Source organism: Lissotriton vulgaris, chromosome 6 (assembly GCF_964263255.1).
Source record: "Lissotriton vulgaris chromosome 6, aLisVul1.2, whole genome shotgun sequence".
NCBI lineage: Eukaryota > Metazoa > Chordata > Amphibia > Caudata > Salamandridae > Lissotriton > Lissotriton vulgaris.
Window position 1 is genome coordinate 1073223140 of NC_141694.1, and position 1029056 is coordinate 1074252195.

Sequence of the window (1029056 nt, forward strand, 5' to 3'; positions counted from 1 at the left end):
TGGTTCAGGAGGATTGTGAGGGGTTCCATGTAAAGGTTGAATAGGGCTGGAGAGAGGATGGATCCTTGAGGTACACCTTGCGGTACTGGTGTGTGCTTTTGAGAGTCAGTTGTTGATTTTATCTGTTGTGAGCGATGTTGAAGATGGGTCATGAACCATCTCAAAACTGTGCCATTGCTACCAATGCAGTTCTTGAGTGTCTCAAGTAGCACTGGGTGGTGAACTGCATCAATTGCCAATAGGTCGAGTAGGATTAGGAGGCAGAAGTCACCCTCCTCTAGAGAACGGTGAATGTCATCTGTTACATTGAGCATAGCAATTTCCATGCTACAGCCCTTCCTGAATCCTGATTAGAATGTGTTGTGAAAGTTGAAATCTATGTGTTTGTTGAGCTGTAGTAGGACACACTTTTCCAAAGTTTTAGCTAAGAAAGGAAGATTGGTGATGGGGCTGACATTGCGGTCCACCACTAGATTTTTTTCAATGGGGCTGACTTGGCCCAGTTGGAGGGAGTCTGGTACGCGGCCTGAGAAAAGAGAGCCATTGATGATTTTGGTCCAGAATGGGGAGATGGTATGGTTGAGGTTTTGTAGTAGGGTGGAGGGGATATGTGTCAGTAATGTGGGATGTGGGTTTCAAGTTAGCAAATATTTTTAAAACTTCTCCGTCTGTTATAGGTTTGAAGTCTGTCCAATTAGCATTGTTTATTTAACAGAAGTAGTTCATTACTTGCTATAGATTGCTTTTTTTGGGTCTTTTAGTCTTTAGTTAAGTCTTGGGAGGGAATTTCCTTATTGACTCTTACTGCTTGCCGTTTGCCGCTGATTGAGAGTGGAACCGCTGTTGCTTGGACCTTTGTTTGCCCCTCGCCCTGTCCTTCCTGTTTGGGCTCAACTTCTTGCTGCACCCGCTTCGCGCGTGCTGCGTCGCGGGACCGGACAAACGCTGATTGTGAGCATTGACCTACTGGTGGGGAGAACCAGTACTGCTGCAGGGGTGGAGCGCCGTGTAGCAGGAACTCACTCTCCCAGGAGTCCCTGCACGACCACAACCACCTGGTCCGCGCCCCCTGTTAGCCATGCCCCCAGCCTGTCATACCATATATATATATATATATATATATATATATATATATATATATATATATATATATATATATATATATATATCCGGGCCTACCCTCTTCCATTTTGGCCAGGACTTATTGGACCCTGCTATAGTAAGCGGCCTTTTGTTCATTATAACTTCATTTTTGTCTCTATTGATTGCAAATGTTAAATAATCATTCCTCTTGTTTGTCATTAATCTAGTGGCTTAGTTATATTTGTAGTGTCACATGCTCTCAGCATGACCCCGCGCATACCAAAAGTAAAAGCCTCTACTACAGGGGGGGGCAACAATAGGACCCCTAGATAATTATATCACCAGGGCCACTTTAGAAATAGATAGAGAAATCGCGCTGGCTGAGCGACGCGCCGAGCGTCGGTTATCTGTCGAACTCTTAAAATATAAGTCCTCATCTCTGGGTCCAATGCAATTAGTTACCTCACCACATAACAGCAAACAAACAGAAAATGTGGCGCTTGAGCTATCTAGCATCAAGAGTGTTCCTCTAATCCTGCAAGATAGATCTCTCACAACTCCTACCAGCGATATAAACAGCGACATAAATATAAATGTCCCACCTTTGTTATCTAACTCATTAGTAGAGATGGAAGTAACTTCAGAGACGCATTCCCCGATAGTACCCATTGTCCAAAAAGAGAATAAACACAGTAAAAGGCAACAAGGAGCCCAAGGTTCACCACCAAAAAATGAAGGAAGAAGGGTGGGGACAGACAAGTGGGTAAATGTCTAAAAATTCCTTTACCAGCAACAGATCTAACAAGGGATGTATTAACAGATCTAACGAGGGATGTATCATCTGGTCCTATAAAAAGCTTACTCGTAAAAGGTGCGCCCTTAGAAGGCTTAATGGAGGCCATGGAACATCTCTTAAAATCCCTCTTACTACCGCTCATAGAGTTAAGAGGCTGGGTGATCAAATGGAGCCGTTTAGTGGAAGTCTCCAAATTAAACGAAGTGGCCTCAAAGCAACCTATTTCCCAGGTGAACCTTCCCCCACCTAAGTGTCCTATACAGGGACCAACCAGGCCCCAAGGGGAGTGCCCCACACCCAAACCAGGGATCGCCCAGAATGCTCCTTCCAGATAGGAGCTGCCCCAACAGCAACCCAGAGAGAAAACCCAAATATGTTCTTCAAAGATCCCTATTACCAAAAGTATAGTTCCAACTAAGACATCCTCAACATACACGGCACAACACAATAGCAAACATTATATAGACTTACCCCCTGAGGCATCAAATTATGTCATCATTCTTGGCAGAGAGAAGTATAGAACCCCATGCTAATCTTAAAAATAAAGTCATTTATTGGCTACGTACTAACAGACCTCTCCCACCACATATAAATGGAGACATAGTGTCTGTTAGACGATGTTAACTGGGTGGGTCCCCGACCAAAAGATATCGAGGGGGATGTTGTGATAATTAACTTTAGGGACCATAGAGTTATTACTCATATTAGCGACTGGTTCCCAGGGAGAGGCGAAGGCAGTATTTCATCCCGCAATCTGAGCTATTTTTATCCTAAAGCTCTGATGACCCATCTAAATTTTTCATCAACCCTGAACAGATTCAATCCCTCGCAAACCCCCTGTCGCAATTCCCAAAATATAACATCAAGACCCGGCGTTACTAATCTTCCCTCTTTCTTCCCACCTCAATGTTCCAACAGGCCCTTTTTCCCTCTTGCTAGCAGGTACCATCAGGAAAATTCCAACGGGCGATGGAATATTCCCTTATACAATCCATTTGATCCCCTCTCTGGCCTTGACGAAAATGAATGACTGGTGTTATCCGATTCCCTAATAGGATGTACGCACGACCAACCAACTAATCGTATAACAATCCATGAGGTTACTACTACCACACCTATTCCTATTATTAGGGCATTTGAGCCCCCCCAACTAACTTCGGGGGATAACTCTTTACCACAACCAGATGCGTCTTCTAGCACAGGGGACCATCTCGTGCCTTCGCAGCCTGCTACAATGGAAAAGACTGTAGGTGTTCCTATGGTTAACCGGGTTATAGGATGTACTATTGATAATAGGGACATGGGAGGCCTAAAACAAACTGATACCCACTTAAGAATGATATTCTGGAACGTGGCAGGACTACGCTCAAAAATTGATTTACCCTCTTGGCTCTCTGAAATACGGCAACATAATATTCTTTGCTTCAAAGAAACTTGGTTGACCTCCTCTCTTCACCTTCAAGGTTATAAAACATATAATTCCTTTGCCCAACACTCTACCTCTGGCAGAGCAAATGGTGGTCTAGCAATTTTTATTTCAAATGATTTTCCAAGTGTGGGTATAAAGGATTTAATCCATGCCCCTAACTTCCAAGTTCTTAAAATAACACCTAATAAAAAAACTACGTATTCCATAGTTAACTTCTATAATAATCTAACGCCCCAAGCTGTACTCCCAGTTTTGGAAGAAATTCTCCTGCTCCTATTGGTAGAACGGGAAAATCACAAGAATAAACCCTTTAATTTGATCTGGGGAGGGGACTTCAATGTTAGCCTATGTAAGGACAATGGCTCTAAAAAATGTGGAATTGTGGATGAGGGTGGGTTTAACTTAACCCACTTCCCACATTCTAGTACAGGGAACCGTCTAATGGAGAACCTACTTAATCTAGAACTTGGATTTGCTAATGAGCTTGTAGCTCCTCCAGTAGCTTTTCCCCAACATTCAATGGTAGAGGTCTCTCTAGCCTAATTGATTTTATCCTAGTTTCTCAAATTTTGAAAGACCAATTGCATTGTTTTTGTACTGGAGCTAACCCCAATAGTGACCATTTTCCTAACACTATGACTATCATAGTACCCGATTCGCGTAAGCGGGACAATCCACCCACCTTATTAACCCAAGAAGCACTGAGGGTGGACAAATTGAATGGCTATACTATAAAATGGGAAAATAGCCAATCCCGTTGAAACCACAGCTAGAGTCCTTAGACGTACACTCCCACAGGTGGAAATATGTCTTAATCCTGATTCTGCACCAAAGCAAATACTAGCCAGTTTACTTGTTATTACCAACACAATTAAAGACGAACTCCTACGTAAGTCTAAGGGTAACAAGAAACCTAAAAAGGGCTGGTTTAATCCCGCAACTAGGAGTGCCTATTCTCATCAGAAGAAAGCACTTCGCAGGGATGTCAGAGTTATACCAGAAATCACTAAACTGAGAAGGGAATATAACCAGGCATTAAAAAAGTGTAAACTAGCGATCAAAAAAGGCTTGTGGGATAAATTGCACTAGAGCTGTGTCTTGAAGGATCCTACTACATTTTGGCATACTGCTAAAACTCCCTTTTTAACTGATCCGAACTCAATCCCCCGAATCGAGGTGGCAGTGGATGAAAGCGCTTGGATCTCACATTTTTCAAAGATCTTTGGCCTACAGATGGTTCCATCCTGGAACATTTTGATCAACCAATTAGAAGTAACCTTAGTTTTGCCCATGAGGAAGTAGTTGCTGCCCTGATGGCATCCAAATGCGGGAAAGCTCCAGGCCCCGATGGGGTACCAGTAGACATTTATAAACACAATGTAGATCTGTGGTCCCCAATCCTAACTAGGGTCTTTGAAGCAGCAATTAAAATAGGCCCAATTAATTCATGGAAAACCTCAATTCTTCTCCCCATATTTAAAAAAGGGGATCGTAATAATCCTGTCTGCTACAGACCCATTTCCTTACTGGACGCAACCAGAAAGGTTGCAGGGCGCCTAGTCCTTCAAAGACTTCAAAGCTCGGCTGCCAACAACCATATATTGCCAGACCTACAGTACGGATTTCGTGAGGGCTAGGGGACTGTAGAACAGGCGTTAAACCTTTCCGTATTAATGGGCAAATATGTGGGGGCATAGAAGGGAAAGCTGCATCTTGCCTATGTCGACCTGTCGGCAGCGTTCGACTGTGTCTCTCATGCCAAGCTGTGGCAAACTCTGCTGAATATAGGTGTAGATCCCCCTTTAGTCCAATTCATGCAAGACCTTTACTCAGACGCATCAGCTAAAATACGATATGGTCCTGGTGGGGAGCTTACCAAACCATTTGCTGTGGTGAAGGGAGTCAGACAGGGCTGTGTCTTGGCTCCCTTCCTTTTTAATCTCTACACAAATAGTCTGGAGGTGTCAATGTTAGAAGGAAGCCAGGACCTCCCCATGATTGACAGTCGCCCAATTCCCGCGCTGCTTTACGCGGATGACGCGGTCATCATGGCGCGGACTCCCCGTCAGCTGCAATCCCTCCTTAATAAATATTGCCACTTTATGGCAAGCTTAGATCTTAAGGTTAACATAAAGAAAACATTTGTTATGCATGTGGGAAAAAGTACAAGGCAACCAAAGGGTATTTTTATTAATAACACTAAGCTAGATTGTACAACCTCGTACCCTTATCTGGTAATCTTGATTGACAATAAGTCAACTTGGTGACCGGCTATTCAAACAAGAAAATTGTCCTTCCTTAGAACCACTACAGCATTGGTAACATTTGCTCGGAATCTGGGACAGCGCCCCTCACGGGAGATGCTCCAGATATAACAAGCAAAATGCTGTTCAGTGGCATTATATGGAGCAGGGATATGGGGTTATGTCCCCACCGATAGCATTCAAAAGGTGGAAAATTGCTTTATAAGATACCTTCTGGCCGTCCCCAAAAGTTCCCCGACTTACGGTTGCCATTTGGAATTAGGTTTGGATTATTTATCTGATATCATAGCTATCCAACCAATCCTACTATGGCAGCGTATATGGCAAACAAACTAATGCAAATTGACCTGCTTTCTGATCACTGACTGCTTAGCTTTAGAAAATTGGAAGAGTATAACATGGCTGGCCTATGTCTGTAAGTTTTTGACAGATATAAATTTAGAATCCTACTTTCTACATCCAGAAACTATTGTAGAAATACCACGACTAAATTTGAAAACTTTATGTTTATCACATCTTTGTGAGCTTTGACTGACTAAAGAGATCTCTAAGGCCTCAAATGTTCATCTTTTAGCAGTTCAGAGTTCTCATGGGATTCAGCCTTATTTCCTACTTTCCATTACAGACTACGAGAAATTTTTACTGACACGGTTTCGTTTCAGTATTTTCCATCGATTAGTAACATTCCCTAAGAAAAATGACTGGTCTGCCAACCTTTCTCCCTGTCCTTGCGACGAGCAGTCTGAGCAATCACTTCTGCATGTAACCTTTTTTTGTAGTCTTTACGAATATCCTCGGAGACAATGGATTACACCTTTAATAAAATATATGGGATTGCGCTGTTGTCATCCGGCAATCCTAGCTTTACAATGCCTAGACACAGAATTCTCCATTAAACCTATAGCTTGTTTTTTAAAATCTTGCATTAAATATCGCAAAGACTATTATTATCTACCTACAAAAGGATTTGCTGTTTTGTTACCTAACAATACCAGAGACTATAGTGTGTATGACTTCTTAGTACTAGTAATTATACAGTCTGCTTCCAGTAACCTGCTCTTAAGATACCTATTTTAAATGTATACAACTGGTCTAGCTATATAGCATCTTTTTTTGTACTTACTATGTACTATTTTAAATGGTTTTTTACTATGTACAATATGCTTGCTATTTTTGTACTTTTATGGATATGTTTTCTCTATCGGAATAAAGTTTTAATTGAATTGAATTGACTTGTGTGTCAGCGGATCCGGCAAATTGGGATGTCAGACTATTGTCAAGGTTCAGAGATCCTTGGATTTTTACAACTTTGTCAACATGAAGTTAGCTATTTCTTTGCAGTAATCATTTGTGATTTTTGTTTCCTGCTGGGAGGTACTGGTAGACTGTTGTTGATTATGTTGAAGAGTTCCCTTGGTCGGTTCCTTGCATGGCCAAGTTCAGTCAGTCAGTTCTGGAATTTAAAACCATACAAAGTCAGCATTGCCTTGAAAGATGCATACCTTATTAAATAAAAAATACATGCATATGGAAAAGTTTAAAAACACAAAACATTTACATAAAAACACCACTAAAACCAGGTTTGACATCAATAAGGTCAGGAAAAAAGAATTAGCAGTTCTACATATGAAAGTTCCTTCGTAACTAAATAGCTTTTTCTTGACTCTGAGAGCACCAGACAAAAAAATATGCAAGCCTAAAACAAACCAAAGGGGACGAAAGCATTTGCAAATACATCAATGCGGGTTTAAATTTCACAAATTTGTTTTTCCTTTGCAAAGGAACAATGAAACGTTGCTTCAGTGTCTAATAAAAATCACAAAAAAAATTCAAGTGTATATTGTCTTTCTGGACAAAATTATCACGGGGCAAAGTTTCAACTACCCTGGTTTTATGAAAACTCTTTTGAACAGCTAAGAGCTGAGGTATAAAATTAAGCCTGAACCTAGTCAATAGGAATCGGTGATTAGTATTATTAACTATCGCCAAGTATTACTCACCTTGTGAGAACATATACCACCGAAGTTGTGGTAAACTCACTCTCTTCTGTTTCTGCCTTCCTAAATGAGAGTAACAAACTCTTAACTCTTGTAGATCCCTTTTCCTCAGAGTTTTAGGATTATCGATTAGCTCTGAACGCCCATATTCTCCAACATATTTTTGATGTATCTCAATCAAGGGCTACAAAGTGCTCCCTCAGGTTATCTATAGTCATTAATCACTAGTTGATTGAGTACAAGTGCAAGATTAACCCAGATTCTGAGCCAGCGCAATACAGGAGCCAGAGCTATAATATTTGAAAGGTACCCTATTCTTAATTCTTCATGTACCACATAAGATGAATTGCATGCGGGAACTGCCAGGAGCCTCTGCAAAAAGTCATTTTCTATTACTTGGAGCTCCCTGACCTCTTTATACCCCCAGACGTTGCACCCATAACTTTCCATCGGGATCAATTGTTCCTGGTAGACCTTAGCCAGCGCCTGCACCGGTTTGGTACCTAATCTCTCGGCAAAATCCATTGCCGCAACCACTGCTCTCAATAGAATGTTTGTTTTAAAGATTTTTTGCGGCATCCAAGTCCCCCATTAATCAAAATAAACTGCAAAGAGTGGGCCCGTCTGCGCCCGTCCACAGCAGGAAGTCACTTCGATGGACCACCCCTTTGAAATGGGTGATCAAACATGGAGATACAGTTGAGGCATCTTTCATAACCCCCATGCCAGAAGGGGCAAGCGCAAGTTAGTCGGATGCTCCATTTCCTCATATGAGTCTATGCATAAATCCACAAGTATTGATAGCATGTTGAAGTGGGCAATAAGGGGTGTATCAAATGAAACTGCCCTGACAGGATCTAGACTATCCACAGGGCATGGAAGCAACCTTGGTGGCTCAGCAAATGCCAATGACATTAATGCAGTTCAAACCGGTAGCTCAACGGAGGACGCAGTTGTCAGGGATACCGGAGCAGTTAATGCCCTACGGTGCTACTACTATCACACATGGAGCCGCAATTGACACAATCAATCTTGGTACTTGCCCAGCCCCTCCAATGCCCAACAGACCTAACTTCCCCACAGAACCAGCAATCTAATGTAAAAGGACAAGCACCCGAGTCCCACGGGTGAAACCTCATCCAGATCAAATGGTAACTGGAAAGGGTTTAAGTCCAGTGATTATGGTCAGTGTTAACATTGAGGAGATCTAGAATAGATTTTCAACGATTTTGAAACCCAATAAAAGAGCGCCTTGATGTTATAGACACCTACATAGTGACTGTGCTCAAACCTCACGTGGCAGCCAATATTGGGACTAATTGTACTGTAGTTACAGTTCAACTGTCTCCCTGCATGCATGGCTGAAAAACCTGTTCAGGGCAGGGGAATCTCTCAAACTGCAGGAAGTGCTTTGTTAGCCACACAGAGCGTTAAGTCCAACGGCACTCAGGTCATTCCATCACTAGACATGGCTCATGGCTATAGTCCTGTGCAAACCACATCTGGTAATCAGAATCTTGCGGGTGCAATAAGCGGGGAGGGCAGGTATATGGATAACAACTTCAGCTCTATGATTTTCAGTTTACCACCAGAGGCCTGTCCCTATGTCTTGGTAATGGCAGGTGTGCCACCCTTGAAACACAACCAGGTGGAGACATGGGATGAGTTGCTTAATAAGGTTACCCACTGGATTGGTGTGCATAGGAATTTCAACGGCACAGAAAGGTACGAAATTCTAATGACATGGAGGGTAGGTTAGATTGGTCCCTCTGGTAAGAATGTAGCTGGGGACTGTATTGCAATTAGTTTCAGGAAATTTTTGGGCACTTCCACATCGGGGACAACAGTTGGAACCAACATTGTTACATTACCTTTGGGTTATTTCTACAAGCCACCAACGAAAACACCACATCAAGCTTCACACAATTGTTGGCCTCAGCCATACCGGGGTTTTACATGTATCAATAGGTATGCAGAATTAGAATACTGCAGCGAGGTTGATTGCCTCGCCATCGGAACCTACATTATTGCTGGAGCGTCCTGCGACAGGCTCGGTTTCAACAATAACGATTGCTTAAAGCTCCTTGATAAAAATACTAAGCTGGAACATTGCAGGTCTTTGCTCCAAGATATTACTCCCTGACTGGCAATTTTATTATTAAGTCATATAACATCTTGCTAATGCAGGAAACTTGGGAGATCAATCCTATAGCTTTTAAAGGCTTCGTGTGTTTTAGACTACTGGCTGTCCTGTCCACCTCGCATCGCGCATCAGGAGGTTTGACTATCTGGATTAATTTAGTACTCGGTAGCCATGTAGAGGCATTTAAAACTCTGGGGAGTGACTATCAAGCTGACCTTTTTAAGGGAACCATGACTTTATAGCTTATTAATTTTTTATAATAATGATTTTTTAATTGATTCTTATTGTGGAGAGTAAATCTTATCTGTGTCAACAAATGTATCTTTGGTGAGAACTTTCAATGCTAGATTACCTAGTTATAGAACTTGGAAAAAACCAGCCAATGAGTTGGAGGTCTTGCTTGTCTCCTCCAACTTGCATAATGTGGTAGAGGTGGCCGGGTCGGATGAACAGGAGTTACCCACTTTTAGGGTAAGGAACAGTTCCTCAGTAATCAACTACATTTTTATTTCCTGAAATGTAACTAACTTCCTCCTATATGACACCATAATTAACACCAATTTCGGTGATCACAATCTAATTGAGATAGCCTTGACGGTACCTCCTAAAGAGAACTCCCCCAAGATGTACCTGGTCTTAGCAACCTATTAACAACCATGGACAACCTCAGCCTGTACTGGAAATTGTCTGATTCATCAAAATCCTCGGGTAAAGTGGTAGGTGAGAATATGGAGTTATCCATGAAGTGTTTAATAGATTATACTGAAAAAGGGGCAGCAGTTACCAGTTTTATGGCTTTCTGTTCTAGGATCACAGTCCCCATGGTGGTTTGGTCACGATTGTTCTTTGGCTTATCGCCTTCTGCACAGCTCTCTTAATATGAACCCCCTTAATCGTATACTCGTGGCTACCCTGCGGAAGCATTATAAACTAGTTACAAGTAAGAGAAGGAAGATAGTCATCACCCATCAGTGGGCTACACTAACAGACACTGCCCAAACTAAAAATAATAAGACTGTTTGGCACGCCTTATCAAACATGAGATCTTTAGATCAGGTTGGCATATCTGTTGGTTGCCATATAAAAGGTGAGGAATGGGTGGGACACTTTGAGAAGATCTACACAGATAGTGACGCTAATTGCAGACAGTTAACCCACAGGGACCAAGCCCCCTTTTTATGTCTCCCTGCAGGAAGTAATGGTTGCTATTCAGGAGAGAATGGGGGGTAAAGCACCGGGGCCGATGGTGTCCCAATTGACATAATTAAGTACAATGTGAACTTCTGGGCCCCACTGCTGACAAACGTTTACAATAGCTTGAGTAATTCCACTATTCCAACCTCCTGGGTCCCCTCAGCTATCGCCCCAATTTTCAAGAAAGGGAGCCATTCTGACGGTAAATGCTACCACCCTATCTCATTGATTGACTTCCAAGCCAAAATTCTTGGTAGAGTCTTTTATAATAGAATATTTTGGAGTGGGTTAATGACAACAATATTTTGAATCCCTGCCAGTTTGGTTTCCTTAGTGGCATAGATATGTAGAACAATGTCTCAACCTACATTTAGGGCCATATTTAGGTAGCTTAATACCAGTCGGTGAGGGTCCAAAATCGGTGAATTTCCCATTACCGACCGGTATTTAGCTTTTTCTAATGCAGGTTGCTGGATTTAAGGATTCGGTAATTTACCTATTCGGTAATTTAAGGAATCGGTAAATTACCGAATGCTTAAAATACCGAATCGGTAAATTACTGAATCCTTAAATCCTATGTAGGTAGCACTCAAGTGAGTACATTTTTGATTTAAGGATTCGTTATTTACCACTAACTACAAGTTGGTGGTAAATATCAAATACCTTTAAAAAAGGAATTTTGTGTCTTTTTAAGAGTGCCATGTGGCAGACATACATTCCCTTAGGGCATGTATGTGTGCCACATGTGCACACATGCACAATTCAGGGGAGCAACAGGGTGTCAATGTGACACCCTGCCACCCTTGAATATGCTCCCCCTATTACCAATTCGGTATTTACCGAATCGGTAATAGTAAATGGCTTCCCATTCATTCCTATGGGTCTCCAGGCCCATAGGAATTAATGGGAAGGTATTCCTTATTACCGATTCGGTAAATACCAAATCAGTAATAACGAATATTACCGAGTCAGGAAAAAGTACCTATTTTTTTACCTACATACTATTTACCGATTCTTAAATACCGAATCGGTAAAATTCGGTATTTAGGAATCGGTAAATCGAAATTACCTACATCTGGCCCTTAATCATTGTTAAATATATCATGGCAAAACAGTCTGCATTATACCTTGCCTTTATAGATTTGTCTATGACCTTCGACTGAGTTAACCGGTCAAACCTCTGGCAACTCCTCATTGAGCTGGGAATGGACACAATAGTCATGCACTCATTAATATCCTTGCACAGAGGTACAAAGGCCCGGGTTAGGTTTGGGAACAATGGGGAAGTGTCAGGTGAATAATTTAGCATAGGATGGGGTATTCAGGAAGGGTGCATGCTTGCTCCACTGTTATTCGTTTTGTATGTAAATATTCTTAGCTCTGAGCTCACTAACAACATTATTGATGTACCATTGATAAATTGCACCCCCCTTCCCACATTACTCTACACAATTGACTCTGTGTTAATCGCTCACACTCACAAAGCCCTGCGTCTTCTAGTCCACCCAATTGCGCATTTTAGTGAACCTTGACTTGTCTACTCATTTTGCGAAATCTTTTATAATGTCATGTGGCCTGAATAAGCTCTCAAGCTCCATTACTTTTTCTTAGCTGGGGGTCACTTTTAGCTCTACTGGCTCATGGGCTCCCCATATTTCATAGAGGAGGGCTGAGCTATCAAGAGCAGTAGGCTCACTTCTTAGCTTACCGTCCCTGCTGGGAGGAAGGGCGCTCAAACTCCTGTTACAAATATATTCCACCAAGTGTGTACCTATCACAACTTACAAGGTGAAAATTTAGGGAATTGGTGACCCAAGGACACTTCAAAGGGAAGAAAACCACTTTTGTAGGAGAATCCTGACAGTCCCTGTATCGACTCCCCTTTTTATTCGCTGCAAAGAGTTGGGCTTAACTTATTTAAGTGACCACATTCATACTCGCCCACCCATTTTGTGGTTATCCATATTGAGCACGGAAGAAGCTCAATATGCTCAAAATCCCTAATCCACCCTCCTCTGAGCAACCCACAATTTCCAGATGCAATCAAATTGCATCCTTTTTTCAGAACAAAATCATCAATATTTTACAAACCCTCCCACCCATAACGAACAATGAACCCCCTGAGGAACAGGTGCCCTTTACAACTGGCCCGACCTTAGATAGCTTTCACCAACTGTCTAACGAAGACTTCCTAAAAACTCTTTCAGGCATGAAAAGTGGCTCACCCATCGATCCTGCCCCTATCCGTATCCTCAAACAAATTGGCCCTGTCATTTCACACCTAGCAACAAATCTTATCAATGCTTCCCTTACTCAAGGAGTAGTCCCCCCAAACTGGAAACATGTGATCGTCAAAGCCCTTCAAAAAAAGCCAGGCCAGGACCCCTCAGACTTTTCGAACCTGCGCCCAATCTCTCTCTTACCAGGTATGAGTAAGATTGCAGAGAAACTAGTCAACCAGCAACTATCTAACTTTCTTGAAAGTAACAATCGCCTACGCCCATCACAAACAGGTTTTCGCCCCGGGCAGGGGACAGAGACCGCCCTGGTAAAGGTAGTCGAGGAAGCCAGATGCATCTTGGATTCAGGGGGATCAGTGTTACTGATCCTCCTGGATCTAAGCGCTGCATTTGACACGGTGGACCATAAGATCTTGATCCAGCGACTACTCAAACTGGGAGTGAGAGACAAGGCACTCAGCTGGCTTTCATCGTTCCTGAAGGACAGAACCTTCCAGGTCTGTGAAGGGAATATAAAATCAGACCCATTCCACCTCCAGTGTGGGGTTCCACAGGGCTCTTCATTGAGCCCCACACTATTTAACACCTACATGGCCCCCCTGGAGGATGTGGTAATTCCCTTTGGGATAACAGCTGTAACATACGCCGACGACACCCAAATGGTTGTGTCTTTTTCCCTTGAAGGTGAAAAAATAAAAAACCTCCATGATTGCCTTGAGGGAATCTACAAGTGGATGTCTAAATCAAGGCTGAAACTCAATGGCTCCAAGACCGAGCTCATGTTGCTGGGTCACCAATTATCACCCCTCCCGTCCGCCATGTGGCCCTCTTGCCTAGGTCCCCTTCCTCAGCCCAAGACGGAACTCAAGAGTTTAGGCTTCTGGATAGAACAGGATTTATCCATGAAGACACAGGCCAAAAAAACTGCCGGCACTTGTGTCGGCCTACTCCGCTCAGCCAGGAAGATTCTCCCTCTGCTCCCCGCACAATCTCAAAAACTGCTGATACAGGGACTAATACTATCGAGGTTAGATTATAGTAACGCCCTCTTCCTGGCAGCCCCAGAAGCTACCTTTAATGTTCTCCAAAGGACACAGAATGCCGCTGCTCGGATACTGACAGGAACACCTCGGAGACTCTCTGCCAAACCAGCACTAAAGGCACTCCATTGGCTGCCGATTCGAGAAAGAGTCATATTCAAGGCCCTATGCACCACCCATAGGGCCCTGCAAAACCTAGGGCCACCAATGCTTAAGACCATGATCTACCCCTACAAACCCAATAGGCCCCTCCGCTCCTCTCAAAGGAACCTGGCTACGGTCCACAGAGCAAAGAAAGCCCGCACTGGAGGACGCCGCTTCTCGGTCACAGCCGCTACTCTTTGGAACGCGCTTCCAACTCAGCTTCGGGCCGAACCCAACTACATGAAGTTCCGAAAACTACTCAAAACGCACCTTTTCCCACAATAAACTCCTCTCCCTTCTTTTACCCTTTGTCCCCCCCCTCTTCCTCCCCTCAGCTGTATATGCAATCTCAGCGCTGGGACGCTCTCGGGCAGCCATGCGCTATACAAATCCTGCTTTCATTTCATTCATTTCATTTCATTCATTTCATTCATTTCAAGAAGCCTTACTTACAAGGAACATAATCTCTGATTGTTTGGCTTTTGACAAAGGCATTTCCATCTATGGATGGCGAACATGAAAAAATCTCTGGAAGGGATTGGTCTAATCAAAATCTTCTCTGAAATAGCCCCACGTGCTGCTTTAGATAAGAAGCAAGCAGAATCTTTATTGATAGAACAATTATAAGTCAGACTTTAAGTGTGGAAGCACAGAAACCAAATGTTATGGGTTATCTGCACCTCAACCCTGGTGTCGTTCCCACCAGCTACCTGTGGAATACTGGTGGGAGCTGGGAGCGCTCTCGATTATTTCATTTTAGATACGGTACAATTAAGTATTCTCTATGTTTTCTGTTTGGGTACCAGCATAAGCTTGACTCCAGAGTATGTCCCTGTAATAATGTATCCAATCAATGCTCCATTTTCTTTTTTTCTGCGACTATTAGAAACTTTATACAAAAAGGTTTTAGTTCATTCTGATCCCTAAAATCCAGGATGGTCTGAACCATAGTCCAGGGAGCTCTTTGGATAGTTTCCTGCTGGGGACTTAACAATAACAATACCTCGGAACACCAAGGTATACCTTTAATTTTGTCTATGAAAGTAATGGTTCTACACCTTACTCAAGAGCCAACATGTTTCAACATTAAGGGACCAGGATTTTTGGTCCTGATAATACATGTCGTGTTGGGCCTCAGGCCCACATGGCGCTGAAATGAGGGACGCAGACACTGGATTTGTAGTCTAGTAAACTGGCCTCGAGCACGTGCGCTCGGCCCCCTTTATTGGCCGGGTCACCTGACTTGTGACGCCGGTGGTGGTTGGGTGTGTAGTGTGGGCTGTACTTCAAGAAAGACTAGTATGTGCCCAGCAGGACACTACATTCCTCCCAAACTTTAATAATGATTGAAAAGAACAAAGTCCGAACCTGCGGGAGGAAATAAACACATAACATGCTATTGTCACAATTTTACAAAAGTCACTTTAGCTGCTTGACGGATGCCGACGGTGGAAACTTGAAGCTGGAACTACTAGTTCACATGGGCATGACGTCCTAGTGTTCCGTAGATGTACCCTTCTGGACTTTCAGCCTCGCTCTTGTGGTGATGACAAACAGATGACAAGATGGTAGATTTGATGGATGTTGTTTCCTACCGCTCAGTCCTGGTTTCTTTAGTGTAGGCAGCGTGGCTTCTCTTTGTAAAAGAGGGAGTAGTTGAAAGACATCCTTCTCACTAGGACGCCCCTCTCGCGGGTGTTCCCCTGCCACGAGATATCCCGGAGGCCCTCTTCATCAGGTTTCCACTGGGCCGGTTGTTCTCCACAGCGTTGCTCCAACTCCACAGTCTGCGTGTGAATGGAGGTAGACGATGAGAGTACTACCTCAAAGTCCGTAGCTCCACCTGTAGGGTGGTTGTTGACTCCTGCCTTTGCGCACAAGTTCCTCTTCTTCCTGGGACGTACAGGGTAGACAGCGATGGGTCCATCTCTCTTGTCGGGACCCTCAGGCACTGGTGTCCCTGAGGCCTTTGCCCCTTGGATATCCACGGGCTGGTGTGGAGTGGCCAGTTCTCCTTCTGCCGGACGTCTGAGCGCTCTCCCCATCCAGACTTCCGCTCAATCCCAAAGGTGGGTGTTGCCAATGGTCCAGCCTGTTCATTCCTCCAGTCAACAGGTTGTCAGAGGACTTGTAAGTAGATGCCCGTTCTTCTCCCCGTGCCACCGATATTCTCCTGGACATGTATGTCAATGTGCTCGATGTTGTGGTGTGTGTCACCTCCTCTTCTGGTGTATGTTGGCTTGCCACACCTCTTCACATTTTCCTCTTATTTTCTTCGTGGCGTCGTGCCACTCGTTCTCCATCTTCTTTTCTTCCTCGCGACGCGGTCCGGTCATCTTGCTGCTCTTGTCCTCCTGACCAGGCTTCTCCGAGTGGCATGCACTCCACCCGTTTCCCACTGGTCTTGTCCTGGCTCTAGGACACTGTCTTCTTTTCACTCTGTGACTGGATCGGTCGCCGCGACCTTCTTCTGTTGATAGTTTGACTTCTGGTTATTGATGATGTTAAAGTTTGTTGGTCCATGCTCGCGGACCTCGTCTTATTTGAACTTCTTGGACCTCTTGCCAGTCCACTCTGCCGATCTCTGTCAGTGGTGTTGTTTTACGCAGGTGCTGATGGCTGGGGTGATGGTGGCTGCCAGCCATGTGGTGACTCAGGATGACAGGTGTTGGTGACTTGCTGGGAGTGTCGGATGTCCGGAGAGACTTGGCAGCCATGTGCCTCCGCCTTGCTGAGGTGGAGTGTCGGTGGCGGCTTGATACGTAGAGTGTGGGGATCCTCTCTTGCCTGTTGTGGGGCCACTGCAGACTCCATCTTGAGGCGGTGTGTGGGTGGGCACTCAGTGCTGATCTTCACCTGTAGTAACCAAAGAGTGAGCAACCCAATATACCCTTGAGGGTTTGAGCAAAAGATATGATAGGGTATAAGTACCTTCAAGGGATTTTGTTATTATATATTTCTAACAGAATTACAAACAATACTTGGCGGCCCTATACACATGAGACCGATAGTGCAAAGCAACAGTCAGCAAATGTTCAATCAATATACATAAGTCACTTCAAGTGATCCAATATAGAAGAGAGGAGAAGGTGTGTATGAAAAAAATAGTATTTAATACTCAAAGATCGATTTGAGACAAGGGTACAGAATAAATAACAATGTTATAGGAAGAATATTTCAGATGTAGCAATCAAACAAAGCCTCTCTATAACAAGTGTATGCGCTTATCTGCCTGTTCACAGTTGATTTGTTGATTAAGCAGACAAAGCGTATATGTCGACGTTTCGGTCTCTAATCTTGAGTTGATGAAACCATCCTCAGGACATGTAAGTCATATCTTGAAAACCCTGTTAGACTGGAGTCTTGCAGCCTTCACAGGTATTATATTGATGTTTAAAAAGGCGATCGAAGATGCCTGTGCAACAAATATCAAAGGGAATCTTCAGCTTGAATTATTTCAGTCGGTTGGAGTCTTGGTTCACTTTGGTTGCATGCGGTTATACTGACGGGTGGAAGAGTTTCCATTCAGATTCTTCGTCTCCCACAAGCATTCAAATTAAAGTGGAAGACGCTCTGCAACATCTTATTGCGCAGTCAATATTTATAAATTATCCATTCTAAACCTTGTGGGTACCAAGACTCCAACCGACTGAAATAATTCAAGCTGAAGATTCCCTATGGCCATTAATATTGAGGGCTGAAACATGTCGACTCTTGAGTAGGGAAATCTCATATATGCACAAATTATAAACTCCGAAACATTTCAATTACTTTGTAGGAAGTAAATGCTACCAATATAAAAGTTGATCGTGCATCGTTTAAATATACATTCAATTACTACACAAGATAAAGTATTTTTAGTATATAATTCATAGCCTGTTTAGATTCTTTGTAACCCACTAAAGTCAATGATCACAATCTATCAGTATACACTATGTGCCCCTTAAATTAAAAACTGCTTGACTCATGGGTGTAACTTTGAGTGTCTATTAGGAAGTAAATGTTTGGTTTATGCCACCCTAGCCACAGGCCATGCTCCTTGGATGGGGATCTACACAAAGAATAGGGCTTGTAAAGGCTCTAACTCATGGATTTGTTGTTCAAGGGTTTGAAGTTCCTGCACTCGTTTTCATGCACCAGCAATGAAGGTGGTCAGATCAGAATAGAAGATTAATCTTCAGGCTTTTTGTGAAAGCCTCACGCTTCAAGGCAGTGTGAAATGTACTTAGACTCTGAAAAGCATAGGAAGGAAATATCATTGTTAATATTGAGAAAGTTGATGTCAATAGAAATAACAAATCATTCATATATAAAAATGAAATCATATCTTAATTGACTAATTCACCCATTGTGAACTCCACTTCATCCCGACTCAGAAATAGGTGGTTAGGCAGGCCCTGAGAAATAGGCCCAAGGTTACTGACTGACAGATCAAAGGTGGGGTAGCACGTAGCCAGCATACAAACATGCAAACAGGAAATCCCAGATTGATCCCACAGATAGCTGCAGCGGCATAACAATGGTCCAGGGAGATTGGTCCCAGTAAAGCACAAATGGCAAGAGGGGTGCACGTGTCCCAAAACACCGCAAAGTCAGATGCCACATGAAGTTAGAAAAACTTAGACTCAGCTCACACAGTACACACTGTGATCACACACTCTGTGCCACATTGTGTCCATGCAAGGACTAACCCCACCTGGATTCCTCATCCAATACCCTAATTTATGGCTCCAAAGATAGAGGTACACATTCCTTACCAAAAAAAGAATCACCGGAAACATTTTACTACATTCAATGAACTGTAGAAAAGTTTGTGTTAGACCGATTCAAACCTGAAATATTGCTCAGACCCTATGCCTCTGACTGTGCTCCCGGCCGCATTGTTTAAATAAACTAACTGTTCCTGTTTTACCAAAAGCCTCTTGTCTCTTGTTTTTCGAGGTATTTCATGTTCAAGCAACATTTTGGTGAGCCAGCCAGGAGCTGATTGATGCCTCGAACCAGACTGCAGCCAAAGGAAGGGCGCCCCACCCAGACGATTCCCCTTTGTGCAACAAGGAAGGGAAGCAGACACCGCAATTGGTGGCGTTTCTGCTGAATTTGTGGGGCGGAGGTTTGTCCTTAAAAGAGCGGGTAAGAGACTACATCAGAATCTTAGTAATGCATGTGCCCTATGTCAAACTAGGGAGAATCGTAAAAAGATAACCTGAGTGCCCTGCTGCTGACAGAATCTGACATCATACTTTTTTTCTATGTCATTGCTGAGTATTCGCAAGGCGGCCTCAGAGGCGATCCTGCGACAGTCACCTTTTTCGATACCATGCTAGGAGAGGTGAATAGTTATTGTATTTATTGTCAGAGTCGATACCTGAACCTTATCTTTTTGTCTAAAAGAGTTTATCAGTGTCACCCATTTTCCAGCACCTATGGTATCTGAAAGAAGTTAGAGGTGTTGGTCGCTTGGAACACTGAGCGTAACACAGATGGTACGTTTTTCCGCTGGGCGTGACACAGATGGGACGCTTAGTCCCTGGGTGTAAGACAGGGTGCGATTTGAACATTTAGGGAAAAAGATTTGGACCTGGGAGATTAGGTGTAACTTGTATTTTGCCAAGATAGACCTGTGGAGTCGATATTGACTAACCATCAAGCTCATTTAGTCCCGTGTACCGGGCAGAGCTTCCCCTGGTCACAAGATAGCATGCACCAGGAGCGGGCTAAGGAATTTTTTATACAAAGTACTTTTTTTTCTCTGTCAGTTTTTTAAAGTTTTAGGGGCCAGATGTAGGTAGCCAAATACCGGTCGGTAATGGCCGAAAATACAGAATTTTGGCCGTTAACGACCGGTATTTGGATATTGAGATGTAGGGGCCCAAAAAAGACCGATTCGGTAAATACGAGTCGGTAATTTACCAAATCGGAATTTACAGATTCGGTATTTACCGAATTCTTATTTACCGATTCGGTATTTCCCATTCATTCCTATGGGCCAAAGGCCCATAGGAATAAATGGGAAATACCGAATCGGTAAATACCATATCGGTAAATACCGATTCGGTAAATTCCGAATGACAGATACCGAATTTTACCGAATCAGTAAAAATTACCGAATTTTTACCTACATCCCAAATACTGATTCTAAAATACCGAATCGGTAAAATTCGGTATTTTAGAATCTGTATTTTTGGATTAGCTACATCTAGCCCTTAGTCGCTTGGACCACTGGGTGTGATACAGATGGTATGCTTAGCCCCTAGGTGTGATAGAGGGTGCAATTGTTGATGGGAGGTATATGTGTGATGTTGTGGTGCTATTAAATTAGTACAAATTATGTTTTGTCCTAAGTGTTGTGTTTTTGACAATGACTTAATGTTTCATATGAAGATGCTGCTATTTTTCACCAACCGTAATTGATGTCAGGAGTCAATATCGTTCAGATACTGTTTTTATTGATACTGTTCTTATTGAAAAACTGCACTTTTTATGTTGCAACCCTTCTTATGCATTTTTATTGGTTCATGAAATGGTCAGTTGTTAATGCATCTGTACATAGCGCTGAGCTTTACTTACGTAATTAGAAACCATAAAACCTGTGTATATTTTTCCCACAATTCAGATCAAAAGCCAGAGGGCTCCTAAAACAAAGAAGATATGGTATCTTGTCCTCTAAAACTACCAAACCTATTATGGAGAAACCATTAAAACAGGAGCAAACCCAGTTCTCCACACAGGCAAAAAAAATAATAATGTTTGCCAAGAATGGCACGAAGGCACATATATTTCCATGGCCATAGGAGGGAAGTTTCTACACTAATATACATGAACACATAAAAGCAGACATACAAAACAAATATATAGGTCAAAAGAAAGATAAGAGAGAGGCATTCTTACAACTATGGGCATCTCGGTCCTGCACTACAGATAGCAAACAAGGCCCCAGCACCTTCCCACCATTTGGAGGTGCTCTTGTCCGTTCTTCCCGCAGTAGGATACTCTAATCTGCTAGTTGACGAAGTCATTCGACCCCCCCACCGAACAATGATCAGTTAGACCCAGGCATGAGAGACTAGCAGGTAATCAGGCTCAGGTAGTTACAGAGCAACCCCAGTACACTGCAAGGACTCCCAGAAGTCCCACCCCCATCCTTTGCACCTGACACGTAGAACCCCAGCGGCATGGAGAACATGCACCCTCACTGATTTCAGCAACCACACACGAGTAAAAGGGAGGGTTGTAGCGGTTCTAGACAGTGATACCGCTAGTAGGAGTTAGGAAGGAGTCCTTAGTCCTCCAGGATCCGATGACAAAGTTGGAGCTACAGAAGTTGCCCAGGTAGCTGAGTAAACTACAGAGAGCAAATTTGAGGGAAAAGCCTGACCAAAAAGAACAGCGCTTAGCTCAGAGCGAAGGAAGCAACCTAGATGGAATGTAAAAGAAAGGCACGACCTAAGGAGGGAAAGAGAAAGAGCTTGCACCCGATAAGCCTAGCAAGAACAGAGTAGGCACAGGACATCGATCATGGAAGAGCCAGAGGCAGAATTAGATGAGAGTATTTTTGGCTGAGATCCAAGCCTTACCAAATTTTCAATGAAGGAGAGGGGTTGACCGGGAAATAAAGGACCAAGGGAGCCTGGTGCTGACCCAACCAAGACATAGGAAAAACAGGATGGCATATTTACGCTTTCTCATTGAGAGCAGCGATAAAGACGTACGCTGCTTCACCCGACCGCACGATATAGATACACTGACCCCAAGGGATATAGTGTCCAGAGAGGAAGGAGAGACCTTTGAATGGCCATTCTGCCACCAGCTAGCCCACTGGATTGAGGGAAAAGACCAGTACTATTGCCCCAGGCTGAAGGAGTGCTCCTTTGAACTGGAGGACGTGGCCATAGCAGTAGATTTAATCCGGCATGGAGAAGGAGATCCTGAGGGCAACTTCCCCTACATGCAAGAATGCCTAAAAAGAAGAGAACATCGTGTTAGGGACAAACCCGTAAAGCTACCCAAGGCAAAGATATACCCACTACTACAGAAGGGCACGTCAGGGACCACCTATGTACTGTGAGCACAAATCGATAAAAGGGGCTAAGGACATAGTTACCACCATTGCTGGACGGAGCGAGAAGTAGGAGCTCATGGTCTGCGAAGAACACCGAAGGAATAAACCTAGCGCTAGGCAAAATCAAAAGTCTGCTGTGTAGTCAAACTGGAGAGCAGACCAACATGGTGTTTGCCTGAGCTCAGATCCCAGCAATTATGCTGACAAACACTGAGCCTGCAGCAGCATTCCATTTATACAGGCACAGAATATGGATGTCCCTGAGGAAGATGTTCCCTGACTGCCCTGACATAGGAGGGCTAATGGCAGAGACTATGAAGCCAGGGGAGACAATAACTGATTTTCTGGATAGGATGAAGGAACGATGGGGACAAGAGACAGGACATCCATGGACTGGCATGGGCCCACAAGTAGCATTCTTTTACAAAATTCTCAAAAAGGGGCTGCTCACCAGGGGACAAAGCGGATAAGACAGCGTGGTTGGGTTAGACACCAATCCCTGACAGACAATACAAGCTCATATACTGAATTACCACAAAAAGATACAAGAGAACTATAAAGAAAAATGGGACCAAGCCCAGAGAGACACTGCTAAATTGGTCCAACAAAAATTGAAAAAGACTGCCCATGAGAGGGCCTCAGGGGCAGCGGATATACAAATGGCACCAGTCTTAAAGGGGCTCCACCGCAAATCCCAAAGCTTTAGCTGCAGAGGCCAGTGAGGTTGGCAACAAGTAGTCCTTAGGGAATGTTATTATTTCCACAGGATGGGCCACCTGTCAGACCGATGCTGGTGTAAAACACATAGCGAACAGAGATCGATAGGACAGGTTCAGCCACTACAAAATCCTAATCCCCAAAACCAAGCTCAGGGAAACCCAAATACACCCTACATTCAGCTGCCTACAGTAGCCCAATCAGCCGCCGTACCCTCACAACAGTGATCAGTTTGTTGAACAAACATGTAGCAAGAGCAACCGCAGACAGGGAACTCAGCCCAACAGGGACCGGGGCCACAACCTCAACAGGGTGGGGTCTCTGTCTGGGGAGGTAATGCCTTTACACAAACATAGAGTCCAAATGTGCATAAAGATTTTAAAAAAAGAGTAAAATACCACCATTTCCCACATCCCAAGAACTACCTGTACCAAAAGCCATAAGAAGGACCAATGAGACAATGTTGCCAATACAAAGGTTTACTTGCATCTGGGAGTCAGGGATGCTATATGTGCTCTCAGATCAGGTATTCTTACCAAAGTTCGCCATTAAGGGCGCCTGTAGGAGCCAATGCTCCATTCTGCTGCTGATCCCCAGGGGGAGAGCAGTCTGACGAGAGGTGGGGTGTCTCTCAGTCCAAGTACTTAAAAACAGGCCCCAGGTTCCCACATCTAAAGTTAAATGGGACTTGTTCCAGTAATCAGGTAAAAAAAAGTCCCCATTCTCGGGCACTTGGCCTGGGACCGGTGTTTCCTGTATGACGTGTAGTTCCAATAGCTCCCCCAAAAACTAGAAGCCTCTGGCAAGATAGAGGCCCCCTTTCAGTTCTAAAACGAAGCTGTCCTCAAGTAGCAGGATCCAGTATTCCCGTACGCCTGGGATAGTGAAGACCCCACAACCTCCAGAGCACATGCACAAGAGTCAATAAATTGCAAAGACACCTTACGGAGTCGGTCCATCGAGAGGTTTGTCAGGTTAGCCAGACGTCCCAGAGATGCGAAGCCGTCCCGGTCCAGTCACCATCCATAGCAAAGGTTGGTGAGGATTTTTGTCCTAAGCCATGGACCCCCCAAGTTCTCATGATCTCAGCTATGGTTTCTGTTATTTCCTTCTGGTTTTTTGAATATCCGAATATCAGTCACCATGCCCTGGCTCTAGCACGTTCGCTAGTTCGAAGTTCCTAGCCATGAAGCCAGGAACCACAGATCCAAACACAACTGAGAAGTTATGGTGCGAGGAAGAGGGGCATGCTTGGGAAAGGGGAGGCTGCAAAGTCCATCACAGTGCCAGGCGAGAGTAGAACACAGACTGCTCTCACCCCGTATCAAACCTAGCAATTGTTAAGTGCACCAGGCTCACATACACCATCTGGAGAAAGCAGTAAGCTCCGACCTCCGACCAGTGATCAGGGGTACATGGGAGCCATGGAACAACTTTTTGACCCCCTTCACCTCATGATAAGTGAAGTAGTAGATCGCGTGAGAGCTAGGGAAGCGCCCAAAACACACCAAAAATGTCCCAAAGTTAGACCACAAAGTGAAGCCTGTAGAGAAAGGTGGAACCAAGATATCTGTCATCACAAGGGAGGGGCTTGTTGCACAACGCATGCTGAGACATGTGATGTAGCGGTATGTTGCAGCCACCCTACAGCACTCAACAAGAACATGTCCCCTCCTCATTCAGTCCTTTGCACGTGTAGGTTTAAAACAACCTGCACCAATGGTGCCCCAAGGCACACATCAAGAGAGACAGGGTTTCAGGACACTGGCGAAGCCCATAAAACCTAGTTAAAACTGGTAGATCCATCCCCAACTGTCCATAAAAAAAGACTCATAAAGTAGATTAATTAGCCTGATTATGACTGGGGCCAACTTATGGTGCCACACTAAAAATTTGTTTAAATGGAGTGTGGAGAACACAACCCTGAGGGAAATACAGGAACCGCGAAGAACACGGTTATTAACCACGACACACATGCAATGTTTCTTTAGAATTAACAAACAAACCAATGTCTTACCCAACAGGTCTGATATCGAACCGCCAAGTGCACCACTGCTCAGCTGCCATATCACCACCCCAATGCAGATCTAAAGAATATGAATCAAACTTACGAGCTGTACTGTGAACTTTTTTGATCGAACTGGTGAATGAAAACACCCAATAACCAGAGGACCACAGACCAATCTCCTGGATCCATATCTGAGTCCCACTGTGTTAAACCTCAAGTTCCGTATTTTTGCATTTTTGTGTACCCTCTGCCTAGTTTGCATGCTACCGCACCTATTCATTGCCAAAGAGCCGCCTGGCCAAATGGAGTCTATTCAGAAACTATCATAGCGTTTGCGTAGGGATCTCTCCCATGTCACATATAATTACACTAATCCAAACACTAACATTCCACATTCACTACACAGTGCCCTTCCACACAGCATGTGACAACCGTGGGATCTAAGACATCAGTCAGGTTGTGTTACACCTGTTTGCTGATACTGCATGCAGTAGGCACAGATGGACTTTACCTGTCCCAAGAGGTAGCCCTTGAAAAAGCAAATCCAGGGCAGTCTTCTTTAGTAACAAGTGGACCCCCAACATGAGGTTTCTGTCTGGGGCCATCCAGCTCAATGATACAAAGGGCAACGGGTCTCATAGGGACAGGTTGAACGAAAGTATAGGCACCCTATGTCAGGAAATCTGGGATACCCAGGTGGGTGGCTACACTTGGCAGGAAGGGAAGGGGCAACCCCTAATTGTACAGAAACTTACACTGTATTCCTTATTTTTCAGAAGTAAAGGAACACTTCCACTGGGCACGAATGAAAACGGTGGCACAATCCTGCACGTTCTGGATGTGCAATGGAGCACCTCCACGCTGAGGGATAAGTACTGGCAGTTCGACGACCTTGCCCAAACTCAGCTCATCCCTGGATGGTGCTGACTTTGCACTCTTGTTACTATACACACCCCTAGCCTGGTCATTCCGGGAGAAGAACTATGTGACTATTACCAGCACCCTCTAAGGAAAAAGGCAACCTTGCTGTATTAGGCTCATGAAAAAAGAACTACAGATTATTTTGACTGGGTTCAGTACAAGTACATTCCAGAAGAATTGAGACTGTTAGCCAACTCACAACTATCAGGGGGGCGTTGCCAAGCCGCGAACCAAAATGGCCTTGAGGCGTTGAAGCTCCGCCGGCCAATCCCTGCCTAGTGTCGCCACGAAATCTCTGCCGCATATGTGTGGGATATCCCACACATATGCGGCAGAGATTTCGTCCAGCTCAACACCAGCAGATCGCTCCTCATGTGGCGAACGCAGTGATTCCCTCTGATCGTGGCTTGATATCCCCTACACCGGTTTCCTGGCGCTCGGAGGATCAAGGGGAGGAGCGAGTGTCTGCTGAAGCTGGAGGCCTTCTCCACATGGCGCTGCTGAGAGGTGAACCCGACCGGAGACTGGTGCTCGACTGGAGCAGACTGTTGCCGCTGTGGTGAGTGCGCAGGGCGCTGTTCCTCTTTTGCACTCCCCCCGCTTAACCTCCGACTTTGCCGGGACACGGCCATGTTTGGCCTCACCTGGACTGCACTACTTGTTCCTGCCTCTTCCCTGAGGTCCCGCAGGGACAGGGCCCGCGGGCGGGCCTTGGAGTCGGCCACCCGGCCATTTGTAGGTGTGGAACGGGAGGGAGGCGAGAATGAACTCATCGCTCCTGGCACCCGGTTGCCCCCCGCATGGCCAAGTATCCACCCTAAAAAACTAAAAATGTTCAAAGCAGGAAGGTCCTAGGGAAATTTTTGAGACCAAACAGGATTTATTCCCCAACAGTTAGGAATTTTTACCCGGAACTGCTGGGTAAACAATCCCACCTCACGCTTGCGACCGCTCAGGAAGGGGGCACCGCTCTATCCATCGGTACTCCATGGCCAATTGAGCAGGTCTGAACAAATGATAATACTTTACGTCCCCTAGCTGGCCTTAATCTCACCATTCTCACATTATTTTTTCTTTGCGCTGCGCCTTCACTCACATAGTTTTCTCTTCATATGTGGATTTAGAACATCCTACTAACAATGAAAAACATCCCTGAGCTCCTCCCTCTCAGAGAGGGTGTTATAGCCCTCAAAGGAACTAGGGCTTTCCTTTGAGAGGAGAATTCTATATGATGAAGCATGTCAGCTCTGGTGAGTGAGGGATTTTGTCCTAAAAAGGGAAGTGCCCACAGCTAATGCTGTGGTGTATAGCCATTGATTCTGTGTTGATATTATTACAACTTTTTCAGTAGTGGTTCGCCACACACTTAGATGATTTTCTTGAATGGACCCTAGGATTTTGTACTGTTTTGCATGTATCCACCCTGCCTGCCCATTGCCTGGCTGCGACAATCAGGCCCAGCGCTCTGGATGCTTGCTACGTCGCGGAGCCCATGACAACCGCCATCACAGCGCACCACTTCAAGGTGGAGGCGGGCGTCTGCACCCTGCGCCTTGGCCTGCACGCCACCACCTGCAAAACACAAGTTGCCTGCTCTCGGCCATCTGCATGCCGATTTAGGGTCTCAGACTCTCCTCAGCGCTGAAATTACACATTGGACGTGTTTACGCTTCAGAGAGTGCCAGTCAGCGTACTTGCTCTTCAAGGCACCCATCATTACCCATTATAAGACTGCTCAGAATAACGGTTCACCGCTCTATCTGTGCCCAGGGCCCTGCCTCCATTCCCCTCTCTTCACCAGCTGGTTGCAGATCCTGGCTTAGTTCTACCTGTCTACAGCTCAGGATAGCTTTGCTACCGCCCCTCTCATTGTGGTTGCACAGTGGCATGGGCCGCAAAGATCCTAAAAGACACTCCCTTTTGAAAAACTTGCTGAGAAGGCTCCAGAGGGCAGCTCCAACATGGTGGATGGTGGCCAGGGCGCGGACCACGTTGACGATCCCTCTGCTCAATCCTCTTCGCTACTGCAGGAGATGAGGGCAGGTTTTAGGGCACTAGATGGACGATTTGATACCTTGGACAAGCGTCTTGAGAGCCTGTGGGCTAAAATTCTAGTTCACAACAGATGCCTCGATGTGGCAGAAGCGCGCATATCGGACATTGAGGATGACACTGCGCAGTCCCTCAAACGATTGGAGCATGTGGAGTGCATCCTCAAAGATGTGGCGATTAGGAACGAAGACCTCGAAGCGCGCAGCAGGCACAACAAGATCCGCATTGTAGTGGTGCCGGAGACCACTGCCACTGGCCGCCTTGACCTCTTTGTGGAAACCTTGCTCGCTGACATGTTCAGGAGGGAGTCCTTTACCCCTGGGTTTGTGGTGGAGCTTGCTCATCGCACTCTGGGCCCCCGGCCCAATCCGGGCTGCTCTCGAGATCTATCATCGCATGTATCATGAACTTCAGGGACCACAATACTGCGCTGCGCCTCACCAGAGAACATGGTGACACCACATGGCAGGGCCCTAAATTAGCGCTCTATCCGGGGTCTAAGACTTTACACTCATGGTGCAAGAGGCCCGTCGGAAATACAATGGGGTTAAGGCTACCCTCAGGAACTTGGGTCTGAAGTATGGCGTGCTTTACCCTGCTAGATTGCGGGTCGATGTCAATGGCGGGCCCATATTTTCGACAACCCTACTGAGGTACAGGAATTCTGCCAAGCACACAAACAAAACAGCAATCGGGCGACAGCAGATGTGGACAGGTTCTCTCCTCCATGCAGTGGCTCCAACGGAAGCATGGAACTTTTTCCGAGTGCAGGCACTGACTGATTTCACCATACTGTACATTGTTCCTTTATTAACGGAACTAACTTGGGATAATAAAACTTATCAATACGAAATGTTTCAGGTCACTGGTCGACTGGCGTGGCGTTGCCACCCCTCAAGGTGTACACCGTTGGTCTGTTTCTAGAAATATGGAGATACCGATACAGGGATTTCTCATTCCACTTTTTTCTGTGGCAAGTTTGGGTGGGGGTTAGGGGGAGCAACTTTCCTCATACAGACATTTTGAATTATTCACTGTTATGCTTGCTGCCCAATTTAACACTTGTCAACGATTGCTTATATTGGTCATATATGTCAAGACTATTAGATGGCTCAGATAGGTAATGTTAATGATCCCTCTGGTTTGTCCCTGCTGTCTTGGAATGTCAGGGGCCTGAACTGAATCTGAATGACAACGAGAAGAAAAGACATATTGTTCACTATTTGCTACGTCATAACATCGACATTGCTATGTTGCAGGAAACGCATCTGCTCAAATCAGACTCCGCACGTTTTGCTTCCAGCTGGGGCACTCACAGGTATTTTTCCAACTTCAGCAATTATTCCTGTGGCACGGCAATTCTTATTCATAAAAAGGAGCCCTTCAGTCTTCGCTCCACCAATGGGGACGGCGAGGGAAGGTACACAATTGTCACAGGGTCATTAATGGATCACAGTGTCACCCTTGTGTGTGTTTATTCCCTGAACATTGATTCTCTGGATTTTTTTCGTTCCTTACATGCCCAGCTTGTAAAGTTAGACTCTGTCCTGGTGCTGGTGGGAGGTGACTTCAACTTGCTCCTTAACCCCGCCTTAGACAGTACCGCTAAATCCCTTGGCACTAAACCGCATGCTCGCTGAGCACTCCTCGATCTTTGTGAACAATTTTCAATCTTTGACATATGGCGCAGGCGCAACCCTTCCACTAAGCATGGGCGAATTTTGCGGATCTCGCGTTCGCGAATTTTGCGGATTTGCGAACTCGCAATCCGCAAAATCCGCGAATTCCCGCGAATTTGCGGATTTTTTTTTTTTTGTGTTCGCCCGTGTTTCTGCCAGTTCGCGAGGGTTTTTACAATTTCGCAATTTGCAAACTTACCTGTTGGGTCGCAAGTTTTGCGAACTTGTTGTTTCTACGTGTCCAGCCTGTTTGGGACACTCTTCTTCATCACTGCCACTCTCTGTCACCACTGCCACTCTCTGACTACTCATGCCACCCTCTGGCCCACCCATGCCACCCTCTGTTTCATCACCACACCCTCTGGTTGTCCAGTGTACATTATTTTTGGCAAAGCAAAGCACACCTTCCCTGCCTCAAGTGACCTGAATTAATTTGGGGCTGATTAATGTGTCACAGAATATTTTTTTAGCTGGCACCTGCTTCCTTAGTGCGCCCTGATTAGTGATCTTTTGCACTTGCTAAGTGCTTTCATTGTTGCAAAATTAGTTACAACACCTGCCCTGCCCCAACTGACAATAATGAATTAGGGGCTGATTAATGGATTTTAACTTCCAGCCTGGCTCCTGCTTGTCTCCCTTAGCTGTAATTCAGGACCTTTGTGGCATATGTGTAACTATTCTGAGGTTCAGAGCAGGGTCACATAATAGTTGCAACTGGCAACTGAACTCTGGAGGGGCCCCTCAGGAAGCACTACAGGAAATGGCTACTAATGATGAGCCTGAACTTTTGAACCTGGCAAGTAGTTTCAGTTTTGCTAAGATCGTATTTCTGCAATTTAGCACTTATTTGCGGGGCGCGAAGTTGTACTGGGAAGCCGCGAACTCACGCGAACAGTGCGAGCAGTGCGAGCAAAATCCGCTGCTCGCGGATTTGCGGATTTTGCGGGAGATTCGCGAATCTCGCGGATTGCGAATTTCCCGAAAATCCGCAAAATCCGTGAGCGAAACGGATTTTCCGCCCATACCTACCTTCCACCACTGACTACACACATTATGCCGGCCAACAAAACACTTGGACTAGGATAGATTATTGGCTCGTTTCCCCTGGTATATCCTGCTGGTACCGATCAATCGATACCCTTCCGAGAACATTTTCTGACCACTCGCCAGTTAAGCTCCTCTTTAGTGTGCCCAGACCAGATGGATACGAGCGACAATGGCGGTTCCCTAGTCGATCTCTCAATGACAACCTCTTAACTCTGAGGTGCACGAAGACATCAAAGAATACTTTGCCCTCAATACCGGCTTGATGACTCTTGGGCAGTTCTGTGGGAAGGGTTTAAAGCGTATTTTAGGGGCGTCTGTATTGCCAAACATGCCGGGGTGCTAAAAGATCTACGAGTGACACTGTCTCGTCTGGAACGAGACCTTAGAGACAATGATAGCGCTGCAATAAACAGCTCCAACCCTGAGGCAGTTGTGCCCCGATTAGCCCTCCTCACTGAATACAGAGACTCTGCAGGTCACGAGATACATTTTCTAGGTAAATATCACACTGCACGCCGTTATGGCGAAGGTGAGCGGCCGGGCCGGGTACTATCGCAGATGCTTCATCCCCCATACAGCAAAGCCTACATCACTCTGACCAGACACTCACAGATACCTCGGAGATCCATGACTAATTCCTCGACTATTACGCCTCTCTGTACACTTCTAGAGTAGGGCACAATCCCACTGCACAGAAAACATACCTATCTGAGATCGCATTGGTCTAGCTAGAGAAAAATTTGCAGGAATTCTTGGCCGAACCGATCTCAGAGGACGAGGTCATTAGTGCCATTGTGGCCCTACGAGGCTCCTAGGCCCTTGATCTGGATGGATTTACAGGGGACTTTCATAAGGGGTATAAGGCCCTATTAGCACCTCAACTGATTGAGGTATATACAGAGGCCCTTGAGAGGAAAATCCTGCCCCCTAGCCTTCGTGAGGCTGTCATTATACTCCTTCCCAAACCTGGTAGGGACCCGTCGCTATGTGGGTAATACCGACCCCTATCCTTATTAAATTTAGCCTATAAAATTCTGACCAAGATTCTCCTCATGAGCTTGTCCCTCCTGATGGAATTTATTTTTTCCTTGGCCCAATCTGGCTTTGTACCTCATCGATCAACTTCCTTGAATCTGAAGACCCTCCTTTGGATACTACACAGGATTAACCCTGAGGTTCCAGCAGCCGCCATTTTGTTGGACACTGAAATGGCGTTTGGCTCCCTAGAGTGACCCTTCTTAGTGTCGGTCATGCGCGGCATGGGAATACCTAAGGGATTTATTGCCACCACTGAATTATTGTATACCCCCCCACAGGGAGGCTTCACCTGAACGGCACTCATTCCCGCCCCTTCTCTCTAGCCCGTAGCACTCGATAAGGCTGCCCCCCTGTCTCCGTTAGATTGTTCTTGCTATGGACCCCGTAATCCAGGAGAAACACTTACAGAGGGGCCTCCAATTCAACAATGGCCCTCTGTTGGTTTCACTCTATGCGGACAACACCATTCTTTATGTCAGGGAGCCTCACGTTAACTTGGAACCCCTTATACGGCAAATAATCAGATTTGGAAACATTCTGGCATAGGCATCAACTGGCGCAAGTCAGTTATATTCCCTTTAACCTCAAGCACAATGCAGTGGGAGTGTGAATTCCCCCTCGAATGGTGCACTGACTCTGTTAAGTATTTAGGCATTTATATCCATTTAGACACAGCTCATATCCTCCGCCTGAGCTATGGACAAGCAATCAACGCCCTTGAGGCTCAGGTGGAGAGATGGCTGCGATTACCGCTGTCCATAGCTAGTAGAGTAGCACTAATCAAGATGATTGTGCTCCAAATCTTTTTATATCTCTTCAATAATATCCCCATACCCCTTCCGAACAGTTTCTTTTTAACACTACGCTCGCATCTTATCAGATTAGTCTGGGGAGGCAGACAGCCCAGTGTGCGTTGGCAAGTGCTGATCCTTCCATATGAAAGAAGTACCCAACGTCCAACTATACTACTTAGTGGCACAATGCAGATATGCCTTTGCTTGGTTCCACCCTGACGCTAGGATCTCATATCTCCGCCCGAGGCAGATTTCGTACTGCTTGGAAAGCTGTCTGCAGTATTACCCAGGGTCGTACCCAGAGACCCCAACGACATACAGACGGCCTCTACCACCAGTTGGGCATTGGAGAAACTGAGGTGGGTCACAGGCACTTCTACACTACACTCATCAGCCTTACCCATCCCCAATGCACTATGACTGCCAATCACAGGGGAGAGACTGGAGCAGCGCCCCTTGGCCAAATTTGCTGCTCTTCTCCAATGTTACTGGTTACATGAGCTTTGAGCAGGGCTGTTTGAGGTGGTGAGGCTGCAGTTGCAAGAAACACTCAGGCAGCACAGTGCTGGGACAAATGACAGGTAATTAAATGAGAGAGCAAGATGTCTTGAGATTGTGCGCAATAGATTAGCATGTGTGCACCAGGCAGGAATCGTATTTGCTGCATAATTGAACCTAATATAAATAATCAGAATAACCAAAGTTCACTTTGAACACTGAACATCCCTGTGCAGTGTTCATCAGAGAACTTGAAGGACTAGCTGTGGTGGAAGGCGAACGGACACCCTGGGTGCTGGTCTTCTTGTGGTGAGTGCCCACCTCTCTGCTGAATGTGTGACACTGCCAGCTCACATGGCTATGTTACCTGCTAAGTATAGGGAGACCCACTAGGGACACAGTGGGGTCTGTATGAGCCAGCACCTGGCCGGCCTCATGGAGGCCCTTGGACAGTCAGTCCTCAGGAAGGGAGTAGCTGCCTACCCTACATTGGGTTTTGGGTGAGACAGTAATGACCAAACTTTTTTGGGGGGCGGGAGGGTTTTAGAGCGGGAGCTCGACCCAAAGGTATCAGAGGCTTCACATGAGCATCAGTTGCGTTACAGAGGGACACATTTATTTTGCGAGGCACCAGGAGACTAAGTGATTTGCCAAGAATCACAGGATGCTTGAGCATCCCTGCAGAGACTCAAATTCGGTTTCCCAACTTCGAGTGCCAACCGCTCTAGCCGTTAGGCCACATCCACGTGGAAGATGGGACGTCTCCATACCTTGAGGAGAGAGTCCAGGTGCTCTGCATGATTCCCCAGGACATTATGTGCAAATACCTCCGTGTGGAATGTCCAAAGCCAATGAATGTTAAGCTTTGTGTCACTTACAGGCACATGCATCAACCGTTTAAAAATTCGCAAAATTTGCGAATCGCAAAAACAGACCATTTGCGAATGCAAAGTACCCGCCAGCAATGCATGAACAAAAATACTGCGAAAACACAAGTTTTCGCTAAAATAAGGAATCGCAACAAATTCGCAAAATAGGATTGCGATTCTGTAATTGCGTGTCTCAAAAATCAAATCTTAATTTAAGAATCGCAAATCTATGCATGAAAAAACGCAAATTGCGATTTTCCTGAATTTAGCAATTTAGCAAGTGCAATATAAGAAGGATCACAACCAGGTGGTAATCATGAGTACAAATTACATACAGCTGAAATCCAACAGAAACTTACTTAAACACACCCAGAATGCCCCTGAACATTTCACAATGGCAGCGCTTTACCTGATGGCGAGGAGGATGAGGCTCCAGGCTGCAGCACACAGAAGGAGGAGAGTACAGGAGTGCATCTTCAGAGTCCGCATTGTACTAGGACAGACTGAGGACGAGATATACAACAAGTATAGGCTCAATGCTGCCATGATCATTGATTTAATAACTGAATTGGATCTCATTTTGCAGCGTCAGACACGTAGGACCAATGCAATACCCACACATGTGCAGGTCCTATGTTGCCTGCACCTACTGGCATCAGGCAGTTTTCAGGGGGTCATAGCAGTAGCTGGAGGTGTGTCTAAAAGCGCACTTTCACGTATATTTAAAGCATTCCTTGATGCCATGATGACCCAGATCAACTCCCATATCAGCTTCCTCACAACCGCACATGACCTGACCAAGACCAAACAGGAATTTTATCAGATAGCCCGCTTCCCACAAGTCTTAGGTTGCATTGATTGCACCCATGTAGCAATATGTCCCCCTGCAGGTAATGAATACATACATAGGAATAGGAAATGTTATAATTCCCTAAATGCAATGCAAAAAACATAATAACTGACATAGTGGCTCAATACCCAGGAAGTGCCCATGATTCCTACATAGTCCGCCAGAGCGGCATACACACTCGTCTGTCCAGAGGTGAATTTGACGAGGGACATCTGCTTGGTAAACATGTGTTATTAATTCTAACCAACATTGCACGTAAGCCAATGCACTACCACCACTGACCCTTTGCTTACTTCCATGTAGGTGATAGCGCATACGCCTTGAGGAATTACATCATGACGCCGTACTTAAATCCTACAACCCCCAATGAGCAGAGGTACAATACTGCGCATATTTCCAACAGGAACAAAATTGAGCGCACGTTTGGGCTTTTGAAGATCCGCTTCGGATGCCTACACAAAACAGGTGGAGCATTAAAATACAAACCAGCACAATGCTGCAGGATTGTGGCTGCATGTGCCATATTGCATAACATTGCCACAAGGAAAGGCATTCCTATAGAGGTGTCTGATAGCGAGTCAGAGGACGACAACCAGCAAGGACCACCCCTACGTGCAGTAGATGGGGCAAGCGCAGCTGAAGGGCGCAGGAGGCGCATGGAAATCACACAAAACATTTTCTGAGGTGAGTAATGATGAGACAACACACAGCTATTTCTATCCAACTTTGTTTAAATCAAATTATAGGTACTTTTGTGTTGATGCATACATACCATGGGCCCAGTGGCACAGGAATAGCATTAATGAACAGACATAAAAGTTAATGATACCATGAATTAAAAGTCAGTCACAACAGTTATCACCGTCAATGATTACCTCACCAAGATGCAATGTCTGTGGCCATGCCATTCTATTTCTTCCTCCCACGCAGACCCAGACGCCTTTCATATGGTGCATCCTCATCCCTCATGTTGGTAGCGGAGGGTGTACTGCTGCGTGTGTTGCGCCTACTTGCAGTGGTGACGGGCATAGATAGGCTGCTGAGTCTTGAGGCTCCGTACTTCCCTCTTCCAGTGTGGCTAGATTAGACCCAACTGTGGCAGCTTGCATTAGTTCCACTGCAGTCATCACCTGGCCTAGTGCCTTTGCCACATCCCAACTGCAATGGGACAGCTCAGTCTGCATTTGTCACAGACCTACGTGCCAGCAGTGCAGTCGTGGTGGCCAGCCTATTATTCGATTTGGCATGCGCTGCATCAGCTGGCGATGGTGTCTTTTCTGTGACACATATCCCGCCCTCATCACCCTGGTCAGTTCCCGCACCCAATCTGTCAGGGCTGCAATGTTGCCAGACATTTTTTCTATTTGAGCCTGAACTAAGCGCATGCAGGCGCTGCACTCGGAGCATCTGGCCCTCCAGACCACCCCAGACATCAGTTGGTTGTTCCTCCTTCCACGTATTTTATGACCTGGTTCCTCGCCGCCGGGATAGGACTGTGCTGCTCCGAGGTTGTGCTTGGGGAGTCAGCGTAGGTGTTACTTGAGCCTGGCTGGACACTGATGTTGCATGTGCCTCATCCTCTGTTTCCATTGCCACAAATGGTTACTGTTGCCCTGCGTGCTGTAGGGGCATGTGATGATTGTTGTGGTGCCACAGGTGTGTCCGTCTCATCTACAGCGGTTTCTTCCAGTGTCTCCATGCAGTCACTGTCATCTGCCTCTTCACGTACTGCATCTGTGATGTTAAACAGTGCAAATCTGCATTTGTTTCTGTCTGTTATGTGATGTCACATGAATCACTATTTTTCTGCAGTTAAATAGGTTTCTGTTACACTATATCTGACTTCTTTCATTTGTATTTGTGTGTTTTCTAAAGTACTTGCCTGACCTGCCTGCATCTCCCATAATGCACTTTGATGTGATTGTAAGATGTGAACTGGATTTGCATTATGGAAACTTGTGCTGCACTGAGCAGATGCGATACCTAACATATGTATACCGAAGGGCACTTGCATGCATCTTACCTTCAGATGTGTTGGTTGCTCCGGAGGTGTCCAGCTGCGTCACCCCAACAACTCCTCTAGGCTGGAGGGTTGACTCCACCATGTCCTCCATGGGTGTGTTCCCGGTCTGTGTCGATGTTCCCCCTACTGTCTTCCTGTCTTCCTTTAACCTCTCCACGATGCGTTCTTTAGCATGGATGCGCAGATCGTACCAACTTTTTTCAAAATCGTCAATGGTGGGGTGTGTAACCCCAACAGCATTAACTTTGAGTTGAATACGGATCCATATTTTCCGTTTTTCCTGCTCAGGAACTTTCAAAGACAATTTCCCAAACAGCTTATTATGGCTGGTTGCCACATCCTCTATCATTGTCTCTATTTCCTTTTCTGTGAACTTAATTTTCCTTATCCTGCCTGCTTGGCTGTCTCCTTCAGGTGTTTCATCCATTTTGGGCAAGGGACAGGTGTTAATCCAAGTTTTGGTTTCAATCCTGAGCAGCTCCTGCAGTCAGCTCCCTCCTCTCCCTATTGTTTCCGCGACTCTGGAGATTGATTTCTTATTTGTGGTAAACAAAGTTGTCATGTTTATGCGGTTGTAAGAAACTAATCCCTTCTTATGAATTTGAGAAAGTTTCTAGTGACCTCAAAGCTAGCTGGCACTCACAATTAAGTCTAATATATTTGATAGAGACCTAGTCGACCTCAGTCCTACGTCTAAGCTATAGTATATATTATTCCAATGCGCAGAGCCTATTGGGAATATAGGAACTACACTACATGGCGCCCAACGTTTGGTAAGGCGATAATTTAACGCTAGTACTAGAGGAACTCATACGTGCTTTTCACACAGACCCCTTTTTTACCCGTAAATACTCCAATAGACGTCTGGAGTGGGTAAAAGGATAACATCTGCCAAAACTAAGTAGGACAAAAATCCTATGTATTCGTTTTTGGTTTGTTCAAAGTTGAAGGATACAGTTTTCCAAAATATTGTGCACCTAATCTTTGTTTCCTTGAAACTTGTTCTGCAAACTCGTCAGTCAGTAAAATAATGATTTCTGACGAAGAATTAGCTACAGCTACAGCTCAAGCAGTTTTAGATGACAGAAACCTCCTACAGAATGACCCGGAAGCTATAATAATCCCGGTAAATGTAAGAAAAACTATAACTTACAAACTAATAAATAATGGAGTATCATCGAGAGGTGGTAAAGTAATAATTGTTATGGAGGCACATGAATATCGGTAGACAGAAGTGTTCTTTTTATGGATTCACTTTCCTCCAGCAGATGGAGGGGCACACGAGTTCCACTACTACAAAGTAGAGGAACCTCCAACGGAATACGTTCCTTACGAGGACGTTGAAATTCCATTAACTTACCAAGAGCATCAGCTCTGGTTTAAAGGCGCCCTACAACATGAAAATCACATAACCAGGCTCAGTCCACTAGGTAGACCAGGAGCGACATGGCCGGTACTAGGCAGCTATACACCACATCCTGACATTGAAAACATGACAGGTCCAGAACTGTTAGTACAGCCAAAACAGTGAATTAAAATACATAGACAATTGGTTCAATATGTCATGCAGACCTTAACAGTCCAACCCACTGTAAGGATTCCACAGCACACCCCAAACCAGGGGAATACTACCAAAATCACACCAGACTATACAATCAGTAATTGATAAATTGCCCGCAAAAAGGGAACAAATTCCGTTCTGGTGAGCTCAAAAAATTACTCAAATAGAGGCAGTATTACTTGATAGTACACCTCAATAGAAACACAGAATTCTGACAATCTGTTTACCAATGAGGATAGCACCACATGTGGAGGACTGTGACACTTGAGGTACAGTCTTTGCTTCAATCTACACAAAAACACATGGTGTACCGTCCATGGCGGTAATACCAGACGTTGTGAGACAGATTCAAAATGAATACGGACCACAACCTGCCTTAAATCTTGGTATGAAATTACTAAAAGATTTCAAACAGGTTTTGGCTATACTATTAGCCAACATCAAAGGTGAAGCAGCATCAGTGCCAATCCGCCAAAAGTAAAAAAAAACAGATATGACAGACCAACCATATGAGCTTGCTAGAATTATTGAAAAATCTTATGAAGAACTAGGCCGAGATAGTTTGGGTGGGAAACCATTAAAACCCCAACTAACAGAAAATGCTGAAAAAGGTTTTATTAAAAATAATCTCACCACTCCTAAAAAGACGTGGGAAAATACTAAACAGACATTTCCTAAAGAGAAACGTTCTCAGTCCAGAGGAAGATCTCCCCAACGGGGAGGTAGGTCTCCACAACGGGAGCCCTCTGAAAAAAGATACATATAACCTTAGAAATAGGGATAATCTGAGAAAACCTGACAGATATCAAGATACTGATACACGTTCCTCTCGTACCTTTCAGACTTCCTCGCAGAATTCCGAGAGGAGAGGACGATCAGAACAAAAAGAATAATGCGTGAAGTCCAAAGACGAACAGCACGTTCCAAAAAATAAGAAAACTCAATTCACCAAGAAGAAGGTAGCAAGCGTAAAAATCAGAACTGCCGAGGATCTTGAGGACACAACTCAAGAACGGGGAGTGGGCCCAGACAAATCTAGACAGCGCAGCAGAAGTGACCATAGCTCGCAAGATCCTGAAGGATCATCTGGAGACAGTGGACTTGAATGAATCCATTCAAGTTGAAACTGCCGACACCAGGGTTAGTGTACCCCACAAGGTATATGAGATAACACTCCGGATGGAGGGGGATAAACCTAGAAAAATAAAAGCACTCTTTTGGGAGAAGCTATCAAAGGGTTATGACATTCTTCTAGCGGAACAAGACTGGCCACCTGAATTTGTCAGGGAGTGCCCACATGGCGAAGAGATAATTATGCCATCCTTCTCAAATCACATTCCAATTAATAAAAAATACACATATGCCAGGAAATGGGCAGTAGCTCAGGCTCCTGCATTATATAAAAATCACGTAGGATGGGATGAGGATTCTCCTCACCATAAAATCCAGTTGAAAAATCAGCCTACTGCACAAAGGCAGTATCCAGTTAATTAAGAAGCTAAAAAACAAGTCAGGGAGATTTTAAATCAACTTGAATACCAAGGGGTGATTGAAACACGCACCTCGTCAATGAACAATCCTTTGTTTCCTGTCTCCGAACAAGACAATTTATATCGTCTAGTTTTGGATTACAGACATTTAAATTCCTGTTGCAAAACCTTTGCAGTACAAAATGCACACAGTGCAGCACTGATGAATAACATTGTGCGCAAAAAGTATAAAACCACATTAGATATTTCAAATGGGTTTTTCTGTCAAAACATTGCACCTGAAAGCAGGCATTTGACCGCTTTCTCAATATTAGGACACAGCGATAATTTTGCCGTCTCCAAATTCAATTTTAAGAAATCACTAATTGCCCACCTCAACGTCCTATTCTTAGGATACGAACTTTCAAGTGAAGACAAAAGCCTGGCAGCTAACTTTCTAGAGAAATGTGCGCTGCTCCAACCTCCAAAAACGCTGAAAAACGTACAATCAATTCTAGGTTTCCTGAATTTCGGAAGAACTTATGTTCTGAATTACGCAGAAAGGGTTAAACCTCTCTATGAACTAATCAAACCTGATTTCAAAACAACAAATTGGACTCAAAACCGTACAGAAATTTTGCGTTCAGTACAAACAGACATGTTAGCAAAAGGACAGTTAGAAACATGCGACAATATGCGCAATCTTGTGATCCAAATCATCCCAGGGAGATGCGGGTTCACGTACCTGACCTTTAATGAAGGTGAAAAGGTACCAATAGCATACAAATCACACTTGTACACACAAGCTGAAATAAAATTCACTTCAACAGAAAAAATTCTGACAGCGGTTCAAACTGCAGTAGCAAAAGAGAGAGCTCTCGCACAAGGAAAACGCATAATGATCGTTACACCTGCACCTGCCTTAGAGGCAGAGACAAAAGCAAGCATTCCCAATGCTAAAGCTTTACATCCGAGATGGATTCAATGGGTTAACTCTCTTGCTGCAACAGACGTTGAATACGTCTTTGACCCCTACTTGAAGACACAAGAATTCCTACAATATGAACACGAATGTCCCCTGCCGACCGAAATTCTGCCTCTAGAATATTACGGATGTATAATCTATACAGACGGATCAGCACAGCCCGCAAATGGGGGTAAACAAGCCTATAGTGCTGTTACGTTTCCAATGAGCGCCTCAGGATTGTCGTTCCACAATGATTCCTCGTACCTGTGATGAGAACTACAGGACCCAGAATGCCTAGCGCCAGCATGGGCGGTTCTATATAGGTGGATACATCCTGTTCCTCTTGTCGGATATTGTGTTTGGTTCTTCGACCTGTCTTCCTGGCTTCTAGAGTTCTTTGTGATCTTCGTGTATGCGCCTACATTCGGGAAAAGCCTTGTTACTGGATCAGAGCAGACGCGGAGAATTACTAACCGGCCGACCGGCCGTTTGTTGGGATCCGTGTGTGTACCGCTGTTAATGAGCCTAGTGCTTCGGCTCTGTGCGGGTGTATCGGAATCACTCGTAGCAAGTGGTCCTTCGCTCGAGCACTGTTTTGCCCTCCGTTGGTGAGCCTTCTTTCAGTGGCTTGTGCAGAGGACGAATTGCGGTCCTATTGGAGTCCTTCTCCACACTAGATTCTATTGCCACATTGCCCTTCGTTGGGGAGCCTATTGCCACGACTCGTGCGGAGGACGAAATCTCATATTCCAGACGTCATTCTTACCAGGCTTGGTAAGCCGGTCCTCTGTTGGCTGAGCCTGCGCCTTGCGGCTCATGCAGAGGACCCTTTTCTTCTTGTAAATATCTTTGCATTTCATTATCCAGCCCTGGGGAAACATCAGTGAATGGTGATTGTGGTACGAGTACTTTGTTTTTTGCCACGAGACGCTTACCATTGGATTACTCAGGTACTGTACTGCTATTTACTTCTACTGGGTGACGTAACCCGTTTATTACTTTTATTGAGGGTGTTTTATGTTCTGATCACAGGGTTCCTGGATGTCGCACAAGACTCTTCCATATTACCCTGCATAAACGATATTATGAGGGGGAATTAGCTACACTCGCATCCTTCCAGGGCTCTGAATTGGATGAAGAGTTGTGTCTGCTACGTTACAGTTGTTTAGTTACTTTTACAGGTAGAGAATACAGCTGTTGTTTATGGTGTCATTGTTTGCTAAAGGGATTATAGAGACTGGTACCAACGTTATTGTTATTTGTATTTCAGATCTCCCTCCCTGCTGTCCCCTTCCTTCCCCGCCTTTTTCTCTGCCCTCGCTTGATCCTTCCTTAACCCAAGGCTTTGACAGCATTCTGGGTTTGGTTAGATCAGGAGGTGGCTCTCTTTGAACATCACGCTGATCCCGAGGACGGAGAGGATAACAAGTGCTGCATGTGCGATTTTTAAAGGTCGCTGGCACGAAGGTAAATTTAGACCGATGGTCACTAAAACTCAATCACTCGGAGACTGTACAGCTCAGCGAGCTGAACTACAGGCTTTCAAGATGGCGCTTGAAAATACCGATCTCGAATTCCCCACACTAATAGTGTACGATTCATATTACTGCGTCCAGTCTTACAACGAATACCTGCAAAACTGGGTTCATAATGGTTTCAAAGACGCGAAAGGTGGCACAATTAAGCAGAAAATGCTTTGGGAACAAATAGTTATTTTACAGAAAGAACTACAAAAGACTCACGTGATTCATACACTGAGTCAGCGTGATGGCGTTCACGTTGCAGGGAATTCATTGGCTGACGAGGCCGCGAAGGCTGCTTTGCAAACGGCTTTCGTAGCTGCAATCACTCGTTCAAAAATAGACAGCGAAATAATGCAAGCTGTCACTGCTTTAGTAAAGTAAGACACTCCCGAAAGGCTTTCCAGTGAAGTACTCATATATAACTGATGCAAATAATGTTCCTTTAACTCAAATCCCTGGAGTGCGGGATAGGGAAATTCCAAACATGGAACATAGGTTAGGACTGATCTTAGCAGCACACAAAGGACTCGCTTCTGCACACGCACGAATTTCCGTCACAGTATCATTATTAAAACAAAGATACTGGTGGACGCATATGAGGAAACAAACTAGAAACTATGTTCTAGAATGTGAAATCTGCCAAAAAATAAAAGTTTCAACAGTGAAGCGACCTGCCCAGACGCCCCTTCTGATTTCAGATAAACCACTAGCGTGTGTTTATCTGGACCACTGCGGTCCCTTACAAAGGGATGGCAACTATAAATATATCATGGTCGCAGTAGATTCCTGCACAAGATTTATTTGGATGTGGCCCCAGCGCTCGGCTGACGCCAGAACTGTTTTAAAGGATTTGGCACATACGCAATCGGCACGCTACATTCTGGCCAGGGTCCTGCGTTGGCTAGCTTGGGCGTTGCATTGTGGTATTCTAGTCCCTTCCATCCTGAGGGTAATGTGGTAGTGGAAAGAAAAAAACGTGACATAAAGCAATCCATAACAGCTAAGTTTATTAGGTTTGGGTGATGGGTGGGTCAAACATCTAATAAGTGTCCAACGTAGTCTTAACAATCTGCCAAGAAATTCTCTGGGTGGAATCACTCCATATGAATTACTGTTTGGTACTAGAATGATAATCGAAGACCTCGATTGTCAAACTTCAGTGGTGGAACAAAAACCCTTTGATGTCAAAGATCGTTTGACTGTTTTACAGGACTTAAATGAAACAAGAAGTCTGAGTAACACAATACAGAAGCCAGCAACCACTGAAGAGAAACCACCTGTCCCGGCAAGACCCGTCTGGATTCCAAAGATTGGGGATCTAGTCAGGGAAAAGATCGCGCTAAAGAAGGAATTTGGGCCTTCTTACAGAAAAGCAGTACCTCTCTTAGCTATCCACGGAACAAGATCAGTATTACTACCGCCCCTTGCTGGTAAAAGGGAGAAGAAGAGTTGTGTCCATCGACCTGGTCAAACCACATCATGTGGCCGATAATAAGTAGTAGGCCCAGTGGACTCCCAAGATGTAGCAGACGACCAAATCTTGCTACAATCCAAGAGGTTCAAACTGAAAGACCTTTGATAAACCTGCAGTAGGAAAAGAAGGACTATGCAACAAAGCCATGGAACTTGTGCCTCTGAATACCCAAATAACAGTTCGTCAAGAAACACCTGTCTACAACGATGTAACATCTGACTACACAAATATGACAATGGAAGAAGCAGCTCCAAAGATTAATAACAATCCTGATGCAATTCCAACAATTGACAGAACTGCCTCTGGCTATTTCATCAACCTTGATACATTTTCTGAGGATCCCAGTGAACCTGAAAATACGCCAGCAAATAAAACTTTCAAAGAAAAAATAACAGAACTCTTTCATCAACTTGAAAAAACATATCTGGTTTCACCATGAATTGAATTTCAGATTGTGTTAGGCGTACTTTTCCTCCTGCTCTGGCTCATTCTTGTTTTAAGCTTGGGAAAAATTATAGATGGAAAATACAGTACAATGGACACAGCAAGTAAGAAAATCAACTTGCTCCTGAAGCCTCACAAATCATCTCATCGTGAAAGAAGAGACCTGTCATCGGTAAACATCACAGCTGTTCCTATACCTGGTGGTATAGCATGGGATAGAACTGATTATGACATATATGGCCCGGTGGAATTGCTGAAGATTCTGCACCAGTTCAAGGTTTCTATGAGCGACTTTGTATCACCCAGCAAATTTAGTGATGATTGGGACTTTGAAACTGTTAACAACATGATGACAGACTTAGAAATGTCAGCTAAATTCACAGAACATGAATACTTAGAAGGTTCATCAGATTATGAACAAATGTATTGTTTTAATCATTATGGTCACCATTATTTGCATAAATCTGCAAGCCCTAGGAATGTTTTTACTTATAATCAATGGGAACATTGTCCAACGCCACCACAGTGTTTCCGCACTTCTCAGGGTTTAATGTTACAAATCCAGAAACGTTTTATTATAAAAATATGAATAATACAGGAATGAAAACAATGTTGACCAATACAAAACAAATTTATTCTGCAAACTTTTATGCTCAGCTGTCTACATTAGGTTTTGACTTTTGGAAAGACAACATTGAGACAAAAACTGTCTGGGGCACAAACGACTGGCAGGTGCAAGGTTTAGAAGCCCTGTTCAGAGCCTGCATTATACCAGAACAAATAATGTTTTTAAATGACACTGTTCAACAAACTTCTTGTCTTGGCCTGGCTAAGATAAAAGATTTAAATAAACCGTCTATACCTAAACCCACATCTGACAGTAATGATACTACAGAAGAGGAGATAGACGTACCCTATATTTTGAAACAAAATAGAACTAATCCTGATTGAAAAAAATGGTTAATCTGGCCAACAGACACAAATAACTGTCAAGATAGATTCCTGAACAAAACACAAGGATTCACAGTGAATAGGCCAAATCCAAGATACTCCCAGAGACAACATCCAGGGATAGTAACTACATAGAGTGTACTTATCTTTACTTAAAGAAGGAAATGATTTGCGAGATTTCCTAATGGGGCCTCGCAAACCACGTAAAAAACGTTTCATATACGCCGGTATATATGCTGTGTACAACGAAGCTTGGAAAATAACGCAAATGGAAACTGCAGAAATAATACGAGAAATTGATTGTATTAATTTAGAGAAGGCTCTCTCTCTCGTGGACAATGGGTTAACGACTCTGTCCTCCAGAATATATTCTTTGGACAGCATTGTATCCTCTGCAATTGACATAATAGAGCAGGACTTGCTAATGTTACAACATGGCCAGTCTCAATTACGTTCTATAATGCAGCTAGGCTGGACGTTACAAAATCTTCGTTCAGGTTACGTGCCATGGCATCTAATCAACACAACCTCATTGTTTGCTGTATTTAACCTTACAGATAAACAAATCTCTTTGGCACAAAGAGGAGCAGACTATACGATTCTGAGCATTGAAAAACTGGAAAGATTACCATTGACAGTTTTTGAGAAGCCTGTCGTTGAATGGATAATACATGGCACCATTACGATACCAGTGACGATTTTCCAATTTCAGTATTGTCTACAGCATATACCAGCGGGCCTGTATGAAAGGTTGGGTAAAGAATACAGTAAGTCAACCTGGACTTTACCTTACACACACAAATGTTGGAATGGGGGAAAAGAGGTATTCCTTAGTGGAAAAAATTGTAAGAACTCACTAAGTGGTACACTTTTGTGCCAGGGTATTAATTTGCACGGAGCCTGCGAAGGTTCTGCAAATAACCTCTCTTGCCATCTGCACGGTACACCCTCTACAGTGATAGAACCAATTTTCAGGCAGCGATCCAATGGCAGCTACGTTATGCTCAATGACCACAGCTGTTGTGGCATGTTGTCAGGAAAAGCATATCTAGTTAGTGTATCATCCATGGTAACTTGTTGTATGCAAGTATTGTATCCAAAGAGAAAGACAGACAGGGAGACGGCGTTATGGCCTTCACTGAATATCTCTTCTATACGAATTGATACTTTAAGCAGAATGAAAGCCATTCTTTTGCAAAAAACTGTGCCACTGACCTCGTCCAGAGAAACGTATGATCTGCAGGTTGCAAAGACTTCTGCAGAGATACATGCATTATTATCAACAAATTGCCCAGTACATTTCGTGGAAATGTTAGGTCAAATCTTAAACATGTCTGATACCAGCGGCATCGCACATGTATTTAAGACGATTTTTTCGGGACTGTTAACACCATTTGAAGCATTCCTCAGCATTTTTCCAAATTTCGTGCACTCTGTGTTCGGCGGCTTGCCTCTCATTTTGGGACTTGTAGCAGGAATTCTATTTTTATTCCTTCTGCTCCGATATGGCAAGTCCAGTCACCAGCGATACCGAGACTACCATGGAACAAGCTCTCCTTGCCATGAGGTATAGTGAACTGATTACACAGATTCTTGGCTTGGCTCGTTTAAGAGATCTGAACACCACTTGGTTCCTTTCGTTCAGACCAATCTGGCAAGATTGCATCTTACCTGTTCTACGATGCCTGCTTTGCGGAGAGGAATGCATGTTGGACATTTGTCTTACACTTCCATCAGTCCTGCCATTGGATGTTGACGCCTTGCTAGGTCCGGTAACGACTCCTGCATCGTGTTGCCCCCAACGGCTGCCAATTCTGATGACGGCATTCATTGAGGTCTCACCGGCAAGTCTAACTGAGGGTGAGATACGTGACACTACAGGCACACAGGTACCACCTACTGCGGACATGCATCAAACGCTGACGGCGATGATCCTCATCTATGCACATTTGACCTGCTCACTGAAGTGGTTCCCCTTTCACCTACTATGGTAGACAGTTTCTTTGCCAGCCTAGACGATCTTATGTTTTCTCCTGACACCGAGAATAACTTTTGATTCATGCACACAGCGTTCCCAGAACTCTGAAATTTGTCCTTCGTTTTTTCAAAACAAACCGTCTAACAATTTGAACTTTTTCCAAAATAGAACTTTTGGCACAGAGTAATCTGCTTAAAGTAGAACTATTCTTAGAGAACAAGATTTCTTTTGAAAAAACTTCCTAAATGTCAATGTTTGGCCTTGTCCTTAAAACAAAACAAGTTTATATATTATGCTATGGGATGGTCTTGACTTTTTTTCTGTACCTTAAGAGACATTTCATGAATGTAATTTCGTATTTCATAAAGGTTAGAATATATGCTCTCATAATTTCATTCAGTTTATACTCATTTCATGTGAACACCCCTTTTCAAATGCAATTTGTATTTTGGGTGGGATTGTAAACACTAGCTTTAGATATGTTCTGGGCTTATACATTTAGTTGTATTGAACTTAATATCGTGGAGTGGGTGTTATGTACGAATCTAGGACCCAAGTGTAATTTTCCAGATTCATGCCCATATATAGGTATAAATCACCCGATCCTTATATAGGCATAGAAATCATACCCTTATTTAGACTGAGCCTATGCAGCCCAAATACGGCATGGCTACTTCAACTAAGTTCCGAGAATCCACAATGATTTCTTGGAAAAACGCGCCTTCAGCAGCTAGGGACTTCCTCTTGCCTGAATACTAATTTATCTAGGAAATCATGGAGTTTTCAAAGAACTGAGTCTTTGATGACGTTATTATGTCCAATCATACGTCAAACTTGGCACCTCAAGGTATAAATATGCCTACATTTGCCCAGACAAACACACAGTGGTTTGGAGCAGTTCGACTATCTACTTGCCCGACGCGCCCTGCAGCAGCAAGTGCCAAAGGAAGCCGACCATCCAGCTGACGCACTGAGAGACGCTGTCTTTTCTCTTGCCGAGAAATCCAGCTCCAGTGTTTCCAAGCTACCGTTGCGGGTTGCTGGGAAATTGAGTCCTGAGAGAGAGAGATACAAGACCTCCTTCATTCTAAACCAAGGTACGGAGCTGATTAGGACCTTAGAGAATTCTTGGAATAGATTCTTGACAAAGAATACAAAACTTAAGCTACACCTCACTTACTGCTTCCCTTGTACTAGACTTAGGTCAGGTAAACCGGGGTAGGCGTATTTTAGAAGCACCAGTTGAGAACTTTTAGTCATTCTTTTATCACTGTATGTATTTTATATGTTTTAGGCATTTTATGGCTTAGAAACCATATCATGCTCTTACTGTACTATTTTATAATACTCTTCGTATTATATGCCTTGTACTTTATAACCAATATGAACGAATGAATGAATACTCATTTCTATAGTGCATGGTTACCCGGGGGCATCCCAGCGCTGCAGTGAACCAATTCATCACCCGAGAGATTAAAGAAATAGGAAGGTTTTTAACATTTTTCTAAACCTAAAGTGGTTCTCTTCCAACCGAATAGGGTCCGGCAGGTTGTTCCAAAGTTTAGCTGCTTGGACAGAAAAACGTCTGCCGCCCATACGGATTCTCCTTATTCGTGGGACTGCCAGAAAGTTCTTACTACTAGATCTCAGAGTCCTATTGGTTTGGTAAGGGCAGAACAGTGGTTGAATTAGGCCAGGCCCTGTGTTGGTCAAGGCTTTATGAACAGTGGTCATGGCCTTAAATTCGATCCTTTGTTGTATTGGCAACCAGTGGAGTTGTCGAAGTGCTGGTTTGGCGGACGTTCTATGTGGTATCTTTAGAAGCATCCGGGAAGCACAATTCTGTACCGTCTGAAGGACCCTGAGTGTCCCTAGCGGTGCTCCCAAGTATACCGCATTAGCATAGTCCAGGCGTGTTAAAATCAGGCCCTGGACTAATATCCGCCTTGCTTCGAACGGAAGCAATTCAATGATTTTTCTAAAGGATCTCATCAGGGCAAAGCAGGTCGCTGCAACCTTCTGTGCTTGTGCCAAGAAGTTGAGAGCTGGATCTAACCAAACCCCTAAACTTTTAATTTTCTTTTTGGGAGAAGGGGGGTGACCCAAGGTGGTAGGCCACCATCCGTCCACCGTGGATGGAGCATCATGCCCCAGCATCATGATCTCCGTCTTTGTTCCGTTGAGTTTCAGGAAAGAGGCATCCATCCACTCACGAACCTTGCTAAGGCAGGAGGAAAGTTTATCATAGGATGACATCTGATCAGAAAGGGTGATGATGAGCTGTGTATCATCAGCATACGTCACTAGTTGCACTCCCCAGGGTAACACCACCTCAGCAAAAGGTCTCATATAGATATTAAATAATGTTGGGCTGAGGGATGAACCCTGGGGAACGCCACAGTGAAGATGCGCAGGAGGAGAGGAGATGTCATCCTCAAACACAGAGAAAGTCCGGTCGGAGAGGAAGGATTGCAGCCATTTCAGCGCGGTCCCAGTGACACCCACATCACCCATCCTTTGAATCAGAATAGAGTGATTAACGGTGTCAAAGGCCGCGCTGAGGTCTAATATTAATATGTCTGCACAACTACCCTCATCTACAATCCTTCTTGCTTCCTCAATAACTCCCACCAGAGCCGTTTCGGTTCCTTGTTTGCATCTGAAACCGGTCTGGGTTGGATGCAAAAGATTCTGGGTTTCCAGATGGGTGGAAAGCTGAGAATTGACGTACTTTTCAGTCAGTTTACTAATTGTGGGCAGCAAAGAGATAGGGCGATAGTTAGCCCAATCGTCAGGATTGAGGTTGGGCTTTTTCAATAATGCTTTCACTCTTGCGTGCTTCCAGTGGAGGGGGACTACCCCAGCTGCGAGTGAAGCATTGATCACTTCCTTAACCACATCCGCGCTAGTGGAATTCTCCTTCTATGCTGGGATTTACTAAATCTCATGCTTCATGACGAGCTGGGCTCGTCATCAGTGTGCGAGGAGGCTACACCATGACGAGCCCAGCTCGTCATGAGCCTGGAAGGGGTTAATCACCGGGGCCACAGCATCGGAGACCAGGTTGAGCATGGCGGGGGGTGCTACATCAATTGGTGAACCTGATTTACGGTTGCTCAAAAGCGATTGTACCTCAGGGCAGTCAAGAGGAGGAAATGTCTCAAGGAGGTTCATCTCCAAACTAGGGGGTGATACTGATATCCGTGGTGTATCATGGAAGGTGGAATAGATGTCTGTTATTTTTGATATAAAGAAATTTACGATTGTAGCAGTACATTTCTTATGCTTGAGAAAGAAGACTGTTCAATAAATACTTTTCATTGAAAACGCCCGTCTCTCTATTTTCTCAGCACCTCTGGTGAAACGAAGCATGCACGATTGACTGAGTAAAATAGCTATCTATTGTTTCCGCGACTCTGGAGATTGATTTCTTATTCTTGGGAAACAAAGTTGTCATGTTTATGCGGTTGTCAGAAACTAATCCCTTCTTGTGAATTCGAGAAAGTTTCTAGTGACCTCTGAGCTAGATGGCACTCACAATTAAGTCTAATATATTCGATAGAGACCTAGTTGACCTCAGTCCTACGTCTAAACTATAGTATATATTATTCCAATGCGCAGAGCCTATTTGGAATATAGGAACTACACTACAATACACCCCATCAAGTTCCACTCCACAAAACAAAAAAAATTTAAAAAATGAGGATTATTTTGTCCCCCAAAAAAACATACCACCTAGCAGTCATTAATAAGAAAGTACTGGGGGGCGTGGCTAGCAGCCGAGCATGGCGGCAGCCTAGAAGACTAGCTCCGAGAGAGAAGCGGCCTCTCCTGCAATCCGCACATTAATTCGTGGCTAATTTCAAACTCTGAAGGAGGGACCAGAGGCCTGGGACCGGGCGGTACTGGCGGCAGGAACTCCGGTACAAATCCGAGACCGGACGGCAGAGTTACAGCCGAGTGTTCCAGCGGCCCGGAAGCTGTCCGGAGGCCGGGGACTCCAGTAGCCGAAGACGCCGGGCGGAAGTGCCATCAGGCCGGGAAGGAAGAGCCGGAAGTACCCGGTGACCGGAAAGTGGAGATCGCGACGATCCGCAAGATTGTGGTATTTGGTATTTGTGCACCAGCGCGCATAGCTGTGGCGACCCTGGGTGGGACGGAGAAAAGAAACGGCAGGCGGCGAGTCATTAGCGGTGGGACTACTGAGATAGCCGCCGCCAACGCTACCCGGCCGGGCGGCTCCAGAAGGAAGTGTAACGCTGCCAGACCATCAAGCGCCGGCATAGGAGGGCGGCTGAGTGAGACCGGAGACCGCGGAGGCGGCGAACGATCCCAAACGAGATCCCCCCCTCCCTCCCCCCTGGACCTGTTTGAGTGGTGGGCAGAGCCTCGTGGCATCCGCGGCTCGGAAAACGGGCGCAAACTTGGGGACAGTGGTGACCAGCGTGCAGTGCTGGGGGGTCCTTCCGACTAGCCTGCTCAGCAGTAGCATGGACATTGTAAACTAGTGAAGTCGGAGTGCACAGCGCCGGCAGCTGGAGGGGACCGCAGAAACACCGAGATACGCCGCAGCCCCGAAAAGACAGCGGAGCGCCATTCACTATTGTTACAGGGCAAAATCCTGGTAGAGGCAGTGACGAGTGGGGCCATCAGCAAGAGCGCCTCTGCCCTAAGTCACACCAATCGGAGTAAGGGCGTTACTACATAGCCGTGGGTGCCAAACAAGAAGGACCAGCCACCTGAGCGTGAGCGTCTATCCTGAGGTGCCATAAGGGATTGGAGTGGGACACGTGTAACGCCAGCATCGACCAAGACACGGCCTGTGTAAACGCAGGAGGGTGACGAGTGAGCCGGAGTGACGGCTAATCGAACAGCACAACTGTCCCCCCTCTCTGCATCATCCCTCGAGAAAACCAACCGGTACTGGTGAGCGGTACCTAAAAAGCAGGCACCATGGCGGGTAAAGGCTCCAAAAGTGGCACGACACAAACTCGTATCGAACGATACGCCTGCGACAAGAGTGCCTCTCCCCCAACGGACGGCAGATTAAATGCAACGAGAACGGCAGACGGAGCAGGAGTGAAAACGGCGACACTGGACGATGTGATGCGGGCGCTAACGCAGGTACAAACCACGGTGGGCTCCATCTCTACCGAGATAACTCTCATCAGAGCAGATCGCCACAAAATGTCTGAAAAGGTGGGTTCGCTGGAGCTGGTCACGAAATCGTTGGTGGAGGATGTGTCAGAACTACAAACAGCGATGGAGAAAATAACGGCAGAAAATAAAGTACTGAAAGAGAAGCTGGACGACCAAGAAGGGCGCTCTAGGAGGAACAACATAAGAATCCTTGGGGTTCCAGAATCTGAAGGTACCAGAGCAACTGATCTCTTTGTGGAAGACTTGATTAAGACGAAACTCCAGCCTAAAAGTCTGTCGACCTTCTTCTCGGTTGAGAGGGCGCATAGGGTGCCGGGAGGACGGCCAAAGCCAGGAACAGCTCCGAGGCCCATTTTGGCAAGACTATTTAACTTCCGAGACAGGGATGCCATCCTACAGGCGGCAAGGATATCCCCACCAGTGAAGATCCAAAACTCCACTCTGGCCTTCTTCCCGGACTATACAGCGGAAGTGGCCCGCCGACGGAGGACGTTTTTGGAAGTTAAAAAAGAACTAAGGGCAAGAGAGATCCCGTACTCTATGTTGTTCCCAGCTAAACTGCCGGTGGTAGCGGAAAACAGGACATGGTTTTTCGACAACCCAGATGTAGCCCGAGACTGGCTTGAGGGCTGGAGACCAGCTTCTCAGCCCCGCCGCTCAGGCAGGAACACAAAAGATCAACGCACAGGAGAATGCGCGAACACACAAGAGTCGGGACCAGAAGAGGCGAGACGCTCCCCAGCGAGAGACGGTATTAACGGGGACTTAGAGACAGTGGAATAGCAGTCCGGTGGGTACGGAACAATTATCAGTTATGGAACTGCCGCGTAGGCTGCCATGGACACTGGGCTGAGGACCTCCGAGGAGGGTGCGGGGGGTCGCTGACTCCGGAGTGTTCTTCACCCCCAACGAGCAAGTAACTTTGTGTTTCTATGTGGGGTGGGTCAAGCACTCTGCTAAGTTGGGGTGGCGGGCAGTTCGAAGTCCGTGTAGCAGGGGGGCAGGGAGGGGGGAACTCAGGGGAGAGGGGGGGTGGGAGTGTTTAATTGTTTGAATTGTTTGACTCTTAAAGATTATGTAAGATACAAGAATACTGACATACTGGTGGGTACGTGCCGAACACAACGGGGCCAGTCCAAAGTGCAAGCATGCCTGTCACTACAGGCAAGAAATAGCAACCACGCGGATGGGTATAAACTGGGAGCCACGGCGCCGATACATACGGCGAGCACGTCCGTCTTTATAGGCAAGCAATGGCACAAGATACACAGACTGATACCCTAGATGGAAGTCCTCACTCGGGGCCAGTAACTCCACTGCAATTGATGTCCTAGAATGTGCGGGGACTGGGAGACAAGATAAAGAGGGGGGTTGGTTTTGCAGGGTATCAGGAGATTAAATCATGATCTGATCCTTTTTCAGGAAACGCACCTAGTGGGCACAGCCAGCAAGGCACTAGACAGACGAGGTTACCGCATGATAGTACATTCAGACTTCACTTCGGGATCCTGGGGGACAGGCATTTTAATGAGGAAGGCATCCCGGTTCATACTGCAGACCACTAAAACTGATGCACACGGCCGCTTTGCAGCAGCTTGTGGACAATGGGAGGGAAAATCGCTTAACGTAGTGTCTGTATACATTCCACCGGCACTACATGCGGCTGCCCTTCCTGACTTGGGGAAATTCCTGTTGGAACTCCCGGAGGGAGACCTTGTGGTGGGGGAGACTTTAATGCAGTGGCGCACAATATACAGGATAGATTTCCGGTCCGGACGCAGAATCCTGGACCGTCCCGCTTCGGTGAATTCATGGAGACGCAGGGGCTACTTGACATATGGCGACATCTTAACCCTGAAGGCCAACAGTACACCTACTATTCTGCAACCCATAACAGCCTATCCCGTATTGACTACTTCCTTACACTGGGAGAGGGCCACCTTACAATTAATGACATGAAGATTAGGCCTAGGGGTATCTCATACCATTCTCCTATAACACTGAGCTTATCGTGCTCTGAAAGAGCCCGCAAAAGAGTCTATCTGATTTACCCAGGGTATCTTAAGGTACCGCACATCCGTAAGGAATTGAAAAAGGCGACCCGATATTACTTCACGGAAAATACAGATTCTGTATCATCCCCCACGACCTTATGGGAGGCCTATAAAACAGTGTTAAGAGGATAGGCGATTACGACAATAGCGGGACACAGGCGCATGCAAAAAAGGGAACTGCTGGACTTAGAGTTAAAACTAGAAACAGCAAACGCGGCCCATATGGCGAGCCCAACGGAGGATACACAGCACACGCTTCACCTCTGCCAACAACTACACGACGACCAACTTAGACGACGGACAGTTGAGAACATAGAGGCGACAGCGCACAGATTGTACGTTATAGGGAACAAAGCCAGTAAACTCCTGGCCTGGCAAGATAAAAAAAAGGAAGGTTGCAGAAACATATTGCAGTTGAGAGACTCGGAGGGGGTGCTACACTCGCGCCCCTCAGAAATAATAGAAATTCTAGCTGACCACTTCCAAGGGGTATATACCCCAGAAGTAGAAGTCACGGCGGAAGCAGCAATGTTAGCGCTCCAAACTGTGTAAACCACGACTTTGCCACAGGATGCGGTGGACGAATTAGAGGCGGATCTCTCGGTAGAAGAGATACAGATGGCAATCAACGCGCTTCACACAGGTAAGGCGCTGGGCCCCAACGGGATCCCGATTGAATGGTTTCAGGCAATGGCAGACGAACTAAGCAAACCCTTGTTGACCATGTTTGTGAAGAGTCAAATTAAGGGAACCTTGCCCCTGGATCAACAGATGGCGACCGCTGTGGCTATACCGAAACCGGGCAAATTACCCACTGAGTGTGCATCATACCGTCCGATTTCACTTCTTAATACCGAAGCAAAAATTCTGGCAAAAATACTAGCCATCAGACTGATGGCCCATCTCTCACTCCTGATTCATTCAGATCAATCGGGCTTCATGCCACATAGAAGCACGGCGTTGAACCTTCGTCGTGTACATGGAGCACTGGCGCGAGCCCCCTTGCTGACAGGACCGGCAGCCATACTATCATTAGATGCCAGAATGGCGTTTGATATGGTGGAATGGCAGTATCTCTTCGCAGTATTAGCCCATATGGGCTTCGGCTCTAAGTTTATTTCCTGGATAAGACTTCTATACACGAACCCTGTTGCACACGTGGCAGCAAACGGCCACATCTCCCGTTAAATTCCACTAGCTAGGGGGACACGGCAAGGTTGCCCGCTCTCCCCTCTACTGTTCGCTTTGGTCCTAGAACCACTAGCCACTGTCATTAGGACTACCCCGCTACTAAGAGGAGTGCGCTGGGGAGACAATTGGGAAGATAGAGTTTCCCTGTATGCTGATGACATGCTAATTTATCTGTCTGACCCGGAGACTGGCATCCCGGTGTTGCTGGCACTATGTGATACACACGGAATAAACTCGGGCTATACGATCAACTGGACAAAATTGATCATCTATGTATTGAAGGGACCTACTCCGAACCTTCCTAGCGACTGTCCCTTGACGATAGCAGATACCTCGTTTAAATATCTGGGACTCTATGTCACTCGAGACGCTGCAGTATTTTACGAGCAGAACTTACTACCGCCACTCACTCGCTTGAAAGCAGACGTGAGACATTGGAAAGCCCTCCCTCTGACGCTGCTGGGGCGAGCGGCACTGTTTAAAATGATGGCGTTACCACGTCTCCTATATATATTAGAAAACACTCCAATTTTGGTACCACCCTCTTATTTCCAGAAAGTAACGACGGTGGTGACCGGTCTGTTATGGGGAGAACGCCCAGCCCGGGTAGCGCATATAAAACTCAATCGAGGTTGGTACGACGGTGGGATAGCCCTGCCGAATATACAATTGTTTTATTGGGCGTCGCAACTCAAGGTGATAAATCAGTAGATCCACGCCCCACAAGACGACCCGGCTTATCTAGCAGACAGAGCGCAACTAGGTACGCACAGCCTGTTGGCCCCGTTGTACAACCAGGGTCTCACGGCGAAGCTAATAGGCCCAACCAAACACACTGTGATGCTATGGCACAGGGCACAGACAAGACTCAAATGGGGAGGTGTTATAACGAAACTTACACCTTTGTGGGACACTCAACTGCTAGGATGCTTGAGATTTAGCAAGGGATTTACTCAATGGGATAACATAGGAATCACCACGGTGGGAGACTTATGGACCAGCAATGGAATGGTCTCTTTCTCGCACCTACAACAGCAGTACGAGCTGGGCCCCAATGAAACTTACCGATACATGCAAATACGGCATGCATTGATGACGGCCATTGAGCCAGGGTCGAAGGTCCCGGAATCTTCACCGGTGGAAGACCGTCTGCTCACTGATTTTATGCTAACGGGCGCCACGTCCCTCACTTACCGAAAATTACTGAACAACCTGCCGGATCCTCTGGTTAGACTAAAAGAGAAATGGGAGGATGAGCTGGGTGCTATGGATGAGACAGATTGGAACGCCGCGCTGGCATCCCGTGGGAAGCAGGCATTTCGACCCGATTTCGATTGGTGCAGTTTAAGATACTGCACAGGGTTTACTACACCAGAACTACCCTGCACAAAATACACAGGGCGGATCACCCGAACTGCCTCAGGGGCTGTGGAGGAGAGGGGACACTACTACACACACTTTGGGACTGCCCGATTATCACTGACTACTGGCGGCAAGTCATGCGCACCATTTCCCAAACTCTAGAGATATCGCTAACACCAGACCCGCGAGTATGCCTGCTGAATGTGTGGGGGAAGAATGATCTGACGCGTCAGGGGCAGCAATGGGTAACAGTGGGGATCATGGTTGCCAAACTGGATATAGCGCAGAAATGGGGAGTGGCAGAAACACCGACTTTGACACAATGGTGCAGGACTATGGACAGACTTATGGCGGTTGAGCGAGCAGTATACAAGATGAGAGCCAACCCTGGCAAATGGAATAAGATCTGGCAGCCCTTGAACAGTTATAGGGGGGACCTGTGCGAACCTCTTCCTGAAGAAGATATTGACAGTTCAGGGGACGAGGAGGAGATGGATGAGTGATACACTTGGAGGTCATCGAGGAGGGTCGGGAGGGAGTCTGGGTTACGAACGTGTCTGATTGCCTGTAGGACTTAGAGACAGGAGGGGTTAGGATAGACGCCCGGGGATACCCACTAGCGTGAGATACTGAATATACATTGATACTGATACAAGCAGAAAACTAATCTTGCTGAGTCTAAAGTTGTGTTAAGATATAAATAAAAGTAAGACGATTCAGATTATTCACAAATCATCAAACTGCCTTACGTAAATTGTCAATAACTTGCTGCCAGACCGGAAGGTTGTCGGCTGAAAAGCTGTGTAACAACGAAGGTGAACTATTATGTACACAACAACTGACCTCCGGGTTGTAAAAAGAATGCAATGTACATTTGGCAAATGCTAATAAAGTCTTACAACCCAAAAAAATAAAAAAATAAAAAATAAGAAAGTACTAACAGACATAAGCATACCTTCAACATATCCTTTGCTATTTCAAGATGCAATCATGGTAAAGCAGCTGGAGGATAAGATAACAGTGTAGTAGAATTAGTGATTTTAAGGGCCATAATAACATGACTAAACCTGAATTTAAGTGAAGTTCCTCTAAGGGAGAGAATGGGCAACTTAATGCAAAAATAAATGATGCAAGGCATGTCCTCAAATGGTGGTTCATTAATAGAATTAAACGTATTTTTATTCCCAATTAAAAATTAAGACCTTTTTGGTCGTAGTGAAGTCTCTCTTTTGAGTAAGCACAACCCCAATGAGCCTCAATATAAAGTACCATAAATGGCTTGCTATATGTCTTCTTTACATTATGTACGATTCCAAACTAATTATAAATGGATAACCATTTAGGATCATAGTCTCAAACTTTCGATGAGAATTTTGAATTAAATAACCAATTCAAAAGAGGACCGTGGGTCTGTTAAGACAACAGGAAAGGCTACAAAATCTATAGATGTTTGTAAGAAATTAGATTGTTGGTTGACTGGGGTGTAAGCCCTAGTCAAGCAGCCACCATAATCCTTGTCAGGACGAGGCAGAAAGCCAATCTCAAATAAACCTCTTTTCAACCCTCTGGTAGCTTGGCACAGAGCAGTCAGGCTTAACTTAGAGGAAATGTGTAAAGTATGTGTGCAAGACTTCAACAGTATTGAAGTGAAGAACAGCACACAAAAAGAATCCCTTACCAAGTTACAATAATAAAGTTACTTTAAATAAATAAAACAAGATCAAATCGGTAAAAATCCAATTAATAGACCCGTAGCTATCCAATATTAAAGAGGTGGGTGAAAATTGTGCCAAAAACGCTAACTGCAGATATTTGGTTGCACTGGACTGGAACAAAGTTACAAGTTCAGGCTGACTATGATGGAGTGCTGGCCGGTTACAGGGACACAGTTAGGCCCACTAAACAAAGTACCTTTAATACTGGTTTGAGGAGCCCTGCGAGGATCTGTGTTGAATATGCATCACAAAGCCGAGGCGATGCGTCTGTTCCGAGAAGCGGTGAGGCTGTGATGTGAAGGCCCGCATCATCATCGAAGATCCTGTCAATGGGGCTTGTGATGTGAAGTCCGGCATCGTCATCGAGGCTGCCGTCGGCGAGGGATGCAAGGGCCTGCGCCGAGGATGTATTACGCAGTGGTGGTTCCGATAGGCTGTGGCAGCGATATGAGTCTTTCCGACATGTCCAATCCACATAGCAGTGGAGATGTGTTGTTTCAACTTAAGGCTGCACTTGGCAGCAGAGGAGATATGTCCATTCCGCTGGGTGCACAGAGGCTGGCAGAGCATCTTAAGCCCACTTCCAAGGGTCCAGAACTGGGGTGGCACCACTTGGCAGTGTAAACTCACAGATGGCAGAGTCCAGGTGCAGGTGCAAAGTTGTTGGGAGCCTGTTATATCTAAGGCTTTGTATCATGAGGCCAGCCAACTAGCTTTTGGAGTCACTCTGGGTTCAAGAGATGCAGGTCCAGTATTTCTCATCCAGGCGAGAGAGCAGCAGACAACAGGACAGCACAGCAGGGCAGCAGTCCTAGAGAGCAGCGGTCCAGGACAGTGGCAGTCCTTTCAGTAGAAGAGCAGTCCTTTTTGCTGGCTGAGTAGCCACTGGTCCAGTATACGAAAGTGGTGGTGTATGAGGTCCAGTATTTATACCGATTTGTGTCTTTGAAGTGGGGAGAAGCTTCTAGAGACATGCCTTTGAAGTGCACACGTGTTCTGCCTTCCTCGTCCTGCCCCTGGCTTGTTACTAACTACAGGGAGTATGCAGCCCTTTGTGTGGAAACTGGACACAGCCTATTCAAGTGTAAGAAGGGTTGGGTTCAGCTCCTCCCTCCCTCCTGCCAGTGATGGCAAATCCAGCTACATCTAAGCTCCCCATTGTGTTCACCTTTCTAGGAAGAATACACAAAGCCCAACCATCACTCACACCTAGTCATGTGACCCAGAGACAGGCTGCAGGCACCAAATGGATTATGCAGGAAAATGCCAGTTTTCTAAAAGTAGCATTTTCAAAATTGTAATTTATAATCTGACTTCCCCATAAGTTAAGATTTTTTATTAAAATTGCAGAGACACCAAACATAAACTGGTTATCTGGTCCCATTTGGACATTACACTTATAAAATGTAATATTGTAACTCCAACGTTATCCTATTGGAGAGGTAGGCATTACAGTAGTAAAAAATTAATTCTCGTGTTTTTCACTACCAAGACCTGTAAACCTCAAATGTACATGTCCAACTTTTTAAATACACTGTACTCTGGCCTTGGGGCTATCCAGGGCTTACCTTAAGGGTGACATATTCATTTAAAAGGAAGGTTTGGGCCTGGCAAAAGGTTTACTTTGCCAGTTCAAAATGAGAGTTTAAACTGCACACACGCAGGCTACAGTGGCAGAACTGAGACATGTTTAAAGTGCTACTTAAGTGGGTTGCACAATCAGTGCTGCAGGCCCACTAGTAGCATTTAATTTACAGGCCCCGGGCACAGGTAGTACCAATTTACTAGGGACGTACAAGTAAATTATATATTCCATTTGGGTATAAGCCAATCTAACATGGTTCTCGAGTACGGCCTTAGGGCTGCTAATGGCTGCATTATATCTGATAAGAAGGGGGCCAACACATTCACCAGAACTGATAATGTGAGCTGGATTGATTATGTGCTACTAGATCCGAGATTATGGCCAGATGTGTTGGATATGATAGTGGGAGAAACCACAGACGGTGATCACAACCCCCTTGATCTTACTATGAACAATATTTGGACAAAGAACTCCAACAGTACTGATGCAAAGCTAGCGACCAAGGAGATATGCCCCATGAACAACAATAGGCGTCTTAAGTGGGGGCGTGTAGCCATTGATGACGGCAAGCTGGGAGCCATAAAACAAACACTCTTGAATAGCACCAGCAAACTTAGTGATTCAATACTCTAGTGGGATGAGCTTGCAGTGGTAACGACCACCCAAGCGTCCTTGTTTACTGAGTTAGCTTCTTATTTCACCCTCCCAAAGTCTCATTGTGAGAAGTCATCAGACAACTCTCACCTCTCCTGGTTTAAATGTAAGAAGATGTGTCTTGAGCTGGCAGCCGCGATAAGAGCAAACCAAGTAGAAGAGATACGATTGGCCAGGAAATTTTACAAACTAGGGCATGCCAAAGCAAAAAAGGAGTGGACTGAGGACCGCTGGCTTCAAATTTGCGATGCCTGCCAAAGGAAAGACTCCCAGCTATTTTGACTGCTAGTTACAATGCTGAAAAATCTAAACCACCGACAAGTAACATCTCCGAGGCTGCCTGGTTCGAACACTTCTCTGCAGTCTGTATAAGATCGGAAGTGTTAGACTCAGAAGGCCCCCTCATGGAATATAAAAGCAACCAACCTAGTAATAACCTTATTTCCTCAGCAGAGATAACGCAAAGTATCTGCACAATAGTAAAAAACAAAGCCTCTGATACTGACGGTATACCTCGAGATGTTTTTCTGAGCGACATCCCTAGCTGGACAAAATATATCCAGATATTAGGAAATTGAATTGCTGACGGGGCTCCAATACCTCCGTCATGGAAGGGAGCCGAAGTCATCCCAGTATTTAAGAAGGGGGACCGTTACCTACCATCCAACTACAGGCCAATCAGCTTAATTAATGCCATACAGAAGGTTTTCTCCCGTGCCCTACTGAATAAAATCACATAACGGATGGAGGAAAACAACATACTATCCCCCTTCCAAGCGGGGTTCAGGAAGAAAGTGAGCACTGTCGATCAAGTTTTCCGTTTCACCTTGCTGGCTTGGAAGACAGTGCTAATAGAACAGGGTAGTCTTTACACTGCCTTTATCGATCTAAAGTCAGCTTTTGATCTCATACCTAGATCTATATTATGGGCGGTCTTACGTGACCTGGGGCTCCCACATGACATTTTGGTTCTTCTCATCTGGTTACACGAGGGACACTATGCAATAGTGCGATGGGGCAGCCAAGGGCAGCTGTCAGATCCAATTAAAGTTGCTAGGGGGGTACGGCAGGGCTGTGTCCTGGCGTCCACCCTATTTTCGCTGTTCATAAATGGAGTGGTAAAGCATCTAGCAGAGGTTCATGCTGATACCCCCAAAACGGAGGGAGTGAAAATAACAACCTTACTGTTTGCAGATGACACCCTGCTGGACTCAAAAACCCCAAGTGGCTTCCAGCTGCTACTTGACCTTTTTATTGCCTTATGTGGATTGAGAGGTTTAGAGATCAACACCTCCAAAACCAAGCTTATGTTGCTAAATCCGAACAAATCATTCAAGGGCAAATTATTGTTGGGGGGTCCCTTCTGGAGAGAGTGGATACTTTTGATTATTTGGACATAACCCTTGCGGAGAAAATGTCCTGGAAACACGACGTCTCCCACCAAATCCTACAGCAGATGAAAACCACAGGGGCATTAATAAAGGAACATAGGGCTTCACAAACCAGGCCGGTAGCAGTATTGCTCCAAATGGACAACCAGAAAGTGGTAATTTCCACTCTTTATGGAGCCGAACTTTGGGGGTTTGACAATTTAGAGGGCCTTATCCGCACTGAAAATAAATTCTTGAGGTCCCTAAGCTCTCTCCCACAGAATACCCCACTCCTTCCCCTAAGGCTGGATATGGGCAGATCCACAATAGTGGACAAAGCGAGATTACGCCCCGTTCTTTTTTTGGCTACGTCTGAAAAAACACCTGAAGTTGCCCACTATATGGCTGCCCTTGAAGAAATCTGTAGCTCAGTTCGTTTCCCCAAAATTGGGTGGTTTATCAACATCCAGACACTTCTCTCTGCGGTTGGCCTGTGGAATCTGTGGGCTGAGTCCGACATTAGTTTGTTACCTAGTAGATATTGCGTCAAGACCTGTTATTGGAATTGGGTAGAGCAGAAAAATGTGACACTTATAGGTGGCCGCCTTTCAACAGAATTTCTAGAATTCAAGCTAATAAGTATGTATGAGCAGCATATGGAGTTTATCACCATTCCAAATGATAGGAAGCTATATATACAATTTAGATTTGGTACTCTCCCTCTGAATTAATTCACCGATGCCTGGCAGTGAGAAGCCGATGACGCATCATGTTGCTGTCACCATTGTCCAGGGGCCCATGAGACAATTACCCACGTTTTCTTTGTATGCCCACTGTATAAACCCCAGAGGCTTAAGTCGTTAGCCCTGGCTCGCAGGCAGATGGGTACTCGATGTCACCAAGAGGCACTACGCATACTAAAAACAGACTCCAGGCCATTGTTAGCTTGTGCAGTAGCCACATTTCTGGGGAAAATTGTGGCTAATTAGGAGGCTTGGATTGATGTGTGGCTAATCCATCTACTGTAGCGTTTTAACTTTACCTGGCCCCTCTAGTCTATAGCTACAGTTAGAGCATGATTTATAAATAGCATCTGTACTAGTAAATATGTTATTATGATTGTGTATAGGAACTGTATGCAGAAAATGTTTTACTGGCTCTATGTACCATGGAAATTATGTGGATTTCCCTATCTATGTTCGCCTGTCCTTCCTATTTGAGCATTCGTTTAGTTTTTAGTGAGGGCAAACATTGTAAGCTGCCTCTGTATCGGTTATATAATATGTATGTAATACGGTACCCTAGCACAATATACACTAGCACTTTATTCTTTTCTAAATCTCTGTGAAGTTTCATCCCTGAGAGTGACTTTTGGAGTACACTTCTGTTTAGACTGAAGTTCATTTTTATGAAGGCTCTTTCTAATACAATATTTGTAAACCTAGCTGTTTTAATCAACACAGCCATGCAGCTGGAACATGGATCCTGTTTCAATACATATTAGTTGCTTGTGATTTGCCCAGAATCCCAGAATGCTGAACCGAGGCGGAAGCTCGAACCCAGTTGACTCCTCCAAAGTCAAACAACTTCACCTGACCTGGCTGTGAAGTGTGTTCATGCTCTGGGAGGCCTGGAGTGTATGCGGATCTGCCCGCCCCGGCTGAACCAGCAGTTACCTGTGGAGTCCGCGTGGTTGGAACCGTGATCCTGCAGAGCCGCTGGGTGGTGGCTGCATTGCCACGGGACTGCTGACCTCCCGGTAAGCACTGGCGGTCATCGGGGGCTCTGGAGCGGTGCAACGCAACACACAGCCCGAGGTGTAGAGGCCAAGCCGCCATTTTAACATCAGGCATTCCGGGTTCCGTTACGAAGGTGTGCCTGCCCAGTAATTTTGAATCTGATCTCTGCGCCCAGATGTATCGTGCAGGTGAGCAAAGCGCTGTATGATTTAGAGCCATCTCGAAGTGGATGTCGGAGTATTTGGCTCACAACCCTGTATTCAGATTCACAGCCTTGCACATCGAGCAGACTCTAGTAAGAATGGCTGTGTCCCGGGCTGCTGTGTTTTGATCAAGGGACGTGCAACACTTGCCTTCTTTATTTACCTCTGATGCCGTGAGGGGAAAGGCCAGCATTTCCTGGTGTCGCGCCGTGAGGGGAACGGTTTGGCTTCTTCCCACATGCCGTGAGGTAAACGGCCCATGTGGGACAAAGACTTCAACTCCCAGCAGCCCCTCGAGACCTGCGGCGCACTCCTGATGTGTTCAGCTTGCGCCTGGAGGCCCTACAAAAACCGCAAGCGCACCAAAAGACAAGACTCTCTGAGGAAACATGCTGACAATTCTGCAAACACTACTGACCGCTACCCGCGGCCCATCACTGAGCTGACCATGTGATACAACCTCAACTGTGACAAAGCGTCACACACCAATAAGACAACCTAAACAGCGACTACAAAATTCCAAACGAATATGGAGTAATGAGGCTACTGCCTCGGTATCCAAAACCTCACCACTGTCAGAAGGTATCTGACAGGAGAAGACAAGAATCAGGGCCCAGTGCGGGAGGTGGGCCAAGGGTGGGCCAGTCTGTGCCCGTCCGGGGCCGGAAGAGGCTTGGCTGGGCCACCGCTCTGACATCTGCCATCGAGGAAAGGGTCTTTGTAGTAAGTTCCAAGCACCGCTATATTACTGCACAACTGCCCATTTTTATCATGAGTTTGTTACCCTGTGACCCAAATTGAACTGTTAGAGGTGTTAGAAAATAAGTAAACGCAGGGGAGCAGCTGGGACACTGGATGCATTTCTCGTGAGGGCTGAGTCATTGTTAACCCACAAAATTGAACTCAGAGCGTTGCCTGCCACTAGACCCTGTGTCCTTGCAATCTCGCTTATCACTAGGCGGCTCGGGTATTGACAGCGTAACCTGTGAAATCCCGTGAAATCCCAATAAACACGCCACCAACGGAAGTCTGCTCTGCCCCCTCAAGTCCATCTCCACTGAACTTGGGAGCATCTAGTAAGGCATCCCAGGATGCACCTTGTCTTAATACTAGAGCTCGGGCAGCATGCCTACAAAGGAACACTAAATTGAAATCACAAACCGCTAAAACCGCGACAAGAAGGAGGAATATTGGGGCAACTAAGACCAAGACTAAACATACTATGAACTGCCACTTGGATAAAAACGCATCAGATCAGATGGCCATTTCTACTATATCAGTGGGTACACAGACTGATGCTTTCCCAAATACTGTTTGCAATGACCCCAATATATATGCTACAGGAGCAACCGCTGATACCAACTCTGCAGTGGCATCCATTGGGGACGTATTGGCAAACCTTAAGGATTTAATTAAATTGAATTTTGATGTACTTTGGGGTAAACTAAACGTTTGGACTCTGAACTGGCTAAACTAAGGGGAAAGGTGGGTCTTGTTCTTAATGAAGGGAGGGGGGGTTCCTCAATCATCCCAGGTGGTACACATGGGGGCGAGTTCCAATCTGTTCCCGCTCGGAACAAAGACGTCACAAATTGAGGTAATTTAAATGTATTCTCAGTACCACAATTTACTAGCGAGCAGCGGCGAGGACAGGTAAACCCCCAACCCAATGTAGCCCATCTAAATTCTGTCACAGGTAGCAGTTTTTGCATTCAGCCACCGATTACCGATTTGAGAACCAGGATGGATACTCCCAGCACCCCTAGGAAGGCTCATGTAAGGCCAAATACTGACGTATTAAATTTACCTCCCGCCTCCTGTCCCTACGTTATGGTGCTGGCTGGGGTCCCTAATTTAGTGGAAAATCAAAGGGAGACTTGAGCAGACCTGCGCAACAAGTCTGTAGATGGGCTTTGTAAATATAAGGGCTTTCACCCTTCAAACATGGATGATATTCTTATGGCCAGAAGAGTAGCGTGGGTCGGCCATTCTGAAAAGCATATTAACAGTGACTGTATTGTATTGCATTTTCGTAGCCCCCATATGGTTCGCCGTTTATTGAATACATTTTTGCGATTCGCTGCGAAGGTAGGAGCAAGAAGAGTTAAAGATATGGTGACCATATACAACGCTAGGTGCGTATCATCGGCACTGTATGGAGCGGGAGTTTGGAGTCACCATATTGAGCCATCATTACAGAATGATGGAAATGCCTTTATTGAACGATTACTGTGTGCACCACCATCATCTTCAACAGAAATAACACACCAAGAAGTTGGTTTAAAATATATTTCAGACCTAGCAGGACTCCGCCCGCTTTTATTGTGGCGCTCAATTTGGGCAAAATCGGAGACTGCATTTACACAAAGAATAATAAAGGATTCTATTAAGCTCGACCGCAGTTCTAGTATCCCGTGGCTGAGCTACATTCAAGACTGGTACAGCCTTTTGTTTAATTGTGATACTTTAAATGACCCTGAGGCGGTAGCCGCAATTTCCAAAAAAGACATTAAAGAAGCTTTTCTTGCCTACAAAAATGATACAAGAGGAAAGTTAATTAAAACACAGTCGACTGTTGCATTTTATAAAGAATTAAACCTTTCGACAGGCTTTCAGCTATATCTAGACGAGGTTACAATATCATCCCACCGTTTTGTACTAATGCGACTAAGGTTTGGAATTGTACACCACCTAGTAGCCTTTCCTGTTTTGAAACGAAGCTCAAATACATTATGCCCTTGTGATAATATGTCCGCGCAAAGTTCCTGCCATTTTTTACTCTTTTGTAAATTTTACCATTTTTTACGGAAATTGTATCTGAAACCTCTGTTTTTAAAATATAATGTTCATACCACCAAAAATGCCCTGAAATTGCTATTCTCATTGGAAAGTCCTGATATTTGTTTCTTCACGGCATCTTCCATTATAAAAAGTATTGCAGCCAGGAAATCGATTATATTATAAAAATCGTATTGCGGAGTCTAAATTCTGCACTGACTCTCAAAAAGATAGTTATAGTAAATGGAACTGAGAATCAACTATATTTTGCCACTTTATATTCGTCACTTTAGGCATACCGTTTTGCTCAAGTCTTGTAAAGAACCTTCTGGATCTTATTGCACATTAGCATATGTCAGTTTATTGTGCTCCTTTTACACACTGCTGAAATGTATTCTGTAAATTTGTTTTTAATCACTATGTCTAGCATTTGTATAATAATGTATTAAGAATTTGTATTTTACGTCTATGTATGCTTTTATAGTTATTTATAAAACCGAATAAAGCTTTTGAAAATAACAGAATACATTCGAGCATCATTCCACACGCGCTTCCTTTGGGCTATTTTTATAAGCCACCTGTTAAACCTTTAGGGGACACTCATGCTCTTCCTTTGCTATCTAATAGGTTTAAAGCACTTTCCAGCCTAGACGCACAGGATTGACCATCACCACTTATGGCAGACCCACAGTATTACCAGTCCCACCTGGCGATCCCTTCCTCTACTTTAGTATCACGTTATAACACTAATGATAAGCTACCCGGATCTATGCCGGTCCCTCCTGACACTATGGCATTACCTCCGAATGCTAATGAAATGCCAACCCTAACTGAAAGCCGCATTGAAGTAGACTTGAATATCTTAAGTTGGAATGTGGCAGGGCTGCAGTTTAAGCTTGGGGACCAGGATAGGGTGCGCCTAGCCAAGGACCAGGATGTACTTATGTTCCAGGAGACTTGGGCCACCAATGACTTGCATATTGAAGGGTTTCATTGCATTAGTGTAGCAGCATCCCATCATAAACCAGGACGCCCATCGGGGGGACTCTTTATTGGGCTTAATGTAGCAGCTGGAGGGAGCTTTAAAGTACTCCCAACTAATAGCTCCAATTATCAAGTTGTATTTCACATGAGAAGAGTTTCTTTTTATTTGGTAAATTTTTATAATAACGACTTCCAATCCATTCCTAATAGGAATTTTATTGCACTCTTTGATTTTATCTCTAATTTAGATTGTCAGCAACATTAGGGTGACATTAGCTGGATAATCTTAGGGGGAGATTTTAATGCAAAGCTTAATGATACATATCATGGTATCAAGATATTCAATTCATGTTCCTCCTCCCCTAGGGGCACTGAGCTGGCTGCGTTTCTAAACTCACATGATTTGGTTAATGTGATGGACCAGATGCGTCCACCAAACGCCACCAGTTTTCAGCCTCCAACATATAGAGGTAGGGGCCACTCTTCCACATTAGACTTTGTTTTTTTTTTGTTTTTTTGGAAAACCTTTATTTACAGATCAAAGTACACGGCTATTCATTCTTACATCCCAGAGGCTAGGCAGCGATATAAAATGAGGATGATCAGTGCACACAGTGCATATTATAAACTCGTACAAGGTTTAATTTTATGTTATGAGTAATAAAACAAAAATAAAGAATACCACAAAAGAGCACCAGAAACAGTGCGGAAAAGGCAAGGCAAAAGTACTTAAGCGCGACAGTACCCAACGCAGGAAAAGGCTGGACCCTAAGCCCAAAGAGTACACGTATGAACAGTGCAAAAAGGACGATATCGGGAGGGGAAGAGTGCAGGATTTGCAAGGCAATGACAATTTGGTTGGAAGTAAGGGCTAAGGGGAAAGCCGTATCTCCAATGGGGCGGTGTCGGGAGGTAGACAGATATCACCCCTGTATTCGTTCCAGGCCCCCCAGAACCGAAGCCATTTCTTGGGTTTACCCCGGGCCACATATACTGTTTTCTCACGGAGCATGCACCAGTCCATATTGGTCTTCCACAGATCTACAGATGGAGGCGATGTAGCCCCCCATTTCTGAGCGATGTCGCGCTTTGCCACCATGTTTCCCAAGGTGACCCATTGGGTTTGCGCATTATTGTAATCCGTGGGGCCCCACACATTCAGTAAGCAGCGCCGGGCTTCAGCCGGCAATTCGACACCAGTCACCTCACACATCACCTCGTGGACACGCCTCCAGTAGGAAGCGACCGCATGGCACTCCCAGATAATGTGCATGAAGGTGGCCAGTTCACCACATCCATGCCTGCAAAGACCGTCCACCGAATGGCCCATGTGGATCAACCGGGGGCCGGTCACATATACCCTATGCAAAATTTTCAGTTGGACCAAACGTAATCTGGCTGGGATTGCCACTTCCTTGGGGGATGACACCGCACACTGCCAATCCTCATCATCCAGTTCAACTCCATCACGCACCCATTGGTCTCTCACACTCAAAAGGAGGTCTGTCCGGACATTAATCAGCTTTTTATATATCAACGAGATGGCACTGTCCGGCATATGACCATCTAGCACCCTATCTTCCAGCGGGGACGACTCAGGGACCTTTTCACCTATCGGCAGCACCGCCAGAAGGGCGTGTCGCAATTGGGCGTATCTAAAGAATTCCGTCGCCCCCAGTTGGAATTCTGTCTGTAGAGCGGCAAAAGACCTTATCTCACCCCTGGCCATCATGTCGTCGACCTTGGAGATACCAATGAGGTCCCATCGGTCAAACCCCTTAGTATGCCACAATTTACCCAGTAGGTCTGAGTCGTAAAGTGGGGTGGCCAACGTGAGTCTCCCCTTCCATCCCTGTGCCTTTGTGACAGTCCTCCATATGTGCACCGCTGTCCTGGTAGGGCCCGTCATTCTTCCATCCAGAGATCTCGAGTATAACGCCCTGTAATACTTCCCACCATCAAGGAGCCACCGGTCCATGGCGTACCCTGGGCTGTCGGCTGGACCGTAAAAACCATGATTGAGGGCGGCTAGTTGGGAGGCCCAATAATACCTCCGGATATCAGGCAAAGCGATACCTCCGTCATACCACGGGAGCGTGAGTTTGGTTATAGCAATACGCGGTCTGCCGTCCCAGAGAAGGGCCCGCTGCAAACCCTCGACCTCCCTAAAGTACCTGGAGGGGACTGGGTCCTGGGTGTTCTGGAGCGCATACAGAAATCTGGGCAGGGACATCATTTTGAACAACGCCGCACGTCCAAGCAGGGAAAGCGGTAGCTTCCGCCACCCCTCTACGTCACGTCGAAGGCGTGCAAGAGGGGGAAGCATGTTGTTCGCGTAACGTGTCTGGGCATCGGTTGAGATATAGATGCCCAGGTATTTAAACCCCTGCCTCGCGATCTGTATGGTGCAGCCCCTGGGGAGCCGCGGAGTCTCACCACTCAAAACATATAAGTGGGATTTCGACCAGTTAATAACCAGGCCCGAATACCTACCAAAGGTATACAGCACATCGCATACCACGATAAGGAATCTACAGGGAGAGGTAAGGTAGAGCAGGATGTCGTCGGCATACAGAGACACGCGGTCCTCGAAGTCTGAAGACCACCGTATCCCGTTGATATCTGGGTGAATCCGCAACCAGGCAGCCAGAGGTTCCAGCGCCAACGCAAACAAAAGAGGCGACAAGGGGCAGCCCTGCCTGGTGCCCCTGCGAAGAGCAAAAGATGCGGACACTCGGCCATTGACCGTAACATTGGCAAGTGGACTAGCATACAGAAGTTTGACCCATCCTATAAAATCAGGGCCAAACCCGAATTTCGTCAGTACCGCCCACAGGTAGTTCCACTCAAGGGAGTCAAAGGCCATCGTGGCATCCAAGGACGCCAAAACGGCCGGCTCCCGGAGCATACGGATCCTCGCCATGACCGCATGAAGTCTCCTAAGGTTAAGGGCGGTGTTACGGTGAGGAATAAAGCCCGACTGATCCGGGTGAACCAAGTTGCTAATCACGCCCACCAGTCGATTAGCCAGCAATTTAGCCAGGATCTTAGGCTCGGCATTCAACAAAGAAATAGGGCGATACGAGCGGCATAGGTTTCTGGGCTTCCCTTCCTTATGAATGACCACAATGGTGGCCAACCTCTGGTCCGGGGGGAGCACGCCCACCTCGCGCGCCTCCAAGAACATGTCCCGCAAAGGCGGGGCGATGGTGTCGGCCTTTATTTTATAAAGCTCCACCGGGAGACCATTAGGGCCGGGTGCTTAGCCGGACCTCAGGGAGCGTATCGCCAGTGCGACCTCATCTGCTGTTATACCTCTATCCATGTCATCGCGTTCAGTGTCCGACAGACACGGGAGGTCCACCTCTCTCAAAAGGGTGTCAGAGTCCGCCTCAGACATATCAGAAACCGAGGTGTAGACGGACTCGAAATAATCGTCAAAAACCGTGACTATGGCGCTGGGATCGGTAACAGACACACCGTCGTCCCCCAGCACCTCAGGGACAACCCGGGAAGCCATCTCCTTTTTGTCAAGCCACGCAATAAGCTTGCCTGCCTTGTCCCCAACATCGTATATCCTCCCCTGCTGTTCTCTGCCCATAACCTTGGCAGCGTCAGTAACAATGGCCCGGTACTCAGACTGCTTAAGGGAGAGAGCGTGGAGCAAGTCAGGCGTCGGGGCAGTCTCCAATTGGGAGTCAAGTTCCACGATTTCTGATTCCACCCGCACCGCTCCCTCGTCTCTACGCCTGCGCGCCTCCGCTATTAAGGAGAAGGCTTCGCCTCTCAAGACAGTCTTGAAGGCCTCCCATAGGGACACAGCGGACGCAACCGAGCCCGCGTTTTCAGAGAAGTAAAGCTCAATGGCTTAGCCAGGAGTTCGCGGGTCTAAGGGTTACGGAAGTACCACGGGTTAACCGGCGCCACCCTCTTAGCCACCACGATGTCAAAATCAAAGGACACCCAGACCGGAGAATGGTCCGAGATACCCCTGGCCATCAGACGGGCCTCAGAAACAGCCGACGCATGGGCCGCCAAAGCCAGAACGTAATCAATCCTGGAGAGGCTACCATGCGCTCCGGAGTGAAAGGAGTACTGATGCTGGGTAGGATGAAGAAGCCTCCAGCAATCTATAAGGCCCATAGTGTCCAAGAAGTCTGGAAGCCAGGACTGCGCACTCCGAAGATCTCTGGATGGATGTCTGTCTAAGGTCCCAGAGCCCACCGCGTTAAAGTCACCACCAACTATAAGCAGACGCTCAGGCAGACCCAAAATGGCGCCCCCAAGATCCTGAAATGTAGTTGTTTGCAAACCAGGGGGGACGTAGACAGAAACCAAAACTAGGGTACGCCCCTCCCACCTACCCGTGACGGCAACGTAGCGTCCTCTCTCATCAATTACGCTGGATTCCATCTCAAACGGGAGTGACATGCGCACCATAATCCCCGCCCCACGGGACCCCGAAGAGAACCCCTAGTGTGCCACCATCTTGAAACCTTTCCTATTAAGCGCATGGCACGTATTTCCTATCAAATGAGTTTCTTGCAGCAGAATGACATCAGGCATGCATCTCTTAAACATTTGTAGCACCACACCTCTCTTATTACGATCCCCCAGCCCATTAACATTCCAACTCAGAACATTTAACTTCTTACCCCCCATCGTCAATGGAAAGGCCCATGCCCGCCCTGCAGGTCGGCGTCGCTACATCACACTTAGCAGCATAACAGTTACCTTGCCATGAAGTGCAAATAAGGAAAGAAAGAAACACATAGAAAACAAACGACCCATCCACCCCCCACCCTGCACCCCTGCATTAGACTAAAGAGCCCCCCCAACTAGCAGTGTGCCTGTCGCCCCCAAAAACTACTCTACGAAAAGCCCCTAGAGGAGAAAGGAAGCTACCCTATCCCCCCCCCGGTTCCCCCGTTCGTGCGCGAGGATAGTAACAAAAAATACAGTACTGTGTAAACTACTGCCTGGGCAGTCTCATTGTCCGAACAAAGTCCAAAGGATCGTTCTATTCCTGAGGATCAGGTCCGCCAGCCGCCCCTTCCGACTGTTGCTCGGGAGCCTCACGGCGCTGAGGCAAAGTATCCAGCCAGTCCCCAACGACTTCAGGCATGTCGAAGAACAATGCACGGCCATCATGTTCGATACGTAGTTTCGCGGGGAACAACATGGAGTACTTCATCCCCAACTCACGTAGTCTGCGTTTCACACCCGTGAAACTTTGCCTCCGCTTCTGCACAGCTTGGGTGAAGTCTGGGAAAAAGTTAATGTCAGCATTTTGAAATTTCAGCGGTCCACCTCTCCTCGATGCCTGCAGGATAGCGTCCCAGTCCCTAAAGTTGAACACGCGGGCAATGATAGGACGTGGAAGGGCCCCTAGCTTTGGGCGGCCTCCGGGCAGTCTATGAGCTCTCTCAACCGAGAAAAACTTGCTGAGGCCCCCCGGGGCCAGGTGGTTCTGGACCAGATTCTCGACAAAGAGGTCAGTGGCATCCTCCTCGGCCCCCTCCGGAACACCTACAATTCGAACATTCTGGCGCCTGGCACGTCCTTCAAAATCATCAAGCCTACGGGCAAACAGCAAGTTCGCAGCTTTCAGGTCACGGACCTCCGATTGCAGGTCCGATACATCCGAGGTCAGGCTCGATGTTTTTATGTCAAGGGACTTGACCCGATCATTGGTCTTGCCCAGATCGGCCCTGATCAGGTTGACCTCAATGGCCAGCGTGTCGACCTTATGCGTCAATACCTCGTGTTGCTTGTGCATCTCGGCTTTGACGCCCGCAATGTCACCCATGACATCCCGGAGGGTTGGGGCCGAGTCATCCGGCGACGCATCTCGATGCATGTCCTTTGGCCTCGCAGCGGCCCCGGGTGAACTCTTTGGATGTGCGTAGCGTTCTATGTTGGTGGTTGAGAGAAAGTTGACTTTCTACTGACCCGGGGCTTCCCTCTGTCGGGTTCACCCCTGCCAGCCATGACAGGCGAGGGCTACCACGGTCGGGAAAACCCCCAGGCCTTTGCCGGAGTACCAACACGATGAGCAGTATCAGCCGTGTGACCGCTTGTGCGGCACCAACAAACTTTGGAGCTCCGCAAGCTTAACGTCGAGCCGGGACAGTCACTCTCTATCCACTCCACCACCGCACGGCTGTGTCGCAGTCACCGATTCAGGCAGGGGCGCTGATGACGTCGTCGTCCCCAAACTTCCACACGGTGTAACTCCACCTAGGGACCTCAGATTTTCAATCGGACAACGCGTCCCGTGTCAGCAGCAGTTCACCAACATTTTCCCACTTCCGTGGGGCAGGATAGATGACAGGATTAATTCGGAAGATCGGAGGGTCTTCGGAGCTCCGAGCTCACGCGGCCATCTTGGTTGCCCGCGAAGCTCCTCCTGTTAGACTTTGTTTTTATCTCTTCCTTACTTATGGTCTATTTTGTGGCTGCAGAGGTTATCGCTACGGTACATGGGGCTCATAACCCTATCAAAGTAGCACTAAAACTGGCATCCCGACCCATGTTTTCAGTGGAATGTGGGGCTAAAGATTTAACGCCATCCTCCAATAATTTAAGATTAGTATGGAGGGGTGTTGACAGTGATGAACTGTTTAAGTTACTAGTGAAGGATAATCTATCCCTTATTAATTCATGTGTGTCATTTCAAATACCACACCTAGAGGTAGTTAATGATTTCTCAGGACTTTGTGGGGTCATCAAAACCTTACTGTCGAAGCCCGCCTCTTTGAGGAAGCAGAGCCCTAGATGGTTTGATGACAAATGTTCATTGGCAAACAGAAACTTGCGCAGGGCCCTCTTAGCTACTCCTAGGTGTGCTTCAGATATGAAATTGGCAAGGCAGGACTATAAAGCATCGGTTAATAACAGGAAGGGAGTTCTCCTAAATGATCGATGGGAATTATTATCCCAGGCAGCTATAAATAAAAAAGGCAAAATGTTTTGGTCCGCTGTAAGGAACCTTCGATCCCCTGAACAACTACTAACCCCCATTAGCTGTACTATATCCAGGGAATCCTGGGAAAAACATGTTTCCAATATCTATGCCACTCCTTCATCGGCGATGGACCAGTATGAATTTGGCTTATTTATTGGTATCCAGATAACACTCCCTGAAGTAGAAGAGGCCATTCATCAGAGTGCTGAGAACAAGGCCCCGGGCCCAGATGGGCTACCTATAGATTTGATCAAATGGAACCCTGACTTCTGGGCCCGCTCCTCTTGAATGTTTTTAATAACCTACATAATGCTCCGCTACCTAGTACTTGGGCTAAGAGTATTATTGTCCCCATATATAAAAAGGGGGATCGGTCTCAGCCTAGTAACTATAGGCCGATCTCACTGATTGACAACACCCTCAACATTTTGGGCAGGGTCTTATACAATAAGATCCTGGAGTGGTGTGACGAAGGCAACATTTGAGAGCCCTGCCAGTTAGGATTCTGTAGCAATGTTGGTGCTACTGAACAATGTCTTAATCTTGTAATCGGGAAGTACACTATTGCTCGCCATTCCCCGGTTTTCTTGGCCTTTATGGATTTATCATCTGCATTCGACCTTGTGAACAGGTCAAGGCTGTGGGCTATCCTACTGGATTATGGGCTGGATGAGCCATTGGTTCATTTTCTTGCTCACCTCCACAAAGACCTCCAGGCACAGGTGAGGATAGGTAGCGGTGGAGAGGTATCGGGAGCCATTAGGGTCGGAAGGGGGGTCAGGCATGGCTGTGTCCTGGCCCCCCTCCTTTTTATTATTTATATTAACGGCCTGAATAAGTCACTGGTACCGATGACTCATGATGTTCCCATGATTCATGGGAAACTTTTCCCCGTTCTACTTTACTCTGATGACGCGGTCCTCATAGTCCGCACACCTAATTCCCTGCGCATTCTAGTACAGTCCTTTGTTAAATATATGGACAGTTTGGATTTAAACGTTAATTTAAAAAAATAATTTCTTATGTCTTGTGACCCCAGGAAGCGCCAGCTCAGTTCTGTTATTGCTGGCAATCAAAAATTGACAAGTATCTGTAAATTCCCTTATTTAGAAGTTGTCTTTGCTGCGAACGGCTCCTGGACTGAGCATCTTACTCACTACAGGAGCAAGTTCTCAAAGACCATCAACTCTATTTTTAGCTTCCCCGACCAAAGAACACAGGTGCTATTTTAGCTATCTTAAAAATATTTAAACTTCAGTGTGTCCCCGTGGCTACGTATGGTGCTGAGATTTGGGGCATCGCAGATAGCTCCCGCATAGAGCAGGAAGAAAATAGGTTTTATAGAAAGCTGCTGAACATCCCAATCTCGACCCCACAATATATTTGCCACAGGGAACTGAATTTAAATTACATATCTGATTTTATATGTGCACGCCCTGCCCTTTTTTGGATATCAGTTTGGAAGAACCAGGCAGCCACATTAACACAAAACATCAAAACAGACTGAAGTGTGAAAGGGGATGGCCATTCCCTGGCTATCTGGAGTGTACCAGAGCTTATGCAGTGTTAATAAGGGCTCTATTTTCTTAAACCCTACTGAAGTGGAAAATGTCAATAAAAAATATCTTAGAATCGCGCTTTATTCGTCATATAGCACTGGGAGAACTGTGCTGGTATCCATGAAATCCCTCGTTTCCAGTTATATGGCTAACGAACGGCACTTCTACCCTCTACCGAGTTATTTCACTCTGCCTATGAGTCGTTGGGCAAGGAGCCTCCTTTTCCGCTTGAAGGCTGAGACAGTGAAATTTGCAATGTGTTTCCCTATGGGTTATCACTCGAAGCTTGATTCATTACCCTGCCCATGTGACAGGGTGAGTGGTCAATTAACCCAGCATTTCTTGTTTTTCTGCAAATTTTACATGGAATATATTAAGTGGTTTCTTCTCCCATTTTTTACTAAGAGTAGGCCTAATAGCTTGGCCTCTGCCTATTCACATATGCTTGTCTTAGAAAATGAAGAGTTGGTCTTTCGCCTAAGCACATTCCTGAGAATTGCTACCAGGGCAACCAAGTCAATGCTTATGGATTGAGTTTTAACAATGTACAGACAGTTCCTAATTAACTAATGGATTGTTTTATATACTAGCGACCTATTTATGATGAATCTTTGTTTTAATTTTCTACCTTATAGTCTCATGGTATTGTGTTTATACAACTGTATTTCTTGCTATTATATATTGCTAATTTTTCTCTTTTAATCATTGTTGCACTTTTATGGATACATTGTTTATCCGAATCAAGTTTGTGAACTGAACTGAACACTAGTTGCTTGTTTTATCAATGTATCCACACAGTACATGTTTTTTAATGTAAAATTGGGTAGGGCTCCATTGAGTGCGAATCTTTTACTTGATATACCCCAACCTTATATTTATTCCCTTTAACCTATTCTTTTACTCATTTTAACCTTTTATGAAGATGTTATCTTACTTTGTCAGGAGTCACTCGAGTCCCGGGAGGGAACTAACGATACCCAAGAGTGGTGGAATGTACCTCAAGGGATCGGACCTCTGCTCTCTCCACAGCAAGAGGAACATCCGGACTGGACTTGGGTTAGAGAGCCCGCAACTTCGGAGGAATAAGCCGGCGCTCACCAGGGCTCCTTTAATTAGGAATCTTGCACCGAAGCCCCGCCTCCGGGACATAGCGTCACTGCCCTAGAAGCAATGAATAAAAAGGTCGATCCAGAGTCAGAGGAGGTGTGGTCAAACCCCAGAAGACGAGACGTGGAAGAAGACTCTGTCCGAAAAACATGGTGAGGATAATCACAGATGCGAGACGCCAAGGCTCCAGTACTACCTGCGTGGACCGAGAAAGGTGGCAGACAGGAAGAGCCAGGAGGCCAACAACCCCATGCTCCACCCAGCCACACCCGCGGAGGAGTGTTGCTCAGTCAGGTACCTGAACGCTTCTCAGGTTGGGCTGGGAGGAGGGGGAACACCGGCGATTAGCGGGTATCAAACACACTGCTCCTGCCTGTTGGACCCTTCCCGGTGCACTCCTTCACGTCCTCTGTACCGAAGGGTACCACTGGTGATCCCCTCACTCCCTTTCCCGTGGTATTTCGTTAGAACACCCTATTCACGGTTCCTGGACTTCTTTTTTTTTTTATCCCATCCCATCAGTTCCGGCTGAGAAAACTGAGAGAAGAGCCACAGAAGAAAGCTGTCCCGAACTCGTGAAAGAAACAGTACCTAACCGGAATAGGAAGAATTATTCTTGGTTTGAAATCTGGCTTAATACCTTGAGAGCTGAAGTCATTTTGTTTGATCCTTCGCATTTGGTGGAGAATGCGGGCTTAAAATCAGTTAGTACAGACATAATGGACACCCTGATACAGCACTTGATTAAAGGACAGGATAAACTAGAATGGACCGCAGAGCGCCAAATGACCTCGGCCCAGGCAGACCGGGAGATATTCAAGAATACAATGGTGGCCCAGATGGAAGGTCTGCAGAAGGTAGCCGAAGAGCAGATTCAGGTAGCCTCCCGGATACAGGATATTAAGAGCAGCCCTCAAGGCTCTCCGGGTATATCCTTACAAAAGTACCTCATCGGGGAAGATCCAGATGCCTTCCTCCTCAATTTTGAACCGGCCACACGAGCCTGTGGATGGCCCCTGTAGAAATAGCCCTTTTATTTGGCACCCCTGCTTACTGGCGAGGCTCAGGTTGGCTACCAGGTAGCCAATGCTACCGGTAATAACCCTTATGCGGAAATCAAAACCATAATCCTGGATCATTTGGGGTCAGATGCGGAAGCATACAGGTTGCGTTTTCAGAGGGAAAGGGAACCCCCGGTGAAAACCCCAAGACCTTATTTTTCCGCATTAAGGCCGCTGCAGACAAGTAGCTAAAACCAGGCGAAAGCAGTAAGGAGGAGATAATGGACCATATCTATCTAGAATAGTATTGGGAAGCTTTACCATACAACACACATAGATGGTTACGGCAATATAACCATCTCACCAAGGCACAAGCGGTTGAGATGGCTACCACGTTCTCTTGCGCCCATCCCCGTACTCCTTCAGTGGAACCAGAAAAACACAGTCACCATGGGCAGGGGAGAGAAGAAAAACAAACTACAGCTGGCCCACACCAAATCTCTGAAAACATGTCCCCACAAGCCTGAGGTGCCTTTCCCGTGGGGTCCCCAATGCTTTGAATGTGGTGATTGGGGCCCCATTGCCAGGCTCTGCCCCTCTAAAAAAAAAAACCTCAGATGAACCTATGGAAGTAGGATACATCCCGAAGTCAATTCTATATACTGCAGAGCTGGGACATGCATTCCATGTAAGTGTACTGGTGAATGGGCGATGGGTTAGGGCTTTATTGGACTCATGGTGTCAACAGTAAGTAATCCAGGGGGAGGTAGTGTAGACATCTCAGTTCATACCCGACGCCCTAGTACATATAAGGCGCGTCCATGGAAACATTAAAACCTTACCCATAGCAAAAGTAGTTCCTAACCCAGAGAGTGGGTCCTCATCGATCATAAAGGTGGGAGTCGTGGGAAACCTCCCCGAAGACCTGATAATAGGAACGGACAATCCAGAGTGTCTTAGCCTGTTCCTTACCACCATCCACACCCAAAGGAATAGGGCCCAGCAGGCTAGTCCCGAGAACAAACCTGAGACAGCCCTCCTCACCCCGAACCGTGGCTCCTAGACAAGAACTTCAGGTTCTCCCAAACCAATGATCTTATCTTGCAGAATGCCTTGAAAGCTGCCCAAGACAAGACTAATAACCTTCCCCTGACCTACTCCCAGATTTTTTCTAAAGATGGATTGTTGTATAGAAAGGGAACAAGGGAGGAGAATGCTCAGTTGGTAGTGCCCCAGGCTTTTTGAGGGCAGATACTTTCTTTTGCCCATTCACATCTTACAGCAGGTCATACCAGTACAGAGAAAAAACCACCCAGAGTGTGTTGAGACATTTCTACTGGCAGGGGTTTACGGGGACATAAATAAACACTGTCAAGAATTTAAGACATGTCAGAAAAAGAACCCCTATGGACCTCCCCCTGTACCCCTACAACCTCTACCGGTCATAGGCACCCCCTTTGAGAGGGTAGGAATAGACCTGATAGGTACTCTACCAAACACCCGAAAGGGGCATCAGTATGCATTGATAATCGTGGATTATTCCACTAGGTACCCCAAGGCTTTTCCCTTAAGGGCCCCCACCACCAAAAATATTTCTGAAAGACTCATTCAGCCCTTCTCTAGTGTGGGATTTCCCCGGGAGATTTTAATCGATCAAGGTACACCTTTTGTTCCTCGCCTCATGAAAGAGGTGTGCAGGACCTTAAACATTAGACACCTCAAGATGCCAGTATACCATCCCCAGACTGACGTACTTGTCGAAAGGTATAACGGGAACTTAAAGTTGACACTCAAGAAAATGCTGAACAATGAAGGAAAGGAATGGGACCAGCTCCTTCCTCTCGCACTATTTGTCATAACAAGCCAGGTCCAGAGCAGCCTCGGGTGTTACTCCTTTGAGGTGTTGTACGGGAGGCAACCAAGGACGCTCCTGGAGAAGACAAGGGAAGCTTGGGAAAAGGAGGAAGCCGATGAGGCCAGGGGTTTTCTGGAGTACACCCAGAGCCTGAAATCCCGCATAGGAAAGCTTAGGGACCTTGAGTACCCCAACTTTGTACAAAAAACAGAACAGCTGAATTTTTTTTTTGATAGAGGAAAGAAATGGAGACAGCTAGCCATAGATGACTGGGTATTAGTGTTGTTGCCCTTTTCTGCCAGTAAACTAAAAGCTGAGTGGTTAGGCCCCTGCAGAATAGTCGGTAAGGTTGGGAAAACTTCCTATTGAGTCCAAGTGAAACCATCTAAGGTGCAAACTTACCATATCAATCTGCAAAACAAATGGCTAGGTCAACCGCCTAAATCTGCTAACCTCACCATACCATCGCCAACCGGTCACTCTGGTACCCTCATCCAGTTAGTAATAAACTAGTCCCTCTCACACCCACAAAGACAAACCCTGTCCATTGTTTTAGAAGAGTTTTCCCCTATGTTTTCAGACATTCCTTGGAAAACATCACTGGTGGAACATGCCATTGAGACCGTTCCAGGAAAGCCACTGTACCAAATACCGGCCGCCAGGAGTTCAAGTTCAAGTTCAAGTTCGGGCATTTGTATAGCGCACTACTCACCCAGAGGGTCTCAAGGCGCTAGGGGAAGGGGTTCATTATTTGTCGAATAACCAGGTTTTAAGTTCTTTTCTGAAGGAGATGTGGTTCTGAGTAAGGCGGAGGTTGGTGGGGAGTGAGTTCCAGGTCTTGGCAGCCAGGAAGGAGAAGGATCTGCCACCCATGGTGGATTTCCGGATGCGCGGGACTGCGGCGAGGGCTTGATTGGACGATCTTAGTTGGCGGGTGGGTTTGTAGAAGGACAGTCGAGTATTGAGGCATTCGGGTCCTAGATTGTAGAGGGCCTTGTGTGCGTGGGTGAGAAGGCGGAAGGTAATTCTTTTGTTGACGGGAAGCCAGTGGAGGTCTTTTAGATGTCCGGTGATGTGATCTTGGCGCGGGATGTCTAATATGAGTCTCGCTGACGCGTTTTGGATGCACTGGAGTTTTTTCTGTAGTTTTGTTGTGATTCCGGCGTAAAGTGTGTTACCATAATCCAGTCGACTCGTAACCAGTGCGTGGGTGATAGTTTTTCTTGTCTCGGGGGGGATCCAGCGGAAGATCTTTTTGAGAATGCGAAGTACGTTGAAGCAGGAGGACGAGACGGCGTTGACTTGTCTGGACATCGAGAGAGAGGAGTCTAGGATGAAGCCAAGGTTACGTGCATGGTCTGTGGGTGTGGGTGCTGTGCCCAGAGCGGAAGGCCACCAAGAATCGTCCCAAGCTGAGGGGGAAGATCCTAGGATGAGCACCTCCGTTTTGTCTGAGTTGAGTTTTAGGCGGCTCTGATTCATCCATTCGGCTACTTCTTTCATGCCTTCGTGAAGATTGGTTTTGGCGGTGTTGGGGTCTTTGGTGAGGGAAAGGATTAGCTGGGTGTCGTCGGCGTAAGAGATGATGTTGAGGTTGTGTTGACGCGCGATGGAGGCGAGAGGACTCATGTAGACGTTGAAGAGGGTGGGACTGAGTGAGGATCCTTGCGGTACGCCGCAGATGACTTCGATGGCCTCTGAGTAGAGGTTAAAAGTATGTTGGAGATGGGAGTCATCCGCCCATCCCGGAGTGAATGGTCATCCCCTATTGTCCTGATCCCTAAGCCAGACGGCTCCATCAGGTTTTGTATGGCCTTCAGGCCCTAAACGCAGTCTCCAAGTTTGATTCGTATCCTATGCCCCGGATAGACGAATTAATCGAAAAATTGAGAGAGGCACAATATATCACCACGTTAGATCTTACCAAAGGATACTGGCAGGTCACATTGAAAGATACCGAAAGAGAGAAGACCACCTTTGTTACACCTGACGGTCTCTACGAATTTAATGTTCTCCCGTTTGGACTTCACGGAGTACCGGCCACTTTCCAAAGACTAATGAACACAGTACTCAGTGAATACCAAACCTTTTCATTCACGTATCTAGACGATATAGTGGTATTTAGTCCATCTTGGGAAGAGCATTTGCGACATTGTACAGAAATTCTACGTGCCCTACAACAAGCGGGTCTCCACATAAACGCCAAGAAGTCCCGGGTGGGGTTCCAAAAGGTCCAATATCTGGGCTATGTGTTGGGGATGGAGTGATAGCTCCACAGGAAGAGAAGGTGAAGGCCATCCTCGAGACTCCCTTTCCTTCCACAAAACGAAAAGTGAGAGCGTTCTTGAGCCTGTTGGGGGTATTATAGGAGATTCATACTCCAATACTCCAAGATCGCTGGACCCCTCACGGACATCCTCTGGAAGGAGACAAAACCAAAAGACCTGTTGAATCCTTCTGACACCGTGACCACCGCCTTCCTGCAGTTGAAAAGGGCCATCACTACGAGTCCTGTCCTGTCCTCCCCTGACTTTTTCAAACCGTTTATTCTCCATACGGATGCCTCAGACTGGGGGTTGGGGGCTGTCTTGTCTCAACTATCCTCAGAAGGCAGGGAACACCCCATCCTTTTTTATTAGTAGGAAATAGTTTCCCCATGAGCAGCGGTATCCTACCATCAAGAAAGAATGTCTTGCAGTAAAATGGGCTGTGGACAAACTGCGGTATTACCTGGAGGGAAATTACTTTACCCAGTTTACCGATCACACCCCCCTCCAGTGGATGAGCAGGAACATGAGATATAACCCCTGAGTGCTCAGATGGTTCCTTTCGCTACAGCCTTTTTCTTTTGATGTGAGATACCGATAGGTTACTGAGAATGGGAGTGCTGATTTCCTGTACCGGATATTCCCTCTCCCCGACCGGGGGAATCTTAGGAGGGGGGTGTGTCACAAGTCACTCGAGTCCTGGGTGGGAACTAACGATACCCAGGAGTGGTGGAGTGTACCTCACGTGATCGGACCTCTGCTATTTCCACAGCAAGAGGAACAGCTGGACTGGAATTGGGTTAGACAGCCCGCAACTTTGGAGGAATCAGCCGGCGCTCACCAGGGCTCCTTTAATTGGGAATCTTACCTCGAAAGCCCCACCCACAGACAAAGCATCACTGCCCCAGAAGCAATGAATGAAAAGGTCGCTCCCAAGTCAGAGGAGGTGTGGTCAAACCCCGGAAGGCGAGACGTGGAAGAAGACGCAGTCTGAAGAACATGGAGAGGAGAATCGCAGGCGGGAGACGCTGAGGCTCCAGTATTACCTGTGAGGACCAAAAAAGGCGGCAGACAGGAAGAGCCAGGAGGCCAACGACCCCGTACTGCATTCAACCACACCTCCAAAGGAGTGTGGCTCAGTCAGGTACGTGAACGCTTCCCAGGGTGGGCTGGGAGGAGGGAGAAGAACAGCAATTAGCGGGTATCAAACACACTGCTCCGGACTGTTGGACCCTTCCCTGTGCACTCCTTCACGTCCTCCGTACCGAAGGGAACCACTGGTGATCCCCTCACTTTCTTTTCCATGGTATTTCATTCAAACCCCCAATTCATGGTACATGCACTTTTTTTTTTTACCTGAGGGAACCCGAGAAGTCCGGCTGAGAAAACTGAGAGAAGAGCCACAGAAGGAAGCTGTCCCAAACTCGTGAAAGAAACAGTACCTAACCGGGATAAGAAGCATTATTCTTGGTTTGAAATCTGGCTTTATAAAAACGCTGCATATATAATGAAAATAAAAACACTGAAGGAACCTTGAGAGCAGAAATCATTTTGCTCGATCCCTCACATACTTACTGTCAGCTACTCTGTTTAAGTAATATCTTAAAGCGAGTTTGCAAAAACAACAGGTGATGGACCGAATGAGGATCAATGTCACACATTCAACTCAGTCAAAAGATCTGGGTCCTAATCCATCATTTTTTTGCACTCCACACCACCCTGGGTTAGACAATGGCGATATGCAAATCAGCTCTGACCCTGTGCCCCATGGGAACAGTCCAGTCCGAACTACAAAAGCCATTTCCTTCCCAGAACGGAATCAAGCATCCGAGGACCGGACCGGTTTCGAGGTAACACCTCTCATCAGCCCGGCTAGCTTGACTCCAGTGGTGTGGAGTGCCTGGGACCCACGTCTGGGCATCCCCAGTACACTTATAGCGAGTTTGCAAAAACAACAGGTGATGGACCGAATGAGGATCAATGTCACACATTCAACCCAGTCAAAAGATCGGGGTCCTAATCCATCATTTTTTGCAGTCAAGCTAGCCGGGCTGATGAGAGGTGTTACCTCGAAACCGGTCCGGTCCTCGGATGCTTGATTCCGGTCTGGGAAAGATATGGCTGTTGTAGTTCGGACTGGACTGTTCCCATGGGGCACAGGGTCAGAGCTGATTTGCATAAAGCCATTATCTGACCCAGGGTGGTGTGGAGTGCAAAAAACGATGGATTTAGGCCCAGATCCTTGTACTGGGGTGAATGTAAGACATTGATCTACATTCTGTCCATCAAATTGTTTTTTGTAATTTTCTCCCTGAGTGTACTGGGGTAGCTCAGACGTGGGTCCCAGAGCCTCCACACCACTGGAGTCAAGCTAGCCGGGCTGATGAGAGGTGTTACCTCGAAACCGGTCCGGTCCTCGGATGCTTGATTCCGGTCTGGGAAAGATATGGCTGTTGTAGTTCGGACTGGACTGTTCCCATGGGGAACAGGGTCAGAGCTGATTTGCATAAAGCCATTATCTGACCCAGGGTGGTGTGGAGTGCAAAAAACGATGGATTTAGGCCCAGATCCTTGTACTGGGGTGAATGTAAGACATTGATCTACATTCTGTCCATCAAATTGTTTTTTGTAATTTTCTCCCTGAGTGTACTGGGGTAGCTCAGACGTGGGTCCCAGAGCCTCCACACCACTGGAGTCAAGCTAGCCGGGCTGATGAGAGGTGTTACCTCGAAACCGGTCCAGTCCTCGGATGCTTGATTCCGGTCTGGGAAAGATATGGCTGTTGTAGTTCGGACTGGACTGTTTCCATGGGGCACAGGGTCAGAGCTGATTTGCATAAAGCCATTATCTGACCCAGGGTGGTGTGGAGTGCAAAAAACGATGGATTTAGGCCCAGATCCTTGTACTGGGGTGAATGTAAGACATTGATCTACATTCTGTCCATCAAATTGTTTTTTGTAATTTTCTCCCTGAGTGTACTGGGGTAGCTCAGACGTGGGTCCCAGAGCCTCCACACCACTGGAGTCAAGCTAGCCGGGCTGATGAGAGGTGTTACCTCGAAACCGGTCCGGTCCTCGGATGCTTGATTCCGGTCTGGGAAAGATATGGCTGTTGTAGTTCGGACTGGACTGTTCCCATGGGGAACAGGGTCAGAGCTGATTTGCATAAAGCCATTATCTGACCCAGGGTGGTGTGGAGTGCAAAAAACGATGGATTTAGGCCCAGATCCTTGTACTGGGGTGAATGTAAGACATTGATCTACATTCTGTCCATCAAATTGTTTCTTGTAATTTTCTCCCTGAGTGTACTGGGGTAGCTCAGACGTGGGTCCCAGAGCCTCCACACCACTGGAGTCAAGCTAGCCGGGCTGATGAGAGGTGTTACCTCGAAACCGGTCCGGTCCTCGGATGCTTGATTCCGGTCTGGGAAAGATATGGCTGTTGTAGTTCGGACTGGACTGTTCCCATGGGGCACAGGGTCAGAGCTGATTTGCATAAAGCCATTATCTGACCCAGGGTGGTGTGGAGTGCAAAAAACGATGGATTTAGGCCCAGATCCTTGTACTGGGGTGAATGTAAGACATTGATCTACATTCTGTCCATCAAATTGTTTTTTGTAATTTTCTCCCTGAGTGTACTGGGGTAGCTCAGACGTGGGTCCCAGATCCTCCACACCACTGGAGTTAAGCTAGCCGGGCTGATGAGAGGTGTTACCTCGAAACCGGTCCGGTCCTCGGATGCTTGATTCCGGTCTGGGAAAGATATGGCTGTTGTAGTTCGGACTGGACTGTTCCCATGGGGCACAGGGTCAGAGCTGATTTGCATAAAGCCATTATCTGACCCAGGGTGGTGTGGAGTGCAAAAAACGATGGATTTAGGCCCAGATCCTTGTACTGGGGTGAATGTAAGACATTGATCTACATTCTGTCCATCAAATTGTTTTTTGTAATTTTCTCCCTGAGTGTACTGGGGTAGCTCAGACGTGGGTCCCAGAGCCTCCACACCACTGGAGTCAAGCTAGCCGGGCTGATGAGAGGTGTTACCTCGAAACCGGTCCGGTCCTCGGATGCTTGATTCCGGTCTGGGAAAGATATGGCTGTTGTAGTTCGGACTGGACTGTTCCCATGGGGCACAGGGTCAGAGCTGATTTGCATAAAGCCATTATCTGACCCAGGGTGGTGTGGAGTGCAAAAAACGATGGATTTAGGCCCAGATCCTTGTACTGGGGTGAATGTAAGACATTGATCTACATTCTGTCCATCAAATTGTTTTTTGTAATTTTCTCCCTGAGTGTACTGGGGTAGCTCAGACGTGGGTCCCAGAGCCTCCACACCACTGGAGTCAAGCTAGCCGGGCTGATGAGAGGTGTTACCTCGAAACCGGTCCGGTCCTTGGATGCTTGATTCCGGTCTGGGAAAGATATGGCTGTTGTAGTTCGGACTGGACTGTTCCCATGGGGCACAGGGTCAGAGCTGATTTGCATAAAGCCATTATCTGACCCAGGGTGGTGTGGAGTGCAAAAAACGATGGATTTAGGCCCAGATCCTTGTACTGGGGTGAATGTAAGACATTGATCTACATTCTGTCCATCAAATTGTTTTTTGTAATTTTCTCCCTGAGTGTACTGGGGTAGCTCAGACGTGGGTCCCAGAGCCTCCACACCACTGGAGTCAAGCTAGCCGGGCTGATGAGAGGTGTTACCTCGAAACCGGTCCGGTCCTCGGATGCTTGATTCCGGTCTGGGAAAGATATGGCTGTTGTAGTTCGGACTGGACTGTTCCCATGGGGCACAGGGTCAGAGCTGATTTGCATAAAGCCATTATCTGACCCAGGGTGGTGTGGAGTGCAAAAAACGATGGATTTAGGCCCAGATCCTTGTACTGGGGTGAATGTAAGACATTGATCTACATTCTGTCCATCAAATTGTTTTTTGTAATTTTCTCCCTGAGTGTACTGGGGTAGCTCAGACGTGGGTCCCAGAGCCTCCACACCACTGGAGTCAAGCTAGCCGGGCTGATGAGAGGTGTTACCTCGAAACCGGTCCGGTCCTCGGATGCTTGATTCCGGTCTGGGAAAGATATGGCTGTTGTAGTTCGGACTGGACTGTTCCCATGGGGCACAGGGTCAGAGCTGATTTGCATAAAGCCATTATCTGACCCAGGGTGGTGTGGAGTGCAAAAAACGATGGATTTAGGCCCAGATCCTTGTACTGGGGTGAATGTAAGACATTGATCTACATTCTGTCCATCAAATTGTTTTTTGTAATTTTCTCCCTAAGTAATATCTTAAGGCATTGTATGTGTTGGCGAATTCACTACTTTGTATTCTTTGCACTTTGATGGTCATAAGAGACCATATAAAGTTTCTTGACTGATTGGAGTATCCAGGTATACTACTCTGAGTAAGAAAAATAATCTAAAAAGTAACTTAACTGGTATTTTACTGAAAAGCCCATTCAAGTCTATATACAGCATTTACAAAGTATTGAATTTCTCTGCAACCATACTGCAAGTCAAAACAAAGTGCATACACAATTACAATTCAAACTGTTTACAAACTTAATTACTACTGTGAAGTATTTATTGCTTACCTGTGCCAGGCTTGCTTGGTTCTAGAAAATAAAATGACTAAAAGAATATTTTCATACAAAAAGAATTGATCTGAAGTTCAGTCTTTGAGCGTGTGAATTCAATTGCTGACTGCGTGTGTACAACATATGCTTAACACTGTCGTCTGATACTGCCTTACTACTCAACCACACTACCACAAATAGAGAGTGAGGTGCTATCTAAATGTACTGCTGCCTACCTTTGGGGTTCCACTGGACTCTGTGCACACTATACCTCACTTTGGTATAGTATATACAGAGACAGCTTCCTACATTGTTGGATCAGCGGTGGGTTATACAACTTTGCATTTGTTGGACTACTTGGTTACCAACTGATCACACAACAGAGATCTTAAATTGTCTTTAGAATTCTGATTTTCCAAATTGGCATTTTTTTCAAAAATACTAAAAGCCCTGTTAGGACCTTGGCTAGGTCCCTTTAGAATTTTAGAAAAATAAAAAGTCCCTTTAGCTAGGGTTAGAGGGGTTAGAAGTTTTTTAGCACTGTCTCAAAACAAGAACCCAGCTGTTAGTGAAAATAACCACAATGTCATAGAGGATATGGGTGAGGAGCTTGACCTTGCCCCCTACCTGCACTTGTCTTTCAAGGAGGTAAGGTCCCTATGCAAAATTAAAAACATAACCATGTGGTCCCATCCTACCAAACAAAAGCTCCAGGAGCTGTTGGCTGGGTATGCTAAGGACTACCCATCTGAAACTGGTGAAGACCAGTCAGATGAGGGAGAAGAGGAGGATGATGACCAGGTAGTTCATCCCCCACTTCTTAGAGAGAAAAGGGCCCCAGTGGCCCCGACTCCAAGAATCAACCTCTCAGTACCTAGATCCCACACAAGGGGTCAGGCACTACTGAGGATATTGAGGACAGCCTCTAGTCCTACTACAGCTACTCCTGGTGTAGCAAGTCTCCAGATGGGATTAACAGAGTGCCCAGAGCAAATCATGGTTCACACTTAAGCAGTTCTAGTCACAGAGTGTGAAGTTGAGTTTGCCACTTTAGCTGTGTGACCACCCAAATTAAAGAAGTATTTGCAATACCCCTGGATCAATGGGACTAGAATAGAGGCCCTGAGGGACACAGGTGCAGTGTCACTATCGTGATAGACACACTGATTGCCCCACAGCAGTACTGATTGGGAAAACGTACCCAGTCACCAACGCTGACAGTGTTACTACTAACTATGCCATGGCTATGGTGGCATTACACTGTGGGGGAGTTACTGGCCTGAAACAGGTAGTGGTCTCTTCGAAGCTTCCAGCCGCCTGTCTGCTTGGTAATAACCTAGAAACCTCAGCATGAGCTGAGGTAGAATTAAAAACCCATGCAGCAATGCTGGTCATCCCTGTGATTGTGTGTCAAGATTGGAGCACAGAGCCGAAAGCTGGGTTAAAAAGAAGTATTGGAGCCTGAAAGAATGGCTCAACCTTCCAAGAAGAAAGGTAAGAAGACTGGGAAACCAGCTTCTGAACAGCAAAAGATTCAGTACCCCTCTCATTGGAAGCCCCAGAGGGAACTGAGCCTATGGAACTTGACCCTTACCAGGCTGAGCTCTTAGGCCCAGGAGGACCGACTAGGGAAGAGCTGTACATTGGACAGCAGGCCTGTCCAACTCTTCAGAGCCTGAGGCAGCAATCTGTTGCACAGGAAAAGGGAGATGTCAGTGGTACCCACAGAGTTTATTGGGAAGAGGGACTACTGTATACTGAGGCCAGGGACCCCAAACCTGGAGCCACTAGGAGAGTGGTAGTGCCTCAGAAGTACAGGGGGTTCCTCCTAACTTTAGCTTATGACATCCCTCTAGCTGGGCATCTGGGCCAAAACAAAACCTGGGAAAGGCTAGTTTGACAATTTTACTGGCCCCAGATGAATCAGAAGGTGAAGGAGTTTGTCAGCTCCTGTGTAACCTGTCAAGCCAGTGGCAAGACAGGTAACCACCAAGGGCCTCCTTAATTCATTCCACTACCAGTGGTTGGGGTTCCCTTTGAAAGGGTAGGTGTGGACATAGTGGGTACACTTGAACCTCCCACAGCATCAGGAAACACATTCATTTTAGTGATAGTGGAACATGCCACTAGGTATCCTGAGGCAATTCCCCTTAGGATTATTATAACTCCTGCAGTAGCCAAGGCACTCATCGGTGTCTTCACCAGCTTAGGGTTTCCTAAGGAGGTGGTTTCAGACAGAGGTTCCAACTTCAAGTCTGCTTACTTCAAACACATCTGGAAACAGTGTGGAGTGCAGTACAAGTTTATTACAACCTATCACCAAAAAACCAATGGCCTTGTTGAGAGATTCAACAAGGCATTAAAGGGCATGATTATGGAACTCCCTGAAAATCTCACAAGGAGATGGGATGTCCTCTTACCATGCTTGCTTTTTGCTTACAGAGAAGTGCCACAGAAGGGAGTAGGATGTTTCCCATTTGAACTTCTGTTTGGCCATCCTGTGAGGGGACCACTCTGTCTTGTAAAAGAGGGTTGGGAAAAGCCTCTCCAAGAACCCAAACAAGATATTGTAGAGTATGTGCTCGGCCTAAGGTCCAAAATGGCTGAGTAAGTGGAAAATGCATCCAAAAATCTTGAGGCCACCCAGAAGCCTCAGAAGCACTGGTATGACTAAAAAGCTGCACAGGTTGAATTTCAAACTGGGCAAAAGGTGTGGGTTTTGAAGCCAGTGGCACCAAGGGCACTCCAGGACAGATGGAGTGGCCCTTACCCTATCCTAGAAAAGAAGAATGAGGTCACCTACTTGGTTGACCTGGGCACAAGCAGGACACCCAAAAGGGTTATACATATGAACCACCTAAAGCTCTTTCATGACAGGGCAGACATCACCATGCTGATGGTGACTGATGAGGATCAGGAGACAGAGAGTGAACCTCTCCCTGACCTCCTCTCATACAGCCCAAAAGATGGGTCAGTAGATGGAGTTGTCTTTCCAGACACCCTCTCTGCCCAACAGTAGACTGATTGCAAGCAAGTCTTGCAGCAGTATGCAAAGCTCTTTTCCTTGACCCCTGGTCAGACAATCTGGTGTACCCATGATGTGGACACTGGTGACAGTTCACCTGTCGAAAACAAAATCTATTGACTGTCTGATCAAGTCAAGGAAAGCATCAGTGCTGAAGGTCAGTAAGATGCTGGAGTTAGGGGTTATTGAACCGTCTGGAAGGCCCTGGGCCAGCCCAGTGGTTCTGGTCCCTAAACCTCATCCACAGGGTGGAAAGAGAGAAATGAGGTTCTGTGTGGACTATAGAGGGCTCAACTTTGTCACCAAGACAGATGCTCACCCTATCCCAAGAGCAGATGAGGTGATCAACAAATTGGGTGCAGCCACATTTCTAAGTACCAATGACTTAACTGCAGGGTACTGGCAACTTGGCATGGCCCCAGGAGCAAAAGAAAAGACCGATTCTCCACACCTGATGGGCATTATCAGTTTACTGTTATGCCCTTTGGTTTAAAGAATGCCCCTGCCACCTTCCAGGGGTTGGTGAACTAAGTCCTTTTCTGGATTGGAGTCCTTTAGTGCAGCTTATCTAGATGATATTGCTGTCCTGGCTCCACCTGGCAGAATCATCTGATCCATCTTGGGAAGGTTTTAAATGCCCTGCAAACTGCAGGCCTAACTATCAAAGCATCCAAATGCCAGATAGGGCAGGGAACTGTGGTGTACTTGGGCCACCTTGTTGGTGGAGGCCAGGTACAACCCTTACAGCCCACGATCCATGCCATCCTGGACTGGGCAGCTGCAACAACCCAGACCCAAGTCAGGGCAATCCTTGGCTTGACTGGGTACTACAGGACGTTTGTGAAGGGATATGGGTCCATTGTGGCTCCCCTCACAGAACTTATCTCCAAGAAAATACCCAAAAAGGGAAACTGGGCAGTTAGTTGTCAAAAGGATTTTGACACCCTGAAAGAGGCTATGTGCTCAGCATCAATTCTCAAAGCTCCAGACCATGCCAAGCAGTTCATTGTGTAGACTGATGCCTCTGAGCTAGGGATAGGAGCAGTCCTACCCCAGACCAATGATGAAGGCCAAGACCAACCTGCTGCTTTTATAAGCAGAAAGCTTCTCCCCAGGGTGCAGCGTTGGAGTGCATTGAGAGGGAGGCCTTTGCTGTGGTTTGGTCCCTGAAGAAGTGGAGACCATACTTGTTTGGTACTCACTTCCTAGTTCAAACTGATCACAGACCTCTCAGGTGACTAATGCAAATGAAAGGTGAAAATCCTAAACTGTTGAGGTGGTCCATTTCCCTACAGGGAATGGACTTTGTAGTGGAATACACACCTGGGACCGCCCATGCCAATGCAGATGGACTTTCCTGGTTCTTCCAATTAGAAAATGAAGAAAGGTTAGTCTCATCCTCTTTCATTTGGGGGGAGGGGGGTGCGGGGGGGGGGTGGGTGAGAAAGTGCCCTATTTCTGCATGGTTGGACCCACTTTTTGCTGAATTTCTGATGTCTTTTGACTGAGTTTGCCCTGGGCTCCTGCTAATCAGGTACCCAGGGCCTATGCTCTTTCCTTAAAATTGCATTGAATCCTAAACCCAATTGGCATCTCTGGACACAGGTCAACTCCTGGTAAATGGTACCAAAGTTACCCAGGACACTGTGACCAGAGACGGCCTCTAAGGCCTGCAGCACTTATTGTGCCTCCCTTAGAGGTCTTGTACCATTATACTCACACACTGCCTTTGCTGGCTGTGTGTTTTGGTGCAGAACAAAGTGAAGAGTCGACATGGCACTCTGTGGGCCAGGCCTACATCCCACTGCCCTGGCATAGGTCAGTCACCCATCTAGGTGAGTGCCCTATGCCAGTGGTGAGGGTACAGGTGCATGTTCCCTGTACCCGTACAGTGTTTAAGTCCATCCTTAAACATTGTAAGTGCAGTGTGCTGCCATTAACAGTATATGGTGCTGGGAGTTTGTAATTACGAACTCCACAGCACCATAATGGTTACACTGAAAACTGAGAAGTTTGGTATCAAACTTCTCAGCACATTAAACCCACACTGATGCCAGTGTGGGATTTAATGAAAAATGCACACAGAGGGCATCTTAAAGATGCCCCCTAAAAACTAACCTACCACTAGTGTCCAGGCTGAGTGGCTGCTTTCAGCTGCCCCCACCAGACATCTTTCTGGACCCCTGGATCGAGAGCCTGCTGCTCTCTGGGGCCTGAAACAATTCACTTCCTGGGACCAGGTGCCAAGCCTCCTCCCCCAAGCTGGGCAGGGTTCACAAAGGGGAAGCTTCAAAGGCTTGCCACCTTTGTGAGTTTCCCCAGGCCACTTGCTGCTTTCAGCAACTGGTCCCCACTGGTTTTGACCCCCACTTTGGGTGGGAGAACCGGCGAGAAAAACAATGTGCCCACCTATGCAACTCCACCCCTCAGGTGGGGGAGGCGAGGTGAAGCACAACTCTCAGTCCCTGCCATCTTGCATATGGGGGGACTCAGCCAACCAGGGAAAGGCGTATGCCCCCCTCCCACTGTAGGGTGGCATAACAGGGGATGTACCCACCCCAGGGAAGGGACCCATTGGTCCCAACCTTTTTACCTACATGTAACAACCCTAAACCCAGTATTTAGCGGCAACCCTGAACCTTGCTTCCTCAAACAAGAAGAAACTTCAAGAGAAGAAGAAGAAGGACCGAACATGTGTGCAGAAGCTAACAAGAGGAAGATACCCACTGACTTGGCCCCAGCCTCACCGGCCTGTCTCCACCTCGAACTTGCTCCTACGAAATCCCGGTGTGTCCTGCACCCAGCAAACTCGAAAACCCCGAGGACCTGCCTGCTTTCAACCTCAAAGACTGTGTCTCCAGAGAACACTGGATTTGTTAATCTGCAAACTCTGGTTCCAGCTGTACACCGCGGATCAGCCCCACTTGGCACCCGCCGTCCACGGCCTGAGTTCGAGTGGGCAACACCTCTAGGAGATCTCGCTGACGATCCTAACCAAAGATACGGTGACCCCTGACCGGACTCAAACCTCCAATCAACGCCTGCAGCCTAAATCCGGAAGGTCTTCTCAACCATGACCAGGAGCTGGTAAGAAGATCCGACCCCAAAAGGCACCCCTTCACCCGACGGACCACGGCCTTGGGTGGCCAAACAGAACATCCCTAACCAACCCCCAACTTCTCAACTTACCTCTCGGAGTGGTGGTCGCACCGAGAAGACCTTCGTCCCCAAGCCTGCAGTGCCTTTGCAAACTGGAGGTTCCCTATTGCAAACAACAGGACGCCTGATGTCGAAACAGCACCCTGAACCTGGCCGCCCTAGTGCCGCTGAGGGTGCACCTTTGGTGCTACTTTGTTTCCTCATTTTCCCTGAGCTAAAGTCCAGGAGCTTTGCTTACACAATGAAGTGGCCTGCTTGTCAGAAGCCATCAACCGGAGGTCCCCTATTCCCCCATTATATAACTTTGGACCTCAGCACCCTGCACCCGGCCGGCCTAGTGCCGCTGAGGGTGTAACTAGAGTGCATCCTTGACCCTTGGGGACCACTGAGTCTGCCCCCAGAACCTCAACTCCCACTACCAAATACTTACCTCAAAACCGATAACACTATTTTCCTCCATAGGATAACATTAACTGTTTTTCTTGGAAAAGTTTCTAAGTGTGGAGTTTGAAAACCTAAAGAAATTCTTAAAAATTGTACTCTTTAACCAAAACGATTTTACTTAGCTATTTACAGGAAATGTCCCAGAATAGTATCCACGTATAAGAAAAGTAATCTAAAAAGTAACTTACCTGGTATTTTACTTAAAAGCCCATTCAAGTCTATGTACTACATTTACAAAGTATTGCATTTCTCTGCAACCATACTGTAAGTCAAAACAAAGTGCATATACAATTACAATTCAAACTGTTTACAAACTGCATTACTACTGTAAAGTATTTATTGCTTACCTGTGCCAAGCATGCTTGGTTGTAGAAAATAAAATAACTAATAGAAGATTTTCATACAAAAACAATTGGTCTGAAGTTTAGTCTTTGAGTGTGTGAATTAATTTGCTGATTGAGTGTGTACAACAAATGTTTAACACTGTCGTCTGATACTGCCTTACTGCTCGACCATACTACCACAAATAGAGAGTGAGGGGCTATCTAACTTTACCTCTGCCTACCTTTGGGGTTCCACATAGTATATACCAAACCAGCTTCCTAAATTCAGCGATATCAGTTATTGTGATGTAATCAGAATTTAGGTCATGTGACTTCACTTACTGGGAAGATTTAGATCAAAGTTATATGGTGTCTCTTAAAGTGATGTCAAGGCCAAAGTGTGTTTGATGTAACTTCAGCTACCTTTGACATTTTGGTGAACTTGCATCCTTGCTCTTCATAGGTAACGTTTAGTTCTAGTCATTTGCGTTATTTTGTTTTGCAGTATACAGACTTAATGAGAGTGTTAGACTTTGCAATGGAGGCGTTGCTTTTGAAATTGTTATGTACAGCTCTGGTAGAGAGCCAATACCATGAATTATTTGATTTTAAATCTTGATTCTTATCATGAGATCTGGGTGCCTTTTCTCTGCCTTCTAAAATCTTAACTTTGTTTTCAATCCCTTTGCTTGACACAGGATGTCCTAGATAATGTACACCATATTGAAGAAACTTGCATGTGGTGTTCCTCAACATTTGTTATCATAATTTCTATACTGTTCATATCTCTATTCTGTTTGCATTCATCCTTGCCATGTATTAAAATATTGTCCAGAAAGTATGCGGGACCAGCCATGTCCTTGAACAGATTTTTGATCAACAGAAGAAGCAGTTGCTAAACCAAACCGCATGCAGATGCAGCAAAATACTCGTTCTGGTGTTACAAAGGATGTGAGATGCCTGGATTCCGAACACAATTCTATCTGGTGGTAAGCTGCAGACATGCCTAGAGATGTGAATAATACTGCACCTTCAACAGTGCGAACATGTCATTTACATTGGGTAACTGTTATAAATGGGATTTCTGGTAGGCTAAGGCAAGGGCCGAAGCCAGGCAAAAATCTTCACTCTAGTTAGGATAAGGGAGTTATATTCCTAAAATAACCCCTGCTCACCCCCTTGGTAGCTTGGCACGAGCAGTCAGGCTCATTTCAGAGGCAGTGTGTAAAGCATTTGTACATAACCCACAGTAATACAGTGTACACACTACAAAAGGACACCACACCAGTTTAGAAAAATATCCAATATTTTTATATAATTAAAACAAGACCAAAAACGACAAAAATCCACGATACTATATGTAAAGAAAAGTCTGTAGTTATCAAAATAAGTTTCAAACTAAGTTCCTCGATGTCGATAGCTCCGTCCGGGGCTACCACGGCGTCGTGAGCAACAAATCCAACAGGCCAGCTACGGTGTCGGAAAGACCCGCAAACAGTACCTGTGAAAAGTGCAGGGCGATGAGGCCCTTGAAGTCATTCGCGTTGCAGGTAGAGCTCCTCTCTTTTGGAATCCAGAGTGTTGGCGTCAGCAGGCGTCGGGTGCTGTGGTGCAAAGTGCAGCGGTGCGGTGTGTGGTGCCCCCCGGTCACGTTGCGAGCAGCGGCTCGGCGCCGCCGGATGGCACCGTCGGTGAGACCAGGGTCGTGATGCGAGATGAAGGCGGTGCTCGTCTTAGTGCTAGCAGATCACGGTGTAAGCAGCGGCAGTGTTGTTGCTGAAGCGCTGTTGTTGGCTGATGAGCGGGAGTCGATGGTGCCAGCGTCGGTGGGCCAAGGCTGCAGTTCAGGATGAGGGTGGTGCTTCGTGTGACTTACGAGCGGTGCCCTCTAACCATGGTGCAAGCAGCGGCATCAATTTCGGCATGGAGCTGCGATGTCGGGGAGGCCAAGGCGTCCTCGTGAAGCAAGGCGGTGCGAAGTGCGGTGCCCACAGGTCACGTTGCGAGCAACAGCTTGGTGACGGCATCAACAGGCATCGTCGGTGAGACCAAGGTCGTGGTGCGGCATTGCGGTGGTGCCAACGCTTCGCCGTGAAGCGAGGCGGTGCTGAGTGCGGTGCCCACAGGTCGTGGTGCAAGCATCAGCTTGGTGGCAGCATTGACAGGCGTCGTCGGTGAGACCAAGGTTGTAGTGTGGCGTTGCCGCAGTGCCCTCTGCGATGCCATCAGGACACGGAGTTGGCAGCGGCATCATAGACATCGTCGATTTGCTTTCCCTCTGATACAAATAGAGTTCCACTTGCACAACCTTTGGGTAATTTGATGAATATTCGAAGTTGTGTCGTGCTCCAGAGTGTGTATTCCGTCATACATTTGACAATATCATAGGTATCTGCATACCCCTGAACTGGGGTGAAGTCCTCTGGTCACTGCTTTAATCCCTAAAAGTAGGGTTGGTATTCATCCAATATAGTTCCTTTGTGCTGTTTAAATCATTAACTAACGCTTTCTATCTTCAAAATGCTTTTATTTCATTTTTCCATCTTTTTTAATAATCATTTCCCATATTTCCCATTATTCTATTATTCCAATGCATTTCGGCTTACATAAGAAGCCTTCATCAGGGAATTGATCTGAAACAAAATATGGCCGTTTATACACTAGGTAATGTAAAATATAAGGAAAAATGTAAACTAAGATAAACTGGTTTATCCTATTTGTGTGCTCCATGCGTTAATCTCATCGTGGTATCATGTGATCGAAACGTGGTTCTAATGTGCATTTGCCATTAATAAGAAACAGTGGCATATTCGTGACAACTAAACAAAAACGCGGACGTAGTATCATGCTCAATCATAGTGAGTCAGTAGTGTCGCATTCGCCCGTACAATAACCAAAGTTTTTTTTTTTTTTTTTTAAACGTGATTTTACAAGATGGGGTGAAAAAAATAACAATAGCGAGACAAAATTTGTGGTGAGTTAGTGCGATAACACTTACTTTCAAAGACGGTAGATCGGCTAAAACACGGGTCCTCTCAGACGCCTTCGTATGTCTAAGAGTGTCTGCCCGGTACTCGTTTGTATACAAGGGAACCGGACGTGTGTAATTAAACCGGACGTGATGTTAGTGGTTAGGGGACCACGGAAATTAAAGACGGACTATCGAATCAGCGCCATCTTGGAGTTATAAATCTTCGTGAACCGAGCGTTTTCTGCTTAAGAAGCATGTAAAAATAAGTTTTTAAAGAACATAATAAAGAAGTAAAAGTTAATATGTGAAAAATAAAAGTGAAATTGGCAATGTGAAGGGTCTTTAAAATTGTTCACACAGGGTAAAACCAAATGCCTATTTGTACACACAGGATAAAGCCAAATGCCTATGTTTACAGTTGCTTATTCAATGAAATACCTATTTCATTGGGGAGACAAATCCTAATACCATACAGGTCTATAAATTGCAACTAAATTCGACCCTGTCATTCATTCCGAAGTTTAAAGTCTCTAAGGTGTAAATCCAAAAGTTCTCTCTTCTTAATAAATGTTGGTTATTGTCCATACCTTCTATGTATGGGATAACTTCCAAAATTGTGAACCGAAGTTGGCTGACGTTATGCCCCATTTCCATAAAGTGACATGCCACATTGGATTTTTCTGACTTGTTCCTAATGTTAGATTTATGTTCATTTCTTCTTGTTTTAATTTTTCTAGCTGTTTTCCCCACATATCCGTAGCCGCAGGGGAATTTAAGTAGATAGATAACTTTCTTTGTGTCGCATTTTGCTGTTACTTTCAAATTGATGTTATACCCCTTTCTTGGATGTGTTATAGTTGTTTCTCTTAGTATGTTGTTGCAATTATTGCAATTGTGCCATGGGACTGTTCCGTTATTTGTCATTGTGGCTTGTGTTGTACTTGTTTGCAGAATCTCCCCCAGATTTTTTGCCCTTTGGTAGGCAAAAATAGGTGTCTCTGAAAAAATGTTGTTGAAATCTGTTTCTTGCATTAGTATTGGCCAATGTCTTTTGATAATGTTTTGGAAATTTTGGCTCTTGGTAGACTATTTGGATACTGCTACAATTCTGTTTTTTGTTTTTTTAATGCTTTTTTGTAGAAGTTGTTCTCTTGTTTTTAAATCGCATCTTTGATTAGCAGCTGTCCGTATCTTTTTGGGGTACCCCCTTCCTTTAAACCTTATCTCCATTTCCTCTATGCGTTGTTCTGCTGTCATTGATGTTGAAACTATGCGTTTAACTCTTATCTGTGAGAATGGTAGGTGATTTTTCAGGCTTTCCTGATGAAAGCTTTGGTAATGTAGTAAATTATTTCGATCCGTTGGTTTACGGAATAGATCTGTCTTAAATCCTCTGTCAGTTATACTGATTTCCACATCCAAAAAGTTTATATTAGCTTCTTGTATTTTGCATGTAAATTGAATGTGATCATCTGTTTTGTTAAGGTCCTCAATTACTTGAGTTAGTATTGGTTTAGAGCCGTTCCATACTAAGAATACATCATCTATGTAACGCAGGATCATTCTTAAATGAGTCTTCCATGGCGCTTTTGTCAATATATGTTCCTCTTCGTATGGGGACATGAATAAATTCGCATAGGCAGGGGCTGCCGAATTTCCCATTGATGTTCCAGTTAATTGTTGAAAGAACTGGTCTTTCCACTTGAAATAACTGATGTAGTGTAAATTCAAGTAGTTCCATTATGAACACCTTCATGTCCATTTTTAAATCCGTTTGTATAAGAGCCTGTTTAACTGCTTCAATACCCTTATTATGAGGTATAGAGGTATATAGTGCCCTCACGTCCATAGTACAGAGAATCAAGTGTTCTTCCGATGTAATGTCCATAAGTTGTAATTTGTTCAATAGGTCCTTCGTATCCTTAACAAATGTTGTCATTCGAACTACGCTAGGTTGTAAATATTTGTCAATAAACTGTCCTACTTGTTGGTGCATACTTCCAATATTAGAGACTATGGGTCTGAATGGTGGGTTTTAGAGGTCCTTGTGAATTTTTGGGACCATATAAATGGTCAGACTTTTGGGATGATGTGGTGTTAAGAATTTTCTAGCTCTTTCATTAATTGTTCCTCTCATATGCCATATTAATGATCCCCTTTAGTTGTTTCGCAAAGTCTTCAGTTGGGTTATTGTCTAGTCTCATGTAGGTAATTGCGTCGGCCAAATGGATGTTAACGGCTGTTTCATACTGTGTTGTATTCATTATAACAATTGCTCCACCTTTATCTGCTTTTTGGCAGGTGATTTTTGGTTATTGGCTATTGACTTCAAGATGCCCCCTTCTTTTTGTGTTAAATTAGTTCTCCTTGTGCTTTTGGTGTAATTGAGCTTTGACAAATCCGATTTCACTAGATTTTCAAATGTATCAATGGTTTCATGGCTGATGGGTGCCATACAGGTGCTTTGTGGTGTCCTCTAAGTTGGTCATCTTCGTCAGGTGCTTTGTCAGGTAGTACGTTGTCAAAAGAGTGTCTGAGCTTGATTTTTCTCAGTAGTTTAAAAAGGCTTATTTCTAATTCAAGTTTTGACGTTTTCGTAGTTGGTACAAACGATAAGCCCTTTTGTAAGGTAGTGCATTCTATTTGTGTTAAAGGCTCGTCCGAAATGTTGATTACCAAATTTTTAGGATCTACTACTTCTTGGTTTTGTCCTTTTTTGCTCCTATCGTCGTGCTCCGTGTGTTTGGCGTACTCTTTTCTTTTACTCCTCCTGGGTCTTCCCTTTCTAAAGGGCCTACCTCTAAGAAAGGATCCTCATTCTCCTGTGTTCTCTCGGTAGCCTCTTGTTGAGCTGAGGTCTGTGGCTGTTCTGTCTGTGTTTTATTCACTCTTGGTCTAAGTGGGCCAGCTCTAGGTTTATACATTGTCTCACTCCCTGACAATGAGGTCTGTTTGTTGTTTATCTGGTCTTGTTTGTCGTCGGCAGGCGTATACCTCCGCTCATGTATACACTTCCCCAGTTTATAATCTACCGTATCTCTACGGAATTTTCGTATCTTACATTCATTTACTTCCTGTGAGTGTCTTGTCAATTGTGCATTGATGTCCTCCAATACTTTGAACCAGTCTTCAGTTGACATAGAATTAGTAAGCTCTGTAGTCACTGTAACAATTTCTTTTGACAACTCATCCAATATGCTCGATAGTTCTTTAATTATTAAGAGGATTAAGTCTAGCGAACATTTATTAAGGATGGCGTACCATCTTTCTTTGAAACGCTGGGCATTTTTACATAAGGATGGTTTCAAAGCGATCCTCAGTCCCCTCGGAATCCGCTGGGCCCTATGGTTTTTAATTAGTGTAGTCGCGTGGAGTCTTTGGGTTATCTCCCTTTTGGTTAGGTATATCAATTGCCTTATATTTTGTTCCTTGTTGCTGTGTGAGGTGGGTTCTGTCGTGTCCTCGTGTATAAGGGCATAGATTTTTGCAGCTTTCTCAATGGAGGAAGCTAAGGTTTCTGCCCTCTGATCTGTGATGCTTGTTATTTCCTCATATGACATGCTAATTGCAGTATTAGATGGTGTGCTAAGTGGTAATGTCGGAAAATTGTGTGAATGAATCAAATAGAGTTCCACTTGCACAACCTTTGGAAAATTTGATGAATATTCAAAGTTGTGGCGTGCTCCAGAGTTTGTATTCCGTCATACACTGAGACCAGGGTCGCGGTGCGAGATGAAGGCGGTGCTCGTCTTGGTGCTAGCAGATCACGGTGCAAGCAGCGGCAGTGTCGTTGCTGAAGCGCTGTCGTCGGCTGATGAGCGGGAGTCGATGGTGCCAGCGTCGGTGGGGAAGGCTGCGGTTTGGGATGAGGGTGGTGCTTCGTGTGACTTACGAGCGATGCCCTCTAACCACAGTGCAAGCAGCGGCGTCAATTTCGGAGTGGAGCTGTGATGTCCAAGGCGTCCTCGTGAAGCAAGGCGGTGCGGAGTGCGGTGCCCATAGGTCGTGTTGCGAGCAGCGGCTTGGTGACAGGATCAACAGGCATCATCGGTGAGACCAAGGTCGTGTTGCGGCATTGCGGCGGTGCCAAGGCTTTGCCGTGAAGCGAGGCAGTGCGGAGTGCGGTGCCCACAGGTCGTGGTGCAAGCATCAGCTCGGTGGCAGCATTGGTAGGCGTCGTCGGTGAGACCAAGGTTGTAGTGCCGCGGTGCCCTCTGCGGTTCCTTCAGGACACGGAGTTGGCAGCGGCATCATAGACGTCGTCGAGTTGCTTTCCCTCTGATAAAGCACAAAACACACAGTCCCCGGTGCTGAGGGCAGAAGAGCTTGAAGTCTTTGCTGTTCCTGAGACTTTGTGATGATGGGGCAAACTCTACTTCAAGCGCTTGGAGAGACCCACAAATTAGGTTGCAGAGAGTCCAGTCCAGGCCTTTCACTGCCCAAGACTGAAGCAACCACTTCAGGTCAGCCCAGCAAAGCACACAGCAAAGTGGTAGTTCCTTCTCACAACTTCTCCAGCTGTTCTTCTTGGCAGTCTTCGTGATCCTGGTGAGTTCTAAAGTTCAGGGGTCTGGGCCCCAGTATTTGTACACAAAAGTCCTTTGATCTGGCAGGCAGAGGGTGTCTGTGACCAGCCAGAACCAATCGCCTTCTCTCAATCAATCAATCAATCAATAAATCAATCAATCAATCAATCATTTGTAAAGCGTACTCCATACCCGCGAGGGTCTCCAGGCGCTAGGGGGCGCTACTGATCGAACAGCCAGGTCTTGAGTATCCTCCTGAAGGTCAGCAGGTCTTGGGTCTCTTGTAGGCTCAGTGGGAGGGTGTTCCATGTCTTGGCGGCGAGGTGGGAGAAGAATCTCCCACTGGTGGTTGTTCTTCGGATGCGCAGGACGGTGGCGAGTGAGAGGTCGGCAGAGCGTAGCTGGAGGTTGGGGATGTAGAAGGAGAGCCATCTGTTGAGGTATGCTGGAACAGTCTTGTGGAGTGCCTTGTGTGCGTGAGTGAGGAGCTTGAAGGATATCCTCTTGTTGATGGGGAGCCAGTGCAGGTTTCTCAGGTCGGGGTGATGTGGCCATGTCGTGGTACATTGAGGATCAGTCATGCCGAGGCATTTTGGATGCGTTGTAGTCGTTTGATGAGCTTGGTCGGGTCTCCTTCGTAGAGGGCGTTTCCGTAGTCGAGGCTGCTGCTGACGAGGGCCTGGATGACTGTCTTTCTTGTATCTGTCGGGATCCATCTGTAGATCTTGCGGAGCATGCGGAGGATGTTGAAGCAGTAGGAGGATACGGAGTTGACTTGCTTGGTCATTGAGAGCTTTGAGTCGAGGATGATACCCTGGTTGCGTGCATGGTCGGTGGGTGTCGGTGCTGCCCCCAGTGCCGTTGGCCACCAGGAGGCGTCCCAGGATGTACCCACCCCAGGTAAGGGACCCATTGGTCCCAACCTTTTTACCTACATGTAACACCCCTAAACCCAGTATTTAGCGGCAACCCTGAACCTTGCTTCCTCAAACAAGAAGAAACTTCAAGAGAAGAAGAAGAAGGACCGAACATGTGTGCAGAAGCTAACAAGAGGAAGATACCCACTGACTTGGCCCCAGCCTCACCGGCCTGTCTCCACCTCGAACTTGCTCCTACGAAATCCCGGTGTGTCCTGCACCCAGCAAACTCGAAAACCCCGAGGACCTGCCTGCTTTCAACCTCAAAGACTGTGTCTCCAGAGAACACTGGATTTGTTAATCTGCAAACTCTGGTTCCAGCTGTACACCGCGGATCAGCCCCACTTGGCACCCGCGGTCCACGGCCTGAGTTCGAGTGGGCAACACCTCTAGGAGATCTCGCTGACGATCCTAACCAAAGATACGGTGACCCCTGACCGGACTCAAACCTCCAATCAACGCCTGCAGCCTAAATCCGGAAGGTCTTCTCAACCATGAGCAGGAGCTGGTAAGAAGATCCGACCCCAAAAGGCACCCCTTCACCCGACGGACCACGGCCTTGGGTGGCCAAACAGAACATCCCTAACCAACCCCCAACTTCTCAACTTACCTCTCGGAGTGGTGGTCGCACCGAGAAGACCTTCGTCCCCAAGCCTGCAGTGCCTTTGCAAACTGGAGGTTCCCTATTGCAAACAACAGGACGCCTGATGTCGAAACAGCACCCTGAACCTGGCCGCCCTAGTGCTGCTAAGGGTGCACCTTTGGTGCTACTTTGTTTCCTCATTTTCCCTGAGCTAAAGTCCAGGAGCTTTGCTTACACAATGAAGTGGCCTGCTTGTCAGAAGCCATCAACCGGAGGTCCCCTATCCCCCATTGTATAACTTTGGACCTCAGCACCCTGCACCCGGCCGGCCTAGTGCAGCTGAGGGTGTAACTAGAGTGCATCCTTGACCCTTGGGGACCACTGAGTCTGCCCCCAGAACCTCAACTCCCACTACCAAATACTTACCTCAAAACCGATAACACTATTTTCCTCCATAGGATAACATTAACTGTTTTTCTTGGAAAAGTTTCTAAGTGTGGAGTTTGAAAACCTAAAGAAATTCTGAAAAATTGTCCTCTTTAACTAAAACGATTTTACTTAGCTATTTACAGGAAATGTCCCAGAATAGTATCCACGTATAAGATAAGTAATCTAAAAAGTAACTTACCTGGTATTTTACTTAAAAGCCCATTCAAGTCTATGTACTACATTTACAAAGTATTGCATTTCTCTGCAACCATACTGTAAGTCAAAACAAAGTGCATATACAATTACAATTCAAACTGTTTACAAACTGCATTACTACTGTAAAGTATTTATTGCTTACCTGTGCCAAGCATGCTTGGTTGTAGAAAATAAAATAACTAATAGAAGATTTTCATACAAAAACAATTGGTCTGAAGTTTAGTCTTTGAGTGTGTGAATTAATTTGCTGATTGAGTGTGTACAACAAATGTTTAACACTGTCGTCTGATACTGCCTTACTGCTCGACCATACTACCACAAATAGAGAGTGAGGGGCTATCTAACTTTACCTCTGCCTACCTTTGGGGTTCCACATAGTATATACCAAACCAGCTTCCTAAATTCAGCGATATCAGTTATTGTGATGTAATCAGAATTAAGGTCATGTGACTTCACTTACTGGGAAGATTTAGATCAAAGTCATATGGTGTCTCTTAAAGTGATGTCAAGGCCGAAGTGTGTTTGATGTAACTTCAGCTACCTTTGACATTTTGGTGAACTTGCGTCCTTGCTCTTCATATGTAACTTTTAGTTCTAGTCATTTGCGTTATTTTGTTTTGCAGTATACAGACTTAATGAGAGTGTTAGACTTTGAAATGGAGGCGTTGCTTTTGAAATTGTTATGTACAGCTCTGGTAGAGAGCCAATACCATGAATTATTTGATTTTAAATCTTGATTCTTATCATGATATCTGGGTGCCTTTTCTCTGCCTTCTAAAATCTTAACTTTGTTTTCAATCCCTTTGCTTGACACAGGATGTCCTAGATAATGTACACCATATTGAAGAAACTTGCATGTGATGTTCCTCAACATTTGTTATCATAATTTCTATACTGTTCATATCTCTATTCTGTTTGCATTCATCCTTGCCATGTATTAAAATATTGTCCAGAAAGTATGCGGGACCAGCCATGTCCTTGAACAGATTTTTGATCAACAGAAGAAGCAGTTGCTAAACCAAACCGCATGCAGATGCAGCAAAATGCTCATTCTGGTGTTACAAAGGATGTGAGATGCCTGGATTCCGAACACAATTCTATCTGGTGGTAAGCTGCATACATGCCTAGAGATGTGAATAATACTGCACCTTCAACAGTGCGAACATGTCATTTACATTGGGTAACTGTTATAAATGGGATTTCTGATAGGCTAGGGCAAGGGCCGAAGCCAGGCAAAAATCTTCACTCTAGTTAGGATAAGGGAGTTAGATTCCTAAAATAACCCCTGCTCACCCCCTTGGTAGCTTGGCACGAGCAGTCAGGCTCATTTCAGAGGCATTCAGTAAAGCATTTGTACATAACCCGCAGTAATACAGTGTACACACTACAAAAGGACACCACACCAGTTTAGAAAAATATCCAATATTTTTATATAATTAAAACAAGACCAAAAACGACAAAAATCCACGATACTATATGTAAAGAAAAGTCTGTAGTTATCAAAATAAGTTTCAAACTAAGTTCCTCGATGTCGATAGCTCCGTCCGGGGCTACCACGGCGTCGTGAGCAACAAATCCAACAGGCCAGCTACGGTGTCGGAAAGACCCGCAAACAGTACCTGTGAAAAGTGCAGGGCGATGAGGCCCTTGAAGTCATTCGCGTTGCAAGTAGAGCTCCTCTCTTTTGGAATCCAGAGTGTTGGCGTCAGCAGGCGTCGGGTGCTGTGGTGCAAAGTGCAGCGGTGCGGTGTGTGGTGCCCCGAGGTCACGTTGCGAGCAGCGGCTCGGCGCCGCCAGATGGCACCGTCGGTGAGACCAGGGTCGTGATGCGAGATGAAGGCGGTGCTCGTCTTAGTGCTAGCAGATCACGGTGTAAGCAGCGGCAGTGTTGTTGCTGAAGCGCTGTTGTTGGCTGATGAGCGGGAGTCGATGGTGCCAGCGTCGGTGGGCCAAGGCTGCAGTTCAGGATGAGGGTGGTGCTTCGTGTGACTTACGAGCGGTGCCCTCTAACCATGGTTCAAGCAACGGCATCAATTTCGGCGTGGAGCTGCGATGTCGGGGAGGCCAAGGCGTCCTCGTGAAGCAAGGCGGTGCGAAGTGCGGTGCCCACAGGTCGCGTTGCGAGCAACAGCTTGGTGACGGCATCAACAGGCATCGTCGGTGAGACCAAGTTCGTGGTGCGGCATTGCGGCGGTGCCAATGCTTCGCCGTGAAGCGAGGCGGTGCGGAGTGCGGTGCCCACAGGTCGTGGTGCAAGCATCAGCTTGGTGGCAGCATTGACAGGCGTCGTCGGTGAGACCAAGGTTGTAGTGTGGCGTTGCCGCAGTGCCCTCTGCGATGCCATCAGGACACGGAGTTGGCAGCGGCATCATAGACGTCGTCGAGTTGCTTTCCCTCTGATGCAAATAGAGTTCCACTTGCACAACCTTTGGGTAATTTGATGAATATTCGAAGTTGTGGCGTGCTCCAGAGTGTGTATTCCGTCATACACTTGACAATATCATAGGTATCTGCATACCCCTGAACTGGGGTGAAGTCCTCTGGTCACTGCTTTAATCCCTAAAAGTAGGGTTGATATTTATCCAATATAGTTCCTTTGTGCTGTTTAAATCGTTAACTAACGCTTTCTATCTTCAAAATGCTTTTATTTCATTTTTCCATATTTTTTAATAATCATTTCCCATATTTTCCATTATTCTATTATTCCAATGCATTTCGGCTTACATAAGAAGCCTTCATCAGGGAATTGATCTGAAACAAAATATGGCTGTTTATACACTAGGTAATGTAAAATATAAGGAATAATGTAAACTAAGATAAGCTGGTTTATCCTATTTGTGTGCTCCATGCGTTAATCTCATCGTGGTATAATGTGATCGAAACGTGGTTCTGATGTGCATTTGCCATTAATAAGAAACAGTGGCATATTCGTGACAACTAAACAAAAACGCGGACGTAGTATCATGCTCAATCATAGTGAGTCAGTAGTGTCGCATTCGCCCGTACAATAAACAAAGTTTTTTTTTTTTTTAACGTGATTTTACAAGATGGGGTGAAAAAAATAACAATAGCGAGACAAAATTCGTGGTGAGTTAGTGTGATAACACTTACTTTCAAAGACGGTAGATCGGCTAAAACACGGGTCCTCTCAGACGCCTTCGTATGTCTAAGAGTGTCTGCCCGGTACTCGTTTGTATACAAGGGAACCGGACGTGTGTAATTAAACCGGACGTGATGTTAGTGGTTAGGGGACCACGGAAATTAAAGACGGACTATCGAATCAGCGCCATCTTGGAGTTATAAATCTTCGTGAAGCGAGCGTTGTCTGCTTAAGAAGCATGCAAAAATAAGTTTTTAAAGAACATAATAAAGAAGTAAAAGTTAATATGTGAAAAATAAAAGTGAAATTGGCAATGTGAAGGGTCTTTAAAATTGTTCACACAGGGTAAAACCAAATGCCTATTTGTACACACAGGATAAAGCCAAATGCCTATGTTTACAGTTGCTTATTCAATGAAATACCTATTTCATTGGGGAGACAAATCCTAATACCATACAGGTCTATAAATTGCAACTAAATTCGACCCTGTCATTCATTCCGAACGGTTTTAAAGTCTCTAAGGTGTAAATCCAAAAGTTCTCTCTTCTTAATAAATGTTGGTTATTGTCCATACCTTCTATGTATGGGATAACTTCCAAAATTGTGAACCGAAGTTGGCTGACGTTATGCCCCATTTCCATAAAGTGACATGCCACATTGGATTTTTCTGACTTGTTCCTAATGTTAGATTTATGTTCATTTATTCTTGTTTTAATTTTTCTAGCTGTTTTCCCCACATATCCGTAGCAGCAGGGGAATTTAAGTAGATAGATAACTTTCTTTGTGTCGCATTTTGCTGTTACTTTCAAATTGATGTTATACCCTTTTCTTGGATGTGTTATAGTTGTTTCTCTTAGTATGTTGTTGCAATTATTGCAATTGTGCCATGGGACTGTTCCGTTATTTGTCATTGTGGCTTGTGTTGTACTTGTTTGCAGAATCTCTCCCAGTTTTTTTGCCCTTTGGTAGGCAAAAATAGGTGTCTCTGAAAAAATGTTGTTGAAATCTGTTTCTTGCATTAGTATTGGCCAATGTCTTTTGATAATGTTTTGGAAATTTTGGCTCTTGGTTGAATATTTGGATACTGCTACAATTCTGTTTTTTGTTTTTTTAATGATTTTTTGTAGAAGTTGTTCTCTTGTTTTTAAATTGCATCTTTGATTAGCAGCTGTCCGTATCTTTTTGGGGTACCCCCTTCCTTTAAACCTTATCTCCATTTCCTCTATGCGTTGTTCTGCTGTCATTGATGTTGAAACTATGCGTTTAACTCTTATCTGTGAGAATGGTAGGTGATTTTTCAGGCTTTCCTGATGAAAGCTTTGGTAATGTAGTAAATTATTTCGATCCGTTGGTTTACGGAATAGATCTGTCTTAAATCCTCTGTCAGTTATACTGATTTCCACATCCAAAAAGTTTATATTAGTTTCTTGTATTTCGCATGTAAATTGAATGTGATCATCTGTTTTGTTAAGGTCCTCAATTCTTGAGTTAGTATTGGTTTAGAGCCGTTCCATACTAAGAATACATCATCTATGTAACGCAGGATCATTCTTAAATGAGTCTTCCATGGCTCTTTTGTCAATATATGTTCCTCTTCGTATGGGGACATGAATAAATTCGCATAGGCAGGGGCTGCCGAATTTCCCATTGATGTTCCAGTTAATTGTTGAAAGAACTGGTCTTTCCACTTGAAATAACTGATGTAGTGTAAATTCAAGTAGTTCCATTATGAACACCTTCATGTCCATTTTTAAATCCGTTTGTATAAGAGCCTGTTTAACTGCTTCGATACCCTTATTATGAGGTATAGAGGTATATAGTGCCCTCACGTCCATAGTACATAGAATCAAGTGTTCTTCCGATGTGATGTCCATAAGTTGTAATTTGTTCAATAGGTCCTTTGTATCCTTAACAAATGTTGTCATTCGAACTACGCTAGGTTGTAAATATTTGTCAATAAACTGTCCTACTGGTTGGTGCATACTTCCAATATTAGAGACTATGGGTCTGAATGGTGGGTTTTTGAGGTCCTTGTGAATTTTTGGGACCATATAAATGGTCAGACTTTTGGGATGATGTGGTGTTAAGAATGTTCTAGTTCTTTCATTAATTGTTCCTCTCATATGCCATATTAATGATCCCCTTTAGTTGTTTCGCAAAGTCTTCAGTTGGGTTATTGTCTAGTCTCATGCAGGTAATTGTGTCGGCCAAATGGATGTTAACGGCTGTTTCATACTGTGTTGTATTCATTATAACAATTGCTCCACCTTTATCTGCTTTTTGGCAGGTGATTTTTTGGTTATTGGCTATTGACTTCAAGATGCCCCCTTCTTTTTGTGTTAAATTAGTTCTCCTTGTGTTTTTGGTGTAATTGAGCTTTGACAAATCCGATTTCACTAGATTTTCAAATGTATCAATGGTTTCATGGCTGATGGGTGCCATTTAGGTGCTTTGTGGTGTCAGTCCTCTAAGTTGGTCATCTTCGTCAGGTGCTTTCTCAGGTAGTACGTTGTCAAAAACGTGTCTGAGCTTGATTTTTCTCAGTAGTTTAAAAAGGCTTATTTCTAATTCAAGTTTTGACGTTTTCGTAGTTGGTACAAACGATAAGCCCTTTTGTAAGGTAGTGCATTCTATTTTTGTTAAAGGCTCGTCCGAAATGTTGATTACCAAATTTTTAGGATCTACTACTTCTTGGTTTTGTCCTTTTTTGCTCCTATCGTCGTGCTCCGTGTGTTTGGCGTACTCTTTTCTTTTACTCCTCCTGGGTCTTCCCTTTCTAAAGGGCCCACCTCTAAGAAAGGATCCTCATTCTCCTGTGTTCTCTCGGTAGCCTCTTGTTGAGCTGAGGTCTGTGGCTGTTCTGTCTGTGTTTTATTCACTCTTGGTCTAAGTGGCCCAGCTCTAGGTTTATACATTGTCTCACTCCCTGACAATGAGGTCTGTTTGTTGTTTATCTGGTCTTGTTTGTCGTCGGCAGGCGTATACCTCCTCTCATGTATACACTTCCCCCAGTTTATAATCTACCGTATCTCTACGGAATTTTCGTATCTTACATTCATTTACTTCCTGTGAGTGTCTTGTCAATTGTGCATTGATGTCCTCCAATACTTTGAACCAGTCTTCAGTTGACATAGAATTAGTAAGCTCTGTAGTCACTGTAACAATTTCTTTTGACAACTCATCCAATATGCTCGATAGTTCTTCAATTATTAAGAGGATTAAGTCTAGCGAACATTTATTAAGGATGGCGTACCATCTTTCTTTGAAACGCTGGGCATTTTTACATAAGGATGGTTTCAAAGCGATCCTCAGTCCCCTCGGAATCCGCTGGGCCCTATGGTTTTTAATTAGTGTAGTCGTGTGAAGTCTTTGGGTTATCTCCCTTTTGGATAGGTATATCAATTGCCTTATATTTTGTTCCTTGTTGCTGTGTGAGGTGGGTTCTGTCGTGTCCTCGTGTATAAGGGCATAGATTTTTGCAGCTTTCTCAATGGAGAAAGCTAAGGTTTCTGCCCTCTGATCTGTGATGCTTGTTATTTCCTCATATGACATGCTGATGGCAGTATTAGATGGTGTGCTAAGTGGTAATGTCGGAAAATTGTGTGAATGAATCAAATAGAGTTCCACTTGCACAACCTTTGGAAAATTTGATGAATATTCAAAGTTGTGGCGTGCTCCAGAGTTTGTATTCCGTCATACACTGAGACCAGGGTCGCGGTGCGAGATGAAGGCGGTGCTCGTCTTGGTGCTAGCAGATCACTGTGCAAGCAGCTGCAGTGTCGTTGCTGAAGCGCTGTCGTCGGCTGATGAGCGGGAGTCGATGGTGCCAGCGTCGGTGGGCAAGGCTGCGGTTCGGGATGAGGGTGGTGCTTCGTGTGACTAACGAGCGATGCCCTCTAACCACAGTGCAAGCAGCGGCGTCAATTTCGGCGTGGAGCTGTGATGTCAGGGCGGCCAAGGCGTCCTCGTGAAGCAAGGCGGTGCGGAGTGCGGTGGCCATAGGTCGTGTTGCGAGCAGCGGCTTGGTGGCAGCATCAACAGGCATCATCGGTGAGACCAAGGTCGTGTTGCGGCATTGCAGCGGTGCCAAGGCTTTGCCGTGAAGCGAGGCGGTGCGGAGTACGGTGCCCACAGGTCGTGGTGCAAGCATCAGCTCGGTGGCAGCATTGACAGGCGTCGTCGGTGAGACCAAGGTTGTAGTGCCGTGGTGCCCTCTGCGGTGCCTTCAGGACACGGAGTTGGCAGCGGCATCATAGACGTTGTCGAGTTGCTTTCCCTCTGATAAAGCACAAAACACACAGTCCCCGGTGCTGAGGGCAGAAGAGCTTGAAGTCTTTGCTGTTCCTGAGACTTTGTGAAGATGGGGCAAACTCTACTTCAAGCGCTTGGAGAGACCCACAAATTAGGTTGCAGAGAGTCCAGTCCAGGCCTTTCACTGCCCAAGACTGAAGCAACCACTTCAGGTCAGCCCAGCAAAGCACACAGCAAAGTGGTAGTTCCTTCTCACAACTTCTCCAGCTGTTCTTCTTGGCAGTCTTCGTGATCCTGGTGAGTTCTAAAGTTCAGGGGTCTGGGCCCCAGTATTTGTACACAAAAGTCCTTTGATCTGGCAGGCAGAGGGTGTCTGTGACCAGCCAGAACCAATCGCCTTCTCTCAATCAATCAATCAATCAATCAATCAATCATTTGTAAAGCGTACTCCATACCCGCGAGGGTCTCCAGGCGCTAGGGGGGGGGGGGGGGGCGCTACTGATCGAACAGCCAGGTCTTGAGTATCCTCCTGAAGGTCAGCAGGTCTTGGGTCTGTTGTAGGCTCAGTGGGAGGGTGTTCCATGTCTTGGCGGCGAGGTGGGAGAAGAATCTCCCACTGGTGGTTGTTCTTCGGATGCGCAGGACGGTGGCAAGTGAGAGGTCGGCAGAGCGTAGCTGGAGGTTGGGGATGTAGAAGGAGAGCCATCTGTTGAGGTATGCTGGAACAGTCTTGTGGAGTGCCTTGTGTGAGTGAGTGAGGAGCTTGAAGGATATCCTCTTGTTGACGGGGAGCCAGTGCAGGTTTCTCAGGTCGGAGTGATGTGGCCATGTTGTGGTACATTGAGGATCAGTCATGCCGAGGCATTTTGGATGCGTTGTAGTCGTTTGATGAGCTTGGTCGGGTCTCCTTCGTAGAGGGCGTTTCCGTAGTCGAGGCTGCTGCTGACGAGGGCATGGATGACTGTCTTTCTTGTATCTGTCGGGATCCATCTGTAGATCTTGCGGAGCATGCGGAGGATGTTGAAGCAGGAGGAGGATACGGCGTTGACTTGCTTGGTCATTGAGAGCTTTGAGTCGAGGATGATACCCTGGTTGCGTGCATGGTCGGTGGGTGTCGGTGCTGCCCCCAGTGCCGTTGGCCACCAGGAGGCATCCCAGGATGTACCCACCCCAGGGAAGGGACCCATTGGTCCCAACCTTTTTACCTACATGTAACACCCCTAAACCCAGTATTTAGCGGCAACCCTGAACCTTGCTTCCTCAAACAAGAAGAAACTTCAAGAGAAGAAGAAGAAGGACCGAACATGTGTGCAGAAGCTAACAAGAGGAAGATACCCACTGACTTGGCCCCAGCCTCACCGGCCTGTCTCCACCTCGAACTTGCTCCTACGAAATCCCGGTGTGTCCTGCACCCAGCAAACTCGAAAACCCCGAGGACCTGCCTGCTTTCAACCTCAAAGACTGTGTCTCCAGAGAACACTAGATTTGTTAATCTGCAAACTCTGGTTCCAGCTGTACACCGCGGATCAGCCCCACTTGGCACCCGCCGTCCACGGCCTGAGTTCGAGTGGGCAACACCTCTAGGAGATCTCGCTGACGATCCTAACCAAAGATACGGTGACCCCTGACCGGACTCAAACCTCCAATCAACGCCTGCAGCCTAAATCCGGGGTCTTCTCAACCATGACCAGGAGCTGGTAAGAAGATACGACCCCAAAAGGCACCCCTTCACCCGACGGACCACGGCCTTGGGTGGCCAAACAGAACATCCCTAACCAACCCCCAACTTCTCAACTTACCTCTCGGAGTGGTGGTCGCACCGAGAAGACCTTCGTCCCCAAGCCTGCAGTGCCTTTGCAAACAGGACGCCTGATGTCGAAACAGCACCCTGAACCTGGCCGCCCTAGTGCCGCTGAGGGTGCACCTTGGGTGCTACTTTGTTTCCTCATTTTCCCTGAGCTAAAGTCCAGGAGCTTTGCTTACACAATGAAGTGGCCTGCTTGTCAGAAGCCATCAACCGGAGGTCCCCTATCCCCCATTGTATAACTTTGGACCTCAGCACCCTGCACCCGGCCGGCCTAGCGCAGCTGAGGGTGTAACTAGAGTGCATCCTTGACCCTTGGGGACCACTGAGTCTGCCCCCAGAACCTCAACTCCCTCTCCCAAATACTTACCTCAAAACCGATAACACTATTTTCCTCCATAGGATAACATTAACTGTTTTTCTTGGAAAAGTTTCTAAGTGTGGAGTTTGAAAACCTAAAGAAATTCTTAAAAATTGTACTCTTTAACCAAAACTATTTTACTTAGCTATTTACAGGAAATGTCCCAGAATAGTATCCACGTATAAGATAAGTAATCTAAAAAGTAACTTACCTGGTATTTTACTTAAAAGCCCATTCAAGTCTATGTACTACATTTACAAAGTATTGCATTTCTCTGCTACCATACTGTAAGTCAAAACAAAGTGCATATACAATTACAATTCAAACTGTTTACAAACTGCATTACTACTGTAAAGTATTTATTGCTTACCTGTGCCAAGCATGCTTGGTTGTAGAAAATAAAATAACTAATAGAAGATTTTCATACAAAAACAATTGGTCTGAAGTTTAGTCTTTGAGTGTGTGAATTAATTTGCTGATTGAGTGTGTACAACAAATGTTAAACACTGTCGTCTGATACTGCCTTACTGCTCGACCATACTACCACAAATAGAGAGTGAGGGGCTATCTAACTTTACCTCTGCCTACCTTTGGGGTTCCACATAGTATATACCAAACCAGCTTCCTAAATTCAGCGATATCAGTTATTGTGATGTAATCAGAATTAAGGTCATGTGACTTCACTTACTGGGAAGATTTAGATCAAAGTCATATGGTGTCTCTTAAAGTGATGTCAAGGCCAAAGTGTGTTTGATGTAACTTCAGCTACCTTTGACATTTTGGTGAACTTGCGTCCTTGCTCTTCATATGTAACTTTTAGTTCTAGTCATTTGCGTTATTTTGTTTTGCAGTATACAGACTTAATGAGAGTGTTAGACTTTGAAATGGAGGCGTTGCTTTTGAAATTGTTATGTACAGCTCTGGTAGAGAGCCAATACCATGAATTATTTGATTTTAAATCTTGATTCTTATCATGAGATCTGGGTGCCTTTTCTCTGCCTTCTAAAATCTTAACTTTGCTTTCAATCCCTTTGCTTGACACAGGATGTCCTAGATAATGTACACCATATTGAAGAAACTTGCATGTGATGTTCCTCAACATTTGTTATCATAATTTCTATACTGTTCATATCTCTATTCTGTTTGCATTCATCCTTGCCATGTATTAAAATGTTGTCCAGAAAGTATGCGGGACCAGCCATGTCCTTGAACAGATTTTTGATCAACAGAAGAAGCAGTTGCTAAACCAAACCGCATGCAGATGCAGCAAAAAGCTCGTTCTGGTGTTACAAAGGATGTGAGATGCCTGGATTCCGAACACAATTCTATCTGGTGGTAAGCTGCAGACATGCCTAGAGATGTGAATAATACTGCACCTTCAACAGTGCGAACATGTCATTTACATTGGGTAACTGTTATAAATGGGATTTCTGGTAGGCTAGGGCAAGGGCCGAAGCCAGGCAAAAATCTTCACTCTAGTTGGGATAAGGGAGTTAGATTCCTAAAATAACCCCTGCTCACCCCCTTGGTAGCTTGGCACGAGCAGTCAGGCTAATTTCAGAGGCAGTGTGTAAAGCATTTGTACATAACCCACAGTAATACAGTGTACACACTACAAAAGGACACCACACCAGTTTAGAAAAATATCCAATATTTTTATATAATTAAAACAAGACCAAAAACGACAAAAATCCACGATACTATATGTAAAGAAAAGTCTGTAGTTATCAAAATAAGTTTCAAACTAAGTTCCTCGATGTCGATAGCTCCATCCGGGGCTACCACAGCGTCGTGAGCAACAAATCCAACAGGCCAGCTACGGTGTCGGAAAGACCCGCAAACAGTACCTGTGAAAAGTGCAGGGCGATGAGGCCTTTGAAGTCATTCGCGTTGCAGGTAGAGCTCCTCTCTTTTGGAATCCAGAGTGTTGGCGTCGGCAGGCGTCGGGTGCTGTGGTGCAAAGTGCAGCGGTGCGGTGTGTGGTGCCCCCAGGTCACGTTGCGAGCAGCGGCTCGGCACCGCCGGATGGCACCGTCGGTGAGACCAGGGTCGTGATGCGAGATGAAGGCGGTGTTCGTCTTAGTGCTAGCAGATCACGGTGTAAGCAGCGGCAGTGTTGTTGCTGAAGCGCTGTTGTTGGCTGATGAGCGGGAGTCGATGGTGCCAGCGTCGGTGGGCCAAGGCTGCAGTTCAGGATGAGGGTGGTGCTTCGTGTGACTTACGAGCGGTGCCCTCTAACCATGGTGCAAGCAGCAGCATCAATTTCGGCGTGGAGCTGCGATGTCGGGGAGGCCAAGGCGTCCTCGTGAAGCAAGGCGGTGCGAAGTGCGGTGCCCACAGGTCGCGTTGCGAGCAACAGCTTGGTGACGGCATCAACAGGCATCGTCGGTGAGACCAAGGTCGTGGTGCGGCATTGCGGCGGTGCCAACGCTTCGCCGTGAAGCGAGGCGGTGCGGAGTGCGGTGCCCACAGGTCGTGGTGCAAGCATCAGCTTGGTGGCAGCATTGACAGGCGTCGTCGGTGAGACCAAGGTTGTAGTGTGGCGTTGCCGCAGTGCCCTCTGCGATGCCATCAGGACACGGAGTTGGCAGCGGCATCATAGACGTCGTCGAGTTGCTTTCCCTCTGATACAAATAGAGTTCCACTTGCACAACCTTTGGGTAATTTGATGAATATTCGAAGTTGTGGCGTGCTCCAGAGTGTGTATTCCGTCATACACTTGACAATATCGATATAGGTATCTGCATACCCCTGAACTGGGGTGAAGTCCTCTGGTCACTGCTTTAATCCCTAAAAGTAGGGTTGATATTTATCCAATATAGTTCCTTTGTGCTGTTTAAATCATTAACTAACGCTTTCTATCTTCAAAATGCTTTTATTTAATTTTTCCATCTTTTTTAATAATCATTTCCCATATTTTCCATTATTCTATTATTCCAATGCATTTCGGCTTACATAAGAAGCCTTCATCAGGGAATTGATCTGAAACAAAATATGGCCGTTTATACACTAGGTAATGTAAAATATAAGGAATAATGTAAACTAAGATAAGCTGGTTTATCCTATTTGTGTGCTCCATGCGTTAATCTCATCGTGGTATCATGTGATCGAAACGTGGTTCTAATGTGCATTTGCCATTAATAAGAAACAGTGGCATATTCGTGACAACTAAACAAAAACGCGGACGTAGTATCATGCTCAATCATAGTGAGTCAGTAGTGTCGCATTCGCCCGTACAATAAACAAAGGTTTTTTGGTTTTTTTTTTAAACGTGATTTTACAAGATGGGGTGAAAAAAATAACAATAGCGATACAAAATTCGTGGTGAGTTAGTGTGATAACACTTGCTTTCAAAGACGGTAGATCGGCTAAAACACAGGTCCTCTCAGACGCCTTCGTATGTCTAAGAGTGTCTGCCCGGTACTCGTTTGTATACAAGGGAACCGGACGTGTGTAATTAAACCGGACGTGATGTTAGTGGTTAGGGGACCACGGAAATTAAAGACGGACTATCGAATCAGCGCCATCTTGGAGTTATAAATCTTCGTGAAGCGAGCGTTGTCTGCTTAAGAAGCATGCAAAAATAAGTTTTTAAAGAACATAATAAAGATGTAAAAGTTAATATGTGAAAAATAAAAGTGAAATTGGCAATGTGAAGGGTCTTTAAAATTGTTCACACAGGGTAAAACCAAATGCCTATTTGTACACACAGGATAAAGCCAAATGCCTATGTTTACAGTTGCTTATTCAATGAAATACCTATTTCATTGGGGAGACAAATCCTAATACCATACAGGTCTATAAATTGCAACTAAATTTGACCCTGTCATTCATTCCGAACGGTTTTAAAGTCTCTAAGGTGTAAATCCAAAAGTTCTCTCTTCTTAATAAATGTTGGTTATTGTCCATACCTTCTATGTATGGGATAACTTCCAAAATTGTGAACCGAAGTTGGCTGACGTTATGCCCCATTTCCATAAAGTGACATGCCACATTGGATTTTTCTGACTTGTTCCTAATGTTAGATTTATGTTCATTTATTCTTGTTTTAATTTTTCTAGCTGTTTTCTCCACATATCCGTAGCCGCAGGGGAATTTAAGTAGATAGATTACTTTCTTTGTGTCGCATTTTTCTGTTACTTTCAAATTGATGTTATACCCTTTTCTTGGATGTGTTATAGTTGTTTCTCTTAGTATGTTGTTGCAATTATTGCAATTGTGCCATGGGACTGTTCCGTTATTTGTCATTGTGGCTTGTGTTGTACTTGTTTGCAGAATCTCGGCCAGATTTTTTGCCCTTTGGTAGGCAAAAATAGGTGTCTCTGAAAATTTTTTGTTGAAATCTGTTTCTTGCATTAGTATTGGCCACTGTCTTTTGATAATGTTTTGGAAATTTTGGCTCTTGGTTGAATATTTGGATACTGCTACAATTCTGTTTTTTGTTTTTTTAATGCTTTTTTGTAGAAGTTGTTCTCTTGTTTTTAAATCGCATCTTTGATTAGCAGCTGTCCGTATCTTTTTGGGGTACCCCCTTCCTTTAAACCTTATCTCCATTTCCTCTATGCGTTGTTCTGCTGTCATTGATGTTGAAACTATGCGTTTAACTCTTATCTGTGAGAATGGTAGGTGATTTTTCAGGCTTTCCTGATGAAAGCTTTGGTAATGTAGTAAATTATTTCGATCCGTTGGCTTACGGAATAGATCTGTCTTAAATCCTCTGTCAGTTATACTGATTTCCACATCCAAAAAGTTTATATTAGTTTCTTGTATTTCGCATGTAAATTGAATGTGATCATCTGTTTTGTTAAGGTCCTCAATTACTTGAGTTAGTATTGGTTTAGAGCCGTTCCATACTAAGAATACATCATCTATGTAACGCAGGATCATTCTTAAATGAGTCTTCCATGGCTCTTTTGTCAATATATGTTCCTCTTCGTATGGGGACATGAATAAATTTGCATAGGCAGGGGCTGCCGAATTTCCCATTGATGTTCCAGTTAATTGTTGAAACAACTGGTCTTTCCACTTGAAATAACTGATGTAGTGTAAATTCAAGTAGTTCCATTATGAACACCTTCATGTCCATTTTTAAATCCGTTTGTATAAGAGCCTGTTTAACTGCTTCGATACCCTTATTATGAGGTATAGAGGTATATAGTGCCCTCACGTCCATAGTACATAGAATCAAGTGTTCTTCCGATGTGATGTCCATAAGTTGTAATTTGTTCAATAGGTCCTTCGTATCCTTAACAAATGTTGTCATTCGAACTACGCTAGGTTGTAAATATTTGTCAATAAACTGTCCTACTGGTTGGTGCATACTTCCAATATTAGAGACTATGGGTCTGAATGGTGGGTTTTTGAGGTCCTTGTGAATTTTTGGGACCATATAAATGGTCAGACTTTTGGGATGATGTGGTGTTAAGAATTTTCTAGTTCTTTCATTAATTGTTCCTCTCATATGCCATATTAAGGATCCCCTTTAGTTGTTTCGCAAAGTCTTCAGTTGGGTTATTGTCTAGTCTCATGTAGGTAATTGATGTTAACGGCTGTTTCATACTGTGTTGTATTCATTATAACAATTGCTCCACCTTTATCTGCTTTTTGGCAGGTGATTTTTTGGTTATTGGCTATTGACTTCAAGATGCCCCCTTTTTTTTTGTGGTAAATTAGTTCTCCTTGTGTTTTTGGTGTAATTGAGCTTTGACAAATCCGATTTCACTAGATTTTCAAATGTATCAATGGTTTCATGGCTGATGGGTGCCATATAGGTGCTTTGTGGTGTCAGTCCTCTAAGTTGGTCATCTTCGTCAGGTGCTTTGTCAGGTAGTACGTTGTCAAAAAAGTGTCTGAGCTTGATTTTTCTCAGTAGTTTAAAAAGGCTTATTTCTAATTCAAGTTTTGACGTTTTCGTAGTTGGTACAAACGATAAGCCCTTTTGTAAGGTAGTGCATTCTATTTGTGTTAAAGGCTCGTCCGAAATGTTGATTACCAAATTTTTAGGATCTACTACTTCTTGGTTTTGTCCTTTTTTGCTCCTATCGTCGTGCTCCGTGTGTTTGGCGTACTCTTTTCTTTTACTCCTCCTGGGTCTTCCCTTTCTAAAGGGCCTACCTCTAAGAAAGGATCCTCATTCTCCTGTGTTCTCTCGGTAGCCTCTTGTTGAGCTGAGGTCTGTGGCTGTTCTGTCTGTGTTTTATTCACTCTTGGTCTAAGTGGACCAGCTCTAGGTTTACACATTGTCTCACTCCCTGACAATGAGGTCTGTTTGTTGTTTATCTGGTCCTGTCTGTCGTCGGCAGGCGTATACCTCCGCTCATGTATACACTTCCCCCAGTTTATAATCCACTGTATCTCTACGGAATTTTCGTATCTTACATTCATTTACTTCCTGTGAGTGTCTTGTCAATTGTGCATTGATGTCCTCCAATACTTTGAACCAGTCTTCAGTTGACATAGAATTAGTAAGCTCTGTAGTCACTGTAACAATTTCTTTTGACAACTTATCCAATATGCTCGATAGTTCTTCAATTATTAAGAGGATTAAGTCTAGCGAACATTTATTAAGGATGGCGTACCATCTTTCTTTGAAACGCTGGGCATTTTTACATAAGGATGGTTTCAAAGCGATCCTCAGTCCCCTCGGAATCCGCTGGGCCTATGGTTTTTAATTAGTGTAGTCGCGTGGAGTCTTTGGGTTATCTCCCTTTTGGATAGGTATATCAATTGCCTTATATTTTGTTCCTTGTTGCGGTGTGAGGTGGGTTCTGTCGTGTCCTCGTGTATAAGGGCATAGATTTTTGCAGCTTTCTCAATGGAGAAAGCTAAGGTTTCTGCCCTCTGATCTGTGATGCTTGTTATTTCCTCATATGACATGCTGATTGCAGTATTAGATGGTGTGCTAAGTGGTAATGTCGGAAAATTGTGTGAATGAATCAAATAGAGTTCCACTTGCACAACCTTCGGAAAATTTGATGAATATTCAAAGTTGTGGCGTGCTCCAGAGTTTGTATTCCGTCATACACTGAGACCAGGGTCGCGGTGCGAGATGAAGGCGGTGCTCGTCTTGGTGCTAGCAGATCACGGTGCAAGCAGCGGCAGTGTCGTTGCTGAAGCGCTGTCGTCGGCTGATGAGCGGGAGTGGATGGTGCCAGCGTCGGTGGGCAAGGCTGCGGTTCGGGATGAGGGTGGTGCTTCGTGTGACTTACGACCAATGCCCTCTAACCACAGTGCAAGCAGCGGCGTCAATTTCGGCGTGGAGCTGTGATGTTGGGGCGGCCAAGGCGTCCTCGTGAAGCAAGGCGGTGCTGAGTGCGGTGCCCATAGGTCGCGTTGCGAGCAGCGGCTTGGTGGCAGCATCAACAGGCATCATTGGTGAGACCAAGGTCGTGTTGCGGCATTGCGGCGGTGCCAAGGCTTTGCCGTGAAGCGAGGCGGTGCAGAGTGCGGCGCCCACAGGTCGTGGTGCAAGCATCAGCTCGGTGGCAGCATTGACAGGCGTCGTCGGTGAGACTAAGGTTGTAGTGCCGCGTTGCCCTCTGCGGTGCCTTCAGGACACGGAGTTGGCAGCGGCATCACAGACGTCGTCGAGTTGCTTTCCCTCTGATAAAGCACAAAACACACAGTCCCCGGTGCTGAGGGCAGAAGAGCTTGAAGTCTTTGCTGTTCCTGAGACTTTGTGAAGATGGGGCAAACAATACTTCAAGCGCTTGGAGAGACCCACAAATTAGGTTGCAGAGAGTCCAGTCCAGGCCTTTCACTGCCCAAGACTGAAGCAACCACTTCAGGTCAGCCCAGCAAAGCACACAGCAAAGTGGTAGTTCCTTCTCACAACTTCTCCAGCTGTTCTTCTTGGCAGTCTTCGTGATCCTGGTGAGTTCTAAGGTTCAGGGGTCTGGGCCCCAGTATTTGTACACAAAAGTCCTTTGATCTGGCAGGCAGAGGGTGTCTGTGACCAGCCAGAACCAATCGCCTTCTCACTATCAATCAATCAATCATTTGTAAAGCGTACTCCATACCCGCGAGGGTCTTCAGGCGCTAGGGAGGGGGGGGCGCTACTGATCGAACAGCCAGGTCTTGAGTATCCTCCTGAAGGTCAGCAGGTCTTGGGTCTGTTGTAGGCTCAGTGGGAGGGTGTTCCATGTCTTGGCGGCGAGGTGGGAGAAGAATCTCCCACTGGTGGTTGTTCTTCGGATGCGCAGGACGGTGGCGAGTGAGAGGTCGGCAGAGCGTAGCTGGAGGTTGGGGATGTAGAAGGAGAGCCATCTGTTGAGGTATGCTGGAACAGTTTTGTGGAGTGCCTTGTGTGCGTGAGTGAGGAGCTTGAAGGATATCCTCTTGTTGACGGGGAGCCAGTGCAGGTTTCTCAGGTCGGGGTGATGTGGCCATGTCGTGGTACATTGAGGATCAGTCATGCCGAGGCATTTTGGATGCGTTGTAGTCGTTTGATGAGCTTGGTCGGGTCTCCTTCGTAGAGGGCGTTTCCGTAGTCGAGGCTGCTGCTGACGAGGGCCTGGATGACTGTCTTTCTTGTATCTGTCGGGATCCATCTGTAGATCTTGCGGAGCATGCGGAGGGTGTTGAAGCAGGAGGAGGATACGGCGTTGACTTGCTTGGTCATTGAGAGCTTTGAGTCGAGGATGATACCCTGGTTGCGTGCATGGTCGGTGGGTGTCGGTGCTGCCCCCAGTGCCGTTGTCCACCAGGAGGCGTCCCAGGCTGAAGGGTTGGAGCCAAGGATGAGGACCTCCGTCTTGTCCAAGTTCAGCTTCAGATGGCTGGTCTTCATTCCTTCGTGGAGGTTGGCTTTGGCTGTGATGGGGTCCTTGGTGAGGGAGAGGATCAGCTAAGTGTTGTCGGTGTAGGAGATTATGTTGAGGTCGTGCTGTCGGACTACGTGTGTGAGCTGGGCCATGTAAATGTTGAACAGCGTCGGGCTGAGGGAGGCTTTGGAACGGAATGGGGGAGGCGGATGCTCTGGGTTCTGCCGCAGAGGAAGGAGGTGGTCCAATCCAGAGCCTTGTCTCGGATCCCTGCGACGTGTAGACGTGCATGTAGTGTGCGGTGGCAGATGGTGTCGAAGGCGGCAGAGAGGTCTAGGAGGATGAGTGCTGCGGTCTCGCCGTTGTCCAGCAGAGTCCTGATGTCATCGGTGGCAGCGATGAGGGCAGTCTCGGTGCTGTGGTTGCTGCGGAACCCTGACCGGGAAGGGTCCAGGATTTTGTTTTCTTCGAGGTATCTGGTTAGCTGTCTGTTGAAGGTTTTCTTTATTACCTTGGCCGGGAAGGGGAGCAGAGAGATGGGCCGGAAGTTCTTGAGGTCTCTTGGGTCTGCCTTAGGTTTTTTGAGTAGGGTGTTGATCTCTGCATGTTTCCAGATCTCTAGGAAGGTCGCTGTCTCAAGGGAGAGATTGATGACATTGCGCATGTGGGGTGCGATGGAGCTGCTTGCTCTGTTGAAGACGTGGTGCGGGAATGGGTCCGACGGAGATCCGAAGTGGATTGAGCGCATGGTCTTGATGATGTCGTCGATGATTACGCTGGCCCAGGCTAGCAGGGGGTTGTGGTCGATGGTGTACGGAGGGTCTGTTGTGTTGCTGTCTGTTGGGGCTGACTAGGTGTTGAAGCTGTTGTGGATGTCTGCTATCATGCGGTGGAAGAAGGTGGCGAGGGAGTCGCACAGGGCTTGCGACGGCGGGATGGTGTTGGTGCTGGGGTTGGAGAGTTCATTCACGATGTTGAAGAGCTCCTTGCTATTGTGTGCATTGTTGTCGAGGCGGTCTTTGAAGGAGGTCCTCTTGGCCACCCTGATGAGGTGTTGGTGGTTGCAGATGGCGTCCTTGTATGCCTTGTGGCTGTCCAGAGTTTATTCACTGCCATTTCTTCTCTTGTTTCCGGCAGGCTCGCTTGGAGGCTAGGAGTTCTGGGGTGAACCAGCTGGCCCTCTTGCTGGTGTCTCTGTGGGTTTTTTTTTCAGCGGGCGAGGGTGTTGGCGCTGCCCTCAATCCAGCGTCTGAGGCTGTGGGCAGCGTCGTCGGTGTTGGAGGGTTCGGTGGGTGGGCTGAGAGCAAGGTTTGCGTGTAGTTTGTCTCAGGTGATTTTGATCCAGCAGCTGCAGGGGATCTGTTGGGTGCGGTGTTGTGTGGTGGGTTTCTGGAAGGCGGAGTGGATGCAGCGGTGGTCGGTCCAGAGGATTTCGGTGGTGTAGTTGAGGGAGACGTACGGGCTTGAGGCGAAGACTGGGTCGAGCGTGTGGCCGGCGGAGTGAGTGGGCGTTGTGATGAGTTGCTTCAGTCCAAGGTTGGCGAGGTTATTGATCAGGGTTGTGGAGTTGTTGTCCTTGTTGTTCTCAAGGTGAAGGTTTAGCTCTCCGAGGAGGATGTAGTCGGTGGAGGTCAGGGCGAACTGGGGGCGGGGTCCGGGGGTGTCAGTAGACGAGGGTGCCTCTGAGGGTGGAATTAGGGTCTGTGTGGATCTGGAAATGCATGTGTTTGTCGGTGCTGAGCGCGTCGTCGGTGCTAGTCAAGACCCTGATGCTGTTCCTGTGGACGATGCCAATTTCTCCTCCGACTCCCTTGGTGCGGTCTCTGCGGGTGATCTTGTAGCCGTCTGGGATGGCTATGGCGATGTCGGGTGCTGAGGAGTTGTTAAACCAGGTCTCTGTCAGGAAGGCGACATCCAGGGATGTTGTGTCGAGCAGGTCCCAGAGCTCGACGGCATGCTTGTGTGTGGAGCGGGTGTTCAGTAGTTTGCATCGGAGGTGGTTGGGGTCTTTCTTGGTGGGTGGTTTGTCGGCTTTGAGGCTAGTGTAGCTGCAGTTCCGGCACATGAAGGGGCCATGTGTGAGTTTCGGGGTGGCCTTGAAGCAGGTGTGGCTCCGTCGGGAGTTGAGAGCGTGCAGAGTGCTGGCTTCATAGTGGCGGCGGTCATCGTGGCAGGTGCGGACCAGGTCCGGACGGGCGCAGACGGGCTCGCCTTAGGGCAGTGAGCAGTCAGGAGGGGCTGCAGGGGGCACAGCGGTGGGGGAAACAAGTGGAACAGAAGGTAAAAGGGGCACAAAAACAAGGAAAAAACGAGTGGCATAGAAGGCAGAAGAGCACAAAAAAACGAGTGGAACAGAGGGCAGAAGGGCACAAAAAAACGAGGGAAAAATGAGTGGAATAGAGGGCAGAAAGGCACACAAAACAAGGGAAAAACGAGTGGAACAGAGGGCAGAAAGGCACAAAAAACGAGGGAAAAACGAGTGGAACAGAGGGCAGAAAGGCACAAAAACCAAGGAAAATACGAGTGTAACAGAGGGCAGAAAGGCACAAAAAACGAGGGAAAAACGAGTGGAACAGAAGGCAGAAAGGCACAAAAAACGAGGGGAAAAAGAGTGCCACAGAGGGCAGAAGGGCCCAAAAAAACGAGTGGAACAGAGGACAGAAAGGCACAAAAAACAAAGGAAAAACTAGTGGAACAGAGGGCAGAAAGGCACAAAAAACAAGGGAAAAACGAGTGGCACAGAGGGCAGAAGGGTACAAAAAAGCGAGTGGAACAGAGGGCAGAAAGGCACAAAAAACAAGGGGAAAAACGAGTGGCACAGAGGGCAGAAGGGCACAAAAAACGAGTGGAACAGAGGGCAGAAAAAACAAAAAACGAGGGAAAAACGAGTGGCACAGAGGGCAGAAGGGCACAAAAAACTGAGTGGAACAGAGGGCTGGTGTGATTTCCTGGCAGAAGAAGGAGTCGGCATTGTCAGAGGCAGACCAGGCCTTTTGAGGTGAAGGAATTCTTCTCCCCCTTCCCCCATCGTAGCCCAGGTCTATTCAGCCCTTTTCGGACCTACCTAGACTATCTGGAGCCCCTCTGGCTCCCCAGTCTTGTGTCATCCAAAACCCAGACAGGCAATCCACATTCCAGCAGAGGCACACAGGATGACTGAGCAAGAAAATACCTACATTCTAAAAGTGGTATTTTCAAACACAGAATGTAAAAATCACCTTCCTTCACTAAAAGATGCATCTTTAGATTCTGAGTTCAGGCATACCATACTTAATTTTTCTACCTAATTTCCTGGGACAGTTATGTTTATAAGATGTTATAAACAAACCTCCCATTCTCTCCTATGGGGAACCGGTAACCTTGCAATAATGAAAAATGAAATTGGCTGTAATTCACTATCGGGACATGCCACACACACCCAGGCATGTCCCACCTTTTACACTGCACCCTGCCCACAGGGGTACCTTGGGCCTACCTTAGGGGTGCCAGACATGTAAGAAAAGGGAAGGTTAGGGACTGGCAAGTGGGTGCACTGGCCAAGTCAACATAGCAGTTACAAACTGCATGCAGACTCTGCAATGGCAGGTCTGAGGTACCCTTCAGGGCTACTCACGTGGGTGGCACAATCAGTGCTGCAGGCCCACAAGTAGCATTTGATCCACAGGCCCTGGCACACTCAGTGCATTTTACTAGGGACTAACAAGTAAATCAAACTATCCAATCGTGGAAACACCAATCCATAACACAATTGACACGGAGAGCGCCTGCGCTATACCACTGATCAGCAGTGCGAAAAGTACGCAGACACATTATGCCAGCAAAAACAGAGTCAAAACCGGAGGTCAGAAAGTAAAAACTCAGGGGACACACGCCAAAAGATGACAAGTCTAACAGTAACTTTGGCAGAGCTTCCCAGATGTTGGAATTTAGATCCCTTAGATCACTGATACTCAAAGTGTGGCCCGGGGGCCGCTTGTGGCCTTCCTAACTTTTGAATAAGGCCCCTTGATCACAGGAGCACTGGGCTGCTGTTTACGGACTCTGCACTAACAATAAAACCAATGTTAAATAAACATGCAAGAATTTATTTAAAGGTTAATTAGTGATAAAAAAGGATGTAACTTTTGAGTCCTGCACTGCTTTACTTTAGAAACACTATCTTTTTTTGAAACATCTCGCAGCAAAAGTGTAAGAATTTGACAGTCTCTTTTAAAAATTCTAAAAGTGTATTTAATTATTATGCAGAACCGTTTCACCTTAGTACAGCTGATTATATCATTTAGGAGTATTCATTTAAAAGTGATAGGTTTCAAACATGAATTTAGAAACATTATTTCTTTCCCCGACCCTGACAACAATGCAAATGGTGAATTAAAGAGGCAAGTCAGTTGTTATGAGCACTCTTTTGGTAGCCTGGGTTCCTGTAATACATGAACAACATTATAGTTTATTAAATCAAACAAAGGAGAAGGTTTTCTGCAGCGCACATCCTGAAGCCAGGTATTTCCAGGTCCTCATATGGGATAATGAAGAAAAAGGAGGAAAAGTGAAATAAAATAATTGTTTAGGATCACACAATTTGGTAAAGTGGGGAAGCCGAGAATAATCTGAAGTTTTCTGATTTCACATTGTTCAGTTAAGCCACTAGATGTATATGCTTTGCTTCCCCTACACTAATTTTACTGTCAATCCTTCAACCCCCTTGCCCGACCGCCTCCCAGCTGGCATCAATGTGATCCTCAGGCACATCACACACCAAATGTTTTGGCCCCTGGGAAAAAGTTTGTGAGTACCCATGCCTTAGATCTACACATAGGCTCAATTATTTGTCAGATGTTCATATTAATACTGCTGGGGCAAACCCTTCAGAGCCTTCAGTCGATCATACAACCAATCGAGTTCCAATTTCAACTCTTTCCTTAAACTTATGGGGCACCTTATGTGCCTTGTGCACACTGATTGAGTATTGTACTTTAAAACAATGTGATGTTTGAAAACCTTGAGTTTGTCTAATCTGTCTCTGAAAAAATTAGGATACTCATTCATCCATACACAATCACTCACATGGCAGATACATGATCAATTGGAACTCACATTATTTTGACTAGACATAACATGGGCGGATGATTGGGGTCTAATACCATGTTGAGTTTACCTTATTCATTCCAACCTAATACCTTTGATCCATTTCTAACCACATATACAGATCCAGTAGTCACATTACTCTCAAAGTCTATTGTGGCTTCGAATTTGCCTTCAACCTCCACCCATTTTCTATCATAAGCAAAGATTTTATGCAAGATTCTTGAAGTTGAATATCACCAAAATCGGGCAAATCACTTCAATAGATCAGTGTGACTGGGGCCCTGAATCCACCATAACTTTAATCTTCATGTCTTTTATGGTGATACCACAATATGGAAGTTTCCTCTTGTGAACACTGCTCATTGAAGCTGTCTCAAACACTGTATCGACCCATACTCAGAGGAGGATAACATTAGCACAAAATTATCATCACCGCAGAGTGTAGTGTCCTCTAGTGTTTTTATGGTTTGAGTGCTTAGAAGTTTCTGTTCCAATGAGGATTTGCACACATGTTCAATATACCATTTTCTTTCACATTTAAAACATGTTTGATTCAAACCTGCACAAAACTTGGCATTGCCAAGGTGTGACTTACTACCGCACTGAAAGCACACAATTTCATTTTTCCCACAAATACTTTTAGTGCGTTGACTGTCATTGTTTTGTTGTGACATGTCAGTTTCAACTTTTACTGTGTGTTTTCCAGTTATTTCAAGATCAGTTTAACCTCACTTGACCTAGCACTTACGGAGATCACTTTCATGCAAAGCCCAGAGTGCTCGGTTATCTTCAAGAACATTTGTGCTTTTTCTAGGTCTGTGCCTTCTGTAGAAAGTAGTCTCTGTTGAACCTTTTTCTTGTTTATTTTTTCAATAAATTGGTCACAAATGACTTAATCCTTGGTCACGAGTCTCCTTAATACAGCAACACAATTGTCTATATGTCCTTCTGGCAACTGTGCCCATTGCAAGAACTTGTGTCATCCTAAAACAAAATTATTTCTTGAATTCAATCTTCTTTTGTCGAGTTTTAATAATAGAAGCATACTCATTTAGTATTTCAGCAACATCACTATCTGTTGGTGTGGGCATTAACAACTTCCAATGGAAGTGTTTAAAAGGCTTCTACCCTCAGGAACCAAACTGGACACTAATAGTTTTTTGCTTTTTAGAGGTGAAGGTTTTGCGATCAATGACCTTCTGATGTATAAATAATGCACTATACATGAACCACTGAGACCAGAAGATTGCCAAATTAAATTCAACATTTAAAATATATACTAAGGTTTTGTTAGATCACCTTCATTCTTGGACTGATGCCCTCAAACGTATAACAGTGGACCACTCTGGCTTTAGGAGATCGGCAGTATGATTGATAACTGTTAATCACTGAACCTTATCTTAGATAAGCATGTAAATAACAAACATCAGAACATACACTGCTTTTATAGGTCTGAGTAGCACTTTTGTCAAAGTTCAGATGTTTTCTCAATGATGGTAGATAAATAGTTGGGGGTCTTGAAACCATTTTATTATATCTAATAATGAATTCCACAAAGATATGTGGGTGCTGGTATTATTGGATAAAACTAACTGATATATTGAAAATGTATATGTGCATAACAGGTTAAAGCAAAGGTGAATTAATTCAATCATTTCTATTTTCCCCGTACTTTTTCAATTTGCCAAAAAGGTTAGAGACAGTTGAATCCTTTTCCGCAAAATTAGGGCATATGTTGAAACCCTTGATCTTCTCTAAAATGTTTTTAAGCTTAAAATGCAATATCTTGATCAGAAATCACTGAAGCATGTAAAATTGTATTGCTACTTGGTGTGCTTTTACAGATAATTTATCCAGGAACTCGCATGAAAACAATCAGCCAGAACTTTATCAATAGCAAAAGGCATTGTGACTATCTTTAATACCGTGGGGCAACAGAGAATTCATTGCGCCAAGGTAATTTATGATGCTAAATTCCTTCACCTATTTTATAGGGCTGGATTTAGAGACTCATGGATGTTTAAACCCATTAATATCACTGGGGGCTCAAATTAATTCAATATCAAATACACAGACTTGTAAAACATATTAAGTACTATATGCTTTAGCACACAGAAAGGATCTTTAGAACAGTGCCTTCAATCTGGATTAAGTATAAATGCAAAATATTAATTAAATGATGTTTTAGCAATGAGATTTTTATTGTATTGGAAATCTTGGATGATAATATATTTGTCTGGCCATATTTATGTATTGTGAAATTCTGATTGCTCACATTAGTATGAGATTATTTTTTTGCTATTAATAGTCTGAAAAGATTGGCCAAGAATATATCTTCAAAATGTAAGATGTACTTTAGGTTCTAACATCTGTTGATTTCCTCCTAATATTAAAACTTGCAATTTGCTCCCAGCGAATGATACAGCATTTCAGTGCCTGGATACCCTCACTGGTGATGAGCAGTGCTCTATAAATCTACCTTACATTCTAGAAACTTGGTTGATGTCAATATAACATGTCCGTGATGCCAAAGTGAAAATCAGGATACAGTGCACATCCTTTGTCATATATTGATGTTATGGAGGTATCGACAGTTAAAGCAAATGTTTGGTAAGATTCCTATGAAAATAATATTCAGTACATATTGCATAATTTTCACATCTGTCAGTATTTGCAATTGGCTTGTTACATTATTAAAGGTGTTCTTAGAATTATTTATTGTTTATCTGGAATTGTTTGACTTTTCATTTTTATATTTCTTTGTAAAAGTTTAAATAAAATGTACACAGTTTTCTTTGGAAATCTGCTGAATGTGTTTGATAAATAATATGTAGTCATTACAATGGCATGATGGTTTTAGCCTACTTATAAAACAATCTATTTTAAACGCAGCATGAAAGAAAGCATATGATGAACAAGGCAATAAATATCAAGATGTTACTGGAAGCACAGACCAAGGCAACAATATTTAATGTTGGCAGTGTGGTCAGAACTTTTATTTAAAAACTGTAAAACTGCATCAACTCGAAGGTCAGACGACCAGAAAAAAGAAATACAGAGTAAATGGACTAGACGAGTAAAGACAAAACATTGGTTTCAAATTCAAAAAATACAAACATTTGCTACAAGTAGAAAATTAGAAAAAGAACTTTTTTTGTTTTGCTTTTTATCCACAAAAGTACAAATACAGATATGATGAATTTGCAGATGATGGTGATTGTTAGCTCCTTAAAACGAAAGAATTAACAGAAACATAATTTATTGGAGTGGAAAGAAAGTACAGGCATTAAAAAAGTTCAGTTTAAATTCTTTTGATAAGGGCTACAACACAAAATTGGATTCCTTTGTAGTTTTCTTGCCAACATTTAAAACCAACATCTCTCATGCTTCAGAGGACAACTGGAGATGGGGCAGAACAGTGCTACAGCATGCATTTTATCTAACAAGTGATCAAGCTTCAAGCCTCCAGTACTGTAATTCTCAGTATTTGGAAAAGTTCAGCTTATGTTTCTTTCATTTTACCCTGTGGAAAGCAGATTGATACGTGACATTTGAACGTCAATCCACTAGTTAAAGACAAAGTAGTCTGACCAACGACGAGGATAGGATACAAACATTACCACTAAAATACATACTTGCATACAAAACAGATTTACGAAGAAGGCTCGGACAATGTTATAAGATAACATGTCATCATATGTCCCTCACAGCAGTATAAAGAACACTGGTACTAATGAAATCTGTGCATGGGTGCGGAGCATGTGCACACCCTGTGGTTTAGCGCCACAAGCTTGTTGCTGTGTGAGCGTAGAAGCAGCGTAATTGATTTTTTTACTAGTCATCCGTGTACGGATAGCATCTTTACTCCTTGTTACGTGTCTCTCCAGGGATTATACGTATGCCCAAAGATAGTCTGAAATTTGCTTTTGTTTTCGTGACATATATGTACATCTTTTTTGGTGTTGGTTGTTGGTGGCAGGGCTGGATCGAATTAGAGGGACAAAGTCCCTGTTGTAGGCCTATATTTGAGACAAGGAATTAAATATGTAATAAACTAAAATGTTGGCCGATTAATAGACTGTACAGTAGGGAAATGGTTTTGGTGAGCTACATGATCACAGAACAAGCATAATGTAAATTTTCCACAGCCTTGATGGGCAGAAAATCTGGATTTTTTTTTCAAAGACACTGAGGCTAATATTACGCAATATTCCTTTATTGCCACCACCACAGCAGCATATTCAAGACTTCTAAACCTGAAGAACTTAGAACACACAAAACATTTAAAAAAGCATAGAATCCCCCCAGCAACCAGTCTACTTCTTTCTTTAGTGACCTGCGAACATAATAGATAAGTAAAAATCAATTTTGAGTTCTCTTAAGAGATGCAAAACATCTTGAAAACCACATGGAAAAACCACAAAAACCCAATGACGGATGAAGATCTCAGAAATTCCTTAGACTTGTCCAGCTGTGAAAAGAAAAACAACATCAGTGCAGGGAAACAATACTGGGCAGGGTAATATTAGCCTCCGTGCCTTTCATAAAATCCAAATTTTTTGCCCATCAAATATGTGGAAAATCTACATTTCATGGCAAGGCAGGAGGCTACTATTATGCAAGTTTATTCATACAAGAAGCAGCATTATCAATTGGCTTGGAATAAAAACGTCTGAGCACAGAATCAGAAGACCAATCTGCACATCTTAAAATGTCCTGAAGACTACCCCCAACCGGACATGCCTTAGAAGCAGCATCACCTCTCACAGAATGTGCACCAAACATACACACATCCACCCCACATTTAACCAACATTTCATTCACCCATCTAGCCAGAATGGGTGAAGAGACAGCTTTGTGGGGATGCCTAAAAGAGATCAACAATTGATCAACTCCAGAGGACCTAACAAGATAAGTTATTTTCTCATACTACTTAACATAATAAACCACACACAACTTCTTCCTCTCATCAAAATAAGGATAGAAAAATGTAGCCAAATTAGTCGTAGTCCTCTGTCTAATACTAAAACAAATCCCTTCAGGTGTATAAGATCTAAAAGACACCTCCAAAGCCTTCACATCAGAGACCCTGCAGTAAGAATTCAGACATAAAGTAGTCGATTTAATCAATAAATCCCTTAGACTCAAATCACAATTATCACACCAAGAATAAAGAACAGCAAAACACTTGAAACATCCCATGGAAAGGAATACCTTGTCCCTCGGGGATTAGAAATTCTAATGCTTCTCAACAACCTCCTTACCAAAATATCTTGCCCTAATGAAAAACCATTTACTAAAACATGACCTGCAGAAATTGCAGACCTGTACAACTCCACAGTCCTATAAGCTAGACCTTTTGAAACTAACTCGGACTGAAAATTCAATACCTGAACTAAATCTGCTGAAACAGGATCAAAACCCATCTCAACACACCAGCGATCCCACTTTCCCCAGGCCTTCCTAGTTCCTGGGGCATATGGCTCCTCAAAGAGTCTTGAAGCTTGTTTTGAAAGGCCTGGCTTTTCCCAAACTCTCCTGAAAGTTTCCAAGCTACTAGCTGAAGCTGGCCTCTTCCACAAGACTGTGAACCTCCCCTAGAGGACCGCGAAGAATCCCTTGAAATACAGGTAACAAAATTGGAAGATCTGCCCTCATCTCGAACATGATCTGGCACCAAGCTTGTGAGGCCCACAACAGAGTCACAACAACCACTGTTTCCTTCCATTTGCGAATCATCCCTGAAACCCTGCTTATCATTGCAAAAGGAGGAAACTCGTAAGCTTGAAGATTCCTCCAATCCTGCAGGAAAGCATCCACCCCTGCTGCATCCGGATGGCAACTGAAAAACCTTTCCACCTGACGGTTTACCCTGTTCGCAAAAAGAGCCACCTGAAGCGGTCCCCACAAACAATTCAACCTCCTGAACACACCTTTGTCCAACATCCAGTCGCTCGAATCCCTGAAATTCCTTGAGAACAAGTCCGCCACTGAGTTCAGCCTGAACAGAGAGACCTCTTTCCAAACAATACTCCCAAAATATTTTTGCAACATCTGCCAGTCCCTCTGAACGTTGACCATCCAACCTGTTCACTTAACGAACTGCCGACACATTGTCCATCTTTAAAATCACTGAACATTTCACACTCCTCTCAGCAAACCATCTTATTGCAAAAGAGTCTGCCAAAAACTCCAAACAATTTATTGGCAAGCTCATCTCCTGATCTGTCCAGCGACCACCAGTTCTCAACCAACCAACTTGCACCCCAGCCTTCCAAACTTTCAGCCGATTCTATAACAAGATCTGCATTCTCTCCAAAAATTGCACGCCAATTCCATGCCTCCATATTTCTCAATCATCAAATCAATTCCTGTCTAGCTTCTAAAGAAAGACATACTTTCTTTGAGTACCTCAAACCATTCCTTAAGTGACACGCTTTCAACCTTTGTAAGGCCCGATAATGCAAAGGGCCCGGGAAATTAGCCTGAATTGTAGAAGAAAGAAGACTAACAATACGGGCTAGCATTCTCAATCTACACAATCTAACTTCAGAGTATTTTTTAACTCCTTCCTTATCCTTTTTAACTTTTCCTTTAAAACCTCCCACAGTGTCTATCATAAAACCCAGGAACTGCATCTGCTGATTTGACACAAACCGAGATTTTGTTCTGTTCACAACAAAACCTAAAAATTCCAACAGTTTCACAGCCAGAACCGTGTAACGAATCAAAACCGATTTGTCTTGATCATAATCAATATGTGTCCAGTTAAATAATCAGACGTACAGCCCAATGTCTCAGATAAACTGCCACTGGGCGAAGAACCTTTATAAAGCACCATGGTGCCGAAGATAAACCGGAAGGAAGGCACACAAACTTCCACAGGCTCTCTTTCCACTGGAATCTTAAAAACCTCTGATTTTCCTCCCAAATTGGAACTGTCAAATACCATCTTTCAAGTCCAGACGAGTCGTCCAATCTCTCTTCTGCAGTACATCCTTTAATAAATGCATTCCTTCCATCTTGAGGTGATGGTACACCACCCAATCGTTAAGCTCTCTCAAATTTATTACTGGACGCATACCCTTTTCTTTTTTCTCGACCAGAAATATATTGCTCACAAACCCATTTGTCAAATCTAACTCTCTCACAACAGCACCCTTGGCGATTAACTCTTGAATTTCTACATCTATCATCCTTTTTTGGACCTTTTGAAATACCCATTTTTTTTGGCCACCTTGTCTGCACCGGTAAACCCATAAACTCTATTTGAAAACCCTGAACAGTTTCCAGCACCCAAGAATCCCTTGTAATCACCAACCAATTTTCTTGAAATTGGGCAAGTCTGCCGCCCAAATTTAAGGGGATAACAGAAAGGTCTTGATTTACCGACTGAGCCTCTGCCTTTTCTTTCCCCACGAAAGTTTCTTCCTCGAAACTTACTCCTTTGTGGAAAGAATCCTCCCCCACGGTAGGATTGTTGTCCTTGAAAAGCCTTGAGTCCACAAGTAAAGGAGCCTTTTGTAATGCCCTGACCACGGCAGGGGAACCAACTCCTCGTTCGCCCTACCTGACCAAAACACGCTCCTGAAAAACTTGCTTAATATCTTTCTGGGACTTTTGCAGTGAACTAAAATTACCAACATATCTGGAGAGTTCCTTAATAAAAGCATTGCTAAATAAACGGCCCTTAGCCAAAGGCCTTTCCTCCTTTTCTGCCAATTCCGCCAACTTAGGGTCGAATTTTAATAAAATACTTTTCTTTCTTTCAATGGATAGGGCTGTATTAGCAGTACCCAGAAGACAAATAGCCCTCTGAATCCATTGGCGTAATTCCTCAACATCTACATTTTTCTTATTTACATAGGCTTCCTCAGCCAATCCAAAGACCTTAGGTAAAGGACCCACTACATCCAAAAGTCTATCCTGACAAAACCTTAGACCTTTATCTAGCCCCTTCCTAGGGTTGTGCCCCTCTTTGGCAATAAAAGCAATCCTTTTTGCATCCAAATCCGGTGTAGCAACCACCTTATCATCAAGAGAGGGTCTTGGACATTCAGATCTTAATCTGACTCTCACCTCTTTGGGAATTTCACTCCTGATCCAATACTCAATATACGGAGCCACATGCTGAGAGGGGGACCATTCGGGAGACAAAGGATTTTTAATCATGAGATGGTCAAACTTAGAATGTCCAAAAGGATCCAAAATTGATCCATAATCCTTTTCTAAATGACTCCCTTTAGCCAAAGAGACATATTCAAAAACCTCCTCCCCAGAATCAAATTCCGAGGAGCAACTGAGTTCCACCTCAGCACTACCTAAGGACTCGTCACAAAGCACCACTTTGTGTTTACAACCTTGCAAGCTCTTAGTAGTACCACTTTGCGGGCCCTCATTTCACCTCTCATGTATGCCCTCAGCATCTTCCATATGGCTGTCTCTACAGCAAACATGTTCTACCTTTGTACACTTCAATCTTTTAGACAAGCCTACATCGCTTGTAACATGTTTCTTTTTTCTCAATGCTTTCTTGGCTTATCTTTTTGCCACCTCTGCCTCTGTAGCAGCCCAAAACTGATCCTCTTCAGGAACATTAGACTTTTAGCACGAAGTTCAACTTTTTCTCCATTCTCCAAGATACCTCACAAGTTATTTTTTCAATAGCCTTATTCAGTTTCTCTTCCAGAGAAATCTCCTCTGAGCCCACACCTTGATCCATTACCACAAAAATATTAAACACCAACAAAAGAATAGAGCTCTTCACAGACTCTAATTACCACACAACAGTCTATTCAAAATACTAATCAGCACCAAACAAAGTAATGAATGGAGGTAAAACACCTATTTATAGTGAAGATAATAACCACTAAATAACAAAACTACAATCCTGATAAGAAAGTAATAAGCTAAAGATCGACTTACCAAAATATGACTATGTTCTGGCGAAGAAAACGATCAGCCGCTAAATGCACAGAACACACTCTTTCTGAAACCAACGTTCTAAATGAAGCGCCCGCTATGGAAATCCTAGACGCTCAAAAGACATCAATCACATCAGCATACTTGTTCGCCAAGAGAGAAGTGCCATAATCAATAACGTCACCATGGCAAAAATTCGAAGCACCGGCTACGGCAATCCCCGTAGCTAAAACTCAAAGCGTGCGTCAACGCAATCACACGCGCCGGGGAGTCACGCGCAGGAAACAAACCAAAACGGTGAACGTCTGCAGAGAACCGTCTCCGCGAGTCATACCGTTAAAAAAATGAATGGTTATGGCTCGCGTAGACGAAACAACAAGGCCACAAACAATTCAATTTTTACAATAATCTAACCCAACACGGACACCTCAAAACGCGCATAAATTTAAATACACAAGCGCTCCACTTCACAAACTAGCCCAATGAAATCAGAGAACACGATGCTCCAAAATCGAAAATTGATTTTAAGTTAAATTAAACCACTCATACTCAAATTAAACAGAGCACAATGAACAGACACGCGCAAGGATACAAAACAAAGTTCATTCACTGTAAAAATTTTAATACAAATTATCAGTACTTATCTCTGTGAGCAGCAACAATAAAAGAAGGAAGTGGAATGGTTGCTGGGGTTTTTTATGCTTTTTGGAATGTTTTGTGTGTTCTTCAGTTCTAGAAGCTTTGAATATTCTTCTGTGGTTGTGGAAATAAAGGAATTTTGCATAATATTAGCCTCTGATCTTCCCATAAAATCAAAGCTGCCAAATTAGGTTTGTATGTATGCTTGCAATATACAAAAGTAGCCACAAAGTGGCGCCATTTCTTCATGCATGTGAGGAACTACATCTCCATTCTAGACACCAACAACATGAAGAGAAGACAACTGTAAAAATATAGCACTGGGTGATATGCTGTGGCTCTGCAGGCTGAGGCTCAGGAGCCAATAGCATTGCCAGGGACAGGTAAAGCTCTCTGATGCCATCCGCAAAAATCACACGGATAACAGACACTGTTGAATGACTTACAAAGCAAGCGGAACCTCACGTTGGGGGTTTACTGATTTACTATGCGAGAAGGATCTAAAAATACAAAATTGATTCGCCCTGATTGCTGGCTGTGGTATCTTAGACCCTATTAAAAGACACCATTGCTTGTTACTTGTTCTGTACAAGCATTCTTAAATACTAGTGCTCGTCAAATGAGCTTGGGACGAAATTCCATGCTTTATGCAGCCCCCCCCCCCCCACCCCCCCTCTCAATAGATGTCTTGCCAATGACACAGAATTCCTGACTGGATTAGTAATTTAGCAGCAACATTCAAAGAATCAGGCGCAGGAGCGTAGAACTACTCGGCTATTCTTCGCTTTAAAAGCGCCTTACCCTGATAAATATGTTCCCAGTCATTGTCTCTAAGCCATGAAGAGTAGTTCAAAGCCCGCATACTAAGCCTTTAAATTATTTCGGAGAGTCCATCAAACACTGTATATTTATTCAGTCGGTATTCATCAAGAGAGGCCGATTTCTATAATATTGTGTTCCAACAACGCCAACAGCACAATCTAAGAACACCTGACTCTAAAATCAGCAGCATAATGGGGATCAGTGTCTACGTGTGCTTTTAAATTAAGTGTATTTTTGATAACTGCTGAGAATAAATGCCAGCACAAAGAGTGCATTTGTATGTTTCGTGTACATTTAAAGGTCGCACATCATTGGAGTTGTAAGTGAGAACTGATCTCAAGGATATGCCTACCACAGCGGGTGCTTTATGATGCTGGGCTTAAAAGAAAACCCTTGGGAATGGGCTGGACTGTGTGGTGGAGTGAAACTTTTGGCAGCTTTGTAACAGGCCTGGATTATGCGTAACTGACTTCTGCAACAGTAGAAAGAGTGAAATCCTGCTCATGGCTCTCATTCACATCATCTCTCAGACCCAAGGGCTGACTCAACAAGTACTCCTCCCACCTGGGAATAGAAGGCTCCTGATCTTGGAGTGCTGGCTGCACAGGCCGCTTTATAGTCCAGTCGAAGGGAGCTGGTAACATCTCTCTATAAACTCATTAGTGTGGTTTCCTCAGAGAGGCCACTCTTCCTGCTATTCTGAAAAGAACTCTATGCTAGATCCTGACCCTGAAAGACATACTGCATCGTGCATTTTCTTTGGTATGAAAGTGATTTTATAGCTAAGAAATTAGGAACAGAAGCATTTTTGACGCCCAGGTAAATAAGGTGACTTTTTAAATGTTAGCTGTGGACGTCATCAGTGCCTTACCACCAAAAATAATCTGTAGAAAATGGATAGGGGAGTGGCAAGTGGTCAACGAGCAGCAGACATTAACCTTCAGTTAAATGACACATGCATGAATTCTTTCACCAGCTCTGAAAATTCACCCTTCAGTGATCTTCATCATAAAATAGCCTTCCTGATGGTTATAGTCACCTCATGCCTGAAGTACTGCAACACCCTCTCTTTGTGACTGCCGAAAAAGAGGGACTGTGGATTTTGGATGAGTCCAGAATCCAAGTCTCTACTGATGCCTGATCCAAGACTCCAGGAACACATCAGCCCTGCTGAGATGGACCTACAGAGACTCCTGGTAAAGAACAAATGGCCACTCTCCAGGTTCTCCCACCAGTGGCTTCTGGCTAAACCACCCACCTAGGCATTTAGGATGGGGTATTTAGACTGAATACAGGAAAAAGAAATATTGCGGACCAAGATATCATGTCACGAATACCGTGGACACAAATATTGTGAAGGTACGTTTCTATAGGTAAGCAAAGTTTTACTATATATATCTCCACATATACACACCTTGCCAATATATATATATATATATATATATATATATAATTATATATATATATATTTATATATCTTCAAGGTACATAGATGTGGAGTTAAGAATAGTACATTTATACTTACCTAGCTGCACTATCCTTCTATATGTATTGGTCCTTGTTATTTTTGACACAATATTATGTCCACACAATATTTCTGTTTCCGATACTCTGTCAGTGACTCTAGGATGAACTAGGCAGAACTTATTCACTCTTTCCACACCCATGCATGTACAGTTTGTCGACTGTCCATGTCCATAAAAATTCAAGGTTTGACATCTTGGAATGCCCCAACGCTACACCTTAAATTTGAAAGGAGACCTCCCAAAGTATTGGCATGGAATGAATGCCCATTTGTTCCTCTCAACAGATGAATAAAATGTCATTAGTATCATGTTTTTATTACCTAACTATGTAAGATGCTAAAAGGCAGCCAACCGCTGCTTATGAGACACCAGTGGTCCACCACTTCCAGGGCTCCATAATTATCCTATAGTGACCAGTCCAATGTACTGACAATGCCCTCCACTGATCTCAATGAAACATCAGATGCCCCTACCCATCACCCAAGCTGACCGCATTCCTGTACTCTCACCTGCCTCCACTTCCCTTTTCACAGCACTCTGAGATGTCCAGAAGCAACATACGGTGCTCATAAAAAACCTCTAAGTAAGACCTGCAATAAGGAGATAGGAAGGCCCAAGTAGGCTGCATTGCACTATTATATTCTTGACGTTAAAATAGCTTGGGTTAAAAGTTTCCAATAGTAAGTACAAAATATATATTTTATTTTTCAAGGTTTTGAATACCGAAACAAACAAGAGAAACTAATCTTATTCCATCTGTCTTAAAATAAGAACTGATTTGTCAATCATTACACCAACATTTCGGGAGATAACCCAAAGAAGAAGCCCACAAGCTGTGGGAAAAGAGTGACCCTGTTCCTCCTACTCGGAATGACTCAATTGTATTCCTATTGAGTTTAGAGCCATCCACGCACATCTAGAGAATGATGGAGATTATGTAATTCTGGATATCATCTTGTCTAGAGGGAGACAGCTTATAATTATCGGTGATGAGTAGAGTATCATTTGTATACGCATAAAACAAGAGCTCACAAGAGTCAATAAGAGCTGGTAAAGGGTGGAGACATTAAAAAAAGTTGGGCTCAAGGTCTAGCCCTGGAGAACACAAGGGAAGAGATAAAATTATGACCTAAAAAGATTAATAGTAATAGATTTTGATGACTGCTGAGAAAATGAGCTATCCCGACCAAGGTACAACACTTCACCCAAACTCTGGAGGTCCAGCAAGGAGCATGAGGTGTGAGATGGTGCTGAATGGAATGGAGTGATCCAACAAGATTAAGTGGCCAAAAGCTTGTATTTTCATCTCTTCTAAAAGGCATCTCATTGGCTAGATTGTTGCTTTAGCCACTTGCAGTCTGCTTCCTTTAAACAAAACGATTATGAGGAAAAAGACCCCTGACAATGACCCTGGCTATTATCTATTTGAGCACACTCTTGGTAGGCCAATCCGATGGCCAAGGATATTGGCATTAAGTGCTGTTGTTTCATCAAATCCAACCCTTTCTTAGTCCACTTAAAATGTAAAGCATGTGCCTGAAATAGAATAGGATAGCAAGTATCCACATGTGGGGTGCAGACTGGGGGGGCGGGTGCTATTGGCCCATTTTCCATGCTATTCATTCCCATGGCCCTATGCCCTTCTTCTGCTGCTTGAATGTTCCTAAATTTGCTGCCTTTTCACTTTTTTCATTTTTGTATAGAATGTTCCTGCTAGTAATTTGGAGCCAGCTCTTTAGCCAGTAAACCAGCTGTTCTTCAAGCCAGAGTTTACTGTTGGGTCTGCCATCTTGCTTGCTCCTTCCCTGGCCCATCGGCATCCAACCTTTCCAGTAATGACCGTTCTTCTCCCTCGAATTAGTCCTATTGTGCCCATTGAGGAAGCATGGAAATAGAAGTTTAGTCTTTCTTCCATAAGTAGGGTCCTGTCTCGGCGTTGGTGTGGTTTTTCCACTTGTTTTCTTGATAACTCGTCAATCCAAAAGACAGTCACTAGCACACACAATCGGGAATGATTTCTTCAAATGAGAACAATATATACGTCATGTGTCTGTGAAACATTAGTGAGTTAGCATGTTATTCAGCATCTCCTAGATCAACAAACTTGAAGTGCAGAGCACAGACTAATGTGCATGGGGATACTTGGTAGCCAATTACAGGTGGGCCAGATGGAGTAGTTCGTCAGGACACAAATTGGGGAACTCGGATTATGTATTTAGGGTCTGGTACCTTGTGATATAAATGAGAATGGGGCCCACAGCTGGGGGATCATGGTCTACTGCCTAGAGCCAACTCACAATCACCACACAGAAACCCAAAGACACTAAGGGGCTTATTTACAAGACCCTTGTGCCGCAGGTGCGTCACTTTTAATATTAAAAAAAATAGCGAAGCGACGGTGCACCATGCATCACTTTTAATATGGGGAAAAGTGGCACAACGGCGGCAAAAGGAGCTTGTAAATAAGTCCCTAAGCTGTGATTATCCAACCAATGAAGGCAGTATTGTGAATGGATGTTGTGAGACCAGAATCCAAACATCTTAACATTGTTTTGTACAGAGACAGGTTATCAATGCTCACTCCTTAGAGATACCCTTCACCTAGTAATGATGACAACTCTTGATTTACAGGCAGAGAATCCCTCTCCATCTACAGCCCGTGACCTGTAGGTTAGCCCAGAGCAGAATTTATTTGGTAACACATTGTGTCCAGCTTCATTAGGGAACACTCAGACGTAGACACATTCCTTTTTTATAAAAGTATGCCCCCTATGAATTTGACTGAACCCACATAAGCAGCGTGCCTTTTGAATGTGCATGTGTGTGTTGTTTATACAAATAGGATAAGATACAATTAAGTCTGCACCCATCTTATAGGTGAAGATAGATAAAGACACACAAATATGCATTTCAATAGAAAATCCAATCTATAAGTACATTCGTTACTATTAAAAAGCAAAAAATAATGTTTTGAAAACTTTGTTTTATCATAATTTAAATAATATAGCACATGTTATAACTATAAATGTTGATCTTAGATATGTTAAATCAAGAATGAGGCCATGTTACTGTTGATTATAATTACTGTGAAATTATAAAAGTAGAGTATAAAAGCCAGCCGGGAATGGGATCAGTTGGATGATTTTGTCTGTCGTATGCTCATGGGCACTTCTAGTCCTGTATGAAGAGTTACCTGTTGGAAAGACATAAATATAGAGACATTAAAGATTTAATCAGAATAAACATTACTCAGAATAAAAGTGATTCATTTATGTTATCGCTAAACTGTCAACAGCGAATATATGTCTTTACTACGCATGCTTTACATCGCATGCCATTACAATTCGGTTGTTACAACGACCACGTTGTTATATCGCGAACCATTACATCACAAGTCATTACAGCGACTTGCTGTAGGGAGCGTGCTGGACTAAGGAATAGTATGATTTACTATTCCTACTCCAGTTTGTGCAACAGCAGGGAAGGCGTTGGATTGTAAATCCAACACCTTCTACCCCCTACAGCAAGTTGTTGTAACCACTTGCGATGTAATGGTTCGCGAAGTTACACCGCATTGTAATGCCATGCCATGTAAAGCATGCAATGTAAACACTGTTTCCCATCAACAACACCAGCAGTGGCTCTTGGGAAACCTCTCTCACCCTGAGGGACGAGCCAGAATGTCCCACTCATAATGCAAGCTCACAATCCATAGTGGCTGCCCACATCCCAAATGGGCCATGCATAAGGCAGGAGCAGTACCTCCCAGGGCACGACAATGATCTACATCTAATACCCTTAAACCCTAACTGTACACACTCTAACTGGTACATGTGCCTCAAAGAGAGAGGAGAGGACATCCCCTTCTTGCTAGCAAGAAAGCTGCTACAATTGGATTCAATTGTTTGTCAAGCAAATCAGGAGGTGTCCACACATAAAATATGTTTTACAATAGATTATGTTTGTCTTTTTAACTTATCAAAGCATAGACATAGTGATACAGTTTTATAATAAATGAAATCGGAAGCGCTCCTTTGTTTTCTTGATTTTCTTTTTTTGTTTAGGTGGGTGTAATACAGATAATAAAGGAGAGCTCCTGATTTAATTTATTGTAAAACTGTAGCAATATATATATATATATATATATATATATATATATATATATATATATATATATATATATATATATATATATATATATATATATATATATATATATATATATATATATATATATATATATATATATTCTTCCAATGTTGCCCTTGCAATTGAGAGGTCACACAGCAACACTCTGCCATCCGGCTTTCATCAGCAGGCAGCCTTTTCAAACCATCAATTGCATTCTTTCACCAACGCGTTTCGAGGCAGAAAGCCTCTTCTTCTCGGGCTGCAATTCAACAAATGAAATGTTCGCAGTTGTCCATTTACTGACAATTTTTATTTCCATGAACCCAATGGGCGTAATTCATTGCTCAGTCCATAATGCATTGTGGGGCATGGAGTCATCGGTGCGAGGCATTTCTCCTTTAGTAAGTTTCATGTGTTGAAATATTAAAGCTTTTTAATTCCTTAGTAAGCGACGTTTTTGAAGGCTGTCTGTTTGCGCATTAAGAATGTTGCACCTTCAAGTCCCGAACATTTCATTTGTTGAATTGCAGCCCGAGAAGAAGAGGCTTTCTGCCTCGAAACGCGTTGGTGAAAGAATGCAATTGATGGTTTGAAAAGGCTGCCTGCTGATGAAAGCCGGATGGCAGAGTGTTGCTGTGTGACCTCTCAATTGCAAGGGCAACATTGGAAGAATATATATATATATATATATGCTTTTGATCAATCAAACAAACAGCCTATGTAATAACATATAATATGTACTGTCTCATGAGTCGCGTAAACAATTATATTTCTTGTGGGCACAAGGGACTTACCCACGTCAGGAAAATCTCAAAACGCAGCTAACTTAATTAGAGTTTTGTCTAAGATGTATAGACTTCTGGAGATCCCCATACTCTATGTAAAAGCAGTCAGATGCATACCCTCACACCACATCACAACACAGGGCCAACATAGTATGATGGTCATTTTTCTCCACATAGGGGACAGCTCCAGACAACAAACAATGTCATTCTTGGGGACCTATACGTGCTGCAACACAACCCAACAGGCAAAATGATCACTGATTGTGCTCCCAGGTACCCTGAAAAGCATGCAAGAGGGGTACAGAATTTCTCCCAAAAAAATGTGGCATGAATGCTGTTGGTCAATAAGAGTATGATATCATAATCCTTATTTTCTCTAGATCACCTTAACCACTCTTTGTTCCCATATACGTGCCCCCAACCCCCTCTCATGTCATTCATCTCCTGTTCTACTGATACTTTGCCTTTCTGCCGTCATCTCGTTCTCTTTCTGCTGTCACTCTATTCTGTATTCTCTCTACCTTGTTCTTGGTCTCTTTCACCCACACACATGTACACACATACATATTTTTAGTTTAGAACGTTCCTCGTCTCTTCGACAAATGTTAATCCACTACTATAATGAGACTATAGATGTGGTCAATAGGTAATAATGAGCCGCAGAAAAATATGGATATATATTATGATGTAACATGAGCCAAAAGAGGTTTAAAGAGGAAATATAGAACAACTTTTGAAATCTCTAGAAATCTCAGTGAATAAAAGGGTGCATTCCTTAAAGAAATCCTTAACTAAAACTTTTGATTGATAATTATTTGTATATGTACAAGAAAGTGTAGTAACATACTTTACTGAAAAGTCGCACTGCAGCCATCGTGTCACTATAAGTCTTCAGAATCCTACTGTTAGCTAGTGTTTCAAGGACTAATATCTGAAAGTCTTTTATGCTCTGATGAGAAAATTGTTAGTTTACTTATTCTCAGACTTGCTGATATTCTACTTGGGGATGAGGAGGACAAAAGAAAAGTGCATGTTCTTAGAGTAAAGTAAGATTCCTTCCTTGATAGTCTGACTGGAGACTCGCCTTGAGGTCCTGATGCCTTTTTTCATGCGAAGCTGTTTTATTTAGATTTTACCGAATTGTCTGCTGAGATCTATTGAGCTGAGAATGTTTTCTAGCTTTTAATGCAAAAGCGCCATGCTTCCGCATGGGTTTCTCTCTCTGATCACAACTCTTCATTGTGTTTCTGAACTGACACCTTTTTCTCCATGTATCCCAAATTAATTTAGTTTAGGGATTTTCCGTTATGGAAGATGCTTGTTTAATTACTATATTGATTGTGATTCTAACAAACATTTTGTTCTATTTTATAATCAAATATCGATTGATGGATTATATTAACGTTTAATGCAGAAATCTGAAGATTAATGTCTAATGAATTAAAGACTAAAATATTTGAAATTAAAACCCTTTAACTCACACTAACTCTCTGCATTGACAGACTTTTAAATCTTTAATGATTCATTGATTAGGTAGATGATTGCTTCTTATTTCTCTTTATCGACGAACAAAAGACCATACGACCAGCTGTGGGGGTTATGCAATGATTATTAGTGTAAAATAGAGATATAGAAAGCCTCACTCCCTCAAGAAAAAGAACTATGAATTGGTGCAAAATTATAACACTAGACAACAACCCACGGTCTTATATGGCACCAGGTAGTGAAAATGGATAGGGCTTTGTGGGTATTGAAAACAGCAGGCCTTAATTTGAGCCGGTGGTTGCAGGTGGGACTTACGGGCCTTCATTTTAGAGGACTAACTTATTTTTCCTCATCAAACTGTCACCCTGACAGGCGAGAGAAAAACACAAACGAAGCAAAGAAAGAGGAAGAGAAAGACTGAAAAACAGTCACAAAGGGCGCAAGCTGCGATGAAAAAGAACCTGTAAGAGTGAGAGAAAAGGGTTAGGAGTGTCGGTGGTGGAAGAAAGAGTCACAAAATGCATACAAGGCTATGCAGCATTAGCATTTAGCCCCCTCGATATTTGCAGTATCGGTTGCAGGCTTCTTAGCAAAACTTTGGTCCCTGGCACTTATTCTGGGTCAAAATAAGCACTGGAAATTGGCCAAAATATATGCAACAAATTATCTATAAAACGCAAGATTTGGTCCCTTTGAAAGTACTTCCAAAACAAATATGATAATCTAGGACTTTTGGATGCTGCCTCCTGTGACATGGCATCCTGTACAGCAGCAGCTAGTAAAATATGACAGTGGTGGGGCGATAAGCCTACAAAATTAACTTACTTTTCTTGCCGCTTGACCACTGTAATTCAAGGGATTTTGAAAACGGCGATCTCCCTTTTCCCTACGTACTCAGGTACAGTTTGTTACTCCTTCAGTGTGGTGCCGACTGCTGACAAAGAGCTGTGATGGGCAAAACCATAGCCAATCCAAATGCTGCTTTCATGCTCTGTATATCAACACAAAGCTTGAAAGCAGCATCGATATTGGCTGGGCGGGCCAACTCTCCCTACGAGTACAAGGAGACTGAGTCACTGCCCCCCATAGGGCTCTCATGCAGTGCAGATTCAGAGGGTAAATGTGCACATACCAGATTGGCAGCATTGAAGCTAGCGGCCAATTGGACATGCGCACTTCATGCCAACCATCAGGAGGATGGATGATGTCACATGGTGCACTGTGACAGGGCCACGCCTCCTCCCCTGACAATTCTTTGCATACAGTACTGCTGCCTGGTACGGATCATTATAATTAATGCTGTAGTGTGTGATGGCTCACATTGTGGGAGGGTCAACGGCCCTAACACTCCTCAAGTGAAACCGCCCCTGTTCCTGTACCGTTTCTTTGGTCAGAAATGTAACCTTAATACTGGGCTACCTCGACCCACGAAAATGGTTAGATCCTCATGAGGCCCTTGAAGTACTCTGATTCCACTAAAAGGTGCATTTGATAGCGGAGTATTCAGCAGGCTTGTTAAAGGATTTCGCAAGGCCTGGTGCCGAAATTCAACGCAGGGCCTTCTGAATGCTTCTTCCATGTTTGTCATGTGTTATAAACACCTGTTTCTAAGTATTAAAAAAAACAAGGTACGCCAAGGAAAGAGTAAACATGGCACCCAGCAGCATCTAGTGGTCTGACAACATAATCTGCCTCACTATTATAGACGGCAAGCCTACTTACATTAAAAGTCTATATATAATGTTGCTAAAGGAGGCCGTCCCGACCCATGAATGCTTTGGTTGTCAGTCTCTTGCTTAAATACATGCACAGGTCACAACCAGGGCTCGAGTCGAGGTACCACGCGGATGGACGGAGTCCCCCCACTTATTTTACCAGGGTGACGCCGTCCCCCCTGCCAAACAGCTGGACTTCACTCTTTGGCCTCTCTGGGACGAAGAGCTCTGCACCTTTTGTGACGTCACTTCCTGTCGTGGCGTCACGTCCGGTGACAGCGTCCCCCCACTTCTTTTTTTAGGACTTGTGCCCTGGTCACAACTCAGGACAAATGAAGATCAACAAGCACGAGGTGGCATGAGATGGCTGCGTAATAGAACACATAGGGGCTTATTTGCTGGTATGTTACTTTTTCCCATATTAAAACGAACGCAACGGCGGTGCAAGGTGCTTGTAAATAAGCCCCATAGATTCTCGCATGGGACTTAGTTCCCCGTGGCCATGTCAACGGATTTGTGTGATGAACAAACTTTACCTGTACATTTCGGTTCAGGCTTATCGCAGGCATGAACACACCCTCAAGGTTTTCAAAAGCTGCAGGGCCCTGTTTCTGTCCATTGATAAAGAACTGCAGTATGTGTTTGTTCAGGTCCAAGAGTACACCGACAGTAGAACTTTTAAAGACACCGCCTTCCGTTCTGAAAAGGATAAATGCAGATTACTGTGCAAAAAGGTATGATTACTAGCAAGAACGTTCATTCCATTAAGGCACAACATTTTTAACTTTGTTTCCAAATAAAAACACTATTATTTAAACTTAACCACAACGCAGTTTCTCTCAAATAAAAATGTGGTATGAATGATATTTCTCAATAAAAGGGTGATATCATAATCGTATTTTTTTTAAGTTCACCTGACCCACGTCTTGCTCCCATGTACCTGTCCTGCAGCCCTCTCTTGTTTCCTTCATCTCCCATCCTTCTGATCCATTGCCTTTCTAACCTTATATATTTCTCTTTCTCCTTTCGCCCTTTTGTCTGGTCTCTCTACCTTGTTCTCAGTCTCTTTCGCTCTCCCACACACAAGTACACACATACATATTTTTAGTTTAGAGTTTTCCTCGTCTCTTCGAAAGATGCTAATTTACTACTACAATTATCTGAGTGAACACACATCATTCGTTGTTCCTGAAGTTGCTCGCATCTCTGAAGGCTCTATAGGAGGGATGGAACATCATAGTACTTCCTCAGTGGTAGTTTATAATAACTGCTGAGCATGGTCGCTAGGTCACACCCATCAGCCCGTGGTCGGACTGTGGCAAAAAATTGGCCCAGGCACTAACATTAAAGGGGGCCCCATTAGCAAACCAGATAGCTAAAAGAATGGTCCCACTTTTGTGAATCAGGCATGTTTTGAACTTGTGAACACACGCTGTGTGGGTGTTTTGCAAGGTATGGGAGTTGCATGCATTTGTGTTTACTGTAACCAATATTTGCGGTTAAATCAGGGAACCAATAGTGATATCCGGCCATTTCAGGTTGGCTTGGATGGTATTTTACTACTTCAAAGCTGTAATATTGTGCCTGGAGTGATAAATGGCTTTTGTCATTTTACAGCTCGGCGTGGTTAGCACTTTGCTAATACTATGCTTAAAGACTTTGCTGTACACATGGCAAAATACTTTGTCCATTTCTATCTCTGCCTGGATAGCACTGTGCTAATCCTATGCTTAAAAACTTTGATAGGAAAGCAGACATTTGAGGTGAGCAAATTTAGAGTGTCGCTGGTGTTGAGGGTGCTCTATACAGGAGCTGCCTTCCACCTAAACTTGGGAACTACCCAGAGTTCTCTCCTTTTTTGTATAATTTATGCGTCACTCTATGCCTGCAAGGGTACCAACCTGGCTATAAAACAGGCCCATAAGCTGCTTAAAAACCGGCCCACACACTGACCCATAACACCAGCCCACTGGGCACTGCATGATTGCCCTATAGGCCAGTCTGACCCTGCATCAGCCCATGTCGCTTTCAGTACTCTCTTGAACTAGGAGTTTGATGAGCAAAGTTGAAATCTCACAGGCTCCGAGGCAGAAGGGCATAGGTATTTCAAAGCTTTGCAGAAAAAAACGAAGTGACCAGTGGGCGACTGCTGGGAGTAGCTGTGCTTTTTCCTGCTGCAAGGAGCAAGTAAGTTCAAAAACTCGTAGCCTTACACGGCGCTCTGGATAAGAGCATTATCTGGGAAGAAAGTGTGGTACCAGAATAGTGTTGTCAAAACATTGTATGTATAAGCATTGTGCCCTAACTATTGTTAAAATAAATATCACCCCATAATATTTGATATTTTTGTGTACCATTTTGGGATGATTTTGTGGAAAAGGTAAAGGAAGCTCTGTTATACCATGGGAGGTGAAGGGAGGATGGCATCCACTGCAGATAAGAGCAGTGGGGCCGGCTGGGAGGGTATTTTGAGGAATATAGCATGTTACAACGCATGTGAATACATCGCATGCTATTACAACGCGGTTGTTACAATGGCCGCGTTTTTAGTACGCAATACCTTTATATCGCAAGTCATTACAGCAACTTGCTGTAGGGGGCGCGCTGGTCTTAGGAACAGTATTATTTACTAGTCCTACTCCATTTTGCACAACAGCAGGGAAGGTGTTGGATTTTATATCCAATGCCTTTGCACCCCCTACAGCAAATCGCTGTAATGACTTGCAATGTAAAGGTATTGCGGACTAACAACGAGGTTGTTGTAACAACCGCGTTGTAATTGCACTGCGTTGTGGAAACAGTCTTGTAAACGTTGTTTCCCAATTCGAGAGATGACCGCAAGGGAAAATTAAATATATAATTAAGTTTCTTCCCCGGTCGTCTCTCGAAATCCCCCCCAGGCCGGCTCCACCGCTCGTATCTGCAGCGGCCACGGCTGGAGGATGGGGCTCATCTACGGGGGTGGCAAAAGGATTCTGCAAAAATGGAAATATAATGAATCCCTGGCTGCCACAAACAGATGGGGATCAATATTCTACCATATGAACGGGATATAGAAGGAAAGAAGACCTCGCTACAGACCTGAAAATGTAGGGATGGCTTTGTGAAACAAATGAAAGAGGGGGTAGAGGGTAGGGAATCGGTCCAAAATACTGCCAGAAGCCTGTCAAGGGAGAGTAGCCAAAGGCTGTGTTCTAAGAATAAGCTCTACCAACAAAGGTGCAAAGGCAGATTTCACAGAGCCAAACCACAGACTGCTTATATCATTGCCTCCCTGTGTTTTCGCAGGGACCCATCGTTAGACTTCTTCCAAAGACAGGACTGTGGTTTGCAAGATTCACCTACTTAAACAAGCATTACAGTTAAATGAATACAAAATGTAGGGTCATGTAGACAAATTTTTTTTTTCTAGCTACCGAAAATCCTTGAAAACAAAATAAAGAAAAAATTGTTAAAAAAACAGCTTTCACCATTAGTTAACTGGAGCAACAAGCAACCACAATATTATGAGTATCTCTATTATTATTACTAGTATTGGTGTCATAGTAATATATGTGTAATAATAATAATAATAGTAGACGTTTACTCCCAGTAGAGAAACAAGTATTTCACAAGATTACGTCCTTGTATTCTTTTTTTTTTTAATTCTTTTTATTAAACAGCCGTCAGGAACAAAATACAGCATTATTACAAGCCACATATTTTATCTATCTTCAGTGCAACACTTCACCATCTACAATCAATAATTGAATGTGACAAGCAACACGATACAAGCAGGGTCCCAGTCCAACTCCGTTCCCACCCGGCACTCCCTTCCTCTTCTAACTCTCAGGCATCTACCAGTTGCCCCTGTAACATTCCTCCTGTTGCCACACTTTTTCCCATTTCTTAGGACATCCCCTGTTTTCATATACTGTCTTTTCTGCAGCAGGGCACCAAGCCATGTCCCGTTCCCATTGTGTTGCCATTAAAGCTTGCGCGCCCCCCCAGGCTCTGGCAATGTTTCTTTTGGCAACCATTGCAGCCACTAGTAGCCATATTGTTTTGTATTTAGTCCACTTTTGTACCCCGATACATATAATACTTGCCATGGGATTTCAAGTGGAACCTCCTGTCCCACCAAATCCGCCATTATCTGCGTCAGCTTCCGCCAATAACGTTGGATGACCGAGCATTCCCACACAATATGAAAGAAGGTACCTCTTTGATTACATCCACCCTGACAGTTCTCCTTGGGAATGCGCCCCAGCTTAAACATGAGTACACTGGTGGAGTAAGGTCTGTGTTTTATTCTCAGTTGAAAAGCCTGAACCGTGCTCTAATAGCCACTTCTCAAGAGCTTTGTATCACTTCCGCCCAGTCATCGTCTTCTAGTAGGCCCACATTAGATTCCCAGGACTCCCTTAACTTTATCAGGAGATCCGGGGCATTGTTGATTATCCTTCTATAGGTACATGACAGCGCTTTTTCCGGTATTGGGTCTAATAGTAGTCTGTCTTCAAGTGGGCTATATTCGGCTATCTGTTCCCCCTCCTTTAGGTGTCTGCTCAAAGCATGTCTGAGCTGGAGGTACCTGTAGCGTTCTGTGTCTGCTAACTGGTAGTCAGTCTGTAGTTCAGGGAAAGTGAGCATGTGTTGCCTCTACCACACATCTCCCAGGCGTAGTATAGTTATCAATTTCCATTTCCCAAAGCCCTGTAAGATACCTACTTCCTGGAGGATGTCGCTGTCCCACAGGGGTCTGTTCTGTTAATTTGTTAGCCCAGCCCAGATAATGATTGGCTTTTTTCCACACGTCAGCTACTACCTGAGTATGCCAACTTTTTCCAACTATATCGTGCTCCCAAATGACCCCCTGTCCCCATTGCCCAATGGTCCACACTGTAAGCTGGGTCACTCCTATCTGTAAACACTCATTCGTTGATTACAATTAGGTGTGAGGCCCAGTATGTGCTTGACTCAAACTCAGATTGAATAGAACACTTGAATTATCACTCCGTTAGTCACTATTCGCACTAGAATGTACTTGATTTTGTTTGTATGAATGAATAACAATTAATGGTGGGAGCTGTGATTTCAAGACATTTCAACAGAATCTATTCAGAGGAAAGTTCTTACCGGTTGGTGTGAGAATTACAATGCATGAACCAACTGCGATTGTTGTCCACGTACATGGCCCAGGCCTTGTCGTCCTTCCCAAGCATCATATCCTTCACAACATTGATCCTGGCAATGCCAAAAGCTGGATCGGGGTGATTATCATAGCGGTCCACGTGGAGTTCCCAGTAGTGTACCCCTTTGGAGAAGGCTGCAGTCCCCAACACCACGCGGTCGTCGTAACTGTTACATGTTGCAGTCAAGTTGTCGTTAGACAAGACGATGTCCCGGTGGGCTGAAGCTGTATCGAACGTGAACCAAGCCACTACGAAGAAACGAAGGGGGCAAAAAATGAACAAGAAGCAAGTGGTAAAATCACTATGGTAAGTTGGAGCCCCTTCGGAAATAACACAGAGTTCTAGAAACATCACAGACAATGCATTGTCTCATTTCCCAATGGTAGTGATTGAATAGTGGTCCGACATTCTGTACAAACATTTTCTTCAATATTAGGAAGGGCACGTTAGGGCATCCACTGGCACGAGTAAGACAGTTTTATTTGTAGCATACATATACCTCATTTTTCATTGCAACTCAACACTGCCATTTTGCATACATTTGTACACAATACATCCGAATATCGTTTTTTCCAACATACAACATGGCATCTTCAAGGGTACTTCAGACATTACAGTCCTCTAGCATCATAAAATTAAAATCGATTTCCTCAGCCTTTTCACAGTTATTGCATCAAATGTGACCACAACAATATCCAAGCATTGATAATAGAAAAAGGAAGCTTATGCAAGGTCAATGCACGGGCCGGGTCTGTGTGGGTCAATAAGGGGCAGGAAGGGCTGACTCAGAATAGGTAGATAATATTTGCTGAAAGTCAAGTGCATTTCCTAAAGTTTGTGGAGACCGTCATTGGAGGAGAAGACTTCCCCTGGCTGCACAGAACTAGAATTCGAATAAAAGAGAGTGTTGTAATATGACAGCACCTAGGAGTGAAGGTTTAAAGCCTTGTTCAGTAAATGAGGTTCGACGAGGGGCAATGCTGTTGATATTGCTTAATTTGAGCGGGTGTTTGCAAGTGGGGCTCAACGGCATTCATTTTGGGGGACCAGCGCTTATTTTTTCTTTACAGACTTTGACCTACAGGAAGAGAGAGAAAAACACAGAAGGTGGACAGAGGAAGGAAGAAAAAGATGGCAAAACAGTGACAAAGAGAACAAAACTGGGGTAAAAAAAGAACCTGCAAAAGTGAGTAAAAGAGGCAGTGAGTGTTGTGATGAAGTGTTGTGGATGAAGGAGGCATGCGGTGGGATCAAGACCACAAAGCCTTGGTATATGGCACTCAGACCTTCGGTTGTGCCGTTTGCGGGCCTCGTGGAAACCTTTGGGATCCAGCACTTATTCTGCAAATTATGTGTCAGTTATTTATCTGTTCAATATATGAAGCCTTTGATATGCTGCAGATACGGATTTGAAAATAATATAAAGAGGGCAAATCCGGTGGAAAGCATCTTCTGGGGTTTGAATTGAGTCAATCAGGTACAAAGGCAAAGCTTTTTTCTAGAGCAGGAAGGACACTGAATTTAACTATAAATACCTGTTCATGAGTTTATTATTGGAAGCACATTTCAGTGACTGAAACTTATTCGAATAAGAAACAAGCATTAGTGAAGGTCATAGGTCTGGCATCCTCTTAATTAAACTTGAGCTCCCAGCCTAGAGGCTACTAAAACACCCCTTATCAAGGGGGATCATATATACTGTCGAATATTTAAGTCCCTAATTGTGGTACTTCTTCACTTTGAACTAATGGAATATTACATCACATCAACGAGAAATTATCTTTGTTGACTTACTCCTACATTATCTACGTGCTTCTTACCAGTTGTTATACCATCTATGTGGTAACCATCAACGGTGCCACACCATGACTGCCCTGAGCAGACCAGTGCTGAAAGCCCCCCTGTAAGTAATCACATTATACATGTAAGTTCATGAACTTAGAAAGGGCTTGGCTAACAACAAACCTAAAACATACTCTTTATAACAAACAACTAGTGATGCCCATAATCGACTCCTGTTGCTTGGCCAGTACTGACAGAATTTGTAAGCTGCTCAGGAGCTTAAATTGCCATTTGTTTCATGCCCCCTGACATGGGTCAGACACTTCACATCTGCTGTGTTAGAAGTACATCCTATTGGCATTTTGGCCATTCAGTGACCAGTAGTTTTTGGTTGTGCATTCCCAAATCCCAGACTACAACGGGCTGTTCTCTGAGCCGTATCGATTATTTAAATTTACCACACAAAATCTAGACATGAGCCCCATTAGGAGTGCTCTGGTATTTACCACTCAGGGAAATGTTGTTCCTGCAGGGTGTGTTTTTTTACCAGGGATGTTATTGTCAGTGATGTATAGCTTGGCACGTCGGAATGGTAGGATCACATCCGTTTAGGATCACGCCTTTACTACAGCAACAACGTTTACTTTGCCATCAAAGCCTCATCTCTCAATTGCTTCAATCTGTTCAGAACAATATACCTCATTTAAACCTAATCTTTTCCAAAGTTACTCCAATTCAGAAGTGGAGGCCATGCTTATTCAATTCTAGTGACATCCCTCTGGCACTCCCTAACTTGTAAGCTTTGCGAAATCTCCTCTCATTCCAGCTTTAGACCAAAAAGCCAAGGCTTCATTTTTTTTGGGACCCTTTTAACTTTCTCTCCATCTTATTTGTCCTACCTGTCTAATCCCTAGCACCAAGAGACCTCCTTGGTGATAGTGTGCCTTATAAGATCCTAATGCAATAACATAACAAATTAAACAAACATTGGTTTCTTCAGCTTTCTTAACTAATACAAGCATACTTTTGAGTGGGATTGCTAGCCAGAACTGTTAATTTGCCGTACAGTGAGATTCAGTGAAAGTGCAACTGGTGTGGTTGGCATTGAGACATTCTAGTCGTATGTCATACTTACTTACTCAATGAGTTGGCAGCTTGCCCATAATGATGTAGCTGATCATGATTGTTGATCTCTGCTCACTTACTATTATTTTTTCAACCATGGCGATAATGCATCAAGGGGTGGTTCCCACCTAAGCACGAAGGGACGTTGCCCCACCTATATTTTTGCCACCATAGTCCCCTATTAAATGTAAACAACAGATAAATAAAAACAAGTAATCGAAAGTTTAAAAATGTATATTTTATTATGCCTGCGACAGTCCGCTTTCAGCACCTGGCGGTTGTTGGCAGCTCTGAAGGGAGTGGGGCTTCGATGTAACGTAATAGACACTGACAGTGACACATGCCTATAGGGTGGCAGCAGTGAGCGCACATGACAACACCAAGGCCCCCAAAGTGGCAGTGTGCATGTCAGGTTGGACGGCTGCCTCTGGCCAGCCTGACATGCTCATTGAAAGTTTCTCCATCTGCTGATTAGTGACCGGGAGTTGATCAAAGCTGCAACCACTAGTCTCCAAATGAGCGGTGATTTTGCCTGCTCAAGCCAAGCCTGGCACTGCTCTCATGCAAGGGAGCAGCGTCTGGATTGGCTGGGAGACGCAGTTGCTGGGCCTAGCCTAGGCCTCTTGTGCAGTTTGTGCTCATGAGCCACTACGGAGGTGGGGGGCTCTATCCTCGGAGCAATAACTAGTCAATGTAATGGCTTATTGTGAGCCTTCCGTGATTGGCTATTTCTGCTGTTGCTGGGCTGCTTAACCAATAACCAGCCGATGAGCAAGAAGAGACCACCTGACCTCATGCTGTGGCCAGGCTGGATTCGGGTCCTCTTATGGAGTGAAGTCGAGTGAACAGCGTGGACACATCTGTCTGCTATTTGTCACACTAACAGTCACTTTTAACTGAAGCACAAGTAAGTGGCACGCAATTTATGGAACGTGGAAAGCCAGGGCAGTGAAGGTGAGTGTTTGGTGGGTTGGGGGGGGGAGGGGGAGAAGCGGGATCCGGGATGGAAATACATTTTATAATGACGGAACAATAGTTTGGTTCCATTGTCGGTAAAATGCTGGTATGAGATGCAATAGAAAATGAAGCATGACGTGACCATAATTGGATAATATGATCGCTCTTATCATCAAAGCGCTAGATCCCAGGCGGCTGCATTGGAGAAATATTTATATCCCTTTGCTGCTTCTCCACCTGCGCAGCAATCAAGTATTATCCCCTAAAACATTTTGGGCCACATGCATCAATCTAGGATTTTGCATTTCCTAAATAGCGAAAATTAAGGAATCGCTATTTAGGAATTGCAAAATTCTATGCATCAAGAAATCCTATTTTTTTTTAGGATTTCTTAAATTTCGGAATTTGCGATTCCTTATTTGCGAATCGCGATTAAGGAATGGCATTACATTGATTCCTATGGGCCTAGAGGCCCATAGGAATCAATGCCGTTTTGCATTTCTTTTTTTAGGAAATCGCAATTTGTTGATGCATTGCAAGGGTGCAGAGGGGGGTTTGGACCCCCCCCCCTGCACCCCTGAAATGTATTTTAAAGTGCATGTTTCACACACACATGTCCTAAGGACATGTGTGTCTGTAACATGACACTTTTCAAAATGCATTTTTGTGCTTTTTGAAACAATTTCGCAAATTAACATGAGGGTCAACCTCGTGTTAATTTGCACTTCCTATTTCAAAATTCGCATTTTTTAATAAAATGATGCATTGCATTTAAGGAATCGCCCAATTGCGATTCCTTAAATGCATTCGCATTTTTAGGAAATGCAAAAAAAAACGAATTTTGAAATAATGTTTCATGCATCCCAAAAACGTATTTAGGAAGCGCAAACGGCCGAATTTACCGATTCGCACCGTTTGCACTTCCTAAATAGGTTGATGCATGTGCCCCTTTGTCCTGCCCTTTGCAGTTTCGACACTCTTAAAAGTACAACAAATGGCTGTGGTCTGCAGTAGGTTTTTCTTTTGGAAAGGTGGCAACTCTACGCTTGGTGTAGTTTTTTCATGATCGATCCTATTTCCGCCTACCAGTATTTCGGCCAAGACCCCGCTAAACGTGGGGTCTGCAAATATCACCTACCATTCATTGACCAATTTTCAGGTCTCTCAATTATCGACCTCATTTCGAGATGGATACGAGACCCCTAACTCCTGTTCCCTGATCCTAGCACCTCACTGTCCTCATAGTATCGGGTCTCAGGGGTGTAATATCGGACTCAGTGCAATCTCTGTATTGGAGAACTGTGAGCGGGGGTGAAAAGGTAAGGAAATAGAGAGGGTGGACAGGGTTATAGTGGAGGTGAGTCCTGATGTGTAAAAGTCCACCATAAGAGTCGAGAGACTGGTAAAAGGGGTACAGTATTTGGCACCATGGATAGCAATAAACTAGAAAAGTAGCCATGTTTTTGCATCTTTTTTTCTGAATACATCTTCGCTACTTGCTCTGTCCAGATGCAGCAATATGTAGAATTCAGAAAGGAGTCTACAGAGTCTCTTCCATCAATTTGTTTCTGTAAAAAGATAATATCAGTGACTGCTCATTTTAGAATGACCCGATCCACTGACTGCACAGTGTCTATAGGAGGGACCATCCAATCTCTGGCTCACTACTGTTTGATACTTTTGTTTTTAGGTCTCGCTGATCCAGTGTGCATGCGCTGTCAGCAAGACATTTAGTACCTGGCCTTTTGGAAGGGCTTCCAAAGCGGCGACCAGTTTACTCGCACGCACACAAGCACGCGCGATCTCTTTCACTTTCGCGCGCGACGTGCACAGCACTTTTTTTTCGTTGCACGCGTGCGTATGGCCGCACGGCCAATGCTTGTTTTAAATCCCACTTAAAGCCCTGCGGTACACATACATACTTCTCTCACCTCCCACAACACTCCCTCCACTCCCATCGGGTCTGTGTCCTCTCCGTTCGGACATCGATGAGCCGAGCTCTTGGAGCCACTCACAACTGCCATGAGATCCTCTACATTTCGTTACACAACCTAGCTCTGCAATCTTATGTGCACGTCTCCTAGCCCTCTCTATATATGACAAATGCTGAAGCTCCTACTCCGTCCCACCCCCTCCTCAAATGACATGGGCACTTCCCTTAGTGAAGCAGGCGCACAGCACTTTTTCTACATGGTAGTCTGCAGTCACTAGTGTCAGTATCGCGTTGACTGGGTGTCACCCGCCGGTGAGACTCAGTCTCACAATCGTCATGCAGATGGCTGACAGCACCGGTGCGGCATCATCATGAGAGGCATGGCTGCATCGGGCGCTGCGCTGCGTACAGTGCGGAGACAGCTCAAAGAGCCTGCAGCTACAGTCACTGACGCTTCGCAGTGAAATAAGGTACTGTGACTTATTCTTTTAGTTGTACATTAACTTTATGCATTTAAAAATGTCCAGCGGTCATCCGGATCTGCCTGCGGCGTGAAACCGAGAACTAGTGTGCAGTGACACAATCTGTCTCAATAGATTTGTGCGAAAGCGCGCAAACTTGTTTTGGGTCGGAGTGACTTAGCTCCACTGATTGTGGTGCCACTGAGTGAGAATCGCCGTTGAGGGTCTGCTACCTAGTACCTTGTAGCAGAGGGAGCTGCTAGTTTTAGCTGCTGCAGCTTAATCATCCAGCGGACCGCTCAATAAATAAATTATTGCTGATATAGATTTGAGCCGACCCCAGCTCAGAGAGGTGGGTTCTGGCATGTTCACTTTGTTAAACAACCCAGATCAGTGAATCAAGCTCCCTGCCGGGACCGCCTCGCAGGCTTTCCTCATGAATGTATGAAGAGAACAGTGCCCAAATCATAGTCTGAACGGGGCACTGGCTGCAGCCGCCACGCAGATCTGGTGGGCCTCGTTTTCTTTTTTGATTGCTAGATGATTCCAGTGGAAACGGGCAGTTTGGTTATTTTTACCAAATTACCCTGGCCTAGGCATATCAGTCGCACATTGGAAATCCTACGGGCAGAAAAATAACAAGAATAAGAGAAAAGTGGAAATCCTCATTCGTGCAGAGCCTGGGTAGTCTTCATAATCAGTGCAATGCAGCCATATTTTTTAGTGTAGGGTGACAGTAATAATAATAAAAACAAAATAGGAACAGACTGGGCTATATGGTCATTGCCTTGTGGCTATTGAAATCAGTGGAGAGTGGGCAGCATCTGCAGTCTTGTTAGGAGTACGGCCACAGTTCTCAGCTTCTCCCAGACGCAAAACTAAAAGATATTGTCCTTGTTGAAAGTCAATGCTGTGGGTTTCAACCCTGATTGTTCAAAATATTGGTTCTCCATCAGGCCAGGCCTCCAAACGAGCCTATGGGAAAAATCAAGTACTTATACTTCACAAAGGGCCTTGTAAAAAACAAATGGTGGAAAGGCATACATATCTGTGCAACTCATTAAGGTTCAAGAATCAAACAAAAATCTGAAGTGTTTTTTATTGTTTTATTTGGTAAGATTGTGGGACCAAATGTTAGTCTCAATGAAACTTGTACCAAATGCTTTACCTAGTCAGGAAGTGTTTGGTCCCGTTTCACACTTTATTTCAGTGAATTCTTAGAGTTTCTAGTTGCTCAAATGGGTGCAGTTTCTGATATTGATACATTTCCCTTGTCTTAATTGCTTGATTTTACTTGCGAGAAAGTGTCACTCATAGTAGTTGTCACTAGTTGAAATATCACTCATAATTACACTGACATTCTGAAAATGTCACACATAGCAATCTGAAACCTTGGCAGCCTTGTACACCCACCACTGCAGTATCATTACCCCAACATCTCGACTTTCGTGGAGGAGCGTGCTTTCCAGTGTGCTCCTTATTCTTATGAATACATCTTTATTCAAACCGTTCCCTGGTTTTGAGGATTTGTCTATCATAGTGCTCCCACTCGATACACAGAGAGCATTCCCCACAACACATTCCCTAGAGCTGGGCGTGTTCAGTCTGTCACCCATGCATTTCGAATTCCTGACCAGGGAGTATCCCCTTTCCTTCAGGAAGAGGAACACGGATGGATCACCCGGGGACGGCCAATGCACTTTCTCACCACACACACGGATAACAATTCCTCTAGCCGGCGCCTCCTATGCACATCTGCTTCTTGGTTAATTAGCATTAAACACATCCAAGCTGTAGCTTTAGCATTAACTCTCTCTTCACACATCATTAAGCTTTCTCCCCGGCTGCTCTTATCCTGCCCCACCCCTTCTCAAGCCAGCTTCAAGGGTGAAAAGCTATAGTGCATTACTTCCCACCGTCTCAATACGGCTGTATGCCTCTCACTAGACCCTCATCCCATCACATTCTCCAACGCCGCAGCTATTAAATGGTCTCCCTAACCCGTCCTGGGTGCCATACCTAGTGAGTACAGCTCTGCCAGCTCCTTGGCCCCTACCGCGGTCACTGTCCCTGTGTTGGACCACAAGAGGACAATTCTCGACCGTGGCCATCCTGCAGTCCTGCTGCTCCGCCCGGCCGCCCCTTCCCTCACGCACGCCATCTTCCCGGCGCGGCCCCTTCTTTTCTCTAAATGTAGTGCCACAAAATAATTTCTTCCCTTGCAAAAGGTATTTCCCTCAACTTCTTAAAGACTAGACAAATCACTCTAATATTAAAACAAAAAAAGTGAACTGATACCAACTTATAAACTACAGATCAGTCACACACCTTCCATGAATATCTACTGGTTGCTAATAAGCTGCAGCATTGAAACTACTATCACTAAAATTCTTAATGACGTTCGCCACATGTTGGGTCATGGGCCACTTGTCTTTCTTGATCTCAAAGCATCCTTTGACACAATTGCTCATCGAAGGCCCTTTGAGAACATTAAGAAACACAAATGAGCAAAGGGTATGGTTCATCTCAGGCCACTTGTCTTTCTGGATCTCGAAGCATCCTTTGACACAATTGCTCATCGAAGGCCCTTTGAGAACATTAAGAAACACAAATGAGCCAAGGGTATGGTTCATCTCATTCCACATCAACCACAAACGCCTGCGGAAAATGGAAGATACCGGTTCTGACTGTGGCACAGCCGCATGTAGAGTACCACTAGGCCCAATGCTGATACCTGCATACTTCAGTCTGTACATAGAGGTGCTAATAGCCTTACGAACGAGGCAGGCTGTCGGTACACCCATATACATATGACACTCAACTATACGTGAAAATTGTCTCTTTTGATGACATCATTGCTCTTAAAAGTTGTCTAATAAGAAGGGATGTTCTGAGATTTAATCAGAGTAATCAAGAGAACACTGTACTCATCCCCATTGGCAGATAGCACATACAACAAGCATTGGCATAGCCAATAGGTCTCGCCTTTGGGACCTTATAAGTATTTAGTTATGCAGTACAATATCCTTGGTGCAACAACATCAACTGTTGCATGGCTAAACACTTAAAAGGTCCCAAAGGCGAGACCTATTGGCTATGCCAATGCTTGTTATTCTGTCTTTTCGTAATCTTGTATTTTGAACACCACTTGTACCCCGGCATCGTTTTTTGTCACTCAATTTGTATTTGATTTTGTCTTCCACTCTTGTTCTCATATCACTGGCTAGTTTTCAAGCCACAGCTTACAGCCCATCCTCCTAAACTCTGTGTGCTTGCTGTCAGTGTCTTTATGGCCTGACAAATGGCTTGGTGCCTACAAGCAGGAGCACTTCAGAATGAAAGCAATAACATTCAAGCCATTTGCCATGTCATAAACCAATTCACGGGCCCTGGTAACAGATTCCATGGGATGGCACCACCAGTTTACTTTTTTCGTGGTACTACGGTCAGTGGGGGCTGTTTTATTTTGACCAAAAGATGGCTTGTATATTCATTTTGTTGTTTGCACCTTTGTACTTTTGAGAGTTGAATTGTTTTGCACTGACATGATGGTTATTTAGTGTAGTCATTACTCACTGTCAGAGTGACATTCTAGAATAGTCCAGGCAAGGTAACTGCATTTGCAGTACTCCATTTATATTTCTACTGGTCTTTAATTGACCCTAATTAGTAAATGTTGCCTTTGCTTAAGCAAGTGGTTATCTCAAAGTGTGTTATGAAGTTCTCTGGATACACTGAATAAGCAGCTACCTACATCGTTATCATATGAAAGCTCTTTATTAATGTCATAACTACACTTTCACTTTTGCTGTCTGAGCAATCTGAGCGCCCTGGTACGGCACTCAGACAGGAAGTGGGAGCTTGTGCATGTTCTCCACCCAAGGTGTGCAATGCAGCCAGGTGGAGAACATTCTAAGTGCGCATGACTGTTTGGTCGGCCCAAGATAGCCGGCTAAACCTTCATGCGCACTTAAGTGCCCCAACCATTGTTACCCCTGCTGGCTGTGACGTCAGCCCAGCCCGTCTGTCCCTGCCCAGCAAAACTGCCTCGGTAAAGAAAAAGAAAATGATAATAACATTGTGTTATTATCATTGTATTTGTCCTTTTTAGCAGTGGGGGGGGGGGGGGGGGGGGGTCGCTCCTCTGCCTTAGCGGAGCAGCCGCTGCAACTGTCTCTAATAAATAAAATTCAGTCAGTTTTTCCAAAAATCCCTCTTCCAGATAATTTTTACATTAAATCTTAAACTGTGTATCTGGGGTTAAATTACACGTTACTTTCCTTTGCTAATTGAATAAATCAAAGAGTGAATCGGAACATTTACTTTTGGGCACATCTCCTCCATCCCTGCCAAAGCCACACATCAGGGGTTAATCTAACGCTCTTCAGTGCACCTGACTGCATTCCTGCATTTTTCACACATTTAGCTATTATTTGAAACGCTTGAGGTGCTTTCCTTTCTTTTCAGCTGGATTTAGTGCAGCCATCACTAATTTGTTTGGTCTTAAGGAAGTGAGAGCTAGGCCCAGAGAACAGGTGACAGCGGTTGCTCAGCTTGTTACAGTTTATAGACATTGTTTCTGGCAACGATTAAAGTGTCTCTAGAAAGACACACAGACAGACTCTGAGCAGCATGTAGCTCTTGTGATCAAGTGCTCTCAACCTCTAATCCAGGGACTGGTTGGTCTATAGGTCATCATGTCAGTGCCAGGTCTGGTCTGATAGGCTAGTCTGTTAGACGTGTTTTTTTTGGTTGTGCGTGTCGGGCCTGTTTTGTGGACTACTGTACCGTTTTCTACTGTTAATTTTCCCTTTATCAGCACAAACATTGTTTGTAAGAACCACAAATGTGTGCAGTCTACCATACCTCCCATACCTTATCTGTTTAGGTTCAAAACTGTCCTCATTGACAAATGGGGAGGGGTTGAGGGGTGTCACTTTTTTGTGCCTGGGGTATTTTCTTTTTCATTCCGACCCTGCTACAGTCTGATATTCACACAGCAGCAGGCAAGCCGGTACACACTGGAGTGCAGCTTGGATTTTTAGCCAGCAGTGCAGCAGCCACAGATTGGTCCATGCTTAAACCAGGTTATCCATGTGAATGATTCACTCCTGTTTATATTTCAAGTTTTTATTGATCTTACATTCAGTAAGAGTATATAATTTTACCAGATCTGTGACTCTTGTATAGTGCAATTTGCAAATAAGGTAAAGTGAGTTTCCTCTAAATGTGTCTTTAAGTGCAGGTTATGGTTTGTAAGCGTAATGGAGGACAAGTGAATGCTCTGACGTGAGGATTTAGGCTGTGAGAGATCCTCACAGTGCTTGTTAATAGCTGTTGGACCTAGCCATCTATGCAGGGTCACCCGAAAACTGTTACCTTTTACCCTCCACTTTTTGCGGAATTCATTATTTTAGTTGGCCTTAGGACTCTGCACTTTACCACTGCTAATCAGTGCGAACGTGCTGTGCTCTCTTCCTTAAACATGGTTACATTGGAAACAACTTTATTGTGTAGTTAATTAAACCCATTCCAATTTAGCATAGAATTACCAAGTACAACAACGTTCTTATTTACACTTTGAAATTACGCTTACTTAGAATCGCATGAGACTCTATTTCCTTCTGTTGTGGTATTCCACACTGTTGTTAAATTTAAAATGACAGATTGTGTAGTCTGGGCCAATACTAAAATATTTTAAAGCCAATATCTTAAATAAGGCTTTATACATGTTTCGACTAAAGCAATGAAGTGGGGTCTGTATACGGACGTATGTGAAATGGCCATAGTCATAGCTTTTGGTAGATGTGTACATACACTGTGCCATTCGTCGCTGTGTCAAGACAACCTTTCGATGTACAAATGTACAATTTAATGTGACCTTCTTAAAATGGGACATTGAGCATGCTACGTCTAAGAACCAAGACAACGCATTTGTGTGCAAAATGTGCAAAGTGTCCATTGACCTAATTTTCAGAGATTGTAAGGATGCTCTATGCAATATGGATCTGCCACAGGGCTAAAGTTTAATGTGTAAAAATTACCATTTCGGAATTAAGAGTGTCCCTGCAAATAAATAATTTCTGTTTCAAACACAGATCTTAAAACGAGTCATTATACATATGACATCTAAAATCCGTGGCGAAACAAACTATATACAAGTGTATACCAATTGTCCACTGTCCTCCATTTCAATTATTTATGTATATGCACTATGCAGTTTATGGCTGCAGTAAGACTGAAATTAATTTGCAAAAGTGTGAATTCATGTACCGACTTTAAAATAAGGAATTGCGCAAGTTTACATCTAAAACAATAAAGTTATATCTATGTGCAAAAGTGTGCTAGATGTCCGCTGTCCTCTTTTTCATTGATTATAGCATTTCTCTTCGCAGTTTAGAGCGGCCGCAAGACTATAGACTATAGTTAGCAAAGTGGATTCATTGTAGTTTGTAGCTGTTTGCCGACTTTTTGCAAGAACACTATTGTCCTGCTTGAAAGCTATAGCGACTGGCTTTTTAGTAATGACATCACAACGGGTCGGCATGATCTTATCTGAAAAGATCGAAGGGCTGGAAGTAGAAAGTGTTGTCTCCATTGACTGACGGCTGGGCAAATGCACAAGAAATGTAAAACTGACTATTCCGCATTTTCAAAGAGTCGGCATAGACTAGTCGGCCATGTTTGTTTCCATGTTGGGACTCAATCTTTTTGTGCAAAAAGCTCCCAGTCAAGTCAAAAGCAGTAAGTGCTGTATTGTTGGAGATATTTGATGTACGAGATATGGCTGCAGCGACCGGACCCTATATGAGGATAAAACCATCCGTCCGTGTTTCTTCTTTGCGAGCGCTGCTTTATCCAGTAGCCAGGCTTTGTGTTTGGCAGAATTATTTACTATGGGCAAGGTGATATTTGTGCCCCATACTTCATACATGTTGAGGGTGGTTAATGATTGTTCAAACGCGGTAGGCCAGTCTTTCTTACTTTTAGGCTGGTTCTTTAATTCTGTCCAGCAGAGACCTAACAAGGATACTTCATGATCTTCCAGCACAATTTAAGTATTCCTGCTGACCTTACCGGGAGTTGATTGTATAGCCCAAATTCCAAATGAACCTGCGCCTGACAGGTAAATTGCGGAATCTGATAAATTTGTTTAAACAGACAGGATTGTTATAGATTCCAAAAATGTGCATTTTTGCCTTTGAATAGTTAAGTAAGTGTTAGAAGAAACTTAGCAGCAATTACTTGTAAAGGATGGGAATTAGATGGGCACATTTATTCAGATCTTAGTATGTTTAGTGCAAACGCAGTTCGTTCGCCTGGGCTCATCTTTTAATTAGATGGTCTTTGAGTGTAAATTTGGAGTCTACCACCACTCCTAGATATTTGTCTGAGCCGACCTGTTCTATGCTGTTCTGTGCTGCGAACCATTTATATATTATTTTTGTGGCTGCTGGTGTTTGCAGAGAAACAGATTACCTTTGTTTTGTTGTCATTTATTGATAATCCAAGCACCTTTGTATATTCCAACAATTTTGTTATCAAACACTGCAGGCTAATAGGGGTCTGACTGCATAGAACAATATCATCAGCATATTGTAGACTTCTAATTGGTGGTTAGCTTGCTTGGGAGGGTCACTTTGGACTTCTGTCAACCTGGTGTCTAAATCTGCTGTAAAGATGTTAAATGAGTTGGGAGCTAACACGCACCATTGTTTTAAGCCTCTATGCGTTGGGATCTTTGCTGGGTTCTCTCTCCCATTCCTAGCTTTACCTGTACCCAAGTTGCTGAGTGCAAATTTATTATGGCTCTTAGAAACTTTGGCAGGATACCCCATTTGTTCATCTTTTACCATAGGAACTCTCTAGGTACCATATCAAACGCCGTTTTTAAGTCCACAAAACATGTATACAATTTGGTAAACTTTTGTTGCGCCTTTTCAGCAAGGAGATTCAAGGCCAAGATGTTATTCATAGTGCTTTTGGCTGGTCTGAAGCCTGTTTGTGAGATTGGAAGTATCTTGGTTGCTGGAATTCACCCAATCTTCAAGGTCTACAAGAAGATTTGAGGCATACAATTTGGCTTCTACATCTATGAGCGCAAACAATCTGTAGTTTGCCAGATCTGATCTGCTGCCAGCTTTAAATATTGGGTGAAGGATACTACCTCTCCATGATACTGGTATACTATTTGATTGAAACACGTGGTTAAACAGTGGGGTGAGATGATCTGCCCAGAAACATTGGTCAAACCTAAATAGTGCGTTCCGCAACCCGTTTGGGCCGGGTGCCCGCTTGACCGGAGTTTTTTTAGGACTTTCTCAACTTGAGTTGTTTGAAGCCAATTTGCTTCAGACTGATTTTCTAAAAGCTCACTTTCCAGTTGGTTCAGAGCTCGATGGCATTTGTCCTCTGCTGCATGTTTGTCAAGCATGTTAAAATGTGCTTTCCAATCGACCTCAGGAATGTTTCCATTGTGATGTCGAAAAGAGGTGGTTGCTATGCTGTTTACATTGGCTAATACGTTTTAATTTACTTGTAAGTCCCTTGTAGAGAGGTATACCATATACCCAGAGCCTGTAAATTAAATGCTACTAGTAGGCCTGCAGCACTTATTGTTCCACCCACTTAAGTAGCACTTTAAAACATGTCCTAGACCTTCCATTGCAGCTTGAATGCAGTTTCAACTGCAATGTCGACTTGGCATTTAAAACCCCTGCCAAGTCTTAATCTCCCCTTTAATTATATATGTCACCCCAAGGTAGGGAGCTCATAGGGTTGGACATGTACTTTTAAGTTTTACATGTCCTGGTAGTGGAACACTCCTAAATGTGTTTTTCACTACTGTGAGGCCTATCCCTCCCATAGGATAATATTGGGGATTCCTTATTACATTTAATTCGCTGTCATTTCCAATTGGTAGCTGGTGGCTATATTATATTTGGTGTCTATGAAATTGTTATGAAAAACCCTCTTTAATAGTAAAGTCGAATTTTTCTTTACAATTTTAAAAATGTCACCTTTAGAAAGTTAAGTACAAAAAAGGGGGAACCTGGTGTTCTGAATAATATATCCAATTTCCTTACTGCAACAATCATAATAAGTTGCTTCGTATGATTAGGCCATTTATTAAACCTTTTTTCTTGAATAGCTCATTTTATCTTTTCCGATTAATATACATTAAGCAGAACGTAGGTACGAAAGATTTCTAATCCTTCCAAACAAACACATATCAAATGATTCCTATATTTACACACATTTACATATCTTTACAACATTTACCACAATATACATTACATACATTTATCACGATACATCAAAACATCATTGCATTTCATCAACCAATAATTCATTTGCAACTGGTAAATACAAATGAATTCACCAAACTGGGAACAAAAACTTCATTCAATGTTAATCAGTATATAACACCCTTTCAATGCCTATTACTGCAAATGCCGGAGCGTTTCAAGCCCCAGGAGACCTTCAGAGGCTCTCATCAGGGCTTCTGAATTATATACACATTGATATGATTTACAAAACAAAAAACGAATCGGCATTTGCAGTAATAGGCATTGAAAGGGTGTTATATACTGAGGAACATTTAATTAAGTTTTTGTTCCCAGTTGGGTGATTAATTTGTAGTCAGCCGGACTAACCTGGGACTGTATCTGACATGCACTCCATTGCGTTGTCCTGAGCTTTTGAATTTGACCTGGCCCATCATGACCAGATAGCCGCGATTGGCGCTTTCTGCTTTTAGGGGCTATTTTACGCTTTATTCTTGAAAAATGAATAACTACGGGTCTCCTGATTGTATTTTTGTCGTTTTGGTCTTGTTTTATTTATTACATTGGCTCTATTTTCTAATCTGGTGCGGAATCTTCTTGTTTGGTGTCTTCATTGTTTTACTGTATTAAATGTTACACAAATACTTTACACTTTGCCTCCTTGTTAAGTCTGACTGCTCTGTGCCAAGCTACCAGGGACTTGAGCATAAGTTAATTTGGGATTTGCTTGTGCCTTACCTTGACAAGGATTGTTGTTGCTGCTTGACCATGGCCCAGACCTCAGCAAACCAGTAACCCAAATCCTTACAGTAGCTCCTACAGCTGTTCAGACCACATGCTCCTCCAAATATTTGCCTCTTTAAAGAGCCCACAGAAAGACAGTAACCTTTGCCTTGCTGTAATATATGTCAGTGATGCAGTCCCTGTTTAAATTTCAGATTTTACTTGATCTTGTATTTCCTTAAGAGTGCATCTTTTTTCCAGAAGTTTTGTTTCTTTAGTTTATTTCATGTAACACCTGACTCTTGTATAGTGCATACTGTTAATAGAGTTGCTCCGCCTCCTAGGTATTTGGGTACGTTCATGCCATGGATAGGTGTGCATGCTGATGCATCATTGAGTGCTCTGCCGTTGAGGTTGAAGTCAGTGAAGGCTTTGCACAGTGCCTTTCGATTTGTCATTAAGTTGTTTTGACTACAAGTTCATCCAATCTGTACATTTTCTAGAGACTGAACTGAAAATTGCAATTACATTTTTGTGTGAAGGACGTATACAGTCGTTGAAATACTTGTGAGGAGAAAGAAAGAGAGAGAGATACAGAGTGTGTGTGTGTCTGCGTGATCATGGTGAAGACTGGGTGCCACACGGAAGTTATACAGAAAGATGGAGTGAAAAGACACTGGTGAAGGAAGAGAATGCAGATGACGCCTGAGATATGCAGGAGTAAGACTTCCGAAAGATGTGAGGAAAAAAGGTGCAGGTGACTAACAGAGTGAGAAACTGCAGATTGCAGTGTGAAGGAAAGAACGGGGGTGACTGAGACACTCAAAAGACCAATACCCCTTCCGCAGTCCTCGAGGATTTTAATTCACATTCTAATATTCTCAGAATTGAACATTTTTAAGTTCTGTTCCTTCTCAACAAAATCATTGTCATGCTTATTGATTCTATACTGCTAATAAGCATTAACAAAGCCAATAGATTTGGCTAGTTTTCGGCATATGTTCATATTTGTGTGATGTTTCATTACAGGGTTATTGATTTCAAATACTCAAGAGAAAGTACCATTTGAACTGTCACACTTTTGACATTAGAATGTCACTCATATGCACACTAAAACTATGGCTATTCCACACATAGGCAATCTGAAAACTTGACAGCTATGCACCTTCATAGGTCTCACTTTAACGCTGTCCCATCTATTTGGTGCAATATGTATTTTTCTTCCATTAATTTAATCAAATCGGTGTGCACAAAAATGTTTCTTTTTCGAACTGCGTTTCTTATTCTTATTCTAGCCTGCCTACCTGGTATATTACAAATTCAATTTCATGTTGAGTGTTCTCAAACATGTCTCTTGAGTTGTGTGCTCTAATGCAGCTGGGTATGTGGCCACAAAATCCCTTTGTATCACAAAGTATTTTCAGCCAGTGTCTTCTTCTCCTGAGGTGAGATGCCCAATGAAACTATGTCTTGCTTATCTGGTGGAAATGCTTTTTTTCTCTCGGATTTAAGTCAGACTTACCAAAAAGGTATCTCCTCAGTTTTGATTCTCAATGCAACCATGCTCTACCTATGTGGTGGAAATGATACTTTCTCTTGCGAATTAAAGCCAGAATTCCCAAAAATGTCTCGGTCATAAGCTTCGTTCCCTCACATCACTGGGGCCTCAAGCTCTGGTGAAAATTTTAAATTTCATTAAGAAAATCAATTCAATTTGCGTTGCCAAAATTTCTCTTTCTTCGAGTACTGTTTCATCATATAGCATTGGCGCCACTGTCTGAAAATGTCTTTGTATTTCCTAAGTTCAATTCCGCCCTTGTTCTAAATTAATGTTGGTGTGCCACCTTGGTAGCTCTATTTTAACCATGCAGCAGCCGCTGGCACAGGTAAATGGGGTGGGGTGGTGGGACAGGGGCAGGGCAGGGTGGGAGGGACTAAGGTCAACAAACGATGGAATAGGTTCAATTAAGTAAAATAAATAATACCTGTTCCGTCATCTGTCGACTTCCCCGCGCTGCGCCCTGCCCAGCTCCACCGCGCTTACCTTTGCCAGCCACCACTGAACCCATGTTGTGCAATGGTAGAAATCCCATAGTATGCAGCATGTACAGAGTCTATGTGACTTAGTTCCCTCCCCACAAGCAGCACCGTCTGTTTTAAATGCTATGCTTCATCGCATTTTAAAAACTTAGCAGCATATTTATCAAATATTCATGCAACGCATCAAGCCACCTTGCTGCGCTGCATGAAAGAGAGAGGACAGGAATGCGCCCTATTGAACATTGTACAACGCATTCCTGCTTTCTTCCTGTTATGGCGCACAAACTGCTACCTAGCACCAAGGCATGCACCCTTGCACCTGTGCAAGGGTGCCTGCGTTGTAGGAAGGATAGTTTTTGTGCAAGAAGAGACACCTTCCTGCACAAAAGCAATCCTCTGAGACTTTTTTCTTTTTCTATGTGTGCTGCAGAATGTAAGAGGAACAAACAGGGATAAATAAGCATATTTCTCCTCGCTACACCTCCCCAGAGAAGGTGTAGCATTTTATGGGTGGATGTGTGGGAATACTGACGCTCCACGCATGGAACGCCTCCCTGGGGAAGAGTAACGTAACGCAAAGCAGGTGGCCTTGCATGGCTTGATAAATGTCATTCTAGGTTTTGAATCACCTTTGTGCCCCATTGCGTGCCACAAGGGTGACACAAAACCATGATAAATATGCCCCGGGGAATATCCTCACTGGATTGCACCACTGTACAAAAACCATGGACTGATAGCCATATTTCTGAACAGTGTGTGGAAACATATCAGCTCATACTAATGAAATTATTATCTGATGAGTAAATGCATGCAAAGTGTTCACTAGTTTATGGACTTCCACCTATCTGTGACAAAGAAAAATCATCAACATAGTGTCAGAGTGCCAGCAGATACATTCATTGTGCCTAGAATGGCAACGTCTGGATTTTATTGGGCGGACGACCAGCCGCATCGTAATATAGGCTTCAGTACCTGGCTGCCGTCGCTGCCATCCCAAACAGTATAGGCCGAGGTGTCGGAGGGGAGTTTACTGATTCCTGGCTTGCCACTCCACTCCTGGTGCCCATATAGAGACCAGCTTGTTTCCAGGTCGTATGCCAATAGTGAAGAGCAGCTCTCCTATGCCTAATGGTACATCTAAATATATAATTTGTCATTGAACAATATTCTGCACTGATAGTATGAAGTATAAAGGCAACCTGTCTCTGGGGTATATTCGATGAGTGAGACTGGGGTAAAAAACAAACAAAAAACGAATTGGTCCACTTTTATACGCCTGAATATGCAATCTTTTACATCACTTTTAATTGGTAGTTCCTGGGGCACAGGCTTATAAAATAATCATGCAACTAGTGCATATTAATGCTTAATGGATCACAAACATTGGGGCATATTATTAAGAACTGCGATAAAATTATTGCCGCTTTAGCGGCAGGAAACTGCAGCTAAAACGGCAATAATGGGCTTGATAATATGCCTGTGTGAATTCCCATAGCAGCCTAGGTTAACACCAGAACCTGGGCTGCTATGGGAATTCCCAAGGACATATTATCAAGCCCATTGTCGCCGTTTTAGCTGCAGTTTCCTGCTGCTAAAGCGGCGATCATTTTATTGCCGTTCTTGATAATATGCCCCTTTGATTGATAATCATAGGATGCGGAGCGAAGCCAAGACTCGAGCCTGGTTCCGCAGTCAGCAGCTTAAGTCGAGGAGGCAGTGTTAGGGTAGATGTTCTCCAACAAAGCAAGCTTTTGTGGAAAATGGGGTGGTACATTGTTCTTGTTTAAGTAGACCAGACCAGTAGCATTAGTCCAACTGGAGAGGATTTACACAATTTTAAAGAAGCGGAGAAGTGAATGGTTTTTGCCAGAGGAATCTCTAGGAAACGGTGTGTCAAAAGCAGAAGGATTTACCAAAAATATAAATAATTTATGAACATTTTTATGCACGGTTTGGGGTGTCTTGTCAAAGGAATTTGGAAACGGCGTTTAAACGCACTGACAAAATAAGATTGGGTACAATGGCATAGGGCAGATTTACTGGAAAGTTGCTGTGTTCGAATGCAAAGCATATTTGCAGGGTCTGGTGGGTTCGTGGACTAATGCGTCCACTGTAGGGGCCTGTGTTTGAACTCATGGTCACAGGTTCAAATCCTGGTGGGTTCACTCAGCCTTTCATCCAACTGAGGTCAATAAAAGGAGTACCATTGAGGTGGGTAACAATAAACATCTGTTGTTCATCTCCAAAATGCCCATGGGTGAACATGCACTTTACAAATACTAATGTTATGGAAATGGTCTTCCAAAACTGAGTACACTGGAGCTGCAGCATTGCTTGAAACTATATATGATTTGAATACGGCTAAGTAGGGGAGACCATATGTCAAAAACTTACATTCGCAGTATTTCAGATCCAGAATTTTCTCATGGTTTGCTCAACTCAACCCAGCCCCTCAATTTTGCCAAGTCCGCCCTCTCTGAAGCAAACACCTGTCACCAGTATGCCAGCACTAGCTTTTTGCCACAGGTCTCCCCTTATGTCAAGAGATACTGCCAGTGTTTCAGGGTCTGCATTTTGCCTTGGGTGCCCTCCCTCATGCCAAGAATTACGGCAAAGTCCTAGTGTGAACATTTTTCCATGGGAGCCCCTAAGCCAAGAATTTCCTACAGTATGCAAGTGCCAGCATTTTGCCACCGGGGCCCCTTATATCAGGGCCTGCATTTTGCCATGGGTGCCTTCCTTATCTGAAGAATTATTTCCATTATGCCTCCAGCAGTTAGTTTGCTCGGGCTCCGCTATAAGCGAAGAATAATATTGAGTATGCTGTGGCCAGCGGCAGACTCACATTTATAAAACAATCAAACAAACACACGCTTAATCACTCACCCTATCTCACTCTTTCTCACTCCTCTCACATTCACTCTCTCCACCCACCCTCTCACTTACCCATTCTCACTTGCCCAATCTCACTCATACATCCACTTATTGTTACTCATAAATGTGTGCGGTTGACAGCAGAGGTTATAAGAGCATTTGGGTTAGTTTGGTACCCGAAACTCATGCCGAAAAAGTTTAGATATGATGCCCCATTCATCCTACAGTGTATTTTGCACATTCGGCGGTGGATGTCTCAATCCTTTTCTTCTGTGTATGTGGGCGCACATGCAGACGCAGAAATAATTGTATTGATGTATAATTCTTTTCTGTTTCCAGAACTACATTTCAATGTATGTGGTTTTCTTCATAATGTGTCCCATCATAATCTTTCTTCAGACAAAAATAAGACTTAAAAATTGCTGGTTTAAAGGTAGTGTAATGAAAATGAAAAGCAGTGTTCTTTGCAAAATAATGGAGAGTATAATTTGACACTACCTGGCATCACGAATATAGTTTAGCACAGCAGTATTTATCAGATTTTTTAAAAACCATATGAATATGCTGAATATTAGGTATTGCCAATGAGATCAAAAAATCTATTAAAGAAATATTTCTGAGTTTTTACGATGCATCTCGGTGATTTTATTGAAATCTGCTGTCTTTGTTACTTCTGAGCATTTACAAAGGAAAATGGCTCAGTTTCCTCTAGGTATTTAACAGTGGCATCTGTGGGTCAGTCAACAGGAGCTGCGAGGGGTGAAGATAACTTAGCTTCAAAGCAGTCACCCACAGAATACATTTCTGACCATGAGCCAAACTGTTTTTGCAGAAACACATTGCACCATTTAAATAACATTAGACAGCAACAGTGCTTGATTTGTTAAATAATAAGTGACAGGGCCCTGACCAGGAGGCCACTGCAACTTGCACCACGCATTGCCCCTCCCAGTGCTGCCAGTGACCCTGCCAAAATAATAACTAACCATCTCCTTCCCCTGCAAGTGCCACAGTTCAGATTTTTCCAGGTCCTCAAAGTTAAAGGAATGGCTAGGGAGGCAAGTATGAGGTATTTTTTATGTATTGTGATCATCCATTGTTTTACTTATCTCTAAATATGACGAGCAGCTCCACCATGTGGCAGACTGTCATAAGTGTGGTGTTGACAATTAAGTGCACCCTTCCCTTTCATCACAATGGCAGAAGAACCAAGATAGATCATCAGCATTGACGTGGTCTACCCCAGGTCTGTGTTGCACCTTGTAGGGATATGGACCACCTCAACAGTTTTGGATTCACACCCATAATTTGCATGAGACAACTGAGGGACCTGTGGTCAGTCTAAATCAGGAAGTGTGTGCCAAACAGGTATGGTCTCAACTTCTTCAGTGCCCAGACCACAGCAAAATCCTCTCTCGCTATAACACTCCACCTCTGTTCCCTGCGGAGAAACCTCCTAGAGATTAAGTCTACAGGTTGGTCCAGGCTCTCTTCATTTAGCTGTGATAACACAGCCCCTATGCCATGTTCTAAGGCATCTGTTTGAACAACAAACTCCTTGGAGAAGTCAGGGGCCCTGAACACAGGGATGGTGCACATGGCTTGCTTCAGGGAGTCAAATGCTTTTTGGCATGACTCTGTTCAAATCACATTTCTGGGCTGCTTCTTAAAAGTCAGCTCTATCAAGGGGGCACCAATGGTGTCATATCCCTTGACAACCCTTCTGTAGTACCCTGTGAGGCCCAATAATGTGCTGAACTCAGTCTGTGTTTTGGGGGCTCTCAAGCAAGGATAGTCACTATCTTGTCCTGGAGGGGCTGCACCTTACCCTTGCCCAACAGGTGCTCTAAGTACACACCAGTCCGCTGCCCTATCTGGCACTCACTGGCCTTGTTAGTCAAGTCTTCCTTTTGTAGAGCCTGGAGGTTAAAACAGTGGTCCTCCCAATTTCTATTGAAGACAGCTATGTCATCCAGATAGGCAGCTGAGAAGACCTCCATAACAGGAAGCACCTGGTTCACCAATCTCTGGAAGGTGGCAGGGGCATGTTTGAGTCTAAAGGGCATCACACAAAATTGATAGTAGCTCTCTGGGGTGGAGAAGGCTGAGCTCTCCATGACACCTAATGTTAGGGGGATCTGCCAGTACCCTGATGTAAGATCAAAGGTACTGAAGTACTGGGAAGCCCCTAACCTTTCAATAAGCTCATCAGCCCGGGGAATGGGATGAGCATTTGTCTTTGTCACTGAGTTTAGCTCATTATAATCTCAGCTCATGTGGCGTGCCCAGTGAGGCAGCTTTTGGTACGAGAACCACAGGACTAAACCAGTGGTTGCTGGAGGGTTCCATCACCCCCAATTCCAGCATTTTAGAGACTTATCTCTTAAATGCTGGCCCTCCACATCATGGATACAGAAGTGGATAGTCCCAGGAATAAGGGAGAAAAGAGAAAAGCCCTGTCTAAACACTTCAGTGGCAATCTCTCTGCTATTCAGGATTTAGGCTGGAGGACAGGATTACTCCTTCTACAGACCCATCTTTCTCCCTCGAGTCTAGGAGGTCAGGGAAAGGTTCACACTCATCCTCCTTGTCTCTGTTTGTCACCAACAGCATAATGATCTCAGACCTCTCAAAGTGGGGTTTGAGGTGATTGATATAAAGCACTCTGTGGGGTCTCCTGGGATCTTAAGGTCCACTAGGTAGGTGGCATTACCTTTCTCCTCAATCACCTCATAGGCCCCAGACCAACCGTCCTGGATGGCCTGGGTTCCACAGGTTCCATAACCCACATTTTCTGTCCAGGCTGTAATTCTACAGTGGTAGAATTTTAGTCATACCACTCTATCACTGCATCCTGACTGGCTTCTAAGTTGTCAGAAGTTTGCTGTCACAACTTAGGCATTTGACTTCTGAAGGCCAGCATGTAGCCAACTACATCCTAGGGAATCTTCCTATAAGCTTGCTCCCAACCCTCTTTCACCAATCTCGGAGGACCTCTAACTGGGTGCCCATACAGAGGCGGACATGGGAACTGCCTTCAGTGGTATCCCCCTGTAGGCAAACAGCAGGTATGGCATGAGGATGTCCCACTTATTCCTCAGGGCCTCAGGTAGGCCTCTAATCATGCCCTTCGGGGTCTTGTTGAATCTCTCAAGAAGCCCATTTGTATGTAGATGGTAAGGAGTGGAGAACTTGTAGGTCACCCCACACTCCTTCCATTTGACTGCATGCATGCAGCCATGAAGTCTGTACCCCTGTCAAACACAACTTCCTTGGGGAAACCCAATTGGTTAAAAATCCCCATCAGGGCCTTTGCCACTGCAGGTGCAATCATGGTCCCCAGAGGGATTGCCTTTGGGTACCTAGTGGCATGATCCACCAGAATCAGGATAACCTTTTCCCCAGCACTACACTAGCCACCCTGGATTCTTTCTTCCAATGGGAGGTTGTGCTCTTTTTGTACACTTGGTATCCCCCTTGTAGTGTCCATACTCGTAGCACTCATAGCACTCGAGGGACTTGGGCTGCTGAGTCTTGTCCGGGTAGGTTTTCTTCTGGTGGCCAGATTGGGAATGAGAACCAAAACATTTCCCCTGTGAGTTGTTTCGGGGGCTTTTAGAGAAATCTCTCTTTTAAGTCCACCCCTCCATCTTCTGGTGAGAACCCCAACACCCCCCCCACCCCCCCCCCCCCAGATGCCTTTTTGGATGGACATTCTGGTGATGATCCAGATGTCTGCCTCCTCAGCAAGCTTTCTGGGGTCAGAAAGCTTGCTATCAACTAGGTGTTGGTGCAGTTCTGGAAAACAAATATAAAGAATGTGTTCCTTTAAAATTAAGTTATACAGTCCTGAATAATCATCAACTTTGCTGCCTCTCACCCAGTCCTTCTGTGCCTTGGTGCCTTCACCCATGTCTGTAATGAGATCTTGTGGCTTCCCCTGAATCTGACCCTATTCCTTTCAAGAGTCAGTACAAACTTACTGACTAGGATGACCTTCATAGCAATGTAGTATGTGTGGTCCTCTTCCTCCAGTGCAAAGAGTGTGTTGCTCCCCACAATGGGCATGTGCATCCATAAACTACCACCCAGAACTCCTCTGGGACCTTTTGCACTCTTAGAGCCACTTCATAGGCTGCAATCCATTTGTCTATGTCATCCTCCACCACATTACTGGGTGCCAGATCTTTGGGTATCTAGACTCTGGACTCACCAGTGGAAACTGCAGGTATGCTGCCAGCATTGCTGTTGCAGGACCTCACTTTTAGGGCTCTAATATCCAGCTCTTTGAGGTTAAGTTCATGGGTTAATTTCCTCTACTCCATGGCTAGCCTCCTTTCTTCACGAGCCCGCTCCAAATTAGCAAGCTCCAGCTTTAATTTTCTTTCCTCCCTCCTGTCTGCCAGCTCCTCTGGGGACAGGTTCCTGGATGAGACATTGCTCCCTGGTCTGGGAACCAGTACTGTTCCTGCCAAGTCGTTGGCCCTTTCTACAGGCAGTTCCAAATCTACACTGGAATCCAGAATCAGGTCATCCTACTCCTCATGAAGTTTCTGCTTCTCATCCCCTGGATTGTCATCCTCTGCTTCCTGGGTTTCCACCCTGGCTCTCAAAGCCTTCTGTAGCTCCATCTTCCTCGTGAAATTCTTGTAGATCCTTGAAAGTCCTTACAGAAATCCTTCAGCTGGAACACAGTTTAAGAGTCTAACCTGGCCAGCTCAAAATCAATTACTGCAGGTGCTGCTTCTCCAGAGTGAGACATGGTTTTAGCAGACAAATCAAAAAGCCAATTAGGGAGATTGAAAAAGGCTCAAATTGGTCTTTGTATAGATTTGTTGTGAACAATGAGTTACTATATGGTATTGCACAAACACGGGTCCTTTCTTCACTGCTGATAAGCAATGTTAGAAATTGGCTCTCTAGTTGGCAGAGGTATGCACCCTCTCCAAGTAGGGACTACAATCAAAGTCAGGGTAAGATAGATGCACACTAAAAGATATCTGGTGCTCACCTTCTGGTAGCTTGGCAAAGAGCAGTCAGGCTCATCTAAAAAGGCAATGTCTAAAGTATGTGTGCAACACACACACAGTAACACAATGAATACACCACAAAAATACTCCACACCGGTTTAGAAAAATTGAGACTAATTACATGAATAAAACCAGACCAAAACAACAAAAATCCAATAAGTAGAACTGGAGTTATGAATTTGTAAAGAATACATCAAAACATAGTGTTTAGAGTCAAATAGTGCTTAGGCTTGGAGTTACTGGAGGTAGTTCTGGACTGGGGTGAATGCAAAGTTCATTCCAAACTACATAGAGGACAGGCCGGCTACAGGACCCATGCAGGGCTTGCTGAAAAGGTACCTTGGATGGAGCAAGCGTTGGGGTTGAAGACTTAATTTGTCGATTCCAAATCACTCAGTCGGGTCAATGCGTTTTTGTTTAGCTTCATAGTTGGGTCCCACGTCATCGTCAAACCCCTTATGATACAGGCGCTGCATTGCCCTTGCACCTCACAGTTGGGCCTGCGTTGCCTTTGAGCTGTGAAGGGATGTCCTCGGATCAGCACTGTGTCACAGTCAAAGTGCACTGAATCGGCTCCGATCGGCACAAAGTCATCACTGCATCGATTTTGATGGTTCTGGACAGTTAAAATCACCTTTTAAGGGACCAGGACTGGATCGACACCACGTGGCAGGGCAATAATCACAGATGGCAGAGCCCAGGTACTGTTGCAGAACTTCAGGAAGTCTTTGAAGGCGCTGAGAAATCAGAACAAGGGGCAAGCCAGCAAGCCTTTGGAGTCACCCTGGGTTCAAGTGAGATGGGTCCAGTCCTTGTTGTCAGCAGGGCAGACAGCATCAGGCAACAGGGTAGCTCAGAAAAGGTGAAAGCGGTTCTTTCCGAGCAGCAGTCAGGCAGAGTGGCAATCCTTGTAGCACTGCAGTCCTTACTCCTGGAAGAGTTCTCCACAGGTCCAGTAGCTTACTGTCTTGGTAGGGTCAGAGCCCCAGTACTTATACCCAAATGTGCCTTTGAAATGGGGGTGCCTTCAAAGCAGGCCTGTGAAGTGCACTTGTCCCCTTTCATCCCAGCCCTGTCTGCCAGGCTATTTGGACGGGGTAATAAGCCCATTGTGTTGGACACAGGGCACTGCCTATTCAGGTGTGTCAGCTCACCCTCCCTCTTCCTGCCCAGGAAGAGCTATCAGAATGCAGGTGAATGTAGATGAGTTCTCTGGCACACCCACATTTCCTGTTTTTGTGGCTGTCTAGAGGGAGAATGCACAAAGTGCAGTTGCTATCCATCCCAGACGTGTATTGGAGACAGACTGCAGGGCACACAGAACAGTAAGAGCAGAGACATGTCCACTTTCTAAAAGTGCAATTTCTAAAACAGTAATGCTGAACTAACTTTACCAGTAAAGATGATTTATCGTTTCCATTCCAAAGATATGAAACATGATGCATCTACTCCTTTCTAATCAAGAATTACAGCTCAAAAGTGTTTTAAGGAATTCCCAAGTAGGCCTCACAGTAGTGAAAAATGAATTTTGCTATTTGTCACTACCAGGACAAGTAGAATTTACTAGTACATGACCCACCTTTTACTTACAAAGCACCCTGCCATTAGGGCTACCTAAGGGGTGACTTATGTGTAATAAAATTGGAGTTTAGGACTTGGCAAATGGGTTTAAATGCCAAGTTGAAGTAGCAGTAAACTGCACACACATGTCTTCCAATGGTAGGCTGAAGGGATTTTAAAGGCTACTTGTGTGGTTGGCACACACAATGCTGCAGGCCCACTAGTAGCATTTAGATTAGAGGTCCTGGGTATACAGTATACCACTTTACAAGGGACTTATAAGCAAACAAATTATGGCAATCATGTATACACCAATGTCACCATGTTTAGGGGAGAAGCACATGCATTTTAACACTGGTTCGTAGTAGTAAACTGATCTGAAACCTATGGCCAACTGAAAGATACAGCAAAAAAGGAGGTAAGCAGGTAAAAGGTTTGAGGGAAAACCACCCTAAGGATGACATGTCTAACAGGTGGTAAAAATAATGTGCCAACATCAATTCAAATACTGATAAAAATTGTTTGATAATATACTTGCAAGAAAACACATGTTTCAGTGCGAACTAGCAAAGTGGAAAGCTCCAAAACCTACATAGGCAAATTATCACGTCCGGACTGGGAACAGCAACCAGCCCTGGCAGATTGCTGCCCAACCGGCCCCTGGACAGGAGGTGGGGGGGAGGGGGAGGGGGGGGGAGAGCTAGTAAAAAGCATAGCTCCCGCTTTTGTTACAGGGGCTGATATTGCAGCACTGCTGCACTGCTGCAAAACTGGCCACCAGGAACAAAACCTGCCCACAGGGCTACAAAACGAGCCCTCACCCCTCTGGCCCACCGTGGAAAAGCCAGGTACCTGAAACAACCAGTCCAGCCCTGATAAAGGTGGTGAAACACACCTCTCATGCCTGCTTGGTTAACATCATAGAAAATGATTACTCGTACTCTAAAAAAAGACAAGTCAGAGTCTACATGGTGACATGAGAAATACCAGGAACAGCAAATCCAAATGAGTGGTATAAATGACCAAACTGCACAGTCGGGACAAATTCAGAGTCATGAGACTATGTGAAGCAGAAAATGTTTCCTAAGCTGAAGTGCCAGCCCTCAGCTTCCCCAGCAATGTGACAGAGCAACTCAGTTTCAAGTTAGATTCCTTTATCTTCCAAAAAATAACCACATAGGAAAATACAACAATAGAAACATGGAGGCTTAATTAGAGTTTGGCCCACTCTCCGGTCCACCAATCTCTCAATCTGAGCACCTCATTTAGGGATGGGTGGACTATAAGAATTCCGTTCACCAAGCCCAGATGGGCTCAGTCTAACGGGATGGCGACAAGCAGTCATCTCTAAATCTGATTGGCTGTGCTCTAAAATGCTCAAAAAAGTTTCATGCAAGGGTTTCTATAGGTGTTCTTCTTTTAAAATCTGACCACAGGAACAGTACCACATGCGAACAAGCAATGGCACAGCTATTGATTTTTGCCATAGAAAACAAGCATTTGCAATGCAATAGGTCTTGCATCAGTTAAATGCAGAGCTATTGGCTTTGCAAATGGAAAAGAAATGCAGTGTCCGCCTGCCCTTGTTTTTTTATTTATTGACTATTTTAGCAATGGTGGCACGATGTGCTTTAGCTTTAGATGTTTAAAGCTAAAGCGCGGTGTGCCGCCATTGCCACAAAAGTCTATAAATAGAAAAATACAGTTGTGCCGCCGCCGTATATTTTTTCTGTTTATTTACTATTGTAGCAATAGCGGCAGGCTGTGCTTTAGCTTTAGATGTTTAAAGCTAAAGCGTGGCATGCCGCCATTGCTATAAAACTAAGAAAATGGAAAAGAAATGTGGCGTCTGCCCGCCTTTGTTTTTAGGGCTCGCCTGCTGTGCGCATGCGCATAGCTGGCGAAGCTCTATAGGGGCTTAAATAAGCTTTACCTAGACTGGCGATTTGATGCTGTGCCCGTGCGCTTTTAGGTCAATGCACAAGCGCATTGACCTAAAATGCGCGTGCACATCATCAAATCGCCAGTCAATCGCCAGCAGCACTCCTCCCCTGCTGCTTCACACCCTCATGCCGCTCTCGCCACTCCACCCCCTCCCCTGCCCGCCGTGTCGCATTTCTCATCCCCCCTCCCCACAGCAATGCCCTCAGCCGGCCGTACTTTCACTTTGACAGCCGTGTTTCTCCTGGTCTCTCGTGTCACCAGGCTGTGTGTGCTGCCTCCGCGGGCACCATGATGTAACCCCACTCTCTTAAATGCCTACATTATACCAGTCTTAAACATGATCAATAGCTTCAATCTGGGCTAACATATTTACGTTGATGATAATCATATTCACTTTAGGATATTCAGTTAACTATGTGCCCTTACTGTTGTGTCGGGCAGTTGGTCAGCCACGACACTCTCGGTGTATTTTATTGACGGGTTGGAACGCCGCATCGCTCTCCCTCCTCCCACACCCCCGCTCCGCACCCTCCCCTGCCCGCCATGTCGCATTTCTCCTCCCCACAGCAATGCCCTCCGTCACTTATGGAAAATGTTCACAGTCCAACACTTAGCTTATCACTTGCACTGAAATCTGTCTCCAGCACTTATTTTACTATTTTCAAAGCAACCAGTCAGACTCCAGTGCTTAGTTTACTAGTTACACTGGATTCTGCAAACCTCCAACCCTTTACAGCACTCCTCCCCTGCTGCTTCACACCCTCATGCCGCTCTCCCCGCTCCGCCCCCTCCCCTGCCCGCCGTGTCGCATTTCTCATCCCCCTCCCAACAGCAATGCCCTCAGCCGGCCGTACTTTCACTTTGCGGGCCGCAGGCCGTCTCTCGTGTTTCTCCTGGTTTCTCGTGTCACAAGGCTGTGTGTGCTGCCTCCGCGGGCACCATGATGTAACCCCACTCTCTTAAATGCCTACATTATACCAGTCTTAAACATGATCAATAGCTTCAATCTGGGCTAACATATTTACGCTGATGATAATCATATTCACTTTAGGATATTCAGTTAACTATGTGCCCTTACTGTTGTGTCGGGCAGTTGGTCAGCCACGACACTCTCAGTGTATTTTATTGATAAGGTGTGCCAAACGTACTCAACAATAATCACAGGAGCCTGCGCGCTGCTTAACTATCGGCGTTACACTTACCACAGTGAGAAGAGTCGGTGTCAGACAAGGTAATATTTCCATGTTGGAAATTGGCTTTTGAAATAATCGAAGTTCATATGTCTGTTGTTCTAAACCACAAGTCTAGCTGTGTGACGGGTTGGAACGCCGCATCCACCACCACCACCACCACCGCATCCACCATCACCACATCCACCGCATCCACCACCACCGCATCCACCATCACCACCACATCCACCACCACATCCACCACCACATCCACCATCACCTCCACATCCACCATGACATCCACAGCCACATTCACCACCACATCCACCACCACCACATCCACCACCACCGCATCCACCACCACCACCACCACCGCATCCACCACCACCACCACCACCGCATCCACCACCACCACCGCATCCACCACCACCACCACCACCGCATCCACCACCACCACCGCATCCACCACCACCACCACATCCACCACCACCACATCCACCATCACCACATCCACCACCACCACCACATCCACCACATCCACCACCACCATATCCACCACCACCACATCCACCACCACCACATCCACCACCACCACATCCACCACCACATCCACCATCACCTCCACATCCACCATGACATCCACCACCACAACCACCACCACCACCACCACATCCACCACCACCACATCCACCACCACTGCATCCACCACCACTGCATCCACCACCACCACCACACCCACCACCACTACATCCACCACCACATCCACTACAACCACCACCCCATCCACCACTACCACCACCACCGCATCCACCATCACCACATCCACCGCATCCACCACCACCGCATCCACCATCACCACCACATCCACCACCACATCAACATCCACATCCACCATCACATCCACCATCACCTCCACATCCACCATGATATCCACAGCCACATCCACCACCACATCCACCACCACCACATCCACCACCACCGCATCCACCACCACCCCATCCACCACCACCACCACCACCGCATCCACCACCAACACTGCATCCACCACCACCACCGCATCCACCATCACCACATCCACCGCATCCACCACCACCGCATCCACCACCACATCCACCACCACCACCACCACATCCACCACCACCACATCCACCATCACCTCCATATCCACCATGACATCCACCATGACATCCACCACCACATCCACCACCACCACATCCACCACCACCGCATCCACCACCACCACCACACCCACCACCACTACATCCACCACCACATCCACTACAACCACCACCCCATCCACCACTACCACCACCACCGCATCCACCACCACCGCCGCATGCATCCACCACCACATCCACCACCACATCCACCATCACCACCACATCCACCATCACATCCACCATCAAATCCACCACCACATCCACCACCACATCCACCGCCACATCCACCGCCACATCCACCACCACATCCACCACCACTTCACCACCGCATCCACCACCACTTCCACCACCACCACCACATCCACCACATCCACCACCACATCCACCGCATCCACCACCACATCCACCACTTCCACCACCACTTCCACCACCACCACATCCACCACCACCACATCCACCACCACCACATCCACCACTGCATCCACCACCACATCCACCACCTCATCCACCACCTCATCCACCACCTCATCCACCACCTCATCCACCAACGCATCCACCAACGCATCCACCACCACCACATCCACACCCACCGCATCCACCACCACCGCATCCACCACCACCGCATCCACCACCACCACACCCACCACCACCACATCCACCACCACCACATCCACCACCACCACATCCACCACCACATCCACCATCACCTCCACATCCACCATGACATCCACCACCACATCCACCACCACTACCACCACCACATCCACCACCACCACATCCACCAACACCGCATCCACCACCACCACCACACCCACCACCACTACATCCACCACCACATCCACTACAACCACCACCCCATCCACCACTACCACCACCACCGCATCCACCATCACCACATCCATCACATCCACCACCACCGCATCCACCATCACCACCACATCCACCACCACATCCACCACCACATCCACCACCACATCCACATCCACCATCACATCCACCATCACCTCCACATCCACCATGACATACACAGCCACATCCACCACCACATCCACCACCACCACATCCACCACCACTGCATCCACCACCACCCCATCCACCACCACCACCACCGCATCCACCACCAACACCGCATCCACCACCACCACCGCATCCACCATCACCACATCCACCGCATCCACCACCACCACATCCACCACCACATCCACCACCACCACCACATCCACCACCACCACATCCACCACCACCACATCCACCATCACCTCCACATCCACCATGACATCCACCATGACATCCACCACCACATCCACCACCACCACATCCACCACCACCACATCCACCACCACCGCATCCACCACCACCACCACACCCACCACCACTACATCCACCACCACATCCACTACAACCACCACCCCATCCACCACTACCACCACCACCGCATCCACCACCACCGCCGCATGCATCCACCACCACATCCACCACCACATCCACCATCACCACCACATCCACCATCACATCCACCATCAAATCCACCACCACATCCACCACCACATCCACCGCCACATCCACCGCCACATCCACCACCACATCCACCACCACTTCACCACCGCATCCACCACCACATCCACCACCACCACCACATCCACCGCATCCACCACCACATCCACCGCATCCACCACCACATCCACCACTTCCACCACCACCACCACTTCCACCACCACCACATCCACCACCACCACATCCACCACTGCATCCACCACCACCACATCCACCACCACATCCACCACCTCATCCACCACCTCATCCACCACCTCATCCACCACCTCATCCACCACCTCATCCACCAACGCATCCACCAATGCATCCACCACCACCACATCCACCACCACCGCATCCACTACCACCGCATCCACCACCACCGCATCCACCACCACCACACCCACAACCACTACATCCACCACCACATCCACTACAACCACCACCCCATCCACCACTACCACCACCACCGCATCCACCACCACATCCACCACCACATCCACCATCAACACCACATCCACCATCACATCCACCACCACCACCACATCCACCACCACATCCACCACCACATCCACCAACACATCCACCATCACCTCCACATCCACCATGACATCCACCGCCACAGCCACCACCACATCCACCACCACCACATCCACCACCACCACATCCACCACCACCACATCCACCACCACATCCACTACAACCACCACCCCATCCACCACATCCACCACCACCGCATCCACCACCACATCCACCATCAACACCACATCCACCACCACCACCACCACATCCACCAACACATCCACCATCACCTCCACATCCACCATGACATCCACCGCCACAGTCACCACCACATCCACCACCACCGCATCCACCACCACCGCATCCACCACCACCGCATTCACCACCACCACCACCACACCCACCACCACATCCACTACAACCACCACCCCATCCACCACTACCACCACCACCGCATCCACCGCCGCATCCACCACATCCACCACCACCACATCCACCACCACATCCACCATCACCACCACATCCACCATCAAATCCACCACCACCACCACATCCACCATCACATCCACCATGACATCCACCGCCACATCCACCACCACATCCACCACCACCACATCCACCACCACTTCACCACCGCATCCACCACCACCACCACATCCACCGCATCCACCATGACATCCACCGCCACATCCACCGCCACATCCACCACCACATCCACCACCACCACATCCACCACCACCACATCCACCACCACCACCACATCCACCACCACATCCACCACCTCATCCACCACCTCATCCGCCACCTCATCCACCACCTCATCCACCACCTCATCCACCACCTCATCCACCAACGCATCCACCACCGCATCCACCACCACCGCATCCACCACCACCGTATCCACCACCACCGCATCCACCACCACCACACCCACCACCACCACACCCACCACCACTACATCCACCACCACATCCACTACCACCACCACCACCCCATCCACCACTACCACCACCACCACCGCATCCACCACCACCGCATCCACCACCACATCCACCATCAACACCACATCCACCATCACATCCACCACCACCACATCCACCAACACATCCACCATCACCTCCACATCCACCATGACATCCACCGCCACAGCCACCACCACATCCACCACCAACACATCCACCACCACCGCATCCACCACCACCACCACACCCACCACCACATCCACTACAACCACCACCCCATCCACCACCACCACACCCACCACCACATCCACCACCACCACCACATCCACCAACACATCCACCATCACCTCCACATCCACCATGACATCCACCGCCACAGCCACCACCACATCCACCACCACCGCATCCACCACCACCACTACATCCACCACCACCACCACTACCTCCACCACCACATCCACTACAACCACCTCCCCATCCACTACAACCACCACCCCATCCACTACAACCACCACCCCATCCACCACAACCACCACCCCATCCACCACATCCACCACTACCGCATCCACCACCACATCCACCATCAACACCACATCCACCATCACATCCACCACCACCACCACCACATCCACCAACACATCCACCATCACCTCCACATCCACCATGACATCCACCGCCACAGCCACCACCGCATCCACCACCACCACACACACCCCCACCACACCCACCACCACATCCACTACAACCACCACCCCATCCACCACTACCACCACCACCGCTGCATCCACCACATCCACCACCACCAACACATCCACCACCACATTCACCATCACCACCACATCCACCATCACATCCACCATCAAATCCACCACCACCACCACATCCACCACCACATCCACCATCACATCCACCATCACATCCACCATGACATCCACCGCCACATTCACCGCCACATCCACCACCACATCCACCACCACCACATCCACCACCACATCCACCACCACCACATCCACCACCACATCCACCACCACCACATCCACCACCACTTCACCACCGCATCCACCACCACCACATCCACCGCATCCACCACCACATCCACCACTTCCACCACCACATCTTCTGCATCCACCACTTCCACCACCACATCCACTGCATCCAGCACCCCCACATCCACCACCACCACATCCACCACCACCGCATCCACCACCACCGCATCCACCACCACTGCATCCACCACCACCGCATCCACCACTACATCCACCACCACCGCATCCACCAGCTCATCCACCACCTCATCCACCACCTCATCCACCACCTCATCCACCAATGCATCCACCACAACCACCACAACCACCACATCCACCACCACCACATCCACCACCACCACCACCACATCCACCATCACCACCACATCCACCACCACATCCACCATCACATCCACCACCACATCCACCACATCCACCATCACATCCATCACCTTCACATCCACCATGACATCCACCACCACATCCACCACCACATACACCACTTCTACCGCATCCACCACCACCGCATCCACCACCACATCCACCACCACATACACCACTTCTACCGCATCCACCACCACCGCATCCACCACCACCACCACATCCACCACCACCACCACCACCACCACATCCACCACCACCACCACATCCACCACCACCACATCCACCACCACCACCACATCCACCACCACCACCACATCCACCACCACCACCACATCCACCACCGCATACACCACATCCACCACTGCATACACCACATCCACCACCGCATACACCACCACCTCATCCACCACCTCATCCAGCACCACCACATCCACCACTGCATCCACCACCGCATCCACCACACCCACCACCACCACATCCACCACCACTTTCACCACATCCACAACCACCACATCCACCACCACCACATCCACCACATCAACACCACATCGACCACCTCCACCACCACCACCACATCCACCACCACCACCTCCACCACCACTACCTCCACCACCACATCCACCACCACCCCCACATCCACCACCACATCCACCCCCACATCCACCACCATCACCACCACATCCACCACCACCACCACATCCACCACCACCACCACATCCACCACCACCATATCCCCCAGATCCACCACCACCACATCTACATGTGTGTGGCTCTGAGTGTGTAGGTGCAAATGCAATGTTCTTGGATTGTCGTCACAATAAAATACACTGAACATAATCTTCACAAAAGTTATTTACAAACGTTTAAGCTATTGCCATTATAAATTACAATAACTTTTATTTAAGTATTAATTATTTACAAAATTAAAAGCCATTGTTATTTGTAATATCAATACATCCAAGTCACGTAAATACAACACACATTGCATTACAAATGCTATAGGTGTCACATTTGCAAAAGTTAAAACTATTGACAGTGTAACTGACAAAGCTATTAATTTTGCTACTTTCAAAACCAACACATAAATAGAAAAAGTGTCATTTACAATACCAATAGCTCAAACTTTCCTAATGCGAGACCTAATGCATTTCCAATGCTTGTTTTATTTACTGACTTTTGTAGCAGTGGCAGCAATCCACGCTTTAGATGTTTGGCATGCGGCAATTTCTACGAAAGTCTTTTACGTATGTGTTTTAGTTTCGAGTGCGGAGGCTTACCCAAAACAAATGCAGACATTCAGTGATGTCGACTTGCCTCAAGCACGGATGAGCTTCACGGCAAAGCAGCAGGGAGTGCGCGTCATGATGTCGCCTCCATTGTTCAGCTTGCTTGAGGCACGGACGCGCTGAATGGTAAAGCACCAGAGAGTGTGCGCCGTGATGTCACCTTCATTCTCAAGCTGCCCAGGAGTTAGAAGGTGGTCAGAGGGAGGGGAGCTAAAGACAACACAATGTGGACACCCGGTGAATGGAAAGCGGATGCAGTGACTTAAAAGCGGGACACAGGCGGGCTAGGAGCAGGGAAACATGGATAAAACGAGGGGAGCGGGGAATTTACAACTTATACGGCAGGAGGAGGGGAGAGAGAAGCTAAAGTCAACATGACCGGGTGAATGAAAAGTGGGATGCGGGGCATGGTGGCTAAAAAGCAAGATTCTTAAATGTGTCACTTGGGACAAAAGTCCACACAGCAGCTCTGTCTCATATCATTCTTAGGTCTCTCCCACAACAGCGCTCCCACTTGTGAGAGATATTGTATACAATAAGGGGCTTGTAGCCACCTATTGTTTTCCATTTGTTGGCTTCCTTGTCACTCTTATTTGCTGCCTTCTGGATATATCTTTTACCACAGCATGTAAAGTAACAATCATTGGCAAAGCTATTAGGTCTTACCTATGGGATCTCAATTCAGTGGTGTAGCAGGGTCAGGTGGTACCTGGTGCGGAAAATTTCTTGTCACCTCACGGCTTGACAAAATGGCAAAAATATGTGTTTAAAACACATATGTTGCCATTTTGTCACCCCCTCAGTGATTTCTTGTCACCCCCGGCTTGACAAAATGGCAAAAATATGTGTTTAAAACACATACTTTTTGCCATCTAGTCACCCCCCTCAGTGATGACACCAGGGGCGGCCAGCACCCACTTCACCCCCTTCCTACGCCACTGTCTCAATTGGCTTTGTCAATGTGCTTTTTTGGCAATGTTGTATAATTGCGGTGCAGAATGGCTGAAAGTAAAAATAAAAACCCACAATGATGCAGTCAACGCTGGCTGCCTCATAGCATTTTTTAACTTTTGATTTTGTTTTACATTTTAGTTCAACTGCAGTGCTCTGCCCCTCAACCTTTGCCAACGCTTGTTTGTATGTACAAGTGCTGTTCTGGTTGAAATGTTCTGTGTGGGCATGTTTTTAAAATGTGCTTTGTGCTTGAGATCCGCTCACTGTTTTTTAACTAATGTAATTCTGATCTTTTATTGCCTGTTTTTATTGGATGTTTTATTTATCTGTTTTTTTATTGGATGTTTTTTTCAGTTTTTTATATTCTGTATTTATTGTCCTATTGTATGTTTTTATGGTATTTCTGTGCCAAATAAAACATTTATTATCATCAAATGCTAATGTTCATCTTTCCAAAACTCTCTCTGAGCCGAAATTCCCTTCATACCAAAATAAAGACAATTAAATGACTGAATAACACAAAGAAAACGCTGGTATGGTTTCTGTTATGAGCACGGGATCCACGAAACTTGGAGATGCCTCGGCACCTATCCTAGGCTTGCTCGCATGACACCCTCCAAGCTAGGTTGCAGTGTTATTTGATGGCAGCACTCACCATCTGAAGTCTGTAGAACGACGGTCTTGCTGTAAGGCCCCACTCCAGACGAATTGTAAGCTTTGACTCGTGCATTGTATGTGCTGTTAAAATGGAGTCCGTCAATGGTGCACAGCGTCTCCTTCCCAACGTACACTTCCTACAAAATAAAGCAATCTCAGTAAAGCTGGCTGACAGGTTGTAGGAAGATGAAGCATTAACAAGCTAGACATGTTGTGTTGGTATCAGAGAGGAGCCAAGAGGTGGCACACCATATATAAATAACATTACTTACTACCTTATTCTTTCACACAGATGCAGGGCCGGACTGGCCGTAGTGGGCACCGGGCAATCCCCCGGTGTGCCGCACGGGTGGGGGCCGGGGACGTTTTTGCAGCATAGCTCGGTGGCACCGCCACCTCCCTCCCCCCCACCCCCTCTCTGGGAGGGGGGGGGGCGAGCACTTTGCCAGGGCAGGTTTTGGTTTCCAGTCTGGCTCTGCACAGATGTCCAGTTATTTAATACAAGGACCTGCGTCTGACATTTTGTCAAAACACTTATTATCCTACTAAAGTAGTATCAGATAACTGAGTTGAATACAAGTTAAAAGAATTCAGCCCATTCTACCAAAGCATTTTTCACTTTCACATCTGAAGTGTAGCATTGGACAACCAGCCACGTTGCACAAGAGCTTAAGTATGTGTTCCTGAAATCTGTGCGTAACTTGAAAGTCACAGATGCAACTATCACACAGTGGCTCAGTTTTTCACCATTTGACATCGATATTATTAATTACGATGGTAATGGTACTTATTGCTTCATCTACAGAATGTTACAGTTCCAGTCCTTGATAATAAATACTATATAATGAAGATATAGGGGATAAAGTACCCCCTGCTGTACATTCTAAGGATATTGCAAGTCACAGATAAGCTCCATAACCTTCGTCTGAGTTGCTTTATAAGGCTATGGAACTCCGAGGTGACTTGCAATATCCTTATAAATTCCAGGAGGGGCTTTATCCCATATAATACATGGTCACACCATCCCCTTTCCCGCAAATCACTTAAAACCTTTGTGTGTAACTCTTTCTTATGAAAGAGTGAGCATATCTGCAAACATGAAGAATAAAAATAAAACCTCTAGTGCAAAATCAAACATCAAAAACCTGTTAGATATTTGTTTTAAACCGATGTTTGAACCAGTTCAATATTTCAGTGTATTTTGAAAAAAAGAAGCATTAGAAGCTCGGAATGTGTAGAAACATTCAGAAAGATTCTTTTCTCTATATAATGAGTGTAAAAAATAAACATTTGATCTCTGCTTGTCACTGTAAGCTATTAAAATAGAGCAGGAGAAAGAAAAGCGAGGTTCTGCTTTAGATGCTTTAAACAGCTGCTTCAATTATGCTGTTTGACCTAACTTGCCTTTCACGTGGGTTGCTGGCAGCAGGCATTGTGACGTCAGAACTCGACTGTAATAACATATAATAGTCGAGTTCTGATGTCTTTTCTTTATAATCGGCGACTAGATGCCTCACCAGTCGCGATTATAAAGAAATTCAAGACGTGCATTTATACAGGGATTACAGAATCTCATGTATTATATATTATTATTACTTTTAAGTGTTGGGCAGTAGGTGAGAGACTAAAAGAGTAGGAATAGCAACACAATGCTTAAGAAAGCTAAGACACCACCATATTCCATGATGCACACAGCACTTGGCTCTATTTACTTCTAAAAGGGTTGCAGAACATTACTTTATTACTTTCAAATGTGGTCATAAATGTATATCAAGAAAAAACCGAGCTGTGATTCGTAGTACGAAGAAGGTACAGAATTCTCAGCGTGGTAGTACAATATTCACATACAAAAGTGTGTTACATCAAATGCACGTGGCAAGTCAGCCTCCAGTTAAAGCAGAAAGACTTTTAAAGGGCAAACGGGAGGAGTGCTTCACACCTGTACAAATTGAGAAGTAGCTCAAATGATCTTATCTCCCACTAGGTTTACTGTTCTGCATCGTGATGGCAGTGATAGTAGAGGAACTTAAGATACAGTCAGGCAGGTCCTACTGATAATTAATAAGCTCTTCCATTCAAACTTTCAAAGGGTCACATCAGATCGCCTTCTGGACTTCTGCACAGGTGAAGAAATGGGGCATGTATCAGTTTTTTGAGTGCCCCTGAAAATTCTGTGACATGCGTGGCACCTACAACACTCTTATTTGCTGTCCTAAGCTATAAGGGGGGGGGGGAGGCACGAGTGAAGTGCCACGGAGGAGCATGACCCAGGGAAAATTTACACCACTACCATCTAAAACGAAGACATCCCTTACCAGCTGTTAGAAGTTCCCTAGAAATGCATCCCAAACCTTGTTGGTTGATAGAGGAATAACTGCAGAGACAACATTATGCTATCCGCTACCTGTTCTTCATTCCACGTTCAGCATCCTTAGAATTGCTCAATCAGTTTTGCAGACAACCCACTCTAGCAGGAAGACACTCATTAAAACTACCACTTACTTATTCTACAATGTTAGTCTACACTCCCAAACCAAGTTCAAGAGATCATTTATCTTGTCAAGCAATGTCATCTGCTTCCCTAAACCAGAACCCAGTGCCACTGCAGCAAAACAAGGATGTTTTAGTTCCATCCTGTACCTCTAAAATTACAAATTCATCAAAAACCAAATGCTACTCCTGTCCGAGGGAGCACAGACTCACCGAACTGATCACCCTCTTCATTACAAAGGGAACTCGCCTAACCTAAGATGGTCAAGACCCTTTACAGAAGAAGACCTAGCTCGATCCTTCCCTCTACAGAAAAATGACAAATATAAAGCGTATTTTAATCAATGAGTAGAATGCAGACCTGGTGAGGCTATCCCTTTGTTAGTTTCAAATAGATCCATCAGTAATACAAAACAATCACATGACTTCATGGTATTTTAACAAGAACACTTAAAAGAATGAAATAGCATCAGGCATGTGTCGGATGATACAGAGTGCAGAGAAAATAAATCTATGATAAAACGTACAGTTAGAGAAAGAGCAAAGGCAAGCATAGTTAGAAAACGTTCTAACTATTTAAAAGAAAGTATTTTCAATTTTAAAAGAGGAAATGGGGGGGGGGGGGAGTAGTTCTTGCTAAAGAAATCATTCCTAGTGCTAATGGCGAATAGTGCCAAAGAAGCACAGCAAACATCAACACAAATGTTGGCAAGACTTACAGAGAGGAGTGGCATTGAGCTTTATAGTAAAATCTTCTTTCAGGAGAATGGTTTAGCCACATAGTCAAGTAAGGACACCCCAGACAAAAACTGGAGCAGAGAGAAAAAACAAATGCACAGAATCGGTAACCAAAAGTAAGTTGCAGAAACACAACCATGGATAGTGCTTGCTTTTGCATGTTTGAACGCCAATGCTGTGAGTCTCAGATTTCTGAGCTCCCGCCCGGTGATCTGCCATCCAACAAAATCCTGCCACTATCCTAAAACAAAGGGGGCCCCAAACCTACCACAGAGTCCCCCAGACGCTGCTGCACACTCCAACTTGTTTGGAGCAGACTACGACGGTGGGGGGAGAAATTTCCCAACCTGTCACAGATTCAGCGAGGTGGCGCTGACAAAATGGCAGCCATGAATCACTGAAGGCCGCTTAGAGCTCCGGACCCGAGCTGCAGCGTACCGTCTGAAGGTTCTTAGTGGGCGGAGTGGCCCTCAGGGTGCAAGGGACTCTGGCACTTTGCCTGCCAGGACCAGGGATAGCCATACACGGGCTGCAGGGACCCTCCGCTGCTCGGGACTCCGGCGGTGAGGAGAGGAGCCAGGTGAGTGACTGCGGAGGTGGGGTCACGACGAAGAAGTTGGGAAAATTAGGACACCAGACTGCAGTGCCTACCTGGGGAGCCATACTGGAGCCTTGTCTGGGAGCTTGCATGTCTGCCTCCTTGCCTGGTGAGAACTCCCCTGGATGCGGGGGAGCGAATCTGCGTCCTACTACATGCCATTGCAGGCCTGCGCCCAGGCACAGCTGGGGGCCCTAGACTACCGGTGGGGGGTGAGGGGTGGCAGTATGCAACAGGCAGTGGGGGTTAGTGGCTCCCCACAAGCACTGGGATCCACAGCAGCAAGGATGAAGGTTGCCCTGAGGAGCAGCTTTGGCATCCTGCGTTGAGGGGTGTTCTTGCTAGCATGGCCCCTATGAATATATGATTATACCACGATTTCAATTACCACGCATGGCTTTACCACACAAATTTTACATCGCAAGTGGCTTTACCACGCTGGTATTTACAACGTAGGATTTTACTACGCGTAGAAACGTCTTACCTGCACGTCTTTCTCTACGAGCCCTTACTTCCATCCTCCATGGAAACAAGCGTCAAAACACGTATACCAAAATAAAACAAGCATTTGCAATGCAATAGGTCTCGCCTTAGGAAAGTTTGAGCTATTGGTATTGTAAATGACACATTTTTTATTTATGTGTTGGTTTTGAAAATACCGAAATTAATAGCGTTGTCATTTACAATGCCAATAGTTTTAATTTTCGCAAATATGACACCTATAGCATTTGTAATGCAATATGTGTTGTATTTACGTGACTTAGATGTGATATTACACATAACAATGGCTTCTAATTTTTGTGACATTTGTAATAAAGCTTGAAACATTGAGAGAACATATTTGAACCAGTTGTTGTTGAATGGTTGCACAGATTGATGCTGTGGTGGCGCTGAATGATGTGGTGGCGACAAGTGATGCTGTGGCTTTCAGTGATGCTTTGGTAGCGTATAGTGATGTTGTGGTGCCCCTGAGTGATGCTGTGGTGGTGCTGAGTGATGCTGTGGTGATGCGATAGATAGATAGATAGAGTGAGTGCGATAGATAGATAGAGTGAGTGCGATAGATAGATAGAGTGAGTGCGATAGATAGATAGATAGATAGATAGATAGATAGATAGATAGATAGATAGATAGATAGATAGATAGATAGAGTGAGGGCGATAGACAGATAGACAGACAGATAGATAGATAGATAGATAGATAGATAGATAGATAGATAGATAGATAGATAGATAGATAGATAGAGTGAGGGCGATAGACAGACAGATAGACAGACAGACAGACAGACAGACAGACAGATAGAGATAGATAGAGATAGATCTGGATGCGGCTTGCCGGACTTCGCATGCACGCAGCATGACAACGCGACTGACATTATGAATACATTTTTAAGTCTAAATAACCACAAACAAGCCCACTGCCCACCCCCCACCCGAATAAAAAAAGAACAGCACAAGCTGGGTGTGATAGTATAAAGAAACAGTCCTACCTGGTCCCAGTCCTGGCTCCTTGCCAAGTGTGCACGGTTTCCTGATGGCAGCACAGCATGGCGGGAACTTTGGTTTTACTTTCCGAGTGAAAGCCGCGTTAGATGCCGCCGAAGGACAGGGTCGTAATCAGTGGCTAAGGCGCGTAGTCCTTTGCTCTTACTTTAGTAGCCGTTAGTATTACCCGCTCGGCCAGAAGTGTTACCAGATACGATTGACTGCCATGTTTATTTGTATAATTAATAAATGCCTAATGTACGTTCGTCCTGCCTGCAGATAGTTATGTAAATCACAAAGATTACAAGTTCTCAGAGAATGGCAAAGTGGCAAAGAGGTGACAACAGCAAAGTAGATTATATCCTGCTCCGCCAAAAGTTTAACCAGAGATGAATGCTGCCATGTTCTTAAGTAATTAATTGATTCATGCACATCCCGTCCTGCCTGCAGCCTATTAAATAAATTAAGATTCCTGGGAAATGATATGGCGAGTAGCTTATCAGGCAGTCCAATACACTAGTTACGGTGATAGATAGAGTGAGGACGACTGATAGATATATGGATAGATAGATAGATAGATAGATAGATAGATAGATAGATAGATAGATAGATAGATAGATAGATAGATAGAGTGAGGGCGATAGATAAAGTGTATTTATGTTGCATGAGAAGAGTGTAATTATGTGGCGTGTAATTATGTGGCACTGAGTGGTAATATGGGGAGTGTATGTTGTATTCAGTAGAGTGTAATTTTGTGGCGTCTAATTATCTAGCACTGAGTGGTATTTGGAGTGTTTGTTAGCATTGAGTGCAGTGTAATTATGTTGCATATAATTATGTGGCACTGAGTGGTATTATGGGGAGGTTATGTTGTATTCAGTAGAGTGTAATTGTGTGCCGTGTAATTATGTGGCACTGAGTGGTATTATTTGGAGTGTATGTTCCATTGCAGACTGTGTGAGGGTGCAGAGTGTGAGGGTGCAGAGTGTGAGGGTGCAGAGTGTGTGTGAGTGTGCAGAGTGTGTGTGAGGGTGCAGTGTGTGTGTGAGGGTGCAGTGTGTGTGAGGGTGCAGTGTGTGTGAGGGTGCAGAGTGTGTGAGGGTGCAGAGTGTGTGAGGGTGCAGAGTGTGTCAGGGCAAGGGGAGACAGAGAAGATAGAGAAAGTGAGGCTGGGAGTCGATTTGTTAGGAGGGAGAGTCCAGGGCACAACGCATGCCTTAAAACAAGGCTCTCTCGTTATGCCGCTGGCTTCTAAAGTGTTAATTGCAGTCTTAATTTCTCCCCTATTGAGTAACCTTTCTTCTGTCCTCCTTACCTCTTTATCCTTAGAAGGAGTAAGGTGAAGAGCATTGATCACTGAAGCGTGCGGGCGCCTCAGTTCTACCTAATAGTGTATTTTTTTAGTATCTCCCCAAGTTTACCCTATGTATTTAAACGATGTGTTTGTCGAATATTTGCGTGGAGTGGGGCAGATTTGTAACGTGTTTATTCATCAACATCCCCTTCTCATTTAACGGCATATGGGAAACATCACTGTGTAACTTCTGCCTCTGTTTGTGTTCCACCTTACAACCAATCACAGCCGGGAAGACCCGGAACCCAGCTCAGACATTCGCGGAACGTGCGCTCTTATCTTCTCACTACAGAAAACAACCGTGTTAGATCAAGTATGCAACTACAAGAGAAGAATCACCCTAGTTTCATGTGACAGAGGTCACAAAAGTATATTTTGCAAATGTACCTGAAAAGCACTGAATATACGAGAGACAGAGCGAAGGTAAGGGAGAAGGGTGAGGGAGGGAGAGAGAAAGAGAAGGAAGGGGGAGGGAGAGTGAGGTAGGGATGGGATGCAAGAGGGTGAGAGCGAGAAGGAAGGGGAGAGAGAGAGAGGAGAGGGAGGGAAGAGGGAGAGAGAGAGAAAGAAGGGCCGAGAGATGGAGGGAGGGAAGAGGGAAGGGGAGAGGGAGCAAGAGAGAGAGAAGGAAGGGGCAAGAGAGGGTGGAGAGAGGGGAGGTAAGAAGGAGGGAGAGAAAGAGAGAGAGAGGGGAGGGAGGGAGGAGAGAGGGGGAGAAAGAAAGAAAGAGAGAAAGAGAGAAGGAAGAGAGCGTGAGAGTGAGGGAAGGAGGGGCGGGAAGAGGGAATGGGAGTGGGAGAAGGAGCAAGAGAGAGAGAGGGTGAGAAAGAATAGAGGGGGGGTCTAAAAAATGACTCTCCATCAGAAAATACTTAGAAGGTCCCAAAAGCGAGACCTGGTGGGCTATTCCAATGCTTGTTTTGTTTGCAGTGGGAAGAGGCTCAGAGGAAGCAGCGATGGAGGAGCTGGGTGTTGGGGATGTAAGCAAATGGTGGAAAAAAGCATTTGGTTGGAAGAGTAAGATAGAGAAGGGGGGGGCAGGGATGTGAATGGGCAAGCAGCAGATGGCGAGGAAAGACCAAAACCAGAACTGCAGAGGAGCACACAAACTGTCCCTGAGGTGAAGCCTGGCATAGAACTCTACCATGTTTTGTCACAATCATCATCTAAAGTGAGTCTGTCGTGAGTTGAGCTGTTCAAAGGTGGTGAATGCGTGAGCACTTCCTGAAATAAACTGTTATTGTCTGTTGTGACAGTGTACACGGCGACAGTGCAGGAGCAGCAACAGTCACCAACTTCCAGGGCATTCGGAAGCTTTCACACTAGCAGGGTGCAACACTCATTCATCTCGCAGATGGTTGACGCAGTTTGCTCAGGGTGGAGGAGCAGCTCTGACACCCTACATTTTGCATACGAGTCCCCGAGGGGTCTAAAAATGGCCTAACTCTTGGAAAGCGCCTGCAGTAAACACGACACGCACAAAAACACTCACAAAATTAAATCTGCCATTCTACGGTGAAAAGCAATGAGCACTGAAGTTTACGTGGGACGGCATGGACCGTTTTATAAGAGTGTGAGCTCCTGCAGGAAGGTGCAGCGACCCCATGGGCGCTGTGCACGTGTGACAAACCATTCGTCACAGCCGGTCAAAGAACAAGGCTGCTAATGAGGGGAAAGACGAAGCGGTTCGAGTCAATGAGGGAGATGCTGCAGGAGGGGTGAGAGAAACTGCGTGGGAGTCCAGCGCGGCCACGCTAATTCAACAAGCCATACACATATGAGAAATATGCATTTAATTGATATAAATGCTATTGATTTACATAGTGGTTATCCTTAAAAGGTGTCATGGATCCCAACCCTCGTTGGACACCCTTCTTGCATGAAAGTAAAAAACAAGTTATGTTGGGGAGAGCAATATTTATAGCTATGCTAACTTTACTGAGCCAACACTCCGATTATCCAGGAGTTCCAGCTCCCATGCAACAAAGCTCGCTCTGCCCTCAGACAAAAGAAGAAAAAAAAAGCGCTACATTGGTTGCCACATGGACCTTTCTGGCCCACACCCAAAATATAGCACTTCTGAAAAATTAATAAACAGATTTAGACATTAATGCATCAAAAAAGTATTCCGCAAAGCTTTACGATAGAGTAAAATCTCCATACCTTAAAACAATACTTTTTACTTTTGCAAAGAATAATAATAAAGGAACCGGGCAAACCGGATAAATGGAAAAAAAAGCACTAGTGTGGGAAGGGGAAAACGAAGGAACACAGACTACAGAGAAAACGGGAGACACCTTGGTGACTGGAGACAGAGAGGGCCGCGAAGGAGGGGGAAAGGGAAGGCAGCTGGAGACGTTGAGTGAGGAGACCAGAAACGAAAGAATAAATAAAGGTGCTTCTCCATGCTGTTTGAAAAAAAATCATAACCGTTGGCATCTGGTTGAACAGATTATAAAAAGTGGTATGTAAATATACATTTTTTATTTAAACTACTGATTTCCAGACATAGGCTGCCGACACCGCCTTGGCTGAAAGGACAAAGTTGCTTCCCAGCCGAATGCGTTTGAAATGCATCAACACCTTGCTTCTGAAAGACAACCACTGAAGCCGCTAGCAAGTCTGTAGTGGTGTGAAACGCCAAGTCTGGAGTGGTGTGAAACGTCTCAATAGTTAGTAGATGTGTTTGAATGGGAGTTTGAAGTGGCACAATAAAGTGAAATGTTGCCCCCTTGTAAAGATCGTTATCATAGAGAGAAAGTTTAAATCTTGCTTTGATGAACTTTCACATATGGGTGCTGTTTAAACAAGTTTCTTACGGAGATAAGAATGATGTACAAAGATTCCATTCTGTTTGCGCTGTAAAACGCAGCAGCCACAGGTACAAACTAGAAAGCACAGGAAAGGCAGGAAAAGCAAAGCAGATGGCCGCGTGTTCACGCGCACATGCACGCAAGCTTGTAGCCAACAAGCAAAGCTGGGTAGCACTTTTGAGAACCCCTTTTACAACATTAAACAAGCCTGAATCGACTCTCCCACAACTTGAAGTATTACCTTCCACAGCTCGCTACTCAGAACGGCCAACGTGAAGCGAACCATCCTCCCAATTCGGACCTGCGCCAGCGGATCCCGTTACTAAACCAAGCGAAGGATAACGACGTGAGCATGCACCTCAGCTGTACGTGAGCATGCACCTCAGCTGTACGGGAGCAAGTCACGCTGTGCGCGTTTCCATGTGCCGTGAGCATGCACATCGGACGTCTAGGGAGCTCGTCATCACCTTCTGCGTCGCCTGCTGTTGCCGAGCCTGAGCCGCTAACCCTGCACACCTGAGGAGGAAAGACCGGCCTCGAGAGCAGCGGGGGACTCCTGAGTCAGCCCGGTGAGTAGGGGGGGACGTGTAAATACTGTGTTTTTGGTGCATCAGGCTAGCGAGACAGGAGATGGGCACTTCGAGTGTGTGGATGCGCGTGTGTGACTGTGTGTGTGTGCGCGTGAGCCCGTGGGTGGGTGGGGGGGGGTGAGGGTGTGTGTATGCAGTGTGTGTGCCTGCGTGTGTGTATGCAGTGTGTGTGTATGCAGAGTGTGTGTGTATGCAGAGTGTGTGTGTGTGCACGGAACTGAGAGAGGCATGGCTGACTGAGATCGGAGATGTGCACGGCTCTGGGGGCTGGGCGTGCGCGTTCACGAGGTGTAATCGGCGCTCGTGGCCAGATCTAGGTCGCTTGAAAAGGAACTTGGTAGCAATAGGTCTAGCGAGACCTAAAAATGGCATCCATTGAAGAGGCAAAGTGAAAGAAACAATTCTGTACAATGGCTATTGTGAGGAAATACAGTTTATTTGTGAAGAGGAAATGTAGGTCTATTGCAGAAGAGCTAAGGACATCGTGCTCTCATATTCTCTGTCTGCAATAGACACATATTGCTTACCTGGACCATGTCACCCTTAGACAGTTAAGTATTAATTAACTGCTGCCTGTTTTTTGACTCCAAGCCCCAAGATACAGCACTCTCCCAGGATGGAGGAGTGCGACACCACCACCAAGGCGCTGAAAAAGCCAGGGCCAAGGGCGGGTTCAACTGAGCCCGTCATAGCCCGGAAGAGGCTGGGCCCCCCTTCTGACATTTGGGTATCGCTAATGATATAAGCTGCAGTGTGCAGGTACTGTTGCATATTCTTAATATAAAGAAATAGCATTTGTGTTGCATGGTGAGTTTTTTGCAAAAATTAGTTGTTATCAAAGTCACACCATGAACACCATGACCGCGCGCGAAGGAGTAACTGGTAGCCTCGATGCATTCATTGTCAGGGTGGAGTCATTATTGACTCATGAGATTGAAATAGCGGAATGTCGCCTTTCCTTATACCCATCCAAATTACAGAGACGTTCATCATTGGGCATTCCTAACTCCAATTTTGGAGATTCTGCACAAACGTGTTTGCCCGCAACACCTTCAAATGTGCCATTGATTTCCCCTGAGCCGGTTCTGGATTCACCTTTAGTTGCGGCCCCAGAAGCATCATGTATAGCTAAGAGAACACAGGTTTCCAAATCTTCTGATGCAAAGAAGGCGATAGAGCCATTAGTAAAACGAAAACGGGGTGCTGGCGCTCAAAAAACAAGGAAAATATGCGGATCCCAATCTGCTAATTGTGCAAATGACCATGCAGTATCAAAGACAAATTCTGTTGCTACACAGACTGATGTGGTTTCTTCTCTTCTTTTACCAAGACTTGATATTGTTGAGGGCAATACAATTGCTACTATTGCTACTGTTGAGAATCTGCTTTGGGAACTGCGCTAGCTTGTATTCAAGAACTGATCGGAATTTCTTTTTCCCTCTAATGGGAAACATTGGATCGCCTGGATACTGTTATTAATAGTTTAAGTGGTAGTAATATGATCCAACAATCTGATGTTATTGAGGGGGAGGGCTTGAAAACAGCAGAAGATGTTAATCCAGCTACAAACTCACAAAGTTTAGATGGTAAAGTTAAGAAACTTCCTATGTTGAGCCATAGCACCATGAAAGGAAAAACACATGAAGTATCCATGGGTTCTAAAACGAAATGTTTGGGCTCGCACAATACTCATTCTGAATGCTTAGTTCCAGGCACCATACCAAGTACTTTGATAATACTGTAGACAGTTTAAGGAATAATTGTTTCAAGCCCAATACCGATGTGTTGAGTCAATCTCCAGCTACATGTCCCTATGTTTTCGTTTTGGCTGGTGTCCGGGCCTTCAGGGAGGATCAGAGGGAGTAGTGGGTTGATTTACGTAACAAAACCGAGGACTGGTTAACTAAATATAAAAGATTCCACCCCTCTGCTATAAAAGAGATCTTAATGGTCAGCAGAGATCGGTGGGTTGGCCAATCCCTTAAGAGTATTGATGGTGACTGCATTGTGATCGATTTTCGCAGGCCACAGATGGTCCGTTGTTTACTCAGTTTTTGCGAGTTAACCTTTACCCAAAGTACTAGTATCTGTGCACTCCCTTTGGTTTTTTTACAAGCCTTCATTTGGGTCCTGGCCCTACTCCTTTGTTTCATAGGTTTCAGGTTTTATCAGATTTAAACGCTCAAGACTGACAACTATCTCTATTAGAACATTAATTATACTTTTCCGATGATTATCATGCTCCTGCATTTAATCTTCCAATTGATGTTCAAGATGGCCAGTTAACTGCAGTCAAGATTAAGGAAGATACTGACTTGAGTACTTTGAATAGGACTGTAGGAGGACCTCAGCTGAGGATTGGTGACCAGGATTGGCTATGTTTGATAACGGAACAGGACACAGCCATGTCCCACGGAATCTTAGATGTACCATTAGTGCCCTTGTCTGACAAGTGTGTGGGCATAGCTGGGGCGAATCAGCCATCACATAATAATGGAATGGGTTCTTTTGATCCTGTTAATAATAGTCTTGACGTTTCGGAAACAAGGAATCAGATGGGAATTGCACTCAATCAGCAAATCAGGGAGGGAAGGCAATTAGAAATACGATTAACATCTTGGAATATAACGGGCTGAAAAGGAATTTAAGGGATGCAGAATGGCAGGAAGATATTGGACAAAGTGAAATATGTCTTTTACAAGAAACCTGGGCTTTGGAAATTCCCCATACAGTTGGGTTTAAAACACATAGTGTCAATGCCATACCCTCGGTTAGAGGTAGGTCCTTAGGAGGTCTTGTTATTTGAGTAAGAATTACCCTATGTATCCATGTAATTCAGTTGGATTTTCCATCACAGGACCTAGTTGGAGTGAAGATTCTAACACAGGATCAATCTTAATTATACATAATAAATATTTATAACGGACCGAGTCCAGTTAGTAAGGAATCTTTGGCGATAGAACAGCTTGACAATTTCTGAGTTCAATTGAACCAAGGGCAATGGTAATCGTGGGGGTCAACTTTAATCATAAATTTGAACCAGTCTTGGGATTTGAAAGTATCTTCGAAGAGGAATATATGGCAAAAATTATCCCCCCCCTGGAAAGTAGCCCGGTAGTACCCTGTACAGCTGCCATTGCGCGACTGATAAGATTGGTGACAGGACATGGACTCGGAGCTTGTAATGGTCGACTACCTTCTGATAGTCCGAATGCTGCCGCATTTAATAGGGGCTATTATAAGAGCACGATTGACTATATATTGGTATCTATCGGCTTCTGGCCAATTTTACTTGACTTGGTTGTTGAGGTCAGAACTGAGTGATCATTATCCCTGATATGTGGCACTAGCGGCTCATTTATTTCAATAACCTTCTTTGAACAAGTGAGATACTAACTGTAGTGTCATTGAACCATTATTAAGTAATAATTGTAGAGCCCTAAAATGTCCATCTATAGTGGGAAATGACAAAACTAGAAAGCAGATGTATTCTATTTTTACAGATATTATTTATCCATATGTTGATCTGCCTGCTACAGAGTTCCCAATTATAAATATACACTGTGCATCGGTAGATGCACTGAAACCTATTTTGAGTAGGATTCCAAAAGAAAGTAAAAGGGGGAAAATCGAAGCAAGTAATTTAGATAATCCATGGTATAATAAAGAGTGCCGTGAGGCAAAAAAATAACTTATTTCTGCTACAAAAACTAAAAATGTTGTGGCCTTAAGGGAGAAAAGAGATTATTAGTACAAAGTAAGAAAAATTGGGATGACAATATCTGGACTGAATTGATCAGTGCAGCCAAAGACCATGCTGGTTTCTGACGATTGATATCTAAAGGTAATAAAGCGGCAAGATGTAGCAAGGACCTCTTTTTAGATGCAAAACCTTGGGTCAACCATTTTTCCCGTATTTATTCAAAATCTACGAGCGATACAACATTTAATTTGCAAGATTATGTAATAATCCCAATGATAGCCCCTCTACACTTCCCTTTGGAAGATAATATTTCTGCAATAGTTTGTATGCAGACAAACAGGAACAGCTGAAAAAGTAGAATGGCTGGGCTGCGAAATTATGCAGGGAGTAAATCGGGTTTTATAAACAGCCACTGGCTGGTGTATTGGATAAAATGGAAACCAGCCACGAGTTCAGCAGAACACAACTGGACCAGCTAAGACTCAGGAATAGGGAGATTATGTCTGACCAGCTGTGAATATCACCAATATACCCTTTCCACTGTACTCAGGGACTTGAAGTGCACTGCACAATCGACATCTCTTTATGGGGCAAAATTATAGGGGCCCTCATGTAAGAACACTTTTGTGGTAGGAGATAGCTTAACTATTTTAACCCTATTTATTTTGGGTTTTGTTTGAGAGAGAGAAAGGTCCTGTATTTAAAATATGAATTGTAATACTTATGCAAATGGTCTAGTGGCACCTCGGGAAAGGAGCTGTCTTTTTATTATGATGTGTGACTTGTTATTGTATATCTTTTATGGTTTTCTAGACCGAAATAAAGATGAATTGAATTGAATGATGAACTGGTTGATACAACTCAGGATGAGTCTGCCTACAGTGTAATGACTGCCCTTAGGATCGATCAGTAGCTAATACTTCAGTTTGCCGTTATCCCCCCCTCCACCCTACCCCCCCCCAATGGCTGATGATTTATCAATACACTGGAAGCTTAAGGTCCAAAGGGTGATCTCTTCTGCTTAGTTTGGTACCTGTATATTGTCCTAACAGAGATGAGCCTGCTATTGTATACCCATATTTTGGAAGAGCTGAACTCAGTGGCCTGGTTACCAGTGCATAATCGTATCATCTTTAAATCAACATGTCTAGTTTTTGAATGCATGATCAAGAAGTCCATCCATCCTACTTGTTCCTAGATCAAAACTCCAATGCAAGGGATACCAAAGATGTGCAGTTCAAGGCCAAACGACTTGAAACTCTTTGCTTAAGCACTTCTAAGGAAAAAATGCTCTGCTATAATTTAGGGGGGAAAAACAAAACAGTTTTGTTTGAAAATGTACTAGCTACATTTCTCAGTAGCAGTAGCATACTGCTTCCCGAATTTCTTTTTAGTGGTACCTGTTATAGGCTAACACATTTTTTATTGATCCTGGTGCCTAGCAACAAATTAGTTTGTTGTTCTTGCTCTACGAATAAATAAATATAAAGTAAATAAATAAATACATTTTCCAAGCTCTTATATGGAGAGATGTGGTGGACATCCTGTGTTAAGCAGGGGCATTTTAAGTCTGTTTACACCCTCTACTTGGCTAAACGTACACTTTTGTGCAAGTTTACGCTTTATTGCAATTCACAAAATAATTTTACCAGTGGTATATTTACGATTGCTGAGTCTCTGCTCCCGTGGCGAGACTCGGGACAGACAAAGATAGGCAGTCCTAAAGATACTACTTGTAAAATTTCTTTGTGAATTGAAAAAAATCTTAAACTAACACAAAAGTGTAAGTTTATTTTTGTGAATCAGGCTCTAAATACTGACCAGTTCTTAGCTTACTACTTACTACATTCTCGCAACAGTATTGTTGGTGCTGCTACTTTATAGAGTATTTCCTCCTGCCTCGGTCCCTATTGTGGCTGAAGGGTTCTGACATATTGAGGCAAATGTCGAGGTTACTCCATCATGCAAAAGGGCAGCCTGATCTTCGTGCATCATACTTGTATCGCACTCAGGACACAGCACATCAGCATCACTGGTACCAGGCAGTTTGCCACAAGGTGACAAGATGAAAAAACAGATATGTCGGGAAGTGTACGATGCATTTATTGATAGAAGACATGATGATAAACAGTCACACAAGGCGCCCAGTTCACCTGAAAGGCAGAACGGAAAGCTCCATCTCTATGTATTCCGAGAGCAACCCAAGTTTAATGATGGTAAAAACCGAGACCACACAGGCCTTCAGAATAAACAACCATTGGACGCTGGGCAACTCCAGAAATAATTTTCTCAAGCAACCGGACAACCACGCAGACTATACCGCACAGAAGATAAACTGTGAAATATGGTTCAAAACTGTATTAAATGTCTAGGAATAAATACGATTGCTCAGTCCTCACTCAGGCTTCTTCTGTTGGTTTGCGGCGGCCAGCTGACAGCATCTGCATCACTTGGTGTGGAGTTCACTCACACAAGCAGGACTGACAAACAGCCACAGTGAAACAGCGTTTTGTGACTCCTTTCAGAAATAATTGCTTCTCGTGGGTGGGAATCCCTGCACGTATGGTGCTATGCCTAGCGCGATCACAAAAAAAAACAAGCCGTAAGCGTGCACACTCCCGAACTTCCGGTTTCGGGATGTGCAAGCTCACGGCTGTCGTGGGGCGGGACTTCCGTCTTTGCGAGAAGCCCGCGCCCATGGAGTGGATGGCCCAGAGACTGGTGGCAGCAGAAGTCAGGAGTGGCGGCTGATGCGGTAAGTGGGGCTTGGGGGGCTTGGCACATGTGTGTGTGTGTCTGCGCGCGTGTGTCTGCACGTGTGTGAGTGTGTCTGCGTGTGTGTGTGTGTGTGTGTGTGAGAGACTGCGCGTGCGTGTGTGTGTGCCTGCCTTCCGCCGGCCTGCATAAGCGCGTTCACAGACCCTGGTCGGCGCGTTCACAGCTCTAGCTCCCTTCAGAGCGAACTCCATGACAATAGGTCTCGATGCCGAGACCTAAAAAGGACTGCTTTTTTGACGTACACGGCACGTCTTTGGGGGAGGCTCTTTCCTTTTTCTTCTAAAATTATGTTCGTTTTTTTTTAAAGTAACCTGCTTGTTATTTTTGGGGGGGAGACCCCCCCAGCCCCCCAAACCCCTTCCCCCCAACCCCCCAACCCCATGCAGAACGACTGGAAGGAATACCACGTCTTCCCCCAACCCACGCAGAACGTGGTAAAGACGGTCGTGGAAGGCACCCGAGTTGAAAAAACGTTTGCGTGGTAAGTGTACCGTGGTAAACGTTATGCGTGGTGATGCCTTCGTAGTAAATGATGTTTCCCGGCCCCTATATCCAAACGGTCACAGAGAGTACTCGTTTCAACAGGGCAAGCCTCTGTTGTCCCCCAGAGGAGCGCTGATCAGCCGCTGAGCCTGGTGTGATGTGCATGTTCCTCTGAAGGAAAGCCGCTCTGCTCCTGGATCCTGGTTGCTGCACTGATTCTTTGCAGTGGAGGAAGTCAAGTGCCAGAGTTATGCAGGGAAATGGGAGCTGTTATTTTACACGTTTTCGGGCCCAAGGTTAGCAGATTACTGGGAGAATAATACTGAAGTCCTAGCCGAAGTCACAGAGAGGGAGGTCCTGTGAACCCCCTGATACTGTCTTTAGTGCTGGGTATAGCACACTGCAAAAACCAAGGCCACAAGCAAGTTTCACAATTTGGCTTTAATCATTGCAAACAGAGAAATAGCCAGAAACTGAAAGGACCTGAGGGGGCCCGGGGTGATGGTTTGGAAAAGGGAATTGGTAAGATGGCTGCATATGAGAGTGTAGTGAGGCTCCGTGACACTATGGCTCACTCGAAGTACCCAGGGCTTGGGAAACATTAGTAGATGGGTTGCAGAACCACGACCCATATCACCAGCTGAGATGCCAAGTACACTCTAGCAATAGCACCCACATTACGGGTTGGATTTCCTCATGGGGATCGTATACAGGAGGCATAGAGAGATGAGACTCCACAGGAGCTTCAGATGGCACATGGGATAGCATGGACCAACTCCTGTCGAGATGCTGGCACACACACGACACACGGAAATTGGAGCAGACCATGGCATGACCAAAGGGGCGGGGGGAGTGTTACTATGTTGGAATGGAATGCTGATGAGAGACGGTGGGGGGGGGACAGGGAGGGGCATATTTTGTGAGAAGATGGGCTGTCGTAACTCAACATCGAAGTATCATATCTGAATATTTCTATATGCTTTCAATACAAATGCATGAGTACTGAGGCACTGTTCATTCACTATGTATGATGGCACAGCATCGTGCCCCGTCTACAGATGTATACTTTCTATGAAAATACAATAACATTTGTTTACAAAAAAAAGTACACTGAACTAATCAATAAACTACAAAAGTGAAAGGACCAAAATCATAACTCGCTTTGATGAAACACATTCTCCTTTGCATTTGTTGACTTTACTTTTATTAAATACATAAACAATATGTATAACACAGTACTGGAGACTTCAGATATTGTAACTGAAACAATGAACACACACATATATAAAAGAATACTCTTAAGCAAGTTATGTGGGGATATAGCTGATATGGCTGTGATGTCAAGGAGTAAGCTGATTAGGATTACACCGGTGGATTGGGGTATGAAACCAGTTGGTCCTTGACATCTAATCAAGCAGTAATGTGGATAGATCAGAGGAACAGGATGTGTGTGTACAAGGAAGAGGGCTGACCATTGGGCAAAACTGAAGAGGCAGGCAGTCAGTCCCATGCAAGACTTGATGAAGTGTCTTTCAAATCTCAGATGGGTGGAAAGGTATACCTTAGTGATGAGCCTTGTACATGAAGGGATATGCCAGCAAATCTTTTAAATTTGCCTGGATATTTTAAACAGTTGGAAATATGAGCCAGAGTGGCTCCTGACACTTTAAAAAAGAATTCTAGACTGTGGCGATAAATCACTGGAAAGCAGAGAGTCTTAAACCGTGTTCTTTCTTTCTATGATGCGTTTTCAGACAATTATTTTCTGTCTGTGGGATGTGAGCTAAGTAGCACAGACTAAAGATTAGCTGAATGTATAATTTTGTGTTCTTTGGACATCTATACTATTGGGAGACTCTAGGAGATCCCATTATATTACAGTAATCAAAACAGGAAATCATATCAGAGTGAATATTAAGGTACATTTTGTGCAGGAGGTATAACAGGGGCAGTGCACTGCAAAGATGGCAAAGGTATAAGACTCTTTATGGTGTCATTTCTTACAGCGAGGAGAGATTTTTATCAAATATTCCGCCCACAGTGTGCACCGTGCTGACAGATGCTGACAGTGGCATAATTACAGAGGCCAGCAAATATGGGAGATAAAGTGAGTTTGAAAATGGCCCTCAGAGTGACACAATAAAGCTGGTAAGTGGAAAGGGGCGACCATTCGGTCCCCCCAAACGTATGGCGGAGTACCACGATCCCCCCGGGAAGCCATCTTGGGCGGGAGGCGAGCCTCGGCTGGTATGCCCGAAGCGGCGTAGCCGGGGCGCGCTTTTTCCCGCCCTGGAGTGGGCTGGCCTAGACACTGACGCGGCCGGCCACGCCCTTTGAGGCAGGCAGGGGCGGGTTGACGCCCGCCCTGAAGACGGATAAAAGGAGCAACAAGCCAAGAAAGCATCCTCTTGTTCCTGTGCTCTGAAGCTGCACCTCCTCGCTACACGTGAGCTCGAGACGGAATGAAGAGCCAATTTTGAGCGTGGTAATTTTTCTTTTTGTCTTGCAAATACTCTGTCCGAGAATGCCTAAGAAAGTTGGAAAGCGAGTTACTACCGACCAGATGCTCCGTATGCTCATGAAGGAGGTAACTGATCTAAAGAGGCAGATGGCGGCTAGAGACGGGGAAGGGGGACCGAAACGACCGTTGGCAGGAGCCGCTCCAGGAGGGAAGGGCAAGAGGCCCAGACAGGGGGCAGCGGGGGGAGACACCCCGGTTCCCGATACCCCACTCGAAAGGCCAACTCCGGTGCCGACAGAGGGGAATCCGATTCCCGTGGTGGTCACCCCCGTGTCCGGGGAAGATATGCCGCCTGAGTTGGCAGCACAATTGGCAGCGTGGTTGGGGAAAGACGGCGAGGGCGCCACGGCTGACGACGCACGGGTGTTGATGAAGCAACTGCGTGAAAATAGGGAGGCGGTGAAGGCACCATCGCCAGTTATCACGCCGTCTCCGGCGGGTGGAAAATCGACAGGAGCAGGTCCAGCGGCAGACGCAGCTTCCGGTTCAGGTAAGCGGCCATTGCCGATTGCGAGGGATGAGTCTGCACCCTCACGAAGGGAAAAATTGGGTCAGCATGTTCCTTTGGCTATTAAGGAAAAGATGTGGGCAGATGAGTATGTAAACATGTTCTCGTTGCTTACTGATCATTATGAAATGGAGCATGTTAAGAGCCAAAAGGAGCTCATGCATCCGAGTGTTTGGCGCGCAAAGATGGCCGCCTTTAAGGTTGACGAAAACATTGGCAATTGGGGCAGGGCATGGGGAATTTTTACCGCTATCATGGGTGAACGTAGGCCCGAGTTGCTGTCAGAATTGCCTATTTATCAGTCACGGATTATGGAATATTCTGTATCGTATGGGGGCAATCAGTGGTTTTGTTACGATAATATTTTTAGAAAAGCGAAAGAACACGACAAGAACCTGACTTGGGATTGTTACGATTCTGTTTCATGGTCAAAAATGGAGAGTACTGGTATGTTGAAGTTACCATTGGTAGGGAGTAGCGGGGGCGAATCCTCTCGCCAATATGCTGGGACACCCTTTCGATCGAGTACAGGTAATGACTACCACTCGAAGCCGAACGGCAACGCAGGTAAAAGGGGGATTTGTTGGAACTTTAACAGGGGTAAATGTACGAGGCCCCAGGGGTCATGCAAGTTTAGACATGAATGCGGAGGGTGTGGGCAGCCATCCCATCCTGAGTCCATGTGCAGAGCCAAAACGGGTGATAACGGTGGTAGGGGAGGCGCCAAGCAGGTCTGAAATAGTCCGAGGGGCGCCTTTACCTACTCCGATTGATACCATGGCAATGATTCCTTGGCTCAGCGAGTACCCGGATCATGTTTCCGCTGGGGTGTTGCGGAACGGGTTTTCATATGGTTTCCGCATCCCAGTGGGGGATTTTCAGGGTGTAGCAAAATGTAAAAACCAACTGTCGGTTTTGCAACATACAACCGTGGTACAGGAGAAGATTGGGAAGGAGGTTACTCGAGGTCGAGTCGCCGGTCCATTTGATGAGCCACCATGTTCTAACTTTGTTTGTTCCCCTTTGGGGGTGGTCCCTAAGAAGGACCCGGGTGAGTTTAGGTTAATACATAATTTATCAGCCCCACGTGGTCTTTCCGTGAATGATGCGATAGACCCGGAAGTGTGTTCGGTGCGGTACGCATCCTTCGATGAGGCCGTCGCCATGTTGAATCGCCTAGGGCCCGGGGCGCTGATGGCAAAATCAGATATTGAGTCAGCGTTCCGGTTGCTCCCGGTACACCCAGACGATCAGCGTCTCCTTGGTTTCATGTTTCAGGGTCACTATTACATGGATAGATGTATGCCAATGGGATGCTCTATATCTTGTGCCTATTTTGAAAAGTTCAGTTGTTTTCTGCAATGGGTCTTCACAAAGAGGACGGGTTTTCAGCATGTCATGCATTATCTCGATGACTTTTTGTTTCTGGGGGCGGCCGGGGATCCAGAATGTGGACAGGCTTTGAATGAATTCTGTGTCTTAATGAAGCATTTTGGTGTGCCACTGGCACCAGGTAAGACTGTGGGTCCCTCGACTTGCCTCGAGTTCCTGGGGATCGAGCTCGATTCAGAGGAAGGTTGTTTTCGATTACCAAGTGAAAAGGTGTTAAGATTCAGGGCTTCCCTGGAAAAGTGTATTAATGAGTCTAAAGTCAGACTGCATCAATTACAACAATTGGTGGGCCAGCTGAATTTTGCCCTGAGAGTAATGCCGATGGCCCGCCCTTTTTCCCGCTCGATCGCTCAGGCCATGGTCGGCATGAAGGAGGGTCATCATCGCACGAGACTATCGGCAGAGGTTCGCCAGGACATGCGCATTTGGTTGGCATTTCTGGCGGAGTTCAATGGTCGAATTGTCTGGAATAAACCGGCGGTGTCCTCCGAAGAGCTGGGGCTGTGGACAGATTCGGCTGGGAGCATTGGTTTTGGTGCCATATTCGGCACACAATGGTCGGCTCAAAAATGGCCGTTATGGTGGCAAGAGTGTGGGCTGACAAGTAACATTGCCTTTCTTGAACTTTTTCCCATTCTGGTGGCCCTGAAAACTTGGCCTGAGGGATTCAGAGATCACTCTGTGGTGTTTTGGTCTGATAACATGACCGTGGTTGAGTGTATCAATAGCCAGGCAGCACGATGCAAATGGATTCTGAGATTGCTCAAAGAAATTGTGTTATTGTGTATGCAATTGAACGTGCTATTTAGGGCAAGACATGTGCCGGGGGTGATGAATCAAGCGGCTGATGCGCTTTCTCGTTTTCGTATGCAGGCCTTCTGGGGTTTTCTGCCCACAGCGGACCCGGTGGCGGCACCCTTTCCCGAAGCTCTCTGGTCTCTCGGTGCCCCGAACTACAGAACCTCGTGGGAGAGAGTTTAGCACCCAGGACGAGGAAGGCATATGAAGGGGCGTTCCGATCCTATTGGGCCTTTTTGGGGACTGCTAGGGGAGAGCTTTGGGGTCAGGAAGAGCTAGTGGTAAAATTTCTGCTGTCCTTACATCAGGCAGGCAAATCAGTGGCTACGGCCCAGAGGCATCGGGCCGCCATCTCCTTTATGGCAAGGGCTCATGGGATCCAAGACCCGACTGTGTCTTTCGTGGTGCAAAAAGCGCTACGTGGGTGGCAACGCCTTGAGGGTCGCAGAGTAGATGAAAGGCGCCCGATAGGTTTGGATAGGTTGGCTCTGTTGTTATCGGTACTTCCTGCAACGTGTTCATCCCAGTATGAATCAGTGTTATTCCGAGCCGCTTTTGTGCTAGCATTCCATGGGGCGATGCGGGTAAGCGAACTAGTAGAAAGGAACAAGCAGGACGCCATGGGGGGACTGTGCCGAGAGCACGTTCAGATCAGGGGGGAGACCATGACTGTCTCGTTGGTCAGGTCCAAGACCGATCAAGGTGCGATCGGGGACAGCATAATCATACAAAGAATCCCCGGGTCTTCCATGTGCCCTGTGGTGTGCGTGGAGGAATATTTAACGCATAGGGTGGCATCATGGGGGGGGACCTTGTTGAGACACGCTGACGCCACCCCACTGACGAGGTTTCAGTTTCAGCGGGTGCTTGCGATGTCAATTTCGGCCGCGGGCCTGAACCCCGGCGAGTTTGGGACCCATTCCTTCCGGATAGGGGCTGCTACAGAGGCTACAGCCAGGGGTCTGAATGTCGAACAAATAAAACGTGTGGGGCGTTGGTCCTCAAACTGTTATAAGAGATACGTGCGGTTGCACATGTTGTGAAGCTGTAATGTTGTACTCACGCTTCTTGTTTTTGTTTGGTTTTCAGTTGCGCAAGCCTACGAGGCGGGGCGGACTGTGCAGTCGACCCGACACCGGGGGGCCAGCGGTCAGACATCACCGGCTGTGAAAAAGGAGGTGTGGGTCGTGGGCCACTCATACGTGAGGCGTGCCGCGGACGTATTCAAAGCAGGTGACATGATTCACGTGGCTGGGGAATACGGGTACAGTGTGTCCTTCTACGGAAAGGGCGGGCTCTGTATTGACCAGTTTCAATCATTTTTCGAGGGTTTGTTAGGGCGGACGAGGTCACCGCCGTCTGTAGTCATAGTACATCTTGGGGGCAACGATTTGGTGACCACTGGTAGACGACTTCTTCTCGAGGGGATGCTTTCCACAGTAAGTTGGTTGGCGAGAAGAGTTCCAGGGTGCACAATTGCATGGTCCCATATGATTCCACGGAAAGTGTGGTGGGGGGCTATTTCGGTTTCTGCTCTGAATCATTCAGTAAGAAAAATTAATAATAAAATGAGTAGATTGTTCCGTTCAAGTACACTGCATTCTATTTCGCATGGTTGTGTTAAAGGGGATAGTATGTATTTGGGGGATGGTGTTCATTTGTCCCGGATGGGGAATGAGTTACTCATAGGAGACCTGATAGCTTGGCTAAAGACTTTGTGACATGACCTTTAGGCAGGAGTGTTGTGGGGGGTCCGGATAGCCGGTCAACTATCCGGCCTGTGGCGGTAAGGTCATGATCGGTGAGCAGTAATTGGAAGATCCCTAGGGGTGGGCGTCACCCATTACGGATGGGAGCGCTCGAGGGAGGTGGCCATTGGCCCCTCAACGGGGAGGCGAAAGGAAAGGAAAGGCGGTCAAGGCCCCTTCCTGGGTAGGAGGGGCTACAGCCCCCTCCTGGGGAATTTCCCGGGGCCTGGACATCTGCGACGGCAGATGTGGTAAGTTGTGTGGGGTTTGGGAGGGGGTCTACGCTACCTTCTAGATACCTCACACGAGTCCTCGGACGACCTTTAAATGGCGTCGAGTTTATTGGGGCCCCCGTCAAGTCAAGGGAAATTGGTAAATGCACTTGAGGTACACCTCTGTGCGGTCGCCCCTCACAAGTGAGGGGGATATGTCTGGTTTAGGGATCTTGACACCGGTTACGACCTTGCCGTTGGCCCTTAAACGTTAGGATGTACAATTTCAAGTTAAACGTTTTGTAGGATGTTAGTTCGGCTAGGAGAACCTTTGTATTAGAGAATATGTTAAGGTTAGCCAAACAACGCAATGTGGAAATGAAATTGTACATCAATATGAAACTGTTATTTTAATGTTTTAATTTTGTTTCATATTTTAATAAATACGGCCGGGAGGGTCACTCCCTCCCGCCTTCCAAAAGTTCAGAACCGTTTCCGGTTTCCCATTCTTGGGGATTGTGTTGAGAGGGGGTGGCGGGTATCTCAGCCATATGGAAAGGGGCGACCATTCGGTCCCCCCGAACGTATGGCGGAGTACCACGATCCCCCCGGGAAGCCATCTTGGGCGGGAGGCGAGCCTCGGCTGGTATGCCCGAAGCGGCGTAGCCGGGGCGCGCTTTTTCCCGCCCTGGAGTGGGCTGGCCTAGACACTGACGCGGCCGGCCACGCCCTTTGAGGCAGGCAGGGGCGGGTTGACGCCCGCCCTGAAGACGGATAAAAGGAGCAACAAGCCAAGAAAGCATCCTCTTGTTCCTGTGCTCTGAAGCTGCACCTCCTCGCTACACGTGAGCTCGAGACGGAACGAAGAGCCAATTTTGACCCACCCACCAGCCCCTGAGGACAGCAAGTGGTTTTGAATAAAGTTTGATGTGGTAACACTAATTTTTTGCAGGTTGTGATGACTATTGTGATAACTTGAATATGCAATAAAGAATGGTCGAATTATAATATGTTTTGCAAATAAAGTAATTATGCACTAGTGTTGATCAGTAATCATGCCTTTTTAATAAAGTTTTAAATTGTTACTGTCTTTTAGTAATTTAGTCATTAGTAATTTAGTTAGAATTGTCGTATTTATTTTGGTCGGGCGGTAAGGTCATGATCGGTGAGCAGTAATTGGAAGATCCCTAGGGGTGGGCGTCACCCATTACGGATGGGAGCGCTCGAGGGAGGTGGCCATTGGCCCCTCAACGGGGAGGCGGTCCCTTCTAAGGATGGGCCGCCGAAAGGAAAGGAAAGGCGGTCAAGGCCCCTTCCTGGGTAGGAGGGGCTACAGCCCCCTCCTGGGGAATTTCCCGGGGCCTGGACATCTGCGACGGCAGATGTGGTAAGTTGTGTGGGGTTTGGGAGGGGGTCTACGCTACCTTCTAGATACCTCACACGAGTCCTCGGACGACCTTTAAATGGCGTCGAGTTTATTGGGGCCCCCGTCAAGTCAAGGGAAATTGGTAAATGCACTTGAGGTACACCTCTGTGCGGTCGCCCCTCACAAGTGAGGGGGATATGTCTGGTTTAGGGATCTTGACACCGGTTACGACCTTGCCGTTGGCCCTTAAACGTTAGGATGTACAATTTCAAGTTAAACGTTTTGTAGGATGTTAGTTCGGCTAGGAGAACCTTTGTATTAGAGAATATGTTAAGGTTAGCCAAACAACGCAATGTGGAAATGAAATTGTACATTAATATGAAACTGTTATTTTAATGTTTTAATTTTGTTTCATATTTTAATAAATACGGCCGGGAGGGTCACTCCCTCCCGCCTTCCAAAAGTTCAGAACCGTTTCCGGTTTCCCATTCTTGGGGATTGTGTTGAGAGGGGGTGGCGGGTATCTCAGCCATATGATTGTCAGCATTTAACTCCTAGCCCAACAACGAAATACATGAGACAACATTAACTTCCCACACAAGAATGCAATACCAATTAGCACGGAACATCTAAATATCTAAAACAACACATATATGAAGACAAAGGTAAACATAAATTGGAAGAAGTGACACATCAACTGTGAAAAGAGGCCTTTGATACTCTTTCCAACAGCCCAAGCAAGACGCTGTTAATCGCAGTGGACCACAAGTCACTGCCTGTCTTTTTTACTGAAAAATCCACAGAGGAAAAAAAAGTGCATCCTTTTAAAAGAATCTTTGAAGAAAGATGAGAGCTAAAAAGGTCAACCTTCATGTAAAGTAAGAACATGATGACTGAAAAATAGCCAGACACTGGCAAAGATTTTTGGAAGAGAAAGAGCGAAAACCTTCTTCATAAAGTTAACCAGTTCTGCAGCCTACAAGGAAAAGGACAGAAGCGAGGTGTAATGATCTCTTCCTTTTTCTGCGACTCTATTCTCGTATTTAAAAAAAAAAAGTTCTGGCCTTAGTATGTCTCCTTCCAAATTCTTTCTTAGTGCGCCCTCGTCAGATGCTGTGATCAGGATCACATGATTCTCTTTTATTTACCACTCCATCAGCGCACACTAAATATATGTATGAAATTCAGTTGGGCGTGTCACACAAACAGTACCCAAGGCCAATCAAGGCCATATGCTTAAAATAATAACACAAATGAGAACTAGATTTTTCCAAATGGCTCTATAATTCTGGAACTTTCATTTTATTCTGACGATATATCATGAATCTTTTGTTTGTAGCTCAGCTGATAATTCACGCTGACCACTGCCCACCAAAAGATAATGAGCATAGTTTAAAAAATATATATTTAGTTACTTTTCCAGCGTAGCAATCTCATAGAGGATTTCTTGAAAGATTATTGGTTCAGGGTTAACATTAATCTTGCACTTTATGAAATGTAGGCCATTTAATTAGAAAACCTTGCACCTGCAGTTCTTCCCTCTAATAAGAGACTCATATTCTTGGGTTGGTATGCCAGAATTATTAGTAAAAATATCGTCTGACCGAAACATTTTGTCCTTCACATGGTTTACAAAAATATTGCCCCTTTGGGTGTAGATTTTCGATTATTTACTTTATTGGGGTGCTGTTTTCGTTGACCGATTTGGTGTAGATTTTCCATTATTTACTCTATTGAGATGTTATTTTTGTGTCCGATATTTAGGACACACTATTTCTGTTGCATGATATTTTGGTTACAGTATTCTGGTACCACATCATCTTCATTTCAACATGTAGGTAAAGGATATTTTATGCAACCAATAATGAGAAACTTTCCAAGTGCTCCCATATTTCCGATACAGGGAAGGTGACCCGAAGAACATTGCATGAACGTACATTGACACAATCGATGGGTTAAAGAAGCAACTGACCCAATGGGATACTTGTAATATTGTAACTAAGGATGTGTTTAGTTTGAGGATTAATTTCAAATCATGGATTGTGCACGCTCTCAAATAATGCAACGTGTCAGCTTTTTCGAATACCCGCATGTATTTAAAACATACTCTTTGCTGGACCTTTTTGGCCAAGTCCTGTTACAGTCCTGTTACAGTGTTTTAGTTTGGTTAATGATTAAATCATTCATTTAACATTTTACCAGGCCATGAAATAGTTTATGCATGCATTCTAGAAGTACAGATTACTATACTTAGCTCTACATCTAGGTAGACGTTCAAGAATATATTTTCCAGTCCTCCCTGAGTTAGTATTAACTTCCAGCTATGACATATATATCCATCCTGGAAATGTCATCTCTACTTCGGTTTCCAAAATTCCAAAATGTTTTGCTTTCGGTTTTATTTAATACTTTGACCAGATTATTCGAAACCTACTGGCTTGTTGTTTTTAATTTAATCAGCTGCTTATAAGCAAATTAGGTCTCCTGGGGATCTTAGTACACTAAAAACTCTTTTCAAACTTTTCTTCTAGCCCTGCCAGGCACGATTCTGCTAGTTTGTAATCTGAATCAAACTATATACTAAATTGCTGTTTAGAGTTTGCAGGAAGGCATCCAGTAAGTAACAAGGAAGCAGGGGGCATGTTATCAAGAACGGCGATAAAATTATTGGGCTTGATAATATGCCCTTGTGAATTCCCATAGCAGCCCAGATTACCACCGGAACCTGGGCTGCTATGGGAATTCACAAGCATATTATCAAGCCCATTATTGCCGCTTTAGCTGCAGTTTCCTGCCGCTAAAGCAGCGATAATTTTATCGGCGTTCTTGATAATATGCCCCCAAGGGTGTAATCACGTCTCCATATATTTCTCAAATGTGGAATAAATTCCCATTATTATTATTTCAGGACAGGAGAACATGATCCATGAACTTAGGGTGGGATCTACAAGATTTAAAAAAAAAAAACGACTACAATAGTCTTTGAAAATTAGCTACAACACTGGCTTTCTCCAGGGATACTGAATGTGTGTAGGATTTTATATATATATATATATATATATATATATATATATATATATATATATATATATATATATATATATATATATATATATATATATATATATATATATATATATATATATATTCTTTACCATACCAAACTTCTGATGAAAGAAGGCGCTGACTCCGTGAGTTTCAATTCAAACGTTTTTATTCCTTAGCTCAGTTACTGCTCAGACGTGTTTCGACGGACTCCTGCCGCCTTGTTCACTATATATATATATATTCACTAAAAAAAACATAGGTTTCACATCAGTTATAGTTAGATGGAAATTTTACTGACATAAAACCAATGAAATTCCACGTTATAGTTAGTTGGACTCACTATAACTTGCGCGCCTGCAATGCACTGCTGATGACGTCACATATTACATCACTCATGACATGGTCAGTGACATCACTCATGACATCACTGATGACACCATCCAGTGAATGTGTGTCTTTTTGAAAAATAAATATGTTTTATATTTGTATTTGGACGATGGAAGAATAAATGGTTAAATAAGTGTGTAAATGGATGTTTTTTTTTTAAAGAATTGATTGGTTAACTGCCTTATTAAGTGTATCTTAATGAATACATATATTAACGAGTAATTTTTAAATATTTAAATATATGTATCAGTGTTTCACTTTGTGTATAAGTGGCTGCATGGGTTGGTGACTGACTCACTGTTTGTATGTGTTTTGAAGACAGCATATGTGCAGGACTGTATGGGTGGATGAGTGTGTATATGTGTGTGTTAGTGAGTGAATGCCTGTCTCACTAGTGTCTTTATGAGTAACTACATATGTTTTAATCTTGTATATATGAGCATTGATGTATATAAGTCAGTATATGTGAGAGTGAGAGATTGAAAGAGTTCCTTTTTAAATAAGTATGTGTTTCTATAAGTGATTGTTTAAGAGAGTAAGTATGTGTAAGTTTCCTTAGAAGTAATGTGCTAATGTATGTATAGCTGTATATGCAAATAAATGGATGTTCAATAGTTTATTTGCATGTGTGAGTATGTGTGTGAGTAACTTTTGTAAGACTGTCGGTGTGTAACAGGATGTATATGTGTATCACTATATATGATGAGTGAGAATATGTATGAATGACTATATAAAACTGTTGGTGTATGAGTGGATGTGTATATAGATGGTGGAATTACTGAATTGTTTTTTGTAACTGGTATGGGTATCTCCATTTTTTTTGAAAATGTTAGTTTCTATTGTTTGAATATGTGTTTCAATGGTTACATTACACTGAAAGGAGGTCTATCAGTCTGTCACAAGGATGGTGTCATCAGTGATGTCATGAGTGATGTCACTGACCATGTCATGAGTGATGTAATATGTGACGTCATCAGCAGTGCATTGCAGGCGCGCAAGTTATAGTGAGTCCAACTAACTATAACGTGCAATTTCATTGGTTTTATGTCAGTAAAATTTCCAGCTAACTATAACTGATGTGAAACCTATGGTTTTTTTAGTGAATTTAATAGGTTTTTTAAATGCTAATTCCTAACTATAACTGGTGTGAAACCTATGGTTTTTTCAGTGAATTTCATTGGTTTTTTAAATGCTAATTCCTAACTATAACTGGTGTGAAACCTATGTTTTTTTCAGTGAATTTCAAACGTTTTTTAAATTCTAATTCCTAACTATAAGTCTCACTTTATAAATAAGACTGTTAGCACTCTAGTTGTTCTTTAGAACACTCTGGTACATTCTGTCATTGGGCTACAGTTGGGCTACATCTAGCTGATATTTGGGCTACATTTGGATTTTTTGGTCTCTGGTGGCCATCTTTGGGCTACATTGGGCTACATTGGGCTACATTGGGCTACATTTGGGCTACATTTTGGCATATATATAGCCCAATGTAGCACAATATATATTTTTTCAAAGTTAATTTTCGTAAAAACCACTAAGAATAGGGCTACCAGTCCCTACAATTTTTTCCAATTTTATTTTTATTTATGCTTTGGAGTGCTCCCGGTGCGCTTCCTGGGGAGCGCCCCGAAAAGCGTACTTTTATAAAGCGCCCCGGGCGCGCTCCGGGGAGCGTCCCGTAAGCGCCAATATCGCGAACGAAAACATGATCGTGACGTATCGCGTAGCCGCGTCTGCGTGATACGCACGGCGTATGCGCACCGGAAGTACTCGAGCGAATACGATCGCGCAACGTAAACATCCAACGCGCTTACGCTTCGCGACCCGGAGCGCCCCCGGGCGCGCCCGGGGGCGCGTAGCGTAAGCGCGTCGGGTCATGTGACCTGAAAATAACACTTTTCATTGGTTCATAACAGTTTTAGTTTCATAATGATGAAGCCCCTGGTCTTGTGACCTGAAAATAACACTTCTCATTGGTTCAGGACAGTTTTTTTTCCAAATGATGAAAGACCCCACCTTTTTTCCTTATTCTGACTTTGTCCTTTGACTGAGGAAGACCTGTTTGTACATCTCTGTACCTTTTTGATCTTAATAATAGCTACAGTAGCAGCAGCAGCTGGTGCATCTGCCCCACCACCACCACCACCACCACCAACAGGACCAGCTCCATATTATATTGGTGGTCAAGAAGAGGAGGAGGAGGAAGAGGAAGAGGAGGAGGGGAGGAGAAGATGGCTGCCTGAAGAAAATACCCCATACAAACCCAAGCCACACATTGTATGGGAATTTTTTTCAATCCCAGAGGGCAAGAAAAAAGTGAATGCGGCCAAGGTAACTTGCCTAATCTGCAATGAAGAACTCTCACGGGGCAACCCAAACAAAAAATATTCATTTGGTAACTATACCATGATTCGTCATATGACCCGAAAGCACCCAAACAACTACTCTCGTGCAGAGCTCAGGGAACTTGCCAGTAACCTCCCCCAGTCGTCAAGGACCACCTCCCAAAGAAACCAACCCACTTCATCGGGACCAGAAACATCAGAGATAATGCCTTGTATTCAGCCAAGATTTGCTGATTTTAAAATCACTTGTTCTGCATGTGGCAAGCTTATCGCCTATGGTGAAAAAAGCGTAAAGCTCATCGTCCTTGCAGGTGATAATCACAAGTGCCCCAAAAATAAGTAATTTTTTGGGTTTTTTGTTTTTTTGCTCCAGTTGAGCCAGTTTCAATTCCCTTTTTTTGTTTCTCCCCCTAAAAAAATACAAAAAAAATATAAAACTGTTTTGAAAAGCCAAAAAAAGTACAAAATGTTCAAAAAACACAAAAAAATATAAAACAACAAAAAGAAGAAAAAAAAAGTTCTTTTTAGAACTACCTCCAATTTCTAAATAAAGGTTTCTTTTTTTTAAAAACTCTGTCATCTTTTTCCCTTATAGTACGCTCCCCGGGCCGCTCCCCGGTGCGCGTACCGGGCGCTTCCCCCGCGCAAAAACGAAAAAAAAAAATATTTTAAATGCCCCGCGGGGCCCTTTTATAGCCCCCACATCAAACCTAGGGGGTCAAGGGGGGGTCTACTCTGCCCCCTTATGGTCATTTCCCTCTTTGTTTTGGCCACCTCTCGTGTCTCGATCCTACCGAGACACAAGATGGCGGCCGCTCCAGACTGTTTCGAATGTTTACAGACACCCGAGAGCCAATCAGCTTTCCGTGCGCACCTCGCGTGGCGTGCCCGGTGCGCGTACCGGTGCACGTACCAGAGCGCGGCTATAGATATATATATTTTTTTGAACCTTAATTACTCAAAATCCACTGGAGCACATATCTTGAGACATAGCAAAGGCACATCGAGCTACCAGTCCCTACAATTTTGCCAAGTTTGGTGGAAATCCATTCAGCCGTTCGGGCTAAAAGTGAAATCGACCGCCCTATGGAAATTAACATGGGGAAAACGCGTTTTGGGACCCCCCTTTTATCTCGGCCCCCGCTTGAGGAATCCCCCCCAAACTTTCAGGGAAGGACCGGAACGCCGCGAGGCCATTTTGAGGACATTTTGAGGCAGATTCGTCAACCGGCGCCAAAGTTATTCCAAATAGAATTTTGAGATTTAACATTGAAAAAAATCCTAACTATAACTACCTACTGGCGACCGCCAGTAGGTAATATATATATATATATATATATATATATATATATATATATATATATATATATATATATATATATATATATATATATATATATATATATTAACATATATCTTAATATGTATATATATATATATATATTACCTACATGGGGGTGCTTGATTGTCGATGTCACAGCCCCTACTCTACTGCGGTCATATCCAACCCAGGTGCATAATCATGATGCACTCTGGGAATTGTAGTTGATGTATTTGGCGCAACGAACAACAGGTGTGCGAAAATAAACTCTTAATTGGGGGAGGAGTAATCAGGACGTGTCAACATATTCTGAGCAAGATTGGGCACATTTGAAGCAGAACTCCATGTAGTTAAGGTGCTGAGGAAGGTTTATTGCTGAAATGCATTCCCCGATGCTGCAATGTTCCAAATAAAGCTGCTTTCCTTACTGAAATCCCCTTTGGCCTCTGATCTTTTCGTTGGGAGAGATGTGGTGATATATATATATATATATATATATGGCAGCTCCGTATTCCTAGAATTACTCAGCCGGGTTCAGGAAACAGCACTCACGAGCACAGCAGTGTGTTTAGCAGGGGGGTTTATTCAGAACAGACGCGTTTCGGGAGAACACTCCCTTCGTCGGTATTCACATCAGAGTGGCAGTATGCAGCACCATTATCTATGTTTGTCAAAACTGTTAAAACAAACAAGGGACTATACCACAAGCGCGACATTATGCGCCATCTTTGAATGTGCAATCTAGACATATGCTATATAGAATTGCTAGCAAATCAGTTACACCAGATATAAAGCCGTGTATCGGCACAGTTTGTTGTCCACGTTATATATATTTACAAACATTATGTGGCTAAGACAACAGTCACATTGTTCGACTCTGGCTGGGTGACCAGAATCTTATCCTTTGAGCTAATCGGATATTGCATTAGATTACTAGAATTTCTTCCCAGCGCAATTTACCCTCACTCACCTGTCCCTTTTTGTTGTATTAAATCTCCATATGTCTACCAACCCTTCAGCCCTCATTATTTCCCTCACAGTCCTTGTTGCTTGTTTCCCATGCCAATCAGTAGTGGCTGATCGGTCCAATAAAGGTTCCAAATATACATTTAGGTCCCCCCATATCACCATGGAAGAAGGCAGGGATCCCAGACGTCTCCAAATCTCATTATAAAATGCAGGATCATCTACATTAGGGCCATATATGTTAACAAACAACACCCTCGAACCAACTAAGCATCTCTGTATCAGCAGGAATCTGCTGTGTTCATTGGTCTCTGTGTTAGTGAGAGTAAATGGAGTTCCATTTTTCACTAGTAACAACACACCCTTGGAGTATGACGAGGCCACCGTGACTGCCGCCCATTTCTTCCCCAGATTATGCTCTGTCTGTTTCGTGAGGTGCGTTTCTTGCAACAATGCCACTTGAATATCATGCCTGTCAAGATATGCCAGTACCAGCCATATTGTTTTGGGGTTATTGAGATCCGTACTTTTCATGTTAACAATTTGATTAAGCCCCCTGTCCCGACATTTCCGGTGTATTACTTTTTTGAGCCAGTGAGGTGTCCACCTCCCCCAAATGAGCAGCTATAGAATCACCCTTATACATGTCATGCACTGCATCTGCTTCTAGAAACAAACATTAACCCCCCCCCCCCACTTCAGCAGACCCAACTTGCTAAAGCTATCCCGCATTAACAGAAACTTGGACAGAAAGAAAGTAACTACCTACATCTTTCGTAGGGGTATACTCGTCAGAGGTCGCTAGTGCCTGAAAACCATCCCGTTGATAGGATAGGGTATACCCATTGATACAGTATGTTCAATATACATTGTGCGTGGTTGACCCTAGACCACAGCATCAGGAGCCTCGCACCAAAGACACAATATAGTTTACTTGGGGTGCCTCTACATCAATTCTCCCTTTGTCGGACCGCTACCTTCAGTGCATCACCCCCAGTGTGACCAACCTATTAAGCAGTCAGATAGTTATTGTCTTGAATGACAAAGACTTCTCTCAGTTCCCGGTCGTACCCCCTACTGGCTGCTGCTTAGAACTTCCCACCACTTCATGCCACCAACCTTGTCCCTGTCCTATGCATCACTATCTAGCCTTCCCGCTTGGTCTCTCTGGCTCTTCTTTAGTGATTTGATGTAATCCATGGCAGTTTTTGGTGAATTAAAAATCGTATTCTTTCCCTCAACCTCTATACACAGGTGGGCCGGGTATAGCATTGCGAGGGGAGAGTGGGGCGGATTGAGGTAGAGTGGGGTAAACAGGAGAGGCGTAGATAGGGTAGATTAGAGAGGGGTAGATTGGGGTTGGGTATATTGAGAAGGTAGATTGGAGTAGGGTAGATTGGGGTGGGGTAGATTGAAGAGGGGTGGATTGGGGTGGAGTGAGTCAGATTGGAGTAGAGTGGGGTAGATTTGAATGGAGTGTGGTAGATTGGAGTAGGGTAGATTGGATGAAGTGGAGTGGGGTAGATTTGGGTAGAGTGGAGCCGGGTAGTGTAGAGTGGAGTAGAGTGGGCTAAATTGGATGGATTGGAGTGTGGTGTAGGTTGTCACAGATCGGAGTGGGGTAGATTGTGGTAGATTGGAGTCGGGTAGAGTGTGGTGGAGTGAGGCAAATTGGAAATGAGTGGGGTAAATTGGAGTGGGTTGGATTGGGGTACATTGGAATGGGGTGGATTGTAGTAGTTTAGAGGGGGGAGATGGGAGTGGATTGGAGTGGAGTGGGGTAGACTGTAGTAGATTGTAGCAGAGTGGTGTAGATCTGAGTGGAGTGTGATAAACGTGGGTGGAGTCAGGCAGATTAGAGTGGGGTGTGGTAAATTGGGTTAGGTTGAGCGGAGTGAGGTAGATTGGAGTGGAGTAGAGTGGAGTGGGGAAGATTGGGGCAGATTGGAGTGGGGAAATTTTAGTGGAGTGGGGTAGATTTGATCATAGTGGAAAGGATTGGGGTAGATTGGAGTGTAGAGCGGTACATTGTGTTAGAGTGCGGTAGACTGGAGTGAGGTAGATTGTGGTGGAGTGGGGTTGATTGGATTATAGTGGAGTGGATTGGGTAAAATTGAAGTGAAGTGGGATTGATTGGGTTTGAGTGGAGCAGATTGAACTGTGGTAGATTGAAGTAGGATGGAGTAGATTGGGGTGGGGTTGATTGGAGTGGGATGGGGTAGTTTAGGTGTGGTGGGTTAGATTTGAGTGGTGAGGGGTATATTGAGGGTAGTGGTGTAGATTGGATGGAGTGAGGTAGACTGGAATGGAGTAAATTGGGGTTAATTGTAGCAGAGTGGGGTGGGTTAGATTGGGATACATTGGAGTGGAGCGAGATAGATCGGAGTGTAATGGAGTACATTGTAGTGGTGTGGAGTAGAGGGGCGTAGAGTGGAGTGGTATGTTGCGTAGTGGAGTGAGTAGCGTAGATTGGAGTGGCATGTCGTAGAGTATAATGGAGTGTCATAGAATGGAGTGGAATGGCGTGGCATAGAGTGGAAGGGCACAGAGTGGAGTGGTGTTTTGTGGAGTATGCATGGCGTGATAATGCACTGCCATTACAGAAAACTGATTGCAATGACCACTACCTTTGCACCAATATACGATTTTACTGCACATAAATGATAATGTGTGCAAATGTTATCACTTAGTGTATTGATGTGTTGTATACAAATATTTGTTTCCACCACACTTCAGAATTACAAAAGAAAATGGGGCATATTAGCAAGAACCTCGTTAAAATGATCGCCATTTTAGTGGCAGAAAAACTGCCGCTAAAACAGCGATAATGGGCTTGCTAATATGTATTATAGAATTCCAATAGAAGCCCAGGTTAAATGTGCAGGGCATCTAACCTGGGCTTCTGTTGGAATTAAAAACCCATATGTTGGGCCCTCTTCTTTAAGTACATTGTAGTTAGCAATGTTTTGACTGTATTTTGAAGCCACTTTGTGTTATTAAGGATTGTCATTTACATGTTTTTTATGTGGAATGACTTAAGTGGAATAGAATTATGATCATATTTATTATAATATTTACAGCCCTGACGAAGTCTTTTGGTCATCACGACCTAGACGAAACACGTGTTGGCAGCGGTTATTAAATTCTTTATTGGTGAAGATTGGATTCAATTGAAAATGAAAGTAAATGAAGATCAAGAAGACACTTTGAACCCTTGGACTCGATATTTGTCTCTTGATATTGAAGAACTCTTAGCTCAGGATATATTGTTTGTTTCATATGGAGATTTAGGAACCCCAACTCCATGGAGGGGACTTATGTATCATCTGTGCACGGTTCATGGTCCTAGCTGGATTACTGGTTAGTCTCCAGGGAGGTGTGCACCTGGACAGTGGGAGTGTCTCATCTTGCCAGTGCGCTGTATGACCATGCCCCTGTGCTACGAGACTGCTGATACCTACATGTGTCAGACTCCCATTTCACTGGAGATTGCAGCTGTCGTCATTACTAGATCCAGTGTTCCAAGCAACTATAGGTACAGCCATTACGCAGTTCTTTCATGAGAATGAGGGATCGGTGAAAGCGGGTGGGATGCTGTGGGAGGCCTTTAAGGCCACTATTCGTGGGGAGAGCATGGGGGTTCAGGCGGGGATATTTAAATCGCTTCGCAATAAAGGACAAGACATTGAGAGCAAGCTACACACCCTTGAGCGAAGATATGAACAGAGACACACACATGACATATGGTGAGGGACATGGTTTCACAGTACACAGACATCGCAGAATGAAAAGTTCGCCACAGGTCTAGAAGATGGAGGTTGCGGGCATATGGGGAGGGGGTCAGACAGGGGTACTTGCCTCCAACTAGGAGAGCAGAGGGTACAGGACCACATTGTAGAGATAGTAGACCAAAATTCCATCCCACGATATACAACACAAGAGATCATAACAGCCTTCTCAGAGTTCTATGCTATGCTATTTGGGCTTGGGCCTGCAGGTTCTGATAGTGAGGTGGCTAGCTATCTGGATGATGTCACTCTAGGCTGGCTATCCTTGGACCAGAGAGAGTACCTAATGCAGCCGTTGACAGTGGAGGATGTGAAGGAAGCCCTTATGGCACTACCGATTTGGAAAGCGGCTGGGGTGGAAGGGGTACCTAATGAGTTCTATAAAGCTTATGCAGACAGTTTAGCCCTGCATCTGCTAGATGTGTATGCAGAAGCATATGAAAGGGGCGCTTTGCCCCCTACCCTCCGCGTGGCCCTCATAGTCATGCTATTGAAGCCTGATAAGGGTGCATGTAGGTGTGATTCATACAGGCCGTTATCATGGATAAATATCGACACCAAAAAAAAATCGAAACAAGACTGCAAACTCTTGTGCCAAATCTTGTCCTTCCAGTCGGGAGTTGTGCCTGAGAGATCTATGACACATAACTTGAGAACCCTGTTTTCAGTTTTACATCAATTAAACCTTGAGCTGACAGCTGTGGCAATGTTTTTAGATGCCGCTAAGTCATTTGACTCCATACAGTGTGGGTATATGTTCACAGTTCTGCATCACATGGAGTTGCTGCTTGCATTTTTGAAGAGGGTGCGCCTGCTTTACTCCAACCCACTCGCCATGATACGTATCAATAAAGACATCTCTGATCCAATCGAGATCTGCAGGGGTACTAGACAGGGGTGCCCACATCCCGGGTGTTGTTTTCCCTATTTTTGGAGCCCCTAGCGTGTAAAATCAGGCAGGGACATGCGCAGGCCATACTGAGGGTCCGTCAGCCCCTCTAGCTATATCCCTGTATGCTGATGAGATGCTTTTGTATATGAGAGAGACAGAGTTACATCTGGAGCCCCTGAAACGGGAATATGTGAGGTTCGAGTGGTACTCTGGCCTCAGTATTAATTGGGAAAAATCTACAATGTTCCCCCTCACCCAATGCACCACCTCCTATGATTTGGAGTTTCCATTGACCTGGGCAACATAACCAGTTAGGTACTTAAGCATCTGGGTACACAGAGAACTGGAGGTAGTAGTCCACATGAATTATGTGTGGGCAGTTGCGAAGCTAACTGACCAGGTCGCCTAATGGACATGCCTTCCACTGTCTTTGGAAGACCGAATTACGGTAATGAAAATGTCGGTATTACCCAAATTCTTATATCTGTTTGTGAATATGTTAATGTTAATGTTATGGGTGTCTTATATAGCGCTCGGCTACTCCGAGGAGTGTCCCGGCGCTTTCTGACCCACAGCAAAAACTACAAAAGGAGGCAAGAGAAAAGGCAAAGGAAAAAAAAGACCGATCACTGTCCATAGAGCCACGTTTTCAGACCTTTCCTAAAGGCCAGCAGGTTCGAGGTACAGCGGAGCGACAGAGGGAGGGTGTTCCGTAACTGAGGAGCCAGATGTCTGAAAGAGCGTCCCCCTACCCTTGCTTTCCTAACAGCAGGGACAATAGCCAGACCAAGAGATTCCGATCTAAGGGATCTTGTAGGTTTGTAGAAAGCAAGGCGTTTCTGGATATATTCAGCTCCCACCGCGTGGAGTGCCTTATGCGCCAGCGTAACGCTTTAAAAACAATCTGCTTCCTAACAAGGAGCCAGTGTAGGGAGAGTAGCAGGTCAGAGGCTCTCGCACGACGAGGCAGGCCGAAAATCGCCCGTGCAGCCGAGTTTTGGACCACCTGGAGCTTTTGTAGTAGATAGTCCGGAAGACCCAAGTATAAAACATTTGAGTAATCCAGCCTGGAGCAGATAAGAGCCTGGACCGTCGTCTTCCTATGCACCAGAGGGAGCAGGGAAAGAAACTTGAGCAACATTTTAAGGAGACCATAGCACGTGCCAGTCAGGCCAAGAATCTGGGACTTAAGGGATAGACTGTTGTCAATTTTGACCCCAAGATTCTTAGCCACCAGAGAAGAGGACGAGGGAGGGAACATGTTCACAGGCCACCAATCCTGCCAACAGGGGTCAGCCTGACACCCGAAGAAAAGCACCTCTGATTTATCAGGGTTGCACTTGAGGCTGTTCTGCTGAAACCAGTCGAAAACAGCCCCAAGGCACCCGCGGATGCTCTCTCCGTTGAACTCCGCCCCCTTTCCACAAGTGAAAAGGAGCTGGGTGTCATCGGCGTATGACATGATCTGAGCCCCAAAAGACTCTGCCAGCACCGCCAAAGGGGTCATGAAGATATTAAACAGAGTCGGGCTAAGCACCGACCCCTGTGGGACTCCGACCTCCAAAGGCGGCACTTCGGCAGAGTAAGGGGGGGCCCAGACCATCTGCCGGCGACCAGCTAAATAAGATCTAAACCAGCTCAACACCGTCCCTCTCAGACCGATCTCATGAAGTCTGCTGAGGAGACCCTCATGAGGGACGGTGTCGAAAGCCGCCGACAGATCTAACATTACCAGCATGGCTCTTCCACCTGAATCTAGCACTTCCTTAATGGCTTCATTAACCTCCAGAAGTGCCGTCTCGGTGCTTAGATTGGATAGAAAGCCCGACTGGGTGGAGTGCAGCAAGCTATGCGTTTCGAGAAAAGTTGAGAGTACAGAGTGGACATGCTTTTCAACTATCTTTGCAAGAGCAGGCAGAAGGGAAATTGGCCTATAATTGGCATGACTCTCAGGGTCAAGACCGGGCTTTTTAAGGAGTGGAACAACCATGGCTTGTTTCCAGGCCACAGGGACAACACCACTCGTCAATGACAAATTAAGAATGGGGTTAATCAGTGGGTTCAAAACCTCTGCAGCCCTAGCCAAAAAAGTAGCAGGGCATGGGTCCGAATGGGTCCGAAGGAGAACCTGACTTAAGTTTAGAAAGGAGGTCCTGAGAGATAGAGTCAGAGATAGCTGGAAACTCAGATAGAGAAGGACCAGATTCAGCTGTCAAAATCAGCTGGTCCCTCGGGATGGTAACAGCACAAGGGCTCAAGGAGGAGAAGGAATCTTGAATCCGCTTAATTTTAGTTGTGAAAAAGTTCGCTAATGAAATCACCCATGGCTCAGAAAACTCATGATGCAATGCACTAGCCTTAGGGGTTACAAACTCCTTAACAATAGTAAAGATTTCCCTGCCAGAATTCGCGGCCGTCTCAATTCTTGCTGAAAAATAGTTCTTTTTTTCAGCCAAGATGTCCGCATGATAGACCTTTATAATAGCCCTATAGGCAGCCTTGGCCTCCGGATCATACTGCTGGCGCCAAAACCTCTCTGCTGCCTTGCAATCACGCCGGGACAAAGCAAGAGACTCTGTAAACCAAGGCTCTGATGTCCGCCTTGTAGATGTCCGGGTCGCAATAGGCGGAGCAAGCTCATCTAACCGCTCTACTAACCACTTCTGTAACAAGTCAAGATTGTGATGACCTGTCTCTGTGTGTGGTCTGGTTCCATGCTAGAACTTAGAGCTTGGAGCCATCTGTCTCCAATGTTCATCTAATATGTAAGTTCCATATTTGTCAGTTGTTAGCTGACTGTTGGTTGGGGCTGAATAAATACTACATGTTAACCTTATCTTGGATGAACTCTACTTTATTACACTGGCGACGTTTGAGGAGGAATCTACATGTGCAAGTCGGCCTCAACAACAGGTGTATAGCTAAAGGAAAAGAGGAAAACTCACTTGGCTGCTGTGTGGAAGAAGGAAGGTCAAACGATATCTTCCAGGAATAGGTGTGGCACAGCGAAGGAAACGCGATGAGAAACGAAAAGAAAGAAGAAAACGCGGCGAAAATCGGCAAAGGTAGACAATTTCAATGGTTTAAATATGTAAAAAACGGAGTTTGAATGTGATGTCGATTTTCGAGGGTAAATTCCCAAAGAAAAAAGACTATTTGTTGGAAGAAAGTTGGCTGACATCTTTGAATGGGAAAGTTTTGAAAAAACAAGCGAGATTGACCAAAGAAAGAGATACAATTGTTGCGTGGCGGCCATTTTGAGTCGGTTTAAAAAAAAAAAAAACAAGCTCGAACAACCAAAGAAAGAAGTACTAATGTTTTGTGGCGGCCATTTTGAGTTGGTTTAAAAAAAAAAAGAAGCTCAATCTACTTAAGAAAGAAGACCGAATGTATGTGATGAATTAGTGGCGGCCATCTTGAGAGAAATTTTTTTTTTTCTGTTAATTCGAGAAAGAGGACAACAGGAAAAGCGGTAGTTCGGCGTGTGGCATTGTCGAAATTCAAAATTGAATGGTAAAAGGAGGACAGAAAGGCCTGTTGGGCACAAGAAAGAAGGAAAAAGTGGTCTTAGAAGGAGTGAAAAAACGGAAGGAGGAGCTTGTTGAACAGAGAAAAGCACAGACAAAAGCACACAAACTGGAAGAGGTGGCAAGGAGTGCTTGAAAGGAGAATCAGGCTCAACTTGTGAAAACTGCACAGAAAACTTGGAGCCTGTCAACGGTGATCGGCACACCTTTTGAGGGGAAGAGAGGAAGTACATTGATGGTTAAGGGTATAAAGGGGAATAAGGTTAAAGTGTGTTAAGAGGAATAGGGGTAGCAAAATGCAGAATGTAACTGCGCCTCCTTTCTTTCTGATGGAACCAGGTGAGCCACTGATTAAGTGGAAAAAATGGAAGAAAATATTTGAGAACTACGCGAGGGTGTGTGGTGCGAATTTGAGTGGAGAAAGAAAGCATGCCTTATTAATGCATTGTTTGGGTGGAGAAGGCCAGGAGGTTTTGGAGACTCTTCCACTTATTCCACAAGCAGATCAAAGGGGGTTGAATGAGTTTGAAATATGTGTTAGGCAGTTGGATTTGCATTACCTTCCTAAAGTAAGTACCATCATGGAAAGGTACTATTTCGGGTTACAAGAGCAAGGTAAGGAAGAGAGTGTTGAGGAGTACATTACTGCACTAAGAAAGCTGGCATCAAGTTGTAAGTTTGGGGGTTTGGTGGAAGAAAGAATAAGGGATCAGTTTGTTTTGAGATGCGTGAGCGATAAAATAAGGGAGGAGTTGTGGTTAAAGGATGAACCTGCACTTGAAGAAGTGATAGGTATTGCAAAAAGGGTTGAACACATGTTAAAATGCGTTGGAGAACTGAGCAAGGAGACGAAGGATGAAAACCCAAGTAGTTGTTCAACACAAGAAGTGGTGTATCAGGCTGTGAAGAGAGATGATGAGAAGAAAAAAAAAGAAGGGTGCGAGGGAGAAAAATTGAAAGGGGAGGTTGATGGAGGTAATCCGAAAATACAGACAAGTAAGAAATTCACAATGCCTTTTCAAGGAAATTGCTATAGATGTGGGAAATATGGGCATATGGCGAATGCGAGAGAGTGTCCTGCCCTTAAGTTCAATTGTAATGTGTGTGGAAGAAAGGGGCATATTGGTAGAAATTGCAGATCAAGGGTTGGGAGAGATACGAGGACAGAGACTAAGTTGGTTAGTTTTCAGATTAATGATGATGTTGTAGAACATCCTTCTGATTATGTGTTGGTTGGGGAAGCAAGTGTGTTGATGAAATTTGATTCATGCTCACATGTCACTTTCATTTCAAAAGAGGTGTTTGAAAATGTGTTTGAAAAGAAAAAGACTTTGTGTAAACCGGATATAAGACCAACAGGTTATCAAGAACAACCCATAAAAATAATGGGTTACTTTTTTGACTGCATTGAATATAAGGGGAGGTTTGTGGAAGCAGAAATTTATGTGGCAAACAGGGGAGACAACTTGTTGAGTTGGTCTCATCAAGCAAGGTTGGGTGTGAGTCTCAATCCAAATGCTCACCCAGTTATTCAAGTACAGTCTGTAGATGATGAAGAGAATATGTTTATAAAGGATTTTAAGGAATTGTTCAGTGAAAAACTTGGATGTATAAAGGGTTACAATCACAACATCAAACTGAAGTTGGGTGCGGTGCCTGTTGCTGCTAAAGTAAGGCGCATTCCAATTTGTGTAAAGGATGCTGTGGGAAAAGAGATTGAGAGGTTGTTGTCAACTGGGGTTATACAACCAGTAGAGGCAACTGAATGGCTCGCACCAATTGTGGTCGCGAGGAAGCCAAATAATGAGATTCGGCTGTGTGTTGACCTTCGTGCATTAAATAAGGAGGTAATAGTTGACAAGTACCCTTTGCCAAACATAGAGGAGTTGGTTTCTACATTAGATGGAGCATGTTACTTCACCACCTTGGACATGGCTTCGGCGTATCACCAGGTCCCGTTAAAGGAAGAGTGTCAGGAGCTTACTAGTTTTATAACACCAATGGGGGCATTCAAGTTTTTAAGGATGCCTTTTGGGCTTGTTTCGGCAGCCTCGGTATTCCAGAGAATTATGGAAGATCTGTTCAAAGGAATACCGGGGGTAAGATGTTATCAGGACGATAGCGCATATTACCAAGAAATAGTGATAATTATCGCTATTGCTTGGTTAGAGACAAAAATTTACAGCTGAGCTGCAGCGATTTTTACCGCAAATAAACCTTGGTATTACCAAGGTTTATCGCAAATGCGATAAAAATCCCCGCAATGCATGAATATCGCTGAAAAGTCTGCGATATTCATGCATTGCCGAGCTAATGCTCTTAGCCATGTTATCCACCTTCCATTGGATAACATTGCTAAGAAATGCTCAGGGCAGGTGTTAGCTTTTGGAGATATTTGCGCTTAGAGCGAATATCTCCAAAAGTTGGTAATAGGAGATAGCGATGTTAGCGACTGTTTTCAGTCGCTAACATCTTGGCACGCCCACTTTGCATGTCATTAGTGATAAATATCACTGACATGCAAAGTGGGGCCCAAGATGGTCGCTATCTCCTACTAGCTGTCGCTAACTGGTGTTAGCGACAGCTAGGTAATAGGGAGATCATTTTATCTCTGCTTTCTTGGCTTTTAAAGCCAAAAAAGCGGAGATAAACCCCCTTGATAATATGCCCCGATGTTCTCATTTCTGGTAAGAATGAACATGAACATGATGAAAGGGTTCGTCTTGTGTTGAAGAAGATGATGGATGTTGGATTAACTTTACGACGGAGCAAGTGTAAGTTTGGTGTCAATGAGCTAGATTATTTGGGCCACCATATTTCGAGGAAGGGCATATGTCAAAAAAAGGAACTTGTGGATACAATTGAAAAGTTGAAGGAGCCATGTTCAAAAGAAGAGGTGTCATCATTTTTGGGCATGGCGGAGTTTTACAATAAGTTTGTGAGAAATTTCGCAGATAAGACTGTTAATCTTAGGAAAATCATGTGTAAAAACTCTGTGTTTAATTGGACAGAGGAGTGTAGTAGAGAGTTTGCTCAGGTAAAGATGGATCTGAGGAATGCACCAAATTTGCAGGCGTTTGTTCCAGGGGATCCAACGTTTATTGTAACAGATGCTAGCAGTAAGGGTCTGGGTGCTCTGTTGTAACAGGTGAGGAAAGACAAAGAGGTTCTCATAGCTTGTGCTTCGAGATTGTTGAAGGGGCGGAGTTGAATTACTCTGTCATAGAGAAAGAGGCGTTGGGAATATATTGGGCTGTGAATAAATTCAGGAAGTTTGTTTGGGGTTCCTCCTTTACCATCAGATCTGATCACAAGCCACTAAAGGAGGTGCTTGAAAAGAAGGGGTTGGACTCAATCTCGGCGAGAATTAGGAGGTGGGTAATTTCTTTGCAGGAGTTTGTGTTCAGGTTTGAGTATATTCCAGGAAAAACTAATGTCTCGGCTGATTGTCTGTCAAGGCTGGTGGATGTCGTAGAAAATGTTGATGAAGCTTTGGTTGACGATTTTGAGTGTGAATTAAAGGTGTGTGACGTTACTTTGGGTGCGGTGAAGGAAGATGCTTGGAAAGAAGAGTTGAGTAAGGATGAGGAATTAAAGGAGGTCATTAAATTGTTGGAAGGAGGTATGTCTCGTTCTCTAAAGAAACCTTGGTCATTGGTTGCTGATGAGTTAGCAGTGGTGGATGGTTTGCTTATGAGAGGTACTAGATTAGTCCCACCTGTTAATCTCAGAAGTGTTCTGGTGGACATGGCTCATGAAGGACACTTAGGCATTTCTAAGATGAAAGAACGCATACGAATGGACTTCTGGTGGCCAGGTATTGATTTGTTGGCGGAACGTACAGTTAGGGATTGCTCTTCTTGTCAGGCAAGTGATAAAGTCTTGAAAACTAGGTTTTCCCCAATGGTTTGCAGGAGGTTGCCTAGGTCCCCCTGGGATGAGATTGCAGTTGATATTGTGGGGCCGTTACATGGTGAGCATCAAACTCCGTTTATGTTGGTTTTATTGGACTTGTATTCAAGATGGGTGGAGGTTAGTTTGGTAAGGGAGATTACAAGTGAGTCTGTTATTTCTTTCTTGGAGTCTGTCTTTAAGCGCAAGAGTTTCCCGAACTCTATTCTTTCTGACAATGGGCCACAATTTTGTTCTGGGAAAGTTGAGGATTATCTCAGTAGGTGTGGCATAGTTCACAAGAGGATTTCTTTGTATCATCCTGAGGCAAATGGTGCTTTGGAGAGACTTAACAAGACTTTGAAGGAAAGCATTCAGTTGGCAAGTGTTAACAATATGGACTGGAGAAGGGAGTTACAGAACAGAATTTCTGCTTATCGATTCTCTCCACACTCAACTACAGGAAAGACTCCGTTTGAACTCTTCAAGGGTAGGGCGCCTAATACTTGTTTATGTCCTGCCTGGATGGCTGCAGACAAGGGTGTAAAAAATAATGATGTGGGTGCATGGAGAGAAAGGGAATTGAAACTACAGAGGCAAAGGAAGATGTATGTAGATAGGAGAAATTCTGCAAAAGAATCCAAATTCAAGGGGGGGAAGTGGTAAAGATCAGGGCTCCTGTGGGTTGTCAAAACTGGTCAAAGTTTTCTGTTCCTAGAACCATTGTAAAATTTTTCAAAAATGCTGTAAAGACGGAGGATGGTCGTATCTGGAACAAAAGTCGTGTTTCTCATTTTGGGGGAAAAGGGAAATGTGAAGACAATGTTGTGGTTCCTGATTTGCATACTGATTCTTCTCGTAAGAGTGTGAGAGTACGCAGGCCTCCTGTTCACTTGCGTGATTATGTATAGGAACCTTCTCTTTTGTTTCTTCATATGTTTCTGTTGCCTTTTTTATTGCTGGGCATGTAAACCTGTTTAGTGTTTAAGAGGGAGAAGTGTGATGACCTGTCTCTGTGTGTGGTCTGGTTCCATGCTAGAACTTAGAGCTTGGAACCATCTGTCTCCAATGTTCATCTAATATGTAAGTTCCATATTTGTCAGTTGTTAGCTGACTGTTGGTTGGGGCTGAATAAATACTACATGTTAACCTTATCCTGGATGAACTCTACTTTATTACAAAGATCACTCTCTAAGTCACCTGATAGGGGACAGGGATGCTCCAAACAGGCCTGAGCCAAACTCTCAGGGGTCACCCGATGATATGCCCGCCTAGGGTGCCTAGAATGATTAGAATTTGCGCCAGATGATTTGCTAGTTCCCTGAATCTGAAAACAGATCAAAAAATGGTCCGACCAGAGGACAGGGGCGGGACTAGCCATAACAAGAGGAATGGTAGAAAATACCTGATCAAGAGTATGGCCCTTGTTATGGGTCGGAACAGACAGATAGGGAATAAGGCCCAGGGGGGCGGTAATATCATTGATTTTAACCGCATCGCCGTCCGTCCCAGCATCCATGTGTATGTTGAAATCCCCAAGCACAATACAGTGTTCTGTTTTTAGGCACAGTGCCGTGATTAGCTCCTGCAACTCCTCGTAAAAAGACCCGCGCAGACCAGGTGGTCTGTAGACCAGGAGCCCAGAGAAGGATTGATGAACAGATAGGGAAATAGAAAAAGCCAGGGCCTCACAACCAGAGATGGGCGCCATAGGGACAACCACACATGTGGCAGATCTTTGGACCACAATCGCGACCCCTCCACCCCTCCCGGTAGGTCTATCATGTCTATGAATAACATAATCAGGAGGGATAGCAGTCGCAATATCAGGGTATATCTGGCATATACAACAGCATTCAACAAAGCAATATTTTGGTCCATCAAAACATGCTTGTTAAGACTAATATGGGTGGGCACAGCAGCCTAGATGCAGCTGGGATACCCTAATACAGCGTATGAGAGCGAAGGCTTTGGCGCTCCGGACCTGCGATTATGATATCTATTTGCCGAGCACAATTCGTACACTAGTGGCACTTTCCACAACGTTATTTACCACAGCTGGCGGTGGATGCAGAAGATGCCTACCCAATCCCGTTTCTTGCCATGGTACTACATAACAGACCAGAGATTCCTAGACTGTAGATAAATACTGTAACTAGCACTTCAAAAGCTTGGAGTGAGCTGGGCGCCAGGGCTGGAAGGGAATATATATAAGTACCAGCTATGCCACTGGCGCCGCACCCTCTTATATCTGTTACTCATGAGCGCAGGGCATTGGGAATTCTGAGAACGGCCAGGGTGACTATATTGGGAGATCTACACACTGATGGGCAGTTTCAGACACTAGATGCACTTACGGCTGAACAGCCTTATATGCCAATGCTAGGATTGGTGTATGCTAGGCTCCAAGCGGCTGTCAAGTTGCTGGACCATGAGTTCCCGAGAGTGCCGCTGATGTTGAAAGCGCTACAGTTGTTACTAACTACTGTAGAGCGGAAGGGGCAGATAACTAGAATATATAACACATCCCTCAGGGAAAACTCAGTGACCAGATTTACAGCCCTAGATAGGTGGAATCGTGTGGTTGGGGCACCTCTGGCTTGAGAGGACTGGGAGACATGCTGGGCATTTACTGGGTGCCTCACTGCCAATTACAACCGTAGAATAATCCTGTTAGACCTGTCTGGCTTTTTGGCGAAGTCCCTCCTAATTTTTATTTATTTTGTCCCCTTTTTGCCCCTCAAACCCTTGTTAATTTTTGTGTCTACTGACTTTTTGTAGGTGTTGGGCAGGGGGATAGGTGTTTTCTTCCCCCCTCATAATCTTTTACCTCAGGCCCAGAGGCCTGTTCTGACAGGAAAGTTGGCACCACCTAAAATGGTGGCCACCAACTGCCCCAACTGTCACCAACAGAACCTGGCCATAGCCTAACATAGGGCATTCCAGAACCTTCTGGTCCATTCTGGACCACTGAAGGGCAGCCTATATAAGGCGGAATGCTGGACAGCCATTTTGTCTGTCAGTGAGGAGCAGCTAGAGTGAAGGCTGAGGTCTAGTGGGGGTAGGATTCTGAAGGGTGGTTCCCTCTACAAGAGTAGCCCTCTGTCAAGGTTTTCCCCCTCCTTGGTCCTGTTGTCCTAGCCAAGTTAGCTCATCCTGCTGATCCTGGGCAGATAGGTGAAGGGGTTAATTCTGGTAGTTTTGGAAGCTAAGAAGAGCCCTGTCCTGGGAGCTGAACTAAGAATTCCCTTGAGCCCTAGTCTGTCCAGTAAGGAGGAATAGGGGGTTAGTGTTAAGGAAGTACATATTGGCTTTTCCTGAAGAAGCTTTTCCCCCCCCTCTTCGTTTTAGTGAAGAAAGGAAGTAACATCACTGAATAACTGTAGTATTTCCTTACCCTGGACTGGTCCTGTGGCGTAGGGCAAGCTCTTCTGCCTGTTGGGTGAAAGGTGTGAGGTGAACTGGGAGCAGGACCTTGGAAACACCGACTACGCTTTGTGCCATCACCTCCCCGGGATCCACTGAGCCTGAGAAGCCTGTCGAGGCTTCCCTTCGTGAGCGGGACCCCGGGGGCGCCTATCGCGCTTGAGTCGCGTTGCTGGAAGTGACCCATACTTGAAGAAAGTAAGAGCGCCATCGCGCATGCCCCCTCTGAGGTAGATATCCCCGGAAGGAGGGGCAAAGAAGTGAGCAGGCCCGAGCGTGTAGCGTCTCTCCCTGGAGCGGGATCTGTGGGACGCGACTTCGGCAAGAACGCTTCTGCGCATGCCCGCTGGAGAAGTGTCTGCGGAGATCAGCGCTGAGGAGAAGCGCCGGAGGGTTTTTCAGCTGGCCGAGTGATCGGCTTGGTCCCTCCTGTTCGAGCGCCGCGCTGAGGAGCCGGCCCGGGCAGGGAGGGAGAGTTGCAAGGCAGGTAGAGGTCTGGGGGCATTGAGGCTTCTGCCTTCGTGGTTTCCTGAGCGGGAGCAGCGCGGAGGAGCAGGCTTGAGCTGAGAAGTCTTGTGAGGCGAGAGAGCCTCGTCAGCCTTCCTTCCCCCAGCCCCTCGCGCTTGATAAGCCTTACCCCTGATGCTGGTATATCCCAACAACGACAGACACAAGTAAGGAGGTGGTTACCTGGGGGATTGTCTGCACAGGAGCAACTGTATAAATTGAGACTCTGACTCTGGGAGTACAGCGTCTATGGGGAATCCCTGACCGGGTACTGTTGTAAGCTGACATACATGGGTCTTAACCCATTTTTCTTTTACCAGATAAGAAAGTGAACTGAAATGCTATTTATGTAAAGGGAAGTGTTACCCTGATCTAATTAAAGGGGCTGATCTTACCAAACTGGAGAGTAATACTGAACTGAGAAATTATACAAAGTAAGCTGAGTATAGTAAATGCCTAACTGAGCTATAAAAAGTGTAAGAGATATCTTCCAGTTGTGTCTAAGTGAATTGTCTTTACTACAAATGCTGGTTGTTAATATGGTCTAGAATTGAAACGTATTCTTGCTTTATTCCACACAAACTGAAATGTAATTTAATTGTAATCCTAAAAGTAAAAATACAAAGAAATTATTTTTATAAACCAGAACGTATTTTTACAACAAATTGGTGTAGCGTCCTTTTTAAGTGCTATTGCGTGAATTTACTTTTGGGTGGTCTGCAACCTTCACACTGTGCCTCTAGAAATTGCATGTCTTACCCTAGGCCAGGCTACCCTAGGTGACCTGTCATCCCAGGTTCCAACATTTGGTGCCTAGCGGTGGGATTACGGACTTGGTTGCAGCTACTTACTAGTAATTTGGCGTAATACACCCAACCTACACCAGGAGTTTTCTCCTTGCGGCCCTCCCAATTAGTCTTTTTGTTTTTTTCTAAATTTATTCCTGGTGGTGGGTGGAGTTGGCTTAAGGTTGCCTTTGCCCCTCTGAAATTTCTGGTGTGTATCCAGGTTTGCCAGACTCACAATGGAGTTTGCAGTGGAAAACCTGGAAGTCTATTCCGTGCCCCAATTGAGAATGTTCTGCCAACAAATGGGGGTCTTTTTCAAACATGGTGCTAGGAAGGGGGAGCTCCAGACTAGCCTTAGGGCCTGGGTGGAGGCACACCAAGAGACAAAGGAGGAGGATGAAGAGGTTGACCAGGGCACGGAAGGGGGGGTGGAAGAGTTATTCCGCCATGAGGGGGAAAACTTGCTCACCGGACCAGTGTCCTACTCCAGAAAGGGCAGTAGCATTTCTGGGAAAAGCCTAACGGAAGCTGAGCTCACCGATAGGAGGGAGAAAAGACAGCTAAAGTGGGAGTTGGCTAAGTTGGAGCAGGAGAAAGAGGAGAGGAGGATGGTCCACGAGTTTAGACTGAAGGAACTGGAGCTCCAAAGTCTGCGACGGGGGTCCTCTCCTGTTAGGAATGGTGGCAGCGAACCAAAAGAGTCAGCCAGGGAGACCAAACCCTATATCCCAAAGGACCTGATAGCGAGCTTCAGTCAGGGGGACGATGTAGCTAAGTGGCTGGCCGCTTATGAGGTTTCTCTGAAGGTTCATGGAGTGCAGGAGAAGCACTGGGGGGGTAGTTTGTACAAGTACATGCCTCCTGCTGGTCGGGACACCTTGCTGGCCCTGGATCCAGAGGAACAGACAAACTACCCCACCATGAAGCTGGCGTTATTGAGGAAGTTCGGGCTCACCCCAGAAAGGTACCGACAGAAGTTTAGGGGGAGCCACAAGATGGGCACTCAGAACTGGGTGGACTTCCTTGATTACGCCAGAAAGGCCTTAGAGGGTTGGGTCAAGGGCAGTGAGGTAAAGTATTATGAGGGGCTGTACGATCTGTTTTTGAGAGAACACCTCCTCGAGAAATGTTTTCCCGAGCTGCGCCAACACCTGGTAGACAGCAAGCTGACCAATCCCCGGAAGCTTGCAGAGGAGGCGGACATCTGGACAAGTACCCGGGTGTCCACCAAGGGGACTGGAGGGGAATCTCAAAAAGCCGGACAGGGCGCCCCCCAGAAGAAGGAGGGGGGGGAGAAAAAGAAAGAGTTCTCTAAAGGTCCCCAAAATAACTTCCAAGGGAAGGGAGCAGGTTTCACCCCTAGGGCAAACCCGCCCCGGAACCCTCATCCTGGCCAGAGCCAGCAGCCCAGGGTTCTCCACTGTTTTGAATGCGGTGGCGTTGGACATTATAAGGGAGATGTCAGATGCCCAAAGAGACCACCCCCTCCCACCGGAGGAAAGTCACCGGGAGTAGCTAGTGTAGCGCTCGGGGAGGAGATGCCCTTAGATAAGGGGGGTGAGTGGGCGGGTGTCACCTTAGTGTCCCTGGGAGAGCGGGAGATGGTGCCAAAGATCCAGGTGCCCCCAAATACTACAAAGTATGGGCAATGGGTTACCATCAATGGCCAGAGAGGGGAGGCTCTGAGGGATACAGGAGCCAGCATGACTATGGTGAGAAGTCAGCTGGTGTCCCCAGAGCAGGTTGTTCCTAATGTACTCCACCCCGCCGCGATGGCTGACGGCAGAATGGGCCACTATCCAGTGGCTGAGGTTCCCTTTGAGTGGGAGGGGGTTGCAGGTTCACTTCGAGTTGCCGTAAGCCCTGCCGTGCCAGTCGATTGTCTGTTGGGGAATGACATGGAACACAACACTTGGAGAGAGGTGGAATACCGGACGCATTCTGCAATGCTGGGTACACCTGACTGGGCCTGTGTCAGCACACGGTCTGCGACTGCCCGGAGAGGGAGTTCGCCTGGGTTGGAGCCTGGAACAATGGCCCAACCCGCTGCTAAGAAGGGACAGACCCGGAGACAGAGAAAGCCTGCTCCGGCTTCCACACCCCATGAGACAGATCGGCCACCTGCGGTGGTGGACCAGGAGTCCGTGGAGGGGGAAGTAGACTCTCTGGAGGATTTGCCCATCCCTGCGGAGTGGCATGTGGAGGGAGGTCCTACCAGAGAGGAATTCTGTAAGGGGCAGAGGGAGTGCCCCACCCTTGAGGGACTGAGGCGACAGGCTGAAGCCCAAGCAGCAGGTGATGTTACGGGACATTACCATATTTACTGGGAGGATGGACTCCTCTACAGTGAACCCAAGGTACCCTCGCCTGGTTCATCGAGGGCCTTGGTAGTCCCGCAACAGTACCGAGCCTTTCTTTTGGAATTGGCTCATGCCATACCCCTGGCAGGACACTTAGGCCAGGACAAGACCTTTGCACGGCTTGTTCTCCACTTTTACTGGCCTCAGATGCAAGCGGCGTCCAACACATACTGTAGGACATGTGTAACCTGCCAGGCCAGTGGGAAAACAGGGGTGAAGCTAAAAGCTCCCCTGGAACCACTTCCAGTCGTTAGCACCCCCTTTGAGAGGGTGGGCATCGACATTGTAGGGCCTTTGGATCCACCAACAGCAGCTGGTCACAGGTTTATCCTGGTACTGGTGGATCATGCCACACGGTACCCAGAGGCAATACCTCTGAGGACAGTCACTGCACCTGTAGTGGCAAGAGCCCTAATGGGAATCTTTACCCGAGTGGGATTTCCCAAGGAAGTTGTGTCCGACAGGGGGACCAACTTCCTGTCAGCTTACATGCGGGCCATGTGGAAGGAGTGTGGAGTGACCTACCGGTTCACCACTCCTTATCACCCCCAGTCGAATGGACTGGTTGAGAGGTTCAATAAGACCTTGAAGGGCATGATCAGAAGTCTGCCCGAGAGCCTGCGGAGGAAATGAGATGTCCTCCTACCCTGTTTACTCTTTTCCTACAGGGAAGTGCCCCAGAAGGGAGTGGGCTTCAGCCCCTTTGAGCTTCTGTATGGGCACCCTGTACGCGGTCCTCTCAGCCTGGTGAAGGATGGTTGGGAGAAATCTCCCAGGAAACCCCCCCAGGATGTGGTGAGCTACATGCTGGCCTTCAGGAGCCAAATGGCGAAGTTGTGGAAGCAAGCTTCTGACAACTTGGAGGCCAGCCAGGCAGTCATGAAGGAGTGGTACGACCACAACGCTCACCAGGTGGAACTGGAGCCTGGACAGAAAGTGTGGGTGATGGAGCCTGGAGAGCTTAGCGCCCTCCAGGATCGCTGGACAGGCCCCTTTGAGGTGTTGGAAAAGAAGGGTAAGGCCACATACCTGGTGGACCTTAAGACCCCTCGACAGCCCCTACGGGTGCTACATGCCAACCGACTCAAGCCCCACCATGAGAGGCCCGAAGTCATGCTGATGATGGTGACTGACGGGGGAGAGGAAGCGGAAAGCAAACCTCTCCCAGATCTCTTTTCGTCCCAAGAGAAGGATGGGTCAGTGGAGGGAGTGAATCTCTCTTCTACTCTCACTCCTGAGCAACGGGAGGACTGCCGCCAGATACTGGAGCAGTACTCTTCGTTGTTCTCCCTTGTCCCGGGAAGGACCCACCTGTGTACCCATGATGTGGACACAGGAGACAGCCCACCAGTGAAGTCCAAGACCTACCGGCTGTCTGACAAGGTGAAGGCTAGCATACATGGAGAAGTTGCCAAGATGCTAGAGCTGGGAGTAATTGAACCTTCCAACAGCCCTTGGTCCAGTCCGGTGGTGCTCGTGCCAAAAGCCGCACCACCAGGCACCACACCTGAACTGAGGTTCTGTGTGGATTACCGAGGACTGAATTCAGTGACAAGGACTGATGCTCATCCGATCCCTAGGGCGGATGAATTGATTGACCGGCTGGGAGCTGCCCAATATCTAAGTACCTTTGACCTCACTTCAGGGTACTGGCAGATCTCCTTGACAGATGGAGCAAGGGAAAGGTCAGCCTTCTCCACGCCTGAGGGACACTACCAGTTCTGTGTGATGCCCTTTGGGCTCAAGAACGCCCCTGCCACATTTCAGCGGCTGGTGAACCAGGTCCTCTCTGGAATGGAGAGTTTCTCTGCTGCTTACTTGGATGACATTGCTGTCTTCAGTAGCAGTTGGGAGGACCATCTGCAGCATTTGCAGGCCGTTCTCCAGGCCCTGAGACAAGCTGGATTGACCATCAAAGCCAGCAAATGCCAGATTGGGCAGGGGTCGGTTGTGTACCTTGGACACTTGGTGGGTAGGGGGACTGTGCAGCCCCTGCAGGCGAAGATTGAGGCAATCATGGCCTGGGAACCCCCCAAGACACAGACTGAGGTCCGAGCTTTCCTGGGCCTCACAGGATACTACTGTCGCTTTGTGAAGGGGTATGGCACTATTGTAGCGCCCCTCACAGAGCTCACCTCCAAGAAACAACCTCGACGGGTAGTTTGGACAAAGGCTTGTCAGCAAGCCTTTGAAAAGTTGAAACAGGCAATGTGTGTGGCACCGGTCCTGAGGGCCCCAGACTTCTCCAAGGAGTTCATTGTCCAAACGGATGCATCAGAACATGGCATTGGGGCAGTGTTATCGCAACTCAATGAAGAGGGCCTGTATCAACCTGTAGTCTTCTTATCCAGGAGGCTGCTTCCCCGGGAACAGAAGTGGAGTGCCATTGAGAGGGAAGCTTTTGCGGTGGTGTGGGCTCTGCAGAAGCTGCGGCCATACCTCTTTGGCTCGCACTTCCTGGTTCAGACTGACCACCGACCCCTTCGTTGGCTGATGCAGATGAAGGGGGAAAATCCCAAGTTGTTGAGGTGGTCCATCTCCCTACAGGGAATGGACTTCCGGGTGGAACATCGGCCTGGAGTGGACCATGCCAATGCAGACGGTCTCTCCAGGTATTTCCGCCTTAGTGATGAGGACTCCCAAGGGGTTGGGTAGTTCTCCCCACTTTCAGCTGGGGGGGACGCGTGTTAGACCTGTCTGGCTTTTTGGCGAAGTCCCTCCTAATTTTTATTTATTTTGTCCCCTTTTTGCCCCTCAAACCCTTGTTAATTTTTGTGTCTACTGACTTTTTGTAGGTGTTGGGCAGGGGGATAGGTGTTTTCTTCCCCCCTCATAATCTTTTACCTCAGGCCCAGAGGCCTGTTCTGACAGGAAAGTTGGCACCACCTAAAATGGTGGCCACCAACTGCCCCAACTGTCACCAACAGAACCTGGCCATAGCCTAACATAGGGCATTCCAGAACCTTCTGGTCCATTCTGGACCACTGAAGGGCAGCCTATATAAGGCGGAATGCTGGACAGCCATTTTGTCTGTCAGTGAGGAGCAGCTAGAGTGAAGGCTGAGGTCTAGTGGGGGTAGGATTCTGAAGGGTGGTTCCCTCTACAAGAGTAGCCCTCTGTCAAGGTTTTCCCCCTCCTTGGTCCTGTTGTCCTAGCCAAGTTAGCTCATCCTGCTGATCCTGGGCAGATAGGTGAAGGGGTTAATTCTGGTAGTTTTGGAAGCTAAGAAGAGCCCTGTCCTGGGAGCTGAACTAAGAATTCCCTTGAGCCCTAGTCTGTCCAGTAAGGAGGAATAGGGGGTTAGTGTTAAGGAAGTACATATTGGCTTTTCCTGAAGAAGCTTTTCCCCCCCCTCTTCGTTTTAGTGAAGAAAGGAAGTAACATCACTGAATAACTGTAGTATTTCCTTACCCTGGACTGGTCCTGTGGCGTAGGGCAAGCTCTTCTGCCTGTTGGGTGAAAGGTGTGAGGTGAACTGGGAGCAGGACCTTGGAAACACCGACTACGCTTTGTGCCATCACCTCCCCGGGATCCACTGAGCCTGAGAAGCCTGTCGAGGCTTCCCTTCGTGAGCGGGACCCCGGGGGCGCCTATCGCGCTTGAGTCGCGTTGCTGGAAGTGACCCATACTTGAAGAAAGTAAGAGCGCCATCGCGCATGCCCCCTCTGAGGTAGATATCCCCGGAAGGAGGGGCAAAGAAGTGAGCAGGCCCGAGCGTGTAGCGTCTCTCCCTGGAGCGGGATCTGTGGGACGCGACTTCGGCAAGAACGCTTCTGCGCATGCCCGCTGGAGAAGTGTCTGCGGAGATCAGCGCTGAGGAGAAGCGCCGGAGGGTTTTTCAGCTGGCCGAGTGATCGGCTTGGTCCCTCCTGTTCGAGCGCCGCGCTGAGGAGCCGGCCCGGGCAGGGAGGGAGAGTTGCAAGGCAGGTAGAGGTCTGGGGGCATTGAGGCTTCTGCCTTCGTGGTTTCCTGAGCGGGAGCAGCGCGGAGGAGCAGGCTTGAGCTGAGAAGTCTTGTGAGGCGAGAGAGCCTCGTCAGCCTTCCTTCCCCCAGCCCCTCGCGCTTGATAAGCCTTACCCCTGATGCTGGTATATCCCAACAACGACAGACACAAGTAAGGAGGTGGTTACCTGGGGGATTGTCTGCACAGGAGCAACTGTATAAATTGAGACTCTGACTCTGGGAGTACAGCGTCTATGGGGAATCCCTGACCGGGTACTGTTGTAAGCTGACATACATGGGTCTTAACCCATTTTTCTTTTACCAGATAAGAAAGTGAACTGAAATGCTATTTATGTAAAGGGAAGTGTTACCCTGATCTAATTAAAGGGGCTGATCTTACCAAACTGGAGAGTAATACGGAACTGAGAAATTCTACAAAGTAAGCTGAGTATAGTAAATGCCTAACTGAGCTATAAAAAGTGTAAGAGATATCTGCCAGTTGTGTCTAAGTGAATTGTCTTTACTACAAATGCTGGTTGTTAATATGGTCTAGAATTGAAACGTATTCTTGCTTTATTCCACACAAACTGAAATGTAATTTAATTGTAATCCTAAAAGTAAAAATACAAAGAAATTATTTTTATAAACCAGAACGTATTTTTACAACAAATTGGTGTAGCGTCCTTTTTAAGTGCTATTGCGTGAATTTACTTTTGGGTGGTCTGCAACCTTCACACTGTGCCTCTAGAAATTGCATGTCTTACCCTAGGCCAGGCTACCCTAGGTGACCTGTCATCCCAGGTTCCAACAAATCCATTTTAAGCTCATTCAACAAATGTACTATACACCTGAAAGGCTACATAGACATCGGCTGCAGGAAGATTCCTGGTGTGTGAGGTGTGGTGATACCACAGCCGAATTTCTGCCCCTTGCCTGGAGCTGTAAGATTATCTTGGCGTTTTGGGTTCAGGTGACAAAGATTCTATCGTACATGATAATGGAAGGGGTGGGCAGCAGCAGCCGGTAGTGGGAGTACCGGCCGGGCGGTGATGTGGGGAGGAGGAGGGGCAGGGTGGGGGTAGTAATGTATGGAGGTCAGAGTTTAACAGGTAAGTAAACATATAAATAAATAAAATGAATTTCGTTGCGCGCACTGCATCGCATTTGGTGATGCAGTGCACGCAACGAAATTCGTTGCGTACTCCCACTACCGACCGCGGCTAGGGGTGGGGTGCCCTCCGAAGGTAAATCGATTAAACCATGTAAACGCAAACTAGTGACTATTACTAACCTGCTAGCTAAGAGACTGGTGGCTAAAAATTGGGGTGGAAAAGCTGCACCTACAGTGGCACGATGGCTGATGGATGTTATATTTTGTAGAAAACTATTGGACATTTATGCGAAGAATTGCCAGTTTCCTCTAGACCCAAGGATATATGGGCCCCTGTTACAGTATTTTTATTGGAACACCCAGAAATGATATAAATGATCGAACATGCACAGTGGCCCATAATAGTTTTTCGGCGTGGTTGATAACTTGCTGGGCAGAGGTTGAGATGGGCAGCTCATTCGACTTAGTGGATGTAAAATACTAATGTGATACATGATGTACTGTACTGCACGGGATGTAGTTTATTATATGTTGATGTTTTTTATTTATATTTCTAGCTGTCAAATGCATGAGAATGATGTAATAAATCTCAATAAAAAAAATACATAAATAAATAAAACTGAGCTAAAATCGAATGAATAATATCTAACACAGAAAATGTTGTAAGAGGGACCTTTGTTCAAGACTCTCAGTAACTTCACACCCTTTCAAAAAGCTAAAAACAAAAATAAAGTCAGTTTTGCAAAGGGCTGCATACACAGACTTATTATTTCAGTTTCTTCTCTAATATTTTTTGTAGAGCTTGTGTATTTAAGAATGTGCCCTTGAGATTGGATTCTTAAAAGGGATGAAATGCCATGTGGATTTTCTTCACATGCTCATAAGGTATCCAAAGATTTTGGATTGGTGGAGAGAAATCAATACAAGAATTGATTTTTTCCCCAACTGTGACAATGCTTCCTTAACCAAAGAGATGCTCTTGCACCATAATGAGAATGGCAATCAGCAGACAAATCCAAGCAAATGTGGTTTCAGAGATATTTAGGGGGGAGAAAAAAATTGGAAATCAGCCGAAATCCTGCAAATGGAGACCTGGCTAATTTATCTGGCAAAACTTGCGCAACTGGAAAATGTTCAAACTAATATCAGATGCCTTTGGAACTGACTATACATATTAATTGTCATAATTGTCTCCCTTTCTGTATGGAAGTAATTAATCATCTAAACTGGTAGATTCACGCTTGCCTGTTATAATAAGCTTTCAACTTCTGTTTATTCATTTTTTCATAACAACGCCTATGTAAAATGATGTAAATATTAAACCACAGTATATTATGTGCTTGTATTTTAATAAACATTTCAAACTCAAAAAAGATATGGGATGCAAAAGTGAGAAATGCCAGGCATAGCATATGTAAGACAATGGGGCATATTCTCAAGGAGCTATCGCTGAGTTAACCGGACTTTATCGCAGCCAAAATCGTGATAAATGTATCGCCGCATTCATAAGCTGATGCTAACAGCCCATAGCACCATTGTACATGCGATAGCAACCGCAAAAACCATCACCACAGATAAGCCCCGCAACTATCGCTAATGAGATGCAGAGTAGGCATTCCTGAGCAAAAGCCCCAACAACACCACTCCGCAACATTCTCAACTCCCAGCCAGATCGGCGATAAGATCACAAAACATGCAATAAGGTGCGCTAGCATCAGGAAACTAACACCTGCTTTGACCTGGTGTAAAGTCGGACCACAGCCTGCACCAGAAAAAGGAGCCCAGCCCAGAGCCACACCTGAAGAACAAAAGATGCCATGGAGCCACTGAACATGCAGCAAAGCCCCAAGAGGGCCACAACACCCACCGCCCAGGCCCAGACTGGCCGTAGCGGGCACCGGGCAATCCCCCAGTGTGCCGCAAGGGTGGGGGATGGTTTTTGTAACAGGGCCGTTTTTGCAAAATCGTTCCTGTAACAAAATCGGCAGAAAATCGGCAGGAAATCGGCCCTGGCAAAGATCTTGGCAGGACCCCTAACCGCCCGCACGGGGGAGAGCACTTTGCCAGGGCCGGTTTTGGTTCCCAGTTCGGCCCTGCCAATGCCACCACCCCCAGGACCACCCCCACCTCCCAGACCCCCACCGACCAACACTGAGGCAGCGCAAAGTCAGCGATCCTCCCAAAATATACCAACCTCACAGACCCAACACCAGGGAATGTCATAGCCCACCACAGGCACAAAAGATCAACCCACCTCCGCATCCTGACCACCATTGCACATAGGCTGATGGTACCAACACAGCGGACAACCAACATCTCTAGGCAGACCAAGCTGTTGGCCGTGATGCACCTGTTGGCCACTGGTACCCTCCAACCAACATCCCCATGCGTCGGAGGAGTCACACTGCCAGGCCAATCCAAGTCCCTCACAACAGTCATGGATGACATCATCCGCTTGGTACCCCACCATCTAAACCTCCCCCACACTGCACAGGGACAGCTGGAGACCAAGCAAGGCATCAACGTCACAGCTGTCTTCCCACACGTGTCAGGGGGCAATTGACTGCACACATGTCCTACTTGTGCCCCCTGGCAACACTGCACACAATAAGCGCAACAGAAAGCGCACTTATCCCCACCAATGTCCAGGTGATATTGGACCACCGGGGAATCCCCGCCAACGTCGCCGCCAACCCTCCAGGCAGTGTGCATGAGCCTCTCACCCCGCCACCAGGCAGACGACGTTTGCGCCTGCTGCACCCCAGGACGCTGGTCCCCGAACCAGGCCTGCCCACCCCTGCGCATTCAGGCCTCAATGCCCACCTGCTGACACCAATGTGTGTCAAAGAGGGCCCACCATGTGCTGGTACAAGCTCCAGGTCGAGCAAGACCTGCAGTACTCCTTTCTCATTGAAGTGCTCTACTGGCATACCCAGCGTACTACACATTTGGAACTGAGTCTTGATTACACTATGGTTGAAGACAATGTGTATGGCTGAGCTGAAGTCACTATACTCCCTTCGATGTGGTGCCTCCAAGTCTGTGCAGAGCAGTACAACCACACATGTCTGTGAGCCCACACGGACTACTGCTCTAGGGCCACACTAAGCCTGAGGAGGTCACACATTTGGAATTGAGTCTTGATCATGCAATGGCCGGGTACAAATGGCAATGCAGGCTTTACATCACTATACCCCCTTCGATGTGGTGACACCATGTCTATGTATAGCATCACAACCACACGTTTCTGTGGCCCCTTGCTGGAAACGCCTACCCATGGACCTTTACTGATTGAGCTTTGTGTGTGGAGAGGTTGCGCTGCAATGTCACCTCAAGCAGTGTGGGATACCTGGGATGTTGATGAAGGAGATGATGCAGGTCTAACACACCCCACTGCATCTGCATCAGGAATATCTCAAAGGGACACAATCCTAGACTTTTTCTTCACACGAGCGCGCTCAGCTCTAGTGCCCCAACCTCACTGCACTGCAACTCACAGACACTTCTGTTTGCATATTGGGTGACCTCTGTATTTGCTCTGGCTACCTCCATGTTGCTCAGCAGTTGACCCTGTTATGCTGTGTTTTCTGTTTAAGTCTTAATGGTGTTCACTGTTCAAGTTGTTGCCAGCACCAAGCACTCCATGCGGGCTGGCTTACACTCACCCCACACACATCCAGCACAGGCGTCACTGTACATGTGGCCCTGCCAATAAAGGGGCCGGGCGCACTTGCCTGTGGCCAGATCAACATAATATCTGTGTTTGTCCCTGTGGTCTTGTTGTATGCATGAGGACCCTGGGCCATACAACATTACATTGTGCTGTGTACAGCGGCGCAGACATGTCACCGCAGGCAGGGGGCTGGAGGTTCGGCATGTACCTTTGTCATCACCCACTCAATTCGTAAGGGGAGTGGCCTGGGCCGTCGTACGCAGAGCCAGCGTGGGTGTGTGACTGCTATTTGCGTGCCCCTGGGCGTGGTTCTGGACTGTCAATGTGCATCTGCATGTGTCTCTATGGCACTGTGGGTCTCCTTTGTGGGGTGTAGGTGGTCCCTGAAGGATAATAGACACCAACGTATGTGATCTAGTTCACCTTCCATGGGTTCGGACCCCACCCACATCTGTTTGGCCACCTCATTTTGGCATGCTGACACCTGGCATTGTGTGCCATGTGTGGGTGGGTGAAGTGTCTTGCGCCAGCTGTGCTTGCGGGTGCTTCCTGCTGTGTGGTCTGTTGCAGGGTCTGTGTTCTCCTCTAAGTAGTTTGGCAGCCCGGGTCCTGGTGGTGGGTTGCGTGCAATGTCCATGGGCTGGTGTAGGCCGTCGGTGTCGTAGGTGTGGTAGTCCTCTCCGGCATCACAGATGTGTTGTCTTCTGTGCTCTGCTGGAGGTGTTGTGTGCCCCTCTGCAATGTGAAGGGGAGATGCAGGTTGACATTGTGTTGACATGTATGTTGGCGCATTGTTATTGTTTGCATGCAGACTGTATGACAATGTACATTGTGACTGTTTGGGGGTGCTGAATATTGCTACGGGACAGTGTATATTTGGACTACATGACGGATGTGAGGTTGTATGCGTGCATTTCCATTTCACAGTTTCCAGCTTTGTCAGATGTAGTAGGCATGTTACTGTGAGTGTGCACAGCCACTTGTGTCCTCTGTTCTGCAGTGTTGAGTTTTGCGCATTGTACCACATTGTCGTCAATGTGGGTGTGTTGTTCTTGCTATGTGTGTGTGCTGCAGTGTGCCACGGGGATCAGGGACATGATGACACGATCCAGGGTAATTGTGGGTGTGGAGTGTGCTACACCTCGGTATTCATATGTGCCATTGTGCCCATCTCCCCTTGTCCCCCCAGTCCCTGGTCCTTACTCACTCTGTTGATATTGTGTCAGGTCCTCTTGAGCTGTGTCCATACTCCCTACTCCTTAACCCCATCGCTGCGGCAGCTATTCCGCCGCAGCGCTAAGAGGGCGGGGCGGCCGCGCGGCGGCCGCATGCTGGTGACAGAACCGCTCCGTCACCAGCCGCGGTTGGGCTGTGCTCGTGACGGAGCGGTTCCGTCATGGCCCCGCCCGCCTAATAGAACGCGCCGCGCAGGCGCGAAATCAGCGCCGCGCAGGCGCGGCGGCCGGGCCATGACGGAACCGCTCCATCATCAGCACAGCCCAACCGCAGCTGATGACGGAGCGGTTCCGTCATCAGCATCGAAGTAGTTAAACCGTCTCCACACTGATGACTATGGCCTCCATTTCCTCCAGCTTCTCCTGTGGCGCTGGACTCCCACCTCTTGTCGCCGTTGCTGCCTTCCTGTTGGCAGCGGATTTGTCCCTGGTTTAGGTTGTCACATCATGCCAGCGCCTCTTGGCCTACTCGGCACTCCGACTGCATTCCAGGTGGTCTACTTGCGGGTCATTTGATGGAAGTGTTCTGTCACCTCCGTGACGCTGATCTGGTTTTGCTGTGGACTGCACCCCGTCTTCCTCTCCCTCTTCTCCTTGGCCGTCCTCGTTGTTCCTTGCTGGTGGTCTGTGGGGGTTGTGACATTCGCGTTGGCCTCTGCGTTCGGTCAGGGTGCATCCATGTTGCTACGCACTTTGGATTGTTTCTGGTGTGTTGTTTCTGGGGCTTTTATGATGCATTTTCCCACCAGACGTGTAGGATTTGCAGGCCTGCCTTTGGTTTTCGCTGCTTTTTGTACCCCGATTGGTCTCATGGGAAGATTTTTTGTGCTCGCGATTTGCATTTTTGCGATGTGGCATTGATTTTAACGCGGACATTTAACGCATTATCTGAAGACTATTGCATGGTACCACTGTGTTGAGAATGCTTAGATAATACGGCGTCATTTTCTCGCGATAGACTGCGATGTTGGAAGTTGCGCTAAGTAACTTTTGCGATGGTTATCACACGTTCTTGAGAATTTGCCCCAATGTATTTTCACCTTTATCATCAGTGATATTAGCACCTTAGAACCAGACTACCAGTACCACAGTAATTGTGTTATTGGGCACATAAATGTTATCTACAACCAATTTTAAATCACTGTGACACTCGTATTACTGGGAGGACAGTACGCTGCAAAAACAGCGCATACAATGGAGTACTGTATAGTTTTGCTAATAGAAGAGTTCCTGTATGTTAACTTTATTTCACTTTTGTGGTAGGAACGTGCTGTTCTATTCCAGAACTTGTTATGAGTCCTATAGTGTTTGTAATAGTGCCTAGTGATGGAGGTGAAGGTAATTTTTTTATTTACCTGCTTGATCTGATCTTATTTTTTTTTCATTTTACAGAGTTTTATATAGCGTGAACTTGACCCGAATCGGGTATCAGAGCGCTTTACATGAGTACCAGTTGCATTACATGATCGACTACAATGTCTTACCTATTACCTGATCTCAGTGGCACTGCTATAAAAGTTCCCCTTCATTGTTTTGTTTCTGTGTTTCAAACGGTGTAGTGAATAGCCATTCAACTTTCTACATCCAATGGTAAACTAATGCTTTGCACGCTCTTTCTGAGGTAAGCAATAAAATGCGAAAGAATGCTTCACACTATACACCTGTTTAAATTCGCAGTCAGTCACATACTAATTGTTGGCTGAGCAAGAAAGTATTACATTACTGTGAAACCCGGGTTCTCTATTTTTTTTATGAAGGCTGTATTCTTCCATAAGATTGTGCATGTTTTAAGTAAATGGGCTTTGCTGTTTGAGGACCTACTTATTTAGGGTTCTCACTAACTTGCAATATCATTATACCTGCAGTTGGGGATATATTATTCCATGTATCAGGGATTCCATGTTCTCCCTAAAGTGTCTGCCCTCCATCAAGTTTCATTGCCTAAAAAGGTGGTTACAAGAGTGTCTTAAGTTAAATGTTTTAAAGTGTACAAACTAAGTTAAATGTTTTATAGTGTACGCTTTGTATTTTGGGTCTTTTTGTGCATGTGACTCCTTTATTCCCTAAGACATTGTCTACCTAGTTACCAATCTAAAATACATAGTATAAGGTGTGCGCTATGCCGATATTTGATTCTCCTGTTCCTTCTTCAGAAAGGCATCCCGGTTGCCTAAGAAAAGCCAGCTCGTAATTTGCATCAAATCAAGTAGAATATATTCAGCTTTGGGACGGCAACTAAGGAATATACTTATTTCTCAAAATCATATTTTGTCGCATTGTAGAGGTTTCACATTACGTGTGCGTTATTTTAAAGTAAATTCAATATATTAAGGAGAATTTGAGGCTCGTATAACAATAGGTGGGTGATCTCTACCCTTCCTCCCACCCTGATGGGAGACTGCCAACTATATAACAAAAGAGATCCCCTCCTTTCACTTTTTCTAGGAGGACCTGTGTTGTATGGGTTTCCAGGACAAAGACGTTCATTGGCAGAGACAGTTGATGTTCTGCTGGAGCAAACCATGTGGGTTTGGTGGTGCTCCTGGCTCAGCCAAACTCTAAATGAAACACTTTTTCTCTTTATGGCACCATTTGTAAGCGAACACCTATTCAGCCACTGTGAAAAGAAAGACAGGTGACAGATGTTGCTTTCTGGTGGTCTTCCTGCCCGCTCCCTGGCAGTACTACCATCGGATTGCAGAGCAGACAGGAGGGCCGCCATGCGATCGCCACCTCCACCAACATTGGTGCCACTGCGGTGGGAGCGGTGAATGCTGGTGGTACAGGCATTTCTACCACCGCCCAGATCACGACTTGCCTTACCGCCGCCATTTTGCTGGCGGGGACCGCACCATGCGTGAGTTGGCAGGAAGGCGATTAAAATGGTCCAATGATGACCTGAGGTCATATGTGCTCTCGGGTCTTAACACTGATGCATATATGAAATGCACCAATGACGGCCAGTTGGACGGTGCTGTGCCTGCAGCAAGCATTTTTGTCTTGACCCCCCGCCCCCGACTGGCAGGGAGCAAAGTACGGGTATGTCCAGTAGTGCACTGTGTGGGCTGCTTTGCAATCCGGCTTGGTGCTTTGTCGTGCAACTGCCAGACCCGCAATAAGGTCATAATACAGCAGGTGGGGAAGCCGGCTGCTCGGCAGAGTACCTGGTCCTGCCACTGCAATAGGCTGGCGGTTGCACCGCCGAAGTTGGAATCAAGCCCTCTTTCTGTGATAAGCACATTTCAGGTCTTCTGTTAAATAACAGTTTACATGAGTTAATACAAAACCCTGGAATATGCTACGGCTCTGAAAGATATTTAATTTCGAAAAGGGATCCTTCTGTTAATTAGACTGTTGTGTCTATGTTGGGCTCATCACCTGCATTCCTAAACTCTGTGACCTAAGCTGTGAGAGTTCTATGGAAAGACTCTTGTAGCAGTCGCAGTTTGTGGCTGAGGTGATTAAATCTCTACTCACTCTTTCCTGTGTGTGCTGCCTTATGTTACCTACTTTGCATGGGGTACTGGCCCAGGAGTCACCTCAACACAATTCATTTCATCATTAGATGATTTTACGATGATCCATTGTTAGTAGTTAGACGGAAAAGTCCTCTGCATGGTAAGAGACGTGTAGCCTTGCCATGAGTGCCCAACCGTACTGTTGTCTGGATCCCCAATGATGATTTTTTGTCATAGTTGAACACGGATCATGCGGTGCACCATGACATTGGCCTGTCTCACAGATTGCTGTGCTGTTGGACTGTAAGGGGTGCCTAAGTGCTACCCTCATAGTGGTGGAAGGCTACCACCTTCACCAGAAGTTAAGCAGCACAAATTCTGTGGTGGCAGCATACCACGTAGTGATCAGTAGGATTTAACAGGACCTTTTTACCCTGTGTCACTGGAGTGAAGCCTACAGACTCACTCACCTTCCACTGATGTGTGTTTAACTCACCTTTGCCTTCATCAGTGTGGGTGTGAAGACGCACACACAGGTAAGTTTATTCCGATAAAGTGGGAGCCCACATCCTGAGCTGCCAACTCCAAGAGAGTGCTGCCGTAACTGCCTGACAAATGATAAGGACCTCTGGGAAGTGCCAGCCTAGAACATAGACACATGTTCTACAGATCATACATACATACGACGAAAAACATTCTTAGAATGAGCAAAGATGCATGAGGAAATCAGACGTGCTCTATAATGCTCTATTGTTACATCACCTTTTCCCTTATAAATAATTACATTAATAACTGAATAGATACATTAATAAATAAGTAAAGAATGCATACATTTAACCTACATGCATGTTAAAAACATTTGTAATTAATGCCAATGCATGCAAAAGTCTTTAAATCTCTCAGAAAGATTCACTTTGTTCACAGGTTAAATCTGTGGGTGTAGACATTACTGTCATAATTGACATGGATGAAATCATTACTGTCACAGGCCGTGTTGGGAGAAAGCGTACATGAATCCTGAGTAGCATCCAAAACTGAAGTCACCTTTCAACCAGCAGAAGCACTTTCCAATTGAACATCACCCTTACTAGAAGCATAGATCAACCAAGAGCCATTAGTTGTTTAGAACAGTCCTGAGCGCCATTCAAACAAAATGTATACTTCAGTAAGATGTTGGCTTATTGGAATGACAACTTTACCATTATTCGCCTGCTACCCCACCCTTTTCAATCAATAAGGAGCATTCCTTTGGACACCCTTACAATTTTTGCTGGAGATATAAACTGAGACTCCCCTTTCTTGACTTAGATTTTTCTTTTTTTACCAGAATCAAATCTCCAGCCTTTCAAAGCAACCTCTTTAATTATATGTGTTCTGTCAAACTTCTTTCTGGAACAAAGCTGCTTGGATTGAACAGTGTCCAGAACTGTGTTATACAGTTCAGCTTCACTGGTACTAGTCAGCACATTACACTGTAACTAATCTGGACAAATAGATGATCTAGGACTTATTTTCCTTAATAACGCAAAGGGAGAAATTCCTGTTGTTTTATGAGGAGTTATCAAATAGACCCAAACGTTTTTTCCACATCAACAACAGCTGTCATTGCAATTTTATTTTTATTTTTTATGGCATTCATCCTTTCCACAAGACCATTGCAGGAAAGACAATACAAAGCTACTCTAATATGTGTGACCTGATGTAAGTCAATTCATTGTTTCATTAGTACCAAGGTGAAATGTGTTCCATTGTCTGTGACAAGAACTGATGCCCCCCCCATGTTTTAAAAATTCTTTTAAAAAATGTGATCACATTGATCTGCTGCAAACCCAAAGTAGACCCATTTTGAAAAGTAATATACTGAAAACCAACAAGATTGTTTTTTCTGCATGTAACAGGTCAAAGGGTCCTGCAAAGTCCAGGGAAAACTTACCCCAAGGTTTGTCAGGCAAAAGAACAACATGCAATGGTGATTCAAATGTTCTCCAATGTTAATCTGAAGGAAGACACACAGTACAAGAATGAACCCATTTGGCCACCTTTGCATCCATTGCAGGCCAGGGTATTGATTAAAAGGATGTGTAATGCAACTACTAAAGGAGTAATTTTCCTATGAGTTGGCTTATGTGTGGCAGGCCACCAGTAGTACTGTTTGAGATTTATGCATGTCCCACCTATACATAAATGCCCTTCATGTGCTAGGTTAAACTTGCACGAATTATTGTTGGGGTAAAACACAAGTCCTGTCATATGAGACTATCATTCACAATAGATAGTTCTTCTGACACCTTAGCAAAGGGTCTAGCATCGAAATTCCTCTCATGAGATAAACTGTTCCTGACAAAACGTAGCACTTTCTTCAAGCCCTGTTTTTTTAAACCGCTTGTAGCCACTCTTCTTTTTGAACCACTCATTTGTCTTTCATTATGTCATCCACATGAGCCACAACACAATCAACAGCCTTGTGCGAAATGCCTGCAATCGCAACTTTGCACTCACATAGAGAATTTCCAACTCCTGGATCAACATCAATCTGGTTTTTGGAGTGGTCACAGCATGGACTCGGCGCTCACTCACGTTATGGATGATATTTTAAAAATGCTAGACCAAAACGAATCCTGCCTCCTAATCCTCCTTGACCTTTCTTCTGTGTTCTACACTGTTAATCACCACATTCTCTTATCCATTCTTGAACACAGGATGGGCCTTTCCGGTCTGGTATTACAATGGGGAATCAATCCCTATCCCAGCCCTCTACATTCTCCATGGGGGTCCCACAAGGGTCTGCCCTATCTCCCATGCTCTTTAATATGTTCTTGGAATCTTTAGCAAATGTACTAAACTCCATGAACATTATTTTTCATATGTATGCGGATGACACGCAACTTTACCTGAAAATCACCTCCTCTGAAGACTTCACCTCATTCAACTCTACCCTGACGAATACCCTAAACTGGCTAACTGAGAACCACCTTCTGCTGAACAGTGCCAAAACAGAATTCCTACTCATATCTCTTCCTAATCACACCCCAAGATAGACCCCACTGCCTTCAACTGCTCTCCTCACATCTTTGATTCAGCTAAATCTCTCGGAATCACCCTGGACATGCACTTGAACATGAAGAATCTTATTAGTAAGGTGTGCAAGGGTGCTAACCACCAGATGAGGATTCCTAGAAATCTCATACCATTCCTTCCACAAGATGACTTCAATCAGGTGGTTCAAGCGTTTGCCTTGTCGAGGATAGACTATGGCAGTGCTACGCTCTGTGGTCTCCCCAAATATACCTTGGCCCGACTTAGGGCTTCCTTGAATGCCACTACCAGATTGATTACGGGTACAAAAAAAATGCTCACATATCCCCAGCCCTAAGAGCGCTAAATTGATTGCCCCACGAAGCAAGAATACAGCTAAAGATTGCCTGCTTGACTCACAAAGCCCTCCATTTCAAAATCCATGGTTACCTGGCTCAAAAGCTAGAATTATCTAGAGGGGTTAGACCATCAAGAAGTGCAAACTCTCTCCTCCTGAAACCGTAGACTTTTTGCAAAAAAACAACGAGGCACAGAGCTTTCTCATGCTGGGCCCAAAGATCTGGAACTCTCTCCCACCAGAAGTCTGCAGAATCTCATCCACGGCTACCTTCAAACAGGAAGTAAACATAATCCTAATGAACAAGCTCTTGCCTTAAATGGTCATGGCTCGCCTGTTTTTCTCAATGCCCCTTTAACTACATTCTTTACTGTTCTAACAACTGTGAAGCTCAGGGTCATCTGATACACCCTATTAAGTAATGTTTTTTCTCCTCCTAGTACAGTATGGTTTTACCTTAATATGATATTCTTTGTTACCCCCTTTGCCATTTTCCCTTTACAATTTCCTACACTTCTAAAAAGTGAAGCGGTGGGTACCCTTCGGGGTAATGTTTGCGCTATACAAAACGTTATAAATAAAAAATAAATTGTGCTCTTCTTGATCACAGTCAGAATCTAAGGGTATCCTGGATAGACATTCAACCCTACTGTTTATACCCCCTGGAATATGCTTAATGCTAAAGGAAAACTCCTGAAGGCGTGCCAGTATTCTGACCAACCTCAATGAGGCTTTGCCAGTGCCATTGCCATTGCCATTAAGCAAGTAAATCAAAGACTTGTGGTCCATAAAAAGTTCAAATTCTGTACCCCACAAGAAAAGTTGAAACTTCTCTACAGCTGAACAGCACGCAAGAGCTTCACACTCTACTATGCCATAATTGGCGTCAGGATGATTAAGGTAGCGTGAAGCAACAGCAACACTGCTTCCTTTAGCAACTACCCATTGTGAGAGAACTGCACCCAGCTGTATCTGACTTGCATCCACTGTCAGAATTTTTTTTGTTTTCCAAGTCAAATGAAGCCAACCCTGGGGCAGAAGTAATTAACTATTTGGTTTTGGAAAAGGTATTACTAGCTGAATTAATCCAGGCAAAGTTTACACCTTTTTTAGCGAATTGCATTGCTGTTGAACAACAAATGTGTAACCTTCACTGAATCTGGGATAGTATTCGCTAAGTCCTAGAAAGAACTCAAGGGTACTCACGGGGAACACTTTGGTGGACTGGCATTCTGAATAGCCTCTACAAGAGAACGTTTTGGCTTGATCCCTTCAATCGTGATGTGATGCCCCTAATAGTTCAGCTCCTGAACAAAATATTTACAGTTATCACTTCTAAGATGATTCCAGCATCTTTGAAAATACATAACACCCTTTCCAAAATTTCTTTGTGTTCTTGAACAATTTCAGAGAAAAACAAAACATCATCCTGGAAGGCCTGCATACTAGACACACCCTCCAGAATTACATCCATGCATCTCTGAAACAGACTCTGGCAGCAAAGCTAACCCACAAGGAAGACATTGGATTTTGAACACACCAAAAGGTGTTACAAAGGGGGTCAATTCCTTAGACTCCTCTGTCAGGGGAGCACGGTGATAGGCCAACCATAGGTCTATGATGGAGAAAAACCTGACTTGACCCAAATTGGCCTACAATTCATGAACTTTGGAAAGTGGGCAACAGTCCACAACCATATTTTTGTTCAGTGTGCGAAGATCCACACATAAACAAATCTCTCCTGATTTCGTTCGCACTACAACAACTGGACTCACCCACTCAGCTGATTCAGTTGCTTTGATCATGCCTCCAGAAACTAGTTTTGTAATAAGTGTTTGAGATCATCCCTAACACTTAGCAGAACTGGTCTGACCTTGTGAGCAACTGGAACTACCCCAGGTTTCAATTTAGTTTTGTTCTCAAACTTTTGGATGGAAACAATGTTGTCCCTGAAAACTTCAGGGCATTTTTGGATAATATAATTGATCAAACTGGAAGACACAGCTCCATTATCCATGCCAAGAGAAGTGCCAATCATTGACAGAAAGAAATCTTCTGGAATGTGCTTCAAGCCAAATTTGGCTACAAACGCAACCACAGATGTTTCAGAACCTGGATTAACATCAGGAACATTTTAGACAAAGCTTGCCAACCAACCATATTTCTCCTCCTCACAGCAACATACCCCTTTGTAATAGTAGATATTCCCAAGCATGTTACCAATTTTAGAAAGTACCCTAAAGAATCATTGTATTGCTCCCCAAAAGCTTTGGGGTGTACAGGTTTCTAAAGAAGAAATCCTTTAACCAATGTTGATAAAAGCAGCAATCGGAAATAATGGTGATGGGAGCACCCGTATGAGTCATCATGCTGAGGGAAATCTCACAAACTTTTACCTCACACCACGGTCCTTTAATATTACCACTTACACTGTTAACACTTCACTCAGTGGCTGCACCCATGTGAACAGACAAAAGCATTTTGGACAGATCTACTCTCATCCATCTAAACCTCCACACTGTTGATTTTAAAAGATCGCCTACTTCCTTTGCAGACAACCTGAAAGTGACCAACTTTTTGTACTTGTTAGAACCTTTGCTCTTAGCTGGGCAACCCACTTCGTTACCCACATTAAATTTAGAGCCACATCTGTAACAAATAGGTTGAGATTTCTTGCGCATATTCTTAGTCGGTCTATCTTTCACCAAAAGTGCATTAATGGGGTGTTCTTCCGAACACAAGTATACATTAGCATGTAGAGTATTAGAGTATTCCAAAGCCATGAGTTTGCTTGAGGCCATGGAACGTTCAATGGCTTTTGCTACATCTGTCACTTCCAGAAGAGTTGGATCTCGATAACTGAACAGCCGTTCCTGTATCTTCTTGGGAAAACACCCAAATACAAATTGATCTCTTATGTAAGTGTCAAGAGATTCACCAAAGTTTCATGTAGAAGCCAAAAACCTGAGACTAAATATAAATTCCTCAACACTTTCATCAGCCATTTGTTTCCTTTTTAAAAAGTTGAACCTTTTCAGAAGCACACTGGGTTGCTGAGAGATTGTGTTTCGAAGACGTGAAATTGCTTCAAAATAAACATTCTAGGTATCACCTTCACCTCCTGGTGCAGCCTCAGTAGGTACCAGAAGACCACAACTTGACGCTCCTGTATGTTCCAGCCCCTTGACCTTTCTGTGGGCCAACTTTTGCTTCCTTGTTGACAGCGACTGTGACTAGGATCTGTGACCTTGCTTACAACTCTCTAAGCAATAAAAGAAACTCCATGAAAGCCTTACTAAGACCGACGTGATACTTGATATCAGAGAATTTGTTTCAAGCCCTGAAGAAGTCCGGCAACGGACGAAACGCGTCGGCTATCCGCAACTATCAAAAAAAGAAAAATAAAGAATAAAAATTGAATAAAAGAAAGAACATCCAAGTCACTACTTTTGTGTGTCTCATCTGAATAGTTGGGAAAACTAATAACTTTGTTCATTTGTATGTTTTTAATAACTGTTTTTGCAACAAATGTGTAACTTTTGAAGGGTGCTGTCCAACTATTATAATTAGCTTTCCTGGGTGGTAGGTTGCCTATTTCCCTTAAGGCCCGTGTGGGAATCACGTGTCTGGGCATAGCACCTTCTATTTCGACACAGTAGATGGTATTCCAACAGTGGTGCAGTTTTTTCCTTAATTCCCAGTTCTCTTGCCTCATCTGAATTATAGAATACCTGTTGGCCTTTGCCCACATGACTAACTAATAAGGCTGTCACCTTATTAGTTAGTCATGTGGTAGCGGAGACAGCGGGCATTGCATATAGGTAAAACGGCCGCATTAAGTCCAGCAAAACTAATACATTTTAGCTGAGACAAACCTACCCCCTGCCCTACGATGTCCTTAGACAATAAATAGTAGTCTTTTTCTTTTGGTCTCGCCTAGTTTGGCTAGAGCTCGCACCAGTTGCGGATTTTTGCTTATCTGGCACCAAGAATTTAGGATTGGATACACCTTTTAGGGGGTGTAGACCGTCCGTTTTCTTGCACTTTGGTCCTGAAGAAAACCTGGTAAATCCCACACATAGGTTGAAACATGTAGACCATCCGCACAATACTCTTGGTCATAATTATCCACTAAGTATCTTCACACCCTTTTAATATTGTCCAGTTGCTTACAAATAAAAAAAATGTCTATTAAGTTAAACCAGGACAATTTAAAAAAAAAAATCTGCACTTATCACTCACAACAACCAGCTCCACTGTAGTTCAGGTGTCGCAGCATACCCTGATGGCACTCGGTCATCAGGGTGGACCCCAATGATGAAGCAAGTCACCACCAGGCTGGTGAGTGAGGTTTTTTTTACAAAAGGAGAAATGTTCCTTTTTTCAAACATATATCCCATTCAGAATCTATGATTCTCAACGGTGACACTCCTTCTTTTGTTACTCATATAACTAATAAGGCTGCCTTCCTTGTTAGATTAAATCTCGAAGCATCAATTGCCACAAAATAATTTAGAAATTTGCAAAACCATTCCTTTCAGGCATTTGGTGGTTTGCCTGGATTCTGCAAAAGTGAGGTTATTTGGACCGGGTATCGATGAGCAGCCATGAGCAAAGCAAGCAATGACTTCCAGCAGTATATCAAACCAGTATTAGTATATAACAAACAAATCATCAAAAATCACCTGACTCTTCCAACTATACATACAAAGAAATGTTGGTGCAAGACAGATGAGGATCAATCCTTATAGGTGTTACAGAAATATTTTGGAAAGAGATCCCACTTTGGATGGTTGCCGTAAAAAAAAAATTACGCATGCAGAACAAGGAGACTGACTGAAGACAAATCAGATGTGAGCCCAAACAAAGATGGCTGATAAACATGATGAGTAGTCACTTGATGGAGGCATGCAACGTTCGTCCTAATGCCTCTAAAATCACTGAGCCATCCAAGTCTGTCATGTGAGGTGTGATGTTACATACACTAAGCAGCCAATTATGGGACTTGCACTCAGTAAACACATCCCTGCCACTGTATCGCCACAAAAGTGTGCAAAACAAGTACCGGTCACTCCAACGCCATCAAGGCAGATAGCAACCCCAGCACCGCTCAAATGTGTGCCAGGGTAGGCCACGACCACACCGCCACTCCTCTGGAAGGACAGCATGAAGAAATGGCAAAGAAATCAAATGTCAGAAGCAAGAGGACTCCTGCAGTGAAGGCTCCTCATCAACGAATGTGTGAGTGAAAACACACACAGTTAAGTGTGAAAATCCACGTTTTTTCCAATAAAATGGGAGCCCACATCCCGAGCTGCCAACTCCAAGAGAGCCCTGCTGCACCTGCCTTACAAGTATCCAGAGCCTCTGTGAAGCACCAGCCTATAACATGGAGCGCAATCACAAATACAAAGAAAAACATTCTTAGCATGAGCGGAGATGCACGAGGAAGTCAGACGTGCTCTGTCATGGTACTGTAATTCGTACAATCAGGTAGATGTGGAGTGCTGCGCAGTGAGTGCAGGAGTCGTAAATCTGAGTTGGTTTTAAGTGTGTCTGGAAAGGATACAGTACAAGGGACCTCTTGTGCTCTGTGTAAGTGTGCTTTATTGAAGTACAATACATGAAGGGTGAAAAGTTGAGCAGCGCACACATAACGAGTGTTATGCTGGCAGTAAGTGTGTTTTAAAATATGCGTGCCCTAGTTGAATATACAAAAGCTTCAGTACTGAACAGTGCACGCAGACTGAATGTGTGTATGCATTATATCCTCACATGTACTCAGTACAGAGGTATTAGTGCAGAACATAAATGTACTAAGGACATATAGAGGACCCTGGGTTTCCTTTTGGGAAGCCCCTGTCTACCTGTTTAAGAAATGAAGAGGAGAGGAATCCCCCAAGACAGATTTGTGTATTGGTGCATTCCTGTGAGCTGGGTGGGGGACACACTGGAGAGAAAAGGAAAAGACTCAATTAACATTTCACAAGATTGCTCTTTGATTTAGTGACTGATGACAAGAAAGGGGCCTGGACACATATCAGGAAGTGGGATGGGGCTGGTAAGAGTAATGAAGAGTACCTCTGGGGGTCAGTGATTAACTTTTTGATGCACATATCACTGTGACTGACATCCAGGTGCGAACTGTAGTTACTCCCTTGAACTGTGCTGTGTACAAATAGCTTCAGAGTCGGTCCTGTTGTGGCAGACCTCGTTCATAAAAGAAGATGAAAGGAGAAGTTACCACTTCAAAAGAAACAGAACCCCAATTTAAAACTTCAAAGACCCAACCCCTAAATCACATTTGGTGTCTGGAAAAGGACATTTGCCAAACAGCCAGGTGGGATGTGGGAGAAGGTCGAGATCCTCAAGCTTTCTACCTGTGACCAGGACTGGAGGCCAATGTGTGCAAGTCTTCCTGCTGTATGAGGAGAATTCATCCAGGGAAACCAAGACCACCTGCCTTGGAGCCTGGAGCATCAGTCCATGACTACTTGCCAAGACGAGTATGCCCTGTGAGCAACAGGAGGGCATTGGAGGGAACAAGATCCAGCGGGTATACCATGAAGGCTTCCTGTGTGAGGTGTGAGAATTTGTCTGTGCACCAATCTGGCAATAGCCCATGTGCAAGACTGTTTTCGGTGACCCCTGTGTGCTAGGAGAGGGCCGTCAAAGACTGTGCCAAGTATTGAGCATTGTGTGGATGGTGCCAAGCCAACACAGTCTTGTTGTGGTGACCCTGTGTGCCAGAGGGGGCCATCTGTGAAGTAGTTGTGTGACCAGCACGACAGAACTCTTGAATGCCTGAGCAGTGACCCCCATACGCCAGAGCTGCCATGGTGCGGGCAAATTGAACCTTAGAAGTCTATGTTGCATGCAGAAGGTACTGCAGCAACCATATATGCAGAGGGGGAGCCACCAGAACCAATTCATCAAAGACTTTGGGCCGCTGCCCAGGGCTGTAGTGAGGCTGTGACCGGCGAGTCTGAAGGATCTGCCCTGACTGACCCCGTGAACAGGAAGGACACTGAAGAGGATGGCGTGCTCTCATCGGTCTCGAGTTGGGAACCGAAGGTCTGAATTCCCCTCCTCCAGGGGAGAACTTGATTTACTACATTGCTGGGTGCTTGGAAGCAGCTACGATGGCTGGCCGTGCAACTTTGGAGAGTGAGCATGTGGCTGCCGAAGCTGCCGCATGTGCCACGATCAGCCTGACGTCTCTGAGCAGGATTGGATCTTGTGAGCGCCCCCCACTGAGGGCACCCACTGTAACACCAAGTGCTTCCATGCTTCAGGAGAGGGTAAAACTTGAACTAGGGCTTTGGGGCCTGGGGCCTCACTGCCGAACCGAAGATGCTGTGGCCCCATATACACTTTTGACCGAAATCTTGTAGAATAAAAAGAAAACCCTTAAGTACAGCCTAATAGTTTGCATTCCCCGGATGAAGCCAAGAGTGAATTGGGAATAACCTCGAACACATTACACGAAGGAAGGAATTGTGTTGTTGCTTCTGAATGTTGTATTCCTTTGCATGTGCAGAGTCAAAAATAAATTTTTTTTAAATAAAAGTAAATATTTCGCTAGACATGGATTTATTGTTCAAACTGTCTGCACTTCGAGTTATAAGTCGTGTCCACTGACCTGTATCTACATCCCCGAGAGAGTCTTGACTGCTCGACCACAGCTACCATTAAGAGTCAAGGGCAGAAGGAGTACTTGGCCCAGTTGAGCGGAATCCATAGTAGGTCAGGCACTGGAACATCAGGAGTAAAAGTCCTCAACCCCCATGGTTGGGCTCAGTAGCCCCTGCATGCCTTGTGGCCCTCCAAAAGGGGTTCTGTCAGGTCTCAGGTCTGTTGTTATCATTGGCACAGAACAAGCAAAGAAATTCAGTAGAAGTTTACGGTTGTCTCTTCAAAATATAATCCGGGTGGTTTGGTGACTTATAAAGTGATAATATACTGTTCGCTGAGCCCTGGTGCATGGTGCCATTTTTCTGGGTAAGTGCAGTCATTGAATTTGTGGAACTCATGATATGCCTGCCTTGGAATGCAACACATGCATCTCACAGAAGAGGGCAGCAAGGGCTGATGTAGTATTTAATATGTCATTGGTGAGTAAGGAATGCAGCATATGGGACAAGATTCTGAAGTGTTGATGGGCAGCATGTAAGGATACGACGTGCTGTACTGAGGACGTTTTTTGTTCTTTAGGAGCATAAGGAGTCTGGTAGGGTGCGCAAAGGCAGCAGCATATTCCTGAAGTACTTCAAGTTTTTCCTTGATTGAACATTTATGGTGTTGTGCATTGGATCTATGTTAGTGCACTGTGCTTAGACTTGCAGCAACAGTAAACTGGTGGTGAATTAAAACTGCTGATTAGGGAGTTTTATTCTTATGTGCTCAGAGAGAAAAAAGGAATCTCTACCTGAATTTCAGAATTAGAGCGTGGTTGCTCACACAGCATTTTTAGGATACTATGTTTATGATTTGTTCTACACCTTATAATACATTATTTTGCAAGATCATTGTGGTACTAGTTCTACATAGTTCACCATGCCACTGTGCCAGTAAGGCCGTTGCATGCTTGTTTTAAATTGACATATAACATGCAAAATGTTACTCCACCACCATTTTGCCCTCATTCTGGTGAACCTGGATTAAGTTGGAAAAAATGGAAAAGGTTATTTATGACCTAGGCTCATGTTTGTAGCACTAATCTAGGTGCTGATAGGAAGTTGGCCCTTTGACTCATTGTTTAGGGGCAGAAGGCCAGGATGTATAGGAAAACCTACCAGAGCTGGGTGATGCAGATGCTTAGGGACTAAATGAGTACGAAATAATGTAGAAGAAATTGAGCAATCACTGTCTACCTGGACTGAGCAGAATTCTGAAAATATTACACTTTGGTTAGCAAGTACAGAAGGAAGATAAAACAGCTGAGGAGTATGTAACAGCATTATGTGAACTGACAGCAACTTGTAAATTTGGAATTGTATGTGAGGAAAGGATTGTGATCAATTTTTCTTCATACCAAGTCACACACATTAAGAGCTCTGGTTCAAGGATGAACCCCCCAATACGATGTTATTGTGACTCCCAAACATGGTGAACACATGCTTACCTGTGTGGATGAGCTGAAAATGGATTCCAAGAGTGGTGATGGTTGGAATTCTTTGGAGGTAAATGAGAGACTGAGATGAGAGATGGTTGCAAAGCACAGAAGGCTCTTTATAATTTCAAAGTTAACTATTTTTTGTTGTGGTGTGACGAGGCAAATGAACCAATAACAAAAAGTTCCCTGCTCTATAAGAAGTTTGCGAGTGGTGGGGTCGAAAAGGAATTTACAGCAAACGCTGTAAACATTGTTGAAAATCTGGGAGTGACTAGATAGTGTTACAAGTTGTTGGTTATTCTACTGACAAAGTGTTGATGGAAGATGTAGAGATAGTAGCAATGTTTGATTTGTGTTCTTGCCTGAATATTATTTCACAACCACTCTGCAAGATGTTCTTTTAAGGTTGTGCCAAATTGAGAAAATGGTACAAAAGGGGGTCGTGCTAGACGGAGCATCTGAACCAATCAAACACTCACACCCAGTCAACAGATCTGGGTTTAATCCATCACCGTTCTTTAGCCCACTCTGCCACCCCAGTTCAGACATGGCCATATGCAAATCAGTCTTACCCTGTGCCTCATGGGAACAGTCCAGCCTGAACTGCCAAGCCAGGCCTTCCCTGGACCGGATTCAAGCTTCCTAGGACCGGTTTCTGGCATTACAGCTGTCTTCAGCCAGGCTTGCCTGAATGCAGTGGCAAAGTGAGCAAGGGACTCACGTATGAGCATACCCTGCCAACTTATGGCGGCCAAAGCAGTACAAAAGGGGGTGGTGATGGACGGAGCATCTGAACCAATCAAACACTCACACCCAGTCAACAGATCTGGGTTTAATCCATCACTGTTCTTTAGCCCACTCTGCCACCCCAGTTCAGACATGGCCATATGCAAATCAGTCTGACCCTGTGCCTCATGGGAACAGTCCAGCCCGAACTGCCAAGCCATGCCTTCCCTGGACCGGATTCAAACTTCCTAGGACCGGTTTCTGGCATTACAGCCGTCTTAAGCTAGGCTTGCTTGAATCCAGTGGCAAAGTGAGCAAGGGACTCACGTCTGAGCATACCCTGCCAATTTATGGCAGCCAAAGCGGTACAAAAGGGGGTAGTGATGGATGGAGCATCTGAACCAATCAAACACTTACACCCAGTCAACAGATCTGGGTTTAATCCATCACCGTTCTTTAGCTCACTCTGCCACCCCAGTTCAGAGGTGGCCATATACAAATCAGTCTGACACGGTGCCTCATGGGAACAGTCCAGCCCGAACTGCCAAGCCATGCCTTCCCCGGACCGGATTTAAGCTTCCTAGGACTGGTTTGTGGCATTACAGCCGTCTTCAGCCAGGCTTGCTTGAATCCAGTGGCAAAGTGAGCAAGGGACTCACGTCTGAGCATACCCTGCCAACTTATGGCGGCCAAAGCGGTACAAAAGGGGGTGGTGATGGACGGAGCATCTGAAACAATCAAACACTCACACTCAGTCAACAGATCTGGGTTTAATCTATCACCGTTCTTTAGCCCACTCTGACACCCCAGTTCAGACATGGCCATATGCAAATCAGTCTGACCCTGTGCCTCATTGGAACAGTCCAGCCCAGATCTGTTGACTGGGTGTGAGTGTTTGATTGGTTCAGATGCTCCGTCCATCACCACCCCCTTTTGTACCGAATTGAGGAAAATGGACATTAACCCTGCTGGGTCTGGTGATTAAGATGATTGGGTTTTTGATACTCATAAAGAGTCCAAACAAATATTTTCCATTGGAAAGGTGTATGTGGCTGTCAAAGGAGACAACATTCTTGGGTGGTTTCAACAGAAAGAATTGGGAGTATACATGTACCCAATGCGGAGAATCAAGTGTGTGTGCATCAGGTAGTTGTTGGTCATAACTGTGTTGATTTCCCAAGGTTGAACTCAAAAGTGTTTAGCTCTAAGCTGGGGTACCTCGAAGGTTATTCTCATAAAATCAAATTGAAGAATGGACCTATACCTGCTGTTGCGAAGGTGAGGAAAATACTATGGAATTAACAACATAATGTGAGAGAAGAGTTGAGTAAACTTTGTATACAGGGCACCGTTGTTTTGTTGAGTGGTTGGCTTCAGTGGTAGCAGCGTGCAAGCACACTGGCCAGATTAGAATACACATCAACCTTGCAGGTTTTAATAGGGAAGTTGTGTCTGACAAATTCCCTATTCCCAATTTAGTGGAAATGTTGTCTACAGTGATTGGCAAAAAGTATTTTACCATACTTAACCTGGTCTCAGTATATCACCAAGTTAAATTGCAGTACAGCTCTGAAAATCTTACTACTTTCATAATGCCAATGGGATCATCTAAATTCATTAGGATGCCTTGTGCACTCGTGTCTGCAGTGTCTTCATTTCAAAGAGTGATGGAAAATAGGCTTGGTGAGTTGGAGGGTACTGGGTGTTTTCAATACATTATGAGTTATGGGAGTACCGGGGAGCAACACAATATGTGAATCTGAAAGTTTAGGAATTTCTTATGTGGGTCATGCTATCTCTGATATGAGGGTTAAACCAAAGATAGAACTGGTTGACGACATTTGTGATCTAGAAGCAAATACCTGTAAAGAGGAATAGTTTCCTTATTGGGAATGCTCGAATTTTATAGTAGGTTTATGCCCAACATTTCTAGAAAAGTCGTTTGCTCTGAGAAGTTTGACTAAGAAAGATATAGGGTTCATGTGGAATGAGAAACGTAAATTAGGATTTGAGAAACTAAAAGAGGAATTAGCTGGTTCTCCAAGCCTTCAAGCGTTCGTTCATGGAAGGGAAACTATTGTGATTATTGATGTAAGTTGCAAGGGTTTTGGGTGCCACCGTTCTGCAAGTGAATACAGGAAAAGAATGTATCATCATGTGTGCCTGAATGGAGGAGCGGAGTTTAACTACTTTACTATCGGAAAAGAGACCCTGGCAGTGAGTTGGGCTATCAACAAATGTAAGTGTTTTTGAGTAGTAATATATTTACCAGGGGGTCAGATCATAAAACTCTTAAAGAAATACTCACCAAAAAGGTCTGGATTCTGTCTCTGTTTACATATGCTAGTAGATTGTAGTGCTTCAAGAGTATACCTTCAGTGTTGAATACATTCCAGGTGCTATTAATTGTGTTTCCAACTTTTTATCAAGACCAGTCAATATGAAAGTGAGGTTTGGAGTAGTGAGACTGTGTGTGTTGTTATTCATAGAGCAGCCATTGAAAAGGAGTGGACAGAGTTTCAACCATGAACTACTTCTAGTGGAGTGTTGTGTTTTTTTGCCCAGTGACTTGCCAGAAAAGAGGATGTTGCACCGCGAGTTGCATACTTATTTTGAGGTGAAAGATAAGTTATCTATTTGCAATGATTTGTTGTTCAGAAGAATGGCATTTATGTGCCAGAAGAATCATGGAAGTGCATTGTTGACATCACTCATGTGGGACACCTGGGGATTGTTAAGACTAAAGAATGTTTGCGTGATGACTACTGGAGGCCTGTAAGGATGTGGACGGCAAGAGGAGGATTACCAGCTCGAATGGTGCCAACTGGGAGAACATAATTCAAGAGTACCGCATTGCAAATTAGTTAGCTCCCCACTCCACCACTGGTAAAACACTTTTGGAGTTGTTTCGTGGAAGAAAGCTAGTGCCATGATGGAAGGTCTGGAATAAAGGGTGGGTGGATGTTTCTGTGGAAGATGTATGGAGGTTGAAGGAAAATCGTAAGATGGAAAGTTGAAAGCATTATTTTGATGTCAGAAAACATCTGGCAAGGTCAGATGTTAAGGTTGGTGGTTTTCTAAGGATGCAGGCTCCTGTTAGGGCAGCAGATATGGTATAAATTCAGCAACAATAAAAAAAGAGGTATAGATTTTCAACAATGCTCTAAAGACCAGTGATGGTCACATATGGAATCTTAGTCATGCTTTCAATGAGCTGGGTTAGCACTGAGAAGCTTGGGATGTGTTCTGATGTAGGTGTTGATTCTGAGTCTGACACTTCGGTACATGGTCAGACAGCTGATGTAGGCAAAGGCTTCCTCGATCATGTGACCACTTCACAGGGTGGCAATAAGGATCAAACAACCACTCTTGTATTTCAAGGATTACTGTGTTTGACTTTGAGGAAGAAGTGTGTCTATGCTGGGCTTGTTACTTGTATTCTAGAACTTTGCGACTTAGCACCTCTGCTGTGGGGTTAATTTTTCCACAGGGCGAGGGGGTGGGGTGTGTGGGAGCGGTGCTGCGGTGCTCAGGATGGCTCCCGGCCGTCATGGGTCACAGTAGACGTGTGCTCATGACGACCGGGAGTCGTCCGAACTCCGCCCACTGATTAATTCGCCCCCACAGGCGGGGAATTAATAGCGTGTGGGCAGAGTTGCAACGTTTGGACGGCTCCTGGCCGCCATGAGCATATGACTACTGTGACTCATGACGGCCAGGAGCCATCCTGAGCACGGACCGAGTTAGGTTTTGAGAGTTCTATAGAAAGACTGTTGTGGCAGTTGCAGTTTGTGGCTGAGATGATTCAACCTTTACTCACTGTTTGCTGTGTGTGCCTCCTTAATTTACCCGATTTTCAAAGACATCATATGTGACAAAAACATAACAAAAATGGCATGCGGTTCTTACTCTAAATTGGCCTCCATTTCCATCATCAAGTTCTAGGATAAAGCCTTCTACAGGATTCTGGGTAAACGGCGGCATCCTCCACGCCAGCGTCACACTGTTGTTTCTGGTGCAGCATTTTTCAAGTTGCAGTAGCGGTACAGGGGGCACTGTAACAGGAACTGTGTACAGATTAGTGTAATGCTGTTCTCACCCATCACGCTGTCATCAGCCAATGTATTACCATACTAACCTTGGCCTTTCTCAAGAGAGCAGGCCTCTTCACTACAAAGAGAAGGAAGGAAGTTTGTTCATGGTACATGAACGTATGGCAGCCTAAGGAGCAGACTTATTTTCATGGAGAACTTCAACAATGCTGATACCAAACTTGGTGGAAGCATTGTTCCAGTAATGTATAACTACGTAACTTTAACCTTTTGAAGCTTTTATCCTTCATCAAAAAGCATTGTGAAAATTATGATAAATTAGAAACTGTACAGTAAAGGTCTTTTTTATTACACTGGTTCTTTAACAAAAACCTATCAATAACTATTGACAACACATCAATAACACATCAGTAACAATGTGGTCTATAACTGGTTCTTAGACCTCAGCAAGAGGATCTTCGATCCATTATATTGCTGTTTAAAAGACTGTCATACTTGAATAGGAACTCATAAAGGACAGGGCACATTTAGCTTATTAACATAGAAGAAAAACATTCTCATAGAACTGTACCAGTTAGTATATGTAGTGACTTGCTTAGCCTTTCCATTTTAGGTAGTGGCTACCATGCTCTCTGGATGAAAAAGACATATTTTGGGCTTACCAAGTACATAAATGGGCTTGCAGCCTATCCATTGCTTACCATTGGTTCACTTTACTGTCACTCTCAAATACCTGCTTCTCATTTGTGTCCTAGCTTGTCAATCTTGTGTTTCTCCCTCCATTGGAGTATAGCTGCTTTATTATATCTTTGAAAGACTGGTTTCCATGCATCCACTGCTTGCTTTTAAAAAACTGTCTTTTTCTTATTGAAGCATTCCACCGAAGTGCATGTGTATAGTGCATACCAAGGTCAACAATCACGACCTCCAAAATATGGCATCCACTACTCCTCCTACTTCTTTGGTGCAGGTTTAGTATAAATGTACTATTACATCATATCTACTTACCTAGACTTACCATGCGATGTAGTGGCTATGCTGATGTAGCAGTTGTGATACTTTTGTCATGTCGTATATTACAAGTGATTGAGAGACTGTACTATAACCATGTCACTCAATGTAACTGATGAATAAAGAACTTAGGCATAGATGCATCAAGGTAAAATCCGCTCACAAAGGGGCAGATTCTCAGAATCTGCCCCTTTGCGACCGGTATTTTTGCATTTGGGATGCATCATCCCAAATGCAAAATCGCAAATTAAAAAATCACAGAATTGCGATTACTTGCATTTAAGGAATCTCAAATTGAGATTCCTTAAATGCAATGCATTAAAGTTAAAAAAATAGCGATTTCGCTAATAGGGCTCGCAAATTACCATGAAGTTGAACTTCATGGTAATTTGCAAAAACTTGGAAAAATGCACTAAAGTGCATTTTTCAAAGTTTCATTTTGCGCACACACATGCCCTAAGGGCATGTATGTGCGTAACATATGTGCACAGATCAATTTCAGGGGGTGCAACAGGGTGTCCTTTGGACATCCCTGCACCCTTGAAATCGCATTCTCAATTTGCGATTTGCTTTTTGCGATTTGCAAATTGAGAATGTCTTCCCATTCATTCCTATGGGCCTCTAGGCCCATAGGAATGAATGGGGAGGTATTCCTTAACTGCGACTCGCAATTTGCGAGTCGCAATTAAGGAATTTTAAGAAATCTCTATTTTTTGTGTGATTTCTTCATGTATAGCATTTTGCTATTCCTTATTAGCGAATCGTTATTTTTCGCTATTAAGGAATAGCAAAATGGGTTTGTGATGCATCTGGGGGATACTTTCCTGGTAGAAGCTGTTTAGAGGCTTTTTCGCTTCTTTTTGATGACAAGAGGTCCTTTATCAGCTGTATTGCTTTGAAACACCCCTTATATGACAACCATGAAAACTGGAATGATAACCTCATCAGATGTATTGCGTTGTTTGCTGGACTAAGGTAATTGTCAGTTGCTGAGTATAGCAGAACCTGGATGTCGTCCATTATGCGGTGAGTCACAAGCCTTTTCCTTGCTTGTATGCACCTCCATTGGCAGCGGCGGCATATCCCTGAGATAGGGCCCGTGTATGCAGTGCAGCTGGTATTGATGAAGCTGCGAGCATAGACTGTAGTGGTCTATTCAAGACATGCAGGTTTTTGTTCTCTGTGTGTCTGTCACATACAAGGAACAGTGGCATGTATACATCAGCACTGTTACTTGCTGGGAGCGAGTGACTGTGTCTATTCTCTCATAAGCCACAGTGAATGTGTTCCTGAACATGGCAGGAGGGCAATGCAGAAGTTGAGTGTGTTCCATTTGTACAGTGGATTGCCACTTCTCGCTCTTAAAGGAGTGGGCAGGGGCAGTCACTCCCTCATTTCTGGCATTCAAAAGAATATTGATGTTTTGTCTTGGTCTGATTGTTCACTATTTGACCATTTCATCCTTCACTTTGGGCAGGAGTGGACCCACATTTTAAACATTTTATTGACACCCACTGGATCTTCATTCAGGGTATAAAAAGCTTTACGACTGGATGCCTTCATCAAAGAAGGTAAATATATTGTCACATTTTAATCACCAACAGATGAAGTGCAAAGGGCAAATAAAATTGGTCCAGTTTATGAAGCGGTTAAAAGGTTAAAGAAACATTTTATGAGGACAATCATTATAGTAAAAAAGAGGCATTCATTCTATGAGCAACCACCGAAGATTCATAAGGCAATATATCAGTCTTTTAAAAAACCAAGCCAGCTGGCATCAAAATGCCTTTTTTGGCGAGTACCTTCCTGCTTACACCCATGGTGTTACTTCCGTGAGGCACCACCAGCCCTTTCACACATTTTTTCTTTCTGCATCTCCTTTCACTCACTAGAAGTATTTTCTTCACACTGGGGAGGGGGGGGGAGAGTGTGGGGGTGACATTAGTTGGAATCAACGCAACAGTTTGAATTTTAGATTGTGTTTTAAAGTGGGGACCCAGATCCGGAAAGCATAGACCGTATAATCATAACTGCTGCCCCTGTAGCTAATATAGAATCTAGGTGAGGATCTGAGGAGGAGACTCACCGTGTGAACAGGTCCATTGTTGTGTATGAGATTGTGAGTGGGGGATGACCTGTTTTCTACCCCTATAGCTCCTTTCTGTATAAGGCACTAACTCTACACTCCTGTTGAAAAACGACAGCACTGTTGCTGCTAATCGAAAATAGAATGCTGGGGCCTGGTTCCGGTGGAGACGCAGCCAAGAGGAAAGTGGCGGCCTCAGGACTCGGGGCTTGTCCCAGCCCCTGCTGGTGGATGCTTTGAGTGCTTGTCCCCGTGGGCTAACTCTGGAGCAGAAGGCGGCTGTGCCCCCGCGGACCGAGTTGGGAGCCGATGTGCAGCCTACAGGGGGTTGCGCTGCCCTCCCTGGCTTCTATCCTGCTGACCGGATCCCCAGAACTGCGTCCTCGCTCCGCATGGTGTGGTTGACATCACCACTTATCTGCTCCTCATACGTCTTTACTTTACGTGCACACAATCTAATGCCCGAGCTTTCCAAGTCCCAGAGAGCCCTTCTTCAGATGGAATGCAATGTTCGGTACATAATGCTACTTTAAAACTTATGTACTTACATACACACAAACAATTTATACACTTTGACTTGTTGCACTCGAAGGCAAGAGGCAAGTCACAGAAGCTGGCTTGTGGGTGGCTTGGGAGTTTGGGCTTTAGGTTTTGATTTATTTCTTTGCTGAACAAATGACAAAATAATTAATGTAACTATTCTAGAATAACTAAACAATATATCCTCCCTTGTGAACTAAGGGAGCATAGCTTTTGGAAACGCAATGAAGTTTTACTAGGATCATGCGGGGTAATGTGCCTCTAAATCCAACCTTCCTGAGAGCAGGAGTTTCCGTCAAGCATCAGTACAGCTTTTCAAATAATTCACAGGAATCCTGACAACTCTCTTCCTATGTATTTCTCAGACTGTAGTATAAGGGGTCTTGGGCACTCGTGTTCTCATTCCAGCGGCAATAATGCAAGACATACACACAGCAGCTTTTGTGACAAGAAGGCATGTGAACAGGATCCACTCCCTTATGCAGACTCTCTTGCTTACCCTTACATCCACACACACTCACATCCACATCCACTATCCCACACACAGACGTACACTCCCACAGGCACACTCACATACCAGCTTATTCACAGCCACACACATGTGCCTCCTCACACTCCCTGCAAGCATGTGCACTCACAGACATTTACCCAAATACACACAGACTCACTCATTCAGACAGGCACACTCACTCACCCTCACTCACACACTCCCAGACACTAGCACACAGGTATAGGCAGACTCCCTTACAGACATGCAGGTACTCATCCACACACAGGTACACTCACTCACGCACCATACCTATACCTAGCCACTAAGACACACCCAGCGTATACACTAGACAGAGCGCCCTCTCTTTCTGAGCATTTATAAAAAAAAACATCAGCTGTATCTCACCTTTTACTCAGACAAGGCGCCTCCACGTTGATATATACTCACTTGTGTATTAAGTACATCAGAAGCAAACTGCTGCTGCAATTTACCCATGGATAGAGCCAAGGCAGCTGCAGATCTATTTGAGAACCTAGCGAAAGGTATGCCTACACACCAGGCATCAGCTACTACAGGTCCACCACGTAAAGAAGGTCTCAGAGATAAATTCATAAAACTTGAGAAACTTAAGAAACAAGAAAACTCCCGCTGGTGGGATGGAACCACCTTAAAACAATACATACGGCTAAAACAAGTACCTAGGGGACTACGTTCCCAAGTCTTCCCCACATACGACAACCTAGATCTGGATCTTATGACCAAATGGGAAAATTCTCTGAATCACAATTCCATGGTACTAATGGATATCCTTATAGAAAGCGCAGAGCGAAAAACAGCCAAATTACAAACTGAGATTTCCATCTTAGAACAAGAGATCAAAGACCTCGACTTACCTGAGGCCACAGTCAAGAACTACACCTTACTTGACGAGATCTTACTTAAACATCAAGCAGAGATCAAGAATAGAAAGGCACGCCAAATTAAAAGAGATGAGGCAGATTACAGAGATGGTAGGGTCTTCACCTAAGCAACCAAATATGACTACATGATCCCTGGTAATAAACAAGGATCACATACAGGTAGATCCACCACTAATAGTTCCACTACATCTAGCACTACATCATTAAGTACAACAGGACTTAGTGAGCCAGAGACTGAGACAACAGAGAATACTGACACCACACGTTCGGCTTTTTTATTAGAAATGCAGCGCATCAGAAAAGGCAACAGAATACAACCCCAAAGGGGCGCACAAGACCCAAAACCCACAGGGGCAGGCGCAGGAGCCAACGAAGACTACCACAAGAAGCTGAGATCAAGGACAATGAGGAATTAACCACAGCAAACCAAGATGTACAGGTTATCAATCTTTCCTCTTACCCTTTAACTACCGACATGATCTCTTTACTTAGTAAGGGTCTTAGTTTCAACCCCCACGCAACTGGTGATATTTGCCAAACAAAAATAGATGTTTTCAAATTTGTGTGTAACCTAAAATTAAAAAAACATTTCGCAGGACAAAAAGACACCATGAGACAATCAAAGAATATTCCTAATGTTTTTGACGATGAACTGCTAACAATAAAAGATGTGCAAATAACACATTTGCTTCTTTCTTTAACTGACAGAGAGGAGAGTCCCTATGACATGGAAAGACTTTTGGAAGAGCTTGATGTTGAAACTGATTATGGGCTGGCCAGTGGTTTAAGGTGTAAATCCAAATGGACCCCCACATTACCAGGGGGAAACGCAATAGACAACTTCCACAGACATGTTCTGGAGGATCTGAATAGAACAAACACTAAGACTCTTGATGTAAGGTTCAACTACAAAGACAACTTGACCAAAGGTGAACGCTTAGCACTTTCTACTTTGAGCAATAACTCTGACATCGTTATTAGAGAAGCAGACAAAGGGGGCAATATAGTGGTGATGAACCTCGTCGACTACAATAACGAGATTCAGAGCCAATTGAGTGATGACTCATGCTATGAACAGCTAGCTCAGAACCCTATGGGTCCTTTAACACTGCTAATTAACGAGAGGTTACTAAATTGGAAACAATCTGGTCTTTTGAATAATGACGAGTATCTTTACCTGAAAGTATCCAGACCAACGTTCCCCTGGTTATACACATTACCTAAGATACATAAGGATCTTCTCTTTCCCCCGGGCAGACCAATAGTCTCAGGAATAGGGGGTCCAACGGAAAGGCTAACTGAATATGTGGACCTTTTCCTGGGACCCCTTGTCAAGAATTTACCCTCACACATACAAGACTCGAAACATATTCTGAGCATCATGACAGACATGGAGTGGTCAACAGGGCACCACATTAGTGACAATGGATGTGGTGTCACTGTGCACTAGTATCAATCCCAAATTAGGTATGGAAGCCATGAATAAGATACTATCCAATAGACCTGCCTCATTGTGGGCTCATACCAATATGCTGTTAAGCATGATGGACCTAATCCTGGGCAATAACTTTTTTATGTTTGATCGCAGATGGTATCGACAGAAAAAGGGAGTAGCCATGGGGTCAAAATTTTCCCCCTCCTTTGCTAATCTCTTTATGGGAGCACTGGAGTCGGATCTGATCTGGGGTACTAAGGGAGCACAGTATATCGACTCCATTATTTTCTGGGGTTGTTACATTGATGACTGTTTTTTATTGTGGTCTGGTACAGATGAATCACTTCATTCCTTTTTTGAATATCTTAACAATAACACATGGGAAATCAATTTCACGATGCAACACAGTGAAAGTAATATGGAATTCCTGGATTTGGAATTTTATGTTAAAGATAACACACTGCACAGCAAACTCTAAAGAAAACCCACTTCCTGCAATTCCATTCTCCACGCATCAAGTTCACATCCACAACATCAAATACGTTCAATCCCTTATGGTGAATATCTCAGAGCTAGGCGTAATTGCAGTGAACAAACTGAATTCAACAACTGTATCACCAACATGAAGGACAGGTTTTTGAGAAGAGGATACCCCAAAGAATCCATAAAGAAGGCAGAAAAGAGAATTAGACTAACCACAAGACCAGATTGTTTGAAGACACGCATGGAGCCTAAATCCTCCAACAATCAAGTGAGACTAATCACGGAATATAATGCACTACATCAAACTGTGAGGAAAAGTTTCAACAAACATTGGAGCCTCCTCACAGCAGATTCCGTTCTTAAAGAATGGATACCTCACAAACCTTCAATAACCTATAAAAAAGGACAAACACTAAGGAATAAACTCAGTCCCACTGTTCCCCTTAATACTACAGCCCAAAATTGGCTGACCAAACGGAGCACAGGCTTCTATAAATGTGGTTTCTGTTCTATGTGCAGATGGGGGAAACACGGAACTAGAACCTTTAAAGGATTTGACCAAACTGTGTATAACATCAAACAGAACATTACATGTCTGACTAAGTTTGTTGTCTACATTATAGAATGCCCATGTGGCAAGTATTATGTAGGCAGCACCATCAGGGCTCTGAAGGACAGACTAGCAGAACATATGAGAGCCATACAAAAAAGAGACCCTAAATTTCCAGTGGCTTTACATGTTGCGGAATGCCAACCTATGGAGGATGAAATCAAAGTGCGTTTCTACGGCATAGATGTGATTCCACTGAATATCAGAGGTGGAAATCGAGAACTCACACTAAGACGTAAGGAAGCTATGTGGATCATGCTCTTACAGTGCATGGAACACTGGCTTAACTTTGATCCAGAATTACAATTCTTCTTAGGCGACTGAAATCTGATATTCCATAATAGAAGGGGTCCATAGAATACAATATAGACTTTGAATTACCAATACAGCCAATATACTAAACCTAATATGTATAAATGTGCTGATCCAATAATAATACATGTAAATATACTGTTGTGATATATGTGAAGATATCTATGTAAATCTATATTGCATTTAATCAAGGACTCATAAGGTCCTTTGTGGATATTATTATTGTAATTTTGTAATGTATCAAGTCACAAACCCACTAGGGGGTGGGTCAACTTCACTTCACGATAGTTTAATTAGAAGATGCTCACGACACATCGACTCACTGGCTCACATTAAACACCATCGAGGACATATCCATGTCCCATGGTTTTTAACCTCGACTGTCGGAATTATTATCTCAATTTACGAGATTTTAACACAATAGTGATTCGGTTTTTGATATTTAAGCACAATCGCTTAAACTGTGTAGTTACATTTACAGTAAACACACGGTTTTCTTCACTGAAATTGTCATCTTATTTTGACGCTAAACATACGTCTTCCTGATGTGCACAAAATCGCATATCATTTTCTCCACTACAAACCAATATACGGTTTCTCAAATAGAAACTCCTCCTTTCCCTTTAAGTTATATTCGGATCATCTTGCCGCCAGATATAATGTGGGATAACTAGGATCCTCAACATGGCGGCTGTTATATTAATATATGCAGTCTAGTGTTTCCAAGACGTATCACTTAAAATCATTTCCTCATTCCGGTCACGTGTCCGTTGTTGGAAAACAGCGACCGGGAAACATAGGAGGAGGGATGCCACAAAGCTGGTGAGTACGGTGCTTAACAACGCAAAACATTTATTCTAGAAGAAACAGGATCATTCATCTTATGATCTACCTAAGTCGAAGGCAGCAGTTACCGTAGCTGTTTTGACTTTTCCCTTTTGTTTCTTTCCCCCCACCCCGTCCTGTTCTCTATCAGATAACTCAAAGATTCGAGCCATACACGCAGGATCTGAAACGGAATGTGGATCCCCTCCCGGTTACAGTCTTAATATGTACACGTATTAAGGTACTTTTTCAACTAAAATTCTATGAGAGAGAGATTTGCAAACTGCACCGTTTCGTCAACTTACATAGTAATTCTTAAACACCGTAACACTCGGTTTTCTTTTATTCAGCGTGAATGAACACAGCACTCATTGACCCAGTGTGCTCGTGAGTGCCAGACAGATATATATTTTTCCTCGAATCCTTGACCCAAAAGACGAATAACTGAACTGGTATCATTATATCAAGGGTAAGTGGTGATCCGGTACATAAATAAGTTAATAGATAGACTGGTCCTAGAGTCATCAGTTGTACACGCAATTAAACTTGTTGATACCAGAATAGATATCATGAAACGTACGATAGTAATTGGCACTTATCCCCATAATTCTTTTAAATCTGTAGATACTTTATCTCCTCTCTCCGCCGCAACGGCTTGTCGGTCCATTATTGCCCTTTTATATGCTTCTCTTCCACCCTTCACAGATTCTGATTTCTTGTGAATCTTTTCGTCCTGACCTACATGTGTGTAGGTCGCGCCACAAGGTAGGCACTTTCCTTTCGGCACCTAGTTTTTTCTTTCTTTAACAGTCACGCACCTGGGAGCTGAATGCAGTCACTCAATAAAAAAGTTCTGATGACTAGACACTTCACCAATGACGTTCTTGGTTGAGACCTTTGAGTGATGGACTTGTTTTATTTTATTATGGCACAAGAAATATTATCGTGGTGAAAATTGAAACTCCGTCTTTCCCACAATAACATGATTGACTAAGCATGTCGCATAGGAGAAATAATATAGTCTAAAAACAATGTCATAATCGGTTTGCTTTTTCTCTAAGAACCACCACTCTGATCACACAAACCACATCAAGTCCATTTATGGTTCGTGGGTACAGGCGGCACATTAGAGGTGTATAAATAATTCACCTTGAGTCACCAATGCACGATATCGACTAGACAACTTGTCTTTCTTAAATGCGCTGTATGTAAAGAAACAGTCTATACACACTCCTTTATGTTTTTTGTTGCCAGCCCTGAAGAGTCGTTGTGAATTGTTCCCAAACGACGAAACACGTGTCGGCTGATTGTGGACTCATTAAACTACCCACCTTAAAGAATATACTCAAGAAACTGCATCTGTCAACTTATTGGCTACATGTTTATTAACTGTTACATAACTACCAGTGTAATACATTGTTTATTGTGTGCGAGAGCATTGCTGTTTACACTCACTCACTTAATGCTCTTTCTGAGTAGAGCGTTTTAGGCGCCAATACCTTCGCGATTGGGTCTGCAGCGTTTGTTAGCTGAGGTGTGGCCTTAGTTAAGAATAGAGTCTCACTGCACAGTGACGCCTTCATCGTACTATCTTCTCTGTGCCTTATTTTCCCATCTCACATGTCTCGTCATTTCTTCTTCTCTCTCTGCCTCAACACACACTTTTTTTTTACTTTAATACACCACGCTATGCAATGCAATAGGTGTTGCTTTTGGTATTGTAAATAACAATGCCTTTTAATTTTGTGAAAGGCATTGCCATTTACAATGTCAATAGCTCATAATAATGTCATTGCGAGACCTATTGCATTGTAAATGCTTGTTAATCATGCTGATCACATTGCAGCACATTTGCTTCGAGATAGAGCACGTTAGTTCCAATATATATTGTAGGCTTTCTTCGTGCCTCTTTTCTGTTTATTATGGACACGTATGAGTATGAGAACCTGTTACTGCAACCCGTGAGAGGGTTCAGAGTGTTGTGTTCTGGGGTGCTGACTTACCTGTCACTCTGGAAGGTTAGGAGAGGCAGATAAAGCACTATGAGTTAGTCTGGATTTGGAACCATAAGTACTGAGGTGATTTGGTAACTATGGGGCCAGATGTAGGAAGCCTAATACCAGTCGGTAACTGCCGAAATTACAGAATTTTGGCCGTTACCGACCGGTATTAGGCTTTTCAGATGTAGGAGGCCACATTTCAGGATTCGGTAATTTACCGAATCGGTAATTTAAGAAATCGGTAAATTACCGAATCCGTAATGTAGGAAGCACTCAAGTGAGTGCTTCTTACAATTAAAGATTCATTATTTACCACCAACTATTAGTTGGTGGTAAATAACGAATTCCTTTTAAAAAGCAATTTTTTGCTTTTTATTCAGTGCCATGTGGCAGACATACATGCCCTTAGGGCATGCATGTGTGCCACATGTGCACCCATGCACTATTTAGGGATGCAACAGGGTGTCAATGTGACACCCTGCCACCCTTGAAAGCGTTCCCCCTAATACTGATTCGGTATTTACCCTGTCCATCTGTGTAGGCATTTAATCAGCAATATTTAAAATTCGTCCCAAAAGAAATATGAATAGTCCTTAAAAACTTTCAGAATTTTTGAATTCAACTATGGTTCTTATATAAGAAATTTGCTTTCAGAAAAAATAATTGTTCGCAAGTGTCCATGACTATATCGGTATATGTGCACGTTAGAACCTGTATAGCCCGCAGAGCCCGTATTTCCGGGTCTAATGGAGCAATCAATGTCTTTTTGCGCGTTTTGGGACATTGATTACAGACGTCGGTGTGTCTAAATAGCTCACACCTGAAGAGCTCTCGTCGGCTCTCTACAATCATCGCTACGAGTCAGCTCGCGGTTGCAGCACTCCTGGTCTGCTCGGCTATATTTTAAAATCGGTAAGGATACGTATGGCTGAGTGACTGATTATTTTGGTTGCCATAAGTCGCATTTGTCAGGAACTAATCTGACACGTATATACATCCTTTTTTTAGTGTGAAGCCAAAACTTGTACCTCACATTCGGAGGCCCGCCTTCACCACGACGTCTTTATCTACCTTTTAAAAACAGGTACTTTCTGAATTAGTATCAGCTAGACATCTACACCTATATCTTGTAGAAAAAGTCGAATAGTTTCATATATGCCATAATGTTTATTATTATTTTCTCTAGAACATTGAATTCCATTATACCTTCTGCGACCAGGAGTTCTTTGACTATCCATATTATTAGAAGGTAATCCCCCATCACCTTATATATATTTTTTTGTCAACTTAAAAAATTCGCTTAAATATGCCTAACAAGAGTAGGGTATAGAATCATAGAAACTTAAATTTTCCCTATAAGACGGTTCATTAATATCAGTACCACCTTTTCTTCTTAAATCAGGCGGTTGGATAATGAATAAATAAAATAGGAGTATAGGCTAACCAGATGATTTTTTACTGCACTTTGACCATATTACCCATACTGCACGAACCTTAAATGTTTGACCTGTATAATAAGGAGGTTATGCCTGAATAATTATGCCTGAATAAATAAACCCCAAATTTAGTGGTGAAATTAAATAACAAAAATGTATTTGGATCTATAGATTCTAACTTGAAGAAAGGATCCTTAAGAGGGAAAAAGAGTTCCCGGATACGAAGCATTATTTTCGCCAGACTAAAGTTTACCTACCATAATCTGGTCAAAAATATCCAAACTTGTAAGTTGTTTAATAGTCTTCCCATCTGTTCAGTTTTGTTATAAATTAATGTGGCATACACTTTTATTGAATGGAAGTTATTATATCGTATATTATGTCATCCTTCTTTTCTAGTTAACACACCTTATTTTCATACTCATCAATTATAACCGCTACCTTTGAAAAATCGCAAAGGCAGTAAGTATACCAGATGCATTCTTTTTAATAGAAGTGACCATAGATCTCTATATGATATTTAGTTCAAAGTGAGCTCACTAAGAATTTATCTTTACAAGTGAGCCCCTTCAGTCCAAATTTCTACCCAATAGGTCCTTTGGGTCTCTCTTTTTACAATAAATCATAATGAGCAATGAAATTGGTACTTCATATGTTAAAATGAAGTGTACTTGCAGGAATTGTATGTTACATGGTATCAAGTGACATATGGAGATGTTTACTGAGATTCAGTTTATTTTATTCAGCTGAACCCAGTCAGTAATTTTGCACAATGAATTTTAAGAGTGTTAAAAAATGTTATGATTATGTAAAATATTGTAAACACCAAGTCACTTATGTCGTTTTTAATAATTCTTTGTTATTAGATCACCTGTGGCTACTCCAGAAGAAGGCGCTGGTCGCCGAAACGCGCGTCGAGAAAATCTTTTTTTGCCACTTCTATCCTTTTCCTTTCACTCTTTCCTCTTCTTTTTATTTTTTCAAATTTTAATTGTGATTTTTTAACTATATTGTGATTTCATGGATTGATTGTTTGATTAACTTGTGTAGTTGGTTAATAACAGTTGAGAACCAACTTTGTAATGGTTTTTATTTACTGTGTTAATAAAATTCAAGTCACTGATTCATTTATCTAGTAATTTTTTCTCCTTTGTCACTGTTCCATGAGCCTTAAGCATTGAATTGCCTAGGTTGTTATTTTTCAGGCCCATAGGAATGAATGGGAATTACTGAATCGGTATACCGAATCGGTAAATACCGATTCTTAATTACTGAATCTTAACTATTCTGTAATTTTTACAGAAAAATTATCTACATCCCATTTACCTATTCTTAAATACCGAATCGGTAAAATTCGGTATTTAAGAATAGGTAAATTGAGATTACCTACATCTGGCTCTAAGTCCCTACATACTGATGTCTATGATCCCAGGCATAGTTCTGTTTCCAAACAGAATCCCTGCAACACTAATACTCAATAAACCTAGCACCATGCAAACATTAATCATGGAATTCAAATCAGACCTAGGTAAACCTTGTCAGGTGTGTGGTAAAAGCGATCTGACTGCAGGAATCCAGATACACGCAGTGACTCAAAATCAATGCTGGTCAACATTGATGATGGGGGCATCATGCACCCAGTTGAAAGAAGAATCTTCTAAGGATATGAATGAAGTAGTAAGCATTTAGCAACCAACATATGACCGGCACCCGGTCCATGGAAAAATATACACAACATGCACGCAGACATTTATGACTCCACATATAACAACATTTGTTACAACCAGAAAATCTCACACAGCAAACAGGATAAAATTGAATCAATTTCAGTACAGAACATTTCTTTGAGGGCATTACAAAAAGACAGAGAAATAAGCAAAGATAGGGAATAAATAAGAAACTAATTCAAACAGCAAAAAAAATAGCATACACGAAAAGTGTTTCCAATATAAAAACGCAGTAAGGACCACGAATAAAATTAAAAGCCAAAAGCAAACCAATGAGGTGCCCCAGCAGGAACTGGTAAATGTGGAGGTACAAAACACCTGAGCAGACCCCTCAGGTACGACCCCCTCAACGAAAGGATGGAACAAGGGTAGAGCTTCATCAAGATCAAACACAAAAACAATGTCTAATGACTAGTTTACGAAGGAAATGCACATCAATGATTAAAGACAACTTGAATGAACATCAAGTAGATGCTAGAAAGTACGAGAAAGAAGGAAAAGCAAATTTGTCGGGCCAGAGACTGGAATGGCAACTGGCAACCCATCAGCTCAAATTTCTGTTAAAATATATTAGGAGCATTGATTAAAGTACATAGCCACTTAAATAAAGAACATCACAGTACCACAGAACAGACAAGTAACTAGTGAGAAAGAGGAAGCAGATCTGGGGAGGAAAACATGGCTAATCCCAGGATACTGTGATAGAGGATGCCAGGGAATCTTAAACCGAGGAAATATATTAAAGTTGCTGAAAACATTTGAATTATTAAACATCACTTCGAGTGACATTGAATCAACTGAGTTACAGTCTCCACAAGGTGATAAACAACATAGACAAACCTTAGTAATATGAGCCATAGAAAGGATGGGTTGTAGGATAATGGAAGAAGAAACCACATTCAAGTCATGGGGTATCAAACTCTCCCCAAATGCAAAACCAGGGTACCCAAATCTCCTGGAAGAAGGGGCACTAACTTGGTGGAAAAGAAGACCTGATGAAAGCACTCCGGTTTATTCCGTGCTTAGAAAAACAATTACACCAATGAAAGACAAGCAGAATAGGAATTAAGTGCAGGCAAAAATTGTAATTTAGAAAAGAAAGTAGATTAGGGTTGGCTGCCAACTGCATTGCAAGTAAAGTCTGGCGACTAAAACAAGTATATTGTGCCACATCCTACTAGAACGGCCAATCTCATTCTCAATATGCTCTGGGAAATTTTGGTGGGGTATCAAGTAAATTACTGAATACTGATTTAATAAACTATTGAAAGGTTTACCATATTGTTATGCTCCAAGAAAAATGCAGCCGGAGTGGAGCTGTGGAGGCTTAGCAAGATACATTAGTGCTTCAAATTAGACCAAGTGTGTTATTGACTAATAAGGTTCATGAAAACTGGAACCAGGAAAATGAAGCAATTTTAAAAATTATTGGGCGTAATTGACCTTCTAATATCTGGTGATGTTAACATGAATTTAATTCACACTCTGCAGGATGAGGAACAGCTATTGATTTAAGACCAACAAGGAAATGTTCAACCGCAGAGAAAGTACCACCTGAAACGTAGTGACAAAAAATCGACACTCTTAGCAATGGAGATTGCCCTGTTGGGTTTAAGGATGCTGAATGGCATATTTCAAGCTAACAGGTCCCTGACACACAGTACAAAAACAACTAACTCTATATTGACTACATAATAACTCTATAATAGACTACATAATAACATCCTTATACTCTTAAGGTTTATATCATCATTTGTGATGGAACAAAGATTCAAAAGTTATCACGTTCACCAGATAATTGAATTGCAGACTCTTCCAAAAATATTCTGCTCAGCAGTTCCTGTGTTAGGATCTCTTTACACATCATACTATGAAAGATTAAAATGGACAGAAAATTCAACCTTGTCATAGGAGGAAGTAGCAGCAAAATTGATAGGAGACAGAGTTCATTGCTCTAGAAAATTGGTAGCAATTTAGACAAATTGCAACCTATGTTGATGCACCACAACCGACCAAATAAACTGGACATAAAAAATGTTGGTCAGTAAAAATAGCGAAGGACAATCTAAAGAAGGTTGGCAAGCCAAAAGAGAAGTAAATAGGACCCTAATAAAGGATTCGCAAAATAAATCCCTAGTAAAACACTTCTGTGAACAAATTCTGAAATACTGGAAACTGATTTAGAAAGAGAGGAAACACAGGAACTATTCCTTTCTGGGTAAAGCTGCTACAGTCGAGTAAAGATCCGAACCCCAAGATGTTTTCGCTGACAGTCCACAGTATAGGCCAATGCCCCTACAACACAAACCACGCAAATATCTCAGTCTGGGTAACGTTTCTGAGAAACTGTTTTAGTTTACAAAAAAGCATCCAATAAGAAAGAAAATGAGTGTATGAGGAAACCACTGGGACACTTAATGTCATAGTAGCTACAAATCAAAGCAGTCCAGAGAATGTGTATTGCGAACAAGAGGAAATTCACCTCAGCCTAGTAAGCAGAGTCACAGAAATAATCAAGGGTGGATGTTACGCTGAAGAATGGGACCAAATGGGGTACCTCAGGTAATTTATAAAATTAATCCAGATTTCTGGGCAACTCAGTTAACAAGTGATTTTAACTTCGTACTCAAGAAAGAATTGGTACCAGATTCTTGGAGGGTCTTGATCAGAAACCCTATATATAAAAGCGGACATAGGGTAGTACCGGAAAGGTACAGACTCAAAACCCTATTGGATGATGAGGCTAAGTACTTTGCCTTCTTACTGTTGGAATATCTAATAACATGGAGTAATGACCAGGAGATTATACCATTAAATCAAACAGCCTTCTGTCAAGGTGTAGGTACCTCTACAAACATTCTAGCGCTTCCACTCGCCATTGATCAACAACTGAGGAATCAGACATCTTTATACTTTCGCATTAGCAGCATTTGATTGTATACAGTGGAGTAAACTGTGGGGGGAACTAGGAAATTGGAAACTTCCCCCACTGACACCTGGGTAAGGATCAGAATAGGAGGCTGGACACGCCTATCCAGGAAAGTAAGTGAAGACAAACACCTGGGGGTATTAATTGCTCTAGAGGCTCATTCATACTTCAAATGTGTCAGCAAATATCAAAAGCATAGCACTGTTGTTAGCCTTTCAAACACTCTATAAAACCTTGAGGCACCATACTGCTTCCAATCTTGCTAGTAATGACTTCTAATTTGCTTCCAACTTTGACGTATGGCAGTGAAGCCAAAGCCATTGGGCCTGGTAGTAACTAAAATCTACAGATAATTCTTCTCTTTCCTGAAGAATGGGTCTCCCGCGCAGATACAAATAGAATTTGACCTCCTGAAACAAACAATAGACAGGCCAGGTGCATTTTTGAAGGTCTGCCACAGACGTAAAACATCCACTGATAAATCCTTAAATGAATATTGTTGGACCTGGTTTTGGGCCAACGTGGGACACACCGTCCCACAAATATCCATGGCAAGAAAAAGGTAATTGAGCCGACAACGCACAAGCTAGTAGCTATCTGGAATATTCCTTGGACAAAACTCTTAAGCATTGCACAAATTCAATGCTTAAGAGAACTTTGCTGGGCCTGTGGTAGATCAGTAGACCGCCAGGGCCGCAACTACAGGAGTGGGAACCCCTCTTCTTACCACCCTCACCCTTGGGCTTGATCAGGGACTCTATGTCTTGCTGTTGGCCTCGGGTTCGAGTTTACCCATGTTCATCTTGAGGCATGGCCTGGCTACTTGTGCTGCCCAAAGATTACTAGTCCAAGAAAAGACGTTCCACAGCGGATCAACCAGCAAGCACCTCAAATTTCCAAAGTCCCTTAGAATATTCAGTCTTATTGTGCTGTCAACCTCCAGGACCTGCTGTGGTTCGGTCCCACTGGAATTCCAGACAGAAGATTTAAAGAAGAGTGGAGGCAGCACCATCACAGAACACACAAATTTTAAAAACCAGTTTATACAACCATAGATTACATTACTACCTGCCCACTAGAAACCACCCCTTTTCATTTTTACTCATTCCCATTTTTACCCATCTTTTACCCATCTTTTTCCAACCTTGCCCTTCCCCTTGCTTTCCACTGAACCCAATTTTTCGATTTTAATGTAATCTATGGTTGTATAAAACTCTGTTTGACAATGTAGTAGCTGTATTTACCGTGGAGCCTCAATAATTTTACTGTGTATCTGGAACTGGGGCAATATGCCCTTAAGTGAGTAGGATTGTCATTGTGTCCCCTTAGGTGTAGTGTCATCTTCTTTGCTTCTCAATCTTGTATTCACTGGTTTTTAAAATTTGTGTGTTCTGTGATGTAATTTTCTATGTTAGTATGTGTCATTAATATATGTGTATATCTCACGTTGGTTTCAGCCCTGACGAAGCTCCCATGGTTGGGGAGCGAAACGAGTTGGCTGTCCTGGGCACTTTGAAAATACGAAAATAAAAAGAAAAATATATTTTTTGACAAAAAACTTTGGTCCTGTTGATTTACTTCAAGCTTGGTGCTGCCTCCACTCTTCTTTAAATGCCCAAAGATTACTGTGTAAGATCTGTGGAGGATGTGAGTCGAGTAGGATTCTCCCCTTCACTGTGGACTCCCAGGGATACCAACGGCCCAGGCCCCTGATTTGGTGAGAGTGGACACCTGGCCCATTGGACCTAACGGGCCCATAACCTGGTGAGGCCTAGTCACAAGGCCAATCTACTCTGAATTGTCCAATTCCCGAGACTTGGGCCCAACGCCATGAAGTGTTCCTTGACCCCTGTGGCCTGTCAGTAGAAATCTCAAATGGATCTCGGAAGAGGGGTACGGTCTGATTCTCCTACGCTGCCACACCAGGGTGCAGTGTTGTACTGTGCCAGGCTCTGGTTGTAGCCTTTACAGAGAAGGACCCCACACACTTTCTCAGGCAAAGCCTTCAATCATGCTGTGAGGAATTGGGTTGTTGGTTGAGAGGATGAAATCCTACTTAAGCAACATCCACAATCCATGTTAGGGTGAACCACAAAGAATCACTATATTAACCTATGTTTAACCCTTTCATAGCTTGGCCCAAAAACAGTCAGGCTTAATTTAGAGGCAATGTGTAAACTATTTATGATGCACTTAAACAGTAATAAAGTGAAAGCACAACACAAGAAAAATCCTACACCAAATTAGAAAAATAGGTACACTTTAATTGATTACATGACACCAAAACAGCAAAAATATAAGTAGAACCAAAGTTATTAATTTTTATGTTTAAAGTGAAAAATAGCACCTAAAAGATCAAAGTGCCAACCGTAGACATCTATTCAAGCGAGACCGGGGTAAAGTTGAAAGTTATGGCTGACCGAATTGAAGCGCAGTTTGGATACACAATGCGGATTGGTCCAAGTCACCACTTACCTTCTGAGTTAGAAGAATTTTTGAGGAAAATTGTCTGAGAAGGTAAAGATTAGTGTCGCAGAGCAGCGGGTGGTGTCTGAGAAGGAGGCGTCATAATTGGGGAGCCACAGGATGAGATCATGGTGAATATTTCTACATTCTGACTTCTCTTTTATGGATGTCGAAAATCCCCTGCGGGATGAAGATGAAGGCTGTAGCTGACAAGGGCTCCACAAGGCAGGATACTCCTTCTGCGAGGAGCCGCTGAACAGGATTTGCTGCTGCAGAGGAAAACATAGTTGGGGCTGCCATGAATTCAGGTCAATCAGTGGTGCACCTTGGACAGATCGGTGAGCAGTTAGATCCCGGCTTCCTTTTAATTCTTAGAGCACTTATTTCTAGAAAAGTTTTGAAGTTCCATGTTTTGGATTTAGGCTATCTGGGAATCTTTGGCACCACTTCCAAGGGTCCAGGAACTAGAGGGGCACCACTTGGAGGGTCAGGACTTACTCAGGCTGGGTTCAGGAGTGGGTTGAAGATAGTTGGCGTTTTTTCTAATCAGGATGCCGGCCAACTAGCCCTTGGAGTCACTCTATAAGTCTTAGGTGCACGCAGCAAAGTAGGTCTAATGTATCAGGGATGTCCTCTGAGAACACAAGGAAGGCTTCAGGCAGCATGGCAGTCCTCTTGGTGCAGCAGGACGTTCTTCTAAAGTACACAACAGGCCACAGGCAGCAGGACAGTCCTTTGAGAGTCTTTCTGCAGGTGCAGAAGTGAACTGAAGAGTGGGTCTGAGGGTCCTAGAGATTTGAAGTGGAAGAGGTTTTCCCCACCGAAGTGTCTGGAATTTCTTGCCTCCTTGCCCTGGTCCCAGTCTGCCTGCAGTCTCAATAGACTAGTGTGTAGTTCTAGTGTGTGAGCAAAGGCAGTGTCTTTGAAGTTTCCTTCCAGCAAAAGTAAATGCTGTTCCTCTAATTGTGGTGCCTAGTTAACTTAGGTACATGAGCCAACCACCAGAAAGTGGTTGGTGTTGGTAGGAAAGTATTAGGAGGAGGAGGGATATGGGGATCCTCGTCAGGGGAGCTGCCACTCTACACGTTTGTAATGAGGTGGATTACCGACGGGAATAAAAATATTATTTGGAATATCCACCCTTTTTTAATGCACTCACTGCACTTCACTGTATCTACACCTTCACGGACCGCACCCCCACTTCATTATACGGCTTAGGAACTAAAGATCTCCGCTAAAGAGCCCCTTTGCGGGTGCCTGTTGGGTATTGCAGCGCCGACCCAACGAGGAGCAGGTCCAGATGATGAAGCATGGCACTTAGCTTGCTGGGTGTGTGAGGACCCTAGTTCCGCAAGAGCGGGATCCCCATATCCCTCCTCCTCCTAGTACTTTCCTACCACCACCACCCACTTGCTGGTGGTTGGCTCACGTACCTAAGTTAACTAGGCACCACAATTAGAGGAACAGCATTCACTTTTGCTTGAAGGATCTGACAGGGCACTTTTGCTGGACCTCTTTAAAAAGCCCTACTGTCCCCCTTTTTTGAGAAATAGTGTCTTTGAAGTACAAGTGGGGCTGCACACAGCTCTGCCCCCACATCCTACTTGCATGGCCCACCTTCCCAACACCCAGTCCCTCTGTTGTGTGGCTGTCTGGGAAGAATGCACAAAGGCCAACTGCCAATTACACCTAGTCAGGTGACTCAGGAATCAGGCTGCAGGCACCAAATGGTTGAGGCAAGAAAATGCCAGCTTTCTAAAGTGGTATTTTCAGAATTGTAACTTGCAATCTGACTTTACCATTAAATGTAATAAGGTAAGCCAATGTTATCCTATGGGAAAGGCAGGCCTGACAGTAGTGAAAAATAATTGTCTAGGTTTTTCACTACCTGGACATGTAAAACTTAACATTGTGATGTGATGTGAAAGGCATTTATAAAGCGCAGCATACACTATACAGTTTCTTGGCGCTGAGACAAGGGACAGAAAGCAACTACCTGAGGGGTGAGAGGGAGAAGAGGGTAGAGGCAATGGAGAAGACGAAAAGGAGTGGGGGGGACCGGGGAAGAGGAGGATGTTTGATTTTAATTGTACACCAAGCAGAATAGGTGAGTCTTGAGGAGGGATCTGAAGTGGGTGTAGAGCGAGGCCGACCTTATGTCCAAGGGGAGAGCATTCCAGAGAGATGGAGCAAGAAACGAAAATCTTGGGCCGCCCCATTTCTTGCGCTTGACTTTGGGGACTTTGAGAAGAGCCAAGTGAGCCGAGCGCAGATTGCGGGAGGGGACATAAAGATGAATGAGAGAGGAGATGAACGTAGGGCCTAGGCCGGCTAGAGATTTAAAGACGAGGCAGCCTAACTTGAATTTGCAGCGTTCAGAAACAGGGAGCCAGTGCAGGGATTTTAGCAGAGGGCGGATGTGGTGGTGCCTTGGTTGATGGAAGATGAGGCGAGCCGCCTGGTTCTGAACAAGCTGCAAAAGTTGAAGCTGGTAGTCAGGGATGCCTACCTACAAGGAGTTGGTGTAGTCAATTCTGGAGATGACTAACGCCAAAAGGGCCAAGGTAAGAGCTCGGTAGTGAGAAAACGCGCGATTTTCCGGATTTTGCGCAGTTGGAAGAAGCAAGAAGAGACAGTGGCATTTATCTGGGGTTTCATCGACAGATCTTTACTGATGATAACCCCCAGACTTTTGGCCGAGTCGGTAGGGCGGGGGGGAAGGCCCAAGCTGGTGGGCCAGAAGTTGGAGTTCCAGGGATTGGAAGGCCCTCTGACACGTACCAATTCGGTCTTGTCGGGGTTGAGTTTCAAGTGGTTTGCCCTCATCCAGTTGCTGATGTGGCAGAGGGTAGCTTGGAAGTCGGAGACTGACTGGTCCGAGGAGTCGATGTTAAAGACTAGCTGGATGTCGTCCGCGTAATTAAACGCGGAGACATTTTTATCTCGGAGAGAACTGATCAGAGGGGTGAGGTATAGGTTAAGTGGGGACAGAGAGGATCCCTGTGGCACGCCGCAAGTCAACCCAACCCTGTCCGCGGAGAACTGGGATAGCCGGACCGCCTGTTGGCGGCTGGTAAGGAACGAGCGGACCCAGTCAAGGGCAGTACCGCCTAACCCAGCCTGCCTGACACGGTCGACCAAGATGACGTGGTCGACCGTGTCAAAGGCGGCCTACAGATCTAGGAGCACCAGAGCCTGACTGGTGTTAGAGTCAGCTCCCCTGCGCAGTTCTTCCATGACAGAGAGTATGACCATCTTTGTAGAGTGGGCGGGTCTGAACCCGGCCTGTTGGGAGTCAAGAAAATGGGACTGCTCAACAAACGAGCTCAGGATGTTAGTGACATGGGTCTCGAGCACCTTACCGAGGTAAGGGAGAAGGGAGATGGGGCGGAAGTTGCTCATGATCGTGGGATCAGCTGTCGTTTTTTTTAGGATAGGTACTACCTCGGCTGTCTTGAAAGTACTAGGGACTAGGCTGAAGGTGAGGGAGTTATTCAGTAGTGCCAAGGGGGGAGCAGGGCAGGCAGTAAAGGCCTTGCGTAGGATCTTGGGGGGACAGCAATCAGTGGGAGATCCTGAGGTGACTTTGCTGAGGAGGGCGGGGAAGTCCGCCTCCGAAATGAGGGGAATATGAGTGAGAGAGTGGGGGTTAAGAGGGTCAGCGTGGGGGTTAGTTAGGGGCCCAGAGGGGGCAGATAGGGGCGGCACCGATATGCTGTTTTTGATTTTTGCGATCTTCTCAATGAAGAAGTGGTTGAGAGAGTCGCAGAGCTCCTGGGAAGGGAGGGATTTGATGGAGACCCTGTCGGGTGGGATAACTCCTCCACAATCGAAAAGATGTTTTTAGCTTTGTTAGCTGACTCCACAATTTTATTGGAGAAGTACGTGGTTTTGGCTAGCGCGATGGAGGATTATACCCTTTGAGTAGGGATAAGAACTCTAGCCTAGCTTCGGTGGCATAGTTTTTGCACCAGCGGCGCTCGGCTTGTCTGAGTCCGAGTTTTAAAACTTTAAGGTCCTCGGAGAACCATTTCTGAGCGTCATGAGGGCGTTTGATTTTGATCCGTTTGAGGGGGGCAACCGCGTCGCTGGCGGACTCAAGCCAGTGGCTTAAGTTTGAGGCATGAGTGTCTATTGAGTCGGATTCCGGGGGGAGGGAGGTACTGAGTAGGTCGATGAATTGGCTAATGTCAGCTTTATTCCAGTTTTGGGCTGAGAAATTGGTTTCCAGGGGCCTGCTGGGACAGGTAGGAGTTGTGAGGGAGAAGGAAATAAGGAAGTGGTCAGACCAGACCCACAGCAGTATGAGGGGGGCCGAGATCTCTAAGTTGGAGGTCCAGACCTGGTCCAATGTGTGGCCTTTCGTATGCGTGGCAGTGTTAACGTGTTCACAGCAGTTCAAGCTGTGCAGCAGGTCGGAGAAGGCCACAGAACTGGCGCTTTCCTTCATGCCTGGGGCCAGTAGTTAAAGTCTCAGAGGACTAGAATTTTAGAGTTGTTGATGACTACCTGGGATAAAAGATCTCCGAACATAGACGGAAAGTCAGGCATGGACTGCGGGGGCGGTAGACTAAGACACAAGTAAGGGGTGACCCTGAAGATTCCAGTCTGAGTGCCCAGTCAGTCGACCTGAGGAATACACGATACGGTGAGGATGGAAAATCTGATAGAAAGCTTGATGATGGCTGCCACACCCCCTCCGGGTTTGCCGGAAGTCCTGTTGGCTTGAAGGATGTAGTAGCCAGGTGGAATGGCAGCCAAGATGTCGGGGAAGGATCCATCGTGCAGCCAGGTTTCAGTTAAAAACAGTATGTCGGGATTGTCGGTGTCTAGAAGGTGGTAGATTTCCGTCTGATGTTTTGCTAGTGAACGGGTGTTAAGGTAGTACACTTTAAGCTCGAGACTGGGGGGTGAAGTCCGGGGAGGGGAGTGAGAGATGGATTGAGGAGGGGTAGAGTCCATGCAGGCGTTAAGCTCAGGAAAGTTATTTCGAGTATGACCCAGGCCCAGATGGTCAAGCTGCGAGCGGGCAGTCGGGGCTAGAGGCCCATTACATGTGCAACATTTTAAATACAATGCACCCTGCCCTATGGACTGTTTAGGGCCTACTATAGGGATGACTTATATGTAATAAAAATTGAATTTTAGGCCTGGCAAGGACTTTATTTTGCCAAGTTGAATTGGCAGTTTAAAACTGTTCATAGGTTGCAATGGGAGGCCAGGGACATGTTTTAAAGGGATCCTTAAGTGGTTGGTGCAATAAGTGCTAGGGGAGGCCTAGTAGCATTTAATTTACCAGCCCTGGATATATAGTATACCCCTTTACCAGGGACTTAAAGTACATTAAATATGACAATCAGGTGTACGCCAATTTTACCATGTTTTATGGAGTAAGCACAATAACTTTAGCAATAGTTAGCAGTGGTAAAGTGCACAGAGTTCTAATACCGACTAAAACAAATTCGGCCAAACAGGAGGGGAGAAGGCAGGAAGCCTGGGGGAAGACCACCCTAAGGCTGACAGGTCTAACACTTGCCAAGATAGTGAGTTGAGTACCTTACATTGACTCAGTCTCCTCCTCCCCTCCAAGCCTCTTTTCACTGTGAAACTAGTTTTGCCAGTGCAACCTATAGCTCTGCCACAGCCTAAATTTGCCACATCAATAACATGTTCCATGGAGACCCTGGTTACCCCAACCATTCTAAGAAGCCAATGGACTGACTGAACATATGCCTGGCCTATAGGATATTGGGAGATCTGGACTAATGCCTAGTAGCATCACTAGCATAGGAAAATAAAGTGCTGGTCTTTGGAGAGCACAAAGCAAAATGAACAACTGCATTAACCTCGCCTCCATCTGTCCACATCTAGTGCTGTCAACTCCAGACTCATACTTCCTCTACATGATACCACAAACAATCCAGGTGTCTTGCATTGTGCTCAAAATTAAAATTCCAAGATGGGTATGGACATTGTGCTACTGCGACAGGGTCTCCAAAGCAGTGGGACACATTGCTAAAATAGAGGAAGCAGCCTCTAAACTCGAAGCAGCAGTGCCCCATCTTGCCATGGCATCCAAGACTCCTGCAGAACATTCTGAATATGCTGAAGGCAGGGCAAGCAGAAACAAACTCAGAATCACGGATCTCCCTGAAGAGGCCGAAGGAGTCTCCTCTGAAGAAATTCTTGAAGTCTGAATTGCCTTGTAGATGCTACCTGACAAGTTCATACGCAGCTTTATCCTGGAAAAGGTGCACAGTGCCTTGGTTCAGTGGCCTCTACCAAGCGCCCCCACTGCTTCACCACCAAAGTCGTGAAGTAATGGGACAGATTTGCAACCCTTAGAGGGGTCAGGGCCATCAAAGGTTGTAATTCCAGTCCTCCCAGATCCTAGCATTCTACAACTACATCAGTGCTGTTTAAAAGCAAAAGAATCCTTCAAAACTCTCGATCTAAAAACGAGAGCAATGAATATCAAATATATGCTCATCATCCGACTAGATTCATAGTCATCCATAACAAATGCTCTGTCTTCTCTTATTCACTGGACACACAGAGATGATTTTTCTTCTCTGCCAGTGGACTGGGTGGCAGAGGAAAAGGGTTCTGAGGCAGTGCCACGATTGCCCTGGCAATGCTAATGCCTTAGTGTGCACAGAGGATAGGCAGCTGGTTGTGGAAGGTTCAAATACTTGAATCTTCACACTCTAAGAGTACATGACCAACGGGGGAGTCACCACGGGGACCAAAGTGACACAATTGACCTAACGGCTGATGTACTATTTTTCCTGGAGGCAAATGAGGTGGAGCCACTACCCTATCATTTTCGGTCTTTCAAATGCGCAGCAACGTGTATTTCTCCTTTACCCACACATGGAAGTTGACACTCCATAATACATAAGCTACACTTTTGTTCTAAATGAGGTTCAACAGGCTGACAGATATTTCCGGGCTTGAAGTAGGGGCTTAGCTGTTTTTGGGAGATAAGAGGGTTTGCGTGTTATTTTGGTTTTGTTACGATTGTTTTATCCCAGCCGACAACGCTTTCTTTCTCAGTGGCACTTGAAACATGGGTCTCACATGCAGGTCCTCCTGCAATCTACCTTGTTCAGCTTGTCCTTATGCACCCTATGGAAGCAGCTCCACCTCTTTTACCTCCCTGGCCCCTGTGGCCTTCTTTAGTGTGATGTCATGGAACATTAATGGCCTTAAGATAGTATTAAGATTGGAGCAGTCCTGTATTTTGCCAAAAGCCACTCCTTGGTAGTGCTGTTTTTTCAGGGGACCCACCTTCTTCTTTAAGACCTGGAGGTTAGATTAGAATTGGAGCATCTTGACATTCGAAAGGAAGAGCTTCAGTGCCAGCTGGACTTTTTGTAACAATTTTTCGTGGATGATGCCAATCAGATCTGGATCCATTTGGCTAGCTTTGTTTATGTGATGAGAGACAAGTCCAGGAAAATGTTTTATTGGTTGGCTACCAGAAACACTGTTTCCAGGGAGATCCAATGACTAATAGATCCAGATGTGTGTACTGTAAACACTACCTTGGGGGTAGCCTCCATCTTTCTCTCTTACTATCATGCAGTATATGCAAAACAGCAGCTCTCTGACTGAGTGGTCCACCTAACTCATTGGTCACCTCTCTCTTGGGTTTTGAGTAAGTTTAAAAGGGAAATGTTGGATCAGCCTATGACTGAGGGCGAATGAATACGCTATTGGGGACATACTCCCAGGTAAAACACCTGGTCATGATAATCCCCGCTCAAATACTACACTAAATTCAAATCACTTTTTTTCAACCATCTACTAGGTATTTACCACCCTCCAGACTTGCCATTATTATAACTGTGGTGATGTCTAATTTAGTGCATCTTATGGACCATTGCTACTCCTACCGCCCTAACTCCCAGTCTAAATTTTAAGCCATTACAAGTGGTCCCTTCCCTAATAAACCCAAACGAATGCAGTTTCATCTCCAGTCACAGGACTCAACACTGAATCCACAGGGTGCACATCACCCTTATATAGAAACACACCCTTCAAGACTACCAGTGCCTTAATACTAATAGACGTTGAGAAAGCATTTTGCACACTTAATTGGGCCCTTCTCTTTAGGGTGCAGTTGGGCCATGGGATTTGACCTCTACTTCTTGTCCTACATAAAAGTAGTCTATACCTGGATCCAAGGTCAGGAGAAAGTAAATGGCCCTTCATTGTCACCATTTCCGATGTAACGATGGACCAGACAGGACTGCCCAATGTAGCTGCTTCTTTTCTCCTTGGTGGTTGGGTCCTTGGTGACTTGAATTAGTGGCAATGAGAATTGTATAGTTCTCTATGCAGAGGAAGTGCTGCTCTTCATAGACCTTCCCCAGGACACTGGTTCCTGGCTGCTTAATATGCTTGACTTGTACAGCCAGGCCTCTGGCCTAAGGGTTAACTAGACCAAGTTGACCGTTGTCCAGGTCAGGAGTGGCCTGGAAGAGATTAACTGGCAGTGACGTTTTTGTATTTATACACCTTGTTTTTAAGTACATTAGCTGCACTAGACGCCAGGCTTACTTGGAGTCTAAACGTATTCCCGTTAGCCAAAGCACAAAAGGATATAAAGGGATGGTAAAACCTCTAGCTTAATACCCTGGGGAGAATAGCCCTCTTCATAATGATGATAATAACCCTGTTTATATACTTACTTCAAAGTTTTCCCCTCATGATTTCTTAGGAATGGTTTGTTGATTTGCAGACCAGGGCACGCTGTTTTTAATGGCAAGCTAAGCCTTGCACATTGCATTTATTAAATGTACCCAATCACCCAATCTATATATGTTGGTGACTTGGTTATGGCAGGCATCTGGCTCTGTTATTGGACCTTACACACCCTGGTCTTGAATGTTTGGCTTCAAGGAGAGTATGATGATTCAGCATTCCAAACTAAAATCTCCCTAATAGGACGAGGCAAAATACTGGGCTTAATGTACAATGATTGCACCCTCACTCACTCCCAGAAGTAACTAAAGTAACCGTTCACTGATGGTGCACTGTTCTCTGCTATATTGGTTGGTATAACCAACAGACTTAATAATGCTGTTATGGCGTTGAAAATGGGTCCAACATGGTGACTGACTGTTCTGCTTTGAGCACTTGGATCTCTTTGGAATCTCCAAGTTAGGTGATGTCTGGCGGGGCAAACAAATGAAGTTATTCCAGGCTCACCAGATTAAGTATTTCCTGCATAAGGTCCAATTCTATAAACATCTCCAACTCTGCTGCACATTAGCCACTCATTAGGCAACATTGGTTAATCCCACGACAGAGTATAGCATTTTGAAGGCCAAATTTGTTTTTAGTCCGTCGAGACCAGGGGGGATTTCTCGCATGTACAAGTTTTTCATCAACAATGCCCCTAACCTTTCTGCAGACTTCAAAGGAAGATTTGGGAGGACTGGGTGACTCTCCTGAACGAATGTGAGTGGATGGGGTGAAAAAGTGGCACCATGCAGGATGTTCATTCTTTTCTGGTTACAAATCATACAATTAAATTATCTGCATCTTACCTATTTTACTCCCATGAAATTGAGACATGTTCTCCTCACCCTCATGCTTTCAAGTTGAAGCTACTGGACAGTGTTTTTTTCCCCAAGTTGTCTGAGACTGTCCCGTTATTGTGGCATATTGGTCTGTAATACTTACCACTCTGAATAGAATAATAGGCAGACCAGTGGATCAATCGAGTCTGGGCATTTTAGAGGACCTGGGAGGAAGGTAGGGAGAATGTGCCCTAGTGAGTATTGATACTGTGATTGGACAGCGAGACCATATCTCGTTTTGTAAGTCGGCAATGGCTCCTCATATCAGTGCAGTGGAAAGCCATGGACAACTGTGCAAAGATGGAGGAACACATCTATAAAAATAGTGGTTGATCACGCAATTACTGATGATTTGGAGGCGGTGGTCGACCGACTATGACATCATTACTGTGTATGCACAATGTCTATGTTGCCTGCAAAATCCAGAACATTTTGCAATCAGTGCTGCATTGTTCGCTGTATTACTGTATTGTGTTACAAAGAATAATATTTGGTTCATGAAAAAATGGGATATAGCAAAAGAAAGTCATCCTTACTTTTCATCTGAACAAAATCCAGCTGATGGATTGACTGAAGCAGGGGATCACTGTCCAAAGTGAGGTCAAATTCAGAAGACACTTTGGGTTCCAAAGCTCCTTTTACCCACTGCTCCTGCGAAACCTGGACTCGTTTAATTAAAGCATCAGAAATCTGAAAGAAAACAATTGCATTTTAATATTTTAACAATTTCATAGGTGTATGCCATCAAATCTTGCTGGTGTCACATGACAATTGAAATCAAGGGTCTAACATTTTTTATGAAGTCTGTAATTATATGGCAAAAGGAGTCAATCCATAATGTTGTGGTAAACACCTCTGCCACAGAATTGGCCTCCATTGTCCATTAGTTTATCATTAATTTGTTCATGAAGGATAAACCCAAATATTCAAATTCTAATCAGCTTCTTTTGTTAACTGCACATTGAGGAAAACAATTTTTTCAAGGTAACTAACATAAAATAAACATGTAATATAAACAAATACCTAACGGTTAATGTATAATTTTGGCCTATATTGCCCTCTTGGGTGTCTCGTGATATTAAGATATTTAAAAATCACTTAGCCTTCCGCCTTGTGGTTTATAATGTCACTAGAAGTGTTTGATGGCAAAATGTGACCATATTACACAGTTACCAGTTAAGTATGATATATATATATATACACACACACACACACACACACACACACACACACTCTCTCTCACAGATAAAACAAAGGTTACAGGGAAGTTATAGTTAGGGTAAGGTTTCACTAGTACAAAACCAGAGAAATTCAATAGTTATAGTTAGCTGAGTTAACTAACTCCCGCCCTCACAATGCACTGCTTATGATCTCACATGTTACATCACTCATGACATGGTCAGAGACATCAATGATGACATCACTCATGACATCTCAAATTACATCACTGACCAGCTTGAAGACCCCTGCGGTCCTGGCAGGCTCTCGCCTTCTGTGGGAGCCGGTTTTGTGTTTGAGCCGCAGATATCCTCGAGTGAAATATGGCCAGCTCACAAGCGGATCTTGCAACACATAAGAGCCATCGTAACTAAAGATCAGACGTATCCGGTGGCCAGGCATTTCGAAAGTACCCATGACAGTGACCCCAAGCATCTGCAATATTATGTCATCGATTGTGTGATGCCATTGAAACGGGGTGGCAATAGGGAGGCGCTACTGCTAACTGCGGGTCCTTGAAACTAGATACATACTAGAGCTCGATAGCAGAACCCCTGGGGGCCTCAATGCGAGTGAGGATCTCTACACTTGCTTGTAGTCTCCCAGGAGAGTCAACCTATTAGGGTGGGATGTATCAAGATAAATCAAAGGGCCATGTTGACTTTATTTTTGACACTTAACATCTGGAGTCGTAGTGAAATGAAACAGCATAGATTGCCAATAGTAACATCAGTATGAACAAATACAAGCATAGGCAGCTCCTCTTTATTCAAAATCAATTTTTTTTTATATGCACTATACACTTTCAGGCTGATTCATCATACTCCCGTTTTGCGAGCCCCTAATAGCGATTCATAGCGAATCGCTATTAAGGACTCGCAAAACGGGATTCATGTAGGAATATGCAAAAAAAATGTGATTCCTACTAATTCCTTATTTGCGATTAGCAAATTGCTAATCGCAAATAAGGAATAACTCCCCATTCATTCCTATGGGCCAAAAGACCCATAGGAATGAATGGGGAGTATTCCTTATTTGCGATTAGCAATTAGCTAATCGCAAATGAGATAGCGATTGAAAGGGTGCCAGGGGTGTCCAAAGGACACCCTGTAGCACCCCTTAAATGCCAATATGAACAGGGGTTGCGCACACACATGTCCAAAGGACATGTGTGTGTGCAACATGCAACTCAGAAAAATGCTTTTAAAAGCATTTTTCTGAGTTATCGCTATTTACCACGAGATTTGACCTCGCGGTAAATAGCGGCCCGAAATTGCGATTTCGCAATTTTTAAATGGATGATGAAGTGCATTTAAGGAATCTCAAATAGAGATTCCTTAAATGTAATCCATCGCAAATTTGCGAAAACGCAAGTACTGATTTTTGCATTTGGGATGATGAATTCCAAATGCAAAAATCTCACTCGCAAAGGGCCAGATTCTCAGAATCTGGCCCTTTGCGAGCCGAATTCAGCTTCATGAATTAGGCTGTTTATGGCATAAAAGTTGCACTATTTCTGCACTACTGTTCTGCACTGAAGGATGAGGTACAAATGGTTTACATACTATAAGAACTTTGCACAGGCACTTTATATTAACCCACTTGGGTTATATGGACATTTCTTGGACCTGGAAATTAAAAAGATAGCAATACAAACTAAAAAGACGGCAATGTGTACATAGATATTGTTATAGTATATTATTATGCATTTATGTATTAACATTGCGTGATTTGCACATATTTATTACATTGTATACAGTGTGTAAGAGGTTGGAAGAAATTTTTAATGAACTTTTGGCTATTATAGTTGGTAAATGGATTACCAGCCGTAGTATTTTTATAGTTTCCATGTTGCCACTTTAAACAAAAAAATGGTGGCAAGATTAGCCCGCCTTTTATGTTCACTATAAGTACCTCCCTCTGATGTAACAAAACACATCATGTGATCAAGCCTGTGGACACAGGCGAAACGCGTCATGGCGGACATGCTGGTCGTTGAAAAGTACGTATAAAGCACCTTTGTTTGACACCAGATTGTGTTTCTACTCTTCGTCATTCCTTACCGGCAGGAAAGTTGGTGGTGCTGTTAAAGGCATCTGGAGAGAATTTGTTCATATATATATACACACACACACACACACTCTCTCACAGATAAAACAAAGGTTACAGGGACGTTATAGTTAGGGTAAGGTTTCATTAGTACAAAACCAGAGAAATTCAATAGTTATAGTTAGCTGAGTTAACTAACTCCCGCCCTCACAATGCACTACTTATGACCTCACATGTTACATCACTCATGACATGGTCAGAGACATCAATGATGACATCACTCATGACATCTCAAATTACATCACTAACCAGCTTGAAGACCCCCGTGGTCCCGGCAGGCTCTCGCCTTCTGTGGGAGCCGGTTTTGTGCTTGAGCCGCAGATATCCTCGAGTGAAATATGGCCGTTGGCTGGAGCATTTATCTTCACTTCACTGGTTTAATATTAAGAGATTTGATATTGCGACCTGGGCTTAACAGACTCGGGGCAAGCTCCCTCAGCCCCTCGCACTCTGCTATCAAGTTTTAATCGTTGGATATTATATTGCTGGATACATCTATCTCAAGTGTGATCTTACACTTTCTGTGGCTGTTACACATCGAACTGTATTGAAGCAGCAATTGAGGTGGCCCCTGTTAGGTGACCCTTTTGGGGGCTTATCCCCTTCTGATAAGTGACTTATCACTTTCTTGAATCGATTCTGTGTCCCATTTGATTTGTACATCTCCGCCCTGATGAAGCTGTAGACCCGCTGGGGCCACACACCGAAACGCGCGTTGGCGTTTTCCCACTGGGGATATTGCGACTGATCTCCCTTCCACCTCCCCAATGATTTGTCTTCATCTGTTATTCTGTGATCAGCCTGAGGCTGTTATGTACTTTTGATATGTAGTGTGCATGTGGTATGGTTTGTATGCAATTTTGTGTACGTATGATGGTTTGACAGTTGATGTTTTATGTGTGGGACTGTATTGAACCTTTTTTTTGGGCATCTGATTTTAATAATCCAGTATGTGGTTGATATTCATGTACTTAAAATGATCTATATGACTTAATAAAACATTTACATATTGGTAACGAAATGTCTTTGGTCTGTCTTGGGGGGCTTTGCTTTGTTTATTGAATGACCTCATAGTTAGGCACATAATCGAATGTTCATAGGCAGGTTTCCTTTCTGACTTATTATCACTCATGACATGGTCAGAGGCGTCAATGATGACATCACTCATGACATCTCAAATTACATCACTGACCAGCTTGAAGACCCCCGCGGTCCCGTCAGGCTCTCGCCTTCTGTGGGAGCCGGAATTGCTTTTTACACCCAGGGAGCTGCTGACATGCAGCTCCCTGGGTGTAAAAAGCAAAGTGTGCTCTGCTTTGAACAAGTGAGAGCAAAATGGTCCCACCTGTTCAAAGCAGTGCACACTTGTTTGCTATGACATTGTATAAGGTGTGTAAGAGGTTGGAAGACATTTTTAATGAAATTTTGGCTATTATAGTTGTTAAATGGATTACCAGCAATAGTCTTTTTATAGTTTCCATGTTGCCACGTTAAACAAAAAATGGTGGTCACTATAAGTACCTCCCTCTGATGTAACAAAACACATCATGTGATCAAGCCTGTGGACACAGGCGAAACGCGTCATGGCGGACATGCTGGGCGTTGAAAGGCACGAATAAAGCACCTTTGTTTGGCACCAGATTGGGTTTCTACTCTTCGTCATTCCTTACCGGCAGGAAAGTTGGTGGCGCCGTTAAAGGCGTCTGGTGAGAATTTGTTCATATATATATATATATATATGAGGAATGTAGACGCCCTGGATCCAGCAAGATAGCCGAAAAAGATGAGGCGAGAGCCAAAATTAGTGCAGATTATTTATTTGAGTGCCCAACACCAAACTGCCATGACGCTTTTCGGCTTTAACGAAACCTTGATCACATGATCACACACACACACACGCACACACACACCTAGACACATACACACACAAACACACAATCAATCAATCAATCAATCATACCATTTGTATAGCGCGCTACTCACCCGGAAGGGTCTCAAGGCGCTTAGGGGAGGGGTCCGCTACTGCTCGAACAGCCAGGTCTTGAGTTGTTTCCTGAAGGCGAGATGGTCCTGTGTCAGCCGGAGGTGGATGGGGAGGGAGTTCCATGTCTTGGCTGCCAGGTAGGAAAGGATCTTCCTCCGGCGGTGGCTCTTCGGATGCGTGGTACGTCGGCGAGGGCGAGGCTTGTAGAACGTAGCTGACGGGTGGGCGTGTAGAAGGTCAGGCGGTCGTTGAGGTACTTGGGGCCCAGGTCGTGGAGAGACTTGTGTGCATGGGTAAGGAGCCTGAACGTGATTCTTTTGCTGACGGGGAGCCAGTGCAGGTCCCTCAGGTGGCCGGAGATGTGGCTGCGTCGGGGGATGTCCAGGATGAGTCGGGCGGAGGCGTTCTGTATGCGCTGGAGTCTTTTCTGTAGTTTGGCTGTGGTTCCCACGTAGAGGGTGTTCCCATAGTCCAGTCGGCTGGTGACGAGGGCCTGGGTGACCGTCTTCCTGGTTTCGGTCGGGATCCATCGGAAGATCTTTCGGAGCATACGCAGGGTGTTGAAGCACGATGAGGAGACGGCGTTGACTTGTCTGGTCATCGAGAGGGAGGAGTCCAGGATGAAGCCCAGGTTGCGTGCGTGGTCGGTTGGCTTGGGAGCGGTGCCCAGGGCGGGAGGCCACAGGAGTCGTCCCAGGCGGAGGGCGATGGTCCCAGGATGAGGACTTCCGTCTTGTCTGAGTTCAGTTTCAGGCGGCTGTTCTTCATCCATTCGGCGACGTTTTTCATCCCTTTGTGCAGGCTCGTTCTGGCGGTGGCGGGGTCTCTGGTGAGGGAGAGGAGAAGTTGGGTGTCGTCAGCGTAGGAGATGATGTTGAGGTTGTGCTGGCGTGCGATGGTTGCAAGAGGTCTCATGTAGACGTTGAAGAGGGTGGACCTGAGTGATGATCCTTGTGGTATGCCGCAGATGACTTCGGTGGCCTCGGATCGGAACGGGGGGAGGCGGACTCTCTGTGTTCTTCTGGTGAGGAACGAGATGATCCACTCCAGAGCCATCTCTTGGATCCCGATGTTGCTGAGGCGTTGGACTAGAGTGCGGTGGCAGACGGTGTCGAGCGCTGCAGAGAGGTCCAGGAGGATGAGGGCCGCTGTTTCCCCGTTGTCGAGCAGGGTTCTGATGTCATCGGTGGATGCGATGAGGGCGGTCTCGGTGCTGTGGTTGGCTCGGAAACTGGACTGCGAGGGGTCGAGGGATCCGTTCGTCTCGAGGAAGGCTGCAAGCTGTCTGTTGACGGTCTTCTCGATGACTTTGGCAGGAAAAGGGAGGATCGAGATGGGGCGGAAGTTCTTGAGGTCGGTGGGGTCCGCTGTTGGTTTCTTCAGTAGGGCGTTGAGCTCGGCATGCTTCCAGCTCTCCGGGAAGGTGGCGGTGTTGAAGGAGGTGTTGATGACGTCCCGGAGTTGGGGTGCGATGATGGAGTCGACCTTGTTGAAGATGTGGTGGGGGCAGGGGTCGGTTGGAGATCCGGAGTGGATGGTGTTCATCGTGCAGGCTGTGTCTTCGGTGGTCACCATGGTCCAGGTGCGGAGGGTAGCGGTGGGGGGCGTTGGTTCGGCGGTTGGGTGCGTGGGTGGTGCGTCAAAGCTGTTGTGGATGTCGGCGATCTTGCGGTGGAAGAACAAAGCGAGAGAGTCGCAGAGATCCTGTGAAGGAGTGATGTCATTGTTGCCGGTGCTGGGGTTGGAGAACTCCTTGACGATGCTGAAGAGCTCCTTGCTGTCGTGGGCGTTGTTGTCCAGTCGTTCTTTCAGTGATTTCTTCTTGGTGGTGCGGATGAGCTGGTGGTGCTTGCGGGTAGCGTCTTTGAGGGCGGTCATGTTGTCTGTGGTCTGGTCGAGGAGCCAGGTTTTCTCGAGGGTGTGGCAGTTCTTCTTGGAGTCCTTGAGTTCTTCGGTAAACGAGGAGGCCTTCTTGCTTCTGGGTCTGCTAGGAGGGTTCTTCAGTGGTGCGAGGTCGTCGGCGCAGGCGGGCAGCCACTGCGTGAAGTTGCGGGCTGCTACGTTGGGGTCCGTTGCGCTGGCAGGTGGGTTCTGGCTGAGGCAGGTGGTGAGCTGGTCGGCGGTGATCTTGCGCCAGCTCCTGTGTGGAACCTGTTGCGGGTGGCGGTGGGTCGTCATTCTTCTGAAGCTGAAGTGGCCGCAGCTGTGGTCGGTCCAGTGAAGTCCGGTGGAGTGGCTGAAGGTGATGTGCTTGCTGGACGAGAAGACGGGGTCAAGCGTGTGGCCGGCGTAGTGGGTGGGGGGTGCTGACCAGTTGCTTGAGTCCGTGGTTGGCGAGGTTCTTCAGCAGGGCAGCTGTGTTGCGGTCCTTGTTGTTCTCCAGGTGGAAGTTAAGGTCACCTAGGAGGATGTAGTCAGCGGAGCGGAGGGCGTGCGGGCTGACAAAGTCCGTGATGTCGTCGGTGAATTGTGTACGTGGTCCAGGGGGCCTGTAGACGAGGGTGCCTCTGAGGGTCGTCTTTGGGTTGGTGTGTATCTGGAAGTGGAGATACTCAGTGGCGGTGAAGGTGTCGTTGGAGTCGGTTGTGATGCGGATGGTGTTCTTGTGTACGATGGCGATACCTCCTCCAGTTTGGTTGATGCGGTCTCTCCGGATGATCTTGTATCTGTCTGGGATGGCGATGGCGATGTCGGGCGCTGAGGAGGCGTTCACCCAGGTTTCCGTGAGGAAGGCGACGTCTGGTGAGGTTGTGTCGAGCAGGTTCCACAGTTCGATGGCGTGTCTGTGGATGGAGCGGGTGTTGAGCAGGATGCACTTGAGGTGGCTGTTGTTGGTGCTCGGCTTGGTGGCTGCGGTGCAGGTCCGGAGGCAGGTGAACTTGCAGGATTGACAGGTGAAGGGTCCGTGGGTGCGTCTCGGGGTCGCTCGGTGGCAGGCTCTTGGTCGGTCGGGTTTGAGTGCGATGAGGGTGGCGGCGTCGTAGGTCCGTCGGGGGCCAGGGGTCCTGGGGCTGGGCGCGGGCCAGGCGCGGACGGGCGCAGACGGGCTTGCCTTTGGCGCGCTCGCTGCGCGTGCGTGGAGGCGGCATAAGAAGGGAGCTGGGAGGGAGGGTCCGCTGGGTGGCGGGAGCGGGGGGCCAATCGGCTGGCGGGGGGGGGCCGCAGGGAGGCAGCGGCAGGAAAAGGCGAGTGGTGGCAAAAACAGCAGGAAACCAGCAAAACAGGAGCAGGAGGAGCGTGGGGGCGACCAGGCCTGGCAGGGCACACACACTCTCTCACAGATAAAACAAAGGTTACAGGGACGTTATAGTTAGGGTAAGGTTTCATTAGTACAAAACCAGAGCAATTCAATAGTTATAGTTAGCTGAGTTAACTAACTCCCGCCCTCACAATGCACTGCTTATGATCTCACATGTTACATCACTCATGACATGGTCAGAGACATCAATGATGACATCACTCATGAAATCTCAAATTACATCACTGACCAGCTTGAAGACCCCCGCGGTCCCGGCAGGCTCTCGCCTTCTGTGGGAGCCGGTTTTGTGTTTGAGCCGCGGATATCCTCGAGTGAAATATGGCCGTTGACTGGAGCATTTATCTTTACTTCACTGGTTTAATATTAAGAGATTCGATATTGCGACCTGGGCTTAACAGACTCCGGGCAAGCTCCCTCAGCCCCTCGCACTCTGCTATCAAGTTTTAATCGTTGGATATTATATTGCTGGATACATCTGTCTCAAGTGTGATCTTACACTTTCTGTGGCTGTTACACATCGAACTGCATTGAAACAGCAATTGAGGTGGCCCCTGTTAGGTGATTCTTTTGGGGGCTTATCCCCTCCTGATAAGTGACTTATCACTTTCTTGAATCGATTTGTGTCCCACTTGATTTGTACATCTCCGCCCTGATGAAGGTGTAGACCCGGCTGGGGCCACACACCGAAACGCGCGTTGGCGTTTTCTCACTGGGGATATTGCGACTGATCTCCCTTCCACCTCCCCAATGATTTGTCTTCATCTGTTATTCTGTGATCAGCCTGAGGCTGTTATGTACTTTTGATATGTAGTGTAGTGTGCATGTGGTATGGTTTGTATGCAATTTTGGTATGTTGATGTTTTATGTGTGGGACTGTATTGAACCTTTATTTTTGGCATCTGATTTTAATATTCCAGTATGATGTTGATATTCATGTACTAAAAATTATCTATATGACTTAATAAAACATTTATATATTGGTAATGAAATGTCTTTGGTCTGTCTTGGGGGGCTTTGCTTTGTTTATTGAATGACCTCATAGTTAGGCACATAAGCGAATGTTCATAGGCAGGTTTCCTTTCTGACTTGTTATCACTCATGACATGGTCAGAGACGTCAAGGATGACATCACTCATGACATCTCAAATTACATCACTGACCAGCTTGAAGACCCCCGCGGTCCCGGCAGGCTCTCGCCTTCTGTGGGAGCCGGAATTGCTTTTTACACCCAGGGAGCTGCTGACATGCAGCTCCCTGGGTGTAAAAAGCAAAGTGTGCTCTGCTTTGAACAAGTGAGAGCAAAATGGTCCCACGTGTTCAAAGCAGAGCACACTTGTTTGCTATGAGATGGCAGATGCAGTGCTCCCGCCACCACATAGCAAACTGCAATGTCCCGGGCTGGGCACTCTGGGACATTGCTTGAGCCAGCCCTGGGAGGTGGCGGTCTCCAGAGTCAATAACACCTCCATGAGGGGGCTGTGTGGCCCCCCTCCCATTTTGAAAATAGCCCCAGGGAGGTGGTGGTTGCCGGGGAAGAAAGGGAGCGGGCCCCCCCAGATTTAAGTATAGTACCACGGGGAGGTGGCTTTCCCCGGTGCTGCGTGGGGGGCAGAGCCCTCCACACATCTTATTTGAATATAGCCCCAGGAAGTGGGGCAGTCCCCAAGGGTGCCGCATGGCCCCCCGCATTTCACACAACTAGCCCCAAAGAGGTGGCTATCCCCTCGGCTGAGGGGGCTCACGCGTTCCCCTGCATTTTTATTTTTTATTGGCCCCAGGACCTTTTTGCTATGAGATGGCGGGAGCAGTATCCCACTATCCCATAGCAAACTGCAATGTCCCTGGTGGGCACACTGGGACATTGCTTGAACCCCCCTACCCATTCTAATTAAAAATAGCCCCTGTGAAGTGGCGGTCCCTCGGGCTCTGGGGGCCCGTGTGGCCTTCCGCACTTCAAACAATTAGCCCTGTGGAGGTGGTGGTCCCCATTCGGGCCCCTGCATTGTTTATTTTTTATTGCACAGGGACTTGTTTGCTATGAGACCGTGTCATATGTGATGTAACATGTGAGGTCATAAGCAGTGCATTGCAAGGGCATGAGTTAAAGTTAGCTCAGCTAATTATAACTTCTGAATTTCTCTGTTTTTTTAAGAGTAAAACATGAGACTAACTATAACGTTTCTGTAACCTTCGGTTTTTCAGTGAATATATATATATTTGTGTGTGTGTGTATTACCTAGTGGTGGTCGCCCCTAGGTTGCTATCGTTCGGACCTAGTTTCTGTAGGGAAAGCTTTTTTGTTTTGTTAATAACTTTGGCACAGTTTGACAAATCTTCACAAAATTTTCAAAACTAGTTTTCTACTTACCTCCAGGACCAGACTGGGAACCAAAACTTGCCCTGGCAAAGTACTAGACTGGCTCTCTGGGGGGTTGGGGGTGCGGTTTCGGCCGATTTTGTTACCAGGGATGAAATTTCAGCTTAGCTGCAAAAACAGCCCTAAAACAAAAACGGCCACCCAGGGGCCCAACACCGGCCCCCACCCTTGCGGCACAGGAGGGAAATGCGTGGTGCCCGCTAGGGACAGTCCGGGCCTGCTTACTTCAGCTGCTGTCTGGAAAGCTTCAGGGTGATCCGTCAAAAGGTGGGGTTCAAAATGCTTTTTCCCCATGCATTTTACCGTAGAGATTTTAGACACAGCTACAACCTGAACGGCTAAACAGAATTACACCAGATTTGGCAGAAAGCTAGATCTTGGTCCATAAATTGTGTTTTTTTGTAATCTGGTGTAAATCTGTTCAGTAATTTTGGAGCTATTAAAGGAAAAATATGTATGTATATATAGAGACACAGATCCACTGTGCCAACACCAATGCTGTGATTGGCTGGCCGCAACCTGAGAGACAAGTTGCAGCCACAATTTTGTGAATCGGGATACTGTTCTGGGGGAAAGTAACATTGGATATAAGGAGTCAGGTTAGAGGTATCCTGACCTCATTGGACTTATGGAGGGGCCTGTGAGGGACCACTCATGGGGACCACATGTTTTTTTTTTTGAAGTTGCAAGGATCTGTAGAACTACTGCGGTGCTCAGTGAGGCCCCCATCAGAAAATGCAACTGGTCTGCAGATCCATATCCCATTTAAACACATATACCCACTCACACACTCTCAAACCCACACAACCACTCATATATCCATACACCCACTCACTCACCTATAGAGTCACATACACCTATACAGTCAGAGATACATCCACTCACAGACCCAGAGAATCACTAACACACCCACTCACAGACCTACACAGGAACTCCCACTCCCTCTCATACAGCCATGTACACACCCATAGAGCCATCTATACATCCACAGAGCCACTTACACAGCCACACACATCCACACAGCAAAATCACTGACACACCTACTCACACATCCATTCAGCCACTCACACACCCACTCAGAGACCCAGAAAACTACTCACACGCCCATGCAGACACTCCCACACCAAGTCACACATCTATACAGCCACTTACACACCCTCTTACAGATCCATACTACTGATACATCTACTCAGAGACTTAAAGAACCACTAATACACCCACTACAGACCCACAGAGGCACTTACATACCTACTCACACACCCACTTACACACCCACCCACACATCCATACAACAACTCGCACACCCACTGAATTAAATGTGTTATTGTTTTGTATAGAATATGAGCTTTTGGTTAGGAATGGATCCTCGGATCCAACAAAGATCTGCCTGCAACATAGCCAGCAGACCCCTTATTTGGCCTAGGATCAGCAGCAGATCCACAGATCTGAGTGAGAAATTAGAAAAAAGGATTTGAAAACAAAAAGAACTAGTGTTTGGGAAAATGGTTGGCTCTGAAAAGAGCCTTTGTTTTTATTGTGTGTAGATTATAATTCTAACCAGTATCCTGTTAGTGCCCAGCCATCTTTCAAGGAGTATGGTCTCATTTTTGATATATCTGACTTAGTCTTGACAGCATCTCACACATGTGTGGATGTGAAAGTTAATGTAAGAGGGGGATGTAACCGTGAATGAACTGAGGGGCTGGTCGGAAACTGGTATTACTCTGAGGGCATGGGAGCCCAGTGGAGTGTGTATGGATGAGCGATGCTGATTTTCAATGTTTGTGTTTGCACGTGTCGGACACAGGGAATTTTGGTTTTCATAGGGTATAGAGTGTGTTATCCGTGTTTATTGTTTGTTAATGCCAAGTGTGTTAGTCTAGTAAGGAGGGTCTCTGTGTCTGTTTTCGGTAGTTGACACATTCAGTGGTGTGTGCGAGGAGCTCAGAGATGGCGAGGAGGACTTGGTTTGTTCTGAGGTATGCTTGAAACAGCTCTGACATGTTTCCTTGTTTTCTCTATCTGCGGACAAAATTGAGTTGACCACTGCCACTACTGTCTTTGGTAAATGTATGAGAACACCAAGGCTGTATGTGGGGAAAGTATCATTAATGTGCCAAAGGTATCATTCATTAGGATTTTCAGTCCTACCCCAGTAATTGTTTCTACGTCATTGCCACAACAGTGCACAATCATAAGGTCTGGAAGTTGGCATTCTGCAACACTTTCAACTAAAGGCAGCCATTGATGCCATTTTAACCCTCTCTGACTAATTCAAGTAATATCTACAGTAGGTCAACCTAGGACCCTGTCAATGCCACTCTTCCTAGCACTCTCCCTTGCCCAAAACACAAAACTATGGCCTACAATTCAGACTTTGACCATTTTGGAGACAAACAGAAGTAGTGCACAGGAAAAGGGTATAGCAAAATGAGGCAGTTTTTAAGAATAAAGGCAGATAAAATGGAGGTCACCAAGTAATATATATAAGAATATATTTAATTATTTGATTGGATAGTGTCTATGTGCAGGGGATTAAATTTAGATAGTGACTTTAAGAAAAAATGTAACTACCTCTGTGATTGGCTTTGGAAAAAAAAGTTATGTTGTTTGAATATGCTTGGAATTGGTAACAGTCAACCACATCTGCTACAGTTAATGTGAAGCTAGTATGCTGTTAAGAGAAAGTATTGTGAACTTTTTACCTACTGGTAGGCAGAGACTACTGACAACATGGTTATTATGGAAATGGAGCTAAAAGAGTGCGGGGGAAGGGAACAAAAGAGACTGCAGTGTGAAAATGAAAAAGTCATGTAGAAAAATTGCTCAGTAGGGAATGTGTCTTGTAATTGACAATATTTTACTAAATGAAATATAAATGAAAATCATTAACATCAGATTGTTGGATGCTTTCAAGGGCTTCTGTGTAGGTCTGCTGACCCACTGTGGATAAACAGGGGGCAGCGCTGAGAGCTGCGGTTGGTCTGCACAAAAACCTACTAAATTAAACTTCTTTGCAGGAAACATGGAAAGAGTTAAAAATAGTGACCATTTAGGAGTGGTAAAACAAAAATAAATGATGAAAAGAAGTATGTGATTTGCTAAGTGCAGGAGTTTGAGTAAGAGCACATTGGGTAGGGTAGCCATTTTAGTTACTTTTCTACCAAGTGGAGGAGGTTTGCCATAAGTATGACTTGATATCTGCAGTGGAAAACAAATGTTAACAGGTATTACAATAATTGTTGGACAACAGTAGAGAGATTGTACAGGTATGTTAGGTTGCACTTTAAAAAAGTTAAATTAAATAAACTGAGTGTATATAATCTGAAAGAAAATGTGTAGGTTCTAGACACAGTAAAAGGCAAATAGAAGGGAGCTTAGATGAGAACATTAACTAACAGATTGTGTGCAGCAAAGGAGGAAGAGAAATTGCTATACTGAGAATATAGTTATTTTTTAAGAGAGTATGAATAAATGTGTTAGAAATTAGATGAGGGTGCTTGCTTGTAGTATGTAATTTAATAGCATGTAATTTGCACCCACTCACACAGTGAGGCACTTACACACCGAGTTACCCTCCACAAAAACACTTATGTACCCACCACATATAGCAAAACAGTGACTGACACCCCAGTCACATACCTATAAAACCATTCACACACTGTTGGAAAGTGGGTTATTAGTAGTGATAAGTAGTAGGGGTGGGCAGAAGTCGCTTAAGGGACTTTCGTGGAGAGGCACGGAGATTGAACCAATCTCCGTGCCTCTCCGCATATTTCCTTTAGCGCCGCCCGCCCGCCGCCTGCCTCCCGCCCGCCATATTAAATGATATTTAAAAGCCTAAAATTAAATTGAAATAAAACTTACCTTACTGCGGGTGCATCCTTGCCCATCGCGCCTTCTTCTTAGAACTGCACATGCACGGAAGCCTGCACATTCGCATTCCTGGTGAGGAATGTGCATGCGCAGGCTCCCGCGCATGCGCAGTTCCCAGATGAAGCCGCGATGGGCAAGGATGCACCTGCAATAAGGTAAGTTTTATTTAACTTTAATTTTAGGCTTTAAAATATCATGTAATACGGCGGCCGGGAGGCGGGCGGCCAACTTTCGTTATGCCCGGGAATGTGCAGAGATTTGCCTTTTTTCTCCGCCTTCTTTGTGCAAGGCGGAAGGGGCAAATCTCTTACCACTAGTAATAAGGCCACAAACAAAATAAAGGGGTCAGTCAAAGTCTCAATAGATTATTCCTTTGCTAAACCCTTGGTAGCTGGCTATCGGCAGCCAGGCATAATTTAGGAGACAGGTGTGTAAAATAGTTTCAAACACCAATACATTAAATAAGCAAGACACAACACATAACGAAAATCCAACACCAATTTATAAATATAGATTATGTTTTATGAACAAATAGAGAACAAAACAACAAAAATCGAATGTAGGGAACCGGGGATATAATGTTTTAAAGAATAAAAGTAAAATTATCGCGTAGAAGCAAATAGCACTCACAGGGTTCAAAAGGGTTGTGCTGCATGAGGACAAAGTCAAGAGTTCTTTACACTTTTTTACAGAAGTGTTTCTTTTTCAGGAAAGTGGAGCACAGCACCAGCCAAGGGATCAGAGGTTCTGGTTTGCGTCTTGGGGTCTCGGACTCCCACAACGCACCTTGTCAGTTTCTGGAGCTTTTTACAAAATGTGCTCCAAACTTATAGATCTTCTTCTTGAAGTTCCTCCTTGAGGGTTCAAAGTGTCACAACACCAATCCAGGAGTTTAGAATCTCTGAGATGGTCCTTGGGATGATGGGACCACAATCATCACAATGCACCTGGCCAAATCCTTGAACATCCAATGGACGCAGCCCAGGATGGGGACTTCTTGGTGGAGATGACGGAGGTGAGCTCAGTTAACCTGTAGCTTTCAGGGAATCCATTCCTTAATCCTTCTTGAAGCAAGGTAAAGTTCTTAGGACTGTAGCTCCAAGTGTGAAGCAAGTGCAATCAATCAGAGTGCAATCCTTTGAAGTGCAGACCAGGGTTCCAACAGTGCAGTCCCTTCTTCTTGTAGTTTCAGGCAACAGTTCGGAGTTGTTTGGCAACTCTTCCATATTTATGCTGTATATCTGGACGTCAAGCAGGGAGGCACCCCTGACCAATAGGATGCAGGGTACCACCCAGGTGTATGATCACTTCCTCCAAAGTGGGGCAATTCTTTTTCCAGAAAGCACTATTCTCTAAAAATCCAACATGGAGGAATTCTCTCCATGGAGGTCAGACCAGGCTAAGCCAACCCACTGTTATGGCTAAGATTACCTAACACTCCCCTTCCATTCAACTCCTTAATCTAATTACAGGGGTGCCTGTGTGGCTGGGTGGCAGGATGTGGGGGTGAGCCAGGGCTGTCCTTAAGTGTCATTCTCTCCTTGTAGACCAGTTAAACCACTTCTCCCTAGAGCCTTCTGCTTCTGCAGTTTCAATTCTCCCCCCACAGGAAATCCATTCTCTCTGTAGTAGGCTAACTCACCTTTCATTCAGACAGCTTGGGTCAGCCTGGCAGAGGCTAAACAATCAGGAGAGAGCAGCTGGATTTCGGCTTATGAAAGGAAAGTTTAATAATTTCTTTTGTGTGATAGTTATTATACATCTAACAGTGGCAGTTGATGGATTTGTCATAACTATACTTTTAAGCCCTTGAATGACATTTTTAGCTTCTTTATAGTAAAATGTATACTTAAATAAAGTATTCCAATGTTAGCCTATGGAGCTCATTGTCCACAATAGCCAGTTTTGACCATAACAGGGTTTTAAAATTTATTTTATAATACCCCTGCTTATGGTTACATGACACCCTATCCCTGGGGAACCTAGGGCAGAACCAGTGGTGGTTCCTCAGCTGAGGCAGAGGAGTGTCGCCCCACTGCTCTTAGAGCAGTTCAAAAAAGAAAAAGAAAATGATAATAATAAGACATCATTATCCTTTCATTTTTCTATGCAGGATGCGGAGCCAGTATGGGGTGGGCGGGCTGAGATCATAAGAGCATAGTGAGGAGTGGTTTGCACTCCGTAAGTGCACATGACTGTTTGGCCAGCCCTGTTGGGCCGGCCAAATAGTTATGCACACTTAGCATGTTCTCCACCTGGTTGCGTTGCACAGCCCAATGGAGAATTTCCCCAGGCTCAAAGGCTCTGCTCAGACCAATCACAATGCTGCTGATTCAGTGTCATGATTGGCTGGGAGAGTACGGGAGTCTGGGTGCTTCCGGGTCTGAGAAAAGAGGATGAAGGCGTTGTGTGCAGCAGCAGCAGCAGGGAAGGTAGGTTTATTTTACTTCCCCCCCACACCCCACCACCCTTGTTCTGAGGCAGCCACCACTGGGGAGAACTAAGAGGGACCTACATCTGGGCATACCCTGGCCACTTAGGACAAACATAGCATACACAATAAGATGATGGATAGAGTGATGACACTTCTCAGACACTCACCCTCAGTCACAGATCTAGGTTGAATCCATCATCGTTCTTCTGGCCACTAAGCCTCCATCCATCATCTTATTGTGTTTGCTATGTTCGTCCTAAGTGGCCAGGGTATGCGCAGACATTGGTCTCTTGCTTACTTTGCCACTGGATTCAAACTAGCCTGGCTGAGGGGCGATCCCCCCAAACTGGTCCCAGAATGTTTGTTTCTGGTCCAGGGAGGACCCGGCCTGGCAGTTTGGGCTGGACTGTTCCCATGAGGCGCATGGTCAAGACTGATTTGCACATGGCTGGGTCCAAACTGGGTGGCTTAGTGATCAGAAGAACAATTATGGATTCAACCCAGATATGTAAATGGGGGTGAGTATCTGAAAAGTTTCAGCACTCCCTCCATTATCATATTATGTTTGCTATATTAGTTTTAAGTGGCCAGAGTATGTCCAGACATGGGTCATTTGCTCACTTTGCCACTGGATTCAAGGTAGCCTAATTAAAGAGGGGTGATATCCCGAAACCGGTTCTAGGATGCGTGTTTCTGGTCCAGGGAGGACCTGGCCTGGCAGTTCAGGCTAGACTTTTCCATTGAGAAGCAGGGTCAAGACTGATTTGCATATGGCTGAGTCCAAACTGGGGTGGCTTAGTGAGCAGAAGAACAATGATGGATTCAACCCAGATCTTTGACTGGGGGTGAGTGTCTGAAAAGTGTCAGCACTCCAATCATCATCCTATTGTTTTTGCTCTGTATTAAAGCCTACAGAAAGGTATTTTGTTACATGGAACTTCATAGATTACCATAGGAAAGCATTTTGTGTTTCAGGCAAACCGTAGGTATAGAAGATTTGTAATATTAGAATCACTGTTAGGCTCTATTAGGAGAGAAAGTATTTAGCTTTAACAACTGTAATTCTGTAGACTATCTTATTTTATGACTGTTGTCCTGATGGTTGCCGTGTGGGAAAGCTTTTGCTCAGCACATGAGTCCTAAATTGGTTATTGTGATTAGCCATTGATAACAGCTGCATGCCTGGTTGGTTGACTAGGAAAAGTATTTCTATAGTCATAGGTCTGATCTGTTTATTATGATAAGTCATAATAAACACATTAGGCTTGACATATTGGCTGTGACAAGCTTATACCAAAATCAACAGACATCTAAGGATGGATTGTTATCGCTCTGTATTAAAGCCTACAAAACTCGAAATGTCGAATTACCTTTGTAGGGCATGTTTTTTTGAGTTGATTACGGTCTCTGACACACCCTAGGGTGAGAAGTTTTGTACTGTAATAATTCTTGCTAGAATCTCTGCGTCAAAGTCAGGATCTTATAATAAAAAAGAATCATCAAATAATACATCCATCTATAAATATGAGTACATATCATGAAGATATATAGAGGACCTTGGGAACAACTTGGTCTGTCACTGGTCTGTCTGAGTGTCATTTAAACTCTGCTTCCATCCATGACAACGAACTGCATAGGGTAATGTTCATTCTGCATCAGTCATTGACTCTTTTGCTCTGTGAATGATGGCATTTTCTGATCACGTGTGTACACCCATCTGAAAATGAGTGACCTTCAGTATGAGGGCTGTTTGGCCAGTCCTTTAGTTTTCCATTTTCTCCTTTTGCAATTCCACTTACATTTCTTTGTTTCTCCTCTTTCTTAATGTTTCTTAAGTGGATACTCCTGCTCTCCAGGCAGTGCTTACGGATTGCTTCCTTGTTGCTCATTTCCTCTGCTGTGTACTGCATTCTACATGGCCACTTACTTAAAGCTAGGAGATCATTATGGAATGCTGTTGTCTATAGTACATCATTGTTCGGCATTTCAAGATGGCCAAAACTTTGATTGTAAATGTTGTGGTCATGCTTGAATTTTATAACAATGAGACTATTTACAACACCTTTGCAAAATGACACCGGCTACTGTCTTTAGTTTTGTTATTGCAAACATATGCATACATTATTTAGAGGGCAGCATGTTTTTTTTCTCCTTCTATTCTTTTACTTTATCTTGCATGTGTTGAGATTGTGTGTACTTTTTGTGGCTGTGTCAGAGGGTGAATGGAAGGATGAGTCAGGGGATAGATGAATGGATGCATGATTGCAAAAATGAGTGGCAGAGTGCACGTATGATGACTTAATGAGTGTTTACACTCAATAATGAGACAAAAATCACTTTCCTTCATAAACCAGACCTATGGTCATTTCCAATGCTTGCTCACTTACTGTGCCACTCAAAGTCCCGTCTTATGCAAATCATTACTGACCCTGCTCCTCATTAGAACAGTACATCCCAAACTAGTAGGCAAGACCCACTCCAGATAGGATGTAAAGAAACCAGAGGCCGGTTTCAGACCTCTTAGCCCTTGTGACGAATAGATAGCTGGGATCCTGTGGCGCAGGGAGCAAGGACCTACGTCTGGACATACCCATGGCCAGGGTATTTCATCGAACACACAAACACTTACAAGGCCTAATGAAGCTCATACCAGTCTGGGATTCCCTTCTGAAAAATACAAAAATCATAATAGTAACAATGACTTTACTTCTTTATTGTAGAGATTCACTACCTCTGCCCCAAACTATAGAACTCAATTCATAGTCACCAGAATAAGTTAAAAATGGAGTAAACTTGTTTGCCAATTTTCGCTGTGGGCCTGCTGCACATCTAAAATAAAAGATTCCTTAGAGTTAAGCAGAACATCATTTAAAGAAGACAAAAAATACACACTGTATTTGGCAGGACACTAACACTGAGAGCAGTGAATGCCCATAGTGGGTGTCTGTGAGCTTGTGTACACATTCTTCTGTTCACCCATTACAGCTCAGTTAAAATCACACAGAATAGTCAGCAGCAGCAGGACTCCTATTGATAAGAAAATGTCTTACTGATTGAGAGTGTGGTGAATAAGATGTATTCAACACACACACTATTAAACCCCCAATTTACAATTAGCTACAAAATGACATATCTGTGTCCTCTGAGGAAAAGGGCATTTTTTATTCAACATTCCAAGCTATTTTTTTAGTTCAGGGTTTTTTGTTTGTCACAATAATAAATCAAAGTTTGTTTGTCATTGTTGATAAAATTAACACAAACGTGTTTGACAAGTATAGTACTCTGAGCACAAAACACAAGCAGCTATTGATAGCAGAGAAAAAAACCTCAATTTATTTATGCGCTGGTTCTTTGTAGTACATAATGCCATGTTCAACCCTGTCTCTTACCTCCTTATTACAGCTTAGCAGTGACATCTCTATTCAACATAAATACAATTAATTACATTAGAACTCTAATGTGATAGGTTTTTGTAATTGAGTTTTGATATCTCAATGTCTGTGATAGAAACAACAGACAATGTTGACAATGTGAAAAGCACGCCATTAAGCAGAATTCCAACCGCTGTTCAATATTGAAAGGCTAACTAGCTTTCCATCTCTTTTTCTGAATATTTTTCCCCTGAACATTAGCAGGTGAGGAGACAATTGTGGCAGTATTTTCCTATATACCCTGCGGTGTTCATTACATGAATGTGATACATTATCTCCACAGTACAGTTCTGCAATATATATATATATATATATATATATATATATATATATATATATATATATATATATATATATATATATATATATATATATATATATCGAAAACAAAGGCAAAGACGCGGCACTCTTCTTTTCACAGCAGATTTATTTTTTAGGTCTCAAGCAAAAACTCCTACGCGTTTCGAACAAACGTTCTTGGTCACGGTAGAACACTGCCGTGACCAAGAACGTTTGTTCGAAACGCGTAGGAGCTTTTGCTTGAGACCTAAAAAATAAATCTGCCGTGAAAAGAAGAGTGCAGCGTCTTTGCCTTTGTTTTCGAATTACTTGGAGACACGCTCCCGGTCTCTACACGCGGGCACCAACGTAAGCAGTTCCCTCTGCTACGGGAACATTTGGGAAGAATATATATATATATATATATATATATATATATATATATATATATATATATATATATATATATATATATATATATATATATATATGTATATATATATATATATATATATATATATATATATATATATATATTCACTGAAAAAACCATAGTGATGTCACTGACCATGTCATGAATGATGTAATATGTGACGTCATCAGCAGTGGATTGCGGGTGCGCGATATATAGTTCGTGCAACTAACTATATATGCGAATTTCAATGGTTTTGTGTGAGTAAAATAAGGTTTTGTAAATGCTAATCCCTAACTATATATGGTCTATAACCTATGTTTTTTTCAGTGGATTTTCAAGGTTTTGTAAATTCTAATTCCTAACTATATATGGTCTATGACCTATGGTTTTTTCAGTGAATTTCAATGTTTTTTTTATAGCAAATATCAAAAACTGTTAAATGTATTATTCTTTTAAATGAAAAATATATTTTATATGTTTTTAATATAATTTTTTTATGCATCTGCCAAACCCTAACCTCTTAATAGTGCACTGTGGTGGAATTGATTTTGGGACTATGACTGGGGTTGGTCTGGAAATGCTTTTAAAGGACACCTTTCATCAATTGATGACACTTTTTCCCCAAACTGCCTTGGTATATTCCAATATATGCCAATGACAGAAATGGAAGTGGTCCAACCAATTTTTTCCACAATTTGAGAAAGCACGGAAACATGTGAATAAATCTGTTTCTGCTTACATGAGAGAATTTACAATGGGTTTAATATACAACAATAACCTGCGTTACAACATGCAAGACATCTACAGAGGAGATGGTGTGCACTTCTCCGATGAGGGGAATAGAATATTCCTCCTGAATTTAAAACTGTGCATTGGAACCTACTTGTAAGTACCTTAATTAGCCACAGAACCCAATAGCTCTTTTCATTGCTACCCTACCTCTGATCATTCAAAACGTTTATCTTTTTAAAAAAAAATTTCACCAAAGTACGCTCCCCGGTTCGCTTACCGGTGCGCATACCGGGCGTTTCCCACGCGATATATATATATTTTTTTTGCCTATATGAGCATCCTAAGCCCCCCTCAAAAAGCCTAGAGGGTCACAAAGTGTCTACTGTGCCCCCTTCTACCCATTCTGAACATTGTTTGTCCTCCATCTTGTGTCTCAATTCTACCGATACACAAAATGGAGGACTCCCGTAACGCTGCCGGTTTGCTTACCGGGGCGCGCACCGGTGAGCGCTCGCTAAAAAAAGGTGGGAAAGTAATTTACAGAAAAACCACTAGAGACACTTTCATCAAATATAGAATAGGCCCTACTACATAGCAGTCCCTACCATTTACCCAAATTTGATGGAATTCCATTAAGAAAATTATGCTGTAGGCCTGACTAAATATCCTGAGGTAAATTAGCTAACAAAAACACTTATGAAGTGTTAGACTTTTGTCAAGGGGGGCCGAGAAAAAAGGGGGGTCCCAAAACGCGTTTTTCCCATTCATTTTTCCATAGGGCGGTTGGAATCACTTTTAGCTCGAACGGCTGAATGGATTTACACGAAACTTGACAAAATTGTAGATATGGTTTGCCCGACGTGCCTTTGCTATCTCAAGATATGTGCTCCAGTGGATTTTGAGTAATTTAGGTTCAAAAAAATATATATATCTATAAGCGCTACGCGAGTTCGCGCGCGGAAAGCTGATTGGCTCTCGGGTGTCTGTAAACATTCCAAACAGTCCGGAGCGGCCGCCATCTTGTGTCTCGGTAGGAGACACAAGAGGTGGCAAAAACAAAGGGGGAAATGACCAAAAGGGGGCAGAGTAGACCCCCCTGACCCCCTAGGTTTGATGTGGGGGCCATAAAAGGGCCCCGCGGGGCAAAAAAAATGTTTTATTTTTATTTTGATTTGCGCGGGGGAGCGCCCGGTACGTGCACCGGGGAGCGTACCGGGGAGCGTACCATGGGGGAAAAAGAATGACAGAGTTTTTAAAAAATGTAGCCTTTTTTTATAAATTGGAGGTAGTTCTGAAAAGAACTGTTTTTTTCTTCTTTTTGTTGTTTTATATTTTTTTTAATGTTTTTTTGAACATTTTGTACTTTTTTTGGCTTTTATGAACTATTTTATATTTTTTTTGTTATTTTTATGAGGAGAAACAAAAAACAAGGAATTGAAAACGGCTCAACTGGAGCAAAAAAAAAAACCACGAACAAATTATGGATTTTTGGGGTGTCATCAGTGATGTCATGAGTGATGTCACTGACCATGTCATGAGTGATGTAATATGTGACGTCATCAGCAGTGCATTGCAGGCGCGCAAGTTATAGTGAGTCCAACTAACTATAACGTGGGAATTTCAATGGTTTTATGTCAGTAAAATTTCCAGCTAACTATAACTGGTGTGAAACCTATGTTTTTTTCTGTGAAGTTAATAGGTTTTTTAAATGCTAATTCCTAACTATAACTGGTGTGAAACCTATGGTTTTTTCAGTGAATTATATATATATATATATATATATGCAAAAAAGAAGCAGAGAACTCTGGGTAGTTCTCAAGTTTATGTGGAAAGCTGCATAGTAGGCTTGATGAGATGAAGCTAGGCCATTGTTTGCTCTCGCAGCTTATGGGAACTCGACTTTTCTGTGATTACACTGGCTAAATAACTGTATGAATTTTAGGTTTTATTGATGAATTTTAACAATATGGATGTCACGATGCTTTATCATTTTAAAAAATGTTTTCTTGAGGATGTAAATATGTTTTAAAAATGTGTTAACTGTGGATGCAGCGGTTTTAAATGTTCTATGCTTTTATGAGTTTTTTACCTCGAATAAAGCAAATTTGACTGACTGACTGGAAAGCTGCTCCAGTATAGAGCACTCTCAACACCAGCAACACTCTAAATTTGCTCACCTCAAATGTCTGCTTTTCTATCAAAGTCTTTAAGCTAGTCTCATATCTATATACTAATTAATATGTGCATTTATAGGTCTATACTGAGAGATATATACAACCTTTTAGACACTGAAATGAGCATTTATGTACTTAGTCACTTGCTTATAGAACCTAATTTAATACTATGGTCTCTAGAGGTTACATTTATTCTTTAGTTGCTTTCCACTTGTATTTAAAAAAGAAGAATTACAATGCCTGACAAGAGACAAAGTAGAAAGAAACAGAGTAAACAGTACTACCTGTTTAAAACTGAGAGCGTAAAAGAAAATAAGATGGAGAATGTGCAGAGGAAAAAAAGAGTAGCTGGTAAGCGCACTGAGGAGTTCTTGATAAAAATATGTCATAAAATTCAGAATGAGGGAAAAGTGTTATGCAAAAAACGTAATTTTAAATCAACTGATAAAAAGTAAGGAGTACATGTTTCTGAAAGTAGGAAATGTTATAAGAAAACCGGTAGTTTGACATGTAGACAAAAGCAGTGTAAGGAGTCATGAGCTAGAATGTTTCAAACTAGAGTCCAACAGCTTAGGAAAGTGACTCTTATTGCCTCGTTAGCCCCCACTTTTTGCCCGATGCCTGAAGTGATTTCGAAATGTATGTCCCTTTTAACCCGGTTCCCAGTGCCAGATCTCTTTCCCAAACAATGTACCATGATTGGCATCACTTAAGCTACCCCTGAAAGTCCTTAGTAAATGGTGCCCCTGGTACCTAGGGCATGAGTACTGAAGAGAGCCCTCTGGGGCTGCAGAACTGGTTGTGCAACTCCAAAGACCCCTCACCAAGGCTATGCACTCCACCATTGCAGGATGCATGTCTTGGTGCAGAAAAATCCGAAGTGTCAACATGGCACACAGTCCTGTGTGATTAAAATAAGTTAGTACTAATGCACTCAGTGTAAACTAAATATGGTACTAACATTCTGTAAGATACTTAAAAGTCTTAAACGTGCTTCGTGTACATTTGGTGAGCAGGGCTCCATCCTAGGCCCAGCATGAAAGGACTGAAAAAAACTAGAAAAAATGTGCTAGATACCAAGGGCTTCATTGTTGTCAACATGAACTACTATAATACAAATATTAACATAACATCAAGAAATTCTTCATGAATGTAAATTGCTCAAATGGATAAAAGACAAAACAGTACTTCTTTGATTCACAGAGTCTTTCACAAATGTTATAATATCACATTCATGACGTCCAGAAAAGAGAATTCAATGCTTCCTGTATCATGGCTTAGAAAACAAAACCCAATGCGTTTTGAGCCATGAAGACCATTCTTTAGGGGTTAATAAAATCAAAAAAAGATATAAAATGGTTCAATTAACTATTATATATTTTCTGTCAAGTTCATTATGTGACTCATCAACTGGAGGTAATAAGGTAGAGAAATCATAAGGATTAGTATCCGAGTATAGAGAAAATAGAAATACTAGAAAAAGGGGAATGCAACTGTGCAAAACCATAGGAATCGGAGTAAGGTGAACATGCGTTTTCCAAGGACTACAATTCCCAGCAAGCAACCAAAGACCTACTCTGGAGGCCTTGTTGGCATGCACTAATGACCGCTAACAGAGCAGAACTTTGTGTTTAAGCTTTTGCGTATCAACAAAGACGCATGTGCGCTATATTGATAAATAACGTGCTAACCTCTGGATCCACAACACAAGTCGTTGCTCAAAGTGGTACACATGTGTCTTTCAAAAAGACCAAGTTCTGCAATTTTGAAAAGAGATACTCACTGTATATTGGTGAACATAATCAGTGAAATACTGTTAGTAAAAGAATCCCGGTTCTACTGTGCATCTGGGTACACACCTAATTGAGAAGTTGACCAACACGCTATGTGTTAAATATTGAATAATCCATGTTGTTCCTGACGGAAAAAAAGTGTATGCATGATGAATATGCGTGCGGTTTGCCGCTACAGAGAGCAGGAGAAAAATTGAAGAAAGATTCTTTGATGTAGCTTACCCATCTAAAAAATGTGTGGACAGGATCCTCCCGCCACGACTGGTTCATGCAGGTGAATTTGAACTAGTGCCCATAATTATTAGTGAGAGAAGGCTAAATTTGTGCACAGACATGCATGCCTATGCACTAGACAGTGAGGAAAGGCTATTGAGGCGGAACAATGAGGAGCTGTTCTCCAAACGTTCTATCTGAATCATACCCTATAATTGTGTGTGGGCAATTTATACAATCTAGAACATGGGTGTAAACCCATTTAACAGAAACGTATGACATGAAGAATAAAACATTTAAAATTAAACGTTGACATATAGCCATTGTCTGCAGTTGCTGATGAACTGTTACAACTCAATCTATGCATGGTGTCAATTGGCCTTGTCAATCTGTTGGTTCTCCAACTACACTCAAAAAAGGCACAGTAGCAAAATGCCTATACATTTATGCATTCATTTGATATAAGAAACAATTTGCCACTTTGTTGGAACATGATTGGAACATTGCACATTCTGGTGAATTCAAACAGAAGGTAATAACATAAATAACAAAGATACATCATAAATCCATTGTTAATGTCACTCAGTTAAAGCATGATACTATCTTGGTGAGTTCAAAAAATGAAATACCATATATAACTAGATTAAAGTCATAATAAACCCATTGCTAATGAAAATACAAAGCAACGACCAGCCAATAATATGCATATAAATACATATGCAGTTGCTTATTCACTTGCTGATAGCTTTATGTCATGGGATTTGGACATGGTTTGTAATGGGTCCCTGTTGGGTATAACAATAAAAGCTGATTCCTATGTGCTGCTTTGGGTGTGTATGTGTGTATCTTTGTGTGTGTGGAAAAATGAGTATGACTATCCCTCTACGTGAAACTCCTGTAAGTTAAACTCCTGCTCTCTATAGAAAACATGAAAGGTCCAGTTTGTCATTCAGACCTTTCGATGAGAGGGCGTCCATGTATTTAATCCAATGTGCCTCTCTTTGGGACAGAAATTTGGAAGTGTCTCTAACCAGTTTCGCAGAGACTTTCTCTAAAATTGTGAACCACAATTGGGTAATATTGTGTCCTCTATTGTTCCAGTGGATCGCCAGTGGTGAATTGGGATTCTTGACACGTATTGTATTCTTGTGTTGCGTCATCCGGATCTTGACTTTTCGCTCTGTCTTTCTCACGTAACGTAGACTGCAGGGGCATATGATGACATAAATCACACATTGTGCCTTGCGAGCAGATGTATGCTTCAGCAGAATAGGTTTGCCTGTACTTGGGTGCAATATGCTTACTCCCTCAGTAACATTATTACAAAGTGTGCAATTGTAACACTTTGTCATCCATTTGTGAGATGCTAAAGATTGTTCTTTGAGTGGAGACAAGATTTCTTTTAGGCCACTCGTTCTGGTATATGCAAAATGAGGCAGTAAAGTAAACAAAAACTTAAAATCTTGTTCCTTTTCTCTTCAAAAGTTCCCATCTCTTCAAAATAATCCTTTTAATAGTGGTGGATTTTGTTGAAAAGGTGGCCACAAATACCTCTCTTTACGTGGGTTGTTTGAGGTGTTTCTCTAATATTTTTGTCCTGTCTATGCATCTACTACTAAACCCACAATCTCTTGTGGGTATCCACTTTGACGAAATTGATTTCTTTATTTTTGTATGGTACCAGTGACTTCCTCTTGTTCAGATGCAGAGCACCTTCAGGCCTACTTCCAAGGGTTCTGGACCGTGATGGCACAGAGTGCAGGTTTTGGCTTCACAGTGACTGGAGTCTTTTCTGTCCCTGAGCCTCTGATCAAGAGTCACTCTGGTGGTCCTGGGTTCAAGATGCAAATCCAATTCTTTTCAATCAGGCAGCAGGGCACCAGGGCACCAGGGCAGGAGATTAGCAGTCCTTCCTGCAGAGCAGCTCAGCAGTCCATGTGAGTCATCCAAGGGTCCAGAAAAGTACTAAAGGTTTGGTCCTAAGGATTCTGTATATATACCTTGTGCCCACTTTGAAGTAGGAGAAGGTTCTGGAAGTTTTCTCCCTCAGAGGAATTTGAAGTTTCCTGCCTCTCTGCCCTCACCTCAGCTTATCTGGGGTCACAAAAGACTAGTGGCAGAATCCTTTTTGAGTGTGCTGGGAAAAGCCTTAGTGATACGCAAGTGTGGTAGGTGGCAGTTCCTCATCCTCTTCAGGTCAGAGATGGCCCATCCTGCCAACACCTATCCCCCTTTGTCTCACAGATTAGGAGCAGTACACAATGACCGACTGCCAGCTACACCTAATCATGTGACCCAAGATACAGGCACCAAATGGTCGGTACAAGAAAATGCAAGCTTCTAAAAGTTGTCTAACATACAGAGGAGTGATCCAATTAAGGTAATTGGGGAAGGGTTCACTGTAATCTAATTTTCAAAAAGGTACCCCCTACACCATAGAGCTATATTTTTGTTATTTAGAGCGTGAGAAATCTACAGACCCAATGTGAAGGTTGAAATGCATTGGTGTATTATAAACGTGGCCAGGGGTGCATATTCCCATGAAAAAGAAAGTAGAATATGGGATTATCAGGGAGAATATTCATTTCTCCTACACACATTATGATATAAGGATTTAATATATTCTCAACTATATAGGGCCGCTTGGTATCTATAAGACCAATCATCTGAGGGAGAATCCCCAGTGATACTCCCTAGATAATCTTCAACGTTTTAATTTGGACACGTGTATTTTATTGTTATGTCATGTATTATATATTGCATAGATATGGACAAAAAAATGATTGTATATGTTAAATCATTTGTATGTCTAATCCACAGTAAGTTTGTGTTCTATAAACGTCTTCACAATAAGGACCTAATTATGAGGTCCGAAGGCTGCCAAACTCATGGTGGCACAGTGCTGGCGGTCTGGCCACCGCTGCACCAGCGGTTCGGCTGCGGATTACATCTTGGGCTGTTGGTCCGCCATGGCACTGCCACACCCACCAGGGATCAGAAATCCCTGTCGGTGGCGCAGTGGCCTGAGAGCCGCAATATGCTTGGTAGTGCCCTGCGGCACTTCCAAACATATGATGACTTTCCTCACCGCCAGCGGTATCATGGAGGTTCTTACTTAATGAAACTGTTAGCAGTGAGGAAATAACTCTTTGGCCCTGTGCACAGGGGTGCATGAACATGCTCCCCCTGTATGCATTCACCCCAGGTCTAGCACGTCATGGACTGCAGAGTCCATGCCGTGCAGGAACTGCCTTTGGTTCTCCCATTGCACTGGCAATTTTCAGAGGCAGCACCGTGGGACTGCCAAAGAAACCCCTGCCAGACACAAGGACACTCGTAATCTGGTGGGCGGTGTGGAAGTGGGGCAGTGGCATGGCAGCATGGCGGCCCCGCTCCCACACCTCCAAAGTCGTACTCGGGCCCTAATAGTTTGTTTCACACTATACTATAAAATTATACAAAGGATGGTCAGATAAAATGATCCACTGAAGGAAATCTTTGTTTCATGCTATAGTATGCTTACTGTTTACGATTGAGGATCTAATGTATAGGTGGCAGTTTTTTTAAGGGATATATATACATATATACACATATATATCACAAAAATACAAAAATATCACAAACATTGCAAAGTGAAGAAAAGTAGAGAGGACACCACAAAGAAACCAGGGGCCCAAGAGGACGCAGATGTTTTTACGTGTCTCTATAAGCGAAATAGCGTGCAGGGGGTACTTTTTTGAATATTAAGTTTCTAAAAGTGGCATTTTCAGAATTGTGATTTAAAATCTGACTTTGCCATTAAAGAGGGTTTTAAATTACAAATCATTAGACACCAAATGGAACATTCCTGCTTGCAACCGATTGAAAGTTTTCACTTATTAATTGTAATAAGTTAACCCAATGTAATTCTATGGAAGAGGTAGGCCTTGCAGTACTGAAAAAAGAATTTAAAAGTTTTTCACTACCAGTACATGTAAAAGTTAAAAGTATATGACCAACATTTTAATTACACTGAACCCTGCCCTATGGGCTATTTAAGGCCTAGACTAGGGGTGCCATATATGTGTTAAAAAGGAAGTTTTAGGCCTGGCAAAAGGTTTATTTTACCAGGTCAAAAAAGCTGCTTAAAACTGCAAACACAGGCTACAATGGCAGGCCTGAGATATGTTTAAAAAGTTACTGAAGTAGGTGGCAAAATCAGTGCTGCTGGTCCATTAGTAGCCTTTAACTCACAGATCCTGGGCACATACATGTAGTACCAATTTACTAGGGTCTTCCAAGTAAATTAAATCTGCCAATTGGATGAGAGCCATTTTCAACATGTTTAAAGAAGAGTGCACAAGTACTTTAGCAATGGGTAGCAGCGGTAAAGTGTGCAGAGTCCTAATCCAACAAAAACGAGATCAGCAACAATGGAGGAGTAATGCAAAACGTTTGGGGGAAAAACAGAAACCACCCTAGGGCAAACAGGTCCAACACATGACCTCCCCAGCAGAATGAGGGGAGAACTATCCAACCTCCTGGGAATTCTCATCACTAAGGTGGAAGAACTTGAAGAGACCACCAACATTAACTTGGTCTGACCCAGGATGGTGTTCCTCTGCATCATCCACTCCCTGTAGGGAGATGGACCTCCTCAACAGCTTGGTATTTTCTCCCTTCATTTGCATGAGCCACCTGCGGGACCTGTGGTCTGTCTTAACCCAGAATTGAGTCCCAAACAGTTATGGTCTCAGCTTCTTCAGTGCCCAGACCACAGCAAAGGCCTCCCTCCCAATAGCACTCCACCTCTGTTCCCGGGGAACTAACTTCCTGCTAATGACGGCTACAGTTTGGTCTAGGCCATCCTCCTTTAACTGTGCTAAGACTGCCCCTATGGATTCTATGAAGCGTCGATCTACACAAAGAACTCTTTGGAGTGGGGCAGTCAGGAGCCTTAAGTACAGGTGTTGTACACATGGTCTCCTAGAGGGAGTCGTCTTTCTGACAAGCCTCTGTCCAGATCCATTTTTATGGCTGCGTCTTTGACCTCATTTCAGTTGAGGGGACACCAATGATGCCATAACCCTTAACAAACTTCCTGTAATATCCTGTGAGGCACTTCATTCTGAGTTTTGGAGGGTTGCCTGGCCAGGATAGTCTTGATGTTGGCCTGGAAAGGCTGCACCTTGCCCCACCCAACATTTGACCCAGATACACCATGGTTCCCTGCCCTATCTGGTTCTTACTGGCCTTGATAGGCACACTCACCTGTTGCAGGTCCTGAAGCAACTCATGGAGGTGTTAGAGGTATTCCTCCCAGCTGAAGTTGAAGAGAGCTATGTCATCTAGTTAGATTGCACAGAATGCCTTCTTCCCAGCCAGGGCCCTATTTACCAACCTCTGAAAAGTGACAGGAGCATTCTTTGCAAGGGCATCACCTTGGATTGGAAGTGATTCTCTTTTACGCCCTCAGTCAGAACAATCTGCCAGAACCCCAATGTGAGATCTAAGGTACTGAGGAACTTGGCAGTGCCCAGCCTGTCAAGTAACTCCTCAGCTCAGGGAATGGGGTTAGCATCAGTGTTGGTGACTGAACTGAATCACACAAAACCAGAGATTGGTTGTGGCTCCAGGTGGGGCAGCCATGAGTACCCGCACCACTGGGTTTACACAGGGATTGCTAGAGGACTCAATCACCACTAACACCACCATCTTGGAGACCTCCTTCTTGATACTGACTCTCACCTTGTCGGAAAACCTGTAAATGTTGTTTTTAACAGGCATACTGTCTCCACAGTCTACGCCATGGGTACACAAATGTGTAAGCCCAGAGGTAAGAAAGAACAGAGAAGAAAACTGCCCCAGTAACTGGCAACCGTCACTCCGCTGCTCTAGAATCAGAGTAGGGTAGAGGTTTACACACTTTACTGACCCATTGTGTTCATGGGTAGACCGGAGGTGAGGGAGAGGTATACTCTCACCTCCCACTCTGTCATCTGTCTCCAAGCGCATGGTAACCTCAGACCTCTCAAAGTGTGGTTTGAGGTGGTTTATGTGGAGCACCCTTAAGGGGTTTCTAGGGGTCATGAGACCCACCAGATAGGTAACATCCCGCATCTGCTCCTTAACCTCATATGGACCTGTCAAACAATCTAGGCGAGCTTGGGTCTCTACAGGTTCCATGACCCACCCCTTCTGGCCATGCTGAAACTCCACCAGAGTGGGCTTCTTGTCATACCTGAGTTTCCTTATTTCTTGACTGGCCTCAAGATTGTCTTTTGCCTTCTTCCAGAAGTGCTGCATCTGGCTATAGGGAGAGCATGTAGGTGACCCCATCCTGGGGAGGTTTCCTGGGAGCATGCTCCCACCCCACTGTCACAAGGCTGAGAGGTCCACTAACAGAGTGTCCATTGAGGAGCTCAAATGGGCTAAGCCAAACCCCCTCTGCAGCATCTCCTGACAGGCGAACAGCAGGCATGGCAACATGATGTCCCAATTCTGCCTCATGGGCTCAGGCAGGCCGATTATCAATAGATATGGTGATCTCCAGAGGTACTGCCTGATGCCTGGGCCTCAGCTTGCCACGTCTAGACCTCTAGAGTAGGGCACCCTTTCTGCAATTTGTAGAATTCCTCCTGGTAGGTCCACCCTCAACTTGCCGTACAGCAAGCTCAGGCAGGTCACACAGAGCGGCAATGTCATTCCCGTTAGACTCTGGGGTGGCCTTCTCAGGTGTCATGTCAACTTGAATCATGGGGAACTTCATGGGCTAGTTTCCCACATCCCTTGCCCTTCTTCATCTCGGAAGCTGCCTGGGCCATTTTTCCAGCCAGACTCTAGGCTTCCTTGACTCCCCTCCTGGGCAGCCATGGACTTTGTGGTCATACAGATTCATTCAGGCAAGCCTAATATCTCCAGGTGTCACCTGAGCTCCACTTCATTCCAGACAGTATGCTGTAGATTATTGCCCAACAAACAATCTACAGGCCTGGAAGGGCTCACAGCTACTTTTAGAGAACCTTTGCCTCCCCCCACTCAAAGTGAACCAGAGACACTAAGTAGTGACTCTCACAGTTGTCTGGGACTATCACCTGGTGGAATGAATTAGGGAGGACTTGTTCTGAAGACACCAGGTGGCACTTGACCGTAGTCATGCTGGCTCCTGTGTCTCTCAGAACCTCAATCCTATGCCCATTGATGATGACCCACTATCTATACTTAGAAATATTTCAAGGCATATGGGGTTCTGACACCATCTTTTCATACTCTAGTGACTCTATGGTAACCTCTGGCCTATCACCCAAACTAACTGGGACCACCTTCTTTTCAAGCACTACAGTCACCCAAGCAGGTGTCTGCCCACCAGTGGAGGGCTGTGCTCTCATGGGACATTTGGTGTCTGCCATGGAGTGCTCACACTTGTAGCACTCAGTTTACTGGGGGACAAACCTCCCTGTCTGTTTAACAAAGAACCCCTTCTTCTTTGGTTCATATTAGGACTGTTCCCTTGGGAAGTATTTGGAGGCCTCCTTATGTTTACATTTTTCTCCTCTCTCTTTCATCTGGTGGGATCCCTGACCACCATTCTGGTGATCCTCTCAACCCCCAGATACCTTGTTTGGAGACTGGTGCTGACCAAGAGGTCTGCTTTCCTAGCAAGCTCCCTTGGGTCAGCAAGCTAACTATAAACAATGTGTAAAACAGATATTGAACATGTGCTCTCTCATTATCAAATTAAACAACCGAATAAAATCATCAACTTTGCTGCCCCACACTCAACCATTTAATGTCTTTTGGACGTAATCAAGAAAATGCACCCCTGACTGGATCTTCATTTTTGCCTATCCCTGAACCAGTGGCAGTACTTTTCTGGTGTGATTCTAACTTGGTGATGATAGTTTTCATTGGAATGTTCTTCATCTGCTCCCCCACCTCGAGTGTAAGCAAGTTATCCCTCCCCACTTATAGGCATGTGTTCTCAGAGTGAGGGCCACCCAAACCAGTTCCGGGACTCTGTACATCTTTAAGGCCACCTCATAGACAGAAAATCACATGTCTATGTTAACCCCTACCACATAGATGGTCATCAGATCTTTTGGTATGTGACTTATCTAGTCCTTCCCAGACACTGCAGGTATGCTGCCACCATTGTTGTTGGACTTCAATTGTTTGGCTATGGTGTCCAGCTCTTTGAGATTTAGTTCAAGGCCATTCTCCTTTATTTCATAGCCAGTTTATTTTCCTCCATGGCTCTATGGGCTGCTGCCTCCTCCATCTTGAGTTTGCCTATTTGCAGCGTAAACTCTCTCGCAGCCTTTCAGTCTGCTTCCTCTTCTAGGGGCAGGTCTTGAGATACACTGCTCTACACTCTGGCAGGGAGTTCCAACTCAGGAGACAAGTCATTTCCCTCCTCTGAGTGCTGCATCACAAGGCTTCCATCCAAGCCATGCTCCTCCATATCATCCTCCTAATTCCCAACTTCTATTGCTGTCATCAACTGGTAAACCTTCTTTCAGGCCCTCAGAAGTTTCTGAAGCTACAACGTCTTGGTACCACTCTGTGGTTAAACCTCTGGTAGCTTGGCACAAAAGCTGTCAGGATTAACTTAGAGGCAATGTGTAAAGTATTTCATCAGCACTTCAAATTGAAAGAAAGTGAAAACAAAACACAAGAAAAATTCCACATGAATTTAGAAAAATTGAGAAAAATGTAATACATTATTTGAGATCAAAACAACAAGAATCCAATAGGTAGAACTGAAGATATGTAATTGTAAATGAAAATAATGCCTAGCAGCACAAAGTGTCAATCATGGTTATCTGATGGCGCTGGACCAGGACAAATACACAAATTCAGGCTGAATACAATAGAGCGCAGGCCCAATATAGGGACCAAGTAAGGTCCGCTGAACAAAGTACCTTAAATCCTGGTTGTGGAGTGTTGCGAGATTCCACATTGAGGATACATTGCACAGCAGCAGTTCCATGGAAGCTGCGGACCGTGATGCAGGGTCATATTTCATCGTCGAGAAGCGTCTTATGATGCAAAGTCCTGTGTCGAAGTCGGGTTGTGCACTGGCGGTTCTGAACAAGTTGCGGGGGTGCGATGCGGAGTCCTGTATCGCCATCAAGGATGCCGTCGATGAGGGGCTTCGGATGCGAAGGCGTGCATTGAGGATGAGTCACGCATCGCCGGTTCTGAGGAGAATGCAGCTGTGATGCGAGGTCGTGCATTGGGGATGCGTCATGCTGTGGCAGTTCTGAAGTTGAGCTGCGAGGAGATGCGTCACGTTGTGTCAGATGCTGCTCCACGCCGGATGATCGAATACTTTTAGGCTACCATGCCTCATTGTCTCTTCAGGAGAAAAATCTGAATTGACAGATTCTCTATAATTGCATTTGAACTGAGGGACTTTTCGATTTATACCACATTTCTTTAAAACAGTTTCATGAGCCCTGAAGAAGTCTCTTTCATGAGACAAAACGCTTTGGCTAAAAAAGAGGCAAATTGGCTGTAATATTGGAACATTTTTATCTATTGTTGAACATTAAAATAAAGAACTGAAAATAAACAACATTCAACTACGGACCTGTTCATTTGGAAACAACTTTACTCTTGATTGAGGAACAACAGACATTATGGAAGATACTTTTTGATGGGTGCTGATTCCACATTATTTCTTTATATATTCACAAACGTTAATTTAGGTTTTCTGATCCCTCTTTGGTCAATGTTTGAAATTTACTGCTAACAGCTAACTTAGATTGCAAATTTCCAGAATTCTACCCTACGTGTGAGATACCTACAAGTTACAGTCATTTGTATAGTTACAATTCAAGCTAGAAAATGGAGAACGAGGTGAATGAGTGATAGTTGCGCTGGAAAGAAACAAAGGTAAAGATCAATATCTCGTTAAGCTCCAAGGATAAGGTCCTGGTCACCCACCACGAACCAAACAATGTGATCAGGAGGCCAACCACAATTGTAAAACAGAAGAACAAGGGGTATATCCTGAGCTAAAGATCAATATCATAGTCCATCAGCTAAATCCAATTAATCCATTAGTGTTCATTTCATCTTCATGTATTATCCAGTCTTCACCAAGTGAACATACATTAGCCGCTGCCAACACGTGTTTCGTCTTGGTCTGGTGACCAAAAGACTTCTTCAGGACTATGGCTCGAAAACGAAAGTCTAGAGAAACGCAAGGTGTGCCTTCATAAGTCTTCGGCATACATCAATGTTATTATTCACATATAAATCCGGAGTTCAGCTGAACGCCTACCTTGCCAGATCGGAAGCGGCTTTTCTCCGTACTCGGAGGACGCTATCTAATATGAACGCCCTGAAGAAGTCTTTTGGTCACCAGACCAAGACGAAACACGTGTTGGCAGCGGCTAATGTATGTTCTCTTGGTAAAGACTGGATAATAAATGAAGATGAAATGAAGACTAATGGATTTATTGGATTTAGCTGATGGACTATGATATTGATCTTTAGCTCAGGATATACCCCTTGTTCTACAATTCAAGCTCTATTGACTAAATTCAACATATTGAAATCATCAGTATTATTAAGATAATATTAATGTTATTTAACTACACTTGATCTATGGTCAGAGCAAGTAAACACTCACAAAACAAAGCACTATATTTTACACATAAAGACATTCTAATTGTGTTTAATACAGCTAATCATTTCAGTCTTCAATCAAAGTAGAGTTGCATAGTGATGCCAGGCTAAATATTTGAAATCTTTTTTATCTGTTTCTTAAAGTAAAAATAACAATTGTTACTGTAGGTTTGTATATGTCATATTAACATTTTACTTGCAACCATTTAAGTAATATTTTAAATGTTTTGCAAATGAGTGAAATACTTTTTCCAGTTTAATGATGTGACTTACTGCACTGTTGTGCATTGTTAAAATAAATAAAAACATACATTACTGCAACTATGTTTTATGGTCTCTATAGAGAACAAATTTAAGGTGTAATTGTGTTCGAGTTAATAAGATGTATGCTAATAATAATAATTTGAATCACAGACACCTAGACTAATTGCATTTGAACAACTTTCCACTGTCGCCTTTTGTCCATGTAAGTTGTGGTACTTTCTAAAAGCTGTGAAAATCATTGTTATCCCAAACTGAAAACCCAGTGTGTTACATGTCCCAGGTCTAACTAAGTTTTCTATATGCAAGACGTAGCATGTTTGTGTTTAATCTTGGTATTGTTGATTGGTTGATGCTCTCCTAGCCTGGTGCCAAGAGCACAAGTGGATAATCATCCTGTGTAATATTTCAAAATCTTTTAAGGGGCTACTTAAGTGGGCAGCACAGCGAGTGCTGCTGGCCCATTTGTATCATTTAATTTAAAGGCCAAGGGTACATGTACTACCCATTACAAGGGACTTCTAAGTAAATTAAATATACCGATCAGGTGTAAGTCAAGTGAACCACACTTTAGGGAGAGAGCATGTGCACTTTAGCACTGGTTAGCAGGGGTAAAGTGCACAGAGTCCTGATACTAACAACAACAAATTCAGCAAGCGAGAGGGGTGAAGGCAAAAAAGTTTGAGGGTTACCCTGAAGAGAGCGCCAAGTCCAACACACATGATTTAGCGTGTATTCCCAGGTATATGCTTGACCTATTCAACATACAAACTCTATATACCTATTACATCCTTCCTTATGAGTGGTCAGGGAAATGAGGAAAATTGTCCCCACTCTTGGTGGTAATGATATTTGGGAATCTGGTAATTCCAGGAATAGGGGAAACTCTGACCCATTACTAGTTGAACTTGGGTTTATAATGAAATGAGGAATTACCAGGGGGCTAGGGGAATTTCCTCAGTTAAGGCTGGATTTTCACCCACAGTTTTTTTGAACTGCTAACAGCAGCTGAAAACTATGGATGAGAAGCAAAATCTCATTATTCCGATGTGGTCGCTAACTGCTATTACCAGTTCATTTGGGATTAGGAAGTCACTCGTAAGGAGGGCATCAGAGGGTATATAACCCAGTATACAATGTAAGGCTAATGAGGCAGCCGCAAAATTTCAATGGATGTTCCACAGACTAAAACTTGAAATAACCCACAATGTTATTTAGTAGGATATAGGAATATTAATATGCTTCTTGCCGGGCCCAGTAGAGTTGGATTTGCAAGTACATATCCCAAATGGCCTTCACTGTCTGCAGCGGGTCATGACAAACTGTCATTATATATTAATAGTGGCAGATGGCCATAGTTCATATTAAAAGCTTGAAAGGGCCAGGTCACTCAATGAGGGAGGAACATGGCAGGGTTTGAAGTCTGATTCGACAGTGGGAAGGAATATTGCATCACACACAGCCCTGAGATACGCCATCCTCCTAGGACACTCACGACACTCACAGAGTGATGTGATGCTAGAGTGTCATGCAATTAGTATTAGTTCAGTGAACTGTTCTGATAGAAGATTCCAGTGTCTCCATATCTGGGCACTCCTCTTTTGCTCCTTCTTTGTCTTGGGTAAACAACAAAAACACCAAGTCCAATGCATAGGAAGGCCAAGATAAAAGCATCCGTTAACTGTTTATAAGCCTCCTTATGAGGAGGCACACAAAGAGTCTTTAAAATGTCAGAGGATCATCTGAACCAATGAATGATGATTTATCGGCCCTTTGTCTATGTCCTTGCTTGAATATTATCCGAATTCTGGCACCTAATGTTTCCTCAAAAATTGTTACCATGTGCTCTAAAAGGTCAGAGTTGACCTGAACACACAGACTCAGGAGAGACACATATCTGTTGACCCCCTTGGATCTGACCATCCTCAGTCCATGGGGTCTAGTCCTTTCACAGGCCACTCAGGTTGTGTCTTGGGTGAGGCAAGGACAACAGTGCTGTGTCTAAAGCAGTCAGGGAGGCTTGCTTCAGACTAACCTATGGTATGTTCAAATGGACTATTACCATCTCTATTCTTATTGAAATTATAGAAATAAATGGGAGAAAATTGTTTGACCAAAGGCAGTTTAACTGCATTGGAAATGAGCCTTGTGAAGCCCCTTTATCAACCACCACCTACCTAGGTCATTATCTTTTCCAGTCTGACAACTGAGCTCTGAGTGCCCTTATTTACCTTCTTCCTCAAATGTTCTGTACTTCCTGCTGAATCTCTGTGACTTTCACATGACTGCTTTTGGTCCAAGTTACCAGAGGGTTAAGCACCGGTTGATTCAGTGACTTTTGTGGTTCACCTTGACAAGGATTGGAGTTGGTGCCTGAGTGGAGCTTCCACCCCCTACAACCAATTACACAAGTTCTTACAGTGAGGATGCAACATCTGTCAATTTTTAGCAGATGTCCCCCATCCATCAGTGTTGTATTCCATCATTCAGGGTTTATTGAACATATACATATATAATTTCCACCTATTCCGCATTTTACCTTTGCCTTGCGCTTTTGTTCCCCCTGCTCTTCCTCTGATGTGGTACAACCCATTATTAAATTGTCAGTTGATGTCACAGTTGGGTCCTTCCCTCAGGCTACAGTCCAGTAAACTATGAAAAATATCATCCAACATGGAGAGTGCCTACTGGAGGCAATTCCCCCCTGAATCTGACCTCCCTTCGAGGGATTCTCAGTCAACTAAAATCTGGACCCCCCACAGACCCTGCCCCTTCTACTATACTAAATCTAGTCACTGAGACTGTATCTCCAGTGACCTTGGACGTGATCAATGCCTCGCTCTGCAAACGCTGCAAGTGATCATAACCCCTTAATGTTATCCTTGTGCTATCCTGCTGGAATAAAACACCCAGTTTGGGAGCAGCCCATAAAATATAATAGGAACCAAGGCGTCACTTTGAAGTGGGGGAAAATAGATGCTGTAGGCTTAGAGGCAGAGATCTTTAATGCCCACAGTTCTGAAATCGAATCATGTTTATTGCCAACATCTGATCCTGAAAAGGTCATTGGGAACTTTGAAAAATTATGCGGGCATGTGGCTGAGCATCTTAAAAAAACGGTTGGAAAAAATAACTCAAAGGGTTTTAGATGGTTCGACTCCGTGTGTTCCGCATCATATAAATCCCTAAAAGTGGCCCTACAACAAAAACCTAGGAAAAGAGAAATGGTAAGAACGACTAGAAGGGCCTATAAAGAGGCTAATAAAAAAAGGAAACATGACTTAAAAAATTGTGCCTGGGAAGACCTAGAGAAGCCCTCTGAGTTAAAAGACAGTAGGCTCTTCTGGGAAGTAGTAAATCGTCCCCTTTTTTCGTGTGATGCTAAGGATAACATAGTGATGCAGGTCACTAGTGAATCATGGGAAGCCCATTTTGGTAAAATTTTTAACCCAAAGGCGTTACTACCTCTTGATTTGTTGGACAACTCAGGGGACCTGGTGGTCCCGTCCACAGCTTTGTCCCTTAGCTCTTCATTTACATTGGAAGAGGTGGAGGAGGCTTTGAGGAAAGGCATATTATTAAAAGCCCCGGGCCCGGATGCCGTCCCCCTGGACTTCTATAGGCACAACATTGAAGTATGGGCCACCTTTGTTGCTGAATGTGTTTAGGGCAGTTGTTATTGGACGTATCCCTGTGTCATGGAAGGAGGCAGTGGTGGTGCCGATTTTTAAGAAGGGCGATAGGTGTGACCCCCAATGCTATCGTCCTATTTCATTAATTGACGCGTCATGTAAGTTATTGGGCAGGGTCATTTTGGCCAGATTGGAAACATGGGCAGACTCTGTGGGTCTAATTGTGAATTCCCAGTATGGATTCAGAAGAGGAAAGGGGACAGTCGAACAGTGTTTGAATTTGGCGCTAATTATAGGCAAGTACATGAAGGCAAGGAATTCTGCAATCTACCTTGCCTTCATGGATTTGTCAAGCGCATATGACACTGTTTGTAGAAGTAAGCTGTGGCAGATGATGGACGATATGGGTTTTGAGGAACCCTTGGTTACATTACTCCGCAGATTACATGAAGCTACAACCGTGGCCATAAGGTTCGGACCTGGGGGCGAAATGACAAAATCTATTCCCTCAACCGAGGGTGTGCGACAAGGTTGCATTTTAGCACCTTTTTTGTTCCTAGTATATACAAATGGCCTGGAGAAGTATTTGTTGGATCACTGTTGTGATTTTCCAAAGGTAAACGGTATGAGTATTCCAATACTTTCTTATGCCGACGACACGGTACTAATGACCCTTACAGGAAATAGCATGCAGATTTGTCTAAACGCTTTTAATACCTTCATGCAGGACCTAGACCTGAAAGTAAACTTTGCAAAATCTTTTGCAATGGTCTGTGGTCCAAAAGGGTCAAAATCTAGGAAGTTTATGGTGAATGACTTTACCATTGAAAAGGTAGACAACTTTAATTACCTGGGAAATCTCTTTAACAGCAAACTGAGCTGGGCCCCATTAATGAAAGCTCGAGCCCAGAGTGCCAGTTGATCCATAGAGGGCCTTTTCCGCTTTTGTGGTAAACTAGGTCAAAAACTGGTCGCACACCTAAAAACTCTTTACAGATCTAAATGCCTATCTGTGGCCACTTATGGGTTGGGGGTATGGGGGATTGAAAGCCCTGCTACAATACAGGTGATGGAAAATAAATTCCTAAAGCGGGTATTATCGATCCCACCGGGTTCATCAAATAGTTTCTGCCACAGTGAAATGGGAATGAGCAGTGTCACGGATATTGTTCGTCTGTCGCCTCTATTACTATGGGGTAAAATATGGTTATCTGATGACCTGCAGCTCTCTAAAGAAATCCTTCAAGATTGTAAGAGCCTTGATAATGCAAAGCGGATCCCTTGGCTGTCATATGTCAGTGATATGCTGCATAGGATAGGATTGGGTAATGTTTATGATAATCCCGAAAATATCCAGGGAAACATTAAAGCCCACATTAAAGCAAGCTATTGGAAATCCCTAAACACACCAAGTCTGGGTGGGCCAGCTGATTATGCACGTACACTACAGCATCAGTTTTATTTAACTTTTACAAATCATGTGCAATGGCGGTTTTACCTCACAAGTTTCAGATTAAATATCCTTCACTTTCTTTTTGCCTTTCCTAAACAAGGGGGCTGGTGTGAGAGGCTGCCCCCTTGTCCTTGCAATAACAGAGTAAGCCAGAGTACCATACATGTTGTCCTCTTCTGCTCTTTATATCAGGAGCCAAGGATTAGATTCATTAAGCCTATCCTGAAGGGGCGGCAACCATGTAACTATAAAGAAGGTTATGACTACCTGTTATCGCTATCTTCCACTGGAGTATGTTGCGCTATGTTAAATTTCATACAAGTGTCACTCCAGATTAGGAAACGCTATGGATAATCTGGCCGCAGACCTGTACTTGGCAGTGGGAATTTGTATTTTTGTATTTTTGCTGTATGATGGCCTCTCAATCTTTAACTATTGTGTGTAATAATATATGCTGACTTAGGGTGATTAATGTGGGTCCTATTATCTGTATGCTTATATCCTGACAATTGATTTGTAGAATGTATCAAATATGTTTTTATCCTTTTAAAATGTGTAATAATAGATGGTTCTTTTTATATGGACAATAGCGCTTTGTAAATTTTAAATGTACTTTTATGATTCGTTGTATGATTCGAATAAAGTTTTGAACCTGCCTCACTCATGACGGACTTGTGCCCCTTCTCTGGAAAAAGGCGATGGTTAGAGCACTCTTGAAAGAACCTAACCTGGACCCTGATGTGTTGGCAAATTACCGTTCCATTTCATTATTGCCAGGAATTAGTAAAATAGCCAAGAAGCACGTACATTCTGTCCTCTCAACTGTTCTGGAAAGGAGTAACCGTCTTCATCCCTCACAGACAGGATTTAGACCACAGCAGGGCACAGAGACGGCGCTTCTAACAGTTGTAAAGGAATCAAGAAAAATTTTAGACAGCAGGGGCTGTGCTGCTCTTATTCTTTTAGATCTCAGCACAGCCTTCGATACAGTGAATCATCAATTGATGATTCAAAGACTCAAGGATGCAGGAGTGGTCGGAACTGCGCTAGAATGGCTGCAGTCCTTTCAGGAAGACAGATCTTTTGTAGTCTTTAAAGATGAAAATACCTCCAAGCAAATGCCCCTCAGATGTGGGGTTCCTCAGGGATCTTCACTGAGCTCCACTCTATTTAATATCTATATGAGGTCCTTAGCAGGAGTAGTACTGCCTTTTGGAATACAGATCATTAACCCTATGCCCATGATACCCAGTTGGTGGTTTCTCTCAACTGGATAACCCAGGACCTGGCAAGGCCTTATTCATTGAAAAGGTTTCCATATGGATTGACAGGTCATACTTAAAACTCAATGGGGCTAAGACTGAGCTGATGCTCCTTGGTAACCCTGCCACCCTGAACATAGGTTCTTTTTGGCCCAGAAAGAAGAGATCAAGAGCTTGGATGTATGGCTGGACCGTGATCTTGATTTTAAGGAGCAAGCAAGAGAGGTAGCAGCATGCTGCTATAGGATTTTGACAATGATAAGAAAGATCCTCCCTCTTCTACATTTTTCTACCAGAAGACTGCTGGTTCAAGAATTAATTTTGTCACACCTGGATTATGCCAATGCCCTATATCTGGGAGCCCCACACCTCACTCCCCAAAAACTACAGATCATGCAAAATTGTGCAGCACGTCTGCTCCTGAATATCTCCAAGCGCATATCGGCTAAGCCTGCGCTTTCTTCGCTTCACTGGCTTCCAATCCAGGAGAGGATCCAGTTTAAGGCGCTGTGCATTACTCATAAAGCTCTCTCAGACAAGGGTCCACCAATTACCAGCTCCATCATTCAGCCCTACCTTTCGAAAAGGCCTTGAGGTCAGACAATAAACAATTGGCGGCAGTTCCAAAAATAAGAAGAAGCCGAAGTGGAGGTCGTCTCTTCTCGTATAATGCCGCCAAGCTATGGAACAACCTCCCCCTTTGCATTCGCATTGAGCCAAACTAACTGACCTTTCGAAAATTAATAAAAACATATCTGTTCTTTTAACTATGCCCCGAGTTTGGAGTTGCACCGCTGTTAGCGCTGGGATGCCCGCTGGTAACCACAAAGTTTAGAAATGTATCTTCATTCATTCATTTATTGGGGGATTGGTGAAGAGACGCTGACTTAGCAGCTGATGTGGCTTAGAGGCTGTCACAGAATCTAGAATAAAACAATCTTCAATTTCATAAGAAGTGTTGTTTATACTTTATAATACTGGTGACAATCTGTTGAGCAGGGGACAGCAGTGGCAGCCTCTTCCTAAGTCCATTTACAAGTGAAGCCATAGAAGAAGAAGCAAGTAAGCTATGTCAATGTATATGTTATGTTTCCACTTTCCTTGAAACCTGCTGGAACCTCATCGTTACTAATTATCAACGTATAATTGTTTAATGGCCCATGAAACAAAGGTGTAGAGTGGAAGGGGGTCAGCAGTGCCTTAGTCAGTCAGTCAGACATAATACTTTTATTTGATTTCATTAAACATCTTAAAAGGGTATGCAAACCACCATAGTAGATTGTAAATTAAATTAGGAATTTTGACAATACAAGAAGAACGTGCATTCCGCAATCAGGTAATTGAACATTCATCGATAATTAGATTTAAAAAGTATGGGATTGTACAATAAAATATTATTCTAAAAATTTGCGAGCTATAAAATGAAAATAGCGGTGCTATTTGAAAATTGAGCAGGCCGGTCAGTTCTGGACTGCTCCTGTTAATTTGTTTGTGTTTGTTTTGTCTAGTTTGTTTCCCGCCATTTTCCCAAAGGTTATAGCTCTGCAAGATAGTTGAATTGATGAGCCTCTGAGACATTGTATGACTGCCCCTCTACATGTCCTTGTTTGTACCTTCCTCAGTAACATACAGAGCAGTGCCTTAGTCTTAAATCATAAATGCCAGCTGTGTATTAGTGATTAGAACAAAGTTTTCAGGACTTTTCACTATGCCTCTCAGCGCTTATGCTTAAAGCTGAAGGAGAATTTCAGGGGTTCATTTTATATCAGCATAAATAAATGAAGGTTAATGCGCTGACAGGCACAGCTTATGTGGAAGAGAAAACCTCTGTCTATATTGGTGTCTTCACAGCTGATATTAGGAATAGTCAGCATTGGGAGGCTCACTTTCATCTATGCCAAGGGGTACTAATTGAGGGGCATTTTGATTCAGCGTGTGGCACCAGTCGAGGAGCGTTACAGCATTTTTTCATTACAGTGCATGCTGACAGGCACAGCCGAAGTTCTTCCAGCCAGTCATGCTGACAGGCACAGCTTTCATAAGGGGTGGTGCAGCTTTTCAATAATCATCATTCGGGAGAGAGCCTGTCACGTGCTTGGAGCAATATTTGGCATCTGTTTACAGCCGAACATGCTGACAGGCACAGACAAAGTTCTTCAAGCCTGTCACACTGACTGGCACAGCTTTCATAAAAGGCAGCACAGCTTTTCAATAAGCTTAACGTTACAGAGAGAATTTTAAGGAATGCAGGAAACCACGGGGCACGCTGACAGGCACAGCTGAAGTTTATCAAGCCTGTCATGTGGTGAAACAGCTAAGGTATCTACCTCGTCACCTTGATGGATACAGCAACGAAGATCACTCATCTTTGAGGTAAGCCTGTCAGGAGGGGGTGCACAAGGAGTCATTGGAAGTGCTGACAATCACAGCATACAACAGCATTGACTTACCAGTACTATAGATATTTTAGGAAGCCAGTCACTGGTGCGGTGCTCTGGGAATTCCTTAATGGTTTCTAGAGCATTGCCTGGCTCAGCATAAAGCACCCATTGTATTTCCCTGCATTTTTTAGTACAGTCACAAAGGAAGGGAAGTAATAAACGTTTCCTGTGCTTAAACTCCACCTATGGGCATAGGAAAGCAGAAATAGAAACAGGACTTCATCTTTGAATACTGTTCAGTGATTTTACAAGTGAATGTGAGCAATTTCCAGTTATGTACAACAGAGATGTTGTTCCTGAAGCATCGTTTGGGAAAAAACTTCGGCTATTTTGCATTTAGTGAGGAAGCTAGGCTCATGAAGGTACTAGACCTGGTCACAGTTCAATCATATGTGCCACTTTCTACATCTGAAGACATGGAACCCTATTTGACCTGGGTAAATTAACCTGAGCTAAGGTTCTACCTGACTAGGTTACACGGGGAGAAGATACACTGTTTGGTGGCTTTTCCATTGCCAGGTACTTGGTTTCCATTATTACCTTACTGTCCATGTGATTGGAAATCACATCAATCTACGAAGCACTTCATGCTCTTTTGCACACTTTATACTTCTTACAGGTTACGGTTTCTGTGCCCAATTTTAAGAGGGAGATTTTTTAATAATCACTAAGAGGGTTTGTGTTTTCTCCAGCACTTGGAGTCCAAAATTATATGTTGCTCAGTCTTAAATTGTATTACCCAAGCACTGAAACTGAGAAGGAGATATGCACTTTAGCTCAAGGTTATGAGTTTGTACAGACTTTTATATGTGAGCCCAAAAAGCTATCATTACATTTTGTAATTCCCAGGGATTTTTAAATATTTCTTGAAGTACTCTTACCTTTCTTTTAAATGTGGGGGAGAGTTGCTATCTGCATGAATTTATTGCGATTTGATGGTTTTAAACTGTGTTTTTATTGTGCTTTTATGGTCTTTGTGGCCAAATAAAGCTTAATGATGACGAAGTTTAGGTTAATCTCAGAGTTTTGGACTATCAAGGTGTAAACTATTGTTATTGCTATTCCTACAGTTAACATGTAAGATGGCTACAGCATTATGACCCACCCCCCCCCGTTTTTAGATGAGGTTGGGAAGCCAATTATACCCTGAAAAGAGTGGGAATTGTTTTTCTATCAAATCTTATTGCAATAGGAGGAGAAAAATTCTCTCAGTAAACAAAGCAACATATAATATTGAACAATATTGGAATTCAGGGAAGAGAGGTGTATAAAAACATAGCAGATCCAGAGAGTGAATCTGAAGGGGAGGAAGGTCAGGAATATGTATACCAGTCTGCTGTCCACAAATTGGAAAAACATTTTAGTCAAAAGGTGAACTGGTATTAGGGAGACATAAATGTTTCTGTAGAGTGCAAGGCAAAAATGAAAAGGTAGCAAGTTACTTTGCAGTATTGAGAGGGTTAGCCAATAGGAGCAAGTTTGCTCCCGTAGGTGATGCCCTGATCAGAGACCAATTAGTTTGAACTACAAATAACCCTATAATCCAAGAAACGTTACTAACTGGAAACCTTGATTCGAAGGTTGCAGTAGAAGATGCAAAAAGTGTAGAGCATACAGCAGAATGCATAACAGAAATGAAGCAAAATAACATATCAGACCTTAAAAAGTAACAAAATGTTCTGGTACAGAAGCACAAATAGGAGAGGTAGAAGAGAAGAAGAAAATCAAGGAATATGCTATTAAAAAGAAAATAGAGGATGATAAAAAGGAGAAATTAGAGGTGTTGTCACTGGGGAAACTACAGTCATCTAACCAATAACCCTAGTTGTCCTGCACGTTCTATAGTATGCAGAAAATGCAATGAGGGAGCATTACACTAGACTGTGTAAGAATCTAATTACAGAGAGGAAAAATGTACATACTATTGAAGAAGTGGGAGACGGAGGGAGCAAATGGGTATTCAAGGATGTAGGTAATACTGCGGAAAAGGAGAACAATTATTCCACTTGTGACATACCTTAGATGGTGTAAAATTAAAGGTTTATGCTGAATTGTGTTCTCCGTATACATTCATTGACTATAATATCTTGCGGGAAAAGAGTAATGGCATACAACAGATAGACATTGAACCAGGGGAATATAATAAAGACCCGATACCTTTAGTCCTAATGATAACTATGCAGATTACATTTAAAGATTGTAAACTGTCTGAAAGATTTAGTTAACAAAAAAAGGATACAGCTTATTAGGGCACATCAACAAGATTTGGGGATCCAGCTTGATCCTAACAATGTTGAATCTGTCTTTGCAGTGGAAGAGGGGAGTGGGAGTAAACATTTGTGTGATGAGTTCCCTGAGGTATTCACTTTAGAATTAGGGCATTTAAAAAATGTCCAACACAAAATTAAAGTAAAAGACAATGCAGAACTGGTAATACACAAAGTTAGACCCATACCTCACTTGATGCAGGAACCGCGTAAAGCAGAGTTAATCAAATGGGTTTCTCAAGGCATTATTGAACCCATTTAGCATTGCATATGGCTTGCACCAATTGTGGTGGTACAAAAATCTGGAGGAAGGGGTTTGCGACTCAGTGTTGACTTGAGAGACCTAAACGCAAACATATGGGTGGACAGATTACCACTTTCTCACATAAATGAAATGATCTTTGTGATTGGGGAAGCTGAACACTTTAGTGTCATCGAACTCTCTTCAGCGTACCACCAAACAGAGCTGCGTCCAGACTCAAAATCCCCAACATCATTTTGAGCACCTTTCGGAGCCTTCAGGTTTTACAGAATGCCTTTGGTGCCTTCCGTCAGCAGCTACAGTGTTTCAAAGAGTGATGCAAAAAATATTGGAAGGAAACTTACTGTGTTTCCAGGATGACATTTCGATTTATTGGGTCTCAGAAGTTCACCATAATAATACATTAAAAACAGTTTTATGGGTGCTCAAGGAAGCAGGTTTAACCATTAGGAGACATACGTGTCAAATTGGCAAAGAATTAGCTGATTATTTGGGTCATACTATTTCAAAACATGGTGTTAAACCGCAGATACATTTAGTTAAAATGGTAAAGGAGGCACCCAGGAAGAAAGAGAAATTGAAATCCTTTTTAGCACTAGTTGAATACATAACAAAGTTTGTGAAAAATGTGCAGATTTAACTGCACCTTTGAGAAGTCTATTAAAAAAGAGTATTCAATGTAATTGAGATTCAGAGTACCAAAAATCCTTTGATTAAAAAAGGGATTGGAATGTCCTTGATACAAATGGTTGAAGGTGAAAAAGAAGTTGTGGCTATTGCTTTAAGTGCTTTAAAGGATGCAAAACACAATTACTACATGTTAAACAGGAAGCCTTTGCGTGTGCTTGGGCCGTAGGCCATCTCAAATGTTTCTTATGTAGATTGCCATTTATAGTTCGCACCAACCACAAGCCTCTTGTGTATTTTTTTTTCATCTAAAGGGAGAAATACTACTACCTCCCACATTGATAATCAGCTTATTGAGGTAGAAGGATATCATTTCAAAGTGGAATATGGCCAGGCACAAGAAACGTAGTAGCTGACTGCCTTTCTGGATTACAGTGCAAAAGGGTGGATGTGGAAAGTAACAATGTAGTGGAATCAATTTTGTTAGTGGACATTCCAGGTATTTCAATGGAAGAGCGGGAAACAAGCATGGGCAAGGATCTGTCTCTCACACTAGTAAAAGAAAAGATTGTCCAGAGATGGCCTACTAAACCTGGTAACCTAGACGATAATCTCAAGAATTTTTGTTCCAAGCATTTTCAATGATAGAGTCATGAGAGGGGATAGATTGGTACCCCCAGAGATTTATCGGATAGGATAGCTGAGATAGCCCATGAAGGCCAATTAGGGAGGAGTCTTCCCAAGTCTAAGGTTAGAGCCATGTATTGGTTTTTCCAGGATAGAAACCGTGGTCGAAGGTAAAGTTAAAGATTGATTAATCTGTGCCATGAGCAATAAAACAAAAAAACACAAAAGATGCACTGGTGTCCACAGTTAGTATTCCATCTAAACAACTGGATAAACTTGGTCAGGATATTTTTGGTCCTCTAAAACTCCCCATGTGGGCTGGAAAATGTATGATAGTACTTGTAGATTATCATTCCCATTGGATTATGACCAATGTAGTTGGAAATATCAACACTCAATCCCTGATAAATTTCCTTACAGACATGTTCATGACAGAAGGAGTGCCGGCACCATCATAACTGGTGTGCAGTTTACTTCTGATGAAATGTGTGGGTTTCTAGAGATGACATCCATACAACACCTTAAAACAGCACTATACTGCCCAAGGGCAAATAGTTTAGTGGAATGTGTTAATCGGATGATTAGAATGCATTCAGTTTGCTCATATGTCTGGTAGTCCAGCAGACAAAGCCCTTCAAAAATGCTTTGGTTGTACCATACTACTCCAGATTTGACCAACAATGTTTCACCTTTTCTGACTCTTAAGGGCAGACTCCCGGGCCAAAACTGTCTCCTAATTGGCTTGGGGAGGTGAACGCAGATGGGTGTGTAGAGATTAAATGGGTAGACAAGTGAAGCTGTATAAAGATGTATAGGAAAAGGTATGATCTAAAATATGGAACCAAAGAAGGTAATTCGAAGGTAGTAGATTTGGTATTGAGCAAACTTCCTGGTCCTCACCAAACGGGAACAGCACATTTTCTAAACCAATGAAAGTGGTTGAGGTTGGGAAAAATGTGGTTACCCTTTAGGATGGTAGAACATGGAGCATAGACAGATTGACATCTTGTCACTTTTCTATGAAGAATGACGATTCTAATGAGTACTCCCATGACAGTTTGAATTCTATCTTGAATCACAGGAATATTAGTTCTCGTAATGTATCAGTGTGGCACAAGGGGTATATCCTTCACTAATACAAATATAAACTGCAGCTATGTTTTGTTATCACATGTTCTGCAGTTTTTAATTAACTCTAGTGCAATTGACAGAACTAAGGTATGCACCAAGTGAAGGGAACCTGCAACAACATGATGGCATTACTTTTTCTGATGTCATGCTGGGATAAGACCACAATGTACTTGCTTCCACAACTCAGTTAAGATTTGTATCTGTTCCATCAGGACATAATGATTTGGTCTTCCTTTCTTATAGGAGGGAGATGTGTTTTATTTCATAATTAAGAGTTTATTCAATATATATATATAATTTCCAGCAATTATGCATATTACCTTTTACGTTTCCTTTTGTTCCCCAGCTCTTCTACTGACTTGTAACATACCAATATTCTATTGTCAGGGGGTGTGACAGTTGGGGGCTTGGTGAAGAGAAGCTGACTTAACAACTCCCGTGGCTTACAGGCTGTCGCAGCATCTAGAATAAAACTCTCTTCAATTTCAATAAGAAGTGTTGTTTGTACTTTAAACATTATAATAATCAGTCTCTAAATAACTTACATAGTCACTTGTTTGCATGGTAATAAGACTCGTAAGCCATAGGTGACCAAAATTAATGCTGCATGCAATTAACACCATCTGTTATGATCCTAACACCTTAGCAGCTATGGAACGTCCAGCTCCAGTGCTGAACGTTCCATTGCGCAGGTGAGGTTCGAACGTCCAACGGCTGAAGGCAGCACTCCCGAGGTAGTGGTGCTGTCGGCCGTTGGACTAGGCGCAGCACTTATGAGGCTAAACACCAAGCTAAGAAAACTCACTGATCATTCAAGAACTCTAACAAGTGTCCTTGTTACTGATCCACACAATAAAAGTGCAGGGAACCTCTGAGTGGGATTCTGATTGCATGAGAAGCTGTGCAATGTATAGCATGCAGTTTACTGCAGAGTGGGGTTCTTGTTGACCTAACAATGTTTTTCTTCACTGCAAGGCAATTAACAAATGCTGTTGTTGTTAACGAACAAGTTACTTACCTTTGGTAACGATATATCTGTAAGAAACATTAGTTAGTGTTAGATTCCTTACCTTAGAATATCCCCAGGCGTCAGTCTGGATCCGGAAACTTTTGCGTAGCAGTACCCCTGCGCGTCGGTAGGCGTCGTCTGCAGGCGTCCCCTGCGGCTCCGCGTCCGTCGTCGGCGTCGTGCGCCATGATGATGTCGCTGGAGTATATAGACGCCGCCTCCGCGCGCTGCCGTCAGTTCTTTGCACACAGCTTTTCCGCGCCAGAAAACGCAGAGCCATGTGAGAACCAACACTGGTGCCATTTGAAACTAGGGCCCTGAAAGGGATGTCCTTAACCCTAGGTATCAGTTCGCAGAACGGGGAGGATGGGTAGGTTCGGTAAGGAATCTAACACTAACTAATGTTTCTTACAGATATATCGTTACCGAAGGTAAGTAACTTGTTCATCTGAAAGAAACACGTTAGTGTTAGATTCCTTACCTTAGAATAGATACCCCAGCAATACCAACCCCGGTGGTGGGTCTGCGAACCAATACATTCCTACACCAGAAAGTCCTGGAGGACAGAACGGCCAAAGAAGCCATCCCTCCGGACTTGACCGTCCAGGCAGTAGTGCCTCGCAAAGGTGTGCAGCGAGGCCCACGTAGCCGCCTGGCAAATGTCCTGCAAAGGGACTCCCCGGCCCAGGGCAGTGGTAGCCGCCGTGGCCCTAGTGGAATGGGCCCTCAGCCCAACAGGAGGCTCCTTCCGAGCCAAAGAGTAGCACGCTTTGATGCACAGAACGACCCACCGAGAGATGGTCCGTTTATGCACCGCCCGTCCCTTCTTCGCACCCACGTAGCCAACAAACAGTTGGTCATCCACCCGGAACTGGCGTGTGCGATCCACATAAAATGAAAGCGCACGTTTTGGGTCCAGACGATGGAGCCGCTCTTCATGCTTTGAGGGATGCGGAGGCGGGAAGAAGGAGGGGAGGGTGATGGACTGCCCGATGTGAAAAGCAGAAACTACTTTGGGCAGGAAAGAAGGCCTAGTCCTGAGAACCACCTTGTCAGGATGAATGGACAGGAAAGGAGGTTGGACAGAAAGAGCCTGGAGCTCACTCACTCTCCTGGCAGAGGTGATGGCAACCAGGAAAGCCGTCTTCAAAGTCAGGAGACGGAGAGGACAAGAATGAAGGGGCTCAAAGGGAGCACACATCAGAAAGGTTAGAACCAGGTTCAAGTCCCACTGAGGCATCACAAACGGAACAGGTGGATACATGTGTGTGATGCCCTTCAAGAATCTCGTTACAATTGGGGACTTGAACAAAGAAGGCTGATCAGGAAGCCTTAGAAAGGCTGAAAGGGCCGAAAGGTAGCCCTTGATAGTGCCCAGAGCAGAGCCCTGCTGGGCGAGAGAGAGAAGAAAAAGAAGAACCTCAGAAAGAGGGGCAGAGAGAGGATCCACAGCCTTTGCTGTGCACCATGCCACAAATCTGTTCCACCGACAGGCGTATACCGACTTTGTGGAGGGACGCCTGGCTGCCAGAATTACATCACAGACTTCAGGAGGCAAGTCAAATGGCCTCAACTGCCGCCGCTCAATCTCCAAGCATGGAGGTGGAGACTGGACAGGTTCGGGTGGAGGATCGTCCCCTGCTGCTGCGACAGAAGGTCCTCCTGAAGGGGCAGGCGGATCGGGGGACCGACTGACATGCTGAGTAGCTCGGGATACCAGTACCTTCGGGCCCAGTCCGGAGCCACAAGGATAACTTGGGCCCGGTCGCGCCTGATCTTCTTCAGCACTCTGGGCAGAAGTGGTATAGGCGGAAAGGCGTATAACAGACCGCAACTCCACTTGCGCCGAAAGGCGTCGCCGTGCGAGTGCCGTCTTGGAAACTCCAACGCGCAGAACTGATGACATTGCGCGTTCTCTTCTGTGGCGAATAGATCTAACCAAGGCTCTCCCCATTGCAGAAAGAGGCCTTGCGCCACGTCCGAGTTCAGACGCCATTCGTGATCCATCGAGCACCGACGGCTGAGTTCGTCCGCCCTGGCGTTCAGAGAACCCGCCAGGTGTTGAAACGTCAAAGTCACGCCCTGACGTTCCAGCCACTGCCAGAGGCGCAGCGCCTCCTGGCAAAGGGTCCACGACCCCACCCCGCCCTGTTTGTTGCAGTACCACATGGCGGTGGTGTTGTCTGTGAACACCTGCACTACACTCCCGTTGACAAAGGGGAGGAATGCCTTCAGTGCTAGACGAATCGCCCGCAGCTCCAACAGGTTGATATGGAGCCGGGACTCCGCCGGAGACCAGATGCCTCTGATCTCTGCCTCTCCCAAGTGGCCACCCCAGCCCTGGAGGGACGCGTCCGTCACGACAACGTGCTCCGGTTGGGGAAGGGAGAGGGATCTGCCTCTGACCCAATCGCGGTCCGTAAGCCACCACTGCAGTTGTCTCGCAGTGCCCTCCGAGATCAAGACGTGGTCGGACAAGTTGCCCTGATGCTGGGCCCACTGAAACTTCAGGTCCCACTGCAGAGCCCGCATCCGCCACCGGGCGTGATGCACCAAAAGGATGCAGGAAGCCATCAGCCCCAGCAGCCGCAGCGTCAACCTGACCGAAACCTGGGATAGCGGCTGAAAGATGGGAATCAAAGCCTGTATATCCCGGACCCGCTGTTCCGGTGGATAAACCCGAAACTGCGCCGAGTCCAGAACCGCTCCGATGAAAAGGAGCTTTTGAGAGGGACACAGGTGTGATTTCGGCACATTGATGGAGAACCCCAAGTCGTGCAAGAGGTCTGCCGTCATCTGAAGGTGGTGGACGACTGTCTGGGGCGAGTCCGCCTTCAACAACGAGTCGTCTAGGTAGGGGAAGACTGAAACCCCTAACCTGCGCAGATGGGCTGCGACCACCGCCATCACCTTTGTGAACACCCGTGGGGCGCTGGTAAGGCCGAAGGGGAGCACGATAAACTGAAAGTGCTCCTGGCCTACCGTGAACCGCAGGTAACGCCGGTGGGCCGGCAGGACGGGGATGTGAAAATACGCATCCTGCAAGTCCAACGCTACCATCCAGTCTTGCGGGTCTAGGGCAGCCAAGACCTGAGCTAATGTCAATATCTTGAACTTCTCCTTCCGGAGGAAGCCGTTGACGTTCCGTAGATCCAAGATAGGACGTAGGCCCCCTTTGTCCTTCTTGGGCACCAGAAAGTAGTGGGAATAGCAACCACGCCCTACTTCTGGCCCAGGAACGCGCTCGATGGCCCCCTTGGCTAAGAGGGCCGTAACTTCCTCCTGCAGAAGTGTCAAGTGGTCCCCCGACACACGGTGGTTCTGCAGTGGCATGGCTCTGGAGGAGTGGTCTCGAAGGGGAGGGAGTAGCCCCTTCGGACGAGTTGCAGCACCCACCTGTCCGATGTGATTGTGCGCCAGCGGGCAGGGTGATGGCGAACCCTGCCACCCACTGGCGTCACATGGGCCTGAAAGCACGGACTAGGAGGATTTGGAGGCAGATGCTGCGGGGGGAGGTGTGGCCTGACCCCGCCGTTGACCCCGACCGCCACCACGGCGGTTTCCACGGCCGCCACCGCGTTGAAAGGATTGTTGCGGCGCGTGGCTGGCAGCATGTGTGGGGACGCCCCTTCCTTGGCCACGAAAGGAGCGAAACGAACCCGTTTGCTGGCGCTGGGTCGAAAGACCCAAGGACTTGGCCGTGACCCTGGAGTCCTTGAAGCGGTCCAGCGCGTGGTCCGCCTTGTCACCAAACAGGCGACAGCCATCGAACGGCATGTCCATCAAGGCATTCTGGACATCTGCCGAAAAGTTGGCGGATCTCAGCCAGGCGTGGCGACGAATCGCCACCGTCGTGGACATCGCTCTGCCTAGCGAGTCGGTCGTATCAAGACCACACCGTATAGAATATTTAGCTGCGTCTCGGCCCTCAGCCACAGCCTTGCCGAGTTTTGCCCGCACCTCCATGGGGCATTCTGGCAGCAGTTCCGCGACCGTATCCCACACAGAGTGGGTGTAGCGGCCCAAGAGGCAAGCGGTGTTGCAAGACCGCAGTCCCAAACTCAGGGACGAGAAGACCTTCTTGCCATACTGGTCATACCTCTTAGATTCCCGGTCGGGCGGGGCCAACGGGAATGCGGTCTGGGAGGTCGAGGCCTGGATCACCAGACTCTCAGGGGTGGGATGGGTGGACAGGAACTTGGGGTCGTCCGGACAAGGTTGTGGCGCCTGGCCACGTTCCGATCAACAGGCGAACCTGAAGCAGGCCTGGACCACGTGCCCAACAGAACGTCTGACAAGGCTTCGTTAAACGGCAGCAGTGGCTCCTGTCGGCATGACTGCGGTTTGAAGACCTCAGTGAGGATGTTAGGCCTCACGGCCGCGACGGGGAGCTCAAGGTGTAAGGCCTTGGCAGCCCTCATCAGCACCACTGAATATGCAGCTCCCTCCTCCGACGCCACGGAAGGAGGAGAGACAAAGCCAGGGTTAGGAGAGTCGTCCAGACCACTGGCATCCCCCAAATCACCTGTCCAGTCCGGGTCATACTGGCACTCACGTGACAGAGGGTCCTCAGACCCCTCCCAACCTTTCCCGTAGTCTTCATCATCTCCATATTTGGGGTCAACGATGTAGACCGGCTCCTCGGGGTTCACAGGCCCCATCGGCGTCGAGCCCGGCTTCGAGCGACGTCGGTCCGACTCCGCGTCTGGATTCGGGGAGGGTATGGGGACGGCGCCGCCCGGATCTGGCGCCGGAGCCCCGGCGCCGGCCGAAGCCGGCACAGGAGAACCGGCGCCGCGCGGGGACGGCGTCGGGGGTAACCCCGATGGAATCGGTGCCGGAGCGGCCGGCAGACCACCCGGCACCGACCCCGAAGGCCCTTGCGGCGCCGGGGTCGGAGCCGTCGGCGGCACCGGGGCCGAAGCACCCGATGGCGTCGAGCCAGGGACACCCGACCCGCCAGGGCCCTCAGACGGTAGCACTGGGCCCGAAGGCGCCGTAGGCCCCGTCGGAGAACTGAGCGCCCTCATGGCCATGAGGAACGCCTCAATCTCCTCAGGCGTCGCACCTTGCCCAGGGACCAGAGGGTATGGGGCAGGCCGCGCCGGCGACTCTCGCGGAGCCGCGGGGTTGGGGTCACCCAAACCCCCAGCCACGTCGCGCGAGCGTCGGGGGGAGTCGGGGGTACGATGACGACGCCCCGACTTCTTGTGTTTCTTACCTGAAGAGCCCGACGAATGGTGACGACTTCCGGAGCGCTCGGCGCGGCTCCGCGACCGCTCCCTCGAACGCTCCCTGGACCTCCGGCCGGACCGGGACCGCTCCCGACACGGGTCCGACACCCGGAGCTCAAGCAGCTTGCGGGACCGCTCCCGTCTAGCCTTGTTAGTGAGAGCCTGGCAGTCGACGCAGGCGTCCACGTCGTGGTCGGGCCCAGGCACCGGAGACGGAGTCGGTGATGGTCCGTGACCGACATCGTGCGGTCACAACCGTCACAATTCTTGAAACCGGGCATCCTACCAGGCACCAAAAAGAGATTAGAAATTTAACAAACTTGGTCAAAAGACCGGAGTACTGCTCTTCGGATCTGCGCTTACTGGCGCGGAAAAAAGAAGAACTGACGTCAGCGCGCGGAGGCGGCGTCTATATACTCCAGCGACGTCATCACGGCGCACGACGCCGACGACGGACGCGGAGCCGCAGGGGACGCCTGCAGACGACGCCTACCGACGCGCAGGGGTACTGCTACGCAAAAGTTTCCGGATCCAGACTGACGCCTGGGGATATTCTAAGGTAAGGAATCTAACACTAACGTGTTTCTTTCAGATTGATCATATTTAGTTGTGACGTGATAAATAACCATTGTGTTCTAATGTAAAGAGTCATGAATGCCTAATCTTTGTTGTTTCTCCAAAGTACACTCTGCAGTACGTTAGGTACCACAAGAGGGTAGGGCAACCTCTGATAGTCCCATAAGTAGTCATTTTTAGACCGCCACTCGCATAACTCACCCATCCATCAGCTGTGTGAGTAACATCAGTGGGAGGGTAACAGACCTCTGTTTACGTTTGACATAGAGGAGAAATAATTTCTCCATAATTTTCCACTGCCAGAATAGCTCAGTAAAAGCCATAAATCAGCCATGTTGATTTAACTTGCTTTGGTACTACTGGAGTCATACGACTAAGGTATTGGACAGGATTGTCTAAGCAAGTATGACGCACCATTACTGTACAGACATCATGTATTTCCCCTTAATGGTACCTCCCAACAGTACATTTTTTTTCCACAGGCAAAAAACACAACAAACTATCCCTTTTTGTCACTTGAATAAATTGCAAATTTATTCGGAGGCACACAATGTTTATTCTGATTTGTGCAACAAGTCACTGTAAAGCAGAATAAATGCACAAAGTTTTTGATCCCCATCGCTCTGGTGTGTGCATGTGTTTTTATGTTCCCTATACACCAGTATAGTGGAACTTAAGCGTTACTGAATGGCTACGGTTAGACCCGAAAGCCTTAGAGTGGTCTCCCCCCCCCAAACTTTTTGCCTGCCTCCATCTATTTTTGTGTGCTCCATGTCGCTGATTTTTGGTCTCTGAGCACTTTAACGCAGCTAATCAGTGATAAAGTGCATGCACTCTCTCCCTTAAACATCTTATGATTGACTTACATCTGTTTTGGATATTTGATTTACCTGTAAGGCCCTTGTACAGTGGTATACCATATACCCAGGGCCTGTAAGTTAAATGCTACTAGGGGGCCTGCAGCCATAAATTTTCTGCCCACACAAGTAGCCATTTTAAACCTGTCTCAGGTCTGGTATTGCAGGGACTGCATGTGTGGTTTACAGCCACTTCGACTTGGCACTTTAAAACTTTTGCCAAGCCTTAAACTCCCCTTTCATTGCGTATGTCACACCTAAGGAAGGCATTTGCTAACTCAAAGGGCAGGGCGCTAAGTAGATAAAGGGTAGAATATGTACTTTTATGTTTTATATGTCATGGTCATGACAAATAGCATATTTCATTCTTCACTACTGCTACTGTGAGGTCTACTCTTCTCATCGGCTGGCATTGAGAATTCTTTAATATGCTTTTAAGCTGTAATTCCTGGTCAGAAAGGAGTAGCTTTTTCATGTTTCATATGTTTGGAATGATCTTGATAAATCCTCTTTACTGGTGAAGTTGGATTTAACATTACTGACTTAGAAATGCTACTTCTAGAAAGAGGACATTTTTCTGCTCTTAGCTCTTTTGTGCTTAACAGCCTATGTCCAATACACATCTGGTTAAGGTGTTTACATTTTGTGCATTCCCTTTAGAGAGCCAAAAACACAGGAAACGGGAAGCTCATCAGCATTCTGGGCACTCATCTGCATTCATCTTTATTTTGGTGGGCCTTCCTGGGCAGGGAGGAATGGGAGGGGCTGACACTTACACTTCAATAGGTAGTGTCCTGTCCACACACAAAGCATTGATTTACCCCCAGGTAGCAAGCAAGGCAGGACTGGGCTGAAAGAAATTGTGCGCACTTCAGAGGCCAGTTTTTGATGTCCCCTCCACTTCAAATGCACTTTTGGGTATAAGTACTGGGTCCCTGACCCATACAAATCAGGCACTTATGTATCTTATACTGAACCTCTGTCAGAAAGAATGTTGTGCTGCTCAAACGACTCAACTGGACCGTTTTTCTCGAAGGACTGCTTTTCTGCTTGTTGCTCTGTGCCTGCTACTCCCTGACTCTGCTGATCGAGAGCTGGACTCTGCCTTCCCTTCAAATGATCTCCAAGGGCTTGCTGGCTTGCCTCCTGTTTTCTGATGTCTCAGGGACAAAATACTTCTTGTAATCCTGCTGGTGCTTCTGGACTCAGCCTTTTGGGAGTCTAACCCTTGTCTGATGTGCCCTGTCCAAGTTCTGGTTCTCAAAAGTGGGTTCTGCAGCTGTTTTGCTGCAAAATTGACACACCGTTACCACTGCGCAGATCGGAACTGATGCAGTGTCCTTCAACACTGATGCAGTACGTTTCGACACCAATGCAGTTCCGAACCAGAGCAAGCCCTGCGTGGCTTGATGACGCGGGATCTGACTGCAAGGTTTGACGATGACGCATCACTGATCTGAGGTCTCGACTGTGAGACTCCACTTCGGCGCATCATCCCAACTGCAAGGATAGAATCAGCGCCGATCCGAGGTCCTGACCGTGAGGCTCGACTTCGATGCATCTACCCGCCTGCATGAATTGGAATTGGTGCATTGCCTTCACTGCATGAATAAGATTGACACATTGTATTGCTTGCAACCAGAAAAGGTTCTTTGTTCCCCGGGGTGTGCTTGGGTCCTGTATCCCGCCTGCGCTTCCACGAGGTCGGACTAAACTTTGACTTTGCCCCAGTCCAGATCAACCTAAAGTAACCTTTTTCACGCTACTCGCTGCTAAGCACATTACTCAACTTTTACCCATTGGATATTTGTCATTTTGGTTTTATTTTACTCAGATAAATATTATCTATTTTTCTAAACTTGTGTTGAGATTTTTTGTGGTGTATTTACTGTGATGTTGCATGAGTTATTTCACAAACATATTACACATTACCTTATAAGTTAACCCTGCCTGCCACGCCACTGTAGAGATATTTCGTCTTGTTATGTCTCATTGGAGAAGGCATAGTATTTTGACGCATTCCCAAGGTTACAAGTCTTTGTAAATCTAACAATGTGCTGTAATCCATTGGTGGATCCACAGGAACACCTATGCTCCACCCATGGAATGCCTTCCCAATGCAAAGTACGGCAATGCAACACAACACGCTGCCTTGTGTTACTCTGTATTTACTAAACTATGCAAAGTGGCTTTGCATGGCTTGGTAAAAAACAAAAATTATTTTGTGGTGGGGATTCGACACAAAAGTGAACTACCTCCAGTGAGAAGCTTAGTAAATATGACCCCTAATGCGGGCTGGGCAGCCATATTATATTGGCCTCGTCTGCATTTGTTTCTTACTTTACAGGAACATACTTCTAATGCAAAGGATTGGTTCTCTAAAACAAATATCAATAGCTATGATGTGCTGGGAGTTTTCTCTCAACTTGAAGGGGTCATTGATAATTTTCCTTTTTTGCAAATGCAGTGCTCATCACAATGTTTGCAAGCACAGCCAGCACTCACAAGACCAACAGGTCCCGCCTATGTGAGAGCTATTGACGTTGCCAATGTCTTTTAGCCATGTTGTTGAGCAACGTGGCAGTTGTGCAGCGTTGCTAAAAGTCATTTTTTTTAACGTTATTAGCTCTTTTTTTTACCTTCCGTGTCATAGCATTTTTCTTTTTATAACTTTTATAGTGCATTTAAAAAAATGTTTTAGCAATGCTGCACATGCAGCCACACTGCTCTACAACAAGGCTAAAAGACATCGGCTATGCCAAAAACTATCACACAGGCGAAACATTAGCATGTTGTCTTTCTCATCAGGTCAGTTGAGTGTGGAGCACAGGCTGCAATGTTTAGTCTTTGTTGGTCCCACAACCTGTGTCGGTCCTGGGTCATGGTGGACACAGGATCATGCAGGGAGTCTCCAGGTACCAGGCCTGTACTGGTGACAGGAGACCCCTGCAGGAGATGAGATAATTGTTTTCATTTAAATTGACAGGGTGTTCGGTGCTTATGATATAAATATTGTGTCTGCCTCCAGGGCGCAAGGACGTGCTGAAGTCAGAGTAGCGCGTTTTACCTTTTGTGTTTAGGGTAACTGTGGTCAGAACTTACATGGAAAGTAGAGTGTCTCTGCCTCTATGACAATGGATCACACTGGATATTTATAGCATGTTCCACTTTTTCAGTAAGAGATAGAACTGGTGTTCTTAGAGAAGAAGCTTGTCTGTTTCTAATGCATAAGTCCGCGCTGGAGGGGAGGTTAATGTGTCTGATTGAGGCAAGGAAGGTATGTATTATAGTCATCCCTAGAGACGAAAGGAGTGCTGTAAACACAAGACCTGCTGTCCCGGCTGGAGCACTGATGCATACAGAGCTGCAGCATATGTGTCCATTTGCTAAGGTATGAGAGCAGTAAAAAGGCACTAACATGAGGATAAAAGCTGGCTACGTGATAGTGCTTTTTTTTCGGGAGTGAGGAGTGAGAGAAAATAAGCAACACATACAAGGGAGTGGAGGGTGAGAGGGGGAAGACGCTACAGGTGAGGGTGGGAGGTGGAGGTGAAAGGGTGGTGGGAGGGAAAGAAGCAATGGGGTAAGAATTTATAAAATAGTTCCTGGAGCACAGTGAGCAGCGGATGGACAGCAGAAGACACTAATTTAAGTAAATCAATCGGTACTTAGTCGCTGCTCCAAGTCATTGAACAGGAACTGTGACAATGGGTTGAATAGGACATCCAATGATTTTCAGCGGATTTCCATGTACCATCCACTCACTTATAAGTAGGGCTTCCAGTTTTCCGTTTTTACTGAGTTTTACAGATAAATACAGACAGAAAACTATTTTTTTCTTGTCTGTATTTATTTCTAAATACAGAAAAATACGGAAAATATGTCTTCTTTGTATGTTTTTTTCTACTGTCAATCATGAGTGCCAGGTCAGTAGAAGTACAGATTGAGGTAGGTGAGATAAAAAAAGACAATAGATTTCCTAATTAAGCTTATTTAAGTGCAGATCTACAGTTATTTATTTTTTTAGAAAACCTTTATTGAATTATTCAAAGTATTATAAGCGCAGGACTACAACCACAGGGGCCGGCCGCAAACTCAGGAAATAGATTCAGGTGGCATGCACATATATATACGACCAAGTAATATCAACGAGACAAGCACAGCATGTGATTGTATGTGCCACTAAGCGAAGGATATCAAAGGTTTCATTTTTTTGTTATGAAGAAGCAGTAGTGGCTGCACTATCAATGGCGTCACACCATACAATAAAATTAAGAAGAGATGGGGGGGACGTACCCCGCAGTGCAATCAGGACCAGGTGATGAACAATACAGCCTTAGACACCCTACGCCCGCCGAGGCAGACAAGGAGTAAAAGTCAGTATAATAGCGAGCGATTTAGCTAGAGCATCATCCCGAAAACCCACCCTCCGGAGACAGTGAGGTATAGGCAAGTATAGACGCCAGATAGAGAAAGAAGTGAGATAAGGAGAGACAGCCAACCCTACTGAAGAGGAAGGAAAGCCCCACCGAAAGAGGAAAGGAGGAAAGGAGAGGGACCATAGAACAAAACAAACTAAAATAACAAACCCCCCCAACACCCGCCACCCTGCACCCCTGTAATGGCTACGGCCTACCCCACTAACAGTGTGCCTGTCGCCCCGGAACTGCCCTAAAGAAAGGAAGGAAATCGGAGGAGGAGAGCAATAGACACACTCCTGGTCCCCTTTACCCCCCGCCAGTAGCAACCTCCCCAAAATTCAATGTCGACTATTAAAAGCAAGTACTGAACACATACATGGGGAGAACTCCAACAAAAACCACCCGACTCCCAGTAATATACACGGTACATATCCGGCATAGATCACTTAAAATAGCTAACCCCGAAAGTCAAAGTCAACCCTGACCAGTTCGGTTCTTCACAAAAGCCCATGTTGCCCAAGCCACAGCAATCACAAAGAAAGCGAAGCGTCCAAGACAGTTCAAAACAATGGTGACGGATCGAGGAGAGGAGACAAGATGGCGACATCCGAAAATTCGACAATAGAGGATGAAGAAGGAAGGCGAACCTCTCCAAAAGTCACTGAAGAACTGTCTGTGGCGGTAAAAACCTTTAGCAACAATGTTACGTTGAACAGGAATGGAGCAGGGAAAGCCGACGACGATCATAGGTGCACCATCTACGAGGCCAGAGTCATCAGAATAGGCTAAATCAGGCTTCCGCCCGGGGATCTCTAAATGGTACGGAGAATAATCCACGGGGACCAAGGCGTGCTGACAACTTGTCGGAATATCCTCGTCCGGGTAAACAGTCATAATATCGATTCCAAAATATAGAATGGACATAATATCGAAGTAAAAATATAGAATGGACAAAATATCGAATGGACACAATATAGTGGTTAAAAATATCGAATTTAAGGTAAGTAATATCGATTTTCAAAATATAGAAGTCAAAATATCGAAGTATACAATATAGGCATTAAATATATCGATTTTTTAATAATATCAATTTTTTAAAAGTGTTTTGTATGTTAGTATATGTGTGAAAAGTCTATATTAATTTTTGTAATGTATGTTTAATGTATTTTAAGTAATGAATTTTATGTTATTTAATTTTTGTGTAATTTAATTCTGTAGCGGGTTGTGGGTTTATAGGGGAATAGGGTGGGAAGTAATGTAATTGTAATTAATTAAATATTTTTATTTATTTATTGGTATTCATTTTGAATTTATTGTTATTTTTTAATTGGTAATTATTTTTTATTAATTGGCAATTAATTTTTTATAATTGGTAAATATTTTGTAATAATTAAATATTTGATAATTATGATAATTGTATTAATGTATTTTCTGTAGTGGGATGTGGGTTTATAGGGGAATAGGGTGGGAAGTCATTTAATTGTAATTAAGTAAATAATTGTTTTCATTTATTGGTATTGATTTTAAATTTATTGGTAATTAATTTTTAATTGGTAATTAATTTCTATTAATTGGCAATAATTTTTATTAATTGGTAATTATTTTGTATTAATTAAATATTTGATAATTATGATAATTGTATTAATGTATTTTCTGCAGTGGGATGTGGGTTTATAGGGGAATAGGGTGGGAAGTAATGTAATTGTAATTAATTACATATTAAAAATACTTTTTGTGTATTGATAATTAATTTACTGTTAATTTTTAATTGGTATTAATTTTTATTATTAATTAGTTTTTGTTATTGAAAATTAATTTGTTGTTAAATAATTATGAATAGGTTATTAATTTTTAATAACTAATATGTAGTTGTATTTCTAATTAATTATTACATATTATTAAATTGGTTATTAATTTCAATAAATGTTTTATTGGTATTGATATTTAATTTATGTTTAATAATATATTAAATCATTACTTTCCCTACTGTTAAACTCACTGGAGTGGGAATAGTAATTTTCACACTCCCGCTATCCAACGCTTTCCCTACTGTTGCACTCTCTGGGAGTGGGAATAGTATTTTTTACCCCTACGCTATCCAACGCTTTCCCTACTGTTGCACTCTCTGGAGTGGGAATAGTAATTTTTACCCCTACGCTATCCAATGCTTTCCCTACTGTTGTACTCTCTGGAGTGGAAATAGTAATTTTTACCCTTCCAATATCCAACGCTTTCCCTACTGTTGCACTCTCTGGAGTGGGAATAGTAATTCTTACCCCTACGCTATCCAACGCTTTCCCTACTGTTGCACGCTCTGGAGTTGGAATAGTAATTTTTACCCTCCTGCTATCCAACGCTTTCCCTACTGTTGCACTCTCTGGAGTGGGAATAGTAATTTTTACCCCTACGCTATCCAACGCTTTCCCTACTGTTGCACTCTCTGGAGTGGGAATAGTATTTTTTACCCCTACGCTATCCAACGCTTTCCCTACTGTTGCACTCACTGGAGTGGGAATAGTATTTTTTACCCTCCTGCTATCCAACGCTTTCCCTACTGTTGCACTCTCTGGAGTGGGAATAGTAATTTTTACCCTTACGCTATCCAACGCTTTCCCTACTGTTGCACTCACTGGAGTCGGAATAGTATTTTTTACTCCTACGCTATCCAACGCTTTCCCTACTGTTGCACTCACTGGAGTGGGAATAGTAATTTTTACCCCTACGCTATCCAACGCTTTCCCTACTGTTGCACTCAGGAGTGGGAATAGTATTTTTTACCCCTACGCTATCCAACGCTTTCCCTACTGTTGCACTCACTGGAGTGGGAATAGTATTTTTTACCCCTACGCTATCCAATGCTTTCCCTACTGTTGCACTCACTGGAGTGGTAATATTAAATGTTACCCTCCTGCTATCCTACGGTAAAATATTGTACATTTTTTATTAATAACTTAAATTAATTATATCTTAATTTTAAGGTTATTTGAGTATTTTTAAGTATGTTTTAGTTAATTATATTTATTATTTCAATAATTTTAAATTTCTTTTAAGACATTTTTAAAAATTCGATATTTTGACTGACTATATTTTTTACAGACTATATTTTGGATTCGATATTTTTGTACTTACCTGTTTGTAGATAGGAATTCGATATTTTGGCATTCTATATTTTGGTGACTATATTTTGGTAAGTCTATATTTTGTCATTCTATATTATGTCAGTGATCCCCTCGTCCGGTCTCAAGTGTACGTTATCCAGCGTTACAGACATCTGTTGGCACAGGACGGCGAAGTGAGAGTGGAGCGCCCCAATGGCGGCCATTACGGACCTCAGCGATGGTGTGCCGTCCGTCCCCCCCATCTCCTCCGGAAAGAGACGAGGCAGGATTTGGGCCCCTGAAACACCGTCTAGGAACCAGGCACACACGGAGCTGATGACAACAGCGAGCGCTTACACAACAGGCAGAGTCGGTATTTTCACCACTCGCGGGGGCCAGCCCGTCAACCCCGGCCCCCCAGGGGGGTCACCGGGCGTAGGACCCCCGACCGTGGTCACCGATATTACATGCGTCACTGTGCCATGTCCTTGGATTAAGCCGGTTACTCGGTTGCCAACTGGAATTAAAAGGAGTGGACCGAGGTCGGAAGACCGGATGCAACCCTGGTCCCACAACCGATGTTGATCACTTCCAACCCGGATGGGCCAGAAATCGAGGTCCCGGCGGAAGCCCTGGAAGAGGCCGAGAAGTAAATTTGACGTAACTTCGTCACCCGGTAAGTTGGAGGGTCCGGGTTTGCACCGCAGGAGTTAGGAGCACTTCATACGTGTGGGAGTCCGGCGTGTGTGAAGGATAAAAGGCAGGATATACGAGCTGCCTGCGGAGGTCGGCGGAGCCGGGAGCTTATGCGGCCATCTTGGATCGTAGCGTAGCTCCTCCCCCAGATCTACAGTTATTGATGCTATTCTACAATGAAAGTGTTTTCAGATAACGCTATGGCACTGTATACTGCTGAAACCTTTTGGAGATTCAAATGTGAGTATACATTTATCAGTCAAATAAATGTGGAAAAATACCCATGGCAGGTTCATTTATACAGAAAACACAAAATAGAAATAGATAAATACAGACAAAATCTGCAAAAAATAAATATGGATAAATACAGACGGAAATGTGGAAAAAATAAATACCATAAAACCGGGAGCCCTACTTATAAGTAACCCCCAAAGTTCTCATTGCTTGCTCACTAGAATTTGGAATTCGTTTTAAGGACTAAAAACCATTCACAGCATAAACAGGAAATATTTCACTGTTGTTTTAATTTACCCACTGAATGCAAATATTTTCTAGTCATACTGCATTTCAGAATAGCACTTTTCTGAAATCGTAAATATTTCATTCCCTAGCTTGGTGTCACGGTTTGAAAGGTGGCAGTATTTGCTTTCTCCTTGTGCAGACACTGGGCAAGACTGTAAACTGCATAACCACTGGACCTATTTGCACTGGTTCTGAGAAAGTTTTAATAAACCTTAACACAATATTTGCCTCATTGACTGGTATTAACATTTATTTTTTGGCTGGTCCTCTTGACCAGGTTTAATTTTTCAATAATCGTCAAGGGAAATGTCACTGCAAAATTACCTAGAACTAGTGAAAAAACAGTGCGAATTACATGAAGTAGACCCATAGCTTTCCCTGATCTCAAGATGTAAAAACTTACTTGTAAGAAGCCAGAGGGATCATTTTCTTTTATCACTTCCAAGCAATACTCCATCAGCCCCGTTGACTGGCGCAACTTCATTGTACAGTGATTTATCTGGTCCCAAACAACCTAGAAAACAAATTCACTACACCTTTAATAATCAACTAGTCAGTGGATCACGGAATCAATTCAGCAGCATAATCAGTGACAGAATCACTATGTGGTATTTCAGGGTTAGCTGTAGCTTGGACAATGCCACACTAATACTAGCTTTCTAGCTGCTTAGCCACATTTACTTGGGAAATCCTTAGTTTATCTGGTGAATCCATGTGCATATTTAGTTAGCTTTCAATAGAAAGTACTTTGCTTAACACACAAGAACAGATAAAGCACATTATTAGTGTATTTACCAAATAATGATTAGAATAAAACACTTAAAAGTTTTAATGGTATTCTCAAATGTACCCTAGAAAACGTTTTTAAAATGTATTCACATCTTAAAATCATGGTTTTCAAATTCCAACTTTTTTAGGTGTATAATTACTTTTGGTAATATTTACTGCTGGTCAATTTGCCAATTCAACCATATCTTCTAAACTACAGCTAAGAATAAACCCACCATCTCGTGACAGCAGGATCCTGGCAACCAAGCAGGTAAAGCACTGTTTATGCTGTATTTCTGAATCCATTTCTACTGAGACAAGGTTAAATTTTCGGATCTGGTATCTCTTTATACTGGAGAAAGATTAGAAGAAAGAGTTTCCAATTTTCTTGGTCATTTTGATAAAATTTAGGTACCAGCCTTCAACATTTTCTATCTCAGGAAGTACTTTGCAAATACAGTGCAACACATCTCTCAATAGCAAACAGCCACCTTCACTAAACATTTTCAAACCTCTAAAAATAAAACTATTTAAAGCTATCTACCATACAAATATCTGACCAGCCTAGGTGTTTTCTTAGTCTGAGCTCTGATTTAGAATTTTGTGCCATAGAGTTTTTGTGTCTTGAAAGTATTTAAGATTACATTTTTTTTCTCATTGGTAAACAATACATTATCTGTGTTCAAGCTACAAAGTTCTTGTTTCAATGCAGGTGAATGAAGGGTTTTCCAGGTTTAAATGCTCAGCCCCCGTTCTGTTTTGTGAGTTTCAAGAGGAAGTTGTCACACGTTTTTCTGGCTATCATGCAGGACTATTCTCAACTCTCTCTAGGGTCGACTTAAAAACTCTTCCTAAGGTTCACTTATAAGCCAAATCTGCTTTAAGGGCAAACGATGAAAAATGTTTTCGGGTGTATAACCAGTTTCTATCAAATTGGTCTTTTGCTGGCTTCTATCTTACAAGTGTTAGTGTCTGTTACATTTGATAATAGGAAAGGGGCTTACTGGTGCCGGTGTGATAGACAAACAGACAGCGACATGGTGTCTGTGGTGTTATGAACCACGAGGCCTGTTCCCCGGGTTCCTTATTGTCTTTTTTGCCCTTCCCCCATCAGCACCAACCATTGCGTGCGTGGGAGGAGGGTAATCCCTCTGAGACACCTCCAGTACGGGGTTCCGATGGAATGGCCCACCAACATAACAATGCCCCTTTATTTTAACCAAAAATGCAACAGCACCAAAACCTGGTAACAATCAATGTAACACCACCATAAAAAGATCTCAGAAACAATTGCTAAAAATTAGATATGAGAAAAACAAAGAAAAAAGGAAGAAAGACAGCGGGAGAGAGAGAGAGAATACATCACCTTCTACCACACTTCAGATCAACAGAAAGTCCTTCAGGCGAGAAGATCTCACAGGACATGGTCTGACATGGTACCACTCACTTCCTTGATGATGGCCATCATCACCCGCTTCATCATGCCTAGCCAGGTGTGGATGCAATAGGAAACAGTCTATGAGGGCTTGATGGGCCTGACAGACAGATACCAGTCTCTGGAGATTCAGCATCTCCTGGATCGGAGGTTCCAGATTTGGAGACCTTTGTCGGAAGAGGGTCCACAGAGGCACAGTCATCATTATCTCCAATTTAATTTCTCGCTGCTACAGATGGTTCCTCCATAGGCTGGCCCACAGGAGATCGGTAACCTGCTTTGTAGATTCCTGTTCTTCATCATCACTAAATCTCTTATCACGATGGGCCTGTGCTTGGCTCCATGAACTCGGGAGATGTGATCATTCCTTGCCCAAGGCTTTTTCAACTTCTCAGCTACCTGCGTTTGGAGTTCTGAAGGCTTGTCCACTTGGGGAATTACATCACCCGCTGGCTGATTGACACACAAAGAGCCAGGGCTGACTTGGGTCGTTCAGTGGGGTGTGAGGCGGTATTCTCTAAGGAAGGTATACAAAGCACATTCCATTTGTGTCCATGAGCCAAAGCAATCTGTAGCACCCGATTCAAGGTATGCATGAAGCGTTGAAGCATTCTGCTTCTCCATTAGCTTGCGGCCAGCGAGGTGTGACCTTTCGGCGATGAATGCCTCTAGCCTGCAAGTCTTCTGTAAATTCATGACTGGTGAATGCAGAGCCATTGTCAGTGTGCAGTTCTTTCAGAAGCCTGTGGCTAGCCATTATTTTTTCCAACCGGGAAATGCGCTGTTGTTGAGTCCATGACTTCAACCTCTGGATACTTTGAGAAATCATCTATGATGACCAGCATGTGTCTCCCATCGGGTAGACTTCCAAACTCGTCACTTATTCTCTGCCATGGAAATGGTGGAATATCTTCACTGATGATTGGGGCCGGTGGCTGTGCTGACCCGGCCGATTGGTACAAAGGGTACTGGTGAACTGTCTATTCAATGAGCATGTCAAGATTCAGAAACCAGACCTTACATCCTAGTCGAGACTTTGTCTGACAATCCCTTAATGGGCCAAATGAGCAAGATCCGCCACTTGTTGTAGTGCCCCAGAGATTACCAGAAGGGAACCTCGCATGAGACAGCCTTCGGGAGACACGGCCAGTTCTAAACGCACATGGTATAAAGAGTCCAGTACTGCCTGTGCTTCCTCTGTCCTGCAGGGTGTTTTGTCAATCAAGTCTTGCCATCTTCCAGAGGTTACAGTGGAGATGGCTAATTGAAGACACTCAACTTCCGCCCTTGCCTTCACAATCTCTTCAAGGAAAATGGGCAACGGTCTGGACCGCTCCACTACCAGCCTGAAATACTCCTCCACTTCATCTGCATCTGAGTCCTCTTCCTCCATAGCTGGCCTTGCATGTCTTGAGAGGCAATGGGCAGGATTTTGGGTCACTGGGCGATAGACAACAGTGAACTGGTGTTCTTATAATTGCAAAACCCACTTCCTGATCCTCGGTGGGGTTTCAATGACAGCCCCATGAATAACGGAATCAAAGGCTTGTGATCCATGTGGACCACAAAAGTTTGACCAGAGAGATAGAGATGAAAGTGACAACAACCCCAATAGAGCGTGATGGCTTCCTTTTCGATGGTGAAATACTGTGGGCATCAGATGACATTATCGCTTGATGATTTGGTTAGGTAGTCTCATGTCAACACACATTCTCACTTATCCCGGCCATCTGGGCTTTCACGCTACCATGATGGGGGCTACCCATGGAGTCGGACAATCCATCCGCTTGATGATGTTGGCTCATTTCAATTTCATTAACTCTTCCTCCACCTTTTGCCTCAAATGAAAAGCTACCCTTCGGTGTTTCAGGGGCAACAGGTTGAACAGAACTGTTGACATGAAGATGTATCATGCAATCTTTGAGGCATCCTATTCCTTCAAGAAGAGATCTAAATTCTGCCAACAGACCTTCCACACTCTCATGATGTACACTGAAGGCAAAAGTGACCAGCTGCTGGGGACCGGCAGTTTGTTAGCTCAGTACCATGTCTGACCACCCTCTAGTAACATACACCTTGGCTTCAGTGGAACGAGATTCGTGAGTGATTTCTGTGGTGAAGACTTCGGCCAGCATAAGTGGAATGGTGGACCCACACGCGTACACCTGTGTTGAGGTGGGGTGTAGGGTTGGAAGCATTGGAAGTGTCTGCATTGCTGATTGTGCCATAATGTTTATGGCCACCCCTGTGTCAATCAATGCTTGTACCTGGTGTCCTGCATTGAGCACACTGCATCTCGGGATGCGCCTTCTAGGTTTGTTCTGTTTATTGCATGCTGAGCACCTCTTCCCTTGAGCTGGTAATGGTCCTTGAAGCGGGAAGGGCCCACCACACCCATAGCATGTCTTGGGCACGGGGTGAGGCTTGGGGCACATTTTCTTCTTGTTAGAATTTCCGGGAAGGATGGCGTTGACAGGTTCTGTCTTTATCTGGGGTTGTAACTCCGCTTCCATGTGCGCAGCTTGCACTTTGAACAGTTCTTTCAACCTTCCCATCATCAGCATGTCCATCATGGATGTTCCTGTGACCTGGAGAATATTTTCTCTCAACCTTACGGAGACGCACCCCTAAATGAATTGTGCCTGTATTTCTTCATGGAAGAGTGCAAGTGCTAGCCAGATCATTGAGGCGTGCGTAGAAAGCATCCAATTCATTGGGCAGTTGTCTCGCTTGACACAGTAGGAAATGTTCATAATCTGGGTTTGACATGGGCTTAAAATGGGCAGTTAATGCTTCTTTCAACATGATATAGGTGTACGGAGGTCCTGCTTTCGCAACGGATTTGACTAGTTTGTGTAGGCCTGCACCTCCCAAGTGTAGAAGCATAGGGCGCAATATGTCATTGTGCAAGGCTACCAGTGCAAAGCATGTTTCTAGGCACTCTAGCCAGTCCTTCCATTTAGCTGCTTGAACAGAAGGTGGCCCATTAATTATGAATGACTCAATAGGAGGTACGGTAGACATAATGAATGTGATTCACTGTGAATGCCTTAAGGGGAGTGTCTTTCACAAATTATCACTTGATTGACTGCTGATGGGTGTAATCTGGTGATCAGAACTGGGAACCCCAGCTGACTGTGGGAAGGGGTAGGAGGGAGGTTAAGGGCAGCCACACTGCCTTGATTATGGAAATGCAAGTGGAAAGTGAGGAAAAGAAAACACAGCATCCCCTTAGGACCTCCCACGTGGGACAGGGGGAGGTGTGCACACGAAGAGGCCTCTGTGCACGCGAACTGAACGCGAGGCTTAAGCAGCAAGGGCTCACCTCGTAGGCAGCAGACGTAGTCTTGGGCCAGAAAGCGCCTCCCCGGGCTTTCGAATGGGAGTGGGAGGAGCTCCGTAATCTGTGCAGCAGACCACAGCTGCGCCCTCACCATCAGGAGAAAGAAGGCCACGTCAGCAGCATCCACACCGCCAGAGGAGTAGAAAGTGTTGTGTTTTCCAGGAAGCCGCCCAGCCCCAGATGCAATAGGCCAGCAGGGGATGGGACGGCCAGAGGGGCAAGATGATGGGAAAGGCATCCAGCGGGAACCGCTGCACTGCAGTGAAAACAAACACCGGACAGCAGACCAGGTAAGAGGATGTGGTGTGGCATTAGGGCTCAACCATCCTCGTCTGCAGTTGATCCATTTGATAATAGGAATGGGTCTTACTGGTTCCTGTGTGATAGATAAAAAGACAATGACACAGTGTCTGTGGTGTTCTGAACCATGAAGCCTGTTCCCTGGGTTCCTTTATCTCTGTTATTCCCTTCCATGAAGCTTAGGTATTCTGCTCCTCAGCCAACTTAAACATCTTGTGGATATAATATTTTACTCTAATTGTGACCAAAGGTTTTTCCAGAAGCAGCATGCAAAAATTAACGAGCATAGTGGAAAGAACTGCCCCCTTGAAAATCCTTATTTCAGCTTATTATACAATGTAAAATGGCTCACAGACACCATTCACTTGCTATTCATTAGAAAAAAGGTGAGCCAATCCAAAACCCTGGCTTGACATCCGGGGCCATATTATACTAAGTGCCCTCGGGGTGTAATGGGCGTTTGCACCCTTTTTTGCATGCCCCCGGGGCACTTTACTATTACAGATAGCACTCGCGCACATATAGCGTAACGCTTTTATCATAGGGCGTTCCCTCATCCTGCATGGATTGTGGTCCCATACAATTGAGAGAATCTCATTGCCACTGCGCCCGCGCCATATTACAGATTCAGACACAAAGGCAAAGAAGCTATCACGAGGCGCACTGACAGTGTGCCACCTAGTAGGTGTCGCACTGTCAGAGTGACCCCTGATGGCAGCCCTCTGAAGGGGGTGGACATCCTCTTGCAGGCGGGTGCAGTCACTCACTACGCCCACCTGCAAGGGGACCTCTCACTCCTCTTAATAGTATAGGCAGGTTGCCACCTGCACAGTGAATGAAACACAGAGCGGCTGCTTCAAAGCCGTTCCATATTTTACTTGAATGTACTGCTTCCCAGGGTAGTACGACTTCACAACTGCCCTGGGAGCAGCCCATTCAATATAATACAGCGCACTTTCCTTTTTTGCACAGGGCACTCCTTTTTAAAGGTGTGACCAGTGCAAACAAGGAAAATGTGCTGCATAGGGTAATACAGCCCCCAAAGTCCTTGTGTATGTAGGAGTTTAAAACTGCTGAAAGATCAAACCACATCACAGCTGTAACATCTCCACCATCCACATCCTACCTGAGTTCACTGAAAACAGAGGGGCTTATTTATGAGATCCCTGCACCACTTTTTGCACACCGTAAGGTAGTACATGCCTGAAGCAGGGCTCTCAAAGATTTATTAAGCACCTGAAAGCCACGCGGCGTGGCTTTGAGTGGCCTCATAAATCATGAGTAAGTCAACGCAGCGCAAATCGCTGTGTCGCCTTATTCTGAGTCCAGGAGACATTCAATGGGTGCTGCAGTGGGTTTACCCACGCAACATCTATTGAATTAGACGCAGCCCTAGATTTACAAAGTGATGTAAACTTGGGGAAGTGTCAAATCCTCGCTCCTCCCAAGATAAGGCGTAACAAGGAGGGATATGTTTATTTCTCCTAATTTTTAATCTCTTTCCATGAGTACTGCATTTTGCAGCACACATAGAAAGAGAAAAACAACTCTTAGGATTGTCTTTGTGAGGGAGGGTGCCCCTTCCTGTGCTAAAACAATTCTGCCTGCAACGTGGTGAAATGGTGCCTATGTTGGGCCAGGCTGCCAAAACGGTGCCAGAACAGGCAGAAAGGACTGGAATGCACTATGTTGCTTAAATAAGGTGCATTTGTGCCCTTTCACTTTGGCGTAGGGCCTTGCTGCACTGCCCTTTGCCAAAATGCCATAAATGAGGCCCAGAAAGCACAGATAATTCTGTGGTTACGCAAGGGCAAATTCTGCTGGGCCTCACTCTAAGAAGTTATGCTCTTCTAAGTCACATTGTAGTCCAGCCATCACAGTCTTTACCAGATTTTCCCAACAAAAGACAGTAATCAAAAAGACCAAAGTAATACATAAGTATATGTGAGGTAATGCAGGGGTTTATTTATGAGCGCTTGCGACACTTTTATGACACCAGTTCCTCACTTTTTTTGACACACTGGCGGCGTAAAAATGCACCACGTTGCGCTATATTTACAAAGTGATGCGTCACTTTGTAAAGCCCTGTGCTACATTATACCTGCCTCAGGTATAATGCATGCAGGTTGGGCATTCCCCCGCAAAAGCCTCGTGGAAGTGGCGCAGTGAAATTGATAGGATTTCACTGTGCCACTTCTAGGACGCTACTGCGTCAACATCTTATGCCTGCCTCACAGCAGATGTAAGAATAACGCATGCCCTTTCACATGGGGCTAGCCCCATGTGGAAGCGCACATTGCCGGAGGTGCGTCACTTTTGTGACACATTCCAGAAATGCATCATTAGTGCGCCGACAGATACGCCGGTAATACTGACGTATTTGTCATTCCTTACAACATGATGCATCATACAATAAATATGATGTATCCATATTGTGCCGCAAGGAGGGCACACTGAGAAGTGTTGCAACGCTGCTTTGTCGCAGCGATGCAACACTTCTCATAAATGAGGCCCTCAATCCTTGAGGGTTTGATTCATGTGAGTCATCGATTCTCTCAAAGATCTCATAGGGATTCATCAGGTGCCTGGATCCCACAAAATAAATCTGAGCTCTGACAACTCAGGACTTGAAGAAAGTGTGGCAGGTGTCGTGAGCTGCAGTAGCACAGATCAGTGCCCCAATGATGCCTCGAGGAGGGATTATATACAGCAACCTGTGAACAGTGCCCCTTTTTCAAAGCAAAGACATTTTGCTCCAGGCCCACTCACCTTGAATTTATGTTCTCGTTCTTTCGTTACTTTTGTGAGCAGCTTTGCTTTTTGGCGATTCATTGCATCTACTAAGGCGTCACACTGTGCAACAAGACAAGCTTCATACTCTAGCCCATTTTCCTAGAGGAGAAAGAAGGCAAGGAACAAATGTTATGAGAGTGATTATATTCCTTGCACAGTTCACCACAAGTAGTGGTTCAGCTCTGAAAGATTACTATTGCAAGTTCCGAAAACCATGTCTGAATCACATTCTGGGACACTAAAAGATATTTGGATATTCAAGAATGTAAATCAAAAGGAAAACACATTTTCTGTAAAATGACCAATTATTTAGTTGGGGAATTGTTGCTCCCAACGCAGTACCAAAACTATAAAGAGCAAGTCCTAATTCGATCTTAAACTTGTATATACAATCCTCTGCACATGTGGGTATCATTTTATTTTCAATAAGAATACAGTATGTTCAATAAAGTTTTAAAAGACAAGGTAAATAAAAATTTGACTGATCCCTGTGGTTGATGTTTTCTTATTCTTTTATTCCGAAAAACCCAGCCAACACGTGTTTCGCCGTGGGGGAGTACCCTTCGACTTCCTCAGGGCTAAAGAAACATACAATAACATGTCATGGATCAGAAAGTTCAAACATCTTCTGTAAAACATACTGAGATGAATACAAGCATTCACCATACAGTGGAGAAACTCGGATCCGAATATAAGTTCATAAATTCATGCCTTTCAACCAGGAAATTCTGTTTAGAGCGTGTCCAATCATAACCAAAAACCCTCATGAACATGGGTTCCTGAGCATTACTATCTGTCAATTACAGTGTGAGAAGAAAATCCTCGGGTGATAGTCATTTATGTGAAGTGAAGCATTATCGTACTCATCAGGATAGTGACAAGCCCCCGGTGCAAGTCTCCATGGCATCAGAAAGAGGAGTTTCCAATTTGTAGCAATTTAGGTACAGGATATAGGGCCATATGTATCATTCCAATTTGCGATCACAAACGCCGAAACTGGCTGAATTTCGGCGTTTGAAATCGCAATTGGGCTCAGTGGTATGTATGAAAGAAAAACTGCCTTGCAAAATAAGGAATTGCAAAATTTGTGATTCCCTATTTTGCGATTGCATTTAAGAAATCCCAAATTGCTATTCCTTAAATGCAATGTAAGAAGCACAGAAAAAGTGCAATTTGACCTTAAGGAAATGCAAATACCACCAACCTCAAGTTGGTGGTAATTTGCGATTTCTCTGAAAAATGCACTTTTTAGCATTTTTCAAAGGGCCATATGGTTCATGTATGTGTGCCACATGTGCACACATGCACATTTCAGGGGTGCAACAGGGTGTCCTTTTGACACCCTGGCACCCTTGAAATTGCATTCTCAATTTGCGATTCTCTAATTGAGAATCTCAAATTGAAAATGTCTTCCCATTCATTCCTATGGGGCTCTAGGCCTATAGGAATTAATGGGGAGGTATTCCTTAATTGCGATTCGCAATTTGCAATTAAGGAATATGTAGGATTCGCAAAATTATTTGCAAATCCTACATACATAGGGCCATTTGTAGGTAGCCCAATTGCGATCGCAAATGCTGAAATTCGCAGAATTTCAGCGTTTGCAATCGCAATTTGGGCAGTGTGCTATGTAGCACACTAAAAGCCATACGCAAAATAAGGAATCGCAAACTTTGCAATTCCTTATTTTGCGATTGCATTTAAGAAATTGCAAATTGCAATTTCTTAATTGCAATGTAGGAAGCACCCAAGTTGTGCGAATTGTGGCTTAAGGAATCGCAAAATACCAACAACTTCAGGTTGGTGGTAAATTATGATTTCTTTGAAAAATGCACTTTTTGGAATTTTTCAAAGTGCCATGTGGGTCACATACAAATGTGCACACATGTTAATTTCAGGGGTGCAACAGGGTGTCCTATTGACACCCTTGCAACCCTGAAATTGCATTCTCAATTTGCGATTCTCTAATTGAGAATCGCAAATTGAGAATGTCTTCTCATTTATTCCTATGGGCCTTCTAGCCCATAGGAATGAATTAGAAGGTATTCCTTATTTGTGAATCTCAATTTGCGATTCGCAAATAAGGGATATTTGGAATTCACAAAAAAAGTGCAAATCCTACCTACATTTCATTTTGCGATTCTCTAATTGTAATTCCCTAAAAATCACAATTTGAGAATCGCAAAACAAAAACTACCTACATATGGCCCATAGTGTTTTTGCGATTCTCAAATAGTGATTCGCAAAAAATCGCAATTTGAGAATCAAAAAAAATCAGAGTTTCATACATATGGCCCTTAGAGAGGTTCACACAGAGGAAGGATGGTGGCCCTGGAGTTCATAGATTTAGGATGGATATCATGTTTTTCGGCCACAGTGTGTGACTCATGCATACATCTGCGTGCAAGAAATGTGGAACAAATGGCGGTATATACTCTACCTATAACGCAAGCAATTCCATGTTCAAGTTTTTAGAGATGTAGTGAAAGATATAATCTATGTCAGAATATGACCCAGTAAAAGGCTCATTTAGAAAATTGGTTTAAATCCAATTTGTAGATGAGTGGGCTCTCATCTCTCAGCCGGTTATACTTCTGTCCCGGCTGTTCAAAATGTGGGTTTTACCAGTTTACCTCAAGGAATTCATTTAAAATCTATGCGTGATGCCTGAGAGGGAAAATATGTGGTTGGCTCTGTATCTCTAAACATTTATTGTTTGTGAACTATTGTTATCAACACATGTTAAATTATCCTGTTGGGGATATGGAGCCCTGTTCTCACCTTCGGGTGAGTCAAACCATCGTAGGTTATCAGTCAATTTCTCCCATCTATGGAGGGTTTAAATTTTCAGCTCGAATATCCAAAACCGCACCCCTTATATGGGTACCTATGGGTTTAATGAAGCTATATTAGGCCCTAGAATTAGTTAAGATGAAGCTTCCCATGGTCGTAACAACTCCCTTCCTTACCTTAGCGTGTGCGCTGATGGCGTGTTCGCTATTCAGTGAATTCCTATGTGACCCGGAACCAGTGGTGCGGTGTGGATACGTTCCTAATATGTCAACCGCGAATAGAGAACTAAACTGCTAACCGCGGTCATTAAATGCAACCAGAAGTGGATCTCGGTTAAGGCTGAGTACATGAAAACATATCGGCCTGATCGATAAAATAATTGTTTTCAATGCCATGATTCTCGAAACCTAAAATGTACCCATGTATCAGTATATGAAATAATTTTGGGGCATATGAGTTTGTTCAAGTAACGGTGTGACTCGAGCTCAAAGGACGACAGTGTAAAGTCCATCTGATTTGTCCATCTCATGCATGTGCTATGTGTGTACGTGGGTACCTGTAAACATGTTAGCCAAAACCAGGCAATGAGATCCCAACATTTTCGATGATCAGGGAACAAATTCTTAAAGTTTAAACATGCAGTATCATATGAGACTTGCCAGTAAAACATTCCAGAGTAGTCTAAGACAATATCGGTAACATATGCATTATTAAAAGACCAATTAAACTTTGTATTATCACAGTAAAATCTGTATTTACCTTGTCTTATAAAACTTTCATTGAACATATTGTATATTTATTGAAAATGAAACGCTATCCACATGTGCAGAAGATTGTATATACATTTGTTTTTGACCCTAAGGTCTATTCAGAGGTTTCAGGGTGTTTTCCCTCACCTTATGCACCGTTTGTTGAAGTGTTAGAATCAAAACTTATGTATACTTAGGAGGCGCCATTTCCTCACAGATAAGAACACCCCGCTCTAGTTTGAATCAATCTTGAACTTGTTTCCTTTTTTGTGGTCCATTAGTACATTGGCTAATTTTGTTTTGTCTTTTGTCATAGGAAGAAAAAACAGGGAATTTAATAGCAAGTGAGACCTGCATTTTAACGATAAGGGCAACACCTACTTCTAAGAGAAAGGGGTTTAAACAAATATTTCAACAAAGTATGAATACAAGGCACACACCTCAATGACTTTTAGCTCTTTATTAGGACAGAGAGCTCTCCTCCTCCTACGCGTTTCGAACTTCTCGTTCTTGCTCACGGTAGTTTACAGAGTCCCTTGTTTGTTTCACTTTATATACTCAGTATCCACTGTTACCCATTATGAGGAATTGTGGTACTGGCAGTTCTAATTGACAATATAGCTTTATCACTCACATTCTTTAGGCACTCACAGATGTTGATAACATTATTTCAAGGCAGCATTGAACAATTTCATGCATTGTATTTACCACTCAGTCTTGTATTAATGTTATTTAATACAGACTCTTTTCGTTTTTTAAAACAGAAAGGGTTCGATTGTATGATCCATAATGATACTGGTATTGGTTATTATTCATCTGAAATTGAAAGTCTGGAGAGCAAATAATTGTAAGCTTCAAATTTCAATAGTACATGACATGGAAGTCAAACGTTAGATAAGAAGACATGCATATTCCCCTTGCCCTCTTTTTGAAAACTGCAAACAGAACTAAAGGTAGAACTGTCAACTGGTTGGTAAGAGAGAGGATGTCAGGGAGATGGGGAAGGCCCAAAATGTCAATCAGCCACTTTACAAAAGGCTTTGATACTTCACAGATTGAACCAATATTTTGAACACAGTATATTTCATGGACATATTTGATTTCCTGAGTACTGTTTTTGCATGTGTTTTAGCTTTTATTTTTCTGAACCCAAAAACAAATGGACGTTAAATGAAAAATTGATTCCAAGACTTGAACTGTAGCAGGAATGTGTAATCCCAGAAAAAAAGTGATTGACTTTTTAAACTATTCATTGAGATTACATTGCATTCAAAGAATTATTCATGAAAAAATGAATTGACAGTTGAAGACCCCTCGATTGATAATGCTGCCAATCATCCCGAATTAACTGCAACCACAGACTATAGAATTATTTTCTTTAAGTGGTGTGCACTCTTCTTCATTGTGAAAAAGCTCGAAATCTATTAATTGCACTGCATTTGTTTCCTTTAAAGCTGTTTAGGATATTAATTCTTATGACACTTTCATTTTGTTCAAAAAATGTAAAATGTGGCTTTAACTAGATCTCTCAACCTTAACAAAATTTGTACCCAATCTGTAGTCCTTCATCCAAAGATATTACAGAACATTTTTTCCACATGTCAAGAATATTGATCGACAACAAATATAAAAACATATTGTACATCAGCAAAAGAAGTATCTTTCATATCTATTTTCTGCTCTATTTTCAGAGATGGCAATCCGCTAGCAGTTCTTTCTCTGTCTTCTGATCTATTGAAGTCCCATCCTAAAGTTACCATATGAAATTGTGTCTCCCATTACATCTTCACGGTTGAAATTTTCCGAATCAATTCATCCATTTTGTGGGAAACTATTATTTGTGCTGTCAGTCATGTACAAAAATATATGCTCTTTGAAATCAACCTTTCTATGCCAGTTAATTTTGCCAACTATTAAGCTTATTTTCAATTTCAATTTGGCACTTTTCTGGTCTAATATTCTGGGTTCAATAGGCAAAACACTTTCTTAATATCTGGCAATAGACCTTTTGGGTAAATAAAGCATGGAGTCATTGAAAGAGTAAGAGAGATAGAAAATGTGTAATCTTGTGATCTATGTAATGTGGTAGAATCTGCATTGGATATACATAGGATTGGGAGACCAGTAGCTCATAAGAAACTGTAGGACCTTTAAATCAGATTGCGCAATGTTATTTATTATGGCTATAAAATTCACTTCAGACATTGTTTTTCTAAAACCTACTTGAACATGTGAGAGGGAACTATGCAATGTCCATTAATCATTTGTGAAGGAATATGTCTGTGGTGTTGATGGAGAGTGCCATACAAATAGAACAATGTTAATTTATATTCAGACTTACATGATGATCTATTCTCAGACCAATATTACAATATTCAGATTAGGGCATCATAATGTTTAATGTATATGTGTGCACTTTAGGTTTTACATGGTGTAACAGTGTACATTTTTTACTTGATTTTTTTAAGCACAGTTGCACTCTTTCTCTATTTTTTAAATGAGAGTTTCATAAACTAGGATCTGTTTCTGGTAAACATTTCTTAAGATTGTATAGAATCTTAAACTAAAAATAAGGATGTGTGAGAACTAATGCCAATTTATGCTAACAATATAAAAGAAGATGCTGTTTGTGGCACATCACTTATCCCTTATGCAGTTCTGTTAACCTGACCATGCTCTCACTATAATTGGTAAATCGTTCACATTGTTACCCTCATCTTTTAAAGGAACATTGATTACATGGTTTCTGCTCTACAGAATGTAATCCACCAATGGAGAACTGATGTATCATACACACTTCTGTGCCTGGACTTGAACAGTTGGGCAATAAAGTGTAAAGGTTTGCTGCACTTCATTGCGTGTTACACCATTGTCATATGCATGGATCAAGTTGGTCTGAGGAAATCATCAAAACTCAGTAACTATTATCATCTGTATGTTTAGGACCCCCGCCCCCGGTAACCCTGCTAGGTTCCACTACATAACTGTCCATCATCACCCCTATTCTAAAAAAGTATTTTAATACCTTAAGACAAATAATCTATTTAACTTCTTGCAGTTGACTTTTCTCTCCAAGGTAAGCCACAAACATTTACCATTCATCCTTAGCCTCCTGAACAACCACATTGATTTTTGCAAAGTTACTTAAACCATCTTACTCTCAATAAGGAACATTATAGGCATCCCTATCACATTACACTCAAGGACCACTTCCTACCTCTTGACTTGTTAGATCTCGATATTCTAGTACTTCTCTAACTCAGAACCCAATGGCTAATTTGGGATGTGCCACAATTCCTGACCCACAAATCTCCATCTTTCACTCTACCCAACATTCCTTTGATCTTTTTGATCAAAGTATGACTGTCGCCACACCAATGTACTGATGACTCCCAAATCCTCTTTTCTCTACCTGCCTTTGTGCCTTTCCTTCAAGCCAAAATCATTGACTACCTCTAAGACAATCACCAAAGGATGCTCAATTTATCTAAACCAAAAACCTTATTTTCACTTTTGTATATTTCTGACATAACCGTTCCTGCTCGAATTTCAATCGCCCAACCACTTACTTCCCTTACCTTTTGCCAGGCACCTCAAAGTAATTTTTAATGGCTATGTGTCACACCATATTTCATCATCCACCTCCATGCCTGCTGCCTCTTACTTAATATCTGAATGAACTTGATCGCCTCACATCCACATGCTCAGAATCCTCGTTTATGCCTTGTTGGTATGTAAACTATAGGATTGTGGCAATCTCTTAATTTCCCTCCTATGCTATCGATCCCACCCTTGAGAATGTCCATAATGTTCATCAACACAAATGAGGGGAGAAGGCCATTATTGTTTAAACTCCACTACCCCAGGCCCCCAAATGCAATCAAACGTTCACACAAAAGGGGTATGTAGAGTACACAAAAAAAGACATAACCAAGGAAAATTTCTCTATTTGGAAAAACTGCCCTCACTCACATACCAAAGTATGTGACATGCTTCATCATAGGGCCTGCTACAAACGCCCTGGTGTAGCCACTTCCAGGGCGGAGCATTAGGGAGGGGGAAAAAATAATAAATTCCACACTACAAGACGTACAACCAAATATGTCAATACATACAAAGAGTAACACACATAAGATGCAGAACGTGCAGTGAACACCCTGTGGCTGAACTGATAGTGTGACAAAAAAGTGCAGTATGAGGATGTGATTAAAACTGATTAAGGGTGCCAATAGAAAGAATTACTTTATTAGATACAGTTAGGTACCCCTACCAGGATTAAAAATAAGAAAAAGGATAGGAAATGTCTTGTTGAGAAAATGAGGTTCCTCAAGACTTCCCTCCTATCACTGCTGAAGTCAACATGTTTCGACCGCTTCAATTGCGCCTAAAAAGGTCACCCCGGTCTTCGTCAGGACTGTCGCAATCAGTGCCACTGTCCGCCCTTCCGTAATTCGGTCACAGGGCCTTCAGAGTAGAGTAGGTCATCCAGATCCGTACTCCTCCAAATCTTCTAATTGATCAGTGGAGACTAGTCCCCATAATGCGGGAAAACATTCACTGAAATGGAGCAGAGAGTATTGATAGAAAACAGAATGTCCAGAATGTTACCAACTGAACTGTGTTCAGCATTCTGCGCATCACCACCCCCGCCTCCTCTTATGGGATGCAGACAAATGTATGTGAAAACCACAGTGAAACAATGACAATCATTGAAAATAGCATTACTCATTTTCTGCAGAGCACCTCAAGCCATTGCCTCTAATTTCGTTTGGGTACAGGAAGTACTCAAGTGATTTTCAGGAAAGATGATAGACACTATAAATCTTTTAAAGGATGCAGTGCGGCACTGTACTTATAGCTCATGCAGAACAATGTTATTTTATTTTTAGAAACATTTGAAATTCTTGGGAGTTGCACCTATAATGTGTCTCCGGGAGTGCTCCCAACTGGCACTTAACAACATCTTCCTTGAACAGGCATATAAATCATTGTAAGTTTAGGTTGCAAAATAATTTCATATTATTTTCCTTTAAAATTGTATTGTGACCCTGGAGATATTCCTGATTATGTTCGATATACTCTGAAATGCAGACCTATATGAAATAAAAGATAATTGGCAGAATGCAGAACTAAAATATTTCTTTGTCGGGGAGAATGTGTTGCTTTAGTTGCATTCTCCATCTCCCTGTGCGCCTCTTCGAAAAGGACTGATGCATAAGTACATTTCAGTGTAAAGCTTTTATAAATATTCATTATTAGAAGAAATGTTATTACAATATATTCAGTCATATTTTCAAATATGCTTTATCATCCTTCTACTGTAATACAGAGAACACGAACAAAATGCATACTTATTTGTTACAGACTCCTTGTGCAGTTGTCACTGATAAACAACCATATATAGTAAAGAGGAAACTAACAATTTCCCCCATTTCTAAACTTATACTTAATATAACAAAGCATAACTCTCTATAACATACAATATTGGTAGACTACTATAAAATAGGCATATTAGGACATTAAAACCAGTTGAATAGGGTTTTCACCAAATTATGAAAGAAAGCATGGCAGTGGATAGGCACAACATTATGCGGAAGAGACAGGCAATATTACTGTTGTAATCAGTCCCATTTAGCAGGCAAGTAGTGTCTCAACCAATAACCTCCCACTGTTCTCCTCATCATGTTATTCCTGCAGGTGTGTCGGTATGACATATGCGAGCCAAGTGAAGTATGTCCCATGACAAAAATAAATAAAAAATACATGAAATGAAAGCAGAAATGAAAGCAGAGATTAGCTATCAAGCCTAACATTAAGGTCGACTACTTTCTAGTGGGCTACAATAGGTGGAAGCAAAATATGAACAAGAGACTACTGCAATAGGAGGGCCAACAGAACACCCACCCATGTGTGCATATCTGTATATCAAATCAATCAAATCAGCTTTATTCAGTGTAAATATTCTCACCATAAAAGCATACTATGAAAGAGGAACAATTCTAATTACAGTTTTTGAAACAACAAAATATAAACATCAACATTTCATTGACTTACAATATGTCAGACCACAGTACAATATTATGTGCAAAAGTGCAATCTAACCAAAAATTAAATGGTGTGCAATCAAGAGGGTACAATTGGCAGTTCATTCAAATACATAGTGTGTAAATATTCAAATCAGTAAGATAGTTCAGACTCCATATCTATTGTATGATAGGAAGCATGCATGTAAATGTTTACCATACAAATTTTAAAGTGCATAGTGTTATCAGAAGTACTGTATATATATTCAAACACAGAGGGCTACTAACATATTGGCCTACGTCATACAGATATATAAGGTGTGTAGTGCTTGTGTATATGACTCGAGCTACAAGCCATTGTCTGATTGTTCGTACGACAAAGCGTCCAAGAAAGCATATGCCTTCCTTCTCCTTATTGCAAGTTGTATATATAGAATGACTGCATTTGTAATTTTCAGATTTTACAAGATACATAGTAAGTTAAAAGCCTTTTTTAATAAAAAAAGTCTCTTAGATAAAAACAAAGGTTTTAAAATTGATCTCCGAGTATCCATATAAAAACTACAAAAAAGTCAAAAGTGCAGTGCAGATTGGGTAGACTTTCTATCACACGTGCGTAGCGGGAGTTTATGGCACCACTTTTTTTGCTGTTAGGTATTGAAATGTTCCAAACCTAAGCCTGGTCAGGTAAAATCTGTATTGTGTATTCCACACCTGTATATGATATGGTTGGGTACACCTTACGGATGGAATTTCACAGTAGAGGTTAACACTGTGCTTTTGTCTAGCTTCAACCTCTCTAGCTCATTCCGTGGCTTCTAAATAAATAGTCTTCAGATCTCTTTTACTGTATTCTGCAATAGCTGCAGGGTTCGCTCTATCAATATACACCCTGCAGCTGGCCAGGAGAGTATGTATGTTCTGAAAGAAAAATAATTAGGAACTGGTTTTAAATAAAGGACAGAACCGGACAAGTGACAGCAAAAACTATAGGAAAACAAAGTGCATGGTACAAAATTATAGACTTTATTTTATTATATTAGATTATGGTTATGATAAAAAACATCGTTACTTTATTACAAATTTTTGTCGTGTGCATGCCTCCACTGTACATGTGACAATTGATCTACATATATATACACATTATTGTATCCTTAGTGCAGTTCAGTACATTTCAAAAGATGATTTTGACATGAGAACTGTATGGAAGCTTGTTTTAACACACTGTACATAAAAACATGGCTAAGTATGACATCTACGCGCGTTTCGGCTGAGGGCCTTCATCAGGGAGCCATGTGAGTGTCCAAGTGAACCTGGATGAAAGGATGGTGCAGATTCTCACAGGGAGGGAAGTTAGATTGGTCAGAGATTATCAGATCCTTTCCGTACCGCTACTATCATGACGGTATCCGTCCGCTAGATCTCGCGGTCCGTGCAGAAGCCCACAGACCCCCATTGGAAACACAGTGGACGCAACCAAAAGACTGTCAGCGCTAGAAGAATCGTCCACAGTTCCCATTTAGAGAACTATTGAGCATAACTCGCAGGGTATCTGCATATTGCTTCACTGGCGTCAGGAGCTCGTAGCCCTGCAACTATATAGGACCATTTCTACAGCCCACTACTCTCACCAGACATTCAATTAGCAGGATAATCAACCAAAGAAAAAACTAGTAAAATATTCAATAAAGTACCTACGTTTCCAAGACAGACAGTCCTACACTTCAGACCAATCTAACTTCCCTATAAAGTCTATAATTTTGTACCATGCACTTTGTTTTCCTATAGTTTTTGCTGTCACTTGTCCGGTTCTGTCCTTTATTTAAAACCAGTTCCTAATTATTTTTCTTTCAAATATTATACCCATCCCGAATTAGGAACTCTAGTCGGGGATACCCCTTCCTTTTTACATATATGTATGTTCTGAAGCCATGGAATTTTGCTGCTGTGGCCGAGAGATAGACAATCTAAAATTAGGTCCTGTGTACATTTTGTCTCTTCTTTGGCCCACATCCTTTGCCAAAGAGCGAGACCAGCCAGATTGTTTAAGTCTGTTAAGAAAGATAAGGATCGATCTTTGTGCGTTATATAGTACAATGTCGAACCAGGGACTGTATCTGTATACATTTTACAATTATTTGGAAAGCATGAGACCTGTGTGATAGCTAAATCTGTCTCTAGGCTGCAATATAAACTGTCTTGAGTACGTTACGTTAAACATTACGTTAAAATTATTTGTAACGCGCACTATCACCATCGGTTTCTTGGCGCTCATTGACAGGTAACGTGAACCAGAGTGGGAGGGTTATTCATATGCGGATTGAAAGAGCAGGGTTTTTAACAGTCTGCGGAAACAGTCGTACTTTGGGCAGAGACGGAGTGAAGGTGGCAGAGAGTTCCAGGTGGAAGGGGCCAGGACAGAAAAGCTCAGGCCACCGTGCTTTTTTCTTTTAAATTTGGGGACATCGAGGAGATTTAGTGATGCTGAGCGAAGAGCTCTAGAAGGGATGTGACGTGATAAGGCCGAAAAGATGAACGCGGGGGCTGCATCCGAAAGGGCCTTGAAGGTAGTACATGCCAGTTTGAAAGTGCAGCGTTTGGAGACAGGGAGCCAATGCAGACTGCGGAGGAGGGGAGTGACGTGCTGATGTTTGGGCTGGCGGAAAATCAGGCGAGCGGCCTGATTCTGCACCAGCTGAAGTCGGAGAAGGTGGCATGCAGGAATTCCTGCGTACAAAATGTTGGCATAGTCGAGCCTGGAGGTGATGAGCGCGATGACAACTTGGGTCAGGGCTTCTTTGGTAAGAAACCTGCTGATCTTGCGGATCCGCCTGAGGTGGAAGAAGCAGGCAGAGGTGATTTGCGGTCTCATTGATAGATCTTCAGAAATGATCACCCCCAGGCTTTTGACTGAGCTCACGGGAGTGGGTGCTGTCCCCAGAGATGTTGGCCAGAAGGTGGAATTCCATGGGTGATTGGGGCCTCCTACCAGGACGAGCTCAGTTTTGGTAGGGTTCAGCTTTAAGTGGCTGTGGTACATCCACTCCGCAATGGTCAGCATGGTGGACTGGAAGTTCATACGGGAGGAAGGAAGGGAGTCTATGGGAAAAATTAGCTGGAGGTCGTCCGCGTAGTTGAAAATTGTGACCGGGGAGTTGCGGAGGGAGGCTAAAAGAGGTTGGAGATACAAATTAAAAAGGAGAGGGGATAGTGCAGAGCCCTGTGGGACACCGCAGGGAAGGGAAGTGTAGGGTGCGGAAAAGGTGGAGAGGTGAACGGACTGTGAAAGCTGGTGAAGGAAAGATCTGAGCCAGTCAAGGACCACTCCCTGAATGCCGGCGTTATGGACACGGTCGATCAGGATGGTGTGATCGACCGTGTCGAATGCCGCCAAGAGATCTAATAGGACAAGGGCTTGAGAGGTGTTTTTGTCAGCGCCCTTCCTGAGGGTGTCCATGACTGCTACGATGACCGCCTCGGTGGAGTGGAGGGGTCTGAATCCCGCTTGTTGAGGGTCTAAGAAGGAGGATTTCTCTATGAAAGAGCTCAGGCAGCGGGTAACGTAGGTCTCCAGAATCTTTCCTAGGTAGGGGAGGAGGGAGATGGGTCTGTAGTTACTGAGTATTGTGGGATCTGCATTGGGTTTCTTTAAGATAGGTAAGACTGCAGCTTGCTTGAAGGAGGATGGGACCTCCCCGGTAGCGAGGGAGTTGTTGAGTAATGCTAGAGGGGGGCCTGGGCATGCAAGAAAGGCTTCTTTCAGAATCTGCGGAGGACAGCAGTCATTGGGGGATCCCGATCTGACTTTATGAAGGAGAGAGGCGAACTCTTGTAGAGATATCGGCGTGAACTCTGTCAAGGTACTGGTATTAGTAGGGGGAAGAGAAGGAGGAGTAGGAGATGCCGGGGTCGGAATGTTGTTTTTTATTATTGTAATTTTCTCTATGAAGTAATAATTAAGCGAGTCACAGAGGGTTTGGGTCGGCTGAGGTTGGGGGGTGACTCTATCTGGCAGGGAGAGCTCATTTACGATTGAAAAAATATCTTTCGTTTTGTTGTTTGAGTCCAAGATTTTTTGTGAGAAATATGCCGTCTTGGCTGCCAGGATTGATTGTTTGTAAGATTTCAAGGTTTCAGTGTAAACGAGTTTAAGCTGTGGGTCATAGTGGAGACGCCAGCGGCGTTCAGTTTGAGTAACGAGTCTCCTTTTATGTCACTAGTCATCTTCTCCATTCCCACGATATACAAATATTTAGTAACTTCCACACAGTTTCAGGTTTCTAATAACTAGAATGGAGACTTAAAAAAAACCTTTCTTTTAGAACCTATAAAGGAAATCCACACATTCTCTTGATTGTTTGGAGAACTGAAACAATGTATAATGATGACTGTTTGTTGGACGGCCACAAGGAGACCAGTGACTTTTCACTCCTGCTTTGACTATGGAACCTTTTCTCCACTCGAACTATTAAGTTCTTTTTATTAGTTCAAGCCAATGGCAGTCCAAATTACCAATTGGTAACGAAAATGATTTTATAATGACTGCTGCAAAGTAATACACAATTAGTTGTGGGAAGGAAATTGTGTTGCTGAGAAATACAAAGGTATTTTATTTGAGCCAAAGAGGTCTTTGTGAATTTATCTTGGCCGATATTGAAGCACAAAAAGTAGCTGCTATCAGATGGACAAAAACTCAGACCTAATCCATAGAGCTACATTTTTGGATACACAACTCAGCAACAGATTTATATATCTGTTATTTAGGCTGGGTGAATTTGTACCTCTGAGTTCTGAATCACCCATATTTTCCGAATGCATATCAGACTTTAGTCTGCAAACTTTTAGTCAGCATGCCTTTACTCTGCAATTAATTTTAAAATGACAATAACTGTCTGTACACAAAATAATATATATATATTTTTTTTTTAATAAACACCCAATATGTGGATATTACCTAGCGGCAGTCACCGCTAGTAAGTTAGTTAGGTCTGCTTTTCCATAGAAACAGTATTTTATGGCTTGCTAATAACTTTGGCCCTGTTTGATTAATCTTCACAAACCTTTCCAAAGGAAAAGTTCATCCACTTTTGAGCCATTTGAAGTGGAAGTTGATGTAATACAGTATCCTGAGTGTCCAAAGGCATAACGCCAAAATGTACATGTGCAGTTGTATGTACTCTGCTATTACTAACTCTATACTATCTTTCAGATCACTAAACTTGAGGGTGCACTATGAACCGGCACATGCTTGGACACACATCTGATTTACAAAAAGGGGGTGGTGATGAACAGAGTGTCCGAGTTAAACAGACCACTCTTACCCAGTCCAAAGATCAGGGCTTGATCCATCACCGTTATTTATCTCACTGCCCCATCCCAGCTCAGAACCTGGCTATATGCAAATCAGTCTGTCCCTGGCCCAGTGCATCATGGGAACAGGGCAGACTAAACTACCAAGCCAATTCTTCACCAGAAAGGAAACAAGCTACCGGGGACCGGTTTCTGGCATTTCAGCCTTCTTCGGCCCGGCTTGCTTGAATCCTGATGGAGCAGTGAGAAAGGGACTCATGTCTGAGTATACCCTGCCACACCTATAGTGGCCAAAAACGATTTAAAAAAGGGGGTGGTGATGAACAGAGTGTCCGAGTTAAACAGACCACTCTTACCCAGTCCAAAGATCAGGGCTTGATCCATCACCGTTATTTATCTCACTGCCCCATCCCAGCTCAGAACCTGGCTATATGCAAATCAGTCTGTCCCTGGCCCAGTGCATCATGGGAACAGGGCAGACTAAACTACCAAGCCAATTCTTCACCAGAAAGGAAACAAGCTACCGGGGACCGGTTTCTGGCATTTCAGCCTTCTTCGGCCCGGCTTGCTTGAATCCTGATGGAGCAGTGAGAAAGGTACTCATGTCTGAGTATACCCTGCCACACCTATAGTGGCCAAAAACGATTTACAAAAAGGGGGTGGTGATGAACAGAGTGTCCGAGTTAAACAGACCACTCTTACCCAGTCCAAAGATCAGGGCTTGATCCATCACCGTTATTTATCTCACTGCCCCATCCCAGCTCAGAACCTGGCTATATGCAAATCAGTCTGTCCCTGGCCCAGTGCATCATGGGAACAGGGCAGACTAAACTACCAAGCCAATTCTTCACCAGAAAGGAAACAAGCTACCGGGGACCGGTTTCTGACATTTCAGCCTTCTTCGGCCCGGCTTGCTTGAATCCTGATGGAGCAGTGAGAAAGGGACTCATGTCTGAGTATACCCTGCCACACCTATAGTGGCCAAAAACGATTTACAAAAAGGGGGTGGTGATGAACAGAGTGTCCGAGTTAAACAGACCACTCTTACCCAGTCCAAAGATCAGGGCTTGATCCATCACCGTTATTTATCTCACTGCCCCATCCCAGCTCAGAACCTGGCTATATGCAAATCAGTCTGTCCCTGGCCCAGTGCATCATGGGAACAGGGCAGACTAAACTACCAAGCCAATTCTTCACCAGAAAGGAAACAAGCTACCGGGGACCGGTTTCTGGCATTTCAGCCTTCTTCGGCCCGGCTTGCTTGAATCCTGATGGAGCAGTGAGAAAGGGACTCATGTCTGAGTATACCCTGCCACACCTATAGTGGCCAAAAACGATTTACAAAAAGGGGGTGGTGATGAACAGAGTGTCCGAGTTAAACAGACCACTCTTACCCAGTCCAAAGATCAGGGCTTGATCCATCACCGTTATTTATCTCACTGCCCCATCCCAGCTCAGAACCTGGCTATATGCAAATCAGTCTGTCCCTGGCCCAGTGCATCATGGGAACAGGGCAGACTAAACTACCAAGCCAATTCTTCACCAGAAAGGAAACAAGCTACCGGGGACCGGTTTCTGGCATTTCAGCCTTCTTCGGCCCGGCTTGCTTGAATCCTGATGGAGCAGTGAGAAAGGGACTCATGTCTGAGTATACCCTGCCACACCTATAGTGGCCAAAAACGATTTACAAAAAGGGGGTGGTGATGAACAGAGTGTCCGAGTTAAACAGACCACTCTTACCCAGTCCAAAGATCAGGGCTTGATCCATCACCGTTATTTATCTCACTGCCCCATCCCAGCTCAGAACCTGGCTATATGCAAATCAGTCTGTCCCTGGCCCAGTGCATCATGGGAACAGGGCAGACTAAACTACCAAGCCAATTCTTCACCAGAAAGGAAACAAGCTACCGGGGACCGGTTTCTGGCATTTCAGCCTTCTTCGGCCCGGCTTGCTTGAATCCTGATGGAGCAGTGAGAAAGGGACTCATGTCTGAGTATACCCTGCCACACCTATAGTGGCCAAAAACGATTTACAAAAAGGGGGTGGTGATGAACAGAGTGTCCGAGTTAAACAGACCACTCTTACCCAGTCCAAAGATCAGGGCTTGATCCATCAACGTTATGTATCTCACTGCCCCATCCCAGCTCAGAACCTGGCTATATGCAAATCAGTCTGTCCCTGGCCCAGTGCATCATGGGAACAGGGCAGACTAAACTACCAAGCCAATTCTTCACCAGAAAGGAAACAAGCTACCGGGGACCGGTTTCTGGCATTTCAGCCTTCTTCGGCCCGGCTTGCTTGAATCCTGATGGAGCAGTGAGAAAGGGACTCATGTCTGAGTATACCCTGCCACACCTATAGTGGCCAAAAACGATTTACAAAAAGGGGGTGGTGATGAACAGAGTGTCCGAGTTAAACAGACCACTCTTACCCAGTCCAAAGATCAGGGCTTGATCCATCACCGTTATTTATCTCACTGCCCCATCCCAGCTCAGAACCTGGCTATATGCAAATCAGTCTGTCCCTGGCCCAGTGCATCATGGGAACAGGGCAGACTAAACTACCAAGCCAATTCTTCACCAGAAAGGAAACAAGCTACCGGGGACCGGTTTCTGGCATTTCAGCCTTCTTCGGCCCGGCTTGCTTGAATCCTGATGGAGCAGTGAGAAAGGGACTCATGTCTGAGTATACCCTGCCACACCTATAGTGGCCAAAAACGATTTACAAAAAGGGGGTGGTGATGAACAGAGTGTCCGAGTTAAACAGACCACTCTTACCCAGTCCAAAGATCAGGGCTTGATCCATCACCGTTATTTATCTCACTGCCCCATCCCAGCTCAGAACCTGGCTATATGCAAATCAGTCTGTCCCTGGCCCAGTGCATCATGGGAACAGGGCAGACTAAACTACCAAGCCAATTCTTCACCAGAAAGGAAACAAGCTACCGGGGACCGGTTTCTGGCATTTCAGCCTTCTTCGGCCCGGCTTGCTTGAATCCTGATGGAGCAGTGAGAAAGGGACTCATGTCTGAGTATACCCTGCCACACCTATAGTGGCCAAAAACGATTTACAAAAAGGGGGTGGTGATGAACAGAGTGTCCGAGTTAAACAGACCACTCTTACCCAGTCCAAAGATCAGGGCTTGATCCATCACCGTTATTTATCTCACTGCCCCATCCCAGCTCAGAACCTGGCTATATGCAAATCAGTCTGTCCCTGGCCCAGTGCATCATGGGAACAGGGCAGACTAAACTACCAAGCCAATTCTTCACCAGAAAGGAAACAAGCTACCGGGGACCGGTTTCTGGCATTTCAGCCTTCTTCGGCCCGGCTTGCTTGAATCCTGATGGAGCAGTGAGAAAGGGACTCATGTCTGAGTATACCCTGCCACACCTATAGTGGCCAAAAACGATTTACAAAAAGGGGGTGGTGATGAACAGAGTGTCCGAGTTAAACAGACCACTCTTACCCAGTCCAAAGATCAGGGCTTGATCCATCACCGTTATTTATCTCACTGCCCCATCCCAGCTCAGAACCTGGCTATATGCAAATCAGTCTGTCCCTGGCCCAGTGCATCATGGGAACAGGGCAGACTAAACTACCAAGCCAATTCTTCACCAGAAAGGAAACAAGCTACCGGGGACCGGTTTCTGGCATTTCAGCCTTCTTCGGCCCGGCTTGCTTGAATCCTGATGGAGCAGTGAGAAAGGGACTCATGTCTGAGTATACCCTGCCACACCTATAGTGGCCAAAAACGATTTACAAAAAGGGGGTGGTGATGAACAGAGTGTCCGAGTTAAACAGACCACTCTTACCCAGTCCAAAGATCAGGGCTTGATCCATCACCGTTATTTATCTCACTGCCCCATCCCAGCTCAGAACCTGGCTATATGCAAATCAGTCTGTCCCTGGCCCAGTGCATCATGGGAACAGGGCAGACTAAACTACCAAGCCAATTCTTCACCAGAAAGGAAACAAGCTACCGGGGACCGGTTTCTGGCATTTCAGCCTTCTTCGGCCCGGCTTGCTTGAATCCTGATGGAGCAGTGAGAAAGGGACTCATGTCTGAGTATACCCTGCCACACCTATAGTGGCCAAAAACGATTTACAAAAAGGGGGTGGTGATGAACAGAGTGTCCGAGTTAAACAGACCACTCTTACCCAGTCCAAAGATCAGGGCTTGATCCATCACCGTTATTTATCTCACTGCCCCATCCCAGCTCAGAACCTGGCTATATGCAAATCAGTCTGTCCCTGGCCCAGTGCATCATGGGAACAGGGCAGACTAAACTACCAAGCCAATTCTTCACCAGAAAGGAAACAAGCTACCGGGGACCGGTTTCTGGCATTTCAGCCTTCTTCGGCCCGGCTTGCTTGAATCCTGATGGAGCAGTGAGAAAGGGACTCATGTCTGAGTATACCCTGCCACACCTATAGTGGCCAAAAACGATTTACAAAAAGGGGGTGGTGATGAACAGAGTGTCCGGACACACATCTGAGGCAAAAAAGTGAGCTACGAAGATTTTCTCCAGTATCAACACTACCTCTCCTGCTCCATCTATTACTTTCTCTCTCTCACACTTTCAATGTCGTTTTTTCTCTCTCTCCCTCTCTCTCCCCTTTCTCTTTCTCTTTTCAATTTATGAACGCTGCTGTCCACTCTGAAGATAAATAAATCAAGGCTGAATTTAATACAGTCCACAGTATAGAACCAAAGCAGAATTCAAGTTGTGAGCTCTGCTGAAAACAGTGTTTGCAAAAGGTAAGCAGAGCGGCCTAGATACACAATGCCTCCAATTAAACGTGCAGCAAATAAACAATATTGTCCTGCATAATGACCTGATCTCTCACCTAATTCTGTCTCATCTCTGAATCATTTTAAAGACCTGCTGGACCATATTGTAGATCTGAGCCAGCAGGCACTTCCCTACAGACACCACTTCAGCGCGGGCCTATGAGAGGGGTGGGATGTATCAGGCACACGGCACACAGGCGAATAAGCAATATTGCCAAGTGTTATGTTAATTTGTGATATTTGACCTCATTCAGTCATATCGATCTAATTTTAAAGACTTATTTTCATTTTTGTTTTGCAGGTTACCTACGCTCCTACCATTGGAGTCCATCTCACACTTTGTTAATTATACTGTTATGTTAAAGATACGTTTCTATTTATTTATTTTGGTTTTAATAAAAGTTCATTAAAAAAACTGAGTGTATACTTCTTCGTTTTTAAATAACATTTCACTTTTATTTTGTGTGATAATCATATGCTTAGAGAAGATTTAAAAATCAAAAGTAGAAATGATGTTTATAACTAGAAGTATCATACTGAGGCTAACTCTTTACCAGAGTCTGTAGCTGCAATTGTCGCTTCCTATGGAAAAATGTTAAAAGTCCAGCACACTTGCTGTTTGGATTAGCAACTTTGTGTTGTGAACTTGTAACCTGTGTGCTCAGTTAAGTGGTCCATGAACTGTTACTCTGGTAACAGGCATTAAGCAGTTTTGGGGTAGAGTTGAAAGGTACTGGCTATACAGAAGCCGTTATATTTACCCAGGATCCTCTACATCACAAAGGGGAAGGCAAACTGAGACGACAGAACACTATGTACATTACGAGCAAAAGAAGTCCACAACTCTTCGAATAGCCACTGACGTTACAAAACCTTATGTACAATTTGCTTACTCTGTACTCAATAATGGGCAATTCTTTATCGATCACAATCAGACACTGTTGCTTCACGATTCACAGTGTGCACTTCACTAATTACTTTGTGCCTATTTAAAAGGGAGACGGTATTGTTGGCATTTCAAAACTTAGGGGCATATTTACAAGGACGGCGTTAAAATTATCGCCGCTTTAGTGGCAGCAAACTACAGCTAAAAAGGCAATAATGGACTTAAAAATCCTTTGTTGTTTTAACGGAAGATTTTTTCAACACTGCTGTTTGCTATGGCAGGGTGAGAGCCGAGGCTCCCGCCCTGCCATAGCAAACTTGGTTTGCATTTTGAAAGAGAGAACACGAAAACCTACTCTCTCTTTTAAAATGCAAAGCAGAATGCTTTTCCCCACGGGAAGCTGCATATATGCAGGTCCCCATGTGGAAAAGTAATGGTGGCTTCCGAAGGACGCAGGACAGGGAGCTGACTGGCACCGTAGGGACATTGTGCCTCCACCCACAGTCCCCAATGTTGAATATACGCCCATGGGATGGGATCCCGATGAAGAATAAAAATTAGTAGTAGGTGATATTATTTTTACAGTAAAATTAGGAGTCTGTAATGGGCATATTTACAAGGACAGCGTTAAAATGTTCTGGTGTAAACCTGGGCTTCTATTGGAATTCTCACAAATTCTCAAAAGCCTATTATTAACCCCGTTATGGCCGCATTAACGGCACTTTCCTAAGGCTAAAGCGACAATAATTTTAACACTGTCCTTTTAAATATGCCCCCAATATCGCGAGAAATACAGCGATAATTCATGTTCACAAGTGAAAAGCTTGTTAATATAAGACTGTGGACTTAACATATCAATCCACCTCACATATTAAACATGCTTAAGTCTACTTCAGAACAGATGTTAGGATCCAACATAAACTGCAATTACCAAGAGTTTTGCTATCAGTCCTCAAATCCAGGGCCGCCTTGTAAATACAACGCTGTTGTCATACCTCCCTCTTCCATGTTATATTGTCATAGGAACGCCTACCTTGTCACTGGGAATGCCTACATTGCAACTCGTTGGAGATACAAGGTGAGCCGTTTTGAAACCGGCTGCTAACATGTGTTAATGCATCTTAGCGTTGCCTAGTAAATAGGGCAATATCATTTTTAACTAATTTTTGGCTTTTTTGAAAAAATTGCAACAAAATGGCACTTGTTAATATGTCCTCAAGTTTGCTACGACAGAGTGGAAACCTCGACTCCCGCCCTGCCATAGCAAAAAGCAGTGTCCCGGGGTAGGCACCCTAAGACACAGCAGGAGTCGCTCCTGGGGGGTAGTGTTCCCCAAGGCTTTCGACTGGGGACACGGAGGGTGGTAATCCCTGGGGCTTGGATGGACCTTTGAGCTCCCTCACCCATTTATTTTGTAGCAACGTGGAATGGCGGTACCTGGGCTACAGGGCCCCTCTGAACCAGCATCAAAGGTAATATTTTAGACCCCGGGATTTGACCCTCCCAGGTAGCTAATTTTTAAACAAGCACAGGAACCCGCGCTTTGTTTTTAATTTTTTTTACGGCGGATCCATGCACCCAGCGCACATTTCTCTGTTTTTTCAACAACAACAAAACAATTGGGGGGCCCTAGGGATCCTTATGGGACCCCCGAAGCAGGGCTAGAGGGTCAATATATTTCCAACCTGCCCCCTTTATACATTTTGAACACTTGTTCCACTAATTTCTAGATCCTCGCTTCTACCGAGGCACATAATGGCTGCCAACACTTCCTGGTTTTGAATGTTGAAAACCACTTGACAGCTAATTAGCATTCAGGGCGCGATCGGCACGGTGCGCTTAGGGTGCGCTCAGGATGCGCGGATCCACGCGGTCAAAGATATATATGTACTTTTAAATGTGATTTTCTCAGAAACTACTGAACAGATTTCCACCATTTCAGCAAAAGGCATGAGTCTGAACCAAGCACTACCTCTTTGCCAAATTTGGTGTAATTCCGTTCAGCAGTTCGGGCTGTAGCCGCGAAGAAAGGTTCCTATGGAAAATTGCAGGGGGAAAACATGTTTTGGGACCCCCTTTTTTCTCGGCCCTCGCTTCACAAATAACCACGAGACTTTCAGGATAGAAGCGGACCGGAGCGCCCCACTAGTTTTGAAATTGTCGCGAAGATTTGTCAACCGGCGCCAAAGTTATTCCAAATGGAATGTTGCGGATTTCCTATTGAAAATAGGTCCTAAGTGTACCTACCTACTGGCGACCGTGTGATCAAGCCTCTGGCTAGAGGCGAAACGCGTCATGCGGGCTTGCTGGGTTTTATCTGCTAAACTGAATTAAAACCACTGCACCCTAAAACCTCTGCCTTATTCGTTTTTTGGACAGTCTGGATCTGACTGTGGATGCTGCGAGTGTGGTACCGAGCGAAGTGAAAGCAAATATATATGTATATATATATATATATATATATATATATATATCTATATATATATATATATATATATATATATATATATATATATATTACCTACTGGCGGTCGCCAGTAGGTATATATAGTTAGGATTTTTTCCCTATGGCATTTCTGAAAATTCTATGTCTAATAACTTTAGCGTTTGTGGACGGAATCGGCTGAAATTTTCAGGAAAATGGCACATTTTGTTTCTGAGCAGCCCCTGAAAATTTGGGGGGGGGTCGTCAAGGGGGGGCCGAGAAAAAAGGGGGGTCCCAAAACGCGTTTTTCCCATGTTAATTTCCATAGGGCGGTTGGACTCACTTTTAGGCCGAACGGCTGAATGGATTTTCACGAAACTTGGCAAAATTGTAGGGACTGTTAGCCCGATGTGCCTTTGCTAGGTCTCAATATATGTGCTTCAGTGGATTTTGAGAAATTACCGTTTAAATCAAGATATATATCTGTAACAGCGCTCTGGGCAGCGATCCGGTTAGCGAACTTTTCGCGTATCGGAACTTTGCGAAGCGAAGCTGATTGGCCCTTCGGTGTCTGTCAACATTCTAAACAGTCCGGAGCGGCCGCCATCTTGTCTCTCGGTAGGATCGAGAGACAAGAGGAGGCAAAAACAAAGGGGGTAGTTACCATAAGGGGGCATAGTAGATCCTCGTTGACCCCCTAGGTTTTATGTGGAGGTTTTAAAAGGGCCTAGGAGGGTTCAAAAAAAAAAATATATATATATTTTTTTTTTGCGTGGTAAGCGCCAAGTTCGCGAACCGGAAAGCGTTCTGGGCAGCGTACTTTAAGGATAAAAGAATGATAGACTTTTCTAATACTGTATGTTAATTATTTGTTGTTTTTGTTCGTTTTTTTAATTTATTTATTTATTTTGATTTTTAAAAAAATTATTTATTATTTTCATAGTTTATTAAAACTTCCAGCATTATATCATCTGGTATCTCGTCGAACATGGATGTTTCTGTCTCTTGTAAGGTTTGAATAAATTGTTCGTCAAAAGATTGATCCATAAAATCTTCATCCACATTTTCTTCAGTTACAATGTCTTCGGATGTAATCTCGAAGGAAACATTAGTTTCTTCTTGCTCCCCTTCCATTTTTTTGCTGTAAATTGCCTAAAAAAAAAAATTATATTAGAAGACTTAGGGCACTGTTGGGTTTAAGTTCAGACATGTTATTCTGTTTTTTTAACAGTGAAGTTAAAGTAAGTAAATTCATAATTATAGCAGAGAAGTGTAAGTCAATCAATAAATGTAACAGAGGAGGTTATCTGTATCTATAACTATAGCAGGGGGTCAGAAAATAATTATCAATAAACATTTTTACAAATTAATTTAAAGTGCCACTTACAAATTATCAAATAACTTTACAGGGAGGTGAAAAGGCTCTTTAAATGTAGTTCAGGAAGTAGCAGTGAAAATGGCTGTGTTTCCTTCTCTTCCTTTATATATATTCAGGTATATAACCAATCAAATGTCAGGTAATAAAAATTGTAAATGAAAGTAAAGTTTTCATTGGTTGTCAATTCCAATATTTTATATGTATTTTGTGAAGTAATTTACCTCAGGGTATTTAGATAGGTCTACAGGCTAAATGGCTAAATGAAATTTCAATCAAATTTGTGAGAATGAAAGGGATTGTTATGTAGTATGAGGTAATCTATATTTGGTGAGAGTGTCTCTAGTCGTTTTTCTGCTAATTACTTTCCCACCTTTTTTTAGGACCGCTTTCTGGAAAGCGGCCCGGTTAGCGAACCTTAAGCGTCACGGGAGTCCACCATTTTGTGTTTCGGTCGCATTAAGATACAAGATGGAGGGCAAATAATGTTCAGAATGTGTAGAAGGGGGCACGGTAGACTTATCTTGACCCCCTAGGTTTTCTGAGGGTGGCTGACGAGGTTTAAATGTGCGGAAAAAAACATTTTTTTAAAAAATTCCGCGAGGTTAGCTTTCGGTTAGCGAACCGGGGAGCGTATTTTGTGGAAAATTAGCGAAAAAAGTTAGAAAAAAATAATAATTGTGAGTGATTAGATGAAGGGTAGCTCTGAGAAGAGCTTTTGGGTTTATGGTACATTTAGGTACTTATAAGTAGGTACCAATGCACATTCTTAAATTCAGAATGAAAATTCTGTTGCCCTCATCTGAGAAGTGAACTCCATCTCCTCTGTAGATATCTTGCATGTAGTAACGCAAGTTATTGTTGTACAGGGAGCCCATTCCATGGTCTCTCATGAAAGCTGAAACAGATTTGTTTACATGCTTCCTCGACTTCTCAATTTGTGGACAAAATTGGTTGGACCACCTCCATTTCTGTCTTTGGCATATATTGGAATATACCAAGGCAGTTTGAGGAAAAAGTGCCATTAATTGCTCAAAGGTGTCCTTTAATAGCATTTCCAGACCTACTCCTGTCAAAGTGCCCAAATCATTACCTCCACAGTGCACAATTAACAGGTCAGGTTTTGGCAAATGCATAAAGGTTTTCACCAATGGTATCAATTGGTGACATTTTAATCCTCTTTGGCCCAACCACTTAATTTCCACATCTTGTAAATTGAGGTTGTGTAAATTTCTGTTCTCGGCATACCTTTGAGCCCAGTGGATGTAACTATGTCCAACAATCCAGACGTTAAACATGGTGGGAGAAGGTTGTGCTGCAGTCAGATGAAGTATGGTAATGAAAGGGCAGTTGAAACAGTAGGAGTTTGTAAAGAAAAAAAACTGTGGATTTCCAATGCTAATGATTCATTAGCAGTGATTGGTGTATTTCCATTTCTGAAAACAGAAAGTTAGGGTGCATGGATGTGTTCTTTGAAAGATGTAATTTGAATGGTCAAGGAAGAAACTTTTAATGAAAGATTGCACTGGATACGCAGGTGCACTGAGAGTTCAGAGTTCAATTGAAACATTGTTGTGTGAATTTGCAAACGTGAGAGGTCTTCCAGGAGGTCGTTGCTATGGAAAAAAGGTAGAAAGGGCAGAGGGGGGAAGGGTTTTGATTTGAAAAAAGTGAGGGAAGAGTTATGATTGGCTAATATGAGAGATATGTGAAATGAATATCTGTATTTCTGTGCTTTCAATAGCTGCAGCCTCTGGAGTGCATCCTCTTTCTTCTGCTGAAGACAATTTGGTGTATTTCTGAGACTGTTTTCAAAACTCAAAAAGTATTTGCTAAGGTGAGAAAAGATTTATTTATTTTAGATAGAGAATAGTATGAATTAAGGAGAAAATGATGAAGAAAGCAGTGTTTTTAAACTGTGGCTTTGTCTGTAGTGATATAGAAATAGATTTTGTTACTTAGAGAAATTGTAATTGCATATTCGGTGTAGCATTCTGGAATGCAGTTATACAAGTTATTGTTGTATATGAAGCCCAGTCCATGGTCTCTTATGTAAGCTGAAACAGATATGTTGTTTATAAAAATAGTTTTTGAAATCAATTACATTTCTGCATATGTACTGCTAGAGCTTCATAGGTTGTTTTGGGTCATATTTAAAAGGCATTTGAGTGTCTTTGATGTTATTTTTCCTTTTTAAATGGAAAGCGTTCCTCATGGGGCCCTGAGCAGTTCTTAGCCATGTTATTTAATGGGAAGTGGATAACATGGCTCAGAGCATTTGCTGGACAATGCATGAATATCGCTGACTTTTCAACGATATTCATGCATTGCGGCCGTTTTTTTTCGCATTTGCGAGCAGTTCTTCGCCATGTTATCCAATGGGAGGTGGATAACATGGCTAAGAGCATCTGTTGGATAATGCATGAATATCGTTCACTTTTCAGCGATATTTATGCATTGCGGCCGTTTTTTTCGCATTTGCGATAAACCTTGCTAAGGAGAAAATGATGAAGAAAGATGTGTTTTTAAACTGTGGCTTTGTCTGTAGTGGTATAGAAATAGATTTTGTTACTTTGAGAAATTGTAATTGCATATTCGGTGTAGCATTCTGGCATGCAGTAACACAAGTTATTGTTGTATAGGAAGCCCATTCCATGGTCTCTTATGAAAGCTGAAACAGATATGTTGTTTTTAAAAACCATTTTTGACATTAATTACATTTCTGGATATGTACTGCTAGAGCTTTGGGTCATATTTATAAGGCATTTGAGTGTAATTGATGTTATTTTTTTCCTTTTTAAGTGGAAAGCATTCCTCATGGGGCAAGTGTCTTGTAAATACGTTGCCACCTGCGCTTGGCAAATTTAGATTTTGATTATGGGAGTTACATAGCCATGTTAATAATGTCCAAAAAATGGTGCTAGGGCATTCCAGAAAACGCTTTCATGTGTCTCAAGGATATTTTCAGTCATTTCTTCTTGAATGCAGGTATACAATTGATTTATATGTTGTGTTTAAAAACAATTCTTTTCTATAATGTTATTTTTTCGTTTTTAAATGGAAAGCGTTCCTCATGGGACCATGAGCAGTTCTTAGCCATGTTATCCAATGGGAGGTGGATAACATGGCTAAAAGCATATGCTGGATAATGCATGAATATCGCTGACTTTTCAGCAATATTGATGCATTGCGGCCGCTTCTTATCGCATTTGCGAGCAGTTCTTAGCCATGTTATCTAATGAGAGGTGGATAACATGGCTAAGAGCATTTGCTGGATAATGCATGAATATTGCTGACTTTTCAGCGATATTCATGCATTGCGGCCGTTTTTTATCGCATTTGCGATAAACCTTGCTAATAGCAAGGTTTATCTGCGATAAAAATCGCCGATGTGCGGCGATAATTTTTGTCTCTAAAGAAGTTATCGCTAGTGGTTGGTAATATACCCCCGCGTTTTTGGTTGCAGGAATCGGGAGGCGGGAGAGTAGCACTGAAATCAGTAGTCTGACGCTTGAATCGGGAGGGTTGGTATGTGTGGATTCTCTACAGCTGGGGCCATAAACTACATCCGCAGGGCTAGGTGATAGCCTGGGACCGGCCTGGCATCTAAAATGGCTACCGTGTATGACAAAATTGTGGCATTGTAAAAAAGACAAGATGGCGCAGACAATGTTTATCAATAAGGATTCATTTATAACGAAATATTTTATCGCACTGACAAAATGGTTGTCAACACTTCCCGATTTCCTTCGAATCGAACGTTAACAAACGTGACGCAGCAAAGAAAAAAAAAAGCTCACACAGAGCCGCTGGAACACATGTATCAACATATATGAGCCTTCTCAGCCACCCTCAGAAAATATAAGGGATTAGGATACGTCTCCCGCACCCCCTTATACTTAGTAATTTAATTAAAACGAAGCACAAAATGGTCTCCCGCACCCCCTTATACCTATTCCCGTTTTGCCAGCAGTTTGCGGCCCAGTTCGGTGTTCGGAAAGCGCTTCTACCGTGAAAAATATATTTTTTTTATTTTCCCCACGGGACCCTTTAAAAACCCCTAAAACATTCCTAGGGGGTCAAGAGGGGTATACCTTGCCCCCTTTCATTAAATTCCCCCTTCGTTTTTCACCTCTTCTTCTCTCTCGATCCTACCGAGAGATAAGATGGCGGCCGCTCCGGTCTGTTTAGAATGTTGACAGACACCGGAGAGCCAATCAGCTTTCTGCGCGCAAAGTTCCGTTTCGCAGGTGGAAGCGTATTTATAAGAAACTTGCACCATGAACAACGCTTTCCATTTAAAAAGGAAAAATAACATTATAGACACTCATATGCCTTATAAATATGACCCAAAGTAACCTATAAAGCTCTAGCAGTACATATCCAGAAATGTAATTGATTTCAAAAAATCGTTTATAAACACGGCACATAAATCAATTGTATATCTGCATTCAAGAGGAAATGACTGAAAATGTCCTTGTGATGCAGTGCTGGTGCAAAAGATTTTCTATGTTAAATAATAAGTAGGACGTTAAGTTTTTGATGACTGTTATTCATTTACTGTTTGGTAATAGTGCTTAATAACATTTTTCATTATATTTTTCCACAGATTCAACTGCAGATCTTTTTTAAATTTGAAAAATGCCTACGAAAAATAGAATTCGAAAGGCTAGAAAACGTCAAAGACAGCAGGATGATGTTTTATTGCAGCAGTCCTCTTCCCCAAATACTTATCAAAACACCAAGAAAGCTCCGGGTAAGAGCACAAAATCATTCTTAAAAAGTATTTTTAGAAAAAAAAGTATTTTTCGCCAAAATGTTTCAGTTCAGAAAAAGAAGAGTAATTTAAATGGAAAGGAAAGAGCCATCAAAAATGTTATTGGTAGAGGAAGAGATAACTCTGTGCATGATAGTAGAAGGAAACAACAGTTTAGGGACATTCGACATCGAATGTTCCGTAACAGGATAATAGTTAATTTATTAAGAAATATTAAAAAAGGCCAACAGAAAGCGGCATTTTATAAGAAGAAGAAAAATTTAGAGAAAATTATTGATCATGCTTTTGAAATTAAGCGGAAGTTGTTTATTTTGGTAATCAATAGAATTAGGAAACTAAGCAAGGTAATTTCTGATTTCAAAACAAACAGTAGATGGAAGAGAGTAGTAAATCGTAGTAACTTTTGTGAAGTTTTTTCCGGAGAATGGATGCATAGTTCAAGTTCTGAGGCATTTTTTAATGAGGAGAGTTATTTTCAGGATAATGATTTGGTGTTTGCAGTTGACACCAGTGGTCGAGCTTATGAAGTGAAGGATGGTTGTCCTGTTGAAAAAGAAAAACTTGTGACAACAGAGACAGATGAGGTGTTAGGTCATGAGGTTTTAGGAAGACGTCCTAAGGGTCCTGTGTACATTTGGAAGTGTAGTTCTATTTGCAGTGTGCGACAGGTTTCCATCAATTTGCTTTGTGATTTTATACGGACATTTAATAAGAAAAGTTTGAAGCAGAAAATGAAGTTGTTGCAAAATTTAGATCCTTGCAGAGTGAGACAAATGACAGGTTTGCGTGGTCATTCACTGGCTTGTCTTTCCAGGAGAGTATGCCAGAGTGTTTTTCATCATTTCAGGATGGTAGCAGTGCATCATAATAAAGTGAGAAAATTAGTGAGAATGTTGTATTATGCTAAGAGTCCAGCAATTATGCTTAAACAATTATGTGCTGCTCTTTTGCATGGTTCAGAAATAGATGTGAAGAATATTTGTGAAGAAATTGAGTTTTGTTACTTTAGTAGTAAAGATGAGAATGTTCAAATTGACCCTGAAGTAGAGGGTAATGTTGAAGATAATGTACAGGTTTCCAGTACAGATAATTTTCAGAAGGAAATTGCCACTTTTCAGATGAAATCAAGTGAGAGGCCTAATTTCACTTGTGTATGTTGTCGACGCACTTATTATAAGAATCAGACTAAAGTAGTGGATTTATATGGAAAAAGTGAAAGGGAAAATAATAGTGAATGGAAGGATTTTGCCACATACTTGATGGTAGAAAATTATTTTGATTTAGGATCGGATCAACGTGTGTGTACTTATTGTTGTAATAAATTAAACCAAAACCAGATGCCTGCTAGGGCAGTACATAATAATCTGGAATTGGTTGAGATTCCTTCTGAATTGAAGGATTTAAATACTTATGAATGTATTTTGATTCAAAGTATCCATCCCTTTCAGGCTATTGTAAGAATGGAGCCAAAGACAGGGAAGTTGCCTCCAGCAGATTTACAGCGAGGATTAAAGGGAAGAGTTGTTTATTTGCCTCTAGATTTGAACAAAAACATTAACACAATTGGAATAGAAAAAGTGGAAGAGGAACCTCTGGTTATCTTAGTTAATGGGGTTCCGACAAAGAATAAGAAAATATGGCAAGATTTAGTGGATGTTAGGAAAGTCAAAAAAGCAACAGTGTATTTGAAGACAAATAATAAGTACTATAAGAATGTATATGTTGCAGAAGAGGAAGTAAGTGATGAAGAGGATAGCGATTTGTGTGTTGGCCAAATTGAGAAAGTAGAGGATTCTAAAAGTGAAGAAATATATGAACATTATAGTGTTCATCCTTTGCATTCCAAGGAAGTCATGGGGAATGCTATTGAGTTGTTTCAAATGAAACAAGCTAAAGGGAGTCCCATTAGTGTTTGGGAGGAAAGTTTTGAAGCTCGGTGTTTCCCACAGCTATTTCCAACAGGTCGAGGAGGAAGATATGATGAGCGACCTCATCAAATTCCTGCGTCTGAATACCGGACTTTACGATTGTATGCAGGCGATCCTAGGTTTCGTCAATGCATTCCATATTTGTTTCATCTCCTGTTTGAAAGCGATCTGTCTGGACTGTCATATGCAGTTAACCACATCTTAAAAAGTGGTATACAGATGCGAAATATCTCGGCAAGGGACTTTATGCATAAAGTCAATGTCCAAGACAGTATTTTGGATTCTCACTCAATTAATCTCATGGCGTGTCAGCGTGGTACTAATGAGTACTGGTACCGTCGTCATGGTGATTTAAAATGTATGCTGAGGAACTTAGGAACTCCGACATGGTTCCTCACTCTGAGCTGTGCCGAGTATGGCTGGGAAGACTTACTTGAATTTCTACGGGAGGCAAATGGAAATATTGAAAACATTGAATTCAAGACACCTGGAGAACTGTGTTCTTTGGATCCTGTGAATGTATGCAGGTACTTCAATCATAGATTTGAAGCTATGATGTCTTTCATCACAAATAAGAAGAATCCACCTCTTGGAGAGGTGTTGGATTTCTTCTGGAGAAAGGAGTACCAAGCAAGAGGTGCTCCTCATATACATATGTTGTTGTGGATCAAGGATGCACCTAAATTTGGAACAGATCCGGATGACTTAGTGATGAATTTCATAGAACAGTATTCTACGTGTGCTGTTCCAAACGCAACGGAGAAGAAAAGCCTAAGAGAACAAGTTTTACGTTTCCAAAGCCATCGTTGTGGAAAGTACTGTCGTCGTAAATTCAGAAACATGGACAAGTTCTACACCAAATGTCGTTTCAACTTTCCACGACCGGTGATTTCTAAAGGAAAAGTGAACAGTTTGATGTCTTCACTGCGACATAATGTGACGAGGAAATCACCCAAAAATACATACAATTTGAAAAGGAACGAAGAGTCCAAGTACATCAACGACTACAACCCAGTGATTTTGTCCATGTGGAATGCTAACATGGATATACAGTTTGTGGGTGACAACTGTATGGCTGTGGCTCGGTATGTGACATCTTACATCACCAAAAAAGAAAAGACAGAACTGAAGGATATGTGGGAGGACATTTCCCATGAAAAGAGCCTCAGCAAGAAGTTGTACAGTTTCAGTCTGAAGATGTTGTCGCATCGAGAAATCGGAGCTTACGAATGTTCAGATCGATTGTCTTCAGCAAGTCTCTATGCCAAATCCAGGAGTATTGTTTGGGCGAGTCTAGGTCTTGCTGCAACGCGAAATCGGGTTCTAAAACCTGTCCGGGAAATTGAATATTTGGCAGAAAAGGAACCAAACAGTACTGACATTTTGAAGACCAACATGTTGGATACATATTATCCAAATCGAAGCAGTCACCTTGAGAATGTTTGTCTATATGAGGTTCTACAAAATTATATATTCAAGAGGAACATCAAAGAAGATATTGAGAAAGGAGTGTATGCTGTAATTGGAAGTGAGGGATGCCTGGTCAAGCAAAGAAAATGCCAATTAGTAAACCATCGAAAATTGAGTGGCGAATCTTCAGAAACAAAGGAGTTTTTCTATTTAGCACTTTTGCAACTTTTCAAGCCTTGGCGTGCAGAAGAGGAACTGCTTGGAGATTTCCTCTGTTACGAAGACTCTTTCACTGCTGCTAAGGATAGCATAGAATGTCCTGCTTTTCTCAAATATCAAGAAATGCTAACTTTGGAAATTGAGCAGGAAGCAACGATTGCAGCCGAGATTGCCAGAGACAGTTCTCAGGACAGTCAGAGTTCTGTTTCATTGAGTCAAGATCCACTTGGAGGACCTATTATCGAAAATGAAGCTGCCACTGCTATGAATGAAGTGGAAAGAGCCATGGCACATGCTCAGGAGGATTCAGTTAACTTAGAAGACTTGGAAAAACAACTCAATGTTGAGCAGAGGAAAATATATGAAGAAGTTACCAAGCAAATTGAGCATGGATTAAGTCATGAGAAGAAAGAGTGCTCATGTACATCGTTGAAGCCTGTCCGACTGTATGTGAGTGGAGAAGCGGGAACTGGAAAAAGTTTCCTTATTAAAGCAATTTCATGCTATTTGCAGGAAAGGACTGAGTCATCGCTGTCTTGTGTTGTCACCGCTCCTACTGGACTTGCAGCACATAACATTAAAGGTATTACTTTGCATCGTCTACTGATGCTGCCGGTGGAGCATGACAACAAATTACAATATCACAAGTTAACTGGGGATGCTTGCTTTGAAGTTTCAAGAGTCTTGAGGAAAATGAAACTACTTATCATTGACGAAGTAAGCATGGTTTCCAATATCATGCTTGCCTTTGTGCATTTGAGAATGCAAGAAGTACTTAAAACTGAATATGATGTGTTATTTGGTGGCAAACACATCATTGTTTTCGGAGATCTTCTGCAGCTGAAACCAGTAAAAGGAGAACCTGTGTTCAAAATACTCACGCATGAAGATACCAGGAAGTGCCTAGGGAGCATTGGCAACGTCAATATATGGTTAAACTTCAATTATGCTGAACTGCATGAAAATATGCGTCAGGCAAAAGATGAAGATTACAAGAATATTCTACAAGATATTAGAATTGGAAAAGTGACCGAGCATGGAAAAGAAGCTTTGAATGCACGATTACTTTCAAATTTATATCCCGAACAAGAGATTGTGGCTGAGAATATTTTTCAGAAAATTACTGAGAAGAAATCCGGAATATGTTTGATGCCAACTCTTGCAGAATGTGCCATCTTCAACAACAAAATGTTGAATTTAGAAAAGCAAGAGATTGTGAAACTTGAAGCTATTGACAAAATAGAGCACATGGGATCAACAATTATTTTGTCAGAAAATTTGAAATCAAAATTGGATTCATTAGAGAAGACTATATCTAAAACAGCGGGTTTTGAAAAGACTTTGAATGTGTGTTTAAATTGCCGAATCATTTTGAGAAGAAATTTACATGTTGAAAGAGGTCTGGTAAATGGATCAATGGGTAATGTTGTTGATTTTCAGAAGTACAGAAGTAGAGATGGAATAGAATTTTTAAAAATTAAATTTGATGGCATTGAGGAAGTACAGCTAATTAGTCGTTGTTCTGCTAGGTTTTTCCTTGTTAAAGACTTATATGTTCGCCGTAAACAGTTTCCTGTTTGCTTGGCATATGCGATAACAATTCATAAATCGCAAGGTTTAAGTGTAGACAGTGCATTGGTGAATATTGGCAGTTCTGTGTTCAAGGAGGGTATGGCATATGTGGCATTGTCACGAGTAAGAACTTTATCAGGATTGTACTTGATTGACTGTGATGTCACAAACATTTGTGCGGATCTAGATTGTGTTAAGGAATACAATAGGTTAAGAAGAGAGTATGCGCCACATTTGCCTCAATATCCTTTGTTTGAGAAACGTGTGGTAGGCCGGAAACGTAGAAATATCAGTAATAGTAGGGAGGTTGTTGCAAAAAGACTAAAAGTTAATGAACCGAAAATTGTTAGCAGAAAGAAAGTGGATTCTGTTGAAGATGTTGTCGGTTTTCAATTTGAAAACAGTTCTGGTGTCAACTGCTATGCAAATGTAGTGGTTAATGTTCTCTTTTCACTAGAGAGTTTAAAAGAACAGATTCTGTTGAATTCAGAACAAATTTTATGCTGTTTATTGAATTCTGTTTTCGAGAAATGTAGCAGTGATCGAACAAAAGTAGAAAGTGTGTCTGAAGTTCGTTATCTGTTAGATGAATGTTCAGGGCAAACAGACTTCTCTGAAAATAATCAGCAAGATTGTCAGGAGTTTTTAATGTATATGCTTGATGTATTGCAAGATGAGGGTGTAGATGTAGATCACCTGTTTGGGCTTTCTTATCAATGGCAGCATGACTGCGAGAATTGTAGGGTATCAAGTACTACTAGTGTAGACTCAGAAAGATTTATATATTTAACTTTGCCAGACAGTAAATCAGTCTCCTTTAATAAGCTAGTAAATGCAGCGGATCACAACATGGAGTGTAGCCAATGTAAATCTGAAATGATGTCAACATTATTTATACGTAGATATGGACAGTATGTCATTTTAATGATTCAACGATGTAGGCCTGATGGATCAAAATTGTCAACTTTAATAAAAAAATTTGTGGCTTCTCAGCTTTCAATATCAGGAAGGACTTTTGTAACTGTAGCAATTATCTATCACGATGGTCCTTCAACAACATCAGGACATTATACAGCTTATTTAAAGTCTGGAAACGGCTGGTCATTCTGCAATGATTCCGTTGTAACTTTCAAAAAAAAATTGCCGTTTGACCTTAAAAATTCTTACCTGGTGTTTTTAAAACCAAAATTTTAATGAAAGAATCTCGGGATTTTTTGTGAAGAATTGCAAAAGGTTCATGAAGTAGAGGGAATGTAAGTCTGCAATGCTGTCTAGATTATTGGTTCAAAACTTTTAATTATAATGTCAATTTAAAAATCCAACTATATAAACCTGATGCAAGTAAGTCTGCTTCATAGTAAGCAGTATCAGTGTCATAGGAAAAGGAGAACATGAGTGACAAAGAAGAGTAAGATATTAGTAGTCCAGGATTGTGAAAATAATCTCAAATGTTTTCTTTTTGAAAGTTGCGAAAATAGAAAATGTCGGGATTTGATTGGAAGAATTACAAGAGTAGCGAATCGCGGCAACATGATTTGGCCTAGTGGAAACATGTGATAGAATGAGAGAACTGTTTTCTTCTATGTAACATATTTTTCGTATCGATGGAGGTTTTATTTCAGAAAGTGGCGGGCTGAAAATATTTATAGCACAACAGAGTGAATGCTGTTCATAGGAGATCCTTCGACGTCATTGAAAGTAAGTTAATTTTAAGGAGTTTTGAAATCAGATTTCTTAGGTTGTATGGGTTTTTTAAACACAGTCATTTTGATTGTGTTTTTTTTCCCCGCTGTTACATGATGAATACCTTCAAGTCACTGATTTAAGTGAAATTTGATACATTCTGAGAACAGCAAAAATAAACCATTTAACATGTATAATTAATGTTCTTCTGTTTGTACTTATGATATACATTTAGAAATGTGAGGTAGATATGGAGAAACTGAGTCTTCTGTAAGTGTCAATTTTAATGCTTACAGTGCTGTACTTCTGGGTACTGTTTTTTTTAAAAAAAGGAATAGGCCTCACCTCAAAGAAAGCTCTTGAAAGCACACATCTTATTTGCATCCTGAAACAATCATTTAAAATATTAGACACAATTTTATGATGGCTTTACATCTGTTTTGCGCTGCTATTGCATCACTATTGTGAGACATCAGCAGTGCAAAAGAAGTACCATGTTCCAAAAAAGGTCTCAGTTCATCAGCATGAAGATACTGTTTGTTTAAAATATATATCTTTAGGATTGTGTAGGGGACGTAGAGAAGCAGAGGCTTCTGTAAATGTCAAAGTTGTTGAAAAAGTGTTTCTTCTTGAACCTTTTCCCTTTTCTTTTCTAATTTTTAAATACATGTTGTAATATTTTTGGAAATGTTTGTTCTCTCTTTTACAGATTGAAAGTATGAAAAAATATTAAAAAAAGGTAACAAGAATTATAAGGTAAATGTTTTCTACTCTTTTTACCCGCAATGCACTGCTGATGATGTCACTGACACTATCTCTGATTTACTCTCTATAGCTGTCTTTCTTTTTACATTATTCTCTGTTTACTTCCCTTATACTAACTCTTCTTTTTTTTTAAAAAATATTTTTTTGGTTCGCTTCAAGTTCGCGAACCGGTCAGCGAACTTGAAGCGAACCAAAAGAAATAGAGCTTGCTAGAGTGTTAAACATTCTAGCAATTTTATTTGAAAGGGGAGGTAGTTCTGAAAAGAACTTTTTTTTAATGTTTTTGATGTTTTTTAATTTTTTTTTATTTTCTGAACATTTTTTGTTTTTTTTGTATTTTTAGAACAGTTTTATGTTTTTTTTGTGTTTTTCATGGAGGGGAAACAACAAAAAAACAGGCATCGGAAAGGGCTCAACAGGAGCAAAGAAAAAATTACTGCTTGGGTGGGTTAGGGCAGTTATGGTTATCATACACCAAGTTTATTAAGTTTACGCTCATGTTGCCACATGAGAGCATAGCACCACAATGTATGCACGTAAACTTCATGTGCTTGAAGTTTGGCTGTATGTTTGGCACAGTTTCCTGTGCCTCTCTTACAGTCAAATTTATATTAGAAGTTGATTTGGCCACAGGAGTTGTCGGGGGATTATCTTGCAGATCCCTTAACTCTGCCCGGCTGTAATTTAATGGATGCCACCTGACCATATGGCGATGCATAGTATAGTTGCCCATACTATACTTTTTCTCTGTGCCTCGAGATAATCTTTTTTTGCAAATTAGGCAGGTGGCATATTTTGCATTAACTTTCTTCTCCCCTCGAGGAATTGAGAAAAATTGCCAAATGAAACTTGTTTTCCTTCTGGAAACACGGGGCAACTCCGGAATAAATTCAGGTTCATCAGTGTCCTCTTCTTCTAAGTCGTCTTCTTCTTCCTCTCTGTTTGAGATGAATTGAGATGGTGGTCCTCTCTTGTCATGAGGAGGTTGAGGTGGTGGTGGGGGTCCACCAACTGAAGCAAAGATAGAAGCCATTGTAATCAAAATGGAAAATGGTCTTTCTCTCACCAAGATGAAAGTCAGAGTGAGGAAAGAAGAAGGGGTTTACGTGATTTTGGAAAAGCAAAAGTTCGGAACCAATGAAAAGTGTTATTTTTAGATCACATGACCTAGTCATACATCATTTGGAAACCAAAAGTGAAATGAACCAATGAAAACTTCGATAAACAATTCACATGACTTGTTCCGCTCACGTTACGCGGTGCGCGCCGCGTCCCGCATCGTTTCCGGTTCGCGGTCCCGAGCACTTTCGGGAGCGCTAAAGCGGCGCGTCATAAGATGCATTCGCGACAATTATACGTCGCGCTTCCGCGACGCGTCACAGTTCCGCTAACGTAAGGTTTACCGGTTCGCGTACTAGATCGCGGCATCAAGATGAGCTAACGGAAAGCTTCCCGGTTCGCTTACCGGAAGCGAAGAAAAAAAATATTTCAATTAAAATTATCAATAAACATCTGAAATATATTTTGGGTTTTAAAGTAGAATACATTTTACAGCTACAGATGTTAGCTTTTAAAAAACCAATGAAATTCACAGAAAAAACCATAGGTTATAGTCCATATATAGTTAGGAATTTGCATTTACAAAACCTTGAAAATTCAATGAAAAAACCATTGGTTATAGAAGATATATAGTTAGGAATTTGCATTTACAAAACCTTGAAAATTCAATGAAAAAACCATTGGTTATAGAACATATATAGTTAGGAATTTGCATTTACAAAACCTTATTTTACTCGCATAAAACCATTGAAATTCCATATATAGTTAGATGCGCTAACTATATATCGCGCACCCGCAATCCACTGCTGATGATGTCACATATTACATCATTCATGACATGGTCAGTGACATCACTGATGACATCACTGATGACATCTCAAATGACATCACTGACAACATCTCAAATGACATCACTGATGACATCACTGATGACATCTCATTTGACATTACTGATCACATCACTGATGACATCATTCATGTGATAATACGATGAACCTCTTCAGACTCTAATATAACCTTAGATACAATCAGTGTAAACAGACACTCACAGACTGTCACTCATCCATGGAGTTACTCACACACCTAGTCAGTCATGCAAAGAATCAATCACACCTCCATTTCCTCAACTATACAGTTATACAAACTTTACTTATTCAAACATATACTAACACATATTTACTCGCTTATACAATCCCTGATACAAGTTCACAATGATCCATACAGCCACTCACACATTCACTGGCTCTTATGCACAGTTATTTATATATGTCAACTCTCACATGTACTGTGTTTTACATATGTACTTACTTTGACATGTAGCACTGAGATATCCATTCACTCACCAATACACTCATGCACACAGTCAACCGCCCATACAGCTGTTTCCACATGCACTTTTGAACCCATACATCTAGTGAATCCACTGCTCACACATCTATGCACAGAGTCACACACCCCCCAGACACCCACACACACACACTCGCTCTCCCATACAAATACTTGGGCAACCAATCAATAACCCATATAGTTACTCATATAGGTACAGAATAACACATGCAGCATCTTATACAACAACAGACATACTGATGCACACATTCAGACAGTTTAGTCACTAACCAATGCACTCAGTGAGACACATTTAATCACTCTCTCATACAGTCAGTCATGCACCTACTAAATCCTTTATCCAGACACTTATACATCCACTCATTCTTCAATATGTAAGACATATTTTAACTTTACAGAAACATACAGTCACTGGATAATGTCATCAGTGATGTCATCAGTGATGTCATTTGAGATGTCATCAGTGATGTCATCAGTGATGTCACTGACCATGTCATGAATTTTTTTTTTTTTAAATATATTTTTATTGCAGGAATCAGTAAAACAATACAGTAGCGACCAGCATTGTATTATGAACAACATATACAGAATAAAGCCCACCGACCCCCTTCCATAACGTTTGTATACAGCTAATCAGCCCATATCCCTGGGGTTGGGCGGCAAATACAGTTGGGGTCAGTAGGATGCTGGAGCTGGTCCGGATAACACACTGTCCGTCCTCTGCTTTTCTAAACAAACCCAAAACCCCTAAAATAAACCCCCCCCTCGAAAGTCCCAGTAACTGTGAAACCCCCCCTCCCCCCCCCCCCCACCATCAGCGCCAGGGAGCTCATCAACCTAGAATCCACTGCTTGACCCACGGGGAAGGTAATAGTGCTGTCAATGCTAATGTTTAACGGGACTCGGGGCGAGTTACTGCTTCACTTTCGGAGTCGCTAGGGGTACAATGATCCCTGAGGGCCTGCACCAGCGTTTCCCACTCCAACGCGGCCTCCTGCGCCTTCTCACTACCCTGCCTCCAAGCCAGCTGATATCTTAGCGCGCTCTCACCCGCCGCCCATTTCAAAAGCTCACTGTGCCATCTGCTGCCTGCAGGACCAGCTCGTGCCTTCCAGTTCCTGGTCACCTCTCGCTTAGCAAGTAGGAGCCCCAGGTCAATAAATTTACTGGAGATTTTATTCCGGGGGGTATGGGGGAACCAGTGCAAGAGCCCTACCGCCACATCGAATGATAAGTGCCTCCCTGTCACCTCCTCCAAAGTCGTCGCCACCTCCTGCCAGTAGGACGTCAGTCCTGGACAGGCCCATAGCATGTGTAGGAGGTCCGCTTCCTGAGCCGGGCACCTAGGGCATTCCGCCGAAGCCGTGGCAAAATAACGCCTGATCTTTACCGGGGTCAGGTACGCTCTATGGAGGACATAGTAGTGGACCAGTTGGAAACGGGCGTTACGTGTACCCTTCCAGGCGCGCCTCACCAACTGGGACCAGGTCGTCTCCGGGATCTCCCTACCAATGTCTTCTTCCCAGCGGGACTTCAGTGTGGTGAGAGGAACCAACCCCTCGGTAATCAGCCTGCCATAGAGGCAAGTGACCGCCTTCACCGTGCCCGCCGACATCATTACATACTGGCACACCAGAGACAATTGAGGTTCCTCTAGCCCGTTCTGCCAGTGCGCCTGGATCGCTCGCACAATGGCCGAGTGCAGCAGAAAGTCGCCCCGGGGAATCCCAAAGCGGTCAATGAGATCCTGAAAGGACAGGAGCGCTCCGTCCTCGTACAGGTCCCCGACGAGCTGTAAACCGGAATCCTCCCAGTCCGCCAATCGTGACCAATCCCCTCCGTGGGGGAGGGCCGTCAGCATCCCCAACGGTATTTCAGGCGCATATGGCGTCCGTAGGTGGCCTCTGTTGTGAGCCCGATTCCAACATAGTCGGATAGTCCGCTCCTCCATCGACAAGTCCCGTAGGACCAAGCGTTGTCGCAGCGCGATAAAGGAGAGGACGTGCCTGGCCATACCCGTCCCTCTACTATCTTCCGGGCCTCTGAATTCCCTGGCTATCTCCTGGGTGTAGGTCTGGAGCTGCGCCGCCAGATAGTACTTCTCGAAGTCCGGCACAGCGAGCCCCCCCTCGTCCTTCGGCCTCATCAGGGTATTAAGGGCCACCCGCCGCCGGCCCGTTCCCCAGAGGAACCCGACCACCATAGAACGCAGGCGACGAAACGTGGCCGGTGGGACCCAGATCGGCAAAGTTCGGAAGTAATACAATAGTCGGGGGAGCGCCACCATTTTGAGTAGGGCGACGCGTCCCGCCACTGAGAGCGGCAGCGTGGCCCAAAAGTCCATGCAGCCTCGGAGTGCTCGAACGCAACGGGCAATGTTCCCATCCAGGAGGTCGGGTTGGTCGTGGTACACAAATACCCCAAGGTATTTAAAGCAGTCGGGCTCCCATCTGATCTCCTTACGTAGCGCAGGAGTGGAGGTACCCCTACGCATCGGGAAGAGGCAGGTCTTAGACCAATTCACTCGGAGGCCTGAGACCGCTCCGAACTCCGTTAACGCTAATTCCGCTCCCCGCAAAGCGTCGACCGGATCCTCCAGGAAGAGCAACAGGTCGTCCGCATAGAGCGAGACATAATGTGGGCCCGCCGCCGTCCATAAGCCCGTATAGTGGGCTCCCGAGCGAAGATGCATCGCCAGCGGCTCCACCGCTAGTGCAAAAAGAAGCGGGGATAAGGAGCACCCCTGCCGCGTGCCACGCTCCACCGGATATCGCGATGAAATCAAAGGGCCCGATCTAACCCTGGCCGAAGCGGAAGCGTAGAGGACTGCAGTCCATTTAACAAATCCCTCCCCGAGGCCGAATTTCCGTAATACCGTGCATAGGTAGTCCCACTCTAGGCTATCAAAAGCCTTCTCCAGGTCCACCGACAAGACTACCGGGGCCGGGGCATCCACGAATGGTTCCCCAAGCAAGCGGAACAACCTTCGGATGTTCATAGTCGTATTCCGCCGTGGGATGAAACCGGCTTGGTCCTCATGCACTAGGGAACTCATATGTCCCAGCAGCCTCGAGGCCAAGATGCTGCTCAATATTTTGTAGTCCACCGTCAACATTGAAAGGGGACGGTAGGACCCCGGGTCAGATGAGTCTCGGCCAGGTTTGAGGAGAGGAACCACCAACGCCTCACACATCGAGCCGGGGAGACGACCCAACCTCTTCGCCTCCCTGTAGACCACCAGTAATCGAGGGGCCAAGAGGTCAGCGTAAGCTGCATAGAACTCCACCGGAAGGCCATCTAGGCCCGGGGTCTTGTTCCTCGCCATCTGTTTGATGGCCCCGCGGATCTCCCCCAAGTCGATATCAGCACCCAGGGTTTCCGCCACTTCCTGTCCTACTGTGCGGAGTTCCAGTGGGCTAAGATAGTCATCAAGCCGGTCTGGGTCACGTGCGGAGCGACTGCGGTATAAACTTTCGTAGTAATGCCGGAAGCAACTAAGAATCTCCGGTTGGGTGCACACCTCGGTCCCATCTGCCCTACGCATATTTGTCGTCGTTTGGGACTGGCGCGTAGGGTTGGCCAACCACGCCAGCAACGCACTCGACCTGTCTCCCTCCGCAATAGACCGGACCGTATAGGCCTTATAATCGAAACAGCGGAGCCGTTCGACCTCCACCGCCACCTTCTCCCTCGCCTCTACCGTTTGTGTTTGCAATTCCGGGTGTCCGGGGCGGCTAACTTCGAGCTCGCGGAGTGCCCGGTCCGCTGCGTCCAAATCAGCCAGGATAACACGCCGCATGCCCACCTTCTTAGAGATACAGTAGCCCCTCACCACCACCTTAAAAGCGTCCCATTCGAACGCCCTAGTACTCGCGGAGCCGCCGTTGGACGCAAAATACTCCGTGATTCTCTCCCCTAGGTCCGCCTTGAAGACACTGTCCTCGAGGATCTCAGGGCGCATCTTCCAGGTGGGTACTGCCGGCGTCCCGGGGAACCAGCGAATGTCCAGCAGGAGGGGGTTGTGGTCCGAGATGGTCCGCGATAAATACTCTGATCGGACCGCTGCCGAAACTAGTTCGGACGAACCAAGAAAGCCATCTAGCCTGACATGCAGCTCATGAAGGCTCGAGAAGTATGAATAATCTCTGGACGCGGGGTGATGCGCCCTCCAAATGTCCGTCAAACCCCAGCGGGTCTGCCAATCTTGACGACCCTTAGCCGTCCGCCGGACCGGGGAATCGGGGAGCGGGGGATGTGAGCGGTCTATGTCCACATCCACTACGGAGTTAAAGTCTCCCCCCAGCAGGAGGGGCCCGGCGAAAAAGTGGGCCAGCGAGCCCGATAACCTGGAAAGGAAGGCAGTCTGGTCTACATTAGGAGCATACACACAGCAAACGTTCAGGTCCCTCCCTCCTAGAGTGCCTGAGATGGCCACGAAACGCCCCTCTGGGTCCAACACTGTCCTCGTGACCTTGAAGGGGACTCCCGCCCTAATCCATATTAGCGCCCCCCTGGCATAAGCAGAGTACGCCGTGGAAAAGACCTGCCCTCGCCACCTACGCTGAAGCGCTGCCCCTTCCGCCTTGTTCAGATGCGTTTCCTGCAGCAGCGCCATTTGCACTCCCCTACGCACTAAATAAGCATGGACCTTGTGACGCCTGGACATAGTGTGAAGCCCCCTCACGTTCCAAGTAACACATTTCAAGTTAGCAACATCAGCCATTGTCCCAGAGTGTTCTTGCACAGTCTCCCCGTTCGGGTCCCCACAAAGAAAAAGCATCAATCCTCCCAGCGCTGATGGCGGCCATTTTCCCCAACCAGAACCAAACCACCCAAAAACCAACAAGACCCCCCCCCAACCACCCCAGAACAGGACCCAAACTGCACCATCTAGATCCCATCCAAACCTCGATGTATATCAACCCCAAAACCCCCACTAGTCCTACGGTCGCCACCGTAGGAAGGCCTTATGGGCCAGGTGCGGGCTGGGCGGAGGCAGTGGGCCCTCGTCGCCCAGGCTACCAGGACTATAGCAAGCCCCCCCCGGTGTCAGAACCTTCCGGGGCAAGAGCAGGAGCCCCCCTACCCTCTCTCCTTCGTTGTCAGCAAGAAAGAACGGCAACCGCCTCCCCCCTGCCGGGCCCCCACCCAAAACCAAGGCAGCATACCCCGTTACCCTTGTCCGTCCAGAAGGTCCTCCACCGATTTCGGTGTGATCACCGGTGTATGGGTACTGTCTGCCACTGAATCCTCCGAGTCCGATGGTGCCCCCTGAGCACCCGGGTTTTCTTCCTCCTCCTCGATGACTTCGCCTCTTGCTCCCGACAGTTCCGACAGAGCCTCCAACACTCCCCTCCGCTCCGATGATGTCTCCGCAGTCGAGGGCCCTCCCGTGCGGCCGCGTCGATTCCTGACCCTCTTGGATCGCCTCCTTTGTTCCGGCTCATCCACCTGATGGGTCGAGGCGCCAAAACCATCTTTCCCTGTCCGATACAGTTCGAGCCAGTCACAGACCTCCTCTGGGGTGTCGAAGAACTGGGTTTTGTCGTCGACAATGACGCGGAGCCTTGCGGGAAATAGGAGTGAATATTGGATGCCCTCACTCCTGAGTTCACGCTTAACCGCCAGGAAGGAGAACCGCTTGCGCTGCGTCTCGTAGGTGTAGTCAGGGAAGATGTTCACCTGACTGTTCGCAACCTGAAACGGGCCATTGTGCCCGGCGGCATTTAGGATCAGGTCTCTGTCCCGAAAATGTAGCAACCGCGCCACCACCGGCCTTGGGGTGCGTCCCTGCTGTGGGGGCCGTGCTGGGACTCTGTGGGCCCGTTCTAGAGTGTAAAAGGAGGACAGACCCTCCGGGACCACCGTGTCTCGGAGCCAGGTCTCCAGGTATCGCACCATATCGCCATCCTCGATTTTTTCCGGCAGGCCCACCACTCGAATGTTATTCCTCCTGTTGCGGCCTTCCGCATCCTCCGCCCTCCGTTCGAGGGTCTCAATTCGGGATAAGGCATCCTTTATCGTCGCAGCCAGGGTTCTCTGCGCCGGTTCTAAAGTTTTCACTGTGCCCTCCACCTCCTTGACCCGGTCTGAGAGTTTACCATGGTCTGCCCTAAGGAGGCCCAGGCCCGTCGCCACCTGAGCAATGTCCTGTTGGAGGGCCGACCGAGTTGCCTCTATCGCCTCCAGTACACGGTCAAATTGTTGCTGCAGTGGTGCGCCACCAGATCTTTTTGGGTCTCCATGCTCTTCCTTGTCCTGGGCTTCAGAGTCCGAGGTGGTCTGGTTGGAACCCTTGGCTCCTTTAGGTTTCCCCATGCTGCCAGGGACTCTCCGTAATGGTCCCGGAGTAGGCGTCTTCGTGTACAGGTGTCCAGCACGACCTTCTCGGGAGTTCGTTCTCACGTCGGGTATGGGCGATCTCCTTCTCCAGAGCCTGTGGAGACTCCGCCGCTTCGGCTCACGCCACCGCCACGGCGTCTGGGGGCACCGATGAGGGGGCGGAGACAACCGTCGCCGGGTCGGGCAGGCCCGTTCACCCACTATAGCTCCGGGGCGAGGGCCACCAACTCCCTCGGTTGATCTGTGGCGCCAGAGTGTCGCGCCTCCCATGTAGTTGGACTGGCCAGGAAATCGTGGCTAGTTGCGGAGTCGCGATGCAGACCACCGCCTGGATCAGAGGGCACCCGCACCCGGTGCCCTCTAGTGCGTGGGCACCCGCCCGGTCGTCCAATCGAGTATGAACCCGTTGCAGAAGGTCCGAGCCTGCCAATGTCCAATGTCTAAAACAAGCGAGGATGGTGTAGCCGGGTGCCAGTCGACACCCGCGAGACCTCTTCAACTTCGTAGTTTCGATCCAGGGGACAAAGGAGTCCAGGCGCCATGTTGGGTCGCACTCCGCAACTCCGCAAACTTCGGCGGTTCTTCGTAGCCACCCCCGTCCAAACTCCACCAAGGCCCCCGGCAGGGTGTCGTCGCCTCGCTCAACCGAATGAGGGGTCTGGGGCGCCCCTCAGCCTCCGATGTTCAGGATAATCTCGGGCTTAGTCCCGGAGCCGAGCTCTCAGGCGACCATCGCCATCGGCGCCCAAGCCACGCCCCCACTGACCATGTCATGAATGATGTAATATGTGACATCATCAGCAGTGGATTGCGGGTGCGCGATATATAGTTAGCGCATCTAACTATATATGGAATTTCAATGGTTTTATGCGAGTAAAATAAGGTTTTGTAAATGCAAATTCCTAACTATATATGTTCTATAACCAATGGTTTTTTCATTGAATATATATATACACATATATATATATATATACATATATATATTTACACACATATATATATACATATATATATATCAAAACAATTCCCTTGCAGGCATAGAGTGACGCATAAATTATGCAAAAAAGAAGGAGAGAACTCTGGGTAGTTCCCAAGTTTAGGTGGAAGGCAGCTCCTGTATAGAGCACCCTCAACACCAGCGACAGTCTAAATTTGCTCACCTCAAATGTCTGATTTTCTATCAAAGTTTTTAAGCATAGGACTAGCACAGTGCTATCCACGCCGAGATAGAAATGGACAAAGTCTTTTGCCATTTGTACAGCAAAGTCTTTAAGCATAGGATTAGCACAGTGCTATCCACGCCGAGCTGTAAAATGACAAAAGCCATTTACCACTCCAGGCACAATATTACAGCTTTGGATTGGTAAAATACCATATTTGCATAATTTATGCGTCACTCTATGCCTGCAAGGGAATTGTTTTGACTTAAACACGTTTGATAGAAATGAAGACATTTGAGGTGAGCAAATTTAGAGTGTCGCTGGTATATATATATATATATATATATATATATATATATATATATATATATATATAAAATTGTAGGGTTGACACCACCAGCGTCGAAATGCATCATGCCTGCTGACTGTCTGGCTGACTGTCTGCAATAAACCCGATCTTCCACACCGTTCCCTCTGTGTCCTTTGGTTGCTTTGTAAGTAAAGTTGCCGTTCGAGTTAATATTTCAGCACGCATACCAGGAGCGTGTGAAAGGACCCGTTCACAAGAGTCCGAGGGTGTTCTGGTGAAAGAAACGAAGTTAGCCAAGGTATTGGAGGTACCTCGGACCGCCTCACGAAACCTACCCAGCATTTGGTCGTTTGCACTGAAGGCAACCCGGAAAGCACGGAGGAAAACAGGCACTGTTCTATGTTTTCCATGATCAGCGCAGGAAGAAGTTTCAAAGAGGCGAAGCATGTGGGGGACGGGAGGAAGATCGGATTCTGCATTTTCGGAGCAATTGGGAACACAGCACCTACCTCCACAAGGCATTTGACAGCTGCAACTAAGGAGCCCCATCGACAGCCTGAACTTATCCAGAGACTTCTGGGCAATGTAGTCAGAGTTATGGGACTACAAAAAAGACTGGGTTTGTAATTTGGGGCCAGCTGTACTCCACGTTAAAAGGAGGAGCCAGGGAGTTTTGAATCAGGGTGGAACCCATTTCCGTTACGAAAGGCATCTGACGAAGACCTGAGCGTCGAAATGCATCATGCCTGCTGACTGTCTGCAATAAACCCGATCTTCCACACCGTTCCCTCTGTGTCCTTTGGTTGCTTTGTAAGTAAAGTTGCCGTTCGAGTTAATATTTCAGCACGCATACCAGGAGCGTGTGAAAGGACCCGTTCACAAGAGTCCGAGGGTGTTCTGGTGAAAGAAACGAAGTTAGCCAAGGTATTGGAGGTACCTCGGACCGCCTCACGAAACCTACCCAGCATTTGGTCGTTTGCACTGAAGGCAACCCGGAAAGCACGGAGGAAAACAGGCACTGTTCTATGTTTTCCATGATCAGCGCAGGAAGAAGTTTCAAAGAGGCGAAGCGTGTGGGGGACGTGAGGAAGATCGGATTCTGCATTTTCGGAGCAATTGGGAACACAGCACCTACCTCCACAAGGCATTTGACAGCTGCAACTAAGGAGCCCCATCGACAGCCTGAACTTATCCAGAGACTTCTGGGCAATGTAGTCAGAGTTATGGGACTACAAAAAAAGACTGGGTTTGTAATTTGGGGCCAGCTGTACTCCACGTTAAAAGGAGGAGCCAGGGAGTTTTGAATGAGGGTGGAACCCATTTCCGTTACGAAAGGCATCTGACGAAGACCTGAGCATCGAAATGCATCATGCCTGCTGACTGTCTGCAATAAACCCGATCTTCCACACCGTTCCCTCTGTGTCCTTTGGTTGCTTTGTAAGTAAAGTTGCCGTTCTAGTTAATATATATATATATATATATATATATATATATATATATATATATATATATATATATATATAATTGTAGGGTTGACCCCACCAAACCCCCCTTTTTTTGTAACAAAACCCTTAATCACTTTACTCCTGCCCACCGCTAAACCCTAACAAATCCTTTACCTCTACCCACCGCATAACCCTAAAATCACCCTTACCCTCCTTTACCTCTACCCACCCTAAACTCTAAAAGATCACTATGCTACACAAAGCATTTTGAGACAATTACTCATTAATGGAGGAAAGGGTATAGCATAAAATAGCTCTTTGCCTATTTGGGCAGAATGTCATTTAAAAGTGCCGTAGGCATTTTCCAACCCATATATTTGTGTTAAAGTGCTCAACAATACATTTGTTTCGAACATGCGCTGGTTGTTAATCAAGTACAATTTTCCTATTTAAAATTCATTTGTGATTTGATTTTAATTTCATAATGGATTAAGGTATACACAACCGCACACTTCTAAAAATACGAACGTCATCCATGGTTATTTGATGTAGTTTGTTTACTATTTTCATTGCACATACTGTAACTTTACAATGACGCTGATGATAAAATGTTTTAAATATGGCGGCTACCCATACGTGATCAAGCTCTCAAGGAAGCTGAAACTTGTTATGGCGACATAAAACAGTATTTCAGAAGCAAGACTTGGAGCATGGATGTCAGGTGTTGTGGAGGACGTTTGGGCAACAACTTTCAAGTTAAAACAGATGGCCGACCCGCAGATCCAAGCCACCCTCGTTCTGGTGCACCACAAGCAAATGGCACAACAGAGAGTTTTTGGAGCAGGAAACCAGTGGAGCTCCTCGCAGGCTGGAATTGCTCGGTTGTTGCAGTGCCGGTGTTCGGAGGACACTCGACCACCAGAATACTGATTCATGTAGAAGAGGGACATTCATGTTGAATGACAAACATGAGTGATTGTCTAGCACAAACCTCATCAACATTACAACGGAACTGTATAAATGTTGGCCGAAGCAATGAAGGAAAGGGATGAGAGAGAGAGAAAAGTGTTCGAGAAGGATGCATAATATACTTAGACAGCATCAGGCTTTACCACCTGAACTGGCGCACAAAATGTGGACCTATCGATAAAGTTAAGAAAACTGAAGTAGTTAACACAAATTGAATTAACTAAGTGGTGGTAGAGCCGATCTCTCCAAGATACTTAGAAGTGAGCAGGATACCCAGAGGACTGAGATTTTTACTGGCACCAAGCCAGAACCGGCAACCTGAGATGCTCAGACAGTGTGCACAGAGTAAAATATAGGCATAGTCACTGCTAGTTCAAATCCTCATAAAATATGCAGAAATTGACATACATACCATTTTTGTTAAAATAGAGAAGCTTAAAAGTGAATTGGCAAAAAAATGGATCAGATAAAATAAGTGCTTTCAGTGCAGACATAACAGTTAAAATTGACAAACAGGAAAAAGTCCTCATCAACCACAAGGCACAAAAGTTCAAGCATGATAAGAATGATTACGAGCGCGGACAGATTTTCACCTTCCCTCAAAGATTCAACACTTTTAGGCAGCAAAGGCTATCTGAAAGTAACCACCAAAGACAAGAGAAAAGTCAAAGGGACACAGCATCCACCTTGAGCTATGAAGGAGCTTCCATTTGCCTCTGCCCACTGCCATTGCTACTGTCCGGTTGCAACTGTACCCGGTGTGGATGCACACCTTGCTAAACAAGTATTGGTGTTTCTGGACCCGATAATTTCTGGCAGTAAACAGACCACTCATAACATGGCAAAGCAGTATCCCTCATGGATACCACTTTGTAATATTTTCAATAAGCCCAATAGAAAGATGATCTCCTGCAGTACAGAATATAGACCTTTTCTTAGATATGTTGAGTGGGTTGGTGCCGAGGGGGAGGTTATGCATAAACATGCAGCAGTATGCCATCCCATGTGGGCAGTTCATTCATAATACGTAAACAAAACATAGCTCAGGGAAAGTGAGGGAGAATATTTGTGCCCAAAATTTAGTCACTAATATTTGTGGACTACCCTGAACTTGACTTGGTGGAGACTATTCCGTGTCCATTTAGACATACACCTCCAAGGCAAAATGGAGTAAGGGTTATCGCCATTTTTCCACTTGTCCACCCACCCAATTTAGAGTGGGCCAACAAATGGCAGGTTTTCACTGTCCATCAGGCCAATCACTGCAAAGTGACCCCATGCCATGGGAGAAAACTCCCATCGTGAGTGGGCCATTGCTCTTTTCATTTTCAAACACATAATCCTGTTATGCTAATGGAGCCGTCTGTGAAACTATCCATGAATTTACAGGAACCCCATAGCGGCTGTTCCTGAAAAAGCAAAAAAAGGCTGCTGGGCAGGTGGACATCTCTGAATTTGAAAGGCGAATACCCTTGGCAAGGCAGGAGTAAAATACTCTGCGATGTTGAAGGCACATACTCCATCTGCCAAAGTTTAAATCAGGCCCATAGTGGCTGACCAAAAAAGAAATAGTAAATTATAAACTTCCCATTCGAATATTGCCAGCTATACTTTCTTGTAGTAGTACAAGTATTGTTACATTGTACTCGCTGTGTCCCACATAGCCACTGAAAAGACCTCAGTGGTAAAGATTTGTTAATTTTTAATACTCCATGTGGTGATTCATACCCAAAGTCAACAATCCGTTGTAGGGGGAGCACCTTTCACAGCCAAGTATAAAGGACTTTTTCAAACAGAAAGCAGATGCTGAAAGTAAAGGTATCCGTGATGCTGAAATGCCCCTGACATTGTCTGTTCTGAAAATTATGTTTTCATTCACAGACCAGGCAGTGTGCGAGGGCGCTACACCCCTCGTTGATGAGCAGAGAGATAGTGGAAAACAGTTGGCAGATTTCATGCCTTCAAACTTAAATGCACCTGTAGCAATACATTCCTGTTACAAAGTAGCAGTTAAAGTTCAAGTTCATGATGTTTCCACCATCAAGCAGGTACATGCGACGTCTACCCAAATGTTGACGTAACCTGGACTGAACTGTGCACACCAGGCGTAAGACACTCTTTGGGACATATCCAACTGTAATAAGCCCCTACAATAATGATGCCTCTGTTATCTATTTGGGGGAACTTCATGTGGCTCAAGTGAATCAAGATTCCCTAGTACCTCGGCCGCCAAGGTCTTGGGCTGAGAAGATGCGAGAAAGTCAGGGTTTGCCGGTTTAGGAGATACCAAATAATAAAAGTATTTTAAGCCCATTCGGCCAAGGGATATGCGGAAAAGATCCGATATTGGATGATCATTCAATTTTAATCCCGTCAAAAAGCGAAACCATAAATAGTCAACATGATGTTCAGACCAATGGTCAAGTAGATAACTCACTGACAGACGCAGACCTCTAGTTTTTAAATAAATATGATGTTTCACTTATTCGTGATGAGCACCCTAAAATGTATAGATGTAATGATAATACTACTGTATGGAAAAGTTTGCTAAATACAATGAATGTTATATCTACTGCACTTGAGTTTCATTCAAATAAGTGCGAAATACAGATGGAACTTTTAAATACACTTGGAGTCTATGGGCCATATGCATCATTCCAATTTGCGATCGCAATTGGGCTCAGTGGTATGTATGAAAGAAAAACTGCCTTGCAAAATAATTAATTGCAAATTTTGCGATTCCCTATTTTGCAATTGCATTTAAGGAATTGCAAATTGCTATTCCTTAAATGCAATGTAGAAAAAGTGCACTTTGGCTTTAAGGAATCGCAAATTACCACCAACTTCAAGTTAGTGGTAATATGCGATTTCTCTGAAAAATTCACTTTTTTGCATTTTTCAAAGTGCCATGTGGCGCACATACATGCCCTTAGGGCATGTATGTGTGCCATATGTGCACACATGCACATTTCAGGGATGCAACAGGGTGTCCTTTTGACACACTGGCACCCTTGAAATTGCATTCTCAATTTGTGATTCTCTAATTGAGAATCGCAAATTGAGAATGTCTTCCCATTCATTCCTACGGGCCTCTAGGCCCATAGGAGGATGAGGATGAATCTTTATTGTTTAAGTTAACCCCTTGTATGCTGGTGACGAACCCCAGCCGTCACGCACCGTCACGCTCTGCGGTGCTCGTGTGCTGATGACGGCTGGGGTTCGTCACGGCCCCGCCCTGTTCATTTGTTTACCGCACAGCGGCGGAAACGGGCCAGCAGCGAAGGGGTTAATTAATACCATAACACTTTCAATGAAATAAAACAGTGTGTAGAGGAACATATACTGCACATATTAAAACCATTAATTACCATTAATAAAGTTTACAGCTTTTGATGACATCATATCAAGACAGTATTAACACCAATGTATGTACATGTTAGACTTACTGGTTGTCCGCTGAAAAACCAGTTCCAATTAGATAAAACAATAATTAAACAATGTATCAAAGGTTTCATCTCTTTAGTAAAATACCATTTAAAATACCAGTTCAAATACATTTTTCATATAAAAGTAAACATTTTACCAACCTAGAGTTGCGGGTCATATGGATCAAGACACTTTAGTATAGCTGACCTGCAGGTGCGTATGCCCCTATCTTTAAAAGGATTTTTTAACAATAAAAGACGATTTAGTTTTAAAACGGGACATATACAGATCAGGTGAACAAAGTCCTGCTTCGGAGCACCACATAATGTACATGACGTCGGACCCCTATATTTCCAGAGGGGTTGATCAGCATTAGTCGGTAGTGCCCCAAGACGTATTGCTAGCAATTTCCTTTTTAAATGAATGGAATATGTTATGTCCAAGTAAGCCGCTGGTTGTAAAATTGTATAAGATTGCAGTACCATCCAGGCATGAGAGCGCTTGCTGAATATAATTGTGTCCTCCAAAATATTAGAATCAAGTGCTTAATTTATGGAGAGTGGCATTAAGGTTGAGAATCCGGTCTACATTATCCCCCTATTCTGGAGGTATTGGCGCTTAAGGTGAAAAAGGAAATAATAATGTCCGATAGTAGGAAGCCAAATCCAGTACTTAGGGGCGCTTCAGGTCCATCACCTAACCATTCTTGTAGTTCTGGCCTGTTTATAACCAATTCACAAACAGGGGGTTGATGTTGTGAGTGGCTACCTAAAAATAATGTATGAATGGAGGATTGGTCCTGGCTTCCAGCTACTCTGGATACTACAACATCCCAGGGAGATCCTAAAAAGCCTGCTATGTGTCCAATGGGATTATTGGAGGGCAAACATTTAAAACTGCTGTCCTGGAATGTTGCAGGCATTGAGTTCAAACGTTCTGAGCCGGAGTGGGGATCATTTATTGATTCCCACCATATTGTCCTATTGCAAGAAACATGGGCGACAGATATTGTGCATCGCTCAGGTTTCGTTGCCTTTTGTGAAACTGCAGTTCCATCGCTGACAGGGGGACTTTTAATATGGCTAAGACTGGACTTGTTTCCAACGGCCAAAATGCTTCCAACTAAATCCAAAGATTTACTTGCCCTGCAAATTTCCATTAAAACCCGGTCAGGATCCAGACATATAACTCTAGTGAATGTTTACATTAGGTCTGTACCTTCAAACTTGCAATCCTTGATTGTAAGCAGGCTAGATGATTTTTTGGGAGAGGTCACCCAAAACACTCTAACAATTGCGGCAGGTGATACCAACACCCCCATTGCTATATCTGCAGAGTCTAGAGCCCAGGAAACTTCACGTACTACTAAAATATCAAAGGTGGGCACCCAAATCATCGATCCTATTATTGAACATGGACTAAGATTAGTAAATGGTAACACAAGGTCTGACTGTCCCCCTTCGTTCACTTTTAGTAGAGGACTTAGCAAATCCAGGATTGACCACATATTACTCGCTAATGACCTCTGGCCAGACTTGTATGATATGCAAGTTATTTACAGAACAGATAGCGATCATCAGGCACTAAGTGCATCCTTTTATATGACTGGATTCAAAGATTTTCAACTGAAGGCAGCAGTCCTCTCCGTACCAAATACAACATCAAATAATTTGAGAAACATGGGCAGAAATGGAGGGAGATGAAAAAGTGATGGCACTTATATATAACCTCTTTGTCACTAAAATGTCCCACATTGACCTAAACAACATCCATAATATTCATTTTATCACTTTACACTGTGAACTCATTGACATTTTGAGACCATGTTTCATGAGGGAACAGAAAAGAGGAGTACTTAAAAGGAAAACGCCCACTTGGTATAATAAGACCTGTTGCTTAGTAAAGCTCCAACTCCTGTGTGCTATTAAAAAGGGCTTTAGACCTGAAATTATAAAGACCAGGCATGAATATAAAAACATCTTAGCCGAAACTAAAAGGGAATGAGATGAGGCCCAATGGTTGACGCTAGCTGAGGCCCTAGCGAAGGGAGACCAAAACAACTTTTAGAAATTAGTAGCTGGGAAGTCTATTAATAACACTCACTTAGAACCTGCTATCATGCCAGACACTTGGATCACCCGCTATAGTGCCCACTATGATTGCCAGCAGCAAGGTAATGGCCCAGAGATCACCTTCCTAGAGAAGGGTAGCAGTGCTCAATCATCTAGTGAGATTACCTCATCTTGCACCCCACCCTTGCATGTGAACCCTATATTGAAACACACAAAGCAATAACATTAACAGAAAGGGGCAAGGCCCCTGGAATGGATGGCATTCAGGAGACCTTTATCTTTCTGAACCAGATATTTGGGCCCCCTATCTGAATGCCCTATCAAACAGCATTAGAAGTAGTAATAGGATTACCCTGTCATGGCAAGGTGCGGTTATTATACTGATCCACAAGAAAGGTGAGAGATCTATTGCATCAAATTATAGGCCGATTAGTCTACTTGACAACTCCCCAAAAATCTTTTGCAGACAGGTTTTATTTAGATTAAACAGCTGGATGCAGCAAAATAATATTCTAGAAGACTCCCAAGCAGGCTTTAGATAAAAAATGAGCACTCTGGACCAGGTCCTCCGGTTCAAGGTGATAACTTGGAAATATATCACCTTGTTGCGTGACCACCCATATGTCCCTTTTATTGACCTAAGCGCGGCATTTAACCTGGTCCCCAGAAACACAATATGGGAGGTACTGGAAGGATATGGCATTCCCCCAGACCTCTAAGGATACTTATGCTCCTCCATGAAAACACATATGCAAGGGTGAGATGGAACACAACAGGGGATATGACCGCGAAGGTAGAGATCAGAAAAGGGGTGTGTTTTGGCCCCAACATTGTTTAACTTATTTATTAATGGGGCTGTTATGAGGCGGAAGCTATGCAAATAAGATGCCCCTAGAGTAGTGGGCATACCAACCCCAATATTAATGTTTGCAGATGACACCTTACTGATCTCCCACACACCTATGGGCCTTCAATCTCAACTGAATACTTTGTCACCTTCTGTGGGGAAAGAGGGCTAGAATAGAACTCCTCCAAATCTAAAGTTAGGATGATAAACCCCCGTAAGCGGTGTAAAGGCATTGTGACTGTAGAGGGCCTCCCCCTTGAGGTAGTCCATCATTTTGACTACCTTGGGGTTAGCTTAAGTAAAACTCAAACATGGGCCCCACAGCTGGAAAAAAAGTAAAATCACCCTACCCCACCCAACACCAGAAAGCTAGACACTATAAGGCTGCACCCGGAGGACCTGTAGCACTGGTCATGGCTATATATAAAGCTACGGCTGTTGTGTCAGCACTATACGAAGCCGAGATTTGGGGGTATGCCGATAGGCTAATCAAAACAGAAAACAGGTTTTTAAAAACACTTTTCAAACTTCCCCAAAGCTCCCCCGTTTTACACCATTACTTCTAGACTTGGCCCTCAATCCCATCCATCTAATAGCCATTCTAAAACCCTTGCTATAGTGGGTTAGATTATGGTCCACAGAAGAATTGGTATCCTATAAAGAGTGTGTCAAAGACCTTCTGGCCCTTGATAGCAAAGTAAGGACACTGTGGCTCAAATGCATACAAGAATTATCACATAGAATTGGCATGAGCGATCTATGGACATCACCGAATTCTATAGTAAAAGGTGATACTGCAAGAGTCAAACAGTGTTATTGGGAGGCAGTCATAGCTCAAACATGGGATATGTACGAAACAAATACCCTTACAGGCAAGTTTCGTAATCACAAAAGTGCTCCACGGTTTGAACCTTACATGAATAGGATGTACCCTCACCAATCAAAATGTTTGAATGTTTGATAAAGGTGGGGTGTTCTGCCCTAATTCTTAAAGTAGTGTTGTAGTATGGACTAATGGTGGTAGGGGTACTTTCTTTTCAGGAGTGAGGTACTCAGATCACTTTCGATCTTCCTGAGGGAAAACGGAAAGTTCACATCCTGCGCAAGTTGAAGGCTATCAAATATCTTGCCTTCAAGATAACACCAAAGTAAATCATCACCAAGATGATAAAAGGAAGAAAAGCTTTCTTTATTAGACTGTGTGTGTGTGGAGGGGGGGACAAATGATCCAGATTTGATCCCAAACAGTGAGCTTTTTTCAGTAGCATTGACAAGTAGTGTTTTCCTCCTGCGAGGCATATTTTTACCCTGAAGTGGATTCTGCTGGAATAACAAGTGTTGCATCTGGAAATAAAACTCTCTTACAGCTTTTCCTCTTCGGAATCACCCCTTCCGATCACTTCCTGTAATGCTCCTTTGTTGACCGGCCTATGCAACTCCATCCCTTGTGCCTCCTTTACTCCAGAACGCCCCAGCATAGCTTCTTCAGTCCAGCACCATTAGATTATGAAAATGTCCCACACACTGGGGATGGATTCATAGGACACACACTGAAAATGTAGTTGATGCACTAGGAGTTTTCTCCGAGTTCGTCAGAGAGAGTTTCAGTTTCCTGTCCATGACCACCAGAGTCATGGTTGTCTCGCACAGAAGAGACACTGGCAGAAATATTATTGGATGGGCCCTTCATCGACATTTACTCTAAGCCCCGCCACTTGCTGGTACTGCTGTGGATATCAATTCTTTTTTGTTAATCCACACCTGTTGTTTTAATTTCGGGGGTGAGCCACTCTCAGATATTAGAGAGTTTGGATTCTCTAATTGTTTTTAACTGTTGTTTCAGTATTTTAAGTAATTCTAATATCTCTTTGGGTCTGGCACCCCAGTGTTCTCAGGTTGTGACCATAAGGGAAGGGGTATCGGTGGGTCTTTAATTGTTGTGGGGAATATTTTTATTTGAATGACATTAAACCATTTCACTATTGGCAGATCTGTCATTGGATCATTAGTTATTATTCTTCCAGGCTCCCACCCGGCTGCAATGTCCCTTTTTAATGGTTCCTGGGAGAGTTGACAAAACAGAAAAGATTTAAATATTCTGAAAGTCAGAAGACTAGCTTTTTGAAAGAGATATCAGACAGATCATGGTAAACACCTTCTCATGGCACCCTTGCAAAGATGAATACATATATAGTGTGTGGCATATGGATGTAAAATCCTGGCAGCAGTCATCTAAACACCCCCCTCTAGTTCTGGAGAACCTGTCGAAAAAAGGGAAAAGATACCACATATAATGGGGCTACAGGCTAACCCAGGTATTCTGGAGGGAAAACTTATCCTATAATAATGACGTTACTGACCTCACTGTCCCATTGTCCCTGCTGATTTGGTGTTCGTGGGACGTGAATTACAGTTCAACATCTCACCACGCACCTGTTTTGCAGCTAGATTCATCACCTCCCACTCACAGATGAATGAAGTCCCCAACCAACTTCTATGAATTTCAGGAATATTCACAGTGGAAAAAAACTTCTATCAATGACCTTATTTAAACTTCATCGAATTTGGGCCCCCCTTGTCAGCTTTGTCTCTTGTGACGCATTTGTGTTATTTCAGAGGGTGACGACAGATATGTGCCCTTTTCCTGCATAAATGAGAAAGGTTCATTGCGAACTTGAGGATTCTATAAAAAAAGTTCCAGAAATGTTTCTTGTAAATCTGACAGTCACGGTCTATGAATATTGTAGCCAAAATATAATTTCCGAAATTTCGCCCATTTGAGTTTATAATAAAACATCCTTACCGAATGAAATATTTTGGAATATGATATTTGGAACACAACATTTTTTGCTAACGATTTCTGCGTATACAACACATTGGCAATGAAAAGTGTTCTTGTTTTCATCGCGGGTCGCTGCCTGCTCTTGCCACCCACTACCAGTGAATTACCAGATACATAAATCATAGCTGAGTTCACTAATGAGGAGGGTTTATCGCTTGAAGCATGGGACGTCCTGTTAGAAATATTTTTTAATGAGACTGGCTACTCTAAATCAGTATTCTTCATATCTTTACCCTTTACTGTTTCTTCAGCAGTTTGCATATATTGAAGGAAATACACCGACTAAAGCTCGAATAGAGAGGGAGCCTTAACCACATGCGTGCGGGGGTTATTTTTGCTACGCAGCTTTTTTCCAAACGCCGCGTTACATGACGAGCTCAGCTCGTCATCAGCACACGACCACCGTGGCTGATGACGAGCTCAGCTCGTCATCAGCATCGAAGGGGTTAAATAGCACCTCACAAAGTCCATCCACTTGGAAAAGTGGAATCCAAACAATGGATAATGGAAAAAGAGAGGATAAAACTTGAACTCTTCTGTGCAGAGATTGCATTCCAAAAGAAAACACATTAAGGGGGTCATTACGATGTCAGGCGGAATCACTTCCACCCGACATTGCATTGGTCATGGGACCAACTGATACCCGGTTGGCGGTCCCGACCGCCCCATTAGGATGCGATCAAACACTGTTCGGTCACATTCCTACATTTTATGACATTTACTACATTTTACGATGGCAGCATGCTTTCTACCCGTAAACCTTCTAGAATGCATGCTCCCAAAGTAAAATGGGAGGTGCAGTTCACCCTTGCACCCCGTGGCAGTCACAGGGATCAACAGGGGGTGCCCCCTCAGCCTCTAACCAGAGGCCATGCACCCAAGAGGCCCTGCTGGGGGCCCCCAAATTCGAGTTCGGACAGCCTTTCCGTGTCGGAAAGGCCGGCTCGGAAAGGCTGCAGAAACCCAACATTGTAATCTCAAGAGAGGAAAGGGCTGCCCTTGAGATCATAGGCTAGATTCCTACTTGCCAACGGGCTCTGCAAGCCCGTCGGAAGCCGGGCAGAATGACCGGCAGGTTTACTTCAGAACCGCCTCCATCGTAATGAGGCAGTTGTAAAGTATACCGACCGTCCATTAAGATGCGGCCATAAAGGCTTAGACCAAGGGTCGGAGCCTTTTACGGCTGCATCATAGTTGGCCCCTGAATGTCTACTCTTCTGAAACTTCCAGAAACCTGGTTCACTAAAGTTTAATGCCTGCCAACAGCCACATGCTCATCTCGTATAGAATCACGAGCCAACCTACATTGTTCTCTGGGCACCCACATTTAATTACCTGTACCGGATTACCATACAATTTCACTACTTAATTTAATCTGTCTTTCCTTCATTTTAAATTAACATACCTAGCTCTTACAGTTCCTAATTTACCTGGGAGCTTTATAGTGAGCAGTGTGTAAATATTTGACTACAACTGAGCAGCAAATTAGGCATAAAAGGTGTACATTGAGATTAATAAAATGATGCTGGGGGGGTGAACATGTTCAATCAGATTAGGGGTGTTCATAGTTCATATTCTACCATCACGTCCCTGCAGTAAAAAGGCTTGTTAGTAAGTGTGTCTTAACAGATTCATTGTCTGGGGTCTACTGAAAAGAATGTGGTTATTTTCATATCTCAAGGAGGGTTGAGGTAATTCCACAGTCTTGGGACTTGTGCCCCCAGGGAACCACTTGAAGGAATGTTCATGAATCTAGTTTGTATCCGAAGAGCAGAGGTTTCACGTTTGGGGTAGCACAAAGCTAATTTCTCTAAGTATTTTGGGCTTTTTCCCCCAGACGACTCTGTGAATGGCAGATAGAACCTTAAATCTGATCCTGGGTTCGACTGGTGACCAGTGGACAGCAGAATGATATGGTCTAATTTATGGAGCTAATGACAAATTCAGGGTGGTCTTATTTTGCAGTATTTATAACCTGGCACATACTGTTCTGTGGTGATCAGTGCATATTATATTATAAACTCCAATGGATGGCCAGTTTGGAGTAAAATGAGGATTTTATGGAGCAGGGAAAGCTGGAGATTGACCATTTTGACCACTGATACATCTTGTGGAACAAACCATAGTTCGGAGTCAAAGATTATCCGCTGCTTTCTAGCTCTTGAGGTTTATAATATGAAGTCTGCAGAGCACAGGGACAGTTGTCTGAGAACAAGAAGTTGGCCCAAACACCTTGAACCAGCAGACGCCACTACAGAGCAAGGAGGCCACAAGGCAGGGAAGAGCTAACTCGTACTGCCAAAGAAAGTATGATTGCAATGCCATCATCACAGAGACTAAAAAGGGTCATTAGAAATACTTGAAGAGGGCCATAACATTACTTATAGTAACGTAGTGCTGAATAACATGTAAAGAATTATAGTGAATTATAACTAAACATCTCCAGCATGAAAACTAAGCCATCAGATCATCTGGACCTCTGAAAATAGCCATCTAGTCACAAAGGGTACCGCTTTGAATTAGATGGTTAAGCATCTTCCACATCTTTGGGATTCAAACCGAAAAGTCTGGCTCCTGTCCTGCCTTGCCTCCTCCACAAGAGATGGAATACAAGCATGATTTTCCTGGGTATGGGTCCCACAAAGAGCAGCTGATTAGAGTAACCATTAATGCAGCTTGTCGAAGAACAACCACAGAACTGTACGTACACAGTTGGTATGGGCACCTCACATACCGCAGCCCCCAAAAAGATGCCCTAACATTTTTACTCTAATTGAGGACAGGACAGTGGGAGCAGCTGATCCATATGAAGTTTTCTACAATAAACAGCAAATGAAAGCTTTTCAAGACAGGGAAGCAATATGTTAAAAATTGAGTAAGATTTCCCTATGCCCATGTTAAAGAAAGTCTTCAACCCGGCTCCACTTAACAATGCACACTATTTCCATGCTGCATCAAGTGCACTGTGAATTATATGAAGTATTTATGAAGTGCTTGATTACACGAAAGGGGTTCCTGGCACTAAGGCTGGTGCTGTATTTTGTCATTTGGATCTTGCCCTCAATCTTAAGTACTTAGAGAAGAATCAGGATCACCCGCAAACCCATTTTCAATTCCATTGTTCCCAGAAGTCTGTATTTGGCATAGTTGAGCTGCTTCTGAATGGATGAGGACTAAGAACCACCAGGATTGGCATCTGTCCTAGCTAAAATTATGAAAGCGGAGTGCACTCCACATGGACCATCCAAAAGCCAATTCATTCAAACAAAATAACTCTGACTTGGAAACCACCATCCAGTTGTTGACTTGCATGCAAAGCAGATGTCCTTATACACTGCTAGGAGCACCGTCATGGGTAAACCTTGGTTAGGTCAGTCCACCTTGGACTAAGAAATCATGATGCTTAAGGGCCAGTTTGTCGTCGCACAGGTACATGTAGCCCATACTCCCACAGGACTAGCCATGGTCTGCACAACATGCTCACTGGTGTTCAACATTCCAGGGAATGCCAGCAAAGCGCAATAGAAAGGGACATAAGAGCATTCAAGTTACTCCCCTTTAGCAATATTGTTTGCAGTGGATAATATAACTTCGCACAGATTTCCCACTTTATGAATATCCTCAAGGCACTAGAATGGAACTAGAAACTTTTTCCCATCAGACTGCTCAATAGCATATCCAATTGAATCCATGCAGCCTCAGGCAGGATTCCACCTACCGAGGTAGAGAAGACATCTCGGGATAAAAACCAACAATTGGCATACTGATTTAGTTTGGTAGTTTTTTTATGTTCCATCGAGAAGTGTGGGGAGAGGACCAGAAAGCATGAGCTTTTACTAGTCAAGATACCAACTTGTCAGGGAAGGAGGCAGTTAGGAATCTGTAGAAAGAGATTGCATTCCCTAAAAATATCATTAAAGCAGGTAAGTAACTTTATCTTCAGATGCAAACGTCTTCCTGCAGATTACTCACCTTAAGAATGAGATTTCGCATTTAGCCTAAATGTTTGTGATAAATAGTAGATTTTGGGAACTAACTGTAAAAAGGATTTTGGAGATGTTGCGTTTTCCACTGTCAGCCAGTGAATCAAAATCAAGCAGGAAAACTGCAAACTTTATACATGTTTTTAGTTAAGTCCCATGATAAATTGTATTGTAATAGTCTATTCCAGCATTAAAATTGAGCAGAAGACAGCAACATTTCGTTTGTTGTTTTAACCCCTTGGTGGTAATTCCGCCGCGGTGCTGGAGGGGAGGGTGGCCGCGCGGCGCCGCTATGCTCGTGACGGAACCACTCCGTCACGAGCGCGCTGTGCTTGTGACTGAGTGGTTCCGTCACGCCAGCCCGCTCAATAGAACGCGCCGCGCAGGCGCGGATTTGATGCCGCGCATACGCAGCGGCCGGGCCATAACGGAACCATTCCGTCACCAGCACAGCGCGTCCGTGGCTGGTGACGGAGTGGTTCCGTCACCAGCACAGAAAGGGTTAAACAGCTACTTTAATTAAGCTCCGTTACTTGACCTATCTTTCACCTCTGTTGCTGGCAGCAGGCATTGTGACGTCAGAACTTGAACTTGGTTGTAATAACCTTATAAAAGTCAAGTTCTGACCTATTTTCTTTATAATGGCCGACTTTGTACATCACAAGGGGACGATTATAAAGAACTTGACTGACGTTTATACAGGCATTACTGAATCCTGTATATTATAATTAGGGCTTCCGGGTTTTATGGTATTTATATTTTGCACATTTCCGATTGTATTTATCCATTTTTATTTTTTGCTAATTTTGCCTGTATTTATTTTAGGTTTTGTGAAAAGCTGAAATGTGTATATTTCTACATTTATTTAACCATTTAATGTACACTTGTGCGTGAACGCCTGGCAGGTTTCAATGATATATATATACACACTCAGATGATAAAATATGCACTAATAAGAAAACATGCACATTTTAGTATGAAGGTTGTGCAAATCTATAACTGTTTAAGGCTCTTTACCAAAATTCATGACTTTTTTTAATTACCTTGCCTGTCAATCCGCACAGCTATTGGCCTGGCAGTCATGATTGAAAGCATTTAGAATAACTCAAAAATAACCCAAATTCGTTTTCATCCACATATAAAAATAACTACAGACAGGAAAATAAATGGTTTTCTGTCTGTATTTATCTGTACAAAAACAGTAAAAACGGAAAACAGGAAGCCTTAAGTATATCAGATTGCAGCCTGCAGAATATGGACTCCATCAGTCAAGGCACTAAGGGCCCGATGTAGGTAGGGCTTTACCGATCGGTATCGGCCGAAAATACCGATTTTTGGCCCTTACCGATCGGTAAACAGCCATCGAGATGTAGGGAACCAAAAACAGAACGAATCGGATAGAAAACCGATTCGGAATGTGTACCGAATGTGAAAGAATCCGATACGTACATACCGAAAATCGGATATGTAACGAATCGGAAAAACACCGATTCGGTTACAAAGACCGAATCGGTCCATGTACCGAATCGTTAGTGACACCGATTCGGAAAATCACCGATTCGGTCCCACTACCGAATCGTTAGTGACACCGAATCGGAAAATCACCGAATCGGTCCTACTACCGATTCGTTAGTGACACCGATTCGGAAAATCACCGATTCGGTCCTACTACCGATTCGTTAGTGACACCGATTCGGAAAATCACCGATTCGGTCCATGTACCGAATCGGAAAAAATACCGATTCGGACATGATCCGATTCGGAAAACATGCCGATTCGTATGAATCTCCGATCGGGAAATTCCCCGATTCCGACAGTTGGGGAGATGTAGGGAGGCACAGAAACACCGAAATCGGCTCAAAATCGGTAGAATTCACTCGGTATTTACCATGGATTGCAATCAGGTGGTAACCAACTCCAACCCATATAAACAGTCCCAAAATGCATTGCAACTTGCAGGATGGCAGCTTTCTATGTCATTGCGAGGCGGCTACGGCTACAGCAGGAAGGACTGAGGGAATGGCTAAGAAATGAACAGGTCTACAGACAGAGGATAACCCTGTTCATGCTCACAGAGGCAGAGATCCTACAGAGATACAGGCTGGACTCTGACACCATACTTGAGCTCATCAGGGACCTTAAGCCATACTTGGACCACCACACCCCAAGGGCACACGCCATCCCTGCGCACGTCCAGGTGCTATGCAGCCTACACCTGGTAGCGTCTGGCAGCTATCAAAGTGGAGTAGCAGCAGCAGGAGGGGTGAGCCAGAGCAGCCTGTCAAGGTTCTTCCACATATTCCTTGACGCCATGATAGACAGGATGGACCAATACATCTCATTCCCTGCAACCCACGCAGAACTGCTACAAACCAAAGCGGACTTCTACCAGATGGCACACTTTCCCCAAGTCATCGGTTGCATAGATGGCACGCATATTCCGATTTGCCCACCAGCGGACACCGAATACATATACCGCAATCGGAAATCGACACACACCATCAACGTGCAGGTGATCTGCAATGCCAAGTGCACCATCACAGACCTGGTAGCAAAATTTCCAGGGAGTACCCATGACTCCTATATATTCCAACAGAGCGGCATATATGCACGGCTGATGGCTGGCGATTTTGGCGAAGGATACCTCCTAGGTGAGCCACATCATCAGACCCCCATAACACATAGTAGGTAGGTGTAATACATGTATGCATGTGTCTAATGTGACCCCTTTCTCTTCCAGGCGACAGTGCATATGCCCTCCGCTCATTCATACTCACCCCCTACCTCAACCCCTCCACACCCAGCCAAAGGAGGTATAACCGTGCCCACATACGCACCAGGAATGTTGTTGAACGGACCTTTGGCATCTGGAAAAGTAGATTCAGATGCCTGCACAAGAGTGGAGGTGCAAGGCAGTATACCCCCATCACCTGCTGCAAGATCATAGCTGTATGTGCAATGTTACACAACCTTGCGGTCAAGAAGGGCACTGAGGTGGAGTTGTCTGACTACGAGGACTATGACGACGACGAAGCTGTGCCACTGACACAGCCAGCTGGGGTGTGTACGCCATGTGATGGCAGATACAGACGTGAGGAGATCACTGAGAACTATTTCTGACTGAGTACAGATGCAAAGACAGCTAAATGTTGCTTGGAAAATAAAATTTTTAATAGTGATGCACCACAGTTACATCACTGAAGTGCATCAAAAAATGGAGTCTGTCAAAACAAATAAAGTCCAGGGTTCTGGTTTGATCATCCCCCCTTGCCAGCCTATTTTTTGGCCCGCTTTCCAGACCCACTGGGGTGTCCCTCGGCCCCCTCCGAATGGCCTGCAGCATCAGCGGATCGCCTGGTGCTCCTCCTTGGCTCTGATGCAGCGCTGGCCGGGCTGCTGCGGCTGCTGCTGTCTCCAGCATCACCCAGGTCCAGGGCAGGATTGGAGGCGGCGTTTGATATTAACATGGCCTCCATGGCCGTGGTGATCCTGGCCATCCCCCTGGTCAGCTCAGCCGTATGCTGACTCAGCACCGACTCCTGATTTGAGCTACGATGGCACAGCTGTGCGGTCGCCGCTGCAAGGCGGGCCATGGCCCGGTTGAGCACCCGGGCATCCCTCCTGCGCGCAACCTCATGCTCCTCCTGCCTGGCAGAGGAGTGGGTGATGGCAGTGGTCAGCCTGCCCAACCCTGCTGCCACCTCCTTGTTGCTGTCCACAACAGCCTGGAACCCCTTCACCAACTCCCCCATCTGCAGGTTGTGCTGCAGGAGCTGGCGTTGGCAGGCCATGGTGGATCTGGCCTGTTGGCGCTGGATTTTGACCATCTGGCCCTCCAGGCCCAGGAACACACTGCCCTCCCGTGCTGGTGAAGCAGTGGTGGTGGTGGTGGTGGTGGTGGCACGGCGTCTGGCACTGCTGCCTCCGGCCTGCTGAGTGGGCTGGGGTGCCACTGGTGGTGGTGTGGTGCTGGCTGGTCCCGGAGCCCCTGCTCCCAGGACAGGTAGGACGGGTGGCAAGGCCACGGTTGTGGCAGGAGCTGTTGTCGGCGGAATGGTCTGCCTTGTTGGGGAGTTGTATGGTGAAAATTGCAAGGGGGGTGAGCTGGGCAGTACTGGGGAGTGCACTGCCTGGAAATCAATCACCAGGACTCCCTCCATTCCAAGCCCTGGGGTGTCTCCTTCCTCATCCTCATCCTCCTCCTCCTGGCCAGGCTGGCTGGTGCTCGGCCCTGCCACTGCAGTATGTGATGTCGAAGCTCCCTCTGCTGCCACAGTGGTGCCGCCTGATGGTGCCCCTAGGTACAAAGAAGCATTTGTAAACTGAGTGCCGATGTTTTACAGTCAGTACAATTATGGCATTCCACATGTCCTTGCATCTCCTTACACCGTGTCACACTGTTTCCTGTCTTGTGATTCTGCACTGACATATTTGGCTAACTTCTGCTGACTACATGTACCATGATGCTTGTCTCTTGTATGTTGGTGACAGTACAGTGCTGGTGTTTGCCTATGCATTGTGTCTAATGGGGAGGTGTCTGGTAGGGTGTGTCATGATGCGCATGCTTCTTACCTGTAGCTGTGGCCATCGCAGTGCTGTCCAGGGTCCCGATCCCTACGATGCTCTCCCTCTCGATGGTGCTGGAGACAATTTCCTCCAGCTCGGTGAGGGGTGGCGCCGGGTTCTTGCCTCCTCCGGTGAGTCCAGCCTGCCTTTGGAGGTCGGCCAGCTTCCTCTTCGTGAGGCTGCGGAGGTCATAAAACCTTTTCTTAAGTTCCTCAATGGACCTGGGGGTGACTCCAGCAGCATTGACCTTCTGGGCGATGTCTGCCCACAATCTCCTCTTGGTGCTGTCTGGCACGTTGAGGGACAGCTTGCCAAAGAGCTGGCGGTGCACCCTCACCACCTCCTCAACCAGCACCTGTAGTTCTGTGGTGGTGAATTTGGGCTTCCTCTTTTGGGAGGACTTCTGGCTTCCTGCCTGATCTGCCATATTCTCCTGCTCCTGCTCAGTCTGCAACCTCCTTCTCCCACTGCTGCTAACTGTGTGTTGGGCTCAGGCAGGCTTTCCAGAAACTTCTAGAAACTTCTTAATTGGCTGCACCTGCCAGGGTTGCCACTCCCTGTTTGGGTGGGGGAGGGGGAGCCACCTCATTGGCTGAATCGCCTATTGCCGAGTCTGCTTTTACCGATTCGGTAAAATCCGAATCGGTAAAATCCGAATCGGTATTATCCGATTCGGTAAAAGCCGAATCGGGTCATGCAATGCATTCCTATGGGCTTTTTCGCCATGGGTCTATGATTGCCGATTCGGTTTTTACCGAATCGGCTTTTACCGAATCGGTATTCGCAGAATCGGATATATCCGATTCGGTGGTAGCCGAATCGGTATTTTCCGATTCGTTGTTGGCCGATTCGGTAATTTCCGATTCGGACCGAGCTGAATCGGAACGTACCGAATCTCATTACCGATGCCGACCGAATCGGTTTTCATTCGGTATTTTTTTCCTACATCTCGTTTTCCGATTTCAGAATACCGATTCGGCCCGCCTCGGTATTTTGAAATCGGAAAATCCCGTTTACCTACATCGGGCCCTAACTTCGGTAGGGCCAGAATAAATGCAAGAATTCCAGCACAACCTACAAGTGTATGATAGAGGTAGGCTTCCCAGCTGAAGTTACACCCATCTCTATAGGTGGACAGAATGGAGTAATAATTATAGGCACAGGCTTGCTACAACACCTAAGTGATATCTAGAGAGAGTGAGTGACGTGTGGCTGAGCTCACCACATTAATTCTCGGGCGAAAGGTATGGCTGTGGCGTAACTCAAAATCGTGTACAGTTTATAAGACCCCAGTGTATTAGTCATGACCTGCATTATTTATAGAATGTGCTTGTTTTTTTTACATTTCACAGGACGTTGATGGAATATGCCCTTAAATGGATGCTTTGCCATCTGTGGGTCGTTTTGACAATAGTTTCGACTGTTTCAGTGAACAGTTTTGCTACACGGCTGAATTCTAGAAGGTGCAAAACACATCAGCCTAAAACGACACAACAATGACACAACATTTTGCTTAAACTCTGAAAAGGAAGACCACCACTGCATGGAGAAACACTTGATACACTGGAAAAGTTAATGTTTGGAACTTATTCATACTGCTCACACGCACACATGAATTCCTTTTTTTAAAGTATCTACATTCAAAACAAACCTTTATTAGTAACCACCGGCCTGTAATGCTGCACAACGTAGCAATCTTGTGTGTTGCAACCAGTTTTTCAATTACGTGTGTAGGCATTCTGGGGGAAGGTACCAGCAGGCACAGTTTGAGATTTCTGCTGTGCCTGCTGGTGATTACTGGGGGGTGCACAAGCAGAGGGCGGCGGCAGCCAGCACATAAGGCAACACTTGCAAAGTGCCACTCTTATTGTAAGTCAACGATCAGTAGGCTGCAGACCAGTCCAACAAGGCAAGCACTCCAAATGGTGATTCCTCCTGATGCACAGCAATCCCTTGGTGCAGTATGTAGAGCTAGCAGCATCCGGTTACAAGTCCCACGCAGAGTCTGAAATCATGGGGTCACAGCCTCTGTACTTACACTCACAAAGCCTTTGTTCTGAGGGTACTTCAATCAAACTTTAGAAGTGCACAACTTCCCCATTCAATCCCCAGCCCTGGCTCCAGACACATTACAGGGGGGCAAAGACAGCATTGGGAAAAGCAGGCACTGCCTATTCAGGTGCAGGTGACAAATTCTCCCACCACCCTAGCCCAGGAAGACTCATCAGGATATGCGGGCCACACCTCAGCTCCCTATGTGACTGTCTAGAGTGAATGCACAAAACAGGCCCCTGTCAATTTAAACCAGATGGTGAGTGGAGCCAGGCTGCAAAACACAAAGAGACATAAGCACACAGAAATGCCAACTTCTAAAAGTGGTATTTCTAAAATAGTGATACAAAATCCGCTTACACCAATAAGCTAGATTTATCACCACTATTCCAAACATACTACACATGGCAATGCTACTCCTTCCAGATTAGAAATTACCACTGAAGCACACATCAGGGAATTCCCAATGCATACCTTTGAGAGGAGGAGCCTCACAGCAGTGAGAAACCAAATAGGCTGTTTGTCACTACCAGGACATGCCACACAACAAAGGCACATGTCCTACCTTTTACCTACACAGCATCCGGCCCATAGGAGTTTCAGACTTGGCAAACACTTTAAATGCCACGTCACTGTGACAATAAACTCTGCAATCGCAGAGGCCTTTGACCCTGCTTGCAGGCATCTTGCGCCCACACCGCCACTCGTCACCTGCTGACCCGCTCGCATTGCCGATTCCTGTGCCCTTCTGCTGCCGTTTCCCCCTGCCCCCTACCGCTCCATACCTGTCCTTCCCGCTGCTCCCTCCCTGCGGCCCCACCACCCCAGCACACCCATTGGACTCCCCGCTCCCGCCTCCCAGCTGCTCCTCCCTCCCAAGCCTCCTCATATGTAGGCTGAGAAGCGGCCGAACAGCGGACGTGCACAGTAGGCGCGCCGCTAGCGTGCTGAAGGCGCGCCTAAGGCAAGCCCGTCTGTGCCCGTCCATGCCTGGACCACGCCCAGCGCCAGAACCCCTGGACCCTGCACATGCCACAACACCAGAATCCACTACGACACCAGCAACCTCCACGCGCTCAACGCCAGCCGAAACCACATCTGCTTCCAGGCCGCCCGAAACGGACCCACGGACCCTTCTCCTGCCACACCTGCAGCTTCACCTGCGACAGAACCAGCAAACCTCCAAGGACTGGACCCAACCACCTCCGCTGCATACTCCTCAACACCCGATCCGCACGCAAACACGCCGTCAAGCTCTGGGATCTGCTCGACACCTCTGCCCCAGACGTGGCCTTCCTGACCAAGACCTGGTGTAACGACTCCTTGGCGCCCGACATCGCCATTGCCATCCCGGATGGCTACAAGATCACCGCAGGGACCGCGCCAACGGAATCGGAGGAGGAATAGCCATCATCCACAAGTCAACCCTCAAAGTCGCCACCCACGGAGATGACACCCTCAACACCGCCTAACACCTGCACTTCCGGATACACACCCACTCCAACACCACCCTCGGAGGAACACTCATCTACAGACCCCCCGGACCCCGACTCAGTTCAGCGACTCCATCGCCGACCTCGCCAGCACCCACGCACTTGCCTCCACGGACTGCATCCTCCTCGGGGACCTGAACTTCCACCTCGAGAACAACCTGCGCCACCCTGATCGATAATCTCGCCAACCTCGGCCTCAGACAACTCGTCACCACACTCACCCACACCACCGGCCACACGCTTGACCCCATCTTCTCCACAGGCACCCACATCGCCTTCAATCACACCACTGAACTCCACTGGACCGACCACCGCTGCATCCACTTCACCTTCAAGAAACCAACCACGCACCATCGCACCCAACAGCTGCCTCGCCACTACTAGAGCAAAGTCACCGAAGACCAGCTGCTCACCTCCCTCGCCAAGAACCCACCCACCGACCCCACCAACTCTGATGCCACAGACCTCAACCTCAGACAGTGGATCGACGACTGCGCCAACACCCTCGCCCCGCTCAAGAAACCCTCCAACAGCCACACCAGCAAAATAGCCACATGGTTCACCAACGTGCTCCAGGCCTCCAAACGTGCATGCCAAAAACTGGAGCAGACATGGCTCCACGAATGCACACCAGACAACCACGCAGCCCACAAGGACGCTACCCGCCAACATCACCACCTCATCAGATTAGCCAAGAGATCCTCCTTCAAAGACCGCTTGGATACCAACGTACACGACAGCAAAGAGCTCTTCAGCATCGTAAAGGAAATCTCCAACCCCAGCGCCAATGCTAACGACATCCCGCCCTCATAAGAACTGTGCGACTCACTGGCCATCTTCTTCCACCGCAAGATCACTGACATCCACGACAGCTTCAACACCACGACAGCCCGACTACGCCAGACTCCACATCCCCTGTGAACACCACCAGCGCCAACCACCTGACCTCCTGGTCCAACGTCGACAAGACACGCAAGGTCATGAACTCCATCCATTCAGGATCTCCGTCTGACCCATGCCCACACCACGTATTCAACAAAGCAGACGCAGCCATCGCACCCCAACTATGGAAGGTCATCAACATCTCCTTCGAAACAGCGACATTCCTGGAAAGCTGGAAGCACGCCTAAATCAACGCCCTCCTCAAGAAGCCCAAAGCAGACCCCAAGGAACTCAAGAACTTCCGGCCCATCTCCCTGCTTCCATTCCCAGCTAAAGTCATCGAGAAAATCGTCAACATGCAACTGACCCGCCACCTGGAAGACAACATCTTGGACCCGTCTTAGTCTAGATTCAGACGTGACCACAGCACCGAGACAGCCCTCATCGCCGCCACAGACGACATCAGGCGCCAACTAGACAACGGCGAAATATCAGCCCTCATCCTCCTGGACCTGTCAGCTGCTTTCGACATGGTCTGCCATCTCACTCTAAAGACACACCTCCTAGAAGCCGGAATCCAAGAGAAGCCCCTTGACTGGACCATGTCCTTCCTCACTGGCAGAACCCAGAGCGTCCGCCTCCCACTCTTCAGAGCCAAACCAACCGACATCATCTGTGGCGTCCCCCAGAGCTCATCCCTCAGCCCGACGCTGTTCAACGTCTACATGGCCCCCCTCGCACTAGTGGACCTCCATCACGACCTCAACATCATCTCCTATGCCGACGACACCCAGCTCATCCTCTCCCTCACCAAGGACCCACACACTGCCAAAATCAACCTCCACGAAGGAATGAAGGCCTTCGCCGACTGGATGAGGAGCAGCCTTCTGAAGCTGAACTCGGACAAGATGGAGGTCCTCCTCCTCGGATCCACCCCCTCAGCCTGGGACGATTCCTGGTGGCTGACCACACTGGGAACAGCACCAACACCCACCGACCATGCACGCAATCTAGAATTCATCCTTGACTCCTCCCTCTCCATGTCTAAGCCGGTCAACGCCGCCTCCTCCTCCTGCTACAACACCCTCTGCATGCTCCGCAGGATCTACAAGTGGATCCCGACAGAACCGAGAAGAACAATGACACAGGCACTCGTCACCGGCAGACCGGACTACGGCAACGCACTCTACGCAGGAATCCCAGCCAATCACCTACGACGACTACAACGCATCCAAAATGCCTCCGCCCGACTGATCGTCAACATCCCCCGCCGCAGCCACATCACCCCCCACCTGAGAAACCTACACTGGCTCCCCGTCGACAAGAGGATCACCTTCAAATTCCTCACCCATGCACACAAAGCACTCCACAACACCGGACCAGCCTACCTGAACAGCAGACTCAGCTTCCACACCCCCACTCCGCTCCGCCAGCCTTGCACTCGCCGCTGTCCCCCGCATCCAACGAACGACCTCCGGCGGCAGATCCTTCTCCTACCTCGCCGCTAAGACCTGGAACACCCTCCCTACCCACATACGGCAGACCCAAGACCTACTCACCTTCAGAAGACTCCTTAAGACCTGGCTTTTGAGCTTTAGCAGCACTCCCCCCCCTCCCTTCAGCACCTTGGGACCCTCACGGGTAAGTAGCACGCTCTACAAGTACTTTGATTGATTGAAAGGCTTTTTCTGTGGGTGGCGCAAAAAGACTTGCAAGACCACTAGTAGCATTTAATTTACAGTCCCTGGGTATATAGGATACCACTGTACCAGGGACTTACAGGCACATTTAATATGCCAAACAGATGTAGACCAAACTTACCAAGTTTACTGAAGAGAGCACATTCACTTTAGGCTGATCAGCAGTGGTAAAGTGTCCAGAGTCATAAACCCAACAAAAACATGTCATAAAAAATACAGGATGAAGGCAAAAAGTTTTGGGGTAACCCTGCAGATAGGGCCAGGTCCAACAGCTACCTTTTAAAAAAATGTGTATATGTACTGTCAAGAGAAATGAGGGAGAAAATGGAAGATATGTCATCTGTCAGTGTATCAAGTAATCCAAAGAAGCATTCATATTTTTCAAATCGTTTTTCTGTTTTCATAGTAACAACAGTTTTAGAGGTTCATTTAGAGTTTTGTAGGTGTGGAACTTTTGCCAAAAAAGGCAGCTGTCTGGGGTGCCTTGTTTGAGGAGCATACATGGCAATACACGCTACATAAGGAGGGCGGAACATCGTCTTATCTGTGGCGGATGCCCCCATCCGTCAATCTCTAAATCCAGCTCTTAGTGTCACAGTTGTTTCAAAGAAATGAAGAATGGATGATTTTATGGCCCAGATTGTGGTGGTTTAATTTAGCCTTTATTTCAGTGGGTTTGCCTAATGCCTTGGGAGTGTGAACAAATCCCACTTGACAGTTCAGGAACTATCTGAATTATAATATATTTACATTCGATTTCTGGTGGAAAAGCATCACCTATCATCAAAGCAGCAATTTCAGGGAGCAATTACAGCTAATACAGTACATATATTGGAGCGGCGTACTTTTGGCTTCACCCTAACCCGTCATAAATACCCAATATATGCGTGTACTATGCACAGGTACTTTGTGTGTCCTAATGGTACTAATGTAAAGAGTTGCACTTGACATCACCATTGATTGTAGTACATTCACTGTAGGATTACAGACCCGTATATACACACAGTGTGCCTTAACTGTATTAAATAAATATATATATTTTTGACTGCCTTTTGCAACTCTTCATTAAAATTTTATTTCGCTTTTACGGAGTGCCGTCTCTCGAGTGATTCTGTTTTCGAGCAGATATATATATATATATATATATATATATATATATATATATATATATACATATATTACCTACTGGCGGTCGCCAGTAGGTAGTTATAGTTAGGATTATTTTCAATGCAAAATCTCAACATTCTATTGTGAATAACTTTGGCGCCGGTTGAGGAATCTGCCTGAAAATTTCCTCAAATTTGCCTCGCGGCGCTCCGGTCCTTCCTTGAAAGTTTGGGGGGGATTCATGAAGCGGGGGCCGAGATAAAAGGGGGGGTCCCAAAACGTGTTTTCCCCATGTTAATTTCCATAGGGCGGTCGACCTCACTTTTAGCCCGAACGGCTGATGGATTTCCACCAAACTTGGCAAAATTGTAGGGACTGGTACCCCAATGTGCCTTTGCTATGTCTCAAGATATATGCTCCAGTGGTTTTTACGAAAATTAACTTTGAAAAAATATATATTGGGCTACATTGGCCTATATATATGTTAGAGCCCAAATGTAGCCCAATGTAGTCCAATGTAGCCCAAAGATGGCCACCAGAGACAAAAAAAAACAAATGTAGCCCAAATATCAGCCAGATGTAGCCCGACTATAGCCCAATGACAGAATGTCCCAGAGTGTTCTAAAGAACAACTAGAGCGCTAACAGTCTTACTTATGACAAAAGTAGGGCACACCTGAAGTCATCTTGATTGGAATAAAGTGTTAACACTTAAAACATTTAATTTGCAAAGGAACAAAATGAGGGGGTTCAATTTGCCATAGAAATTATGATTAGTGCTGAAGAAAGAAAAATTAGGGCACATTTTGAGTGACTTCTCAAATCCTCTTATATTTCATTAAAAAAATTCTGATATGCAGTCTCCCAAGATGGCCACCAGAGACAAAAGAGCCCAAATGTGGCCCAAATATCAGCCAAATGTAGCCCAACTATAGCCCAATGACAGAATGTCCCAGAGTGTTCTAAAGAACAACTAGAACGCTAACAGTCTTACTTATGACAAAAGTATGGCACACCTGAAGTCATCTTGATTGGAATAAAGTGGTAACACCTAATACATTTAATTTGAAAAGGAACAAAATGAGGGGTTTCATTTTGCTCTAGAAATGTTTATATATATATATATACACTGAAAAAACAATAGGTTTCACACCAGTTATAGTTAGGAATTAGCATTTAAAAAACCTATTAAATTCACTGAAAAAACCATAGGTTTCACACCAGTTATAGTTAGGTGGAAATTTTACTCGCATACAACCATTGAAATTCCCACGTTATAGTTAGTTGGACTCACTATAACTTGCGCGTGCAATGCACTGCTGATGACGTCACATATTACATCACTCATGACATGGTCAGTGACATCACTCATGACATCACTGATGACATCTCAAATGACATCACTGATGACAACATCCTTGTGACAAAGTGGCAGACCTCCTATCAGCATAAAATAACCTTTGACACACACATTCAAAAATAGAAACTAACAATTGACTCATGACCGAACTTCTGAAATGCTGACACCTTCCCAAACTTCCTGCATTTCCCTGATTTTTGGGATCCTTTTAGGTTTAAACCATCCTCTAAGTTTGGACTTTATTTTAGATGATTTTAGACTATACTCATGTATAGAAGAGAAAATCATAAATTCCTCTACGAGTATCAGATTCTGTTATAAATGTTCTGTATTGCTGTAAGTGAACTTCTTGTTTGCCTTATTCTGGTGCATCTCAATTTCTTTAGGAGGTTAGGTTATCCAGTTGTTATTCTGTATCCATACAGCATGGTATTGAGATTCATTTACCTTAACTGACTGCTAACTAGTAATAAACCTTCTTAACTAAAGTCACTGATTCCTTGTCCATATTGTGTAGCCAAATGGGCTGTACTGTCAATGAGATGGTTTGATTAAATGCTAACTCACTTTACCTCTCAGTTGTCGAAAAAGGTTTATCGGATAAAAAGTGGTAAGAGGGTTGGTCCAGGGCTGGATCAATATCAACAAAAAACTATATTGTGACTCAGATATAAGAAATCATCACTGGTGACCTCAGATCCCTAGATAACAACTCAGTGTTCGATGTGAAGATCTTGCGTCACGTATAAATGTTTAATTCTGAACACCATTGAACAATTATCCCAGAAACTGACCAGAGCACAAATTGATTTCAGAATTAAAGAAAATCTGCCTCTTGACATGCTGATACTCCCAAAATTAAAACTGTAAGAGATCCGCTGAACAACATTGATATTTTATGAGATTGGAAAGACGTTGTCTTTCCATTCTCATAAAATATCAATGTCAATGGATTAAAAAATGTGGTGTAAAATGTATCACAGAGGGGTGTGGTCAAGATGGCAGCGGAGTAGCACCGTTTTCCTGGGGCTCCGCTCGCCAAGGCTGATTCAAAGCAGCTATTTGCGGTATCCAGACCCGTGAGGGGGCCCAAAAATGATCCGGTGCTGCGCTGTGGACGGAGAGAACGGCAGGCTGGTAAGCATGCCCAGCCTTCAGTGGAAACTGGTTACGGCGTACTGTGTGCCGGGACCGGCCACGTGAACAGTGGTGGCGGGGAGTCTCCCTGGGGGACGTGCGCTAGTGGAGATGACCCCTGTGGCTGCAGATCCTAGATCCTGCCACATTGTGAGCTGGAGGTGCCCTACCTGCGGCGTGGAGTGAGGCGGTGCGGCGGTGACTCCGGAGGACCTGCTGCCTCCTGTGACCAGCAAGAGGACTCCGAGGCCTGTGTCCGGAGGCCACAAGACGGTCATATTAAGTAAGACCAGGAGTCGGGATGGGAGCTATTGGCACAGCCCTTCCCTGGAGCTTCTTAACGTCAGGAATTAGCGGCGGTGCCCCCCTGGCTCTGAGGGACTGGTTTATTGGATTGAGGGGGTGGCTGACATGCAGGTTCGGGGCTGAAGAAAGGCGCCATGCGGTGTGGCCTGCATTGAGCTGAGAGCACAGCCTGACCCGCGTGAAGCAGCAAGGGCCTAGCGGCAGAGCGCGAGAGTGATGAGGAACGGCGCTGCGTCCTCGGTGGCCCAGAGGAGGTTGTGGCAGGCGGAGGGCCTGTGCCACACAGTCTGGTGGCGGCCCCAGGCTCAACTCGCAAGTGGAGTGACTTTGAGGCCGGTCCCCACACACACCCAAGCCTTGGAGAGGGCCTAGTCTCATCCACCAACATCTTGCCCGAGGTAAGTGGGGCCTTACTTTGGACTACGCTTGGGGCGATCTGGGCCTCGAGGTCTGGCCTCTGTCCGTCTCTCTTTTGCTGGGGGCCCCAACTGGAATCCGCTCTTGCTGGCCCGCTAGGGGGACCAGCGGGGGACTGGTGACTGAATACCGGCGCCTCTCGACTGCGGGCGCCCCACCCCACTGCTGGAGCTGGAGATGGCTTGCTCCCTGGAGGCAGCAGAAGGCGGAATTGGGAATTTGCAGTGAGGCCTTCACAGGCGGTGTCGAGGGGCCGTCTGGCTGCTGCGGCTGGGCCCTGATTCTGTCACAATGACCACACTACAGGGACTCAGCAACCCTCAGCGGGATAAGGACAGCCATCTGGGTGAGAGCTCCGTGTGCGGAGGCCTAGCCCGGGCCTTGACTGAACCTCCTGATGCCATGGACAGCTGGCGAAGCACCTACCCCTGCGCCTGGAGTTGTGAAGCCCTGGACCCGGCCGGCTGTGGTTATGACCACCCCACGAGCCAGGAGAGACACCATGAGCAAGGATCCGTCCATTAAAGAACTGCTCCAGAAAACACGTTGGAAAAAGACCGGCGACACAGGGAGAGACCCAGAAGCCGGCAGCGCGGCTGAGCCTATCACAAAAGAATTTATGGAACAGCTCTTCAGCTCCCTCTGAGATGATTTCGCTAGCCTACATGAAGAAATGGCCACTGATGTCAAGCAGCTCTGTAAGGAGCTCAGTGAAATTGGAGATAGGGTGGACACCCAGGAACGCAATAGGGACAGACGGGAGGAAGAGCTTACCCTTCAGACCCGGGAGCTTATCGACCTCCGCGAACTAAAAGATGAACTGTACCTCAAGCTTGAAGACCTAGAAAATCGTTCGAGGCTCTCTAATATTCGCATTAAGGGCGTGCTCCTCCTGGCAGATGGTGGCAAACTGGAAGAATGGGTTCTTCGCCTCTTTAAACACATGGCTCCGGAGTTGCGAGACAAGGAGGTCATGTTGGATCGCACGCATCAGGCTGGGCAGCCCGCCTCGGGCCCCGGCCAGCCTCAGGACATTCTGACCTGCCTACAATCCTACCAACAGAAGGAGATCATCATGGCCGCCACTAGGGATCGCTCAATGGTGGAATTCGAGGGCCTTCATGGGGGGGTTTCCAGGATCTTTCGCCCTTCACCCTGCAGAGGCGCAGGGAACTACGTCCAGTCACATACCTCCTCCGTGAGCAGGGGATTTTGTACCGATGGGGACAGCCATTCCGCCTGACCTTCGTCTGAAACAATGAAACGCAGGGGGTGTGGACTGTGCAGGAGGCAAAGGCCATACTTGGTGATGCTCCGACGGTGCCAGAGGATTCGGAGGCGACGGCGTGAGGTCCACCGATCGGGAGACAGTCAAGAGCGGGCAGGAGACGGGGCCCCAGGAGAGGTGCCCAGACGAGGCCTTTGGAGGAGGAACGTCAGCGGGCGAGGCATGCCCTGCTCGGTCAGCTGTAGAGCTGGGAGTCCCCTGGGGACTGAGACCGCCGAGGGCTCCTGGTGATTGAGGTCCCGAGTTTTGATGCTCCCATGACGTCTCCATGACCAGTGACTTGTGACATCAGTCTTGGTGGGGGAGGCCCATCTTCAGGATGGTGATGACCGACTGCCAGACACATGGACCCCTGCACGATGGTGCTGTCTGTTCCTGTTGGAAGACGTCATTATTGTTTTTCAGTGATCTTCATGTTTTTCCTCTGCTGCTTTCTTTCTTGTATTGCTTTTCTTCTCCACTCACGAGAGAGCTGCAGCTTCTCCACGGTCAAGTAGGGAACATTCTCGTCTATGGTGGCGGGAATGGGGCTTGTGCTTGGGGAGGATGGGTACATCTGGAGGGGGAGGTTGTGGCTGTGGGACTCAGTGGGGGTGTGCTGCTTGTGAGTCCTCCTGACGCCTCTCCATCTCAGGTGCGTTAGATGCTTTGCCAGCTGCCCTGAATCTACCCACATACACAAGCAGACAGACAACCCCGCCAGGCTGGATATCACAGCGCTTGGCTGGGGGCTCGGTGGTGGGGTGCGGGAATGGGGAGCGAGTATCCAGTCTTCCATGGGTTTTCTTTGCTACAGAATGGGTTGGTGCACAGCTGTTCCGTCTCATAATGTCTCAGGGCCCGTCTTAAAGTAGTCATCATGAGCTTCAATGTGCGGGTCCTTAATTCACTGGTAAAGCGGCGAGTGCTTCTTACCTTGTTGAGAGATGCAGAGTGCGATATCTGCCTTCTGCAGGAGACTCACCTCATGCGGGCGGACTAGAGGCGACTTCGATCCAAATGGTTCAATAGACAATATTTCTTGTCCTGACAGGGGAAGAAGGCAGGGGTGGCGATTCTCCTGGCCACACATTTCCAGGGGACTGTAGTTGGGAATCTTGCAGAAGTCGCTGGGCGCCTTCTTGCTTTGCTGGTGCTAATTGGAGGGAGGGTGCATACGACAGCCTCAGTCTACAGCCCTAACAAGCACCAGGAGACTTTTTTGCGCGACACGCTGAACTTGCTCATAGAGTCACCTTATGAGGATTTAGTGATCAGGGTGACTTTAACTTAGTCCCGGCAGCGGATCTGGACAGGTCGACACTTAGAGTAGGACATCTCTGACATGACACTTCAGAGGCTTTAAGAAGCTGGCCTTACAGACGGCTTGCGCCACCGCTTCCCATCTGCACGGGAGTACACCTTCTTTTCCACAGCTCGTCCAACATATGCCTGCATCGATCTTTTCTGGACCTCACCCAGGGTTATGGCGTCCATCGAAGACGTCTATATTGGAGTTGTGGCTCTCTTGGATCACTCTCCGTTCGTCTTAACACTGACTCTCCCAGGCGGCTCTGAGGGGTGAGATTCATGGCGTCTAAATCGCACCTTACTCACGTACGATGCTAATATTGCCGAACTACGGGGTGCTATTAGAACGTACATGGAATTGAACGACATGGGTACGGTCGAGATGGACATGCTCTGGGATGCTCTGAAGGCAGTTATCCACTGGCGCTGTATCGCTATTGCGGCGAACTGCAATAAGGGTCGTAGGGAGAAGAGGGGGGAGCTGGAGGCACAAATCCAGGACCTGGAGGGGGTTCTCTGCTGCACGGGGCGGTTCAGACTCGGAGATTACTTACGCAAGCGAGGAAGCAACTGCAGGCGCTGGATCTTGACTGCGCCGAATACAGTGCTACTACGAGGGAGGGAAAAAAGCTGGGAGACTGTTGGCGCATGCTCTTTGGGCTGAAACGCCGACACGCCGGGTCGCGGACCTAACGCATGCCCGGGGTGAGACCTTGAGGGCAGATAGGGACATCGTGTCCAAATTCGAGGCCTTCTATCAGACATTATATTCAGCCAAAAGCCTGAATCCCATTAGGGCTGAGGAGTACACGCAAGCGACACCAGTGACTCCGCTGCTCGACTCCATTGCGACCAACGTGGAGGTGGACATCCGCACTGAGGAAGTCCTGCGGGCTATTCAGGGACTTTCAGTGGGCAAGGCTCTGGGCGAGGATGACTTCCCGGTCAATTCTTGTGAAGTTTTTGCATCTGACCTCGCTCCGCTCCTGGCGCGCCTATTCAACACTTTTAGCACCACTGGGAAACTTACCCCATCATTGTCCATGGCGGAAGTAGTGGTCATACCTAAACCAGGGAAGGACCCCCGGGCGTGCACCTCCTACCGCCCCATCTCTCTGCTGAACGAGGACCTGAAGATTTTTACCAGCATCCTGGCAGCCCGACTTGCCCCGCATATGCAAGGCCTGGTGGACTCGGAGCAGTCGGGATTTATTCCAGATTGTAGTTGTGGGGATGGGACTCGGCGACTGTGCCACTTATTAGATGAGATGCAGCGCACCCAGATCCCGGCGATACTCCTATTGCTGGATGCTGAGAAGGCGTTTGACTGAGTCCACTGGCCCTACCTGCAACAGGTCCTATGCCGCTTCGGACTCAGGGAACGGTTCCGGAAATGGGTGAACTGTGTCTACAAAGGGCCGCAAGCCCGCATTCAGGTCAATGGGGTGGTCTCCCAGCCCTTCCAGATCAGGTGCAGCACGAGACAGGGGTACCCGCTCACCCCTCTCCTTTTCACGCATTACATGGAACCATTTTCAGAAAGAATTTGCCAACTCCCTGCTGTCACCGGGATCTGGATGTGAGCTAGGGAGCATAAGATTTCGCTATACGTGGATGACGTGCTCCTTTTCCTATCCAATCCGTTGCTCTCTCTCCCCCCCTGTTGGCGAAGGTTGCCGCCTTTAGTGCAGCATCGGGATTCAAAATTAACTTGAAGAAATCCCAGGCGCTGAGTCTCATGATCCTGGGCAGTACAAAAGTGGGTGGTGATGGACAGAGCATCTGAACCAATCAAACACTCACACCCAGTCAAAAGATCTGGGTTTGATCCATCACCGTTCTTTAGCCCACTCTGCCACCCCAGTTCAGACATAGCTATATGCAAATCAGTCTGACCCTGTGCCTCATGGGAACAGTCCAGCCCGAACTGCCAAGCCATGCCTTCCCTGGACCGGAAACAAGCTTCCGAGGACCGGTTTCTGGCATTCCAGCCGTCTTCAGCCCGGCTTACTTGAATCCAGTGGCAAAGTGAGCAAGGGACTCACGTCTGAGCATACCCTGCCACACTTATGGCGGCCAAAGCGGTACAAAAGGGGGTGGTGATGGACGGAGCATCTGAACCAATCAAAGTCTCACGATCCTGGCAGCAGACCAACATCAACTGTTGCGGCTCCTTCCCTTCTCTTGGGCGGTCAGCGACATCACGTATTTGGGGCTCCGGGATTTCTCGAGCACTGCGAAGATGGCCCCGGTGAACTACTTGGAAACGCTGGCTAAGGCCCGTAAGGAACTAAACAACTGGAGGAAGCAGGCTCCTTCATGGCTCAGCAAGATAGCCGCTGTTATAATGACGATCTTACCGCGTCTCCGCCCACGATACTGGTCTAAATGCAACAACTCATTAATTGCTGCATTTGGGGAGGAAAGAAACCGCGCATTGCCGACACCTCTCGTACTTGCGACAGGAGGACGAAGGTCTTGGAGTCCCCCATCTGGGCCACTACTATGAAGCCGCACAACTACGCTGGATGGTGGAATGGTATCAACTAGAGTCCGAAAAGCACTGGTGCTTTATGGACAGGGATGTGGCGGGGATTCACATCTGGAAGGTTCCATGGCTTTTCACCGGTCCTGCGTGCTACCATGAAGATATGGGATAAGGTGCAGGAAAATGTCTACTATCTATGGCTATATCACCCCTGACCCCCTTCATTGGGAACCCGGACTTCCCCAGGCTCTCACAGGGAATCCCTACTTGAAATGGCAAGAAGCAAACTGTAAATGTATTAGCAACCTTTTTGATGTACAGGGTATTATGGACTTCCCCCAACTTGTAGCTCACTACGGGATCCCCAAGGAGACATACTGGCAGTACTTAGCGCTGCACCACTGGGGCACACAGCCCCAGGTCCGTCCACATGCGAGTCGGCTCCTTACAAAATTCGAGATCTGGTACATCACCCGCACTTCAAATAAAGGTCTCTTGTCAGACATTTATAATTTTGTCAACAAGGTTAAGAACCCTACCCAGCACAGCATAGGTGGGAATCGGAGTTAGATGGGGAATTTTCCCCAAAAGAGTGGGCAGACATTATACACAGGGCCCGGGCATCATTGTGCTGCACTTCAGGGAAGGAGATGCTCCTAAAAATTGCACACTATTGGTATTATACCCCGGCACTTACTGCCAAGTAGAGGCCTCGCAGCAGCGATCTTTGTTGGCGTAATTGTGGTCAGGTGGGCACTTTGTCTCATATTCTTTGACACTGCCTCAAGATACAGTCATTCTGGGGATTCCATATTGACTTTAGTTGACCACATATACCAGACAGAACTTCCTAGATTTCCCAGCTATATTGTTTTGGGACTTCCTGACCCCCTCACATGCCTTCTAAGCTCCTATAGGGGTAGGGCGATCACTTTGGCTCTGGAAGCAGCCAAGCAGGCCCTCCTGGGGAAATGGGGTACAAATAGTATCCCGACCAAGCTAGACTGGCTGCACAGACTGTGGGAAGTGGTCGGGATGGAACGGATCAAAGCTGGGATCAACCGCACGTTGCCTAAGTTTGACAAGACCTTGGGGGTCCACTGTGGCGTACCTCTCCTCCGAATTTGTTGAGCTTACTTGCCCCCAATACCTTAGGGTTCCGTGATTCCCCGTGACGCCCCCTGTGGCCCCACCCTCTCCCCCGAAGGGAAATCAGCCGGAAGTCCCTACCAGGCCTTACCCTGAATAGTGAATTCCTGTCTCTCCTCTCTCTACAGTTGATCTCATTCTAATCTTTGCTTTCCTCTACTCTTCTTGAACTCTCCCCTTTTGTCTTTATCATTCATCTAATTTGTGTTTGATTTAATAAAACTTGATAGTGACAACAAAGTTCCCCGCCGGCCAGTGGCTGTAGGTGGGTGTATTTTTATCAGTTACAACAATATTCAATAAAACGATTTAAACCATAAAATGTATAACACGTGTAGAAGACCATAATCAAATTGTAAGGCACTCCGTTGTACAATAAAGCATGGTCCACACTATAGAAAACCATGAATGAAGAAATAGCCCAAAAATATCAGATATGGAATCCTCATTAAAATTGCTTTCTTAAAGTCTCTCCAGATTTCAGTTTACTACTACAATGTATTGTGTATGCCATCTACCATTTTGTGTCGTTCAGTCCTGCACAATACATCAAACTTGTCACACAGCAAATTCCAAACAATGATGTCTCCCTTTTTATATCACTTCATGGACATTTTTTAGAACCCAAGTAGTGCTTCAGTTCTGCAATATGGCATTTAATCTGAAACACACATTATCCCCCTTAGATGGTTTTCAAACACCTTGCTTACGCGTTCAAATGTTACCTGTATCTGTTGTAATATATTTTTCAGCTGAACCAAAAATTCTTTAGCTTCCTTTGCTTTGTCTGAAACTCCACTTAATGCCTGAGAAAGCTGAGCCTGAAATTAAAAACACAAAAGAAAGACTGTCAATTTTCGACACCACACGCTCTTTATTGTAGTCAACATAGTTTTGATGGTTTACAATTATTAATCAAATCTACATGTTTATGCCAAACAGATTTCTTGATGACACAGGATACTTTATAGCTGCAGAACAGATGGGGGGAAAACTGAATGAACACTGGTGTCGAAATTAGAATATGAATTTTTGCTTCCCACACAGCCATAAATTGTGTGCGAAAAACTCTATTCAGGAAGCAGCAGAGTCATGTTGTTTAAAACATTATTAAATAAGATGCCTGTTAGTGTTTATTAGGTGTAAAAGATTACAAAAGTGATGCTTAAATCATTTCACTACGCACTGCACATACTCACGCGCGTAGAACTTAACAATGTCATAGTTGTATCAGTTTCATAGCATATTTGATGGTAGCAAAGGTCAATGGTCCCACTACCTTTACATTATTTCCGTGGAGCAGAATGGCATGGAGTGGAGTAGGGCAGAGTAGTGATGTAGAGTACAGTTGAGAGGCATAGGGTAGCGTGACATGGCATAGAGTGGCGTATGGTGGCACAGAGGAGAGCAAAGTAAAGTGGCGTATTGGGGAGAAGTGTAGAGGACAGTGGCATAGAGGAAGTGGCGTGGAGGTGAGTGGAGTAGAATGGCATAGGGTGGAGGGGCATAGAGTATAGCGATGTAGAGTAAAGGTGCGAGTCATAGAGTAGAGTCATGTAGAGTACAGTTGAGAGCAGTAGAGTGGCGTAGAGTTGAGTGGAGTGAAGCAGAGTGGTGTAGAGTGGAGTGGCATAGAATTGAGTGTAGCAGAGTGATGGAGAGTACAGTTGCACAGAGTAGATTGGAATGGTGCAGAGTGGAGTGGATTGGCGCACAGTAGAGTGCCGTAAAGTGGAGTTGAGTGGCATGGATGGGTGTAGAGTACAGTGGTAGAATTTCTGGAAAGGGAGAAGGATTTCTGTTTTCCCTCGATTCGGTTAGAACTGATTTTGGGACGTCCATCACTGGACATTAGCCATGTAATTATAAAGATTCGTGGCTCTTACACTAGAGTTGCCATCTACCACAAATAAAATGTGGGTGCCATCTGCATACATGAGAACTGTAATAAGGTTTTCTGATGGTACCATATACAGCTTGAACAGCAACGGGGATGCCACAAGTCCGGGCCTTGCCTCTGATAAATAAGGGCCAAGTTAAACCTGAGCTATGGACCCTGCAGACAACTCTGAAGCCATTTCATAGCCAGATCCTGGATACTGAAACTAGGGAGACGATCAAGGAACATCGGATGCTCCATGGTATCAAATGTGGCTGCTAAATCTATTAAGATCAGCTCTGCTGCTGTATCAAGGTCAGACAAGCTTCGTAAATCATACTGCACTGACCATATTTTCTCTATTGCTTCCTGCTCCGGAACCAGAATCCATAGAATGGAGGAGATTCTGATAGTCAACAAATGATTAGAGCAGTTTAAACACAGCGTGTTCCAAAAGCTCCACAAGTGAGGTACTGGTCTGTAATTCACAAGGAATTCAGGATTTAGATTTGGCTTTTTTAACAAAGGAAGAATCCTACTTTTTTTTTAATGTGCTGGTATTGAGCTTATCCTCAAAGATGAGTTAGTGATAGCATGTACTTCAAAAAAAGTTACCAACAGGGTCGGGCTCATTCAGAAAATAGGCCCGGAAAAATAGGCCCAAGCACCAAAATAAAAGTTGCTCCCCATCAGTGTATGAGATACCTACAAAAGTGGCCAATGTTTGCAAATTGAGGCAGGCAGGTGGGGCTTTGTGGTAGCCAGTGGTCTAAGTTCCAAATGAACCCCTTGGAACTCTTATGGTCTTATGGTAGGATGTTTTTTATGCATGAGTTGTGTCAAGGGATCAACATGTTGAAATGTGCTTCCAGTTTTAATACAGTAAGCATTAGGATTTCTCTGGCAGAAATACCATAACGTGGACTCTTTAGAGTTATTCAGAGGTCCAAGACAAAATACTAAATTAATATTTACTAAAAGCCCTTGCTATTGTGGCTAAAATCTGGTAAGACAAAAAGGAATGTGCTAAAGTGTCTGCCTTGAATGCGACAACACAGCCATTCATTATATGCAGTCCATACAGCTATTTTTTCAAGGAGGGTTAAAAAAATATATATTAAAGCACACAGACATTATAATTTATTGCATGCACATCGTAAATTATCCGCATTATATCATCTTTGTGACCACACCAATTTTAAATTGCTTTTAGAAAATGTGTTGCGCTTCTGTTGCCATTCATCCAGACATTTTTTTCTACAATTATAAGACAATTTCATAATTAGGTCTCTTATCTCTGAATTAGGAAATTTGGTCAAGTGCCTATGTGCTGGGCAGTCAGGATGCCCACACAAAGGCACTTAACCACAGGGTGGTTCATCATTGGGAATCCACCAAACTGTGTCCCTTATGTATCAACGCATAGTCACAGAATGGGTAAAACAATTAGATATATCTGTATTCTTTGAAAGTGCTTTTTCCTAGTACACCATTTAACTTGTCAGTATAACTTAGTTATGAGAAAAATGCTTTCTTAATATGAATATCCTTAAGGAAGAAAAGAGTAAAACGTCTTTCCGCTGTCAAAAATTTAGCTTTTGTCATAATGAAGAGAATTTCCGATATGGATGGGTGATAGATTTCTTAAATTGCTGTAAAACTAGAGTTTTGTTTTACATATAGGCAGAAAAGACGCTCACACACTTCTCTGTTCAAAAATATGCGTCAAAAAAGATAATGTGTGTGGGCCTCCAGATGATCTCTTTCTTGGATTATTTTGGCTCAGTGCAAGGGGTTCCTGATAGTAAATATAAATTCACACCACCATGTGATAATGATGCCTGATATAATCCGAGTAAGGAGTTTAAGGGGTCCTTGATTCAGCACTTATTAATGAAGGGCATGACTTTTTCAGGTACCTGGAAAATCGAAATCTTAGGGCCCCACAGCCTGGCTCTGAGCCACCAAATTAAAAATACAACGATGTTCTAGCATCGTTGTATTTTTTATTCGCCAGCTTTGATCCAGCTCGTGCACGGAGGGGCCGGGAAGGGGGATAATGAGTGGTTTGTGCGCTGCCTAAGGGCGCAAATGTGTTTGGCCCGCCATCTCAGGCCGACCAAAACACACATGCGCACTTAAGTTTCTCCACAGACTCCCTGGTGTGAGGAAAGCATCTTTCCAGCCAGCTCAGGCAAATCCCAGTACTGCTCTCATAGCGGGGATTGCACAGGAAGTCCGTGATGAGGCCCCAGTGCTTGCTGGGACCAGGAAGGACAAGACGTGATGGGGGAGGCGGAAGGCGGAATGCTGGCGGCAGCTCCAGGTAAGTCTTTATTTAATTTTTATAAATGTATTACCCCCGTGTACTCTCCCTCTCCTGCACCCCTTCCACCTGCCTCACCACCTCTTTAATGTGGCAACCGCCACTGTGGGGTCCAATGTATTTTGCAGATGAGGGATGTGAAATGTACGCAATGGGAATGCAATTTGTGATTCGATCTATGCGCTACCAGGTTGCTTCGGAAATGTACATTCTCAGGTGTTCTCAAAACAACCTGCCTAATGAATATTAATTAGGCAGGTCTCTGTTTGTGCCTCCCTGTGATTGGCTGCAAGTACAGGAATGGAGGCAGCAAGGCACTGCAGATCTCCATCCCTGCATTGCTTTCCCAATTTATAAACTTTTTCTCAACACACTTAAATGCCCAGGTGTTGCTTAAAAAAAAGTATTCCCTTTTGCAAAGACATCAGGGGAGCAGGCATGGTCAGATCACTGCCTGCTCCCTCGAGGCCACCAAAACGATACCCAAAGGGGAAGCTGTCCTAGGGGGACAGCTCCCCAAATGTGAGTCACTCAACACTTCACACTGATTGCAATCGGGATGCAGCGCACGCAATGTAATTTGTTTTATGTATTTATTTACTTAACTCTGTTCAGCCGTATGCCGGAGTTTACTACCCCCCACCCTGCCCCGTCATCGCCCCCGCACCGCAGCACTCCCTAGAGGAGCCGCTACTGTTGCGTAGTCCTGAATCCACCTCATGCACCATTATTCTACTACCAGATACTCCCTGGCTCTTAATCTCCCTCTTCTGCTTTCTCGCCTTATAACAGTTTTTCCGTCTTTCTCTTCCTCCCTCTTTCCTGTTTGGGTGTTTCTCCCTCTCCTGCACTCAGGAAATGTTTGATGAGGGAAAAATAAGTGCCAGTCCCCAAAAATGAGTGACAGTGGCACCCACCGGCAACCACTGGCTCAAATTAAGCACTGAATGCAGTGCAGAAAACTCTATACATACATATATACTTACATAAATTTGAACAGAGTGCTAGATTCCCACCTAAATGAGTTAAACCTGAAAGTGGCCAAATTTCTTTGTGCCTCAAAATGTTCCACGTTTTAACATACATTACGTTTGTCTGAAAACAAATTGTGTATTTTCTTTTATTTTGAAATCATATTTTGTTATATGAATTTTCTGACTGAGTGATACCTGCAGTGGCCCCAGCCCTTTCTGTCTTGTTCACTTCACCTCTTCTTACCTTTGGCCTAGATTAACTGCGATCTTTTTTCACATGCGTTAAATTATTCTAGATGAAATCATATAGAATAAATACATCTTTTATCTAACCAACAACACAGCTTTTTCTCCCGTCTCGTCTTATTTTTATAAATTTGACATGCATGAGTTACTAAAAAAAAACACAGTACCTTAATTTAGTTATAAATTCTTTTAAAAAATCTTACTTTTTTGTCTTCTGAATATATATATGGAGCAGGCGCATTGAGGCCCAGATTGACAAAGCCTTGGCGTTGTCCTTGCATCATGCAAAGTGACGAAAGGAAAATACAAAGGCTTCCCTATTAGTTACAAAGTCTGATTTGCGCTGCCTTGCGTGGTTTTGCAAACAAATGTAACAGAAGGAAGCTGCTTGGGCTGCATTCCATTACAATTTAATTTGGGTGGCGTTCCATGGAGGAACCATGGGCATCCATGGGTATTGGTATATTCCCAGATTTACTAAGGGCTAGATGTATCAAGATACACTTTTGTGATTCTCAAATAGCGATTTTTAAGGAATCGCTATTTGAGAATTGCAAAATGGTATGTATGTAGAAATCTCTATTTTTTAGCGATTTCTTAAAATTCCTTAATTGGGATTAGCAAATTGCTAATCGCAATTAAGGAATAATTTCCCATTCATTTCTATGGGCCTCTGAATGTGAAATGATTCTCAATTTGCGATTCGCAATTTGCTAATCGCAAATTGAGAATAATTTCAAGGGTGCAAGGGTGTCCAAAGGACACCCTGTTGCACCCCCGAAATAAGCATGGGTGCACATGTGGTGCAAATACATGCCCTAAGGGCATGTATGTGCATCACATGGCACTTTGAAAAATGCAAAAATGGGCATTTTTCAAGAAATTTGCAAATTACCACCAACTTGAAGTTGGTGGTAATTTGTGATTCCTTAGGGACAATTAGCAATTTTTTTGGCATCATAAATTGCATTTAAGGAATCGCAAATTTTGCGATTCCTTACATGCAATCGCAAAATAAGGAATCGCAAATTTTGCGATTCCTTGCATGCAATCGCAAAATAAGGAATAGCAAATTTGCGATTCCTTATTTTGCACTAAAATTTGCTACATACATACCATTTTGCTCAAATGAGTTCGCAAACGCGAATTTCGGCGTTTGCGAACCCATTTGAGCTTCATACATCTAGCCCCAAGACTTATAAACCTGGGAATCCGTCAAAATGCCACGACTTACCAAATGAGGCGTTACAAGCAGAGATATCTTTATTTCTCCTTGTTATTCTCTCTTTCCACATGTAGAAAGAGAAAAGTGTCTCTAAGGATTGTTTTTTTGCGGGAAAGTGTCCCTTCCTGCACATAACAATCGTGTCTGAAATGCAGGCACTCTTGCACTATGGTGCAAGGGTGTCTGTGTTGGCACTAGGCAGTACACAGCGCACCAGCACAAGGATGGAGCAGAAATGCTCCATACCTTTGTAAACGTGGAGCATTTCCGCCTTCTCCCTTTCATGCAGTGCAGCGCAGCAACTAGTAAATATGCCTCATAGGTGTGTCTAATTCTGTATATGCAGTTTGATTTATAGTAATATCAACAAACTATTTCTTAAACTAATTCTAGCCTTGCACATCTTTATAGTTATTTGTTCATTACTGTGTCATATATAGCCACAGACATTCTACCAAGTGGCTGGCCTCCATAGGAGGGCTTGGATAGGCCCAGTGCCAGATTTACTTTGGGAACTCGCTTTAGCGTTCAATAGCGGGGTTGTTTTGATCCTAAAGATCGTAGTACTCCTGAATCTTTTTTATGTATTCTTAAATATACCTATATTGCTGACCTGTAAGTTCTTTAGCCTCTTAGATGCTCATGACGAGCTGAGCTCGTCACGAGCCACAGCGCTCCCGTGCTCATGATGAGCTCAGCTCGTCATGGCCCGTGGATCGCTCAGGTGCGGGGAGAATTCCCCCGCTGTGCTGAGCGTTCCGTGGGAGGCAATACACCTGTGACGAGCTGAGCTTGTCATGAGCACAGGAGCGCCGTAGCTCATGACGAGCTCAGCTCGTCATGAACATGGGGGCGCTGTGCGCTCCCCCCTGCCCCCAGCACAGCGGGGTATTAACCCCCACAGCGAAGAGGTTAAGATGCTGAAGACGTCATTTATGCTGAACCCGATGCAGGCTAATAAACAAGGCCACTTTAACTGGGAGATGTTGATACTACCCACCACCCTATGGTAGATTGGGATTGTTGGTCCCCCATTTTAAACTTTAGATTCAAAGGGGACACTTTGATCTCTTCTGAGTTCTGATTTCGACCTATCCTTACCTTCCACATCTGACACTCGAAAGAGATGGTGCAACTGCTTCTCCTCTAAGCTCGATATTACCCAGCCCCTATATCTGACAAACTGTCTACATCATAGGATCACTAACCTGTACGATCTGAAAAAGGATGAGGGCTAGATACTTGGAGTGACATCACATCAGTAGAATCAGCTGAACGCCCCAAGAGTAACAACTCACAACTCCTGATCACGTCATAACCTAAGGTCCGTTCACAGTTGACCCTGCAGTGTATGTGTGATATGTTTGCAGAGGGCAAGTTTATACCTTTATCACAATTTAAAAGTAGGTCTAATTGGACCCCAGTACCTATATTTTTATACTTCCAACTCCATCTTGCGATGCAAGCCTGTTACCCTCTTTGCCAACAGAAGCTAAAGAGCAGCCAACAAATTCCTAATGTCTTTTTCTCGTATATGAAACACCGTGCTCAGTGCTATGTCAGTGGACTGGCGTTTATCTAGGTGGCTCTGGGTTGAGGAATCAAGGTCTTCCTCTAATTGATGAGAAATAGACATTTTACATTACGTAAAAACATGTTGTATCACTTAACAGTAAACATAGACGGCCACATTTCAAGCTTCTCCACAGGTATACTATACACAGTCAGCATTAAAGGCCGCTTGATTGTAAAAAGGAAAAATGTTCTGACAGGAATTCTCGACACTACATGGGCTTACCCATTTTTGTTTTTTTACTTGAAACACTTCCAAACTCAAATGCCATATCATTCAGTTTGGGATTGATTCATTCTTGCACTCTATTTGTATTGGCCTCATGTGCATATTGTAAATGCTTATTGGTTTTGTACATTTTTGTTATTTTGTATGACACTGATTTCCACTTACACTGCGCAGTCACGTGGAGCACCTATGCTTTATTACAGTGTGATGATCAGTCTATTTAATTTCTTACTTCAAATACAAAACTGAACATCCTCATTTTGGAGGATTTCTTGGTCCTTTTTTGTTAAGATTGGCTGATTGTTTCATCCTTCATGCTAAATTTGACCCATTACTTGTTAAATTGTATCAAAGATTTCCTAGCAGATCCTTTTTCATTCTTTCTTTATTACCCTTGTTCTAGGGAATATAGGGTGCCCTAGTTTTCGTTGCAAAGCTTGATTGTAGGCAGACCCAGCATGCAGGAAAATACCATCAGAGTGAAGCAGATTTTTATTGACTTGGCTTAGTTATGACTCACTAGGGAAATTCTGGCATAGGGTTTTTCAGGTATTTTTCGCTGATAATTGACTATGATCTTTGACCATCCCCCCTGTGGGCCCTTGTGATATACATATATGACACTGGCTTTGTTGCTGCTCAAGAGGAGGGTTGCTTTGTGCTGAGGAAGGGGTTCACCACTGTCCTTGCTGGACTAGGTCTAGTGTTTAATCAGTTGAAAGGATACTTCTTGTACATGTGTTGTTCTGTTGCACATCAAAGAGACAAGTGAGGCCATTTCTCCAGGGAAGACTGGCTGCCTTGAGATAAATTACACATTATTAGGCTGGGTTACATAATGTGAACAGGGGGCTTCCATGTAAGAGCTGCGAAGGGCCTCATTGAAACCCCCTAATACCTATGTGATGTTTTAGTCCTGTGTGCATGTTACTGATAATGGCTTCTCACAAATGCATGTATTTCTCTGTACTGCCATGGGTATGGAATGTGCAGTATTGTTGCTTTGTTTCTTAACAACTTTATTTTTGTTGACAACTTAAATAAAATGAAAAAAAGACGTGTAGAGCAACAGTCATGCATCCAAGTTACCCCATAAATAATGGGGCTGGTACAAAGAAACACCCGCCTCCATCTGTCTTCTAATCCTGGACAGGCACTAATCCGGCCAGCTTTGACCATGGCTAGTAAAACAACATTCCATGGGTAGGTTTGCTACTGACTCCCATCAGGTTCCTCCTGTCCCATCTGACACCCCAAAAAGAGGGTACTGGGAGGACCTCTTCAGGCATCAACCATGAATAAAAATGTGATTAGCCCGTTCTAAAGGGGGGTAACAGACTACCGTCTGACACAAGAGACCACAGAGGGTGTTTACAGCTCTAGGGGAAGAATGGGTTTATGTCAGAGGTTGGTGCTTTCAAATGAGGTAAACCCTGCCCAGGTAAGACATTTGCCCCATATCGTTAAGCATATTCTGAGACTAAGACTGAAAAGCCCCTGTCCTCAGGAGGGATAGAGAGCAACAGCTTGAAATTCGTGTGGAGAACCCAAGTATGCAGTTCATACCCCAGCAATTCCAAATATAACTGTATACTGTCATAATTGATCAAGGGTCAGGCAAGATGAGTTTAATACTGAGACCTGCTGTAACATTAGCTGTATTAGCAGTGAGGGATACATGAAGGAATCCTGCAAATGTGAGCATTCCGGAATTCAAAATACAAATAATAATGTGGTATTTCATATGCATTTAGTTTACTTGTTGCGTGAGAGAGAGGCCTATAACTGGTGAAAATGAGATCCTCGTGTCGTTCGTGTTGGTGCTCACTCATTAGTGTGAATGAAATGAGCATTTGCTCAAGGGTTAACTTAATCACTGCAAATTGTTAACTTATTTTGAGGCATAAAGTCAATTTCTCTGAAGCACTACTCTCTCACACACAACCGCACAGATGCATTGCGTGCAAACACACACACGCACACACACATTGCCATACACACACATACTGTCGACACAACAGCCTACACACCGCTTCTTGCTTTTTCTCTCGTCCAGTCATTTCCCCTTCTCCCCCTTCTCACTGACCTCTTGTTTATTCCTTCCTCTCTAACTCACTACCTTCTCACTCTCTCCCCTTTATGTTGTTCTATTTGTGGCCTACTGCAGAAGACCTAATGCTTGCATACTCATGCTGATAGAACTGCTGCACGATGAAGTGAGAAAGTTGTATCAGTGACAATGATGCTTTTCAAGCCATCAAGAAAGACAGGCTCAGGACCTACTTTGAAACAAAAAAGAGTTGCCAAGCTACTGGTAATTTCTAGGCTAGTGTGGACGAGGAGCAGTACTGCTGCAGACTAATGCTAGTAGACTATTCCCAGTCATGACTAATTGATACCCAGGAATTCTACTAACTGTTAGAATGGGGTCTCTAGTTGGCAGTGGTTTGCACCCTGTCCAAGTAGGGACCCTCACTCTAGTCAGGGCAAGGGAGTCACACAGCTAAGATAACCCCTGCTCACCCCCTTAATAGCTTGGTACAAGCAGTCAGGCTTATCCTGGAGGCAATGTGTAAAGCATTTGTACACACACAGTGATAACGTGAAAACACTGCAAAAGAAGTCCACACCAGTTTAGAAAATAGCCAAGATTTATCTGACTAAAACAAGACCAAAACGACAAAAATCTAACATACACAAGTCAAAATATATCACTTTTAAAAGATTAAGCAAATTTTGTCCATAAAAATCAATGGATGCGTTCATTTGAGCACAAAGTACCTTAGATGCATCAAAAATCACAGACGGTGCAAGGCGCAGGGTTGGTGAGGCGCTGCAAAAGCAAAGGGATGCGTTGGTTCCTTACCACACAGGGGAGGTGAGGTGTCGGTTCTTTACTGGCAGGGAAGGTGATAAGTCAGTTCCTTACTGGCAGAGGAGGTGATGCCTCCATTCCTTACTGGCAGGGGAGGTGAGGCGTCGGTTTCCGGTCACACTGCCTTGGTTCCTTACTGTCGTGCAGAGTCGATAAAGAGCCGGCATCGAGGCACATTGCTTGAAAATCCAGACACACTGCATCAATGCAATATCGGTGAAGCAGGTGCTGCATCGATTTCACAGACGCAAAGGAGGCACTGAATCAATTCCTCAGACACGAAGGAGGTGCTGCGTTGAAGTCAGAGCAGGTGTATCAGACGTCAGCGACACAGGGCTCAAGACTCAAGCTGCAGAGATTCATCTGATGCACTGTGACAGTGAGCTGGGGTCTGCAGTGTGGATGATGCTTAAAGCGGAACCAACGTTTCGGGGAAGGCAACGGCAATGCGCCGATCTTTTGCAGCGATGTGTCGAGAAAACAGGCGCACAGAGTTGATGCATGGATTTTTTCCTTAAGATCACCAGGTTACATTTCCAAGGGCCAAGGAATTGGATCTGGCACCACTAGGCAGGTCAAGACTCTCAGCGGAAGAGCCCAGACACAGGCAGGTGAAGTCTGTGATGACCCTGAAACATCATTACAGGAGCCAAGCACACACAAGCCCTTGGAGAACCTAGGAAGCAGGATGTAGAAAGCAAAGTCCAGTCTGTTCACTCTTAGGACAGAAGCAGCAAGCAGCAGGCCAGCACAACAAAGCAACAGGTGGAGTAGCAGTCCCTCCTACATCATCCAGCTCTTCTTCCTGGCAGAATGTCCTCAGTCCAGAAGTGTTATAGTTTTGGGGTGTCAAAAGTCCAATACTTATAACCCTTTCTGCCTTTGAAGTAGGCAAAATTCAAAGGAAAGTCTTTGTAGTGCACAAGACCCTGCCTTTCCCTGACCTGGCTCCAGATACGCTACATGGGGTTGGAGTCAGCTTTGTGTGATGACAGGCACGGTCCTAGTCAGGTGTCAGTGAAAACTCCTCCCACCTCTCTAGCGCAGGAAGTCCCATCAGCCTGGTGAAAGCCCATCAGCTCCTTTTCTGCGACTGTCTCGAGTGAATGCACAAGAGCCCAACTGTCAGTCAACCCAGACGTTTATTCCACAGACAGGCAGAGGCACAGAATGGTTAAGCATGAAAATTACTACTTTCTAAAAGTGTCAATTTCAAACACGTAATTTAATAATCAGTCCTTGCAATTGTGAAAAACGAAATTAGCAGTACTTCACTATTAAGACATGTAAAACAAACCAGTACATGTCCTACCTTTTGAATACACTTCACCCTCCCCATGGGACTGCCTTGGGTCTATGTTAGGGGTGGCTTGCATGTAATAAAAGGCAAGGTTTGGGAGTGGCAAATGTGTGCACTTGCCAGGTTGAAATGGCAGTTTAAATCTTCAGACACAGACACTGCAGTGGCAGGTCTGAGACAAGTTTGTATAGCTACTCATGTTGGTGGCACAATCAGCACTGTAGGCCCACTTGCAGCATTTGATTTACAGGACCTGGGCACACACAGTGAACGTTACTAGGGACTTACCAGTAAATCAAATATGCCAATCTAGGATAAACCAATCACCAATACATTTTACACAGGGAGCACTTGCACTTTAGCACTGGTCAGCAGAGGTAAAATGCCCAGAGTCCTAAAAGCAGTAAAAACGAAATTGATCACACAGTCAAAGACAGGAAGCCAGAAGCAAAAAGACCGGGTAAATCACGCCAATAGATACCAGGTCTAACTAAAACTCACACATTGAGAAGTTGGCCATCACAGTTCCATGAGGCTGTGAACACTATCACACATACTAACACGGACAACCATGTGGAGTAGTCACTGCCCGCGAGCTGCTGGTGCTGCTGTGTTAAGGTTCGACACTGTATTCAGCTCCAAGAGGAGGGGACAGAAGCAGATAGTCCACTTAGATGAGTATTGATTTGCTTTGAAGTATCTATATGGGGCTTTTAATTTGGAAGATAGCTGTCAAGACACGCCATGCACTCAACCCCTTGGAGCACAAGACACAGCCAGAACAGAAAACCTCAGACGCAGCTGATATAGCCAGTTTTGTCTAAGATCATCACACTCAAAGAGGTCACAAAAGAAACACTTACGTTTCAAGCTTTCAGAACATCATCCATATTCACCTAAGCATCCAGTACAAGAGTCTACAAGAAGAAAGTAAGCACAACCTGACTATGAAAATATAGCATCTGGACTTCCTACTTAACATCTAAAAGGTATAACCATGTCTTAGTATTGCTTGTTGCTTTCAAGGTCACGCATAATCATCCCTTGCTGGTATTGTGCAGCTGACAAGAACTGGCAAAGGCCATGATACAGGTCTATGATGGAAGATACAGCACATCAATATATAGCAGGCCAGTCAACTGGTCCCAATGATGGAATGGCATCCTTTGAATCTAAAGATATCAGCTCCAAGTGGTGGTAGCCTCCTAGTGATCAACTATAAATGTTCATGACATTCCTAAAGCAGAGGCAGTAGGCATGCATCAGATGATTGCAGTGACAAACCTGGAAACGAGTCTGACAATCCGGAGTACTTCATGATAACTAAAAACAAAACAAAATTCCCTCTTCATAGGGTGACAGGTCGTATAGCATGTGGAAGATCAAGGGATGCAACATGGACACATCACACCTCAATCTCCCCAAACCAATGAGATGCATGGAACTAGAGTATGATTGTTGTGTATATCACCTGACATACATATCTTGTCATAAATACAATATACATAAGTATTGCCTCATCGGAGCTAATAACATAACATCTGCTTGATACGATATAGGACAATATTTTTTATAAACAATTTTTAGAACACTTTCTTCATGCCCAACAATATTTATGCATGTGATATTCTGGCATACAACCCAGTGAGGAAGGCGATTGCTTTATATGTGTCCTCAAAACAGTGATTCATATTGTCAGGGCGATAATGGAATGTACAGAGTTTCTGCAGAGCATCAGTCTACCCCTCACACATCAAACAAGGTCACAGGTGCTCCTTCACTGAAGGACAGACCGGGGACAGGCATAATTGATGCTCACCCACCCTGGAACCCTCCAGTAAATGGCTTAAGAGTAACAGGCGATGACACAAAATTGGCAACCAACATATGAGCATCCAGAGAGGTGCTCTGCTTCCTGACATTCAAGAAGATGCTAGAAGGTTGGTGAAGGATGGCCATCAAGGAAGAAACTTCTAGTTACAACTTGAACACAGGTTGATTACACTATTGCAGTAAAAAGGAACAGTAACAGCTGGATGCAGGCAAGACACCTGCATCACAAGATACATTTCAGGGTTCTGCAAGCACTTGAGACCTGAAGTGAAGAGTGTGTGAATTGTGATCCTTCTTAAGATCTGCTTGACTTTGACACAGAACCAGATGGTAGCTTGACATTGGACGGTACACCCAGAACATTATGATAACCTTAGCTGGAATCAATGACCCAGCTCTTTTAAAAAACTATGGTCTTATCATTCTTCTTGGCACACAGTGCACAAGATCACTGAGCAACATAAGAGGTCCCATTATCACCTGAGACCTGATGACAGACCATGCACTTGGGTAAGGGTCTCTGAACAGTCTTTAAATCAAAACAGTTTTTCCCTCTGTCTGAAGCCATGGAAAAGCATGCAGGTCCCAAAAGGAGACAGTTATGCTCAATATGATCCAGTCCCCATCCCAAAAATGAGTGGCTGTGCCCACCACCTGCAATTTCTGGCATAAATTAAGCGTTGTCCTCGAGGGTTTCTAAAGTATACAAAGATGTGATGGATGGAATCCTTGAATTAATCTCACCCACTGGGTCGCATCCCAGTCTATTGTCATTTCGCACACCATACAACCTCAATTAGAACCCAGCTATGCAAAATAGTCTTGATCCCATTCCAATGGAAACAGTTCAGCCTGAACTGCAATACCAGGTCCTCCCTGAACTGGAACACAAGCAACCTAAGACAGGTTTTGCCCTTATTAGGGCTCATAGTTTGGTTTCAGTGGTACAGTGTAGTGTGTAAGGGACCCACGTCTAGGCATACCTGCCCCATTTAGGGTGTTACACTGAAGTATACAAAAAAGTAATGGATGGAAAGCTTGAATTAACCTCTGCCATCTTATTACAATAAATAACAGTAACACCACTGGAACTCATGGTTCTTTCAGTGAATTACTATGTTTTTATTTATTTTGTACACCAAGCGGCCAGGCCTTTTGCCCAACCCCACGCGAGTGCCCTACCACCCGCCTTTGTATCTGGCGTTTGGTTGCACGCAGGCTGACTGTATGATGCTATATTATAAAGGGTTTTATTTTAGGTAAGACAGACTCACTGACTTTGTCGATTGGTCAGAACACCAAAATATAAAAAATTGGCTTATTGGCTTTATGTAGTGGTCAACATATAAAGCAAACCTATTGTCTTCGTCAACAAATCACCAATAATTATAATCAAAGGTCTATTTCATTAATTCACACACTACAATCTTTAATTAAGTGAGTGTCATAAAAAATAAAGTTTTATTTGAACTATCAATGTCTTTGAGTCTTTCTTTTAACATTTCTTTTCAAACAAAAAATGCAGCGATAAAAAAACCCACAAGGGGTCCTGCACTCCAGCTGAAGAGCATACTGCATTAATAAAATATGGTAAGTTTTCCTGGGGTCATGGATTTTATGACCGAGGTGACTTACTGTTTCTGTTTTAGTGTTGCTGGGGGGCCGTTGCACTCCCTGCAGACCCAAAAAACATTGAGAAAATGTTTGGTGGTGCCCCTGCCCCTTCTAGGTGCACCACCAGGAGTTTAAAAATGTAAACATGAAGTCCTTGCAGGGCATTATGGGGTGATCGATGCCAGTGACTAATCTCATGCCACCTCGGGCACCAATATCTTTTTTTTCCGCTGGGGGCTGCAGGGGAAGTCTTAGGGCCCCCACTGGCTGCCTACAACTGGCCCCATGGGGCACACGGGACATGGTAAAAAAAAATTATCTATTTTTTTATAGAAATTGGGGTACCCCTGTGTCCACCAGAGCACCCCACAACATTTCTGGAGCCCTGCAAGCGGACCCATTCTTTGGGGCTGCATTTTTTTGTTTTTTAAACTGGGCGACCTCCCAGGACACCCCACAGCCTTTCTTACGTTAGGGGCTGTGGGGGGAGCCCCAAGGCCCTGCATCCCTGCTGGCTCACCTGCCAGCACCCATCCTGGGTGTGGCAGGAGCCGCCATTGTTCCCGCAGGGCAAAAGCAGCTTTTCTATTGCTCTCGCTGGGCAAGTGCAATTCTGTGTTTCAATGCCCATGAGACCGCAGGCAGGGAGAAACGTTTATGTTCCAACCCAGCTGGAGCAGCTTTCTACTCTCACCGAGTTGGGAGCACATGAGACTTCCCGGTGTGTGCTCTCATGAGCAGGAAAACTACGGTATCACAGTGGCTGGGGTCTCCTGGACACTGTGAATGAGCCTGCGAAAGGGGAAGGGGTCCTGTAGTACTCAAATTTCAACATTGACATACAGGGTGGGGTCCACATTTTTTCCGGGAAACCTTGTGAAGACTCGTCAAATGGTGCCAAAGTTAATAGTAAACAAAAAAATGTTTTTGATATGGAACCATGCGCCTAACTATAACTACCTACTGGCGAACAGCACTGGGATATATATTGTGCAAACAGTGAGCACTTAGGTATTTTACCTGTCTCAATATACATGTAGGTACAAATGGGGGTGGTGATGGACGGAGCATCTGAATCAATCAAACACTCACACCCAGTCAAAAGATCTGCGTTTAATCCATCACCGTTCTTTAGCCCACTCTGCCACCCCAGTTCAGACATGGCCATATGCATATGGCAGTTCGGGCTTTTGACTGGGTGTGAGTGTTCGATTGATTCAGATGCTCCGTCCATCACCACCCCCTTTTGTACCGCTTTTGGCTGCCATAAGTGTGGCAGGGTATGCTCAGACATGAGTCCCTTGATCACTTTGCCACTGGATTCAAGCAAGCCAGGCTGAAGACGGCTGGAATGCCAGAAACCGGTCCTCGGAAGCTTGTTTCCGGTCCAGGGAAGACATGGCTTGGCAGTTCGGGCTGGACTGTTCCCATAAGGCACAGGGTCAGACTGATTTGCATATGGCCATGTCTGAACTGGGGTGGTAGATTGGGCTAAAGAACGGTGATTGATTAGACCCAGATCTTTTGACTGGGTGTGAGTGTTTGATTGATTCAGATGCTCCGTCCATCACCACCCCCTTTTGTACTGCTTTTGGCCACCATAAGTGTGGCAGGGTATGCTCAGACGTGAGTCCCTTGCTCACTTTGCCACTGGATTCAAGCAAGCCGGGCTGAAGTCGGCTGGAATGCCAGAAACCGGTCCTCGGAAGCTTTTTTCCGGTCCAGGGAAAACATGGCTTGGCAGTTTGGGCTGGACTGTTCCCATGAGGCACAGGGTCAGACTGATTTGCATATGGCCATGTCTGAACTGGGGTGGCAGAGTGGGCTAAAGAACGGTGATGGATTAAACCCAGATCTTTTGACTGGGTGTGAGTGTTTGATTGATTCAGATGTTCCGTCCATCATCAAAAGGGCGGGACTTCACAGTATTTAACAAGGTCCCCCCAAAGCTGCTGTTGTTTCCTGAATGTGCCAGTGAGCAAGGAATGCAAATTCTGAAAAGCGTATGGCTGCATTTTGGAGCCGTGATGGAAGGACACTCTGGCCTAGATGTATCAAGCCTTTTGCGATTCCTTAAGGCCGAAATTCTGCGAATTTCGGCCTTAAGGAATCGCAAACGGACATTTAGCATCTTTTGGGATGTATCACACATTAGCAAAATAAGGAATCGCAAAAAATTGCGATTCCTTATTTTGCTTATGCATTTAAGGAATCGCAATTTTGCGATTCCTTAAATGGCATGTATGAAACTTTTTTAAATTGCGAATTTGGGTTAAGGAATCGCAAATTAACACCAATTTGAGGTTCGTGTTAATTTGCGAAATCCTTTTAAAAAACAAAATATGACTATTTTGAAGGTGGCATGTGACACACATACATGCCCATAGGGCATGTATGTGTGCCATATGCACACACATGTAAGTTTCAGGGGTGCAGCAGGGTGTCCATGAGACACCCCTGCACCCTTGAAATAATTCTCAAATTGCGATTAGCAAATTGCGAATTCGCAATTTGAGAATTACTGCACAATCATTCTTATGGGCCTCCTGGCCCATAGAAATGAATGGGAAAATTATTCCTTAATTGCGATTAGCAATTTGCTAATCGCAATTAAGGAATTTTAAGGAATCGCTAAAAAATAGCGAAATTCTACATACATACCATTTTGCACTTCTCAAATAGCGATTCCTTAACAATCGCTATTAGAGAAGTGCAAAATGGTTTCTTGATACATCTGCCCCTTAGTTTGCAGTCTGCAATTAAAGAGGTGATTTAACTCTCTGTGTGAGGCGTCCTCATTAAGGGATAACCTTGTTGTGGATTTTTTTAGCGGCTCTTCCCAGTCGCGGGGACGCCCTGCTGTGCATCACAGATCTGCATCTCGTAACCACGAGGTGCGTAAAGAACGGAGAGTCACACATTGCGGGACAGTTAAAAGGCATCTGAAGTGTGGTTTCCAATCAGCGCCAACCCACTGGGGTTATTAATTTTTATCATTCACGGACACAAGAGCACCCACTTGGGAGTAAATCGAGGGGGAACTACAAGTTCCAGGAGGCAGTTTGCACACGCCCACAAGGGCAGGACTTAACAGTATTTAACAATGTCCCCCCAAAGCTGCTGTTGTTTCCTGAATGTGCCAGTGAACAAGGAATGCAAATTCTGAAACATGTATGGCTGCATTTTGTAGCCGTGATGAAAGGACACTCTGTTTGCAGTCTGCAATTAAAGAGGTGATTTAACTCTCCGTGTGAGGCGTCCTCATTAAGGGATAACCTTGTTGTGGATATATACATATACATATATACATACATACATACATCACGCTCACTGGGGTGTCCAACAATTGAGCAGCACTCGAGTCACAAACCGCTTGAGATACATACATATATATATATATATATTCACTGAAAAAACCATAGGTTTCACACCAGTTATAGTTAGCTGGAAATTTTACTGACATAAAACCATTGAAATTTCGATGTTATAGTTAGTTGGACTCACTATAACTTGCGCGCCTGCAATGCACTGCTGATGACGTCACATATTACATCACTCATGACATGGTCAGTGACATCACTCATGACATCACTCATGACACCATCCAGTGAATGTGTGTCTTTCTGAAATATCAATATGTTTTATATATGTATTTGTAAAGGTCGATGGACGAATAAATGTTTAAATAAGTGTGTAAATGGATGTTTATTTTTAATAAAATAATGATTGGATAACTGGCTTATAAAGTGTATCTTAGTGAATACATATATTAGCGAGTAATTTTTAAATATTTTAAATATATGTATCAGTGTTTCACTTTGTGTATAAGTGGCTGCATGGGTTGGTGACTGACTCACTGTTGCTATGTGTTTTTAAGACACTGTATGTGCAGGACTGTATGGGTGTGTTGGACTTGGCCCTTAAGGCAGGTTCACCCCTAATCTTTTTGCTTTAGATCTGTGATCTGTGTGGATGATTTTCTGGTCTGTGCGCACTTTTTCCCTGTGTCCCAGAGTAAAGTGCGTGCATGTAGTTAGGCTGGCCTGCTCTCCCATAGGAATGCATGGGGAATGTCTGTGTCCCTAGTAGTTCCTGATGCGTGGGGAGTGCATGCTCGGATTTGGTATGTGCGAGTTCGTGGGAATGAATGCTTCGCAATGGTGTATGTGGCATGTGTGTGTCATGAGTAGAAATGCCATTTCTAGGACTTGGCATATTAATGTAAAATATACCTGCAGTGTGATTGGCTGGAGCTGGCTGGTGAGCCTGGCTCCAGGAAGGCTGGATGGGTCTGCCCGGTGGTGAGTGTGAGATTAGCATGTTGATGGCTTGGGAGGAGTGCACCTGGTCCCTGATGGGCCTGGATTTTCCCCACACAATGCTGGCTCCACCCCCTGTAATGCGACTGATGTCCCTAGCCCTGCCAGTGAATAGAGAGGGTGGTTGAGGTAAACAGAGTACTTCAAAACCAGCTGCGACTGGTTTTCCCCCACCCTGCACCTCTGAGACAAAGGGATTTTACTGTATAAGAAGGGGCTGTGTCCCCATACAATTTGTCCGTCTTTTGGTTCTCTTCCAGGATCCTGCCAGAGGGGGCTGTTGCTGCTGCTGGGGCCAAGAGAACCGCCACTTGGCTGTCTCCCTGTCTGGAGACCCAGTGTGCTGGCTCTGGCCCTGCCTTGCCCCTCTGTCTGCCTCCAGACCCTGTTGGAGCTTTTGCTGTGCCTGGAAGCGCCTTGATTTGATTTATAGCGCTAGGAGCGCTTTACTTGTGGCCCAGCGCTCAATAGCGCTTCGCTTTGCCTTTTAGCGCTGGAGGGCGCTTTTTCTTAACCTTCGGCGGTGGGAGCGCTTTATTTACATTGCCGGTGCCCACCCGGCATTAGATCAGATTTGCCGATTTTTGGCGAGCGAGTGCCCACCTCGCTTTCTATTTTAATTAGAGGCCGGTGCCCACCCGGCATTGCCCCGTTGATATTTTATTATTTACAAGCCGGTGCCCACCCGGCATTGCCCCGAGATCACCGCCGCAGCCCAGGAGCACGGAAAGCCGTTGCCGGGCCGCTGCCTACCGCGACCCGGAAGTCCCGCCTCCTGACCCCCAGGGCCGCGCTGCCATTGGCGGCCCCAGCGGAAGTCAGGCGGAGTACGGCGAGACAAGGCCATGCGGGAGTCGGAGTAAGCAGCCGGCCGTGTCCGCGAGGCTCCCCGTGTGGAGAGGAGCCCCGCGCTGCTGCTGCTAGGAGGCTCCCCGTGTGAAGAGGAGCCCCGCCCGCCACGAGACAGCCGGTGAGTGCATGGAAGAGGGAGAGGGGCGTCGGGACACATTGTCGGTGTCCGCCCCTCCCCCGTAGCGCGACCTTGCGCCCGTAGTTGTTTAGAGCCACAAGGCTCTAGGGGCATTTTCCTTGGATGCAGAGTCCCCCGTGAGGGACTCCAACGCCCCCCATTTGTTCTGGGGGAGCCACGAGGCTTCCAGGTGCCAGTTCGCTTGTTTTAAGAGCCCAGAGAGGCTCATTGCCCGCAGTTGTCCGCGAGCCCAGCGAGGCTCATCGCCCACATTGATTTAGAGCCCTGAGAGAGGCTCTGGGGCAATTCATTATTGTAAGAGCGCTGAAGCTCTAAATTACACATTTTCATGGCGAGCCCCTGAGAGGCTCCTTGTTCACCTTTGTTCTTGAGCCCACCTGGCTCCAACGTTTGCCCAGTTCTGATTTAGAACTGTCCAGCACTTAGTGGACAGTTGCTACGTTTAGGCTTGTGGTTTGTGCTGCCTGCGCAGACCCCCTGACATTGAGACTCAGGGCATTCCGCCCCTTTCGAGGCCAGTTGGCCTGAGGGACATTTCGAGTGTTGTGCTATGTGCACCCTGCGCATTGTGATTTACTTGCTATGTGATTCTTGCACAAAAGTTCTAACCTGCACCTCTGAATGTGTTTAATACCTCATGTGCAATTGTTGATGTCCCACTTTATGTTTATCCCCTTTTGCTGACCTGCATAGAGGATTGCTGACGTCCCATTTTATGTTTATCCACTTTGCTGACCTGCATAGAGGATTGTTGATGTCCCGTTTTATGTTTAGGGTTCCTTCCCTTTGCTAAGAGTGACATGCTTAGGTGTTGGTATTCCTTCCTTAGGTCCTGATGATAAGGTCCTAGTTCCCTGCGTGATTTCCTACAGTGTTTTAGGGTTGCGTAGGAGGTATTTACTCTTTTCCAGTGATTACTGGTTGTGTGCTACATGTACTATTTTGGTGCTAATCATTCTATGTTGATGTGCTAAGTGTATACCTACAAGTCGTATTTTCTAACAAGTGCCTACCCCTGACAGTGGTCCATGTGGCCCTGTCCTGTACATAATTCCCTTGTAAATTCTGCCCGTGCCTCTGGCACATTGTAAAGTTTGTGTGTTATCTAATGTGTTTTTATTATAATACAAAGGCTATTTTTTATATATCCTTGTGTGGAGTTTCCTTTGTGGTGGGCCTTGGGTGTTGTTGCTGGGGTGCGTGCGCAAATACTTAACTCATACCGCCTCCAAGTTTAGCCTTGCTGCTCGCGCCACGTTACCTAGAGGGTGAGCAGGGGTTACCTTGGCGTGTGACTCCCTTGCCCTGACCTTAGAAATGGTGATCCCTGACTGACTTTGACGCGAGTTTTGGCCAGCCAGGGTCCCGTTTCTAACAGGGTGGATGAGTGTGAATATGTGTGTGTTAGTGAGTGAATGCCTGCCTCACTAGTGTGTTTATGAGTAACTACATATGTTTTAATCTAGTATATGTGAGTATTGATGTTTATAGGTGAGTATATGTGAGAGTGAGAGATTGAAAGAGTTCCTGTTTAAATAAATATGTGTTTCTATAAGTGATTGTTTAAGAGAGTAAGTATGTGTAAGTCTCCTTAGAAGTAATGTACTAGTGTGTGTATAGCTGTATACGCAAATAAATGGATGTTCAATAGTTTATTTGCATGTGTGAGTATGTGTGTGAGTAACTTTTGGATGACTGTCGGTGTGTAACAGGATGTAAATGTGTATCACTACATATGATGAGTGAGTATATGTATGAGTGACTATATAGAATTGTTTCTGAATGAGAGGATGTGTATATAGATGGAGGAATTACTGAACTGGTTGTTGTAACTGGTATGGGTATCTCAATTTTTTTGAAAATGTTAGTTTCTATTTTTGAATATGTGTTTCAAGGGTTACATTACACCCAAAGGAGGTCTGTCAGTCTGTCACAAGGATGGTGTCATCAGTGATGTCATGAGTGATGTCACTGACCATGTCATGAGTGATGTAATATGTGACGTCATCAGCAGTGCATTGCAGGCGCGCAAGTTATAGTGAGTCCAACTAACTATAACGTGGGAATTTCAATGGTTTTATGTCAGTAAAATTTCCAGCTAACTATAACTGGTGTGAAACGTATGGTTTTTTCAGTGAATTTAATAGGTTTTTAAAATGTTAATTCCTAACTATAACTGGTGTGAAACCTATGGTTTTTTCAGTGAATTTCATAGGTTTTTTAAATGCTAATTCCTAACTATATATAAGGCCCCAAAACCTATGTTTTTTTCAGTAAATTTCAAAATGTTGTTATTAGCAAATGTCTATAGCTATGAAATGTAATATTTTCGAAAATGAATGAATCCTATATTATATTTGTATTTAAAACAATTTTTTTAATGTATATATATATATATATTTTTTTTTGCCCTGGAGCGCTCCCGGGGCGCGCCCCGGTGAGTGCCCCGGAAAGTGTAGTCTTTTGAAGCGCCTGAAAATAACACTTCTCATTGGTTCAGGACATTTTTTTTTTACAAATGATGAAAGACCCCATCTTTTTTCCTTATTCTGACTTTGTCCTTTGACTGAGGAAGACCTGTTTTGCAATCTTTTAGGTATATTTTGTACTTTGAAATGGCTACAGTTGCAGCATCAGCTGGAGCATCTCCACCACCACCACCAAGAGGACCACCACAACATCACATTGGTGGTCAAGAAGAAGAGGAGGAGGAGGAAGAGGAGGAGGGGACGAGGAGGAGGTGGCTGGAAGAACACAATACCCCATCAATACCCCATACCAACTCAAGCCACACATTGTAGGGGAGTTTTTTTCCATCCCTGAGGGAAAAAAGAAAGTGAATGCGGCAAAGGTGACTTGCCTTATCTGTGACACAGAACTCTCAAGGGGTAACCCAAATAAAAAATATTCATTTGGGAACAATACCATGATAAGGCACATGCAGCGCAAGCACCCTAACAACTATGCTGCCGCAGAAATGAGAGAACTGACCAGCTACCCTCCCCAATCTACACCCAGCACCTCCAAACGAAAACAACCCACTCCATCGGGACCAGAGACAAGGGAGACAATCCCTTGCATTCAACCACGATTTGGAGAATTTAGGGTCACCTGTATTTTTTGTGGTAAGACCATCTCCTATGGTGAGCAGAGCCTAAAGCTCATCCTCCTTGATGGTGACAACCACAATTGTCCCAAAAATCCCTAATTTTTTCCTGATTTTTTTTTGCTCCTGTTGAGCCATTTTCAATTCCCTGTTTTTTGTTTCTCTCCATAAAAATAACCAAAAAAAATACAAAATAGTTCATAAAAGCAAAAAAAAGTACAAAATGTTCAAAAAACATTAAAAAAATATAAAACAACAAAAAGAAGAAAAAAACAGTTCTTTTTAGAACTACCTCCAATTTCTAAAAATAGGCTAAATTTTTTAAAAATCTATCATTCATTTTTCCCCATGGCACGCTCCCCGCTCTGCTCCCCGGTGCGCGTACCGGGCGCTCCCCCCCGCGCAAATCAAAAAAAAAAATTTTTTTTCACCCGCGGGGCCCTTTTATAGCCCCCACATCAAATCTAGGGGGTCAAGGGGGGTCTACTCTGCCCCCTTATGGTCATTTCCCCCTTTGTTTTCCCACCTCTTGTGTCTCGATCCTACCGAGACACAAGATGGCGGCCGCTCCGGAATGTTTCGAATGTTTACAGACACCCGAGAGCCAATCAGCTTTCCGTGCGCACCTCGCGTGGCGCGCCCAGAGCGCGTACCGGGGCGCTGCCATAGAAATATATATTTTTTTTAACCTAAATTACTCAAAAACCACTGGAGCACATATCTTGAGACATAGCAAAGGCACATCGGGCTACCAGTCCCTACAATTTTGCCAAGTTTGGTGCAAATCCATTCAGCCGTTCGGGCTAAAAGTGAGTTTGACCGCCCTATAGAAATTAACATGGGGAAAACACGTTTTGGGACCCCCCTTTTATCTCGGCCCCCGCTTTACGAATCCCCCCCAAACTTTCAGGGAAGGACCGGAGCTCCACGAGGCAAATTTGAGGAACTTTTCAGGCAGATTCGTCAACCGACGCCAAAGTTATTCACAATAGAATTGTGAGATTTTGCATTGAAAAAAATCCTAACTATAACTACCTACTGGCGACCGCCAGTAGGTAATATATACACATATATACATACGCATATATATACATATATATACACACACATATATACATATATACACACACATATATATATACATATATATATACACACACACACACACATATATATATTCACTGAAAAAACCATAGGTTATAGACCATATATAGTTAGGAATTAGCATTTACAAAACCTTGAAAATTCACTGAAAAAACCATAGGTTATAGACCATATATAGTTAGGAATTAGCATTTACAAAACCTTATTTTACTCACACAAAACCATTGAAATTTCATATATAGTTAGTTGCACTAACTATATATCGCGCACCCGCAATCCACTGCTGATCATGTCACATATTACATCATTCATGACATGATCAGTGACATCACTGATGACATCACTGATGACATCACTGATGACATCACTGATGACATCACTGATGACATCTCAAATGACATCACTGATGACCAACAAGGGGTGGTGAGGGACAGAGTCTCTGAATTAAGCAGAAAGCTCTCACCCTGTCAAGAGATCAGGGCTAGATCCAACACCGTTTTTTAGCTCACTGCACCATCCCAGTTTCAGAACCTGGCTGTATGCAAATTAGTCTGTTCCTGTCCCAGTGCATGATGGGAACAGGGCAAACCAAACTACAAAAGCCAATTCTTACACTGGGAAGGAAACAAGCTCCCGGGGACCGGTTTCTGGCATTACAGCCGTCTTCGGCCCGGTTTGCTTGAATCCTGATGGTGCAATGAGCAAGGGTCTCACATCTGAGAATACCCTTCCACGCTTAGGGTGGACAAAAATATTTACAACAAGGGGTGGTGAGGGACAGAGTCTCTGAATTAAGCAGAAAGCTCTCACCCTGTCAAGAGATCAGGGCTAGATCCAACACCGTTTTTTAGCTCACTGCACCATCCCAGTTTCAGAACCTGGCTGTATGCAAATTAGTCTGTTCCTGTCCCAGTGCATGATGGGAACAGGGCAAACCAAACTACAAAAGCCAATTCTTACACTGGGAAGGAAACAAGCTCCCGGGGACCGGTTTCTGGCATTACAGCCGTCTTCGGCCCGGTTTGCTTGAATCCTGATGGTGCAATGAGCAAGGGTCTCACATCTGAGAATACCCTTCCACGCTTAGGGTGGACAAAAATATTTACAACAAGGGGTGGTGAGGGACAGAGTCTCTGAATTAAGCAGAAAGCTCTCACCCTGTCAAGAGATCAGGGCTAGATCCAACACCGTTTTTTAGCTCACTGCACCATCCCAGTTTCAGAACCTGGCTGTATGCAAATTAGTCTGTTCCTGTCCCAGTGCATGATGGGAACAGGGCAAACCAAACTACAAAAGCCAATTCTTACACTGGGAAGGAAACAAGCTCCCGGGGACCGGTTTCTGGCATTACAGCCGTCTTCGGCCCGGTTTGCTTGAATCCTGATGGTGCAATGAGCAAGGGTCTCACATCTGAGAATACCCTTCCACGCTTAGGGTGGACACAAATATTTACAACAAGGGGTGGTGAGGGACAGAGTCTCTGAATTAAGCAGAAAGCTCTCACCCTGTCAAGAGATCAGGGCTAGATCCAACACCGTTTTTTAGCTCACTGCACCATCCCAGTTTCAGAACCTGGCTGTATGCAAATTAGTCTGTTCCTGTCCCAGTGCATGATGGGAACAGGGCAAACCAAACTACAAAAGCCAATTCTTACACTGGGAAGGAAACAAGCTCCCGGGGACCGGTTTCTGGCATTACAGCCGTCTTCGGCCCGGTTTGCTTGAATCCTGATGGTGCAATGAGCAAGGGTCTCACATCTGAGAATACCCTTCCACGCTTAGGGTGGACAAAAATATTTACAACAAGGGGTGGTGAGGGACAGAGTCTCTGAATTAAGCAGAAAGCTCTCACCCTGTCAAGAGATCAGGGCTAGATCCAACACCGTTTTTTAGCTCACTGCACCATCCCAGTTTCAGAACCTGGCTGTATGCAAATTAGTCTGTTCCTGTCCCAGTGCATGATGGGAACAGGGCAAACCAAACTACAAAAGCCAATTCTTACACTGGGAAGGAAACAAGCTCCCGGGGACCGGTTTCTGGCATTACGAGTGGTCTGTTTAACTCAGACACTCTGTTCATCACCACCCCCTTTTTGTAAATCGTTTTTGGCCACTATAGGCCACTATAGGTGTGGCAGGGTATACTCAGACATGAGTCCCTTTCTCACTGCTCCATCAGGATTCAAGCAAGCCGGGCCGAAGAAGGCTGAAATGCCAGAAACCGGTCCCCGGTAGCTTGTCTCCTTTCTGGTGAAGAATTGGCTTGGTAGTTTAGTCTGCCCTGTTCCCATGATGCACTGGGCCAGGGACAGACTGATTTGCATATAGCCAGGTTCTGAGCTGGGATGGGGCAGTGAGATAAATAACGGTGATGGATCAAGCCCTGATCTTTGGACTGGGTAAGAGTGGTCTGTTTAACTCAGACACTCTGTTCATCACCACCCCCTTTTTGAAAATCGTTTTTGGCCACTATAGGTGTGGCAGGGTATACTCAGACATGAGTCCCTTTCTCACTGCTCCATCAGGATTCAAGCAAGCCGGGCCGAAGAAGGCTGAAATGCCAGAAACCGGTCCCCGGTAGCTTGTCTCCTTTCTGGTGAAGAATTGGCTTGGTAGTTTAGTCTGCCCTGTTCCCATGATGCACTGGGCCAGGGACAGACTAATTTGCATATAGCCAGGTTCTGAGCTGGGATGGGGCAGTGAGATAAATAACGGTGATGGATCAAGCCCTGATCTTTGGACTGGGTAAGAGTGGTCTGTTTAACTCAGACACTCTGTTCATCACCACCCCCTTTTTGTAAATCGTTTTTGGCCACTATAGGTGTGGCAGGGTATACTCAGACATGAGTCCCTTTCTCACTGCTCCATCAGGATTCAAGCAAGCCGGGCCGAAGAAGGCTGAAATGCCAGAAACCGGTCCCCAGTAGCTTGTCTCCTTTCTGGTGAAGAATTGGCTTGGTAGTTTAGTCTGCCCTGTTCCCATGATGCACTGGGCCAGGGACAGACTGATTTGCATATAGCCAGGTTCTGAGCTGGGATGGGGCAGTGAGATAAATAACGGTGATGGATCAAGCCCTGATCTTTGGACTGGGTAAGAGTGGTCTGTTTAACTCAGACACTCTGTTCATCACCACCCCCTTTTTGTAAATCGTTTTTGGCCACTATAGATGTGGCAGGGTATACTCAGACATGAGTCCCTTTCTCACTGCTCCATCAGGATTCAAGCAAGCCGGGCCGAAGAAGGCTGAAATGCCAGAAACCGGTCCCCGGTAGCTTGTCTCCTTTCTGGTGAAGAATTGGCTTGGTAGTTTAGTCTGCCCTGTTCCCATGATGCACTGGGCCAGGGACAGACTGATTTGCATATAGCCAGGTTCTGAGCTGGGATGGGGCAGTGAGATAAATAACGGTGATGGATCAAGCCCTGATCTTTGGACTGGGTAAGAGTGGTCTGTTTAACTCAGACACTCTGTTCATCACCACCCCCTTTTTGCAAATCGTTATTGATTATGAAGCCACTATACAATTGAGAAAATAAACCAAATTCCTACGGGATGAACATGACTATAATAGCGGGCGAATTTTAACATTTGCCAAGAAATACGATATACCTAGGAAAGAATTAATCAGTGGCAAAAAAGACACTCCTGCACAATTAAGTACATCTGAATCAGAAGTAGAGGTTTCAGAAGGGGAACAAGTCACGAGTGACACAGAGAACAGTGACAGAAGACCATGTTCCACTTTGTTTCAGGAATACGAACTAATGAGAGGTCTGAGACAACGACCTGCAGAATGGACACACCCACCAGAAGCAAGAAGAGGAAAACGAGGAGGGGCAACAAGAAAAACAGAAACAGAACATTCAACCCCCATTGTAACACCTAGCAAATGGGGAGGCCGATAGAAACAAATGAAAATAAACAAACTGTAATAAATCTTTCAATCAAAGATCTTACTGATAAAGAACTTACTGTATGATCAATCAAGTATTTAGATTTGTTTTAATTTATTGGCGGGTGGTGGTACTGGGGGGGGTACACTGTATGCTGCTTTTATTGATTTGAAATCAGCGTTCGACTTGGTGCCCCGTCATAAAATGTGGACTGTCTTTTTAGAACAGGGTATGCCCTTGAACATTCTCTCCTTTTTAATTAAGTTACACGAGGGTAATTATGTCCAAGTCCGCTGGAATTAACAGGGGAGCGTCACAGAAAAATTCCCAATCGCCAGGGGTGTGCGCCAAGGGTGCGTTTTGGCACCGACCCTCTTTTCGTTGTACATCAACAGGGTGATCAGCTACTTTGAAAACCAACCAACTGATGCCCCCAAGTTGAATGGGAAGCTGATCCCCCTGTTGATGTTCGCCAACGACACCCTTTTAATTTCAAAAACCCAGCAGGGCTTACAGAAGGCCATGGATGCTTTTGAATTATTTTGCAAAGACCATGGACTTGTTATAAACGTTAATAAAACCAAGTTTATGGTCCTACATAAATCTAAGCAAGTTAGAGGCAGGGCACTTGTGAGTGGGGTACAGCTAGAGCAGACAGAGGTTTTCTCATACTTGGGTATCACCATGGCTTCCAAAATGGATTGGAAACACCATACTAACCATTTGGCCATAAAACATGCACAATTGGCAGGGGCCTTAACGAAGGATTTCTATCTCTCCAACACTAGGTCGGTTAGTCCAGTTCTTAAGATTTATGATGCGAAGATTGGCTCAGCTGTTCTCTATGGGGCAGAATTGTGGGGGTTTAGTAACCTCAGTTGTCTAACGATAGCACAAAATAAATTCTTACGGGGAATTACAGGTCTCCCGGCGTCAACCCCCCTGACACCTCTTTTTTATGACCTAGGCTGCCTGCATTTGGAGGACATGGCTCGCTACAGAACGATAGCCTACTGGAGAAGACTCTGGGTTACCCCAGAACTCTCTTAGTATGCTCGGGCATTTATGGATGTACGAAATGCAGATAGGGCCCATAAGATCTCATGGATGAGGGAGTTTGGGGTAACATATAAAGCAATGGGGTTATTAACTCTCTGGCAAGATCCCGAGGTCAATGTCTTCCCACCGAGGAATTGCCTTAGAGAACTTTATTGGAGTCTGGTAGCCCAGAAAAGGTTTGGTCGCTGTAGTGGCCCTTCCCTGACCGCTGCTTTTTTAGACATTAAGCATACAGCAGCCTTAGATAGCTATTGGGACTATATAACTGTTCCCGGAGATAGGAAAAGATACCATCAGTTTAGGATTGGCACGTTACCCATTAACAGCTACACTGCTAAATGGCGCAGTGGTTCCGGTGCCACTTGTCCCTTTTGTCTCTTTGAAAGGGAAAGTATTGGCCATATACTATTCGTTTGCCCCGAATATAAAGTACCAAGAAAATCATGGTTGAGACCCATTTGCCTCCAGCTAGGTATACAAACAGGGTGTGAAGCACTGAGGATTTTAAAAACAAATAACTCACAGCCTGTAGTTATAGCTGTCGCAAAATTTCTACACTGGATGTGGATCACACGAGCCCGAGGTCTTTGCACATATTGATGTGTTGTGTGTATTTATCTAATCACATAAAATTGCACTTGTCACTTTACTGTCTTAGAGCAATACAGAGTTGGAATTATTTCTGTGTTTTTAAATAATTCGAATTTTCTTTTAATACATTGAAAAGTTGGATTCTATTTAAATTGGTCATAAAATCCATCATTATTTTATTAATTAATTATTTATATTTTTAACGATGGAGATTGACTTTATGTAATGTCTTATGCTTTTTGGATGCTATTTGCTGCTGGATTTGTTTTAATCAGACATAAATGTAAATTGTCCTGTTGATGTGTCTTTTATGATTTTTATCGAAATAAAGACTTTTGAATTGAATTGAACTTACTGTACTTCAATTGGGACTTACATTCTGCCCAACCCCCGCTTTCAACCTCACAGAAACACGCATCGACTTGTACAAGTTCATACGAAAAGTAAAATTGAGGAAAATACATCAGCTTCACCCTGGCAAAGGAGAACTGGAACAAGAAGCAAGCAATGATCTTTTCTATGAACTGACGGGAGCCGATTTGGAATCTATTAGAGCATTGAATGAATTAAACGAAAATCTAGAAACCGTGGACACCAATGTCACACAGATGCTAGAAAACAACAAAAATGCTAAAGTAATTTAAGAATGAAATCGAAAACAATACCAAGAACAGCATATGATGCAATAGATACCTTTCAAGAAGTGGTCATAGAGGATCTCAAAAAATTACAGATGAAGAAATTCAATAAAAAAAGAAGGAATTTCAGTAAAGAACAATGGGAGATTGTTACACGACTAAAGGATGATGAAACAATAATTATCAAGCCCTCAGACAAAGGGGGAAACATTGTTATCCTAAACAAAGGTCGATAAGAGGATGAAGCATTGTCCCAATTAAAAAAGAAAGATCATTATACTCCAATAACGAGACAAAGGTATGCTCAAAGCATAGAAGAATTTGGGAAATTAATAACACATTGGAGAGATGAGGGGACGTTGGAACAAGATGACTGGACATTCCTGAAGTGTGACAATCCGGAACTAGCAACCTTTTATCTCCTACCTAAGGTGCATAAAAGCAAAGTATGGCCACTGGGACGTGCTATTGTTTCATCAAAAAACAGTCTATTGGAAAGAACCTCTATGTACATTGATCACTTCATTGCACCGATGGTAAAAGATTTGAATTCTTACTTGCGCGATACCAAGGATTTCCTACACATCATTCAAGGAGTGAGATGGGAGCCAGACATGTTGTTGATAACATTGGACATTGCCAGTCTATACACATCTATTGATCACGAGTAGGGAGTACAGGCCATTTCGTTCTTTCTAGATGAAAGACCCCTGAAATATCGCAAACATAACCAAATGCTCATTGAACTCATCAGGTTCTGTTTACATAATAACATCTTTACCTTTTCAGGTCAACTGTATTTACAAAGATAGGGTTCTGCGATGGACACGTGCTTCGCCCCAAGTTACGCAAACTTGTTCGTGGGCTGGTGGGAGAAGCACGTGGACAGGGCAGGGGAAAATGAGAAATGGATGGACAGCATCGCTCTGTGGACACGTTACATTAATAATTTATTCATCCTGTGGCGTGGTCCGCTGAGTGATGCGGAAACATACATCAAGGCCCTGAACATTAATTACCTTAATTTACAATTTACAAGTTGCATTAGCAATAACGAGGTAGTGTACCTGGACCTGAGGGTATACATGGAGAAAAACAGCATAGAGACAGCACTTTATCGCAAACGAACACCAGGAAATACTATCCTGCACGCTGGTAGTTATCACCGAGGAGCGTAGTAAACAACATACCATTTGGGGAGTTTCTGAGAATGAAACGTAATTGTTCCACCCATCTAGAATGCAATAAAGCTATCTCACAAGCTAAAATGCGATGTCAAGAGAGGGGCTATGGTTGTGGTATTCTCGACAATGCTGAAAACAGATGTCAGGCTTTTAAAAGAAATGAATTGTTGACTGACAAAGTTAAAGATCAAGATAAAAAGTGAGTGATTACCAATTTCACAGAAAAATCCATTGAGGTGTTCCAAATCCTTAAAAGGAATTGGAAAATATTTAAATCTGACACCGTTGTAGGTCCTTTGTTATCCTCAAATCTGTTGGTCATCTATAGAAAGGGCAATTCACTGAAAGATCATCTAGTGAGGAGACACTTTGAGCCCAAAAAGAAAAGAATAGCAGCCATTAAAGGATTCTATCCATGTATGAAGTGCAAAGCATGTAGGAACAGTCACAAAGTAAAAGATTATCTGATTCCGGGGAAAAAAGTAAAAACACCAATTGATAAGATGCTCAATTGTAACTCGGATTACACTGTGTACTGCCTATTATGCCCATGTGGGAAACAGTACGTGGGAAGTACGATTCATCCCACCAAAAAGAGAATTTTGGAAAATCTTAGGGCCATTAACAACAAGGACCAAAGTTATCCCGTGGCACGCCACTTCGAATCAGAACATGGTAGCAACAGTAATCCCCTAACTTTCTTTTGTTTGGATCAAATCAATAAATCTGAAAGGGGGGTGATCAGGTGAGAAAACTGCGAATATTAGAATCCAAACATATCATCAAGTTGCAGACAAAAACACCGCAGGGATTGAATAATGAAGAAGAATTATGGGTTCATATTGGATAATCCTGTAGAGTAAAAAATGAAATTGGTGTATGCTGAGTATCAAATTAACTAACCATAACTTTGGTTATTCAATTTTCTCTAATAGATCAAAATCCATATAGGTCAACTCACCTAAGTCTCGCTTGATAGTGAAAGTCAGAGCTAGATGGTGAGAACAGAGCATTAAACTGCTGCAATCTGAGCCCATTCAGGGCATTATTATGTCACAGAAGCATGACATTTATTGATATGGATATTATGAAGAGAAAATAGGAGTGGTTCATACGAGGAGATTATGAACAAATGAACTTGTTTGTAAATATTATTATAAACTAATGGACAGAATAAAATGTATCATTGTGGAGGAATATAACATATTGATTAATAGAATGTAAAGTATGATATGACTTACGAACATGTTTCAGTAATTTACGATATCAAAATGAATTAACTGCCTTGAATTGAAAAGAAGCTCAAGATGGCTGCTGTGAAAGTGGAATAGATTCCTTTTTCTATGTTTATGTTTTTCACACACCAAACACACTTTCTATGTTTATGAATTGTATAGCACATCTTTATTTAAAACTCACTTATTTGAGCTTGTAAGTAGACTATGACGAAGGCGGTCACGCCGAAACACGTTGGTTTACTTTTCTGCGAAGAAACACGACGGAAATAAATCAAAAACTTTTGCTTTGTATAATGTTTATGGCTTGAGTGCACTCATTTGACAAAAAGTTCTACTTACGAGGACTTTGTGTGGGGAATAGATAGCGCATTCCACGTGCGCTGAGCGAGCACCCATGGCCGAGTGATGCAACGAATTGTGGAATTGTGTTTTGTACAGTAAACAAAAAGATTTCCTTTCTGTGTTATTCAATCACTTCCCATAGTGATAGCAAGACCATCTAATTTCTAACATGACACAACTCAAGAAAAAAATGCAAAAATAAAATTCATTTGTTAATTTTATTAAAACACTCATATTTTTTTCTTCAATAATAATAATAAATACATTAGGTAGTATCAGTAACACAGTTGTCAATGTAGTTGATTTAAACAAAATTGATTCAATCTGCAATTGTTATTTTTTGGCAGACTGTGCCCACTGTCTAGTATACAATGTTCACATACATAATTAATATATGCACTGCATCACTGAATGCGATGCAGTGCGCGCAACGAAATTCGTTTTATTTATGTATATGTTTACTTACCTGTAAAACTTCGTAATCCATACATTACTAACCCCCACCCTGCCCCTCCACCTCCCCACATCACCGCCCTGCAGGTCATCCCACTACCGACCGCGGCTGCAAGTTGGGCTGCCCATGGCACTGCTGAATCCGAGGTGGAGGTCTCTGGACCACCAAACTGGCGGTCCACCCACTGTATTACAACTATGGCAGTGGGACCCCCACGGAACCGCCACAACTGCCAGGGATCTCTGATACTGTGATTTTGGCGCAGCAGTGTGAGACTATAATATGCTGGCGTTGCCGCTGCGCACTGCCAAGCATGTTGAGTTTCCTCACTGCGACCCTCTTCATAGCTGTGAGATTGCCATGAAAAGGTTGGCGATAAGGAAACTAAGGGGACCTTATGGAAGAGGTGTGGCGCCACGGCCAGGGCGACTGACGCTGGATGCTGGGGATCACTGTTCGATCCCTGGCTTCGGCAGCAGGGGTCTGCCCAGCACCATGCGACTCTGAGCAATAGCTCGCTTAATCTTCCCAATGGCCCCCAGCGCCGAGATACCCCTTTGGGGTGATTTGTGCGCTATACAAGTACTGGATTTACATGTTTTTATTTACATTTACCTTGCCTCTGTGCATGGTGTGTCCCCATTCTGTATGCACCCCCTGTTCCTGCATGGAACAAAATGCACAACATTGTGCATGTAGGTCCGTGCTAAAACGGGCTGTGGCGCTCCCCAAAGTGGTGCCTTTCTAAGCTCTCCTATGAGCCTTAGAAAGGCACCGCTGTCGCAGGACCGCCCAACCTGTATTCCAGTCGGAATATTGCGGGCAGGCTGACAACGGGCTTGGCGGTGTTGCAGCAGGGCACTGGCATGGTGGCCCACTGCAATACCTCTCAATTCACAATCATGGGACTCTGTCACTCGATCCCCCTTGTCACGGGCATCTTGGGAGAGGGACCTTAATATTGAAATAGAGGATGGTACTTGGTCGTCTATTTGTGATCTTACACACACAGTATCCTGTAACGCCAGGTTTAAACTGATCCACTACAATTTTTTATACCTATCTCACCCCAGTAAAACTGCGACGTATCTCGCGCACTAATGACGGCAAGTGCCCAAGTTGCAGGGCAGACCACTCAGACTTTCTGTACTTGGAGTGGGAGTGTCCTGAGAGGCGCCAGTTCTGGACGCAAGTTGTTTAAAAGGTGCGGACGAGTACAGGCCTACCCATTTGAGAAGAACTAATCCAATGTTTGTTGGCCCATGTACGCAAACCTAAAAAACGAAAAATAGTGTATAAACTGTTGCAACTCATGCTGGTTCTGACCAGACGTAGAATAGCGATAAATTGGATGGGACACAGGTGCCTGGATATCCCAATATCGCACATGGTTACGGGATGTTAGGGATTGTGCCCTAGCTGAAGAAACGCACATGCAGCTAACTCGCAAAGATGATAACTTACAGGCAGACCTCATGGAGTGGCACCAGTTGTGTGGTACAGAAGGGGAAAATGACATTCAGAGGTATTCGACATCTAGTGGGACCACCTCGGATGGGGGGGGGGGGGGAATCCAGGATGGAGGGATTGAATCTAATAAATACTCCCTGGCACTTACAGCGCACTAACGTGATGTCCATAATGTAGTCTCGTTGTCAATTATAATGTAGCCCAATCTGAAACATTGCCCTGTATGCCTCTGAGATCATGTGCAAGATGCCAAAGTACTAATGTACGCTGTAAAGTTGGTTGTTTGAATAAGCAAAACATTAAAAAATAAAGTTAAAAAAACCCTCTCAATCAGGCTCTTTGTCAGTATCAGACTGCTGTCATACTCAGTCTCTGAAAAAAATACAGATCAGCAGGGCGCCCTGTGTCTGAGACAATAGCATAATTCTTGCTTGTTTGTGACACGTGATAAAGTATTAAGCATGTTTTATAAGATACATTTTTTGTCTCACCGGTATATCCCAAAACAATGCATAATCCAGGGAAATCCAAAACCAATAAATACATCCAGTGGATCTTACAAATTTAGTAAGGTAAATGTAAAGAAACAAACATTTATTATAGACGTATGACAAGTATCGGTAAACCAATGAAGGCATGTAAGGGGAGATGTAAAATCGAAAAAGGTCAGAAGGAAGAAATGCCAACAAGAAGAAAGTGCAGAAGCATTCTAGATTTAAAGTGACTCCTAACTGAATGCGGAAGTCGTTCACTTTCTAACCTATTGGCTTGAACAGTGCAAAACTGATGGAAGAGAAACCTTTCAATCAGGAGTCTATTTTATACATAATACAATGTATGTAAAAAACATGTTCTCTTAAATAAAACTGGAGTTATTCTTTAATGGGCGTTTTCAAAAAAGTATTAAAGAAATCCTTTACTCTCTCCATGTTACTTATTGATAAAAGAAAACATGTATTAACTAATCTTACAAACAAAACTAAAATGCGCAAGGCAACCGGCAACTCTTGTTGTGCAATTCTTTGTTAGAACAATTTCATTATTGATGGCATTTTAATTAAAAATCTTGTTAGTCATGGGCAGCGGTGAATAACAAGATTGCCATGGCAACAGTGGCTTGCTGGTAGCTCCCTGAATGACTCTTGATGAGCTTTCATTAGACTGATTTTCCAGAGTTGAATTTTTTCAGCCTCATCCAAGACTCTCACTACTACCATATTGACAGGGTGTTAACAGCTTCAGTATCACTAATAGTACACATAGTACAAAATCAGTGCTATTTCGCGCCATTTCCCCTCTCAAAAGCCAAAAAATGAAACCCTCCCCAAAAAAGTAGAATAAAAAATGTCTGCATTTAGAAATGTAAGCTTCACCTCTTTAAGTTTCTGACTTCTCAGATTTATACAAAACTAAATGCAGAAAATGTAGACAAGCATACCAGTATATTATACCCCACGAGCATGTGCTTGCATACATGTGAGCATGGATACTGTTGCAAGTGGAAATTTATGGGTGGACATTTCTAAGTGTGGAACTCTATGTGTGCAAAGGTACATTATTCTGAAAAAATCACTGTCAAGTCAAAGATATGCCCAGCTTATAATGGCAAAGCTGCAGCCGCGGTCGGTAGTGGGATGACCTGCAGGGCGGTGACGTGGGGAGGGGGAGAGGCAGGGTGGGGGGTAGTGCACGCAACAAAATTAGTTTTATTTATTTATATGTTTACTTACCTGAAAAACTCCGTAATCCATACATTACTACCCCCCACCCTGCCCCTCCCCCTCCCCACGTCACCGCCCTGCAGGCCATCCCACTACCGACTGCGGCTGGTGCCTAGGCCAAGGCCACTGAGGAGCGCCACAGAAGTTACAGTACAGTAACATCAACCAATGACAATGATCAAGTACGGTATGGCAGTATCTAAATTACAAAGTGCAATCAGAAAAGGTGGGTTTTAGGGCCTTTCAAAATAACAGCAGATTGGGGATTAGTTTTAGCTTCTCGGAGAGTACATTCCAAATTCTTGGGCACTAGCAAAGAATGATGCCTGTTTCAGTGTCTTTTTCCTCTTGCTCTTGAGATCTCCAGAAGGGGGCTAGATTAGCCTCTAGTATTCTTCCACCTACTTGCAATGTTGTTTAGCTTGGTTGTATAACAGAACGACGTAGGGAACTACTTTGCAAGCCTTTGTAACACATTTTTTACCCTGCAAGTTTTTTAGATTGTATATACTTTTACAACGCATGCCATTACCACGCGGTTTTAATATATACTTATATATATTAAAACAATGCATTTGTGGCGGGAGACCACACCCCCCGCCCCCCAATTCACCTTAAATGCGTAGTGAAGGCATGTGTTGAAAGGACATATATATGTTAAAAAATGTACAGTAAAGCCACAACGTGGTAAAAACTTCGTTCTAAAGGCCGTTTCCCGTTTAGCGTGCTTTTTAATTATCTAGAGAAGTGGAGATGTAGCGCTTTATGTGTGGTGTAGGCCATTTTATACTCAATTTTGGCTTCAAAGGGGATCAAAACAGCTCTTTTAGAACTGGAGGATTTTTGGGCTGATCTTTTTGGGCCTTTAACAAAGTGATCTGTTACATGGAGAAGGGCTTTCACTACAGCCAAAGTGTATTTCCGTGGATCTGAGAGAATTGTATTGCCCCAGTTATAGGTAATAAAAACTACTAGTGCCTAAACTGCTTTTATGAAGTTAATATAAGGAATGCACAATTTAGTTGGCATTAAGAAGTTCTAAAGTTTTGCAGTGTGAGGTAAAATATCTAGCTTTTGCTGGTAATGTAAGCCAGTGATTTATCCGAGAGGGATAGTTTGGAAGCAGTGTTGAAGTGTGAGAATTGAGAAAGCAATTTTGGACTCGAGTGAGTGTTAAGGGAGATCTTCAAGGTTGTAATGTCACATTGATTATATATTTTAAGCTTTTTTGTATGGTCAGCTTTGAGATTTCTTTTTCTGGGAGCTTCTGACCAAGTGATTCCCTTTGAGTTTAAATAGAAAGGAGACAATTGTAGCCCTTAGGAACTTCACATTTTACAGGAAAGATAGGAGATTTGAAAGAGCCTAATTTAACAAATTGTGATCTGGAAGACATGAAAGATGCAAGCCATTTCAGAACTTGACCCCTAATTCTCACTCTGCTGCAAGAAATGGAGAATACTGTGCCATGGTCAATGGTGTTGAATGACTCCAACTTTACCAGGAGACAGGCAATCCCTGTTGTATTTAGAATATTATTGATTATTTGGAGAGTCAAGGTCTCCATACAGCATCTAGGACAGAATCCTGAATGAAAGGTGGTTTGAGGTCAGAGGTGTGGAACACTCTATAAATGCAATTACAATATAATACAATACAGTATAATAAGGAAGAGAGGCCTCAGTGGCATTGATCAAAACAATATTCCCACTGCATGGTCAACAACTACTTGGTGCTCAATTCTAGAGCTTAGGGAATTCATTCTGAAGTGCTTTAACAAGGATACGATTAACTGGACTAAATATATGGGTATTCATAATGTAATTTATGTGGAACCTGGTATTTAGGATTAGGTTTAAAAATAAAATGTAATTAAAACAGTAAAGTTTATGAAAAGATGTGTTCTCTGTGGAGACTGCACAAGGTTGTACCAAACTCGGGTGTGGGGGAGTTGTAGGAAGGTAGATTATTATGTGGTGATGCTGGTTTGGTTTCTCCATGCAGTACCCTCACAAACCTCGAAGATGGTCATTGGATTCACACTAATAAATCCTTAGCTCAGTTCTGGTAGTGTGGCAAAGAGCATTCAGGTCTTACTAGAGGAACTGACGATTTCCATGATGGCGGGAGCACTCTCCGGGACCTGACTCAAGAATACTTTTGCCTTTATACTGTTGGGCCTGATATATTTCGTCCTTTTTAAGATTCAATAATCGCTACTTTTCGTAATATCACTGGACCCAGAATAATAGTCATTTTTAAGATTCTACTGTTACTAGTTTTGGATTCCAACAAATATTATCGAGTCATTTAGCCTCTTAGTCCATTATTATATGAGACCGCACACAGGCCTGTCTGGGCTTGGATGTGTTATTATGACAGAATTGCTTATGCCCTGATGAAGTCATTGGGTGATTTGTCCCCAAGACAAAAGACGCGTCGGCTGTTCGGCTACATCTGATGATACCGACTACACAGGATCATCTTTGAGAACGTGTTACTTCCAATCTTCAAATAAGAAAATAAAGAAATCATTTGAAAAAAACTAATTTTGGAGGACTTTTTTGGACTGCAATATTAATACGATCATTTCTGAATATTATATACTGGTTGCTCGGGGACAAAATATTGTTTGTAGCTATTTCTCTGTGTTTCACAGCAGATTAATTGACACGTTGGTGGCCGTTGCCTCGTTTGTTCCCTGGAGCATTTATCACTGTTAATTTATCCTTTTTCTACTAATATTAGTTTGCGCAAGACATAACCCAGCCACGCTCTGCAAAGTTTTGTAGAGGAACATGTGTTAAGAATTTCAGAGTACCAACATGGACAATAAGTAATTGAAATGACTCTAGAGAAATCCAACACCATTTAATAAAAATAAAGAGTATTTTTATCTTAATTTAGACACCAAAACAAATGGAATGGCAAACATATAACCAAAGTTATAGTTGTTTGAAGCAATATAAAATCAGTGAAAAATAGTGCAGTGAAACTTTAACCTTGCAGTCAGTGGGAAAACCCACTAGTGACAAATGGTCACTTTCAGTTCAAATTGCATGGAACGCTTAAATAGTTAATGTGATGCCAGTCTCAGGACCAAGCCACAATAGTCAGTTCAATTTTACCTGGGCCATGGAGTTCGGGTGCAGAGTTGTTGTGGCTGTCCTTGGTGCTGAATAGGAGCTGCATGCAAGCAGCTTTTACCGCTGAAATGGTGCTGCAGGCGAAAAAGATGCAAAAGGGTCCCTTCTTTGTCCTCTTCGATGCAGGATGTTCAGAACTGAGGTTATGGTATCAGGAGTGTCCCTTAAATCCTAGATTTAAGGGAGGAAGTAGTGTGGAAGACAGTGGCCAACAGGCTGATGGTCCCTACAGCTAGTCTGCCCCTGAGATGACCACATCCAGGGGTGAGGATCACCTTTTCTACCCAGAACCCTGTGTTCTGCCACTTCTCAAAATGGCAGAACCCTTCTTTCAGTGTACAGATTGGGCTGCTCACCCTGAAGGTGTGGCTAGCCCTCTCGGGGTGTACACCTCCCTGCAAACCTAATTTCCTAATTGCCTGGGTGTAAATAAGTCTGGGGCTGGGGGAGGGCTGCTTCCTCCTCAAGGAGTCAGCCCTGATGCATATCAGAGGCAGTGTAGCCTTTGAATCTCACAGCCCTGATGTGCTACATCACTAGCCTGAGGTGTGACCTTTCAGCTCAGGCCTTTGTTTCTGACTCCTGTAAGTGATCACATTGCATGGCAGGATGTTAAAATCCTGTCTGGGAAGCAGCCAGCACAGGTTTTTAGCCAGAACACAGGGAAGCAGGGACAACCAGGTGGGCAACCTCAAAGATAGCCACCTGGGTGCATGCCCCATCTTGCCCAACTCAAGATTCATTTAAGGGGTGAGAAGGCAAATTGCTTAATAATAAACATTACATATTTAGGAAGTACCATATTGGAACTGCCAACCTCAAGTTTGCCCAGGTGCCAAAACATGTTATCCTAAAGACCATCTATCACTTATAGGGTCCTTTAATGGTAAAGGGCAAGACAGGGACATATAAGCGTGCCCTTATGTTCCCACACCTTTAAAATAATGCACCCTCCCTCCTGGGCTTTCCGAGGCCTTCCTTAGGGGTGACTGATATATATCAAAGACAGTGCCTTGACTTGGCCATACATAGTGAGGGCAAAATCAGGTTCGAGCAGTTTGCACTGCTCCTGTGGTCTGAAATGGCAGAACTGCTGTTAGTAGCTTATTTAGGTCACTTAGGGTGGCACAAACAGTGTTGCAAGTCCTGGGACCCCTTTACCAGCCATGCCCTGGGTAAGTCCATGCCAATTGGATTCGCCAATTCACACTTATCTGTTTTGGGGAAAGAGCACTGAAACTAGGGCCCTAGTTTTAGGATTCACCGTCAGTCTCGAAAACCAGCATCTAGTAGTCCAAATAGGGGCATAAAGTGGGGGCCATCTGCAAAAAGGGCAGCATCAGCTCATCCATTAGGGCGGAGGAGCATCGCCCCACTACTGAGAGTCAGCAGATGCAAACATGAAATATAAAATGATAATAAAACAATTTTATTATCATTTTATTTTTCATCACAGACCCGAGTCTTGGGGGAGGGTCATCCTGACGACAGCAGCAAGCATGGAGGAGGAGTGGTGGGCACTGCAAATGTGCATGTTGGTTTGGCTGGCTGTCTTAGGATGACCAAACCAACATGCGCACTTAGATTTCTCCAACCCGAACTGTGTTGCAGAGCTTGGTGGAGAACAGCAGTTAATGGCTCCCAGTCCCTGTCCACAACCAGCCCACTCAGACCAATCCTGGTGCATCTCTCATGTTGGGTAACAGTATTTTTAGCTTGACAGCAGCGTCCGGATTGGTGTAGTGGAATCTGGAAGCCTGTGCACCAGCAGAAGAGGGGCATAAGAGCACTGAGGCGGCAGGTACGTTATCGTGTGTGATTGTCCCACGCGCTTCCCCATCACTTTTCACTGACAGAAGCAGCCACTGAAAAATGGCCTGTTTTCTTTCGGGAGTGACATGAGAACATGCTTCTGGTTGTGTTCGGATGTTGTTAGAGGGGCACTTGTTGTGGCGGGGACTGCCAATTACACTGTGAGCTGAATCTATGTGCTGTGTGGGCCCAACGAACTCTACTGTAAACTAGAATCTGCTTTGGCTACCACACTGTGACTTACAAATGTTACATGAGCTTTATGGTATACATACTGTGCATTTTGCTTTCTGAAACAGTGTTCTCAATAATTGGAAAAATTCACCCAAATTTTGATAAGCTGAAAGCAGTATTACAAGCCCCAGACAGCATGCATTGACATCTATTCAGATTTCCAGAAAGAACTTAGCACTTTTTTATTTGTCAATCCCATAGGGTAGCTGTTCCTATGGTGTGTAATCGCAGGGTGGATAAGTATTGGGAAGGCCAGATGGGCACTTCCTAATTCGGAAGTGATGCCCTCACCCGGCCTTCACAACACTTATCCAACCTGCAATTACACCATAGGAACAGCTACCCTCTTGGATTGATATATGAATTCTTTGGAGTAAAGGTACTGGACCACTTTTTGGCTCCCCATCCCCCCTACTTTTTGATATTAACACTTTTTATATGAACAAGCTTTTTCATATGTATGTGTTTCATTTCATTTATCTTTATTTCGGTTAAACAACCTTAAAAGAATGCAGTACAATACAATTTTAAAACATTACAATACAATATACATGTCTACCCAGTCCCGGGTTAAGATTAAAAGGAAACTAGCAGCAAGGTCCTTCGCAGTTAGATTAACACACATGCTCGAGGAGCACTTGATAGATGACAATTCATTAAGTTTAAAATAATACTATAAAAACAATAAAAACAAGGCACCAGGAAACTCTAAGATCAGGCCAGTTCCTATTATCATTATTCTAGTTTAAGTCACTCGATTTAAAGTGCAATATAAATCCAAATCAAATTCAATTACATGCACCACTTAATAGTAATATTATCAGTCCAGTTGCATTTATAGTTACATGTTGCACACACGTTCCAATGGGCATTACATATATACAATTAGTTCTGATACGATAGAGTACAAATCAAGGTGCATTTAAGCTGCTAGACTACAATCTTGCCGACTGTCTGCTTACATTTTATAGCCATTTCTCTTCCTGACTATTGCTACTGATAGGAGGAAGCGGCTCAAACTAAATACTATTGGGCATGCAGTATCTCCTTTAAACACTCTTTCGCCATCTTTAATGTGGCGAAGACCCAAAAGTTGGCATATGGGTTTTAGCCATTTTTTCCTTGCCTGTAGATAAGCGGGGCATGGGGGGCTCATCTTCCCTCAGGCCCATTTCACATAATTCGCATAAATCAGATCCAATACTACATCTTGGTCCTTTGTTGCAGTGCCATTTCGAAGTCCTATATTTAATTTGAAGGGCACTATAGCGAAATTTTAAATATAACGATTTGGCCATAGGTGGGTAGATTTCATCCATAAAGGATTCTAATTTCATGTCCATTTTTAGTTCAAAGAACCTGAGGGTCAAAGTCCCCAGGTTGGAATTTCCCAACACAGAATCTTTGATATATTCCCAATACCTATTCTTAAGCAGTTTCTTAGAATTGTTGGTAATCGAATCCGGGTCTGACCAAAAGCTACTTAACCCCAGCTTTATAAACCACTTTTCAATGTAGGCCAACCATGCTAAACATGTGGAATTTTTTATTACCATTATCTCTTTTAACGCCTCTCTATAGTCCGCTAACTCATCAGTGGACCAAAGACGAACCCAGTATAACAATGGGCGCAATGCAGCGTAGTCATCTGATCGGCGGAAATTAAGATCCCATAGAACCGGGGTGAGGGAAGTGGAGGCAGGTACACCTAAGAGCTGTCTGATGAATTTATTTTCCTGAACTAAGAACGTGCCTTTCGAACATGTCCCCAAAGTTCTGCACCATAAAGGGAGGCAGATTGTGCTTTGTATTTGAACAAACTAATTGCTGGAGAGACTGATTTATAATAGCTATTTTTGTGTTTACTTAAAATAGGAGCTTGATTCTGGACTAGTCTGATCTTTGAGGTTTCTAGTTGGGATTTCCAAGATATTTTACTATCTAAAGTGATACCCAGGTACTTAAAACTTTGGACTTCTTCAATTTTTTCATTATTTATAGTGAAAATGTTATTAAAACCTTTGTGTGGGTTAATTGTCATGACCTTGGTTTTGGACGAATTAATTTCAAGCTTCTTGTCCTGACAATACAACCTAAATTTGTTAAGAAGGTTCTGAAGTCCTTTGGGGGTTTGGGAAATTAAAATAGTGTCATCCGCAAATAATAATGCCGGAACAGCTTGACCACACAACTTGGGAGAGTCATGCTTGCAGCCCAAGAGGGTGTCAGGGATGTCATTAACATAAAGGGAAAATAAGGTAGGCGCCATAACACATCCTTGCCTAACTCCTTTCACTATATCTATTTTCTCACTCAGCTCCCCATTGGGCCCCCATCTGACTCTTGCAAAATTATTTTCATGCAGTCTGATCAGTTGTTGGAGAATGTTCCCAGGGACACCCATATCATTTAGCGTTCTCCAAAGTTTCCCCTTTGGAACAAGATCAAAAGCTGCTCTTAGGTCGACGAAGGCCACATATATATGGGAGTTCCTTATGTTAATATATTTGTATACTAAACATAAAAATCTAAAAACCTGGTCCACAGTGCTAATTCTAGATCTAAAACCAGCCTGGTACTTTGTAAGAATAAAATGGTCCTCGACCCATGCACTAAGCCTACTAAGGAGTTGGCGGGCAAACATTTTTTGCAGCACATCGATCAAGCTAATAGGTCGATAATGGGATGGGTTGGACCTATCGCCTTTCTTAAATATAGTCACGATTTCTGCGCCCCTCCAGGTCTCCGGAATTGGGGCCCCTCAAGTTATTTTATTTGTAAGTAAATTAATATAGGGGACCCAGATAGAATCCTCATGCTTCCAGAGGTCCCCGGGTATTCTATCTGGACCTGGAGCTTTGCCCGGTTTCTACGCCTTAATTGCTAAAATGGTCTCCATTAAGTTAAAAGTTAAGGGGTTCTCATATGGAGCTAGCCTACTTTGTTTTATTACACAGTCTTCCTCTTCTCCCTTGCAAGAATAGAGCAAGGAAAAGTGTTTAACCCAGGTACTTTCTTCAAGAAATCTATCTTTTGCCACTGTAACCCCTTTCGTGCCTCTTGCAATAAGGCTCCAGAAGGAGGTCTGATCATTTAGTTTGCAGGCCTCGAGCAAATCCAACCAGACTCTCTCGTCCCATTCCATCTTGGCTAACTGGACAGTTTTTTTATAATGTGTCCTCTTAGCTCTAACGATGTCTAGTTGGTTCCCTTTCACGGTTTTGATAAGATCTGTTTTGGCTCGTCGACAAGCTTGATTGTACCAAGGATTTTCCTGTGAAGGGGACTGGCGACCGAGGTCCTTTCTTTTTATCGCCTTTGTCAGAGTAATGCCAAGTTCGGTAATTAACTGGCCATGGGTCTCCATGACGAAGGATTTATCAATAACAACATCAGCATCAGCTAATGGGGTCATATGTTTAACAAAAAGTTGATAAATCTTCCTGACAGTACCCCCATTGCCCAACGCCGCAGGCCACTGCAGACACCTGCGATTGTTGGATTCTATAGGTTCATGTGAGGGTATAGAGTCCATACTACCTTTTGCGCTAGAGGAAGTAAAAAGTGAGTTTTGAGCGAACAAAGAGAGTGGAAAGTGATCACTTTCGGTACGCTTATCCACCTTTATGTCCACTAGCATTGGCCATAAAGCCAAGGAGACTAAAATATAGTCTAGATGGCTTATACAGTCCCCTCTAGCAAATGTTGGTCGGGTAGGACAGTCAGAGGAAAATCGCCCATTACATTCACGTAATCTATATTCCAGTGCCATGCTTAAAATTTGTAGGGCACTTCTTGTGCAGGCTACTTTATGCTCTGCATCAACATAAGGAATGTTGTTAGCACTATCCTCGTCCCTGTGGACATCTTCCAGGCCCAATATAGGCTCAAAATTCCTAGTGAAATCACCACCTATAATTAGCATAGGGTTGTGACCAAGCTCCAAAATGATATTACATAACTGCGTTATTACTGGTGACTCCTTACATGAATTATGCTGTCTGCTATAAATATTGATCACATAAAGTGTGGGTCCTTTAGTTTTTTTTAGTTCTATGATCAATATATCGGGGTTGTTTGAATCTATTTGTTTAAAGGTAACCCCCATTGTGATTCTGGCCCAGATCATCAAGCCCCCAGATAGTCTGCCACCATGTATGTTAACAGCTGGGATAAAGAAGGACCTATATCCAATTTTATAATAGTTTTCTAGCCCCCAGGTTTCTTGGAATAAAATGAGGTCCCCGCTATCAAGATATTGGTGCCAAGCTGGATCAGGCAGATTCTTTTTTATTCCTGCAATGTTCCAGGAGATTAGCCTGGCCTCCCTTGTTCCATTACAGGTCACATGCCCAGAGGCCATGATAGTACTCTCAGGAGCAACTAATATTGGTAGATCTGCATCTACTGGACAAGCCATTAAGGTAGATGGATACGTAGCCCCAGGAGTACATTGGGTCCCGTCATCTAGTATAGGCAGAGATATTTCACTGGCCGGTGGGTTACCCAGTATCGCTACTAATTCTGGTGATTCTTGCCCTTGATAGTTGTATGGGTCAGGAACATTGAGGTTAGAAGTTTGGCTAGCACAGTTCAACCTTTCCAGATCCTCAAGTATATTGCAGTTTCCCATCCTATTTATCTCTTTCATGGGAATGTCATTTGTAGAGGCAATTCTCTGGGTTATAGAATCGCATACTCCACGGTCATCAGATACTATGCTGCATGCCATATTATGACCCCTCTTGAGTCAGTCGCAGTCATTTAGGCCTGACAGTATCCCAAATCTATTTTCTAGGCTTATCCCCCAATCATTTGCTGGAGCGCCCGCATCCCATCTATGCGCCCATGCGTTCCACCTGGGCCTTGAAGTATTTGGGTGTGTCACACTTTTCTGCTCACCATAAAAAAATTCAAGAGTAAGGGGAATAATAGTTCCACTCCTGCGTTGGGGGGGAGTATGTTTGACAAGACATTAGGTAATACAGCCGAGTTAGAGAAGTTCAGTACTACACAATCACCTTTGAACTTTTTTGGTCTGTTCCCTATCCAGGCTACCCTCCTGGCCGTCTTGATCTCCCCAGCTAACTGTTGTTTCCCCAATGGAGCCATCTGCATGTTACCTGACAGCCATTGTAGTGCCTTGCTAGTCAGGGATGAAACAGATTCTGACTGGCCAGGTGGCAAGACGGGTACATTGGCCAACACCAGCACCAAAGGTGAAGCCTCTACTATAAATTGGAGAGAATCTTTCTCCGGGCACGGTGCGGTTGGCACAATTGGTCTTAATAAAGGGTCTTCTCTTGTCACTGCCTCGTTATCTGGATTTTCTAGTACCTGCCCAGGGGGGATAGTCAATGCAGCGTTTCCACTGCCCTCTGTCCCGCTCACAATATGCTCGTTATTTGTGTCTGCTAAATTTGATACTAGGGTTGTCATACTACCCACCTCCTCAGCTATCTTGTTCTGGACCCCACTCAATCTTTTTACCTCAGCAGTGAGCTTGTCAATTTTGCACACCAGCGGTTTGATAATAGCCTTTATCTTACAATCAATCATGTCAGCTATCCTATTAAATAGCTCATCATCCATGATTTGCCTAGCACTATCTTCCTCATGATCTATACTTATATCCTTAGTTTTTGGTGGCGGTGTAACCCTTTTTCTCCCAGACCGTAATCCCCCACGCTTAAGCTGTGTTTTTCTACACATTCTGACTTTCCTAGTTACAGACACAGCGGGGGGAGCTTCCTCAATTATCACATCCACCTGTGTGTCGGGGTCAGTTTCAGCATCAGTTTCTGCATCAGCCACCAACAGTGCGCTTTGATGGAAAATTTCATTGACATGCAGGTCAGTGTCAGGGGCGTCACTGTTGGCAGCATGCAGTGGTGTGACTATCGGTGGCGATTCAGAGTGTTGACTCGGGGGTAAAGAATGGGGGATTGGCTCAGTCCTAATGACTGCCTTCTTTCACTGTTGATTTTAGTTACCACCTGAACCAGATAGTTATCCATGGTATTGGACGCGGTAGCCGCATTTTTTTTAGGCAAATTATACAATCGCACAAATTGATAAAGGGATTGATGCCAAAGAGTAATCAATGCACGGAATAGAAGAGACTAAGTTAAATAATGTCCCTTAATGCAGTAGGTTCAATTAGGCAATGTAGTCTTACTTCAGGGGTCTACCTCTGTCACAGCATGAGCATAGGTCCTGGCCCAGTCCAGTCACGGACAGCCTCGGACTGTCTAAGACTGTCCGCCCTTTGTCCGGGCTTCGTCCGGGCGTCCCGCTCGCGTCCCGCGAAGCAATGGTGATGTTGCTTTTAAGCGCCTCCTGGCGCTGGTAGGTGACTCGTGAGCCGCTAGGGCTGCTAGGGCTTGTAGTTCCACCCCCTAGCCCGCTCTCCACACTGTGGCCCCACTCGTGATGTGAACTGAGCAGCAGGGCAGCGGGAGGCAGGCGGCAAGATCCGCTAAGAGGACTCTGGTAGCTGGCGCTTTCAGGAGCTTTCAGGCGTGTCAGCAGGAATTGGTGGCAAAGATCACGAAAGATTCCCCAGGCACAGCAGGGTGATGCTGCTTTTAAGCGCCTCCTGGCGCTGGTAGGTGACGCGTGAGCCGCTAGGGCTGCTGGGGCTTGTGGTTCCGCCCCCTAGCCCGCTCTCCACACTGCGGCCCCACTCGTGATGTGAACTGAGCAGCAGGGCGGCGGGAGGCAGGCGGCAAGATCCGCTAAGAGGGCTCTGGTAGCTGGCACTTTCAGGAGCTTTCAGGCGATTCAGCAGGAATTGGCGGCAAAGATCACGTAAGATGTGTTTCTCTTGGTGCTCTTGAAACAATGATTGGTATTGAATAACAAAACACTTTTGCAGCCTATCATGATCTTTTTTAGGTCTCACGCCTAGCGTTGCAGTGTGTAGCACTGTCCGTGCAGCGCGAGGTCTCTTGTATGGGCTTCAGAAAGCTAACCACACGCTTGTGCGAGTGGATTTGCTTTCGCAGGCTGGCAATGGCTGTAGCGTGTGTTTTTTTTTTTTTTTAAGGGCACACAATTGGGCAAAGGCGGGCGCATGTCCCGCCTTTGCTCCAACCATTCCCGTCTGTGTCTAGGACGCGCATCAGCGCGGCACAGACGACAGGCTCCCTGGCCCCTGCTCCTCTGTAGTGCGGGCGCACCACTGGTTCTCTCCTTGTCTCTTTTTATCAGGTAATCCAACAAGTGATATGATTCATACTTTTACACGTATTTCGTTCACGGTGCAAAAGCATACAAACTATGAACACAAGCACATAGCCTTTCGTTCCCCTGAGATCAGCACGCGTGCGTTGTGCCCAGTGCTTTGTGTAGAGTGCAGTAGGATCCGTGTCTGCATGCGGGCGCACAGCTCACCCGCCTAATGCACGCGATACACTAAGCTACGCATGCGGTGGCCCTACGCGACATCACTCGGTGCTTGTGGTGGTGGGGGTCGCCGCTGCGACAACATTCTACGTAGCCTTTCATTCCCCTGAGATCGGCGCACGTGCGTTGTGCCCAGTGCTTTGTGTAGAGTGCAGTAGGATCCATGTCTGCATGCGGGCGCACAGCCCATAGGCCTAATGCATGCGATACACTCGGCTAGGTTACAGTCGCCCTACGCGACATCACTTGGTGCTTGTAGTGGTAGGGGAGGGAGGTCGCCGCTGCGACGACATTCTATTGGTAAAACTTAAACTCGGTAGAATGAAAGCTATGATGGACGAGATGCAATTATTCGTTTCTGTTACTTTTATTGACCGAGGGGCCCTATTTCATTGTGAAGTCCCCTCTATGCCCATCTTCAGTTATGCCACACATCACTGACTTTCTTCAGTTTAACATAAGGTTGCACCAAGCTAATATAAAAGGAAGATAGCCATTTGAAGAGAGTACCAGCAATACAACGGAGTGGGATATATCCCATCTATAATAAATCCGTCTTCTCAGGCTTTGCTCCAACATTTTTTCACAAAACCATTCTAGGCCTTGGCCCAGGACCTAGGCACTGCATTCTGGCCCAAAACTATGATGAGTAGAGTGCCTTGCTAAGCCCTGCCATTGCGAAATGTTAAAAACTGCCTGCTTTATTTCTGAATTGGCTCTAAACAGCCAACTCTAAGTTGCATTATAAGAATAATCATACACCGACAAGCTGTGATGATATTGTCCATATTAAGGTTTTCTTTCCGTAGCTGGCTTTCTGCTCCTCTCCCATATTCTGGGGCTGCGATTGAGATGTGTGGTGGGCGAAAAAGGGTTCAATATGAGCCCAAGCATATGGGACACAATGGGTCTCCGTGTCTGGCTGCAGTAGGAGCAGGCAGTGAGAGCTGACTAGTGCCAGGTTGATCTTGGGAGGGATCCATTTCACCTGGTAAAGCCATCGCTTTATCCACTGAACTCGAGTGGGGTGCTGCGAGGGGAAGGGGCTGTAACCACCACCATATATCACCAGCATGGGCATTCCCTGTTTGAAAAGTTGCAAATGCCGCCTGAGTTTTTAAGAGGAGGTTGTGCTGCTTGTAGGGGGTAATGCCAAAATGGTATTCATGGAACTCATGTTAAATAGGAGGTCCTGATTTTAAAACCATAACGTTTATGTTTGTGGAGGCTCGCCTGTCAATTCAGCAAGCCTTTCAATGTGACAACAGTTAGAGTAAGGTAACTTATTCCTGCTCACTAGGCAGTTTTTGTTAGTGCTCCACGTCCGTATGTCCCAAGTAGACACTGTCATCTCTCCCCCACATACCCACTTCCCCCTTCTTCTCTCACAATCACATTATCCACGCTCATCTCGCAATACCACTGCCGTCTCTCAATCCTCCCTCACCCTACCTGTCTCCTCTCTATACTGCCAACTCACACATGCTGCCTTCCTCTACCTCCTCACGCTGTGCACTAGTTTTTCTATTTATTGACTTTGGTAGCAATAGCAACATGCTGCGCTTAGCTTTAAGCATCTACTGCTAAAGTGCGTTTGCCACCATTTCTACAAAAGTCAATCAAACAAAGGCAGGCTGAAGCCACATTTCTTTTCCATTTGCAAAGCTAATAGCTCTACATTTATCTAATGCGAGACTTATTTCATTGCAAATGCTTGTTTTTTTTGTTGGTAGTTTTATATAGCGCAAACTAGACTCAAAGCTATCAGAGCACCAGTTACGTTACAGATGGGCACATTCATTTTTGTTATGCACGGGGAGATTGACATCCACATGCATCATTGCACCTGTTTGCGATTCCTAAATTGCGAAAATTAGGGAATTGCAATTTAGAAATCACAAACGGCAATGCATGAATAATTCGCAAATATTTTTGCGATTTCTTAATTTTCCTTAATTGCGATTCACATTTTGCGAATCGCAATTAAGGAAAACCTTCCCATTGATTCCTATGGGCCAAAAGGCCCATAGAAATCAATGGGAAGGCATTAACATTTTGCGATTTTCATTTTGCGAATCGCAATTTTTTAATGCATTTCAAGGGTGCTGAGGGGGGTCCAAAGGACCCCCCCCTGCACCCTTGAAATGTTTTTGTAAGTGCAAGTTTCACACACACATGTCCAAAGGACATGTGTGCGTGTAACATGACACTTTCAAAAATGCATTTTTGTGCATTTTTGAAAGATTTTGCAAATTAACACGAGGTTCACCCTCGTGTTAATTTGCTCCCCCTATTGCGAATTCGCATTTTTTAAAACATTCATGCATTGCATTTAAGGAATCGCAAAAATGCGATTCCTTAAATGCAATCGCATTTTTAGAAATCGCAAAAAATTGCGATTTCTACAGAATTGTTTAATGCATCCCAAAAAGTGATTTTGGAATCGCAAACGGCCGAACTTTGCGATTCGCACCGTTTGCGACTCCAAAATCGCTTGATGCATGTGGGTGTAAGTGATTTGCGCAGAATCACAGAATGTTGAGCGTCCCTGCAGAGACTCGAACTCAGTTCCACAGCTCCCAGTTGACCACCCAAGCAGTTAGGCCACATTCTCTCCTCAAATGTCTTAAGTTTGAATAATGAGATTTAACTTGAAACTCTGTCTCAAGAAAATGTATTGGATTGTCCCTCTTAATTATTTTAATTAGAGCGACGAAAAATCCATATAAATTGTTTTGGGGAAAAACAAGGTAAGTATCTTAAACTAGCTCAGTCCGGTTTAGCAGTACTTCGCAGCATTCAAGGCATGTCCTTTCTTTCAATCTTTGCCGACTGGTTTGCTGCCTGCTCACCACACTCCATCCTCAAAGCATTGCTTTTGCTTTCTACTTGGCTCAGAAATTGATCAATGGCAATATTGAAAATCAGACATACGTTTTTCAACAATGTGATCACCAAATACGCTTTAAAAGAAGTAGTCAGCACTGTGTGCAACCCTGTGCACCACGGCAACAGAAACATCGTGTATATGTCTGTCAAGCCCGGAGCCTACAACTGCAACGTTTGCTTGTTTAATCCGGGTTTAGTGATGATCGTTTAAAGATTAATTTAAACTAGGTGTAAATTATTTCACTACTGAAATGTATAATTCAGATTAGTTCTTTTTTGGATACACCTTTGCGACCGATGTGACTGGAATGAATATAGGTCTCAATATCAACTCCTCACTAATATACTGTTTTTATCTCAACGATAACATGTTTTCATATTACTATTACCCTATTAAACAGAACTCAATGTTTCAACCTTTGAAAAATGAAAGATTGCGCTGACCCGGCTGAAATTAAACGCTGTGACCGGTTGGTCACATCAAATGTCAGTGGCGAGCACTTAATCACCGAGCCATCTTGTCGACAATGGCGTGAATGTCATAGGGGCAGATGTATCAAGATACCATTTTGCACTTCTCAAATAGCGATTGTTAAGGAATCGCTATTTGAGAAGTGCAAAATGGTATGTATGTAGAATTTCGCTATTTATTAGCGATTCCTTAGAATTCCTTAATTGCGATTAGCAAATTGCTAATCGCAATTAAGGAATAATTTCCCATTCATTTCTATGGGCCAGGAGGCCCATAGGAATGAATGTAAAATTATACTCAATTTGCGATTAGCAATTAGCTAATCGCAAATTGAGAATAATTTCAAGGGTGCAAGGGTGTCTTAAGGACACCCTGCTGCACCCCTGAATTTGCTATGTGTACGCATATGGCGCACATACATGCCCTAAGGGCATGTATGAGCGTCATATGGCACCTTTAGAATTTAAAAAAAGTGCTTTTTGAAAAGAATTCGCAAGTTACCACCAACTACAAGTTGATGGTAATTTGCGAATTCTTAGTCAAAAATCGCAACACTGAAATGCTTGATACATTTCAAATATTAAATCGCAATTTGCATTTTCTTAAAAGCCTCGCAATGTTAAGGAATCGCTAAATTAGCGATTCCTTCATATTGCGAGGCTTTTTGAATGATACATTCCAAATCCCGTTTTTTTTGTCGCAAACGCTGCTATTTTCCGAATCGCAGCGTTTGCGACAAAAAAAACGGATGATACATCTGCCCCCAAATCTCTAACCAAAGTAATTATATAATGTGTGTATGAGCGGATTACCCATTCAGGGAAGGTTTTAATAAAAACCGGTCATTTTCTAGGAGCTCACAGAAGTGCCAGAGCGATATGGAACATATTATCCACTTGTTTCATCCAACTGGTAATACTTTGCTACCAGGACACCGTATGGGTTCTGATTACTGAGTGAAAACAACACATTAGAAGAGCCCGCACGAGTGTACATAAGACGTTTTTCCCTTTTCTACTGCTGAGGGCAATATATTGTTTTTTTCCCCTCATCGTTCTCTCCTTAAAGTTCATTTTGCCTTGAACCAAACTCCTCAAATGGATATGGACTAAGAATGTAGAATGAGAATGAAAGCACTGTAGTCCACTCTTACACAGTCGATGTCAGCAAATATGTATCTCCAACAGGGATATTCTAATTTTACTACAATTAGGTGACATGCATTTGCTTTCTGTAAAAGACTGCCCCCCTCATTCAGAGTAGTCAGGTCATGTGGCCCGGCCGCATTCAGAAAGAGTGCAGTCACCCCATGCTTCTATTTTGCTGCTCCGACGGAGCTCATAACTTTGGTACCTGCAGCAGCTTGTGGACAGGGGCGTCCTTAAGCATGTGCAAGCTGTGCACCTGCACAGGGCCACCAAACCCCAGGGGCGCCGGCGCCAAAATCTATCCTTAATATAATATCCCTCTGAGGATGGATACATATTTGCGTGGCGGCCCCTGGCAGGGATTTGGCGGCCTCCAGCTATGTTCCACTTCCAAACACCCTGACCCCCCCACTCTTCACTGGCCTCTGCGCTCTGCCCCGCCCGGACCCCCTCTTCCGAGGCCCCCTACCTAGGGCCGCCATGAGCCTAGAGCCGCCCCTGTTGTGGAATTCCAGTTGGTCGCTCCTCTGCCGCTTCTGTGTGGACTGCAGACTTTCTACAGTATTCAACAGAGCTTAAACCACGTAGAAAGATTCACACTCCAAGTGGTTTAAAGTGTATGATACAAAACACTTTAGGCTTGTTTGTGTACAATCTTGCAAGGCTTCTGATCACTTTCGTATGCGAATCCCGACACCTGCGTACCTGCCAAACTCACCGTGTGAGGAGGGGCGGGGCCTCGTGCAGAGAAATAGCTACAAGGAGGCACTTTTGAACCCCAGCCCGCCCCCAAGCACCTGTCTTCCAAACAAAACAAAAAGCTTGCAGAGGCTGATTCCCATGTCCTGGGGTGTTTTGACGCCCCTTGATCGATGTCGGCAGTTTAAAGCCTCAGAAAACGAGCTGGAAAACCAGTATTTACCATTTACAGGTGTTTTCAGCGGGCTTTCCATGACAACCTGTGGGAGACCCTGTGATGGGAGCCAATCTGTGTGCCACTGCCACAGGGTGGCACTGGGTGGGTTGGCAGGTATGCACTTGCAGTACTGCATGCTGAGCTTTCTCTCAACACAAAACCACAACTCACATAGGCCACAATGCTTCACATACTTTCTACTAGGCCTGGGCAGTAAATTCCATTAGGCTCATGGAATTTGGGTAATTTCGTGTTCCGTGGAGAACGCGGAATTGGCAAAAATTCTGCGATCCGCGGCTTAGCTGAATTTTTGCTTGTTCGTGCTTTCAAAATGCGTGTTCGCAAGATATTTCTCCCCGAGGACGCAAATAGCATTCGCGAACAGGAAAAAAAGTATTGTGAACTGGCGGAACAAGCAATTCGGCTGAACTTTTGCGTGCTCACTGAGATTTTTTACCATTTTGCGGAGCTTTGGTAGCGTGACTACGCAAATTCCGCCTACCCCTACTTTCTACCCATCCATTAACCTGCACTAATACTTAAGCATCCTATGTTTTACTCCTTTCACCTTAATCTTTGCTCCTAGGTACCGAGGCAAAGCTCGATACGCTGCATCGTTGAAACTCAGGACACCACAACCATCGCACATCCATGGGGCAGCATGGTACCTGTCCAGAAAAGCACCTTGGTGCCTCGTCAGGGTATGAAACGCTACAAGATACAAATACAATACAATATAGCGTTGTGGATGGTTATACTGCACTGGAGGTGTCACATGTTTTTATGGTTTTTTTCTGCAATGCTGAGTGGGGCATAACATAGGGCATGCCACCGCACACCTGATGTCATGTGTAGCACCTGTTTTTAACACGGACATCAATTGTTGGCCCTTTCACACTTGCATGCTTCATAGTTAGCATTGGTTACCTTAATTTCTTCACAGCCAATATTTTTTAGACCTATTTTTGCACATTTCATGTCCCTTTTGGGCTCTTTATCAGAGATTCTCTCAACTTGCGTAAATACCACATGGATGAAGTATTTACATGTTGATGCTGCATCTTTGCAGGTAACTATAGCTAAAGATGCAGTCTATTCTGTTACCTCACTTTTTCCCACTTACCAAAGCGCAGCGAACAACGAATAATAAATACATTGATACTGCTCCTGCTCGGTGAACAAATGAACCTTACCCTATTGGTATTATGGACCATTGCCTCTGGTCGTACTCTGTGACAATATATACACAATTATGACATAAAAATAGAGATGTTTTAATCAGTACTTGTATGGATCCAGATTTTATTTGGTCTCATTCAACTCATACCGTTCCGACTGCCAAATCAATTTATTGCTTGTTATAGACTTGCATTCAGCGCCTGAATACCCTCCCGTTTGATTAGTAGCGCTTTATTGATTGAGAAGCTTTTGTTTTTTGTCCAAATTACATTTGGAATCACCTTACGCCAAAAGTCAGAAAAGGGTTAAAAAGCCCCCCTGTTACAACTAAGTTTATATTTGCAAGTGTTATTGCAGCTAAGTTGTACTAGCGTGCTTGAAAAAGTAAGTAAATAACCATTGGCAAATGCAACAGGTTTCTTCTACGTGATTAATAATAATTTTTTGGGGGAAACTTTAGGTTGGTGAGCAGTTGTGCAATATAAGTTAAAGAAACTCCATAAAAGTGTTACTTATGACTTGGTTTTTGAGAAAGGCAATATATTGTGCAGTAACTGGTGGTTATGTAAAGCAGTCCTGTACCTTTGGGTGATGGAGGTCCTATATAAAACTGATCCTAAAATAAAATGGTGAAAAGCAGGTTTAAATGTGTAGGCAATTAGTTACCTCGGCGCCTGTATGAAGTAACTGGTGGTAATACAAAGTGCTCCTGTACCTTCCGCTAATGTTGGCGCTATATAAAACTGACCCCAAAATAAAATTGTGGGAAGTAGGTTTGAACGAGGAGGTGATTTAAGGGGTGTAGGGGATCTATGTAACAGTGTCTGTGAATTTCTCTACTGTTTTCTGCTTCAGATAGGCAAATCATAAGTTGATTTTGAAAGGTGGTGTTTAATAAATATTGTTGGGTGGAAGGTACTTTTTAGTAGCTGATTATGGCATACTGAAAGTGCTTTGTATGTGTGATGTGGGGACTGTCTATTGTACACTAGTTGCGGGGTGAGTCAGGGATTTAGGCGATGTTTGTTGCATAGCCATGGTGGATTGTAAAACGATTGTAAAACGAATCATAGTACTAGATCACGGGGCAGATAGGTGTTTGTATCTGTTTGAATGTGCATGTGTATAAGTGAGTGTGGGTGTGAGTGCTATCTTCTATTTCACAATGTCACAAATTGACCTACTCATGGGAGAATATTGTGTTGTATGCCATTACAAAGAACTACTGGCATGCTGAAAAGTGTACAAGGCCATGATTAAAGACACAACCAGCAGAAATTCAACATCGTGAACGCGGGACTGGTTTGAGAAAAATTAAGTGTACATAAGCTGTGTGCACGCCATGTGTTTATGTGTCTTCGCGTTCCCTTAAATAAACGAAAGGAAGCATTTTGGATATAGCAGGTGATAGAGGCAAGGAGAGATAGCTGGACAGACAGACAGAAATATATTGCTCCTTTTTCCAGATGGATAACATTTTTAAGTTGTCTGCTGGGAGAGAATGACTTTAATATTAGCCAAAAATATGATGCAAACTCAAGTTACTGGGCAAGTAGAAAACCTGCTGACACCAATTGGCAAAAACAGTTTTAGCTTGTGAAAGCCAGATTTATCCACTGTCTGGAATATAAAGGGTATTGAACGGCGATGTGAAGTTGTGAATTCCATCGCACCCCATTGTGAGGGTCTTAGGCACTGGCCACGAAATCAAAAGAAAAGCAGCCTGTTCTAGCGGGCAGGTGGTGAAGTTGGCGTAGATTTATTTTTTGGGCGGGCCTTCTATACCTTAATGTTTTCAATTGCAAACAGGTAAATAACGTTAAACAACAGCTTAGGGTGGTAATAACTCAATAATAATAACTCAAACTAAGGTGAGCCCAGGAAAACCTAAACACAGCTTCTCTACATCAGATGTGGTGCCATTTTCGACCATTCACTTTTTGACACCGTTTTTCAGTTCCCGGTGCACAACAACTGATATTACTTAAAGGACGGCACTATATAAAACCTCAGAAGCACAATTTCAGAGTGTACATGATTTATGTATTTTAAGGATGGACTCACCAGACGGGATGCCTCAGTAACACAGTATCAACCGTCTCCCATCTACTGCTGAGATTAATTATTGATTATCCTCCTGCCAGCTGCCTCCAGACTGCACTGCCCTAACTGGCTGGCATTAGCATAAGATGCCGGGGGCTGAAGGGTGGTAGTGGTGATAGTGGTATCCACAAGTCTGAGTCAAGACCCATGACAGACAAAGGGTGAGGGCAGGCAAGTAAGGACGGGACAATGCGGTTGTAGCAGGGCAGTTATTTGTAGTGTTTTCATAGTTGGCAGTAGTAAAATACTACAGGAGTGTGACCCGTAAACCACGTGGGGATCAGGGAAAGAGGGTAGAGAAAACAAACAGTGTCCCAACAGGTATTATTCTGGAGACAATTAAACATGTATGCTAAAAGCATTACTAGTACAGAAATAAGGAGACTTGAATCAATTGAGTTTTGGTTGTTTTTGCATCATATAATTTTACAAGAAAAAAAGGGAGGAAAAAATACAGTTATAGCAGCACTGTATGAAATGAATCAATCAGAACCCAAATGTACTTGGTGTACAGTATGTGCAAGTGACATAGGTGGCGACGCAAGTGACAATGGTGAACAGCTAGGAAGGCACGAAGTGAGTAGTTGTAAAAAATATATACAGTGAGTAGGACCATTCTAATTGCGAAAGTCAATTAATTAGAGGATTAGTAATTCAAATGAGCCATTGTAGAAACTGTGCCATGTATTGCGCTGTGTAGTCGACGACGTTTCGATCCTCGTCAATTGGGATCGTCTTCAGGATGGGGTTGTGTTGTTTGGAGGGTGCTGGTTGCTTGGCTGGTACGTGGACAAATCAAGGGGGTAGTTCCACAGAGCAGTAAAATCAGACGGGTTCCAAAAGGATCTGAAATTAAGAGCACATACGTCGTTGGTGAATTAAACACCGTCGCGGGACGTCTGCTGGTTCGGGAAACGTGGCGTCCGATAAATGGGGATAGGCAGCCTGAGTGAGTCAGCGGTGTATCTGCAATGGAATCAATCCCATGGCCGTGTTGAGTTCTGCGAAGCTCTGAGGCCGGGGCTGGCTTCGGGCCTGTTCAAATGCAACACTAGGCTAAAGCCCAAAAAAGGACAGCAGGAGGAGGTCACCAAAAGTTGTACATCATTGTACACACTGACAACGGCATGGACACACCAACTTCCCTCTTGAAAATCAAGACACTGAAGTCTCAGCCGCTGATTAGTCTGTGGGCAATATATCAATAGAATTGAGTTAAACATTACAATATGAAGTGCTCATAGCACTCGAATATGGATCACAAGTCAGTGAGCATATCTGTTTTAAAAAAAACAACTTGTTGATACAGAAGTGCTTCATCAGTCTACTCTAGTTTAATACTCTTTTAAAATATTTATTGTATGGATTTTAACGTCTTTTTTATCTACATTGGTGTAATATATGTATGCATACTTTTATGACTTAATTGTCAAATAAAGTTTGTGAATACGAATACGCTTCATCAGTTCTTGTGCACGGCTGTGACATATATGCTAACATGGTGCTGCTTCTAGTCATGTTTTCAAAATCTTCCCAGAGACGTGCACTGCACGTAAATGTACCTTACCAGGCAATTGCCTGCATCTATGTGTACTGCAGTTAAATCATCAAATAGGTTATGTGAATAAGTACACAAACACGTTAGGTAGACGTCCAACTCTCACACCAAAACCACTTTTAAACAACTGAGAATCAGTGACAAACACTGCATCCAAACCAAATGAAAGCTATCCCAAATGCTTGTTGTACACAAAATTTAAGCAAACATAGTGCTGCCACTTACCCGTGTTCAGCAGACTACTTCACATCAACGGTAGTGAAGTTTGGTGTGCAGTAAGTAAAAGACATCAAGTCTCCCATGCTAGAAGTACTCGTTGGCCATGCCCCCATAGTCAACTAGAGCTTGAGCCATCACAAGCAGAACACATGCACTAAAGTAAAACATTACTATCTGGTAAAGTAAAGACATCACATACACATGCACAAAGTCAAGCCCCTTGTAAAGACCTGAAGCCTGTTTCTATTCAACTGGTCCAGTATCTTGTAAATCACATCTCCGAACCACACGTCCACCAATTTTTGGCACCCAGACACCCATACCACACTTGAACCCGACTAAAAATGTGTTAAATTGCTCAGCCGAATAGTGCAAGTGTAAACAAAAAGCAGTATCTCAGTGTGCATGCATCTACTATACAGCCAATCATCTGGAAGCTGAGGGAAACAAGAATGTAATCTCTGTTTTGAGGTTGGCAGTCTGAGCTGCTAAAAAAGTGTTTAATCACTCACGCAGGACCCAGCAGACAAAAGCAGTTGTGGGCATCTGATGTTGACTCAAAGGAAGGGGCGGGGTGCAAAGACAAAACATAAAAAATCATAAAACAAAACATAAAAATAGTTCCACATAAGCGGATGAAAACAGTACTTGGGTTATGGAATACTGAGAAGAGAAACACGAGGAACAACAGGAAATAATATGCTACAAGTCAACAAAGAGGACATCCCTTGGAGAAACCTATCAATATCCTAGGATGTATACATTTACATCACTACAGCCCAAGTATAAGAAGTGGATATTATCACATCATACATTTTTCTTTCGGTTATCTTTTTATTAATTTTTTTTTATTTTTTTAGAGAAGTTCTTATACAGTCTGTATACAAGGTTAAAAACAAAGCATCATCAAATACATCAAAAAACAATTACAATGTCATTACTTTGTGTTAAAATCAATCCTTTTGTGAGAAAGGATTTCCTAATTAAAAAGTTAAAAAAGAGGAAAAATGAATCAAGAAAGAGTGTTTAGGAGAGAGCAAAACAGACAGTATTTTTGGTCATTTAGATACACATCAGGGAGCCTGATTTTTAGAAGCAACTCCAGGATATAAACTTATTTTGTTATCTATGGAGTAAACTCTATAACCCTCATCTAGTTTTTTTGTCAGAAACACACATCGTAAACAAAGACAAAAAATTGTTGAACCAACTGGGTATGGAGATTATAGTTAGCTCAGCTGTGGACTCACCAATAAGGGGGGTGGCAATATTAAAGGATAAGAGATTCAAAACTGAAACAATTAAAACAATACATGATAAAAGTGGTAGGTGGGCAATTGCTCAACTAATCATAGATTATAAGAAATTTGTGCTATGTGTGATATATGGTCCTAACAAAGACGAACCTAAGGTATTTGATCAGCTAAATACAGCCTTGCTAGATTGGGAAGGGGAATTAATAATTATGGGAGATTTTAATTGCATTTTGAATTGCCAAAGAGATACTACCCGACCTTGCAATAACAAACGTATGTCTAGAACCAGAGCTTCAATTCAAGACTTATGTAAGATGCATGGTCTTAAAGATGTGTGGAGGTGCTTATATCCAGACACTCCTGGTTATACATATTATTCAGCACCACACAAGATATGTACTCGCCTGGATATGGCTTTTGTGTCAGACCCTATGCTGAGCTCTGCATCAATAGCAATCTTGCCTCGTATAACATCTGATCATAACCCCATTATGGCAGATATCAATATCACTTTGGCTCGTAAACCCCCTAGACCTTTCACATTTCCCAGGAAATTAATATCAGACCAGATCTACATTTCACAGTTAAAACATCATTTAACCGAATTTATAGATTTTAACAGAAATACTGCATCGTGTCTAACAGTGTGGGATACATGTAAAGCAAGTATCCGGGGGTTTACGCAATCCTACGTCTTGAAACAAAACTCTGAAAGACGTAAGAACAATGAGGCCCTGATGATTGATATCGCAGGTGAAGAGAGGCGATTGGCGCTGGCTTTGCGAGATAATTTACCCACGTTAGAGATCTGCGCACAGCTTAGTCGATTAAAATGTAAGACTAAAGAGAAACTACTCAAAAAAAATAGTGCTCAGATACATAAATATAAATTCATCAACTATGAGGGTGGAGATAAAATAGGCAAAATTTTAGCATTTAAGGTCGCAGAAGACAGGGTAGTCTCCACGATTACTCAAATAACAGGACTTGATAACAAGAAATACACTCAACCAATCCATATCGTCCAACAATTTGCCAAATACTATGAATCTCTTTATACTCCTGAACACATGCCGAACAATCTTCTAATTGATGAATATTTAAGGGAGAATCATACTAATCAGTTAATGGCGGCAGAAAGGGCTTCTCTTGCTACTGAGGTAACTAAAAATGAACTCAAATTAGCTATATCATCACTGCCCTCAGGGAAAGCTACAGGGGAAGACACTATTCCATTAGAAATTTATAAATTATGCTCAGACGAACTAACACCTCTTCTTTTAGAAATCATATTACACATTGGGATAACAGGATTGGCCCCTAACTCCTGGAACAAAGCTAAAATAATATTTTTTCACAAAAAGGGAAAACCCAAAGAAGAGATGGGGTCATACAGACCCATATCTTTGATCAATACAGACGCTAAAATCTATGCAAAATGTTTGGCCAACAGACTTGCTCCATTAATGCCGAGAATTATAAACAAACAACAACATGGGTTTATAACAGGGAGGGACACGTCGACACATGTTAACACCGCAATTACAGCATTCGATATAGCAGAGGTAGAAAATACCCCACTGGCTATGATTATGCTCGACGCTGAAAAGACATTCGATACGGTGGGATGGGGCTATCTCTGGCAGACACTGGGATCGATGGGTTTTGAAGGGCAATTTCTAAACGGAGTTCGGGCGCTCTACGACAAACCAACAGCACATATTAGTTATGGAGGGCTTATTTCGCCATGCTTTCCAATTCTGAGGGGCACTCGTCAAGGGTGTCCCCTGTCTCCATTGCTATTCGCTCTATCACTAGAACCTTTTTTAAAAGCTCTTGATTCCCAACCTAAAATAACTCCATTTTTGACCGGTCTGCATATTCTAAAAATCACTGCATATGCAGATGATATTGCTATTTATTCCTCTGAAATAACTGAGACTTTAAAAGCCATCAATCTCTAAGCACTTAACTTCGGCAAAGTATCAGGATACAAATTAAATACACATAAAACTCAAATAATAACCAATCTTAAACCCCCAACACCAGTCCCTGAAATCTGCAAGGTCGCGACTTACCTTGGAGTCAAAATTATATCAAATGTTAAAGATATCAATAACATCAACTATAACGAGTTGATTAAAACAACTACTGCGACTCTAAAAAAATGGCATCGACTCCCTTTAAACTTGATAGGCAGAATAAACTTGATCAAAATGAAAATTATACCCAAATACCTATATCTGTTTAGGTCAATTCCTTTGGCACTGAATAGGCTTTTTTTTAAGCAACTAGATAGTATATTTGGAAACTTTATCTGGGGGTATAAGAAAGCTAGGAGGTCATTAAAATTATTGAAAAATCAGACTGACCTAGGCGGTCTTAACGTCCCAGACCTAAAATTATATTTCTGGGCTTCATTCGTCAGACGGCTACGCTCATTATTAAATAATGACGACACACTTTATTACCACCATTTATTGTTAAAGAATGACTCGAACCAATTCCTTAATCGCATAACTGACCCAAATTACTACAAACGAGTTAAATTTAAGACGGCGCGAGACATAATTAGAGTCTGGAAAGACATTCTTACTTATTGTAAAACCACTATCTACCACTCCCAGCTTAAACTATGGGATAACCCAGGGCTGCCGGACATATTTAGGGATGGTCTAACACGTGGATGGCAACTGAAAGGCATAACATGTCTTGGCGATCTGTATAATTCGTTAGGTATGTTAGATTTCTCCACCCTTAAGTGTTTATATGGTTTGTCGGAAATACATAGATTTAAATACATACAAATACACGACTTCTTGGTGCGCAAAAATAAAATCAATAGCGTATCCAGCGGGGGCATATGGGACTGCGTTAATTCTAGGAAAGAGAAGGCAATTATTAGTTTGGCTTATAAATGCTTTATAAGCTTTAGTTCCGACGATAGAGAGTCAATTGCGAATAAATGGAACTTGAAACTTGGGACAAGTATTACAGGGAAACAAATAATCGATTCTTATACTAACATACACAACTCTGTACGATCGTCCAGTCTTAGACTTCAACAATATAGAACTACCTATCTACTCTATTATACGCCAGAAAAGATTTCGAAATGGTCCAGTAGCAACATCCAAGGTGATAAGACCAAATGCCCTAAATGTGCGGCCTATGCGGCTGATTTAACAGGAGATGTAATAGATAGCACCTGAGGTTACGTCAGGTTAAACCAATAAGACCAAAGCGCCTACCGTATAAAAAACAGATCCTGTCAGGTTACAGATAATTATCGGTTGGGCACTTCGAGACCGTGGAAGAAAAATTGAGATTGCGGCAGGACCCGGCGCTCGATCATTTGAAGGTAAATGAGACCATTCCCCTAAATTGAGAAATAGGGTAGACAGCGAGCGTATTGCTCAAGGAAGGGCAATTACAAACAAATTAATATCCGCTTCTCTCCCTAACTAGAAACAATTCAAGCAGAGCGAGGGATGTTAAAGACTAACGACATTGACTTGACTGCACGAACAACAGGGAGGATTCAATCTACCCCCTTTTCAGTGTAAGTGACAATATGTTCCGCATGAATTAACTCGAACAACCACCTAAGGAAGGCTAGTTTCAAATAATATCCATTTCTCCTAACTAGAACGGGTCAAGCAGAGCAAGATATTTTAAAGGGAAATCACCCTGGCCGCATGACCAATAAAGAAGATTCCATCTACCCTTTTTTTAATGTAAGTAAAAGATGTTATACGAATGAGGTGTAGGTATTGATAAATTAGGCACGGTTTGACCCAAAAACTCAGGTTTTTTTCTCTAATCTTTAGCGCAGAAGATACAGAATACCATACAAAATAAACTACCAGAGGATTAAAAAATGAACCGGGAGGATTCATCTGGGAAGTAGTACTGAAACTCCTAAAAGGTATGGAGATGGTCTGAGAACTAGCTGTAAGAATAACAAGCAGAATAGAAGGATCACCTAGATATAACAAACCCGATATTATATTCCATTTCAGAATCGAAAAGGGAACACTATATCCCCCCTGGACAGTAGAAAATCAACTAAAGCCTGAATATAAAAGTCAACATACAAGACAGACAATTGATTTTCAAATAAAAGGTGAAAATAGAACAACAAAACCCAGGCCAGCCTAACCTAGTTTAAAGAGGTAAAAGATCTTGAAAAAGAAAAAAACTAAGAAAACCCTAAAAAAAAATTGTTTTTTTTTTGTGGTTTGTCATTTATAGCGCCAGGTGTAAACATAATAGAACCAGAAGAAACGAGGACAAATGGAAGAAATAAGTTAAAGATGATATAAGGTGAATAAAATAGCAATACCTCCAGATTAGCCCAAACAGCAGACCTTAATATAGTGGGTCACCGCAATAAAAAACCTCGGGGAGGGATACCTTAGGTCCAATGATGAGAAATACGAAGAGCCCACATATAAGGAATGAGAAATATTATAACTTGAGGCCTGTTATGTATGAAAATGTCAAAAGATAATAATGGATTATAATGAATGATCACAATGGCTATACTTTCATGTACCAAAATGTTTGAGAAAATGTACTGCTATGAGCTTATAATCAGAGACATATGAAACCATTAATATAGTGGATAAAATGTAAGGTACCATGATTGAAATGTGAGTGTTGTCACTGCATTAGATAGGCTTGATTTATCGCTAAAAGAATACCTATTGAAGTATATCTATTTACAGGTTTTCTTGAAAACGGCAACCACCCAGTGCCTGTTAACAGGAGAGGCCTATCGAATTTGGTCTTGAAAAAGATGGTCAATTAAAAATAATACCATCGAAACGCGTCGACGCCGAATGCAAACACAATCAAGGGATTGAGCTTACTCCATAGATAACAAAATAAGTTTATATCCTGGAGTGGCTTCTAAAAATCAGGCTCCCTGATGTGTATCTAAATGACAAAAAATACTGTCTGTTTTGCTCTCTCCTAAACACTCTTTCTTGATTCATTTTTCCTCTTTTTTAACTTTTTAATTAGGAGATCCTTTCTCACAAAAGGATTGATTTTAACACAAAGTAATGACATTGTAATTGTTTTTTGATGTATTTGATGATGCTTTGTTTTTAACCTTGTATACAGACTGTATAAGAACTTCTCTAAAAAAATAAAAAAACATTTTAATAAAAAGATAACCGAAAGAAAAATGTATGATGTGATAATATCCACTTCTTATACTTGGGCTGTAGTGATGTAAATGTATACATCCTAGGATATTGATAGGTTTCTCCAAGGGATGTCCTCTTTGTTGACTAGTAACTAGTACCCTAATCCCTTGGTTGTAAGGGGTCTCTCCCACACCTTTATACAATAATATGCTACAGCCAATAGAAATGGAGGAAAAGTAAGTGGCAAGCACACAAACTAATAAAAAGTAAGATTGGGATGTAAGCACCGTTCAAGATTTATACTAAATACAATAGATTTCACAAGCACAGTGCAAGTATCATTAAAAAGTGGTGTTCAGTGGGTTTCCTAGACCTTTTGGCCCCTGTGGCACTGCACCTCTTGCACCATTTAAATCATGACCCTAGTGCAAGCAAAGTAACTGCACTTGTGACTGCTTGTTTTGTAGTAACATATAGCAATAATCAGTATTCAGTGGGATTCCTAGACCATTTGGCCCCTGTGTCACTGCACCTGCTGCACCATTCAAATCATGACACTAGTGCCTGCAAGGCAACTGCACTTGTGACTGTTTAGTAGTAAAATATAGCAATGCTTGGTGTTCAGTGGGCTTCCTAGCGATTTTGGCCCTGTACCACTGCACCTGTTTCACTATTCAAATCATGACCCTAGTGCCTGCAAGGTAACTGCACTTGTGACTGCTTGTTTAGTAGTAAAATATAGCAATAAATGGGATGGCGTTCATCACAGGAGTGTGAGTCAGGGGGCGATCTGGTGCCGGTCGCCATTGCATTGGCGTTTATGGCATAAAATGTGATTTCTGGTGTCAAGAGATTGGTAGCTGTGGGTGCCTGAACAAGCAAAGGAGGCAGGCTGCAGAACATGAAAGAAAAATCGCACGTTCTCCAGAAGTTTTCACATGCTTTTCAGGGTTGCATTTATACGCTGACGAAATCAACAAACATGCCTACTTTAGACTAAAACATAAACAAGCTCAAATATTTTAACTCTTCATGTACTTTCAAAGCAGCATAATGCAAGTGCTTAAATATGTAAAGCCCAGGGACAGGCAGAGCTGGCTTTAGCTAAGATAGCACCCTGGGTGTGGGCAGAGAGATATTTGGTGCTCTTGCTGATGGTAGTGAATTAGGTGAGCCAGCAAGGGGCCACTTTTGGGTCAGTTCCTGCATGAGCAGGGATTGGCTCCTGAGCACAAACATCTCCGGACCTCCTCAGTGCACATAAATCACCGCTAGCTCAGCAGCCTCACGCAGATGATGGATTTGTTGATGTTTATCAGCAGGGATTCAGATGGTGAAGGGAGGGAAGGGATGGGGGCTAAAGAGGCCGTAAAAACATCTCACGAGTATGATAATGGACTAAAACCACTTGAAACTTGAAAATCAGACAGAAACGAACAGACAGGGACAAGGCTGGTGCAAGATGAGAAGGGTGTTGTTGTTGTCATAACCCTAATGCACACAACTCCATGCACCTCTCAGAAAATTGATAATCTGGGCCCAGCTGGCCCATGCTAAAGATCGGTCCTGGGCTCAGGACTGCACACGTGGGCCTGCAGATGTGCTTGTTCGTAATGAAAACAAGCCCGGGTGCCAAAGTCAGCTGCAGTACACAGCTGGTCTTCCCAAAGATTCCCCTGACATTGACGGCGAGTCAAACAAGCAGCACATAGGTCAAAAAATGTCATCTGTAGTTTGTGCACACGGTGAGAAACTGCAGAAGCGAAACATAAATGAGTCATAAAAATCAGTGGTAGGAGCGACCGTGCCAGGCAGGGAGTCACACAATCGCACCACTGTTGTCAAAATCACCACTTCGGAATATGGAAATAAAAATGCTATGCAATATCAATGAAGTGTTACTGGTCCTTGATGGTTAGATGGTTTTTGGAACAAAAGGACGTGCACATTTCAGCCGACATATGACCCCAAAGAGCTCTGTGGTACTGCAAGACGTACCGAAAATACCAAGAGAAAGAGCAGGACAGAGGGTGTGGAGTAATGGCCAGAATTCCTGACCTTGGAGGTGGGGAGCCATGTTCGAGTCTCGGCATTGGCTCAACAGCCTGTGATCATGCACCTACAAGAAACTAGGCTAGCTTCTATTATATCAGGATTAAAGTACATTTAGAAGCCCTATTGGCACGTCTAGGCTTACTTGATATTTTCACTGGCCTTTGATCGCCCTTGTATGTTGCTGCAGAGGAATACCAAATATGTCTCAACTTGTACTGAGCGTGCACTACTCGCTGGGCAGGTGGGAAAAGAGGGGTTGGCTTGAAATGATCATCACAATTAGAGGAATCATTCTGGGAAAGAAGGAAATGTCAAAGAGCAGAGAGTGGGAGATGGGTGGGAGTGCAGATGGGGTGGCTCGCTCATATTTAAGATAAAAATAGAAGTTTGACGTGGATGAAAAGGAGTACTTTAGCCATGGGAGACTGAGAAGAAAAACACAAGTACAACAAACAGGAAATGGTATGCTACAACCAAAAGAAATGGAGAAAAAGTAAGTGGTAAGCACACAAATTAATGAAAAGGAAGGGCAGGATGTAAGCCCCTTTTACGATTTATATTAAATACAATAGATTTCACAAGCACAGCGCAAGAGCTGTGCATGCAAAACCTAAAAATAGGGTCTGATCAGGAGTCAGGCAGAACAGTATCTCCAGGCGAGATGAATTTTCATCGGATCATGAATGACCCATTGTTCCAGGCACCCAGTTTTCCCAGCTATGGGAACAACAGATCTGATTTTATCAGCCAGAAATTCCATCTGGGAAAAAAATTGCATGAGGCTTTGGCAGTAACATGAGCCAAGCCTCGTCCCCTGGTCCAAGTGAAGCTTTTTTCTTTGTCAATTGGGAAGCAAGCAAAGCTACCCCTGCCTAGCCAAAACAAACTGTCCTTCCCTTTCCCTCTCCTCCCCGATCCCTCACTCCACCCCCACCAGGAATACACTGTCTGCTCAGAGTAAATGGGAGGGTTAAGCCCTCGGAATATGGATGACTGTATGGAATAACACACAGTAGTTAAGTGTTTGCATTTTTATTCCCCATTCCGAGTAGTTGAACTGATAATTGGCAGAATTCCACAAAGAGATACTGGCCAGTATTTATTATTTGAAAAGTTTTATATAGCACTGGCTAGACCCGGAGATATCAGAGCGCTTTACATGAGGAAGAACATTGTTTCAGAACATAGTTACACAGTTACATCAGTTGCTGGAGCATAGTTACATGAGTTACATAGCGTAGGCATAAGGATAAACAAAGCAGGCAGGAGGAAAGAAATACAGGGGGAGAGGAAAGGAATAGGGGAGGTAGACAAAGAAGGAAGGATGGAAGAGGTGGGGGAGAAGCATAGTGTAGGCATAAGGTTAAACAAAGCAGGCAGGGGGAGCGAAATACAGGGGAGAGAGGAAAGGAATAGGAGGGAAGAGGTGGGGGAGGGGTAGGAGACACAGTGTGGAGATGAGGAAGTAACAGTGTCAGACGTCTGGCTGGGTAGGTACAGCTCTCAGCGGTAAAGAGATTATTCCCATTCCTCCCTTATGTGTGATTCCCTTGTCGCAATGGACTCTTTCAGCAGGGTCTCTGAGACTCCAGGGCATAAATGCTGGATCCCTTCCCAACAAGGGGAGAGGTGTGCTTTGGCCACGGGCACACTCTGAAGAATGAAGGAGGGAAGAGGTGGGGGAGGGGGTAGGAAACCCAGTGGAACCACAGTGTCCAAAGTCCGGCTGGGTAGGAGACGACTCCCAGCATTAAAGGGATCTTTCCCAGTCCCTCGCAATGTGTGACTCCCTTGTCGCTGTGGACTCTCGCAGAGGGGTCTCTGAGACTCCAGGGCATAAAGGCTGGATCCATCCCCAACAAGGGGAGTAGGAGTGCTTTGGACAAGGGCACACTTATGGAGGCCAATTTAGGGACACTCGGGCTGTAAGAGAAAGACCCTCACTGTAGAAGGGGAAATGCGAGTTGGGTCAATGGGGCAGCTAGAGGCCAAAGCCAGTGACCCCACGCCTCCCGGGGAGGAGGAGAGAATAGCTGTATTACAGCAACAAGGGGGAGAAGCGGCCACTATTTTAGGATCAGGCGGGGCGCCTCCTATATCCCTCTCACTCTTCTCTTAAACATAAATTAGTCTCAACAAAATGAGGACAAGTTTTGTCTCACAGGCACAGTTGCAATAAGCGTCACAGCGTCACAGGCCCAGGATCTCGACAGGGGATTTCTATCAGTCTATTGGTCTATTATTTGCTGCAAGGCATTTACCATCTCTAGGTCTCTCCAGACTGCTCCACCGGGGCTCACCGGCATACTGGGTTTCTCTCTCCAGGGGGGATGATTTTGTTGTTATAGGGGGTCAGGTCGTCCCCAGTTATCATTGGCGGCAGAAGACCCTATCACCAGCAATGGTGTAATGACCCTATGGCCAGTAATGTGAAGTAGTGTGGCTCATTGGTTAGAGGCGGCAGAAGTGAAGTAGTGTGGCTCACTGGTTAGAGGCGGCACACCCGAGAGCAGAGGACGGCCCGGGACCAGGGTTCGATTCCCGACGCGGCAGGTTTCTGGACCAGGGTCAGCGGACTCGATAATTCTCTCGCCTCGGTGCCCACTTTGATCAGCGATCACACTCGGCAACTCTGGGCACTAGCTTGCCTCATCTTCACTAACGGCCCCACCAGACTGCCGGGGATGCCTGGTCTCACCCTGGAGATACCCATTAAGGGACCATCTCTCAGGGAAGCCAGGAAGGGTTTCGCAGCGGTCGAAGCGCGGAGGTACCCCTTCGGGAGTGATTCCAGCGCTATATAAGCACATAATTAATTAATTAATTAATTAATGGTAATTGTGGTCGATGGGACTCTCCACATAGTTTTCCACCAAACTCATATTCAGGGCCTCAAAGACTTGATTCACAGATTCAGGATTTAGTGGAATTGTATATTCTTAAAGTGCACCTATGAATGTGTAAATTCTGCGTGTACCACAGTTTAAGGATAAGGAAAGTTTGTCAGTGTCTCTGGATGTGCACCCTGCCAAAGAAGTTGAACGCTCACAAATTCTTAAGACTGTAGGTTTTTCACATACTTTGCATATTATTACCTACAATGGCAACTCTATGAAATGCAGGCGTAAGTATGTTACCATGTTGAGATATTTGGGGTTTATATCCCTGTCTCATGGGGTGTTGGGAAAGGATTTTCCAAACTGGGAAAAATATTGTCTAGTTTAGAAAAAATCTAGCATGAGGAAAAGCAAACCTGCATCACATTTAATCATTTGGAATGTTATACCCAGTGAGAAATCTACCACAGTAAATTTAACATATTGAAGTGTCCCATATCTGTCTACTGACCATCAGGTAGACCTATCTAAGGACTAACTGGGACATGGCATTTATCACGAGTATGAATCGAGAACTGCCCGCCTGCCTATATGCTTTTTTTCACTGGATCTTGGTATGCTGTACCAGACTTCAAGGGCAAACCGTCCGGAATTGTGCTGGTTACTTATTTCGAAACCATGGAGAACTTTATATATTATTGTGCGATCTCCAAATGACAGAAGTCTGAAGGTCCTTCTAACCCTTTCAAAGACTCAGGCAGGGGAATGAGGAAGCTCATTATCACTCGTGACAGTCTAGGTGCGAGCTCTCAGCCTTTTTGCACCAAGTCTGTTTGTTGTTTCAGTTTTGAGCAGCCTATTAAGTAACATTATTCAATAGCACTTTATCAGTGCATTGAGTGTGTTCCTAACACTCATACCTTTGATCCATTTCCTTCCACACCCTGTTGTTTCCTACCTCTTTAGTATATGTTTCTATGCTTTTACTGTAGTCTTCTGCGCCCTTGCTCCCTCCCTTCAGTCTTCCGTTACCCACTGAAACTCCACACTTCTTGGGTCACTTCGGAGGTGGGCGAGCTAACAAATTAACAGGGAGAGATGAGCCAGAGCTGAGCCATTGCACAAGCCGATCAAAGTAATGTTTTGCATGTAGTTCGTGAAACAAATGTCAAGCTAAAATATGACAACGTTTCTTCAAGTTCAACAAGCATTGACAATACCAGTAGGTCTTGCATGTGCTAGTGTAAGAGCTATAGGCGTTGTAAATTACAACATCTTTTACCTATGTGTTTTGGAGTGGAGTGGAGTGTATGTATGTGGTCTGGGGTGGAGCAGATGAATGTGGTGTGGAGTGGAATTATGCGGGTTGGATTGGAATTGCTAGTTGTGGAACTGTGTGTGGTGAAATTGTGCGGTGTGGAGTGGATTTGTGTAGTGGAATTATGTGGCATGGTGGATAGATAGGGGTGAGATCTGGACAGAATAGATAGCCGATTTCAGGATGTGTACACACCAATATATAGTGATGTCAAGATATGCTTATGTCACGATACACCAACATTAAGGTATGCCAATGCCAAGATATGCTGACGTCAAAATATGCTGATGTCAAGACACTCCATCTTCAAGATATGCCGACTTCACCATGGTTGACTGATAGAACAGACGCCCTACCTCTTTTGCTGCCTGCTGGAGATTGACCGCGGGAAGGAGACCTGCACAGTCAGAGGACCTTTGAGGAATCCCGAGCCCTTCTCTAACTTTGACCTCGCCTCGCACACAGGAGGCAGGAGACACTCTGTAAGCTGAGGACAGGAGGCGCGGGCAGGTGAGCAAGCCGGCGGGGCTGCGAGCACGCAGGCAGGGACTCCAGTGACCAGGAGCCCCTGCGCGCCCATTGAACACACCTGGGCTGCTCTCCCCGCTGGCCACGCCCCCCGCCCTCGGTCCTGAAATAGCGGGAGAACCTTGAGTGCAACGGAAGCCCTACCTCTTTTGCTGCCTGCTGGAGATTGACCGCGGGAAGGAGACCTGCACAGTCAGAGGACCTTTGAGGAATCCCGAGCCCTTCTCTAACTTTGACCTCGCCTCGCACACAGGAGGCAGGAGACACTCTGTAAGCTGAGGACAGGAGGTGCGGGCAGGTGAGCAAGCCGGCGGGGCTGCGAGCACGCAGGCAGGGACTCCAGTGACCAGGAGCCCCTGCGCGCCCATTGAACACACCTGGGCTGCTCTCCCCGCTGGCCACGCCCCCCGCCCTCGGTCCTGAAATAGCGGGAGAACCTTGAGTGCAACGGAAGCCCTACCTCTTTTGCTGCCTGCTGGAGATTGACCGCGGGAAGGAGACCTGCACAGTCAGAGGACCTTTGAGGAATCCCGAGCCCTTCTCTAACTTTGACCTCGCCTCGCACACAGGAGGCAGGAGACACTCTGTAAGCTGAGGACAGGAGGCGCGGGCAGGTGAGCAAGCCGGCGGGGCTGCGAGCACGCAGGCAGGGACTCCAGTGACCAGGAGCCCCTGCGCGCCCATTGAACACACCTGGGCTGCTCTCCCCGCTGGCCACGCCCCCCGCCCTCGGTCCTGAAATAGCGGGAGAACCTTGAGTGCAACGGAAGCCCTACCTCTTTTGCTGCCTGCTGGAGATTGACCGCGGGAAGGAGACCTGCACAGTCAGAGGACCTTTGAGGAATCCCGAGCCCTTCTCTAACTTTGACCTCGCCTCGCACACAGGAGGCAGGAGACACTCTGTAAGCTGAGGACAGGAGGCGCGGGCAGGTGAGCAAGCGGGCGGGGCTGCGAGCACGCAGGCAGGGACTCCAGTGACCAGGAGCCCCTGCGCGCCCATTGAACACACCTGGGCTGCTCTCCCCGCTGGCCACGCCCCCCGCCCTCGGTCCTGAAATAGCGGGAGAACCTTGAGTGCAACGGAAGCCCTACCTCTTTTGCTGCCTGCTGGAGATTGACCGCGGGAAGGAGACCTGCACAGTCAGAGGACCTTTGAGGAATCCCGAGCCCTTCTCTAACTTTGACCTCGCCTCGCACACAGGAGGCAGGAGACACTCTGTAAGCTGAGGACAGGAGGCGCGGGCAGGTGAGCAAGCCGGCGGGGCTGCGAGCACGCAGGCAGGGACTCCAGTGACCAGGAGCCCCTGCGCGCCCATTGAACACACCTGGGCTGCTCTCCCCGCTGGCCACGCCCCCCGCCCTCGGTCCTGAAATAGCGGGAGAACCTTGAGTGCAACGGAAGCCCTACCTCTTTTGCTGCCTGCTGGAGATTGACCGCGGGAAGGAGACCTGCACAGTCAGAGGACCTTTGAGGAATCCCGAGCCCTTCTCTAACTTTGACCTCGCCTCGCACACAGGAGGCAGGAGACACTCTGTAAGCTGAGGACAGGAGGCGCGGGCAGGTGAGCAAGCCGGCGGGGCTGCGAGCACGCAGGCAGGGACTCCAGTGACCAGGAGCCCCTGCGCGCCCATTGAACACACCTGGGCTGCTCTCCCCGCTGGCCACACCCCCCTGTGCGTCTACCAATCGACAAGTGCCTATCGGATATACATTGGCCCACTGTCCCCGCTTAGCGGGAGCGTGCGGGAGCGCGCCGGGAGAAGCCCGGGACAAGGGCGGGACCGTCTGTGGCCGTCCGGGGCCGGAGGAGGCCGGGCTGGGCCAACTCCCTGAAATCTGGTAAAAACATTGTTTCTGGATATGCCTTCGCCACCCCCGTGCGAAACCACATTAAGGGAGAGGGCTTCTAGTACTGGGACGCTGGATAATTATTTTAAACCTTCTAAGGGAGAGGTGGCCAAAGAGATCTCACTAGAGCAACGTAGGGCGGAGCGCAGGCGCTCCATCGAATCTATGAAAAATAGATCTCTGACAGATATCGTCCCCTACCCAAGTTCCCAAGATGAAGCTACGCTTCTTGATACCTCTAACCCATTGACCCTTGAGGACTTTCCTCTTTTATTAAGGGAAATCCCCTGTCCCTCAGGAGCGGCGTCTGGAACCCAACCGGTGCTAGTAGCTGATACTCAACCTGTCACCTCAGTCAGCCTTCTAGACCAACCCTCTCCCCCGCAAATGGTTAAGAAGAAGTTAAAACCTACTGTTGTTGTTGAGGTGCATGGGCCTCCGCCTAGCAAACGAACTAGGAAATCATTAGGGGGAGGGGGAAAATCCAAGTTGTCTCACATCGATTTTGGCAAGAAACACGCCAACCCACTCTTGCCAGGGAAGGTGGGTGAGAAAGTCCCCATTGTCTTATCTACAAAGGTTCCACGCCCTACTTTAGAGGCTACTGGCATGAACCTAGAGGTTAAGCCTTCAGATAAAAATCCCTCGCCCCTATCCTTAGAGAGCATTGAAATCCTATTCCGCTCTATCCTGCTGCCCATTAGTGCTAGCCTAGAAAAAGTGGAGAGTAGGCTCATCTCTCTAGAAGCATCTCTTACTACTCTGAACACCATAGTAAGTAAGCAAGTGGGCCCTCAACTCCCGGCAGGGGACCATTTGGAAACAGGAGTTTTAAACTCAGCTAACAAAGTTCTACCCCAGGGTGTGCCTTCTGCCCCTCCCTTGCAGCCACTCATGGCTATTAAATTCCAGCCGCAGCACAGTAACCAGGCTAATGGGCCACCGCAAGCATTAGATCATATTCCCCAAAGACCACAGATAGAGCGCAAGGAAAGTGGCCAGGAATCTGGCAATGGTACCACACGCACCCCGGTTGGGCCCCCCCCAAGACCTAGGAGACCAGATCTCCCGCCGGAAGCCAATAGTCTTACAGTGGTCCTAGCAGGTGCCCCTCCCCTACGACCAGGGGAAAAAGAAGATTACTTAGCCCTCAAGAAAAAGGTTATCAAATGGCTCAATTGGAACCGACCATTACCTCCCTATCTAAATAATGAGATTATAATGGTGAGAAGGGTCCCGTGGCTAGGGAAGACCAGGAAATCAATAACAGGGGACTGCGTCCTGGTAACTTTTAAGGACCAGGGAACGGTGCTGCATATTTGTGAAGGCGTCAACAGATCCTTGGATTCTACTATCCAGACCCTGCCAGTCTCTTTTTTCTTTCCCCCTATTCGTATGCATAGGGATCAACTGTATGAGGATTGGACAAGGGTGGACCATAGACGCAGTCGTAAGGACCATAGACAACACCAGTACTCCCAAGTGCCAGAGACACCGTACTCTCATTTTAATCGTTTCAATTGCTTGAGTGCCCTGGATGGGGTTGATTGACTTATTGCTCATAAGCCAGATACCGGGAATAAGGGGGCTGGTAGACCACTGTCACCCTCTATTGTAACAACTGGTATAGTTATAGGCATGCCGGATAATCAAGGGGTTCCCGAAAGTGACATCTGTAGCCCTTGCCACCGACCTGTGGTTGACGAGGATACATCGGAGGGAAGTGCACGGGACTCTATGGTACGGGCCAATGGCTCGCTCAGCCAGGCTGAGCCATCTTCTTATATTGCTGTCCCTGTCCCAGTCCCCCAGTCGGAAGGGGTACTCGGATTCCATCCCCCCAACCCCTGTGGCCTACCCACTATGGCGCTTGACCATTTGAAGCTAATTTGTTGGAACATTGCGGGACTGGCCAACAAACTGGGGGAGCCAGACTGGGAAAATTACATCAAAACGGGGGACATATGTATGTTCCAGGAAACATGGGCACGTGAGGACTATGGACACCAAGGCTTTGCATCATTCTACATTCCAGCACAGTGGGAAGGCAAGGGTCGTCCGTCTGGCGGGCTTACAACCTGGGTAGCCTCTCATTTGGGCTGTGTGGCCACCCGTTTACCATTTAACTCTAAAGACATACTTGTGGTCTCACTACTCTGGCCAAATAATGTGAAACTTGTGCTGGTTAACCTGTATTCCAGGCCGATGGGAAGGGCAAAGGAATCACCAACCATTGATGAACTTTCGAACCTTTTATTTGAACTGTCGAATGATTCATATTATGTGGTGGGTGGGGATTTTAACTCTCAATTTGAGCCATTACCCGGCCTTCTGGAAGGGCTTACAGTGGAAGAAGACGCAAGGTGGTCAGTTCCCGCGGTGGAAGCGCCGCCTGCGAAAGCCTGGTCCCCTCTAGCATTACAAATAACTGCCCTTACCCTAAGGTTTGGAATTAGAGCCTGTAATGGGCGGTGGGGATCCGATATTCCAAGCAAAACTACTTACAACAGACGGGGGAGAGAGTCTCGGTTGGACTATGTTATGGTCCAATTAACGAGGTGGGCCACAATCCGGGACTTTAGGGTGATGGAAAGGAGCGAGAGCGATCATAATGCCCTGGAGCTTGATCTGGTGCATCCAGGCCCCACAGTTTCGGGGACTTTAGTGGAAGGGAATAAATCCGCGCTCCTCCTAGATAACAGCAGGAGAAGAATTAGGTGGGAAAATATGGTTGCAACCAAGGACAAACTACCCCTGCTGTATGCTGAGATTGTCCCCATTTTGGAAGCTGTGGGGAGTGAAGATATGAGGAATAATAATATAGATTCCCAGACCAGAGTATTCAATGCCCATGAGGATCTCACAAAAATTGCGGCACTACATTTTACTAGTAGCGCACGTAAGACCAGAGATAGGCCCCGAGGTAAAGCACGCTGGTATAATCAAACTTGTAGACGGGCTAAATCAGAACTGCTCAAAGTAGTAAAGGAGGGGGTGGGAGGAGAACACCTGAAACATAGCAGGCAAGTCCATAAAAGAACACTGGAGCAGGCCAAAATAGAATGGGAAGAAAGTCAGTGGGAAGATCTCACAAAGGCCCTAGCACTCCAAAACCAACGGTTATTTTGGAGGATAGTGAATGGGGGGTCAGGGAATCTACAATCGGCATTGGAGCCAAATATAGCACCTGGGGTTTGGAAGGACCATTTCCAATCGCTCTATAGCTCTGAACCAGGTGAAGCCCCTGAATCTATCGAGGTGGAGGGGCCGGGCCACCAAGGGGAGGCAATAACGTTGGGGGAGGTCAATGCCGCTATCTCGGGCCTGGCTTCCGCAAAGGCGCCTGGTCTGGATAGCTTACCGGGGGACTTGTTTAAACAGGAGCCCACTGTCTGGGCACCCTATCTCACGGCCCTTTTTAACAGTGTTCTCGGTGGGATGGAAATCCCTGGTACTTGGCTGGGGGCAGAGGTGGTCCCTATCTTTAAAAAGGGCTCCCCTCTTCTCCCAGCCAACTACAGGCCAATTAGCCTGATCGCTGTACCACAGAAGTTGTTTGGCAGGGTCTTGCTGAATAGGCTTCAGGACTGGATAGAGGAGGTAGATGCCCTTAGTCCCTATCAGGCGGGGTTTAGGAAGGGGGTATCCACAGTGGACCAGGTTTTTAGACTAAATCTGATATACTGGAAGACAGCAAAGTTCGATGGCGGCAGTTTGTACACAATTTTTGTGGACTTACGGGCCGCTTTCGACCTGGTCCCCAGGGGGAAATTATGGAGCGTCCTGGCTGAGATGGGCGTTCCCCCGGACATCCTGTCAATCTTACAGAGGCTGCATCATGGGAACTATGCCCGAGTGAGGTGCGGGAGGTCTGGGGAACTTACTGATAGGTTCCCCGTTGACCGAGGGGTAAGGCAGGGCTGTGTGCTGGCGCCGACCCTGTTTTGCCTCTTTGTCAACGGGGTAATCGCCCATCTCAACGCCACTGAGCATACCGACGCCCCTAAACTTAATGGCCGCAGGGTGCCCGCAATCATGTTTGCGGACGACACCCTGCTGCTTTCTAAAACCCCTATGGGTATTCAAAGGATACTTGACTCCTTTTCCGCATTTTGCCTGGATAGAGGGTTAGAAATTAACGCCACTAAAACCAAATTCATGGTTTTAAACCCGAGTCACAAATTGCGCCAGAGTCCGTTGCTGGGAACTGCGCGGCTCGAGAGAGTGGTCACCTTCGAATACCTGGGTGTAACCCTCAATGAAACTATGACCTGGGGATCCCACCAGAGCAGGGCAAATCTCAAACTCGTGCAAACTACTGGGGGCATTGCACGAATCATGACCGGCTCGACGTACCGGCCGTTGGGCGCCTTAGTTCAGATTTATAAGGCCCAGGCGAGGGGAGCAATTATGTATGGGGCTGAACTGTGGGGGCACACGCCTTGTCATAGCCTTTCTGTAACAGAAAACAAGTTTATAAGAAGGGTGGCTGCTCTCCCCCCGAGCACTCCGCTTCTTCCACTGAGGCTTGATTTAGGATTACGGCCTCTAGCGGATGAGATAGGCCTGAGACCCATAGCCTTCTGGCGCAGGCTATGGAGTAGTAACGATCTCACGGATTACAGGGCAGAATTGGTCGAAATATTGAAACACCCCAAGGTGCTTAGTGTCCCCTGGGTTAAAAATATCCAAGCCATCTGCATGGACTTGGGGCTTCCTGATCTATGGAAAGACCCGGCCACGGCAGCACCCAATATTTCTAAGAAGTCTCTGTCGAATTTATACCATCAACACAAATTGGCAGGGGCTATAGCTGCCCAACCAGACGGGTCTTTGTCAGCCGTGTTCCTGCAAAGCAAGGACACTTATAAGTTTGAAAAGGTTCTGGACCCTATTTTTCCCTTACTGGCAAGAAGACTGTATCTCCAGTGGCGGTATGGCACTCTACCCTTCCGGTCTTTTACTAGTCGATGGTCGCCGGCTGCCCCCAGCAAGTATTGCCCTGTGTGTGAGGATAGGGAGGAGAATGACCTGCATGTGGTCTTTTTTTGCCCAGCTTATAGGGCAGCTAGAAAGTATTGGCTGCTTCCGCTGATAAGGAACATGGGGGGTAGGGAATACGCACCAATGTACAGGGTTTTAAAAACTGATGTTACTGGCCCAACTGTTTTTGCACTTTCTAAATTTTTTACCAATGTGTGGTTTACACGAAACCGTTTTTTAAAGAATGTTGGGTAGTGACTGAACTTTTTTCTTAAAAATTTACTATAAAGATGTTTATCCCTGTACTGAACTCTTTTCTGCGTATCCACACTTTTAATGCAAAGTTGTTTGAATATGTGTTGTTTCTTCTTTGTACTGTGTATCTTTTATGACCAAATGGTCGAAATAAAGATTGAAACTGAACTGAACTGAACTGATAGAACAGACAAAATATCTCCTTACAGAAATATTGTGACCAAAATATCGATGTCAAAAATATCGACATCCTATAGTAATAATGGTTAGCGAAAAATTTCTGAAAAAATATGTAGATTTCATTAATAAAGCTGTATTAAAGATCGTTTTTTTAATATATTTATACAGAATAAATATTAAACATTAAATAGATTAAATAGTAACAATAATTTTGAAAACATAAAATGTAGTCAATATATATATTGTAACAAATATAACAAATTAACCCAATTAAAAAGTTTGACACAAATATATAATAATTAATATACATATTTGCATAAGTCTACTTAAAAAACAATTATTAAACGAATGATTTAAATTTATATCATCATTACAAAATGTTTAAATAAAATAAAAATCTTAAAGAGATATATAAATATATATATATATACATATATATATATGATCAAGACCTAGGGGCCCATTAGGATGGCGGGCGGATCTCCCCCGCCAGGCCGACGGTAGCCACCGCCGGCCTGGCGGGGGCGATCCGCCGGCCATCCGGGCACAAATGACCCCCCGCCATATTAGAATGGCTCGGGGGTCCACGGGGCAGGGAATGACCGTCTGCCGCTTTCCCGCCCGGTCAACATGTCGACTGGGCAGAAAAGGGTTCTATATGGTGGCGGTGTCTAATAGACACCGCCAGCGATATTAGCATGTGCCTTAACAGATGCCTTTCCGTGGCGGCATGTGGAGTCTGCTTGGGGGACCCGTTGCGGGCTCCCAGGGATGCCGGGGGGGTGGGGGGTGCACATGGGGGGTACCTATGGTACCCCTCTGCAGTTCCATGCACAACATGGCAGGCACCCCGCGGTGCCTGCCATGTTGTGCATGGAAGTGCACAACATGCCTCCCTAACATTGTGGCGGGCGGTGCTGAGTGACCCGTCCGCCACAATGTTAGTCATGCAGGATGCGCCCGCCACTGTGGCGGGCGCATCCTAATGGCACATACGGGACCCTCGCCCTCATGGTGGGTGGTCCCTGGTTATGACAGGATGTTGGGCGGACAAGGTACGCCCGCCATCCTAATGTGCCCCCATGTGAGGTCGAAACGTGTCACGGAGGGTTTATGAATGGAATAAATCCTCCTTGTAATTTGGAACGCTGACTGGTGTATTTATGAGCCGAGAGCGCGTTTTACTCAAGTGCTATATATATATCGAAATCCACATCCTGCAGCACAGGGATTCCAGCAAACACCAGTACAAAAAGCAGGTACAGGCCACAACAAAGGGTGAAGAAGTGCTTTATTCCAGAATGGGCAGCAGCATGACGCGTTTCGTCCGGGGAACCCGGACTTGATCACATGACATACCCAGAGACACAGGTGATTTAAATACTATATGCATCATGAATGGCTCCACCTATCCACTATCATAGACATTAAAAACATACTTATGAGGTATTTTAACCACAGTCTGTTTTCATCAATACCTGTCTTAAAAAATACTTGTAGTAAGACAATATAAATTCAGCAATAAATATCGCTAATAACAACATTTATCTTCGTTGAATATGTATATATGTATATATATACACACACACACACACATATATACCAATAACATTAAAGGGTCGATTACAATGAGTGTCGGAAAACTTCCGACCTCAGGTCAGAGGCTTTCTGACACTCATCATCGGTTTCAATTCCGACTGGCTGATTATGTTACAGCTAGTCGGAATTGAAACTGGCCGGTCATTCCTGCTGGCTTCCGACGGCAGTCTACCAGTCGGAAACCAAGCCGTAATCCAAATAGAAGGCGTTTCCGCCTTCTAGATTACAATGCACAGTTTCCAGCAGGGTTTCCATGCCGGCCTTTCTGACATTGAAATGCTGTCAAAAAGCAAGTTTGGGGCCCCTTACAGAGCCCCCTTCAGTTTTAGGCCTCTGGTTGGAGTCCGAGGGGGTGCCATAGGTGCCCCCTTGTTGCTCCCTGCACCTTGTGGCAGGCACCTTGAGGTGCCTGCAACGGGGTGCAGGGATGAACTCAGACTCCCATGCCTCTATAGGAGCTTGGCTTCCGGACGGTTTACGGTGTAACACGAGCTTCCATAGAGGAATGGGAGTATGCGGCTGCACCGTGTGTGGTGGCATCGTGATTAGGTGGTCGGGACCGCCGACCGGATGTCAGTCGGTCCCGTTTTCGCAACAGTGTTGGGCAGGCGCAAATCTACCCGACATCGAAATAAGCCCCTTTATCTTTAAAAAACAAACCATTCCAATTAAATTAAAAGATGTAAACAACTTATAAATCATAAACTTTTGTAACAATTATTTTACACATTAAAACGTAATTACTAAAAAATAATATAATTTTAATGAACAAAATTTAACAATAAAATTATTGCAATTTAAAATGAATTAATAAATATATTATTTATTACATATACTATTTTGACTACAATTTATACAAAACGACACAAATTATTACAGTAAATATATTTAAAATGTACTACTCCCACTTTACACAATGAAAAAATAATAAAACTAACAAAACTTGCAAATCTCCCTCCAGTAAATACAACAAAAACGAAAGTGTTGGATTGAGGATGGATAGGATTTACTATACCCATTCCAGCCAGTACAACAGTGAACGAACTATTGGAGTGCTGAGGGGAATATTTACTATTCCCACTCCAAGCAGTACAACAGTAACCAAAATGTTGGATAGCGGAGGGGTAACATCGACTATTCCCATTATAGTCAGTATGACATTAGGGAAAGTGTTAGATTGCGGAGGGGTAAAATTTACTATTCTCGCTCCAATCAGTGCAACAATAGAGAAAGTGTTGGATTGTGGAGGGGTAAAATTTCTATTCTGACTCCACTCACTACAACAGTAGGGAAAATGTTGGATAGCAGAAGGGTAAAATGTACTATTCCTACTCCAAGAAGTGCAACAATAGGGAAAATGTTGGATTGCGGAGGGGTAAAATGTAGTCTTGCAACTCCAGTCAGTATAACAGTAGTGAAAGTGTTGGATGGCGGAGGGGTAAAATTTACTATTCCCACTTCACTCAATGCAACAGTAGGGAAAGTGTTGGATTGCGGAGGGGTACAATTTACGATTCTCACTCCAGTCAATACAACAGTAGGGAAAGTGTTGGATAGCGAAGGGTTAAAATTTACTATTACCACTCCAGCAGGTACAACAGTAGGGAAAGTGTTAGATTGCAGAGAAGTAAAATTTACTATTCCCACTCCAGTCCATGCAACATGAAAAAGAAACAACATTATTTATAAAACAAAGTAAATAATGAAAAATATGAATATGTTGTGAAAAAATAAAAATGTATTTAATATTAAAAATATTTTTTAAAACATATCACAGTGTTAAATACATATCACAAATACCTTCAAATGTTTTTTATAAATAAAATATGGAAATCATTTTCAAATAAATATTTTTTAAAGATATTTATTAACCCCAAAAATGTATTATATAATTATAATTTTGTAACTACCCTCCCTAAAACCTCACAAGACTCAAAACCTGCACATAAAATCTTTAACAAACTAATTATTTACACTATCAATATATTTATCAACAAACTAATTATAATTAATTAAATATTTCAGTTAATGTACTCCCCACAACATGCTCCCCAACACACACATAAAATCCTACAGACAAATATTTACATAATTAACATAATTATTTATCAAATTAATCATTAATATTAATTGATAAATAATGATTAATTAGTTCAAATGTATTTACTCCTCACCCTTTACCCCATAAACCCCACAACAAGCACCTAAATGTTTTTATTAAACAATTAACATAATTATCAACTATTTAATTTATATAAATTAACAACTAATTGTCAATGAAATCAAAATAAATTACTTCTCACCCTTTACCCCTATAAACCCCACAACCTACACCTTAAAAAATAAAATTAGACAATTTACATAATTATACATTAATGAATTAATATTAATTAAAACGAATTATAAATGAATGTCTTCCCACCCTTAACCAGAATAACCCCACAACCTGTACCTACTAAAAAATTTACACAATTGTCATAATTAACTATTAATTCATTGATTAATGTTAATTAACTCATTATTAATTAAAAATAAATTACTTCCCACACTTTACCCCTATAACCCAACAAACCACACCAAAATAGAAAATTACACAATTAGCATAATTCATTCTTAATTAAATAATGTTAATGAACTAATTATTAATTATTTAAAAATAAATTCCTTCCCACCCTTTACACCTATAAACCCCACCACCTGCACTTACATTATACATAAAATAAATGATAACACAATTAACATAAATATATATCAATTAAATAAATATTATAAAATAAAAAAGATTCATTAATTTATTATACATAAATTACTTCCCACCCTATACCCCTATAAACCCACAACCCGCTACGGAACTAAAGATCACAAAATGTAATTAAAATAAATGTATTAACTACTAAAAAATTAACAAATATATTACATATCATAAACAAAAATTATACAAAAAAATTATATCATATACATTTAAAGAATATACTAAAATACATAACAATAATTTAAAAACGATATTTTTAAAAACTGTATTCATGCAATAATAATAACTTTGATATTTTAAAAATCAACATTACTTACCTTCAAATCGATATTCTTGAGATCGATATTCTTGCTGACGATATTTCCATGTCATGATATTTTAAACGCAAAAACAACAATTGATGGACGGAATGTTTCACAATGGCAAAACATTCACCCCAAGTCACAGATCTGGGTTTACTCAGTTGTTATTTTGCTCACCACCCCACCCCAGTTCAGACATGGCTATATGCAAACTAGTCTTGACCCTGTGGTCATGGGAACAGTCAAGCCCGAACTGCCAAGTCTTCCCTGAACTGGAATCAAGCATCCTAGGCCCGTTTCTGGCTATCAGCCGTCTTCAGCAAGGATAGCTTGATTCCAGTGGCATGAAGAGCACGGGACTCACGTCTGATCCCGAAACCTGTCCTAGGATGCTTGTTTCCAGTCCAGGGAGGACCTGGCTTGGCAGTTCGGGCTGGACTGTTCCCATGGGGCACAGGGTCAAGACTGATTTGCATATGGCTGGGTTCAAACTGGAATGGCATGGTGAGCAAATAAACGATGGATTTAGACCCAGATTTCTGTACTGGGGGTGAATGTATGACATTGTTCTGCATTCTGTCAATCAACTGTTGTTTTTACAATATTTTAAACTCAATATTTGTGTAGGGCGATATTTTGAATTCAATATTTTGTCTCAATACCCTTCAGCATACAGCAACATCAGAATGTGCTGATGTTAAAGCCTGAAAAGTTGTCCATGCTAGTGCATGCATGTCACCTATCTTTAATCCCCATTAGGCACATTTTTATATTAGCATATCAGACACCTGCAAGGGAAATAGATGGACGGACGGAGGTGGGTGTTGAAAAGACATGTGGGTTGGTAAATGGATGAATGGATGTAAATGGTTGTTGGAAGGACAGTGAGTGACTGGGCCAATGGAAGGAGTTAAGTGTCTGTAGGACAGTGGGAGGATGGATGGACAGACGAACAGAGGTGTTTGAGGGAAGGACAATGAATGGGCAGACGGACGGGCGGAGGTGGGTGTTGGAAGGACAGAGGGTGGGTGGATGGATGAGCGGGCGAATGGATATATGATAAAGGCTGCAAATTGTAACATAAAGTGGGTGTGTGCGCTTATGTCTCAATATATACATAATTGGGAAAGTGAGAGTACATTTGACACTCTTTTGTTGCACATTACTGTACGTACTGCCTCTATTTCACATCCATGTGCTATTCCAAGTTACTGCACCTGCTTCTTGAGCTAGTGTGCTTCATACCCACAATAGTGTGTGCTCTATATACATAAGATGCTGGGAGGCAAAGGCGTTAATGACATATTGATCCGATCAGTACCGCTTGCCTCTCTACAATCTAAAGGATCCACCACCGGTGGGTTGGCTCTTAGGTCTCCTTGCTGCAGGAAGAGGAGATGTTTGCTGCGTGTGTACATATTGCACCATAAAATGCTGGTCAGTCCTCAGGTCCCTCTGACCCATGATGTGGCCCTTGTAAGTCACTGCAGAAGCCTATCTGCGGTACTGTCACTTGCAAAGCATATACGTGCATTGAACCAAAGTGCTCGGTCACAAGACGGTGTAACTTCACAAATGTACACAGAAAGGTATAAATACAGGAGGGGATAATAAGACACAAAAATAAATATAGAATGAGAAAAAAACGGGAACATATAGAAAAGTCAAGGGGGTGTGAGGAAGCAGACAGCAGTGTTAGAAAAAGTCAAATAAAGCAGAAAAGAAAGAAGTTTCTTACATAGAAAATGGAAAAGATGGGCAGAACGAACGGTACAAGAGACAGAGTGCTCAAGTGCCACAAAAGGTAGGCAGAAAAGATTAAGATAGATAGTTAATCATAAAAGACAGATATAAAGCAAAGGTAACAAGGGAGACATGCAGGTAAAAAATGAAAATGACAGCAAGAAGACAGTTCCAGTGAGCAATGGTTAAAGTGGAGGCAGGCAGACCGAAATTGAAAAAAAGCAAAAGGATGAGCGAATACTCGGACGGGCATGTGCCATGTGACCAAGAGACACAGGAAGGCAGATATAAAGCATGCAAAAGCTAGCCACGGGAAAAGTAAAAGTAAACAGCGAATGACAACAAGGCCAGCAGACAGCTAAAGAAGGGATACACACATGTAAAACAAGAGGAGGAATACGCACATACCAATCGCAAAAATACCATATTTGTAGAATCGGCCTGAAATGTGACTATTAAAGATCACAAATAGGAAAACAACGGGGAATATCTCCAAGCTGCAGAGAGTTAGAGGTTCCTGTAGAGCCAGTGTCAACACAGGGTGATCCATGTTGCGCTACTACGGGCCATCACTAGAGGTTCCCAGATAGGAATATACAGCAGGATCCCCCAACAGCGCCCCTGTTGTCTGACACCGACGTGGTGTACTGGTCTATCTTAGTTTGGGCTACTTTCGATTGTGGGCGTCTGTCGCGTCTGATCTCCAGGTGCAAGATGTTGGGCATGGTGGAACGGAGGGATGCCAAGGAGCCGGCCCGCTTGCCCCGGGGCAGCATGAGCAGCCTGCTCCACTGAGATCAAAAGATTGATCGCCGGTACTCGGATTGTCGTTAGGCAACCAGGAAAGGCCAGAAACAATTGACACCGACCTGCTTGCCAGAGGCCAGCTCAAGCAATCAGCAGCTAGCGGTCGGTGCAAGGATGTCCCAGCGCCGTTTAGACATAGAAATCCGATCGAGTACCAGTTCAGCAGCAGGCGAGGGTCACCCTTAGTCTCTCTCTGCCCCACATCCACACTCATGGGGATCAGCAGACATTCGAGCTGAGGCTCAACAGCATACATCTTTGAAGTAATTTGTCATTCAAATTAATTACATTTGAAGAACCAGTGACTGGCTAACTGAGTGTTCAATTTCTTGAAGGAACTTTTTGAATAATCAGATTACCTCCTACATCAGGGACCAGAGTAGTGCACACAAAGGGGTTGCTTCCCCCAATGTGGGGGCCACAATTCATACATGCAAAGCCCCCCTTGTTAAAATCAGAGTTTTCACAGTAAAAACATAAGAAAAGATGCCACATAGCTGTGCAGTGTTACCTTTATTGGTAAATATTCTCAAATATCTCATGAGCGAATGTTTGCAAAGTTTCACACCTTTCCATATGCCTACAAAGCAGGCTTTACATTGCGACAAAGACGTCACTGAGGAATACAGTGTCAGTGGAAATTTATGGAATTCTTAGGTTCGTTCAGTAAGCAGGAAGACCTCTTCTGCAAGGGTGGAGATGTGATCCAATAGCGTCAATTTTGACTTCGAACTAGGACAAATGTGTTCAAATTCTGGCTTCTACGACTGGCTAACAACAATTTAAAACACATTTGGGTTACCTAGGTTTCTTTCTGAAGACCACTAATAAATGCTATTTAAAACAGATCTTGCCGGCCAGCCAGTGGGAACCCAGAGTACACTCCTTTACATGATTTGTCCTATCCGGCCTTCCGAAAAACATCTTTGATATGTTCCTGAGAAGTCAAATCATGACTTCCTAAACAGGTGGGTAGTTCTTTTAGTGCACCAGGTTAAATGGGACAATTGCTGTGAAGTATCTCTCTCCAAACCACTGCCCACAAAGGGAAAAGCCTATTCGTATAAAACATATCCTCAATGTACAGGACAAGCCACTGCCCCTGCTCGCTTGCGTGCCAGCACAGTAAGCCTTGCCACTTTTAATATATATTTGCAGGATAAATCTAATGTGCGCTCATCAGTGAAATTCAATCAGAGAGGCGAACAAGCCAAGCACTCATCCGACACAGACTGGAATGGGGGATGGGCAACAGATCACGTCGACATAGCAAAGGAATAGCAATCAAGCACCCCGGATAAGAACATAAGAGGGTTAGTTCGCCTGCTCGGCCTGTAAAGCACAGCGATTACTGCTTATTTGCCATGTTTTTCATTGCTAGTCTTCATGTGTACAAACATCAGGGGCAAAGTGTCTCTTTAAATATTCAAAAAATCGTTTTGCTCCTTCCCCAACATAAATCACACTCAGAAGCAAATAATCTGCTATGTGTATAGATAAAGAATATTTAATTGCCCCTCATCTCTAGTAACTATGGCTGCTCTGTGTATGTTTCCTATTAGTGTCAAGCAAGGGCACCGGGTTTAATTATTGAGGAGAGAGCTCACACCTGAGACCCTTATCTTTCTTTTAGGCTTCAGTGTTTTATCAGAAAAAGAGGACATTAAATGCTGTCTGACCAACGAGGGCCATACATGACAAGCGCTGAGGCAAGTGGGCCGAAGCAAGTGTCCATGAGTCCCAGTCTTTTTGTTAAAGTTTAGCTATTTTTGTATTTTTCTTTTAAAAACTTACACATGTTTATTAATTTCCGTCAAATTTAATAATTATTGGTATTCAGTGTTTTTTACGAGTATTCCACGCTGAGTTATTGAGAGAAAGGAGCTACAAGGCAGACAACTAGCACATTAACTTCAGAATCTTCTTTTCTGCAGAAACAACGCAGAGGCGTGTGACTCAGAACCCACTGGTCTCGATTCCAGTCTTTACAAAAAGTAATTAGTATTTTTACTAGTTGTTGCATTTGTTCATGTATAAATCACGAATCAGTATAATATTCAAGGATTGTTTTTAAACTATTCGTTCACACTGTTTTATTTGTTTTAGCCTTTCGTGTATACATACGAAATATCTCGATTTGCTTGAAATGATGTGTGCACAAAAACGTGTGCAGGGCAAAAGGTTGAAAAGCATTACAGGAAATTCACTGCTGCTCCTCTCACTTGCTTGCACAATACTTCTTTATGAGATATACCTAACAGTGTGACAGTCGCCATGCTGTCCAAAAAATACTTACATTTTTTCTTTCACCTCATATCACCTACTGGAACATTATGCCCTTGTAAGTGAATAATATGCTGAAGACTGAGGTGTGTGTGTTTATGTATGTGTGTGGTTGTGCTGCATGTCTGCCTGTCTCGTGCTCTAATAATATTACTATGACCCATATCACTGGTGACCCCACACACACCATTGTGTTGAAATATGACAGTATTTCCCCATCATGCATCTGCACAGGAAGTGACATAATTGGATTTACAATCATATATAGACAAAGGAGGTGAACTCAGTGGTTTCCTGCCAAAAACGTCTCTAAAACAAAAAGAAACAAAGCAAGATAACTTAATTTCCCATCATACATTTGCACAGGAAGTAATATTGCTTCTTTCCTACCAAAACCTTCTTTAGAAGAAGAAATGAAACAAGAAGACTTCATTTCGCATCACCCATCTGCACAGGAATTGACATCACTTCCTGCCTTTTGCCGACTTCAGTCAACTATCTGGGGAATCTCATCACACAGACGTCCCCAGCAAAGGGAGGACACAGAAAAAGGTGTTGCCTGTTTGGGTCTTTGAGGGCCAGGAAGGGTTTTGGGCCAGAACCCCTGTTCAAGTGAAACCGACATGGCAAGATATATCATGGTCCACACCTAGCACCCTATGTTATCAATCCCCATGATCACACGCAGACATAAACAAGTCAGACACTTAAATTAGCATTCGCACAACACTTAGACCCAACCTCATACATATCTCAATAACTACCACATACCCTCAAACCGCAGAACACATGACAACTTTGCTTGTTAATGCTTCCTCTGCAGTATTCCATGCACAAAACATTTCAGACCTCATCACCTATCACATGCTTAACACACTTTTCATCATAGAAACAGTTCACTCCTACATCTTCGTACCTCCAAGACCTTCTTCTTCCCGCAGGCTGCGACATCAATCAATTAATCTCATGGGTTTGTTAAGCACACCGTAAGGGTCTCAAGGTTCTGGGGGAGGGGGTTGAAGTTTCTGGCCCATCAGGGAGGGGGTCTTTTGAAGAGCCAGGTCTTGAGGTCTCTTACGAAGATGGGAAGTGATGTTGTCTGTCTGAGGTGGAGCGGAAGGGCGTTCCAGGCCTTGGCCGCGAGGGAGTAGAAGGAGCGGCCTCCCGATCTGGTTTTTCTGATGCGTGGGACCACGGCGTAGGAGAGCTGGGCTGATCGAAGTGTCCTTTGGGGTGCGTGGAAATTGAGCCTGCTGTTGAGGTATGCCGGTGTGGTGTCGTGGAGGGCCTTATGTGCGTAGGTGAGCTTCTTGAAGGTGACTCTTGCCTCGATGGGGAGCCAGTGGAGTGTGCGCAGGTGCTGGGCGATGTGGCAGTGTTTTGGCAGGTTGAGGACATCCATCATGTGGACTGTGTACATAAGGAAGGAAGAGACCTCAATATAATCCATAATTGCTCCTGGTCCTGCGCTCTAGGCCAGAAAGTAATGGTCAGCTCCAGGGAGCTGCTGACATGCCATTTCTCTCTCTCTGCAACTCAAACCACCACATTCCATTTCATTCACAGGCCTACTTATGAGAAAAAAACTTGACTGATTAATTCCCAGATCACTTCACCACCTCATCCATTCGACATGCCCACACCACCCTCTTCAGTGATTTCAATCTCCCAGAAAACACAAGTTAAAAAAACAGCAGACACCTTCTCCAACCTCATTAGTACCCTCAACATGGTACAGCATGTCATATAGCCAACACATTCCAAAAACCACATCCATGACCTTGTCTTTTCAACATCACTAACTATCTAATGAAAATCACCTATGTCCATGGACATAGGTGATTTGCATCGAAGGGGTTAAGGCAATTGCTGGCCATCCAACTACTGATGGCGAGCATGCCTTCCTGAAAGTTAGCTGCAATCCTTTCTCCGTTGTTATTTATGGCCAACACCAGCTGAGTATCGTCGGCGTAAGAGGTAAGGCCCATCCCGTGAGCCTTGATCACTTCGGCTAGGTCCGACACATAGATATTAAAAAGAGTCGGACTCAGGGATGAGCCTTGAGGGACCCCACATGGTAGGGCCATTTAAGCGGAGTGGAAGTTGCCTAAGTGTACCGACTGAGTGCGGTTGGCCAGAAAGGATTGCAGCAATTCTTTGGCCTTGTGTTGGATGCTAATGTCTTCCAACGCTTTATTTAAAGCAGTCTCAGTACCATGGCCTTTACGTATTTAGAGAGTTGAGTATTAATGAGTTTCTCTACGATTTTGGCTGGGAATGGTAGGCTAGCTATTGGCCTATAGTTTTTGGTATCTGCTGGGTCAAAGTTGGATTTTTTCAATAAAGGTTTGAGAATCGTCTTCTTCCAAGTGGTCGGATAAGTTCCAGAGGAAAACATTACATAAAAAATGTTGGCTAACACAACTGCCACCTGCTCAGCAACTGGTGCAAGTGCGTCAGGTGGACAAGCGTCATTTACTGAGCCTGACTTTATGGAGGTCATTATATTGAGAATTTCTTCTGCTGTGATATTTTCAAATTGCTTCAGACAGAATTCTGGAGTATTGTTGATCAGAGGTTTATCAATCAACTGGGAGTGAGATGCAAATTCCGAGTATATGTCGTTGACTTAGTTGTAAAAATAGTCAGCTAAGGAATTACATAGTGACTGAGAGGGTGTTGTCGTCGAGGTAGGAGTGTGACCTGATAGTTTAGATACTACTTGATAAAGCTTTTTATCAGATTTTTTTGCGGATTGAATTTGGGATACGTAGTATTTGCTTTTTTCTTGTCTAATCAAAGATTTATATTTGGCTAGCTCTTTTTTGTAGAGGAGTTTTTCTATGCTGGTATAGGATTTGCGCCATTGCCTTTCCCGATTTCTACATACTTTCTTTTGTTCCCTTAGGATTTCAGTGAACCATGGGGCTGACGGGAAAGTTCGATTTATGGAGAACGATTTACTTGGTGCCAGCAGATTAAAGGCATTCTGCAGCCAGTTGATGTAATTGGCCATGGCTAGGTTAGAGTCTGGAGAGGCATCTGGTCGAGTGGAGGACAACTGGGTGTTAAGAAGATGATTGTCTACCTTTTTCCAGGCTTTAACTGCATCTGGCCTATCTACGCTGGCATTTGGGAGAGGCTTACTATAAGTAAGAATGTCAAATATGATTGCATAATGGTCGGTCCATACTAGGGGGAGTATTTCTTTAACAAGAATATTTTGGTTATTCGTGAAAAGGCCATCCAGCGTATGACCTGCAGTGTGGGTGGCTTTAGGAACTAGTTGTGAGCGGCCTGCTGCTTCTAAATCAGCAAGTAGTAATGTAATGTCCTTATCTGTGTCTTTTTCTAAATGAAAGTTGAAGTCACCTAGTATAGAGAAGGTATCTTTAGCTATTGCGGATTCAAGAAGGTTGCTAGCCCGAAAGAGAATATGTTCTGGAGCCTGGGGGACGGTATAGTAGTATCCCTTTGAATGTTTGTGATGGCGTGAGCAGGATCGAAAAATAAAGAGCTTCGCAGATGGGAGAGAGCAAGAATAAACAGTACTATGGTACAGCCAAGGGTACAGGCCCTAAGTTTGATTACAGTATAGGTCAGAGGATTGTACAATACTGCATTTTATCCTAGTGTTTATATGTCATGTAGATTTGTAGCGCGCACTATCACCGCAAGGATATTCTGATGCTAAGTAGATGTGAGCCTACCCATACCCAGAGCTTAGTGGGGCACCTAAAAAAGCTTTTTATGGAACTCAAGAAGTGAGGAGGAGTCTCTTATGTGTAGTGACAGGAAGTTCCATGCTTTAAGAGAAATGTAGGAGAAGGCTCTCCTTCATACCTTGATGCGGTGTATCAAAGCACATTTTTGTACAGGTAGCACACTACAAAGTAGGAAACTGCATGGTTGGGAGATTGTTGAATTTGTTGTGATCCTTTGTATATTTTGGTGTGGGGGGTCAACCACCAGAGAGGTGATCTAAAATTGTTTTGGGGCTCAGCACCTAGCAGTGTGATTGAGGACTTAAGCAGTAGTCTATCTCATCCAGTCCTATGACTGTGGAAGCATTAGTAGACTTGAACCACACAAAAGTTCTCATGGTGAAGCAACATAAGCCACTTCTCACAATCTTCTGTAAATGCCTCATTTCCACTAGTGCTGTGCTTGTGTCCCTCCACTTTTGAAGCACTTAACATGAGCACCAGTTAAGTCATGTACAGTTTTCTTTAGGCACGGTGAGATTAAGTGATTTGACCATAATCACAGGATTTTAAGCCAATGTCAAGAATCAAGTTCCAAGTTTGCAGCTCTAGCATAACGTCACATCTTTTCCACCCTTCCGGCTTGAAAACCATCTCACTCATAAGGCAGGTGGTAGAGCACTGCCTGAGCTACTGCAGTATGTTGTAGTTAAACTAGTGTGGTCCAGGGAGGCAAACTATATTTAAATACACAGGAAGGGCACATTGAAGTGGACACCAACATGAGGTGGTCCATTTTACAGCAGAACTTTGCACCTTAGCTGAAACACGAAGTCCAAAATGCAATACGTGTAGGTGCCAATGCAGTAGCAAGGGCAACGTGAGCCCTAATGCAAGATAGGGATTTGGTCCCATATCGACCTCCCCTGTTTCGGTTTTAAAAAAATAGCCACTAATTAGGGGGAACTACGACCCTGTGTCTCTGTACCTACTTCACTGAGCTTGATATATATCAGAGTCTGCCTTTTATAATTGAATGAGGCCAAGGAGCCCCTGATAATTGCTGCTGGAGATCAGCAATGGCTCTATCAGTGATTTGTCTTTTCCCTACCCCCTCTGTTGTTAGTGTTGACTCCTCACAGGCCCCCACCCTCCCGCCAGCAATAAAAATTAGTGTCATGATGTGGTTCGCTTTGGCTGCATCATAATGCTATTTGAAAATTTCAATTTCAATTTCATCCATGCCGCAGAACAGGCACGCTGCTGTACAACATGTCAAAAGACTCTGACAAAGCCATAGCTCCTTTGTAGGTGACACCTGTTGATTTTGCCAATGCTTGTTATTTGACTGTTCTTCACCCATTTCTGGGAATTAAGCTGCTTTGCTTTGTAGGGATCTGGGAACCGTTTGGAAACTAAGCAATTCAAAGGATTTAAATATAATTACATCTTATGGCAATATTAGAAAATTAGTGACATTGTTAGAAAATATATTCAAAGAACATGTTTTTTTTCTGTTAAAATTAAACGTCCCCATGTTGTGGAAATAACATTACTGCAGTTCAGCGTCTAAGAGAATGTACCTGGTAGCACAATGCCACTCTAGCCACTCACTCATCTAATCATCATCTCAAAAGTGTATTCCAAAGTACATATTAATATGTAATCAAATTTGCAAAAATTGATCGGATCATTTTACATTGGTTCGCGGTTTAATGCACCATCATTCGTTAATTGCAGATAAGGATTAAACTGCAGTAGTGAAGTCATCTGTGATTCAAAACTGACCCAAACTGCTTTTATCAAGATTTATAAAACCACTAACAATTTTTAAACTCAAGTAGTCGGAATTTAAAAATTTCATGTTAATAAAGTTTACTTTAATAAATAACGAAAAAGGTTACTTTGCATGAAAAATAGTTTTTAACACAGGGTTATGCAGTTTTTCCTTTCAAATATCTGTGCTTTCTGCTGCTAACAAGTGTTGCTGGTAAACAAAGTGTGTTTAAATGCAAAGTGTGTTTAAGGCTGCAGTACCACCTCCTGTCTACAGGGGCAGAGCGAGCAAAAATATAAACACACTTTATGAAACACAGGTCCCCACAAGACAATTTTTTAAAAAGTTGTAAAAATTGGCACAGATGTTCCTGAAGCCATTTTTTATCATTTAAAGGACATTGCCTTGTGGGGACCTGGGTTCAGGTCTCCACAGTGCCATCAAGTCCCCACAGCGTGAGTGTGTTATCACATCCAAGTCCCCACAAGGATAGTAACACAAACCCACTCGCGCGCGCACACACACACACACACACACAATATCACTGTCTCAATTAAATGTGATCTGAGACGACTTTGAGTTTGACTTAAGATTAGAAATCATGCAAAGTAAGTAAAGAGTTGGTCACTACTTATGAAACTCTACATGTTAATATCCAATTATCTACTGCCTTTGATGAATACTACTGACTTTGAGATGCGCAACCTTTGAAATACAAGTAGAAATGGGATACTGCTGTAGGGCGTTTGCAGCATGTGTAGGAATCCTCATGAAATGAACTGTTTTTTGATATAACACTAGTGATTCCATCTGTAGAATTTCAAATGCTTAACTCAGAATATATACTAGTAGTGTTTTTTTGTTTGTTTATTTGGATATATGTCAGAATCTCATTGTCAGAAATATCATCTGACATAAATATTGTGTCCTATATATCATTCACAAAATATTGTTGCGCTGGGCACTGGGTGTAGATTTTATTAGTAACACCAATGAGGTAATATTTTTAAATTACATTTACAATACAATATTTTATGTAAAACGATAATCTGACAACAATATTCTACTGAGGGGGTAGCTACGAATTACCCAAAAGTCTTGAACTGTAACCACCGTAATGCATGAGTATACGATCTTTACTTGCAGGAATCAAAATGCACACCTGTGTTATGTTACATGTAAAATCTTAAATAAAGTTTTGAAAAATAAATATTCTACTAAAAAAATCTTCATCTGGAATCAGAGTTTAAATAGTAAAAAAAAAAAGAAAAAAGAAAAAGTGAGGCAGCCCAATTTTTTACGCAGGGATCGATTGCCGGCTGCCAAATGCTGGGCTTGCTGAATACCTAATTGTTGCTAGCATAACTCTCTTAAGTGCTCTGGTTTACCTTATGATGCAAAGCCATTTCCCTTGGGCAGGCCCTGACTCGAGGGCAGAGTCTAACTGTCTTCGACAGATAAGGATTGCCCTTGTTTCCCCTCTTCTGAAGCCTTTCAACTCAGATGCAGTCCAGGGAGAACATGGATGGTTGGAGAGGAGCATGCTGGGCCATACCATTCTGGAAGGATTTATTTTTCTTTTTTGGAGTTTTATATAGCGGGTACTCGACCCAAAGTTATCAGAGCGCTTTACATGAGCACCAGTTGCGTTACAGACGGACACATTCATTTTGTTAGGCACGGGGAGATTACGCGATTTTCCCAGAATCACAGGATGTTGAGCGTCCCTGCTGAGACTCGAACCCGTTTCCCCAGCTTCCAGGTCGGCCGCTCTAGCCATTGTGTAGGGATCAACAAAGGGAGGGTACAAGGGCCTCTTTTGCGCATCTTTTTTACTAGATGCTCATAAATCCCCCAGCTGTAGTACTTCATGGTCAAGATGTTGGTTCTGCACAGAACTACATTACAGGAGTGCAGAGAATACTGGATGAGGAACCCATGGCAGAAAAGCTGACTGATTTAATGTGAGCGCTAATAGTGCTAAAAAAAGACAAGGCCAATTGTTGTAAGAATTGCCAGACTTTTTATTTGCCCAAATGGCTTTCCCTAAACAAAACAAAATTCCCTGAAAATAAGAGCAGTTTGCACCCTACTCTCTAAAGAAATAAAGACTTAGGAAGATAAAGAAGGAGGCAGGGGGCACCCTGGGCGAATTGAATGGTGCATATATATATATATTTCTTTTGAAAGCCACATGTAACCGGTGTGGAAATGAGACATTTTGCTAATTTGACCAGGAGGTCCCGAATGATAATTTAAGCAATCCTTTTGAAAGCGCCTTTGAAAGAGTCAGCATAACCAAGTGATAAATATAACAAAAGCAAATTTTAAATGAGAAAATGCACCTCAGGATGCTTTGATATATGCACATAAGCCAGCGACACGTGCCTGATTGGCTTACATTTTCTAGTAAAGCATACGGTTGAGAATTTAATGGAACAAATCTCCTTCCTGCTTGAGGCACTCCATTTGCCGTACTAGCAAATCAGGTCAGCGGCTATTAATAATGGAAAATGAGTTGGGTACTCGTTCACTTTGGCCTTTCTGAAAGGCATAGCAGATGCCTGGGACACGGATGAATCCTATTGTAGCTAAAGCAATAAAGTTAATTGAACTGTGAGGCCTCAAAAAGACAACCGTCTTGCTTACAACGCAGGATATAAAATACCTGCCTTTTGAAAATGAAGCAGGGTCCTCAAACCGCAGGTATGGAAGAGCCACTCATTCTAAATATAGTGTTGACTATCCCAGCAGTTTTATAGAAATAACTTTATATAATGCCTGATACATCAGACTTGCCGTTTTTTAACTAGCAGATATCTAAATTATATTTCTAACTATATTTTTCAACTAGCCCTAATCCTAAATTACTCCCTCCCATCCTAGCTCTGGGTTGGCTGCTATGAGCCTATCCCCCAGGCGGAGCTGCTAGTATTAATATTATTGATAATTCATTGGCATGGGGAAATGGCATAATCCAATTCTGGACTTTCATTTAACAATACAGTGCATCTTGGGAGGTAGGGTACTGGTTCATCACAATAGATCTAACTGGACACATGTTCTAAACTGCAATGGTTTATATACGAAAACTCTAATTCAAAATGGTATCCGCAAAGGCACCTGATAAGTGAGGAAGTCAATCCTGTACTAAACACTTTTACTCTTCCTGACAGCTCCCCTAATCCCTCACTTTCCAACTTTGTCCCTTTCTCTTCCTATCTGTACACCCCGCCTGCCACAATATGCCTGTCAGGAACTGGACGTTCAACCTGTCTTCTTTGGAAGCCTATGGCCCTCTTTTTGTGCAACAAAACTCAGTACCTAGGTGTTGGAAATTGGGTTACTGGCTGAGGGGACTGAAACCCTACTTAAGCAGCAACCACAATCCCTGTAAGGGTGAAACACAAGCGAACCCCAAATTACCTGTTCTTAACCCTCTGGTAGCTTGGCACAAAAGGAGTAAGGCATAAAGGAAATGTGTAAAGTATTTAAGCAGCACTTCAACCAACGATAAAATAAAAACACATCAAAAGAAAAATACCTCACCAATTTATAAAAATAGAGCAAAATTGACTAAATTATTTTACACTAAAACAACAATTCAATCAATAAAACCGGAAATATGCAACTTTTAACATTTAAGTGGAAATACTGTCTAAAAGCACAAAGGGCCAATTGTGGTTATTTGGCCTCGCCAGACAGGGACAAAGTCACAAGTTCAAGCCAACAGCGATGGAGTGCGCACCAGGCCCGCTGAACAAAGTACCTTATATCCTGCTTGGTGGAGTGTTGCGAGATCCCATCATAAGGATGCATCGCACAGTGGCTGTTCTCAAGAGCAGTGACGCAGTGTCCTGCGTCTTCGATGGTGGTGCCTTTGATGAGGGGCTTGCCATGCTAAATACGTCATCGAGGTTGCTTCAGTGGTTTTGAAGAAGAGATGGGACTGCAAGGCAAAGTCCTGCATCATCGTCGAACAGCGGATTGCGATAAAAGGCCTGAGTTGAGGATGATTCGCTCAGCGGTGGTTCCAAGGAGGCTGCAGACTGCAGTGAGAGGTCCTCTCTGGGATGTGTCACGTTGCAGCGGTTCTGAAGTGGCTGCTAGGGGATGCGCCATGCTGTGTTAGTTCTATTCAAACGGCCACAGCTTGGCTGGCAGAGCAACTTCAGGCCCACTTCCTATTGCCAGGACTAAGGTAGCACCACTTGGAGGGCTAGACTCACTGCAGGTAGAGTCAAAGTGATGAGTTCTAGGTGGTTGGAGTCTTTTCTGTCCCTGACGCTCTGATCAGTAGGTCAGCCAACTAGCCCTTGGAGATCTGGTAGTCCTGGGTTCAAGATGCAGGTCCAGTCATTCTTACTCAGGCAGCAGGCCAGCAGGCTACAGGGCAGCAGAGTAGTAGCCCTCCTTGCAGGCCAGCACAGCAATCCTTCTGAGTCTTCCAAAGTGCCAGAGGTGTACTGAAAGGTTGGGTCTGCGGGTCCATTATTTATGCCTGGTACCCAATTTGAAGTAGAAGTTTCTAAGAGCCTTCCACCTTCATATGTGATTGGAATTTCCTGCCTCTTATGCCAGTTTGTCTGAAGTCACAAATGGCTAGTGACAAACCCTTTGTGAGTGTGATCAGGCAGAGGCTTTGTGATGTGCAAGTGTGGTAGGTGACAGCCCCTCCCCATCAAGTCAGAGATGGCCCATCCTGTCAACACTTATTCCTCCTTTGTCTCACTGTTTGGGCGTAATACACAAAGACCAACTGCCAGCCACATCTAGTCATGTGATCCAGGATACAGGCAGCAGGCCCCAAGTGGTTAGGGCAAGAAATGCCAACTTTCAAAGTGGCATTTTCAAAATTGTGTCTTAAACTCTGACTTTACCATCAAAGAGTGTTTTAAACTACAATTCTTTAGACACCAAACTCGACATTGAAAGTTATCACTTAATAAATGTAATAAGGTAACCCAATGTTATCCTATGGGAGAGACAGGCCATGCAGTAGAACTCCACTACAAGGACATGTATTTGTATTTGTATTTGTGTTTGTATAGCGCGTAAATCACCCGTAGGTCTCAGAGTGCTTGCAGATGCTAGAAAGGAAAACCAGTACACCAGGTGGCTAAAAGAGCCATGTCTTTAGGAGTCTACGAAATCTCTTGTGGCTGGATTCGATCCTGATGCTTAGGGGAAGGGCATTCCAGGCATCTGGGGCTAATTTGGAAAAGAACCTGTCACCATTTCTGACTGTGCGAACTTTGGGAACGGTGAGGAGACATTTGTTGGCGGACCAAAGGGATCTGACTGGGCAATGGTTTACAAGTTTCTTCTCTAGAGCTACGCATCAGCCTGAAACTTGAGTGCACAATCTTGTTGATATGACTGGCCATGGACAGTTTGTCATCAATTGTCACTCCTAGGTTGCGAACCGAGGTCTTGGGAGTGGGACAGGGTCCTAGTGATGGAGGCCACCATTCATCAGTCCAGTGTTTGTGGGCGTTTCCAAAAAGCACGATCTCAGTTTTACCGGCATTAAGCATTAAGAAGTTTTTCGTCATCCAATCCTTGATAGAGATCATGCAATTCTGGAATCTCAGTTTGGTATTGCAGGGGTTAGGGCCTAGGGTGATCAGTAGCTGCGTGTCGCCCGCATAGGACACTGTGTCGAAGCCATGCGCCCTTATTACCTGTGCTAAGGGGGAGACATATAAGTTAAACAAAGTGGGGCTCAAAATTGATCCCTGGGGCACCCCCTTATCGTTAACTTGGCTATTAGAGGTGAAGGGCCCAATTTGCACCTTTGAGTGCAGGTCGGTTAGGTAGCTTTTGATCCAGAGTAGGGCTGGCCCTTCGACACCCATCTCCAGCAGACGCTCTAGGAGAATGCTGTGAGAGATGATGTCGAAGGCCACCGAAAGATCGAGCAGGACCATGATGGCAGACTGTCCTGCATCGAGTGTCAGCCTGATATTATCCACAATCTCTATCAGTGCAGTTTCAGTGCCGTGATGTGCCCTGAATCCAGACTGAGATGAGTCAAGCAACTGGTTTGCCTCTAGGTGTCTGCACAATTGCTTGGTAATTAGGGATTCCATGACTTTCCCAAATATTGGTAAGAGGGAAATAGGGCGGGAGTTGGATGGCAGTTTAGGGTCGGCAGAGGGTTTCTTTAGGATCGGTCTTATAATGGCCTGTTTCCAGTGAGAGGGGACAGAGGAATGGGATAGTGAGAGATTGAGTGTTTTTGTGAGATCCGTGATAAGTGCAGGTGCAATTTTAGCAAGAACTTGAGAAGAGGCAGGGTCAGTAGGGGATCCAGATTTGATTTTGTTCAATGAGTGAGCAACCTCAGTATCTGAGGATGGATGGAATTCTTTGAGGACTGCGGGACGTGGAGGAGGGGACGTGTCTGCCTTGTTGGGGGGGAAAGTTGGTTGCCAGAGTATTGCTAGTCGTGGGGAAGGTTTCATGAATAGTGCTGATTTTATCCTGAAAATAGGATGAAAGGGTGTTGACCCAGTCCTGGGATTCAACGGGAGGAGGCTGGCATGCCGGGGGGTTAGTAAAATCTTTAACTATTTTGTACAGTTCTCTGTGTGAGTTTACTGCCAGCTTTATCCTGTTCCCCAAGTAAGTTTTTTAGCTGCAGCTATCTCATTCATGTAATGTCTGTGTTCAGTTTTGTAGTTTTGTCTATCTGTTGGTTCCTTGGTAAGTCACCATTTGCATTCGGCGGCCCTTGCTGCCTTTTTGATTTTGTCTAATTCAGGAGTGAACCATGGAGAGAGTTTGTAAGACCACTTGGATACCTTTCTAGGGGCAATTAAGTCTAAGGTGGAGGAGATAGCATGTTCTAGGTCGGTTGCTGCTTTGTTGGGGTCAGTGTATTTAGTGATGGACGGGGGAGAGAAGTGGGTGGTGAAAGATTCAATGTTGATCTTGTTCCAAGGCCTGCTCCATTTCACGTGCTTTTTAGCTGGTTGTGTGGAGGTGGTGTGGATAAAGAACCTAATGGCAAAGTGGCTGACCATAGGACAGGGAGCGTTTGGTCGACTACCACTTTGGGTGACTTCGTGAATAGGAGATCTAGTGTATGACCTGCAAAGTGAGTAGGGCCAGTTGCTAGCATGTTTAGACCTAATGAATTAATGCTGGTTATGAGGTCACTGGTGTGAGGGTCTTGGGTTAGTTCCGCGTGAAAGTTAAAATCCCCTACCAGGATAAAGTTGCTAGAGGCAAGGGTATGAGGGGCTAATATCTCTATGAGTTTGTTGGTGAAATGGGTTTTGATGCCGGGGGGCCTGTACAGGAGAGCAACTTTCCATAGCACATTAGTTCCAGTCGCGAGGGAGACGATACACAATTCGCCCCAGTTGTCCGAACAGGTCTCAATGACATGAAGTGAGAGATTAGTCCTATAAATGATTGCGATGCCACCTCCTCTTTTCCCGACTCTGTCCAGTCTGAATAAACTGTAGTAAGGAGGCAGGGCTACAGCGATGTCAGGTGAGGAGGAGTCGTGGAGCCAGGTTTCAGTCATCATAAATATATCAGGTTTTTCGCAATCTAGTAGTGACCATATTTCTAAGGCGTGCTTCGGGAGGGACCGAGCATTGCATACAAACAGGTTAGTCTAGGTGAGGGTTTGTCGGGATTGGTAGAGGGTTGTCGGCTGGGAGAGGGGTGTTTCTGGTCTGGGGCGTAACTATGATCAGGGCGGGGGGCAGTGTTCAAGGAGTGAAGCTCCTGACTCGGGTATTGTATTAAGGCCATCTGCTGGTTGTAACAGGCAGTGAAAGAAGAATTGAAGGGAAAAAGGGCAGGGTACCTGGTGACTGGCGACGGTCAGGTGCGGTCGGGCGCAGACGGGCTTGCCTTTGGCGCGCCGCTGCGTGGGTCCTCTCGGCGCAATCCCTTTTGAGAGGGAGTAGGCGGGACCGTGCAGCAGAGTGTGTTCCACACAGGAAGTGAATGAGCCTCAGCAGTCCAAGATGGTGTAATGCCCCTTCGGTCAATCGGCACAAGCCACGACGGACATGGGGAACACCAGGACGCTAGAGGTAAGTGTGTGCAAGCTGCGCTGTGGTGATTACAGATTTGAAATACAGACCGAGTCGCTGTACACTTAAAAAAAGCTGTGCCAGTCAAAGCCTGGCTGAACAATTAAAATAAGCAGTAAGCAGTACTTTCCTTATGACTAAAGTATTTAAAAGGTTAAAAGCATTTCTCACAAGCTCCTGGCGAGCGGGGTTACCTTTCCGAGCATTGATTTGTAGAGATCTACACGCGATTGCTCGGCGCAATCCCTTTTGAGAGGGAGTGGACGGGACCGTGCAGCAGAGTGTGGAACGCTGACCTTGCGTTCCACACAGAAAGTGAGTGAGCCTCAGCAGTCCAAGATGGTGTAATGCCCCTCCGTTCAATCGGCACAAGCCGCGACAGACCAGGGGGACACCAGGACGCTAGCGGTAAGTGTGTGCAAGCTGCGCTGTGGTGATTACAGATTTGAAATACAGACCGAGTCGCTGTACACTTAAAGAGGCTGTGCCAGTCAGGGTAGGGTGTTGAAATATCGATTACAAAAATATAGTTGACAAAAATATAGTTGTATAAATATCGTTTACAAAAATATCGACACCCTATACCTAAACAGGTAAGTACATAAATATCTACTTAAAAATATCGTTGTAAAAGTATCGACTTTTTAAATTAATTGAAATTACATTAAATAATAAATAAATATAAGTACTATTAACAAAATACATTACATTACTTTTATTTTTTAACTATTTAAAACAAAAAATAACTACACTTTTTCATTATAAACTTTATAAATGTGTACATATACATATATTTAACACATTACTTTATATAACAACAATAATACATACATATAATTAAAATATAAAATATATTATTAGTTAAAACATTTGATAGCGAAGGGGTAAAAATTACTATTCCCACTCCAGATGGTGCAACACTAGGGAAAGCGTTGGATAGCGTAGGGGTAAAAATTACTATTCCCACTCCAGAGGGTGCAACAGTAGGGAAAGCGTTGGATAGCGTAGGGGTAAAAATTACTATTCCCACTCCAGAGGGTGAAACAGTAGGGAAAGCGTTTGATAGCGTAGGAGTAAAAATTACTATTCCCACTCCAAAGGGTGCAACAGTAGGGAAAGCGTTGGATAGCGTAGGGGTAAAAATTACTATTCCCACTCCAGAGGGTGGAACAGTAGGGAAAGCTTTGGATAGCGTAGGGGTAAAAATTACTATTCCCACTCCAGAGGGTGCAACAGTAGGGAAAGCGTTGGATAGCGTAGGGGTAAAAATTATTATTCCCACTCCAGAGGGTGCAACAGTAGGGAAAGCGTTGGATAGCGCAGGGGTAAAAATTACTATTCCCACTCCAGAGGGTGCAACAGTAGGGAAAGCGTTGGATAGCGTAGGGGTAAAACTTACTATTCCCACTCCAGAGGGTGCAACAGTAGGGAAAGCGTTGGATAGCGTAGGGGTAACAATTACTATTCCCACTCCAGAGGGTGCAACAGTAGGGAAAGCGTTGGATAGCGTAGGGGTAAAAATTACTATTCCCACTCCAGAGGGTGCAACAGTAGGGAAAGCGTTGGATAGCGTAGGGGTAAAAATTACTATTCCCACTCCAGAGAGTGCAACAGTAGGAAAAGCGTTGGATAGCGTAGGGGTAAAAATTACTATTCCCACTCCAGAGGGTGCAACAGTAGGGAAAGCATTGGATAGTGTAGGGGTAAAAATTACTAAATGTATTTACTCGTTTAAAAATTAACAAATCTTAATTTTTATTTAATTAATCATTAATTAAATAATTATTCAATTAAAATGTAATTACTTCACTACATTTTCACTTAAAAATTCCAGTACACACACCTAAAATTAATTAAACAATTAACATAATTAATTTACATAATTATTAATCAATTAACTACTTGAAATTAATTAACTATTATTTATTACACTGTTTATATTCAATTAACACATTAATTAATCAATTATTTTATTATATTTAAATTACTTCCCACCCTACTCCCCTATAAAACCACAACCCGCTACGGAACTATTAACACTAAATTCAACATAAAATACATTATTAACTAATAAAATGCTACAAAAAATACTACTTTGACAACCAATACTCATTAAAAACACTAAATTACTTATAATTATTTAAAAAACGATATTTTTGTAAACTATGTTTTTGTAAACGATATTTATTACAACAATATTAATGTTATCGATATTACTTACCTGTCTGTCGATATTCTGGTCAAACTATATTTTTGACATCGATATTTCTTCTTGTAGAAATTTCTGCGGCGATATTTAGGTTAGTCGATATTTTTTCGACAATATTCCCACTCTGCACCCCAGTCAGAGCCTGGCTGAACAATTAAAATAAGCAGTAAGCAGTACTTTCCTTGTGACTAAAGGATTTAAAAGGTTAAAAGCATTTCTCACAAGCACCTGGTGAGCGGGGTTACCTTTCCGAGCATTGGTTTGTAGAGATCTGCGCGCGTCCGCTCGGCGCAATCCCTTTTGAGAGGGAGTGGGCAGGACCGTGCAACAGAGTGTGGAACGCTGACCTTGCGTTCCACACAGAAAGTGAGTGAGCCTCAGCAGTCCAAGATGGTGTAATGCCCCTCCGTTCAATCGGCACAAGCCGCGACGGACCAGGGGGACACCAGGACGCTAGAGGTAAGTGTGTGCAAGCTGTGCTGTGGTGATTACAGATTTGAAGTACAGACGAGTCGCTGTACACTTAAAAAGGCTGTGCCAGTCAGAGCCTGGCTGAACAATTAAAATAAGCAGTAAGCAGTACTTTCCTTATGACTAAAGGATTTAAAAGGTTAAAAGCATTTCTCACATGCTCCTGGCGAGCAGGGTTACCTTTCCGAGCATTGGTTTGTAAAGACATGTAAAAGTTTAGTGTACGTGTCCAACTTTTTAAATACACTGCACCCTACCCTGTGTGCTGCTTAGGACCTACTCTAGGGGTGAAGTATATGTATCAAAAAGGAAGGATTAGGCCTGGAAAAAGGTTTACTTTGGCTGGCCGAAATGGCAGTTTACAACTGCACACACATTTTTTAATGGCAGGCCTGAGACTTTTGAAATGCTATTTAAGTTGGTGGCACAATACCTGCTTCTTGCCCACTAGTAGCATTTGATTTGCAGGTCCTGGCTACTTGTAGTACCACTTTACTAGGGACTTTCAAGTAAATTAAACGTGCCATTTGTGTGCAAGGCAATTTTACCTTGGTAAAGGAAAGAGCGCAAGCACTTTACAACTGGTAAGCAATGTTAAAGTGTACAGAGTCCTAAAGGCCAACAAAAACAGATTCAGAACACAGCAGGGTGAAGGCAAAACATTTCAGGATGACCCTGCAGAAAAGGCCAGGTACAACACTAGGGAAGAACATTTGAGTTATAATAGTTTAAAAAGCATTCTAGGGGAAATAATCTTTTTCTTTTTTTTTTTATTGTGTTTTTTTAAAAGGTGTTGTTAGGTCTTACTTGTCAACTGGTGGAATTATGTTAGAAAAATATGATGGACAACACGGAAAAGACCACAAATTAACACAGAAATCCAATAGGATTGACTTGGTCACCCGGATACGGGGAACGACGTACTAATGGGGAGTAAAATAATATGTCACTGATATCCTTGTGGAGCAGGGTAACATCCATATTGATGGCGTATCCAAAATTTCCTTATGTAAGTCTAGTTGTGACAGTAAAGCCTGTACTAAAATGAAGGGTTAAACAATCAGAGAGGGAGAAGAGAGAGGAAAAAGAAGAGAAGAAGAGAGGCAAAGAATGAATTAAAGGAAAGGGATACAGAGAGGGCAGGAAGGGAGCAGTCAAGGGCCTGATTGTTATTAGACAAACAGGTTTTTATTATCGAGTGCTGGTCTCTGAGATGGAGGAAGGGCTGCCTAGCAGCCAAGGCATGATAGACAATGTTTGAAGAAACACTAAGGTTATCATTTAGTGGGACACAATGAAACCTCACTTGTAGACTTGCATACATTATCAGGAACACTAGATAATCGAACTGCAGACTGTTTTCTATTTTCTATTTAGGGGGTTTTGTAAAGCGCATGGTGACGCACAGCGGCGTGTCCCCGCGCTGAGGAGCGACTCTTACTGGAACCTATAGAAGCGGCATACCTTACTGAGCGAATAGTGCAGTTTTAAGTTTGGCTCTAAAAATTGATTCTGATGGCTCTAATCTCAATGCCATGGGTAGTTTGTTCCATCTTGAGGCTGCAAGGTACCTGAAGGATCTTCCGCCCATCTGTGCTCTAGACACCTTGGGAACAACCAGGAGTCCAGAGCCGGAGGATCTCAACAAGCGGGATGGCTCGTAAGACGTCAGAAGTCCTTGCAAAGGGAGAGGAGATCTCCCATTGATGATCCGATGGCACGTGCATAGAGCTTTGAATTCTACCCTGCTTCTGACCGGGAGCCAATGCAGAGACCGGAGGGCCACTGCAGATGCGGCTCTTCTGGGTAGTCTAAGCACTAGTCGGGCAGCGGCATTCTGTAGGACCTGTAGGCGGTTGAGATTCTTCTCCAAGGTCCCTAAATAGAGAAGATTGCCATAGTCCATCTTTGATGTGACTAGTGCATGCACCAAGGTTTGTCGGGCTCTCACAGGTAAAAACGTCAAAGTCTTCCTGAGACTTTTGAGGGTCCCAAAACATGATCCGACCACCTGATTGATCTGGGGGCCGAAGGTAAGGTCAGTATCGAACCAGATGCCCAAGTTCTTAGCTTTCTGGCACGGAGTGGGTGTTGGACCTAGACAGGATGGCCACCATGCCGACGTCCACGCTGATTGGCAGCCCCCTACGACCAGCACCTCGGTCTTGCCTCCGTTGAGCTTGAGGCAGTTGGCGGACATCCAGGCAGCTAGATCTTGCATGCAAGCTCTGAAGATGTCCGCCGAGAGACTGGGTGCACGCGACAGGGAGATAACCAACTGCGTGTCGACGGCATACGACACCAAACGGAGGCCGTGACTCTCTACTAAGGTGGCAATAGGAGCGACATAAAGGTTGAAAAGTGTTGGACTCAGGGACGAGCCCTGCGGCACCTCCTGGTCCAAAGAAATACGCTCAGAGTAGTGGTCACCCTGCCTCACTTGGAAGCCTCGGCCAGTAAGAAATGAATAAATCCATTTCAACGCTGCCCCTCTCACCCCTCCTTTGTTCAGACACTGTAGCAAGATGGAATGTGCTACAGTGTCGAACGCAGCGCTGAGGTCTAATAGGATTAGAGCCATGGTTTGTCCCTCGTCTGCACCCTGCCTGAGGGATTCGGTGGCCCTAAGAAGGGCAGACTCCGAAGAATGACGGGGCCGGAACCCGAATTGGGTAGGGTGAAGAATGTTGCCTTCCTCCACATACTTCATTAGCTGTTTGTTTACCACCTTCTCCGCTACCTTAGAAAAATAAGGCAGCAGAGAGATGGGGCGTAGGTTGTCCAACTTCTCAAAGCTAATGTTGGGCTTTTTGCGGAGGGGAAGCACCACAGCCTGTTTCCAATCCTCAGGTATAGAGCTGGATCAGAAGGAGACATCCAGCATGTGCCTGATATAGGGTTCAAGGGTCTCCAGACTGTCACTCAGCCTTTTTGGGGATGCAGGATCTCGGGGGGAGCCAGATTTAACAGATCTGCAGATTTTGACTAGCTCTTCCGGTGAGGGGATGGTAAAATTAAGTAGCAGATTTTGATCATCTTCCTTCGCTACTAGGTCTGCAGGCTCTTCCGCTGCAGGAGGGATTTCGGGAAAAGCAGAGTAAATTTTAGACACTTTATCTCCAAAGTAGTTAGCGATGTGGTTGCATGCTGCTACTGAGTAATCTTCGTCTTGAGTAGAGGTTTTAGGGGTGGCTAGGGATTTATATATGCTGAACAGTTCCCTGGCAGAGTTCTCTGCCCCCTGAATTTTGTCTGCATAATATGTGGCTTTCTCTATCCGGATTTTATTATGATAGGTGCGTCTTTTAATGAGATAGGCCTCTTTCATCCGGTCGTCATATGCCACTCTCCATTGTCTCTCAGCTCGTTTGCATTCCCTTTTGGCGCAGCGCAGCGCCTCGCTGAACCAGGGAGCAGTTCTTTGTCTGTGGACACCTTTTGTTGGCCGGCCTAATGGGGCTGTGCAGTCCAGAGCAGCAGTGATGCGGTCATTAAGTAATTTGTTTGCTGTTGCCACATCATTGCCTCCTGGGGGCCCATCCGCGATGAGAGCCTTGTTGAACTTTGGCAAGGAGAATCTTGCCCACCTGCGACAGGGGTAGTTGAGAGGGGCGGGAGCAATAACTTTATGCTTAGGCAGGTGTATAATGAATGGGACAAAAAAGTGTTCTGTCCAGGGTAGGGGCTCTGGGGAAGCAACCAAGACATCCTCCCAATTGGCAAATATGGGATCTAACAAATGCCCACGGTTGTGTGTTGGGAGCTGCCCCTTGAGCTCTAGCTGTAGGGTGTGCAGTTCTTCCCGGAACTCCATCGCTCCTTTGTCTAGTGGATCTTCCAGATGTGCGTTTAAGTCTCCCAGCAACAGAAACTTGTCTCTTCTTATCGCTGTTTCAGTGACGCACTCTAGAAGGTTGCCTTTAAATCTGGACATGGGTCCAGGTTGGCGATAGACAAGCAGACCTTTTATAGTCATGCTTCCGTCGATTGTTATGGTGAAAAAGCCCGCCTCACAATTTGTCAAACTAATTGGTTCTAGTTTGCAAGCCCATTGTTGTTTAAAGGCGATCGCGATTCCGCCTCCTCTGCCTATCGTTCTGTCCAGGCGCACCATCTGATAGTCATCTGGTAAGGCCTGTATGATATCGGGCTCAGAGTTGGTATCAAGCCAAGTTTCTGTAATGAACAGCAGATCAGGGTGTTTATCAGTGAGAAGGTCATATACATCGTGTTTGTGACAGCTCAGCGATCTAACATTGATGAGGCCACAAGACAGTGAAAGGTTGCTAATCTTGTCGTCTACTTTCGCTATGCTGAAGCGGAATTGGCAGTGACGACACCCTTCGTTCTCCCCTACTCTAACGCTGTGGAGCCCAGGGGTGCACACATTTGTAGCACAACTTACTAGTTCACTCCTGCTCCAGGTGAGTCTACAAGCCGGGCCAGGGGTTGGGGCCTTGGGCCGTGTCCGGTCGCGGACGGGCGCAGACGGGCTTGGCTTAGGCGCGGCTTCGGCGCGCATCCGGCGCGCCCGCTGCGCCAGCCCGCTGCGCCGTCTGGCCGGGATGCACATTTTATAGGGTGTGAGGAGGGTGGGAGGGCGGCGCGACTAGAGCGCACCCCCAGCCCTACCTAAGATGGCGCCCGCCGCCGCCAACAGCAATTTACAAAAGACAGCTGGGCGAGGCAGGGAGAAGAAAATTCAGCGTGAGAGAGAGGTGTCAGTGTGCCTGTAAAATTCCCCAGTTTTTGACTTCTCTTTTTCGGTGGTGGAGCAGGGTGACATCACCTGCCATTGGGTGTGCATGGATGTGGGAAATGTTCGCTGCTGGGACGACGAGATGCAATTCATGCGTCGTCACGATGGAACAGAGTCCTTGCCATTGGGGAGGCAGCTGCGGGTAGATATTTTTTCCGCAGGCCCAATAGATGTCCATGAGTCTGGAGGTGCAGTACTTATGGTCCGAATTGCAATATGTGCTGCTGCAGTTAGTATTTCAGCCCACAGGAACTGTTCTATTACCCATGCGCTGTGTTCTTAAAAGTGGCCCGGCCAGAGAGTGGTGCAGAATCGCTTAGCAGCTTCGTACTTCCTCCCTTCAATCCAGATGCATCCTGTTTAGTTAGTTTCTGCCATCACGTCGAGGTCACCAAATGTTGGAGGGAAGATTAATTATGGGTCTGGAAGGGGGGGGCTAGCGCAGGGCTCAGTGCCATCACCGTGGAGATGGTGAGAAAGAGAGCAAGGGACCTAATGGGACAGCTTATTTTGTACCGGAGTAGTCCTGGAATGCTTGTTGTGGTACAGGAGTTCCTAGCTCTTAAAAGGGTGGTATTTGCAAAAAAAGGAAGCCACTCTTAATTTCTCGGCCATCTTGCAATGCCATACCTACACGATTAACATCACACGCTCTGACCGATGAAGGAGGCTGCCAGCCCGTGTCCCAGTATGGCTTGTAGTAGCCTTGTACCCTCACGCACTACACCGGGTCCGCTACTTGTACGTCTGTGACTCGGTGTCCGTAACTTGAATCAGAGACAGGAGGACTTAACTGTGGTAGGCGACAAGAAATAGGTGTGGGCACAGTGTCTGAATTACCCGGCATTCGATGGTCACCGCTCAAGCTGACAGCTGAGGCGCGAGCACAGAACCTTTAGCGCCGGCTCGCACACGGCTGGACTATGTTTTCCGGAGCACAGCCCTGACTGTGGAAGTAAATTCCATCTTTTTTGGATGAGTCTGAAAATGCATTTATTAAAAACCTGTGAGTCACTGGAAAGTTGAAAGACACACAAACGATGGAAGGAATGAGAAACGAATCAAACATTCACCCCCAGTCAAGTGACCTAGGTTAAATCCATTGTTCTTTTGCTCACCATGCCACCCCAGTTCAGACCCAGCAAATCAGTCTTGAACCTGCTCCTCATGGGAACAGTCCAGCCCAGACTGCCGAGTCAGGTCCTCCTGGACCATAGAAAAGCATTTTGGGACCGATTTCAGGTATCACTCCTGATCAGCTAGGCTAGCTTGAATCCAGTGGCACTGTGAGCCCAGGACCTATGTTTGGGCATACCTGGCGCGCTTAGGGCGAGAAAGCAAAAGACACACAAATGATGGAAGGAATGTGAAACAAATGAAACATTCACCCCCAGTCAAGAGATCTGGGTTAAATCATTCGTTAAAGGATTCTTTGGGGCAATTTCAATTTTTTTTCATTTACAAGACATGTCGTGCATGGGCAGTCACAGTACATGGATGGCCTTGTACGAGGCATCTAGTTGGATCTAAAGTGGGTTCCAAGCAGCTCTTTTCTTCATTCCAGCTTCTTGCTGATACATTCCAAGAATGGAGGCTGCGGAAGTACTCATCCGAGTGCATCAACAGAAATGCCCTGTCCACATAGCGCTTTCCGATCGAGTTACAAAGCTTAGTAGTCTGGACCACGAAAGCTCAGCCTCCTTTTCTGCCTAAGAAGCAGAGCCTACAATTAGTTGTCAGAGCCTGAGTAAATGGTACAACTTTGACTTGCACAAGCATGCGAGCTAAAAATGCTAGAGGCTGTGAGTGATAGATCTGTGCACAATTCTCAGGACTTCAGCTTGTACAAGAGTTGTCACAGGGACAGTGCTTAATTTGAGCATGTGCCTGCAAAGAGGGGGAGGGGGGGCACGGCTCTTATTTTTGGGGACTAGCATTTATTTTTAATTGTTAGACTTTGATGCAGAAAAAGAGTGAGAGAGGCAGTTAAGGGGACAAAGGATTAAGAAAATGACAGGAAAACAGCGACATAGCAAAAAACAGAGATGAAAAGTAACCTTCATGAGTGAGTTAAAATAAGCAGGAAGTGTAGGGTGGTAGAAGAAAAAAGACATGAGGTGGAATTTAGACTAGACACCCTTGGTTTTTAGCAGCCCCGAAATTCCACATCGTTATGCGCAGGCTTCTGCGAAAAATATTGGGCACCAGCATTTATTATTTTACAACTAACAACTGAACATGCTGCCAGTGATTTTCGAGAAGGGCAACAACTTCTCTGATACTCCCATCAGCAGGCATGCAGCAGCATTTAAGATAAGTTGCTAAACTTAAGAATCGATTGAAAAACATCTAATTTCACTGTGAAAAAAATATAATAATTTAAACCTGTGAGTACAGGCACCATTTGAAGAAAAGCAATTAAAGGTAACTTCTTCCACAAATTAGTGGTGAGTCTGGGCTTGTGGGCACCAACACTCATTTTTGGAGATGGAAATGTATTTCTCATTATCAGACTTTCTTCCACCAGAGAAAGAGCGATAAAGGTAGAAAAGGAAGAATGGGTGGGGAAAGGAAAGGCAGAAAAGAGTGGCAACGAGCAAAAGCCGGAATGAAAAATAAATTGTAAGAGTGAGATAAGGAGACAGAGACAGTGCTGGAATAAAAAAATCATGAGGCAGAATGAAGACTATGCAGCCTTGGTATTTGGCAACCCCATCACTGAGGTGAGTTCATCTATCAAAAAGTGAGATCACTGTTTGAGACAGAAAACCCGGACACATCGGCTGCTACTTGGGGTCTGATTCACAAAAAGCATCCGCACTCATGACGAAGGCCTCACACTTGTGGCGGAGGCCTCGCAGTCATGGCAGAGGCTTCGTAGTTGGGGCGGAGGCCTCACATTTGTGGTGGAGGCCTCGCAATTGTGACAGAGGGCTTGCAGTCGTGGCCGGGACCTCTGTACTACAGTTTCCCATTCCGGGGTACCCACCATGACTGAGGGGCCTCCGCCAGGATTGCAGAGGCCTTTTGTGAATCGGGACCTGAGTGTTAGTAAGATGTGCCAGCCTGATCCACATACAAAGTTCATTCACAAGAAGGAATCAGAAAGAGGTATAAATTATACAACTGGAGGCAATAACGTTTGCTGAGGCTAAATATAAAAGAATGGTTGCCATTTAAACATAAATGGACAATACATAACTTTGTTTTCTGACAGATGAGAATTATGCCACCTACCTCTCTGCTAACCTCATGAGGGTCACAAAAGGCAAAAGCAGCAGCTTTGGATGGGTTCATATGCCAAGAAGAGGCCCAGTAGGATCTAGGTGCTGATAATGGAGTAAAGAGTCGCCATAAGTAAGTTGCCCAGAAACGACACAGACACATTGTACCCACCAAGAAGCTGTTGAGGCCCACTGGACCTTGGCATTTAATAAAATGGTGCCATTGCTTGGTAGGTGAGATTACTGGCAACTGCTTTTTTTAGGATACGTTGCGGAGGATCTATAGCTAGCGGAACCTTAAGAACATAGCATGTTTTGACCTGGCCTAGAGACAGTAGTATCTTTCTCACCAGCCTTATGTATAAAAAATAATAAATTAAAAAAACCATACATAAAGTGGCATTGGATCAGCTGTGTGCTCATCTAATGGTCTATATCTATCATTAAAATTGATCTTCGGCCCGCAGCAAACGGTATGGGGTAACAGTATTTTAAAGCCACACTAAAATCATTTTTGCCAACAGGAATCAGATTTTCCTATGAAGTGACTTGAAATAAAAAAAAAAAATTCTAGACCTTTTCGCCTGTCCTCTAGAAACCACCCTTGCTGTTATATTAATATTAGAAACCATGATTTTTTTAAGTTTAGAATTGTTATTACAAGTGTATGGCCATCACTTTACGTTTTTGGCATTTGCTTAGAATTAAATACAAATTAACAATCACAATCGCCCCTGCTTACCAAGGCTAGAGCTACAGGCTTTGCCAATGCTTGTTCTTTAAGAATAGTGCGTCTGATGTTTGTGTGAAAGGCCCTGCACTGAAATAAAAAATAGTTCAGGACAGCAAAGAACGGATGTGGATAGTAGAGAAGTGTGGCTCAATGGTTAGAGCGGCAGACACTGATGCAGTAGTGTGGCTGGGACCAGCGTTCAATTCCCGCCTCGGCGGGTCTTGGGCTCAATTTCCTCGGACCTGATAATTCTCGCCTCGGTGCCTATTCTGATCATGAGCCCCACTCTGGGCAAAGGAGTGGGCTCCTCATAGGGAAAGGCCAGGAAGGGTTCCTCGGCGGTATGTGTACAAGCGCCGAGATGCCTCAGGGTAGTCGTGCGCTATATAAGTGCTATATTATCATTTATTATGTGCTAGTGTGCCTGACAGGCCTAAAAAGAGGTTCTCAGAGGACAAAGTTCATCAAAATGACCAGATCAGAGGTTGTTCCTGAGCAAAGGGTCAAACAAGGAGTGGATGTTGGGTTCATGATGCAAACAGCTTTGAGTCAGAATTGATAGGAGAGACATTTTTCATCCAGCTTTGCAGAGGGCCGGTGCACCATGTTGAGAGCAGGGATAGGAGAGGTGGAAAAGAAGTGATGGAATGCCAGGCACTAAGTCAATTGACTGGGTCGGGGTGGACACCAGATGGAATGGAGGATACAGCAGTGACATCTAATGTTCAGGTGGATCAGTTCAGCATCATCATGGGCGTAGTTTCAAGTAACACAAAACTCACAGTAATTCAGGGCATTAAATTGTGTCTTTCTTGAAACCTGTATCACTTTTGATTTGGTTTGTAGATGGGCACGTTGCCTAAAACATTAGGATGGCCAGACAGCTGAAAAGCAATGTACATAAACATGCTTGATATGTTGCGAGGGTGAGTTTGAAATAATGCTGACTGAAATGTCCATCATCAGCAAATTGGAAGGTATAGCATTTGTCCTTGTTAGAAAGGAAGGCTCTTTGTAAAATGATGGCACTGCCATGTTTTCTGTATGTCTTACAAAATACACCCTTCCCGGGTTCGGATACCTAATTCAGGGACATAAAGAGCAAGGTCAGAACCTTGTTGTGGGATGGAGGTTCTCCTAGAATTGCGCTAACAAAACAAACTCTGTGATGGTTTGATGGTGGAATTGCCCTTCCTGACAGTCAGACGTACCACCTATCAGCAGAGCTGGTAGTTATCAATCAATGGGCCCACCAACCAATGACAGACCCGGCCTACCATATGGACAGACTAATATTACAACCAAAGGGATACTTACATGTGCTCTATACTACAGTGAGGAACAACTCCCTAGGAGGGGGGCCACGTGAGAAAGTGGAATATGAATTGGGGTGGACGGTAGTCCACCACAAGTCATAAGGTCACCTTTTATTTTAGGTCCAGTAAAGATTTCACTAATTTAAACCTGAATTCAACCCCTGGTAGCTATGGAACAGAGTAGACAGACTTAACTTCATAAAATGTGTAAAGTATTTTGAAGTGCAAAAACAGTTAAGAAGTCGAAAACCCAGCAAAATATAAATTCCACTCCAATTTATGAAAATAGAAACTAATTTAATGAAGAAAATAACACCAGATAGACCAAACTCCAATAAGGGGAACAGGAATTTTTAATGTTTCAATGAAAATGGCACCATAACGTGACAAGCGCCAACCACAGGCAGCCGGTTGCACTAGACCGGGTCATGGGTAGGTATTTCGATTGACGGCGATTGAGTGCTTGTCAGATACAAAGCTCAGCTTCATCCTGGTGTAAACATTACCTTCTGATGTCAAAATCCTTCAGTGAAAGCAGGCTGTGGTCTGGCTCTGAGAAGGGGCTTAGTGTTGACGGATTCGGGCGTTGAAATGGAGCTTTGGGGAAACCATTGGTTAGGCGGGAAAGCTGAAGCCGAAGATGTTCAAGCTTTTGCACACTGAGGTCTCTGGCATCAATCAGGTCTCCTTCAATGGCAGCATCAATGAAACTGGGCTGGGAACCAATGAGGGCTTAGCACTGATGGATTCTGGCATTGGGCGAACATAGCAGGAGCTATGTGAAAGGTTAGGCCTATCGGCGATTCACACTGGTTGGATCAGCTGGGCAGAATGATCCTTGGCTCCTGATGGTTCTCTAGGTAAGGCATTTGTAGAAACCTTCTAAGTCAGGACTCACTCCAACAGAAGCCACCAGCAGAGTACATGCAGGAGTGAGCTTCTTGCAGCTTTGTGCCTCAGCTCTGAGAGCAGGTTCATTCATCATCAAGGAGCTATTCAGTTACTGGGTGACAGTTGAAAGTTCATGAAAATGGGCTTCCAAAGGCTTCAGGCAGGTAAATGTTTACTTTTTAAAAGCAACTTTTGTAAAATATTTAATATAAATCCAACTTTACCAATGAGTTGGGTATGTCCTAAATATTTTTTAAAGCACTAGAACAAACTCTGCAGTTGTTTCTCGGGTACTGATAACATTATTACATATTTTATTGTATCCCAATGTTTACCTATGGAACAGCTAACCCTGCTACAGTGAAAATAGCTCATAGAGCCTTGTCTAAAAGACATGTTTAACATTAAACTTTTACATGTCCTACTTTCAAATACCATGCGCCCTGCCCTAGGGGCATTTAAAGGCTACATAGGGGTGATTTACTAAAATTTAAAAGGAGGGTTTAGGCCTGGAAAATGGTATTTTGGCATGCTCACTCTGTAGTTTTCAAGCTGCGCAGACAGGCTACAGTGGCAGGCATGCAGTCATGTTTAGCACTGTTAGTCTACTGGTGGCACAATGGGTGCCGCAGTTCATTGGTTACTGTAACACAGTTTACAGTCTAGTAGCTGGGGTGGGCGGAGCTAGGTGGGCTGAGGGGAAGAGGAGGGGTCAGGACAGGATGAGGGTCAGTTAGAGTAGGGACAGGGTTGAGACAAGTTGTATAGAAATAAAGCTCTGAGATATAAGAACCTGTGTCTGTGGTTCTTTGTAGCAGGATGCTACAACTGGCGACGAGGGTGGGATGAGCATGACTGCAGCCCACAGAACCACCTGAACGTGCCCTGTCCCCTGCAGCGTCGAGAAAAGAGATCCACTGCCGTGTGATGCTGATCCCTGGAGAAAGAAGCCAGCAGTAGGTGACCCTGACGATCCAGCAACGTTGGGGAGCCCTGAGGGAGTCACTGCAGCGAGCACTGAAAGGCTCGAGAAGGAGAAGCTGTTTCGCGCGAAAGCGCGAGTCCCGCCGGATGCGTGCAACTTGGCACCCGTGAGTGAGCAGGAGTCGGGAGCCCACCCCGACCCTGTCCAGCAACCCCAGAGCGAGACGAAGGTCCCCTGACGTGGAGGACGCTGTCCCCAAGAGCCTGGTAACAAGCGCTGCCGAGCGCGCTGAATTGGGAGCCCGGGTGCCGTCGGAGGTCGGAAAACCTCACGCCCGATGCGTGAGCTTTGGCACGCTATCGGCGCTGAAGAGCGGGTACCTAGAAAGGGAGCTGGGAGCCCACCCCAATCTCACCTGATGGCTGCAGTGGCCGAAGAGGAGTGAATCCTTGTGTGGACTGCCCCAGAAGCCAACCGCCGCTGAGTCCTGAGTGAACTGGGGTGAATGAACCTGGAAAACAAGCCTCGTGTGTGCTTGCAGTGACGGCGGCCATCTTGAAGTCAGGCGCTTTTGCAGGACAAGACCCTTGATTGTTGCAGAGCGGCCATTTTGAAGTCAGGCACCCAGCAGAAACAAGCATTGATGAGAGCAAATAAACAAGCATTGGCTAATAGAAAGAAACAAGCACTGGCAAGAGCAAATAAACAAGCAATGTCGAGCAGAAACCAACAAGCAATGGTAAAGACAAATAAGGACACAGCGACACAATGGTGACCCCAGCCAATTCACCACCGCGAAATGAAATCAAGGGAGGAACACACCTGCGAGAGCCAGAACCCCTGACCGTGACCCCCGGAGGGAGCATGGGTCCCAAGTGACAAGAATGGCTGGAAGACTTTGAAGACTACATTGAGGGGTCCAAGGTAACAGCAGATAAGGAAAAGCTAATTGCCCTCCGTAACCTAGCAGGTCGAGAAGTGAGCAAAATAATTAAAGACATTCCACCTGTGGATGCTGATACGTATGACAAAGTACGTGAGGCATTAAATAAAAAGTTTCTCCATAAAAGAAATGTGGACTATGAGCGCCATACATTCCATCAGGCACATCAGGGAAAAGAGGAAGCGATGAGCACGTTCATCACTCGTCTACGACGGCTGTCGAGATACTGTGAGTTTGAAACCTTCTCGCCTGACGCTGCCATCAAGACGCAAATCATAGCCGGCTGCCACTCAGAAACGCTCAGAAGGCGGCTGCTAAGAAAACCACATGAGATAGAAGAGATCGAGGAATTGAGTCGCCTGTATGACCAGGCAGAAGAACACGCCGCCACCATTGAAACGAGAACGGTGTGAGTCATGAGAAAATACACTGTGTTCAGGAGCAACGCAGTAGCGGACGAAAGTATTCACAAGAGAAGCACTGGAGACCAAGACAATCATCACACCAACGACGCCCGGAATATAGAAGAAAAGAACCATGACGAAGAGATCGGAAATCAGAAAGGCCCAGACGATGTCATCGATGTGGATATGATTATCCTCATATAGACTCCTGTCCAGCTATGGGCCAGCGATGCCGGAAATGTGGACGATCTAATCACTTTGAAGCAATGTGTGGGGACTACCATAAGGAAAGGCGAGGTGAAACAACGAGATCGTCTCGCTCAGACTCAAGAAGATACCACATCCGAGCTGTTCAAGGAGAGCCCATGCGGTCCCCAAACTCATCGCATTCCAGCCGAGAGTCACGCAGATCACATTGGGAGCGCAGATCTCCATCTCGGGAGTCGAGATCGTCATCCTCCAGAGACTCAGCTTACACGGTGGAATACGTAAACATGATCGCTGACCCTGACCAACTTAAAAGATATCCACGCCTAGACATAAAAGTGGGGAACCATGACACCAAATTCGTAATGGACAGCGGGGCTTCGCTGAACTACATTCCAGTTTCGGAACATGAGAAAATGATTCCGAAGCCTCCATTGACTTATGCACCAGTTCGTGTCTTCACGTGGATGTCCAAAAAACCACTTCCTTGTCGGGGCAAATTCCACACGACTCTCACGCATGACAACATCTCCATACCGGCAGTGATACACATCATCAAGGGCCCTGAAGCTGACTGCCTACTCAGTCTCCCCACTGCAGAGCGCCTTCGCCTAGTGGAAATCCTGTTCAAAGTCAATGACAATCCAGACTGCATCAGCAAGTTTCCCAAGCTGTTTCAAGGCCTAGGCAAGCTGAAAGGGTGTCAAATCCATCTGCACGTCAACGAACGGGTCAAACCTGTTGCGCAGCACTCACGACGCGTTCCATTTCATCTGCAAAGTGCCGTTGAAGACGAACTGCAGGAACTCTTGTCTGCGGACATCATAGAGCGGACAGATGGCCCGACTCCCTGGGTGTCCCCGGTGGTCATTGTACCCAAGAAAGGAACTCCCAACAAAGTAAGACTATGCGTTGACATGCGCCTGCCGAATACTGCAATTGAAAGGGAGCGACACCCTGGACCGCATCTTAGCGACATGATTGCTGCGCTGAATGGCGCTAAGGTATTCTCAAAGTTAGACTTGAACAAGGGCTATCACCAACTTGAGTTAGACGTCAACTCTCGCTACATCACCACGTTTGCTACCCACCTGGGACTTTACAGATACAAACGGCTGAGTTTTGGTGTCTCTTCTGCCGCTGAGATCTTTCAGGAGGCGATCCGGCAAATTATTCAACATATCCCCAACACCTTGAACTATAGTGACAACATCCTGGTCTACGGATCCGATGTTCGCGAGCACGACATCGCTCTTGACCGTGTCTGTCATGCCCTGTTGGAGGCAAACCTGACGTTGAACAAGGAGAAATGTGAATTTCACCAAGCTACTCTGAAATTCTTTGGCCACATCTTCTCAGATGAGGGCATGAAGCCAGATCCAGACAAAATTGCAACTCTGAACAACACCAAGAGCCCGCAAGATGTCAATGACTTGAGATCATTCTTGGGGAGGACCAGCTACTGTGCCCGCTACATTCGTGACTACGCGACCATCAGTCACCCCCTTCGGGCTCTCACCAAACAGGGTCACCCATTCGACTGGAACCCTGAGTGCGAGCGAGCATTCAAGGACATCAAGCGTGCTGTGGAATCAGCTGACAGCCTCTCGTACTTCAACCCGCAGCGGAAGACTGAGATCACAGTCGACGCCAGCCCCGTTGGCTTAGGGGCCATCTTGGCTCAGTATGATCACGACTCTGACCAAAGGCGGATTGTTGCCTATGCCAGCCGCAGCCTCTCCGATCCTGAGAAGAAGTACTCACAGCCAGAGAAGGAGAGTCTTGCCGTGGTGTGGGCGTGCGAACACTTTCATGTTTTCATTTATGGCAAACATTTTACCCTGATCACGGATCATCAGGCGCTAGTCACCATTTATGGCAACCCGAAATCCAAGATGCCTCCGCGAATTGAGAGATGGGGTCTCAGGCTTCAGGAGTACACTTTCACAATTGTTCACAAACCAGGGAAGGTGGAGAACCCGGCTGACTACATGTCCCGCCACCCTCAGCCGTCTTCAGAATCCAAACCATCGATCGCTGAGGAGTACATCCACTTCGTGGCTGACCAGGCATTGCCACCTGCCATCCCCATGGATGTTATCCGGGAAGTCACAGCCCAAGACACCATCCTGCAAATGGTACTCCACAGGATCCAAACTAACAGATGGAGATATAACCCGCAGGAAGAGGACACCGACCCCACAATCCGGAAAGAGATACAAGCATTCCGGCACGTCTGCGATGAACTGTCAGTCACCACTGACGGAATCATTCTACGAGATCATAGACTCGTCATTCCAAGTCAATTAAGGCAGGGAGTTGTCAATCTGGCCCATGAAGGCCACAGAGGAGTAGTATCCACTAAGCGCGCATTAAGAGAACGTGTTTGGTTTCCTTCTCTTGACCAAATGGTAGAGGATACATTGAAAGACTGTCATCTCTGTCAGCTGACCAGCAAAAGCAATCCTCCGGCACCACTGCAAATGACTGCCCTGCCCAGCGGAGTGTGGCAAGAAGTTGCCATGGACTTTTATGGACCACTTCAATCTGGGAAATATGTGGTTGCTATAATCGACGAGTACTCCAGATTTCCTATCGCCCAAATAGTACCGTCCACCAGCGCCTCCTGCACACACTCAAGGTGCTTGATGAGGTATTTGCAACCTGGGGTGTTCCCAGAGAGGTTAAAACGGACAATGGGCCCCCATTTAATGGACACGAATTTAGTGCATTTGCAAAGCACATGGACTTCAAGCATAGAAAAGTTACACCACTCTGGCCACAAGCCAATGGCACCGTTGAAAGGTTCATGGCTACCATCAAAAGGACATTCCAGCAAGCGACAGCTGAGAAGAAGGAGCTGCAGGCTGCCCTGAATGAAGTTCTCAGGGCTTACAGGACGACTCCTCACTCAACTACTGGGCAATGCCCCGCTACCCTCATGCTGGGGCGGACAATGAGAAATCGCATCCCGACATGGGAAGGAGCCCTGCAAGAGGCATTGCCAAGTCACAATCACCACGAAATGGCCGTGACCGATAGATACAACAAAAACAAAATGAAGACATACGCCGACGCCAAAAGGAGAGCAAGGTTGCCATCCCTGCATGAGGGAGATCATGTCTTCGTCAAACAGGAGCAACAGAAAAAGACTGATTGTCGTTTCCGTGATGAGCCACTGCTGGTTACCAAACAAAAGGGCACCATGCTGACTGCGGAATCTGAACACCGTCGGATTACCAGAAATGTTTCTCACTTCAAGAGATGTCCTCAAGACATGGAGGAGCCGGTGACAAGCACAACCAGCACTCCTGCACTTGTAGAATCGGACCATGGTCACCCGGAAAACACAGGCCAGCCGGATGGGCCCTCGCCAAGTGCGTCTACTGGGACCATGTTGTTGCGGCCCCGTTGTGACATTCAGCCACCAAAGAGACTCATCGTAGAGATGGACTGAAGTTAGTTTGTCTGTTTGATTTATTAAGAAAGGGGGAGATGTAACACAGTTTACAGTCTAGTAGCTGGGGTGGGCGGAGCTAGGTGGGCTGAGGGGAAGAGGAGGGGTCAGGACAGGATGAGGGTCAGTTAGAGTAGGGATAGGGTTGAGACAAGTTGTATAGAAATAAAGCTCTGAGATATAAGAACCTGTGTCTGTGGTTCTTTGTAGCAGGATGCTACAGTTACATTCATCTTATACATTTTGAATATAAACTAGGAACTTAAAGGCATGTTAAATAGGCCAATTAGAGTATAGCCAATTTTTAAATGTTTTAGGTGACAGAGGAAATACACCGGGCACTGGAAATCAGCGTCACAGTATGAAGAGTCCAAAAACTAATAATACAATTTAGCACACAATGGGAGTGACTGCGCAAAAGGGGGGATTTTCCTAAAGCTGTGCAGTTGAAGGTATTTTACAAAAGCTCCTTTCGGTTTATTAATGCTATATTTAAGTGGTAAACTACTACTATTGAGGCGAAACATGTGCCAGGACTGTTTTACCCAATGTAAAAAAGACAAAATATTAAAGTGATAGTATCACTGAATGTGCAGCATTACACTGCATAATTTGCCTTTTCGTGCAGCATAATTTAGTCAACCCTGTTGCATAATTTCGTCCTCCCCTGATGCATAATTCCAGAGGCCCTGGCTATTATCATACACTTGTAAGATTCAATTTCAATATTTTCATTTATTTCACACTAACGTAAGATACTCTTAAATTTGTCAGAATTCTCCATCTACACCAAAGATGTGTATTCAGTGCTGGAACCCGAGAGTAAACCATCTATAAGTGAGTATAAGGCAGCTGGCGGTTGATGCTTTTAAAACGGTACTGACAAGTCGAGTGGGATTGGGCACTAACAATGAAGTCCTCAGCCAATTATGTAGGCAGACCAGAAACATTTATTCAATCCTGTTCATAAAATATTCAGCTAGTCCCATTCAGAGAGCTCTGTAGCTAATAAAATGCTAATTCGAAAGTTTTGTCTGTTTTGTTTTAGATGTTTCAAATACATAAAGATAAAAATAAATTGTTGGGGGGCGTGGCTAAGCACGCAATGGCGGAGGACGTGCTCGGGTAGAGCTCCGTGAAAAGCTCCCCTTTCCCCAAGCCGATTATCCGCTACATTACACCGAGGCCGCCGGAAACTGCAGGCGGGCAATCGTGGAGGTCGTCTCGGCAATCTGGCCGACTTTTGCTCCGAGGCTCCGTCGGGTCAGACCCCGGCCCGTCTTACGGCTCTCCTGCGGACCCGGAGACCTCCCGGTCGGCAGGGCAATCACGAGAGACCGGGGCTTGGGCCTAGCATACAGGCCCCGGCCCACACACCCCGAGGGCCGTAACGGGACTGCCGCCACACTGAGGGACGACGCCGAGGGTCCGGCGGTGGCCCAGCCCTGCCGCTGCTGACCTGCCCGGTGGACGACGGACAGCGGAGACACATCACCCAAATCGCAGCCCCAGCGAGACTGCTGCCGGCGCGCCAGAGGCAATCCGGGAGCGCGAACAGACCCGGTGAGGAGGGGGCGAGTCGGGGGCCCCTGGGACATCGCGAGCCACCGGGCGCTACCTGGGGAGTTACAGACACGAGGGCCGGCGCGAAGGGACCGGGACGGAGAGGCCGCCCACAGCTCACCGCCACGCTTGGCTCGCACTCCCCAGGGGCTGCCAGCGGAACACTGCCGCACTGGGGGCGAACACTGAGGGTCCAGCGGAGGCCCGGCCCTACCGCCCCTGCCCTGCCCGGTGAACGATCCAGCGCCTGCACCACAGCTCAGAAGTGACTGCCATCGGCGAGTCTGTGGCGCCTGGGGTGCGCGAACTGACCCGGCAGGGGGAGGGAGATTCGGGCGGCCCCTGGGGCGCAGCACGGCATCAGGCGCTGCCCGGAGAGCCACAGACCTGAGGCCGGGCACGGTGTGACAGGGGCGGCGGAACCGCCCGCGCCTTGCCGGTGCCCCCGGTCGGGCCCATACTTCGCAACCGCCGGCCGTGAGGGCACCTGGAGGGGCGCCTGCGGACCCCCCCTCCCCCCCACACGTAAAGACACATGTGAAGAGGGGAACAGGCCGTGAAGAAGCAGCCGACCACACACGAGACACCCGAACCCTCGGGACACTCGCTACGCTACGGGCTGCGTGGCGCAGCTGGACTGCGGAGAGGAGGTGACCCACTGGACCCCCGCAATCCTCCCTACGAAGACGCCAACCACGGTTGGGGGGAGAACCCCGGACCAGCGGACCCTTGGCACAGACAGGGGGTGATCTCGGAGGTGCCACCTGAGTGGCGGAGAAAACGACTCTGCTGGACGTGCACCCCCGCACATGTCAGGAGGGGTACGGTCCCGCACCGGGACTGGTGGGGCACCGCCGAAAGGGAAAACGAGCAAGCAGCTCGACAAAATGGCTGCCGAGCTATTGGCCACGAGACTAGACAGCGTGCTGGCGGCCGTAGAGCGAATGGAGCAATCGCTCCAGCAAACCAGAACATCCCTGGAGTCCAAGATAGACGGCGTGGCTGTGGACCTGACCCTCCTGCGGGACGACCACAGGAAGCTGTCCGATCGAACCAAGGTCCTAGAGGGCGCGGTGAAAGAGATCGAACCCAAAGTCACCCAAACGGATAAGCAGGTACAGGACCTCCTGAATAGAGTAGAGTTCCTGGAAGACAGGGCTGAGGATGCGGAAGGGAGGGCGAGACGCAATAACATTCGACTCGTAGGCGTCCCGGAAAAATGGGAGGGGAACCACCCCGCGCAACATGTGGAAGACTGGCTACGGACCCTGTTGCCGGAGGGCACGCTATCGCCTCACTTTGTCGTGGAACGCGCGCACCGAGTGCCGACCAGGCCCTACACGACTGGCACCAACCAACGACCACTGCTCTTCAGGATACTGAATTACAGGGACCGGGATGCAGTTCTGCGGGAAACGAGGCGCATGGGTGAAATACGCATAGACAATGCGTCAATCATGTTTTTCCCCGACTACACCATCCAGGTGCAACGCCAGAGACACGACTTCCTGGAAGTTAAGAGGTGGTTACGCACTGCAGGCCTCAAATACTCCCTACTCTTCCCTGCGAAGCTGAGAGTGGTGGCGGGAGACAACACCTACTTCTTCGGGACACCCGGGGAGGTCAGCGAGTGGCTAGACGGAGGCACGGACTCGGCGCCCAAGCACACTCATGGGGGCGAGGCGAGGCCCAGGCGGCGAGGCCCACGAAACCGCCGGAGGCGTGGAGCCCAACAGTCCCAGCGGGCGGAAGAAGGATCGCGGCACTCTCCCCCGCTGGATCAGATGCTCCAGGAACAGCGTGACGCACTGCGGAAAGTTTCCCAGCTCAGCAACCCACTCTCCCAGGACTCGCACCCCGAGGACGGACAACAGACAGCGCCCAGCGACGATGATGAAGCCATCTACGGGATCCCGAACTCGCAGATCTCTGTAGACTTGCCGGTGGTCACGCCACAAACCTCTGATCTGGTCCACTGACTCCACCGGAGAAGTATGCACCATGGCCGCACAGGCGAGGGGGAAGCGGCAAAGGCCATTGAGACGCTGCGACACAACCGACGCCGGGTGCAACCAGGGGCGCGCCCCTCTCCCCCATGCCTACTGAATGAACAGTGGACCACGGGAACAGTGAGTACTACATAAGTGGCGCTGGCGATTGACGGGGTTGGTGTTGGCGGGGTTGCCCCCTGACCCGTACCAGTCCTTGGCCGTCTGCAGGTACGGCTGGAGGCCGGTAAAAGACTTCCAACTAGAGGCTTGGGGATGGAACTAGAATCCCTTTAACAAACTTAACTTCCTCTTGGCCTCAACCGTGCTTATGCGCACTGCCCCTTAGACTGGAACTGTTGTACCTCTCACTGGAGATTATGGACGGTGGCCCGTTTCGCCACTGCCCCTTTGGTATTTTAGTGGGTCTTACCCACAGTTGGTTATTGTTATCTAATGTTTTTCCCCTACCCAATGTCTACCAGGACAATGCTAAGTGTACTACGGGGGGCGGAGATGGGCATGTTGAGATTGACAATGGGAGAGCCCCTAGCGGAGCTGCTGTCAGTGCGAAAGATGGGGAGAGGTACGCACCACTACCATGACTTCGATTAAAATATGCACTTGGAATATCAGGGGCATGCACACACCCGCGCGCAGATACCAAATATATTCCTACTTGAAACGGCAGCAGGTACAGATCGCACTCTTGCAAGAGACACACCTATGCGGGGCGGAGGTGGTTGCACTACGGCGCAGGTGGAGGGGTCAATTGTACGCCACAGAATACTCCTCGTTTGCCCGTGGGACACTACTATGGGTTAGGCCGGGCACCCCTTTCACAATGACAGAAGTGATAACAGACCAGGGGGGGAGATATGTACTAGTGAGGGGTCGGTTGGACGGGCAGCCAGTGGTCCTGGCGTCCGTGTACTCTCCAAACACAGACCAGGGAAGCTTTCTGACACACCTCTCGGAGAAATTAGCGCCTTGGCACGGAGTCCCCTGGGTACTGGGAGGTGACTACAACACAGTGCTAGACCCTGTACTGGACCGCTCGACCCCGCCCAGGCCAGATGCCACATCATTGGGGGCTACGAAGGCATTCACAGGGTGGGCAATGCAGTGGGACCTCAGAGATGCGTGGCGCGCACACCACCCAGACACCAGGGTATACTCATATTACTCGGGGGCACACGCGCTACACGTCCGCCTGGACAGATTCATGGTGACAACGGAAACGCTCCCACACATCACTGAGACACAATACCTCGGCCGGACACACTCAGACCATAACCCGCACACGTTGGCGATAGCTTGGGAACGCCCACACCCGCCCATACCCACGTGGCGGTTACAGCCCGCTCTGCTACTGGACGCCCCCTTCAGAGACGCCCTGCAGGCCCGAGTGGCACAGTACTTCACCGACAACTCAGGCACGGCGTCCTCTCCAAGTGTGGAATGGGACGCCTTCAAAGTGGTGATACGAGGTCACTGCCTGGGCACACAAGGGAGCATACAGAAGAAATTAGAGGCAGATCTGAGCAGGGTGGAGGCGGACTTGCTCCGCTGGGAGCGAGAAGCAGTGGCCGTCACGGACGATAGGCTACGGGAGGCCCGCGAGGAACATACGACACTACTAGAAAGGCTGAGGCACGTTAATTTTGCGGCCCACTCCGCGCGGGTGCACCAACACGGCGACAAGCCAGGGAGACTGCTGGCGTGGCTGGTCAAACAGGAATCCCGCACGGAACCGGTGTCCGCTATTAGGACAACTGGAGGGGAGATAGTGTACACACAGAGCAAGATACACCAGGCGTTTGTGGGACACTATCAGGCCCTATACAGGTCACAGATGAGGGTTTCCGCAGTCACCGTCGCGGATTTCCTTGCAGATGTCCAACTGCCCTCCCTGACGAACGCGCAACAGGAGGATCTTGGGGGTCCATTCACCCAAGAGGAAATGCGAGAGGCCATCTTCGCATTGTCCAACGGCAAGTCTCCTGGCCCCGATGGCCTGCCTGCTGAGTTCTTCAAGGCTTGCTCAGACGTATTGATCCCGGAGATGCTCAAGCTATATACGCATGCGATCGAGAACTCGGCGCTCCCAAATTCACTAAACGAGGCGAACCTGGTTTCGCTGCTGAAGCCAGGCAGGGATGGCACGTATATGGGATCATACAGGCCTTTAGCCATGTTAAACACGGATTACAAAATATTCACCTCCCTGCTGGCCCGCCGCCTGACCCTGGAGGTCCCGACCCTGGTACACGCAGACCAGAACGGGTTCATGCCGGCTAGGAGCACTTTCCGTAACCTGCGTCGCCTCTTCAGAGTCCAGGAGGCGGCCACAACACACTGGCCGAGGTCGGGATGCCTCGTCTTGGACCTGGAGAAGGCCTTCGACTCAGTGGAATGGCCGTACCTGGGAGCGGTGTTGGGAAAACTCGGCGTGGGAGATGCCTTCATGGATATGGTCGGGCTGCTTTACCAGAGACCTAGCGTCCGCGTGCGGACGGGCAGGTTGCTGTCAGAGGCGGTGCGGGTACGCAGGGGCACCAGACAAGGCTGCCCCCTGTCGCCCCTTCTCTTCTCCCTGGCCATCGAACCCCTGGCAGCCCTACTACGGGACAAAGGAGGGGAATGGGGATCCTGCTAGCAGACGGGGTGCACACGGTCTCGCTATATGCAGACGACCTGTTACTCTATGTGCGAGACCTCACCGCGGTGCCTGCGATACTATCAGACATATTCCGGACCTTTGAGGAGGTATCGGGCCTCAGGGTCAACTGGACCAAGTCCGGTGTATACGCCTTCAGCCCGGACCTGGAGGAATGCGAGGTGCACCTCGGTGGCGCCCGGCTTACCTGGTACCCAACCACGTTCAAGTACCTCGGGCTGCACATTTACAGAGACCCGCAGGATATACTAGAAGGCAACCTGGTACGCGCCGTGTCCTCACTGAGGGCCCAGATGAACTTCTGGAAGACGCTGCCCTTGAATGTGCCCAGCCGGATCGCTCTGTCTAAAATGATTGCGCTACCGAGGCTACTCTACCACTTTGCAAATATCCCGATGTATGTCCTCACGAGGATCTTCCGCGAACTAGAGTCGATGCTCCGCGGCTTAATCTGGAACACGGGGCGCCCACGAGTGGCCCTGGCGAAATTGTATTCCCCGACGGCGGAGGGAGGGATGGCGGTCCCCAATATGGAGCTGTACTACCTGGCAGCGCAGCTGCAATGGGTTACGTACTGGCTCAGCGACTCACACCTAGACGACACTGCCAACGCGGACTACCAATGGACGTACCCACAGGTGTACGCGCTGTTTCATCCACTAACCAAGGGACCTCGCCCTCTGCCCCTGCACATGGCCGTAGCCCGCAAATGTTTCCTCCGCTGCTTGAAGCTGACGAAGAATGTCAGACCATACGCTCCCGCCCTTCCCCTGCTGGGTACCCCCCGGAGGAATGGGATGGTATCGTCACGCAGCATGGAACCCTGGATTGCTGCCGGGGTGGAGACGATGGGCGACTTATACGCGGACGGGACCTTGCTCCCATTTGCGGAACTATCGGAGGGCACAGGCCTGCCGGCAGGACAATTCTTGCTCCACGCGTCAGTGGTGAGGACATACATGGTATCCTGGGGAGATATCCAGGAGGAGCCACCGCTCCACCACTTGATCCAATACCTGTACGTCATGGGCAGAGGCTCACATATCACGCACTGGCTGGCACAGGCGCTTCTCATACACACCCAGAGGCCCACACAGCCGATTAGGGACAAGTGGGCAATCCACCGAGGGAGAGATTGGACGGATAAAGAATGGAAACTGGTCTTGGCCAGCCCTGTGAACGTCCCGCGTAACTCCCGCTTTCGCACCATTCAGCTGTACATATTACACCAGGCATATCTATCGCCAGACAGAATTAATAAATACTTCGCAACTGACACTGCAGCATGTCCCAGATGCGATCTGCTAGATGCTGACATCTTGCATATGCTTTGGGGCTGCCCGACTCTGTCCACTTACTGGGGGGAGGTGACATCACTCCTGACACACAGCACAGGCCCGGGACTACCCAACACGTGGGAAGCATGCGTTCTTGGGCTGTATAAGAGGACTAAACAAAACAAAACACAAGCCCGGTTCTGGGACCTAGGCCTTATCACGGCCAAGCGCCTGCTCACCAGGCACTGGAAAAGCAGAGAACCGCCAGCTCCCGCACACTGGTATACGTCCTTCGTTAATTGGGCCAAAGCAGAGGGCACGGCACTGCGCGGGGAGGAAATAGCGGGTCTGAGACAGTTCCCGATTGCACACATCTGGGATGAAATCCTGGGGTCCCTGCAGGCAGAGGGCACGGCCAGGGGAATCGCGCAGCGACAGCCGAGACGGGCAGGCCCCCCGCGAGCGACAACATCATAGACAGGGCTGCACACCGCGCTCACCCCCCCCTCCCCGAGGGTACCACCGACCCCCCGGCACGTAAGCCGCGAACACAGTCAGCCACGCTAATGAGGGCTCTCCACCACGTAATGGCCCGAACGCTGCTCTCAACACCACAGCCTTGACACAGCCCGCACGAGTACACTTCCCCCCCCCCCCCCCCCCCTACTTCTGATTCCCTCTGCACATTCCCATATTGAAGGTTTCGCATTCCTGTTCTTCCCAGCTGCGGGTGTACCCACTATCACACAGCGACAGACAGACACCCCTGGCTGAACACTTGGCAGAGAACACGGGAGCGGGTGGCACCCACCGAAAGTGTCATAGGGGCGACACATATGTTTGCCACACATGTCGTGCAACGAGCGGACAGTTGGTGGAACGCCACCGCTTATTGACCCTGTTCACCACCCGCTATACAACTAACCACACAGGAAAGCCACAGCTCTCTCACTACACAGATGCGCTCCTAGCACATGCATAAACAAGTTGAAGAGACATTAATGCCGCGCGCACCGTAGGTGCATGGAGTTGCACTGACACCGTAGGAACACTGGGACAGGCCGATGTGCACGGTCCTGTTTCTTGTTGAAAAGTTACTGGTTAAATTATAAATAAAATGTAAAATGAGACGTCATTTACAGTGATGGCCGAGTGTTAAAAGCACATGATATGTATAATTTTCGCGTGGCACGACACGCCAGACAATGAACAGAAATAAGCATAATACCCTCCCCTGTAAACATCTGCCTCAGCAATGCACAGATTTTTTGCAGCCGGCCCGCAGGGTTGTAGGCTCTGCTATATGTACTGCACTTTTTGAACAATAATAAACGTCTTCAAAAAAAAAAAAAAAAAAAGATAAAAATAAATTGTTGCATTCATATTGTGTTTATTTGGCTCTTATAGGTCACACTGCAAACTTTGTTTGCTTCTAGGCACTGGAGCAGGGAATCTGTGCACTATTATCAGCGCCACTGAAATTATACAGCAATAGGCAACCAAATCATGATACATGGTTGACTACATTATGTGACAAGAAGAAGCAAATAATACAGCATGCTGCGGCACATCCTGTCGCACTAATGTGTACTTATTTATTCATTTATTTTTCACACACATTGATTCTGGGAAAAAAACTCTCATTTTATTTGTACCATGTGTAGACCTGTGTACACAGTTCAGCACCTTAAAGATAACCAGTTAACCTAATGTAAAAATGTAATGTAATTTGACTTATATAGCGCACAAATCACCCGAAGGTCTCAGGGCGCTTGCTTAGGGAACCCGTCCTGGTATTCCCCTGTGAGATACCCCCGGCAGGGTATCCACAAGGTGAAAGCCAGGCATCCCGCCGCGAGGGGCCGTAGTGGAGATTAAGCAAGCTATTGCCCAGAGTCGCAGAGTGTGACCCCGTGAGTTGAGTAGGCACCGGCGTGAGAATTAACGAGTCCGTGGAATTTTGAGCCCGAGACCCTGCCGCGTCGGGAATCGAACCCTGGTCCACGGCCGCTCTCAGCCTCCGGGTCTGCCGCCTCTAACCACTGAGCCACACTTCTCCACTTCTCCACCTATGCAAAAGGTCTGCCTCTGCACAGCATGTGTGGCACTTTTTTAGTTAGTTTTTGGACCATTTAATTTAGGAACTTCTTTTGTTGAAATCTGCTATTTATACAGCCTATGGTGGATTACGTGCAAGTGTGGTAAAAGCTAATGCTAGAAATGCTGCAGCCACAGAATCTCATAATTCCAGTGGTGCTGGCTACAATACTGGACATAAACACCCATTCACAAAAAAGTACATCTTCCATTACCCCACCCACTCCGTTTACACTGCATAACCTGAGGCTTTGAGGATGCCTGCGATATTCAAATCAAATAAATACAAAATTGAGTTTATGTTTAAGTAGCACAGTAGGCAAAGTCCCTCCAGTAAGATTCCATGCTCTCCATCAAAACTACCCCTCTTTAATATAAAGCTTGTATATCTTCCTTTATTCTCAACACTGCTAAAAGGCAGGACAGCAAAAAGACACCACCTTCCACTTGTCGGCTTCAATCCCACCTGCCGCCCCAGAACACCCAGAGCCTTACATTCCTAACTATCTCATAATGGTGTTGTGCGCATTCCGAAGTGGAACGCAGCAACACATCAACACCAGACACCCCCTTCCTGCATATATTGAGTAAAAAAACGTAGAAAGAAATTTAAAGAAATAACTTAAGAGATTATATACAACACAACATTTTCCCCAAGAAAACAACGAAATATAACTTAGACTAAAACGCATTGATTCAAAACAGAGCATAGGTCAACATAACACAAAATCCTTCAGCCTGTTAGGCGTGTGAATAACTCTTACCAATCTACCCAATCTCCTTGTACCAACTTCCACACACTCATGTTTCTCCACAGTTTCATCCAAAATCTCAGTCTCATTTTGCACCTCCTCTTGCTCCTTATCTACCTCATCCTCCCACAACCAATCACTCACATTCAACTTATCCCCATCATCTCCTTTTCCTTTTACAACAACCTTACACATAGCCAAACGACTCATGTGCCAAACACGAACGTCACTTAGTTGCACAGAGTTTTTAAACTCTCCATCACCCTTAACGGTTCAGAATATACACTCTGCCCTTTTACCCCTCTACCCATTTTTGTAACTTTCACCCAATCTCCCTCCTTTAACATCTCCTCTCTGGTCACATTCCTCAAATCATGATTCTTTTTGTACACACTGTGTGCTTTAACAATGTTTCTCTTGACTTCCTCAGGGGACCACTCCACACATTTTGTACTATCCACCCACCCAATGCTATCCTTCATAAATTGCTCCATGCCTCGCATCAATACAAAAGGTCTGTACCCAGTAAGGGACGGTGTCAATCTGTAACCCCACAACATTTTCTCAAATTCCACTTCTCATCTCCTCTTGTTCTCACAATCTATTTGAATTGTACCCTTGATCAATTGATGAAATCACTCCACAGCACCACTTCCAGCTGGGCGATAAACAAAAGTTTTGACTATCAGCACCTCATTCATTTTCAAAAATTGCTCCACCTTTTAAGATGTAAAATGTGTTCCATTATCACTCAGAAGTCTTTTCAGCAACCCTCCTGTGGCATCACTGCATCCTAGTAACCATTTTTATGATGACCGATGCAGCATGTCTCTCTGTGTGTTCTTTGCCTCCCTGTGTGTGTTCTAGAGTGATGTTGAGACAGTTGGAGAACATGCTTGCTGTCGGATAGATGTACTCGACTTGCTCTTAATAAATCTACTTGATCTACATTACAGCGTGGAGTATCTGTACACCTCCTCTCATAAATACGGCTTCAGAAATGTCACAACATTTTCCACATCAGCCCTCTGCACTACCTCCAACTCCACCCACTTGCTGAAATAGCACACCAAAACAATAATGAACTTTTTCTCACCTGACATATACTTCACGGACCCACAAAATCCACTGCCAGCATATTCCAAAACATCTTTGGACATTCAATAGGCATCAAAGGAGGCCTCAAAGTATGTAGACCTGTGTCAGAATGAACACATTGTTCACAACCCCTCATGCTCTTCTCGGTTTCTAGATCAATTCCATTCCACCAATACCAGGACTTAACTCTTCTTTTAGTTCTTACAATACCGAAATTTACTTTGTGACACAGATCCAACACTTTCTTGAGTGAATGTAAAAAAATAAACCTCAAGCTTGTGTATCTTCCTTTATTTTTAACTCTGCCAAAATGCAGGACAGCAAAAAGACGGCACCTTCCATGTCCCAGCTTCAATGCCAACTGCCGCCCCCAGAACCCCCAATGTCTTACATTCCTAACTACCTCAAAATGGTGCTATTCTCATTTTAATTCAAGCCACTACAGAATACAGCATGGGGCATTGGTTCTTCCCCTTCAGCCATTGGCTGACTTCACTGTGAGTGGCAGCATTATGCCCTTTCACAAGCAGCACATCCACACAGTAGTTCCCTTAAGCGCCAGGTACTTCTATGGCAATATCTACTTCTTGAGTCTAAAAAACATGCTTCTTACTTTCAGCCACATTTTTTTCAGTCAGTCAGTCAAAACACTTTATTTTGGCAGATTACAGCCATAAAAGTACAAAATACAACATTTTGTTAAAATATCATCATCATCATAAAATAGCAACCTGAGAAATTACAAAAGGGGAAAAAAGCGAGAAAAAATACTAGCAATTTAGATTTCAGATATCAGGTTTTTGGTCCCAACTTCATAACAACAAAAGCAACGATGAACACCCAGGCAAAAATAGGGTATATAACCTTTATACATACGTTAATGTCACATTTGGGGGGGACATTAGCAGCATGGTAATCATCAATTTCTTATAAGATAGACTATTAAAAAAAAATAAGTTAAGGTAAAAATTTAAAAAGAATAGAAAGGTGCAAAGGGCATTATAGAGCGAAATAGTTGATCATATCAAAGTTGAAATCAACTAGGTTCTATCACATGGCGCCTACGTTTGCACCAAATTGTAAATAAAAACGTAGCAATTGTGACAACAAAGACTGGACAGGTATCATATTTAAATATCCTATAGGCCACATTATGACTTCTTATGCCCAGATTCGTACAGAGTTGGAGAATCCATTTAGCCCTAGCCGTCCTATATGCAGGACAGAAAAAGATCACATGGATCTCAGTTTCTTATACAGTTTTGCAACCGGGACATAACAGATTTTTTGCTCCCGCCCAACTATTCGTAAACGCATAGAGCGGGAGCGTCCCGTGCCTAAATTGGAGGAACAGTTTCTTGGCTGCTAAGGGTTGGATGATGTCAAGACCAGGCTCCAAACTGTAGCACTGTTTGACATCCAGGAACCCAGAAGTGAGACAAGATGAATCTATAGACTGGATTATGCGCTCCATTCTATGTCCAGTCCAGGCAAGAGTCAGGGTTTGTTTAGAGATAGCTGGGCAAGTCAGTTCGGGTTCCGTCCACTAATCATTTCTCCCTATTTTGCGGAATGCATCCCGGGTAAAAGTCAACCACGGAATCCTCCCCGCCCCCCTAATTAACATGACTGATTTTAGCTCCTCTTTAAAGTTTTCCAGTTCTGGCGTGCTCCAAAGCCATCCCCAGTACTGGAGTGGGCGAAGAGCAATCAAATCAGCTATGGGGGCAACACCCAGATCCAGCCTTATGGGGGTTAATGGAGTACTTTGGGGGAGACCCACAAGTTGCCTTAGGAAGTTATTTTCCGTCACTGTCAGAGAGTTACTAAGACAGTGACCCCATAGTTTTGCACCGTACACAGTGGCCACCCTTGCTTGAACCTTGTAAATTTCTACGGGAGGGCCAATTACTTTTACGGCGTAACTTCTGTGGACTTTTAGAATGCCCCCACTGACCTGAGTAAGTTTTAGATTTGCCTTAATAATCTGCAATCCCCAATCCATTTTTATCATTTATAGTGAGCCCCAGGTAATCAAATACCGGGACCCTTTCTAGGGGCTTAGAATCCAACTTTGGGTGGGGACAATTAGTATAATCGGCATGGAAGACCATGTACTTTGTTTTTTTTATATTAACCTTCAGATTTCTTTGCTTACAAAACGTGCTAAATTCTGCAAGGGCACGCTGCATCCCCATAGGTGTTTTAGAGAGGAGCAGCATGTCATCCGCAAACATCAATGCGGGAATTTTGCAATTAGCAAGTTTTGGGGATTCTATATCCCTAACAGCTAACAGGTCCTTGATTAAACGGTTGAGAAAGAGGGAGAAGAGTGTAGGTGCAAGGACCCACCTTGTCTCACCCCCTTCTCAACCAGGAAAGGCACTGAAAGTTTACCGCCATTTCCAAATCTTATCCTGGCAAAAGTGCCATCATGGAGTCGTTTAGGCTGTTGGCAGAGGTAAGTTGGTACTCCCATCTCAAGCAACAAGGTCCACAGTTGAGCTCCATCTACCATATCGAACGCGGATTTGAGGTCCACAAATGTTAGGTAGAGAGCCGCACCTTCCAACATTATAGTTTTCCGAAGTATCAGCTGTAGTCTAAACAGCTGATCAATGGTTGGGATTTTGGTCCTAAAACCTGCTTGCAAGGGAGTTAAGATATTGTGGTCATCCATCCAGGACTGCAATCTTCCCATTAGAACACAGGCAAAAATCTTTTGAGTTACATCTATTAGGCTAACATGCCTATAGTTTTCCGGTTCTAAGGGAGACCCCTTTTTAAAAATAGGGATGATCTCCGCCCCGCCCAAGTTGGAGGGTGCTTCATGCCACGAAGGACAGCATCAAAGAGAGCCTGCAGATTCGGGGTCCAAACGGTCTGTTCAGATCTAAACAGATCTCCTGGAACCCGGTCCAAGCCTGGAGCCTTATTTAGCATAACTTTAACCAAAGCCACTGATACCTCCGCCAGCGAGCAAGGTGGAATATCGTCAGGAAAAACCTTCATGCGATCTATGGCTGGGGAGCCCATCACAGTATTTCCCAATTGATTCTTAGAATATAAAAGTTTAAAATCGGTACGCCAGACCTCTTCCTCGAGGTTCGGTTTGATAGCAGACCTGCATTCGGGTTTACCTGTCTTCACCAGGTTCCAAAACCCTCTTGTATCTTTATCGATTAAGGCATTCTTTATGGCCTATATACCAACCTAAGAGTAGCAAGGGGTCACAGAAACTAAAGTGTGTGTGCCTTATCCGCTAAAGAAGGATGTTGTAATCAAATCAACTCGCAAAATCTGTCAGAGGGTCTCTCCAAATGTTCAAAGAGATCCCATCAGACTTCCACCCTGTACCGCCCTACATCATTTGGGAACCTTCAAAGTGCATCTGGGAGATAGAGCACCCAGTGCAAGATTTGGCCAGACTCAACCGAATCACTCACATCAGTCCCAAACAGTTTGTGCTCAATAGTAGGTATCAGGAGGTAGTTGAAAAGCAGTGCTCATTAATGTAAACCAAAAAATGTGTAAGGTGTAGTGGCTAAAATTGAGTAAGAGGAGGAAAATATGTTTAATGGATACCTCCCTTTTCTCAATATTAAAAACAGTGCAAACGGTAGTTTCAACAAATAACTACACAGATGAAAAAATTGGTCTACATGTTTCTGCAGACTTTCATTGGGCCCATGGGTCACCTCGCTGCTTCATCAGGTCCTATTTATGCTACTGCTAAGTGTGATGATGTGAATCAAATCATAAGTAAAAGTGACAATCAAAGTAAATATCACCTGAAAATTCTCCAAAATTTGTAGGAGAATATCGCCCCCCCTCACCTGGCCACAACTCAGGTAAAAACGGAGCACCGCTCTGTCCGTCGGTACTACAGACGTCCTTCTGGGCTGTCTGTGGGAGGTGATATTTTAGGTGATATTTCAGGTGATATTTACTTTGATTGTCACTTTTACTTATGATTTGATTCACATCATCACACTTAGCAGTAGCGTAAATAGGTCCTGATGAAGCAGCGAGGTGACCCATGGGCCCAATGAAAGTCTGCAGAAACATGTAGACCAATTTTTTCATCTGTGTAGTTATTTGTTGAAACTACCGTTTGCACTGTTTTTAATATTGAGAAAAGGGAGGTATCCATTAAACATATTTTCCTCCTCTTTTTTAGCCACTACACCTTACACATTTTTTGGTTTACATTAATGAGCACTGCTTTTCAACTACCTCCTGATACCTACTATTGAGCACAAACTGTTTGGGACTGATGTGAGTGATTCGGTTGAGTCTGGCCAAATCTTGCACTGGGGGCTCTATCTCCCAGATGCACTTTGAAGGTTCCCAAATGATGTAGGGCGGTACAGGGTGGAAGTCTGATGGGATCTCTTTGAACATTTGGAGAGACCCTCTGACAGATTTTGCGAGTTGATTTGATTACAACATCCTTCTTTAGCGGATAAGGCACACACACTTTAGTTTCTGTGACCCCTTGCTACTCTTAGGTTGGTATATAAGTTATTGTCAGGGTTGTAGTATTGGTAGGTCGTTAAATATTCCCTGGGACCCCCTTTGTGTTTTGAAATATTCTTTATGGCCTGCCATCTATCGATTTTCCATTCTCTTTTTGCAACTAAAATGGTGTTCTTCAAATATGCCCTTGCTGCCTTTATGCTCAGATTGTCCCCTCACAAAGGTTTAACAAAAGAGAACTTTTTGCGTCTCTACAGGCCCTATTGTACCAAGGGTTGTTGCATCTATCTTTTTTCCTTTTAGGGGTTGACTCGTTGAAGAAGAACCCTGCCAAATTACCAACCAGATCCAAATGATTTTTCCCTAACTCCTCAAGGCAGTCACTAGCGTCACCATTTTCTGTAATAAGGCTTGCCCTTTCTAGGAAGGGGATAAGGGATTCGTACAGGGATGCCAATGCCTCCGGTGTTTATATAAATGTTCCCCAACGGATCCTTCTGCCCATGTCTGTTAATAGCAAGTCAGTGGGAGGTAAGCTATTGTCAAACTGACCTGGTACCTGTTTGGATCAGTCCAAAGTTACAACCAAAGGATCATGGTCACTTTCCGTGCGAGACTGCACCTGAAAGTTCATGATCCTATGCCAAAAATCCAAATTTGGGAGGGGCGGAGGTCCTTGGGGTTAAACTGAGGTTGGGGATAGATTGCCTGACAGTCCTGGTAGTGTATCGTCCTCCATGGGCCATTCCGGAGTTTCCAGACCTGTTTTTGAAATTAGTGCAGGATCTGCGTTCGAGGTACGACAATATGGTCATCTTGGGAGACTTTAATTATCACTGGGAAATTACCCCGAGAGAAGGGCAGGCTAGCCAGATTGATGAGGCATTATCATCGCTAGGTCTTACCCAACAAGTAAAGGGGCCGACACATGTGAAAGGTCACACGCTTGATCTGGTGTGGACGTCACTTCCGGTTCAGGGACTGACGATTACGCGGCCTTGTGTCTGGTCGGATCACCATCTAGTGAAGGGAGATCTCCTGATGAGCTCACAAAAAACGAAACCTGTAGAAGGCCAGAGGGTGGTGAGGAAATGGAAGAACATCAATGGAGATAAAATGGTAGCACACCTCTCAGCGAATCCACCCCAGAGTTTTCTGGATGAGAATCCGGATGCTCTTTGCAGCAACTTGGATGATAGACTTCGAAGGGCGGTCGACTACGTGGCGCCAGCACGAAGGGTCAACTTAGTAAACAGAGGCCCGGGATCCCCTTGGTATAATGACTCTCTAAGGAAGAAGAAGAGGGCTTTACGCAAGGCGGAGAGAGCTTGGCGCAGAGCCTATGACACTAATGCGCGAAGTCTCTATATGCTAGAACTAGCGACCTATAAACGGGCAATAATAGCTAGGAAGGCTGAGTTCTTTGAGGAAAGGATCATTACAGCCAAAGATCCACAAAAAGAAATCTTTCGAGTCCTAAATGAACTCAGGAAAACAAAAGAACAGAGGCCGGAGTTCACTTTAGAGGACTGTCAGAGGTTTCAGGACTTCTTCACTAGCAAAATCACAGACCTCATTTTGGAAATTGCTCGTACTCCCATGCATGCTTGCCCCCTACAGACCACCCCGGCCAAGAAGCTGGTGGACACACCTCTGGACACCCTACCCTTGATTACGAAGGATGAACTGTCCCTGCATATGGGGCGAGTTAAGTCTGGTTCCCAGGCCGATCCCTGCCCTCCAGAAGTATTCAAACTGGCTATGCCAGGAATAGAAGAAGAGGTCCTGGCTCTCCTGAACTCATCCTTAACACTAGGCAAGGTTCCGACAGCCTTTAAGGAAGCGCGACTGATCCCTCTGTTAAAAAAAACTGGGGCAGACGTGAAGTGCCTGAAAAATTTCAGGCCTATCTCCCAGATTCCTTTCCTTGCCAAAGTGCTAGAACAGCATGTTTTGTCTGATCTCTCTGACCATCTGGAAAGGAACGGTCTGTTAGAACCAAATCAATCGGGGTTCCGTGCGAATCACAGCACGGAACTAGTCATGCTGTCTATCTTGGATGAGCTCAGGAACAGGGCAGATAAGAAGATACCTGGTGCCCTGGTGTTGTTAGACCTCTCCGCGGCGTTTGACACCGTGTGTCATAAACAACTCTTGTCGCGGCTGAGGGATTTCGACATTCAGGGCGCAGCTCATGCCTGGTTTGCATCTTTCCTACAAGGGAGGACGCAAAGAGTACTGCTGGGAGAATTGCTCTCCACTGCAACACCAATTTCTTGTGGAGTGCCGCAGGGGTCTGCCCTGTCGCCCCTTTTATTTAATATATATTTCCAACCATTGATTTCACTCCTCAATCAAATGGATTGTCAGGTATATAACTACGCTGACAACACCCAAATCATTATCCAAATGGATAATGCTCCTGGGGCGTCAGCAAGGCTGCAAAACATCCTCAAGCATACAGCCAATTGGATGTCGTTGAACTCCTTAAAAATCAACCCCGACAAGACGGAGGTTCTACCTATCACCATCGCTGGTAATCCATGGCACGACGGGTTTTGGCCAAGGGAACTTGGGCCACCCCCAGAACCTGCAGTGGAGGTAAAAAGCCTAGGCATCCATGTGGATGATAAGTGAAGTAGTGTGGCTCACTGGTTAGAGGCGGCAGACCCGAGAGCAGAGGACGGCCCGGGACCAGGGTTCGATTCCCGGCGCGGCAGGTTTCTGGACCAGGGTCAGCGGACTCGATAATTCTCTCGCCTCGGTGCCCACTCTGATCAGCGATCACACTCGGCAACTCTGGGCATTAGCTTGCCTCATCTTCACTAACGGCCCCACCAGACCGCCGGGGATGCCTGGTCTCACCCTGGAGATACCCATTAAGGGACCATCTCTCAGGGAAGCCAGGAAGGGTTTCGCAGCGGTCGAAGCGCCTTGGGACCCTACGGGTAAGTAGTGCGCTATATAAATGCCTATACATTTATCCATGCGGAAGCAAGTTACCACGGTGGTAGGAACCTGTGTCGGCCTTCTCCGACAACTTAGAAAAATTGTGCCATTATTGTCCTTCTCCACCTTGAGACGGGCGGTGTCCGCAATGATACTATCAAGGTTGGACTATGGCAATTCGCTCTATCTTGGACTGCCCCAAAATCTCTTGGACAAACTTCAAGTGGTGATGAATGATGCCGCCAGGCTCATTTTTAAGAAACCAAGGAGCTCGCATGCGTCCCCACTTATGCGCGAGCTACACTGGCTGCCAGTAAGGCAGAGGGTGCTCTTTAAAGGGCTCTGCATCGCACATAAATCGCTCTATGGAAAGGCGCCAAGATATATTAAGACCCGCCTGACTCCATACAAACCGGGTAGGCTGTTAAGATCTGCTGAAGCAACTTTTCTTACCCAACCACGCTTCAGATTGGCTACAGTGGGTGGCCGCGCCATCTCCAATACTCTCCCAGCAGTCTGGAATAATCTATCGGCGGATCTGCGGAAGGAATCTAACTTGATGTCCTTCCGGAAGAAGCTGAAAACTGTTCTTTTTCTGAAGGCCTGGGTTGAGTTATAATTCCTGGTAGGGCTTTTTTAGGAATTGCTGCTGTGCTTACCTGACAAGCGCTTAAAGACCCCTGGGTTATAACGCGCTATATAAATCGAATAAAATAAATAAATAAATAAATAAATAAATAAATAAATAAATAAATAAATAAATTTACCAGGACATAGTCTATGGTTGAGTTCTGACCAATCCTCCCAAAGGTAAACTTGCCGGGGTTATCCGCGGGTAGGCGGCCGTTACAAGCCCTTAAGGAGAAGTTGAGAGTAAGAGTAGTCAACTGCAAGACTAAGGGAGAACAAGCCTTGATTGTGTAATGATTACAAATTGGGATTCCCCTAGTTGAGTCCTCTTCGCTCGTTATGGGGTGGGGCAAGCCAAAAAAGGTTCAAAATGGCAATTAAAATCCCCACCAATGATAAGGAAAACTTGATTGGGCAACGTAGAAAGGAAGACCACCAGACAATCTAACGTCTGCGGGGTCTGTCCATGCCTCACAGGACGAGAGTATGCTTGCTGTCTGATAGATGTTCTCTACTTGCTCTTAATAAATCTACTTGATCTACTATCGGCGTGGAGTATCTGTACACCTCCTCTCATAAATACGGCTTCATGAAATGTCACAACATTTTCCACATCAGCCCTCTGCACTACCTCCAACTCCACCCACTTGCTGAAATAGCCCACCAAAACAATTATGAACTTATTCTCAACTGACATAGACTTCACCGGACCCACAAAATCCACTGCCAGCATATTCCAACCCATCTTTGGACATTCAATAGGCATCAAAGGAGGCCTCAAAGTATGTAGACCTGTGTCAGAATTAACACATTGTTCACAATCCCTCATGCTCTCCTTGGTTTCTAGATCAATTCCATTCCACCAATACCAGGACTTAACTCTTCTTTTAGTTCTTACAATACCGAAATTTCCTTCGTGACACAGATCCAACACTTACTTGAGTGAATGTAAAAAAATAAACCTCAAGCTTGTGTATCTTCCTTTATTTTTAACTCTGCCAAAATGCAGGACAGCAAAAAGACGGCACCTTCCACGTCCCAGCTTCAATGCCAACTGCCGCCCCCAGACCCCCCAAAGTCTTACATTCCTAACTACCTCAAAATGGTGCTATTTTCAGTTTAATTCCAGCCACTACAGAATACAGCATGGGGCATTGGTTCTTCCCCTTCAGCCATTGGCTGACTTCACTGTGAGTGGCAGCATTATGCCCTTACACAAGCAGCACACCTACACAGTAGTTCCCTTGAGCGCCAGGTACTTCTATGGCAATATCTGCTTCTTGAGTCTAAAAAACATGCTTCTTACTTTCAACAACATTTTTAAAAAATTGATGATGGAATCATGGCTTTCCGAACATTAAAGTTTTGGGGAAAAAACATAACAAAACAAGCACTGACTAAGTAAAAACGTAGGCAGCCAACACCAGACCTATTGGTTTTGCCAATGTTTGTTCATTAATTTATATGTTTTTACTGAATGTGGGTGTATTCACTTTTTCCCTGACTTAACTTGCATTTTATTATTTATGATTTCACTGCAAACATCCACCTCTAAAAGGTGCGAAAGACGAATATTGCAGAAGTTTATTCTATTATTTGATTTCCTACATTTTCTTATTTTACAAAGAGCTCTGGAGTGAACGAGATTGATTTTCCTGCCTGCTCTTCGTACACCAATTCTCTGGGCCATTACATTTCTTAATCATGTTGAGGCCCACACTTTCTGCAGGAATACTGAAACAGACATCAGATAATGATCACCCTCTCGTCTAGACTGCTAATGTTTCTGCCCCGGCAAATACTGCCTACCGAACATTTTCAGCACCTCTTTCCTAACAAGTCTACTCACAACTGTTTTAAAAAAATATATTTTTATTGAATGAACAGTCATTCAAAACATTCTTTCATAAGCATCATGTAAGATAGTACACATTCTTCTATCTACTAGGCACAATTCCCTGGTTGGTCACCCTCCCCTGTTCCCTTCTCAAATGTTACAAGTCTTGGGGTTGTATACATGTTTAACATCACCCTACATAACCACTTCCTAGTCGGTATCCCCTATATGCCTTCCAAGGTCCCCAAATCTTGTCCCATTTTTTAGAGCATCCTCTGGCTTTGTATATTACTTTCTCGGAACCGGAGCACCAATCAAGATCCTCTTGCCATTTCCTTATGTCTGGAGGTCTGTTCACACCCATTTTTTCGCTATATTCCTTTTCACTGCCATCGCTGCTATTCTAAGCCAAATAAGTGTGTACTTGGGCCACTTTACTTCGCCCATCACACATAATAAGAGCCAACGTGGTTCCACCAGAATCTTTGAGTCGGTGACGTAAGACGTAATTTGTGTCACCTCCTTCCAGAAGTTATAGACGAAACAACATTCCCATATGATGTGGAAAAAGGATCCAATTTCTACACACACCCTCGCACCATACCTCGACATACGATGTCCCAATCGATGCAGTAATGTGCATGAGGCATATGACCTATGAAGTATATGTAGCTGAATGAGTCAGAATCAAGCTCTTATCGCTACTTGTATTGCCTCTTCCCAATCCTCCTCCTCTAGAAGCCCTATATCCATTTCCCACGCACCCTTTAGGGAGTCTATTGGATAGGGCAAGTTGTACATTATTTTCCTGTATGTTAGTGAGGTGGCATTTGTCAACATTGGATCCATTAACAACCTGTCGTCCAGAGGCGAATAGTCCGGCAGAGTCTCCCCCTCTCTAATATACTGGCATAGGGCATGGTCTAGTTGAATATATCGGAATCTTTCCTTATCTGCCATGTCATATCCAATTTTTAAGTTGTCGAAGGTGATCTGTGCCTGTGTTTTGACCCCTTTCAGGGCCCCCACTTCATTTAATTGGTCGCTGTTCCACAGAGGAGTTTTACCCGTCAGTCTTCCCTCCCAGTCTGTATGTTTTGATTCTTCCCACCATACCGGCATCACCGTCAGCGCATGCTGAGGGAGGTGTTTTTCTTTGCCTCTGCAGTATAGTGCTGCCACATATCCTTTGTCTCCCATAGCCTAGTGAGCTGCCCTGAAGACTGGGTCATTGGATCTGTAAATGCCCAATCATTTACCACAATCATCTCTGAAGCCCAATAATACCTCTGGATATCAAGGACTGCGAGCCCTCCTTCATGAACTCCCCGATGTAGCTTACACAATGCTATCCTGGAGCTACCTCCATCCCATGTTAGTTTTCACAGTTCACTGTTTATTCCCTGGAACGCAGTCCTGGGTATTTTATATATTGGGTGTTTTGTAAATGTATAATAGTCTGGGCAGAGACATAACTTTAAAGAGCACCGCTATGCCCATCAAGGACACCAGCAGTTTCCTCCAGTGCTCCACGTCTTTTTTAGTCACTGTATTTGGGGATATATATTGGCCGATAAGAAGTCTTCCTCTCTCGTCGATATCAGGATACCCAAATAGGTAAATGTGGTCTTGACTGTCAGTGGTGTCTTATAAAGCAGTGTCTGCGGGACCACTCCCTTTATAGAGAAGATGAGGGATTTGTCCTAGTTTATTTTGTAGCCAGAATAACTGCAGAATAACTGGAATATATGTAGTACCCTGTGCACTGATTTGTATGGGTTATAATAGTATGTATTCGGCAATAATGAATATTCTATCTTCCCAGTTGCCCCCTCCCTGTATACCTGATAGTATTGAGTCGTTGCGGACCCATGCTGCCAAGGCGAAGATCATTGGCGAGAGTGGACACGCCCGTTGTGTACCCTTTCTAAGTGGGAAGGAGTGAGATACCTCACCATTTACCTTCACCCTAGCTTGTGGATCCTGATATAGAAGTTTTACCCATGCGCATAAGCTGGGTCCAAATCCAAGTCCATTCAGCGTTGCAAACATAAACTGCCATTCTATGCTATCAAACACCAGTTGCGCATCCAGGGAAAGTAGTACAGCGTCTTCAGTGAATCTTGTTCTCGTCCAGTCTAACATCCCATATAACCTACGGAGGTTAAGTTGTGTGCCCCGTTGGGGTATAAACCCGGATTGGTCTGGATGGACCAGTGTGGAGATCACTGTTTTCAGTCTAGTTGCCAGATCCCTCTCCAGCATTTTTGCTTCGGTATTCAAAAATGATATCGGCCTACATGACCCACAGTCATCCGGAGCTTTACCTTTTTCTGGGAAAACCATTATCGGGGCTATTCGTTGATCCAACGTCAGTTCTCCCTTTTCCCTAGAGTCTTGATACATATTTAATAAATAGGGGGCTATTTTGCTTGCTACACTTTTGTAGAATTCCACCTGGCGCAAGTAAGGGCCGCTCGCTTTACCGGACTGGAGGTTTGTGAGCACGCTCACTATTTCCTCCCCCGTGAAATCTTGCTCTTACATTTTTCTATCCTCTGCTGATAGTGTGGGATGGGTAATCTCTTGCAGTAGTTTTGTACAGTCCTCCGCTGAACGCTGCGGGGAAGAGGCGTATATCCTCTTGCTCTGTCTCTATGATCCAGCCAGGCAATCGTTTTATTGGCTTTATCACCTACATCTTATACTTTTCGCTGGGTTACTAATGTGTATGCCTTCCCCTTTTGCTCCTCCAGATCCCTATATTCCTACCTCTTGAGTCGAAGTCGTGGTGACCTAGACACGTCCGAGTCACTGTCATCCCCAAATTCTTTGTCTATCCAGCTTATTTCATTCTCAAGGTATACCAGTTCTCTGGTTTGTTCTTTATTATGAATGCCTATTTGTGCTTGAACGTACCCTCTAATCATGGTCTTCTATGCCTCCCATTATGCGGAAGCTGATTCCAGCGATCCCTCATTCTCTTGAAAGTTTTGTGTCATGCGGTCCTGCACCTTCCCAACAAATTCTTTATTTTAAAAATGGCACGGGTCCAATCTTGGAGGTAGGCCCCCACTACGTTGTGTGCCGTGCAATTGTGCTTCTACTGGGGAGTGATCTGAGATACCCCGTGCTTTGTGTGTGGCCTCTCCGAAATGCCCTGCCTGTCCCCGGTGCATGATAATATAGTTGAGCCAGGAGGGACTCTTATGTGCAGCGGAGGTGTAAGTGTATTGCCGGTGTATCGGGTTATGTGCGCGCCACAAGTCTGTCATGCCGATTGCTTCAATAAAGTCTTATAGTGGCTCAACACTGGCTGCCCCCATTGCCCAAGTTGGTCTATCCAACTGTGGGTCCATGACTGCATTCATTTTGCCCCCCAGAAAAAGTATGCCAAGGGGCAATTCTAGGATAATGTTTCCCACAGCTGCCAACATGCAGTTTAGGGGGACTGTATACTGAACAGAGATTAAGTGTTTTACCTTCCCATGTTCCAGTCAGTGCTACAAACCTATCATGCCAGCACCTGTTCACAATAAATGGAATGGACAACTTGAGGATCCCGACTCCCCTTGATCCTGATGTGTACCCCACGTGGGGCTGTATTTGTAGCCATACCTGTCTAAGGCGTTACAGTGGTTACCTTTTAGGTGGGTCTCTTGAAGCAGGTCCATATCTGGAGCATGTACTCACAACTGTTGTTATGATTTTACTACAATCATTTGAATAGATGGCATGCATTTGTAACAAAAATGTAATTCCAGACCCCAACAGCAGTACATCATAATGTGTAAGTAAAACCTGCAACACAAATCACAGTAGGCCACTGAGATATAGTAAAAAGTTGTTGCTTTGGGACAGACTGACAGCAAAAGCATGAAAACAGAACTTTTAGACCAATTAAATGGTAGAGTTCCAAAACAGACCTTGTTACAATTTGGATACAGAGTGTGTTATGCCCTCCATAGTTCACTTATTTCTTGTAGTTTATCTATCTTCCTGCTGCTCAGCAAGTGTGTGTATTTAGAGTAGAATGTTGGGAATGCGGTGATGCATGGAATTTTGGGAGTCTGTGTGAGTGAGGAATGACAGTTAGAGATAGGCTGAGCAGCAGGCTAGCTGCTCCTGGTGGCGTTTGCTGACACCTGGAACTATGGGCTTGAGTACTGGCTAACCTACATCTACATCACCTGTTTACCTGGATCACCTCAGTTTTACATGTGTACCATCTTCATGTACTTGGACCAGATACTGAATAGAGGTAGTCCTGAACTTTACTTGGCTACCAGTGTCTACTTGTGTCCCAGGGCACAACATATTTTGGCGAAGAGCGAGAGTTGGAGACGTTCCCACTTGCCTACTTATCTCCACTACTGGTCAAAGAAGCGCAAGATGACATCTTTTTGTTTTTTATATACAATTTTTATTGACAATAAAAATAGAACATTGCTTGGGCATACACAACAGTGTCGTTGCACACATAGAGACAGTCAAATCAAGATATCCAATACAGTAATGCATAGAAGAAGACAAGCCATCAGTGTCGCGCAGTCGTCCCCCCCGTGCCCCTCCCGCTCCACATCCCCTCACATCCTATCCAGAGTCGGTGTCGCTATCCAGGTGTGGTGGCTCACAAATACACCCCCGGTATTTATTCCATGCCCCCCAGACTCTGGTCCATTTCTGCGGGCATTTACGATTCAAATATACTGTACGCTCAGCCATCATTACAATATCTAAATCTGTACACCAATCCCTAAGCTTTGGCACCAAGTGGGACCCCCAAAGTCTAGCAATATTCCTTTTTGCCTGCATGATTCCTAATGTGACCCAGTCTTGCATGCGGGCTGGACTGTTCCCATGAGGCACAGGGTCAGACTGATTTGCATATAGCCATGTCTGAACTGGGGTGGCAGAGTGGGCTAAAGAACGGTGATGGATTAAACCCAGATCTTTTGACTGGTTGTGAGTGTTTGATTGATTCAGATGCTCCGTCCATCACCACCCCCTTTTGTACCGCAATAATACAGTTGAACATCAGGGAGTGCTATGCCTCCATCGAACCAGCCTCTAACCAACTTTTGCCGGGAAATGCGCGCCAGTTTGGCCCCCCATAGGAGACCCGAGACCAGCGCGTCTACGGCTCTAAAATACCTAGGAGGTACAAAAAACGGGGTATTTTCGAGGATATAGAGTAGCCGTGGCAGACTCATCATTTTAAATAATGTCGCCTTTCCCAGTAGGGTCAATGGTAAGGTGTACCAGTGTTTCACGTCGATGCGAAGGCGTGCTAGGGGCGGCGTTAAATTATGTTGAAAGAAGGCCTCCTGATCAGGCGTCACCCAGACCCCCAGGTATTTAAAGGGCTTGTCTGTGACCATCAACTGGTAATTCGCCGGCAGCTGTGGTGGGGGGCCTTTAAGGACAAATAGTACCGACTTGGACCAATTAATGGTATACCCCGAGGCCCGTCCAAAGACTTCAAAGATGTGAAGAAGCACTATGATTGAGCGTCTAGGCCTGTTCAGATATAGAAGGATATCATCTGCATACAACGATATACGGTCCTCCCATGTGTCAGTCCAACTGAGTCCTTTAACCATGGGGTCCCACTGTATCCATGCTGCTAATGGTTCAAGAATCAAGGCAAATAACAAGGGCGAAAGGGGGCATCCCTGACGCGTGCCCATACCAAGTTGGAATTCCCTAGAGATATGGCCATTAGCCACCACATGGGCTAGGGGCCTAGTGTAAAGTAGCCCCACCCACGCACAGAATTTGGGTCCGAAGCCGAGGTGGCGTAGAACCGCAAATAGATAAGGCCATTCAACCATGTCGAACGCCATTCGAGCGTCCAACGAGAGGATCACCGCCGGTTCAGGAAGATTTGGTATCTGTGCCATCACCGCATGAAGCCGTCGCAGATTAAGTGCAGTATTCCTGTTTGGCATGAACCCAGACTGGTCCGAGTGTATCAGTTTCTTTAAATGCGGGGTGAGCCAGTGAGCTATCATTTTTGCCAAAATCTTTGCCTCCGCATTCAACAAAGATATTGGACGATATGAGGTACACAGGTCCTGGGGCTTGCCTGGTTTCGGAATAGCAATTGTAGCTGTTCGTTGATCTTGTGGCAATTCCCCCCTATTCAAACTATCTACAAACATCCCCAAAAGGTGTGGAGCAGTTTGTTCAAAGACTTGCTTATACAATTCTATAGGGATCCCGTTGGGACCCATGGTCTTACCCGATTGCAGAGAGTGGATCGCAGAGTGAACCTCGTCCTTCGTGAAGTCAGTGTCAAGGGCCGAGGCCTCGTCCTCTGATAGGGAGGGAATTCGTAAATCCTTGATATAAGTTTGCGCCTCTTCAGGCAAGATGACATCTTTAATGAGTCCAGAGGGTGAGAAGGAGCCACAAGTAGTACTAGCGCAGACAACTAAGAAACGATGTTACATCAAGCCTACAAGAGGCAACACGACAAGCAACAAAAGAGGATTCATCGCAACAAAAGAATCTGGTACAGCATACTCAGCAACCCCACCAGTGTCTGGTACAACAGACAGCCCCAACAAAAGCATGCTGTACTGTGTGTTTGCCATTAGACCTGCGCAATCAAGGGAAGATTGTTTTTTAGCAATGACTTTCAACGTGGACAAACTGTGCTTGGATGAAGCACATCTCATGCTTTTTCCTGCGCAAAGTCTGTCTGTTACTGGATGTGAGCGCTACTTTGGAGGTGCCACGAAAAGGTTTGCATGTGCTACGTGGATCTACAATGTGTGCATACATTTCTACAGTTGTGTCTTTTCACAACAATTTGGTTTTGTAAAGGTGCACTTTTGTGGTCATTCTCAGCGTGGAGAATTCACACGAAAGAGAGCTGTGGACGTGATACGGAGTATCACTGACAAGCTTTGGGCAATTTCGAGCTTCTCCATGGCAGTCGCTAATGGAGTAGCGTGGCAGCGTTGGGTGATACACATTTTTGATTTTGTTTGTTGGTCTACGCTGAGACCTGTTGTCTGCGGTGAATTCTAACCGCCGCCTTTGAATTTAGTATTAAATCTGTTTATTCATAGCAAAAATACCGACCCATGCTTGTGAAGGCACCGGCCACACAATTACAATGCAAAGTAAGACCATAGCGGGCACAAGTGCCATTCAAGATGCATTAAACACAGCAAGCCGCCTACAACCCAGTTGGGCCGGCCGCGTAGAAAGGCAATGGAGCGTGTCGGATGCTGTAATTATCTGTGAAACAAAACCAAACCCCAAACAACCCCCCCCTTCCCCTACCCCCCACCCCCCTTCTTGTCCGCTGAGTAAACCAAGCAAAACCCCATCCAGCCCTGCAGCCCTAAAGGGCCAGTCTTCGAACTGTTTCATATCTGGACTCTACGCCTGCGAGCCTTGGCCTTAGGCTCAGTGAGCGGAGTGTCTGCGAGATGCAGCAATCGTAGGTATCGGGGGCAGCTCAGCTCCCGGAATTCCCCGGTGAGCAAAGTCAAACATGGCCGCCAGAGGTCTGCAAACTCCTCGCCTCGCCCTGCCGCTGTCAGGGACAGCTTCTCCATTCCCAGGATTGTCGAGAGTCTATGTAGCCAGCCAAGTTGTATGGGGGGCTGTGGGTCTCTCCAGCGGGCCACAATGTTCTGCACCGCGGCTCCCAGGGCAATGGCAATCAACCTCCCTCTCATGGATTTCAGGGGATACATCAGCGCATTTGGTAAGCCAAGGATTATATAGGCAGGGAACCTGGGGAGCTGGGTGTCTAAGTGCGCGTCTACGAGATCTAGTATGGTGGACCAATATTGTCGCAGCCGCTCACAACTCCATAGCAGGTGTTCAAGTGTTCCCCGCTCCCCACATCCCCTCCAACAGCGATCGCTTGCTTGGGGATCCCAACGATGGATTTGCGCTGGGGCATGGTACCAATATGTGGCTACTTTAGTCAGGGTCTCTGTGAGGCCGGTGTGGTAGGCCGAGTGCCTGGCTCTGTGATATATCCCCTCCCACTCCTTACGCGTGAGTTGCCTCCCCAAGTCTTCCTCCCATCTAGCTTTCCCTGGGTGGTAGGTGTATATGTTGGTGAGGAGCAAGTGTTGGTATAAATCTGAGAGCAATTTCTTCTCAGACGTGCGCGTGAGGAGCCATTTCTCGTACGGCGTGAGGAAACGCTGCGCTCCCGGCTTAATGGAGGGGTGTAAGATCCAGTGTCGGACCTGTAAGTAGGGAAGTCGGTCTGCCTCCTGTATCCCATACTCCTCTTTCACCTTCTGAAAGGAGAGGATGCCCTCCAGATTAAACATGTGGCCTGCTTCCCTACAGGGAGTAGTCCTCCACGTTTTAAAAAGCTGTGGATCCAAGCCCGGCGTAAAGTCGGGATTCCCCAATATTGGCGTCAGTGGGGAGGGGAACGAGGTGAGTTCTCTCCGGACAGCCACTTGGTCCCAAACTTTCATCACTGTACTCGTAATGTATGATGCATAGAGGTTAGGGGGCCTATGACGCCGCGGTAGAAAGGGTACACCCTGGAGGGGTCGGCCGGCTACGGCTTGGTCTTGAAAGAGCCAATTCTTGCTGGACTCAAGTTGGTACCATTCCACCAGAGTGCGCAGCTGCGCTGCTTGAAAGTACAGGGTGAGGTCCGGCAGGCCCACGTCTCCATGGGCCGGAGGGAGAGTTGCGATCCGCTGCTTAAAGCGGGGGCGACGCCCGTTCCAGACATAGCGCGCCAGATCCGCTTGCGTCTTCTGGAGCCATCCCGTCGGTGGGTGAAGAGGAAGGGTCTGGAAGATGTAAAGGACCTGCGGTAAGAGGGTCATCTTGACCGCCGCTACACGTCCGAGCCAGGACAGTGTGAGGCGATTCCATTTCCGCAGTGTCTCGCTGATTTGTGTGCTCAGCCTGGCGTAGTTGGCTTCCGCCGTACCTCGCACCGTCGGCGCTAGTAAGACCCCCAGATACGGAATTGTGGAACTGGACCACTGCAGGTCAAACTCGGCTTTGGCATCCGCCAACACGTCGGGGGGCAGGGACAGATTCAGGGCCACAGATTTTTCCACATTAATTTTACAACCGCCTTTGAATTTAAACATAGATGTGTCATGAGCCATACAGCGCGATCACCTTACCTGGTCCGTGGTGTCACGCGCCTTCTCTGACGTCCATCTCGGATTCTTCATGCTTTAGCTCGTGATGCCTGGTGTCGTTATGGTGCACGCTGATACTGAGAGCCACCTGGCGCAGCATGAAAAAGCGTGCCACCATCTTGGGGCTGGCAAGCGCTCTTGTTAATTGTTGGTTTTCAGCCTGCCAGCTAGCCTGTCAATTTGCCAACCACTTTTTTTTTTACATGCGCGTCGTCTTCATTAAAGTTATGTGAAGCATGAAGACTGACTAGAATGTCGCGTTTTTGGGAATGAGCTTGCTGCTACTTCTTGTTTTCCTGCAGCGTTAGGTACCGGTGATCGGTTAGGTATCTAACAGAGGACTGAGGATGCTGTTGTGTTCACCTGCGGTGAGTGAAGTTTTAAAAAAAATAAATTACCATCCGGTGACAGGATCTCTCTATTGACTACCATTTGGTGACACGTTCCATTTATCTTGTTCCCGTTTCACACATGGCCATTAAGAAAGTGTAATATGAATTATTAACCATATTTGAGATTGGCAAATCTCAATTGAGAGACAAAATGAGGAATGTACATTGAGATTAATTATTGAGCAGTCCAGCACTCTCAGGTGTCAGACAAAGCAAATACCTTAATACAATTACATTGTGCTCTAGCCGGCGCCTGACAGTGGTCTTCAAAGCATCACTGCTAGCAGCGGAGCCTGTGTGTGGTACCTGACTGCTAGAACATCAGGCAGCCCCTACAGGCAGGCATGGCATACACACTTCTCTGCTGGGGAAGTTGCTTTGAAATACACTGACAAGGTTCGGAAAATGTATTTACCTTAATGGAATTAGAGTTAAGGTAAATACATTGGCTAGCCCTCACAATGTGTTTGCATTTGGGCTTTTTTTTGGCCCAAGTAGAAAAAGTTACCCAGAATCCCGCTACATGGGCTACAAACAAAAAGAGAACATTTTGTTCATTTCAAAATGTGATGAAAAATGTCATCCAGGTCTACAAACTTGGATTTTAGTTAGGACTGAGTTCAAGTGATGGGAACATAGAAAGTAGATAAATAGGAATCTTGATTCTGCACAAAGTGATTTGGGTGTGACCAGTAGATCTGATTGGTAGACCATAAATCCTCAGCTAGCGTGTAGCAGGTCTATTTGTTGACAAAGTAGTCAGGGGACCACTTTGATTATCATTGTCAACAAAGTTTATGGCTACTAGCAGTGCTTAATTTGAGCAGGTGGTTTCTGGTGCTTGGCACCAGCACAATTGTCAACAACGGTGCTTTTGACAGTCTGCTACAAGGTGGTACTGTCTGGCCAATTTAGAGATGACCACAACAACTGTTACCTATTAATTAAATACACATTAAAAATGAGTATTACGTGCAGCCCAAGTCATTATGGAATAGTGCAGATGTTCAAACTTATACGAGTGTGACAGTTAGTAGTTGTGTTGTTAATATAACTGGCAGCACGGCAGGGGCACTGTGTGGTGCAAGCTGCAGTGGCCTCCTGACGAGAGCCCTACCACTCATTTTTACACAAATTAAGCAATGGCTACGAGTTAGGCAGTTAGGAACTGTAGTGTTTACAAGACACTACTTTGGTGAATACTGTTCAATTTATTCAATTGCGTTTGCCAAATTACAATTCCATTATATCCTATGGAACTTGTAATATGGTGGACTGGATATCCGTAACATTTGTGACCGAGTAATCCATCCGCCAAGATTGTAGTCAGGTCCTTAGTTCCCTTTAAGCCACTAGGATAGTAATTTCCGTTTATTCAGCACCAAAACGCATTCACATGTGAACAGCTATGGACAAAATGGCAAATGTACCACATGAATTACCTGCTGGGAGAGCCATAAATGTTTCAGGTCAGAATATAGATTTACTACTCCTTAATAAGCCAAAGGGTTTCGTCAGTTTGCAAACCTAGGACCTGTGGCAAACGCAGTGAAGGGGAAAAGGACTTGGACTGAAATATGCATAGGTTAAAAAACTATTGGGTTTGTAGAAATCTAGCTGTGAATAGTCGTTTTGAGGAATGGAGTCAACATGCGTCATCCCATCACCAAGCCAATAATAAATGCTGAAAATAAGCTTTCATCTGGATAGCTGTGAAGATTGTTGGTCATCCTTAATCAATCTTTATGTTTAACAAGGGAAATTATTTGAATATAATTATTCATATTTTTAGAGTATCCATGAATTGTGGCAACACACTGTCATTATGTGGGGATTGCATCCGTAGGATCATTCCCGGGCCGCTTTGGGCGAATGGTGTAGCCCGGCTTTTGGGTAGCCCCAATTGGTCCTTTTAGCATGGGTGCAGGGTTTAAATGCCTGTTAGGGTTTTACTTTAGTGCTTGCGTCATTCAACGCTGAGGTCCTGTCAGGTTAGTGGTCTTCTTGTTCTTCTTCATATATAACTTAGAGCCTATTAGTGGGTTATATTAACATGGCTGATAAGGGGCCAGCAGTTAGAGAGGCACTTAGGTTGTTGTGTGAAGCAGGCAGAGAAGATCTTTTACTGCCTGCGTTACTATTGCAGGCCTGGATGGGCTTGGAACATGGTTCGTCCCATCCAAAACGGTCTGTGGAGGCAGTCTTAGCATGATCGCCGCAGGAACAAAAGATAAAAAAAAAAAGATAAAATTCTCAAATGTACATTGTCAAGGGGAGGCAAGTACACAGGCAGTAATAGGAGCGGCAGAAGCAGAGGCAGTTATGTACTCACCAGACAAAAGAGATAGAGGCAAATTTGGTAGGAGGAGGTAGAGGTTGTGTGCATACACGTGCTACTAAAGGGAAATGTCCAGCAACTGAAAGGAGGGCCTCAGGGGATTTGGTTTTGCCATGTGGAAGCTGCTCACAGCGTGCTGTTTCAGCCCCGTCCGTGGGCCACACATTGATTTAAATGAGCCAGCAGGGGGCAGCAGAGTGCTCACGGGTGTTCAGCATGAGCCCTCAAATAAAAATGTACCTATTCTCCCCATTTCTTTACGAAGAAATGTGTTCAAGGAGGACGCTGGCTCTAATTGGTAAAGAACTTTGCCTGAATTAACATGTTCTACTCAGGGGGACTGTTATACCCTACTTAGTTGTATATCACGTATTTCGCCCTGCTGTCTCTAGCTACTCAGCCAGAGTGTTAGTTGGTCATAGAATGTTCGTGTACCTGTGATGCGTGGAATACCTGGGTGTCTGAGTGGGATGAGTATTGGCAGTTAGAGATGGGCTGAGCAGCTAGGCAGGGTGTTTCTGGTGTGGCTCGTACCACACCTCTGCTGGCTGGACTAAAGATTGCTGTAACCTGAACTGGAGATTGAATAAAGAAGACTTGATATTACATCCTGGCTCCAGGTGTCTACCTTCATAGGGTACAACATAATTTTGGCAACGAGCGGACTTGGACCCTAGAGACTCTTGGTACAGCACAGAAACAAAGGAACCACAAAGAAACTACAAGAGAAACCAAGAGATCCTACAAGCTACTACATCTACAAAGAGAGTATTTCCAGGCAAGCCAGCACCAGCCCCACCAGTGACCTACCAAGGGACAGCCACACTGACCAGTGTCATCACCAATAGACACTATAGCCTGGGAATACTACAGCCACCTAATGGATTACAGTGAGTTGGAGGAGTAGTTCAACTACAACCGCATTTGGTGTTCCAGCCACGACGTTTTCTACATAAAAGCTACAGTGAGTTGGAGGAATAGTCACACTACAGCCACATTGTTATCTACAAAAGTGTTTGGTGAGTTGGATGGGTAGTTTCACTCCAACCAGTTGTTTATGTTCCAGCCACATCTCTCTACAGAGTCTACAGTGTCTTTAAGAAAAAGGCACAATTTGGGATTTTTAGTCATAAAGATGTAAGATGCAGTGTCTGCACAGATGGAGAATTTTTGGTGCTTAATTGACAGTTGCAGCGATTTAAAGTACCTCTAAGACCACAGTGACTTTAAAATAATGATACGTGTCTGTTATCCTACTACATCATGCAATGAGATAATCTAGGAATGTATGACTATTAACCACAGCACATTAAAGTACTCATCTTGCTTTCTACAGAGGTGTACATGCAGTTGATTAGCACGCGGATCTAGAAGTTTGTGGCACTGCGATATGTGTCTGCACAGAGGAATAAGGTACTGACTGGAGTTTACGTTGCTTTGTGGCAGTTGATTTCTCTGCATGTCGTGTGTGGCTTGGGTGGTGCACTTCGTGGTGTTCTGTTTTTTGCCACCAGAGTGTGCACATAACCTATGAGAGGATATACCATGGGCCACATAGGTTCCACTAAGCACTGTGCAAGTTTTTAATTTTGGCAACACATCCAACTATTTGCTGTGCCCGGCCAAGAGATGTTAGACACTTTTTGTCTTTTGTTAGTGGAGTCAACTGAGTCATCCAGTCTGCGGGCGTTACCCAACCCCCGTTCAGAATTAAAAATAAATAAATAAATGCTGCGTGTGGAAACTGTTTAACCAGTGATCTAGCCTTTTCTACATGTTATGTGGCAGGATTAAATTCTGTGGTTGGAGATCTTAAGCGGTGAGCATAATTTTCTTTTTAGTTGTCATTAATACTGGCAGTGCTTTACCTTTGACAATTCAACCGCTGCCTAGCGATTTGAAAACCTGGGCGTGTGTCGTCTTCTGTCCGCGCGCAACCTAACCTGATGTTTCCTCGTGGGATACGGCATGACGCGATCATCATTGAGGGATTCTCTATGACAATGTTCTTTGCACGGGACGTCTTTGGAGCACCTACACGCCGGGAACCACCCAGCGCAACATCAAAAGCGTGCCACCATCTTAGGGTTGGTGGTGGCACATTGTATTTCATAGTGATCTTATTTCTTTGTGCCAACCACGTTGCTCAGAGCATGTCTCAATAAAGTTGAATGACATTAAGTTTGAGGTCAGCGCTGTGTTTGTGATTCCTGAACATTCTGAAATGTTGTCGATTTGGGAATCCTCCTGGAGATCCTCCGTTTCAAGTATGTCAGGGGTAATATACTTTCAGCATGCTTCTTGCTATCACCAGCATGTCGAGGTGAGCCATGGTGATTTTTGAGTTTTGCTTCTAGCCACTCCACTTTTATCTTCTGACATTCTATTTTTGAAATTTCATCTTCACATGCAAAGAGGGTGTTCGCGTTACCAGGATCTTTCTTTATTTCTAAATTCTGGCAGTGCATTTTGTTTTATGCTTGACATTGGACTGTGTTGATTGTCACCGGAATGTGTTTTGAGCCCCTCTTACCAAACGTGTGAGTTTCTTCTTCACACCAGAACGTCCTACTTTAATTTTCATCTACAGTTTGGTCTTTTACTTATGACAAAGTGTTGGTATTTATTACCTTTGTAATTGTTTACGCAACTTTGGTGTAAGTGTGTTATAATCTTTGTACCCTTATGCAAGGGAAGTTCTTTTCTGGCAAAACTCAGGTGAGGAGTCGCTCAACGGCGTGTCGTATGTGGGCTTCCTAGTTTGCCTATTGCATTGTGTTAAAATGCTTTAGTATTTTATTTACTTAGAGTTTAAGTAAAAAGGTGTTTCTTTTACAGCATTTTTGAAGTCGTGATGCCACAGGTTTACACTTTTTTGAGGATGGGTCTTCCTTTATTCCTTGTAGAGGTTCATCACATTGTTCCCATACACGAGGGATGGTTGTGGGCTACTTTACCACTTATGTTTCATTGTTTGTTACTCCTACACGTGGTATGTAACCCTTCCAAGGGGGTTGTACGTGGGTTAGTTCCCATACATATGTACCTAGGTTAACCCTTACGCTGGGTTGGATGTGGGTTTTTATCCCTGTTACAGTTGCAAGCAGTACAATAGTACATCCCTTCACGGGTGTTTTTATGGGTGCCGACCCATTTACTTTTTGTTTCCCTTACTCTTGGGATTGAAGTCGCATGGTATTCTACCTTTTGCACTACTCTATGTTATGCTTTATGGCATTTGTGTTATGGGGTCTTTTACTCTTTGCGTTATAGTACATTACCTCACAGTGTATGATACTTAATGCTACAAATTATATTTCTTGTAATGTTACGCTTTACCTTACACTTCAAAATGTTTTATAATCTCTTTATAGGGGGATGGGGATATTGTTGTTCAAATGTGTGTATCTTAACCATCTTTTCTTGTCTTAATGGTTCTTTCGACTGCAATGTTTTGTCTTTAGTGCTGCATCCTAGAGATTTGTACCATTATTCATTTTTCTTGTTTATAGTTCTTGCTTGATGTTACATTATTTTCATTTTTCGTTTTCTTTGAAGAAAAAGGGATAATGTTATACCCTACTTAGTTGTATACCATGTATTCCAGCCATGCTCCCTCTAGCTGCTCAGCCAGAGTGTTAGTTGGTCATAGAATGTTGGTGTGCCTGTGATGCGTGGAATGCCAGGGTGTCTGAGTGGGATGAGTGTTGGAAATTAGAGATGGGCTGAGCAGCTAGGCAGGCTGTTCCTGGTGGGGCTGGTACCGCGACCTCTGCTGGCTGGACTAAAGATTGATGTAACCTGAACTGGAGACTGACTAAAGAAGACTTGATATCACATCCTGGCTCCAGGTGTGTACCTTCATAGGGTACAACAGGGACATTTCGAAAGCCCAGCTGAGGCAGGGTTGTTTGATAGAGATAGAAAGGTGACAGGACATGATGAGAAGTGTGTGAAGCAGGCATTATACCAAAATTCATGAGTTAATTAGGGAAAAGGTGTTACGCTGTGTTTTGTAGAGACAGGCAGCCTGACTTTTAAAGGTCAGAGCGAGCTAAAAGTTATTTTACCTGCAGGTAGATGGGTGTGGGCCTTTGGTGAGTCTGAGCTCATAAAAAGAGAGGCAGGTCAGCCAGGACACAGGAACACAGTCCCTGCACATTGTTAAGGCTTGCCGGCAGACGGAGGGAAAATGCTGCAGAGCAACAATAGATGCAGTGGAAATCAGCTAGCTGGGTTTGCAGAGACCTGGGACGACTAGCCTGAAGAGAGGGAGAGGTTTGGTGCAACCATCCTGACAGTGCAGGAGAAGAAGATTTCATTGGCGGCGCCTCAAGGCTCTAAAATTTTTTATTGAAAATATTTTGATGGTGGTGCGGGTGATGGGGAATGTCCGGGTGTCAGTAGTGCTTATGCTGAGAGGCAAATGGAGTTCGAATTAGACTATGAGAATGACAAAGAATAATTTGAAGAAGGTGAAATACCAAAGTGACAAGAACATAAAGAAGTCAAAAAAGCAGCTGAGAGGGCAAAAAAAAGGGGGAGGGGCGGTGGGGGTCACTAAGTTTCTTTCCAAGAGTTATATCTTACAGATTGCGGATTCACAAGCGGAGACAGTGGATAAAGGAAGGGGTGTTAAGAGAACACAGAACAAAGGTGAACGCCGGCAGACAACCCCAAAGCCAGGGGGCAGATTGAGAACAGGTGAGACCAGTGGTGGTGTAGTTGGGAGGGGAATACAATAAAATAATTACACAAAAAGGTGCACAAGATCACAGGGCGTATAGCAGTGGATAAAGGTGTTGGTACAGATCCCATTTCAGAGGATGCAGGAAAAGCAGGTAAGAAGGATACAGGGGCTGGTGCAAGAGAGGTTGACAAGGTGCAAAGGAGCACTGATAAACCATCTAAGACGGTAACAGACAAAGAAGAATGATCAAAGGCAAATGGAGTAAAGAGTAAAACCGACCCAAGTAGTCACGTTCGAGGTATCACACTACCCACCATTCAGTGAACCTCAAGTAAGTATGGCAGGTTTGAAACGGATGCTTTACATGGGCCCATCTATGTCTTTGGGGGTGCATTTGAGCAATGTGACAATAGAGAAGAGTTGGAGGGGTGAATTTGTAGATGTGTAGAAACTATTACACACAGAAATACAATCCAAGGAGGGTTCCAAGGAAGAATCTTGGGAACTTGCAAACAGACTGAGAGTGCCTACCACAATTGACACATCGACATTGGCATTTTTAATATTGGCCAATTGCTATTGCGCGAAATTTCCAGAGAGAGCTGTGCCCCTATTTAAATATATAGAAACTATTTGTAAGGCCCAAATGGAGTTTGAGGGTTTTGCATGGCTGCACTATGATGAGGAGTTTAGGGCCCGAATGGTGCTTATACCAGATAAACCATGGGGGGAAGTTGACAATGAACTATGGGTTCAATAAATGTAGCCTCAGAGGCCGCACTGCAAATGGTTTATCTATTCAACATCAGCCTTTTCTCAGGAGACCCACCTCGATGGCGAGGGGGTTCATGGGGTAGATGTCAAAGTCCCAATTCAGGTGCCTGCTGGAGCTTCAACAGGTATTATTGCCCGAGAAACCCATATAAGTAAAAGCATAAGTGTTCCAAATGCGGGGGCAAGCAAGCAGTCCTCCAGTGTTTTGGGGAACATGAAAATTTCGGGGGCAGTGGATAAGGCAGGGGGATTCTTCCAGCCTTGTTACAAGGGCTTCTACGCCAACTAAAGAGGATTGTTTGAGTTATTGGTTAAAACTTTACCCTAACAGGTGACAGATGCGGAAACAAGATTGGAATGGGGTTTAAGTGAAGGCTTCAGGCTTGGTTATCAAGCCGTAGGACATGCACTTTTGAGGAGAATTTAAATTCAGCAAAAGAACATCATCATATAGTTAGACAGAAGCTGAACAAAGAAGTAGAAAAAGGAAGAATGGCAGGTCCTTTGCATCTTTGCCTTATTTTATTGTTTCTCCTTTAGAGTGGTATTTAAGAACACTGCAGACAAATTTTGCATGATTCACCATCTTTCTTGACCAGACGGCTTGTCTGTCAATGACTACAAAGTGAGGGAGGACGCTGCAGTTCAATTTGCTTCAGTGGATGTAGCCATAGGTCTACTGAGAGCAGTGGGCCCAGAAGCTGAATTAGCAAAATGCAACATCAAGTCAGCTTTTCGGCTGCCCTGTGGATGTTTCAGGACATGGCATTAGAGTTGGGTGCACCCATGGCACCTGAGAAGGCTGAGGGTCCTAATACAAGTCTAGTTTTTCTTGGCATTAAATTGGATACATTTAAAATGGAGGCAAGGTTAAATGAGCAAAAGGTTAAAGAGATGCTTCTCTATTTGAAGAAGCAATGACAGCATCTAAACTGCAACCAAAACAAATTCAGTGTCTTTTGGGTCATCTCAAGTTCGCTTGTAGGGTGGTCAGAGCATGCAGGATGTTTTGTTGTCGGCTTCGTTTTGTCATGTCAGGTGCAAAGCTACCACACAACAGGATTAGGATTCCAGCAGCGATGCACGCGGATTTTGAAGTTTGGTTAATGTTCTTGAAAGGTTTTAATGGTATCACCATGTGGCCCCTTGATCTGGATTTCTGTTGGATGGCTCAGATGTTGTCAGACACAGCTGGCACCGGTGGTTTTAGTTTGTTCTGAGAAGTAAGGTGGTGTGTGGAGAAGTAGCCACTAAAATGGGTGGAAGAAGGTCAGAGCATCGCTTTCTTTTAATTCTTTCCTTTGTTGGTGGCTCTAGCGGTGTGGGGAAATAACCTGGAGAACAAAACTGTCACTTTCAACGTGGACAACAAAATAGTAGTAGACTTGTTCAATGGTCAGATGGTAAAAGATAAACCTCTTTTGTGTTTGCTGAAAAGATTTATGCTAGGCTGCTTAATGTATCAAATTGTTTTTAGTGCCAAGCATATGCCAGGTGTGGACAATATTATCAGACTTATTTTCTTGTTCACAGTGGCAAAGATTCTGTGGTTTGGTGCCCAGAGCAGATTTGCAGAAAATAATGGTGCTGCAGAAGGTTTAGGAGCTAGAGGACTGGGAATGCTTAATCTTGTTGGAAAATCTCTGGCACTAAACACTAAAACCTCTTGCAGGAGAGCATGGGAGATATTTTTTTATGTGGAGACGACTTGTAGAAATCAAAACGATCAAGGTCTCCTGCTGCGTAGAGATGTTGTTTTAGGTTTTATCATGAATAACATAGATAAGACAATTTCAGCTACAACAATAGCTGGTAGGTTAGCTGGTTTGAGTTTCCCTGGCAGGTTTTTCTGTAGCTACGAGCTTCCAGTTGGTGAGATGGGTAGGAGAATATTACAGCTAGAGAAAATAAGAGAGGTCATTTTATCAGGGATCCTATTTTCTTGAAGTTGTTGAGCATGGTGAAAGGCCTTTCTTCTGTACATTTTTCTTCTTTTGAAGAATTGTTATTCAGGTTGTGCAAGTCTTGGTTATTTCTTGGTGTGTTTAGGATATATGACCTCTTAGGGAGAGGCCACTCAGGGGGTGAGAGTTGAAAATGTAACCGTGACAAATGAAACAGTACATATTTTCCTGGAACGGTTCAAAACTGACCAAAGAGGTAAGGGGGCAAATGTTTTATTCAACAGAATTGGTGGGTCAGTGTGTCCAGTGGCCATGTGGCAGGATTTCAAAGCAGCGAGGGGGCAAGACCAGTTCTAGTTTTTGCTCACTGAGACAGCTTTAGGCTGCTAGCGTCACAGGTTCAGGGGGTAAGAGAAAGGTCTTGTGCCACGTTGGCAAACAACTTTTCTGATTTGCCACTCAGTCTTTTAGAATTGACGCTGCTTCTGAAACATCCAGGTTAGGTTTCCCTCTCAATGAGGTGAAAAGTTTAGGAAGTTGGTCATCTGATTGCTGTCTTTGGTCTATCAGGGAGATTGAGGATGCTTAGCTTTTAAGTGGTTGTTAACTCTTGTACCTCATATCAGGTTATGTGGCAGGACCAGTGGTGTCTTTCTTTTAAATTAGGATTGTTGGACACTCTTTCATTAAATGGGCTGCACAGCAAGCTGAAAACCGTCCTTTTGGGGAAAATCTGGGGTTTTGCAGTGATGAAATTAAGATTGATTGGTGGAGGTGCGGGCATGAAATGGGGCCAGTTGTTGCATTGCTTGTCTAATTTGGTGTCAGTGGGAGTGTGCCCAGGCGTTTTACTTTTGCATTTAGGTGAACATGATCTTGTACAGTTGTCAGGCATGGGTTTGATAAAAGAAAGGAAGAAAGACCTGGATACTATTGGGAAATCCTGGTCAGGGACAAAAATCTTGTTGACAGCCTTATTGCATAGAAGAGTTTGGTGAGGAGCAGTAAAATTCACAGCAGTTGAAAGAGCAAGGGGAAAAGTTAATCTGGAAATTGCAGTGTTTTTGTAGGAGTACGGAGATAGGTTGGTTGGAGCGCACTTACATCAAAAAAGAGGATTTCCAGTTTTTTCATACAAGATGATGTTCATCTCTCGTTTGTGGACAATGAATTGTATCTGCTTGACATTAGGGAAGAAGCTTTGACATTAGATGTTAGAAAGTGGTGTTAATTATGGCCGGGCTGTTTTGGGGACAGACAGTTTTTTCTAGCCCCAAGTTTATTATCAGTGCTGGCTGTTATGGAGAATGATTTTTTCAGGCGTTGAGGTTTTTTTCACTTTTTGTGCAAATAATGAGGGGGGGGGGGGCGGGCAGGAAAAAACACAGTGACAGGGTTTTTTCCTGGTGGCAGACATGGAGGAACTCACGACAGGCCGAAAGGGCTGGGGGCATTGCAGAGTAGACTTTGGCAGAGGGAACACACGGGGGAGCAATGGCTGAGTCACGTGGATGAAAGAAAGGGGATGGGAAGATTGAAAGCTTAAGAATGGATTGGTGATTGTTATTGTTGGGAGGAGGTTTAAGAATCGTAGGGGTTAGGATTTGTTTAATATATGTCAAGACAGGGGCGGCTCTAGGCTCATGGCGGCCCTGGGCAGTGAGCGTAGGTAGGGGGCCCCGAAAGAGGGGTCCGGGTGGGGCGGAGCACGGACGCCAGTGAAGAGGGGGGGGGTGGGGGGGGGGGGGGTCAGGGTGTTTGGAAGTGGAACAGAGCCGGGGGCCGCCAAATCCCTGCCAGCGGCCGCCAGGCAAATATGTATCCATCCTCAGAGGATTATTATATTAAGGATATATATTGGCATGGTGGCCCCTGGGGTTTGGTGGCCCTGTGCACGTGCACAGCTTGCACATACCTAAGGCCGCCCTTGGTCAAGATTGTTAGATGTTTTAATGAGTTCCAGAACTGCATACCTCCCCTATTACAGATTCCTTTTCTTCTCACTTGGCCTGCTTTTTTGCGCCAGTGTCGCCCGATGAGGTGTGCGTATGTGCATGCGCCTGTGTGTGTGTGTTGGGGGACGTGCATGTGCGGGGGTTTGATTCTGTTGTGTGTTACCTGACCTTTTGTCTCTTTTATTTGTCCGTATTGGGAAAAATGTATATTAGTTTAAGAAATGAGCTAAGAAGCTACGAACACAGCGCGTTACTGGCGAACACACAGGCAATGTACGGCCAAATACATGTTAGTGTACTTTGAATTTATGTTGCGTAATCTCCGTCGATATAATCAGCCATTTTGAATGAATGATAAAAAATGTGATAAACATATGTGTTGATTATTTGGTTAGGGAGTGGCAAGTGGTTGGTGCGCTCAGTTCTGCTGAGAGACGTGTATTTTTAGGGCTGGGACATAAAAAACAGAGTAAAGTGGCTGACCAGGCTCTCTTTTACTCCGCGAGCACTGATCGTACCTGCTGCCATAATTGCATGCTTTGGTCATTCAGACAGGTCTTTAGCAAATCTCTATGGCAACTGCAAAAGAATGTCCTAGAAGGCATGGAAGGTCTGCCTGAATTGTATTTATCTCCCACAGCACCTTCACAGCCAAGTGTTTCCAGCACAGCTTCCTGTTATTAACTTATTCCTGAAAATTGCCTGACATACCTTTTTCTGCCCTCTATTGCGTTCTAAGAACATTGCAAATGTATCATAACTAATCAGCATTAATCACAGCTGATGTTTCCCCTTAATCAGTGTTATGGTGCATTCTGCCAGACATGCACAGTGCTGCTAACAAGATTATTGTGATACACCTTTCAGTCAATGGATTTTGGTTGCAACCAAAATATCCTCATTCAACAGTCACTCTGCTCTTCTGGGAATGGGGGAGCACGTTGTCTGCGATTCAGGAATGTGGGTTCCCCTCTTTGTGTGCTTAGAAAAAAAAAGTTTCATACCGAAGCCACAACAACAGTACATTTTAGTAGTATGTTGGTACTAGGTCCCCAATTGTAGCTGATTAGTGATTGTGTTATTTTTTATCAGTGCCTAATTCAATTAATGTGACTTAACTCACGACAAAAACTATGCTGTTCTGCCGTTAAAGAAAATGGTTATCGAAAACAGTCATGACAAAACAGAATCCACAAACTTAAATAATGAAAATAAATACATTTTCTGGGACCCCAAGAAAAAGGATCACCATTCACAAAAGCAATTTCTGAAAAAAAGCAGAGTTGACATTGGATTGTGTAAAAAATATACATTTCGTTGAAAGGGTGCTATATTGCCACTCATCAGTTTCTTTTAAAATACACGACTGAAATGCTACTGACAGCTTTCATATCCCTGAAGTGAAATATTTGTTTTATTTTTCTAATAGCTACACACAAGTGCCAACGACCGTCACAACATTTAGGAATACCAGTCCTGATTCACTAAGATTTTGCCGGGAGTAGGTGTGACATATTCTTGGAGTACTCCCAGAATTCAGGAGTAAGCAAGGGGTACCCAAAGGGTGAGTTTTCGCAAATTATTTGTGAATTGGGCCCAGAATGCACACACTGCTCTACAGAGATTGTCAATGTAGTTGATCTATCGAATTTTGTAAACGTTATAATGAGGAGGGAGAGTTAGGCATGGTGCTGTCTCACCATGCAAGATGCAACCAGATAAACATGAGCAAAAGATTACTTCACACACAGGTGGGTGGACCATTAAGGCTGCCAGATCACATCAGATGAACGTGTATATACATATATACTAGTAGGGCCATACGTATACCATAAGCATTTCGACTGTGAGTGCAATTTCATGGGCGCAATTCATCTAAACGAGAATATATTTGCCTCTAAAGTACGCCTGATATGTTTAAGTACCACAGCGGGGAAAGGAACTATGTCCCGCCTGGTTTCAGCGATGTTTTGAATTGGAACAGAATTCAACTGAAATGTGTTTCTTATTGCTCAATCAAAATCCAGGGGCTTAAGCCAGATTCTAAGTGCTATTCAAAATACATAAAATCCAGCACAACCTAAAATAATAACAGATCCCACGGGAATATAAATACAATGCCAGCATTCCAACATTGTAATCTGAAATGAAATACAAAGATTTTAGCGAGTAATTTTCAGAGTATATCCATATGTCAATTTCCCATGGAGGAGGATCCTTATACAAGAAAATTAAAGCACCTCTTTCAACAGGTTGTAGATTCATAAATAATTTCAGAGACTTCTTTGGAAATTCTTTGGTGTACCCAAATAGTCATGCCCGGCTCAAGCACTAGGTGATGAGGGATTACACTACCCACAATTTAGTGAGCCTCAAGTAAGTATGGCTGTATCGAGGGGTGCCATTAAGCCCATTGGAATCATCTTACTATAGCTTCTATATGCGCCTTTAAATTCATATCTGAATTTCGGATATAAAATATAGGATTATTGAAGTACATATAAGTGATGTCATTGGTGGAGAGGAAGTGGATAAAGCAGAGTGCTGTTCAGTGATAAGGCAGTCTAATGATTTAACTGTAAGTGCAAACGGGAGAGGCGAGGGCATCGTGCCCTTACACCCATAACTTGGGATATGATGTTATTAGTGTGTATGCAGTGATTATTTTGTGCTGGAGGTTGCTGGTGGTAGTCACTGGGACACATTTTCAGGGATCAGGACCTATTTTTCATGATCAGACTTTACTACAGAGCAAGACAGAGAAAATGGAGAAAGAATAAACATGAAAAAGGTAGACACACATTGACAAAGGAGAAAGCAAGGATGTAAAAGAACCGCATGAGTGCGATAAAGAGACAAAAAGTGTAGGGCGGTGGAAGAAAGAGGCATGAGGTGGAGTCCAAATTAAGCAGCGTTTTTATTTGGCAACACTGGCATTCAACAGTGCAGGAGGTGGACTTCAGCACTTTTTTTTGTTTGTTCACAAATTAAACACTGGGATATGCAAAAAGCATATAATATATTACCTGGAACTTTGTTAAAATTATGAAAAATTCAAAACAAGCAATTAGCGCTCTATTAGAGTGCAAAATTCAGTCTTGTGTCTATTTTAGACACAAGGGTCTACTTTGCACAAAAAGCGCCAAATTATGCTTAATTTATGACGCGTCGTTGAAATTTCCACTGGGCCAATGTATAATGCGAGATAAAGGCAATGTGCAGAGAAGGGAGTTGAGGTTTATTAAGAGGAACTGCAGTTTGACAGAATAAGAAGGCCAAATATCAAATTCAATGGAGACACATCAGTTATGCTGTTGCCTAGTTCTGCACAATGCCCAATACTGTTTTTTAAGTTAATTTTCCTGCATCATGGGGCACGCGCTATCACCTCCTATTCTCCTTGGAAACATTGAACCTGGCAAAATTTGGCAAATTTATTCACCGGGTGCAGGCATTGATAAATGAAAGGCTAACTAAATTGCATCATGAGGCTTCAATGTAGTATATTATTTTATTTGTTTTAAGATTCAGGATGCAGCTAATCGTTTAAACACTTTCTTGACTATGGCCTCTAAGAACAATAAGTAATATAATTTTAAGTTCGGACAATCTTGAGGTTGTGCCCATCCTGTGAATAAACATGAAATACAGGTGGTTTCCATAAATAGCCGGGCAATGCACTATGCACTTTAGGCCAACAGAGGTAAGCTGGACGCACATATATAGCCTCTTATGCTTTTTATGAACTGTAATTGTTTACCTAAATCTTAAATGAATTAACTTTTTAAATGTTTTTTTTTATTATTGAGACTGTTCCCCTTTTATCTGTGTAATGCTTTTAAGTAATCACACAATAAATGTAATTCATTCATTCAAACTAAGTGCAGATAAGTTATGTAAAACTGGCTTACGAAGTTTGTCAGTGTTGCTGTACTCGTGGGCTTACAAAGGGGTTCTGCAGGACACATTTGGGAGTACTAAGTTGATACTCTCATATCCAGAAATACATCACGATGCAAAGAAATTAGTAGTCAGTGTGGCATGAAGGTGGTGCACCTCTTTTTAAAATAAGTGGTAAATGCATTGCTAATCATGCTAATCAGGAAAACCTATTCCTAATGTACTTTAGCCAAAGTAGACTGGGCACATATTTCTAGACGCAGTTCCTCACCTAATGTAGACTTTCTTTTAGAAATATCTCATAGAGTGCACACAGCCATACTGAAGAGCAGACAACTGTGTGCACCAGCACACAGCTTTACTAAATCTGGGCCCAGGTGCCTTATTGAAAATAAGACCTTTACAAGTCACTTGAAATTCCTTGTAGTATATTACGTTTATCCAAGTCAGAAACCACAGTCCCTTCTATCCAGGAAAGTGCAATTGATCATGGACTGCCCAATTCAAAGTCACAGACCTACCACTCAGTGACTAGTGACATGTAAAGAAGATAATAACCATAGGGTACATAACAGGTGACCTTGCACTATGACCCTACACAGCCAACAAGTGTTTAGGGTAACATAATACCAACAGGCGAAGACTAGTTTGTAAATACCACTGGGACCCAGAGATGACACTGCTGAAGAATACTATATGTTACCCATTATGCATTTTTGATAGGATGTTTTATTTAGGTGTGCACCCTCCACCCCCAGTGCATTGAGACCCTTACAGGTGAGTAGTCACGCTTCAACAAACACCTGATTGACTGATAAGCACGAAACACTGCCTTATTAAACAAGACATATTTATGGAAAAAAGTCAAGGAAATACAGCACTGTCCTAGTTGTCTACAGTAAAACGAAGAGTAACACATTTAATGTGCTTTAATATATTGCTTTGTGCAAGCACACTACACTGTCTGTAAATGTAGAAGATGTATCTCTCCTTGCAAGGTATAGGTAGCAATGAGCCCTGATTGTACTTAGAATGCTCAGACTTTGTTTAAGAGGAGGCCTAAACGCTTTATAAAAGAGGCTGCTCAACTTTTCTTTTTAAAAAGCAAGGGATGGTAAAACTTAGCAAACTGATCTGGGGCTGTCAGTAATGAAATGCATTGTTATACTTATGGATTATTTTGATGAAGATAAGAACATCGGATTAAAAGTAGGCCTTCCATTACATGAAATCTTTATTTCACAGGAATTATAGATTGTGAATGATATAACAGTGTGTAGTATTAGCGTTCATGGAAGCAGTCAGGATTGAAGTTTCAAAGTTAAGTTTATTCTGCTCAGGAGTAATACAGCGACATCAGTGAGCAGCAGGCATCAACTGACAAACAGTCCACATTCTAAAACAAACCCCAGAATGTCCATAACACAGTGTTCTACCTACAAGTGCCTGGGAGGCACAAAACAGAATACTACATTATCCTCTTTCCTACAAAACAAAAGGAAGGAAAAACTCAAAGAAAAAGAGGAGAGGAAAATATACGAAGAAAAGAGAACAGGGGAGAAAAAGAAAAGGAAAATAGCAATAGAAAGGAACAAAACCATACAAGCAAAAGTAACGGAAAACAGGGAGCTAGAGAACTACCTGAACCTGGCAGGAATCTTACACACTCTCAAACTCCTGCGAAGTTCTGGCAAAAAGCTATCATCATCACAACTGTTATTTCTATTAACAGTATCAGAACAAGAACTAGACAAAAGGTTATTAGAGTCAACGTTCTCGCCATTGACTTTAACAACTTTACAAATATTCCACCAATTCTTGTTGTTAACCCGCACAGCATTACCTCAAACCTTATCGACAACTAAAGGTTCGGAGAATTTACTTCTTCCCTTGGTAACATGAACAGGATTCTTAATACGAACAACATCACCAGCACAAATATTATGAGAAACAGCCCTTTTTCTTTCATCAAAATAAAGTTTTTGCTTTGCTTGTGCTCCAGTAACATTGTCCCTCACAAACCCATCAATGCCATCCATAACATTCATTTTGACCCATTTAGACATCCAACCCGGACACATTTTGGTAGATGATTTTCTCCCTCTTAGAAGTTCAAAAGGAGACACTCCAGTTGACGAATGTGCAGTGGTGCGATAGAACCATAACATGGAACGAACAGCATTCTCAACTACACACTTGCTAGCAATAGCCCATTGTACACAATTATTTAACACTCGGTTCATTCTCTCAACAAGGCCATTGGCCTGGGGGTGATAGAAAGAACTCTTCTTGTGAGTAACACCACCTTGTCTTAAAAAACACTCAAATTCAGAATTAACGAACTGTACGCCATTGTCCGTCATGACAAACGAAGGAAAACCTTCCCTCAGAAAAATATCTTTTAAAAAAAAAATAACATTAGCTGAGGAAGGTTCACTGATAAAACGAATCTCCGGCCATTTGCAGTAATAATCAATGGCAACAATGGCAAAACGTGAAGAAGAAGGTAAGAGATTGAATGGACCAACTAAATCAACGCCAATCCTCTCCCACGCTCTCTCAGGGAGTTGAATAGGCTCCAAAGGAGGTGTTCTCACCTTGTGACTCTTGTCGGAGGATTTACAAATAACGCAACCATCAACTAAACTGTCAACACACACATCCATTTGCGGCCACCAAAACACATCTCTCAACCTACGTTTAGTGAATGTTTTCCCTAAATGTCCTTCATGCGCACCATCAACAAGACGTTTCCTTAAGCTTTCAGGAGGTATAAGACTTCCACACCACAGAAGAATACCATCCTCAACTGTGAGCTCATCGGCAACTTTAACAAAGGTCTGAAATTGTCCAGAAACATTCTTTTCCCTGGGCCAACCAGATTTCAAATAATTGATGACCTGAACAAGTACTTTGTCTTTCAACAACTCCCTTCTCCACTCAACTTCATTAACAGCACACATTCCCTCAAGATCTAAAGCAGCAACAAAACAATCTTCCTGATCATCTTCCTTCTCAAAGTCAGAATCATTACCAGTAATAGGAAAACGTGAGAAGTAATCCGCTCTGACATTCTTCATTCCAGGTAAATAGACAATGTCAAAATTGTACTGAAGTAACTTTGTAGACAACCTAGCAATCCTTGGAGTATGCTCCTTAATCTTCTCACCAGATAAAATAGAGACCAAAGGACTATGATCCGTACGTATTACAAAATGACTACCCCAGAGAAAAGAGTTGAATTTCCTCACTACCCACCAGCAAGCCAAAAGCTCTTTCTCAATGACAGAGAAGTTCATCTCAGCCCCACGCAAAACTCTCGAAGCATACGCAATGGTGTTGTCAACCTGACCACTCTTTTGAGTGAGCACAGCACCGAGACCAAAACCACTAGCATCCACAGTCACAACACATTCCTTATTTGGATCAAAAGGCTTAAGAATACTGTCACTCACCAACTGAGACTTAATCCATTGAAAAATTTCTTGACAGTTTTTGTCCCATATAAATGGTACATTCTTCTGTAACATGTTAGTTAGTGGCTGAACTCTTGATGTATAATCCTTGATAAATCTAGAGTAAAATTCACTGAGACCAATGAATGACTTTAAACCAGATTTATCAACAGGAGGAGAAGCATCTACAATGGCTTTTACCAAACCAGGACGTGGTTCCACCCCATTGCGCGAGACCACGTGTCCAAGAAATTCCATTTTCTCCTTTAAGAAAACACATTTTTCACTTTTAAGTACAATACCTTTGTCCTGCATAATTTCCAAAACTTGATTCAATGAATTGTCATGATCCTCTTTGTTTTCGCCAAAAATTAAAACATCGTCCTGGAAAACAATTACCCCAGGAGTATCTTTAAACATTTGACTCATTAGCCTTTGAAAAACTGCTGCCGCCGACGCGAGACCGAACGGCATTCTGCAGTACTGAAAACTACCAAAAGGAGAAACGAATGCAGTCAAATGTTTAGAAGATTGACTCAACACCACCTGATGGTATGCGGAAGCTAAATCCAATTTTGTGAACCATCTTGCACCTCTAGTAAGAGACAACAAATCTGTAATTTTTGGCAAAGGGTGTGAGTCAATCCAGATGTTTTTATTGAGGCTGCGCAAATCAACACAAACGCGCAAATCCCCATTCCTTTTCCTGGCGACAACAAGAGGAGACAACCACAAAGATGACTCAATTGGTTCAATGACTCCTTTCTTGCACAACTCGATCAATTCCATTTCTAGACTATCCCTCACACTAAAAGGGACATTCCTGACTTTATGCTTAATGGGGATGGCTCCATCTTTCACTCTAATCTCGTGATTAAAATCTTTGATCATTCCAAGCCCCTTCCCAAAAGCAGTAGGATACTTGAAAGCTAATTTTTCAATGTAGTCATCAGATTCAACCACAGCTAAATTTTCAATACAGTAGTCAGATTCTGCTACACTAACCTGTTCTTTGGTGCCTGGTCTTAGAATCAACTGAAATAAACCCTGGTGGAACCAACCCAAAATGTTCAACCCTTTAATTGAAACATATATTTTTCCAAAAATGTTCCTACCCCTGAATTGTAGGATATCTTCAAAATATCCAAGTAAAGCTATTCTGCGTCCTTCATAGGAAACAGGGGCTCTATCAGGTGGTTCGAGTTTCCTCTCAGGCCAAGTTTCATCAAATAATTCTTGGGTGATCATCGTTACTCTTGCGCCTGAGTCTACTAACAAAGAAATTACTTTGTCACCCACACCGAAATCTTCATAAGGGTCAACACAATCGGAAGGGTCCCCAGTGATGACTCCATCTTCCCGTACTACTACAACCATTTTTCTAAGGTCATCTTGAACGCTGTTAATAGGATCTGAATTCTCCTGTACTACTACAGCCATCTCCCTAAGGTCGTCTTGGATGCTGTTAATCGGATCTGGACCCTTTCCTGTATTATCATAAAACTCTGAAACATTTCCTACCCCAGTTACATTGCTCTGACCCTGAGATTTGTTGATTAAGGTCGAATTTCCCTGCCTAAAATTTTGACAGATTTTCGCAAAATGACCATATTTCCCACAATTGCGACAAGTAGAATTCCTTGCAGGACAGAATTTGTTATTCTTATTATGTGAAAGATTTCCACATCTATAGCAAATGTCACTTCTAGAAAATGAATTTCTTTCAAAACGTTGGGAACTAGGAAAAGTGTTCTTCTCGAAACGCTGTTGACCACGGACTGATTTGTTTTCCTTGACCTCTTTAGCTCTAACTATGGAAATTGTCTCTTCACTTTTCTTCTCAAGTTCTTTAACTTCCTTCTTTGACAACTCAATGCGTGGGATTTCCTAAGGTAAGTAATTTTTGTTGGATTGACTTGTCAGTGCAATTACATATATATTGATCTCTGATTAATTGTTCTCTGAAGCCCTCAAACTCGCATTCCGCACTCAACTGCCTTAGACTGGATACGTAGGTCTCAAAATCCTCTCCTGGCAGCTGTTCTCTCTTGAAGAACTTGTGTCTAATTACAACAAGACTAGGTTTGACATCAAATCTCAATTCCAGTCTCAACCTTGCCTCTTCTGCGTTGTTCCTTATTAAAGGAGGCAAATGTTTATAAATTTCTCTTCCTTCAAAACCTAATGAGTGCAATAATAGGCATTTCTTTCTCTCTGCGCGATATCTTGACGCGCCTATTGCACCCAAATAAGTTTCAAATGCGTCAAACCATTTTCTCCAAATTATAGGTGGATTTCCTGGCGTCTCCAGAAAAGGAGGAGGAGGTGAAACTGACTGCATAACGCACCAATTAAATGTTTGATAAAGAGATCCAATCCCACAACATAAATTTGTTTTGTCGCTGTACTAAAATGAATTTACATTTTTGGATAATCCCCAAAAAATTTTAAGATATTCAGTGGTTTAAAATAGATCAACTATTCCCAAACTGAGGAACAGTACAATAGTTGCATAAAGTACTTTGAATGAGCTAGTATGAAAATGCTCTTTAGTCGTGTGGAACCACTGACAATGTTCGTGTGCTTAATAATTTGTCAGTTGTTGATGAAAACGAAGAGTAGATAGCACAGATTATGAGTTTGTATTCAGCGTTGCCAAGGTGACGCGTGTATAAAGACGGGTCTGAAATGCCCGACCACTGGGAAGAACAGATAGCGTAGCTATCGTTGCTGTGGTAACAGCGTTGTTACTCAAGGTAAAGTCTTTAAAATGGCCGACTGTAACGTTAATTGCGTGAAGTCACGCTGTCAACCACACGCATTCTTTTTCCAACCAGGAAATGTGTTGGTAGTCAGATTGACATAAAATGGCCGACTGTAACGTCAATTGCGTGGAGTCACGCTGCCAACCACACGTACCTTCCCTTTTGCCAATCACGGTTAGCGTTCACGAGTGTAAAACTGTTATTTTTCTCTTACGCTTGCCAGTGAACACGCAATGTCTCTCACACGCTAGAAATGGAGCGGGGCACTTATCTGAATTCCTTTATCGTCCCTTGGTCTTTCAATGTGGCTAACAGCTGATCATCGTTTCCTCAGTTTGCAGAACACGTAATCGAGGTGGATCGAGGTAAGTTCGGGTTCTTTAATTTCTCCTGAGCATCGTCGCCAACAATTTTGTAGTACTAGCGTTCATGGAAGCAGTCAGGATTGAAGTTTAAAGTTAAGTTTATTCTGCTCAGGAGTAATACAGCGTCATCAGTGAGCAGCAGGCATCAACTGACAAACAGTCCACATTCTAAAACAAACCCCAGAATGTCCATAACACAGTGTTCTACCTACAAGTGCCTGGGAGACACAAAACAGAATACTACACAGTGTATCCCAGTGAAGTACGGGCTTTGAAAACACTGATTTTTGTGCACCACAAGCAGTCAAACATTTAATTTTAATGGACAAATATCTTGTCTAATTTTTAGAGTTTTATATACCGCGAACTAGACCAGAGAAATCGGGTATCAGAGCGCTTTTCGTTGCAAATGGACACGTTCATTTTTTTTGTTAGGCACAGGGCGATTAATTGATTTGATCAGAATCACAGGATGTTGAGCGTCGTTGCCGAGACGCAAACCCGATACCCCAGCTTGACCGCCCTAGCCGTAAGGCTACATGCTCTCCCCATTTAAAACCTGATTCATAACCAGCATAATATTATCTTGATTCTTTAGGGCAGGGATAGCGTCAAAACCTGGCACGTATCTCTGCATTCAATAGAACACAATTCCCTTGGGATCACAAATATTTCCAAACTGCCAAGTCATTGAATACGATGCTAGGGGCCAGATGTAGGTAAAATAGATTTACCGATTTTTAATTACCGAATTTTACCGATTCGGTAATTAAAAATTGGTAGATCTAAGGGGTGGATATGTAGGTATTCCAGATGTGCTGGAATACCGATTCGGAAGAATTCGGTATTTACCGATTCGGTAAATACCGAATCGGTAATGCCCATTCTTTCCTATGGGCTTTGAAGCCCATAGGAATGAATGGGCATTACCGATTCGGTATTTACCGAATCGGTAAATACCGATTTTCACAAGGGTGCAGGGGGTGTCACTTTGACACCCTCTGGCACCCCCAAAACAGGCTTGGGTGCCATGTGGCAGGCATACATGCCCTAAGGGCAGGTCTGCCTGTCACATGTCATAGGTGTGCATGCACACATGTGCATGCACACCGGAATCGGTATTTTACCATCAAATTGGATTTGATGGTAAAATTTGATTCGGTAAGGCCTCTGGGACTCTGAAGAGTCCCACCTACATCTGGCTGCCTCAGAATCGGTAAAATTACCGAATTTTTATGTTACCGAATTGGTAAAATTACTGAATCGGTAATTTTACCGATTCGGTAAAATAACGCCCCCTACATACCTGTCACCCATTTACCGATCGGTAACGGCCAAAATCGGCCGTTACCGGTCGGTAAATGGCCTCAAACGGCCACCTACATCTGGCCCTAAGTCACCAATATCATATTGATGAAGGACAATGCATCATGTGTGGCTGAATTATAAGTGCAAGTGCAGTGTTCGCATAAACATGCCCTGGGTGTCTAGCATCTTCCAAAAACTCATAAACTGGTGTATAATAATGGCAGATTATAGATGCAGTGCCACCTGCATGTGTAGTTGTCCATGTGAACATGTAGCGTAGTATGGAAATCCCAAACTCGGACAAAAAGTGAGCCTGTAGCTTGAGTCTACACACTCAGTGCTTGTTTGTGAATTTAGAGGACTATATCTGTTTATCAATTTCAAAGCAGCCACATGGTTAATAACACGTCTTTTCAGAATCAGTGACTACTTTCTACACTCATTTGACATTTTCAGGGATCAGTTTTATCACACTTCTGGATTGGATGAAGGAAGAGGAATAATGACAGTGGCATCCACATTGCTTGTCAAAGATGTCATTGCTATACTAATATTATCACTATTAAGATACTTTGGGATTTTCCTTGTTTTTCCTATCCCAGGTAATGTCCCCAACTTTCCACTGTGGCAGCTTCGAGGTGGTTCCCTGAGTTTTTGCAATGCATATCTGATGCAATGACGTAGGAGATCCATCATAACCTAAATCAGTAAAACAACAGGGGACAATGAATATATAATATCCCGGGGCTCCAAAGGGTTCTTGCGCCCACTTTTTGCACCCTATGGGCACCTTGGAATTACAGCAGGATCCACAGACGTATTACAGAAGGGGCAACAGATATTTGGGCAGCCCCTTCAGTATTGTAGATTCTGCCAGGGCAAAGTGTGCCAAATACAAAAACAACAATTGATGGACGGAATGTTGCACAATGGCAAAAACCTTTACCTCCTGTCACAGATCTGGGTTTAATCCATGGTTATTTTGCTCACAACACCACCCCAGTCCAGACATGGCCATATGCAAATCAGTCTTGACCATGTGCCTCATGGGAACAGTCCAGCCCGAACTGCCAAGCCATGTCTTCCCTGAACCGGAATCAAGCATCCTAGAACCGGTTTCTGCCTATCAGCCATCTTCAGCCGGGATAGCTTGATTCCAGTGGCATGGAGAGCACAGGACTCACGTCTGAGCATACCCGTCTCACTCGGGGTGACAAATACAAAAACAACAATTGATGGACGGAATGTTGCTCAATGGCAAAACATTCACCCCCAGTCACAAATCTGGGTTTAATCCATCGTTATTTTGCTCACCACACCACCCCAGTTCAGACATGGCCATGTGCAAATCAGTCTTGACCAAGTGTGATCCCAAGTAGTGTATCCGGATTTGTAATGGGGCAGGTATGCATACAATGAAGGAACAATGATCCCTTGCACATGTGCCATGCTACAGATACAGGGAAAGGGCAAATAACCTGTCAAGCGGCAAATAACCTGTCAATCGGCACCATGAGTGGGCATGCATAAAAGGTAGAGCACAATCAGTGTCCCCCCAGAGGACACACCTCAGGTGGGGAATCATGGGCAGAGACCCACTACACTTCCTTGTGGGGGATCCTTGCTTCCCTTTGAAAATGAGGCTGGGTCTCCATCTACAGTTAAAGGCATACCGATGGCATCAACGAGTTGGCCCACCTTTTACTTATGCCCTGTTCATTGTGCAGGAAAGAGTGTATGCCTCCATGATGAACAGCACATTTGTTGTAATAGGGCACACTGCCCCAGTATGCACTTAGTGCAGTCACCTAATGGTGTGCAAGAGATGACAGTGGGACAGTGTACCTTCTCAGGAACATAGCCCTGGTATAGTTTGAAAGATTGACCACATGGCAGCATTATTATGCCAATCCTAACAAAAACACCCAACAGCCAACCCCAGATCTCCTAACTCACAACTGCCAAGTGACAGTGACATTCCCTTCCAAACATGCATGTGATAGGCAAAATCATAACTCAATGGGATACAACCTACAGGTGCTCCAAAATAACAAAAAATATAAATTAACATTAGACCATAAATAATGAATATACTTGATTGAAATACTGATTGGAGATACCATTTATTATGAAGTGAGTGACTACGGTTGGTGATCTTGGCAACACATCAAGTCAAGTAGAAAGTTGTCCATTCAATCAATGCATTCTGTCCCAGAGCCTTCATGATGTTATGGGCACCGCAGACTTCTGTCACAGCATCTGGGGTTTCAATTAGTCACGAAAGAGCAGTCAATTAAATTAAAGGTGGACTCAGAATTTGTATACAACCTAAAGTGCAGATAGCATCATATCTTTCATAGTATGATCTCGAGTTTAGACTTTCCAATTAGGAATGTTTCAGTGGCGGGTTCTCCGCTAAGGTGGAGGAGCGTCGCCCGACTGCTGCAAAGCAGTGAAAGAAAGAACAAATACAATGATAATCGCTTGAGGTTATTATCATTGTATTTGTTCCTGCTGCACAGCTGTGCGGGCAGGCAGGACTACTCTGCTCTCAGAGCAGGGGATAACTGGTTTGCCCACTCTTAAGTGCGCAATGACTGTTTGGCTGGCCCTCTGGGGCCGTTCAAAACAGTGCATGTTCTTTATGCAAGTTGCATTACAGCCTGCGTGGAGAACATGCCCAGATCCCATTCCCTGGCTGAGCGCCAATCCACGGAGCTCAGACCAATCACAACGCTGCATTACAGCATTGTGATTGGCTCAGGGAAGGGAGACTGGCTGCTTATTGTTCCGGCCATGGAGAGGAGAGATTGGGACGGCATGATAGAGAGCGGCGAGAAGGTACATTTAAAAACTTTTTTGGTTTGTTTCATATCACCCCCTTCTCCGGCCCTGCTTGCCTCACCCCACCATTCCCGATCCATGCCGGCCGCTACTCGAATTTGTTCCTAGTAGAATGCACCCTTGAAGTGAAATCAAAGGACTTAAATCTGGACCCTTGCCATCACACCTGTCCTTTCTCTTTTACCCCGTGTGAAGAATTAAGTCTTAGTTGCCGTCATTAAGGAGTCAAACAAAAATTGCTCTTGCAGTATGATCAGGTAATGGAAATGCTGCAAGCATTCTACGTGCATACCTTATCACAAATTTAAAGGTAGCAAAGAGATCCAATGAATAATTTCTCATTAAAGTGCTCGTCACAGCAAACTGGAAATAATCCAGGAACACCCACAAGGCGCATAAAGGTAAACCTCAAATTCATTTTGGGGTCTTCATTTCTGGGTCGTATTTGTAATCCCTTAATCCATATGGCACACACAGCTTATATGAAGGACAAGGACAATAACTGAAGTTCTCTGTACAGGGGCAAAGGCCAAGTGTGAGAATAAAAGCAATGGTTCACAATGATTCACCAGATCTGCCTCATCAATGGAATGCTGTCAGCTCAAAGGATGAAACAGGATTGTTTCATGGCCGAGAGCTGGTACTGAAGCACTGCTTGGAAGTTGCCATCTTGGTACCCAATGGTGCCACTATGTCCCTAATGTAACCACAGTTTAGGTACTCAAAGCTGCTGTGATGTTTGACAGAATTTGTCTTCAAAATTAATACATAAATGAATGAATGAATGAATGAATGAAAGAATAAAACATTTCTGAAGCTCTTAGCTCATCAAAGGTGTTCCAGTGCTGAACACAGCTAACAACCTGGGTTTTTAACACAGAGTGTATCAGAAAAGAGAAAGGTCTTGAGACTGCTGCGAAAATCAAAATGCTAGATAGCATATTATTTTCTCAGGGAAAGGGCCTCTCAGTGTGCTACCATGATAAGAAAAAGATCTCCTGAACACCTCACACGAGGTGGATTTTATTACAAAACCGGAGGCTCAAACTATGCCTTCTTTTTTTGCATTCATTTAAATAGCAGCCAAGTTAAACAACAGATTCCATCATGCTAAGAGAAACAAACTACAGTTTGCAGTCACAAAGGCAACAACCAATTATGTAAGAGCAAACCTATAAATGTCTTGACTGAGAGCAACACGTCCTCTTTTCTTGCTGCTTGCAGTCCAGATAAAAATACTTTCCTATACTTTATTTGCATATATAGCTTAATTGTGTTAATCTATTTTATTTAAATTGATATATGTGCTGTGGTTTTGTTGGTAGATATTTTTACTTGCCTTTGCACCTTACTTAGTAAAGTCCTACCACCACTTGTGTGCTCGTTCTGAAGTATATTTTCCACAGGAGCCTCACCAAGATAGAGGTTCGGATGCTTGCATCACGTTTGCTACTGCTGCGCTGTGCTTCCACTCATCAGCACGTTGTAGCTTTCATCCCTCTCGGCGATGCGCCTGAAGGAAGCTGCACCTTCAGGGGGCATCGCCTTTGCTTACACAGCCCATTGAGCCCCACTTCAGGATGCCGCCTTGTTCGTCCTTGGCCTGCCTCCCTCACTGCACCGCGCCCAGCCTGTTGTTGGGGACTGACACTCCTTTTCCCTTTGTTTTTCCACAGGCAGTTCTCAACTTTGCAAATGCAAGACTGCCCCAGTTATATTTACATTCTAAACACTTGGGTGTAAAAGCTCTCAAAATTCACAATAACTTTTCATTAATTTTAAAACCATGTAATTCGTCATCATTGGCAATTTATTGAGTCTGTCCTCAATTATAACTGTTGTTGCTTTTATTTAGAATGGAGTCATGTACTGAAAGAGGAAGCTCAAATCCTCAGGAACAATCTAAATTATTGTATTAAAGACTGTACAACAAGCAAGCTGTCTCTGATTCTCTGACGAATATTTCTAAGACACATGAAGATTCAATGCACAAAATATTACTAAGAGATGCTAAATCAAAAGATATTAGTTTAAAAATGTTAGAAACGTTCTTTAAACACAGACTCTCCAAATTCATAACCTCTATCTGAGGTTGTTAATCTGTCTAACAAAGTTAAATTAACTATTCATATTGTTCAATTACATGATACGGATGATCATTTGCATGACACAATAATGATATAGATAAAGATAATACAGACATACTGATCTTGTCTGGACCTCCGGCGAAGATGCAAAAGACTTCTCTTAACCCCTTGGCTGCGGGACACATTCCCCTGCTATGCTGGGGGGAGGGGGGGCGCGCACAGCTCCCCGGTGCTCATGACGAGCTCAGTGTGTCATGAGCCACGGTTCTCGTGTGCTCATGACGAGCTGAGCTCGTCACGACCACGCCCGTTTAATGGAACGCTCAGCACTGCAGGGGAATTAGCCCCGCGTGTGAGCGTTCCAACGGTCATGATGAGCTCAGCTCGTCATGAGCATGGGAGGGGTTAATGAATTGGGAGATTCATCATTTGTTTCCTCTAATTCTAATGAATAATTGCAATTCCATATTCAAAATACTCCTATATATATCAGGTCAAATTATGTATGACCTCACTCTGATATGGCACCCAAATTCAACATAATGGTCTTCATATGATCATGTGTCACAATATGTTTCACATAAATGGAGAAAACATTTGGATAAGATATCTCACAACAGACTCTGCTCTGAATTTCCACGCCCCTTGTTACCTAAAAACATAGCTGCTATTCCAACAACAGATCCAAATGAGCTTTTTTTTTCATAAAATTTGGTAAGGATCCCAAAAAAAGCACAGATGGGGCATGGACTAATTGCCAAGATACGCTTTTTGATCTTATTGGTTCTCTTACAAGAATCCTAGATCTAGCAGAGGAACACAGGATGATCCTTTAACCTTAATCCATTTGGCGCAGAGATTTTCTATCCCTTAGGCAACACCAATTCAGCTGTGGCTCGAGAACAGGCAAAAGCCTACTTTTAAAGCCTGACCCCATATTGGGAAGTTTGGCAACTAAAGAAGTAGGCAGGAAGCAAATGGCTTACTCTTTGGTGATGCCCTTTTCAAAGACCTGAGAAAATATGTGGCCACCTTTGTATCAGTTGATATGGTGCAGTATTCCTTAGAAAAAACTTTTGGACTTCAGGTTTTTGGCAGGGCTGGCAAAGGCAGGAGACGCTTTTCCAGACGTTATATACCTCAAGAGATGGATTCAATAATAACAGAGGCTCCTTCGGATGGCAAATAAAATTCAAACCATAATTCTATCCTCACAGAACTAAGAGTTTCAGACAGTGTGGTTTCAGGAATAGAGGATCTCAAAACCCAGGTGAGTGCTTTAACTGCTTGCCATTCTTCGGTGGGAGCTTGCTTAAGTTTGTTCCTTCTGCATGGCAAACGTTAACAGCTGACCCCTGGATACTTCATTTGGGACAGCATTACAGCATAGAGCTTTATGCCATGCTGGTTCAATACTTAAATCTCATCCTCGTTCTTTTCCTAAAGAACAAGAGCTTTCATTGACTCAAGAGGGTCAGGCTCTCCTCCACAAACAGGCAATAGAGATACCTCCTGTCGACCCATCAGGGTTTGGAAGTACAATCTTTCTGGTTCAAAGAAAAGCAAATAAATCAGCCTATTCATCAATTTGAAAACGTTTCACAATTATGTGGTTTTAAAATAAAAATGATAATCCACCTCAGGGATTCACTACCGTAAAATGATTGGATGATATGCTTAGATCTTCATGATGTTAATCTATTGATTTTGATTCACCAATCACTCAGGAAATATCAACAATTTCAGTGGGGAGACACTTTTTCTTTAAGTTCAAAAGCCTATCCTTCAGTTTTTCTTCAGTACCTTGATGTTTCACCAAGGTAAGGAAACCTGTCTTAACGCAAATGAGAGCACAGGAGTAAGACTGCTTGCTTACCTACATTACGTTCTGCTTCCACCTCAGGACAAAGACTTGTTGTTAATTCAACTAAAACATTTGGGACTCTTCTCCAGCATCTGGAATTTCTTACCAATAAGACACGTCGGCATTGCAACTTACCAAACAGATGAAGTTTCTAGGTTTCCTAAGGAACTCAGACTAATCCATTCTTTAACTTCCAAAAGAGAAGGTTTCTCATGAAAAAGGAGATAACTCACATTTTAACCCGATCCACTCTGTCTCTCAGACATTTAACACAAATACTGTGTTTGCTAGCATACTCGATCCAGGCTATATTTTCAGGTCCCCGGCATGACCGGGCCTTGCAAAGATTTTTTACATTTGTCATTTCTAAAAGTGCCTGTCCTATGATAACATCATTTACATTAGATCAATAATCTGATTAGAAACTCCAATGGTGGTTATATCACTTAGAAGCAAAGCAATTTTCTCTTTAGCACCAGATCTTGTTTTAGAATTTGATGCATGTTGTACTGGTTGGACGCAAGATGTGGTCAGTTCTCGATTGGCAGCACATGATCTCAAGAGGAGCCATTGTTGTACATCAGCTGTTTAGAGATGCTAGCAGGTACCTTTGAGATACAAGCTTTTGCAAAAAACAAAATAAATTGCCACATAATCCGTCACATGGACAGTCTCCCAGAGGTTTAGCACATCAACCCACTTGGGTGGTACAAGAGCAAGACCATTGGCAGAAATGGTCAATACTTTTTGGAATTTCTGCCTTTGCAGCAAAATCTCGGTTCAGGCAGAATAGCTACAAGGAAATCTAAATGTAGTAGTAGACTGGTGCTCCAGGAATCTTCAGGATGCAAGTGACTGGTGTCTTCACATTGCAACATTAAAAAAATGTGGTCCCTTTGCAATAGACCTCTTTCCTTCTCATATAATACTCATTTTTCTTCTAATTACAATTGGAAACCAGATCATCAAGCCTTGGCAATAGATGCTTTCCTTCAAGATTGGTCTCTCCAGACAAAATATGCATTTCTCCTTTTTGTAATGATATTGAGTCCTCCCCAAACATTGCTCCAAAAAGCCACCATAATATTGATCACTCAGCTCTGACAGTGTCAAACCTGGGTCTTTATGGCTCTAGAACTATCAGTAGATCTACCAATTATGCTGCCATTCTTTCCTACTCTTCTATGGAAGCCACAAGGGTTACTTCACAATCTGATTCTCAACCAGTCCCTCGCCTTGATAGCATGGAGGTTTTTAGGTCAGCCTGGAAAACCCTAGGAATTTTGGCAGAAGCCGCTCAGGTCATTTGACAGTCTTGGGCCCTGGGAACAACAAAAGCGTTGTGATAACCCTGGATGATCTTGAACAGCTGGTGCACGGGCAGGGGTGCAGATCTTTTTTCAGCAGATATAACTTTCGTGGTACATGTGTTGCCATCTTTAGCTTCCCAAGGAAAAGCTTACAGGAGAGTCAATACATACAGGTCAGTAATATCGGCAGAGTATAAACAAGTGAATGGGAAACTGGTTAGTGAACGCCCTTTGATATGATAGACACTACTGGACAGTCGTATTGTGTTAGGAAAATGGCGCTTCAAAGGAGAGTGACACAAATATTTGCGTGAGAAAATCTATCTTATCTTTGGTGCTGCAAGGAGAGGAGAACCACCAAACTCCCCAAAGCCGGTAGCCTAAGCTGCCTCCAACATGTAAATAAAAACACCCCAGCACACAAAATAATGTCACAAAAATTATCTAAATAGTGCAGAACGTGAGCGCAAATCACAACACGGAAAATAAGTTCTTGTTCTTTTTCTTTTAATCCTTGAGTTTTCAAAACAGCCCTTCAAAACAGCCGACACGTGTTTCGTTGCTTTACAAGGGAAATCGCCCCACGACTTTATCAAGGCTATGATCCTTGCTTATGTTTCTTTAGATTGTGGTGATACTTCCAACCCACAAGGGGTTCTGTTTCTTGGACGTCCACTAAGGTTGTGTGTTTATCCAAATAGTCCCAGTGTCTTACACAATCTCTATGTTAAGCAGTCTATGACCACCTATGAGGCTCCCTCTCCTCAAGCTGGTACAATGGACCAGCAGTGGATGAAGATAGAGGTTTTTTTGTGACCTGTGCAAAATATGCCATATTCCGTACTCGAATTTACACTGCAAGCAACGTCCGAAGACTTATCCTCAACCGTTACGATTCAGAGATTGTACAAGACACTGGGACTATTTGGATAGGCACATAACCTTAGTGGATGTCGCTAGAAACAGAACACCTTGTGGGTTGGAAGCATCATCACAATTTAAAGAAACATAAGCAAGGATCATAGCCTTGATAAAGTCGCGGGACAATTTCCCTTGTAAAGCGATGACACACGTGTCAGCTGTTTTGAAGGGCTGGTTTGAAGACTCAAGGATTAAAAGAAAAAGAACAAGAATTTACTTTACGCGTTGTAATTTGTGCTCACGTTCTGTACTATTTAGATCAATTTTTTGTGACATTATTTTGTTTCCTCAGGTGTTTTCATTTGCCCTTTCATATGATGCCTTTTAAAGGGAGAAAGACTTTCAAAACCTGCTTTGCCAAATTATAATCTAATGCGGGATGGTATTGTCATCCTGAATTTTCTCCTCAATTGGCCTCACAATTTCTCATTCACATTGAAATTTCTGTCTGCAAAACTAACTGTCCTTCTCTGTCTAGTTTGTTTAAAACGTCTTTCTGATATTGAAGACCTGGATGTCTCTTCGGTTCAGTATACCCCATTGGGTGAATATATCCAGGTTCACAGAAGAACCAAAACAAACTTAATGTCTGTTTTCTATCCTTATATTCCTCTTCAGCCTTAACTTTGAGTGGGAAAATATTTATGAGAATATATTGCGAAAACAAGGGATTTGATCATCCCCCTCATCCCAGCTCTTGGTTTCGTTTAGATTGCCTCACAACCCTGTTTCTTCCCCTACCTTGGCTCGGAGGGTCAAATGGACTATGATTTTGGCAGGCACTTACACCTCAGCTTTTGTAGCTCATTCTATTAGAGGTGCAATGGTATCTAAATCCCTTTGGTCTGGTGCGACTCTGGGCAACATTCTCAAATCTGCAGATTGGTCAAATGTCTCCATATTTAAAACTTTCTATTGCAAGCGTATTTCTCATGTCGCTAATTCAGTCGTTGCTATGCTTAAAACTAGCATAATAGAGGCCTCTGTTCTTGTAATAAAATTGAGATTTTCTTAGCTTTAGTGACAGAAAGTCTTGATTTTATTAAAGCTACAGGGGTGAGTATTATGCCTTCCTTTCTTGCATTTATGAAATAGGAGCCAAGATAAACATCAGGTTTAGAGGGGATCTGTTGTCTTGGCGAGAATATTATGCATCAACTTGCTGATGGTGAGTGAAAGGAATCAGGTTTATCGAGGGCATAGAAAGCGGTACCAAAGGGACAGCCAATGGTATCAGCTGCTACTACTGTCAACTCACGTTTGACATTCATGACTCTATGTGACAAAGCTGTAATAGGTGAACGGAGAAAGAATTTTCAGTGGTCCAAGCTAAATAGTATTTTACTGTTTGTGCATTCCCTAATAAAAAGGAAATTTGCTGACACTAATCTGTAATCTAGAATAGTGGTTATGCATTATGGTTATGCACTTTTTGGCGTGCCAGCCATGCGACTGCTAAGCACTATGCTTGCATTTTCCAGATTTTGGTGCAAGCGCAGGTGCAGCATGCTGATGAAGTGAAGATAACAACATAGGGTGGGGAGTTGGGTGCCAAGTCACTAATTAACAAGCATTATTGCATAAGCATAGGGGAGACTTTCCTTGCTGCCTCACCTTTGGTTCAGTGCTAGAGTGGGACGCTTGCCAGCTCAAAAGAGACCCCTGTTGCAAACTAGGACTACAGGGACACCGGGACACACAGCTACACATCCCTGCTCCGCCCCCAACACCCCAGGAGAAGACTACAGCCCCCTGGGTGCAACACTTCCTCCACAGCTGCCAAGAGTGAGGGGGAGGCGTGGCCATCGCTCATAAAGCACTGCCTCTCCCCCAGTGGCGCGGGAGACTTTCCTTGCTGCCTCACCTTTGGTTCAGAGCTCGAGTGGGACACTTGACAGCTCAAAAGAGACCCCTGTTGCTACTAGGACTACAGGGACACCGGGACATGCAGCTACACATCCCTGCACCGCCCCCAACACCCCGGGAGAGGACTACAGCCCCCTGGGTGCAACACTTTCTCTACAGCTGCCGCGAGTGAGGGGGAGGCTTGGCCATCGTGCATAAAGCACTGCCTCTCCCACCGCTGCATGGGACACGCGCAGGAAGCCCCCGGACAAAGCCTGGACCAAGGGCGGGCCCGTCTGAACCCGTCAGAGACAGGAAGAGCCTGGGCTGGGCCACCCCTCTAACGTGTGGCTCGTAAACATTGTTTCTGGTAGATTCAGCTTCATTCACTCTTTTTTTTCATTTTTTCATTTTTTCTTTTCGGTTGTTGTTACTTGGTCATTAGTTAACAATGAACAAGCGGGGAACAGCCTTTACGACGCGGCTGTTACACCGCCGTGCCGTTCCAACGCGGTCTTTTCAACGCAAGTCGTTACCACGACTTGCGCTGGAGGGCGCTGCAGGACAAGGAATTTTTTAATTTACTATCCAACACCCTCCCTACTGTACGTAGGCTGGTGTTGGAATAGTAAATAAAAAAATTCCTAAGTCCGCACCCCCTCCAACGCAAGTCGTGGTAACGACTTGCGTGGAAAAAACCGCGTTGTAACGGCACGCATTATAAAAGTACGCATCGTAAAGCCGTACATCCTGAACAAGCGTAAGGGGGGTGTGGGCTCAGGAGTGGTGGGGACACTAGACGTCTTTCTTCCCAGGGCTGAAACAGCTTTAATCCACGAGATTCAGCTCACTAAACGCAGGCTGTCTCTGGAATGTTTACAGCCATCCAGTAGTACAATGTTGCCACCTCTCCCAGAAGTTACTGTTACAAACAATGGAACACTACAGTCTAGACAAACATCCCTAGCCAGCTCGAATTGATCATCTTCTAGTGGGGAAAGTACAGTCAACACCCCCAAGACTGCTATGGTCCTCACAAGGAGACAGAAGTCAAGTCAGGCTTGTGGTGGTGAACTGCCATAAAAAAAAGGAAAGCTCGACGTCCTTTAAAGGCTAATCAACAGGCACCAAGAGCGGCTAAACGCAAGGCAGGCAACAATTAATGTGGAGGCAGTTTAAAGCCTAATAAAACCCGCGAAAATCTATGTATTTCATCTACCACCACTGTCATACCTGACATAACTACCTGCTCATCGGAAGATGTTTTTCTTACACGGGTTGAGAACAAAATTCTAGCTTTGATCAACCCGTTATTAGAAAAACTGACCCAGATAGAAAGTTGGCAACAATTGAGCACTATACTTCTAGCGCTATGCCAGTCAATGCCAGTGTGAGGCAGAGAGTAGAGCTGGGTTCAGAGATGGCGAATAAAACTGACTCTAGGCAACCTTCCATCACTGCACATCGCCCACCCCCTCCATCCCCAGCCGTAGCAGTTCCAGAGACTAACCGAATCATCCAGCTCATTTCAAGTATTGATCCTTCTTCCTTAGCACCGACAGTGGGTGATATCCGTACCAGGGCTCCTGAACCATGTGCCAGCAATAACTCTCATACCCCTACGTCTTTACATCTACCCCCGGAAGCAAAACCTTACACTGTTGTCTTGGCCAATGTCCCTGTGTTACCTTCAACCTCACAGGAACACTGGTCCTCACTGAGGAACAGGGCCTTATATTTATTGACTAATAGAACTGGCATTAAGCAAGATCTTTTTTCAGATTTTAAAATGGTTCAAAGACTACCCTGGATTGGCAAATCCCACAAATCCTTGCCTGGTGACTGTGTGGTTTTACGTTTTGGGTCCCCGGGCTTGGTACAGCGTATTCTGGACAGGGCTGGAAATCGTCACATCGAGACGGATGACATCAACATCCTTCCCCTGGATTTTTTCTATCAACCAACTGTGGTTAGCGAGCGTAGTATGTGGAAGGTAGCACCCAAACCTCGTGGTCAATATAAATATTCAGTCCTGACGCATAATCACTTTGACATATTTTCTTCTCTAAACGATGTCGATTGACTTGGATCAGATATCTGCCCATCCCTTATAGATAGGCACGGGTATAGGGGACATTGTGGGAATGGATCAGATTTAATTCATTATAACGAAGAGGGCCTAACCCATCAAAGGAATTTTAATCAGGCAGGGTATAAACACGGGCTGGCATTAACAACAACATGGGGAACGTAGATTGAGGGGGTGGACAAGAGTAGGGCTGTGAGGAATGATAAGCTACTTGCACAGTCCGCAGTAGGGCTTCCCTTAATGATCAGCACACCTGGCAGTAAGAACACTGCCAATGTTCCTGTCTTTAACCGTCTGGTCATTTCCGAGTCAGACTTTCTAAATTTAGGGCACAACAAACCAAATCTGTCAGTAGTTGGTTGGAATATCACAGGTTTATTTTCCAAAACCTCTTCTACAGAATGGTCCACCTTTATTGACGCTCATGACATCTGGACATTCCAGGAAACTTGGGCATTAGAACAGATATATCACCCCGGGTTCCTAAAGTTTTCTAAACCAGCCCTAAGGGGACCAAGGGGCATACCCTCTGGGGGACTTACCACCTGGTTTAGACAGCAGATGGGCTACGCAGTAGAGGAAGTTCAGATAGACAGTAGGGATATCATGATCATAAGATTGCGTATGGCTAATGTACCGGATATCCTGGTGAAATAATGTCTATGCTAGAGCAATGCCTGGGGGAAGAGGCTCAAGCACAGTTGCACTTTTAAATAATTTTTTTAGATCAGTACAAGGGACGCTGTAATTTGGTCAGCGCAGGGGATTTCAACTGTTCTTTTGAGCCCCTGGGTAACGAGGATTGCAACCTCGGTGATGAGCAGGACATACTATGGGATATCCCATCCCTTGAACTCACACCCATCAAAGGATGGACCAAGGCAGCATTACAATTAAAAGGGCTATGTCTGGAAAGGGGAGTAAGGGCTGTGAATGACAGGTCTATCTCAGATAGGCAGGGCTCCCATACATTCAACAACGGGCTGAAAAGCAGCCGGATAGATTACATTCTCCTAAACATAGAATTCTGGTCCTCTTTACTAGATATGGCAGTACAGGAGCGGATTGAAAGCGACCACAACCCTCTTGTACTGTCATTACGGGTATTTGGTCCACTTGAGCATAACCACCAGGAAATGGTGAAGGCAAAAGTGGAAGTTCAGCTTACTAGTGATTGTAGGAGAGTTTAATGGGCCAAGATCATTGATAATGAAGGGCACCTAGAACAGACGAAGGGGCTGGTTGAGTGCTCGATAGCTATCCTCCATAATTCTGACACCCAAAAGGACATAAATTCAACTATTCCACAGGTTTATAATAACCTGTTTTTTAAACTTAAAAACTTTTTTACTCAAAAGACACCCAACCAGAGGAAAGAGCTCTGTCTAAGGGTTGCCACTTGGTATAACAAATCTTGTAGAGAGGCATACAGGACATTATCTAAAGCCATTAGAATGAAAAGTATGGAACAAATTAAAAAGGCGAGAGCCGGGTATAAGCAAACCTTATTGCAAGCTTAAAGGGACTGGGATGAGAATCATTGGCAAGACCTGCTCCTGGCCAGCAAGGAAAAAATATGGCTAATTTCTGGCATCTTGTTAAATGGGGCAGTGGCAAATCTAACCAAGTTCCAGTTCATCATGTAGCACCGGAGCTATGGACCTCACATTTTGAGGCCCAGTTTGCTGTCACTGAAGCCAGTACTGACCAATTTTATATGCCAAACCCTACTGCCACCTTGTACTTTTCTAGGTTTGAGGTCCAACATGCACTCAAACAAATTCCGAAAGGCAGGGCTCCCGGTTTATATTGTATACCGTCGGATTTATTTATGCATGAAGAGGACAACTGAATGAGCTATATTCAGCTTCTCGACAACGCCATAGCTAGTGGTGCTTCAATCCCACCAACGTGGTCTGGAGCAGAAATCGTCCCAATTTTTAAAAAGTGAGACCGGTCAAAACCTGGCAACTATAGGTCTATAAGCCTTATTGATTGTATTAAAAAAGTCTTTGCCAGGCTGGTGTTATGCAGAATCCAGACATGGATAGACGAAACAGATATAATGTCACTACTGCAAGCAGGGCTTCCTCCTCATACCAGCACTATTGATCAGGTTTTTAGGTTTATGATTATGTTATGGCGGGTAGTCTTCATAGGGGGGGGCATAATTTATGCAGCGTTTAGCAATCTTAAATCCGCTTTTGATTTGGTGCCTCGTAACAAAATGTGGAGAGTCTTCTTGGATATGGGGATACCACCAGAAATACTGACCATTTTAATAGCTCTACACAACTCTAACTATGCTCAAGTCCGCTAGGGCATGCAGGGGGACGTCAGGAACAAGTTTACCGTCTGTAAGGGGGTTCGTCAGGGATGCATCCTAGCTCCAACCTTGTTTTCTTTATTTATTAACAGGGTTGTGCAGTATTTTTTAACTTTCCCACAGACGCACCTACACTAGCAGGCATGAAGATACGGCTGCTGATGTTCACGGACGACACCCTGATAATTTCCAAGACCCAAAAAGGTTTTCAGGCAGCCCTCACCAGGTTTGAGCTGTTCTGCCACGATCATGAACTGGTCGTAAATGTAGACAAGACCAAGTTCATAGTTCTTCACAGAAGTAATGTGGTAAAAGGGAGAGTTTTTTATGAATGATGTCCGTTTAGAGCAGCAGACCTTTTTTACGTACATGGGCATCACATTACGATGGAGACTAAATTGGAAGCCCCACAATAATATGCTGGCTCTTAAACATGCCCAATTGACTGGAGTGTTGATTAAAGAACATAGGCATTCTCACACCAAGCCAGTGGCACCAGTTTTAAAGATATACAAAACCAAAATGAGTACCTCAGTATTATACAAAGCAGAGATGTGGGGTTTTGAGGACTTAGCTCCCCTGATTACAGCCCAGAACAAATTTGTGAAAGTATTACTAGGTCTCCCACAATCAACACCTTTGCCGACCCTCTATCTAGATTTGAGCTACAACAAAATCGAGGACTTTAGACCAGTGTGGTACTGGAGAAGACTCTGGGTTACCCCCGAATTAGCCCTGTATGCCAAGCACTTCTTGAAACTAGGGGGGTGGATTGCTCATATAAGATCTCCTGGTTAATAAAGGTAAAACACACTTTAAGGGATATGGGGCTAAGTAACCTATGGGTGGATCCCTTAGGAAATCCTTTCCCTTCCAAGAAAGAGTTCAAGGCAGCCTATTGGAATATGGTTATGATGAAGCATTTTCATCTTTAATAAGGCCAACTTTGACGAGGGAATTCTTGGAACTCAAACAAGAGTATGGGCCATATGTATCAAGCCAAATTGACTTCGCAAACGCTGAAATTCGCAGAATTTCGGCGTTTGCAAATGCAATTTGGACTAATTGTATGTATCAAGGAAATCTGCTTGAAAAATAAGGAATCGCAAAATTTGAGATTCCTTATTTTGCGATTGCATTTCAGAAATCGCTAATTTTGCCATTCTTTAAATGCAATGTAAGAAGCCAAAAATGTTTGCAAATTGGCCTTAAGGAATCGCAAATTACCACCAACTTCTAGTTGGTGGTAAGTTGCGAATTCCTTTAAAAATGCATATTTTAGCATTTTTCAAAGTGCCATGTGACGCACATACATGCCCTAAGGGCATGTATGTGCGCCACATGTGCACCTATGCATATTTCAGGGGTGCAACAGGGTGTCCTTTGGACACCCCTGCACCCTTGAAAATATTCTCAATTTGCGATTAGCAAATTGCGAATCGCAAATTTCCCCTTCATTCCTATGGGCCTCCTGGCTCATAGAAATGAATGGGAAAGTATTCCTTAATTGCGAATTCGCAATTTGCGGATTTGCAATTAAGGAATATCAAAAAATCGCTAAAAAATTGCGATTTTCTTGATACATAGCAATTAGCGATTCTGAAATAGCGATTTCTTAAAAATCGCTATTACAGAATCGCTAATTGCTACCTTCATACATATGGCCCTATATGTATAAAACCTACTGGGATCTTATCACTCTACCTAACTATTGGAAACTGTATCATCAGTTTAGAGTGGGCTCCCTCCCAGTAAAATCTTTCACCAGTAAATGGCATCCCTCGAATGACGATAAATGTATTGCATGCCCATCATGTAAGGAATCACTAGCACACGTTCTGTTTGTTAGCCCAGCTTATAGGCCACCAAGGAACACTTGTCTTAGACCTATTTGTTTGACTCTGGGTACCAGGTCAAGTGTGGAGACACTACGAATTTTGAAATCCGACACAACCGAGTCCCTGGTGATCGCAGTTGCTAAATTCCTTAGATGGATGTGGGTTATACGAGCGAAAATGATGAAGGCACCATAGCTGAGTTATTTTCTTCCAATATCTTTCAGCAGCAAATTGTCTAGTGGCACCTGACTATCCTGCTATCTTCTCAACTTATGTAAATTTTTACCAGGAGAGCGCAGCAGCACTGTTCCTCTGTTAATTAAGGGGCCAAATACTGTGGTCAAAGTGTGATAGCACTGTGTATAGTCTGAACTTGTGGTTTTAACTGTCCGATATTATCTACTTCTAAATGTTAACTTTATTATTAAGTGTTTTTATGATTGTGACATATTCTGAAGTTTTATTAACATGTATTTATTAAGTTATTTTAATAGAAAAAGCTGTTTTGAAACATCAGCAAATTCCGTGGGCACTACGGGTGGAGCACAAAAGATCAAAAACAAAGCCCATAAAACCTGTCATTGCTGTATATGATGCAAGGGCAATAGGGTCGGCCCTATATAGGGCCGAGCTGTGGGGTTTTGATAAGTTTACTTCCCTACAGATAGCAGAGAACAGGTTCCTTAGGGGAATTACGGGACTCCCCCAGAGCACCCCACTAATCCCTCTTAGTAAAACAGATGGCCTCATTCGGAAAATTTATTCAACAGACTCGGCTCGAGTTGACAGCAGTAAGGGCCACGCAGGAATAGAGACCTTGTCGTATGAACCCCCGGTGGACCTCACAGGCCCCCGACCGCGTGTGCCCGTATGAACTTTGGGAACTTCTTATAAATGCTTGTCACCAGAAACTCTGTGGTTTTTTTTGCCCTCACGAACTTTGGGAACTTTTTAATATACGCTTGACTACTGGAATTTTGTGTTTTTTTTTTTACTTTTGTAATTTTATACTTGATCTTAATGTAATGGTTTTAAGTAACCACACAATAAAAGTTATTCATTCATTCATTCATTCATTCATTCATTAATCCCTCTTAGTCTTGATCTGGGGAGAAGATCTGTCAGTGATCGAGCTAGATTGCGTCCTATTTTATATTGGAGACGACTTTGGTCCACTCCCGAGATCAAGCATTATGCAGATGGGTTTCTGGCAATAATTAAAATGGACACCTTCCATAAAATACCATGGTTGAAAAACTTAAGGGTAATGTTAGGTGAACTGGGTCTTTCCAACCTCTATGATAATCCTGCGGGGGAAGTTTTCCCAAGCAAAAACACACTCAAAACTCTATACTGGGAGTGGATACATGGTAGGCTTTGGAGGGGGGTAAAATCTGATTCGATGGGTGGTCGTTTCTTGGAAAACAAAATGTGTCCCGTATTAGAACAGTATTGGGACAGCATAACTGTCCCTATGGACAGGAAGTTGTTTTTCCAGCTAAGATCTGGCTCCCTCCCCCTGAGACATTTAACAGGCAGGTGGAAGAGTCTGAATACCTTGTGCTGCCCAGCATGTGGCGCAATTAATGAAAGTGTGGGTCACTTCCTATTTGCTTGTAACGCCTATGCCACCCCAAGAAGGGTATGGTTAGCCCCAGTTTGTAAGAACCTTGGGACATCCAGTGCTGTTGAGGCTCAGAGAATTATCTGTACCACCACGGAGGAGCCTATTGTCATGGGGATAGCTAAGTATTTGGGGTGGGCCTGGTCCATTAGGTGGAGAGCCCTCTCTTCAAATGTGTTTTGATTATTGTTTTAAATCTGTGCTAATTTTTATATTGATCAAACTTGCACAACTGTTTTATAAATATGTATCTGACTAAATGTTTTATTATTATTTGTGAAGTTTTAAAATATATGTTGTGCTTTTATGAGTATGCAACTTGAATAAAGCTTTCCTACCTATTGTTATTTTAATATTATGAACATGTTAGTGACTTTTTATCCTTTTGATGTATGATGTCTTTAATGATTTTTGAAAATCGAAATAAAGACAAACTGAACTGAACCGAGCATAAGCATAGCATTTGGGGTGGTACTGAGTGACACACAAATGGTGGCAGCATGCCGGTACTATAAAGTATAAAATTACCATATTTGGAAGGGAGAAGAGAATACCGTAGATGGGGAGGGAGGGTGACAAGACGGGTTTATTGTGAATTTATGATGATGGTGGGGCCTGGAGGGTCCGGACTGGCGAAGGAGCCTTGGCAAGATGGCATATTTTGCACAGGTCACAAAAAACCTCTATCTTCATCCACTGCTGGTCCATTGTATCAGTTTGAGGAGAGGGAACCTCATAGGAGGTCATAGACTTCTTAACTTAGTAGCTTGCCAGCTTCGCACAGGGTGGATGCTGTTCACCTTGAAGACCTGAGTAATGTCAGAGACAGCTTGAGCATCACTCTTGTTGTCGCTGACGTCAGCTGGAGCCGCTTGATGATAAGCGTCTGCCTGTTGATCGCTACTGATGTACAAGCCGTCTAATGTTACGGCATGGCAGGCACGGCCCGTGCCGGGCGTTATACTGGGGCCGTGACGTGGGGTAGGGGGGGGTCAGGGTGGGGGGTGGTAAAATGCGGGATATGGACTATTAGAGGTAAGTATCGATAAAAATAAATAAAACGAATTTCGTTTCATCGCATTTGGTGATGCAGCATGGGCAACGAAATTCGTTTTATTTATTTTTATCGGTACTTACCTCTAATAGTCCATATCCCGCATTTTACAACCCCCCACCCTGACCCTCCCCTGCCTGACGTCACCGCCCCAGTATAACACCCGGCACGTGCCGTGCCTGGGCATGGGACGTCCTGTTTTGTGACATGCCACATCACGTTGCAGGATGCATAGTACTGTGCTGTATTCCTTTCTGTCATCTTTAGTTTGTTACCTTCGGTTTCACTCGCCTGCAGTCACAGAATGAAAACTTGACGCGGGAGTAAGATGCAACATGGCCTTTAGTTAGAAGAATCTTGACTGACAATAAGCCTACAATAGTGAGGGCCCTGGATAGTGGTGACCCTCACAATGCAGCCCCAACAAATACTGTGCAGCAATCAAGACATTATTCCAAAGCAACACTTTAAGAGGAGACTTGGTTGGTTGACACTTACATTACCAATGCAAGAAATGTGTCCGGGTAACTGGAGCCTCGCTTTGGCATTGAGGAAAGAAGGAGACATGGGACATGGAAATATATATATATATACGAGGACAGGGTGGTGCAAAGAAGAATCAGGTTATAAAACAACTTCTGGTTTCTTATTGATTTTACTAGGTAACAAAATATGTACTTTTCACACTTGTAAATGGTAGACGGCTACTATGTAAACCTCAGTGAAATGATGCAAAAATTGAAAAAGGGAAAAGATACAGTGATGTGCAAGATAAAAAAAACGGCCTGCTCCTTGGGGCAATAATACAACCACGTTCCATCTTCCCCTAATTCTCCCTACAAGTACTGCACATTATGTCAGGTGTGCAGACAACTATTGGAAACGGGTATATTCTACTACAATTCAAAACAGAGCTTGCATACAAATTCTATATTTCTGCAGGAGAACTTTAAAACAACAAGTCTTGCACCCCACGTTTTGCCTTTTGTCTTGATTTTCGAGGAACGATTCACATTTCTTTATCAAAATGTTACTTTTTTTCCTAACTTGTTGCTAATGTTTGTGTTATTGCCTGTCTGCATGCAGCTCAATGACATATACGTCAAAATGTCCAATTAGCCCCAAAAAGTTCTTCAGAACCGGTTTTGTTATGTATATTCTTCAACATAAGACCAGCCATGACGAAAATTCCAATTCACTATCTAGCAAGCAATTTTGCCAAGTGCAGCCAAGTTACATAGGCCTCGATACATCTTTTCATATGGTGAACTATGGGGAAACAGAGAAAATCCCTAATACAAAAAGCCAACTAAAAGCACCAGACAACACTTAATCACTGATAAAATAAAACAACAACAAAAAAACTCACAGAAGCCATTTCCCGGCGCAAATGAAACTTTCAGGTGACCTTATTTTTAAAGTTAAACTTTCCCCCCAATAGGTTCACCTTTTCGGTAAGGGAAAGTTGTAGATGGATTAGTATTTTGGTCAGGGAAGATATTATGGGACATATTTAGGGTTTGGTGGATTAGATACTCCATCCAAACACAACCGGTGTCCTGTTCAAAGTATTACATGTGCCATAGGCTACAACGCACCTGCCAAAAGACTGGCGGGACATCCACCATGTTTGTGACAGACTATTCCATTCATCCTCCAAACTCAACTTAAGGCACTATACCCTCTCCTTTCATTTAACAACCAAATGCCTTTTGGGGAATCACGTTTTGGTTTTATCCAACTAGAGGTATATATCAAAATATCAGGGTTTAGGAGAGGAAAACCTACCGCTGGAATATTGTGTTTTTCTGTGATAAAATCAATTATATCCAGATCTGCTTAGAATTCGCTCAGATCAAGCCAAACACATCAGACAGATCTTCCAAGAACGGAATGCGAATCACACAGCACCAAAGCCATAAAGTTGGCAAATCGTGGGCAACACAACATTATATCCTGGGCGCAGCATCATGCATCTTACAACCATTCTGTGTAAGTTTAATTAATCATAGCACAACTCTTCCAAAGCTATATAACTGGTTGATGGGGTTAGTAATGAGAGCAAGCTGTCAGGTCGGGCAATGGACAACCATTCAACCACAGGTTAAAGGAAAAACAAAACCAATTCCCCTTGAGACAGGCATCCCTGAGCATAATACATTACAAACATCATTGATTAGATCATCGGATACATGTTAGTTTTCCCATTAATCTATAGAAACCATTGAATCTGAGTCATTGTTAAGCAATGCTGTTTACAAGCCAATGGTCACTAACCAAACACAAAAACAAAAGGTTTATACAAATTCCAAAATTGTAAGTAAGGGCGGCACGGGATCCGGAAGCCCTGTGGTGTCACACATTTGGTAAAAATGCACTGTACACATACACTGAATATAATATGGCGTTACCTGGTAACCTTGGACGCCATGGGACCCGTATTATAAATGTATGCGGTTATGCTCTCTGTATAGATCAGTGCAGTGCCTGGTCGGTCACCGCTGCCTGGCACACCATTCGTCTTACCTTGTGCTGCTTCCACATAACGCCCAGCGCCTTGAGTTCGTGCTGCCCGTGGCGGCCCTCCTGTAGGCACTGGTAGCAGACGGGCCCGCGGCAGGTCACGCAGTACATGCTGTAGTTTTCCAGCTCATGTTCGGCGCAGGTGGGAAACTTGCGCGCAGTGGCCGGCCCGGCGGCTGCCGGGGCTTTCGGGGCTACCTGCGGCCCGTCCTCGGCCTGGCCCGGGGGTAGCAGCCGGTGCTTGGCGAAGGGCCCGCGGGCCGGGTGGCACTTCCTCTGGCAGGGCCCACAGTAGAGCACGTCGCACTGCTCGCAGCGGACGGCGGCTTCAGCTGGGGCGCTGCCGCTGTCGCACAGCTGGCATTTGGGGGGCGCCGGGGGGGCCGGGGCGCTGCGGGCCGGCTGCCCCTGCTGCTGCTGGTAGCGGTGCACGATGGCCTCCAGCAGCCGATTGCGCTGGAAGCCCCGCAGCCCGCGTTCGTCCAGGGAGGCGCTCCGGTGGCACTGCGGGCAGGTGATGGAGGAGGAACACACCGTGCCCCCGCCGCCCCGCCGGCAGGCCAGCTGGGCCGGGGCAGGCGGCAGCACCCTCACCCCGTTGGGCGACTTGAGGCTGGGAGTGTAGGAGCCGTAGCCGCTGTCCGTCTCGCTGTGCAGGCTCAGCTTGTCCGAGGCCGGGTCCGGGAAGTCGTACTCGCCCGAGGAGGTGGACGAGCCCCCGGCCGCGGCCAGCAGCAGCATGCCGGGGGTGCGGGCGTGCGGGGCGGCCGAGGCGGGCGGCGGCGGCAGCGGGTGCGGCTGCTCGCTCTCCGGGGTCTGCACCACGATGGTGCGGGCGCACTGGAGGCAGACATTGTGCGAGCAAGGCAGGATGAGCGGCTCCCGGAAGAGCGAGCCGCACACCGGGCACTTGAGCTCCTCCTCCATGGCCGAGGCTGCCGGAGGCGGGCAGCAGCCTGTGGGCAGCGGAGGGGGTGCGGCGCCTGCCAGCCTGCGAGCCCCGGGTGCCCCTCACTGACCCGCTGCTGCCATCGCTCCGGCCGAGATTTCAGCACCACCGTCGGCTGGACAGCGATGCTCGGGTTGGCACCGTGGAGGATGCTGTGCTGACCTTGAGGGAGTCCCTCCTGCCGCAGGGGTACCCAGGGCCCAGGGCTGCGAGTCCCCAGGAATGCACAGGTTCATTCCCGGCGAGGCACAGATTTATTTCACGCTCTGCTGCTGAGATCAGGGGAAGCTGTTGTCATTTCCCCTCCACGGCAAGGGAATCCTGGGAGGAGGAGAGAAGAGGAGGTGGGGGAGATGTGCCTCCAGCAAATGAATGAACGCCTGAGCTCTGCAAACGCTGGCCACGCTAGCAAAAGACACAGACGTGTTTGTGTATTATTTATTTTTTTAAAGGCGATTTTAGGCAACACACACGTCCGCTCCATAAAACAACGACTCCTATTTGCACGCTTCAGGTTTTTTGCATATACAAAACGGCTAATGGACTAAAAATTGCAAAGACCCTGCTCTGCTTTTTTTTTAGTAGAGTCGTTCATAATGCTTCTGCATGAAAGGCAGGCGAAAACAATGTTAACTGAAAAAACACCAATATCTTTTTATTGTTCTGCTCTTATAGTTCTAGTTCTTCTTCTAATTATAATTATAATAATTAATATTATTTGTATTATTACACATAACATAGTCACTAAGAATCATGATATTTTTTCCTATGGCGAAAACATGCTAGGTCAGCGCAGAGAAAACAAGAACAAATGATCTATGTGATTTCTTTTTTTTTAAAATGTCATTATGGTTTTCTGCAGAGGGACATATTTCTTTGAAGAATCTTAAATAATGTACAATTCTGTGATGAAGTACATCTGGTTAAATATTTCAAAGCATATAAAAATAAAAGTCCGAAGCAGCATTGATCTGATAGTTCAAACTGAAGGCAAAAAGCGCATTGAGATTGTTGCCAACATTGCATGTGATCTATAAAAAATGAGTGCTTCACCACGAAGGTAAAAATACGAAAATAAGATTTTAGTTAAACAACATGACAGAGTTAAAACATCATGGTCCATTAGGCAAATTGATCTTTGGAACTGGGGTGGTGGGGGTATTTCTTCTTAGAGAAGCACCGCGTTGCATTCGCCTGTAGGGTGTGTGCTACAGGTACGAGTAAGAGTCTAGCCCCAGGCAGGAGACTGCTTACAAATACATTAACACTGGAATTTTCCAAAACTGTATATGTAAAATTTTCCTCCCTCTGTACCTATGATTTGTTAGTGTTTCAGTGCTTTCAAGGTGTCTTGCACTCGGACAACATTGGATCTCCTAATGCCTTGAAGTTTCTGTCAAAGGCTTTTGCATGACCATGACTTGGCAATCTAGACCTCAGGTTGCTCAAGTGCATCAGAGCCCATATGAATCTGCCCGTAACCTATGTAATGTGAATATGCAAGCCTGCACGGAGTTACTCAAGATCAGCCTTCATTGAGTAGGTTTTTAGTTAAATCCTCAATTGCATGCTTCAATTACCAGCTACCAATAAACACCAGGAGAGGAAGGGTCAAGTGGAACTACTCCTAGTCCCCTTGAAACAAGTACTAATAACAATAAAGGAGTTGTTCCAAAACAAAAAATCAAGCCAATTCTACGAATGAAAGTAAAAGGAAAGATATTCTTATAAAAGAACCCTCACTCACCAACCTAGTTGGTGATATGCTTCATCATAGGGTTCCCACCTAAGCAGCCGAATGCTACTCGGGTGTGCTACGACGCCTGATTACACCGGAGCAGATGTTTTTCTTAGTGAAAGAGTGAGTGTGGGTGAAAACGAGAAGTCAAAAAAAATGTCTTTATTGTTCCCTAAATTGTATAATGGAACAATAAGGCAAGATTAAAAACAGCAGGGGATGTCATAAGAGGTTAAATTGGCCTGTGACATCCAAACAATGTGTGCAGTGAAGTGAATTGCGGTCTACATGTTTCAGCCTCAACGTGCCGATTTAGTGAGGCTTTCTTCAGGACCAGGGGTGGCACGAGTGTGCACACACTAAGGTGCACCTGTCTCTGTCTCACTATATCCACCGCAAACATACGGTTTTCCTTTCAGCATTCAGTGAAAGACAATGGAATCATCTGTAAAACAAATGGAGAGGTTAGTCTGTAGCAACAGTTTACACATGAGTCAGGTGCAAAACAAACCGTATTTTCATTCGTGCCATCAAGGACGTACAATAGGCTATCCCAAGTATGGTGGTGGGTGCCATACCCTCACGAACATTCCAACGTGTGAGTGTCAAAATGCTCACAATTAAGTGAGCTGACAAATTAAGAAGAACGCGTGATATACAATGCAAAAAGAGCAAGTGGCGCAGCACTCATGTATAAATTAAACAGACAAACACGAAAGAGAGATAAAAGGGATGACTGTCCTAGGCTTACATATGGCACGAAAGTATTAAGCACCATGGATCCCGTCGGGGCGCGTAGGCTAATGTCAAACCCTACAAGAAGAATGAGAGAAAAGCAGGGTAAGCTATGAAGTAACGCTCTCATCAATCACGGCATGGCAGCAGTTGTTTCCACCACACCTTTCATTTAACTTACTACATCAAGCCAGTACGCCCGCCTAATGCACCTATGGTCTGCCCAATTCGGGATCCCGAGGATGACTGTGTTCGGGAATGGGGCATATTTCAATCTCGTGAAGATGCGCCTCCCAGTACAGTCACATGGGATGTGGTGACTTCACGTGGACCGACGCGGGGGGCTCCTTACTGGTAAACCCTTTGCTAGCAAAGTTGTGAATTGTCAAGACCTAACTTTATTAACAGCACTAATAGTGTATGGCCAACTTTGGATCCTCACAGTACGGCTGTGTACAGACACGTACCTCAATTACCGACATAGGCAGTGTGTGAATTTCAGAAAACACACACTGCGGCAGAGTTTAAAGGGAAGTGTAATGCCCTGAATGGAATGCACCGTAGTGAGTTTGGCTAAATATTGTGCTGGGTGAATTCCAAGTATTAGTAGTGTTTGCTGTCCCAAAGAGACAGCAGCTAAACCAGAGAGTCCCCTGTGAGAAGTTGGCCCGATATGCAACGTTCGCTATTCTAGCGACCGCTATGTATCGTTCCAACGACCCTTATGGTGTTTGGTTGTAAGTCAACCTATAGACCAGCTATCCTAGTAGCGTGGATACGAGCAGTCTAAGGCTAAAGACTCGAGAGGGCGCGTTAAGCCAGCTGTTTACCACACATGTACCCCTTGAACACCCAGTGAAAGGACACCACACAAGTGTTATGAAAATAAACAGTATATTTATTAAGAATCACAACAGCCCTGTACTCTTTATGAGGACAGGGTACTAAGCACAAACCAAATCTCTTTAGCAAATACTTCAAGTGCACAACTAAAACAAGTGTCCGAGGACACGGAAAGATTAAGGTCTCGGGCGGACCCGATAAGGTAAGTCGGAAGCGAGGGACTCAGGACCCTAGAGTAAGGAGGCTATGCAGGCACCGAAATGCCGAGTTACCTAGCCACGAGGGCTGCGGCTGCACAAGTCTTACAGGCGTCGGGGTCTTCGCTGACGAGCCAGGAGCCGGAAGAAAAGGAGTTGCTGGCCGGCGACCAGTGCTGAATAGTTCGTAGAGATCCAAGCCTGGATCGGAGATTGATGAAACCTGAAAGCAGAGGGGACCAAGTTCGTACTACTAGCCAGTAGTCAGAGGGTACCAGGAAGGCACCGGTTGGCCGTCACCTCGACCAGGTGAGTGGGCGACGCTAGGCTCTGCAGTCTCACGGACCAGGAGGCGTTGTCGGCGACCACGGTGGAGGTGCGAGCTGTCCCACGAAGGATGATGCTGTCGGCGTCGCTGGGCCCAGGATGGGGCAACAAGCCTTGGCAGATCTCAGGGCCACGTGGTGGGCCTAAGATGGCGTCTTGAGTGGACCAGGAGGGTCCGGGGTGCTTCTCGCAAAGATGGAAGCAAGGGCCAGTCTGGAGCAACCAGACCAGCAGTGATGATTCTCGGGTGTCGTCACAGAAGGGCACAAGCCAGCGGCTAGTGACCAGACAACGTGCTGAGCAGCGAGCAGAAGGGCCCCACGCAGATCGTGGAGATGCTGGGAGACTGCACTTCGGTGCTGGAGCGGCTCAGGGTCGGGGCTTCTCGGACCCCAGAGCACTCACCAGAGAGTTACCTCGATGGTCGTGCTGGTTTTAAGAGCGTGCAGGTTCTGATGATGGCCGGTCCCTCGAGGTCTCGTCGCACCCACAGATCACAGCTGAGCTGATGACGTGGGTAGAGGTCAGAGGTGCCAGGGAAGCCGGTTCTCGTCGAGCTGGGCCGTCGGATTCCTTGAGGAAGGACTTACAGCAAACCGCAGAGTTCTTAGTTGGTGCCCGCTGATGCAGGGTGACTACTCCTTAGTCACAAGGGAGAAATCTTGAGAAGAGTCTTGAATGTCCTTTCGTAGAAAGTAGTTCTTGAATCAAAGATGATCTAATCTGGAAGGGTCCCCGCTCCGGTCTTTATTCTAAAGAAAGGGGTGGGTACATGACTAGGTCCTGCCCTAAGGGTGGGACCAGGAAGGGGGGTAGTTACACCCCTCTCCCCTGCCGGACTTTCCCCAGGCCAGGGCTGTCGCCCCTGGAACTGGTTCTAACCGGCAGATGCGTAGTGAGCACCGGGGTGCCACTCCGCAGTCACCTTCTCGCCAAAGCCCTACCTACCCAGAATACACAAACCCTGTCTGGGACGGTGCGAACACCGCCCTCGACAGGAAACCCTTTGTCCAAGTGCTCCTCGCTGGAAGGACTCCCAGCAGCAGGAGGTCAGACTCGTGTCTGTGGTGGCAGCATCCATTTTGTGGAGCTGAGGCTTCAGTTAACTTTAACCGGGGTTCACAGTTACGTACATGTCGTGTCCCTCTAGAAGGGTGGAATGCTAACCTCATCGCCAGAATTGGTGAGAGGGCAGCACCCCGATTCGTATGACACCTTACTCGACATGCCTTGATAACGCGACACCGGAGTTACCGATATGGTACGCGTTATCATGGAACAGCTATTGGGTCTTGATTCCGCAAGCTGCAACCGGGCTCGGCTCGGGCCTGAACCTAGCTCACACGAGACCACGCACTCTGCCTTCAGGATCGTTAAGGCCTGCCATAGGAGTGACTGATAGGAACTCGGGTGTCCATTGTATGGTTAGATATAGAGCTACTATACCTAAAGCGAAGGGTGGTTACACGTCTTCGCCCCAGCTGTCGTGCAGCCAGTTGTGTCAAATTTAGGAGGCCAGCCAGGGGTGGCATAATACATGCTTCAGCCCCTGGCGGCCCTGGGTACACCTATGCCCTGCGTTACGGGGTCTGATAAGGTGGCCCAGTACCAATTGGTAAATGCACCTAGGGTACATATCGTAATTTAGAAAGAGAACAGCCAGGCTGTGGGTCTGATTAGCAGGCCCACAGCCAGAGAAAGTCGTAAACCAGTGAAACAAAAGCAAAAAATCTGGGTGATCATAGGATTGCAGACCCTACTCTCCTACATGACCCCCCCCCAAACGTCGGAACAATAAGCTAACCTTGACCAGGTGAGTCTTCTTGTTCTAAGTGGAAATATCTGGAGAGCCCATCGGCATTGCCATGATCAGTACCAGGTCTATGTTCCACTGTAAAGTCCATCCCCTGTAGGGAAATGGACCACCTAAGCAGTTTGGGGTTTTCACCCTTCATCTGATTTAGCCACAAGAGGGGCTTATGGTCGGTCTGAATCTTGAAGTGAGTGCCAAACAAGTATGGCCTCAGCTTCTTCAGGGCCCAAACCACAGCAAAGGCCTCCCTCTCAATAGCTGACCAATTCTTCTCTCTAGGGGTCAGCCTTCTGCTTATAAAAGCAATGGGCTGGTCTTGACCATCAAAATTCAGTTGAGAAAGAACAGCTCCCACACCCAACTCAGAAGCATCTGTTTGGACAATGAATGGTTTGGAGTAGTCCGGACTCTTGAGGATAGGTGCCGTGCACATGGCCTGCTTTAGGTCATCGAATGCTTTTTGACAGCTCGCTGTCCACTGAACTTTTTTTGGCATTTTCTTACTTGTCAGTTCGTTTAATGGTGTCACAATTGAACCATAGTTCCTGACAAACTTCCTATAGTAACCAGTCAGGCCCAAGAAAGCTCGAACCTGAGTCTGGGTGGTTGGAGGAGCCCAGTCCCTGATTGACTGTATCTTGCTCTCCAGTGGCTGAACCTGACCTCCACCTACAAGGTGGCCCAGGTATACAACCTGTGTCTGCCCTATCTGGCACTTGGTGGCCTTGATAGTGAGACCTGCTGTTTGCAGTGCCTCTAACGTCTTCCGCAGGTGGACCAGGTGATCCTCCCAGGTGGAGCTAAAGACAGCGATATCGTCAAGATACGCCGCACAGAAGTCATCCAGCCCAGTAAGGACTTGATTCACCAACCGTTGGAAGGTGGCAGGTGCATTTTTCAGACCAAAGGGCATTACCACGAACTGATAATGCCCACCAGGGGTTGAAAATGCGGTTTTAGGCTTGGCGTCCTCAGCTAACCTGATTTGCCAATACCCAGCTGTCAGGTCAAACGTACTTAAGTAGTTGGCCGAAGCCAATCTATCGATAAGCTCGTCTGCCCTTGGTATTGGGTGGGCGTCAGTCTTAGTGACTGCATTGAGACCCCTGTAGTCTACGCAAAACCTCATCTCTCTCTTACCACCCTGGGTGTGAGGTTTCGGCACTAGAACTACGGGACTAGCCCAAGGGCTATCCGAGGGTTCAATGACTCCCAGCTCCAACATTTTCTGCACTTCACTCTTGATGCAGTCTCTAACGTGATCAGGCTGCCTGTAGATTTTACTCTTGACGGGCAAGCTGTCGCCAGTGTCAACCTCATGGGTGCACCAATCGGTCTGACTGGGTGTTAGAGAAAACATATGTCTGAACGACTGAAGAACCTGTTTACAGTCGCTCTGTTGATGTTCGGAGAGGCTGCCACAAAAGACAACACCATCTACCGAGCCATCGTCAGGATTCTGAGTGAGCAGGTCGGGGAGAGGGTCACTCTCCTCTTCCTGTCCCTCATCTAGGGCCATGAGCAAACTCATGTCCTTCCTGTCGACATATGCTTTTAGCCTGTTGACATGAAGCACCCTGTGGGGGCTCCGGGGAGTTCCCAGGTCGACCAGGTAGGTGACCTCTCCCTTTTTCTCCAGGATGGTGTAGGGCCCGGACCATTTGTCCTTGAGTGCTGCTGGGGCCACCGGCTCCAACACCCACACCTTCTGTCCGGGCTGGTAAACAGTCAAGACAGCCTTTTGGTCATGCCAAGCTTTTTGGAGTTCTTGGCTGGCCTTAAGGTTTTCAGATGCCTTTTCCATGTATTCAGCCATCCGCGAGCGGAGGCCAAGCACATAGTCCACTATGTTGGCTGCAGGCTTTTTGAGAGGTCTCTCCCATCCTTCCTTCACCAAACACAGGGGTCCCCTTACAGGATGCCCGTACAAAAGTTCAAAAGGGCTGTAGCCAACCCCCTTCTGCGGGACTTCTCTGTAGGCGAACAAGAGGCAGGGGATCAGGACGTCCCATCTCCGCCGAAGCTTTTCCGGTAGTCCATGAATCATCCCTTTTAGGGTCCTGTTGAATCTCTCAACAAGCCCATTGCATTGTGGATGATAGGGTGTAGTGAACTTGTAGTTAACACCACATTCCTTCCACATAGCAGTTAAGTAGCTCGACATAAAGTTTGCACCTCTGTCGGAGACGACCTCCTTAGGGAAGCCCACTCTGGAGAACACTCCAACTAGGGCTCTTGCCACAACAGGTGCTGTAGTGGTCCTAAGGGGAATAGCTTCAGGATACCTGGTGGCATGATCCACTACCACCAGTATAAACTTGTGCCCTGATGCTGTAGGTGGTTCCATGGGACCGACGATGTCGATCCCCACCCGTTCAAAGGGCACCCCCACCACAGGCATTGGTATAAGGGGGGCCTTTGTCGTGCCACCTGACTTACCACTGGCTTGGCAAGTGACACAGGAGCGGCAAAACTCCTTGGTATCTTCGTTCATGTGAGGCCAGTGAAAGTGTGAGACAAGCCTGTCCCACGTTTTCGTCTGGCCTAAGTGACCTGCTAAGGGAATCTCGTGGGCCAAGGTAAGTAGGAAACCACGCTGAGACAAGGGTACAACCAGCCTCCTGGTCATGCCAGGCTTGGGGTCTCTTGACTCAGTGTACAGGAGTCCATCTTCCCAGTATACCTTGTGGGTACCTGTGGCGTTCCCAGCAGCCTCAGCAGCAGCCTGCTGTCTGAGGGGTTCAAGAGAAGGGCAGTCTAACTGGTCCTTCCCCAGGTCTTCCCTTGAGGGTCCCCCTGAACCCAAGAATTCAACTTGATCAAGTTCGAATTCCCTAGGCTCAGTTTCCCTCAATTCCTGTAGGTCAGCCTCCTCTGAGACTTGATCCTCGACCTGGGGCAAGGGGGAAGGCGCAGCCTTAACCCTACTGCTCTTTTTCTTGGGAGGTGTCTGGTCCGTTGTTCCAGGATCCAGCACCTGTTCAGTGGGGCATTTCCTGACCTGTGACCTAGTCACAGCGAACACATGTGCTGGCAAACCTAACATTTCCATGTGAGTCCGGTGCTCCACTTCTGACCATTGTGACGACTCCAAATCATTGCCCAACAAACAATCCACTGGGAGGTCTGGACTAACTACAACCTTCTTTTGGCCAGTTACCCCTCCCCAGGAGAAAGCTACAATTGCCATACTGTGATTGGTAGTGACATTGCTTGCATTGGTCACCAGGAATTCTGTACCTGGCATGATCTGTCCAGGGTCCACAAAGTTAGGCGTCACCATGGTGACGCTGGCACAAGTGTCCCTATAGGCCTGAGCCATCTTTCCATTTATGAAAGGCGTCTGTCGGTATTTGCCCAAAGTATTGGGGCTTACGTCAGGGGATACGTCCGCGTCCCCTGTACTGACAAGGACAGCCTGAGTGAGTGTGCCAACTAAGTTGTCACGCCCCTCAGAACCCAGGGTTAACCCTACTAAACCCTTGGGAGGCGCACTACCACTGCTGACTGTACTAGGGGGCACAGGTGCCTTAGGGGCTGCAGTGGCAGGAGTCTGCCCTCCTCCTTTCTTGGTGCACTCACTAAACCAGTGAGATTTACTTTTACAGTACTGGCACCATCTTTTGGATTGGCCTTCTTTCTTCTTTTGGGGAGCCTGACCCCCACCCTCTTTGGGTTGTTGGGGACCTGTCGAAGACTTCTGGTCATTTTGTTCCCCTTTAGAATCTTTACCCTTCTGGTCTGCTTTCTTCTGACCACCTTGATTCTGGCCCTGGTTCTGTTTAACTCTTGTACGAACCCATCTGTCTGCCTTCTTTCCCAATTCTTGGGGAGAGGTCAGATCCGAGTCGACAAGATGCTGATGCAACAACTGGTTCTGACAATTGTTTAAAATTTGTTCTCTCATCATCAAATTATACAATCCTTGATAATCAGTAACCTTACTGCCCAGCAACCAGCCCTCAAAAGCCTTAGTGGCACAATCGACAAAATCAGACCAATCTTGAGACTGCGTTTTCTGGGTATCCCTGAACAGCACCCTGTACTGCTCAGTGGTTAGGCCGAACCCTTCAACGAGTGTATTTTTCAAGATTTGGTAATTGTTAGCATCCTCCACCCTTGTGGTGAGGAGCTTGTCTCTTCCTTTACCTTCAAAGGAGAGCCACAAGATAGCTGCCCACTGACTCTGGGGAACACCCTGCACAGTGCAGGCCCTCTCCAAAGCAGTAATCCATTTGTGGATGTCGTCCCCTTGTTTAAAGGGGGGCACTATCTTACCAAGGTGTTTCGTATCGAAACTCTTTTCCCTATTACTAGGTACATTGCTGCCACCAGTGGGGACTGCCCCACTTAACTGTTGCTCTCTAGCAAAGGCAAGCCTTTCTTTGGCCAGGGCAAGTTCTTCCCTTTCAATCCTTAGATTGGCTGCCCTTTCCTTAGCTTCGTACACTCTCCTCTGAGGGGACGTCATCCCTCTCTGAGACGAGTTGTGAGAGCCATTGGTTTGAAGGGATCTGCCAGAGCCTCTTGACAGAGATCGGGCTCGTCCATTCCCAATGTTAAGCTGACCTGATAGTGGCCCCAGGGGTCCCCCAGTACCACTATCATGTTTGCTTAAGTTGGACCTACTTAGTCTGACGACTTCTACCTGTCCCTTATCTGCCTCATCCCCAGAGAGATCCTCATCCTCATCCTCCTCCACATCTTCGTTCTCAGTTGCGAGGTGGATGAGGTCAGGATCGTCTCGGGTTCCCTCGAGGGGAGGCATGTCTCCTTCTGGATTAGAAGAGCTACGAAGTTTCTCAGCTCTTCTGGCATCATAAGTCTCCAAGAGACCAATCAGAAAGGACGTTGTGGGGTTAGACCCCTGCTGAATCTTCCTGGAGTGACACAGTCGTCTTAACTCCTTGAAGCTCAGCACAGTATATCCTGAAGGGATGACCTGTGGAGGGTCAACTGACACAAGGGGAGACCCAGAGTTTCCTCCTTTGTCCGACATACTGTTTCTAGTGTGGTGTAAGTGATGCACCTACCTACACTACGTGTTTACCTACTGTACCCTTGCTAAGAGTTGTAGCCAAGGTGTGCTAAGCCTTGAGGAGCTACAACAGCTGGTTCAGTAGAACTCAGAGTATTCTAAGCTTTTAGTTATATGTACTAACAGTACTTGTGCGATCTTTCAACAAGATATTCTTAGGATACGTGTGGTAAAACAACAGCAAGCTCAAATCCCAACCGCTGCTCACCAATGTGAGAAGTTGGCCCGATATGCAACGTTCGCTATTCTAGCGACCGCTATGTATCGTTCCAACGACCCTTATGGTGTTTGGTTGTAAGTCAACCTATAGACCAGCTATCCTAGTAGCGTGGATACGAGCAGTCTAAGGCTAAAGACTCGAGAGGGCGCGTTAAGCCAGCTGTTTACCACACATGTACCCCTTGAACACCCAGTGAAAGGACACCACACAAGTGTTATGAAAATAAACAGTATATTTATTAAGAATCACAACAGCCCTGTACTCTTTATGAGGACAGGGTACTAAGCACAAACCAAATCTCTTTAGCAAATACTTCAAGTGCACAACTAAAACAAGTGTCCGAGGACACGGAAAGATTAAGGTCTCGGGCGGACCCGATAAGGTAAGTCGGAAGCGAGGGACTCAGGACCCTAGAGTAAGGAGGCTATGCAGGCACCGAAATGCCGAGTTACCTAGCCACGAGGGCTGCGGCTGCACAAGTCTTACAGGCGTCGGGGTCTTCGCTGACGAGCCAGGAGCCGGAAGAAAAGGAGTTGCTGGCCGGCGACCAGTGCTGAATAGTTCGTAGAGATCCAAGCCTGGATCGGAGATTGATGAAACCTGAAAGCAGAGGGGACCAAGTTCGTACTACTAGCCAGTAGTCAGAGGGTACCAGGAAGGCACCGGTTGGCCGTCACCTCGACCAGGTGAGTGGGCGACGCTAGGCTCTGCAGTCTCACGGACCAGGAGGCGTTGTCGGCGACCACGGTGGAGGTGCGAGCTGTCCCACGAAGGATGATGCTGTCGGCGTCGCTGGGCCCAGGATGGGGCAACAAGCCTTGGCAGATCTCAGGGCCACGTGGTGGGCCTAAGATGGCGTCTTGAGTGGACCAGGAGGGTCCGGGGTGCTTCTCGCAAAGATGGAAGCAAGGGCCAGTCTGGAGCAACCAGACCAGCAGTGATGATTCTCGGGTGTCGTCACAGAAGGGCACAAGCCAGCGGCTAGTGACCAGACAACGTGCTGAGCAGTGAGCAGAAGGGCCCCACGCAGATCGTGGAGATGCTGGGAGACTGCACTTCGGTGCTGGAGCGGCTCAGGGTCGGGGCTTCTCGGACCCCAGAGCACTCACCAGAGAGTTACCTCGATGGTCGTGCTGGTTTTAAGAGCGTGCAGGTTCTGATGATGGCCGGTCCCTCGAGGTCTCGTCGCACCCACAGATCACAGCTGAGCTGATGACGTGGGTAGAGGTCAGAGGTGCCAGGGAAGCCGGTTCTCGTCGAGCTGGGCCGTCGGATTCCTTGAGGAAGGACTTACAGCAAACCGCAGAGTTCTTAGTTGGTGCCCGCTGATGCAGGGTGACTACTCCTTAGTCACAAGGGAGAAATCTTGAGAAGAGTCTTGAATGTCCTTTCGTAGAAAGTAGTTCTTGAATCAAAGATGATCTAATCTGGAAGGGTCCCCGCTCCGGTCTTTATTCTAAAGAAAGGGGTGGGTACATGACTAGGTCCTGCCCTAAGGGTGGGACCAGGAAGGGGGGTAGTTACACCCCTCTCCCCTGCCGGACTTTCCCCAGGCCAGGGCTGTCGCCCCTGGAACTGGTTCTAACCGGCAGATGCGTAGTGAGCACCGGGGTGCCACTCCGCAGTCACCTTCTCACCAAAGCCCTACCTACCCAGAATACACAAACCCTGTCTGGGACGGTGCGAACACCGCCCTCGACAGGAAACCCTTTGTCCAAGTGCTCCTCGCTGGAAGGACTCCCAGCAGCAGGAGGTCAGACTCGTGTCTGTGGTGGCAGCATCCATTTTGTGGAGCTGAGGCTTCAGTTAACTTTAACCGGGGTTCACAGTTACGTACATGTCGTGTCCCTCTAGAAGGGTGGAATGCTAACCTCATCGCCAGAATTGGTGAGAGGGCAGCACCCCGATTCGTATGACACCTTACTCGACATGCCTTGATAACGCGACACCGGAGTTACCGATATGGTACGCGTTATCATGGAACAGCTATTGGGTCTTGATTCCGCAAGCTGCAACCGGGCTCGGCTCGGGCCTGAACCTAGCTCACACGAGCCCACGCACTCTGCCTTCAGGATCGTTAAGGCCTGCCATAGGAGTGACTGATAGGAACTCGGGTGTCCATTGTATGGTTAGATATAGAGCTACTATACCTAAAGCGAAGGGTGGTTACACGTCTTCGCCCCAGCTGTCGTGCAGCCAGTTGTGTCAAATTTAGGAGGCCAGCCAGGGGTGGCATAATACATGCTTCAGCCCCTGGCGGCCCTGGGTACACCTATGCCCTGCGTTACGGGGTCTGATAAGGTGGCCCAGTACCAATTGGTAAATGCACCTAGGGTACATATCGTAATTTAGAAAGAGAACAGCCAGGCTGTGGGTCTGATTAGCAGGCCCACAGCCAGAGAAAGTCGTAAACCAGTGAAACAAAAGCAAAAAATCTGGGTGATCATAGGATTGCAGACCCTACTCTCCTACATCCCCTCCCAGCAGTACACAGAGTGGGCATAAAATAGAAAGTGGATACCCTCAGTAAAACAGTACCTATATCACAGTCATATTTGCCTTCTGTTGTATAAGAAGGTGTTGCAAGGATCCTGCTCATACACAGAACTGTGCACAGAGACCTAGGACATCAGTGAATTGTGGAGTACCAGAAACTCACCTAAGTACCTAGAGGGTCCTGAATAACGAGCAGTGGAGCAGATAGAGGCTTACCCTTTGAGTGGGCAAAGGAGCGAGTGCCACGAGGAATTCTGAGCCAGCCAAACACCCTTGGACAAGCGCCATCAGCACTTCTCTGCCGCCAGTCGCGCCGCCGCTCCGGGACTACAGTTCCCGTGAGCCTTTGCGGCGGCGCGTTCCCTGACGCGCTCAACGAGACAGGAGGGGCTTCAAAGGAAGCGAGCCCTCGGCAGAGCAGGGGGTCCTGAATAACGAGCAGTGGAGCAGATAGAGGCTCACCCTTTGAGTGGGCAAAGGAGCGAGTGCCACGAGGAATTCTGAGCCAGCCAAACACCCTTGAACCAGCGCCATCAGCACTTCTCTGCCGCCAGTCGCGCCGCCGCTCCGGAACTACAGTTCCCGTGAGCCTTTGCGGCGGCGCGTTCCCTGGCGCGCTCAACGCGACAGGAGGGGCTTCAAAGGAAGCGAGCCCTCGGCGGAGCAGGGGGTCCTGAATAACGAGCAGTGGAGCAGATAGAGGCTTACCCTTTGAGTGGGCAAAGGAGCGAGTGCCACGAGGAATTCTGAGCCAGCCAAACACACTTGGACCAGCGCCATCAGCACTTCTCTGCCGCCAGTCGCGCCGCCGCTCCGGGACTACAGTTCCCGTGAGCCTTTGCGGCGGCGCGTTCCCTGACACGCTCAACGCGACAGGAGGGGCTTCAAAGGAAGCGAGCCCTCGGCGGAGCAGGGGGTCCTGAATAACGAGCAGTGGAGCAGATAGAGGCTTACCCTTTGAGTGGGCAAAGGAGCGAGTGCCACGAGGAATTCTGAGCCAGCCAAACACCCTTGGACCAGCGCCATCAGCACTTCTCTGCCGCCAGTCGCGCCGCCGCTCCGGGACTACAGTTCCCGTGAGCCTTTGCGGCGGCGCGTTCCCTGACGCGCTCAACGCGACAGGAGGGGCTTCAAAGGAAGCGAGCCCTCAGCGGAGCAGGGGGTCCTGAATAACGAGCAGTGGAGCAGATAGAGGCTTACCCTTTGAGTGGGCAAAGGAGCGAGTGCCACGAGGAATTCTGAGCCAGCCAAACACCCTTGGACCAGCGCCATCAGCACTTCTCTGCCGCCAGTCGCGCCGCCGCTCCGGGACTACAGTTCCCGTGAGCCTTTGCGGCGGCGCGTTCCCTGACGCGCTCAACGCGACAGGAGGGGCTTCAAAGGAAGCGAGTCCTCCGCGTCGCGGGACGCGAGCGGGACGCCCGGGGCGAAGCCCGGGCAAAGGGCGGGCCCTCTGTGGCCCTCAGAGGCACGAGAAGGCTAGGCTAGCCCACTCCCCTGTAGTCTATTGTGTGGTTTCAATAGGGTAGAGTGCAAAGTTATCTACATCTCATTGCCTAGCTGTTAGTAGTCCATCGCACCTGATCCCTACCTGGCTATACCGCTCATCCATCTTGACTACTCGCTATAATCTGAAGGTAACATGAAGAAGAAATTGGCACCTGTTACTACTGAGCCACTTAACACCTTGGACTCCTATGTTATACAAAAGGTCAGTAAGATCAATAATGACAGAAGGCAATCCTTAGGCCTGAGCCAATCCCCAGTTCTGCCTCTAGAAAGCCCGTCCCCAAGCGCACCATCCATAGCGACGTCGGTTATAACACTAGAGATCCCCACAACAAGTAGCTCAGATCTCATTTTACAAGATCATGTTAGCGAGGAAGAAGATTCCGACGTTCTAGTAGATTTGTCTGTTAACATTAATATTGATCTAGATCCTAACCATCAGACAGCTACAGTGGTAGATGCATCTTCTCCGGAGCAGCCCGCACCACGGGCCATGAGATCTTGTAGAAAAACTCAGTCAAAGCGGGGGGGGAAACATCAAGGTAGGAAAAAGTTGGCCACACCACCCCCAAGACGTGAATTGAAAAATGTGGAGTTTGACGTTGACGTGGAGTCAAGCCGCATTATCGACGATGATCTATTTAATCGGATACAAGAAATGATTGACATTAAAATCAGGACAATCATTAAGCCTTTGATCGGGAAACTGGATAAATTAACATCGGAGGTTAAAAAGATGGGTGGAGTACATAGTAAGTTGGCCGAAGAGGTGGAGAATTTATCCTCCATTGTCACAAAATTGGCGGCTACAGCCACAGATGTGGAGGTTTTACCAATTGAGAACGTAGTACAGACCACCCCACTAGGGCAGCCACCGCCATCTCCATCATTATTGGCACCCAGACAGGAAGCAGCAGTAGGAGTCTTTCCCAGCACCATAACTGCGGCTATAGCGGGATCAAAACAAGAGGATGACTCAGCCCAATTTATTCTGGAAGCCTCCCCAGTAGTGCTTGTTTTAGCAAATGTTCCCGTTTTGCCACAAGATAAAATAGAATCCAAACAGGGCCTGAAAGATAAGGCGCTACATTGGCTCACTACTAATATGCACATGACACACCAAGGGTTGGATAGCTTAGCTGGGGATATCGTCATGACTAGGAGGGTTCCCTGGATTGGGAATAAGCCTAAAAAATTTAAGGGGGACTGCGTAATCATAAACTTTGCTAATGCAGATGTCCTCCCAAATATTCTGATCAATATTTTTCCACCTCAACGGCGTAGCGGCTCCATAATCCCCCTTACCATAACATTTTTCTTTAATGAGACCCAGCTTGCTACTTTCTTTAACACTCCTAGAGTTAAGAGAGTTAATAATGCCATCAGCTGGGAAGGGGGTTCTAGACCTCGATATCCCAATGACCGATTCCAGCCCATGTTGAACTTTGAGACTGGAAGACCTAATTACCCGCAAGAGCTAAACATCAGGCCTGCTATGCCATATGACCCAGTTATAAATGGATGGGGTTCTTGCTTCCCGGGTCACGATCTTATCGGCGGGAGAAATAGGTTTATACCACGGATGAGAAACGACCAGTTTTTGATACGCCCAAACACGCCACAACCTATGTGGAATACCTCAGCTATTGGTCAAGGTCAGGTAGCTACTCCCTTTAATTGGGGAGGCGGAATGGGGAACAGGTATGGTCCCTTATCCGACCTAAATAACTGTGATTGACTTACACTCGGATTCGAATCAGAAAGTGAGGTTAGAAACACGCCAATATTAATCAGTGGTCAATATTTTACCGGTGAAGATACCAGCGAGCCTATCTCTAAAGAAGCATTAGAGAGCAATGAGTCGCGAGCGTGCGACTATCCCCTGTTATTACATCAGACGGCGGTAAGGGTAGAGCCAACACTGAACATCGAGCTTGCATATAGCCTTCCTGATGTGGAATTAAGTGAGGGGGCTATATCTTCACGATTAGCCGATGGGTGTTCGGCGGGGGTAAAAGAGCCTAGGACACCAACTGAGCCCTGTAGAATCATAAGTTGGAACATAGCAGGTATAAATGCTAAACGCCAGGATATCGCCTGCTCGAGCTTTGTCTCCAATCACCACATAATTGCTGTGCAAGAAACGTGGGATACATCCGCCAATTTGTGGTGGGATGGATTCATTAGTTTCACTAAACCTGCTGTCCCCAGTCGTATGGGAAGAGCGAAAGGTGGCCTGGTAATTATGTTCTCCTTATATTTGAAAGGAAGTTATAGGCAGATCAATACTGACTCCGTTAACATCTTAATGGTTGAAAGGGTGATAAATAATAATAGCAGGACCATCTATGTACATTTTTATAATTCTGGGAATAGCGAACACAGAGGTCGCAATGTCGCTAACCTAGATAGTATTTTAAACACAGTATTTCAGAATATCAAGTTTGCTTTTGAGTTTATATTACTAGGTGATTTTAATATTCATTTATGTAACTAAGCCTGCAAGGGAAGTAGTGACAATGACAATGAGGATGATGAGGAGGCCCCCTTGGGACCCCACTTTGAACATTCCACAGAGGGGCACGAGTTAGAAGAACTTCTTGCTAACTATGATTTGTATGAACCTGACAGGGGTCCGAGGGCGCCAACTTTTACCAGTACCCACCAGGGATCAGTGATTGACTACATCTTCGTCTCACAAGGCATCTTAAACCGGACTATGGACTATCGAACAGTTATAATGCCGTTTAGTGAACACAATCCTGTACTACTTGAAGTGGCCTGGGGATCCGAGATGGGTGCACCACCAATACCGTCAAATCCTGTACATCCCCTGAGGCCTGCCGATCAAGATAGACGATTGAAATGGGCTAAAGTGATCCCGGAAAACTTTTACGAAAAAAACTTCCCTAAAATAAAAGATAAGGTGGATAATTGTAAAAAAATCGACGCCCAAGGTAAAGAAGTAATAGCGGCTTATGAGGCAATATGTGGCCAGGTGGCTAAGGGCCTTTTAGTCAAACCAAAAAAAGGAACTCCTGGAATTAAGCGTTGGTTTGATCCCGCATGTTCAAAAGCCCACAGAGCATTGATGGAAGCCTTAAAAATTTCCCCTAGGGTTGGAGATGACATCATTAAATTAAGAAAAAATTACAAGGCAGCCATAAAGAATCGCAAGGATACCATTAAACGCGAATCATGGGAAAATCTCCTTTCAGCAGCAGTGTTGAAAGACAGTAGGAGATTCTGGGAGATTATTAAACAGCCCCTATTTTCCGATGATAAAAATGTTTCCATGGATTGCGTGATCACCGACGAAAAATGGCTGTATCATTTTAAAAATGTCTATGAGGGCGACGCTGAAGGAACTATTGAGGCCTTACTGCCCAAAGTAGCTGCACACCCTACCGTTTTTAACCCTGAAGAAGTGGAAAAAGCATTATTGGCTACAACAAGACATAAGGCACCTGGCCCTGACGGTGTCCCTGCTGACTTCTTTATGTACTCACCTAAATTGTGGGCGGAGGTTTTGTCAAATGTGTTTAACGCAGTGAATAATAACCAAGCCCCTAGTTCTTGGGCCACATCCACCATTGTCCCTATTTTTAAAAACAAAGGCCAGCGGGATGACCCCGCCTGTTATAGGCCTATATCTCTTCTGGACTCAACCATAAAAATCCTGGGTAGAGTACTTTTGGCCAGATTGAGGGAGAATGTTGAGAGATGTGGCGGGTTGTCGGAACTACAGTATGGATTTAGAGAAAGAAAAGGGACTATTGAACAATGCATAAATTTGCACCTACTCATCTCTAAATATACCGTGGCCAAGGAGGGATCCGTGTTTCTCGCATTCATGGACCTCTCTTCGGCCTTTGACTTGGTTAATAGGACAAAACTATGGTTGATTTTGCTGGAGATGGGTATTGATGAGTCGTTGGTAGTGTTTATGGCCACTCTGCATCAGGAGCTTTTTGCAGCTGTCCGAGTAACAAATGATGGTAGACGTACCCCTTTGTTTAAATCCTTAAAGGGGGTACGGCAAGGCTGCATCTTAGCCCCTTTACTTTTTATCATTTATATCAATGGTTTGGGTGGTCACCTGAGGGCTCAGGAAGCCGACGTCCCGTATGCAGGAGGCATTAAAATACCGGCACTCCTGTATGCGGACGACGCAGTGTTGATAGCCCGCACTGGTGTAGGCCTACAGCGTCTCCTGGATGCATTTGGTTTTTTCATGGAGAGTCTGGACCTCAAGGTAAATGCCTCCAAATCACACACGATGGTAATGGGGCGTGAGTGTAACAAAAAAAGACATAAAACATTTTTTTGTAGGGGGGTACCCGTCACCAATGTTACTACATTCCCCTATTTGGGCGTAATGTTTGACCAGAAAGGATCTTGGGGCCCTCAGATTAGAGCAAAGAAGTTGGCAGTAATAAGATCGTCCTCAGCAGTACTGGGTTTTGCTAGTAAGCTAGGGGCCAGGCCCATGGAAGCTCTATTAAAAATCTATATGAGTAAACCGGTGGCCATAGCGTCATATGGTTCCCCTTTGTGGGGGTATGCAAATCTTGACCCAATTCAGAGAGCAGAGAATAGATTCATCAGATCCCTGCTCTCTGTACACAGTCAACCCCAACATATTCTATTCACAAAGAGGTGGGCCTACCTTATCTGTCAGATACCTTGAGTCTGGCACCGTTGATTTTGTGGTTGAAAATGTGGAGAAACGAAGATCTCCCCTTGAACCATGAAATTCTGCTTGACGTCTTATCTCTGGACAAATATAATAATATCCCATGGTTAGCCTATTTAGCGAAAACATTCACAGACCTGGGCCGCCCCGAACTTTTCTCATCCCCAGACAAAATTAGGGTGCAGGACATAGCCTTCATTAAAAAGTCATTTAAGGATAGGCAGGAAGCACGGCGGGAGGAAGATGAACTGCTGAAACCAGCGGTAAGGGCTCATAGCCTTTTGGTTAGCTCATACTCACTCGCCCCCTATCTGAGCTTTGTCACTTTCCCTTACCACAGGTTTTTACTAATAAAGTTTAGATTTAATTTGTTACATTTCCATTTGGGTTCTTTTAAGAACTGGCAGAAACCTGATTTGGCCCCACCATGTAGCTGCGACAATTTTTCGGTGCAGGATACTTTGCACTTTGTCATGTTTTGCAGTTTGTATCACGAGCAGAGAAAGAAACACTTGCTTCCTATTTTGAAAGAAGCAGGCTTTACACAGGTGCGCCCAGCTTTGCTCTTTTTACAACTTTTACCTAATCCACGTATCACTTTTTGCATGGCAAATTTTTTGGTAGCTGCCTCAAGGGCGAAATCTGTTGGCCAAATCTCGCTTTAAAATGAATGGGTTTTTTTTTATTATGTACTTTTTATATGAATTGCTAAACTTTTTTAACCATGTATATAACTTTTTTTTTATCTTGAAATGCCTAGATGGTTTCCCCCTAGGGAAAACTTAGGTAGAAGTATCGTATGTATTTGTAACTGTTTTTGTTTTTATCGTTTGTTCTTTGTATGACTTGTAAAAAGTCGATTAAAGATATTCTGACTGACTGACCTAGAGAAACCCCAACCAGCTAGCATCAGAGTCACATTAGCTCTTCGTCCTATAGCAAACTAACCAATGATTAGACAACCTAGAACATGCGACTTAGTACAAACTCAGGAATGGTGGGAAGTGAGAACACTCTTTTGTTATAGTCTCATACCAGTCCACAACAGGAGTAAAGTAGAGACACGGGTAAGGTTAAAATATTTATTTTAACGACGTGATCTCAAATGCAGTATCTTAGCCAACATAAGCAGACATATGATAAAAAATATTATGGTCAGCATTGTTACAATTCCATAAAATATAAAAGGAGAAATTATATTACAATGATGGTGTAAACAGGTCCTATAGTGCCTACTTTTAACACCCTCCCTATATAGGAACTATGTATTATAAACTCAAGAAGGTCTCTTAGGCTTGTTTAGGGGACCTGATTACCTTTCGGCTCAGTAAGAGTAATCACATTCGGATCAGCCAAGGCTCTCTGCATCCTTGGAAACGGAAAATCTTCCAAGTGTGTGAAATCATGGCAAGTGTGCAATAATAAGGGCGCCAGAATCTTAGTTGGCTCACAGCTGCCAAATTGTTGTGTTTTCCCATTTTAGTGTACCAGTGTGCAGGATGTTCCAATGTCTGTTTATTGATTAAGTCACCTGGTTGCAAACCGTGCTATATTTGGTCACACACGTTAGTGGTATATCAACACTGGTTCTGGTATTTTCCTCCAGGAGGGCTTCTCGTGGCTGGTTTCTAGTTGGTTTCTGGCATTTTTTTAGTATTCTATTCTGGTAACCACGGTAAGTCAATCTTTTTGACCAATTCAGCTGCTTGTGTTTGGTAGTCATTCAGTTTACTGCAATTTCTCCTCAGACCCATGTATTGTCCATAAGGCAGGTTTTCCCTCAGGGCACTCTATGGAAACCTTTGAATTTTAGCCTGCAATAAAGTGCAACAGCAAAAAAAGGTGCAAATATTACAAAGTGAAACAGCCAAAAAAAGTGCTAATGCTTCTAAAGTGCAACCACAGAAGAAAAGTGCTAGTGCTCCTAATCGCAAATTCAGCTACAATTTCAACATTGATATTGATATCAAGTGTTAATCACTCCCCTTTAGCTTTTCTAAGTTTCCTAAAAACTTCCAGTTTTTTTCGAATATCTTAATGGCTCCCACCCAACTTGCATATGCTTTTTCAAAATTACGAGTCCTTTTCATTTTATTGAACCACTTCAATTTGGAGGGAACATCACTGGATTTCCAATACTGAAGGATTAAAGAGCAGGCTACCGTGCAAGAAATAAACAAAAACACTTCCTCAGCCTCAGTTAACATCATTCTATCTTTACATACACCAAATAAGGCCGCCTCAGCCTCGGCCGGAATTCTCTTCCCGATTGCCAGCTCTATATCTGCAAAAATTGCCTCCCAAAAGGGCTCTAACGGTGGACAGGTAAAAAAAATATAGTGCCACACGCCATGACAATTGGCTTGGCATATAAAACTCTTATTTTCAACCTCCGGATATCTTTTCCCTAATGCTTCTGGAGTCAAGTAAGCAAACCACCGTTATAGAAATGACATCCTAGGTGGCATAGAGTTTCCCAGTCCTTACATGAGAAAACGCATTGCGTCTCATGACCTATTTTACCCAGATGATTTTCTATCAATGATGTTTGTCCCTGGTGGTGTATCAGCCTATACCAGTTCCCTATGCCATTGATTTTGGCCTCATAAAGGGCTACCAACAGTTCATTTGGAGAATCAAAAAGGCCATTAATATTTTTTTTAAATCAACAACTTGCAAATATTAAAAAAAGATGGGTCTCCTAGGGTTGTCAGCCCTTGTCATCACCTCTTGCCAGGAAACCATCCTGTTTTGAATAACAAAATGGCTTAGCTCCCGTAGCCCACAATTTCCCCAATTTATTAGATGGCTTATTCTTAATTGGAGGCAAAGGCTGGTACACTCCCTCAATCTCAGATATTGCATACCAGAGGAGCCCATCCTTTTAAAAAAGGACTGAAGTCTAAAAGAATATTCCTTTAAGGTCTTATATCTAGTTTTTTTGGAAGTTTGGAGGTTTTTAATAACACTTGAGTTTGAGAACCAATTGCTTGTAACATTATATCAAAGAAGAAGCTATCTCAAATACATTTAGATCCTATCATTCCCGCCACTATATCGAAAAAAAGCAGCCTCATAATAAGTTTTTAAATGAGGTAACGCTAGGCCCCCCTGGGCAATAGATAATTGCATTACTGACAGCTTGACCCTCAATACTTTCTCCCCCAAACAAAACCTCTAAGCATCGTTTCCATTTCTTTAAAAAGGACGAATTAATTTTCATGGGGACATTACTAAACAGAAATATAAGCAGCGGTAATATTGACATTTTAATTAGTGAAACTCTGCACACTAGTGAAAGAGGGAGTAAAAGCCACTGATCCAAGAGTCTCTTGATTTTGTTATTTATCCTTGTATAATTCAGATAATATAACTGATGGTACTGGCTAGTTACAAATATCCCAAGGTATCTAATTGGATCTTGATTAGCGGCTTGAACCCTCAGACAAGATGGAAGAAGATTTAGATCAGTGTTGAGGGCAAGGACTTCCGTTTTATTAGGATTTATTTTGTAGCCCCCAATTTGCTCAAGATCCCTGAATTCCCTCAATACAATTTCCATATTTTCTTTATTGGGCATCAAATATAAAATAATGTCGTCCGCAAAAAGTTTCAGTATGGCCATTCGGGGAATAGGGGATTGGATAGCAGCATTATATCTAATTTTAATTACTAATGGTTCTATAAAAAAAAGTAAAAAGCAGCTGCAAAAGTGGACAACCCTGTCTAGTCCTCCGGTTTATTTATGTAGATCCAGCTCGTTTTGTGTGAATTTATACCTAGGCCGAGGCCCCCTGATAAATATTGCATAGCATATCGATGACCTGAGATGGTAAACCAAATTGACTAAGGGCAACAAACAGGGTTGTCCAGTTAACCAGGTCCAATGCTTTTTTCAGCATCAACCATTATAATACATGCCAGGGCTGAGTTGGTATTAAAATAATCCAGGGCTTATATGAAAAACTCAGTATTAGCTCTCCCTGCTATAAAACCTGTCTGATCTCTATGAATTACCTCCTGGACAGCAAATAAAAAACGTTCGGCCAATACTTTCATTAAAATCTTATAGCCCAAGTTTAAAAGAGTAATGGGCCTATAGGAGTTTACATCCTCAGGACTTTTATCTTTTTTAACAAATGACACAATTATCGCTTCTTTAAAAGTTGCGTGAACCAAACCTCCCTGTTTAATACAATTATATAATTTTTTCAAAGGTGCCAGCAATTCATTTGAAAAGGTTTTATAAAATTTGATGGGGAAGCCATCCTGTCCACATGCTTTTGCTCTGGCTGTTACTTTAATAGAAGTCAATATTTTGGTGGAATTTATATCTGATCCTAATTGACTGATCCGGTTATCCGAGAGCTTAGGAATAGCTACATTAAAAATTAATCCTTTCACTATTAGCTGTTTAATTTACTAGCAGGCATGGCATATATTTGAGATAGAAGAAGCACATGTTCTACCGATTCTCAATCTAGCAGACAGTTACCCACCATATAATAATTATATGTAAACAAAAATAATGACTCTGCAGGGCTAAAGATCACCAACAGTATAATAAAACCATTCTAAAGGGCATACAGCCCAGCTTGCATATTGGAGGAGGGGATCCTTAAATATTGCTATTGGTAAAATATCCATATATGATTATTCAAGTACTAGCCCCTGCTGAGATCTCCTTCAAGAGGGCTTGTGCTTCTTCTAGATCTGAAAACATAAAAAATTTCCCTTTAACCAAACGCTCAGTTTTGACTGCTGGGCAATTGAAGGTAGTGCGCCATGAGCTTTAAATAAATGGAGAATTTTAACAAATTATTTTCTCCTCCGAACAGCAGCAGCAGTCATGTCAGAAAATATGCGACATTTACTTGTCTCTGTCACAGAAAATTGTCACTGCTGAATGGCTTTTGATAGGATCCTCTCCTTAATCCGGACGTCCGCAAAATTCAGCAAGATAGTACTAGAAATGGTAGAATTGGGAAAGCATTGTTCGGGAACTCAATGGGCTCTTGTAATAGTGAGGTCGCCCTCAAACTCTGGAAATATGTTCTGCTTAATAACTGAATTCACTCATTGGATAGGTTAGGAGCCTTCTATACCTTCCGGAACCTCAACAATCCTGAGGTTTGACCTCCGAGAATGATTCTCGAGTTCCTCGAAATTGCTCTCAAGAAAATTCTTCTTTTTTGTCGACTCCTTGGCCTCCCCCATAACCATGTTCATTTGATCCTCTTATACAGAAATTCTAGCTTCAGCCTCCTGTAAGCTAATCGGCAACCCAGACATTGTTTCTTCAAATTTCCCCAGTCTTGAATGCAAGGCAGCGATCTCTACTTGCTGTGTTTTTTTCATTTCACGTATTTCTTCTAAGATTAAATTCAGCATATCTCGGATGTCTAGCTGATATATCCCCTTGGTCTTTGAGCTTTGGCTGGAATTTTCGAACAAAATATCGGTATCGACACTCGTACTTCCCACCTTCGAATCCAGCTGTACCAATGGAATTGATAAGACAGATGGATCCTCTGGTGGTACTCTCCTTATCTGAAGTTGTGTCTGTTATGCCACCGGATTCATCGAAGTCTCCATCGTGAACTCCCTGCTTTTATCAGCTGCATCTTGCACTAGAGAGGGATCCAGGTTAGATATTCTATTTTCTGCTTCATTCCTGGAGGTCGAAGATATGAGGGGTGCTGCCAAACTTGTACTTTAGTCTTTACATGAGTCTGATCCATCTGTTGCTGCTGTACCCCCGGGCAGTTCATTTCAGGAGTTTTTGTTGCATTGATCCCGAGTCCTTAGGAGGTATTATTACTGTTGAGACCTGTCTTGTGTCTGGGAATGAAGCATTGGACAGCTTGGAGGTTAAGCCCGAAGTTAAAGAGGAGGATTGTGGGTTCGAAGATTTTGGGGTAGGTTTCTTTATGAACAAAGGAAAATCTTTAATTTCTTTTGCACCTTTCTTTGGGCCGTTTTGAGCCGGACTAGTTGATACCGCCGGGGATTCTAAGAATTCTGGTGTGTCTTTTGCCTGCTCGGCTCCTGATTCCACTAAATCAAACTGCCCCTCACATTGTAAGGAAGTAGAGGTGGGGGGGGCTCATCTTCCAAACTCTCCATGGTGATATCAAGACCTGGGGAGGTGGAATTAGTCCCCTTGTCTTTATCATTGGCAGCCTGAAGTGTGGCTTTCTTCCCCAAGGCTTGGCGTGTTTTTGCTTTAAGACGGACCGCAATATAAGCTTTGCTAGGCTTGCTGACCATAGATCCATCTTTCTGAGGTTTATCCATTTTTCTCCCCTCACTCCTTATTATACAACCTATTAAATGTCTTTGTTGTTCTTTACCCCCACGTGTCCTTGTTCTCTTCAATTATCTTCAATCTGCTTCATTTTACTTAGTTTTGCTCCTTATTGCTCTGTAGTATAATTGAGCTCGCAAATAGCCCTTGCTTCCTCCCAGACTCAGTTCAGTCCCTCCTCACCTCCTTTTACCATCCGGGTCCTCTCGCCTGAATCCGTGTTCCATTTTTCCCTTCCCTATGGGGTATTTCAATTTCTCTCCGCTGTCATCCTGCAAACGGCCGCCGGGGAAGTAAACAGGCCTTTTTTTTCCCAGATCAGGTCATAATTGAGTGAACGCGCTCTCCAAACTAATTGTGCCCCGCTGCCAGCACCACTCCTGCTGCGTGAAGTCCTCAGCCGCTCCTCCTTGTTACCAGCCCCAGAACCGCCGAAGGTTGCAGCCGCTTGAGGATTGTCACCGCCGCTAATTTGAAAGCGGTCATCTGCGCTATCTCAGCGTACCCCTCTGATGCCTAAATCCACAAGAATCCCTGCATCAGTTTTCTGTTGAGATACTATGCCACACTCACCAGCTCGATGCATGCCGCCATTGCTGGGGGGTGGGATCACGGGTCACTGTGGCTACACGGAGGCATGGTACTCCGTAGTCATTCCCTCTATAACCCTTGTACATGTCAAGAACAGTTGCTTATATATGTGGCTTGCTAGACCCGCTCAAAGTATATAAACAGTTAAGGTTGGCATATGATTTGTCAGAGGAAAAGAAAAATGTCCAACCTGACATGATTAGAATCTTGTTGTCCACACTCAAAGAGATCCGATGCTCGTGTGAGCCAGGCTCAAAACCTGGCCGTTTGCAAGGGCTGTGTACATGTTTTGTTAGAAGGATGTCATAAAGAACTGTAGAAAGGTCTATTTGCAATATTTAGATTAAAAATAGACAACAACTTGGATCTTTAGCCCCGCAAAAACTGTTTTAAAATTGATGAGTCCAGCTGTATTGTGTCATTAATGTATAATTTAACATTACATACTTACTAACTTTTAGGACAAACATCAGAATAATAACGGAGCTCAATATGTATTGACTGTAATAGATGTATTGTCCAAGTATTCTTTTGCAGAAGACCTAAGCAAAAAAATGGGTACCTGCATCACAAATGCCTTGAAAGCCATCTTCAGGGAAGGGCAAACCCCACAAAAACTGCAACCAGATGCTGGAAAATAATTTTTAAACACGTTATTTCAGAAATTATTGAAACATCATGCTGTGCATTAATTTATAAACCACATGAAACGAAAAGCTGTGGTGATAGAGCATTTTAACAGAACTTTAAAATCTAAGATGTGGATATATTTCACAGCCTACAACACCTACGGATAGGTGGATGTTCTATAGGCGTTTATAGATGTTTTTAATAAATGCAGTAAAATCTAAGGATAGATTGGAGATCCAAAAATGTCAAGCAGATTATAATAAAACTCTAAAAGATTAAAAGAAAGAATGGGACAGAGAAAAGTGGAATCTTCTTTTGGCCGTAGCAAGAGAAACAAAACAGACAAGTCTAACTATGCACAGGTTCGGAGTGGTAGACTAGGTGAACTCACAAAACCTTTTCTTGTGAATAAAGGTGTGTCCTTGCCCCTACCCTATTTACCCCGTTCATCAATGGCTATTCAAATAAATGTGATAACGATGCAAACAAACTTGTGAAGATGAGGGTCCCGGCTCTTACATTCGCTGACTATACTTTTTTTGGGCTAAGTTGGCAATGGGGATTCATGAACTACATACGACAGTAGAAGGGGGACCCGCACAAGGTGGAGGCTGTGCAGCGGGCACACAGCAGCGCCAAAGGCATGCCTAAGGCAAGCCCGTCTGCTCCCATCTGCGCCTGGGCCATGCCCAGCGCCAGGACCCCTGGACCCCACAAATGCCACAACGCCTGATACCGCTACGATACCAGAACTCTCCAAGCACTCAACACCGGACGATCATACACCTGCTTCCTGGCTGCTCCAAAGCGCACCCACGGAGCTTTCACCTGTCGGAACTGCAGCTTCACAAGCATCCGCCCCACCATGCTGCCGACCAGGAAAGAACCCAACCACCTCAGATGCATCCTTCGTCCGCAAACACGCTGTTGAACTCTGGGACCTACTCGACTCAACCTCCCCAGAGGTTGCCTTCCTGATGGAGACCTGGCTGAACCCCGTCTCGTCACCCGACATAGCCATAGCCGTCCCTGAAGGGTACAAGATCACACGCAGGGACCGCACCAACAGAGCAGGAGGAGTAATCGCCATCGTCCACAGGAACACTCTCAGAGTCTCGACCAACACCGACTACACCCTCAGCACCGCCGAACACCTGCACTTCCAGATCCACAACTACCTCAACACCACCCTCAGAGGAACCCTCATCTACAGACCCCCCGAACCCCAGCCACAGTTCAGCGACTCCATCGTCGACTTCATCAGCACACACACCCTCGCCTCCATGGACTAAATCCTTCTTTGGGACCTGAACTTCCACCTCGAAAACAACAATGACACCAACTCCACCTTCCTGATTGACAACCTAGCCAACCTCGGACTCAGACAACTCGTCACAACACCCACCCACTCCACCGGTCACACGCTTGAACGCATCTTCTCCGCAAGCCCCCACGTTTCCTTCAAGCACACCACCGAACTCCACTGGACTGACCATTGCTGCAGCCACTTCACCTTCAAGAAACCCACCACGCACCACTGCACCCAACAGATGCCTCACCGCTGTGGAAGCAAATTCACTGAAGACCAGCTAACCACCACCCTGGCCCAGAGCCTACCCGTCGACCCCATCTACCCCCGACACCGCCGCCCGAAACCTTAGACAGTGGATCAACGACTGGGCCACCACCCGATCAAGAAACCCTCCAACAGTCACGCCAACAAGAAACCAGCTGGTTCACTGAAGACCTCCGGGCCTCCATGCAAATATGCCGAAAGCTGGAGAAGATCTGGCTCTGTGAACAAACACCGTACAGCCATGCAGCCCACAAGCACACCACCCGCAGACACGATCACCTCATCAGATCCACCAAAAGGGCCTCCTTCAAATATCGCATAGACAACAACACGCACAAAAGCAAAGATCTCTTCAACATAGTGAAGGAACTCTCCAACCCCAGCTCCAACACCAACGACGTCCCACCCTCGCAAGACCTGTGCGACTCGCTGGCCACCTTCTTCCCCCGCAAGATTGTAGACATCCACGACAGCTTCAATACCACGACCGCCCGGACAACCACTGAGATCTCCTCCCCCACGACCACCATCCACACCAACCGCCTGGACCAACATCAGCAACAACGACACCATCAAGATCATGAACACCATCTACTTCAGATCTCCGTCAGACCCATGCCCACACCACATCTTCAACAAAGCCAGCACATCCATCGCACCCCATCTCCAGAAAGTCATCATTACCTCCGTTGAGACAGCAACCTTCCCGGAGAGCTGGAAGCACGCCGAGATCAACGCCTTACCCAAGGCGACTCCAAGGACCTCAAGAACTTCTGGCCCATCTCCCTGCTCCTGTTCCCAGCAAAGGTCATCAAGAAGACCGTCAACGAACAACTGACCAGCTACCTCAAGGAGAGCAACATCCTGGATCCTTCCCAGTCCGGGTTCCACAGCAAACACAGCACAGAGACTGACCTCATCGCCGCCACCGATGACATCAAGACCCTGCTGGACAACCGAGAAACAAAGTCCTCATTGTCCTGGACCTATCAGCCGCCTTCGACGCGGTCTGCGACCACACACTACAAACACACCTCCACAACACTGGGATCCAAGAGAAGGCCCTGGACTGGACCACCTCCTTCCTCTCCGGCAGAACACAGAGCATTCCGCTCCAAAGCCACCTACATCATCTGCGGCGTACCCCAGGGCTCATCTCTCAGCCCAACTCCGTTTAACATCTACATGGCACTGTTCGCCCACGTCGCCTGTCGGTACGACCTCAAAATCCTTTCCTACGCCAATGACACCCAGCTGATCCTCTCCCTTACCAAGAACCCCCACACTGCCAAAACCAACCCTCACGGAGGAATGAAGGCCGTCGCTGAATGGATGAGGAACAGCCGTCTGAAGCTAAACTCAGACAAGACGGAGGTCCTCATCCTCGGATCTAACCCTTCAGCCTGGGACGATACCTGGTGGCCGACCGCACTGGGATCCACTCCAACACCCACCGAGAACGCACGCAACCTAGCGGTCATCCCCGATTCCACCCTCTCCATGACTAAACAGGTCAACTCTGTCTCCTCCTCCTGCTTCAATACCCTCCGCATGCTCCACAGGATCTACAAGTGGATCCCCACTGAAACAAGAAGAACGTCACCCAGGCCCTCGTCAGCAGCAGGTTCGACTACGGAAACACCCTCTATGCAGGAGCCTTGGTCCAAATTCCTGAGATGGCTCCAGCGCATCCAGAATGCCTCTGCACTCCTGATCCTCGACATCCCTCGCCGCAGCCACATCACACCCGGCCTGAGAGACCTGCACTTAATCCGGTCAACAAGAGGATAACCTTCAAGCTCCTCACCCATGCACACAAGACACTCCACAACACCGGACCAACGTACCTCAACACACAACTCAGCTTCTACACCCCCACCCGTCAGCTCCGTTCTGCCAAACTCGCCCTCGCCACAGTCCCCCGCTTCTGAAGTGCGACCTCCGGTGGCAGGTCGTTCTCCCACCTCGCCGCCAAGACCTCGAACACCCTCCCCATCCACCTACGGCAGACTCAAGACCTGCTGAACTTCAGAAAACTCCTAAAGACCTGGCTTTTCGAGCAGTAGCAGCATTCCCCACCCCAGCGCCTTGAGACCCTCATGTGTGAGTAGTGCACTTTACAAATGATATGATTTATTGATTGATTGAAGGTGCAGATGCAACTCCAAACTCTTGAGGCATTCCTGTGATTGTTCATAACTGTTTCTCTACACTGAACATTCTTCATCCCTACTCTTGTGGTCAGAATGTGTGCTTCTAGATCAAGCAGGTTCGCATACTCTCTGCAGTGAAGCTCCGAGCTCTGAGCCGGTGCAGAGGAAAACCTGCTGTGTACACACCCTACCCTGCACGCCACAGGAGCTGCCGTACGAGCAGAGGGATTGAAGATTGGTGGGCCGACACCGCCAGTGCCAGGAATACCCTCCAGTAAGCCCTCTGCTCTCCCTGAAGCCCCCTGATACTGGCACAAGCGGTGGAAGCAGCAGTACAGCATTGTCAAGCAGCCCCAGTGACCCCAGCAGTTCCAGTGGCCCCCAGCAGTGTCTTCAGTTTGCCCCAGCCCGCCTTAAACTGCAGCCAAGGCAGGGGGTTAATTGGCTAAGCGGGGGAGCAGCAGGCCAGTGGTACGCCCCAGGGAGTGCCTTCTGACCACAAACTTCCAACAGCCACTAAGAGGCATTCACACAGGTGGCAGGCACACCACCACTGTCACTGGTTGGCTGCCCGAGTGCCAAGGATGACAGAAATAAAAGGGAGCTGCCAAGAGGCAAGACACAGCAAGAAAAGTGGTGCAGCGACAAAACAGAGTCTCAGTGACCACTTCGGCAGGTCAGTGGCACAGGAGCCACTGTGCAAGGTAGAGCCCCTTTGCTGCGGAGAGGGCCTGCCTAGGTGCGGGTGCACCTTGTAGTTATGGATTGCTCCCGCCCCAGCATTTGCTTTGGCACAGAGTCACCAAACCTGAGCCTTCAATCCCCAGCATGATCCCCGGCCCCCAGCAGATTCCAATGAGCTACCCTGACGGCCGCCTTGAAACCCCCAGAAGAAAGCATGAGGGCAAGCAAGAGAAGTCCAGGGGAGCAATCGCCGGGAAGCCAAAGCCATGTGCTCCACAGCATGCTAGAAAACTGCCCGAAGAGCCTTCCTGCAGAGAACAGTGGCAAGCATGGCAAAAGGGTGAAACAGAAGGCAGCAGAAAGGGAGAGGGAGTGCCCTAGAGAGCATACAAGAGGCACCAAGGGGACCAAAAACGGACGACAACTACAGGAGAGTGGGAAAAAAGTTAAACGTCATGCTTTTCTGAAGGCATGGTGCTTGGTTCTAAGTGAGAGGGTGCCCCTGCATGAGCAGGACACCCCTGCAGCATACAGAGTCCAATCTCCCGGGTTGTCAGTGAAGAAGCCATATACTATATAGAGGGGCACCACGTAATTACTCGATGACCATTTAGAGTACATTTGAACATACTAGAGGGTATTATATAATAAATGCATATTTTTATAAATACTTGCTGTGGTTCTTCTCACTTAATCTATACTATTAGATTGCATTCTGGTAAAACAAGGTGCTTTACACTCCTTCTGGACTAAACCTAAAGGCTGCTCTCCACAGCTACCACTTAGAGAGCTTTCTAAAGTTGTTTAAGACCTCTTAAATCCCCATTAAGGTTGTCTAGACTGGTGCAAGGTGCCCACTTACATTAGTGGACATCATATAGCAGGCCAGCTTCTCACAGGAGGGATATATCCTCAATGACTGAAAGGGTTCTAGAGGCCAGCCAGTGTGAAGGCAAAGGCATATATGAAGTCCCAGCGCATGAAATACACATTACAGATAACATCAACAAAGGCGATACCTCTACTATTTGCCCATTCCCACAGGCAAGTGTGAATAATACCAGTGTGATAGAACTTTTTTCAGATTTAAAAGTAATGCCTTGCATGATGGTGCTCCAGGTCACTACAACAGACAGGCAAGAAGGACACAAATTAAAGCAGCCAAAGTAGCAAGTGATAATATTGGACTAATGAAAGCCATTCAAACCAACTCACAGTCGCCAAAGGGATTGGAGGACCCGAGCAGAAGCAGACCCATGGCATGGTTACATGAGGAAGACCTACTGCAAGGACCTAGGTTGTCCAACAGGAGGGATAAAATAGACATGCCACCCAAAACTTATCAGGTGGAGGGCAAAGAGACAAGCCAGGATCTGCTCAAAGACTAAGGCAACCTGTTGTCCTCGATCAACGACACACGTGCGGCAGCCACCAATGCCCTCAACTGGCAGTCACACAAATTATAGGTCCAAATGGACAACATGCAAACCATTGCTTTTGCCACTGCAAACATAATCACCAAGCTGGAAAATATGGAAAAATGAGTCGACATAAAGGATTGCCAATTAAGAGCTATTGTGGAGAAGTTTTCCACACTGTTGAAAGTTTTGACAACCTTGATCATAGATCTGTAAAACCTGATTTAAAACAATGGATTCAAAATAAATTCAGAAACAAACACTGAAATATAGGTAATGGCTGCAAGAAACAAAGCACATGAAATTCAAACAAGATCAAGGAGCCGGAGGAAAGAAGCAAGCTTAGCTGAGGTCCAAGCAACAGCCACCATCCAACCGAGTGACTGCAAGACAAATATAGATGGGGCAAATAGAACCAGTAGCCCCAACACCACCAATAACAACAACTAGCCCCTGGGGACAGGTATGACCTTAAAGGGTCATACCTGTCCCCAGCCCCCTCAGCCGCCACACGGTCCCCCTGTGTGGCTGTTGCCCCACTGCCCGCTGTGCCACCTGTGATTGCCCAGTCTGGTTTCAGTTTAATTTCTGAGCCTTACTGCAGTCTTTGTTTTTCCTGTAGTCTTTGTGATTTGTGATTGCCCAGTCTGGTTTCAGTTAACTTCTGAGCCTTACTGCCATCTTGTTTTTCCTGTAGTCCTTCTCTTCTTCTGTCCCTGTCGCCCCTAGTGCCCGTGCCCGACCCCCCTGCCCCCCACCCGCTCCCCTCCCTTGCTCTTCCTGCCGCTGCCACCCTGTGGCCCCGCCCCCCTGGTACCCCATTCGCCACCCCGCTCCCACCTCCCAGCTGCTCCTCCCTCCCTTAGCTCTTCTTATGGAGGCCGCGTGGTGGTGAAGGGAGCGACCTTTGACCCTGTCACCAGGTAGGTCGCCCCTCAGCCGCCACACGGTCCCCCTGTGCCGCCGCTGCCCCGCTGCCCGCTGTGCCACCTGTGATTGCCCAGTCTGGTTTCATTTTAATTTCTGAGCCTTACTGCCGTCTTGTTTTTCCTGTAGTCCTTCTCCTCTTCTGTCCCCATCGCCCCTAGTTCCCGTGCCTGACAAACCCCGCTCCCCTCCCTCGTTCTTCCCGCCGCTGCCACCCTGCGGCCCCGCCCCCCGGTACCCCATTCGCCACCCCGCTCCCAGCTGCTCCTCCCTCCCTTAGCCCTTCTTATGGAGGCCGCATGGTGGTGAAGGGAGCGACCTTTGACCCTGTCACTAGGTAGGTCGCCCCCTCAGCCGCCACACGGTCCCCCTGTGCCGCCGCTGCCCCGCTGCCTGCTGTGCCACCTGTGATTGCCCAGTCTGGTTTCAGTTTAATTTCTGAGCCTTACTGCCGTCTTTGTTTTTTCTGTAGTCTTTGTGATTGCCCAGTCTGGTTTCAGTTAATTTCTGAGCCTTACTACCATCTTGTTTTTCCTGTAGTCCTTCTCCTCTTCTGTTCCCGTCGCCCCTAGTGCCCGTGCCCGACCCCCCCTGCCCTCCACCCGCTCCCCTCCCTCACTCTTCCCGCCTCTGCCACCCTGCGCCCCCGCGCCTCCGGTACCCCATTCGCCACCCCGCTCCTGCCTCCCAGCTGCTCCTCCCTCCCTTAGCCCTTCTTATGGAGGTCACGCGCAGTGGGCGCGCCGCTGGTGCGCCAAAGGCGCACCAAAGGCAAGCCTATCTGCGCCCATCCACGCCTGGATAGCGCCCAACGCCTGAACCCCTGGCCCCCGCCGAAACCAAGTAACCCGACTGAGATACAACACCACGACCCTCCACGCACTCAACACTGGCCGACCAGCCGCCTGCTACCAAGCCACTCTGAAGCACACCCACGGACGCTTCTCCTGCCAAACATGCAAATTCACCTGCGTCCGAACCCACGTCCCACCACCCAGACCAGGCAACAGCAACAACCACCTCAAGTGCATCCTGCTTAACACCTGCTCCGTCCACAAGCACGCCGTCGAACTCTGGGACCTCCTCGACACAACAGCACCAGACATCGCCTTCCTCACAGAAACCTGGATGAATGCCTCCTCAGCCCCGACATCGCCATAGCTATCCCGGACGGCTACAAGATCACCCAAAAGGACTGCGTCAACCAAGCCGGAGGTGGAATCGCCATTATCTACAGGAACACCATTGACGTCACGACCAACTCCGAAGAAGCCCTCACCATCGCCGAACACCTACACTTCCAGATCCAAACTGACCCCAAGACCACCCTCAGAGGAACACTCGTCTACAGACCCCCCGGCCCACGCACACAATTCAAGAAAGCCATCGCCGACTTCAGCAGCCCACACGCCCTCGCCTCATCAAACTACATCCTCCTAGGGGACCTGAACTTCCACCTGGAGAATAACAATGACAACAACACCACCACCCTGCTTGAAAACCTTGCCAACCTCGGACTCAAGCAATTGGTGAACACCCCCACCCACTACGCCAGCCACACGCTTGACCCCGTCTTCTCTGCCAGCAGCCACGTTGCCTTCAGCCACTCCACCGAACTACACTGGACCGACCACCGCTCCATCCACTTCACTGTTGAGAGGACCACATCCCACCACCACCGGCAACAGATCCCCCGTAGAGGCTGTAGCAAAATCACAGCAGACCAGCTAACCACATCACTGAGCCAGAAACCACCCATCACCACCACGAACACCGACGACGCAGCCCGCAACCTCACACAGTGGATAGTCAATCAATCAATAGAAACTTTATTCGGTTATTGTCAGAAAAGAAATCAACCATAAAAGTACATTCAAAATTACACTGAATAAAAGCCACAGTCAAAGTTACAGTATAAAAAATGTGCATCGCCTAATCATTATTTAAAAATGAGATTCCCAAATATAAATTGAATTCCGCAATGTAAAAACATTTTTAACAAATTCAGAAATAGATGCAACTGTTAATATAGTGTCATTGCTAAAAAAGCTGGGCGGCGTCGATTCACTTCCATCTCCTTCAATATGGGGACAATCAGTCTCTTCCGTGGCCGTGTGTAAAACTTGCAAAATAATAAAATATGAATATCTGATTGTTCTGATATGTCATCGCAAGGACATTGAATTAATTCTCGGGACCAAATATTTATATCAGAGGAGCTAAAAACTCTGAAAAGAATATTTAACCTAAAACATATTAATAAGAACCTTTCGCGATCACTCATACTTAAGGTTATATACGGTTGTAGTTTGCTAGAGGTCATTATTAATTGATGTGCTATTACTGTCTTTTTCTTTATTTCGTCATTGGCTCCTATCTCTTCCAGGTACTTCATACATGGATTTTTCAACTCCTTCCTGGAGATATGACACATTGAGATCGGATCATCATAATAATTTTGACAGCCCAATTTCACAAGAAATTTTTTAACATAAGAGAACCATCTTATCCTGCTCACATGATTCAAGCTTATCGCATCCATTAAAATAGTGCGGTTCAGAGCACACTCCTCGGTTGTCCAAACCCTATGCCACAAGAGTATTGGTTGGGCCTTGATGGTATCTTCAATATATGGTTGTCCAAGTTCCGTGTGGCAAATGTAAGTTGAGACACTCTCAGGTACAGCTAGGATGTATCTCAAAAACATGTTTTCCGCTAACTGGATGCATTTCACATTGGCATATCCCCATATAACTGCACCATAGACAGCAATTGCAATGCACGTAGCTATAGGTTTTTAAAAGCTCCCTAGTTGGCTTTTCCCCCATTTTTTTAGAATTTTTTTTAGAGCCATTATGGATTTACAGAACATGAATCTTCTTGCTTTTATTGCGCTTGACCACAGACCGGATTCATGGAACAGTATACCTAAATATGGGAAAGTGTGGGTGAAGTCCAAGGGACTTTTATTAATATACATAACTTTTTTCCGTTTATTGGCACCTGGGCCGCAATTCATAGAAAACGTTTTTGTGCAGTTAATTTTCAAGTCTAAGTATGAAGGCATTAAAGGATGTTATCAATCTTTGTAGGGCAACAGGCGTCCGAGCCATAATGACCGCATCATCAGCATACAGGAGTGCAGGGACTGGTCTTTTTGCTGCCATAGGCATATCCCTGCACTCCTGGAGTAATGTTTTTTCTAGGTCATTGATATAAATTAAAAACAAAAAGGGAGCAGGAACGCACCCCTGGTGTACCCCGCGCCCTATGCCAAATGATCTTGTACACTCCCCGTTTCTTCCATATCGCACTGATGCCGTGGCACCTGAGTAGAGCTCCCTTAGGAAATATATTAGTTTATTCATCTACCCCCAGCTTTTCTGGTATCAGCCACAGTTTGCTATGTGCAAAGCAGTCAAATGCTGACGTTAGGTCAACAAATGTAAAAAAGATGTGTTCCCTCCTAGCCTTGATATATTTTTGTTGTAGGATGAATAGGTTTAGGCCCTGATCTACCTACCTACCCCTTTCTGGAACCCGTACTGCAGATCACTAATAATGGAATTTTCGTCCGCCCAGCTTTGTAATCTACTTAAAATAACTCTGCCAAAGATTTTTATGGTTGAGTCCAGTAATGAAATGGGGCGATAGCACGCACACCTTTGCCTATCTCCCTTTTTAAAAATGGGGACAATGACAGATGTAAACCATGAGGGGTTTAAGCCCCTGTCGGAGGTAGCATTGAATAATTGTGCTAAAATAGGCCCCCACAGATCCATGTTATTTTTTAACAGATCAGCTGGTACTCCATCTGGGCCAGGAGCTTTGCCTCCCTGGGTTGCCTTCAAACTTAAGATCGCTTCTTTCACGGGGATATCCAATTTCATACCCTCTACCCTCTCTACCGCTGTTGTTGTAAGTTGTGTTTGCGGCTCCCCGTGCGGTGTACTATATAACTGGGCATAGTGGTTTACCCATTCCTCTTCTGGTATCGCTATTTCAATTCGTGCCTTGGTGTTGTCACTAAAAATAGGGGCATTCACCGCTTTCCAAAAAGCGGATGAGTCCCTACTCTGTGAGGCCTCGCATAATGAATCCCAGGCGTCCCTTTTAATATCTGCCTACCTTTTCTTCAGCGCATCATTGTACAGTTTCTGCAGCTCCCTAACAAGTAGATGGTCGCGGAGGACAGCATGTAGAGCATACTTAAGTTTAGAGTGGGCCTTTGTGCATACTGAGTCAAACCAACTCACAGTTTTTTCTTTGCGATTTTTTAATTCCACCCATAAGCTATCCTTGATATGTGTTGCAATAATTAAAAAAAAAATAATACTCTGGCTATCTGAATTTTCATCCAGGCAAGCCATAATACTAGTTGAGCATTTTGAGATCAATTTGTAAATAAAATCTTCTGGGACCACCTTGCTCCATTTAAGTGAGTAACCATTTTGTCTGCTCATAAGTACATCTTGGGCAATCTGCCTCCTAGTGTTATCTCCGCCAGAATCTCAGTGTGGGTTTAAAATCTTCATAATTAAAGGGTAGTGGTCACTGAGAGCTATATTAAGGGTCTTACAGTTTTTAATCTGTCGTCTATATCTAACAGAAAATAAAATAAAGTCAATTATTGTTGACGCACCCCTACCATTATATGTCGGCACAAAGGGAGACTCCATTTGGCAGATTTCATTTGCATATCCCAAATCACAGGAGAATACAATATCATTTAACAAATCCCCACATGCAGTATCTTCGAAGTGTGTTAAACTAGTGTCCTGGTCCAGCATGATGCCACAAGTTCCTTGTCGTCCCCTTTTACAGAGCGTACAATTAAAGTCCCCTCCCCATATAACAATTACTTCTTTAGAGGTTCTTTCCAACTCATTTTTTATGTCGGCACCCAATGTTTCCAGTGTTTCTTCAATAGCATCAGGGGGGATGTTGTTATAAAAATTGACAATTATTACACACAACAACTTATTGATACATATCTTAACCATTTGGTAGTGTTTATTACTAGACCATAGGTGGACTCTCTCACGGTTTGATACGTAAGTGCACAAACCCCCCTTTGCCCTACCATGTGTTGAATCTATTGCTGGTGTAAATAGGGTTCTAAAACCACATAGGTGGGAGGGATCTGTTGCCCAAGTCTCTTAGAGGCTTAAAATATCACAACTACTTATGGTGTTAATCCATATGCTGTTCGTCAGTTGAGTTTTTAAGCCCGCTACGTTCCAGAACATTATCAACCATGCTTCCCCGTTGTCTAATTGGACATTGGGGTTTACGGGGGCATTCCTCTCTGAAAGCTCCCTCGGTGGATCACCCACTGTGGGATGTCTCTTGGGGGCATCAGGTTCATCCGATTTGTATTCTACTACTACGTCAATAGGGTTAGTGGATCCGCCCTTCTCTATGTGTTTGCTACGTCCTTTCCTTCCAGTATGGTCTCTCTTTAAGATAAAGGAAAAACCAAAGGGGGTGATGGACGGAGAGTTGACAATACAAACACTCACCCCCAGTCAACTGATCCGGTCCAGGGAAGGCATGGCTTGGCAGTTTGGGCTGGACTGTTCCCATGAGGCACAGGGTCAGACTGATTTGCATATGGCCATGTCTGAACTGGGGTGGCAGAGTGGGCTAAAGAACGGTGATGGATTAAACCCAGATCAGTTGACTGGGGGTGAGTGCTTGTATGGTCAATGCTCCGTCCATCATTTCCTTTGGTTTTCTTTGTTCGCCATAAGTTGGCAGGGTATGCTCAGACGTGAGTCCCTTGCTCACTTTGCCACTGGATTCAAGCAAGCCGGGCTGAAGACGGCTGAAATGCCAGAAAACGGTCCTCGGCAACTTGTTTCCGGTCCAGGGAAGGCATGGCTTGGCAGTTCGGGCTGGACTGTTCCCATGAGGCACAGGGTCAGACTGATTTGCATATGGCCATGTATGAACTGGGGTGGCAGAGTGGGCTAAAAAACGGTGATGGATTAAACCCAGATCAGTTGACTGGGGGTGAGTGCTTGTATTGTCAACGCTCCGTCCATCATTTCCTTTGTTCGCCATAAGTTGGCAGGGTATGCTCAGACGTGAGTCCCTTGCTCACTTTGCCACTGGATTCAAGCAAGCTGGGCTGAAGACGGCTGAAATGCCAGAAACCGGTCCTCTGTAGCTTGTTTTCGGTCCAGGGAAGGCATGGCTTGGCAATTCGGGCTGGACTGTTCCCATGAGGCACAGGGTCAGACTGATTTGCATATGGCCATGTCTGAACTGGGGTGGCAGAGTGGGCTAAAGAACGGTGATGGATTAAACCCAGATCAGTTGACTGGGGGTGAGTGCTTGTATTGTCAATGCTCCGTCCATCATTTCCTTTGTTTTTCTCTCTTTAAGATATCCTGTTCAGCAAGATGTGATTCAGCTATCCCCTCTCTGGGCACCATCATTAGGGTCGATACGCCATCAGGTGGTCTACCGGGGGCCGTTAGTATCTCAGAGTATTTAGGCGCCTCTTTGGTAAGTGTATAGTCAACTGCGCCAACGCCCTTGCACCACTGAAGAACCCCCCAGGCAAGCCCGGCAACAGGAAAACAACATGGTTCACTGACGACCTCAAAGAATCAAAGAAATCCTGCAGATCCCTCGAGAAAACCTGGCACTGCGAACAGACGACAGAAAACATGACAGCCCTCAAGAACGCCACCCGCAAACACAACCAGTTGATCCATACCACCAAAAAGACATCTTTCAAAGAACGGCTGGACAACAACACACACAACAGCAAGGAACTCTTCAACATCGTAAAAGAGCTCTCAATCCCAACGCCAACAGCAACGACATCACACCGTCACAAGACCTCTGCAACTTCCTCGCCACGTTCTTCCACCGCAAGATCGTCGATATACACAACAGCTTCGGCGCCCAGACTCCCCCCCCCAGCCACTGAAGCAACGCCCCCTACAACCATCCTCAGCGCCTGGACTCCCATCAGCACCGAAGATACCGCCCACGCCATGAACACCATCCACTCTGGCTCTCCTTCCGACCCATACCCTCACCACATCTTCAACTAAGCCAACACCATCATCACTCCCCACCTACGGAACGTCATAAACAACTCCCTCGCGTCCACCACCTACCCAGAAAGCTGGAAGCATGCAGAGGTCAACGCCCTACTGAAGAAACCCACAGCGGACCCCCAAAGACCTCAAAAACTTCCGCCCCATCTCTCTTCTTCCCTTCCCGGCAAAAGTGATCGAGAAGATCGTCAATAAGAAGCTGACCGCATTCTTCGAAGCCAATGGGTCCCTCGACCCATCCCAGTCCGGATTTTGAGCAACCACGGCACCGAGACTGCCCTCATCGCAGCCACCCACGACATCAGGACCCTACTCGGCAACGGGGAAACCACCACCCTCATTCTCCTAGATCTCTCAGTTCCTTTTGATACAGTTTGCCATCGCACCCTATTAACCCACCTCCACAACGCCGGGATCCAAGACAAAGCCCTGGACTGGATCACCTCTTTCCTCTCTGACAGAACCCAGCGAGTCCGCCTCCCTCCCTTTCGCTGCGCGGCCACTGAGATCATCTGCGGCGTACACCAAGGCTCATTACTCAGCCCAACCCTCTTCAATATCTACATGAGCCCCCTTGCCACCATTGCATGCAAACACAACCTCAACATCATCTCATACGCCGACGACACCCAGCTGATACTCTCCCTCACCAAAGACTCAGCCACCGTCAAACTCAACCTCCAGGAAGGAATGAAAAAGGTCGCGGATGGAACTCAGCCGTCTGAAACTGAACTCAGACAAGACGGAGGTCCTCATCCTCAGACCATCTCTATCCACCTGGGATGACTCCTGGTGGTCCGCAAAACTAGGCACCGCACCAACACCCACTTACCACGCACACAACCTGGGATTCATCCTGGACTCCTCTCTCACGATGACCAAGCAAGTCAACGCCATCTCATCTTCATGCTTCAACACCCTGCGCATGCTCCGTAAGATCTTCCGCTGGATCCCTACCGGAACTAGAAAGACGGTCACCCAGGCCTTCGTCACCAGCCGACTTGACTACGGGAACGCCCTATACGCAGGAACCACAATCAAACTTCAGAAAAGACTCCAACGCATACAGAATGCATCCGCACGACTCATTCTCGACATCCCCCGCCACAGTCACATATCAGCCCACCTGAGAGACCTGCACTGGCTCCCGGTCAGCAAATGGATCACGTTCAGGCTCCTCACCCACGCACATAAAGCGCTCCACAACATAGGCCCCGAATACCTCTACAACCGCCTCACATTCCACACTCCTACACGCAAACTCCGCTCCACCAGCCTCGCCCTCGCCACCGTCATACGGATCCACAGAACCACCGCCGGAGGAAGGTCATTCTCCTACCTGGCGGCCAAGACATGGAACTCCCTCCCAACCCACCTACGTCTGACCCGGGACCACCTCACATTCAGGAAACACCTCAAGACCTGGCTTTTCGAGCAGTAGCAGCACTCCCCCCCCCCCCCCCCCCCCCCAGCGCCTTGAGACCCTCATGGGTGAGTAGCACGCTCTACAAGTGCATTCATTAATTGATTAAAGACTGGGAGCACTAATCAATCAGTGACACTTATATAGCGCGCTACATACCCGTAGGGTCTCAAGGCGCTGGGGGGGGGGGGGTGCCGCTACTGCTCGAACAGCCAGGTCTTCAGCTTCTTCCTGAAGGAGAGGTGGTCTTGGGTCAGGCGCAGGTCGGGAGGGAGGGAGTTCCAGGTCTTGGCGGCCAGGTAGGAGAAGGACCTTCCTCCCGTAGTCGCTCTTCGGATGCGGAGGACGGCGGCGAGGGCGTGGTTGGCTGATCGGAGGTGGCGTTTGGGAGCGTAGAAGTTGATTCGGCTGTTGAGGTAGCTCGGGCCTTGGTCGTGTAGGGCTTTGTGTGCGTGGGTGAGGAGGCGGAAGGTGATTCTTTTGTTGACGGGGAGCCAGTGAAGGTCTCTCAGATGTCCGGTGATGTGGCTGGTTCGTGGGATGTCGAGGATGAGTCTGGCTGAGGCGTTCTGGATCCGCTGGAGTCTCTTCTGGAGCTTGGCGGTGGTACCGGCGTAGAGGGCGTTGCCGTAGTCCAGTCGGCTGGGGACGAGGGCCTGGGTGACGGTCTTCCTGGTCTCGGTGGGGATCCACCAGAAGATCTTCCGTAGCATGCGTAGGGTGTTGAAGCACGCCGAGGAGACGTTGTTGACTTGCCTGGTCATGGAGAGGGAGGAGTCCAGGATGAAGCCCAGGTTGCGTGCATGGTCTGTCGGTTTGGGTGCGGTGCCCAGGGCGGGAGGCCTAACAACGCAAGGGCCACAAATAAGGACGATAAGAGAAAAAAAGGCTAAAGAAAAGGCAATCAATGCCGAGTCGGCGATGCGGCGAGTGCAAGGTAAGTGGTTTTATTTATTTTTTAATTTTATTTTACCTATCCCATCATCTATAGGCTAGCCTCCGCTTGCCCCACCGTTCTTACCTGTGCCACTGTACCTGCATTTGAAAGGAGTAGTAAGTTGTTTTTGTAAGTAGTGGTTGTGCCTGCCTGTTAATTGGATGATATGGCTTAAAAAGGAGGGGCAAGCTTGAGAAGAAAGTTTGGGGGTTCATAGTAGTCAGATTTGAGATGAGTCAGAGAGACGGGGGGACAAAGGTTGCAAGGAGGATTTTCTTTTAATAGCAAAAACCTAAAATTATCTTACACATATATGCACATATACTAGGTAAGTTTTATTGGCGGGAGAGCCCACCCATGTAAATACACATATGTGCATAGAAGCAGCAATATTTACGTGTTCGGATGTGCACATTTATCTTGTGGGGAAGTATACACATTTTTCATAAAATTTCTTAAAGTTTAGATAGCAGACATAAAGGCCTCAATATATGTACCTTTATGTACATAGGAGCAGCAGTTATGACATTGCCTTATATAAACATGTATCAGGTAGTGTAATTTACATTTTCTCCTTATGTGAGAGGAGTTGGCCTAACGGCTTGGGCATTCAACCTCTAAGCTGAGGAACTGGGTTCGAGTCTCAGCAATGACGCTGAACATCCTGTGATTATGGGCAAATCACTTAATCTCCCCGTGCCTAACAAAAATTAATGTGTCCTCATGTAATACAACTGGTGCTATGTAAAGCGCTCTGATATACCCGATACTGGTTCAAGTTCGCGCTATATAAAACTTTGTAAAAAAAAAATGTAAATGTAGCTACTTATAACAAGAAGCATAGTTCAATGTTCAATAGCACATGTATAACAAAAACTTCATCTGTATGCCGCTAGATGCATTGTTTGTCATGTCCGTGAATACTAATGTGGTCGATCGTTGATTTGTGAGTATAAATGTCATGTGGGGAAGAGCCAGCTTTTAACTAATCTTCTGAAGTTAAGATGTATGTCAGTGGATCTTATGTGTGTGAGCAGTTAATTACATAGTTTGACTCCTTGAAAAGAGACAGATGTTCCACCCATTTTTTTTCTTGTATGTAGGATTTTTAGGCAGGAAGCCATTCTTGAGAGCAGGTTCTTTATTCATTGATTTTCTTCCTGATGAAGAGAAATCCTTTCCAATGTATTGCTTTGTGTGATAGAAAGCAGCCTGAAGGTGAATCTTCTGGCAAATGGTAACCAGTGCTGGGCCCTCAAGGCATGGGAGATGTGTGCTTGTGGCTGTACAGGTAGGATGAGTCTAAATTCGGTATTCTGAATTACTGTAATCTTCCCATAGTTGACACCGGTGAGCCATGATACAGACCATTAGCATAATCTAGTTTAGATAGGACAAGAGAGGTGAAGCCTGATCCTTGTAAGGAAATCCTATGGGCGGGAAGGTGTGCAGTTGTGTTTTCATGGTGAAAAAGCTTGATTTGGAAACATTATCCACATGTTCGTTCACTGACAGCTTGGCGTCAATGGTAATTCCGAGATTTCTTACATCCTTAGAAATTTTTGGAGGTGGCCCCAGATCATCAAGCCAGGCACAGAGGTGGCCGTGGTTTTTCCAGTTGCCACAGGTGAGCTTTTTGGTTTTAGAGACATTCAGTTTAAGGTGTCTTCATGTCATCCATTAGTCAACAGCCCGGAGGCAAATGAAGTTTTTTGATGTTCCATTGTCCATTGGGTTTTCCAATTTCAGAAATATCTGTGTGTTATCTGCATAGTTGGAGCAGGTGAAGTCAAATCCATTGATCATATCTGGAGAGGATTTTAGATAGATGTTGAAAGCATGGGTGAGTTGATAGCTTGAGGGACTTCTGCTTTAGTGCTGTTCTATTTTGAAAGTACAATGTGATCCAAGTGAGAGCTGTGTCCTCTATTCCCGGTTCCTGAAATCTGTGGATTATGGTGTTTTAATCCAATGTGTCAAATGCTGCTGAAAGGTCCAAGAGAAAAAGAGCGGCAACCCTGTTCTGTTCTACTGTGTTTTAAGCCCATCCCAGATAGAGATTAGGGCTCATGCAGTGCCTCTTCCTGGGCGGAATCCAGTTTAAAAGTCAGAAAGTATGCATTTGTCTTCAATGAATTGTGACACCATGGGGCCGATTCCGATCCTGGAGAAAGCGCTCTGATTAGCCGTACGGAGCATTTTTCCCATACGAATCGTACCCTGCAACTTCCCCTGTACGTACGACGAAGTACGATTCGTACCAGGAGCAGGACTCCATACGAATCGTACAAAGACCGTATGACTCGATTCTCCGCACGATTCACTCTTGGAACCCACTGTACGCGACATCCGCACGGATCGCAGCTGTTTTTTCCGACCCGGCAGGTACGATTTGTGTCGGGTACGCACCGTACAACCCTTTTCCTACGAGAGCTGAAAACAGCTGTAAAAGCAGAGTTCACCCCAAAACAGGTACGGAACGGCCCCCCCGGGTATGGTGCATACCCCCCATGATCGCAGGGGTACGGCGCATACCCCTGCAATCATGCGGGTTACGCGCCATACCCCGCAATCTCGGGGTGTACGCACCGTACCCCATGTTTGCTGGGGTACGGTGCGTACACCCTGCGATCGCGGGGTACGGCGCATACCCCATGATCGCAGCGGTACACGCCATACCCCTGCAATCACGGGGGTACGCGTCGTACGGTGTGTATGTGATTGTGCGCTTTTCCGTACGAATCGCCCTTACCTGACGTGGACCATACGAATCGCGTCCTTATTCCCCGGTCCGGATCGTACTCGTCGGGTCGTACGGCGTGTGTACGAGTCGTAGGGTTCACGGTTTCAGCCTAGCAATACGTACGGATTGCGACGATTCTGACGGATTCACGGAATGCGGATCGTACTACGCGACTCGGACGGACGGGTACAATTCGTACGGATAGGGCTCCGGATACGAATCGTACGGACGGTTTTTTACCAGGATCGGAATCGACCCCCTAGTCGAAAGCCGCTTTCTATAAATTTGCCAAGGAATGGTCTGTGTGCTATGTGTCTGTAGTTGTTTGTGTCTTGACTGTTCAGGTTAGTTGTTTTAAATAATGGTAGCATATATGCCATTTATTTAAGTCTTTTGGGAAACCCCCTGTTGTTAAGCAGTTGTTGATGAGTATTCTCCTATTGTTAAGCAGTTGTTGATGAGTATTCTGACAGGTGTGTTTGCAGAAGTTGACAATACAATGTTTTTAAAGATTTGAGGTGGACAATGGTTAGAGGGGAAGCCTGCTGGCTGGCTTTACATAATTAAAATAGTGCAAGAATATACCTACATTACCATATATAGTACACATTTTTTATTTTCTTGCGTTATATTATATTTTTAATACATATAGACAGAAACACATTGAGACAGACATATGCTTTTTCATACACATACACAAAACAGAGCTATCCCTATACAGAGTACAGATCCATATACCTACACATATCTATCTATCTATATCTATATTAATATAATAAAGAGAGAGCCCAAACCTTTGAGGCGGGTAATCTCAGGAACCACAGCACCAATCACAACACCCAATACAGCGTTGGAAAGGGCGGTTGCAGCAGAAGGACATAGGCTATGCAGACGCCCACCATATACATTTAAAAGGTAAAAGAACCGTGCCAGCAAAGTAGTCCCTTGTGGGCATGTCTGCGTTGTGCTGTGGGCGTCTGCTGGGGGCATGACAAATGCTGGGGGCGTGTGGTACATTCCGCCCTTCATGCCATTGCTCATATCATGTGCTGTGGGTGTGTGCTGGGGGCATGGGTGTGTGCGGGCCGCGGGATTATGTAGAAAAAAAGCGAGCGTTGTGCCCAATATTTCATTGTTTTTTCTTCCCAGGTTCTGTGCATTCCAGCTCCGGGTGTCCACCCTGCTCCCTTTAATAACCCCTGCACCCCATAATCATAACCTACCCTTACTCCTTAAAATACCCCAACACCCTTAAACACTAACCCATCTTAACCCTATAAATAAACCCTGTACCCTAAAACTCTAACCTATCCCTAAACCCTAAAAATACCCCTGTACCCCAAAACCCAAACCTAGCCCTGAACCCTATAAGTACCCCTGTACCTCAAAACCCAAACCTACCCCTGAACCCTAAAAATACCCCTGTACCCCAAAACCCAAACCTAGCCCTGAACCCTAAAAATACCCCTGTACCCCAAAACCCAAACCTACTCCTGAACCCTAAAATACCCCTGTACCCCAAAACCCAAACCTAGCCCTGAACCCTTAAAATACCCCTGTACCCCAAAACCCAAACCTACCCCTGAACCCTAAAAATACCCCTTTACCCCAAAACCCAAACCTAGCCCCGAACCATAAAAATAACCCTGTACCCCAAAACCCAAACCTACCCCTGAACCCTAAAATACCCCTGTACCCCAAAACTCAAACCTAGCCCTGAACCCTAAAAATACCCCTGTACCCCAAAACCCAAACCTAGCCCTGAACCCTTAAAATACCCCTGTACCCCAAAACCCAAACCTACCCCATAACCCCAAAAATACCCCATCCAACATAACCCAAAACTAAATCTGAACCCTGAAAATACCCAAACACCCCAAAACATATACCTCAGTACCCCAAAGCATATAGCCCTATACCCATACTTACCTTATCCAAACATTTTTAAAAAAACATGCTTTTACCATTCATGCATTTACAACGAATGTCGTTGTAAATGTATGCGTGGTAAAAGCATATCAAATGTAATGCCATGCGGAGGAGGAGCTTCGCGCGTGACCAAGATGGCCGCGTGAGCCCAGGGCTCCCGAGACCCTTGTAGCCTCCCGCATATATCCTGTTGTTTATCCTGACTCCTATTGATGTCTTCGTGAAGTCGAACCACGGGAGAGGCAAGAACTGCAATCAGAATCCAGATCGGACCCCGGGGGCCGAAGTTATGGCTCTTGGAAGATTGCGGCCTACACCTCCGTGATGCCCGGCTGTGGAGTGGGTATGGTGCCCGAGGTGCAATTGAACAACATAGGCCTGAGGCGGAGGGGACGACCGGTCCGGTGCACTTTCACTTTCGGTTTTGCCTACTAGAGAGATCCGGGACTGGGAGCGCCTCTCTCTCGCCGAGGGCAACTGTGTGGCTTGGCACTCGAGTGTGTATATTTCATTGATTGACCTGTTCTGGAAGGACGCTTGAGCCGTGTTCTCCGGCTGACTCTGGACTGCCGCTTGAGGGGCCTTCGACGCCTCCATTTTCCACATAGTGTGACTGTTCCAAGTCGACCGGAATCGATTGCTGCCGGACATAGCCTACCATCCTTCAGCTGCCTTGTTAGCGCTTTGTCCCCCCACCCCCGTTTTGGACAGTACCTACTACCTCCCGCAATGGCGGGGAAACCAGAGGGGGACAAACAGAAGTGTAAGACCACTCGGCGGGGTGGCTATACCCAAACTAACATCATGTATCGCTATGCCCAGGCTAAGGGGTCGCCCAGTGGAATGGGTTGGTCGCTGGAGGAAACGAGAGATCCACTGACTTCAGCAGCCGAGTCGACCCTACAAGATGTTATGGCCGCTATCGCTGGGATCAGATCGTCCCTGGGGAAACAAATGGAGACCCTTGCCCACAAACTAGGTACGGTGGCGATTGATGTGAACCTGATCCGCACGGACCTAACGAAAACCAATGAAAAAGTTAAATCGTTAGACATCAAGACTTCCGGTCTGACAGACGACGCTGTTGAGCTACAAACGGATGTTCGCAACTTAAGGGCCTTCACTGACATTTTTACGCGTCGTCTGGAGGATTTTGAATGAAGGGCTAGGCGGAACAATGTCCGTATCATTGGAGTTCTGGAGAGGGCGGAGGATCCGGCAGCTGACCTCTTTGTTGAGAACCTCATCATTAGCCACCTTGCACTCAAGGGACTGCGTAAATTATTTACTGTGGAACGGGCTCACAGGGTTCCGGGTGGTAAACCTAAGGCGGGTGCCCCACCGCGGCCTATTATAGCACGGATTTTTAACTTCCGTGATAGAGACGCTATCCTGCAGGCCTCGCGGGCGGGTGGTCCCATAAAGTTTGAGAATTCTAACATCAGCTTTTATCCGGACTTTACCCAATCGGTCCAGAAACAGAGACTTGGTTTTCTTGGGGTAAAAAAGAGACTCCGTGAGATGGGCCTCAAGTACGCCATGCTTTTTCCGGCCAAGTTACGAATTGAACACTCAGAGCGGACTTATTTTTTCGATAGACCGGAGGTGCCGGCCGACTGGCTGGATACTCTACCGACCCATCGTGCACAGGATGAACAGACTGGCGGTGCGGAGGGCGGATCGATGGAACAGGAATAAGCGCTTTCTTTGTCTGGTTCCCGGGGTCTTTGAGTGGCCTCTAACTGTGGAGCACTAATTATGTCGTATGATTCGGTGTGACATTTGGAGGGGTTACGGGGCTATTGGCGGGTCTTTTTCCTCCGTTGTTTGACTTTCTGTAGCTTAGTTTAGATGTGGGGGCGACAGGCACACTGCAAGTTGGGGTGGCTTTTTACGCAGGGGTGCAGGGTGGGGGGGGGTTGTATCGGGTTGTTGGTGGGGGAGGGGGGAATTGTTCGTATTCATGTTCATGTTTCAGCAAAGCACATTATTGCAAGACTTTCTGATTACAGTGCTGGTTTCTTCTCGGGGTTTGATTTTCTTTCACTTATGGGATGCGGGGTAGGGGATTGAGGCTTATGAGCTGGAATGTGAATGGGTTGGGGGATAGGATAAAACGTGGAGTAGTGCTGCAACTATTAAACCGTCACTCCCCGGACGTGGTCTTTCTTCAGGAGTCTCACTTGATAGGGAATACATGTTATGCCATGAATAGGAAGGGTTATCGCTTGGTCCCCCATGCGGGGTTCTCCTCTGGTTCCCGAGGGGTGCGTATCCTTATTAAGAATTCTCTCCCACTGGAAGTCGATGAAACAGTCCTTGATGATAGGGGGCGCTATGTCGCCCTTACGGGGCAGTGGGAGGGCAAGACCCTCTCCCTGGTCTCTGTTTATGTCCCCCCTGGCCTGTAGTCAACTACCTTTGCGGACTTGGGGCGGGTTATCCTCGCTCTCCCCGAGGGGTCATTACTGTTGGGTGGTGATTTCAATGCGGTTGTATCTGGTGTTTCTGATAGACACCCACCTAGGGACCTCAAGGGGGCACAGAACTGGTTTCATGACTTCATTGACACTCTAGGCCTGGTGGATTGTTGGAGATTGTTGCACCCCGCTCAGCGGCAATACAAGTTCCATTCTGGCGCTTATGGTAGCCTTTCAAGGATCGATTACGTTCTGGTACCGGATGCACAGGCACCCTTTGTCACTGAGGTTAAACATATGTCTCGGGAATCTCTGATCACTCTCCTCTATAACTTCGGATAGAATTGTCTTCGGGGACCGAGGGGCTGGTAGCCCCGATCAACCCTTGGTATCTCTGAAATCCTAAAACTCGTAATGACTTGATAAAGTCACTTGATCAATATTTCTTAGAGAATGAGGGCTCTGTTTCGTCCGCAGTGTCGCTTTGGGAGGCTTTCAAAACAGTTCTTAAGGGCTAAGCCCTGTCGCTGATTGCGGGCGCTAAGAAACGGAGAGATGAGGATGTAGTGCAGGTTGAGACTGAGATAGCAGATCTGGAGCTAGACCTAGAGCAGGAAATTACCCCCGCTAAGATACATGTGCCGCGCTTAAAGCAGTTGGAATATAGGGCGTTGGTTACGGAAGCGGCTAGGGCCATGGGCCGAGAGCAACAGGGACGTCTGTATGATGTGGGGGATAAGGCAGGTAAATTGATAGCATGGTTGGATAAGAGGGACAGAGCTAGTCGTGTGGTGCCTGAGATTGAGATGGCGAGTGGTGCTCGGGTCACTGACCCGGTGGGGATTGTTGCGTGCTTTGCGGATCATTTTCAGATGGTGTACTCCTCCGTGTCGGACAGGCCGGAGGAAGACTCCCACTTATTGTTGCGAGACATCGCTCTGCCGAGTCTTTCTGATGCAGATAGAGAGCAAATGGATAGTGCAATAACTGTTGATGAGATAGCCCTTGCAATCCGCTCCCTGCGGTCTGGTAAAGCCATGGGTCCTAATGGTCTGCCGGTAGAGTTATACAAGTTGCGGCCTGACAAGATAGCTCCCTATTTGAGAGATATGTTTCTAGAGTGTCGTGAGTGTGGTTCTCTCCCCCGTGATCAGCGACTCGCGATGATTGTTGTTATACATAAGGAGGGGAAACCGAGGGATAAGTGTGCGTCGTACCGACCGATTTCTCTTTTGAATGCCGAGCCTAAGATTCTCGCAAAAGTATTGGCTAATCGATTGATCACTGTTATTAACGATCTGATCCATCCGGATCAATCCAGTTTTATTCCCCATAGAAACACTGCGTTGCATCTTAGGCGTCTGCACGGAGTTCTCGTGAGGGCAGCGACGCTACGTGAGCCGGCCATTTTGGCGTCGTTGGATGCCACAATGGCTTTTTATACTGTTGAGTGGCCGTATCTGTGGGCTGCGTTGGCTAAATTCGGGTTTGGTCCCGGTTTTATTGGCTGGGTGCAGCTTCTTTATGAGGACCCCCTTGCACAAATTGTGGTGAACGGTCGCGTCTCAGTTCCGTTTGGTCTCGGGCGAGGTACTCGTCAGGGATGTCCCCTGTCACCGCTCCTGTTTGGCCTAGCCCTTGAGCCCCTCACTGCATGGATCCGCTGGGAGCCCTCGATGAGGGGTATTCGGTGGTCCTCTGAGTATGAGGATCGCATCTCGCTTTACGCGGATGACATTTTGCTATATCTGACCTTGCCCAGAAAATCGTTGATAGTTTTATGCGATGTCCTGACCTCTTTTGGTAGAAACTCGGGCTTGATTATTAATTCGACAAAATCCTATTTGTACGTTCTTTCTGGAGACTTTCCCCTCCTCCAGCGTAACTGCCCTATCCAGGTGACGCAGACGGGATTTAAATATCTCGGTATCTGGGTCTCTATGGACCCTGTAACTCGGTATGAACAGAATCTTCTCCCACTTCTGATCAGATTGAAGCAGGATGTCGCGGGTTGGCGTAAGCTTCCGCTTTCGCCGCTTGGACGCGCGGCCCTCTTTAAGACGATGTCTCTGCCTCGATTTCTTTATGCCCTCCAAAACACTCTTGACATAGTCCCTGTTAGGTATTTTCGTACAATTGAAGGTCTTCAAAGGAAACTGATATGGGACGGTAGACCTTGCATCACGCTTGCCAAACTAACGCTTCCGTGGTACAACAGGGGTATTGCTCTCCCTGACATCAAACGATATTATTGGGCGTCCCAATTGGGGGCCATTAATCATAGTATGTATGGTACTGAATTGAACCCTGCTCTCGCTAAGGATAGATGGCTGCTGGCTGGGGGTAACTACTATAGGGCGCTGTACTCGAAATCAGTGGTCAAGTCTTTGTCGGGACCTACAAAGATGGCAGTTCGTATATGGCAAGATGTAACTAATTCGATGGGTTGGAAGGACCGCTTAACTCTAGCGACCACACTTTTCGACTCTGATAGACTTGGTAAACTGTGGACGACTAAGGGGTTCGATAAGTGGGACCTCATTGGTATTAGCAAGGTGGGAGACCTCTGGGTTAAGGGACAAGTGAAATTGTTTGAGACTTTAAGGACGGAGTTTGAATTAGGGAACACGGAGTACTTCCGCTATGTCCAGGTTCGCCATGCCTTGATGTCAGTCTTTCCGGTGGGGGAGGTGGTTCCGGAGTCGTCCCCGCTTGAAGATAGATTGTTGGACGGTCATGTTCCAGACAGTACTATTTCCCTTGTCTATAAAAAGTTGATCAATGATAGGTCGGACCTCCTGCCAGCAGCGGTGCGTCCATTGGGGCGTAGGGGCGTAGCCCCACCAGCCACAATGGACCCGCATCGCGGCCGCCGGCCGCAATCCTATCTATACATTTTTTTTTTTTACATTGCAACAACCAGCCTCCGCCCTCAGCCCACCGCCGGGAATTGTGCAGGGGGAGGGGGGGCGGGGGGGGGGGTGGCCTGCAGCTTGAGTGACACTCAGGCAGACCGTAGTGCACTGTGCGCATGCTTGGGAATGTTGGTTACTGTCTCAAGCATGCGCACTAAGTTCCCCAGCGGGACCCAGGGAGGTACTTGTTCTTCTGCTGCCAGTGCCACAGCCCGGGTTTTCAAAGGGCGACAGGGCGAGCAGCAAATGTGCCCCCCCCCCAGTGCCAGGATTGGCTGGCCACCTGCACGCAGCAGCCATCATTGGATGCCGCGCGGGGGGTGGTGCACACACTGTTGACGCACACGCTGCGAGGAGGAACAGGATGTCGGCGGACGGTGGTAAGAAAACTTCGGCAAGTGTTGTAATGTATGTCTATCTAATCTATGTATGTTGCATTCCCCTTTGCAGAACGGAATTAGCCACCAGGGTCCGGTTAATTGCTTGAGAGTGGAACGCTGAGGAGAATATGAAAACTCATTATTTCCGACCGGAGGGGGACTTTATTTTTCTGAGCGTTTACATTCTCATCATCCGAGTTCCAGGGGCATGTTGAAAATCTATCTTACTGCTCTGCCTTTAATTTTGGGAGAGGACGTTTAATGGCCAGTACTGCCCTCGGTACAGGGTGCGATACTATAATTAACCCTCATTGCCCTGCGATCACAGTGTTAACATAGTTTAACAGCTTGTAAAGAGCTTGTTAACCTCTGTTTATTGCCTACAAGGTGAACGCGAGAGGGTGTAACGAACGTGTAGGGAAAGTGACAGCTTTTAAAATATGACAGCAAAAACTAATAGCACCCACTCCCTAATCTTACCTAATGCAGGTGCACAACATTTGTCCACCTGCTCTGTGTCCCTCCCTCGCCCTCTCACTGAGCAGGTAAACAACCTAAGTTAGAATCAGTGTTCTAAAGCATTCTGGTCTTGGTTGGAATGCCGAATTTAATGTTGTTCCCACCAAACAGACAAAGCAATACAATATATTTAGTGAAAGCTGCAAAGCAGTATTTCAAACTTGTTTATCTCCAATAGTTGCAATACTATAATAAATATTGCACTTTTTGTATAGGTGATATTTTTAGAATGCACCGTTTTTCTGTTTGATTGCACCCTGATTCGGCATGGCGGCCCTTGGGCTACGGATGGTCCCACCGCTTTTGTGAAGTTCTTGTGGAATAAATAATTATATTGCAGGAGGCAGGTTTTCTGGACAGGCCAAGTATTGATTTCTTGGTGTGTGATGGCAGACTATGGAACACTAATCTATACTCACATATGAGCCGTTAAGTTAGATGACATGGCCCTGAGGAGACCACTTTAATGACATGGGATTGAAACATTGACAATTCCACCCGGTCGGTTCTCCGATATAATAATAGCAGGAACTGTAGATTCTCCTGCAGTGTCCTGGAAAACATAGTTGTGAATAATGTATAGAACCAGGGGTACGTGCAGTGTCTTATTGCATATAGGTTGTTAATGTTTTGTCCACTTTTTTGATCACTGTGTCGTCTGCATTTGGTCAGTTATTCACAAATCATTGCAGATGAATTTTGAATATAAACTATTGGCAGTAACCTCGTTGAGTCCACTGTCTTCTGTTTTCTCCAAATACGAAAGTTTTGGTATAATGAAATGTTACCACATTGAATGGTGGTCTCCTTAAAATGTTTGAAAGGTTTCCAACATAGTCCCACTGGACAATTTTATATATAACACAGTTTTTATACCAGAGTCATTAAGGTTTTCCTCACATAGTGATGTAACGTTACAATTTAATTCGAAATTTTCAGCGCAATAATATACCTCTTCCTGATATTTATTTGTAATAAAGGATGCTGGGTAGGCAACAGCGACTGGACTAACCCCGCCTTATTCCAATTCTTGATGCGTATTTCATTCTAGGTTAATCTTATTACTTCTGTTTTAGGCAAGTTGCTGTTTCTGTGGAAATTTAATCCAGAGGTTAAATGTTGTTGAGAGAGCAAAAATCCATTTCTGCTGTACAGTAGCGAAACCATGCCCAAAATCAAGAGCTGTTTCTGCTTAGAAGAATGGAAGTGGATTAAGCCTGTTTTTACTGTAATTACAAATTACATTTTCAGGTTGTGTGCTGTAGTTCTTCAACAAGAGACAGTACAGCTAGATGCATGCAGATTAGATTCTGCTGTGTCTGTTAATGCATTCGTGATCAGTGTTTATTCCAATACGAACAAAATCTTGTATGAGGCACACTGTCCTACAGTGTGATTTACACCGGCATTGTCATAAGCACATCTGGCTGCATGCACATTATTAGTTACTCCTTCTTACCATGTTGTTAGTGATCCCTCTTTCACTGACTTGAATTTAGCATTTTTCATCTTTACTTTGAATACTGTTACAGCTGTAATCTGTTGAGTGTAGTTCTCCAAACCATAACATTGCTGTCCAGATGCTCGAGTTTTGGTATATAATAGTATTAATACACAGACACTACCTGGAGGTCACATGGATTTTTTCTGTAAACAATGTTTCTAAAGAGTTGAAACTATTTGCCACCTATTTGTTAATTTTAACCTCTCTAAAACCAGAAAGGTATTTTGTGGTAATGATAGACCTGTCAAATATACAACATGTATATCATTGAAATACTAAAATGCGGCGCAGGGCTGAACTGGATTGTAACAAGAATACATTGTAGTAGACCAACATTAATACTATCCTCATCCACCAACAATGTAGGTCTCTGATCTCCCCCCTTTACTCTACCTAAAAATGTTGTAGTAATTTCTTGAATGCATTCATAGCATTCTATTGGTCGAATTCCTGGAAACCCATCCTCATCTGCTTATCTTCCTTTTACTTGTAAATTTACTTGGAAACTAATTATTGGCAGCCTTCCCATGCACATCATACTTCGTTTATATGGCATAGTAAAAATCGTTTTTAAAATCAGAAGCAGTCATTTTTTGTTAACGTTTGGTTTCCATCACCTTATGTCTGCATGAAGTTAGCCTCAATAGTACTTAGTTTGTAACTAGCCTCTTAAGATGTGTTGTCTCAATTTGTATCTACTAATATCTATAACATAGTTTATTCTAGGTCATATAGCCTTTTTTTAATTTGGATTTCTACATTTAATTTATGGTGAAAGGTATAATAACCATCTAGCAAACTTTTCCACCACGGACTGATGACAAAACAAATATGTAGAAAGAAGATGAGCAGGTGTGCTTAATCTGAAATATTATCCCAGTTGAAGAGTTTAATAAGGGGTGCAGCAGGACAGGGGTGCAAGCAGGGGGCGGGGTAGAGGGGAGAGCTGTGCTGCAGTCAGAGGTGTACAGCCAGGGCAGGGGGTGTAAGCAGGGGGCAGGTGTGGGTCAGAGGGGTGCAGCCAGGGCAGGGAGTAAAATACACAGAGGCAGGATATTTAGCCATCAGTGAAGATTGAGACATGCTGCAACTCTTTAAATGAAAATTTAGGGCAACATAAAGTGATTGTCTGTGCTCTCATTATATGTGTTCCGTGGAAATGTGGACAACAACACTCCCTACGTAAATTCGTTCACACCTCCAGTAGAAGCGCAGTACGTACGGCTGTTTCCACGGGTGTGCAGAAGACATTGCACTTTAAGGATGGAGCTACTGGGATGCGAATTGTCAGGTCAGCCTATAACTTTATGATATTAATTTGGAATAGATTGAAAAGACTATATGTGCATATTGCTATAGTATATACAAATGTGCAGAGTGTCGTATGGCATTTACTACTATTCAGAGGGTGGGAAAGGGCTATGACTCTTAAGAGCCGAAGCCTCTTGCTGAACTCAGAATCTCTGGAGTCCACTCACGCCGCAGGTTCTTCCAGGTAATAATGACGCTTTCAGGCAACAGGGGCGTTAACTCCTTGGACGCTCATGACGAGCTCAGCTCGTCATGATGTACACCTCCATACACTCATGACGAGCTGAGCTCGTCATGAACAATGGTAAATGTGGGATCCCAGCACCGGGGGGGGGAAACCCTTAGCAGCCATGGAGTTAATGGGGAGAGAGAAGCATCAGGGCGATTAATGGTGAGAGAGAAGCAGCAGGGCGATTAATGGTGAGAGAGAAGTAGCAGGGCGATTAATGGTGAGAGAGAAGCAGCAGGGCCATTAGTGGTGGTGAGAGAGAGGCATCATGGCAGTTATGGGGAGCGAGAAGCAGGCAGGGCGTGACTAGTGAGTGGGAAAGGTGTTAACAGTAGGAGGGAGACGGGAGAGTTAATGGTAGAAGGAAGACAGGACGTCAGCGGAGAGAGAAGGCGACGGTGGGCACTGTAAGAGGGAGACGGGCATTAATAGAGAAAGGAAGACTGGGGCGTCAGGCAGGCCCCTGCTACGCTTCATGGAGTGCGGGGCTTCCTGCCCAAGGCCACTGAAGATATTTGGAGACATGGGAGACTCGGCGGCTCCTCATCGTGTTCCGGGAGGGGAGTGGGCACCGTTTTTATCACGCCTCTGAGGAGCATTCGTGGTGAGATGGAGACATGGGCCTTAACGGAGAGGGCAGTGGTTTTAGTGATGAGATGGATAGAGTGGTCCATGGAAAGGAGACCTTGTGTCAATGGCAAAGGGAGACGGGCATCAGTTATGGTTATAGGGAGAGCATGCGTTCATTATGCTTTAGGGGAAAAAGGCAGAGGTAACCCTGAAAGTAAGGGGTGACATGGAGGGCTTGGCTTCACAAAGAGTTGAGGAAGGCAGCCAGTAGAGCAATAGGAAGGAAAATCGAGACCTCGCCATAATAAAACCTAAATAAATGTACGAAGAGGAAAACGAGAAAAGAAAAAGGAGCTGGGCTTTTTGGGGTGTGTGGAGAAAAGGGACAGGGCAATGTGGGAGAACGCAGACGAAGCAGTCAGCCACGTTTGTCTTATATAACATGTCCCATACACTGTTTGACACACCTATGATTGCTAGTCTCTGTGTAATGTGTGCGTTATGTACAGTGCTGTTATGTACAGTGGTGTTCATTCGACTTCCTATGTTGCTGGAGTGCATTTGTTTTTTTTGCAACTGATTCTATGACTTTTAGGGGTGTATCCTCGAAAGTCTCCTGTTAATGTGGCTGACCTGCTTGCTGAAGTGCACTTTATACTTGCTTTTGAGTGACACCAAGTATTGCTGGTTTAATTCGATTCCGTTTGCTGACTTGTGATGCACGGCTTGATGGGTGCATGCGTTTATTTCCCTGTGACTAGTTTGTTCTGATATAATTGTCTTATTTGCAATAGTTTTCAGTACACAGTTTGCTCAATCAGTTATGATTTTGTGTGACTACCTGGATTCCTGGAGTGCCTCTGACTTCATTCTGTTTCTTTACTTTTTGTGACTGTTGGTCCTGCGGGGAAACATTTTCAATTTATGTTGTCTTGTTTACTGGGAGCATTGCTTTTATTTTCCTTTAGTGTAATAGGCTGGCTGGTGAAGTGCACTTCCCATAGTGTGCAGTCACTTCAATTTGCCTTTAGGTGACTACCTGGCTTGATGGTGGTTTTCTATTTGATTTCATGTAACTCCTTGTCTTGATGAGTGCATTGGTTTTAGTTTGTTTGAGGTAAATGCTTCACATGCTGGTTTCATCACACAGCTGACACCCACCCTGAGAAAAGCCAGAGCTTCCCTGTAAGTGGTATGAACACCAGTACGCTTAGGTTCCTTACAGCTCCTTCACTTGAAGTGGGTTACCACCTACCTGTTACTTTTTGTATCCTGCTCGTACCAAGTCAGATCCGGACCCAGACCAGTCCCCACAGTTGCTACGGATTAAGGGACATTGTCATGTCATCTCAGGCGCGATGTAAAGAGTGAGCTGAGGACTCTTTTGGCTCAAGAACCAACTAGCTGGTGACCCTTGTGGTTGTTTAAAGATTTAAGATCAGCCTGTAACTCAGTCTTGAGCTGGGTCGGTGACCTCGATTACAAAGTGGCTGTGCCAGATGTCCCATTATGACCCCTTTTGCCTGTCTCCCCTTCAGGCGCACAGGGCATAAAACTGGGGGGTTCTCAACCCTGCCAAAAAACTGAGGGGTGACCCTAAGAGCACAGCTGCCATCCTATCAGGGGTGGGATGCTTTGGTGTGCTGGTCTGGTTTTCTGGGTGCATTGGCTCAAGTTTTTTCCCATGTAATTGATTGGGTGTCTTGGTAAGTTGCTTTTATGTGAATGTCTGACTTATGACTGTGCATTCCTTTCAGTGTGCACTTGCTTCAGTTTACTTTTGAGTCACTGTCTATTTTGCTGGATGTATTGCTTTCATTTTTCTTTCAGTAAACTGTTTGACATGCTTGGTGCTTTTATGTTGGTGCCTGCATGCTGAGGTGTACTCTTCTTCAGTTTAAATGTATGTGACTGGCCTGTTGACTAGCACCCTGCTTTCAAAGTGAAGGTTCACAGGTTCACACTTGCTTTAGTTTACTTTTGTATGGTTGACTGCATGCACTGTTTTGCTGGATGCATTGCTTTAAGTTACTACTTGATGCATTGCTTTCAGTTTGCTTTAAAGTAATTGCCTCTCATTTTCCCAAAGCTTTGTGAAGGCTGTTTCCCAACTGCTGTGCAACTTCTTCTACTCTTAGAGCTTAGATTTTCATGAAAGTCTTATAGTCTGAATTCAGCACCTGAGCGTAATAGGACGAAATGTATGAAGCTCTGTGGTTATACTGAATAAGCAGCTACCTATGTTATGCCATCTATTAATGTAATAACTGCACTTTCACAATTGCTTTATTAACCTTCCTGCTTTCTCAAATTTGCTTGAAAATGCACAATTTTTCTTCTTTTTTTTCAAAATTTTCTTGGGGGGGGTTATCCCCGCAAATCCCCCTTTTGGGGTTCGGGCTCGCTCGCTGCGCTCGCTCGCTACGGTGCTGGATGCAAATCACTTTGCGCCCCACCACTTTGAAATGTCACCCACCGCTACTGCCTCCTGCTGCCCTTACGTGATCTCTGGGTTTGTGACGGCCTCGAATTGGATGATGAGGACTGGCAATCGGCGATCTCCTCTCCCAAGGAGGTCGCGATTCCAGCGAGACTTCAACTGGTCCAGCTTAAGATCCTTCACAGAGTGTACGTCACGGGCCCCCGTCTGGTTCGGATGGGCTTTTCCGAGGAGGGTCTGTGTAGGCCGGGATGTGGGCAGGTGGGGACATTTCTTCATATTATTTGGGAATGTCATGAGGTCGCGGCTTTTTGGAACTGAGTGTATGATGTAATGAAAGAGGTGACGGGTATATCTCTCTCACCGGAGGCCAGGCGCTGCTTGTTAAATGTCTGGGAACCTACAGATTATAACGTAGCCCAGACCCAGTGGGCAACCCTGGGGGCCATGATTGCTAAACGGGATATTGCACAGTTGTGGGGATCCCATAGGCCTCCTACAGTTAAAGTATGGAAGGAAAACATGGACTGGTGTATGTTTAGGGAAAAAACAGTGTATCTAGCCCGGGGCCGCCCCCGGAAATGGCATAGAGTATGGGGACCATGGAACAGGTATCGTGGAGATGTTTGTACACCGCCTGCAGTGGATGACATCGATATCCCTCTCTCCCCCTGACCCCACATAAAGTTGCACTAATGTCTATTTATTGCTTCTCTCCCTGTCCCCCTCCCTTCCTTGTATTGATTATTGATTATTCAATGTACTGTTTTTCCGTCCTCCTTTGAACAAAGCACGCTGTATATTTTGTTCTTGCCTTGCTTGTTATTTTCAATTTAAAAAAATATTTTAAAAAATGTAATGCCATGCGTTATAATGGCATTGCAGAGTCATGGTACGTTGATAATGAAAGTATGCGGAGTGATGGTATGCGGAAAGAAAGTTGCGGAGTAATGGGTGTTTACCCTCCCCCGGTAAGTACATTGGTGGCATGACGGCCCACATCTCCAGCAACATACTCATATTTTTTCACTACCGATTTGAAAAATGCACAGGTCTCTCTCATTGATGGCCAGCACCGACATACACTTTTAGACACACCTCCCGCCACAAGTTCTAGAATTGCGAACTTTAGAGCTGGGGAGCTACATTCGAATCTCGGCATCAGCTCAACATCCTGGGATTCCAGGCAAATTGCTTTGTCTCCCCGTGCCTACCACTAATGAATGTGTTCTTCTGTAATGTAAATTGTGCTCATGCCATGTTCTCGAGTTTGCGCTATATAATAGTGCAAGGAAAAATAAAGTAGGGAAACTCGAGTTCACACACTACTGAATGCGCACTCTTAAGTGCATCAGCAGTGCACTGTGAATCGGAGTGTTTCACAGGCCTGTCACAGATAAGAAATGCTATACAACGAAATCCTACAAAACAATGTACTACTGGCCGGCAGCAATTCATACCCGGACAACGTCGGGACGGGCTGCTAGTGTACCTATACATTTGTACATGCCCATATCTACATTTATCAATCAATCAAACATTCAGGGGTATTATAAGCGTGCTACTTACCCGTGAGGGTCTCAAGGTGCTGAGGGGGGTCAGTAGTTCAGTTTCAGTTGAAGAGTCAGGTCTTCAGAGCCTTCCTGAAGGTGTTCAGGGAGGGGGCACGCCTGATGTTGGTGGGGAGCTCATTCCAGGTCTTGGCCGTGATATAGGAGAAGGATCTTCCCCCTGCTCTGTCTCTGCGGATGCACGAGGTTTCGGCGAGGAGGAGGTTGTGGAGCGGAGGTTGGGTTTGGGCACGTGGAGGGTTATTCTGTCATTGAGGTATTGGGGGCCAGTGTTGTGCAAGCATTTGTAGGCGTAGGTGAGTATCTTGAAGGTGACTCTTTTCTAGACAGGGAGCCAGTGGAGCTTGCTTAGGTGTTGGGTGCAGTGTTCATGTCGAGGGACCCTTTGGATGAATCTGGGGGCGGTGTTCTGTATTGTCTGGAGTTTGCAGAGTAGGAACTTGTTGATGCCGGCGTCAAGGGTGTTTCCGTAGTCCAGCCTGCTGGTGATGAGTGAGTGGGTGACTGCCTACCTTGCCTCGTGGGGGATCCATTTGAAGGTCTTATGGAGGATGCGGTGGGTGTTGAAGCAGCTGGAGGTGACAACGTTGACCTGTCGACTCATGGAGATGGAGGATTCGAATACAATACCAAGGTTCTTGGTGTGGTCTGTGAGAGTCAGGGGGTGCTGAGGGCGGTGGGCCACCAGGTGATGTTCCATGCCAAAGGGGTGATTCCGAGGCCGAAGACTTCTGTCTTCGCTGAGTTGAGTTTTAAGCAGCTGTTGCTCATCCAGGCTGTGACACCCTGCCTTCCTTCCTGAAAGTTGAGTCTGGTGGTGGTGGGGTCCTTGGTGAGGGAGAGTATGAGCTGGGTGTCGTCAGCGTAGGAGACTAGGCTGAGGCCGTACCATCGGACGATGTAGGTGAGGGGAGCCATCTAGATGTTGAAGAGGGTTGGGTTGAGTGATGATCCCTGTGGGACTCCACAGTTGATTTCTGTGGGTTCGGAGAAGAAGGGTGGCAGTCTGATTCTTTGGCTCCTGCCGGTGAGAAATTATCTGATCCAGTCAAGGGAGGTGCCTTGTATGCCAGCGTCACATAGTCTGTCTGTGAGTGTGCTGTGGGAGACGGTGTTGAAGGCTGCTGACAGGTCGAGTAGATCAGGGCTGCGTTGTGCCCTTGCTTGACAAGGGCGGGGATGTCATCAGTGGCTGCAAATAGGGCGGTCTCGGTGCTGTGGTTGCTTCGGAACTGGATTGGGAAGGGTCGAGGATGGCGTTGTCTTCAATGAACCTTGACAGTTCTGCGTTGACGGTCTTCTCTGTGACTTTAAATGCAAAAGGGAGGAGCAAGATGGGCCAGTAGATCTTGAGGTCTGTTGGGTCTGTTGGGTCTGCTGAGGGCTTCTTGAGCAGGGGCCTGACTTATGAGCGTTTCCAGTCATCGGGGAAGGAGCCGGTCTCAAAGGTGGTGTTGATGGCCTGTTGTAATATGGGTATGATGATGGCGGCAGCTCTGTGGTATATGTGGGGTCGGCAGGGGTCTGTGGGGCCCCGGAGGGGATGCCTTTCATGGTTGCAGCGGTCTCCTCGGTCGTGATCGGTGTCCAGGTGGAGATGGTGGCCTGGCTGATGTTGTCACCGAGCGGGCTGGCTGCGGGGTCATGCATGTGGTTGTTAAAGTTGTCGTAGAGGTTCTTTATCTTCAGGTGGAAGTAGGAGCCAAGTTTGTCGCAGAGGTCCTGGGAGGGGATGATGTCCGTGGCTTCGCTGCGGGTCTTGGTTATTTCCTGGATGACACTGAAAAGTTCCTTGGAGTTGCCGGAGTTGGCAAGAATTCTGTTGTGGATGAAGTTTCTTTTGGTGGTTCTGATGTGTTGATGGTATACCATCATAGCATCCTTGTAGGAGGTGTAGTTTTCGGGTGCCTTACTGTTTCTCCAGTTGTTTTCCAGGCATCTGCAGGTGTGTCTTGCTTCTTGGAGATCGGTGGTGAACCATGCAGCTTTTCTGGGGCGTTGCTTGTCGGGGTTGCATAGCGGGGCGAGCTTGTCTGCGCAGTTGGCGATCCACGTGTGGAATTCCATGGCCGCGAGGTTAGAGTTGGTTGCAGTGGAGGGAGTGTTTCAGTTGAGGGTGGAGTTGGGTTGTTCTTTGGTGACTCTGCTCCAGTTCCTACGCGGGAGGCAAGGAGCAGGTTCGGGTGGCTTGGGTTTGTTGACGAGGAAGTGTACGCAATGGTGGTCGGTCCATGGGGGCTTTGTGGTGTGGCTGAAGTGAACGCTGCTACCTCCAGCGAAGATGGGGTCAAGAGTGTGTCCTGTATTGCTATATAAATAGCAAAGGAAAGTTAAAACATTTTTTAAATTGTTTTCATATCTTGTTCATACTATTGGTGTATATTGTTGTGTTGTGAGTTTTTTTAATAATGTAGAGAAGAAACAGCTCTTAACTAGTCTTTTGAAGCTGAGATGGTTTGCTGTGGTTCTATTTTTTGGGATAGGGAATTCCATTGGCAAGCTGAGCAAGAGAAAAAATTCCACTCATTATTTTTTCTTGTAAGCCGGGATTTTGAGATGGGGTGTTAGTCTATAGTATTTGTTCTTTGTTTGATATAATTTGTGATTTTCTTTCTTATAAAAAACAGTATTTTGCCATAGATTGCCTTGTGGGCGATACAAAGCAACATCTAGGAGGATCTTTTGGCAAATGGTGGCCAGTGGAGGGCCCTTAGGCTGGGGCAATATGAGCTTGTGACTTTATATGTAATAATCTGGCAGTTGTGAATTCCCTGCGATTTCACTTGGTTGATGAAGATGAGCAGTGATATAGACCAGTAGCTGAATCCAGTTGGGATAGGACAAGAGAGATTGCTGTTTAGACCTTGTGAGGGAAACACAGGTGCAGGAAGATTCATCATGGTGATTTCATGGTAAGAAAGATGGGGCCTGAGTCACAAAGGTAAAGCTACACTTTTGTGTAACTCTTTCAATTCACAGAAGAATTTAATGAGTAGTATCTTTACGACTGTCGAGTCTCCTCACTTGTGATGGAGACTCTGTACATAAAAAGATAGGCTAAAAAGATTGTCAGTCGTAAAGATTCCTTTGTGAGTTGCAAAAGATTGTAAACTTACACAAAAGTGTAAGTTTACCTTTCTGAATCAGTCCCTTTATCCGGAAAGCTTATCCACTTGGGCATTCATGAACAGCTTGAAGTCCATGGTAATTCAAAGTTTTCTTACCTCCTTGAATATTTCTGACAATGGTCCAAGATCGTAAGGTCAGGCACAAAGAGAGTCATAACTTTTCCAGTCACCATGAGTGAGTATCTCAGTTTTGGAGGAGTTCAATTTGAGGTAACTTCATGTAATCCACTGGTCAACGACCCAGACACACCTGAAGATTTTGAATTTTCCAATGCCCCCGGGGCTTTCCATTTTATGAAGTAGATGTATGTCGTCGATTCTGGTAATGATTTAATGTAGATGTTGAAATGAGGGGTGAGATGTTAGATTCACAAGGGGCTTCTACTTTATGCTGTGAGGCTTGAATGGGAAAGGAGGACTATGGACCACGTTTGTTTTATTAAGTAAGTAAGTTGTGATCCAAACGAGAGCCTTATCCTCTATTATGGCTCCCTCAAGCTTTAGGATTAGTGTATCATGATCCACTGTGTCAAAAGCAGCTGAAAGTTGCAAGAGAATTGCTGCAGCAACTCAATTCAACTTACTGTGATAGAGATTAGGGTTGATTAAGGGCCTGTTCCTGTGTGGAATCCCATTTCGAAGTCCGAAAGTAGGGAGCTTTTTATCAATGAAATGAGAAATTTGAGCAAAAGCTACTCTTTCTATGAGTTTGCCTAGGAACAATCCATTTGCTGTAGATCAGCCATTGTTGGGGTCGTGAGGGTCAAGGTTTGCTTTCTTTATAAATAGGTGTATGTATATTTTGTATATCCTCTGGAAAAATTCTTGCTGTTGAGGGGTTGTTGATCCTTGTCCAGACTGGAATGGCTGCTCAGATTGTTAGCAGTATATTTATGAATATGTGTGTGGGGCTAGGATCAGTAGCTGTGTTAACCTTCATCTGGAGGGTTTTTTTGAAAAAGGGTTAGTGCTGTTAGTTTTATTGTGTTTTAATTATTAATCCGAAATATCTGCTTTTTTGTGTAATAAGTTGCCAGTTTGTGACAACGTTTCTGTGAAAAAGGGGTAGGTATCTACGGTGCATTTGGGATTGCAAAATTCAGTAAGTAATTCTTTATCAGGGCATTTAGCCTTCTGTATTCTGCCTAAGTAGTATGTTTTTATAGTACACTTACACAGACAAAACAGATCGTACAAGTTAACAATAAAAAAAAAAAAAAAAAAAAGAAAGGTGAGCAGAATCAGTACTTGGGGGACGGCATAATCACACAGGGTAAACGGAGGAGGAGCCACAGTGCAGAAGATAAATAGAAAAAAAACAGAAGCTTCAAAGAGGTAAAGCAGGGGGAAAGAAAGGGAAGAAGAGACTTTAAGTAGTAGCGGGTGAGTGGGAAGTGTGGGATCACATTTAGGAGTTCGTTGAGAAGTACGCAGCATAAGATAAACAGAAAAAATAGGCTGCAAAGAGGGAAAGGAAGGGGCTTTTACAGACCTCAGTTGTAGCATCCTCCCCAGACTGGATACCTACCAATGACTACACCACACACAGAGATTAGTATTAAACATCTTTATTTGTCTGTGTGTAACTGTGAACTCAACATTCTAAACCAGCCTTTAGTGCATTCCGCTCTAACAATTACACATTATGACAGTTCTACGTGGTCCATCAGGAGCCAAAATGGTTCCATAATTTCTAACTTGCAAGACGCTACATTTCCCCCTCTGTTAAATGAAAAATCATACATTTTACAAATTATATATAGATAGACATATGCAATTAATTCTCTTCAATTAGTCTTTTTGGCGCTTTAATTGTTTCACCTGATCTGTGCTTGGAAACTGGGAATTTTCATGACCAATATCCAGTATCTGCGTCAGCGGTGTAGAGGCAACAGCAGTCACTGATGTGTCAGACCCAGTCTGTCCCTCAATACGTCGATCTTAGGAACGATTAGTTAAGTACCTAAAATGAGGTAAATCTATGGCAATAGACTTCCTAGGGTGCTGGAAGTCACCATGGGTCGGTTGGTAGACACCACTTGAAAAGATTCTGCATCAAATGGAGCATCACATTTTTGTCTCCGCATCTGTTGTGCGAGCACTCAATCCTCTTTCTTAAAGATGATGTTCTTCACATGTGTTCTTTGGTCAGCATAAGTGTTAATTTTTATTTTGTTAACCAAGTCCTTCTCATGAGTTGCTTTCTCCTCTTTCTTTCTCTGATTGGTCCATTGAGGTAATTTGGTGTACATCTGTTATTTCAGCGCCAAGATGCCCCGTTGCTGGGGTGAACGTGCGCTTTACAAATACACCTGTTATGTTATATGATGTATTGTTATTACTCATCATCAATGTCAAAGGACTTTTACCTGTGGTTGAGTGGGGTGTTGAACGAGAAGCTCTCAAGGTAGAATTCAACAGAGTTTTCAAATCAAGCTTCTCAAGAGTACTCAGCGTACTAATAAAACACTCAACAAGTAAGTTGGCCTGCTTCCACACAGGTGTTCTCTTCTGAATCAAATGCTCCAAGAAATCTTTTTTTTTTCTTGGCCATGACATTTCTGTCACTGTTTCGAGTTCAAATACTTTTATTAGATTTTCCATAATAAAACAAAATAAAACATACTTCGTAAATTATACAAACTGCACGATTGGCACAATACTACAACTGGACAGAGCAAAAAAACTTAGCAATGTTACCACAAGGATTATTATTTCAAGCAACATATAAACAAAAGGTGTGAACATAGTGCACCCATAAGAAATAGGATATTGTGCATTTGCAGATGATCATAATAAAATTATGAATAATAATTAAAGGAGAGAGAAAAATAGAAGAAAGAACGAGAAACAAAAGGAAATAGAAATAAACAGATAATAAAGAAAGAAAACTAATAATAACTAGACAACTTGATTTATAAAAAAACAATTGAGAGGCCTACTGCTTCGACAGGATATTATGACCAAATACAAATATGAGAAAAAGAATACTACAACACCAGCATTTAGTGAGCGTAATACAATTTTGATCAAGACAATATTTATGCATCTTTAAGAAAAAAATGATACTGTGAATGGAAAGAAAACTTTAAAAAACCTTTTAAAGGAGTTACCTATAAAATAATCACAGTGGTTTATAAGTGGTGAGATAAATATCTAAGAAATTCCACATAGATCTGGTTGAGGGTTTTCATGGAAAGTTCTGCAAAGCAATATTATCTGCGCCCCTGAGATAAATAATCCAGTTCATCCACCCTTTAAATGAGGTCTGTTGTGTATCCTTCCAATTATTTAATACCATCTTTATTGCTGACGTGAATAAGAGGTTTAATAGGGCTTTATCTGCATCATTACATTAATTAACCGCTAAAAAAACAGTTGTTAAAGTGGAAAATCTCTTTTTAAATCACAATTGAATAACTTTGAAAGGAAATCAAAAACGTTGTCCCAAAATGTCAACACAGCCTTACAGTGTAATATAAAATGGGCTAAATCACCAGTTTCTTCCTTGCAATTCCAGCAGATCAGATCATCCCAAAGATGTTGTGAGTGCAACCAACCAGGCATCCAAAAGGCCTTGTATAGAAGCCAAAGTTTAGTTTGAGACAATACTGGGGATATTTTGTTACAGATTATAGAGCTCCACACTTGAGGCCAAATAGATTCAGGTAATGGGTTAGAAGAGTGCAACTCCCAGAAAGTTACAAATTTCTTGTTGAGATTCGAGGTTTTGGGGCAAAACAGTTTGTAAATAAATGATACTTGGTGACCTAATTTATTAATCTGTGTCACAAAAATTGGTAGGGATGGTGACACACTGTGTAATCTGGCTTTAGTTAGAGCAGTTCTAACTTTTAAGAAGTTGTAGAATTCAATGTTGTCTAAATTGTATCTGGATTGAAGTTCCGCAAACGGGATATGATGAGTGTTCTAACTGATAGGAGAAGAATTATACCCTCATTGATCCAGGTATCCAAGTTTAAACTTTTCCCTTTTTATAAAATATTACGATTATGCCATATAGATTCCATCTTGGATCCCTTAGTGCTTGACTCAAGTTTCTTGTCTACCTTGGGTAGTGCCATTTTCATATTTTTAAAAATAGATTTAGACCTAATTGTATACAATCTGTTAGAAGAGAGTAGGGCAAGGGGATTAAAATTATCCAGAATAGATTTTTCAACTTCTAACCACACCGGAGTATAATTGATAGGAGGTGAAATCCAATAAGAACACTGCTTTGACAGAAATGCTGATTGATATCATTTAAAATCGGCAGAGTTAACTCCGCCTAAGGATTTATCAAGCCTCCGTTTTTTTAAGTCCAATTTGAGCCTTCTTGCCTTGCCATAGAAATTTTGAGAGAAGGATATCTAATTAATGGTGAAAGTTTTCAGTCAGGGTAACTGGGAGCATGTTGATAAGATAATTAATTAAGGGTGTAATCATCATCTTTATTGTTTCTATTCTCCCCACCATGTGTTGAATTTTGGTGACCATGAATCAAGGAGTTTTGTGACCTTTTCCAATGTTTTCTTTTCATTATGATGGAGTGTGTCAATTATGGTGCTACTAAATTCAATACCTAAATATTTTATATACCTGGATTGCCATGCCAGGCCAGAGCTGCCTAAAATTTCTTTGGTACAGTGAACATTCAAAAGTTTTACCTCCGGTTTGTCTCCATTAGGCTTGTATCCTGAGTGTACCGAGTATTCCCCTATTGTAAGCATCAAAGCCTTAACTGAAGGACCTGATCTTCAGTTATTATCAAAATATCATCCACATAGACAGCTAGATTAATTTGAGTGTTATTGAACTCTACTCCCTTAATATCTGTGTTTATCTTGATGTCTTGAATGAAGGGTTCCAACATTAAAAGGAAAAGAGATGGTTAAAGAGGACAGCCTTGTCTGGTGCCTTGTTGTAGGGTAAAAGACCCAGAGAGCGAGCCGTTAATCGCAATACAAACCAAAGGCGATAAGTATAGAGCAATGACCATATTTATGAATGAATCCCCCAAGTTAAACGAATACATGCATTGTTTTAAAAAAGACCATAAAACCCTGTTGAAAGCATTTTCAGCGACTAGGGTAATCGCTATTGTAGGATGTTGTTTAATCACAGCGTTTTCTAAAGCATGACATAACAAGTGAGTATTATCATTGGACATACAGCTTTTAAGAAAGCCAACTTGAGAATTACTTATTAAATGAGGGAGAACAGTATTGAGTCTTGAGGCTAAAATGTTTGCATAAATTTTACAGTCTACATTGATGAGAGATACTGGCCTATAGTTCTTTGGCAATATGCAATCCTTCCCTTATTTAGGTATAACTATTATGTCAGCTTCTGTCATGGAGTCAGTCTTAAGACCTTTATTAGATATACTATCAAATACTTGCAACATAGTTGGTTGCAATTGGACGGAAAACTTTTGTAGAAAGTGGCAGTGAATCCGTCAGGACCCGGAGCCTTGTTATCTGTCAAGGATTCAATCGATGTCGTCACTTCCAGTGCACTGATAGTTTTTCCTAGAGCTAGTTTATCTGTTTTGTTTAATTGGGGCAGGGTCAGTCTGCTCAAATATTGGGTACAGTCCTCTAATTTAAATTCTTGATCGTTTTTATATAAGTCCTCATAGAAGGTTTTAAAGGTTTTTAGTATATCTTTTTGTTTAGTATGTGTTTGGTTATTAGTATCTTTGATGGACGAAATAAAATTTTGGTTCTGTTTATGCTTAAGATTTGAGGCCAATAATTTTCCAGCTTTATTGGCTTTGCAGAGTTTAAGGGCTTTAAATTTGTTCACCCATACACCTGGACGTTCACTCAGAATTGTATTATATTTATATTTCTTTTGCATTCGAAAGTTGAGAATATTAGTTTATTTAGCAAAGTGGAATGTGCGGACTACAAGTTTTTAATTTCATGTTCTAGCTTAACTTATTTGGAATTATGGTTCCTATTGATTGCTCCAGGAAATCTTTAAACTCTCAACTGTTGAAAGGCTGGCCACTGTCGACATCACTGTGGCTGGAACACCACATGTCACAAAGATGCCAACTCGTTTTTGAGTAGTAGATGAAAGATCTTTAATTGATGGAAATCATGAGTATTCATACATTATCACCAGCAGGTGATGTCCATTGTTGGGTGGACCAAAAAGTAAATGGCTATTCTCTCCTGTGCATGCTTTGGGAATTCTGACATGTTCAAGGTGTGATGAGTAGTTTCGTAGAAAGGCAGTTGCAGAGATGACGGACCTTTAATTCCTTTCCCCCCTGTTTTCAAGAAAACAGTCTCGGCCTTGGAGAACTTGTTTTGTGGCAACGATTCCACAATGTCCTTTATGGCCACCTCATTTATTTTCTGTTGCATACTCCCTGGATTCAGCATGTTCGACCCTCATAGTATAACTCCTTCCTGAGTTATGATCATTTCATTGTTGAAATTTTTGTATTTTTGATATTCCATATTGGTTACATGACTAATGTTTAATTATAGCCTTCATCTTAACATCTCACTATCATGCATTATGGCAGTGATAATCTGGCTAACGGAAAGGCAGCTGATGTGTTTGATTTTACTATGAAGTTGTTATAGGCCTCAGCCATCTCGGATGGAGTACTGTGACCTTGTAGAGGCACTCTGGAAAAGTAGTCAGCAGGGTTCTGATCCTTCTCTGAACAATGCACAATGGTACAATTATACCACTGTAACCGTAGTCCCCATTGTTCAATGTGAGGAGGCATTTCGGCCTTTGGATTGCCAAATATAGTCAGTAATGCTTGATGATCAGTTACCATCATAAAAGGTTTTCTATACAGAAATACATGCATATGTTCACCAGCCCATAACACAGCTAAACGTTTTTCTTCTGGTTGTTAGTAAGCATGTTCTGTTTGGGGCAAACTTCTAATTGCATATGCCACAATCTACCATCGAGCATTCGGGTGTCCGATGTGCTGTGTAAGGATAGCGTCTCACCCGACTGGGCAAGCATCAACAACAACCTTTGTATGATGCTTCGGATTGCAGTATGCCATTTCAGTAGCATTCTCAATGGCTTGTTTGATTTTCTTGAAAAACGTTTCTTACATTACTCCGACCAATGAAATGAAACATTGTTTTTATTCAAATCTCTCAGAACAGCATTGAGAGTGGCAAAGTCTTGTATATATCTAGAATAGTAACTGCCCATGCCAATGAATGAATGTAACATAGAAATATCTTGTGGGGGATGAGATTCGACAGTGCTTGTACTTTAGTAGGATCTGGTGTCATACCCCCATCAGAAAAGATATGGCCAAAGAATTTTTGCTTTGTCTGATGGAACTCACATTTGTCTGCATTCAACATCAAACCTGCTTTAGAAAGCAAACAACACTCTTGTGTAAGAGCTTTATCATGTTCTTTTTATGGAGCTATTAAAACCGATAGATGATCGTTATATTTCAAACCCATCCATTACAGCCTGTATGGTTCGTCGACTGACGTCTTGAAACAGTTCTGCAGTGGATGACACACAAAAACATAGTCTTTTGTATTGAAACAGATCAACATTTCTAGAAAGGCTGTAATGGACCTGCAATCTTCTTTACTGTCCTTTTTAGGCACTACTACTATTGGCAAAACCCATGGTGTCGGACCAGTGGAATGCTCAATATTGCAATGCTTAAGAAATGCTTAAAGTTCTTTTTCAACAGCTTCTTGCAAATGAAAAGCAATTTGTCTATGTCTCTGAGCAACAGGACAGACGTCCTCACTTATATGCAACTTTACTTTCATAGTATTAATCTTTTTCAAATCATTAAATAAGGAAGGGAGCTGACGTATTATTTTGTGGTGAGCATTCATATTGTAATTCACAGGAATCAGTCCCATGTCAGTAGCTGTGCTACACCTCAGTAGACAGGCACCTGACACTGTGCTTTGAAGCTCATGGATGGGTGCTTGCACTGTCGCTTTCTTGTGTTTCATTGTCACTACAAAAGAATCTTGACTTTTTGAGGCTGTCGATGCAGCCCATGTCTTCACTTTGGTTTTCGATGGCGTAAGTTGTAGCAATGGAGATAATTCCCTGTATTTCTCCTTAGGCATAATGTTTATCAGTGCACTACTGTCAATAATGAAATGTATCAAACAACTATTTACTTTAAGTGTAATCTTCAGACAAAGTTTGAATGACTTTTGTGCTTTGGCATGTCGATTGCTCTTTGACTGACATTTTTCTTCACAAGCTGCCAAACTAACATTCGCAATTTTTTCTGAGGTAAACATCGATGTGGCACAATCATTTTCTTCATTTTCACTAGAAACTGATACAGAATAACTATTTGACAATGATTTAGATGAGAATCAACTTTGTTCAGTGTAGATTTGTCTTTACCAATGTCCCTCTTGGCCTTGTGGGTGTGCGTCGAACATTGCTACTGGCAGCCATTTTGTCTTTGCGCCGCAATGCGGTTAAACCATCAAAAAATGGTTCGCCTTCCCATAGCCTTTCCATATCTGTCCAAGAGCAGGACATTTGCCTTTGTGTGAAAATGAAAATCCACATCTAAAACACAAGCTACTTTTTACAGGGAGACATCACTTTGTGTCCTTCAGTCTTTTGTTTTGGATCACTTTTCATACTAATGACGGATTCATTCTGGGCACCTCTGGCCTTCATATCAGCAGCTTGTCTATCAGCTCTGGCAGGCATTAACACTTGCTCTACACTAAGAGTTACTCTCAGCATTAATCTTCTGAATGAATCTGACACACATACTTCAATAACTCTCAAACACATAGCTTCTTCATCATTAAATTATTTCAACTTACAATGTCTGATGAGTGAGTCGAGTCTCTCCACAAATTCATCAATGATTTCACCAACTTTTTGGCATTATTAGTTGAAAATGTTTCGTTTGTTATCAACATCTGAAATAGGATTAGATTTGAGAATCAACACTTCTTTAATATGACGGTAAATAACTTCTTCACCGGTTCACTGCATTTTCCATATAACTTCTTTTAAACCATCACCAGCAAGATTTTTGAGATACTTCATATTTTTTTGTTATCAGTCTCTTCAAGTGCATCAATCAAATAATCAGATGTCTCTATCCAAGTAGTCTATCTATTGCCAATATTAAACTTTTTGGTGTTATTGCATGGTGATGGTGGCTTCAGGGAAGCAGCAGCATTGTAGCCATTTCTGGGAGTGGCTAACATTGAGTGTGGAGCCCCTTCTGGCTCCCTCAGCTGTTCATCTTGAACCTGTTCTTGTGAGTGATCTCTAAGGCCTTGGGTCGTGCTGGCCTCTAGTTCACCTTTTTGGAACGATGGCCTTGGTCTCTACCACCATTGGAAAAGCAGCGTTTCACTGTTCCAAAGATATTAGATATTCTGTTGATAGTCGTGCATTTCTCAAACACAACCCCTATGCTTGGACTGGGTTTCAGCACCTGGTGCTGAGGTCGTACCGGCTCAATTTATTCAGGATTTGGTGAGTAAATAACTGTTTTGTCTTTTGGCTGCTCTTTGCCTCCTCTTTGTCCTCACCACTTCATAATTGTAACATTATCTTGCAATTTGTGACTATCAATAGCTTCTCTTTGAAAACCTGGTTGAATCTACCTTCAGCGTTAACACTCCAGATTATGTATGACTGAATATTTCGTAGCTGCACAGTACCTTTATGTATGGTCCGACCAGCAGGTTCTCGGTCACCAATATGTAGATTTCTTTGTCCTACTTTTTCTGTTTTCAGCTTCTGCACAGCGGCTGGAGTTGCAATTTGACTCCACATATGTTAAGCGGCGGTTCCGTACTCCGACTGCAAAACACGTGGCATGCACAAGCAGTTTTCTTGGATCATGGCATACTCCCTGGGAGAGATCTTTGAATTACTTATCCCCTATCTCGTTGTCAGTTGTACTGTCCTTGCCAGCCTCAGTACCCACCAATGACTATGCCACACTTGGAACTTAGTATTACACATCTTTATTCGTGTAACTGCGAACTCAACATTCTAAACAAGCCTCCATTGCATTCTGCTTTAACACTTACCGTCACAGTTCTATGGAGTCCATCAGGAGGGGGCGTGGCTTGGGCGCCGATGGCGATGGTCGCCTGAGAGCTCGGCTCCGGGACTGAGCCCGGAATTATCCTGTAAATCGGAGGCTGCGGGGCACCCCAGACCCCGCATTCTGCTGAGCAGACCGACGGAGACCTGCCGGGGCCCCTGGTGGGGCTCGGACGAGGGTTGATCCGGAGTGGAACCGAAGTTTGCGGAGTTGCGGAGTGCGACCCAACATGGCGCCCGGACTTCTTTGTCCCCCTGGTCGGACCCATTGACTCGGAGGAGCGTCGCGAACAGCGACTTGCGCCCGGCTTTGCCATCCCCGGCTGCTCTGTGCACTAGATATCAATTGGATCGGACTTTTTACAACGAGTCTGCACTCGGCTGGGTGGCTTGGCGGATGCCCACGGTATAGGGGACCCCGGGAGCGGACGCCCTGTGATCCAGGCGGTGGCCCAACTCACGACACCGCACCTAGCTACGTTTTCCTGGCCAGTCCACTTCCATGGGAGGCGCGACACTTTGGCGCCACAAGTCGACCGGTGGAGTTGGTGACCCTCACCCCGGGTCTCTAGCGGCTGAGCGGGCCTGCCCGACTCGGCGGCGGTTATCTCTGCCCCCTCATCGGTGCCCTCGGACGCCGTGGCGGTGGCGTGAGCCGAAGCGGAGAAGTCTCCACAGGCCCTGGAGAAGGAGGTCTCCCATACTTGATTTGAAGACCAGTAACCGGGAGGGTCGTGGTCGGCATCTGCACCCGGAGACGCCTACTCCGGGACTTTCACGGAGTGCCCCCGGTGACATGGGGAAACCTAGAGGAGCCAAGGGGACTACCCCGACTGCCTCGGACTCGGAAGCCCAGGACAAAGAGGAACATGGGGACCCAAAGAGTTCTGGTGGCGCACCGATGCAACAACAGTTCGACCGCGTCCTGGAGGCGATAGCGACCACGAGATCGGCCCTCCAACAGGACATTGCCCAGGTGGCGACGAGCCTAGGCCTCCTCAGAGCGGACCACGGTAAACTGTCGGACCGGGTCAAGGAAGTGGAGAGCTCGGTGAAAACCTTGGAGCCGGCGCAGCGAACCTTGGCTGCAACGATGAAGGATGCCTTATCCCGAATTGCGACCCTGGAGCAGAGGGCGGAGGATGCGGAAGGCCGCAACAGAAGGAACAACATCCGTGTAGTGGGCCTCCCGGAAAAGATCGAGGATGGCGACATGGTGACATACTTGGAGACCTGGCTCCGTGACACGGTGGCCCCGGAGGGGCTATCCTCCTTCTACACTCTGGAGCGTGCCCACAGAGTCCCGGCGCGGCCACCGCAACAAGGACGCGCCCCGAGACCGGTGGTGGCGCGGTTATTGCACTTTCGGGACAGGGACTTAATCCTTAATGCCGCCAGACATAATGGTCCTTTCAAAGTGGCGAACAGTCAGGTGAGCATCTTCCCGGATTACACCTACGAGACTCAACGCAAGCGGTTCTCCTTCCTGGCGGTCAAGCGCGAGCTCAGGAGCGAGGGCATCCAGTACTCGCTCCTCTATCCTGCAAGGCTCCGCATCATTGTCGATGACAAAACTCAGTTCTTCGACACCCCGGAGGATGTCTGTGCCTGGCTCGAGCTTTACAGGGCAGGGAAAGATGGCTTCGGCTCCTCGTCCCAACAGGCGGATGAGCCGGAACAGAGACGGCGATCCAGGAGGATCAGGAATCGCCGCGGCCGCACGGGAGGGCCCTCAACTGCAGAGACGTCGTCGGAGCGGAGGGGAGTGTTGGAAGTATTGTCGGAGTTGTCTGGTGCACGAGACGAAGCCATTGAGGAGGAAAACAACCCGGGTGATGAGGAGGCACCTTCGGAATCGGAGGACTCAGTGACTGACAGTGCCCATACACCGGTGATCACACCGAAATCGGTGGAGGACCTTTTGGATGGACAAGGGTAACGGGGTGTGCTGCCTTATTTTGGGTGGGGGCCCGGCAGGGGGGAGGCGGTTGCCGTCCATTGCTGCTGACAAAGAGGGTGGGAGGGGTGGGGTGCCCCTGTTTCTGCCCCGAGGGGGGTTTTGGTACTGTTTAGGGCTTGTTTTAGTCCTGGTGGCCTGAGCGTCGAGGGCCCACTGCCTCCGCCCGGCCCGCACCTGGCCCTTAAGGCCTTCCTACGGTGGCGACCGTAGGAGTAGTAGGGGTTATTGGGTTGAGGGAAGGCGAGGTTTGGATGGGATCTGGATGGCGCAGTTTGGGTCCTGTTCTGGGTTGGGTGGGTGAAAGTTCGGTTTGTTCTTGGGTTGTTTGGTTTTGGTTGGGGAAAATGGCCGCCATCAGTGCTGGGATGGATGATATCTTTTCTCTGCGGGAGCCCGGACGGGGAGACTGTGCGAGAACAATATGGGACAATGGCTGATGTTGCTAACTTGAAATGTGTTACTTGGAACGTAAGGGGGCTTCATACTATGTCCAGGCGCCACAAAGTCCACGCTTATTTAGTGCGTAGGGGAGTGCAAATGGCGCTGTTGCAGGAAACTCATCTGACCAGGGCGGAAGGGGCGGCGCTACAGCGTAGATGGAGGGGGCAGGTCTTTTCCACGTCGTACTCCGCGTATGCCAGAGGGGCGCTAATATGGATCAGAGCGGGGGTCCCCTTCCAAGTCACGAGAACAGTGATAGATCCAGAGGGACGTTACGTGGCCATCTTGGGCACTCTAGGAGGGAGGGACTTGAATGTTTGCTGTGTGTACGCTCCTAATGTGGACCAGACTGCCTTCCTCTCCAGGTTATCGGGCTCGTTGGCCCACTTTTTCTCCGGGCCCCTTCTGCTTGGGGGAGACTTCAACTCCGTAGTGGACGTGGATATTGACTGCTCCCATCCACCACTTCCCGATTCTCCGGTTCGTCGCACGGCTAAGGGTCGTCAGGATTGGCAGACCCGATGGGGTTTGACGGACATCTGGAGGGCGCATCACCCCGCATCTAGGGATTATTCATACTTCTGGGGCCTGCATGAGTTGCATGTCCGACTGGATGCCTTTCTTGGATCGCCCGAACTGGTTTCGGCAGCGGTCCGATCTGAGTACTTGTCCAGAACCATTTCGGACCATAACCCACTCCTGCTGGACCTTCGCTGGTTCCCCGGGGCGCCGGCGGTGCCCACCTGGAAGCTGCGACCCGAGATTCTTGAGGACAGTGTTTTCAGAGCGGACCTGGGAGACAAGGTATTGGAATATTTTGCGTCCAACGGCGGCACCGCGAGTACACGAGCGTTAGAATGGGACGCTTTTAAGGTAGTGGTGAGGGGTTACTGTATTTCTAAGAAAGTGGGTATGAGGCGCGTTATCCTGGCTGACTTAGATGCAGCGGACCAGCAACTCCGCGAGCTTGAAACTCGCCGCCCTGGACACCCGGAATTGCAGGTACGGACGGCGGAGGCGAGGGAAAAGGTAGCGGCAGAGGTCGAACGGCTTCGCTGTTTTGATTATAAAGCCTATACGGTCCGATCCATCGCAGAGGGGGACAGATCGAGCGCGCTGCTGGCATGGTTGGCCAACCCTACGCGCCAGTCCCAATTGACGACAAGTATGCGTGAGGCAGACGGCACCGAGGTACACACCCAACCGGAGATTCTTAGTTGCTTCCGGCATTATTATGAACGTTTGTACCGCAGTCGCTCCGCACGAGACCCTGCCCGGCTCGATAATTATCTACGTCCACTGGAGCTCCGGGTAGTGGAGCAAGAAGTGGCGAAGGCCCTGGGGTCCGACATTGAATTGGGGGAGATCCGCGGGGCCATTAAACGGATGGCGAGAAACAAGACCCCGGGCCTGGATGGCCTACCCGTGGAGTTTTATGCAGCTTACGCTGATCTCCTAGCCCCTCGATTGTTGGTGGTCTACAGGGAGGCGAAGAGGCTGGGGCGACTCCCGAGCTCGATGTGTGAGGCGCTGGTGGTTCCTCTCCTCAAACCGGGTCGAGACTCGTCCGACCCGGGGTCTTACCGCCCCCTATCAATGTTGACGGTGGACTATAAAATACTGAGCAGCATCTTGGCCTCGAGGCTGCTGGGACACATGAGTTCCCTAGTGCATGAAGACCAAGCTGGTTTCATCCCACGGCGAAACACGACTATGAATATTCGCAGGCTGTTCCGTTTGCTGGGGGAACCATTTGTGGATGCCCCGTCCCCGGTCGTCTTGTCGGTGGACCTAGAGAAGGCTTTTGATAGCCTGGAGTGGGACTACCTCTGTACGGTGCTGCGGAGATTCGGCCTCGGGGAGGGCTTTGTCCGGTGGACCGCGGTTCTCTATGCCTCTGCATCAGCCAGGGTCCGGGCGGGTCCACTGATTTCCTCACAGTATCCGGTGGAACGAGGCACGCGGCAAGGGTGTTCACTGTCCCCACTTCTCTTTGCGCTAGCGGTGGAGCCACTCGCGCTGCACCTTCGGTCGGGAGCCCACTATACGGGCTTGTGGACGCCTGCGGGCCCGCATTATGTTTCGCTGTATGCGGACGACCTGTTGCTCTTCCTAGAGGACCCGCTCGACGCTTTACGTGGAGCGGCGGTGGCGCTCACAGAGTTTGGGGAGGTTTCGGGCCTCCGAGTGAACTGGTCCAAGACCTGTCTCTTTCCGGTACGCAAAGGTGCTCCCGCCCCTACCCTAACTAGGGAGATTCGATGGGAACCCGACTGCTTTAAGTACCTTGGGGTGTTCGTCTATCACGACCAACCCGACCTCCTGGATGGGAACATTGCCCGCAGCATTCGAGCACTTCGAGGCTGCATGGACTTTTGGGCCACGCTGCCGCTTTCGGTGGCGGGACGGATCGCCCTGCTTAAAATGGTGGCGCTTCCCCGGCTATTATATTACTTTCGGACTCTACCGATCTGGGTTCCACCGGCCACGTTTCGACTGTTACGCTCTATGGTGGTCGGATTCCTCTGGGGGTCGGGCCGCCGGCGGGTAGCCCTCAAAACCCTGATGAGGCCGAAAGACGAGGGAGGGCTCGCGGTGCCGGACTTTGAAAAGTATTATCTGGCGGCGCAGCTCCAGACCTTCACCCAGGAGATCGCCAGGGAATTCCGGGGCCCGGAAAACAGGAGGGGAACGGGCATGGCCAGGCATGTTCTCTCCTTTATAGTGCTGTGACAACGTTTGGCCCTGCGGGATTTATCGATGGAGGAGCGGACTGTCCGCCTGTGTTGGAATCGGGCTCACGCCCGAGGCCAACTGAGAACACCTTATGCACCTGAAATACCGTTGGGGATGCTGACGGCCCTCCCCCATGGAGGGGATTGGTCACGTTTGGCGGCCTGGGAGGATGCCGGCTTACAGCTGGTTGGGGATCTGTACGAGGACGGAGCACTCTTGTCCTGCCAGGATCTTATCGACCGATTCGAGATCCCCCGTGGTGATTTTCTGCTGCACTCGGCCATTGTCCGAGCAATCCAGGCACACTGGAAGAGCGGGCAGGAGGAACCCCCCTTATCTCAGGTGTGCCAGTACGTGATGATGTCTGCGGGCACGGTGAAGGCGGTCACTTGCCTTTACGGCAGGTTGATTAACGAAGGGTTGGCTCCCCTTGCCACTCTGAGAAACCGCTGGGAGGAGGACATTGGCAGGGAGATCCCGGAGACGACCTGGGCCCAGTTGGTGAGACGAGCCTGGAAGGGCACACGTAACGCCCGTTTCCAGCTGGTCCACTATTACGTTCTCCACAGAGCGTACGTGACCCCAGTGAAAATTAGGCGGTATTTTGCCACGAATTCGGCGGAATGCCCTAGGTGCCCAGCTCAGGAAGCGGACCTCCTGCATATGTTATGGGCCTGTCCGGGATTGTCATCTTACTGGCAGGAAGTAGAGAAGACCCTGGAGGAGGTGACGGGGAGATCCTTATCATTTGATGCGGCGGTGGGGCTCCTACACTGTTTCCCCCATACCCCCAGGAATAAAATTTCTAGTAAATTTATCGACCTAGGACTCCTCCTTGCTAAACGAGAGGTGACCAGGAACTGGAAGGCACGAGTTGGTCCGACAGGCAGCAGATGGCACAGTGAGCTTTTGAAGTGGGCGGCGGGGGAGAGCGCGCTGAGATATCAACTAGCTTGGAGGCAGCGTAATGAGAAGGCGCAGGAGGCCGCGTTGGAGTGGGAAATGTTGGTGCAGGCCCTCAGGGATTATTGTGCCCCCAGCGACTCTGAAGATGAAGAAGCGACTCGCCCTGAGTCCCGGTAAACGTTTGCACTGTTAGTCCTATTGCTTTCCCCGTGGGTCCCATGGCAGATCCTGTGGCGGTAGCTCCCAGGCGCTGGTGGCGGGGGTGGGTGGGGTTTCTTTTGGTTAGTAGTATTTTGAGGGTGGGGGGTTTCTTTTGGGTTTTTAGGCTTGTTTGGAAAAGCAGATGACGGACAGTGGATCATCCGGACCAGCTCAAGCATCCTGCTGAGCCCCCATTGCATCTCGCCGCCCGACCCCAGGGGTGTGGGCCGGATGGCTGTGTACGAAACTTACGGTGGGGGGCCAGAGGGTTTTACTATGTTGATATTGCTTGTGATACAATGCTGGTCGATATTGTAACGATTTACTAATTCCTGCAATAAAAATATATTTAAAAAAAAAAAAAAAATGGAGTCCATCAGGAGCCAAAAGGATTCAATCATTTCTAACTCTCAAGACACTAATGATGTGTACCAGGGCCAAACCAAGAAAGAAACATGCATTTGCTTTTTATATGTGCAGCGAAATTACAATTACACACAATGCCTACTTGTTAACTCAGCATAACAAATGTATACATAAAGTACATATGTATGAGTGTTTTAATAATATTCTGAAAAGGAAATGAAATTAATAGATGTTGAGACATTATAGTTTTGAAAGAAAGGTGGGCTCCACAAGCACTTAGCAGAAAATGTGCTATACATTTATGGAAAATGTATTGGTTGTTAACACATTTTCAGAAATTACAAGAGAGCATTTCATCTAGTGTACTGCAAAGAAAAAGAACGATAGCTGCTGTATTAGATACAGTGCTTTTACTTACCTGGCGCCACTCCACCTAGGATTCCTGCAAAGTCTTCAGTGTATAGGATCCTATACACCTTTTCATCCCGGGGCAAGAGGTTCATAGGCCTGGGAGAATCACCATTCATTTTCCTAGCCACTAGATGGGTTTTGGAAGCCAGGGATTTTATCCTCCCCCTCAGATCATTCTTGAGACAATTCTATCACAAGTTTGCCATTTCTGAGTAATAGTTGTACTTTGGACTAGGGCTCTAAATGAGTGGGGCTCTTACATCTACCACGATTGTCAATTATGTGTCTATGAATCAGGGTTTTCTTCTTCCAGCCATGGTTTAAAGGTAAACATTAAGTGAAAGGAGGGAAACAAGCGTAGGGTAAATTTAAAAAAAGAAACAGGGAAAGAAAATTAGAGTGAATAAAAAAAGGCTAGCTGTTGCTGCTTGCTTCTGAGAAATACAAAGAATCTTGGTTTGACATGGGGTGTGTTTTATGGTGCGCTCTGCAGGTGTGATTACTTAGAACGTTACTGTCAGGTGCATGACTTACATGTCCGTCATTTAGACACAAGGCTATGCTATGGCAAAACTGGTCTGTGACATATTTACTCTGACAGAACACCTCTGTGAGCCCACCCAGATGACGGATACATATGAATTTGGTGGACGGAATAGCACCACACCAATGCTTATGGAATGATATCCTACAGCAGAGAATTGGTCTCTGTCTGCATGATGGAACCACTAGTTTGACAGATCTACCTCCGCCATGACTGAGAGCAGCTTTCCCGTTCAATATATAAATTGGATGGGAGTTACTCCACCAGGCGGATGAATGGATTTAAATCTTTGTGGCAGCAGGCAAAAGGCATGATCACCAAGATTTAAATCGGCCCCTACGTGTTGCTCAGGTCCTTCAGTCTCATTGGAGTTGTACATGTGTCTTGCTTTACACTCCAAAATAAAAGAAATTTAGCACTCCCAAGGTGAGGCACTCAGTAAAACAAGAAGAACGCACCTGGAAAGGAGACTTAACACTCAATGAGGCACATCAAAAGACAGTTTCCAAGTAAAGTGAGGGGTTTTATTAATGCAACACTCTAATAGAAAGACTTAACCAGATGTCAAATGAAACAGGTAGACCAACATGCAAATATATATTTCCAAGGTTGCTTCATTTTCAACAGACAAGACAGACGCCCTCGCGTTTCGGCACACAGCCTTTCTCGATGTCGGTAGCCACCAGACATTGGCATGTTTTAAACAGTATCCTCACAATCAAGGAAGGACTACTGGCTAGCTGGAATTCACCAGCGCCATCTTGGAGTGGTGTGCTATTAACAACGATGTATTCACCTTCTATACATGTTCTGATGTTGATATTCATGTAAACCACTCAACACAAGTAAATTCGAACGTGAAATGCACATAATTAATTAACACCTCACATATACAATTTTGATATACTTAAGGTCGAATTCTATTACTTGTTTTGTCAACAAAATTGAGCCGTGTATTATCCTCCCTTAGATGTTATTCAGGTCTGTTCATCAAATTAAATCAACCAGTAACAATTCCTAATATATATATTATATACATTCATATACTATTTTAACCTTTGACAATTTAAACTGCATTACTTCAATTTTTCATCTTTTCAAATCATTAATCAAGATCATGTTTTACGGTTAGCGGACACACCAGGATATTTCTCATAACTCCAAATCAAGTGAAATCAAATTTCATTTTTCATCTTGAAAGGAGTTGTAAATCAATTATAAACCCAGAGGAAACGAGGTAATTCATCCAAAATAACCCTGAGATCACCATTCCTATATATATATGTACAATTATATACAAATATACAGATAAAGGTAACAAAATTCCATCTCTGCAGTACCATCATGTGTTGTTTATTTTCATTTATGTACCAATATGGTCCATCAGGTCTTCGCCACTGTTCATGCCCCAAGGTGTTTTGGTATGAAGGTCAATAATATACCTTGATTCAAGTCTGCGAAGTTTCTTTAGCCTATCCCCTACTCCGATATTGTCAGGAACTAAATCTAGTCCGTAGCACCGTAGCTGGTTCCGGTCACTTTGATGCTTTTCTGCAAAATGTCTTGCGACCGGATAGGCTTGATCAACCTTGTCAATCACCCTCATGTGCTCTAAAACTTGGATTTTAAATGGGTGCACAGTACTGCTTATATATTGCAGCCCACATGGGCAGACAAGACAGTACACCACATACGGTGTGCTGCAAGTAATAAACTTGCTGATATTCCTGACCATGCCAGTGTCTTGGATGGTATATGTAAGCGCCCTTTTGCTGTTGCAGCACACTTTACACTTATGGTAGGGGAAAAAAACCTTTCATGCTTCTCAGAGTATTGGTTTTGGGCGGTATCTTTTCTAGGTGGCTCCGTACCAATTGGTCCCGGATGGACCTAGCCTTTTTGAATGTGACCAGTGGATAATGAGGGACGCCTCACCTATCACATTATCTGCCTTTAAAATATGCCAATTTTTCCTCAGCATATGTTTTAGGTGGTTAGCTTCCGCTGAGTAAGGGGTGATTAATCTAAATTTCCCTCCATCAGTTTTTTTGCCCTTACGATGTTCTAGCAGACTATCCCTGGTCATGGCTCTCACTTTGCAGAGTGTTTTATTCAGGGTAATTGGGTTGTAGCCTCTTACAATGAATCTGTCTATGCTTTCGGTGGCTGCCTTGTCAAAGTCACAATCGCGTGTGCAATTCCTCCTGAGTCTAAGCAATTCCCCATAAGGGATGCTTTGTACTAGTTTAGGGGGGTGACTGCTGGTAGCATATAATATCGAATTGCCAGCAGTGGCTTTTCGATATAATGATGTTTCAATCTTGCCCCCAACAACTTGTACTCTCAGGTCCAAGTAATTCACAGAAGTTGGACTAATTGTTCCCGTGAAATGCAAGTTGTGATTGTTTTCGTTCAGGTATGCGATATAGTGACGTGCAGTCTCCTCTGTCCCATGCCAAATGATAAATAAATCATTGATGTAACGATGCCACTTTACCACTGAGCCACTTGATATGTCGTCACTGTAGGTTCTGGACACCTGCTCCTCCCACCAGCCAACGAACAAGTTCGCATAGCTGGGAGCGAAGCAGGTGCCCATCGCCGTGCCCGACACTTGTTTAAAATAGTTATCTTCAAAAAGGAAAATGTTGTTATTTAAACAAAAATGCAGAAACTCAATTAACATGCAATTATGTTGTGCATATCTTAGCTGTCTTCTTTTCAAATACATAGTTACTGCTTCTATTCCTTTTGAATGTTCGATACAAGTGTAGAGACTTGTTATGTCGAGGACAACAAGTAAATAGTCAGATTTCCATTGTACATTTTGGATTTTAGTTAATCATAGGTTTCACACATGTTATAGTTAGGAATTAGCATTTAAAAAACCTTAGAAATTCAGTGAAAAAACTATAGGTTTCACACATGTTATAGTTAGCTGGACATTTCACTCATACAAAACCATTGAAATTCCCCCGTTATAGTTAGTTCAGCTAAATATAACTCGCGCGCCCGCAATGCACTGCTGATGACGCCACATATTACATCACTCATGACATGGTCAGTGACATCACTCATGACATCACTGATGACATCTCAAATGATGGTTTTTTCAGTGAATTTGCAAGGTTTTTTAAATTCCTAACTATAACGTGGCTCAAACCTATGGTTTTTTCAGTGAATTTCAAAGGTATTGTAAATGATAATTTTTTTAATGTATTAATTATTATATTTCTTTCTTTTTATACTAATTTCCTAAATTTTTATTACAAATATTTATATTTATTTTATTTTTTTAAGTTACATTTCATATTTTTAATGTAAAATAATAATAAAAGTAAATTAATTTTTTTTTATTAATAATTTCCCCCCCCCAATATATTAAAATTAAATTCTATATAAATCCTTTTTCATTGTTTTTCTGTTTGGTTAATCGTACCGTACGCGTACAGTGATCGCACTACACTTTGTACGGCAAATCGTACTCTGCGCGTACCCGTGGATATGTTACGAATGCACTTTGACGTTACGTGTCGCATCCACGTTTCTGTGTGACGTCATATATGGTGCAAAAGTTTCTAATTGTTCAAAAACATATATTTATGTATTTTATGTACATATTAAGGGAAGACATTATCTGACATTGTAAAGCCCTGCGCCAGAAGGAGGCTTTTCTGAGCGGGGGGTGTTCTGGCGCTTGAACGCCTCCTAAAAGTGACTGAGTGAAGTCTATAAGATTTAATTTAGTCACTTTTCAGCTTATGCTCCGTCAAAACCTTGCACCTGCTTGAAGCAGGTGTCAGGATTGACACAGCATTGTGAGCATAGGGCCCCAAGAGCCTTGCTGGAGCCGTGTTGTGCTTGCAACACAAGTCAAACAATGCACCGCCTTCACAACACAAATACATCACATATCTGTGTTGTTTTTTTCCCCATAGCACACCACATTGTAAATACGGTGCATCCATAGTGCTGATGTCACAGTGCACAATAACTGGCATATCTCTGGGAATGTACTACTTATTGTTCATCTGCTGATTAGTGTTTTAATATACTGAATGGATTACTACACCTGATCAATTAGTCACTACAAAACTATAACAGGAGTGACAGAGTGTTTAGTGGAACTGTAAGGATAGAGACTGGGTAATTGAACATATAAAAGGCAAATTTGCAGGTGCATAGAACAGTGCATGCATAGTTTATAGGGGTTTAAAGCAGTCCATGCCCAAAGGCCCACTTTGCACCATGAGTACTTGAGTACTAGCTGAATGACTACAATTCAGTGAGGAGAGTGTCTGTCTGAATGTATAGCAGCTTCACTTTTAGAACAAAGTATACATAAGCACATAGTGCTCTATGATTCATTACAATACTGAAACAGTATTGTGAGAGTGTTTGACGAAACTGTAACAATCTAGACTGGGGAATTGAAGGTATAAAAGGCAAGTTTGCGGGTGTATAGAACAGTGGATGCATAGTCTATAGGGATTTGAAGCAGTTTATGCCCTAAGGCCTACTTTGGTGCATGAGTACTTGGGAACCAACTGAATTATTACAGTTCTACAAGAAGACTGTCTGGCTGAATATATATAACGTTCACTTTTAGAACAGTGCATACATAAGAACATACTGCAGCATGATTCACTAAAATACTAAAATAGCAGTAGCAGAATATTTGTAGGGAGTGTAAGGCTACAGACTGGGAAAGTGAAGGTTTAAAAGACAAGTTTGCAGGTGCATAAAAGACTGCAAGCATAGTCTATAGGGGTTTAAAGAAGTCCATGCCCTAAGGCCTACTTTGCTCCATGAGTAGTTGGGTACTGACTAGTTCATTACAGTTCTGCAAAGAGAGTGACTAACTAAATTTATAAGAGCTTCAGTTTTAGCACAGTGCATAGATAAGGACATTCTACTGAATGGCTTAGTACAATACTGAATCATCAATGGCAGAGTGTTTGCTCAAAGTGTATTGATACAGACCGGGGAATTGAAGGTATAAAAGGCAAGTTTGCAGGCACATAGAACACTGCAAGCATACTCTACAGGGGTTTAAAGCAGTCCATGGCCTAAGGCCTACTTTGCTCCATAATTACTTGAGTACTGACTGCATAATTATAGTTCTGCAAGGAGAGGGTATAACTGAATTTATAAGAGCTTTATTTTTAGCACAGTGCATAGATAAGCACATTTTAATGAATAGCTCAGTACAATACTGAATCAGCAATCACAGAGTGTTTGCTGGAAGTGTAAAGATACAGACTGGGGAATTGAAGGTATAACAGACAACTTTGCCGGTGCATGAAAGACTGCATGCAAAGTCTATAGGGGTTTGAAGCAGTCTATGGCCTAAGGTCTATTTTAATGCATGAGTACTTAGGTACTGAATGGATGATTACAGTTCTGCAAAGAAAGTGCCTGACTGAATTTATAACAGCTTCAGTTTTACCGCAGTACATAGATAAGCAAATACTGCTAAATGCCTCACTACAATATTTGGGTACTGACTAGACAATTACAGTTCTGCAAGGAGAGTATGTAGCTGAATGTATAGCAGATTTACTTTTACAACACTGTATAGATAACCACATAATGCTGTATGGTTCACTACAATACTGAAACAGTAGTGCGAGAGTGTTTGGTGAACGTCTAACGATACAGACTGGAGAAATTGAAGGTATAAAAGGCAAGTTTTCAGGTGCATAGAAGACTGCAAGCATAGTGTATACGGGTTTCAAACAGTGCATGGCCTAAGACCAGCTTTGTTCCATAATTACTTGGATACTGTCTGCATGTTTACAGTTTTGCAAGGAGAGTGCATGAGTGAATTGATAAGAGCTTCATTTTTTGCACAGTACATAGATAAGGACATTCTACTGAATAGCTCAGAACAATACTGAATCAGCAATCACAGAGAGTTTGCTGGAAGTATAAGGATATAGACTAGGGAATACAAGGTACAAAAGACAATGTCCCGGTCATAACACAGTACACACATAGTCTATAGGCGTTTGAAGCAGTCCATGCCCCAAGGCCCACTTTACACCATGACTAATTAGGTACTGGCTGAATTATTTTAATTCTGCAAGGAGAGTGTGTTGTTGAATGTATACGAGGTTCATTTTTAGAACAGTGTACAGATAAGCACATACTGCGGAATGGCTCACTACAACATTGAAACAGTAGTGTGGGAGTGGTTGGTGAAAGTCTAATGATACAGACTGAGGAATAGAAGCTATAAAAGACAAGTTTGCCAGTGCATAGAAAAATACATACGTAGTCTATAAGGGTTTGAAGCAGTCCATGCCCTAATGCCCACTTTGCACCATGAGTACTTGGGTAGTAGCTGAATGATTACAATTCTACAAGCAGAGTGTCTCAAACCATTATTATTTTATAATAATAAATGTATTCTTGTAACATCTCATAATTTAATAGAGCTTCTAAAATAATTTCATCAGGTATTTCACTTTTTTGGTTATCAATTTCAAAATTCATCTGATCAATCTCAATGTCATCTAATGCTTCCACAAAAGCATCATCCGAGGTTTCATCTAGAAAATCACAGCTGATATCTCCAGCATTTATTTCTTCCTCTTCAATGTTGCTGCTCGTAAAAGGTATGTTCAGCTCTTCTACGACACTGCTATTAATTTTCGAAATCTTCTTCCATATTGTTTTGATGATTTTCCACAGTGAATTTCTTATGTTGTTGGTCCTTGTACAAAATCATAAACACTTAATTTTATCATTTTTCCTAATACAGAACACAAAACTAGCTTTAACAACTAATTTGCCCTTTAAAAAATATTATCCAAATACCATTGGCAACTACTTTATAACATTATATAAATATAATTATTTATATGAATGTTCAGTTTTTAAAGTTTCTAAAATTATCAAACCAGTCACTCCTTATCATTATCGGAAAAAACCCAGGCTGTTATTATAAAATGCAGTACTAAAAAAAGTACAATATGTCTATTCACCTTATACAATAGGTACTGGGCACACGTGTGGTACAGACAACTTTAAGTGATTTGGTCGATTGAGACAAAACAATGGACACCGGTTGTATGGTGAAGACAATATATTAAACTTTATATACGTCTTCTTTCTTTGGTGTGTTTACAGAACGCCAGCCGACACGTGTTTCATCACCAGGGCAGTGCCTGTGACTCATCAGGGCTGATAAGGCGCTTGTGTTCTGATCGGTGGGTCCGGTGAAACAGGGCAATCACATGAAGGAAGTGGAGGGCAAGGGTCATATGTCTGGCGGATGGCTTGCACGCACAGTTGGGTATGACTGGGGTTCTCTACTCCATTCCCGCACGACGAGACGTGAAGCCACTACGCTTCTCCAGGAGACAACGCCCCAATCATACCCGACTGTGCGTGCAAGCCATCCATCAGACATATGACCCTTGCCCTCCACTTCCATTCATGTAATTGCCCTGTTTCACCGGACCCACCGATCAGAACACAAGCGCCTTATCACCCCTGATGAGTCACAGGCACTGCCCTGGTGATGAAACACGTGTCGGCTGGCGTTCTGTAAACACACCAAAGAAAGAAGACGTATATAAAGTTTAATATATTGTCTTCACCATACAACCGGTGTCCATTGTTTTGTCTCAATCGACCAAATCACTTAAAGTTGTCTGTACCACACGTGTGCCCAGTACCTGTTGTATAATTTGTGTGGTGTTCAGGCATCCTATGCCTGACCGCCTCTAAGAGGCTTCAGGGTTTCCCTCTCTACAGGTTACATCGTCCGATTCTTGTCCTTCCTGTCCATCACCACTCATACTTACCCTTACCGCACTGTGTGAGCGCCTCATACTGTACATATCCAAACCCTCAGTAGAACTCTCTCATGTCTAGTTACCTTACCTGGTCCAAAGTAGTAGATGTGTTGTAGTAAAATGCAAAGAATACTGGTACACTCAGTATATTTATATTTTAAGTTTTTCAAATGTATGTATATTTCAAAGATCTCTACAACACCAGTGCAACCTACCTTAACAGTAGTAATCCTGAAAGGCCAAATTATGTTTTTAAAATTTTGGCTTTAAAAATATTAGGTAAGAATTTGGGAACTCTTTAGGAAAACGTTATTTAAAAACCAAATGACTATAATTACAATGTATCTAACCTTTCAGACATTTTACATAAACAGTGTAATGTACAGATGTTGTAGAAGGCCCATCATGACAAATAATTGCAACAGCTCTAAAAGTTCTTCCTGATATTGATACTTGAGCAGCTATAAAATTGTTAATTAAAGTTTCCAATTTTCTTCCATCAGCTCTACAACGTTGCAGCATTAAAATTACATACTGTCCATATCTTTGTATAAATAATGTTGATGACATTTCTGATTTACATTAGCTACACTCCATGTTTTGACTTGCTCCTCTAATTAGATTGTTAAAAGACACTGATTCACAGTCAGGTAAAGTCAAATATATGAATCTTTCACTGTCAATGTTACTGCTAAATGTAAACTAACAATTTTCACAGTCATGTTGCCATTTATAAGAAAGGCCAAAAAGGTATTCAATATCTATCCCTTCATCTTCCAATACAACAAGCATATACATTGTAAATTCCTGACAATCTTGCTGAATATTCTGCGTAATTTGAGTAGAACCAGAACATATGTCCAAAACATTTCGAATATCAGAAACACTTTATATTTTACTTTTATTACTACTACATTTCTCATAAACAGAATATAACAACAAACAGAATCTTTCTTTCCGATTTTCAACAATTTGTTGTTGCAAACTTTCAAAAAAAAAAACATTAACAACTACATTAGCATAGCAGTTGACACCAGAACTATTTTCAAACTGATAACCAACATTCTCTTCATCACTGTCCTTTTTCTTTTTGCCTCCAATCATAACTTGATCTTGTTTTTTTTCTAGCTCTACAGCTTCACTACAGATATTCTCAAATCTTCTTTTTCTACCTACCACACGCTTTTCAAATAATGGATATTGACCTAGATTGGGTGCATATTCTCTTCTTAGCCTATTATACTCTTTCACACAACTTGCATCTGCACTAATCTTTGTCTCATCGAAATCAATCAAGTACAATCCAGATAAAGTTCTCACTCGAGACAAAGCAACATATGTCATACCCTCTTTAAACACAGTACTTCCAATATCCACTAAAGCACTATCTACACTTAAACCTTGAGATTCATAAATGGTCACCGCATACGCCTGTTAACTTTACCATCCGGCTATGCCCAACGCTGCAGAGGCGAAGATTAGCCCAATCCTCTACCCGAACCCCTATGCGGTGTACTGGGTTAAAAGTACAGCACACCATTCACTGGGGTGCAGGGAGAGGATGGGAGAGAAACAAAATAGGGAAGGAAAACTGGATTTCTGGACTTCTGAAGGATTAAATGCTCATGCTGCTTGTTGGCCTCAGTTGTAGCGAAAGACCCACACTCAAAGGGATGCTTGAATTCAAATAACAAGAGCATACAATATCGAGGGTTAGTACAGGACACCACTATGGGTCAACTGTTTCTTTAATCATGTACAACACAAATCCCCCCGCCGTCTCTTAGAGCCACCCTCTTACCGGCAAGGTCTCTGGGCATTTTCTGAACTGACCGGCAAGGATAGCGAAGTGAAGCAGCAATAATGGTCGGTATAATCCAAAGGAAACGTAAGGTTCTCCAACCTCCGTATTGAACCAGGGGAAAAAGTCTAAGGACAGAAAAAAAACCTTTGTTTCTAACAGTTCCACAAAGTGTAGGGGGCTAAAACCTGAAATAGCGCGATTCGATGGCCACCGACTTTACTCGCACTACAAAAAACAAACAAAGTAACCTCCTCGACTGACACAGTCCGAAAAAACACCCAAACCTCTCACAATGAGGTAAAGAGGTAACCAAAAATACCGGAAGCGTGTCTAAATCCAATACGCAGCCGCGTATGAACCCCTTAGGTATCGAGGAGGAGTAAAGGCAGGCAGGATTGAAGAACCAATGCTTCCATACAAATGGAAGGGGTCACAAAATCGGGACCGACAGCCGCCGGTCTCGAGGAACCACTGGAAGGAACGAAGGAATCCAAAGAAGGTCCAAGGACGACAGACAAAGTCCCAGGTACCAATCTCCAGGCAAAGGTAACGGGAACAAAACCAAGCAAGGAAACAAAGGTAGGTGCAATATTTATGCCCCATGCCTCGCCTACTTTGGACCAGGTGACCGGCTGTACATGAAAAAAGAAAGAGGAGGAGACCTAATCCCTAACAACGCCAAAGAAATAGGGAACTGTTTTCTGCGAACATAAATTTATTTTACAAGCAAAAACCGAGCTGAACAACGACTAAATTGTTGTACTTCTTCAATTTCATCAAATCTGATTTTCAAAAATTCTATACCATCTCTATTTACATAATTACCAAAATCAACAATTTTACCCATTGCTCCATTTACTAAACCTTTTTCCAGATGCAAATTACGTCATAAAATGACCCTACAGTTTATACATGCATATAAATTATTTTCTAAACCAGCAGTTTTACTTATCGATTTCTCTAAAAAATCCAATTTCGTCTTCAACTTTTCAGTCAAAATAATAGTGATTCCTTCATATTCTATTTTATCAATAGCTGCCAAGTTTATAATTTCTTCATTTTCCAACTTTAACATTTCTTCACTGAATTTAGAACATTCACGCAGTGTTGGCATTAAGCAGATCATGGATTTCTTTTCTGCAATTCTCATATATATTTTCTCTGGGACAATATTTTCATTTGGAAACAAATTAGAAAGTAATCGTCTCTGTAAAGCTTCTTTGCCATGTATAGTCACTTTTCCAATTCTTATATCTTGAAGAATAGTTCCATAATCAGCATCATTTGCCTGTCGCATATTTGTAATAAGTTCCTTATACTCAAAATATGACCAAATGTTTCCATTTCCAATGCTCCCCAAAGACTTTCTGGTATCTTCATGCGCCAGTGTTTTAAACACTGGTTGTCCTTTTACAGGAGTAAGTTGTAGTAGATCTTCAAAACCTATGACGTGTTTTCTTCCAAATAATACATCATACTCTGTTTTAAGAATTTGCTGCATTCTTTTTTTTTTAAAACAGATTTTATTTGTCACAGGTCACATATATCGCATAGTTCCGTAACCCGGAGACTGCAGCACACATCAATGAATTTACAATAATGCCGTAGACTTTTATGTCAACAGCCAACCCCAACCCCCCCACCCCCAATTGCGTATATGCCATCCCAACTAAATGATAACATGACCAATAGAGCGCACTGAGTCCGTCCAGCACCCCACAAATCGCTATCATCATCCCAGTTCAAATGGGTACAATGGATGCCTCGTCTGGCGGTGGGTCCAGCTCCAGTCCCCTATAGTCCGCCCATCTTTTCCAAATTTTAAAATGCTTACAGGGGTATCCTCTAGCAATAAATATTGGCAGCTCGAGCCCCATGCAGAAGTCCATCCTAGATCGCCAGGCGGCCAACGGCGGAGAGGGAGTCGCCTTTCAAGCCCTGGCTATATCCCTCTTTGCCAGTGTGAGGCCTAGCAGCAGCAGGTTACGCTTGTATCTATTGCCCCAATACCCTCCAGCACATGCAGCAATGCCAGCCTCAGTGAGTACGAAAGCTCCCAAGCCAACACCTCCGACAAACAGGAGAATACCCCCCTCCAAAACCTGTGCAGCACAAGACAATCCCAAACTGTATGTAGAAGAGTGCCCTCATGCGTCACACATCGGAGACACTCAGGGGAGCCTATCATCCCCGTCCTCCACAGTCGCACTCTGGTGAAATACACATGATGTAGATATTTAAATTGCACTAAACGAAGGCGCGTGGAAATTGCAGCTCCACGCAGACTCTCTAGAGCCTCTGCCAAATCTTCTTCTTCGAGGTCGCCTACATCCCCCACCCATGCCATCCGGAGGCGTTGTAAATCAGTAGAGCAATGATGAACCAATGTCTGGTATATGAGTGAAATCTTCCGGTCTGGCAACTCACCCATAAACACCTTTGCCTCAAAGGGGCTAAATTCAGGAAGGGACTCTAGCCCCACTAAATGGGGTGACAATGCGTGTATGAACTGTAAATACTGAAACAATTGGGACCACGGCATTCTATATTCATTGCGGAGCTCCTGAAAGGATTTAAGTGTCAGATCAGTCATCACATCACCCAGGGACGAGATCCCTATGGAGTCCCAGCCCTGAAAACCTCGCAGCACCCCCAGCTGAGGCAGCTGCCCATTACTCCACAAAGGCGTCTCTCGAGTCAAAACATTTCACCACCCCATCCTGTGCAAAGTCCTCTGCCAGACATGGAATACCACCTGCGTGGCCGAGGCGCCGAGTAGAGCAGCGTGTGTAGTGACCTAGAGCCCATCAAATGTCACTCCACCACATACGCCGGATCCCCCCTATCCCCATACCACCATTCATTAAGCACCAACAGGTGTGCCGCCTGATAGTAGGAGAGGACATCTGACGTTGCAACCCCCCCAATGTATGTAGACAGGAAGCATGTGCGTAAAGCTACACGGACTGCCCCCCTCCCACAGAAACCCACCCAAGGCCGAGTTTACCTGCTGGAACCAACGTGGCGAAATCAAATAGGGATGATTCTGAAGTTGATATAGTAGATGAGGGAGCGCCGATCTACCATAGATTGTGAGGGGCATATGAGACCACACCTTGAGATCCTCTCGCGTGCGGTCCCACACCAAGGTTAAGTTCCGTTCCCTAGAGACAGTCGGTGAAGCCGAGAGATACACTCCTAGGTATTTCATTCATCCACGTGCGGGCTGCAGATCTGAGGCCCAATCCCCTGCCCTGTACTGATCGTCCAGAACCCATAGCGTAGATTTGCCGGGTTCATATAGAGTCCCGAGGTCTCGCCAAAGATCTGTAAAATTCGCAAAAGGCGCGGTCCCGACCTATCAATAGACGTCGTCGGCATATAGCGCTATTTTATCAACAACACCAGGGGCCCATCTGAAGCCCTTAAGCTGAGCATCAATACGTACCCACGCCGCCAGCGGTTCCATAGCAAGCGCAAACAGATAGGGGGAGAAGGGGCACCCCTGACGCGTGCCCCATTGGATCTTAAAGGAACGAGCTATCGCCCCCCCCACCCGCAACGACGCTGTAAGATCCGTATAGAGCAGCAGCAGGTATGCTAAGAAGTGTAGGCCCAGGTTAAGACGGCACAATAAAGCAAACAAATACACCCAACTCAGGGAATCAAACGCCCTATACATATCTGCCAAAAGTAAAGCCGCTGGCCCTCCGAGCTGCCTCCAGGCCGAGATTGCAACATGAGCTCATCTGATATTATGACAGGTAGCCTTCTGAGGCATGAATCCAGACTGGTCTGGATGCACCAAGTCTGTGATATATGGCCTGCGCCTCTTGGCCAAAGCCTTAGCCAACACCTTGGCCTTAATATTCAAGAGGGAGATAGGGCGATTTGACTCATGCCGCTCTGGAGGCCTCCCCGGTTTAAGAAAGACCACCACTTCCGCATGCCTCCAATCCAGAGGGAGCAAACCACTCTCCTGCGCCACCTTGATTACCGGTCTAAAGTATGGGCCGGTCTAAAGTACGCTAAAAGCGTTTAAAGAAGTCACTCGGGAAGCCGCTGGGACCCAACGCCTTCCCCGTGCGTAGCTCCGCCAAGGCTGCAGTCAATTCGTGGTCAGACAGGGGTTGATCCAACCTCTCCTGGACCTCGCCCGAAACCGCCCGAGGGGATAGATCGTCTATGAACTTTTGGATGGTCTCCTCTGGGAGATACTCCTCTGGTGCATACAGACCCTCATAATATGCTGCGAAGCTCGCAGCAATAGCCGAGGTCTCAACAACAGTTGCCTCCTCCAGATCGAGGAACCGAGGCAGCGGCTGGGCATGTAGGGAACTCTGACACAGGCGATGGAGCATCTTGCTGGATTTATCCCCCCATTGATATACTCGACTGCGTGTAGCCAGCCCGGCCTGACGTGCCTCGTCCATCAGAATTGCAGAGTATTGCTGTTGGGAGAGTCCATGGACCCCGTATTAGCTACAAAATAGTCCGCTATGGCCTTGGTCAGGTGTTCCCTGTACTCCTCCCCTTGGAGGCGCTACCCCGACATACGCCACTGAAGCGTCTGCCGCCCCTGGCCTAACTGGAGCGTGAGCGCTACTGGTGAGTGATCGGACAGGGCCATAGGTAATAAATTAGCCAACAATACCCTATATGCAAGTCCCCTGGAACAAAGATATAGCCCAACCTAGAGAAGGACTCATGCACTGTGGAAAAATAAGTGTACTCCCTACAAGGTCCATGCATATGGCGCCACACATCCACCCAATCAAGCCCTATCACCATGGATTGAAGTTTGGTAGGAGAGCCTCCCTCCAAGGGAATCCCCCCACTTCTCCATCTATCAAGCCCGGGCTCCATCACATCATTCCAATCCCCACCCACAATGGGCAGGGTATCTGGCATGGTCCCCCATAGCGACAATAGCCGTTCCACCAAAGTCCACTGTAGTGGCGGCGGAGCATATACACTGCTAATCATCAAGAGGTCGCCCTCAATCCTGCCCTATATAACAACATATCTACCTTGGGTATCGGTCGATATCTTCTTGTGTGTGTAGGAAACCCTACGATGAATCAAAATTGCAGCACCCCGTGAGCCCCTTGTGAACCCGGAGACTTGATTAAACCCAAACCGTTGTAGACAAAAAGCCTTCGTGCCCAGTAGGTGTGTTTCCTGAAGCAACAGTATATCAGCCCCAGCTCTCTTAGCAAATCGCAGAATGGCCCCTCTTTTCACTTTATCCAGCACCCCGGTCACATTCCAACTTACTGCGCTCAGGGAACCCGGGACTACCCGCCCTCCACCCCCAGTGTCAGACATGATAAAAAGTACCCGTTCCTCCCACCAGTGCCCAGCGTACCTGAATTTTGATGAACAGACAGCACAAATACGCAATCAGCAAACCCCCCAACTCCCAACCTCCCCGGAGCCCCCCTACCACCCCTTATACCCCCACCCCATACCTCCCAACCATGGAAGTACCTATCACGGTCGGAGCAAGGTCTAGTCCCCAACGGGGGACAAACACCACCCCCTCAAAAGGATCCCCAAAGAAACACCCACAACTGTTGGGGGAAAAGACCACACCCCTTCCCGTCCACGACTACGTGAGCGAGAACCAGCCTAAATCACACAGGCCTAACTGAACGCCTAGACAATAGTGTCCCAAAGTCATTCCTCCAACTGCTGCTTCTCCGGCGATGCGCCCTTCTGACGGAGAACAGAGCCGGATCTGGATCGACGCCTGGAGCGGGACCTCCTGTTACCAACGCTCTGGCCTCGGGACCCCCCACGGGCCGCATCGCTGGAAGAGGATTCAGAGTCAATGCCCGGTGGTGTATGTGGACATATCCGCACAGTTTCATCAGTCCATTTGAAAACTTCTTCCGGGGAATCAAAGAACATTGTGCGGGACCGATAGATGACCCTCAGCCTGGCGGGTTACAGAAGCGCATATTGGAGCTTAAGGTCTCAGAGGCGCGCTTTTGCTGCCCGAAAAGACTGTTGCTGCTGTTGCACCAAGCAAGTGTAGTCCGGAAAGATAAGTATAGAGGCATTGTCGTGGGTGAGGGAGGACTTAGCTCTTCAACCCGCAGGGCCAGACCCTTTTGCACCGTTTCCATAGTCGCAACTTTCTTCTTCAGAGCCGAGACGTCGTCCTCCACCTTCGATACACGGGTCTCTGTTTCAGTAATGCTCTCTACGGCATTCCGCTGGTCTTGTTGCAGCAGGGTAACATCGGACCCCACATCCCCGATCTTGGCGTCCAGCATGTCCCGGGATTGAGTGATGGCCGCCAGGAGCGCCGCATTATCAGGCAATTGACTCTGCGAGCCCGCAGTCCCGGCAGCGGCCCCCACACCAGTATACTTGTCTAGGGTGCCCTGTTTGGCACCGCCACCTCCTCCCTTATCGCGGGTAATCTTGAAGGGTCGTGTCCCGACTAATGCAGAGATTACCCAATCCTAAGGGCAATCGTGTACCGCAGCACAGGTAATAAACTGAACGCCTCCTAGTACAGCAGGGTTCTCCTCGTGGATCTCAAGCAGGCTGTAGCTATCACCAGGATTTCAGGCCACCGGTAGGGCAACTCTACCTCACTGCCGGAAGGCACCGCGCTGCCCTCCTGCTCCATGACCCGCACTGACCACTTACTCGTACCTGCGGCCCCTCTCAACACAGCCGTGGGGTCACCACCATCCAGGGGACACCACCAGGGCCAGATCACACACACAGCCGCAGTATGATGCCATAGCCGCCACTCCCACTACCGCCGCAGACCGACAGGACCGCCAGGCACACCAGATCCAGTGGAAGGGAGGGAGGGGGGGAGCGACACTCCTACCACCGAGGCCCCCCCAGCCCGCAACCCCACAATAGCGTGAAACGGACTCACCGCTGCGAGCCCGGACCGGACAAGAGGGCCACCGTATCACCCAGGGCACCCAGACCAGGCGAGATGTCCCCGCAAGCGGTCCCCACTAAGGTCTTCTCTGGGGGTTTCCAGGCGGCGTCACTCCATGCCCCTCCACGCCGCCAGCAGTGAGAAGGAAGGGACCCACTCCGGTCCAATGCGGGGTGTGGCACAGCCGCCGGCGCGTCTCCTCTGATCCCCAGGTCCACGCAAGCCGATCCATCCGGCAGGCCACCTCACCAAGTGTCTCCCGGTGGTGCCGCTCAACTCCCCCAATGGTAATCTCGTAGGGGAAGGGCAGCCACCTCAATATGCAGCTGTCGGGACTCACCGCTGCCGGCCCGGGATAAAGAAAATGGCCGCCGCCTTCCTCAAGCCCGCCCGGCCCAGGACAAGGTTTTTCCTCTGCCAGCAGCTCTGGACCCGCCGTCCCAGGGTCTCTACGGCGGCGCCAGGCAGATCAGCTCACAGTCCGATGCACAGCAGCGAAGCGTCCGCCCCCGATTGAAGTGGAGGAAGTGCCGCGCCGCACCGCCACACTAGCTCCTCCGCGTCGTCCTCAGGAACTAGGCCTCCGGCCAGGCACTCCACGCAAGGCCCCGGCGCAGTCCTCGCCGTCGTTCACAGGCCGCCCCTTCACCTCGGGCTGCGCCGACACAGTCCGCGGGCCCCCGGCGCTATCGGAGGATCGCAAATCGATACTCAAGCACCTCCTATAGCCAGTCGGCAGTTTCTGGCGCTCAGGGCAGGATAATTGATCAGGATATATGTAGGCTGGCCAGAGCGAGCCTAAGGCACGACCGCCATCATTGCCAGCCAAGCCACGCCAATTTGCTGCATTCTTAAATGCACAAAGGCAAGCATTAAGTTTGATACCATGCTTACCTCATCAATAATGAGAAGTTTCATTTTCCTCAACTTGAAACTTCACAACAAGCTTCTCCATATAGCTTGTGGTGTTCTAATTTGTTTTCATGCTCTACTGGTAGTATTAATAAACAATGTATAGTAATTCCTTTAATATTGTGGGCTGCTAATACAGTTGGAGCAGTGACAACACAAGACAAATGCGACTCAGTTGTTTTCTGTAGAAAAGTTGTGATTACTTTAATTAAAAATGTTTTGCCTGTTACAGCTTGTCCACTCACGTACATTCGGATAGGTTCAAATGATGAGCAAGAGCACTCTTTCTTCTCATGAAGTAATCCATGGTCAATCTGTTCTCTCACTTGCTCATATATTTGTTTCTGCTCAACATTTAGTTGTTCTTCCAAGTTTCCTAAGTTTGTTACATCTCCTTGAGCTTGATACATTGCTATTTCCACCTCTTCCATAGCAGTTGCTGCTTCATTTTGAACAATTGGTTCTCCTAGTGGGTCCTGACTCAACGGAGCAGAAGTTTGACTGTCTTGAGAATTGTCTCTAGCAATCTCAGCTGCAATTGTAGCTTCTTGCTCAATTTCGTCATTCAACATTTTAACATAATTAGCAAAAACAGGACATTCTAAAGTATCTTTGCTTGCGTTGAACGAATCTTCATAGCTCTCAAAATCTCCAAGTAATTCCAATTCTGAACGCCGCCACGGCTTGAAAAGTTGCAAAATAGCTAAATAGTAAAATTCCCTTTTGTCAGGAGTTTCGCAACTCAGTTTACGGTGATTAATCAAATGTCCTTTTCTTTGTTTCACCAAACATCCTTCAGAACCAACCACGGCATATATACCATTATTGATGTTTTCTGTAATATTCCGTTTAAAAATATAGTTTTGAAGCACTTCGTAGAGACACATGTTCTCAAGATGATTACTTCTATTTGGATAATATGTATCCAACATATTTGTTTTCACAATATCTGTACTTTCTGGCTCTTTTTCAGCTAAATATTCAATTTCTTGTACAGATTTAAGTACTCGATTTCGTGTTTCAGCAAGACCGAGACACACACAAATGATTCTTCTAGATTTGGAGTAAAGACTTGCAGATGATAAGCGATCTGGACATTCATACGCTCCAATAATGATAACATCTTCAAACTGTAACTGTATAATTTATTACTTAGACTCTTCTCATGGGAAATCTCTTCCCACATCTTCAATTCTGTCTTTTCTGATTTTGTTATGTAGGATGTTACATATCGAGCAACAGCAATGGACTTGTCTGCAACATATTGAATATCCATGTTAGCATTCCACATGGACAAAATGACTGAGCTGTAGTCATTTATGTATTTTGACTCTACATTTCTTTTTAAGTTGTAGGTATTTTTGGGAGACTTTCTTGTGATAGTATGTTGCAAAGATGACATAAAACTGTTCACTCTTCCTTTCGATATTACAGGACGTGGAAATCCAAAACGACATTTGGTGTAGAACTTGTCCTTAGGTTTGTACTTTCGACGACAGTATTTCCCACAACTATGGCTTTGGAATCGTAAAACTTGTTCTCTTAAGTCTTTATCTTGTGTACTTTTGGGTATATCACATGTAGCATATTCTTCAATAAAAGACAGCACAGTATCATCTGAGTCTGTTCCAAATTTGAGAGCATCTTTAGCATATGTATGTGAGGAGCACCACTCGCTTGATACTCCTTTCTCCAAAAGAAATCCAGAACCTCTCCAAGAGGAGGATTTTTTTTATTGGTGATAAAAGACATCATAGCTTTGAATCTATGATTGAAATACCTGCATACATTAACTGGATCCAAAGAGCACAATTCTCCAGGTGTCTTGTATTCAATATTTAGTATATTTGGATTTGCCTCTTGAAGAAATTGAAGTAAATTATCCCAAGCATATTCAGCACAGCTTAGAGTTTAGGAACCATGTAGGAGTTCCTAAGTTCCTTAGCATACATTTCACTTCTCCATGACGACGGTACCAGTACTCATTAGTAAGCATGGGCGAATTTTGCGAATCTGGCGTTCGCGAATTTTGCGAATTTGCGAACTCGCAATCCGCAAAATCCACGAATTCTCGCGAATTTGCGGATTTTTTTTTTTTGTGTTCGCAAGGATTTCTGCCAGTTCGCAAGGATTTCTGCCAGTTCGCGAGGGTTTTGTACCAGTTCGCAATTGCGAACTTACATGTCGGCTCGCAACGGTCACGATTATGTTGTTTCTACGTCTGGTTCATCATCACAGGTTCCCAGAACCCTCTGTTTCACCCCTGCCACCCTCTGTTTTACCCATGCCATCCTCTGGTGCATCAATGCCACCCTCTGGTTCATCATCACTGTAGATTATGGGGGGAAAAGCAAGCACACCTGCCTGCTTCAACTGACATGAATTAATTTGGGGTTGATTTATTAATGTGTCACTGTTTTAAAATTCCAGTCTGGCACCTGCTTCCTTATCTGTAATTTGCTTTCTGTTGCAGTGCATTTTTTTTTCCAGGACCTTTGTGGCCTACTTGTAGCTATTCTATGAGCCTGCTGTGAGGGTCAGAGCAGGGTCATATAATTGTTGCAACTAGCAACTGAACTCTGGAGGGGCCCTTGTCAGGAAGCACTACAGGGAATGGTTACTAATGATGAGTTTGAACTTTTGAACCTGCTGAATGCTTTTTTTGTGTTCGCAAGGATTTCTGCCAGTTCGCAAGGATTTCTGCCAGTTCGCGAGGGTTTTGTACCAGTTCGCAATTGCGAACTTACATGTCGGCTCGCAACGGTCACGATTATGTTGTTTCTACGTCTGGTTCATCATCACAGGTTCCCAGAACCCTCTGTTTCACCCCTGCCACCCTCTGTTTTACCCATACCATCCTCTGGTGCATCAATGCCACCCTCTGGTTCATCATCACTGTAGATTATGGGGGGGAAAAGCAAGCACACCTGCCTGCTTCAACTGACATGAATTAATTTGGGGTTGATTTATTAATGTGTCACTGTTTTAAAATTCCAGTCTGGCACCTGCTTCCTTATCTGTAATTTGCTTTCTGTTGCAGTGCAATTTTTTTTTCCAGGACCTTTGTGGCCTACTTGTAGCTATTCTATGAGCCTGCTGTGAGGGTCAGAGCAGGGTCATATAATTGTTGCAACTAGCAACTGAACTCTGGAGGGGCCCTTGTCAGGAAGCACTACAGGGAATGGTTACTAATGATGAGTTTGAACTTTTGAACCTGCTGAATGCTTTTTTTGTGTTCGCAAGGATTTCTGCCAGTTCGCAAGGATTTCTGCCAGTTCGCGAGGGTTTTGTACCAGTTCGCAATTGCGAACTTACATGTCGGCTCGCAACGGTCACGATTATGTTGTTTCTACGTCTGGTTCATCATCACAGGTTCCCAGAACCCTCTGTTTCACCCCTGCCACCCTCTGTTTTACCCATGCCATCCTCTGGTGCATCAATGCCACCCTCTGGTTCATCATCACTGTAGATTATGGGGGGGAAAAGCAAGCACACCTGCCTGCTTCAACTGACATGAATTAATTTGGGGTTGATTTATTAATGTGTCACTGTTTTAAAATTCCAGTCTGGCACCTGCTTCCTTATCTGTAATTTGCTTTCTGTTGCAGTGCAATTTTTTTTCCAGGACCTTTGTGGCCTACTTGTAGCTATTCTATGAGCCTGCTGTGAGGGTCAGAGCAGGGTCATATAATTGTTGCAATTAGCAACTGAACTCTGGAGGGGCCCTTGTCAGGAAGCACTACAGGGAATGGTTACTAATGATGAGTTTGAACTTTTGAACCTGCTGAATGCTTTTTTTGTGTTTGCAAGGATTTCTGCCAGTTCGCAAGGATTTTGTGTAAGTTCGCAATTGCGAACTTACACCGCACGCAGCAAAAAATCCGCTTCCTGCGAATTTGCGGATTTTGCGGGAAATTCGCGGATCTCGCGGATTGCGAATTTACCGAAAATCCGCAAAATCCGCGAGCGTAACGGATTTTCCGCCCATGCTTACTCATTAGTACCACGCTGACATGCCATGAGATTAATCAGCTGAGATTCCAAAACATTATCTTTCTGCAGTACTTTATCCATAAATTCCTTTGCCGAAACATTTTGCAGATGTACACCTGTTTTCAATATATGGTTTACTGCATAAGAAAGTTCAGACAAATCACTCTCAAACAAAAGATGAAACAAATATGGAATACATTGTCGAAATCTTGGATCTGCTGCATATAATCTTGATGTCCGGTATTCAGATGCAGGAATCTGCACAGGTCAGTCATCATATCGTCCTCCTTTTCCTGTTGGAAACAACTGAGGGAAACAATGAGCTTCCCATACACTAATGGGACTTCCTTTTGCTTCTTTCATTTGGAATAACTCTATGGTATTCCCCATCACTTCTTTACAATGAAGTGGATGAACACTGTAATGTTCGTAGATTTCTTCAGTTCTGAACACATCCACTTTTTCAATTTGTCCAGATGGTGAGTCACTATCTTCTTCTACAGTTATTTATTGTTCTCTTACATACACATTTTTATAATATTGATTATTTTTTACCAGATACAACGTTGCATTTTTCACTTTCCTAACATCCACTAATTCTTGCCAGATTTTCTTACTCTTAGTAGGAACGCCATTAACAAGAATAACCAAAGGTTCATCTTCTACATTGTCTACACCAATTATTTCAATATTTTTCTTTAAATCAAAAGGCAAATATACAACTCTTCCCTTTAATCCTCTCTGTAAATCTGAAGGAGGCAATTTTCCTGTCTTAGGCTCCATACGAACAATAGCCTGAAATGGATGCACACATTGAATAAGAATAGACTCATAGGTATTTAAATCCATCAGTTCAGAAGGAATATTTACCAACTCAAGATTGTTTGCACAGCTCTAGCAGGCATTTTGTTCTCATCTAATTTGTTATAACAATATTTACAAATACGCTGATCAGAACCCAAATAAAAAGAATTCTCTACCAACAAATAAGTTGCAAAATCCTTCCACTCATTATTATTTTCCTTTTCACTTTTTAAATACAGATCAACAGTCCTGGTCTGATTTTTATAATGAATTCGTCAACAACAGATACAAGAATAATTTGGCCTTTCACCTGAAACGACCTTAAATTTTGTAATTTCTTGCTCAAAATTTTCTACAGTACAACATTGTACATTCTCTTCCACATTTTCTTCTATTAATATCTCAGTTTCTGCACTGTCTTCCTGAGGACCAAAGTAACTAACCTGAATTTCATCACAAACATTCAGATCCACGCAAAAGATACAGATCCACGCAAAAGAGCACTGTTCAACTTTTTTAACATTAGTGCTGGACTTTTTTCATAATACAATCTTCTGACTAATTTCCTCATTTGAGTATGATGCACTGCTAACATCCTCAAATGGTGAAAAACACTTCGACATACCTTGCAAACCAGTATTATCTCTCACTCTGCAAGGGTCTAGTCCTTGCAACATGTCAATCTTTTGTTTAACACTTTTCTTAGTATAGTTACGTAAGAAATTGCATAAAAAATCAATTGATTCTTGCCGTACACTACAAATACTACTACAATTCCAAGTGTACACTGGAGCTTTAGGACATCTCCCTAAAACTTCATCAGCTAACACCTCTTCTGCATTTCTAGGAACAATTTTCTCTTTCTCAATAGGACAACCATTTCTAACCTCATAAGCACGACCACTAGTGTCAACTGCATGCAACAAATCAATAATCTGAAGATAACTCTCTTCATTAAAAACAGGCTCAGAACTTGAACTATGTTTCCATTCACCCCAAAAAAACTCTGAAAAATTACTTCTGTTAATTACTCTTCTCCACTTACTTTTGGCCTTCATTAAATGGATCGGATCATCTAGTGATCAAATTCTATTCATTACTAAAACATATAAAAAAATCAATTTGAAAGCCTTCTCAACTAGATTTTCTATAGTTTTCTTCTTGTTATAAAATGCTGCTTTTTTTTACATTTCTGAACTTCCTTAATTAAATTCGACACAACTCTATTATAAAACATTTTTTTCCTAATTTCCTGAAATAGGTTTTTCCTCCTTTTACTATGCACTGTTTTTTCAGAAGTTGATTTTCCATGATTGTTCTCTTTATTCTTCTTTTTCTTTTTCGTTGCAGATACACTAATACTATTTTTCACTTTGTGCACACTACTCTTAGTGTTTATTATTTTCCTCAGAAAAGTCTTCGTTCTCTTACCAGGACCTTTTTTCTTTTTGTTAACACATTGTTCTTCTTGTAAATCTTGTGGATGACTTCTCTTTCAATAAACACATTTCTTTCATTGTTTCCTCTTTTGAGCTTTTGTAGGCATGATGAATTTTTTTCAATGTTGATAAATAGAATCTATTATAAAAAATATATATAACATTACAAAAATAAATATAAGAAATATACTATTATATTACTTATAAGAAGAGAAGGAGGATTATGAGGACAAAGGTGGGGCTATGAAAATAGAAGGACTTACAACAAAAGAAGAAGTAGTATGAGACAAGGGAAAATATGGGGAGAAAGGGGAGTATAAGCAGACACTGCAATATAAAGAGATAAAGGGAGTATGAACAGACTGGAAAGTATGAAGAGGTAAGGGAGAGTATGACAAGAAAGGTGGAAGTATGAGGAGAGAAGGAAGACTATAAGAAGAAAGAAAGAGAGTGTGAGGAGAGAGGGGGCAGTATAAGAAGAGAGAGAAGTACTTTAAAGAGAAAAGAAGGAATATGTGGAAAGAGGCGTAAGTATAAGAACAAAAAAGGAATACAAGGAAAGGAGGCTGTGTATAAGAAGAGAGAGGAGAGTACCAGAACAGAACATGGAGAATGTGAGGAAAAGTAGAGCATAAGGAGAAAAGGGGTGTACAAGAACAGAGAATACAGTATGAGAAGAAAAGAAGGAGTATAAACAGATGGGGGATTATGAAGAGTGAAAAGTGTATGAAGAAAGAGGCAGGAGTATGACAAGAGAAACAGATATAAAGAGAGAGGTCAGTTTGAAAACACGGGGAGTATGAGGAAAGTGCTGCAGAGTGTATGCAGGGAGTCAAGGAGGAGTAAGACAATAGAGCAAGCACTATGAACAGAAAGAAGAAGTGTAAACAGAGAGAACAGAAAATGAAAATATAAAAGGAATATAAAGAGAAACAGGAAAATATGAACACAGAGAGAAGGAGTATAGGACAAAAGGGAATATAAGAAAAAGGCAGTAGTATGAGGAGACATGGAGAAATAAGAGAAGAGAATATGAAAACAGGTGGGGTATAAGGACAGAGGGAAGAATGAGGAGAGGAATGTGACAATAAGAAAAGAGGGCAATATCAGTTGAGAGTGGGGAGTATAATAAAAGAGACAAAAAGTGTGAGCAGAGGGGGGGGGAGTATGAGAAGAAAAAGAAAAGTATGAGAAAAGAATAGGGAGTATGTGCAAAGAAGAGCGAGAATACAATGAAAGAGAGAATATAAGAAGAGAAGAGTATATATGAAGGGGGGCATGGCTTAGCACCCGGGGGATACGGCGGTGCTGGCATGAGCGCTCCATCGCGGCTGGGGCACTTTAGCAGACCGCGTTTGTTTGCATTCTCACAGGCGGAGGATTTCATCGTCAGAAGGTCTCCAGAATGTGATGTGACCTCTTGTGGGAGCTTCTGTGGTCGCTTGCAATCCTTTTTGAGCAACGCTCTCCTGGACGCGGCTTCATGGCGGCCGCCATTTTGCATCGCTCCTCAGTGTGACGCTCCTCACGGAAGAAACATCGTTGGATTCAACGGATCTTCGCAATGCCTGATGCCTTCTTCTACCCTCATGGTGGGCCATTATATCATTGATAAATGACTTTCTTGTTTCACACAGCTTCTCACTCGCTTTCTAATGCTCCCTTATCTCCTTCATACGAGTGGCCATTTTGTGACTTCATCATGCTTTGAGCCATTCGTCCATATTGTGCCTGCACAGCTTCACCTAGTTACGTCTCATCTAGTGATGATTCTTCTTCATTGTGGCTCTGCCTCCTTTGCTTCTTCTAGGCACCAAAGACTGATTATGGCTCTGCTGAATAGGTTATTTGGCTGCTCTCCTTCATGGCACTTAAGTTTTACAGCATAAGGTGTTAATACGGTCTCTAGGCGTTGCCCATTAGAAGCTCACACTTCGTTGTTGCTTCTTTCCTCCTCAGGTCTCAGTAGCCCTTGCTTCTGCTATTGACTTTGCCATTTTTTTTTCTTCTCTACTCTGTATGTGCAACCTGAAACCAATCCTTCATTGTTGACTACTCATCCTGGAAGCTAAGGGGTCTTTTTTGTATATCTCTTGGTTGTGTTCCTGATAGAGATTGTTTACCCTATGGGCAGACTTCCAACAAGTTGCGCCAACAAGACCTCTAAGTGCACTTTCATCAAAAATTCAAAGTTTTTTTCAGCATTGGCCCAGTTGGAAACTTCACAAGAACCTCCTGTTCATATGTCGAAGTCGATCATGGAGCCCCCTACTCAGCTCAACGGGAAGGCTACTGTTAAACGACTAAAAAAGGACCCCCCCTCACCATCTGCATCCGCTTCATCTGCATCTATTGAGTTGTTATTGGAGGAAATAAGAGCACTTCGCCCTTTTATGGAAGAAACTAATGCTAAATTGCAGGTTCTGACTGACAACTGGACACAAATGGAGGCAAGAGTCACGTCGGTGGAACGCAATGTTTCTTCTCTTCAGGAGTCCTCTGCTAAGGTTTCACATATGCACTCTCAGATTTCTTCTCTCCAAAAGCAGATTGAGGACCTTGAGAACAGAAATCGACGCAATAATCTGCGCATCTACGGCCTGGTGGAGGGCTGTGAGGGGAGTGACCCCATTGCTTTCTTTAAAACCTTTCTCCCTAAGCTCCTGCATCTTCCAGAGGATACTGTGCTCAACATACAAAGAGCCCACAGGCTTAGTCGAGTTCCCTTGTCTACTTCTACCTCGATGTGACCCAGCGGTGTGATCATGTATTTCTTACAGTATACTGACCTTTTAAAGGTCCTTTCAGCAGCTAGAGCTTCTCCATGACTTACATGGTCTGGATCACCCTTATTCTTCGCGCAGGACTACGCTAAAGCCACGGCCAGTGTCGTAAAGCTTTTCTGGATATGAGACCTGATCTTCGATCCATTGGTGCCAGATATGGGCTTTTTCACCCCTGTCTTTTTAGGGTTACATATAACAATAAGACAACAACTTACGAAGATCCTGTGCGACTCCAGAGCTTTCTGAATTCCTGTCGAGGAGCTAACATGGATACTTCTGGTCCCTCTTCTTCATTCCCTCCTTGATTCTTCTGACTAATGATGTTTCTCTCATTTTGGATTCTCGTGTTATACACATGAGTTTACCATCAGCACCATAGGTTCACATGCATTGTGTAACAGTTCTTCTTTTTTTTTCATGTTGATCCTGTTGTTCATAATCTTTATTGTTTACTCTTCCTTCAGCTTGCTGCTTTTGTTGATATGACCTCCTCGAGGTTTTTGTTTCTTCTCTTGTCTTTTCTCCTAACGCTCTCCTCTTGTTTCCACAGATCATGGGGCCTATTACTATTGCGTTTTTTCCGCATCCTCCGGGCTGGCGGAAGCCACCGCCGGCCCGGAGGATGTGGAAAAACCGCAGCGGACTCACCAAAGACCCACCGCCACATTAGGATGGCTGGTGGGTCCTGGTTTCCGTCCGCAGCTTTTCCGCCGTGGTTGGCTTACAACCGCGGCGGAAAAGCCCTAATATGGTGGCGGTGTCTCTCAGACACCGCCAGTCATATTAGGATGCCCCAAAAGAAATGCTTTTCCACGGCGGGTTTTCCGCCTTGGAAAAGCATACAGATCTTCACTGCGGGGGCCTGTTGCGGGCCCCCTAGTTGAAGGGGGGGTGGGGGTGCACATGGGGGGTACCTATGGTACCCCCCAGCATTTGTATGCAGAAAGCGGCGGGCACTGCGCGGTGCCTGCCTCTTTCTGCATACAAATGCAATGTCTGCATTTTTAACATTGCCTGCGGGTGCAGCTTGAAGCCGCACCCGCCGCAATGTTAAAAATAGAGGATAGGACCGCCAGGGTGGCGGTCACATCCTAATCGCACAGGAGGGAACGCCACAGCCCATGCGGACGTTCCCTCCTCCTCAGTGATCGCGGACGGACGCAAGTCCGTCCGCGATCATAATCGGCCCCCATATACCATTTTCCGTGTTTCCTCAGCTGGGCGGCTCGCTGGCCCTGACCGTCTTGTCTCTTCTAGTTGGTTCTACCCCCCTCCTCATACGTTTGGTTTCTTTTCCTGGTTGTGATCCCTCACCCCCCCTACCTGTTAGTACGTTTCCTTCCCTTATTGAAATGTTAGCTTTTGTTTCTGTCCTTACCTCCTCTTCTCTGCTATCCTTTCTAATTGCTCTCTTCTTAACCCCTTCCATGCTCATGACGGAAAGGTTCCGTCATGGGCATCGGTGCTCCTGTGCTGATGACGAAACCATTCCGTCATGAGGCCAGGGGCACGAAATCCCCCTGCTGCAGATAGCAGAGGGATTTCCTTTTCACCACTCTGACCTTGGGAGCTGGGGAAGAGCTTCCCCAGCTCCCGAGGCCCCCTCCCTGGTTTCTGTTCAATGACGATCAGCGCGCACGTCGCGCTGTCGTCATTGAACACAAACCGAAACTAAAATGAGCCTTTATGCTCATTTCAGTTTCACTTTCTACATGCTCAGTGGGCTATCTCAGCCCCCTGAGCAAGTAGAAAGACGGGAGAGGTATCATTGGAAAGGGGACAATCTCCCCTTTCCAATGGTACCCCTCCTGAGTGGATCCCTGCTTGGGGATCACCCCAGGAGGGTGATCGCCAAGCAGGGATCCACCCACTAGACACCAGGGAGGGGGGAGCGGCCCCTTGGGCAAGGGCCTTCACTCCCCCCATAAATAAATGAGCACGTAGAAAGACGGGAGAGGTATCATTGGAAAGGGGACAATCTCCCCTTTCCAATGGTACCCCTCCCGACTGGATCCCTGCTTGGGGATCACCCCAGGAGGGTAATCCCCAAGCAGTGATCCAACCACTAGACACCAGGGAGGGGGGAGCGGCCCCTTGGGCAAGGGCCTTCACTCCCCCCATAAATAAATTTATAGTATTTAGTCTTTCTGCCCCCTCTGGGGGGCATATGGGGCAATAGCCCCCAATCTGCCCCCCCGGGGGGGCAGAAAGCCCACTATACACCAGGGAATTTTTTGGGGGGCACATTTTTTTGGTGGGGGCTGCCCGAAATGGGCACGCCAATGCCCCCCCCCCCCGGCACCATTACAGCCTTTCTGCCGCCCCTGGGGGGCAAATGGGAGCAGTAGCCCCCAATTTGCCCCCCCCGGGGGCAGAAAACCCACTATGCACCAGGGATTTTTTTGTTCACTTTTTCTAGGGTGGGGGCTGCCTGAAACTGGCACACCAATGCCCCCCACCACCATTATAGACTTTCTGACCCCCTGGGGGACAGATGGGGGCAGTAGCCCCCAATCTGCCCCCCCGGGGCAAAAAGCCCACTATGCACCAGGGATGTTTTTGTGTGCACTTTTTTTTAGGGTGGGGCCTACCCGAAATGGGCAAGCCAATGCCCCCACCCCCCAACACCACTGCAGACTCTCTGCCCCCCGGGGGGCAGATGGAGGCAGTAGCCCCCAATCTGCAACCTCGGAGGGGCAAAAAGCCCACTAGATATTTTGGGGGCAAATCTGAATTAGAGTGAGGGCTGCCCAAAATGGGCATGCCAATGCCTCTACCCCTCCCCCACAAAAATTACAGCCTTTTTGCCCCTGAGAGGGCAGATGGGGGCATTAGCCTCCAATCTGCCCCCCTGGGGGGCAGAAAACCCACTATGCACCAGGGATTTTTTTTGTTCACTTTTTCTAGGGTGGGGGCTGCCTGAAACTGGCACACCAATGCCCCCCCCACCACCATTATAGACTTTCTGACCCCCCTGGGGGACAGATGGGGGCAGTAGCCCCCAATCTGCCCCCCCCCGGGGGCAAAAAGCCCACTATGCACCAGGGATGTTTTTGTGTGCACTTTTATTTAGGGTGGGGCCTGCCCGAAACGGGCAAGCCAATGCCCCCACCCTCAACACCATTACAGACTCTCTGCCCCCCGGGGGGCAGATGGAGGCCGTAGCCCCCAATCTGCAACCTCCGAGGGGCAAATAGCCCACTAGACGCCAGGGATATTTTGGGGCAAATCTGAATTAGAGTGAGGGCTGCCCAAAATGGGCATGCCAATGCCCCTACCCCTCCCCCACAAAAATTGCAGCCTTTTTGCCCCCCGAGAGGGCAGATGGGGGGCATTAGCCTCCAATCTGCCCCCCTGGGGGGGCAAAAAGCCCACTAGACACCAGGGATTTTTTTAGGCACATTTTTATTAGGGTGGGGGCATCAAAATTTGCCCAAAAAACTCCCTGGTGCCTAGTGGACTTTCTGCCCACCCTGGGGGCAGTTGGGGGCATTAGCCCCCAATCTGCCCCGCCAGGGGGGCAAAAAGCCCACTAGACGCCAGGGATTTTTTGAGGGGGCAAATATGAAATAGTGTGTGGCTGCCCAAAACGGGCATGCCCATGCCCCCACCCCCTCCCTGCAACAATTACAGCCTTCCTGCCCCCCCTGGGGGCAGATGGGGCAGTAGCTCCCAATCTGCCCCCCAGGGGGGCAAAAAGCCCACTAGACACCAGGGATTTTTTTGGGCTAATTTTTATTAAGTTGGGGGCATTGGCATGCCCGTTTTGGGCATACTCCACCCTAATTAAAATTTGCCCAAAAAACTCCCTGGCGTCTAGTGGACTTTCTGACCCCCCTGGGGGGCATTACCCCCCAATCTGCCCCCGGGGGGGGCAAAAAGCCCACTAGACACCAGGGATTTTGTTAGGCAAATTTTTATTAGGGTGGTGGCATTGCACGTCTTGGGCAGACCCAACCCTAATCAAAATTTGCCCCAAAATGTAATTGGCCTCTAGTGGACTTTCTGACCCCCCTGGGTGTAGATGGGGGCATTACCCCCCAATCTGCCCGGCCGGGGGGCAAAAAGCCCACTAGACGCCAGGGATTTTTTTGGGGGGCAAATTTGAAATAGGGTGGGGCTGCCCAAAACTGGCATGCCCATGCCCCACCCCCTCCCCCGCTAAAATTACAGCCTTTCTGCTCCTCCTGGGGACAGATTAGGGCAGTAGCCCTAATATGCCCCCCCCTGGGGGGGCAAAAAAACCCACCAGACACACAGGATTTTTTGGCACATTTTTCTTAGTTTGGTGCTGCCCAAAACGGGCATGCCAATGACCCCACCCCCCACCTGCAACAATGACAGCCTTTCTGCCGCCCCTGGAGGGAGGATGGGGGCAGTAGCCCCAAATCTGCCCCCCCCAGGGGTGCAAAAAGCCCACTTGACGCCAACGATTACGCTGGCTTTTTTATGTGTGGGGGTGGGGGCTGCCCAGAATGGGTATACCAATGCCCCCACCCCCCCAAAAATATAGCCACAATGTTTCTGCCCCCCTTGGGGGCATATCAGGGCAACCCCAGCCCCGAAATCTTCCCCCCAGGGCAGCAGAAAGCCGACTAGGCACAGATTTGTTTTTAGCAATATGCCTACCTGTGGATTTTGGGCCCTAGCGCAGCTGCCACATAGGGAAACCTAGCAAACCTGTACATTTTTGAAAACTAGACACCCAGGGAAATTCAGGATGGGGTGACTCGACTGCCTCCCACCAGGTTCTGCTACCCAGAATCCCTTGCAAACCTTAAAAATTGACAAAAAAACGAATTTTCCTCACATTTCTATGGTGGAAAGTTCTGGAATCTGCGTGGATCAACAAATTTCCACCCACCCCGCGTTTCCCCAGGTCTCCCCGAAAAAATGGTACCTCACTTGCGTGGGTAGGCATAGTGGCTGCAACAGGAAAAGGCCCAAATCGAATGGTGGAGAATTTAAAATAACCTATAGCAAAACTACCTTCTTTTTTGGGGGGGGCTCCTGAGTTTTTGGCCCGGGGCTCGGCGGAAAACTTGTGAAACTACCAAACCCAAACAGTTCTGAAAACTAGACACCCAGGGGAGTCCAGGGAGGTATGGCATGCGTGGGTCCCCCAATGTTTTCCTACCCAGAACTCCTTGCAAACCTTAAATTTAGGTAAAAAATCACTTTTCAAACTTTTTTGCGTGGGATCTCCGTGCCAGCACAAATGTCCTACCGCGCATGCATCCCCCTTGTTCTCCCGAGTAAAATGATACCTCATATGTGGAAATCCGGGATTCAACCCATACACTAACCCGCAGACTGAGAGCTGCGAGCAGGGACCGAACTGCATTTGACAGCTTTAAAAATTTACAGAAGAACTCTGCTCCTTGAGTATTGAAACTCTTGTCTTTTGGATTCTGTCTAATTGGAATCAGAAATAATATACGCTGTATATGTGGAAATAGCCTTGAGGAAGCCCGGCGCAACTCGCCAATAGGGGGCGAAACACGTGTCGGCTGTCCATGTTTCACTATAAAAGAATAAAGATGTCTCACTGCAATCTGAAGTAGTTCTGGCCTTTGAATGACGACTTGAAAGAACGGATATTAATCCAAACAAGTACATTTTCGATCTCTCATGGAGTACACACTCTCCATTCTTCAAACCTCATTTGTGTGGGTGGGCCATATGCCTGTGACTAAGGTGAGGTGCTTAATTTGTCTATCCCAAACACTACAATTTTTTTTAATTAATTTTTAGCCTGTTCTGCTTTGAGGCACCCACACAAGTGAGGTATCATTTTACTCGGGAGAACAAGGGGAACGCTGGGTGGTATGGCATTTTTGCCGGCACGGAGATCCCACGCAACAACGTTTGGAAAAGTGATTTTTTTTACCTAATTTTAAGGTTTGCAAGGATTTCTGGGTAGGAAGACATTGGGGGACTCACGCATGCCATACCTCCCTGGATTCCCCCGGGTGTCTAGTTTTTAGAACTGTTTGGGTTCGGTAGTTTCAAAAGATGCCCGCCGAGCCCCGTGCCAAAAACTCAGGTGTCCCCCCAAAAAAGAAGGAAAATTTTGCTATGTTATTTTAATTTCTCCACCGTACGATTTGGACCTTTTCCTGTTGCAGCCACTATGCCTATCCACGCAACTGAGGTACCATTTTTATCGGGAGACCCAGGGAAACGCTGGGTTGGAGGAAATTTGTGTGAGTCCTGTGATGCCACGCTTTCCCACACAAAAATGTGTGAAAAATGTGATTTTTTCCAGCTAAAATTGAGGTTTGCAAGGGATTCTGGGTAAAGGAACGTTGGAGGATACACGCAAGCCATACCTCCTTGGAAGACCCCGGGTGTCTACTTTTCAGAAATGTGTGAGTTTGCTAGTTTTTCCTAGATGGCCGTCTAGCACGGGGCCAAAAACCCAGGGAACCCCTCTTGCAAAAGCTGGTGGTTTTGACATTGGGTAACAGAATCTGGTGGTAGGCAGTTGAGTCACCCCATTCTGAATTCCCCTGGGTGTGTAGTTTTCAAAAATGTATAGGTTTGCTAGGTTTCCCTAGGTGCCGGCAGAGCTAGGGTTCAAAAACGAAAGGTAGGATCTTTGCCAAAAAAGGGCACTTTTTCACTGCGAAATTGAGGTGCGACGACGTTGCGTTTTGCGCTGTTTCCTGTCGCAGGCACTAAGCAGACCCAGGCAAGTGAGGTACCATTTTTTTTGGGAGACCTGGGGGAACGCTGGGTGGGTGGAAATTTGTTGATCCACGCAGATTCCAGAACTTTCCACCACAGAAATTTGAGGAACATGCTTTTTTTTGGTCAATTGTTTAGCTTTGCAGACCCAGGCAAGTGAGGTACCATTTTTTTTGGGAGACCTGGGGGAACCCTGGGTGGGTGGACATTTGTTAATCCACGTAGATTTTAGAACTTTTCTCCACAGAAATGTGAGGAAAATGCGTTTTGTTTGTCAATTTTTTAGCTTTGCAAGGGATTCTGGGTAACAGAACCTGGTGGGAGGCACTCAAGTCACCCCATCAAACATTCCCGTGGGTGTGTAGTTTTCAAAAATGTAGAGGTTTGCTAGGTTTCCCTAGGTGCCGGCAGAGCTAGGGTTCAAAAATGAAAGGTAGGCTCTTTGCCAAAAAACTGCACTGTTTTCACTGCAAAATTGAGGTGCGACCACAATGCGTTTTGAGCTGTTTCCTGTCGCAGGCACTAGGCAGACCCAGGCAAGTGAGGTACCATTTTTTTCAGGAGACCTGGGGAAACGGTTGGTGGGTGGAAATTTGTTGATCCACGCAGATTCCAGAACTTTCCACCACAGAAATTTGAGGAACATGCTTTTTTTTGGTCAATTGTTTAGCTTTGCAAGGCATTCTGGGTAACAGAACCTGGTGGGAGGCAGTCGAGTCACCCCATCCTGAATTTCCCTGGGTGTGTAGTTTTCAAAAATGTATAGGTTTGCTAGGTTTCCCAAGGTGCCGGCAGAGATAGGGTTCAAAAACGAAAGGTAGGCTCTTTGACAAAAAAGGACACATTTTCACTGCGAAATTGAGGTGCAACCATGGTGCGTTTTGCGCTGTTTCCTGTCGCAGGCACTAGGCAGACCCAGGCAAGTAAGGTTTCATTTTTTTGGGGAGACATGGGGTAATGCTGGGTGGGTGGAAATTTGTTGATCCACGCAGATTCCAGAACTTTCCACCACAGAAATGTGAGGAAAATGCGTTTTTTTAAAACAATTTTTTAGCTTTGCAAGGGATTCTGGGTAACAGAACCTGGTGGGAGGCAGTCGAGTCACCCCATCCTGAATTTCCCTGGGTGTGTAGTTTTCAAAAATGTATAGGTTTGCAAGGTTTCCCTAGGTGCCGGCAGAGCTAGGGTTCAAAAACAAAAGGTAGGCTCTTTGCCAAAAAAGGGCACTTTTTCACTGCAAAATTGAGGTGCGACCACGTTGCGTTTTGCGCTGTTTCCTGTCGCAGGCACTAGGCAGACCCAGGCAAGTGAGGTACCATTTATTTCAGGAGACCTGGGGGAACGCTCGGTGGGTGGAACTTTGTTGATCCACGCAGATTCCAGAACTTTCCACTACAGAAATGTGAGGAAAATGCGTTTTTTTTGTCAATTTTTAAGTTTTGCAAGGGATTCTGGGTAACAGAACCTGGTGGGAGGGAGTCGTATCACCCCATCCTGAATTCCCCTGGGTGTGTAGTTTTGAAAAATGTATAAGTTTGCTAGTTTTCCCTAGGTGCCGGCAGAGCTAGGGTTCAAAAACGAAAGGTAGGCTTTTTGCCAAAAAAGGGTACTTTTTCACTGCAAAATTGAGGTGCGACCACGTTGTGTTTTGCGCTGTTTCCTGTCGCAGGCACTAGGCAGACCCAGGCAAGTGAGTTACCAATTTTTTTTGAGAGACCTTGGGGAACGCTGGGTGGGTGAAAATTTGTTGATCCACGCAGATTACAGAACTTTCCACCACAGAAATGTGAGGAAAATGCATTTTTTTTGTCAATGTTTTAGCTTTGCAAGGGATTCTGGGTAACAGAATCTAGTGGGAGGCAGTCGAGTCACCCCATCCTGAATTCCCCTGGGTGTGTAGTTTTCAAAAATGTATAGGTTTGCTAGGTTTCCTTAGGTGCTGGCAGAGCTAGGGTTCAAAAACAAAAGGTAGGCTCTTTGCCAAAAAAGGGCACGTTTTCACTGCAAAATTGCGGTGCGACCACGTTGCGTTTTGTGCTGTTACCTGTCACAGGCACTAGGCAGACCCAGGCAAGTCAGGTACCATTTTTTTTGGGAAACCTTGGGGAACGCTGGGTGGGTATAAATTTGTTGATCCATGCAGATTCCAGAACTTTCCACCACAGAACTTTGAGGAAAATGCGTTTTTTTTTCAATTTTTTAGATTTGCAAGGGATTCTGGGTAACAGAACCTGGTGGGAGGACCTCGAATCACCCCATCCTGAATTCCCCAGGGTGTGTAGTTTTCAAAAATGTATAGGTTGGCTAGGTTTCCCTAGGTGGCGGCAGAGCTAGGGTTAAAAAACGAAAGGTAGGATCTTTGCCAAAAAAGGGCACTTTTTCACTGCGAAATTGAGGTGCGACCACGTTGTGTTTTGCGCTGTTTCCTGTTGCAGGCACTAGGCAGACCCAGGCAAGTGAGGTACCATTTTTTTCCGGAGACTTGGGGGAACGCCGGTGGGTGGAAATTTGTTGATCCACGCAGATTCCAGAACTTTCCACCACAGAAATGTGAGGAAAATGCGTTTTGTTTATATATTTTTTAGCTTGGCTAGGGATTCTGGGTAACAGAACCTCGTGGGAGGCAGTCGAATCACCCCATCCTAAAATCCCCAGGGTGTTTAGTTTTCAAAAATCTATAGGTTTGCTAGGTTTCCCTAGGTGCCGGCAGAGCTAGGGTTCAAAAACGAAAGGTAGGATCTTTGCCAAAAAAGGGCACTTTTTCACTGCGAAATTGAGGTGCGACGACGTTGCGTTTTGCGCTGTTTCCTGTCGCAGGCACTAAGCAGACCCAGGCAAGTGAGGTACCATTTTTTTTGGGAGACCTGGGGGAACGCTGGGTGGGTGGAAATTTGTTGATCCACGCAGATTCCCGAACTTTCCACCACAGAAATCTGAGGAAATTGCGTTTTTTTGTCAATTTTTGAGATTTGCAAGGGATTCTGGGTAACAGAACCTGGTGGGATGCACTCGAGTCACCCCATCCTGAATTCCCCTGGGTGTGTAGTTTTCAAAAATGGATAGGTTTGCTAGGTTTCCCTAGGTGCCGGCAGAGCTAGGGTTAAAAAACGAAAGGTAGGATCTTTGCCAAAAAAGAGCACTTTTTCACTGCGAAATTGAGGTGTGATGACGTTGCGTTTTGCGCTGTTTCCTGTCGCAGGCACTAAGCAGACCCAGGCAAGTGAGGTACCATTTTTTTGGGGAGACCTGGGGGAACGCTGGGTGGGTGGAAATTTGTTGATCCACGCAGATTTCAGAACTTTCCACCACAGAAATTTGAGGAAAATTTGTTTTTTGTCAATTGTTTAGATTTGCAAGGGATTCTGGGTAACAGAACCTGGTGGGAGGCAGTCGAGTCACCCCATCCTGAATTCCCCTGGGTGTGTAGTTTTCAGAAATGTATAGGTTTGCTAGGTTTCCCTAGGTGCCGGCAGAGCTGGGGTTCAAAAACGAAAGGTTGGCTCTTTGCCAAAAGAGGGCACGTTTTCACTGCGAAATGTAGGTGCGACCATGTTGCATTTTGCGCTCTTTCCTGTCTCAGGCACTAGGCAGACCCAAGCAAGTGAGGTACCATTTTTTTTGGGAGACCTGGGGAAACGCTGGGTGGGTAGAATTTTGTTGATCCATGCAGATTCCAGAACTTTCCACCACAGAAATGTGAGGAAAATGCATTTTTTTGTCAATTTTTTAGATTTGCAAGGGATTCTGGGTAACAGAACCTGGTGGGAGGCAGTCGAGTCACCCCATCCTGAATTTCCCTGGGTGTGTAGTTTTCAGAAATGTATAGGTTTGCAAGGTTTCCCTACGTGCCGGCAGAGCTAGGATTCAAAAACAAAAGGTAGGCTCTTTGCCAAAAAAGGGCACATTTTCACTGCAAAATTGAGGTGCGACCACGTTGCGTTTATCGCTGTTTCCTGCCGCAGGCACTAGGCAGACCCAGGCAAGTGAGGTACCATTTTTCTCAGGAGACCTGGGGGAACGCTCGGTGGTTGGAAATTTGTTGATCCACGCAGATTCCAGAACTTTCCACCACAGAAATGTGAGGAAAATGCATTTTTTGTTGTCAATTTGTTAGCTTTGCAAGGGATTCTGGGTAACAGAACCTGGTGGGAGGCAGTCGAATCACCCCATCCTGAATTTCCCTGGGTGTGTAGTTTTCAAAAATGTATAGGTTTGCTAATTTTCCCTAGGTGCCGGCAGAGCTAGGGTTCAAAAACGAAAGGTAGGCTTTTTGCCAAAAAAGGGCACATTTTCACTGCAAAATTGAGGTGCGACCATGTTGCGTTTTGCGCGGTTTCCTGTCGCAGGCACTAGGCAGACCCAGGCAAGTGAGGTACCATTTTTTTTGGGAGACCTTGGGGAACGCTGGGTGGGTGGAAATGTGTTGATCCACGCAGATTCCTGAACTTTCCACCACAGAAATGTGAGGAAAATGCGTTTTTTGTCAATTTTTGAGATTTGCAAGGGATTCTGGGTAATAGAACCTGATGGGAGGCAGTCGAGTCACCTCATCCTGAATTCCCCTGGGTGTGTAGTTTTCAAAAATGTATAGTTTTGCTAGGTTTCCCTAGGTGCCGGCAGAGCTAGGGTTCAAAAACAAAAGGTAGGCTCTTTGCCAAAAAAAGGCACATTTTCACTGCAAAATTGAGGTGCGACCACGTTGCGTTTTGCGCTGTTTCCTGTCGCAGGCAATGTCTGGATGTGGTGTGTAGCTGGCTAGAACCGGCTACGTAGCTCCTGGTCTACCTAGTGGACCGAGCCTGGTAATGTGATTTTGATGTTTTAGGGCACCATTAAATAAGAGCAGGTGCTCTTGGTATGTTAGTGGAATTTAATTTCCACGAAAGGAGAGTATTCCTCTGGAGATTCCGCTATTTTATAGTAGTGGAACTCACGTGTCACAGTATGTGCTGCTGGAAAAGTTATCCAGGAATAGAATACCTCTGTCTGCCGATACTCATGTGCCCCTACCACAAATACAACTGTACCACCTCTCGGTGATACCCCATTTTCTATAAGTTTTATAGTTATGGTTTTTCTTATGTTGACCGGGATGAGTATTGCATCCGGTTCTGTATTTTAGATGACTGTGTCTTCCGCTAGGAGTTGAGCTGCTAGTCTCACTCTTTCCCTCTCATCCTCACTGTCTGACATTTTTACTGACAGAAAGGTTTTTTGTTGCAGAGCAAGTTTTGAGGAAACAAAGATTAGGTGCACAATATTTTGGAACACTGTATCCTTCAACGTTGACTATACCGTAAACTAATACATAGGATTCTCATCCTACTAAGTTTTGGCGGATATTAACCTTTCACCCACTCCAGACGTCTATTGGAGTTTTTACGGGAGAAAGGGGTCTGTGTGAAAAGCACGAATGAGTTACTCTAGTATCTTGCGTTAGATTATCACCTTACCAAACATTGGGCGCCATGTAGTGTAGTTCCTATATTCCCAATACGCTCTGCGCTTTTGAATAACATAAACAGCAGTGTAGACGTAGGACTGAGGTCATCTAGGTCTCTACTGACTATGTTAGACTTAATTAGTTTTTGCCAGCTAGCTCAGAGGTCACTAGAAACTTTCTCGAATTAATAGGGAGGGGTTAACTTCCCTGATTTACACAAGAAGGGATTAGCTTCTGACAACCATATAACATGACAACTTTGCTCCCCCAGAATAAGAAGTGAATCTCCAGAGTGGTATGAAAACAATAGACAGCTATTTCACTCAATCAATCATGCATGCTTAGTTCCACCAGAGTGCAGAGAAATAGAGAGATGGGCGTTTTCAATAAAAGGTGTTATTTTATTGAGCAGTCTTCTTTCTCATGCAAGAGAAATGAATTGCCACAATTGCAAAACGTATCATGAGGTAAAGTGCGTACAGTAAAAGGAGTATTATGAAATAATACTGTAAAAGCATTGATATGGTTTCTTAGCCATATGATACTTTAAAACGTATAAAATATTTACATACATAAAAACATTGACTAACGAACTCAACTGGTGCATCTAAGATACGCCTACCCCGGTGTACCTGACCTAAGCCTAATACGTGGGAAGGAGTAAGTAAGTTGCAGTTTTCAGTTAAGTTGGGTTTTTTGCCAAGAATCTGAATCAAGAATTCTCTCTAAGGTTTGAATCAGCTCCGTACCTTGGTTATAGAATGAAGGAGGTCTTGTATCTCGTTTCTCAGGACGTGATCTCCCAGTAACCTACAAGGGTGACTGGAAACACCGGAGCCGGATTTCTCGGCGTGAGAAAAGGCAGCTTCTCCAGTGTGTCAAAGGGGAGGGGCGGCTTCCTTCGGCTCTCGCATCAGCTGGGATTCGGATAAGTAGATAGCCGCTCTGCTCCACACCACCATGTGTTTGCTTAAGGCAAGTGTTGGTATATTTATACCTGGAAGGTGCTGTGTTTGACGTAAGGTTGGACATAAGACGTTAATAAAAGATGTCACTAAGAACTGACTGTTCCTTTAGTGCTCGCAGGAGTTCAATTACAAATCAAAACAAAGACATGGGGAATTCCCAGGTTGCTGAAGGTATGGTGTGTCGAAAGAACTCATTGTGCTCTCTAGGAATCTAAGGAATTAGCCTTGCCGTATTTGGGCTGCGTGGGCTATGGCTGAATATGGGTAAGATTTGTATGCCTTCATTAGGACATGATTTATCATAACCGCATAAGTGCATGAATCAGGAATATTTAATTAGGGTCCTAGATACATTCACAACAACTTGACCATGCTAATGAAATGTTAACATCCCTGTGCAAAATTAGTTAATCATGACACACCCAGTTAGCTGCAAAGGATGACATGGATACCGACCAGAATAGGGATACATATCTCATGGACCACATGGAGTACATCACATCAACACCTCAGTATTCAACATTGAAAATCCAGCATCATAACAGCAAGGTCATGGTAAACAGCATCAACATAATGTACAGCTAAATCAAATTCACAAGGATAACAAAAAATGCTGTATTCATCAAATTGGAAACTCAAAGGTAAAGGCCATAAAAAAACAAAGGCCAATGTCCAGTCCATAGCCAAAGTGCAAATAGGGTGTGAGTGACACCTGTCATCAGTTGCTTGCCTGCACTGCTAAGGACAGGGGACATACACTCTGAGGGGCATACATGGGGGCAGGCCAGGCACCACAGGGACATGATCAGGGCTCAGCAGAAGGAGGCAGTGAAGAGGTGGTGGGTGCAGGAGAGTCACTGGTAACTGCAGTGGAGGTGTCTGACCTGGTGTGTGCCGTCACAACTGTGGGGCACAAGTCTGATGGGGTGGGTGCCGGAACAACTGCAATGGGCAGGTCAGATAGAGTGGACAGGGTCCTCACTGCAGTGCCCAAGTCAGACTGCGTGGACGTGGACTCCACTGCAGTGCCTAACTCCATGAGAGCGGAATGGAGTTCAGGTGATGTTGGCAGGACAGATGAAGGGGCCACGGTCCCCACACCAGTGGCACAAACAGGCTGACCGGGGGTGGTGGCGGAAGAGCAAGTGGTAGGGGGAAGCCTGAGCATTTTGGGGGTGGTGTATCTGTGGGTGGGGGAACCTGGGGCAGGGTGTGGCGGGGGTACCTGTGGAGTGGTGGCTGGAGGATGGAGGAAGGAGACTGTGCAGTGGTGCTACGGGCGGGGGTAGGGTCTTGCTCTTCCGGGTATGGGGGTACTTGCGGGTGGGGGCCTCAGTCTGCCTGCACCTGGGGGGAGGGTGTGAGGGGCACTCCCCTCTGTGTGTGTGGACTTCCTCTTCCCCCTGTACCCTGGATCTGATGGATCGGTGGTGAGAGGCCAAGGTCACAGAGGAAGAGCTTCTTGGGAGATGGGGTTGCAGGTGAGGCAAGGGAAGGGCTCTTCCAGGGGGAGGGATCGGAGGACTGCGGAGTGGTTCTGGAGCCTGTGTGTGTGTTTGGAAACTATCCCCTGTGAGTGTGGTATCAGTCCCCTGAGGTTGCTTGCGGGCACGTTTGGACATTGGTTTGGGTGTTCGTGTGCTGCTCGTGTCTGTGTGTTTGGGTGACTGTGATGGTGTGTGTGTGCTTAGGACAGGTAGGGTGCTAGGAATTGTGGATGGGGCAAAGGCAGGAGGGGCGAGGGACTGTTGGAGGAGGGGCACTGCTGCCGTCAGGGAGGAGGCCATGGACTGATTGGTCCTCTGTAGGGCAGGCATACCCGTTGACATGCCCTCCATGAACGACACCAGTGTGTCAACAGACTGGTGTGTGCATGATGGACACTCAGCATTGATGTCTTCCCTATATGGATCTGTTGAAGCAAGTCCACAGACTCCAAACTCAGGGCAGCAGGGGACACGGGAGCAGGGGGTGCGGTGCCTGGCTTAAAGGAGACATGCTCCGAAACACGGGAGCCGCCATGGACAGCTGGGATTGGAGCCGATGCGAGGGTGGTGGTGGTGGTGGTGGGAACAGCCTCACTAGCTGGGGTTTGGTGGCTGCTGACACCTGCCTCCACAAGTGAGTCATCCTCTGAGCTGCTGTGGTCCTCAGCTGAGGTAGATGGTGCTGAGGACACCTCGGTGTGGCTCCCCTCGCCCTCTGTGCCACTCAGTCCCTCCAGCTCCTCGGTTTCTGGCCCAGTCTGGCTCTGCGACTCCTCCTGGTCCATGGCGCTGTCCCTTCTTGTGGCCATAGATGAATCTGGATAGAATTAGGAAAACAAGACCCACATTAGTCACCTGCACTGACTGCACACAACAATGTGAGTACAGCACATCACAGGGCAAGCCCTGGCATCGTCAGCTAAACATTGCTCAAAGTGCTCACACTGTTTTGAATAAGCCAATTGCCAGTCTGACCATCAACCATGGCACCCATATCCCTCCTGGACTTGCACCCCTATGTTTGTTGCATGTTGGCTGCTAATACCCCAATGTGCACACATGTTGTTGGACATGCAAGTGAACATGTAGAAGTTTTTTTTAATATCTTTATTGCATTTGTAGTATTTTCTCGATACAAACAAAGCAGGCATAGATTTATATTGCACTTACATACAAGATCAATATCGCTGTGTCATTAAATATATAGTCCTAGATATTACCACTTGGTAATCACAGTGTAACTCGTCTCCATTTCACAGAAGGTAACGTGCATTGGCAGTCTAGTATGGACATATGATATCCACGTATACTGTCACCTCCAATTGAGGGGTAGGGCATGCCCAACATATATATCTTCTTCCTGCAATAATGAGGCAGATGCAAACAGGTCTACCAGCACAGTTACATACAACTTGTGTTCAATGCAATTGTTGAATTATAGTAGACAATGAGGCATGGGCACTAGGAAGTGAGCGATGCCACTGATTGTAAGATATCTTCATTTTTTAACTTTTGAATCACAACTAATAAACTTAAAATAAATGTAAAAGAAAAGGAGATATCAAGCACACAATAAAATATATGTATCTAGTGTGTCATGTGCCTTTCGAGTGAAGTCATGCCAAGGGTCGCGCACAGTTTAGCAGATTTAGGGTGCTATATCTAATCAGTATATGATTGTGTGGTTGTCAAGGTGTCATGTGGCTAGGGCTGCGTCCACATAGCAACATGTAGGAATGTGGGGGCATTGCCCGCTTTACAGTCGTGCTTTAGGGTGCCTTGTGTACACGGCTTATCCTCTCCACCCAGGCAACAGCGCAGATATCGTCTCCCACTCACTGCGTGGGGGGAGCACACAGCTCCACACTAGTTTGTGTAAGAAGTTTCAGAATGTCGTCCCAGGCCTGTGCGATGGGGAACTTACACAACCTTCTGTTTCTTCTCAATGAAGAATGGTGCTCTCCGCCTGTGCCCAATTTTCTAGATAATTTAGCCAGTGGAGTGCCTCTGGAGGGTCCTTGTGTTTCCATCTCTTAGTTATCAAACATTTTTCAGTCAGCAGACCTAAGTCACAGAATCTAGAGCTTACTTTGTTAGTTTTCGTACGTTTGTAAAACCCCAGGATGCAAACCTCCCATGTGTGTGGCACTTCAGTGTTCATGCAGCTGGATAGAGTTTCCGTTATTGAGTGCCAATAGGAGTGAAGTAGGGGGCAGGACCACATGTGTAGTAGGTCAGCATCTAGCAGCTTACATCTCGGGCAAGCAGAGGTGTCTATGTTAAAATATTCGTTAATCTTGTCTAGCGAAAGATACACTCGGTGTAGTATATTCGTTTGTATGAGTTTGAAACGTGAATTACCTGGTAAGTGTGTGGCACTGGCCAGGACTCGCTCCCAGTCTTGATCAGTCCAGGGCTGACCCCTGTCTTCAGCCCATCGCGCCCGGAGTCTCTGTGGTGGTTTTAACAGGTATGGAAGTAGGGCCTGCACTACCCAATGGTTCACATGTGACCCCTCCACCAGCACATGCAGATATTGCAGCAACTGATGTGTTTGCGGCTCAGTTGTCAGATCGACCCATGTCAGTGTCAATGTCCGCATGATGGCTGTGTGAAGGAGGAACTGGCCCACCAGCAAGCCAGAATCCACTGTCAGTGTAGCAAAAGACAACAAGGCACCATCTGCGTATAGATCCCCTAGTGTCTCCAATCCCACCTCAGTCCAGGGCATCAATGCTACATCCGTTACAAAGTTTCTGTCTCAGGGCGTACCAACCAGTGGTAGTATTGGGGCATAAGGAATAGTGTCCTTCGAAAGTTGAAGGCTCCTTAGATAGCATCTGTGGGCCAATTCCATATGTAACTGTGTCGGACGGGTAAATTTTGCCAGTGGGTGAAATAAGCTGTAGATTTATGTCTGTGTCCATGAACGCAATGCAGTGGCAGTGTCTGCCAGGTTTTTGCTGCTTAGCCATCGTGCAACCCACTGTAACTGCGCAGCTAGGTGATACAATTCTAGATGAGGAACTGCCAAGCCCCCGCATTTCGGCGGCGCATATTGTTTTTGCAGCGCTATTCTGGGCCGGCCGTATTCCATATTAGACCTCTAATTAACCCCTTCAGTTCCCAAAACAGCTGCACAGGGACATATACCGGCAGATTTGAAAAATAGTACAGTAGCCTGGGCAACACTATCATTTTAGTGAGGGTAACGCGACTCATCACATTTAGTGGCAGAGTCTTCCAAAATTGTATCTGCGCCCGTATGGAGGAGATGGCGCACACTAAGTTGCCTTCCAGTATGTCCAGAGGGGCACTGTAGATGTATATGCCCAGATATCTAAACATTGTCGGGTACCAGGTGAGTGGCCTACCATTTATTGTTATATCAGTTGCGGCCACATTCTCGCCAAAAGAATAAGCGCCTGATTTAGCCCAATTTACTTCAGTCCCGAGACTTCTTCAAACCGACGGAATATGTTGGATTTAGCTGGCGGTATATCATGTAAGTCTCTCATGTATAGCAACAGATCATCAGCATATAGGGACACCGTGTGAAAACCATCCTCCAGGGGTATGCCCCAGTCTGCTCCACTGTCTCGCAGCAGGGCCGCCAGGGGTTCCATGGCACGAGAATAAAGCAATGGGGACAAAGGGCATCCCTGCCTAGTACCACGTCTGACCCTGATTGCATCTGACATGAGCTTGCCTGTGCTGGCCCGTACCATGGGTCGCTGGTACAATAACTGTACCATTTGTAAGTATTCGTCTCCTAGCTCGTATTTACGCAGCACCGCTGTAAGATAGGGCCACTCCACTGAGTCAAAGGCCTTTTCCTGGTCCAGTACTAAGCATCCAGCTCGCGGCCAAGTCTCCACTGCATATTTCTGAACTCTGAATAACCTATGGATGTTCAGAGAGGTGCTTCTATTCGGGACAAATCCATTTTGATCACTATGGACCAGGGTTGGTATAAACGGGGATATACGCTTGGCTAGGGCGGAGGCAAGAATTTTATAGTCTGTGTTTAACAAAGCCAGTGGGCGATAGGAACCAAGATTTTCATGGTCCCTACCTGGTTTCAGGAGGGAGAGCAGCATTGCATAATTTTGCGTAAGTGTAAGGGCTGAGTCAACAAGGGCCGCTGTATACACCCACAGCAGTTCCGGTATTAATATATCGGAGTAGGCTTTAAAGAATTCAGCCGGTAGCCCATCTGGGCCCGGTGACTTGCCATTTGATAGGGAGTAAATAATATCACGTAGTTCGTCAGGCAGTAAAGGAACACCCAGTTCGTCCTGCTGATGCTCTGCCAGACACGGTAGTGTCAGGGCAGTGAGAAACTCTTGTATGTCCCTGTCTGTAACTCGCAAGCACAACTGATACATCCTGGTGTAGTGCTCAACAAAGGTGTCATGTATGTCTATTTGGGTATGGACCTTGTCACCATGTATCTTTTGTACAGACATTATGGTGTGGTAACTGTGTCCTGTCGAATTAAGCACGATACCAGCTTGCCAGGCTTGTCTCCCATTTGATGGGTGCGCGCCGAGTGTGCTGCCTAATTAAAATTGCGGAGTCGGTCTAGTAATCTGGAATGTTCCCCCCTGATCCGTGTCAATGACCCATTGTCACTCTCCACAGCCTCCTCTTCCCTTCGGAGCAGGCCATTTTCAAGATGTGTGAGTCCAGTCTCCAATTGCCTGCGCATACCCGCCTGCATATCAAGGCATTCACCTCTAACCACTTATCAAGGCATTCACCTCTAACCACTACATTAAACGCATCCCATTTTACTTGGGGAGTCGTGGCTGTACCGGCATTCTCCTCGAAGTAATGTAAGATTCCAGGAGGGTGCATACCGTAACATATCCAGCTGCATCCGCCAGGTTGGAATCGGTGGCCGGGGGTGCTCCCATAACACTTCCAGTATGTGCGGGTTATAATCCGAATGTGTCCTTCCTAAATAATAGACCGCGGACACATGTGGAAGCAGCTCTTCTGAAAGCATGTACCGGTCCTAATCGTACATGTAAACCGTGTGTGCCAGAGTAAAAAGAGTACACCTTGTCATGGGGATTACGTTGTCTCCAGATGTCCTTGAGATGCCATGTTTCCAAGGCCATGGGTTCTACGCTGGAGTCCCATGCCTCCGCGTAGTCGGAGTTCCGTCCCTGACCCCTCCCACACCTCGTGGTCAATGGCGATGCAGTGAGAACGCTGGACTGGCGTCTCTTCGTGAAGCTGTGGTCCGCGGAACTGCCGTTTTTCTTTTTCCGGCCTTTGCATGAGGAAATCGCTGGGTAAAACGACGTCTCAAGCTGGAGAGTAAAGGTGACAGAGCAGCGAAAAGTATACGGTGTTCGGGGTCCCGTGAGCGGCGAGACGCTGTTTGTGGCCGATACTACAAAGTTGCAATGCGCTTTCTTTGCCACTGAGGCTGCGGGTGAACACGTAAGCGGCTGCAGTCTGGGGGCTAGCTTTCCATGATGGATTTGGTATATGGAGCCTGCTGAGACTTTATTTGAGTGGCAGATGTTAAGCAACGACTGGGCTACAGCTACAGCTACAGCTTTAAAGGTACAAGTGGCAATGCGCTGCTGCAGGCAAGATACTAAGTGGCGACTGGATGGGAAATGTGCAACTACTATTTAAGAGTTACGGATTGGGCTCTCTGGCTCTCTGGGGCCTGTGACATTGCATTGGCATAAGATCTCGTTATCAGGTGCTTGCCGCTGCCTAGACTTGATTTATTGGCATAGACTCTCTCTGCCGTTTGGCAGAACCACACCTGCGGGGTAAAAGGCTCTCAGTCAGTCAGTCAAAAATTTACTTTATTTGGTTTATCACAACCATAAAGCATACATGTACAAAAATTCTATTAAAATAACGACAGGTTAAAAGTTCATGTGGTTAAAATTTGTTTTAGCATTCATTAATTAAATACTTCCTCCCAGGCCTTATCTGTGGTCTGTTTCTATTTTTGGAGCAAATTCTCTACAGAGTTCATGAATTTTACCCCGCGGCATATTAGAATGTTTGAACCTGCTCCCATCCAGCTGGTCACAGCTTGCCTGCAGGTACGGATCTGTAGCATATTAAAAATAGGTTTCAATAAGTTCTTCCTTTTTTCTATGGAAGATTCACATGTGCACAAGAGGTGACACAAGGTCTCACTGTGGTAATCACATAACTACAACTTCGTCCCTGATGCGTGCCTTTCCATGATGGGATCAAGTCTTTGGTGCAGTAGTCTCCCATTCTGAGGGCCATGAATTTTGTTTTTAAAGATAGCCGGAAGTGCGCTATGAGGTAGGCTTGAGGTTTTAATTGTTTGTATGAATTTAAAACGGTCCATGCATGGCGTCGCTTGGCCAAAGTCTTTTTATCTTCTACCAAAGATAAGGCTTTTGCATTTAGTTTGCAAATCTTTTTGAAAGATGATTCTTCCAGTGGTTTCTGCCAGATCTCCTCTATTTTGAGGGTTTCTAGTGATGCTCGCAGATCATTGCCCCATGAGTTGGCTTCATGTCGATCATATTGTTTTTTAATTTCTTGCCAACATAAGTTGTTTAAAGAGCCCATTTCCGCCGATCTTAGTTTCCAGCACCATTTTACTAGAGCAGCTTTCCGATGGTATATTTGATTTTGTAAACCAAATTCTAGTCTTATTTGGGCCAGGGCTGATCCTTTGTATAGATGGAACACAGATTTGTATATTTATGTCTGGAGAGTATTTAAAATGGCTGCTTCTTTTCCATGCCATATTTCCAGTCCGTATGAGAGTGATGGTAAGACTTGGGCTGTCATTACCTTTAACAGGTGGTCGTATGATGGACATTGCAGTTTATCTTGGAGAACTTTGTACGCAAAGCTCAGTGATTGTGCTTTAGCGGTGATGATTCTTTTTTGGTCTAAAAGTGACATGTTTTTACTTATTGTAACTCCCAGTTATTTATAAGCAGTTGTTTCCTCGATTTGTCTGCCTTTTGTGTACCATTTAAAAGATCTTCTACTATTGCCCGCTAGTCTCACCACTTTTGTTTTTTTGATGTTTAGTTCTAGGCCTTCTCTCTCAAAGTAATCTGTTAATTCTGATATTATTCTTTGTAGGCCTATTGGCGTTTGACTTAAGACTACTATGTCGTCGGCATATTGGAGAAACTGAATACTTTCGTTGGCTAATTTTGGGGGATGTCCGTTTGCATTCTGTAGATGGTCTTTTAGGTCGGCCAGATATATATTAAAAAGGCTTGGGGAGAGCACGCAGCCCTGTTTGAGGCCATTAGTTATATTTAATTCTGCAGATATTCTTCTTCCGTCTCCCAGTTTTATTTTTGCCCATGTTCCGCTATATAGTGCCATTATTGTTTCCATTAATGCCGGCGGTAGACCCCAAAGATCCAGTTTTTTCCATAGGCGTTTTCTGGGGACTCGGTCGAAGGCGGCTTTCAGGTCTATGTAGCAGGCTATTAGTCCAGTCTTTCTTTTCCCTGCTCCTTCGATTAGTAATGACAGTGCTGACAAGTTGGTTAAGCAGCCCATGCCTTCCCTGAAACCGGTTTGGAATTTAGGTATTATATTATTGTCTTTTATCCAAAGTTGAAGTAGGGACAATATACAGGATGAGAAAAGCTTTGCCTCCACGTCAATTAAGGCTATTAATCTGTAATTACCGGGTTCCATTCTACATCCACTTTTATGAATTGGGTGGAAGATGTTTCCTTGCCAGGACGGTGGGATCTTTTTTTCTTTGTGAATATAATTAAATAGTGGAGTCAAGTATTTTGCCCAGAAGTCGGTGTCATATTTGAATAAGGCGTTCGGCATTCCATTTGGGCCAGCTGTTCCTTCCGCTTTCATTTTCCTTATTAATGCGGTTAGGTGTTTAATCGTTGTCAACGGTGCTTGTTCCTCTTGGGCAGCGCTTTCCTGCTGGATGTTCTTCCATTGTCCGAGAGCTGTATCTTTTTGTTCTAGATCTTTTAGGTTTTTGATTGTTTCTATATTGATTGGATAGCTCTGGATGTTGTACAGATTGTTAATATAAGCGGCCCATGTTGTTTCACTTATTCCTATATTGGCTTGTTCACCAACTACTTTTGAGAGTTTATTTATTATGTTCCAAAATTCTCCACTATTTGGAAGTTTACTTGTTCTTAAAAGGGCCACCCAGATTTCTTCTCTGTGAGCTTTGTTAGCTTTTCTACAGTCCTCTTTATATTCTTTCCTCATTTTTTGTATGTCGTTATTATCTACTTCGTTTCCTGACCTTCTTTCTGCTGCCCTTATTCTTAATTTTTTCGCAATTTCCTTTTTCTTATCTCTTAGTTTGGTGTTGTACCATGGCTCTTTGTTTGCTTTGTGACCATCAATTACTGGTGTATTTATTGCAAATTTTCCCAGCACAAATTTATGTAGATTTTCCCAATTTGCTATGGGTGATTGGTTTTCCATGCCCGTAGGACTACTTTCATATTCTAACACTGCGTCCATTATCTCCTTTTTTACTGGGCCCTTGCTTTTGAGTTTTTTCAGTTTGTATATTTCCGTAATTGCGGAAAGACATTCTAATTTTGTTTTCTCTTCGGTATTTAACCTCATTATTGTCTCTTGTGGGAAGTGGTCGCTCTCAGGCCGAGTTTGTATACCAAAATATTCTATGTTCTTTTTTAGTTCAATGCTTATTAGGGTGAAATCAATTATGGAGTTCTTTTTCCCACTGGAGAAAGTGGTTTTGGCAGGTATGTCTCCCTCCATTTTTCCATTTAGGATTGTTAGACCTAATGTTTCCAGATCGCTCCAGATATTATGGATTTTATCCTTTTTGTTATTTGTTTTTATTAGATTGCAATTGAAGTCACCGGAAATGAATATCTCGTGCGATTGGTAAGTTCTGTGTAAGGATTTTATCAAATTTATCAAAGTTTGAGCTTTTTCAATTTTGGTCGTCTTGTCTGGGTGAATGTATATATTTATAATAAGTAAACTCCATCCAGGGTTCTTTTTGTTTGCTTTCGGCTCTACTTTGATCACTTGTATCCAATTCTCTCCTGAGTCGAGCAGTTCTGTTTTCCAGTCAAAATTGTTGGTAATGAAGATTGACAGACCTCCCCTTGGGTGTCCATACTTTGCAAATTTTTCTGCCATTATGTGATGTTCCTCATATCCCATGATTTGCCTCGCGGTTACATTCCAGGTTTCCTGGAGTAGAATTATTTCGAATTTACTCAGGTAATCTGTTGTTTCTCGGTCTTGGGACATTTCTTTGAAACCATGTACGTTCCACGAGCAAATCCTTATTTTTGTATCTGGTATTGGAGATAAATTGGCATTTGGTTTTCGATTGTTTTGTATCGATTTGCATGCATCAGGATCGATGGGAGTTTAGCGCCTGTGTCAACCAGGTCCAGTCATTGTGTTCCTTCAGACCCTGGTGTAGTTGCTTTGTTTTGGTACTACTCAGGTCTTGTTCCGAAATAGATTTATTTCTTGCTCCTTTCAGGATTGTTTGGGTTTTTCCCTTTACGTTGTTAGGTTGGGTAATCTTGTTGATTAGTAAAGGGAATGGATATTTTATTGGGGTCAGACGTTCTAAGGTTATTCCCCATTCTGTAAACTGTGTCCTAGTTGAGAATATGAGTTCTGCTATTTCTTTAGATGCCCAGGTGGTACTACTTATTTCCGAGCCCATATCTGTGTTTCCCTGGATAAATTCTACTGCTTTCAGGTCACTTGTTGTTATCCCCCTCAGTATTGGTATCTCTTCGATTAATCGAAGGATATTTCCCCTGTTCAGCGTGTCTGAATTTCCTTTTGTTTGGAATTCCGGCTTGAACAGTAATTTGCATTCTGTTTCCCTTCTTGCTGTTTCAGGGTGTCCAGTTTGATAAATTCTCCTTTTTCCCTCTGTTGTATCAAATCGAATGTGGGTTATGTTGTCATTTTGGTCGGCCATAGTTGTTAAGTCCGGACGAATGGAATCTACTGTGCATGCTTGTTGTAAGAGGTGTATTTTGTCTTGACCTGTTTGGAAGTTTCCTTCATTTTGGCATGTTTTATTGCTTGACTCAGCTTCCTGGTCTCTGCATGTTCTTCCATTATTTCCCGCTGTGATGATCAGGCCAATATTTGATTTCCTCGCTTGATTGACTTCTGTTTTGTGGTTTTGCTCTTTTTCCTTTTTTTCCTTGGTGTATGGTGAATTTCCTTCAGTATACTGAATTAATCCTTTGTTGTCCCATGTTTCACATTCCCTTTTTGGATTATTTTCCTTTGTTTTTTGTTGTTCTAACACCTCTATATAATTCAATTTTAGCGTTTTGCTATTTTCATTGGCTTTGTTTGTGATTAACCGTTCCTCGTCTTTTGATTTTCCTTGTGTGTTTGTTATTATTTTGGTTCTGACTGGAGGTTTTGTTTGTTCCTCTGCTTCATCTGTGTTTGTTTCTTTGTTTCCGTCTTCTTTGGTTGGAGTGTCTGTAATTGGAGTGTCTGTGATTGGGTTTATTCTGGCCTCTTTTGTCTTCTGTTTGAAGATGGCAAAGAATTGTTTTGCCTGCTTACTTTTGGTAGCGTTTTTTCTTGCCTTCCTTGCCCGTTTCCGCTGTCTTTTTGTTAGAGGTTCTGATGTACCCGATGAACCCATTGTTTTGTTTTCTCCCAGACCTCCCTTTATTTGTTCATTTTCATCTGTATCATTTAAAGTTTTTTCTTCCTCGATGTTGTGACTTATTCTGTTTTGGTTTCCGTTTTTATTTTCCTCTGTGTTGGGATTTTCACCTTTGCTGGTTTTCCCACTTGTTACTGCTAATATTTCTTTCAAGATGTCTGGTAAGGTTGCTAATTTGTCTATTATGTCCTTACAAACGCAGTTTTGATCTATTAGTTTCTCTTTCCATTTTTTATCTTCCTCCTTTTCTTTTATGATGTATGACAAAAAATTTTCCAGTTTCAAATGTATTCCCGCTATGTGAGATGCGATTAGGTTCATCAAATCTACCTGCACGTCGAGTTTGTTGGATTGAAAGTTCAGCGCATTAATTGCTTGTTGTAAGCTTTTTAGGAGCACATCCCCCCAAAGTGTGGATTTTCCTTCCTTTTGTTGTGGGTGTACCCCTGTTGATCTATTTAAACTTTCTAAAGAAGAGATAGTTATAGGGTGTCCTTCTTTTGTTGTGCTCTTTATTATGGTAGAGTCTTGGCTCCTATCCGCCGGTTGTCTTATTGGGCTTGATGTAAGGATTATTGGAGCTGTTGTTATCTTCCTTTCTTGACCATTAGCTTTTCTTTCGCCAATGTTATCCGGGTATTCCAATTTTCCCAAATTTTCTAGACTCAGTTGCGTTGGGTCGGCTTCCTTGTGTGTGTTTTCTTCGAGCATTCTACGCAGTTCCGTTTCATCAAAGATCGAAAATGTTTTGGACCACTCGATCTTTTGTGCGCTTTTCTGCAGATTTGTTTGAGGTCCTAAATTGCTCTGATTTATGGAGGCTGGGCTACTTTCGTTAGCCTCATCTGATGTTTTGTTGGGTGTTGACTTTGTTTGTTTTTGAGGTGCATGAACTTGTGCCGAGGTTTTTATCAGCCAATTTTTTATTGTCGATTTTTCTTTGAGGTTAGGACTTGTACTTATTTCCAAGTCATTTCTTATCTTACGTTTTTTGCGTGATGAAATCGAGCCGATTGGGTTTTTGGGGCTTTTTTGAGATTTTGCGCCATTGCATTGAGTTGTTGCCCCTTGCTCTTTTAAGAATTGAAAATTGTGTTTCAACATTTCGCCTCCGAACTTAAAAGGTTCTGCCATGTGTGTAGGTGCCTGGACAGAATGTTCGTTTCTGGTTGACTCTTCTGTATTACTTTTATTCCCTTCATCTTTCTTCCCTTTTACTGTCAACCTTCTTTTTGCTTTCTGTATTCGAGTTTGTCGAATTTTTCCTGACCGCATGTTTGACAAATTTTCCGGAATTTTGCCTTTTCCTGCTCCTCTCCTGCGTTGTCTTACCCTGGAATCCCCAAGCCCGTCTGCCGCCTGCGCGACAGCTGCCGTCGGGGGAATACACTGGGGAGTATAAACGGGGATTGGATGGTTAGGTAAATAGCTTTTTGGCAAGGAACGTAAAAGTTTATTTCTATGTTACTGCAAATGGACTCAGTATGAATGACTGATTCCGCTATCTCGGTTCGCCTTTATGACTTGTTATGTCTTATTAGTCCGTCAGAATGTACTTTTCTCATATGTATCACTCTCCAGCACCTTTGCACTGGTACCAAAAACTGGGTTGACTGGACTAGTACCATGCAGTTGCCAGTATTCTCTCCCGCCCCTCTCGGTTTTACTGTCCCCTTTGGCCCTTTGGCCCTTTGGCCCTTGGACCCTTGAACCCTGTTCTTTTACCCCTCCTTACTTGTTTCTTGGTTGGGTTCAGGGGGTGTTGCTCTGCTTCTGGCTTCTGGCTTCTGGCGCTTTGCCTCTGCCTCTTGTGCTGGTTCTGTCTTTGTCTTTGTCGAACCGCTGCACCAGCTGTTGCAAAGCCCCCCTCTTAGTCTCCAAATCCTCCAAAGGGGCTTCCAAGGGGGCTTCCCAGTGACCTGATGTCCTGATGTCTTGATGTCGGAAACTTTTTTATTTCAGCCGTGCCTTTAAAACCCCCTCTTAAAACTCAAGGGACTCAGGGGCTTTTCCTGCTGTCAATAGCCCTTTGGTTAGCTGCTGCTTTCCGTGCCTTGTCGGTTCTGCCGCCAACTCTGTCAACTCTGTCTGCTGTGCTGCTGACAGAGCGCTGCTGGGAGCCTTGCCTCAGCTCTCTCTTCTTCTCCCCCTCCACGGCTTAATATTCTGCTTTCGCTTCGCCTCAGGGCTCAGTGCTCTGAGATGTAATTTGCACCGCGGCTTAAAGGCTCGGAAGGCTCAGGCTCAGGCGTTCATAAGTCAGAAAGTCTTTTAGTTTGGCGGCATACGGCATGTGGCTTTTATGGGGCTGTGGTGCTGCAATGCTGCGGTGCTCCGATATGCTGTTCGCACCGCTGCTTAAACCAGCTTCCGAGCAGTTATAGGCGGCTCGTGGTCAGCTCAGTTACAGCCACGGCCATAGTGCTCGGCCGGAACGCCGCCTCTCACCCCGCCGCCGCTCACCGGCGCTCACCGGCGCTCGCTGCTACTCGCCTCCTCTCGCCTGCTCCTCTGCAGGGAAACGCTCTCCCTAGCGCAGCAGGACTGCTGGAGCTGAAGCCGGAGCCGGCGCTTCTCTCTCCTCGTGTTACCCGTTTGCGTTTGGCGTTTGGCTTCGCTGCTTCGCTGCTCTCTGTTGCACTCTGTTGTGTCCTTCACAAAAAAGGCTCTCTTTACCTCCGTTGCTTCAAGTTAATACGCAGCGGTTGAAGGAAATTTTCAATTAGTGGCATGGGCAAACAGTTGAATGCACGCGCCAAAGCGCGAATCAGACGCCAGCAGATGAAGGATGAGGCAGCTGCCACTAAGAATGCTGACATAAGCGCTGAGAAAGAGGATTTATTAGTCAATATCTCTAGAACCTCGGGGGACGAGGAGGAAGAGTCTATGGAGTCTGTTCTTCCCATCTCTGCTCAATCAATCTCGCCAGAGAACTCATCCCTAGGGCAAGAGGACTCTGTACATAAGGTGAATAGGGGCGAGTCGATCAAACCGGGAGCCTCTAAAGATGGGGGGTTAGGACAGGCACAGAAAATCTCTAAAAATGTTCCCCTATTCGGGAAAAAAATGACAATCTGATGCCTCTGTCTCTCCCTTCTCCAGCAGGGGGAGGCCCAACTCTAATCCCTTCTACAATGGGAGTTAAGGACATCCCCTCCCTGGTGGCATTGGGGTCGCAAGAAAGCAATCTTTCGGTAGATGGAGCGTCACCTTACGTGGAGCCATTAGTATCTTCTCTCTCTGAAGTGCAAAGTCCGATTCTAGGAATGGAGACTGAGACCACAGGAGAATTCCATTTCTCAGTTTAAGACATGCTCAACAAGATATTGGGCGAGGTGAGGGAAATGAAAAACTCGCAAAGGTCTGATCTGGCCCTTATAAATGAAAGGCTGGATAAAATTGAAGAAGTTATTTCTTCCTTTCCTTCACGACTACAGGAAGCTGAGACAAGGATTTTGAGCTTGGAGGATCATGTGTCTGATGTTAAAAAAGAGGTGTCATCTCTCTCTAAGACCTCTAAGTCTCTAGAAATAAAGTTAGATGAAATGGAAAATTATAATAGGAGGTCGAACCTTAGAATCGTGGGAGTCCCCGAGAAAATTGAAGGTTCTGATGTGATACAGTGGCTTACCTCCTTCTTCCTCCATGAGGTCATTCCAGAATTTAAAGGGGACTTGACGATCACACGAGTGCATCGTGTCCCTGCTCAACCATTTCCAAACTCCTCTCTACCCCGGACTATTTTTGTCAATTTTGCAGATATCCGAGTGAAAGAAACTATCCTGTCTAAGGCTTTCAAGCAGAGTCAATTTTCGGCTAACCCCTCTACTAAATGCCGGATCTTCTCGGATATGTCCGCCACGGCGTCTAGAAGGAGGAAGGAATTCGTAAAAATGCTACAATTGTTCAAGGACAGGGGAGCGCAAGCTATGATTGCTCAGCAATCAAAACTGAAAGTTCTGGTTAAGGGCAAATTTCATTTATTTACGGACATTGACGAAGCACAGGGGCTGTTAAGCATGATCTCTAAGGACCAATGAATTTAGGCTGTAAGACTGCCCTTTGAACTCTGGTATAGAAGTTTCTTCGTGAATTTTGGTTTTTTGGTGGCTTTGTCGAATTATGGAAGTCTGCCGGTTGGCAGAGGAGATTGCTTATCTCGCTGAATACTTCAATTTTTTTTTTTGTTGTGCGAGGGGGGAGGAGGATGGGACTGGACTCCGAGAAAGGTTAAGGGGTGCTAATTCAAGGCACCTTATGGGTGGGGGTGGGACTGAATGGCTGGCGTGGGGGAAGAGCCATAAAGGATGGGGGGACTAGAGGGGGAGGGGGGGAGGGGGAGAGTGGCAGGGGGTAAGAAATCAAAAAACGAAGTCTTGGATGATTCTATATATCTACTTGTACACAGCCGGAAGTTTAAGAATGTCGTTAATTCTGAAGTGTGGTATTCCTGGCAATGTTGGGTTTAATAATGGTCTATTTTCAGATTTGGAGATAAGTTATGTGGTGATGTTTCTTTGTTTTGATTCTCTAGTATGGGAGTGAAAGTGATTTCCTTTAACGTAAATGGTCTAAATAATAGGAAAAAAATGAGAGCAATAGAACTATGGGTTAAAACGCAACAGCCGGATGTGATTCTGTTACAGGAAACCCACATACCCAGGTCGAAAAATGAGGAATTTTCTATGTTTAAAAGTTGGGCATCTTGTAGAGTATTATCTGCATGTTCAGAGTCACAGAAGGGAGTTGCGCTATTCTTGAGTAAAAAACTAGAAGCCCAGGTGGGTCAAGTGGAGCATGATGGGATGGGCTGATGGTGCTGGGCCACCTGTGTTATTCCTAAAAGAAATAACCCAGTGACGTTTGTTAGTTTTTACGCTCCAACGGAGGATAGATCAGAGATATATGAGGAGCTTTTTCATTCCTTGTTAATGGTCAAGGGGGAAATTATTATAGGCGGGGATTTTAATATTATGATGAATAAAGTGCTGGATTCATCCAGCAAGTCGATGGTTCAATATAAGCCCAAATCCCATAGATCGATTAGGAATAATATGGCGATTTTTAATTTATGGGACCCCTGGCGCAATCAAAACCCAGATAAAAAGGAATATACCTGTTGGTCTGGCAGGTACAAATCCTCCTCCCAAATTGATTTCTTTTTAATCTCACGTCAAATTATTTTCTCCAAACAGACGATGCTTTATGACGGATTCTCAGATCAGGCTATGATTATTATGTTAGTAGGATCGGTAGATAGGGTAAGAATCCCGAAGCGCTGGGTCTTTAATAAGAAACATCTGACTGATGAGACTTGGGTGGAGGCTATTAAAACAGAAATTTCAGATTTTCTCGCACGGAATGCGGGAACAGCCCCCCTTAACTATGTTTGGGACTCTCTGAAGGCATATATTCGAGGGCTGGTTATTGGGAGAGATGCGGTCGATTCATTGGCCACCAAGAACAGGAATAAAGCGCTTCAACAGAAAATACAGGATCTGACTATACGTATGGAACATAACTCAGATAGATTGGTCTATGACCAACTAATTGCGGCCAAAAGAGAGTTCTCTCAGGAGCTTTATACTCAGAGTGAGGAGATTTTTCATAAGAGCTCTCAAAAAATCCATGAAGAGAGTAATTTTACTGGCAAACTCTTGGCGTGGCAGACCAGAGAACAAGCCTCGTCGAATTTAATACATTCTTTGAACTCTCCTGAGACTCTTAGAGACACTTCGGCTCCAATCGAAATTGGCGATATTATGGTCGCACATTATAAGAAAATCTATGATACTCAAGCGATGATAGACCATCAAAATGTATTGAAGTATTTGGAAAAACAATCTCTTCCTACTCTTTCTCCATTTGATCAAGCGAGTATGGTTATCCCCTTCTCGCGAGAGGAAGTAGAGAAAGTAGTTCAACAGCTCCCACTTGGGAAAGCTGCTGGCCCTGATGGGTTCCCCTCAGAATTTTTTTAAGTATTTTTCAGTGCCTTTTCGGATTTTTTTATACAATTATTAAATTTCATGTTGATGGGCGGATATGTTCCGGATTCATTTCGGGAAGGAACAGTAGTAAGCTTTCTTAAAAATGGTAAACCCCCGACAGACCCGAACTCTTATAGACCCATTACGTTACTGAACACAGATTATAAAATTACCACTAAATTATTATCCACTCGTTTTAATTCTTTTTCCGCAGATTTGATTCATGGATATCAGAATGGTTTTGTTGCCGGAAGGCAATTGTTGACCAATACTAATTTTCTAATGGAGGCTCTTGATTTCTTTGAAGCACGAATGATTCCAGCATTAATTCTATTATTTGATGCTGAAAAAGCTTTTGATTTGGTGGTATGGGAGACACTTTTTGTTATTTTACAGCACTTCGGCATTCCAGATGCAATAATAGATCTGATTCGGAATCTTTATTCAGGGGCCCGGGCCAATATCATTATCAATACAGAATCAGTGGGACTAGTTTCGGTGAAACGTGGCACTAGACAAGGCTGCCCACTGTCTCCGATATTATTTGCTTTTTTCATAGAACCATTAGCTACTGCAATTAGGAAAGCTCCACTGTTACTTCCCCCTATTAACTCGATGCCTAAAATGAATCTTTATGCAGACGATATAATCCTGCTAATTAGGCCAGAAATACAATGTCAAGCTCAGGCCCTACAAATATTCGAAGAGTTTGAGGTTCTGGGGGGATATCGGATAAATTAAAAAAAATGAAATTCTAGTGTGCGGGGGTATTAAGCCCGTAAAACATCCCGATTTAAAGTCATGCATTAATAATAAACCGAAAAGATACTTGGGGGTTTGGTTCTCATCCTCAGTTGCTGATCTTTATAGTTTGAATTTTGTACCAATGCTGCAGAAAATCCGAGTAATGTTTGAAAGATGGAATTCCCTACCATTAACTATTATGGGACGTATTGCTCTAATTAAGATGTCGGTTCTTCCGTTATTCAATTTTCTATTTTCAACTATCTCTTGTGCTCTGCCTGGCTCATTCTTCTCTAAGGCTGAATCTTTGTTCTCCTCCTTTATATGGACTAAAAAGACGCCACGCATTGCTTTGCATACTTTATTTGAGGATAAGGAACAAGGAGGGCTTGCTCTTCCCAATCTGAAAGACTATTATAACGCTTATTTGGCTCAATTTATGACTAGATTTAAGGACAATACCCAACAACTTTTTATCAATTTTTTCTTTGATTTGATTTGTAAAGAAACTCAGATTCCCTCACCGCTTCAAGTTTTCAAATCACCAAAAACAGTTAGGTACAAGGTTTTGCACTGGTTTTTCAAAAGACGTACAGCACTCCTAAAGAGGCACTCTCTTTCATTTCTCAATATATTCTCTCCCATTAGCTCCGTTTTTTCATTCTTTGGGGTGGATATTAATTTGGAGTTATTAGAAAAATGGCAGAAAATAGGGTTCAGGAAACTGAATGATTTTTTGAAAAATTACACCTGGATTAGGATGTCAGATTTGACAGCCCGGGTGCAGGGTAATTTTATATTACTGGGCTCATATAAGCTGATTCATGGTGTTTTGCTTCAATTAGATCCCACACATCTTTCCCCCCCTGATTCACTATTCAATGAACTTTTTCTGTCAATACAAGAAAGAAAGCCAGGGGAGTGGAAACACCGTTTAACCATGACTAGGGATCCGAATCTATGTGGCAAAGCAAGTAATAAATGGCTAGACCAGGAAAACATGGTATTAACGCCCGCCGTATGGAAGAGAATAAATGTGTTGAATTTCTCTGCATTAAGAGGGGCCAATTGGCGCAGAATGCTGTTTTTCAGTAAGTGGCTTCTGTATTTAACTCCGGTCAAAATTAACAAGATGTATCCTGAGTGCTCTTCGAACTGTTATAGGTATCTGCAGCATGACTCTGCTAATTGGTCTCACGTGGTTGCTAAATGTTCCAAAATTGTTCCTTTCTGGGAAGATATATTCACGTTTCTGCAAAACCAGTGCGAAATCTCAATCTCTGTTAATTATAAAAGGATTTTGTATGGATTCGATTCTGAAATGATGCTAGAAGGGCAACTAGTTAAATTCACATATATCGCTATAGCTGTGGCGAGGTCATTCATTCTTCAAAATTGGCGATCGCAATACTGCCCCAACGTACATGAATGGCGTTATAAAATGCAAAAAGTTAGAAACAGCGAACAAGTGTATGCTCAAAGAGTGGGGTCGATTCGGAAGTTTGAGAAAATCTGGGGTTCGTTTAATTTTGATGTTAATTGAGCCTAAGTGTATATATGGTTGGTTTTTTTCTGTTTATCTTTCTCCCCTCAGTATTTATCTTCATTTTTCAAATTTACTGTCATGGTGATATGTGCGTCTACTGATTTTTGGTGTTTTGTGTACATTTGGGTCAATTAACGTTATGCTTTTCTGTGTCCAAGACTTCAATAAAAATTTTCCCCCCAAAAAAAAGAGATGCCACTGTCCCGCTCAGTTAGTCAGCGCCTTCATGGCAGTATGTGTGGCCATGCCCAGGAGGGGTGGGAAGGAGCGGTCCAGGGTGGCGTCAAGTACACTGTTGTAGCCTCCCCCCAGAAACACATGTATGTCATGCCACAGCGCTAGGACGTGTGATATTTCATCAAAAAAGGCTGCCTGGTCGGTATTGGGAGCATACAGTGATGCAATCACAACCTGTCTGCCATTCGGCGTGCCCCTCACCACCACGTATCTGCCTTCTGCATCTGTCAATGACTGTGTAACTTTAAGTGGGACCCCTGGTCATACCCAAATTAGCATGCCTCGTGCGTATGCTGCATACCCCGTAGCGTATAGCTGATCCCGCCAGCGACAATGTAAGTGTTGGACTTCTGATTTGGCCAAGTGTGTCTCCTGCAAGAGAGCTATTTGTATGTTGTGTCAATTGAGATATGAGTATATCTGATACCTGTGTGATGGTGTGTGCATGGCTCGCACATTCCATGTGCCAATTTTAACTGCAGACATATTTTCTAAAGTGCATGACCAATCTATGTGTCTCTAGCAACCCATCAGACTCACACAGGGTACATGACCCCGTAGTGCACAACTTCCCCCACATGGCAACTCGTGGCATTTTTTGTCGAGCGAGATGGGTATAAACAAATGATATCTCATAATAAACCAATACAATAGCACAAACAAGAAAACTATTCCAAAAGGGCGATGGCGCAACAAGCAATCGTCCAAACCCTCAATAGAGGTAAAAGTCAAAACGACCTGGGGGGGTACGCTACTTATGACGTACAGGTGACCAACAATATATGTGTCTCATGTTCTAGAGGCTCCCCGTCTACAGGCATAGTACAATATAATGTAAGCAAACTATGTGCCCCAGCTCGGTGACCCCCGCCAGCCCAACAGCGAGCCCTGGCGCTGACGCCGCCATGGCAGGGTATTAAAACAAACCCTTCCCTCCCCTCCAATAACATGATGGCACTCACAGCTCCATATGCGACACAGCGGCCGAAGTACGGCCTCCTTATATGGACACATCATTAACGACTTGATACTTCTACATATACATCACAATACCTTAGTTTGCAGTCCAATTAAGGATACAGACTCTCAAGGTTCATATGATGGTGTTGGCTGTCTGCAGAGTAACGTCCGACTGCTCAGTCGAGTCCTGCAAGTTTTGCAGCCCATACACCTGTTTATCATCGCTGTACATGTCACGCTGACTCGAGTTTGATGCGACCTCAGCTCCCAAAGAACCACTAATCTCCGCCACTGCCTGCAGTCAGTGCGGACCCATCAGCGGCGAGGGCGGCGTCCGGGTTCCCGTTGGACTTCTCTCTCTCCTGTGGCGGCAGAAGGGGCCTCTCAATTTTGGCAGGGTGGCCGAAACGGAAGCATCACGAGGTCCTGCAGCGGTGTGGACATCCAGCCAGTCCTTTGCTTCCTCCGGCGTGGCAAAAAAATGCATTTTGTCATTTGCCACCACCTGCAAGCGCGCCGGGAAGAGCAGTGAATATTTCAGGCACTGTTGTCGAAGACGCTTTTTCACCGCCATAAAGGAGTGTCTTTGCCTCTACACCTGGATGGTATCGTCCTGGAAGAACATTATTTTATGGTTGTCTATCTGGACATCTTGCAGTTTCCTGATTTCCTGTAGGATGGAGTCACGATCTCAGTAGGTTCGACCCCGTGGGGGGGGGCCTTGCAGGGACTCTGTGTGCGCGTTCTATGACAAAGTGAGGCGAGAGGGTTCCCTCCGGTAGGAGGTCTTTGAGCCAATTTTCCATGTGTAGCGTGGGCTCCTTCCCTTCCCAGCGTTCCGGCACTCCCACTATGCGTATCTTGTTTCTTCGTGCCCGCCCTTCAGCGTCCTCAGCCCTGTCCTCCAGGTACTCCACACGATTGAGCAAGTCCTGTACATGCTTGTCTGTCTGGACCACTTGTGGTTTGATCTCCGTAAGCCCAGTTTCCAGAGCGGTGGTGCGGTCTGCTAACGTCGGGTGATCCGCGTGCAGATGAGTAAGGTCTATTGCCATATTATCAATCTTGGATTCTAGGGAAGTGCGGGTCTGATTTACATTTTCTTCCAGCTGCTCCATCGCAGCAAGCGCTGCATCTGATTTATTCGCTGTTTGATCCGCATTTCCGTGCTTCGCCATCTTGTCCATTTTAAGCTTAGGCGGTGGATGTGGGGTCTGTGTTCCTCCTGCTCCAGTCTGTGCCTGGGTGCCACCCGACATGAATCAACCGTATTGCACTCCCGCACACGGCAGGATTAGAAAGCATTGTCCCCTGGGAGTGTGCTTCATGGTAGGGCTCACTCTGGTGGCAGGAGGCTGTGCGTGCTGACGTCCGTCCCACAGCCAGCAACAGCAGCGGCAGGGCTCCGACCCCTCTCCCAGATGTGCGTGCCGCAGCCCAGTCACCAATCGCGGGTCCCAATCCCCCGGCCCGCCACCAGCGGCGGCGTCAGTGGACGTCCCAGGGAGGGGCTGGTAGTGTGTGGTCACGGCAAGATTATCCGTTAGTGCCAGCTATGTTCCCCTCTTTTCTCCCATCCGGGTGCTTCCCGCGGAAAAATATGGGTGCGTCTCAGCTATACGGAGAAGTGGCTGAGTCGACAGTCTCCTGACCACCAGGATTGTAGCACGTGTCTTCTCGCCAACCCCAGGGGAATTAAGCTGAGCGCCCCATCAGCAGCGGACACAGCCGGGGTCCAGTGCATCAGCCCACCCTTCAGTATCACCCACACTCATAAAACGTAAATGCCCACCCGTGCGGGCGGAGGACAATGTCGTGTAGCAGGTAGTAACTCGGGAGTGGGGCCACCTGTCGCAGGGCCACATCGCAAATGCAGAAGTAGTCATGGCGGCCCGGGTGGCACCTCCCCGCAGCGCCCCTCCACCTTCACCACAGCGGGTGCTAGGCAGCCTCTGGTGTCGCAGGTCCCAACAGTCAATCAACTATGCCACAGGGGCCCCAGTTGCAACGCCCACCTCACCTTCTGAACCACGCAGGAATGATAGGGAGCAGCCTGCCACAACCCCCGGTCCGCCAGCAGGGGGTCCAACCAGTTCAAACACACCTCAGCAGTGGCAGCAGCAAGACAGGCTCAGGCAGCATCTGTTTCCAGCCTACTGGTAGGGAGGGGGGCGCCTCCCCCGAGAGCGCCACATGGGCAGCGGCCGCTCAGCAGGGAGTGAGACCAAGCAGGGTCTTCTCCCGGACTGGCGCACCAATCACCCCCTTTGCCGATCACTATATGAGGCCAGATGATAGCCCGAAGCGTTACGGACAGCGTCACAGGCACCCCAGTCACTCCCCGCCAGCCAACAGCAGCACAGGAAGGAGAGCCACACGGCAGGGGGGCAAGTTTACACAGACCCGCATTTAAATCCTCCACCGCAACTCCGCAGCAGTGGTAACGTCCACACTGAAGTCCCGGGCCGCACCGCCGTCCACAGCTCCTGCATCACGGCGAGAGGCAGGCAGCCTAGATCCGCAGAGGCAAGGGCAGGAGGGCAGCTCAGTGGGGGCCTTATCCACCTTCCGCCACAGATCAACAGGCGATGGGGTGGGGGCCGCAGTTGTGACCAGGTCTCGTCACTCTAGCGCAACTGCGCCACGTCTCGCGGCCCTGTTGGTGGAGCCACACCCCGGGCTCGAGTAGCAGTAGCCAGCTCCATCGGGTCCATGCAGCAGGTGCCGACTCTATTCGTAGATTGCTCACTGGAGATTGGGTGACTTGCAATCAACACCGGTGCACCAGGGCGATGCCCTGCATGCTTTCCGCCTGGTTAGTACCCCCATGGTCAACTTCCTCCAGAGATATCTGCCCGTTTAGGGGAGCCTCTTATTGAGCTCTACCTAAACACGTCCGCCGCCTTCTCAGCCATAGCCACGCCCCCCAACATGTAGAAGTTTGTTACAATACACACACATCACATCTCTTGCCACTCACTCAGTACAGGTGTCAGGATGAAGGGATGGCCAGAGTCTCAGACCACATGTTTGTGATGCATAGCAGCACCACACACAATGATGTCCTCATGTCCTGATAGTCAATGCCACAATGGGGTGCATGGAGCACATTTGACTCCACTGCAGGATCCCTCCCAGCAAGTTCAATGTCATGGCACAGGCATGCATGGAAAGTCAGTCATCACTGTCCCATGTCACAAGGGTAGGGAATCCGGACAACAACAGTCTGCACTGTGTCACAATCATAGGTCATGGGCAAAGCAAAGTCTGCAGCGGACAAGTACACTTGTCCATCCCCTGCAAAAAACATATTCCGGACTCTGATGACGACCCCACATCACACAAATCAGACATATGAGTGACTGCAAACACAACTCCCTGAACATGAGCACCTCACAGTCTGCTGTGAATGAAACACAGCTGCCTGAAATTCACAGTTGCATACAGCAACGTACACAGTCAAGTGATCACACGCCTATATGTCACACAGGTCTTGTCTCTTATAGTCACATCTCAGATGTCCTGCTGACCCTAAAAGTTATGGACACCCCAGTTGTCCTAAAAAGAAATCCACACCACAATGACACAGAGGCAGACACCTGAAGGCACATTTCACTAAGCACAATCAGTAGGTTGATACACAGGAGTGTGAGTACAGAGGGTTTCAATGCCCTGGAGTAGGCATGTCTGCCCAGGTCAACGCGAAACAGTGTATAACCCTGGAGATTAGGCAGGTGGCTGAGCAAGTGTGACACACTTGATATACTGTTTGCAAGTCTGAGGCGTAAACAGACTTGCAAACAGGAACAGAGCCCTACCTGGCAGCGCAGAGTGAGGACAGCGCTCGGTGAGCTCGTCAGAAGCGGAGCAGAGGATCGTGCAGCCATCCACAGTCCCCGGATCCCGCCACCAGTCGCGCCGCCGCCTAGGGACTACACTTCCCATCGGGCATAGCGGCGGCGCGTTCCCCGACGCCGCAAAAGCGCCGGGAGGGGCGCTACATAGGTGGAAGCCCTCGGTGGAGCGGGGGTGAGGCGTAAACAGACTTGCAAACAGGAACAGAGCCCTACCTGGCAGCGCAGAGTGAGGACAGCGCTCGGTGAGCTCGTCAGAAGCAGAGCAGAGGATCGTGCAGCCATCCACAGTCCCCGGATCCCGCCACCAGTCGCGCCGCCGCCTAGGGACTACACTTCCCATCGGGCATAGCGGCGGCGCGTTCCCCGACGCCGCAAAAGCGCCGGGAGGGGCGCTACATAGGTGGAAGCCCTCGGTGGAGCGGGGGTGAGGCGTAAACAGACTTGCAAACAGGAACAGAGCCCTACCTGGCAGCGCAGAGTGAGGACAGCGCTCGGTGAGCTCGTCAGAAGCGGAGCAGAGGATCGTGCAGCCATCCACAGTCCCCGGATCCCGCCACCAGTCGCGCCGCCGCCTAGGGACTACACTTCCCATCGGGCATAGCGGCGGCGCGTTCCCCGACGCCGCAAAAGCGCCGGGAGGGGCGCTACATAGGTGGAAGCCCTCGGTGGAGCGGGGGTGAGGCGTAAACAGACTTGCAAACAGGAACAGAGCCCTACCTGGCAGCGCAGAGTGAGGACAGCGCTCGGTGAGCTCGTCAGAAGCGGAGCAGAGGATCGTGCAGCCATCCACAGTCCCCGGATCCCGCCACCAGTCGCGCCGCCGCCTAGGGACTACACTTCCCATCGGGCATAGCGGCGGCGCGTTCCCCGACGCCGCAAAAGCGCCGGGAGGGGCGCTACATAGGTGGAAGCCCTCGGTGGAGCGGGGGTGAGGTGTAAACAGACTTGCAAACAGGAACAGAGCCCTACCTGGCAGCGCAGAGTGAGGACAGCGCTCGGTGAGCTCGTCAGAAGCGGAGCAGAGGATCGTGCAGCCATCCACAGTCCCCGGATCCCGCCACCAGTCGCGCCGCCGCCTAGGGACTACACTTCCCATCGGGCATAGCGGCGGCGCGTTCCCCGACGCCGCAAAAGCGCCGGGAGGGGCGCTACATAGGTGGAAGCCCTCGGTGGAGCGGGGGTGAGGCGTAAACAGACTTGCAAACAGGAACAGAGCCCTACCTGGCAGCGCAGAGTGAGGACAGCGCTCGGTGAGCTCGTCAGAAGCGGAGCAGAGGATCGTGCAGCCATCCACAGTCCCCGGATCCCGCCACCAGTCGCACCGCCGCCTAGGGACTACACTTCCCATCGGGCATAGCGGCGGCGCGTTCCCCGACGCCGCAAAAGCGCCGGGAGGGGCGCTACATAGGTGGAAGCCCTCGGTGGAGCGGGGGTGAGGCGTAAACAGACTTGCAAACAGGAACAGAGCCCTACCTGGCAGCGCAGAGTGAGGACAGCGCTCGGTGAGCTCGTCAGAAGCGGAGCAGAGGATCGTGCAGCCATCCACAGTCCCCGGATCCCGCCACCAGTCGCGCCGCCGCCTAGGGACTACACTTCCCATCGGGCATAGCGGCGGCGCGTTCCCCGACGCCGCAAAAGCGCCGGGAGGGGCGCTACATAGGTGGAAGCCCTCGGTGGAGCGGGGGTGAGGCGTAAACAGACTTGCAAACAGGAACAGAGCCCTACCTGGCAGCGCAGAGTGAGGACAGCGCTCGGTGAGCTCGTCAGAAGCGGAGCAGAGGATCGTGCAGCCATCCACAGTCCCCGGATCCCGCCACCAGTCGCGCCGCCGCCTAGGGACTACACTTCCCATCGGGCATAGCGGCGGCGCGTTCCCCGACGCCGCAAAAGCGCCGGGAGGGGCGCTACATAGGTGGAAGCCCTCGGTGGAGCGGGGGTGAGGCGTAAACAGACTTGCAAACAGGAACAGAGCCCTACCTGGCAGCGCAGAGTGAGGACAGCGCTCGGTGAGCTCGTCAGAAGCGGAGCAGAGGATCGTGCAGCCATCCACAGTCCCCGGATCCCGCCACCAGTCGCGCCGCCGCCTAGGGACTACACTTCCCATCGGGCATAGCGGCGGCGCGTTCCCCGACGCCGCAAAAGCGCCGGGAGGGGCGCTACATAGGTGGAAGCCCTCGGTGGAGCGGGGGTGAGGCGTAAACAGACTTGCAAACAGGAACAGAGCCCTACCTGGCAGCGCAGAGTGAGGACAGCGCTCGGTGAGCTCGTCAGAAGCGGAGCAGAGGATCGTGCAGCCATCCACAGTCCCCGGATCCCGCCACCAGTCGCGCCGCCGCCTAGGGACTACACTTCCCATCGGGCATAGCGGCGGCGCGTTCCCCGACGCCGCAAAAGCGCCGGGAGGGGCGCTACATAGGTGGAAGCCCTCGGTGGAGCGGGGGTGAGGCGTAAACAGACTTGCAAACAGGAACAGAGCCCTACCTGGCAGCGCAGAGTGAGGACAGCGCTCGGTGAGCTCGTCAGAAGCGGAGCAGAGGATCGTGCAGCCATCCACAGTCCCCGGATCCCGCCACCAGTCGCGCCGCCGCCTAGGGACTACACTTCCCATCGGGCATAGCGGCGGCGCGTTCCCCGACGCCGCAAAAGCGCTGGGAGGGGCGCTACATAGGTGGAAGCCCTCGGTGGAGCGGGGGTGAGGCGTAAACAGACTTGCAAACAGGAACAGAGCCCTACCTGGCAGCGCAGAGTGAGGACAGCGCTCGGTGAGCTCGTCAGAAGCGGAGCAGAGGATCGTGCAGCCATCCACAGTCCCCGGATCCCGCCACCAGTCGCGCCGCCGCCTAGGGACTACACTTCCCATCGGGCATAGCGGCGGCGCGTTCCCCGACGCCGCAAAAGCGCCGGGAGGGGCGCTACATAGGTGGAAGCCCTCGGTGGAGCGGGGGTGAGGCGTAAACAGACTTGCAAACAGGAACAGAGCCCTACCTGGCAGCGCAGAGTGAGGACAGCGCTCGGTGAGCTCGTCAGAAGCGGAGCAGAGGATCGTGCAGCCATCCACAGTCCCCGGATCCCGCCACCAGTCGCGCCGTCGCCTAGGGACTACACTTCCCATCGGGCATAGCGGCGGCGCGTTCCCCGACGCCGCAAAAGCGCCGGGAGGGGCGCTACATAGGTGGAAGCCCTCGGTGGAGCGGGGGTGAGGCGTAAACAGACTTGCAAACAGGAACAGAGCCCTACCTGGCAGCGCAGAGTGAGGACAGCGCTCGGTGAGCTCGTCAGAAGCGGAGCAGAGGATCGTGCAGCCATCCACAGTCCCCGGATCCCGCCACCAGTCGCGCCGCCGCCTAGGGACTACACTTCCCATCGGGCATAGCGGCGGCGCGTTCCCCGACGCCGCAAAAGCGCCGGGAGGGGCGCTACATAGGTGGAAGCCCTCGGTGGAGCGGGGGTGAGGCGTAAACAGACTTGCAAACAGGAACAGAGCCCTACCTGGCAGCGCAGAGTGAGGACAGCGCTCGGTGAGCTCGTCAGAAGCGGAGCAGAGGATCGTGCAGCCATCCACAGTCCCCGGATCCCGCCACCAATCGCGCCGCCGCCTAGGGACTACACTTCCCATCGGGCATAGCGGAGGCGCGTTCCCCGACGCCGCAAAAGCGCCGGGAGGGGCGCTACATAGGTGGAAGCCCTCGGTGGAGCGGGGGTGAGGCGTAAACAGACTTGCAAACAGGAACAGAGCCCTACCTGGCAGCGCAGAGTGAGGACAGCGCTCGGTGAGCTCGTCAGAAGCGGAGCAGAGGATCGTGCAGCCATCCACAGTCCCCGGATCCCGCCACCAGTCGCGCCGCTGCCTAGGGACTACACTTCCCATCGGGCATAGCGGCGGCGCGTTCCCCGACGCCGCAAAAGCGCCGGGAGGGGCGCTACATAGGTGGAAGCCCTCGGTGGAGCGGGGGTGAGGCGTAAACAGACTTGCAAACAGGAACAGAGCCCTACCTGGCAGCGCAGAGTGAGGACAGCGCTCGGTGAGCTCGTCAGAAGCGGAGCAGAGGATCGTGCAGCCATCCACAGTCCCCGGATCCCGCCACCAGTCGCGCCGCCGCCTAGGGACTACACTTCCCATCGGGCATAGCGGCGGCGCGTTCCCCGACGCCGCAAAAACGCCGGGAGGGGCGCTACATAGGTGGAAGCCCTCGGTGGAGCGGGGGTGAGGCGTAAACAGACTTGCAAACAGGAACAGAGCCCTACCTGGCAGCGCAGAGTGAGGACAGCGCTCGGTGAGCTCGTCAGAAGCGGAGCAGAGGATCGTGCAGCCATCCACAGTCCCCGGATCCCGCCACCAGTCGCGCCGCCGCCTAGGGACTACACTTCCCATCGGGCATAGCGGCGGCACGTTCCCCGACGCCGCAAAAGCGCCGGGAGGGGCGCTACATAGGTGGAAGCCCTCGGTGGAGCGGGGGTGAGGCGTAAACAGACTTGCAAACAGGAACAGAGCCCTACCTGGCAGCGCAGAGTGAGGACAGCGCTCGGTGAGCTCGTCAGAAGCGGAGCAGAGGATCGTGCAGCCATCCACAGTCCCCGGATCCCGCCACCAGTCGCGCCGCCGCCTAGGGACTACACTTCCCATCGGGCATAGCGGCGGCGCGTTCCCCGACGCCGCAAAAGCGCCGGGAGGGGCGCTACATAGGTGGAAGCCCTCGGTGGAGCGGGGGTGAGGCGTAAACAGACTTGCAAACAGGAACAGAGCCCTACCTGGCAGCGCAGAGTGAGGACAGCGCTCGGTGAGCTCGTCAGAAGCGGAGCAGAGGATCGTGCAGCCATCCACAGTCCCCGGATCCCGCCACCAGTCGCGCCGCCGCCTAGGGACTACACTTCCCATCGGGCATAGCGGCGGCGCGTTCCCCGACGCCGCAAAAGCGCCGGGAGGGGCGCTACATAGGTGGAAGCCCTCGGTGGAGCGGGGGTGAGGCGTAAACAGACTTGCAAACAGGAACAGAGCCCTACCTGGCAGCGCAGAGTGAGGACAGCGCTCGGTGAGCTCGTCAGAAGCGGAGCAGAGGATCGTGCAGCCATCCACAGTCCCCGGATCCCGCCACCAGTCGCGCCGCCGCCTAGGGACTACACTTCCCATCGGGCATAGCGGCGGCGCGTTCCCCGACGCCGCAAAAGCGCCGGGAGGGGCGCTACATAGGTGGAAGCCCTCGGTGGAGCGGGGGTGAGGCGTAAACAGACTTGCAAACAGGAACAGAGCCCTACCTGGCAGCGCAGAGTGAGGACAGCGCTCGGTGAGCTCGTCAGAAGCGGAGCAGAGGATCGTGCAGCCATCCACAGTCCCCGGATCCCGCCACCAGTCGCGCCGCCGCCTAGGGACTACACTTCCCATCGGGCATAGCGGCGGCGCGTTCCCCGATGCCGCAAAAGCGCCGGGAGGGGCGCTACATAGGTGGAAGCCCTCGTGGAGCGGGGGTGAGGCGTAAACAGACTTGCAAACAGGAACAGAGCCCTACCTGGCAGCGCAGAGTGAGGACAGCGCTCGGTGAGCTCGTCAGAAGCGGAGCAGAGGATCGTGCAGCCATCCACAGTCCCCGGATCCCGCCACCAGTCGCGCCGCCGCCTAGGGACTACACTTCCCATCGGGCATAGCGGCGGCGCGTTCCCCGACGCCGCAAAAGCGCCGGGAGGGGCGCTACATAGGTGGAAGCCCTCGGTGGAGCGGGGGTGAGGCGTAAACAGACTTGCAAACAGGAACAGAGCCCTACCTGGCAGCGCAGAGTGAGGACAGCGCTCGGTGAGCTCGTCAGAAGCGGAGCAGAGGATCGTGCAGCCATCCACAGTCCCCGGATCCCGCCACCAGTCGCGCCGCCGCCTAGGGACTACACTTCCCATCGGGCATAGCGGCGGCGCGTTCCCCGACGCCGCAAAAGCGCCGGGAGGGGCGCTACATAGGTGGAAGCCCTCAGCGTCGCGGGACGCGAGCGGGACGCCCGGGGCTAAGCCCGGGCAAAGGGCGGGCCCTCTGTGGCCCTCAGAGGCACGAAAAGGCCAGGCTAGGCCTCCCCCTTCACATTTATTCTCTGCAAACTAAGGTACTGTACCCTTTGTGACTTTCCGGTCATTACATTGCGTTACTGCCACGTTATTGTTATCACTCCATCCTTTCCAGCAGCACAACCGACTCGGCCCGTCTTGACGTTGGGGTTTCAGCGTCTTCACCTACTACTATCCTAAGCATGGGGAAAAAACGGGTCCCTGTCCCAGCTGAATCTGTGAACACCTTAGATTCATATCTTGTGCAAGTAGTCAACGATATCAATAACAAGCGCAGGCAATCTTTGGGGCTGAGTCAATCACCCATTTTGCCGTCAGTAAGCCCATCAACAAGCGCCCTAAGTTCCGAGTCATCCGAACTACCGCCAGATAACCCCTCAGGGACTCCAGAAATACTAATTCCTCAAGACCCGGATCCCGAGGATAAAGCTGACTCTGACCCCCAATCAGACATACAAGATCCGATCGACCTATCAGACAACACCACCAATGACCTAAATCAGCAGACAGATGCCACGGAAGTAGTTCTTCACTCTCCGCAAATTGCCACAAGGGCTGTCAGAGCTTGTCGGAAATCTACAGCGAAACGCGGAGGAAAACATCCCAGCAGGAAGAAGGCCGCTACTCCACCCCCGATTCGAGCAAGGAAACAGCCCGATCCTGTCACTGACATTGAGCCAAGAAGTACAATCGATGAGGACCTTTTTAACAGAATCCAAGATATGATTGATATTAAAATCAGGACCATAATCAAACCAATGTTAGGGAAACTGGACAAATTATCATCTGAGGTAAAAAAGTTGGGTGCGGTACATAGTAAGTTGGCAGACGAGGTCGAAAACTTATCTTCCCTCGTCACAAACTTAATACCCACAAACGTAGAAGCCACTACTAATGAGAGTAGCTCGCAACCCATACAGCAACCCATACAGCAACCCATACAGCAAGGGCCGTCACTCCCGCCCCCATCACCCTCACTACTTCTACCACCATTACCCGCAGGGGGCCAGGCTGCAGACAATGCAGTCCCTAGTATTAGCACATCTGCTGCCATAGCGGAAGCACACCAAGTGGACATTTCTGCCCAATTTATCTTGGAAGCCTCGCCGGTCGTCCTGGTGTTGGCCAACGTCCCAGTCTTAACGCAAGGCAAAGTAGAGTCCAACCAGGACCTAAAAGACAAAGCGTTATACTGGTTAACTAATAACATGTTTATGACAGATCAGGGCTATGATAAGCTGGCTGGTGATATTGTTATGTCAAGGAGGGTCCCATGGATCGGTAGCAAGCCCAAAAAGTTTCAAGGGGATTGTGTCATCTTAAATTTTGCCAATGCCGAGGTCCTCCCAGACATTTTAAACAACATCTTCCCACCCCAACGACGTAGTGGCTCCATAATTCCTCTTACCCTCAAGTTCTTTTTTGACAAAAATAGGTTTACCACCTTACCTAAACTTCCTACCTACAAAAGATCTACCAATGCTGACAGATGGGGAGGGGGCCCTAGACTTCGACACCACAATGAGTGGTCTCAACTAACAGCTCATAGGGAGTTAGGTAGACCCAATCGCCCAAATGACCTAAACATCAGGGCACTTCCGGGACAAGAGACAAGAGGGAATGTTTGGGGTTCAGGTATAAGGGGCTTTGAATATAACACCAGGGGTTTTAGGCCTACACAATGGTGGGGAAACGATCAGTATCCGGTACACCCAATAACCCCACAACCTCTGTGGAACCTAGCTCCATTTGGACAGGCTCAGGCAGCCACCCCGTTTGAGTGGGGATTTGGCACCGGCAACAGATTTGCTCCCTTGTCAGACCTAAATTCCTGTGACTGACTCGAATCAGAAGCAGTCCAAGAACAGGTGGAGGAGCCCGACCCATCAGTTACAGGGGGTGGTCAGGTATTGCAACAACCTATAGCCGAATGCGCAGATGAGAATGCGCCAGTAGACCTAGGTCCTTCCACTGACCACTGTAAGATAATGAGTTGGAATGTGGCGGGTTTAAACGCCAAATGCCAGGATCACGCATGGCTAAGCTTCATCTCTAAGTATCATATCATTGCCCTGCAAGAAACCTGGGATACGGCGGATAACCTTTGGTGGGATGGGTACATTAGTTTTACCAAACCTGCAGTCCCTAGTAGAGCGGGCAGAGCCAAGGGGGGCTTGGCGATTCTGTTCTCACTGGCTCTAAAAGGCAGTTATAGGCAGATCAGCTCTGATTCAGACAATATTCTAATGATCGAGAGGGTGATCAGCAAAGACTGCAAGTCATTATACGTAAACTTCTATAATTCTAGGAATAGCGATTATAACGGCCGTAATATCGCAAGCCTAGACACTATTTTAAACACAGTATTTCAGGATAAAAATTTTGTTTATGAGTTAATTTTATTAGGCGATTTTAATATTCATCTGTGTGAATTAGCCTGCAAGGGTAGTGATGCAAAGGATGCGGAGGATAGAGCCATACAGGGCCCTCATTTTGAACATTCTGCAGAGGGGCAGGAGCTTGAGGAACTTCTGGCCAACTTCGATTTAATTGAACCCGACTGCGCCCTGAGAACCCCAACTTTCACCGGCACCCTACATGGCACAGTGATCGATTATATTTTTGTAACTCGGGGAATTTTAAGATGGTCTATGTCCTATGGCACCGTACCCACTCACTTCAGCGATCACAACCCAGTCCTTTTAGAAGTGGCCTGGGGTGCCTACATGGGGGCACCCCCAGAATTGGAGAAAGTGGCACACCCTTTGAGGACCGCTGATCAAAACAGGCGAGTGAAGTGGGCTAAAGTGATACCGGACGATTTCTATAACAAATGCTTTCCCAAAATTAAAGCCCAAGTTGAGCTTTGTAGAAACCCGGACACACAAGGGCACACCATAGTTGCAGCATATGAGGCAATCTGCGCCCAGGTCTCTAAGGATCTCCTGGTAAAAACCACCCCGGGAGTACAAGGTCACAAGCGCTGGTTTGATCACGAATGCTCGAAAGCACACAGAGAACTGCTAGCGGCACTAAAATCTGTACCCAGGGATAGAGCCGAAATCTCTAGGAAAAGGAAGATCTACAAAGCGACCACAAAAAAACGCAAAGACGCAATTAAACGCGAAACCTGGGACAATCTCCTTTCCGCGGCCGTATTAAAGGACAGCAGGAGATTTTGGGAGATCTTAAGGCAACCGCTATTTGCGGAAGATAACAACGCACCTATGGACTGTGTGATCGCTGATGAAACATGGCTTTCCTTTTTCAAAAATGTTTATGGGGGAGATGATGACGAAGGCAGAAAAAGGGTTCAGATGACTAGTAACAACGTACACCCCATTATCTTCAACCCGCAAGAAGTCGAAAAAGCACTCCTGGCCACCACTAAACACAAGGCACCTGGTCCGGATGGGGTCCCGGCTGACTTCTTCATGTTCTCTCCCAAGCTATGGGCCGAGGTTATGGCAAATCTGTTTAATGCAGTGAACGGCAACTCGGCGCCTGCCACTTGGGCCATATCCACGATCGTCCCCATCTTCAAAAACAAGGGGCGCAGGGATGACCCCGCCTTCTACAGGCCCATATCCCTACTGGATTCGACTATAAAAATCTTGGGCAGAGTTCTGCTAGTCAGATTGAGGGAGAACATCGAGGACTGTGGAGGCCTATCTGACTTGCAATATGGCTTTAGAGAGAGAAAGGGTACCATTGAACAATGTACTAACTTGCATCTCCTAATCTCGAAGTATACTGTAGCCAAGGAGGGGTCTGTGTTTCTTGCCTTTATGGACCTGTCATCAGCGTTCGATCTCGTTAATAGATCAAAATTGTGGGCAATTCTGTTAGAGCTGGGCATCGAAGAAGCTTTGGTCTCTTTCATGGCCACCATGCATCAGGAGCTCTTCGCAGCTGTCCGAGTGTCAAATAACGGCAGATGTACCTCATTATTTAAATCCCTAAAGGGGGTACGTCAAGGTTGCATCTTAGCCCCCACGCTTTTTACCATCTATATCAACGGCTTGGGGGCACATCTGCGCAACCTGAATGCGGACGTTCCACGTGCAGGGGATGTGCAAATTCCGGCACTCCTGTACGCAGACGACGCCGTGCTGATTGCTCGAACTGGTGTTGGCCTCCAGACTCTTTTGGACGCTTTTGGCATCTTTATGAATAACTTGGACTTGAAGGTGAATGTGTCAAAATCTCATACTATGGTAATGGGGCGTGAGTGCACCAAAAAAAGGCACAAATCTTTCTTTTGTAGTGGGGTCCCCGTCTCTATGGTAACAACATTCCCCTATTTGGGTGTCTTATTTGATCAAAAGGGAACATGGGGACCACAGATAAGAGCCAAAAAGCTGGCGGTAGTTAGATCCTCCTCAGCGATCCTTGGTTTTGCAGGCAAGTTGGGAGCCCGGCCCATGGAAGCTCTTTTAAAGATCTATAAGAGTAAGCCAGTGGCTATTGCACTTTACGGTTCGCCTTTGTGGGGCTACGCCAACCTTGACCCTATTCAGAGAGCGGAAAACAGATTTATTAGATCCCTTTTATCTGTCCCTCAGTGCACCCCAACCTACTCAATCCATCAAGAGGTGGGCCTACCATATTTGTCTGACCTACTGAGTTTATCACCCCTGATTCTATGGTTGAAATTATGGCTAAACGAAGATCTCCCACTAAACCATACAATCCTGAAGGATGTTTTATCATTAGATAAACATAGTAGTATCCCATGGATGGCATACCTAATTAAATCTTTTTCCGACCTGGGCCGCCTTGAGCTCTTTTTATGCCCAGATAAAATCAGGGTGGGAGATATAGGTTACATCAAGAAGGCTTTTATGTATAGGAAGGAAGCGCAGCGTGAGGACACAGAACTACTGAAGCCATCAGTTAGGTCTCATAACCTTTTGGTTAGCGCCCCCTCAATTGCACCTTATCTTATTTTTGTAACCGTTCCCTACCATAGGTTTCTGCTAACCAAGTTCAGGTTTAACCTGATACACTATCATCTTGGTTCATATAAGGGTTGGCAGAAGCCAGATGAAGCCCCACCCTGCAGATGCGACGACTTTTCGGTGCAGGACACACTGCATTTCGTCATGTTTTGTAGCTTTTTTCAGGAGCAGAGGAAAAAATACCTACTCCCTGTCCTGAAAGAAGCGGGCTTCATTCAGGTTCGTCCAGCCTTGCTTTATTTACAGCTTTTGTCAAACCCCCGCACCACCTTTTGCATCGCGAATTTTCTAGTTGCCGCAGCTAGGGCAAAAGCTGTCGGTCAAAACTCGCCTTAGTAATTTTTAAGGATTTTTATTAGAATCACCTTTGCCTTTATGAATGAACTTGTATAGTTTTAACATTTGTATAGTATTTAACTTTCTTATTTGTAGTTTTAATGACTTTTATGAAAATACTGGGCTATGTATGTATGGGCATATGTATCCTATGTTATGTTTTATTGTTTATTGTTTATGTTTTCTTTGTATGACTTGTAAGAAGTCGAATAAAGATATCCTGACTGACTGATATACATACTCCTGAAGCCACTAAATTGGACTCACCTGCTGCATGGGTGTGTTTTAAATACCCCTGACACATGTGGCGAGTCAGACTAGCAATTGGAACACATATCAAAGGCACACACATATTACATGTCAGAGATCAGGCATTGTGCAAACAATTGACCCACCCACGAAGCACACAGCAGAGTCCCAGTAACATATGCTGTCCAGAACCTTAAGCATAGCTGACTGCAAGGACACAGTGCCCTAGTCAAAAAAGGCACAGACTGTAGGGGCAATTACTTGCCAGGGACTCAGGTGCACACCTACAACACCACAGCATGTGACACACTGTATCCGATGGCATGTAAGGCTGCATTACCCATGTGTGTATGAGGGAAAACATTTGGTTTGTTGTGTGGCACTTAGGTGAAGTCACTCCCAGGCTGAGCACGGGTTCATGGGGACAGAATCCTTTTTGTGTTGTGTATATTACCACTGTGATGTGCAACTGTTCAGTTTTGGGCATGAGTCATGGACACAGTTGCAGTTGGATATGTGTATGACTTGTCACCTACACCCTGAGTCCAGGGTGGGATGGCATGTACGTCACAGCGAGACCCATAGCCACAATTCCGATGTACACCCACAGTCTGTGTGCATGTTGTGTCTCAGATGTCTCTGATTCCATGTGACCAATGGAAGTCAGTCACAACATCCATGTAGTTTGTGCATCAACATTGATGTTGTTTGTGTGTCTCAAAGCCGTCCATGTATGGCCTGCAGAGAGAACAGGGGCCACTACCTGTGGGACTCATGGTTTGTTTTTTGTGGTGGGTACATGATACACCATGTCATGCCAGTGTCCATGTGGCAATACAGGGAACCTGGGTATCTGCCTGTCATAGAGATGTTATGCCTGGGAGACATCAGTCCTCACTTGTCACTGTGGTGTGTGTTTTGAACGTGACAGCAGTACATAACTACTACGACACAGCCCAATCATTTGCCATTGCACTCCATGAAACTTAAGTACACATGTTGACTTGAAATGTGAGATGATGGGCATGAAGGTGACATAGGTGTCCATACCCAACAGCACACACCTCAGTTCATTGTGTATTTTCGTGATGTATCATGTGATATTTTGCTTGGTCATTGCCACATGGGTGAATAAATGTACAATCTTCCTTTGCCCATCTCTGTACTGCAGGGCACCAGCTGTCCATAGACCGTTCCCAGACCTAGAAAGCATGTTGGAACGTGACTTCATCCGACGGTACCGCTTCACCAGGCCACTGATTGAGGAGTTGGAGGAGCAGTTGGCGCCACATCTGCTACCTAGCCGGACATACCCTACAGCACTGACACCAAAGGTGAAGGTGATGACAGCCCTGCACTTCTTTGCTACCGGTACCTTCCAGTACACTGTGGCGACTGCTGGTGGGATGTCACAAACTATGTTCAGCCGTGTGCTACGTGATGTCTTGGAGTGGATGTTGCAATTCCTTGACCTGTACATCAAGTTTCCTAGCCCAGGTCAACTCACTGACATAAAGGATGCTTTTTATACGCTGGGGATATTGCCGAACGTCATTGGATCTATTGATGGTACACATGTGGCCCTGGTATCACCACAGGCACATGAACAGACATACCGGAACAGGAAACATTTCTACTCCATCAATGCTCTGGTGGTATGTCTAGTGGACACGTGTATCACACATGTGTGTGTACGTTTCCCAGTTTCTGCGCACAATGCCTACATCATGAGGAGTAGTTGCATTGCGACAATGTTGTCACAGATGCCAAACCAACGTACCTGGCTTGTCGGCGTGTTCTGACTGTTTAGAATTCTTTGTGTTTGCCGATGTTGTATTCCACCCTCTTTCAAAACTCATCTAAGCTGCAATTCTTTGTATGTAGGTGACTCTGGATACCCCAACAGTGTGGACATGTTGGTGCTGATCTGGCGGAGGCATGTCAGTATGTCCCTCTGCACCACAGTAAGGTCATCCCACTTGGACTCCATGCAAGCATGATGGGTAGCGTAGCTTGCTCCTGTTGAATGCCCTTGAGGAGCCCCACTACCTGGCCGAATCCTCCGGTGCTATCCTGCTACGCATCTATGATGCGTAGCAGTTGGGGGTGATCATGCAGTCCAGACCCCTCTGCAAGCCGTGACCTTTGCCTACCACCCCTCCCACCACCCCTAGCCACACAGGCAGGACCTGCGGTGGCACGCACAGGTGACCCTGGACCCCCTTGGGTGTTGCTACTGGTGGTGTTGTCTGCAGCTTCCTCAGTGGCGGTGTCCCTGTGCTGTTGGAATTCTGTGTCCTTGGTCTGTCCGTGTTGGTGGGGATGCTCGGTCTGTTGCCAGATGTTGTAGGCGTGGGTGTCGGGGGTGCAGATGTTTGTACTGCTGGTGCTGCATGATGACTCACACCGGAGGTGCCAGGTTGTTCTTCATCATCCAAAGAGGGCAGAGACCGATCCACACCAGAGAGCTCAAGCTCCACCAGAATCTGGGACAGGAACTCATCTTCATTTGCTGCTGTGTCCCCAGCACCACCTGTGTTTGGAAGAGACACGCAATGTGAGTTATGTTTCTACAGGCATCACTGGTTTACATACATGACATTTGTACGGTAAACAGACATAATATCGAGTCCAAAATATCGATTGGACAAAATATCGAGTAAAAAATATAGACTTGACAAAATATCGACTAGAAAAAATATAGACAACAAAAATATCGACTAATATCGACTAGAATAGCCAAAATATCGAATCAAAAATATAGACTAGACATAATATAGACTAGAAAAAATATAGACAACAAAAATATCGAAAATAAGGTAAGTTATTAATATTTAATAATATTTGAGTAATATAAATCTGTAGCGGGTTGTGGGTTTATAGGGGAATAGGGTGGGAAGTAATTTAATTATAAATAATTAATTATGTAAATTTAATGTAATTGTTACTTAAATAATAATTGGTAATTAATTAAAATATAATAGTTAATTAATTAAAAATGATTAATTGATAAATAATTAATTTTTAGTAATTTATTTTCGTTAGCGGGTTGTGTGTTTATAGGGGAATAGGGTGGGAAGTAATTTAATTATAATTAATTAGTTATGTAAATTTAATCTAATTGTTAATTAAATAATAATTGGTAAATAATTAAAATATAATTGGTAATTAATTAAAAAAAAAAATTGATAAATAATTAATTTTTTTTAATTTATTTTCTGTAGCGGGTTGTGTGTTTATAGGGTTCAGGGTCAGTTTTCAGTTCTTGGGTAAAGGGGTATTTTTAGGGTTCAGGGTCAGTTTTCAGTTTTTGGGTTAAGGGGTATTTTTAGGGTTCAGGGTCAGTTTTCAGTTTTTGGGTAAAGGGGTATTTTTAGGGTTCAGGGTCAGTTTTCAGTTTTTGGGTAAAGGGGTATTTTTAGGGTTCAGGGTCAGTTTTCAGTTTTTGGGTAAAGGGGTATTTTTAGGGTTCAGGGTCAGTTTTCAGTTTTTGGGTAAAGGGGTATTTTTAGGGTTCAGGGTCAGTTTTGGGTTTTTTGGTAAAGGGGTATTTTTAGGGTTCAGGGTCAGTTTTGGGTTTTTGGGGTACAGGGATATTTTTAGGGTTCAGGGTCAGTTTTGGGTTTTTGGGGTACAGGCGTACGCTTTCTCTACTGTAGCACCCACTGGAGTGGGAATAGTAATTTTTACCCCTACGCTATCCAACGATCTCTGTAATGTAGCACCCACTGGAGTGGTTACATTAAATTTAAACCTTTTGCTATGCCACGGTAAATATATTCTATATGTTTTATTAATAACATGTATTTATATATATATGTATTATTATTATTAATTTTTAAATTTACATTAATTATGTAATAATGTTACATGTATTTAATTATTTTAACAATGTTTATATTAAATATATGTAATATTATAATAGTTTTAACTTATTTTAAAGACATAAAAAAATCGATATTTTGACAGTCTATATTTTTAACACTCGATATTTTAAAGTCGATATTTTTGTACTTACCTTAGTGAAGATAGAAAGTCGATATTATGTCCGTCGATATTTTGTCATCGATATTATGGGAACTCGATATTTTGGTAGTAGATATTATTTCAGTGATCCCATTTGTAACTGTACATCAGGTTGTGTGCCTGTACACTGCATTGTCCTACGTTGTCAGGGACAGAGATTGATATTGTTGTGGCACATTGTCCAGCCAACATGAAGCATTTCAATGTGCATATCAAAGTGTGTGCATGGCCAGCTCATGTGTGGATTTGACTGTTCATGGCCATTGCTACTCAAGGGCCATCATGTGGCTGACACAGGTGTGTCATCCCTGTTCACATTTGACTCTGCTTCCCTGTGAGGGAGTGTGCCTGTGCTGACAAGATGGCTGACAGTGTTGTCCTGGTGTTAGTTGGTGCCCAGTTCCCAGCAAGGCCTTGTGCTCCCCACAGCAGAGCCCAGTGTCAGACATCTTGTCAGTCCATTTTCGTTCCCTGAGAGGTGAGCATGGTTCAGTGTGAGATTGCTGGGCCAGGTAGGTGGGTGGGGATCGTCAGTGACTGCAACTCCCATCATGCTCTTGGCTACACCCCCCTTCCCAGCATGCCCATACTTCTTTCTTTTTGACTCTGCTTCCCTGTGAGGGAGTGTGTCTGTGCTGACAAGATGGCTGACAGTGTTGTCCTGGTGTTAGTTGGTGCCCAGTTCCCAGCAGGGCCTTGTGCACCCCACAGCAGAGACCAGTGTCAGACATCTTGTCAGTCGTTTTCCACTCCCTGTGAGGTAAGCATGTTTCAGTGTGAGCTTGCTGGGCCATGTAGGCAGGTGGGGATTGTCAGTGACTGCAACTCCCATCATGCTCTTGGCTACACCCCCTTCCCAGCATGCCCATACTCCTTCTTTTTGACTCTGCTTCCCTGTCAGGGAGTGTGCCTCTGATGACAAGATGGCTGACAGTGCTGTCCTGGTGTTACTTGGTGCCCAGTTCCCTCCCAGTAGGGCATTGTGCTACCCACAGTAGAGCCCAGTGTCAAACATCTTGTCAGTCCATTTCCACTCCCTGTGAGGTGAGCATGGTTCAGTGTGAGCATGCTGGGCCATGTAGGTGGGTGGGGCTTGTCAGTGACTGCAACTCCCATCATGCTGTTTGGCTGCACACCCTTCCCAGCATGCCCATAATTCCTTCTTTTTTACTCTGCTTCCCTGAGAGGGAGTGTGCCTGTGCTGACAAGATGGCTGACAGTGTTGTCCTGGTGTTAGCTGGTGCCCAGTTCCCAGCAGGGCCTTGTGCTCCCCCCAAGCAAAGCCCAGTGTCCGACATCTTGTCATTCCATTTCCACTCCCTGTGAGGGGAAAATTCATGCTACATTAGGATACACATAGATGGTCAATTTGTGTTTCCAGGAATACGGCACTTTGTCCTACTTCCATCAGGACCCGTATTTATGTCATTTGCCTGGAATAACATCCTGATTTATGCAACAAATTGACCATCTATGTGTTGCACACGCCAGGACTATTAGAATGAATGGAAGAATGAGGGTTGAATGAAAGAACAATAGGTAGATTAAAATGGTGAACTTGAGAGTATGACTGAAGTGTGGTTTGTTACTGGGTAGGTCCTAATGTAGCATGAATTTTCCCCTTTTTCTATTTCCCTACCAGTGTATGTCTTTTTTAATGTTCTAAAAATATGACGTGGATCTAAAAATGAAATTTATTTTTGTACATTTTTGCTATCTCATCCAAAAGAATATAAAAAAATAAAAATATATATATATTTCTAATATTCTCTCTTGAGTGTATTTGGATTAACTTGGTTTTTGTCATGTGCAGTGCCAGCTCCTAGATCTATCACCCCTTATATATTGTTTGGATCCTCTAGTTAGGACCATTATATCCTGAGGCAGGGTTGCTTTCTTTTGTTCTTTTGTCAGTTTTCTCCCCCTTACAGCCTGCCTACATCTCTAAATACCCTTCGGGGAACCCCCTTCTTTCACTAAATGGCCAAAATAATGTATCAGTAGGTTTCTCTGGAATACCTGTGGTAAGCCCCGTTTCTAAGCCTTTGTCTTTCACTGTAGGTCCTATTTCTATACAGTCACCTTTTCTGTTGACATCGAATTGTGGTGAGAATCTTTTGGGTTTAGATATTTTAAAGAAATTACATGCTCGGATTTATTGTTCACCGGATGGTGTATATTTGGCGATGCAGAAGCCTTCTTTGACGGACGCTCAATATTTTGCAAAAAGTGAACGTCTTCCCCCTGAATTCTCTACAATTCCTCAGACACTGTGGGCTACAGGAGACACTGATGTTGGTCTGTTAAAGATAGCCCCCGTGTCCATTACCCTGAAACCTAATGCGCAGCTGCCTCGCATTCCACAGTATAAAATTTCACCAGAAGGTGAGCGGGCTATGTTACACATTAACAACAACCATTTTCACTATTTATTTTCTTCACATTAATGAATAGGACTCCTTGGTTCAAATTCACATAACCATTTAGTAGTCCTGAAAAATTAATACATTTTTCACACACTGGTTTTAATAGAGTTAGAGCTACCCTCTTATTAAAATAGTTTGGAGGAGTAGTCCATACTCTTTTTAATTGCACTTTTCACTTTTCCTGCTACTAATGAGGGCCCGATGAAGATAACTGGTTACCAGCCTTGTCCTGGGGCCTGAGGGTTCTTTTTATTTAGCTCTCTGTTCACGTGCACTCTAGTTTTCTCCTATATTTTTTTCCTAGCTTTTCCTACTGGATTTATAGCTTTGCTCTGATGCTTCATTACACTTGGAATAATTTTTCCCTCTGTTTTCAGTATTGGATACTTACAGTAACACTCTTTTGTTGATTGACAATTATGTTACACATTATTCGCGACCTTATTCAAAAGGGGGTAGTGGAAGAAACAGTGGCGAATACTTGTACTAGCCTGATTTTACCGATTTTGAAGAAAGCCCCTGTTGATGGTGCCCCAGATTATAAGGACACATATCGTTTTGTGATTGACCTTCGAGAGGTTAATAAAATAGTGGTTCCACGGTATCCAGTGGTACCCGATATAACTGCTATTTTGACTATGATTCCTCCCACAGCTCAGTACTTCTCTGTAATAGATCTGAAGAATGCCTTCTTTAGCATCCCGATTCATCCTGATAGCAGGCATATCTTCGGATTCTCATTGGCTGGCTGATGTTTTAGATTTACACGCGCTTTCCAAGGCTATACTGAAAGTCCTAGCATTTATAGCTAAGCCTTAAAGGCAGTTCTTGATGAATTAATTTTGCCAGCCGGGAATACAATTATTCAGCACGTAGATGATATTCTGGTGGCCTTCGACACTAAAGAGGGATGCAAAGAGGCTACAGTGAAATTGTTACACCATTTGGCTGAGAAAGGAAATAAAGTGTCCCTTTCTAAATTCCAATATTGTCAACAGGAAGTGACCTACTTAGGCCATTTCCTGTCGAAAGCGGGGAGGCGATTAACTCCTGAACGAATATCTGTTATAACTAACATGTCTGTACCTCGTACTCAACGTGATGTTCGTGCTTTTCTTGGAATAACCTCTTACTGTCGTCAATGGATTCCTAACTATTCACTTCTCTCTAAACCCTTGTTGCATTTGACAACCAAAGATGTGCATGAACCCCTGCCCTGGACGGATGAATGTCAAGAAGCCTTTGAATCTTTAAAGTCTGCTCTTTGTTCTGCACCTGTGTTGGGAACTTCAGATTACCGAAAACCTTTTTCACTTTATGAGGTAGACGGTTGTTCATTATCAGTGTTAACACAGACTTTTGGTGGAAAACAGATGCCTTGTGCATTTTTCTCTTCAGTTTTAGACATTGTTGCTCGAGCCCTTCCAAGTTGTCTGAGGGCTACTGCTGCAGTGGCACTGGCCATCCGACAATCAGAGGGAATAGTCCTGAACACTGACCTCACAGTCATGGTACCGCATGCTGTGGATATCCTTTTAAATAGAACTAAGACCCAGCACCTGACGAGTGCCAGATTGAAAGGATATGAATTGGCATTATTTGCCCCCCACATTACTATTAAAAGATGTGCTACTTTGAACCCCGCCACACTATTGCCTCTCCTGGAGAAAGATGAAAGAGTTGATGTTCATGATTGTGTATTTAGAACGGAAGAAGAAACAAAGGGGCGTGTAGATTTAACTGACACCCCTTTACTTGAACCAGAAGGGGAATTGTAGGTGGATGGCTCTTGTTTTTAGTTACCAGATGGCACTACAACAGCTGCATATGCCATTACAACTTTAAAGACAGTAGTGGAAACCGCACAGATTTCACACCACTCAGCCCAAGCAGCTGAACTAATAGCTTTTTTAAGAGCCTGTGAATTGAGTGAAGGTCTGAGGGTGAATATTTTTACAAACAGCCAGTACGCCTTCGGCGTTGCCCATAGTTTTGGGAGGCTGTGGAGGGAGAGGGGTTTCTTTACTACGCATGGCCAGAATATTCAACATGGTCCCTTGATTGATCGATTACTATTAGCTTTGACATTACCAAAGAAGTTGGCCATTATTAAATGCAGTGCTCACTAGAAAGTTGTAGATTCTACTGGAAAGGGGAACGCCTTTGCTGATTCAGTAGCAAAGGAAACGGCTCAGGCTAAAGGAAGTTCCATATTTCCTAGTACATCTGCCCGATGGACCACCGAAACATCCCTTTTTGATAATACCATTGAAAGTGTGAAAGAGTTACAGAAGGAAGCGACTATGGAAGAGATGCAGAGGTGGGAACGGGAGATTGGGAAACTAGACGAGAATGAATGTTGGATGGACCGATCTGAGAAGCAGCGATTTTTGCTCCCTAATGCATTGGTATATGCAGTAGTCACCATGGCGCATGGCCCGGCCCATATAAGTGCAAAAGGAATTAGTGCAGTATTAGACCCAGCATGGAATAATCCGAACATTTCCAAAATAGCAGCCCACATTGTTAAATATTGCCCGGTGTGTTTATGGCGTAATCCTGGAGGTAGAGAATCTGTTCTGAGTGGCAACTTTGCTCTGCCATCCTTGCCTTTTGAAGTCATACAGATAGATTACATACAAATGGAACGTGTTAATAATTTGAAGTATGTATTGGTGGTGGTATGTGCTTTTAGTAAATGGGTCGAGGCCTACCCCACCAAAGATGCCACTGCAATTGCCACTGCTAAGGTCCTAATCAAGGAATATTTCCCTAGATACTGTTTGCCCCGAATTATCTGGTCGGACAACGGGCCCCATTTTAATGCCTTACTTGTACAAAGTGTTTGTGATGGATTAAAAATAAGGCAAAAGCTCCCTGCTGCTAGACATCCACAGTCAGCGGGCTTGGTAGAAAAATATAATGGTATCCTGAAGCTAAAAATGGCCAAAATCTGTGCAGATACTAGATTAAAGTGGCCTGATGCCCTCCCGTTGGCCTTATTGTCCCTTAGAACGACTCCTCATACTAGAACCGGTCTGTCTCCGTATGAGGTGATATTTGCCCGTCCCGCAAATGTGTGGGGAGTCCCCAGGCCCAGATCTTTTAGGGATATTGATTATCCATTGATGACAGATTACCTTTATGCGTTGACTAAAGATCTGCGTTCTATTCATTAACAGGTATCGGACACATTGCAGCCACTACCGGAGGGTCCTAGACATCATTTGGAGCCCGGCCAGTGGGTACTGGTGAAGAATTATCAACGGACATCGAGTTTGGAGCCCAGGTGGTCCGAGCCCTACCAGATCATCTTGGTCACGAGGACGGCGGTGAAGTTGCATGGCCGAAAACATTGGATCCACGTAAGCCACGTAAAGCGCCTGCCGCTGCCCCTGCCTTCTGACCGGCAGAACAAAGATGGAGTGCCGAGTCAGGAAGGAGAGTTGATCAAAAGCTTTGTGCCCTTTTCGGATGCTCAGGAAATAGGGCAATCAAGTAAGGTCTTGCCTGAGGGGAAGGTGAGACAGCTCAATCAGAAGCAACTGCCAGTCCCGAGGCATTACAGGGGGTGACCGAGTCTGTTACCCATGCCACTGAATTGTTTTCTGACCAGGAGCAACCTGGCCATTGTTGATACGATCTGCGGCCCCGAAAACAGCACGGTACCCCACTCTCTGATGGAAGAAATTAGACCAAGACTGTGTGTTGAAAAACCTTGAGTAGAGTGATTGGGGTACTGAGCGAGACACTGGACTGAACTCACAGAGAGCTTGGAACATTGTGTTAATAAGGCTCTGTTCAGAAAGAAAGACTGAGTTAAGGGCCGCGATCGTACCTTTGGAGTCTGAAAGTTTGCTTTTCCTTTGATGAGCGATAAAGGTCTGCCTGTGAGGCTCTAAAAACGGACACAGGGAGAAGATCCCTTGGTGGGAAGAAGAAACCCTCTGGTGGTGTGCGTGCTTTGTGGATACAAAGATTAGTTTTGGACTTTTAGCTAGGGACCGAGATAGATTTGGACTTATAGAGAGTATGTTTCCTTTTGATCGATTTATGATGGAAGATGAATGACCACTTGCCCCTCGGCGTCATATTTATAATATGCAACTGTTTTCCAGATGGCCCACCAGAGTGAAGGTGGCATTCGTTGCTTTTATTGTTATAATTACTATAATAATGATGTGTGTGTTTGTATACTTGGAATTTCAGCATCCAGTGCAGAAATTGTTGAAAACTACTCCTGCTCCAGAAGAACATCTCTTTTATTCTTTGCCTCCGCATAAGGCTAGGCATAGGGAAACTTATTCAAAGAATGTTTTTATTGAAATGTTGCATCAGACCCACAGTACCACAAACAAAACGAACTGTTGGGTTTGTGGCTTGTTACCGTCAGTCATGCATCAGCATGAGTTATTCATCTCCCTCCCTTTGTCCTATTTAGCTAGTTGTGAAGCATGGTGGCAATTATTATCGTTAATGTATTCACACTATGTTGCAAATCCCAAAATATATTCCGAAAAGGATTATGCAGCCATTTTGAAGTATATAGAGCGACACCAAGGATTCGATGCAGAAGGGGATGAAGGTCAGGGTTCCTTAGATCCAAATGCCTGTATGAATGTGTATACTGATTCCAAAAATGATACCTGGTTGCAGAAAGAAGTGCAGGATTTTGAACTATTTAATTCTACCCTGTATTTCCAGCATTTTAAGGAGCGCAATGTTACAAATGATAGAGCCCTGCCGATCCCCATAATCAATGCCACTTCCCTATTCTGTATTAGGGGGCGAGGTCACATTAAGGTAGGGAGTAGCACCTGTAATTATACCTATACATTGCCGACCAACAGTACTCCCCCGATGATCACTCCCCCTAATGTATATTTTGTATGCGGGGAAAATGCTTATACTTGGCTCCCTCAAGGATGGGCAGGACGGTGTTATCTGTCCTTCCTTTATCCCCCTGTGTATATTGCCCCTTCTGATTACCATAGGACCCATCGGTTAGTAAAGAGAGAGGTAGAATCTAATCGGACTATTAGGAGCTATGATACCAATAGTACTGATCAGACAGATACCTCACTGCAGCAGTTTGAAGACATTTCAAAGGGCCTGGTCCCATTCTGGGGTCCGATTTTCAATAGTCGAAACATAAGACGCTTGTCTAGAATAGTGGAAAATGTGGTTCAAACCACTACCGAGATTTTGACCAACCTTACCGTTGAACTTCAGGCTACGAGGCTTGTTTCTCTTCAAAATCGGATGGTGTTAGACGTCATCCTGGCAGATAGGGGTGGAGCTTGCCGCATGATCGGCAGCTCTTGTTGCGTTTTTATTCCTGACTCGGCCCCTACCATACATCTCGCGATTAAGAAATTACATCGATTAGCTAGCGAGATTCATGAAGAGAACAGCACTTGGTCCCTAAGTGGATGGTTCTGGGGCCTCCTGGCTACTTGGGGTTGGAAGATATTCATGATCCTAGCAGGAGCATTTGGGGTTATTTTTACATGTTGTTTGTGCCTCCAATGTGGCCCAGCATGTTGTACTTTTTGTGCAAATAGGATAACGTCTGCTCTGACCCTTTCCCAGCAGGAAAAGATAAAGATACAAATGATTCAGAAGGAGGTAACAGATCTCATGCAGATTGATGAAGGAGTATTCGTGGAGTGAAGTCGTTATATTGGCCATAGAAGGCCAAAAGGGCCGTCTGTTGGGATTTAAAATTGTATATATTCATGATTGGCCCACTATGTACCATATAACTGTATATGCATATGAATAATCACATATATGTAAGCTTTATGATAGATTCATGTAGGCCCATTTAGACCTATTGATATAACTAGGGCCATCTTGTTTCGTTTCCCCGTGTTCATGTACTGTTTCCCAGAAGTCACATGAGTTAGTTCTTGGTACGAAACCATGTTGAATCACTTAGCCTGCCTCTCTGATCTTTTGTGTATAGCTCAGGGAAACCCAAGGTCGCACCTGCCCCTCTTGTGGGATGCCTGCATTCTAGCAGAGCCCGTTCCTGTACTCCCCGGTCTTTAGATAGACAAGAGGGCACCTCACCGACCTGCCCCCGGAATAGCTCCGGCTTAGCTACTAGCAATTAATGGTGCCTTATATGGGTCTTCCTGCTGGCTTACTGACAACTTGTGTTTTTCCTTGTAGGGTGTTAACCTGAATGTGTGAAAATGTATATATGCTTTGTATCACTTGTACTTCGTCAGTCTCCTCTGCGCACCTCCAAGGGTCGTGTAGACCGAGGCTCCCCAGACAGGGCTTGTATTTGATTGAATAAACGATTCGACCTTCTCCATTGCCGACTGCCTTATTATTCCTTTATGTTATATATGGGCTATTGGTAAGTATAGCCCGGCCTTGTAAAATTTTGATTCCTTCACAGTGTGACCTTGCTGGGCCATGTAGATGGGTGGGGACTGTCAATGACTGCAACCCCATCATGCTCTTGGCTACATCACCCTTCCAAGCATGCCCATACTTCCTGCTTTTTGACTCTGCTTCCCTGTGAAGGAGTGTGCCTGTGCTGACAGGATGGCTGACAATGTTGTCCTGGTGTTAGTTGGTACCCAGTTCCCAGCAGGGCCTTGTGCTCCCCACAGCAGAGCTCAGTGTCAGACATCTTGTCAGTCCATTTCCACTCCCTGCGAGGAGAGCATGGTTCAGTGTGAGCTTGATGGGCCATGTAGGTGGATGGGGATTGTCAGTGACTGCAACTCCCATCATGCTCTTGGCTTCACCCCCTTCTCAGCATGCCTATACTTCCTGATTTTTGACTCTGCTTCCCTGTGAGGGAGTGTGCCTGTGCTGACAAGATGGCTGACAGTACAGTTCTAGTGTTTGTTTGGCTACAAGTACAAAAGGGGCCCCTGTGCTTCACACTGCAGAACCCAGTGTGGTGGATCTCTGGGTGATACATCATTCGAGTGTGAGGCAATGCATTATCCCCGGTGAGTTATGTGGAGTTTGTGTTGATGGGTGTGTGTGGCGAAACATGCTGGTAAGTATGGTCAGAGCTATCAGTCCTCCTTCCCACTCAGCCAGACATCCCACCATGAAATGTGCTTCAGTTGAAGGGCATGCAAGTTGGCTTTCAGTATGTCAGGCAGTGGTGTCCTGCTTCTGATTTGATCACAAGCCCAACCAGAGCCTTGTGCTCCCCACAGCAGAACCCAGTGTCAGCTATCTTGTCAGTTCTTTTCCATTACCTATGATGTCAGCATGGTTCAGAGAGGTCTAATTGGAAGGGGGAGCATTATCTGTGACTACAAATCCCATCATGCTTTTAGATACACTCACTTCACCAGCATACCCACTATCCCTTACTGTCAGTCAGCTTCACTGTGTGGTAGTGTTTGTGGTGGCAAACTGTCTGACAGTGTTTCTTTAGATCTCTGCCATTGCCTTGCTCTATTTGTTGGTAGGTTTGTGCATGTCATGACACAGTTACAAATCACTATGAGATGGCAGGTATTGTGTTTTTCTGACTTGCTTACACATCTTGGGATGATTATCTTTTGGTTACTGTGGCTTTGCTAACAGGGCTTGGTTTCACTGTCCCCTTGACAGAGATGTGTGTGTATTGCAACACAATATTGAGTATATTGGTTGTGTACTCACCAGGTTCTGGTATGTCTGCTAGACCATGGACGCTCTCTGGTGGTAGGATATCCAGCACCTTCTCCTTCCAGGACCTGAAGTATACTGGTTTGGCAGGAGGGCCACCGCCAGTGCGCTGACTCAAGGCGTGTTCCTTCTTGAGGAGCTTCTTGACCCTCCTGCGCACATCATACCACCTGTTCTGGATGTCATTCTTCGTGCTCAACGTTGGTGCTTGTGCGTTCACCTTGTCCACAATCCTCGCCAACATCTTTGTTTTCTGTGACATGTACCAAACAAATGTGGCTCCACTCTGAGGATTTCATCTACCAGGACTTCTAACTCACTATCTTTGAACTTTAGATTCTTCTTAGGGGGCATGGCGATGAGTGGTGGTGGGGAGTGATGTGTGTGTGAGGGTGCAAGTGAGGGTGGGTGAGTGTCAGTTTTGCTGGGTGTATGTGAGAGTGCTTTTGGAGAGGTGCTAATGGTGTGAAGGTTGTGTGATGGGTGAGTTGTGAGTGTGTCTGTGGTTGCCGTCTGAAGGTGTTGTCTGCTGGCTGATCTGTTGTATTTGCAAAGGATCATGGTAGTGATTGTTGGCATTTATATAGGTGGAGTTGTGGGTGTGTCTTTGTTCCAAGTTTTTTTTAAATTATTTATTGACTTTGTCATTGCATGTTTGGTCCTTTTTGTTTGTTTTTTCCTTTGTGTTTTTTTGGTATGTAGGAGACGTTCTTCTGACCGATTTGGACGCTGATGTTGGCTCATGCGGGCTTCTCCGAGTCTTTCACGCTGACTTTCTTCTGTGTTGCATACGCCTCGGTCACGGGGGTCTCTGTTGCCTCGGGTCCCCGTTCTCTGTGCGTGTCGGTCATGCAGCGTGAGCTCCATGCGAGTCGGTCTGGTTTCACATGCATTGCATCGTACTGTGTGGGTCGGACATCACGGGTACGTGTCGGTCGGGTTCATTCCTGGTTCGTGTCAGTCGGTGCTACTCGCGTCCCGTTTCTGGGCGAATCACTGGTTCCCATACGGCTCGGTCCTACGGCTTGTATTCCGTATGGGTCGGTTGTATGTCACAGGCGTAGATACCTATAAGAGGGGACCCCTCTACTGTTACTTTGAGGTCAGGAAAGAGAGGGGAAAGAAAAGCACAATATACTGAAGAAGTTCCCTCAAGACCTATATACTTTTCATTATAAACATAGTTTACATATATTTATCTTATTCATGCACAACAATAACAAATAGAGCTAGTATAGTTCATTTTCATTTCAGTATTTTATTTAATCATTCTTCTGTATATCATTTGTACTTCTTATAAATTCATAATTTTTTATTTATTCATTTTTCATTTCTTAAAAATATTTTCATCATTTTTTTGGGTATATATTATTTTGTGAAAATACATTTTACAACAAACAATTTTGAAGGAAAAAACAAACTCTGGATCATACAACCACAAAAAATATACAATACTAATCATGCACTCACAATCATTCAAACTCTATTCCCATCCACACATTCCATACATAAAAAATGCATATAGGTGCATGTAGATTAATATGCGCGAGCCCTCTATGTTATATAAAAGCACGATGTAAATAATATTGACTACAATACCATTCCACAAGGCTATATATCTCTTCCAAATTTGCAGAGTGGAGTTGTGATATCGATGGAAATTAAAACCCATGAGAGAAAAAAAGGAGCTTTCGGCTTGCAACTAAAGTAGTGTTACCATCGAGATTGTGCCTGAAGAATCAGGTGAGGTTGTCACTACTTGGTATAGCAAATACCTCCATCTACATAAAAATGTTCTCTATTCAAATACTTATGGTCGGTTGTGTCCTATGTATCATCCCCTACAGGAACAACAACAGTGACACATCTCCATACTAGTCCTCATTAGGACTAGACACTTTCCATCTACAAAGAAATAACATAAGGATCTTAATTAAATAAGGATACCCCTGTGTGGCAAGGAATAATAACATAAGAGGTTTGTTCTCTTAGGGTCACTAACAACATTGAAGTCATTGAAAAAATAGAGCCTTTTTGTCTTATTGTCCGTATATTCCCTAGGAATAATTTCCCTGATGTATGCTGAGACTATCTGACAGGAAGACAAATACCACTTGAATTTTAAAGAAGCCCATAAGGCCTACACCTTGTGAAAGAATAGTAAGTTGGGATGTCTTTTAAACTCTTGGACTAAGGCATGCCATTTGAGTGGCTAATCTTGGGATATTTACTACTCATATAGCACAATATATCCTTTTTTGTCTTAAATAGTAGGATATCACTGATAAGGATAATTTTTTATATCTTTGGGATACTCGCAGTGTTCCTTACTTTCTTTCCTAGGCACAGTTTGGACTCAAATTTCTTGGTGCTGGTTAAACTTTAACACTGCTACTCTAACTTATCTTGAATCACCATATATATCCTTCTTTTTCTTAGGTTTTATTTAATCTGGAGACAATGTTATAGCTGTGTGGCCATTAGTGAACTCAAACCTTAAAACATGTACTAAAGGTTCTTTTTAGAAAACCCACACAACAATGTTTATGTTTTTCTTGATTTCAGATTCCCTGGCTTTTGTTGTGTTAAGAAATGTTTGTATCTGCATAGGTCCTGAGGAAGGTGGTACAGAACCCACCGAAACGCGCGTCGACCTTGCGGCGAGTCCATCTCTTACATATTTTGGTCATTAATCCAGGCAGCAGAAATTCACACTCTGCCTGCTTCATGTCAAGATTTGTTCAGATACTGCATTTTTTATGTATGGAATGTGTGGATGGGAATAGAGTTTGAATGATTGTGAGTGCATGATTAGTATTGTATATTTTTGTTTGTGGTTGTGTGATCCAGGGTTTGTTTTTTCCTTCAAAATTGTTTGTTGTAATATGTATTTTCACAAAATAATATATACAAAAAAAATGATGAAAAAATTTAAAGAAATGAAAAATGAATAAATAAAAAATTATGAATTTATAAGAAGTACAAATGATACACAAAAGAATGATGAAATAAAATACTGAAATGAAAATGAACTATACTAGCTCTATTTGTTATTGTTGTGCATGAATAAGATAAATATATGTAAACTATGTTTATAATGAAAAGTATATAGGTCTTGAAGGAACTTCTTCAGTATGTCACGGGCGTTGCATCATACTACACGGGTCGTACTGCGCCTCTACATGTCGGTCGGACTCCATTCCCAGTCCGTGTCAGTCGGTTCAATTTCCAGTCGGAATCGGAATCAGCCTCTAAATCTTTAAAATGCTGTACAGTAAACATATTACATTTACTACTCCCACTTCAAATAGTATTAAGTCAGGGAAGGTATTTCTCAGTAAAAATATATAAATTACTATTCCCACTCCAGTCAATATTCATTCAGGGAATATGCTGGACACTAAACATATATAAATTACTATTCCCACTCCAGTCAATATTATGTCAGGGTAGGTGCTGGACACTAAAGATATATAATTTAATATTCCCACTCGAGTCTAAATTTATTCAGAGAAGGTGCGGGACACTAAAGATATATAATTTACTTTTCCTACTCCAGCCAATATTAAATCAGGGAATTTGCTGGACACTAAACATATATAAATTACTATTCCCACTCCAGTCAGTATTAAGTCAGGGAAGGTGCTGGACACTAAAGATATATAATTTACTATTCCCACTCCACCCACTATTAAGTCCAGGAAGGTGCTGGACACTAAACATATATAAATTACTATTCCCACTCACAGTCAGTATTAATTCAGGTAATGTGCTGGACACGAAACATATATAAATTACTATTCCCACTCCAGTCATTATTAAGTCATGGAAGGTACTGGACACTAAACATATTTAAATTACTATTCCTACTCCAATCAGTATTAAGTCAGGGAAAGTGCTGGACAGTAAACATATACAAATTACTATTCCCACTCCAGTCAATATTAACTCAGGAAAAATGCTGGACACTAACAATATATAAATTACTATTCCCACTTCAGTCAATATAAAATCAGGGAATGTGCTGGACACTAAAGATATATAATTTACTATTCAAACTCCAGTAATCTTTGAGTCAGGGAAAGTGCTGGACACTAAAGATTTATAATTTACTATTTTAACAACCTCACCATTTCCCCTATTAACACAACATCCCACTCCTAAAAAAAATGTATTATTTAAAATTTAAAGTTATAAATGTAAATTACTTTGTCTAATAAAATCACCACCCTTATCCCCTAATGACCTAACATCCCACTCCTAGAACAAAATCTTTAATTTCAAATTTCAAATTAAATTTCTAATTATGAAATATTTTCTGAATGTAATTTAATTTTAAAATTTATATTAATATTTTTAAAACACCCCCCACCCTTATCCCCTAAAAACCCAACATCCCGCTCCTAAACCAAAATACAAATTTCTAATTTGAATGTAAATTTCTACTTTTAAATTAATTTCAAATTTCTAAATTATATTTAAATGTGTAATTTTGTAGAATTTTTTTAAGACACTCCCCACCCTTATTCCCTAATACCTCAACATCCCACTCCTAAAACAAAATTATATTTTCGAATTTAAATTCAAATTTCTTATTTTAAATTAATTTCCATTTTCAAAATGTAATTTTTTGTTTTTTTTAAAACCTTTATTTACAGCTGCAGTAATACATTTGCGGGCCTACAACCACAGGGGCCGACAGTAGCATAATATTACAATGATACACAGCTCTTCAGCCGACAATCCGGGGGTCCGGCAGCAATTCAGCATATTGTTCTTGAAAACATATGATATTGCACAGGATGAAATTAAGGTTTTGCATTTTAAACATATATAAATAAACAATAAAAACAAACCAAAAAACAGCGAGGCAGAAAAAGGACGATAAGGTAAGTGTCCTTCCCAAGAGGAGGAGAGCCGTATCAAGAGAAATATATGCAAATGTCAGTAGATGAAGCCATGGGAAGGAAGGAGGAAGGGGGCCGGGAGCAGGCGATCACAACATCAGCAAGAATCTACACAGTACAAGGAATGTTAGGCTATGGGGACTGCGACATTTCCGGGATATCTACAAAAGGAGGAGTACGGATCTCCCCCACGATATAGGTTCCACTGGTTCCATATTCTCCCCCACATTTTGGGTCTGCCACGCGCGACATACACAGTTTTTTCCCTAAACATGCACCAGTCCATGTTTTCTTTCCAAGCTGAGACCGTAGGTGCTCTTTGAGACCCCCACAGTTGCGCTATGTCCCTTTTAGTCACCATATTCCCAAGGGTAGCCCATTGCGTCTGTGCCACATTATAATCATTTGGTTCCCACACATTCAGTAAACAGCGTCGGACTTCAGGCAACAACAAGACTCCCATAACTTCCTCCATGACAGCATGCACACGGTTCCAAAATAACACCACATCAGGGCACTCCCATATGATATGGAGGAAGGTGCCCATCCTACCACACCCACTCTTACACAACCCATCCACAGAATAACCCATAAGCAGCAGCCGGGGACCTGTTATATAGATACGGTGTAGAATCTTCAATGGCACCAGCCGGAGACGGGCCGGAATCGCAACCTCTTTAGGAGAAGATATCGCAGCCTGCCAATCCTCATCATCCAGCTCCAGTCCATCACCGATCCAAGCTTCCCGAAGCTGCAGGAGTAGATCCGTTCGATCATTAATACGTTTTTTATATATTAGGGAAATAGTGCTATCCGGGACGTGTCCGTCGAGCACCCTATCTTCAAGAGGAGAAGATTCCGGGATCAAGGTTCCGGCCGGGAAAACCGAACCAAGTGCATGTCGGATTTGCATATAACGGAAATATTCTCTATCGCTGAGCGCGTATTCCGCTTGCAATTCCTCAAAGGTATTGATCCTATCTTTGACCCAAAGATCCCCGACCTTACTGATGCCAATGAGGTCCCACTTCTCGAAGCCCTTGGTTGTCCACAAACTACCCAATTTTTCAGCAACGTAGAGCGGGGTCGCTCGAGTCAATCTGTCCGACCACCCCATAGCTGCGTTCGCGCTACACCACACCCGCACCGCAACCCTGGTGGGTCCCGTTAATTTCCTGCCAGTCAATTTGAAGTATAGCGCCCTGTTGTAGTTCCCTCCCGGGAGCAGCCATTTATCCATTTCGAATGCAGGGTTTGACTCAGGGCCGTACATGGCATGGTTGATTGCACTCAACTGGGATGTCCAGTAATAACGTTTGACATCCGGTAACGTGATGCCCCCATCGTACCAGGGCAGTGTCAATTTCGCTAGGGCAATGCGAGGACGCCCGCCCCATATCAGCTGCCACTGTAGGCTCTCTATCGCACGAAAATAACTGGCAGGTACGAGATCGAGCGTATTTTGGAGGGCATATAAAAATCGGGGCAGGGACATCATCTTGAATGAAGCTGCCCTCCCAACCGGGGACAACGGCAGGCCACACCAAGCCGCTATGTCGGATTTAAGCCGAAGAAGCGGAGGAAGCAGGTTGCGTTCATACCGAACCACAGGTCCAGCGATATGTAAATCCCCAAGTATTTAAAGCCGGTTTGCGATATCTGTATCGGGCAGATATGCGGCAAGGGTGGTACCTCCCCAGTGATCGAGTAAACGCTAGATTTAGCCCAGTTAATTACTAGACCAGAGTTCTTTCCGAATGAGCTAAGTACATCAAACAGTACCCCCAGTGACTTCCGAGGGGAAGTGAGGTATAAGAGGATATCGTCCGCATATAGTGATATGCGGTCTTCAAAGTCGGGGGCTCATCTAATGCCTTTGAGCGACGGTTCTCACCGCAGCCAAGCAGCAAGGGGTTCTAAGGCAAGCGCGAAGAGCAGTGGAGATAAAGGGCATCCCTGTTGTGTGCCCCTCCCGAGAACAAAGGATTCCGAGACCCTGCCATTAACCACCACCTGGGCCAGCAGATCCTCATAAAGGAGTTTGACCCAGCCGATGAACCCTGGGCCAAAACCGAACTTCGCGAGAGCCGCCCACAAGTATGGCCATTCCATGGTGTCGAAGGCCATCGTGGCATCCAAGGAGACCAAGATGGCCGGCTCACGTAACGACTCTGCTCTCGCGAGGATGCCATGAAGACGACACAGGTTCACCCCGTGGAGAAGTGTGGCTCAGGGGTTAGAGGCGGCAGACCCGGAAGCTGAGATCGGCCCTGGACCAGGGTTCAATTCCCCGCCTCGGCGGGTCTTGGGCTAAAAATTCCACGGACTCGATAATTCTCGCTCCGGTGCCTTCTCGACTCACGGGTTCACACTCTGCGACTCTGGGCAATAGCTTGCTTAATCTCCACAAGGGCCCCTCGCGGCGGGATGCCTGGCTTTCACCTTGTGGATACCCTGCCAGGGCTATCTCACAGGGGAATACCAGGACGGGTTCCCTAAGCAAGCGCCGGGACACCCACTGCGGGTAGCTGTGCGCTATATAAGCTCAAATACATTTACATTTACATTTACATTTATTGCGATGAGGAATGAATCGGACTGATCCGGGTGTATCAGGTCGCCAATCACCTTAATTAGCCGATTTGCTAGCAGTTTTGCCAAGACCTTAGGTTCGGCATTCAAAAGTGATATCGGTCTGTAAGACGCACATAGGTCCCGGGGTTTCCCCTCTTTATGAATTACAACAATGGACGCAAGTCTCTGGTCTCGGGGAAGGGACCCGACATCTCGCGACTCCAGAAACATCTCACGGAGATACGGCGCCATTTTGTCCAGACACAGCTTATACAATTCAATGGGAATACCGTTTGGGCCCGTAGCTTTTCCCGAGTGGATGGAGTGAATAGCAAGCGCTATTTCATCATTGGAAAATTCCGCCTCCATAAGCTCTCTGTCAGAATCAGACAGGCAAGGCAATGCGATATCTCTAAGCAATAAGTGCGAGTCCTCCTCCGGTCTGTCTGAGACTGGCGCATACACCGTTTGGAAATGGTGTGCGAAACCCTCCACTATCTCCACAGGATCAACCGTACGCATTCCATCCGCTCTCTCAATAACAGGCACAGCGCGATTCAGTCTTTCCTTTTAATCCAACCAGGCAATCAACTTCCCCGCTTTATCTCCCACATCATACAGTCGCCCCTGTTGCTCGCGACTCATGGCCTTGGCAGCATCAGTCACCAGGGCTCTATAGTCAAGCTGTTTGAGGTTTAAAACATGCAGATTATCCTGCGTGGCACCAGACTCCAACTCTCCCTCCAAGGAAGCGAATTCAGCCTCCAGTCGTACAACCTCCTCATTCTTGCTTATCTTAGCACAGGCAATCAACGACAGAGTTTGACCCCGGATTACCGTCTTGAAGGCTTCCCATAGTGAAATGGAGAAGGACACCGACCCCACATTTTCAGCGAAATAATGATCAATGGACCTGACCACGCCCGCCTGGGTTTTAGGATTACGGAGATGCCAGGGATTAATCGGGGCCACTCGACCCCCGGCTCCCAGCTGAATATCAATGGAAAGCCACAGTGGGGAGTGGTCCGAAATACCCCTGGCCAGGTGTCTAACCTCTCGCACCGAGACAGTCTGCACCGCCGGCATAAGGACATAATCAAGCCTAGCGAGGCTCCCGTGTGCACCCGAATGAAAAGTGTATTGTGCCTGTCCAGGGTGCATCAGCCTCCAACAATCAACCAGACCCAGTGTCTCCAGGAAGTTACCCAGCCAAGAATGCGATCTCGCAAGATCCCTAGGGGGGCTGCGATCCTCTCTACCACAGACAACAGAGTTGAAGTCTCCACCCACAACCAAAATCCCTTCGGGGAACCCCAACACCACTTTCCCCAAGTCAGCAAATGTCGTAGTTTGTAAACCTGGCGGAACATACACAGACAGTATGGAAATCGTCTTCCCCTCCCATCTGCCAGTAATAGCGGCATATCGTCCCCTATCATCGAGGATAGTATCATCTATTTCCAAGGGGAGGGAGTTCCTAACAAGGACACCAGCCCCCCTCGACCCAGTGGTGAATCCCGAGTGCGCAACTAGACGATAACCTCGCCTATTCATTGCGTGGCATGTGTTCCCTATCAAATGTGTTTCCTGTAACAACACTACATCAGGGGAAAGACGTTTCAAAAACTGTAGCACTATCCCCCATTTTATCCTGTCTCCCAAGCCGTTAACATTCCAACTTAGTACCCTCAACCCCCACCCCCCATCCCAGGAATGAAGGCGGATTCCCCCCAACAGCGAAAAGGACACAAAAGTCAGAATATGCAGTGATACCTTGCCTCTGGAACAATACAAAATAAAGCAAAGTTCCCCCCGCCACCCCCAAGAAAACCCCGGAACACATCCCCCCACCCTGCACCCCTGCGTCAGTCCAAAAATCCACCCCAACTTGCAGTGTGCCTGTCGCCCTAACCTAAAACTAGTCAACAAAAAGAGAGAAAAACACCCCAGGAGGAGGAAGAGTCCCGTCTTCCCTGCCGCCTCTGGGTATATACCATTATATTTACAAACACAAAAAGTCAACAAACCACTGCTGCAAAGTCCATGTACTCCACGCCCCGGTCATCACTCACTCCTCCTGCTCCAATGGGCCACCATCTGCGCCTCCAGGTTGCTCCCTGCAGTCTAGATGCGTCGGTAGAGTATCCAGCCAGTCACTAACGACCTCAGGCCGATCAAAAAAGAGCGCTCCTTCATTATATTCAATGCGTAGTCGGGCAGGGAAGAGCATAGCGTATTTCAAGCCCAAGTCTCTCAATCTCCGTTTCACCCCCATAAATCCCATCCTCTGCTTCTGTCCAGATTGAGTGAAGTCTGGGTAGAAGCTGACAGTCACATTCTCGAATTTCGTGGGGCCATTGGCCCTCGATGCCTGCAGGATGACGTCTCTATCCCTGAAATTGAAAATTCTGGCTATTATTGGCCGTGGTGGGGCGCCTGGTTTGTGTTTCCCGCCTGGAACTCTGTGGGCACACTCCATCACAAAAAAGTTACTGAGGCCCTTAGGGCCGAGATGATTCAGTATCAGGTCCTCCACAAGGAGATCCATCGTCAATTCAGTGGATCTCTCCGGAACCCCGATGATACGTACATTGTTGCGCCTCGCTCGACTTTCGAAGTCATCCAGCCGGCGGGCAAACAGATCATTCGAGGTTCGTAGATTACGAACCTCGGTTTGGAGATCGGACATATCGGCTGTAAGACTGGCGGTCTTGATATCCAGAGACTTGGCCCGTTCATTGGTCTTCGCCAGATCACTCCTGATCAAGTTGACATCAATAGCAACTGTGTCAAGCTTTAAGGCCAATGTCTCGTATTGCTGGCCCATGGATGTTTTCATGCTCGCAATGGCGCCCATGACGTCTCGTAAGGTCAACTCCTCCGTCACTGGGGAGCCATCTCCAAGCTCATCCTCGTCCGAGGTTTTACCAATACCACTGGGGGATCCTTTAGGGCGAGTGTAGCGACCCATGATATTGGATTAAATGGCACCCCCTCGGTGCGTGGTCTTGGTCGTCCGTTTCTCACTTTCAGGGCTTGTTCGCCATGTTGAGCGACGCGCCCCGAAGGGGCCTTTGGGACCTGGTGTGAATGGCTCCTCCCGAATCAAGCTGAGAAAAGTCAGAAGACGAGGCGCAGCATGCAAGCGTACAATCCAGTTAGACCATGGGCCAACAAAGTCAGAGGGCAGCTGGTTTCAGTGAACAAGAACCAGAAAACGAAAACGAAAGTACGTCAAGGGCATCAGTCGACTTCCACTGGCCGTTGTTGTTCAATTGCCTCCAGGGTATCTCAGGGACTCGAGTCCCGGGTTGCTCCTCAGTGTAGGGCTTCAACTATCGGAGTAGAGTAAGTCCGGTTCCCGGCATCCAAATCGATCCCTGAAAAGAGCTTTTATGTCAGCAGGGTCATGTCCGTAATAACCCGTCATCTGTATCAGGATTCGTGACAGGATATATGTGGGAGGCGGCGAGTGTCCCGGGAGCCCTTTGCTCACGCGACCATCTTGGAATATTATTTTAATGTGCAATTTTATAGTAATATTTTTAAAACACTCCCTACCCTTATACTCTGAAAACCCAACATCCCGCTCCTAAAACAAAATTAAAATTTCCATTTTAAATTTAAATTTCTAATTTAAAATAATTTCAATTTTCTAATTTTTATTTAATTGTGTAATTTTATGGTAATATTTTTAGAACACTCTCCACCCTTATTCCCTAATAACCCAACATCCTGCTCCTAAAACAAGAATATAATTTCGAATTTAAATTTACCTTTCTAATTTTAAAATAATTTTCAATGTTCTTATTTGTATTTAAATGTGTAATTTTATGGGAATATTTTTAAAGCACTGCCCATATATTCTAATAACGATATTTTTGACTCGATATTTTATACTGCGATATTTTTTTTATTTTTTTTAACTATATTTTTTACATCAATATTAATTACTTCGATATAATAGTAATATCGATATAAAAAAGTCAATATTAGTGCAATTTGATATTATGTCTAATTACTGGCATAGACGACAGCTCCACCTCCCTCCAGTGTCTTGCATGATGCCAGTTCCCCATCCTCCACTGCGGACACGGAGAGGGCTGAATCCCCAGACCCCACTGGCCCTGCAGCTGTGTCTTCCCCTGCCAAAAAAACAAGGGGCCGACAAGAGAAATCCTTGGGACAATCCATGGCAAAGCACCTGCCAAGCGCCATCCAAGGAGCCAGCCATGATAGCACACCTCTTCACACTTCCTTTTACTAAGTCAACTATCCTTCCCAATAACTGCCATGTTAATTGCATCCATCTGTTGGACTAGGTCACCACAACAGTGTGTTGAGGAACCAATTGTCTCATCTACCATTACTGAGTAGTCATTGCTTCACCCTTCACATTTCTGTAAATATGCACTCCCCTGTCACATCTATCCCTTGTAAATAAACACTTCTTAGACACAAATGTCGTTGTGTCTGCTCCATGTTCATCACAGTATGTGCAATGTTAACCATGATCACATTGTCACAGGACCATGGATTGTAGGCAAGGAGAGGCTGAAGGGACATAGGAAAACACAACAGAACAATGGTAACTAGTCAGGCGGTGGCATCACAGCCAACACACAAAAGTTGTCACCAAGGTACACCAATCTGCACACATAACAATGACCAACAGAAGCGACATAGACATCCTATAGCTGTGCATGACTACCTTGTCCCCAAAGCATTTGCAGCCAGTACTGAGGCAAAAACAGGCTGCTGTCACAAAGATCACATCAACCTTTTCACCACCACCAACATCAGCAGATAATGACTCAGTTGTACCCTATCACTCACCTTCAACTGAAGTAGTGGTTGATGAGCTGTCGACGCAGGTGAACACCTTCCTCCTCTCCACTATCCTTGTCACTGGACATGGGGCAGTTTGCAGGTGGGGGCTTCGGCTGATCATCACCGTCCAGAAGCAGTGGGATCTCTTTGCGCAAGGCCAGGCTGTGGAGCATGCAGCAGGAAACAACAATCTGGCACACTTTTTGGGGTGAGTACATCAGGGCACCTCCGGTCGTGTCCAGGCAGCAAAACCGTGACTTCAGGAGACCAAAAGTACACTCCACCACACAACGGGTCCTCCCATGGGCATCGTTGTAGCTGACTTCAGCCGGTGTCTGGGCATTGCGCAGTGGGCTCAGCAACCAAGGACGGTTGAGATATGTAGAGTCACCTAGTTGTGAGATACACAGAGCTACTGTTGAATACAACTGTGGCAGAGGACAGCACGTCACACACATAGCACACCAGTTGACTCTGCATACTCACCCACATTTCATGCACGCTCTGGAAGCAGATTAGCCATCAGCTGGGGCACGATGCTGTTATGCATGATGTATGAGTCATGGGCTGAGCCTGGAAACTTGGCACACATGTGTGAAATGATCATATCCGCCTGGTACACCACTTGCATGTTGATGGAATGGAAATGTTTCCGATTCCTTTAGAGGTGCTCACATGCCTGTGGTGGAACCAGCCCAACATGTGTGCAATCAATGGCACCAACAACATGGGGGATGTGCCCAAGGGAATAAAAATCAACCTTAGCAGCCACCAATTCATGGCTCCTGGGGAAATGTATATATCTTTCTTTGTAGATCATCATAGCCGACGGGACATCACATAGCACCATGCTGAACATGGGTTGCGACTTCCCATCTGCGCTGGACACCGTGTGCTGGAATGATCTAGTGGCAAAAAATGCAGGGAACCATCACCTTCGATGTTGAGGTGACAGCAGTTGGATATGTTCTGCGAGGCTGCAGGAGGGGCTCCAACATAGCACTTAGGTCTTGTAGGGTGGCTCTATCCAGACGGAATTTCTGAATGATCTCCTCCTCCTCTGTGTCTGCCAGCACTGTGAAGGGGCGATATATATTTGGTCTCCTCCTATTTGAGATGAAAGGGGACACATGTCAATGCAATACAACATGACATGTGTACAACATCTCATGTTTTGAGTGACACAACATCAACAATGACTGTAATCATAGTTGGGTCATAGACCATCTTACATGTAGGGACACCCTCTGCTACACTACTCGTACACTTGTCCCCTTTCACACAGCAAGTACCTCCAAAACAATATCTGGCCATGTGAATGCACAGAGGGACATGGCCACATCTATCATGAGCAGCCCTGAGAGTAATTCATACAGCATATGTGTGAAACTGCAACACTACTGTCACATACATCGCTGCTGTGCCAGCCACACCTTCATGCGTAGGTTCCACAGGGCACACATCAACAACACAATGGGCACAGTCTGTGCCCAAACCACAAGTGTGTGCATGAGCCACAAAAAGTGGATAGTCAAATCTGCACATTGTCCATTAACACATAAATCACTTGGATTTTGTCAGCCCTTTCGCACATTGAACTGTGTACCCATTGCAGAGTACATCACAACACTCTTCGGTGTCCATGCCCATCAATATCACAAGTTACATGTGAGGGAGTACATGGCAATGTTAAAGATCACATACACAAACATGGCATGTGTAGTCAGCAGTGGGGAAAATCGCGGTAGCCACTGCCTCGCACCAGCGGTGTGTCACCGTCAATCCCCAAAACACAAGTGCGGTAGTGATAGCCATAGAGACATGCCCAAATGGCAATTGGCATGCTCTACCACCCAAATCGCAGTGACTCATGTGCATGTATGGCACGCAAATCACGGTAGCTACCGCCTGGCACCAGCGGTGTGTCACCAACAATCCCCAAAACACAAGTGTGGTACTGATAGCCATAGAGACATGCCCAAATGGCGGTTGGCATGCTCCGCCACCCAAATCGCGGTGACTCATGTCAATGCATGGCACGCAAATTGCAGTAGCTACCACCTGGCACCAGCGGTGTGGCACCGCCACTGAGCATGCTCTCACAGCCAATGGGAACCTGCAAGCGCTGTAGACGAATGCAATTTTGAAAAATGCGGTAGGCGTGCTCCGCCACCGCGGAGCCGGTCATTGGTTGCATTTGAAAGATGCACCACTGCGCTAGCCCTTGCGGTTTGTCACCACCATGGAGCAGGCCCTTGCAGCCAATGGGAATCGCAATCGTGGTAGACTAATGCAATTTTGAAAATTGCGGTAGGCATGCTCCAAAGAAACACGATGGACGCACAACGGATTGCGGCCGTATCAAAAGGGGGTGGGGTCGCACACCACTCACTCCCCAGCGGGATCGCCCCTAAGGACTATGTCAGTGTTGTTTAGTATTCCGCGATGTATCCTTCTTCGCCATCCCTGGACACGTGTTTCGGGGTATTTACCCCTCATCAGCAGGGAATAGGCCATCTTCTTATCTTCTGGGGTTGCCGGTGGCTGCCAAATATTGCCAGGTCTAGTACCACACAGGCGCGCAGGTGCGGGGTCCCAGGCTCGTCAGCCCGACAGCTCGAGGGAGCTTTAAACATTTCAAAAGGGGGTGGGGTCGCACACCACTCACTCACCAGCGGGATCGCCCCTAAGGACTATGTCAGTGTTGTTTAGTATTCCGCGATGTATCCTTCTTCGCCATCCCTGGACACGTGTTTCGGGGTATTTACCCCTCATCAGCAGGGAATAGGCCATCTTCTTATCTTCTGGGGTTGCCGGTGGCTGCCAAATATTGCCACGTCTAGTACCACACAGGCGCGCAGGTGCGGGGTCCCAGGCTCGTCAGCCCGACAGCTCGAGGGAGCTTTAAACATTTCAAAAGGGGGTGCGGTCGCACACCACTCACTCACCAGCGGGATCGCCCCTAAGGACTATGTCAGTGTTGTTTAGTATTCCGCGATGTATCCTTCTTCGCCATCCCTGGACACGTGTTTCGGGGTATTTACCCCTCATCAGCAGGGAATAGGCCATCTTCTTATCTTCTGGGGTTGCCGGTGGCTGCCAAATATTGCCAGGTCTAGTACCACACAGGCGCGCAGGTGCGGGGTCCCAGGCTCGTCAGCCCGACAGCTCGAGGGAGCTTTAAACATTTCAAAAGGGGGTGGGGTCGCACACCACTCACTCACCAGCGGGATCGCCCCTAAGGACTATGTCAGTGTTGTTTAGTATTCCGCGATGTATCCTTCTTCGCCATCCCTGGACACGTGTTTCGGGGTATTTACCCCATATCAGCAGGGAATAGGCCATCTTCTTATCTTCTGGGGTTGCCGGTGGCTGCCAAATATTGCCAGGTCTAGTACCACACAGGCGCGCAGGTGCGGGGTCCCAGGCTCGTCAGCCCGACAGCTCGAGGGAGCTTTAAACATTTCAAAAGGGGGTGGGGTCGCACACCACTCACTCACCAGCGGGATCGCCCCTAAGGACTATGTCAGTGTTGTTTAGTATTCCGCGATGTATCCTTCTTCGCCATCCCTGGACACGTGTTTCGGGGTATTTACCCCTCATCAGCAGGGAATAGGCCATCTTCTTATCTTCTGGGGTTGCCGGTGGCTGCCAAATATTGCCAGGTCTAGTACCACACAGGCGCGCAGGTGCGGGGTCCCAGGCTCGTCAGCCCGACAGCTCGAGGGAGCTTTAAACATTTCAAAAGGGGGTGGGGTCGCACACCACTCACTCACCAGCGGGATCGCCCCTAAGGACTATGTCAGTGTTGTTTAGTATTCCGCGATGTATCCTTCTTCGCCATCCCTGGACACGTGTTTCGGGGTATTTACCCCTCATCAGCAGGGAATAGGCCATCTTCTTATCTTCTGGGGTTGCCGGTGGCTGCCAAATATTGCCAGGTCTAGTACCACACAGGCGCGCAGGTGCGGGGTCCCAGGCTCGTCAGCCCGACAGCTCGAGGGAGCTTTAAACATTTCAAAAGGGGGTGGGGTCGCACACCACTCACTCACCAGCGGGATCGCCCCTAAGGACTATGTCAGTGTTGTTTAGTATTCCGCGATGTATCCTTCTTCGCCATCCCTGGACACGTGTTTCGGGGTATTTACCCCTCATCAGCAGGGAATAGGCCATCTTCTTATCTTCTGGGGTTGCCGGTGGCTGCCAAATATTGCCAGGTCTAGTACCACACAGGCGCGCAGGTGCGGGGTCCCAGGCTCGTCAGCCCGACAGCTCGAGGGAGCTTTAAACATTTCAAAAGGGGGTGGGGTCGCACACCACTCACTCACCAGCGGGATCGCCCCTAAGGACTATGTCAGTGTTGTTTAGTATTCCACGATGTATCCTTCTTCGCCATCCCTGGACACGTGTTTCGGGGTATTTACCCCTCATCAGCAGGGAATAGGCCATCTTCTTATCTTCTGGGGTTGCCGGTGGCTGCCAAATATTGCCAGGTCTAGTACCACACAGGCGCGCAGGTGCGGGGTCCCAGGCTCGTCAGCCCGACAGCTCGAGGGAGCTTTAAACATTTCAAAAGGGGGTGGGGTCGCACACCACTCACTCACCAGCGGGATCGCCCCTAAGGACTATGTCAGTGTTGTTTAGTATTCCGCGATGTATCCTTCTTCGCCATCCCTGGACACGTGTTTCGGGGTATTTACCCCTCATCAGCAGGGAATAGGCCATCTTCTTATCTTCTGGGGTTGCCGGTGGCTGCCAAATATTGCCAGGTCTAGTACCACACAGGCGCGCAGGTGCGGGGTCCCAGGCTCGTCAGCCCGACAGCTCGAGGGAGCTTTAAACATTTCAAAAGGGGGTGGGGTCGCACACCACTCACTCACCAGCGGGATCGCCCCTAAGGACTATGTCAGTGTTGTTTAGTATTCCGCGATGTATCCTTCTTCGCCATCCCTGGACACGTGTTTCGGGGTATTTACCCCTCATCAGCAGGGAATAGGCCATCTTCTTATCTTCTGGGGTTGCCGGTGGCTGCCAAATATTGCCAGGTCTAGTACCACACAGGCGCGCAGGTGCGGGGTCCCAGGCTCGTCAGCCCGACAGCTCGAGGGAGCTTTAAACATTTCAAAAGGGGGTGGGGTCGCACACCACTCACTCACCAGCGGGATCGCCCCTAAGGACTATGTCAGTGTTGTTTAGTATTCCGCGATGTATCCTTCTTCGCCATCCCTGGACACGTGTTTCGGGGTATTTACCCCTCATCAGCAGGGAATAGGACATCTTCTTATCTTCTGGGGTTGCCGGTGGCTGCCAAATATTGCCAGGTCTAGTACCACACAGGCGCGCAGGTGCGGGGTCCCAGGCTCGTCAGCCGTAAACCAGCAGCCAGCAGTGACTAAACATTCCTGAGTCTTTACAACGTTGCGCTTGACACGATTCACACGCCAACACCTGCCTGCTAGAAACATGATCCATCATTTTCTCCACGCTGACCTTGACACGATCTACATGCCAATGCTGCTCTGCTAGGAATAAGATTCATTTACTCGAGGGCACATAATAAACAATGAATTCCACTCGCCTCCTGGTCCCTGACCTGTTGAATATCAAGAAATTCTCTTGCCTTCTTCCCATCAGATCACCACGCTCCACCATTAATTGAACCGGACCCCTAGTATACTCTCCCCAAGGCCTTCGGCTTGAGTGTTTGCGCACATCCCAAGAAATTCTGAAGTACCAGCTGGTCATCATGTTCCTTTGTCCTGAAGAAGACCCACGTTGACATTGTTAATTTATGCAGATTGTCAGGGTTGAAATATCAACAGTTCTTTTGGTCCATGGTTTAGACCCCCTAGCACACCAGTCTATGTTATTGATTGACTATGCTAGGCTGACTGCCATTATTTGATATGTTATTGGACCGTTTTTTTCAATATTTCTTCATGTAATCACTTGTACAGTATTGGTCCCCCTTCTTGTATAATACACAAATCCAGTCACATTGTCACTACACTCACCTTGTCACTATAATCACGCCCACAGGCGCTGCCTTTTGATTGGGTTATCGAACAGCTTCTATGTCATGATAATTCTTGACTTTAAACGAAAATTTACAAATATGAAGTAAAATATTTCTATTTGAATGAGATTAATTAGTTTTTTCTGTGTTGTGTTCATGTTGTTTATTCCTAATTAATCACATTGTTCAAATTGAATATCAAATTTGATAAAGAAATTGTTTGACCCGACTTGTATCATACAGGCCCAGGTTCTGAGGGATACTGGGTTACCCCATAACTTTAGATATTGAGATGACCCTGGGGCTACTCCCTTGGACTGGCAGGTTGGCCGGCGTAGCATGATATCACTAATGGCCCGCATCCTGGCCGTGACACAACCTGAGTTGGATGCACATTTGAAGGAGCATCAGCAGCAAGCTAGGGGTGAGTACTCTTGGAAGGGTAACTTTGGCTGTGTGTGTCTGCATGTGTTCATATTCTGTGCCAGTGCTGGGCAATGTGATATTGGTAGTGTGATGCAGGATCTTGTAAGTGGCCTCTGTACTGGATGCAGCTGTCATGCATTTGCACTACCTTTACTTCCTAATGTCCTTTGAGTAATGGGCATTGACATTGCATTGATAGTCGTTGGCTTCAGGTCTCATCAGCATTGGGTCAGTGTGGGGAATCTCATGTAAGGTCACGGCAGTGTGCAGATTCTGAGTGTGCATTCATTAATGCGTGCATTGCCTGACCTCAGTATGAGGATGTTTAGACATCTAACACCAATGTGCAACAGTAGTTGTGCCCCACAGTACAACATGGTGTATGGCATGAGCTCATGGCAAGTGTGGACTGGTATGTTGTCGTTCGTATCTGTGTTGTCCCCTTCTGCTCCACCCAGATATGGCAGTGGCAACATGTGGTGAGGTACATCTTTGCCCCCTTCAGGGCCCTGGGTGTGCTCAGTGCTATTTGTGTGTCTGGTTGAATGCAGCCCTAGAAAGGATAGTGAGATGTGTGGGCATCACATGGCTGACTCGTGTCCCCTTAGTTTGTTGATAGGAAAAGCTTGTAGTCAGAAATTGAGGTTGCATAATGATTTTGCACAAGGTGATGTGTAACAAGGGAATTTAGTGATGCTTTGCTTGCATATGAATGTTCTGTTGATGCCAATGAACTGGCCCTATATCTCTCTCTCTCATGCAGCATCTCCCGTGGGCAAGGAAGGACAGGGGAAGGAAACTAGTGGTGAGGCATCAAGCACAACTGCTGCGCACAAGCAAAGTGACACATATGTGACCAGCGCCTTTGAGGAGGACCGGAGTCTACTGGAGGAATCACAGCCAGAGACCCAGAGCACAACGTTATCAGATGCAAGCGGTGATGCATCTATGTTGGCGGGCACAGGGAACAGGGACTCCGGCTCCTCTCCCACCAAACAGTGTCCGGTGCCCACCCTCCCACCTACATCTACTAGTGCTGGCCGTGTTCGCACCAGTAAGAAGGGAAGAGTGTCCTTCACCCCAGGCACTGCTGCCCCGGCCACTGTCCCCCCTGCTGCCATCAGTGCTGAGTCTGTGGTCCTTTTGCGCCAGCCGTGTGTTGGCCAGACAGCTCTCCTCAATGCCTTTCTAGACCATGACAAAAAGTTGCCACAGGAGGTTTGTTTCATGGAGGGAATTCATTCAGAAGTGGGTGGGCTATACCAGACTGTCCAGTCTTTGTCCTCTACTGTGTCAGCAGCCCTTCAACCTGCACTATCTCAGGGTCCAGCTCCAGTCCCTTTGTCCACCCCCTGCCGATGGCCACATCTGACGATAGTGACCACACACCACAGACCTTAAGGGATCGATGCAGCACACGCAGCACAGCAGCAAAAGAGATCCACGGCACAGACACCATCCCCACAGAAAAGTTAAGCCATCCCAGAGCGCAAAGGCAAAAACCGGTCAGGCGACACCAAGGGCCACAAAGGCAAGAAGCAGGCCTCAGTGTCACATGCCTCAGAGGCATGTGACACTGCCTCTGAGGCAGGACTCTCCTGTCCCAAAGGCGTCTCGCGTAGACAAGCAGACAGTTTCCGTGCCCACTGAGAAGGTGGTGCCTGCTAAGAGAACACATAAGAAGGGCTCCAAGGCAGATTCACCCACAACTTCTACTCATATCCAAAGCCCTGTGAAGCAAGGAAAGGTTGGGCACTGTAGGGGGTACACCTGGAAAACAGGGGCTGGGGGGGCATAGGCATGGCAAGGCAAGGCTTCCTGCTGGATCCAGTATGTCCCCAGAGGGAGGGGCACGGTCTGCACCTGATGCAGCTTTAGTGGTGAGTTTGCCTGTTGTGTCCATACCACTTTCTATCATTCCCCAGACAGGGAAGCCATTTCGACTCCCAAAGAAGTGGAAAGGCACTCCTCCACAATTTTCCACCCACATTGTGTCTCACAGCAGCATGACTCCACCTCCACGTGCCACTACACCACTTGATCCAAGCAGCCCTCCAGCTTCCCAGGCCACTGATGCCCGAGCCTCAGCTGGGACTCTCTCTCCCAGGTCCAGTCCTCTGACTTTCCCCGACCCACAGTCACCTCCCAGTTCGACCGATAGGCAAGTCTGAGTGGTAGTCCCCATCACACACCTGTCTCGCCCGCAGTGGTGCCTGTACTGCCCATTGTTACCACCCTGACGGTGTTGCTGACCATGGCAGGGTACAGTCACACACATTCCCTGTGCAGGATCTCTTACAACTGCTCTGTGCATTGGACTGGCTACTGGCCTTGCTGTTTGACAATTGCCTGTGCAGAATCTCATGTACCTCAACTGCACTTTTCCCTGACCACTGGCCTTGTTGTCCCCTGCTGTTTGACACTTGCCTGTACAGGACCTCAAGGACATACTCTGCACTTTGCCCTGGCCACTGGCCTTGTTGTTTCCTGCTGTTTGACACTTGCATGTGCAGGATCTCATGTACCTCAACTGCACTTTGCCCATGCCACTGGCCTTGTTGTTCCCTGCTGTTTGACACTTGCCTGTGCAGAATCTCATGTACTTCAACTGCACTTTTCCCTTGCCACTTTCCTTGCTTTTGTCAAATTTTGGTGCCTATCTGTGTCATGTGTGAATAAAAAGAAGTTACTCCATTTGTCTGCCTTGTCAGTGTCCTTTCGAAATAAAAGGTTTTCGTTGTGGGTATGGTTTACGTTGACACATGCACTATGTACCACTTCACTGTTGCCTGTGGACTGTTTCCTCAGATCCTGTTTTATCCACTTTTGGGTTCCAAACTTGTGCATCTGTGGGTGTTGGGTTAGCTGTATGTGTGTTTGCTGAAGGACTGTTTGACTTCCTGGGTGTGCTGTTGTCTGTGTGCTGTTTTGCTTGATGTTGTGGGTGTTCATGGTGGTTCACTCATATCTGTGTGGAACTGACATGTTTGTTGTGCACACACTGCTTGTTGTGCATGCAGTGGTGTGTGTGTATGTGGCCTTGTCCTTGCCTGGTGTGCATCACCTGATGTGCTGCTGTGTTTGCAATGTGATTTCTTGGCATGTGCATCTGTTGTGTGTCTGATGTGGATGTGTGCAGTGTTTGGGCTGTGTTGTCTCTTGCAGTTGACAGGTGATCTGTGTGTGGTGTTGTATTAGCATGCCAGTGTGTGTGTTTTTGTTGTTGTGTTTCATTCAGATGTGTTTGCCAATGTGTTGTGCCTTACTTGTGTGTCTGCCACATGTACTTAGATCCATTCTATTTCCCGTTGTAGTGTTTGGTGCATCCTTGGTACTTACCTCCTCTCATATTTAAGCTGTCTTTTGTCATTCTTGTGCATGTGCATGCATGTACTATATATAACACCATGTTTACTTGATGGGTTGTATAGTATGTGTACATGGGGGTCATTGTAGGCCCATTTCTCCCAGTTTCTGTCCATGATTGTTTGGACTTGATTCACTTCTTGTCTGTGTTGTGGTATGTTGTCTGTGCATTGTTCCTGACTGATGAGGTTTTGTATTCCTGTTGTGTCTGTGCTCCCATTGCCTTTCCACAGTTTTGCTGTACAGGTCCTGTCTGGTCTTGTTGTGATTGTGTATGTGATTTTATTGAGTTATGTGTTTGGCTGTTGTTTTTGTGCTTACGATGGTTCAGCTTCCCTGTGTGTGTGTGTGATGTTTGTGGATCCCCCCAGGGTGTGTGATAGTTTGTCAGTGTGTTGGCTGGACATTATTGGTACCCTTCTGTGTGTTTGACACTGGTGTTATGTGCTGCAGGTGTGAGGGGGGTGAGTGTGAAGGCTCATACTTGTGTCTGACAGTCATGGAGTGTTGCAATGTGCCCTTTGTGTTGTGCTGCTGACATACTCCTGTTAAGTGGTTGGATGTACATGTGTGGCTGTTCACTGTTTGACTTCATTCCCTTCATTTCATCCCTGTTCCTATACATGGGTTGCCTTACTATCTCCCTCAGTTGCTGCACTGAGGTGACTGTGCTTTGACTTCACTCACTGTGCCAGCCATGTGTGATTTGATGGGGTGAGGGTGCTGTTATATGTTCCTTGTCTTGCATGTGTTGTACACATGCTTGTTGGTTGTCTCCTTGGCTTTCCATTTGCTTGCAACTCACTTTGGCTTTCCTAATTGTTGTCCTCCATTGCTGCTGGCATGTGGTCTGTGTATGTGGCTGTGTGTCAATGTGGGGTATGTCTGTGAGACTTGGCAGGCTGTGTGTCCAGTTAGGTGTTTGTTCATTATCTGTGTGTGTGTGTTCATTGTCTGCTTGGACTCAGTTTCCTAGCCATGAGTGTGGTGTTGTTGTGGATTGTGGGTTGCCCAGGCCCTGTGCTTCTGTGCTGTGTTCCTCTGCAGCCACAACACCTCAATACAAGCTTACGTAATAGGCAGAGGAGGGAATGAAGCCCATGACTAAAAAAATGACAACACGGAATTCTAAGAATGGTGCTGCATAGTCCATGCAACTCTCCTGTGAAAGGCATTAAAAATGAGTGGAAAGTCTAGGGTGGTACAAGACTTCAGAAAGATTAATAACATTGTACTTCCATGTTTTCCTGTGTCACCAAACCCTATTGTGAGTTTATTCCGAATTCCTGTGGATGCAGAATTAAAGAATCACCGACTTGTGCCAAGCGTTCTTTTCTATTCTTCTTTATGAAGATAGGCAATATCTATTTCCATTCAGATTCTTCAATAAAGTCCTCACTTGGGGGCCAATTAGGATGGCGGGAGGACTTTAGTCCGCACTCCACCTTAGAGGTGCTGGGACCGGCCACCAGTGGTGCAGCGGTCCCGCACCTGCAATTAGGATACCACCGTGGCAGTGGCATCCTCCATTCCCAGCATTGTGACGGGCGGTACTCACAGCACTGCCCGCCACAATGCTGGGAATGCACTGTGTGCATTGTCATGCACAAAGTGACAGGCATCGCGAGGTGCCTGCCACCATGTCCATGACAATGCAGGGGGGTACCATTGGTACCCCCCATATGCACCCTCCACCCCCCAATACCCGGGGGGCCCGCAACGGGCCCCCAAAAGCAGACTCCACATGGCTATCCATGGCGGAGTCTCCGCCATGGAAAGCCATGCTCCGCTACCCATGCTAATATGGATGGCAGTGTCTAGCAGACACCACCACCATATATAGCCTCTTTTCCACCCGGTCGACTGGTCGACCAGCGGAAAACCAGCGGACAGTCATTCCATTCGCCGGGGTCCCCCCCATATTAGTATGGCAGGGGGAAACGGGTGTTGGGCGGGGAAGGATGTAGGGCGGATCGCCACTGCCATGTGGGCGGTGGCGATCCACCCTACATCCTAATCGACACCTTGGTGTTGTGTCCCACAAGAGTACACAGAAAGTCCCTCAATCTTTAGGCGGATTCTAAAGAAAGATTTGGAAAGTTTGCAACTGCCTTCCAACTCAGTGCTGGTGCTACATATCGATGAACTGATGTTGCTTCCAAAACAAAAGAAGATCGTACGTTGGATACTCCTGAGTTACTAAAATATTTTGCTAACAATAGTCATAAAGAGTCTCCCACAAAAAAGCAATAGTATATGAAAGAAATTATCTATTTGCATCAACATATTGAAAAAGGATTGGGAAAAGAGCCCAAAGAACTAATTTTTGCAGTTCTAAGAATACATCCTCTGACTAACAAAGAGAAGTGAGGATGTTTCTGGAAATGGTTGGCCACTGTAACCAATTTATTCCAAACTTTCCCTGATTTCAAAACCTTTACAGAGGCTTACCTACAGCGATGTTTTTGATCCAATGTCATTTGATGACAAATGCTTGAGTGCTTTACTCAAGCTCAGAGATAAACTCTGTAGCGCACCCACTTTAGGAATGCCAAATTACAAAAAGGATTTTTACCTATTTTGTCATGAGAGAGAAAGATGTACATTGTATACATTGTTCAAGAACAAGGTGTAGTAAAAATATCTATAGCTTATTTCTTTGCCACATTCGTAAAAACTGCAGGAAAATATAAAACGTGCCAGCGTTTGCTTAGAGGTATTGTCACAATAACAAGAGGGCGGGGATTGAAACCAAGGACCTTGATGTGGATAGGCTACAATAAAGGACAAAGTGCTGAGTCTAAAGCAGGTTAGACAAAATCTATGTTCGCTATTTGGGATCCATGTTAAGTAGTGATCCATCCCTGCTTCACTCTTTAAATCAAGATAACACCAGAATGTGCTCAGCCGTTGGCTTTCAAGGAATCTGGCTTCATTTTTATATGGGCAAAAGAGGGTGTTCATTGTGAGCTTCGAGCTGTGAACAATTTTGTTTGGAGAATGGAAAAGGTTGTAAGACCTATGCTGGCAAAACCTTTTTTAACATGGGCAAGCCAAGGAATGGAGAAGGTTGAGTCCTGTTTTAAGCAGTCTTCAATGGCTGAATGAGAAAAGGCTAGTATGCCTTGAATTACAGATCTTAAGCCAAATAAGGAGTGGTGCAACCTGAACTAAATCCTCTAAGAAAGGACGTCCAATCTCCAGGTGAAAAATAAGGCTGGCCGTACTTTTAGGAGTCGCTAGGAGCCTGTGTCAAAATTTATTTTCAATTTTCTGGATGTTACCAAGTAAAATGTACCCCCATACACCAACTCAAAACACCTAAAAAAAAAGGCATTTACTTTTATATAGGTGATCAATTTCTTTATTGGTTATTGGCCTAGTTTATTCAAGAACCTGAAAATGCATGTGCTGATTACTTTTACTCTACCTCAATATAGGGAAGTGAGCTGTGCGTATCAAACACTCTTTGTATCGCAATATGTAAATCTGTGCTGTAGACCCAACTATTGTCTTTAACATTGCCTGGTACTTTTGTTTTCAGTATCTGAATAAAAATTGATTATAAAAAAAAAAAGAACCTGAAAATGCCATTAATGCCCCCTGCAAATTTACATGCCCACATGCGTTAAAAGGTCTTTCCAGCTCAATTTATTTGAAAACATTATACCGAGGTAATTAAAACTCTAGACTTTTGTGATAGGGATTGGGGCCAAAGTCATGATGTGCGACATCTGGTGGCTAATTTTCAGGTTAAGATCCTCCAAAAAAGTGTTAAATGTGTCAAGTAGCAATCACAAACCATTGCTGGTACAAACAATCTAAATGGCATCTTCTGCATATAATAGGACGGGTACCAAATTGTCACCAACACTAGATAGGTCTGTTCCTTTGGCTATCAATGCCGGCTCTAGAGCATTTGTATTTTGAAAAATGGTGCAAAAAATGAAATCTTGTCTCACACCCTTGGTTAATAAAAAGATGAAGTGCAGTCTCCACTTATGTTATAACAAACTTGTGCCTTTGTATCGCTGTGTAAACGTGCTAAAAAGTCAACCAGAGCAGGGTCAATTCCTGTTTTGCACATCATGAACAATAGCTTGCCCCTATCCACCATATCAAAGGTGAAGGCCATATGAAGGCCATATGAAGGCACCCCTCCCTGGCTTGGACATATTTACCTGTTATTAGAAGGAGGTTTAAAGTCTGCTCAACTGTCCCTACCCCCAAATCGGAAACCATATTGTAATTCTGAAAACAATTAACTATCCAGCGCGGCTCTCCAACAACTGTCAATATTCATTTCACTAAACCCAAGAGCGATTCATACTTACTCATCGGTGGGGCCCATAGCACCGTGAGTCACACATACACACATACCATAACTCCTGAATCAGTGGCAAAGAAGGCGAGCTGCTGGTTAACGGGGTACCCAAGTTTTATACTTTATACACTGATATACATTTGATCATTCTCTACTTTTGTTAACCTGCTACCTGGAAAACATTACATCAAGGTACTCCACTATTTGGTCAATGGATCATCTAGTAGAAGTTAGTTGATGGAGACTAAGACCAGCCTAATCATAGTAATCCTATAACTTTAGCAATTTTATTCTGTCATGACATTTCATAAAATCAAAAACCAGACTCGAGTTTTACATTTAAATTGATTTAATCTACTTCATTTAAGAAACAGGAAAAATTAAAGACTTATTTAGACAAACAAAAGTAAAGCGTTTATTTACTACATGTTAAAGAAATGGAAATATATTACCAAGCTGACTCTCTATTCTCCTCAATGCCTCCCTTTCAAAATAAAATCTCTGCATTCGATCATTCTTTTTTGCTCCGTCAAAAACGAAAGTGAAAAATGTCAAAGTCTCTAGCACCATAAAATTGTCCCGACTGACAGCATGTCGTGGTGCAAAATAAATCGGTGGAGCAAGCTTCTTTTACCCTTCCAAATACACCCTTTTATACCCTTTTTTTCTAACTATCTAATTCAAAATTGAAACTTTTAGGGTCCACAGTTCATTCTGATTGGTCCATTCGAGGGCTGGTGATGGTAACCTCATTCAATCCTCGTTCATACAAGTTCGTTTTTAGCAAAGTCATCATTTAAATGTTCTCATGACATTCATCTTCTGATTTGCTTGTCATTCTCCTTTTGTTACACAATTTGTTATATTTTTCGTCATCACTGTTCCATTATCACAGTTTTAGATACAAGCATCCTTTGGCATACTTCTGTGTCCTAGGCCAAGCTGACCTTGACATCACTCGCTTTGCGTACAGGCCATTCTATTTCATAAACACAAGAACGCATGCGTAGAGGCCTTTTCTTTCAAACTGATGTCACTGTTTCAGTCACCAGCTATTTTCAATAAACAGGCCCCGTAGGCTTCAATGAGAACTAATACGAAAACAAACAGAAAATTAGATATTGAATTATAGCCCTTCTGTTTACCTCCCACCCTTCTAATATTCCCAGTTAGTTGTTACCTTGCATAAGCAAAACAAATAGCATTCTTTTACTTACCAAGTGAATTTTTCTTCTCTTTGCAACAACATATAATTACACTATTAAAGCATGAACATACATGCTTGTTTGATTAAAAAAATATCGCACTATATTAATATGACTTGTTCACAATTATTAGTATGTCATATTTGCAAATAGCTATTAGTTTCCCACGTGTAATGTAAAATGTCTAAATGGCTTTATTAATTAATTTTCAGGTAGCACACTGATATTTTCGTTATAGTTATGAGAGCTTGATTTTACAAGGGGTACAAAAAAAATGTTGTCACTCCCCTGCTCCATCAACTCCCCCCTTTGGTGATTTTATCACCACACCATTATCCCACCTAAATTTCTTCAAGAACTTTTTTCAGGCTCTTCAGTTTTAGACATTAGTATATCTCATAGTTTGACCTCTTGTATTTTTATACATTTTGTATTTAAATTCCTCAAGCTCTATTTCATCCATTTCGCGTTCTCTTTGTTGACTTTTTTCTATTTTTATTTTTTGTTTTCTTTCTGCTTTTTTACTCCTAATACAAAGATATCCTAATCTTAGCATTAATACTATCATTATTACTATTGTTACTGGCATTAATATTTTTCCAACCAATGAATTACCTATTTCAGCTAACCAATTCTTTACATTAGAAAAACTCTTACCAAGCTTCTCTAGAACACCCTCAACCTCCAGTGGGATAATTTATTTATGTAATTCAGTAATATTACTAATATATCTTTGTATATTTTGACTTTTATCAGGAATATAAGTGCAACAATGTTGAACTTTCAATATTCCACAGACTCCTCTTCCTTTTGCAAATAAAATATCAAGAGCAAGTCTATTTTGCATTACCATAGCTCTCATAGCAACCATTTCAGTATTTACCATTAAAAATCCTCCAGCTGTACTTGTCGATAAACGATCCACTATCGTTGACAATTTTTGAATTTTATTTGCATTAAATGATATACCCACTGCTGGTATCAGTGCACCAAAAATATCACCTACTATTTCTAGAAAACTTTCGCTTCTCCTACGTGTTAATGGTTTACCTATTTCATGAATTCCATTAGTACCTCTATCTACATGGAAAATTTGGGGAAAGACCAAACCTACATAACAGGTCCCATACCAATGGTCAGGTAATGTATAATAAGCTTTGTTACCACAGATAAAATAAAGTCCAGGAAAAACAGTTTAATTTCCCCCTTTAAATCCCCATCCCCCAATAATTCTGTAAGTGCCTTTACAATCACTTGCTCCCACAAAATAGTTATCATACATTGTGTTACCTCTATGAATACATCACTTTCCCTCCCTCTCCCTCCATTTCCCTCCATCTCCCTCCATTTCCCTCCCTCTCCCTCCCTCTCACTCCCTCTCCCTCCCTTTCCCTCCCTCTCACTCCCTCTCAGTCTCCCTCCCTTTCCCTCCCTCTCCCTCCATTTCCCTCCCTTTCCCTCCCTCTTCCTTCATTTCCCTCCCTTTCACTCCATCTCACTCCCCATCAGTCTCCCTCCCTTTCCCTCCATCTCACTCCCCTTCAGTCTCCCTCCCGTTCCCTCCATGTCATTCCCCATCAGTCTCCCTCCCTTACCCTCCATCTCACTCCGAATCAGTCTCCCTCCCTTTCCCTCCCTCTCATTCCCTCTCTGTCTCCCTCCCTTTCTGTCTCCCTCCCTCTCTATCTCACCTCACTCCCTCTCCCTCCCTATCCATCTCACTCCCTCTCTGTCTGTCTCTCTCACTCCCTCCCTCTCACTTCCTCCCTCTCACTCCCTCTCTTACTCACTCCCTCCCCTCACTCTCACTCCCTCCCTCTCACTCCCTCCCTCTCACTCCCTCCCTCTCTCTCCCTCCCTCCCTCCCTCCCACTCCCTCCCTCCCTCCCTCCCACTCCCTCCCTCTCACTCACTCCCTCCCTCCCTCTCACTCCCTCCCTCTCACTCCCTCCCTCTCACTCCCTCCCACTCACTCCATCCCTCCCTCCCACTCACTCCATCCCTCCCTCTCACTCCATCCCTCTCACTCCCTCCCACTCATTCGCTCCCTCCCACTCCCTCCCTCCCACTCCCTCTCTCTCACTCCCTCTCTCTCTCTCTCTCTCACTCCCTCTCACTCCCTCTCTCTCACTCCCTCTCTCTCACTCCCTCTCACTCACTCCCTCCCTCCCTCTCACTCCCTCCCTCTCACTCCCTCCCTCTCACTCCCTCCCACTCACTCCATCCCTCCCTCCCTCTCACTCCCTCCCCCTCACTCCCTCCCACTCACTCCATCCCTCCCTCCCACTCACTCCATCCCTCCCTCTCACTCCATCCCTCTCACTCCCTCCCACTCATTCACTCCCTCCCACTCCCTCCCTCCCACTCCCTCTCTCTCACTCCCTCTCTCTCTCTCTCTCTCACTCCCTCTCACTCCCTCTCTCTCACTCCCTCCCACTCCCTCCCTCTCACTCACTCACTCCTTCCCTTTCTCCCTCTCACTCCCTCCCTCTCACTCCCTCCCTCTCACTCCCTCCCTCTCACTCCCTCCCACTCACTCCATCCCTCCCTCCCACTCACTCCATCCCTCCCACTCACTCCATCCCTCCCACTCACTCATTCACTCCCTCCCACTCCCTCCCTCCCACTCCCTCTCTCTCACTCCCTCTCTCTCACTCCCCCTCTCTCACTCCCTCTCACTCACTCCCTCCCTCTCACTCCCTCCCTCTCACTCCCTCCCTCCCACTCCCTCCCTCTCACTCCCTCCCTCTCACTCCCTCCCTCTCACTCCCTCCCTCTCCCTCTCACTCCTTCCCTCCCTCTCACTCACTCCATCCCTCTCACTCACTCCATCCCTCCTTCCCACTCACTCCCTCCCACTGACTCCATCCCTCCCTCCCACTCACTCCATCCCTCCCACTCACTCCATCCCTCTCACTCCCTCCCACTCATTCACTCCCTCCCTCCCACTCCCGCTCTCTCACTCCCTCTCTCTCACTCCCTCTCACTCCCTCTCTCTCACTCCCTCTCTCTCACTCCCACTCACTCCCTCCCTCTCACTCCCTCCCTCTCACTCCCTCCCTCTCACTCCCTCCCACTCTCCCTCCCTCCCTCTCCCTCCCTCCCTCCCACTCCCTCCCTCTCACTCCCTCCCTCCCTCCCTCTCACTCCCTCCTTCTCACTCCCTCCCTCTCACTCCCTCCATCCCTCCCACCCACTCCCTCCCACTCCCTCCCTCCCACTCACTCCCTCCCACTCACTCACTCCCTTCCTCTCACTCCCTCCCTCTCACTCACTCCCACTCACTTACTCCCTCTCACTCACTCACTTCCTCTCACTCTCACTCCTTCTCACTCACTCTCTGCCCCCTTCCCCCCTTTCCCTCCCACTCCCTCTGTCACCCTCTGTCATCTCTCCCTCTCACTCACTCACTCCCACTCATTCACTCACTCCCGCCCTCTCACTCACTCCTCCCTCTCACTCACTCCCTCCCTACCTCCCTCCCTCCCACTCACTCACTCCCTCCCTCTCACTCCCTCCCTCTCACTCCCTCCCTCTCACGCACTCACTCCCTCTCACTCACTCCCTCTCGCTCACTCCTCCCTCTCACTCCCTCCCTCCCACTCACCCACTCACTCCCACTCACTCACTCCCTCCCTCTCACTCCCTCCCTCTCATTCCCTCCCTCTCACTCACTCACTCCCTCCCTCTCACTCACTCACTCCCTCTCACTCCCTCCCTCTCACTCACTCCTCCCTCTCACTCACTCCCTCCCACTCACTCACTCACTCCCACTCACTCCCTCCCTCTCACTCACTCCCTCCCTCTCACTCACTCCCTCCCTCTCATTCCCTCCCTCTCATTCACTCCCACTCACTCACTCCCTCTCACTCACTCACTCCCTCACACTCTCACTCCTTCTCACTCCCTCTCCGCCCCCCTCCCCCCTTTCCCTCCCACTCCCTCTGTCACCCTCTGTCATCTCACCCTCCCTGTGTGCCATCTGGGGCGCACACACACTCACAGCCGCACCCAAGCACATAACAGGTCTTTAAAAGACCATTTGCTTGTTAATGTGGCCTTTGTGTTTCACCTCTTCTTAGGCCCCTGCAGCTTTACTCTGGCCATTGCTAGGATCGCCCTGCCGGCAGCTCCCACAGAGCAGCAGAGTCTCTCGCGCTGCTGCAGACACTTTAAAAAAAAACGTAAAACACAGGTATGATGTCTCGGGGGTCCGCGGGCCGCCAGGAAAGACTTGCCGGGCCGCCACAGGCCCGCGGGCCGTACTATGAGTACCCCTGTTCTACACCATTTATGTAACATCCCACATTTGGACGTATTATTGACAGGCATTTTTTTTTTACTCCTTCTATATAATGTCTCTTTGTCCCCTATCCTCACAAAAATATGTGTCCTTTTTAAAATCAGTTATTTTAACTTTTCAGTTTGGCTCTTCTTTTACTTTGCCACATTTGCTCTTTTGTTTTTCAGAACATAATATTTTCCTCTTCTTCACTCTAGTCTTATTCACTCACCAGAGTCACTTTCATTTTCTTTGTTAACCTCAATTTCCAGTATGTCAGGTAAAGATACATACACCCACTCAGGTGATCTACACTTTTGATTTGGTCTTTTTACTCTTTTAGGTCTTTGTAAAATGTCTTTATTATGTTCTTTTTTACCTTCTTGGCTTGATATTTCATTTACTTGTTCTTGCTTATTTCCATTTATGTTTATTAACTTGAATTTTAGACCTTTAACTTTTGCAGGCCAATTGTCTCCTTTCTTGGGCTTTTTAATCACAGGTTCAATTGTTTCATGTTCGACTTTCCAAGCCCTTTTTCTGTGACTCCTTGTCAAAGAACTTTCCTCTTCACTTTCATCAGACTCAGTTTCAGATCTCTTTTCACTTCCTCTTATTTTAAACTTTATTATCTCTGGTTCAGCTTCTGAGTCTTGTTTTCCTTTTGTCAAATCAATTCTTTTTTTACAAGGAATTTCTCCATAACTGGTACTTGGAATCTCATCCTCATTGTTAGTTACTTCCTTTTCTCCAGTTTCAAGATCAATATTCCTTCTTTTAGAACTTTCTATTTGACTTTCATGTTTTCTACTTTTACCAGTTTTATTTTGTTCCTTTTCAATGTCCAAACTGGTTATTGCTTTTTCCAGATGTCGACTTACAGATCGATCTTCAAGATCTGGAATTTCAATTATTTCAGTCTCTGCTTCTGATGCTGAACTTGTATCTGATATCTCCAGATGTTGCCTCACATGTGGATCTTTCTTATCTGGGACTTTGTTTGTTGTCTCTTCTGTATCAGAGTCTGAACTAGTATCTTCTTCTTCTGTCAGTTGCTGATTCTCAGGTTCTGGTATTCTGTTGGTGTGGCTGCATGAACCCACCTCTTAACACCTGCACATTTCACTGTAGTAGTGCTGACCAGAATCACTTGTCTCAGTTTATCCCACCGAGAGACCAGACAATTTCTTCTTCTGTGTACTTTTATTCAGACCCAATCTCCAAGTTTTAAATCATGAGTTGGTTGTTTTTCTTGAGTACATGCATCAGTTCCATCCTGGTGAAACACAGAATTGATGGTGTCAGACAAGCTCTTACAGTAATCCAATATGATATCATCATTTATAGCTAGCAGTTTGTTGACAGGTACAAATGCTTGTCTCATTATTCGTCCCGTCAGTATCTCATGTGGACATAAACCAGTCTTTCGTCAGTAATACTTCTTAAGGTCATTAAAACAAGTGGCAAAGCATCAGGCCATTTTAGTCCAGTTGCCAAACACATTTTTCCAAGTCTGTTTTTAATTGTTACATTAACTTGTTCAACTACCCCAGATGCCTCTGCTCTGTAAGCACAATGTAATTTCTGCTGATTATCCAGTGCTTTACAAATCAATTGAATCAACTCATTTTGGAAATGACTCCCTCTGTCCGTTTCAATTGTTACTGGAAATCCAAAACGCGGAATCACTTCTCTTAACAATAGATTTGCTACTGTAACTCCATCATTTCTTTGTGTAGGGAATGCCTCTATCCATTGTGAAAATAAACAAATGATCATTAGGACATACCGCTATGTGTTACATGGCGGCGTTTCTATAAAATCCAACTGCATTTGTGTAAAAGGACCTCCCTCCCGTCCTATGGTTCCCAAACTTACAACAGTTTTTCTTCCTGGATTCAAATGTTGACATATCAAACAACTTTGGCATAAACTCTCCGCAATGACATGGAACTTTGGATTATACCAAGTTTGTTTGAACAATCAGATCATAGCATCTCTGCCTACATGTGCTTGACCATGATACATTCGGGCCATATTTGAGATCATGCTATCAGGCATTACTAGTCTTTCATCTTTGAACATCCAGATTTCATCTTCCTCTCTTTGTCTACATCCTGACTTTATCCACCTATCTTTTTCTTCATCGTTAGCCTCATCCTGCAATTGTTTTACTTCCTTCCAAGTCTCAACAATGTTAGTAAGCATTAAAGGACTTGAGACATGTTCTTTTTCTCTGTCCCGATTGATTGAAGCAAAATTTCTGGCACAATATTGGGCAATCTTATCCGCGAATCTATTGCTTTCAGTGACATAATCATCTCCATTCTTATGTGCAGCACACTTCACCACTGCTATGCTCTTAGGCAGCTGTATCGCCTCAAGCAACATTTTTACAAATTCACCATTCTTAATGGGCGATCCTGCAGAGGTCATATAGCCTCTTTGAGACCACAGTTGCCCATAATCATGGACAACTCCGAATCCATATTGACTATTGGTCACTATGGTAATTCGGACATGTTTTCCCAGTTTGCATGCTCGAATCAAAGCAATCAGTTCAGCTACTTGAGCAGAATGTATTCCTTTCAAACAAGATGCTTCCATGACATCTGCCACTGTACATACAGCATATGCAGCACTCAAAGTTCCTTCATCTGTTCTTAAGCAGGAACCATCCACAAACAGCAATCTGATTCTTCCAAGGGTTCATCTTTAATGTCCGGTCTTGGTTTGGTACAATACTCAAGCACATCCAAACATTTGTGATCAATATCATCCTTTACGTCCACATCCAAAGTATCAGGTAACAAGGTGGAAGGATTCACATTGACACATCTTGCAACCGTCACATTGTCTGCACCCAAAGTCACTTTTTCATACCTGGTCAGACAATTATTAGTCAAGTACTGTGTTTTCGTCCGTGTAAGTAGTATCTCCACTGAATGCGGCACATACACCTTAACCGGATATCCCATCACAATACCTTCACTTTGTTCCAAACTCACACTTGTGGCTGCAACAGCTTTCAGACACCCAGGCAATGCTCTTGCTACTGGATCTAATACTGCTTAAAAATATGCAATTGGTTTTCTCATTCTTTCATGTTTCTGAATCAAAACTGATAATGTACATCCTTCTCTTTCGCTGCAATACAATTAAAATTATTTTTCTTAGTCAGGCATGCCTAGTGCTGGTGCTTCGCATAGACTGTTTTTCAATTTTTCAAATGCTTCCATTTCTTTTTCATTCAGTACTATAGGATCCTTTACGTCACCTCTTGTCAATCTCTGTAAAGGTTTTGCAATTAGTGAGAATCCACTTATCCACTAACGACAGTAACCAGCCATACCCAAAAACATTCTTACTTGTTTCTGTGTCTTTGGTGGACTCATCCCTCTGATAATTTTGATTCTTCCTGAGGTCACTTTTCTCACTCCCTTTCCAATCTTGTGACCTAGATATTGTACTTCTTGTTGACAAAACTGCAATTTTGATGGGGACACCTTATGTCCTCCTTCTGCTAGATAATTCAACAGTGCAATAGTATCTGAAAAACAACCTTCTTTGGCCTTTGATGCCACTAATAGGTCATCAATATATTGCACCAATACTGATTTTTTGGGCATATTCACATTTTCTAATGACTTCTTTAGCATCTGATTAAAAATTGAGGACTTTCAGTATAGACTTGAAGAATTTGGCACCATGCCAAAACACACTCTCCAATCCGAAATGCAAAAATTGGTTAGCAGTGGTATTATATCAGATTGCACATGATGTACCATTTTGCATCATGTGTAATCTGATATAATACCACTGCTGGATTTGGTACAATCGGACAACATGGAACAACTATTTTATTAACCTTTCTCAAATCTTGCTCTATTCGAAATGCACCATGTGGCTTTTTCAGTTCCATAATTAGTGAATTACATGGACTGCTCATGATTTCTCCTAGAATTCGTTGCTCAATCATTTTTTTAATCGCTAGTGTTACTCCTTCAATTATTTCTGGTGTTAATTTAAAATTGAGGGATATTTGGATATATAGCATCGTCTTTTACTGTAATTTTTACAGGACTTACTCCTTTCATTAGCCCTATTTCTTCCCATGTGAAATCTCACACTTTTTCTTTAACTGTTGCTTTTAAATCTTTTGGGATGTTTTCTCTGTCAAATACAGGAAATATTTCACTTCTTTCTGAATCGATTATTGACATGGTCATTTTATACAAACTATTAACACCTGATGTTTGAAAAGCTATGCCATCTGGTGAACAATAAATGGCCCAGTTCATTTAGCACAATATGTCTCTTCCAATTCAATTTACAGGACTACTGTCACATACCACAAAACGATGCATTTCTTTGTAATTGCCAATTTCTACTTCTACAGGTTGTCAAAGGAGTTTTTAATCAGTCTGTTCGTTACACCTACAACTTGGATTTCCTCACCCAAGAGAGAAAGGTTTTGAATTTCTACTGATCTAACTGTAGAATGTGTAGCACCTGTGTTCACTAGGAAAGTAACATTTACACCATTCACCTTTCCATTCACAAAAGGACCAGATTGATCTACCTCCAGAGTCGCGCCAAGCATGCACTCCACTTCCTCTCCTAGGCACCGTCAGTAACTCTCATCAGATTCATTCCAATCCGATCTTAACCAAAACTGTGGAACAGCAGTCACACGCGGTGATCTTTTTACCTGTTCTCCTTTGTGGAATCCTGTCTCTGTACTGTATTTCTGCAGATTATTACTCTGTGGAAGAGGTGGTAATGGCACCTGATTTTGCTGTGTGATTACCTGCTGCTGAGGTGGAAACTGTTGATTCACCTCATACTGCACCTGCGGATTTAATGATTTATTTTCCAAATTAACCTTTTGAGGTAGCTTACACTCGTCTCTCCAATGCCCTGTCTTTCCACAGTTATGACATGGTCATTTCTTTTTAGCCTCATCATTATTCAATGACCCTTTTCCTTTCTTCAAATTATTTTTAAATTTTGTTTGGCTTTCATTATTAATAATTTGCGCTTCTTGTTGTTCTGCAACTTTCACTTGTGCCCAGATTGCTTTTTCTTTCAGTTTACTCTGTCTTGCTTCAATATCATCACTACAGCATTTTGCATATCTCAACACATCATCCACAGAACTGTACTGCCAACACATCATGTGGTGTCTTATCATGTCTCCTATTTCAGGTCTCAAACCAAACACAAATCTATATACAAAATTACTCATATCCTTTTCACTTAGATTTTCATACCCACTATATTGTTTAAAAACCAAAAGCAATCTTTCATAATAAGCATGTACAGATTCTTTAGGTTCTTGAGTAGTTCTTTCAATCTTTAACTAATCAGTTTCTTTTGGCAGAATTTTATTTTTCAAAAATGTTATTACTTGGTCATATTTTCTCATGACTTCTGGAGCTGGTGCACCTGTTTTTGCATCTCTTGGGTATTCTTCTTTTGGCCAATCTACATTAATTTTACATTCAGTCCATGAATCTGCTGGTACAACTATATCAAACAACTCATCTAAATCTTCCTATAACATTTTTGATACCTTCACAAACCTGTCTACTTGTCTATACCATTCTACTGGTTTTTCTCGTAATCTTGGAAAATCATTCGTAAATGACAATATATCCTGTCTACTCCAAGGCACATGTACTTATCCTCCTCCTGGTATTTCTCTCATTGGGTATCCTGTTGCTACCACTGGTTCTTTTTCTTTACCAGGAAATGCTAATGATGTTTTATCACGGTCTTCTTATTTTTGCTTTGTCCATCTAATTCTCCATTTATCTACATGTCCCCATTTTCTGAATAACACAATTAGCTCTTTTATTTGAGTCAATCGTCTTCCAGTATTCAAATTATCTATGTCTTTCTCAGTAAAATCCACTCTGTATGGTTTCTGTAACATTTTTACCTTTGCAAATTCTATACCTAATTAATTTACAAGTTCCTCCAATCTGTCATGAAGATTTTTAGCTCTCCATGTTATACTTTTACTCATTAATAACAATTCTTCATCTTGGTATGTTTTTAATTTTTCTGTTCCAATTGTTCCAATTATTATTTCTTCCATATCTATCTTTAACTTAACTACATCTAAAACTTTGGGTTCTGTATCTTTCTGTTGTAATGATTGTATCCAATCATTTATTTATTCGGCTGATGGTCCTACTGGAGTTTTATTCAAACTTATGTCAATCAAACTTTTCTCTGGAGTTTCGGTTGCTGACTCTGTTCCCATGGTGTCGTGACCGGATATTTTGTCCTATTTTTGAGTGACGGTGACTTTGGTCTACTACCATCCTAGTATAGTGGTAAGATCCCTATTTTTAGCCTATATGTAGGGCTTGCCTATTGGCTTTGGCATGATTCTACGTCTCTTTTGCCTCTTTTCGGGCCTAGAGGCCTAAACTAGAGGGTAGCCATCTTTCCTTTGCAGTATTTATCTATTTGCAGTGTTTGCCTATTGGCTTTGACATGATTCTATGTCTCTTTTGCCTCTTTTCGGGCCTAGAGGCCTAAACTAGAGGCAAGCCATCTTGTCTTCCTGCCTCAGTTGTCTGAGGCGTTTGTAGGCCAGAAGTGATGTTTAGAGTTTAGCCTGTTATTTGCTAGAGAGGAGCCGGCGAAGACTGGTTCTTATCGAAGGAATGTGTTTGTCCCTTGGGTCCTAGATGCAACACGCAAGTGGCCACTGCGGGTGCGCAGAGAGCCTGAGAGCTGGCACAAGAATTCGGTGGGAGGCAGCTTGATGTTGGAAATTTCCATGAGGAGAGAGCATTCTATATTATCAGAGAGCAAGAGAGCAGAGAAGGCAGATAATTTTTGGAGTTGAGGAAGGCACATGATTTTTGGAGTTGAAGAGGGCAGATGATTTTTGGAGTTAAAGAGGGCAGATGATTTTTGGAGTTGAAGAGGGCAGATGATTTTTGGAACTGAAGGAGACAGATGATTTTTGGAACTGAAGGAGTCAGTTGGTTTGCAGAGCTGGAGCTGAGAGCTGGAGCTGTGAGCTGGAGCTGAGAGCTGGACAGCTGATCTTTTGGAGAGACTGAAGTTACATCATGAGTCAGTCTATTGCAGCCGTTGGAGATAGTTAAACGTCGGAGTTAGAACAATCAGAGTGAAGAAGTTAGTTGAACAGATGGTTTCCAGAGCGGCTGAAACTATATCATTGGATTGAAGTCTGGAGGTGAAGACAGTTCGTGGGAGAGAAGGGTTCCAGTGCTTTGAAGAGGCATAGCGGTGCAGACGTGTATCTGTGGGTGCAGAGTAGAATCTGAGATGAGCCAAGGCACAGACGAGAGAGGGACCCAGATGACAGCTAGAACCGGACTCCGTAATTATAAGGTGAAGTCTGTCCTGCTATTATAGTGTATCTATGCTAATTCTTTCCTTTACTTTTCAGGCTATGCTTAGATTGTTAGGTAGTATTGTGACTTTATATTATAATGATTTCTTTGTGTGTTATTGTGTAATAAAGGGACCCCAGTTTGTAATGAACACATACTTAATTATTGTTTCTTTGTGACCGAACTAACCTTTCTTTACAGCCAGGTGCTATCGTATGGAAGGATGGGTGATTCCCTTCCTACAGGTAACTGATGCGGGAGATTGATGTGAGTTTTATGTCAAGGAATAATTCTTAAGTATAACAATTTGGCAGTTCTTGTGTGAGAGGATCGGATTTCCTATCTATCACATGAGGGATATTAATTATTTTCCTATTAGTGTGTAAATAGACCCCAATACGTAGTAATTTCACTTGAGAGTTGTTTACTAAGACAGAATTAACCTTTCTTTTTAGCCAGGTACTGACAGGTAATCGAGAAATGGAAGACAGGGTAGTTTTGATAGGAAATAACTTCCAGTTAATATTAGGTATTCAGAAACGTTCCCAATAGAGAGAGAGAGAGAGAGCAGGAGGTATTAATAGGATAGTGGGGACACTATAAAGAGAGATCGCTCAGGATAGGACGTTATATATACTGGAGCTGCTCCCTGAGAAGAGAGGGGGTAGAGTAGTCTGGGCCGGATTGTCGCGGGGCTACAAGTGGGGACACTATAAAGAGAGATCGCTCAGGATAGGGCGTTATATACTGGAGCTGCTCCCCGAGAAGCGAGGAGGTAGAGTAGTCCGGGCTGGATTGTCGTGGGGCTACAGGATAAGATCATAGGATGGGACATGGAATTCCATAGTTATTAGTGACTATTCTTAGTAACCCCATTAGATCTAGTAGTATTTTTGATGATATAAGCTTGTATATAGCGAGTGCCCCATTCCTGGGTAAGTATTCAGGAATCATTGTAAATAGAGTCCGGGAAGGGATGGTGTTACGTTTTGGCCGGGTAGGTTGTATCTAGGTTGGTGGGTAATTTTTGGTCTGAGAATCCGATCATTACATTTGGCGTCACGAACCGGTCGGGTGGAGTGTGGGGGAAGTATAATGAGTTTCATTATACCTGATATTAAGAACAGTCTCGGGTGGAGTGTAAGGAAATGTAGTTGTACTGCACTACATCTTGACATCTGACTTATGAAATGTAAGAGAAATGGTTTACATCTTGGTGTTTGAACTTACAGGATTGAAGGGTGAAAGTGTGTATGGAAACCAATTACATCTTGTCATCATGACTAGGAACAGTACAGAGAGAAATGGTGTACATCTTGGCATTGTGACAGTTGTACAGTGGAAGAGGTGGACTGTATTCTAGAGAGGAATGATCTGTTGGCTTTCAGTTGTCTGTGAAGGTCCTGCATGGGAATGAGTTATTTGTATTATAAAATGTATTCTGTATAAAGAGGCTTATACATAACTTGCTGCGTGGCTTATGCATTATTAAGTGTGAAATGTATTCTGTAAAATATGGCTTGTGAATTGCGGCTTGTAAATATGGCTTGTGAATAGCTTGTTGAGTTACTTGTGAATAGCGTCTTGTAAATATGGCTTGTGAATAGCTTGTTGAGTTACTTGTGAATAGTGTCTTGTACATGAGGCTTGTGAATGGCTTGTTCCATTGGGCAGGGAAGGGCTGGATCCTTTCCAACTGTTCAGGGAAATGGGTTTCAAAAACGTGCACAAGTGTTATGTGAAACGTGAGGGGTAAATTCTTGGATTCCCTATGTGTCTGCAGCCATCGGGGAAGAAGAGTATTTGAGCTGCCAAAGGGATAATATCTTGAATTGGGATGGCAGTGTTTGTTTCAATATGCTGTTTAATATGCATAATTACATGAGCTGACACAAGAAGTCAGTGAACATTTAGATCAGATGTGGTTTGATTGGCTTTTCAATTAGCTGCCAGATTTCTATTTCCTACGCTGAGTGTTTGGTGGAGTTTTCCTTGCCATTAGTATTTTGGTTGCTGTTTGTTGTTGCATTCTGGGTATACCATCCTTTTTTCCGTATATTCTGTCCATGAGTTATGTCTGGATCTTTTAGTATGGTTTCCTATTATTGTTTTACTGTTTACGTCCTGTTTAAGTTCTCAATTGTCTTTAATTTTGATGTTAGTGTTCATAGTCATGGGTGGACATTAGTGACAGGATAAATTGTTCTATTTTGACTGGTGGTGACTATGACTCACTACCATCTTAGTGTAGTGCTATGAATCCCTTATATTAGTCTAATTTGCAATTAGTTGCAGGGTTCACCTATGTACTTTGACAGGCAGCTTGTGGAGAGGTGACATCTTGTACGGATACAGCAGTGTTCATTTAAACATGCTGCTTAATATGCATCTGAAACTGTGTGTGAATATTCTTTTGACAACAGAATTAAAAGTGTATGATTCAGAAGTTTAAAATGCTACAAAATAACCCAGTTAGACTGCAGGCTACACGGGTGGTTTTAAATAAGCATTGTGAAGAGGGTTTTCAGTCAGAAAGGAATGTGCAGGAAGATAAGACCAGTGTTTTAGAATTAACGATCGCCGGTTGTGGAAATAAATCAGACCCAACATAAAATGTGCTTCAAAAGTGAAATGCAACCGTGTGACTTTGAAAAGTGCACAGTAAGTGGATTGTGCATGATTGGTTTCAAGATTCAAAAATATAACTGTGATTCTTCCCCCAGAAGCAATCTGCCCCTTTTGTTTAAAGTACAAATGCAAATGATTCTGTATTTTTGCGCTGATATGAGGCAGAACAGCGTGAGAGAAAAATGTGATAAAATGTTCCCATTCAGACAGGGAAAGCTGTCTGCAAAGAGTAGAATTGAACAGAAATAAATTTGGTACTTTTAATCACAAAAATAAAATGCTTGTGCCAATGTGAAAAATGCTGTTAGAGTAAAAAATGTTTATATTTTTTCCCTTTTAAATTAATTGTTTTCTTAAAGTATCTTTTTGCTGCCATGTGATTTTCAATGCTGCTAAACGTTTTGCCTTTCAGCTGCTAACAATGATTAGAGTATCTACTTTGTTTTAAATTAGTAAATGTCCTGCTTTTTAGCTGTTCAGAGAGCTTAGCCTGCTTTAAGTTCGTTTTTCATAAGGCTGTAGACAAATGATAGTTCAGAACTTGCTTAAATTAGTTAGAAATAACCGTGGAGTGTTTAAACATGAAATGCAGGGTTTGGCTGAAGGTCAAAAGAGGTTAGGTCTGTTTCTTGTCTAAAGACGACAGCATGAGGTTTCATTTAAGAGCAAGAAGCTTCACAGGCTGTGAACAGCTAGGTTCTGACCTTGAAGAGATAGCATGCATTCTACAAGGTCTTCTGTCCTCGCTGGAGCTTTTTGTGAAGGAGGGGTTGAATAGGAGTGCAGAGACGTCCCTGTTTGTTATTATTGGCCATGACCCAATTTTGTTTCGAGGAGAGATGTTGACATAAGGGAGGGGTCAAGTCGCTCCTCATCACAGTGGCCCAGAAAGCTTCACTGACTAGAGATAAGGGACGCTTGCAGACAAATAGTTTTCCTTTCAGTAATGTAAACAGAAAAATTGGCAGGCGCTTGGCCCTTGGAGTAAGATAAACACAGTCGACCCAGTAAGCTTCATTGACTTCAGATATGGGATGCTTGCAATATGAACAGGCTCCCTCTCATTAATGTAAATAGAAAATTGGCAGGCGCTTCGCTCCTGCAATGAGATCAGCATTGGCAGCGACCCAATTTTAGACCGCGGAGAGCTGCAGTGAAGGGAGGGGTATGCTAGCAAGGAGTGAGAAAGGAGTGAAGTTAGTTGCCCAGCCCCTCTGGCTGTGAAAGGAAAAATTAGATTTTGCCCAAATAAATTTAGACATTATAATGTAGGTAATATTCTTAGACAATTCCCAGGATTTAGAGGCGAGTTTTACAAATTAGAAGGTTTTTAGAGAGGTGAGATGAAAAATGGGTCCTTTTTTAATTGATTTTTTTTTCTTTTTGCAAGATTGATGATACTTGTCTCTTGTTTTAGGTTGCTGGGATGTGCTGCCGGGGGTGCGAGTGATGCCTTTCCCCGCCCCGCCCTGTTTGTTTTTTTTGTCTTTTTTATTTTCTGTTTGTTATTTTAGTTTGTTATTTTTGAAAATGGAACTCCCCTCCCAAGCCTGGAGCCAGACCAGACGGCGGATGACGGTGTCTTGTGGCTGATGGCGGACGGGTGCTGATGTTCCATGGACGACGAGATCGGATGGGATTCTTCCTTGGCAAAGGAATACAGATGAAGATGGATTACACCTTTTAAAATGTGCTATAAATGAAACTGTCTCTCTCACGTGAGGATGACTGAGCCGTGTGTTTTTCTCACAGGAGAACTGCTTGCCTAAAAGTGAAGATGAAAGAGACTGAGAATTGTTTTAATTTTTTTTCCCTTTTTCCACAGAAGAAGAGAACTTTCTTTTTAATAGAGACACTTTTCTTGCATTTAGAATAAAATCCTTTTTAGGTTACAGACTGAACTTTCTACAGTTGCTGCCTTGGCAGTTGAATTTATAAGTTCTAAAATATCCTGATTTTTCTGAAAAAAAAATCATGTTCCCTAATCATACAGTGCAGATCTATACCCATCAATCAATTGGTTATAATAATGTTTGCTCATTTCATCATACAAGTAGTTTGCAATGTGAATTTCCTTATTGAAGTGGTTTTCATTATGGCCTTCAATCTTGTGCCCAATTTTTTCCCATGATTTTCTTTCAGATGACATTATGCCCTTTGATGCCACTATTGCAGTTACCAGATACAGGCCCCAATGATAGTTGTCTTTTCCAGTCCTGTTACTTGGTTACATGATCTGCTGGGTTTTAATTTTACAGTTTAAAGATGCAGTGCCACATTAATGGTTGAGCCTTTGGTTCAATTATTCCTTTTGATATATGTAAATGATAATGTTTGAAGGTCATAGGGTACAATGTAATTAGTGAGCTGCTTTAGTAATCTGATGCCCTGTGACACACATCAATTACCATCATGATGTTTTGATTTTAGTGTGCTGCGCTATACTTTCTTTGATATAGATTGACTTTGCACTTGTCTATCTCTCACCTATTTTATAGTTTTGCTGTTTTATGTATAACAGTTTTGCCAAAGAATAGAAGGCAGTGTTGTGAATGATGGTGCACACATGTGCTCCATAGATGGATACTGAGGGATTAGGTGCAAACTGTTTCTTGAGTTAGATGTATTATGACTGCTGCCTATTGCCTTTGGCATGGTCTACTATCACTCTGTTTTTTCGAATCTGAATCTATTAGTTTAGTTATTTCAGTTGTAGGGACTTCTGGACTGACGATTTATGTCTAGCTTATCTTCTAGATAAATATATGCACCACACTTAGATACTTTTCTCTGATTTCCTGCTTGATATGCATAGTGCTACACCAGCTGTTTTGTAGAAATGGGGTTATTCTTGTATTCCTGCTATTGAACTGTTGCTTTGATCAATGGACCCTTGAGAAGTACAGTGGGTTAGTTCCATGGGTGGTTACCTGATGCTTTGATTTATCTCAGGTGGTGTCTCTTTTAGTTATGTTGTTGTCTTCTTTGAGTGCCAGATCTTTTGGATATGTTTTGTCCTGCAATTGTTGACCATGGCTACTCAGATTTTGAGAGCCCTTTGTTGTTTTTATTTCTCAGATCTTTCCCCACATCAATAAGATTCATGAGTTGTCCCTACAAGTTAGGCCACATTTAGATCAAGGGTGGTTTGATTAGCTTTTTAATTGATTATTAGACTTATACTCCCTATGTTAAGTGGTAGGTGGTGTATTGGTGGTATTGTTATTTGTAGTTGTGTTTATTGTGTTTCGATGTTTTTGTTTGTTTTTGTTGTTGTTTTCGGATGTTAGTAGACTAAAGTCAAGGGTGGAATGTCGTGCCCGGATATTTTGTCCTATTTTTGAGTGATGGTGACTTTGGTCTACTACCATCCTAGTATAGTGGTTAGATCCCTATTTTTAGCCTATTTGTAGGGCTTGTCTATTGGCTTTGGCATGATTCTATCTCTCTTTTGCCTCTTTTCGGGCCTAGAGGCCTAAACTAGAGGGTAGCCATCTTTCCTTTGCAGTATTTATCTATTTGCAGTGTTTGCCTATTGGCTTTGACATGATTCTATGTCTCTTTTGCCTCTTTTCGGGCCTAGAGGCCTAAACTAGAGGGTAGCCATCTTGTCTTCCTGCCTCAGTTGTCTGAGGCGTTTGTAGCCCAGAAGTGATGTTTAGAGTTTAGCCTGTTATTTGCTAGAGAGGAGCCGGTGAAGAATGGTTCTTATCGAAGGAATGTGTTTGTCCCTTGGGTCCTAGACGCAACACGCAGGTGCCCACTGCGGGTGCGCAGAGAGTCTGAGAGCTGGCACAGGAATTCGGTGGGAGGTAGCTTGATGCTGGAAATTTCCATGAGGAGATAGCATTCTATATTATCAGAGAGCAAGAGAGCAGAGTAGGCAGATGATTTTTGGAGTTGAAGAAGGCAGAAGATTTTTGGAGTTGAAGAGGGCAGATGATTTTTGGAGTTGAAGAGGGCAGATGATTTTTGGAGTTGAAGAGGGCAGATGATTTTTGGAGTTGAAGAGGGCAGATGATTTTTGGAACTGAAGGAGACAGATGATTTTTGGAACTGAAGGAGTCAGTTGGTTTGCAGAGCTGGAGCTGAGAGCTGGAGCTGTGAGCTGGAGCTGAGAGCTGGACAGCTGATCTTTTGGAGAGACTGAAGTTACATCATGAGTCAGTGTATTGGAGTGGTTGGAGATAGTTAAATGTCGGAGTTAGAACAATCAGAGTGAAGAAGTTAGTTGAACAGATGGTTTCCAGAGCGGCTGAAACTATATTATTGGATTGAAGTCTGGAGGTGAAGATAGTTTGTGGGAGAGAAGGGTTCCAGTGCTTTGAAGAGGCATAGCGGTGCAGACGTGTATCCGTGGGTGCAGAGTAGAATCTGAGATGAGCCAAGGCACAGACGATAGAGGGACCCAGATGACAGCTAGAACCGGAATCCGTAATTATAAGGTGAAGTCTGTCCTGCTATTATAGTGTATCTATGCTAATTCTTTCCTTTCCTTTTCAGGCTATGCTTCAATTGTTAGGTAGTATTGTGACTTTATAATATAATGTTTTCTTTGTGTGTTATTGTGTAATAAAGGGACCCCAGTTTGTAATGAACACATACTTAATTATTTTTTCTTTGTGACCAAACTAACCTTTCTTTACAGCCAGGTGCTATCGTATGGAAGGATGGGTGATTCCCTTCCTACAGGTAACTGATGTGGGAGATTGATGTGAGTTTTATGTCAAGGAATAACTCTTAAGTATAACAATTTGGCAGTTCTTGTGTGAGAGGATCAGATTTCCTATCTATCACATGAGGGATATAAATTATTTTCCTATTAGTGTGTAAAGAGACCCCAATATGTAGTAATTGCACTTGAGAGTTGTTTACTAAGACAGAATTAATCTTTCTTTTTAGCCAGGTACTGACAGGTAACTGAGAAATGGAAGACAGGGTAGTTTTGATAGGAAATAACTTCCAGTGAATATTAGGTATTCAGAAACTTTCCCAATAGAGAGAGAGAGAGCAGGAGGTATTAATAGGATAGTGGGGTCACTATAAAGAGAGATCGCTCAGGATAGGGCGTTATATACTGGAGCTGCTCCCCGAGAAGCGAGAGGGTAGAGTAGTCCGGGCCGGATTGTCGCGGGCTACAAGTGGGGACGCTATAAAGAGAGATCGCTCAGGATAGGGCGTTATATACTGGAGCTGCTCCCCGAGAAGCGAGGGGGTAGAGTAGTCCGGGCCGGATTGTCGTGGGGCTACAGGGTAAGATCATAGGATGGGACATGGAATTCCATAGTTATTAGTAACTATTCTTAGTAACCCCATTAGATCTAGTAGTATTTTTGATGATATAAGCTTGTATATTGCGAGTGCCCCATTCCTGGGTAAGTATTCAGGAATCATTGTAAATAGGGTCCGGGAAGGGATGGTGTTACGTTTTGGCCGGGTTGGTTATATCTAGGTTGGTGGGTAATTTTTGGTCTGAGAATCCGGTCATTAAACATGGGTATATTATATTTCAGACTCTGATTCATAGTTCAATTAGGTGGTGTTATCCCAGCTGTACCCTTAGTTTCATTCAGATCTGGGTATAACTTCTCCCTGACTTTTTGCATACTTGAATTTAAAGGAATGGGTAACAAGTGTTCCTCTGTTTTCTGATTTTCAAAAAACGGAATTACAGGACCTATATGTAAGGATCCAGGTGGTGTTTCTGCAGGAGCGTCCGGAACTGAAGACAGGCCCAATCCCTTCCCCCTACACCTCTTGCGTCTATCAAACTCTAGAACACAATGGTGATATGGAGGGAAAGGAGGGAACAAAACAAGGGAAGGAGGGGAGAGACTCCTTGGACTGGAGGGACAAATCCTGCTGGTAGGACACTGGTACTGAAAAGAAGAAGATCAAAGTCAAAATACACTCTTTAGCAATTAAGGAGTGAACACACACTAGTCTACTTTGATATACCTAGGAGTTTACTTGAAGGGTCTCAGCACATAGGTATAACTCTCTTCTTCTAGGATTCTCCATACATCGTATTGAGCATATATAAGCTGCCTGTGATATGAAGAAAAAGGGATAGCAATGTATATACTCTTAATAGTAGTTGTTATTGCAAGCACAGGTATGTGTCTTACCCTATCTGAATGTGTAGGTCTAGGTGGAGTCCTAATGTCCTTCAGTTAGCCTGCATGTGCTGTAATATATAAGGGACAGTAAGTACACATAATATATAGTGAATCATAAATAACAAAAATAGCGCTGAGCGCCTGTACCAGTTCTTCAGTGTAGTCCCAGCAGCGATGACTGCCAGTTTACCAAGACTTCAGTATCAGTCCAAAGATGGGAAAGGAATAAATGAATAAGGGAATAGGGCCACGTATTGGAGCGGACCACAACTACCACAATGCCCCAGGTCAGCCAACGGAACCGCCCTACCCAAGCCCGGCCAGCCAACGGAACACCAAGTCCGGCCAGCGGGCGGAACCGGCAGGGAGCAGTCTGGCTAGCCCCCAGTGACACCAGGAGAGGATAGCGGGCCTACGACAATGGCCAAAACAGAAAAGGGGACTCTGTGCAAGTTGCACTAGGACAAACAACTGAAAATACTGCTAAACCCGAGCTAGGCACCAAAGATTCAGAGGGAGCTCGGAAGCGGTCAAAAGGGGTCCCGGGGAAGTGGACCCACAACAGGTTTCACGGTGAAGTTTCTTGACGAGAATATCCCGGAGGAAACAGAACAGGGTGACGCGGCGAAGCGGGAGTGACGTGGCGGAAGACGCGGACACTAGAACGTGAAGCGCCGCGCCTAAGGGAAGTCAGGCATTTATGGTTGCCTGTCCTCCTCGCACATGAGCTGTGCGGGGCGGCCATCTTGGATTGAGCATCGGGACTGGCAATCGTGACACTATAGTTACAGGTACTGTTACAGCTTCTACATTTTTAGTTAATTCTTTCATTTTCTCAGATAATTCTGTTGTTGATCCTTCTAATTCTGATGTACTTGATTTTTCAACCTGTATAATTTCTGACTTTTCAGAAATATGTTTTTCATCTAAATGTCTCTTCAGAGTTTCTATTATATCATTCTCTATTGGCGGTGCATTTGGAGTTACCACTGCAGAAGTTGACTGATATGGCGGAGGTCTTCTATTTAGAATGCTTTCCAGCACCTCATCCTCTGTATTACTCATTCCATATCCACTTCTCTCGGAAATCTGATTATTTCTCTTTTCAGTGCTTTTTCTGCCAACGTTTTCTTCTACTGTTTGCATTGGATACATACCATCCCACATATCAGCATTTCTCCATCTTCTCATTATACTCTCATCAGTCGTTCCCCATAGTCCTTTTATACTACCTCTAATTTCTCTCATATCTTGAGATCTTACTCTCTGCTTTTCATACATTTCATCCTCCCATTCCATTAAAGCCTCAAATTGTGTATTTCTAGGTCTCGGCTCAAGCTTCATCATTTTCTCTCTCAAATTGCTTAACACTGCTGTGCTAAATGAACCTGTTTCTGGGAATGACAATACTCCGTCATTTTTTGTATATTTTGCCCAGTTTTCTAACCATATGCATGTATGATAGCCATATTTTGACATCATGTATGATGCTGATGTTTTCAGGGAAGGAAGCAGTTTTCCCTCTCTTGTCACTATTTTCTTGTCCTTTTTAAACACATTTTTTATTTTCTTAAACCATGAAGGTTTTTCCCTATCTTCTTCATAATAATAATCAATTTTTCACGAATTTCACTCTCTGAATACGATTGCGTACCGTTTTTCTGACCAATCCCAGCGCGTCTCACACTAAGGCACCAATCAGCACAAAACACGTCACACAATTTCTGACCAATTCTAGCACGTCTCACACTAACGCACCAATCAGAGCAAATTAGGTCACAGTCACGTGGACCTATCCCAGCGTGACCCTTGCTGATGTCAGCTTCACTCTTCCTGCTGAACCCTCCTTTACAAAATTTATTGGCACACTATTTATATATATATATATATATATATAATATATATATATACTAGCAGCCCGGCCCGACGTTGTCCGGGGGCAATGGGCTTCAGGGCCAACTGCCCGCCTAGGCCCCCGCCCGCACCGGCCCCCGCCCCCCCAACATTGTCCATGTCCCGGAGCCACCTCCCGCCCCGGCCCCCTCCCGCCCCTACATTTTACGTGTCCCTTTGCCTTACCTGAGCCGCCGCTCCTCCCCGCGCTCCTGACTTCACCGCCGCTCCTTGCCGCTCGTCACCGCTCCTCCCCGCTGTTCGCCGCTCCTCTCCGCTCCTCCCCGCCTGTACGCTGCTCCTCCCCGGGCTCATGTCCGCCGCTCCTCCTCGTCATCACGCACATCCCGGCTAGCGCTATGTCGCAGCCAGCGCTACCTCGCGGCCGGCGCTACTTCCAGGGGACTACTTTTTTTTTTAAGTTACATTTTTACATGTACATTTAATTTTTATTTTATATAGCCTATGTCCATCTGCACATCCTGACATTTTCAACAATGTATCGGGTGTGTGGATTGGTGCTGTGGTTCCCGAGTTTACCTGGCTCAAAGGTTTGTGTTCTCTCTTTATAATAGTAGTATAGATATATATATATATATATATATATATATATATATATATATATATATATATATATATATATACATATATTGTCGCTCCAGGTTGTCCACCTCTTGAGTAGCACACGAGCTGCAGCTTAATTTATGTGTAGTTGAGGACGGGGATTGGAGAAGTGTGTCAGCGGGTGCGCACACCGCTTCCGTTAAAGCCTCTGAAGAGAAGCAGATGGAGCTTTGAAACACGTCGGGCAGATCCATTACGGAGCGGCATCTACAAGCGGATCCCCGTCCTCACCTACACATAAATTAAGCTGCTGCTCGTGTGCTACTCAAGAGGTGGACAACCTGGAGCGACAATATATATATATATATATATATTATATATATATATATATATATTCACTGAAAAAACCATAGGTTATAGACCATATATAGTTAGGAATTCGCATTTACAAAACCTTATTTTACTCACACAAAACCATTGAAATTCCATATATAGTTAGTTGCACTAACTATATATCGCGCACCCGCAATCCACTGCTGATGATGTCACATATTACATCATTCATGACATGGTCAGTGACATCACTGATGACATCACTGATGACATCTCAAATGACATCACTGATGACATCTCAAATGACATCACTGATGACATCTCAAATGACATCACTGATGACATCACTGATGACATCTCATTTGACATTACTGATCACATCACTGATGATATCATTCATGTGATAATACGATGAACCTCTTCAGACTCTAATATAACCTTAGATACAATCAGTGTAAACAGACACTCACAGACTGTCACTCATCCATGGAGTTACTCACACACCTAGTCAGTCATGCAAAGAATCAATCACACCTCCATTTCCTCAACTATACAGTTATACAAACTTTACTTATTCAAACATATACTAACACATATTTACTCTCTTATACAATCCCTGATACAAGTTCACAATGATCCATACAGCCACTCACACATTCACTGGCTCTTATGCACAGTTATTTATATATGTCAACTCTCACATGTACTGTGTTTTACATATGTACTTACTTTGACATGTAGCACTGAGATATCCATTCACTCACCAATACACTCATGCACACAGTCAACCGCCCATACAGTTGTTTCCACATTCACTTTTGAAACCATACATCTAGTGAATCAACTGCTCACACATCTATGCACAGAGTCATACACCTCCCAGCCACCCACACACACACTCAGTCTCCCATACAAATACTTGAGCAACCAATCAATAACCCATATAGTTACTCATATAGCTACTTATCAACACATGCAACAGTTTACAGAACAACAGACATAATGATGCACAAATTAAGACAGTTTAGTCACTAACCCATGCACTCAGTGAGACACATTTAATCACTCACTCATACAGTCAGTCATGCACCTACTAAATCCTTCATCCAGACACTTATACATCCACTCATTCTTCAATATGTAAGACATATTTTAACTTTACAGAAACATACAGTCACTGGATGTTGTCATCAGTGATGTCATCAGTGATGTCATTTGAGATGTCATCAGTGATGTCATCAGTGATGTCACTGACCATGTCATGAATGATGTAATATGTGACATCATCAGCAGTGGATTGCGGGTGCGCGATATATAGTTAGTGCAACTAACTATATATGGAATTTCAATGGTTTTGTGTGAGTAAAATAAGGTTTTGTAAATGCAAATTCCTAACTATATATGGTCTATAACCTATGGTTTTTTCAGTGAATTTTCAAGGTTTTGTAAATGCTAATTCCTAACTATATATGGTCTATAACCTATGGTTTTTTCAGTGAATTTTCAAGGTTTTGTAAGTGGTAATTCCTAACTATATATGGTCTATAACCTATGGTTTTTTCAGTGAATATATATATATACATACATATATAAACATATATCATCTGTATATCTATATAAATACAAACATAAATGCATGCATACATACACTTATATGCATACAGATGCATGTTATTTACATGAAAGTTGAAAAAACACTAATAAAAGCAAAGCTAAAAAGCCACCTCATTACAAACAGAATGGCTTTAACTTAAACGAGGGCGAGATCTATTGCATTTTCAATGCTTGTTTACTTTGGTTCCATCAAGAAGGCATTCAGATGTGTCACACATTTGCCATAAATTCTGAATGTTAGCACTCTAGTTGCACATTAGATCACTGTAGTAAAGCTACTGCTCACCAGGGACGTCTGCTGCTGGTATTCAAAGTGCATGTTTCAGTCTGCATGTCAGAATTTTTTTTAATGAAATAGAAGAGGATTTGAGAAGTCACTCAAAATGATCCCTAATTTTTCTTTCTGAAGCACTAATCATACTTTCTATGGCAAAATTAACCCCCTCATGTTGTTCCTTTTTAAAATGAGTGTTTTCAGACTTACCACTTCATTCCAATCAAGATGGCTTCTGGTGTGCCATACTTTTGTCATAAGTAAGACTGTTAGCGCTCTAGTTGTTCTTTAGAACACTCTGGGACAATCTGTCATTGGGCTATACTTGGGGTACATCTGGGTGATATTTGGGCTACATTTAGGCTCTTTTGTCTCTGGTGGCCATCTTGGGAGACTGTATGTCAGAATTTTTTAATGAAATTGAAGAGGGTTTGAGAAGTCACTCAAAATGTGCCCTAATTTTTCTTTCTGCAGCACTAATCATAATTCATATGGCAAAATATACCCCCTCATTTTGTTCCTTTTTAAATTAAATGTTTTAAGAGTTACCACTTTATTCCAATCAAGATGGCTTCAGGTGTGCCATACCTTTGTAATAAGTAGGACTGTTAGCGCTCTAGTTGTTCTTTAGAACACTCTGGGACATTCTGTCATTGGGCTATACTTGGGCTACATCTGGGTGATATGTGGGCTACATTTGGGCTCTTTTGTCTCTGGTGGCCATTTTGGGAGACTGCATGTCAGAATTTTTTAATGAAATAGAAGAAGATTTGAAAAGTCACTCAAAATGTGCCCTAATTTTTCTTTCTGCAGCACTAATAATACCTTCTATTGCATAATATACCCCCTCATTTTGTTCCTTTTTAAATTAAATGTTTTAAGAGTTACCACTTTATTCCCATCACGATGGCTCCAGGTGTGCTATACCTTTGTAATAAGTAGGACTGTTAGCGCTCTAGTTGTTCTTTAGAACACTCTGGGACATTCTGTCATTGGGCTATACTTGGGCTACATCTGGGTGATATTTGGGCTACATTTGGGCTCTTTTGTCTCTGGTGGCCATTTTGGGAGACTGCATGTCAGAATGTTTTAACGAAATAGAAAAGGATTTGAGAAGTCACTCAAAATGTGCCCTAATTTTTCATTCTGCAGCACTAATCATACTTTCTATGGCAAAATATACCCCCTCATGTTGTTTCTTTTTAAATTAAATGTTTTAAGAGTTACCACTTTATTCCAATCAAGATGGCTTCAGGTGTGCCATACCTTTGTAATAAGTAGGACTGTTAGCGCTCTAGTTGTTCTTTAGAACACTCTGGGACATTCTGTCATTGGGCTATACTTGGGCTACATCTGGGTGATATTTGGGCTACATTTGGGCTCTTTTGTCTCTGGTGGCCATTTTGGGAGACTGCATGTCAGAATGTTTTAATGAAATAGAAAAGGATTTGAGAAGTCACTCAAAATGTGCCCTAATTTTTCATTCTGCAGCACTGATCATACTTTCTATGGCAAAATATACCCCCTCATGTTGTTTCTTTTTAAATTAAATGTTTTAAGAGTTACCACTTTATTCCAATCAAGATGGCTTCAGGTGTGCCATACCTTTGTAATAAGTAGGACTGTTAGTGCTCTAGTTGTTCTTTAGAACACTCTAGGAGGCTGCAGTAGAACACAAAGGAATCAACTGACAGTCTCTGTCCTTGTTGGATGTACATGTTTTACTGAGAATGTCAGACTTCATTTTCACATGACTGAGAAAGATAATGTGAATTTACAGAAAATATGCTTTCAGTTTAGCTTATAGATCCCCTTCCAAACCACTGTGGGAAAATCATGAGATATTAGTTTTCTTTCAAACAATATTCATGATATCACAGCAGAAGGTTTTTTCACATGGTAAAATCACCTTAGAACCCACCACAATTCCTAAAACGAGTATGGTACCATCAACAAATGATTTATAATGTAACTAAAGTCCTAAAAACCTCTATTAACTACAATGCTTTTTAATGAGGTGCTATCATGTATATTGGTCCCAAGATGGCTGCCAACACTTCTTGGATGAAGTGCTGACAGCCAATCAGATCAGATGTGTGGTTAGGCTCCGCCCAGATATATATCTTTTTTTTAACCTAAATTACTCAAAATCCACTGCAGCACATATATTGAGACCTAGCAAAGGCACATCGGGCTAACAGTCCCTACAATTTTGCCAAGTTTCGTGCAAATCCATTCAGCCGTTCGAGCTAAAAGTGAGGCCAACCGCCCTATGGAAATTAACATGGGAAAAACGCGTTTTGGGACCCCCCTTTTTTCTCGGCCCCCCCTTGATGAAACCCCCCCAAATTGTCAGGGGCTGCTCAGAAACAAAATGTTCCATTTTCCTGAAAATGTCAGCCAATTCCGTCCACAAACGCCAAAGTTATTAGACATAGAATTTTCAAAAATTCCATAGAGAAAAAATCCTAACTATATATACCTACTGGCGACCGCCAGTAGGTAATATATATATATATATATATATATATATATATATATATATATGTACACACAACTTAAATCAGGTAGTTACAACACAAAACATTTCCATTCGTCTGTTTCACTAAACCAAAGTGATAGTTTGTCCAAACTTACAAGAATTCTGTATTTCCAGTAGGCAGCGCTTACCTTTTTTCTACCACATAATTTAGTTTCGCCGATAAAGTAGCACTTCCCTCTACTTTACCCTTCTTTCAAGCTAAGGTGGAAACCTATTACTCTCCCAGGGATAAGTTTTAGTCGGAATACTCAATTGATTCCTGTACTTAAGGCCAAGATTTCACAGATTGCCTTCACTACACATTCACCACTTTCACACTGAAAATGTCCTTAACTGTAACACCCAACGATGTTACCACTTTGAAACCAGACTATGTAGAGTGTGACTTCTCTTGCCACACATTTCCTCTGCCTGCAGACAGAGTGACCAACTTCCTACTTCCTGGAAGCTTCAAAATTCTGACTACATATAACGTAATACAAACTCAACATATAGGGGCCGATTAGGATGGCGGACGGACTTGCGTCCGTCCGCCACCCTTGAGGAGGAGGGAACGTCCGCAGGGGCTGCGGCGTTCCCTCCGTCCTGATTAGGATGTGACCGCCAGGGTGGCGGTCACATCCTCTATATTTAACATTGCGGCGGGTGCAGCTTCAAGCTGCACCCGCCGCAATGTTAAAAAAGCATGTGTTACATTTACATGCACAAAGCGGCAGGGACCGCACGGTGCCTGCCGCTTTGTGCACGCAAATGCAGGGGGGTACCATAGGTACCCCCCATGTGCACCCCCCACCCCCCATTCACCCAGGGGGCCCGCAACGGGCCCCCAAAGTGAATGTCCGTATGCTTTTCCATGGCGGAAAAGCCGCCGTGGAAAAGCAGTTTTACACAAACATCATAATATGGCGGACGGTGTCTCATAGACACCGCCTGCCATGTTATAGCTTTTCCGCCGCGGTCGGAAGCCGACCGCGGCGGAAAAGCGGCGGACGGAATTCCAGACCCACCAGCCATCCTAATTTGGCGGTGGGTCTTTGGTGACTCCGCAGAGGATTTTCCGCCTCCTCCGGGCCGGAGGTGGCTTCCGCCGGCCCGGAGGAGGCGGAAAATCCTCCATCCTAATCGGCCCCATAGTGTTAAAACATAAAACATCAATAATCTCCAAACTAACCTATAGAAACCAGACTCCTGCTACCAAGAAATCTGATCCAGCACGGCTCTCCAACAACCCTCAATATTCATTTCACTAAACCCAAGAGCGATTCATACTTACTCATCGGTGGGGCCCATAGCACTGTGCGTCAACAAACAGACCACTATCTTTTCTGTTTGAATGGAATTTTTATTAAACCATTCCTTTCTTTGCAATTGTTTGTATTGATCAAAAAGATTTTTTTTGCATGAGCAGTAAAGAGACACACATTTTTCTAATTAACATACAAAATATGAAAAATACTTATGACGATTCACAATAGACAGTGTGAGAAAGTTGGCCTGGTATATGATGTTCACTATTCTAGTGAGCACCTTGCACCAGTCCAAACGACCCCTATGGTGATTGGTTGTAAGTCAACCTTATAGACCAGCTATCCTAATGGTAGCATGGACAAAAGCAGTCTTAGGCTAAACTCAAGAGGGCATGTGAAGCCAGCTGTTTTACCATATGCAATCCTTTTAATACCAAATGAAAGGACACCACACAAGTTATATATTATAAAATATATGTATTTATTACTAGAATAATCCCCTGTACTCTTTATGAGGACAGAAGCACAAGCGTTAAACAAAGAACTTCATATAACATACAAAAGTTGTACAAATTTGGATAGGCCCTGGTGGCCACTCAAACCATATACTAAAATAGTGGCATAAGAACCACGTCACGAACAATGGTAAGGCCTAGGGCCTTGAGAATTGCTGGGGCTACACTGGACTAACAAAGGTTAGGTCGGGGAGGCCCACAGTATGCGGGTGCAGTATCTATAGGCACACACGTTCACCAATAGAAGTCAATGGTGCTTAAAAGTTAGAAAGTTGCAGTTTTGGAAGTCTTCCGACTGGACTAGAACTTAATCACTTAAAACTAGGACACTAGGGATGTAAATCTCTACAGGGGCACCGGAGTACCCTCGTTACCTCACCCACAGGAAGCGGGTGCATAGGTGTCAAAGTGCGTCGGGTTTCGTCGTGGAGTTCTATGGAGCCTTGGTGAAAAGATGCTGCAGGCGACCAGGAGAGAAGAGTCCGGTTGGATCCAAGGGTGGATCGAAGATGTAGAGTACCTGATAGCACCTGACAGAGTCTGGGTCACTAGCCAGTGACCAGGATGGAACCAGGAAGGAACCAGGCGATGTCGGGTTGCAATCAGGTGCTGTCGTAAAGTTTGTCTCCGCTGCCACATGGACCAGGAAGTATCGACGACAACAAGGAGGTGAACACAGGCTGTCCCACAGGGGCTCTCGCTGTTGGCGGTGTCGGTTCTTGAATCAGAGTCATTAGGCCTTGGCAAATGCAACCCACGCAGGAATCGGAGATGGCTTCTGGATCAGACCAGCAAGGTCAGATGGGCTGCTTCTTTTCAGGGGAGCAAGGGCCAGTCTGGAGCAACCAGACTAGCAGTGAAAATTCAAAGGTTCATTGTCACAGAGGCCACTAGCCAACGGGCAAGTGACCGGACAACGCGTCGAGCAGGAAAAATGCCAAAGGGCCCCACGCAGCACTCGATGAGTGTGGAGAGGTGATCTTCGGTGCAAAAGCTGCTCGGGGCTGAGGCTTCTCAATCCCCAATGCACAGATTTGGAGAAGTGTGGCTCAGTGGTTAGAGCGGCAGACCCTGATGCAGAGGTCTAGCACGGGACCAGGGTTCAATTCCCCACCTCGGCGGGTCTTGGGCTAAAAAATTCCACGGACCTGATAATTCTCGCCTCAGTGCCTATTCCAATCATGGAGTCCCACTCTGCAACTCTGGGCAATAGCTTGCTTAATCTCCACAACGGCCCACACAACTCTAAGGATGCCTGGCCTCCACCTTGGGGGTGCCCAGGAGTGGACGTCTCACAGGGAAAGCCAGGATGGGTTCCACAGCGGTATTCGTACAAGCGCCTTGAGACCCTTGCGGGTGAGTAGTGCGCTATACAAGTATCAATTTACAGCTTCGAGGGTGCCTCGGGAGCTGCACAGGAAGCACTTTGCTGGCTTTCCAAGATGGCCGGTCCCACGTCTCACAACGCCTCCACGGGTCTCAGCTTTGCTAGGGCTGTGGATCGGGCTGTTGGAAGTCTGGGAGTCCAGGTCTTGTCAGTCTCTGTCGTTCGAGCTCCGGCGGGAGCAACAACAAAGAAAACCTTTGAGCGCTGATGGTGCCTGCTTGTGCAGGGTGGTCACTCCTTGACCACAGGGGAGATTCTTCAGTCTTCTACGCCGAGTAGGATGTCGAAGGGTCCAGAGTTTTGAATCAAAGTTTCAGTCAGGATGATCTAAAGTCTATGGGCACAGCTCCTACCTTTATTCCAAATCAAGGGGCTGGATCACCTGCTAGGTCCCTCCTATGGGTGGGACCCAGGAAGGGGGTGGTTACACCCCTTTCCCTTTGTCCAGTTTCGCGCCAGAGCTGGGGCTGGAGTGCCCCAGTACCGGTTTGAACTGGACTTTGCATGGGACACCTTGTGTGCCCCAGGCAGTGTCTAGTTTCATTCAGCCCTTCCTGCCCCAATCCACTATCTCCTGTCTGGGTGGTGCTAGCACCTCCCTGTGACAGGAAACCTTTTTTCCAGGCCTCCCCTCCCGGAGTTTCGGTCAGCAGCCGGAGGCCAGACTTGTGTCTGTGGCAGCAGCATCCATTTTGTGATGCTGAGGCTCTGGTTAGATTTAACCGCGTTTAAGGAAAGTAACATGTCTTCTCCCTCTAGAAGGGTGGAATGCTACCCCCGTCACCAGGACTGGCAAAGGGGTAGTATTCCAAAGCGTATGACACCTTACACAACATGTTTTGATAAAGCCAAACCATAGTTAGCATTTAACCGTGAGGTTCATAATGCACTTAAGAGTATATGGTATGGCAATATCCTAGAACAGCTATAAGGACATGGTTCCAAAAGCTGCAGACAGGCTCAGCTCATGCTAGAACACCATCTCACATAAAACCAAGCACTCTGCCTCCAGGATTGTTAAGGCCTGACATAGGAGTGACTTTTAGGTGCATATGTGTCCAGATATAGGTTTAGACATAGGTATACTATATCTAAGCAAGGAGTGATAACACCACCTTGCCCCAGCTGAGTGATCAGCCAGTTGTGTCAGTTTGGATGGCCAGCCAGGGGTGGCAAAAGATATGCTGCAGCCCCTGGTAGGCCTTGGATGCACCTATGCCCTGGGTACCTATAGTACACTGTACAGGGGCTGATAAGGTGACCCAATCCCAATTGGTGATGTACCTAAAGTACATGGTTGTGAATTTAGAGAGAGAACAGCAGGGCTGTGGGTCTGATTAGCAGGCCCACAGCCACATTACGTCGAAAACCAGTGAAGCAAAAAGCAAAAAGTGAGATGACCATAGGAAAGCAGACCCTACTCTCCTACAGACAGTTCATGAAATACTTATATACAAACACATTTATATACAACAACATTGGACTTTTGCATCATAACATCAGAAACTAGAATACTCCTATTGCTATCTTGGTTTTGGGGCCAAACATGTGCCAAACACGGGAAAATGTTTAGAGTATGTGTGTGGGGCATACGTTTCAATGCAAATCCCTCACGTCACAGCAAGTTTACTCAAATTCGTCTGTGTTGAAAAAAAGTGCAGACGCGTTTGAAGACCCAGTCCTCTGGTACCGGGACTCTCATCAGGGCTTCATGTTAATGGTCAGCGATTTCTAAAAAACATAAATGAATGATGCAAACTCTGCATCAGTGAAAATGAAAACTAAACACTACTCTCCTTAAAAATGCTTAATTAAATTGTCAGTACCTGATTAAAGGGCAGAGCTGCTGCTCTGACTCCTATTTGTGTAGTAACCAGAATCTCTCAACAGAAATTATTGCAGTGCGCTTTGTAGTTTATGCTCGGGGGAATTTCTACAAAACATTAAAATGACTGTGTCTATTTTAGTATATTTAAATACATGTACATTGGGAAACTCGGCGGGACAAGGTCAAAAAGTACCTTTCAAACGTTCCCGGTTTGCTCAGAGGCAGGCATCTATTTCTGTAATCATTGCAGCCCTACAAATGAATGGGGGACATATTACTGAAGCCATCAACTTGTAACGATACTATAAACATTCCAGATTCTAGCATGAAGCGCACATACTGTTTTTAAGTCTGAGCACACCCATATTCTATATCCGATATGAACTGCAACTTCACTGTCAGCTAGACATTCCCTGTGTGAACACTTACGTATTTTTACCCTATGAATCATGGGAAAATGTTTTGGACCATTAACATTGATGTTCAGGTCCCATTGTGGTTAAGACCGGGCTAGTGCGTTCTGGGACATGCAGTTCCGAGCTATACTCTTGAAAGTTCTGTCATCCCATTCAACCCAGTAACTGCACTATTAAACTTTAGAATTAGGTAAGCTTCTTTCTGTAGCAATGCGTTGTCAATGTCTATCAGACGTTTGGTTGTATCCACACCTGACAAGAGTGTCCACTTAAAGTCTCTTTCACTGTGCAAGATATCCTTGAAGTGTTGCCCCCTTGGTGCAGTGACCACCTTCTTTTTGATCCTGGAACGACGTTGCGTGATTCGCTGGTTGGTCTGCTGATTTGTCTTGCCAATACATCATTTCTTACAAGGGCAGAGTATTGCATAAATAATGTTTTATGATTTGCAAGTCGTGAATTCAGAATGACGCCATTTAATGTCTTTATGTGAGAACTCAATCCCCTCTGCTGTGGAGTCATATGCGGTACAAAAGGGGGTGGTGATGGACGGAGCATCTGAATCAATCAAACACTGACACCCAGTCAAAAGCTTCCGAGGACCGGTTTCTGGCATTCCAGCCGTCTTCAGCCCGGCTTGCTTGAATCCAGTGGCAAAGTGAGCAAGGGACTCACGTCTGAGGATACCCTGCCACACTTATGGCAGCCAAAAGTGGTACAAAAGGGGGTGGTGATGGACGGAGCATCTGAATCAATCAAACACTGACACCCAGTCAAAAGATCTGGGTTTAATCCATCGCCATTCTTTAGCCCACTCTGCCACCCCATTTCAGACATGGTTATATCCAAATCAGTCTGACCCTGTGCCTCATGGGAACAGTCCAGCCCGAACTGCCAAGCCATGTCTTCCCTGGACCGGAAACAAGCTTCCGAGGACCGGTTTCGGGCATTCCAGCCGTCTTCAGCCCGGCTTGCTTGAATCCAGTGGCAAAGTGAGCAAGGGATTTCCGTCTGAGCATACCCTGCCACACTTATGGCAGCCAAGAGCGGTACAAAAGGGGGTGGTGATGGACGGAGCATCTGAATCAATCAAACACTCACACCCAGTCAAAAGATCTGGGTTTAATCCATCGCCATTCTTTAGCCCACTCTGCCACCCCAGTTCAGACATGGCTATATGCAAATCAGTCTGACCCAGTGCCTCATGGGAACAGTCCAGCCCGAACTGCCAAGCCATGTCTTCCCTGGACCGGAAACAAGCTTCAGAGGACCGGTTTCTGGCATTCCAGCCGTCTTCAGCCCGGCTTGCTTGAATCCAGTGGCAAAGTGAGCAAGGGACTCACGTCTGAGCATACCCTGCCACACTTATGGCAGCCAAAAGTGGTACAAAAGGGGGTGGTGATGGACGGAGCATCTGAATCAATCAAACACTCACACCCAGTCAAAAGATCTGGGTTTAATCCATCGCCATTCTTTAGCCCACTCTGCCACCCCAGTTCAGACATGGCTATATGCAAATCAGTCTGACCCAGTGCCTCATGGGAACAGTCCAGCCCGAACTGCCAAGCCATGTCTTCCCTGGACCGGAAACAAGCTTCCGAGAACCGGTTTCTGGCATTCCAGCCGTGTTCAGCCCGGCTTGCTTGAATCCAGTGGCAAAGTGAGCAAGGGACTCACATCTGAGCATACCCTGCCACACTTATGGCGGCCAAAAGCGGTACAAAAGGGGGTGGTGATGGAAGGGGCTTATGCCTAATAAATAATCCTTTAATAAGTTCCCTATCCTTTTTTAATCACCACTTTTATAATCTTTTGCACTGCACTCTCCCATCAGATCAACATCATATGGTACAGTAAAGTGATTGTGGGTCGTTACCCCAAGCCGACCATGGGGGTATGTTGGATGTCTCAATGATCAAGAGACACAATACCCTGGCAGGATTACCAGATGAGAATATTGATCTATACAAGTCATTGATGGGAATCCTTAATGAGGTTGATTGACAATCACAGTTTGATATTCACTTCCTTCTGTACTTAATGAGACGTAAGGATAGCTTGTAAGAGATCCCAACAGGATTTCCAGTTTAGACCCCTAAGTTTGTTTGTTGTATATGTTGCCAATTTTTTAACACAATTTGTCACTGAAATCTGGACTGAAAGTTGTAACACAAAACAATCTTTTCAATGGTGGTTTGATTTTCTTTTGTAGCAAATCTTCTCTAGGCGTGTACCGAGCTCTTTTTATTGCATGCTTGAGTAGTTTCTTAGGATATCCTCGCAAGATCATCTGTTCCTTGAAGATTTCTGCATGCTGTTCATAATCAGATTTTCTTGAGCAGTTTCGCCATATCCGCAACAATTGGCCACCCAGCAAGTTTTCTTTCTGGCTCTTTGGGTGAGCACTTCTGTGATGTAGAATGATGCTCTAATCAGCAGACTTTCTGTGTAAAGTGGTTGTCAATCTTTTCTCATTGGGGGACAACTCCACGTCCAGGAACGTCAGGCTCGTCCTGCTGGTGTTCAAGCTGAATTTTATATCCTCATGGCGCTTGTCGAGCCAACCATAAAAGCTTTCTAACTCTTCCTTGGACCCACTCCATAGACACCAAATATCATCTATGTAGCGCAGCCATTGCACAATTTTTTCTCTGAATGGGTTGCTGTGGAAGATGAATCTATCTTCATATTTTGCCATGAAGAGGACCGCCATCTCTGGAGAGAAGGGACAACCCATGGCAGTACCCTTCACCTGGATGAAGAATGAATCTTCTAACTTAAAATAGTTCATCCTTGAAGCCACCTCCACTAGTTGTAGAATAACTGCTGTTGGAACCTGGTGGGGACGTGGTCTTTCATCCAAAAATGCCTCCAATACTTGGAGCACCTCATCTTGGGGTATCTGTGCATACAAGGAGTTTACATCAAAGGAAACCATCCGTTGTGAAGAATCATGAAACTCTTGGCCTTCAACCTTGTTGATGAAATCAGCGGTGTCTCGCAAGTAGGATGGCACATCCACCAAAAACGGTTTGAGGTAAAAATCAACATATTTTGAAATTGGTTCTAATAGGGAATCACTTCCTGGGACAATGGGGCTTCCGTGTGGGTCATCGAGTCGCTTGTGTATTTTAGGTAGAAAGTCAATTACCGGGATCCTGGGAAATTGTTTAGATAGGTAAACAAATTCTTTGGGTCCCAAAAACCCACTATCCAGTCCTGCTTTCAATATTCCAGCAATTAATTCCTGCGTAGACCTAGTTAGATCTTCTTTGACCTTTCAGTACCATTCTTGATTATATACCTGGATCCTTCCTTCTGATATATACATCTCCCTGGGCCAAATAACTAAGGCCCCGCCCTTATCAGCTTGCTTTATCACTACAGATGTGTCCTGTTTCAGATTGTCGATGGCCATCTGTTGTTTTGGGGTGATGTTGCGTTTCATGTAGGATTTCTTCATCTCCAACTGGCTGATCCCATACAGGATTAGCTGTTAATAGGCCATAATTTCTTTGGGAACAGTATAAATTGGAGGAATACATTTTGATTTATTCGAAAGACCAGATACCTCTTTAGTGTTGGAATATTCCTTCCCTGAAAAAAATGCCTTTAGACGAATGTTGCCAAAATAAAAGTTTAACCAGTCCAAACCTTTCCTTTTCTTATACATACAAGTCACACGTGACAGCCCACAGCACTGGCTGCATTGTATTTAAAATGTTGGACATGTACTTTGTAAGTTTTACATGTGCTAGTAGTGCAAAACTCCCATAGGATAAAATTATGTTACTTTATTGCATGTATTAAGTGATAACTTTTGCTTGGGAACAGGTAGAAATGTCATGTTTGGTCTCTAGAGAATTAAACAAAAGGAAGAGTTCTCCCAATGTATTTTTAGGTCCAGAGGGGGGAGAGGGAAATAAACTAAGAAAAGAGAATGCCTCTGAATAGACCTATATTACTTTATCTCAGGAATCTATCATAAACATTGTGGAGAAGGATGCTATAGAAAAGAGAAAGATCTGTGATTTCTTCAAAACATAATTTTATTATTTTTCTTTTCTGTTTTTGTTTTTTCAATTTAACTGTTTATACATAAATACAAATTATTTTGTGTCACGCCAATATATTCATAAATAAAGTATAAATTTCATAAAGTGCAATTGAAGCAAAACACCCCTAACAATTCATCTAATCCTATTGTCATTCATTCTATCATGCATACCTCTACATTCACTACCCATTCTAAAAAGACAAATATGGACAAATAGACAAAACCTCACATAAGACTAACACAAGATATATTGGGTAGGCCTCTATAGATGTAAAGGAGAGAGGTCCTACCACTTAGTCATAAACTGATCTATACATTGTTTTCTAATTTGTGATACATGTCCAAGTCTTCGGTATGTACGGCCTACGTACGTTTCGGTGATAGTTTATAATTAGATCACCTTCTTCAGGGCCAAAACAATAAACTAACAATTAAGACAACACATAAATACACCAGTTAAAAAGCGGGGGTTCTTCAATTTCTGAAAAGTAAAAAAAATATCTATAAACATTTTTGCATTGCTTGTTACAGTCAAAGAGTATTGCAAAACAATTTTATAATAGTGCATCCTTCTGTCAAGATCGTCTACTAGATTAATCTATTTACATATGCATTTAATTTGGCCTGCTATAGTATAAAGTCTCATAAGAACTTTCTAGAGACAGGATCTGCAAAGTAAAAGGTGATAAGTGACAAAGAGCAAAACTCAAGAAGTTGAGCAGGAAAGACACCCAGTGTTATCTGATTCAGGGTAGATATGTGTATCAAGTAGTGAATACGGTGCTGTAGTTCGGAGAAATGGGGTTTTTGTAAACAACAGAATTTTTAAATAAAGAAAGTTGATTATGGTCATTGCATAGAACATGCTAGAGTTATGGTGCAGATATCGGATGTTACCTATTTGTATTAATCAGGACAAGTCCATGTTCTTCCACGTGGTGGACTTTCTTAAGAACACCGTTTGCCACAGGTGAGATTACATCTGAAAATAGTGTCAACATTATTAGAGTTCTATTTTAAAATTTTCGAAATTTTTCATAACAACTATTAGTTATCAGAATCCGGCCTCAAGCCGATTTGCAGGATATCTCACCCTACCTAGCAATGACGCCCACGCTCACAATTCCATTAGGATAAGTTCACCATTGAAACAATGTTTCCACTCATTATAAAAATCGTCATGGAGAAAGGAGTATTTAGTCCTACTTCTACTTCCCCTGCGCGCCGGCAAAACAGTAGTCTTACTTCTCTGTTTGACTAAACAGTCAGAGTGAATGAGTTTCACCTGATCCCTATCAGCACGAGCACCGCGGGAAAATCCTTACATAGATCGGAGCCTTCGCTTCAGCGCCTCAGCAACGGCGCTCACAACAAGGAACCCCCAGTAACAGACCGCATCGTGAAGAAAACGGTAAGGAGACACGTCAAGCCATAGCGCTTCTCTCAGATCGAGTTCGTTAGCGGTGCACAACACGGCATATCGAAATAGTTTCATCAGCACAAATGCGTTTATACAGACTGCGCAAGGGTGTGCACCAAGATTATTTCTCCTTGACAGGCTTTCTCGTTTAAACAGAGCACGTACATGCGTAACCATTGAATGTATTTACGCTGGTAGACACCTTTCCTCTCACTTACGAGCAAAGGGTTCACGTGCAGTCAGCAAAACGAACTTAAAATATAGAGCATAGTAACACTGTACTTTAGCGGTGCTTTGCTGTCATAAATCTATACTTCCTAACGTCTGCACAGTGTTTCTAGGTATTCTATGTCCCAAATAACAAGTACACCGTATTAACACCATATAGACGATGTGTATGTTTTCAAACAGGCGCGCTAGCTAGATACAATAACAAATGATAAAAAGCCAGATATCACAATAAATTACACCCTGCGCATACATAGATAATTTTACTGTAATGACTTCAACTGTATAATAGATAACTATGTTATTCTATTACACTTTCTAGATGGCGAGATGATTAATTTTTAACCACTGGTCTCCAAACAAGAATAGAACTACGATCAGGTAAATTTAGGAATCAATAGGCATTGATTTAAAATGTTCATTTATACATAAATGCGGTTTCTAATACTAGTCTTTATAAATCTTTCGTGTAGAAATATGAGAAGAAATTACAATTGAAAAGCAATCTGTTAAAAAAGCGCTCGACTTGGCCCTTACTTAACTCCTGGCACTGAAGATAAAATCAGCTGATATCATTTTTTCAGGTAACCCACCCAGAACTCTCGCTTACAGTTTTATCCATCTGCGAAAATTTAAAAATAGAACTCTAATAATGTTGACACTATTTTCAGATGTAATCTCACCTGTGGCAAACGGTGTTCTTTAGAAAGTCCACCACGTGGAAGAACATGGACTTGTCCTGATTAATACAAATAGGTAACATCCGATATCTGCACTATAACTCTAGCATGTTCTATGCAATTACCATAATCAACTTTCTTTATTTAAAAATTCTGTTGTTTACATAAACCCCATTTCTTCGAACTACAGCACCGTATTCACTACTTGATACACATATCTACCCTGAATCAGATAACACTGGGTGTCTTTCCTGCTCAACTTCTTGAGCCTTTGCTCTTTGTCACTTATCACCTTTTACTTTGCAGATCCTGTCTCTAGAAAGTTCTTATGAGACTTTATACTATAGCAGGCCAAATTAAATGCATATGTAAATAGATTGATCTAGTAGACGATCTTGACAGAAGGATGCACCATTATAAAATTGTTTTGCAATACTCTTTGACTGTAACAAGCAACGCAAAAATGTTTATAGATATTTTTTTTACTTTTCAGAAATTGAAGAACCCCCGCTTTTTAACTGGTGTATTTATGTGTTGTCTTAATTGTTAGTTTATTGTTTTGGCCCTGAAGAAGGTGATCTAATTATAAACTATCACCGAAATGTACATAGGCCGTACATACCGAAGACTTGGACATGTATCACAAATTAGAAAACAATGTATAGATCAGTTTATGACTAAGTGGTAGGACCTCTCTCCTTTACATCCATAGAGGCCGACCCAATATATCTTGTGTTAGTCTTATGTGAGGTCTTGTCTATTTGTCTATATTTGTCTTTTTAGAATGGGTAGTGAATGTAGAGGTATGCATGATAGAATAAATGACAATAGGATTAGATGAATTGTTAGGGGTGTTTTGCTTCAATTGCACTTTATGAAATGTATACTTTATTTATGAATATATTTGCATGACACAAAATAATTTGTATTTATGTATAAACAGTTAAATTGAAAAAACAAAAACAGAAAAGAAAAATAATAAAATTATGTTTTGAAGAAATCACAGATCTTTCTCTTTTCTATAGCATCCTACTCCACTATGTTTATGATTAGATTCCTGAGATAAAGTAATATAGGTCTATTCAGAGGCATTCTCTTTTCTTGATCTCTAGAGAATTGTCATTTAAAATTATCTTAAAAGGTAAACTTGAATTTTAAGTTGCTATTCACGATTCTGAAAATGCCACTTTTAGAAAGTTGGCATTTCCTTGTCCTAACCATTTGGTGCCTGCAGCCCATGTCCTGGGTAACGTTACTAGATGTAGTTAGCAGCTGTCCTTTGTGTATTCCTCCCAGATTGGGTGTTAGCAGGATGGGGCATCTTGACAAGAAGATGCGTGGGACAGAGCTGTTACTTACCACACTTCCATTTTAAAGGAGCTCAGGACATTCACAAAGGACCTCACACTAGCTGTTTGTTACCCCAGACATCCTGGGGACAGGGCTGGGAGGAAGGAAATTCTGGATTCATCTGTGGGGTGAAACCTCTAGATGATTCTCCCACTTCAAAGTTGGCACCCATTACAAATATTGGAACCTGAGACCCACTCTCAGTACACTCCTGGACATGTTTATACTACAAAACAAGGACTGCTATGCTACCACAGGACTGCCCTGCTGCCTCCGAAGGATGACTTAATCCCAGGCTACCTGAAGTGACTCTGAGGGTCAGCTGACTAACCTCCTGTTTAGAGCTACAGGGTAGTGTCAAGCTCCAGAGGCTTCCCTGTAACTGCCCAGTTACCCTGATGCAGTTGGACGTGCCTGAGTCCTGCTGACCTCTGCAAGAGCGAGTCCTTGATCCCCAAGAGGCACCTGTCCAGGTCCTAGGACATTGGTTAGCTTCAAACTGCACTCCTCTGAACACAAGGGAAAAATATAGGAGTTTGGGGCTCTTTGCGATTGGGAACGGGCCTGTTTGTATCGAGATCTTGCCACCGCCCGACCCCCCAATGCAAAGCTCCAGTGAATTTGACTCTTCATGCTACAGCTAACACCAGTGATGACTGGCAACGAGGGAACTGCACTTTGAACTACAGCTTTGACAGTCTGCAGTGACTGCAAAAGCGAAGCTGCAGCAATGACCATCCACGACGCTCGACAGATTCTTCATGCTACAGCGACTACTGTCCCTGATGCCCAGACTGCTATTGACGTTAAAGCTACAACTAGCAGTCAGCCATATTTTTTCTGTTCTACTGATTGGAATGTTGTCGTTTTGGTGTCATATAAGTTATTACATTTTACTCTAGTCTCCTAAATTGGTGTGGGATTTTTCTTGTATTGAGTTTTCACATTATTATTGTTTGTGTGCTGCATAAATACTTTAAACATTGAATCTAAGTTAGGCTTCACTGCTTTTATGCCAAGCTACCAGCACAGGTTTAGAATTGTGGTTCACCCAGACAAGGATTGTGGTTGTTATTTCAGTAGGGTTTCACCTCTACAACCAACAACCCAATTTCTCGGATTTTTTGTAATTCAGTTTACGCCCTGACTAAATCAGAGACTGGATACTTTGAACATTATTTAGAGGAAAATATGGCCAATGAATTCATTAGGCACAGCCACCTGCCTTTTCTCCATTGCTTAATGAGCCTGAAAAGGGGGATACTTTAAGAATGTGTATTGATCATAAAGTACTCAATTGGATCACAGTGCACTAATATCCATTTCCATTGATCTCTGTCTAAGTAGTTAATATTGCAAACACAAAGATATGCACAAAGTTAGATCTCAAGGGAAATTTACATCTTTTCAGAGCCCAGGTGGGAGATGAATGGAAGATCGCTTTTCTCACTCTGTTCGGGTTGTTTGAGTGTTGGGCCATGCCGTTTGGACTGTACAATGCCCCTGCAAAATTTCAATATGTTATTGATTAAATATTGTTAGGAATTCAAGATGTGTTACGTGTTGTTTATTTGTGTAATATTTTTATTTATTTAGATTACTCAGAAAAACACATATAGCATGTTAAGGAAACAGTGATTAAAAGGTCACCATCTCTTGGCAAAGATGAATAAGTGTGTTTTCCATACTACTCCTGTTGATGTTTTGAGGCACTTATTCACAACAAAGGGTAACTAGATAAATGAAAAGAAGATTTAAGCAATTGCTGAAAGGCTGTCAGGAAGTCATTAGGAAAGCCACTAACCTCCAACAGACGATCAGCAAGGGCGATGTACGATGCTATTATACCCTTTTCTCCCTGCTGGTGTTCCCTGGGAGCCAATACTACACAACTCGATCATGAGACACCATACAGGGTGTACATACAGGGTGAAGGGAATAAGGGATAAAACAAAAGAAGACACTGCAGCAGAGAAATCAATAGCACAGTCCCTGCGAGGTAGGATGGCCGGGGTTCTCTTTGCCCTAGGACTTGCAGCCTGGTAACTATGCGCTGTAGTGAAACACAAATGACATCCGTAAGTATAAGGTGCAAAGTAATCTAGAGGGTGAATTAGCTCCCCTAGTGAACCCTACTTACATTTCATACATACAGCAGACATCCAAAAGGTATTGCCTATAGGCTGATATAAAGTGAAACACATGAACCACTACTCAACACAGATAATAAAGAGCTTATCTGTTGCTTGATTCCAAGTGCCTCATAGCACCGTGTCTTGCTGAGAGGTTTGGATCTTGGAATATCCTCCCAAGTGTATAGTTAAGCTCTCCGGCGCAATGAAGGAAGCACAAACACAAAATCAGCAAAGGTACCGGAAAAGAAAGAAAAGATAAGTAAAATCCAAAACGCTCCACTGGGCACCAGTGCGTGGAGTGGCGTCCCGGAAACAGGATACCTGAACTACAAGGCTTCTGCAAGTAAAACGAAGAGTGGTAGCACTCCCAGAATAGTCTGCCCGCTCTCCTGAGCTCAGACTAGGACCGCTACACGAAAGGGACACCTCCGGGGCTGAAACGTCTGCATGCTCTCCTGAGCGCAGACCGGTGGAAGCTGCTGGACGTAGGAACCCTCCATGGCTGGAAATGTCTGCAAGCCCCCTGAGCTCAAACCGGTAAGCCACTTGAACTTAGTAAACCGCCGCAACAGGAAATGTCTGCAGTCTCTCCTGAGCGCAGACCGGAAAAGCTGACAGTTGTCTCCTGCTGAATAAAGCTGAATGGGAAATTTGATACCACGCTAACTCCACAAGGGGATAGAGTCTGACCACGACGAATCAAAAATTTGCTAGCATTTGCGCCAAGAATTTTCAATTCTATTAAGGACACGGAGGCGAGGATTACGCTTCTCAATCTTTACTGCAATAAACACAGCAGCCAATGAAAATGTATATTTTCATAAAAAACAGTAAAACAAACTACATTTCCCATGATACACATGAGTATAGGCACGCCCCCATAGTCCATAAGAACCTCTTGCGTGCTCCCATCATCCTATTTCTTTGAGGCGAACCAAGTCCAACAATAACTTGAATAAGATTATAACTCCTCCAACATGGAAGAACAAGGTCTCAGGCAAAACTTCCTGGCGTCCGTCATCGGTCAGTCAGACTTCTTATCTGATCCTGAAAGAAAGGAAATATCACCACCGTAAACACTGAATAATTGGGTGGGTAAGCTTATTACTGTAAGATAAGCCGGGTGGGATAATCCTCGCCTCCGTGTCCTTAATAGAATTAAAAATTCTTGGCGCGAATGCTAGCAAATTTTTTATTCTATTACAGGACCGGAGGCTTCAGATTATGCTAGTTTAACGCTGATTAAAAACCACAGAAGTAATATCTCCCACCGGCTATATAATATATATATAATAAAACGTCTTAAACGTTGATTCAGAAGACCAAACTGCACAACGCATAATGTCTTGGATACTAGATCCCAAACTATAAGACTTCGAGGTCATAGCGCCTCTCACTGAATGAGCACCAAAGATCTGTGTATCAATACCTGCTTCCTGCATTATGAAGCGAAGCCATCTGGCAATTGTGGCAACCACCACTGTTCTAAAAGTCTTTTGCAAAGCAATCAATAGTTGCGAACAACCTTGAGGCCTCAAGGCCCTTGTACATTCTTCATATGCTTTTAAACATTGGACTACACATAGTTCCTCATTTTCAGGAAATGCATTATAATCAATGTGTCGTGACAATGTCTTAGTACGACCTGTACTAAAGAAAGAAACCCATTCTGGGGTAAACACTCTACCTGTATCGTCAAGTGCTCTCACATCCGAAGACCTCCTGCAAGATGATAGACAAAGCAACATGGCAAGTTTGGCCGACAACTGCTTCCTAGACAAGAGTGCATTAGTAAGCCATCTGTTAAACAAAGAGATGACTAAAGAGACATCCCACAGACCCGCATATTTAGGTTTAGGGGGATTAGCAACCCTAATCGCTTTCAGTAACTTGCAAACCACCAGATGCATGCCTACCGGTTTCCCGTCTATTTGGGCATGCCCCGCAGAAATGGCTGAACGGAAATTATTTACTGACCGATAAGCCAGACCGTCAGCTGCCTTCTCTGACAGGAAGTTCAACACGTGGGGTAACTCTGCCCCCACGGGATCAACCTGTCTTCCCACGCACCAATCCACCCAGTTCTTCCAGGCCGCGGAGTAACGCTTCCTGGTAGATGGTGCCCATGCCTGCTTGATGAATTCTGAAGTTTTGCTCGAAACTCCTGGCAGTTGCCACTGTTCCCTGAAAGCCTCCATGCCATCAGCGTTAGCCTGCCCTCCAACAGCAACGGGGGCTGCTCCTGACGAGGGCCCTGCAACAGCCCCTCCGAGTCTGGCAGTAACCGGGGGTGATCGCAGCTCCACTGCAACAACTTGGGGAACCAAGCTTGGGCCGTACACCACAGTGTCACCATGACTACCTCCGCCTGTTGTCTGATCACCTGTGTCATTACCCTGGGGATTAACAAGAACGGGGGAAAGGCATACTGAATCCTCTGCGACCAAACCTGGAGAAAGGCATCGGTTGCAATCGCCATCGGATCTGGCCTCCAGCTGAAGAACCTGGGAATCTGATAGGTCAGCCTGGAGGCAAAGAGGTCCGTCTGAAACGGCCCCCAAATTGTCTGTAACCACTGAAACACCTGAGAAAGCAGCTTCCAGTTGCTGTAATCCCTGAGGTGCCTGGAATTCCAGTCCGCTACCTGGTTGGACTGCCCGGGATATACTCTGCTACCACCGAGATCTGATTCTCGAGACAATAATGCCAAAAGTCCTTGGCCATCTGGACAAGAAGCGATGACCTCGTGCCGCCCAACTTGTTGATATACCTCACTGCTGAAACATTGTCCAATCGCAGAAGGATGCAACAAGAGGTCTGCCTCAGGGATAACGTGCGAATCGCAAACGATCCTGCGAGCAGTTCTAAGCAATTTATGTGTAGCGATAGTTCTTGCGTTGACCATCTGCCGCCTGTGGAGATATCTCTGCAGCGTGTGCCCCAGCCCCATCTGCTGGCATCTGATTCGATTACCACCTCTGGCTGAGATCCGAAGATCGCCCTGCCGTTCCAGGCCTCTACGTGACCGAGCCACCACTGTAACTCTGTTCGGACTTCCTCTGACAATGGAATGGAGTCCGTGTACGATAGTCCTCTCTGAAGATGCTTGATCTTCAGGCGCTGAAGTGCCCTGTAATGAAGGGGACCTGGGAATATTGCCTGAATCGATGAGGCCAAAATTCCCACTACCCTGGCAATCGCCCTGAGTGTAACCGTCTGACTGTCCAACAACTTCACAATTTCCCTTTTCAAGTCCCTCAATTTCGCCTGAGGTAGACACAGTTGGGCCTGCTTGGGAGTCTATCGTAAACCCCAGGAAGTTTATCACCTGTGTCGGCACCATCACCGACTTCTTCTGATTGATAACAAAACCTAAGCTTTGAAGCAGCGTCGTCGTCATGACCAAATGCTGCTCGAGCGTGGACTGGCTCTGTGCCAAGATCAAGATGTCGTCTAGGTAAATTATAAGTCTGACCCCTCTCTCTCTGAGGTGTGCCACCACTGGCTTCATCACCTTGGTGAAGCACCAGGGCGCTGAGGAGAGCCCGAAAGAAAGAGCCAAATATTCGTAACACTGGCCTTTCCAGAGAAACTGCAGGAACCTGCGGTGTGGAGGAAAAATTGGTATGGACAGATATGCGTCTTTGAGGTCCAATCGGACCAACCAATCTCCCTCCTGCAACAAATCCGCTAACAGATGAATACCTTCCTTTTTTAAATGGTTGTAAGTAAGGTATTGGTTGAAATCCTTGAGGTTGAGCACTAACCTGTTGCCACCCCCTTTCTTCTGAACAATAAAGACGTTGCTGCAGAACCCGCGAGGTCCGCCTAGGCATTGAACAATCGCTCGCTTCTGCAGCAAGTCTGCAATTTCTTCCTCTATGAAACTGCGATCTTGTTGGGAAAAATGGAGAGTCGGTGGAGGAAACGCTTGTGTCGGATGAGAATAAAATTCCAACTGAAACCCTTGAACGGTCTGCAATACCCAAGCATCCTGAGTCAGGGCCTGCCACTGTGGAAGACAATGTTGTGTGCGACCCCCCAAAGGAAGTAGAGAGATATCTTGTACACTCACCTGCACTTTGCTGGGACTTGAAATTCGCCCTGTTGGAAATGACCTTTGTTGAAGCGTCTGCAGGACGGGTAAAAGGTACCTCCACGGGTGGAGTCCCACTCTCCTCTTCCGCGACCATAGTCGCCGCCCTGGGAGCCTTGCTGAAAGCCTCGGCCTGACGAGCGGTCCCCGCCTCGCCCGGCCCTGTTGAAAACACCCTGGGTAAGGGCTCTTTTGATACCGCTCTGTGCTTTGTCCAGTGCGGTGAATGTCTCAACATATTTCGAAACATCCTTGACGAATCGGTCACCGAACAAGTGACCACCAGCCAGCGGACCTGGCTCTGCCTCTGCCAACTCAGCCAGGTTACTGTCCATTCTAAGGAGCAAGGACTTGCGTCTCTCCGAGGAGATTGCACAGTTTGAGTTGCCAATGAGGCAGATAGCGCGCTGGGTCCAGCCTGCCTAAATGTCCGGGTCGACTGGTTTCGCCCCTTCCTTGGCCGCCAAAGCCATCTCTAGTATTTGCGCTAGGGGACCCACAACGTCAAGCATTTTATCTTGGCAACCTCGCCAAGCACGGTCCAACCCACGTTTGGGATCTTTAGAGAATTTCTTCAGGAAGGTGAGCATGCTGGCATCGATCTCCGGAGTCTCTGCCACGTTGTCTGGCAGTTCCGGACGTGGACACTCTGATTTTAAACGATTGCGGACTTCTCTAGAGAAAGTTTTCCGCAGGTTTTCGTGGAGATAATCCGACACTGCAGGGGGCGGAATCCAGTCCGAGGACCGGGGATGCACAATGTCTGAGGGATCAAAGGTGAAAGGAGTGATGACCTGCTCTGCCGAAGCTTTGGGTGCAACCTTGGCCTTTTTTGGAGGAGGAGGCGGTTCCTCCGAGGTATCAGTGTCAGTGTCCGTGTTGGTGGTAGTCATTTCCGTATCCACCGGAGCAGGACGCTTAGCTTTCCCCTTCCCGCCTGCGTAGGCGTGTTCCATCATACCTGTCGCTGGCAAGGCTGCCAGTGTCTGAGAATGTGGCCATTCTTTCTGGGTATTCGAGCTTGTGGCGGTAGATGAGGATTCACCTGTCTTCGGTTTCTTCTTTTTGTCATACCCATGACGCTTAGCAAAGCCCTCTAGTTGTTTCCTAATAGGGAGTAGGGCCACAGCTAGTGCCTGCTGCACAGTTTGAGGGACTTTAGTCTCCATGGCTTTATTTACTGAAGCCTGGACCAAAGCATCTAAGGCTTCAACAATGTTGTCCTCTAAAACAGCCTCCTGCGAGAAACCACAGTTACAACGCAACTATTACAACGCACACCGTTACAACGCACACCATTACAACGCAGGATCCTTTACAACGCATGCCTTTACAACGCATGATATTACATAGCAGATGCTATTACAACACATGCCTTTACAACGTAAGTATAGGTAAGTATATCATTTTATTTAACCTTTTTTTTAATTTCAAAAATATTAAAAATAATTAAAATAAATTAATTAAAGTAATTTTATGTATATAGTTTGGGTTTTGGGGTACAGGGGTATTTTTAGGGTTCAGGGCTGGGTTTGGGTTTTGGGGTACAGGGGTATTTTTAGGGTTCAGGGTTGGGTTTGGGTTTTGGGGTACAGGGGTATTTTTAGGGTTCAGGGCTGGGTTTGGGTTTTGGGGTGCAGGGGTATTTTTAGGGTTCAGGGTTGGGTTTGGGTTTTGGGGTGCAGGGGTATTTTTAGGGTTCAGGGTTGGGTTTGGGTTTTGGGGTACCGGGGTATTTTTAGGGTTCAGGGCTGGGTTTGGGTTTTGGGGTACAGGGGTATTTTTAGGTTTCAGGGTTGGGTTTGGGTTTTGGGGTACAGGGGTATTTTTAGGGTTCAGGGTTGGGTTTGGGTTTTGGGGTACAGGGGTATTTTTAGGTTTCAGTGCTGGGTTTGGGTTTTGGGGTACAGGGGTATTTTTAGGTTTCAGGGTTGGGTTTGGGTTTTGGGGTACAGGGGTATTTTTAGGGTTCAGGGCTGGGTTTGGGTTTTGGGGTACAGGGGTATTTTTAGGGTTCAGGGCTGGGTTTGGGTTTTGGGGTACAGGGGTATTTTTAGGGTTCAGGGTTGGGTTTGGGTTTTGGGGTACAGGGGTATTTTTAGGTTTCAGGGTTGGGTTTGGGTTTTGGGTACAGGGGTATTTTTAGGTTTCAGGGCTGGGTTTGGGTTTTGGGGTACAGGGGTATTTTTAGGTTTCAAGGTTGGGTTTTGGGGTACAGGGGTATTTTTAGGTTTCAGGGCTGGGTTTGGGTTTTGGGGTACAGGGGTATTTTTAGGTTTCAGGGTTGGGTTTGGGTTTTGGGGTACAGGGGTATTTTAAGGTTTCAGGGTTGGGTTTGGGTTTTGGGGTACAGGGGTATTTTTAGGGTTCAGGGTTGGGTTTGGATTTTGGGTTACAGGGGTATTTTTAGGGTTTTGGGGAACTGGGGTATTTTTAGGGTTCAGTTTTAAAATAAATAATTTAAATGAATTTAAAAAAAATTATTAATTTTATTATTTATTAATAATAGTTCTTTGTTAATAATAGTTCAATATATATATATATATGAACGAAACGCTATTCTTTTCTCCAGTCAAATAGAATAACGAGAGTGAGCCCAGATTAGGTGCAAATTTTCGGTGATTTATTCAAGTGTTTCACCAGCCATCCGCCATAACGCGTTTCACCTCAAACGAGGCTTGATCACATGACGTACATTGAAATCAACAAGGGGCTTAAATACATCAGTGCATGGGAGCGGCTACGCGCTTAAAGTGAAAGGTGCATTGTAAACTTTCAAAATTTCAATTTCGCACAATTGAGGGCAAGTGCTCAACATTATCATAGTTCAGTCATTTCTCTGTCACGGCATAAACTACGTATTGTTATCTACATCATACATAAAAAGAAGCAATTGATCTCCAAACACAAATCATTGCAGAAGCAAATGTAAAAGTAATGGGTTGTCACCTCTTATCAAAAATATCACTATATACACGCTACTATTTTACACTCTTATATACAATTTCACAATCTATATAACAGTGCTCCAAAATGGAAATATCACAAAATATATATTGCTACGTTCTGTAATTCATATATATACATTAGTTAAATATTTACAAATTTACACGTAGGACAAATTACCCATTTTAAATAGGACCTAAGAATTCCTATGCATTCCTATGTTATTAAATAACATGTAATATCATTGTGGTTGGTAATGGTTCAAATTAGCTGATTTACCTCAAAAAACATATGCCGTTACTACTGAACCAAAGTTTAAAAGCACTTTCTTTAAAGCAACCTCCTTCCAAACAGTGTGTGCGACCCTAGTGTGCAGCTGTGAGATCCAAAAGTATAATAAAGAACGTAAGAAAAAGTGCTCGTGTTTGCATAGACCATTAAAATACATGTAGTAAGAATAATGAATGAAGGTATTTCACAGAAAAAGGAGATTTGCAGGATACCCTGAGGGAAAAAGCACATAAATGTGCCAATTAATCATGTGTACTGTCAGTACCAATATATACAATAATGTCTACTAAGTGTATAAAGCCTGCTGCAACTGGGAATGACCCGGGAGGCCACCGACAATTGTAAGGAAAGTAATCAGGACAGGAATGTGTAGGATATGCTCAAATACACAGGTACGGGGACAATTGGAAATCTATTAGAGAGACTTTACGTATCCCTGAGACAGGTATACAGATCTTCACGATCGTTTAATCCATTTGGGCTCTTAGTATTCATTTCAAGAATATACCTTGTCTCGAGTAGGCGCAATCTGCCTTCTCTGTCACCCCCCCGTTTGAGCGGCATCACTGTATCTACTAGGTAATATTGTAGATAACTAGAGTCACTGTTGTGCACAGCTTCGAAGTGGCGTGCCACCGGGTATGCCTGATCCTTGCTTCCTATGGCCCTGATGTGTTGGAGAATCCGCTTATGTGCTGCTGGCCGAGTACTGCCAACATAGCTCAAGCCACATGGGCATTGTAGCACATAGACGACAAACTCCATTTTACATGTAAGTCTTTTTGTAATAGGAATGGGATTGTCCCGAAAGGGACTGGTGTAATGCGTTTTGTTCACTCCGATTTTGCAAGCTTTACAAAAAGCACATTTTTTGAAGCCCGTGCTAAGAGCTTCCCATGTGCCTGAAATGACAGGCTCCAAAAGGCTACTAGTCAGAGCATTTGCCATTGAGGGGGATTTTCGGAAGGTGATCTCCGGTCTGAGCGAAACATCATCTCCAATTACAGGGTCCCCCCTTATTAAGGTCCAATTTTTTGAAAAGATCTTTTTGATGGAAACATGTTGTTGGCAGTAAGGAACTATGACCCTAGAATTCACGTGAGTGTCAGCTGGGTTTGCAGTAGGGTCTTTACTCCTAGGTGTTAGTGTTTTCTCTCTAGTAACGGAATTGGTTTTTCTTATTGCCGTTTCAAGGATCCTATTACTGTAGCCCCTCTCAAGAAAACGTTTCTTGCACTCCTGTTGGGCCACTTGGAAATCAGATTCCGTACTGCAAATTCTTTTCATCCTTAGCATCTCCCCATAGGGGATGCTATTGATTAGGTGGCGAGGGTGCTGACTAGTGGCGTGGAGCACTGTGTTACCAGCTGTGTCTTTCCTATGTAACCTGGTTTGTATTTTGTGGTTTTCAACATATATCTGAACATCAAGGAAATTCACAGTTGTTTCATCAGCATGATGAGTGAAATGCAGGTTAAGTGAGTTAACATTTAATTGTCCCACAAATCGCTCAGCATCTGATTTTTCACCCTTCCAGACCACAAAGAGGTTGTCAATATAGCGGAGATACAGTGGTACATGTGTTTTTATGATGTCACTAAATGTGCCCATCAGTACCCGCTCCTCCCAGAGCCCCATATGGAGGCATGCAAAACTCGGGGAGAAACATGCCCCCATTGCGACCCCTCTCATCTGCTGGTATGCCTGCCCATTGAACAGGAAGAAATTTTGTTCTAGGCAGAGTTTCAGCATGTCCAAAAGCATGCGGTTGTGGCTGGAACAGTTCTCTGGTCGTTTAGACAGGTAATACTCCGCTGCCTTCATTCCATCCCGATGTTTGATGGAAGTATATAGGGCGGTGACATCCAGAGTCATTAGAATGTAATCGTCCTTCCAGGTCAGATTATTCAGTTTGCAGATAAAATCGGTAGTGTCTTTGACATATGATGGTAAAGTTAAAACCCATTCCTTCAAGAAGAAATCTATATATTTGGAAATGTTTTCTGTTGCACTGTTGATTGCCGAAAGTATGGGCCTACCTGGTGGTGCACAAGGGTTCTTATGTACTTTCGGCAACAAATATAGGGTTGGAATAACCGGACAGTCTTTCCTGAGGAATTTGAATTCATCATTGGAAATTAATCCTGCGCTTTTCCAGGCTACAAGTTTGGCATTCAAGTCAGACCAGGCGGCTTTGATGACAGTGAGGTTACTTTTTCTATAGCAGTCCAGATCATTTAACTGTGATTCTGCTTCTTTAATATAATCCTCCCGATGCCACAAAACAATGTTACCCCCTTTGTCTGCCTGTTTTACAATAATGTTTTTGTCTGCCCTCAATTTTCTTACCAGGCTGTTATAGCGTTGATTCTGGCGGCTGAGAAAAACATATTTCTTGTTTGTAGCCGTGTATAGTTGTTTCAAGTCTCTGATGACAAGGTCTTGGTAGAGGTCAATATTGTCATGGGTCATAATGGGAAAGAAAGTTGACTTCTTTCTGAAAGGTGTAGGTATTTGGATTTCAATGTCTTCCCTTTCAGTTTGTTGGAACTGCGTGTTTTGTAGCCCCTCTTGTTGCAAATTCCATAACTCGTTAAAAGTTTTGTCCGCTTCCGTTGAGAGGAGTGTTGGGCTGACTGCCACAGGAATGTTGCGTTGTTTGTACGGGTGTGTACGATGGTATTTGCTCAATTTGAGCTTCCTAATGAAGCGGTAGGTATCCATTCTGGTATTTGCATAGTTCATATTACTGGGGGGGCAATAGGACAAGCCTAAGCATAAAATTTGTTTTTCTTGCTCGCTTAGGACAATGTCTGTCAGGTTTATGATTGTGTTGCCGATGTTGAGGGTTGATTTTGAAACCTGTTCCAGCTCCCTCCTTTCCCGCGATTTCCCCTCTTTCCCCCTGCCGCATTTCCTCTCGTTACATTTCCGGCGTTGGGAGCGTTTGAAGTTTGCCCTCTGACGTTTTGTTGGGGGTTTACCTTCGATTTCGACCTGAGAGTATCTCGACGGCTCTCGCAGAGGCAATTTACCTCTTGTGCCGGAGATAACTTTGTAAACCCCTCCTGCAAGTTTTTTCTCCTCCTTTGTTCGTTGTCCGAGTCGCTCTCTGCCGCTGAGCTCAGGTCTGTGGATGAGGCTGATGCTGTTGCCTCTTGTCTTGTCTTGGGGTTGTTTTTGCCCACTTGCGCTTTTATATTGTCAAAGCGGCGTGCGAAGGTAAAGATTTGGCCGTGTAGGTAGTCCAGCCTATCTCTCTCGAATTTGAAGGCCTTGCGTTTTTTAATTATTTCCTCTTCTTTGGCCAGCCTTGTCATCATTTCTTCACGTAGTTTTTTACTCTGTTCAGTTACTCCAATTGTCAACAGGTCAGCTTCCACTGTTTCAATCTCCAATTGTAGCTTTCTTCTATCGCTGTCAGCGTATTTAGCCAGAATTGCCATCAGGCGGGCAGAATACTCCAAATTCGTATCCGCCCACTCGGCCAGCATTGCCGGGTCCGGATTTTCGTAGCTCGGGGCTAGGGTGCTCCTTAAACCCCGTGGTACACGCTTGACATCGAGGTATTTTGTGAGGGAAGTGTGCTCCCACCACTTCGACTGCTCTTTCTTCATCAGTCGTTCTAACTTACGGAAAGTCTCTTTGATGTTTGTATTGTCGGTACCACCCGTGGCACCCCCAGTTGTTGTTGTCGGCATAGTTGTACCCTCAGGGTTCTCCACAAACATGTGGCCCGCATCCTCCTCCCTGCGTTTCAGTACGTCAGCGGACATATTTATTTATGGCTCGTTGTGGTGTGTTAATACTTGACACCGAAAATACAAGCGGGTAAGCGCACTAATTGAAAGTTCTTGGCGCTTCCCGCTCGGCACACTCCCCACTGCGAATTCTCGGACAGCTGTCCTACCTGGTCACGGCTGCCGACGGCTCCTCCTGCACTTCGCCGGGTCCGCCGCGGCTCCTTCTGCCAGGATAGTTCCGTTTGCTTTCTCGCAGGGGCTCAGGCAGCTTCCTCCTACCGGAGTGAGGGTTCAATTCCGGGTTAACGAAATTCCAGCTTCCTGCTGCGACATGCCCAGAGAGCTCCGAGAGCTCAGGGAGGGGCTAATCACTCGTACCACGAACGCTCCTTGGTACTGTTAGATGAACGAAACGCTATTCTTTTCTCCAGTCAAATAGAATAACGAGAGTGAGCCCAGATTAGGTGCAAATTTTCGGTGATTTATTCAAGTGTTTCACCAGCCATCCGCCATAACGCGTTTCACCTCAAACGAGGCTTGATCACATGACGTACATTGAAATCAACAAGGGGCTTAAATACATCAGTGCATGGGAGCGGCTACGCGCTTAAAGTGAAAGGTGCATTGTAAACTTTCAAAATTTCAATTTCGCACAATATATATATGTACAAAATAATTATTTAAAAATAATTTAATTTAATAAATTAATTACATTTTAATTAATTACATTTTTTAATAAAATAATATACTTACCTATACTTACGTTGTAATGGCATGCGTTGTAATAGCATCTGCTATGTAATGTCATGCGTTGTAAAGGCATTTGTTGTAAATGTATCTGCGTTGTAAAAAATGTGTTGTAACGGTGTGCGTTGTAAAAGTTCGCGTTGTAACGTCATACATCCCCTCCTGCTGTCCATCACCAATTTCCTCCTCTCCTCCATAGTACTCCTCAGGGTCCTGAGCCCACTCTTCCATAATGATAAGGAGTAAAATAAATTCTCACACAGGGATAGCACCCTACTGTGCACAACCAGGAGGGGTAATGGGGGGGGGGGTCAGCCCAAAGCACACTTATAAACTTGTCAACGTTACCCAAACCCCCTCAGCAAAGCTGTACTCAAAAGGTCAGTGACCTTGGCCCAAACAGTTCTTAGAGCGTGTGCACACTCTGCAGGCCTCTATTTTACAACCTGTTCTCCAGGCGATCCTACAGGGAGCCTGCCGGTGTGTAGAACGCACTGAAAATGCGTTCCAGTCTGCCTGGGAAATCGTGCCGAGGCACGCAGCCCAAACGCGACCAAAACCGCCCAAAAACCAGCCCAAATTGGTCGTGTTTGGGCGCGAGCGTCGGCTGTGAGCCACCCGGCCTGAGCGTGAGAGGGCGTATCAGGGAAGCCCAACGCGCGCTAAAGCGCTGCCGGTAACCGGGCCCTGAGTGTTGAAAGCGACCGGCTCCCTGCCGGTCAGAGACCGTGTAATCGACGCGCTAGCAGCGCGAGCGTGAATAAATTAGCTTGAAGCCGGCGAAGAGCTAGCGGTGGTCCGATATGAAGCTCCTGATCACCACGGAGCGAGGCCACAAGTTCCCCCAATAGGCACCAACAAAATACGACTTTACGAGGTAAATACCATCAGTAACTCATGCAATCAGGATATAAATCACGCAATCAGAAATAAGCATATAATATATAAGCAATAAAGAGAAATACCCCCATGCAAAAGCAGAGTGAGGGGACCAGTAAATTAGGTGCACTTAACTCTTGCTGTGAGCAGCAAAGAAAGAGGATGATGGGAGCACGCAAGGGGTTCTTATGGACTATGGGAGGGTGCCTATACTCATGTGTATCATGGGAAATGTAGTTTGTTTGACTGTTTTTTATGAAAATATACATTTTCATTGGCTGCTGTGTTTATTGCAGTAAAGATTGAGAAGCGTAATCTGAAGCCTCCGGTCCTGTAATAGAATCATATTGTCAAGCACTTGACAACACAAGTGTGTAGTCTTTTATAGGTTAAGCACTGATGTGGTTCCTTGCCATTAAACAGGGAACCACGCCCCCTTAAGGTTTTATGGGACTCGTAGTTCTAATTATCTTGTGACTGTTACCCTTCGCCAACCAACTTGCTACTCACGCATACACTCTTACACACATGTTGGGGATCTTTGAGTGTGTGTGCCATGCTTTTGTATCAGGGTCATAACAATGGCTCGCATTTACCACAGGAGCTGTTTGGACTTTGCCAATTTCTATAGGAGGTTCATTCATTGGTTTTCTGAAATAATAAGTCTCATTACTAAATCATTACATAAAGGAGTTGTCTTTGTTAAAAGAAACATAACAGGACTTGTGTTCCTTAAAGGAATGCTTTTGTAGTGCCCTCATTTTGCAATTCCTTTGCGTAGAATGCCCTTTTTATTGTGGAGATAGATGCTTCCTATTATGCAATTGGGTGTTTCATCTCAAAGAGATCTAAATACTGGCCTAATTCACCCAGTAGTTTATTAGTCAAAACAAAATCACCAGTTTACCCCCTGAGATGAACGGTCAGCCTAGCCGTTCGTGAGGAGCAGAGGAGGAGACCAGAGGTGACCAGGCTGCGAGGTGCGTGCGGGTGTGAGCGCTGAGCCGAGCGCTGGGAGAACAACACCGCCGCAAGCCTGCAGCAGGGAAAACAAGCATTGGAAATGCAATAGGTCTCGCATTAGGAAAGTTTGAGCGATTGTTATTGTAAATGACACTTTTTTATTTATGTGTTGGTTTTGAAAATAGCAAAATTAATAGCTTTGTCAGTTACAATGTCAATAGTTTTAACTTTCGCAAATGTGACACCTATAGCATTTGTAATGCAATGTGTGTTGTATTTACGTGACTTAGATGTATTGATATTACAAATAACAATGGCTTTTATTTTTGTAAATGATTAATACTTAAATAAAAGTTATTTTAATTTAGAATGGCAATACCTTAAACGTTTGTAAATACGTTTTGTGAAGATTATGTTCAGTGTATTTTATTGTGACGAAAATCCAACCACATTGCATTTGCACCTACACACACACAGAGCCACACACACACATATAGATGTGGTGGATCTGGGGGATATGGTGGTGGTGGATGTGTTGGTGGATGTGGTGGTGGTGGATGCGGTGGTGGATGTGGTGGATGCGGTGGTGGATGCGGTGGTGTTGGAAGTGTTGGTGGATGTGTGGTGGATGTGGTGGTGGTGGGTGTGGTGGATGTGGTGGTGGTGGGTGTGGTGAAAGTGGTGGTGGATGTGGTGGTGGATGTGGTGGTGTATGTGGTGGTGTATGTGGTGGTGTATGTGGTGGTTGTATTTACGTGACTTAGATGTATTGATATTACAAATAACAATGGCTTTTATTTTTGTAAATGTTTAATACTTAATTAAAAGTTATTTTAATTTATAATGGCAATACCTTAAACGTTTGTAAATAAGTTTTGTGAAGATTATGTTCAGTGTATTTTATTGTGACGAAAATCCAAGCACATTGCATTTGCACCTACACACACACAGAGCCACACACACACACACACACACACATATAGATGTGGTGGATCTGGGGGATATGGTGGTGGTGGATGTGTTGGTGGATGTGGTGGTGGATGTGGTGGTGGTCATGGATGTGGTGTTGGTGGATGCAGTGGTTGTGGATGTGGCGGTGGATGTGGTGGTGGATGTGGTGTTGGTGGATGCGGTGGTGGTGGGTGTGGTGGTGGTGGGTGTGGTGGTGGTGGATGTGGTGGTGGATGTGGATGTGGTGGTGGTGGATGCGGTGGATGTGGTGGTGGTGGATGCGGTGGTGGTGGATGTGGCTGTGGATGTGGCAGTGGATGTGGCAGTGGTTGTGGTGGTGCATGTGGAGGTGGATTTGGAGTTGATGGTGGATGTGGTGGTGGTGGATGTTTAATGAGCAATTGCACAGCTGTGTTCCATTTACTCATGTGAAGTTGCACATCAGTTAAAGTTAGCACGTGGAAACGATTATTAGCAGGACTTAAAAAGAACTGGGTACTGTTGTAGTGCAGGCCAGCCAGCCAGAAAGAAATGAGTGAACGAAAAGGACCCCATTTCCTATTTCCCCTTGTGACCTCATATTTATTAGGATTATTACTGTTCTTGATAACCTTTGAGAGTTTGTGAGCACTGTGCCTTTAGTGCATATGCGAAATTGAGACCCACTACTCCAATTCGAAAATGCAGTTCTTGTAGATTTGTTAAGCTGCTCGCATTAAATCCAGCATTTGGATTGTGACTATAATTATACAAAATGAGATAATTCAGTCCGTGTTTTAATAGTCATTTGTTGGCCCATCAATTGGAGGTGGGAGGGTGAAATAGATCAGTTAGCCTAAAAAAAATTCCTACATTTTAATTTTTACCATGCTCCTGCGGAAATTGAGCATAAAACAATGAAAGTTACAAGTTTATCATTATTTATCACGTGAACTATATCAGCCATGCGTCAGCGCCATTATACATTATAAGCAAGCTCTTTGCAAAAAAAGTAAGAAAGCAAATATGATAATATAGAAATACTGTACACACCCGCATCGATGTGACTTTGAAATGACATTTAGGTAAGAGATTGAACTCCACACGTTACACGTGCTGGAGCCTGGTGTAATATGCCGGTTAAGGTAATTGTTCAGGCAGGAAGGTTTGAGTGTTAGTAAGTACGCTTCATTTGTAGCTTAAAAGAAGGCAGCAGTCATGTGTGGGGGAAGGGTGGGGTGCTGAGCAGAGTGCCTGTTGAAGAAACTGAATTTCCTTCAAGGAGACCCTTTCATGCGTGTCGCGCTCACTGTCAAATAATCGACAGCCCCAAGCTAAGTAAAATAAGTCAAACTTCAAGTAAAGCATATGTTTGGTGACTTCCCATTCCCCCTTTCATGAATTGCAGACTTGCCACCGCAAAAGTGATGAGGAAATATTTTGGGCGTAATTGTGTTTTATAAAATATGGTAGTTTTAAATAAGTTACAGGAACATGTCAATTGGTTGGTACTAAAATAAATCGACGAGCTGGCGGAGCCTGAATTCCGTGTTGTATGCTGGAGGGGGAGGTGTGCTGGGAGAGAGAGTGGGGAGGGGGCGGAGCGGGAGGAGCGTCGTGAGGGGAGAGAGAGTGGGGAGAGGGCGGAGCAGGAAGAGCTGCTCTAGGCAGGCTGGGGAACAGATGCTGCTGGGGAAGTGATGAGGGGAGGTGCCCTGAAGAAATGCAACACGGCAGGCAGGGGAGGGGGCGGAGCGGGGAGCAGAGTGCCTGTTGAAGGAACTGAATTTCCTTCAAGGAGACCCTTTCATGCGTGTCGCGCTCACTGTCAAATAATCGTCAGCCCCAAGCTAAGTAAAATAAGTCAAACTTCAAGTAAAGCATATGTTTGGCGACTGGAGCGGGGAGCAGAGTGCCTGTTGAAGAAACTGAATTTCCTTCAATGAGACCCTTTCATGCGTGTCGCGCTCACTGTCAAATATTCGTCAGCCCCAAGCTAAGTAAAATAAGTCAAACTTCAAGTAAAGCATATGTTTGGTGACTTGTCAATTGGTTGGTACTAAAATAAATCGACGAGCTGGCGGAGCCTGAATTCCGTGTTGTGGGGAGCAGAGTGCCTGTTGAAGAAACTGAATTTCCTTCAAGGCGACCCTTTCATGCGTGTCGCGCTCACTGTCAAATAATCGTCAGCCCCAAGCTAAGTAAAATAAGTCAAACTTCAAGTAAAGACGAGCTGGCGGAGCCTGAATTCCGTGTTGTATGCTGGAGGTGGAGGTGTGCTGGGAGAGAGAGTGGGGAGGGGGCGGAGCGGAGCGGGAGGAGCGTCGTGAGGGGAGAGAGAGTGGGGAGAGGGCAGAGGGGCATGTGCACGCGCTTTTAAGCTCAATGCGCATGCGCATTGAGCTTAAATTTCACGGGCACTGCAAGGAATCGCCACGATTCCTTGCAAGTTGGTTAAAGAATGTTTAAGCCCCCATAGTCTCGCAAGCTCGATGCGCATGCGCATCGACAGGCGAGACCTAAAAAACACCGTCAGGAAGCAGTGGAGCCGCAAGCCGGGACTACTCGGAGAGTCGGAGGTCAGCAGCGTACGGAACGTACGGAGCACGGAGCTGGCCAGTGGGCGGGCGCGTGAACCCAGGCTGAGCCCTGAGCCCTGAGCCTTGAGCTCCGAGCTCCAAACTCCTGAGAGAACCTAGAGAGAGGCTGCTGCAAGGGTGTTTAGCACACGGCCTCCGGTCCTGGCCCTGGCTCGCGGCAGGTGGGACATCATGCATTGCACATAGCCTACGGCACCTACGGAATCTGGTGCACCCGGAGGTCGGCAGTTCTGCCCCTGTGAGGGGGCCTGAGTGGGGGCCCGCCCGAGGAGTAACAGGGGAGGAGCGAGCGGTGCGAGCAAGGGGGATCGAGAGGTCCGGACCCCGCAGCCTTTCTTCCCCTACACCGCAACATCTCGAGACACGAGCTCTGCCAAGCTGCAGCCGGTGAGTGTGCTTCCTCCAGAGTTTTGTGCTTCCTACGCCCGTACTGCCAGGCACCAGGCACCGCCAGGCATTGCCATTGAGGGGAAGCATTATCCAAACCTCAAAAACTATCTAGTAGGGATTAAGGAATTGCGCGGCCCCAGCAGCTCTTGTAGCCCCAGAGGCTCGTGTAGGGGTGAGCAGGGGGAGCTAGGAGTGGAGCAGCGTCTGCGGCTGTCTGGTGCAGACCCAGTGACACCGTTGAGAGGAGTAAGCAGAGGGACTGAAGGACTGGGAGGCAGGGCGAGATAGTTGTCAGGCGTCAGGCGCTGACTCTCCCCGCCTTGGCCGGTATTGGTTCTGCCGGCCCCCAGCGCCCCTCAATTACCCTAACCGTGCGGCTCTGCGAGTCAAAACCAACTATTAGCAACCAGCTATTAGCTACCAGCTTCCTAGCTATCTAGCTAAACTGCTTTCCGGCCAGTATGAGGTCTGGAAAAGTGAGAAGGTCCATTACAAAACCAGTATCAAAACGAAAAAAGGGGGCTACAAGAGATGTTGGAGCCACTCTATCACCTACAGACAAAGACCTCTGCAAAATAAGGACCATTAAGGAAAAGGACAACCCGAACGATACCAACTCCGCCAATAAATCGGCGACGATATGGGCTGCCATTGGTTCACCGGCTCGGAAGCCACCAAAGATAACAACTTAGAAATCGCAACGGGCCCATACAAAGTAACAAAACCAAGCAATCTATCAAAAGGAGCGAAAAGAGACAGAACCGAAGATCTCATAACCATTGATGGGGAACCAGCTAGGAAAACTTCATATACTTATCAGCCAAAAATCAACACGGAATTTGCCTTCTTAAAACATCCAGGAGCAGCAATTTTCACAAACAACGGAAACCTAGAAGGCTACCAACCCCACTGGAGCCTGGGAAGATAGAATATCCACCATTACATGAACAAAAAATACCGGAAACAGAAAAAACGCCAAAAGTTACAGTAGTGGATATTCACACCGCTAATAATCACACGGCATCAATTGATAGCAGCTTAACAATTAACAATGAAGAAGATGGAATAGTATACCCAACAGCAGACCTGCCAGTGGAGCTCAGCAGTCAACCAGACACCGAATTTACAAACCCGCAAGGCATACAGACTCCGCTCAGGAGGATAAAAACAGAAAGCTCCCCAGACAAGGATACAACACTCAGCAGGTCAAGTATAGACAGAGTATTGACGCCTCCATCATTCTAGAACATCAAGACCCACAGGACTGGGGGACCAACCAACCGGACCACCGTGGCAAAAACCTCAGAGCGCATGTGACGAAAGGATAGTAACATCACGACAAAATAGCAGCCTTTCACCGACGCTGAAGAGTGCACAAGACGGCCCCCACACGGCCCCAAACGAGCAGAGCGACATGGGCCACCCCAACACACCTAAAAATCGGCAAAGGGAGAATCAACACGCTATAGACAGTGACATGTCTTTCTTTGTAACACAGGAGTGGCAAGATCTAGTGGCGGCTTACAACTTAAACCTACCATAACCCCAAGCACCAGGAGACCAGAGAGCGAGAGCAAAAGCTTGTTCATTACCTTCTGGGCAAACCTACTAAACACAATACAACTATCAGCAGCAGCCTTACAATATCAATCAGAGAAACTAGACATGCAGTTAACAGTACTGCAAACACTAGCTGAATTCACTTCAGGGATTGAGAAGAAACTAGGCGACTTTAATGGCTTAATAAAAAGGGGTCAGGAAGCAGCAGAATTTTCTGCTACAGCAAGAACAGAATGCGACTGCTCCTCAATAATAAACAAACTGTCGACACTACCAAGCATGTTAGAGAACCTTCTGGTCAATCTGAAGCCAATTGCACCATCAGACTTGACAGACACAGCCAATGAGGGAATCGTCGCCAGGGACTACCAAACACACGGAACCACAAAAAAAGCAGAGAACGGGTTGTTCCAAAACGAGAAGACCTGTTCCCCTAATGTCAGACAACCTCCAAAAAACGCACTCCCAAACCTCTCACCTCAAGAAAAAGCCAAAACAGAGGTGCCTACAAACTCACGAACCCGACGGAAACAAAAAAGGAAGGGCAGGAACAGGAAAACGACAGCTATTGTCCATGAACAGGAGGAGCAGACAGCGGCATCCGATTGCCAAGTGGAACAAGAAGAGACGGTGGGACTTTTAAACCAGGCCAAGCAGACCCCGCTCTTGGGCAAAAAACTGCCAACCACAAGGACCCCCATCAAACTTAAAATCCTGAGATCTATGGAATTATTAGAGACAGGAATAGAACACCCTGGACACGAGGATGTTATAAAGGCACAACGCTCACATCAGCAGGAAAGATTCAAACAAGAGTCTGACCTATGCAGCACAGCAAGGAGTCACATTGACAGCTGGCCAAGGGCCATGCGACAAAATGTGAAACAGTCGGCCCTGGAGCAGGAACTGGAACAACCCAAAACAAGGGCAACTTCAGCCACAATTGACAACAGCAATGACCAACCCTCCACCGGGGCCAACTATCCCGAACAAACCGCAACCCGAGTATCCAGAGCCACTCCATCAAATAAGACAGACATACTAATATTCGCTCCAGAGTACAAATCTAGGGGCAGAATGGACACCTTGAATAGAGGAAGTATAATAAAATTAATTACATCGATCAAGGGTCTGGAAGACATCACCACAACCGACTTACTTCAAATTGAATTCCAACCTGCACTCGACCAGACCAAACCAGAAACAACAAAGACAACATGGGCGTCTAATGACCTGGTCGACCGGATTTTAGGAGAACTAAACAAATTCGCTCACTGGGGAATAAGGCTGGTACCAGGCAGAAGGCCAGCCTACCCAACACTGTTTTTATAGGAGAGTGAAAAAGAACACCCGCTCAACGTTACATCAATTCTAAAAGGAGCTCTCAGCCAGTCGCCAGGCTGCCAAGGGAGGTCGTTATATACTAAAAGGGTAATAACGAAATTAACAGCTCCTAACCTGGACATAATACAGCGAACAATAACAAACAAAGGTGGGCAATGACAAGGGTCCCCCGTGCAGCCCTCAACACACACAATATTTTATAACCTCAGAGTATGTATCTGGAATATCAATGGCTTGACTGACAAATTGGACGATCATGAAACACTAAAATACTTAAGGACATTTGACCTGATACTACTTCAAGAAACCTGGGAAGAAGCGGAGATAGCCCTTGAAGGCTACATGACGCAAATCGTCCGAGCTACCAGGAGCTCACCCTTTGGCCATAGATCAGGCGGATTGATGATCTTTGCCTCAATCCTCACAGTACGATCAATGAAGGAATTAAGGATCAAAACTATAGCCCCCAACGTCATACAGGCGACTGTCATAACAATCAACACCAGAAAACCGGACCACCGCCTGGTAATAGTTAACTCTTATATACACCCGAAGCACAGACGGAAAGGTGCAAGAGAGCTGGTCAAAGAGACAGCAAGAATTTTGGACGAGGGGAAGCTGAAAATTTAATCTTGGCAGGAGATTTTAATCTTTTTCTTTTTGGAACCACAACGGACGATGAATTGGTACACAAACTTAACAGAGCCTGGGGAATACCAACTCAGACACAACCACTTCCAACTAAACAAACCAAGTGCTCGAACCAATTGTTAAAAGAATTAGAGCAATTAAATCTAAGGGCGCTGAATGGCCGGTACAAAGAAGACACTCCTCCAGCATCAACCTACCACTCTGCAACAAGTTCCTCCCACCTAGACTACGCATTTGCAACTCTCCCTCTATTTGACATCATCAAATCATTTAATCTGGGTGTTAGTGATCAAAGTGACCATTTGCCACAAGAAATCGTTCTAAGGATAACCATAGAGAACCCCACGGAAGTCAGGGCATGCGCTAGGTCCGAATATACATCAGACTTCAAACGCATACGATACAAACAAGATAACATCGAAGAACTGTCTTCAAACGCGAAGGAGATTATTCACCAGGGCAATTTGGCTGCAAACCCAATAGAGGCCTGGGAGTGGTATACGAAGACTCTCGGGATCAAATATGCAACAAAACCAAGGCCAGCCAAAGGCAAACTTCCTAAGTCTGCACCGAGCAAGACAAACACGCTGGAGATAAAAAGACTTAAACGGAATATAAAGCAAACTCTAAACCAACTACGTATACAGCCTAAAAAAGAGCCTTTGCAAGTCACTCTACGCGGTTTAAAAGTAAGCCTAAGAAAGGCAACTTGGGAAATCAAAAGACAGGCGAACGATGAACTCTGGGCAAAAATAAAGTACGATTCGAAACTAAAAAACAGCGCTACATTTTGGCAAACAATTCACAGCTTGCAGCGGCCAGGCCATCAAGGAATAAATTCATACATTACAGAGGCAGCTTGGGCTGACTACTTGCACAATCACTTTAACCATACCGATGAAGGTAACCCCACAACCCAGACAACACAAGAAACAGATAACAACAAGAAGGACAATGAAACAGGAAAGACAGAAAAAGGGTCCAGAAATCCCATGGAAAGTACAATGGGAAAACACGACCAAAAGAAAACTGATGGGGCAAAGAACAATAGCACACTAACAAGCATCATAGAGAACAAAATCAACATAACAGCGGATCGGATAAAAACTCAAATAAAGAAGGGGAAAACGGAAGGAGCTCCAGGCCCAAATGCGATACCACCGATGATATTTAAACACGACATCGAATTCTGGAGCAACACACTAGTACCACTCTTTGTGGGCATACAGGAATTAGAAACCTGCCCGGAATCCTGGCAAGGTTCGACCATAAGCCCAATTTATAAGCAGGGAGACAGGAGTGATCCTTGCAATTATCGGTTGATCGCTCTACTAGATATAGTCGCAAAGTATTATGCTGGCATTCTATTGGACGAATTGACATCTTGGGCAGTGTCAAAGCAGATAATCCCAGCAAATCAAACAGGGTTCTGCAGAGGACAAGGAACTACCACCAATGTCATGGCACTAACTCTGCTGACAGATGCGGCCAAAGCAGGAAAGAACTCGCTGTTTCTATGTTTTATCGACTACAGCTCAGCCTTCGACCACGTGGACCGGGGCAAACTTTGGCGAAAGCTTGAAAAATGGGGGATACTGCAACCCCTCCTGAAGCAGCTAATCTTACTTCACACCAACACCTGGGTCAAGATTAAGCTGGGGGACGGGTCGCACCTCTCCAGGCGAATCAACACCTTTAAAGGACTGAAGCAAGGGTGCGTCCTAGCCCCTACTCTGTTTAATCTTCTCCTGGCAGACCTACCAGGGGAACTGGACAGCACCAAATCGCATGCCCCACGGTTGGGAGATATCACGCTGTCCAATCTCCTCTATGCCGACGACCTGGTCCTAATAAGTCGAACTCCAACTGGCCTTCAGCAACTTCTAAACACTACCAGCTCATTTTCACAGCGCAATGGACTAAAAATTAACCTGAAGAAAACAAAAACTATGGCTGTGAATTACAAGAAGGGCAGGAAAAACAGCTGGTACCTGGACGGACACAAACTGGACCATGTAGCGTGCTACAAATACCTGGGAGTCCTAGTAGACAGCAGAGGCTCGTCCAAACCGCAATTAGAGACGTTACATCGAAAAGGCACCATGATCTATCTTGCGATGATCCCCTTGAAGAAAATATTGCCAGACTATACGCTTGACCCGCTTTTACAAGTACTGAGAGCTCGCCTTCAACCGACGCTAACATACGGGAGCGAATCAACTCTCGGAAAAGATGCACTTACCCTCGACAAAGTGATCAGCAAAACCTACAGAACCATCTTTCGGCTACCCAGCTATGTATCTCCTGCCCAAATCCGTCTAGAGTTCAGGGTTCAAAAACAAACAGTGGAAAGAAGGGGCAGCTTCATAAAATGCTTAGTGTGAATACAGACACAATGGATTCTGTATTTGTCTGACTTGTCCAGTCGGATAGAGGTCAGAATGTATTTAGTTATATCAAAAGATAGAGGGAAAATATCCTTCAACAATCTCACGTTGTGGGGCACAAGCCTGTACCTCATTTAAACACTAAACACTTTAGTACAATCAAAGTGAAAAGAGAGGAGAAAGGGCTTTTAGGCAATAAAGCTCAAGTTGTTCTACAAATCACAATATGAACAAATATTTTCAATTGCGCCTTTACAGTCAATATTAGTACAATATATACACACTGTATAAGGCACATCAATTGGTCGACGGCGTTTCGATCCCACTTTTAAATCAAAGGGCTCATCATCAGGACATTAAATACATGCCTAATAATTGTAAGCCTCTAAAACCATGAATTTTCAGGGCAGGGTATTCAAGGGGATACGGTCACCCGAATCGGGACCGGCCAGGCAGAGTCGGGGATCCGATCACGTGCAGGTTGCAGGGGTACCGGGTCAGTTGGTATCGCTTCCCGCTCGATACTACGTTCTGCAGTTCCAGCAAACTAACAACGGAAAGCATCCAAAACTACAACTGTTCCCTGGTTGTGCAGTTTTGTAGTTATGGGTTCCCAAATTTGGATGATTGTCTGGCCCTCAAGTAGACATTCACGTCCGCCTTTTGTTAATCTCAAACATATTAAAATTGTGTATGGGTGAGGTAAATTACTGGTGGTTCCCTACAACAAGATTCAAAACAGGAGGGGCGAGCAACGGACACCACTTTTCTTTTCTGTCACCATGTATTACAAAAAAAGTGCCACTACAAGGTCAGATGCCTTCCTCAGGACTACAGGTATTTGTATCTCATATCTAATATTGTGAAACAGTCCCCGATTCATATGGCTCATTATGCAAGTGCATTTCATATAGCCTGAGTTTTTTCTTAAGATGGGGCACAGCAGTGGAAACAACCTTTCTTTATTAAATAGACACGAGCAAACACAGTGTAAGCTTCCATCCATCAGAGGACAGGTACAGCTAGAGCAGGAGCAGTGCATGCCCTACTCACCATCGAACACATACAGATGAGGTAGGCGCATTGCAAGCTTTGTTTCCTAACAGAACAGGTGCAGAATGGCAGTAGCAAACCAAGCTTTTCTTCCTTTACGAAAGCAGGTAGTGCAGTCTTTCATTCCCTGTAGAACAGATTCAGCAGGCTAGTCCAGTATAAGCTTTCATCTCTCACAGAACATCCACGGTTAAGGTATGAATGACATGTAGTTATATAAAGATCTCTGGAGGGGGTGCTTAACTTATTGAGAAGAATGTATAGGTGTATAAGTGATATTCGACATCAGCATCGTGGAAATCCTTCTGCTGCCACATAGCAGTGAGCTAAAAAATGGTGATGGATCAAGCCCTGATCTGTTGACTGGGTAGGAGTGTTCTGCTTAATTCAGATACTCTGTTCATCACCACCCCCTTTTCTGAATCGTTTTGTCCACCATAAGCGTGGAAGGGTATGCTCAGACATGAGTCCCTTGCTCACTGCACCATCAGGATTCAAGCAAGCCGGGCCGAAGACGGCTGTAATGCCAGAAACCGGTCACCCGGAAGCTTGTTTCCTTTCCAGTAAAAGAATTGGCTTGGTAGTTTGGTCTGCCCTGTTCCCATGATGCACTGGGCCAGGGACAGACTAATTTGCATGTAGCCAGGTTCTGAGCTGGGATGGTGCAGTGAGCTAAAAAACGTTGATGGATCAAGCCCTGATCTGTTGACTGGGTAGGAGTGTTCTGCTTAATTCAGATACTCTGTTCATCACCACCCCCTTTTCTGAATCTTTTTGTCCACCATAAGCGTGGAAGGGTATGCTCAGACATGAGTCCCTTGCTCACTGCACCATCAGGATTCAAGCAAGCCGGGCCGAAGACGGCTGTAATGCCAGAAACCGGTCACCCGGAAGCTTGTTTTCTTTCCAGTAAAAGAATTGGCTTGGTAGTTTGGTCTGCCCTGTTCCCATGATGCACTGGGCCAGGGACAGACTCATTTGCATGTAGCCAGGTTCTGAGCTGGGATGGTGCAGTGAGCTAAAAAACGGTGATGGATCAAGCCCTGATCTGTTGACTGGGTAGGAGTGTTCTGCTTAATTCAGATACTCTGTTCATCACCACCCCCTTTTCTGAATCGTTTTGTCCACCATAAGCGTGGAAGGGTATGCTCAGACATGAGTCCCTTGCTCACTGCACCATCAGGATTCAAGCAAGCCGGGCCGAAGACGGCTGTAATGCCAGAAACCGGTCACCCGGAAGCTTGTTTCCTTTCCAGTAAAAGAATTGGCTTGGTAGTTTGGTCTGCCCTGTTCCCATGATGCACTGGGCCAGGGACAGACTAATTTGCATGTAGCCAGGTTCTGAGCTGGGATGGTGCAGTGAGCTAAAAAACGGTGATGGATCAAGCCCTGATCTGTTGACTGGGTAGGAGTGTTCTGCTTAATTCAGATACTCTGTTCATCACCACCCCCTTTTCTGAATCGTTTTGTCCACCACAAGCGTGGAAGGGTATGCTCAGACATGAGTCCCTTGCTCACTGCACCATCAGGATTCAAGCAAGCCGGGCCGAAGACGGCTGTAATGCCAGAAACCGGTCACCCGGAAGCTTGTTTCCTTTCCAGTAAAAGAATTGGATTGGTAGTTTGGTCTGCCCTGTTCCCATGATGCACTGGGCTAGGGACAGACTAATTTGCATGTAGCCAGGTTCTGAGCTGGGATGGTGCAGTGAGCTAAAAAACGGTGATGGATCAAGCCCTGATCTGTTGACTGGGTAGGAGTGTTCTGCTTAAATCAGATACTCTGTTCATCACCACCCCCTTTTCTGAATCGTTTTGTCCACCATAAGCGTGGAAGGGTATGCTCAGACATGAGTCCCTTGCTCACTGCACCATCAGGATTCAAGCAAGCCGGGCCGAAGACGGCTGTAATGCCAGAAACCGGTCACCCGGAAGCTTGTTTCCTTTCCAGTAAAAGAATTGGCTTGGTAGTTTGGTCTGCCCTGTTCCCATGATGCACTGGGCCAGGGACAGACTAATTTGCATGTAGCCAGGTTCTGAGCTGGGATGGTGCAGTGAGCTAAAAAACGGTGATGGATCAAGCCCTGATCTGTTGACTGGGTAGGAGTGTTCTGCTTAATTCAGATACTCTGTTCATCACCACCCCCTTTTCTGAATCTTTTTGTCCACCATAAGCGTGGAAGGGTATGCTCAGACATGAGTCCCTTGCTCACTGCACCATCAGGATTCAAGCAAGCCGGGCCGAAGACGGCTGTAATGCCAGAAACCGGTCACCCGGAAGCTTGTTTCCTTTCCAGTAAAAGAATTGGCTTGGTAGTTTGGTCTGCCCTGTTCCCATGATGCACTGGGCCAGGGACAGACTCATTTGCATGTAGCCAGGTTCTGAGCTGGGATGGTGCAGTGAGCTAAAAAACGGTGATGGATCAAGCCCTGATCTGTTGACTGGGTAGGAGTGTTCTGCTTAATTCAGATACTCTGTTCATCACCACCCCCTTTTCTGAATCGTTTTGTCCACCATAAGCGTGGAAGGGTATGCTCAGACATGAGTCCCTTGCTCACTGCACCATCAGGATTCAAGCAAGCCGGGCCGAAGACGGCTGTAATGCCAGAAACCGGTCACCCGGAAGCTTGTTTCCTTTCCAGTAAAAGAATTGGCTTGGTAGTTTGGTCTGCCCTGTTCCCATTATGCACTGGGCCAGGGACAGACTAATTTGCATGTAGCCAGGTTCTGAGCTGGGATGGTGCAGTGAGCTAAAAAACGGTGATGGATCAAGCCCTGATTTGTTGACTGGGTAGGAGTGTTCTGCTTAATTCAGATACTCTGTTCATCACCACCCCCTTTTCTGAATCGTTTTGTCCACCACAAGCGTGGAAGGGTATGCTCAGACATGAGTCCCTTGCTCACTGCACCATCAGGATTCAAGCAAGCCGGGCCGAAGACGGCTGTAATGCCAGAAACCGGTCACCCGGAAGCTTGTTTCCTTTCCAGTAAAAGAATTGGCTTGGTAGTTTGGTCTGCCCTGTTCCCATGATGCACTGGGCCAGGGACAGACTAATTTGCATGTAGCCAGGTTCTGAGCTGGGATGGTGCAGTGAGCTAAAAAACGGTGATGGATCAAGCCCTGATCTGTTGACTGGGTAGGAGTGTTCTGCTTAAATCAGATACTCTGTTCATCACCACCCCCTTTTCTGAATCGTTTTGTCCACCATAAGCGTGGAAGGGTATGCTCAGACATGAGTCCCTTGCTCACTGCACCATCAGGATTCAAGCAAGCCGGGCCGAAGACGGCTGTAATGCCAGAAACCGGTCACCCGGAAGCTTGTTTCCTTTCCAGTAAAAGAATTGGCTTGGTAGTTTGGTCTGCCCTGTTCCCATGATGCACTGGGCCAGGGACAGACTAATTTGCATGTAGCCAGGTTCTGAACTGGGATGGTGCAGTGAGCTAAAAAACGGTGATGGATCAAGCCCTGATCTGTTGACTGGGTAGGAGTGTTCTGCTTAATTCAGATACTCTGTTCATCACCACCCCCTTTTCTGAATCGTTTTGTCCACCATAAGCGTGGAACGGTATGCTCAGACATGAGTCCCTTGCTCACTGCACCATCAGGATTCAAGCAAGCCGGGCCGAAGACGGCTGTAATGCCAGAAACCGGTCACCCGGAAGCTTGTTTCCTTTCCAGTAAAAGAATTGGCTTGGTAGTTTGGTCTGCCCTGTTCCCATGATGCACTGGGCCACGGACAGACTAATTTGCATGTAGCCAGGTTCTGAGCTGGGATGGTGCAGTGAGCTAAAAAACGGTGATGGATCAAGCCCTGATCTCTTGACTGGGTAGGAGTGTTCTGCTTAATTCAGATACTCTGTTCATCACCACCCCCTTTTCTGAATCGTTTTGTCCACCACAAGCGTGGAAGGGTATGCTCAGACATGAGTCCCTTGCTCACTGCACCATCAGGATTCAAGCAAGCCGGGCCGAAGACGGCTGTAATGCCAGAAACCGGTCACCCGGAAGCTTGTTTCCTTTCCAGTAAAAGAATTGGCTTGGTAGTTTGGTCTGCCCTGTTCCCATGATGCACTGGGCCAGGGACAGACTAATTTGCATGTAGCCAGGTTCTGAGCTGGGATGGTGCAGTGAGCTAAAAAACGGTGATGGATCAAGCCCTGATCTGTTGACTGGGTAGGAGTGTTCTGCTTAATTCAGATACTCTGTTCATCACCACCCCCTTTTCTGAATCGTTTTGTCCACCACAAGCGTGGAAGGGTATGCTCAGACATGAGTCCCTTGCTCACTGCACCATCAGGATTCAAGCAAGCCGGGCCGAAGACGGCTGTAATGCCAGAAACCGGTCACCCGGAAGCTTGTTTCCTTTCCAGTAAAAGAATTGGATTGGTAGTTTGGTCTGCCCTGTTCCCATGATGCACTGGGCCAGGGACAGACTAATTTGCATGTAGCCAGGTTCTGAGCTGGGATGGTGCAGTGAGCTAAAAAACGGTGATGGATCAAGCCCTGATCTGTTGACTGGGTAGGAGTGTTCTGCTTAAATCAGATACTCTGTTCATCACCACCCCCTTTTCTGAATCGTTTTGTCCACCATAAGCGTGGAAGGGTATGCTCAGACATGAGTCCCTTGCTCACTGCACCATCAGGATTCAAGCAAGCCGGGCCGAAGATGGCTGTAATGCCAGAAACCGGTCACCCGGAAGCTTGTTTCCTTTCCAGTAAAAGAATTGGCTTGGTAGTTTGGTCTGCCCTGTTCCCATGATGCACTGGGCCAGGGACAGACTAATTTGCATGTAGCCAGGTTCTGAGCTCGGATGGTTCAGTGAGCTAAAAAACGGTGATGGATCAAGCCCTGATCTGTTGACTGGGTAGGAGTGTTCTGCTTAATTCAGATACTCTGTTCATCACCACCCCCTTTTCTGAATCGTTTTGTCCACCATAAGCGTGGAACGGTATGCTCAGACATGAGTCCCTTGCTCACTGCACCATCAGGATTCAAGCAAGCCGGGCCGAAGACGGCTGTAATGCCAGAAACCGGTCACCCGGAAGCTTGTTTCCTTTCCAGTAAAAGAATTGGCTTGGTAGTTTGGTCTGCCCTGTTCCCATGATGCACTGGGCCAGGGACAGACTAATTTGCATGTAGCCAGGTTCTGAGCTGGGATGGTGCAGTGAGCTAAAAACGGTGATGGATCAAGCCCTGATCTCTTGACTGGGTAGGAGTGTTCTGCTTAATTCAGATACTCTGTTCATCACCACCCCCTTTTCTGAATCGTTTTGTCCACCACAAGCGTGGAAGGGTATGCTCAGACATGAGTCCCTTGCTCACTGCACCATCAGGATTCAAGCAAGCCGGGCCGAAGACGGCTGTAATGCCAGAAACCGGTCACCCGGAAGCTTGTTTCCTTTCCAGTAAAAGAATTGGCTTGGTAGTTTGGTCTGCCCTGTTCCCATGATGCACTGGGCCAGGGACAGACTAATTTGCATGTAGCCAGGTTCTGAGCTGGGATGGTGCAGTGAGCTAAAAAACGGTGATGGATCAAGCCCTGATCTGTTGACTGGGTAGGAGTGTTCTGCTTAATTCAGATACTCTGTTCATCACCACCCCCTTTTCTGAATCGTTTTGTCCACCATAAGCGTGGAAGGGTATGCTCAGACATGAGTCCCTTGCTCACTGCACCATCAGGATTCAAGCAAGCCGGGCCGAAGACGGCTGTAATGCCAGAAACCGGTCACCCGGAAGCTCTTTTCCTTTCCAGTAAAAGAATTGGCTTGGTAGTTTGGTCTGCCCTGTTCCCATGATGCACTGGGCCAGGGACAGACTAATTTGCATGTAGCCAACTTCTGAGCTGGGATGGTGCAGTGAGCTAAAAAACGGTGATGGATCAAGCCCTGATCTGTTGACTGGGTAGGAGTGTTCTGCTTAATTCAGATACTCTGTTCATCACCACCCCCTTTTCTGAATCGCCACATAGAGACCTCCTTTATGTGTGATGGTGTGCGTATGGTGTGCATATAACACCTAAATTCACCTAAACTCCCAAACTTAAATATTTCCATTACTTTTAGTTTACATAATTGTGATGGCTTTCCCCTAGAAAGAATTAAGGCATGCCGGGCCATATTCAATCATGTAAATGACCTGGGCATACGGAACTCCATAGAGAGGCAAATCTGGCAGTAAGAGCCAGATTAATTAAGGGGGGGGTTTCCAGGGTGGGGTGGGAGGGGGGAAGGGGTAAAACCATAAAACATCCTCACTGTTCAGGCACAGTCTCAAACTTACTAGTTCAATCGAGTGTATTTCTATTCATACTCCACTTAAGTCTCACTGGGAGACACAATCCTTTATTGAGTTGGAGTAGGGGGAGGGGTCCGGACACTGGCTGATGGTAATAAAATTTCTGTCCTGGAATGTCAATGGCCTGCGTGTTAAGAGTAGGAGACATAGAATATTGCAATATCTGAGGGACTCACCGGCGCAGGTCATGGTCATCCAGGAAACACATCTTCTCCAACATGAAGTGAAGGAAATCCTGAGTAAAACCAGATGGGTTGACAGTTATATTTGCACTAATCATAATGCGAATATTCGTGGTATACTAATCATCTTCAAAAAGCAAATCAAAGCCCAGATTCTTGCATATGAGGAAGATTTAAGTGGCAGATGGCTATACGCTAGAGTCAGTCTATTTAATAATATATACAATTTGGTAGGCTATTACGGTCCTAATCAGGATGACCCTTCATATTTGATTAAAATTCAGAACCAGTTATTATTAACACAAGGTCCGATAATCTGGATGGGAGATTTTAATCTGGTACTCAACCCAAGGTTGGATAAATCCCCTAATTCAAGGGCAGTAACCTTTAAAAAATCCAGGCAGGTGTTGGCGGATGTTATGTCGACACTCGGATTGGCAGATCCATGGAGGGAGAGAGCGGGTAGGGCACTTGGTGTATCATACCACAACTATAAATATAATCATAAATCAAGGATTGACTATGCCCTTTTTAGTTACTCACTTAGAGACCACCTTAAGGATGTAACATATTTACCTTCACACTTATCGGACCATTCCGCTATATTTTTTTGTTTGCAATCGGGCCAGCAACCCTCTCAGGCCTTGTGGTCATTTGATCGCACTATTCTTCTAGATGAAGAAGAAACAGACCTTCTCATCCACGAAACAAAACTTTTCATGGACACAAATATTAATTCCACACAGTTAAACACAGTATGGGAAGCCTTTAAAGCTTATATGAGAGGCTACATAACTAATAGGGCCTCTTACCGAGGGAAAATCTACAGAGCTAAGATCAATAGTATTGAAAGGGACATTGCATTATTGGATCAACATATTGGCACCGGAATCGGAACCAATATGGAGCAAGAACAACGTAAGGGGTTAAAAGAAAAGCTAGAAAACATCCTTCAAGAAAGAGTCGCCCTAAAATGGGAAGTAAGTAAAATCTCCAATTTTGAATATGGGGAGTCTGCAGGTAAGGTCCTGGCGTGGAACATTAAATCGGACCAGGCAAAAAAACACATAAAACATATCATGGTAGATGGAGAGGCAAGTGAAAGAACATCTGTTAAAGATATTGGGGAAGCATTTTTCGAGTTTTTTCAAAAAATATACAAGGAAGAAATTTTGGAGGACCCCATTTCAAAACTTAGATGGTTGGAGAAGATTACTCTTCCCACTCTTAGCTCTGAACAAAGCGAGCGTCTTGATAGGCCTATTTCAGAAGAAGAAGTGAAGGAAAGCATTAAAAAGGCGAAGAGGGGCAAGGCAACAGGCCCGGATGGCCTCCCTGGCGAATTATTACGGGTCATAGCCCCGGAAATAGTTTCGGTGCTGACAAGACTCTTCAATGATATCCTAATTAACGGTGTGGCTCCTCCGAAATCTTGGGGAGAGGCGATTATTGTCTTGATTCCAAAACCCGGGAAAGACCCAGCCAAATGCGGCTCATATAGGCCAATTTCACTTTTAAACAGCGATTATAAGATCTTTGCGGCTGTGCTGGCAAACAGACTTGGACGTGAGGTTGGGTCAATTATTCATACTGACCAAAAAGGCTTTATAAAGGGTAGACAACTTTCGGACCTAACATACGATTTGATCGGAGCAGTGGACATTGCCTCTACTTTTTCCCTTCCTTTGGCGATTATGACCCTTGACGCAACTAAAGCGTTTGACCGGGTAAATTGGACATACTTAGCAGAAACTATGAAGAAATTTGCATTTGGTCCAAATTTTTGAAGATCAGTTGGACTCTTATATCAAAACCCCAGTGCAAGTATCATGGTGAATGGTTTGTGCACTCAGCCCTTTCAGATTACTAGGGGGACAAGATAGGGATGCCCCCTGTCCCCCTTACTATTTAATATATACATTGAGCCACTTGCACAATCCTTTAGGGATGACTCAAGAATTCCCTCATTTAAATTCGGTGGATGGGAAAGGAAAGTTGGGCTATATGCCGACGATATCGTAATATACACCAGTGACCCTGCAAATGCTTTCCCCGTAGTGGTCGAAAAAGCCAAAGAATTTGGAGGTATCTCAGGCTACGATATTAACGCCGAAAAGACCGAGTTGATGACATGGAATATTGCCAATCCGGGTGTGGGGGTGACGCCCTCAACACACGCAATACGTTATCTTGGAGTTAAAATCACACAAGACATTGACGACTTAGCAAAATCAAACCTAGACTTGGTTGCCAAAGAGTGTAGGGCCCTTTTAAGATCCTGGGTAGGTCTTAGACTATCAATTTATGGGAGGGTTACTATTGTAAAGATGTCCATCCTCCCGAAATTGACCTTTATTTTTAATGCAATTCCCATTGCATTTGATTCTAAACAACTTCTTAAGTGTCAACAAGAAATACATTCTTTCATATGGGGGTACAAAGCGACAAGGTTGGCTTGGAAAAAATTGAGGAGGAGGAGGGAAAAAGGTGGTCTGGCCCTCCCAGATATTCAGTACTATTCCTGGGCGTTCCAGCTTTCCCATTCAAGAATGCTCCTGAAGACACCAGACGTCACCTCAAATGGGAAATTATTTAAAGCAATGTTGGTAGGGGCAAACCTCCCATTGGATGGGTTTCTTTTCAAGTTCAGAGAACAAAAGTTTTTCAAGAAGGTGAGGTTAAAGATTCTATTAACGCAATTAAAGACGTGGGTACAAATTAAGCGCAGAGTGGGGTTGGCGTATTACTCTAATTATGCACCAATTTGGGACTCTCCCGGGCTTCCACCATGCTTACAGGACTCTCTGGCCACCCCTCTAATATCAGCTGGGCTTGCTAGATGGGGGGACTTACTTGGTGGTGGCATCCTGATACCGTGGGAAGCCCTTAGGGAAAGAGTAGGGGTGACATTGTCTAGATTTAAATATATACAAATTAGCAGTTGGGCCAGAGAATTGATCAGGAAAGTCCCTAATATCGGGAGAACCAGTCCTCTAGAACAACAGCTAGTTGGAAAACAGATAGGAGGTAAAGAGGTGGCTTGTTGGTATTGGTCTATACATGAGGAGATAGATGGGGAGTTTCACCTGCCAAAACAGTTATGGGGGAGAGAAATTGCGGCAATAAAGGAGGACAGTTGGATAGAATCTTTCACCCTTCTATATAAACTGGTAAAACCCGCTTGGCTTAGACGAAACCATCTGTTCACTTTACATCGGGCTTATCTCACTCCTCTACGTCTGTCTAAATTTCAAGAGGGGAAATGTTGTAACAAATGCAAACTCCCCTCAGCATCTGACACTCATATGTTTTGGGAATGTCCCCATCTAGCTACTTTCTGGACAGAGATTAAAGCTACCCTGGACTCAATTATCCAAACCGATATCTCATTATCTTTATCACTTGTCATCCTTGGTGTACACCAGAACATAACTGGAGCAGCACGATCCTTTCTGTTTTACGCCATACTGCTGGCAAGACGGCAGATATGTATGCAATGGGTGGACACCACCCCTCCCACCAACTCAGGATGGTTAAACTCATTATATGAAACCTCAAAGGTAGATCTGAGAAGATCATGTAGAGCTCAGAATCTCACATTTTGGAAGCTTTTGACTGAGTGGAAGTGAGGTCCTATTGGGGTTTTTTTTTTTTTTGTTTTTCCCCAATATCCGATGATTAAGCCCATCCACTCAACAGTTCAGTATGGTGGTCTGCCCAGATTCCGACATATATATACTGAATACTTTGGCACGAAGTTGCTTTGAGACATCGTCATAAGATGCACAGTTGTCCCTATCAATTCATAAAACTCTCTGCCAAGTAGTGAAGCGGCTCAATCTCCAGGGTCTTGCTCCTAGAGGCAGTGAGATGATTGGTTGGTTTCTACCGCATCTAAGGGACGTGTGTCGGGCAGATGAGGATACAAAAAAAAAAAATAGAGACCTGCTGTCACAGCTGCAACTTCCGGTGTCATATCCTGCAGTCTTGCTGCTGTCACTTTAGATCCCACTGCTGCTATTCACATGCACTCTAGTAAAAGACTAGATCCTTTTATAGAAGTACACAGACATTTCCTCCTCGTAGTGTGAAAGGGGATGTAAGGAGCAATATGTGCCCAATATTGCCTGTTTAAAAATAATGGCAACAACAAAAAAGCACACCTCTCTCCTACTCTTTTGTTCTCCTCCCACAATAGCCCCTTCTGTCTATACATTCTCCCATTCTCTATTTGATATTTATTTCCCTCACTCTCTCCTTCTTTAGCTAGCCTCTACCTCTATTCATTCTCTCCTTTCCTACCTTTTTCTTCTTCCTCATTCTCTTTCCTATCCTCTCATGTGTATCTCTCTAGCTTACAGTTTTAACTTTTCCCAGTCTCTTTTCATTTTCTTTTTGTTCACCTTCATTTTTCTTTTTACACTTTTATTTTACATTTAATGCCCTCAGTATCTTCATTAAAACCTACACCTCTCTCCCTCTCTTCTATGCCAATTTAATCTATTACGCGTACTTCCTCCACACTTCTCTCATATTCTCACTACATCTGTCTCTCACATACTCCTTCTCTTTCTTACTTGCCTCTACAACTTCTCTCTCCATCTGCACCACCTGGGGTCAGCATGATGAGTTTTGCCTCCCTAGTTCTAGGTGCCTTTTTCTCTATCATCCATTCTAGCAATGGTGCCAGATTTGCAGCTTGTACTAGAAATATCACATCCCCTATGTTAGACGGGGCATCTTTTGGCAGTTCTCCCCTGTCTTTTTGCTTTCTGACCTCCTTGTTTTGATGCTGTGTTGGACTTCGTTTTTGCTGGTTTAGTGTATCTGTGCAATTGTGCACTGCTTTTCAGTGCTATAGTGCAAGTGCTCCTACTGTAAATTGTGTTATGATTGGCTTTCCATGATTGGGACATTTGGTTTACTGGTACGTCCCTAGTACAGTGCACTGTGTGCCCATGGACTGTAAATCCAACATTACTTTTGGGCTTGCAGCACTGGTTTTGCCACCCACACAAGCAGCCTTTCAAAGGTGTCTCATATCTGCGACTGCAGTGTCTGCACGCAGGTTTACTGCCATGTCAACCTAGCAAGTGCACCCACTTGCCAAGCCCTAACCTTCCCTTTTCCTACATGTCAGGCACCCCTCAGGTAGGCCCAAGGTACCCCCATGGGCAGGGTGCAGAGTATGGGCAAGGTAGGACATGTACTGGGGTGTCTTACATGTCCTCATAGTGAAATACTGTCAATTTCAGTTTCACTATTGAAAGGATAACTGCCCCATAGGTTAACATGGGAGGTGCTCTGTGGCATCTTACACGCATATGTAGCATCTTACCGGCATAACTTTCCATTGGTACAAGATAGAGAAATGGAGTTTAGGCTTCCTTTTCAAAATTTAAAGATACATCTTTTAATAAAGATGATTTTTATATTGTGTGTTTGAAAATGCCACTTTTAGAAAGGGGGCAATTTCTAGCTTAGCCATCCTGTGTGCCTCTGCCATTTGTGTATTGAGGGTTCAGAGTGATAGGAGCAAGGGATGTGCTTTCACACGAGACAGACACAAGGGGAAGTTGAGGTCCTGCCTTTCCTGGGTGATTCCTAGCCAGGCTGAATAGATCTGGCTGCATTAAGAGTAGTGGGAGGAGTTGTCACCTGCACAAAGCTGTCTCCCCCACCTGGGGCAAACCTGGCCTGAGCCAGGCAGAACTGGTTTATGTATGCCAATGGAACTTTGTTTGGGCCAACTTCAAAGGCAAATGTGCTATAAATATTCAGGCTCTAACCCTAGGACTTTAGATTTCTTTGGGATCAAGAAACCTGCCAAGAGCCAGAGAAGCTGTGAGGAGGGACTTTCACTGTGCTAGGTGCTTTGTTGTGTTGGCCTGCAGTGGCTGCTTCCTTCTTGGACAGTGAAAGGACTGGACTCAACTTTCTAAAACTTTTTCTTCGGAGTATCTTCAAGGGCTTGAAGTAGAGCTTCCCCCAGGTCAAAAAGTCTCAGGAACAGAAAAAACGTTGTCTTCCTCTAGGTACCGCCTCTGGGACCATGTATTTTAGTTGCCACAGAAGGAAACTGCAACCTGCCACTGTCACTGAGACCACCGGTGGCTCTGTGACCTGATGACACCTCAGAGGGCACTGCCAGACTTTGCGCCGCATCCCTGGTTGCACTTACGATGAAATATGTTGTTGCCACTGCTTGCACCGTTACCTGTGGGCACCGCACTCTGCATCGCCTTGCTTCACTCCGTTGCCACAGTCTCACAGGCGCCGCAAGCTGACATTGCTGCTGCTGCGTGCACTGTGGTTTGGGGGAACTGCTCGTAAGTTACACCGCCCCATCCCACACGCAGTCTTGACCTATCAACGCCAGCCCCATCGATCCCAGATCCTCAACAGCTGCTATGGCCTGCACTGTGGCTGTCAGCACTGCGACAAGCACCGCCCCACTTTGCACCACAGCCCTGGTCTCACTGACGCCACTGGACGACTGCCACCGAGCCACTGTCTACACCAAGACCTGAGGGTACCACACACCGGACCACTCTGTTCACACTGCAGCCTTGACTTCCACCACAGCCGGCCCGCACTACTGTGGTCGGCCAGAAGCAAAAGGTACTCTTGGAGGGGCTTCCGACACCGCAACCCAGCCACACTACCACAACTGGCTGGAACCGGAGGATTAGTTGGTTCACACAGCCATGATAGCCCCAGACGAAGCTATCCACTTAGAGGAAATATTTCTAAAGTCTATTTTTAATAATTGATATTCTTGAATAACTGTATGTCGGATTTTTATCGTTTTGGTCTTGTTTTGCACAGATAAATATTGGTATTTTTCAAAACCTGGTGTGGTGTCCTTTTGTAGTGTTTTCACTGTGTTACTGTACGTTATGTGCAAATGCTTTACACATTGCCTCTGAGATAAGCCTGACTGTTCGTGCCAGGCTACAAAAGGGGTGAGCAGGGGTTTTTTGGAAGTGCAACACCCTTATCTTGATTACGAAGAAGGGTCCCCACTTGGACAAGGTGCAAACCATTGCCAACTAGAGACCACCATTTCTAACACCCAATTAGTGACAGGTTAGATGTCCACCTGGTATTCTCTTGCCAGAAATTAAACCTCTGTCTCACACCATCCTCTCTTCTAGCAGCTGCTCTCCTGATCGTTTTTTTATCATTCATCCCCTTAATTTTTATGAATGCAAAAGCCTCTCTCTTTCTCTTCTCAAATCTTCACCTCTCTTTCTCTATATAACAAACCCTTCTCTCTCACACTTGTTGCACTTTTATACACAGACCCCATTTTGTCCATTATCTGATACCCTGTTCTATTTATCATTTGCACTTCTCTCAAGCTCACCACATAGTACTCTTCCTGACAGTAAACTCACATTTGTATCTTATACATGCCTTCCTTTTACATATCTTCTAGTTACACCTTCCGCCAAAGACCCGCTTTTTTGTCCCACTCACTCCGCTTATCAATCCATTTTCGCTCTCACACACTCACTCCCTCACCTCCTCACACATGGTCCTCTCACAAAGCATGCACACATTTCATTCCCTCTAATACATCCTCTTTTCACTTGCAAAACCCCTTTCTTGCCCTTCTCACATACTTAACCTCCCTTGCACTGAGCCATCCCTTGCTCATTTTCACTTTTTCACTCTCTCTTATGCAGGACTGGGCTGGGAACCCAAAGGAGCCCTGGCAAATTTTGTCAGATCAACCCCCATACGGTGCATAGCGACCTCAATCAAGGTGCATTCTACAACACATTTTTCGTTATATATTCAATTGTATTCGTTTTTACAGCATAGTAAATGATGACCGTACAGTGCACAGGGTTATGGCAATCTTTATTGGGGATCTTCAAAGATTCCCTTACTATCACCCTCCAATAGAGTCTCTCACCTCTCCATAACCCCACTCACATTTGTATTTAATTTGTTTTATAGCGCCTCTCATACCAGCGTAGGGTGTCGGAGCATTTTACATCACACACACATACAGACATTGAATCATACGGATGTAAATCAATGTATAGAAAATATTACATGAGACAAAGGGAACTACAAGGTGTAGGATTCACATGTCATCCATACTGGTAGGCATTTTTTAAGAGTCATTGGTCTCGGGAAAAACAACCTCAGGATTCTGCACGAAACACAGTGGTTAGGGTTGGCTTTACTAATAACCATGTATTTCTACCCAAACGACCCTTTTTAGCAAAATTAGGATTATGAAAGACTGGGAAAAAAACATAACTTTCTAAATAAGATTACAAATGTAACTTGTGAACTGCACAGTAACAACAGGATCTCTATGACAAAAGCAGTGACTCATTGAGCTATGCACATAAAATACTGTTCTGTGATCTGCATAGAACACGCTCTTTGCAGCAGGCATATTAACCCTCAGTGCTACCCTAGATGAGTCAAAACTACCACTAGAAAAAACTCCAATCTCTCTCCAGCAGGTACAGTAATCACCAGAGTTATCTTGGCACTTTTATTGTTGCCTGAAAACTGTTGGATATACAAGGAACAGTGCAGTGCTTTTAAAACTGCTGCACTGCTATAAAAGCAGCCCCCAGTAACAAAAGCGTCCAACCCACCCTTACAGCCTCCCGGGGAAATGCCCATGCCCGTTACGGCCAGTCCGGCCTCGCTGTTACACAGGCACACAAACACTCTAGGATGACTGTGGTTTTTAAGGTCGTTATCACCAATTCAAAGTTTGAATGATCATTCTTTTTAAATTTTGCAAATGAAAACAAAGTTGTGTTCCACAGTTTGGAGATATCGACTTGGAGGTCCTGCTGTGACAAAATCCTATGTAGGACTGTAGACTTAAATCAATGCAGCGATGATTTGAAGGTGAAGCATGGTTATTTGGTATGGAAATTGGAGCAAAATTTAAGTTTGGGTTCATTTAAAAGTTACTGGAGTTTGTAGACATTCTTTGGCTTTCTGAGTACTAAGAAGTAGCTGTTGCCTAGTAGTAGTAAATAATGTTTATTGTATTATTCAAATGATTACAATAAAAAGTGAATCTCAACATATAGCATAAAAAGTATGTAATAGTATAAAGAATTCTGCAATCAAAACGCATGAATCTAACTTACAACAATCAAGTTTTGTACATACACTTCAAAATATAAGATTCTGTTTGTGTTCTGACTTCAACAATAATTTGCATACATTATTGGACCATCTACCACTGCATTTATAAGCATCTTTAACTCAGTCCATTGCCTTTTTCTAATGTTATAAAGAGCTAATGTGCCAAGTGTGCAAAGCAAATATAGTCTAGCTTACAGCAATCAACATAAATACATACACCTCCAAGTATAAAATGCTGTTTGTGTTCAGACTTCTGCAGTAAATTACATACATTGTTCAAGCATAAACCACTGCATTTATGACCTTATTTAGCTCGGTCTATTATTTTGTATTAATATGATAAAGTGCTAAAGTGCCAGATGTGTGAAGTGCATGCAGTTCATTATATTTATGCAACCAGCCCTTTGTTTCTAAAGGAAAGGATCAATGCTCTGCTGATAAAACCTGTGTTGCTTCCCTTTAAGTATACAGACAATTACACATTAAATGCTTTATAGGTCTGATCTCAAAAATGTTATCATCATTATTATTGCACTGACTTCTCTGAGCTTAAAACCGTATCTAACAGCATCCACAGTTGTTCTTATTTTAGCATTTTTAAACAAGAAGCGTAAATATATTTTCCGTAAAGAGAAAGGTAAAGGGCAGTTATCATATAATATATGCAAGAGATTCTACTTTATAGCCACAGAGATGGCAGGTTGTATTGCCTTTAAAAACTGGGTTCCATGTCCCTTCAAACTCCCATATCGCAGTGTAAAACTGTCTAAATCTTAGTAATTTCTTTTTTACATGGCCCGGCATTATCAGACCTAAATATTCTTGACTTTGTGCAATATAAGTGTCAATTACTAAGTCTGTATGGTTGTATTTTACTGCTTGTGTCCAATCTAAGGTCCACTGCTTAGTAATAAATATATTGCGGATAAGGTTTTTCCAGACTGAGAGTTCATTTACACTAGTGCCTGTAAGTCAGGTAGATCATAGGATCCTAGTCTTGTCAATATAATGTGCGATTCTGTGTTTTTATATATAGGTCTCCCCAATTCTTTATGTATTAGAAGTTTTAGTGAAAATGAATCGGCCTTAGCACATTCAACAATATCATTCATAGTACTCCTGTAAGGGAGTGATACCAAGGACTTTAGACGAAGTTCCAATCTCATAATACAGTGAAGGAGTTGCCAAGCGAAGATGCTATAAAGTAGGTACGCATTTCATGAAATAAATTTCAAAATTGAAGATGACCTTGTTACTCATTACTGGGGATGCACACAATAAATATGGAACTAGTTTCATATATAGTGCTTTGACTGATGAACAAATCGATTTTCCTCCAAACATATTCATGTATCTTAGCACCGATCTGGTAATCACTGTTGACTTAAATTTTCGGATCGCCAGGTAGTTCGACCAGGAAAACTTATTATCGAAGATCACTCCAAGGTATTCGTATTGGTTCACTACTTCGATCAAAGTTTCTCCCAGTGCCCACCCCATGGCTTTTGTTTGCTGTCCAAAGATCACAATTGTTGTTTCAGACATGTTGGCTATTAGTCCATTTTACATATTATAAATGTGCTGTTGATTTAGTTGATGTTGTGGCCCTTTCAGAGTCTGAAACAGGATCATTAGATCATCTGCGTTGCCAGATACGTTACTTTTGTACCTCCTAACTTTGGAGGAATATCCTGATCAGACTTTAACAACATATTCATGTCAGCTATTTACAGGGAGAGTAATAACTGAGCGAGGATACTTTCAGTGCAAAATTTAGGATAAAGAATATTGTTTATTTTTAGCTTTACCTGTAGCCATGTTTCAGAATGGAATTTGATAATAAAATTCAAAAGGATTGGCTCAATATCCCATGCTATAAGCTTGTTCCACAGCCTTTGCTGATTAACCTTATCGAATGCTGTGGAATAATCCACGATACAGCCATATAATATGATTTTCTGCACACATGCTTTTTTCCCATTGTAATGTTATGAATTGTTGAATATCCTGAGCGAAATCCTGTTTGTGTTGTTGGAATTCATCAGTTTTCCTCTGCCCAAAGTCATAGTTAATTTTGGAGGTGTTTAGTGAACAGTTTCCCTTCAAAGTCTAGTAATGCTATTAATCTATAACTGGTTGGGTCCGATTTTAGACCTTGCTTGTATATCGGATGCACAATCGTTACTTTCCAGGAAGAAGGAAGGTTCCCTGACTTGGTTACATGTGAGAATAACTGTTCTATCAATGTGCTCCAAAAGATTATATTTAACTTGACCCAATCTATAGGAATACCATTCAGTCCAGCTGCTTCGTACAAGCACAAACTTTTTATTAGCTCAGATATTTCTTTCTTCGTTATATCAGGAAATGTTTCACCAACTTATAATGGTGCATAGTGACAGAAGATGACTGATTTATACAGACCTTTAATATAAGTTTCCCATTTATCACTTGGAATAAACAGGTCATCTGATTGCTTATATGGAGTTGTACCATATCCCACCAATAAGCTTGTTTGTTCCGAGATAAGATAGCATGATATAGCTTGGCAGAGGCATTATCCTCACTGTCCCTTTTTATTTGTATGTTTCTGTCCTTAAATTCCCACTTTATTTCTTGCAACCTCAGATCACGGTCCTTAAATGTAGGACGTTTTAGAGTATGTTAAACCACCTTGTGGTATACTCTGTTTGATTTGATTAATTGCTGAGTATTACTGTATATATTGACTCGGTCACCAGGTCCAATAGTATGTTCTTTAATATTGATTGCCAGGTATTTGTCCAGTCATCCTCTTCTGCCAACAGCGTAAAATGTTTTTGAATCCATGATGTCAGGGCTCCACCTAAGTTAGATGCCTTATCTTATAGCATATTGTTCCAAATAAGCTTTTTACTGTTAACAGCATTCATTATATCACTGTTAGCTATTACATGGGTGTTCCACTGATCATGTTTGATGTTGATAACTAGCCTTTGAGGATTGTGATCACTCTTGGGTCTATATATGTTAGCATACCTTTTGCACAGGTGGAAATGTGAATAATGCACACATGTGTAGTCTATGCAACGGAGACCATGGGTCCTCGGTAAGTTGGTGCTGCTGGTTGGTCTTCTGCTAATCTTCCATTTAGCGCTCTATATCCTGACTCTACCGTCAGGTCATATATAAACCTAGTTTGAGTATTGGAACTCTTTGGTTTTTTCTGTAATGAGATTTTGGGATGACGGATATTATGACTCAAGTCTGGCTACTCAATATTTGAGAGTTGTTTTCTTTATAGCAATAGGGTTTGATTGAAGTCCCCTGTTACAATGACAAACAATTGACAATATGCATGGATTGTTTGCTCCATCTCCTCAAGTGTTGTCCGGTATCTGTACTTGTTTTTCAGAAGTTGAGGGGGAAGGTAGATGTTTATAATCAACAATTTTGCGGCAAGTTGGTTTGTTAGAAGAACCGGCAATATATATTCAGAGGATGTTTTTATTTTTTCACTTGCCCTACAGAGTTTATTGCTAATTGACATTGTCGATCCTCCACTCTGCCTTCCAAAATCATTCCTTTTTGCTTTATTTCATGTGTAGTATAATTTGAGATTGTTAGATTTAGAGATTGCCAGGTCTCCTGAAGACAAATTACACATTGTTATTGTATAATAATAGACATTTTTATTCCTGCTTTTTTAAATTGTCACTTAATTCCTGCAATGTTCACAATAGAATGGAGAAATCATTATACCGCACTTCCCTTCCTTTATGTTCCGGAGGAGTACTGTTTGGCCAGGTATGGGTGTGTGTTAGTCCTGTGATCAATGGCCCTATAACTCATCACACTAGTCTCTGTTTCCTTTGTGGTGATTAGTACATTTTCAAATCTTATTAATTCCTCGGGACTTTTATAAAATGGTCTCATTTTTTATGTTAATTTTGGGTACACTAGTTATCTGTAGGGGGTTCTTACAATATGTGCATAAAAGGGTTCCTGTGGTTACATGATTGTAGTTTCCCAGTCTGTTAGGGTCTCTTTTACAGCCAGTAGTCTTAATGCCACATTTTGTGATGACCATGTTGTTCTTAGTCCGCATTTGTTTTATGACAGGCAAAAAATTGAACAGCTAAAAGCGATTTCGGGTCTAGTTCTTTCAGGTCTTCAAAGTAATTTAATAGCTTCAGTATGTTTTGCCGATTTAGTATATCATGTGAGCCTTCAGATTTATATAGAGGTGTAAAGTCAATTGTATGTTTTTCTTTACTAAGAGAAGGATCCTTACATGATATTAACTTGTTGTCCTGGCTCGAGTTTCCACTTACTGCTCTTTGATGTTCATGTCTGCTTATCTGTTGTAAGAACACAGGACCCCCAGTTTGATCAATTTCTTTTTCTGAGTAGTTTTTGCTTCCTCATCTATTCCAGTGGTAATTGAATTTACCAGATCGAAGAATTTGGTTGCTTGTCTTCTAATTTTTTAGTTAGCCCTGTTATACCTTCCATAATCTGTTTCAGTAAACCAGGGTTATCACATGAGAATGGGGTGACTTTATCTTTTGTGGAGGAGGAGCCAGCGACCATGATGGCCGCTTGGAGCTGAAGATCCGAGGTGAACCCGCACGCCAGTATTTGGAGCAATGTGTTGCTGTGGTCAAATCCCACCGAAATCACTAGCCCAGTAATCAGAATGCTGGCAGATCACACAGACGCTTAAACAGCCCTTCTGCAATCCTAATCATCCAAGATATGAGCTGCGATGTCCCCGTGAGAAAGTGGGCTAAGATGGCGCCCAGTGGACTATGAGACCGCTCCGGGAGATGTGAGCCACGAGGCCGCTGGTCTCCACTTGGGCGCCGGGCAGCGCACTCCCTACCCTATCCATAGGTTGGTGTGGCGCAGCCCGAGGCTTCGCACTGCCGCAGAGGCAGGTTGGCACCGTACCCAACCCTCTGGAGCTATTCCGGCACGGCGAAGCACCGCGATGCCATCACAGCTGGTAGCGAGAGCGGAGACAGCGTGTTGACCCTCACTGTGGTATCTGAGGTGCTGCACCAGCCTCCGGTGCCAATACCGGGATTGCAGTCTGAGTGAGCTGAGACAACATGGCGGCCCTTCATTCTTGAAACAACCCGGAGGAAGGGTTCTTCACTCAGAAATCCAGAATTCGACATGGCTGCCCTAGCAGAGTGGAGGAGAGGTCGGCTGGAACCGGCACCACACGGGGAAGCGGTGGCTCTACAAAAGTCCAGTAAGTGCGGCGTATTGGGCGGGAGACCTGATCCGAGGGAACTCGGGCCCATGGTCAGCTCGTAGGTAGCCCATCACTGAAACTGGCAACCAACAGTGTGGGGGGATTAGCGCAATAAGAAAGAGCGCTACTGGAGGCATGGAGAGAGATACCGGCTGCTCCAGATGGGGCGGTAGTGCCCTGCCTGACCTTAACATGGCGCCCACTGTCCGACATCATTTAATAGAAGAACTGGGAGAACACTGCGGGATTCTTCTTCAGCCTTGTGCATGAACGTCTTGTGGACTTCTGAGTGCTTTTGATTGGCCCTAAAAACTTAGCAGTATTTCTGATCTCTGTCAACCAAAATTATCCGTACCAAGATGCCTGACAGCCCAGGCGGAAACCTAAATTGTATGTACCACGGTGCCCGAGCAACCTTGGCTGATGTCCGGTGGAGCTGTCCTATGCAGCTATAGAGGAGTTTGGCTCTGGTTCACCCCTCAGCCGTCACCTACCCAGCTGGACTTCGGACATTGTTTCCTTGTCTCCCTGTTGTGTCTCTTTTTCCATCCCCTGCCTTCTCCCTTCGTGATTCTTTATCTGCCTCTCCTTTTCCAGACTGCCCTTTCTGTGTCCCCTGAACTACTTTATGTTATGCTATGCTTTAATAATCTCATGTAACTATGTGTAATGACCGGATTCTCAGACCAAGAATCACCCACTCACCTAGATACAACCAACCCGGCCAAAACGTAACACCAACCCTTCCCGGACCCTATTTACAATGGTTCCTGAATACTTACCCGGGAATGGGGCATTCGCAATATACAAGCTTATATCATCAAAAACACTGCTAGATCTAAGGGATTACTAAGAATAGTCACTAATAACTACGGAATTCCATGTCCCATCTGATGATCTTATCTTATAGCCCCGCGACAATCTGGCCCGGACTATTCTACCTTCCTTCTCATGGTGGAGAGCAGCTCACTATACCACACCAACCACAATTGGTGTTCTCATTAACGCCCCATCCTGAGCGATCTCATTACACACCATCCCCAATCTGTGCTCTTACTAATGCCCTATCTTGAGCAATCTCATTACACACCAATCCCAATTGGTGCTCTCATTAACGCCCTATCTTGAGCGATCTCACTGTCCTATTAATGCCTTCTTCTCTCTCTCTCTATTGGGGAAGTTTCTTTATACCTAATATTTACTGGAAGTTATTTCCTATCAAAACTACCCTGTCTTCCATTTCTCAGTTACCTGTAAGAAGGGAATTGCCCATCCTTCTATACGACAGCACCTGGCTAAAAAGAAAGGTTAATTCTGTCTTAGTAAACAACTCTCAAGTGCAATTACTACGTATTGGGGCCTCTTTACACACTAATAGAATGACAAGGAGGAATAGCAATATAGATGCATGAGAATGCACACATACACACCTAAAAGATACACATATCTGACTAATGCATTTGCAGTTATTCTCTGATCAGAAGCAGTACACTTCACTTTCTTCAGTTACCTGCAAGAAGGGGATCACCAGCCTTCTGTAGGTCAGCACCTGGCTATGAAAAGCCCACTTACTCCCTCCCAAAGGAAAACATACAAATGATACTAATGCAAATTGGGGTCTCTTTATTAGAATGGCAAGAAGGAAGCTTTATTACTAAAATAACAATTCACGCATGGCTGAAAGAAAAGTGATTAATCATGATGTACAGGCAGGTATTGGGGTCTTTATTAGAAAGAGAACAAGACAAAGAAAACATTGCAATGAATTATTGAGAAAACAAAAGGGGAATGAATGATTATATATAGTGCAAACTAACTAAGAATACCTCACCCCGTTAAGAAGGGTCCAACTGTCTGTTCCTCTCTCTGGTGGAATCAGGACTCTCTCTACTTCACCATCACCAACGTATTAGCTTTACTCCAACTGCACTCCAAATGTAACTTCATCGTCTGCTAACAATTCCAACTCTTCCATCTGCCTGGTAACTGCTCCACAGATCAGCTGTCCAACTCACAGCTCCGGCTCACAGCTCCAGCTCTGCAAACCAACTGACTCCATCTGACTTCTTCAATTCCAAAAACTATCTGACCTCTCTGCTCTTCTGTTCTCTGATAATATGGGAAGCTCTCTGCTCATGGAAATTTCCAGCAAGCACCCCGCCTCCCACCGAATTCCTGCACCAAGCCCCGAGCTCCCTGCGCTCCCACAGTGGCCAGCTGTAGTTGCGTCTAGAGCCCGGGGAAGTAAGCACATTCCTTCGATAAGGGCAGGTCCTCACCGGTTTCTAACTAGTGAATAACAGGCTCAACTCTAAACATCACTTCTGACCTACAAGTGCCTCAGACAACTGAGGCACGAAGACAAGATGGCTACTCTCTAGTGTAGGCCTTTCGGCCCGAAAAGAGGCAAAATAGACATAGAATCATGCCAAAGCCAATAGGCAAACACTGCAAATAAATAAATACTGCAAAGGAAAGATGGCTACCCTCTAGTTTAGGCGCTAGGCTCAAAAAGAGACAAAAGAGACACATAATCATGCCAAAGCCAATAGGCAAGCCCTACAAATAGGCTAAAAATAGGGATCTAACCACTATACTAGGATGGTAGTAGACCAAAGTCACCATCACTCAGAAATAGGACAAAATATCCGGTCATTACACTATGCTATACTGTTTTCCCTTTCTATATTATGTGACGCTGCAGAAACTGATGCAACTATGTAACAATGTTCTGAAACAATGGCCTACCTCATGTAAAGCGCTCTGATGCCTCCGGGTCTAGCCAGCGCTATATAAAACTTTTCAAAACTTTTCAAATATCTTTGCTTTGGATATTCGCATTAGTGATGGATGGCCATACATGGTGTATTCCAAACTGTACTACTTCACTATACATTGGTTGCGGTACTGCTATTGCAGTGCTGATTCTAGGAGGTGCAAACATATTAGCAGGATTGGCCAACATATATGTGGGCTTGTTATCCAAATATGTTGACATTTTATGCCCCGATTTGATCGCTTCTCTTCGGCTGTTATAATTTCATTTTGTTCTTCAATGAGATGTTGTTTTGTTTGTGATCGTGGTATTACTTAAACCTTGGCTATCCCATCAGTGTTTGTATTGTTACATGTATTTAATTTTATAGTAGATTTATTGAATATGGGGAAATGTTCTCTTCCTTCTAGTAGTGGGGCACCTAAGATTGTTTGTTTAGAGCCAATATTTTTTGTAAGCATTTTCAATTTTTTAAGTCGTCTCTTACTCAAATAAGGCGCAAAGTCATCTTGATATTCTATTGGAGCCTCATCAATTTGCATTTCCTTAAAGTTGCCTATTGCAGTTGTTCTTGCTAGTGTCATGTTCTCTCTGTTCAGGACTGTTATGACTTAAGTTGTTTACTTCATTATTCATCTCTTTGGTTTCGTTGATCTTCTCCATGATTGGTAGCAATGCTGGCTTCTTTACGCGATCTGTTATGTGATATCCTATCTTTTTAGGTAGCAGTTGTAGTGAATCAACAATATCATCCAATCGCTCAAGATTTTTAGAGGCAGTTGTTAATTCATTCATGTTCTGTTTTAATTGATAGCAATATTTTAGAGTTTGCTTTTATCAATGCCATTTCTGCTGCAATTTGTTTGAGATCGTCGACCTGCTCTGTCAAAAGCAATAATTGTTTTGTTAGAATATACGACATTTGTGACGGTGTGTTGCTGATTGCCCCCATTGCGGTCAGCACCAGAAATGTTGGAGGAGTATCTTAATCATCAGAAGATTTAATTTCCTTTTTGTGCTTATCCTAAGCTTTTTTGCCTTGACCCACTTTAGGACGTAATCTTAGGCCTGAATTATCTTTTGGAGTATTGGACTGTAACTTTGATTCATATAATTATGATTTTGATGAATTAACTAAATGATCCAGCTACAGCAATTGGCCAGATGTTCTTGAGAGATTAAAGGACTCATATGAAATTTCTACTTTCTCAGATTCTGGATTATTGGCAGCGTCTCCATCCCCTAATGTATTTGATTCGTTGCGCCCATGTATTGAGCCTTTTTCTGAATTTAATTCCATTGCTTCATTATTTACTGTACTTGTATTTACTGTATTATTTACCGCAGTTCCATTTATGTGACATATCAATTTCTTGTTTTCCTCTCCAACCACTCTAAGTAGAGATGACAAGGGAGAGCTCTCCGATCTGGATGAAACAAACCATTCTCCAATCTGTCATTGCTATCTTGGATTACCTGCATAGCTTGAATTCCTTGTGAGAGTTGTTGAATTTGTATAGCTTGAGGGAGCGCAGATTGTGCCACAGATAGATCCGAAGTTGTTTAATTTTCTCCTTTGTCACTTTCATCGGAAATTGGGCCAGACGAAATCTCTTTTCTCCTGAAACATGCTTTGATCATCTGCTGTTTTGTAAACTGTCATTCTGTTAAGTCGTATGTTAATTCCCTTGGCATATCGTTTATCATTGCATCAAGTGCCGAGCCCCCTCTACTGTTTTTGTTATTGTTCTGACTGAGTTGCCTTGTTCACAAGCTTTTGTACTTGTACTTGAAACTCCTGATGTATCTACAGAGCAAATCCTTTTTACCATGTCGTACTTAAGTCTACTTGTTTTCCTTTGAGTTTTACTACTTGTATTTTGACATGTTGCACCAAAGTTTTTATTGATCGAGTTTTCATCATTGATTATTCCTGTTTAGCTTGCCTTGAACGAACGGGATAATGAGTTAAAATACAAAGCTAATACTGTAAAATACTATACTGTGGAAATGGAATGATAAGAGTCAGACGCACACTGCTCACAAGGTGCTTCTTCCTTGATCCTTAAGTCTTGACCTTGCACCCTTATTTTCTAGCCTCCTGGCACACTAGTTAAGTTGGTATAGCCTTTTTTCCCCAATTACATACCTTTATTGCACACCTTTTTTGATCTCAATTTAACTGAGGTTGTCAAAGTTTATGAAGCTTGCAAGACAGACAAAGGGTGCAAGTAAAAAAACGACCATAAGAAGCTGCCAGATATCGCCTCTCTCCACCAAGGAGCAATGTCCAGGACAGGCAAAAAGTACAATGAGGTCAGTCAGGCGGACAAATGACCTGATTAGTCCAGCAAAGTCCCAACAATGTCTCTTTTCCTATCTTTTGTTATCAGGAGTATCAGGAGCAAAGAAACAGCAACCAACAACTAAATAATTTCAAAAGCACTGCTAAACACATTGGATTGTACCCGGCATTGCAATCAATATTGTTCCAATTAGTCCATAGATCTGTCGAGAAGGAGAACAGTCATCGAGATGACTAGGCACCTCTGCAGTACATGCAGAATTTTTTTTAATGCGGCATACATATTTTTTCTCCAAAATTGCAAGGGTGCAGATGACAAAGAAGGTATTGCTGGCAGAGGAGACCTACAAGGCAGGAACAGGAGCTGTGCACGCCGACGCACAAGCAGCAGCGGCCTAATGCCGGCCGCCTCCGCGCATCCAGAAGGTCGCACAATAACTCATTACCCACAACTTCTTTATTAGCAAAAAAGGCCACTTTATTAAGACAGCTGCATAGCATATTTCTCAATAACACATCTTACAAATAGATGATAAAAGCAATCCCCAAACTCAGCTTGACATATCTTCAAAAACATAACCCTCAAAATGGTGACCCAAGCAACCTCAAAAGAACTGATGTTGAGAGACCCCCATCATTTTCTTTTCCTTTCCCCGTGATCTGTATACCTCACCTCCCCCTGTGAGGGATAGACACGCCCGCAAGAGACTGCCCACCCCCCAGAAAGAATCCGCCACCCAGGAAAACCAAAGAGTTTTCCTGTCCCACCCACCAAGGAGAAAAGTCATGACATTATGCTGGAGCACCATATATTTTCCTTCCATATTTATGCAATCAAATCCCTCAATTCCAGAAGTAATAGGCTTGCCCCATATGAGACAAATGCACCCCATCCTCTCGAAAAAGATGCCCCTATGTACCTTTTATGTTACAGTGAGATAAGACTCCACAGAAAACTCTCATAGCTCTATTAAGCTTACGTCTCACCTTCTCCATTGCTGCGTGGCATCTTGCGCTCCTCTCCAATGTAGCCGAGTTATGAATGCAGTCCAAATTACAGTTGTACCTTCCCAGTTATTTTTTATACTGGCCAAATCCAGTTTCAATTGCTTTAGTAAAGTCAGGCCAGATAAGTTAACCAGATCATTTTCGCCTAGATGAATGATAAGCAGATCAGGAGAACCCCCGCTAGAACACATCAGAGACAATGTGGGAAACAACCCCCCCCCCCACGCATTCCGCCTTTTCCCTTCCATACCAGCTCATGACTAACACTTGTAAGTCCAAGCGATCTGCCCTAAATCTGTTGTTCAGCGTATACAGCTGCCCACTTTACGAAGGAATGTCCCACTATCCAAGTTGTATTTTTTCCACATAAAAGCCCTTAACCATGACCTAGGTAGAAAAACAAATATTAACAATAGAACAAAAAACAATGAAACAATCGAATTACTTCCTAACATACTTTTCACAACACTTTGACTTCCATCTCCCAATCCGTCGTATGTCTGACCATGACCAACCCAGTCTTGTAGCGTCCGTCGCTGCCCCAAGAAGGAAAGAGTGTGTGCCAAATAGCATTGGATTTTCACCCAACCTAATGAGCACATTCCTTATTACTTCTAATAGCTGGGCGATAGGAATCGGTCTTCCCTTAGCATGGCAAAAAATCTCCCCTGATGTGAAAATCCTAGAAGTTTGGAAAACCTCCCCTTCCCCTACAGGACAGAAAACCTCCACCCGCTCTTGTTCAAGAAAACCCATTTTTACCTGCCCAATTGATCTGTCTTGGAAGCCCTCAACCAAATCCTTAACCTTTGTTGTTCTATAAAAACGTCATCACTGCATATGCCTGTCTTGATTCTTACACCGAGCAACTCAGATGCTCCAAATGCTGCAAAAAACAACCATAAAATGCATAACCTAAACTTGCAACACTCAAACTCATCATAACAGCAAAAAGGCAACTGCAACAACATTTGTTGTAACAAATCAAATGTCACTGGCTGACGTAACAGCTTTTTACCAGCCTGTTCCCTACTTAAACCTCCAAGAACTTTTTTCACAAGCACTCCTCCCACGGGGTCTCTCCCCCACCATAACTGCCCATAAAAAGAAATTCCTGCCAATTTGCCGGAAATAGTTGTGTGCAAAAGACCTCTATTTATCAATTGTAACACAAAACCTTAATAACAACTGTTCTTCATTGACCATCCTCCCATCCTGAGCAAATGTGTTACCAATCCTTTTCCTCCCGCCGCCCTTGGACAAAAGTGGTTTTCCCACCCCACCAGACCTCAATAAATAGATTTTCCAGTTCGCCTCTGACTTCCCTAATTGCCCTACTTCTCACCTGAGTGGCCCGTTCCATTGTGCGAACCTACCCATGGGGAGACCGGCTCGCGTCCAGCTCCCCCTGGGTCCCCCCTACTGCAGCTCTAGCCTCGCCATTCACCCGCTGTTAACACTTGCCTCACAGCTGTAGATGTCTGAAAAGCTCTTGTCTTGGCCAGTAGTCCTCAGCTTTCTGCCTCCTCAGTTTGTCTCGCCCGTCCACCTCACCTTGCCCGCCTGCTCAGTCGCTTGCCTCAGCCTGGTCCTGCAACCGTGGAACACTTGACGCAGCCGCTCGACGCTCTTCACTTTCCTCTCTCTTGATCGGAGTTTGTGAGCATTCTTTGGCTTTTCGCATACTGAGAAGTAGCTGTTGCCTAGGGTTTTATGATGGAACAACCCAGGGAAATAGTCTGCAACCTTTACCCCACATTGTTTTGGAACGCTTATGGTTTTACAACGTATGCCTTTACCACAAATTGTTTTATATATACTTCAATATATAAATGTTAGAAAGTTGTTCTGACACTATGGGCTGCCTGGATTTTTCACTTTTTGAGCACCTGAGGGTTGAGCTTTTACTATGGGGAGCCTCATAAAGTGGGACTCACCCACAATGAACTCATAATGAAGGAGACTGCATGGGGATTTTACTGGTGACCCGCTGCAGCTGAAGTAAGGGACACCGGGCTGGTTACATGCAGACACATGTACACATGCGTGTGCACACGTGTAAGGGCTGCACAGGGGAGATTCCTCGCGTGCGCAGTCCAGGAGAAGCTACAGAGTGAATAGAGTGGCAGGACTGATGCAGAATTGGGTGGTGACAAGGAATAGGCTTTATACAGTGGGAAGAGACATGCCAGAAAATGTCAGTGTGCTTTACAGTGTGTATTCCATTATTCTCTTATGGGGATAGGGAGCTAATTTGGTTGTTTTACTTCCATAAGGCCTACAAATTCCAGACAAGCACTAAAGTCCACTGTAGCGGATGTGAAAAGAAGTATTCTGCAGAGTCCAGAGTCATATTGGTACTGCTTTTGGGTCATCCAGAATTGTCATATTTCTCTGGGTCACTGGCTGGGGTCTGGCCCTGACAGGTTAGATTAATGACCTTTCTTCCCAGAGCGAAGATCTTCCTTCCAAGGAGAGAAGGTAGTTGGAGCTACAGGCTAATCCATCAGCAGCTGTCACTGGGTGCCAGGCACCAAGCTGAACCAAGGTGATGGCAGCACTGGGGGAAGGGGACCATGTGGCCAGAGACACTGGACAACGCCATCTTGAACCAACCCAGAAGCCTGGGCAGGAAGGAGGGAGAAGGGGCAGGGAAGTGATGTGTCGCTGTGTGATAGGGCAAACAGAGACTTCCTGCCAGCCCCCTACTCAACTTTTAAAAAGTGCTTTCACAGGAAGAGAAGCTCTCTATGGGGTGTGGTCTGCTGAGGCGGAAGTTGTTGGAGCCTGGCAATGGGCAGTTGGAAGGAGGTACCCCCTGACTGCCCCCCAGGGCCCTAACAGCACCAGAAAAGAGCCCAGGACTGGTGCGCAGAAGCAGGGGCCTCTGCGCAGGGAGAAGAGAGGCCAGGAGGAGAGCCAGGCGGAAGGCTGGTGCAGGAAGCCAGTGAAGACCGCTCCCTGCAGAATGCACCCTCTTGGAGGAGAGTGCTCCAAGTGGCTGGGGGCACCGCCAGGAGCAAGAAGAAGCAAACATGGGCCAGATCAGACCCCCTGGGGCTGAGATATGGCCCCCGGAAGGTAGGTGACCTTTGACCCCTAAGAAGACCGACGACGAAGCACGTGGGGCAAAGCTGCCGGTCTCAGAGATGCCCCGGGGGTGGGTCAGGTCCCAGGGGCTCCCCCAAGGAGAACTAAAGATGGGGAGCACCGTCGAGCTCCCCGTGAAGGTGCCCTGCATGGGGGCCAGGAGCCCACCCTGGCCCCTACCGAAGATGGAGGTGAGGGAGAGCTTTAGCACTCCCCCCACAAAGATGTAAGTCGGGGAACGCCGTTGCGCTCCATGTGAAGGTGCCCCACGGGGGTTCCAGGAGCCCACCCTGGCCCCCGTCGATGCAGAAGTCGGGGAGCGCAGGGGGAGGGGCTCGGGACCCCATCTCTGGGCCCCACGGTGATGGCTGGCGTGTGGGGGGAGTGCCGTTTCACTCCCTCAAAGCCCGGCGTAGACTGGCCCGTCTGCCCACCCGAGCGGGCAGACCAGAACTGAGTTGCCGGCTCCCACAGCAGCGTGCGTGGGTGCTGGGCGGGCGGGGAGCCGGCGGGGGCAGCTGGGGGTGGGCTCCCCGGGCTGCCCTACAACGAATGGCCATGCGGGGGTCCCGGATGGGACTGAGCCCCCCCCAGGAAGACCACAAGCGGTGCGAGGGTCCCGGGTGGGACTGGGCCCTGGAAAAGAGGAGGAGCGGCTGGGGGTGGGCTCCCCAAGTCGCCTACGCTGACCTGGGGGTCCGGGTGGGATCGGGTCCCACACCAAGGTCCAAGAAGCGGCCAGAGGTCCACATCACGACTCTCCCCGGAACAGCTAGAGAGTCGCTAATAAAATATTCATTAAACAGGAGCCTGATGCACCCCTTAATGCCTTGCAAGGCATGGGGAAAGGATCATTTTGGTGCTTGGTGGCACCCCAGAGGAGGGGGTCACCCTCAATTGAGAAAAGGTGCTGGGGGGAGCTGCTGGAGAAGCACTGTCTCCCCCCCCAGCAGAAGAGAAGAGTCCTACCCTAGGTGTCCTGAGGACTTAAAAGAAACAACTTCTCAAGGGCTCAGCCAAGAACGCATCACCTCCTAGGTTGGAACATTTGTTCTACAGCTGGGGATGCATTAAGAAGTGCATCATGGAGTGAAGGGCTGAGTTGGGGTTGTCTCGAGAAGGGCATCCCCTGGAGGTGAAGAGGTATAATTGCACTGAAATGCATTTACTAATGGTTATTTATTTTAGAGAGACTGAATTTCACCTGTTTAATATGAAGTGCTGATGTAAGGTGATGTCATAAGCAAAGTGGGGTTATGTTGCCAGACATTCCTGCTATGGTGTCTGGCTGTATATGCGTAATCCTGTGGTTTTATCTGTGATGCCTTTAGGGGCTGTAATTGCAATGCATTCTAATGATACCCAAATGTGCTGAGTACTGTCATTCTAAAGTGTGCTTAAACATATATTCCTGCTGCTGCACTTAGGTGAAGACCACAGACTGCTAGCCCTTAAGATATAGAGGTGCATACTTTATGGTCAGTAGGAGATACTCAGTCAGGGTCATGTGTCACCAAGGCAGGCATACCCATTTTTTTAATGCTTGTTGAGGTAATGGGGTGGGTCGCCACTGGGTTTGGTGCCAGTGCGCAGGGCCCACGCCCCAGGTTATGTTCAACTAATTGCATTTGGGGCAAGATGATCTGTATACATGGGAGTGGTTGTACTAGACCCACCCTCCCTGCGGGAAGGTGTGGAGATGTTATGCAATGTCACAAAGTAATTCCAACAGCTTATGTATATTTGTAAATTGGTGCATAGTGTTGAGTAGTGTGTGTGTTTAATAAATGTACTCTTACTTTTATAAAGCAAGGTACAGACTGGACAATCAATTATTGAGTGTTATTTTTGCGCACCTGCAAATGGAGATTACTAGCCCACACCATCTCCGTTGAGTAAGCCTCAGACTGCTCAGCAACGCTACCTTGTGAGAGTCAGGCGCTACAATTGCATATTTGGTTCCCAGTGAAGGACAAATGTAGTCATGTTATTTGTGCAGGCCTCACAGATGCTGCCTAGTTTTCCAATAATAAACAATGTATTTGTGGGGGGGGAGACTCCGGAACGTACCTTAAATGCGTGGTAAAGGCATACGTTGTAAAAACATATCCGTTCAAAAAACACGGGCAGTACAACTAGAATATAAAGCACTAGCCTTGGAGAAAGCGCAGGCCAAACTTTTAAAGACTCGCCACCGAATATACGAATGGGCAATAGAGCAGGTAAACTGCTGGCATGGCTCGAAAAACGCGAGCAAGGCTCCAGATGGATCCCGGAACTGTCCGGACCAGACAACTCTCCTGTTACAGACCCCGGGGAAATAGCGGAGGCCTTTGCTACTCATCTGGAGGGAGTTTATACAGCCAGGGCGCACTATAATGCTGAGGAGTCTAGACTACTCTTAAATGAAATGCGCTTATCCACTCTTTCTGAGACTGACGCGAAGGAATTAGAGGCAGACCTCAAAACGGAGGAGATTGGCAATGCCTTGTTCGCCATAAAGTCAGGTAAAGCTATGGGCCCCAATGGTGTCCCTATAGAATTTCTGAAGGGTATGGCGGGTGAGATCCTCCCACACCTGAAGGCAATGTTCGAGGAGAGCTGTGATATCGGATGCCTGCCGCTCGACCAACGGTTGGCATCAATAGTTGTGATTCACAAACCTTCTAAATCAGCTACCGATTGCGGCTCTTACAGGCGGATTTCCCTCATTAACTCTGAGGTGAAAATTTGTCCGAAACTCATCGCCACCAGACTCATGACAGTCCTCCCCTCCTTAATTCACGAGGACCAGTCGGGATTCCTCCCAGGCCGTAAAACGGCGCTAAATCTCCGTAGGGTCCACAACGTTATGAGTAGAATACCATCTCTCCAAGAAGACGCAGCTATCCTTTCCCTCGACGCCACGCTCGCCTTTGACTCCATAGAATGGTCCTACCTCTTCGAGGTCTTAATCCGTTTTGGCTTTGGTCCCAAATGTATTCAGTGGGTCCGTCTGCTCTACACTGATCTCTGGGGTCAAGTTTTTGTCAACGGTCACACATCCAGACGTTTTCCTCTACATAGGCGAACTAGGCAGGGATGTCCCCTATCCCCATTATTGTTCGCGCTCACTCTAGAGCATATGGCCCATTGGGCCATATGCTCTAGAGTGATAACTCTATCCGAGGCCTCCGTTGGAATGACGACACAATTGATAAGATCTCACTATACGCAGACGACATTCTCTTCCCCCAAATCCTCTATTAACAGTCTACTGCACGTCATCACCAACTTTGGCAAATACTCAGGCTTTTCCATCAATTGGTCCAAATCGGTGATGTACGCACTACATTGCCCACCCCCTCCTCTCCCGAGGGGATATTCGATTGATGTGGCCCAGGACAGATTCAAGTACCTCGGCATCTTTGTTACCCCAGATCCCAAAATTTTCTATGACCGTAACCTAAAGGGCCCGCTACAAAGACTCCATACCGTCATATTGCATTGGAGATCGCTGCCTCTGTCTCTCCCAGGCAGGGCAGCCATCTTTAAAATGCTTGCACTTCCTCGCTTTTTGTATGCCTTGCAAAATTGTCAATTTCCCATTGCCGACTCATATTTTAATGCACTCGAGGGGGACCTCCGCCTCCTCCTATGGGACGGCGGCTCTCCCCGCATTGCTCTTCTCTCGCATACGCAGGGGTGGTACGATGGTGGTATTGCCCTGCCAAATATCCAACTCTATTATTGGGCATCTCAATTGATAGCCACTAACTCTTGGTTATATGGTCCACTAAAAAACCCTGCTTTCCACCTTGAACGGTATCAGACGGGCCGAGAGTGCTACCTTGGAGCCTTATATGGTAAGCCTTCCCGCAATCGCTATACAGGCCCGATGTCACAAACGCTAGCGGTCTGGCACCGAGCGAATAAACGTTTCGGTTGGTCCAACACTCTCACGTTATCCACTCCGCTCTGGGCCTCACATACACTACGCTCCCTTTGCCATTATCAGGGCTTTGACAAGTGGGACATGATCGGCATCTCTACCCTAGGAGACATGATTCATAAGGGCAAACTGCTGGCATTCGCAGAGCTTCAGAAGAAATATGATCTAGCCCACTCTGAGGCCTTCCGCTATCTCCAGATCAAACATGCCATACTCACGAATATCCCTGATCTCTCTTCTCTTCCACAATCCTCGCCTCTTGAGGATAGACAATTATCGGAACCCCTTCAGGCCAAGGCGATATCCTACACCTACCGCAAACTATGCAATAACATGCCTAACACCTTCCAACTTCTGAGAGACAAATGGCAGGGCGACATCGGGGCAATGGAGGATGCTGAATGGCAGGCAGCACTGATGTCCCCGCGTGAGTCAACTATCAATCACAGATTCAGGCTGTGAGAAGTTGGCCTGATATATGATGTCTCCAATACTGGGGGCACCTTGTATCAGTCCAAACAACCCTTATGGTGTCTGGTTGTAAGTCAACCTTATTAGACAAGCTATCCTAATGGTAGCATGGACTAAGCAGCCTTAAAGGCTTAACTCAAGAGGTCGTGTTAAGCGAGCTGGTTTACCAATCACAATCCTGTAATATCAAATGAAAGGACACCACACAAGTTATATATTATAAAAATATATGTATTTATTACTAAAATATTCCTCTATACTCTTTATGAGTCTAGAGGCACAAGCGTTTAAACAAAAGCACAGTTAAACATATGAAAGTTGCACAATTATGGATGAGGCCGGGTGGCCACTCAAACCATATAATAAGAAAGTGGTATAAGAGATACCAATCGAACAGTGGTCAGGCCTAGGGCCTGGGGAATCGCTGGGACTGGTCGGGACTAGCAATGCTGAGTTACCTCACCCACAGGAAGCGGGTGCACAGGTGCGAAGTTGTGTCGGGTTTCGTCACGCAGGTCGATGGTGCCTGAAGATGAAGATGCTGCAGGCGTCGTGAAGGGAAGTGTCCGGTGTGATCGAAGGGTGGATCGAAGATAAAGATGATCTGAAAGCAGAGGGGACAGAACCTGGGTCACTCAGCAGTGACCAGGGTGAAACCAGGAAGGAACCAGGCAATGTCGGGAGCTTTCAGGTCGCTGTCGTGAAGCTTCTCTCCACTGCCACGTGGACTCTGGGGCACCGAGGATGTCCAGGAGTGGATCCCAAGCTGTCCCACACAGGCTCTCGCTGTCGGCGGTGTCGGCTTCCGGATCGGAGCAAACAACCCTTGGCAAGTGCAACCCACGCAGGATTCAAAGATGGCTTACTACTCGGACCAGGAGGGTCAGAGGGGGTGCTCCTTTTCAGAGGAGTGAGTGCAAGTCTGGAACAACCAGATTCACAAGTTAGATTTCAAAGTTCGTCGGCACAGGGGCCACAAGCCAACGGGCAAGTGACCAGGCCAACGCATTGAGCCAAAAGATGCAGAAGGGCCCTACGCAGCACTCGATGAGTGTAGAGGGGTGAGCTTCGGTGCAAGAGAGGCTCAGGGCTGGGGCTTCTCAAATCCCAATGCACAGCTTCAAGGGTCCCTCGTGGGCTGCACGGTCAGCGTCTCGTGGTCTTTCCAAGATGGCGGGCCCCACGCTTCAGGTCGCCTCCATGGGTCTCAGCTCTGCAGGGACTGTGGATCGGGCTGTTAGAAGGCAGGCATGCTTGGTCTTGTTGAACTCTGTTGCTCGAGTTCCGGCGGGAACTGCAACAAAGCAAACGTCGAGGTGCTGGATGGTGCCTGTTTGCACAGGGTGGTCACTCCTTGACCACAAGGGAGATTCTTCAGTCTTCTACGTCGAGTAGGATGTCGAAGGGTCCAGAGTTTCGTTTCATAGGTTTCAGTCAGGATAATCTGAATGCTTGGGCATTGCTCCCACTCTTATACCAATCTGGTGGGCTGGATTACCTGCTAGGTCCCTCCTATGGGTGGGACCCAGGAAGGGGGTGGTTACACCCCTTTCCCTTTGTCCAGAGTCGCACTGGGACTGGGGCTGGTGTGCCCCAGAACCGGTTTGACCGGATTATGCAAGGGAAAGCCTTGTGCTCCCCAGGCACTGTCTGGTTTCTTTCAAACCTCCCTTCTACAATCCACTATCTCCTGTCTGGGGTGGTGTGACACCTACCCGCGACAGGAAAGCCTTTGTCCAGGCCTCCTCGGCTGAGTTTCGGTCAGCAGCAGGAGGTCAGACTCGTGTCTGTGGCAGAAGCGTCCATTTTGTGATGCTGAGGCTCTTTTAAAATCAACCGCGTTTTAGTAAAGTAACATGTCTTCTCCCTCTAGAGGGGTGGAATGCTATCCCCGTCGACAGGACTGGCGAGGGGATAGTATTGCAAATCGTGTGACACCTTACACGACATGAAGATGCTGCAGGCGTCGTGAAGGGAAGTGTCCGGTGTGATCGAAGGGTGGATCGAAGATAAAGATGATCTGAAAGCAGAGGGGACAGAGTTTGGGTCACTCAGCAGTGACCAGGGTGGAACCAGGAAGGGACCAGGCAATGTCGGGAGCTTTCAGGTCGCTGTCGTGAAGCTTCTCTCCACTACCACGTGGACTCTGGGGCACCGAGGATGTCCAGGAGTGGATCCCAAGTTGTCCCACGCAGGCTCTCGCTGTCAGCGGTGTCGGCTTCCGGATTGGAGCAAACAACCCTTGGCAAGTGCAACCCACGCAGGATTCGAAGATGGCTTACTACTCGGACCAGGAGGGTCAGAGCGGGTGCTCCTTTTCAGAGGAGCGAGTGCAAGTCTGGAACAACCAGATTCACAAGTTAGATTTCAAAGTTTGTCAGCACAGGGGCCACAAGCCAACGGGCAAGTGACCAGGCCAACGCATTGAGCCAAAAGATGCAGAAGGGCCCTACGCAGCACTCGGTGAGTGTAGAGGGATGAGCTTCAGTGCAAGAGAGGCTCAGGGCTGGGGCTTCTCAAATCCCAATGCACAGCTTCAAGGGTCCCTCGTGGGCTGCACGGTCAGCGTCTCATGGTCTTTCCAAGATGGCGGGCCCCACGCTTCAGGTCGCCTCCATGGGTCTCAGCTCTGCAGGGACTGTGGATCGGGCTGTTAGAAGGCAGGCACGCTTGGTCTTGTTGAACTCTGTTGCTCGAGTTCCGGCGGGAACTGCAACAAAGCAAACGTCGAGGTGCTGGATGGTGCCTGTTTGCACAGGGTGGTCACTCCTTGACCACAAGGGAGATTCTTCAGTCTTCTACGTCGAGTAGGATGTCGAAGGGTCCAGAGTTTTGTTTCATAGGTTTCAGTCAGGATAATCTGAATGCTTGGGCATTGCTCCCACTCTTATACCAATCTGGTGGGCTGGATTACCTGCTAGGTCCCTCCTATGGGTGGGACCCAGGAAGGGGGTGGTTACACCCCTTTCCCTTTGTCCAGAGTCGCACTGGGACTGGGGCTGGTGAGCCCCAGAACCGGTTTGACCGGATTATGCAAGGGGAAGCCTTGTGCTCCCCAGGCACTGTCTGGTTTCTTTCAAACCTCCCTGCTACAATCCACTATCTCCTGTCTGGGGTGGTGTGACACCTCCCCACGACAGGAAAGCCTTTGTCCAGGCCTCCTCGGCTGAGTTTCGGTCAGCAGCAGGAGGTCAGACTCGTGTCTGTGGCAGAAGCGTCCATTTTGTGATGCTGAGGCTCTTTTAAAATCAACCGCGTTTTAGTAAAGTAACATGTCTTCTCCCTCTAGAGGGGTGGAATGCTATCCCCGTCGACAGGACTGGCGAGGGGATAGTATTGCAAATCGTGTGACACCTTACACGACATGTTTTGATAAAGCCAAACCAAAGTTAACATATAACCGCGAGGATTATAATGCACTTAATAGTATATGGTATGGCATTATCCTGGAACAGCTAAGGGAATTGGCCCCGACAGCTGCAGACAGGCTCAGCTCATGCTAGAGCACCATCTCACATAAAACCAAGCACTCTGCCTCCAGGATTGTTAAAGCCTGCCATAGGAGTGACTTATAGGTATATATGTGTCCAGTTAGGTTTAGATATAGGAATACTATATCTAAGCAAGGGGGGATTACACCAACTTGCCCCAGCTGAGTGATCAGCCAGTTGTGTCGATTTAAGTACCAGCCAGGGGTGGCAAAAGATATGCTGCAGCCCCTGGTAGGCCTTGTTGGCACCTATGCCCTGAGCACCTATAGTGCATGGTACAGGGGCTGGCAAGGAGTCCAGTTCCAATTGGGTTATGTACCTATAGTACATGCATGTGAATTTAGAGAGAGAACAGCAGGCTGGGGGTCTTATTAGCAGGCCCACAGCCTCATTAGGTCAAAAACCAGTGAAGCAAAAAGGAAAAATTTGGGGTGACCATAGGATAGCAGACCCTACTCTCCTACACAACCCCCCCCCCCCCCAAACGCAGGGACATTAAACTTAACCTTGACCAGATAAGTCTTAATGTTCTAAGTGGAAGTACCTGGAGAGACCTTCTGCATTACCATGGTCAGTCCCTGGGTGGTGCTCCACTGTAAAGTCCATCCCCTGTAGGGAAATGGACCACCTGAGCAGTTTGGGATTTTCACCCTTCATCTGATTTAGCCACAAGAGGGCCTTATTGTCTGTCTGAATTAGGAAGTGACTTCTAAACAAGTATGGCCTCAACTTCTTCAGGGCCCAAACCACAGCAAAGGCCTCCCTCTCAATAGCTGACCCACGTTTCTCCCTGGGGGTCAGCCTTCTGCTAATAAAAGCAATGGGCTGGTCATGACCATCTACATTAAGTTGTGAAAGCACAGCTCCCACCCCCAACTCAGAAGCATCTGTCTGTACAATGAACTGTTTGGAGTAGTCAGGACTCTTCGGGATAGGTGCAGAGCACATGGCCTTCTTCAGGTCATCAAATGCCTTTTGACAGCTAACTGTCCACTGAACCTTTTTTGGCATCTTCTTGGATGTCAAGTCATTTAATGGTGTCACAATGGACCCATAGTTTTTCACAAATTTTCTGTAATACCCAGTCAGGCCTAAGAAGGCTCTGACTTGTGTCTGGGTAGTTGGAGGAGCCCAGTCCTTTATGGTCTGGGTCTTGCTCTCCAATGGTTGAACCTGACCCCCACCTACTAGGTGGCCCAGGTACACAACCTTGCTCTGCCCTATCTGGCACTTAGTAGCCTTGATAGTCAGGCCTGCCTTTTGCAAGGCCTCCAGAACCTTCTTCAGGTGGCTCAGGTGATCCTCCCAGGTGGAGCTAAAGACAGCAATATCATCTAGATATGCTGCACAGAAGTCATCCAACCCAGCAAGTACTTGATTCACCAACCTTTGGAAGGTGGCAGGTGCATTCTTCAAACCAAAGGGCATCACCACAAACTGATAATGTCCACTTGGGGTAGAGAATGCTGTTTTGGCTTTAGACTCCTCAGCTAACCTGATTTGCCGATAGCCAGCAGTCAAATCAAATGTGCTCAGAAATTTGGCAGAAGCCAACTTATCAATGAGCTCATCTGCTCTTGGAATGGGATGTGCATCTGTCCTTGTGATAGCATTGAGACCTCTGTAGTCCACACAAAACCTCATTTCTCTCTTTCCATCTTGGGTATGGGGTTTTGGCACAAGGACTACTGGGCTGGCCCATGGGCTCTCTGATGGCTCAATCACTCCAAGCTCAAGCATCTTTTGCACCTCAGCCTTTATACAATCCCTGACATGGTCAGGTTGCCTGTAGATCTTATTCTTCACAGGCAGACTGTCACCAGTAGACACCTCATGGGTGCACCAGTTAGTTTGACTGGGTGTGAGTGAAAACATGTGTCTGTGGGCCTGCAACACCTGTCTGCAGTCCACCTGTTGCTGCTCAGTGAGGCTGCCTGCCAATGCTACTCCATCAACTGAACCATCATCAGGGTTCTGGGAAAGCAGGTCTGGGAGAGTGTCACTCTCTTCCTCCTGTTCCCCATCTGTGGCCATGAGCAGGCTCATGTCCTCCCTGTCAACAAATGCTTTCAAACGATTTACATGGAGCACCCTGTGGGGGCTCCTAGGGGTTCCAAAGTCAACCACATAGGTGACTTCTCCCTTTTTCTCAACAATAGGGTAGGGTCCAGTCCATTTGTCCTGGAGTGCTGCTGGGGCCACTGGCTCCAACACCCACACCTTCTGCCCTGGCTGGAACTCAACCAGAACAGCCTTTTGGTCATGCCAAGCTTTCTGTAATTCTTGACTGGCCTCCAGGTTTTTGGATGCTCTCTCCATGTATTCAGCCATCCTGGAGCGGAGACCAAGTACATAGTCCACAACATCTAGCTTAGGCTTTTTGAGAGGTAACTCCCATCCTTCCTTCACCAAACATAGTGAACCCCTCACAGGGTGGCCAAACAAAAGTTCAAAAGGGCTGTAGCCAACCCCCTTCTGTGGGACCTCTCTGTAAGCAAAGAGCAAGCAGGGTAAAAGAGTGTCCCATTTCCGCCTAAGCTTCTCTGGTAATCCTTTTATCATTCCCTTGAGGGTCTTGTTGAACCTTTCAACAAGCCCATGCACTGTGGGTGATAGGGTGTGGTAAACTTGTAGTTTACTCCACACTTCTTCCACATTGCCTTTAAGTATCCAGACATGAAGTTGGTACCTCTGTCTGAAAGAACATCCTTTGGAAAACACACTTTTGAGAAAACTGCAAGAAGGGCCTTTGCCACAACAGGTGCTGTTGTGGTCCTCAGGAGAATTGCCTCTGGATACCTGGTGGCATGATCCACTACCACCAGTATAAATCTGTGCCCAGATGCTGTTTGAGGATCCATAGGACCCACAATATCTATTCCAACTCTTTCAAAGGTAGTGGTATCAGGGGGGCCTTTGTTGTGCCACCTGACTTACCACTGGCTTGGCAAGTGACAAAGGAGCGACAAAACTCCTTGACATTTTCTGACATATGAGGCCAGTGAAAGTGAGGAACAAGCCTGTCCCAAGTCTTATTCTGGCCTAAGTGTCCTGCAAGGGGAATATCATGGGCCAAGGTAAGAAGGAAGCCCCTGAATTGCAAAGGTATGACCAACCTCCTGGTTGCACCAGGCTTGGGGTCTCTAGCCTCTGAATAAAGGAGCCCATCATCCCAATACACTTTATGGGTACCTTGGTCATTCCCTGCAGCCTCAGCAGCAGCTTGCTGTCTGAGGGGTTCGAGTGAAGGGCAATCTAATTGGGTCTGCCCCAGGTCTGCCCTTGAGGGTCCCCCTGTCCCCAGAAACTCAACCTGATCAGGTTCAAGTTCCTCAGAGACAGTCTCCTCTTGGACTGCAGAATCAGCCTCCTGTGAAGTCTGATCCTCAACCTGGGGCAAGTGGGAAGGCACAGCCTTAACCCTTTTGCTCTTCCTCTTGGGTTGTGGTTGGTCTATTGTTTCAAGATCCACCGCAGGTTCAGGTAGGCACTTCTTTGCCTGAGTCCTGGTTACAGCAAGGACATGTGCTGAAATCCCTAGCATTTCTGCATGAGTCCTGTACTCCACTTCTGACCAAACTGAGTTTTCCAGATCATTGCCTAACAGACAGTCTACTGGGAGGTCTGCACTCACAACAACTTTCTTTAGGCCATTTACCCCTCCCCAGGAGAAGTTCACAACAGCCACACTATGTGTAGTAGTGGCATTGCTTGCATTGGTCACTAGGTAATTCTCACCTAGTACAATCTGACCAGGGTCCACAAAGTTAGGTGTCATCATAGTGACACTGGCACAAGTGTCCCTGTAGGCCTGAGCCAGTTTCTCATTTATCAAAGGCGTCTGCCTATACTTGCCCAAGTTACTGGGACTCACAGTAGTGGACAAGGATAAGTCCACATCATAGAGCAGAACTGCCTGAGTAGGGATTCTGACTAGGCCAGATTCCATCTCAGTACCCAGGGTCAACCCTACTAAACCCTTTGGCTGTGTACTACGACTGCTAACTGTACTAGGGGGTGCAGGTGCTTTAGGAGCTGCAGTGGTGGGGACTGGATTTTTCTTGGTGCATTCACTGCCCCAGTGTGAAACTGATTTGCAGGTATTACACCAAGGTTTCTTTGGGCCATCATTCTTCTTCTTTTTGTTACCAGTTTGGGAACCACCCTCCTTATTATTATTTTGGGGGCCTGAAGAAGGCTTCTGGTCTTTTTCTTTCTCTTTCTTATCTCCACCCTTCTGGACTGTTTTCTTCTGGTCACCACCATGGTTCTGGGGTTTCTGCTTAATCCTTGTTCTGACCCATTTGTCCGCCTTCTTTCCCAATTCTTGGGGAGAGGTCAGATCAGAGTCAATAAGGTATTGATGCAACAGCTGGTTCTGACAGTTATTAAGGATCTGCTCTCTCATTATAATATTGTACAATCCTATATAGTCTGAGACTTTACTTCCCGGCAGCCAACCCTCCAGAGCCTTAGTGGCACAGTCAACAAAATCAGTCCAGTCGTGAGTCTGAGCTTTTTGGGTATCTCTGAACAACAACCTGTATTGCTCAGTGGTTAGGCCAAACCCTTCAATAAGAGCACTCTTCAGGACAGAGTAGTTTTTGGCATCCTCAGGTCTAACTGTGAGGAGCCTATCCCTCCCTTTCTCAGAAAAAGAGTACCATAAAATTGCAGCCCACTGGTCCTGAGGAACCTGCTGTACCATGCAGGCTCTCTCAAGAGCAGTCATCCATTTGTGGATGTCATCCCCTTCCTTGTAGGGGGGCACAATTTTTGTCAGGTTTCTATTATCATAGGCCCTGTCTTTCTCTCTAGGAATTATGCTGCCACCAGTGGAATCTAATCCACACAACTTTTGTTCTCTTGCTAAAGCAAGTTTAGCTTGAGCCAAGGCTATCTCTTCCCTCTCTATCTGAAGTTGGACAGCCCTCATCCTGGACAAAAACAGCAAAGCCCCTGCACTAAACAACAGTGAGGTCTGGGTAATTTTGAGTTTCGGTAAGGTTAATTGACAAAGCACATCAATATTTACAAGGTTAACAGCTCAATAGTATAAATTATGCGAGTTCGAGAGATGTAAGGTTCTTGGTGTTGTCCACCAGTTTAATGTTCCTCTGTACTGGCCAACACGTGTTTCATCGCAGGGAACAGACTGCGAATCTTCAGGGCCTCATAATATATGGGCGAAATTCAATGGTACGGCCAGACCCAGATCAGGGCGAAGTATATAGTGAGTAAAAGTTGCTCGCGTAGTAGGTAGTTTCTCATTAGTGTTCAGTTGTAGCCATAACCGGGAGGAGAACATTTGTTTAAGGCAGAAGCAATCAGAAATAATAAAACAGGCGGGTACACCTGAATGTTTGTATTCCCCCTCCTGTGGTTCCCGGCGCCGTTTTTCAAAGACGGTCCAAACGCCGGGAAATGCCTTAAACAAATCTTCTCCTCCCGGTTATGGCTACAACTGAACACTAATGAGAAACTACCTACTACGCGAGCAACTTTTACTCACTATATACTTCGCCCTGATCTGGGTCTGGCCGTACCATTGAATTTCGCCCATATATTATGAGGCCCTGAAGATTCGCAGTCTGTTCCCTGCGATGAAACACGTGTTGGCCAGTACAGAGGAACATTAAACTGGTGGACAACACCAAGAACCTTACATCTCTCGAACTCGCATAATTTATACTATTGAGCTGTTAACCTTGTAAATATTGATGTGCTTTGTCAACTAACCTTACCGAAACTCAAAATTACCCAGACCTCACTGTTGTTTAGTGCAGGGGCTTTGCTGTTTTTGTGCAATTTGTGTGGATCTCCTTGGTCCAACCTTGAGCGGTTGTGAGGGATTACCGCCCGCCCTTTTGCCTAGACTTTTGTACTTGATGCTATTAGACACATTGCGGTTACTCAGGCGTGCGCCTAGTCACTTCTGGAACCCCCCCAATACCCTCCCAGCTGTATAACCAGCCCTCATCCTGGCCCTATGCTCTTTCCTCTGGGGGGAAGTCATTCCCCTTTGAGATTCCCTTGAGGCACTAGAAATGTGAGAGTCCCTGGAAGGTGATCTCACTCTTCTATTACCTGGGGGAATGATGTTATAGGATCTGGGGAGGTGCTGGCCCTCTCCATTCCCATGTAGGTCCAAGTTGGTCTGGTTAAGCCTGCCAACTAGTACCTGGTTACCCCTCTGATCCTGACCTGATTCATCTACTTCTGAGTATGGATCTTCTTCCTCCTCTTCTTCCTCCTCCACCTCTAAGGGTGTCCTCATTCTCAGGGGGGTTCACTCCATTTCCTGCAACTTGGGGAACTGCACTTGCTTTCTCCAGATCATCCTTTTCTAGGACAGCTATCAGGGAAGGAATGGTGGGGTTGTGACCCCTTTTTAGCCCTCTTGCAATGCATAAGGCACTCAAGTCTTTATGGCTAAGGTTGTCATATCTGGAGGGTGCCTTGGTAAGGTCAACCACCGCAGGTAGAGAGCTGGAAGCTTCACCTGTGCCAGACATGACTGCTAGTGAGGTGCAAGTGGTGCACTTACCTACACTAAGTGTTTTCCTACTGTACCTTGATAGTGAGTTGTAGGCAGGGTGTGCTAAGCCCTTTGATCTACAACTACTAAGTTCAGTAGAACTTAAATATGCTAAGCTTTGGTTTATATGTACCTAAGGTACTTGATGTGATCTTTCAATTTGATAAAAAAGATTGCAATGGTAAAACAACAGCAAGCTCAAATCCGCACCGCTGCGCACCAATGTGAGATGTTGGCCTGATATATGATGTCTCCAATTCTGGGGGCACCTTGTATCAGTCCAAACAACCCTTATGGTGTCTGGTTGTAAGTCAACCTTATTAGACAAGCTATCCTAATGGTAGCATGGACTAAGCAGCCTTAAAGGCTTAACTCAAGAGGTCGTGTTAAGCGAGCTGTTTTACCAATCACAATCCTGTATTATCAAATGAAAGGACACCACACAAGTTATATATTATAAAAATATATGTATTTATTACTAAAATAATCCTCTATACTATTTATGAGTCTAGAGGCACAAGCGTTTAAACAAAAGCACAATTATAAATGTAAATGTGGGATTCTTGTAAAGCGCACTGTTACTCTACCCGAGTGTCCTGGCGCTGTAGACCGCTGGGGAACCCGTCCTGGTTTTCCCTGTGAGATGGTCCCTTTCTGGGTATCTCCAGGGTAAAACCAGGCATCCCTGGCGTCTGTGGGGGGCCGTTGTAGAGATGAGGCAAGCTTAATGCCCAGAGTTACCGAGTGTGTTCCCTGGTTAGAGTAGGCACCGAGGCGAGAATTATCGAGTCCGCTGACCCTGATCCACGACCCTGCCGCGTCAGGAATTGAACCCTGGTCCCGGGCTGTTCTCTGCTTCCAGGTCTGCCGCCTCTAACCAGTGAGCCACACCTCTCCACTAAACATATGAAAGTTGCACAATTATGGATGAGGCCGGGTGGCCACTCAAACCATATATTAAGAAAATGGTATCAGAGATACCAATCGAACAGTGGTCAGGCCTAGGGCCTGGGGAATCACTGGGACTGGTCGGGACTAGCAATGCTGAGTTACCTCACCCACAGGAAGCGGGTGCACAGGTGCAAAGTTGTGTCGGGTTTCGTCACGCAGGTCGATGGTGCCTGAAGATGAAGATGCTGCAGGCGTCGTGAAGGGAAGTGTCCGGTGTGATCCAAGGGTGGATCAAAGATAAAGATGATCTGAAAGCAGAGGGGACAGAGTCTGGGTCACTCAGCAGTGACCAGGGTGGAACCAGGAAGGAACCAGGCAATGTTGGGCGCTTTCAGGTCGCTGTCGTGAAGCTTCTCTCTGCTGCCACGTGGACTCTGGGGCACCGAGGATGTCCAGGAGTGGATCCCGAGCTGTCCCACGCAGGCTCTCGCTGTCGGCGGTGTTGGCTTCCGGATTGGAGCAAAGAACCCTTGGCAAGCGCAACCCACGCAGGATTCGAAGATGGCTTACTACTCGGACCAGGAGGGTCAGAGCGGGTGCTCCTTTTCAAAGGAGCGAGTGCAAGTCTGGAGCAACCAGATTCACAAGTTAGATTTCAAAGTTCGTCGGCACAGGGGCCACAAGCCAATGGGCAAGTGACCGGGCCAACGCGTTGAGCCAAAAGATGCAGAAGGGCCCCACACAGCACTCGGTGAGTGTAGAGGGGCGAGCTTCGGTGCAAGAGAGGCTCAGGGCTGGGGCTTCTCAAACCCCAATGCACAGCTTCGAGGGTCACTCGTGGGCTGCACGGTCAGCGTCTTGTGGTCTTCCCAAGATGGCGGGCCCCATGCTTCAGGTCGCCGCCACGGGTCTCAGCTCTGCAGGGACTGTGGATCGGGCTGTTAGAAGGCAGGCACGCTTGGTCTTGTTGAACTCTGTTGCTCGAGTTCCGGCGGGAACTGCAACAAAACAAATGTCGAGGTGCTGGATGGTGCCTGTTTGCACAGGGTGGTCACTCCTTGACCACAAGGGAGATTCTTCAGTCTTCTACGTCGAGTAGGATGTCGAAGGGTCCAGAGTTTTGTTTCATAAGTTTCAGTCAGGATAATCTGAATGCTTGGGCATTGCTCCCACTCTTATACCAATCTGGTGGGCTGGATTACCTGCTAGGTCCCTCCTATGGGTGGGACCCAGGAAGGGGGTGGTTACACCCCTTTATCTTTGTCCACAGTTGCACTGGGACTGGGGCTGGTGTGCCCCAGAACCGGTTTGACCGGATTATGCAAGGGGAAGCCTTGTGCTCCCCAGGCACTGTCTGGTTTCTTTCAAACCTCCCTGTTACAATCCACTATCTCCTGTCTGGGGTGGTGTGACACCTCCCCGCGACAGGAAAGCCTTTGTCCAGGCCTCCTCAGCTGAGTTTCAGTCAGCAGCAGGAGGTCAGACTTGTGTCTGTGGCAGAAGCGTCCATTTTGTGATGCTGAGGCTCTTTTAAAATCAACCGCGTTTTAGTAAAGTAACATGTCTTCTCCCTCTAGAGGGGTGGAATGCTATCCCCGTCGACAGGACTGTCTAGGGGATAGTATTCCAAATCGTATGACACCTTACACGACATGTTTTGATAAAGCCAAACCAAAGTTAACATATAACCGCAAGGATTATAATGCACTTAATAGTATATGGTATGGCATTATCCCGGAACAGCTAAGGGAATTGGTCCCGACAGCTGCAGACAGGCTCAGCTCATGCTAGAGCACCATCTCACATAAAACCAAGCACTCTGCCGCCAGGATTGTTAAGGCCTGCCATAGGAGTGACTTATAGGTACGTATGTGTCCAGTTAGGTTTAGATATAGGAATACTATATCTAAGCAAGGGGGGATTACACCAACTTGCCCCAGCTGAGTGATCAGCCAGTTGTGTCGATTTAAGTACCAGCCAGGGGTGGCAAAAGATATGCTGCAGCCCCTGGTAGGCCTTGTTGGCACCTATGCCCTGAGCACCTATAGTGCATGGTACAGGAGTCCAGTTCCAATTGGGTTATGTACCTATAGTACATGTATGTGGATTTAGAGAGAGAACAGCAGGCTGGGGGTCTGATTAGCAGGCCCACAGCCTCATTAAGTCGAAAACCAGTGAAGCAAAAAGCAAAAATTTGGGGTGACCATAGGATAGCAGACCCTACTCTCCTACACAGGCTTATACAATTGAAGATACTACACAGAACATACATGTCTGCTCCCCTCCTAGCCAAAATTGGTAGGCGCGCAACTGATCTCTGTCTCCGTAACTGTGGGCTTGTTGGCACTTTCTACCATACTATTTGGGACTGCCCAGTGATCCAAGACCTGTGGGAGCGAGCGACCCGTAAGATGTCTGACGCATTAAGAAAACCTGTCCCTCTGTCTCCCAAGAGTGGACTCCTCAGTGTGTGGGACCCTACGGATATCACTGCGTTGGAGCGACAATGGGTGGCTCTGGGCTTTCTCTTGTTGAAGCATGAGATAGCAATGCAATGGGGCTCGCCAAATAAACCACTCTTGATCAGATGGATCGCTGCAATGGACACATGTATGCTATCTGAAAAAACTGTATACAAGGTCAGGGGGTGTCCTGGAACTTGGGATGAGAAATGGGGTAAATGGAATGTCTATAGAGGCGAAATTTGTAGTTCCCCTACAATTGAAATGGCGATGTCTAGGAATGGTCCTCCCCACAGTCGCACTTGTAATGCACCGTTGTAATGTATGCTCTCTATGTCGTTTTTGTACTCAATGACTGCCAACTGACCATTTACTCTGCTTTGTTCAATAAAATATTTTAGAAAAAAAAAAAAACATGGGCGGTAAAAAATGGGTGGTAAAGGTACAATGTGGTAAAAACCACGTTATAAAGGCTGTTTCCCGTTGCCTAGTATGTCTTGGCTATATAGAGAATCCCAGTAGCAGCCTATGTAACTATGACCTAGTCATAAGCATTGGTACAGCTACACAGGTACCACCTTCTTCAATAAAGTTTTGAATGTGCGCGCATTAGGCGTTGTGCAATGCCAGAGAGCATCTGTGGTGCACCTGTTAAAAATGTTGAGGGACGCAAGTAATGTGGGTAACACTTGGGGCTCAGCACAACACTGCATATAAGGAATGTGTTGTACGAAGGTACTACATGGTAAATAACAATGCATGATGCGCGATCAGGCCATTTACTTACGAGTAGAATCTCAGTAATAAGTCTCTCTCTGATTAAGAATTCTCTTCTGAGGCATCATTTCAAGATATTGTTAAAAAAACATATATATACCTCACAAAAGGGAAACTTCTACAATATATATATATATATATATATATATATATATATATATATATATATATATATATATATATATATATATATATATATATATATATATATATATATATATACTCCACAAATGACACGGCACTCCAGATCTGGTTGCTTATGGTATTATTTATTCATACCAAACCAAACACCAACTCAACCAACGCGTTTCAGTCTCACAGGCTTTTTTCACGGTGAGTGAGTCCCTTTTTGCTTTCACTATTTGTACCCATGTCTGCCACAATGAGGCATTATGGGACTTGTAGTGATTTTAGTGAATTTAAAACCAAAACTTTATGCAATTGGAACAATTCAAACATTTTTAAATAATAATATCAAAAGGACTATGTGTGAGCGGTTTCGTTTTGGTCATTACATTGTATCATTTTGTGATTGCTACTATTGATCTACATTATTTATAGTTTGTTCACTTTTCTGGATTCATAGCGCTGTGTTTAAATGGTTTAGTACACTATTTATATCACTGGCGCAGTATTGTTTCTTGACAGTTCCAGTCATTTGACGTAATGGGTTTAGTACCCTATTGGCTATGTTGAAGTCTGTTCGGCTCCTTTATTTGATCATATTTGACTAGTTATTCAAGATGAACATAAAGTTCCTCATCAAAATTGATCCCTCTGGGATGTTTCGTTCTGAGTCTTATGATGTATTTAGACTCAATTTGACGCAATATCTTGGTTCTGTTGCCCCCTCGTTCTCCCGGGGGGATCATGTGGATTGCATAGTATTGCATTGCTTTCCAGTTCCCTTTCTGGCATGTGGCAAGATGTTTTGCAGTTGCATACGCAAAATTCCCATTCTTGACTGCTCGAATGTGTTCCAGTATGCACTTTTTTACCATACATGTGGTGCTGCCAATATATTTCATCCCACAGTTACACTCTATCACATACACGACAAATTGTGACGTGCAGGTGATGTCTTGTTCAATATTTATGGTGTTACCATTTGGATCTTGGATGCTTTTGATGTTCTTTCCAATTTTGCACGCCTTGCACGTGTTACACTTTCTGAAGCCCTTGCGTTGTCCCAATAGCCAGTTTGATGTTTTGTTTTCTTGAAAATGACTATGTACAAGCACATCTTTCAATGATCTCGCTTTCCTGTATGTCACATTTATATATATATATATATATATATATATATATATATATATATATATATATATATATATATATATATATATATATATTATTCATTGAAAAAACCATAGGCTTCAGAGGTGTTATAGTTAGCTGGACATTTCACTTATACAAAACCATTGAAATTCCTCCGTTATAGTTAGTTGTACTAACTGTAACACTCGCATCCACAATCCACTGGTGATGATGTCACATATTACATCATTCATGGCATGGTCAGTGACATCACTGATGACATCTCAAATGACATCACTGATGACATCATCCAGTGAATGTGGTTTGGTTTGATATTTAAATATGTATTATTATATAAATAGCAATCTGCATTTAAGAATCAGTGAATATATTCCTATCTTGAGGGAGGATTTAGTAGCAGAGTGTGACTGACTGTTTACTTGACTCATTTATAGTATCTCACTAAATATATTGGATAGTGACTAAACTGTGTGAATATCTGTATTATTTTGTCAGTTGTTGTGTAAACTGCTGCACCAGTTAGTTAATAGCTACGTGAAAGTCTATATTAGATATTGGTTAGTTAACTGATTATTGTTATGGGAGAGTGAATCAATGTGTGGTTCAGTGGGGGGTCTGTGACTGCCCAAAGATATGTTAATAGTTAATTCAGTAGGTATATGACATTAAGACTGCATGTTATAATAGTTGTTTAGGTGAGTGAATATCTTTATGGGTGTGGTGATGAGCAAATATATTTCTCAATGGTACATGTCCAACAAAGTAGAAAAAATAAAAGGCAGTGTATATGACAGTCGTTGTATATAAATAACTATACATAAAACGTATTAATTGCATGAGTGCCTGTATAGATAACTGTATATTGTAATAGTGATTTCATAACACACTAAGTATCAGTTACTATCTATATGAATACATGAAGTGCTATTAGTATAAGTGTGTAGCTGAGTAAATGTAAATATGATACATTATTTCCAAAAGTGAGTAGGATGACTGCATAAGTGAATAGGATGTGTGCTGGTGTGTAATATCAATATAGGTGTACAAGTATATTTGATAGTGTTCTATTGATTATTGACAGAGTAAATACTTGTATTACTGTGTCAAAGGATTCAAATATGATACTCTGTATTTTTCAGTGAGTGCTGAAAGGTTATCTAGTGTATGATGAGGTGTATCTAATTGTCACGTGGATGATGTCATCCGTGATGTCATCAGTGATGTCATCGGTGAAGTCACTAACCATGTCATGAATGATGTAATATGTGACATCATCACCAGTGGATTGCGGGTGCGAGAGTTACAGTTAGTACAACTAACTATAACGGAGGAATTTCAATGGTTTTGTATGAGTGAAATGTCCAGCTAACTACAACACCCCTGAAGCCTATGTTTTTTTCAATGAATTTCTAAGGTTTTTTTAAATGATAATTCCTAACTATAACCTGCCTAAAACCTATGGTTTTTTCAGTGAATTTCAAAGGTTTTTTAAATGATAATTCCTAACTTTAACCTGCCAGAAAACTTTGTTTTTTTCTGTGAATTTCAAAGGTTTTTTAAATGACAATTCCTAATTATAATGTTGACACTTCCCCATATTTTCAACAAGAAACCAAATCTGCAATGGTACCTAAAAAAACAGGCAATAGTTCCACTTACCACTAACAAATTAACATCAAAATGTAACTAATGTAAGGACGTCGACTATGTACTGCGTGAATTACATCCAACTCACACCCATATTTAAAGTGCAATATGTGATAGAGGTTCTAATTATACACTTCCGACACCAAACAAAATCACAATACCCAGCGCCACCACCACTACAACCACCCTCCTAACCCCTACCCCTCTACTACTTCACAGGCAGCGCAAAACAGGACAACCAACCATCCCAAAATAATATATCCCCTCAACAGCACACTAGCTCAATGTTCAGAGATATGACAACCAAGTATGTATAAGGGAAAGTACTTGCACATCAATAATAATGTGCACAACGCCAAGACTAACAGTGAAATGCTATACACAATTCACTATGCAAACCAAAAACGTTTCCGTGTGTAGCTATACCATTGATACATGTAGTGTACCGCTTAGTGGACGAAACCATATTATCTCAGACACTGGGGAATATTTCGGGCATGCAGCTGTGTTCCCCCCCCCCCTTTGAAGCAGAAGCGGAGTGGGCTGGTCCAACATACACAACGTCGGTGTAAGACTATAAATAATGCCGCTCGAGTTGAGGAGCTGAGGAGTTTGTTTTGCTGCATTGCTCGCCACAGGAGTGGCTGGGAGCTAACGTCCATTTGGGGGAAAGTCATCAGCAAAGTCCGGCCGCAGCGGAGGTGAGAGGCGCAGGCGAGCGGGACTGCGAGGACCAGCATCCCATCTGTCATCACCAGCTGGTTCCTCTTCCCGCCGCGCCGCGCCCCCTCCCAGTGCCACGCCCCCCTGCCTGGAAGAGTTCTTTACTCCTCGCGGCCCCCGCTTCGCGGGAGCCGCTCGAGTTGAGGAGCTGAGGAGTTTGTTTTGCTGCAGTGCTCGCCACAGGAGTGGCTGGGAGCTAACGTCCATTTGGGGGAAAGTCATCAGCAAAGTCCGGCCGCAGCGGAGGTGAGAGGCGCAGGCGAGCGGGACTGCGAGGACCAGCATCCCATCTGTCATCACCAGCTGGTTCCTCTTCCCGCCGCGCCGCGCCCCCTCCCAGTGCCACGCCCCCCTGCCTGGAAGAGTTCTTTACTCCTCGCGGCCCCCGCTTCGCGGGTGCCGCTCGAGTTGAGGAGCTGAGGAGTTTGTTTTGCTGCATTGCTCGCCACAGGAGTGGCTGGGAGCTAACGTCCATTTGGGGGAAAGTCATCAGCAAAGTCCGGCCGCAGCGGAGGTGAGAGGCGCAGGCGAGCGGGACTGCGAGGACCAGCATCCCATCTGTCATCACCAGCTGGTTCCTCTTCCCGCCGCGCCGCGCCCCCTCCCAGTGCCACGCCCCCCTGCCTGGAAGAGTTCTTTACTCCTCGCGGCCCCCGCTTCGCGGGAGCCGCTCGAGTTGAGGAGCTGAGGAGTTTGTTTTGCTGCAGTGCTCGCCACAGGAGTGGCTGGGAGCTAACGTCCATTTGGGGGAAAGTCATCAGCAAAGTCCGGCCGCAGCGGAGGTGAGAGGCGCAGGCGAGCGGGACTGCGAGGACCAGCATCCCATCTGTCATCACCAGCTGGTTCCTCTTCCCGCCGCGCCGCGCCCCCTCCCAGTGCCACGCCCCCCTGCCTGGAAGAGTTCTTTACTCCTCGCGGCCCCCGCTTCGCGGGTGCCGCTCGAGTTGAGGAGCTGAGGAGTTTGTTTTGCTGCATTGCTCGCCACAGGAGTGGCTGGGAGCTAACGTCCATTTGGGGGAAAGTCATCAGCAAAGTCCGGCCGCAGCGGAGGTGAGAGGCGCAGGCGAACGGGACTGCGAGGACCAGCATCCCATCTGTCATCACCAGCTGGTTCCTCTTCCCGCCGCGCCGCGCCCCCTCCCAGTGCCACGCCCCCCTGCCTGGAAGAGTTCTTTACTCCTCGCGGCCCCCGCTTCGCGGGTGCCGCTCGAGTTGAGGAGCTGAGGAGTTTGTTTTGCTGCATTGCTCGCCACAGGAGTGGCTGGGAGCTAACGTCCATTTGGGGGAAAGTCATCAGCAAAGTCCGGCCGCAGCGGAGGTGAGAGGCGCAGGCGAGCGGGACTGCGAGGACCAGCATCCCATCTGTCATCACCAGCTGGTTCCTCTTCCCGCCGCGCCGTGCCCCCTCCCAGTGCCACGCCCCATTGTCATACTTAGGAGAACCCGCTCACGCGCATCGCGGGACGCGCGCGGGGCGAAGACCGGGCAAAGAGCGGGCCGTTTGAGGCCGTTCGAGGACTGAGCGGACTGGACTGGCCCATTCTCTTTCGCCCCGCATAGCATATTAAGCCCCAATCCAGGACTACAAACCACTGCGACCCCTTCTCCCTCCCACTCCTACCGTTACGAGTTTTCTCCTTTCCCTTAAGGTATGAGTTCCAGGATGACTAGGAGCAAAGCCTCCAAAAGTGGCCATCCGATTAGTGGCCCCATGGATGACTTCATTACCCGCACCAACTTTGCTATAGATCAGGAAATATCGAAACTTCAAGCCTGGGTATCCCTAGAGTTGGGCGCTGCTAGAAGATTGTCGGAAATTATTGCTACTTCCAAAAAATCTTCCCTAGGCACCATAGCTGCAGCTATTACCCCAGAGCGAACTACCATTCCCAGATGCGTAGTCACACAGGTCGAGGTCCACCCGACCCCGCCCCCTCCGACTCCTATTCCACCCCCCGCCCAATTACCCAAACCAAACAAAGTGAGTGTACCCGCCACTTCTTGCACTCAGAATGCTAGCGCTAGATTTCCATCTCCGGCGTCATTTAGCGCCCCTGGCGCAATCTTACCTAAACGGAAACATCGTTCTCGTTCCGCTTACTCGCGGAAGAAGGCGAAGATTGCGGTCTCACATGATTTGGTAAGACTAGATGGCGTAGCCAGCACCACTCAAGGTGTACAGGTCCCTGTGGTACAGCCTGTAATGGAGGGGGGGGGTTGGGTTAATCACCAAGCCAGCCACCAAGCAGGCCAACTTGATTTCTGAAGATGAGGGCCCGCGGGTGGATGGGTTGGCTAATAACGATAGAGAATTCATTGATCTAGTGTGGGAAACCTTAAAAAACCTCCTCTCCCCTCTAGACCTCAGACTCTCACGGATCGAAAATAATTTACTCGAAATGGAAAAGAGCATTATTGCTCTTGCCACTCTCGGCCTGAGAAGTCTTGAGAATAAGGATGTTCCTGGCACTAACATAGCACCTTTAGTATCAACACCACAAGCCCCTCAACCTCTCCCTATAATCCCTACCACTCGCCCGGTCCCCAAACCAAGGACAGTGCCTGTGGATCAAATTACAACTGTTACAAACCCCAAGGCCTCTAAACGCGCCCCTTCACACCACCCTGCAAATCCCAAACCTGGAGTCACCCCCAAAATTCATCCCGGTGACAAGGGCTACCAGCCTACTCAGGATCCCCCAGTCAGGAGCAACTTTAGAGGGGGCTACATTGACCTCCCACCGGAGGCTAATGATTTTGTGGTTGTCCTAACGGGTGTTCCCCAGATTGGCAACGACCAATATGAGAATCATTGGTCCTTGAAAAATAAAATAATGCATTGGCTTAATGTCAATAGACCAATTCCCAATGGCCATAGAAGTAGAGTCTTGATGGTACGTAGAACTCCATGGGTGGGTCCAACGAGAAAGAGCAACCCTGGGGATTGTATAGTTGTAACATTTGACGATCCTCACGCAGCGCAGCATATATGCTCGTGGCCCTGTAGTGAAGGATCTTCTGTCATCCCCAGGCCATTGTCCTTTTTCTATCCTCCACGCCCTACATATAACCAATTAAACAACTGGTCACTTGTTAACCACCAAGCTGGGAGAAGCCGCCCTAACAATCGAGTGGATCCCTACTCAAACTGGAATGGTTTCCCTACTTCAAACAGATTTGGAGGCCTTGAGGAAGTAGACTGACTCCCCAGGGACCTGGGTCTCCATACACTGAGGAATGAACAACCACTGGAAGCTGAAGGCCCCCCTGACTTTCCTTGTGGTGGTAGGGATCCCGTAGTCATCGACCTCCCTTCTGACCTGGCCAGAACATCAAGCAGTCCATCTCGGGAGGGTGGGCCGATGACTACGAGCAAGATAGTTCCAGTTGATCTGACTCCAGGTGATTTTTGCCCAGGTGGTAGGGAGGTCCAGTTGGTTCCCTCACATACTCCACCTATGCCTCCAACCCATGCCATGCCAGCGCTAAACTATGTGTTGGAGGATACTATGACCTCCAACATCCTTCAAAACGAGCCCCTAGATAGTCTTCCTTCAGAGGCTGTGCTTTCCACATTCGAACCTGCCCACTCCGCTGTTCATTCTTCTATAGAGGCGCCACTGTTAAAGATTGTAAGCTGGAATGTGGCAGGGCTTGCCCGCAACCTCGATAATCCAGAATGGAATGCGTTTCTTGAGCCTTATAACATCTGTATCCTGCAAGAAACATGGACTCAGGAACCAAAACATAGGGTAGGCTTTGCAACCTACTTTGTTCCAGCTCTTCAGCAAAGTGGATCCAAGGGCCGACCGTCGGGAGGCCTTTTAATATGGGTCAGCATTGCTTTGGGCCTAAAAGTAAGTTCTAGGCCCACTAAATCTTCTGACCTACAGAGAATATCAATCCACTGCGAAGGGGGGAGGACACTAGAGGTTTTTAACCTTTACCTGAGAGGCGCTAGGAATGGGTCATCAAACCTACCATCGACAGGCCTAAGTAACGATCTGGCTGTTTGCAAAATTGACTCCTATGTTGTCCTTGCAGGCGATTTCAACTGCTGTTTCGAACCATTGGCAAAGGAGGACATTTTGGATTCTTTCGATGAGGACACAAAAAGAGGAATTCCGATATTGACTCTCGATCCAATCCCAAAATGGACGCAAAGTGCGATAGACATAAATGCACTTTGCATGGAGCACAATTTGCGCTCGACGAATGGTCGTTCCAAATCGGATCCTGGAGGCGCCCATACTTACAACAGGACGGGCCACACCTCCAGAATTGATTTCATTATGCTGAATTACAATCTTTGGCCTCTCCATAAAGACATGGAGGTTATTGTGTCTACTGACAGCGACCATAACCCCCTCTCTTTAACCCTTACTTCCCCGTGGCAGACAAAGAACCAGGATAAGCCCCGTCATATCTGGAAATCATCTTATAATGTTGCACCAACAAACTGTAGCAGGCGTTTGAAGTGGGCTAAAGTCAGAGCAGACGAGGGTAGACTGATGCAAGCTGGGGCCATTCTGTCTGGGGTGGAGTCCCAGCTTGATGCTTTATGCTCATCCAGCCTAAATGTGTTACCTTTATTTACAGAGACCATAGCAGTGCTGAGCGAGCTGTTTGTTATCCCCCAACCTAAGGTCAGGACTGCTGGTAATAGTGTCCCTAAGGCTAAAGATAAATGATACTCTGCCAAATGTAGAGCTGCGAAGAGGGAGCTCATCTCTGCTGTAAAAAATAGGGACCCAGCGACTATCAGTTCCGCAAGGAAATCTTATAAAAAAGCGGTGACTGAGGCGAAGGAGATTCATGAAAATCACTTTTGGCGGGAGCTAACTGAGGCAAGTAATAGGAAGGACTCAAAAGGGTTCTGGGATCTCTTGAGAGCAAGAAACAAGCCCATTGATCAGCAGTTAACCTGCAATATTCCCGGCGATGTCTGGTTTGCCCATTTTTCCAAATTATACTCTGCTACACCGGGGGAAACTCCTCCTCAAGGCTCCATGATCTGCCCAACAACTATTCCTCTAGTCAATGTCGACCCTTTTACCACCCAGGAGGTCGAAAGGGCAATTGGAGGTATTGTTTCCAACAAGGCTCCAGGCCCGGACGGGATCCCTGGTGACCTGCTGAAGTCTCACCCAGCAGTATGGGGTAGATTAATTGCCACACTCTTAAACGAGGTTCTACTGGGAGGCTCCTTTCCTGACTCTTGGAGAGGCGCTGAAGTGGTGCCAATCTTTAAGAAAGGCAGTAGGGATGATCCAGCCAACTATCGTCCCATCAGTTTGCTGGATTCAACCCAAAAGGTGGCAGGAAAAGTGGTACTGGGCAGGATTTTGCAGTGGATCGATGAGGAAAAGATACTGTCTGACTTTCAGGCAGGATTTAGATCAGGGACAGGCACCATCGAGCAGACATTCCGTCTCCTAATGCTATACTGGAAAGTAGTGGTGCTGGGAGGGGGCAGTTTGTATTTAGTCTTTATTGACTTGCGTACTGCCTTCGACCTGGTCCCACGGGCACTACTTTGGAATGTCCTCGATGGTCTAGGCTTACCCCCCTACTTGCTGTCCCTGCTCAGGAAATTCCATGAGGATAATTTCGCCCAGATCAGATGGGGTGTCCAGGGAGAAAAAACATCTCGAATCCCAGTAGACAGGGGCGTCCGCCAGGGATGCGTGCTCGCCCCCACTCTGTTCTCTCTTTATGTCAACGGAGTGGTGGAGCACCTGCTACAACATCCTGCAGATGCACCTACCCTGGCGGGCATAAAAGTTCCCACGCTCCTGTTTGCGGACGACACCCTTCTGATATCCAAATCACCAGCGGGTATCCAGAAACTGCTCACTTCCTTCAAATCCTTCTGTGACTCCAAGGGACTTGCAATAAACATAGGCAAGACAAAATTCCTTGTCCTCAACCCCCCCAAGAAATCCGTTATTCCTCCTGTCTTGGACTCTATCCCTCTGGAAAGAGTCAAAGAATTCGACTACTTAGGAATACGTCTCAGCGATACCATGACCTGGAAAGCACACCACCAGAAGGTATTCTTGACTCACAAAAGGGCTACTGGAGCCTTGCTTAAAGAACAGCGAGCCTCATCTCTAAAACCAATTGGGGCACTGATTGACATCTATAGAGCAAGGGTTGTGAGCGCAGCCCTGTACGGGGCTGAACTGTGGGGTTTGCAGAGAGTTGATACCCTGGCCCATCTCGAAAACAACTTTCATAAAGATCTGATGAGGCTACCCCACAGTACCCCTACATTCCCTCTCTTGTTAGATACAGGCACACGTCCAATCTGTGAGCAAGCAAAATTGCGTCCCTTGCTACTCTGGTCTCGGATATGGAATGTCCCTGAACTCTGTAGCTATGCTGATGCCCTAAGAGATCTTCTGTCGCTTCCAGGTTGTAATAAGGTACCCTGGTTGAGGGAAGTCAAACTCCTGCTTTATGAGCTGGGTCTGGGAGATGCCTGGGTTAACAAAACTGCACCTCCCAAACAGCTACTTAAGAAGGTGTATTGGCTCTGGGTAGATAATAAGCGAATGTCCAACCCTAATCACTGTAAATCTGTCGTCCAGTTCTTGCTAGTTAAGGAGTTACCTTATAGGGAACCCTATCTGGACCAAATCCATAAGTCTGGAGACAGATCGCTGTATTTTAAGTTTAGGGTGGGTGTGCTCCCTTTAGGATTGTTCACTTCCTCTTGGAACCCCCCGCTCCAAACGCTACTTACTGCCCGTTCTGTGTTACAAAGGTTGAATCTGTCGCCCATTTTCTGTTTGAGTGTGAAATTTATGCAGCGCCAAGATCGAAATGGCTAAAGCCCCTGTGTAAGACTTTGGGAACAAGGTCACATGTTGAAGCCCTACGTATATTGCGCTCAGATGCACGCCCGTTTTTTGCATGTTGCATGGCGAAATTCTTAGGTTGGGCTTGGCGCTTAAGAACCTCAAGGTTGTTGCTGCTCCAGTAAAGTGTCCCTTGGTAAAACTGAATTTCAAGTTGGTGTATATATGGAAAAAGTTTATTATTATCTGCACACTTGTTTTTATTAATTTTATTCTTCGAATCTTAAAGTACTATATTGTATATTCTGTACTGTTTTTATTGATGTTGTACTGCTTTTTATGATACATACTGTATCGAAATAAAGTTATAATATTTTCATAAATATTTAGGCTACGCCTTGGGCGTGGTTCACTTCTGCAAAGAGAAGAGACTCCACCACAGCGAAGGGCCTCACCCTGCCACGTGGCTGCCGCCATGACCACGTGCCTCCTCGATACAGGCCCATTGCGAACTCAGCACCACACCATCGCAGATTTATGTTTGTATCAACTTCTGCCTTCGATCTATAGTGCGGACAGAAGGGTTCACAACTTAAATTCAGCTTTGGATCTACACTACGGACAGCCTTGGAGTTAGCCTTAATTTATGTAAGGCAGAGACAATTGTACTCTATGTCCTCAGACTTTGTTAAAATAAGTGACAAAAATTCTTCGTCTATATCTGTGGTCACTACTGCCTTCTATCTACAGTGCAGTCAGTAGAGTTTACAACTTGATACCAGTTGCGGATAAGCACTACAGACAACATTGAATTCAGTCTTGATTTATTTAAGGCAGAGACAATTGTACTATGTCGTCAGATTTTGTTAAAGTATGTGATAAAAAAGCATTCCTAGATATCTGTGTCAACTACTGCCTTCGATCTACACTGCGGACAGCAAGGTTCACAACTTGAATTCAGCTTTCGATGTACACTACGGACAGCATTGAAGTTAGCCTTGATTTATGTAAGGCAGAGACAATTGGACTCTATGTCCTCAGACTTTGTTAAAATAAGTGACAAAAATTCTTGGTCGATATCTTTGCTGACTACTACCTTTGATCTACAGTGCAGTCAGTAGAGTTTACAACTTGATACCAGTTTCGGATAAGCACTACAGACAACATTGAAGTCTCGATTTATTTAAGGTCCAGACAATTATACTATGTCCTCAATTTTATTAAAGTATGTGATAAAAAAGCTTTCCTCGATGTCTGTGTCAACTACTGCCTTCGATCTACACTGCGAACAGCAGGGTTCACAACTTGAATTCAGCTTTGCATCTACAGTATGGACAGCACTGAAGTTACCTTGATTTATGTAAAGCAGAGACAATTTTGTTAAATGATGCAACAAAAAACATTCCTCAATGTCTGTACTGAGTACTGCCTTCAAATGTACACTGCGATCAACAGAGTTCACTACTTGATACCAGAAGCGCAGAAGCACTACATACAACATTAAATTCATTCTCTATTTATTTAAGATAGAGACAATTGTACTGCGTCCTCAGATTTTGTTAACTGAGACAAAAAAGCATTCATCGATGTTTGTGTCGAGTACTGCCTTCGATCTACACTGCGGACAGCAAGGTTCACAACTTGAGTTCAACTTTACATGTACGCTACGGACAGTAGGGAATTCAACCTTGATTTATTTAATACAGAGACAATTGTACTGTATGTGTTCTGGTTTTGTTAAAATAAGTGACAAAAATCATTCGTTGATATCTCTGCTGACTACTGCCTTCGATCTACAGTGTGGACAGCAGGGTTCACATCTTGAATTCAGCTTTGAATCTGTACTACGAACAGCATGAAATTTAGCCTTGTGTTTTTTTAGGTACAGTACTTCAGGTACAGTACAGTAATTCAGCTTTGAATCTTTACTAAGAACAGCATAAAATTTAGCCTTGTTTTTTTTAAGGTACAGTACTTTATGTCCTCAGATTTTGTTAAAAGATACAACAAAAATAATTTATTGATGTCAGTGATGACTACTGCTGTCGAACTACATTGTGAGGGCTCACCATTCAGGTAGAATGACGATTGTACATGACCCATTCAAGTAGACAAGAGATATTATACCACTGCGACCCCCCGGAACCACGAATCATCGTAGGGTATGCACATGCTGAGTTCTTTCGGTACCACTAACTCTTTGCACCACAAGTCATCTCCCCATAGCCTTATTTAAGCAGAATTCACTAGGCAAAAAACATTGCTCCCAGTGCGGCCCTCCTGCACTACGCATTATTGCAGGATGCGTACAAGCTCAGCGCCAAAGATACTACTAACTCAGTGCACCATAAATCATCGCAAAGAAGAGTGAACAGTTTTATCTCACAGTGAATAATACTGTCCCTTTTAAATGGAATTCATGCAAAATTCAATCAACAAAACACATTAGTCCAATTACTGTAGCCCCCTCCCCCGACCACACATCATCGCAGGATACGTACACGCTAAGCGCCAAAGGTACTAGTAACTCAGTGCACCAAAAATCATTATCACATGGCCTTACTATGGCAGAATTCACAAGACAAAAAACATTACTATCAGTACGGCCTGCCCGGACTGCACATCATCGCAGACTCCACAGAACCTTGTTGTTACAGATACCACTAACTCAGTGCAAACCAAACTAAGTATACCACCTATCAAATCTTACACAATATCCCTTTAGTATGCTTCTTTTAAAAACTTATTTTATATCACTTATAGATTTAGTTGAATAATAAAATTTACGCTGCATACATGTTCTATCTTTCACTTCAATCATGATTACAGATGATGCAGTCCACCCTAAGATCTACACTGTGGACAGCAGGGTTTACAACTTCAATTCAGCTTTGCATCGACACTGTAGACAGTAGGAAATTCAGCATTGATTTACTTAATGCAGAGACAATTATACTGTATGTATTCAGATTTTGTTAAAATAAGTGAAAATAAGCATTCTTCTGTAAATGTGCTGAATAGTGGCTTCGCTGTACACTGCGCAAAGTAGGATTCACAACTTGAATTCAGCTTTGTATCTGCACTACAGACAGTAGGGAATTTAGCCTTGATTTATTTAAGGCACAGACAAAAAATACTCCTGTGGCACTGCTAGTATGCACAAGCACCTTTAATCCCTACATCCTGTGAACTATGTTTACAAAGAAAGTAGAACACAGCGCCAAAATGTACCTCCACCACCGGCAATACCAAGTACCTCTAGGGTATCACCTTCAACATCGCCACAAGACATACGTCCCCATTTTGGGAAAGTTAGAATGCACTGCGTGAAATGCAATCATTTAATTTGTTATGGGTAGCAATCAGTAGACCTAGTCTGCAGAGCAATTGATAACCATTGATGGTAGTTTTTTTAAACCTCAAACGTCATGCAGAGCAGAATGCAACACTCAATATTTTGAGTACAGACTGCTTGAACCACGCATCATCGCAGGGTGAGCACACGCTGAGCACCACACGTACCACGTACTCAGTGCACCATAAATATTCACCACGTGGCCTTATTAAGGCAAAATTCAGTTGCGAAAAGACATCCTTAAAAGTGCGGTCTGCCTGGACCATGCATCATCGCAGGCTCCACACAAACTGCCCTTACCTCAGTGCACCACAACTCATGAACCCTTTACGATAGAATCTTCTGTGTATTGTTTCACATGTATTGCTCCTACCTTTGTACAGCAGAAGTCAGAAACCGTTTATGATTGAATATCTGTGTCTGATATCATGATTACTATTCTACTTGTTACCAACAGCAACGTAATAAAATGGACTTGAGCACAAGTGCCCGTACACACTTCAACTATCTATCTGTGTCTGTGTATTTATTATGTTTATAAAATGCTCTCCTGAGCCCTACCACATTATATTGTGCTATAAATAGCGTATGCAACCATCTTCCTCTGACAGTAAGTGTGGGCTATTCCTCCTTTTTTTTTTAGCATATTTATATAGCGCAAAATTAACCCAAAACTATATCAGCAATATATATGAGCACCGTATTTACAGTACATTTTCAGGCACGCGTAGATTACGTCATTACTCTACAATAACAGGATGTGGACGCAACTCCGAGCCTCGAACACTGATTTCCAGCCCCAAGTTCAACAGTATACCTGAATGACCACATATGTATATATATTATTTGCCTTTCATGTGCCAAAATCTGCAACTTAAACCTTTCACAGCCCTGTATTACTACAGCTACAATACTCCACTGAATGTACAACAAACATTCAAAACCACAGAAATGCGTCATGTCCACCATCTTTTATGCGTGCATCTATGGATGAATATAGGGTCAGTGATAGCCCGTACCTTCCATGTTGGCCATGTTGTGGAACTTTAAAGATATAATGACACATTTGAGTTTAAGACCCAGGTGCCGTCAGCACTCCAAAACGGACACCGAATCACTTGATTTCTCACATAGCTAACGACGGAACCACACACATAGCTCCGGAATGATGATTCAGAGCCTCGCGCAGCACTGGTATACGTCAGGCCAGCCCACTCCGCTTACGCTTCCAGGAAAAAACAAAAACGCAACATTGCCCAGATTTCCATTGTACTGATTTCTTAGTTCCAGGTCTAGCTGTCAGAACGGCACAGACACACACTCCCTCATGCCTGGTATACACCCCCACCACACCCATCCAGCACATGCGTCACTGCAAACGTGACCCTACCAATAAAAAAGACGAGGCGCACGTGCTCTACACCATTTTAGAGTTACTCCCACTGCAAGCGCTGTAATGGCCCGTCCTAGTGGTTCGGACGCCTCATGTAGGCCCGAACCACCGAGTACAACGGTCCACCACTACGTGCGTAGCCTATTAGGTCACTGAGTTACTGGTATCGCAAGGACTGAGCGGGTGAGGAACCTGCAATGAAGATAGGTGCACGAGTATGTCCTTTTTCATAACGATATCAAGACTCGGCACCATATGTCAGACTTCTTGGTGGCAGAGCGGGACTTCATGATGTAGAAGGTGTCCTGTCCACGAAAAGGTGAGCAATGAGGCCTGGGTGCGCATCGGAGGGAGTCGATGGGGTGCAGCAGACTGGATACAAAAAGGCGACGCAGTGATTTAGGTGTACGCAGTCCTATATACTGTATCTTATTGCATTTAGATATTTTTTTCCAATAGCATAAACGTTTTTATAATCGGTCAAATGTCTGATGCTCGTGATGATCGAAACCACGTGTATCACTTCGCACTACTTGCTTTCATAACCGATTAAAAAACATCACTACTATAGTAATTTTTCAAAAATGAAAGCCTATTTAACAAGTTGGAACTGTACAAATAGTTGTTTTTAAATGTGGGAGGGAAGGTGTGTGAAAGGGCGATGTAATTCTACTCCACATTAAGATAGTAACAATTACCAATCATAACATCTTTCTTTTACTATCTTTTAGATGTAGAGCTTCATGGTGCATTATGTCCCGGCACATGATGAAAGACACACCAGTGACAGAAAGGTGAGCTGCAAATATTCTTTTCAGTCACTTTCCCACTTCCTCTCTCCTTTGATAAAGAAACGACACACAATGTTAACTTCCTTTTTATCTTACAGGTTGTGTTTCACAAATTGGCGTCCCTCCAAACACCTCCAAAGCTCAACATTTGTGCATTCTGTGATGATACGTGGCGTCGTAACAATGTCTGAGAAGGCTGCTTCGACACGTGGTGCACCCTCTTTGAATCACGCCAATGGCACTGGAGTCAAGCTATCCTGGCTGAAGATGGCTGATAGCCAGAAACAGGTCCTAGGATGCTTGATTCCGGTCCAGGAAAGACATGGCTTGGCAGTTCATGCTGGACTGTTCCCATGAGGGACAAGGTCAAGACTGATTTGTATATGGCCATGTCTGAACTGGGGTGGCTTGGTGAGCAAAATAACGATGGATTAAACCCAGATCTGTGACTGGGGGTGAATGTTTTGCCATTGTGCAACATTCCGTCTATCATCTTGTGTGTTTTGCTGTTGACCCTATGTGGGAAGGGTATGCCCAGACGTGGGTCCCGTGCTCACAAGGCCACTGGAGTCAAGCTATCCTGGCTGAAGATGGCTGGTAGCCAGAAACCGGTCCTAGGATGCTTGATTCCGGTCCAGGAAAGAAATGGCTTGGCAGTTCAGGCTTGACTGTTCCCATGAGGCACAGGGTCAGTGATAGTGATAGTGCATGGGATGTAGTACTTTGGAAGAAAAACAGTGCACAGACACCTTCTTACAGTGAAGTTGATGAAATACATTATTCTGTCTTTACAAAGACATAAAGTAAAAATCGTATATACTCTGCTATCACTAACTCTGTACTATCTTTCAGATCACTAAACTAGAGGGTGCACAATGAACCGGGACGTGCTTGGACACACACCGGAGGCAAAAAGGTGAGCTACGAAGATTTTCTACAGTATTAACTGCTCCATCTATAACTTTCTCTCTCTCACAGTTTTAATGTCATATTTTCTCTCTTTCTCTCTCTCTCACTCTCTCTCACATCATTTCTCTTTCTCTTTTAAAGTTATGGACGATGCTGTCCAGTCTGCTGATAAAAAAAATCAAGGCTGAATGTAAGACAGTCTGCAGTGTACAACCAAAGCTGAGTTCAAGTTGTGAACTCTGTTCGCCACAGTGTTTACAGAAGGTAAGCAGAGCGGCCTAGATACGCAATGCCTCAGATTAAATGCATTAGAAATAAAGGGGCTTATTTACAAGCCCCTTGAGCCACTGTTACGTCACTTTTAACATGGGAAACGTAACGCAAAAGTGGCGCAAGGGGCTTGTAAATAAGCATAAAAAAACACAACGTGAGAGGGGTCTAAGGGGAGTATTTAGAGACCAACTTGCATCCTATCCCCCAATCTAGCTATCAAAAAACACAACAGGGATGCTAAGGGTCTGAAGAGAAAGCTACAGAGAGCCAGTACATTCATAAGTAGTTTGTGTAAGGAGAGCAGGAAGAGTGTGAAATAATACCCATCAGCCCACCCAATGGTGGAGTCTTGTCATCTGGGTTTTGTTAAGAACTGGTATCGCTAAGTACCTCCTTGATTGTATATAGAGGAATACTAGCGACAGATCCACCAGTAATAGAGAGCCAGCAAAAATTATAGGTGGGTAGAAAATGGAGTATTGTTGCAGTGCTGAAAAGAAATTTTGTGAAATGGTGAAAGGGTGTGTATGTTAAGATTGCCTAGTGTGATGCCAAGAAACGACTTTATTAAGGGGAGGTCATCATACTGGCAAGATTAAAAGCAGAGTGAAGATAGTGTGTTAAACAAATATCACTATCAGTTGTGAAAATAGTATGGCCAACATGTTTCAGCCATACAAGGCTTTCGTCAGGACCTGTTGGATTTACACTACTGCAACTATAAAAAGTGAAAAAAGAATAATAAATGACCTACTAGAAATAAATTATTTATATGGTGGTCTCAACATCATGAACACAGAACTCTCCTATAACAAACAAAATGTAATTACATAGTTGTAGTAAACAGAAGCCATGAAATGAGTATGTAAATAATCCACATTTCAGGTTCAAAGTTGAATAAACTCACCCATAAATTTATATGGAGATAGCCTCACCTCGCCTGGCACTCGCTCAGGTCAAAAAGAGGCCCGCTTTAAAGAGATAAGAGGGAGAAAACATATAATTTATTATACTGTTTGAATTAATAGGCTTCAGAGAAATGACTCTGGGTAGAAAAAAGTGAACGCAAAGAGGAACCTCTAGAGCCCAGCAGGAAATGACGAGGAATAAGTTCGTAAAAATGAAGTGAAAAAGTCCCCATATCGTAGTTGTAAATAGGTGGATTTGTTTTTCACTTTTTAGCCAAACATTTATAAATGCTTTTCTCCATATTCTGGAGAGATGTTGTTTGGATCCTAAATGGTATTCCAAGATGGTACCCCAAAACTAATTGTCAAAGGCGCGCCTCTTGCACAACCGCTATAAGGCCAATACCTTGCAAAAGAAGTTTCAAATGCCAGAGACCCACCTGTCCGTCGGTACCTCCTGCTACCTTCTGAGCCGAGGGGAAGGTAGCAGGCATACCGATGTGCTAGGTGTTAAAGACACACTGTGGACCAGAATGGAAGCATGCGCTTCTGTCTTGTGATTGGGAACTAAGTGGACCAATCAACGAAGGGAAGCGGACAAGGCTTGCCGCTTCCTCATTGGTCGAAAACGAGGAGACACCTCGAGACTCCTCCTCCGATGTGCTAGGTGTTAAAAGCACTCTGCGGACCAGAATGGAAGCATGCGTTTCTATCTTGTGATTGGGAACTAAGTGAAGACTTGACGCTTTCTCATTGGTCGTAAACGAGGAGACACCTCCAGACTCCTCCTCCCGCCCCGTAGTTGTTGTAACCAAAACCCGAATCACCGGTCGGGCATCAAATAAAGTGAAAACAAAGGGGAGGAAAAGAATTATTATTACTCGCCGTTTATCCATAGCCCAAGAATTGTCCTGCATTATGGAATGCATATCAAAAGACTGAAGTGATATTTATTTAACGGACTACGGTGAACAAATTTCGAGCTCCTTCTTCCTATTCCTTGATTGGTTAAGTCTCAAAGACCGGAAAACGGAAGTAAAACAGGTTGGAGACAGAATACAAAGGAGTTGGAGCACCGTATCTTATCCATTTATGTAAGGTTGGTGGACAAACATGAGATTGTGAGCACAGGCCCATAAAGGGCCAAATTGGACTGCATTCATTCGCCATGGCTCTCTGCCACCATACCTTGCATATATCAACCAAGCGCTTAAGAGTTTGGCCACATTCATTTCAAGGCTCTCTACCACCGTACCTTGTATATATAAACCAAGCGCTAAATAATTTTGGTTATACAATCACCGTAGTAAGTAAAGAGATATGTTACAAGACCACTCAACGTACTAAAGGCCATGTGTGATGTCACGTTGATAACGTGTGTAGGAGCAATAAGGATCTGTGTAAATTGTTTTTTCAGACCCTCGAATAAACAGATGTCTAACAAGAACTACAAAAGATATATATAGTATAATATATATATATACATATATTTTATAGGTGGTCAGAAACTGGATTGTACAAGGAAATTATAGACACCAAATTTCAGAAGGCAAGTGTGTAATGCCAGATGGTAAAGGCACTTACATACTATTGGTGAGAGGTCAGAGTTGGATCCAGGGGATATCATCGTTCAACCCTGTGATGTCACACTTAAGTTTAAAAATCCATTTCTGTTCTTTGATAAACAGGTATCGAGAGATGTCACTGACATGGTGAGGAATGAACGGCTGTTCCAGAACTAGCCATTCCTTGTCTTCGGCAGAATGTTTCATTGTCATGAAATGGTTAGTAAGACATGTTGCCTGTTTGTTACGCCTGATCGTACTCTTATGTTCTTGGATTCTCAGTTTTATCTTCCTTGACGTCATACCGACATAGCATAGTGAACAGGGACATCTGATCAAATATAACACCCTTTCACTATTGCAATTAGTGTGTTTGTTAAAGACCCATGGACGTGAGGTGCCAATGTCAACTGTAAGAGTTTTCTTAGTCTGGGGACACACTGAGCAATTGCCACACGGATGGTGGCCTTGAACTTGCGAAAGGTTCCAGAGTGTTGTAATGGAATCTTGGCGTGCGGACCGGGGTCTGGTGTGCACCAAATCCTCTTTTAAGTTAGAACTTCTCTTAAAAGAGAACAGCGGAGGTGGAATGTCCTTGCCAGCAGGGTTAAGAATACGCCAGTTTCTCTGTATGATCTTTTGAACCTGAGTAGATACAGTGCTGAAAGTGGTAACGAAGGTTAGTTTCTCCAAAGGAGGTTTTTCCACTGGTGGGGCCAGCAGAACTTCTCGTGGGTTATTGGAAGCCCTTTTACATGATTTTCTGACTAAAGTACTCGGGTATAGTCGTTGTTTTAGTTTGGAGCATAGATCTTCAGACTGATCCTTAAAGTCTGATTTCTCGGAACAGTTCCTTTGAACTCTCAAAAATTGTCCGAACGGCAAATTCTCTCTTAAAGAGCGTGGATGATAGCTATCAAATCTTAGGAGAGAGTTTCTAGACATAGGCTTGCGATACAGTTTGCTTGCTAGGTGACCATCTTTGGGGAAAATGAGTAGATCTAAAAAAGGAAGTTCCTTCTCACTATATTCCACTGTGAACCTAAGGAATTGGTTCTGACAGTTCAGCCAACGTTGGAATGCAAGTATAGAAGCCGTGTCTCCACGCCATACTACTAGCACGTCGTCGATATATCTCTTCCACAACACCGTTTGTTGGTAATACGGGTTGTTGTGATCGAGGACGTGCTGTGTTTCAAAGAGATCGACGTACAAATTTGCCAGGCTGGGGGCAAAAATGCTCCCCATGGAAGTGCCTGATGTCTGGAGGTACAGAGAGTCTTCGAATTGGAAAAAGTTTTCCGTCATAGCAAGTCTTGCTAGCTCCATAATGAAATTGATCGGTGTGATACTTTCATGAGTATTATCTTCCAAAAGACCCCTCACAGCCTGCAAAGTTTCCTCCTGCGGAATGCAGGTGTATAGAGATTCAACGTCGAAACTAACAAGAATGTCAGTCTCGACGTTGAACTCCACATCAGGCAGAAGACGCAGGACGTCTTTAGTATCCTGGAGGTAGGTGGGCATAGTCCGCACGAGCGGTCTCAGGAAAAAATCAACAAAAGATGAGAGGAGTTCAAGAAGTGACCCGATCCCTGAAATGATCGGTCGTCCGGGGGGTGGCCTTGCTGGTTTATGTATTTTAGGCAGGGCGTAAAAATATGGAGTCACTGGATGTGAAGTGGCCAAGAATTGGGCTTCCTGTGATGTAATCCAGCCTTCCACACTTGCCTCTTCCACAAGACTCTTGATCTCAGTAATCAGTCTACTAGTGGGATCAATGCTGAGCTGGGTGTAGGCATTGGTATCACTCAGTTGTCTCAGACATTCCGCTCGATAAGTGGTGGTGTCAAGAATGACTATCGCACCACCCTTATCAGCGGGTTTAAACGTGATATTCTTGTCCTTTGACAAATTTTGAAACGAGTTTTTGTCTGACAGATTCAGAGAACTGATCTCATGGATTACTGCTTTCTCAAAGGCACCTACCTTAGGTGGTACCTGTTGGAGAAGGGGCATAAAAGTGGATTTCTTTTTAAGACCAGTATTGGTTGTAGTTTCAATCTGATCTTGATCTTTCTCAGAAAAGAAAAAATGGAGTCGAACCTTGCGAAAGAATTTTTCAACCTCTCCACGTAGCTGGAAAGCATCACCACTGTAGGTGGGTACAAATCCTAATCCTTTATTAAGGACTTGATGTTCAATGGAGGTAAGTGTACGTGTGCTCAGGTTAACTACCACCAGACCCCGGTCCGCACGCCAAGATTCCATTACAACACTCTGGAACCTTTCGCCAGTTCAAGGCCACCATCCGTGTGGCAATTGCTCAGTGTGTCCCCAGACCAAGAAAACTCTTACAGTTGACATTGGCACCTCACGTCCATGGGTCCTTAACAAACACACTAATTGCAATAGTGAAAGCGTGATATATTTGATCAAATGTCCCTGTTCACTATGCTATGTCGGTATGACGTCAAGGAAGGTAAAACTGAGAATCCAAGAACATAAGAGTACGATCAGGCGTAACAAACAGGCAACACGTCTTACTAACCATTTCATGACATTGAAACATTCTGCCGAAGACATGGAATGACTAGTTCTGGAACAGCCGTTCATTCCTCACCATGTCAGTGACATCTCTCGATACCTGTTTATCAAAGAACAGAAATGGATTTTTAAACTTAAGTGTGACATCACAGGGTTGAACGATGATATCCCCTGGATCCAACTCTGACCTCTCACCAATAGTATGTAAGTGTTTTCGCTTTATTTGATGCCCGACCGGTAATTCGGGATTTGGTTACAACAACTACGGGGCGGGAGGAGGAGTCTGGAGGTGTCTCCTCGTTTACGACCAATGAGGAAGCGGCAAGTCTTTTCCGTTTCCCTTTGTTGATTGGTTCACTTAGTTCCCAATCACAAGATAGAAGCGCATGCTTCCATTCTGGTCTGCAGAGTGCTTTTAACACCTAGCACATCAGAGGAAGAGTCTCGAGGTGTCTCCTCGTTTTCGACCAATGAGGAAGCGGCAAGCCTTGTCCGCTTCCCTTCGTTGATTGGTCCACTTAGTTCCCAATCACAAGACAGAAGCGCATGCTTCCATTCTGGTCCACAGTGTGTCTTTAACACCTAGCACATCGGTATGCCTGCTACCTTCCCCTCGGCTCAGAAGGTAGCAGGAGGTACCGACGGACAGGTGGGTCTCTGGCATTTGAAACTTCTTTTGCAAGGTATTGGCCTTATAGCGGTTGTGCAAGAGGCGCGCCTTTGACAATTAGTTTTGGGGTACCATCTTCCAATACCATTTATTATTCTTTTTTCACTTTTTATAGTTGCAGTAGTGTAAATCCAACAGGTCCTGACGAAAGTCTTGTATGGCTGAAACATGTTGACCATTCTATTTTCACAACTGATAGTGATATTTGTTTAATACACTATCTTCACTCTGCTTTTAATCTTGCCAGTATGATGACCTCCCCTTAATAAAGTCGTTTCTTGGCATCACACTAGGCAATCTTAACATACACACCCTTTCACCATTTCACAAAATTTCTTTTCAGCACTGCAACAATACTCCATTTTCTACCCACCTATAATTTTTGCTGGCTCTCTATCACTGGTGGATCTGTCGCTAGTATTCCTCTACATACAATCAAGGAGGTACTTAGCGATACCAGTTCTTAACAAAACCCAGATGACGAGACTCCACCATTGGGTGGGCTGATGGGTATTATTTCACACTCTTCCTGCTCTCCTTTCACAAACTACTTATGAATGTACTGGTTCTCTGTAGCTTTCTCTTTAGACCCTTAGCATCCCTGTTGTGTTTTTTGTTTGCTTGTAAATAAGCCCCAAAGAATATTGTCCTGCATAATGACTTGATCTCTCACCTAATTCTATCTCATCTCTGAATCATTTTAAAGACCGGTTCGTCCATACTGTAAATCTGACGCAGTAGGCACTTCCGTACAGACACCTCTTGAACGCAGGCCTATAAGAGAGGTGGAATGTATTAGGCACACTACTGACCTTAATTTAAGAAATATTGCCAAGTATTACCTTAACTTGTAATCTTTGACCTCCTTCAGTCACATCGATCTAATTTTAAACACTTATTTTTCATTTTTGTTTTGCAGATTACCTACCCTACTTCTATAGGAGTCCACATCACATTTTGTTTATTATATTGTTTTGTTAAAGTTATGTTTCTAATTATTTATTATATTATTATCTTTAAGTTATGTTTCTAGTTATTTATTGTTGTTTTGATAAAAGTTAATTTTAAAAAAGTATACACGTCTTCTTTTTCTGACAACATTTTACTATTATTTAGTGTGATAATCATATAGTTAGAAAACATTTAAAAATAGAAATGATATTTATAACTAGAAGTATAATACTGAGGCTAACTCTTTACCAGCTCTTTACCAGCTCTTTACCAGAGTCTATAGCTACGACTAACGGTTCCTATGGAAAACTTTTACAACTCCAGCACAGTAACTGTTTCGATTAGCAACATTCTGTGGTGAACTTCTAACCTCTGTGCTCAATTAAGTGTTCCATGAACTGTTACTATGGTAACAGGCAGTAAGCAGTTTGGGGGTAGGGTTGAAAGGTACTGGCTGTACAGAAACCGTTATATTTACCCAGGATCCTCTACATGACAGAAAGGAAAGCAAAGTAAGACAGATCACTGTGTAGCAGATTTACAAGCCCCTTGCGCCACTTTCGCATCACTTTTCCCATCTTAAAAGTGATGCAATAGTAACACAATGAACTTGTAAATCTGCCCCTATGCACATTACGAGCAAAGGAAGTACACAACTTTCAATTCTTTATCGATCACAATTAGACAGTGTTGCTTCACGATAAACAGTGCACTTCAATAAATATTTCGTGCCTATTTAAATGGGAGGCGGGATTGTCCACATTACAAAACTTAGGGGCATATTTACAAAGACGGCGTTAAAATTGTCGCTGCTTTAACGGCAGCAAACTGCAACAAAAGCGGCAAAAATGGACGGCAAAATCCTTTGTTATCTAACTGGAAGATTTTTTCAACATTGGTGTTTGCTATGCAAGAGTGAGAGCCACCCCCCGGGGCTATAAAATAAATGGTTGGGAGTGCTCTAAGGGCCCCCTGCAAAATTAGAGTTGGGGGAGCCTTAACGACCCCTCCAAGCCCCGGGGACCACCACCCACCGGGGCTTTCTGTATTGTGAAAGGAGGTCTGTGTGGCCCCCCGCCTGGAGCCCTCGAGGGCCATGGGGACTGCAACCCCCCAGGTCCGGCTCCTGCAGTGTCCCCGGGTGCCCACCCACAGGACACTGATGTTTGCTATGAGTGGGCGGGAGTCACGCAGCTCCCGCCCTCCCATAACAAACTCGGTTTGGATTTTGAAAGAGAGAGCAGGGGGGGTGGGGGTCCCCGGGGGAGGGGCCCCCCATACATTTTTAGGTCTCGCAGAGAGACCTAATGCCGCCCATCCGCAAAGCTGACTTTTACGATGAGGATTTTCAACAGTTCACGAGAAGAGAATCATGTGACAAGCTCCTCGTGCACGAGCTTGCCCGAGCCTTCCCCCTGCCAGCAGCATTTGCCACATCAAAGGCTTCCGCTGCCCCGCCCCCCGCCGTCACTTATTCACGGCCGCAGGCCGTGACTCGCATGTACTTCCCCGGCTCTGCTCCCCGCCCCGCCTCCTCTCTATCCCTCGCTCTCCGCCAGATGCTAGGCTTCCTTTTCAGCTGCTTGTTTTGGCATAATGTTGATGTCGGGCATTGGCCGCCAGGCCACTTCAAAGGGTTCCGCTGCCCCGCCCCCTGCTTCACGGCCATCTGTTCCCCAGCACCTCCCCTCTCTCTCCCCTAATTATTCACTGCTGGACGGCCGGCACATCGAAGGCTGCTGCTCCCCATGCGTCTTGTTTATTTTTTTGTGCCCTCTTGTTTTGATATAGTGCCTAATGCTGCGTATTCAGTCTGTTTGCAACTTTAACGAGAACCGAGACTTGGGAAAATAAGCGCATTTGTGCCGAGGCAGCTCTCGTGATGTGGCCGGCAGTAAATCCTGTAGAGATTTTAATATTGTGGACCCATTTTACGAGCGCTGCGCTGGTTTTAATTTCATTCTTGTTTCGAGTGTCTTGTGACCAGGCATGGAAGCTGTTGTTCTCTGTTGTGCAACTGGTGACATTAGCAACCGCAAAATGCATGACTCCGATTCTGCAGAGGCGCAGCCCTGGTCATTAGCTGTCACTAGAGGCTCGTGTGAAACTTTTCAAAGCTTGTTATTTGAGAGCTGTTTCCTTACTGCGCTTCCTCTGTGTTTATTGCATTAAATGCGGATGTTGTTCTTTCACCCATTCAAATGTGACTGGGAACAGCACTTGCCCTGGTTAGTCTCTGGCAGGCTGCTACGACCTCCACCCTATCAAAAGGAACCACTTCCGCTATGTGGATCTTCCATGTACTGCCACAGGCTCTGGTAAAATGATTTTTGGAAGATACCAGTCATGCAGCATGTTGTTCTGGTTTGCTATGAATTAAATAGGACGGCTCGGCATATATTGTTTCGAGGTCTGATTAGTTGTTGCAGCTTTTGCTGACAGTCTGGTGTTGTATCGTGTTGTTACATGTCGTCCTTCGTTGTCGATCTATCTACCTTTTGTAAAATCTCATTCGGACACATTTGAACATCTACCAATTTTTCCATCATTAATTCCTGTTCCCCTAAACCTAAATTAGGCCCTAGGTTGTTTATATTCAGTGAGGCAAGTGAGAAATTTATGTCCGGCTAATAACTGTATTTTTTTGGCATAATGTTGATGTCGGGCATTGCACATATCTGTCATCTCTTAAATAAAGTCTCTGTATTTTTTCCCTTTCTGCACCATCGTTTTGGGATTCCACTAAGTTCTGGGTACTGTTTACTTCACTCCTCCATCGTGTACTTGTGTAAATGGTAAATGTTTCCTGTTTTGACTCAACATTCTCATAGCAACAGTGAGGCCTCTTGCAGGTCCGGCTCAGTGGCTTATTGGGGGCCTGATTACCAAACTCCTGCACTAGTATATGATTAGTTGTTCCATAGTGTTAAAGTGATCTTGTTGAATTTGTATCATGAGATAACAAAATCGGGAGAGTGGGGGGCAGGGGGGGGCATTTAGGTGTCCGTAACGCCCACAATAGGTTTGATATCCATTTTTACTGGACCCGTATGGGTGTTAAAATGAAAGAATCCTCTCCTTACTTTTCAAACTAGTGAGCAACAACACCTGTTCCAGCGAAGGGAATACTTTTGGAATGTGTGTGGTCTACATTTTGTCGGCACCATGGGCCCTGCGGTTACATTAGGCAACAGTGTTATTCTGGTGTTTCTAGGCCACAAATACATGTATTCCGAGGCTGTGCATGGTGCTAGGGAGCAGACCTCTTTCAAGGCAGTGCAAGCTACCTCACACTGTCCACATGGTGTGTTATTTATCATTTTTAATCCTTACTTGATTTCTGGCAATGCTAGGAAGGTCTCAACAGGACAAGACAGCCTAGTTGAATATGACGTTAGCAAGAGTGCTGTTGGAAAAGTTTTGTGTCCAGTTCCGCAGACCTGTACCTCTTGCTTGATCAGATGGATGAAAAAGTGATGTTGGAGTTCTGACAAGGATCGAGCTATGGATTCTCTCGTGCTCGCCTACATCGCAACATGAACCATCCAACTCCCTCCACTCAGGAATGCGTGTTGGACGCCTACCTTCAGTCCGCTTCCCAGGAGCCATCTGTTGAAGCCACCGTGGTCTCATCCTCAGAGGAAGCTTTAATTGATAGGCCAGTTCTAAATAGCAGTGCTCTGTACAAACCTTAGCTGGGGACATTGAGGAGATCCCAATGAGTGGGTCCGACTGTGAAACATTGAGCTTTGCTGTCTTAGAGCTTAAAATCATGCTATCATGTAAATGACATATCACAAGTTGGACATTTTGGAGATTTGTGATATCTTGATATCTTTTAAAAATGTTTTCATTTAGTAACATGTTTTCATTGTCCATATTTTCACTGACCACAAGGGGCGCTGCTGACCCAGCCCTCACAGCGGAGCACCGCTGACCCTATCCTTGCAATCAGTATTGATATAGAGAAACAAAATGTAATTTGTACTGCTATTTCATGCCCTATAGTTGAAATACAAAGGAAATATTTCCTCATAGAAGCACTCAAATCCCACTGTGCCAAAATTAAAAGGAGAACCAATAAGACTACACCCTTGCCCACCCTTACACCCTCACCCACCCTCACACACCATCACTCACCTTCACACCCTCACACCCCCTCACCCTCACACACCCTCACACCCGCACTCACCCTCACTCACCTTCACCCCTCACACACCCTCACCCTCACACAACCTCACTCACTCTCACACCCTCACCCTCACACACATCACTCACCCTCACACCCTCACCAACCCTCACTCACCCTCACACCCTCACCCACCCTCACTCACCCTCACCCTCACCCACCCTCACACCCTCACCCACTGTCACATCCTCACACACCCTCACTCACCTTAACACCCTCACACCCCTCACCCTCACACCCTCATCCTCACACACCCTCACTCCCCCTCACACCCTCACAACCCTCACACCCTCACTCACACCCTCACACCCCTTCACCCCTCACACACCATCACCCTCACACACCCTCACTCACCCTCACACCCTCACTCACCTTTACCCCTCACACACCCTCACCCTCACCCTCACACCCTCACTCACCCTCACACCCTCACTCACCCTCACACCCCCTCACCCTCACACCCTCACCCTCACTCACCCTCACACCCTCACAACCCTCACACCCTCACTCACCCTCACACCCTCACTCACCTTCACCCCTCACACACCTTCACTCCTCACACACCTTCACCCCTCACACACCATCACCCTCACACACCCTCACTCACCCTCACCCCCTCACCCTCACAATCTCACTCACCATCACTCACTTTCACCCCTCACACACCCTCACCCACCCTCACCCACCCTCACCCTCACACACCATCATTCACCCTCACACCCCCTCACCCTCACACCCACACCCTCACTCACAACCTCTCACCCTCACCCACCCTTACTCACCCTCACCATCACACACCTTCACATCCTCACACCCTCACCCACCCTCACACACCCACACCCCCTCACCCCCTCACCCTCACCCCCTCATCCTCACACACCCTCACACCCTCACCCACTTTCACACCCTCACACACCCTCACACCCTCCCCCTCATCCTCACTCACCCTCACACCTCCTCACCATCACACACCCTCACATCCTCACACCCTTACTCACACCCTCACCCTCCCTCACACCCTCACACACCCACACCCTATCGCCCTCCCTCTATCTATTGCCCTCCCTCTATCTATCTATTGCCCTCCCTCTATCAATCTATCGCCCTCCCTCTATCTATCTATTGCCCTCCTTCTATCTATCGCCCTCCCTCTATCTATCTATTGCCCTCCCTCTATCTATCTATCCCCCTCCCTCTATCTATCCCCCTCCCTCTATCTATCGCCCTCCCTCTATCTATCTATTGCCCTCCCTCTATCTATCTCCCTCCCTCTATCTATCTATCGCCCTCCCTCTAACTGTCGCCCTCCCTCTATCTATCTATCGCCCTCCCTCTATCTATCTATCGCCCTCCCTCTATCTATCTATCGCCCTCACTCTATCTATCTTTCGCCCTCACTCTATCTATCTTTTGCCCTCACTCTATCTATCTTTCGCCCTCCCTCTAGCTATCTATCGTCCTCACTCAATCTATGGCACCACCACAGATTCACCCAGTGGCACCACAGTATCACTCAGGGGCACCACAACATCACTATGCGCTACCACAGTATCACTGAACGCCACAGCATCACTCGTCGCCACTACAACATCACTCAGCGCCACCACAGTATCAATCTGTGCAACCATTCAACAACAACTGGTTCAAATATGTTCTCTCAATGTTTCAAGCTTTATTACAAATGTCACAAAAAGATGGTAATATTTCACTTCTGTTCTTGGATTTTCGTCACAATAAAATACACTGAACATAATCTTCACAAAAAATAAATTACAAAACTTTAAGCTATTGCCATTATAAATTACAATAACTTTTATTTAAGTATTGATTATTTAAAAAAAATTAAAAGCCATTGTTATTTGTAATATCAATACATCTAAGTCACGTAAATACAAAACATGTTGCAGTACAAATGCTATAGGTGTCACATTTGCAAAAGATAAAAGTATTGGCATTGTAAATGACAAAGCTATTAATTTCGCTATTTTCAAAACCAACACAAAAATAAAAAATGTGTCATTTACAAGACCAATAGCTCAAACTTTCCAAATGCGAGACCTATTGCATTGCAAATGCTTGTTTAAATTTGCCCCCGGGATTTGGCCCCCCTGGGGGCTAATTATAAAAGAAGCCCCGTTATATATATTTATTTTTTTACGGCAGAGTCCGCGCACATTACGCGCACCTGCCGTTTTTTGTTTTTTTTAATAAAAGAAAATGTTGAGCCCAGGTCTAGCGGATCAGGATATTTCTACCTTGCCCCCTTTATAGTTTTGCACACTTGTTCCACTGACTTCTTCAGCCTCACTTCTACCGAGGCACAAAATGGCTGCCAACAGTTCCTGGTTTCAAATGTTGACAACAACTTGACAACCAATTAGCATTGAGCGCGTGATTGGAAGGGTGCGCTTATAGTGCGCTCACGGTGCACTTAGAGTAAGCGGATCCGCCACACCCATAGATATATAAATGCTTTTAACTGTAATTTTCTCAGGAACTACTGAACAGATTGACACCATTTAGGAACAAGCACTGGCGTTGCCAATAGGTCTCGCAGTAGGAAAGTTGGAGCTATTGGTTTTGTAAATGACATTTTATATTTATATATCATTATTGGCATTGTCAATAACAATCTATAAATATAAAATGTCATTTACAAAACCAATAGCTCCAACTTTCCAAATGCGAAACCTATTGGCAACGCCAGTGCTTGTTCTTAGTTTAAAGCTTGGCAGTTTCTGTAGCAATACAGGGCATTTCGCGTGTACTTGATCTGTATCACTTTTGCCCCCATAATTGTGAGGCAGCTGTTTCATTTTGCAGCTGCGATAAAATGTGCCCTGGCACACGTGTTAATGCGTGTTGGAGGCAGCAGCATTGGTTATTTGTACCTGCGGCTTACTATTAAGTCAAATGCCTTGAGCGGCTATAAATAGTGCCAAAGGTTGTAGCGCGTTTTTTGGGCCTTCGCGTTATGTTATAGAGGGGCTATGTACTATATTTGATAGCCCCAGCCAACATTTTATGTTGTTGCTGGGGCCCCCTTTTCCAAATTCCCGTGTCTCTGCCTGTTCTCAGAGAGCATTAGAGGAATGCGCTCTTGGAGATAAGCTGATAATTTATGGGTGGGGGATGGCCTTCAACTCTGAAGAATCCCTTGTGCCCGCTTTGAAGTGGAGTGGGGGGTTTTATGGCCCTTCCCTCCATCTGCCGAGACGTGAGCAGCATATGGCGGCCCGCTTAAAGTGTTGTGTCCAGATAATTGCGGCTGTGGCTTCCGTTACTTAATGTTTTGTTGCAGTTTTATATAGAGTGAACTCAACCCAAAGGTATTGGAGCGCCCAACATGAGCACCTTTTACACTACACTAGGTCACTGTGTTATTTTAAAGGCACAGGGAGATTACTTGAATTGCCCAGAACCACAGGATGTTGAGCCAGCGCCGAGACTGGAACCCGGATCCCTAGTTGCGAAGTGGGCAGCTATGGAGTAACCACGTCCTCTCCGCATAACTTTTCAGGTTATGCTTTTCTCATGCGCAAAGCATTACTGCGACAGAACGTTTTAGAGCTAAATGAGAACAATAAAGGACTAAGTGACCTCAAAAATGCTAGGAGCATCACATAAATCATTTCATATATGTAAGAAAAACTCATTAATATTAAACACCTTACTGAGGCTGTGAATTCGGTGGACACGTTAAACACAGTGACACTTTTATGGTGTTGAGTTTGGCAAACCGGTAATGGGCATTCCATCCCTGACCGCCATGTGCTTCCTGGCTGCTACGCTCACTCCTGTCTCTAGCAGGAGCTTGCTCGGGCCTTTGGAGTCTGACGGTGAGGGCTGGGGCTCGGGCGCCCCTTTTCACTGTGCTCAGTGCAGCATCACTGAGGTTGAGTGGGTACAAGCTGCCGGCATGAGCAAATATAGACATGGAGTGGCTAAAAGGGCTCAATCAATCATCCAGCAAACTCTGCAATAAAACAAGTGAACCGCTCAGGTGAATGATTCCTTGGTTGTTGAAGTGGTTGATTTTCGTTGTGAGCCTATAAAACAGTTAATTTAAGTCTTTAATGTAATGTAATGTATAGGCATTTATATAGCGCACTACTTACCCGGAGGGTCCCAAGGCGCTTCGACCGCTGCGAAACCCTTCCTGGCTTCCCTGAGAGATGGTCCCTTAATGGGTATCTCCAGGGTGAGACCAGGCATCCCCGGCGGTCTGGTGGGGCCGTTAGTGAAGATGAGGCAAGCTAATGCCCAGAGTTGCCGAGTGTGATCGCTGATCAGAGTGGGCACCGAGGCGAGAGAATTATCGAGTCCGCTGACCCTGGTCCAGAAACCTGCCGCGCCGGGAATCGAACCCTGGTCCCGGGCCGTTCTCTGCTCTCGGGTCTGCCGCCTCTAACCAGTGAGCCACACTACTTCACTTTAGTGTATGAAACAACCTTCTTCTTAATTTGGGCTCGAGACACTGTGCAACTAAGCTTGGATAACTGAAGCACCTGGCTTGAGGACTGTTTTCTGAGTACTCCTGGAGCTTCTTGTCACCACCAGTTGCACATGGGGCAGTAAAATATATGTGGCACGTCAGAGTGAGTACCGGATGTCAGTGCTTGAGTCCTTCCTTAATTACTCAGCACCCGCGTCCACATGCTGAAGCCTAAGCGACACCTACTTCTTCCTGCTCATAGTTGCGGTGGTTAAACTTACTGGAAGACCAAAAAGGCCACTGGTAACGAAGGCCTATGAGGATAACTTCGTTTATTTTGCTTGCTTAACCAGCGTTTGACTGGTACAAAAAATAGGTCCCCATTAGAGAAGCAAATAGCTAAAAATATGGGGTACTATCAGGGAACTCAACAGTAAAAGTCAACTGCCTGGTTGCCCTACCGGCCAGTCGGACCCTGTGCAAAACATCATTTCTAATAGAAATGGTATTGTCTTTGAATATAATAACAATACCAGTAGCACCGTACACATTTTATGACCATTAGAATTAGAAACGACTCCGAATTTATGGCTATAAATTGAGACCCAGAGGCTGAATCGCCATGTTATGCTTGCTTGTGGCTGAAAATCAGCATAGAAACTTCCAGAATTCTTGATTTTTTTTTCTCTTTTTCTTACTTCCAAAAACTTACTTGTGACTTTTTGTAAAGTGCAGTGTTTACTATGTGTTATGAATTTGTCATCCTTACATTCCAAAGCATGTTTGGCCTGTTCCACTCCCCCAATCCATATTAAATCAGACTGTTTTGTGACATTGACGTTGCCTGACATACTTGCTTGTCAAACGACTGTATCGTACCGAAGAAGATAACATGACTTTATTTTTCGCGTTTAGCGCCTATATTACATTCCAGTTCAGCATCTGTGCGCAAGAGATTGCATGCATTACCAATTGTAGCAAAGGTGATCCATTTACTGCGCGCAGGACTATAGATTTATTGGACAGACAATAAAAGTAAATATGAAAACCTTCGGATAGTATGTTGTTTGCAACACTGGCCCGGTGTGGGACGCGGGCCTCGATGGTGAAATCACTTAAGCGGTCCAGGGTAGAGTTTTATTGCCCGACATGAAACACAACCCCAGCCCCCTTGTCTTGGTCTCTTTTGAACTTTAAGCATCACAGGAATGGGAAGCGACTGACTGCGCGGTGAGTGAGCGCTGTGGTGCCAGACTCCCGGTGCCACCTAATGAAGATAAGTCGAGCGTCGGCCTTTAAAGCGCGCGGGACATTGTCTGCCAGACCAAATGGAGGACTTTACGACGGACATAGTAAAGTCGGGCAAAAGGATAATATTTTTTTCTGGGTTAAGTGTGTCAGGAACCCTTTGCGCTGTATCGCATGGCAAACTGCGCAATAACGAGACAGATGGGCAGGACTTTTAGATAATGTGTACGGTTTGCGTTTCTAGACGTCGCCAAAGTGAAGTCATAAAAATGTGCTGGTTTATTTTCTTTCGTATAAAATAAAAAATAGCGCTGGTACACAGAACGTTTTTGCATTGCACCCAAAAAGAACATAGTATCAAAGTCCATCTTCATTCCAATGAGCTCACCGTCATACTCCGAAATGTATGAAATAGCGTGTTTCCCGTGCACCGCAAGCACTTTGAAGTCTCGCCAGGTGTATGAAGGGAGTGAGTGGAAGGGGAATGTCTAGGGTGGGAGAGCAATAGAGACGAGAGTGAGTAGGTCAATGAGAGCGGTGCGGGAGAGACAGAGAGGTGAAGAGACAGTGTGGGTGACAACGAGTAATAGACAGAGAGGCACAGAAGGGACGCAGGACAGGAAGCAAGGGTCACAGGAAAAAGAAAGATAATTATGGTGTGTGTGCGAGAAAGTTTCGAGCGAAAGATGCGGGAAGAGAGAGAGCGGAACACAGACGTTGAGAGATTGAGGGGTGACAATGAAAGAGTGCGTGAGAGACAGAAAGAGGAAACGGAAAAAATAATGCGTCGACAACACGTACCTGATAATGCAGAGCGGCCGGGAAACTGAAAGTACGGCCGGCCAGCCATGATTAATTAGGGGAGGAGAAGCCGCAGAGCGCACGCTGGGCGAAGCCCTTCGATGTGCTGTGCGGCCGTTAAAAAAAATGCAATTAGGAGGGAGGGAGGCTGATGCGCGTGCTTGTTTGGTCACGTGATTCACATGAACTCAAAGAAAACCGCAGCAAGAAGCCCTTGGTTTGATGAGGATTTTGAGCACTTGAAGTCTCGCTCCGCTCAATGCGCTTGCCCGCATTGATAGGTCGCGAGCCCTAAAAAGGCACGAGTCTGAACTGAGGACTACATCTCTACCAAATTTGGAGTAATTCCGTTCAGCAGTTCGGGCTTTAGCTGCAGCTAAAGGTCCTATGGGAAATTGCATGGGGAAAACACGTTTTGGGACCCCCCCATATTTTCTCGGCCCCCTCTACACAAATCATCCTGAGACTTTCAGGAAAGGAGCGGACCGGAGCTGGCCATTAGTTTTTAAAATCTCAAGAAGATTCATCAACTGGCTAATATATATATATATATATATATATATATCCAAATCGAGAAAGGTTACCCTTATGGAAAAAACCTCCCAGCACGTTTTTAAACCTTTTATTTGACTGGATGCCAGCAGCGTTGCAAAAACAATTCCGCTTTAAAAGTTAACACAGCAGCTAGAGCCAGACGCGTTTCAGAGTTTCCTTCTTCAGTGGCCTTAGTGCTCGCCCCTCATGCTTCAGGTGCTTTTCATTCTACATGATGTGAACCACCCCCAGTGGGCGTTGCCGCAGTTCGAAGCATGCTGGTTCACGTAGTTTGCACTTAACATATAACTCATGTGAGTAGTTGCATGAGGTCCGCTTATTCCAACAAATTGTTTTTTCCCCAGTGGGTAAAGCTTAGAAAGTCACTTACAGCGCTGCCAAAATTCGTGCATTTCAATCAGGCATCGTGCTTCCTGCACTTTGGTGGTCTCCTCTTGAAAAAAGCACCGCAGGTCTGCCGTTCAGCAGAGTGGTTTTCTCCGCGACTGGGTCAGCCGCAAATATCCAAATCGAGAAAGGTTACCCTTATGGAAAAAACCTCCCAGCACGTTTTTAAACCTTTTATTTGACTGGATGCCAGCAGCGTTGCAAAAACAATTCCGCTTTAAAAGTTAACACAGCAGCTAGAGCCAGACGCGTTTCAGAGTTTCCTTCTTCAGTGGCCTTAGTGCTCGCCCCTCATGCTTCAGGTGCTTTTCATTCTACATGATGTGAACCACCCCCAGTGGGCGTTGCCGCAGTTCGAAGCATGCTGGTTCACGTAGTTTGCACTTAACATATAACTCATGTGAGTAGTTGCATGAGGTCCGCTTATTCCAACAAATTGTTTTTTCCCCAGTGGGTAAAGCTTAGAAAGTCACTTACAGCGCTGCCAAAATTCGTGCATTTCAATCAGGCATCGTGCTTCCTGCACTTTGGTGGTCTCCTCTTGAAAAAAGCACCGCAGGTCTGCCGTTCAGCAGAGTGGTTTTCTCCGCGACTGGGTCAGCCGCAAATATCCAAATCGAGAAAGGTTACCCTTATGGAAAAAACCTCCCAGCACGTTTTTAAACCTTTTATTTGACTGGATGCCAGCAGCGTTGCAAAAACAATTCCGCTTTAAAAGTTAACACAGCAGCTAGAGCCAGACGCGTTTCAGAGTTTCCTTCTTCAGTGGCCTTAGTGCTCGCCCCTCATGCTTTTTTCAAGAGGAGACCACCAAAGTGCAGGAAGCACGATGCCTGATTGAAATGCACGAATTTTGGCAGCGCTGTAAGTGACTTTCTAAGCTTTACCCACTGGGGAAAAAACAATTTGTTGGAATAAGCGGACCTCATGCAACTACTCACATGAGTTATATGTTAAGTGCAAACTACGTGAACCAGCATGCTTCGAACTGCGGCAACGCCCACTGGGGGTGGTTCACATCATGTAGAATGAAAAGCACCTGAAGCATGAGGGGCGAGCACTAAGGCCACTGAAGAAGGAAACTCTGAAACGCGTCTGGCTCTAGCTGCTGTGTTAACTTTTAAAGCGGAATTGTTTTTGCAACGCTGCTGGCATCCAGTCAAATAAAAGGTTTAAAAACGTGCTGGGAGGTTTTTTCCATAAGGGTAACCTTTCTCGATTTGGATATTTGCGGCTGACCCAGTCGCGGAGAAAACCACTCTGCTGAACGGCAGACCTGCGGTGCTTTTTTCAAGAGGAGACCACCAAAGTGCAGGAAGCACGATGCCTGATTGAAATGCACGAATTTTGGCAGCGCTGTAAGTGACTTTCTAAGCTTTACCCACTGGGGGAAAAACAATTTGTTGGAATAAGCGGACCTCATGCAACTACTCACATGAGTTATATGTTAAGTGCAAACTACGTGAACCAGCATGCTTCGAACTGCGGCAACGCCCACTGGGGGTGGTTCACATCATGTAGAATGAAAAGCACCTGAAGCATGAGGGGCGAGCACTAAGGCCACTGAAGAAGGAAACTCTGAAACGCGTCTGGCTCTAGCTGCTGTGTTAACTTTTAAAGCGGAATTGTTATTGCAACGCTGCTGGCATCCAGTCAAATAAAAGGTTTAAAAACGTGCTGGGAGGTTTTTTCCATAAGGGTAACCTTTCTCGATTTGGATATTTGCGGCTGACCCAGTCGCGGAGAAAACCACTCTGCTGAACGGCAGACCTGCGGTGCTTTTTTCAAGAGGAGACCACCAAAGTGCAGGAAGCACGATGCCTGATTGAAATGCACGAATTTTGGCAGCGCTGTAAGTGACTTTCTAAGCTTTACCCACTGGGGAAAAAACAATTTGTTGGAATAAGCGGACCTCATGCAACTACTCACATGAGTTATATGTTAAGTGCAAACTACGTGAACCAGCATGCTTCGAACTGCGGCAACGCCCACTGGGGGTGGTTCACATCATGTAGAATGAAAAGCACCTGAAGCATGAGGGGCGAGCACTAAGGCCACTGAAGAAGGAAACTCTGAAACGCGTCTGGCTCTAGCTGCTGTGTTAACTTTTAAAGCGGAATTGTTTTTGCAACGCTGCTGGCATCCAGTCAAATAAAAGGTTTAAAAACGTGCTGGGAGGTTTTTTCCATAAGGGTAACCTTTCTCGATTTGGATATTTGCGGCTGACCCAGTCGCGGAGAAAACCACTCTGCTGAACGGCAGACCTGCGGTGCTTTTTTCAAGAGGAGACCACCAAAGTGCAGGAAGCACGATGCCTGATTGAAATGCACGAATTTTGGCAGCGCTGTAAGTGACTTTCTAAGCTTTACCCACTGGGGAAAAAACAATTTGTTGGAATAAGCGGACCTCATGCAACTACTCACATGAGTTATATGTTAAGTGCAAACTACGTGAACCAGCATGCTTCGAACTGCGGCAACGCCCACTGGGGGTGGTTCACATCATGTAGAATGAAAAGCACCTGAAGCATGAGGGGCGAGCACTAAGGCCACTGAAGAAGGAAACTCTGAAACGCGTCTGGCTCTAGCTGCTGTGTTAACTTTTAAAGCGGAATTGTTTTTGCAACGCTGCTGGCATCCAGTCAAATAAAAGGTTTAAAAACGTGCTGGGAGGTTTTTTCCATAAGGGTAACCTTTCTCGATTTGGATATTTGCGGCTGACCCAGTCGCGGAGAAAACCACTCTGCTGAACGGCAGACCTGCGGTGCTTTTTTCAAGAGGAGACCACCAAAGTGCAGGAAGCACGATGCCTGATTGAAATGCACGAATTTTGGCAGCGCTGTAAGTGACTTTCTAAGCTTTACCCACTGGGGAAAAAACAATTTGTTGGAATAAGCGGACCTCATGCAACTACTCACATGAGTTATATGTTAAGTGCAAACTACGTGAACCAGCATGCTTCGAACTGCGGCAACGCCCACTGGGGGTGGTTCACATCATGTAGAATGAAAAGCACCTGAAGCATGAGGGGCGAGCACTAAGGCCACTGAAGAAGGAAACTCTGAAACGCGTCTGGCTCTAGCTGCTGTGTTAACTTTTAAAGCGGAATTGTTTTTGCAACGCTGCTGGCATCCAGTCAAATAAAAGGTTTAAAAACGTGCTGGGAGGTTTTTTCCATAAGGGTAACCTTTCTCGATTTGGATATTTGCGGCTGACCCAGTCGCGGAGAAAACCACTCTGCTGAACGGCAGACCTGCGGTGCTTTTTTCAAGAGGAGACCACCAAAGTGCAGGAAGCACGATGCCTGATTGAAATGCACGAATTTTGGCAGCGCTGTAAGTGACTTTCTAAGCTTTACCCACTGGGGAAAAAACAATTTGTTGGAATAAGCGGACCTCATGCAACTACTCACATGAGTTATATGTTAAGTGCAAACTACGTGAACCAGCATGCTTCGAACTGCGGCAACGCCCACTGGGGGTGGTTCACATCATGTAGAATGAAAAGCACCTGAAGCTTGAGGGGCGAGCACTAAGGCCACTGAAGAAGGAAACTCTGAAACGCGTCTGGCTCTAGCTGCTGTGTTAACTTTTAAAGCGGAATTGTTTTTGCAACGCTGCTGGCATCCAGTCAAATAAAAGGTTTAAAAACGTGCTGGGAGGTTTTTTCCATAAGGGTAACCTTTCTCGATTTGGATATTTGCGGCTGACCCAGTCGCGGAGAAAACCACTCTGCTGAACGGCAGACCTGCGGTGCTTTTTTCAAGAGGAGACCACCAAAGTGCAGGAAGCACGATGCCTGATTGAAATGCACGAATTTTGTCAGCGCTGTAAGTGACTTTCTAAGCTTTACCCACTGGGGAAAAAACAATTTGTTGGAATAAGCGGACCTCATGCAACTACTCACATGAGTTATATGTTAAGTGCAAACTACGTGAACCAGCATGCTTCGAACTGCGGCAACGCCCACTGGGGGTGGTTCACATCATGTAGAATGAAAAGCACCTGAAGCATGAGGGGCGAGCACTAAGGCCACTGAAGAAGGAAACTCTGAAACGCGTCTGGCTCTAGCTGCTGTGTTAACTTTTAAAGCGGAATTGTTTTTGCAACGCTGCTGGCATCCAGTCAAATAAAAGGTTTAAAAACGTGCTGGGAGGTTTTTTCCATAAGGGTAACCTTTCTCGATTTGGATATTTGCGGCTGACCCAGTCGCGGAGAAAACCACTCTGCTGAACGGCAGACCTGCGGTGCTTTTTTCAAGAGGAGACCACCAAAGTGCAGGAAGCACGATGCCTGATTGAAATGCACGAATTTTGGCAGCGCTGTAAGTGACTTTCTAAGCTTTACCCACAGGGGAAAAAACAATTTGTTGGAATAAGCGGACCTCATGCAACTACTCACATGAGTTATATGTTAAGTGCAAACTACGTGAACCAGCATGCTTCGAACTGCGGCAACGCCCACTGGGGGTGGTTCACATCATGTAGAATGAAAAGCACCTGAAGCATGAGGGGCGAGCACTAAGGCCACTGAAGAAGGAAACTCTGAAACGCGTCTGGCTCTAGCTGCTGTGTTAACTTTTAAAGCGGAATTGTTTTTGCAACGCTGCTGGCATCCAGTCAAATAAAAGGTTTAAAAACGTGCTGGGAGGTTTTTTCCATAAGGGTAACCTTTCTCGATTTGGATATTTGCGGCTGACCCAGTCGCGGAGAAAACCACTCTGCTGAACGGCAGACCTGCGGTGCTTTTTTCAAGAGGAGACCACCAAAGTGCAGGAAGCACGATGCCTGATTGAAATGCACGAATTTTGGCAGCGCTGTAAGTGACTTTCTAAGCTTTACCCACTGGGGAAAAAACAATTTGTTGGAATAAGCGGACCTCATGCAACTACTCACATGAGTTATATGTTAAGTGCAAACTACGTGAACCAGCATGCTTCGAACTGCGGCAACGCCCACTGGGGGTGGTTCACATCATGTAGAATGAAAAGCACCTGAAGCATGAGGGGCGAGCACTAAGGCCACTGAAGAAGGAAACTCTGAAACGCGTCTGGCTCTAGCTGCTGTGTTAACTTTTAAAGCGGAATTGTTTTTGCAACGCTGCTGGCATCCAGTCAAATAAAAGGTTTAAAAACGTGCTGGGAGGTTTTTTCCATAAGGGTAACCTTTCTCGATTTGGATATATATATATATATATATATATATATATATATATATATATATATATATATATATATATATATATATATATATATATATATATTACCTACTGGCGGTCGCCAGTAGGTAGTTATAGTTAGGATTTTTTTCAATGCAAAATCTCAAAATTCTATTTTGAATAACTTTGGCACCGGTTGACGAATCTGCCTGACAATTTCCTCAAATTTGCCTCGCGGAGCTCCGGTCCTTCTTTGAAAGTTTGGGGGGGATTCGTCAAGCGGGGGCCGAGATAAAAGGGGGGTCCCAAAACGTGTTTTCCCCATGTTAATTTCCATAGGGCGGTCGACCTCACTTTTAGCCCGAACGGCTGAATGGATTTCCACCAAACTTGGCAAAATTGTAGGGACTGGTAGCCTGATGTGCCTTTGCTATGTCTCAAGATATGTGCTCCAGTGGTTTTTGAGTAATTTAGGTTCAAAAAAATATATATATCTATGGCCGCGCCCCGGTACGCGCACCGGGGAGCGCACCGGGCGCGCTACGCGACTTGCGTGCGGAAAGCTGATTGGCTCTCGGGTGTCTGTAAGCATTCCGAACAGTCCGGAGCGGCCGCCATCTTGTGTCTCGGTAGGATCGAGACACAAGAGGTGGCAAAAACAAAGGGGGAAATGACCAAAAGGGGGCAGGGTAGACCCCCCTGACCCCCTAGGTTTAATGTGGGGGCCATAAAAGGGCCCCGCGGGGCAAAAAAAAAAGTTTTTGTTTTTTTTCGATTTTCGCGGGGGGAGCGCCCGGTACGCGCACCGGGGAGCGTACTAGGGGAAAACCCAGTGAAATAGTAAAATAATAATTTAAAGTGCTTAGAGGTAGGGTAGCTCTGCATAGAGTTGTTGTGTTGTGTGGGTGATATAAGTACCAGCATGTAGGTACCAATGCAGAGTCTTAAATTCAATGTAGACCGTGTCCTCTGTAGATAATTTGCATGTTGTTACAGAAGTTATTGTGGTATATGGAATCTATACTATAGTCTGTCAGGAAAGCAGAAACAACATGGAGGCAGGAGATGATAAAGAGATGTTAAATACACATTGGAGATAATATAGTGGGAGAAAGGAAGTAACTATGAGCAAAATTACTATGTAACACAAAAAAGTTGCACAGTATACTATAAGTCTCGCTTTATATTCATTTTGGTACTATTTCATAATTTACATATAAAAAAGAATAATGCCTCGAACAATTTTTAATTTTTAAATAAAAATGTATTGCTGTGATTTTTCAAAATCTAAAAGAATTTCCAACATTATATCGTCAGGTATGTCCTCATTTGGATTTGATGATTCCATTTCTTCCACACAATTAAGTAAGTCTTGGTCCAGAGACTGATCCAAAAAGTCTAATTCATCAATCTCTTCCTTAGGATTGTTCTCCAGATCAATTTCATATGAAATATTAAATTTGTTTTGTTCTCCTTCCATTTTCTTGCTGTAAATTGAATAAAAAATAAATATATCAGTAAAGATAGGGCACTGTTGGGTTTAAGTTCAGACAGGTATTTGTGAGTTTTTAACAGTGAAGTTATCTTTGGGCAGTGTATGGTATGAGGTAGGAAGTAGAAATATAAAAAAGTGTATGTGAAGAAGCCTAAGAAAATTCATAATTATACCAGAAAAGCCTAATTCAATCTATAACTATAACAGAGAAGCCTATCTCAATCTGTAATTATAACAGAGGGACAGTAAATAACTGTCAGAAAACGTTTTTACAAATGAACTTAAAGTGCCCCTTACAAATTTATAACTTACCTTATAGAAAGGTGATGAAGATAAATGAGAAAATCCTTTAAAGATGTATCTCAGGTAGTTGTAGTCAAAATGGCTGTGTTTCCCTCTCATTTTTCATTTATATTCATGTACATAACCAATCAAATGTCAGGAAAAAAAAAGTAGAAAATGAAAGTAACATTTTAATTGGTTGTAAATTGTAACACTTCATATGTGTTTTTGTCATGTAATTTACCTCAGGATATTTAGACAGGGCTACAGCCCAAATGGCTCAATGGAATACCATCAAATTTGGGATAATGGTAGGGACTGGTATGTAGTAGGGTCTATTCTATATTTGGTGAAAGTCTGTCAAGTGGTTTTTATGTAATTTTATTTCCCACATTTTTTTGGGGAGCGCTTACCGGTGCGCGCCCCGGTACGCGCACTGGGAGCGCTACGGGAGTCCGCCATTTTGTGTTTTGGTCGAATTGAGACACAAGATGGAGGACAAACAACGTTGGGAATGGGTAAAAGGGGGCACGGTAGACACCCCCTGACCCTCTAGGTTTTCTGAGGGGAGTTTAGGAGGGGCATATATGCAAAAAAAAATATTACATTTCGCGGGGGAGTGCCCGGTACGCGCACCGGGAGCGCTCCAAGACAAAAAAAAAAAAAATTATGAACAATATGCATAAAAAATAGTATTACATAAATATACAATATAGGATTCATTTTAAAACATATTACATTTCATAGCTATAGAAATTTGCTATTAAAAAACCTTTGAACTTCACTGAAAAAACCATAGGTTTCACATCAGTTATAGTTAGGAATTAGCATTTAGAAAACCTATGAAATTCACTGAAAAAAACTGAGGTTTCACACCAGTTATAGTTAGGAATTAGCATTTAAAAAACCTTTGAAATTCACTGAAAAAAACAGAGGTTTCACACCAGTTATAGTTAGGAATTAGCATTTAAAAAACCTATTAAATTCACTGAAAAAAACATAGGTTTCACACCAGTTATAGTTAGCTGGAAATTTTACTGACATAAAACCATTGAAATTTCCACGTTATAGTAAGTTGGACTCACTATAACTTGCGCGCCTGCAATGAACTGCTGATGACGTCACATATTACATCACTCATGACATGGTCAGTTACATCACTCATGACATCACTGATGACACCATCCTTGTGACAGAGTGACAGACCTCCTTTCAGTGTAATGTAACCCTTGAACCACATACTCAAAAATAGAAACTAACCTTTTCAAAAAAATGGAGATACCCATACCAGTTACAACAACCAATTCAGTAATTCCACCATCTATATACACATCCACTCATTCACCAACAGTTCTATATAGTCACTCATACATATACTCACTCATCATATGTAGTGATACACCTATACATCCTGTTACACACCGACAGTCATCCAAAAGTTACTCACACATGCAAATAAACTATTGAACATCCATTTATTTGCATATACAACTATACACACACTACCACCTTACTGCTAAAGAAACTTACACATACTTACTCTCTTAAACAATCACTTATAGAAACACACACTTATTTAAACAGGAACTCTTACAATCTCTCACTCTCACATATACTCACTTATATACATCAATACTCACATATACTAGATTAAAACATATGTTGTTACTGATAAAGACACTAGTGAGACAGTCATTCACTCACTAACACACATATATACACACTTATCCACCCATACAGTCCTGCACATATGCTGTCTTCAAAACACATACAAACAGTGAGTCAGTCATTTATGCATCTATGTGCTAAGTAATACCCCCACCAAACCATACAGACACTCATACTGATACTAAAAAAACATCTAATAACCCATATACACACACATGTAGCTACTCACCAACCCATGCAGCCACTTATACACAAAGTGAAACACTGATACATATATTTAAAAATTTAAACATTACTCGCTAATATATGTATTCACTAAGATACACTTAATAAGTCAGTTAACAAATCAATTTTTTTTTTAAAACATCCATTAAGACACTAATTTAAAAATGTATTCTTCCATCGACCTTTACATATACATATATAAAACATATTTATTTTTCGGAAAGACACACATTCACTGGATGGTGTCATCAGTGATGTCATGAGTGATGTCACTGACCATGTCATGAGTGATGTAATATGTGACGTCATCAGCAGTGCATTGAAGGCGTGCAAGTTATAGTGAGTCCAACTAACTATATCGTGGGAATTTCAATGGTTTTATGTCAGTAAAATTTCCAGCTAACTATAACTGGTGTGAAACCTATTTTTTTTCAGTGAATTTAATTGGTTTTTTAAATGCTAATTCCTAACTATAACTGGTGTGAAACCTCTGTTTTTTTCAGTGAATATTATATATATACATATATATATATGCGCAAAAACTCCAAACACCACCTCCGGCTCGGATCGGCGAAGCAAGCAGGAGACGGACCACCAGGATAAATTACAGGTTTCTTTATTGCATTGTCAGCTGGGTAGAAGGGCAAGAAGCATTTCGGCTGAAACAGCCCTTGTTCACATGCAAAAGACCAGATGTAACATTTTACTTTTTATAATGCTAGTGACCCGCCTGCAGCCCGCCTCCAATATGGTCATGTGACCATAGAAATGGAAAACATACTATGCATACATCATCTTATGTGCAAAATCTGCCAGAAAAAACGGAATATGAAAGTTAAACATATATTAATACTGTAAATAGAAGCATGTTTGTAAAATCGTAACAAATTGTTATAACAGGATA

At 45.1% G+C, this 1029056-nt stretch overlaps 1 protein-coding gene across 2 annotated transcripts; it reads right to left on the reverse strand.

Moving 5' to 3' along the window:
- Positions 1–140793: 140793 nt before the first annotated feature.
- On the reverse strand, positions 140794–667087 carry TRIM67 (tripartite motif containing 67). Of its 2 annotated transcripts, none has more exons than XM_086925344.1 (10): positions 665860–667087; positions 465666–465761; positions 381170–381292; positions 372958–373068; positions 305807–305960; positions 276268–276413; positions 192899–193037; positions 153477–153780; positions 148895–149057; positions 140794–143435 (listed from the first exon to the last, which is right to left on the reverse strand). In XM_086925344.1, exons 1-10 carry the CDS (start codon positions 666781–666783, stop codon positions 143373–143375), a joined length of 2223 nt encoding a protein of 740 aa, XP_086781470.1. In that variant the 5' UTR covers positions 666784–667087; the 3' UTR covers positions 140794–143372. The 2 variants fall into 2 exon arrangements, with proteins under 2 accessions (XP_086781470.1, XP_086781469.1); XM_086925343.1 differs by having other exon boundaries at positions 276268–276425.
- Between the last annotated feature and the right edge of the window lie 361969 nt (positions 667088–1029056).

Coding starts and splice junctions, on each gene's coding strand:
- TRIM67 (XM_086925343.1), bottom strand. CDS start 666,783: ATGGAGGAGGAGCTCAAGTGCCCGGTGTGCGGCTCGCTCTTCCGGGAG. Junction 149,058..153,476: donor TGTAATTCTCACACCAACCG/GTAAGAACTTTC, acceptor TATCCTTTTCAG/AACGGAAGGCGGTGTCTTTA. Junction 143,436..148,894: donor GCCTGAACCGAAATGTACAG/GTAAAGTTTGTT, acceptor TCTTTCCAACAG/GTAACTCTTCATACAGGACT.